The 1,153,433-nt window shown below is 40.6% G+C and overlaps 5 protein-coding genes, 1 non-coding gene and 4 pseudogenes across 43 annotated transcripts in view; 5 read left to right on the top strand and 5 right to left on the bottom strand.

Annotated features, from left to right (window-relative positions):
* The window catches only part of PUS7 (pseudouridine synthase 7), a 113,136-nt gene extending 87,267 nt beyond the window's left edge, over positions 1–25,869 (top strand). For 2 of the 6 annotated variants that reach the window (XM_063641583.1, XM_063641581.1), the window contains exon 17: positions 25,499–25,869. In XM_063641583.1, the coding sequence (XP_063497653.1) occupies positions 25,499–25,783 (285 nt within the window). In that variant the 3' untranslated portion in view covers positions 25,784–25,869. Of the gene's footprint in view, positions 1–1,093; positions 1,187–5,606; positions 5,745–8,082; positions 8,400–25,498 lie in introns of those variants that run through there. The other 4 variants (XM_063641584.1, XM_063641585.1, XM_063641582.1 and 1 more) reach the window with 3 other exon arrangements.
* A 19,306-nt stretch (positions 25,870–45,175) lies between these two features.
* Positions 45,176–344,978, top strand: SRPK2 (SRSF protein kinase 2). Of its 24 annotated transcripts, none has more exons than XM_055283554.2 (18): positions 45,237–45,359; positions 55,925–55,979; positions 182,180–182,243; positions 251,377–251,531; positions 286,923–287,031; positions 288,138–288,225; positions 288,762–288,849; positions 295,666–295,772; positions 312,300–312,465; positions 313,679–313,704; positions 315,666–315,912; positions 316,507–316,989; positions 325,844–325,944; positions 326,048–326,155; positions 332,232–332,301; positions 332,954–333,046; positions 333,420–333,512; positions 343,337–344,978. In XM_055283554.2, exons 3-18 carry the CDS (start codon positions 182,206–182,208, stop codon positions 343,519–343,521), a joined length of 2,157 nt encoding a protein of 718 aa, XP_055139529.1. In that variant the 5' UTR covers positions 45,237–45,359; positions 55,925–55,979; positions 182,180–182,205; the 3' UTR covers positions 343,522–344,978. The 24 variants fall into 24 exon arrangements, 22 of the variants coding, with proteins under 22 accessions (XP_055139522.1, XP_055139532.1, XP_055139529.1 ...); XM_055283544.1 differs by lacking the exon at positions 45,237–45,359 and adding an exon at positions 55,224–55,371; XM_063641595.1 differs by lacking the exon at positions 182,180–182,243 and having other exon boundaries at positions 45,238–45,359.
* Positions 87,638–92,371, top strand: LOC129484860 (small integral membrane protein 12-like; annotated as a pseudogene).
* On the bottom strand, positions 113,044–113,150 carry LOC129485497 (U6 spliceosomal RNA). The gene has a single exon (XR_008658649.1). It is a non-coding gene; the product is annotated as a U6 spliceosomal RNA (small nuclear RNA).
* On the bottom strand, positions 151,368–152,551 carry LOC129484858 (RWD domain-containing protein 4-like; annotated as a pseudogene).
* LOC129484859 (large ribosomal subunit protein uL15-like) lies at positions 263,217–273,255 on the top strand (annotated as a pseudogene).
* On the bottom strand, positions 265,855–269,428 carry LOC129484108 (large ribosomal subunit protein P1-like; annotated as a pseudogene).
* A 1,348-nt stretch (positions 344,979–346,326) lies between the features above and the next one.
* On the bottom strand, positions 346,327–447,212 carry KMT2E (lysine methyltransferase 2E (inactive)). Of its 8 annotated transcripts, XM_055283534.2 has the most exons (29): positions 446,761–447,212; positions 423,097–423,170; positions 422,771–422,911; positions 422,057–422,173; positions 420,305–420,489; positions 398,850–398,964; positions 397,527–397,756; positions 394,339–394,419; positions 387,233–387,291; positions 386,120–386,292; positions 384,863–384,901; positions 383,766–383,996; positions 383,526–383,656; positions 381,983–382,100; positions 379,529–379,638; positions 370,819–371,083; positions 369,773–369,871; positions 359,610–359,774; positions 359,003–359,311; positions 355,528–355,782; positions 355,218–355,362; positions 354,452–354,702; positions 354,038–354,094; positions 353,334–353,897; positions 352,034–352,320; positions 350,918–351,006; positions 350,684–350,809; positions 350,417–350,514; positions 346,327–349,518 (listed from the first exon to the last, which is right to left on the bottom strand). In XM_055283534.2, the coding sequence occupies exons 5-29, from the start codon at positions 420,373–420,375 to the stop codon at positions 348,016–348,018; spliced, it is 5,571 nt and encodes a 1,856-aa protein (XP_055139509.1). In that variant the 5' UTR covers positions 420,376–420,489; positions 422,057–422,173; positions 422,771–422,911; positions 423,097–423,170; positions 446,761–447,212; the 3' UTR covers positions 346,327–348,015. The 8 variants fall into 8 exon arrangements, with proteins under 8 accessions (XP_055139509.1, XP_055139511.1, XP_055139512.1 ...); XM_055283536.2 differs by lacking the exon at positions 422,057–422,173; XM_055283537.2 differs by lacking the exon at positions 422,771–422,911.
* LOC134737070 (uncharacterized) lies at positions 446,797–479,439 on the top strand. Its single transcript, XM_063642390.1, has 4 exons — positions 446,797–447,145; positions 447,350–447,798; positions 469,241–469,355; positions 477,382–479,439. Exons 1-4 carry the CDS (start codon positions 446,797–446,799, stop codon positions 477,525–477,527), a joined length of 1,059 nt encoding a protein of 352 aa, XP_063498460.1. The 3' UTR covers positions 477,528–479,439.
* A 72,181-nt stretch (positions 479,440–551,620) lies between these two features.
* On the bottom strand, positions 551,621–1,149,620 carry LHFPL3 (LHFPL tetraspan subfamily member 3). 3 transcript variants are annotated; one of them, XM_055283532.2, is made up of 4 exons: positions 1,148,849–1,149,620; positions 729,438–729,674; positions 616,845–616,892; positions 551,627–553,978 (listed from the first exon to the last, which is right to left on the bottom strand). In XM_055283532.2, the coding sequence occupies exons 1-3, from the start codon at positions 1,149,285–1,149,287 to the stop codon at positions 616,876–616,878; spliced, it is 693 nt and encodes a 230-aa protein (XP_055139507.1). In that variant the 5' UTR covers positions 1,149,288–1,149,620; the 3' UTR covers positions 551,627–553,978; positions 616,845–616,875. The 3 variants fall into 3 exon arrangements, with proteins under 3 accessions (XP_055139506.1, XP_055139507.1, XP_063497667.1); XM_063641597.1 differs by having other exon boundaries at positions 616,865–616,892; XM_055283531.2 differs by lacking the exon at positions 616,845–616,892 and having other exon boundaries at positions 551,621–553,978.
* Between the last annotated feature and the right edge of the window lie 3,813 nt (positions 1,149,621–1,153,433).

Raw genomic sequence — 1,153,433 nt, 5'->3', positions numbered from 1 at the left:
AACCCCGTCTCTACTAAAAATACAAAAAATTAGCCAGGCGTGGTGGCGGGCACCTGTAGTCCCAGCTACTTGGGAGGCTGAGGCAGGAGAATAGCATGAACCGGGGAGATGGAGCTTGCAGTGAGCTGAGATCACGCCACTGCACTCCAGCCTGGGCAACAGAGTGAGACTCCAGCCTGGGTGACAGAGCAAGATTCTGTCTCAAAAAAAAAAAAAAAATATATATATATATATATATATTTATTTATTTATTATTATTATTATTGGTGTGGTTTTATTCGTGTGTGTGATGGAGTCTTTCTCAGTTGCCCTGGCCCAGTCGCCCAGGCTTGAGTGCAGTGGCACGATCTTGGTTCACTGCAACCTCTGCCTCCCAGGTTCAAGCAATTCTCCTGCCTCAGCCTGCCAAGGAGCTGGGACTACAGGTGAGGGACACCATGCCCAGCTAATTTTTTTTTTTTTTTTTTGAGACAGGGTCTCACTCTGTTGCCCAGGCTGGAGTGCAGTGGCTCGATCTCGGCTCACTGCAACCTCTACCTCCCAGTTTCAAGCGATTCTTCTGCCTTGGCCTCCCAAGTAGCTGGGACTACGGGCACGGGGTGCCACTATGCCCAGCTAGTTTTTGTATTTTTAGTAGAGACAAGTGTCACCAGCCTTTGTGACAGGTTATATTGGCCAGGCTGGTCTCAAACTCCTGACCTCATGATCCACCTGCCTCGGGCTCCCAAAGTGCTGGGATTACAGGCATGAGCCACCGCTCCCAGCCTTTGTTTTATTTTATATATATATATTTTTGAGACGGAGTCTAGCACCGTAGCCCTGGCTGGAGTGCAATGGTACGATCTCGGCTCACTGCAACCTCCGCCTTCCAGGTTCACATGATTCTGCTTCAGCCTCCCGAGTAAGTGGGATTACAGGCACACACCACCACACCTGGCTAATTTTTCATATTTTTAGTAGAGACAGGGTTTCACTATGTAGGCCAGACTGGTCTCGAACTCCTGATCTTGTGATCTGCCCGCCTTGGCCTCCCAAAGTTTTGGGATTACAGGCCTGAGCCACCGCACCCAGGTAATTTTTGTATTTTTTGTAGAGACGGGGTTTCGCCACGTTGGCCGGGCTGGTCTCGAATTCCTGGCCTCGAGTGATCTGCCCGCCTTGGTCTGCCAAAATGCTGGGATTGCAGGTATGAGCCACCACGCCTGGCCAAATTTTTTTTAATTATAATTAATTGTATCATGAATATATAATATTAAATCTTGATAAATGCTATAAAGAAAATTAAACAGTAAGGGAATGAATGGGGTGGAGAGGAAGAGTTGCCTTTTTAGATAACTTGCTTAGGAAGGTGGCGTCTGAGCTGAGATCTGAATCAAGAGTAAGCCATGAAGAGCAAATGGAAAGGTCCTGAGGCAGAAACATGCATGGCTTGCAGTAGCAAAGAGAAAATGTAACTTTAGACAGAAGTATAAATACAGCATATAAATATGATGTCTTGACAAAGTAAGATAATATTTTAACTAGCAAAAATGTGGAGGAGGCAAAAATAATAAAGACAGGCCAGGTACAGTGGCTCACGCCTGTAATCCCAACACTTTAGGAGGCAGAGGTAGGTAGATTGCTTGAGCCCAAGAATTCGAGACCAACCTGGAAACATAGTGAGACCCCATCTCTACAACAGATAAAAAATAAGCTGAGCATGGTGGCACATGCCTGTAGTCCCAGCTACTCCAGAGTTTGAGATGGGAGGATGGCTTGAGCCCAAGTGGTCGAGGCTGCAGTGAGCTGCAATCATGCTGCTGCACACCAGCCTGGGTAACAGTATAAGACCCTGTGTAGAAAAGACAAGACAAGAAAAGAAAAGAATAAATGCATTAACTTAGCTGGGCGAGGGGGCTCACGCCTGTAATCCCAGCACTTTGGGAGGCCGAGGTGGGTGGATCACCTCAAGTCAGGAATTTGAGACCAGCCTGCCCAACATGGCGAAATCCCGTCTCTATTAAAAATACAAAAAATTAGCCAGGCATGGTGACGGGCATCTGTAATCCCAGGTACTCAGGAGGTTGAGGCAGGAGAATCACTTGAACCCAGGAGGGAGATATTGCAGTGTGCTGAGATGGCGCCACTGCACTCCAGCCTGAGCGACAAGAGCGAAACTCCATCTCAAAAATAAAAAAAAAAAAAGAAAGAAAAAAGAAAAGAAAAGAAATAGATGATATGATATAGTATTTAAAGGCAAAAAAAGGCAACCATTAGAAGTAAAATAGGAGCCAACTAGAATCACTGGGAGGTCTATGGAAAGAATTAAGGGGATATATTACAAGTGTAATAAATCGTTTATCTTATATGGCAGGAAGTGAAAAATACGGTCCAAAGCTGATAAGTTAATTGAGGGCTGTGTAGGCCCCAACCTGTCCGTGGTTTGGGGTTGCTCTCTGCCTCATAAAGCAAAGGGGAGGGTTTGTCTTCTGGGAAGACAAAGTTGTTTTCTCTGAAAAAGCCTCCTGCGTGGTTGCCTTTGGCATGTACCAAGTACAGGACGGCCTCAACTGAAAACCTAGGCTCATCAGGGATTGAGGCCTCATGAGTCTGGGTTTTCAGTTGAGGTCTAGAGAGAAGACAGGGATTATAACTAGAAAATCCTGAATGGGGTGTACTTATGCCCAAACTCAGCCTGGGCTTCATTACTGTTGTACAAGTGGATTCTTTAATAATAATAATTTGTAAAAAATACAGTGCCCAAACTTGATAAATTAGCATACAAAAGTAATGCCAACGCCGGGCGCGGTGGCTCACACTTGTAATCCCAGCACTTTGGGAGGCCAAGGCGGGCGGATCACGAGGTCAGGAGATCGAGACCACGGTGAAACCCCGTCTCTACTAAAAATACAAAAAATTAGCCAGGCGTGGTGGGGGGCACCTGTAGTCCCAGCTACTTGGGAGGCTGAGGCAGGAGAATGGCGTGAACCTGGGAGGCAGAGCTTGTAGTGAGCCGAGATTGCGCCACTGCACTCCAGCCTGGGCGACAGAGCGAGAGTCCGTCTCAAAAAAAAAAAAAAAAAAAAGTAATGCCAAGAAAGGATAATATTTACTATTACGATGATTATGAATTAAAACCAGAAACTATGAATGGTGATTGATTCTGGATGTGGACTGGTAATGTGTGGGGGGAGGAGAGACTTTCATTTTTCATTTCTGCACCTCAGTGTGACTTGAGTTCTTTCTACCCCCCCTTTTTTTTTTAACGTTGCATGGATAACTGTAATTTTAAAATAGCTCTAAAATAATATAGAACTTGGCTGGCCACGGTTGCTCATGCCTGTAATCCTAGCACTTTGAGAGACCGAGGCGGTTGGACCACTTGAGGTCAGGAGTTCAAGACCAACCTGGCCAACATGATGAAACCTTGTCTCTACTCAAAATACAAAAGTTAGCTGGGCATGGTGGCACACACCTGTCGTCCCAGCTACTCAGGAGGCTGAGGCAGGAGACTCACTTGAAGCCAGGAGGCAGAGGTTGCGGTAAGCTGAGATTGCACCACTGCACTCCAGCCTGGGTGACAGAGCGAGACTCTGTCTCAAAAAATAAAAATAAGGCCGGGTGTGGTGGCTCATGCCTGTAATCCCAGCACTTTGGGAGGCCGAGACGGGCAGATCATAAGGTCAGGAGATCAAGACCATCTTGGCTAACACGGTGAAACCCTGTCTCTACTAAAAATACAAAAAATTAGCCAGGTGTGGTGGTGGGCACCTGTAGTCACAGCTACTCGGGAGGCTGAGGCAGGAGAATGGCGTGAACCTGGGAGGCGGAGCTTGCAGTGAGCCGAGATCACGCCACTGCACTCCAGCCTGGGCGACAGAGCAAGATTCTGTCTCAAAAATAAAATAAAATAAAATAAAATAAATATATATATACACACATATCTTATTTTTTTCCCAAAACAATTGAAGTACCTTACAAAAATAGAAACCATAATAATAATAGTAATAATTAGACTAATTCAGGAAAGAGGGAAACTTATTTGTCTTCATCAGTTTGGGCTGCTATAACAATACCATAGACTGGGTGGCTTAAACAACAGAAATTTACATCTCACAGTCCGGAGAAAGCTCAAAATCCGAGTGCCAGCACAGTCCGGTCCTGGTAAAGGCCCTCTTTCTGGTTTGGAGATGGTGATATCTTTTTGTTTGTTTTTTTGTTTGGTTTAGTTTTGTTTGTTTTTGAGACAGAGTGTCGCTTTGTCACCCAGGCTGGAGTGCAGTGGCACGATCTTGGCTCAGTGCAACCTCCACACCCTGGGTTCAAGTGATTCTCCTGCCTCAGCCTCCAGAGTAGCTGGAATTACAGGCACACGCCACCACGCCTAATTTTGGTATTTTTAATACAAACAGGGTTTCTCCATGTTGGCCAGGCTGCTCTCGAACTGCTGGCCTCAGTTGATCCTCCCGCCTCAGCCACCCAAAGTGCTGGGATTACAGATGTGAGCCACTGTGCCTGGCCCAGGTGGCCATCTTCTTACTGTGTGCTCAGATGGCAGAGAGGGAGAAAGCAAGCTCTCTCATGGCTCTTCTTATAAGGGCACCAGCCCCATCATGTGGGCTGCATCCTCATGACCTAATTACCTCCCAAAGGCCCCATCTCCAAACGCCATTACATTGGGGATTGGGATTGCAACATATGAATTTGGGAGGACACAAGCATTCAGTCCATAGCACACTGTAGGAATTCTGAAGCTGGGGTAACATTAGTATTTTAAAACTATTTAATATGTAACTGATTTTTTTCACAGTTTAGCCATTAAAAGATTAATGATCTGCCGAATACTTCTTGAAAGTCCGTTAACTCCAACAGGAAATTCCCTCTTTGGAGATAATTATCCCCTGGAGATGGCTGAGGGAATGAGCCAAATAATTCCAGCCAAAAGCCCTTGATCAACACAGTATGTCAGTTTCATTTGCAGTCTGATCTGCTTTTCCAAATTTAATTTAGATAGTGAGTACCTGAATATAGAGACTTTGTTGTGATAGATATATATCTATTTGTGAAAATGAAGATGGTATCCAAGCTTTGAAACAAATGCTGTCTACATGTATCACTTGGCAACATGATGTGTTGGTCAATAAATCCTAAAAGATGACAGCTCTTGCACTGAAAACATTAAAAATCTTATGTTTGCATTTATGACATGTCACTCAGCCAGCAGAGGGAGATATGCCTGTATACCTTTTAGCAGTTATTGTTTCATCAACTAGCAATAAGAAAGATACAGGGCCAGGCGCCGTGGCTTACACCTGTAATCCCAGCACTGTGTGAGGCCAAGGCAGGAGGATTGCTTGAGCCCAGAAGTTCAACACCAGCCTGGGCAACGTAGTGAGACATCATCTCTATTTCTCAAAAAACAAACAAACAAACAAAAAAATATATATATATAGTCTATCAGTGTACATATAAGCATCAAATAGATCTTAGTGATTACACAGACCAAGTTCTACATTTTTCATATGAGCGAAATGAAACCCAGAACAGTAAAGTGATTGGGCTAGAGTGAGCAGCTGTCTCCTGTCTTTCCTCTCTACCTAGGTTCTAATTCTCTCCTCTCTACCTAGGTTCTAACTGCACTCTCAGTATTTTGAAAATATGGTTGGGGCTGGATGCGGTGGCTCATGCCTGTAATCCCAGCACTTTGTGAGACCAAGGCAGGTGGATCACAAGGTCAGGAGTTCGAGACCAGCCTGACCAACATGGTAAAACCCCGTCTCTACTAAAAATACAAAAATTAGTTGGGCATAGTGGTGCACACCTGTAATTCCAGCTACTCAGGAGACTGAGGCAGGAGAATCGCTTGAACCCAGGAAGCAGAGGTTGCAGTGAGCTGAGATCGTGCCAGTGCACTCCAGCCTGGGTGACAGAGTGAGACGTGAGACTCCGTCTAAAAAAAAAAAAAAAAGAAGAAGAAGAAGAAGAAGAAAATGTGGTGGGAGAGAGTATTATTGGTCAGCACTACTGTCATTTTAATGGGGAGAAATCAAATGTATAAGACATCTGCAGGCAGAGCATGGTGGCTCACACTTTTAATCCCAGCATTTTGGGAGGCTGAGGTGGGAGGATTGCTTGAGCCCAGAAGTTGAAGACCAGCCTGGGCAACAGAGGGAGACCTCATCTACAAATAAAAATAAATATAAAAAATTAGTCGGGTGTGGTGGCATGCACCTGTAGTCCTAGCTACTCAGAAAGCTGAGTGAGGAGGATCACTTGAGTCTGGGAGGTCAAGGTTACAGGGAACTGTGATCACACCATTGCACTACAGCCTGGGTGACAGAGCGAGACCATGACTCAAAAAAAAAAAAAAAAAGACATCTGTAATACAGGGACACAAGTACCTTTGGCACATTGTTAACATACTCTGATTTTTCCAAGAATACAATTATATATATGAAAGGAGGTTTTGACTTTACGATGTCTTGAAATTTACCAAGGGTTTTCTACCATTGCAGACAATCATAACATCTATATCACTACCATGTGGGATAATTGACTCATTACTATACAATACACCTGTATTACTCTGTGCCTGTAGCTGGCATATTTACTATGATGCTATGTGAAGACACAAGTATCTGATTATTTCATTAAGCCTTCTTGCATAGTCATATCTTGATATGTACATATTGAAATGCTTATTTCCTTTTTTAAAGATTAAAAAAATTTAATTGATACATAATTGTACAAACTTATGGGGATACATGTGATATTTCATTTTTATTTATTTATTTATTTATTTTTATTTTTTTTGAGACGAAGTCTCGCTGTCGCCAGGCTGGAGTGCAGTGGCGCGATCTCGGCTCACTGTAAGCTCTGCCTCCCGGGTTCACGCCATTCTCCTGCCTCAGCCTTCCGAGTAGCTGGGACTACAGGCGCCTGCCACCTAGCTCAGCTAATTTTCTGTATTTTTAGTAGAGACGGAGTTTCACCGTGATCTCGATCTCCCGACCTCGTGATCCACCCGCCTCGGCCTCCCAAAGTGCTGGGATTACAGGCGTGAGCCACCGCGCCCAGCCCATGTGATATTTCAATATATGCATATGTTTGGTGGTCAAATTGAGGTAACTGGGATATCCATCACCTTCAACATTGATCATATTGCTGTGTTGGGAACATTCAAATTTCTCTCTTGTAGCTATTTAAAAATATACGGCCGGGCATGGTGGCTCACGCCTGTAATCCCAGCACTTTGGGAGGCTGAAACAGGTGGATCACAAGGTCAGGAGTTCAAGACCAGCATGACCAACGTGGTGAAACCCCGTCTCTACTCAAAAAAATTAGCTGGGCATGGTAGTGCGCACCCATAATCCCAGCTACTCAAGAGGCTGAGGCAGGAGAATCGCTTGAGCCCAGGAGGCAGAGGTTGCAGTGGGCTGAGATCGAACCATTGTACTCTAGCCTGGGCAACAGAGTGAGACTCTGTCTCAAAAATAAATAAATAAATAAATAAATAAATAAGTAAATAATATATATACACAAAAACAATGTTGTTAACTATAGTCACCCAGCTGTGCTATAGGATGCTAGAGTTTGTTCCTCCTTTTCTTTTCTTTTTTTTGAGATGGAGTCTCACTCTGTTGCCCAGGCTGGGAGTACAATGGGGTGATCTCAGCTCACTGCAACATCCACCTCCTGAGTTCAAGCGATTCTCCTGCCTCAGCCTCCTGAGTAGCTGGAAATACAGGTGTGCACCACCACACCGAGCTAATTTTTGTATTTTTTAGTAGAGATGGGTTTTCGCCATGTTGGCCAGGCTGGTCTTGAACTCCTGACCTCAGGTGATCCACCCACCTTGGCCTCCCAAAGTACTGGGAATACAGGTGTGAGCCACCGCACCTGGCCTATTCCTCCCTTCTAACTGTAATTTTGCATCCATTAACCATTCTCTTCCTATTTCCCCTTCCCTTACTCTTCCAAGCCTCTGGTAAGCAGTATATTTCCTTTATTTCTGTTTTATGATATAGGCATACCTAATTTTATTGCACTTTGCTTTATTGTACTTTGCAGACATTATATGACTTATTTTGTTTTGCTTTTTAGGGATGGGGTCTCACTATGTTCCTCAGGCAGCAGACATATTGTATTTTTTGCAAATTGAAGGTTTGTGGCAACCCTCCATTAAGGAAGTTGATCAGTGCCATTTTTCCAACAGCATGTGCTCACTTCATGTCTCTATGTCACATTTTGGTAATTCTCATAATATGTTAAGCTTTTCAGTATTATTAATGCTGCATGGTAATCTGTGACCAGTGATCTTTCATGTTACTATTGTAATTGTTTTGAGGCACCATGAACTGCACCACATAAGCCACTGAACTTAATCAATAAATGTTGTTGTGGTCTGACTGTTCCACCAACTGGCCATTCCCCCATCTCTGTTTCTCTACTTGGACTTCCCTATTCCCTGAGACACAACGATATTGAAATTAGGCCAGTTAATAACACCACAGTGGCCCCTAAGTGTTCAAGTGAAAAGAGTCACATGCCTCTCACTTTAAATCAAAAGCTAGAAATGATTAATCTTAGTGAGAAAGGCATGTCGAAAGCTGAGATAGGCCAAAAGCTAGGCCCCTGGCATTACACAGCCAAATTGTGAATGCAAAGGAAAAGTTGTTGAAAGAAGTTAATATTGCTACTCCAGTAAGCATATGAATCCTAAAGCAAAACAGCCTTATTGCTGAAATGGAGAAAGCCTGAGTGGTCCAAACAGAAGACCAAACCAGCCACAATGTTCTCATAAGCCAAAACCTAATCCAGAGCAAGGCCAATACTTTTTTTTTTTTTTTTTAATAATTTAAACTAGAGACAAGGTTTTACTATGTTGCTCAGGCTGGTCTCAAACTCCTGGGCTCAAGCGATCTGCCCACATCAGTGCCCCAAAGCGTTGGGATTACAGGCACGAGCCACCACACCCAGCCACTCTCTCCAATTCTGTGAAGACTGTGAGAGGTAAGGAAGCTAGAAAAGTTTGAAGCTGGTAGAGGATGGTTCATGCGGTTTATGGAAAGAAGGCATCTATCTACATAGTGAAAATACAAGGTGAAACAAGTAGAAGCTGCAGCAAGTTATCCAGAAGACGTAATGAAGATCACTGATGAAGATGACTACATTTTTTTTTTTTTTGAAATGGAGCCTCACACTGTCACCTGGGCTGGAGTGCAGTGGCATGATCTCAGCTCACTGCACCCTCTGCCTCCCGGGTTCAAGTGATTCTCCTGCCTCAGCCCCCTGAGTATCTGGGATTACAGGTCTGCCACTACACTCAGATAATTTTTTGTATTTTTAGTAGAAATGGGGTTTCACCATGTTGGCCAGGCTGGTCTCAAACTCCTGACCTCATGATTCGCCCACCTCGGCCTCCCAAAGTGCTGGGATTTCAGGCGTGAGCCACTGCACCCAGCTGAAAATGACTACATTAAGCAGACTTTCAATGTAGACAAACAGCTTTCTTTTGGAAGAAGATGCCATCTAGGATTTTCCTAGCTAGAGAGGAGAAATCAGTGCCTGGCTTCAAGGTGTCAAAAGGCAGGCTGACTCTCTCGATAGGGCCTAATGTAGCTGGTGACCTTAAGTTGAAGCCAATGCTCATTCACCATTCTGAAAATCCTAGGGCTTTTAATCCTAAGCATTATGCTAAATCTGATCTGCCTGTGCTCTATAAGTAGAACAACAAAGCCTGGATGACAGCACATCTGTTTACAGCATGATTTACTGAATATTTTATGCCAACTGCTTGAGACCTACTACTCAAAAAAAAAAAAAGATTCCTTTCAAAGTATTATCACTCATTGACAATGCACCTGGTCACCCAGGAACTCTAGTGGAAATTTACATGTAAACGCATTATCATGCCTGCTAATATAACATACATTCTGTGGCCCATGGATCAAGGAGTAACTTTGACTTTCAAGTTTCATTATTCTTACTATTATTTTATTTATTTACTTTGAGATGGAGTCTCGCCCTGTCTCCCAGGCTAGAGTATAACGGCATGATCTCGGCTCACTGCAATCTCTGCCTCCCAGGTTCAAGTAATTCTCCTGCCTCAGCCTCCCGAGTAGCTGGGATTATCAGTACCCGCCACCATGCCCGGCTAATTTTTCTATTTTTAGTAGAGACAGGGTTTCACCATGTTGGCCAGGCTGGTCTCAAACTCCTGACCTTAGGTGATCTGCCTGGCCCAGCCTCCCAAAGTGCTGGGATTATAGGCGTGAGCCACCGTGGTGGCCTCAAGTCTCATTATTTAAGAAATATCTTTTGGGCCGGGCACCGTGGCTCATACCTGTAATCCCAGCACTTTGGGAGGCCAAGGCGGGCAGATCACAAGGTCAGGAGATCAAGACCATTCTGGCTAACACAGTGAAACCCCGTCTCTACTAAAAATACAAAAAATTAGCCAGGCATGATGGCGGGTGCCTGTAGTCCCAGCTACTCAGGAGGCTGAGGCAGGAGAACGGTGTGAAGGTGGGAGGCGGAGCTTGCATTAAGCCGAGATTGCGCCACTGCACTCCAGCCTGGGCAACAGAGCAAGACTCCGTCTCAAAAAAAAAAAAAAGAAAAGAAATATCTTTTGTAAGGCTATAGCTGCCACAGTTAGTGATTCCTCTGATGAATCTGAGTAAAGTAAATTGAGAACCTTCTTGGAGGGATTCACTCATTCTAAATGCCATGAAGAACATTCATGATTCATGGGAGGATGTCAAAATATCAACATTAACGGAAGTTTGGAGGTTGACTCCAACTCTCGTGGTTGAGTATAGGTTCAAGACTTCAGTGGGGGAAGTAAATGCAGATGTGGTACAGATTGTGAGAGAACAAGGATTAGAAGTAGAGCCTGGGCCGGGGGTGGTGGCTCATGCCTGTAATCCCAGCACTTTGGGAGGCCAAGGCGGGCAGATCACTTGAAGTATGGAGTTCGAGACCAGCCTGGCCAACATGGTGAAAGCCATCTCTACTAAAAAAAAATTAAAAAACAAGCCAGGCATACTGGTGCTCGCCTGTTAATCCCAGCTGCTTGGGAGGCTGAGGCAGGAGAATTGCTTGATTCCAGGAGGCAGAGGTTGCAGTGAGCCAAGATTGCGTCATTGCACTCCAGCCTGGGCAACAGAGTGAGACTGTGTCAAAAAAAAAAAAAAAAAAAAGGAAAAAAGAAAGCAGGGGAGAGAGAGAAAGAAAGAGAGAGAGAGAGGGAGGGAGGGAGGGAGGAAGGAAGAAGGAAAGAAAGTGGAGCCTGAAGATGTAACTGAATTTCTGCAATCTCACGATCAAACTTGAATGGATGAGGAGTTCCTTCTTATGGATGAGCCAAGAAAGTGGTGTCTTGAGATAGGATTTACTGACTACTTTTTGTCACTATAGATTAGTTTACTTTTCTAAAATTTTCTAAACATGGAATAATAGAATATATACCCTTTTTTGTCTGGCTTTTTTTGCCCAGCATACAGGCATTCCTCGGAGATATTGCAGGTCTAGTTCCAGGCCACCACAATAAAGCAAATTCTATCATAAAGCAATCAAAAAAGGGTAAAATGTAGATCAGTAAGTATTTAGGGATGGGATCGTATGGTGAGATTAGGAGAGATTACCACAGGGTATGAGAAAACTCTGGAGGTGATGGATATGTTCACCATCTTGGTTGTGTTAACAATTTCTCAGGTGAATAATATGTCAAAAGTTCTCAAATTGTACACTCTTAAGATGTACCATTTATTGTACATCAATTATACCTTAAATCTGTTTTTTTTTTTAAGTAATGTTTTAAAAAGAAAAAAATCAGTCCGGGAGTGGTGGCTCATGCCTGTAATCCCAGCACTTTGGGAGGCCAAGGTGGTAGAATCACTTGAGGCCAGCAGATCGAGACCAGCCTGGCCAACATGGCGAAACCCCATCTCTACTAAAAGTACAAAAATTAGCTGGGCGTGGTGGCGGGCGCCTGTAGTCCCAGCTACTCCGGAGGCTGAGGCAGGAGAATTGCTTGAACTCGGGAGGCAGAGGTTGCAGTGAAGCAAGATCATGCCACTGGCACTCCAGCCTAGGTGAGAGAACAAGACTCCATCTAAAAAAAAAAAAAAAAAAAAAAATTCAACCAAATACACAGTCTTTGTTTAGATCCTGTTTTGAGTCATTTATAAAAAGATACTGGACACCTGGGGCATATTTAAATACTGACTGTAAAATAGATTCTGTTAAGAAATTATTACTATTTTTTGGTGTGAGAATGGTATTGTAATGTTAAAAAGTGTCTGTCTTAGTCCATTTGGGCTGCTATAACTCAATACCATAGACTGAGTATAAACAACAGAAATTTGTTTTTCACAGTTCCGGATACTGAAAGCCAAAAGCAAAGGCACGGGCTGATTCAGTGTCTCGTGAGAGTCTGGGTCCATTTCCTGGTTCATAAAAGGTACCTTCTGGGCTGGGCGCGGTGGCTCACGCCTGTAATCCCAGCATTTTGGGAGGACGAGACGGGCGGATCACGAGGTCAGGAGATCGAGATCCTGGCTAACTTGGTGAAAACCCGTCTCTACTAAAAATAGAAAAAAGTAGCCTGGCATGGTGGTGGGCGCCTGTAGTCCCAGCTACTTGGGAGGCTGAGGCAGGAGAATGGCGTGAACCCTGGAGGCAGAGTTTGCAGTGAGCCAAGATTGCGCCACTGCACTCCAGCCTGGGCGACAGAGTGAGACTCCGTATCAGAAAAAAAAAAAAAAAAAAGGTACCTTCTCCCTGTATCCTCATGTTGTGGAAGAGGGAAAGTAGCTCTCTGGGTTTTTGGGTTTTGATTTGTTTTGTTTTTGAGATAGTCTCACTCTGTCACCCAGGCTGGCATGCAGTGGCATGATCACTACAGTCTTGACCTCCTGGGCTCAAGTGATCCTCCCACCTCAGCCTCCTGAGTAGCTGGGACTATAGGCATGTACACCATGCTGCTTAATTTTTGTTGCCCAGGCTGGTCTCAAACTCCTGGGTCAAGTGATTCTCCTGTCTCAGCCTCCCAAAGTGCTGGGATTACAGGTGTAACCCATTTTACCCAGCCTCTGGGACCTTTTTTTTTTTTTTTTTTTTGAGACGGAGTCTCGCTCTGTCACCCAGGCTGGAGTGCAGTGGCGCGATCTCAGCTCACTGCAAGCTCTGCCTCCCGGGTTCACGCCATTCTCCTGCCTCAGCCTCTCCGAGTAGCTGGGACTACAGGCACCCGCCACCACGCCCGGCTAATTTTTTGTATTTTTTTTAGTAGAGACGGGGTTTCACCGTGGTCTCGATCTCCTGACCTCGTGATCCGCCCTCCTCGGCCGCCCAAAGTGCTGGGATTACAAGCATGAGCCACCGCGCCCGGCCTTGGGACCTTTTTTTAATAAGGAGGCTAGCCCCACTCATGAGGGTGAAGTCCTCAGGTACTAATCACCTCTCACAGGCTCTATCTTCTAATACCATGTGTGGTTAATATTAAGTGTTAACTTGATTGGATTGAGGGATGCAAAGTATTGTTTCTGGGTGTGTCTGTGGCGATGTTGCCAGAGGAGCTTAACATTTGAGTTAGTGGACAGAGAGAGGCAGACCCATCCTCAATCTGGGTGGGCACCATCCAATCAGCTGCCAGCACTGCTAGAAAAAGCAGGCAGAAGAAGGTGGAATGAGCTGACTTCCTGAGTCTTCCGGCCTTCATTTTTCTTCCATGCTGGATGCCTTCTTCCCTTGAACATTAGACTCCAAGTTCTTTGGCTTTTGGACTCTTGGACTTACACCAGTGGTTTGCCAGGGGCTCTCGGACCTTTGGCCACGGATGAAGGCTGCACTGTGGTCTTCCATACTTTTGAGATTTGGAGATTCGGACTGAACCACTGCTGGCTTCCTTGCTCACCTTGCAGACGACCTATTGTGGGACTTCACCTGGTGATCGTGTGAGTCAATACTCCTTAATAAACTCCCTTTCATGACCGGGCGCAGTGGTTCACGCCTGTAATCCCAGCACTTTGTTAGTCCGAGGCGGGTGGATCACGAGGTCAGGAGATTGAGACCATCCTGGCTAACACTTTGAAACCCCGTCTGTACTAAAAATACAAAAAAAATTTAGCCGGGCTTGGTGGCGGGCGCCTGTAGTCCCAGCTACTCGGGAGGCTGAGATGGGAGATTGGCGTGAACCTGGGAGACGGAGCTTGCAGTGAGCCAAGATCGCGCCAGGGCACTCCAGCCTGGACAACAAGAGGGAGACCCCATCTCAAAAAAATAATAATAAATAAATAAAAATAAAATAAAATAAACTCCCTTTCATATGTACATCTATCCTATTTCCCTCTAGAGAACCCTGACTAATATATACCATCACATTGGTGATTAGATTTCTTTTTTTCTTTTTTTTTTTTTTTTTTGAGAGAGGGTCTTGCTCTGTACTTAAGCTGGAGTGCAGTGGCATGATTACTGCTCGCTGCAACCTCAAACTCCCGGACTCAAGCGATCCCCCAGCCTCAGCCTCCCAAAGTGCTGGGATTACAGGTGCACACCATTGAGCTAGGCTGATTAGTCTTCAAGATACGAATTTCTGGGGGGACACAAACATTCAGACCATAGCAGTATCTCTTACACATACAGACTGAAGTATTTAATGATGAAATTCTAAGATATCTGGCATTTGCCAAGTTAGGGGAAATAATGGATATAGATGAAACGAGATTTGCCAAATATTGCTAATACAGGATTTAAATGGTGGTTACATGGGGTTTGTTATAGTATTGTCTTTGTTTATGTGTATGTTGAGATTCATGTAATAAAATTTTGTTTTATGGCTTTTTTGTTTTGTTTGGTTTTTGAGACAGAGATCTGTTCTTTTTGCCCAGGCTGGAGTGCGGTGATGCGATCTCGGCTCACTGCAACCTCCACTTCCCAGGTGCAAGCGATTCTGTGGCCTCAGCCTCCTGAGTAGCTGGGATTACAGGCACCCACCACCATGCCTGGCTAATTTTTTTATTTTTAGTAGGGATGGGGTTTCACCATGTTGGCCAGGCTGGTCTCAAACTCCTGACCTCAAGTGATCCACCCGCCTCAGCTCCCAAACTGCTAGGATTACAGGTGTGAGCCACAGTGCCCCATCGTCTTATAGTTTTTTTTTAAAAGGTTTATTCTAGTCGTGCTCAGAAACAGTGTACTAGACTAAATCACTTTTAGTCTAACCTTTCCATCTGAGAAAACATACCTTTTCTGTTAGGTGACGATTTCTATTATTAACCACCTGCTTCTCACTAGAAGCAAAAAATTGAAGTCTGAAGGACATATAGGGTTTTTTTCCAATTACTCATAAAAACTTATGCTGATATACTGTTGGAATCATTATTTATTTCTTTGTTTATTTTTTGAGGCAGTGTCTCGCTCTGTTACTTAGGCTGTAGCACAGTGATGCAATCACAGCTCACTGCAGCCTTGACCTCCCAGGTTCAAGCAATCCTCCCACCTCATCCTCCTGAGTAGCTGGGATTACAGGTGCACACCATCACACCTGGCTAACTTTTTTTATTTTTTTGTAGAGATAGGGTCTTGCTTTGTTGCCCAGGCTGGTCTTGAACTCCTGGGCTCAAGGAATCCTCCCGCCTCGGCCTCCCAAAGTGCTGAGATTACAGGCGTGAGCTATCTCACCCAGACAGAATAATTACTTTAAAAATGAAAAAGAGCCTTGCCTATGGAGGGGTGACCCGGCTCAGGTTGGAAATGGAGCAGGTCAAAACTCCCATGTTGATCAGTGGTGGGATTGCACCTGTGAATAGATGCTGCCCTCCAGCCTGGGCAACATAGCAATGCTACATCTTTTTTTTTTTTTTTTTTTTTTTTTTTTTTTGAGAAAGGGTCTTGCTCTGTCACCCAGGCTGGAGTGCAGTGGTGTGATTACAGCTCACTGCAACCTTGACATCCCTGGCTCAACCGATCCTCCCACTTCCTCCTCCCCAGTAGCTGGAACTACAGGTGCACAGCACACACCCAGCTAATTTTTTCTTTTTCTTTTTTTTTTTTTTTTTTGAGACAGAGTCTCGCTCTGTCACCCAGGCTAGAGTGCAGTGCCGCAATCTCGGCTCACTGCAAGCTCTTCCTCCCGGGTTCACGCCATTCTCCTGCCTCAGCCTCCCGAGTAGCTGGGACTACAGGCGCCCATCACCACGCCCGGCTAATTTTTTTGTATTTTTAGTAGAGACGGGGTTTCACCATGTTAGCCAGGATGGTCTTGATCTCCTGACCTCGTGATTCACCCACCTCGGCCTCCCAAAGTGCTGGGATTACAGGCGTGAGCCACCGCGCCCAGCCAATTTTTTCATTTTTTGTAGAGACAAGGTCTCACTATGTTATGTAGGCTGGTCTTGAACTTCTAGGCTCAAACCATCCTCCCACCTTGGCCTCCCAAATTGCTGGGATTATAGGCGTGAGCCACCACACCCAGCCCCCATCTCACATTTAAAAAAGGAAAAAGAAAAAAGAGCCAGTGGTATCTGCTATTTTAAAACTTCTTTCTTCTTATCTCACCCAAAATATCTCACAGAAATAACTTGCCACTGAAGAGAGAACATGTTATCATCACTGTGAAACTCAAATAAAGTGAATTACATTTCTTTTGATTGGGGAAGAGAAAAGTTGGTCTGATCTTTCCTAACCAGATACAATTTTCTAAATAAAAAACTAAGCCAAACTGGAAACTAACTGTAGGAACAAATTATCTGTGGGCTAAATAATTATGACAATATTATTTCCAAATAGTTAAAAATATGGCTCACCAATGAAAATGTGCACATGTCAAAGATGTTTTCTCAACTTATTAATGAAGAAACAACAAGATAATAAAGCCAGTTCAAAGGATATTTGACAAAATGAGTATTTTCCTGAAAAAGAGAAATTTTAGACTGGGCTCGGTGGCTCACGCCTGTAATCCCAGCACTTAGAGAGACCAAGGTGGGCAGATCACGAGGTCAAGAGATCAAGACATTCTGACCAACATGGTGAAACCCTGTCTCTACTAAAAATACAAAAATTAGCTGAGTGTGGTGGCACGTGCCTGTAGTCCCAGCTACTTGGGAGGCTGACGCAGGAGAATTGCTTGAACCTGGGGGGCGGGGTTGCAGTGAGCCGAGATCGTGCCACTGCACTCCAGCCTGGCAACAGAGTGAGACTTCGTCTGAAAAAAAAAAAAAAAGGGAAATTTTAAGTAAGATTCTTTATCTTTCTCTTTTTTCTTATTTTTCTTCTTATGAGATAGGGTCTCATCCTTTTGCCCAGGCTGGAGTGCTGTGGTGCAATCTTGGCTCACTGCAGCCTTGACATCTCAGGCTCAAGTGATCCTCTCACCTCAGCCTCCCAAGTAGCTGGGACTACAGGCGTGCACCACTGCACCCGGCTATTTTTTGTATTTTATGTAGAGAAGGGGTTTCACTATGTTGGCCACTCTGGTCTCAAATTCATGGGCTCAAGTGATCCACCCGCCTCGGCCTCTGAAAGTGTTGGGATTACAGGCGTGAGCCACTGCACCTAGCCTCATTATTATTTCTTGCAGCTGAATGTAAAACTATAAAAATCTCAAAATTAAAAGTTTAAGTATTATTATTATTATTATTATTTTTGAGGCAGTCTTGCTCTGTTGCCCAGGCTGAAGTGCAGTGACACAATCTTGGCTCACTGCAACCTCCACCTCCCGGGTTCAGACAATTCTCCTGCCTCAGCCTCCCAAGTAGCTGGGATTACAGGCATGTGCCACCACAACCAGTTCATTTTTGTATTTTTAGTAGAGATGGGGTCTCACCATTTTGGCCAGGCTGGTCTCGAACTCCTGACCTTGTGATCCACCCGCCTTGGCTTCCCAAAGTGCTGGGATTACAGGCGCGAGCCACCGCATCCGGCCAATTAACTTTTTTTTTTTTTTTTTTTGAAATGGAGTCTCGCTCTGTCACCCAGGCTGGAGTGCAGTGATGCAATCTCAGCTCACTGCAACCTGTGCCTCCCAGGTTCAAGCGATTCTCTTGCCTCAGCTTCCTGTGTAGTTGGCACTACAGGTGACTGCCACCGTGTCCAGCTAATTTTTGAATATTTAGTAGAGATAAGGTTTTGCCGTGTTGGCCAGGCTGGTCTTGAACTCCTGACCTCAGGTGATCCTCCTGACTCAGCCTCCCAAAGTGCTTGGGTTACAGGCATCAGCCACCGTGCCTGGCCTAAAGGTTTAATTTTAAAAAACAGACTGTTGGACGGGCCTGGTGGCTCACGCCTGTAATCCCAGCACTTTGGGAGGCCGAGGCCGGTGGATCACCTGAGGTCAGGAGTTCGAGACCAGCCTGGCCAACATGGTGAAACCCTGTCTCTACTAAAAACACAAAACATTAGCCAGGCTTTGTGGCAGGCGCCTGTAATCCCAGCTACTCAGGAGGCTGAGGCAGGAGAATCGCTTGCACCTGGGAGGTGGAGGTTGCAGTGAGCTAAGATCGCAGCATTGCACTCCAGCCTGGGCAACAAGAGTGAAACTCTGTCTCAAAAACAAAAAACAAAAACGAAAACAAAACAACAACAACAAAAAACAGAGTGTTCAGTTACAGACAAAACTGGTTAATATGTGACAATAAACTTTGGTATTATACTTCTTCCAGACAAAAATTATTTTTGCCTCTATTGGACAAAAATCTACAATTTTACATGTACTTCAAAATCTAGGTCTTTAATCAATAATGATGAGTCAAAGAAAGTGATTTTCCCTAGGATGGGGTGAGCAAACTGTAGACCAAAGGCCAACTTCAGTCACTGGCCTGTTTTGGCATAGCCTAAGTTAAGAATGGTTTTTGGCCGGGTACTGTGGCTCACGCCTGTAATCCCAGCACTTTGGGAGGCTGAGGCAGGTGGATCACGAGGTCAGGAGATCAAGACCATCCTGGCTAACACGGTGAAATCCCGTCTCTACTAAAAATACAAAAAATTAGCTGGGTGTGGTGGCGGGCGCCTGTAGTCCCAGTTACTCGGCAGGCTGAGGCAGGAGAATGGCGTGAACCCGGGAGGCGGAGCTTGCAGTGAGCCGAGATCGCGCCACAGCACACCAGCCTGGGCAACAGAGCGAGACTCCGTCTCAAAAAAAAAAAAAAAAAAATGGTTTTTACATTTTTCAGGATTGTGAAAAACACAAACAAACCTGCCCCTTTACAAAAAAAAGTTTGCTGATTCATAGATCCTGGATATGGGCGTCAAAAAATTTTTCTTTTTTTTTTTTTTGGCTAGGTGAGATGTCTCACACCTGTAATCCCAGGACTTCGTAAGGCTGAGGAAGGTGGATCACTTGAGGCCAGGAGTTCAAGAACAGCCTGGGTAACGTGGTGAAACCCTGTCTCTACTAATAATACAAAAATTACTGGGGCGTGGTGGCAGGCGCCTGTACTCCCAGCTGCTCAGAAGGTTGAGGTGGGAGAATCATTTGAATCTGGGAGAATCACTTGAACCTCAGCTCGGAGGTTACAGTGAGCTGAGATGGCACAACTGCACTCCAGCCTGGGCAACAGAGTGAGACTCTGTCTCAAAAAAATATATATATATTTTTTAACAGACAGTGTCTCGCTCTTGCTCCGTTAACCAAGCTGGAGTGGCAAGGTCATAGCTCACTGCAGCCTTGAACTCCTGGGTTCGAGCAATTCTCCTGCCTCAGCCTCCCATGTAACTAGGACCACAGGTACGCACCACCATGCCTGGCTAATTTTTTTTTCTTTTTGTAAAGACGGGTCTCCCTGTGTTGCCCAGGCTGGTCTTGAACTCCTGACCTAAAGTGATCCACCTTCCTCAGCCTCCTAAAGTGCTGAGACTACAAGTGTGAGCCACCATGCCCAGCTTGAGCTTTCTTTTATTTATTTATTTATTTATTTATTTATTTATTTATTTATTTATTTATTTTTTGGAGACAGAGTCTCACTTTGTCAACCAGGCTGGAGTACAGTGGCACGATCTCAGCTCACTGCAACCTCCACCTCCCAGGTGCAAGCGATTCTCCTGCCTCAGCCTCCTGAGTAGCTGGGATTACAGGCATGTGCCACCATGCCTGGCTAATTTTTGTATTTTTAGTAGAGACAGGGTTTCACCATGTTGGCCAGGCTGGTCTCAAACTCCTGACCTTGTGGTCCGCCCGCCTCGGCCTCCCAAAGTGCTGGGAACACGAGTGTGAGCTACCATGCCCGGCCTATATGTTTCTTTGGTTAAAGAAGGGCAGGTATTTTTATATGTCCTATATAATATTAGCATTCATTCAAATATTCTCAATTTATAGTTTTTTCCATGACTGTAAATAACAAACATTCCCACCTCAACGCTGGTTAAAATGCTTTATCCCTCTAAGAATTATATATGTAGGCCAGGCGCGGTGGCTCACGCCTGTAATCCCAGCACTTTGGGAGGCCGAGGCAGGTGGATCAGGAGATCAGGAGATCGAGACCATACTGGCTAACATGGTGAAACCCTGTCTCTACTAAAAATACAAAAAATTAGCTGGACGTGGTTGTGGGTGCCTGTAGTCCCAGCTACTCCGGAGGCTGAGGCAGGAGAATGGCGTGAACCCAGGAGGCAGAGCTTGTAGTGAGCCAAGATCATGCCACTGCACACCAGCCTGGGCAACAGAGTGAGACTCCGTCTCAAAATAAATAAATAAATAAATTTTTAAAAAAAGAATTATATATGTAGATATGTATTATATATTATAAAAGTACAGATGTATATATGTTACGTATCATAAAATGTATATCCTGACAGCCAGGTGTGGTGGTATATACTTGTAATCCCAGCACTTTGGGAGGCGGAGGCAGGCAGATTGCTTTAGCTCAGAAATTTGAGACCAGCCTGAGCAACACAGGGAGACATCATCTCTACAAAAAGTACAAAAATTAGCTGGGAGTGGTGAGACTGAGGTGGGAGGATCGCCTGAGCCCGGGAAGGTAGAGCCTGTAGTGAGTTGTGATTGTGCCACTGCAGCGCTCCAGCCTGCAGAGGGAGACCCTGTCAAAAAAAGAAAGAAGGGAAGGGAGGGGAGGGGAGGAGGGGAGGAGGGGAGGAGGGGAGGAGGGGAGGAAGGGAGGAAGAGAGGAAGGAAGGAAGGAAGGAAGGAAGGAAGGAAGGAAGGAAAAAGAAAGAAGGAAGGAAGGAAGGAAGGAAGGAAGGAGAAGGAAGGGGAAAGAAAAAGAAGGAAGGAAGGAAAGAAGGAAGGAAAGGAAGGAAGGAAGGAAAGACAAAGAAAAGAAAGGAAGGAAGGAAGGAAAGATAGAAAAGAAAGGAAGGAAGGAAGGGAGGGAGGGAAGGAAAATGTATATGCCTCTCAGAATTGTAAAAATGTCTTGATATGGTTTGGCTCAGGGTCCCCACCCAAATTTCATCTTGAATTGTAATCCCCACATGTGGAGGGAAGGACCTGGTGGGAGGTGATTGGATCATGGGGCAGTTTCCCCCATGCTGTTCTGATAGTGAGGGAGTTCTCACAAGATCTGATCGTTTTGAAAGTGGCTGTTTCCTCTACACTCTCTTTCTCCTGCTGCCATGTTAAGACACCTTGCTTTCCCTTCTTCTGCCTTGACTGTAAGTTTACTGAGGCCTCCCCAGCCGTGTGGAACTCTGAGTCAATTAAACCTCTTTCATTTATAAATTACTCAGTCTCAGGTATTCTTTTTTTTTTTTTTTTTGAGATGGAGTCTCACTTCCTCACCTAGGCTGGAGTGCAGTGGTGCAATCTCAGCTCACTACAAGGTCTGCCTCCCGGGTTCAAGCCATTCTCCCACCTCAGCCTCCCGAGTAGCTGGGACTACAGGCGCCCACCACCATGCCTAGCTAACTTTTTGTATTTTTAGTAGAGACGGGGTTTCACTGTGTTAGCCAGGATGATCTCGATCTCCTGACCTTATGATCCACCTGCCTCGGGCTCCCAAAGTGCTGGGATTACAGGCGTGAGCCACCACACCCGGTATTCTTTATAGCAGTGTGAAAATGGACTCATACACGTCTATTTTATTGTTTTGTTTTTTGAGACAAGTGTGGTGGCACAATCTTAGCATACTGCAGCCTCAAATTCCTGAACTCTAGTAATCCTCCTGTCTCAGCCTGCTAAGTAGTGTGACTACAGGCACATACTACCGTACCCAGCTAATTATTTTTATTTGCTTTTTGTAGCAATGGGAGTCTCCCTATGTTGCACAGGCTGGTCTTGAACTCCTGGCCTAAAGTGATCCTCCGACCTCAGCCTCCTAAAGTGCTGAGACTACAAGTGTGAGCCACCATGCCCAGCTTGAGTTTTCTTTTATTTATTTATTTATTTATTTATTTACTTATTGGAGACGGAGTCTCACTCTGTCAACCAGGCTGGAGTACAGTGGCACGATCTCAGCTCACTGCAACCTCCACCTCCACCTCCCAAGCTCAAGAGATTCTCCTCCCTTAGCCTTCCTAGTAGCTGGGATTACAGGCGTCCGCCACCATGCCCGACTAATTTTTGTATTTTCAGTAGAGACAGGGTTTCGCATGTTGGCCAGACAGGTCTCCAACTCCTGATCTCAAGTGATCTGCCTGCCTCAGCCTCCTGAAGTGCTGGGATTACAGCCGTGAGCCACCGTGCCTGGCCAGAGTTTTCTTTATACACACGATTTTAATGTTTTTTTGTTGTTTTCAGATGGAGTTTTGCTCTTTCGCCCGGGCTGGAGTGCAGCGGCCCAATCTTGGCTCATTGCAACCTCTACCTCCCGGGTTCAAGAGATTCTTATTCTTCAGTCCCCTGGGATTACAGGCATGTGCCACCACACCCAGCTAGTTTTTTGAATTTTTAGTAGAAATGGGGTTTTGCCATGTTGGCCAGTCTAGTCAGGAACCCCTGGCATCAAGCAATCCACCTGCCTCAGCCTTCCAAAATGTTGGGATTACAAGTATGAGCCACCACTCTCAGCCAGTCTTTTCACTGTCTTATCAGTGGGTTGTGAAGAGCACATGATCTACATTTCCATGATGTTTAACTTATCCTGTATTCTTTTTTGGACTGTGCTTTTGGTGTTGTATCTCTTATCCTTACCTTTTTAGTGTACATAATTATAAATGTTTCTAACAAAGCTTAAAGTTATTCATTATTTAAAATGGCAATTATTTAACTACTGTTTGAACATCTCTTCTTGCTCCAACTATTGTTTTAAAATCCTCAAAATGTTCAATTTAATTAAATGTACTGAAATAGTTTATCAACTTCTGAGCTTACTGTTATTTTGCCTTTGAGTTTGCTTTTTTTTTTTTTTTTTGCTTAAATATATCATTTTGTAGTTACTTTAGTGACATATTAGAATGAAAGAAAATTTTGTATCTTGGTAGAGTTCCTTTAGGGCTAAAAGACCAGAAGGCTACTTTACAAACAGCCACATTTATGGAACATATTACTAGCAGGGATGGTATAATGATTCAAACTTTTTATAAATTTGTGAGAAACACAGGGAAATTAACTATAGATCCCAAACTTATAATGTATAAATATTCCCACCCTTTCAAGGTAAAGTCATGGCAAGTATTTTATGTAAAGTCCTTCATGCCACTGTCAGAGAAAAAAAAAATGTCTAGCTAGGTTAGAAGTCCTAGCTAAATAAATTATTATTTTGGGGTGCAGTGGCCTCACACCTATAATCCTAGCACTTCGGGAGTCCAAGTGGGTCAATTGCTAGGGCTCAGGAATTTGAGACTAGCCTTGACAACATGGCAAAACCCTGTCTCTACTAAAAATACAAAAATAGTAGCTGGGCATGGTGGTGTGTGCCTGTAGTCCTAGCTACTCAGGAGTCCAAAGTAGGAGGATAGCTTGGAGATCGCACCACTGCACTCCAACCTAGGTGACAGAGCCAGACCCTCTCTCAAATATAAATAAATAAATAGTTGTTCTAAATGTGTATGGCACTTTAAGAATGTTGCTTTTTTTTTTTTTTAATAGAGTTGGGGTCTTGCCATGTTGCCCAGGCTGGTCTTGTACTCCTGGACTCAAGCGATCCTCCCACCTCAGCCGTATGGCCCAAGAATGTTACATCTTATCTTGTCTCTAAACTAGTTGAATTTTTGTTATTACTGCTATTAAGAACTTCCTATAATTGACACTATGTGTTAGGCACTGTACTAGGTGCCTATCATATATCAGCTCTATTCTTTACAAAACCACAAAAACCCCAGAAAACAAGTGATGTCATTTTCATGTTGCAGAGGGGGAGACTAAGATCTAGAAAGATTAGAATACTTGTTCACAGTCCCTGCTGGGAAATGACATCTGGGATGGGGCATCAGTGGGCCTTTTACACAGGTAAGATTTCTGACACATTGTTAAATTCAATGTTTGCTGAAATGATACCTTCCTCATAATTATATTTTGTATTTATTTACTTTTAAAAAATTCATTTTTTCACACTGAGAATAAGAAAAAGAGAAATTTAAAAAATTAAATTCATTTTATTTCATTTTAATTGACATGTAAAAATTGTACATATTTAAAGCCAGGCATGGTTGCTCATACCTGTAATCTCAGAACTTTCAGAGGTCAAGGTGGGAGGATCGCTTGAGGCCAAGAGTTCAAGACCAGCCTGAGCAGCATAGTGAGACCCCCCCCCCATATATACAAAAAAGAAAAAGTTTTTAAATTAGTCAGGTGTGTGGCATATGCCTGTAGTCGCAAGTACTCTGGAGGCTGAGGCAGGAGAATCCCTTAAGCCCAGGAGTTCGAGGCTGCAGTGAGCTGTGATTGCACCACCACAATCTAGCCTGGGTGACAGAATGAGACTCTGTATTAAAGAAACAAAAGAAGGGCCGGGAGCGGTGGCTCACGCCTGTAATCCCAGCACTTTGGGAGGCCAAGGCAGGTGGATCACGGGGTCAGGAGATCGAGACCATCCTGGCTAACACAGGGAAACCCCGTCTCAACTAAAAATACAAAAAATTAGCCAGACATGGTGGCACACGCCTATACGCCCAGCTACTCTGGAGGCTGAGGCAGAAGAATCGCTTGAACCTGGGAGGCGGAGGTTGCAATGAGCTGAGATCGCGCCACTGCACTCCAGCCTGGTAACAGAGCAAGACTCCGTCTCAAAAAAAAAAAAAAGAAAAGAAAAAAAAAAAAAGAAACAAAAGAAAACACAACCAAAAAAAAATTGTATATATTTATGAGATACATAATGATGTTTTGAAACATATAATATATAGTGATCAATGTGATTAGCATGTACATCATCTCAAACATCATTTCTTTGTATTAGGAAATATCCTCCTTCAATATCCACCTTCTAACTATTTGAAAATATGTAATATATTATTGTTAACTATACTCATCCTAAAGTGGTGTAGAATACTAGAATTTATTCCTCCTATCTAGCTGTAATTTTGTATCCTTTAACAAGTCCCTCCCTCTTCCACCTTTCCCCGACCATTCCCAGCCCCTAGTATCTGCTGTTCTCCTTTTTATTTCTACTTCTCTTTTTTTCAGATGGAGTCTCGCTCTGTCACCCAGGCTGGGGTGCAGTGGCATGATCTCGGCTCATTGCAACCTCCGTCTCCTGGATTCAAGCGATTCTTCTGCCTCAGCCTCCCAAGTAGCTGGGACTACAAGCGTGTGCCACCATGCCCGGCTAATTTTTCTATTTTCAGTAGAGGTGTGTTTCACCATGTTGGCCAGGCTGGTCTTGAACTCCTGACCTCAAGTGATCCGCCTGCCTCGGCCTCCCAAAGTGCTGGGATTACAGGCATGAACCACCACACCTGGCCACTTTGAGCTTTCTTTATCTGGATGTTCATCTCTCTCTCAAGACTTGGGAAATTTTCAGCTATTATTTCATTAAATGTGTTTGTTATATCTTTTTTCCTTCTCTTTTTCTTCTGGAATGTTCATAATGTGAATATTTGTTCACTTAACAGTGTCCTGTCCCATAAATCCTGAACCTTTCTTCATTCTTTTTTATTTTTATTTTTTTGAGACGGAGTCTTGCTCTGTTGCCCAGGCTAGAGTGCAGTGGTGTGATCTCGGCTCACTGCAACCTCCGTCTCCCGGGTTGAAGCGATTCTCCTGCCTCAGCTCCCCAAGTAGCTGGGATTACAGGCGCCCGAAACTGTACCCAACTAATTTTTGTACTTTTAGTAGAGACGGGGTTTCACCGTCTTAGCCAGGCTGGTCTCGAACTTCCTGACCTCATGATCCACCCGCCTCGGCCTCCCAAAGTGCTGGGATTACAGGCGTGAGCCACCACACCTGGCCCTTTCTTTTTAATTCTTACTTTCATTTTAATTAATTTATTTATTGAGACAGAGTCTCGCTCAGTCTCCTAGGGTGGAGTGCAGTGGCAAGATCTCTGATCCCTGCAACCTCCACCTCCCAGGTTCAAACAATTATCCTGCCTCAGTCTCCTGAGTATCTGGGACTACAGGCACACGCCACCATGCCTGGTTAATTTTTGTATTTTTTGTATAGACAGGGTTTCACTATGTTAGCCAGGCTGGTCTCAAACTTCTGACCTCAAGTGATCTGCCTGCCTCAGCTTCCCAAAGTGCTGAGATTACAGGTCACTGCACCCAGCCTTAATTTTATTACTTATTTATTTTTTTTTCTTCCTATGTTATTTCAAAAGACCTGTGTTCAAGTTTAGAAATTCTTTCTTCTGCTTGGTCTAGTGTGTTGTTGAAGCTCTCAATTGCATTTTTTTTTTTTTTCATTTTAATTGAACTCCTCACCTCTAAGAGTTCTCTTTGTTTTTTTTGTTTTGTTTTGTTTTTGTTTTTTTAGATGGAGTCTTGCTCTGTTGCCCAGGCTGAAATGCAGTGGCATGATCTCGGCTCACTGCAACCTCCACCTCCCGGGTTCAAGGGATTCTGCTGCCTCAGCCTCCCGAGTAGCAAGGATTACAGGCATGTGTCACCATGCCCAGCTAATTTTTGTATTTTTAGTAGAGGCAAGGTTTCACCATGTTGGCCAGGCTGGTCTCGAACTCCTGACCTCAGGTGATCCGCCCACCTCGGCCTTCCAAAATGCTGGGATTACAGACACCAGCCACCACACCTGGCTGGTTCTTTTTTACGTCTATCTCTTTGTTGAATTTCTCATTCAAATAATAAATTATTTTCCTGATTTCATTGAATTATCTATCTTTATTCTCTTGTATCTTGCTGAGCTTCCTAAAGATTATTCTTTTGATTTTTTTTGAGATCGAGTCTCACTCTATTGCTCAGGCTACAGGGCAGTGGTTTCATCTTGGTCACTGCAACCTCCACCTCCTGGGCTCAAGTGATCCTCCCACCTCAACCTCCCAAGTAGCTGAGACTACAAGCATGCACCACCATGCCCAGCTAATTTTTGTATTTTTAGTAGAGACGGGAGTTTCACTATGTTGGCCAGGTTGGTCTTGAACTCCTGACCTCAAGTGATCCACCCATCTCAGCCTTCCAAAGTGCTGGGATTACAGGCATGAGCCATCCTGCCCAGCCTATTTTGAATTCTTTTTCTGGCACTTTGTGTATTGCGTTATGATTGGGGTGTGTTACTGGAGAAATATCGTGTTCTTTTAGAGGTGTCATGTTTCTTTGCTTTTTTAAATGTTTGACATGTCCCTACATTGATTTCTATACATCTGGTGGAAATCTTACCTCTTCCAATTTTAGGGAGTAGGTTTCATAGGGAAAGACTTATTCATAGAGATGGGTCTCGGGGTGTCAGTTCAGTAAGAGGCATTGGCCTAGGTTCTAGGTGGATGCAGAAGTGAAGCCTTTGTGTAGTTTCTTCAGCTGTTATCCACACCAGTGATGTTTGAGAGTGTCTTGATATCCTAGCCTAAGAAAGTTCGAGGCAGTGGTGGTGCAGCTTTGCCAGAGGTGGGCTCACTAGGCTGTTTCTCTGGTCAAGGATGTGTGCATTCACATGGTGCATTGATCAACTTAAGTTCTGCTTCACTGGGTTGGAGTCATGAGGCTGTTACTCAGAATGAAACATAGAATTAGGAGCTGTGTGGCTGGGCGCAGTGGCTCACGCCTGTAATCCCAGCACTTTGGGAGGCCGAGGCAGGCAGATCACTTGAGGTCAGGAGTTTGAGACCAGCCTGGCCAACATGGTGAAACCCTGTCTCTACTAAAAATACAAAAAATTAGCCAGACATGGTGTGTGCACCTGTAATCTCAGCTACTCAGGAGGCTGAGGCAGGAGAATCTCTTGAACCCGGGAGGCAGAGGTTGCAATGAGCCGAGATCATGCCACTGCACTCCAGCCTGGGCAACAAGAGTGAAACTCTGTCTCAAAAAAAAAAAAAGAATTAGGAGCTGTGCTGGTAGATTGTTGAAAGACCAAACTGAAGGATAACACTTGAGGTTTGTCTTTCTTCTCCTTGTTCTCAGAACTTAGGAACTCAAAAGACCTCTCCAATCATGGGGGTCTATATTAGTTTCCCAGAGCTGCCTTAACAAACTGGGTGGTTTAAACAACAGAAATTTATTCCCTGACAGTTCTGGAGGCTAGAAATCTGGAATCAAGGTGTCAGCAGGTCCATACTCCTTCGAAAAAAATCTTTCCTCCTTCCTTGCCTCTCCCTAGCTTCTGGTGGCTGCTAACAACCTTCCCTGGCTGTACTCCAGTTTCTGACTCCATTATCACATGGACTTCTTCCCTCTGTCTTTTTATCTTCTGTATCTCTGTATCCAATAACCTTTTTTAAAATTTGAGATGGGCTCTCACTGTGTCACCCAGGCTGGAGTGCAGTGGCACGATCATGGCTCACTGCAGCCTTGAACCCCTGGGCTCAAGAATGCTCCCACCTCAGCCACCTGAGTAGCTGGGACTGCAGGTACACACCACCATACCCAGATAATTTTTTTTTTTAGCTTTTATTTTTTCTGAGACAGTGTCTCATTCTGTTGCCCAGGCTGGATATGGCCATCAGGCCACCGCATGCAATCTCTGCCTCCTCTGTTCTTTCTTTCCAGCAAAGCTCACATTTTGTAGCCTGTAGCCAAGTTGTTGCAGTGGAGAGTAATTTGAGCATTTAATCTCTTTTTACGTTTTAATGTCTGACAATTTCTTAAGATATTAACCTCAGGTGGCCGGGTGCGGTGGCTCATGCCTGTAATCTCAGCACTTTGGGAAGCCGAGGCTGGTGGATCATGAGGTCAGGAGATCAAGACCATCCTGGCTAATGCGGTGAAACCCCGTCTCTACTAAAAATACAAAAAAAATTAGCCGGATGTGGTGGTGGGTGCCTGTAGTCCCAGCTGCTCCGGAGGCTGAGGCAGGAGAATGGCGTGAACCCGGGAGGCAGAGCTTGCAGTGAGCCAAGATCACGCCACCGCACTCCAGCCTGGGCGACAGAGCAATATTCCGTCTCAAAAAAAAAAAAGATGTTAACCTCAGGTAATTTTTTTATTTTTCTTTTTGAGACAGAGTCTTGCTCTGTCACCCAGGCTCACTGCAACCTCCGCCTCCTAGGCTCAAGCAATTCTCCTTCCTCAGCGTCCCAAGTAACTGGGATTACAGGCGCATGCCACCACACCTGACTAATATTTTGTATTTTTAGTAGAGACGGAGTTTCACCATGTTGACCAGGCTGATCTTGAACTCCTGACCTCAAGTAATCTGCCCACCTTGGCCTCCCAAAGTGCTCGGATTATAGGTGTGAGCCACCAAGCCTGGCTGGTTTTTAAGATAATTTTTTAACAGTTTCATATGAGAAATCTCAAACATATGCAAAAGAATTATTTTATTTTTGAGACGAAGTTTCACTCTTGTTGCCCACGCTGGAGTGTGATGTCATCATCTTGGCTCACCCCAACCTCTGCCTCCCAGGTTCAAGCGATTCTCCTGCCTCAGCCTCTCAAGTAGCTGGGACTACAGGCACCTACCACCAAGCCCAGCTAATTTTGTATTTTTAGTAGAGACAGGTTTCTCCATGTTGGTCAGGCTGGTCTCGAACTCCCAACCTCCAGTGATCCTCCTGCCTCGGCCTTCCAAAGTGCTGGGATTACAGGTGTGAGCCACCATGCCCAGCCAAAAGAATAATTTTTTTAAAATCCTGAAATCTATGTGCAGTTGTTCATGCCTGTAATCCCAGCACCTTGGGAGGCCAAGGCAGGAAGATTGCTTGAGCCAAGAAGTTCCAGACCGGCCTGGTCAACATAACCAGACCCCGCCTCTACAGAAAAATATATATACAAATTTTGTGTTTCTTTTTTTTTTGAAACATGGTATCACTCTGTCGCCCAAGCTGGAGTGCAGTGGCAGGGTGCAGCCTCTGCCTCCCAGGCTCTTGGCTCACTGCAACCTCTGCCTCCCAGGCTCATGATCCTCCTGAGTAGCTGGGACTACAGGCGTGCACCACCATGGCCAGCTAATTTTTGTACTTTTTGTAGAGACAGAGTTTTGCAATGTTATCCAGGCTGACCTGGAACTCCTAAGCTCCAACAATCTGTCCATCTCGGCCTCCCAGAGTGTTTCGATTACAGGTATGAGCCACCGCACCCAGCCCCCTCCCCCAAAAAAGTTTTAAATAAATTAGCCCAGCGGTGCACATCTGTAGTCTTAACTACTCAGGAGGCCGAGGAGGGAGGGTTGCTTGAGCTCAAGAGTTTGAGGTTGCAGTGAGCTATGATCACACCACTGCACATCAACCTGGGTGACAGAGTGAGACTCTGTCCGTAAAACAAATACAAAAACAAAAACTAAGCCCCTAGGTACCCCTTACTTAGCTTCAACAATCTGATCCACTTATGATCAGTTTTGTTTCATTTATTTCCCCTCAGCTCCGCCACTGGTTTTTGCATTTTTTTGTTGTTGTTGTTATTTTTCAGAAACAGTCTCACTCTGTCATCCAGGCTGGAGTGCAGTGGTACAATCATGGCTCACTGCAGCCTTGACTTCCTGGGCTCAGGTGATCCTCACACCTCAGCCTCCTGAATAGCTGGGTCTACAGGTATGTGCCACCACCTCTGGCTAATTTTTTTATTTTTTGTAGAGACAGGGTCTCACTATGTTTTTCAGGCTGGTCTAAAACTCCTGGAATCAAGTGATCCATGTTGACCTCCTAAATTGCTGGGATTACAGGCATGAGCCACTGTGCATAGCCCACAAAAAGTCTTTGAGGTTCTTATCCATTTTTAAGAGTGTCAAGAGGCCCTGAGACCAAAAGTTAGAGAACCACTGGCTTAGACCATTGAAAATGTAGCCAAAACTAGAGCTCTGCCAGCATGGAGCAAGAGGAAAATGGTTTCTGGGTAGATATCCAACGACATCTGCTACTGGAAGGAGTTGGTTTGGAACTGATAAATGACAAAGGAAGAAAGGAAGTAAACGTAAGCCTGGCTCGGGATAAATAAGAGCAAATCAGCTTTTCTTCCTATAAGGATTATGGGAAGTGTCTAGAAGGCTGTGATTAGCAGTGAGAAGTCTGAAGCAGGGAATGAGGAAAGTGTCTGGCTATAGTGTTATTAAGAGTAGCGTAGGAAATTTGTAGTAAGGAGAGGCTGGATATCAGGAGGTTAGTTAACCAGTGAAAGTGATTATACTAATTCTGTGCCTCAAATGTGGAAATCTTTCTACCTTTTTTTTTCTTGGATTATATGTTTGCATTTCAAAAAACAACAATTTTAAGTTGTCAAACAAAGTGATCCAGAGGAAAAACTATGAAGAAGACAATTTGATGAGAAAGTGGAGCATGTTCATAGACACATAGGGTCTATGATAGAATCTTTATTAAGAGCTGCTGAGGCAAATGAACCAGTCGCATCTCTGTCCAAGGTGCTGCAAGTGAGGGGACTCCGGAAGTACCACAGAAGTTAAAGTTCAGGATGTTGCTCTGTAATTGTCACTGGTCAGTGAAGGAGTCCTATTTGTTCTTTTAGAAGACATCGGTCTATTTTCAGACTTTATGCCACTAAAAATGTGTTTGGTAAGCTTTTTTTGTTTCTTTTACATTTCTCAGCTAACTCATTTTCTGGACAGTTCCATCATGTCTAAATCTATTTTATTTATTTATTTTAGACAGAGTCTCGCTCTGTCGCTCAGGCTAGAATGCAGTAGCGTGATGTCAGCTCACTTCAAGCTCCACTTCCCATGTTCAAGCGATTCTCCTGCCTCAGCCTCCCAAGTAGCTGGGACTATAGGCGCACACCACCACAGCCGGCTAATTTTATTTATTTGTTTATTTATTTATTTATTTATTTATTTATTTATTTATTTATTTTTTGAGATGGAGTCTGGCTCTGTCGCCCAGGCTGGAGTGCAGTGGCGCAATCTCGGCTCACTGCAAGCTCCTCCTCCCGGGTTCACACCATTCTCCTGCCCCAGCCTCCCCAGTAGCTGGGACTACAGGCGCACGCCACTACCCCCGGCTAATTTTTTTGTATTTTTAGTACAGACGGGGTTTCACCGTGTTAGCCACGATGGTCTTGATCTCCTGACCTCGTGATCCGCCCGCCTCGGCCTCACAAAGTGCTGGGATTACAGGTGTGAGCCATCGCCCCCGGCCTATTTTTATTTTTTAATATGGAATCTTGCTCCGTCGCCCAGGCTGGAGCACAGTGGCACAATCACAGCTCACGGCAACCTCCGCTTCCTGGGTTCAAGCAATTCTTCTGCCTCAGCCTCACAAGTAGCTGAGATTACAGGTGCCTGCCATCATGCCTGGCTAATTTTTCTGTATTTTTACTAGAGAAGGGGTTCCACCATGTTGGCCAGGTTGTTCTCGAACTCCTGACCTCTGGCGATCCACCCGCCTCAGCCTCCCAAAGTGGTGGGATTACAGGTGTGAGCCACTGCACCCGGCCTCTGACTTGATTTTAATGTTTGCCAGGAACTATTAGCAGCTAAGTTTGCCGTCATGATGTTCAGTTTGTTTTCAGATAGCCCAAATACCTCATTTTTAGTGGTGCTATATGTGCATATATGTAAACATATCACTATCAACTCAAATTTCTCTTTGGAACTTTGGACTGGGATACAAGAGCTTTGATTCTCTCCAGAAATTTCTACTGCAGCTGGAGAATCTGCCTGCTAATATGGCTGTCACAAGAACGCTCACTCTTCAATGGTTTTCTTTTGGTCATAGATTTAATTGTCTTTCATCAATTAGGTAGTTTATTTGAGCTTCTTTAGATGGCACAACTCATTTAAATAACTCATAGTTTGTACTTATGATTCATGAAATAATTTTTTTCAGAGGGATCTATGTGCAAAAAGAAGTGTATGTTGAGCAAAAGGATTGTATGTGTCCTAGCTCTCCTGCCTACTGCAAATGGGAACAGACAACCTTACTTATTCCTTATTACTTATTTTGATTTTGAGACAATACAAAAAAATGGATTTGAAAATATTCTTGGCTGAGCGAGGAGGCTCATTCCTGTAATCTCAACACTTTGGGAGGCCAAAGCAGGATTGCTTGAGCCCAGGAGTTTGAGACTAGCCTGGGCAACACAGGGAGATCCTGTCCCTACCAAAAAAAAAAAAAAATTAGCTGGATGTGGTGGTGCACACTTGTGGTCCCAGCTACTCAGGACACTGAGGTGGGAGGATCACTTTGAGGCTGCAGTGAGCTGAGATCGTGCCACTGCACTCCAGGGTGGGTGACAGAGAGAGATTCTGTCTCAAACTAATGATCATAATAAATTTTAAAAATAAATAAATGTAATATGTATTTCTATTATATTACTTAGTTTCTTGTGATTGTTCAAAAAAATCTGTTGACTCGCTGACCTCATACAGACATAGATGCATTGGGAAGCAAGCTTCAGATGAGGTCCAGTAGGAATATATATATTCCTATATATATACACACGCACACACATATATATCCACACATATATATACATATATATACACGTATATGTCTACATATCTACATATGTACATATGAATACATGTCTACATATCTACATATGTACATATGTAGACACATATATATGTATACATATCTACATATGTAGATATGTATACATATGTATATATATATGCACACGTGGTGGATTGTTGTAAAATGATCCCAATGAATCACACCTCCCTGAATTCACATCTTTGTGTGGTTGCTTCTTGAAGGGAATCTGTCTTTAGGGTTTGCTTAAACCAACAGAATATTGTAGGGTTGGGCACAGTGGCTCATGCCTGTAATCCCAGCACTTTGAGAGGCTGAAGTGGGAGGATTACTTGAGGCCAGGAGTTCAAGACCAGCCTGGGCAACATGGCAAGACCCTGTTTTTCAAAAAAAATGAAAAATTAGCATGGTGTGGCAGCACTCTGCTGTGGTCCCAGCTACTTGGGAGGCTGAAGTGAGAGGATCACTTGAGCCTAGGAGGTCAAGGGTGCAGTGCACCAAGATTGCACCACTGCACTCCAGCCTGGGCAACAGAGCATTACCCTTCTTAAAAAAAAAAAAAGAAGAAGAAGAGTATTGTCGAAGTAACATTTTGTGAGTTCTAGACCCTGCAAAAGCTTGTGCCTCCACTCTCTTGGGAACTGAAATTTAAAGAAGCTCAGACAGACGATTTAATGATGAAAGACCACATGGCCAGAGAGGGCCCACCTTTCCATTCAGTCCTGCCAAACCCCCAGATATATGGATGAGGCTTTCTTGCACCACCAGCTTCAGCCAACCCATCCGATGGATGCAGCAAGATGGCTGAGCTCTTAAGACCAGAAGAAAAACCTCCCAGAGAATCAACGTAACACAGAATTGTGAGAAACAATAAACCACTTTTGTCTTAAGCTATTAATTTTGTTTGTTTGTTTTTACACCAAAAGGCAACTGAGGCAATACCCAACTTGCGAGAACCGGACTCCTTAGGTATTGGGGGACTATACATTTGGCATTATACAGGAAAGGGAAAAGAGAGGGAGAGAATGAGAACTGAAGAAATGTCTGAGAAGTCAGACATAGAAAGAACCTGTATCACTTTGCATGAAGACTTCACAGCATGTTTACCTCCTCTCCGGTAATAAATACCGCATGAGAAGAGACATCCATTCGCTATAAGTCCATGAGTGATGAGTCACAAAATATGCCTTACGCACCAGAGATTCAAAAATAAATTTATTTTTAGCTGGGTGTGGTGGCACACGCCTGTGATCCCAGCTGCTAGGTAGGCTGAGGCAGGAGAATCACTTGAACCGAGGAGGTAGAGGTTGCTCCAACCTGGGGGACAGAGTGAGACTATGTCTCAAAAAAAAAATAATAAAAGAAAATAAATAAATAAATTTATTTGTATTTCATAGCTAAGTATATCTGCTTCCTCAACATTTTGTCAATGAAAAAGTCTCTGTTTTATGGATTGTTTTAACTACTCTATAAATGGAATCTCAATAAGTTGTATTACTTTTAAAATCAGAAGAATGGCACACCTAACAAGTACTGTAGTATATAAAAATAAGTTTAATTTTTTTTAATTTTTAATTTTTATGGGTATATGTTGGATGTATATATTTATGGTATACATGAGATATTTTGATACAGACATACAATGTGTAATAATCACATCAAGATAAATGTGGTATCCATCACGTCAAACATTCATCATTTCTTTGTGTTATGAACATTCCAATTGTTCTCTCTCAGTTATTCTAAAATGTACAACAAATTATTGTTAACGGTAATCACCCTGTGGTGCTATCAAGTACTAGATCTTTAACTACATTTTTGTACCCATTAACCACCCTTACTCCTCCCTCCCCACTAACCTTTGCAGCCTCTGGTAGCCATCTTTCTATTCTCTATCTCCATGAGTTTCATTGTTTTAACTTTTAGGTTCCACAAATGAGTGAGAACGTGCAAAGTTTGCCTTTCTGTGCCTGGCTTATTTCTTTTTTTTTCTGAGGTGGAGTTTTGCTCTTGTTGCTCAGGCTGGAGTGCAGTGGAGTGACCTCAGCTCACTGCAACCTCTGCTTACTGGGTTCAAGTGATTCTTCTGCCTCACCCTCCCCAGTAGCTGGGATTACAGGCACCCACCACTAGGCCCAGCTAATTTTTTCATATTTTTAGGAGAGACGGGGTTCCCCCGTGTTGACCAGACTGGTCTTGAACTCCTGACCTCAGGTGATCCACCCACCTTGGCCTCCCAAAGTGTTGGGATTACTGGCGCGAGCCACCGCACGCAGCCTTGCCTGGCTTACTTTACTTAACATGATGACCTGGCCAGGCATAGTGGCTTAAGGCTGTAATCCCAGCACATTGGGAGGCCAAGGCAGGTGGACCACCTGAGGGTACGAGTTCAAGACCATCCTGACCAACGTGGTGAAACACCGTCTCTACTAAAAATACAAAAATTAGCTGGGTATGGTGGCACACGCCTGTAGTCCCCGCTACTCAGGGAGGCTGAGGCAGGAGAATCACTTGAACCTGGGAGGCAGAGGTTGCAGTGAGCCGACATCTCCAGCCTGGCGACAGAGCGAGACTCTGTCTCGTAAATCAGTAAATAAATAAATAAATGCATAAAACATGATGACCTTCGGTTCCCTCCATGTTGCTGCAAATGACAAGCTCTTATTTATTTATTTATTTATTTATTTATTTATTTAGAGACAGAGTCTTGCTGTGTTGCCCAGGCTGGAGTGTATGGTGCGATCTTGGCTCACTGCAACCTCTGCCTCCCAGGTTCAAGTGATTCTCGTGCCTCAGCCTCCCTGAGTAGCTGGGATTACAGGTGCCTGTCACCACGCCATGCTAATTTCTGTATTTTTACTAGAGACGGGGGTTTCGCCATGTTGGCCAGGATGGTTCGAACTCCTGACCTCAGGTGATCCACTTGCCTCGGCCTCCCAAAGTGCCTGGATTACAGGCATGAGCCACTGCACACAGCTGTACCACGTTTTCTTTATCCATTCATATGTTGTTGGACACTTAGGTTGCCTCCAAATCATGGCTATTGTGAACAGTGCTGCAATAAACATGGGACTTTATATCTCTTCAATGTACTGACTTCCTTTCTTTTGGGTATATACTCAGCAGTGGGATTGCTGGATCATATGGTAATTCTACTTTTGGTTTTTTGAAGAATCTCCATATTGTTCTTCATGGTGGCTATACTAATTTACCTTCCCACCAGCAGTGTACAACGGTTCCCCTTTCTCGACATCCTCAATAGCATTTGTATTGCCTGCCTTTTGGTCAAAAGTCATTTTAACTGAGGTGAGATAATATCTCATTGTAGTTTTGATTTGCATTTCTCTGATGATCAATTATGTTAAGCATCTTTTCAAATACCTGTTGGCCATTTGTATGTTTTCTTGTGAGAAATGTCTTTTCAGATCTTTTGCCCATTTTCTAATCAGCTTATTAGATTTTTCCCTATTGAGTGTTTGAACTCCTCATATACTCTTGTTATTAATCCCTTGTCAGATGGGATAATATTTTCTCCCATTCTCTGGGTTGTCTCTTCACTTTTTTGTCTGTGTTTCCTTTGTTGTACAGAAGCGTTTTAATTTGATGTGATCCTATTTGTCAATTTTTACTTTGGTTGCCTGTGTTTTATTATCATTATTATCTTTGTTTTGTTTTGTTTTGAGATGGAGTCTCGCTCTGTTGCCCAGGCTGGAGCGCAGTGGTGCCATCTTGGCTCACTGCAAGCTCTGTCTTCCGGGTTCACGCGATTCTCCTGTCTCAGCCTCCTGAGTAGCTGGGACTACAGGCGCCCGCCACCATGCCCAGCTAATTTTTTGTATTTTTAGCAGAGATGGGGTTTCATCATGTTAGCCAGGATGGTCTCGATCTCCTGACCTCATGATCCGCCAGCCTCGGCCTCCCAAAGTGCTGGGATTACAGGCGTGAGCCACCGTCCCCAACCCTATTATCATTATCATTATTATTTATTGAGATGGAGTCTCGCTCTGATGTCCAGGCTGGAGTGCAGTGGCGCCATCTCGGTTCACTGCAACTTCCTGCCTCCTGGGTTCAAGCGATTCTCCTGCCTCAGCCTCTCAAGTAGCTGGGATTACAGGCGTGCACTGCCACCACACCTGGATAAATTTTTTTTTTTTGTATTTTTAGTAGAGATGGGGTTTCATCATGTTGGCCTGGCTGGTCTTGAACTTCTGACCTCAAGTAATCCGCCCGCCTTGGCCTCCTAAAGTGCTGGCATCACAGGCATGAGCCACTGTGCCAGGGCGACTGCCTGTGTTTTACGCATAAAAATAAGTCCATGCAATTGGTAACTTTGTTATTTAGAAAGCATAACTGTTATTTTATAAGCAAATATATATATTGCCTTACTCCCCCTCCTCCCTCTCCTTTGCCCTGATTCTTTTTTTTTTTTTTTTTTTTTGAGACGGAGTCTCGCTGTGTCGCCCAGGCTGGAGTGCAGTGGCGCAATCTCGGCTCACTACAAGCTCCGCCTCCCGGGTTCACGCCATTCTCCTGCCTCAGCCTCTCCAAGTAGCTGGGACTACAGGCGCCCGCCACCACGCCCGGCTAATTTTTTTTTTGTATTTTTAGTAGAGACGGGGTTTACACCCTGATCTCGATCTCCTGACCTCGTGATCTGCCCACCTCGGCCTCCCAAAGTGCTGGGATTACAAGCGTGAGCCACCGCGCCCGGCCAACCCTGATTATTCTTGCGTGGATTTAAGAGTTATAGATGCTGGTCAGGCTTCTATATTAATACCTTCCACCAAGCTGCTACTTTTCTCCATGTTGAGCTCAGGTCAGGAACCCTGAGCTCCCAGCTGGTGCTAGAAACTCATTGGGGTTTGAGAGTTTGGCTTGTGAATGCTTCATGTGGGGCCTGCAGATGTGGCAAACAACTTTGCCTTGGGGCTTATACAGATCATTCTTACAGTATCACAGTGCTTTAGGGGGGCACCTTGAAGTCTGAGGCCCTGTAAGAATAAATCTTGAAGGGATCCAGTTCTAAAGATTCTTCAGTGAGGCTTTGAACTATGAGGTTGATGAGCCAGACACAAGGCTGTCCCAGTGTATAAGCAGATCCCTATCACAGTTGCGTTGCGTCTGCTCCTGATCAATTCATTTAGGCAGACTGCGAGGAGAGGAATGTGTCTCTCAGGTCAATAGAAGCAACCTGTAGAAACTGAGGCCTGCCTATCTACAACAGCCCAGTGGTATATGTGATGGGGTTACTGAGCAGTCTGTAGGCAAGATAGGCCTCAGTTTACATTACTATTTCACATTGGTTCAACTGTACAAAAAAATAGGTTTAAACTTTCTTTTTTTTTTTTTTTTGAGACAGGATCTTGCTGTGTCACCCAAGCTGGAGTACAGTGGTGCAATCTTGGCTCAGTGCAGCCTCGACATCCCAGGCTCAAGTGATCTTTCCACCTCAGCCTCCCAAGTAGCTGGGACTACAGGCACGCACCACCACGTGTGGCCTATTTTTGTATTTTTTTTTTTTTAAATGGTGTCTTGCTCTTGTTGCCCAGGCTGGAGTGCAGTGGTGCAATCTTGGCTCACCACAACCTCCACCTCCCGGGTTGAAGTGATTCTCCTGCCTCAGCCTCCCAAGTAGCTGGGACTACAGGCTCATGCCACCACACCTGACTAATTTTTGTATTTTTAATAGAGATGGGTTTTCACGATATTGGTCAGGCTGGTCTCGAACTCCTGACCTCAGGTGATCCACCCACCTCGGCTTCCCAAAGTGCTGGGATTACAGGTGTGAGCCACTGTGCTCCACCATATATATATATATATATATATATATATATATATATATATATATATATTTTTTTTTTTTTTTTTTTTTTTTTTTTTTTTTTTGAGACGGAGTCTTGCTCTGTCGCCCAGGCTGGAGCGCAGTGGCGCGATCTCAGCTCGCTGCAACCTCCACCTCCTGGGTTCACGCCATTCTCCTGCCTCAGCCTCCTGAGTAGCTGGGACTACAGGCGCCTGCCACCATGCCTGGCTGATTTTTTTCTATTTTTAGTAGAGACAGGGTTTCACAGTGTTAGCCAGGATGGTCTTGATCTCCTGACCTCATGATCCACCCACCTCGGCCTCCCAAAGTGCTGGGATTACAGGCATGAGCCACCACGCCCGGCCTGTATTTTTTGTAGATGGTGTTTTGCCATGTTGCCCAGGCTGGTCCCAAATTCCTGGGCTCTTTCTTTTTTCTTTTTATTTTGTCCAATAGCAATAGAGTTTAGTTTTCTTTCTTTCTTTTTTTTTTTGAGACAGAGTCTCACTCTGTCACCAGGCTAGAGTGCAGTAGCATCATCTCGGCTCACTGCAACCTCCTCCTACCAGGTTCAAGCGATTCTCCTGCCTGAGCCTCCTGAGTAGCTGGGACTACAGGCGCGTGCCACCATGCCCAGCAAATTTTTGTATTTTTAGTAGAGATGGGGTTTCACCATGTTGGTCAGGCTGGTCTCCCTCTCTTGACCTTGTGATCCGCCCGCCTCGGCCTCCCAAAGTGCTGGGTTTATAGGGATGAGCCACCATGCCTGGCCCACAGTTTCGTTTTCTTAACATTGCAATATAAAAATTCTGGAACAGAAGGCCAGTGGCTCACGCCTGTAATCCTAGCACTTTGAGAAGCCAAGGCAGGCAGATCACTTGAGCTCAGGAGGTCGAGATCAGCCTGGGCAACATGGTGAAACCCCATCTCTACAAAAAATTGGCTGGTCGTGGTGGCTCACGCCTGTAATCCCAGCTATTTTTGGGGGTGAAGTGGGAGGATTGCTTGAGCCTGGGAAGTCGAGGCTGCAGTGAGCCGAGATCTCACCACTGCACTCCAGCTTACGTGACAAAGTGAGATGCTGTCAAAAGAAAGGAAGGAAGGGAGGGAGGGAGGGAGGGAGGGAGGGAGGGAGGAAGGAAGGAAGGAAGGAAGGAAGGAAGGAAGGAAGGAAGGAAGGGAAAGAAAGATTGATTCTGGAATAGAAATTAAATTACAGGCTGAGTGCTGTGGCTCACACCTGTAATCCCAACACTTTGGGAAACTGAGGTGGGAGAATTGCTTAAACTCAGGAGTTTGAAACCAGCCTGGGCAACACGAGGAAACCCCGTCTCTACAAAAAACAAACAATAACAAGCAAACAATAAAATTTAGTGGAAGCCTGGGCTCACACCCTGTCATCACAGCACCTTGGGACACCGAGGCAGGATGATCACCTGGAGTCAGGAGATTGAAATCAGCCTGGACAACATGAAGAAACCCCACCTCTACTTAAAATATGCTGGGTCTGGTGGTGGGCACCTGTAATCCCAGCTGCTTGGGAGGCTGAGATTGCGCTACTGCTCTTCAGCCTGGGCGACAGAGCAAGACCCTGTCTTAAAAAAAAAAAAGGCAGGACGTGGTGGCTCATGCCTATAATCCCAGCACTTTGGGAGGCTGAGGAGGGGAGGTCACCTGAGGTCAGGAGCTCCAAGACCAGCCTGGCCAACATAGTGGCCCCTCTACTAAACCCGCCTCTACTAAAGATACACAAAAATTAGCTAGGCATGGTGGCATGTACCTGTAATCCCAGCTACTAGGGAGGCTGAGGCAGGAGAATTGCTTGAACCCAGGAGGCGGAGGTTGCAGTGAGTTGAGATGGCGTCACTGCACTCCAGCCTGGGCAACAGAGTGAGACTCCATCTCAAAAAACAAAAAACCTAGTGGGCGTGGTGGGTAGCACCTGTAGTGCCAGCTACTTGGGGGACTGAAGTGGAAGCATCACTTGAGCCCAGGAGGTCGAGGCTGCCGTGAGTCAAGACTGCGCTATTGCAGTCCAAGCCTGGTGACAAAATGAGATCCTGTCTCAAAAAAAAAAAAAAAGAAAAAAAAGTGTGAAGTGTACTGACTTTTTTCTAAATTTAAAAAGTTTTGAGGATTGGATGTGAAATATTGGGAATGCTTTAAAATCAATGCAATCACTAGTATAACCATTTTAGAAAACTTTTGGCTGTATGTGCTAAAAATGCACATGATATAACCTATGACTCAGGAACTCCATTTCTAGATATATACACATATTCACCAAAAACCTCATATAACGGTGTTCACAGCAACATTATTCATAATAGCTTAAGCTGGAGACAACCCAATCACCCACGACTGGTGGAATCACGTATCCATCAGAATCTAGGGGGGGGACACAGAAATTATTTACTTTTTATTGAAGTTGGACCAATTATTTTATTTTATTTTTTATTTTTTTGAGATGGAGTCTCGCTCTGTCGCCCAGGTTGGAATGCAATGGCATGATCTCGGCTCCCTGCAACCTCTGCCTCCCGGGTTCAAGAGATTCTCCTGCCTTAGCCTTCTGAGTAGCTGGGACTACAGGCGCGTGCCACCATGCTCAGCTGATTTTTTGTATTTTTAGTAGAGACCATGTTAGCCAGGGTGGTCTCAATCTGCCCACCTCGGCTTCCCAAAGTGCTGAGATTACAGGCGTGAGCCACCGCGCCCAGCTGGACCAATTATTTTATAATAAAAAAATTAAGGAATTGTTTGTTTGAACAGGTATTAGAGAACTAAGTAAAGGGGATACTGAAGTAACCCAATAATAAATCAGGAATCAGCACCCATCTCTGGGGCTGGGAAATAGTTAGCACTAAGGGTTATCAGACCTCAGAAGCTTAGAGGAGGAAGCTGGGACCCAGATGTGTAAAGAGGGAGTACTCCCAGGAGTTGCCGTTATTTCTAGGGGAATATAATGAGGCTGATTTGAGGAGCTCCATGTAACCCGGGACTGGAACCATTGCTGTGCCTGTGATAAAGAGCCCGTGCTGAGATGACGGTGACCAAAAGGCCAGCAAACAGGAAGGAGCATTTCCCTGCTCCTGTCCCTCTTCTCCAGGCTTCCAGTCTCCCTCTAGTGACCCCAACTGGCAGAATTAATGGCGGAGCACATTGGCAAAGGAGAAATAAGGTCACATTTCCTCCATAACAAATGTGGCTTGGCATGGCTCATTCCAGCACTTTGGGAGGCCTAGGTGGACAGATTACTTGAGGTCAGGAGTTTGAGACAAGCCTGGCCAACATGGTGAAACGACGTCTCTACTAACAATACAAAAATTAGCTAGGCGTGGTGGTGCATGCCTGTAATTCCAGCTACTCGGGAGGCTGAGGCAGGAGAATCGCTTGAAACTGGGAGGCGGAAGTTGCAGTGAGCCAAGATGTGGCCACTGCACTCCAGCCTGGATGACAAGAGCGAAACTTTGTCTCAAAAACAAAACAAAACAACACATAAACAAATGTGGCCACAACTCCCCCCTCACAAAGCTGATAATAGAACGGTGGGTTTGGGGCTGAGATAGTAGTTTAATAAATAATGTGAAGATATTTTAAAAATATGGCATATTCATACAATGAAATACTATAAAACAATGAAAAGATTGTACAGACAACACATGGGTGAGGCTCACAAACAAAATGTTGAAAAAAACCAGTCAGATACAAGAGTAATTAGTGTAGGTTTCCATTTCCATAAAATTTAAAAGCAGGCAGCATGAATCTGTGGGGATAGGAATTAGAATATAGGTTATCTTGGTAGGGGCAGTGACTGAGGAGAGAGGAGGGGGACTTTTGGGATACTGGTAATATGCAATTGTCTTTTTTTTTTTTTTTAGACGGAGTATCGCTCTTGTTCCCCAAGCCGGAGTGCAGTGGCACCATCTCCACTCCCCGCAACCTCCACTTCCCAGATTCAAGCAATTCTCCTGCCTCAGCCTCCTGGTAGCTAGGATTACAGACGCGTGCCGCTATGCTCAGCTAAATTTTGTATTTTTAGTAGAGATGGGGTTTCGCCATGTTGGCCAGGCTGGTCTCGAACTCCTGGCCTCAGGTGATCTGCCCGCCTCGGCCTCCCAAAGTGCTGGGATTACAGATGTGAGCCACCGTGCCCAACCTATTTTTTTTATTTTTAATTTTTTGAGATGGAGTCTTACTCTGTGGCTCAGTCTGGAGTGCAGTGGCACCATCTCGGCTCACCACAATCTCCGCCTCCCGGTTCAAGTGATTCTTCTGCCTCAGCCTCCTGAGTAGTTGGGATTACAGGTGCCTGTCACCACGCCCGGCTAATTTTTGTATTTTTAGTAGAGATGGGGTTTTGCCATGTTGGCCAGGCTGGTCTCGAACTTCTGACCTCAAGTGATCTGCCTGCCCGGGCCTCACCAAAGTGCTGGGGGAGGCAGAGTTTGCAGTGGGCCGAGATGGTGCCACTACACTCCAGCGTGGGCAACAGAGGGTCCCAAAATAAAAAAAAATAAATAAATTTTTTTACATTGAATCTCTTTCATTAGTTACAATAAAATGGAAAGCAAATTCTTTTTTTTTTTCTTTTAAGACGGAGTCTCACTCTGTCTCCTAGGCTGGAGAGCAGTGGCACGATCTCCGCTCACTGCAAGCTCCGCCTCCGGGGTTCATGCCATTCTCCTGCCTCAGCCTCCCTAGTAGCTGGGACTACAGGCGCCTGCCACCACGCCCGGCTAATTTTTTGTATTTTTAGTAGAGACGGGGTTTCACCGTGTTAGCCAGGATGGTGTCGATCTCCTGACCTCGTGATCCGCCAGTCTCGGCCTCCCAAAGTGCTAGGATTACAGGTGTGAGCCACCGCGCCTGGCCAGAAAGCAAATTCTTATACTCAGAGAGCTCAGGCATTTGAAAAGTGAGTATTATATCATAGCTATATCCATGTTCTAAAACTTGGAAGAAATGGAGCCCAGGGTGTTAAACTTAGCACAGATTATGGCCAGATCTTCTAATCTATTTGATTATGTGCTGGCATATTAGACAATATTCTAAATTTTAATACAGCCCCAGGTAAATCTTTAGGCATCATTTTTGAACTGGCTTATGTAAGAGTCTCCTATACTATTTTATTTATAACAAACTTGTCACTATTGGTGATTTTCTCTAGACAATCCAGTCCCTGTTCCTTTTTCTTTTGTCTGAATGTTGAACTGAAAATTCCCTTTGATATCTACTGCTTAAATAAATAGCAGAATAAGAGCCTCTGAGGATTCTCACTTGAAATCAGAGGCATTTAAAGGAAAGAAGGAATGACCCCTTGTGGTGATTTTAAAATAAGTCCAGCATTCTTTGATAATCCTCCCTTCCAGAAGGGGACTTAATTCCCCTCCTTTAAGCATGTGCTGTACTTATTTCTTATGATTAGAATGTGGCAGAAATGATGGATTGTGACTTCTGAGGGTAGGTCATAAAAGGCATTGAAGTTTCTCCCTTGTTATCTCTTGGATCATTCACTCTGGGGGAAGCCAGCCACTCAAGCAGTCCTATGAAGGGGTCCATGCAGTGAAGAAATGAAGCCTCTGCAACAGCCATGCAAGTGAATTATCTTGGTAACAGGTCTTTCAGCCTCCATCAAGCCTTCAGATGACTGCAGCCTCAAGTGACATCTTGACTCACCAGCTAAACTGCTCCCAAGTTGCTGGACCACAAAAACCGTGAGTTATGAAATGTTTATTTTTTTAAGCTACTAAATTTGGGAGAAATTTGTTATACAGCAATAGATAAATAACACATTGCTTAACATGGCACGTATATATGATCAGCTAATATTTATTGAATGCTTATATACTTCTCTAAGTGTTTCATGTGAACTAAGTCATTTAATCCTCCAAACAGACATGCTTAGGTACTTCTCCAAGTATTTTATGGGAACTAACTCATTAAATCCTCACAACAAATTTACAGGGTAGGTAATATTACTATCTACATTTTGCAGATCAGGCAATTAAGGCACAGAGAGACTAACTTGCTCAAGCTGACCCAGGTAAATAATGGCAGAACTAGCCCTTGAACTCTGGCAGTCTGGCTCTGCCACTCTCTTCTATGTTACACTATTATGATGGTGCTATTGCCACTGAGAAGTACACTATAGTGAAACAACAAAAGACAGGTTTAACCTTCATAATTGAATGGGCAGATTAGATATAAATAAACTTTAAAGAATTTAAAAGCCTTGGAGGTGCTTTTAAAAGGAGGCTTGGGCCAGCCTGGCCAACATGGTGAAACCCTAAAATTTTATTCTCTACTCAAAATACAAAAATTAGCTAGGCGTGGTGGCACATGCCTGTAATCCCAGCTACTCGGGAGGCTGAGGCAGGAGAATCGCTTGAACCTGGGAGGTGGAGGTTCCAGTGAACTGAGATTGCGCCATTGCACTCCAGCCTGAGCTTCAAGAGCGAAACTCCGTCTCAAAAAAAAAAAAAAGGAGCCTGGGTTTTCATCCATTAACGGCCCCAAGATGGGTGATATGACTTCTCATCTTTTTCCAATTCTATGACATATGAAATATACCTTGTAAGATGCAACATGATTTAGTGGCTCCACTTGGAAATATCATAATCCAATTGGTTTTACAACATTCTTTTCATTTTCTATTACATTTGGGAAAAATTAATATTATGTGGACATTTTGAGTTTCATTGTAACAGATTGGGGAAAAATACATGTGTACTGCCTTTTTCACTTATTTTGGACTGCTATGGAGACCAAAATATATCCAGTTTTGTAAATATTTAATACTTCTCCTTATTAATTATAATATTTGCATAACTAATTTCATTTATGCATAATAAATATGGTCGAATAAAAAAGTTTAAATCATCGTCATTACATTATTTATCTTAAAAATTCCTTTAAAACTGGTTGGGCGTGGTGGTTCACACCTGTAATCCCAGCACTTCCGGAGGCGGAAGTGAGTGGGTCACTTGAGGTCAGGAGTTCAAGACCAGCCTGGCCAACATGGTGAAACCCCGTCTCTACTAAAAACACACACAAAAAATTAGCAGGGCATGGTGGTAGGCGCCTGTAATCCCAGCTACTCGGAAGGCTGAGGCAGGAGAATCTCTTGAACCCATGAGGCGGAGGTTGCAGTGAGCTCAGATGGTGCCATTGTACTCCGGCCTGGGTGATAGAGTGAGACTCAGTCTCCAAAAGAAAAAAAATTACTTAAAAATGTCACTCTAGGCCAGATGTGGTGGCTCACACCTGTAATCCCAGCACTTTGGGAGGCTGAGGCAGGTGGATAACAAGGTGAGGAGTTCGAGACCAGCCTTGCCAATATGGTGAAATCCCGTCTCTAATACAAATACAAAAATTACCCGGGCATGGTGGTGTGTGCCTATAGTCCCCACTACTCAGGAGGCTGAGGCAGGAGTATTGTTTGAACCTGGGAGGCGGAGGTTGCAGTGAGGCGAGATCATGCCACTGCATTTCAGCCTGGGCAACAGAATGAGACTACATCTCAAAAAAAAAAAAAAAAGTCACTCTAGGGGGCTGGGCGTGGGAGCTCATGCCTGTAATCCCAGCACTTTGATAGGCCGAGGCGGGTGGATCACGATGTCAAAAGATCGAGACCATCCTGGCCAACATGGTGAAACCACGTCTCTACTAAAAATACAAAAATTAGCTGGGTATGGTGGCGTGTACCTGTAGTCCCAGCTACTTGGGAAGCTGAGGCAGGAGAATTGCTTGTACCTGGGAGGCGGAAGTTGTAGTGAGCCAAGATCGCGCCATTGCACTCTAGCCTGGGCAACAAGAAGGAAACTCCATCTCAAAAAAACAAAATAAGTAAAACTAATAATTTAAAAAAGCATCCACTAAAAATAAAAAAATAAAAAATAAAATGTCACTCTATATTGTGATGCATTTCTGAAGAAATACTTAATTTCAAAGTCAACAGAGACTAGGTTTATAATTCTCTTCCTTCCTTCCTTCCTCCCTCCCTCCATTTCTTTCTCTCTTTCTCTTTCTTTCTTTCTCTCTTTCCTCTCCTCTCCTCCTCCTCCTCCTCTTCCTTCTCCCCCTCCCCCTCCTCCTCCTCCTCTTCTTCTTCTTCCTCTTCTTCTTTCTCTCTCTCTCCCTCCCTCCCTTTCTTTCTTTCAAGACGGAGTGTCACTCTGTCTCCCAGGCTGGAGTGCAGTGGCGCAATCTCAGCTCACTGCAAGCTTTGCCTCCCAGGTTCACACCATTCTCCTGCCTCAGCCTTCCAAGTAGCTGGGACTACAGGCACCTGCCACCACGCCCAGCTAATTTTTTGGATTTTTAGTAGAGATGAGATTTCACCGTGTTGGCCAGGATGTTCTCTATCTCCTGACCTCGTGATCCACCTGCCTCTGCCTCCCAAAGTGCTGGGATTACAGGCATGAGCCACCACGCCTGGCTATCATTTATCATTTAATTTATCTTTTTAAGATGTACGGTCTCATTGTTCAGGCTGGGCTCAACTACTGGAGTCAACTACTGGACTGAAGCTGACAGGACAGGTGAGTGCCTCTGTGCCCCACTTACCATTCTTTCTAAAAGCTACTAGCTGGGCGTGGTGGCTCATGCCTGTAATCCCAGCACTTTGAGAGGTCGAGGCAGGCAGATCACCTGAGGTCGGGAGTTCGAGACCAGCCTGTCCAACACAGAGAAACCCTGTCTCTACTAAAAATACAAAATTAGCCAGGTGTGGTGGCGCATGCCTGTAATCCCAGCTACTTGGAATGCTGAGGCAGGAAAATTGCTTGAACCTGGGAGGCGGAGGTTGCGGTGAGCCGAGATCATGTTATTGCACTCCAGCCTGAGCAACAAGAGTGAAACTGTGTCTCAAAAAAATAAATAAATAAAAATAATTTTAAAAAAGCATCACTATAGTACGTGTAAAGCTAATTGATAATTAATTTGGTATACTTTAATTCAATAAATTCAAAGCAATTCATAAATATCTGGTTTGCAAAGATAGTTTTCTTTTAATTTATAGAAGTAAAAAGGACTGGCAAGATAGGTTGAAGTTCTTTTTTTTTTTTTTTTATGTGAGACAGTCTTGCTCTGTCGCCCAAGCTGGAATGTGCAGTGGTGCAATCTCGGCTCACTGCAACTTCTGCCTCCCAAGTTCAAGCAATTCTCCCACCTCAGCCTCCTGAGTGGCTGGGATTACAGGGGTGCACAACCATGCCCCACTAATTTTTGTATTTTTAGTAGAGACGGGGTTTCACCATGTTGTCCAGGCTGGTCTGGAACTCCTGACCTCAGGTGATTCACCCACCTCGGCCTCCCAAAGTGCTGGGATTACAGGCATGAGCCACTGTGCCCAGCCAGCTTTAAGTTCTTCAATTCAGTGTTACCTTCTTGGTGAGGCCTTCTTGAACCATACTCCCAACAGGTTGTTGATTTTTTTTGCTTTCAGTTTTTTTTTAAATGTATTTTTTAGTTGATAGAGGTGGGTGGAGGTCTCACTATGTTCCCCAGGTTAGTCTTGAACTCCTGGGCTCAAGCAATCCTCTTGCTTTGGACTTTCAAAGTGCTAGAGTTACAGGTGTGAACCACTCCATCCAGTCACTTTCTGTTTTTTTTTTTTTTGAGATGGAGTCTTGCTCTGTTGCCCAGGCCGGAGGGCAGTGGCAAGATCTTGGCTACTACAACCTCCACCTCCTAGGTTCAAGCGATTCTCCTCCCTCAGCCTCCTGAGCAGCTGGGATTACAGGCATGTGCCGCCACGCCCAGCTAATTTTTGTATTTTTAGTAGAGATGGGGTTTCACCTTGTTGGCCAGGATGGTCAGTCTCGATCTCCCAATCTCATGTCCCGCCCACCTTGACCTCCCAAAGTGCTGGGATTACAGGCGTAAGCCACCGCGCCCGGCTGTTTTGTTTTGTTTTTAAATAAAAATGATCACCATCTAGTAAACATAATATATATTTCACATATTTATGTTGTTTATTTTGGGTTTTCTGGCAGTGGAATGTAAGTTCCTTGAGGGCAGGAACATTTTTGTGTGCTTTGTTCACTGCTATAGAATCAGTGTCTACAATAATACTTGCTACTTAATAGGTATTTGATAAGTATTTGTTGAAAATTGAATGCAAAAATCCAACAAACAGATTGGTGATGTATCTCCCAGCTGTTTTTAAGAATTACTACTATTGGAGATTTATCTTATTTGAATATCTAACTGATCTATGAAGACTAGTATTAGTACATGTTGTTATCACTTTCCAGATGTTGTAATTAAGTAACTTGCTCAAGGTCATGCAGAAATTAAGTAGCAGAAATGGGTTTTAATGTTAGGCTAGGTGAAAGACTCTGGCCACAAATTGGCCAGGCGCGGTGGCTCACGCCTGTAATCCCAGCACTTTGGGAGGCTGAGGCAGGCAGATCATGAGGTCAGGAGTTTGAGACCAGCCTGGCCAACATGGTGAAACCCCATCTCTCCTAAAAATACAAAAATCAGCTGCGTGTGGTGGTGCGCACCTTCAGTCCCAGCTACTTGGGAGGCTGAGGCAGAAGAATCGCCTGAACCCGGGAGGCGGAGGTTGCGGTGAGCTGAGATCATGCCACTGCACTCCAGCCTGGGCAACAGAACGAGGCTCCGTCTCAAAAAAAAAAAAAAGAAAAGAAAAGAAAGTCTCTGGCCACAAAAGGCCACATATTGTATGATTCCATTTACATGAACTGTGCAGAACAGGCAAGCCTATAGAGACAGGAAGTACATTAGTGGCTGCCTAGGCCTAATGCAGGGGAAAGTTGGAGGAAATGGGGAGTGTCTGCTAATCTGTATGGAGTTCTTTTTGGGGGGAACAATTTTTTTTTTTTTGAGACAGTGTCTTGCTCTATTGCTCAGGTTGGAGTGCAGCAGCGGGATCATAGTTCACTATAACCTCCCTAACCTTGAACTCCTGGGCTCAAGTGATCCTCCTACTTTAGCCTCCCAAAGTGCTGGAATTATGAATGAGAGCCACCACATCTGGCGCAGAAATATTTTAAAATTAGATCGTGGTAGTGGTTGCACAACGCTGTGAACATGCTAAAAACCATTGAATTCTATATTTTAAAATGGCTGAATTGTATATTATGTGAGTTATATCTCAATAAAGCCTTTTTAAAAATAATAAAAAGGCCGAATGTGGTGGCTCATGTCCATAGAGTGAGACCCTGTCTTCTGAAAACAACAAAAAAATAGTGACAGTAATTTTTGTCAATATTGATACCAAAAACAAAAAACAAGCCAGAAACAAAGAAAGAAAAAGGCAGAGGAGCAGGAGGGGGCAAACAAACAAACAAACAAACAAACAAAAAAACCAGAGGGAGAAATAAAAGCTCATCCTTACGTGGTGGTGCACGCCTGTAATCCCAGCAGTTTGGGAGGCCAAGGTGCACGGATCACCTGAGGTCAGGAGTTTGAGACCAGCCTAGCCAACATGGTGAAACCCCATCTCCACTAAAAATACAAAAATTAGGCCAGATGCGGTGGCTCAAGCCTGCAATCCCAGCACTTTTGGGAGGCTGAGGCAGGCAGATCACTTGAGGTCAAGAGTTTGAGACCAGCCTGGCTAACATGGTGAAACCTAGTCTCTACTAAAAATACAAAAAAATTAGCCGGGAGTGGTGGCGGGTGCCTGTAATCCCAGCTACTCGGGAGGCTGAGGCAGGAGAATTGTTTGAACCTGGGAGGCAGAGGTTGCAATGAGCGGAGATCACACCACTGCACTCCAGCCTCGGCGATGGAGCAAGACCCTCTCTCAAAAAAAAAAGAAAAAAAGAATATCACTTAAGTCTGGGTATAGTGGTTCACACCTGTAATCCCAGCACTTAGGGAGGCAGAGGCAGGTGGATCACTTGAGGCCAAGAGTTTGAGACCAGCCTGGCCAACATGGTGAAAACCCGTGTCTACTAAAAATACAAATGGTGTGAGTCTGTAGTCCCAGCTATTTGGGAGGCTGAGGTGGGAAAATCACTCGAACCCGGGAGGTGGAGGTTACAGTGAGCTGAGATCACACCACTGCACTCCAGCCTGGGCAACAGAGCAAGATGCCCATCTCAAAAAAAAAAAAAAGAAGAAAAGAAAAAAGAATGTGTCACTTAACATAGATGGAATGATAAGATTATAAAATCACTGTTCTACAACCAGTGTGGTAATAGTTTTTTTTTTTTTTTTTTTTTTGAGATGGAGTCTCGCTCTGTCGCCCAGGATGGAGTGCAGTGGCGAGATCTCGGCACACTGCAAGCTCTGCCTCCCGGGTTCACGCCATTCTCCTGCCTCAGCCTCCAAAGTAACTGGGACTACAGGCGCCCGCCACCACACCCGGCTAATTTTTTTGTATTCTTAGTAGAGACGGGGTTTCACCGTGTGAGCCAGGATGGTCTCGATCTCCTGACCTCGTGATCTGCCTGTCTTGGCCTCCCAAAGTGCTGGGATTACAGGCTTGAGCCACCGCGCCTGGCCAGTAATAGTTGATTTAGGCAAGAATCATCAATGGATGCCAACCCATTGAGATATTGTCAGGGAAGAGATATTCACACAGTTTCAAAGTATCACCCCACACAAGTAACTTTGTTGTTTTGTTTTGAAGTGAAATTCACATTAGATGAAAGAAACCACTTTAAAGAGAACAATTCAGTGGCTTTTAGTATATTAGCAATGTTGTGCCACCATCACCTCTATCTAGCACCAAAACATTTTCATCACACCAAAATAAAACTTGGTACCCATTAAGCAGTTGCTCCCTCCTTCTCCCACCCCCCAACTCCCGGCAACCACCAATCTGCTTTCTGTAGATTTGCCTATTCTGGATATCTCATATAAATGGAATCATACAATATGTGACATTTTGTGTCTGGCTGCTTTTAGCATAATGTTTTTGATGTTCATCCACATTGTAGCATGTGTCAGTACTAAATTCTTTTTATGGCCAAAAAAAATTCCAGTGTATGTATATAACACAATTTGTTTATCCATTCATTTATGGATGACCATTTAAGTTTTCTCCACCTTTTGGCTATGATAGCGCTGCTATGAACACTCATGTACAAAGATTTGTTTGAGTATCTGTTTTCAGTCCTTGTGCATATATACCTAGGAGTGGAATTGCTGTTAATTCTATAATTAGCTTTCTGAGAAGCCAACAGACTATTTCCATAATAACTGCACCATTTTACATTCCCACCAGAAATGTAGGAGGGTTTCAATGTTTCCAACATATGAGGGTTCCAAAATCCCCACCAACACTTATTTTCCATTAACATTTTTTTTTGAGGTGGGGTCTCACTCTATTGCCCAGGCTAGGGTGCAGTGGTGCGATCATAGTTCACTGCAGCTGCCAACTCCTGGACTCAGATGATCCTCCAGCCTTAGCCTCTCAAAATGCTGAGATTACACTTGTGAGACATCACGGCTGGCCTTATTTTCCATTACAAAAATTTTTAGCCGGACTCAGTGGCTCATGCCTGTAATCCCAGCACTTTGGTAAGCCGAGGAAGGTGGATCACCTGAGGTCGGGAGTTCGATACCATCCTGACCAACGTGGAGAAACCCCATCTTTACTAAAAATACAAAATTAGCCAGGCGTGGTAGCGCATGCCTGTAATCCCAGCTACTCGGAGGGTTGGTGCAGGAGAATAGCTTGAACCTGGGAGGCAGAGGTTGCGGTGAGCTGAGATCGTGCCATTGCACTGCAGCCTGGGCAACAAGAGCGAAACTCCATCTCAAAAAATAAATAAATAAATACATAATAAATAAATAAATTTTATAGTCATCCTAGTAGGTGTGAAGTAGTAGCTCATTATAGTATTGCTTTGTATTTTCCTAACAACTGATGATGTTAATTCTCTTGTCACATGCTAGTTTGGTCATTTGTATGTCTTTGGAGAAATGTCCATTCAAATCCTTTGCTCATTTTTCATACAGCCTTCTTAAATACAGAGGGAAAAGGTACCTGTATCTTGGAGAAATAATTAACTGTAACATCACCAGTAATGGAACAAAGTGACATCATATCTTGATGCACTAAGATGAATACAACATCATGTATAGTATACCCAACAACATTGTTTAACTTGAATCTAATCATAGGGAAACAGACAAATCCAAAACAAGGAACATTCTGCAAAATGGTGGAACCGGATTCTTCAAAAAAGTCAATGTTATAAAAGACAAAACAAAACAAAACAAAACAAAACAAAAAAGGGCTGGGTGCCGAGGCTCAGGCCTGTAATCCTAGCACTTTGGGAGGCTGAGGTGGGTGGATGACCCAAGGTCTGGAGTTTGAGACCAGCCTGGCCAATAGGGTGAAACCCTGTCTCTACTAAAAAAAAAAAAAAAAAAAAAAATACAAAAATTAACTAGATGTGGTGGTGTATGCCTGTAATCCCAGCTACTCGGGAGACTGAGGCAGGAGAATCGCTTGGACCCGGGAGGCTGAGGTTGCAGTGAGCTGAGATTGCGCCACTGCACTCCAGGCTGGGCGATAGAGTGAGACTCCATTTCAAAATAAATAAATAAATAGAAAGAAAACCAAAACACAAAACCAAGAATGATTCTACACTAAAGGTGTTTAAAAAGACATGACAATTAAATGCAATGGATGATCCTTAACGGTAGACTAATTGGGAAAAAAAGAAAATCAGCTACAAGGGATATTACTGGGATATTTTGCAAAATTGAATATATATGGTCTGTATGTTACAGATGATTACATTGTATTAGTATGAAAGTTTCTTGGAGTGATCATGGAATTCTGATTATGTGGGAGATTATTCTTAGTAGATATGTACTGAAATATTTAGGGATAAAGGGTAACAGTGTCTATAAAAACTCAAATGATTCAGCAAAATAAACCATACACATGGACACACAGATAGCAAATGTGGCAGAATGTTAAATATTCGTGAATATGGGTTAATTTGGCTGTTAATTGTATTTTCCTTGTAACTTTTCTATAGGGTTTTATATTTTTGAATATAAAAAGTTAAGGGCTCTTCAAAACCCAGGCAGCGTTTCCCGTTCTGTCTGATTTATCATCCTTAGAGTAGGCCACCTTGTCAGTTAAAGATACAGCTGTGTGACCAATGAGGGCGTTAATAGTCAGAATGCGTATCTTTCAAAAACTAATGTAATTATTTACATAAATAAGAGAACATTGCAGTTATCTTTTTGTGCCACTATCAACTTGATTCACATCTTTTGTAGGCAGCCTGATAAGGTGGAGTTTGTCGACGGCCAGGCCTGAATTTCGATCCTGGCTGGTTAAACTGTTTAACCTCGTTGGGACTCAGTTTCCTCATTGTAGGATGCAGAAAATAACTACTTGGTGTGATTGTTGTTTTGAATTGTTATACACCTGGTGTTTACGGAACCGGGTTTCAATTCATGTGCAAAACCTTTGTCCTACTTTGAATGCTATCTGTATCTTTTCCTTCATTAAACTTATGCAATCCTGGAGGGCACGTAGAGGTGGGAGAGAAAATGACTTCTCCAAGGTCACACTGCTAAATCGCGGACCCAGGTTTCCTAGCTTTTAGTCGTGTGCCCTTTCCACGCCCGCCGGAGAGGAGGAAGCGGCGCTCATGGGGATGCAAGGATGTAGAGGAGCAAAGGGAGAGAAGAGGCCGCGGGAAGAGAGGTGGTGCGAGACCCGCGGAGGCGCCGGCCAAGGAAGGGCGCATGGAGCAGCGGGCGGCGCGACTGGCCGGGGTGCGGAGGGGAGAGGCCGCGGCGGGGAGGGAGGGTCCCGCGGGTCCGGTGCCCGGGAGAGGCGGGCGGCCTGGGCCAGCCGCAGGAGCGCAGGAGGCGGAGGCCCGAGCCGCGGGCTGGGGTGGGGAAGGCCGAGGGCCAGCGCGGCCATGGGCGGCGGCCACGGGCGGCGGCCACTTCTGCACAGGTGGGTGGGGCGGGGGCGCTGGGCACGCGGCGCGGGGTCCCGACCCCCGGGGTTGGCGGGTGGGGGCGGGGCGGGGGCGGGGCCGGACGGGGGCGGGTCTTGCTGGGTCCCTGCTGGAGCGGCGGCGGCGGCGGCGGCGGCGGCGCAGGCGCGGTTCTCGCCTCCTCCCGGCCGGCGGAGCGAGTGGAGGCTGCAGCCCAGCTCGTCTCGGCGCCCGCGTCGCCGCCGCGAAGCCCCCCGCCCCGCTTCCGCCGCGTCGGAATGAGCTCCCGGAAAGGTGAGTGGCCCGCGGCGCGCTCTCTCCCCGCCACGCGGCCGGCCCGGGCGGGCGGCCCGACCGTTAATGTGTGTCTTCTCTTCCCCTAGTGCTGGCCATTCAGGCCCGAAAGCGGAGGCCGAAAAGAGAGAAACATCCGAAAAAGTGAGTCCACGCTGCGCCCGTCCCCGTTCCCCACCCCCGCCCCGTCGGGGGCGCCCGCGGCCGCGCAGGGGAAAGTTGTCCGGGTCCCCGGGCCGCCGGGCGGGCTGGTTCCCCGAGACGCTGGCGCTCAGCTCCTGCGCCCGGCGGGCGGCCCGGGGGGAGGGGCGGCGGCGGGGGGAGGGGCGCGCGGGCCGCGGCCGGTTCCCGAGCATCACGGAGCCTCGACCCCGCGCCCTCCCGCCCCGGGTCGCCACGGGCCGGCGGGCGGGAGGCCGGCGGGAAGGCGCCGGGCAGGGCGTGCGCACCCGTCCCTTGCCCGCGAGCTGGCCCGGGGGTCGCGGCCCTTTCCGGGAGGGGCCCCGGTGTCCGCCACCGGGCCCCGGCCCGCCCGGTGCGGGAGTGCGGCGGCTGCGCTGCTCCCACCTGAGCCGCGGGCCGAGGAGGCGGAGGGGCCGAGTGTGCGCGAGGGCTTGTGTCTCGCCTCCTTTCCTCCCCGGCCCCCGCCTGTCGGCCTTTCTGCTGAGAACCGAAGCTGGTTGTCAAGTGGTTTGCCTCGGGCGTGTTCCTGGCGCGAGTTCAGCCCCGAGACCTGTGCGTTTCGGCTCTCGGGTTTGGATTCGAAACTTTCCGCTCGGGTCGAGCGTGACTTGGGTGCGCTGCGGGCGCCGGGGTCGCGGGCTGCGCAGGGCGGTGGGCGTGAGCACGGGAGCCGGGCGGAGTGGAAAACGCGCTGGTGGCGGCCGCCTCCAGCCTGGCCGCTCACCCGAGCCGGGGGGGCCGCTGCCCAAGAACCCTTTCCTGGAGAGCTGCTTCGAGACCGCACAGCGCCGCCGCGTATTCTCCTTTTCCACTCCTCTCTCCTAATTTTTTTGATTTACAAGCGTTCGACATCGTTATCTCTTCCTGTAGATTAATTGCTTCGCTTTTTTGAGCAAGAATACTCTGTGTGGCATCTTTGGTACTATGGGGAACGAGAGTCCAGCATCATCTTTAATAAAATCCAGAAACATTTTTGGTTGTTTGTTTCTTTTGAGGGGTACCTCGCAGCACGCTCAGAATTTTTTTCCCTTTTCGTTGGCCTTGGTACTTCAGTTACACAAAATGTGGATAGTGACTTAAAAATACCTTAAAAAAAAAAAAAAGAAAAAACCCGTTAGAGTAAGGGGAAAGCACTTCCTAAAGACTTGAACTAATTGGTGGGTAAAAATTGGATATTGAATTCATAAGATGTTAAAATGGACTGGATTTTTGGTAGTTTTGGATGCTTTTAAAAAAATTAATGCTAGCTTTCAAGTGAATTACAACCTTAAATTTGAGATTTCCTTTGGTGAACCGTGGAAGTTTACCCAGTGGTAAGGAGAACTGTAATGTTTAGGATTCTGAATAAGTACTGGGTTTTAATCACAGCTCTTAATTCAAAGCATTGATTTAATTCCACGTAGTCTGTTATATTCAGAAACATAAAAAGTGGAAAAAGTATGACCCCAGTGTCGGAGATGGCTATGTCTGCGTGTATATACAAATAGACACGTGTATGTGCATGTTACCTATACGTACATGTAGAAAAAGTTCTAATTAAGTCAGTATGTGTCTTGTATTTGCATATATAAGACACATATATTTTTGTGTCTTATAATTTGCAAAATATATTGCAAATCGACCCCGCGCCCTCCCGCCCTGGGTTGCCACGGGCCGGCGGGCGGGAGGCCGACAGGAAGGCGCCGGGCAGGGCGTGCGCACCCGTCCCTTTGGTGGGTCGGTGGGCCGCATATTTTTTGGTGGGCCGCAGTTTGGATTTATGTGGTATGTTTATGAAGACTTAGTGAATAGCCACAGTACTTAGCTTTTACTCTCACAGATTAATCTGCCAGTTTCTCCCACTGTGTATTGTGTATATGTGATAGAACTTAAGGGGGAAAATAACACACCAACTAATGATGAAAGGAACTGGCTCTAGTCTGTAAGGTAACGGGACCAGCCCAATTATATAACTGATTGAGGCATTGCCGTTTTTCACTTAGCTCTTTGAATTAAGTCATAATTTTATTTAATAATTTTTTTGAGACAGAGTTTCGCTCTTGTTGCTCGGGCTGGAGTGCAATGGCCCGATCTTGGCTCACTGCAACCTCCGCCTCCCAGGTTCAAGGGATTCTCCTGCTTTAGCCTCCCGAGTAGCTGGAATTACAGGCACCCGCCACCAAGCCTAGCTAATTTTTTTTTGTATTTTTTAGTAGAGACGGGGTTTCACCATGTTGGCCAGGCTGGTCTACAACTCCTGACTTCAGGTGATTCACCCACCTCGGCTTCCCACAGAGCTGGGATTACAGGCGTGAGGCACCGCGCCCGCCCTGAATCAAGACGTTATTTAAAAGAAATGTTTGATGTTATTTATTTATTCATGTATTCAATGGGTATTTACATGTCTTTCTTTGGAGATGGTGATAGAGGTTTTTGTTTTTGTTTTTTGAGATGGAGTCTTGCTCTGTTGCCCAGGCTGGAGGGCATTGGCACGATCTCGGCTCACTGCAAGCTCCGCCTCCCGAATTCACGCCATTCTCCTGCCTCAGCCTCCTGAGTAGCTGGGACTACAGGCGCCTGCCACCACGCCCGGCTAGTATTTTGTATTTTAGTAGAGATGGGGTTTCACCGTGTTAGCCAGAATGGTCTCTATCTCCTGACCTCGTGATCCACCCGCCTCTGCCTCCCAAAGTGCTGGGATTACAGGCGTGAGCCACCAAGCCCGGCTGGTGATAGAGTTTTGAACAAGACAAAGCTCCTTGCAAAGCTAACCTTGGGAGGTTTGGGGAAAACCACAAAGAGGGTGACAGAAGATAATTTCACATAGGGCTAAGGGATAGGAAGAAAATTAAGATGGGGCATCTTAAGTAATAATGATAGATGACATTTGAACACTGTGCCAGTCACTCTGTTGATTGCTTTACATATACCTTGTGATAACTCTAAGAGGTAGGCACCGTTATTACGGACATTTTACAGATGAAACAGGGACACAGCAAGAGTAACATGCCCAGCTGTTCAATCAAGGCATCCCGGGACCAGAGTCCACACTCCACTCTCTGAGAAATGACATTTGAGCAGGATCGAGAATGAGGAGGAGATCCAGTGTGGCAGAGGCCCTGGGGAGGAATGGGCTGGAAGTATTCGAGAAACCCAAAAGTAAGGGTGGCCTGAGTGGCCCGGAGAGGTTGATGGGAGGCAGGAGTCAGAGCATGTCTGCCCTGGTAGGCCATTGGAGGCTTACATGTGGAAGGGACAGGTTCTGATTCCTGTTTAAAAAGAGGGCTGCTGTCCGGGCGCGGTGGCTCACGCCTGTGATCCCAGCACTTTGGGAGGCCGAGGCGGGCGGATCATGAGGTCAGGAGATCAAGACCATCCTGGCTAATACCCCGTCTCTACTAAAAATACAAAAACAAAATTAGCCCGGCGTGGTGGTGGGCGCCTGTAGTCTCAGCTACTCGGGAGGCTGAGGTGAGAGAATGGCGTGGACCTGGAAGGCGGAGCTTGCAGTGAGCCGAGATTGTGCCACTGCACTCCAGCTTGGGCGACAGAGCGAGGCTCCATCTCAAAAAAAAAAAAAAAGTCCGGGCGCGGTGGCTCGCGCCTGTAATCCCAGCACTTCGGGAGGCCGAGGCGGTGGATCACGAGGTCAGGAGATCGAGACCATCCTGGCTAATACAGTGAAACCCCGTCTCTACTAATAATATAAAAAATTAGCCGGGCGTGCGGGCGCCTGTAGTTCCAGCTACTCGGGAGGCTGAGGCAGGAGAATGGCGTGAACCGGGAGGTGGAGCTTGCAGTGAGCGGAGATCGTGCCACTGCACTCCAGCCTGGGCGACAGAGTGAGACTCCGTCTCAAAAAAAAAAAAAAAAAAAAAACAAACAAACAAACAAAAAAAAAGGCTGCTATGTGGAGAATAGATTGTAGGGAAGGGGGCAATAGTGGAAACAGATGTGGTCTGCAGTAGTGCATGGGAAACCAGGTGACGTTGAGTGTGCAAGGAGTGGCACCTGAGAAGTGGTACAAGAATCTCCAGGAGACTAGTATTTTCAGGGTACCCCGCATTTTACAGACAGCTCTGACAGGTTAAGCTCACAGTAGCTTCGTTTGGATCTGAATTTAGGTCTCTTGAAGCACTGTTTTTGCTTTTTGATTAATTTTCCAGAGGAGGAAAAGGAGTAATAGGTTTAATTTTAAACTATTAATATGATGACTGGCAAACTTGAATTATGTGACTGTGGGTCTGGCTTGGTGTAATATGATTTGCTTTTGTCATTATCTACTTTTGTATATACAAGCTGGCTTTTAATTAATTTTAGTTCAGTTCAAATCTGTGAGCTTTTATGAATTGAGCCAGTTCCTAGAGGCAACTTTTATGGTACACTGGAAATTGTAGTTGTCAGGAATGAGATTATTTAGTGGATCAAAATTTTAATCCTGTTAGATTGTCCTGTGAGTTTAGTTTGCTAATTATTAATTGTGCTGCTTTGTGAGAAACAGGCAGCACGGAAGGACTGTAGTGCTGTTTAGTCACAAATCTTAGGAATTAGCTACATCACGTAGCTTGGGATAAATTTTTGCCTTAGGGTATGTTTATATGGAGGTACAATTTTTAAAAGATCTCTTTCATTTATTTTTTTCGTAACTCTTTTGCTGGGATATAGTTCACATACCATAAAATTTACCTTTTAAAGTAGGCTGTTTACAGATTTTTAGTCTATTCATTAAATTGTGCAGCTGTTATCTAATTCTATAACATTTTTACTTCCCCAGAAAGAAACTCCGTACTTATTTCCCAGTTATTCTCCATTCCCCTTCCCCCTGCATTGGCAACAACTAATTTACATTCTAAGTTTCTATGAATCTGCTTATTCTGAACATTTCATGTAAATGGAATATACAGTATGTGGCTTTGTCTGGTTTCCTTAGAACAATGTTTTCAAGGTTCATCCATGTTATGGCACGTATTAGTACTTAGTTCCTTTATATTGCTGAATAGTAGTGTCAATATGCCACATTTTATCCATTTATCCATTGTTCCGTAAAATTTTTCTATTTCTGGCCAGGCATGGTGGCTCACGCCTGTAATCCCAGCACTTTGGGAGACCGAGGTGGGCGGATCACAAGGTCAATAGTTCGAGACCAGCCTGGCCAATATGGGGAAACCCCGTCTCTACTAAAAATACAAAAATTAGCCTGGCATGGTAGTGCGCTCCTGCAGTTCCAGCTACTCGGGAGGCTGAGTCAGAAGAATTGCTTGAACCTGGGAGACGGAGGTTGTGGTGAGCCGAGATCATGCCGCTGCACTCCAGCCTGGGTGACAGAGTGAGACTCCGTCTCAATAAAAAAAAAAAAAAATTCTGTTCTGTTTTTTGTTCTTGTAAAATTTTCATTAAAGCATTTAATTTTGAGGCCGGGTACGGTGGCTCACGCCTGTAATCCCAGCACTCTGGGAGGCCGAGGTGGACAGATCACGAGGTCAAGAGATCGAGACCATCCTGGCTACGGTGAAACCCCATCTCTACTAAAAAATAAAAATAAAAAAAAAATACAAAAAATTAGCCGGGCGTGGTGGCGGGCGCCTGTAGTCCCAGCTAGTTGGGAGGCTGAGGCAGGAGAATGGCGTGAACCCGGGAGGCGGAGCTTGCAGTGAGCTGAGATGGTGCCACTGCACTCCAGCCTGGGCGATAGAGCGAGACTCTGTCTCAAAAAAAAAAAAAAAATTTAATTTTGAAATAATTTCAGACTCGCAAGACCTTGCAAAAGTGATACAGAGTTCTTTGTGTACTCTTTAATTTCCCTGGCGTTGATATCTTAACCATAGAACATTGTTGAAACCAATAAATTGACATTGACACAATGTTATTAATTCAAGAAAGATTTTACTTGGATTTTATCAGTTTTACATGCACTCTTTGTGTGAGTAGTTCTAACAAATTGTGTCACTTGTGTAGATTAGAATAATCACCACAGTCAGGATGCCAAACTATTTAGTTACCACAAAGAACAGTCACACTCTCTGTCTTCAAATCTAAGCTTGGCAAACACTGATCTGTTCTCTATCACTTAATGTCGCCAGTTCGAGAATGTTATATAAATGAAATTATACAGTATGTCACCTTTTGTAATTCGCCTTTTTTTCACGCAGCGTAATGCCCTTGAGATTCATCCATGTTATTGCCTGTGTGAGCAGTGCATTCCTTTTTTTTTTTTTTTTTGAGATGGAATTTTGCTCTTGTTGCCCAGGCTGGAGTGCAGTGGCACGATCTTGGCTCACTGTAACCTCCGCTTCCCGGGTTTAAGCGATTCTCCTGCCATAGCCTCCTGAGTAGCTGGGATTACAGGCATGTACCACCATGCCAGGCTAATTTTGTATTTTTAGTAGAGACGGGGTTTCTCCACGTTGGGCAGGCTGGTCTCGAACTCCTGACCTCAGGTGATCCACCCGCCTTGGCGTCCCAAAGTGCTGGGATTATAGGCATGAGCCACCGTGCCCAGCTGTGCTTTCTTTTTTATTGGTAACGTATGCCATTGTGTGGATTAACAGTTTATTCACAGGCTAAAGGATATCTGGGTATACTTTGCTTCTAGTTTTTTTTGAGGTGGAATCTTGCTCTGTCGCCCAGGCTGGAGTGCAGTGGCGCAATCATGGCTCACTGCAACTGCCGCCTCCCAGGTTCAAGCGATTCTCTTGGCTCAGCCTCCCAGGTAGCTGGGACTACAGGCATGTGCCACCATGCCTGGCTGATTTTTGTATTTTTAGTAGAGATGGGGTTTCACCATGTTGGTCAGGCTGGTTACGAACTCCTGGCCTCAAATGATCTGCCTGCCTCAGCCTCCCAAAGTGCTGGGATTACAGGCGTGAGCCACCGCGCCCAGCTTGGTGAGACAATTTTGGAATGTAATGACACAAGTTTATATCCTTATTCGGTAAGCCTCAACCCTTTCCTGTAGTATAAATTCAAGCTCATAAGCCCATGACTTTGGAGTACTTCTCATGGATTACCTAATTTTCATTTCTTATTTTTTTACACATTTGTTTATTCAATAAACGTTTTTGCTTACTACCTCTACAGTAGAATACAGTAAATGGACACGAAGCAGATACCTAGTGCTGCAGATAGCTAGTGCCAGGGTGTGTGTTGGATGCTAGAAGAGTAAGATAATTAAAGTAGAAGAGATTGCTTTGTGAAAAGACCATTGCAGGACAGTGTGATGAGAACTGTAAGATTCAGGTACAGTAGTGCTTAGATTTCTTTCTTTCTTTTTTTTTTTCTTGAGATGGAGTCTTGCTCTGTTGCCCAGGCCGGACTGCAGTGGCCCGGTCTTGGCTCACTGCAACCTCTGCCTCCTGGGTTCAAGCGATTCTCCTGCCTCAGCCTCCTGAGTATCTGGGATCACAAGTGCCTGCCACCACTCCTGGCTAATTTTTTGTATTTTTAGTAGAGACAGGGTTTCACCATACTGGCCAGGCTGGTCTCGAACTCCTGACCTCATGATCCACCTGCCTTGGCCTCACAAAGCGCTGGGATTACAGGCTTGAGCCACCGTGCCTGGCCAGATTTCATTTTAACATTGTCATTTTAATGAAATAGCTTTTTTTTTTTTTTTCCTTGAGACAGTCTTGCTCTGCCACCCAGGCAGGAATGCAGTGGCATGATCTTGGCTCAGTGTAACCTCTGCCTCCTGGGTTCAGGCGCTGCACATGCCTCAGCCTCCCAAGTAGCTGGGATTACAGGCATGCGCCACCATGCCCAGTTTATTTTGTTTGTATTTTTAGTAGAGCCTGGTCAGGAACTCCTGGCCTAAGCCTCAAGTGATCTGCCTGCCTCAGCCTTCCAAAATGCTGGGATTACAGTCATGAGCTACTGCACCTGGCCCAGCTTTCTTTTTTTTTTTAAAGTAATAAAAGTAATATGGTCATGGTAAAAAATTCAGTACAGAATTCGGTATAATACAGAAGATTTAAGAAGTGTCAGCTGTGGCTCCACTAATTATTTTTAATTTAAAAATTTTTTAGCGGCCGGGCATGGTAGCTTACGCCTGTAATCCCAGCGCTTTGGGAGGCCGAGGCAGGCAGATCGCAAGGTCAGGAGATTGAGACCATCCTGACCAACATGGCGAAACCCCCTCTCTTCTAAAAATACAAAAATTAGCCAGCCGTGGTGGCATGTGCCTGTAATCCCAGCTACGCAGGAGGGTGAGGCAGGAGAATCGCTTGAACCCAGGAGGCGGAGCTTGCAGTGAGCCGAGATCGCGCCGCTGCACTCCAGCCTGGGCGACAGCGAGACTCCATCTCAAAAAAAAAAAAAAAAAAAAAAATTTAGCATGTTAATTTAGGGTATCTAATTGTTTTGGTGTGTTATTCTTTTACTTGTGCATGGTTTTGTTCATTTTTAAAAAATTGAGTCCTAGCATACATGTATATGCATGTATGTAAAGTGCATTGATCTTTTAAAGATCAGTGAGGATCACTTGAGGTCAGGAGTTTGAGACCAGCCTGGCCAACATGATGAAACCCCGTCTCTGCTAAAAATACAAAAATTAGCTGGGAGTGGTGGCACATGCCTGTAGTCCCAGCTATTCCAGAGTCCGAGGTGGGAGAATTGCTTGAACACGGGAGGTGGAGGTTGCTTTGAGGTGAGATCGCGCCACTGAATGCCAGCCTGGGTGACGCAGCGAAACTCTGTCTTAAGGATAAAACATCAATTTTAATTTTAATTTTCTTTTTTAGAGATAGGATCTTGCTTTGTTGCCTAGGCCGCCTTCACCCTCTTGGGTTTGGGTGATTCCCCACCTCAGCCTCCCAAGTAGCTGGGACTGCAGGTGCCTACCACCATGCCTGGCAGTGCACTAATTTTTTTTTTTTTTTTTTTGAGACGGAGTCTTGCTCTGTCGCTAGGCTGGTGTGCAGTGGTGCGATCTCGGCTCACTGGAACCTCCGCTTCCCTGGTTCAAGCCATTCTGCTGCCTCAGCCTCCTGAGTAGCTGGGAGTACAGGCTCGCCCCACCACTCCCCAGCTAATTTTTGTATTTTTAGTAGAGACGAGGTTTCACCATGTTGGCTGGGCTGGTCTCGATCTCCTGACCTCGTGATCCGCCCGCCTTGGCCTCCCAAAGTGCTGGGATTACAGGCGTGAGCCAGCACGCCTGGCCCAGTGCATTCATCTTAATTGTACAATTTGATGATTTTTTTACATTTATTTATACCCCTGTAACCACCACGTAGATCAGTACATAAAACCCCTTCAATGCTCCATAAGTTTTCTCATGCCTCTCCCGAGTCTGTACCACCTAGAAGCAACAACTTTTATGGTATCTATCATTATTGGTTAGTTTTGTCTGTTCTTGAATTTCATATAAATGAAATTGTATAGAATATACAGTCATCCCTCAGTATCCTTGGAGGATTGGTTCCGGGACACCCTCAAATAACAAAATCTGAGGATTCTCAAGTCCTTTGTGACCTTCACACATCCTCTTGTATATTTTAAATTATCTCTAGATTACTAATAATATATAATGTAGATACCATGTCAATAGTTGTTACACGGTTTTTTTTAATTTGTAGTTTTTATTTTGTTATTTATTTACTTTTGATTGTTTTTGATTCATGATTGGTTGAACCTATGGATGCAGAGTCCACAGTTTCAGAGGGCTGACTAATATATATATATATATATTTTTTTTTTTTTTTTTTTTTTTTAGAGACTGGGTCTTGCTTTGTTGGCTGGCAGTGGCACAATCATAGCTCACTGCCACCTCAAATTCCTGGCCTCAAATGATCCTCCTGCCTCAGGCTCCTGAGTAGCTGGGACTACAGGTGAGCACCACTATGCCCAGCTGATTTTAAAATTTTTTGTAGAGATGGGATCTCCCTATGTTGCCCAGGCTCAAGGATGTAGTTTTGGTTGAACTACTTTACACTCCCACAAGTGTAAAGACACTTAACAGTTGCTTCACATTTTTGCCCACACTTGGCAGTGTCATTTTAATAAATTTTACCTATTATGGGTGTGTATTGATATTTCATTATGGTTTTCAAGTCCTTTTTCTTGAGTAATGATGTTTAACATCTTTTTTTTTTTTTTTTTTTTGAGATGGAGTCTTTCTCTGTCGCCAGGCTGGAGTTCAGTGGCATTATCTCAGCTCACTGCAACCTCCACCTCCTGGGTACAAGCAATTCTCCTGCCTCAGCCTCCAGAGTAGCTGGGACTACAGGTGTGTGCCACCGCGCCCAGCTAATTTTTGTATTTTTAGTAGAGACAGGGTTTCACCATGTTGGCCAGGATGGTCTTGATCCCTTGACTTCGTGATCTGCCCACCTCGGCCTCCCAAAGTGTTGGGATTACAGACGTGAGCCACCGGGCCCAGCCAACATCTTTTCATGTTTCTTGGTCATTTGAATTTCCTATTTTGTGAAGTGCCTTTTTAAGTCTTTTGCCCCCTACCCTTTAAAAAAAGTACTGTGTTGTAAATACAAATTTATAAAAATTTGTGGATTTTCAGATGACTTCTTTTTCAGATGTATGTATAAGTTGTGTATCTTTCTAATCATTATGGATATCATTTTGTAATCTAAAAGTAAACTGGAAATCAGGAGGGCATTCTAAACTGGTTCTGGAAGAACCAGTAATAATTTGCCAAGTAAAATAAGGGGGCAGGGCAAGGACCTTCCATGCAGAAGAAACACTGCAGTTGGTGTCAACATGTGAGGTTTAAAATGGCGTGTAGTCTTGGAATGTCAAGCAGGTTAGTAAGGCTGGAGTGCAGGGTGTGGTAAGCAATAAATAGGGCTCTGAGGAAGTCAAACAAAGGACTGGGGAGCTGTTAAGGGGTACACACTCAGGTTTTTGGAAAGATTCCTTTAGCTATTGTGTGGAGAGTTGCTTAGAGGCCAGGGGCTCCATTGGGAGGCTATTGCATGAGGCTTCAGGAGACTGATGTGTATTTAGGGGCCAGAATCCACTAGACTTAGTGTCCAGTTTAATGTGAGAGGAGAGTGGGAGGGTTCTAGGATGAATTCCATGTTTCTGAATTAGCTAAATTTATGGGTGTTGCCATTCTTTGCGATAGGGAATGCAGAGTGTGTTTCGGAAAAATTAATGGTGACTTTGGCTAGCCTTTTCTCTTTTTTTCTTTTTTTTTTTGATATGAGGTCTTGCTCTGTTGCTCATGCTGGAGTGCAGTGGCGCGATCTCAGCTCTCACTGCAGCGTCTGCCTCCAAAGTTCAAGCAATTCTCCCACCTCAGCCTCCTGAGTAGCTGGGACTACAGTGCCACTACCGTGGCTGGCTAATTTTTGTATTTTTTTTTTTTAGTTGAGATGGGGTTTCACCATCTTGGCCAGGCTGGTCCTGAACTCCTGGCCGCAGGTGATCCACCCTCCTCCGCCCCCCAAAGTGCTGGTATTATAGGCATGAGCCACTGCGCCCAGCCTGGCCAGGCTTTTCGAGGTCTCCATGTGAATTCCTTTAAGAGCTGTTTGGTCAGTGTTTGTAGCTAGAGCACTGGGAAGAGCTCTGTTGAGGATGATATATATTGGGAGTTGTCAGGTGTAGCTGATGGTAGGAAACTGGCTGAATGAAGGTGCATTAACACGTGAAGAGAAGGCTACAGGTAGGGTTGGTAAAGGAGGAGCCAGAGAGATGGGAGACCCAGGAGAAAGTTGTCTCACAGAAACCAGGGGAATACAGCATTTCAAGAAGGGCGTGGTCAGCAGTATTAGTCTGCAGATAAAATTCAAATGAGATGAGCCTTAATCTTGGCCTTTGCTTCTGGCAGTTAGAAAATCATTAGAGACTATAGCTGGAACTATCTTAGCACAGTGTTTTTATAAAAGCAACCTTGCAGCTGTACAAGTGAATAGGAAGACAGAGCAGGGTCTTTTTTGTTTTGTTTGTTTTTCTTAAGATTAGTTATTGGATAAGCTTTTGTGTGTGTGTGTAAAGGAGAAAAGGTGCTTTTTATTTAAAAAAAAAAAAAAAAGCGGGGGTTGGGGGGCGGGCGCGGTGGCTCACTATTGTAATCCTAGCACTTTGGGAGGCTGAGGCGGGTGGATCTCCTGAGGTCAGGAGTTCGAGACCAGCCTGGCCAATATGGCGAAACCCCATCTCTACTAAAAATACAAAAATTAGCCAGGAGTGGTGGTGCACACCTGTAATCCCAGCTATTCTGGAGGCTGAGGAAGGAGAATTGCTTGAACCTGAGAGGTGGAGGTTGCAGTGAGCCAGATCATGTGACTACACTCAAGCCTGGGCAACGGAGTGAGACTCTATCCCCTTACCCCACCCAAAAAAAAGAAAAAAAAGGATGGCAAGGAGCTAGTAGAAAGTTAGAGGTTGAAAACATGGGCAAGAAAAGGGGTATTTGGAGCAAAAATCCTGAGTTGTCAGGAAGTAGTGGGATTACAGCACAGGTTTTCAAGGGATAGGGATGGGATAAGGTGGGGGTAGTTGGACTACAACTCTTTGAGGTGAAGAATGCCCTAGGGGCGTATGTTTGTGTGTGTGTGTGTGTGTGTGTGTGTTTTAAGAAATGAATTCTTGGCTGGGCATGGTGGCTCGCACCTGTAATCCCAGCACTTTGGGAGGCCAAGGTGGGCGGATCACAAGGTCAGGAGATCGAGACCATCCTGGCTAACACGGTGAAACCCTGTCTCTACTAAACAAAATACAAAAAATTAGCTGGGCGTGGTGGCAGGCGCCTGTAGTCCCAGCTACACGGGAGGCTGAGGCAGGAGAATGGTGTGAACTTGGGAGGCGGAGCCTGCAGTGAGCCAAGATCGCGCCACTGCACTCCAGCCTGGGTGACAGAGACTCCGTCTCAAAAAAAAAAAAAAAAAAAAAAAAAAAAAAATCTCATTATGTTGCCCAAGCTGGGCTCAAACTCCTGGGCTCAAGTGATCCTGCTTTAGCCTTCTGAGTAGCTGGGACTACAGGTGTTTGCCCTACTGTGCCCAGCTATAAGTTGCATGTTTTAAAATACCTGTGGTGCGCTTCTCCATATCTTCCTGGAATATTGCATAATAAATGATATGGGTGCCATATTACCTTTGGAAAACCCAAAAAACTTGAATAGGGAAACATCTGGTCCCAAGGATTGTGGACCTGTGGTAAATATTCAGTAAAGGTTGGCCGTTTTGTGGTTGTTAGGTTTTTGTTACTTGCTTATTTATTTCTAAATAGCTTACCTAGTTGTGCCAATTCAATTGTATTTCCACCTGTACTTGAGTGTGTTGACTTCTCTGTCCTTGCTCTAGTTCCAGGTTACCTTAATTGCTGTGATTTTGCATATATTTTCTTTTCTTTTTAAAATAGAGATGGGTATTGCTTTGCTGCCCAGGTTAGTCTTGAACTCCTGGCTTCAAACTGTCTTCCCACCTTGGCTCCCCAAAGTGTTGGGATTACAGGTGTGAGCCAGTGTGCTTGGCCTGACTACATTTCAGTTTTTGGACATACAAGGGCTCTCTCATACCCCCATACCCACTTATTACACTTGATTTTATATTTTTGGGGGCCATTCTTGCATATTTTTTCATTAAGGTGATATTTTCAAGTCCCTATCTCAGTATTGTTTTGCTATTGGGTTGGGATAATATTGAATTTGTAGTTTACTTAGGGAAACCTTGAAGAGTCTTGAATTACCAATACATTTTTTTAAAAATAATTTTTTTCCAGGTTTTAAAAATATTATATACCATATCTAGAAATTATAGGAGTATAAAAAGACAAAAAACAAAAATGACTCATATTCTTACCAGGCAGCACAATATGCACAGATAGGACGTTGCTAATATTTTGTTATATTTCCTTCTGGTCTTTTTCTCTTCATGTGTTTTTGTTACTTATATTATCATCTCTTATATATGATTTTGTATCCTGCTTTCCTTATTTTACATTTTGTTATAAATATTTTTCATGGGCCGGTCTCAGTGGCTCAAGCCTGTAATCCCAGCACTTTGGGAAGCCGAGGCGGGTGGATCGCGAGGTCAGGAGTTTGAGACCAGCCTAGCCAATATGGTGAAACCCTGTCTCTACTAAAAACACAAAAATAGCCAGGCGTGGTGGCGGGCACCTGTAATCCCATCCCAGCTACTCGGGAGGCTGAGTCAGGAGAACTGCTTGAACCTGGGAGGCGGAGGTTGTATTAAGCCAGAGATCGTGCCATTGCACTCCAACCTGGGCGACTGAGTGAGACACCGACTCAAAAAAATATATATATTTTTCATGTCTTTAAAAACTTCATAACTAATTATTAATGACTAACATTCTAATTTATTTAATTTGCTTAAATATTTCGCTATTGCTAGACAGATGTTTCCAGTTTTCTGGCGTGGTATTACTTCAGTGAATATCTTCGTATGCATTTCAGATTTTCTTAGACTAGGTGGAATCCTGCAAGTGGAAATATTAGGTCAAAGACATTGAACCTTTTTAAGGCTCTTTAATTTTGGAAAAGCTCTTTTAAAGAAGAATCAGCAGGAGTAGGATTAATTAACTATGAGACATGAAGAGAAAAGCAATACAAAGTGACAAAATTAAAGGTTTTTTTGACTTAGACTGTTAATGAAGAATAAGAAAGTTGGGAGAAACTGGCTGGGTGCGGTGGCTCACTCCTGTAATCCCAGCATTTTGGGAGGCCAAGGTGGGCGGATCACTTGAGGTGAGGAGTTTGAGACCAGCCTGGCCAACATGGTGAAACCCTATCTCTACTAAAAATACAAAAATTAGCTGGGCGTGGTGTCATGTGCCATAATCCCAGCTACTTGGGAGGCTGAGACAGGAGAATTAATTGAACACAAGAGGTAGATTGTTGCAGGGAGCCAAGATCGTGCCACTGCACTCCAGCATGGGCGACAGAGCGAGACTCCATCTCAAAAAAGAAAGAAAGTTGGGAGAAATTGGAGATGAGGGAGACTTTGTTTTAGGCATAACCAAGTTGAAAGTGACTAGAACCGAAAAGGAAGTATGGTGCAGGGAGCTGACGGGCAGGTGGGAAGCTGGGACTTCAAGGAGACATTTAAAGCAATTACGACAGTAAGGTCAGCTTACTGCAGGATGGAGGATGGTGGAGCGAAGAGGGCTTGGTCTGAAATTTAGAAAATGTCTTTTGTGAGCCAGACACGGTGGCCCACACCTGCAATCCCAGCACTTTGGGAGGCTGAAGCGAGTGGATCACTTGAGGCCAGGAGTTTGAGACCAGCCTGGCGAACATGATGAAACCCCATGTCTATTAAAAATACAAAAATTAGCTGGACGTGGTGGTGCACGCCTGTAATCCCAGTTCATAGGGAGGCTGAGGCACAAGAATCACTTGAATCTGGGAGGTGGAGGTTGAAGTGAGCCGAGATCATGCTGCTGCACTCCATCCTGGGCGATAGAGTGAGACTTTGTCTCAAAAAAATAAAAAATAATAAAAGATTTTTTTTTTTTTTGGTGGCAGAGTAAAGGAAGGAAAGTTAAAGGATAAACCAGTTGGAGAGAAGTCTAAGGACAATGAGATTTGAGTAAAATTTATTACGTTTGTTTATCATTGATGGCCTTCAGATATCATTAGCATTAGTATCTTTTTTCTGATCTTGAGAGTTTATAAATAATTTATCATTATTTCATTAGTTGGTATAGGTGGGTAGTATTATCTATGTTGGAACTAAGGATTAGAGAGATTTTTGTCTTGCTCTGTTTGTGTTAGAGGTCCAATAGGACCCACAGATTTTTTTTGAGATGGAGCTTCACTCTTGTCGCTGAGGCTAGAGAGCAATGGCGCTATCTTGGCTCACTGCAGCTTCTGCCTCCTGGGTTCAAGTGATTCTCCTGCCTCAGTGGCCCGAGTAGCTGGGATTACAGGCACATGACACCATGCCCAGCTAATTTTTGTATTTTTAGTAGAGACAGGGTTTCACCACGTTTGCCAGGCTGGTCTTGAACTCCTGACCTCAAGTGATCCACCCGCCTTGGCCTCCCAAAGTGCTGGGATTATAGGCGTGAGCCACCGCGCCCAGTCGTACCCACAGATTTTTAATATTGTCTTGTATTCTGTTTGCAAAGAGGAAAAAAGGTATTACATATATTCAAATAAGGCAATATTAAAAAAAACATTACCTGGAGTTGCCAGATTCTTAAGCTCATAGCCTTTTTTAATTCTAGGCGCATGACCACCAACCAAAGGTGAAAGTAGAGCAACTTGATGGAATCTTCTGGTGCTGTAGTGCAACTTCTGTGAATAGTTAGTGCTCAGAGAGTTTTTTCTTTCCTTTGTTTGGGTTGGGGTGCTTTATTTGGTGGTTGTGTATGTCTCCAAAGGAACCTTTCATATTTTGTATTATGCTTTATGTAACTCAGTATAAGGCAGCCCTAATTCTAAGTTTCCTCATTCCCCAGTGAGAAGATTAAATTTTATGACAATTTGAGCATGTAAACTTTATGGATATACATGAACTATCAAATGTCTACTTATGATATTTAATTTCTTAAGTTAGTTACAAATATTTTTCAATTCACAAATAAAATTTTACATTAATTTAGAAATACTACTTTTCCACTCTTGTTTTATGAAGCTGTTTTATGTAGACATTTCAGATTTGCAACAGCAATGACTATTATCATTTAAGTGCTTTTTGAATCAGTTAAATGGTTTTCTAGAGAACTTTTTTTTTTTTTATGAGATGAAGTCTCACTCTGTCACCCAGGCTGGAGTGCAGTAGCGTTATCTCGGCTTACTGCAGCATCTGCCTTCCGGCTTCACACCATTCTCCTGCCTCAGCCTCCTGAGTAGCTGGGACTACAGGCGCCCGCCACCACGCCCGGCTAATTTTTTTGTATTTTTAGTAGAGATAGGGTTTCACCGTGATAGCCAGAATGGTCTCGATCTGCTGACCTCGTGATCCGCCTGCCTCGGCCTCCCAAAATGCTGGAATTAAAAGTGTGAGCCAGTGCGCCCGGCCCAGGGAACATATTTCTTAATTATGTTTTTAGAACTGTAAATTTACAGAAAAGCTGTGGAGACGGTAGAGAGAGAGAACATCATATTTCCTACAGTCTAAACAGCATTATAGCATTTCTTTTTCTTTTTTTTGAGACGGGGTCTCACTCTGCAGCCTTGACCTCCTGGGCTCTAGTGATCCTCCCACCTCAGGCCCCCAAGTAGCTGGGACTACAGGCATGCACTACCTACCATACCTGACTAGTTTTTTATTTTTTGCAGAGATGGGGTCTCACTGTTGCCCAGGCTGGTCTCAAACTCTTGGTCTCATGTGATCTTCCCACCCTAAACTTCCAGAGTGCTGGGATTACAGACGTGAGCCACCATGCCCAACTGATACAGTATTTCTTGAATTCATATATGATACTGACACTGGATATTTTTTATTTTTGTAAACTACCTGTTTGCAAAACAGTGGGACAGTTTTAAAAATTTATTTTATGCAAATTACATTTGTTACTGTCAGAATTTAATGGCTAACTTGATTTTTTTTTTTCCACCATGTTCCTGAGTAGCTGGGATTACAGGCACATACCACCATGCCTGGTTGATTTTTGTATTTTTCATAGAGATGTTGGCCAGGCTGGTCTTGAACTCCTGGCCTCAAGTGATCCATTCACCTTGGGCTCCCAGAGTGCTGGGATTACAGATGTGAGCCACCATTCCTGGTCGAAACTACTTTTTTGAGGGATACTGTTTGAGAAAATACCTTGACTTACATTTGGGCATATATAATACTTTATGTTGAATTCTTAGCCTCACTAGATAAATCCTACAAAATGTGTATGTCCATGTTTTGTCACTGATGTTTGAATTACGCTCCACATAGACATCTTTCTAGTTAAACAGCTTTGCTAGTAAGTTTAAAATTAATAATCCGGCCGGGTGTGGTAGATCATTCCTGTAATCCTAGCACTTTCGGAGGCTGAAGCGGGCGAATTGCCTGAGGTCAGGAGTTCAAGACCAGCCTGGGCAACATGGTAAAACCCTGTCTCTACTAAAATAAAAAAAATTAGTCAGGCTTGATGGTGCACGCCTATAGTCCCAGCTACTTGGGAGGGTAAGGCATGAGAATCATTTGAACCTGGGAGGCAGAGGTTGCAGTGAGCCGAGATGGTGCCACTGCACTCCAGCCTGGGGGGCAGAGTGAGAGTCTGTCTCAAAAAAAAAAAAAAAAAAAAAAATTAATTAAAAAAATTGGTTTGTCAGTTCCATAGTGCATTGTTTCACGCATCTCTGAAAAATTATTAATGTAAATATTTTTAGGCATTGTAATTTTCAAATCAGTCTTAGAATATGGAGACTAAAAGGATAGGAACAAGAAGGAGCATCTAGATGACATGATTGAATGCATTAAACTTGTGTATGTTGTAACATACAACTGTCATTCAACTTTGTGAACATATAGTGTGGGTACCTGTATCCCCCAAACTCCTGAAATTTAGATGTGTCTCTGGATGGACTGTGTGTGTTGGGCAGGTTTAGTAGATAGGGTGGGAGAAAGGGTAAGGAAAGACTGTAAGCTAGGAATAACATCCCCAGGAAGCCGAAGTTTCATTGAGATGTAGTAGAGATAAGATGGATAATTTACTTAAAAGAAATTCCTGGCACTTGACAGTTCTACTTCTGTGGCAGGGTGCATCATTTGGTCACCAGGTGCTGTCATTGCTTCTAACATCCAGGATACAAAGGTTGCCACTGTGTTTAATGCCAGCTAGCTACTTTGGTCACTTTTGTTGTTGTTGTTTTTTGAGACGGAGTCTCGCTCTTGATGCCAGGCTGCAATGGCGCGATCTTGGGTCACTGCAACCTCTGTTTCCCGGGTTCAAGCGATTCTCCTGCCTCAGCCTCCTGAGTAGCTGGGATTGCAGGCGTGTGCTACCACGCGTGGCTAATTTTGTATTTTTAGTACAGACGGGGTTTCTGTGTGTTGGTCAGGCTGGTCTCGAACTCCTGACCTCAGGCGATCCGCCTGCTTCAGCCTCCCAAAGTGCTGGGATTACAGGCGTGAGCCACTGTGCCTGGCCTTCGGTCACTTTTATGGGGAATCTTATCCTGTTGATTATTTTTATTTCTAGAATATCCTATTCATAGTTTTTTGGGGGGATTGGGCATGATGTATTTTATCCTAAAATAAGATGTTACTGAATGTTAATTGCAGAATTAATGTAAAATTGACTACATCTTTCACAGATGAAATACATCGTGTATAGCTGTGGGTCTGAAAATGTGTGGAGTGGCCTGGACTTTACAGAGCACCTGGATCATTTTTCAGCCTTACTTTGTAGTAGCAGAATGCTTTGTGAAATAAAATCTTGTGTAGGCCGGGCACAGTGGCTCACACCTGTATTCTCAACACTTTGAGAGGCCAAGGTGGCTGAATCACTTGAGGTCAGGAGTTCGATACCAGCCTGGCCAGCATGGTGAAGCCCTGTCTGTAGTAAAAATACAAAAAATTAGCTGGGCCTGGTTGCATGCGCCTTTAAATCCCAGCTACTCGGGAGGCTGAGGCAGGAGAATTGCTTGAACCCAGCAGGCGGAGGTGGCAGTGAGCTGAGATTGTGCCATTTCACTCCAGGCTGGGCAACAGAGCGAGACTCTGTCTCAAAAAAATAAATAAAAAATAAATAAATAAATGTTGTGTATAACTCTATTATGTATAAAGCGGAAAAGGTGGCTCTACTCTGAGAGAATTGGCAGATGAGAGCTTGGTCCTTGCCGCCTGGCCTTCCCCTTGTCCACTGGGGTGCTCCCCAAGGCAGCTTTGAAGAACACAGTTTGAAGTCCATTGTCCTAAACCATTCCATGTTTTCACTGAGGGAAAAATGAAGGACTGAAGGAGCCTGAGTTTTTTTTTTTTTTTTTGAGATAGAGTTTCGCTTTGTCACCCAGGTTGGAGTGCAGTGGCACGATCTCAGCTCACTGCTACCTCTGCCTCCCAGGTTCAAGCGATTCTCATGCTTCAGCCTCCTGAATAGATGGGATTGCAGGCGTGTGCCACCACGCCTGGCTAATTTTTTGTATTTTTAGTAGAGACGGGGTTTCATCATGTTGGCAGACTGGTCTTGAACTCCTGACCTCAAGTGATCCGCCAACCCTGACTTCTTTAAGTGCTGGGATTACAGGCTTGAGCCGCTGTGGCCAGCATAGTGTGGCTCTTGATGAAAGTCACTTATCTTTTCAGTGCCTTAGCCAGTTTAGAGTGCTGGATTAGAGTCCTGGATGCTGATTCAGTGGTCTTTTGTACTACCATTAAGCTGCAGGATGACAAGCCCTTCTGGGACTGATACAGAAAATAGTTTCTAGTCCTCAAAGAGAGATTATTGTAAGAACCTTACTTTTAACTCCTTCCTTTGCTGGGAGGAAAAGTAAAAAGTAAAAAAATTTTTTTTTCTCTGAAGAGACCCTTAACAGGTCACATGGACCTGCATGGGTTTTATCATGTGCATCTATGAGAGTGGGATGGAAGATGCTTTATATAGAAAATCTTAGAATACAGGAAAACAGTTTTTTTAAAAAAGCAATGAGGCCATGTTTTTTACTTTAGCTTTAAAAACTTCTTAAAAATTTTTCAGTAGCTAGAAGGCTGTCTTTAAATATTCTTTGTAGTAACTAGCACCCTGTAGGCATGACCAGTAATAGAAATAATCTCTTTTCCTTGGCTCCACTGATGCCCATTGCCTCTTCTTTGTGATCAGTTAAATGTACACTTTAGATGATTCTAAGCTTTGTAACTGTACTCTCTTTAAGTTTTAAGTCCCATTACTGAAAAGTGTATACAGTTTGGCTGTCAACAACATGTGTTTATCCTATGGAAATTTTTTTCAATAAATATATTGGTAAATTTTTTGGAGATTTTCTGCAGTTTGAAAAAACTTGAAGATGAACTATGTACCCTAGAAATATTAAAAAACATTAAAAAGGTATGTTATGAATGCTTAAAATATTTGTAGATGCTAGCCTGTTTTATCATTTACCAACATAAAACGTACACAAAATGTGTGTGTGTACAGACTGTATATGGCACTATTTGCAGTCAAGAGAAATGCAACATAAAGGTGCAGTGTTAAATCATAACTGCATGGAATTAATGGTAGTATGTGCCGTAATGCTGTAATAACTTTGTAGCTACCTCCTGTTGCTTCTGCAGTGAGCTCAAGTGTTGGAAGTATCCCTGTGATGCCCTGTGACTGGCCAGGTGTGGTTGCTCATGCCAGTAATCCCAGCACTTTGGGAGGCTGAGGTGGGTGGATTGCTTGGGCCAAGGAGTTCGAGACCAGCCTGGGCAACATGGTGAGACCCCCATCTGTATAAAAAATACAAAAATTAGCTGGGTATAGTGGTGCGTGCCTATAGTCCCAGCTACTCAGGAGGCTGAGGCGGGAGGATTGCTTGACCCTAGGAGGCCGAGGTTGCAGTGAGCCAATATCATGCCAGTACACTGCAGCCTGGGTGACAGAGCCGGAACCTGTCTCAAAAACAAAAGAAAACAAAGCCCTGTGATGCCAGTTATCTCCATGTGGGTAGCTCTTCTCCAGTAAATTGCATATCTTGGTAAAAAGTGATCTCTGCCAGGTGTGGTGGCTTATACCTGTAATACCAGCACTTTGGGACACCCAGGTGGGAGGAGCATTTGAGCTCAGGAGTTCGAGACTAGCCTAAAAAAATGTAAAAAAAAAAAGTGATCTCATATTTTTCTTACATATATTTCACTATGTTTAGTGCAAGTCTGTAAACTCTGAATAACACCATGGGACTCATGGAATGACACTAATGATGCTGGAAGTGCTCCCAGGAAGGAGAGAAATGTCATGATGTTACAAGAAAAAGTCAAATTGCTTGATACGCGTCTTAGAATGAGTGCATTCTGTGTGGTTGCCTGCCATTTAAAGATAAATGAATTCAGCATACATGACCATAGTGAAAAAAGAGGAAAGGAAATTCATGAAGCCGTTGTTGCAGCTATACCAGCAGGCATGAAAATCTCACACTTCTTGTGAAATATTCTTTTATCTTGTATCGAAAATGCACCTTTTATGTTGGTGCAGGATTGCAGTAAGAAAGGCATACCTGGCTGGGCCTGGTGGCTCACGCCTGTAATCCCAGCACTTTGGGAGGCCGAGGCGGGCAGATCACGAGGTCAAGAGTTCGAGATCAGCCTGGTCCAATATGGTGAAACCCTGTCTCTACTAAAAATATAAAAATTAGCTGGTTGTGGTGGTGCATGCCTGTAGTCCCATCTGCTTGGGAGGCTGAGGTAGAAGAATTGCTTGAGCCCGGGAGGCAGAGGTTGCAGTGAGCCAGGATCACGCCACTGCATTCCAGCCTGTGTGACAGGGTGAGACTCCGTCTTAAAAAGAAAAAAAAGAAAAAAGGCATACCTGTAGATGCTAATACAATTAGAGAAAAAGCAAAGTGACTGTATGACAACTGTAAAGCAAAAGAGGAAGGATCTAAAGCTATAGAATTTAATTCCAGCAAAAGATGGTTTGATAATTTTAGAAAGAAGTTTGCCTTAAGAAATGTGGAGATAACAGGAGAAGCCACTAAGTGGCAGCATATGAGTTCCCAGACACCATTAAGAAAATCATTAGGCCTGTTGTGGTGGCTCACGCCTGAAATCCCAGCACTTTGGGAGGCCGAGGTGGGCAGATCACAAGGTCAAGAGATCAAGACTATCCTGGCCAACATCATGAAACCCCGTCTCTACTAAAAATACAAAGATTAGCTGGGCGTGGTAGTGTGCGCCTGTAGTCGCAGCTACTTGGGAGGCTGAGGCAGGAGAATCACTTGAACCCTGGAGGCAGAGGTTGCAGTGAGCCAAGATGGCGCCATGCACTCCAGCCTGTCAACAAAGCGAGACTCTGTCTAAAAAAAAAGAAAAAAAATCATTGAGCAGAAAGGCTATCTGCCTGAATAGTTTTTTTTTCTTTTTAAATTAAAAGATAGAGTTTTGTTCTCCCAGGCCAGAGTGAAGTGGCATGATGACTCACTCCAGCCCTGACCTACTAAGCTCACATGATCCTCCCATCTCAGTCCCCCAAGTGGCTGAGACTGCAGGTACACGCCACCACGCCCAGCTAATTTTTAAATCATTTTGTGGAGACTCAGTCTCCCTATGTTGCCCAAGCTGGTCTTCGATTCTCCTGCCTTGGCCTCCCAAAGTGTTGGGATTACAGATGTGAGCCATTGCACCTGGCCTAAATATATATATATGTGTGTGTGTGTGTGTGTGTGTGTGTGTGTGTGTGTGTGTGTGTGTGTGTACATATATATGTATATATATGTGTGTGTATATATATATGTGTGTATATATATATATTTTTTTCGCTCTTGTTGCCCAGGCTGGAAATGCAGTGGTGCAATCTTGGCTCAGTGCAATCTCCGCCTCCCGGGTTCGAGCGATTCTCCTGCCTCAGCCTCCCAAGTAGCTTGGATTACAGGCACCCGCCACCACACCTGGCTAATTTTTTGTAGAGATTGGATTTCACAGTATTGGCCAGGCTGGTCTCCAGCTCTTGATCTCAGGTGATCCACCCGCCTCAGCCTTCCGAACTGTTGGGATTACAGGCATGAGCCACTGTGCCTGGCCCTAAATGCAAGATGGAAGTGCCCCATTAGATGGAAGTGCCCCATTCTGGAAAAAAATTGCCATAGAGGACATTAATCCAATTTGTAAGGAAAAGAAGCATCAGGATTTAAGGCGGGAAGGGATGGGCTAACTCTATTCTTTTGTGCAAATGTAGTCAGGTTTATGATCAGGATTGCCCTTGTCTGTAAAGCTGCTAACCTTGAGCCTTGAAGGGAGAAGAGAAATACTGGCTGCCAGTCCTTTGGTTGTACAAGAAGTCCTGGACAATGAGAACACTTTTTTGGGTTGATTCCATTGATGCTTTATCCCTGGAGTCAGGAAATACCTAGCCAGTGAGAGATTGCCTTTTAAAGTTCTTTTGATTTTGGACAATGCCCCTGGCCATCCAGAACCCCACGAGTTCAGCACAGAAGGTGTGGAAGTAGTTTACTTGCCCCCAAACACAATGTCTCTAGTTTAGCTTCTACATCAGGGAGCCTTAAGGACCTTTAAGACTCGGCCAGGCGCTGTGGCTCTCCCCTGTAACCCCAGCACTTTGGGAGGCCAAGGCAGGTGGATCATGAGGTCAGGAGTTTGAGACCAGCCTGGCCAACATAGTGAAACCCCGTCTCTACTAAAAATACGAAAAAAATTAGCTGGGCATGATGGCAGGTACCTGTAATCCCAGCTACTTGGGAGGCTGAGGTAGGAGAAGCACTTGAACCCGGGAGGTGGAGGTTGCAGTGAGCCAAGATCACGACACTGCACTTCAGCTAGGGTGACAGTGCGAGACTCTGTCTCAAAAAAAAAAGACTCGTTACACATGGTATGCTATGGAAAGGCTTTTCAGTGTAGCAGAAGAGAACTCGATAGAGAGACCATAATGAATGTCTGGGTTATACCACTGAAGATACCATTGTTACAGAAAAAGCAATGAAAACCATCAGGCTTGAAACAAATTCCTGCTGGAGAAGACTGTCCAGATGTGCATGACTTCACAGAATTTTTATTAAAAATTATTTTATTATTTTTTATTATACTTTAAGTTCTAGGGTACATGTGCACAACATGCAGGTTTGTTACATATGTATACATGTGCCATATTGGTTTGCTGTACCCATCAACTCGTCATTTACATTAGGCATTTCTCCTAATGCTATCCCTCTCCCAGCCCCCCACCCCACAAGAGGCCCCAGTGTGTGATGTTCCCCACCCTGTGTCCATGTATTCTCATTGTTTAGCTCCCACCTATGAGTGAGAGAACATGTGGTGTTTGGTTTTCTGTCCTTGTGATAGTTTGCTGAGAATGATGGTTTCCAGTTCATTCATGTCCCTGCAAAGCACATGAACTCATCCGTTTTTATGGCTGCAAAGTATTCCATGGTATATATGTGCCACATTTTCTTAATCCATTCTATCATTGGTGGACATTTGGGTTGGTTCTAAGTCTTTGTTATTGTGAATACTGCCGCAATAATAAACATAGGTGTGCATGTGTAGTAAGCATAGTAGCATTATTTATAATCCTTTGACTATATACCCAGTAATGGGATCCCTGGGTCAAATGGTATTTCTAGTTCTAGATCCTTGAGGATTCACCACACTGCCTTCCACAATGGTTGAACTAATTTACACTCCCACCAACAGTGCAAAAGCGTTCCTATTTCTCCATGTCCTTTCCAGCACCTGTTGTTTCTTGACTTTTTTTTTTTTTTTTTTTTGAGACGGAGTCTCGCTCTGTCGCCCAGGCTGGAGTGCAGTGGCGCAGTCTCGGCTCACTGCAAGCTCCGCCTCCCGGGTTCACGCCATTCTCCCGTCTCAGCCTCTCCGAGTAGCTGGGACTACAGGCGCCCGCCACCATGCCCGGCTAATTTTTTGTAGTTTTAGTAGAGACGGGGTTTCACCGTGGTCTCGATCTCCTGACCTCGTGATCCGCCCGCCTCGGCCTCCCAAAGTGCTGGGATTACAAGCGTGAGCCACCGCGCCCGGCCCATGACTTTTTAATGATTACCATTCTAACTGGTGTGAGATGGTATCATTGTGGTTTTGATTTGCATTTCTCTGATGGCCAGTGATGATGAACATTTTTTCACATGTCTGTTGGTTGCATAAATGTCTTCTTTTGAGAAGTATCTGTTCATATCCTTTGCCCACTTTTTGATGGGGTTGACTTTTTCTTGTAAATTTGTTTTAAGTTCTTTGTAGATTCTGGATATTAGCCCTTTGTCAGATGGGTAGATTGCAGAAATTTTCTCCCACTCTGTAGGTTGCCTGTTCACTCTGATGGTAGTTTCTTTGATTTATTTGTTTATTTATTTTTTATTATACTTTAAGTTCTAGGGTACATGTGCACAACATGCAGCTTTATTACATATGTATACATGTGCCATGTTGGTGTGCTGTACCTGTTAACTCATCATTTACATTAGGTATATCTCCTAATGCTATCCCTCCCCTCTCCCCCCACCCTATGACAGGCCCTGATGTGTGATGTTCCCCATCCTGTGTCCAAGTGTTTTCATTGTTCAGTTCCTACCTATGAGTGAGAACATGCAGTGTTTGGTTTTCTGTCCTTGCGATAGTTTGCTGAGAATGATGGTTTCCAGCTTCATCCATGTCCCTACAAAGGACATGAACTCATTCTTTTTTACGGCTGCATAGTATTCTGTGGTGTATATGTGCCACATCTGCTTAATCCAGTCTATCACTGATGGACATTTGGGTTGGTCTAAGTCTTTGCTATTGTGAATAGTGCCACAATAAACATACATGTTCATGTGTCTTTATAGCAGCATGATTTATAATCCTTTGGGTATATACCCAGTAATGGGATGACTAGGTGAAATGGTATTTCTATTTCTAGATCCTTGAGAAATCGCCACACTGTCTTCCACATGGTTGAACTAGTTTACAGTAGTCCCACCAACAGTGTAAAAGTGTTCCTATTTCTCCACATCCTCTCCAGCACCTGTTGTTTCCTGACTTTTTTTTTTTGAGACGGAGTCTTGCTCTGTCACCCAGGCTGGAGTGCAGTGGCGTGATCCCGGCTCACTGCAAGCTCCGCTTCCCTGGTTCATGCCATTCTCCTGCCTCAGCCTCCTGAGTAGCTGGGATTACAGGCGCCTGCCACCGCGCCCGGCTAATTTTTTGTATTTTTAGTAGAGACAGGGTTTCACCATGTTAGCCAGGATGGTCTCGATCTCCCAACCTCGTGATCTGCCTGCCTCGGCCTCTCAAAGTGCTGGGACTACAGGCGTGAGCCACTGCGCCCGGCCGTTTGTTGACTTTTTAATGATTGCCATTCTAACTGGAGTGAGATGGTATCTCATTGTGGTTTTGATTTGCATTTCTCTGATGGCCAGTGATGAACATTTTTTCATGTGTTTGTTGGCTGCATAAATGTCTTCTTTTGCGAAGTGTCTGTTCATATCCTTCCCCCACTTTTTCATGTGGTTGTTTGATTTTTTTTCTTGTAAATTTGTTTCAGTTCTTTGTAGATTCTGGATATTAGCCCTTTGTCAGATAGGTAGATTGTAAAAATTTTCTCCCATTCTGGAGGTTGCCTGTTCACTCTGATGGTAGTTTCTTTTGCTGTGCAGAAGCTCTTTAGTTTAATTAGATCCCGTTTTTCAATTTTGGCTTTTGTTGCCAGGCGCTTTTGGTATTTTAGTCATGAAGTCCTTGCCCATGCCTATGTCCTGGATGGTATTGCCTAGGTTTTCTTCCTAGGGTTTTTATGGTTTTAGGTCTAACATTTAAGTCTTAAATCCATCTTGAACTAATTTTTGTATAAGGTGTAAGGAAGAGATCCAGTTTCAGTTTTCTACATATAGCTAGCCAGTTTTCCCAGCACCATTTATTAAATAGGGAATGCTTTCCCCGTTGCTTGTTTTTGTCGGGTTTGTCAAAGATCTGATGGTTGTAGATGTGTGGTGGTATTTCTGAGGCCTCTGTTCTGTTCCATTGATCTATGTATCTGTTTTGGTACCAGTACCATGCTGTTTTGGTTACTGTAGCCTTGTAGTAAAGTCTGAAGTCAGGTACCGTGATGCCTCCAGTTTTATTCCTTTTGCTTGGGATCGTCTTGGCGGTGTGGGCTCTTTTTTGGTTCCATATGAACTTTAAAGTAGTTTTTTCCAATTTTGTGAAGAAAGTCATTGGTAGCTTGATGGGGATGGCATTGAATCTATAAATTACCTTGGGCCGTATGGCCATTTTCACGATATTGATTCTTCCTATCCATGAGCATGGAATGTTCTTCCATTTGTTTGTGTCCTCTTTTATTTCATTGAGCAGTGATTTGTCGTTCTCCTTGAAGAGGTCCTTCACATCCTTTGTAAGTTGGATTCCTAGGTATTTTATTCTCTTTGTAGTGATTGTGGATGAGAGTTCACTCCATGATTTGGCTCTCTGTGTCTTATTGGTATATAGGTGTATAAGAATGCTTGTGATTTTTGTACATTGATTTTGTATCCTGAGACTTTGCTGAAGTTGCTTATCAGCTTAAGGAGATTTTGGGCTGAGATGATGGGGTTTTCTAAATAGACAGTCCTGTAATCTGCAAACAGGGACAATTTGACTTCCTCTTTTCCTGATTGAATACCCTTTATTTCTTTCTCTTGCCTGATTGCCCTGGCCAGAACTTCTTTTTTTTTTTTTTTTTTTTTTTTTTTGAGACGGAGTGTCTCTCTGTCACCCAGGCTGGAGTGCAGTGGCGCAACCTCGGCTCACTGCAAGCTCCGCCTCCCGGGTTCACGCCATTCTCCTGCCTCAGCCTCTCCGAGTAGCTGGAACTACAGGCGCCCGCCACCACGCCCGGCTAATTTTTTTGTGTTTTTAGTAGAGACGGGGTTTCACCATGGTCTCGATCTCCTGACCTTGTGATCCGCCCACCTCGGCCTCCCAAAGTGCTGGGATTACAAGTGTGAGCCACCGCGCCCGGCCTGCCCTGGCCAGAACTTCTAACACTGTGTTGAATAGGAGTGGTGAGAGAGGACATCCTTGTCTTGTGCCAGTTTTCAAAGGGAATGCTTCCAGTTTTTGCCCATTCAGTATGATATTGGCTGTGGGTTTGTCATAAATAGCTCTTACTATTTTGAGATACGTTCCTTCAATACCGAGTTTATTGAGAGTTTTTAGCATGAAGGACTGTCGGGTTACCTACAAAGGGAAGCCCATCAGACTAACAGCAGATCTCTCGGCAGAAACCCTACAAGTCAGAAGAGAGTGGGGGCCAGTATTCAACATTCTTAAAAGAATTTTCAACACAGAATTTCATATCCAGCCAAACTAAGCTTCATAAGTGCAGGAGAAATAAAATCCTTTACTGACAAGCAAATGCTGAGAGATTTTGTCACCACCAGGCCTGCCTTACGAGAGCTCCTGAAGGAAGCACTAAATATGGAAAGGAAAAGCTGGTACTAGCCACTGCAAAAAAAATTGTAAAAACCGTGGATGCTATGAGGAAACTGCATCAGTTAATGGGCAAAATAACCAGCCAACATCATAATGACAGGATCAAATTCACACATAACCGTATTAACCTTAAATGTAAATGGGCTAAATGCCCCAATTAAAAGACACAGACTGGCAAGTTGGATAAAGAGTCAAGACCTATCAGTGTGGTGTATTCAGGAGACCCATCTCACCTTCAGAGACACACATAGGCTCAAAATAAAGGGATGGAGGAAGATCTACCAAGGAAATGGAAAGCAGAGAAAAGCGGGGGTCAAGATCCTAGTCTCTGATAAAACAGACTTTACACCAACAGAGAACAGAAGAGACAAAGAAGGCCATTACGTAATGGTAAGGGGATCAATTCAGCAAGAAGAGCTAACTATCCTAAATCTGTATGCACCCAATACAGGAGCACCCAGATTCATAAAGCAAGTCCTTAGAGACCTACAAAGAGACTTAGACTCCCACACAATAATAATGGGAGACTTTAACACCCCACTGTCAATATTAGATCAACAAGACAGAAGGTTAACAAGGATATCCAGGACTTGAACTCAGCTCCGCACCAAGCAGACCTAATAGACATCTACAGAACTCTCCACCCCAAATCAACAGAATATACATTATTCTCAGCACCACATCGCACTGATTCTAAAATTGACCACATGATTTATAGTCAAGGAAATCATGAAACAGATTGTAGATACGGCAAAAAAGGTGGGGGTTGGAAATATGAACGGTTTCCAGATACGGATTGAGAGAAATTCAAGAGCCAGTAGACATCACACCACGGGAATTATCAGATGACTTGATGGAAATGAGTGCTTCCATACCACTGCCAGACGATGAGGAAGATGACATAGCAGCAGCAGTGCCATAAAACAAATTGACGTTAGACAATTAAGCAGAAGCATTCTGATTATTGAAGATTGCTTTTGACGTCTTTTTTACTGTGAAGGTGATAAGCATGGAGACCTTTATGATGATGATCCACTTAATAAATAGTGTTGTGGCCTGGCACGGTGGCTCATGCCTGTAATCGTGTCACTTTGGGAGGCCGAAGAGGGTGGATCACAAGGTCAGGACTTCGAGGCCATCCTCACTAACACAGTGAAACCCCATCTCTACTAAAAATAAAAACAATTAGCTGGACATGGTGGCATGCACTTGCAGTCCCAGCTACTTGGGAGGCCGAGGCAGGTGAATCGCTTGAACCCGGGAGGCAGAGGTTGCAGTGAGCCAAGATCGTGCCATTGCACTCCAGCCTGGGGGACAGAGCGAGCCTCTGTCTCCAGAAAAAACAACAACAACAACAAAAAACTATGGTTTGGATATGGTTTGTTTGACCTCTCCAAGCCTCATGTTGAAATTTGGTACCCCAGTGTTGGTGGTGGGGGCCTGATGTTTGGATTGTCGGGGGGTGGATCCCCCTTGAATGGCTTGAGGTGTCATTCTTGCTTCTTCTCACTCTTAGTTTCCAGAGAACTGGTTGTTGAAAAGAGCCTGGCACCTCCACCTCCACTCTTGCTTTCTCTCTCTCTCTCTGTGTGTTCTTAGCACCCCTTTCTTCCAGCATGGGTGGAAGCAGCCTGAGACCCTCACTGAAATTAGATGCTGGTGCCATGGTTGTTGTACAGCCTGCAGAACCATGAGCCACATACATCTCTTTTTTTTATATTAATAAATTACCCAGACTTAGATATTCCTTCTTCAGCAGCAAAAATAGACTAAGACAAATAGTAAATATATTATCTCTTATGATTTTTTCTTTCTTTTTTTTTTTTTTGAGACAGGGTCTTGTTCTGTTGCCCAGGCTAGAGTGCAGTGGCATGACCTCGTCCTACTGCAACCTTTGCCTCCCAGGCTCAGGTGATCCTCCCACCTCAGATCCCCAAGTAGCTGAGACTGGAGGCACGAACCACCATGCCCAGCTAATTTTTGTGTTTTTAATAGAGATGGAGTTTCGTCATGTTGTCCAGGCTGGTTTTCAACTCCTGAGCTCAAGTGATCCACTTGCTTCAGCCTTCCAAAGTGCTGTGAGCCACCACGCCTGGCCCCTTATGATTTTCTTTTTTTTTTTTGAGACGGAATCTTGCTGTGTCTCCCAGGCTGGAGTGCAGTGGCGCAATCTCGGCTCACTGCAAGCTCCGCCTCCCGGGTTCACGCCATTCTCCTGCCTCAGCCTCTCCGAGTAGCTGGGACTACAGGCGCCCGCCACCACGCCCGGCTAATTTTTTTTTGTATTTTTAGTAGAGACGGGGTTTCATCATGGTCTCGATCTCTTGACCTCGTGATCCACCCGCCTCGGCTTCCCAAAATGCCGGTATTACAAGCGTGAACCACCGCGCCCGGCCTGATTTTCTTAATAACGTTTTCTTTTGTTTAGCTTGTTTTATTGTAGGAATATTGTATATAATACATATAACATACAAAATATGTGTTAATTTACTGTTTATGTTATTGATAAGGCTTCTGGTTTTTGGGGAGTCAGAAGTTGTATGTGGATTTTTTTTTTTTTGAGATGGAGTCTCGCTTTGTCGCCCAGGCTGGAGTGCAGTGGCGTGATCTCGTCTCACTGCAACCTTCACCTCCTGGGTTCAAGCGATTCTCCTGCCTCAGCCTCTCGAGTAGCTGGGACTCCAGGCACACGCCAGCACGCCCAGCTAATTTTTGTATTTTTAGTAGAGACGGGGTTTTACCATGTTGGTCAGGATGGTCTCGATCTCTTGACCTTGTGATACACCCACCTCGGCCTCCCAAAGTGCTGGGATTATAGGCGTGAGCCACTTTGCCCGGCCTGTATGTGGATTTTTGACTGTGCAGGGATGGGGGTAGCATCCCTAATCCCTGCGTTGTTCAAGGATCAGTTGTGCTTCCCCTGTATGGGCAAAGGCTATCTTATTTACCAGAGATGTGATAGTTCCCATTTCTCCAAAGCCTCGTTTGTCTTTGAATCTTTTTTGTTTTGTTTTGTTTTGGTTTTTTTGTTTTTTGAGATGGAGTCTTGCTCTTGTTGCCCAGGCTGGAGTGCAATGGCGTGATCTCAGCTCACCGTAACCTCCGCCTCCTGGGTTCAAGCAATTCTCTTGCCTCAGCCTCCCGAGTAGCTGGGATAACAAGCTCACACCACCACACCCGGCTATTTTTTGTATTTTTAGTAGAGATGGGGTTTCACCATGTTGGCTAGGCTGGTCCCGAACTCCTGACCTCAGGTGATCCACCCACCTCGGCTGGGATTACATCACATCTAGAAATAGGGAAGAGATATTTATTGTTCATAGCAGGTCATCTCTATTTAGGTTTGTAATTTCAAACTAGAATAAAGGGACAGGGAGGAGACTAAGATGTGATGAAAGGAATGGAGGACTCCAGCAGTTTTTAAAAAAATTAGTGTTATTTGGCCGGGCGCAGTGGCTCACGCCTGTGATTGCCCCACTTTGGGAGGCCGAGGCAGGCGGATCACAAGGTCAGGAGGTCGAGACCATCCTGGCTAACACAGTGAAACCCCATCTCTACTAAACAAAATACAAAAAATTAGCCGGGCATGGTGGCGGGCGCCTGTAGTCCCAGCTACTCGGGAGGCTGAGGCAGGAGAATGGCGTGAACCCAGGAGGCGGAGCTTGCAGTGAGCCGAGATCGTGCCACTGCACTCCAGCCTGGGCTGCAGAGCGAGACTCCGTCTCCAAAAAAAAAAAAAAAAAATTAGTGTTACCTAAAAAAAACAAGTGATGGTTTACTATGAAAAGATTTAATAGTCTTAGTTGGGAGCTTTAGCTGATAAAGGAGAAGGGGGATACACATAAGGCCTTTACCATAGTGTTGTTAGGGTAGCAGATGCTTTGGGAGTATTAGCTGTCTCAGGGTCTTTCATTTCTCATATTTTGCCTCTACCACGTATCTTCCACAGGACCAGAGAAATCTCTGTTAAAGAAGAGATAATTGCATTTTTAACCCAAGGTTTTGAAAATTTTGGAAATAACTCCTCCTTCTTTTGGGTATTTAATATATCTAATAGAGATGCAGACTTACATTTCATTATGAAAAAGCAAATACAGGTTGTACTTGCCTTAATTTTAAGCTGAGTATATATGATGTTGAACTGTGTGAAATTGTCTTTTTTTGCCCCAAACTATCACATTTCATGTATTCATCTAAACTAACACAAAAAATAGCTAATATAGTGAGTAACGTTTATTACGTATTTATTGTGTATTGGGCATTCTGCTACATACTTTAATATGCATTTATCAGGTTTAATTGTCACAACACTCTAAATTGGGCTTAAACATTTTTTCAGCTGCTCAGATTCCATTTATCCTACTCGAAATGGGCCTCAGTTTTTGCGTAGGGATTATCTCTTGTCCATTTTTGGTTCACATTGTTTGGGTTTCTCTCTAGTTTCCTTCATGCTCCAGGATGGAGCACGGCCTATTTTACTTAGTGCTTTCCACTTTTCAGTTGGAGAGCCCACCTAGAGCTAATCTTAGGGCCTTTGCATGAGGATTCGGGAGAGGCTTTTGCTTTCTCCTATAAGCTTCAATGGAGAGGATGTGAAATAGAGGTATTGAAGCCATTTTGTCACCATGCAGATCCTGAAAATGAACAGAGAACCAAGCCTTGCCAAGAGTTAGAAACTCAATCCTGATGGTGATATTTATTTAATTTAATTTATTTATTTTAGAGTCTCACTGTGTCACCCAGGCTGGAGTGCGGTGGCATGGTCTCAGCTCACTGAAACTTCTGCCTTCCGGTTTCAGGTGATTCTCCTGCCTCAGCCTCCCAAGTAGCTGGACTACTGGCAGGTGCCACCACGCCTGGCTAATTTTTCTATTTTTTGTAGAGATGGGGTTTCACCATGTGGGCCAGGCTGGTCTCAAAACTCCTCACCTCACGGGATCTGCCTGCCTCAGCCTCCCAAAGTGCTGAGATAACAGGCATGAGCCACCATGCTCGGCCCTGATGGTGATATTTAAACCCTAACTCAGGCTGTGTCTTACGCAGAGGCTGCCTCCTGGATGTTTAGTTATTTGTTTAAGCAGGGTTGAGTTGGATTTTCTACCACTTTTTTTTCTTGGAGACAGGTTCTCTCACCCAGGTTAGAACACAGTGACATGATCATGGCTTACTGCAGCCTTGACCTCCCAGGCTTAAGCAGTCCTCCCACCACAGCCTCCTGAGTAGCTGGGACCACAAGTGTGCTCCACCATGCCTGGCTAATTTTTAAAAAATTTTTATTTTCAGTTGAGATGTGGTCTTGTAATGTTGCCCAGGCTGGTTTCAAACTCCTGAGCTTAAATGATCCTTCTGCCTCTGTTTGCCAAAGTGTTGGGATTACAGGCATGAGCCACGGTGCCTTGCTTGCTAATGAAAACACATTTTTTTTTTTTTTCGTAGAGATGAAGTCTTGCCGTGTTGCGCAGGCTAGTCTTGAACTCCTGGTCTCTAGCAGTCCTCCTGCTGTGGCCTTCCAAAGTGCTAGGATTATAGGCGTGAGCCACTGTGCCCCGCTGTATTTTTTGTTACTTAAAACTGAAAGAGCAACATTGTTGATCATAGCCAGATGGAAACAACTCAGATGTCAGTTGATGAATAAACGAAATGTAGAATATCCTTACAGTGGAATATTATTGAGCAGTAAAAATAATGAAATACTGTTACATGCTACAACATGGATATATCTTGAAAACATTATACTAGATCAAAGAAGTCAGTCATGAAAGACCACGTATTAATATGATTTAATTTATATCAAATATCTGGAATAGGCAAATTCATAGAGACAGAAAACAGATTTATGGTTACCTAGAGCTGGTGGGGAGGGGGAAATATGGGGAGTGCCTGCTGATTGGTATGTGTTTCTTTTTGGGGTGATAAAAATACTGTAAAATTGATTTTGGTAATGGTTGTACAGCTCTGTGAATATACTGAAGTCATTAAGTTGTGCACTTTAATTGGGTGAATTGTACGTGTGAGTTATATATCTGACTGTAGTTGTTATTAAAAAACAACAGGAGGCCATGTGGGCTGCTAGGAGTAGCAATGTCTGTTCCCAGCCAGCAGGTAGAGACCAGGGCTGGACGGAGGAGTATGGGCTGTGCTGCAGATTATTTGTGGTACCCAACTGTTGCATAAAACAGGGTGTGATCTCTTGCATTGCTATGCATGAGTGGATTCCCAGTAAATTGTGCCAGGCTGCCTGATGATGTGTGGCTTGTGCTTTGGATTGTGGTGCTTACCTATGCAACGTAAGTCACATACCCTGTGGCATTTGTGGCCAGGACTGTGGGGTACTACCTGGAGTGATTCGTTAGGGGAAAGGACCCACAGCCTGTGCAGGAGGAAAAAAGCATCTCAGAGTACAGGGTGGATGAGCTGGATGAGCTGCCGGGCAAGAGCCACGCACACCCAGGTGGTGAATCTTAAGGATAAGGTGGAATTTGCCGCATAGCTGTCCTGGACAGAAACTGCCCAGAGATGAATGAATGGAGGACATAGGGCTCTGTGGTCCCACCATACTTGGGGAGACCTGTGAGTGGTCCTGTTACCATGTCAGCTTAGCCCCAAACCCATCTCTGATTGACTTTATTGCTTATTTTGGCCCATTCTTGCTCCGCACAGCCACGTACATAATGGCTGCTCCTCGAAGGCCAGGCAGATGCAGCAGCTGTTGGGCCAGCAAAGAGGAAGGTCCTGGAATGTTCTGGCCTGAAGGCTGCATCTGTTGTGTGACAGCCACAACTGCTCAGGCTTCCTTGTCTGTGGGTGCACCGTGGGGAGGAGTGCTATGATAAGAACATTGGCTCTCAGTCTCCCTGGGGAGAAGTTTGGCCTCAAGTGGGATTTGGGCGTTGCCTTTAGGAAGGCTCTCTGCGTGTCTAGTTCCAGTTTGTGCTGGGAAGAATTAAAAAAGTCTGCCAGCTTCTTTAGTTTGCCCTGTCTTTTGTGCTGATTCTTTCTGAGATCCCCTCCTATCAGCTCAGGAGTGGGATTCTGTGGAGAAGGAAAGTATTTTTCTGTTCCTTACTGCTCACCTTGGGGCATTCAGGAACATGGGCCTGATGAATTTGCTTGAAAGCAGTCTGTAATCCCATCACTTTGGGAGGCCAAGGAGGGTGGATCGTTTGAGCTCAGGGGTTCGAGACCAGCCAGAGCAACGTGACAAAACCCTGTCTCCACCAAAAAACAACAACAACAAACTGGGCTGGTGGCATGCTTCTGTAATCCCAGCTACTTGGGATGCTGAGGTGGGAGGATTGCTTGAGCCCAGGAGGTCAAGGCTGCAGTGAGCCATGATTGCACCACTGCATTCCAGCCTGGGTGACAGACGGAGACCCTGTTTCAAAAAAAAAAAAAAAAAGAAAACACACACAAAAAACAAAAGCATTACCTGGAATAATTCTAACAGCACTATTTTTCTCATTTTACAGATGAGGAACTGAGGCACAGAAATGTTCAGCAGCAGGCCCGTTGTTTAGAGTTGATAGGTTGTAGAGCTGAGATTTAAAACTACCAAGTCCAAGCTTACAACTGTGCTATCTTAATTTTTTCAGCTAAGAGTCATCCTTATGGAACTTTGGAGTTGGGAGTTTCTTAGCAATTATTTAATCTAACCCTTTCATTTTACTGATGAGAAAATTGAACCTTAGATAATAAGGGATTTATGACTTAGTCTCAAAGACAGGCAGGTAAACAACTAGCAGTGACACAAGGTGGAATAGAATGTTAACCAATAGAGGTACTGGCATTTACTGTGTGAAATTAAGGGAGGGATCATGTAATTCTGATGACTAGCCAAGAATTGTTTTTTTTTTTTTTGAAATAGAGTCTCACTCTGTCACCCAGGCTGGAGTGCACTGGTGCTATCTTGGCTCACTGCAACCTCCATCCCCTGGGTTCAAGCGATTCTCCTGCCTCGGCCTCCCGAGTAGCTGGGATTACAGGCATGTGCCACCACACCCAGCTAATTTTTGTATTTTTTTTTTTTTTTGAGACGGAGTCTCGCTCTGTTGTCCAGGCTGAAGTGCAGCGGTGCAATCTCGGCTCACTGCAAGCTCCGCCTCCCGGGTTCATGCCATTCTCCTGCCTCAGCCTCCCGAGTAGCTGGGACTACAGGTGCCCGCCACCACACCCGGCTAATTTTTTTTTGCATTTTTAGTAGAGATGGGGTTTCACCGTGTTACCTAGGATGGTCTCGATCTCCTGACCTCGTGATCCGCCCACCTCGGCCTCCCAAAGTGCTGGGATTACAGGCGTGAGCCACCAGGCCCGGCCTAATTTTTGTATTTTTAGTAGAGACTGGGTTTCCCTATGTTGGCCAGGCTGGTCTCGATCCCCTGACCTCAAGTGATCTGCTCACCTTGGCCTCCCAGAGCGCTGGGATTACTGGTGTGAGCCACCACGCCCAGCCCCTAGTTGTATTAGCTATTTATTGCCACATTACAAGTTACTGTGAAGCATAGTGGTTTAATGCAACATTTATCATCTTAGTTTCTATGGGTTAAAAATTTGGAAGCAGTTTAGTGGGGTGGTTCTGGCTCAGGGTTGCAGTCATTTTGAAGGCTTGGCTGAGGCTGGAGGATCTGCTTCCAGGGCGTTGGCAGGAGGCCTTGCCTGTTGCTCTGTGGACCTCTTCTTGAATGTTCTCACAACATGTCAGCTGGCTTCATCAAGAGGGAGCAAGGGGGAAGCTGTGGTTACATTTTTATAACATACCCTTAGAAGTCCTCACACTGTTACTTCTGCTGCGTTTGTTAGAAGGGAGTTACTGGGTACAGCCCACACTCAAGGGAAGAGTTCAGGTTCTGCCCTTTGAAGAGATGCAAATTAAGTAATTTGTGAACATATTTTTGAAACCACCACACTGGCTAAGCATATTGAGGAGGAGAAACGGTGGTGAAGAGTTAGAAGACGGGGATTCTAGACCCAGCTCTGCCTCTTGCTCCATAGGAAGGGAATGATTCATACTTCCTGAATCTCTTATTTTCTCTAGGAAAATAGGGTCATCAAACTGCACAGCCTACTTTACAGTGGATTATAAAGGTGTCTTAGTCTGTTTACTGTTGCAGTAACTGAATTTCTGAGACTGGGTTATTTATTTATTCTTCTTTTTTTTTTTTTTTTTTTGAGATGGAGTCTTGTTCTTGTAGCCCAGGCTGGAGTGCAATGGCACAAACTTGGCTCACTGCAACCTCCACCCCGCCGGGTTCAAGCGATTCTGCTGCCTCAGCCTCCCGAGTAGCTGGGATTATAGGTGCTGGCCACCACACCCAGCTAATTTTTTGTATTTTTAGTGGAGATGGGGTTTCACCATTTTGGCAAGGCTGGTCTTAAACTCCTGACCTCGGGTGATGCTCCTGCCTCGGCCACCCAAAGTGCTGGGATTACAGGTGTGAGCTACCGCGCCCGGCCAGTAATTTATTATTATTGTTATTATTATTTTTGAGATGGAGTGTAACTGTCACCTAGGCTGGTCTCAAACTCTTGACCTCAGGTGATTCGCCCACCTCAGCCTCCCAGAGTGCTGGGATTACAGGGGTGAGCCACTGGGCCTGGTCAAGACTGGGTAATTTATAAAGAAAAGGAATTTATTTCTTTCAGTTCTGCATGATGGGAAGGCCAAGGTCAAGGGAGTGCATCTAATGAGGACCTTCTTGCTGGTGGGGACTCTGCCGAGTCCCAAGGTGGCCTAGAGTATCACATGGTTAGGGGGTGAGTGTGCTAGCTCAGGTCTCTTCCTCTTATAAAGCCACCAGTCGCACTCCCAGGATAACCCATTAAAATTCGTCAACTCATTAATCCATGAATAGCTTCCATTCATGAGGGCAGAACCGTCATGACACAGTCACCTCTTAAAGACCTGCCTCATAATACCCACATTGGGGATTAAGTTTTAACGTGAGTTTCAGATGGGATAAACATTCAAATCATATCATAAGGTGGTAGCAAATAGATAAAGCACATAAGATAGGCTCTGTAAACTTTAATGTAGTATAGGGTTGGCTGGCAGACGTGGCTTCTTACCCTAATCCTGCTGTATAATGGCTTAATAGCCATGTACTCTGAACATGTTTAAGCTATCTTTGTGCCTCAGTTTTCTCATTTGTAAAATGGGATTAATTACAGCAACTATAGCACTTTGGGAGGCCAAGGTGGGCAGATCACTTGAGGTCAGGAGTTGGAGAACAGCCTGGCCAATATGGAGAATCCCCATCTCTACTAATAACGAAAATTACCTGGGTGTGTTGGTGTATGCCTGTAGTTCTAGCTACCTGGGAGGCTGAGGCAGGAGAACTACTTGAAATGGGGGAGGCGGAGGTTACGGTGAGCTCAGATTGAGCCACTGCACTCCAGCCTGGCTGACAGATAGAGATGCTATCTCAAAAAAAAAAAAAAAAAAAAAAAAAAAAAGAAAATTATAGCAACCACAGGGTTATTGTGAGGATTAAGTAAAAACTCAGGTGATATATTTAGCATAATGCCTGCTGTATCAAGATAGGCACTGTTCGGCCAGACGCGGTGGCTCATGCTTGTAATCCTAGCACTTTGGAAGACCGAGGTGGGTGGATCACGAGGTCAGGAGATCGAGAACATCCTGGCCAACATGATGAAACCCTGTCTCTACTAAAAATACAAAAATTAGCCAGGTGTGGTGGCATATGCCTGTAATCCCAGCTACTCGGGCAGCTGAGGCAGGAGAATTGCCTGAAACGGCGGAGGCGGAGGTTGCAGTGATCTGAGATTGAGCCACTGCACTCCAGTCTGGGTGACAGAGAGAGACTCTTGTCTCAAAAAAAAAAAAAAAAAAAAAATTATAGCAACTACAGGGTTATTGTGAGGATTAAGTAAAAATTCAGGTGATATATTTAGCATAATGCCTGCTGTATTAAGACAGGCACTGTTTGGCCAGGCATAGTGGCTCACGCCTGTGATCCCAGCACTTTGGGAGGCTGAGGCAGGTGGATCACAAGTTTAGGAGATCGAGATCATCCTGGCCAGCATGGCGAAACCCCATCTCTACTAAAAATACAAAAATTAGCCAGGCGTGGTGGCATGTGCCTGTAATCCCAGCTACGCAGGAGGCTGAGGCAGGAGAATTGCTTGAATCTGGGAGATGGAGGTTGCGGTGAGCCAAGATCACGCCACTGCACACCAGCCTGGCGACAGAGCGAGACTCTGGCTCAAAAAAAAAAGACAGGCACCGTTCAATAAATAGTAACTTTGCTATTTACTCTTTTCTTCCTGTTGTGTCTGTTCAGTTATCTCTGGTTTTTGGGCTTAGCCAGTCCTTGACCTTAGGACTTTCACATGGATATTTGTGAAGAATCTCTGATTACATAGGGTATTAAGGTGTGGTTGTACTTTAATGTTACTATAGGTTATTACTCTTCTCCTAATTCTTTTTTTTTTTTTTTTTTTTTTTTTTTTGAGATGGAGTTTCACTCTTGTTGCCCAGGCTGGAGTGCAATGGTGTGATCTTGGCTCACCGCAGCCTCTGCCTCCCGGGTTCCAGCAATTCTCCTTCCTCAGCCTCCTGAGTGGGATTACAGGCATGCGCCACCATGCCTAATTAATTTTGTATTTTTAGTAGAGACGGGGCTTCTCCATGTTGGTCGGGCTGGTCTTGAACTACCAACCTCCAGTGATCCACCTACCTTGGCCTCCCAAAGTGCTGGGATTACAGGCGTGAGCCACCGTGCTTGGCCCTCCTAATTCTTTCATAGGTTTTTGACAAGCTCTGATTTCTTTCTTTCTTTTCTCCCTCCCCTCCGCTCTGCTTCCCTCCCCTCCCCTTCCCTCCCTCTCTTCCTCTCTCCCTCCCTCCCTCCCTTCCTCCCTTCCTTCCTTCCTCCCTTCCTGCCTTCCTTCCTTCTCTTTCTTTCTCTCTTTCTACAAAAATCTCACTCTATTGCTTAGGCTGGAGTGCAGTGATGCGATCTAGGCTCACTGCAACCTCTGCGTCTGGGTTCAAGTGATTCTTCTGCCTCAGCCTTCCAAGTAGCTAGGATTACAGGAAAGCGCCACCATGCCCGGCTAATTTTTGTATTTTTAGTAGAGATGGGGTTTCATCATGTTGGCCAGGCTGGTCTCGAACCCCTAACCTCAGGTGATCCGCCCACCTGGGTCTCCCAAAGTGCTGGGATTATAGGCGTGAGCCCTTGTGCCCGGCTGCTCTGATATATTTATTTCTTATTTTTTATTTTCTGTTTTCAGTGCTGGCATGAATGATAACTTTCTTTAGATAATTTTTTTTTTTTTTTTTTTTAAGGCGTCTCATCTGCGCAGAACTAGTTTGGTTAGAAAACAGTTCAAATGCGGTTGGGCATGGTGGCTCACACGTGTAAGTCCAGCGCTTTGGGAGGCCAAGGCAGTTGGATCACCTGAGGTCAGTAGTTGAACATCAGCCTGGCCAACATGGTGAAACCTCATCTCTACTAAAATACAAAAATTAGCCGGGCGTGATGGCGGGTGCCTGTAATCCCAGCTACTCAGGAAGCTGAGGCGGGCGAATCGCTTGAACCAGGAGGTGGAGGTTGCAGTGAGCCGTGATCATGCCATCGCACTCCAGCTTGGGCAACAGAGCGAGACTCCATCTCAAAATAAAAATAAATAAAATAGTTCAGAGGCATTCTATACCAAATAGTGGCTTATTAAGTTTGCCTGCTGTGCGCAGTGGCTCACACCTGTAATCCCAGCACTTTGGGAAGCTGAGGTGGGTGGATCACCTGATGTCAGGAGTTCGAGACCAGTCTGACCAACATGGAGAAACCCTGTTTCTATTAACAATACAGAATTGGCTGGGCGTGGTGGCCCATGCCTGTAATCCCAGCTACTCAGGAGGCTGAGGCATTGAGAATCACTTGAACCCGGGAGGCGGAGGTTGCAGTGAGCTGAGATCACACCATTGCACTCCAGCCTGGGGAACAAGAGCGAAACTCCATCTCAAAAAAAAAAAAAAAAAAAAGAAAGTTTGCCAAGCAGCCATATTCTCATTAATATTAATAGTATATGTCACTGGTATGGACTAATTTGAAAACATTTTGATTTCTGTTTTCAAGGAAAATGTGCAATTTTGATACAGCTGTCTTTCATGAGTAGTTGAGACATTTGAGATGCCTTCGTTAATGTAATTTAGAATTAATTGTGATTAATTGTGCAAGCTACCACATGTGGCTTTTCTTTTTTTTTTTTTTTTTTTTTTTGAGACGGAGTCTCGCCCTGTCATCCAGGCTGGAGTGCAGTGGTGCCATCTCAGCTCACTGCAACCTCTGCCTCCTGGGTTCAAGCAATTCTTCCGCTTCAGCTTTCCAAGTAGCTGGGACCACAAGTATGTGCCACCACGCCTGGCTAAGTTTTAAAATTTTTTTTCAGAGTTGGGGGTCTCGCCAAGCTGCCCAGGCTGGTCTCAAACTCCTGGACTCATGCGATCCTCCCGCCTCAGCCTCCTAAAGTGCTGGGAGTATAGGCATGGGCCGTCATGCCCAGCCATAATTTTTCCTCCTCCTCCCCTTCCCCCTCATTTGGCTGAATATCTAACTGTAGTTACCCATATTTATGAGCCAGTCTGTGGTCAATATGGTGGCTCACTTCTGTGATCCCAGCACTTTGAGAAGGTGAGGGGGGAGGATCACTTGAGTCTAGGAATTTGAGACCAGCTTGGGCTAGTGAGACCTGTCTCTACAAAAATTAAAAAAAAAATTAGCCAGGCATGGCGGCCTGTAATCCCAGCACTTTGGGAGACTGAAGCCGGAGGATTGCTTGAGTCCAGGAGTTTGAGACCAGCCTGGGCAACATAGCAAGACCGTGTCTGTACTAAATTAAATAATTAGCCGAGTGTGGTGTTGCATGTCTGTAGTCCCAGCTACTTAGAAGGCTGAGTAGAGGTGGGAGGATCACTTGAGCCCAGAGTTGGAGGTTTCAGTGAGCCATGATCATGCCCACTGCACTTCATCCTGGGTGACAGAGTGAAACCTTATCTTAAAAAAAAAAAAAAAAGCCAGTCTATCTCATAGCTAAGTAAAAGATAAATTAATTTATATTAATTTTACAGTTCCTGGGCACTGTGCAATATTTTATTTCTTCATGTAGAATTTTTACTTTTTAGTAAGTCCTTGATTTTCAGGGACCCAGAAAACTGATACCCGAGCAGTTTGGTGCTGCTTAAATCATGCAGTTAATAAAGTTTTTTTTCTTTTTCTTTTTCTTTTTTCTTTTTTTTTTTTTTTTTACAAATCAGAAGCAGCAAAGGCTGGAAGCTCCATCAGTAACTAGAGTTGTGAAATGGAATGTGGCTTTTGTGGGTTTGTTGTTGTTGTTGTTTGTTTTTTTTAGGGTTTCACCATATTGGCCAGGCTGGTCTTGAACTCCTGACCTCATGATCTGCACGCCTCGCCCTCCCAAAGTGCTGGGATTATAGGCGTGAGCCACCGCACCTGGCCTTGTTGCTTTTGACAGTGCTGGAGGCTTACAGTTTATTGACCTTCATATAACAGTTGTTTGAGTACCCTCTGTGTTCCAGTCACCATGCAGAGGTGACAAGCAGGAGCTGTTTTCTGCATCATAGAGAGTTATGTGATAATCAGTTAAGTGCAGAATCCTTCACTTTGTATGAAAGGAAATACTGCAGTTGTGAATGCAGTTGAGAATGGTTTGAAGCCAATTAGTAAATTGGCATAGTTATTGATGATGAAATACTTACCTCCATGAATTTTTAAAAAAACTTTAAAGCCTTCGTAAAGGCATTGGTGATTATTTTGCTGGATTAGAAAACCTTAGAAGTTTTTTCAGCCTTGATATAAAGTACATCTGTAGAAAGACTGTCACCTGGTACTTCCCTAAAAGACAGCAGTAAAATTTTGCACTCTGTTTTAAAAGAAAGAAGTTAAGTTTAATCTTAATGTCTAGTCAGCAGAGAGAGGGAAGTACGTAACGTTTTAAACCTTTGCTGCCGAACAGAACTTCTGTGATTATGGAAACATTCTGTATCTGTGATGTCCAGTATCATAGCTGAAAGCTGGCCCTTGGCCATGTGAAGTGTGACTAGTGTGACTGAGGAACCAGTTTTTAGTTTTATTTAACTCTAATTTAAATTTAAATAGCTACATGGGGCTGATGGCTATGATAATGGAAAGAGCACATGTAGAACATAGGCCCAAGAGCTCACAGACCATGTCTGTTTTGGACACCAATTTCTTGCCCTACTTGTATTCCAAACACATTGACATGTTCATGTGTAAAATAAATATGAATGAATATATAGATGAATGAGTTTAAGAAGTTTTCATCCTTTGAAAGATAAGCTGTTTCAGTTGTCTTTCATGTTATTTCCTATAATAACTTATAATTGTTACATAGCACATATAATGTGTTTTCCTTATAATGAATTTTTTTTTCGTTTCTTGTGATATACTTGGTCATATTATTCATTTGTTTAGTTTTTGGCATTTCTTTAAAATGTGAGAATGACTTTAGGATATCTCATCAAACTCAAAAGCTACTGTTTAGATTTTAGTTTTTCAATCTGTGGGAGAGAAGTTGAGACTGAGAATTAAGATTCTTCATAATGGACTCTTTTGACATTTGACATCAATAGAACAGTTGTTACTGTTCTTTGTGTCATTTACACTGCTACTTAAAATCCCCCTTTTCTTGCTTCAGTGTTTTAAATCAGAAACTAGATAAGCAAGTTTCCTTTGCTCCCCTCCGCTCCCCTGCCCTCCCCTGCCCTCCCCTGCCCTCCCCTGCCCTCCCCTGCCCTCTCCTGTCCTTGATGGAGTGCCCCTCTTGTTGCCTAGGCTGGAGTGCAATGGTGCGATCTCAGTTCACTGTAACCTCCGCCTCCCTAGTTCAAGTGATTCTTCTGCCTCAGCCTCCTGAGTGGCTGGGATTACAGGTGGCTGCCATCACACCCAGCGAATTTTTGTATTTTTAGTAGAGACGGGGTTTCACCATGTTGGCCAGGCTGGTCTTGAACTCCTGACCTCAGGTGATCCACCCTCTTTGGCCTCCGAAGTGTTGGGATTACAGGCGTTAGTGACTACTCCCGGCCTTTTTTTTTTTTTTTTTTAAAGTGTGAGTGTGGGTGAACCTGAATGGCTTTAAATCAGAAGAATGCCTCATTGTTCATTTCCCAGAGGCCATCACATGAGGGTTAGCGGAAAGAGTTGCAAATACAGTTAATTGTGGTACTTTGGAAATATGGAATAGTGGAAGGGTTGTATAGTCAAATCTTTAAGTCAGAGTGTAGAGCAGGGGTCTGCAAACTGTGGATTGCTGGCCAGATATAGCCTGTCATGTGTGTTTGTATGGCTTGTAAGATAGCTTTTACGTTTTTAAATGATTGAAAAAATTCAGAAGATTTTGTGGCATTACAGGAAATTCAGATTTCAGTGCATAGCCCAGGTACTCTTTGGGAGACTGAGGCAGGAGGATCACTTGAGACCAGGAATTTGAGACCAGCCTGGTCAATATAGTGATATCCTATCTCTATCAAAAAAAAAAAAAAAAAAAAAAAAAAGGTGTGGCAGCATACACCTGGGGTCCCAGCTACTTGGGAGGCTGAGGTGGGAGGATCACTTGAGCCCAGGAGTTCAAGGCTGCACTGAGCCATAATCTTAAAAGAAAAAAAAAATTCTATGTCCATACATAAAGTTGTTTTGAAACACAATCATGTTCATTTTGTTTACATATTCTCTGTGTGCCTTTGTGCCACAGTGGCAGAGTTGGAGTGGTTTTGAGAGAGACCATACTGCTTACAAAGCCTTATAGTTTTGTAAGTTTCACCATTTTGCTTTTTGCAGAAAGCATTTGCTAACCTCTGGTGAGAATGCTTTTGAAAAAATAGAATGATATGACATTGTAGGCCAGGTGCGGTCGCTCACACCGATAATCTCAGTACTTTGGGAGGTTGAGTCAGGTGGATCACCTGAGGTCAGGAGTTCGAGACCAGCCTGGCCAACATGGTGAAACCCCCGTCTCTATTAATAATACAACAATTAGCTGGGTGTGGTGGCATACGCCTGTAATCCCAGCTACTCGGGAGGCTGAGGCAGGAGAATCTCTTGAACCCATGAGGCAGAGGTTTCAGTGAGCTGAGATGGCACCATTGCACTCCAGCCTGGGTGACAAGAGCAAAACTCTGTCTCCAAAAAAATAAAAAATAAAAAATAAAAAAGATATGACATTGTAAACTAAGAGATAAAGATTTATGAAAAATGAGAACTTAACCCTTCATTCGTAATCTTAATTGAGCAGAATATTGAAACACAAAGTGCTAAAATGGAAATGCACTGTTAGTCAGAAAACGTGTGTAGGAAATTAAAGGATGTGTGAACAAGGGTTCTTTGCTCATGGAGCCTATGTATTGGTGGAGGATTGGACACCTGAACACACAGATGTCTGCAGATTTTCTGGCCTTCACCTTGTCCTATGTCAAAGACTCCATTACTGCTAAAATACTGTTTATCTTAATAATGGTGATTTTTTTTGTTGTTTGTTTTGAGTCAGGGTCTTGCTCTATTGCCCAGGCTGGAGTACATTGGTGCGACCTTGGCTTACTGTAGCCTTAACCTCCTGGGCTCAAGTGATCCTCCCACCTCAGCTGCCTGTATAGCTAGGACTACAGGCACGTGCCACCATACCTGGCTAATTTTTGTAGTTTTTGTAAAGATGGAGTTTCACTAGGTTGCCCAGGCTGGTCTTAAACTCTTGGGCTCGAGCAATCATCCCACCTTTACCTCCCTAAGTGCTGGGTTTACAGGTGCAAACCACTGCTTCTGCCAATAGTGACACATTTTACAAATGTTTGCCATTCAGACATTCAAGACTTTCAGGTCCTCCTTGAAGCCTTCTGTCCGCCTTCTTTACCATCTCTTACCACTTATCTGCAAACTTCTATTTAACTTTTGAACACATCCTACCTGCAGGGCCTCTTGGGAGCAGGTTTGGGTTTAGAAATAAATTTTTCAGGCCCTTAGCACATTTTTTATGTCATTTGTATTTGGGTACTAGCTCAGCAGTTTATTCCTTTGCCTCTTTTTGGCTCTGTTTCCCCTTTTCCCATTCTAGACTTTTATATACTCCATTTTATTGTCCCTCCTTTCCTCTTCCTGTTTATTTGAAGCTTATCTGTTTTTCCCTATCCAGGTCAAATCCATAGTTTGGGTATGTGGGGCTGTGTGGGAGGAGAATGACAAAGTTAGGGAGAGCATGTAACTTTTTCAGTGAAGAAAAAAGCAGCGTATGTACAGGGGCATGGAGGTTGAGTGAGAACAAGGTGGATTCTGGAAGTAATTTGGTATGTGTTGAGTTTAATGTCTTTGTGGAGAGTGTTGGGAGGTGAGACCAGGGAGCTAGGCAAACAGCACGTTATGAAAGATCCTTTTCTTGTGTCAAGTGTGAGCCACTGTGCCTGGCCTAGGCAACCCTTTTTGAGGAAATTTTTATATGGCTATATTTGATGCTGTAAGCCTCTCTGACACAGTAGTAATTTTAATGCTAATAAGCTGGACAGTCCTTGGAGTGTTTCAGATTCTACAAAAATCACATTTCCCATTTATATTTTTATTTATTTTATTTTATTATTATTATTATTATTATTATTATTTTGAGAGGGAGTTTTGCTCTTGTCGCCCAGGCTGGAGTGCAATGGTGCCATCTCGGCTCACCGCAACCTCCGCTTTCTGGGTTCAAGAGATTCTCCTGCCTCGGCCTTTCGAGTAGCTGGGATTATAGGCATGTGCCACCATGCCTGGCTCATTTTTTGTATTTTTAGTAGAGACGGGGTTTCACAGGCATATGCCACCACGCCCAGCTAATTTTTTGTATTTTTAGTAGAGATGGGGTTTCACTGTGTTAGCCAGGACGGTCTCGATCTCCCGACCTCGGGTGATCTGCCCGCCTCGGCCTCACCAAGTGCTGGGATTACAGGCATGAGTCACCCCGCCCAGCCCTTATTTATTTATTTATGTATTTATTTGAGACAGAGTCTCGCTCTGGTAGCCAAGCTAGAGTGCAGTGGTACGATCTCGGCTCACTGCAACCTCTGCTTACCAGGTTCCAGTGATTCTCCTGCCTCAGCCTTCCGAGTAGCTGTGATTACAGGCGTGCGCCACCACACCTGGCTAACTTTTTGTATTTTTAGTAGAGATGGGGTTTTACCATGTTGGCCAGGCTGGTTTTGAACTCCTGACGTCAGGTGATCACCCGCCTCAGCCTCCCAAAGTGCTAGATTACAGGCGTGCACCACCACTCCCGTCCCGTTTTTTTATTTTTGAGACAGAATTGCTTTGTTGCCTAGGCTGGAGTGCAGTGATGCGATCTTGGCTCACTGCAACCTCTGCCACCTAAGCTTAAGGATTCTTGTGCCTCAGCTTCCCAAGTAGTTGGGACTATAGGTGTGTGCCACCATGCCTGACTAATTTTTGTATTTTTAGTAGAGATGGGGTTGTGCTGTGCTGACCAGGCTGGTCCTAAACTCCTGGCCTCAAGCGATCCAGCTGCCTTGGCCTCTCGAAGTGCTGGGATTACAGGCATGAGGCACACGTCCTGCCCCATTTCCCTTTTTTTTTTTTGAGACGGAGTCTCGCCCTTTCGCCCAGGCTGGAGTGCAATGGCATGATCTTGGCTCACATCTGCCTCCCAGGTTCAAGTGATTCTCTTGCCTCAGCCTCCTGAGTAGCTGGGATTTCAGGCCTGTGCCATCACGCCTGGCTAATTTTTGTATTTTTAGTAGAGATGTGGTTTCACCATGTTGGTCAGGCTGGTCTCGAACTCCTGACCTTGTGGTCTCCCTGCCTTGGCCTCCCAAAGTGCTGGGATTACAGGCATGAGCCACCACACCCAACCTATGGTTTTCTTTTTTTTCTGGCCATATCCTGCCTGAGATAAATCTGTTTGTTGCCTTTTCTGCAATGCATGCTTTTGTGACGTCATCCATTAATCACTTGGAAAATACTGGCTCACTGAGGTATGCAGATCTTTTAAATGTTGACACATATCATTATACAATATCTAAAAAAATCAATATTTCATTAGAAAAGTCTTTATTGCAGCCTGTTACGCTTCTTAGTGGCAGATACAAGTTTTAAGAAATTCTGATTCTCTTGAAAGCTTGAATGTTATTAACAACAAATACTGCCATATCTTTTCCTTTAATTGACAGTCTTGCTTCATTTTTTAAGAAAATCTGCTGTGGCCTTGTGCAGTGGCTCACTCATGTAATCACTGCACTTTGGGAAGCTGAGGCAGGAGGATCGTTTGAGCCCAGGAGTTTGAGACAAGCATGGAAAACATAGTGAAACCTAGTCTCTACAAAAAGATAAAAAAACCCACCTCAGAACCAAAAAACAAAACCCAAAAAACCTAGCTAAGCGTGGTGGTGTGTGCTAGTGTTCCCACCTACTTGGGAGCTTGGGCAACTGAGTTGGGAGGATCACTTGAGCCTGGGAGATAGAAGCTGTGTTGAGCTGTGATGACACCACCACTGCACTCCAGCCTGGGTGATAGAGAAGACCTGTCTCAAAAAAAAAAAAAAAAAAGGAAAGAAAAGAAAATGTTGTATATCTCACTTTGCATAACCATAATTTATATGTCTTTTGTTCTTTCATGGTGCTCCATGAAAAAATTGACTGCTTTAGCTCACAACTCAACTGCCCACTTGCTTTTTCTTGAAATAGTCATTATATTTTGTTGTATGGCATAAGTTCTCTATGCGTACTTCCCATTTTCTTGCACAGATTTTTAAAAGATACATCTTTAAGGTTAGAGATTAATAAAAATAATTTTTTACTTCTTTGTTACAGACGGTTAAAAAATGATGATGAAGAATATAATGACTATCAGTATAGTTACGGATGCTGGCCTTTTTTTAAGTCCTTTTTTTTGTGACAGTGTTTCACTCTGTATCCTAGGCCGGAGTGCAGTGGCATGATCTTGGCACACTGCAGTTTCTGCCTCCTGGACTCAAGTGATCCTCCCACCTCAGCCCCCCGAGTAGCTGGGACTACAGGTGTGTGCCACTGCGCCAGGACAATTTTTGTGTTTTCAGTAGAGATGGGGTTTCACCATGTTGGCCAGGCTGGTTTCAAACTGCTGCAAAGTGATCTGCCTGCCTTGGCCTTCCAGAGTGCTAGGATTACAGGCGTGAGCCACTGCGCCCGGCCAGGATCCTGTCCTTGATTCATGCCAAGGCACTAGTATTAGCATCAATCAAGGCACTAGAAATACTAGTGCCTTAGCATGAATTAGGACCAGGATCCTGGCCAGGCACGTACCTTTGCTATTGCACTGTCAATGAAAAAAGCAAACAGTATTTTAGTAGTAGTCTCAGGGGTCACAGGAGTTCGTGGCCCATACTTGGAGAGATGCCATTGACCATTGTCACTCAGTGTTCAGGACTGCTGTTCCTTCCTCTGAATTCTTCTGGATATCTCAGGTGGATGTTTCTTCCTTCATTATTATGTTAACAATATTTAAGAGAATTAGGTGAGTTCCTTGAAGATGAGAAGTTGTCTCTTAATCATTATATTCTTCTATGTTTGGTTCATAGTCCCTGGATCACAGGTAATTAATAAGTGCTTATGGAATGAATGAGGTGATTGAAATAAACAGATTTAAGAACCCCAAATCTGAAATAAACAGATTTAAGAATTCGAAAAACTAGTTTGGAATCTTTAACTAGAGGAGGAATGGCTTTTTGTACCTCTATTCAAAATTCCTGAGGGCATGTATTTTGGGCATAGAACTTTGAATAGTTTACAATGATGTCTCAGAATTATACATAAAATATGAAATTATTCATCTTTGCTTTAGAACAGATTTCCGTGACTTAATTAACGCAAGAATGGATCAAAGGTGCGTGCTTGAATATCTGTCCTTTCAAAACTCTTTGTAAAATACAAATAGACACTTTCTCAAAATTATTGAAAAAATTAGTTGTAATAGCTAATGTCATAGCTATTATTATTCCTTTCAAAATCAGGGACATTATTGAGTTGACTGCTCTGCCTTTTTGTTGTGTAGTATTATGGTATTTAGCAGTGTTAGTGCAGTCAGACAAAAACACCCCAAACAGATTAGAAAGAAGCAAAACTTACTATTTTCAGGTGATATTATCTTTTTGAAAAATCCAGGATTCTAATTTGAGAACTATTGTAACCAAAAAGGGTCAAAATAAACAGTTCCAAACTACAGGAAAAGAGTAAAATACTTCAACAGTAATTTATGGGATATATACAATGAAAATCATCCTGTTTACAACAGGATTCAAAAATTATTTCTTTCATAATTAAGAAAATTTAACCCCTGATAAAAGTGATTTGAACAGGCCACTTAATTACAACAGAATACTAGCCTTTAAGGTCAGTGCTTTTAGCTTGAGACCCTTAGGTTGGACTTTTATATTATCTTAAACATCTGTGGGGCACAGTGGCTCATGCCTGTAATCCCAGGACTTTAGGAGGCTGAGGTGGGTGGATCAACTGAGGTCAGGAGTTTGAAATCAGCCTGGCCAACATGGTGAAACCCCGACTCTACTAAAATTGCAAAAAAATCAGTCAGCCATGGTGGCGCTGGTGGCATGCGCCTGTAATCCCAGCTGCTCGGAAGGCTGAGGCAGGAGAATCGCTTGAGCTGGGGATGTGGAGGTTGCAGTGAGCAGAGATCGTGCTGCTGCAGCCTGGGAGACTCTGTCTCAAAAACAAAAAACAAAACAAAAAAACTTGTAAAAATTTTTACTAAATTTATTTAAAGATGGTAAAGTTTCTACTCACCTTTTATTTTTGCCTTGTAATAATTTCAAATTAGCACGTTATCTTAAAATAATTTATTTTCAGGGTTTTGGTTCTAGGAGTTACATTGAAAAAGTTTTTTTTTCTAATATTCTTTCTTTTTTAAAGTTTTTTTTTTTAATTATAAGAAACTTCAAACTTAGAAACTGAGCTGATAGCATATTAAACCCCTAAGTACCTGGCACCTAAATTTAACAATCATTAAGATGTTGTTCCATTTTTTTCTTTTTTGCAACTGTATTTAAAAGCAGTTGGCATATTATTGCTATATCTCTTGCATATTATTTCTCCCTTACATATTTCTATATACATCACTGTCTTAGTTGACTCGGGCTGCCATAACAAAATACCATAGACTGGGTGGCTTAAAACAACAGACATTTCTTTCTCACAGTGCTGGAGGCTGAAAGTCTGAGATCAGGCTGCCAGCATGGTCAGGTTCCAGGAGGCCCCTGTTCTTGGCTTGCAGATGGCTGCTGTCTCACTGTGCTATCGCGCTTAGGAGAGTTAGGGAGCAAGCTGTCTGGTGTCTCTCTTTATGTAATCCCATCATGAGGCCAGGTACGGTGGCTCATGCCTGTAATCCTAGCACTTTGGGAGGCTGAGTCGGGTGGATCACCTGAGGTCAGGAGTTTGAGACCAGCCTGGCCAACATGGTGAAACCCCGTCTCTACTAAAAATAAAAAAATCAGCTGGGTGTGGTGGCAGGCGCCTGTAATCCTAGCTACTCAGGAAGCTGAGGCAGGAGAATGGCTTGAACTGGGGAGGCAGAGGTTGCAGTGAGCTAGGATTGTGCTATTGCACTCCAGCCTGGGCAACAGAGCAAGACTCCATCTCAAAAAAAAAAAAAAATCCCTTCATGAGCCCCACTATCATTGATGCTGTCCTCTAACCCTAATTACCTGCCAAAGGCCCCACCTTCAGATATCACCCTGGGGGTTAGGGCTTCAACATATGAATTTTGGGGGAACACAATTCAGCCCATAGCAATCATGCATTTATTACATAATCATAATGCATTATCACAACCAACAAAATTAACATAATTTTTCTGGTGTCATCTAAAAATCAAGGCATGGGTGGCTCATGCCTGTAATCCCAGCTCTTTGGGAGGCCGAGGTGGGTGGCTCACTTGAGGTCAGGAGTTCGAGACTAGCCTGGCCAACATGGTGAAACCCCATCTCTACTAAAATTACAAATATTAGCTAGGTGTGGTGGTGGGTGCCTGTAATCCCAGCTACTTGGGAGGCTGAGGCAGGAGAATCGCTTGAACCTGGAGTCAGAGGTTGCAGTGAGCCAAAACGGCACCATTGCACTCCAGCCTGGGCAACAGAGTGAGACCCTGTCTCAAAAAAAAACAGGAACTCAATCCATGTTCACATTTCCACAGTCACTTTAGGGAATGCCTTTTTACAGTTGACTCATTAGAATTGGGAACTCAGAGTGTTAAATTTGTTATGCTTTTAAAATCTGGAAGTGGTTTTAAAAGTAGTTCAGTAAGATAACAGACTCTTTCCTCAACGTGTAGTATGAAAAAGGAATTTAGAGGAGGGATTGCTATAGAGTAAAATTAACTTAAGACGTGTAACAACAAATGTAATGAGAACTTTTTTTTGGTTTTCAATCCTAACAAATCAACTGTAAATAGATGGTAATACCCTAAATTCTATATAACTCCAATATTCTGAAAAACTGGTACATATACATGTTTGAGTTGTAAATTAAAAAAATAACATCTTGTAAGTATTTTCATTAAAGGTTTTATATTTCTAATAAATTATAAGGGTATTTTAAAACAGTCCCAACACACTAAAGGAAAATTTGAGTGAAGATACTGTTGAAAGTCAAGCCACCATTTTGTGAGGTAACTTTACAAACTTTTCCAAAGCGGAATTTATCATAGTAGTTTAGTAAAACGTTGTAAAGGAAAGAACATTACTTTTTTTCTCTGTGTTTTCTATTAACTGTAGTGAATATTTGTTGTGAAATGCCATTCAAATATGAATTTAACCAGTAGGTGGCAACAAATCAATATCCAAATTTATTTTTAAGAAAAGTTCAAGAAAAATACTATAAATCGTAAATAAGATAACATTTGATTTTTTTCACAAATATTTTGTGCTTTTGGCTTTAGTAAATGTTATTTAATTTGAAAATTTGGTATATATTTTATTTTTATACGATAAGCAAAGTTTTTTTTTTTTTTTTTTTAGGTGGAGTTTCGCTCTAGTTGCCCAGGCTGGAATGCAATGGCGTGATCTCAGCTCACCGCAACCTCTGCATCCCGGGTTTAAGCAATTCTCCTGCCTCAGCCTCCTGAGTAGCTGGGATTACAGGCGCCTGCCACCACGCTCGGCTAATTTTTTGTTTTTTTAGTAGTGTTGGGGTTTCTCCATGTTGGTCAGCCAGGTCTTGAACTTCCGACCTCAGGTGATTTGCCTGCCTCAACCTCCCAAAGTGCTGGGATTACAGATGTGAGCCACCGCGCCCGTCTGCTTTTTTTTTTAAAGATGGTCTTGTTCTGTCACCCAGGCTGGAGTGCAGTGGCACCATCTCACTGAACCTCCGCTTCCTGGGCTCAGTCGAGCCTCCCACCTCAGCCTCTCCAGTAGTTGGAACTAGAGACAGACAACACCATGACCAATTTTCAAAATGTTTTGTAGAAATGAGGTCTCACTGTATTTCCCAGGCTGGTCTGGAACTCCTGGGCTCATCCAGTTCTCCTGCCTCTGTCTCCCAAGGTTCTGGGATTACAGATGTGAGCCACCACATCCAGCCCAAGGTTCATTTTAAAGCTATGAGTTGATGTTTGGTAATTGAATTATTTGCTCATAGTTCTTTTAAAAACTGAATGATAATGCATTGTTTGCTTTATTATCTTGTGGCTATAAATAGTCATGGAATTGGGAAGTTTTTGTCTTTATTAGAAGTTTAATAATTATTTGATAATAAGTAGTGTTACTTATTTATTTATTTTTTGAGACGGATTCTTGCTCTTGTTACCAGGCTGGAGTGCATTGGTGCGATCTCAGCTCACTGTAGCCTCTGCCTCCTGGGTTCAAGCAATTCTCCTTCCTCAGCCTCCTGATTAGCTGGGATTATAGGCATGTGCCTCCATACCTGGCTAATTTTTTTGTATTTTTATTAGAGACGGGGTTTCACCGTGTTGGCCAGACTGATATTGAACTCCTGACCTCAAGTGATCCGCCTGCCTTGGCCTCCCAAAGTGCTGGGATTACAGGCATAAGCTACTGTGCCCAGCCAATAAGTAGTGTTCTTTAAGTTAATTAATTTTTTTTGTTTTTTTGTTTTTGGTCTGTATCCCAGGCTGGAAGGCTGGAGTGCGGTGGCATGATCTTGGCTCACTGCAACCTCTGCCTCCCGAGTTCAAGTGATTCTCCTGCCTCAGCCTCCCGAGTAGCTGGGATTACAGGCATGTGCCACCATACCTGGCTAATTTTTTTGCATTTTTAGTAGAAACTGGGTTTCACCATGTTGGTCAGGCTGGTCTCGAACTCCTGACCTCAAGTGATCCTCCTGCCTCAGCTTCCCAAAGTACTGGGATTACAGATGTGAGCCACCGTGCCCAGCCAAACTGTATACGTATTTTAATACCAGAAACATCAGGGCTGGGCGCAGTGGCTCATGCCTGTAATCCCAGCACTTTGGGAGGCTAAGGCGGGTGGATCATGAGGTCAGAGTTCGAGACCAGCCTGGCCAACATGGTGAAACCCCGACTTTACCAAAAATACAAAAATTAGCGGGGTGTTGGCCAGCGTGGTGGCTCACGCCTGTAATCCCAGCACTTTGGGAGGCCAAGGTGGGCGGATCACAAGGTCAAGAGATGGAGACCATCCTGGCCAACATGGTGAAACCCTATCTCTACTAAAAATACAAAAATTAGCTGGGCGTGGTGGCGCTCGCCTGTAATCCCAGCTACTTGGGAGGCTGAGGCAGAAGAATTGCATGAACCCAGAAGATGGAGGTTGTGGTGAGCCAAGATTGCACCACTGCACTCCAGCCTGGCAACAGAGTGAGACTGTCTCAAAAAAAATAAAAATAAAAGTAAAAAATAAAATAAAATTAGGTGGGCGCCTTTAATCCCAGCTACTTGGGAGGCTGAGGCAGGAGAATGACTTGAAACCGGAAGGCGGAAGTTGCAGTGAGCTGAGATCGCGCTACTGCACTCCAGCCTGGGCAACGAGCGAAACTCTATCTCAAAAAAACAAAACAAAACAAAAAAACTCAGAAACATCATAGCATTTTCTGATATAAATGGAAGAAATCTGTGTATATTTATATGTTATAATGGTATAAGTGTAGTAGATTAGTTGGTGTTTAGATCAGTTATTACAACATTAGGCTAGAATGTTTGGTAAATGGTACATAAAGTATGATACTGTTTATAAACATTTTCCAAAAGCTCATTACCAAACATTGTTAATAAATGTATATGTGTATTCTCTTCTGTCTCTCCCTCCCTCATAAAACTGTACAAAATGAACTAGCAGGGAGCAGGAAGTAACTACTATTGGAAAGTAGGAAAGAGATTGGCTCTCCGGACGTATTTTTCAGGGAATATGGAGCTATTTTTTGTAATATTAGTTTTCATTTATGAGGGATAAATGTTAAAATACTCTTTGTTCTCTAATGTATTGTTTGAATTAAAAATACTGTATACAGTTGAACATGATCCTGAGCAGAGCAACCGATGATTACTAAACGTTAATTAAATTTGTCACTTCAGATTAGAAATTTTTGAAGGTCTTTGTTTTGTATATTATCTGTATACACAAACTGGTAAATGTTATTACTTAATATTTGTTACAATAAACATTTCTGGGTATTATCCAACCTATATTATAATTTCCAATGTAAAATTTCATACGTCACAATTTACATCCATAGTTTTAGGCTTTTTGGTTGTTTCTATTTATTTATTTGTTTGTTTGTTTGACGGAGTCTCACTCTGTTGCCCAGGCTGGAGTGCAGTGGCACGATCTGGGCTCACTGCAACCTCCACCTCCCAGGTTCAAGCTATTCTCCTGCCTCAGCCTCCCAAGTAGCTGGGATTACAGGCGAGTGCCACCACGCCCAGCTAATTTTTGTATTTTTAGTGGAGATAGGGTTTCACCATGTTGGCCAGGCTGGTCTCCAAGTCCTGACCTCGTGACCTACCCACCTTGGCCTCCCAAAGGGCTGGAATTACAGGCATGAGCCGCCACGCCTGGCCTTATTTTTTTATGTAAAAAATTACTAGAACACTTCATGAATTTGCGAGTCATCCTTGGTCAGGGGCCATGCTAATCTTTTCTGTATTGTTCCAATTTTAGTATATGTGCTGCTGAAGCAAGCACTTATTTTTTGTTTGTTTTTTTTTTTGAGACAGAGTCTCACTCTGTCACCTGGGCTGGAGTGTGGTGGCACGATATGTGCTCACTGCAACCTCCACCTCCCAGGTTCAAGCTGTCTTCCTGCCTCAGCCTTCCTAGTAGCTGGACTTGCAGGTACCCACCACCACGCCTTGCTAATTTTTGTATTTTTAGTAGAGATAGGGTTTCACCATGTTGGCCAGTCTGGTCTTGAACTCCTGACCTCAGGTGATCCAACCACCTTGACCTCGCAAAGTGCTGAGATTATAGGCATGAGACACTGCGCCTGGCCTACAAAGCGAGCACTTATTTTTAAAATATCACTGTTTTCTCCCTCTGTGGATATCTTTTGTGCAGTTAGTTTTAAGGTTAGGAAGAGTAATTTTTTTTTGGAAATAGAAGGTATTTGGAATCTCAGTCCAAAGTTATGAGCAATGCTAGTTTCTGTCATTATTTTTAGATTGTCTTTTAGAAAGAGCAACCAAATGTACAGTTCTGTTGATTGTATATATGTACTTGTTTTGCTTCATCCCCTTCAGCTTTTGGCTTCACATTTTGTTTAGTTTTTTTCAGGTGGCAGTGAGGAATGTACATTTCCCTTTGTTGATGATTTGTTGTGTGGGAAGCTGTGTTTTTCTTGGTGCTTTAGAATATTGCCTTTTATTATTCGCCCTTGTTTTGTTGGTGTCACTAAGGTTGGTCCTCTTTTACCTGCTTTGGGCCTTTGTGCTGCTGGCTTTCCCCAGTCTTCATCTGGTTGGCATGTGTTCTTTTTTTTATTTTTCTTTTCTTTTTTTCTTTTAGAAATGGGGCTTCACCCTGTTGGCCAGGCTGGTCTCAAACTCCTGGCCTCATGTGATTCACCTGCCTTGGCCTCCCAAAGTGCTGAGATTATAGGCCGGAGCCACTGTGCCTGGCCAAGGTACGAGTTCTTCCTTCTGTCGTCAGCTTTGATGTCATGCCTTGGAGACGTTCATGACCGTTCCATCTGTGGTCCCTCCTAAGTTCATGTTCCCTTGGAGATACGTGTCTTTTCCTCCAGTACTTATTTATTGCAACTTTCCGTACGCTTTTTGTGCTATTTACTGTGTTTTCTGGTAGACTTCAGTTCTGTGAGATGAGGGCTCATATGTGCTTTATTCAAACTCTGAAAAATCAGGGCCTAAGCACGGTGTGTGAAATGTCATATGTATTTAAAAAGTACTTATTGAAGGAGTGAACTTTGCAAAGGTTTAAGTTTTGTATGTCAGAACTCATTTAAGTTTACTATTCATCTCTCTTTTCTCTTTACTCAGAAATTATTTTTTCTCCTTCTCTCCCCCAAAGCCAGGATATGGTTTTAGGATCAATAGTTTATGTTATGGATTATTTTTTATTTGTAACTCTTTGATATAGCTGAACTTTTTTGTTGAATATAGTATGAAACATCCAAATTAATTGTGTAATAACTGTTTAAGTACATTTATTACATCTTGAATTATTTTATCGTTTGTGGTTGTTTTAAGGATTTAACATTTAAATCTGACTAGAGAAATACTATTTTAGTCTATTTATTAGTACTCAATTTGTATTTTGTTTGTCATCACCTCTTTTTTTTTTTTTTTGAAATGGAGTCTCGCTGTCCCCCAAGCTGGAGTGCAATGGCACAATCTTGGCTCACTGCAACCTCTGCCTCCCAGGTTCAAATGAGTCTCCTGCCTCAGCCTCCCAGGTAGCTGGGATTACAGTCATGCACCACCACACCCAGCTAATCTTTTAAAAAAATATTTTTGGTAGAGATGGGGTTTCACCATGATGGTCAGGCTGTTGTCAAACTCCTGACCTCAAGTGAACCACCCACCTTGGCCTCCCAAAGTGCTGGGATTATAGGCGTGAGCCATCGTGCCTGGCCTTTTTTTTTTTTTTTTTTTTTCTTTTAATTAAGACACAGGGTCTCGCTTTGTCACTTGGGTTGGAATGCAGTGGCAGAATCACAGCTCATTGTAGCTTCAAATTCCTGGATTCAAGGGACCCTCCTTTTCTCAGCCTCTTGAGTAGCTGGAACTATAAGCATGCATAGCCATGCTGGCTAATTTATTTTCTTTGTTTTTTTTTTTTTTGTTGTTGTTGTTGTTTTTATAGAGACAGGTGTCTCACTGTATTGCCTAGGCTGGTTTCAAACTTCTGGCCTCAAGCAGTCCTCCTGCCTTGACCTTGGAAAGCACCTAGATTACAGGCAGGAGCCACTGCACGTGACCCTCTTGCCACCACTTTTTAATCTTAGTGTTGCTGGCATGGATGCAGTTTTAGAATCCTCCTTACTGTAAAGTATGAATGCCCTTTTAATCTAACAAATTATTGAATTCATTAATTCTAGTAGTTTCAAATTAATTTCCTTGGGTTTTCTAGGAAGAGTCATGTCAGTATTAAGGCGAATGTTTATTTCCCCTGTTGTTAATGTTTGCTACTCCTGCTCTTCTTTTTTCCCAACCATTATAAAGATTTCTAGTTATGGAATGAATAGAAATGGAGAACGGGAGTCAATTCTCATGTTGTTACTGGTTTTATTTTTATTTTTTATATTTTATTTTATTTTTATTTATTTATTTATTTTTGAGACGGAGTCTCGCTCTGTCACCCAGGCTGGAGTGCAGTGGCGTGATCTTGGCTCACTGCAAGCTCTGCCTCCCGGGTTCACGCCATTCTCCTGCCTCAGCCTCCCGAGTAGCCAGGACTACGGGCACCCGCCACCACGCCCGGCCAATATTTTGTATTTTTAGTAGAGATGGGGTTTCACCGTGTTAGCCAGGATGGTCTCAATCTCTTGACCTTGTGATCCTCCCGTGGCCTCCCACAGTGCTGGGATTACAGATGTGAGCCATCGCGCCCAGCTATTTTATTTTTAATTTTTTTTGAGACAGTCTCTCGCTATGTTGCCCAGGTTGGAGTGCCGGGACGTGATCTTGGTTCACTGCAACCTCTGCCTCCTGTGTTCAAGCGATTCTCCTGCCTCAGTCTCCCGAGTAGCTGGGATTACAGGTGTGTGCTACCACGCCCAGCTAATTTTTGTAATTTTTTAAGTAGAGACGGGGTTTCACCATGTTGGCCAGGCTGGTCTCGAAGTCCTGGCCTCAAATGATTTGCCCGTCTTGGCCTCCTAAAATCCTGGGATTACAGGCATGAGCCACCATGCCGGGCCCTTCTCTAATAGAGTTCTTAAGCCACAGAGATGAGCCGTTTCTTCTATTTTACTACAGGGGAAGATGGGGAAAAATGCTGAATTGGGTGTCACTTCATTTTCTGTACCCTTTCCCATCTTCTGCTGCTCTTTTGTTCTGTTTCCTAGCATTCTTTTTTTTTTTTTTTTTTTTTGAAACGGAGTCTCACTCTGTCGCCCAGGCTGGAGTGCAGTGGTGTGATCTTGGCTCACTGCAGCCTCCACCTCCCAGGTTCAAGCGATTCTCCCCACCTCAGCCTCCCGCGTAGCTGAGATTCCATGCGTCCACTACCATGCCGGGCTAATTTTTGTATTTGTTTCCCAGCATTCTTAGTTTTCCCCGCTCTTTCTGTTTCAGAATCTTAACTACGTCTGTCTCAGTCCTTGAGGTCTTCATCTTCTTTTAATACCCACTCTTCTCTTCCCCTCAAAACTACCTTATCCATCTACATTAGTACATGATATTTTGTTATCTTCTTTCATTTTTCAGATCTATTTATATTTCAGAAAAGAGCTTTCTTTTAAGGTGAGAGAATAAATTAGATGACTAATAGGCAGTGTGACATGGTGAAATATATAAAGATTCAGGCAATGTGGGAGAAAAAAATTTGGGGGAGGTGGTTAAAACTGGCCCTATGGATCAGTAATATGTAAACTCTTATCTCACATCTGAGACTGGAACTTGCAGTTCCTATTCTATTTACTTACTTAAAAATATTTATTTTATTTTTTAAGAGATGGGGTTTCGCTATGTTGCCCAGGCTGGCCTTGAACTCCTGGCCTCAGGTGATCCTCTCACATCAGCCTCCTGAGTGTCTGAGCTTACAGGTACATGTCACTGCACCCGGCTGAGTTTCTATTACTTTTTTTTTTTTTTTTTTTTTTTTTGGAGATGGAGTCTCGCTTAGTCGCCCAGGCTGGAGTGCAGTGGCGCGATCTCGGCTCACTGCAAGCTCTCCCTCCCGGGTTCACACCATTCTCCTGCCTCAGCCTCCTGAGTAGCTGGGACTACAGGCGCCTGCTGCTATGCCTGGTTAATTTTTTTGTATTTTTAGTAAAGATGGGGTTTCTCTGTGTTAGCAAGGATGGTCTCGATCTCCTAACCTCGTGATCCACCCACCTCAGCCTCCCAAAGTGCTGGGATTGCAGGCGTGAGCCACCGTGCCCGGCCTTTTTTTTTTTTTTTTTTTTTTTTTTTTTTTTTTTGAGACAGCCTTGCTCTGTCACCGAGGCTGGAGTCAGTGGCCTGATCTCAGCTCATTGCAACCTCCACCTCCCAGGTGCAAGTGATTCTCCTGCCTCAGCCTCCTGAATAGCTAGGATTACAGTCGCCTGCCACCACACCTGGCTAATTTTTTGTATTTTTAGTAGAGACGCGGTTTCACCATGTTTGCCAGGCTGGTCTCAAACTCTTGACTTCAGGTGACCCACGCGCCTCGGCTTCCCAAAGTGCTGGGATTACAGATATGAGCCACTGCCCCTGGCCTTTAAAAAGTGTTTTAAAAAATACATTGGGCTGCATATTGATTTATCACTCCTTCCACTCTGCAATCTACCCTTCTGCCCTGATCCATTTTGGATGCAGTTGGGGATTTTGATTGGAGTGAGCCCAGGGATAGAGTCATTTGTATGTCTCCCCTGGAAGTCTGATAATCTGTATTTCTGGTATCTTCTAGAAGAAACTCCTATAGGCTGGGCACCGTGGCTCACGCCTGTAATCCCAGCACTTTGGGAGGCCAAGGTGGGCTGATCACTTGAGGTCAGAAGTTCGAGACCAGCCTGGGCAACATGTTGAAACCCTGTCTTTACCACAAATACGAAAATTAGCCGGCTATGGTGGTGGGCGCCTGTAGACCCAGCTACTCGGGAGGCTGAGATAGGAGAATGGCATGGACCCGGGAGGCGGAGCTTGCACTGAGCCGGGATGACGCTACTGCACTCCAGCCTGGGTGACAGAGCTAGACTCCGTCTCGGAAAAAAAAAAAAAAAAAAAAACTCCTATAAATTTTAGAGTTGTTTAGATAAGCTAATCTGTATTAAGTATCTTGTGTTCTTTCATTCGTTCAGCTAATATTGGGCACCTACTATAAATGGGCATTGCTAGGCCCTGGGGATATAGTAATAAACCAGGACATGTGGGCCTCACCCTTCAGCATCTTGTTATCTTGTTATCTGGCTGTGGAGTCAGATGTGTAACAATTAATTCATCCCAAAATGCAGTGTAAAGTGGTGGGAGAAGTATCAGATGCTACGGGAAAGCTTCACCTGAACTTGGCAGGGAGGAGAGAGGTCAGGATGCTGGCGAGAGGTACAAAACCAAGAGACTGGCAGTGGTTAGCAAACTTCTTCTGTAAAGGACCAGATAAATAATTTAGATCTTTCAGGCCACGTGACCTCTGTTGCAACTGCTTAACTCTGCCATTGTAGTGTGGAAGCAGCCATGGACCATAGATAAATGAGCATGATTGTGTTCCAATCATACTTTGTTTATGGACACAGAACTTTGAATTAACTAAGAATTTTCAGGTGTCATGAAATATTCCATTGATTTTTTTTCCCCCAACCATTAAAACAGAAATGTAAAGGCCATTTTTAGCTCCATATGTTCTAACAAATACAGCTGGCATGCTGTAGCTTGCGGCCTCATGGAATATGCTGCTAAATTGCTTATTGTCGGGGCTCTTTTGCGTATACCTTGAACTTTTTTTTTTTTTTTTTTGTTACGGAGTTTTGCTGTTGTCACCCAGGTTGGTTGGAGTGCAATGGCACCATCCCCAGCTTACTGCAGCCTCCGCCTCCTGGGTTCAAGTGATTCTCCTGCCTAAGCCTCCTGAGTAGCTGGGATTACAGGCTCCCACCACCACTCCTGGGTAATTTTTTGTGTTTTTAGTAGAGACTGGGTTTCACCATGTTGGTCAGGCTGGTCTTGAACTGCTGACCTCAGGTGATCTACCCGCCTCCACCTGCCAAAGTGCTGGGATTACAGGCGTGAGCCACCGCGCCCGGCCACCTTTAATTCTTTACAAAAACATTTGCCACGTGGTAGACCTGTAGTCAGAGCATGCATTATGCTTTTAGCAGGAAAGAAATTTGTAGGTAGGGTTGAAAATCATAGTATTTCCGTACCTCTAGCTGTTCTTTTGAAACATTCCTGTAATTCTGGGCATTGAAAGGATGTTAGGACATATGAGGGTGATTAATAAGTGGCATACATGCAGAGGGACTTGAATGGCATAATTGATAGTATTTAGAAGGCCAGTCATGATCTTGCCAATTATTCACTGTGTAATATTGGGCAAATGAGTGCACTTCTCTGAGCCTTGTCTATCCATGAAAAAGAAAGTAAACTTATTATAGTTATTTCTCAGGATTACTATAAATAATGGAGAAGATAATGTACTTCAAATCAGTATGAAAAAGTTCTTTGTACTATGCCTTTCCGCAGCTTTGTTTCAAATTTTAAAAAGTCACTCTGGCCACTATATGGGGAATGGATTATAGAGTGGCAAGAGTGTAAGCTAGGAGACTAGAGAGCATGCTGTTGCAATAGTCTGGTTGGTGGGCTGTAATGTGGCTTGGCCAGGTGGTCTTAGTAGAGGAGATGAGGTGGTCAGATTAAGGACTTATTTTGAATGTAGAGATGATTGGATTTAATGATAGTGTATGAATTAAGAAAGTCAAGGATGACTTTTTAAAAATCATTTTTTCTTTTTTTAAAAAACTTGTTTTATTTATTTTTATTTTTGTTTTTTTGCTTGTTAACAAACCCTTGTGTCAAGGGCTGACTTTCAGTAGATTGCACTGAGGGAGCTGCTCTGCTACCTGTGAGACCTTGACCCAAAAGCAGGTCATCTATGAAAGGTTTAGTGCCAGGTTCCCCACGAATGTGTGTTGCGTGACAGGAGAGGGGGTGGCCACCTTTACTGCCACACCTTGTTTTCCAGGATGATGGCTGTCCACACCAGACCCGTGTCCCCATGTGCGGTAGGGCAGTGTGCCGCCGGCGGGGGACCGGTAGCCAAGGCTATCCGAGGCCCCGCAGCATTGCCCTGTTTTTCCGCCTGGGCAGGATTCCGACTTCGAAGCCTTCAATCATAGTCCCACAGATGGTAGCTTCGCCCTGTTGGCTTCTCAGCCAAGCACATACACCAAGACTTTTTTTGTTGTTGTTGTTTTTTTTTTTTTTTTTTTTTTTTTTTTTTTTTTGAGACGGAGTCTTGCTGTCGCCCAGGCTGGAGTGCAGTGGCATGATCTCGGCTCACTGCAAGCTCCGCCTCCCGGGTTCACGCCATTCTCCTGCCTCAGCCTCCCGAGTAGCCAGGACTACAGGCGCCCGCCACCGCGCCCAGCTAATTTTTTGTATTTTTAGTAGAGACGGGGTTTCACTGTGGTCTCGATCTCCTGACCTCGTGATCCACCCGCCTCGGCCTCCCAAAGTGCTGGGATTACAGGCGTGAGCCACCGCGCCCGGCCTTGTTGTTGTTTTTAAGAGACAGGGTCTTCTTTTGTTCAGGCTGGGGTGCAGTGGTGCGATCTAGGCTCACTGCATCCTTGACCTCCTAGGCTCAGGTGATCCCCCTGCATCAGTATCCCAGGTAGCTGTGACTACAGGTATGCACTACTGCTACTGTGCCTGACTAATTTTTTAACTTTTTGTAGGCATGAGGTCTCACTATGTTGCCCAGGCTCGTCTTGAACTCCTGGGCTTGAGCGATCCTCCTGCCTCAGCCTCCTAAAGTACTCAGATTACAGGTGTGAGCCACTGTATCCAGTTGATCTTTTTTTTTTTTTGCCTTGAGAAACTAGGGGAAAATGATGCCATTGAATAATGGACATCATTTTTTTTTTTTTTATCCAGTTGATCTTTTTTTTTTTTTTTTTTTTTTTGCCTTGAGAAACTAGGGGAAAATGATGCCATTGAATAATGGACATCATTTTGTTTTTTTTTTTTAAAAGACTTGGTTTCTAGTCTCAGTTCCTCGTTAGGATGGCACATGAACTTGTCTTGATATTTCTGTCTCTTGGTTGCTTTATGTGGACTGCATGGCATTTACAGAGGGATCAACAGGGTTCCTTAGCCATACATACCAGCTCTTAATTTCACAAAGGCATGTAATAATCGCTTGTGACACCTTGTTAAAGAGCTGGAGAAATGTGTTTTATATCATTGTAAGCCTAGCTGTTTTAACACCCCTTCTCCAAAAGCATAGCCACTAGTTTCAAAGGTGCTCTTTAGTGGTGAGGCAAAATGCTTTCTTTGGTTCTGTTTTGTTAAATGTTTTCTTCATTGACTTGTGTGAAGACTTAGATCACTTGATTATTAAGTTAGTATGTGTAAGGATGTTGACTGCTGCCTTTCTGGGGGAGAATACAGTTGGGATTTATAAAAGCTTGCTTCAATAAAACTGCCTCTTAAGTGATTGTTAATAATGAATGGCTCCAGTTGACTTCTAATGTACCTTCTGCAATTAGCATGGTGGATTTTACAATAGGAAAAATAGGACTATTCAGTATTAATGGTAGCAGATTTTTTTAATTTTAATTTTTATTTTTTGAGACAGTCTCGCCCTGCCACCCAGGCTGGAGTGCAGTGGTGCGATCTCGGCTCACTGTAACCTCCGTCTCCCTGGCTCAAGCAGTTCTCCTGCGTCAGCTTCCCAAGAAGCTGGGATTGCAAGCGTGCACCCCACATCTGGCTAATTTTTGTATTTTTAGTAGAGAGGGGGTTTCGCCATGTTGGTTGGGCTGGTCTGAAACTGCTGACCTCAGGTAATCTGCCTGCCTCGGACTCCCAAAGTGCTGGGGATGGTAGCAGATATTGACAGTGCCAGGCATAGTGCCTCATGGACACACTCACTAAAACAGTAACAGTCCTCAGCATTCTATGGGCCTACCAACTTTGCTTATTTGTATTGCACATTGATTAGCTAGATTTTCTGTTAAGAATAGTCTGGCCTGGTTGGGCGTGGTGGCTCATGCCTGTAATCCGAGCACTTAGGGAGGCCGAGAATTGTTTGAACCTGGGAGGCAGAGGTTGCAGTGAGCCGAGATGGCGCCATTGCACTCCAGCCTGGGCGACAGGGCGAGACTCCATATCAAAAAGAAAAAAAAGAGAGAGAGAAGGGAGGGAGGGAGGGAATAGTTGGGAATAGTTGGCCGGGCGCGGTGGCTCATGCCTGTAATCCCGCACTTTGGGAGGCCGAGACGGGCAGATCATGAGGTCAGGAGTTTGAGACCAGCCTGGCCACCGTAGTGAAACCCTATCTGTACTAAAAATACAAAAAAAAAAAAAAAAAAAAAAAAAAAAAATTAGCTGGGCATGGTGGTGGGGGCCTGTAATCCCAGCTACTTGGGAGGCTGAAGCAGGAGAATCGCTTGAACCCGGGAGGTGGAGGTTCCAGTGAGCCAAGATAGAGCCATTGCACTCTAGCCCGGGCGACAGTGTGAGACTCCACCACACACACATACACAAAGAATAGTCTGACCAAAGTGTTTAAGGAAAGATAGTTTGAATCCTTCCAAAAATTTATTTTTCTTGAGCATACTTGAGTTGGTCTTTCATATCTGGAAGAATGCCTCCTTAGCTGAATTTTTTCACCCAGTTAGCTTGGGTCCACTACAGGAAAGATGTGAGCGTCATGTACTCAAATTATACTCAAATTATTCTTATAGTGTTGAATGTGTAGTACCATATCTTTTTGGAAATTAATGTATTATTTCCACTTTGTTCTTCTTAGAATATTCACTCTAAAGGGCAAGAAACACCATTCTTTTATGTTTTGTGTTAGCATGTAGCATCTAGTACACTTTGGTGCTGAGTAAAGTATGTAGCAAGTAGCTGAGAAGACTTTTTTGTTTTTAACATTCTTAACAGTGCCAGTATTATAATTTTATTTTTATTAAGAGTCAGCCCTTGCAAAAGTAATAGACTGCCTACAGTGTCTCAAACACGGAATATGGGTAGGTGTTTTTAGAAAGATTCTATGTGGTTCTCCTCTGTAGTTGGAAATTTGAAATTTAGGAGGAAGTCATATGTTGCCTGCTATTTTCTAACATTGGTGAAGGTAACGCAGACTTGAATATTTGCCACTGCTTGGGTTTGCAGAAGGCTTTACCTTCATTTGTTTTTGAATTTTCTTAAGGAAGTTTTAGTGTATACTTTTCTCTAGCATTTTTTTCTCTAGCATAAAATTTCAATATTTATGTAAATGTATATTCTTACTGTTTCTTTTTGTAGGACTTTTTTTTTGTTTTTTGGATGGAGTCTTACTCTGTCGCCCAGGCTGGAGTGTGGTGGCGCCATCTTGGCTCATTGCAGCCTCCATCTCCTTAGTTCACATGCCTCAGCCACCCGAGTAGCTTGGATTACAGGCGTGCGCCACCATGCCCAGCTGACTTTTGTATTTTTAGTAGAGACAGGATTTCGCCCTGTTGGCCAGGCTGGTCTCCAACTCCTGGCCTCAAGTGATCCACCCACCTTGGCCTCCCAAAGTATTGGGATTACAAGCATGAGCCACTGTGTCTGGCCGGACATTTTTGATCCTGTGTTTTGTCTCCAGCTGCACCCAGGCTGTGAGCCAGGAGGCTTTAGAGTTTTAGTGGGGACCATGGAGCTGTGGAGAGCATTCCTTGGCCAGAGTGGAGATGTATAGACCAGCTAATAAGACATCTGTGCAAACTTTTTTTTTTTTTATTGAGGTTATATTCACATAATATGAAATTCACCATTTTACAAGTGAACAGTTCAGTGGCATTTAATACATTTGCAATGCTGTGCAGCCACCACTTCTGTCTAGTTCCAAGATGTTTTGTCACCCCAGTAGGAAACTCTATCCATTAAGCAGCTGCTCCCTATTTCCCCCTGCCACAACTCCTGGGAGCCAATATGCATTTTTGTCTCTGTTGATTTACCTATTCTAGATACTTCATGTAAATGCAATTATATAACACATGACCTTTTGTGTCTGGCTTCTTTCACTTTGCATGATGTTTCTGAGGTTCATCCATATTGCAGCATGGATCAACATTCAAGTCTCACCCTGTCGCCCAGGCTGAAGTGCTGTGTCACGATCGCGGTGCACTGCAGCCTCCACCTCCTGGGTTCAAATGATTCTCCTACTTCAGCCTCCTGAATCGCTAGGACCCCAGGCACATGCCCCTATGCCCGGCTAATTTTTGGATTTTTAGTAGAGATGGGATTTCACAATATGTTGGCCAGGCTGGTCTCCAACTCCTGACCTCAAGTGATCTGTCCTCCTCTGCCTCCCAGAGTCCTGGGATTACAGTCATGAGCCACTGTGCGTGGCCCAACATTCCATTCCTTTTCATGGCTACATAATATTTCAATGTATCTGTACACCAGGATTTGTTTATCCATTCATCTGTTGGTAGACATTTGGGTTGTTTTCACCTTTTGGCTATTGTGGGTAATGCTGCTGTGATCATGGGTGTACATATTATTTGAAGCACTAGTTTTCACTTCTTTGGGGTTTCTACCTGAGTGGAATTGCTGGGTTGTATGGTAATTCTATGTTTAACTTTTTGAGAAATCTCCAAACAGTTTTCCATAGCCAAGATACCATTTTATATTCCCACCAGCAGTGTACAAGGATTTCAATTTCTCCACATATTTTCCAGTACTTGTTAGTTGTTGTTGTTGTTTTTAACTTTTTGTCTTTAGCCATCCTTGTGGGTGTGAAGTTGTGCCTCGTTTTTATTTGCATTCTCCTTATGAATGATGTTGAGCGTCTTTTCATATTCTTGTTGACCTTTTGTATATTTTATTTGAGAGATTCTATTAAAATCTTGCGCTCACTTTATAATCAAGTAGTTTATTTTTGTTGTTGTTGTGTGTTATATATTCCAGGTACTAGACCCCTATCAGATTTGTTAATATTTTCTTCCATTCTGCAGATTGTCTTTTCATTTTCCTGATAATGTTATTTGATGCAGAAGTTTTTAATTTTTTATTTATTTTTATTTTTTTTATTATACTTTAGGTTTTAGGGTACATGTGCACAATGTGCAGGTTTGTTACATATGTATCCATGTGCCATGTTGATTTCCTGCACCCATTAACTCGTCATTTAGCATTAGGTATATCTCCTAATGCTGTCCCTCCCCCCTCCCTCCACCCCACAACTGTCCCCGGAGTGTGATGTTCCCCTTCCTGTGTCCATGAGTTCTCATTGTTCAATTCCCACCTATGAGTGAGAACATGCGGTGTTTGGTTTTTTGTCCTTGCGATAGTTTACTGAGAATGATGTTTTCCAATTTCATCCATGTCCCTCCAAAGGACACGAACTCATCATTTTTTATGGCTGCATAGTATTCCATGGTGTATATGTGCCACATTTTCTTAATCCAGTCTATTGTTGTTGGACATTTGGGTTGGTTCCAAGTCTTTGCTATTGTGAATAGTGCTGCAATAAACATACGTGTGCATGTGTCTTTATAGCAGCATGATTTATAGTCCTTTGGGTATATACCCAGTAATGGGATGGCTGGGTCAAATGTTATTTCTAGTTCTAGATCCCTGAGGAATCGCCACACTGACTTCCACAATGGTTGAACTAGTTTACAGTCCCACCAACAGTGTAAAAGTGTTCCTATTTCTCCACATCCTCTCCAGCACCTGTTGTTTCCTGATTTTTTAATGATGGCCATTCTAACTGGTGTCTCACACTGTGGTTTTGATTTGCATTTCTCTGATGGCCAGTGATGATGAGCATTTCTTCATGTGTTTTTTGGCTGCATAAACTATACTACAAGGCTACAGTAACCAAAACAGCATGGTACTGGTACCACAACAGAGACATAGATCAATGGAACAGAACAGAGCCCTCAGAAATGATGCTGCATATCTACAACTATCTGATCTTTGACAAACCTGACAAAAACAAGAAATGGGGAAAGGATTCCCTATTTAATAAATGGTGCTGGGAAAACTGGCTAGCCATATGTAGAAAGCTGAAACTGGATCCCTTCCTTACACCTTATACAAAAATTAATTCAAGATGGATTAAAGACTTAAATGTTAGACCTAAAACCATTAAAATCCTACAAGAAAACCTAGGCAATACCATTCAGGACATAGGCGTGGGCAAGGACTTCATGTCTAAAACACCAAAAGCAATGGCAACAAAAGCCAAAATTGACAAATGGGATCTAATTAAACTAAAGAGCTTCTGCACAGCAAAAGAAACTACCATCAGAGTGAACAGGCAACCTACAGAATGGGAGAACATTTTTGCAACCTACTCATCTGACAAAGGGCTAATATCCAGAATCTACAATGAACTCAAACAAATTTACAAGAAAAAAACAAACAACCCCATCAAAAAGTGGGCAAAGGACATGAACAGACACTTCTCAAAAGAAGACATTTATGCAGAAGTTTTTAATTTTGATGAAGTTCATTTTACAGTTTTTTCTTTTGTTGCATGTGCTTTTTTGGTGTTATAAAGAATCTGTTGTCGTATTTAAGGTCATGAAGATTTACCTGTATGTTATCTTCTAAGAGTTTTATGATTTCAGCTCTTAGGTAGGTTGTTTGTCGATTTTAAGTTTATTTTTGTATAAGGTATGAAGAGGGAGGGGTCCAGCCTCATTTTTTTGCATGTGGATACCCAGTTGTCTTAGCACCATTTGTTGAAGAGGCTGTTCTTTCCCCATTGAGTGGTCTTCATGTGCAGACTGTTATTGCTGTGCATGTGTATATCTGTTTATCTGGAATTCACTTTTAAGAACTGTATATGGGCCAGGTGCAGTGACTCACATCTGTAATCCCAGCGCTGTGGGAGGCTGAGGTGGGAAGATCACTTGGGGTCAGGAGTTTGAGATGAGCGTGTACAACATAGCAAGACCTTGTCTCTTCAAAAAAATTTTAAAAGCTAGCCGAGTGTGGTAGTACCTGCCTGTAGTCCCACCTACTCGGGAGGCTGAGGCAGAGGGATTGCGTGGGCCTGGAAGTTCAAGGCAACAGTGAGCTATGATCACACCGCCATTCCAGCCTGGGCAACAGAGCAAGACCTTGTCTCAACCCATTTGTGCCTAGTATTCCATTATTGGAACACTAAGCTTGTGGGAGTTATTTATATCCTGCTCCAGGTCATTGCCAAGGTCTGATTTTTCACAAAAAAAATTTGCAACCTTCGGCATAAATGGGTTAAAAAAAGGAAAAGCTGTATATGAAGGTATTTGGCCACAGTTTGGTTTTTGATGGTAGATAGGGTTTTGTCACTTGAATGCAAAATTAGCTTTATAACTATAACTTTGAAACTAAATGGCTAAATTATTACTGATTTTATTTTTATTTTTATGGGTCATCTTACAAGATGCATTTAGTTTGCCTCTTCATTTTGAGTACTGTGGAAATGAGCTTACTGGTTGCCGTTTCTGAAAATGTGTACTTTAACTTATTCTCAAGGTAGTTATTGATGTGTTTTTAAACTGAGAAACACTGAAGAAATTTTATGGATAAGTTTTCTCTGTATTTTGTTTCACATAAATTGTGCTCATTTTGAAGATGTAGTTCCTCTTTTCCTCTTCCAAATGATTAAGCTGATAAAATTTTTGTATTAGAGGAATTAAGGTGAGGTGCTGAGCAAAATATGAATCTTCCAAGGTTTATTCTTGTACCTTGTTAGGGATATGCGTGGGTGTTTGTGTGATTGTGAGAGAAACAGAATGTATGTGTCACTGACTTTTTAAAAGTATAGATGTTGCTTTATTATTTGCCTTAAATATATAGCAAAATCAACCTATAGACAATGCATCTGAAGAGAAAATGTAACTGTGTGAAGATTTAATAAAGTGGGTTGGTGGAAAGTCCATTTTATTATTTGCAATGTTATTATTTGGAATGGTAACAGCAGAGCTTCAGCTGAATTAAATTTAAAGGAGTTTAATTGAGCAGTGAACAATTTGTGAATCAGGCAGCCCCAAGAACCACCGGAGATTCAGAGACTGCAGTGCAGCTATGTGGTGGAAGATTTGTAGACCAAAAAAAAAAAAAAAAAAAATAGGGGAAGTGATGTCCCGAACTCGGAAGTGAGGTACAGAAACAGGTTGGTTACAGGTCAGCATTTGCCTTAGCTGAACACAGTTTGAACACTCAGCAGTGTATGAACGGTTAAAGTACAGCTGCTGGAATTTTCCAGGACTCAGCTGTATTTACAGGCGCATACCCCTAGTTAGGTTTTTCAGTCTTGTCTACCTGTTAGCTTATGGTTCCTCCACAAGGACTTAAATATTGAAGTACGGAGTCCTTCTCAGGCCATATTTAGTTTCCTTTAACCGGAAAAATAACTAGAAAAAATTTTAAAGGGGCTTATATTCTCCCCCTGCCATCCCCCCCTCCCCGCAAGTGCATTAAATTTAAGAGTGGATGTTGAAAATGAAAACTAAACATTGTTAATCACCAGTATGTTTTTAAAATAAGCTTTCAAGAACGTAGGAGGAACAAAGAGGAAGGTAATTTTTAGCCTTGATAATGTTAAAAAAAATTCACAAAACCATAAATGGAGGGCTGTATACTTATACTTAAACCCTTCTATTCTTAGAAACTAACCTATAGTAGTATATTATTCCATTTTGATTTTAATGCAGGCCATATTGAAAAGGATGTTTGCAGCAATGAAAAATTGTGATTCCTTGATTAGCATGTGTAGAATTTAAAAATAGTGTGTTACATTTTCACAGAAATTAGATATGTACAGGATGATACTGTGAACATATGTTTTTCTTAGCTGTGATTTCCAAATTAATTTTGAAATATTGAGTGAATTAAGCAGTTTTAAAAGATGCAGCAGATTTAATTTTCACCCTTTTGGATTTGTTTTTATTTTAGCTGAGATGTGATTCTTGTTTTACTTGAAAATATTCCTTGGGTTTTGTTTTAAAACATGAATTTTACTCATTCATGTAAATTATGTTTTATAGGTCGGCTTGCCATCATTTGATTTGTGACTCTGTATTTGTAATACAGTGGTTAAAAACTGGATATGTAAAATACTGATACCTTGCTGCTGTCTATTACCAGGATTTTTTTTTTTTTTTTGAGACGGAGTCTCGCTCTGTCGCCCAGGCTGGAGTGCAGTGGCGCGATCTCGGCTCACTGCAAGCTCCGCCTCCCGGGTTCACGCCATTCTCCTGCCTCAGCCTCCCAAGTAGGTGGGACTACAGGCGCCCGCCACCACGCCCGGCTAATTTTTTTGTATTTTTAGTAGAGACGGGGTTTCACCGTGTTAGCCAGGATGGTCTCGATCTCCTGACCTCGTGATCCGCCCGCCTCGGCCTCCCAAAGTGCTGGGATTACAGGCTTGAGCCACCGCGCCCGGCCTATTACCAGGATTTTATACCAGTGTCTAGTGGAATAGACCAAAGGACAGAGTCCTTGGACTCAGAACTTGGTGAATTCTGCAGTGCGCAAGAGTTTTCTGGAGAATTGGTACCTTACTCATATTCTCAAAGGGGATGGTGAGAAGCGTGTTTCAAAAAAGGTTGATTAAGCTAGAATATTGACAGTGAAGTTATTTGCTCTTAAGTGTGTGACAGAAAGAACATAAAATGAGTACTGAGTGACATTTCTGTTTATCCAGATAGCCTGTATTAAGGAATCTGGTAATGGTATAAACACTGATTCTTAAACACTTTGCTCTTAGGACAGACTCTAAAAAATTATTTAGGAGCCCAAAGAGCCTTTTAATGCAGTTGATATCAGTTGGTACTTACTTTGTCAGAAATTAAAAACGTATAGTTGTCAGTACACTTAAAATAATAAATTTATTGTATGTTAACAAATAGCCTATTTTTAGGCTGGGTGCGGTGGCTCAACCTTGTTATCCCAGCACTTTGGGAGGCTGAGGTGGGCAGATCACCTGAGGTCAGGAGTTCAAGACCAGCCTGGCCAACATGGTGAAACACCGCCTCTACTAAGAAGACAAAAATTAGCTGGGCGATGTGGCATGTGCCTGTAATCCCAGCTACTTTGGAGACTGAGGTAGGAGAATCGCTTGTACCCAGGAGGCAGCGGTTGCAGTGAGCTGAGATCACGCCACTGCATTCAAGCCTGGGCGACACAGCGAGACTGTGTATCAAAAAACAAAACCACAAAAATTAATAGCATATTTTAAAATAAAAATGTATGCTTTTGGCTCGGCGTGGTGGCTCATGCCTGTAATCCCAGCACTTTATGAGGCTGAGGCTGAGTCGGATGGATTGCTTGAGTTCAGGAGTTCGAGAACAGCCTGGGCAATATGGTGAAACCCCGTCTCTACTAAAAAAATACAAAAATTAGCCAGGAGTGGTGGTGCACACCTGTAGTCCCAGCTACTTGTGAGGCTGAGGTGGGAGGATCACCTGAATCTGGGAGGTTGAGGCTGCAGTGACTGCATTCCAGCCTGGATGACAATGAGATCCTGTCTCAACAACAACAGCAACAAAAAGGGGTACTTTTAAAAACTAATGAGAAGAATGACATTGTTGGACATTTTTGCAAATTTCTTTAATGTCTGGCGTAATTGAAGCCAGATTATCATATATGCGTCTGCCTTCAGTCTGTTGTGATATGTTATTTTTATTGAAATATATGAAGAAAATATTCAGCCCCATCCTGTGTTCTTGTATATTTTCTTTAAAGCAACAAGCTCATTTCATACGCTTTTGAGAAAAATGTCAGTCAGGTTCCCAAATTTGAATAACCAAGGCTTGTCTGTTAATAAACTAAAAACAGCATTCTCTGGAAAAAGCAAATAAAATGATTGCACAAGTGTTTTTCCTGGAGACATGCATTTTACTTTGGTTGGTAGCAGGAATACTTCCCATTTTAGCACATAGAATATGAAAACGCTGTCAACTAAACATTGAGATTTAATGAAATTAATTTTTTCATTGCTTCATCAAGAATATCCTTACATGAACCTGGCAACTTTTTAACTGAAAGTTAAATGCAAGGACTGCTAGTACAGCTTGGGGCCACCACATTGATTTGTGCTAAGATGCCAGCAGCTTAATCCACCATTCCTTTTACGTCGTCAGTGCAAATGTTGACACAGAAAGAGGCAAATAATGTCTTGAATCATTATGGAAATAGGTTTGATCTTGGGGACTTCTGAAGGTTTGTGAACCACACTTTGAGAGCTGCTGGAAGGGATGAACATTAACACTGGGAGTTGCTTTGGCTGCGCTTCTTCCCCTCAGGAAAAAAGAGAATTAAATGAGAGTCTGATTTTCAGGTATAAAGGAGTGGGAGAGGGAACAAATATCTATGACATTCCTATTCATTCTCACTTAAGCCTCATAACTGTCATGTACACTAGATATTGTCCCCTTTTTGCAAATGAGATAAACAGGTCTTGAGGGTTAGAATAGCTTGCCTAAGGTCATAGAACCTAGTAAGTATGGCCATGAGCTGGAACTAGTCTTCCCTAGGCCACGCTTGCCTCCACATGGATGTAACTGATCCTGGAGTGAGAAGAGGCTAATCCAAAGGTCAGAGCAACTTTGTCCTATCCTTGTATCTTTTGTGTCCTTGCATTAGTTTCTTATCTTTAACCTTATCATTAACCTTTTCTAATTAGAATAGTAGGAATTCCTTATTAGAAAGATGGTCATGGAAACAGCAGATAAAGTGTTTATCTTTGATCTAATTTGTAAAATTAAAGTCATGGAAAAAATATTGTCAGAGTTACAAGTCAGGAACATAGTTTATCTGGTGGGCTCCCTGGTTTTTAGAATTGTTAGTACTAGTTTGCTGTTGAAGTGCTTACTTAGCTTGGAGGTAAAGTAGTGTAAGTGAGTAGATACCAGGCTTTATAAGCGGCCTTGAGAGTGTCTTGATTGAGTAGTGAATATACTACCAAAGTTAATGCTGTTTCCTAGGCCTTAATGCACAGTAATTTGAGAGGTATTTTCTTCAAGTTAAAAGGCACAGTTTTAAGATTACCTCAAGATGGCCAGGAGCAGTGACTCTTGCCTTTAATCCCAGCATTTTGGGAGGCTCAGTCTCTACTAAAAATACAAAAATTAGCTGGGCATCATGGCAGGTGCCTGTAATCCCAGCTACTTGGGAGGCTGAGGCAGGAGAATTCACTTGAACCCAGGAGGCGGAGGTTGCAGTGAGCCGAGATTGCGCCATTGCACTCCAGGCTGGGCGACAAGAGCAAAACTCTGTCTCCAAAAAAAAAAAAAAAAATTAAAGATGCCTTTTTGTTTAGTGTACACCTTTTTGCTTTCTATAAAAAGGCTGGGGGTTTCGTAATACTAAACAGGGAGTAACTACAGAAAATTTTTAGTGACTAATACTTATACTTTGAAAGAGGGTTAGGAGGAAAACCATCAAAGAATCTCAGAATTAACGAAAATTTATTATGCATTATATTAGAATCATGTCAAATACAACTTACCCAGATTTTTATTGTTTGTTCACCATGAATATTTGTTTGTTGAGGGTATATCTGGACTTGCCAAAGGAATGAGAATACACGTGTGTAATATTTAGCTTGATATTATGGGATTTTCTAGTCAAGTTGTTTTAAAACAGTGGAACCTTTTCTTTAATTGAAATTGTACCCAGGGTCCAATATTTGGAGCATAAAAGCCAAGTGGTTGAAAGGTTGAAATGAGAGTCTTGGGCCCAGAATTCTCATGTTTGCCTGGCAAGTTCTGTTTATCACTTCAGCGAGTCCTTGGTTAGTAGTAATACACAGCGTTAGTGTGCATTAGTGTTCACTCTGTGCCAGGTCTTGTAGTAAGCACTTTACATGTATGATTTCATGTTTGAAAACCACTTATCTAGTTCAGCTTCTGATTTTTTTTCTGTTAAGAAACAGGTCCAGAGAGCTTAAATGAATTGCCTAGCATCTGAAACTAGTTTTTAATAGTATTATTAAAATTCTTATAGTCAGTTTAGCTAGTGGCATGTGTGTGATGTTTTATTTTTCCAGTTGTTAGACTAATTCAGGTCTTTTGCAGTAAAATAAAAATTTCCAGAAGAGTATAGAATGGAAAAAATACTTGACTTTTAGTGTCTAGGGCTTTGATAATATTTTGGTGTGAATCCTTCTAGGCTCCTTTATAAGTTTTTTATTTTTTAAAAATAGAGGTGGGATCCCCTATGGTGCGCAGGCTGGTCTCGAACTCGTATGCTCAAGTGATCTTCCTGCCTTAGCCTCCCAGAGTGCTGGGATTCCAGGCAGGAGCCACTGCACCCAGCTCATAAATTGTTTATTAGAAAAACTGACCTACCCACCATACCATTTTATTGTAAGCTTTTAAATGCGTAAGAATATATTCTAAGCATATTTCCTGTTTTCCTACATATTCTTTGTAAGAATGATTAATGAGATTTCACTATATTTGAGCAATTTAATCAGCTTCTCACTATTGGACATTTATGTTTACAGGTTTTTCTTTTGTTGTTATATGTAATGTTGTGCTGTACACCTATGAGCATTCATTTTCTAGAACATAAACTTCTAGATTTCCAATTACTATGTCAGCAGGCATTTACAAAATATGTTTTGGGCCGGGCATGGTGGCTAACGGCTGCAATCCCAGCACTTTGGGAGGCTGAGGTGAGCAGATCGCCTGAGGTCAGGAGTTTGAGACCAGGCTGGCCAACGTGGTGAAACCCTGTCTCTACCAAAAATACAAAAATTGGCCAGGCGTGATGGTGCACAACTGTAGTCCCAGCTACTCAGGAGGCTGAGGCAGAATTGCTTGAACCTGGGAGGCAGAGGTTGCAGTGAGCTGAGATTGTGCCACTGCACTCCAGCCTGGGCGACAGAGCAAGACTCTGTCTTGAAAAAATAAAAAATATGTTTTGAAACATGTTGCCCAGGTAATCTTTGGGAAGGATTTGCCAGTTTATTTTTCAAGACAGGGTCTTGCTCTGTCGTCCAGGCTGGAGTGCAGTGGTGCGATCTCAGCTCAGTGTAACCTCTGCCTCCTGGGTTCAAGTGATTTTCATATCTCAGCCTCCCAAGTAGCTTGGATAACAGGCATGTGCTATGACCCTCGGTTAATTTTTCATATTTTTAGTAGAGATGGGGTTTCGCCATATTGGCCAGGCTGGTCTCTAGCTCCTGGCCTCAAATTACACTGGCCAGCCTCGCCTCCCAAAGTGTGTGAACTACCACGCCCAACTGGTTTTGCCAGTTTATATGTTCATAATACATGTTATTGAATTTTTGTGAGCCCTGGACAATGCAATTAAAACAAATAGATGTCATTTTAATTTACATTTTTTTGGTTATAAATGAGGTGCGACTTTGCCCTTTTATATTAATTAGTTGTTTTTTCGTTTGTATACTGCGAGTTCTTTTACTTTGCTTGTTTTTCTATTTGAATGTTTTTTCTTTTTCTTATTTTTAAATAAGAAAAGGAGTTCAAGATATATACACCCACTGACAATGTACCTTGGTGCCCCTCCAACAGTTCATCGTGTCCGTTGCATTTTTTTTTTTTTTTTTGAGACAGAGTCTCACTCTGTCGCCCAGGCTGGAGTGCAGTGGTGTGATCTTGGCTTACTGCAACCTCTGCCTTCTGGTTTCAAGTGATTCTCCCACCTCATCTGCCTGAGTAGCTGGAATTACAGATGCGCATCACCACACCCTGCTAATTTATTTGTATTTTGGTAGAGATGGGGTTTTACTATGTTGCCCTGGCTGGCCTCAAATTCCTGAGCTCAGGCAATCTGCCTGTGTTAGCCTCCCAAAGTGCTGTGATTACAGGCTTGAGCCACTGCGCCCAGTAATTTTTTCAAAAAAAAAAAAAAAAAAAAAAAAAAAAAAGAAAAATTGTTTTTTTAAAATCATTACCTTTTGACAAAAGTTAAGTCCTAACTTTTTTTTCCCCTTACATGTGTATAATGCCTGATTGTCTTGTCTTTTGTGATGTTATTGCCCACTGACCATTGCCTACATTCATTAATTCATTAGTTGTTTCAAATGGTGATAGTGTAATTTTATTATTCCTTATTTATTCATTTCTGGAATATTTTGTAAAGAGAAACTTTCTTGCCCATTGTGGTGTCTCATGCCTGTCATCCCAGCACTTGGGGGAGGCCAAGGTGGGAGGATCACTTGAGGCCAGGAATTTGAGCCTAGAGTGGGAAACATAGTGAGACCTCATTTCTACAAAAAAGATAAATATTCTCATATCAACTATTTGTATACTTCAGGTTGAGTTTGTGAGGGAAAGTCAGGATGCATGCTTGGTTATTTCCTTTTGCTTAGCACATTGAAAATAGTTGATTTACTGGCTTCCAAAAAGATGAAATTAATTAAGTGACTTATGGATTCAGGAATGTTTGGGTTTTATTATATTTGTTGATTCATATGATTTTATCTGCAGCCAGCAGGAGCTCCTGTAAAATTGCATCTGAGGTGCAGGGCTGAGATTCAGCCTTTCTGATCTCAGAGCTCTTGCTTTTGAAGACTGCGTACACAATAGAATTGTGCGGTCTATTCCGAGGTACCTAGAAGAAAGGGAAGCTTGCTAAAGATTTGTGGGGAGTAGAGTTAATCAATTTGCTTACTGATGAGCACAATAGTTGTTTTTATTTTTAGAGTGGGGACAAGTCTCACTTTGTTGCTCAGGCTAGAGTGCAGTAGCATGATCATAGCTCACTGCAGCCTCAAACTTCCAGGCTCAAGTGATTTCCTACCTCAGCCTCCTGAGTAACTGGGACTGCAGGTATGCACCACCACATGTGGCTAATTTAATTTTTTTTTTTTTTTTTTTTGAGACGGAGTCTTGCTCTGTTGCCCAGGCTGTGCAGTGGCACAATCTCGGCTCACTGCAGCCTCAACCTCCTGGGCTCAAGCGATCCTCCCACCACAGCCTCCCAAATAGCTGGGACCACAGGTGCACGCCGCCATGCCAGGGTAATTTTTTGGCATTTTTTTTGTAGAGATGGGGTCTTGCTGTGTTGCTTAGGCTAATTTTGAACCCTGGGCTCAAGTAGTCCTCCCTCCTTGGTCTCCCAAAGTGCTGGGATTACAGGTGTGAGCTACCGCGCCTGGCCAAAGCACTTTTTATGATCACGCTTTTGACAGTAGCTGTAGCAAGGTTTTGACTTGTCCGGAGTAGCATAAATGGTAGTACTTTGAACATCAGAATGTTACATTTTCAGTGTTTTGAAGCATTCTAAAATACATTGTATGCTTCTCTACCACTTGAGATTGTTTTTTCACATCTTAAAAAGTCTTAGATTTGAAGATTCTTCTTTCAAGGAAGAAAGGTGATATGGTGTCTCTGCTGCCCTGTCACCGAAACTAGGCACTTGGGTGTGGGCAGAGGGAGGAATTTTTTTGACCCAAAGAAAACTTGGTTCCATGGGGTTTGTCTTTCCCTGGCCTTCCCCGTCCCTCCTTTTTTTTTTTTTTTCTTGTTTGAGCTTCTTGACTCACACCCAGTAACTGGCCTTTTATATGCATCAGTTAGGCAGAGTACTCTTCTTTCTGGTTTTGCTGGCTGAGCAGTGTCCGCTGGTCTTTGGGCTTTTGATTCTGTTTTTGTGGTAACTTGAAACAATTTCTTCTTCATCTCCACCATGTATCTGCTTTTGTCTTCAGAGCATTTTCTTTTTGGGGGGATGGAGGTTGTTTGGGTTTTTCTGCCTCCCTTTTTCTAGAATCAGAGCTCATTAAACTTGTCAATAACGGGAGCGCAACTTGAGCACAAGCAGTGCTAGAAAGAGTCAACAGGCAGATGTTGTACCTGCGTTGTATTGTGGTTAGGGCACAAGTGCGACTACCTGCATACCCTGGTTGGCAACATAGAAATAGCAGGCTGGATATAAAAGGAAAGTTGACAACAGAGTGTAAAAACAGTGGGCAGCGAGGTATGTCTGTGGCCGCAGAAGAGACAAAATAGAGCAGCTGGCAGTCTGGAAGGGTAGGGTCCCAGGGTCCATGAGAGACAACCACAAGTGTGTGGGTGTGCTCAGTTCCAGGGAGCACCAGCTTTCCTGTTGCTGTCTCCTCTAGGAAAGGCAAACAAGCAGAAAAGGAGTGACGAAAATTGTGTTTAATTAAAAAAGAAAACTGGTATCTGCATGTGATTCCAAAGATTGAATATGGGAAAACAGCATTTGACAAGTGGTTTTGGTTTTGCTGTTTTCTGTGGTGTGTTAGTCAGCTTTGGCTGCTATAACAAAATACTGTAGACCATATTGCTGTAACAACAGAAAATACTTCTCTCACAGTTCTGGAGGCTGGAAGGCTGAGATGAGGGTGCCAGCCATGGTGGAGGCCGAGGTAGGGATGTTGTTGTCATTGGTGGTGGACATCCCTCTTTTCCTCTTCTTACAAGCCACAGTTTTGTCGTATTAGGGGCCCGCACTTCTGACCTTAGTTCCATTCTCCGATTCAGTCACATTGGAGGTTGGGGTTTGAACATGTGAATTTTGGGGAGAAAGAGTTCATTCCATGGTGTATGGCATTGCAGCTCTGAAAGAGCGGTTGCTCACGAATTTTTTTTTTTTTTTTTTGTATATCACATAGTGTGTGACCAATACCATTATCTTAATTCCAGAACATTTTCATCATTCCAGAAAGAAACTCCATATCCATTAGCAGTTATACCTTTGCGCCATTAGCACTTTCTTAGCAGTTGTTCTCTACTTCCTTTGCGCCAGCATCTGGCGGCCACCAGTTCGCCAGATGCTGGCACAAAAGAAGTAGGGAATAACAGAATAAGTTTACCTATTCTGGAAATTTAACATATTTAATGACCATTTGTGTCTGACTTTGTTTACATAGTATAATGTTTTCAAGGTTCATCTACTCCCCCCTTCTTTTTTTTTTTTTTTTTTGACGGAGTCTCACTCTGTTGCCCAGGCTAGAGTGCAGTGGCATGATTTTGGCTCACCACAAGCTCCACATTCTGGGTTCAAGCGATTCTCCTGTCTCAGCCTCCCAAGTAGCTGGGACTACAGGCGTGCACCACCATGCCTGGCTAATTTTTGTATTTTTAGTAGAGATGTAGTTTCACTATATTGGCCAGGCTGGTCTCGAAATCCTGACCTTCTGATCCCCCCACCTTGGCCTCCCAAAGTGCTGGGATTACAGGTGTGAGCCACTGTGCCCAGCCAAGGTTCATCTACTTTGTAGCATGTATCAGTACTTCATCTTGAAATTATTTGTTCATGTAAATTTAATTTTTAATTTTTATTTATTTTTGTCCTTAAGGTCCATCCATGTTGTAGCATTTGTCAAACTTCACTTGCTTTTATGACTGAATATTATTACATTGTATATATGTACCACAATTTGTTTACTCACCCACTGATGGCATTTGGATTGTTTCTTCCTTTTAGTTATGAATAGAACTGTACCAACATTCCTGTACAAAGATTTGAGTACTTGTTTTCTTTCTTTTGAGTATAAACCTAGGAATGTAATTGCTGGGTCGTAGATTAATTTTTGTGCTTTAGTTTTTGAGGAACCACCAAACTTTTTCACAGTGTCAGAACTATTTTACATGATGACCATCTGAGCTACTTTACATAATCACCAGCAGTGTACAAGGGTTCCAGTTTTCTACATCCTTGCCTACACACTTATTGTCTGTATTTCTGTTTGTAGATGTCCTGATGGGTGTGAGGTGGTATTTCATGGTTTTTATTTGCATTCTCCTAATGACTGATGTTAAGCATCTTTTCATGTGTTTTTGGCCATTTTTATATCTTTAGAGAAATGACTGTTGAAATCCTTTGCTTGCTGGCCGGGTGCAATGGCTCACGCCTGTAATCCCAGCACTTTGGGAGGCCTAGGTAGGCAGATCACCTGAGGTCAGGAGTTGAAGATCAGCCCAGCCAACATGGTGAAACCTGTCTCTACTAAAAATACAAAAAATTAGCTAGGCATGGTGGCAGGTGCCACTAGTCCCAGTTACTCAGAAGGCTGGGGCAGGAGAATCACTTAAACCCGGGAGGTGGAAGTTGCAGTGAGTCCAGATCACACCATTGTACCCCAGCCTGAGAGACAAGAGTGAAACTCTGTCTCAAAGAAATTATTTACTTGTTATTTAATTGGGTTATTTATTTATTTATTTTATTTTTTTTTCTCTTTTTTATTTATTTATTTTTATTATTTAGGTTTTAGGGAACATGTACACAATGTGCAGGTTTGTTACATATGTATCCATGTGCCATGTTGGTTTGCTGCACCCATTAACTCGTCATTTAGCATTAGGTATATCTCCTAATGCTGTCCCTCCCTCTCCCCCGACCCCACAACAGTCCCCGGAGTGTGATGTTCCCCTTCCTGTGTCCATGAGTTCTCATTGTTCAGTTCCCACCTATGAGTGAGAACATGCGGTGTTTGGTTTTTTGTCTTTGCGATAGTTTACTAAGAATGATGTTTTCCAGTTTCATCCATGTCCCTACGAAGGATATGAACTCATCATTTTTTATGGCTGCATAGTATTCCATGGTGTATATGTGCCACATTTTCTTAATCCAGTCTATCGTTGTTGGACATTTGGGTTGGTTCCAAGTCTTTGCTATTGTGAATAGTGCCGCAATAAACATATGTGTGCATGTGTCTTTATAGCAGCATGATTTATAGTCCTTTGGGTATATACCCAGTAATGGGATGGCTGGGTCAAATGTTATTTCTAGTTCTAGATCCCTGAGGAATCGCCACACTGACTTCCACAATGGTTGAACTAGTTTACAGTCCCACCAACAGTGTAAAAGTGTTCCTATTTCTCCACATCCTCTCCAGCACCTGTTGTTTCCTGACTTTTTAATGATGGCCATTCTAACTGGTGTGAGATGGTATCTCACTGTGGTTTTGATTTGCATTTCTCTGATGGCCAGTGATGATGAGCATTTTTTCATGTGTTTTTTGGCTGCATAAATGTCTTCTTTTGAGAAGTGTCTGTTCATGTCCTTCACCCACTTTTTGATGGGGTTGTTTGTTTTTTTTCTTGTAAATTTGTTTGAGTTCATTGTAGATTCTGGATATTAGCCCTTTGTCAGATGAGTAGATTGCAAAAATTTTCTCCCATTCTGTAGGTTGTCTGTTCACTCTGATGGTAGTTTCTTTTGCTGTGCAGAAGCTCTTTAGTTTAATTAGATCCCATTTGTCAATTTTGGCTTTTGTTGCCATTGCTTTTGGTGTTTTAGACATGAAGTCCTTGCCCACACCTATGTCCTGAATGGTATTGCCTAGGTTTTCTTGTAGGATTTTAATGGTTTTAGGTCTAACATTTAAGTCTTTAATCCATCTTGAATTAATTTTTGTATAAGGTGTAAGGAAGGGATCCAGTTTCAGCTTTCTACATATGGCTAGCCAGTTTTCCCAGCACCATTTATTAAATAGGGAATCCTTTCCCCATTTCTTGTTTTTGTCAGGTTTGTCAAAGATCAGATAGTTGTAGATATGTGGCATCATTTCTGAGGACTCTGTTCTGTTCCATTGATCTATGTCTCTGTTGTGGTACCAGTACCATGCTGTTTTGGTTACTGTGGCCTTGTAGTATAGTTTGAAGTCAGGTAGTGTGATGCCTCCAGCTTTGTTCTTTTGGCTTAGGATTGACTTGGCGATGCGGGCTCTTTTTTGGTTCCATATGAACTTTAAAGTAGTTTTTTCCAATTCTGTGAAGAAAGTCATTGGTAGCTTGATGGGGATGGCATTGAATCTGTAAATGACCTTGGGCAGTATGGCCATTTTCACGATATTGATTCTTCCAACCCATGAGCATGGAATGTTCTTCCATTTGTTTGTATCCTCTTTTATTTAATTGAGCAGTGGTTTGTAGTTCTCCTTGAAGAGGTCCTTCACATCTCTTGTAAGTTGGATTCCTAGGTATTTTATTCTCTTTGAAGCAATTGTGAATGGGAGTTCACTCATGATTTGGCTCTCTGTTTGTCTGTGATTGGTGTACAAGAATGCTTGTGATTTTTGTACATTGATTTTGTATCCTGAGACTTTGCTGAAGTTGCTAATCAGCTTAAGGAGATTTTGGGCTGAGACGATGGGGTTTTCTAGATATACAATCATGTCACCTGCAAACACCGACAATTTGACTTCCTCTTTTCCTAATTGAATACCCTTTATTTCCTTCTCCTGCCTGATTGCTCTGGCCAGAACTTCCAGCACTATGTTGAATAGGAGTGGTGAGAGAGGGCATCTCTGTCTTGTGCCAGTTTTCAAAGGGAATGCTTCCAGTTTTTGCCCATTCAGTATGATATTGGCTGTGGGTTTGTCATAGATAGCTCTTATTATTTTGAGATACGTCCCATCAGTACCTAATTTATTGAGAGTTTTTAGCATGAAGGGTTTGTTGAATTTTGTCAAAGGCCTTTTCTGCATCTATTGAGATAATCATGTGGTTTTTGTCTTTGGTTCTGTTTATATGCTGGATTACATTTATTGATTTGCGTATGTTGAACCAGCCTTGCATCCCAGGGATGAAGCCCACTTGATCATGGTGGATAAGCTTTTTGATGTGCTGCTGGATTCGGTTTGCCAGTATTTTATGGAGGATTTTTGCATCAATGTTCATCAAGGATATTGGTCTGAAATTCTCTTTTTTGGTTATGTCTCTGCCAGGCTTTGGTATCAGGACGATGCTGGCTTCATAAAATGAGTTAGGGAGGATTCCCTCTTTTTCTATCGATTGGAATAGTTTCAGAAGGAATGGTACCAGTTCCTCCTTGTACCTCTGGTAGAATTCAGCTGTGAATCCATCAGGTCCTGGACTCTTTTTGGTTGGGAAGCTATTGATTATTGCCACAATTTCAGAACCTGTTATTGGTCTATTCAGAGATTCAACTTCTTCCTGGTTTAGTCTTGGGAGGGTGTATTTGTCGAGGAATTTATCCATTTCTTCTAGATTTTCTAGTTTATTTGCATAGAGGTGTTTGTAGTATTCTCTGATGGTAGATTGTATTTCTGTGGGATCAGTGGTGACATCCCCTTTTTCATTTTTTATTGCATCTATTTGATTCTTCTGTCTTTTCTTTATTAGTCTTGCTAGCGGTCTATCAATTTTGTTGATCTTTTCAAAAAACCAGCTCCTGGATTCATTAATTTTTTGAAGGGTTTTTTGTGTCTCTATTTCCTTCATTTCTGCTCTGATTTTAGTTATTTCTAGCCTTCTGCTAGCTTTTGAATGTGTTTGCTCTTGCTTTTCTAGTTCTTTTAATTGTGATGTTAGGGTGTCAATTTTGGATCTTTCCTGCTTTCTCTTGTGGGCATTTAGTGCTATAAATTTCCCTCTACACTGCTTTGAACGTGTCCCAGAGATTCTGGTATGTTGTGTCTTTGTTCTCGTTGGTTTCAAAGAATATCTTTATTTCTGCCTTTTTTTTTTTTTTGTTGGTGAGTTGTAAGAGTTCTTTACATACTCTTGACCCTTATCAGATATATGATGTGCAGATTTTTTTTCATTCTGTAGGTTGCCTTTTCACTTCTTTGGTAATGTCCTTTGATGCCCAAAACAGCTCTTTACTTTTATTACAGTGTTTAGTCAACTAAGGCAGTTAAGGAGGGTTGTACTTTGTGCACAACCGAGCCCCTTCTAGATTGTGGGTTGTCTGATGGAAAGGGTGTAAAAAGTCTGAAGCAGTTGACGTTAATATTGTGTATTTGTGGAAGGGTAGATTTGGCTTTTAAAATTGAGACATAACTTAGTTTTTTAATGCTTCATTTCATTCCACAAAAGGTTTGAGTAGGCTTATAATAGATGTGCCAAAAACTAGGATCAAAGGAAAAATAAGTAGAATAAAGATTGGGGAAAAGAATGTCATTGGAGAGTTCTAGATGGAAAAGAAATATGTAGCAGTAGTGTAGGATTATGGGTGATCCAAAATTTTCTTCTTTGTATGTGACTTTCATTTTATTTATTTATTTATTTATTTTGAGACAAGGTCTCACTATGTTACCTGAGCTGGAGTGCAGTGGCACAGTCTCGGCTTACTACAACCTCTGCCTCCTAGGCTCAAACAACCCTCTCTCCTTAGTCTCTCGAGTAGCTGGAACTACAGGAGTGTGCCACCATGCCCTGCTAAAGTTTTATACTTTTGGTAGACATGGAGTTTTGCCATGTTGCACAGGCTGGCCTTGAACTCCTGAGCTCAGGTAAGCCATCACGCCCAGCCTATTTTTTCATATTTTTTACATTTAATATTTCTTTAGTAAAGAGAACATTTTACTAAAATATTACAATTCTGAATTCATTTACTAGACTTGCTGGGTTCTGTGCACTGATGTAGGATCCATTATCATGGTTTTATCTACTACCTGTGTTTGTCTTCAGTCTCTCCCTGTTCTCTGAACTTTAGTTGGTTCAGCTGTTCCCCTTCCCAGTACCTCATGGGGTCTTAGACTCAGCAGTATACCTCCCAGGCTCATCTCCCTAGCCTTACACCTTTGCTTTCCATGTTTTCTCTGCTGCAGCCTGGCCCCTCTGTGTCTTCCTTTCTGTTTGGCTCAGACCTACTAGGACTCATCACATCTCACCCCCAGAGGGAGGATTTCCCTGACTCCTTCTCCCCCATGTGTGAGGAGTTCCTTTGCCTACCTCTGTCATTGTGCAGACCACAGTGCTTATGGCGTTATGTCTGTGTGATTTTTTTCTCCTCTACTGGCTTATGAGCCCCTCAGGGACATAAACTGAGACTTCGTGTTTATCCTTGTGTAACAGAGTGTGTGGCCCAGGGTTGGCACCAGTATCTGTCTGCAAAATGGATAAGTAAGATCTATAATGTCACAGGAGGCAAACTGGTGGATGTGGGCTGAATCACTTCTGTAGATGTGATCATGTGGTTGGCAGTGCTTTAAAATTGGAGATATTTTACATGAAAGTCTCTATAGTTTCCATAGTCTGAAAAAAATGTGACTGTTTGGCCACTCTGGGTCAGCATGCTTTCATGATAGTTGTTCGCTAGGTATTTTTGGTGGTTTGCCACAGATTGGTGTTTTTCTAAAAGATGGGTTTCTAGTTTCTGGCATGTTTTTGCAGTTCTGGGTTTCTGAATGGCTAATTAAGGGTAGAGCCTTAATGCAGATACTCATGTGTTATGTGTAGATACACATGTATACGCTAAAATATACACAAAGTGCTGATGAATTGAATTTTCAGAAAGGCCTTTAGCTGAATAACTATCCTAGGATACTTTAATGATGAAGGCTCCCATAAAACGAAATGTTTAGTGAGTGGGAAAGTTTATCATTCTGAAGTTTGTAGATTCTTTAAAGAAAAATGGACATACTGTCTATACTTTTAATGTATTTTTTTTCTTTTAGGTAAAATGAGCTTTTTTTTTCTTGTAACCTTCAGCAAATATTTATAGACTTGCCGGAAGAAGTTTTTAATTCCTTTTTGAAATTAAAGATTGAGTTGTGTTACTTATATTTGGAATTTTAAGAGCATTAAGTAAATAGTATTCTTGTGAGTGTATGCAAAGTTTGTGTGCACCTTTTTTGGAGACATTATGGTCCATAACTCCCGTTATATTTTTATAGGGGAGTGATCAGAAGCGCACCGAAGCAAAGGACTGGGGCCGTAGGAAATGAAGCAGCACTGAAGGGCCCTAAGCAAGATTCTGCAGTGGTGTGCGTTGAGGATTAGGAAAGTATGAGGGGTAGGAGACCTAGTAGGGGCCAGAAATGATGACAGCTCCAACCAGGATGAAAGATTACAGAGAGAGAAATCCTGTTTAGCTTTCGTGGAGTTTTAAGTAATCTAAGTACTTAATTATGAAACTGTGATACTGTGGCTGACAGTGTCCTCTTAATAAGCTACTATGTAGATTGAATTAGACAAAATGGTAAAATAGTCTCAGCTCTCTGTAGGAAAAGAATCTTTAGTTGAATAAGCAGAAACCACTTTCCACCTTGTGATACATTAAAGGTTTAGGTGTCGGGTGCTTTAGGAACTGCAGAAGTGGTCTTGCCAATTGGAAAAGTAGTACTACCAGAAGAATTTTGGATTATAGTTTCTTGGTAGTCATCAGAATGAAGGTTATATTAAAGTCCATACAATTATATGAAAATGAGTACATGCCCATCATTCTTTAAGGAAATCCCCTCCTCCTGTTGGTTACCCTAAATAAGAGTTCTAATATACAGGGCTTTCCAATTTTTATAAATAACAACTGCCTGAACATTTTTGCACATAAACACATCCAGCCTGCTCAAGAATGGGTTTTCTAGAGTGCTCAGAGAACATAATCTTGTCAGTGCTTGGAAGATAGCATAAGAGAAGGGAGAGCAGAAGAAATATTCAGGTGCCAACTCAGTCTGTTTTACAGTTGGTTGTTGGCAAAAGAAGGTCAGGGTTTGTTTCCAGCCTTTTTTTGAAATTCCCCTTAGTGCAGAATTTTCCATGAAAACAATGTAAACTGTTAGGATCTCCAGGTGGAGCAACAAAAACTCTTAACACTAAACTGCTAATTTTGGGGTATATTTGGGTGACGAACCCATAACTATAGTAGTAGTAAAGCTATCAGTTTATATTACTAAGTTCTCCCACTTTGCTAAGCAGTTTGCAAAAACACTTTTGCATATGTTATTTTATGTTAACCTCACCACAATCTTAGGAGATACATGATGGAATCCAGAATTACAGATAGAAAGTAATTTGAATTTCAGGAGCTATCTTTTGAGTCCAAATAATGTACCAAAGCTCATACTGTTCATCACCATTGTATATCCCACTTCACTGTGAAGTTACTATGATGATTATAAAAGATAAAGCATATATTATTTCTGATTATAAAATATATACTTAAAGTTAAACTTAGAAAATTCAAAAATGTGGAAATAAGGGGGAAAAAACCTCGCTCACAGTCTTAACACTTATACACTTTTAACATAAACTTACCTGGATTCTGTAGGAAATCATATTTACTAATATTTTTTAACAGCTGCGGGGCATTGTAGTCGGGATTTTGTAGAGGTATATCTTTGTTAATTTTTCTCCAGAAGTGTTTTTAAAGGTGAGAGTTTAATAACGTTTGGAAAAAATAGAGAGCACATGTCAGATGACAAACGGATGGCACTGCCAGCAAGGGCTGTGAGAGTGCAAGCCGGCTTTTCTCTCCTGCTGGTCAGTGATTCTGTTCACCAACTTAACAGACTAAGTTCTAGAGCAAAGCACTTACTTATTACACATTGGTTGTCTATACTTCTTTTTGGGTGATCATATGTTTATCCTTTTAAAAAGGTCATAGAATTTTTCTTCTTCTTTTTTAATAATAAAGCTTTCTTGCTTGAAGAAAAGCCTCTTTGTATCCACCACAGCAGATGGAATGGCATTTGTACTTCTAAATTTTTCAGTAGTAGGAGTACCAAAATAGCACTAAAAATTAATTACTTTGATTACCTCCCCTCCCACCCAGTATTGGGAAAAGTCATAATTAAGTCTCCCTTCAAGGTAGTTCATTAGCTCTTGTATATTAAAAAATCTGACCCTTAAATTAAATCTTCCTTTTGAGCTGCCTTTGTGTTTCCAGGACATGTTTAGCTGCACCTGCCTGCTATTCGCTTGCTTTCTTCACCAGAGTTGTAAAATAAGAGGGAAAGGATTGTATTCTCTATTCAGAACTAGAGTTCCGTGGATAACTTGACAGCTTTCCATAAGTGTGAGTCTCCATATCCATAATCAAGTTGTAAGCTTGTGTTTAAACATTTTCCCCCCATATTTAGCCATGTCTCCTCCTTTGTACTGTTTTCTTCTACAAAAATGTTCTTGTAATAGTGTTTTACTTTTAATTCTGAGAAATTTATGACATTTTCTTTTTAAAAGTTATTCTCTACTTAAGTTAGAGATGTATACAGCATTAAAATGGATTGCAGATAAAGATATTTGTAAATGAGTGTTTTGGTTAAATGCTTTTCCAACTGAAGGTGGCATCTTGCCAACGAGAGGACGGCAGTTAGCCAACATGTTTTTTCTTCATGGCTTTTCTTTGTTCAGGCGGAGTACATCCTGCTACTTCAAGGGTAGAAGACTCCTCAGTGCTTTCCTTCATGAGATTTCAAAGGAAATTTTTTTTTTGCCTGGTTCAAGTATTGACCAAGAAGATGACAGTGATGTGGTCTCTTAGGTTTCAAAATTTCTACTTAAACATCTTGGTTCTAGTGATAGGTACTTTGCAAAAATAATTCATAGTTATTGTGACATTTGTTAATATTCTGAAACTATGGTATTCAGAGATGATCCGTCAGGGTCTGATTAAGTTTCTTAGAAGCCCAGTGCCCTGAAAAGATTATGGTGTGTCTTTTCTCTTCCTAGCAAAATGGGAAATGACAATACTGAAATGCAAACTAATAGAAAGAAGTCCAGCAAAAATTCTCATTGTTACTCATAGCTTCAAAAACTACATCAGATGCCTTAAAAAAAAAAATCCTCTTACTTCTTTTGGTACCTCATTTTTGTTGGTTTTCTAAGCATGTAGAAGGGGACCAGAGCATGCCACCCCAAAATATCCCACTTTTAGTGTAGGTGTTGTTAAGCTGAAGGCATTTAGTTTCCTGTCCTCCACCTTTCTGTCTAAAAGCAGGCTATACATTTACATTTCTGAAAGTGTTCCTTACTAAAGAACCCCTATTTATTATACATTTCTAGTTACCTTCCCATGATTTATACCTCCCTCAAAGCCCAGAACTTGTTTTCCTCAGTCTAGCCTTTCCCCCATACTTTATCACCCTTTGTTAAGATGGTGTGTAAACCCAAATTTTAATCACCCCTTTGAGTTAACACTGAGTTCTCCTTTGTGTATGCACATTGCATGCATAGGTAAACTGCTTTTTTTTCCCTCCTGTTAATCTTTTATCTGTTAGATTCAGGGACCCCAGCCACTGAATCTAAGAGGGTAGAGAAAGAGTGTTTTCCTCTCCAACAGTGTGCTTCATTTTTTTCCTCTTGGGTAATTCAGCACTGACTCTCCCCAAAATTACACAGAAGAATTAAAGTAACACAGGAATGAAGAAGCGAACATAGATTTATCTGTCAGATATATTTAAATAAAGTTATTTCTCTAAAATTTGTTTGGTCTTTTGTATACTGTTATAATAAACTAGTAGGCAGCAGAAATTTTTTTTTGTGACAATCTCGCTCTATCGTGCAGTTGCACAGTTTCAGCTCACTGCCACCTCTGCCTCTCGGGTTCAAGAGATTCTCCTGCCTCAGCCTCCCCAGTAGCTGGGATTACAGGTGCCCACCACCTGTAAAAATACCCAGCTAATTTTGTATTTTTAGTAGAGACAGGGTTTCACTATGTTGGTCAGGCTGGCCTCAAACTCTTGACTTCAGGTGATCTGCCCACCTCAGTCTCCCAAAGAGAGATTACAGGCATGAGCCACAGCGCCTGGCTGGCAACAGGATTTTTGTTAAGTAATCATCCTCTATTGTCTCCAAGATTTTAGAAATCCCAGAAAACATGGAAACCTATGAAAATATGAACTTGACCTAAAGTATTTTGAATAATAGTTATTTCTTGCTCTGGTTCTAGATGCTTCTAAAGTTTAGACTAGAGGATAGTTTTTGTCTTTCTGTTAGGTCAGGATCTTCTTTAGCTGTGTAATAGTTTGGTTTTAAAGCTGCATGCTTTTTGACTTATATTTAGGATAAGAAGGCTTTTAGTCTTTCTTTTAGTGAAGAGGGTGTCCCTAGTCTGAGGGCATCTGTAGGCAGCATGTATCAATCAGTGATTGTAACCCGGGGCCAGGGCAGCCCTCTGGTGCTCACAGTGGATTGTCTGTGTATCTTCTGTCTCAAGATTCCTGTAGTCATGATACTAAAACGGAAAGGTGGACCAAATATTTTGTTTTTCAGTTTATCAGTTTTTTTTTCAGTCATCTAACTAAGGCTCGGGATACTATCTAATGGGAAATGAAGAGTTAAGACAAAATCAGGGCAAGTCTTTGGGCAGGACAATTCTGTTTACTTTAGTATGCATACATGCATAGCCTACCTTGTTCCAAAAAGGATTTAAGGTGGCACTGCTGTGCACTTTCTGTGGTTTATGGTCTGAGACTTATTTATAAATACAGTTACTAGTTTCAAATTGAAATGAATCTGGCTTCCAAATGGTGTGTACTGTACTTACTCCAACAATGCTGCCATTGTACCCCAAGGTCTGCTTTAAGATTTGAATATGTTCATTGGTCATGAATCTTTATCATTTTATGTTAGAATCAATTTTTGGAACCAGCTAAAAGTCATTAAGTGCCGAGTTTGGTGAATAACCTGGATAGGCAATCTGGGTTGTTACAGCTTTTGGTTTATTATTTTTGACTCATGGACTGTGAGCCAAAATAGGATGATGAAACTAGTTTCTAAGCCACAGTTAACTCCTTGTTAACATTCAGCAGTCTTGAACAATGGGTCCAATTGACTCTTGGTCTTGTGCTACATTAGCAGTGCCATTGAGATCAAATAAACAAGTTAAAATTGTCCTCACTTGTGATTTTGAGATGGATGTTTTCTTGGATTTGTAGTACAGCAAAGTATACCATTGCAAATTTCCTGTTTTCAGGTCGTAATGAAAACTTCTGTAGTCAACTCTACCGATTTTCTCAAAATATTTCTGTTTTTTTCAGCTGTTAACAAAAGATCCAAAACAGTGAACAGGTTGTAACTGCTCTTTATCATGTGGTGAAAATTTGTTCCAAACGTTTTCACTAACTTTTCACATGGTTAGTTTGACCCTCTGCCACATATTCGTGTGTTTTGTTTTTTTACTATGTAACCATTAAACTGTACGAATTGAGTTACTACTTTGACATCATTTTATAGATGAAGAAACAGGTTTATGAAAGATGAGACTTGATTTAAAGGATCAGAGATACTAAAGAGTCAAGATTCAAATCCCAGTTTTCTGGGTTTTTTTTCCAGTGTATAATGCTGCCAGGATGGACATCAGCCATAACTTCCTTAATTTTCTTTTAGTAATATGAATTAATTTTCATACAGGAATATGAAAATTAAGAGCTCTTCCCTTTTATTTCCATAAATCTCACTTGTGGATTTAATGCCACCCCAAATTAAATGTTACTTACTTTTTACTCAGGTCATTTTTTTTAAATTATACTTTAAGTTCTAGGGTACATGTGCACAACGTGCAGGTTTGTTACATATGTATGTATGTGCCATGTTGGTTTGCTGTACCCATTAACTCATCACTTACATTAGGTATCATTAGGTATTTCTCCCAATGCTATCCCTCCCCCAGCTCCCCACCCCACGACAGGCCCTGGTGTGTGATGTTCCCTGCCCTGTGTCCAAGTGTTCTCATTGTTCAGTTCCCACCTATGAGTGAGAACATGCAGTGTTTGGTTTTCTGTCCTTGCGATAGTTTGCTCAGAATGGTGGTTTCCAGCTTCATCTATGTCCCTACAAAGGACAGGAACTTATCCTTTTTTATGCCTGCATAGTATTCCATGGTGTATATGTGCCACATTTTCTTTTTTTTTTTTTTCCCTTTTTTTTTCTTGAGACAGAGTCTTGTTCTGTCGCCCGGGCTGGAGGGCAGCGGCGCAAACTTGGCTTGCTGGAAGCTCCGCCTCCCGGGTTCATGCCATTCTCCTGCCTCAGCCTCCCAAGTAGCTGGGACTACAGGTGCCCACCACCATGCCTGGCTAATTTTTTTTTTTTTGCTGATAGATAGGATTTTATTAAAATCAATGTCTCCAACAATACAAAAATTAAATATTAAGGCATCTTTTACTCCCATCCTGGTATATGCAAGAGAAATGTTTTAAGGAAGGGCCAGTATTTCTTACTAAAATGATTTCTAGTGTATTTGGCAGATTTGTTTTTATATTCTCCTATTCCACGTATCACTCAAAGCACTCATGATCAAACATCTTGACCCAAATCAAGAGAAAAGTATAGACATTAATTTATTAAAGGGAAGCAGTTCACCTTTCAAAAATTAAACTACCAAAAGTATCATGTATAAAGTTCAAATACCAGCATTTAAATTTCTCTGAATCAATTTACGGTTCAGTAATAAAGCAAAAGAAGAGATGAAGACTTTATTTAAGATAAAAAGCCTATCAATATGGAGTAACTGTTCACTGAATACTTGGCTCCACTGGAGTGATAGTTTGAAAAGGGCTTCATACTCCTTTAAGAAGACAGCACATCCACCAGGATAAGATCATATAAATTAACACTGATTCTTATTCCACATGCCTGTCCATTTACAAAACTCAAGAGGCTTCATAAAGTATACTAAACTGTAACATTTTCACCTTTTATTAAGGCAAGTTTGTGAAAATAATTTAGTACAACCGGATCTCTTCATGAACTTTCAACTTACAACCTTTTTAATGTAAGAAACATACAAAAATTGTTTTATAAAAAGCCACCTCAATTCCAGAAAATAGTAATGAAAGATTTTGAACCCAGTTTTACTTTTTAAAGAATGCTCTTTCCTTGTCTCAAATTCCAAGTGCTACTCATCATCCTTAGAGCCAGTTTTGCTTAAATGCTTCACAACATCAACCCAGTTCCAGCCTCGAGGAAGTTCTCCTTTGTGATCTGTTTTGTCTGCCAGCTTACGCTTCTGGGCTTTTGAAAGTTGTTCTTTTTTGTCTTTTTTCTTACTTGATGGGGCTGTATTAGAAGTTTCAGTTGAGATGATATTGCTTATCGATGTTGTGGGATTAATGGGATTGTGATTCTCCATTAACTGCTCTTTATTGTCATTGGCATATTCAAACAATGTGTAGGTCATAGCGGTTCCAAGATTAGCTTCTCCTGCTTCCTGTAGCTTGGCCATATACTCTGCTTTACAGCAGACGATATGGTGTTTTTTTAAAAAAAAAAAAGCGTTCATAGATAGAATTGGAGGTGTTTGGGGATATGTTTCTGTTCAGGAAATCTCTATTAAGAAGGCTTTGGGATCACCATTTTCACCTATCCTATATTGAAAAGAAACTGGACTTAATTCCTGGAAACTTTCATCTCCTTCATAAATAGAGTGTAATGCTTCTAGTTCCATCTCTGGGTCCTCGTTGGCACTCATCACGCCGGTTGCGGGGCGCCTCCTGAGTGGACGGCGTTCACAACAACGAAGACAAAGCGAGGGCAGCGGCCCAGAGGCCCGGCGTCCCCCTTTGGCTCCTCGGTTGTGGGAGCGGCACAGTCTTGGCACTGGCAGATGCCAATCGTGCGTGCCCCTGGCCTCGGCAGCACCCAGCCGCCAGCGGTGGGCTGTGGGCTTGGAGCTGGAGCTGCGGCTTTTTTTTTTTTTTTTTTTGTATTTTTAGTAGAGACGGGGTTTCATGTGTTAGCCAGGATGATCTTGATCTCCTGACCTCGTGATCCACCTGCCTCAGCCTCCCAAAGTGCTGGGATCACAGGAGTGAGCCACCGCGCCCAGCCATGTGGCAAATTTTCTTAATCCAGTCTGTCATTGGTGGACATTTGGGTTGGTTCCAAGTCTTTGCTACTGTGAATAATGCCGCAGTAAACATACATGTGCATGTGTCTTTATAGTGGCATGATTTATAATCCTTTGGGTATATACCCAGTAATGGGATTACTGGGTCAAATAGTATTTCTAGTTCTAGATCCTTGAGGAATCGCCACACTGTCTTCCACGACGGTTGAACTAGTTTACAGTCCCACCAACAGTGTAAAAGTGTTCCTGTTTTCTCGACATCCTCTCCAGCACCTGTTGTTTCTTGATATTTTAATGATCGCCATTCTAACTGGTGTGGGATGGTATCTCATTGTCGTTTTGATTTGCATTTATCTGATGGCCAGTGATGATGAGCATTTTTTCATGTGTCTGCTAGCTGCATAAATGTCTTCTTTTGAGAAGTGTCTGTTCATATCCCTTGCCCACTTTTTGATGTGGTTGTTTGATTTTTTCTTGTAAATTTGTTTAAGTTCATTGTAGATTCTGGATATTAGCCCTTTGTCAGATGGGTAGATTGCAAAAATTTTCTCCCATTCTGTAGGTTGTACTCAGGTCATTTTTAATTCTATACTGACATGAAGCTTAGACATGCATTAATTTCTATTAGTTGTATTTTGGCCTTGAAAATGGTTACAGTACAAATGAAAATATTGCAATACATTCCTCCTGTGGCTATTCTTTTGTTTCCATAAGTCATGGCAGAAAATCAGTTTTGCTTTATAGTCACATTCGTTTGTGTTGAAATATTAGTATATCCCAGCCATGATGTCAGATGTATAACTATACAAGTCACAGAAGTTTTCTATGTGCACATAGTGTTCTAAATATGTGTGTGTGTGTGTGTGTGTGTATATATATATATATAAATTTTTTTTTTTTTTTTGAGATGGAGTCTCGCTATCTCTTGCCCAGTATGGAGTGCAGTGGCATGATCTTGGCTCACTGTAGCCTCTGCCTCCCGGGTTCAAGCAATTCTCCTGTCTCACCCTCCTGAGTAGCCGGGCCTACAGGTGCACGCCACCATGCCTGGCCAATTATTGCTAATACTATATTTTAAAAATTAATTTGTACATTTGAATTAAGTTGAAGCATAAAGAATTTCTCTTAAATATTATATTTAATTTTTGGTGGGCACTTCATATGCTTCTGACTGGAAGGAATGATTTTTATTTTGGAAATATTTTAGATCTGTGTATTGTTTGTTTTGTATTCTTTTTTGAGACGGAGTCTCTCTCTGTCACCCAGGCTGGAGTGCAGTGGCGCGATCTCGGCTCACTGCGACTTACGCTGCCTGGGTTTAAGCAATTCTCCTGCCTCAGCCTCCCAGGTAGCTGTGACTACAGGCACTCTCCACCACACCTGGCTAATTTTTGTATTTTTTGGTAGAGATGGGATTTCACCATGTTAACCAGGCTGGTCTAGAACTCCTGACCTCAGATGATCTGCCTGCCATAGCCTCCCAAAGTGCTAGGATTACAGGCGTGAGCCATGGCACCAGGCCTCATCCCATTACATTCTAAAGATTGTGTCAGAATGAGTTACGCTTCTTCTGAGGTGATGAGACAATTATATCTCTCCAGTGTCTGTGGTACAAGAGACTAAAAGATGAATATATTTAATTTCTTAATGTTTCTTTTGCTAATTTTCCTTAGCTAGAAATATATATGTCAGCTTTAGTGTGTTTTTAGGTTCAGATTATTTTTGGTAGGCCTTAAAAAATGAGAAGATAAAGGATATCAGAAAGAAGGCTTAAGGCAGATCCTTTACTTGGAAGTATCAGGCTCTCCCACCTGACTCCACTCATAATAAAAAATGAAAACAAAAGTAGTTGATGTAGCAAAGATTTTAACTTTTAAAGCTTGATAGAGCTTTGCAGGTTTAGGAAGATAACTTGCTTGTCTTCAGATTGGGATGGTGAGACTGTGTGGCCCCACCTCCATCCAGGCCATGCAGAACACAGGACTGTAGAGATACAGAGGCTCATTCTCAGTTCCAGCAGGAGGAAGAGTGTCCACTGGGCAGCCAGTCCTGTTAGGGCAAGGAGCAGCCCTTCTCGAGACGTGGCAGATCTTAACGTTTCAGTGGGTATGGATGGGGGAGGGTCTTCGGGGGCTGGTGGAAGGTAGAGGGCATTCATGGTGGTGAAAGTGGGATGTAGGAGAGGGTTTGGGTGATGATGGATAACTAGGTTCACTGTGTGCTAACTGAGCTGAACAGAATATGAGGCGTTGGCCTCCATTGTCTCCCTGGAAAGACTGCTGTCACAGGTTCTCTTGCTGGCATTGTGATGCAGGGCTGCGTGAAGTCCTCCTTACAGCGGGAGGTGGGCTCTGTTGGAGTGGGCCCTGTGCCTCTGCTGTCTCCTACTGCCAACGTGAGGCATCAGCTGAGGAGGGATGGAGATGAACTATTTTAGGCAGAGGGTTGCAGTATAATCTGAGCCACGCTATCCTATGGGGCCTTTTTATTTGATACTTTTGTTTGCTTTTCTTTTTTGTAAGAGATACGGTCTTGCTGTGTTGCGCAGGCCGGCCTCAGACTCCTGGTCTCAAGCAGTCATCTCAGAATTTAGCAGTTTCTTAGAGTCAGACACTATATGACCTACTCTGGGGTATTTACCTAAGTGAAACAGAAACTTAGGTTCAGAAAAAAAACCTACACGTAACTGCTTGTAGCAGCATTTTTTTTTTTTAACAGTTAACAAAAATGTGGGCTTTCCAAATTTCCCTAATTGGTGAATGGATAAACAAACTCTGATACATCTGTAACAATGGAATACTACTCATCAGTTAAAAAAAAAAGAACTACTAATACATGCAGCAAGTGGATGCATCTTTAAAGGCATTATGTTAAGTGAAAGAAGCTAGACTCAAAAGCATACAGACTCTGGGAAACACATCAATAGTTGCCAGGAGGTAGAGGTGGGAGAGGAGTTGGCTGTAGTGTGGCAATGGGGAATTTTTTGGGTGATGGAACTCTTCTATATTTTGGTTGTGGTAGTGGTTACACAGCTGTGTCAAAACTTACACAACTGAACATGAAAAAGATGAATTTTACTGTATATAAAAATTACAGGCCAGGCGTGGTGGCTCACGCCTGTAATCCCAGCATTTTGGGGAGGCTGAGGTAGTCGGATCACGAAGTCTGGAGTTCGAGACCAGCTTGGCCAACATGGTGAAACCCCGTCTCTACTAAAAATACAAAAATTAGCTGGGCATAGTGGTGCATGCCTGTAATTCCAGCTACTTGGGAGGCTGAGGCAGGAGAATTGCTTGAACCTAGGAGGTGGAGGTTGCAATGAGCAGAGATGGTGCTGCTGCACTCCAGCCTGGGTGCCAGAGGAAGACTCCGTGTCAAAAAAAAAAAAAAAAAAAAATTACAGCTTAATTAAAAATGAAAATAAAACAAAAGTAATTGATGTAACAAAGATTTTGTTAATTGTTAAAGCTTGATAGAGCTTTGTAGGTTTGGGGAAGAGAACTTGCCAGATTGTGATAATCTCTGAAGACCTTTTAGGTAATTAATTGTAGCATGGGCCTTTCTGTGTGTCTAAAATGGTAAATGGTGTGCCTTATCTTTTATAGGAGTGAAAAACCAAGACGGTGGGCTGTAGGATGTTGACACATCTGAGGGGCCAGATGGCCACCATATCAGGGAAAGCCAATGTGTTTTGAACAATATGCAAATGTTCAATAAGGTAACATTGAGTACAATTTATAGTGAAAATGTGATGGCTGTATTCTACCTGTGTTTCCAGCACTTGTGATCACTGTGATTTATGGACCACAGATCTGTGTCTGTGTCACTTCATTCAGTGTATTTATCGAACACCATGTAAAACTAAAGGTCTTTGATTGGCAATTGGTTTGCTGTTTCTAACAGCTGGTTTTTACTTTTTATTCCAAAACTAATCGCAAAAAACGCAGTTTCTTTTTCACCAACCTAATAAAATTGGCCCATGTTTATTTCAGTTTGAGAATTTTATCATACCTATGAGTTACTGTTATTGAGAATTCCCTAGAGTATTGCCCAGTAGGTGGGTGAGGGGAGTTCACTAAGTATTCTTAGTGTCTAGTTTGTAATTAGTTTATGAGACTTAAAACCCCACCGCACATTATTCTGAACCTGCTGTAAATATTAGGAGAGAGTATGTATATTGGCCTCTGGAGCCAGAGTGCCTGGATTTTTCCAGCTTTAACATTTGCTATCTGTATGACCTTGGGCCAAGCTGTTTAACCTCTCTGCTTTAGTTTTCTCTTCTGTAAAAGAGAGTTGATAATGGCAATGTCTACTCCATGGAGGGTTTGTGTGGATTAAATGAGCTAAGAAGTAGTAAGCCCCCACAACAGTACCTGGCACATAGTAAGCTCTGTATCAGTGTTTTTCTTCTGTGTCAGTTAATAGCCTCATAAGCCTTCCTCAAATATTTAAATATGGGAATGGCTATGATGCCATCTCTCCTTTGGCTTCCTGAAATCAGATTTCCTTAGTTCTTGTGAAGCCAGTGGACTTCCATCGTATTTTCTTTCCTCTCCTGTTTCACTGTAATTCCTCTAAGTTATACTTTATTATATATTTGAATTTTAGGAAATATGCTTGATGCATTTGGAATCTTCTAAAGACTTTTTTTAAATCATATACACTAACTGGAAATAATTTGTTACATTTCTTTCGTTTTGTGTTCAGAGGCTCAAAACTACTTCATTGCCTTAAGAAATATGAGTCAAAACTATGTATCTCCTAAGTTAGGAACCTAGGAAGGCCAAGATTCAGAAAAGTTGGTGAATTAAGAGGACTGAATACTAGAAATCAAAAGAACATCCACTTTCTTGCTTCTCTGTGTATGATACTACTTTTGTAAAATTGTGTGTCTTTTATAGAGAAAAGTACTCTTAGCACAAAGCTGATTGTCTTTGTGAAGAGTATTTTGAAGATGCGTGTTGAAAAGCACTTGTGGAATAGTTTATGGAAACGGCTGTGAGATTGCACAAAGTATTCTTGTACTCTTCAGAGCCATTCTTTAGTAGGAAAAAATAAGGTCCATATTTTAAGCTTGATGATAGCAAGCCATTTATTAGCAACCTAATTTAACCCCACACTTTTCTCCTTGTGGGGTTAAATTGGGTAGTATTCATTAGAAGTTCTTCAAGAAACCATGAAGTACATTTGCTAGCAGTGTTTATATCCTGTATACTGAGAATTTGAGGTGACTTTTGTAGCCATTCTTAATCCTTAGTATCTTTCATTGTGGAAAGTGAACCCTGTGTGTCTAGTGTTATCCAAGAGAAATACTGTGTGAGCCACTAGTGTACTTTCAAATTGTGGTAAAATGTATACCACATAAAACCATCTTAACCACATTTTTAAAGTGTGCAGTTCAGTTGCATTAAGTACATTCATATTGTTTTGTGACCATGACCACTGTTTCTAGAAATTTTTCATTTCAAACAGAAACTCTGTACCCATTAAACAGCAACTCCCCATTTTCCCTTCCTAGCCCCGGTAACTACTGTTCTACCTTTTGTCAATGAAATTTGCTTATTCTTGCTACCACATATAAGCAGAGTTAAACAATACTTTACTTAGTATTATGTTTTCAAGGTCCATCCATCTTGTAGCATGTGTCATACTTCATTCCTTTTAGTGGCTGAATAATACTCCATTGTATGTGTATTTAATTTTATAATGCATTTAGTTTAACACATCCAAGATAGTCTTATTCATGTAATTAGTATGAAATATTAATTTACATCAAAATGTTTATATAATATATAAATTTATATGAATTTATAACAAAACAAATATTAAAATATATTAAAACTATATAAATATGTAAAGATAGATTAAATATTAAATATTAATAAAATATTTTCTTTTTTCTTTTTTTTTGAAATGGAGTCTCGCTCTGTCACCCAGGCTGGGGCGCAGTGGCGCAATTTGGCTCACCACAACCTCTGCCTCCTGGGTTCAAGCGATTCTCATGCCTCAGCCTCCCAAGTAGCTGGGACTACAGGTGCATGCCACCACACACGGCTGATTTTTTTTGTTTTTAGTAGAGACAGGGTTTCGCCATGTTGGCCAAGCTGGTCTCAAACTCCTGACCTCACGTGATCCACCTGCCTCAGTTTGCCAAAGTGCTGGGATTAGAAGTGTGAGCCACCACGCCCGGCCTATTTTATATTTTTTAAAGAAAACCAATATTTGCCAAAAGACATATTATTAGAGAAGATTCTGGGCATCAGGCAGAGAAAAACAGGATTAGAAAATGACTAAGGGTTGGGTGCGGTGGCTCACACCTATAATTCCAGCCCTTTGGGAGGCCAAGGTGGGCAGATCACTTGAGGTCAGGAGTTCGTGACCAGTCTGGCCAACATGGTGAAATCCTGTCTCTACTAAAAATACAAAAATTAGCTAGGCGTGGTGGCACGCCTCTATAATCCCAGCTACTTGAGAGGCTGAGCAGGAGAACTGCTCGAACCTGGGAGGCGGAAGTTGCAGTGAGCTGAGATTGTGCCACAGCACTCTAGCCTGAACACAGAGACTCCATTTCAAAACAAAAACAAAAACAAAAAAACAACAACAAAAAAGAAAGATCCAGGCATAGCTTTCCCTTTGTTTCAAACCTCACAAGGGATGATAGCCTTTAAAGGAACAGTTACTGTGAATTTTTTTTCACCGAAACCTCTGATGAGACGGTTTAGGGAACTCGATAAAATTTTATTGGATTCATACCTTGCTAAATACAGTACTGGTAAACAATAGGTACCTAACATTTGAATACAAAATGTTGAATATTGAGTAGAGCTCGAAGAGAAATTTGCAGGGGATGCTGTGAAACTGGATAAAAAAACTTTTGTCTAAACTGCAGAACTTCTTTTTCCCATTTCCATGTCTGATGTTACCCAGCTAAGTAACAGACCCAGAACTTGGCCCCAGGTCTTTCACTCAGGTGATCCGCTTCTACCCCCCCACCCCGCCCCCCTTGGCCTCCCAAAGTGTTGGGATTACAGACGTGAGCCACCGCGCCTGGCCAAGCCTGGCATACTGTTATGTTCCACTTGGAAGCTACAGTTGTAGAGCTAATCACTTGGGAAAGAATCAAGGAGATGCTCAAACAGAAGCAGAGATACTGTGGCAATGGAACCCTCGAGAGAGAGCAGTAGTAGAACTGTCTTTATGAGAACTTGATGTAGAACTCATAAACATTCAAGTGCCATAGATGGATTAAGGAAAACTTTATGAACAGTGTGGGAAACTACCATTTATAGTTTTCTCAACAGGATCAAATCAGCCAATTAGAAGGGTACACAGATGGCAACATAAGGCAATAGTCTGTCTGTAAGGAATAAAACAGAAAAACAATAGCAAGCAAAAAGCACTGTCCCAATATGGTACCACTGGTGCAGAAGTAGCAGATCTTCAGGTGCATTTCAGAGGCCCTGAGAATATCTGAGTAGTGCCAATAAGGAAAAGCCTGGAGTTAGCCAAGAAACTTTATATTATGCTCAGTTTTTTTTTTTTTTTTTTTTTTTTTTTTTTTTTTTTTTTTTTTTTTTTTTTGACAGAGTCTCACTCTATCACCCAGGCTAGAGTGTAGTGGCACGGCTCACTGCAACTTCTCCTCCCAGGTATAAGCGATTCTCTTTCCTCAGCCTTCTGAGTAGCTGGGATTACAGGCATATGCCGCCACACCCAGCTAATTTTTGTATATTTTGTAGAGATGGGGTTTTGCCATGTTGGCCAGGCTGGTCTCGAACTCCTGACCTCAGGTGATCGGCCCACCTTGGCCTCCCAAAGTGCTGGGATTACAGGTGTGAGCCACCACACCCAGCGTAGTTTACTTTTTAACCAGACATGAATATTTCAATTTAGGATGGCTTAAATAAAGTTAAGATAAGTAACCTTTCAGCTCATGAACATATGACTGTCAAGAATCATTGATTCCTTGACGTGTTGGTAGCTGAGGCTCATCTGTATTTCAGAGAAGGAAATATGGAAGGGAACATGTGAGAGCAACGGAAAAACTAGGAGGTGACTAGGCCGTCATTTTGGAATAAACAGCATTCCATTTTGCTTTGGCACATCTTTCAGTTATTCTTCTGGTTAAAATATTTGAAAATTGTGAATTTTTAAATGTATTTAATACAGGAAATTGTAAGCATAAAGAATAATAAAATAGTCAATCCCTAACTTGAGAAATGGAATGCAACCACAAGTAGAGATATTTTTTCTTTATATTCTATGCTGTTAATTTTTCCTCTCGCTTTACTTTCTATATGTTTTTTATTTCCTCTGCCTTTATTTTATTTATTTGAGACACCCTTCCCCGCAAAAAAAAAATATCGTTCTGTTTCCCAGGCTGGAGTGCAGTGGTGCGATCTTGGCTCAGTGCACCCTCTGCCCCCTGGGTTCAAGCAATTCTTGTGCCTCAGCTTCCCGAGTAGTTGGGACTACAGGCGTGTGCCACCATGCCCAGCTAATTTTTTGTGTTTTTAGTAGAGATGGGGTTTCACCATATTGGCCAGGCTGGTCTCAAACTCCTGAACTCAAGTGATCCACCTGCCTGGGCCTCACAAAGTGCTGGGATTACAGGTGTGAGCCACTGTGCCCAGCCTCACAAAGTGCTGGGATTACAAGTGTGAGCCACTGTGCCCGGTCTTCCCTCTGCCTTTAAAGAAAGTAGTCTCAGTCCAAATGTCAGACAGTTAGGCTTTAGAATAAGGAAAAAGTTGGGCACTTTAGGTGAGTGAAAATACATTGGCAAGTACAGGCATACCTCATTTTATTTCTGCCCTACTTAAAAGTGACATATCTTTGTATGGCCCAGAAAGTGCTCTGGGAACAGGCCCCTGCCATCATCTCTGGCTTCATTTCTTACCAGTACCAACTTAAGTCCTGCCAGCCACCAAAACCACTCAGATGGTGCACGTGATAGGTTCTCTGTAGCTTTGGATGTGCCATTTTTCTGTTTAGAATGGGCCCAGTCCTCATTTCTTCATTTGGCAAAGTCATCCTAAACTTCATAGCTGGTAGTATAGACGTGTGCCACCACATTTGGCTAAATTTTGTATTTTTTGTTCAGACAGAGTCTTCCTGTGTTACCCAAGCTGGTCTGGATCTCCTGGCCTCAAATGATCATTCCACCTCAGCCTCCCAAAATGGTGGACTTACAGATGTGGCCCGACCTGTACTTCATTTTGTTATACTTTGCTAATATTGTGGTTTTTGTTTTTGTTTGTTTTTTTTTTGAGACAAGGTCTTGCTCTGTTGTCCACACCTGAGTGCAGTGGCACAGTCTCCGCTCACTGCAAACTCTGCCTCCTGGGCTCAAGTGATCCTCCTACCTCAGCCTCCTGGGTAGTAGCTGGGACCACAGGTGTGTGCCACCATGCCTGGCTAATTTTTTATATATATTTTTTGTTTGTTTGTTTGTTTTGTAGAAACAGGCTTGCACCATGTTGTCCAGGCTGTTTTACTTTAAATACAAATTGAAATTTTGTGACAACTCTACATCTTGCAAATCTGTTTGTGCCATTTTTTTTTCTAAGAGCCTGTGTCTCTGTGTTAGTTTGGTAATTCTTGCAGTATTTCAGAAGTTTTCATTATGTATCTGTGATTATAGTGATCTGTGATGAGTGATCTTTGATGTTAATATGGTAATTGTTTTGGGGTTCTAAGAACTGTGCTCATGTAGGACAGTGAGCTTAGTGGATACATGCTGCGTGTGTTCTGACTGCTCCACTGACCTGTTCTCTGTCCCTCTCCCTCCTCTTTGGCCTTCCTACTTCCTGAGACGCAACAGTATTGAAATTAAGCTAATTCATAATCCTACAATGTTCTGTGAGTATTTAAGTGAAAGGAAGAGTTACACGTCTCACACTTTAAATCAAAAGTAAGAAATGATTAAGCTTAGTGAGGAAGGCATGTCAAAAGCTGAGAAGGAGGAAAGCTAGACCTCTTATGACAAACAATTAGACAAGTATGAATGCAAAGGAAAAATTTTTGAAGGAAATTTAAAGTGTTACTTCAGTGAACACAAATGATAAGAAAGCAAAACACCTTTATTGCTGATATGGAGAAAGTCTGAATGTTGGATCTGGATAGAATATCAACCAGTCCCAACATTGCCTTAACCCAAAACCTAATCCAGAGCAAGGCCCTGACTCTCTTCAATTTTGTGAAGGCTGAGAGAGGTGAGGAAGGTGCAGAAGAAAAGTTTGAAGCTGGCTCAACCAAAGAGGTTTGCACACGAGGCTTAAGAAAGGAACCTGTCTTCATAACATAAAAGTACAAGGTGAAGCAGCCAGTGCTGATGTAGAAGCTTACAGCAAGTTACCTACCCAGAAGATCCTACAGCTGAGATCATTGATGAAGGTGGTGACAATAAACAACAGATTTTCTTAAAAAAAATTGTATTTGCTGGGCATGTGGCTCACGCCTATAATCCCGGCACTTTGGGAGGCCAAGGTGGGTGGATTGCTTGAGGCTAGGAGTTTGAGACCAGCGTGGGTAACAAAGTGAGACCTCGTTTCTTAAAAAAAATTATGTATCTGTATATTTTAGTTCTTAGTGTGAATAATTTATATTTTTATGATCACTTCAATGATAGATACGGGTTTTGCTATGTTGCTCAGGCTGGCCTTGAATTCCTGGGCTCAAGAGATCCTCCTGCTGCTGCTTCCCAGAGTGCTGTTGCACACTTAATAGTCTGTGGTATCATGTAAACAGAGCTTTTATATGCACTGGGAAACCAAAAAATTTGTGTGACTTTCTTTATTGAGGTGGTCTGGAATTGAACCTGTGATATCCTGGAGGTATGTCTTCGTATTTAAGTATACATTGAGAGTGATTTTGTTATTACATAATGATGTGACTGGAAGGAAATTATTTTTTATTTTTATTTATTTATTTTTTTGAGACAGAGTCTTGTTCTGTCACCCAGGCTGGACTGCAGTAGCGCCATCTCGGCTCACTGCAAGCTCCACCTCCTGGGTTCACGCCATTCTTCTGCCTCAGCCTCCCAAGTAGCTGGGACTACAGGCGCCTGCCACCACGCCCGGCTAATTTTTTTTTTGTACTTTAAGTAGAGACGGGGTTTCACCATGTTAGCCAAGATGGTCTCGATCTCCTGACCTTGTGATCTGCCTGCCTCGGCCTGCCAAAGTGCGGGGATTACAGGCGTGAGCCTCCGCACCTGGCTGGAAGTTATTTTTAAAAAAAAGGAAAACTAGAATTTCTGAAAGCTCTGTTATTGAGAGACTTTATACTTAGCTCTTTATTGTGGTAGCCCTTTTGTGGTATGCAGCTTCCTAAGTCAGTGTCTAGACATTTGGCTCCAGCTTCTTTAGCACGTGTTTTCCTCCTCTGCATGGTCCAGGAGAAGAGCATCTGGGAGGATGGCTCTATTTACAGACTTGGAGTTTTTATCCTACATTTTTATCATGTGATTCTCTGTTTCTAACAGCAGAGTCTTCCGTAAGCTTACTCCACCTATTTTGCAGTAAAAACCTGTTATTTTTTGGGCTGCTTAATTAATATGTTTTTATATATTTTTGTTGTTGTTGTTGTTTGAGATGAAGTCTTGCACTTTGCACTGTCACTCAGGCTGGAGTGCAATGGTGCAGACTTGGCTCACTGCAACCTCCGCCTCCCGGGTTCAAGTGATTCTCCTGGCTCAGCCTCCCAAGTAGCTGAGATTACAGGTGCCCGCCACCACGCCTGGCTAATTTTTTATATTTTTAATAGAGACAGGGTTCACTATGTTGGCCAGGCTCATCTCGAACTCCTGATTTTGTGATCCACCCGCCCTACCTCCCAAAGTGCTGGGATTACAGGCGTGAGCCACCGCGCCTGGCCTTGTTTGTTTGTTTGTTTGTTTGTTTATTTATTTAAAGTTCAGTGATTTATTTTAGCAATTTTGTTATGTTGTAAGATCCTGCTATGGGTGGAAATAGAAGGGACAGACTGAATTTAAGTTTTTAACGCTAGTCTCTTTAGAATGCCAGTTGTACAACTTCATAAGACTTCCTTTTTAAATGATAGAATAGTGTGAGAAGAATTTAGTTGTTCTTTTTTTCCTTTAATATAACACTCTCAGAATCCCAACATTGCATTGCTTTGACCTTGATTAAAGTGTGGATTTTATTTAAAAGTGAAAATTGGCATTTTGGAGGCTATTTATAATGGTGTGATGGCAGTGTTTTTGTGTAGTGCCCATTTGAAAGCCATGTAACCACAAAAGGCATGTGTTTTAAAGGGGGCATCCTTTGGTAAGACAAGATTATTTAAAGTATACATTTTAGTTACACAAATGATATCTGTAAAAAATTAAAGTGCAAATAAAGGTAGATCTTCCTGCCTATGTTTCCTCTTTCTACACCCCATCCCCAGAATAAGGAATATCATTTTATAGTTATTTTTTATTTTTATTTTTTGAGATGGAGTCTCACTGTGTCATCCAGGCTGGAGTGCAGTGGTGTGATCTCAGCTCACCACAACCTCCACCTCCTGGGTTCAAGCGATTCTCCTACCTCAGCCTCCCAAGTAGCTGAGATTGCAGGCGTGTGCCACCACACCTGGCAAATTTTTATATTTTTAGTAGAGAAGGGGTTTCGTCATTTGGCCAAGCTGGTCTTGAACTCCTGACCTCAAGTGATCTGCTCTCCTCAGCCTCCCAAAGTGCTGCGATTACAGGCGTGAGCCACTGCACCCAGCCATTTCCTAGTTATTTAAGAATATGTCCTTCAACTTTATTTTACATGTATATACACATATATATGTACCTGTGAAATACCTATAACAATGATAGTTTATTCTGGGTATTCTGCAAGCTACTTTGTGAGAGTTATGTTTTAGATATCTTTATCAGTACATGTGGATCTTCTGCATCCTTTTCAAATGCTGTATATTATGAATGTACCATAGTTCATCTGACAGTTGCATGGCTATTCATTACTTGCTGTTGCATACAGCGATGTGACAAACATCTTTGTGTGATTCTCCTAGGCCACGTGTAAATGTCTTTCTAGGGTAGATTTGGGAGAGGAATTGCTGGAGCATACATAGCCAGCATTCTTCATATTTAAATCAATAAGTAGAATAGTATTTGGCATGATTGACTAATTGACTAATTAATTGTTTGTGAAATGAATTATGCATTTGCAATATTGTCATTTTAGTTAGATAGGGAGTGCCAGTGTAAGTAAAACCAGTGATCTCAATACTGGCTCTGCATCAGAATATGGAACTTTTTAGGTGTTACCACCCCCAGAGAGTGATTTCGTTGGTCTGTAAATCAGTACAGCTGTCCTTTAGCATAAAGAGTAAAATTAAATACAGAGGATTCATTCTGAGACTGTCTTAGAATGCCCAAATTACCCAGCGCTTAACTTAAATGTAGTTTACCTCATAAACTACAGTCAAATATAGCAAAAAATTTTGATCTTCTTTATGGACAGTTAATATGTTAATGACTTTTACCCTCCAAACACTTAGCACAGTAAATCTAATAAATAATTGTCTTAAGATTAACAGAGAGGATAAAAGAAATTATTTGTAAGGGATGAAGCAGCAAGATTATAAACTTGAAGTTTGAATACGACTGGATTTGTAGGATTGCGTCATAGCTTTTACAAATATTATGAATGTAAAGGAATGTCATTGAAAAATTTGAGGACATTTGAAAGTGGAGATGCATAGAACATAGTGGCTTAGAACCCAAACCCTATGTACAGACTGTCTGGGTACAAATTTTCCCTCTACCATAGTGGCTCTCTGATGTCTGACAAATTGCTTAGCCTTTTTGTACCTCAGTTTTCCTATAAAATGAAGTTAATGTAATAGTATTTATCTTACAGGGATATGGGACTATCAACAGAATTATTATATGTAAAGCAAATAGATGCATGTCTGATACATTGTTTCTGTTTCTACTTTTTATTAGGCAGTTTCTGCATTGCTATAACGGAATATCTGAGGCTGGGTAATTTTTAAAGAAAAGAGGTTTAGTTGGCTCATGGTTCTGCAGGCTTTACAAGCATGGGTCCAGCATCTGCTTCTGGTGAGGCCACAGGAACCTTACAATCATGGTGAAGGCAAAGGGAGAGCAGGTGGTCAGATGGGTTGCGTGGCAAGAGAGAGCGGGAGTAGGTGCCAGATACTTTTAGACAATCAGATCTCATGTGAACTCACTTGTCACCAAGGAAACAATGCGAAGCCATTCACGCGGGATCCATCCCAGTCCCCGTGATCCAAACACCTCCCACCAGGCCCCACCTCCAAAACTGGGGATTACATTTCAGCAGGAGATTTGAAGGGGACAAATATCTAAACCACGTATCCTTTATTTGAAATACAATTATTATTCTGATATTTTAATGTCAAGCACTGTTTCATGCTTAAAATACTGTTTCTTTTTTTCTTTTTCTTTTCCTTTTTTTTTTTTTTTTTTGGAGACGGGGTCTCACTCTGTTGCCCAGTTTGGAGTGCAGTGGTACGATGTTGGCTTGCTGTAACCTCTGCCTTCCAGCTCACGCAATCCTCCCACCTCAGCTTTCCGAGTAGCTAGGATTACAGGCGTGCATCACCACACCCAGCTAATTTTTGATTTTTTTGTAGAGATAGGGTTTTGCTATGTTGCCCAGGCTGGTCTGGAACTCCTGGGCTCAAGCAATCCTCCTGCCTCAGTCTCCCAAAGTGCTGGGATTACAGGCTGGAGCCACAGCACCTGGCCAAAATACTGTTTCAGTGTGATTGGAAACCAGCAACTCAGTACGTGGCCAAAGCTGATAAAAATGAAGAACTTGGATCCTGGAATATTGACTCAGGGTAACTTTATTATAACAAAGCTAAGACTCTTGTATGTCTTTGCTGTGTTTAAGACCCTGTATGTTGATTCTTGCTTATTAAATTGAAGAACGAGTTTAGATTTTTGGTTGGTGCATATGTGGGAAACCTCACAAACAGCAAGACAGGAATACAGTAGACCTAGCCCATTTTGCTAAAGTGTTTGTGATGCTTCATAATATTGTATAAAGCACCAAAGTCTTTTTTTTTTTTTTTTTTTTTTTTTTTTTGAGACAGAGTCTCGCTCTGTCGCCCAGGCTGGAGTGCAGTGGCGCAATCTCGGCTCACTGCAAGCTCCGCCTCCCGGGTTCACGCCATTCTCCTGCCTCAGCCTCTCCGAGTAGCTGGGACTACAGGCGCCCGCCACCACGCCCGGCTAATTTTTTTTTTTGTATTTTTAGTAGAGATGGGGTTTCACCGTGGTCTCGATCTCCTGACCTCGTGATCCATCCGCCTCGGCCTCCCAAAGTGCTGGGATTACAAGCGTGAGCCACCGCGCCCGGCAAAGCACCAAAGCCTTGAAAGTAGATTTTACTATTGCTTGCTGCTGTGAAAGATATTTTTATAGAAATAAGGGACAACCGATGATTGAGGTGAGAATTTTAGGATTTACAAATGAGAGAAGTGATAATTGGCAAAGCTCCTGTGGGAGTACAGACACAAAATGAATTGTGGTGAATTGACAAGCCTTATAAATAGCTCCATGAAGTTTAATATTTTTCCCCCAGCATGATATAAGATTTTTAAATTTTGCTTTTAAATCTCAATCACCTGTTGAATCTTTAATTTTGACTGTATAGTTGGTTACGTTTCTGCCCTACTTAAAAGCAGGATTTCTTTGTATGGCACAGAAGGTGCTCTGGGAACAGCTCTGCCATTATCTCTGGCTTCATTTCTTACCAGTACCTACTTAAGTCCTGCCAGCCACCACCACTAAGATGGCGTACATGAGAGGTTCTCTGTAGCTTTGCATGTGCCATTTTTTTCTGTTTGGAGTGGGCCCAATCTTCATTTCTTCACTTGGCAAAGTCATTCTGACCTTTATAACCAAGCCCAAATGACCTTGATGACCACTCCCTTTCCCCGGTCAGATTGATAACTTCCTTTCATGCTCTGCAGCACAGCCGTGGATTTAGGCTTTGGTGTTAGACTGCCCTGGTTTCTTATCCTGGCTTAGTTACATACTAGCTCTGCAGTTTTTCTTTAAAACAAACAAACAAACAAAACGCCCAAATAACTTCTCAGCATTGTAATCATTTTTTGTTTGTTTGTTTTGAGACAGGGTCCCTGTCCCCCAGCCTGTCTCCCAGGCTGGAGTGCAGTGGCACCATCATGGCTCACTACAGCCTCGACTTCCTGGGCTCAGCCTCCACTTCAGCCTCTTGAGTAGCTGGGACCACAGGTGTACACCACCACGCCTGGCTGGTTTTTTTGTATTTTTTGTAGAAACGGTGTCTCACCATGTTACCTAGGCTGGTCTCGAACTCCTGGGCTCAAACAACCTGCCTGCCTCGATTTTAATCATTTTAAAGTGTACAATTTAATAGCTTTTAGCATATTCACAATATTTTGAAACTACCACTATTACATAATTCTAGAACATTTTCATCACCTCCAAGAGAATCTCTTTGTGTTAGCAAACACTCCTTATTCCCACCTTCCCCTACCCACAATCACTGATCTACTTTCTGTGTTGATGGATTTCTCTATTCTGGACAATTTATGCACATGAAATTATAGAATATTTGTTATGTGCCTGGCTTCTTTCACTTAGCTTAATGTTTTCAATGTTCAGCCATACGGTAGCATGTATTAGTACTCTTTCTCTTACGTATGTCTATACCACATTTTATTTAACATTCCTCCGTTGATGGACATATGAGTTCCTACTTTTTGATTATTATGACTAATACGGCTATGAACATTTGTGTACAAGTTTTTGTGTGAAGAGTAAGAGTATATGTTTTATTTCTCTTGGGTATATACCTAGAAGGAGAATTGTTGGGTCATATGGTAACTCCGTAACTCTTGTAAGAATTGCCAGTGTTTCCAAAGCTGCACCATTTAACTTTCCCACTAGCCATGCCTGAAGTCTCGACGTTCTCTGTCTCCTCACCAATAATAGGTATTATCTGTCTTTTCGATTATAGCCCTCTTGGTTGTGAAGTGGTATTTCACTGTTACTTTGATTTGCATTTCTGTGATGACAGATGATGTGGAGTATCTTTTTGTGTGCTTATTAGCTACTTGTTTTTCTTCTTTTGGCACATGTATATTTAAATCCCTTGACCACTTTATCATTGGGTTGTTGGGTTTTTAAATTGTTTGATTGTAAGAGTTCTTTATATATTCTGGATGCTAGTTTTTTTTTATCAGTTACATGATTTACAAATATTTTCTTCCGTCTTGTGGGTTTTCTTTTTACTTTCTTGATAATGCATTTTATTTTATTTTATAATTTAATGTATTTCATATTTTGAGACAGAGTCTCACTCTGTTGCCCAGGCTGGAATGCAGTGGCACAATCTCGGCTCACTGCAACCTCCACCTCCCGGGTTCAAGTGATTCTTATGCCTCAGCCCCCCGAGTAGCTGGGATTACAGATGTTTACCACTACACCTGGCTAATTTTTGTATTTTTAGTAGAAACGGGGTTTTGCCACGTTGGGCAGTCTGGTCTTGAACTCCTGGCCTCAAGTGATCCGCCCACCTTGGCCTCCCAAAGCGCGGAGATTACAGGTACGAGCCTCTGCTCCTGGCCCTTTGATAATGTCTTTTAATGCACAAATGTTCTTAATTTTTATGATTTTAAGTTTATTTATCTATTCTTTTATTCCTTGTGCTTTTCATGTCATACCTAAGAAACTGTAGCTTCTTCCAAGGTCATGAAGATTTATATCTATGTCTTCTTCTAAGAGTTTAATAGTTTTAGCCTTTATATTTAGCTGTTTGATCAATTTTGAACTGATTTTTGTATATGGTATGAAGGAGAACTCTGGCTTCATTCTCCTGCATGTGAATATCCAGTTGTCTATCACCATTTGTTGAAGAGAGTATTCTTTTCCCATTAGATGGTCTTAGCACCCTGTTGAAAAATCACTTGATTGTAATGTGAGGGTTTATTTCTGGACTTTCAGTTATCTTTCATCCATTTAAATGTCCACCCTTAGGCCTCTTTCCTCACACTTTTCATTCCTATAGCTTTGTGTAGTCCGTTTTGAAGCCAAAACTGACTACGAAGTGTGAGTCCTCCAACTTTTTCTCTTTTTCAAGATTGTTTTGGCTATTCATTGTACCTTGCATTTCTACATGAATTTGACGATCAGCTTGTTTGTGTCTGCAAAAAAGGCAGTTGGAATTTTTATTGGGGGATTATGTTGAATTTGTGGATTAATTTGGGGAATATTGCCATCTTAATATTAAATCTTCCCATCCATGAACACAGGATATCTTTCCATTTATTTAGGTCTTTCATTTCTTTCAACAGTGTTCTATAGTTTTAAGTGTACAAGCCTTGTACTTCCTTGGTTAAATTTATATGTGAATATTTTATTCTTTTTGCTGCTTTTGTAAGTGAAACTGTTTAGCTTTGGAATCTTTTTTTTTTTTCCCTTAGCAACAGGGTCTCAGTGTGTTGCTGAGGCTGGAGTACAGTGACTCTCCACAGGTGTGATGATAATCCACTATATCCTCAAACTTCAAGGCTCAAGTGATCCTCCTGCCTCAGTCTCCACGTAGCTGGGACTGCAGGCATGTGCCACTTCAACTGGTGGGTAGTGCTGGAGTCTTGAGCAAGTTTAACTTTTAGTTTCTATGCATGTTAAATGGAAATTATTAGGTTGGTGCAAATGTAATTGCGGTTTTTGCAGTTGAAAGTTGAGACGCCAGGCGTGGTTGCTCATGCTTGTAATCCCAGCACTTTGGGCGTCCGAGGTGGATAGATCACTTGAGGTCAGGAGTTTGAGACCAGCCCGGCTAACATGGTGAAACCTGTCTCTACTAAAAATACAAAAATTAGCTGGGCGTGATAGCCAATGCCTGTAATCCCAGCTACTCGGGAGGCTAAGGCAGGAGAATCACTTGAACCTGGGAGGCGGAGGTTGCAGTGAGCTGAGATCGCGCTACTGCACTCCAGCCTGGGCAACCCAGAGAGACTCCTGTCTCAGAAAAAGGGGGGGAGCCAAACAACAAATAACAACAACAACAAAAAAAAAAAGAAAAAAAGGAAGGAAGAAATGGGTTGAAAGTTAATGTGAGTTGAGAGTTAGGGGCACTAATTCTTATGCCTTATAAACAAGCTTTTTTTTTTTGAGACGGAGTCTCGCTCTGTCGCCTAGGCTGGAGTGCAGTGGCACGATCTCGGCTCACTGCAAACTCTGCCTCCCGGGTTCACGCCATTCTCCTGCCTCAGCCTCCTGAGTAGCTGGGACTACAGGCACTCGCCACCATGCCCGGCTAATGTTTTGTATTTTTAGTAGAGATGGGGTTTCACCGTGTTAGCCTGGATAGTCTTGATCTCCTGACCTCGTGATCCACCCGCCTCGGCCTCCCAAAGTGCTGGGATTACAGGGGTGAGCCACTGTGCCCGGTCCTTTTTTTTTTTTTTTTTTTATGACTTGTTTTCTTATACATGTAAATAGCCTCCCACAATAATTTTACCACCTCTTAACATAATGAAGTTTCTTTTTGAGATGATTGAGTGGGTGTTGGGTTACCAAAGAAGTTAGAAATCAGGCATTCATTGCCTTGGTGAATTCACAGTAGTTTGTATGCAAAAATTGCAGATAATAATAAATAATAACATCTTAATTTTTGACTTTTTTTTTTTTGAGACAGAATCTCACTGTGTCGCCCAGGCTGGAGTGCGGTGGTGTGATCTCAGCTCACTGCAACCTCTGCCTTCGAGTTCAAGCTATTCTCCTGCCTCAACCTCCTGAGTAGCTGGGATTATAGGCATGCTCCACCACACCTGGTTAATTTTTGTATTTTTAATAGAGACGGAGTTTCACCTTGTTGGCCAGGCTGGTTTCGAATTCCTGATCTCAAGTGATCTGCCTGCCTCAGCCTCCCAAAGTGCTGGGATTGCAGGCATGAGCCCCACCACGCCTGGCCTCAAATAATTATTCTTGAGGCACTTAGCATGCTATTGTCCTTGTTGATTTTTCTCTTCATTTATAAACCTCATAAACTTTTCCTCTATCCTCATTTATCATTGATTTTGCCTGGCTTTCTAGAATTTCTTTAGTATTTTCTGTCAACTTTGTCACTTTTTTCATCTTTTGCAGATTTTAAGTTGTCACTTGGCTCTAAATTTGTATTTTATTGAATTGTTAGACTGATTATTAATGAGAGTGACAAAGGATTTTGATGGGTGGGGATAAAAGTTAGTGATAATTGGGGATAGTTTTTTGAATGCTCAGTTTACCAATGATGATTTTTATGTTTTGCAGAATTTCTGCTTTTCTGTGAATTCTCATAACAGAGGACTTCAGTAATGAGCACTGGGTTAACAGGGACTCCCTTTTAAGGCTAGACTGGCCTTAGCAGATGTTGGTCAGTTAATCATCCACTCTCCTAGGTTACGCAGAGGAATTGCTTTATTCTTGCACCTTTGTGAACATTCGCTTATGAGTCAGTCAGTTTTGAATCGGGACCTCAATACTTCGCTTCAGACAGTAGTATCAGAAATTGGCACCTGAGCCAAAAAAGCCTCTGCGGGCCTTTTGCATTTCAGTGAGAAGTCTTAAAAATACTAAGTTGGGCCGGGCGCGGTGGCTCACCCCTGTAATCCCAGCACTTTGGGAGGCCGAGGTGGGCGGATCATGAGGTCAGGAGATCGAGACCATCCTGGCTAACACGGTGAAGCACCATCTCTCCTAAAAACACAAAAAATTAGCCGGGCGTGGTGGTGGGCGCCTGTAGTCCCAGCTACTCAGGAGGCTGAGACGGGAGACTGGCGTGAACCCAGGAGGCGGAGCTTGCAGTGAGCGGAGATCATGCCACTGCACTTCCAGCCTGGGCAACAGAGTGAGACTCTGTCTCAAAAAAAAAAAAATAATAATAAGTTGGAGACACCAAGAAGGGGTCCATAAGCATGTATCCCGAGGCAGTAGAATGTGTAAACGTGAAATAGAAGAAGCAGTTAATTGGTAGTGGCAGGAGAAGTAGAGTTAGGATGGGAGAGGTGTTGAAACCCCAGAATAGTGGAGCATTAAGGTGGAGAACTATCCCACTGAACACCTGGAAATATTGATTTGGGAGCTGCTCTGACTTTTGAAGAAGTGTGTGGTTTTGAAGCCTGCTGAGGCATTTTCCTCCTAACTTCTAGGTATATTCTTGCAGTATTCCCTGTCATTTCAGGCAACCTTAACACGTATTTGTTTCTTTTCTTTTCAAACAGATTCTTGCTCTGTTGCCCAGAGTGGAGTGCAGTGGTGCAGTCTTGGTAAACTGCAGCTTCAACCTCTTGGGCCCAAGTGATCCTGCCATCTCAGCCTCCTAAGTAGCCGAACCACACGTGCACATGTCACCATGCTCACCTAATTTTTTTTTTTTTTTAAGAGGTGAAGTCTCACTATGTTGCCCAGGCTGGTCTTGAACTCTTGGGCTTAAGCGATCCTTCTGCCTTGGGCTCCTTAATTGTTGGGATTACATATGTGAGCCACCTTGGCCAGCTGTATTTGTTTGTCATAGTCTAAAGTGGTTCCAGATAAATGTAAGGCACTAATTAATTTTTGAAAATCTTCCTTATGGGCCAGAAGTGGCGGCTCATGCCTTTAATCCTGGCACTTTGAGGGGGCCAAGATGGGAGGATCAGTTGAGCCCAGGAGTTCAAGACCAGCTTTGGCAACATAGCGAGACCCCATCTCTAACAACAACAACAAAAAATTAGCCAAGCATAGTGGTGTGCATCTGTAGTTGTAACTACTCAGGAGGCTGAGGTAGAGGATTGCTTGAGCTCAGGAGTTTGAGACCCCAGTGAGCTATTGTTGCACCACTGCACTCCAGCTTCGGTGACAGAGCAAGACTCTGTCCCTCTAAAAAAAAATACATCCTCCTCATGTACACCCAAAACAAAATGAAGTTTGTGGATGATTATGTAAAGAATTTGGCAAGTGAAAGGAAGTTTATTAAATTTGCCAGAATGATTCCCATGGAAAAATGATGTAGCTCTAAGAATTTAGGTAGAATAATCTGCCCAGTTATTATGCCTTTTTAAATTTCCACTTCACAAAAGACAGGGTCCTCATGCCCAGGTTTAGTGATCTGAATGACAAAAGAGCATATCATGCCCACAGCTTCTGTGTGTTCTTATGTTCCCCTCACTCCTAGGATTCTAGGTAGATTCAGGGTGGCTCCGTTTTTCTCCTAGGACGTCTGTATCTTTGAAGCACCACCCCTATAGGACGTCATTCTGAGTAGAGTTACTGGTAATCTGCTACTCCTCATCAGGGTTCCAGGGACTTGGCTTAGTGCTGGACTGATAGCCCTTAGTTAGTGGTCCGGGAGCCTTAAACTTCCAGTGTGACAACGTAGACAGGTGAAGCGTTAGAGCTACTAGGCCATTAACTGAAGAGTTAAAAACTGTTCATTTTCATAAGGAGTTTGAGTATCTTTTAAGGTGTGAGTAAAAACAAGAATAAAAGAGTTATGAGGAAGATCTGTAGGTTGGATGCAAGAGAATGAATGGGGAAATCACAGTGAATTGTTGGCTTTGAGGGATGTATAAAAGGGATGAATAACAAGAGTATCATGCCCCAGATGATTAGTTGTTTTAATCAAGAAAGCTGATTAATAAGGATGATTTGAATTGATTGGAGATATAAGAAAATCGCATTTTAAAAGCTGATTGAAAATAAGGTTGAAATGTCCTACTGTTACCAAAATGCCAGGGGTTTGGTCTAGGTCCTGCTGCTCTCCACACAGAAAGCCAGTCACTGGCTGGGCGCAGTGGCTCATGCTTGTAATCCCAGCACTTTGGGAGGCCGAGGCGGGTGGATCACTTGAGGTCAGTTTGAGACCAGCCTAGCCAACATGGTGAAACCCCTGTCTCTACTAAAAATAAAAAAATTTGTCAGGTGTGGTGGCGGGTGCTTGTAATTCCAGCTATCCTGGAGGCTGAGGCAGGAGAAATGCTTGAACATGGGAGGCGGAGGTTATAGTGAGCTGAGATTGCACCATCCAGCTTGCGCAACAGAGTGAGACTTTGTCTTCAAGGGAAAAAAAAAAAAAAAAAAAAAAAAAGCCAATCACTGAAAGAGTAAGTATTACCGAGGAAGAAGGCTTTAATTGGATGCTGCAGCAAGGAGATGGGAGCCCAGTCTCAAATCCATCTCCCAGACTAAAACCAGGGCTTGATATAGCAGGGAAGAGATGTAACAATGTGTAAGAAAATAGGAACTAGGGAGGGGCAAGGAAGCAGTCATGATGAATGAGGGATCCAAAGTGTCATTGTCTGGATGTGGTGATTTGGTGAGTTTCTTTTTTTTTTTCTTTCTTTCTTTGAGACGGAGCCCTACACACATAGATGGCCCTCTGCGGTCTCCCTATTCATCCCTCTGCTTATACTTTTTTTTTTTTTTTTTTTTTTTTTTTGAGACGGAGTCTTGCTCTGCCTCCCAGCTTGGAGTGCAGTGCTGTGATCTCGGCTCACTGCAACCTCCACCTCCCGGTTTGAAGCGATTCTCCTGCCTCAGCTTCCCGAGTAGCTGGGATTACAGGCATCTGCCACCACACCAGGCTAATTTTTGTATTTTTAGTAGAGTCGGTATTTCACCATCTTGGGCAGGCTGGTCTTGAACTCCTGACCTCAAATAATCTGCCTGCGTCGGCCTCCCAAAGTGCTGGGATTACAGGCATGATCCACCACGCCTGGCCTTTAGTTCTTTGAGAGAGACAGAGAGAGAGAGAATTTATTGTTAATTTTTTTTGGAGGCTTGAGGGTCCTTTCCTGAGGAAGAAACTTAGATAAAACATATTTGTCTTAAGCTTTAAGATCAGAAAGGTCAGTTTCTGTGTTTATCCAAAAGAACAGCCTATGGGACTATTGGGTGGGTTTTACTATTTGGGTTGTTGAGGTTCTTGGAAATTTTACTGTAGGTCTCAGCAACAGTAATCTGGAGAAGATGAAGAATGTAATTGCCTCCAGTACTTTATCTTTTTGCCCCTTAGATTTCCCCTTTATAAATTTATGTGGTTCAGCTATGAGATGATCTCTGAGGGTCAGTCTAGTTATAAAATTGCTTGGATCTTTGATTAAGTATATCTGGAAATGTATATTTAGGAATAAATTAATGTAGCTCAATTGTAACTAACATTAGATTGACTGTAACATGCTGAGAAGACTATGAAGGTGTCAACAACCAGTGTCTGATATGCCAGGCTGTCTGAATTGAACATTCAGGTGCCTGTCCTTAGGGAAGCAATGGTCTCATGGGGACTGAAACAAGTAATTTATATATTTCAGTAATTTGGTAATGCAAATACAGAGACGTAGAGGAGGTGAACTTAATTCTGGGAAGGTGTTTGTGTGGAGGTAACATTTGGAATTGAGATTAGAAAAATGAGTTGGGTAGCTGGGCGTGGTGGTGCCCACTTGTAATCCCAGCTACTCGGGGGGCTGAGGCAGGAGAATTATTTGAACTTGGGAGGCAGAGGTTGCAGTGAGCTGAGATTCCACCACTGCACTCCACCCTGGGTGACAGAACAAGACTCCGTCTCAAAAAAAAAAAGAAAAAGAAAAAAACGAGTTGGGTGTGCAAGGGAGACAACTGAACGGTGGCATTACAGGGAGAGGAAACTGTATACGAAAAGATTTAGTGGTGTGAAAAAGCATGGCATGCTTCGGGAGCCACATAGACTAGAGCTCAGTATTTCCAGAGCATATGATATAAAAAAGGGAGACGGAGTCTCTCTCTGTCACCCAGGCTGGAGTGCAGTGGCGCGATCTCGGCTCACTGCAACCTCTGCCTCCCCGGTTCATGCCATTCTCCTGCCTCAGCCTCCTGAGTAGCTGGGACTACAGGTGCCTGCCACCACGCCCGGCTAATTTTTTGTATTTTTAGTAGAGACGGAGTTTCATCGTGTTAGCCAGGATGGTCTGTATTTCCTGACCTTCGTGATCTGCCTGCCTCGGCTACCCAAGGTGCTGGGATTACAGGTGTGAGCCACCGCGCCCGGCCGGGAAAGATATTTCACATGAGATTGGGGGAACTAGCCTGGGATCCCTCAAACATTTCAGGTTTGGTAGGGCAATGGTGTTGCTGTTCACTGAGATCAGGAGTATATAAGAAGACATTAGGTTTATAAGTTTATGGATTCAATTTTAGACATTGCATTCAAGCCATGCAGAGACTGTCTAGGTGAAAATGTTAAGTAGGAGTTGGAGGATATGTGGTTCTGGGTTGTAGGAGAGAATATTGGGCTGGAAACTAAGTTACAGTTATCATCAATGCCCTGTAGTTCTTGATGGCAAGGGTGTATGTAGATAGAAAGGTCAGTGAGTGAAAAGAGGGTCCTGATAGGTATCACCAGCATTTAAGGGCTGCATGGAAGATAACGGTCTTGCAAAGTACCCAGAGTTGGGAGGAGAAAGCAAATGTAAAAGCATTAAAAAAAAAAGCCACAAAAACCTATGTCCTCCTATAATGTTATTTAGCAGTTAAAAAAAAATTATGACTAAAAATAAAAGCAACCATAATTTAAAATATATTTATTCAAACTACACAGGAACTGCATGCCTATTTTCTGTGTGAAATAAGCAAGTGTGGTCTTGAGGTGGGAGTAGGGCAGATGGTAAAGGATTGATTAAAGGCTGAGATGTAGAAGGATCTGTTGAGTATACTGTCGAGCATTTTCAGATTACATCCATAGGGAATACAACTATTAAATTATCAGGTTGATGGACTTTTTTTGCACTCATTGGTCTAAATGTATACATGGAGACAGTGGGTGCTGCATTGGAAGAACCAAGAAGTGGTGGGCAAGAGAGTCATTTTAGAATTGTGAAGATGTGTCATTTTAAAATGACAAGAGAGTCATTTTAAAATCTGACTTGTAAAAGCAGACTGGATCTCTGTATCAATTCGTATAACAAAATAAATTCTAGAAGGTTCTAAGATTTACATGCAAATACTATTATAAAGCATATTAGAGGAAAATTGGATGAAAAATTTAAAAACTTTGGTGTGAGGAAGGTGTTTCTAAGTTTGTTTCTAAGTTTATCAGGAAGGCCAGAATTTATTTATTTATTTATTTTTTTTGAGACAGAGTCTTGCTCTGTCGCCCAGGCTGGAGTGCAGTGGCGCAGTCTCGGCTCACTGCAAGCTCCGCCTCCCAGGTTCACGCCATTCTCCTGCCTCAGCCTCTCCGAGTAGCTGGGACTACAGGCACCCGCCACCATGCCCGGCTAATTTTTTTGTATTTTTAGTAGAGACAGGGTTTCACCGTGGTCTCGATCTCCTGACCTCGTGATCCACCCACGTCGGCCTCCCAAAGTGCTGGGATTACAAGCGTGAGCCACCGCGCCCGGCCAGGAAGGCCAGAATTTAACAAGGAAAAGATTGGTCGACTTCATTGCAGAAAAATAAAGTGTATAGGGTCCCAGATACTACCCTGGAAGTAATTGAATAAAATTCCAAAACAACTGACTAATTGAGGGGGAAAGTGTTTGCAGTGTGTGTAAGAAAGTGTCCTGAGCATGGTCAAGGGAACGGATGGTTCAAGAGGTAGAGGTTCAAGAGTCTGTGGATTGAGGAGCCTGGAGTCCATAGCCAGGCGTTTTCTAATAAGTCATATCAGTATGGACATCCAGGTCCCCCTGATTATGGCAGGTGTGGTGGTGGAATAGAAATCAGTTAAATGGCTTCTGGAATTCTTCACGAATGTGGGGAATTACCAGACCTATGGATGATATGGACAGGGAGGAGTTGATGGTAGCATAGACAGAGTATGTGGGCCTCAAAGGATACAGTATCATAGTGTTAACATTCCTTGATTTCTGAGTCCTTCTGGAGCTATGAACAAATCTGAAGGTTTAGAGATAAGGTGAAAATGAAGTTAGAAACCTTTTCACCTATTATTAGAATCCTCTTTGGTTTGGGGCTTCCAGTGTCACCAGTCAGAATATGGTTTATAGCCTGAACTTTTCTTTCCAGTGTTTACAAGATAGGCATTAACTTCGTTAGAGCTGTGTAATTTAATCTTGGGCTTTTTCATCTTAAGTGCATTGATTTACATAGGTATGCTGAAGTGTGAACTTTTTGTTGTTTTGGAATACAAAATTGCCATGATGAAGATGGATTCAAGTGTAATCTCTTTTCTGAAGCAGCAAGTTGATACATGGAGCACAATTCTCTAGAAAGGGTAGCTGAGATACAGATTAAAGTTAAGTTCCCACCTACAATAACACTACAGTGATAAAAATGGGGATCTTGAGGTTGATGATAAGAAGGAGAAGGTGGATTTAAACTATGGAAAAACCATTTAACATCAGACAGGCCTCGTATCCTTCATTAACTCATTCAGTAAATATTTACTGAGAGATGAGGCAGGCAGGGCTCACTGCATCCCAGACACAATACTGCTTTACTTTCATGGGTTATTTCATTAAATCCTCGCCACAGCCTTTCAGATATATGTTGTTGTCCCCATTTTACATGAGAGGAGATAGAGGCTTTAGAGAGTTTTAAGTAATTTCTCCAAGGTCATACAGCTATTAAAAATGGCAGAGGAGGCCTGGTGCTGTGGCTCACACCTGTAATCCCAGCACTTTGGGAGGCTGAGGTGGGCGGATCATCTGAGGTCAGGAGTTCAAGACCAGCCTGACCAACATGGTGAAACCCTGTCTCTACTAAAAAGACAAAAAATTAGCTGGGTATGGTGGCGGGCGCCTATAATCCCAGCTACCTGGGAGGCTGAGACAGGAGAATTGCTTGAACCCAGGAGGTGGAGGTTGCAGTGAGCCAAGATTGTGCCATTGCACTCTAGCCTGGGCAACGAGCGAAATTCCATCTCAAAAAAAAAAAAAAAAAAAAAAAGGCAGAGGAGCCTGTTCCTAAATCCAAGGCAGAGTCTGAGCTCTGACACCCTGCTCCTTCCAAAACGAGGGGAGGGGCCCTGCTGAGGGCTCACTGTGGTGCCATGTGCCTGATCCTCAAGGTGAGTCTCAGCACCACCCCAGCTATAGGCGCTGTGCTCTGCTTTCCCAGTGGCTAGGCAGCTTGGCTACACCCTGTGGTAGATTCTGCTCTCTCATCAGCTATTCATGCCGCTTTTATAATGCTCATTGAAGTTATAAGCTTAAAAATTTGGGAAAAATCCTTATTTTAACAACGCTGAGAGGATATTTCTGTACAGGTCCATTGTATTTTATGGAACTAATTTTTATTCCTTTTTCCTTTACATCTTCTCATATTCAACTTTGATTTATATAGTCAACATTTTTTTAAAAATTTGCTTTACTGCTTAAAAAAAAAAACTATTGAGGTCTATTTTGAAATTCTGATACTGTTGATAGCATTTTGTTGGCACTAATTTATTTTTAGTAAGTGTACTTTTTATTATGAAAGCACACTTTAGTTTTAAAAATCCAGTTGGAAATACTTATTAGGGGTAGGAAAACAGCTTTACACATGAAATAGTCTGGGTAATAAGACCATGTCAGTTTTATTAACTTAAAATTATGTGCTTTAGTCAGTCGTTGATGTTTTAAAGGAAACGTGTTAGATTGTCTCCTTATCTTTTCCCTCTCTTATTTTTCACCCTTCCTTCCCTTTTAGTCTGTTATCTCCCTTCCAAATCAGTATCAGCAATTATCTTTTAATTAAGTTGAACTGGCGCTTACATTCCTGTTGTAGATGTCTATTGTCAATCCTTTCCTAAAAGGACATGTATATTATCTCTGCTCGGTAAATGGGTGTTGCTGTTCACTTGTACTGTACTGCTAAGGAGGAGGGGAAAATTGAGGTATAAAATCAGAAGTCTCTTTCTGGAGGAGTTAGGGACACTAGATATTAAATGTGTCTTTAAACACAATCAAGAAATTAAAACAAAGGTTAAACATTTTGAAATCTATACATTGGGGTTCTGGTTTAATATTTCATTCTTAAGTGACAAAAATGATTCACTGAGCCATATTTTTTAGGGCTAGTGAAATAGAAACAGCCAAGGGTTGCATATCTGTTTATTACAGCCTGTGACGTGATTACCCAGGCTTCTCAAATTATCTAGTATATTTAATTCAGATGTTCAAGATTTCTTGTGTGTATTTTATTTTGCTAAATTGAAAATCATCTTGTAGAACCATGCTAGTTCTACCTTAAAAAAGAAAACACCCCTCTGCTTTAAAGAAGTGGTACTTCCTGCTTTCATAAACAGTCATGTGCATAGTTTAGCAAGGCCTGATGCCTCTGGAGCTTTTTCCCTTTATAGCACCATTGAATCCCAGTCCTAACAGAAGTACTGCGAATCTTGTGGCCTCATTCTGAACAAAAGGGATTAGAGAAGAAAAATCTCTTGATATAAGGCTTGAAAGCAAGGGCAGGCAATCTTGGTTGTGAATATTTTCTGATTTTTCCAGAAATCAAGCAGAAGATTGAGCTGCTGATGTCAGTTAACTCTGAGAAGTCGTCCTCTTCAGAAAGGTACAGCTACATCTCTTGCATGAACAATTAATGGTGTAGCATTGCTAAGAAACAAACCAGGACATATTTTTTTTTCTTGTTAAGTTTGCTGTATAACGTATTGCCCTGCATGCTGGTATTGTGCTGTATTGAAGATGTGTATTTGGGCAAGCTGTTCTGCTTTTGCAAAGGGTGGTTGATTTTTTTAAGAAAAATAGTGGAGCCTAATCAGCTGCAGCATGCACACCATAACACAGCAGACCGCTGGTTCATGTGTGACAGCTGTTGAAGGCTTTAAAAATAATTTAGCTAAAGAGCAAAAAAGAAAAATCTTGCTTTTTTAAAGGGAAATACTGTGAGGTTTTCTTCCTATATTTTGAGGTTGCTGCTCTACAGAATTACGAAGGTTATTTGTAACATGTAGGTAAAAAATATTTGATTTGGGTTGTAATAAATATTCTTATATGGTAAGGGAGTGCCATTTGTAAATAGCTTAGGAATTGCAAACCCACAGATTAGTCACATTCTGAAAGAGAGATATGATGCTTCTTCAAGTCTGTGCTAGGAAATGGAACAGTCACTGCATGCAGTAATGGTTCATGCCTGCAGGTAAGGACAAAATGACTCAGAAGTATTTTTAAAGCAATTATTTTATCTGTCAATCATATGATTATATCTGTAAAGAGATATTTCATTAAAGTGACTGTTTTGCCTTATAAAAAGAATTAAGATATTTTTATCTGAAGTCAGAAATAAGGCTATAGTTGCCTATTTTGATATGCAAATATTGTATTCAGTTCTGTTTACCAAAATTGTGTATACTACATAATGTCTTAAATTGAGATTCTTGGGCATACAGTTGATGCTTACCTTTCTCTTGGTTACCTAATAGATTATACTTAATGTTGATATTTTATACTTAAGGTATATGTTGATTTATCTTTTCTAGGGTTTGCAGGGTTTTATTTTTTGTTCATAGATGTAATATTTAGAAAAATAATGGAGAAATAATGTGGTAGTTAAGGAATGATACAGAAAAAATACAAAAAAATATGAGTTGAAGAACCTACCATGGTAAAATGGATTTATTTAAAGTATGCTGGTATATAAAGGACATAATCTGATGTAAAATTATCATTTTAAATTGATTTATTAGTATAATCAGGGGGAAAGCTTCTGGCTGTAACTTAGGGCATCACAAATAAAAATGATGTTACTGCTTTTGTTAGAGACTGAAAGTAGAAAATTTTAGGACTGCTAGTGTTTATTTTTGTGTGGCTTCTAACTTCTGGTTTGTGGCTAGCCATCTGATCTTAAGCATTCTGTTTGCTGAGATGAGAAACAGTCTTCAGCCTTGTGAATATTCTGCCAGTAAAATGGTGGTGATGGGAAGGGGAGAAGAGGGTGGTGTGCATAGTGAACGAGCTGGGTGTCAGCTGTAATGTTAGAGTTTGGTACTAGGAAGAGCACACTTAATGAGATGACAGTAATAATTACATTAGCTTTTTGGAGTATCATGAATTCTTTACTGATAAATTGAGGGTTGGACAGAGTGGATAAATATTATTGAGAAACAAATTAGGAGTGGATGAGGTTTTCTGGTTAAAATACATTCTGTAAGGAAAGATATTCTAAGATATTTTGGTGGTTTTATTTATTTACTTACCTACACTCTGGTGGTTATTTGAAGGGAAGGGAGGACGCATGTGGCCATGATTTTAAAGTTTAGAAATCAGCCACTATTGCTTATGATAACTTCATACACAGTTTTACCAGAGATTACTCAATTTATATATTATTATTTCATGGCCATTGTGCTATCCTGACTTAATGGTTGATAAATGTAGCTTATAAATCAGACAACACTTCGCAAACATGGAAGCTGTTTCATTAATGTAGATATATTAAAACAAGAAGGTACTCTCCCTCGCCCCTACTTTTTATTAAAAGTCGTATGGTAATGAACAGTCAAATCATTTGTCTTGTTAATTTGTTTGGAGGAACTTGAAAAATACGAATCTGAAGTTTAAAAAGAATTTATGGCTTGTAACACTATATCCTGTCCAGGAATTTAATACCTTACAATATCATGTAGCATTATCATTACATTCTTCAATTCCTTGTTCACCAGTCCAGCTACATTTTAAGAGTTTTTGCTTTCACTTAAAAAAAAATTAAAGTTAATCGTTTGAGGCATGGTGCTCGAAATCTTAGAGATATTTGGAATTTGCATATAGTCAGTGTTCCCATCTATCTACTGGTAGAAAGGATGAAGAAATCTGACTTCCTTCTTTAGCGGGGGAGAAACTGCTTGATTGTAAGCAAACCAGAAGTTATCATTCACCACAACTGATTTTGTTCCTGCAGTATAGAATTATCTTTTATAATTCAGAAAACTGGATAAAGTACCTCTAAATACAAAATATAAATACAAAAACCCTGATGTGATTATTTCTAGTAATTTTTCATCTCATTTTTATCCTTTTAAAAGAATTGCTAGTCTTGTAAGAGCTTAGTATTGGTTGAATTGTTTTGTTCACTTTTGTAAAATGGGAAAAGCAAAAACAACCTAATTTGTTTTTGTAGAATCTTAAGAGTCCTTCATTGAAAAATATACATACTATTTGAAGTAAAATTATAATGGAATTTGAAGGTTGTTTGTGGGGGCTAAATTGGAAAATACATTATCCTAATAGATCTCAATAACACCTTGAAATCTAAAATTATGTTTTTACCTTTAATGGAACAGTGGAAGTCTGTAGAATGCCATTTTGTAGGGGAGTTATGGAATACTTCTGTTCTGAATGGCTGACTCCTAAGATCAAAACTATCAGGGTTACAAAAAGTTAGTTTATTTTTTGGTTTTGTGTTTTGAAGAGAGAGAAAAAAACTCAGCATACCCATTTTAAAAATTAAGAGCAGAGAATGCTATTGAATGAATTAAAATAAATGCCTAATGATGAATAAAAAATGATGTATATAATAGTTACAAGGAAGATGTTTGCTGCAAGACAGTACCCTCTGGAGATTTTAGGGGTAAATCCTACTACAAGTATTTTCCTTTTTTTGAGTGCCTGTTGAATGAATGAATGAATTCATCTTGAATGTAGTAGAGTCGGTGCTAGATACATTTTTACTCCCTTGTTTACGCCTATTTACAGTAATAAATGTGAATATCTGATTTAAAAAAAAACTAGGTTTTCAAGTTCTGATTTCTTCATTTTGCCCTTTCTTAGCTAGAGCACTTCTGGGATTTATGGGGTAATGTGTGTGGGGAGAGTAGTAGTAGTAGTAATAACCATAATAGCTAAAAAGGTGTAGTACAGTTGTCCCTTGGTGTCCAAGGGGGATTGGTTCCAGTATCCCCATAGATATCAAAATCCACAGATGCTCAAGTCCTTCATGTAAAATGGTGTAGTATTTGTACATAACCTGTGTGCTTCGTCCCATATGTTTTAAAACATCTCTAGATTACTTACAATACCTAATACAATGAAAAGACTCTGTAAATAGTTGTTTTATTATAGTTTAAAAAATTTGTATTATTGTTGTATTTTATTTTTTATTGTTTTATATCCCAAATATTTTTGATTTGTGGTGGGTCGAATCTGTGGATGTGGAGGGCTGACTAATCATTTATTAAACAGTCTAGATACCAGTTGTGAGTGCTTTATAGGTGGAGAGAGGGAAGAGAAAGAGAGAGAGGGAAGGGGTGTGTGTGTTGCGTGTAGAAGGAATGGTTATTGGGAGAACTGTTTAATAAATCATCCCAGAAGAATCCTGTGTGAACAGAAGGTACTTTACTGTATTATCATTTTTGTCAAACTTTATTGCTATTTCTTCAGGGAACTCATGTAACAAAATTGTACAATTCTTAATCAGTAAAGAAAGTTGAGTCCAGAATGGTCAGAGCTGATTCCCAGTCTGTCTAGGTAAACCCTAGGAGGGCTGAGGAGTTTGTGAGATGAGGAGATCTGAGAAGCTGAGACTGCATTCACACATAGCATTGCCCACATCTGCTGTTGTTAAGTGTGAGTGGATGTTGTTTTAATTGATAAAGTTCACAATGAACTAAAAATTAATAACTCACAACAGTGCTATATAGGTTTGCATTTTCTCAGGGAACAGATACTGAAAGGATAATTTCTTTTTGCATGTTTGTGGGTTTTTGATGTATTTTAGTATTTAAAAGGGAGTCTTTATACTTGTAGCTCAGTAGATAAGAACTCCTAGCCTAGATCCTTAACATTTCAGTTAGCTAGCAAATACTGAATTCACCAATTGTAGCTGTCTTGTTCAGGAGAGGAGAGAAACGGAGAGGGAGAAAGTGTCATAGTAATATTTATGCTGTGGCCTGTATTCTACCAATGCTGAATAAAAAGGATTGGTGAGAATTGATAGAGATTGTGTGTTGTCCCTTCTCCAATATAAGGGTATTTCAAATCCATAAGAAACCCAGGCTGTTTTTGTGTATGTATTTTAATTGTTCTCTTCTTATTTTGGTGCCTCGTATGCAAAGGTGAAAATGATATACAGTGATGTGTGGATGCGGAGAGCAAAAAGATATACCTGGAAAAATAAGGAGAAAGGAAGGGAGAAAATTCAAAAGTGAGGAAGGTACCAGATGAAGAGAGAAAGAAGGGCATTCAGTGGAAAAGGATCCTGGACCAAGATGTCTTTGATTTGCTCTTAAGTTGATATATTTTCTTTTATGATATGTGGTGGACTAAGAGCAGTTATAGGAGGAGAACCAAAGGGTCTTTCTTCATTGTTTTCCCTTCCTCCCCCGTTGCAATGCAAAGACTAGGAAAAACATTTGTTGATAACTATTTTTCCCTTTTCCAACTCCTGCTCTGCCACTGTTGGCTTTCTTTCTCTCCTTGTAGAGAATGAGATGATATAGTGGTTGATTGTGTTGTCTTCTCATCACTCAATTATTTATTTATTTTTTTATTAGTATTTTTATTGAAGATACGTATATGGAATAGTACACAGATCATAGATCTTTATGAAAGACAATCTATTGAAAATTTTTTTCAGTGTTTTTGTTTGTGTGTGTGTGTGTGTGTGTGTGTGTGTGTGTGTTGTGCCTAAGAAATCTTTGCCAAGCCTAGGGTCACTAATATTTTCTGCTAGATTCACTTTTAGGAGTTTTAGGATCTTAACATTTAAGTCTGTGATTAATTTGGGGTTTTAGTATTAAGGTAAAGATTGAGATTCAATTTTTTGCATATGACAATTCAGCTGTATCTGTTTTTGAACATTATATAAATGGAAACCCTCTGGATAAGCTTTTGGTCTGTTTTCTTCCAATGTTACCTATGTGAGGTTCATCCATATTGTTGTGTGTAGTTGTAATTAATTCAGTCTCATATCTGTACAGTATTCATGAATATACCTCAGTTTATTCATTCTGTTAATGAGCATTTGGGAGGCTTACAGTTTGTGGTGATTAGGAATATTGCTGCTATGAGCATTTCTTTTTCTTTTTTTTTGAAATGGAGTTTTGCTCTTTTGCCCAGGCTGGAGTAAAGTGGAGCGATCTCAGCTCACTGCAACCTCTGCCTCCCAGGTTCAAGCAATTTTCCTGCCTCAGCCTCCAGAGTAGCTGGGATTACAGGCCCGCCCCACCACTCCCGGCTAATTTTTGTATTTTTAATAGAGACGGGGTTTTGCCATGTTGGCCAGGCTGGTCTCAAACTCCTGACCTCAGTCTACCCACCTCAGCCTCCCAAAGTGCTAGGATTACAGGTGTGAGCCACCTTGCCCAGCCTGCCGTGAGCATTTCCATACATGTCTTTTTGTTAATGAAGCTTGCATGCATTTGTTTAATATATTCCTAGGAGTGCAGCTGCTGAGTTTTAGTGGGTATTGTCAGTTTTCCAAAGTGAATGTACCACTCTATACTTCCACCAACTGTGTATGCTCCAAGTTCTTTTCACTTTGGTATTGTATATATTTTTTTCCTTCGCTTCCCTTTCCCTCCTTTTGTCCCTTCCTTTTTCCTTGTTAGCATTCTGGTGGCTCTACCAGTGTTACCCAGAGTTTGCACCATTTTGAGGAGGATTAGAAGCAGAAACTGGACTATTTCTGAACATCAGCGTTCCTGAGAGGAAATAGAATTAGAAGCATAGACCAGTAAGTGACCCTAGGGTGTTGTTGTAGAGGCACTGCTTTCCCACTGATTATAGTCATGTAACTGGGTACTAGAGGCCGTGGGTATTAACATTAGTATTCACACTTGGTTTCAGTAGCAAAACCTTTCTTTCATCAAACCTTAGTAGGAAGTTATCATGTAAAATACATAAAGAAGATGCTTGGTTTGGGAGCTGGGGAATGTAAATCAGAGCCGCAGTTTTTGATGCTTAGCCGTCTGCCTTGGAGCCACTTCCTTGAGCTCCAGTCCTCTTTACTTAAAGCCCTTGAGGTAGGTAGGCCACCTTAGGTCTGACCAAGAAATCATGACATTTTGATGGCTTCTGAAGTGTTAAGTTTTAAGCTGTTCCTAGTCTCTAAAATTTATGTATCATATAGCTAAATAAAAGTGTAGTGTTAGTCTCCGGTAAAAGACTGGACAATGTTCTGATCTGGTTTTCTGTTGGCCATTATTTATTTGGTCTAGATGTAGTAGTTTCTACATTATTTTGTAATCAGTTTTGATTCTGTCTGTTTACTGATGCTTCTCTGGAGGGTTGCTTACATTACAGCCAGAGCAAACCTTTCAGAACACAAATCTGATCAGGTAGGTCATTCTACGTTTAAAACCTTTCAACTGTCTTCCCCTTGTGCTTGGGAGTTAGGTAAACTCCATGCCTGGGTCAGTGAGTACCTCTTTTCTCTGTCCTCATCTCCCTCTCCAGCCTTGTCTCCTATATCTCTTCCTTTGGTCATGTCCTGGCTGTTTTGCTGTTCCCATCCCTCCTGTCTCAAGGAAGCTCTGCCTGTATCAAATTACAGGACCATGTACTTCTCCTTTGTAGCATTTGTCACAGCTGCTGTTTGACAGTGGGGAGTATCAGTGACATTTGGTCTACTTACTGGCTTACTCACTGTTAACCCCACCTTATGATCTTATATATAGAAGTGCTTTCATCACAAAATGTCAACAAAACAAATAATGTTCATTTGCAGTTTACAAATTATGAGCTTTATAGGAAGACTTACTTGGTATGGGGAGTCATCTCTTTCTGTGGTATTGGCATAGATTAATAAATAATCATAAGCTAATTTTGTTAATTTACAAACTGCCAAGGTTACAGGTCTTAGATTTTTCTTTTTTCTTTTTTTTTTTTTTTTTTTTGAGATGGACTCTCGAGTCTCACTCTGTCGCCCGGGCTGGAGTGCAGTGGCTTGATCTCAGCTCACTGCAAGCGAGCCATTCTCCTGCCTCAGCCTCCCGAGTAGCTGGGACTACAGGCGCCCGCCACCACGCCCGGCTAATTTTTTGTATTTTTAGTAGAGATGGGGTTTCACAGTGTTAGCCAGGATGGTCTCGATCTCCTGACCTCGTGATCCGCACGCCTCAGCCTCCCCAAGTGCTGGGATTACAGGTGTGAGCCACCGCACCGGCCAGATTTTTGTATCACCATAAAAGCACACAGCTTGTTGTTACATTTATTTTTCATTTAATATACAATGGAAATTAAATTTGGACACTTTCCATCTCTGTGCCAAAATGGCAACATCAAAGCATAGTCATTTATATACCAAATATTAGTATTTTGTGTGTCACCTTGGTGTTTTTTAGTCACATTTGCACTCCATACTTTATTTTTTTTTTTTTAATTTCTAGGGTACATGTGCACAATGTGCAGGTTTGTTACATAGGTACACATGTGCCATATTGGTTTGCTGCACCTATCAACTCGTTATTTACATTAGGTATTTCTCCTAATGCTATCCCTCCCCCAGTCCCGCACCCCCCAACAGGCCCCAGTGTGTGATGTTCCCTGCCCTGTGTCCATGTGTGTTCTCATTATTAAACTCCCACCTGTGAGTGAGAACATGTGGTGTTTGGTTTTCTGTCTTTGTGATAGTTTGCTTAGAATGATGGTTTCCAGCTTCATCCATGTCCCTGCAAAGGACATGAACTCATCCTTTTTTATGGCTGCATAGTATTCCATGATGTACATGTGCCACATTTTTCATTGATGGACATTTGGGTTGGTTCCAAGTCTTTGGTATTGTGGATAGTGCCACAGTAAACATACATGTGCATGTGTCTTTATAGCAGCATGATTGATAATCCTTTGGGTGTGTACCCAGTAATGGGATGCTGGGTCAAATGGTATTTCTAGTTCTAGATCCTTGAGGAATCGCCACACTGTCTTCCACAATGGTTGAACTAGTTTACAGTCCCACCAACAGTGTAAAAGTGTTCCTATTTCTCCACATCCTCTCCAGCACCTATTGTTTCCTGACTTTTTAATGATTGCCATTCTAACTGGTATGAGATGGTTATCTCATTATGGTTTTGATTTTCATTTCTCTGATGACCAGTGATGATGAGCATTTTTTCATGTGTCTGTTGGCTGCATAAATGTCTTTTGAGAAGTATCTGTTCATATCCTTTGCCCACTTTTTGATGGGGTTGTTTTTTTCTTGTAAATTGGTTTAAGTTCTTTGTAGATTCTGGATATTGGCCGTTTGTCAGATGGGTAGATTGCAAAGGTTTCTCCCATTCTGTAGGTTGCCTTTTCACTCTGATGGTAGTTTCTTTTGCTGTGCAGAAGCTCTTTAGTTTAATTAGATCCCATTTGTCTATTTTGGCTTTTGTTGCCATTGCTTTTGGTGTTTTAGTCGTGAAGTCTTTGCCCATGCCTGTGTCCTTAATGGTATTGCCTAGGTTTTCTTCTAGGGTTTTTATGGTGTTAGGTCCTACATTTAAGTCTTTAATCCATCTTGAGTTAATTTTTGTATAAGGTGTAAGGAAGGGATTCGGTTTCAGCGTTCTACATATGGCTAGGCAGTTTTCCCAGCACCATTTATTAAATAGGGAATGCTTTCCCTATTGCTTGTTTTTGTCAGGTTTGTCAAACATTAGATGGTTGTAGATGTGTGGTGGTATTTCTGAGGACTCTGTTCTGTTCCATTTGTCTATATAGCAGTTTTGGTACCAGTACCATGCTGTTTTGGTTACTGTAGCCTTGCAGTATAGTTTGAAGTCAGGTAGCGTGATGCCTCCAGCTTTGTTCTTTTTGCTTGGGATTGTCTTGGCAATGCAGGCTCTTTTTTGGTTCCATATGAACTTTAAAGTAGTTTTTTCCAATTCTGTGAAGAAAGTCATTGGTAGCTTGATGGGAATGGCATTGAATCTATAAATTACCTTGGGTTGTATTGCCATTTTCACGATATTGATTCTTCCTATCCATGAATATGGAATGTTTTTTTCCATTTGTTTGTGTCCTCTTTTATTTCATTGAGCAGTGATTTGTAGTTCTCCTTGAAGAGGTCCTTCACATCCCTTGTAAGTTGGATTCCTAGGTATTTTATTCTCTTTGAAGCAATTGTGAATGGGAGTTCACTCATGATTTGGCTCTCTGTTTGTTATTGGTGTATAGGAATGCTTGTGATTTTTACACATTGATTTTGTATCCTGAGACTTTGCTGAAGTTGCTTATCAGCTTAAGGAGATTTTGGGGTGAGATGATGGGGTTTTCTAAATATACAATCCTGTCATCTGCAAACAGAGACAATTTGACTTCCTCTTTTCCTAATTGAATACCCTTTCTTTCTTTCTCTTGCCTCATTGCCCTGGCCAGAACTTCCCACATTATGTTGAATAGGAGTGGTGAGAGAGGGCATCCTTGTTTTGTGCCAGTTTTCAAAGGGAATGCTTCCAGTTTTTGCCCATTCAGTATGATATTGGCTGTGGGTTTGTCATAAATAGCTCTTATTATTTTGAGATAGGTTCCATCAATACCTAGTTTATTGAGCGTTTTTAGCATGAAGGGCTGTTGAATTTTTGTTGCAGGCCTTTTCTGCATCTATTGAGATAATCATGTGGTTTTTGTTGTTGGTTCTGTTTTTATGTGATGGATTACGTTTGTTGATTTGTGTATGTTGAAGCAGCCTTGCATCCCAGGGATGAAGCCGACTTGATCGTGATGGATAAGCTTTTTGATGTGCTGCTGGATTCAGTTTGCCAGTATTTTATTGAGGATTTTCGCATCAGTGTTCCTCATGGATATTGCCCTAAAATACTCTTTTTTGTTGTGTCTCTACCAGGCTTTGGTATCAGGATGATGCTGGCATGATAAACATAAAAGCATGGTCATTTACATCCCAAATGTTAGTATTTTGTGTATCACCTTGGTGTTTTTTTTTGTCACATTTGCACTCCACACTGTACTTTTTTTTTTCTTTTTTTTTTGAGACGGAGTTTCGCTCTTGTTACCCAGGTTGGTGTAGAACTCCAGACCTCGTGATCCGCCTGCCTCGGCCTCCCAAAGTGCTGGGATTACAGGCGTGAGCCACCGCACCTGGCCTCATATCATGCTTTCTTTTTTTTTTTTTTTTTTTTTTAGGAGATGGAGTCTTGGTCTGTCACCCAGGATGGAGTGCAGTGGCACGATCTCGACTCACTGCAACTGTCTCCTGGGTTCAAGCAATTATCCTGCCTCCCCCTCCAGAGTAGCTGGGACTACAGGTGTGTGCCACCATGCCTGGCTAACTTTTTGTATTTTTAGTAGAGACGGGGTTTCACTCTGTTAGGATGGTCTCGATCTCCTGACCTCATGATCTGCCTGCCTCGGACTCCCAAAGTGCTGGGTTTATAGGTGTGAGCCACCACACCTGGCCATTCTTTTTTATTTTTAAATTTCTTAAAATAAATGTAAAACCTTTTAATGCTTTTTAAAGTGTAATTTTCTTTAAAAAGGAATCTTTGTATCATTACCACCAATAGAGAACCTGTATCGTTTGCCTTAAAGAAAAAATTACTGTTAAACCCTGTCTAGATTCTGTTGTCTGTTAAAGGCTCCAAGCCTGAGCCATATGCTCTCTGTGTTTACAAGGGAAGTTAAATTGGCAAGTGTCATAAAGGGACATAAATATGTGTTAGCACCAAAGTGAGACTTGTTCTCATACACCCAGAGAGATTGAAAGAACCTTGGAAAAGGCATAACTTCCTCAGTATTTGATTCAGTGTAATTCAATACCAGGTTTCAAGTATCACCTAAGATCATTTTGCATGTCAGCAGTGGCACTTCCTCTTTTTGGGATCCTCTTCTGCTCCAGCAATGTAGATTATGATGAATTTATCAGGGAGGTTCTGAACAAATGTGAGCAGCTATTATAATAACAATAGCAGCAATAAAAACTCTACTTTCAACAGTCATAGTGCAGATTTTTTTTGTAACAATCTTTTATGTACTGGGGCTGGAGGAAATTAAGACTAATTTTAGTAGATTATATTTGTTATCCATCCACCCAACATTTTTTCAGCAGCTGCTATGCACTAGCCACTTAGTGATTTGGAAATCAGGGAGCCACAAAGGCAGCACAGAAATGTAGGATTTGTACAGAATATCAGTGTACAAACCTTTCATGGAAGACACATTCGTGGCTGGCTGGCCCCTGGCATAATTTGTTCTGTTTCTTGGACATGCAGTGCTAAGTACTCTAATGGAAAACACTACAGTGAGTAGCCTTTGGCACTCCTTAGAAAGAATTGCACATAACTAATAATTGCATTTCTGGGAAACTTACTTTAAAAGATCAGTGGTATGGTAAAGAGGTTACAAACATAGTTGCTTACCAAGAGTGTGTCCAATGAGTGGCTACAGCCAGGTGGGGAACACAGAAACTGGAGACGATGACACCATCTAGATGTGGGTGCTGATCGGCTCTCTTGCTGATTGCTGCCATGTAGAAATGCTGAGCAGGTTTTGCCAGCTCTTGTGATTTTTTTTTTTAGGACAAGTTGAACATTTGGATTTTTATGTCAAATCTCTTCATTTTAAATGCTTGTGTGGCTGAGCACAATGGCTCATTCCTGTAATCCCAGTGCTTTGGGAGGCCAGAGTGGGAGGATTGCTTGAGGCCAGGAGTTCAAAACCAACCCATGCAACATACCAAGACCCCCGTCTCTACAAAATAATGTAAAAATAAGCTGGGCATGGTAATGTGTACCTGTAGTCCCAGCAATTCAGGAGGCTGCGGTGAGAGGATCTCTTGAGCCTGGGAGTTTGAGGTTACAGTGAGCTGTGATCGCACCATTGCACTCCAGCCTGGGTGACAGAGTGAGATCCTGTCTCTAAAAATACATACATACGTACATACATACATACATAATGGTGCAAGTTAGAAACAAAACAGAAACTCAAAACAGCCTTAACAATAAGAGTATCTACTCTTCAGATTCAGCCTATGGTAAATATTTTTCTTCTGTGCTGTAGCACATTGATTCTCAATTTGTGAGCCACAGACTTGTGCAGACTTATTGTAAGGGATTTTTAAATCCTGTGAGTACTAAGCATTAGCTGTAGATTGAAACAATGGAAGTGAAATTATCTTGATGCTCACAGGTGTGTCTCTGGATTTTTCTGACATTTGAGGCATGCCAAACACTGCTGATCACTGCTCTAATAGCCATACTAAAATAACATTACAAAATTAATAAGGTATTAACTGTATGGAATAGCAAGAGCCCTGACAGATGTGCATTTCTCTTGCTCTCTCTCTCTTTTTTTTTTTTTTTCCAACAGACTCACACCATCGCCCAGGCTGGAGTGTAGTCTTGGCTCATTGCAACCTCTGCCTCCCAGGTTCAAGCAAGTCTCCTGCCTCAACCTCCTGAGTAGCTGGGATTACACGTGCCAGCCAGCATGTCTAGCTAATTTTTGTATTTTTAGTAGAGACAGGGTTTCACCATGTTGGCCAGGCTGGTCTTGAACTCCTGACCTCAGGTGATCTGCCCACCTTAGCCTCCCAAAGTGCTGGGATTACAGACAAGAGTCACTGTGCCTGGCCTAGATGTGTGTTTCTCAACTTGGATATCATTGATTTGTTCTGTAAATATTTATGTACCCACTATGGTAGAACTTAAGCTTTATAAATAATCTGAAAATGATGGAGGTAGAAAAATGTTCTGTTTTCAAAACTGCCACCTCGTTATTCCCCACCTTTCCCTTTTCCATCTGTCTTTTCCTCCCTTCACCTACCCTCCCCCCCAGAAATATATTGAGACTAGTTTGATAACCACCTATAATGCAGCAGAAAAAAGGGGGTCAGAGAAAATGCAGGTCACAGTAGAAGGTTATGATGGGGGATAGTCAGATGCTCACGCAGATACGGGTATTTGCTGTGCAGCTAGTAAAGGTGACTAACAAAATTGGCTTTAAGCTTCTTGACAGCTATACTAAGGAAATAATTAACATTGCTCTTTTATCTGTAAGGAGAAACAATATTAGTTTCCCCAGTAGAACCAAACCTTTTCCTCTAACTTATCATTTTAGCATAACTTTTTTTCTACATATCTTAAATGCTTATTTATTTTAGAAATTTCGGATAAAATGATGATAAGGCACTGAGCTGTTAATCATTAAAGTTCAGTCGCCATGATTAATTTTTTCTGGCCAATTTTTTGTTTTAGTCCAAGATCTATAAAAAGCAGATGGGCCAGGTGCGGTGGCTCATGCCTGTAATCCCAGCACTTTGGGAGGCTGAGGCAGGTGGATCACCTGAGGTCAGGAGTTCAAGACCAGCCTGGCCAACGTGGTGAAACCCTATCTCTACTAAAAATACAAAAATTATCTGTGTGTGGTGGTGTACCCCTGTAATCCCAGCTCCTCAGGAGGCTGAGGCAGGAGAATTGTTTGAACCCGGGAGGCAAAGGCTACAGCGAGCCAAGATCACAACACTGCACTCCAGCCTGGGTGACAGGGCGAGACTCTGTCTCAAAACAATAACAACAACAAAATAAACAAACAGATGTACTTTAACGATAACATCATTGCCAACCGTACAATCCAGTATCATACTGAGAAATGATTTTCAAACTGGCGTTTTATACTTAACATATGCAAATTTTCTTATGTTATTAAATAATCATCTGTAGTATCATTTATAAAGGCTGCATAGAACTGAGTTCATGATATGGATGGATGTATATAATTTTATTGGTTGAGTCTTAGAAATGGAATCACTTGTGAAGCCAATTTGTAAGCCTCTTGATAAAGGAATGTTTGTTTTTCAGAAAGGTACATCTTTACGTTGTCATTGGCAGTGTATAAGAGAACCTTTTAACTTACACCCTCACTTGAAATTCTCAAAACAGCCTCTTTTTGAATGTTGTATAGATGACATTGAAGAATATTCCAGAAGTGTTGACTTACTAGTCCCTGCTCTTTAGGTCTTTTCTCTAGTAAAAGTTAAGTATTATTGTGGTACTTTCTGTGTTCATTGGGTGTGGATAAGTCAATGTGAGATCAGTACAATCAGCTGTAACAAGGTAAAAGATTCGTCAATAGATTATTATATTCAGTCAAGCATTTATGAAACACCTAAATGTGCCATTGATAAGATGTTAGCAGTTAAGTGACATAGTCACTGAGAAAATTTGGGTATTCTGTTTATGCTAATGAATCTAAATTTTCTAAGGATTTCAAGAAGTTATGTGATTCAAGCCTCTCTAAACAGATGACAAAACATTCAACACAGATGGCTGGCTGGTTGGCTTTCTTGTTTTTTTTTAAATAAAGATGTACAGGAATTAAGATACTCTAACCTTACCTTTTCAACCATGGCCTTGTGATTGGTTGCTCAGTATATTTTCAATGACTTAATTTTGTTGCACTACAATAAAATTACTACTTAATTTTGTTCCCCTTCTAAGACAGTTCTAAAATGTAATCACCTTTTTGGTCAAGACCTTTTCATTTTTCTTTCTGGAATTTGAATTACTTTTGTGGGGGACAGGGGCGTGCTCTCTGTGTAGTCTCAGGATGGCTTGGATCTAGTCTAAATAGTATTCCAGGAAACAGCATCTGAGAAATCAGGGTGAAATGAAACATTGTGCCACCATCTCGAAACTCTAAATACTTGCATAAGCAGGCAAAGAGATGGAGGAGAGGATGGGAAAATATATGAGAGGGGTATATAGTGACCAGGTGGCAAAGAAAGGTCTTTGAATTTTATGCTGATGTTTACCAAGAGCCATTGAAAGGTTTTAGCAAGGATGTTTGTAGATAATACATGCACATTTTCCTGTGGTCATGAAGTAAGTTCTTTTAAAGAAAGTCTAAAGAAATATATTTTTCCCCCTAGCATGGAAGGCTGTAAGATATGCTGTAGACTTTGCAGCAAGATATTATTCATCTGTTCTGGAAATAGGTGGGAATATTATGGCAGCATTTACAATGTGTGACAGAGGGTGGATGAATTCCTTGACACTGGGGGTATTAAACATCGAAATGGAGTACCGTAGTTAGAGGTGCTTCTTTTTAAAGACAAATGATTGACCTGTTAAATCTTACGTATTTTTCCCCCTAGGTTTTATGCAGTTAATTATGATTAAAGAAATCCTAATTTAAAGATACTAACTTGGGTCAGGCGCAGTGGCTCACGCCTGTAATCCCAGCACTTTGGGAGGCCGAGGCGGGCGGATCCCCTGAGGTCAGGAGTTTGAGACCAGCCTGGCCAACATGACGAAACCTCGTCTCTACTAAAAATGCAAGAATTACCCAGACGTGGTGGTGCGTGCCTGTAGTCCCAGTTACTCGGGAGGCTGAGGCATGAGAATTGCTTGAACCCGGGAGACGGGGGGTTGCAGCGAGCTGAGATCACACTACTGCACTCCAGCCTGGGCGACAGAGGGAGACTCTGTCTCAAAAAAAAAAAAAAAAAAAAAAAGAGAGAGAGATGATAATTGGAATGTTTCACTAATCATTTTGTTGCAGAAATTCTTACTCAATGGATCTATAAAGTATCATTTCTATAAATTGTTTAAAATACTTAGGCCAGTGCCGCCTAAGTGGAATTTCTGGGCAGTCTATCTTCCACTGATGGAAGATTGTATAATATCAGTAAAACCTATGAGCATTTGAAATGTGGCTAATATGATTGAAGGATTAAATTTTTAATTTTACCTAGTTTTAAAATTCAAAAACCACTCAACTTTTTCTTTTCAGATGAGAATGCCAGTGAACTGTTATTTTAACCTTTCTTTTTAAATTTAGAAATGAGTATTGTTTCCTTTATTGTTCTTTAGTTCCTAAATGAATATTGCTTCCTTTTGCCCTTTGTTTCCTAAGCTCCACCCTCCTCCGTTTTTGTTTTTTTAAAATTCTTTTGCCCTTTGTATCCTGACAGTATTACATTTTACAGGTAAAAGAGTTTATTTCCTTTACTGTAACTCAAATTAGTAATTTAAAGGAAACTGCACTCAGTTATTTGTCCTTGTATAAAGTTATTTTGAGCATTTTTTTTAAGGAGCTGCTTAATTTTCTGTCATCATTTAAGGAGAAAAATATTCAGCTGTCTGCCATCATATTACCTGCCAAATGTTATGTCCTCTTTTTAATGTTCTTCTAACATAAAACAGTCTTAAGGTAAAAGGAGTGTAGTTTCTTAAATGTTCAGTTTTAAAGGGAAAGATAAATTAATATAGATGAACTCTGTGTTGTCTGATAAAAAGAGATAAAGGTCAATAGAGAAATTATAGTTTATGATGGTATTCAGCTCCTTCTTCCTCCTCAAGCCACGACACTGAATTTAGCCTTAGTTTGTTCTTGCCATTCAGTCTAGCTAGAGCTCACAAAAAATACAGAATCCCCAAATTTGGATTCAAACTTCAATTCTTGTACCCTTCACCAGACGTACCCCCACATGGTGATTACTAATGATTATTAAATAAATACTCTCTGGGCTCAGTATGCAAAAAGGACATCTTTTTCCTGGGACCAGGACAATCTTTAGCCTGTAGGAGAAGCCTCTGTTTAATGCAGAGGTGTGGAAGGTTTACAATTAAGTGATGGTAGGTGTTATTATATTCATTTATTGAAAAGGAAACCTTGTGGGATTAAGCTTAGAGGAAAGAGTTTTTGTTGTTGCTGTTCAGCCCAGTCTTTTTCATTAAAAATGCTTGTGGCAGGGTATAGTGGCTCACACCAGTAATCCCAGCTGTTTGGGAGGCCGAGGCAGGAGCATAGCTTGACCCTAGGAGTTCAAGACCAGCCTGGGCAACATAGTGAGACCCTGTCTCTAAAAAAAAGAAGAAAAAAGCTTGCCTCCTTTCTTACTGGGTATTCATCAGTTATAATATGACAGTCTGTGTTTGAATAAATGAAAGACTTCTCTAGAGGAACCCTTGGGTGCCTGTGATATAAGAAACACCAGGTCTTTTACATGTGACATTTGCCTCAGTTTAGGGCTGTCAGTTTTTTGGGGGGCCTTTTGTTGAAGGAAAAGGTGTATTGATGCATTTATTGCTATGGCGTTGTCCTGTTATAGTAACTTCATATCAACATAGATGCAAGTATTTATTTCAAAGTACACAAGTGAAGAAATTGTGTTTGGGTGTAATGAGTTGTGCAGTGTCCATTTCATCCTCATTTCATTCCTCCACTGCCACATACCCCTAAGTAGCTTCTGTTGCTCTTGCTGCCCTAATATCAGCCATGTTCCTAGTGGCAGCTTACGCTCTGCTTGGCAGTACCTCTAGCTCCTGAAGAAAAACAAAGTTATTATCCCTTGCCTCCCCAGAGTTGCTAGAAAAGATTTAACAACTGGTGAAAAAAATGGAGCTGATTATCATAGTAGTAAAGTGGTTCATCTACCTGTTCAATGGAATTACAGGTTTTATGGGGACCACTAAAGGTTTTCCGATTCTTTGTACCAGATATTCATGATGAATTTGGAGAAGAGCTTTTAGATCAGTGCAAATCAAGCATTTTCCAAAAAATATTCTTCCAATTTAAATGTTTTTAAAGTAGATCTACTGAAGTTAACTTTTTCTAAGAACAAGGCTCCATTTAGTTCCTTGGTGTGATTTGGTACATTTTGTAATTTCTTAAAATTACTTAAAAATCCCTATTAGGAGTCAATGGCATAATGTTTTGCATGCATGTAAGGGAAAACCTGTATATCTCCAAATGTGAAATTATAGTGACTGACGACATACTTCTGTAAATCCAACACAGCCGACTTTTGTCCAGTGATGCAACACGTCAGATTTTTTTTTTTCTTGCATTGTTTGCATGTAGGGCATGTGGTACAAAGTGTGTTTGTTTGTTTGTTTAGACAGAGTTTTGCTCTCGTTGCCCAGGCTGGAGTGCAATGGCACCATCTCAGCTCACTGCAACCTCCCCTCTGCCTCCTGGGTTCGAATGATTCTCCTGCCTCAGCCTCCTGAGTAGCTGGGATTACAGGCGCCTGCCACCATGTCTGTCTAATTTTTTTTTTTTTTTTTTTTTTGAGACGGAGTCTTGCTCTCTCCCCCAGGCTGGTGTGCAGTGGCGTGGCGCGATCTTGGCTCACTGCAAGCTCCGCCTCCCGGGTTCACGCCATTCTCCTGCCTCAGCCTCCCAAGTAGCTGGGACTACAGGCACCCGCCACCGGGCCCGGCTATTTTTTGTATTTTTTTAGTAGAGACGGGGTTTCACCGTGTTAGCCAGGATGGTCTCGATCTCCTGACCTTGTGATCCGCCCGCCTCGGCCTTCCAAAGTGCTGGGATTACAGGCTTGAGCCACCGCGCCCGGCCGTCTAATTTTTGGTATTTTTAGTAGAGTCAGAGTTTCACCATGTTGGCCAGGCTGATCTCGTCTCCTGACCTTAGGTGATCCACCTCCCTCGGACTCCCATAGTGCTGAGATTACAGGCGTGAGCCACTGAGCCTGGCCAAAGTAGCCACTACTTTTTAACAGTAGAATAACACTTAGCTCAGTGAAATGGTCATGCTTTGAGAGGCACATGGGCAACTAGAGCTTATATGAGAAAAATATTTACGTATCATATGTCATCCTCATTCTAGGTCATATGCGTAAGAATAGATTATTAGGAAGAATCTCCACATTTGAGAATTATTATTTTTTTAACTTTAGTTGAGGTTTTGGAAGTTAACAGTTCATTTATGAATGATGCAATGTTTTAATATTTTTTATTTGCTATTCAAAAGCATTTAACTATTATTGCATGATTTTGACCAGGCATATATAGGATGATGAATGGAATGAAAAAGCATGATAGCAAGAAAAGAACATGGAAGTCTGGGTCATCTTACACCCTTGTTTTATACATTAGATAGAAAAACTGGTGCCCAAAATGGTGAATTGATACAACTCAGGTTCTAGATGGGATTCTTCTTTTTTTTTTTTGTGAGACGGAGTCTCGCTCTGTCACCCTGGCTGGAGTGCAGTGGCGTAATCTCGGCTCACTGCAAGCTCCGCCTCCCGGGTTCACACCATTCTCCTGCCTCAGCCGCCTGAGTAGCTGGGACTACAGGCGCCCGCCGCCACGCCTGGCTAATTTTTTGTATTTTTTAGTAGAGACGGGGTTTCACCATGTTAGCCAGGATGGCCTCGATTTCCTGACCTCGTGGTCCACCCGCCTTGGCCTCCCAAAGTGCTGGGATTACAAGCATGAGCCACCACGCCCGGCCCGATGGGATTCTTAAAAACTGATAACTTCCAGTATTTGAAATTCAGACATTTAGAGTCTGGGAACTTAGTACAAAGGAATTTGACCAGTTTTTTTTTTTCTGTTCTTTTAAGAAAACCAAGAATGATTATTTTAAATTATACTAGTACTATTCTTTTAGCCGTGTCCTAGCCAGGGAAGAAATAACTTAAATGCCTTTCAGAGCATTTTCCTGTTCACTATTTAATTCTTTAAAAAATTCTTGTTGATAAGTAATGTAGATGGCTTTATTCTCACTTTGTAGGTTAAAAAAACCAGTAAGTTTATGACTTAAGAATGTCACATACCAGTTAATATTAGAGATGCTCTAAAAGCTATGTTTTGGAGCTCCAAACCCCTATGCCTCAGAGTATAATATCTGAACAACAAAGATGTCCATTGTTTGTATGTACAAGGTGGCCCACATCAGGCTGCAGATGTGTGGAACAGGATGTGCTTTTCATGTCTTTTCTCCAGTTACTTCCATTTATATGCCTCAAGAAGGCTGAGAGACAAGGTGTGATGTCCTTGGTCATCAAATAGAACAGATACAACTAGCACACGTGGATAGAATTGACAGTTTTGTTGTTTTCCACCCTCTTTTAGACCAGCTTGGTTTAACCTTTGAATTTTTTTTTTTTTTTTTTTTTTTGAGATGGAATCTTGGTCTGTCACCCAGGCTGGAGTGCAGTGGCACAGTCTCGGCTCATTGCAAGTTCCGCCTCCCGGGTTCACGCCGTTCTCCTGCCTCAGCCCAGGAGCCCACCACCACGCCCGGCTAATTTTTTTTTGTATTTTTAAGTAGAGACGGGGTTTCACCGTGTTAGCCAGGATGGTCTCGATCTCCTGACCTCGTGATCCGTCCGCCTCGGGCCTCCCAAAGTGCTGGGATTACAGGTGTGAGCCATCGCGCCCGGCCTAACTTTTGAATTTTTAGTTTCAAATCTTTTTTGTTTGTTTGTTTGTTTTTTGTTAAGAGGCAGGGTCTTGCTCTGTTACCAGGCTGGAGTGTAGTGGTATGATCATAGCTCACTGCAGCCTCAACCCTGGAGCTCAAATGATTCTCCCACATCAGCCTCCCAAGTAGCTGAGACTATAGGTGCACACCACCATGCCTGACTTTTTTTTTTTTTTTTTTAATTTTTGTAAAGATGGCATCCCGCCGCATTGCTCAGTCTACTCTCAAATTCCTGGACTTAAACAATCTTGTTTCCTCATCCTCCGAAAGTATTGGAATTAAGTACTTGTTCCACCATGCCTAATCCAGTTCTTTTCTATCTGAAGAGAACTGTGTGATTTCTTAGGCAAGGGTACTGGTGTTTAAATATAAATGTGACTCTGACTTTTTAGGACTATAAAATTTGCTTACTTTAGTAGCAACCTCTTCCGGAGATGATTTAAAAGATTGTTAAGGCCGACTGGGCACAGTGGCTCGCGCCTGTAATCCCAGCAGTTTGGGAGGCCGAGGCGGGCAGATCACCTGAGGTTGGTAGTTCGAGACCAGCCTGACCAGCATGGAGAAACCCCGTCTCTACTAAAAATACAGAATTACCCGGGTGTGGTGGCACATGCCTGTAATCCCAGCTACTCGGGAGGCTGAGGCAGGAGATTTGCTTGAACCCGGGAGGTGGAGGTCGCACTGCTGCGCTCCATCCTGGGCAACAAGAGCGAAACTCTGTCTCAAAAAAAAAAAAAAAAAAAAAAAAAAAAAAAAAAAAAAGATTGTTAAGGCCAAGCATGACAGCTCATGCCCTATAATCCCAGTACTTTGGGAGTCACAAGGCAAGAGGATCACTTAAGCCCAGGAGTTCAAAACCAGCCTGGGCAACATAGTGAGATACCATCTCTATAAAAATAAAAAACTTAAAAAAAAAAAAAAACAGGTGGTTAATACAATCAATTAAAATACCAAGAATTAAACAACTTCTTTTTAATGATGCATTTTGTTAGGTACCATTTAATTGTCATATTTTGTTCAGTTAATAGTTAAAAACTTTGAACAATTAAAAACCAAGAAAAGGTATAACTTCTGTGTGTGTGTGTGTGTTTATGTGTGTTTTTTTGGTATGTATGGCACTCTGGTGTTTTTTGTAGTTGTATAGGCATTATTGGCACTTTGATCATCAGTGATGTACTTAAAGGACATCATCATTTACTCACCTTCTCTTCCCCTCTTCCTCATCCTTCATTAATGACCTCACCTTCACTGGGTGCTAAGCCTTCTTCAAGCATGCTTTCAGTTAGTCCTCGTAACAAAATTATTAATCATCTCTATTTTACAGACGAAAAAGTGAGGCTGTGAGATAACTTACCCAAAGCCACAGAACCGATCATTTTTTAAATTGTCTCTTTTACAACACAGAGTTTATGAGGACTTAGTATATAGAGAAAAATGGTTAATAGCTGGAGAAAAGACCTTGGAGATGATAAATATAAGAAAGTTTGTTACTATGTGGCCTTGTGCAGTCGTTAAAAAGCCCATGGAAGCATGGTTTGGATTTCTAGTTCACATGGTACCGCAAGTACCAGGGCCCTCAAGTTTTCTCTACAGAAGACTGAATGTGAATGCCCTTAGGAGGCACAGGCCCACTCCAGTAGAACTAGGACCCAACATTTACTGTCTGAATCTTAGTGCTTCACACTCACCTGCCTGGCTCTTGGAAGAATTTGAGCTATAAACTGTTCACAAAAAGGGAAAAGCTTCCTTTATTGGGAAATGTCACTTAAGTAGAATCCATTTCTCTCTGACAGTTCAGGGAAAGTGAAAGATTGCTGTCACTAACTGCTGGCAACTTAACTGAAATTGTTAAAATTTATAGTTGATTGTCTTCAGTACTCCAATACTTCAGTATTTGGCCCTGAATATATAAAAATATATGCTTTAATAGGAAAGGTTCCTGTCTTTGATTAGTGAAGAAGTAGATAGAAGTTAAACCCAAAGCAGTACCTCTCAGTTTCTTTGTTGGTTTTATCTAAATGTTGGCCCTTCCTCAATGTCACTGTCGTGGGTCGGTTGCTCTTCTCATCTGCATTCTCTTTGAAGATGATGGCATCTGTTTCCATGGTGTTAATACCATTTGTGGGCTGGTGACTACCACATTTATATCTGTAGCTCTGTATTCTGAGCCACAGATCTATATGTCCAGCTGTCTACTTTATATCACTACTTAAATGTCTGTTGATATCTCAAATATAACTGGCCCTAAACCAAACTCATTATCTTGTCTAATCTTTCCTGACCGTACTGAAAGATAGATCGTATGGCCTGTGCTTCATTCAGTTTTCTTTCTTGTAAAATGTGGTTGCAGGGTGAGGGGGAGGGAATAAATACTCCTTTTGGTTTATGGCTGACCTTAGGGGCTCTGGGGTCGGTGACAGAAATTACCCTGTGTGTAACTTTTTGTATTTAAATGAACATCATAAATATCTTTGAAAGAAAGTAGAAGGCAACAAGAAATTTTGTAAGGTCTATGTAAGAATAGAATTAAGTTCCCTAATCTTACTCTAGCAAATAGTAAGGATTTTTGCCGATGTATGTAACCTTCTAGCTTTTCTTTTTGCAGCAGCTGCTGGAGCTGTTATCCGTTCTCTGCCAGGCTTCCTACTCATGCTACTTGTTAATTGCCAGGGTCTACAACAGTGGGGCCTACAGGCTTTATCCTGCCTCGCTGTGACCTGGGGATGACCCTTCTGTCTCTAAAATTTTGTCACTCTGCTTTTTAATTTTTAAAAGTGTCTCCAGCTGGGTGCGATGATATGTGCCTGTAGTTGTGGCTACTCTGGCAGCTGAGGTAGGAGGATCACTTGACCCCAAGAGTTCAAGGCCATAGTGCACGAAGATTGTGCCTGTGAATAACCACTGCACTCTAGCCTGGGCAACAGAGAGAACTTGTCTCTTGAGGGAAAAAAAGTGTTTTCTAAATGCAGAAGCCCGAGTTACTTTGTCTCCTCATTTTCCCCCATAGTCTACATCTAGTTGGTCACTAGATCCTACCGGTTTCTTTGCAGAAGTCATCTCCAAATGCTTCCGTCAAAACTCGCTGTACTGCTTTCATTCTGTCGTTCCTCGTCTGCCCTCAAATATTGTTCACTAGCTTCTCTTCCTGTTCCTCCGCCCTTTGCATCATCCATAGAATTATATTCCTAAAAGGGACTCATTAATGTAGCTTAAAACAGGTCGTTCACAGTCTGGTGGTCCTCTTTATCTAAAGCCCTCACTGATCCTGCCATTTCTGGCTCTTTTACCCTTCTTATCTTCATAATGTGTACTTCCCTCTGCCTGGACCTCACTGAGAAGATGCCATGTCCCCTGCACGCTGCCCTTACCACCCCACTGCAGAGGGTCCTGCTGCCTCCTAGAGCACCGTCTAGACCTTTGTACTGGGACTCAGTGCTTTTCACTCCGCTAGCTCGAGAGACAAGGAGCTTTAACTGTCTCATGTTCATGTTTCTGGTGCCTAGCACATTCTTTGGCCTATAGAGTAGACACAAATTTTATTTGAATAAAGATTTTTATTTCTTTCCCAATTGGTTAGGAAATACTAAGAAAAAAAGGTGTGTGTGTGTGTGTGTGTGTGTGTGTGTTTTCCTGTCAAGCTGTTCTTTATTTCAGGGAGAGGGCAGGGAAGGGGGCTCAGTCTTTCTTGGCAGCGGCTTTCCTCATGGCGGCCAGGACGTTGCTCAGCTCCTCCCGCATCCTTTTGGCGCAGATGTGCGCCCACACCCTTTTCTTGATGAACTTGAGGGCCCGTTTGTCCTTGGAGACCTTTCAGTAACTCCTTGGCGTGCTGCTTGTACGGGGCGAAGCCACATGCCTCCCGGATCATATCCCGCACAAACTTGGTGTGTTTGGTCAGACGCCCGCGGCGGCGGCTGTGCCTGGGCTTGCTCACTTTCTTGGTCATCTTTTGGCCCTTGTTGAGGCCCACGGCCATAGGGTAGCGCAGAGCCAGGGCTGCTGCTCTCCAACGGCGGCCCTGGCTGAAGGGCTGGGGCTGGCGCCGCGTGGAACTCTGGGATTTTTTTGTTGCTGTTGAGACGGAGTCTCGTTCTGTCGCCCAGGCTGGAGTGCAGTGGCGCGATTTTAGCTCACTGCAAGCTCCGCCTCCCGGGTTCAAGCGATTCTCCTGCCTCAGCCTCCCGAGTAGCTGGGATTACAGGCGCGCGCCTGGTACCATGCGCCGCTAATGTTTGTATTTTTAGTAGACACAGGGTTTCACCATGTTGGCCAGGCTGGTCTTGAGTTCCAGACCTCAGGTGATCCACCAGCCTCGGCCTCCCAAAGTGCTGGGATTACAGGCGTGAGCCACCGCGCCCGGCCCTGTATTTTTTAATAGGAAATATTGGATAGTATCTTCTTGTTTTACTGCCTTCTGAACAGCCTTGCAAATGTTTCTTCTTATAGCTGTTTTACCCCAACTTCTCTGTGTTCTCATGGACTCAGTGGGGTCTCCAACTACTATAGTGGTTTTGGTTGGCCTGGAAAAGCCTCCTGACCAGCGGACGGGACTTGGGCCCACTACCCCTGCCAGCTCTTCAGCCCTCGTGGGGCTTCCTTACGGCAGCTCTTTCCTTCTAGAAGTTCCCACTCAATGTTTGAAATACCCACAAGTTCTGAACCTTGGAGGCACACTCACCTTGTTAATGGCAGAGTTGGGACTTCAGCTTAGTTACCTTGGCTGTTTCTCTTCCATTTTATTGATGGCAGCAGCCAGAATTCCCGGCAAAGATCTCTGGATTGGACTGGTAAGTTTTGTTCATTCCACTTCTCACGTGTAAATTTAGATAATCTGCTGAGCTGCAGATACTTACTGTGTTATGGTTTAGAGATAATAACATCTTTGTAACTGAAATTAAAATTTTTTTTGTCTTGCTGCAAATTCAGTCTATTATAATTCTCAACTTTCTTCACAGCCCTAAATTTACCATTTGTTATTTGAGATTGCTTGGCATGTGGTTTTTTTTTTTTTTTGAGATGGAGAAGGTGAGGTGAGGCTCACTGCAACCTCTGCCTCCCAGGTTCAAGCGATTCTCCTGCCTCAGCCTCCCGAGTAGCTGGGAATACAGGTGTGCACCACCACCCCTGGATAACTTTTGTATTTTTAGTAGAGATGGGGTTTCACCATGTTGGCGAGGCTGGCCTTGAACTCTTGACCTCAAGCATTCCACCCGCCTTAGCCTCCCGAAGTTCTGGGATTACTGGCGTGAGATGGAGTCTTTCTCTGTTACCCAGACTGGTGTGCAATGGTGCAGTCTTGGCTCACTGCAACCTCCTGGGTTCAAGGCATGCACTACCACGCCCGGCTAATTTGTGTATTTTTAGTAGAGATAGGGTTTCACCATGTCGGCCAGGCTAGTCTTGAACTCCTGACCTCAGGTGATCTGTCTGCATTGGCCTCCCAAAGTGCTGGGATTACAAATGACTTTAGGATTTTAATTTTAATCTTGCCACCTTTGATCCTATCTCAGGCTCCTCAACTGTGAAGTGTCATCATCTAGATTTAGAGAATTAAGATTAGAATGTAGGCGGGGTGCATTGGCTCACATGGAAGTAATCCCTGCACTTTGGGAGGCTGACGGGGAAGGATTGCTTGAAACCAGGAGTTTAAGACCAGCCTGGGGAACATAGGGATTCCCTGTATCTACCCAGATAATAAAAGAAAAAGTAGCTGGGATGGTAGCAGGCCTGGAGTCCCAGCTACTCTGGAGGCTGAGGTGAGAGGATCACTTGAGCCCAGGAGTTGGAGTCTACAGTGAGTTAGGATCGTGCCAGTGTACCCCAGCCCGAGAGACAGAGCGAGACCGTGTCTCTAGAAAGGAAGAAGAAGAATAAAAAATGATTAGAATGTTAAAATATCCAGGCTTCTTGAGCCCTGGCCTCACCTTCTACCAGAATTAATAAAATACAGAAGTAGATTTATATTTGAAATGCTACTTCTGTGGTAAGCTTTAGGCTTTTGTAGCTTTCCATTCCTCATGTTCAGTTGATAGCTGCAGTCAAGCCAGAGATCAGTCTAAGGATTGGAGATCTGGCTTGCCTCAAGACTCAATGGTGAACATGGTTCAGTGGCCCTTTTGGATCAGTCTGGGCCCTCTCTTGAATGCAGATGAGGTAAAAATAGGTGGTTCATTTCAGGTTGGCAAGAATAAACTGTAGATTGTTTTTGTCACTTGTTTCGCATGTAGACATGTGTGCATGCACACCTGCCTCTGAGTAGGTCCTTGTGTATATTGCAGTACCTAATGATCACTTGCTTTACTTACTGTCGAGTTTTATCTGCCCTTGCTTATACATTTCCAGCTTCTGCTTTTTATTTATTTATTTATTTATTTATTTATTTATTTTCTGAGATGGAGCCTCGCCCTTTTGCCAGATTGGAGTGCAGTGGGGTGATCTTGGCTCACTGCAACCTCTGCCTCCCAGGTTCAAGCGATTCTCCTGCCTCAGCCTCCCGAGTAGCTGGGAATACAGGTGTGCACCACCACCCCCGGATAACTTTTGTATTTTTAGTAGAGATGGGGTTTCACCATGTTGGCAAGGCTGGCCTTGAACTCTTGACCTCAAGCATTCCACCCGCCTCAGCCTCCCGAAGTTCTGGGATTACTGGTGTGAGCCACTGCACCCTGCCAAATATTCAGCTGCTTTCTCACAAGCAGGCAAAGGAAGAGGGGATGTATGTTAGATTAATTTAGAGCTCTAAGGTTGGAATATCAAATGAAGGGTCATTTGATATCATATTTATTTTATAGATGAAGTCACAGACTTAGAAATGTTGCCTGCCGTCAACCAGCTGATAATGACATAAGATCAAAATGACAATGGGAATATTTAAATTTTTATTTTAAATATATATTGATTTAACCTGATCCTTGGGCTTGTTGGAATAAGATTATCAGGTAGAATATGGCAGACTGTAAAAGTGGCCCCAATGACCTTTTCTTGATGGGAACATTTCCTCCAACTTTTCTTCAGCGTTTATGATCTTCAGTGGTAGGGGGAGTAGCTGATAGTAATGCCAATCTATGAGAAGATGTCTGGTCATTTTGCTGGGAGAGGTGATGTGGAGCGTGTGAAGGGAGAAAGATGAGAGTTGCGGTGGTAATGAAATATCACTTCTGACTCGATCTTCCTGCACAGAATCATGGTTTCCTGTAAAGGAAGAGATTGTGGCGTGATGATAGATTTGTAGATTGTTAGAGCTGAAAGCAGCAAAATTTATTGGAAAGAATATATGGGCTTTGGAGCCAGGGACCAGAAGCTAAATTCTGGCAAGTTGCCTAATCTCATTGTGCTAGTTTTCCTAATCCTTATAATAAAGATGATAATGCTCACCTCACATAGGGTTGTGAGGATTTAAGGGGACAGCGCATATAAAGTAGATGCTGAAGAGGAGTGGATGGTATGAGGGACAGCTTGATTTAGAGGAATGATCACATGCTTTGGAGTCAGGCAGGATTTTCATATGAACTTGGTCACTGATGTTTACTAACTAGGGCAAATAGGTAACCTTCTCCGGAGTCCAGTTTCTCTATAATGCATATACATTTTGATCTTTAACTAAAATAATGTACATAACTGTTTAGCACAAGATACCTATTCAATAAGTGGTCTAGGAGCTGGTGGATGCTTTAAAGATGGAGCATCTAAATTTAGCTTTACAGTCTTGTTATATACCTCAATATGTCACCATCTAATTTTGGCATCAAAATTAGAATTCCTTAGAAGCAAAATTTAAGAAGTTTACATCCTTTTCTTACCATGCAGCCCCTTTTAAAGCTAATTTATTTTATTTTCTGACACCATTTCTGTGCTTTCACTTAAGAGTTCTTACATCTTTTTGCTTTCAGTCCCTTCCCTCCAGTTTTGTAAAAATGATACTGGAACATTCTTTAAAAAGCAGGCAAATGAAGTCAGAATAATAACAATAAAACATTGCAGGCTGTGAGCTGGCATAGTACTGACAAAGGTTACTTTATAAATATTTAGTAGGTAGGTATTTCAGTACATACTGGACGAGTATTTGTGGAAATTGAAGGCCCATAATAAATTGAGCATATTTAATATGCAACATAACAAAAAAATTGTTGGTAAAAGTTGCCATTTCAAAGTGCAATTCTTTCTCATCACCTGTAGATCTTCCCATTTTTAGAGTCAAGTGAGGTTCAAAGTTTGGTGTCACTTCTCCTTGTACTTCGGAAACTACAATCTGTGGTTAGGCTTTAAAATTAAAAAAACATTTTCTTTTCCTTTTCTTCTTCTCCTCCACTGCCCCCTAATTTCTGTCCAGGAAGGGTTTATATGTATAAAACATGATAAATCACATGATTTCTATACCTTTTCTACATTCTTAGGACTCAGTTTAAAGACTTGTTTTAATGTATGTTCATTCCATGCTTCCTCCAGATAGAACAGATTATTCACCATTGCTCCATGAAAGGATAAAAATAAATTTTACTTTTGACCATGCTATGGTCTGAATATGTTCCCCTAAAATTCATATGTTGAATTCCTAACCCCCAATGTGGTGGTATTAGGAGGTGGGGCTTTTGGGCGAGACAATTAGATCACCAATGCATAGCTCTCATGAGTGGGATGAGTACCCTTATAAAGAGGACTGAGAAAGGCCCCTTGCCTCTTCCACCGTGAGGACACAGCTGGAAGGCCCCACCTGTGAGCTAGGAAACCAGCCCTCACCAGAATCAATCTTTCGGCACATTGATCTTGGACTTCCAGCCACCAGTACTGTGAGAAATAAATTTCTGCTTTTTGTGAGTCACTCTGTGGTATTTTGTTATAGCAACCTAAACAGATTAAGACGTTTTATATTGTGCTCAGTGTATTTGATTCAGAGGTTATTCTGCTGTAAGTAGAATTTGATCAGTGGAGATAGGGAATTTTATCAGAAGTCATCTTCAAAATAGAGTATTTTGAGAAAAGAGGTAAGAAAATAGCCTGTAGGTAAGTAGTTTCTGAGAAAGGCAGGAAGCCAAATCTGACACTGCTGCGAAGATCCTAGTTTAAAAGGATCAACGTTAAGCTCAGAGAATTGGCTTTCTTATTCTTATCAACCGTGTATCACTGTATTTGAATCTAGACTTGGATTTTCCATACTTTAGTGGGGTTTCTGTTGTTGCTTTATATTGTGGAGTATTATTTTTAAATCAGACTCCATCTAACCAGATTTTGTTAATTATGGCTTCATTTTTTTGCTCTCATCCCAGAACATCTTGTCAGCTCCTAGATATGTTTGAAACAATATATTTTGATGTTCAGGCTGTTTCCCTGCTTCCAGCATTTGTAAGGGCTCTGACCCACTTACAGGAGGAGAAAACAAAGATGTATTATTTTGGTTGAGAAGGACTAGATGTAACTGCTTCAGTGATACCTTGATAATTTAGGAAAAATGTCCTTTGTTCTCTCTATATTTTTATTTGAGTGACCTATGCAAAGATAAATTGTAATCACATTTTTTTCTGACTTAATAGGAAGGAAGGAATGCTATCTATATTTTGTGCTTTCTGATGTTAAATTGTAGCTTTTGTTTGAGAAGTTTTTCATAAAAATTTTAGGTTGCTTATAACATAGGAGGGTTTATCTTCTTGTTGCCCTTTTTAACAACTGATTAAATTGTGCTATATAGGAAGAATTTATAATTCATAGCCTCTTCTGATGAATGGGACTATTTCTAAAGTAGGGTTTCCTAATCAGGAGGTTGGACTATTCAGATATATAGGACAATTGTACACTCTGGTTTGCCAGGGATGGCTGTGATTTATATGTGTTTTCTTGGCTTGCTTATTAGGAGAAGCGGAATGAAGCCCCTTTGTTCTTAGAAGTGTATTGGATGATAACTTTACCTGGCTGCCCCGGCCTGATGACTCCGTAGACCACCAGTTTGCTTACTGCCTTCGTGCTTGTTCTCTTGTCAAGATGTCCATTTTGGAAGAAAGCTTAGAAGAGTGTGCTCCAAAATGGTCGTGGTTATTTTGGTCTAGGTGGTGGGGTTATAAATGATGTTACTTTCTTCATTGTGTTCATTTCTAATTTCCTACTGAATGTCATGATTTTCTTATTAAAATCAAAACACAGAACAACAGATTTTCAGAAATTATTTAATTTTAACAAAAATGAAATAATGACTGTGTAATGGTGAAGCTTGTCATTCAGGCTTCTGGGTTCCAAATAATACAAACTAACTGGCTATTTTATTTCTAGTTACAGTGATTGAAGTAGGTTGTGTAATAAAAGAGTGGGCAGTGGGAGAGGCAGCAGCTGTGGGCACACCACGGGATCAGCCTTGAGACCATGGTGCTAGATGTGTTTTGCCACTGAAGCTGAGTCCTTCCAGTGAATTTCCCCTGTAGTTTTGCTGCTTGTGACCTCGAGACTTCTTCGGAGAGTCACCACCGGTGGGCATGTTACAAACTGAGCTTAGGCCGTGGGCCTCTGCCTTGGCTGCCTGGGAGTAAGGACAGGCTGTACCTCCTGAGGCTCCTGGAGTGGGAAGCAGTGCTTTATGCTGACTCCTGTCCAAACTTTTCTCAGCATCTTTTCTCACCCAAGGGATGATGATGATGATGATGATGATGATGATGATTTTGTTACCTTGACTATTGATCAGTTAGGACTTTGAGGCAAGTATCACCTTTCAGGGGCCATCTGCCTTGAAGTGAAAATGATTGTTAATTTTGCTGCTAGTTGTTTATCCAAGTGATGCTGCTTTGCTGTTGTTTACCCTGCATGATTCAGCCTTTACTTAGAAGCGTTTGTCATTTGTCTGTTTGGGGGAGTATGGAATAGTTATTTTGATAGGGGAGCTGATTTAGATATATGCCTTGCCTTTAACTCTAGGTTATTTTGCTCATGAGTTGTGTCAAACTTAATAATAATGTGGCTTTTTTAGTGCTATAATTGTCAGACTCTACTGCTGCTTTTATTGCCTGTTTATAAACATTTAAATGTTTTCCCCTAAATCAGTCTTAAGACTTAAATGTTTATAATGCACCCATAACCAAGCAGGAAAAATAGAAATATCTTGAGTTAATTGCCCTGGATGCCGGGCGTGGTGGCTCACGCTTGTAATCCCAGCACTTTGGGAGGCCGAGGTGGGCGGATCACGAGGTTAGGAGATCGAGACCACGGTGAAACCCCGTCTCTACTAAAAATACAAAAAATTAGCCGGGCGTGGTGGCGGGCGCCTGTAGTCTCAGCTACTCGGAGAGGCTGAGGCAGGAGAATGGCGTGAACCCGGGAGGCGGAGGTTGCAGTGAGCCGAGATCGCGCCACTGCACTCCAGCCTGGGCGACAGAGCAAGACTCTGTCTCAAAAAAAAAAAAAAAAAAAAAAAATTGCCCTGGATGGTGCTTCCTTACGTTCTTCATGTTTGGCTTGCAGCTTTACCACAGCACTCGGATGTCTCTCATATCTGGTTGTAGACCCTATCCCCATTTGGTCTTTGTGATAACTCTGCTTATCTGTCAAGGTATTCAAGTTTTAAAGTATGTATCATGGTCACAGCAAAAGCTTTGTGCCCTCTTCTAAGTTTTTTTCATTTTTCTAGTTAGAAGTTGAATTTGAGATTTAAGTAGTATTTAGAGTTCCTTTTAGAGATGAAAACTATCTGGGCCCCAGAAGAATGATCAGTTTAGACTGTTAGCTCCTCTGAGCGTTGAGTTGTTTTAGTGAGGAAGATTTGTTTGATGAACGAGAATATCTGCACATTCTTCTCCTAGGAATTAGAACGTGTCATTGCGCCAAGTAAAGGTGTAATGTGCTTTTCAGAATGTACTGAGAAGATTGCATAATTTAGTGGATCTTTTTTTAGTAGACTTGCAGTGGGGAGTAGGAATATGCAGGATGTTATGACAAATAATAATGGTTAGATTTTCTATTCTGATTTTTCCTTTAATTTTTCAAATTAAAAATCATCTGGCAGCCTACAGAATGATATTTAGAACATCACACCTTTCCAGACAGGGTTTGGTCAGAAGCTAAGTTTGTGGGCTTTTGAGAGGTGTTGCATTTGATGCTGCTGCAGTATCTTGGGTTTCTAGTCATCTGTCAGAAAGCTGGTCATGTATGGCATTCTGGCCTCTGGCCACTCTCCAGGCCCAGTGCCTGTCTTTACACAAACTTGACTTCCTAGTATCACCAACTATAATTTAAATCCTTAAGCTAATGTCTGTTGCTTTGGAGATGTTATGTCATATTCTGCATCTCTCAGCACTGTATGAAACAGTGTTCCCAAACTAGTCTTTTGATTCTATCTCTGTATTTGTGGAGGTGGTTCATTGTGTCTTTTCATTTATTTAGTTTTTTAATAAAAATCTTGAAACACTTTTTCTTGATTACTTAAATTTGGCATTTCACACCTGGTATCCATGGACTCTTCTCTTTGCTCCTGTTGTTGGTTAGGGTACACCGGTATGCTCTTGTCTTTTCTTCTCTCTGGCAAGTGAACTAACTACAGGTTGTTGTTTTAAGTAGTATCATTGAGGGGGATGGTGTTTGTTTTGTGTGTCAAAAATTTCTGAATTTCTCATCTTGGACCTGTCATGTACTAGGCATGTTATCTCCTGTATTGTCCTGAAATCTATTTCCTCATCTGTAAAATGGGAATAAAACCTATTTTCCCCCTTCACAGTGCCATTATATCAGAGGTGATAATACTGTATGTCAGTGAATCTGCTGCCTGTAAGTGATAATTTACACCATTATTTTATGCACTGCCAAGAAAGAAAAATCACTGCTAATTAAACTATGATATACTGTTGATGGGAAGATGGACTCTGTTACCAGAAATTGTGAAAAAATACATATTAGAATAAATGAAATATGTTATGTGAAAACACTACTGTCCGTAATGCTGTCAGTGATATTTTAAAAACCACAAATCCTATAATGTCATTTCCCTGTCCTAAACTCCTGAAAGATAAAATCTACCTTCATATGATGAGCAATGTCTAGCATAATCTAGATCAGAGTGTGGCATCTGCAGCACCTGAGTACTTGTTAGGAATGCACCTTCTCAGACCCTACTCCATTCCTATGGAATCAGAAACACAGGGATGGAACCCAGCAACTGTACTGTAACAAGGTCTTGAGGAGACTCTGACATATACCTAAGTTTGAGAACCACAGATCTAAGTCAGGCCTGTTTCAAGTTTCTTTCTTTTTGCTCTTCTCTAATGTACCTATAGATGTTAGTGTAGAAGTACTGCTGGAATATAAATGAATTCCTCTCTCCCCAAGAAATTATCCCCTGGAGAATAGCACTGTGCAGCATCTCTCATATTAGAGGGAACTATCTCAAGGACTTTATTTTGAATAGCCAAGAATTCTATGTGATGACATAAATGGAAATAGTTTCAATCTTTTGTTAGTTTTAGGTAATTTAGAGTTCACTAGTAGAAATATTTTTTTTTAAGACATTTTAACACCTGTTTTGTTAATTATTTCTCACAGTTTCAAATGTTGAATGTTTCTCATGCCTTTCATAGATCATATGAGAAAGCAAAACAATAAGTGATTGTGATATAGAGAGGATATATTTGTATGTGTATAAAACCAAATGGAAAAGCTAACTGACATAAACGAGAATGAGTAGTTATTTTTGACTTGGGGAACACTTCCTTTGGCAATACCATACATATTTAAAATGCATGCACACACACACACACACACACACACACACACACACACAATCCCAGGCAATGTAGAAGTGAAAATGCTGCATTTCAGAAAACTGACTTTAGACTAAAGAGATGGCTTTACTGATGAGTACAATGATGATAAAGGTGCATGTGATAAAGCATTTGAAATAAACTTGCTTTGTGACAGTGGGAAAAACAGTCTTTACCAATAATCTATAACATGAATTTAAGTACGTATGTACTTGAGTTAAACATTAAATATTATAAGCAAACATTTGACTATTTTATCTCTATTCATGCAAGTTTATAAAATTTTGGTGGGAGCCATTGCCAAATAATATTTGTAGTTTCCAAAAAATTACATTACCCTGTCTGCCTCAGATGGTCTCCCACAGGGGTATCTAATCTTTTGGCTTCTCTGGGCCACCTTGGAAGAAGAAGAATTGGCTTGGGCCACACATAAAATACACTAACATTAATGAATAGCTGATGAACTTAAAAAATTGCAGAAATAACTCATGTTTTAGGAAAGTTTGTGAATTTGTGTTGGGCCTCATTCAAAGCTGTCCTGGGCTGCATACGGCCTGTTGGACAGGCTTGGTCTAACACCTCTTTCTTCTTGTGGCATTCATGTGTTCTTTGAAATTCTGTTACCATCTTCTCCATGTCTGTGATGCCCTCTTTTCTTACCCAACATGAACCTTTTTTTTCCTGCCTCATATAGCATGTGGTGAATATTATATCAGCACACCTATCTTCGTTGCTTTGGTGCTTTTCTGCTTGCTGCTTTTCTTCTTCCAATGTGTAAGTTATTTTAAGGCTGCCTCTCCAACGCAATACATAGCTAAGTGGTTAAGATCCTGGGCTTTGTAGACAGTCTTTGTTTGAAGGATGGTTTAGTTACTATTTAGTTTTATACCATTGGGTAAGTTACTTAATCTTTCTGAGTCTCTGGAAATTGATAATAATTAGTTTGTTTGCTGCATTATTCTACGGGTTGAAGTGGCACATAGTAAGCATCAGTATAGCCTGTTACTAAATTTTGTCTTCATGGTGTTTAGCACATCGTAGAGATCCGGGAAACATTTCTTAAATGAGATAGTAGAAGTTTCTGTAATGATCTGTCGGTAGATTGAAAAGCAATAGCAATCCATTGATGAAATATTAGTATACATTTCAAAAATCTTATTTACTGGTTAATATATTTGCATTGTTTTAAACAGTATTTAATTCTGTCCCTTTTTTTAAAACAAACAAAAAATACCCACAATCTCATCTTCCAGTGGCAACTACTAGTATAAATCTTTATAGTCTTTTTATCTTTTTACATAACTGAAATTACTAAAATAATCAGTCTCATTTACCGTATTATAACTGGTGCAGCAAAGGTGTTCTTAATGTGAATCTGTTTAAAACAGGGATCTAAATTTTGTGTAAGTCATAAAAAAATTTAATTGGGCCTTTTTAAAATAATAATAGATACTAATTATTAAAATGAAATTAGTTTTATTTTAATATTTAACAAAACTTATCACTGTTGGATCTGTTAGTTTATAGAATGAACAAAGAATTGACCCAAATATTGTTTCTCTTGTAATAGTTTCCCAAAAAATGTGATTTTTTACTTCTTATTTTATTTTTATTTTCATTTTTCATTTTTTTTGAGATGGAGTCTTGCTGTGTCGCCCAGGCTGCTGGAGTGCATTGGCTCACTGCAATCTCTGACTCCCAGGTTCAAGCGATTCTCCTGCTTCAGTCTCCTGAGTAGCTAAGATTACAGGTGCACACCACCACGCCTGGCTAATTTTTTTTCTTTGTATTTTTAGTAGAGACGGGATTTCATCATTTGGCCAGGCTGGTTTTGAACTCCTGACCTTAAGTGATCCACCGGCTTTGGCCTACCAAAGTGCTGGGGATAACAGGTGTGAGCCACTACACCCAGCCCATATTTTATTTTTACAGGAATTATAAAGGAACTATTTTGTAAAAGTAGTTGAGAGGTTCACCTCTTTTCCAGTGATCTCTAATTCTCTCATATGCAAGTTCTCCATTAAAAAGCCTGTCAGTCCATTATCTTTGTTGATCTTGTCTTCTACAGTTGTTAGTTGGTCTGCTGGGTTCTTACTTGCCAGTACCCTTGGCTGTTACTAATGTCAACAAGGCTTTTATTGCTACCATGAAGTCTTGCATATTTTGTAAGGTTTTCAGGTTTATTGAATTGTATCTGCATTCTCTTGTCAGCTGCTTAGTTTCAGATGCGATTAGGTGTTTTCATGGTGGCGTGACTATAGACAGCCGCTCAGTTTCTATCAAAGAGTATTAATTGACTTGTGCCTTCATTAAACTCCTTCCTTCCTTTTCTTCCTTCCTTCCTTCCTTCCTTCCTTCCTTCCTTCCTTCCTTCCTTCCTTCCTCCCTCCCTCCCTCCCTCCCTCCCTCTCCCTCCCTCCCTCCCTCCCCCTCTCTCTCCTTCTCCCTCCCTCCCTCCCTCCCTCTCTCCTTCTCCCTGCCTCCCTCCCTCCTCCCTCTCTCCCTCTCTTCTCTCTTCTCTTTTCTCTCTTCCTTTCTTTCCCTTCCTCCTTCCCTTTGCCCAGGCTGGAGTGCAATGGCATTATCTCAGCTCACTGCAACCTCTGCTTCCCAGGTTCAGTGATCAAGTGATTCTCCTGCCTCAGTCTCCTGAATAGCTGGGTTTACAGGCACCCACCACGACACCCAGCTAATTTTTGTATTTTTAGTAGAGATGAGGTTTCAACATTGGCCAGGATGGTCTCGATCTCTTGACCTTGTGATCCGCCCGCCTCAGCCTTCCAAAGTGCTGGGATTACAGGCGTGAGCCGCTGCGCCCGGCCATCTTTTTTTTTGTTGTTGTTTTTAATGGGGAGAGATATTTGAAAGGGTCTGATTTTATTAATGGTTATTTCATATGTGAATATTTCTGCTACTGTTTTATTTTGTTTTGCAGCCCTTTCACTTTAGAGACTTGGATTACAAGTGTTTGAATAATGACAATATCCTAAGTACAAATTTTTATTGCTGTTTTTGTTTTACTTTTGTACTTAAAAACTCTTTGCAAACCTGATCTTTTTTTTTTTTTTTTTTCTTTTGAGATGGAGTTTCGCTCTTGTTGCCCAGGCCGTAGTGCAGTGGTGCGATCTCGGCTCACTGCAGCCTTCGCCTCCCATGTTCAAGTGATTCTCCTGTCTCAGACTCCCGAGTAGCTGAGATTACAGGCATGTGCCACCATGCCTGGCTAATTTTGTATTTTTAGTAGAGACGGGTTTCTCCATGTTGGTCAGGCTGGTCTCGAACTCCTGACCTCAGGTGATCCATCCGCCTCCCAATGTGCCGGGCTTACAGGTGTGAGCCACTGTGCCCGGCCTGCAAACTTGATCTTAAAAATAAATTTTAGTCTGGGTGTGGTGGCTCATGCCTTGAACTCTTAAAACAGGCAGATTATATAGGCAAGAGGATTGCTTCAAGCCAGGAGTTCAAGACCAGTCTAGGCAACATAGCAAGACCCCATCTCTACAAAAGGTAAAATTTCCTGGGTGTGTTGGCAAGTGCCTATGGTTCCAGCTACTCAAGAGGCTGAGGTGGGAGGATTGCTAGAGCCCAGGAGTTCAAGGTTACAGTGAGTTATGATTGCACCACTGCACTCCAGAGTAGGTGACAGAGTGAGACCCTGTTACCAAAAGAGTAAATGGATAACCTACAGAATGGGAGAAAATATTTGCAAATGATGTATCTGACAAAAGTTTAGTATCCAGCATCTATAAGGAACTTAAACAAATTTGTAAGAGAAAAACAATACCATTAAAAAGTAGGCAAAGGACATAGACACTTTTCAAAAGAAGACATACATGGGGCCAATAAGCATATGAAAAAAAGTTCAGTATCTCAGATCATTAGAGAAATGTAAATCAAAACCACAGTGAAGTATTATCTCACATCAGTTATAATGGCTGTGGTTAAAAAGCCAAAAAATAACAGATGCTGGCGAGATTTTGGAGAAAAGGGAACATTTATACACTGTTTGTGGGAGCATAAATTTGTTCAACCACTGTGGAAAGCAGTATGATGATCCCTCAAAGAGCTAAAAACAGAACTACCATTCGACTCAGCAATTTTATTACTGGGTATATACCTAGAGGAATATAAGTTATTCTACCATGAAGACGCAAGCATGTGGATGTTCAGTGCAACACTGTTTACAATAGCAAAAACATGGAATCAGTTTAAATGCCCATCAGTGACCGATGGGATAAAGAAAATGTAACACTATGCAGCTATAAAAAAGAAGACATAATGTATTTTGTGGGAACATGGATAGACCTGGAGGCTATTACCCTTAGAAAAAGAATGCAGGAGCAGAAAACCAAATACCACATGTTCTCATTTATAAGGGGGAGCTAAATGATAGGAACTCATCAAATCAACACAAAGAAGGAAACAACAGACACTGGGGTCTACTTGATGAGGGAGGGTGAAAATAGGGAGAGGAGCAGAAGAAATAACTATTGGGTACTAGGCTTACTACAATAATCTGTACAACAAACCTTCGTGACACAAGCTTACCTATATAACAAACATGCATATGTACCCCGAACCTAAAAGTTAAAAAACACATTTTGTTTGTAATAAATTCAAGAATATTGCATTTATAGTATTAACAATATGTTGGCTGCCATAAACAGTGATTTTTGATAATGTATACTTTTTTTTAACTGAAAAGTGGTTGGTTTATTTTCTAGAAATAAATTCCTAAGATAGAATCACAACATATGACAGAGATCATATGAATTCCTAAGACAAGAATCAATAAGATTTTTCATGCATATTGTCCAGTTATTTTAACAGTTGACGTTTGTCAACATGTGAGTGTCCATTTCAGCATTCCTTTATCTGTGTTATGATTGTCTTTAAAAACTGGGACAAATGTGAATGGTGAAGCAAGGGTACCTAATTGGTATGCATGTCCTTTATAGGAAAAGAAATCTGGTCTCTGGGTAAATTTTTTTAGCTTCCTGTCTTTCTTCCTTCATCATGCTTAAGTGTGCTGGAGTAATCTTTCTAAAGTACGTGGATGGTTTTGCCATCTCCCTATTCTCTATCTACTGCTTACTTGCTTTTTTGCCGATGTGGGAGCCTGGTGGTTATGGTCTCCACTGTCGGTGTCTACCACCTTTGCAGCTACATTCGTTATATTCGACATATGCCCTGCTGCTGCCCAGCTGGTGGGATGCAGCTGTTTGTCCACCCTTTGTTCTCATTACTGCTCCCTCTGCCTGAAATGTTCCGGCCTCCATCTCTGTCAAAGTCTTCCACACCCTCCATATCTATCTTAGGTATCATTCTCATTTGTGCCTTTCTGTTTTGTTACAGGACTCTGTGGTTTTGGGCCCTCTTACCCTCAGGCATTCTTGCTTTGCTCAGGTTGAGCATTACAGTGTTCAGTTGACAGACCTTGATAATTCCTGCCTTAGCATTTTAAGGATAGAAGAGGCACTGATTCTCCTTTTACAAAATGTCTTCCCCACTGCTGGCTAAAATCTACCTATATGTCAGATCCAGTTCAATCCCACATCTTGAAACCTTCCGGTGTGATTAAGTCCTCCTCATTTCCATCAAAACCACTTAGTACTTAAAATAAAAACTGTCGTGCAGTTTTTGCCTTGATTCCTGGACTAGATCCCTGGGACAGCGACTCAGCTTTGCTGTTGATTTTATCCCACCCCCATTCCCCCCCACCCACTGCCTCTGCTGAACACAGCAGTGCAAGTTCTTACTTGAAAGAATATTGAGATCTTTTTGCTCTGTATATGATTGTTTGATATTTCTCAGCTCTTAACCTCAGTTCTCTACAGTAGTATAGTCTAACCAAGACTTATTCCTACTCTATGATAGTCCTGTAACCTGACTCTAGATAATTTTATTCCTGTGGTCCCCCTTCATCTGTTGGGGGCACTGTGGAAGGAGAGGGAGAGATACCTCCTCCATAGCTAAGATCAAAGGTACATATTTGATATAATAAAGATGACATATTTAGATGTCTGGATTTTTTATGTTAGCACAAAAAGGATGTTTTTTTTTTTTTTTGTTTTTTGTTTTTTTTTTTTTTTTTGAGACGGAGTCTTGCTCTGTCGCCCAGGCTGGAGTGCAGTGGTGCCATCTCGGCCCACTGCAAGCTCCGCCTCCCGGGTTCACGCCATTCTCCTGCCTCAGCCTCCTGAGTAGCTGGGACTACAGGCGCCCGTCACCACGCCTGGCTAATTTTTTGTATTTTTAGTAGAGACGGAGTTTCACCGTGTTAGCCAGGATGGTCTCGATCTCCTGACCTCGTGATCTGCCCGCCACGGCCTCCCAAAGTGCTGGTATTACAGGCGTGAGCCACCGTGCCCGGCCAAAGGATGGTCGTTTTAGAGCAACAAGTGTCCCTTCAAAATTTTGGGTAGTTTTATATGCTTTGTCTGTTGAGTTGAACTCACTGCAGTTCCCTGAACTCATTGCTGGCTCTCTTGGGCCAGCCTTTTTTAAACAGCTAGCTGTTGGTGTTTGTACCATTTTCATTCCAGCCTCAATTTCACAGTGCAAAAGTAGCAGAGAGACTGCTACTTCTGTGAGCAGTACTTACGATGCAGGGCTTTTCTCGGCCTCTTCACTGGACTTGTAACAGGGGCGCCCTGTTTGCTCAGCCTGCTATGCTCAAGCGCTTGCAGGAGGGAGCATATGAGCGAGCGAGTGCGGGATCCGGCTGGCTGCTCCAGGCGCCAACACGGGAACAAGCTCTCGCAGCGCCCAGGTGAGAGTGCCTGGGACTCTGAAACCCCAGAGTGAGTGTTACGGTATTCTGTTAGTTCCGCTCTCTGCAGACAGCAGTGTGTTAGCAGTTCGTCTTGCCTCTTGTGGCGCTGCCTAGGTGAGGGTGCCCGTGACCCTGAGGCCAGAGAGAGGGTGTTATACTGCTCTCTTAGTTCCGCTGTCTGCGGACGGTGGTGTGTTAGCAGCTCAGATGGCCCCCTTGCAGGCATGAGCCACCGTGCCGTCTCCAGATTTTTTTTTAAAGGTGTTTTGACATAATCTTTCTACATTCTTACATTAGGCCCATTACGATACATCTAAAGAACTTTTTATTTCATCTTTCAAGTTTGTGTTAGTATCCAGAAATTGGAATTTCGGCAATTTCTCTTTCAAACAACATCTTTTATGAAATGTAATTTCAGAAAGTTGAGTTGATGTGCTTTCTTTATAAAGCTTCCACTGGAAATTTTCTAAACGATATTTGAAGGATCTAAATTCAGCCACTGTACTATTCTAGTGACAGCCCGTTGATTTTCCAGGTATACTCAGATTTTTCCATTCATTGTATCGCTTTTTTACATATGAAATTAGGAGATTGGGCTGGGTGCCATGGCCCACATCTCTAATCCCAGCACTTTGGGAGGCTGAGGCAGAAGATGACTTGAGCCCAAGAGATGGGGGTTGCAGTGAGCCAAGATTGCATCACTGCAATCCAGCCTGGGCAACAGAGTGAGACCTCGTCTCAGAAAAAAAGAAATTAGGATATTGGTTTTCATCATTTATGTTTGTTATTAAAACCTTCCTTTTCTAAATAGTAGGCTAAAAATAATAAAAATTGGATTACTGACTCCATTATTTGGAGTCTTATCATTGTCAGTTACTGTTTTTTTTTTTTTTGCTGAATGACACTCTGTTTTGTGCATACACTACATTTGGTTTATCTGTTCATCAGTTGATAAACATTTGGATTGTTTTTACTTTTTGGATGCTCTGAATATTGTGACTGAACATTCATATACATGTTTTTGAGTGAATATATGTTTTTATATCTACTGGATAAATATCTAGAAGTGAGATTGCTGGGTTGTATGATAACTTATATGTTTGAAATTTTGTAGAACTGCCAGAATGTTTTACAAAACAGCAGAGTTGTTTTACATTCCTACCTGCAATGTAAGAGATTTTTAATTTCTCAGGATCCTCACCAACACTTGTTAGCATCCTTTTACTTGTAGTTATCCTACTGGACGTGAAGTGGTACTTCATTGTAGTTTTGATTTGCATTTCTCTGATGGCTAATGATGTTGAGCCATCTTGTCATGTGCTTTTTGGCTACTTGTATGTCTTTTTTGGAGGAACATCTATTCAGATCCTTTGCTTATTTTTAAATTGTGTCTTTTCACAAAGACATAAGAATGATGCAGTGGACTTTGGGGACTTAGGGGAAGAGTGGAAAGGGGGTAAGGGATAAAAGATAACATATGGTGCAACATATACTGCTTGGGTGATGGATGCATTAGGATCTCACAGATCACGACTAATGAACTTACTCATGTAACCATATACTACCTGTACCCCAATAACTTATGGAAAAATTTTTTAGCAATTGTGTCTTTTGTGTTTTTTTATTACTAAGAGTTCTTTGCTTTGTTATTTGGTTTGAGAATTAACTTTTAGGGAGAGAAGGACCAAACAGTGGTTTATGGTCCCCATTCTCTCTGCTAAAATGTTTCCAGTAATCTGGTGACACACACAAGCGCTAGAGGGTGCCAGCAGTGAGAAATGATTTGCTGCTGAGCAGATGACAGAAATCACTGCTCGCTCTCTCTTTATTTGGAATTTTTGGAGACAGCATCTTGCTCTGTCACCCAGGCTGGAGTGCAGTCGTGTGATCTCGGCTTACCGCAACCTCTGCCTCCCAGGTTCAAGCCTGGCTAATTTTTCTATTTTTAGTAGAGATGGGGTTTCTCCATATTGGCCATGGCTGGTCTTTAACCCTGGCCTCAAGTGATCCACCCACCTTGGCCTCCCAGGATTACAGGTGTGAGCCACCGTGCCTGGCCAGAAATCTACGCTGTCTTATCCTTATGTCTGAAAGTATATTCTTTTGTTTTAATCCTGAACTTGAAAAAAGGCCTTCTTTTAAAGGGGAGGTCTTTGGTATGCATGGCTTGGATATCTTCTTAAAACATGAATTTTGGCCCGTCATGGTGGCTCACACCTGTCCAGCACTTTGGGAAGCTGAGGTGGGCAGATCACCTGAGGTCAGGAGTTCTAAGACCAGCCTGGCCAACGTGGTGAAACCCCAACTCTACTAAAAATACAAAAGTTTGCCAGGCGTGGTGGCATGCACCTGTAATCCCAGCTACTCGAGAGGCTGAGGCAGGAGAATTCACTTGAACCCTGGAGGTGGAGGTTGCAGTGAGCTGAGTTTGTGCCACTGCACTCCAACCTAGGTGATAGAGTGAGAGAGACTCTGTTTAAAAAAAAAAAAAAAAAATTATTTCTCTCTTGAGCACATATATAGTGCATTTTTTTAAAAAAATCAAGCAAAATATATCTGCCATTTTATTTATTGGGAAGAATATGATCCCTAAATGTTTCATAGACAATTATGATTTTATGTTTCTTTTATTGAAAAAATAGATTTAATATTTTGACATGATTATTAATATATTTTGGAAGTCTTTAGGTTTCTAGACTTAACAGAACTTCTTACTTGGTAGTAACAAGCTATATTTTAAAGATAATCTTATTAGCACAGTTTACAACTTTTAAACTCTAAGCAGCATTGTTCAGTAGAACTTTCTGTGATTTTTCTGTCCAGTCTGGTAACCCCCACATGTGGCTGTTGAGCAGTTGAAATGTGGCTAGTAAGACTGATGTGCTGAATCTTTGTTTGCTTATTTTTACTTTAAATAGCCACATGTGTCTGGCTACCTTATAGGACAGCATAAGTCTAGAACCCCAATAACCCACTTTTACTTTTTTTTTTTAAGTGTAAGTTTAGTTGTAAGACATTTTATAAGGAAAAGTACAAGATATTGAGAAAAAAATTACTGAATTTATTTACTATTTTCTCTACAGTCTTAAGAATGCATGTTTTTTAGAAACAGCCTATTAAACTTTATAAATATAATTAAAATTGTATCTCTGTGTCTGTAATTGCAATGTGAAAAATGACTAGGTAGATTTCCCCCAAATTTAGAAGGTTTTGGATGATCTGACTAAAAATATAGGATATGTGTCATACTTAAAAGCAGCTTTGTTGGGAGTATGGTGGCCATTCTCTGTTGGAGAGGCTGGCTAATGATTTGGGAGCTCTGCCATACTTCATTCAGGACATGGAGGGAGCAACTACTGGTTTCATGTATGAGTCATAAATAGGAAGTTACTAAGGCAGATGATCTGCTAGTTGGCAGCTCACTGCAGCTTGCTCCAGCGTTAGTAACCATAATGATTCTCTCAATACAAATTGAAAGAGGATAGTTGCTAGCCTTAAATAAAATAGATCTTAAGAAGCTATAGCCTTTATAGGCAGAAAAGCAAGGCAGATTTTATTGACAGTGGTGTTTTTTTTTGTTGTTGTTGTTGTTTGTTTGTTTGTTTTAGAGAGATGGGGGTCTCTTTAAAAAAAGCCTAGGCTGGACTCAAGTGATCTAAACCTCTTGGGCTCAAGTGATCCTCCCACCTCAGCCTTCCAAGTAGCTGTGACTGCAGTCATGTGTCACTGTGCCTGGCTTACAGTTTTTTGATGGTGGCAGTCTGCTAGGTAAATTTAGCTATTATTAACATGATTAATGAAAGCTCAGTAAGGAAAGGGAAGTCTTTGATTTAATATTTTAATGTCTTTTTTATGTTTGAGCTCATGTGTGTTTTAAGATTGGGGCTTTTTATCATGAAAAGTTTAACTTTAGCAAACAAATGGGCTCATTTTGGGGTCAAGGGGAATGTTTTGTTCACTTTGAATACTAACTGAATGTACTAAATTCGTGAAAGAAAATAGGAATGAATTTCATGATGTATTTTAACTGACAGTTTGGAGTTTAATTTAGAATTCTAAATGTTTTAAAATGGAAGATGAGGGGAAACTGAAACTTGAGCCAACATTAACCAAATTATAAATAAGAGATGTATTTACTGGATAATTAAAATATCTTAAAGTTAGTATTATTATTATTTTTAGACAGAGTTTTGCTCTTGTTGCCCAGGCTGGAGTGCAGTCGTGGGATCTCAGCTCATTGCCAGCTCCACCTCCTGGGTTCAAGTGATTCTCCTGCCTCAGCCTCCCAAGTAGCTGGGATTACTGGCATGCACCACCGTGCCTGGGTAATTTTGTATTTTTAGTAGAGACGGAGTTTCACCATGTTAGCCAGGCTAGTCTTGAACTCCTGACCTCAGGTGATCTGCCCGCCTCGGCCTCCCAAAGTCCTAGGATTACAGGTGTGAGCCACCGCACCCAACTTAAAATTATTTTTGAGTAAAGGTTACAGATTCTGAATTCCTAACAGTAACTCTAACAAAAGTCTTATTGTATGACCTTTATGGAAAAAATTACAAAATATTAAAGGGTGTAAAATCACTTTTGAATGAATATATATACTCATAAAATATAAATATTTAAAAATATAGAATGGGGCTGCTTAATATGGTACAGATGTCGTTTAAAAATCTGTAAATTCAGCATATGTGTGTAACTCAATCTAAAATAAATAATTGCTGGAACAATTAGTTATCCATATGAAATAAACTAAAACTAGAGCTCTGTTTCAGCATTTAATCAAACATTCCAGGTGGGGAATATATATCTAAATTTGCATATTTGCATAGCCTGCTCCTTAAGACCCTTGAGCAATATTTTTTACATGTTATTTTGTATGACTCGAGGCATCTACAGATCTGCTCACACACAACCGAAATATGTCTCAAGAAACAATACTTTTACCGCATGAAGCACACTTAGGTATTTTATACTTTTATTTTATTTTTTAAAAAAGCTGTGTATTGATTTCATTGCTGAGTATAGCTTGACAAAAATTAGCTTCAAGAAACTCTTGTACGTGTGTGCAAGGAGAGAGATATATGTGGAAATTTTAGCTAAACCCTGCAAGTGCTTATCTCTAGTGGCAGAGGAAAACATGTATGTGGTTAATTAAAATACAAGAGGAACCCTAGGAAGTGCTATAGTTGAGATCTGTGGGGGACATAGACAGTTCACAGGGAGTCAATAAGGTTTGAGTTGATTGTTGAAAGAAGAGTAGAATCTGGCTAAAACAAGGAAGAATGGCTTTTTATAAGGTAAAAGACACAAGGTTGAGCTGAGATGGGAGACATTTAATTTTTTGACACTTGGGCAGGGAGGTATGTATGTCAGGGACAAAGTGCAAAGGAACAGCCTTCAATTCCATGTTCTGTCTGGGTTATTAAAATGTGGAAACAGATTCTGTGACTTTCTGGTCACCCTATTAGAAACCTCTTTGGAGGCCTTTTCAGGTTTGCTGACATTAGGAAAAGGATCTGGAAGGCAGTGACAAATAGTTGCAGTTGAGCTTTTTTAGGCTGAAGAGATGACGGGATCTTTTTTGGATTTATTGCCCTTGAGCCCAGTCTGGACAAATGGAGGCTGTGAGATCTTGTGGTCCCAACATGCCGTTTCTGGACTGGGGGCCCTGGGCTGAGGCCCTGGATTGTGTGCACTCACTGGTCAGCTGGGCCACTTCAGCTTACCTCTTATTTTTCACAAAGAGTAATTGCCTCAGTAGGAAAGTTTCTTCTGTGTCATTTGTGCCTTTAAGAAAATTAAAACTTAAAAGAATGTATTTGAATAAATGTGAAAGCAAATAGATAATGCCTGATTCATGTCACATACTAGAGTTTAGTTGTTTTTTTTTTTTTTCATCAGTAAAATTATAAATTTCTCTGCTAATTCCACTGTCGGTCCACAGACTACTCCATGAGGTCAGAGGCCATATCATTCTTGTTCATGATGAAATAAACAGAACTTTATAATAAATGGCCAGCGTGGTTATATTTGCCATAAGTGTAAATCTTTCTGAATTATGTTTTAAAACTAATGTTATTATGAATTGAATTTCTATATTTATACCAGATTGATCTTTCTCAAAAATGTAACTAATGATGGAAAACTTTTAAGGAATGCTTGGTATTATAGTATTTAAAGAGTTAGCACTGCTCAGAGTAGATACTAAAGTAGGCAAAAATAGAAGTTTAAAACTTACCAATGATTTTATGGTTAAAAAACTATTTTCTGCTTAAAATGCTTAAATTGTTAGACTATTGTCTTCAGTTATTGTTTGGTTAAATTTTACTTCAGATTTTAAGTTTTAAGCCTTTGATTTTAGTGCTTTTAATATTTTCATAAAAAGGAATGTTATTTGTTAATATTGTTACAAGTTATTGTGAGGAACAATTCTTTTGTTAGTGCGATGTCTCTCTATTAAAATCTGTGCAAGGGCCCATCAGAAGCAGTTTAACTGCCAATAAAGATTCTTCCTGATGTTTAGAGTGGTACTTACATAGAATTTTGCAAAGCAGTTTGGCATTATGTTTGGTTTTAAAATGTGTATAATCTTTGATCTGGCAGTTTTACTCCTGGTACTGTGCCCTACAATTTAATTGGTAAGGTATAGACAAAGATGGGTGATTAAAGATGTTTTTCACAGTATATACAATCTTCCCAAGACTGGAAACAAAGGAATGGTTCAATAGTTTTGGTAGACTTGTATGATGAAGTGCCTGCTAAAGTGATATTTTACAGTGTTTTTAATGATAGGAGAAGATGTTTATGAAAAGAGGGATCTCAAATTATATCTGGGTAAAAATTGAGAGGAAATAAATGGAGTTATTTTGGTTTATCTGTGGATACTAGGGCTGTAAACAATAGTTTGTTTATAGCCCTGTGATTTACAGATAACAAATATTATTTTGGTAATCCGAAGAAAAATAAATACTACTTTTCAAGCAGAAAAATCACCAGTCATATGTTCATTTTGGAAAGTTGGCTCTGTTAAAAAGGAAGATGGTTTGAGTGGGGAGGGGGATGTGGCGCCACAGATAGATGGCAAAGAATATGGTTTGGACTGTTGTGGACAGACGGTTATATAAGGGAGACACTGCAGGAAAAAGGAGCATCTTGTTTCAGGGATGGAAATTGAGGCAGTAGTGACAGAATGCTTCGTGATGCTGACCTTGGCAAATAGGTATGGTTGGGGCCAAAGTAGCATTTGGCGTTGGTGTGATACTGGTTTGAAATCCCAGAAAAAAAGTACAGGCTTTCGCAAACTAGATCATCAGGCAGTGTAGATTCTTGTCTGGATTCAAGAAGGGTATGAGGACTGTTGTAGCTGGAGAAAGAATAAGATTGGTGAGAAAAGTAGGTATCACTAGCTCAAAGCCACAGGGTTCATAACTGATGGAGCTGAAACTTAAACCAAGCTCTCAACTTTTAAGACTATGCCTTTAACTACTACTCTGTACTTTTCAAATTCTAGTGACAGGACTGAAATATTAGTTAGTTAGTAAAGTCAAGCGTATAATGGCAACAGCAGATACAAGTCCCTCATAATGACTTGACTTAGGATTTTTCAACTTTATGAAGGGTGTTTTGGGATGTAACTTCATCACGAGTTGAGGAATATCTGTAATGTGTTTTAGAGATTTTTGTCAAAAATTGGTGTGTGGGTTTAGTAAACCTTTTTATTAGACCAGTTGGCTCACATGAACTTTATTTTCTGATTCTGCCAAATAAATATTGCTAATATTTTTTGAAGTAATGATTTATAATTTATTTTTTCATTTTCTACTCGTATTTACCTCCAGTACCAGAAAACTATTGTATAGCTCTTCCTGCCCGCGACCCCACTTTTTGAAAGGATTATACTCTTGTACTTTCCCTTTGAAACATTTTAAACAATTCAAGATGGCTTCTGGAACAAATGAGACACATCCTGGGATGACATCAAATCAGGGCTGGGGGTCTGGATGTCTTGATGGGAAAAAAAAAAATGGTTAAAGTGAGTCGTAGTGAAAACAATATAATGACATTGAACTGGAGTGGGAAATGGTATGCTAGTTTTAGATTCTTTTGGTGGTTTGTTTCATATACTTATAAATGATTGAAAGACTTTGTTTTAGCTAAGTATGACAAGTTAGACTTTTTTTCTTAATGTTAATTCTTTTGCAATTTAAATTTGAGTTTTTGAACACTTGTATTAACTCTTTTTTGAGACAGAGTCTCGCTCCATCGCCAGGCTGGAGTGCAGTGGTGCGATCTCAGCTCACTGCAACGTCTGCCTCCCGGGTTCAAGCGATCTTCCTGCCTCAGCTTCCTGAGTAACTGGGACTACAGGCGCACGCCACCACGCCCAGCTAATTTTTGTATTTTTAGTAGAGACAGGGTTTTACCATGTTGGCCAGGCTGGTATCGATCTCTTGACCTTGTGATCTGCCTGACTCAGCCTCCCATTTACAGGTGTGAGCCACCACACCCGGCAGAAGCTAGACTGTTAAAATCGTAAGTGGATCTAAGAATTAGGAAAAACAAAACACTTATTCTGTATATAAAGCATTAATTTTATAGCCACATTTAAACTGCATTATTTTTCTCTATGTTTAGTTTTTTGTCTGCTTATTTTAAAAACATTAGTCACTTGATTAAACCGTGTTTCATTTTTTATGATTAAGTCAGATACTATTTGAGTTCTTAAACTTCTCCCTACTAAGTAGTGATGAATAGGCTATTTGGCTTATATGGCTCTAAGTCAAGTGTACACTGGTTAGGAATTTTTGCCTGTTCTTGCCACCAGTTTGTGGCTGAGTCATTAGCAAGATTCTTTACACGTGAACTCCTAATACATAGAAACATTATCTCCACTAAATAAACAGAATTTTGTGTGCTTTCACACGGTACCTACATATTTTGGGAAAATAAATGAGTAGGAAATATTACTCTTAAATACTGCAAATTTGGGTGACATTTTAAAAGTTTATGATCACTGTCAGATTATGAAATCAGAGTATTAGATTATAGGCTTAAATAGTTTACCAAGTATTAGTTATATACTTTCTCACTTGCGAGTTTTCATTCAACATCTATTATTTAATGTCTAAGTAAGGAGCTCTACTAAGTACATAGGGACTAAGGCTCAGTCTGTTCTCAGGCATATAGCTAACATCATACTTAGTAAATAGGGATTGGCTTCTAGCACTTGAAAGCCTGAAAGGATCTTGCATATAGGAACAGAACCTAGTGAGTGAAACATAAATCTTCTTGAAGATCATTAGTTTTAAAGGGAAGGGTGAAAAAAGTAATTCTATTATGATACATGGGCCTGGCCTGAGTGGGGCTATTTAGTTTCTCCAATGAAGAAGTCTCCGTATTCCTGTCCAGGGCGTAGACGTGAGCTGGGCATATGTTCTGGGAGCAGAGTGGAGTAAGGAGACTAAGATCCTGGTCCAATTCCAACTGTTCATCATAAAGACTGTTTCTTAGCCCAGTACTATATCTCCTTGTGCCTAGTGTCTCCAAAATGTTCCGTCTTCTGCCTTGGAAAAGATTGTGATCTGGTTACACTGGAGGTGTGGGAGTGTGGGAAGTATGCGCCAACCACTCCATCCAACCAAGCTATGTGTCTCCAGCGTCATCCCCCAGAATGTCTCCCCAGCTGAAGCTCTTGTGGTCCCAGGGTGGACTGCTTTTTGGTCAGTATCTGTTTCTGAAGCCACTTTTGATTATAGCTGCTTATGTTCTTTCTAGTTGTCACTTCTTCTCCATTCTCATTATTTTCTTTAAAAAATTGTTGAATTTCTTTTTTTTTTTTAATTATTATACTTTAGGTTTTGGGGTACATGTGCACAATGTGCAGATTTGTTACATATGTATCCATGTGCCATGTTGGTTTGCTGCACCCATTAACTCGTGATTTAGCATTAGGTATATCTCCTAATGCTGTCCCTCCCCCTCCCCCTCACCCCACAACAGTCCCCGGAGTGTGATGTTCCCCTTCCTGTGTCCATGAGTTCTCATTGTTCAATTCCCACCTATGAGTGAGAACATGCGGTGTTTGGTTTTTTGTCCTTGCGATAGTTTACTGAGAATGATGTTTTCCAGTTTCATCCATGTCCCTACAAAGGACACGAACTCATCATTTTTTATGGCTGCATAGTATTCCATGGTGTATATGTGCCACATTTTCTTAATCCAGTCTACCGTTGTTGGACATTTGGGTTGGTTCCAAGTCTTTGCTATTGTGAATAGTGCCACAATAAACATACGTGTGCATGTGTCTTTATAGCAGCATGATTTATAGTCCTTTGGGTATATACCCAGTAATGGGATGGCTGGGTCAAATGGTATCTCTAGTTCTAGATCCCTGAGGAATCGCCACACTGACTTCCACAATGGTTGAACTAGTTTACAGTCCCACCAACAGTGTAAAAGTGTTCCTATTTCTCCACATCCTCTCCAGCACCTGTTGTTTCCTGACTTTTTAATGATGGCCATTCTAACTGGTGTGTATCTCACTGTGGTTTTGATTTGCATTTCTCTGATGGCTTCTTGTTCCTTGACTTTTTTTCTTTTATTTATTCTTTGGGGTTTTCTTCTTTTTCTTTTCAACTAGGAAGGAGAAAAGAAAAATGAATAGGATATATCAGTTATATTTAAGGTGTCACTCATTCCCCAGTCATGCTTAAATTATAACTCCCTTAGGCATGCTTTTCTGAGTTGGAACTCTAAATACATTGTGGTATGATTATTTATATTTTAATAGAATTCACTAAAAATTAGTTTTACTTCACTTGTAGTAGGTGATTGAAAACTGATTCATGCAGTAACTTCTTAGGAAACATCATTTATTATAGGTGGAGGTCCTTTTCATGAAACCTTTTGGACCATTAAAAATTCTTATTTGTATCTGCCTTTCTTTACCTACATCTGTTTGTATCTACTTTCCTTACTTGTGTTTGGACCATAAACTCACGTTAGTGCATTGCCAGTTGACACCCATTAGAGATGGTAATGATTCCTTGGAGCATTGATTCTTAACCATGGGTGTGTATCAGTCACCTGGTGACATGCTCCCAGGCTACATTCCTGACCTACTGAGTCAGAAGAATCTCTTGATTCTCACTTTTGCATTTTGAAAAACTTCCACTTGATTGTGCTGTATAGTTCTATTTGAGAACTATTGTGTTATAGCTTCCGAAAGAAATAGATTTAATTTTGTGTATCATTTTATTTCCTAGCAAATAAACTTCAAATTCTTCACCCCAGGGTGTCAAAATCTGGTCTCAACCTTTCTCTAGCACTTCTGCCAATATTCTCCTTTGGGTACCTTGTGTGCCAGCAGAAGTGGATGAGCCCTTTCTTGCTGCCATACCTACTGCTGCTCAGGCCGTCATGTCCTCCTCCCTAGAATGCCCTTTCCTAGCTAGATCTGTTGACACCTTTTTCTTCGTCATAGGCCTCTTCAATTTTCTCTCCTTTCTTTGAGAAATTTTAGGCACTCAGCCAGCTGGAGAGAACATGTATACCTTTCCACATATTTTGTTTTTGCTATTGTATCCCCTGGGAATTATACAGGAGACTGGAAATTGGATACATTGAATATGCCTTGAGTTAATTAAAGAAGTAATGTTATCAAGCTACATTCTGCCTTGTTTTATGCTCTAATTTGTATTTGTATCTGATCTATCTGTTAGATTCCTGGTACCATGAGAAAAGACTCATATTTTTCTCATTTTAGCAGTAAAATAGTTTGAGCTTTGTAAATATTTGTTGAACAAGTAAATAAGGAATATTCTCTATACTTGGGGTAATCTTGCAGAATTTGGAACTGTGGGTTAGAATCCCAAGATTCATGACACAAGGGAAGGAGAAAATCAGTTGTGAGAGTATCAGTCTGCATTGGTGGGATGCTTCCACTAGTGGGGCTTTAGTCCTGTTCTGTCAGGTGTATGGATTTGATACATTTCAGGACAGTCTTCAGCTGTCAGATACAGTTGTGCTGAGATAGCATTGTGTCTTCTGTGAATGCAAGAGAGAATAATTTGTAGTATTTGGTTTCATGGGTGCTAGTCTCAGCACCACTGTATGTTTTGAATTTCTATTCTGCTTAATTAGGTAAGTCACTTTTTATGTTCAACTTTAAATCTTTTTTTTCTCACCAAATACTGCCTTTGTCATATTGCCTTGTAGAAGTCTGTGATAATTATCTGTTTGTAACTTTCTCAATAAATCTCTTAACTAATCATGATCATAAAATACAAAGATTTAGAAGCAGAGGGCTGTTAGGTGGTGGGATGGATGTTGACCTTTGCAGTTAGGATAGTCAGAGATGAACAGAGAGGAATGGGAGGAACTCCAAACATGCCAAAAGGCCTGTAGCAGTATCGTGCATAGTGTATCAAGGTGTATTTATTGGTCACAGCTGGAACCCTGAGTAAACAGTTTTATTGTCACCACATACCAGAAGAGTGGGGAGGTGAGGATTAACCTTTATTGAATGCCTACCATATACACAGTTACCATGGCAGGGGATTTATGTGTCATCTCTTTTAATATTTACAACACTCTAATGTGCATCAGAAGCCTAGAGAAATGGTCACTGGCTTGAGTTCTCATGGATTGGTAAGTGATGGAACAGGTATTCAGCCTAACCTAGAGCCTTGTTACCAGAAAGCTGTACATTTGGACTGTGGCTTGTATCTTGACTCTCCAGCCCTAGGATAATTAGTTGCAACTTTACCAGTTATTTTGTTGTTGTTGTGTCTCTTTTTTTTTTTTGGAGACAGGGTCTCACTCTGTTGCCCAGGCTGGAGTACAGTGGTGTGATCTCGGCTCACTGCCAACCTCTGCCTCCCGAGTTAAAGTGATTCTCCTGCTTCAGCCTCCTGAGTAGCTGGGACCACAGGCGCTTGCCACCATACCCTGCTAATACTTGTATTTTTTTGATAGAGATGAGTTTTCACCATATTGGCCAGACTGGTCTTGAACTCCTGAAAGGAGGTTTTTTGGGGTGATAAGAATCTTGAAAAAATTACTTCCTTTCCTTCATCTCACCAGTCACTGAGTTCCTTTTTCTGGAGACAACCATTATTGGCTTGTTGTTCTATCCAATGCTTAGGATGTCTGTGTAAAACAAATGATACATAGCATACACAGTGCTCTGCATCTTTTTATTCATCAATGTGTATATCTTTCATATTAATACAGGTAGAACTGTTTCATTATTTTTGCATAACAACTTTATTAAAAGATTAATTGCATACCATGTAATTACCCATTTAAAGTATACCATTCAGTGGTTTTTCAGTATACTCAGAGTTGTGCAACCATCAACCACCTAATTTAACTTTTTATTTTTGTAGAAATGGGGTCGTGCTCTATTGCCCAGGGTGGAGTGCAGTGGCTATTTACAGGTGTGATCGTGGCATATTGTAGCCATGAACTCCTGAGCTCAAGTGATTATCCCATCTCAGCCTGCACAGTAGCTGGGACAATCAGCTTGTGCAGCTGCACCCAGCCCTCTTAATTTTAAAACTATTTTATCACCCCCACAAAAAACTTCATACACTTGAGTAGTCACTCCTATTTTCTGTACCCCCTCAGCCTTAATGCTGTTACTAATCTACCTTTTGTTTCTATAGATTTGTCTGTTGTAATCATTTTACACAAATTGAATCATACATGTGGTCTTTGGTGGCTGGCTTTGATTTATAATACTTTAATGCTGTCAGGGGTCATCCGCGTGGTAGCATCTATCAGTACTTCATTTCTTTTTATTGTTGAGTAATAGTCTGTTGTATAGGATATACCACATTTTAATTTATCCATTCATCAGTTAGTGGATGTTTGGGTGGTTTCTACTTTAGGCTATAAGAAAGTGTGGCTGTGAGTGTTCATGTACACGTTTTTGTGTGGACATGTTTTCATTTCTGCAGAGTATATGCCAGGAGTGGAATTGCTGCATCATATGATAACTCTTTTTTACTTTCTGAGATACTGCTAGACTGTTTTCCAAACTGGCTGCACCATTTTCCATTTTCATCATCAATACTTGTGGGTTCTCTTGTTTTGTACGTCACTGATGTCTCTTGTTATCTGTCTTTTTGATTATTGCCATCCTAGTAGTTGTGAAGTGGTATCTCATTGTAGTTTTGATTTTTTCATTTTTCTGATGGCTAGTATTGTTGTGTCTCTTTCCTAGGAGTTTTATAATTTTAGCTCTTATATTTAGGACTTTGATCCATTATGAGTTAGTTTCTGTGTATGGTGGGAGCTAAGAATTCAGCTTTATTCTTTTGCATGTGAATATTCAGTTGTTCCATCACCATTTGTTGAACAGACTATTCTTTCCCAATTGAATTGTCTTGGCAATCAGTTGGAAATCAGTTGACTATAAATGCAAGGCTTTATCTCTGGACCCTCAATTCTATTCCATTGGTCTTCATCCTTATGCCAGTACGACATTGTCTTGATTACTATAGCTTTGTAGTAAGTTTTGAAATTGGAAAGTGCGAATCCCCCAGTTTTGTGGTTTTCTTTTTCATGATTGTTTGACTATTCTGGGACCTTGCATTTCCATATGACTTTTAGAAATGGCTTGTCAAATTCAGCAAAGAAGCCAGCTGGGATTTTGATAGGGATTTCATTGACTCTGTAGGGGGCATTTTCCCATATTGACAAACAGTGTTAAGTCTCCAATCCATGAATATGGGATGTCTTCTGTTTATTTAGGTCTTTAATTTCAACAGGATATTGTAGTTTTCGTAGTATGTTTTAAACTTTTGTTAAATTTATTTCTAAGTACTTTATTATTGTGAATAGATTTCTTTTGCCTCATCCTTTTTGAGAGTTTTGTATGGTTGTGCCATAATTTTATCATAATGTTATTAACAAGTTTCCTATTGATAGACATTTAGATCCCAATATATTGCTGTTTGCAGACATTGTCACAGAGTGTGTGTATCACTAAGGTGAATTCCACTAAAGAGAACTACTGAGCTGCAGAGTATCAGATATTGGAATCATCTGTGAAATTTAAAATGGCTATATACTGCCTGTTCATCATTTTACTGCTTATTTTAAAACTTACAGTAAGGTATTTAAAATAAGCTGTATAAAAAATGTTCTGAACTCTTTTTCAGCTAACCTTATTACTTATTAAAAATAGTGATATGCTGGAAGAGGCTCATGTTGCTTAAAAAAAAATGCCTAGAGCAGTGCTACAGCATCTAGAGCCTACAGCATTGCTGTCCAATATAACTTTCTCTGGTGATAGAAATGTTCTGTATCTGCACTGCCCATACTGTGCCATAGCCACCAGCCATATGTGACTACTGAGTGCTTGAAGTAGGATGACTGAATTTTTAATTTTATTCCATTTTAATTAATTTGTCTTGTAGCTACCATATTGTGTAACAGAGGTTTAGGATTTCATTTATTTCCTGTGTTCTAAATTACTGAAAGTTGACTGCATTTGAATTTTGTTGATCCATTTGTATATTAGTAATTGTGTATGCCTTTAGATCTAAAGCTTGTGGAAGTTTGCAGAAGGCTTGCGTAAAGTGGTACATCTTACGTTATTTCCTGAATAGCATGAGGCAATCATTAGTTGTTATAGCAACTTTCACCAATATAAGTCTTAGTAAACAGTTCCTTTTTTGTGACAGTTTATTCACTCTACACCTAGCTGGCTTCAGATTGTCTACAAACACAGCTTTTAGATAGAAAATCGTATGGGTCTTTAGTTTGCTTGTTCTTCTTATATGCATATCTTACCCTAATGTAAAAGGTAGGCTTTTGTATATGTATGTGCTCTAAAATCTGTATTTGACACTTAAAACTTACATTGGCAATTACAGTAGGGGTCCTTGACTATAGATTATAATGTTGGTGGCTTGTTTAACTTTGTTCTTCGGCTTTGAGCTGGTCTCTGCCCTTGGCTCTTTTATTCTCCAGTTTCTCCCCAGCACTCTTACGTGCTTGGAAAGGCTTTGGCTTCCGGCTGCATGGTCATGCTTCAGTTTGCTTCAGTTTCAGTCATCTTTGCTTCAGTTTGCAGCTCAAACCTTTACTTTTCAGCTATAGATTTTATATATCAAGCAATCCCTACTGTATTCTATGCTACTCGGTATCCCACCTGTGAAACTCAGAGGAGCTACAGCCAGTTAGTTACTTTTCTCTAAAACCCCTTCTCTTCTTCATCCACCTGCTCTATTCTCTATCGAAATGAATGGTACAGTATTTCAGACCAGAAATGAAGAGTCAAACATCCACTTCTAGCAAATGAATTGGAATTGTCCTTAGGTATTTGTGGGAGATTGGTTCTGGGATCCCATTCGGATACCAAAATCCATGGATTCTCAAGTCCCTGATATAAAATGGTTTAGTATTTGCATGTCACCTGTGCACATGCTCCTATATACTTTGAGTTATGTCTAGATTCCATCACCTAATACAGTGTATATACTATGTAAATAGTTGTAATAGCTAATTGTTTATGGAATAATGACAAAAAAAAGAGTCTGTATATGTTCAGTACACATGCAGCCAGCACCCCATGTTTAGGATCCATAGTTTTTTGAATCCATGGATGCAGAACCCATGGATACAGAGCAACAACTGTACTGAGTTCTGAATTCCAGTTTTTATCATCTCTGTCCTGGACTAACAATTGCAGCATTTTCCCATGAATTTTCTTGCTTCTTGCTTTTATCCTTTCTACCTGTTCTACACTCTAATTTCATGTTTTTTGCAGAAAGCTAATCCTTGTTTCTATGGTTGCATTTCAGTGGCTACTACTTGCCTCAGGGATAGAGCCCAAGCTTCTTAGCATTGTGGATTATTCTTTTGAATTGTGGATTATTCCTATGCCTAACCTCTTTCCTCTCTCCAGTCATACCAGATTAGTTTGGGCCTCTGTGGTTTTGATGATGTGGTTCCCTGAGACTTGGACCTCCTGCAGTCAGCCTCATTCTGGCCAGTCTGTAAGATCACCTCTAGATGTCTCTGACTTGGCCCACTGCCATCTCTTTTTCCATAACAATACCAGGAGCAGTTGCTTACATTTGTGTGTTTACATGCACTTTCCTCTCCTCACTAGACTGTACACCCCTCAGTGCTGGGCATCTGTGTGCTTCTGGGTAGTTGTAGAATCAGTGGATGTCATTTTACATGCATTTGGACTCATTGGTTTAACTTTTCTGTCAGTCTTTCTCCATTTCAGTAGTAATATTTTCTGCCAGATCCCACAAGTGTTTTATAAAATATTAATAGTACTAGTGGCATAAGACATATGTAGTGCTGAAATGCAATTTTAGGACCAGAGGTTTGCTTTCTGCAAAGAATATATGGAATTGATGTGTAAAATGGGAAGGATAAAAGCAAGAAACAAGGAAATTAATGAGGAAAAGTTAGTCCAGGAAATAGATGATAAAAACCTGAACTCAGAACTCAATGAGGTGATCAGGCAGCAATACCTTTAGAACACCAACTCCTTTGTTTTCTAAAATGTAGATTAGTTGGGAAGCAGGTCTGATTTACTTACATCCTCACTAACTTTTAGTTGGCTGTGTTCTACGTTCTAGAAAACTGTATGGTCTTAGGAAATAAGTAAGGAGTATTTGGCTTGGAATTATGATTGTTTGCTATTAGGACTTGGGGAGTGATATGGTTTGGATCTGTGTCCCTGCCCAAATCTAATGTTGAATTGTAATCCCCCATGTTGGAGGTGGTGCCTGGTGGGACGTGATTGGATCATGGTGGGGGGGCGTAGATTTTCCCTTTGATGCTGTTCTCATGATAGTCAGTGAGCTCTCCTGAGATCTGGTTGTTTTAAAAGTGTGTAGCACCTCCCCCCTCACTCTCACTCCTGTTTCTGCTCCTACACTGTGATGCGCCTGCACCCCCTTTGCCTTCCACCACGATTGTAAGTTTCCTGAGGCCTTCCCAGAAGGTTAGCAGATGCCATCATCATTCTTCCTGTATAGCCTGCAGAACTGTGAGCTAATTAAGTCTCTTTTCTTTATAAATTACCCAGTCTCAGGTATTTCCTTATAGCAATGCAAGAATGGACTCATTCAGGGAATAAGGTACTCCTATTCCCAAAAGAGAACTGTCTCCCATTCTGGATTACCCAGCTTAAGTCCGCTGGCCATTTCAATTATTAAAAAAAAAAAAAAAATCAGATCTTTTTGAGGCCAAAGTCTGATAATTCTCCATGACCTACTCTAGTACAGTTTGAGGAACTTGGCAGTGTATTCACTTTCACTTGCCATGTAACAAATTACTGCACCCTTAGCAGCTTAAAACAATGCCTGTTTATTAACTCACAGTTCTGTAGGACAGAAATCAGGGCAGCACAGTGTGTCTGGATTCTTACTAGACTGAAACCAAGGTGTCGGCCAGATCTGCAGCTCTCATCTGAGCTTCAGGGTTCTTTTCCAGCTCACTGGTTGTTGGCAGAACTTACTTCCTTGAGTTTGTAGGACTGAGGTCTTTGTTATCTTACTATTCTTCTAGCTGTTGGCAGGGAGCACCGTCACTCCTAGAGGCTACTGGCAGTTCCTTGCTCTCTGTGGCCCTAGGTCACAAATGATGTCTGCTTTTTTTCCAGGCAGCTGGAGCCCACCGCTCTGCTTCCCCTTCTTTGACTAGCCGAAGAAAACCCTCTGCTTTTAGGGACTGGTGTGATTAGGTCAGGCCACCCAGTGCAATCTCCCTTTGGCATGTAGTGTAGATAATTGGATAACAGGTGTAATATCTCACACTCACAGATCTACCCATACTCAAGAGGAGCAGGAGATTTAACGTGGATGAGGGTCATTGAGTGTCATTGCACATTTAGGTTTAATTTACACAAAGTTTTTGAACTTAACCTTTCATTAAAGAGGAATACATGAAATTATCTGAAGTTCGAAATGTATCTGGTCCCAAGTATTTTGAATGAGGGATACTCAACCTATATTGACTGATTCTACTATTAATTAGAAATTGGGTATTTCTCAAGCTGACAGTAATTACCAAGAGAGGAAGAAGGAGGGAGGGAGGAAGGGAGAGAGAAAAGTTTTAGATATAGGGTGGACATAGGAAAGAAAATGAAATTTGACTTTATGTGAATGTCCCTCAAATACTACCTGAAGAAATTCATCTGGAGTTCCTTTTCTTTATGTTGGATGAAAAATTAACTGAACTGTATTTCTTAAATTGTGTCAGTTGCCATCTAAGCTGATAGCAAAAGAGAGGACATTTTTCCTACTAAATGTAGAGTTTATTTTCTCTTTTCTCTGCTGAAAAGAAATACACAGTAGCAGCTGAGAGGAAATCAGAACTCTCATCTGGTTGCCATGGCAATTTAGAACAGATGAGACTTGTAGTTTCCTGGGTTGTTGAGTTTTTCCTCCCTTTTCTGACAGAGCAAGTGTACATGCAGAATATAGTATGAAGTACATAGCATGATGATAATTTTAGTATTATAGTATGATATTGAAAGAAAAATATTTTTAAGTTTCTTTAAACCACATTTTAAATTTAGAGTAATGATTAGATTTTTTTTGTAGTGTAAAAATAAATATAGTTCTTTGTGAAAAATATAAGTAGCTAGTGGAATTTTGCTTTCTAAATTAATTTCATTCCCATCACTGAAGTGCTGTATTTTTCTTTTTTCTCCCCTCCCCTCTTTTTCTCTTTTGCTTTGCTTTACTCTTTTGTTTTCCTTTCTCTCTTCTTTTTCTTATTTCTTTCTCCTTTCCTTTCCTTTTCCTTTTCCTTTGCTTTCCCCTTTCTCCTTTGTTCCTTCCCCTTCCCCTTTCCTTTCCCCTTTCCTTTTTCCTTTCCTCTTCCCTTCCCTTTCCCCTTTCCTTTTTCCTTTTCTATTTTCTTGTTTCTTTTTTTCCTGAGACAGGGTCTCACTCTGTCATGCCGGCTGGAGTGCAGTGCTATGATCTCAGCTCATTGCAGACTCCCATGCTCAAGCAATCCTCTCACATCAGCCTCCTTAGTAGCTGGGACTATAGATGTGTGCCACCACGCCCAGCTAATTTTTGTAGTTTTTGTGGAGACAGGGTATTGCCAGGTTGCCCAGGCTGGTCTCATACTCCTGGGCTCAACTGATATACCCACTGTGGCCTCCCCAAAGTGCTGGGATCACCCGTGGGGGCCACTGCACCCGGCCTGAAGTGGTATATTTCTTTATATTTCTTATAGTACATGAAAACATATTCTTAAATTAGTACCTTGTTTAAACTTTGGACCTTTAGATAAAATCTCAGTCTCCTTTTTAAAGAATTACAGATTAATTTTCACTCTGAATGTAGCTGAGCTTATTGTAAAAGAGACTATGCATATTGATTGCTTAAATCTCCACATAGATATTTCTTTCTTGAAGTCATACATTTTATAACAGTATAGTGTTGGATATTTAAAATATCTATAGCTGTATTGGGTTTTCTTTTATTTTTTAAAAAATTTATTGTTATTTTTGTCAAGATGAGGTCTTGCTGTGTTGCCCAGGCTGGCCCCAAACTCTTGGGCTCAAGCGATCCTCCTGCCTCAGTGTCCCCACTGGCTGGGACTACAGGTGTGCACCACCACACCTGGCTTCTTTTATTTTTTAATAATAGCTTTTTGAAGTATAATTCACATAGCATACGGTTTGCTCATGTAACGTATATATTTGTGTTTTTTATTATGTCCACAAAATTGTACAACCATCACCACATTAAGACATTTTCATCCCTCCTAACGGATATCCCATATCTACTAGCAGTCAGTCCCTATTTTCCTCCTATTTTCTCCATTTCCCCTAACCCCCGATAATGAGCATCCACTGATTTACCCTATCTCTATATATTTATCTGTTCTAGACATTTGATGGAAAATGGAAGATCATACAACCTGTGGTCTTTTCTGACTGGCATCTGTCACCCAGCATAAGGTTTTGGAGGATCCATCCATGTTGTAGCATATATCAGTACTTCATTTCTCTTTGTTACTGAATAACATTCCCTTGTAATTATATACCCCATTTTATTTATCAGCTGGGGGACGTTTGGGTTGTTTCTGCTTTTTGTTAAAAATAATAATACTTCTCTGAATACTGTGAATGAGATTTTGCTGGATGTATGCTTTCATTTCTCTTGGGTATATACTTGGGAGTGGAATTGTTGGGTTATTTGATAATTTTATATTTAAACTTTTGAGGAACTGCCAGACTGTTTTCCAAGATGGCTATGCCATATTACCCTACCCACCAACAATGTTTGAAGATCCCTACTTCTTCATCCTTCCTTACACTTATTATCTGACTTTTTTAATAGCCATTCTAGTGGGTATGAAGTGGTATCAGACTGTAGTTTTGATTTCGATTTCTCTGATTACTAATGATGTTGAGCATCTTTTCATATATTTATTGGTCATGTGTATATCCTCTTTGGAGAAATGTCTTTCCAATCCTTTTTATCCATTGTTAAATTGGCGTGTCTTTTTATTGTTGAGTTGGAAGAGTTCTTTATATATTCTAGATACAAGTCAGTTATCACTTATGATTTACGAGTACTTCCCCCCATTCTGTGGCTTTTAAATTTTCTTGATGGTGCCCTTTGAAGTACAAAAGTTACAAATTTTGAAGTCCAATTTAGTTTTTCTTGTATTGCTTATGCTTTTAATGTCATATTTAAGAAGCATTGCCTAACCTAAGGTCGTGAAGATTTACTCCTATGTTTTTTCCTGAGAGTTTTATAGTTTTAGCTCTTTCATTTAAAGCCTGTGTGTGAGAGGGAGGTCCAACTTTATTTATTTTGCATATGAGTATCTATTTGTTGTAGTACCACTGTTGAAAAGACTATTCTTTTACCATTTAATTATTTTGGTATTCTTGTTGAAAATATTTATGGGTCATTTCTGCTGACATTGCTGCTTATATACTTCTGATAATTTTTATATGAAATAGCTTCCTCATAGCTTTCATTAGGATTGATGAAAGTTGTTTTTTTTAATCTGTTGATAGACTTAATGAGTATGTATTTGGTGAGATAACCTGTCATGTCTTGGTCTTCTACAGTGTTGCAATTTAACCAGGCTTTGCAGTACTCTAGAAGCCATCAGAAACCACTTTCAAGAAGCCAGCCTTGGCCAGGCCCAGTGGCACACACCTGTAGTCCTAGCTACCCACCAGGCTGAGGCAGGAAGATTGTTTGAGCCCAGGAGTTCAAGATTGCAGTGAGCTGTGAATGCACCACTGCATTCCACCCTGGGCGACAGAGCGAGACCCTGTCTCAAAATGAAAATAAAAGAATCCAGCGCTAAGACAGTATGCCTTGGCTTTCTCTTCTCTATTTCTGCCCTAGGAGAAATTTACCTGAATTTTCCTATGTGGTAGACAGTAACAAGGATGGAAGGATGAAAAAGAATTGGCGGTTACATTGAACTGAGATTTTCTATGATGAACTGAGTTATTTGAGAATTGGTGATAATTAGTATGAAGTAGGTCATTAGAAGTCCTAGGAAAGATAATCATCACTTACAGCCAGGAATCTCTCAATGTGAGGCTGAAATGCCCCTCAGTACAGGTTGGATCTGAAAGGTCCAGAGTTGTACCATCCACTAGAAATACTCACGTATAAAACATTTTAATATTTAGGAAGTAGAAAATTAATAAAATATTCTTACTTTTTTGAGTGCTGAGTCTTGGCAATCTAATATGTATTTTATACTTCTAGCACATCTCAGTTTGAACTAGCTACTTCATGTGCCTGATAACTCCATGTGGCTGGTGGCTACTGTATTGGGCAGCACAGTTCTAGATGTTTTGATATGACAGCCAGTTGAACTATTAATCAGCATTACTAAACCTCCTCTATACTTTGTTTTTTTTTTGTTTTTTTTTTTATTATACTTTAGGTTTTAGGGTACATGTGCACAATGTGCAGGTTTGTTACATATGTATCCATGTGCCATGCTGATTTCCTGCACCCATTAACTTGTCATTTAGCATTAGGTATATCTCCTAATGCTGTTCCTCCCCCCTCCCCCAACCCCACAACAGTCCCCGGAGTGTGATGTTCCCCTTCCTGTGTCCATGAGTTCTCATTGTTCAATTCCCACCTATGAGTGGGAACATGCGGTGTTTGGTTTTTTGTCCTTGCGATAGTTTACTGAGAACGATGTTTTCCAGTTTCATCCATGTCCCTACAAAGGACATTAACTCATCATTTTTTATGGCTGCATAGTATTCCATGGTGTATATGTGCCACATTTTCTTAATCCAGTCTATCATTGTTGGACATTTGGGTTGGTTCCAAGTCTTTGCTATTGTGAATAGTGCCACAATAAACATACGTGTGCATGTGTCTTTATAGCAGCATGATTTATAGTCCTTTGGGTATATACCCAGTAATGGGATGGCTGGGTCAAATGGTATTTCTAGTTCTAGATCCCTGAGGAATCGCCACACTGACTTCCACAATGGTTGAACTAGTTTACAGTCCCACCAACAGTGTAAAAGTGTTCCTATTTCTCCACATCCTCTCCAGCACCTGTTGTTTCCTGATTTTTTAATGATGGCCATTCTAACTGGTGTGAGATGGTATCTCACTGTGGTTTTGATTTGCATTTCTCTGATGGCCAGTGATGATGAGCATTTTTTCATGTGTTTTTTGGCTGCATAAATGTCTTCTTTTGAGAAGTGTCTGTTCATGTCCTTTGCCCACTTTTTGATGGGGTTGTTTTTTTCTTGTAAATTTGTTTGAGTTCATTGTAGATTCTGGATATTAGCCCTTTGTCAGATGAGTAGGTTGCAAAAATTTTCTCCCATTCTGTAGATTGCCTGTTCACTCTGATGGTAGTTTCTTTTGCTGTGCAGAAGCTCTTTAGTTTAATTAGATCCCATTTGTCAATTTTGGCTTTTGTTGCCATTGCTTTTGGTGTTTTAGACATGAAGTCCTTGCCCACGCCTATGTCCTGAATGGTATTGCCTAGGTTTTCTTGTAGGATTTTAATGGTTTTAGGTCTAACATTTAAGTCTTTAATCCATCTTGAATTAATTTTTGTATAAGGTGTAAGGAAGGGATCCAGTTTCAGCTTTCTACATATGGCTAGCCAGTTTTCCCAGCACCATTTATTAAATAGGGAATCCTTTCCCCATTTCTTGTTTTTGTCAGGTTTGTCAAAGATCAGATAGTTGTAGATATGTGGCATCATTTCTGAGGACTCTGTTCTGTTCCATTGATCTATGTCTCTGTTGTGGTACCAGTACCATGCTGTTTTGGTTACTGTCGCCTTGTAGTATAGTTTGAAGTCAGGTAGTGTGATGCCTCCAGCTTTGTTCTTTTGGATTAGGATTGACTTGGCGATGCGGTCTCTTTTTTGGTTCCATATGAACTTTAAAGTAGTTTTTTTCCAATTCTGTGAAGAAAGTCATTGGTAGCTTGATGGGGATGGCATTGAATCTATAAATTACCTTGGGCAGTATGGCCATTTTCACGATATTGATTCTTCCAACCCATGAGCATGGAATGTTCTTCCATTTGTTTGTATCCTCTTTTATTTCATTGAGCAGTGGTTTGTAGTTCTCCTTGAAGAGGTCCTTCATATCCCTTGTAAGTTGGATTCCTAGGTATTCTCTTTGAAGCAATTGTGAATGGGAGTTCACTCATGATTTGGCTCTCTGTTTGTCTGTGATTGGTGTACAAGAATGCTTGTGATTTTTGTACATTGATTTTGTATCCTGAGACTTTGCTGAAGTTGCTAATCAGCTTAAGGAGATTTTGGGCTGAGACGATGGGGTTTTCTAGATATACAATCATGTCATCTGCAAACAGGGACAATTTGACTTCCTCTTTTCCTAATTGAATACCCTTTATTTCCTTCTCCTGCCTGATTGCTCTGGCCAGAACTTCCAGCACTATGTTGAATAGGAGTGGTGAGAGAGGGCATCTCTGTCTTGTGCCAGTTTTCAAAGGGAATGCTTCCAGTTTTTGCCCATTCAGTATGATATTGGCTGTGGGTTTGTCATAGATAGCTCTTATTATTTTGAGATACGTCCCATCAATACCTAATTTATTGAGAGTTTTTAGCATGAAGCGTTGTTGAATTTTGTCAAAGGCCTTTTCTGCATCTATTGAGGTAATCATGTGGTTTTTGTCTTTGGTTCTGTTTATATGCTGGATTACATTTATTGATTTGCGTATGTTGAACCAGCCTTGCATCCCAGGGATGAAGCCCACTTGATCATGGTGGATAAGCTTTTTGATGTGCTGCTGGATTCGGACTAAACCTCCTCTATACTTTGGGGTATCCTGACTTACCACTTTTCATTTGGTAGAGCTGGCTTTTGAGAAGCTTTCTGTCTGCCTGTTCAGTGTGGCCCTCACTGGAGGAATGAGAAGTGCCTACACACTTAGACTGCAGGGTCTGAGAATTTTGAGGGTCAGCCATGTTGGCAGCTCAGCACGTAGGTAAAGAATAAGTGAGAGAGACATTATAATGAAGGTGCGGGAACCTCTCAAGTGAGAGAAAATGGTCGTGAAAATTAGAATCTCTTCTCCATACTGCAGTCTACCCCATTTAGGTAAAGCCATATATAGAAAATGCTACTAGTGCACTGGATCTCAATGGGCATGACTCCCCTCCTCCCCCAACACACACACATTTGTCAGTGTCTACACGCATTTTTGCTGGCCACAGCTGGGTGGTGGGGGTGGGGGTGGGGGGCTGTGTGCTACTGACATATAGTGGCTGGAGGCCAGCGATGGTGAAAAGCATCCCACAGTGCACATGACAGCCCCACAGCAATGAATTATCCAGTCCAAGAATCCATTGTGCCAAGCACAGTAGTGCTGTGCACTGGCAGCACAAGAGCCATCATTTCTTGTCTTTTCTTCAAGTAGTTTCTACGGCAAACTCTGTATGTGTGTGTGTGTGTTTTCAGAGAATGTACTCATTTTTTATATAAACTTTTTTATATAAAGTTTCTGAGTTAGGAAGAAACAGCTAGCTTTCAAAGTATTTCTGATTGAGGAAATGTGTCAGACAAATTGATTCTGCCCACACCCCTGAAGAGTGGGTTGTGCTTCTTTTGGACGTCATCTCAAACCTTTCCCTCCCGCTGGGGAAGTGGCAAACTACTGAAGTTCCTTGCCTGCCTCTCCTCCTTCAGAACTCTCTTTTGCCTGGGACCATTCTACTTTCAGTAAGGGCACATATTTTAAGAAGAAATGAGCATTTACATGGTTTCCAGAAAGATTCTTTTACTTCTGTAAGGCCTGTTGGAAGTTTTGAATGTATTCTGGAAGTAGAGGGTGTGTGTGTGTGTGTGTGTGTGTGTGTGTGTGAGAGAGAGAGAGAGAGAGACAGAATGAATATTATTATCTTTCAGGGCTCTATGAAGAGAATGGTTAACTCGGAGTGTTATCATCACCACAATCCTGATGTCTGTTACCCAGGGAGCTGTAACTCTTGAGTCTTCATAAATTCCAGAAAGCAGCAATCAATACATTTTCAGCTTATAAATATTCTTTAGTTGTCCTGCTAAAGATACTCATACCTTTGATTATTCGCCTTTAAGTTGACCTGTTGTGTGTGATCCCCACCCCTTCCTCATGATGTCTGGTGTTTCTGCTGCCTTCTGTTCCTACTCCTTCCTTCAGTTGTGGCCATGTGGGTTTTTTTGTTGGCAAGCCACGTACATTAGTGGTGGTGTTGGGGGCTCTCAGATTGGGCAAGGATTTAGAGGCCCAGTTTAGAAGAGGCAATGGTTGAGGCAGCTCCTTTGGCCTGTCTCTTAGTGGCAGCTACAGATGAGCTTGCATTACTATGACCCTGACCTTCTCAGGATTCCAGGGCTGAAGAGTGAGCTTTGGCTGTATACCCCAGGCTGTGCTACAGTGAGGAGAGAAAGGATCCAGAATCAGCCTTCCACTGGTCAGAGAGCCGCAGTGTTCCAAAAGGAAATCTAGCAATAACACCAAGATTCCACCTGCTCTCAACAACTAGGGCTTAGGTCTTTGAACTCTCCATTGACAACGGCTATACCCTTAAAATAGGGTGCATGCTGGGTGACAGCAGGTGCATGGTATGAGGAACTGGTGCTAGAGAATTTTGCTTGACCGGAACCAGACCACAATATGTTTGTCAAGCTTGTTCTTCTAGATGCAGCAGGCCTGACGGCTGCAGTGGCAGAAATGCCCCCAAGGAATGGCACTCACATGTCGGGCAACTGACCGTCGTAGCAACCTTTCCACAGCAGCCGTCATCTTCAGTGCACACATTCAGTGGTAGTTTTATTAGTAGGATAGCTTAAGGGAGAGATGTGCTTCTGGCATCCAGGTTGAGACTGTAGGGTCCTATTTCCCCACACTGGGGCATGGTTAGAAATAGTAAGTGAATCCCATTATGAACCATTCTCCTCATAGAGCCCTGAACGGGAATAATCTCAATCAATCAAACACAGACACACACCGCTTCCAGAATACATTCAAAACTTCTAACAGGCCTTGTAGAAGTACAAGAATCTTTCTGGCAATCTTACATATTTTAGCTACAGTGTATATTAATCAGCTTTTATCAGTTATTGAAACCTAACCTCATTGCTACCTATTTCTATGGGAAAAGAATTCTCATTTTCAAATAACAGGAAATAAGTGCTTTCAAAAGTTGAGTGCTGCTTGCGCCTCTCTCTTTATAATCGTTGTGATGTTTTCTAACCAATAAGAAGGTATATACCATGGAATACGCTTTCATTTCACTTAAATTTCCCAAGATTGGTAGGACTTGAGTGGAGCACTGAAATTTCTTAACATTGGTAGTTCTTGAAGCTCTAAGTGAAAAGATACCTACAGAAAAAAATTTCTTAGCTAATAAAGGCAGATTTTTTTTTTTTTTGGCCTGACCTATATGTTGAAACACTACTTGAATTCAACTAAAATGAGTGAAGTGACATTAAATGGCATTTCTTCTTAGTATGTGACAAGTTTTATTTTTTCCCCCATATTAAGAAATGCTCAAGTGCATCCGTAATGCATTTACTTACTTCTAAGTAAATAGCAATTTTCTCTTTGCTCTTTCAGGCCGGAGCCTCAACAGAAAGCTCCTTTAGTTCCTCCTCCTCCACCGCCACCACCACCACCGCCACCTTTGCCAGACCCCACACCCCCGGAGCCAGAGGAGGAGATCCTGGGATCAGATGATGAGGAGCAAGAGGACCCTGCGGACTACTGCAAAGGTGATGTGCCGAGCATGGTGGTGTGGGGCTTGCCTTCCGCATTGGGCTGTGTAGTAATTTGTTGGGGGAATGGACAAGGGGAGGAGGTAGTGATGCAAATTGCTTGGTCTTCATTAAATTAGCCTCCTTGTGTCATTATTTTAAATTCTTAGGTCATTGTATAGAGACTGATATCAGAAAATTTAAGTGATATGAGAGAGAATTGTAAGAGAAAATACATATATTTGTACATACATATTCTAAGTACTTTCAAAAGGACTTAAATCTGTTAGAATTAAAGGTAGTATACAGCAGGACAGTTAGAGGACATAATAAACCATCTAAAAAGAGCACTGGGCCAGTGTGGTGGCTCAAGCCTGTAATCCCAGCAATTTGGGAGGTCAAGGCAGGCAGATCGCTTGAGTTCAGGAGTTCAAGACCAGCCTGGGCAATGTGGTGAGACAGTGTCTCTACAAAAAGTGCAAAAAATTAGCTGGGCGTGGTGATAAGTGCCTGTAGTCCCAGGCACTTGGGAGGCTAAGGTGGGAGGAACACTTGAGCCCAGGAGGCAGAGGTTTCAGTGAGCTAAGATCATGCTACTGCAGTCCAGCCTGGGCGGCAGAACCAGATCCTGTCTCAAAAAAATAAAGTACAATAAAAAAATTAAAATAATAAAAGAACATATAGAGGAGAAAGTGTACCAGGCTCCTGAGGGGAGCTAATTATAACTCTTGTGCACTGTATTTGACTTTCTGTTTTCTGACTGCTAAGGCTAAAAGAAAACCATTCCTTTCTCTGTGTAGCATTGAGTTACATAGCGTTTATTGTCTGTGGGAAGCAAGCATGCCCATTTGTTTACAGAGAAAGATTCTTTCCTGGCAGTGTACTTAACGAAGAAGACATTCTGTGGGGTTCTGCCATTGTGTGACATAGTGGGTTATGTTTTCAGCTATGATGTCACGGAAGACATAGAAACTATTCAAGTGGAGTGTTCTTGTACTGATGCTTTGTAAAGACTAAGAGTTAAACTCCTAAAGGGCAAGCATGTTGTGTGATGAATATTAAGAACAATATGATCTAGACACCATGCTTTGTGTGGACCCAACTCTGAGAATCTAGGAGAAAGAGAAATGACTCTTTATTCAGCTGCTTCTTTGTCACTTAATTTACTGATTTGGGCATTAATTTTCTGGAATTTGGAGCTCCTGAGCCAAAGTTGGTGAGATGAATTTGTTTGCTACAGGTTTTAAAAACTGTAAATCAGATTCTATATAGCATTAGAATAAATGGCAGAAAATGCGGATATGTTCAGAACATAAAGCATTAATGAATTTTGGGTTCCATATATCTTAATAATTCATCATTTATCTAGTAGATATAGGTTGTTTGTGTGTTGGTTCAGGAACAGTGTACGTTTAGTTACCTGCTAAGAGGAAGAGAAAGTTACCGTACTACAGAAGTGTAGCAACTAATCTACTCTAACCTGATTCTTTCATAGGTGCACGTACTTCCACATAGAATCAGTGTGTTCCTTAGAAAAGAGTGTGGATCTTACTTAGCATTTGTCTGAATAGTGGTTACGACCCCAAAGGTCTATGCAGTCCAGTAAAATAAAAGATAGAGCCAGTTTGAAAGATGACAAGAAGGTGTTTTCCATTCTCCCTCTTACTCTGCATTTCTTATACTGTCTTCGATTTTGCTGCTGAGGCCCAGCATTAGGTTCATCTGTAGGAACCATTCTTTTTTCTTTTCTTGTTTTTTTCTTTTTCTGAGACAGTCTTGTTCTGTTGCCCAGGCTGGAGTGCAATGGTGTGATCACAGCTCACTGCAGCCTCAACCTCCTGGGCCTGAGCAATCCTCCTATCTCAGCCTCCTGAGTCCTGGGCTTGAGCAGTCCTCCCACCTCAGCCTCCTGAGCAGTTGGAAGTGCAGGCATGTGTCACCTCCCCTGGTTAATGAAACTTTTTTTTTTTTTTTTTTCTGGTAGCGCCCGGGTCTGGCTAGAACCATTCATTAGGAGCTATTTCCTTCAGCAAATAGGTTCTACCAAGCAGGAATGAAAACTGTTTTGCTCATCTGGATCTTAAATATGTGGGTCAGGAGATGTAACCAATACTGTCATCCCCTTACTATCTCTGGGAACCAGCACAGTGGACACCCAAACCCCAAATATAGGGCTAAGAATAAAGTATTCCACAGCCAGGGCTGATTCTAGGTAACATTCACTGAACTCTAAACTTCATAGAATATTAAAGTCAGCATCAGTAAGGTCATTAGAGATAGTAAGGTTCTCTCCTTATACCCGTGCCAGCCCCCCCGAATTTGGTAAATAACTTGTACGTTTAGTTAGCATTACATGTGACAGATGCCCTCTGAATTTTGTGGCATATTCCACAACAGTTTGTATAAGATTACTGACATATACGTATTCAGGGAGTACAAGGAATTGATTTGGAATGTCTGGAATAAGACCTGTGGCCTTCTCATTTTTTGTTCTCAGATAAAGAGATAAATCCCCTCACCCTCTGCCAGGACTGGCTGAGCTAAAATTACTAATATGGTGTTTTATCATCACTGAATACTTTAGTACATTTTACCTACAATCAAGTACATTCTCCTATAAATCAAAGTACAACCATCAAGATCAGGAATTTAACACTGATACTTCACTACTATTCAGACCTCAGGCTTATCAGGTACTGCCAGTTGCCCAGTGTTGTCCATTATATGTAATGAATCTGTGGCAGAATCACATGTTTTGTTTTCTTGTTTTAGTAATTTCTTTTAATTTGGAACAGTTCCTCAGTGTTTTCCTGGCTTTCATGTCCTTGACATTTTTGAAGATTGTAGACCGGTTGTTTTGTATAATGTTTCTCAATTTGGGATGCCACAGTAGTGATGTTGTCTTTTTGCATTAAATCCTTTTGGATGGTACACAGGTTTGATTTATTCCATTGGAGTTGATGCCTTCACTTGATCAAGATTGTGTCTGCCAGATATCCCTGGCAGCTATTCTTTTCCCCTAGTAATAAGTATTTTGTTGAGAGTTACTTTGAGACTACATATATAACCCATTCAAATATTTATCCCTGCCCCCGCCCCCACCCCGGGCTGACTTTCTGTCTCAGATGGACTAATAAATTCATGGATCTCTGTTTTATTAAGTGGATTTTGATCAGTTACTCTCCTTATATGTTTTGATGCTTAGATTATCCCAAATTTGGTTCTTAGGAGCCGCTTCAGATTGGTTCTGTGTCCTTTTGAAATGCCTCATTCGTTCTTTGGTCATTTATTTTTTTGTTTTGTTTTGAGATGGAGTCTCGCTCTGTCACCCAGGCTGTAGTGCAGTGGTGCGATCTCTGTTTCACTGCAACCTCCACCTCCTGGGTTCAAGCAATTCTCGTGCCTCAGCCTCCTGAGTAGCTGAGACTACAGGCTCATGCCACCACACCTGGTTAACCTTTGTATTTTTAGTAGAGATGGGGTTTCACCATGTTGGCCAGGCTGGTCTTGAACTCCTGACCTCAAGTAATTCTCCTGCCTCAGCCTCCCAAAGTATTGGGATTACTGGTGTGAACCACTGTGCGTGGTCCTTTGATCATTTCTTGACCTTCAAGTACAGTAGGATATGCCAGGTTCATCTTGTGTTTTTCCTATCCCAGCCCTGGAGTCTACTCTTTCCACAGAGAATCCTGCATTTTTTTTTTTTAATTGAACAATAATATTTAGAAAGCTAGACCTGGGCATTAGGTGTGCTTATTACTTTTGGCTTGTCAGTTTCAGATCTCAATACAGAGCTAGGAACACACACATATGCACCTGCTTCCTTTATGTTTATATTTATTTATATATTTACATATGTTTTAAAATCCATGAGTTTATTAATCTGATACCTCTAATACCAGAAGATTCAGCCCAGTGTTCTCCCTTTCCATCTTTGTGGTTTCTTTCTCTGATAGTAAGAGTCTGGGCTCTTCCCATCCTCATTGCGTTGACTTAGTTGATTGATTTCCCTGTATGGTGTGAATCACCAGTCACCATCACTATGTCTTTCCCTTCCCTTCTCACCTAACTCATGCTCTGACATCCTTTGTTGATTGGCCCTGCCTCATGGCTTGGGATTTAATGGTCCAGGATGGGAAGGGGAGAGAGAGCTTTCCCAGGCTGGTAGTGTGTGTTATGTAATCTGAGGTATCATTTGTCTTCTGATACTTCACCTCTTTCTCTTGCTTTCATTGACTTCATTCCTGGAGAGTCTCTACCCTCAGCTACTTCTCAGTTTCCTCAAAATACAATAAAAAAAATTAACAACAAAAGACATTACATGTATTTCTTTTTAAAAATAAAATTTGTTCATCACAGGAAATGTAGACACTTGGGTTGGAGGGCAGAAGTCACCTGTGATCCCACTACTTAGCAAGAGCTGCAGCAAGCCTTCATCATTTATGATCAGCTAGATTACATCTTAACTTTTTACCTCATCTTTACAAGTTTCCCTTATTTAAAATGTATGAACCCTCAGCTGTTTTAATAAAAGGGTCCATATTTAAAGTTCTGATACTGCAAAAGCATTGTTCATTGCTCTTGTGTACTTACTTGCCTTGGTATTCTCTCTGGAGTGGGACTCTTCATTTCCTCAGAGCCGTGTTCCTACCCTCATTATCTTAGATCTCCAAGAGGATTACGGCATTATTGACTTATTCCTGAGCCTTGGTTCAAAACCTGGCTGTGTTGCTTTGTAGCACCGTCTTCTTGGACAAATTCCTTTCTCTTTAGGCTTTGGTTTTTCATCTGTGATACAATAATTTATATTAATGTTAATACCTAAGATTTTTATGAGGATTTAAGTGAAATATATGAAGTTCATGACACAATGTCTGATACGAGGCTCTTAAGAAATATGAGTTTAACTCTTCTTCTGTCTGTTCTATCATTCTTCTTTCAGTGTATTCTCATCTGTACTTGATGCTATCTATACCCATCAGTGCTGGCTCCCTTAACTCCCTGACTGTGTCTCATGTTGGGTGTGTTTCCTTAACCTCTGGAGAGAGAGCTGTCAGCACTGCCTATCTTTTTTACATATCACCTCTGGTCTGTTGTCTGGGCACAAGCTGTAGCAGCAGGCTGTGCAGTTTATTCAGATTCTGCTTTCAAGCCCTGGGGATTACCAGGATTGGGGCAGGGTCAGCCTGTAAACAAACACTGTCGGAAGGCCTTGTGTAATACATGCTTCTTTTATGAGTTTGGGCAAAAAAACCTGTGTCACAGCCAAACCTCCTCTTGTGGGAAGATTTGTGTTTCATGTGGGGTTTTCAGAGGCAGTAGGGGGTGCCTGGTAAACATTCCTAGGCTGCACTGTAAACCCCTGCATTGGAATCCTTGGGAGTGGGACTTAGGAATCCAAATATTTAACAAATTCATCAGGTGATTTTTCTGCACATTGAACACTAAAGTCTGCTCCATTCTAAGGTCTGCATGTATCATTCTTCTAAAACTCCAAGGATACAACCACATGAAGGCACACTTCATACTATACGTGCAATGTAAGCAGAATCATTGCTTTGAACTACCTTATGTTCCTAACTTTTTCCAGAACCCTCAGCATATACCTGCTACAAGGACATACTAAATGGTGACTGTAGGAACATCACCTTGCAATATCAGGCTGCCTGTACTCACTGTCCTCAGACATGAGTTTTGTTGCTCTCTTAAATCATTCTTAGATAAGTTGGCACCTTTGTACAGTTTTCATCTCTTGGATTATTTCTGGAGACATCAACAGCTGTGGTCTGACTTGGTATGAAAACATGTCATTTCCTTAGAAATGCGTTTATTTAACCTCTAATCAGACCCTTTATTACCCACAGTATTGTCCCCCCATCCCCAATTTATCATAGTGTGGAATTGTACATTTATTTCTGTGTTCATGTATCTCCCCCTCTCTAGTCTGAAAGGTTCCCTTTGGTCAAGGCCCTGTAGTTTGTTAACTCCACTGCATTTGAACCATCCATAATGCAGTATGTATTGTTTGTTTGGATAAAGGCATTTTCTCTAGTGTTGGGCTGCAAGTACGGGATAGGCAGAGTGCTGATGTTCAGGTGGACCTGGGAAGGCATGTCGGCATGAGCAGGCTGGCATGCTGACTGGCAGATCAGAATATAGGGCCTTTGTTTCTGCCTCATGTTTTCTTAAAATCATCCATAGTGCTCCAGAATACTTTACCTGTCACACACATTTGAGTGACATACATTTCATACCTGTAAAAACTTAGGGACATTATTTTCTTCAAAAATAGAGCATAAAATATAAGTATACACACTAGAAACATGTCAGATGAGTTTCTTCCTATACACAAATTGCCTTTACCCATGTGTGTCTATTTTCCATCTATGAAAACTGTAGATTGGTTGAATTTTAATAACTCACAAAATTTACTGTTGGTGGCTATTCACTGTCATTGGCATCACTCCTCCCATTTTCCTTCCCTCCCTGCCCCCCAACCCTCCGAGTCTATGACTTTGATTTTTTTTTTTATGAGATGGAGTTTCACTCTTGTCACCCAGGCTGGAGTGCAATGCTACAATCTCCGCTCACTGCAACCTCTACCTCCTGGGTACACACAATTGTCCTGCCTCAGCCTCCCGAGTAGCTTGGATTACAGACATGCACCACCATGCCCAGCTGATTTTTGTATTTTTAGTAGAGATGAGGTTTCACCATGTTGACCGTGCTGGTCTCGAACTCCTGACCTCAAGTGATCCGCCTGTCTCAGCCTCCCAAAGTGCAGGGCTTACAGGTGTGAGCCACTGTGCCCAATCTGTTTTGTTTTTTAAGGAAAAAAAAAGCAAAGAACCTTAAAGCTGCTTTAGAATTGATATTTGTACAGTAAAAAGAATAACAAACAAATATTTGTACAGCCAAGTAATGTTGGCTGTCTTACATCAGAGGTTCTTCACTGGGTGCGGTTTTGACCCCTGGGAGTCCATTTTTGAATGTTTGGAGACATTTGGTTGCCGTAACTGGGGCTGCTACTGGCATCTATTAGGCAGAGTCAGGGATGCTGCTAAACATCCCACAATGCACAGGACAGTTACCCATAACAAAAATTATTCAGCTCCTAATGTCAGCAGTGCCCAGATGGAAAATCTCTGCCCTAGAAATGCCTGTTTTTGTCTATTAAAATGGTGTTGTGTGGCTGAAGTATTTTATAGATATGTGGTCTTTCTGTTCCTTTTGATAGGAAGATAACCTTTCTTTATTCATAGTTCTTTTACTTAAAATCATTAATGCTGCACAGATACTTAATTCACTATGCTTTTCATTTATTAGTTGGCTTAATTTGGCTTAATTCAAGCCTCAAAAAGTAACCCTGCCTATCTACATGAACAAAGCAATAGATGCTCTTGAACCTATTACATAAGGCCTCATTACGTTTCTTTTATGGAGACCAAGGAGATTCTGACTCCTGATCTGTTGGTGCTTTAAATTGACAAGGATATTTATGATACAAGCTTTAAATAGCATGACAGGTGAATTCATGGTTTATTCATTGAGGCTTGATGATGTGCAAAACGTTGTACTTTACTACAGGGCACATAGAGGTAAATGAGAAACAGCCCTACTCTCTAGATTATGGCCTCGTAGACTTTGCCACTAGAATATCAGCTACTTAAGGGCAGAGCCTTGACCTGTCTAGCTTCCCTGTCACCCCAATAGAACAGTCTGTGGCCTGCTGAATAGTGACTGAATGAATAGACTGCTCAGATATCTTTTTTTCATCTTTGTAAGTGTGGTTCATTAATAAGCGAGAAAAGGGAAGATACGTGAGGGCTTAAAAGGAAGAATGTTATATTTGAATAGAGGACTCAGAAAAGATGTTATAAAAAACTGAAAGGGACTTTGTCAGTAAAGAATATTTTGGATGATGTTGAGAGTATGAGGCACTTCTCAGACTAAATCCTGGAGGCAGAGCAAGGTGTAAGAAGCCCTAACTGCTTGTATTTTCCTAACAAATGGGGAAACTAAAAATTGATGGTAGAAGATTAGGTTTAAAAGCAGTTTGGCAGCATCATGTAGAAGACAGAGATGAGTGTGAGAAATTTGTGGTGAAGTAACTTTAAAGCATCACTTCAAAATATTACCAAAAATCCCCACAGAAAACCGAAAGAAAGCAGAGTAGAAACAGAATCCTGGTGTTATGATCTCTCCTCTTTTTACAAAACATATTTAGCAGCCCCATGGTTGCCCACGCCTGTAATCCCAGCACTTTGGGAGGCCGAGGCGGGCAGATCACGAGGTCAGGAGATTGAGGCCATCCTGGCCAACATAGCGAAGCCCTGTCTCTACTAAAAATACAAAAAATTAGCCGGGCATGGTGGCATGCGCCTGTAGTCCCAGTTCCTCGGGAGACGGAGGCAGGAGAATCACTTCAACGTGGGAGGCGGAGGTTGCAGTGAGCTGAGATTGCGCCACTGCACTCCAGCCTGGGCGATAGAGTGAGACTCCGTCTCAAAAAAATAAAAACATATTTAGCAAATGAGCAGTGCCAAAATGTCAGCAGTATGGGGTAGGCCTGGGGTGTTTTTTTGAAATATACTTTTATCTAGTTGCTGCAGCACCATTCATTAAGAAGACTTGTCCCCCCACCTATTCAGTTGCCTGCCTTTGTCCATCAGTAGACAGAAGGTATGGGGGTTTGTTTGTGGACTCCATCTGCTCCATCCCTCTGTTGGTCAATGCTTGCTCCAAGGGTCTGGTTACTATACCTTTGTATAGCATGCCTTGAATGGGTAGTGTCAGTCCTCCAGCTTTGTGCTTCTCTTGCAGGATTGTTTTGACCTGTCGAGATCCTTTGCATTTATGTATAAATTCAGAGTCAGCTTATACATATAAATTTTAGATATGCCTTAATAATATTGAATCTTCCAACCCATTAACATGGTATTGTGTCCATTTATTTAGGTCTTTATTGTTCTCAGAAGTGTTTTGTAGTTTTTGATGTGGAGGTCTTGCTCATATTTAATCTTTTTTCTGACTTTAAAAAATGCTATTATAAATGACAATTGTGTTTTGATGGGTTATAGAAGTGTAACTGATTCTTATGCACCAACCACGTGGCCTGTAACTATGCTGTTTGCTTATTTATTAGTGTTTGCATGTGTAAATTTCTCTGGGTTTTCTCTACACAAAATCATTTCATCATTTCAGGGCAAATGGAGGGTTTTCTTCTTCCTTATGATTCTTTATAAATTATTATTCTTTTTTGCCTCATTCGTTTATGCATGAGGTTGAATAGAAGTGGTAGGAATAGACACCCCTTGTCTTGTTTCTAATCTTACAGTGAATGTGTAGGTTTTTTTTAGATACCTTTATCAGGTTGAGATGGATCATATACTTAAATATAAAGTTAAAACTGTAAAGTTTCTAACAAAAAAAGAGAATATCTTCACAACCTTCGGAGTAGGGAAGGATTTATTAGCATATAAGAATCATTAACTATAAAATAAAAAATTAATTAGACTTAAAATTAAAAACTGTTCCTGATTAAAACACATTTTAAAAAATGCAAAGGCCAGCTTCAGACCAGGAGAAGCTCTTTGCAGTACATTTACCTGACAAAGAATGTGACTGGGAGGGAACTTCAAGAGTGAGATTTTGGAAAAATGTTCTGTATATTGATTAGAGTATATATATTTGTCAAAAAGCTGGGAATCGTACACATAAAACCTTTGATTTTCATTGCATGTAAATATAATCTGAATTTTAAAAAACATTGATAGTAGCTAGTTACATCTGGATTGTAGGGTTTTGGTTTTTGTCTTCTTTGCCTCTTTGTATTGGTTTTGTTTTCTGCATTGAGCATATATTTCTTTGTAAATATAGAAGAATATGTGCTTTTACTGCTGAAAGAAATCATAGACGACACAAACAAATGGAAACACATCCCATGCTCATAGGTGGGTAGAATCAGTATTGCAAAAATGACCATACTGCTGAAAGCAGTCTACAAATTCAATGCAATTCCCATCAAAATACTACCGTCATTCTTCACAGAACAAAGAAAAAAAAATCCTAAAATTCATATGGAACCAAAAATGAGTCTGCATGGTCAAAGCAAGACTAAGCAAAAAGAGAAAATCTGAAGGCATCACATTACCTGATTTCAAGCTATACTCTAAGACCATAGTCATCAAAACAGCATGGTACTGGTATAAAAATAGGCACATACACCAGTGGAACAGAATAGAGAACTCAGAAATAAACCCAAATACTTACAGCCAACTGATCTTTGACAAAGCAAACAAAAACATAAAGTGGGGAAAAGACACCCTATTCAACAAATGGTGCTGGGATAACTGGCAAGCCACCTGTAGGAGAATGAAACTGGATCCTCGTTTCTCACCTTAAACAAAAATCAACTCAAGATGGATCAAGGAATTAAATCTAAGACCTGAAACTATAAGCATTATAGAAGGTAACATCGGAAAAAATCCTTCTAGACATTGGCTTAGGCAAGGATTTTATGATCAAGAACCTAAATGCAAATGTGATAAAAACAAAGTTAAATACCTGGGACTTAATTAAACTAAAGAGCTTTTACACAGCAAAAGGAAGAGTCAGCAGAGTAAACAGACAACCAAAAGAGTAGGAGAAAATCTTCACAATCTATACATCTTAACAAGGACTAATATCCAGAAACTACAATGAACTCAAATTAGCAAGGAAAAAAAATCCCATGAAAAAGTGGGCTAAGGACATGAGTAGACAATTCTCCAAAGAAGATATACAGATGGCCAATAGACTATGAAAAAATGCTCAACATCACTAATGATCAGGGAAATGCAAATCAAAATCACAATGCGATACCACTTTACTCCTGCAAGACTGGCCATAATAAAAAAATCAAAAAATAATAGATGTTAGCATGGATGCAGTGAAAAGAGGACACTTCTACACTGCTGGTGGGAATGTACACTAGTACAGCCACTATGGAAACCAGTGTGGAGATTCCATAAAGAACTAAAAGTAGAACTACCATTGATCCAGCAATCCCACTACTGAGTATCTACCTAGAGGAAAATAAGTCGTTATACAAAAAAGATACTTGCTGATGCATGTTTATAGCAGCACAATTCACAATTGCAAAAATGTGGAACCATTCCAAATGTCCATCAGTGAATGAGTGGATAAAGAAACTGTGGTGTGTGTGGAATACTTCTCACATAAAAAGGAATGAATTTTGCAGCAACCGGGATAGGATTGGAGACTGTTATTCTAATTGAAGTAACTCAGGAATGGAAAACCAAACATCCTATGTTCTCTCACTCAAAAGTGGGAGCTAAGCTATGAGGATGCAAAGGCATAAGAACGACACTGTGGACTTTGGGGACTCAGGGGGAAAGGGTAGGAAAGGGATGAGGGACAAAAGACTAAAAATTAGGTTCAGTGTATACTCTTCGGGTGATGGGTGCACCAAAATCTCACAAATCACCACTAAAGAACTTACTCATGTAACCAAACACCACCTGTTCCCCCAAAACTTATGGAAATTAAAAAAAAAAAAAACGGAAGCAGAAGTGGAGCTTTTAAAAGGAATCAGTGGACCAGGCATGGTGGCTCACACTTGTAATCCTAGCACTCTGGGAGGCCAAGGCAGAAGGATCATTTGAGCTCAGGAGTTCAAGACAGCCTGGGCAACATATTAAGACTTCGTCTCGCTTTTTTTTCGTCTGGGCTGCCAACATGCCATCCAGACTGAGGAAGACCCGGAAACTTCGGGGCCACGTGAGCCACGGCCACGGCCTCATAGGCAAGCACCGGAAGCATCCCGGAGGCCGCGGTAATGCTGGTGGTCTGCATCACCACCGGATCAACTTCGACAAATACCACCCAGGCTACTTTGGGAAAGTTGGTATGAAGCATTCCCACTTAAAGAGGAACCAGAGCTTCTGTCCAACTGTCAACCTTGCAAATTGTGGACTTTGGTCAGTGAACAGACACGGGTGAATGCTGCTAAAAACAAGACTGGGGCTGCTCCCATCATTGATGTGGTGCGATTGGGCTACTACAAAGTTCTGGGAAAGGGAAAGCTCCCAAAGCAGCCTGTCATCGTGAAGGCCAAATTCTTCAGCAGAAGAGCTGAGGAGAAGATTAAGAGTGTTGGGGGGGCCTGTGTCCTGGTGGCTTGAAGCCACATGGAGGGAGTTTCATTAAATGCTAACTACTTTAAAAAAAAAAAAAAAAAAAAAAAAGACTTCGTCTCTATTTAAAAAAAAAAAAAAAAAAAAAAAAAAGTTTTTTTTAACAAAAGGATAAAAAGAACCAGTGTAGGTTTTAAAGAGGGAAGTGCTATATTTAAGGAAGCTTAATTTGACATCTTATATGATTGACATTAAAGAGAGAGAAGATACAAGGAGAAGACAAAAGCAAACAATGTCATGGAGGTACCGTCTTTATTATTCAACAATCTGTTGAGTATGGAGGGCAGTGACCAAAGAAACCCACACACTTCTAAGTCTTGGAATAATCAGAAGAATAGTACCTTCTGGGCGTCATTTATTTTAGTGTACTCTGAATTATGAAACTGCTTTTCTTCCCCTTCCGCATTGAGATAGAGTCTCTCATTCTATTGCCTAGGCTGGAAGGCAGTGGTGTGATCACAGCTCACTACTACCTCAACCTCCCAGGCTCAAGCTATCCTCCTGCGTTGCTGGGACTACAGGTCTGCATCACCATGCCTGGCTGATGTTTAAATTTTTTTGTAGAGACAGGATCTTGCTATGTTACCCAGGCTGTTATTGAATTCCTGAGCTCTAGGAATCCTCCTGTTTCTGCCTCACAAAGTGCTAGGATTGTGGGCATGAGTCACCATGCCTGGCAGATTTTTAAAATGTTGGTAGAGATGGGGTCTCCCTATGTGTCCCAGGGTGGTTGTCATTTCTTTTTTGCATTGGATATGGTTTGGCTATGAAAAAGCTCTTAGCCAAATGTGCAGCCCACCTCTAACAAGTGAACAATAATTTATAGCATGCATTCTGTATCCTAACTTTACTGTAGCATTATTCTGTTTTACTTTTTCTGGGCTATTTTTTCTTTGCCCCAATTTCTTTCTAATTTTGTATTGTACATTGTGGTTTTATAAGCTGCCTCAATTCCTTATAGAAAAAAATAGTGTAACACATATTAAAATATCACATCATACCCCATACATACAATTATGGCTTACTAATTAAAAATAGCTTTTTAAACAAGGTAAAATAATGTTGGCACTATTAGTAGAAACAGTGAAGTCACAGTTGGTTTGGGGAAGATGTTGATGAGTTTGACAGTTGATGGAAATATCAAGAAGGTGGTTAGAAATATGAATTGGAGAATCAGAAGTATCAGCAAGCAGGTGGTCTAGTAAAGAATTTAACCTTGCCTGAAGACAGATCTAGCCTTTGTCCTTGGAGCCTTCCAAGGGCATAGAGATCTGGGTGCCATGGGCCACACCTGATAGTCTTAACAGTGTGGCATATTATCGAACCTGAGGATGGTCTTTGGAACCCCCAAACTCTGTGGTTCATGTCAGAAGGGAAGGCAGTTGGTGGACTGTTCCCAAACCTTACACAAATATTATAGATTTGATAGGTAAAACAGATCATATAATGGTCGGCAAGTGGTTTAAAAAAACAAACAAAAAAAAAGGATGCAGGGAGGCTGTTCAGTGACAAGCCTTTGAGAAATTTAATGGAATGCAAGAGGAAAAGGAACACATACAAGAAACAGACATAGCAGTCAGGGAGGTAGGAGAGCAACCAAGATGTGTGTTCATTTTGACCTGGAGTGGACTGAGATGGCAGCCGTGGTGTTATTCTGAATGACACATTCCTGAACACATTCAGTTGTGTAACCCAAAGTTTATATTGTTTGAATATAGATGGGCGGTCATACTTGCAGTCATTCCAGATGTCAGTGGCTCTTGTCCTCACTTGTCAGCCCCTGCATAATCTGCCCTTTTGGATCTGGAAGTTGCCAGAGGGGGCACGGGATCCGGACCGGAGTCCCCATGTATGATCCGTTGTGATCCTCCTTCCTGCTCCTGGCCTGCTCCTGCTGGTGCTGCCATTACCCACTAAGAGAATGCTGTGGTGTTCTGCCACAAGGCTGTCCCCACTGTACTCAGTGCCAGAGCACAGTTATGTGGCATGGGAGTGGTGAGAGACCAGTTCAAATGTCTGCAACAGCCCCGTGCCATGACGCCACAGTGTGCCCACCACCCCTATAGCCAGTGGCCTCACCCACTGGTCCCTGGAGTCCAGTTTAATTTTTTAAAAAATTTGTAAAAAGAGTTATAAAAGAACTTTTAGTCAAAAAGACCAAAGCCCATGCCATAATCACACTCCTCAGATTCTTCTTTGTTTTTCCTTTTCTTTATCTTTTTCTTTTTGGAGACCGAGTCTGGCTCTGTCACCCAGTCACTGCAACCTCCGCCTCCCAGGTTCACATGATTCTCGTGTCTCAGCCTCTTGAGCAGCTGGGATTATAGGTATCCGCCAGCACATCCAGCTAATTTTTGTATTTTTGGTAGAGACTGTGCTTTGCCATTTTGGCCAGGCTGGTCTAGAACTCCTGGCTTCAAGTGATCTGCCCACCTCAGCCTCTCAAAGTGCTGGGATTACAGGTGTGAGCCACTGCATCCGGCCAAGATTCTTTTTTCTTTGCTTACACTTTCTTCTCCTCAGCTAGAGCAGCTGCTCTGGACAGGGCAGGACCTACTGTTGATGCAGCAGCAGCTGCTGGAGCAGGTCCACCCACCCCTACATTAGGATGAGTCTCTCGATGTCAACATAGGCCAAGGCCTTTGCCAGCAAACCAGGCCAAAAAGGTTCAACATTTACACCACCTACTTTAATTAGGGCCTTGATCTTATCCTCTGTGACGGTCACCTCATTCATAGTGAAGAATGAGGGTAGAGTAGATGCAGGCGAACTCAGGGGCTGTGGTGCGGGCAAGTGCGGGGCTGATGCTGCTGTTGGATGCAGTGCAAGTTGCTGGATGAAGTGAGGGCCAGTGTGGCCATAGCTTTCCCAGAAGGACTGAGCCCCTTGGCAGCAGCTGAGGAAAGGGCTAGAGTCTGGGTTTAGAAAGTGTCGACAATTAACGTGGTAGCTTCTTCTTAGCTCATTCTCTGTCCCTTCCTCCCACCACCCGCTTTAGGCTCACTGTAGCATAAGGATTTTTTTCCTTTTATGCTCCCGGCTAAAAGCTGGAACACTCTTGCAAGTCATTTTGTTAGTTGGGGCTATCCACCAATTCTCTTTAAGGGCCCAGGCATGTTTGATTCTTATTTGGGATCTAAGGTGGTATTCTAAAAACATTTACAAACAGAACCTGTTATGAGTAATATCTTTTCTCTTTTATTTATCATTTGGTGCTAATTTAAAAATGGACTGTATTCTTAGAGTTCTTTATTCAGATTTCACTCCTTAGCATTGATGTTCTGGATTCAGTAGAATTGTTAAAAATTTTTCCTCTTTGTTTTGGGTCCTGTTTTAACCTGGAATTGAAAAGAGTGAAATGAAGTAATGAAGTTCCAGATTTTGTTGGGGACTTTTTGTCTGGTTTATGTTGGCTAGGAAGCAGTAATTGAAAACATGCTATTTTTTCCCTCATACATTTTAAAAAATTGAGATATAATTTGCAAACATAACATTCTCTGCTTTAAAGGGTTCAGTTGTGTGGTTTTCAGTATATTCACATGATTTTGCAACTCACCACTTTAAAATTCCAGAACATTTTCATCATTCTCCAAAAGAAATGACTGTCCATTAACAGCCAGTCCCTATTCCCCCACCCCCCCAACCCTTAGCAATCACTAAGCTACTTTTTGTCTCTATTCTGGACATTTCATATAAACAAACACAATATGTCACTTTTTGTGTTTGGCTTCTTTTACTTACAATGTTTTAAAGATTCATTCTTGTTATACCATGTATTTATTCATTCGTTTCATGATTAATATTTCATTTTCTGGATGTATCACAGCAGTTCATATACATTTGGGTTGTTTTCACTTTTGGCTATTGTGAATATGCTGCTGTGAACATTTGTATATGAGTTAAAGTGGACAGTTGTTTTCATTTCTTTGGTATGTATCTAGGAGTGGAAGTGCTGGGTCATATGGTAACTCCGTGTTTAACCACTTGAGAAACTGTCAGATTATTTCCCCAGATGGCTATGTCACTGTATATTCCCACCAGCAATCGTATCTTGGTTATAATTTACTCACCTTTGTCCCTTTTATGTTTATTTTTTCTTGTGACTTACTTGCTTCTGTAATTCTATTATAATGAATGAGTTTTACCTATTTTTTTTTAAAACCTTTGATTGATCCTGTCAGTGTGGCCTCTTCAGCTCTGCTTACTACACCATGCATATTCACCATGAGCCTTTAAACCTGAGTGTCTCGTCAGACACCCACACCAAAATCCTTCCCTTGGACAATAATAATTTTGCCTGTGTTGGTAGCACACTGAGATGGTGGTGGTCTTTCCAAGACTATATCGTCTGAGGTATAAAAAAAGAGTTTTCAAGACAGAAAGATTTAATAATAGCATTTAGTTTAAGCTACATTTCAGTTTCAGGAAGATAAAAGCTGACAGGAACAGTGAACTACCTGTGGGGAATTCTCTAGAGACTCATGTGTGGGGCCAGTGATGAGTCAGGCAGATGTCAAGGTGAGGATATATTAGCAAAGCATAGCAGATTAGTTGGTGAAATTTAGCAATGAAATGATTGTAGCTTCTAGGGAGTGGGGTCAGATTTGTGCAAGAAAAAGCGTTTATTTTAGTGTGACATATCTGAGCATAATTCTAGGCAGAAGAGATAAGGTTTGAGTAGAGTTGAAAGGCCAGCAACAAAGGAATTAAATGAGTGATTTTTGGAGCTAGTTGATCAGTCTTTTAAAGATTGAAGGCACATCTTACCTGCAGAACCGAGGAGGAGGTTTTGCATAGCTGTTGTGAGCAGAATAAAGACCGTTGTGATTATTGTTGTATAATAAATTATCCCCAAACTTAGCCTTAAACCACTTTTTAATTTTGTTCATGATTTTATGTATCAAGAATTTAGAAAAGACAAAGCTGGGATGGCTTGCCCATTGCTTCACAGTATCCGGGGCCTCAACTGAGACGTCTCCAGGGCTTGAGGTGGCTTCATGGCTGGGGACTAGAATTAACTGAAAGCTTACATCTGGCCCCTGGGCTAGAAAGATAAACAACTAGGACAGCCTTATGGAGCGCCTACCCATGCCCTTTGCATATGGCTTGGCTTTCCCCGAACATGGTGGCCTCAGAGCAGTCATACTTCCTACCTGGCAACTTAGAGTTCCCAGAGGTAACACACATCTTCCAGAGTGGAAGCTGTGTTCCTTTTATGACCTAGCCTCAGAAGTCACACAGTCTCATCCACTACATTCTTTTTGGTTAGAAGCACATCAGACGCTCATTCAGATTCATGATTTAGAGTCCATTTCTTGATAGTAGAACATCAGAGTAGAAGGGATAGTAGAAGAGCAGGTAGTTGGGAAGATACTGTTTTGGCCTTTGTTGAAGAACACAGTCCATCAGAATACAACAACAAGAAATCAATAAAGCAGCCATAGAGAATGAAGTGATTGCCTTTCCAGTAACGTGGATGAAGCTGGAGGCCATTATTTTAAGTGTAAAAACTTAGAAACTGAAAATCAGCTACTGCATGTTCTTTCTTATAAGTGGGAACTAAACAGTGGGCACACATGGACTTAAAGATGGAAACAATAGACACTGAGGACTCCAAAAGGGGCGAAGTTGGGAGGGTGGTGTGGCTTGATAAATTACCTGTTGGGTATAATGGTCACTGTTTGGGTGATGGGTATACCGGAAGCCCAAACCCACCATTGTGTAATACATACACATAACAAACCTGCACATGTACCTCCTGATTCTAAAATAAAATTAAAAAAGTAAAAACCCTATAAGCAAGGGCATTCTTCTTACTGTCAAATGATACAACATTCATAGAAATAGAGATTTGTGTAGTTTGAAAATACCTCATATAAATCAAGACGAAACCTTTATTTTGCAGACATTAAACCTAAAGTTGACTGATAAAGACATATTCGTTCCAGAGCCCGGAACATTCTAGGGGAATAAAATCTATAAAAAGACGCAGACTTCCAAATATATATAGTTATAGTTATGTAGGTACAGTAAACTAACCCTCTTTTTAAGGACATGTATTTATCTAATTCTCTTTTCATCTGGCATGGATTATAAGCCTTCTAAGCCTGGAGTCTACTAAGTATGTCTAAATTGCTATGTTGGGTGCCTAACAAAGGAGTATGTACAAGTTGGTGCATGATTTAGTTAGACTTTTTGATGGTGATTAAACTGGAAAGCATGAATTATTCTTGGATTATAAAACTAGGTGGGGCTTTCACATGAGGCTCAAAAAATCAGTTCTGTTTTCCACATAGAGACCTTTTACTTATTCTTTTTGTAGTCAATTTGTCTCTAAGACCTTTTCTCTTTCTCATTTTTTAGAATAATTAAGAATTTCATTAGAGTAGTTTAGAATTTAGATTATTTACAGCGTATTATTATTATTTTTTTTTGACAAGAGAACGTAACATACCCCTGGGAACATGTCTTCAGTTATATGAGTCAGACATGGATATGTGCTGTAATATACCCTTGCCCTCCATGAACAGCAGGAACCTGAAAATAACAATAGATCCTAACCTTTGGAAGGAACTTAACTTTTTAGTTATATTTTGAGGTTGGAATGTGGATAATTAGGGCTTTTAGTTTTAAACAGCCAGAGAACTGTTTTCTGAGTTATTTTAATTGTTAAATTTTTTTAGTTACTAAGAATTTTTTCTTTTAGATATAAAAGAAATCTTTTTTATTTTAAAAGAAATCTCATGTCTTAAGTGGATTCTGATTTCTGAATTCCACTTTGGCTCAACTAAGACTTTCTCATTCTAAGATCAGTTATGTTTCTTCAGTTCATAATTCAATATATTATACATTTATTTATCCGAAACATAATTAAGAACCGAGAAATGAGCCCAAAGTTTTTGAATAGATACAAACCATGTCCAAGTTCATGTACTAAAGTTCATGTACTCAAGCTCATGTTCTTTGTTCTGGAGAAAAGCCCTTTTAGTGATCTCATAGAATGTCTACTCCTCCTTTGCCCATGAAACAAGGAGAAGGTTAAGAACAAGAAAGAATTAGAAATAATATATAAAAACTATCATAAAGTCCCAATAAACATTGCAGCCTAGAGAAAGTGGTAAAATTCTTAGACGGAAAGACCACATGACTTATTAGGGGAAAACCAGATTGTTATTAAGTATTTTTGCAGCAAAATGTTAGGGCAGAAGACAGTAGAGAAGTACATTTAACATACTCAAGGAAAGAAAATGTGAGTCAAATATTTTACATCCAGCCAAACTGACCTTCATTATACAAATCTCATACAAACTGTTATATATACATTTAAGCACTGAGGGAATATTGTTCTTTTGAACACTGAAGTTAAAAGCTTCTAGCAGCCTAAATCAAGGAAGAGGCCTGTATAGACATACAGACTGCTTTCATAAAAATACAAAGTATACCTGAAAAATCAAACCTGTAGCATTCCTCTGGAACACTTAGCTTATAGAATACTATTAAGCGTCTTAACTAGACAGTTAAATGGACTTAAAAGATTGTGTATTTGGTTTCCATAGAAATTTAAGGGTAAATTTTATAACAACATATGTTTTGAAGCAGTGGTTTGGATTATTCTGTCAGGATATCCTAAAGAGATAAATAGCTGTGTCTGGCGTTATGTATGTAAGAAATAAAGGAAAAATATTAGTAATAGACCAGGTGTGGTGGCTCACTCCTGTATTCCCAGCACTTTGGGAGGCCAAGGTGGGCAGAACATTTGAGGTCAGGAATTCGAGACCAGCCTGACCAACATGGTAAAACCCCGTCTCTACTAAAAATACAAAAAAAAATTAGCCAGGTGTGGTGGCACATGCCTGTACTCCCAGCTACTCCGGAGGCTGAGGCAGGAGAATGGCTTGAACCTGGGAGGCGGAGGTTGCAGTGAGCTGGGGTCATGCCACTACACTCCAGCCTGCACAACAGAGAGACTCTATCTCAAAAAAAAAAAAAAAAAAAAAAATTGGTAATAGTGTACGTTAACTCTTTTTAGTTATGGAATCTGAGATTTACAGGGTATCAGTGTACTTAAAATACATTCAGTGAAGTTGAACATTTAGTTGTATTTGTGTGTATGAGAAAAGAAAGCTTGTTACCCACAGAGTCAAGTAAATCTCTAGACATAGCCTCTTAAAAACAGCCACACAGGGCGTGGTGGATCACACCTGTAACCCTAGCACTTTGGGAGGCCAAGGTGGGTAGATCATTTGAGGTCAGGAATTCTAGACCAGTCTGACTAATGTGGTGAAAACCCTGTCTCTACTAAAAATACAAAAAAAATTTATCCAGCTGTGGTGGCACATGCCTGTACTCCCAGCTACTCTGGAGGCTGAGGCAGGAGAATGGCTTGAACCTAGGAGGTGGAGATTGCAGTGATCTGGGTTCATGCCACTGCACTCCAGCCTGGGCAACAGAGTGAGACTCTGTCTCAAAAAAACAAAAATAGACAAACCAAAAAAAAAAAAAAATCCATTAGCCATTTATGATCTGATGTTAACCGTTGTGCAATTGTAGGATTCCTACTGATCCCCAAGTGCATTTAAAATTGTGTTCTAAAGTACTCTTTGTATTGAGACATGGTTCTGGAGTGTTCTAGACTAGAATATAGATTAGGATTTTAGTTACTGGCTTGTACAGTAATGTGACTTTCATTTCCATTGTGGGCTCTTATTCTCGAGGGTCTCTTCTGAAAAATCAGTATCAGTATATTGAAGAAAATCTTTTATGCAGCTACAAACTTACAGCACTAAAATGACAAAAATGATGATTCGTCATAAAAACAGAAGAGATCCTTATTTGTATTTATAAAATTTTCTTTGTGTAGAATTTGATTCCAGCTTTATAAATGTATGGAGCTGTTAGTGAACTTTAACTTCATAAATGTTTGTGGATCCCATGATAGCTTGGCTCAGGGTCTTATAAATATTATCACAGCTCAGTCTTTCTTACTAGTTTGCCTTGAGTACTACAGATTTTAATTTTACATTGTAATAGAAATATGATTTTTTCCCCCTGTACAGTTCTCTTCGCAGTGTTTTATATGATACTAGTTGGGATACATTTAGATTAGTAGTTTACTTTCCCTCCTTCTGGTCATAAGAGATAAGGGGAAATCTTCTAGTAAATACTTCGTTACAAATTTTTTCCTTACAAGTAACAAAGTCAAAACTTGCCAGGTGCGGTGGCTCACACCTGTAATCCCAGCACTTTGGGAGGCCAAGGCAGGTGGATTGCTTGAGGCTAGGAGTTTGAGACCAGCCTGGCCAACATGGCCAAATCCCATCTCTACTTAAAAATAAGTAAATAAAAAACACAAAAATTAGCCGGGCATGTTGGTGCACATCTGTAATTCCAGCTACTTGGGAGGCTGAGACACAAGAATTGCTTGAACCCAGGAGGTGGAGGTTGCAGTGAGCTGAGATTGTGCTGCTGCACTCCAGCCCGGGCAGCAGGGCGAGACTCCATCTCAAAAAAAAAAAAAAAAAAAAAAGGAAAAAACAAAGTCAAAAGTTTTGCACAAATCTCAAGGCTCTTCAATGTCTGATTCAATGTACCATTCTTGTTTTCTTTCTCAGCCTCAAACATAGTTAATTTGTTTCACCTTAAACTGCTGTGTTTGTCGTCATGCTATCCTTTTTTATGTTAGGGCTTTCCTCTTTTTTGCTGTTAGAGTATATGGTTGAATTTTTTGTTGTTGTTTTTTTTTTGAGACAGAGTCTTGCACTTGTTGCCCAGGCTGGAGTGCAGTGGTGTGATCCTGACTCACTGCAACGTCCACCTCCTGGGTTCAAGCGATTCTCCTGCCTCAGACTCCTGAATAGCTTGGATTACAGGTGCCTGCCACCACGCTTGGCTAATTTTTTTGTATTTTTAGTAGAGATGGGGTTTTGTCATGCTGGCCAGGCTGGTCTTGAACTCCTGACCTCAAGTGATCCATCTGCCTTGGCCCCCGAAAGTGCTGGGATTACAGGCGTGAGCCCCCGCGCCTGGCCGTCTCAGTTGAATTTTAGCCTACATTTGGTTTTTTTGTTTGTTTGTTTGTTTGTTTTATCTTAGGTTCAGGGGTACATGTATGTGCACATTTGTTGTGTAGGTAAACTGTGTGTCATGGGGGTTTGGTGTATAGATTATTTCATCAACCAGGTAATAAGCATAGTGCCCTATAGATGTTTTTTCTAATTCTCTCTGTTCTTCCACCCTCCATCCTCAAGTATGCCCCAGTATCTGTTGTTCCCCTCTTTGTGTCCTTGTGTTCTCATTGTTTACTTCCCACTTATACATGAGAACATGAGGTATTTGATTTCTGCTCCTGTGTTAGTTTGCCAAGGGTAATGAATGGCCTCCAGCTCCGTCCGTGTTCCTGTAGCGGACATGATCTCGTTCTTTTTTTATAGCTACATAGTATTCTATGGTGTGTGTGTACTACGGTTTCTTTGTCCAGTCTACTGTTGATGAGCATTGCTTCCATGCCTTTGTCATTGGGAATAGTGTCGCAGTGAACATAAGCGTGTGTGCGTGTGTCTTTACAGTAGAGCAGTTTATGTTCCTTTCGGTGTATACACAGTAAGGAATTGCTGGGTCGAATCATAACTCTGTTTAGAGTTCCTTGAGGAATTGCCACACTGATTTCCACAATGGCTGAACTAATTTACACTCCCACCTGCAGAGTATAAGCATTCCCTTTTCTCCGCAACCTTGACAACATCTGTTAATTTTGTGACTTTTTAGTAGCCATTCTGACTGGTGTGAGATGGTGTTTCATCGTGGTTTCAATTTGCATTTCTCTAATGATTAGTGATGTTGAGCAGCTTTTTATATGCTTATTGGCCACATGTATGTCTTCTTTTGAAAATGTCTATTCATGTCCTTTGCACACTCTTTAATGGGGTGGTTTTTTGCTTGTATATGTATTTAAGTTCCGTGTAGATTCTGGATATTATACTTTGTCAGATGCTTTGTTTGCAAACATTTCTGCCATTCTGTAGGTTGTTTACTCTGTTGGTAGTTTATTTTGCTGTTCAGGAAGTTCTTAGGTTCCCTTTGTCAGTTTTTGGTTTTGTTGGAATTGCTTTTGACATTTTCATCATGAAATCTTTGCCAGGTCCTATGTCCAGAATGGTATTTCCTAGGTTATCTTCCAGGCTTTTATTTTTTTGTCGTTGTTGTTGTTGAGACAAAGTCTTGCTCTGTCACCCAGGCTGGAGTGCAGTGGCACGATCTCAGCTCACTGCAACCTTCATCTCCCGGGTTCAAGTGATTCTCCTGCCTCAGCCTCCCCAGTAGCTGGGATTAAAGGCATGGGCCACCACACCTGGCTAATTTTTGTATTTTTTTTTTTAGTAGAGACAGGGTTTCACCATGTTGGCCAGACTGGTCTCGAACTCCCAACCTCAAATGATCTGCCTGCCTTGGCCCCCCACAAAGTGTTAGGATTACAGGCATGAGCCACTGCACCCGGCCTTTCCAGGATTTTTATAGTTTTAGGTTGTACATTTAACTCTTAATCCATCTTGATTTTTGTGTGTGGTGTAAGGAAGGGGTCCGGTTTCAGTCTTGTGCATATGGCTAGCAAGTAATTCCAGCACCACTTATGGAATAGGAAGTCCATTCCCCATTGCTTGTTTCTGTCAGCTTTGTCAAAGATCAGCTGGTTGTAGGTGTGTGGCATTATTTTTGGGCTCTCTACTCTGTTCCATTGGTCTTTGTGTTTGTTTTTGCATCAGTACCATGCTGTTTTGGTTACTGTCACCTTTTAGTGTACTTCGACATCAGGTAATGTGATTCTTCCTGCTTTGTTCTTTTTGCTTAGGATTGCCTTGGCTATTTGGGCTTTTTTGGTTCTTTATGTATTTTAAGATAGTTCTTTCTAATTCTGTGAAGAATGCCATTTATAGTTTGATAGGAATAGCATTGAATCTATAAATTGTTTCAGGCAGTATAGCTGTTTTAACAATATTGATTTTTCCTGTCCATGAGCATGGACTGTTTTTCCATTTGTATCATCTCTGATTTCTTTGAGAGTGATTTGTAATTCTTATTGTAGAGATCTTTCACTTCCCTGGTTAGCTGTACTCCAAGATATTTTATTCTTTTTTTTTTTTTTGAGATGGAGTCTTACTCTGTCGCCCAGGCTGGAGTGCAGTGGCGCAATCTCAGCTCACTGCAACCTCTGCCTCCTGGGTTCAAGTGATTCTCCTGCCTCAGCCTCCGCAGTAGCTGGGATTAAAGGCACGTCCACCACACCCGGCTAACCTTTGTATTTTTAGTGGAGATGTGGTTTCACCATGATGGCCAGGCTGGTCTCAAACTCCTGATCTCAAGTGATCTGCTTGCCTCAGCCTCCCAAAGTGCTTGGATTACAGGCGTTAGCCACCATGCCCGGCCTTTTAATATTTTAAGTGACATTTACCAGCTGTAAATTATCGTACCTGGAGTGCTATTTGGGCTACTGTAATGAATCGGATCATGCTTTGGGCCAGTTAGTTTTACAGTTTTAAATAGCCGTAGACAATACTCTTAACTCTGACCTGCTCATTTGTTAGTCTGTCATTAGTCACAGTGGGTTAGAGTGCTGGCAGAACAGTAAACACTAACGTGGCACATAATATGTACCCAGGTATAGTTTTGAGTGAGGTAGCTGGGGCAAGTGCCGACACAGGTTAAGTAACTGGCTTAATGTTATAGTAGTAAATGCCAATGCTGATATTCAAATTGTCATCCCTGAATTCAAGCATAAATCTCTGTTAAGTAATTGGTAGTAGGCAGCAGTTTAGAAATATGTGTTGGCCTTGACATGAACATTTTAGGTATTCAGGGTTGCTCAATCAATGGACTCACTTTTAATCTGTGTGGTCTCACTGCAAAAATGGTTTCTGAATCCATTTATATTTTTATATTTTATAAAAAGAAAACACTTTTCCTTATTACTAATTTAAAGCACAATTTACATTCACCACAGCATAATTTTTGATAGTATTATTATTATTAGTGTTTCTTCTGTGGTGAATGTAATTTAAATTGTGGTTTAAATTACTAATGAGGAAAATAGTGTTTTCATTTATATTTGTCTTACCCTTAAGTAATTTTTGTCGTTACTTGTTTTTTTTGTTTTGTTTTGTTTTGAGACAACGCCTTACTTTGTCTCCCAGGTTGGAGTGCAGTGGCGTCATCATTACTCATTGCAGCTTCGACCTCCTGGACCCAAGTGATCCTTTGGAGTAGCTGGGATCATACGCATGCGCCACCATGCCCAGCAAAATTTTTTAAATTTTGGAATGATGGGGGAATCTCACTCTTTTGCCCAGGCTAGTCTCGAACTTCTGGCTTCAAGTGATCCTCCTGCCTCATGTGTGATTATCAGTGGTGTGAGTCACCATGCCCAGCCTGTTGTTACTTTTTTAGGTTGTAGATAAATAGGAATCCTCCTGTGTCTTTTGGAATATTAGCCTTTGCTCTGGTTTTTCCTCTAGAGCAGTCTCCCATTCATTACTGTTATGGGAAATATTTGACTGTAATAACAGAGATTGACTTGTATTCAAGAGTTCTTAAATAACAATGGCTTCTCTGATTGACTGCTTTTGAATTTCTCTTAGTTTCAAGGGAGTTTAATGGTTGTGCCAGAGGCTTCATTATTGTTTATATTTTTGGTTGCTACTAAGTGCTTTTAAAAATATCCTTAAGTCTTGATGCTTTTTTATATTTCGTATTATTATTATTATTAGTGTTTTTGCTGTGGTGAATGTGGTTTAAATTGTGCTTTAAATTACTAATGAGGAAAGTAGTGTTTTCTTAGATTGAAACATTTTTATTGATATCACCTACAGGCATTTTCTTCACAGCTCAGGGATGTGACTGTCAAATCTTAGGAAGAATGTGTTGTGAATTATTATTATTTTTTTTTGGAGACGGAGTCTTGCTCAGTCGCCCAGGCTGGAGTGCAGTGGTGCAATCTCGGCTCACTGCAAGCTCCGCCTCCTGGGTTCACACCATTCTCCTGCCTCAGCTTCCCCAGTAGCTGGGTTACAGGCGCCTGCCACTACGCCCACCCGGCTAATTTTTTTTGTATTTTTAGTAGAGACAGGGTTTCACCGTGTTAGCTAGGATGGTCTCGATCTCCTGACCTTGTGATCCTCCCGTGTCGGCCTCCCAAAGTGCTAGGATTACAGGCGTGAGCCACTGTGCCCGGCTGTTGTGAATTTTTAAAGTGATAATTTATTTTCTTATTTCTTTTATAACCTAAATTAGCTAAAGAATGATTGTAAAATTTTATTGATGAAGTCATTTACAAGAGATTCTTACTAATCATTGACAGACAATACAATCCATTTCCAACTTGGGCAATATTTTTGCTGTTTTATACTGAGAAGATAGTTGTTATCTGAAATGGTGGTTTTAATTTTATTCCTGAATTATGCTTTGTTTGTTCACAATATCATGCACTTAATTCATATTAGAATCCTAGTTAGTTGTCTCTTCAGACTTTCACCTTTTGAATTTGTCTGATGGATTCTTCATATTGTCACCTTCTTCTGTACTTTTGTGTGTCCCCACGCAGTAGGTAGTCTTGTCTTTACAGAAACATTATTTCTAGGCCCTTTCAACCTGACCGCAAGGAAATAAATCTTCTTTTTAAAGACTGCATTTTTTTTTTTTTTTTGAAATGGAGTCTCACTCTGTCACCCAGGCTGGAGTGCAGTGGTGCGATCTCAACTCACTGCAACCTCCGCCTCCCGGATTCAAGCGATTCTCCTGCCTCAGCTTCCCGAGTAGCTGGGACTACAGGAGCGTGCCACCACGCCTAGCTAATTTTTTGTATTTTTAGTAGAGATGGGGTTTCACCGTTTTAGCGAGGATGGTCTCGATCTCCTGACCTTGTGATCCGCCCACCTTGGCCTCCCAAAGTGCTGGGATTACAGACGTGAGCCACCGTGCCTAGCCTGTTTTTTTAAGAGCAGTTTCAGGTTCACTGCAAAATTGAAAGCATAGTGATAACCTATGAACTCCCTGCCCTGATGCATGCATAGCCGCCCCCAGGATCAGCATCCTCCTCCAGAGTAGTACATTTGTTAGGATTGATAAACTTCCATTGACACATCATTTGTACAGTTTTTAAAAACTTACATTTTAACTCTTTTATATTGAAAATCTTGGTTTTTAAATGACATTTACCTATTTGTTTTATCTTGTAATGTAAATGAGATATTTCAATAATGTTCATAAGAACATTATTGACAACAAATATACTAAGGTTTTAAGGTTTTCTTGCAGTCTTTTGTGTCCTTACATTGTATCACACATCTTAATAACCTATAAAGATATCCTTTCATTGAAGTAAAAAGATTGGTTGCATATGTTCTAAATAATTTTTGTTTAAGTGAAGAAAAGTGGTGGTTAGTGCATACATAATAGCAAGTCATGCTGTCTATTCTCAGTGCTTTTTAAAAAAGCAAGTCCTCAAAAGGTTTCATTGATATCTCTGCATATCATGTTTTTATTTTCACTTTACCAGTTCTTTTTTATGTGTTTTTTTTTTCCTGGTTTAATCACTTTTCTGACAATTACCAGGTACTTTTTGGAAGTGGTTACTATTAGCGGAATTGCAGCATGTATAACTAAGAAGGTATTAACATGTATAAGGAATATCTACGGTGATAAGAAAACGACAGTCCATTAGAAAAGTGATCAAAATCATTGAACAGATTCTTAACTTCACTCAAGAAAATATATGACTAGGCCGGGTGTGATGGCTTGCGCCTGTAATCCCAGCACTTTGGGAGGCGGGGGCAGGCGGATCACCTGAGGTCAAGAGTTCAAGAACAGCCTGGCCAACATGGTGAAACCCTGTCTCTACTACAAATACAAAAATTAGCCAGGCGCGGTATACACACACACACACACACACACACACACACACACACGTACATCTATGTATATAATGTATGTAAAACCATATGCCACTGTGCATATATATATATATATATGCATATATATATATATATATATGCATATATATATATATATATATATATATATATATATATATATGCAAAACCACATATATCTCTGTGGCTTGTCTGTGAATAAAGATAAATTTTATTTCTTTTTTTCCAGCAGTGATGCCTTTTTATTTATTTTGCGTGATTGTACTAAGAGCTTCCAAAACAGTAGAATAGAAAGGGGGAGAGCAGACATCCTTATCTTGTTTCTGATATTAGGCGGAAAGCATTTGGTCTTTAATAGTTAAATCTGATGTTATCTGTAGGCTTTTCATTGATGTTCCTTTATTCCTGCTTCATTGAGAATTGTGATCAAGAATGAATATTTCATATTGTCAGATGATTTTCTGTGTCTGATGTGCTCATCTTATAGATTTTCTTTTTTAGCAGATTAATTATGATGAATTACATCAGTTGGATTTTGAATACTGACCCAAGTTTGTGTTCCTGGAATAAACCCCGTTTGATCATGATGTTTTATCCTTTTGAAATATTATTTGATTTGATTTGTTGAACCTTTGTCTGGAACGTTTCTATCTACATTATGAGGAAAATTGGTCAGTAGTTTTCTTATAATGTCTTTGTCTGGCTTTGGAATAAAAAATGCTGGCTTCATAGGATCAAGACTGGAAGTATTTCCTCTTTTTTTTACTTTTTAGGAGGAATTTGTAGTATTTCTTTCATAATGTCAAGAGAAAATATACCAATTCATTTTTTATGGGAAGATTTTGAACAATAAATTCATTTTTTAAAATAGATACATGGTTTTTCAGATATTTTTTTTTTCTTGTTTGGACCTTGAGTGGTTTGTGACTTTTCAGGTATTTGTCTGTTTTATCTAAGTTTTCACATGTATAAGTGTAACATGATAATATTCCCTTCTATCTTTTTAATACCTCAAAAATACATAGTGACGTTACCTCACTCATTGCTCATGATGGTAATTTGTGTTTTCTCTCACTGCGCAATCTGCCTGGCCAGAAATTTGTTAATTGCTTTCATTTTCTTAAAGAACAAGCTTTTGTTTTCACTGATTTTCTTGGCTGTTCTTACGCTTTTTTATTTTACTTATTATAGTTCATATTATTATTATATTTTCATTCTTCCATTTGCTTTGGGTTAAGTTGGCTATTTTTTTCGTTTTCTAAGGTGGAAACTAAGATTACTTTTTTGAGATCTTTTCTGGTATAGGCATTTAGTGCTATAAATTTCCCTCTTGAGTTTGCTTTAACAGCATTTCATAGATTCTGATATATTGTTTTCATTTTCACTTAATGTAAGAAATACTTCCTAATTTCTTTTTGATTTCTTCTTTAGTCCATGGGTTATTTTTGAATTGTGTTACTTAGTTTCCAAATTTCTGAGTATTTTCTCTTCTTGGTTTGTAATTTAATTCTGTTATGGTCTGAGGACATACTTTGTGTGATTTGAATCCTCCTCTTTCTCTTTTTTTTTTGAAACGGAGTCTCACTCTGTGGCCCAGGCTGCAGTGCATTGATGTGATCTCAACTCCGCGACCTCTGCCTCCTGGTTTCAAGAGATTCTGCCTCAGCATCCCAAATAGCTGGGACTACAGGCATGCACCAACATGCCCAGCTAATTTTTGTATTTTTAGTAAGAGAGGGGTTTTTGTCACATTAGCCAGGCTGGTCTGGAATTCCTGACTTCAGGTGATCCACCCGCCTCGGCCTCCAAAAGTGTTGTGATTACAGGCATGAGCCACCACGCCTGGCTGAATCCTCTTATTTCTATTGAGACTTGTTTTATGGTCTAGTACATTATATATCTTGGTAAATGTTTTGTGTGCCCTTGAAAAGAGTATTTGTTGTTGAGTGTAGTGATCTATAAATGTTAATTAGGTCAAGCTGGTTGATAGTGTGTTCAAATCTTCCATATCCTTACTGATTTTATGTCTGCTTGCTTTTATCAATTTTGGGGGAAGGAAATATTAAAATCTTCAGTGACACATAATGTGTCTTTATGTTATGTTACTTTTTTTAATCATTGTGTGTGTTGGGGGTGATTCTCAGCTTTCCCTAGTCCTTTGAAAGTTTTCAGTGGTTATATAGAGAAACCCCACAATCAGAGGGCTGAGAAACCACTCTCAGCAGAACTCAGGTAATACTTAATATTATCTTTATTAAGAAAATAAAAAGACTTTGTTGAAAATACTTCGAGAACATTGTCTGTCAATGGAGTTCTGAACTTCTGGTTAACTCTATAAATAGAATCTATTTTTGCTAGGCAAGGAAAAGGGAATCTATCTTTGGCCAGTAAGTCTCCCAAATAGCTAAAAAGGAGAGTTTTAAAATTTTCTTCTTTGGAGTCTTCTTACTAGCATCGGTAGAGTTTTAGTTACAGAAATCTTGGCTGTGCTGGAGGCATGGAAGTAGAAGAAATCAGAGCAATGAATTTAATGGTTACTTAACAGTTCGTTCTTGTTCTCTTTGTGTTTGTAATCTGCTAAGATTTTTTTTTTTTCTATTAGAGACAGGGTCTCACTGTATTGCCCAGGCTGGTATCGAACTCTCAGGCTCAAACAATCCTCCTGCCTCACCCTTCCAAAGTGCTAGGATTACAGGTGTGAGCCACTGCACCCGGCTAAGATTTGTTTTTTTAAGAAGCCAAAAAAAAAAAAAAAAAAAACTATTTGATAAATGCATGGTTTTTTTAATTAAATAGTACAAATAGTGAAGTGTACAGGTGTATCAACCAAACCCTTAAGTCATGGTGATCTTAAGTGCCTGAGGCTTTCTGGCACCCTGCCTAATGCTGTTAGCAGGGTCCATAGCACTGTTATTGTCCCATACTCCTTTTCTGTCCTCTGGTGAAGCAGCGAACTGAATAAAGTTTGAATCTTTGTCTAGTGACTATACTTGTTCTCTTGTGTACTGGGCAATGTGGTAGACCATGGGGTGTCCATTGCTAATAGCCATTATGGTGCACATAGTTAACTAAGCCCAGGGAATTGGGGTCATTTCTGGTGGAGTTACTAGAGTGTTCATTTTCTCAGATTCCCTGGGTATTAGGTTAGTGTGGTCTGGTGCACGGGGACAGAGACCTCTCTTCTGGCAGCATGGGTGTTAGAGGAGATGCCCTGTGAGCAAAGCTACCATTCTGTGAGAAGGGAGTGAAAAATGAATGGTCAGAAGATACTTGATTGTGTAGGAAACCAGGAGTTACAATATGAGAATATACATAGACTTGAAATTATGTATATCACCTTTTCAAAATCAGAAGTAAGTTAAGTGCGTTATACTTTCAGTTGTTTTAAAAATACTATTACTAGCCAGGCATGGTGGCATGTATTTCTTGGAGGCTGAGTTGAGAAGATTGCTTGAACCCAGGAGTTTGAGAATGCAGTGAGCCCTGTTCATGCTGCTCTACTGCACAGCAGCCTGGGTGACAGAGCTAGCCCACATCTCTTTAAAAAAAAAAAATGCCCCTCTTGTGTAATTTGCCTTTTTATAGAGATAATATTTTTAGCTAGAGTGAGGGCTTCAGGGATTCTGTACTCCACTAGTAATTATTTTGTTGTTAGCTTTGAAAGCCCTTGAGAAAAGGAGCTGCTATGCTTACACTGTGATTACATTGGAAATAGTGCTCCTCTGTTTTTGCTCACATGTATACACTTCGGCTAATTGAGAATTTGATTCTGAAACATATACTGGTGATACAGGTTTCTTTTTATGCATGAATTATTTTTAAATTTAGTGACTTAAATATTAGCAATAATGTACGTTTAAGTAGTATATAGATTTTAAGACATCCCATGTTTTCTGTGTACTAAGACCAGGAAGCAGTCCTCTAGTTATTAAAATTGGAGTGTATTTCTTACTAGTTGACAAAACATGGGTTTTGGAGTCACACCTAGTTTCCAGCCCTGAACCTAGTATTTCATAATCTGTGATACTTGGTGTTCTCTGTAGCAGTGTAAAAATAATACCATCTACTTTGTAGAGTGGTTTCAAGAATTATGATAGATCAGTCTTTCCTAAATACTTGTGTTATAAAATGTAACTAGGTCTCTGAAGAAATAATTCCATGAACACGTTATGTCAGGAATATGCAGCATTTTCTGTTCTCTTAAAGGTTCTCACTCTGTATTAAAACATTAGGCCTATGGTCAAGAAATCTGCTTTTCTTTGTTCAACACTGCATTTCTCAAACAGAACTTCTCCCTTCTTCCTTCCTAGTCCCCTGCTCCTCTATTGAACACCTGCAGTATATTATAGTTTATTTTTGTTTCATGGAACATAGTTTTGAAAATAAAGTGCCTGGCACAGTGTTCCTAATTATACTGGATAAACTGTTTCATTTCTTGCTTTGAATGTTAATTTTTAATGGTTTCAAAACTGTATTGTAGGCTGGGCGCGGTGGCTCATGCCTGTAATCTCAGCACTTTGGGAGGCCAAGGTGGGCGGATCACCTGAGATCAAGAGTTAGAGACCAGCCTGGCCAACATGGCAAAACCCTGTCTCTACTAAAAATGCAAAAATTAGCCAGGTGTGGTGGTGCAAGCCTGTAATCCCAGCTACATGGGAGGCTGAGGCAGGAGAATGGCTTGAACCCAGGAGGTGGAGGTTGCAGTGAGCCGAGATGGCCAATGCACTCTAGCCTGGGTAACAGAGCGAAACTGGGTCTCAAAAAATATAAATAAATAAGTAAATAACTGTATTATAAACTCAGGGCTCATTTCTTTTAATTAATTTTAGTTTAATCTTCTAAGTAAGTAGTAAGCCATTTAATAATTTGCTACATTTTATTCCTAATTCACTATCATTTAGTTCATATATTTAGCCCAAAATGTTGTCATACACCTTGAGATTCAAATCCAGGAAAAGCAAGTGCAGAGGCAATAGAAGGGTAAGAATCTCAGGAACTCAGTATCTGGTCAGATTCCTGCTTCACTAATCTAACACAATTTAAATATTCATAAATATACTCTTGAAGTATTATTGAGAGCCCTCTGGGAATATATTGAAGGATCTGGTTAGATACTTCCTACAACTGCTTTAGAGCTCTTAAGACTAGGCACAAGCCATCCACATCTTTGTTGAGTAATTTGTAAGAATTCTGCAGATTAAAAAAGAAATACCATCTTTACAATAAAAAAGCAAATGTTAAAAGAATGAAAAATCTGTTTCCAAAGTAAAAAAGTAGTAAAATATTGTTTTAGAAAAATTGAAGCAATTGAAAAAGCATAGATAAAAAGAATAAAATGTAGATAAAGAGAGTAAGAGTAATTTTATACCCAGGAATATCCATTCCTAACATCTTATCCTCCATATTTCACAAAAAGTGTACCATATTATCTGTGCTAGTTTGTATCTGGCTTATTTTGCTTAAAAATGCAAAGTGAAGAACTTCTCGTGCCAGATATCAGTGAGGCACCCTACTTCCCCTCAAGAATCTACCTTAATAGGGTGCCCTCTATAACTGATTTCTTCCTCTCCTCTCCCCTCCCCTCCCCTCCATCTTCCCTCCTCTCTCCCCTCCCCTCCCCTCCCTCCCTCCCTCTCTCTCTTTCTTTCTTTCTTTCCTGTCTTTCTTTCTTTCTTTCCTCTTTCTTTTCTTTCTTTCTTTCTCTCTCTCTCTCTTCCTTCCTTCCTTCCTCTTTCTCTCTCTCTTTCCCTCTCTCTCTTTCCCTCCCCTCCCTCCCTCCCTTCCTTCCTCCCTCCCTCCCTTTCTTCCCTTTCTTTCCTTTTCTTTCTTTCTTGTTTTTCTTGTCTTTCTTCTCTTTCTTGTTGGAGTCTCACTCTGTCACCCAGGCTGGAGTGCAGTGGTGCGATCTTGGATCACTGTAACCTCTGCTTCCTGGGTTCAAGCAATTCTTCTTCATCAGCCTCGCGAGTAGCTGGGATTACAGGAGTTCGCCAGCACACCTGACTAATTTTTTGTATTTTTAGTAGAGATGGGCTTTCACCATGTTGGCCAGGCTGGTCTTGAACTCCAGACCTCAGGTGATCTGCCTGCCTTGGCCTCCCAAAGTGCTGGGATTACAGGTGTGAGCCACCGTGCCCAGCCTCATTTCTTCATTTGTAAGGAATGTTTCCAGGCAGGAGTTAGAAGTTGGCAGAAGGGTGATGAGAGGAACAAGCCCTGTTAGAGGGTAAATTAAGACATACATTGTACAGTTTCTAGTTAGTTATGAATAAACTATTAATGTATGCAGAATTATACAGAGTAAACATTGTTTATTTTGGTCAGTTTTCTTGTACATATCCAACAAGATTTGAATTTAACTTGTTTAGGAGAAAAAAAGTCTTTAAATACCAAGAGCTGGTATGTGCATAATGTACACACCTAGATTGAAATACAGAACCTTGGCCAGGTGTGGTGGCTCATGCCTATAATCCCAGCACTTTGGGAGGGGAGATGTGCGGATTGTTTGAGCCTAGGAGTTCAAGACCAACCTGGGTAACGTGGTGAAACCCTGTCCCTACAAAAAATACAAAAATTAGCTGGGCATGGTGGTGTGTGCTTGTAGTTCCAGCCACCTGGGAGGCTGAGGTGGGAGGACCTCTTGAGCCTGGGAATCAGAGGTTGCATTGAGCTGAGATCATGCCATTGCACTCCAGTCTAGACAACAGAGTGAGACTCTGTCTTAAAAATAAGTAAAGTAAGTAAATAGAGAACCTCAAGTTATTGTTACGGTGTGCTAGATGGTTCATTGCCTCTTTAAATTAAATGAAAACAAAAAGGCTAATAGGAATTCATAGAACACTTTTTGCTCAGGGTGGCTGGATTGCAGTCCCACACTTCACTCAGGCTCATTGCAGCCTCCACCTTCCAGGTTCAAGTGATTCTCTCCCCTCAGCCTCCTAAGTAGCTGGTATTACAGGTGCTCACCACCATGCCCTGCTGATTTTTGTATTTTTCATAGAGACTGGGTTTCACCATGTTGGCCAGGCTGGTCTCGAACTCTTGACCTGAAGTGATCCACCTGCCTGGGTCTCCCAAAGTGCTGAGATAACAGGTGTGAGCCACCACGCCCAGCCAACAGTTTTTTTTTGTTGAAAGATATTCCTGAAAAAAATGTTGTATTATTAAACATGTTTTAGTCTGCGTGTATTATGTAGAGCTTTCTTTAATGACGTCAAGAATTGACAAAAGAGATGAAATGTTATTACTGCTTTTCGAAGATTTTGAATTTTTTTCTTTCTTTCTTGTTTTTTAAGGTGGCTATCATCCAGTGAAAATTGGAGACCTCTTCAACGGCCGGTATCATGTTATTAGAAAGCTTGGATGGGGGCACTTCTCTACTGTCTGGCTGTGCTGGGATATGCAGTAAGTGTTCTTTGTCATTTGTGCATTTGTTTCCTGGAGTAGTTCAACATCTGTGTTCTAAGAAGGTATGGCTGAGGGTCACCACTGCTTTGTTGAGGTATGTGAAGTGTATGAGGTATGTGAGGCACAGGCTGCCTCAGCTGGCTAGATTCCTTCCTGCCCCCCGCCTTAGTTTGAAGTTCATTTGAAATCTTATTTATTACTTGCTTCCAGCTTTATTTCAAAGTTAATTCACTGAAATTGTTTTATACTGGGATTGTATTATTGTTCTAGTAATTCATCCATATCACACAAACATAATGTATAGTATAGGCTTTTCAATGTACAGGCTTTTCAGATCAGTCGTTTTTAACTTTTCAAAGCCATGACATAGTAAGAAACTTCATTGTTACTCCATATATGTGTGTGTGTGTGTGTATATATATATATATATATATATATATATACACACACACACACACAGATGTATTTTGTGCATGTGTGTGTGTACTGAAACAAAAATATTAGAAGAGAATGGTTTTCACTATTAGGTTGGTGTGTAATATTTGTGATAACTCTGATATTTTTCTAGTCTTATTTTAATTAGAGAAAAAACAGAGCATAAAAGAGATCGTCTTGATCCATAGTACTATTTAATGTGGCCCCACCATTTGAAAAGCACTATTTTAAAGGAAAGCTTATGTTTCTGTTTATTGGATAGATCTCATTACAAGTTGAATATCCCTTATCTGAAATGCTTTGAGACCAGAAGTGTTTTGGATTTTGGAATATTTGTGTATATCCACAATGACCTATCTTGGAGATGTGACCCAGATCTAAACACAAAATTAATTATATTTCATATACACCGTATACACATACCCTGAAGGCAATTTTATACGATATTTTAAATAATGTTGTGCAACATACATATCTTTTACTGAGTTTTGATTGCAGTCAGAGGTGGAATTTTACACTGTGGCATCGCGTCGACACACCCATAATGTTTTAGGTTTTGGCGCATTTTAGATTTTACATTTTCCAATTAGGGATGCTCAACCTGGATACCAGTGATTCTTTCTACTGATAATATAGATAAATAGACTTTTTTTTTGTTTTTCTTTTAGGGGGAAAAGATTTGTTGCAATGAAAGTTGTAAAAAGTGCCCAGCATTACACGGAGACAGCCTTGGATGAAATAAAATTGCTCAAATGTGTAAGTACTTTAAAAATGTGATTAAGAAAATTTAATGACTTAAAATTTTACGGAAAGGTTTTTCTGGGTAATACTAAATTAAAGTCAAGTTTGGCTGGGCACAGTAGCTCATGCCTGTAATCCCAGCACTTTGGGAGGCCAAAGCGAGCAGATCACTTGAGGTCCAGAGTTTGAGACCAGCCTGGCAAACATGGTGAAACTCTGTCTCTGCTAAAAATACAAAAAATAGCCAGGCGTGGTGGTGGGCACCTGTAATCTCAGCTACTTGGGAGGCTGAGGCATGAGTATCACTTGAACCTGGGAGGCAGAGGTTGCAGTGAGCCGAGATCGTACCACTGTACTGCAGACTGGGTGATAGAGCAAGACTCTGTCTCAAAATTAATAAATAAATAAATAAATAAAGTTTATTTTTTATAACTTCGTGATGAATTTTTTGTTTTAAAATACACTTTTATTTAAATAGTATTGGTGTAATAATGGGAAAACATGCTTTGTCTTAAACTCCTGTGTTCTTGCATTCATTTTTCTTGGCATAGGTTCGAGAAAGTGATCCCAGTGACCCAAACAAAGACATGGTGGTCCAGCTCATTGACGACTTCAAGATTTCAGGCATGAATGGGATACGTATCCTTTACTTCCTGATTTATTTATATTTTTACCTTTTAAAAAATGAAAATATTTCAAGCTCCTATAGTCTCTGTTTGCTGCTGTATCACGTTCAACATAAACTCTCTAGGAACATTGTCAAGTATTATGAAGTGGTCCACCTAGAATGGTTTTCATGGCTTTTCGGGGTGTTTGGTATAGTAGCATCTTAGAAACTTATTTTTAACACAACAACTTGACTTAATTTTGGTGTGGAATTAATTATTGATCTTTTCCTGTTAATAGTGGTAAAGTTTTTTTTGTGGTGGTAGATAAAAGCATACATCAGCACCACTTCTTTGTGTTTTAAACTTTCTGAAACCAGTGCATAAGGACAATCTGTGTGTGCCCCAGTGGCTGCAAAGCACCATGTGAGAATGGAGCATTGGTTAAGATAAAAGGAAAAATGCTCTGTAAAGGTCCACATCCCAAGGTGGCACTTGACTACTCTTAGTTCTGAATAGTACTAATAATTGCCAAATTCTGTTTCCAAAATGATACAGCTGAGCCTTTCAAATAATTGTCCTGCAGAGGTTCATCTTTCAGGTGAATATGGAAACATTTTGGTTTTCTTGATTTTATTCCCAGTTACCTATATTGCAAAAGTTTAGGAAAAGTAAAATGATGCATTTTCTATACTCCTTGATAAATCTGACATAAGCCAGTGCTTGATAGAAAATACCTTTATTGTTTTTCTTTGCAAACTTATTGGGAGAAATTTCAAACATATATGAAAGAGAGAGTATAGTACAGTAAATTGTTGTAAATTTGTCACTCAAGTTTAATAATTGTCATGGTCTGGCCATAATTGATCCGTCTGTCTTTTCTTGCTGAATTATTATAGAGCAAATCCTAGAAGTCATGTCCTTTTACTTCTGTGTCATTGTGAATCTTTGAAAAAAAAATGAGCTTTTAAACATAACCTTAAAACTCACCAAAGACATTAACAATTTCTTGATATCTCATCAGATATCGTTGGTATTGGAGACTTCTTAATTCAGATTTCCTTGGTATTGCAAAAATGAATTTTTAAAGACATATTTGAATCATTTTTAACAATATTGTTTACTCCTAAGTCTGTATTCACTTACTTTAGTTGTTCAGTTTAAGATTAATTTGTTCAGTTTACATTTTTCTGTTTCTTGTTACAATATGATACACAGAGTATTTAAATTATCCTGACAGAAGTTAGTGATTCTTAACAGAGGAAAGTGTTTCTTGGTCAGCTATAAGTTTAGGTGTTTCTTATGTTTTTTAAAAATGATGGCCTTAGTCCTAATGTGTCCATTTCCTTCTGGTGGGTTCTTGGTCTCACTGACTTCAAGAATGAAGCTGCGGACCGTGCAGTGAGTGTTACAGCTCTTAAAGGTGGCGCATCCAGAGTTGTTTGTTCCTCCCAGTGGGTTTGTGGTCTTGCTGACTTCAGGAATGAAGCCGCAGACCCTCATGGTGAGTGTTACAGCTCTTAAAGTTGGTGTGGACCCAGAGTGAGCAGCAACAAGATTTATTATGAAGTGCGAAAGAACAAAGCTTCCACAGCGTGGAAGGGGACCTGAGCAGGTTGCTGCTCTGCTGGTTGGGGTGGCCAGCTCTTATTTCCTCATTTGTCCCCGCCCACATTGGACAGAGGGACCTGCTGATTGGTCCATTTTACAGAGTGCTGATTGGTGCATTAACAATCCTTTCGGTAGACACAGAGTACTGATTGGTGTGTTTTGACAGATTACTGATTGGTGCATTTACAATCCTTTAGACTCAGAACACTGGTCAGTGCGTTGTAAGAGTGCTGATTGGTGCATTTACCATCCTTTAGCTAGACACAGAGCACTGATTGGTGCGTTTTTACGGAGTGCTGATTGGTGCATTTACAATCTTTAGATAGACACAGAGCACTGATTGGTGCGTTTACAGTCCTCTAGCTAGACGGAACTAAGTTCTCCAAGTCCCCATTCGACCCAGGAAGTCCAGCTGGCTTCACCTCTCACTAATACTAGTTATCTTTGGAAGTGTGTCTAGGAAGAAGACAAGCAAAGGTGTCTCTTGACTTTCCTTTCTTTTTTGAGAATATCAGTTTTGACCATGCTGCTAAGTTATGTGGATGCTTGTTGGTTTTGATGGGGACTCAGGAGGAAGTGAATTAGGACTGTAGAAAGGGTTGGCATGTTATCCTTATCCTTCCTGTACCTGAGGAGTTGGCAAAGGGTAGCTCCAGGGTGAAGTGACAGAGAGCAAAGTATCCCAAAACCTGTAGCTCAGAGAAGAAAGCAAAATGAAGAGAAGAGATGATGCCTTCAGTGTCATGAATACTTTTTCTGTATGTGGGTGTTGGATCCTCTGAGATAGCCCTTTGTGTGCCTACAGGAGGCAGTACTTTCATTTTCCAAGGTTCAAGAAAATTGGACCACTTTACTCAGGCACATGACTGACGGGTGCTAGATTGTGTCGGTAGCTGTGGTCTTCTGGCTTCTCTCAGATTTTTTGCTCTTTATATCATGTTTGAAACAGATCCACCATTTTGATATTTTACTTTCACAAATGTCAGAGCCTAAGGATAAGGCTTTTTCCCAGATTTAAACTCCAAAATGACATCCAGTTTATGCATCTACTAAGTCATGATCAACTAGGGAAGCATTTCCTTCACTCTATATATTTGAGAAGGTTTTTATACAAGGGAATGTCACTATGTTCATAGAAAAACTAGATTAAAAGACAAAAATAAAGAATATAAACTTTATTTCTCAAATAAGTTTCATCAAGTTCAAGACACTTTTGTAAACAATCATACCAGCCATTTAGTTGCTCCCCAAAGAACCAGGGGTCTTTAACCAGGGGAATTTAACCACGTCAGTGCAATCTTTTTTACATTATTAATTGAAGAAAAATGGGTGCCCTTTTTAAGATTAGGAAACAAAAATTAGAAGTAGCCAAATAAGGATTATAAGGTGGATGTGTAATGAGTTTCCACTGAAACTCTCACAAAATTGCCCTCGTTTGATGAGAGGAGTGAACAGGAACATTTACATGGTGGAGAAGGACTCCCTGGTGAAGTTTTCTCAGGTATTTTCCTGCTAAAGCATTCGCGGTCTTTCTCAAAATTAACTCTCACAATAAGCAGGTGTTATCATTCTTTGGTTCTCCGTAAAGTCAACAAGCAAAATGCCTCAGCATCCCAAAAAACCGTTGCAGTGACCTTTCCTCTTCACTAGTTCACTAGTGCTTTTACTGGACCACTGCCACCTCTTGGTAGTCATTGCTTTGATTGTGCTTTGTCTTCCGGATCATACTGTAGAACCATGTTTTATGTCCTGTTACAGTCCTTTGAAGAAATGCTTCAGGATCTTGATCCTACCTGTTTAAAATTTCCGTTGAAAGCTCTGCTCTTGTCTTGGTCTGGGAACAGTGGTTTTGGCACCCATTGAGTGGAAAGTTTGCTCAACTTCAGTTTTCAATCGGAATTGCGTAAGTTGAACCAGTCGTGAAGTCTGTGGTGTTGGCTGTTGTTTGTGCTGTCATCTGTCCTCTTCAATTAGGGTGCAAACTTTTTTTTTCTTTGAGATGGAATTTTGCTCTTGTTGTGCAGGCTGGAGTGCAGTGGTGCAGTCTCGGCTCACCACAACCTCCGCCTCCTGGGTTCAAGAGATCCTCCTGCCTCAGCCTCCCGAGTAGCTGAGATTACAGGCGTGTGCCACCACGCCCGGCTAATTTTGTATTTATTTTTTATTTTTTTAGAGACGGATTTCTCCATGTTGGTCAGGCTGGTCTCGAATTCCCAAACTCAGGTGATCTGCCCGCCTCAGCTTCCCAAAGTGCTGGGATTACAGGTGTGAGCCACCACGCCCGGCCGCAAACTTTTTTTCTACACAAATTGATGTGAATGGTCTGCTGCTGCGGGCTTCATCTTCAACATTATCTCATCCCTTCTTAAAACAGGTTATTTGGCAACAGAGCGAGACTCCGTCTCAAAAAGCAAACAAACAAACAAACAAAAAAACAGGTTATTCATATGTAAACTGCTGATTTCTTTGGGGTATTGTCCCCTTAAACTTATAATAAAGCATCAGTGATTTCACCATTTTTTCACCCAAGCTTCATCATAACTTTGATGTTTGTTACTGCTTCGATTTTAGAATTCATGTTGCTCTGATAGAGGCTTTTTTCAAACTGATGTCTTATCTTGAGAGTGCCTCAAACTAGATCCTGTTCAGATACTTTAACAAACTAGTATGAGTTTATTTTGGTGCAAAAAATTTTTTTGAAATCTATGCATAGTGTTTTCAAAATACACATTTTCCATAAACTTTTTGAAAATCCCTCATATTTCTTTTAGAAATTCATCTTGAGTATACTAGGAAGTACCAGTGGCTGCTAATGTTACCTCTTCCTTTTTCTCCAGTTAATTTCTGCTAACTGCTGAGTATATTTTTCCCTTTAGATAGATAAATCGGTAAGTAGATAGCGGCAGAGCAGTCACTTCTTCTGTGTCCGACTTGCAAGGTCCTTCGTGGGACACCTAATAGAACATTTCTTTGGAGAAACTACTTAATCCGTGGGTAAATAGAGGTTTTTGAAATACACGTTCTAGTGGGTATTTTTACTGTTAAGCAAAATGCGAAGTAATCATCATAGTCCAGATGTGCCAGTGCTTTGAGAAGACTTAGGTTATGTTTTGGATATCCTGGGCCTGGCCCTATGCCTGCTGCTAAATTTAGTCCTTAAATAATCTGCCGTTTTTGTAATGAGCCTGGGAAATAGTAAGAAACTTCTGGCTTTAGATTATCTGCGCATAAATCTGTAGTGCTTACATTCTTAAACAGTATAGAGTTTTCTCTTTTTCACTAAGAATATTTAAAATAATATTGTTTTAATGTAGCATATTCAGTTATTATAGTTGATTAAATCAACTACTTTTTTTGATTCTAAAGTCAACTGTAAGCCTCCAGGGATGAACAAAATGTTCTCAAAGGGTTTCAGAGCCATTTGTAATCTTCCTGTATGAATGACATGAATATATAATGAAATCAGAGGTATAGTTGTGAAGGCTGAAATACCTATTTTTTTAAAAAAATTAACCTGGGGCCAGGTGTGGTGGCTCATGCCTGTAGTCCCAGCACTTTGGGAGGCCAAGGTGGGCGGATCACTTGAGGTCAGGAGTTTGAGACCAGCCTGGCCAACATGGTGAAACCCTGTCTCTACTAAAACTGGAAAAATCAACCGGGCATGGTGGCACATGCCTGTAAGCCCAGCTATTTGGGAGGCCGAGGTAGGAGAATCGCTTGAACGCAGGAGGTGGAGGTTGCAGTGAGCTGAGATCATGCCACTGCACTCCAGCCTGGGTGACAGAACAAGACTGTGTGTCAAAAAAAAAAATTAAGCTGGGCATGGTGGTTTTCACCTGTAGTACTGACTACTTGGGAAGCTAAGGCAAGGGAATACCTAATTTAGCCGAGGAGTTCTAGTCCAGCTGGTGCAGTGTAGTGAGACCCTGTCTTTTCAAGAAAAGAAAATCCAGATTCCTGAGATGTTGTTTTATAGATTAAGTCTTAATACCATGTCTTAAATGGTGATCATACATTCTTAACACCTGCCTATAGTATTAAAATTGATCTAGTTGTGTAATGTAAGATATTATTCAAGGAAAAGATTAAATAGGTCTTAACTGTGTTTACTAAATTTTTATTTTATAGTGTGTTTTATGTAGCTTATCAAGTAGAAATTTAGGCAGGCAGTTAGGACACTTAAGATACTGGAGCTCTGTATTTGTTTCATGTCAGTTCCTAGGAGGTTTCAGTCTTGCCTGTTTCATCAGGCCGATTTCTAGGGAGTGTGCTGAGATGGGTGAGAGTGCAGCTCAGTGTAGGCTTGAGTAGTGGCTCAGCCACCTGGCACTTTGTAAGTGCACTGTACGCCTAGAAAGTGCAATGTTCTCATACCTACAGTGGGGTTAATTACATTATTGCCTAAGGTTGTTTGGAGTACACGTGAAATAATATATGGCACAGAGTAAGTACACTTAGCCCTTTGTATCTGCGGGTTCCCCATTCATAGATTTAATAAACTTTGGATGAAAAATATTTGGGAAACACCAGTAAAAAGTAATAGAAATTAAGAAATAGAGTATAACAACTATTTACAGAGTGTATACATTGTATTAGCTATTATAAGTAATCTAGACATGATTTAAAGTGTATGGGCTGGGCGCAGTGGCTCACGCCTGTAATCCCAGCACTTTGGGAGCCCGAGGCAGGTGGATCATGGGGTCAGGAGATCGAGACCATCCTGGCTAACATGGTGAAACCCTGTCTCTACTAAAATTACAAAAAATTAGCCAAGCATGGTGGCGGGCACCTGTAGTTTCAGCTACTCGGGAGGCTGAGGCAGGAGAATGGCATGAACCCAGGAGGCAGAGCTTGCATTGAGCCGAGATCACGTCACTGCACTCCTGGGTGACAGAGCAAGACTCCGTCTCAAAAAAAATTTAAAGTATGTGGAAGGATGTGAATAGGTTATATATATACTACACCAGTTTATTGAAGAGGCGAGCATATGTACATTTTGGCATCTGAGAGTTATCCTGGAACCAATCCCCTGAGATACTGGGAAACAACTGTATTTAGTAATGTCAGTTCTTGTTATTTAAGTGAGATACAACATTTGCTCACTTTTGGTATTACTGATAGTGTTGATGTTGTATTTTATAAAGTAATAAGTGCTTTGCAAGTGACACAATGATGCTGCTTTCAATAACTGCCTCACTCCAGGCAGTCCATCCACAAATGATCCTTAACTGTGTCCCAGATGTCTGCATGGTCTTCGAAGTGCTTGGCCACCATCTCCTCAAGTGGATCATCAAATCCAACTATCAAGGCCTCCCAGTACGTTGTGTGAAGAGTATCATTCGACAGGTGAGACTTTTGATGGCATCCCCTAGGCCCTAGTACCTAATTGGCTAGGCTTTCAACATGAATGCTGTTTACAAATATGTATATATATTACATATGTATCAGTGCATAATATATATGTAATATATATAACATATATATCAGTGCATAACATTTTGAACTCTTATTAAGTCAATATTTAATGGTATTTTGTGTTGTGAAGGGAACAATATGTAATTGTCAGGCATACTTTTTTTAAAAATTATTATTATACTTTAAGTTTTAGGGTACATGTGCACAATGTGCAGGTTTGTTACATATGTATCCATGTGCCATGTTGCTGTGCTGCACCCATTAACTCGTCATTTAGCATTAGGTATATCTCCTAATGCTGTCCCTCCCCCCTCCCCCCACCCCACAACAGTCACCGGAGTGTGATGTTCCCCATCCTGTGTCCGTGTGTTCTCATTGTTCAGTTCCCACCTATGAATGAGAACGTGCGGTGTTTGATTTTTTGTCCTTGCGATAGTTTACTGAGAATGATGGTTTCCAGTTTCATTCATGTCCCTACAGAGGACATGAATTCATCATTTTTTATGGCTGCATAATATTCCATGGTATATATATGCCACATATTCTTAATCCAGTCTATTGTTGTTGGACATTTGGGTGGGTTCCAAGTCTTTGCTATTGTGAATAGTGCCGCAATAAACATATGTGTGCATGTGTCTTTATAGCAGCATGATTTATAGTCCTTTGGGTGTATGCCCAGTAATGGGATGGCTGGGTCAAATGGTATTTCTAGTTCTAGATCCCTGAGGAATCGCCACACTGACTTCCACAGTGGTTGAACTAGTTTACAGTCCCACCAACAGTGTAAAAGTGTTCCTATTTCTCCACATCCTCTCCAGCACCTGTTGTTTCTTGACTTTTTAATGATGGCCATTCTAACTGATGTGAGATGGTATCTCACTGTGGTTTTGATTTGCATTTCTCTGATGGCCAGTGATGATGAGCATTTTTTCATGTGTTTTTTGGCTGCATAAATGTCTTCTTTTGAGAAGTGTCTGTTCATATCCTTTGCCCACTTTTTGATGGGGTTCTTTGTTTTTTTCTTGTAAATTTGTTTGAGTTCATTGTAGATTCTGGATATTAGCCCTTTGTCAGATGAGTAGGTTGCGAAAATTTTCTCCCATTTTGTAGGTTTCTCCCATTTTGTAGGTTGCCTGTTCACTCTGATGGTAGTTTCTTTTGCTGTGCAGAAGCTCTTTAGTTTAATTAGATCCCATTTGTCAATTTTGGCTTTTGTTGCCATTGCTTTTGGTGTTTTAGACATGAAGTCCTTGCCCAAGACATACGTTTTTTGCCTGTCATTTTTTTTTTAAGGTATGTGACATGGTACAATTACATTGTTTTCGTTCAATGTGTCTACTATAAAACATCTCACTTAGTTCATTAGGAAGTAATTTAGAAGAAATGACTTACTGGGTTTATTTACTAAGTATCCTTGGATGGAGATTAAATAATAGATAATTGAAGAGTTGTGTACAAAGTTTCAGTTATAACGTGGTTAAATTCTGCAGATCTAATAGACAGCATGATGACTATAGTTAACGTTACTGTATTGTATACTTGGAATTTGTTAACAGAGTAGACTTGAATGTTCTCATCATGTACACACACACAGTCTATATGTCATACTGGGTTAGGTTAATTAGCTGTTTTATGCTAGTCATTTCACAGTCTACACATATTTCAAGACATTTACACTACTAACATATTGAGTTTTTATTGTCAGTTGTACCTCAGTAAAGCTGGGGAAAAAAATGGAAATGTTTAACTCATATAGAAATTACTGTATTAGATGTGTGTTTTGTTCAGTTGCCCTGACAGAGGAAAACCCTCAGCTAGGGTCAGGCTTAGAGATGATGCTCTAGTAAACATCTGTAGAATGAAAGTATGCATAAATGAAAGAACTCCTCCTAATTAGCAGTGTTTGCCCATTCCAGTTTTCTGCATGGAATCCGTATGTATTCTACTCATTGCCCATAAAAAGTTTGAAGTTTAAATTTGTGTAGTAAAAGCATCTTTGATATTTCTGTTTAATTTGTGTGCAGATAACTTTGTTTAGCCTGCCTGTGTGTTCATCTCTTCACTTTTTCCTTTTGTACGGATTTTTTGTTTGTTTGTTTGTTTGTTTTTTTTGGCAGACAGAGTCTTGCTCTGTCACCCAGGCTGGAGTGCAGTGGTGCAATCTCAGCTCATTGCAGCCTCCTGAGTAGCTGGGACTATAGGTGCTTGCTACCACACCCAGCTAATTTTTGTATTTTTAGTAGAGACAGGGTTTCACCATGTTGCCCAGGGTGGTCTCAAACTCCTAAGCTCAGGCAGTTTGCCTGCCTCTGCCTTCTAAAGTGCTGGGATTACAGGTGTGAACCACCACGCCCAGCTTTGTACGGAAAATTGGCAGCTTATTCTGTAACATTACAGATGTTACTTGAGAAGAGGGGCTGGAGAGGGAAAAGTTCACTACATTGTCTTCTATATCAGTTGAATTGAGGTGTTTCTATGTAGTATTATGCTAGGTATACATGTGGGCCTAGATTTATGGCTAGGTACAGTACTGTATCTGTTTGCCCATAGCTTTCAAATAGTAGCATTTTTATTCATTATTTCGACAGGCTAATATCTCAAATGAACAACTTAATGTAGAAGAGGTTATGTGGTGAGGGCAGAAATTAGTATGTTAATTGGAATTATTTGATCCCCAAATAAGACTAGTGTATTATTTGTAACATTTAGCAGCAACTCTAAAGTCTTTAAAAAAAAAAAAAAAAAGCACCAAAAAACAAAACTGTATTGTTAAAACTTTGGAAGAATCTCCTAATTATTTTTGATAAATCTTGAAAATATTGAAGGAATTACATATTCTAACAAATACTGAATAATTTCAGAAATAGCTGCCTGCATGTGTTTCCCGCAGGCTCCATCATTTCCCAAAACCTCATGCTTTCAGAGGGGCCTGCTGTTGCCTTAAGTGACTGACCATACCACCACCCTTTAGGCTTAGTGTATAAGAAGGTGAATTTGGCCAGGCGCAGTGGCTCACGCTTGTAATCCCAGCACTTTGGGCGGCCAAGGCAGGTGGATCACAAGGTCAAGAGATCAAGACCAGCCTGGCCAGCATGGTGAAATCCCATCTCTACTAAAAACACAAAAATTAGCCAGGCGTGGTGGCACACGCCTGTAATCCCAGCTACTTGGCAGGCTGAGGCAGGAGAATTACTTGAACCCGGGAGGCGGAGGTTGCAGGGAGCCGAGATCATGCCACTGCACTCCAGCCTGGGCAACAGAACAAGACTCCATCTCGGGGGGGGAAAACAAAGGTGAATTCACAGATGAGCCATTGATGTTTATTTTATCTTCTAGAGAAGAAAATATAGCCTTAGCAAGTTGAAGGAGTCTGTAAGTTGAAAGACGAAAATCTGAGGTTCAGTGGAACCTCAGTGCATCCTTGTTGAATGAACCAAAGATTAATTAAGTTAACGTGTGTTCTTCATTTTGTTTTTGTTTTTTGAGACAGGGTTTTGTTCTGTTACCCAGGCTGGAGTAACACTGGGTCAATCACAGCTCACTGCAGCCTTGGGCTCCTGGGCTCAAGTGATCCTCCCACCTCAGCCTCCCTAGTAGCTGGGACTGCAGGCATGCACCACCATGCCAGCTAATTTTTATTTTTTTGGAGAGATGGGGTCTCACCGTGTTGCTAAGGCTGGTCACTTGAGTCCACTCCTGGACTCAAGCAGTCTTCCCACCTCAGCCTCCCAAAGTTGCTAGGATTATACCACACCTGGCCAATGCATGTGTTATCCTCACTGTAATTTATATACCCTGTTTTTGGTGGAAACTTAGAAAGAGCTCTTGTATTATTTCTTTAGTTTAGAGAAATTCATGCTGAAAATTTGCTTGTGTCATGTGGTGTGCACTTTGTTCTCATATGCACTGTTAATGGAATTTTGGTTTGGTTTTGGTTTTGTGTGTGTGAACCCATCTTTATTTAAGAAAAATATTATCATGGAATCTGGATTTTTTCCCCCTAAGCTTACGCAGAACTTTTAGTGTAGTAAGTTGTTCAAGAAATTACATATCCCAGTTAATAATCTACTTACCTGAGGTTTCCCTTCAACCCCTTTGATTCAGCCTGTGTTTTCAGTATTTCTTTCTCCTGGCTATTGCTAGGACGATTTTTTAGTGCAGACTGACACAGTTATATCATTTCCCAGAACAAGCCAGAGCAGACCAATTTTCTTAGTATTTTCTTAGTATCCTTTCACTGTAGACCTTCTTCTTAAGAGTCATGAATAGCCGACCACGTTCCAGTCATTCTGCTTACTCTATCACTTGCTGTGCTTCCCCAGGAACCTGCCTGTTGAACTCTCCTTTGCCATGTCTTTTACTCTTGATGTTCTTTGTATTTCTCTTGCTGTCCTCTTTAGTTCAGGCCCTTATCACCTCCAGCCAGTACCTTTTCACAGGCTTCTCTTGGCTCTGTGTGCATACAGCCCATCCAATTCCCGGTCCCTGTTCCAGTTTATTCTCCTTTCTATTGCAAGTAAAACCTTGCTTTAATGACTCATATTCCCATTTAGAATCCTTTAGTGGCTTCCCATTGCCTGCTTGCTAAAGCTTTTATGTTCTTGGCCTTCATGAAGCAATATGTGGAGTTATTAAGAGCTGGGGTTTGGCATCAAATATACCCTACTTTCACCAAAGAGCTTTGGCCAAGTTACCTAACTTCTGCAAACCACAATTTCATCATCAATAAAAGTGGGGAAAATAATGATACCAGCCAGGTATGGTGGCTCATGCCTGTAATCCCAGCACTTCGGAAGGTTGAGGTGCGAGGATTTCTTGAGACCAGGAGTTCAAGACCAACCTGGGCAACATCGCAAGACCCTGTCTCTACAAAACTTTAAAAATTAGCCAGGTATGATGGCATGCACCTGTGGTCCCAGCTACCTGGGAGGCTGAGGTCAGAGGATCACTTGAGCCCAAGGGGTCAAAGCTGCAGTGAGCCATGATGGTGCCACTGCACTCTAGCCTGTGTGACAGAACAAGACTCTCTCTTTAAAAACAACAACAACAAAAAGATACCTTCCTCGTTAGTTTATTGTAAAGATGTAATGAGAGATAGTAATGCTAATAGTAGCAAATAGTTAATTCAGTGCTTACTATGTGCCAGGTATAATTTGAGTACTTTGCATAGTTGAGTTCTTCACAATAACCCTGTGAAATGAGTATTATTACTTTCCTGATTTCATCAAGTGGCAACAGAAGCCCAGAGAGGTTAAGTAACTTGCCCCTAGTTGGGAAGTAGCTTAAAAAGTGCTAAGTGGTGGTGGAGCAGGAATTCAAACCCAGATAGTCTGGCTTCAGAGCTCATGGGTTTACCATTTTGGCCGTTATATAATGGGTTTTATATAATAAACTTATTATGAGCCTGTAATAAGTTTGGAATTGTACTGGGCCTATGTCCAGTAGAAGTTAAGTCACTTTTCTTTCTGGGAACCTGTTTAAGATTTTCTGTCATCTGGTGTCAGCCTGTATTTCCCCTTGCAGACAAAAAGTGATGTCCCTCAGGTACCCTATTTCCCCCTGGAATCTACCAGCTTACATTTTTTATGAATATTCAAAGATGTCCCAAACATTTATAATGTGCAGATTTACCAGAATTTTTATCTATAAATGTTTACTGGTTTTATTTTGTAGGTAGTTTAGAGAAAGTACTTAATGGTAATCATCTTGACCCCTAAGGGCACCTTTCCATTTTTTATCTCATCTTTGATCATCTCTTTTGTCCTAGGCTGCCAGAAATGCCATGCTTGTCTACCCACATTTTTAAGACTGAACCAAAATCCCACCATTGTGACAAAGGCTTCTCACAGTACCCAGTTAAGAGGGGGATATGCCTTCCCTTCTTGAAATGCCTTCGGCTCACATTTGGTCCCATAACTACGTGTAGGCCCCATCTCAACCCTAGCGCTGCTGACACTTCAGACCGGATAATATTGATTGTGGGAGACTTTCCTGTACATTGTAGGATGTTTAGCAGCGTCGCTGGCATCTACCCTTCAGATGTCAGTATCAGCTATCACCATCCCTGCTTGTGGCAGTTAAAAATATCTCTGAACTTTGCCAGTTTTCCTCTCATTGAGAACCACTGGGATAAGAGAAAGTGTAAGGTGTATTGTGCTTTGGTGACAGACTTGATTTAACATGATAGCTTTGGCACTTCTATCTTGTACTCCTGATCAAGTTACTTAGCCTCTGTGAGCATGTTTCCTCATTTGTAAACTCGAAATAGTAGTACATAATTTGTAGTTTGATTGTGGAGATTAAGGGGGCTGGGTGCGGTGGCTCATGCCTGTAATCCCTGCACTTTGGGAGGTTGAGGTGGGTGGATCACCTGAAGTCAGGAGTTCAAGACCAGCCTGGCCAACATAGTGAAACCTTGTCTCTACTAAAAATATAAAAAATTGGCTGGGAGTGGTGGCGCGTACCTATAGTTCCAGCTACTTGGGAGGCTGCAGCAAGAGAATCACTTGAACCTGGGAGGCGGAGGCTGCAGTGAGCCGAGATCGTGCCGTTGCACTCCAGCCTGGGTGACAATAGCGAAATTCTGACTCAAACAGACAAACAAGAATAAGGGTGGGCCGGGTGCGGTGGCTCACACCTGTAATCCCAGCACTTTGGGAGGCCAAGGCGGGCAGATCATGAGGTCAGGAGTTCTAGACCAGCCTGACCAGTATGGTGAAACCCCATCTCTACTAAAAATACAAAAATTAGCTGGGTGTGGTGGCAAATGCTTGTAGTCCCAGCTACTCGGGAGGCTGAGGCGGAGAATCACTTGAACCCAGGAGGCGGAGGTTTCAGTGAGCTAAGATCACAATCACACCACTGCACTCCAGCCTAGGTGACACAGTGTGACTCTGTCTCCAAAAAAAAAAAAAAAAAAAAAAGTGTGGACTTCTAAAGCATCCATCATAGTGACACAAAGTAGCCATCATGTCTCCTAAACTCCAGGATCATGTATCATGAGTTTCACATCTCTTTGTATCTTCCTTCATATATTAGGTGGCCAAGAAGTATCTTGGTTAATTGTCTTTCCTTAAATGAAGGAAAAAGCATGTTTCCCTTATTCTTTAGAAAATGGCTGATCTTTCTGTGATTTAAAGGGCTGACATAAACACTACCACTTGTTTATTTCTCGAAAGTAATGATGGAATTGGATCAATTGCTTTTTCTGGGTTTTCTATACGTTATTGTCAATCCTCTGATCAGTTCTTAGCTGTCCCCATGTAGCCGTGGTGACTGTGCTGTGGCAGAAGGAGGCCATCCTGGCAGCTTCTGGTGATGGCCCTAGAGTGCCGTGTGCAGCCCACTCCCAGGCCTGCCTGGTGGCTGCTTCTCTGGCCTTACCCATGGAGTCTTGTGACTGTTTGTGCACCTTAGTATTTTTTAAGTCACTTTATTGAGGTCTATTTTATGCCTTCCTCATTTTTTTCTAACACTGAAAAAAGAAATGTTTGTGTTGTCATTATTTGTAGTACATTAAAAGATGGACCTCAGGTGAGGCTTTCTTTAAAATTATTTGGCACTCTTTAAAAGTGGCTTTGACTTTCTTGTGTAATTGAAAAGGTAGCTGACGTTTTACTTAAAGAGTTTATGGTTTAGTTCATTGCTCTTCACAGAAACCTTGTAAGAACATGGCTGCTTACCATTAGTTAAATGGAGCTTGCCAAGGGCAAGGCTCACATTTTGGTGATTTTGCTACATTGGTGAAAAAACTAGCAATTATAGCTGTAGCCTTGGATTTTAAAATTATATTGTTACTCTTTCTGTTATCATGATTGTAACTAGCACTTACTGTGTTCTTTCAGGCACTGATTGTTTTAAGTTCTTTATTTGTATCATGCTATTTAGTCCTCACCACAACCTTATTGAGGCCAGTGGTGTTACTATCTTCATTCTACCTAAGGCGTTGCACAGTGGGGATACGAATCTTCTGAGTCCCATAGTTATTGTGGTGGATCCAGGATTTGAATACAGATGGTGTAGTTCCAGAATCCATGCTCTTAACTGCAGGGTAGTGTAAAATGTCCTACATAGAAAGATTGAGATGATTTTAAATTGTAATATGTCGGTGAAAAGTGTGCATTTTTGTCTCTGTGGTAAATGGTTTCCTTGTGCCTTAATAGTAGAGCTAGTAATCAGATTGTTTAAAAGTATAGCTATTAGGCCAGGCGCGGTGGCTCGTGCCTGTAATCCCAGCACTTTGGGAGGCCAAGGCAGGCGGATTGCCTGAGCTCTGGAGTTTGAGACCAGCCGGGGCAACACAGTGAAACCCCGTCTCTACTAAAATACAAAAACATAGCTGGGCATGGTGGCATGTGCCCATGTGCAGTGAGCCGAGATTGTGTCACTGCTGCTTTTCAGCCTGGGTGACAGAGAGACTCTGTCTCCAAACAAACAAAAAAAAGTACAGCCATTAGATTTTATGAGGTAGATATTATAATATGTAACCAGATGAGACCTTTAAAACCCAACATTTTTCCAGACTTCTCCCTTTGGGGTGCAACCCTCGAGTATGCCGAGAGCCACGGTGGTGCCCCGCAGGTCCTCTCACCTGTATCATGTATCATTGGCTGATTTTGTTTATCTACACTTAGTATTTATTTACCATTGTAATTCTTTCAATGGCCCTGTTCATCAATAAATTTTGTTATGATTGAACCAGTATTGTTCAAGTTCAGACCAGAAGCTTTCATGTCAATTTGGTAAACATTTGATATTACTGGGTTTGTTCAGCATGGTAGTGCACATGATGCTGTATTGACTTGGAATTCTCCTCAGGATGTTGAGCCCTCGACTCAGGAAATGTGGTGAGGTGGCTCTGTTTCAAGGGACTAAGCTGCTTTCCTGACCCATTGCTTTGTGCAGTCCCAGTGCTGGGCACAGCAGCTTTAACTTTCTTCCTGATGACATTCAGAAGTACAGCTGCTGGCTTTTCTCATTAATTCTCACCAGTTAGAGATGAAAGAAAAAGGAGCAGAAGCTATTTCAGGACAATGTGGGTAAGGATGCCATCCCCTGGATTTTTGGTTTGAGCATGTCTCTGGCTCTTGCCCTCTTTTATTGTTAACAGGTATTTCCAAGCTCCTCCATTGAGTTTAACATCTTAGTTTTCCCAGGCAGTTGGTGGGACCTGCCTTGTCTGTTTTACTGTGGAAGGGAAATCTAGTGGAAGCCTCAGCGTTTCCAGCAGGAAACTTCCAGGCTTGCGGAGAACCCCTCTGGTGTCCCGCACGCCCACAAGTAATTAATGTCCTCAATGAAGAACTCCTTGGGGTCGCCTCCTTCCTCTGCCAGCCCATCTGGCTGCCCACGTGGGTTTCTCTGGGTGCTTCATTAGGTTCTGTTACCCACAGAGTAGGAGGAGACAGAGTCTCCCTGCCCTGTGTCCTTTGTTCAGGTGTGGGAGGAAGAAAGTCCCCCGCTTATCACCAGTAGCAGAGCATAATTCGGAAAGTTGCTCTCATTCTATTTCTTTTTACAGTTCAGAATTTTGGGGGAAGCTTTGCACTCTGGGCTGTGAGCAAGGCCAGGGAGACAGTCTTTAGAGGAGTCTCCACATTGTGCTTGACTGTTCCACGACTTATCTACAAGATTACAGGACCTATTTCAATCAAGTTGTGGTGGAGAGGAGCAGATTTGTGTTGTGAAGACCAGTAATAGATGGTATCTGACACAAATATTGATGTACAGAAAGAAAGCTTTGAGAACATTTTAATCAAGCCCCTTATTTTGAAGATGAATTTGAGGTTCAAGGAAAAGAAGGAACTTTCTCTGAGCCTGTAGCTAGTTAATTTGGAATGGGACTCGGGGCTTCTAACTCCCAGCCCTAGACTTGGCCTTCTTTGCTGCACTGCTGCTGAACTCAAAGTCCGACTTCACCCAGAGAAACCTGGCACTTGTTCCTCATGTGTATGAACTGACTTCCTGATTGGGAAGATTGAGAGTCATGTCCCTGGCCGGGCTTAGGTTGATCTCAGCTTCCCTGGTAGCCAAAGAATCTCTGCTGCCTCCTGCTGCTAGCACTAAGTATTAAGGTTTTTTGTTAGTTTTTGAGATGGAATCTTGTTCTGTTGCCAGGCTGGAGTGCAGTGGCATGATCTCGGCTTGCTGCAACCTCCGCCTCCTGAGTTCAAGCAATTCTTGTGCCTCAGACTCCTGAATAGCTGGGATTACAGGCATGCACCACCACACCCAGCTAATTTTTGTATTTTTAGTAGAGATGGTGTTTCACCATGTTGGCCAGGATGGTCTGGATCTCCTGACCTTGTGATCCGCCCATTTTGGCCTCCCACAGTGCTGGGATTACAGGCGTGAGTCACTGCGCCCAGCCGTATTAAGGTTTTTAGGCAAGAAAGATGAACATACTGTGATTTGACAAGTAAAAGCAACAGAGGGAAGAATTAGTAAAGATATAATGCTGTCAGATTTTGCAAGGGGAGATGTAGCCTTGGGGATGAAACATGATTCCTTTTTGTTTTGTGTTTTTATTTTTCCCATTGTCACAGTTATCCTGTATAAATAATTGTAGGAGTGCCCATCAATGTTGGTTGATTCTGGGGTGCATTATTACTTTAAGCTTCACTGGTAAAGACAAATGCTATTTTAAAAAAAAAACCATTTAAAAATAGTAGTTCAGGCCAGGCGTGGTGGCTCACGCCTGTAATCCTAGCACTTTGGGAGGCCGAAATGGGTGGATCACCTGAGGTCAGGAGTTTGAGACCTGGCCTGGCCAACATGGTGAAAACCCCATCTCTACTAAAATACAAAAAGTAGCTGGGCATGGTGACATGCGCCTGTAATCCCAGCTACTAGGGAGGCTGAGGCAGGAGAATCGCTTGAACCCAGTAGGTGGAGGTTGCAGTGAGCCGAGATTGTGTCACTGCATTCCAGCCTGGGTGATAGAGTGAGACTCAATCTCAAAAAAAGAAAAAAGTAGTTCAAAATTAAATTATGGAATCAAAGTTTTGTTGCTGGGATATACCATACAGGTTATCAAGTATAGCCCTTTTATATTAGAAATTGAAACAACTGAGACCCAGATAATTTTTTTTTTTTTTTGAGACAGAAGCTCACTCTGTTGCCCAGACTGGAGTGTGGTGACACGATCTCAGCTCACTGCAACCACTGTTTTCTGGGTTCAAGTGATTCTCCTGCCTCAACCTCCTGAGTAGCTGCGATTACAGGCATGCGCCACCACGCCTGGCTTATTTTCGTATTTTTAGTAGAGACGGGGTTTCACCGTGTTGGCCAGGCTGGTCTTGAACTCCAGACCTCAGGTGATCCACCTGCCTTGACCTCCCAAAGTGTTGGGATTGCAGGTGCGAGCCATTGTGCCGGCCAAGCCAGAGAACTTTAATAAGTGACTTAGGAAGCTGGATGTGGTGGCTCACACCTGTAATCCCAGCCCCGTGGGAGGCAGAAGCAAGAAGATCACTTGAGGCCAGAAGCTTGAGGCTTCAGTGTGCAATGCTTACACCTCTGAATAGCCACTGCACTCCAGCCTGGGGAACATAGCGGGATCCCATCTCTAAAAAGAAATTAATTTTTAAAAAGTGATGAAAAATCATAATTCAAGAAGTCAATATCAGTACAAGTCTTCTGACTTAGATAAGTTTTACCATTTAAGTTTCTTGTGTGCTACACTTTGTTTTTGTGAATTTTCCATAGATTATTTCTAATGCTTATTGCTACATTTGTGTGTAACAGGTATGTTTCCCCCTCCTATAGATGAGAATGGAAGCTCAAACAGCTTAAACAGCTTGCCTAGCGGTAACACAATGAGTAAATGGTTGAGCAGTAATATAAGAGCAGTCTGAGTCCAAGGTCATGTTTTTAACGCTGCCCTGTTGCCATTTCCTTTAATGGTTTGAATTATCTTAACTAACTTTATTTGTCCCAGTGGCAAAGTATTTTTCTTGTGTTTATTGCCCATTGCTGTTTAAGGAAAGTTATCCCAGTTGAGTGCAATAGCCAATTTTTTAAAAAAAATCTGGAACTGTAAGTTTTTACTGAGATCACTTCTTGCTTGTCATGAGGTGCATCATTGTCATTGGGACCTCATGTGAACACATTTGCACACTGAGGCACATTAATTCTTAACTGTATAGCTTCCCGCACAGTGAATCAATCTTTGAACTGTGAAAGAAGCCAAGGTGGAAAGATAGGACAACTCTCGTGCATGAGAAAATGGTCAAAGATATTTTAGGAAAGAAAGATACTGACATTTTTACCTTGAGATAGTATTTGATACTGAAATACAATTTTAGTTGGAAAACGATTTTTCAAAAATCGTATTCCTTTGACCTCTATGGGCTGGACATCATCAGTGTGCCTATCCATTAATTTCTTGTACTTTTCAGAATCTCTTTTGTTGTTCAGATATAAAACTCCACATATTACTCAGTTTTCACCAGGAAGATGCATGAATGTCATTGAATAACATGAGCGCATTGGATTGTGTTTCCTTCAAAAGTAGAACCATGTTCTCCATGGAAATATTTTACATGATGTTATCTTTCTTACTGTTGGTCCTTTGACATTTTATTTGCTTTTTTTCTTTTTTCCTTTTAGACAGAGTTTTATTCTGTCACCTAGGTTGGAGTGCAGTGCCATGATCTCAGCTCACTGTGACCTCCGCCTTGTGCCTCAGCCTCCTGAGTAGCTGGGATTACAGGCGTGTGCTACCTTGCCTGTGCCACTATGCCTGTGCAGTTTTTTTGTGTTTTTAGTAGAGACGGGGTTTCGCCATGTTGGCCAGGCTGGTCTCGAACTCCTGGCCTCAAGTGATCTGCCTGCCTCGGCTTCCCAAAGGGCTGGGATTACAAGGCAAGGCTGAGCCCAGCCTTGACATTTTAAATGTAATTTAAACATATCCTAATTGCAGTATTATCCAAAACAGTAAATAATGTCTTAAAATCTTATCCTAGTTTTATCGACTTTACTGGTACTTACTAGGAACTTGTCAATATCTTATTAAATCATATTTGCCATGCCCATGATTCATCTTGGGGTTTTTTTTTTTTTTTTTTTGGCCAATTACCCCACCCGTCATACTCATTTCCTGTCCTGAATTGGTAAGCTCTGTGAGGATATGAGGACTGTAAGCAACATGAAGCCTGGGAGCTTTTATATATCAAACACCTGGAATAATGGCATGTGATGGGAGCTCAGCCGATGCACATTCGGTGAATTTATGTAAAAATACTCTGTAAGGTAAAGTTGTTTTAAATGTTTGTAGGGATTTTGATCCTTTTTAAGAGGTATTCCTGTTTTCATTTTCCTTGTAAAATCTTTATTCCCTCTCACTTCATAATGCTACTTTAAACTTCTGCTAACAGTAGGCTAACTGCTAACAGCCTACTGTTGATCAGATGCCTTCCACTGTCGATTAAACTGGGAATATTTCAGTGTTGGATTGAAGGGGTGGCCTGCCCCTCCACACCTGTGGGTATTTCTAGTCGGGTGGGACGAGAGACCGAGAAAAGAAATAAGACACAGAGACAAAGTATAGAGAAACAACAGTGGGCCCAGGGGACTGGCGTTCAGCATACCAAGGACCTGCACCGGCACCGGTCTCTGAGTTCCCTCAGTTTTTATTGATTATTATCTTCATTATTTCAGCAAAAAAGAATGTAGTAGGAGGGCAGGGTGATAATAAGGAGAAGGTCACCAACAAACATGTGAGCAATAGAATCCATGTCATAATTAAGTTCAAGAGAAGGTACTATGACTGGACATGCACGTAAGCCAGATTTATGTTTCTCTCCACCCAAACATCTTACTGGAGTAAAGAATAACAAGGCAGCATTGCTGCAAACATGTCTCGCCTCCCACCATAGGGTGGTTTTTCTGTCTTCTCAGAATTGAACAAATGTATAATCGGGTTTTATACCGAGACATTCAGTTCCCAGGGGCAGGCAGGAGACAGTGGCCTTCCTCTATCTCAACTGCAAGAGGCTTTCCTCTTTTACTAATCCACCTAAGCACAGACGCTTTACGGGTGTTGGGCTGGGGGATGGTCAGATCTTTCTCATCCCACGAGGCCATATTTCAGACTGTCACATGGGGAGAAACCTTGGACAATACCCAGCTTTCCAGGGCAGAGGTCCCTGCGGCTTTCCACAGTGCATTGTGCCCCTGGTTTATTGAGACTAGAGAATGGCGATGACTTTTACCAAGCATACTGCTTGTAAACATTTTGTTAACAAGGCACGTCCTGCACAACCCTAGATCCCTTAAACCTTAATTTCATACAACACATGTTTTTGTGAGCTCCAGGTTGGGTCAAAGTGGCTGGAGCAAAGTGGCTAGGGCAAAGCTACAAATTAACAACATCTCAGCAAAGCAATTGTTTAAAGTACAGGTCTTTTTTAAAATGGAGTCTCTTATGTCTTTCCTTTCTACATAGACACAGTAACAGTCTGATCTCTCTTTCTTTTCCCTACACTGGATGATGTGAAACATATAAAACTTCCTATCTCTCGTGAACAAAATGCCTGTTCAATTCATTGTTTAAATGGTCATTGATGTAATATTTGCTTAACATTTGGAATTTCTAATATTCATATGAGAACATGATCTGTTTTGTAAAAATTAATTTTATGGAAATAATTGAAAAAATTATTCTCCAGTGGAAATAATTACAGAAAAACATTGACCTTGTATTTAGGTCACTGACACTGTAAGTTTTTGATTGTTTTAATATGATAAATATGAATATCTTGGTTCATCACTTTCTTTTAGTATAATGTTGTAGTGTTGTCTAGATACCAAGGCTATTTTCTATTTAAATCAAGCCCCCCTTCTCTTGCAGTGTTAAAAATGTATGGACATCATTAGCCATCAGGGAAAGGTAGATCAAAACTACAACGAGATACTTCATATCCACTTGGGTGGATAAAGTAAAAAAGATAGTAAGTGTTGTTCAGGGCGAAGAATTGGAACCCTCATACATTGGTGATAGGAATGTAAAATGGTGCAGCCACTGTGGAAAACACTTTGGCAGTTCATCAGAAAGCTAAATATAGAGGCACCATATGACCTAAGTACGGTAACTCCTAGGTATATACCTCCCCTCAAAAAAAGTATGTTCACACAAAAATGTATACACAAGTGTGAATAGCAGTATTATTTTTATAGCCCCTAAAGTGAAAATAACCCAAATGTTCACCAGGTGAAGAGATAAACAAAATGTTGTATCTCTATACAGTGGAATACTATTTGCCAATAAGAATAAGCGAAGTACTAATACATGCTGTACAAGAGTCAAATTTGGAAACATTATGCCAGTTACAAAAAAATACTTTATATGATTCCATTTATAGGAAATGTCCAGAATCAGCAAGTAGATTAGTGATTGCTAAGGGTTAGAGGGGGTAGGAGAGAGATGGGAAGTGAATGCTAATGAATATGTTGTTTCTCTTTGGAGCAATGAAAATGTTGTCATTTAAATAGTGGTGATAGTTGCCATGTGTGGTGGCTCATGCCTGTAATCCCAGCACTTTGGGAGGCCAAGACGGGTGGATCACAAGGTTAGGAGTTCGAGACCACTGGCCAATATGGTGAAACCCCGTCTCTACTAAAAATACAAAAAAATTAGCCAGGCGTGGTGGCATATGCCTGTAATCCCAGCTACTTGGGAGGCTGAGGCAGGAGAATTGCTTGAATCCGGGAGGCAGAGGTTGCAATGAGCCAAGATTGCGCCACTGCACTCCAGCCTGGGTGACAGAGTGAGACTCCATCTCAAAAAATAAATAAAAAATAAAAATTAAAAAAATAGTAGTGATAATTGCACATCTAAAATCCATTGAATTGTACACCTAAAGGGGTCAATTGTATGATCCATGAATTACTAGCCTACTGTTGATCAGAATCCTTACTGATCACATGACCAATTAACTGTATTTTGTATGTGTGTTATATACCATATTTTTACAACAAAGTAAGCTAGAGAAAAGAAAATGTTAAGACAATCATAAGGAAGAGAAAGTATACTTACTATTCATTAAGTGGATAGATCATATGAAGTAGATCGTCATAAACGTCTTCATCCTCATTATCTTCACGTTGAGTAGGCAGAGGGGTTGGTCTTGCTGTCTCAGGGGTGGCAGAGATAGAAGAAAATCTGTGTATAAGGGAACCCATGCAGTTCAAACCTGTGTTGTTCAAGGTTCAACTGTATGTAGATGGATTTGCTCCCACGAGCATAAATAATCTCTGAAATTATACACACTGGTTGCTTATGGAAAGGAGAGCTGGATTCCAATGTGGGTAGGCATGGGAGGGAGATTTTTACTAAATGTCCTTTTGTGTTTATCAAACTTTGTACTCTGTCATTGTATTACATGTTTTTCAAGTAAATAAAAGTTATATAATGAGATATTAATAGCTTATCTCTTCTCTTGATTTTACTATATCCAGGTCCTTCAAGGGTTAGATTACCTACACAGTAAGTGCAAGATCATTCATACTGACATAAAGCCGGAAAACATCTTGATGTGTGTGGATGATGCATATGTGAGAAGAATGGCAGCTGAGGCCACTGAGTGGCAGAAAGCAGGTGCTCCTCCTCCTTCAGGGTCTGCAGGTGAGGGAGCTGAGCCAGCTTCATTTCAGTTTGGGGGCATTGGGAGCTTGCAAAGTTGCAATTGTTGAAGTTATCTGAATCAAACGTTACATATAAGGAACTTTTTTGGAAAAGTTTAATTGCTGGAAATAACTGCACCCTTGAAATGGAAAATGCCCCAGCTACATTATATTTTAATATTAGAAGTATTTACTTTTGTCCCCCTTTAAAAGGCCCTTTAAATTTGTAGTTGCTGCTTCATCTATATTTGAACAGTTTTTTCTGTTGCCTGCTTCTCTGCAGAGGAGAACATAGTAACAGCTTTTCTGTAGCTGACCTTTAGTCATCAGAATATTTTTCTGGCTTCAATTTTGTGTACATTAATTCTTGTTGTCCATTTAGCATAGCTATGTAAATCTGAGTTTTATCAACAGATTTGGAGTTAGTTAGAAAAGGCCTGATCGTGGGGGAAGAAGACCAAGTGACCTGAGTATTGGGATATCTTTATTTCTGGGGCGGGGTTGGCAGGGTGGTGCAGTGAATTGTGGACTGTGCTTCTCACTCTTCGACACCATGGTCTGTGCCTTTGTGTGTTGTCAGGCAAGCATGGATACTAAAGGGCTGAGGCTCCTGGGACTGGCTGGGGCTCCTGGGACTGGCTGGGGCTCCGTTCACATCTCCTTTACTGCCATCAGGGTGTTGTTTAGATCATGGATCCCACCTGTTAAGCTTTTGGCCCTGGTGTAGGGGTTTAATCATGTGATTCCTACCTAGACTGTTTGCTGCATACTAACTGCAGTATTTGATTTAAATTGTAGAAAGCTTGCAAAATAGATTTCAAATATCGATGTACATCTACATTGTTCGTTTCATTATATTTTAAACAAATTTGGTTTAATGACTGTGATATGTATTAATTCTTTTCCATTTTCTTAAGTGATCTGTTGGTGCTTTGGGCTTGACTGTTTTTGAGATGTATTAGTATTTCATTTTAGATAAATAAGAGAAATGGCTCAGTATGAGTAACTTCTGCTATGACTTCAGGAGTCACTCATTTGTTTCAGTGGCATAAACTTACTCTAGATCCTTGTGATTAAGAAGCTCAGATTAATAGTTTTTGAAGTTGGGTAGCCATTAAAAGACAATAATTATTTCACTTTGCAATTCGAATGACCTACATGAAGTTATGTGTCTGTTTTCTGCTAAATACCAATTTTGTTTGATTTTATTTTAGTGAGTACGGCTCCACAGCAGAAACCTGTAAGTACTTAGGCATATTACTTTATATGCACCATGTTAAAAGAGACCATTTATTATTGAGTTGTTAAAATTATAAAAAAGTTGTGTATTTAAAGGGTAGACACATTTATAAAAGCTGTGTATCCTCAAATAGGTGAGACTGTCTTGTTAATTTTTTTTTTTTTTTTTTTTTGGGATAATGAGTTTCACTCCGTTGCTCAGGCTGGAGTGCAAGTGGTGCGATCTCGGCTCACTGCAACCTCCCCTTCCTGGGTTCAAACGATTCTTGTGCCTCAGCCTCCCGAGTAGCTGGGATTACAGGTACCCGCCACCACACCCAGCTAATTTTTGTATTTTTAGTAGAGACGGGGTTTCACCATGTTGGCCAGACTGGTCTCGAACTCCTAACCTCAAGTGATCTGCCTGCCTTGGCCTCCCAAAGTTCTGGGATTACAGGTGTGAGCCACCATGCCCAGCCTGTCTTAAGTTTTAATGATCTGTGCAGAGTTGGGATAGTTAAAGCCTTTCAAAGACTGTCTTCTTTATGCATTTTCTGGACTATGGTGGCCAAGTTTAGTGAAATGTGAGGTGATAGAGTTGAAGTATTTTTATTTCAAAACCACTTTACATTATTTCTGATTGGCTGCTAAGTTACCTGTTTTTCTGAAGCTGTTGTTCTAATTTTTTTCCATCCAGATGTTAAATAAAAAAGAGACTGATCTCTTTTGTGGTCCCATCAAAACACTATGTCCTTATTAGATACTGGGTGTGGTGACTCACGCCTGTAATCCCTGCACTTTGGTAGGCCGAGGCCACTAGATCACTTGAGGTCAGGAATTCAAGACCAGCCTGGCCAACATGATGAAACCCCATCTCTACCAAAAATGCAAAAACTAGCTGAGTGTGCTGATGGACGTCTGTAATCCCAGCTACTCAGGAGGCTAAGGCAGGAGAATCGCCTGAGCCCAGGAGGTAGAGGTTGCAGTGAGCCGAGATCACACCACTGCACTCCAGCCTGGGCGACAGAGTGAGACTCCATCTCAAAAAAAAAAAAAAAAAAAAATCAGCCGAGTGTGATGGTGTGCACCTGTAGTCCTAGCTACATGGGAGGCTGAGGCATGAGAATCACTTGAACTCAAGAAGTGGAGGTTGCAGTGAGCTGAGATTACGCCACTGCACTCCAGCCTGGGCAACAGAGACTCTGTCTCAAAGAAAAAAAAAACAACAACGATAACAAAACACTACTTTTACTGAGGCAACTCTTGATTTGGAATGTAAGTTCTGGAACAAGAGGGAGCTGTAATAATTAAGCTTCCTGGCCTGCTGAGAAGCCCAAGTTGTTTCCCATAGTTCTTCCCTGGCTTGAGCTGCCTGAGTTTACTGATTGTTTGAAAGGTTGGAGGCTCTCATTGCCAGTGCTTTGCAAGTCAGGTGGCCATGATTGGAGGCAGACAAAAGCTGTGGCTTTTTCTTTTTTCCCTTTGCAGCATAGGCTTATCTCTTACAGTTCATGTTGTCTTGGCTGCTAAGAGCTTCATATGTGAGACGCAAACACACAGTGATATACACTTGCTCGGGCACCTGTTTCATTTTTGGCATTGAGGAGCTGGGATGTTGTTACTGTGTATATAGACAGCAGCAAATAAAACTTGCAAGAGGGGCTTCTCCTTTAAGGCCAAGAGAATTTCGAACTTCAGTTCTCTTAGAGTTTGAATGGTGAGGAGTTACTGGATTTAAGCTATATCCCTCTGAGGGCAGGACCTGGTAGTAGACCTAGCACGTGATATCAGTCAGCACTGCTTTCCCTTTGATTTTATCGTAAGCCTTACCACAAGGTGGATCTGTCCGGGTTTGGGATTTTAGTAGAATATGGCATGAGAAAGCAGAGTTTATTGGTATTTGCCATGCTGCTAGCCGTTATACTATCGTGGTGCTTTAAAAAGAAGAACACTGACCTGTGGTCTTTTCTTAACATGTTATAGATAGGAAAAATATCTAAAAACAAAAAGAAAAAACTGAAAAAGAAACAGAAGAGGCAGGCTGAGTTATTGGAGAAGCGCCTGCAGGAGATAGAAGAACTGGAGCGAGAAGCTGAAAGGAAAATAATAGAAGAAAACATCACGTCAGCTGTACCTTCCAATGACCAGGATGGCGAATACTGCCCAGAGGTGAAACTAAAAACAACAGGATTAGAGGAGGCGGCCGAGGCAGAGACTGCAAAGGACAATGGTCAGTGGGGCCTCGAACCTGGGCTGCATGGGGTCCTCAGAGCTCCATTAGGAGGGTCCTGCCAGGTCAACATGGGGGCTGATTTGTGCTGCTGCTGCAGATGACAAGGATGATTCTCTCCAACTCCCTATTGGGAAATATGGGAAATAGCCTCGTACTTCATTTGTGAACTGTATGCCAGAAATAATGTTAACATTTCAAAATAGTTTTTAAAAATGTAAAATATTTGAGAAATACCATGTTTCTGTCATGCTAATGATGGTGCTTTATTTTGTCATTAACTTTTTACCTAATTGTAATGCACCACAAGTCTGTTTCTGAAGATTATAGAGGGTAGAAATGGAAGTGCAACTTTATTTAGAAAGAGTTATTTTCCCTTAAAGCTAACTTTTTCTTATAAGAGCAGGCCAATTATTAAATGAATGAAAAATGAGATTTAGAAAACCTGAAGGTTTTACCCCAAAAGCCAAAAGGTGTTTACTAGGTGGTACATAAGCACATTCAAAATGTATTTTATTGATGGAGATAAGTACTTAGTGAGGCTATATTAAGGAGAGTAACAAGTTCTAATTCTTGACCCATCAACTTCTTAAGGTGAAGCTGAGGACCAGGAAGAGAAAGAAGACGCTGAGAAAGAAAACATTGAAAAAGATGAAGATGATGTAGATCAGGAACTTGCGAACATAGACCCTACGTGGATAGAATCACCTAAAACCAATGGCCATATTGAGAATGGCCCATTCTCACTGGAGCAGCAACTGGACGATGAAGAGGATGATGAAGAAGACTGCCCAAATCCTGAGGAATATAATCTTGATGAGCCAAATGCAGAAAGTGATTACACATATAGCAGCTCCTATGAACAATTCAATGGTGAATTGCCAAATGGACGACATAAAATTCCCGAATCACAGTTCCCAGAGTTTTCCACCTCGTTGTTCTCTGGATCCTTAGAACCTGTGGCCTGCAGCTCTGTGCTTTCTGAGGGATCACCACTTACTGAGCAAGAGGAGAGCAGTCCATCCCATGACAGAAGCAGGACGGTTTCAGCGTCCAGTACTGGGGATTTGCCAAAAGGTAAGTGTTTCTTCCCATCAACTGTCTGCCATCGCTGACTCCAGGGACGTGCCTTTAACAAATGCTGTGAAGGAATCCGCTGGAAGTGGCCAAGCCCTGTGTGTGTGCACTAATCATTTTTATTACTTTTATACTCATGAAGAAGTAATGTGATTTAAATACATGTTCTATGCCATTAGGCTATCTCTTGCTCTCTGCATACCAAATCTTATATCTGACCAGTTTTCATTTTTAATATATTTAGTCAGCAGCATCATTTGCAAAAACCTTCCAGTTTTAGCAACTTACACCTTTCTGGAATGTGTAGTTTAGTTTATAATTTGTATCTTCTTCCATCTGATGTCATTATATTTAGTTTTTTTTGTTTTGTTTCTATTCAAGAAAAGTATGCTTCCTCTTTGACTCTGTTGGGAAAGAAGTGTCATATTGTCTTTTGATAGTTGTTCCTGATTATAGGACCCTGCTATTGATAACTGGCCCAGGATTGTAGTTTTCAAGGAATTGGCATGGATTTAAATGTGATGACAGATTATAGATTGGCTCTTGTGTTCTTGTCTACCTAAGAAGGCTTGACTTATTCAAACCGTTATTTTGGGAGTGAATGCCAAGTGACTCTAGTAAGTGAAAACTGGGTAAGTTGGTTTTCATTCTGGCTCATGGTGGAAAAGCTCTGAAACCTCCTCTGCTCCCTCTACTGACAAGACTGTTTAACACACAGCGAGTAAAATTGATGAGCCAGCCCTGCAAACAGCCCGACATTCTGCAGCCCCTTCGGTTCCAGCAGGCTGGAATTGCACGCCGAGTGAGCTGGCTTTGTTACGCACTGGCTATGATGAATCCTCCTAAGGATTTGCTTTCTTTACTTGGCTGGACATGGTCAGCTCCTGTTCCCCTTTCCAGGGAGTGTTTGAAGGTGCTTACATAGAACGTAGATTAATTTCTGGGAAAGGGCAGTAGTGAGAGGTACCTTATCCAGATGTATTGTTGCTGTTGCACTTCAATTTTTCTCTTACTTGAAGTTTCTTTTTTTTTTGAGATTGAGTCTTGCTCTGTCACCCAGGCTGGAGTGCAGTGGCGAGATCTCGGCTCACTGCAACCTCTGCCTCCTGGGTTCAAGCGATTCTCCCGCCCCAGCCTTCTGAGTAGCTGGGATTACAGGCGCATGACACCACGCCTGGCTAATTTTTGTATTTTTAGTAGAGACAGAGTTTCACCATGTTGGTCAGGCTGGTCTCAAATTCCTGACCTTGTGATCCACCCGCCTCGGCTTCCCAAAGTGCTGGGATTACAGGCGTGAACCACGGTGCCCGGCTGAAGTTTCATATAGAAAGTAATTTACAAAGTGCCTTTTCAATTATTTCTATTTTATTCATTTATTCATTTATTTATTTTTTGAGACAGTCTCACTCTAGTTGCCCAGGCTGGAGTGCAGTGGTGCAATCTCAGCTCACTGCAACCTCTGCCTCCTGGACTCAAGCAATTCTCCTGCCTCAGTCACCCAAGTAGCTGGGATTACAGGCACCCGTCACCATGCCCAGCTAATTTTTATATTTTTAGTAGAGACAGAGCTTCACCATGTTGGCCAGGCTGGTCTCCAAGGCCTGACCTCAGGTGATCTGCCCTCCCCAGCCTCCCAAAGTGCTGGGACTACAAGCGTGAGCCACCATGACCAGCTCAAAGTACCTTTTTTATTCATACTTATTTTGCAAGTATTAGCTTGGGCTGCAGTGGCTTCAAGTACAGTCAGCCCTCCATATCCATGGGTTTTACATCTGTGGATTTCCCATGCATGTGTTCAACTAACTTCAGATGGGAAATAGTTGGAGGAGAAAAAAACCTGTGTCTTTATTGGACATGTACAGATTTTTCCCCCCTTGTCATTATTCTCTAAACAATACGGTATAACAACTATTTACATACCATTTACATTGTAGCAGGTATTATAAATAACTAGAGATCAACTAAAGTGTATAGGAAGATGTATGTAGGTTATATGCAAACACTACACCGTTTTATATCAGAGACTTGAGCATCTGTGGATTTTGGTATCCTCAGGATGTCGTGGAACCAGTTCCCCTGCAGACACCGAAAGGCACCTGCATATCAGATTAAACCTCAGCTCAAAACTTAATAACTGTGGAACTTTGGTTTCTTATCCTGTCTGAGCCTTGGTTCATTCCTCTATCAAAGGAAAGAAATGGCTACCTTTAGGGTTGTTAGTAGCACTGAATTAAATAAAACAGGTCAATGGCAAAGGTAGATAAATAACATATAATAATAATATATTGAAAAATTTCCCATTGAATGTAAGTTGCCTTGGTCCTCACAATCCATGTAAAGGAAGAGAATTGCTGCTTGTTACCACGTGGTCATCGTTGGAGGCCCAGGCAAGTCATAAGACTTACCCTATTGTTTACATGACAGCTCCATCTCTGTGTCACAGGAAACTTCAAACCTTACATATCCAAAACCGGAATACAACTTTCCCTGCCAATCTACTACACATGCTGTATTTCCTACACTTGTTACCACCATTTCTTGTTGCTCCAGTGAGAAACTTGATCATCAGGATGTCTTCTTTTTTTCTCTCACATCTAGTAAATCATCTCGTTTTGCCAGTCATACCTCCTAAGTAGGGGTCCCCCTTGCCTTGTCCCTAAAGTGGGCACTGTCATTGCTTGCCTCTGCTATTACGGAGGCTCCTTACTGGTGTCTTGGCTTTGTGTTCTCTCCAGCTTTTCTCCCCACCTGCCTTTCAGTGTGCCCTTCGATGGTGCTGCTAGAGTGTCTTTGCAGTATGCTCACCTAATCAGTGTATTCCCCTGCTCACAGTTTCCATAGCTCCCCATCATCTACAGCAGTGGTCTCCACAGTGGAGAGTGTACATCCCTGCATAACCAGCACCATCTAGGAAGGTGCAGGAAGGAATTAGTAGAGCATCTGTGTATTTTTTTTATTTTGAAAGAATAGTACAATAAACAACTGTATATCCTCCACATAGATTTAGCAATTAACATTTTGCTGCATTGCATATACTTTGTTTACACAGACATTGCACACTACACATATTAGGATACTTCACTCCTAAATACTTAAGCATTCATCTTCTGAGAGATGAATTAGAACGTCCTCCATTGTAACAATAATACTATTATAACGTGTAAGAATAGCACTAATTTTATATTACTATTATTTTGAGACAAGGTCTTGCTCTATCGCCCAGGCTGGAGTGCAGTGGCGTGATCTCGGCTCACTGCAACCTGTGCTTTCTGGCTCAAGTGATCCTCCCACCTCAGCCCCCCAAGTAGCTGGGACTACAGTTGTCACTACCATGCCTGGTTAATTTTTATATTTTTGGTAGAGAAAGTAGGGTTTTACCATGTTGCCCATGCCAGTCCTGAACTCATGGGCTTGAGTGATCTGCCTACCTTGGCTTCCCAAAATGCTGGGATTAAAGGCGTGAGCCACCACACCTGGCCTAATATCATCTATTATTTATTCCATATTCAAATTTCCTCAATAATTCTAAAATTTTCTTTTTAAATTCTCCTGATCCAGGATACGATCCAACACAGTAGCCTGCCTCCTGGGTGAGGGCTTCCTGTATCCCCAGCAGGCTTACTTCTCTTTCCCCTCTGCTCCTGCTGGCCATGCTTGTCTTAGTTGTATGGGCAGTGCTCATTGTCACTGTCTGTCTTCTCATTAGAATGAGAGTGCAGTGTGTTTTTATCTTTGCATCCTCAGCATCTGATTCAGTGCTAAGATAAATATTTATTGAATAACGAACAAACGAGTGATACGTTTTTATATTCTTCTTCTCTTTCCTTTCTCCCACTTTTTTCCATTTATAGTCACAATTTTACTGTGTCCAACACACATACCGTCCCCAGTACCTGTTGCATCAGGTAGAAACTGGAGGTCTTGCAGAGCGTTTTAATATTGTCAAATTCTAGGTATGTACCAGGGACAGGATCTCCTTTGTTTGGAAGCACTCAGTTTTCGCCTGCAGCTTGGCCATTTGATAAGCAAGGGCAGCCTCCCCCATGGGAGGTGTGTTTTGTTTTCTGCATGGAAAGGGGTATAGCCTAGAGTCTTGCACTTGACCACATGGTACTTCGTGAATTTGAGGCAAGAGAAACAATAAAGAGTTTGTGTAGATCCTGTCTTTAGGGCAGAATGTACATGTTAGGGCATAGTAGAAGAAAGATTGGGGCCGGTTTGAGGAACTTGAAGAAACCTAAATGCCAGGCTAAAGAATGTACACTTTTTTCGGAGTAATTTGACAGCCATTGAAGGTTGAGAAGAGGATGGTCCCTCTTTAGATGATCAGCTGCCAGAGCCTTAGTGCGTATCTTGGCTCAACACATCTGAAGGACAAAGGCCCTGGAACAGGGTGGTTTTGTTGGTCTTACCTGTGGGCTATTTCTGGAATCCTTTCTGTGTCACTCGATGGGGACCCACACCACTGTCAGTCCTTGGCTAGGCTGCTGTAACACAGCCTTTGTGCTCCTGTCACTTGAGCTGTTGCTCCCCAGTCTGTCTCTGTCTGGCAGTCCAGAGAGAACTGTTTAAAGCTTAACTTCTTCCCCCTTACCCACCCCCTCCTCACCAAAATGATCTCCATTGTGTTTCCCATGTAGAGTAGTGATGCCCTGAGGTGTCCCTCACTGAAGCTGACAAACTCTCCAGTGTGTTCCCTGGCAGGTCTCTGTTGGTGCCTGCTCCAGACCCATTCTCTGTTTCCCTAATTCATTCTACACCATTCACACTGGCTTCTTTCTAAAGTTTCTCAAAGTTGCAAGCCTGTTTCTGCCTTAGGATTTTTGTACTTCCTGTGTCCTTTGCCTTAAACTTCTCTTAGTTTCATGCCTGCCTTTCTTCAGACCTCTCCTGAATGTCACCTTCTCAGAAAAGATCTCCCCTGAACAGCCTTGGCATTATCCATCTCCTTTCTCTGCTTTGTTTTTCTTCATAGCCTGTTTAGCTACCTGACAGGATTGTGGATTCCTCGTTTATTTGCCTTATTGCCCGTATTTTCAACCAGTACATGAGTTTCCTAATTTGGCTTGTGTTTTTTTCTTGCAGTGTTCCCAGTACCAAGACCATGCTTAGCACACAGAAGGTACTCAGTAAATATTTGTGGCACGAATGGTTGAGGTGGCAACATTAAATCTCTTAGTTCCGCTACTTCCTTAGGCCTCATAGTGAACCTCCTCCATATAGAGGGGATATTCTTGCCGTCCTCATAAGGACCCCTTACGATGTAAAGAGTCAGTGTGTGCCTAGCACCATGTGTTATGTGCGTGTGACAGCAGCTCTCTCATCATGCTGAGGCACTGTTGGCTACCATCTAATAGTTTCTAGGATAGCTTCTTGTGGAATGACTGATCACAGTGTCATCCAGAGACTAGTGAATCAGAAGGTGACTTAAGGGACCCAGTTCTTCCCAAAATGAAAGCTTTCCACTCATTCCCCTCTTAGTGGAGGCAGAGTGCAATTGCAAACTTTTCGTTTTGGAAGGAAGACATCTCCAGTTTGTCCTTTGTGTCACCATTATCTGTAAGAAGGAAACTGTGTGACAGGTCACTACAGTGGTGACTCAGTCAGAGGAGGTGCAACAAAAGCATTCCAGTTAGGTTTCAGTGGACTTCTTAGGAATGTAGCAGTCTGGTACCTTAGTTCAGGAACTATCATAGTGAGAAAAGAAAGAAAAGCAAAATCTCTTTTACCTCCTGTCGTGTTTTTATACAATTAAGTTATTGAGATACATTACCTAGCATCATTTGGAACACATTAGAAGCTAAGTAACTGTTTACAAACCCAAACCAGGAGGATAACAGCATGTCATCAAAGAGATTCTGTTCAGTGAACCTTAATGAGGGATATTAAGTACAAGAAACACTCCTGAATTTAGGCCAGGTGCGGTGGCTTATGCCTGTAATCCTGGCACTTTGGGAGGCTGAGGTGGGCAGATCACTTGATGTCAGGAGTTCGAGACCAGCCTGGCCAACATGGTGAAACCCCATCTCTACTAAAAATACAAAAATTAGTCGGGCGTGGTTTCAGGCGCCTGTAATCCTAGGTACTCAGGAGGCTGAGTCAGGAGAATTGCTTGAACCTAGGAGGTGGAGGCTGCAGTGAGCTGAGATCGCAACACTGCACTCCAGCCTAGGCGACAGAGTGAGACTCTGTCTCAAAAAAAAAAAAAAAAAATCCCTGAATTTAAATGTGAAGTGATGGGTCTTTGAAAGTATATTTCTTCTAGCATGATTGATTTAAGCAGCTCCTGAGAAATGTTTCTAAAAACAACACCTCAGAGTGGTGGCAGATTACAGAACATCTCCTTCCACTTGAGTGCCCTCAGATAACAGCCAACTCGGCTACTGTTCTCATGGAGAAAAATCACATCGTCCTGTGGCTCAGGAGGACCACAATATGTCTAACAGGGCTTCGCCCTCTTCTCATTAGACCTATGATTTGAGTTGTTTGTGGGGGCAGAACTTGCTTTTGGGCCTCCCCTTCCCTCTGCTGCTGCTCTCTGGTCCCTCACTGACCAGTTGGGAGCCTCCTGCCCCAGATGATGGTTCAGCTGGTCACAGCAGAGGGAAGCCCCTGCATCTGGCCAGGCGCCCAGATGCTGTCCTGACTCTCCTGTGTTTGTGTTTTTAGTTTCTTCGGTGGGGAAGGGGTGGTCCCTTCCGATTCTTCTTTTCCTGAACACCGAGCCTCATATAGTTTAAGTCATTTGCCTGTCTTACAACTTGTAGATATTGAAACTTAGATTTGAATCCAATTTTTCAAACCTCAAATTCCATTTTCCTTCTTGCTGATTCTCCTTGATTAAATGACATACAGGGCATTCATCTAGTCATGTCTAGTGTTGTTCATCTACCCATTGGGTCAGCATTTTTATATTTATCCTGGACTTCTGTTCTCAGCCCCAGGTGAATCAATATATATACATTTTGCCTTCTTTTTTGGTCTTTGTGCTGCTTTCTTTCTGATTTTTTGCTGAGTTCTGGTGTTTCTTTTCCTGAGCTCATACCTGGCCTTTGGTGAGGCCATGCAATGGATCAGAATCCTTATAAAGAAGGAAACAGGCATATGGAAGGTAGCAAGCAGGGAATATCTGTACCTGGCTGGCTCATTTGATTAACATGCTGGAGGAACAGGTCTTGAGGGTTAAGATACTGGTCAGAATACTCTTGGCATCCTCTGGAGCCCTCCTAGGGAGCTGTGTGGGCACCCTAGGTCCTGAGGCCTTGCCTGTTCACTGCCTTACTGCAAGTTGCAAGGCTGGCCCTCCTTCCTCTTATGGGGCTTGCTGAAGAATCAGAGCCTCCCCTAGCACTCTGGTTTCACAGCTCGTATGTACCCCAATAGAGGTTTAGTTCATTTCAGCAGTGCCCAGCTTCAAGGAAACAAAGGGGCTCTCCTAGGTATGTGTTTATATTAGTCCATTCTCACATTGCTGTAAAAATACCAGAAACTCGGTAGTTTATAAAGAAAACAGGTTTAATTGGCTCATGGTTCCACAGGCTGTACAGGAAGCATGGCTGGGGAGGCCTTAGGAAACTTTCAAGTATGGTAGAAGGGGAAGCAGACATCTTACATGTCTGGAGCAGGAGGAGGAGAGAAGGGGGACGTGCTACACACTTTTAAACAACCAGATCTCATGAGAACTCACTCAATATCACGAGAACAGCAAGGTGGAAATCTGCCCCCATGATCCAGTCACCTCCCACCAGGCCCTTCTTCCAACACTAGGGATTACAATTTGACATGAGATATGGGCGGGGACACAAACCCAAATCATATCAGTGTTTAATGTTCTACATTGAACAGGCTTTTCTGCTTGGTTTTTAAATACCACTTCAAAATTACTTATACAATAAATAAAAGTCCTGGTTTTATTTCATCTTTACCAGAAATCTGATCTTGTAGGTCAGTCTGAGGTTTGGTGATGAAGATGCTGACTTTAAGGACTATTTTTCTGGGCCTCACCAGATTATTTTTCTTTGTCACTTGCCCCTGGGTTAACTCTGCTTGATACAGGCGTGATCTGAACTTGCTTGAGAAGATCTGGCCCCAGAATCTCTGGGAAGCTGGCCCTATACCTGCCTTTGAGATTTCCTGGAGTCATCCTGGAATTTAAAATGACTGCTCATGTATGTGACAAGTTCATGAGTGACCTCAGAGGTTGGCTTTATGGCCCAGGCCATCTCAGGAGACCTCTGTCTGGGACCTTCCTTGTCTAAAAACCAGAATAGTTTAGTCCCTGCCTTTAATCTGTGTTTGTTAATAACAGTCACTGTGTGTGCTCAGCCCAAGCAGTGGGAACTGTAGGGGATGTTGTGGGTGTGAGGTGTGGGTGCCAGGGACCCTGATGTCGTGTGGCATCCAAGGAACTGTGTGTCACTGAGAGTGATTGGCCCCCACAGCAGTGTTCTTTCTACCTTCATGTTTGTTGTAATAGTGCATCAGCAAGCTTGATCTGGGCCATGAAGGGATGGATTGACACCATGAAGAGCCACCACAAAGCTGCAGACGGGGACAGCAAGGCTGGCTTGTTCTAGGGCTGACCTGGACCCGAAGAAACTGGGGATAAAAAGAGAAAGGGCAAGGCAGTGCCCTTGGCGTCCTGTGGGCAGCCCAGTTTGCTCTTTTGTGGAGTATTTTCCAGAGGTGGAGAACAAGCAATTTTAGTTCTGTCAAGTTTAATTTACAGTATTCCAGGCCTAAGTGATCATTCTACTACTCTTTAGGAAAGGAGACTGACCCTGGCAAACACTGTGCTCACACATGCAAACCACCTATCCCAGTCACTAACTGTCCTGCTGTTTGCTCATGCCAGCAAAAACCCGGGCAGCTGACTTGTTGGTGAATCCCCTGGATCCGCGGAATGCAGATAAAATTAGAGTAAAAATTGCTGACCTGGGAAATGCTTGTTGGGTGGTAAGTAGAGTTTTCTTTCTAAAACCTTTGGTCTTGATTCTGCGCAAAGACACTTTTTGAATGTCTGTGTTGCTCCGTGGTAATGCAGCCTGTTCCCTTCCAGCATAAACACTTCACGGAAGACATCCAGACGCGTCAGTACCGCTCCATAGAGGTTTTAATAGGAGCGGGGTACAGCACCCCTGCGGACATCTGGAGCACGGCATGTATGGTAAGGACGGCTCTGCCCTTTGCTGCTGTGGGAATTGGCTCGTTCCTTTCACACTCTGGATGGGGCTGAGTCTCTCTGAGGCATGTGACCTCAGTTTTTCTGACTGTAAGGGTCATCCACCGTGGGCTGGGTGAGGGGACAGTTGCTGCCGTAGGCATCTTAAGAAGTGGAAGGATCCTCCTCAGGCGGGCCCTGGGTGTTTGGTGTGGTTGTGGGCTTGTGAGAGAGAGATAGTCTCTTCTTAAGGCCCTGCACAGCCCACAGCCCCATGAATCAGACTCAGTTGTTGTGACACAATGACTTCACTTGTGGTCCCTGAAAATGTGCAGGATATAGGGAGCTTTTCCCTTCACTCACGCTGTGGAGGAAGATGAGGTGGCATCTCCCAGGGGAAGACTGCCTGAGGCGGGCAGGTGGGAGCCCCTCCAGGTAGCCTCTGCCTGGTCAACCAGACATGCAGGGTTCCTCCCTTTCCAGACTGGAAGGGATTTCCCCAGATGCCAATGCATAATCTCTCTTCCCTTATAAAGCAAGGGCTAGCAGATATTCTGGCTTATTCTAGGATGTCTAGCCCCTTCTGAAACAGTGGCAGCAACGCCCACTCCCCTCTGACAGAGTCTATTCCCAGAGTGGTTGAGATGATGGCTTCCACAGGGTGGCAGAAGCCTCTTCTTCCATCTGTCAGGCCTGTTTTGCTGCTAGTTTTGTGCCGCACAGTTGCATTGTCTCTAAACTCCCCTGGCCCTGCCTGGCACTGTTTGGTCATTGACCCTGAACCTGTGAGTTGGTGAACACAAAGGACCCTGCATTTGCGAGCCAGTTCCTCGTTCTCTTCCTCTGCCCTGTTTCCTGGCCCATTCAGCAGCTTTTTCTCAGTGGGCTTTACTTAGGCGTTCCGTGTTGGGAAAGGTGGGTTGCTTGCTTTTGGGTTTCATGCTTTTCCTGTTCCATACTGTTTTTTATCCACATTCTTCCAATATTTAAAAGAAAAGGTTGTATGGAAGGTTTAGCATTTTTCTTCTCCTGAAAAAAGGAATGCAGAATAAATATATTAATTTTCTGTTATTCAGAAGTTAATTTAACAATTGTCTTGAATTTACTGTTTTACCTCCTCTAATGCTCAAGTAAAAGCATTGTTGAGCAGATAGTGCCAGCTGATAGGAGAAAAAGAGGGTGCTTTGTGTCTTTCAACTTTGACTCAGCATGATCTGAGTCAACACATGGCCAGATAGGTCCTGAAACACCAGGCCTTTCTATTCTCTCGTTGCTCTTATGGATAATACCAGATAATAATGTTTAAATTATTAAAGGTATTAAAGTTCTTCCATATCAAAAACCAAGTCCCTGCCTTAGGTAGGTATAGAAAAGAACGGTTAAAAGAACCGGTGGCCAATGATGGTCACTTTGAATTTAGAGAGTGCTGTGTGGAGAGGCATTTGACCCTCTCTGTGTGACCCCAGCAGGCAGACTGAGACGTGGGAGTTAGTGGAACGGGAGCTGCGGAGACACTGAGTGGGAGTCCGGGAGCGGGGGCCATTTCAGGATGTGGGGAGGTTAAGCCACAATGGCCACCAGCAGCAGGGCTGCCCTGAATTAGGTGCTAAGTACTCTTTGAACTCTGAAATGCTGTGCTTCTAATTTGGGGTATTAAGTTTGGTGATATAACCAGAAAAATAGGACGCAGTCACGGATGTAGTGGGATAATGGAGCTTTCAGCACAATTTTATACCAGGTTATCTGCCCTGCCTTCCATTAGATGAATGTTTGTCCCTCCATACAATTTCCCTGTGCTGTTTACTTCTTGAAATGCTATTGCTGTGAACAGTGGCATAAATATCAGTAACAGGTTCCCACGGAAAAGCCTTTCTGTCTTCTCACCTGTCCCCTTCCCAAGAATTAAGCATAAGCTCCCTCATTGCTGTCAGGACGGCTTATGAGGTTTGCTTTTTCAGTTGGTTGTCATAAGGGAGTTTTTTTTTTGGAAAGGGGCAGGCCCTCATTCACTGCTTGCCCCACCCCCAAAAAGTCCTGGCTTTAGAGGTTTCTTTTGTTCTTCCTGGAGAACCTAGGAGCAATGAGGTAGTGTTTCTTACCTCATCCATTCTGTTGTAGTGTAAAGATAGTACATTTAATATATTAAATTTGACCTCATAATACCAAGCTGTCATAAGGCCACAGATGGTTTTTGGTGGTAAAGCCTATAGTCTTTGAGGGTTTTGTTTGTTTGTTTGTTTGTTTGGAGACAAGGTCTTGCTCTGTTCCCCAAGCTGAAGTGCAGTGGCAGGACTACGGTTCACTGCAGACTCCACTTCCCAAGCTCAAGTGATCCTTCCATCTCAGCCTCTGGTGTAGCTGGGACTATAGGCACATGCCACCACACCTGGCTAATTTTTGTATTTTTTGTAGAGATGGAGTTTTGTCATGTTGTCTAGGCTGGTCTCGATCTCCTGAGCTCAAGTGATCCATCCGCCCTGGTCTCCCATAGTGCTGGGATTACAGGGATGTGACACTGTGCCTGGCTGTCTTTGAGTTTTATAAATAGCATCAAATCTCACAGAGACTCTGTTGGGAATGAGAGCTGACGGGTGGTAGCCATTGGCTCTTATCAGGGAGGATAGCTTTAGGCTCTGCAGCTGGAGAAGCACAACAGAATGAGGGACCACAGCAAGGGTATGTTGGGTTTGGATCTGTTTTACTTTTCTTGAGTTTTACTTTTTTTTGAGCTTTACACCTTCCAGATATAAGTACATATAATCTGAAACTTGTTTGTGGCTGAAGCATTGGTTTCTCTGCATTTATGTATTAGAGTTGCTGATAGGACTTTTTATGAACTCCATGGTGAGTCCTGGTCAGTGCCATAGAAACAAGAAAAGCCATTCCAACAAACTTCACCAGACTTCTTCGGCACTGGTCACATTACAGAACAAATAGATAATCTTATTTGTTCAGAATCAGGATACTTTGGCATAGGAGAATGTTTTAGGAGAGAGGCACTTGGTCTCCCAAGAATCTGGAAACAAGTAGGTCCAGGGAAGAGCCCTTTGAGGGGATTGGGCCAAGTAGAGAAGAATCCAGAGTTCCCAGGTATTAAAAATAATAATAAAGGTTATACTTGGGCCCAGCGGGGTGGTGCACACCTGTAATCCCAGCACTTTGGGAGGCCATGGCAGGCAGATCACTTGAGGCTAGGAGTTTCAGACCAACATGGCAAAACTGGGCCAACATGGCAAAACCCCATCTCTACTGAAAATACAAAAATTAGCTGGGCGTGGTGGCACGTGCCTGTAGTCCCAGCTACTCAGGTGGCTGAGGCAGGAGAATCACTTGAACCCAGGAGGCAGAGGTTGTAGTGAGCGAAGATTGCGCCGCTGCACTCAGCCCGGGCAATAGAAGGTTATACTGGGAGTAACTGAGTTGAAGGCAGAGTTTTTTCATTGTAATGTGCATTTGCCCTGTTGTACATGTTGTATTGTTAAGAGAATCTTGTCACTCTCCAAAGAATCAAAAATGGGTAGCATTACAGCCTTCATCTTCCTTCTTCCTTTAAAAAAAAAAAAAAATTATTTTGCCGGGCTTGGTGGCTCACGCCTGTAATCCCAGCACTTTGGGAGGCTGAGGCAAGCAGATCATGAGGTCAGGCTAACACAGTGAAACCCCGTCTCCACTAAAAATACAAAAAATTAGCCAGGTGTGGTGGCGGGCACCTGTAGTCCCAGGTACCCAGGAGGCTGAGGCAAGGAGAATGGTGTGAGCTTGCAGTGAGCTGAGATTGATTGCGCCACTGCACTCCAGCCTGGGCGACAGAGCAAGACTCTGTCTCAAAAAAAAAAAAAAAAAAAAAAATTATTTCATTAATTGGCTTCTATACATGTTTTCTTGGGAATACGTGGGTGCTAATCAAAATGATCATTTTTTTCAAAGAATACATAGCTGACATATTTTGGCAGTGAGAAATATGTACAAAGCTGGGCGCCGTGTAGTGCGCCTGTAGTCCCAGCTTCTCTGGAGGCTGAGAGAGGATCACTGGAGCCCAAGAGGTTGAGTCCAGCCTGGACAACATAGCGAGGTCCCATCTCTAAAAAATACGAAAGAAAAAGAAATATATGCAACCAGATTGAAGTCGTTTTGAAAATTAATTAAAAGACTTAGCATAGGGCTCAAGGCAGAGGTTGAAAAGCAGCTTGGAACTTGATCCAGGCTTTTCAAGTCCTCGTTGTCCCACTAGAGTTTTCAGATTTTTCTCTTAGCTTATAAGATACTGAATTGATTGTTTCCCAGGCTAGAAGGACTCTCCTGGCCATTGAGTGTGTAATCTAGTTGTTCCACTTGGATTTGGGGCCAATTACGAGGTTTTCCTGCCCTCATCTGGGATTGGCCCAGCTGTCTTTTTTGTTTATTGGGTGGAAAGGAGAGGCCCTACATGAGGGCTTTCCTGGGTTTTCTGCTGGTGCCTTCGTGCATCCACAGTGCTGGGACCACCAGCTCACCATGCTGAGATGTGACATGTCCGTGTCCTGCTCAGACCTATGCCAGGTTCAGGGCAGGGATCCTGAGTTCATAAATTAATGCTTATCGCACAGGCAGCTGGCAGCCATCTTGTCACCATCCTTCTTCCTTCCTTCAGCTGATTCACATGCAGTCTTTTTTTTAAAAAAAGGTGAAAAGATGTGGTCCTGGGCTGATTGTACCCACTCTTGGTTTGTTAAAGACAGTGCTAGGAGAGGTGGCCCCTCACCCAGGCAGGTGAGCCTTCCCTTAAAGGTGCCTTTCCAGCACTGTGTGGTCATTGAAAGAAAAAGAAGGTAGGTTGATGCAGTGAAGTTTCCCCAGTATTGGCTCCTTGGGGCAGGAGTGGGGAGGGCAGTCACAGATCCACAGGCATCAATGATTGGGCCTCTGAGCACCTTTTGGGACAGCAAGATCTGTTCAGAATAGAAGCAGCTATGAGGAAAACCAGAAATGGGATTTAGTTTATTCTTTTTTTCTCTTTTAAAACATACTCTTTGATCAGCAGAGCAGTAGCAGTTGCCATTTTTGTATATTATTACTAGCTTAAACTAATGTTTTTGAGGGTTTTTTTGTGAGCAAGGGAAATGGGAACAAATGGCCTTCCCTACATGTTGGCATGCTGAGGCCAGTGGCCACCCAGGAAGCCAGTGCTCCGTGACATCCACAAAAGGGTCTGCAAGACCATCTGCTTCCTCTGGCCCTGGGGACAAAGAGGGTCTTTCTTGTTTCCAGGTTTTCCTTTGGTTGAATCAGAAATGAATGAAATGGCCGGGCGCGGTGGCTCACGCTTGTAATCCCAGCACTTTGGGAGGCCGAGGCAGGCGGATCACGAGGTCAGGAGATCGAGACCACGGTGAAACCCCGTCTCTACTAAAAATACAAAAAAATTAGCCGGGTGTGGTGGCGGGCGCCTGTAGTCCCAGCTAGTCAGAGAGGCTGAGGCAGGAGAATGGCGTGAACCCAGGAGGCGGAGCTTGCAGTGAGCCGAGATTGCGCCACTGCACTCCAGCCTGGGCGACAGAGCGAGACTCCGTCTCAAAAAAAAAAAAAAAAAAAAAAAAAATGAATGAATGAAATGATGATGAAAATAGTTGATGAGATGCTGAAAATAGTCCTTGGTTACTAAAACATGAAGGTCTTTGTCTAAAGGATGCAGCAGTGTCTGCTATACAGAGGCCAAGGCTATTATAGTGGTTGAGGCAGGTGCTGGAGTCAGACGGGCCTTGTTGAGTCCTGGGTTGAACTCTCGTTCTACTATTTATAGAGTGCATACCGTGCTCTGGCCAGGCCTGCACACAGGTGCGGCTGACTCACTGACATTTTGGTTTTGCTTCCTGCAAAATGAAGAGAATACATAGCTCTTGTATCTTTCCTTAGAAATGTAAAAATACTTCTGAAACTTCTTTGAATGTGGAAGAAAGAAAAAAATTAGTATTGAGCACTTTCGGGAGGCTATTTTGTTTGATTCAGATCTTCATAAAGTGGCGGTCTCTTCTATAAGGAGAAAAAGCTGTTGACTTGGGGGCCAGTCTCTGAAGTGCTTAGCATGTCGTCTGTTGTATCCTAGGCATTTGAGCTGGCAACGGGAGATTATTTGTTTGAACCACATTCTGGGGAAGACTATTCCAGAGATGAAGGTGAGTATTGGTGCCTGCTGAATACCTCGGTCTAGGTCTCCTGCCAGCCCTGAACTTCTTTAGAGTACTATATTTTTGTACCGAAATAGAGCCATGTTTTTGGTTTTCAAACACCAAATTCAGATGCTTTTCCTTTGAGTTTGATGCCCCCTCAGTCTCAGTGAATGGGCAGAGCCTGCCTGGCACAGGCAGCACTCCAGCGAGCCCTCAGGGGCCCTACAGCAGCGGCTCTTCCTGGCCTTGCCCAGGGCAGGAACCCAGCTGGCTGAGAGATGACAGACGATACAGACCTGAAGCTTCTATGTGGTCCTTTCGACCATTGATGTGCTGCCCATTTCTCTGTCCTGTTTGGGAGCTGAGTTGAAAACCCAGGAATTCTGGCTTGAATTCCATCTGTAAACCTGACCATCTCCATGCTTATTTGCTTGCGATGCTGGGGTGGCCTGGGGTGAGCTGGCCTCAGTCACTGTTACTGCTCCAGGTGGTGCCTGAGGCCTGCCATTCCCACAAGCCTCTGCATGGATGTGCTGCAGACATTGTTGATTTGAATCTATTTCTGATTTTTTACTAATTTCAATTTTTCCCTCTTCTTTTATCCCATCCTTCCCTTTGCCCCTCCCATTCCCATATCCTTTTTTTCTCTCCTTCATAGACCACATAGCCCACATCATAGAGCTGCTAGGCAGTATTCCAAGGCACTTTGCTCTATCTGGAAAATATTCTCGGGAATTCTTCAATCGCAGAGGTAGTACCTCTTCTTTTTGAAAAGCGCCACGATGCAGACAGAAACTGAAGAGCAGCTGCTGATTTTAGCATTAATGGTGACAAAGGCATTTCTCCTAAATTCGAAACGCAACCCAGCGGAATTCCTGTGCTGATAGAAAAATGGTCAGGGAAGACCACATTTAGCCCTGTGCTGCGGTCACCCTGTTCACCAGCCCCTCTCCTGTGCCCTCCAGCTCTGGATCCTGAATCCAGCAATGCAAGGAAGGCCTGTACTTTTGGTCATTCACGTTGTGCTCTGTTTCTGTCTGCGCGGGCGGTGGTAGTGTCTGCATGCAGTGTACTGATTAAACTGTCGTGTGTTTCTGTTTTGCTGGCAATGTTTCCCAATGCAGATCACATAGCATTGATCATTGAACTTCTGGGGAAAGTCCCTCGAAAATACGCTATGTTGGGGAAATACTCCAAGGAGTTTTTCACCAGAAAAGGTAACGGTATTTATGCAACACTAATTTTCAGCATAGTCTTCTCCCAAAAGGAGAAATTGTGCATTCGTGATTGGGCAGTGGAGAAAGTTCTGGAGTTTCACAACTGGGGAATTCTTCCGAAGAAGGCTCTCAAGAAATAAACCTGATCCATCTGATACCTGGAATAAGAATTTTGTAAGAGAACAGCCTTCCTAACAGCATTTTTTTTCTCCTCCGCTTCTCTCTTTTCTTACTCCAAGTTACCAATCTGTATATTCATATATTTATAAAAAGGAGTTTAGGTGATTGTTAAAAGCCAGCTAGACTTACCTTTCCATTTCATGGACTTTCTGTAGTAGAACAGAGGTGGCCTAGAGACTGGACTTAGGGAACGTCCAGGGACATTGCTTTTGGTCTGCCTGGGTTATTTCTGTAGTGGATGTAGGCCTATGAAATGCTGCGTACCTCACATTCTTAAAAATCACATCCTACGTTCCCATTGTGTTATGTCACACTGTATTAAGGTGATTATTTTCATGTTGTAGTTCTTACTGATCTTCCAACTGTTTATTTGCCCAGTATAGTCCCCAGTTAGTAATTTATAAAAACGCCCAAGAGCCCCAGGAATATTTTTAAAAGAACTCCTCCTAAGTGCTATATTCTTTTTTTTTTTGAGATGGAGTCTCGCTCTGTTGCCCAGGCTGTGCAGTGGCGCAATTTTAGCTAACTGCAACCTGCGCCTCCCAGGTTCAAGCAATTCTCCTGCTGCAGCCTCCCAAGTAGCTGGGATTACAGGTGAGCCACCATGTCTGGCTAAATTTTTTGTATTTTTAGTAGAGACAAAGTTTCACCATGTTGGCCAGGCTGGTCTCAAACTCCTGACCTCAAGTGATCCACCCGCCTTAGCCTTCCAAAGTGCTGGGATTACAGGCATGAGCCACTGCACCCACTTTTTTGTGATGAGTGTAGTTGGTCCTTCATATTTTTCAGGTTAGATTTTTTTTGGATGTGACAGCCCTTAATAACTTTTAAAGTTGATGTGAATAGGACATGGACTTTTAGAAATTTCTGAAAGTCCCAGATGCTCTGTCTACCTTACTTAGCTAAATTTGGAGAACCACATTGTTTTTGTTTTTTTTTTTTTTTGAGGTGGAGTTTCGCTCTTGTTGTTCAGGCTGGAGTGCAGTGGCGCGATCTCAGTTCACTGCAACCTCCAACCCCCTGGGTTCAAGCGATTCTCCTGCCTCAGCTTCCCAAGTAGCCAGGATTACAGGTGCCCACCACCATGTCTAGCTAAGTTTTTGTATTTTTATTAGAGATAGGGTTTTACCATGTTGGCTAGGCTGTTTTCAAACTCCTGACCTTAGGTGATCCACCCACCTCGGCCTCCCAAAGTGCTGGGATTAGAGAGGTGTGAGCCACCATTCCTGGCCTCAAATTGATTTTTTTATTTTCCTATGAGATAAGGAATTTTTGTGGAGTAGTAATCTTTATTACTCACTTTGGTGAGGTTTGGCTAACCAGTCCTTATATTTTCCTTTAAATTACATTTTCCTGTTAAGTGTACAAGACTTGAGAACTGACTGTGCTAAAGATGGTGGTTTCCTGCTGCACTTACTCTGGGCAAATTGACTACACCTCTCAGATTTTATAGGATCACCTGGTGAAGGCAATTTGTGAGATATACAATTAGATGTAGTTATTTTCCTCATTACCTTTAAGACTTATCACAGGTATTGTCAGGAAAAAACATTTATCAGACAATCAGTAATTATTTTTGGTTCTGAGAATCTGGTCTCTGAGTCTAGTCCATGTTAGCCAGGTACAGAGTTCCCCTCCCCACCTGGAGACTCGCAAGCACAGGCCCAAGTGGAGTCAAGGGCAGGAAAATGGCTTTGCTATTAAACTGTGTTTAGTAACGGAGCTGGGGCTTAAACCTGCTGTGAGAATGGCACATCAGGTAATCTGTGAACTTAGGTTTCCTCATCTGTCAACAGGGGTTCTTTCAGGTTGCCTGTTACAAGAAAGTATAAGAGGATACCTTTATAGCACTGGGCACAACCATAGCTGTTATTATTGCTAAAGCAAAGCTATGAACAGGAAAACACTGGAAGCTTATGAACTTCTATGCAGCAATATTACTGAGAGAACAAACTGAGTTTCCCTGGGAAACTTACAGAAAATGTTATTTGAAAATAATTTGGCTGGGCACAGTGGCTCATGCAGAGGCTGAGGTGGGTGGATTGCTTGAGGTCACAAGTTCGAGACTAGCCCGGCCAACATGGCAAAACCCCTTCTCTACTAAAATGTAAAAATCAGCTGGGCGTGGTGGCGGGTGCCTGCAATCCCAGCTACCCAGGAGGGTGAGGCAGGAGAATTGCTTGAACCTGGGAGGCGGAGGTTGCAATGAGCCGGGATGACGCCACTATACTTCAGCCTGGGCAACAGAAACAAGGAAAAGCTGTGAATTATTGTGGCCTGAGATTCAGTATGGCTTGGGGAATTGTGCTTTTTATTGAAGGCAGGCCCCTCCTCCCACATTTCAGAATGTTTCCAGAGCTGGTGGGGGAGATGGCCTGGTCCCTGGGGGGCTGTGGCTGGTAGGTGACTTGCCGTGAGCCCCCAGCTGTGGGTCAGATGGGAGGTGGGCCTGGTCTGGTCTGTTATGGAAAGAGAGAGCATGATTGACTTGTGATGCTCTAGAGGGGAAGGAGAGACCTGAGAGACATGGGGCACAGCACCTGCTCGGACACCATGGTTTGTGAGCCCCTCATTATCCACTGTGGTCATCTGGCACGGTGAGGACCAACAGCAAAGTCACTAAGAAATTATTCCTTTAATTGGAACCTTTCGTCATCAACAAAGAGCCACTTAGAGTGACCTGCCTCTGCATTTGTCTTTTTTTTTTTTCTTTGAGATGGAGTCTCACTCTGTCACCCAGGCTGGAGTGCACTGGCACAATCTCGGCTCACTGTATCCTCCGCCTCCCGGCTTCAAGTGATTCTCCTGCCTCAGCTTCACCAGCAGCCGGGATTACAGGCACCTGCCACCACGCCCGGCTAGTTTTTGTATTTTTAGTAGAGACAGGTTTTCACCATGTTGGCCAGGCTGGTCTGGAACTCCTGACCTACGGTGATCCGCCTGCCTCGGCCTCCCAATTGCTGGGATTACAGGTGTGAGCCACTGTGCCTGGCTGTGCATTTATTTGTCTTTGTTAATTGTCTGTCTTTTGAGGGGATTGAGGACTCCATACTGTGCACAGGGGGAAGGAAGGAAAGATGGACAGAAAGAGAGGCCTTGAATGATCAAGTGAAGTCACTGAGTTGTTGGAAGGCGGGGCCTGTCAGCGGCCTGCAGGCATGGAGCTGGTGCAGGCATCTGCTCTTGGGCTGTCACTCCTGTGATGGTTCATTTCAGCGAGAGGGCCTGCATGTGGCCATAAATGGCTGGAAGGCAGCTTTCACTTGGGCCTTTCTGTCAGCAACCTTGCTCCCTGAGACAGCTTGTGGATGTGTCTCATCACCACGTATACTTAATACTTGTGTGATCGAGTTCTTTTTGAGCAGCTTATTTGAAGGTAACCTGCAGAGTTAAAAGGCATTTGGCATCCTTCTTAATGAGAGACCAAAAATATTTTGACTTGGTGTTACTGTGGTACCTAGAGTTCTTTTTTCCTTTTTTCGGATGTAAGAGACCATTTGTGACTAGGTGAGAAATCCCCTGAAATGACTGGGAATTGGGACTTCAGTTCTTTCCTGATTATTATTTCTAATGGCAGTAGAGATCAGAAGGGATTTAGGGTTTTTACAGAAGTCACAGGATAACATTATGAGGAATTAGGGCCCGTTATGGAAATAAATTTCACCGTGTCTCTTAGGATGAGGGGAATGGCTTGCTGTGTGAAAGATGTGTTTTGGCATGTTCCCATAAGTAATATAGGGGAAATTCCATAATTTCCATAATTTTGGAAATAATGGAATCTTAAAAGTATCCATTAAAATTTTTTTCCTAAAATGCCTAGAATACTTTGTGCTAGAACTGATAAAGAACAAAATTTAAAACAGCTGTTGATATGCCATATCACTTTTGAAAGCAGTTACTGCTGGAGAGTGCCTTCCCAGGAGGTTTTCCCCCTCTTTCTCCTCCAGGTCAGAGGCAGATTTTCATCCCTGCCACGCGGCCAGAGAAGAGTGGGGTCTGTGTGTTAAAGTTGAACATCAAATGCAGCTCGTCTGTCTCCTCTTCTTGTGTATAATTTAAGAAGTCATGATCATTACTAGTTTGAATCATTCCTTGGCCAGAAAGTTAAAAATTGAGCTGTATTTTTGGTCAGGGAATGTAATTACAGCTCTCACCCTCTTAAGGTTAATTTGCTGGACATGAGCCACCAAAAAGCATTAAGAAACTAGTGTGTTGATAGGTAGGCCAATAGAAATCAGCACGTCTATGAATTTTTTCCCTGTCCTGTCTTCAAGAAGTGGGTGGTCCCCAGAAGCTTTCCAGCCCTCAGATCATGGTGGGAAAAACAGTGCAGCCAGGAGCAGACCTCACTGGGCTGGTCACCAAGAATTTTTCTTACCATTCAGCAGGCATATTTTAGTAAAAACTGCTGCGTGGATAATGGGATTATCAAATGAGACAGTTTACTTAAAAAAAAAAAAAAAACTGGTCTCTAGATGAGAGCATCGAGTGTGTTGGGATAAAAGAGAGTGATTGTGTGCGTGCATGTGTGCACGTGCATGCGCGCGCGCGCGCGTGTGTGTGTGTGTGTGTCAGACTACAGACCTTAAATACAATTGAAAATTTCAAAAGCAAGAAGCTTCTATGCAGCAGCATAAAATCCACATTCTCCTGAGTCAGGGACAACATCAAGAGAATGAGAACTGAGGGCTAAAACCCAGGAGCTGAGTTTTAAAAAGACATACTGTATTCTGTATTTTTAATATTTAGTGTCTGAGCTGAACTTGTCACAGTGTTTTAAAATTATCTCCTAAATACCTAAAAAGCAACAGATTCTTTTGATGCTGTAAAGTGCAAAGCTCTTTCGTGGGCATTTGACAACTACACAGGCTGGGCGTTGTCACTGCCACTCCTCTTGTTTATCCCTCCATCAGATGATGGGGATTTGGTTTTCCCCCACTTTTTGGCTATTATTAATGATGCCACTATGATCATTAATGTACAAGTTTGTGTGGGCAGATGTTTCTGTTTCTCTTGAATACACATGTGAAAGTTTAAGTATAAATTTTTAAATTTTGATGAAGTCCAGTTTATATACATTTTACAATTTGTGCTTTTGATGTCACATGTAATCATTGTCTACTTCAAGGTCATGAAGATTCACTTTTCTAGGAATTGTTTAGTTTTAGCTCTGAGGCGTATGATCTATTTTGAGTTGATTTTTGTATGGGATGTGAGGTAGGGTTTATACACATTTTAAACTCCAATATTTACCTACATGTGGTTGTCTCCTTGTGTAAGAATTCATTCAAATCTCTTCATTGTCTCTTCCTTTGTATTGGTATTTCTTGGTAGGTTAACTTTCTACGTGTACACAATTGATGCTCATCAGTTTTATATTACGGTTTGCTTTGTAATTACCAGTGTTCATGTAAATATAGTCCAGGATTTGCCTTTAGAGTCCTCCCACATGTAGTATGGAACCTCGTGGGTTTCTTTATTTAATTCTGGAATATGACAATTTCATGGATAAAATAATGTATTTTCCTTCACAAACCACTTTAAGATTCAAGAGAAGTATAATAGAACTTCCCTATTTCCTTAGAAGGACTCTGCAAGTCCAGGACTGGCCAATACAGTTGCTGTCACAAAGCCTTTACTCTGCAGGAGGAACCCTTCCTCAGAGCCTGCTTCCTGTTGGTTTTCCTTGGCTCTTTCAAGCTGTTTCTTAGAGCAAATTCAGAAGCCTGAGGGGCTCTTGGGGAACAGCACAGTTGGCCGCCAGGCTTATGTTTGCCTGTGTGTGTGTCAGTTGATACTGAGATTGACAGCTGATAGTCACAGGAAGGGTGAAGTGATATTCCACATTCTTTAAGGAGGACAGGCTAGAAATGGAGCTTTAAGAAATTAAAATTGTCACAGTTGTCTAGTTATTTGCAAAGCTGGTTTCAGTGAAACACATCTTCATATATTTTCTTTTCTCTCTCCTTTTTAATTTTTTACATCTTCATATATTTTCTTTTTTCCTTTTTTTGAGACAGAGTCTTACTCTGTTGCCTAGGCTAGAGTGCAGTGGTGCTATCTCAGCTCATTGCAACCTCCGCCTCCTGGGTTCAAACGATTCTTGTGCCTCAGCCTCCCGAGTAGCTGGGATTACAGGCGTGCACCACCACGCCTGGCTAATTTTTGTATTTATTAGAGATCAGGTTTCACCATGTTGGCCAGGTTGGTCTCGAACTCCTGACCTTAGGTGATCTTCCTGCCTTGGCCTCCTAAAGCGCTGGGATTACAGTCATGAGCCACCACGCCCGGCCGATGACATTTCTTTAACTTGTTAGGGTGCTACTTTTATAGTAAGAGCAAATGGTGAAAATGTGTTTTGAAAATATGCGTTCCCCTCTTATTCTTAATTATCATTCTAAGTGATGGAGGTGGCTACATTTCTTGGGCATCATCTGCAGGGCTGGAGCTGGCTCATGGACTCGAGACCCTGACTCATCCAGTGAGCCCACTCTTGTTGTGTTTCCTAGCAATAGATACAGAGTTGGGGGCTTGGGCTTTGTGTTTAAGTGACCTTATCAACTATTTCCAGGGAAAGGTTACTTCTTATACTGAGCTTAAGGGTTTGTACACATAATCATTATAGCATCTGGATGAGTTGATTTTCCTTTGCATTATAAAGTTTTTCCACAAAAAAAGTCCACACTTTTTTTTTTTTTTTTTTTTTTAGAGGCGGTTCAGTGTTTTGTTATATTGCAGTGCTGCTCTGTGCTCAGGACCGTAGGTGTTTAGGACTGTCCTGCATATACTGTTGTTTATAGACTGCTTCTTTGCACAGTCTTTACCTTGTTAAAAGTAGTTAGATATTTTATGCTGTTCCTTTCAAATATTTTTACCGGTTTATAGTATGCCTAGTTATGGATGAATAGTTTCTCATGGCCTTTCAGTATTATATTGTTTTGCTCACTGTTACTATGCAGCTGTTAAGCATTTATAGTGGTAAAGCTTATCTTTTCATGGAAGATTGTACTTAAAAAGATGCCTTGTTGATGGATCTTAGTTTAACACCTGGCCCCTCAGAACTAGGTTCCTTTACTATTCTCAGCACACAGTGCTTCTCTGTAGTTACCTTTATTTGCAAACCTGGAGAGTATTTATTCTGAGATAGAATAGATAAATGTCATAAAAGTTCGCTCCCCTTCCCAGAGAACTTGGTTTAGTCATGTGTGAGCTTTCTTAGTTTGCTTTAACTTGCTGTGGTGAGATCAATAGTCTAAATCAGTATAGTCATATTACAGAAAATGTGGAAATTGAAATAACCTACTAACAAAAGCTGGTGTTTTGATTCACTTGATTTCCATCTTAATGAGCATTTTAATAATCTTGTGATTATCTGTAGGACATAGTTTGACTGTTCTTTTACTGCCTAATGTTGTACCATGATCTTCTCCCATGTTGTTAAGTAATATTAAATACTATTAAGTGAATCTACTTTGGTTTTCTTTTAACCACCATTTTACTATTATTGGCTCTTCGTAATTTTGCGAGTACATATAATTTTTGTGCCAGCATATATTAGGCATGAATTTGGGGTGGTGCAACCAGGGTTTATCTCCTTGGGCTTGATTCCTAGAGCCGGAATTTCAGGCTTAGAGGGATAAACCTGCAGTCTCTGCTCAGACTTTGTTTTTATGGAGACTGTGTTTCCTTCAACAGGAGATCCCTTCCTGCCTCTAATATTGCAGGTTCATTTCTTCATCGACACAGACCTGATGTCTAGTCTGGATGCAATGCTTCACTCTATCTCCAGTCCTCATATTGGAAACAGAAGCTTATTTTACATCCCAGCCCCTTTAGCAAGCAGCCCTCTTAAAAGATTCTTTATACAGAACCCTGTGCACAGCATGATTGCAACTATGTAGACATACTAGTGTGTAAGAACACTCTTCACAATAGACACAAAAGAAGAGCCGTTGTGAGTAGGATTGTAGGCTACTTCTTACCCTTCTGTTCTTATACTTTTCTGTAATGTTCTTTTCTTTTCATTATGTTTTTAAAGGGGAGGGCTTTTCCAAATTGACTTGAATAAATGGGTGAAACAGAACAAGCCTCCTGAGAACATCTTTGTGAGCAGAGCACTGATTATCTATTGATGCATCTCAGGAAAAAAATTACCTTGTTTAAATTATAGCAGTTGAAAGGGGAGAGAAGTCAGCCCTTGCATGAAGTGTGCCCTCCAGGTGCTTGAATGCCTTTCTCTCCCCACCGAGACCTGGCTGCTCTGAGGTGTGGGCACAGGGGAGTGTTTCCTCTGCAGAAGCTGCTCAGGATGCACTGAGGAGCACCTAAGGAGGTCTATGGGCAGGGGTGGGGTGTCCTGTGAAAACTTCAAACAGGCAGAGAAAACGAGTTATTCACAGTGAAATTATCTGGAGCTTTTGACAGTTTATTGCCTTTTTGAAAAGGGTTATGGGGAGACAGGGTTTCGCTCGCTCTCTCCCAGGATGGAGTGCAGTGGCATGACCTTGACTCACTGCAGCCTTCACCTCCTGGACTCAAGCAATGCTCCTCCCTCAGCCTCCTGAGTAGCTGGGATGTACCACCGTGCCCAGCTACTTTTTTTCTTTTTAAGTAGAGACAGGGTCTGGTCTTTTTAAGTAGAGACCAGGCTGGTCTGAAACTCATGGGCTTAAGGGATCCTCCTGCCTCAACCTCCCAAACGACTAGGATTGCAGGTGTGAGCCGCTGCCCCCAGCCCTTTTTTGCAGTTTTGACTTAAAAATAACCTTTTATTCTCTTATGAAATGACCATTACAGCTCGTGGGCCATTTACTATCTTGTTAGTTGTTCTGTTATGTCGACCAAAGCTGCCTGTTAACGCACACTTTTCATACTGCAGCTAGCACAGTTTGTGAAGTATAACTTCAAGGTTTACAAATTAATGTCCTAGGATCTTAGATCTTACAACAAATGCGTACACATGAATGGTGTTTGATTTGGGTTGGCCTCAAGTTTGCAAATTTTATGAAAGATCCCAGGTTGAAATGAGAGTGCTTGCTTCAGCCTTTGGAAAAGAAAACACTCTGGGCAAGGCCGGGCGCGGTGGCTCACGCTTGTAATCCCAGCACTTTGGGAGGCCGAAGCGGGCGGATCCCGAGGTGAGGAGATCGAGACCACGGTGAAACCCCATCTCTACTAAAAATACCAAAAATTAGCCGGGCCTGGTAGCGGGCGCCTGTAGTCCCAGCTACTCAGAGAGGCTGAGGCAGGAGAGTGGCGTGAACCCGGGAGGCGGAGCTTGCGGTGAGCTGAGATTGCGCCACTGCACTCCAGCCTGGGCGATAGAGCGAGACTCCGTCTCAAAAAAAAAAAAAAACACTGGACAAACTGAGCCCACTCCACTTACTTAAAGAAACTTAGAACTAATGTGAATGAACTATTAATTAACCTCTATTTAGATCCACCAGGCTTACTTGAAATATGCCTTGGTCATATGTACATGTAATGATTATTGCTTAGTGGGGAAAAGCTGGTGTTCTTTGTTGTTGCTGTGTAAGTGTTGAGCAGGTGGTTGTCCGCTTCATTGAAAAGAACCTGACTGGACCAACAATGGGGAATGCAAATTTGGAGCTTTCTTGACATTGGCCTGTTTTTTTCCCCTGTAGGAGAACTGCGACACATCACCAAGCTGAAGCCCTGGAGCCTCTTTGATGTACTTGTGGAAAAGTATGGCTGGCCCCATGAAGATGCTGCACAGTTTACAGATTTCCTGATCCCGATGTTAGAAATGGTTCCAGAAAAACGAGCCTCAGCTGGCGAATGCCTTCGGCATCCTTGGTTGAATTCTTAGCAAATTCTACCAATATTGCATTCTGAGCTAGCAAATGTTCCCAGTACATTGGACCTAAACGGTGACTCTCATTCTTTAACAGGATTACAAGTGAGCTGGCTTCATCCTCAGACCTTTATTTTGCTTTGAGGTACTGTTGTTTGACATTTTGCTTTTTGTGCACTGTGATCCTGGGGAAGGGTAGTCTTTTGTCTTCAGCTAAGTAGTTTACTGACCATTTTCTTCTGGAAACAATAACATGTCTCTAAGCATTGTTTCTTGTGTTGTGTGACATTCAAATGTCATTTTTTTGAATGAAAAATACTTTCCCCTTTGTGTTTTGGCAGGTTTTGTAACTATTTATGAAGAAATATTTTAGCTGAGTACTATATAATTTACAATCTTAAGAAATTATCAAGTTGGAACCAAGAAATAGCAAGGAAATGTACAATTTTATCTTCTGGCAAAGGGACACCATTCCTGTATTATAGTGTATGTAAATGCACCCTGTAAATGTTACTTTCCATTAAATATGGGAGGGGGACTCAAACTTCAGAAAAGCTACCAAGTCTTGAGTGCTTTGTAGCCTATGTTGCATGTAGCGGACTTTAACTGCTCCAAGGAGTTGTGCAAACTTTTCATTCCATAAGTCTTTTCACATTGGATTTTAAACAAAGTGGCTCTGGGTTGTAAGATGTCATTCTCTATATGGCACTTTAAAGGAAGAAGAGACGCTTCTCATTCTAAAATATGCGTTATAAATTAGCAGTCCCATTTGTAATTTTGCATATTTTTAAAAGTACTTTTAAAGAAGAAGAGCAATTTCCCTTTAAAAATGTGATGGCTCAGTACCATGTCATGTTGCCTCCTCTGGGCGCTGTAAGTTAAGCTCTACATAGATTAAACTGGAGAAACGTGTTAATTGTGTGGAATGAAAAAATATATTTTTGGAAAAGCATGATCATGCTTGTCTAGAACACAAGGTATGGTATATACAATTTGCAGTGCAGTGGGCAGAATACTTCTCACAGCTCAAAGATAACAGTGATCACATTCATTCCATAGGTAGCTTTACGTGTGGCTACAACAAATTTTACTAGCTTTTTCATTGTCTTTCCATGAAATGAAGTTGAGAAAATGATTTTCCCTTTGCAGGTTGCACACAGTTTTGTTTATCCATTTCCTTAAAATTAATTGTAGACTCCAGGACACAAACCATAGTAGGCAATACAATTTTAGAATGTAATATATAGAGGTATATTTAGCCTCTTTTAGAAGTCAGTGGATTGAATGTCTTTTTATTTTAAATTTTACATTCATTAAGGTGCCTCGTTTTTGACTTTGTCCATTAACATTTATCCATATGCCTTTGCAATAACTAGATTGTGAAAAGCTAACAAGTGTTGTAACAATAATCCATTGTTTGAGGTGCTTGCAGTTGTCTTAAAAATTAAAGTGTTTTGTTTTTTTTTTCCAGACATTGCCTTGGTCATTGCCCTATAAATGATAGAATCAATGAGCATTTGCTATCAGAGTAGTGTCACTAAAACTAAATAACCAGCATTCCTGTTGCAGCAGATGTAGTTGTAGAACATGCATTAAGGCTTATTATAAGGAAATCATTTATTGTTTTTTAAGGGCAGAAGGGATTTAGGAGAAAAGCTACAGTATAGATTGATTCTCTAGAATTTCAGTGATCCCTTTTCACCCATGGTTCACCAAAAACATACTAACTGCATTTGTTTGATCATTGCAAATTTAAAACAAAACAGCATTTGCTGTTAGGAAACAAGACACATAACCCTCTTAGGAATTACCATTATATCACATCACCACTGTGAGGTAGAATGGATCATTCATTCATTTCTTTATGAAATTTGCATGCTAAGTTTTTCTAATGAGGCTGTAGGTTTCCATGTAAATTCTGTGATAGATAGTGGCTGTAGAATGGTGATACTATCCGTGATTCCTATAAGAAACATCCTTACAAGAACCGTAGAGCACAATTTATATCTTCCCTAAGTGTAAAAGGATTTTTATCAGGGTGATAGTATACTTGAATGAAATTTGTCTAATGCAGTTTTTGCTCGTGTTGGAAAATAAACTAGATTATGAATTTTTACAGGTGTGTCCCTTATGATAAAACAGCCTAACTAGTTTATAATACAGAAACAGTTGTTCTAGAAGGAATATACATTTGTATTAGGCATAATACGGCTTTATCAGATTCTTGGCGGCTTATTGATAAAGAATGCACAAAAACTAAATGAGAACCACTGGTTATGCTAAACACTATAACCGCTCTCTGACTTCAGTTGAAATTCCTGTCTTTTCCTTTCTGTAGTCCATGTGAAATCTTCATGGAAAATGACAAGCAGTGGATCACATATGTGTTTATAGTAGATACAGGAGCTGGCTATCTAGAAATTTTTGGAAGACAGAACTGCCCAAAGGCAGAGAAAAGGTGGATATAAGATCTTCAGAGTCATCAACTTCTTAGGTGAAAACCAATTTACTAATTTGCTTCTTCCCATACCTGGACCATACATAACTAGTTACCAGGATAAAGTAAGGAAACTTTCCATTGGAGTAGAGAACTTCAGTTTCTATCCGTAGTTCGGGTTATTTCCTAAATTATCCTTTTTTCTCCCCCTTTTAAATAACTTGAATGAAATTTTGGTAGAAGACCGTATTTTAGAGTATATACTTCATCAGGGAATCAAAATGTGTAAGATTCTGCAGTTCACACAAAAGCTTCTGTATGCATATTTCTGTAGTAGGCACATTTCAAGCCAGTGAAGAATTTAAAATGCTTAGAAGGACAGACCTTTTAAGAAGAATATTTTTATTTCACATGCTAGTTACCTTTATTCAGTTTGTTTGAAACTATCAGGATAGATGATGTAAAACCATTTCTTCTCAGACAAATGTTTCTTTACTAATACCATAAGTAGAATTTCGTTGGACAAATTGAGGATGGCAAACTTGGCCTATGTTCTTCTAATATTTGAAGCTGTGATTAGGATTGAGCCCTAAGTGAGCTGCATTAATGTACCATCATCATTAGCTAATTTTCAAAAGGAAATAGAAATTCAAAGTGTAACAACATGACTGAATGAGGTCATTCATTTTAGTGTTTACTTTCTCTGATGCACAGAATTTGTATCCTGTGCCAAATTATGTCAGGTAATTGGATGATGAAAAATGTGTTGATAAACAGTATCATTACTATTGGATGTACTTACTGAATCCTCCTCAGAGGTAGAAGACACAGGCTGGGAAATTTTAATTTTTCGAAGATTATAACTAGCATTTTATATTTTAGCAATAAAAACATTCACTTAAGAGGTCATTTTCATTTCACTGAGAGATCTAGGCATAATGCCTTTTTTCTTTAGTTTTGTACACCCAAGACAAATTTTCCTGTTTTGGGCAAACTACTGATATTTTCAAACAAACAGTTGTTGTACCTTGTATTCAAGAACTACTGTAATGCATTAGTGGTCTGACTTCATTTTGTATAATGCCAGATCCTTAATTTACCCAGCACAATCATTTCAGTAGTTTCCTATGGCTCCTGCAAAAATGCAAACAGAAACCATCACAGGAACAGCCCCTTGCTGCCTCCTGTTGCTGAGGTAGTAGTCGCTAAAGAAAATTGAAAGCTCCTTACAATCTATATTTGAAAACTAGAACTTCTGTAGAAACACACAGATCCCGATCTTAGAAGTTGTACAGGACAATTTGGTAAAACTGACAGACATAATTGTGATTTATTAACATGAATTAAAATGCCCAACCAGTGCTTCAATGTGACAGTATATTTAAAATAAAAAAGAAATTAAAGGTCATATACTGTACTACTTTCACAAAGATCACACAGTTTTGCAAAAGACTTGTCATATGTACAATGCTATATATCAAATGAGAAAAGCTGTAAGCAATTATATACGCAAAAGAAATGCAGTATTTACAGTTTGTCAGGAGACATTAGAAATCATCTATACATTAAATTACATTTTGCTTGCAAATAACTGGTAAAACAAAATGAGCCATGTCCACACCAAAATATAAAAATCTGTATTGCATTTTTATACCTAAGATGCATTCACAGAACTGCTGCTGACAGAAAGAAAAAAAAAAAAAGAAAATCCTCGTAGTGCCGTTACTTAGCTGAGTACTTAATGTGTATGTATAAAATAATAGAACATTCACTAAATGAATTTAACTGCAAAAATAAAATTTAAAGATCATACAGCATCAAATCAGCATCAGATCTGCCAGAAAAAACAGCTGGAATGTTCACTTACAAAATAAAGATACCCTAATACTGGCTTAACAGCACATTTTTTAAAGGAATTTTAAAAAGCAAAAATGAGAAAAATACAACGAAAGAGCACTGGTGTTTTTTATACAAAGGTTCATGTACAAGCTTTAAAAAGTACCTTAACAGGTACATATGAAATATACAGTTTATCTTACAGAACATTTAAAAAAATGTTTTTGGAGTCCATTTTAATGCCACCCTGACCCATGGTAATTGTTTTGAAATGTTGGTGGCACCTGTGCTCTGTGAATTGGAATCTGTCCAGGCACTGGAGATGCCTGCTGAGGTCCTTGAACCCCATGTGGCAGGGCCACAGAGCCAGGATGAGGACAGAACCCTGAAGCAGTAGGTGTTGGAATACTGTTTGGTCCTTGGGGCTGGAGATGAGGACCTGTGACAGGTAATGGACAATGTGGCCCTGTTCCAGAAGGCTGGTGCTGGGGTCCCGGTCCCAAAGTGGTATGATGTGTAGCTTGTGAGGGATACGGTGGTACAGCTGGATGTGCACTCGAAGGAAAAAGTGGAGGTCCTTGATGAGGTGGGTGGTGTAAGGCTTGAGCTGATGTGGTATGATGCCCAGAAGCCAAAACACTGGAAGGTGGAGGCGGAGGGGGTGGTGGGGGTGCTGAATTTACAACATGCTGGTGTTGTGCTTGTAGACCTTGGAGTCCTGTGGAAGGATGGGGTGGTGGATGGTGATGAGGGGCAGGAGGGGGTGGGGGTGGGGGTAAGTGGTGTCCAGCAGTTTGAGAATGAATATGCGACCCTGGGGTGACCGCATGAACAGGCCCTACTACATGTGCTACAGAGTGTTGCTGATGGGAATTCGGCTGTTGTACAAGGTGCGGTCCTGGAGCAGGTGGTGGTGGTGGAGGAGGGGGGACTACGGCAGCAGCAGTTTGATGGTGAATGGTAGGGTTCTGAGAGGGCAAAAAATGCCCTGGAGTCACGTGGTGTCCCGGAACTGTTTGCTGGCTTGTGGTGCCAGGAAGTGCTTGATTTGGTCCTGATGTAAACACAGTTTGTTGAGAAAGACTACCTTTGAGCTGATTATAATTCTGAAAGTTTGCAGAGGGCTGCTGGTTTTGATAGTAAGACGAAGAAGGAGGTGGAGGAGGTGGAGGGGGTGGTGCCGTGCTGTTCAGACTTTGTTGGTTAAACTGACTGTATGTTGCTGAAGATTGTCCTGAGGGTGTCTGTGTAAATAATGTTCCAGAAGTTGCCTGCTGAGTATTGGCTTGAAGGTTCTGTGCTGCTGGATAAAAGTTTCTTTGAGGCTCTCGCTGAGGTGTTCCAACTTGAGGTGACTGTGAATGATGAGGCCTGTAGGGAGATCCTAACTGCTGTGAAGGAGGCTTTGGTGAAAGATAACCAAGCTGTACAGGTGTGTGAGGCGTGGATGACTTTGGAGGATTTTCTAGGTGAGGTGATGGAGGACAGTGCAACTTTGTTGGTGCAGAAGGCAGCTTTTGTGAAAGTTGCTCAGATGAATTACGAACGTGTGTCTGAGGAGGATGATTCTTTGAAAGTGCTTGGCTGTTACTTGATAGCTGTTTCTGTTGGAGCTCTGTTTTTAGGTGAACACCGTTTTCAGCTTCGGATGCACTAACCGTGGAGTCCCATTGGGGATCTGGTTTTGTGAGTATTTTCCCGTGTGCTTGAGCAGGAATTACAGATCCAGGTGAACCAGGCTATGAAGAGAAAACAAATTATATACATTTAAGGAACATTTTGTGTACCTTGAGGTTTATTCTTGTTGGTATTTAATACTACCTAAATATTAATTTTAATGGGGGGCAGGAAATAACATCCTGGATACGTCAATTATGGAGGCTTGGGATGTTAAAAGGCCAGTATTTTTCAGTTGTTCAAAAAGTTCTGAGAGTGAGCTTAAAGTGAATTCTCTGGGTTAATTTTTATTGAAGACAAGTTGAGGAAATAATTTTCTTTAACTTTACTCTGCCTTTTTACCCCTAAGCAATGAAACCTGTTTTTGAGCATTACTCTGAAAGAACTCCAATAGCAAGTTTCAATTTTATAATTGAAATTTCCATACCCAAGGATAAATTGATTTGGGTAAATGAACTTGCTCCCTCAAACCATTTTGATTTTTAATACCTTTTCATTTTCCTTATACACTGTTCAGATATAAATCAAGTATAAGACTGTTTAAATGTCAATCATCAAAAATAGATAAATCTCAGATTTCTTGTCTTCAGTTTCCAATGATTTACATGCCATACTAGATTATTACATCTTCATGAACCAGGATGAAGATGTCATTCCTTTTAAATGATAAAATGACCTTTTGTTTTTAGATAATTGGCTATGAATTTCCTAGGCACCACTAGAATAGAGGTGGAACATTTGAAGAAAATGTAAGCGAATGTTTGGTCAGAGTTATCCATCACATGTTCAGTAAGAACAAACGAAGTAGTAAACACAATTGAGTATTTCTGACAGGAAAAGTGTCCAGAAGTCACAAATTGATAATTGATACAGCAGAAAAACACTGCATATTATAACCATCAGCTTTTCTGCACTCAACCTAAAGTCCTTTGGAACCCATCGAAAGGTTAATGTTATTACCTTGCTCATTTTTGAAGGACTTTTACAAGTATTTTGAGAAGTATCTGGGGATGGACATTCATTTGTAGTTGTGGGTTCTGGATTTTCAGGATCAGGGTCTATAAAGCAGAAGAAACGTATAGTAAGTATAAAATTACACAATAAACACTGTTTTAACGCCACAAAGCAACATACATTCTACTATCCAAACCAACTTTTTATAAAGGCTCTCTTGTCCGATTTTAAAATGTGTTAAAGAATAACATTATCGGTCATCTGCTTACTGACCTTCCATAAGTTCACTGAAAGAAGGGACTGGGCCCTTAGCTTGCAACTGGGGTATGTGATTTGAATGAGATGAAGGTGAAGACTGAACATGACTCGGTGAACATGAGACACATGGTGATTCTCCCCCTAGAGATGAAGCAGAGCAGACCCAAAGAGAACATTAGAGCTGCAAAGAACGAGGATGCAGAGTGATTAACTGACTCCCCTTTCTGGTGAAGGAACGAGCTCACTTACCACTATCTTTATCTTTTCGGTGATCACTGAGAAGTAAAGCTCTCTGATAACTCCTTTCTCTGACTTGTTCCACTGAAGTTGAGGCAGTCCTTTCAGAGAAAAATCACATTATTCTCTATTGAAAGAAACTACTGCTAGTTACATTGTCGCTTCATAGTCAACATGTACTGTCAGACCAAGGCTTTTGATCTACTGGGAAAATGCTTTGGTGTTAACCTTTGAAAATAGTTAACCTTGGCAGGGCACAGTGGCTCACGCCTGTAATCCCAGCACTTTGGGAGGCCAAGGTGGGCAGATTACGAGGTCAGGAGTCTGAGACCAGCCTGGCCAGCATGGTGAAACCCCATCTCTACTAAAAATACAAAAAAATTAGCCAGGCGTGGTGGCGGGTGCTACTCGGGAAGCTGAGGCAGGAGAATCGCTTGAACCCGGGAGATGGAGCTTGCAGTGAGCAAGATTGCACCACTGTACTCCAGACTGGGCGACAGAGCAAGACTCCAACTCAAAAAAAAAAAAAAAAAAAGTTAATCTTCTCTTATTTTGCTGACTGCTCCCAGAACTGAGATTATTATCCTTATTTGAAGGACTCAATTCCTTTGTCTCCAGCAATTTATTGGTAAAAAGAAGGCAAGGAGTTGAAGATAATATATTAACATTGAGAATGTCACTTCAGGTTACCAAAGGTACCAAAACATGCCCCTAACAAACTGCTATCAGGATTGCATGCTTTCAGGTGGAAAGGGGACCAAGGAGCAAAGTGAGTGTGGCCGCCTGCCATTTGCCAAGATCCATCCTATATGCAGCTGCTCCTATTCCTTCTGAAGAAGCACTAACCCTGGTTGTTCTTTCAAGGTAACTGGTAGGGGTTATAAAGGAAGTCTGCAGAACTGTTGACTCTGATAAAAATTCTTTGGAGAGAATATTTGTGTGTAAAGTATGAATAAATTACCAAGGAATAAATACAATCGACACTTAACAACACAGGCCATACACAGCTGGCTTAAAATCCTATTAGCAGAGAGAATCAGCTTAGCCTTGGGAGAACAACAAATAGGAAGAATACTTGAACAAAAGCTTGTTTTTCTTCCAGAGTAGCATACTTCAGAATGGGCTTACCATTGAACTTCTGGTTCATTCTTCTCACTGGCAGTAGCATCCTTAACAGGGCAGTTATTGCTAGTTTCTTCAGAAGTGGCATTATAAACTGTAGCTGGTGCTGGTAAAGGTAGGCTAGCAGTGTGTTCCACCTGCTCCCCATTCTCATTACTGCTGGCACAGCCATCACCATTGTTGCTCAAGCTTCCACTTGCATGGGGTGATACACTAATGAGTGGAAAGTTCTCTGTCTTAGAGCCACTTTTCCTAGCTTCACGTTGTCTCTTACGGTATTCTAATAGAGAAACCTTAAGCAAGAAAGATAAGAAAAAGCAAATCTTTTATTCTTGTTTTTTATGTAAGAACCAATGCATTCTTTTTTGTCTAAAGAGAATTACTATATTTACATTAAGAAAATTATTTTAATTGATTCTGAGCAAATAATTAATAATTATCAAATGCCTACTATATTCCAGGCATTGTACTTAGATGATTTACATACATTATCTCATTTATCCTCACAACAACCCTATGAAATAGGTATATTATCATCCCCATTTTATAGATGAGGAAATTGAGTAACTCACTCACTCAAGGTCACACAGCTGGTGAGTGTTGGAGCCGGGATTCGAACCTAGGTCTTACTTGAAAGCCCGTGCTCTTTCCACTATACTACATTGCTTCCCACAAAGTTGCCAACTGGACTCTGTTATAAAAATTAAAAGCACACATCACGAAAATTCTTGGACTTGCAAAGCAATAAGCCTACTAACAAAATAAGTGCTATAGTTTCTTTTGAAATAAGGCATTCTAATTATCTCAGTATGTCTGCCAACCAAATAATGGGAAATCAGGGAACTAACTTAATATTTAATACATTAACTATTAGCAAAATAAAAACACTCTTACATCCATGACCTAAATACTGTAGATATTATAGATGAGGAAAGAGGCATTTCCTCTATACAAGGGTGCTTGCTCAATGTACAATAAACGTAATAACACAAATGTTATTCAAGTCTGTGTTTTTGGTTGGGGAGTGCCTAGTTTTAAAAAATACTCATTTGGTGAAATAAATAATCTTGAGATTTTTCTGAAACCATGCTGCTTACAAGGATTTCCCATATTACTAGAATTTTTTTACTTTTCTGTAAACATTTTCTAATTAAGCCAGCATTTACAAAAGGTTTAAAAATATTAAAAGTGTAACTTTAATAACTAAATTAAGAATGCCTTACATAATACATCTACCTACTAATTCCCCTCAGTAGTAGTATGAAAAAAAACTATTAAAAGGACTATAAATTGTTAAATTTGTAACCTTTTTCTTTTGTGGTGGATTCTGGGGTGTGCAACTCCCGTCGATCAAATTGTCATTAACAGTCCGTCCGAAACCAGATACAAGCCCATCTTCGGAAGTACAAAACACAGTTGTTTCCATAAACATGCCTCTAGTATCATCCTGCATCAGGCACTTTGACTCACTTATTCGGAAGCCTCCTCCAACCTCCAACTGATGCGAGGGTGTCAGGTCCCTCAAGTTGGAGTTCACTGAGAAGTTAACTCCTGTTCTGTCAGGGCTCTTTACCCAGGAAGAATATATTGTGCCCCGTCCAGAGTGAGTCGAGTCCAGTTGGCTGTTGGGCTCAGCCCTGTCATGTGCAGGCGTTTCCAGGGTTTTATGTAGGGCAGTTGGCTCAACTGCATCAAGTCCTAGCTGAAGGTCTGACACAGGTTCCTTTTCTCCAGGGCACTGCCTGTTGACTTCAGTCCTACTCCTAGGGCTCGTATAACCGATAGTCTTTATTTCTTGCAGACCCAGTTCAGTTAAATTGGAATTTCTAAAAGGCCCCAATGTTAACATGGTTGAAGATCTGTCATATCCCTGTTTACAAATTAAAAAAAAAAAATTATACAAATAATCACATCTTGGGACTGTTTATTTCAAAATTTACCAGTAATTTAAGGAAAGCAATGTAATAGGAAAAAAACTACCAATTCACCCTTTTTAAGTTAACTTCTTACCTCTTGACTATAAGTGCGTCTCTTTATTTCTGGAGAACTTTCTGGGGAAGAAATATTCTGTATATAAAGAAAGAATTAGAATTGAAAATTTAAAAATACGTAAGTATATCCATAATAATTATAGAAATGAAAACAAAATGAAAAATACACAGACTTTGGTTTTAGATCGTTTCCTGTTTATTTCCATTTCCCAAATAAGACTGCTTTAAGATCAATTTGATACACACATTTAGTCTACTGTGTATATCAACAAGATGAAAGTTATGCTCATTTTAGTAAAAATAAAAACATCTAAATTCATATAAATAAATTTTTCTGATTTTTAGTTTCTTACAACCTTTTTTTGTATTCTCAGCACACTAGTTGTTAAAGGAGGGGAAAGAGCTCTTAAAAGAAATCCCAAAAATTTCTCACCTCAAAGTGCATGGTATTTCCTGGTGTACCAGGAGTTACTGGGGTAACTGGTGAATATATGGGTTTATAACCATTTCTACAAGTTTCATCATCTGATTTTATCCGTGGAGGCGTGGCAAAAGATGGGTCCATAGGAGTAATATCGGTGTGAGTTGGTGTAGCATACGGGGAAGGAGTAGGTGTGGAGGTTTCTGAGTAAACCGAATCTAGCAACTGATAAAATCTTCGTTTTTTTAGTGGTGTAGTTAAATCTGTTGGTGAAATAATAATCTGTAAGAAATTACACTGTTGCTATTTGTTAAAATCTGTCTGTGTCACATTCTGGGAAAGATAAAATATAAACAATGGCAGTTATGACTTTTACCCCAAAACTAAATTTCAAGGTTTTAAAAAAAATGGTACTAACATGAAGCAGTGCCCCCCCTCCCTCCCCAATTAGCAAGCATTACCTTGCCTGGAGTTACAGGCCTGGGGGTCTCAAAGTATCTTACAAGTACCGATGTTACTTTAACTGATTTGTAAGAGTCCTTGTCTGTCTGAAAAGCAGCCAGTCCAGACGCCTTTAAAAATTCATAAACCCCAACATACGTGGTATTGTGAACTGGTATCTTCAGCCAAAAAATACAGAAGACAGAAAAGAGAAAATCTCTACAACAATGTGCTTCTCTTCTAAAGTGCATACCAGTAACTAGAGTATGCCTGTTGTAAAGCTATACGTATGCCCTGCCACATTTCTCAAACCAAAATTCTGAAAAAAAAATTCTACCTGGAAGGGAACAGCTGTCATTTAATAGTAGTGGACTTTTATTTTCACCATTGACTGCAGGACTTCTGGATCTTTCTTGACAGGGTGAATTAAATCTATGTAAAATTGCTGAATTTTCTTCTTCCAGAGCTTGTTTCAACCATCGCTGAATAAAACAGAATACATGAATGAACAGGAATCAGTTTGTAGCTGTTTATATAGCCTGTAAATACAGAGCCGATTCCAAAAGCATTTCACTACCATGGATGGTAGTAAGGAATGAGTTGACATTTGGCTCATTCTACATTTTTACTTCCAAAGAAAAGTTTACCTTCTTGCATGAACCAGAAATGTTTTCAGTAGGTTCTTTTCTTCTCCTTTTTTCTGAAAGGAATGGTGAAGTAAATCTAATATAATGCTTAGGAGTAGAGTATACATGGGGGCTGTAAGTGAGACCTGGTAAAGAATTGAGTTGTGTAGCTAACACTTCAGGATCTGTAGTTATGCGTAGAGGCCTTTCTGAAAGGCCATCTGAAGGTTTTCCTGTCTTCTCATTCTTCTCACTTAACCATTCATTGACCAAGTGCTAGAGAAAAGAAAAAAAATGGATCATTATATATGTAATTCCAAATTCTCCTATTGAATATTCTAATATCAGATTTGAAATTGGTGTATTATCTAAAATGATAAATTGGGTAATTTAAATTATATGTGATTAAAATATCAGTATGTCCTTTTACATTTTCTTAGTTATCTACTGTTATTCTGAAACTTTTTACCCAATTATTTTGTAGAACAAAACGTATGGTTGCTTTTTAAATATTTACATTACATGAAATTTATATTACTTTTTTTTCTGAGACAAGATCTCTGTCATCAGGCTGGAGTGCAGTGGTGCAGTCTCGGCTTACTGAAGCCTCCGCCCCCTGGGCTCAGGTGATCCCTCCACTTCAGCCTCCTGAGTAGCTGGGACAAGGCGCTCACCACCACGCCTGGCTAATTTTTAAAGTATTTTGTAGAGACAAGGTCCGCTATACCAGGCTGGTCTCAACCCCTGGGCTCAAGCAATCCTCCCGCCTCAGCCTTGCAAAGTGCTGAGTTTACAGGTGTGAGCCACCGTGCCCAGCCAAGCTTTTTAATATAGTTACAACTAGAGACACGTCAATACCATTTTATTAAACACACTAAATTTAGGTTTACTACTGCTTCTATTATAGGTATAAAATGTTCCATCTGTTAGGAAAATCTGATTTTAGGCAGTGTTTTCCTACAATAGCTGCCCATCAGAATCTCCTGGAGATGAGGACAGTGCACAGTACTTTTTTTGAGAAAGGGTGAGTTGCCCAGGCTGGAGTGCAGTGGCATGATCATGACTCACTGTAGCCTGGACCTCCTGGGCTCAAGTCATCCTACCACCTTAGCCTCCCAAGTAGCTGGGACTACAGGTGTGCACCACCATGCTCAGCTAATTTTTTTGTTTTTAATTTTCTGTAGAGATGGGGTCTCGTTATGCTGCTCAGGCTGGTTTTGAACTCCTGGGCTCCAGTGATCCTCCCACCTTAACCTCCCCAAATGTTGGGATTGCAGGCATAAGCCACCACACCTGGCTCACGATACATATATATTTAAAAGTCACCATTGACAATCCCTGATTTAAGGGGTTTGGAATATCTCTTAAGGTTCTTGTGCTTTGAAATTTTTCATAGTCATTAATTCTGCTGATTCTCTGATCTACAACATACATAATACAGTCTCAACTGGCTATATGAACATACCTGACCCTGAAGTATAAATTACTACTTTAAAAAAAATGAGTAACTGTTCATATTGTTATCTAGTTAGCAAATGATATTTTAATTTCTAAGTCTAAATGTAATTTATAGAAAATATGGCTGGGTGTGGTGGCTCATGCCTGTAATCACAGCACTTTGGGAGGCTGAGGCAGGTGGATCACAAGGTCAGGAGATGGAGACCATTCTGGCCAACATGGTGAAACCTGTTTCTACTAGAATACAAAAAAATTAGCCGGGTGTGGTGCTGCGCGCCTGTAGTTCAGCTACTCAGGAGGCTGAGACACGAGAAGCACTTGAACCCAGAGGCGGAGCTTGCAGTGAGCTGAGATCACACCACTGCACTCCAGCGTGGGCAACAGAGCAAGACTCCATCTCAAAAGAAAAAAAATGTATAGAACTTAGTATGTGTAAATGTGCATATGTATACACACACACACACATTTTAAAAATCTACCCATCCTTTTTTCCAAAGGTAACCACTATAAACATTTTAGCATCTTTTCTGTCCCTCTATGTATATAGAACTCCATTCCTAGGACAGCAGTAGAATGCAGTAGTGAAACACATGGACTCTGGAGCCAGACTGCCAGGAGGGTGAATCCTGGCTTTGCCATTTACACTGTGACCATGAGCAAGTTAAGTAACTTTTTTATATCTCAATCTTTATCTGTAAAAGAAGGGTTGTGATAGAACCTAGTTCTATAAATCCTAGTTCTATAAATAGGATTGTTATGAAGATTAAAAGTTCAATAACATACATAAAGCTCTTAGAACAGTATTTGGCAGAGAAAAAGTGACATGTATTATTAAACTTAATGAGGCCTTTAGGGGAAATCATGATAATTTGGTACTCTGTCAAACAGTATGTTGTTTAAAATAACAAAATCTGCAGGCAAAAGAGGCTTTTTAAGAGAATCAGATAGGATGTAGAAGCCTACATCTCAGACCAGGGATTCAAATAAATTTATAATACCACAACTTTGTTAAAAGTTTAATAAAAGGTAGGGATTATGTCGTATTTGTAATTGAGAAAGTAGTTTCACTTCTTCTAAGCCTGAGGTTTTTTCTTTTCACTTTACAAAGTTAGAATTTTTTTGTCCATTGTTACAGGCAAATATTGGGTTGCTTAAGCTACGGCGGTACAGTAAGGAGAGTACAGACTTTGAATTAGCAACAACTGTGTTTAGATTGTCTCTAATGAAACCTGTGACTTTGGCAAGTAAATTATTTAACTTGTGCCATTAAAATATAATCCTGGGTTCATACTAGAATTTTACTAAACGTACATGTCATGGTTTAGCAGCATGCCTACAGACTGTACTGAATTAGGTAAGAACAAAGACAGAATAAATGAAATTTCAAAGTAAAGTGTATGAGAAGTATACATTCATGATCTACCCCTAAACAGCATAAGGATTACCACATTTTAGTACCTCTGCCCCAATCTGCTGTACTGTAGTCAGAGTGGGAGACAAAGAGCAGCTTCATTAGGATATTCTGTTATTTCTGATCTGAAAAAGCTCAGGTTGTTTCCCGTAATTGCTTAAGTCTAACAGTAGTGTTTCAGAGATTTTTATTAATAATTTACACCTAAAACTACTCTTTCTTATAAATTTTCTTGGTACATTCCGTAGAAATCAATTTCTTCACATTTAATTCTTATAATCTACCTATACAATGAAATTTATAAAAATATAAAGGATAACACATGTAAAACCAGTTTCAGAGAAGTATATATTTTGTACATAGGCAAACTTATTTAAAGAAATCATGAATTGCAACACTAAAAAAGTTCTGATAAACTGAATGTAACTTTATCTTCACAGTAATGCAAACATTTATATTAATTTTACAGTTTTGGAATTCTCATTCTTAGTTTAAAAATCTGCAAGTATAAAAACTGCCTCTTATTCTGTTTATTATGAGGTCTTAAAAATCTAATTTTTAAAACACCAATATAATTAATATAAGAAACTGTTAGAAAAACAGTTCTTACATTCATTAGAATCATACCTTCTTTGTTTTGGGGTACTTTGTAGGACATTTATTAAGTGCTGGAACTTCAGTTTCAGTAATTATTTCTGCTAGTGCAGTTTCAGTTTCTGGTTCTATTGTAAGTACAGTATTTTCAATATCATTTTGTTGTGAAGTAACTTCTATATCAGGAGAAGATGGCTGGATATCCGAACACATGCTGACAGTTCTGTGTCTCCGACGCTGCTGTCCAATGTGAGTCCTACTCCGAGAAAAACTTTTTCTCTGTTTAGTTCTATTTACTTTGGCAGGAGTTGGCTTGCTAGCATTTTCTTCTTTTGCTTGTTCCTAATTAAAAATACAAGCGAATGCAACTTTTTGTACTACATATATATAAAGTTTAAATATAATAGCATTAATCTACTTCAGAAGCCAACTTTCCAGAATTTTTGAATTCTGATATACAATAAAGAACAGAGATAATATATAGTCTTTTATCTCAAGCTGAAACTCCCATAGGATCTGAAAAATGCTATTAAAAAGCTAATAGACATTATTTCAAATTCCTTATAAGTAATTAATGCAAGTATAGACATTTTATTTGAAAGTGTTTAAGAAAATAAAACTAGACCTGAATAAATAATACCTGAATAACTTCAGCATCACTGACAATCTGTGTATCTTTACATTCAGTTTTAACTTCAGTTTTGGCTGTGCTGATCCTTTCCAAAGCTTGTTCTCTTCTTTTCTCTCTCTTTTCAAGTCTGGCAAAAGCTTGCAAAATTGCTTCCATTTTTCTTTCTTCTCTTGTCTATGAAATTTAAATTTTAAGTGACATCATAAATATCATTGCTCAAAAGTAAAATTGTCCAAATGTTTGTGATAAATGTAAAAAATAATTGCTATGATACTATTAGCAAACTACTTCTATTATTGGTGGATATGGGGAGAAAAAACATTTCTGTTCAAGACCTTTCAGAATTCCCATCATCTTGGTAAGCCCTGTTAATTGCAAATATTTCATGAAGGAAACACTTGGATGACTGAGTGTTAATGATAAGGGCAAAACAAAACAAACAAGCCTCAAAAATTACTTTGTTTTACCAAACCAAAAATCTTTTCTCTTAATAATACAGAAATCAGCCTTTTAAAAAAAGATCCAAAATCCCTAAGGTAATGATACGTTGAAAAGGTAAAATACATATGCACTTGAGCGAGTATATTATTGACATACTGCAACAGGATGTTGTGAGGTAAAGTCTTGCATTTAAAAATTATGAGTCTCATTTGATAAGTATCTCTGTGACTCCAGGCAAGTTAACCTTTCTGAGACAGTAATATGTGGGTAATAAAACTTGAACTTCTCTGAGTTGTTATTTGGTTCCAGCAGAAAATATGAGGTTTTCAAACAGTAGTTGGAAAATGGTGGGCATTCTGTATGTTAATTATTATTTCTACTTTAGCCCTCTTGCCCTCCATTGTAATTCTTATAAAGTATCCCTCTACCTTCTGCTCTTCCTGTCTTACACTGACAATTCAAGACAGGGACTGAGAAACAGCCAAGTGTTCCTTTGAGCATCAGTTCTCTATCCAAAGAGAACATTAAGAGTAAGACCCAGAGCCTTGACCAGAAGGCCTGGCAGATGCTTCAGCTCTAAACCAGAACCAGGAACCACATCCATCAATTGTCCAGTTCTTAAAATGAAAAGAACCAGGTCCTGAGGCTCAGATCCATTTGTGTTTCCTCCTTTATTACCATCGATGTAAGGAAGAAAGATCAGAAACTCAAGGTCTGGATGCCATAGTCTTCTCAATATTGGAGCTTTAGTTCCAATAATTACCAGCAGAGATTCCAGCCTCAAGATACCTACACTTTGGAAACTACTGTTTACCTGTTCCTATATTTTTGTTGTTGTTGTTACACTCAGCAAGGGAACAAAATACTATGTCAACAAAAGTACTCTAATAATGCTTCTAGGTTTCTAATGTGTTACAGCAAATTTCCATATTGCAAACATGACTCTGAGGAAACTGAGGTCCAAAGAGGTAAGGTTCTTTGTTCATGGATTATGTATCTGCATCTCACTTCTCCTAGTCTGGGACGGGCAAACACTACAATAGCACATGCAAAAGATGGTTCTACTTGTTCACTGGAACTGAAAGTTTTACAGCTGAGTTCTTTCCTTAAAAATTCCTTATTTTGGGGCTTTTAAATTACCTTTACCCCTTTTTGTCGTGTGGCTCTCTGTAGAACTTTTTATCAGGGCTTCTCTAAAACCCTGGATTTAGAAGAGGAGAAATTGGAGTAACTAAAAAGATCATTTTCCCAAACTGCGCTTTACCTGATGAACCTGGTTGGAGAGAAGGGATCAATTACTACGGTTATTTCTTTTCAAAAAATTTAAAATAAAAAATTTGGGGAAAGTACATTTTTCCAGAAGAAACAAACTTGGCAAGAATCATTGTATGTGTAAAAGAAGAAACTACCCAAAGGTGGGCACCCAAGGAAGATATTTTTTGTAGTATGATTATCCTGGGTGTTCTAAGGTAAATACAAATTTATGCCAAAAGAGTGACATAGTCCAATATTTTCTTGTTTGAGATACAAGAAATATTTTCTTGTTTTGGTCACAGATAAAACTATATGATATAAACATTCAATTAAAAAATCAAACTCCCCTGTAAACACTACAGCTAATTTATAGTCAGAGCAAAATCCTGTATTTAGCGATGCTTCATAATCTTCTAGAGTTGATCAGGATCTTAAAAAATAATGTGGTCCAATACTGCTGAGGAAACCAAAGCCCATGTGTATTAAGTGACTCATTTAAAAGCAGAGCCATAATTACTATGCACGTTTCCTGGCTCCTAATTTACTCTTCTTTCCAATTACTGCCGCTACATAAAGCAAAACTCTTCCTACATTACTACAGCTGGGTAAGAATAAAGCTTAGGCACTAAACATTTCCTAACAGCTTTAAACCTAGCTTTATCTTAAAATACACAAATATTTTGGAATATAAACATGCCTGGTTTTCTACATTTATTTTTAGTTTCTTAAAGGTCATGTCATTCAGCTTTTCTAGTCACCATTACATACAGTACATTCTTTGACACAGCCATGGTATATGGTACCTATTTAAAGACAAAATTTGCCACCCATTTTATAGCTCTAACTGAAAAATAAGTTTTATTCTTTGAGGTAGTTAGAGCTGACTCTAGAGATAGAGAAATTAGGATTCCTAATTAACCCCCGCAGACTTTCCATAGCCCCTAACACCTGTGCTATATAAACTCGATAGATTTCCCATGAAATCTATACATTGTTTTTGACATATGTCTTAGTTTATGGTTTTACAAGAGTAAATACCGAGCATTGTAATTTCCTATAAGCAGTCTGCTTAATAATATCCCCATCATAAAGCAAGACTCCCATCTCCACAAAAAAAATTTAGGCTGGGCGCGGTGGCTTACGCCTGTAATCCCGGCACTTTGGGAGGCCAAGGCAGGTGGATCATGAGGTCAAGAGATCAAGACCATCCTGGCCAACATGGTGAAACCCTGTCTCTGTTAAAAAAACAAAAATTAGCCAGGTGTGGCACGCGCCTGTAGTCCCAGCTACTCGGGAGGTTGAGGCAGGAGAATCACTTGAACCAGGGAGGTGGAGGTTGCAGTGAGCTGAGATTGCGTCACTGCACTCCAGCCAGGTGACAAAGCGAGACTCTGTCTCAGGAAAAAAAAAAAAAGTGTAACATGGTAGCATGTGCCTGTAGTTCAGGCTACTCCAGATAGACACTGAGGCAGGAGGATTGCTTGAGTCCAGGAGTTGGAGGCTGCAGTGAGCTATTGGTCATACCACTGCACTCCAGCTTGGGCAAAGGAGCAAGGCCCTGTCTTTATCTAAAAAAAAAAAAACGAAAAGGAAAGCCAGAGCCCACCTACAAAATCACCCTATTCTTTGGTCTTGAAATAGAGAAATTAAATGATTCCTTGCTCAAAAAAACTTGTTACCGTTTTATATAAGATAAACTTATAAATCTAAAAAGATGGGTAAGATTATTTGTTACCAATAAAAATCTTTCCAAAATAACACGTATGGCTTGTGTGGTGTCTCCATTTCCTCTATCATGTGATGATTGGATTTATACTCATGGCAATCTTTATTATTTTGATACTCGTTTGTTATTCCCTCTACCCCATTATCTACGAAAGCTTCTCCAGAGCAGTGACCTGGCCTTCTTTGCTCATCCGATATTTCAAATGGCAAGCACTCACATTTTTTTTAAATGAGTAAGAACCGTGTGTACATTATGTCAAGCACGTATCACTGTTACTTAAAGACATGTAACTAACTGGAAGCATTTCAACAATTTTGGAAATCTTGAATTTATTAGAAGGCAGCTAAAGCTAATTAACCTCATTTTGTTTGAACTGAGTACCTAATAAAAATAGGTGGCTGGGCGCAGTGGCTCACACGTGTAATCCCAGCACTTTGGGAGGCAGAAGTGGGTGGATCATCACAAGGTCAGGAGTTCGAGACCAGCCTGGCCAACATGGTGAAACCCCATCTCTACTAAAGATACAAAAAATTAGCCAGGCATGGTGGTGGGCACCTGTAATCCCAGCTACTTGGAAGGCTGAGGCAGGAGAATCACTTGAACCCGGCAGGCAGAGGTTGCGGGGAGCCAAGATTGCGCCACTGCACGCCAGGCCTGGCGACAGAGTGTGACTCTGTCTCAAAAAAAATGAAAAATAAAAATAATCAGGTTCCCTTTCACTAACACCACAATGTCAATTACTCATCTTTAGAAATAAAATTCCCAGTCTCTACAATTAGAGAAAACAGGACCTTACAAAAAAAATCAGCATCAACTGAAAACAGAACAGGGAGTTGGATAACATCTCAAATCCTGTCACCAGATGACTTTTCTGGCAACAAATTTATCCTATTTTATTATTAAAGCACTGCATCTTCTAAAGTGATTTTCTAAATGAAGTCAGTCAAGTTTTCCTAGAGACATTTAGTAACAGCATGGATTCTGTAGTGTTTTCCCACAGTGTCTGTTCCACTGAATAACACTCTGGGGGTCAAAGGTGTTATCCACAAGAAACTGCAAGGGTACACAAGTTTAGGAAAATCTGACAATTGTGTCAAGTTTTTAAACACATGTACACTGGGAATCTGAAAAGGAAAGGTATGGTATAGTGCTCATCACAGTAAACTGGTCACGGCTCTTTTTCACAAAGCATCTCAAATTATACTTGCATGGAATACTACTTGATGTGAAGGATGAAAGCCGAGAAAATTGTGGAGAATCCTGCACAATCCAGGGTAAGGCCTCCAGATTATGCATTACCTGAACTACAGGGAAGCTCCATTCAGTTCACATTCATGGGCCTGTATCTGTCTGTCTTTCCTCAAGTGGTTGTTATGAACATTCATTTAGCTCATTTATTGATGGTCGTCTTTTTTGCACACCATTTTTTATTCCCCTAGGAGCCAGGGCTACAACATGAATAAAACTAAGTTTTCTCCCTCATGAAGTTTATACTGTGGTGGTATAAAAATTCTAGACTATCATACCTGTTTGACAAGTCCAGTAATCTCTTGCCTACGTGACTTCCTTGTCATACCCTTTCACTGTTTCTCAAATGTCCGTCCTTTTAAATATGAAGACCACACTGAATCATCTTCTGTGGACTCAATTTTAAGCAATCTGACAATATAGGCCATCATATATTACCAAGATTATATTCCCAAAGTACCTTATGAGGATTATGAAAAATTATTTTGGAAATATTTTAAAACTACAAAGGAGACTGTTTTCATGCCATTATAAATGGTGGAGGAAATGTCTTTTTTTTTTTTTTTTTTTTTTTTTGAGCCTTTCACTATCACCCAGGCTGGAGTGCAGTGATGCCATCTTGGCTCACTGCAACCTCCTCTTCTGGGTTCAAGTGGTTCTCGTGCCTCAGCCTCCCAAGTAGCTGGGATTATAGGCATGTGCCACCATGCCTGGCTAATTTTTGTATTTTTAGTAGAGATGGAGTTTTGCCATGTCACCCAGTCTGGTCTCGAACTCATCGACTCAAGTGATCCACCCACCTTGGCCTCCCAAAGTGCTGGGGTTACAGGCGTGAGCCACCAGGCCCAGCAACAAGTCTCCTTTAGTATTTAAATCTTTCAGAAGTTTTGCTGCTTTTAAAATGATCACTTTAAGCTACAGGTATACCCCCCAGTATCTAATCCCCTTCCACATGTACTGTTTATATGACAAGATTACAGCCACCTAGCCCCACCTCCACAAACATACTAGGAGGACACAGTAGTGCCCTGGTTTTTGGAATCAAGTGAGTATGAACAGTCTACTGTATTTCAGACTACTGGGCTTATGGTAAGATTTTCCTAATGTACAATAACCATGTAGTTCCACATAACTTAGCCACAAATTTGCTTTTGTAAAAGCAGGTAACAACTTCTTAAGGAAAATAAAGACAAAATATAATGGATGGAAAAAGAAAATGTTCATAAAAGAAAAATCCAAAAGGCCAAAAGGGGTAGAGGTAATGGAAATGGAAATGAAAAGGCTTTCCATCTTGGCCACATAAATATTCTTTCATGAAATCTTCATTCCTATTTTGTGTGACCTATAGCCAACTTTATCTCCCTAGTAGCCCTCTCCTCCTCCAAAAACAGCCTATAATCCCAACCAAATATATTTACAGCTCTCTCCAGGATTTCCCCCTGGAAAAATACATTCCATGAAACTCTGTCATAAGCTAACCTGTATTTGGTTAAACCCTACTCAAAAGGTCCATCATAAATATAAATACAAAAATATATTAAATATACATAAATATATGTATTACCTAGAGTTCATGAAACAATCTGATCTCTCCCCAGCTATAAGTTATCTATCATATTTATATCTCCTTCACTTATTGCTGAGTTGCATTTATTTTTGTGAATACTTCTAAAAACAGAGATACTGCCTTATCTTCCATTCTCATTTAAAAAAATGAAGCCAACAACCAAAATACATAAATACCCTGGTGCACTTTTTGGAAATTCAGCATGATTTTAATCGGTGGTATATAAAATTATGTATACAGGTTAAAATTGCCAATTTTGTATTTTTCAAGCTGTACTACAAAAGGATAGGGTGAAGTACAATGGATCCCACTTATTCACAGGGGATACATTTCAAGACCACCAAAGCATGCCTGAAACTGCAGATAGTACTGAACCCTATATATACAGTGCTGTTTTTTTCCTATACATACGTAACTATAACAAAATGGAACAACTATAACCATATACTGTAATGAAAGTTATGTGAATGTGATATCTCTCTCAAAGTATCTTAATATTTTGAACCTCAGTGGGTAACTGAAACCTGGGAAAGCAAACCTGCAGATAAGGAGGGACTACTGTACATTTAAATTTGGTGATTACATGGAGTTTATCTGGGAGGATGTTACTACCGACTCGTATTCCAATCTGATAAATATACATGATACCGAGTCTAGGTGAGCATCTTAAATCTGAAATGCTCCAAAATCCGGAACTTTTTGATGGCCAACATGGTGCTCAAAGGAAACGCTCATTGGAGCATTTCAGATTTTTGGATTTGGGATGTTCAACTGGTAAGTGGAATGCAAATATTACAAAATATTAATCCTGGAAAATTTCTGGTCCTGGAAAAGTAATACTCAACCTGTATCTCCATAATGGTTTGGAAGTCCATCTTGTCACAGGTGGAAATTTAAATCAGTTTGACATAAGTTTCTCAAAAGTAGTATGCTACCATCTTTATTCTACCTAGTTTTAGTTGTCCCTCTTTGTCACTTTTTGACTTGACGTTATCTTTCTGAGTACTGATGTTAATCTAACCAATATAAAAATCAAGACTAGGAAAATAAAAGGTGATTCATTTTAAACTTTTCAAAACCAAATATAATACTAATACTTGGGGGTGGGGAACTCTACTAATTGCTTAGGGATCCTAGGATGCATGTTTTTCATTCTGCTTATTTGACTACATCAAAACATTCTGTAACGCAAACATCAAAGCAAATGAACCAATTAGAAGTAACAATTGCGATGACTTGGAGAGCTATGGGTCAGGAGCCAAGGATTTTTAGATTTTAATTTCATATCCTTTCGAAATACCAAATTAAAGACATTTATACTTTGCAAGTTTTCCACATTTTATTCCCATGAAAAATACTCAGTTTCATATCCACCTTAGTGGCAGATGGCAGAATATATTAAAATGGATATAAAAACTTCGAAGTATTCATCTTACTATAGCATACTAATAAGAAATATCAGGACCAAAAATGGATTCCAAGTAAGTAAGCCAATATACATATATATTTTCTAAGTTCCACCAAGTTTAACATTGAGTATACAATTCTCTTTTTTTTTTTTTTTTTTTGGAGATAGAGTTTCGCTCTTGTTGCCCAGGCTAGAGTGCAATGGCATGATCTCGGTTCACTGCAAGCTCCGCCTCCCAGGTTCAAGTGATTCTCTTGCCTTAGCCTCCCAAGTGGCTGGGATTACAGTCGCATGCCACCATGCCGGCTAACTTTTTTGTATTTTTAGAAGAGACGGGGTTTCATCATATTGGTCAGGCTGGTCTCGAACTCCTGACCTCAGATGATCCACCCATCTTGGCCTCCCAAAGTGCTGGGATTACAGGCGTGAGCCACTGAGTCCAGCAAATATCCAATTTTCTTCTGGCATCTAGAAATGAGGATGTTCTAAGATCCACTAAATTTGTCAGCATTTATAGAAGAATATATATTTAAAGTAGCCCCATATAAATGTTTTTAAACAGAATTCAATCTGAATAAAATTATTGTATTTATGGGCAAAGAACAAACCCCCACTGGTTTTCTGTTTTTGTTTTGTGACAGGGATCTCACTCTGTCATCACCTAGGCTGGAGTGCAGTGGTAGGATCACAGCTCAGTGCAACCTTGACCTCCCTAGACTCAAGTGATCCTCCTGCTTCAGCATCCTGAATAGCTAGGACTACAGGCATGCACTGTCACACCTGGCTAATTTTTCAATTTTTTGTACAGATGAGGTCTCGCTATATTGCCCATGGTGGGTCTCTTAACTCCTGGGCTGAAGTGATCTTCCCACCTCAGCCTCCCAAAGTGCTGGGATTACAGATGTGAGCTACCACGCCTAGCCTATGGTTTTTTTTTATTTCATTTTTTCTCCAAAGTGGTCACTACAGCCCTTAAAGTCAGTTATAAAAGAGGTTCCTCCCACCAGACACATGCCACACACAGAAACAAGTAATGCTCTAAATTGGTTTCCTAAAAATTCCCAGCACAAGGCTGTGTCAGTTGAAGAATAAACAGAATACTAAAAATCAATACTCAATAAAGAGCCATAAGTAACTTGAAAAGGCACACATAACATATATAATTGAATCTCAAAAAAGGTTCAAGATAATCCCTCTAGGTACAAGAATTCCTCCTTTATAAACTCTTCCAATATTTTCTATTTGCTTTTCTTCTAATACCACCTTGTCTCAACAGACCAGTGTTCCTGAAATCCTAAGGCTCTGAAACAGTTCTTCATTGTTTTCAGAATTTTGAGTATCAATAATTCATCAATATTAGAAAACTATCAAGGTGATACAAACAGGCACATATTAAGTAGGTCAACAATGACCAAACCTTTTTTTTTTTTTTGGAGACAGAGTCTTGCTCTGTCGCCCAGGTTGGAGTGCAGTGGCATGATCTCAGCTCACTGCAACCTCCACCTCCCAGGTTCAAGCAATTCTCCCACCTCAGCCTCTTGAATAGCTGGGAATATAAGCCTGGCTAATTTTTGTATTTTTAGTAGAGACGGGGTGTTGCTGTGTTGACCAGACTGGTCTCGAACTTCTGGCCTCAGATAATCCACCCACCTTGGCCTCCCAAAGTGAGTGGTGTGAGCCACCGCTCCCAGCCAACAATGACCCAACTTTCAAACATCCCACCCTTAAATATGTGACGTGAGATTCCATGGAATACAACAACAAAGCCCCGAAAACAGGACACAAAGGACCATACAAAGTAAAGGGGAATGGTGAGCACCTATCATAAGGCCATCAGTCAGTTTGAAAAGTCATTTTCAAATTTTAGAGCATAGAAAGTATACCATATTTTCTTAACTGGCTGATATATCAAATACTAAATTACCTTGACTGATAGATCAAATACTAAATTACCATAATTTGTGAGAAAATATCCTGTCCTAATTTTTACACGGATAAAAGATTTGTAAATAGTACAAGGAATATACATCCTAAATTTATTTTAATGAGAACCTTATTGTATGATAGCAGTGTGAGACTACAGAAATAGTTACCAGTGGTAGGTTTTTTTTTTTTTTTTGCATAAGCAATTTATTTGGTGCTATAGTAAGGTTTAAAGTTCTGTTTTTATTATACTTCAAATCATGAGAGGATACATTTAGCTAATAAAAGACATTCTGAACAGTAATTGTGGCATTAAAATTTATTAATAGTTCAGTGTGGAATTATTAAAATATTAATAGTTATTACTTCCAAAATGTTCATATTTCTTAAATGCCATACATTCTTAAATCTCTAATGAACAACCAATAAAAATACAAGATTAGTGGAATTTATTTAAATGGTAATGACCACACCAAATAAAAATGTTTAATGGCACATCATTCGCTACCTTCAAAGAATAATGTAAAAGCCCATGTAAAGGCAGCAACAATTACCATATGCAGATCAGCTGTCACTAAGCCCAAACTACTGGCTTCCCAACTTACCATCTTCCTTTTCCTTTCTGCAATCTGCTCCTCTGATTCCATTTCTACTTCATTACTAATAGGAGTTTTTTCTTCTATATCATCAATAAAATCTGGTTCCTGAAAAATGGAAATGACTTCTTTATACAAACTATTACTCCATCTATACAACTAGTGACATTAAACTATTTTAATGTCTTTCAACCACAACAAATTCAACATGTAAATATCAGCCTATTTAAATTATTTAAGAAATTTAAAACTGGTTTCCTAATTCAAGACACTTTTCAAAATCATGCAACCAAATACTTTTGCTTTTTAAATTTTAGCCAATCAAGTTTTTATCAATATAGGTCAAATATGGTAGCATGGCCTTACATTTATAGAGTTCCCAAAACATAAACATATAAATTATTTCAGAAAAACCCACAAATACCCAGTGCTCAATAAGTGTTTGTTCAGTTGAAAGTTTAAGGGAAATCATTTCTAGAAGATAGATAGGGCCCTGGAAATGAGCAAAACCTTACTTTCACATTTTAATGATCCCTCCTAACTGTTTTTTGTTTATAGAGGACATATAACAATATATTTACTGGTGGGACAGATAGACTTTGGTCGAACTTTACCCCCAAAATTACCTTATATGTTCTTAGTGAATTTTCTCTCAAAAATTTTATTTGCTGTTATTGTGACATGCTTATAGAATTGATAAGATTACCAGCATCCACATGTTTAAAGAAAGAAAATTTTGCAACTTAAGACTTTAAGTAAGAACATTTATTATGAACATAAAGTGCCATCTAGAAGATTTTTAAAAGTTATGTGTCTTAGGAAAATCTTGTCTGCAATTCTGCAAGGATTTGCTTGCTGAGCTGTTTCTTAATAATTCAACAAATATTGTACAAATTCTAGCAGAACCTGTATTTTACACTTATGAAAACTTCATTAAATGACAGAATGGACTTAAAAATACTTTAAACAATTATACATAGAACAAAGAAGAGGATAAAATATGACAGATTATTTTCCTTTGTTTATTCAATTTCATTGAGAGCAGAGTTCCGTACCTGATTATTTGATACTGACAGTCTCAGTGGAGAAAGCTTTCTTTGTTTAGTTTCTGGGCTCTTCATTTTGTTGGTCGTTCCTTCACAATCCAAAGTAATATTCTGATTTTGTGTATCTTTTTCTTTTGAAATATCTTTGTCTTTTTTTCCTTTTTTCCGTCTGGTCTCATAACCACTATTGATATTTTCCATGGATTCAGAACTACGTTTTAGAACAGGGCACTCTGGGTTTTCTTTGAGGCATGCACAGTCCACCTTGTACTTACTAGAAAGATAACCAGTTAAATATTTATTTCAAAATATAAAACAAAACTGGAGATTTTCTAATCCATTTTAAGCTGCAACTCCACAAAACTGTATGCAATTACTATTAATTATAAGCAATTCTTTTTAGTTATTTACATTCCCAGTTAACTACCACAAAAAATTTTTTTCATCAAAATAATGCAATAATTAGATGTTGATTTCTGACCAGATATTAGGCCTTCAATCATAAGTATAACTAGTACAGGTTGAGCATGCCTTACCTGAAATGCTCAGGACCAGAAGGGTTGTGGATTTTGGAATGTTTGCATATATATATAATGAGGTATATAATGAGGTATCTTGGGGAATGGGATCCAGGTCTAAACACAAAATTCACTCATGTTTCATATAGGCTAAAAGTAATTTTATACAATATATTTAATAATTCTGTGCCTGAAACAAAGTTCTGACTGCACTTTGACTGTGACCTGTCATATGAGGTCAGGTGTAGAATTTTCTACTTGTGGCATCATGTCAGTGCTCAAAAAGTTTAGGATGGCCAGGCACAGTGGCTCTCGCCTGTAATACCAGAACTTTGGGAGGCCAAGGCGGGCAGATCACTTGAGACCAGCCTGGCCAACATGGTAAAACTCTGTCTCTACTAAAAATACAAAAATTACCTGGCCATAGTGGCAGGCACCTGTAATCCTGGCTACACAATAGGCTAAGGCAGGAGAATCGCCTGAACCCAGGAGGCAGAAGTTGCAGTGAGCTGAGATCATGCCACTGCATTCCAGCCTGGGTGACAGAGTGAGACTCCATCCAAAAAAAAAAAAAAAGTTTAGGATTTTGGATTTCAGATTTTTGCATGAGGGATGCTCAACATGTAATATGTTACAGAAGAAGAAAAAAACAAACACATTAAAACTTTGAGTCTTTTAAAGCAAAATGATACTGTGGTTTACACAAAATATTAAGGCAGAAACCATAATTACTTCAGTACCCCAGAGTGCTATATAAAATACTGATCTGAAATGTGACCTACATAAAAAACACTAGGTATAACAAATACTAAACCTCAACTAGTTTGTCTTATCCTTTAAGGAATGATATCAACAACCAGGTTTCTTTAAAAAGCTACCTTGATAAAATTTAATGTTTCCTTTTCACCATACTAAATGTTCCCTATTTCAAATGGAAGCGTGAGAAATAACTGCACTCTGTCTCATCTTCACAGTAAGGATATTACCCCCATTTTACAAGTGAGATTAAAACTCACTGAGGATTAGCATCTTGTCCAGTGTTACATAGTTAATAAGTGGAAGGGACGGCATTTAGATCCAGGTCTGTATGACTCTCAGGTGCATGTACTTTTCAATATCTCTCAACTCTGACCACTTTATCTTTACCACAGCTGCTAAGATGTAGTTCATCTCTATAATACAGGCCAAATGCCCAAACCCCAGTAAAACAATAATACAAATCTCCCACTTTGCATGTTTTAAGTAGTTGAATGTTTGTTCACAATAAGAACAATTTACTTATTAAGTGTCTAATATTCCTAACTCATTTACTTTTAAAACTGCTAGAAAGATTCAAATCCAACTTCCTAATTCTGTGAACCAGGGAGAGAATTCAAACATTTATGGTCCTACCTCCCGCCTCCCAAATCAGGTATTAACAGATACTAGCTTGAAACTCATTCTAGATGTTTGATTTTAGGACAACAGAACTACAAACAATAATGATGGCAACAGCTTTTGTTTATTAAGCACTTTAGGTGAGTATTATTCTTCTTCTCATATACTTGAGGTAATGCAGCACAAAGTGATGAAGAAATTGGTCCAAGGTTATGTAGTAAGTGACCAAGCCAGGATTTGAAACCAGACAGATTACATTCTTAACTTCTATGGGATATGTAATCCCACAAAGCATTGAGCAAAGAACTATGCTAAATCTCCTACCTTCTAGAGGAGAAAGGACTAAAAACGATATGATAAATCTGACTGCAATAATCAGTAGAAAGGGATACTAAAGGGAGAGGGATTTCACCAAGAGAAAATATAATGAACATTTTAAAAACTTCATTTAAAAAGAATACCACACAAAGTTTAAAAATATATAGAATAAGAGGAACTGAATTGCTTATAACCCAAGACTACAGAATATATAAAGAACTTCTGGGAAAAAAAAAAAAAAAAAAGAGAGAAAACAGCTACCCAAAAGAAAGACGGACAGATAATACGATCAGGCAATTCACAAGAGAGAAATCCAAATGACAATATAGAAAAAGACCTCTGGGAGGCTGGGCATGGTAACTCACGCCTGTAATCCCAGCACTTTGGGAGGCCGAGGCAGGTGGATTGCCTGAGCTCAGGAGTTGGAGACCAGCCTGGGCAACACGGTGAAACCCCGTCTCTACTAAAACACAAAAAATTAGCCAGGCGTAGCAGTGTGCGCCTGTAGTCTCAGCTACTCGGGAGGCTGAAGCAGGAGAATTGGTTGAACCCAGGAGGCGGAGGTTGCAGTGAGCCGAGATCGCGCCACTGCACTCCAGCCTGGGTAACAGAGCAAGACTCCATCTCAAAAAAAAAGAAAAGAAAAAGACTTCTGCATTAATGAATAATCAAGGAAAATGGTAAATAAAAATATTAATATAAAGAGATACCATTCAACATAAGCTAGCATATATATACTATATATATAAGCATATATATAGCATGTATATGCTAATATTTTATTATATACCACTCCACATGAGCTAGCATATATATTGTCACATATATAGCACATATGCTATATTATATGTTATATATTATGTATTATATATGCTATATATTATATATGCCATATATAATATATATTATATGCTATATATATTTGCCAACAAATAGCATATATAGCATATATGTAATATATTACATATTAATATTACATATACCATATACAGCATACAATATATAATTTTATATATAGCATATATGCTATAATATATATTAGCATATATATGCTATATATAAGCATATGCTTATATATAGCATATATGCTGTAATATATAATATATACTATATATGCTAGCTCATGTGGAGTGGTATATATATTTTATATATAGTATATATTTTTATATATTATATTTACTTTATTTTATATATATTTATATATTTTTTTCTTTATTTTACTTATATTTTTCTTTATTTTTTGAGATGGAGTCTCGCTCTGTCACCCAGGCTGGAGTGCAGTGGTGCAATATTGGCTCACTGCAACCTCCACCTCCCAGGTTCAAGTGATTCTCCCGTCAGCCTCCTGAGTAGCTGGGATTACAGATGTGCACCACCACACCTGGCTAATTTTTGTATTTTTAGTAGAGATGGAGTTTCATCATGTTGGCCAGGCTGGTCTCGATCTCCTGACCTCAAGTGATCTGCCCACCATGGCCTCCCACAGTGCTGGGATTACAGCCGTGAGTCACAGCAACCAGCATATATTTTTAAAGTCTTAGAGTAAAGAAGTACAGCAAGGCAATAAATTACTTAGGAAACTGGTACAAGCTTCTTAGACATTCACTCACATCTGGCAAAAACTCATGCTGTGCACATTCTACAATCCAGCAATTCCACTCCCATGTCCCTACCATGGAGAGAACATGTACATACTATGTTCCTACCATGGAGAGGACATGTACACACATGCAGACATCTTCAGAAAGCCCTAGGAGCATTCTTTTGTCAATATAAAGGTCAATAGTGAAATGGATAAATACCATAGGCAATGAAAATAAATGAACTATAGGTACACACAATGCAGGTTAATCTCATGTAATAAATGAGAAAAAAATGCAAAGGAACACAGCAAGTCACAATTTACATAAAAGTTTAAAAATATACAAAATTCTAGATACTATTTGCCAACAAATACAGACATAGTAAAATGTTAAAGAAATCAAATTAAAGGGCTGGTCGTGGTGGCTCATGCCTGTAATCTCAACACTTTGGGAGGTCGAGGCGGGCGGATCATGAGGTCAGGGGATAGAGACCATCCTGGCTAACACGGTGAAACCCCGTCTCTACTAAAAATACAAAAACAAAATTAGTCAGGTGTGGTGGCGGGTGCCTATAGTCCCAGCTACTCAGGAGGCCGAGGCAGGAGAATGGCATGAACCTGGGAGGTGGAGCTTGCAGTGAGCTGAAATCGTGCCACTGCACTCCAGCCTGGGCGACAGAGCGAGACTCCGTCTCAAAAAAAAAAAAAAAAAAAAGAAAAAAAAAAATTAAAGATAGCAGTTAGTGAAGGAGGGAAGACAGATGCAATGTGGCTGCTAAACGTTAAGGGGCTTCAATGGATAATGTTTTAATTTCTTAATTTGAGAAGTACATGGGTGTTTGTATTATTATTTTATTTTATTTTTGAGATGTTTTGCTCTTGTTGTCCAGGCTGGAGTGTAGTGGCACAATCTCGGCTCACTGCAACCTCCGCCTCCCAGGTTCAAGCGATTCTCCTGCCTCAGCCTCCCCAGTAGCTGGGATTACAGGCATGTGCCACCATGCCCAGCTAATTTTGTATTTTTAGTAGAGACGGGGTTTCGCCATGTTGGCCAGGCTGGTTTTGAACCCCTGACCTCAGGTGATCCACCCGCCTCAGTCTCCCAGTGTGTTGGGAATACAGGCATGAGCCACTGCACCTGGCCGGGTGTTTGTATTTAATTGTTTACATTTTTCTATTAAATTTTTAAAAACTGAAAACAAGTTTCCATACTGCTGACCCTTGAACAACACAAGTTTGAACTGTGCACATATACATGGATTTTTTTCAATACATATATTGGAAAAATGTTTGGAAATTTGCAACAATTGCAACAATTTGAAAAAACAGATGAACTATGTAGCCTAGAAATATTAAAAAAAGAAAAACGTATGTCAAGAATGAATATGCGTGTAGATAGTAGTCTATTCTATCATTTATTACCACAAAATATACGCAAATTATAAAAAGTTAAAATTTATCAAAACCTATGCACACACATACAGACCTTACACGGTGCCATTCACACTCCAGTCATGTAGACGTATTATTAAATCATAACTATATAAAACTAACTGTAGTACATTCTGTACTACTATAATAATTTTGTAGCCACCTCCTGTTGCTATTGTGGTGCCTCAAGTGTTGGGAGTATCTATGTAAAATGCCATGTGACACATGCCCAGGAGCAGTTCATCTCTCAGTAAATTGTGTATGGCAATAAAAAGTGATCTCTTGTGGTTCTCACGAATTCTTCACAGTCTTTAGTGCAATACTGTTTTTTTTTTGTTTTGTTTTGTTTTGTTTTGTTTTTTGAGACAGTCTTGCTCTGTCACTCAGGCTGGAGTGCAGTGGTCCGATCTTGGCTCACTGCAACCTCCACTTCCCGGGTTCAAGCAATTCTTCTGCCTCAGCCTCCCGAGTAGCTGGGATTACAGGGGCCTGCCACCATGCCCGGATAATTTTTTCTATTTTTAGTAGAGGCGGGTTTTCACCATGTTTGCCAGGCTGGTCTTGAACTCCTGGCCTTAAGTGATCCACCTGCCTTGGCCTCCCAAAGTGCTGGGATTACAGGTGTGAGCCACCTCACCTGGCCAATACAGTAAATTTTGAGAAACACCTATGTGACCTATACAAAGTGCCACTAGTGATGCTGGAAGTGCTCCCGAGAAGCAAAGAAGTTATCACATTGCAAGAAGTTGTTGAATTGCTAAAGATGTATGGTAGATTGAGGTGTGCAGCTGTAGTTCTCCACCATCTCAAGATAAATGAGGCTGGGCGCAGTGGCTCACGCCTGTAATCCCAGCACTTTGGGAGGCCGAGGTGGGCGGATCACCTGAGGTTGGGAGTTCGAGACCAGCCTGACTAACATGGAGAAACCTCATCTCTACTTAAAAAAAAAAAATACAAAATTAGCCGGGCGTGGTGGTGCGTGCCTGTAATCCCAGCTTCTCGGGGGGCTGAAGCAGGAGAATCACTTGAACCCGGGAGGCGGAGGTTGTGGTGAGCCGAGATCGTGCCATTGCACTCCAGCCTAGGCAACAAGAGCAAAACTCCGTCTCAAAAAAAAAAAAAAAAAAGATAAATGAATCCAGCATAAGTACCATTGTAAAAAATAGTAATAAAAGGAAATTCGTGGAGCCATCACCACAGCTGGGCTGCAGAATGTGAAAACCATGCACTTTTTGCAATATACCTTTTTATCTTGTATTGCAAATGAAGCTTTTATGTGGGTGCATGCGTGCTATATAAGAAAGACATACCTACAGACCCTAATATGTTTCTAAAAAAGTGAAGTCATTAAATGACAACATAAAAGGAATATGAAAGATCTAAAGTTGGAGCATTTAATGCCAGTAATATATGGTTTGATGATTTTAAAAAGAGGTCTAGCTTAACAGGCAAAGCCACTTCTGCTGAATAAGAGGCAGCAGATGAGTTCTGAGACACCATTAAGAAAATAACTGAGGAGAAAGAATATCTGCCTGAAAAGTATTTTAATGCAGACACAAATGTCCTATTCTGGGGGGAAAAAGCCATAAAAAGACATTTATTAGTAAGGAAGAGAAGGAAGCACAAGGATTTAAGGCAGGAAGGGACAGATTAACTCCAGTGTTTTGTGCAAATGCATTTGGGTTTATGATCAGGACTGCCCTTATCTATAAAGCTGCTAAACCCAAGCCTTGAAGGGAAAACAAATGCCAGCTGGCCAGTCTTTTCGTTGTACAAGAAAACCTGGAGGAGAACCCTTTTTCTGGATTGGCACCATTGATGCTTTGTCCCTCAAGTCAGACAACAGGTAGCTAGGAAGGGACTGCCTTTTAAATGTCTTTTGATATTGTGCAATGCCCCTGGCCACCCAGAACCCTATGAGTTCAACACTGAGGGCATCAAAGTGTCTCTCATTCAGCCTCTAAATCAAGGAGTGATAATGGCCTTTAAGGCTCATTACACACAGTACTCTATGGAAAAGAATGTCAACACTATAGAACAGAACCCTGAAAGAGAAGATCATGAAAGTCTGGAAGGACTATACCATCAAAGATGCCATCATTATAGAAAAAGCTGTGAAAGCCATCATGCCTGAAACAGTAAATTCCTGCTGGAGCGAACTGTGTCCAGATGTTGTGCATGACTTCACAAGATTTACAACAGAGCCAATCAGAAAAATCATGAAAGAGATAGTGGTTATAACAAAAAAGGTGGGGATGAGGGAAGAATACAGATACGGATCTCAGAGAAATTCAAGAGCTAACAGACACCACACCAAAGAAATTAACAGAAGATGCCTAATGGTGATGATTGCTTCCAAACCAGTGCCAGATGATGAGAAAGAAGATGTAGAAAAAGTGTGCCAAAAAACAAATTTACATTAGACAATCTGGCAGAAGGGCTCCATTGTTTTCAAGACTGTTTTTTACTTTTTTATGATATGGACTCTTCTATGATATGGGCACTGAAGCTAAAGCAAATGATGTAAGACTGGCACCATATAGAAACATTTTTAGAGAAATGAGAAAGCAAAAAAGACAGGCAGAAATTACTAATGTGTTTTCACAAAATTACACCATATGTGCTTCCCTCTCCTGCCTCCCCTTCTACTACCTCTTCTCCCTCTGTCACCCCTGAGACAGCAAGAGCAACCCCCACCCTTCCTCCTCAGCCTACTCAACATGAAGATGAGGATGAAGACCTTTACGATAATCCACTTCCACTTAATGAACAGTAAATATATTGTATCTTCCTTATGATTTTCTTAAAAACATTTTCTTTTCTCCAGCTTACTTTATTGTAAGAATACAGTACATGACATACAGAATATGTGTTAATTGTCATTGGTTAACACTTCCAGTCAACTGTAGGCTATTAGTAAAGTTTCTGGGGAGTCAAAACGTATAAGCAGATTGTGGACTGTGCAGGCAGTTGGTGCTCCAACCCTGCATTGTGCAAGGGCCAACTGTACTGAGATTTATCATTAGTTTTTTACTAGTGTTTCAGAAAAATAGTTCTTAGAGTTTCTTTGTAGGATCTCCAACAAACCCTTTTAATTTATACTGCAAAGAAAATTTTCTTTTGTTTTGAGGGGCAAAAGACAAATTATTCATTCATACTGATTAACGAAATAAACTGTATCACTAAAATTATATCCCCTAGAAGAAGAAAAAAATTCTCACATAAACAAGGTCAGTGTTGTATGGCTGAATTAGGGTTGTTATAATTACTGTGAACATTTACATTACAATAATAATAAAGGAAAATGTAGAAATGAAAAGTAGGAATGCTATAATAGAGGCTGATACTAAACTTCTGGTTTTCAAGTACTTTTAACTGATTCATGATAGATAAAAATAAAAAGCTATAAAAGTAATGACAATACCTAAATTATTACAGGGACATTATGGAACTATTTTCAAACAACAGATGACATTTATAGACTTGAACTTACCAATTCCCATAGTCAAAATCAAAGGCAATAGTAATTTCAGTTCCCTTTGGAATACTGTGTATAGAATAAATATAAAGATGTATGGTTCCATCTTGAATTTCATGCCTCACCTATAAGTTAAAATAATTGTACATTACCATAAATTACTTTCTGCCTTCAGAAGCATCAGCCTGCAATTTTGAAAATTATTCTTTTCAAATTATTTCACAAACACAACCTGGAAAATATGTCATTAATGACAAAGCTTGTAACTATCTATCAGTGGTTATCAACTGGGAAGGTTTTTCAATCATATACCGCTACCCACTGCCACCCCAACCCCTAGAGCCCACAATGTGGCATCAAAATAATAATAATAATAATACTGTATTTCATCAATTCTTCTTATTTGTATTTTTATTTTTTTTGAGACGAGTCTCGCACTTTCGCCCACGCTGGAGTGCAGTGGTGTGATCTCAGCTCACTGCAAGCTCCGCCTCCCAGGTTCACGCCATTCTCCTGCCTCAGCCTCCAGAGTAGCTGGGACTACAGGCGCCTGCCACCATGCCCGGCTAATTTTTAGTAGAGATGGGGTTTCACCATGTTGGTTAGGCTGGTCTTGAACTCCTGACCTCAGGTGATCCACCCACTTCGGCCTCCCAAAGTGCTGGGATTACAGGTGTGAGCCACTGTGCCCCCTTCTTAGGTTTGATGAATGCAATAATGGTTGAGCAAACGCTACTTTTCTATGACAAGACACTATTCTAGATACTTCACATGTATTAACTCCTTCAGTCTTCATATCACCTTTTTACAGATAAAACTGAGGTTACAAAGCTAGTAAGTCACAGAGAAGAAATAAATTTAAGTCTGGTTCCAAAATCTGTACTCTTAGCTGGGTGCAGCAGCGCATGCCTATAATCCCAGCTACTCTGGAGGCTGAAGCAGAACAAACACTTGAGCCCAGGAGTTCCAGGCCAGCCTGGGCAACATGGCAAGATCCTGTCTTTTAAAACAAGAAAAGAGAGAGAAAAAAAAACAAAAAACCTACATTCTTGGCTGCAACATTATATAATTACAAAACTAAAAATCTTCATTTTGGCATGTAAAAAAACCAACACGATTTTCTACTCCACACTAAAATATAACATTATTAAAAATTTTACAGTAGAACATACAAAATCTACTTTAGATTTTAGCTTTGTCATTTAACTTAAATCATAGCATGTATTGAGCCATAAATAGAGCTTCTAAGATAGAAGGAAAGTCGTCCAGTATGAGGCCGGACCTGGTGGCTCATGCCTATAATCCTAGCACTTAGGGAGGCCGAGGCAGGAGGATTGCTTGAACACAGGAGCTCCAGACCAGCCTGGACAACATAGGGAGAATCCAACTCTACAAAAAATTAAAGAATCATTAGTTAGGCATGGTGGTACATGCCTGTGGTCCCAGCTACTCAGAAGTCTGAGATGAGAAGATAACTTTACCTCCAAAGGGCCCAGGAAGTTGAGGCTCCAGTGAGCCATGACTGCACCTCTGCACTCCAGCCTAGGCAAGACCCTGCCTCAAAAATAATAATAATAACAATAACAATGGTTTAAAAAGTCCGGGCAGGCTCATGCCTGTAATCCCAGCACTTTGGGAGGCTAAGGCAGAAGGATCACTTGGCCCAGGAGCTGGAGACCAGCCTGGGCAGCAAAATGAGACTCCCATCTCTGCAAAAATTTAAAAAATTAGCTGGGCGTGGTTGCACACGCCTGCAGTCCCACCTACTGAGAAAACTGAGACAGGAGGATCACTTGAGCACAAGAGGTCACGGAGGCTGTAGTGAGCTGTGCTCATGACACTGCACTCCAGCCTGGGAGACAGTGAGACACTGCCTCAAAAAAAAAAAAAAAAAAAAAAAAGAAAGTCCAATATTTCCTCTTACAAGGAACATCATCATTTCTTCAGTGTGCCAAGTAATTTTTAAGACTTCATAGCAGCCAGGCATGGTGGCTTACACCTGTAATCCCAGCATTTTGGGAGGCTGAGATGGGCAAATCATCTGAGGTCAGGAGTTCGAGACCAGCCTGGTCAACATGGTGAAACCCCGTCTCTACTAAAAATGCAAAAAAATAGCCAGGCATGGTGGTGCGTGCCTGTAATCCCACCTATTCGGGAGGCTGAGGCAGGAGAATCACTTGAGCCCGGGAGGCGGAGGTTGCAGTGAGCTGAGATCGTGCCATTGTATTCCAGCCTGGGCAACAAGAGTGAAACTCCATCTCAAAAAAAAAAAAAAAAAAGACTTCATAGCCAGTATCACATAAATTTTCACAAAAAAAACAGGCTGGGCAGTATAAAATGCACCAAAGGTTGGAAAGTGTCTTAGGTGACCTGAGTTTTGTGCTTACTGCTCAGATGCCAACACACCCCCAAGCCCCCACATCTCCCCCCAAGCCCCCACATCTCCCCAAAGAGTTTCTATAAGCTTACCTCTGCATTGGGTGTACAAGACCGCCTGATGAATCGAGCCTCATTCCCAAAAGTCCTTGCATCAACACACATTTCTAGCCCATGAAATTTAGAGTAGAATAACACAAAAGGGTATGGTCTACAAAGAAAGAAACATTATAAGCTATTAACATTTTAGGCCGGGCACGCTGGTTCACACCTGTAATTCCAGCACTTTGGGAGGCTGAGGCAGGTGGATTGCTTGAGCCCAGGAGATAAAGACCAACCTGGGCAACATGGCGACACTCCGTATTTACAAAAAAAAAAAAAAAAAAAAAAGGAAGGAAAAAAAAAGGCACGGTGGCATGTGCCTGTAGTCCCAGCTACCTGGGAAGCTGAGGTGGGAGGATCACCTGAGCCCAGGACGTCAAGGCTGCAGTGAGCCATGATCATGCCACTGCATTCCAACCTGGGTGATAGAGCGAGACTGTCTCAAAAACAAACAAACAAAAGTCAACATTTTAGTATAATAATCTCCTGTTACTCTTCAGAGGCAAAGTGATGAAGAAACTTAAGAACACAGAGTCTAAGAAACTTCTAAAAGACACAGTGAAGCCAAGATTTGAATATAGGCAGTCTGACTCCAAAATTCACTCTTATCTTATGCTAGTTTATGCTAATGAGATTTTTACCTGCCCCATAACCTCACCTAAATCAAAGGCAATTAATGGAAGGCAGAAATTGCAATTTACAAAGAAAGATAAAAAGAGAGTGACTACTGCATTCACAGGATTAATCTGATGTCTTTAGAGTTCGTATTTCCTGATGCATTTAAAAGTGTGTCTTATACCCTGTTTCAGATCAAATCTGCTACATAATAGGGAGAAACTGCTGTGTATCTTTCATATCTTAAGTAAATACTCAAGTTATAAACAATAAATGTTTTTGATAATTGTAGGACACAGACTAGGAATGTTCTCCTACAGATATGAACATACTTCTAGACTACAGGGAAGCAACGCCTATTAAAGGATCATATTAATTCTGCATACAAATCCCAAACCAAAGAACAGACCTCCAATACCATTCCAATACCAACAAAGTGAGTGTTGAAAGTGGTGGCAATAATGTAGGACCCAATCTAACACTGTCTAATAAAGAGGAAGGGGTTTCTCCTATGGTTACCATGGTCTTTCTCAGTTCTGGCTATTATGTTATGAGGAATTATCATGAGTCCCAGATGGAAAGGGTTCCTTGTAATCTCAATCAATCAGAATTCCTGACTGATATCCTTCTATATCCAACCTATATTGCTGTTGGTTAATTTTGAAGTAGATTGTTTTAGGATTTTCAGCAAGACAGACATGAGCAAGAGACAGGAACATATCTTTGCATTTTTTTATGTTCTTTTAGTTTATCGTAGTTCAAAAATTATCATCAGTCACTGTTCAACCACACTACAGCTTTAAATACGGAAATGATCATGTAGGAAAAAAAGTACATATAATCACAACATCTAGGTAAAACAGTCAAAAATCCAATATTTGCCAACAGAAAATGAACATGGGAAAATAAATGAATATACCTTTTAAAGAAATACCCATTTGCTTCAAACTGTTCTCTCAGCATAAACTTCCCTCTGTATTCAATGATAAGTGCATCAGGAGGCAAATCTTTCGCAGATTTAAGAATTTTCTTATTCTTTTGTATATGGCTCTACAATCAGAGTAAATGTTGAGATTAAATAAACTTGCTTGTTTTCAGTTTAACTAAAAATTCACAATATAAAACTGTTTTACAATTTTTGGACAAATGATTTATCTACCTCTACCGGAGGTTTGAAGAGCAAATTGTTGGTATTCAAATCTGATTTATTCATCTCTTTTTTGTCATTTCCATTGCCTAATCTCAGAGCTATTCTTTGTGCCTCCCTCTGAACACCCTCACTATACTGGTTGTTATTTGCTTCTTCATATCGATCCATCCATGCTTTGATCTTTGTCTCCCATCCAAAATTTGAACCATCAGATGAAGGATCAATCTCTGGAGCTGAACCCTAAAATCATAAACTGAGCATTAGTATCTGGACTTACGGACTTACACACACACACACACACATACACACAATTAATGGCAAGCTATATAAAAGAACATAATACAAACTAGAAACTGCTGTTTAATGGTTTCTTTTCCAGAAATGTGGAATAATAAATAATTATGCCTTATACCACAGGGACAAAAGATACACTGTAACATGCTCCCCACATCCTAATGTGACAATTTTAGAAATTTGTTATCCTCTTCTACCTAAGCCAGAAAGCTATAGTAACAGCATACAGCTGACCTCTGTGACCCCAGACAAACTTATGTTTTGGAGTGATACAGAGGTGAGGAGCCCTGCTTCTCTCAGCAATTTTAGCATCTAAAAAAGTGAGGACATACATTAATTAATTCAAGATACTTTTTAGCTACCATCGATCATTCTGACTGGTTTGTATTGATATGGTTGCTCTATGGTGAATTTATAGTATGACAACTGACTTGACTAACTCTAGAATCCCAACTATGCAAAAGAGCAAATTTTCAAGTTCCAAATCTGATTCTGCATTCCTAAGTACAGTATAGTAATACTAAGTGGCATCAGAGACATGGATTATAGTAATAAAGGAAATTCAAATTGCCGAAAATTATAAAATTAGAAATTGCTTATATACCTCCCCCTTTTGATTAATATTTTAACAGTGTTAACTACAAGAGTAGTATATTACTCCAATTAGAACTAAGGTCCCACTCCTGGTAAAGATAATAGGCAATGACATGACACACAACACAGAGAGCATTAAGTAAAAATATGGACAAGCAAGCACGTAGCTCCTGAATAAATGACAGTTGATAACACCACCTTAAAATTAATGTATTTACCTTAACTCTTGATGACTTCCTAGATCCTTCACGAAATGCCTAAAATAAACATAGAATTCTAGTTAGTTTTCTAAAAAACTGGACATAATTAATATTTAAGAATCAATTGGTTCATTGAAACTTTTAACTGAAGTGTCATAACAAAAAATTTGGTAACCAAGAAAGCTGACACTAGGAGAATGTTTAATAAAGGCATCTACTAAAATACTTTTCTAATAAAAACAGAATGTGGTTGAGAGTGGTGGCGGGCACCTGTCGTCCCAGATACTCAGGAGACTGAGGCAGGAGGATCACTGGAGCCCAGGAGTTGGAGGCCACAGTGCACCATGACAGTCTGTCAATATCCACTGCACTCCAGCCTGGGCAACATAGCAAGATCCTGTCTTTAAAAAAAAAAAAAGTATATAGACTATATAGAATATAAAAATCTGTATATAATATAATGCAAAGACAAAAATTTCCAAATATTCTCTGTGTTCAATATTACAACAGTGGAAAAATATTTCTGATAAAAATTGGGAGGGTATGAGAAATATAATTTTGTTGAAGTGATAAGACATGTTTTGGGAGGGAGTAAAATAATGATATTACTTTAATTCACTAAGCAACTAGCAAGTAATATTTGAGCCCATAATGGGCCTTAAGTAATATGCACTGTGGTAAACAGCTGTATTTATTCAATAAATATGTATTGAGAGCCCACTCATCTGCCAGATCTGAGGGATGTATTTAAGACTTAATTCCTATCCCCCTCAACCCCCTAAAAAGTGTGAACTCCATTTAGAGTGACTAACAAATATAAACCTACAGCTAGCAATATAGATCCAAATAAATAAATTTGTGTGTAGACAATACGTTACAAGAGAGCAAGGTTTAAAAAAAAAGGGGGGGCAAAGAATCGTTATGTAAAACATGGGGAAGAAAAGCTAAGTGGATTATGTCAGACAGACAAGTGAAAGGAATACAATCCTGGTAGTACAGAAAACTATGAAGGCTTTCTATTTTATTTTTGCTTCTGCATTTCAGTGACTAATCTCATTAAATGATTTCAAAGCAGTTTGCAAAGTTTCTTCTCTAATCTGCTTCAATCTTTAAAACACGTTAAAATGTTCAAGTAAGTTTAATTGTTTAAAAATAAAAAACTTCTGCTAGATCCTTTTTAGCAAACAACAGTTAGTCACTCTCCTGCCTCTCCTATAAAATTCAGTTCCCTATCCGCTATCGTATCCACTCACCTAAAAACAAGCAAAAACGTACCTTTTTACATTTTGAAATGTGTTGTTCTTTCTCTCCGCTTTTTTTCCTTCTTTTATCATTAACTTTGGAAACTCTTGAAGCAGTTAAAGTAATTGATGTTGGAGTATGCTGAAATGCAGTATATAATTCCACAGGAACCTCATCACCACTCTCAGTTGCACTGGTATCACCATCTTCAAAGACAAAATAAAAATTATTGCACATTTAATACTTCTACTTTAAACAATGAAATAACACAGCATCCCACATGACAAAGTATTGTCATCTCCATCTTTCTAAATAAGCACATTTTTTAAACTTGTTCACTCACCTCACTTATACATTTACATGCAAAGCACAAATATGGTATCTCACACATTAAACTAGAAAGGATCCAAAAGCCTGATAACACACTCTGGTGGTGTGCCTGTGGGAAACAGCACTCTCATACACTACCAGTGGAAATTTGAAATTCCCTACACAGGGCAATTCAGCCATATCTAGCAAAATTATATATGTACACACCTTTTGACCCAGCCATCACATTATTAGAGATCTAGCCAAAGATAAAACAGCAAAAGTACAAAAAGACTTATGCAAGAGGGTCTTGCTGAGGATACTGTTTTTAATAACAAAAATAAAACAAGGCAGAAATAATGAAAACAATTCAAATCTCCATCAAAGAGGAATAGTTGAATAAATTATGATTATTTAAAACCAGGAGTACTGGTATCAACACGATTAAAATTAAAATTGTGGCATATGTTACACAGAAGTTAGAAAATTCTGTTCCTAAAAATGAAAGATGTACTATTCTACATGATAAACTAATGGAGCATATCATTCTGAAGAACAAACATATTTTATTTTTTTAAACCAACAGGTTAGCTATGTGTAGGAAAATTATGGCTGATTTAAATTATTTATTTTCCTCTTATTTCCATTTTATTTCCCAAAGTACATATTTATTTGATAATATGTGAAAAAAAATACTTAAAATCTATACCAGAGATTGCATACTATCTGTACAATCAACATTCATCAACAAGGTATTTACGTTTAACTAAAAATATGCAGACCGTTTATAATCTCAATCACACGAATTTTAATTTAGTGTAGGTCCTTTTTACCTACCTGACATATTTTCCCTTTTCCGGCGTTGTAGTAGCACTGCCCTCTCTTTATCCAAATTCCTACATTAAAAAATCAGCATAATTATTTATCAAATACATGAAGCACAGCTATCTTAAATGTGATAAACTCTGTAATTAATTTAATGTTCTTAGTGAAAAACCAACAATATAAAATATATACAAAATCCCTTGCAATACAGTTTACATACAATCTAACAGCAGCAGTAGATGCCAGATAGGTGACTCCATTTCACTCTGTTAAGATTTTTTTTTTTTTCCCAGACAGGGTCTCATCCTGTCACCCAGGCTGGAGTGCAGTGATGCAATCACAGTTTGCTGCAGCCTCAACCTTCCAGGTTCAAGGGATCCTCCCGCCTCAGCCTCCTGAGTAGCTGAGACTACAGGCCTGCACCACCATGCTGGGCTAATTTTTTAATTTTGGGTAGAGATGGGTTGCCCAGGCTGGTCTTGAACTCCTGGATCAAGTGATCCTCCCACCCCTGCCTCCCAAAGAGCTGGGATCACAGGTGTGAGTCACAGTGAATGGCCAAGAAAATAATTTACTTAGGAAACTAGCATCTTTTTCAAACAGAATATTTAAAGCAAAAAGTCTGAAAAAAAAAAACAAAAAAACCCATAATGTTAACAATGTAATTAAAATCACAAATTAAATTTCTTAAAGCAAATGTATGACACTGAATCGAATCTATTCCATTATTACCATTGCCTTTAATTATTTTCGCTTTTGAAATAAATACTGAACTTTTTTTTTGAGATGGAGTTTCGCTCTTATTGCCCAGGCTGGAGTGCAAGGCGCAATCTCGTCTCACTGCAACCTCTGCCTCCTGGGTTCAAGCGATTCCCTACCTCAGCCTCCCAAGTAGCTGGGGTTCCAAGCATGCACTACCACACCTGGCTAATTTTGTATTTATAGTAGAGACGGGGTTTCTCCATGTTGGTCAGGCTGGTCTCAAACTCCTGGCCTAAGGTGATCTGCCCACCTCGGCCTCCCAAAGTGCTGGGATTATAGGCATGAGCATTTAACAATTAAGTGAAATACTTCATTACCCGCTCCCTACCTCTATCCATGAACTACATCATCCATAGTAATTCTTTTACATTCTCCCGCCCCTCCAACTCTTTCATTTTATACAGTTTAGAGGTCAGATAACATACTACTCACAGGTGGTAAAATAAGAGCTCTAGATTATTAGAATTTCTACAGATGCCTTAATGTCTACCAGGAAATATACCTATTCTAGCATCACAGATAATTACCCTAGCTATCAAAGAATAATAAACATATCTCTCTCAACTAACTGCCCTCCTAATGGTAAGTTTTTTTGTTTTTTGTTTTGTTTTTTGAGACGGAGTCTCGCTCTGTCGCCTAGGCTGCCAGGCTGGACTTCAGTGGTGCGATCTCGGCTCACTGCAAGCTCCAACTCCCAGGTTCATGCCATTCTGCCGCCTAAGCCTGCCAAGTAGCTGGGACTACAGGCACCCGCCACCACACCTGGCTAACTCTTGTTTTTGCATTTTTAGTAGAGACAGGGTTTCACCACGTTAGCCAGGATGGTCTCAATCTTCTGACCTCGTGATCCACCCGCCTGGGCCTCCCAAAGTGCTGGGATCACAGGCATGAGCCACTGCACCCGGCCTCCTAATGGTAACTTTTTAACCAACTTTTAGTGAATTCATCATCAGATATTTACCCCATCAAAAATTATTTGGCAAAAGACTACTACCATAAAGTGAAACAAAACCACAAAGAGATACCTCACTCAAAGTAAGAGAAATGCACACCATAACTATGCTGAGATTACCATTTCTCACCTAATTAAACGGCAAAAATGCAAGTCTGTCAAATACTCTGTTGTGAGGCCTGGGAAAGCGGGCATGCTTATCCATTACTGTTTGGAATTCAAAACTGCAGGCTGGGCGTGGTGGCTCACGCCTGTAATCTCAGCACTTTCAGAGGCCAAGGCAGGCAGATCACGAGGTCAGGAGATGGAGACCATCCTGGCCAAGATGGTGAAACCCCGCTCTCTACTAAAAAAAAAAAAAATATATATATATATATATGCACACACATATATATACAAAAATTAGCAGGGTGTGGTGGCTTATGCCTGTAGTCCCAGCTACTTGGCAGGCTGAGGCACGACAATGGCTTGAACCCAGGAGGTGGAGGTTGCAGTGAACCGAGATCGTGCCACTGCACTGCAGCCTGGTGACACAGCAAGACTCCATTTCAAAAAAAACAAAAAACAACAACAAAAAAATGGCGCAGCTCCTACTGGAAGGAAATTTGACAATCTTAACAAAATTTTATATATATGTTTATCACTATACTGAACAATCTCACTTCTATCTATAATAACAAAAGAGCCAAAACAACTCTAATGTCCACACAAAGACAACTAGTTGAATAGAGTACAAAAAAAGATACAGTACATTGAAGCTATATTAGTCAATGTCTACATACTACTGTGATCTTCAGCATATATTTTTAAGAGAAAAGAAATGTGAAGACTCTATAATATGCTACTGCTTACCTAAATAAGGAGGGAAATAAATATATAGATACATACCTACATATAATAAGCAAGCAGGGATGAGTTAGACTTAACTTGCTTTATATATTTGTCTACCTTGCTTTACATATTTGACTTCAGAATGATAGAATACTTTCCTTTATATATTTGACCTCAAGCCTAACTTGCTTTATATTTGAGTTTAGAATGATAGAATACTTCTTACATAATTATAAAGTATATAATTATAAAGGTAAATAAAATATAAAAAACAATTCTGTTTTTGAGACAGGGTCTCCCTCTGTTGCCCAGGCTGGAGTGCAGTGGCACAATCATAACTCACTGCAGCCTCAACCTCCCGGGCTCAAGAAATCCTCCTGTCTCAGCCTCCCAAAGAGCTGGGACCACAGACACATACCATCACATCTGGCTAATTTTTGCATTTTTTTTTTTTTGAGACAGAGTCCCACTCTGTCACATAGGCAGAGTGCAGTGGTGTGATCTCAGCTCACTGCAACCTCTGCCTCCCAGGTTCAAACAATTCTCGTGCCTCAGCCTCCTGAGTAGCTGGGATTACAAGCACCTGCCACCATGCCCGGCTAATTTTTGTATTTTTTTTGGTAGCAACGGTGCCTTGCCATGTTGCCTAGGCTAGTCTCAAACTCCTGACCTCAAGTGATCCACCTGCCTCAGCCTCCAAAAGTGCTAGGATTATAGCTGTGAGCCACTGCGCCCAACCAACAATTCTTAAAAAACAAAAATTACTGATTACTCCTACATTTCTGGTAGGAATGTAAAATGGAATAGCCATTCTGGGAAATACTCTGACAATATCATAAATATCTAAACATGCAACTACCATATAACCAAGCTGCTGTTCTCTTGGGCATTTAACCCAGAGTGGGGGAAAAACAACTTAGGTTCACACAAAAACCTGTAAACAAATGTTCACAGAAACTTTATTTGTAATAGCCAAAAAAGTAGAAACAACCCAAATGGTCTTCAATGGGTGAATAGGTTAAAGAAACTATGGTACATATATACCATGAAATACTATTAGCAATAAAAAACAAAATCATGATACATCCAACAAATTGGAGGGCTCTCTAGGGAATCATGTTGGATACAAAAGTCAATGCCAAAAGGTCACATACCGGGTCAAATGAAGTCATAAATGTATGACTTCATTTATGTAACATTCTTGAAATGACAAAATTATAGAAATCGATTATAGAATAACAGTTGGCAAAATAAGTTGGCAAAGTTCAGGGGTAGAAGGTAGGTGTGACTACAAAGGGCAGCATGACTCCTGGCAGTGACAGAAATGTTCTATAAAGTGACTGTGTTAATGCCAATATCCTAGTTGTGATATTGTATTAATAGTTATGCAGGCCGGGGGCGGTGGCTCACGCTTGTAATCCCAGCACTTTGGGAGGCCCAGGTGGGCGGATCACGAGGTCAGGAGATCGAGACCACGGTGAAACCCCATCTCTACTAAAAATACAAAAAAAATTAGCCGGGCGTGGTGGCGGGCACCTGTAGTCCCAGCTACTCAGACAGGCTGAGGCAGGAGAATGGCGTGAACCCAGGAGGCGGAGCTTGCAGTGAGCTGAGATCGCGCCACTGCACTCCAGCCTGGGTGACAGAGCGAGACTCCATCTCAAAAAAAAAAAAAAAAAAAATAGTTATGCAAGATGTTAACACTGGGGCGAAATAGGTAAAAGATATCTAGGCTCACTCTACATTATTTCACAACTGCATGTGAATCTACAACTCAGAACATTTAATTTTTAAAAAATCAATAAAATTAATGACCTAAACAACATAAGTGTGTATCCAGTTGGTGTTATAAACACACAATTATTTCAAGAGTCTTAAAACACAATATTGACTATAAAACCCTCATACACTATGCCCTATGGGGGGAAAGTTCTAAACTGTTTTACACAATCATATTGTTGGTGCTAGTGTTGGCGGTGTTGTTACTCCAAGACTATTATATTCTTGTGTAGGATTAAACAGTTAACCAATTGTGGGATATTCTAATTACATTATTCTCTGTACTGTTGACAACTAGAATAAAAGGAGATAAACATGAAACAGCTACATAAAAACCTGTATTCCTAAATTTCAGTTGCAATTATCAGTATAAACTCGGTATTTTATCTTAAAGAAACAGATGAAACATACTTCCTAGCTTTGTCTACTAAAAAGACTAGGAACAGCAACCAATCTAGTAGGAAAGGGCACGACTAGCTCTCCAATTCTGGTCTTGAAAGCCAACTCTGAATTTGGGGCACAGAAGTGCAGGATAAGCCTGAGACATCTTGTCACACTAGATAACTTCTTTGCCATCAAGTACCACTAGGGTATTGTTTAAAGGACTTGATAACCAGCTTGAAGAGGTTCCTACTGACCACAAATGGAATGAAATTTAAGCATCAATAAGGGTAATAGCTGCAATAGACTGACATCCACTATGGTTTAAATCCATGAGGTCATAACGATACTTAATTTTTCATTATTCTGAAAACTAGTAAATAAAGGCTAAGACTCAACAAGCATTTATCCTGCCTTTCCTCAATGAAATATATCTTAAGAGAACTGAATAGTTAACATAGAGACGTGGCCGGGCAAGGTGGCTCTCGCCTGTAATCCCAACACTTTGGGAGGCCGAGGTGGGAAGATCGCTTGAGCTCAAGAGTTCTAGACCAGCCTGGACAACATGGTGAAACCCTGTGTCTACAAAAAAAAAAAAAAACTAGTCAGGCATGGTGGCGATGCCTGTAGTCCCAGCTACTTGGCAGGCTGAGGTGGAAGGATGGGAGAATCACCTGAGCCCAGGAGGCTGAGGCTGCAGTGAGCTGTGGTCACACGTAGCCTCTTCGACAAAGTGAGATCCTGTCTTAAAAAAAAAAAAAAAAAGACAGAGAAGTTTGTTCCGATAAAAATATTCCAACTGATAAGTAATGAACAACAGAATTAACATATCACTAATTTGCAACTCCTAATAAATTAGTGGATCTAAGGACTATCACTGGCTCCCATCATAAGACAACCAGAAATCATGTGCCACCTGATAAGACAACACAGTCTAACTATGAAAATAGTCTTATAAAAAAAAAAAAAGAAATTGAACCTAAATCTGATCAAGCCTATAGACATAAACACCTTCTTACAGAAACAGAACAGGGAAACTTGTGAAATCATGAGAATACAACTGGCAAAACTCATCGGGACAAACAGCTGAGTTCCCTAAACATGCACACTGTAATGGTAACCAGGGATGGTAGGGAGGGAGGAGTAGGTTTAGAGACTTGAGAGATGAATATCAACCAATCAATATCATAACAATGGCTGGGTAAGCCAGAGATTTTGTTCCATGTACAATAATAGCTTTGCGGTTGTTTTTTTTGAAACAGGTTCTCACTCTGTCATCTAAGCCGGGGCACAGTGGCATGACCATGCCTCACTGCAGCCTCGAGCTCACAGGCTCAGGCCATCCTCCCACATCAGCCTCCCAAGCAGCTAGGACTACAGATGCATGACACCACCACGCCTGGCTCATCTTTTGTATTTTTAGGAGAGACGGGTTTCACCATGTTTCCCAAGCTGGCCTCGAACTCCTGGGCTCTCGTGATCTACCTACCTCGGCCTCCCAAAGTGCTGGGATTACAGGCCTGAGCCACCTTGCCCAGATGGTTTGTAATTATTTTTGTAAAAAGAATTGACAGACATATTCTGAAATATATATACACACAAATACATATATACTGAAATACACATGGATGAAATAATATGATACCTGGGATTTGCCTTAAAACAACATGTAAAGGGAGAAGAAATACATGGGAGTATAGATGGGACAAGAATGTCGATAATTACTGAGGTAGGGTGGTGGAAATGTGGGTTTATTATGTATTATTTTATTTTTACTAAATTTGAAATGTCCATAATAAAAATATTTTAAAAAACAAAAAAGAAATGTGGAAAAAAAATATTACAAACAGGAAGAATGACAGATCTACCAAATTCTTTAAGGGAGTATTCATCTAGTAACTCTTTAATAGGGTGCATTCCAGTTAAAAAAGATGCCATCAGGTAGAAGATGCACTACTATTTTACGCATCATTAATAAAGTAAAAACTCTATAAACTATGACACATTATTGATAGAAAGATATTTTCATGATTTTAGAGTTGTCAGAATACAAAAATAATAGTAAGAATACACATAAAAATGGAAAAGCGTATGTTAGAATCGATGAAACACAGTGATCCATTAATTCTCCCTTTTTTTTTTTTTTTTTTTTTTTGAAAAAAAGAGACTGGGTTTTGCTCTGTCACCCAGGCTGGAGTACAGTGGCACAATCAAGGCTCACTGCAGCCTCAAACTCCTGTGCTCAAGCAATCTTCCTGCCTCAACCTCCCAAGTAGTTAGCTCTACAGGCATGAGCCACCACGCCCGGCTGTGATTCATTAATTTTTTTAACTTGAATTCATAAAGGAATTTCTGTTAACTAGTACTACCTCAGTAAAATTACTGGCAATGTTATCAGATATGTGCAACTTACCTAGGCTGACAACGTTCACATAGATATGTATCAGGAATATGCTGCCTATCAATCCCCATGCAGTCAATATGTTGCCAAACACTTAAAAAAAAAAGCAGAACATACAGAATATTATTTGCCATCCTTAAATTAAGATTTGATATTCCATTTAACTATCATTTAATAAGTACCTACTTTGAGCTTAGCACTCCTAAAAGGTACTCCGAGAAATTCATAGAAACATGTCTTCAAGGCGATAAAATTTTGAGATGCAAAAGCAAGAGGATAAATATAGGATACATAAATTTTTAAAGCAAATACAATTTTAAAATATAAAATGTATAATTTATTCTACAAATATTATTAGAAATCACAATGTAGAGATGGCCACACTACTTGTAATTAATGAGAAAAGCACCTTGGAGAATAATGAACTTGACTCGAACCTCATTTGGGAAATAGTAAGCTACCACTGTAGCAACATTTATCAAATACCATTTATCAGATATGAAGAGAAGGTGGCCACAAGGCGCTCAACATATATGAAGAGAAATATTCATTTTGAGAAATAGGAGGTTAAAATTGGATTAGTGAAGTACAGTCAGATTACTTAGGACTTGGAATGTGTAGACGTGTGTAAATTTCCTCTGTCAACAGGTAACAATTTTTTAGAGGTGCTTTGGTGGCATGTAGTATTAATTCAAAGAAGTTAAGAAACTGCAAGCAGAAAGACCAACTAAAGAGTCATTTCCAACATTCCACACTTGAGTTAAAAGGAGGGCAGAACCAGAATTAACGCCAGAGAAAAATAAGTTAAAGAATGTAAGAGGCATTCTATGAGAACAGAGATTAAACCTAATTACTTTTAATGGAATACATGGACCAGTTTGAGGCAAATTTCTCAATTTGTTATTATTGTATTTTATTGCCAAGACTAATTTGTCTAAAGTTGATACATATGCCTGACTCCAAAAACAGTCTTAGTTATTCTTTACATAAGAATAAACTACTTCTAATATATAACTACAGTAGCTTCCCCCTTATCCATGGTTTGCTTTTCGTGGTTTCGTTTACCTGTGTTCAACCACAGTCTGAAAATATTAAGATATTTTCAGGAAGAGGGAGAGAGGGGGCAGAAGGAGAGAGAGAGAGAGAGAGAGAAGGAGAGAGACAAAGACCACATTTACTTCTATTACAGTATGCTGTTATAATTGTTGTTAAGCTCTTACTGCATCTACTTTATAAATTAAACTTTATCATAGGTATTTATGTATAGGAAAAAACAAAGTACGGTAGGGTTCAGTACTCTCTGCAGTCTCAGGCATCTACTGGGGGTCTTGGAACATATACCCCAGGGGAAAGGAGGGACTACTGTACCAAACTAACTGCTACTGTGTTGTTCTTTACTTTTCAACTGAGAATGTTGGGGCAAGAACTGACAGAATGTGAAATATATATAAAAGTGCAAAACAGATGTGACAAAGAAAAGTAGCGCAAATGACAAGGCTTGGAGTAACAAATTAAATTAAATTTGTGGGGCAAGTAATGACGGCATGCAGACAACAGAAGAAACAAAGCTAGAATATGAATAAATAATCAGAGCTGTGGATGTCAGACTTCAAAGAGATGAGTATAAGTAGTAGGAACATGTAAAAACAATGAGCCAACGTAAAGTAAGAATAGAGCCTTCCAGGAGACTACAGGCTGAGCAACAGAAAAACAGAGTAACAAATATTAGATTCGTAACAAAAAGTACTCTCTGAGAAGCAAATAACTTGAATAATCCAAAAACTGTGAACTGGTCCTTCAATAATTTGTAGATGGATATAAAAACTCCTAAGGACAATTTTACTATTCTCTAATAGAGATAACTGTATCTTATATATAGACCATCGCCATTATATCAAAACACTGCTAAGATTACGTATTAAAATAAAAATTACATACCAAATGGTATGTAATTTTTGACATTAGACATTTTCTACTATGACGAAAGCAAAGTGTCACTGAAGTTATTTTTAGTTTTTTAATTTACCTCCTAAATAAATTTACTGAAGTCATTATTCATGGTAGAATGTGTTACAGGTAATGAAAGTTTATTTTTACATTTGGAAAGGTACTACAATATGTTTTTATTATTAAGATAAACTCAAAGTGTTAATATTACAACTTTCCATAAAAATATCAAATTTTACATTCCACTTAATATTTGAATTTCTCATTTTTTGGCAAGAGTAAACAAACTTTTTGAAACATAATGCTAACTGCATGTTTGTATCAATAATATTCAACTCCTAATCACCTAATCTAATAGATGGGGATAATATTACAAATAATGCAAAGTAATACTTGGCTTTAGGGTCCATTTTTATACTTACATTCAAATATGGGTATATGCCATACTACATCACATCAAATAATTAAGCAATACCATAATGACCAGACCCAGGAAATTCTGTAAAGCTCCCGAACTTTCTTGCCCTCTACAATGCACTGCGTAAGTACTCTCCGCTTACCACCCTATGCAGGGGATAAACTCAGTAACTTTCAGGCTGAAATCCTACTTTTCTCTCTTCATCCTCCCCAAATCCTTCCCCCACAATCAAAAAAAAAAAAAAAAAAAAAAAAAAAAACAGGAAAAAAAAATGAAACAAAACCCCACTTTCTGTCCCAATCACACCTTCTCCAGGGGAGGAGGCCTTTCTTGGTGGCTGAACCAGGGTTGGGGGAGGGGAGACTGTGGTTCTGGTTCAAGGAGACTCCAGAGTGCTGCAAGGTTCAAGTCAAAAGGAGGTGAGAGAGTCAGGTCAAACAAACATCAATCAAAATGTTTAATTTCCTCAAACTGGAAAATCACAGTTGACTAAGCACAAATTATTCCAAAGGAAATACAAGACTAAATTCTCTCATTTCTATCTTGTCTACTGCTATGTTTATGTACTTGTACTACTACTGAACTAAGTGAAAAGAAAAATGTGATCCTACATGAAAAAAGTTCAGAACTGTCTATTACTCAGTTAACAACAGGGATTTCTAGTAAACTCTTTTTTCACATAGGAGGCTTTTTCTAGGACTGCATCAATAGTAGAAGTCCCACTTAAAATATGTATCCATTAATTCCTTTGAAAGTGACTTTAGTTATCTTTTCCAACATTAGCAAAGGTTATCAGCATTCAAGAAAAATAAAACAATGGTGTAAAATATTTTACCTGCATTTGTCACAACAGATCATGTATCCATCATCATGTGTAAAACCACATATGCACCTGGTTACATCAGTACCATAACTTCCATCCTCAGATGTGCTGATTGTAGTAGCACTGGAAGTTTCATCAAAATTAGGAGTGGTAAATATGCCTACTTCATTTTTGCTAATAAGGACTGATGGAGGAGGGGAAGCTGGAGGTGTTGGAGGAGGACGAGCACCATAATTATGGTCCTGAATAATTAAACACAAATATAACACAATATTATTTAATTTCAACAATGATATGAACCAAGCAACTTAAATAAATAAAATTCAACCCCTAATTTCAATACTCAAGAGATATGAGACTGGCTCATTCCTTCCTTAATACCATTAAAAGAATGACTTGGTGAAGCCAGTTATTAAACCACAGTAGTAAGTGAATATATCTATCTACAAAGTGGGAGTGGTCACATTCACATCCAAATTTCATTCCCTCCCTACCAAATCATAAGATATCTTCACATTCCTATGGTCACATACATAGCTCCACCTCCAAGATGAAAGAAGGTATTAAGATGTGAGAATAGAAGTGTTAAAAAAAAAAAAAAAGAAAAAGAAAAACACACATCTCAGAAATATGGAGCCTAAAGAATAATAAAACAAGACATATTTATCACTATAAAACATATAATATAGTTTTTTAAATTTAGTAATTTTCATTCTGGTCCAAGTAGTAAATATCTCTCATAATTCTACCTCTATAGTATCACAAATGTGTTATTATGTAATTACGTTTGAATCTAAATGCTGCCTCTTACTAGATATGCAATATTTAATAAGTTAGATAGGCTTTCATTTTCTCACCTGTGAAATAAAAGATGAAAACTACATCTCATGAAGTTGTTTTTAATGATTAAATAATATGTGTCTGACACATAACAAGTGCTCAATAAACGGTAACTATAAAATTTACTATATAAATTACTATATAATTCAAAAACTAAAAATTAAAAAATTAAAAAAATTAAAACAAAATTAATTACTATATAGTTCAAAATTAATAGTAGCTGGTACAATACAACCTTATCTACATTCTTTTAGGAAGTAAAGAAATATAATATCAAACTATTAACAGCATAAATTGCAAAATAATAAGAGAAATAGTTCACTTTTATAGAACTTTAATCGCTTAATGGTTAATGAAAAATTAAACACCTAATTATTTTGATAGTATGAGACAACCATGCTTTTTAAACATGCCGTTTCAAGCACAGTATCACATGCATCTACTTTCAATCTCTAAATTTAAAAATGTTTTTTCAAAGAAGTGTTTAACACTTACCGCATAGGGCAAACCAATGTAACTGTGTGAATGATGTGAGCTGCTGGTATATAACTGGTGGGGATAACTGTTGGATTTCTCAACTACCACAGGGCTAGCTTCTACGGATTCTGGTCTGGGGGGAAAAAGTTGCATCAAAGAGAATTCCATTCATTTTTTTTCCTCTTAATCAATTTAATTAAAATGATAAAGTACTTAAACAGTAAAATATTGGCTATACAAATACAGTATCTACTTACAGCAGGTGGATATACTATAGATAAGATATATCTCATCTAGATTATGTGTCATAAGCAAACTTCTGTTTAATTAAGTAAAATAAATGTCCCACTCCAAGTTCAAACATAGTTTCCCTCTCTCTCATTAAAAAAAATTACTAGAGGCCAATTATTATTTAATAAACCCTATGGCACTGAGAAAACTAGCAAAGGGGTGCAAAGAAGTGGTAGAAATAATTTAAGCAAGACTAAAACACACAGAATCTATATGGACCTCAAGTGGAACTGAAGTATGCATTTCAGTGTTCAAAAATATATGTATTCGTTGAGTTTGGCCAGATATTAATATAATAAAGCCTTAGGAAATGTCAGTAAACTTAAGGAATAGGAAGTTTCACAATAAACCAGGATTTATACCTGAAAAAAAACATAAACAGCAACCTGTAAGATAAGCAATTCTGGTCTTAGATGATGGAGACTGACCAACTACTGATAGGATTTGCCCACTGTTGTTGACTTACAAGCTCCCTGGCCTAGCATTTTACATACATCACTTTCCCAACTTCTTTACTCTTACCAATCCTCCTGAGTTCTACTTGGTTAATTCTTATTGATCGACAAGGTTGTGAACCTACATCTGAGGTCAGTTCACACTAAAATTAATCTCTCCCTTGGAAATACTCAATAACATGGTTTGTTTCTGTGCTTTTATTTTACAAAACTATAACATCACTTGAAAAATTTTTCATGACAATCTTTATCCTACCTCCTATTAAAAACTTTCCATTGGAACTTAGTACTATTTGCACTATTATTTAGTTTAAGGATATTTAGTGGTTATATTCTGATTAGTCGTGAGACTAGCAGCATAAAAAACATTTTTTACAGTCAACTGCTTCTTAATATACTGTCATCCCTTCATGAAGTCTCAATTTAGCTCTCAGTGGCTGCTGTTGTAAGCGCTGTGTGCCAGAATCAGCAAAAATAGGAGATACAAACTGAGGTTATCTAATGGTTCTAAAGGAGATTGCAAAGAGTCTCTATTACGTTCTGAATACAGTCATGCTTTGCTTAACGTTGGAGATACATTCTGAGAAATACATCATTAGGTGATTTCACTGTTGTGTGAACATGACAGAGTGTACCTTACACAAACCTAGATGGTATAGCCTACTATACACCTAGGATAAATGGCATAGCTGTTGCTCCTAGGCTACAAACCTATACAGCATGTTATGTGCTGAATATTGTAGGTAACACAATGCACTGAATATTGTAGGTAACACAAAGCTAAGTATTCTGTATCTAAACATATCTAAACATAGAAAATAAGGGCTGGGTGTGCTGGCTCATGCCTATGATCTCAACACTTTGGGAGTCTGAGACAGGAGGGTCACTTGAAGCCTGGAGTTCAGGAGTAGCTTGGGTAAGATAGCAAGATTTTCTCTATAGACATTAAAAATAAAAAAAAATAAAAAAAAAAAAACAGCCAAGCGTGTTGGCACACATCTGTAGTCCTAGCTACTTGGGAGGTTGAGGTGGGAGAACTGTTTGGGCCTACAAGTTTGAGGTTACAGTGAGCTATGATCATGTCACTGCACTCCAGCCTGGGCAACAGAAAGAGACTGTCTCTAAAAACAGAAAAAAACATGTACAGTAAAAAGACAATATGAGAGATAAAAAATGGTACACATGTAGAGGGCACTTCCATTATAATCTTATGGGACCACCATTGTATTATGTGGTCTGGTGTTGACTGAAACGTTATGTGTGCATGACTGTACTATGAAAACCAATATTCACCTGTAATCCCCAGCACTTTGGGAGGCCGAGGCGGGTGGATCACAAGGTCAGGAGTTCAAGACCAGCCTGGCCAAGATGGTGAAACCCCATCCCTACTAAAAATACAATAAGTAGCCAAGGGTGATGGCAGGCACCTGTAATCCCAGCTACTTGGGAGGCTGAGGCAGGAGAAGCGCTTGAACCCAGGTGGCAGAGGTTGCAGTGAGCCGAGACTGCGCTACTGCACTCCAGCCTGGGCGATAGAGTTAAGACTCTGTCTCAAAAAAAAAAAAAAAAAAAAAAGCAAGAAAATCAATATTCAGCTAATGTCTATGCTGTTACATTAAGAGTTCACTTATTCATTATTTTAAAAGAAATGTTTCTTAATTTCAAAATTAATACATGCTCATTGTAGAAAATCTAAATATAGCAGTAATGAGGAAGTGAAAGACCATGTCTCCACCCAACTCCCAAACATTCTCATGTTAATATTTCCATGTATCTTTCTCTAAACTTCTCTATGCATCATTATACCTACACAATTTTTGCTTTTTAAAATCCGAAAATATATGTATTCATGATTTACTTTTTCCATCTTTAAATGTCAACATATATACTTTATTCTTGGTAATAACTGCTTATTTCATTATATGAATATAAATTTATTTAACAATTTCCCCTACTGGTAGATACTGACATTATTTCTATTTGTCACTATTAAAAGTATTACTGCAAATGTACATCCATTTATCTTTTCTGCATAAATGGTAGTATTTCTATAACATGAATTCCTATAGGTACAATTGCTGAACAAAAGGGTAAATGTACATAAAACTGATACTACCAAACTGCCTTTGATTACAACAGTGACACTTTTTAAATTCTTTAAAAATTACACAGAAGGAAGAAGTGAAGTTTTAGTAACGATTTACAATACTATTCTTAAAGCAACATGCAGGAACTGTGGCCGGAGCACAAAGATTCACTCTTAAAAATTTAGATCAAACTCTGCAAAATATATTACTAAAAGGTGTGGGCAAAACTTGGATATTTTGGAGTAGCGGCCATAACTTTTGCAGTTTGAGGTCCAACAGCAAAACTAGCATGAATTTCTTTTTCCTTCTTCCCAAATGTAAGGACAGAAGTGTTACATTTCTAAGTGTTATACTTCATAATTATTTACAGAAGTGTTTATATAATTATGTATCAAAACATAATCCATGATGCAGTCAGTGTTCATTCTATAGAAAAATGAGATTTCACATACATAATTTTGATATCTTACTCTTCAGTTAGAGAGTGAAGAGCTTACATAGTGGTTTATACTCATTCATATACTGCTTTGTATGTTCTTTTTTTCTTTTAGCCTGTCAGCAGGAAGTATGTATATGTTCTAAAATCACTGAATCCAAAAAAGATTTTCTCTTTATCCATGGGAAATTTCCCAAAAGATATTCATTGCATACTCCAAGAATTCAAAATGTTCAAAATTTTCAAAATGGTCAGAAATAAACTGCAATTACTTTTGCACCAACCTAGTAGCAGGTAATGAAATTATTCCCAATATATAAGCAATAAGGTATGGTCAAAACCACCATAATTTGTAGATGAAGTCACCTTTTCAAAACTCTGAATTCTGTTTCCAACAAATAGAACAACCGAAATGCATAGAAGGGGATTCTAACATGCAACTCAGCTCTAAAACTAAAATGGTTAAGTATATTCTCTTGTTAATACATAAGCCAATACTTAGGTGCTGACTGCTTCTTTTTTTTTTTTTTTTTTTTTTTGACATGGAGTCTCCCTCTGTCGCCCAGGCTGGAGTGCAGTGGCGCGATCTCGGCTCACTGCAAGCTCCGCCTCCCGGGTTCACGCTATTCTCCTGCCTCAGCCTCTCCGAGTAGCTGGGACTACAGGCATCCGCCACCACGCCCAGCTAATTTTTTGTATTTTTAGTAGAGACGGGGTTTCACCGTGGTCTTGATCTCCCGACCTCGTGATCCGCCCGCCTCGGCCTCCCAAAATGCTGGGATTACAAGTGTGAGCCACTGCTTCTTTTAGAAATTCCCCAACAGCTAAAAAATGCAGAAGGAATAAAAAAATTAGAAAAATAACTACACTGCAACCCTTAAGAGGTTATATATCTAGGCAACAAATAACCATGGATGCTAAGACTCTTAGGTAAAAGTTGATAGGTAAGTAAGATGACAACACCTGAATCTGCTGATCATTATTATTATCATTAGGAGTTAGACAACCAAGCTTTATTTGCCTCTCCTAATGCTATGTGATAGGAAGTCCACAGTCCCACCTATAAAATATCATACTGAAAAGAAAAATAGAAAAAGAGAAAAGGAAAAGAACAGAACTTGAAGCTAATTATATCTCTAAATCCAAATACCAGTTTATCAGAAATATGGGGGAAGTAGAATATTACATGACACCAGAAGGAGGCAATCAGCCAACTCCAGAATGTTAAAACTTCTGTAGGCCAAATTTTCCAGTTTCTTTCACCAGGTCTATGGCACAAAGGAAAACAAATTTTAAAAGAGGGGGTTGTTATAGATGAAGAGAGATTCAAGAGACATTTCAAGCAAATGCAATGTGTGAATTCTGATCGGATCCCAATTTGAACACATCACAAAAAGATTTTTGAGACGAGTGAGAAAATTTGAAGATGAACTGGATATTTTATGTTAATTTTGTTATATAATAGTACTGTAGCAGAACAAAAAAGTCCTTAACTGTCAGTGATAGATACTGAATAATACATGGGTGAAATAATACATGGGTGAAATGGGAATTTGTTTTAAAATACTTAAGAGGCTGGGTGCAGTGGCTCACGCTTACAATCACAGCACTTTTGGGGGCCAAAAGGGAGGATCACTTGAGGCCAGAAGTTCATGACCAGTCTGGGCAACACAGCAAGATCCCACCTCTATCAAAAAATGAAAAAATTAGCTGGGCATGGTGGCTCACACCTATAGTCCTAGGCTTCAGCTACTCAGGAGGCTGAAGCAAAAGGATCACTTGAGACAGGGAAGTTGAGGATGCAGTGAGCTATGATCATGCCACTGCACTCCAGCCTGGGTTTTCAGAGTGAGACTCTGTATCAAAACAAAAACAAAAACAAAAAAACAACTGAAAGACAGATGAAACAAGATTGGCAAAACTTTGAATACTATTGAAGCTAAGTAATGGCCAACTGGGATTACTATTCTGTTTTACATACTGTCATGTATATATCTCCATTTCCATACTAAAAAGTGGAAATAAAAAAGTTCTCCAAGCATTTTTATCTCACATTTAGTATCTCTATACACTGGGTGCCAGCAAGAATGGTAGTCTATCGCTTTTCCTCCCACTCACAAAGATGTCCTGGGCATTTCTAAACCCTTATTTGTAGAATAACTCTTAACCCTTACTCCTTAATTTCAACACATTCTTCAAGGCTTATTTCAAGTAATATTAAAAGAGTCCTTTCTTGATTGCTTCAACTCCATAATTTTAGGATTCATGAAGAACTTATTTACTGTATTGTTGTTACTTTTCACATAATATTTTTGTGCTCTGCTAACAATCTTCTATCATGCATCTATTATTTTTTCTCCCAAACTATTTTATAACGAGGCATTGTCTCCAGTAGAAAGAATGCCATATTGACCTCTCTGAACTTGAGGTTTTTTATGTGTAAAGTGGGAATAAGGATATTTGCTTTACCTTCTTCCCAGCAATATGAAATTCAAATGTTATAAAGGATGTGAAAATGCATTTTCTCAACTACAATGCCTTACACAGATACATTACACTACTTACTTGTTCAGAATTTGCTCTCAAGTACAACTACAAATACTCTGTCTGAAGCTCCTTAAAAATTGTTTTATAACTTCAGTTCACAATAATTCAAACTTCCAATAGAGTGGTTCTATGTACAAGCCCAACGACACCTGTTTTAAATAAATCACTAATTTTGCTAGAGGAGACAGAACCTATTACCCTAGTAAAAGAAATTTACTACAAATAATATATAGGAAAAACCCAGTAACGGTGGAGGAAGACAATACCCCATGCATATGCAAAAAGACAGGAAAACATGGCAGGTGGAATCTTCAAGTAGTATGTAAAGGTCAGACTTCAGGAACAGTGTTTATTCATGTAAGCCATCTCTCAAAAGCAAGTAATATCTAAACCCCTGTAATAGATAGAGCCAGATTTTCCTTTGGAGGTTTGGATTCAGAAAAACATCACAATAAACTATCTCTCTGTGTGTTTATAACATAAACATCTGACACAAATTCAAGTACTTGCACTGAAATCTCATGGCAGCATTTGGTATAAAATGGTAGTCTTCCGGAATGATTCCAAATATACTTAAATTTTTTTCCTAGCTCCAAATTAAATAGCAAATTTAAAACATCAAAAAGCTCACAGAAACCCCTGGAGACTACATCCATTTAAACCACTTTGATAGCACTGATTTAACAAATATTGAGGGCTTAATGTTCACTAGGGACCATCAGAGATACAAAGATAAGACATTGTCTCTGCCTTCAAGGAACTTGCAATAATATAGTTTTCTTTCAATCAATAAACATTTGAGCACACAGTAACCACCAGGCAGTGAGATACTGTACCAAATGCTGGAAATAAAAAAAATAAAGTGATCCTTCTTCTTAAGAAACTGACAGGCAAACAAGTGTAACAATAATTACAGTAGTGCCATCAGACATATGCACAGGAGCCTTCATAATAGTAGTTACATTTAAGCAAGTTTTAAAGAATGGCAATTTAACAAGTCCATGAAATAGAGAAGGCAAAGAGATGGAGAAAGTATTCCAGACAGAAAGCACACATGCAGTCAGAGATATCAACATGACACATTTAAGCACGTTTCTCTAAGCATGATCTACAGACAACCAGCAGCACAATTACCTGTACACAGTGCAAGATGTTATTTTCACAGCTCTACTTAAATGTAATGAACCAGAATGTTTAAAGATTGGACTAAGAAATCTACATTTTAATAAACGCCTTCAATTTTATCTTCACTGAAGTTTAGGAAGAACAGACTGAAAAAGAATTACTAAAATTCAGAACAGTTAAAGGAGTGGAGGATGTGCCAGAGATGAGAATAGACAAGGACTAGTTCAAGAAGAACCCTGCGTATCCAGCTAAGAAATGAATATGATCTCTTATCCTGAAAAACTATACAGAGGGCCAGGCACAACAGCTCACGCCTGTAATCCCAGCACTTTGGGAGGCTGAGGCAGGAGGATCACTTAAGCTCAGTAGTTTGAGTCCAGCCTGGGCAATATAGTGAGACCCCATCTCAAAAAAAAAAAAAAAAAAAAAAAACCTAAAAAGAAAAACAAAAACTACACAGAGCCACTAATGGTTTGTCTCTCTCCCGAGCAAGTTAATGATGTAAGTGGAGTAGTAGTATGACAAAATAAAACTAAGAGCTTCAAATGTGAGGCTGGGTAATCTGTAAATAATTCTCCTAGATTCAATAGGATCAGGAGAAGCCCTGAAACTGATCAGAGCAGGTAAAAAGTACTACCTCTCCAAGACTCCTTCCATCATCCTCACAAATAGGTAAATTTCCTCTGCTCAATCTAATTCTTCACTTTTCTGAAAAGCACTTGGCACTATGTCTAGTTTCAAAGTGATACTCATGACTGTATGGCATCCAGAGTCCAAACTGGTAACTTTTTTATTTAACAGAGAGATATTAAAATGTGCAACTTGTGGACTGGGTGTGGTAGCTCACGCCTGTAATCCTAGCACTTTGGGAGGCCAAGGCAGGTGAATCACCTGAGGTCAGGAGTTCGAGATCAAGCCTGACCAACATGGTGAAACCCTGACTCTACTAAAAATACAAAATTAGCCAGGCATGGTGGCGCATGCCTGTAATCCCAGCTACTTGGGAGGCTGAGGCAGGAGAATCGCTTGAACCCAGGAAGCAGAGGCTGCAGTGAGCCGATTGCGCCATTGCACTCCAGCCTGGACAACAAGAGCAAAACTCCATCTCAGATAGATAGATAGATAGAGCAACTTGCTTTTACAACAAATAATTCCCCAATTTTTTCCTTTTTTTTTTCCTTGAGTTCCTTCAACTTCAAGTACAGAGCCAAGTGCCTTAATGATTTGCCTTCATTTTTTTATGAGGTACAGAACACAGGGTACACTAACCATCGTTAGGTTCATCAGATACAATGACCTGTGAAAATAAAAGACTTTGATGAATCTATCAATTACACTATGAACAAAAGTCATTCTTAATTCTCTTGCAGTCTTTCTTTAAAAAAAAAAAAAAAGAAAAAAAAATTTAGCAGCCTTCCTTTTTTTTTTTTTGAGACAGAGTCTCGCTCTGTCACCCAGGCTGGAGTGCAGTGATGTATCTCGGCTCACTACAAGCTCCACCTCCCGGGTTCAAGTGATTCTCGTGTCTCAGCCTCGTAGTAGCCAGGATTACAAGCATGCGCCACCAAGCCCGTTAAGTTTTTGTATTTTTAGTAGAGACCAGGTATTGCCATGTTGGCCAGGCTCGTCTCAAGCTCCTGACCTCAGGTGATCCACCCACCTTGGCTCGCAAAGTGCTGAGATTACAGGCATAAGCCACCATGCCTCGCCTATTTCTTTTTTTTTTTTTAAGAGAGAAGGTGTTACTCTGTCACCCAAGCTGGAGTGCAGTGGTGTGACCATAGCTCCCTATAGCCTCAAACTCCTGGGCTTGAGTGATCCTCCCACGTCAGCCTCCTGAGTAGATTACAGTCATGAGCCACTATGCCTGGCTAATTTTTAAAAAATTTTTTGTAGACAGCAGCGGTCTCACTATGTTGCCCAGGCTAGTTTCAGAAATCCTGGGCTCAAGAGATCCCCTCACCTTGATCTCTCAAAGTGCTGGGATTACAGGCATGAGCCACTGTGTGCCCAGCAAGAATCAGCTTCAAGTGCCTATCTTTAATCTATAGCACATTACTATAAATTCTGAAAAACAATCTTTATATAGACTTTAGAGTTGAGAGAATAAAATTATTATATATTTTAAGTCCTTAAATTCTTATAACTATATGATCTGCAAAACTAGATCTTTAATCCTTCATCAATTAAACAGTATGCAAAAAATTTCATAGTAAAAATACTATCACTCAAAAAATACCAGTACTTGTTAAAATTCTTTATACTGAATAATTTTACATCCCTTCTCTTCCTACATTCTGTCTCAATTTATTATATCATGGTCAGTAGACAATCACTTAGATAACATAGGTATTAATAGTAAATTTCAATCTCCCTCTCATCATTATTTTAATTCTGCCAGTTTCCTAATGCCTTTAAAAAATTTCCAGCTTCCCAAAACAGGTATTAACCAAAACCACTACTTAAAAAAACTTAGCATTCAATATACTGAAATCATGCCAATTTTTGAAGACTATTTATTTATGAGGGACTTTTCGTTCAATTATATAGCACCTGACATCTTTCTACAATGAAGAGGCTATAAAATATGTTTAGCTTTAGTTCTATCTCTTCTTAACAACTGAACTATAGTTAGGATATGGGCATTCAATAATCCTTCTTAATATAATAAACTTCGGCTGGGCGCGGTGGCTCACGCTTGTAATCCCAGCACTTTGGGAGGCCGAGGCGGGCGGATCACGAGGTCAGGAGATCGAGACCACGGTGAAACCCCGTCTCTACTAAAAATACAAAAAATTAGCCGGGCGTGGTGGTGGGCGCCTGTAGTCCCAGCTACTCAGAGAGGCTGAGGCAGGAGAATGGCGTGAACCCGGGAGGCGGAGATTGCAGTGAGCCGAGATTGCGCCACTGCACTCCAGCCTGGGCGACAGAGCGAGGCTCCGTCTCAAAAAAAAAAAAAAAAAAAAAAAAAATATAATAAACTTCAGGGTTAACTATTAGACCTTCAAGCACTACAGGCTGGGTGCAGTGGCTCATGCCTGTAATCTCAGCACTTTGGGAAGCCAAGGTGGGCAGATCACCTGAGGTTGGGAGTTTGAGACCAGTCTGGCGAACATGGTGAAACCCCATCTCTACTAAAAATACAAAAAAAAAAAAAAAAAAAAAAAATTAGCTGGGCGTGGTGGTGCACATCTGTAATCCCAGTTACTTGGGAGGCTGAGGCAGGAGAATCGCTTGAACCCAGGATGCAGAAGCTGCAGTGAGCCAAAACTGCGCCACTGCACTCTAGCCTGGGCGACAGAATGAGACTCCTTCTCAGAAATACAAATAAAAAATAAATAAAAATAAAAAATGACCTTCAAGCAATATGATTCATGACTCAATGCTTACTATATGCCAAACCCTATGCTAGCCATTGTAAATACAGTGATATTAGTGATAAAACAGATAAGATGTTTATAGTCATACAGCTTATGTTTTAGTAAAAATATAAAGCATGGCAGAAATGAAATAAAACAAGTATTTCAGATACTATTTTAGATAATGGAAAAGGGGAGGCCACACTAGTATGTGATATTTCAGTTTAGCTAAGATTATGCCAAGAACATAAGAATGATCCAGGCAGAGGAAATCACGAGTACAAAGGCCCTAAGGCAGAAACAAATATAAAATATTCAAAAGAACAACAACAAAAAATCAATATGGAAGTAACAGTGAGAAAAGAGAATAGTGAGAAGAGATTAGGGAAGGAGGGCCTTATGGTCATAAAAAGTTTATATTTTAAGTAAAACAGAAAGTCACTGGAAGCTTTTTAAGTGGGAGAATTGTATGATCTGGTTTATGCTTCAGAAGAAGCACAGTAGCTTCTACAGAGAATAAATGATAGAAGGCAAAAGAGAAACATGGACAGTATTCCACTCCAGTGTCTAGTCAAGAGATTACAAGGGCCTGGATGAGGACAACAGTAGAAACGCATAAAAGTGTACTGATTCAAAATATACTTTTGGCCAGGCACGGCGGTTCATGCCTACAATCCCAGCACTTTGTGAGGTCAGGAGTTCGAGACCAGCTTGGCCAACACGATAAAATCCTGTTAAAAATATAAAAATCAGCTGGGCGTGGTGGCATGCACCTGTAGTCCCATCTACTCTGGATAACTGCTTGAACCTAGGAGGCAGAGGTTGCAGTGAACCAATATTGTGCCACTGCACGCCAGCCTGGGTGACAGAGCAAGACTCCATTTCAAAACAAAACAAAACAAAAATATACTTTGAAGGTGGACCCAGTACAGACCAACAAATTAGACATGGGGGTTAAGGGGAAAGGACCAATCAAGACTGACAGCTCAGAGTTTTAAGCAACTGGATAGAGATGGAGCCATTTAAAGAAATAGATGATGCGGGGGCAGTGGCTCACGCCTGTAATCCCAGAACTTTGGTAGGCCGAGGCGGGCATATCACCTGAGGTCGGGAGTTTGAGAACAGCCTGACCAACATGGAGAAACCCTGCCTCTAGTAAACACACAAAATTAGCTAGGCGTGATGGTGCATGCCTGTAATCCCAGCTACTTGGGAAGCTGAGGCAGGAGAATCGCTTGAACCTGGAAAGCGGAGGTTGCAGTGAGCCAAGATCGTGCCATTGCACTCCAGCCTGGGCAACAAGAACGAAATTCCATCTAAAAAACGAAGGAAGGAAGGAAGCAAGAAAGGAAGGAAGGGAGGGAGGGAAGGAGGGAAGGAAGGAAGAGGGAGAGAGAGAGAGAAAAAGAAAGAAAGAAAGAAAGAAAGAGGAAGAGAAAGAGAGAGAAAGAAGGAAAGAAAGAAAGAAAGAGATGAGGCCTGGTGCTGTGACTCATGCCTGTAAATCCAGCACTTTGGGAGGCTGAGGCAGGTGGATCACTTGAGGCCAGGAGTTTGAGACCAGCCTGGCCAACATGGTGAAACCCCATCTCGAATAAAAATAAAAAAATTAGCCAGGCTTGGTGGCTGCCTGTAATCTCGGCTACTCGGGAGGCTGAGGCACAAGGCTCACTTGAATCCTGAAGGTGGAGATTGCAGTGAGCTGAGATCATGCCACTGCACTCCAGCCTGGATGACAGAGCAAGAGTCTGTTGAAAGAAAGACAGAAAGGCCGGGTGCGGTGGCTCATGCCTGTAATCCCAGCACTTTGGGAGGCCGAGGCGGGTGGATCATGAGGTCAGGAGATCGAGACCACGGTGAAACCCTCTCTCTACTAAAAATACAAAGAAAATTAGCCGGGCGCGGTGGCGGGCGCCTGTAGTCCCAGCTACTCTGGAGGCTGAGGCAGAATGGCGTGAACCCGGGAGGTGGAGCTTACAGTGAGCAGAGATCACGCCATTGCACTCCAGCCTGGGTGACAGAGCGAGACTCCGTCTCAAAAAAAAAAAAAAAAAAAAAAAAAGACAGAAAGAAAGGAGAGAGAGAGAGAGAGAAAGAAAAAGAAAGAGAAAGGAAGGAAGGAAGGAAGGAAAAAGAAAAGAAAAGAGAAAAGAAAAGGAAAGGAAAAAAGAAATAGATGAGCCTAAAAAACAATAACCACAAGTAGATTTGGGGGCAGAAGAACATCAAGAATTCCAAGTGAAGCTGTCAATTTGGGTATACTAGTCTGGAGCTTAGGAAGATTATGACTGGAGATAAAAAATTGAGGGTAACCACACACAGAGATTATATTTAAAGCCAGGTAATAACCTAAAAACCAAGTTTTTTAAAAGGAGAGGGGACTGCAGTTGAGTCTTAGACATTTAAAGCACCTGGGCATAACAGAAAAAGGCAGTAAAAAATGAGCAGTAGTGGTTAGTTAAATGTGGTACCTAGAAATCCAAAGTTAACCCTTTCTAGTAGGAAGAAAGAGAAGGGATGATTTATATCAAATCTGAAAAAATGTATATAAATTATGGAAGACTACCAATTAGTTCGACAACACAGGAGGTTAAAGTAGTGTTGTGCAACCTGATAATGAGTACAAACAGCTTTCTCAAGGAGTTTTGCTATAAAGAGGTTTAGAGAAATGAAATAATAAAAAAGGAAAATAATTCTCATATTTATATGTGATAGGAATGATCTAATAGAAAAACTGAAGATGCAAGAGACATGGGATGACTGCAGGCAAGAGGGAAGAATGATTTTGAAAAGGTGAGAAGGGGTAAGATTCAGAGGGCAAGTGGAGGAACAGGACTCTAATTTTTTTTAAAGTGACATTTTTCTTTTTTCTTTATTTTTTATTTATTTTTTTGAGACGGAGTTTCGCTCTTGTCGCCCAGGCTGGAGTGCAGTGGCATGATCTCGGCTCACTGCAACCTCTGCCTCCGGGGTTCAAGCAATTCTCCCGCGTCTGCCTCCGAGTAGCTGGGATTACAGGCGAGCGCCACCACACCCAGCTAATTTTTTGTATTTTTAGTAGAGACGGGGTTTTGCCATGTTCAGCAGGCTGGTCTCGAATTCCTGATCTCAGGTGATCTGCCCACCTCAGCCTCCCAAAGTGCTGGGATTACAGGCGTGAGCCACCGCGCCCGGCCATTTTTCTGTTTTGTAAAAGAAAAAACAGAATTTGAATATAAATACAAAATTTTAGATTTGAAGTTGTGTCCCCAGGACCTAAAACAGTAGCTGGCATATAACAAGCCCTCGATAAATATTTACTAATTTAGAGCACTGAATTAGAACTTTTTTTTTTTTTTTTTGAGACAGGATCTCACTTTGTCACCCAGGCTAGAATGTGGTGATATGATCTCGGCTCATTGTAGCCTAGACCTCCCAGGCTCAAGCGATCATCCCGCCTCAGCCCAAGTAGCTGGGAGTACAGGCACAAGCAACCACACTCAGCTAACTGTGGTATTTTTTTTTGGTACAGATGGGGTTTCATCATGTTGCCAAGGCCAGTCTTGAATTCTTGGGCTCAAGCAACCGGCCGGCCTCAGCCTCCCCAAGTGCTAGGAATACAGGCGTGAGCCACCACGACTGGCCAGCACTTATTTCACTTAAAATCTTAACTTCTTATGGCCCCTAGGCCCTACTCCTCTCATCTCTTCTTAATATTCTTCCCTTGGTCTATTACTCCCATGTTTGATATTTTTTCCCTGTTCTTTAGGGCAATCTAAATTTGTTCCTGCCTTGGAGCTTGTGTACTTGCTGTTCCCTCTACCTAATTATATTTAAAGAAAGTCATACCATTGAAATAGTACTTGCTTAAGCCAATAAAATCAGAGAAAAAATAGTACTCTTCGTTAGAAACAGTACATTATCAAGATTCCTTTGCTCTAAATAAGTGGTAGGCAAACTAGAACCCTGGGTCAAATCCAGCCTGCTTCCTGATTCTGTAGACACTTTAAAGTGTTATCGGAACACTGTCATGTCCATTCATTTACACACACAATCTGCTTTACAGTTGCAAGAGCAGAGCTGAGCAGTTACAACAGAAACCATATCATTGCAAGTCTTAAATATTTACTCTTTAGCCCTTTACAGGAAAATTCTGCTGACCCTTGCTCTAAATTTAATTCTAAATTCCAAAATAATTAGGCAAGTAAAAGAGGATTTTCAATAACACACACGTATTTTTTTAACAATCAGGAACCAAATTAAATTTAAAAATGAGAAAATGTATGGAGAAACTGAGCTAGCTATAAAATCTAGTATTAAATGTCACATGTTGACCCAGGTTTTTAAAACTCTATCCCCTTAAATAATCAAATTTTAAATGTCACAATAGGGGTTTTTTAAAAACTCAGTATTTAATCCTTCATTTGGCTGAATAAAATTGTCATGAGATTTCCTGGTATTAAAAAATGTGGATTTCGGCCAGGCACGGGGGCTCATGCCTATAATCTCAGCACGTTGGGAGGCCAAGGCAGACAGATCACTTGAGCCCATGAGTTCAAGACTAGCCTGGACAACACGACAAAACCCTATCTCTACAAAAAAATACAACATTAGCCAGGTGTGGTGGTGTGTACCTGTAGTCCCAACTACTCGGGGTGCTGTGGTAGGAGGACTGCTTGGGCCTGGGAGGTGGAGGCTTCAGTGACCCATGATCACACTACTGTACTCCAGTCTGTGCAACCTTGAGGTCCTTTTTTGAGTCCCTTACCCCCGCCCCCCAAAAAAAAGGATTTCACACAATTGTCTACCATAGCTGCTGAAACAAAGGGTATTTCCATTTCCTTTCCTTTTTCCTAAGAGCAGTTATTGTCTTGTGCAAGCTCTTAGAATCCTTGGGAATGTTTATGGTAGAAGAAGGGTTAAAAGTGTTCTAAGCCCTTCACTTCCATTTCAACCAGAGTTGTTTTCCTTTTATCTGTTTTATATATTTTGTTTTTGCAGAAGTATTTGAAAAGCGCAGGTAGTAATAAATTCAACCAATATCTAACAGCACTGGTTTAGTGAGAAAAAGCAAGAGATGGATCTAAAATAGACCAGGAATATCACCCTAGTTCTGATAACTTACAATCCGTGACTTCAGGGAAGTTAGTTAACCCTTCTGAGCCTTTGTTTTCACATCTGTGAGAAGAAGTTAATATTGGGCTCACAGTACAAAAATAATGCAGTAACACATGTAAAACATTTACCTGGCACAGCAGTGCTCAACAAATTGTAATTCACTCCTTCTCTTACTATTAAGTTGAACAATACAGAATTACTGATACCAGACCAATTTTGACCTATAAAAATGGCATTCATATAGTTCAACTTAATCCTGCAAAAATCAGCTGTGCAGACAAGAGTTACCAGAGGGTAGAAAGGCCACCTTACAAGGGTGACCCTTGGCTGGCATTTGGGAATTTAGCTGGTAAACAGTTCGCTACATTGATAAGAAACTTTCCTCAAATGTTAAGGGTAGCTTACTCTGCCTACACTGTTTATACAAACAATATGGTTTATGTTGAATACTTATTTTCTTTCTGGGAGTCTGGAATGTTGGTACATTCTAGGCAGGTGCCTACGTGCCATCCCTCAAGAAAAACTTTGGGCACTGAGCCTCTAATGAGCTTCCTTGGTAGACAACATTTCACATGTGTTGTCACAATTTATTGCTGAAGAAATTAAGTGCATCCTGTGTGCCTCAATGGGGAGAAGCCTCATGGAATCTTGCACCTGCTCTCCTCCAGGTTTCACCCCATGTACCTTTTCCCTTTGCTGATTTCACTTTGGACTCTTTTGCTGTAATAAATCTTAGCCATGAGTACAACTACATTCTGGATCCTGTGAGTCCTTCCAGCAAATCTTTGAGCCTAGGGATGGTCTTGGGATCACATTTGACACATCAAGTTTTAAAATACAACTATTTTAATGGCAATTTTGTTGAACTGTATTGTAAGCAGTCCTAACTTCTCAGAATATATTACATAAAATTAGATGGCAAGGTAAATTTTGATGTATTTACATGCTATCATAATGTGATACTCTCAAGGGTTAAATTCTATAAACCTACTTTCTTCTATACTAAATGTCCCAAATTGCCAGGGTATTGACTTCTTCTGAGTAGACACAAACTTTCAGGAATGCAATCTGGCAACATACATCAGTAGCCTTTAAAAAGATCTTGCATTCCATTTGACCTTGTAATTCTAGATCACATTTATTCTAAGTAAATCATTAAAGACATGTACAAAAGTTATGCCAAAATGCTGATTCCACTGCAATATTTGGCTCAAACAACTTACATATTCAATGAGACTGATTAAAACTTAATTTTGGTATACCTCTAGACTGGAATACCATGAAACCATTCAAACAGGAGTTTGAAGAAAGAAAGGAAGAAAAAAAGAACGCCTTTGCATACTACTAAAAGGAGTCTGAATTTAGATTTAAAGTCAACAAAGAACCAGTGATGTAAAAAGCAGGGAAAATCAAATGACTTATGTGTTCTTAGAAAAATTATGGCTTATGTGTATTGTTGTCTTTGAGTGAAAAATAGAATATATGAATAAGAGGGCTTTTTTGGCGTGAATTTATTAGAGAGGACAAGAGGGAAAGAAGAGAGAATTAGTATAGTACTAATTTTATTAAGTTTGAACTACTCACAGAACATCTAAGTGGTCTAGTAATGCAGAGGGCTATGTGAGTGGAGCTCATGAGAGAAATAGGTAAGGATGATTTGGAAGTCATGAGCATGCAAAAACAGTGAAAGCTATAGAAGTAGATAACACCTCCAGGACAGTTTAAAAAGTAAGTAAGTGCAGATCCCTAGAAAACACAAATATTTAAGAAAAGGAAGAAACATTTAAGAAGGAGATCATGCCATAAAAAGAAAACCAGATGGAAAAAGAGTTCGACGATTCCTCAAAATGTTAAATGTGGAATTATGTTATGACCTAGCAATTCCATTCCTAGCTATAAAACCAGAAGAATTTAAAACAGGGAGTCAAACAGATACTTGGTATGTTCATAGCAGTATTATTTACAATAGCCAAAAGGTAAAACAACCCAAGTGTACATCAAGAGATGAATGGATAAGCAAAATATAGTACATCTATACAATGGACTATTATTCAGCCATAAAAAGGAATGAAATTCTGGTATATGCTATAACATGGCTGAATCCTGAAAACATTATGCTAAGTAAAATAAGCCAGACATAAGAGAATAAGTATTTTATAATTCCACTTATATGAGGTATCTAGAATAGGCAAATAGAGATAGAAACTAGAATCGAGGTTATGAGATACTAGGAGAAGAGGAAAGAAGGAGTTATTTAGTGAATGCGGAGTTTCTATTTGGGATGATAAAGTTTGAAAACAGCAGTGATGGCTGCACAACACTGTGAATGTACTTACTGCCACTGAATTGTTCACTTAAAAATGGTTAACATGATAAATGTTGTATCTATTTTGCCACAACTTAAAAATACGTATTTTCACTAAAGCCAAAGGTAAAGAGAGTCAATAGTATCAAATTCTGCTGCCAAGATCGGGCAATATAAGAAGACCTGAGAACTAAGCATGGGCCTTAATGTAATGGTAGCATGGTCACAGTAATAACTAAATTATACATAGCAGGTAGAAGAATTAATAAAAGGAAGAATACCATAAGGATGTGGACATCTGAATGGACCTACATTTTGGACCGTGCCCAATTACAGGAATTAGAGGCACAGATAAAATTGACAAAGGGTCAAAACTTAATCCAAATGAGTCACCCAGGCCCTACCTTCGACCCCTTCAGGTGATACTGGGAGCCCGGAGAAGGTGACATGCTGCTCCTAAGCCTTGGTAAGTAAAGCAGGTAGAACAAATAGTGTGGTAAGGCTGGTTTGCATCTGGCTCCAAGGGAATATCAGGGTGTGGTTTCCTTTCCCTCAGACATATTGAAGACTGAAAGTAGCATTCTCCTGGCCTAGAATCGGTGATAGTGGATCTTCAGAGGGCAATTCATTGACTCCCCCAACAACACTGTCACAAAACTACTGCTAGATCAGCTACTGCGTCCTGCCTGGTATGGGACTGAGTGCAGTGGGACTGGAATTATTATTGGAAATAGGGTCACTGCTGCTCCAAACTGATAATCAGGCACTATCCTAGGAGGTATTTTATAGAGTAGATAGTCCAATCTCCAGTTTTACAGACCAGGAGATGACTGATCTAAGTGTCACAAACTCTACATCCAAGTCCTACCTCTACCACTAAAGTCACTATATATCCTTGGGACATGTCACATAACTACTCTGGGGTCTCAGTACCCATATTTGTAAAATAAACTCCTAACTCTTAATTCTAAGTCAACATGGTATTATAATAGCAAAGAAAAAATACCTTAAAGTACTTAAATTAGTCTAGCATTTTTCCCATCAAACTGCATTGTCTCTACTATCCCTGTGAAATTTACCAGAGTACTATTTATGACTGTTGATTATTTACTTAATGAAGCAAACAGCCTACATTACAAAATGATACTAGATCTTATTTTAGACTAGAGTTACCCAAAGCCTAAATTCTGGTAGTCCTAAATTTATACCACTTTAATTTTCATTACTTCACTAACTTTACAAATATATTGAACATTTTTGGTAATCAGAAGTAGAATTATTTTGTTTTACTTTTTTGAGACAGGGTCCTGCTCTGTCACCCAGGCTGGAACGCAGTGGTGCGATCATGGCTCACTGCAGCCTGAACTCCTGGGCTCGAGTGATCCTCCCACCTCAGCCTCCCAGGTAGCTGGGACTACAGGCATGCACCACCATGCCCAGCTAATTTTTAAAAAATTTTTATTTTGTAGAGACAGGGTCTCATTGTATTACCCAGACTGGTCTCAAACTGCTGGGCTCAAGCGATCCGCCTTTCTCAGCCTCCCAAAGTACTGGAATTACAGGTATAAGCCACTGCACTGAGCTGAATTATTTACGTAATATTTCCATTCTTAAAAATGAAAAAAGGCTATTTCCAAATGTGTTGTAATTCTAAATTAACATCAAAAACTTTAAAGGAAGAACAACCACTACTCTGTTTGCAATCATCTATTTGATATTGCCACATTTTTCTGGAACCACTTTACAAATTTAAAATCTTATACCAAAATGTCCTCATTCATTAAAAAATCATCATAAATTATCATCTAAGACACACCATATATTATTAGTGCAGAAATTTAAGTAAGTTAGAACTGAAAATCTAAAAAGGGAAAAATGCCAACCATTAAATTCAGGGGGCATTTAGAGAAAAAGAACAGTTTAGAATGATGGAATAAATAAGCTCTAATTCCTCAGAAACTGGACTTAACTTCTTCTTCCCAATTAAAAATTTAATTTCTTCTCTGTATAAACTCTCGAACTGTAAGTAGGTTTTGATGAGAAGCTCACACCAGCATCTTAGATCTTAGGTAAAACCTCTGATTTTCCCTTTGAGTGTTAAGACCTCCAATAACATACATCTCAATAATATAACCATAGCCAGTGTATGTTATTGAAGGCATAACATGAATAGGTTATACTAATTGTTATATTAATAGGTGTAAAAAATCTCCATAACTTCTCAATTATGTGGCCATAGGCAAATGTGTTAATCTCCTTGAGCTGCATTTCTTATAAAATGAAAATAATACGTGCCTTTTTGCTGGGATGATTAAGATATTTTATATAAAACATATTGCTCAAAGTAGGGGAGCTGCTTAACACTTACAGAACATTACATGAATACAATGAGCTCTGTATGTATTACAAGCGAAAAAAATTATAAGAAAAAATTGTTTATGATTAAGTATGAAACAAATAAAAAATTCAGCATCACCCTAAGAACACCTGTAAACATGGCTGGGCATGGTGGTTCATGCCTGTAATCCCAGCACTTTGGGGGACCAAGGTGGGCAGATCGTTTGAGCCCAGGAGTTCAAGGCCAGCCTGGTCAATGTGGTGAAACCCTGTCTCTACTAAAAATACAAAAATTAGCTGGGTGTGGTGGCATGTGCCTGTAATTCCAGCTACTCAGGAGGCTAAGACATGAGAATCCCTTGAGCCTGGAGGTTGCAGTGAGCTGAGACTGCCCTACTGCACTCCAGCCTGGATGACAGAGGGAGACTCTGCCACAAAACAAACAACAAAAAAAGAACAGTTGTAAACAATGCAAGGACAGTACTTTAAAGCAGGCTTTTGAATACAAAAACAAAGCCACGCTTCAATGAAAGCACCTCCAATTAGTACAAACAAATCAACACTCCCTTTAAAAGCAGCAGAAAAAAAAAGTTTCTTCATAGTGGATTAAATGTCAACAAATCACAAGCAAAAATCTTAAACACTGGGTGAAAAAAGAAGTAGTAAAAAGTTTTTGAAAATATTCTATTACATACAAAATATTTTAGAATCTTCAATTATACAAATTCAAACTAAAAATACCCGAGCACCGGCTGAGCACAGTGGTTCATGCCTGTAATCCCGACACTTTGGGAGGCCGAGGCGAGTGGATCACAAGGTCAGGAGTTCGAGACCAGCCTAGCCAAAATGATGAAACCCCATCTCTACTAAAAATACAAAAATTAGCTGGGCGTGGTGACACACGCCTATAATACAGCTACTCGGGAGGCTGAGGCAGGAGAATTGCTTGAACCCGGGAGGCAGAGGTTGCAATGAGCTGAGATAGAGCCACTGCGTTCCAGCCTGGGCGACACAGCAAAACTCCATCTGTTGCTGGGAGTAGGGGGAACCCAAGCACCAACAAATTAATGACTCCTGTCAGCAGGTGGCTCTAGTGACACTGGAATAACAATATCAAATACTATAGGAAAATACAGTTGGTAAAAAATGTGGCGATTCTCAGAAATTTGGAGTCAAAAAAAGTCATGTCAATACTTCAATCCAATAATGAATATTAGTGGTAATGCTATTTAAAAGGAAAACAAAGTTAGCAATCATGTTCTCAGTGTTTGAGAAAGAAAGGTAACTTCGCCTTTTTTTTTCCTTTAAAAAATAGCTAGGAAAGAAGAAATTTAATATTTTCCACTTATACCTCTTCCTACTTTCTAGCTCCAGAAGGGTTTCTTTTTTTTTTTTTTTTTTTTTTTTGCTTATGTAATCAATTTAAATACTTACTCTGAACCTGCAGCCATTTCCAAGTATGATGTCTCTGCTGTATCAACCCCCAATGGGACCACTATGCTCATGACGTTCGCCTCTGGTAAATTCGATTACTATGGAGTCCTATGCATTGGTATCCAAAACACTGGGGCATGCCAGCCACAGTGCTCATTGCAAACATCTAAGTGCATCCACAAACCCTGTTTAAAAGAAAAGGAGACAAAAAAGCAACAGTCACACTATAACAGTAAGTAAAATAACATGAAGAAAACATTCTCTATTAAAATCTCAATATAAATTGAAATTTGCTTAGAGTCTCTCTCATTAATTTTTCTGGAATTGAGTTATGTGATCATGATCAAAAGAAAAGTTTCTAAATCACAATCTTTCTGAGGGAATGAATTTAGAATGCCACAAGAAGATTACTAAGACATATTTAGTGAAGAACCAAAAATTATTCATTTTAAAAGATAAAATGTAATTTCTTATAGTGTCAGTATGCAAAAGTAAGTCTTCTTTGTTCAGTGATGATCTAACAATATACTAACAAATACTGAGTACTTACTATGGACTAAGCACCATAATCAGCTTTTTACATGGATGGTCTATTTAATCCTCCTAATTCTAAGGTAGGTATCTCCATTTTACCACTGAGGAAAAGAAAACCAAAACAGGCTAATACCGAAAAGCACTGTGTAATTGTCTATTATTGTATATTTTCATATTATAATAATTAGTAATCCGGTAGCTCTCCTCCAGCTACACATGGTTTAAAAATAACTGAATCAAGGTTGCTCCACTTAAGAGATGAAACCAGGATGTGAACCAATTCTACTCTACTGTTTGTATCTGTATGTAAGGGAAACTGTTATTTGTAATAAATTCAATTATTGTACAGTAGTTTTCATTTTCTATAACAGGTAAATCTAGGTATACTGTTGAGGGAGTTCTCTTTTTCTTCCGTTAATATTGTTCAATTATTAAAGAGTTAATACTCCCTAATTCAATTAGTAGAAAAAACTAATGAATTTTTTTTTAAACAAATTTACAATAGCAACTAAAAGATACTTAGATTCAACATCAATTTTTCTAATTTAAATTCACTACATAACAGTGGCTACAGGTATGTTTATAAAATATCTACTCAAAGTCTTTTCAAAAATTATGCAGGTGCAACTCAGGAACAAAACCAATATAGATAATCCTATAAATTAGAAAACAGCGACAGTCATTATCCTTGTCTCTGTAATGTAATACCTGAAATATTGAAAAGCAGTGTGCAATTGTCTATTACTGCATATTTTTATATTATAATAATTAGTAATCTGGTAGCTCTCTCCCAGTTACACATAGTTTAAAAGTTCAAGGCTAGTTTTCTTGCAGCATTCAAACCACTATTAACACGTTATTTACCCGCTTTAGTAATCTTCCCCCATAATGTATGAACTCACAATCTGTATAATCTGTGAAACAGGAATTAACCTGAATAGATATTCTCAAATGTAACTAAGTATTACAGGCAGATATAAGAATTGCTACTTGAAGAAACACTGTTTTTTATGTTAGACTCACAAAAGTCTTGTATTTTAGGTATATACTATATTTAGTGGTATACTTATTTACCAGAGGCAGACACTGAAAGGAAATCAAGTTATTATTAAACTCTTTTAAGTAACTGAGTGATATTTCTTATCTAAAATAATCTACTTAGGTATTTATTTACTAGTATGTCCCTTTTTATATAAATATGCCATCCTCAATACATACCACACTTGAGCTGTTTCAGTAAAGAGCTTGCCACAAACCTCCTTCAGACAATGATTTCTATTTGTGCTATTGCTGCTTGTGTTCCAAACTGCACAGTGCCTGGGATATAACAGCATTCTACAAAGAATTGGTGAATGCGTTAGAGCACTTGAGATGAAACTGCAGCTCTGGCTTAATTAACTAAACGAACTATCACCCTGTATAATCAAGTGTCATTAAAAACGACTACATGACATCCCCATAACTGCATTTCCCTAAAAACACAGAAGCTTATCCTCAGGACAAAGATACATCATCACATCTGAAACAGAACTGCAGACTCTGAATTTGATTCAATAGGAAAAGCAGATCTCAGTAATTTACTCACAAGAGGTCAGAAGACAAGAGGTCATATGTATTAAGACACTGAGGCAATCTTATAACAAGAAAACTCACATTGCTTAAAAATGTCATTGATATTTAATAAAATGATGAATTCGTTAGGGTCCAATCATAGTTTTTTTAAAAAGGGAAAGCCAATGTAGTAAGCAGAAAAGATGTGACCTCTAACACAGTGAGCTTAAAAAACAGTCAAAAATAGGCCGGGCATGGTGGCTCACACCTGTAATCCTAGCACTTTGGGAGGCCGAGGCGGGCGGATCATGAGGTTAGGAGATTGAGACCATCCTGGCCAACATGGTGAAACTCCGTCTCTATTAAAAATACAAAAATTACCTGGGCTTGGTGGCATGTGCCTGTAATCCCAACTACTCAGGAGGCTGAGGCAGGAGAATCACTTGAACTAGGGAGTCAGAGGCTGCAGTGAGCTGAGATCGCGCCACTGCACTCCAGCCTGGTGACAGAGCAAGACTCCATCTCAAAAAAAAAAAAAAGTTATAAATAAAGGGAAAAGGTTTTTAACACAACCTTAACAATTAACACAATGTTTCACATCTTATGTGTGAATCAAGAAACTGGTCATCCAGCTGACAAGTAAAATATGTACAAAATACATTGAGAATAAAGGGCAGCCATTAAAGAAATAATATAAAAGGAAATACCATGAGATGTCTGGTAAATCTGAGGTCCAAGAAAGAATAAATGTCTTCACAAAACCTGCTTATCCAGAATAGACCTAGAAACCAAGTGAACATAGGAGTTTTGAGCTATTTTTAAATGGCATAAAATTACAATTACTTCTAACTAACATGGTACCTGAAACCAAAGTGACTCACACAAAGCAGCCAATTCTTAAAAGGATAAATTTACTCTTCTCTTTTCACACAAATGAATGTAAACACAAGTAAAGGCAACAATAAAAGCTGAATACTAAATCAAACTGGAAAAAGAAACACTGGGATACAATATTAAATTTAATATTTAAAAAATTTTAAAAATAACTGTAAAAATATTAAATTTTAATACAATATTAAAAACAGATTTAGCAAAGGCTACAATACCAAAACAAAAACAATAAAAACAAACAAGACTCTCAAGTAGGAAAAATGAAGTAAAAGGCAAATAAAGCAATTAAAGTAGAAAACAGTTTATCAGAAAAACTGGAAGACTGAAGCTGCCTTTAAGACCATGTTAAAATAAACAGAAAACAGGCTGGGCGCAGTGGCTCACACCTGTAATCCCACCACTTTGAGCAGCTGAGGCAGGCAGACTACTTGAGCCTAGGAGTTCAGGAACAGCCTGGGCAACATAGTGAGACATCATCCCTACAAAAAATACAAAAACTAGCTGGATGGAGGGATGCACACCTGTAGTCCCAGTTACTTGGGAGGCTGAGATGGGAGGACTGTTTGAGCCCAGGAGGTCAAGGCTGCAGTGAGCCATGATTGCACAACTGCACTCCAGCCTGGGTGACAGAGGGAGACGCTGTCTTAAAAAAAAAAAAAAAAAAAAAAAAAAAAGACAGAAAACAAAAAGTAACACTTTAAAGATTAATATGATACCCAAAAGGCAGAAAGAATAAAAATATGAGGAAAAGTATTTTTCTAAAATTACAAATAAAAGTGCCCAATATAACAATCTCTTTGAGGAAAGAGCCATTTATTATATTTCTGTCCTTTATAAGCACCTGGCACAGTGCTTAATATTTTAAATTAATGTATATATTTTGGATGTGTATCACTAAGAGACTAAGCAGGTAAATTTTTGGCTTAATTACTAATGGAAATAATTAAAGAAACTTGAAATTTTGAGGAGACATGTAACTGAGATTGGAAATTAAACAGCCCTTATTATTCATTTACCATTTAATTTACAGCAGCTGACTACGGTAAAATGAATAGACAATCAAGATCCATTCCAAGTTACTACCTATGAATGCTTGGGCAAGTCATTTCACTGCTCTTTCAACTATAAATGGAAGTTGATTAGGCTGATGATCTTACAATTACATTAATAGATTATTCCAAGTAATCAAAACAACAGAATTTTAGATTCTAAAAAACTATAAAATATAAATTTGATAACAAAATGAATATGTATTTCTACAACTGAGCTAGCATTACCACCAGATAGTGCTCTACAAGCACTTATCTGATACTCAAACTTCCCCAACTAGTGGTTATAATAATAATGACAGCAAATTCTGAGTGCTTACAATGCTTAATCTCCACAATAAGCCTATGGTATAGGTGCATTTATTATCCCCATTTTACAATGAGGTAGAGAGGTTAAACTTGTCTGAAGTTCATAACTAATAAATAGCCAAATCAAGATCTGAACCCTTGTGGTCTGATTCCAGAGCCTACACATCAGTATGCCTGAAATTAAAAACCGCCAGATGGCCGAGAGCTGTGGCTCACACTTGTAATCCCAGCACTTGGGAGGCCTAGGTGGGTAGGTCACCTGAGGTAAGGAATTCAAGACCAGCCTGGCCAACATAGTGTAACCATGTCTCTACTAAAAATACAAAAATTAGCTGGGTGTGGTGGGGCACACCTGTAATCCCATCTACTTGGGAGGCTGAGGCACGAGAATTGTTTGAACCCAGGAGACAGAGGTTGCAGCGAGCCAAGATTGCTCCACAGCACTCCAGCCTGGGTGACAGACTTTGCCAAAAAAAAAAAAAAAAAAAACCAAAAGAACAACAACAACAAAAAAAACCCTGCCAGATGATAGGTAAAATAAAATAAATAATCTAGAATTTACAATTAAGGAAGAAAAAATTGACAGCTGCCTCTCTCAAAAAGGGAAATTAAATACTTAAGTATCTCACTCCAGAATATCTGGATTGCATTTCCTCTGATCATTAAATGAAACCGCACTAACAAAACCGACCTTGCTCCTCCCTCAAACCTGATCTAGTTAACAAACTTACATTTAATCTGTAACAATGCATTAAAACACCACAAACGTGGGCAAATACAGTCACAAAGTCTAAAATTTGTGTTTATGGCCAGGTGCGGTGGCTCACACCTGTAATCCCAGCACTTTCGGAGGCCAAGGTGGGTGGATCACCGAGGTTAGGAGTTCGAGACCAGCCTGGCCAACATGGTGAAACCCCACCTCTACTAAAAATACAAAATTAGCTGGGCATGGTGGCACATGCCTGGAGTCCTGGCTACTCAGGAGGCTGAGGCAGGACAATCACCTGAACTGCATAGCCTGGGCAACAAGAGCAAAACTCTGTCTCAAAAAAAAAAATAAATAAATAAAGCAATAAAATAAAATTAAATGGAACACTACTCAGTCATATAAAGGAACAAACTACTACTACAGGCAACAACTTGGGTGAATCCAAGGTAATTATGCTGAGTGAAAAAAAAAAAGCCAATCTTGGCTGGGCACAGTGGCTCACACTTGTAATCCCAGCACTTTGGAAGGCTGAGGCGGGTGGATAATTCGAAGTCAGGAGTTCAAGACCAGTCTGGCCAAGATGATGAAACCCCATCTCTACTAACAACAAAAAAAATTAGGCCGGGCCCAGTGGCTCACGCCTGTAATCCCAGCACTTTGGGAGGCCGAGGCAGGCAGATCACGAGGTCAGGAGATCGAGACCACCCTGGCTAACATGGTGAAACCCTGTCTCTACTAAAAATACAAAAAAAAAAAAAAAAAACCAACTTAGCCAGGTGTGGTGGCGGGCGTCTGTAGTCCCAGCTACTTGGGAGGCTGAGGCAGGAGAATGGCGTGAACCCGGGAAGTGGAGCTTGCAGCAAGCCGAGATTGCGCCACTGCACTCCAGCCTGGGCGACAGAGCGAGACTCAGTCTCAAAAAAAAAAAAAAAAAAAAAAAAAATTAGCCAGGTGTGGTGGCAGGCACCTGTAATCTCAGCTCATCAGGAGACTGAGGCACAAGAATTGCTTGAACCTGGGAGGAAGAGGTTGCAGTGAGCCAAGATTGCACCACTGCACTCCAGACTGGGTGACAAAGTGAAAACTCCATTCCCCCCCCCCAAAAAAAAGCCAACCTCAAAAAGTTACATACTATTTAACTCCATTTATATAACATTCTTAAAGTAATAAATTATAGAAATGGAGGATAGGTTATTCAGAAGGAAAGGGGTAGAGAGAGGTAGGTATGGTTGCATAGGAGAACAATATTAAGGATCCTCGTGGTGATAAAAGTTGTTCTATACCTTACCTGTGGTGGTGGGTACAGGTACCCACACATGTGATCATAATGCACAGAACTAAATCTAGACAAACAAATGAGTACAAATACAACTGGGAAGCCTGAATAAAATGAGAAGATTGTATCAATGTCAATATTCTGGTCTTGGCCAGGTGTGTTGGCTCACGTCTGTAATTTCAGCACTTTGGGAGGCTGAGGCAGAAGGATCACGTGACGACAGCAGTTTCAGAACAGCCTGGGCTACAGAGTGTGACCCAAACTCTACAAAAATAAAAAAATTAGCTGGGCATGGTGGTGCAAGCCTGTAGTACTAACTATTCAGGAGATTGAGGTAGGAGGATTGTCTGAGCCTAGGAGTTTGAGATTACAGCAAGCTATGATCATACTACTCTCCAACCTGGGCAACAAAGGGAGACCCTGTCTCTTAAAACAAACAAACACACACTAGTCAGGACATTGTACTACAATTTTACAAGATGTTACCATTGAGGGAAACTGCGTACCATGGTTTGAATAAGATTTGTCCCTGCCAAAACTCATGTTGAAACCTTAATTTCTAGTGAAGCAAGGTTATGATGTGGAGCCTTTAAGAGGTAGGGCCTTGAACAGAAGGTGTCTGGATCATGAGGGCCCCGGCTCTGTGGGTGGCTCGGTGCTAGTCTTGTGGTAGCGACAGCGTTATCTCTGGCAAGACTGGATTAGTTCTCTGAGGAAGAGATTCGTTCCTGAGAGAGTGGGTTGTTAAAAATTTTAGCCAGAACACCCTTTGAGTTCTGCTTTTTCACATGTGCCCATTTCCCTTTTGATTTTCCTCCATGTTGTGATGCCACCATGCTTCTTGAACTTCCCAGCCTGCAGAGCAGTGAACTAAAAAACCCTTTAGGCCGGGCGCAGTAGCTCACACCTGTAATCCCAGCACTTTGGGAAGTCAAGGCGGGTGGATCACCAGGTCAGGAGATTGAGACCATCCTGGCTAACACAGTGAAACCCCGTCTCTACTAAAGATACAAAAAAATTAGCCAGGCGTGGTGGCGGGCGTCTGTAGTCCCAGCTACTCGGGAGGCTGAGGCCAAAGAATGGCATGAACCCAGGAGGCGGAGCTTGCAGTGGGCCGAGATCGCACCACTGCACTCCAGCCTGGGTGACAGAGCAAGACTCCGTCTCAAAAAAACAAACAAACAAAAAAACAACAAAAAAAGCAAAACAAACAAACAAAAATACAAAAAACCTTCTATTAATTACCTAGTCTCAGATATTCTGTTATAGCAACACTAAATGGACTAAGACACTGGGTAAAAATACATAGAATTTCTCTATTATTTCTTACAACCATATGCAAATCTATAATTATCACAAAATTAAAAGTTTAATTTTTTAAAATGACATTAAAATTGTGGCCTTCAAACTCTTTTTGAGCATTGGTAGCAATTTTCCTATACATGAAATATTAACACAGAAATCTAGGCATCCTTTTTGATTGTAACATGAAAAAATAGTTTTAATCTCCTATGCTTTAACCAATAATTGTTAGTGTCCACTTGAAGTGCCGTACTAAGAAAGCCAAATATAATGGGAGAATGCCACAGTGATGTCTGCCAATGGGTAGAGTAGGCATTTGTACTTCATATTTGCTACATCTGTGGTTTAAAAAAATAGCAGGGGAATGTCCACGCCTGTACACCCTCTCACCTATGGCTTCCTGAAGAACTGTTTGAAAATCAATAGCTAAAAGAAAATCCTGACTTAAAATCTGATAGGAAAAACTTGTTTCACTGGCATATTCTACTTGTCCAAAGGACACACTGAGTAGAATATTTTTTACTCTTACAAAAAATAGTGTTAAAGCTTATTGTAATTAATAATCAAACAACAACAAAATCCTAGGCTGGACATGGTGGCTCACAACTGTTATCCCACATTTTGGGAGGCCAAGGCAGGAGGACTGCTTGAGGCCAGGCGATTGAGGCCAGCCTGGGCAAAAAATCAAGACCCTGTCTCTACAAAAAAATTTTTAAAAATTTGCCAGGTGTAGTGGTATGTGCCTGTAATCCCAGCTAATTGGGAGGCCAAGGTGAGAGCATCACTTGCACCCAGGAGTCTGAAGTTACAATGAACCATGACAGCACCAGTGTACTGCAGCCTGGGGAACAGACCAAGACTCTGTCTCTAAAAAAAATAAATAAGTAAAACAAAAATAAGTAAATAACTTTTTTTTAAAATCCTGCAAACACTTTTTTTTTTTTTGAGATGGAGTCTCGCTCTGTCATCCAAGCTGGAGTACAGAGGTGCAATCTCTGCTCACTGCAACCTCCACCTCCCAGGTTCAAGCAATATTCCTGCCTCAGCTTCCCAAGAAGCTGGGAATACAGGCATCTGCCACCACGCCCAGTTAATTTTTGTATTTTTAGTAGAGAAAGAGTTTCACCATGTTGGCCAGGCTGGTCTCAAACTCCTGACCTCAGGTGATCTGCCTGCCTCAACCTCCCAAAGTGCTGGGATTACAGGCTTGAGCCACCGCGCCCAGCCCCATTTATCTTTAACTTACTTAAGCTATATAGACCATTAGACTTGATCATTATTACTTTTTAGCCTTTTTTTTGAGATAAGAGTCTTGCTGTGTCGCCCAGGCTGGAGTGTGGAGTGCAGTGGTGTGATTTCGGTTCACTGTAACCTCTGTCTCCTGGGTTCAAGAGATTATCCTGCCTCAGCCTCGTAAGCAGCTGGGACTACAGGTGCGCCACCATGCCCAGATAATTTTTGTATTTTTAGTAGAGACAGGGTTTTATCACTGGCCACACTGGTCTCAAGCTCCTGACCTCCAGTGATCCACCCACCTTGGCCTCCCAAAGTGCAGGGATTACAGGCATGAGTCACCATGCCTGGCCTTTATTTATTTATTTATTTATTTATTTATTTTTTTTTTGAGACATTTTCACTCTGTCACCCAGGCTGGAGTGCTGTAGCACAATCTCGACTCACTGCAACCTCCGCCTCCCATGTTCAAGCAATTCTGCCTCAGCCTCCCAATTAGGTGGGATTACAGGTGCCCGCCACCATGCCCAGCTAATTTTTGTATTTTTAGTAGAGACAGCATTTCATAATATTGGCCAGGCTGGTTTCGAACTCCTGACCTCAAGTGATCCACCCACCTTGGCCTCCCAAAGTGATGGGATTACAGGTATAAGCCACCGTGCCCCACCTTTTTCAGCCATTAAATAACCAAATAAGAGCATGTTTTTGATTAAAACAAAGTTGGCAATTATTTTATTCTGTCATTCTTTCTTCCCCACTCGCCCACCAATCCCCCCAAACCCCAAGACGGAGTTTTGCTCTTGTTGCCCAGGCTGGAGTGCAATGGTGCCATCTTGGCTCACTGCAACCTCCACCTCATGGGATCATGTGATTGTCCTGCCTCAGCCTCCTAAGTACCTCCATCACAGGCATCTGCCACCACGCCCGGCTAATTTTTTATATTTTTAGTAGAGACAGGGTTTCACCATGTTGGCCAGGCTGTTTTTGATCTCCTGACCTCAAGTGATCCACCCACCTTGGCCTCCCAAGGTGTTAGGATTACAGGCATGAGCCACCATGCCCAGCCTATTCTGTCATTCTTTAATCTCAAGTAAAACAGTGTCCTCACTCTCCTTCTATCTCCTTCTAAGTATGCTTTCTATCACTATTTTGAATCCATTTCTTTCATACTAGAAAACTTGAGACTTTTCTTCTTTCCCTCTCTAAAAACAACGTGCATCAAATCTAATTAATAGAATTTAAACAAATCTTTCTGATGGTACTGTCTACATTTTATTATCTCAGACCTGGGCAATGAATACTTAGCTCTAAGTAGTTTCTTTCCCTATACTAACATGGCTTTTAAATCACTGGTTCCCAAACATAGATCCACAACTGTTACTTTTCATATACCTAGGGATAGGAGTAGAAAATGATAGGTTCCTAGGCCTTACCCTAGAGCTTCTCATGTAGTAGGTCTGAGACGTGGCCTGAATGCCTTATCAAAAAATTACAAGGGCATTCACACCAGTGCTCTATTTTAGTATTGGTTACAACATTGGACAGAATATTATACTTCAAAAGCCACTAGTTTCCTCATAACTTTGACCTATTCAAAAAAAGTGTAGTTCACAGTAATTCCAGTCAAGTTCCTAATCTTGACATTTTATCAGGTTACCTTGTTCCATACTAATAATCCAATCTATAACTCCTTTGATTATCCAAGTCCTTTTTGCTATTGTTGGCATATCCTTACTCATTCCTCTTCAAATTCACTGATTTTCTTTTCCTTTTCTTTCTCACCCAATAAAAATCATATCAGACCTTCAAGAACCAATGCTTCCTCGAAGCCTTCCCAATTTTTTTAGATAGCTTTAAGACATCTGGCAAATCAACCTCCTAAGGGCTGTTTCCTCAGCTGTAAATAACAATTTGACTAGTCTTTATCTCAAAAGACTGCTCCAGCTATAAAACTTGTTCTACACTAATGTCTTCCATTCTTAACCTTCTAAAGAATGCACTACTTACATTAACTACTGGTTTATATTTTGACAGACATTATTTTAGAACAGCTGTTAAGTGTATAGCTTCCACAATTAGATCATCTATTTGACTCCATAACAAGAACTGAGGTATTTCTATATTACCTCAAAGCCTGTAATTCAGTGGCTAAGACACCCACCTAAATTATTATTGATTAAACCACAATTTCCCTTTTTCTAACACATAAATCTCTCCTCCTTCCTTTAAATGAACATGAAAAAACAAAACCTGCCACTGTTACTAATGTAGTTGCCCCCAGGCTCAGTCCTCCCCATTATTAGTCTCCCATCAATCTTGGATTCAATTTTTCATTTCTGTTTGATTTACTATTCCCATCCATCTACTGGATGTATATCTATAATATCTGCCATCACTTCAAAAATCAAGCCTTCAAAGTGAAACTCTTTTCCACACATCTTCTGTCATTCTATTTTTTATCAGTATTGCCATTCTCTTCTCCTTCTTTCCTTCCAGTTTCCTATTATATCCAGCCACCCAATCTTTCGTGCCTCCTCAGTGTTTATGACTCATTATCCCTCAGCCGCCATGGCCCCTACCATCATCTTCATCATCTGAATAATCCAACAATCAACAACCCTTTCGATTTGTCACTATCAACTTCTAAGTAATTTGTCTCTAAAGAATGGAATTCTTAGTATTGTTTAAGCATTTCCCTCCTCCCTCAGAGTACAACTATTCTATTTTAAAACCAAATCAAATAAAATTCATTCATTTAACATATTTATTGAACATACACTATGTTCTAGATACTGCTCTAGGTGCTTGGGAATGGGCAGTGAACAAAATTATATTGCTCTTATGACACCTGAAATGACCTATGGCAATCCAATATAATCAAGGGTACCTTCAAGTAGTGTTTTTTTTTTTTCCTGGAGTGCAGTGGCACAATCTCAGCTCACTGCAACCTCTGCCTCCCAGGTTCAAGCAATTCCTCTGCCTCAGCCTCCCACGTAGTTGAGATTACAGGCATGCACCACCACAACTGGCTAATTTTTGTATTTTAGTAGAGATAGGGTTTCCCTATGTTGGCCAGGCTAGTCTCGAACTCCTGACCTCAAGTGATCCACCTACCTCGGCCTCCCAAAGTGCTGGGATTATAGACATGAGTCACCGTGCCTGGCCTTAGAGCAGTTTTCTTAAGTAGCTGCCTTTGATTAATGATTTGTTTATTCTCAATACCTTGTCAAGAATTAGTCCTTTATAAGGATCAATAGAAAGCTACAAAAATTTTCAAATGACTTTAATTAAAATTATTGAACAGCCACTCTTTAGCTATGTGACCCTAGGAAATGTCTCAGTCTCAGGCCGTGCACGGTGGCTCACACTTGTAATCCCAGCACTTTGGGAGGCCAAGGTGGAGGGATCACTTGAGCTCAGGAGTTAGAGACCACCCTGGACAACATGGTGAAACCCCATCTCTACAAAAAACAAAACATGAAAATTAGCCAGATGCGGTGCTGCAGGTGAAGCTGAACACCTGAGGTAAGCTCGGGAAGCTGACGTGGGAGAATTGCTTGGGCCTGGGAGGTGGAGGTTGCAGTGAGCTGAAATCATGCCACTGCACTCCAGCCTGGGTTAGTGAGACCATCCCTCAAAAAAAGCAAGAAAGAGGAAAAAGAAAACAGAAATGTCTCAGTTTCGACTGGGCTGATGGCTCATGACTGTAATCCCAGCACTTTGGGAGGCTGAGGCAGGCGGATCACTTGAGCCCAGGAGTTCAAGACCAGCAAGGCCAACGTGGGAAACCTGGTCTCTAAAGAAATTCAAAAATTAGTCAGGCATGGTGGCCCATGCCTGTGGTCCCACCTACTCGAGAGCCTGAGGTGAGAGGATGGCTTGAACACAGGAGGCGGAGGTTGCAGTGAGCCAAGAACACACCACTGCACTCCAGCCTGGGCGACAGAGCCAGATTCTGTCTCACAAAAAAAAAAAAAAAAAAAAGTCTCAGTCCCTCTAGGCCACTCAGGAAAAAATGAGCAAAATATCTATATCTTTTTGTTCAGAGTAAGATATGCAGACACAGTGTAGATATTTATTTATTAATGTTAGGTGTCTCTTAGAATATACAAAAATTATATTATTCAGTCCAATGATAATAATCAATTCCAATCAGAATACTGTTGGCCACTAAACAAATGGTGAAAGAATAGCAACTCTATTACTATATTTGAATAGTTATCTTAATATTTCAGATGTATTTAAAATATTTACTATAAAAATCTTAAGACTAAAGTAAGAGTAGGCTTAATTCCTAAGTACTTACCAAACCCATAAAATCAGTAAGGGACCAAAATTAATTATAAATATATATATATATATACATGTAAATACTTTCAAGTTTAAACAGTTTTACTTCTACAGCATTTTCCTGTCTTTTAATTCCAAGACTTACAATATCCCAAGATCAGCTTCCTCCTCTTCATAAGGTAATGTAAATAGAAAAACAAAAACCTGGAAATGGGAAGACTAGTATAATACAACTAGAGCGTTGAAGCTTAAGGAAAGAAAATGTCTGTGCACTTTATACACCAAAATGAATTATGGAATTAATAGATCCACATATCCAATAAGAAAAATACTCAGTATGCAAACACACATGAGCTTTTAGAGTAGCCTATCTTGAACTTCAAAAAAGCACACAATCTCTGAAAAAATGTAGAATACAGGCAAAAATAAAATGTCAAGAATGATGTTGGTGGATACGAGTCCTATAAGGGACGAGTACATTTGCTATGAGACAGACTACACTCACTTTCACCTTCCAGCTTCATTGCAAGGCTGAGGTGGGAGGACTGCTTGATCCCAGGAGTTAAAGTTTAGTGAGACCCTATCTCTACAAAAAAAAATTTGTTTTAAATTAGCCAGACATGGTGGCATGGTGCCTGTAGTCCCAGTTACTTGGGAGGCTGAGGTGGGAGGATCGCTTGAGCCTGGGAGATTAAGGCTGTAGTGGGCCATAATCGTGCCACTGCACTCCAGTCTGGGCGACAGAGCAAGATCCTGTCTGCAAAAAACAAAAAACAAAAAAGAGGACGGGGCCTTTCTGCAAAGGGATTATATATAAATGAAAAATAACCCACATATAGTGAGCTCATCAGCCACTCATAAAAACCATTTAAGCATGAGGAAATTGCTGTGTGTAGCTGGGGATTGAACTACAATTGTTTTTCCCAAAATCCTTAATGAACTATTTACTTTAGGAGGTAAGAGGTGTCAATTTTAAACTTCGTAAGTGAAATTTTAAGCTATGCCGACATAATCTCCTTTGACATGTAACTTCCACTATCACTCTAGATCAATTTAAATGATAAATACCAGTTTCTCACAATTATTCTCAAAGTAATTACACAATAAAACAGCATTTGTCTTTTGGTACAACCATATCACATCCATGAGATTTGCCAGTTTAAACATACAATTCAAAGATCAAATGGTTGACAGATTACTGTATAGCTAACGATTAATACTAATATACAGCAACTAGGTTACTATACACCAATTACAGGCTTACATTTGAAAAAACCACACAATCTGACTCCAGCGATATTAACCATCAGAATCATCAGTTATTTCCCTTAGGAAGCAGTATGTGCAAGATGAACAAGACAAAATTGATAGCTACTATGATGCTTTTACGTAGGAAGGCACTCAACTATCTGCCACTAAATTAATCTACAGTATTATCAGAGTTCAAAATGTCCCTAAAAAAGAATTTAAATCTCACACGACAACAAAGGTCTTTGGATCTTGATATGTTCCAGAACCACTTGAAATCTGTTCTTTCATCTAGCAGAGTCCTATAAACCCACTGGATAAACGAGAGTCAGATCCTGAAGTCTCATTTTTAGATTTCCAAGACACTGAATGATCAAAACAGTTACAGTATGTAATTGGATCCATCCCCTCTTGAATTATAGAAATCTAAATTTACATATATACAGGAGACTAGATGTTTGCGAGTTCATCAAAGTTAACACAGAGAATTATAAAAAATATATCTTAAATACTGTACTTGTAATTTAAAATGTCCGTATCAATTTTTTAGTTTCAAGCTAAAATGTATTCTTCGAGTATAGCTCCCCTGACTAGAATTCTGGTTTCCTGTTCCTACATAAACCAGACCAGTAATGCAATGTCCACAGTTTTTGGTTCAACACATTTCAAAATAAGTTACCTAGATCTTTGTGGGGCAATCTGAATGTAGACTTCCTTTTAGATTTCTATTTTTTCCCTATAATCTTTTAGTCATCTTGCCCACGCCTAACCTGACTACAATTTTCTTCAGCAACTAATTTGCCTTCATCAAGTTTTCCAAAGCATTTAACTTAGTTTGCATTTAAACAGTTCTCTTTTCACATTCATTTATCACTGGTTTATGTAATACTTAATAGAATAATATAAACACATTACAAGTACAATGGAATTAGCTGATTTGGGAACAAACCTATGACTTCCATGAGCATTCATCTCAACTGGTGGAAGCAGCAGAAAGTAGTTTACATTCATTCAACATACATGGACATTAGTATTTTTAAAAGAAGAATTATTAATCCTGCACATTGGTTAAATGAAGATTAAGGAAACATCTATAGTACCTACATAAAACATTTTAGAAAAAAATAAACTATAAATAGTGATCACCTTAGCATGTGATAGACCTTACACACAGAAGTCAGAGATTTACTTTTTTCCAGAAACTATCACAGAAAAGGCTATAGAGCTTACTAAGAATTTTACCCAAATTAACTTACTGAATTCTCAAAACCACGCTATGAAATAGGCTCTATTATTATTTCCACTTTGCAGACCAAGAAACAAAAGCACAAATAGGTAAAAAACATTGCCCAAGGTAGTACAACCTGGTTTGAGTGCAATCAAACCAAAGTGGTATGGTTCTGGAATCTCAACTGTATACAATACAGCTTCTAAAGAAGTACTGTTTTGAGTCCTTTTAATAAACATATGTTACTTTTACATCTTAAGAATTGGAGGTAAATAAGCCATGCTCCATATGTCATTCTCTCAGTGCAAATTTTTCAGTAGCACTCCTCTTAAGTACATATGCTTTTATTCTGGCATTCAAGGCTCAACCACAACTTGATCCCAATTTGTACTGCTGTGATTTCAATTCAAGCTCCTTATCCAAATAGCCCATAGGTTCTGGAAACCAATGAATCATCTTGAACTGGAATATACACAAGCAGTAGACAGAGAGTCTGTCATTTGACACTATACAAAGACCAGTATTTGCTTATTTCAGAGACTCTGAAAATAGTGGCCTGCCTTTTAAAAAGAAATGTCCAGCATGATTTCTCGGAAAAGTATAAAGCACCAAGAATCAGGACCTAAATTTTAAACTTTGATTAACCACTATGTAACTTTATGACCTTGAGAAAATCATTTAAACTCTCTGGAGCTCAATCTCCTTATAAAATAAAAGCAGAGAACTGGAATACAAAAATGAGCTGGAGCCAGTACTAAAATGCAAATTCAAGGCTCCACTCTAAAGACTTGATTATACTGGTCTGGAAAGGGGCCCCAAGAATGTTCATTTTAATATAATTGATACACGAGGTCCTTGGGCCACAGTGAGAAAAAAATAACAAAGAGATCTCTTAAGTCAATTCTCAATGTAGACTCTTAACTTCAGTCAATTAAGGTGCTCCTTTACACGGCCAGGATGGGAGTTCTGGCCTGAAAGAAAATCCTTTCGTTCATCATGGGGCTTGTTTTTGTACCTTCTGCCATACCTTTTGTTTAAACACTGAATTAAGACTTAGTAGTACTATAAACTGAACTTCCATCAATCTGTTAAGACATATTTGCACACAGTCAATTCAAATTACTTTTTAAAGCACCTACCAAATGCTAAGTATCCACTGTATTTCATTAATCTTCATTGTTGTGAAATATGATTATCTTAATTTTCTCAGAATAAAATTTTAAGTTTTAGAGAATATAATATGCACTCTGTAAGTCTCAAAATTTTCTTCTCCTGCTGTCTGAAAATTTCCAAAGAAATTATCATCCAAATTCACTACCAACATCTTGCTATCACTGAAAGAAAATACATAAAACTGATGAGTATTATTGTAATGTAATGAAAGTGTAAGTGTTTTCCTGTTTCTTTTCCTTTTCTTGTCCTTCTTAACCTTTCTGAGTATATATTTCTTTAACTACAAAGTTCTAGAAACCATATACCGCTTTGCCCCAGTTACAGATGTTTCATGCTCTGCTGTATTACCATCTGTGTATACACCATCTCACCAACCCCCTTTTAAAAAGCATTAATTTGCATGTATGTGAAAAATAACCTATTTTAATGTTTTCCAAAAAATATTTTACTTTTTAAAAATTGCTTAACGGAGCCGGGCACAGTGGCTCAAGCCTGTAATCCCAGCACTTTGGGAGGCCAAGGTGGGCGGATCACAAGGTCAGGAGATCCAGACCACCTTGGCTAACATGGTAAAACCCCGTCTCTACTAAAAATACAAAAAAATTAGCCAGGCCTGGTGGTGGGTGCCTGTAGTCCCTGCTACCAGGGAGGCTGAGGCAGGAGAATGGGCGTGAACCCGGGAGGCGGAGCTTGCAGTAGGGCGACAGAGCGAGACTCCATCTCAAAAAAAAAAAAAAAAAAAAAAATTGCTTAAAGAATTTTTTTTTTTTTTTTTTTTTTTTTTTGAGACAGAGTCTCACTCTTGTCACCCAGGCTGGAGTCCAATGGTGCAATCTCAGCTCACTGCAACCTCTGCCTCCCAGGTTCAAGCGATTGTCCTGCCCCAGCCTCCCAAGTAGCTGGGATTACAGGGGCCCGCCACCACGCCCAACTAATTTTTTGTATTTTTAGTAGAGACGGGGTAATAGATTTTCTTAATGGAGAAAGGGGAGTATCAAAATTGGAAGATGTTTTTGGCCCTTAGAAATTAAGCTGCTGGCATCAGCAAATCATAAGCCTAAACAATACAACTGTAACTCAAGACTCATTTAGCAATAGTTTTAAAGACTAAATAAGGAACTAGAAGCACATCTTTTTTGTGTGTGTTCTGGATTTCAAATTAGATCAGCATCCAGGAAACTATTTAAATCCCATTTGGGTGGAAAACTGTACAGGAATATTATCCATATAATGCTGTCTATCTTATCTATAGTTTTCTTCCTTAAAATTTATTTTATTTGTTGCGATTTAAAAAGCAGCCCATATGCCTTACAGAAAAACTGGAAAAGAAAAAACAAGAAAATGAAACTCCCACAATCCCAACTATCCAGAAACAAATCAGTTAAAAACCCTGGTGTATATGTATATGTATGTACCCAAGTAAAGAAAAGAAGAAAATTAATTTTTTTTAATTAAGCAAAAGAAAAGAAAAATCTTCGTGTATTTACAACCAACACAGTAAAAACTTTAGGCAAGAATCATCAATAGATGCTAAATCTCGAAGAGGAAAGTCTAATGAGGAAGTGGATATTTATACAATCTCAAAGTATCTCCCCAAAAATTAATTAGTAATGTCAAAAAAAAAAAAGCATCAACTGTACAATAGAGAAACTACTCAACACCTTAACTAAGCTATCAAAATGAACATAATAGTAAAGGGCAAACATACATCATATGCCTCCAGACGATAGAAAAACACATATTTCTAATCTAGTATTCCAGCCAAAAATGTATAATCTGAATAATGAAGAAACCTTAAGACCAAGCCAAACTGAGGAGCAATATATAAATAATAAGCCTTCCAATGTCATAAAAGACAAAGACGGAGGAACTGTTCCAGATTAAAAGAGACTTAAGGGACAACAAAACTAAACGCAATCTGTGATCTTGGATCGGCTAATGGTACTGAAAAAAATGCTAATAAAAGACATAATAGGGACAACTGATAAAACTAGAATATGGACTATTTAGTATTACATCAATGTTAAATTTCCTGAATTTGACAACTACTCTGGTTACTTAGGAAAACATGCGTGTTCTTAGGAAATGCATACTTCAGTAATAAGGGCTGTAAAGGGGCTAGTACTACTGGCAATGAAACCCACTCTCAAAATGGTTCAGGAAAAGTATCAGGTGTATATATAGAGAATAATAAAGCAAACAGCAAAATGTCACAAGTCACATGATCTTGGTACACCGTATGAGAGTTATTTGTACTATTAAATTTTCCGTAAATTTTACATGATTTTTAAGTAAGTTAAAACCAAAAATATCTTGGTTTTTTAGCATTCCTCATCATATGTGTGTGGCAATTTTTTAATTAAAAATTGAATCATCAGTGTGATATATCAATTATTTAGTTTTGGAAACCCTCCCAAGTACCTTTGAACATTCCTGGAAAAAAGTGATTGTTTTCAGGAGAATTAAAGGTGTCTTTCTCTTGCTTTACATCTGAGAAACGCCACTCTACAAACCATAAACACTCACCCCACCACCATCTCTCTAACTAGTCTCAGATAATTAGAGGGGATCAAGATGGTGAATAGTGGCTCTTTGACACCTTGCCAATTCCTGTGAGGCCCATCTGTACTTTCTTCAAATAAATTATGTGAGATTTCCCTATAGCCTTATAACAAATCCTTTATTTAAGCTAGCTAGAGCTGATTTCTGTTCCTTGCATCCAAAAAACCCTAAAACAGCAGGCTTTTAAGAAGGTGAAATAAACTACGGGTTCTCTCAAAGCAGGGACAGTCTTATCTCTCTCTGCATCTGTGGTGCCAGGAAAATAACAGCTACTAAAATTCATCTTTTGTCTGTGCTTCAAAAATATTGTTACAGTGAAGGTTTAATGATGTAAGACGTAATAAGCCTCTGTCCAAGGCAACCAATTAAGCAGCTTCATTTAAAGAGAAGAAGCAGAGACTTATTTTCTGGGTAAGAGTTACTATGTATCAGACCAACCTGAGATCCCTATTTATGGCTACTGGACCACAGTCCTAACCATTCAAATTAGTCACATCATGAATCTTCCCATCTCAGCCACTTCATTAAAGAGGAAATGGGGTTTTCAAATTCCTGAACGCTCTCTTTCTTTAAATGTTACATAAAGCAAGATGGTAAGAGGAACTCGAGATATCTCTCTGTAAACTCAAAAAGAGAAACGATTACATACATTAGTCTGTGAAATAAGAAAACAAAAATATTAGAAGAGTGTATGTTTCTCATACACATTCTCTGAAAGACCCAAACTATGTTTTCCTGACAATATCCTAAGTGGTAATGGTTAATTCTTTTCACCATATTCCTCGCTTTTTACTAAAAACCACTGACACTAGGCTTCATCTTAGGCCAAACAGTAAGGAAGACATATTTAATCTTTAAGCTTATTTAACTCAAATACATTTAAAATAATTTATAAGTGTAAATTTTTAAGACTTTAAATGGAAATCATTTTAAATACCCTATGAAAACAAAAGTCAACATAAATGAAAAAATTCAAACATTTTTGGTCTCAGATAAAACATGAGACAACATAATTACATGAACTTTATTTATTTTTTTAGAGATGCAGTTTCGCTCTTGTCGCCCAGGCTGGAGTGCACTGGCACGATCTCGGCTCACTGCAACCTCTGCCTCCCAGGTCCAAGCGATTCTCCTGCCTCAGCCTTCCAAGTAGCTGGGATTGCAGGCACTGGCCACCAAGCCCAACTAATTTTTGCAGCAGAGATGGGGTTTCACCATGTTGGCCAGGCTGGCCTTGAACTCCTGAGCTCAGGCGATCCACCTGCCTCAGCCTCCCAAAGTGCTGGGATTACAAGCGTGAGCCACCATGCCAGGTGAACTTTAAAGTTATAAGTACTGCAAACCAAAACTAACTCAATCCACTATCGTATGTTAGACAGGCATGACCTTAAATGCTGCAACCAAGTTGGCTATTACACAGGTGTGATGACACAATATCATCTTTCTCAATATTAAAATTCAGGACCAAGAATTTTTTTTTTTTAATTTACTTATTTACTTTTTTTTTTTTGAGACAGAGTCTCACTATCGCCCAGGCTGAAGTACAGTGGCACAATCTCGGCTCACTGCAACCTCCGCCTCCTGGGTTCAAGCAATTCTCCTGCCTCGCCCTCCCGAGTAGGTAGGATTACAGGCACCTGCCACCACACTCGGCTAATTTTTGTAGTTTTTAGTAGAGATGGGTTTTCACCACGTTGGCCAGGCTGGTCTCAAACTCCTGACCTCAAATGATCCGCCTGCCTCGGCCTCCCAAAGTAGTGAAATTACAGGTATGAACCACCGTGCCCAGCCTATTTTTAATAATTAATATCTGATATGTCCTAGTCTTCTGAAGGAATGTTTCTTCCTTTGGATTAACTCTAAATTAAGCAACCTAAGAGCTGCTAAGAAATTACCTCTCTGTCCAATTGTTGTAAAAATAAAGCTACATAGATCATTGCTTATCACGTTGACCTGCATGTAGATCCTTTCTAAACCCAGATTTCATATTTGAAAGTTTTGAAATACAAAATATTTTAATTAAAAATGATGAACAAGTAGTTTACACATTAACTTATAGGTTAATTATTTACTCATTAAAAGGCATAATGTCTGTTTTGATGGCATCTTAATGCAACACATCAAAAAAGAATTCTTTGTTGACCTGTTGCATTGAAAATGTTCAACATTCCAAAAAGGTTAAATAGTTTTGGTAAATAACCAAATGAGATTTCCAATAAAACTGTAAAATTCACCTAACAATAAAAAACATTTTTCTCTCCAAAAATAAAATCCAATTATGAGCTGTTCGTGAGGGGAAAAAAAGAACTGATTTCATATCAAGTGAAAACATGTTATCTAGTGAAATATAAGACCAATTGCTTTTCCTGACTCTGATTTAAGTAAAAAGCAGCCTAGGTACCAATGGTTAATAAAAACTTCTTTTATCCTTAAAGATACGAATTAAAACCTAATTAACTTAGTCTGGGTCACCTTCATTTGATTTTTAATGTAGCACTTAGCATGGAAGTTCACAATAACAAAAAAAAATTTGTTTGCATCATAATATGGTTAATTCCTATCTCCTGCAATTGCTATTAAAAATATTGCAATTGCTATTAAACAATGAGTATTTTATAGAAAGTAAAATACTCATTTTATATTATACAAAGTAAAATGCTCCTATTTACTTTATATAAAGTAAAATACTCATATTTACTTTATATAAAGTAAAATACTCACTGTTTAATAGCAATTGCAAGATTTTTAGTTAAATACCATCCACTTCCAGTTTAGTGTAGAAAACAATTTCAACAACAAATATTGTTCCTCCATATTAAGCAAATTTGTAGGTAATACAAAAAATTATCCTTTCAATGTCAAGAAAAAAATAAGGCTCCTCCCAAAATTTGCACATTCCAAAACAGGTACTAAATACAAGCCACTTCAATTTTAAATCCAGCCTAAAAGCCAGTAACATTCATAGAGTAATATTTCAAATAGTATTCTTCTCGTTAATTTGCCAGTCAACACAAAAAATTAATTTTACCATAATTCTATTTTCAATATTAAAAAGTCTCATAGATAATCTATCATGAAATTGGGGGAAACAAGTCTCACAGAATACAAGTATTTAACATTTATTTTAACACATAACAGGGAACAGTCCCTGATCACCCTACATATTTGAGATGTAAATGTGTTTGCTTCAACAAAAGATTCACATCCAAGAAATAATTAAGCACCTACCATCTGCTAAAAACAAATCCTTTGGAGATAAAAGCTTTTATACATTATTAAAATATTTTTAAAATAGTAAACATAAAATAGCATCTGTTGAGAAAACTGCATACTAGTATTTCCTAACCAGTTTTGATAGCTCTTCAAAGTTCTGTTTTACACATTTTAAACACACTATGGTTGTACACATTTAAGTCCCAGTAGTAGCTTCCAGAAATGCAGAGCTGTTAGGGTTTACATAAAACATACCTTTAAAAATTAAACCACAGGTTTCTTTAGGAGATTGATGAATGAAAATGAGTACATTATTCTTGGAAATTAAGAAGCCAATTTAAGAAATTATAATTTCCCTAAGACCACTAAGATATGTACTGAGGGGAAATTTTTCTCCCATTGATTAGCTTTTCTCCCTACTTCCTCAGTAGATTCAAGAAGTCCTAGAGCTTACTGGGGGCATATATGGCAATGATTTCTCGCTGGAAGCTGTGAGGAAGTCAGACAAGCCAAAATTGTAGGGCAGTTATCAGTCTTACAGAGTTGACGGAAATGGAGACCTGTCAAGGTTCTACACTTAAGCTGGGATCAGAGAGATCCTTTCATTTACACTGACAACGAAAGGATGTATGATCAAAATGTAGGCTCTAAAAATAAAATTAACTCTCCAATTACATTATAGTTGTCTACAAATCCACTTAAACAGATAAACAACTAGTCCTTGAAACTCAGCTATCCTAGAACAAAGACCATTTGACTAGTTTCCCCCAAGGAACCAAATTCTTTCAAAACTCTGGGAACAAAAATTATGCCTAATCTTTTAATAAATTTGCCTAGACAATCCTAACTTAAAACACACACAGTAAATTAACAAAAAACAAACAATTATAGCCTTGTTATTTATAAAGTAACCATTCAAAATAAGGTACAATACTTTAAAAAAAAAAAAAAGCCAGTCTCATTTTACAGGAACTAAAACATCAAAAAAATAAAAACACCCACCACCACCACCAAAAAGAAACAAACAAAACCTAAAGCAATAAAGCAAGCCAATATGAAGAAAGCTAGTAAACTGAAGACAGCTTTTCCTATAATTTCTAACTTGGTATTTTTCATCTGAAGCCAAATAAGTTCAATTGCTTTGTCTGTCTAGACCTGACCAAGGTCTCTATGAAGAAAAACATTGGGCACAGGCAGTGTTCCCTCCTATGGCCACATAAATCAAATCTGTAAGAATACACTGATTTTGTATACTGAATATAAGTTTAAAGTACCAAGCTTCTGAACCACAGAACTTAATCACCTAGCCTTTAAAATAAATGCACAATCTTTACACAGCAGTGAAGGATCTGGACTTCAATACTTGCTCAGATCAAAATCCAAATGAGTACTGACCCCAAAACCCTATACAAACTCGCCCACTACCGACCAACATTTCACTTTATAATAAAATATTTCAAATATTCTAAGTAAGGTTGTGTGCTCAGTCTTCCATGATGAAGCTCACTGGTATGTAGAAAATCCCTGAGCCAGTTATTTCTCTAATTATTTCGTAGGCTAGAACCTTATCATCAACCTAGTTGATACAGTCATCATATGAAGTAAATGCTGCTCTAAAATATTTACAATGGAATAAAAGAATCATGAAACAGTGTAAACTCTCCAACCTTTTAAAGTACTACTGGATTGAAAAGCACTCATCTTTCCGTTGCTCCACAATCAGAATGGTCATTAAATGTCATTAATGGCCCACTCATATCTCACTGCTTAGTTCAACCCAAAAAGAACTCCCACTACAAAAGTGAATTCTAATCTTTCACACTTTAAAAAATTCAGTTAAATGACACCTGACACCATTTAATTTTCAGTCTCAGTCCATAAGTTTCTGAAAATAGCATAAAATGGATTCAAGACCCTATTATGGTAATGTTTTTATTTAAGGTCTATTAAAACAGACTAAATTCCACAATCCTATAATAGGTAAACGGGCATATTTGAAGAGGAAAAAAATCCAGAATCGGAGCCTTACTTTTAACTTACATAATGATGATAGTATGCTGTAAGACGATTGTTAAAGGCAGCATGAAGCTTCACTTTACCAAATACACAATCAACTTTGAAAATTCTTAAGAAAAGCTTAAATACACGGGAAAAATGGATGGCAAAATATAATGGCATCTCTACACCCAATGAAGTAACAGGTTTAGGCTTGTTTGTACAGCTCCCTAAAATTTAAAGTGAAACACAATACAAAAATCAAAATCCACAAAATGGGTCAAGAGGTGGTTGGGAAATGTCTTACTCTAGATTGAAACATTTAATCATATAAAATAGATTGTACTTATATACTTACTAAACATTTTAATCTACTCTGGCATACTGAATAAAAGATGGCTGGATTAAACCAAACAAAAACTATTATTGGTACCCAAATAATTTTTTTTTTAATGTTGAAGCGCACCCATCATCACCACTGAAATTTGCAAAGCTGAGTTTTTTTTTTTTTTTTTCCAAAAGTGGAGACATTTTATTTGCCTTTCAGGAAAAACGAATCAAATTAATCAACTAAAACACAGCATTGTAATTTGCAGTAAAAAATCAACACATTTTTGTCACTGGCTCGGGGAAGGAAAAACAGCCCAGTCTTTTCGTGTAAACATAATAAGCCTGTAATATGCTGCAGACAAACGCACTGCATGGGGTGTGGAGGACCCGAGCTGATTAGATTACCACAACATCAGCCTGGGGCCGCCATTTTTAGAATCTGTAAAGGACAAAAGAGGGAAATTTCAGTTTTTACTCCCCATCTCAGAAATTGAAGGAAAAAACAGACTATGTTCCAAATAGGTATTCATGTCTCCAGCCTAGAGTTGAATGCACCTCACTTAATTCTCTCCAAGGTCTCCAGAACTCCAAACACCTTACCTTATTCACATCTCTAAAAAGGGAACAAAATAGGCAAAACGAGGTTTACTCTGGAGCTAACTCTAGCGATTTCTCTTTGACTTTAAATTGTATCATTCTTAAGACAGAGCCCAGCAAGGACCGATCTATACGGAACTAAGGCCAGTAGAAGAGAGCACTCTGGATTGTTTTTTCTCACCCCCACCCCGTTTAGCACAGTGAACCGTTTGTTTCTCATCTGTGTCTGCTGCCATAGGATTTGTGCCAATCCCTTGGTCAAAATAAGCTTTTCTGAAATGAGCCATATTGTAGATCCTAAGGCTCCGACACAGTAAAGGACGGCGGTAATGCAAAAGGAGTGGGGGAGGAGACTGAGAAGGCTGGGTACTGGGGTGACCACCTCAGGGGCGGGTTTACCCTCTCCAGGAGAGGATGAGGAGCTAGCTGTCTCTCTCTCCCACAAAGAGAGATGCCCAGGGCGTTCTTCTTACCCCCTTTCGTATTCATGTGCACATTATACCAAAGACTGCCCGTCAAGAAATGGAAGAAGAAAATGGGGCCTATATGGCTTTTCAGCACCTGAACAAGACGCGGTTGAGAAAAGGGAGCGCTGGCAGCTCCTGGGACCACTTCGACACAAACCCTACTAACAGTCACAAGCCTCCGTCTTCACTCAGGCGGCCTTAACCCGCTGCCAATGAGGAGTGCGCCCCCTCCCTAACTCCCACTCTCAAGGGGGTTTAACTGCCAGTTTCCCCTTCCCCAACCCTAAAACCCGCCATAATGCTCCATTTCTAGGGTCAGGGAAAAGAAAGGATAAATTCGATTTAAGCAAGCAACGTCTTGCGCCAGCAGAGACACCTGAGAGTCAACGTCGCCTCCCCCAGCTTAAGAATAAAGATGAGAGACCTCCCTCCCCCTTGAAACACAAGTCCCCCAACCCCGCAAGCCCTAGGAACTCCCACGGAGACGACAGGCACTAACCTGTGATGTTCACACAGGAGACACCCGAACCCCGTTATGTGCTCGACCCCCAAGGAGTCTCTCCGCACCTCCGCGAACAGGCGACCCCCCGACAGCAGCCACTGCGGACACAGGACCGGGCTCCACACACCCCCTCCCCAAACAGCAGCGCGCAGCCTCTTCACCAGGAACCGAGGAGTAGGGGAGGGGGCAGCCAGGCAGTCAACAGGAACGCAGAGACGACGGCGAGGCTGCTTGGAGTCTCTATGCCCACTCTGTTGCCGCTCCCGAACTCCGGCACGGTCTCCGACTCGGCCCCCTGCGCCCGCTCAGTGTCACTGCCTCTTGCTCTGGGAAAATGGCGGCGACGGCGGCGGCGGCCGCGGCGGCGGCGGCGGCGGCGGCGGCAAGTGCACGGGGCCCGCCCGTCCCGCTCCGCAGGGGCAGAGGGGGAGGGGATGAAGCTGCCCGGCGCCATTTTGCTTGTGGGCTGCCGCCCGCCGTTGCCTCTCCGCGGAGGCTCGAAGATAGCAAACTGGAGGCGGTGAGGGGGACGGAATCTCTGTCTTTCTGACAACAGATGCATTCAACAATCCACCGAAGGTTTGAGGAAGTGTCGGTGTTCGGTGGGACTGGTTCTTTCCCCCTTTCCCTCAGTGGCCCTCAAGTCTGGATATAGGTGAGCTTGGGCATGCCAGTATTGGGTGCACGTACAAGGACAGCAGGGCCTGGGAACGAACTCCCTCCCGTCACCCTCCGAAAGCGATACACTTTATCCCCCTCCCAAACAACCCCAGTCCCGTTTCCCCGTTCCTCTCTCCCTCCTCCCCCAGCCCAGTCTGGCCTCCAGCGCTGGGTGAACCCGGTTGGGGTGTCACTCGACGCCCACTAGGGGCTGAGGAGGCTCCAGTGCGCAGGCTCCGGGCACCGGATAAAAGCGGAGCTGGCGAGTCTAGCGCCGTCTCGATGGAGGAGCAAGAAACGGAAGAGGTCGGGGGGAGAAGCAGCAGGAAAAACGCAGCCACCGTCAGCGCCGCCTCCCTGCCACCGTGTTTCGGGGTAAAAAGCTGCCGTTGCCGTCGGTGCAGTTGCCGTCGTTGCCTCCTATATTTCTTTTGGCCTCGGGGAAGGATTTCCCCACCGGTGGGACAATGCGGGGAGGGGAGTGGGAATTCCTTTATATGGCGGTGATTAAACGAGGGAGGGACAGAGAGACAGTGATCTCGAAGAAAAAAGGGGGAGACCAAAGAATAAAGAAGGGTTTCCCCACTAAAATGACACGGCGATTCCGGCTCTTGTTTTCGGGGTCTTTCCCCGAAATGGTTTCCGTCTTCCCTTTGCCCCGCAGCGACCCGGAGCGCTGGGGGGAGCGGAGTGGGGAGAGGCAGAGGCGCTCTCGGCAGCCAATCGGCGCCTGATGTGTCCTGTCGGGCGCGTCGTGGTTGGCTGGCGATGACCTCATCCTGCAGCAGCGGGTGGGGCCAAAGCCGTAGGGGGAGGCTGTTGCAAAGGTAGAGAGGGAGAAGTGACGATGGTGATCGTTGTTGCCGCGGCCGATATGGAATCCAAGCAGTGGCGAAGGGAATCGCAAGGCTCTTCCCTGACCATTTTCTCCTGTCCCTGCGCGAGGTGAGGGCCCCGGCTCGGCCTCTGCGAAACTTTGGGGCGCTGGCGCGGAGGAGGAGACAGGATTTCTCCCGTGACTTTTGTAACTGCGTCAGGGCAAGATGGCGCTGGGTCTCCTTGGGGCGCGGGGGGAGAGGCACGTCCACCGCCGCAGCGCATGTGACCGGGCTGCATTCCTGTGGGGTTTGGCTCCGACCCAGGCCGGGGCGGGGGAGGGGACAGGGCTTGGGCGGAGGAGACTGTGGTGCGGTCGGCGTTGGCGGCCTGCAGAGGAAGAGATGACTGTTGGAAAGCGTTCCCCTCCCCCATACGGCAGAACAGCTGCGGCTCCCAGGGGAAAGCCCCCGCAGGACACTCCTCGTGGGGTGTGACGGCTGTTGGTGGAGAAGGTTTGGCGCCCTATTTTCTTATCTGCCTTTCTCCCCGCAAAGTATACTTATGTAAGGTGGTAGTTCCCTGACGTGGGACTCGGAATCAACTAGGAGTCCTTGAGAGCCTCTGGGAGGCCTAGCGAGGGGTAGATTAGCTTCTGGGGGTACAACGTCAAGGAGGATCGATTACTTTCTGAGGAAACAGTTTCTCAGATTGGAATGGAAAAGTATTTCCAAAGTTTAGAAACAAACGTAAAGGTATAAATAACACCCAGGAACACTTTAATTGCTTTTAAAAGGCACAAGCAGCCATCTGAATTAAGGGCCGTTTTCAGACTCTGTTCCTTCCTCCTGTACTTCCTGTTCTTTATTCCAGTTTCCTATCTGTACATCCCTTAAGAATATAGTTGTGTCTGTGGGATTTGCTTTTTTTTTTTTTTTTATTTGAGACGGAGTCTCGCTCTATTGTGCCCAGGCTGGAGTGCAGTGGCGCGATCTCGGCTCACTGCAACCTCCGCCTCCCTGGGTTCAGGCCATTCTCCTGCCTCAGTCTCCCAAGTAGCTGGGATTACAGGCGCCCGCAACCACACCCTGCTAATTTTTTCTATTTTTAATAGAGACGGGGTTTCACCATATTTGCCAGGCTGGTCTCGAACTCTCGAGATCCGCCCGCCTCAGCTTCCCAAAGTGCTGGGATTATAGGCGTGAGCCGCCGCGCCGGGCCTGCTTTTTTTTTTTTTTTTTTTTTTGCACTGGGCATTAGTAATACAGAATAAAAGCCGTGTTTTAAACTGTATTAAATTGTAAGACTTCAGTACTTTTAGTCTGCTTTCTTTCTGTTACCCTTTTGTAGTTTTTAAAAATAAAAGATGCAATTATAAGCACTTCCGGTGAATATTATTTCTTAAGGTTCCTGCATCGTTATGAAATTTGAAGCACTTTTGTAGTAGTACAAACTACTTTTAGCTTTTGAAACCTCGATAGGAGAAAATATCCAGCAGTTTTTAAGGGCTATTTTGGCATATTCAGTAAGGTAGAATAAGTTTGTTTTTCGTTTTTCCCACTTAGCCAAACTAGTTAAAGTAGTCAAAACTAGCAAAACATTTTTAAAGGGCTTCTCCTTTTGGGTGGTGTAGAGGGTGGGGAGTTATTCAACAAACAACATTGGCAGCCAAAATCGGACCTACTTCTTGGCAGAGCACTTATACTTGGTACTAGGAGAAAATGATTGCTGGACCTGAAAAGAACCTGAGGTCAAGGTTGTGCTATTTCTTTAAGTCTTAGTTGTAGGCTCTTGGTAGTTTGAAAACAAGATTGGGTTTTTAATTCATTTGTGTATCCTTAAATCCTCACTAGTTTTTGTGGATTTCTTTTTTCAGTTGTAAGCAACTGAATGTGGATGAGCTATAAATATTTAGTAGAAAGAATGTAATTGGTCCACTCTGAATAGAAAGTAAGCATTAAGAACTCTTGAATGTCTTCAAGGGTTACTTTGTTACGTGTAAAATGTCTCCCCTTCCTTCACAGCAGTTTTTATTCCTGCTTAAAAAAGGAACTAAATATGAAGTCAGTAGATTTTAAGGTAATTTTCAGAATGTTTCTACTTTCACCGTGCCTTAATAAGGAAAAGAGGCCATTTTCCAAGCGAATGGAAACACTCTTTCCTTGTTTTGTGCCTTTAATCAGCATGTACCTTCATTGTTCCTGATTGCCAAATCCACGAACTTCTTGAGCTCTCAATTTTTCTGGACTTTACTATGGCATTTTAAATACTGTTCCTACTTGGAATTACTTTTCTTTGACTGCCTTCATACATTCATGTATTCTGCCTGGGCAATTTCATTTGGCCCTATTATGTTCCAATACCTCTCCAATTTTAACCTCCATCTTAGCTCTGCCAGCTTCAGAGCCACAGGTAGGCAATGTAAAAATTTACTGGGGACCACAGGCTTTCTGAGCTCAAAAATACTAAGCTTGGTACTTGTTTTTTAAGAATTTTCTTTCCCCATCCCCTCACAAAGATTATTTGAGTAAATTACACCCCAAACTTCTTTTCCTTATTTTTGTGGAAATCATTGTCTCTTAACTTTGGAACATTGCAATTGCGATAAGCTTACTAGGTTCACATAGCATATTTTCTGGTGTGCTAAAATTAAAATGCACACCATCTCAGAAGTGCTATGCCATTTCATACCTTTGTGCTTTTGTCCTGCTACCTGCAGTGCGTCTTTCTCACTTCTGGATAACACAATTTGAACCTTTTCTTTGCCTCTTGAAATTGCAAAATCCCTACTCCCAAGTAAATGTGTCATTCTTTATGTTGATAACCCAGCCTAGTGCTTGACACTTGATGGGCATTCAGGTATACATGGTTTTTTAGAGATTGGTAAGATTAACTGCAGTCTATAAACTGTAAATACTGGCTTTTAAACTCTTTTAAAGGAGCTCTTTTGATCAACAATTTGGATAAGAGATGAAAGGTTAGGGAGGCTCCAGGCAAGGCAGAAGACTGCTGATGGCCCAGAGATAGTTCTGCCACAAAAAGGTGGGAAGAAGAAAAAAAACTGGGCTGGATATTTTTAAGGAAATATATTTTATAGCATTTTTCTTTAATGCCTAGTTTTGCTGCAAGCACTGAAGTTTATCCTGCATTTGTATTTCTTATTTGAAAAAGAAATGGCCTTTGAGGTTTGTTTTGTTTTTTGTTCCTTGGTAAGCACACTGCAAAAGCGGCGTTGTCAGCATTGTCTTTTGAGGTATCAAACGTGCTTTCAATCAGCAAATATCTTTTATATAGTACCATTCCTAATAAACTAAATTGGTTATCAACCTAATACAAATGGTATTTCATACAACTTAAGCCTCATCTAGGTTAGATTATATAGAAACTTATTCTTAGAGAATATATCGCCTTAATATTTCTTATCCTGAAAAGAGTATTTCTTAAGTGCCCCTCTCAAAGTATATCGATTAATATTTGTCTCAAATTTAAAACTATATCCTGGTTTTTCCCTTACAGTTGTTTAGCAAGTAAATGTTTACTTACTAATTTATTTTCTCCCAGACTTTATTCTACCAGTTTAAGCTTAGCTCAGTTTTGTTTTTTGTTTTTTGGTTTTGAGAAGGAGCTTTGCTCCGTCACGCAGGCTGGAGTGCAGTGGTGCAATCTCAGCTCACTGCAGCCTCCGTCTCCTGGGTTCAAGCGATTCTCCTGCCTCAGCCCCTGAGTAGCTGGAACTACAGGCGCACACCAGCACGCCCAGCTAATTTTTGTATTTTTAGTAGAGACAGGGTTTCACCATGTTGGCCAGGCTGGTCTTGAACTCCTGACCTCAGGTGATCTGCCTGCCTCAGCCTCCCAAAGTGCTGGGATTACAGCCGTGAGCCACCGTCCCCAACCTAAACTTAGCTCAGTTTTAATGCTACTTCCATTTCTTTATGTATAGTTTGATGTAAGAACAGTTGGAAGTAATGATTTAGGAATAACAAGCGTTTGGGATTTTTGTTTTTTTAATTAGCAAGGTAATGCCACATCAGGTCATTGGTGACACTAATGAGAGAACAGGGTAATTATTGGAAAGTCTTGACTTAAGGCCAGATGAGAAATCCTTAACTGGTAGTGTGACTTCCCTCCCCACAAAAGAGAACACTCTCGTAATACATCGAACTGTTGGATGCTGTTGTATATACTTTATACATAATCTTACCCAAGGTAGCAGAGCATTAACTTTAACATCTGTCTCCCTGACCTCACCAAAGTTCATAATCTTTGCCCTACTTACACTGTCTGAAGGATGACTTGGCTTTTTTTTTTTTTTTTAATTAAATTGAGAGACAGTCTCCCACAGTTGCCCAGGCTGGAGTGCAGTGGCGCGATCTCGGCTCACTGCAACCTCCACCTCCTGGGTTCAAGTGATTCTCCTGCATCACACTCCCCAGTAGCTGTGATTACAGGCGCTTGTCACCACGCCTGGCTAATTTTTGTATATCAGGGGTTTTGCCATGTTGGCCAGGCTGGTCTCGAACTCCTGACCTCAGGTGATCTGCCCACCTTGGCCTCCCAAAGTGCTGGGATTACAGGCATGAGGTGTGGCACAAGACAGAGAAAGACTTATTTTAAAACATGCCTGTCTTCAACCCAGGAGAAGAGACTGACTTTTAGAGCCCTCGATGTAGCAAGAAGAGCCTGAATCAGAGTAGGAGTGATAAAGAAGGAATATAAGTTATTACAGAAACATCCATACTTGTTGCCCGGGTGGGTATAAAGAAAAAGAAAGAATTGACTTTCAAGAAAAATAATTGACATTTGATAGTCTTCAGAGATAAAACCCAAAACAGGGTAGATACAGTCTTAATAGGAGACAAATTTAGCAAGAAAGCTGAGATCTTGGGTCTACATTTTAGGCCAAGGAAAAGGAACTGATTGCATTTGTTTTTTAAGATAGATTATATGCCAGTGCATAAGATATTTAACCTAAGTCTGATTAGCTTTATAATAATTTTTAAATTATTTTATTTATAACTATCCTAAGCAATACCTTTTATTGTTAGATTATCTAATGCCCACAAATGATACATAGCATTTGAAAGTAATTGCTGGCTGATTATAGGCATGGTGGCTTGTGCCTATAATCCCAGCACTTTGGGAGGCCAGGGTTGGTGGATCACATGAGGCCAGGAGTTCGAGACCAGCCTGGCCAAAGTGGCAAAACTCTGTCTCTACTAAAAATACAAAATAATTAGCTGGGCGTGGTGGTGCACATCTGTAATCCAGCTACTCAGGAGGCTGAGGCATGAGAATCACTTGAATTGGGGAGGTGGAGGTTGCAGTGAGCTGAGATAGCACCACTGCATTCCAACCTGGGGGACAGAGTGAGACCCTGTCTCAAAAAAAAAAAAGCAATTTCAAGTAGCCTGTAATCCCAGCACTTTTATAGGAGGCCGAGGCAGGAGGATTGCTTGAGACCAAGCTGGGCAGCATGATGAAACCCCTGTCTCTACAAATGATTTTTTTAAAAAATTAACCAGGTGTCTGGCACATGCCTGTAGTCCCAGTTACTTAGGAGGCTTAGGTGGGAGGATCACCACTTGAGGCCAAGAGATCAAGATCAGCCTGGGCAACACAGCAAGACCCCCACCCATAGGAAAATCCAAGTGTTCAGTTATTCACCCACTTTAGGTTTCCACCTTCCTTAGAAAGTAGAGTAGTATAAATTATTTCTGAAATTTGTGAAAACAATATACCACATAACCCTCTCAAACCAGGTTTCTTCTACTTCCAATGACTTCATTGATAAGGGGCAAAGTAACTCGAATGATGGGTGAGCTCATGACATGGTTTAGCTCCATATCAAACTCTGGATTTGGGAAAATTGCTACTGATTTATTAAACACTTGAATTCTTATATGCTAGGTCAGAATTTAGCAACTAAACTCTCAGAAATTTGCAAACCTCCTTTTTACGTAGAAAAGTGAATCCAGGCTGGGCGTGGTGGCGCGTGCCTGTAATCCCAGCTGCTCAGGAGGCTGAGGCATGATAATTGCTTGAACCTGGGAGTTGGAGGTTGCAGTGAGCCAAGATCACACCGCTGTACTCTAGCCTGGGCAACAGAGGGAGGCTCTGTCTCAAAAAAAAAAAAGTGAATATACTGTACTGTAAAGCCTATGCACCTTTTCCTCACACATAATTGCCTGTAGATTATGCCCAGTGCCTGGCCCCTATTGGATTTCTGACAAGCTTTAATGTTGTTAGGTTAAGAGAGAACCTGTTCCTCAAGTTTAGTCTTATCTCTAGTATTTAAATTGTTCATGAAGGAAGGCTGTGCTAAGGTGTAGCCTCATTCCTGAAGATCACTTACTTAAGTAATGTTCAGTTAATTTTCCTCATTCTATGAAAAACTCGAAAAGGCAACAAAAATATTCACTGTTCTCTGGTTCATTTGATAACAATGTTGTGGTACTCTAGGCATCTCTCCCATGTCCCAAGCACAGCTTATCTGACCACATCTATACAATAGACATTCTGTAGCGACTCTCTTTGTTCTATTCCATGCTCCCACTTTATGGCCAGTGAAAGGGCAAATGGAAGTAAAAAGGGTAACAGGACACATTAGATAGCTTTGATTGAAGCATTCTTTTAAAAAGTTAAATGACTGAAAAAGATTTTACAAATGACATCAAGAGTCAAGTTCATCTAAAAGTATCTAAAAGTTAACTAGTTCCCCTTCTCCACAAACTCTGCCCATGTAGGTAAGTTTTCTTTTTCTGAGGAATAAGAAACATGCAGTTATTTGCATTTATAATATTTTGTAAAAGTTCTGTAATTTCCTTTTTTTTTTTTTTTTGAGACGGAGTCTCTGTCGCCCAGGCTGGAGTACAGTGGTGCAATCTCAGCTCACTGCAAGCTCTGCCTCCCGGGTTCACACCATTCTCCTGCTTCAGCCTCCCGAGTAGCTGGGACTACAGGCGCCCACCACCATGCCCAGCTAATTTTTTGTATTTTTAGTAGAGATGGGGTTTCACCATGTTAGCCAGGATGGTCTCGATCTCCTGACCTCGTCATCTGCTCGCCTCCTTCTCCCAAAGTGCTGGGATTACAGGCATGAGCCACCGCGCCCGGCCAAAAGTTCTGTATTTTTATAAGCTCCAGGTGGTCTTATATAACCCATAGCATGTGATTCCTAAGAATACATCCTCTTGGCCATGCACGGTAGCTCACATCTATAATCCCAGCACTTTCGGAGACCAAGGCGGACGGATCACGAGGTTAGGAGTTTGAGACCAGCCTGACTAGCATGGTGAAATCCCGTCTCTGCTAAAAATAGAAAAATTAGCCAGCTGTGGTGGCGCAGGCCTATAATCCCAGCTACTCAAGAGGCTGAGGCAGGAGAATTGCTTGAACCCGGGAGACAGAGGTTGCAGTGAGCCGAGACGCGCCACTGCACTCCCGTCTGGGCGACAGAACGAAACTCTGGCTCAAGAAAAAAAAAAATCCTGTTAAACTCCTTTGCTTTTATGCTAATACCCTTTTCTAGTTGATTTCTTCAGCTTCTTAAATGTTGGATTTCCCAGTGTTGTGTCCCTACCAGTGTTACGTTATCCATTTTACTAACTGCAATAATCAATTCCCGTACCTTTACCTGTCGATGACTCTAGAATTTGTAATCTCTGAACTCAACTGAAACTACTAAATACATTTCTTGTCCTATGAAGTACCTCAAACTAAACAAATTTAAAACTGACCTTGGCCGGGCACGGTGGCTCATACCTGTAATCAGCACTTTGGGAGGCTGAGGCGGGTAGATCACTTGAGGTCAGGAGTTGGAGACCAGCGTGGCCAACATGGCGAAACCCTATTGCTACTAAAAATACAAAAATTAGCCAGGCATGATGGCATGTGCCTGTAATCCCAGCTATCTGGGAGGCTGAGGTGAGAGAATTGCTTGAACCTGGGAGGTGGAGGTTGCAGTGAGCCCAGATCACGCCACTGCACTCCAGCCGGGGCAACAGAGCAAGACTGTCGCAAAACAAAACAAAAAAAACCTTTTTTAAACCTTTTTTAAGATAATGGCTAAAACTATTTTCTAGCTTCATAAAATCAAACATTTTTCCAAAAATATGTTTCCAGAAAAGTCTTTTTAACTTAAAACACTGTTCATTAACCAGAGATTTGAGGGTCGAGTCAAAACACACTGTGACATGCCAGGTCCTTCATCTGACCCCTGCTTTAACCTCCCAAAGTGTTAGGAACATCATGAACGCTGCTTGAAGCTAGAATAATCCAAGTTTGAATACCTGCTTTTCCACTTCAAGGAAGCTTTTAGGTAGTTTGCTTTCTGGGACTCAGTTTTATAATCCATACAGTAGGTAAAATATTAACTATATAGTGGTGTTAAGAATTAAATTAGATATAAAATCAGGAGCAATTATTGACCTGAAGTCCCAATTTTTTTTGGTCCAGAAAATAAGACATTCCCTTTTATTTGTTACATGTGTTCCTATCATGCTGTCATGTTCCTCTTTTCCATTAGTATATGAGATCTTGATAGACACAATGTTTTTTGTCTTTATGGCTCAAATGCACAGTTCCTGGCATGTAATGGGCATGCAGTTTTGTTGCACAAATAAATAGATAATCTGCTTTGATGCCAAATGCCTGAAAATGTTGTCATAGTATGTGTTTATTACAATAGAAAGTCCATTGAATATAAAATTTGATGCAAATGGTCTGGTTGATTCTATACCATCATCTTATAAGACTTCAGAGGGTTTTCCCACACTTTTCAAAAACATGTATCTATTTTGTTGCAAGCTAAAAGGGCTAGTCCCTACTCTATTCATTTATAATCTAGTCTGGGATTAAGCCACATCAGTAAGTAACCAAGTACTGTAAGCATTCAGCCAGATATCCCAGTTCATGGGGTAATGTGTTTCACAGAGGAAATAGAATTTTTGGATTAGGAGGCAGATAGTTCTGAGTTTCAGTAGGGAGAGGGTGGGGCAGTAGAGTACAACATATTTGCAGTCAGCATGGTTTTATGTGTAAAGGCATAAAACAGGAACAGAGACGATGTTTTAAGTAAACCAATTTCACTAGGCTTGTGTGACCTAGTATATTGAGAGATGAGACTGGAAAGGGGGCGGATTGGACCACATAATTTTATTTTTAATTTGGAGTCTTTTTTTTTCTGTGAGTCTTAGGCCACTACTTTCTCTATTTTGTTTCTTTTATATTTAAGGAAGCAGTCTCAGGGAAGTGACTGACTGAGTTGCAGTGTAATGGGGGACAGAGCCAGGCCTGAACCTAAATATTGCTGTTCTACCTCTAAGTTGAAAATAGGACAGTCAGTAAAGAGTCTGTTGTATACTGGGTTATAAGATCTCATTTCTGATCTTAGATGGAATCAAGGTTAGAAAAAGTACTTGAATCTTACATGTTTTTCTTCCTTGTTGTACATAAAAAGAGACTGGCCTGGCACGGTGGCTCATGACTAATCCTAGCACTTTAGGAGGCAGAGGTGGGTGGATCCCTTGAGTCCAGGAGCTCAGAATCAGCCTGGGCAACATCATGAAACCCTGTGTCTACTAAAAATACAAAAATTAGCTTGGCGTGGTGGCGTGCTCCTGTAATCCCAGCACTTTGGGAGGCTGAGGCCAGCGGATCTCTTGAACCTGGGAGGCAGAGGTTGTAGTGAGTCGTGATCACGCCACTGCACTCCAGCTTGGGCAACAGGGCAAGACCCTGTCTCCAAAGAAATGAAATGAAATTAGGAGCAAGCATGAGTTTTAAGTGTCAGATTTCCTTTCCCAGTACACTCACCTACTACAGGCTGCATGATCTTGATGGACTTACTTCACTGAACTGTTTCCTTATCTGTAAATTGTTTAATTATCTACAAATGTGTAGCTTGCTACCTGACAGCATTAGATATTGGATAATTGGTTGTCATTGCTATTAATAAACACAGAGAGTTCTTGAAGTTTTAGTTTTATGCTGAGAATCCATGTAACACTGGCAATCTATGTCTATACCTGTATCTATAGCAAAAGCCAGAATTTACCATAAATTTTGCTGTTGCATCAGGAAATATATCTTGACAACTGATACTTATTCTTAATATTATTATTCTGTTATTATTCTAGGCCCCAAAAACTTTTATTAAAATGCTTCAAATTTTTAGGTTAGCATTTTTGTTGATGTTTGGACATCTTAAATTCATTATACTCATGCAAAATTTTTTTTTTTTTTTTTGGAGACAGGGTCTCTGTCACCTGGGCTGGAAAATATATCTTTATAGTTTTATGCACATTTGGTAATCAGCAGAAATAATAAATTGTTGTACTATGTCTGTGCTTTGCTATTTTTATGTGACCAAGACATTACTGTTAAACTGAATACTATCTGGCCACATATATAACCATTGCTATTAAAGTTGTGATTGTGACTTGGAAATAGTCATATGGAGACAGTTCTGATTTAATTCCCAGGTATCTTTCATATTCTCACCATTTTGCAGTGTGCATTTCAGAATAATTTTTCATATCAATTTATAGATGTGGGAACACATCCATTAGAAAGCTGAAGCTAACTTATTCTCAGGTAACGATCATTTAATTATAACATTGAATTTTTAGAGGAAAAATACAGTATGCTGTCTTGTGTTTTTCTGCTCTTTCTTTTCCATGTATGGCTGGTTCATGTTTTGCTTTAATAACATTTTTTGCCTGGGCAAATGTCCATATTATACATTCTGATTACTTTAATTCCATCACCCTTGAAATTTCAAAAAGCAAACGTTTGATTTAGTGGCTTTTAAGTTACAAAATGTTTATCGACATCTCTCATCATCTTATCAACTTCATTGGTACTTAACATGGTAGTTCTACTTTACGAAAGAAGCCCGTCAATAAAATACAACAATCAAAATTAAAACAAATTTTCGTAAATTTCACAGTGCTTTTTTGCATTTGTTCTAGAAACAGTATCTCATTCTGTGGCCAGGCTAGAGTTCAGTGGCAGGGCAGTCATAGCTCATTGTAACATAGAGCTCCTGGGTTCAAGCCATCCTTCACCCTCATCCTCTCCAGTAGCTAGGAAAGGCATGTGCCACCAAGCCTGGCTAATTTTTAAAAGAATTTTTGTAGAGATGGGGTCTTGCTGTGTTGCCCAGGCTGGCCTGAAGCAGTTTTCCTGCCTTGGCCTCCCAAAGTATTGGGATTACAGGCATGAGCCACCACACCAGGCTATCAGAGTGCATTTTTAAAAGAGAGAAAAATGTCTAAGCCCTGTTTGAGTTGTAAGGTGTCATCAGATATGATGCTGGGTATGTTAGCTTATTCCTTTCTTCTAAAGGTTGTTTTTATGCTATCTTAATGAACCATCAAAGGTTCTGAAATCAAACATTTTGAAAATACTTGACTTACGGCCCATTTTATATCAAGTGTATTTACTTTTATTGTTTGTGTGCTTAAAACTGGTTATTTTCATGAATGTACCTTCTGTGGATCGCTGAATGTCAGAACCAGCCAAGAATGAAAATGAGTACCATTTATACTTACTGTCAGCTGAACACTTGCATTATTTTTACCTTTATGGTGTATCTTACAGAAATTAGTTTTTAGGTCGTGGTTTCATACATAGCAGAGCAGCTCCCTCCTTGCGATCTATTCAAAGTCAGCCCTGGACACAGGGTTTGTCCGCCCCCGCGCGCATGCCTGGCGTCTCCATTGCCATCTGTCTCTCTTCCTTCCTCCCTCCCAACACCCCTGGGGGCCTCCTTCCCCGGCCCTCGCTTGCCCACCCTCTCCGGGATCCCGGAGCAAGTGGCCGGTGTCTTGTGGGCCCGCCGCGTGTTCAAAAAGCGCCCATCTCCATCAGAGGCCTTTCCAAGCTGGCAGTGCTCAGGGACATGGTGCCATGCTGGGGGTGGCCGAGGTTGCAGGGGTGCCCCTGCTTGGTGTCCCACCTCTCTAGTTCTAGTCTCCTCCGCCAACCCCACTAGGGGCTTGTCCCTGGTCTGGGACGGGATCGGAAAGTGTGGCGCGAGTATGGCTGAGGCGTGGTTGTTTGAGGGTGTGACCCTGCAGTCCCTGTCCCAGGGGTGGGGGTGGCCGTGTGGCCCGGGGGTGGCTGAAAGTGGCACTGGGGTCCAGCCCTCTCCCACTCTGTGGCGGAGTGGGGCAGTCGCTGCCCTTGAGCCCTTTAAAAAAAAAAAAAAAAAGAAATTAGTTTTTAGTGATAGGAGAGACCATCTTTTTGCCAATGAGGTAGTTGAGATACATTGAGATAACTCAGATAAGTACTATATTTTCCTTGGTATTATCAAATTTGATCTTTTTTTCATCTATCAGATTGGATTCATATGAATCAGTTTACTCAAATAAGTGGTTACATTAAGTTTATTTTTTGTTTTCAGTACTTTATCCTGTGTCTTGCTGTCATGGGTAATCCTTAATGTAGTCACCTAAGTTTTAGTTCCCTTTCTTCTCCATCCTCCTCCTTTTTTCCATGCCTATACTCTCCAGACTTCCCTGTGGATCAACTATGCAATTTCTGTATGTTAATGTAACAACATATACTCCTTCTGCAAATATTAATAGATGTATGTCATAGTGTTCTAAATTTGTTATCTTTACCCCTGGGAGCAAGAATTCGTTTTCTTTTTAACTGGCAAGTCAAACTTTGGTACTACAGGAAGCCCTCAAGCCTCCGTGACCAGAGGTTAGCATGGGGAAATTGAGACATTTTAAAACGTTTTTCATAGTAAGCTCTGAAGAAAACTGATCTTCATTGTACTTTGGTAGTAGACCGCTTCCTAATTCATACCTTTAGGTCCAAGTAGCCTTCTCTGAAATTAAAAACAAAACAGAACATATTGAAAAAGATTATAGGGTGAAGTTATATGCCATCAAAATGATCATGAGATAACAGGTATTTTTGTGTATCGCTATCTTTTTTGACAACCAATCAAATTGAATTTTTTTTTTCTTTTTTTTTTTTTTTTGCCAGTTAAATAGAAACTGTTGGCCAGGTGTAATGGCTTATGCCTGTAAATCTCAGCACTTTGGCAGGGCCAGGACGGATGGATCGCTTAGCTTAGTTCAATACAAGCCTGTGCAACATGGTGAGACCCTGTCTCTACAAAAAATACAAAAATTAGCTAGGTGCAGTGGCGTAAGCCTGTAGTCCCAGCCACTCCAGAGGCTGAAGTGGAAGGATTTCTTAAGCCCCAGAGGTCAAGACTGCAGTGAGCCATGTTCCTGCTATTGCGCTCCAGCCTGGGTAACAAAGTAAGACCCTTTCTCAAAAAATATATAAATAAATAACTAGAAACTATCAAATTATTTTCAAGGATAAGGAAGGACTAATCAGAGTAGTTTAATCAGAGGCCTAGATCAAAATATAACATGTATTTTTAAATTAGTCTCTTTAAATGCATGGTTAAGTTACCTGTATATGTGCTCAGTAAAATCGGTCATTTGTGGGGAAAAAAATGGCTATTTGGTTTTCTACGCATAAAATTAAGATAGAAGTCTTTTTCCTCCTAACAGCCTTCGTCATAGTGGATTCAAAAAAAAAAAAAAAACCAATGTCATTTAGGCTGTGTCTTATTTGTTTCTAAAACAATGGAACAAGTCAGATGTTTGTGGAATACATTTTATATTTGCAAATAAACTAAAAATTTTTTCTTGCCTTACATTTGTATGAAATAACTATAATTTGTATGAAGATTAAAATACTCTAAAACATGAATTGACAAAGCAAAATGAAGGAGCCAGATTTCAAAATCAAGTTGTGGGGTGAGGCATGAGGATGGGAAGAAGAGAATTAAGCATTCATATATGGAGTTTTAATTTAGTTTCTTAAAATTCATAGTGAAAAGAATAAGATTTTGGTGGGGGCGGGGGGACGGAGTCTCACTCTGTCTCCCAGGCTGGAGTACAGTGGTGCAGTCTCGGCTGACAGCAACCTCAGCCTCCCGAGTAGCTGTAACTACAGGTGCCTGCAACCACACCTGGCTAATTTTTTATTTTTAGTAGAGACAGGGTTTCACCATGTTGGCCAGGCTGGTCTGGAACTCCTGACCTCAAGTGATCCGCCCACCTCGGCCTCCCAAAGTGCTGGGATTACAGGGGTGAACCACTGCACCTGGCCAAAATGTGGTACTTTATAACTCAATAATTGCAACCAGACCAGCTAACTTTTTTAAAATTTGGGGCTCTGTAATATTCAGATGAAGGTAAATGTAGAGAATAGACCCTCTTTAGATTGAGGGAGTAGGAGTTTTGACATCACAGGTCGTTTGGACTTAAAGGTATGAATTTGAAAGTAGTTTGGTTATACATGTCCTTTGCAACCTAGCCTCTCTTTCATTAGCGGAATTAATTTTGGTGGAGGGATTCATTCAGATTGTTAGTATGTATCAAGGGAGGCATTTTATACCAGAAGGCTTTGAACTGGTTGGGAGAAGTGTTCTTAAAAGAACAGAGTAATTAATCATCATAATCTTTGTCAAGATGCCTAAGTAACTCCCTTATATAATAGCAGCCAGTGATTAGATAGCTTCACATCAAGCAGGTTGGATTTGTTCCTTCTGAATCAAAGAACCCTTTGTTTCATAATCTAGGTCTTGGGTCTCACAGAATCCTTTATAATATAGAATAAATGGTTGAGAAGAAAGGCTCACATTCTGTACTCCTGAAATTCAAATAGGATAACTTTCTCAAAGTTTTAGGATAGACCAAATAATGTATGTCCGTGTAGCTCTAAGATAAGGGTCAACAAAGCAAAATAATTATGAAACTCTTGTGGGATTTTTGGTAGAGTTTTTATGGAGATCCAGTATATATGAGAAGCAAACTAAAAAGAGTTGCGAAGGGTTTTAGAGCCAGTCAAATTAATTTGTTGAATGAATTGAATGGAAACCAGTATAGTTGCCAGTTTTAAGTTCACTCAGTATTAGCATTCAATTAGATACTGAGTTTTAAAATAGTTTGTTTTTTTGTTTTTTTGTTTTTTTGGGACAGAGTCTCACTGTGTCACCCAGACTGGAGTGCAGTGTTGTGATCTTGGCTCACTGCAACCTCTGCCTCTGAGTTCAAGCAATTCTTGCCTCAGCCTCCCAAGTAGCTGGGATTATAGGCGCCCACCACCACGCCCAGCTAATTTTTTATTTTTAGCAGAGACAGGGTTTCACCATGTTGGCCAGGCTGGTCTCGAACTCCTGACCTCAGGTGATCCACCTGCCTCAGCCTCCCAAAGTGCTGCGATTACAGGTGTGAGCCACAAAGCCCAGCCTAAAATTGATCTTTTAATACCAAATAAGGACATCGTCTTATGATTTAAAAATTGTCTTTTTAAAACCTGGCCACATTGTTCTTATTCTCATTTTGCTATAGAATAATGAAAAGTTATCCAACATTCATTTTGGAATCATTCATGTATCTCGGCTATCTGATTTTACCAACATGGAAAGCATAACTCAAAGACAATCCTTTAATCAGTTTTTTAAATGAAACTACTTTTCTCAGCTGTTAAAAAAAATAGATTTATAATAATAGTCATCAGCATTCTTTTAAATTGTGACAAGTTAGTCTTAGAAGGATACAAAAATGTATAAAAGGCTTGTGAATTTCTGACAAATTTAAATTAAGATATGTCCATAAACAGCAATTAAAATTGTTTCCAAAGAGTTATTTCAAAGCATCACATATTACAAAAAAATGGTGAAAATATAAATATAGGTCACAATTTATAGGACTTTTGTATATTGTGTATGTTTCCATAGAAATAGATAAAGGAAATAATGGTTTCTCTTTGGGTTATAGGCTTAGAGATGGATTTTCTATAGCAGGCATATGTTACCAAAAGAATGGGAATGGGCTGATGCTTGGATATTAACTTAAAAACGGGATACAAAGTGAAAACAGTATGGTCTCAGATTATCAGAAGCCTAGGAATCATCTTCATTTCTTTAACACCCATGTTCCTTATGTCCGTAATGTCTGTTCTAACTATAGTTCTTGGCCTATCTCCCCTCCTTGTCTTCACTCCCACTGCCACTCCTTTAATTCAGGTCTGGAAAAGTGTATTCAGTCACTCACTCTGAATATTTGCTAAATACATGAGTTTGTATATAGAACTATGTAGTAACCTCCTAGCTTACCCTGGCTTTTTTCTAATCCATCTTTTAACACTTCAAAGTGATTTTACTTAAATGTGTATCCGATATTGCTTGAAAGCTTTTAATGCATCCCATGATCTGCCTCTTGCCTTTTTTTCCAATCAGAAATACCCAGTTGCTGCTGCTTTTGCTTCCAGCCATATTATTACAGTTTGAGCATCCCTAATCTGAAAATGCAAAATCTGCAGTGTTCCAAAATTCGAAACTGCCAACATGATGCCACAGGTGGAAAATTCCACGCTTGACCTTATGTGATAGGTCACAGTCAAAACTTAGTGTCATGCACAGATATTAAAAATATTGTACAAAATTACTTCAGGCAGTGTGCATAAGGTGAAGCATTTATGAAACATAAATGAGTGTATGTTTAGACTTGCATCCCACCCCCAAGATATCTATCTTACGTATATGCAAATATTCCAAAATCCAGAGCACTGTCTCAAGCATTTCAGATAAGTGATATGCAACCTGTACTATTATCTCTTTATAGAATACCCCTGTCTATTTTGTGAATGCAAGTGTTTTTCTGTGTAGCCTTCTCTGATGTTTTTCCAATAAGTCTATTATTGTTTGTAATTCCATGTACCCCAGCTCTATTATAGCGCTTAACTGTAGTTTATTACAATTATTTATAGCCTCTTTACCCACTAGAACAGCAGTCCCCAACGTTTTTGGCACCAGGGACCAGTTTTATGGAAGACAATTTTTTCCACGGGTGGGGTGTAGGGGTGGTGGTGGTTTTGGGATAAAACTGTTCCATCTCAGGTCATCGGGCATTCGTTAGATTCATAAGGAGATTCTAAACTCCCCACTTAATGTAACACTCTACTTCTTTCTTTTCATTGATAGACATAATATTTGTGCATATTTAGGGGCACACTCTCCTTATTCTACTACTGTAAAATAGTAGAACTTGTTCCTTCTAACTTTACTTCTGTACCATTTAACCAACTTCTATACATCCCTCCTTCCCCCACCCCACTTAATGTAAACATCTTTTATTTTTTATTTTTGAGACAAAGTGCCTATCTCAGGTCATCGGGCATTAGTTAGATTCATAAGGAGTTAGATTCATAAGGAGTTAGATTCATAAGGAGTTAGATTCATAGATCCCTCACATGTGAAGGTTCACATTCCTATGAGAGTCTAATGCCACAGCTGATTGGCAGGAGACAGAGCTTTGGGGATGGGGGTAATGCTTGTCCACAGCTCACCTCCTGTTGTGTGGTGGGGGAGGGGGGAGGGTGTTGGGGACCCCAGCACTAGAATATGAGCCCCTGAAGAACAGAATATCTAACTTGCATTGTCTCCCTCAGATAAAAGGATTCAGTTTATTGTTAAATGGGTAGTGCCTGCATTTGTACCTAGGACATAGTAAGTGCTTAAGTAAATTTTGAATTAATTGGGTCTGTTCTCTTTGGTATAAGTATAAATCTGCAAAATAGCTCCTAAACTTAGATTGTAAAGAGAAGAAAGGTTAGAGATGCATTTCTGTAGTTAATGATGATTAATGTCCAAGAACGTAGCCATCCTTAGTAAAGAAAAAATACCAAGAAAACAGTTGGGCATCTGTTCCTCTTAGGTTTCATCAGGCACAATTATCTTGAAAGACTAGCAATCCCACATGAAACATACCCTGGTACTCATGTGTCCATTGCAACTGTAAAGGTACTTTAACTTCAAGGGAACTTCAGAGGAGAGAACTTTCCCACAGTTCACTTTCTTAACAGTTCAGTGGCCTTATTTACAGGATGAAAGTTCAGGTAGATTTTCTGGCATCTCATTTCAAAAGAATAGATACTGTCCCGCAAATATGGATGCAGAGACATCAACACTTACCAACAGTCATAGGAACTAAACAGATTGGCAGCCCAAAATGGCACTGGTAAAAATACATGTCAATCTGCACAGAGATTCTGAATGATTTACAATCAACAGTAGATGATGATGTTAATACCTGTTTTTAAAAAGTTGAGTCCATCAGTGTGCTAATTAATCCCTTCCACAACGCAAGCAAGTTTGTATTCTTTGGAAAGATTTGGCACCAAGTTAAAAAAGTCACTTCTAAGTTTTGCAACAATAAGTAAGTTGATTTGTTCTGTTACATGGATACCAACAAATTTCCAAAGTGGTAATTGTAGGTACTACATAAAGTACAAGTTTCCCTGCTATGGGCATATTAAAATGCTGCAAGTTGGTAGTTCCCAAGCCGGTTTGATCACCATAATCATTTTTGAAACTTATTAAAATACTCTTAGGCTTCTTACCCACAGGTCCCAGAAACAAGATGTTAGATGTCATCATTCGTAATTTTCTTACAGCATAGCAATTTTTGAAGAACCATATGCTCCACTATTTAATAAAAATCTGCATTTTTGACAAACCCCTCATTCCCAGGTATTTAATTTGCAAATGCTACATTGATAACACTTTGATATATGGAATGGATTGCTTCTCTAAAATGTCTATGGAAAGCAACAGTGCAAAGACATTATATTTTCATTTCTTTTTGGGGGAGTGTTACTGTAATACTGGACATCCGACCTGAGAAGTTTGGAGGTACTATTGCCATGAACCATTTCTTCTGTAATTCAAAAGTTATCTTTGAAGTGACTCTTGATGACCTGGGAATGAGAAGGCCTCATTTCTGGGATGCAGGCATGCATTTAACGTAGACTTCAGGACAAATTAAGTTGATGTTTGCTGCAGGTTGCTATGAAAATTTAAATTCCACTAAACTCACCCTCAATCTTTAGTGCTCCTAATGGGTGATATTTAGGATTGGCTCTGGGAACATGTGTTAATTTTTCTTAGTAAAACTTAGTTAAAGCTTCAACACTAATACTTCTCTAATTTTGGTATCATGATTCATTCTCAGCTTTAAAGTGTCCTGGATCAGTTTCCTTTTGTGGTAAACTCCAATCATATACAGTTGACTCTTAACTCGGGTTGGGCTCTGACCCACCTCCCATGCAGTCAAATTCACATACAACTTTTGACTCCCCATAAACCAAACCTAATTGCTAATAGCCTACTGTTGACTGTCAGCCTTACCAATAACATAGTCAATTAACATATATTCTGTATGTTATATGTATTATATACTGTCTTATTACAATAAAGTAACTAGATAAAATCAAATGGGCTGGGTATGGTGACTCATGGCTAGTAATCCCTGTCTTTTGGGAGGCCGAGGTGGGAGGATCATTTGAGCTTAGGAGTTCAAGACCACCCTGGGCGACAAAGTGAGACCCTGTCTCTACAAACCAGGCATGGTTGTACATGCCTGTAGTCCTAGCTAGTCAGGAGGCTGAGGCAGGAGGATTGCTTGAGCCCAGGAGTTTAAGGCTGCAGTGAGCTATGACTGCACCACTGCACTCTATCCTGGGTGACAGGATGAGATCCTGTTGAGTTCAAGACCAGCCTAGCTAACATGGTGAAACCCCGTCTCTACTAAAAATACATAAAAATTAGCCAGGCATAGTGGTTGGCGCCTGTAATCTCAGCTACTCGGGAGGCTGAGGCAGGAGAATTACTTGAACCTGGGAAGCGAAGGTTGCAATGATGAGGAAGAAAAAATATATTTACTGTTCATTAAGTAGGAGTGGATCATAAAGGTATTCAATCTCGTTGAGTAGGCTGAGGAAGAGGAGGGGTCTTTCTCGGGTGGCAGAGGCAGAAGAAAATTTGTGTGTAAGTGGACTTGGACATTTTAAACCCATGTTGTTCAAGGGTCACCTGTATTTAAAATTCCACATTCAAATAAAATTGACCCTTGTGTATATTATTAATAACATACATAATACTTAGAATAATAAATGAATGTTAGATTGTAAAATCATTGGCCTAGAGGAGTTGCCTAAAGATTGAAATAAACCAGCTCCTTGGCTTCTTTATTTTGTAAATGAGGGACAGACACAAAGTAAATTTCCAAGTCACCTTGAAATCAGGCACTTTGAAGCCTAGCTATGCGTAAACTCAGTTATACTGTCTGATACCCATTTTAGCTTTTCTGTTTACAGCATAAACTTTAAGGCCGATCTTAGTTCTTTTAAGAAGTCAAAAGCAGAACCTTTCTAGCAGAAGTGTTTTTCAAACATTAAATCCTAAACCAAAAAAAAGTGACCAAATTACAGAACTCTAGGAGTTTATCTTACCTACCTACCACTGAAAGAGGATTTTTCTTTTAAAGAAAATTAGAAAATTCTGATGGACTAAACTTTTCTTGTCAAACAGGTAAAGTCTTGTTAGCCCATAAACTATCTCTTCTAGGAGTGTTTAGATTTGTTGAGAGAGAGAAGGCTTTATTTCTTTTTTAGTAGAGATGGGGTTTCACCCTGTTAGCCAGAATGGTCTTAATCTCCTGATCTTGTGATCCGCCCGCTTGGCCTCCCACAGTGCTGGGATTACAGGCGTGAGCCACCGCGCCCGGCCTGACAAGGCTTTATTTCTAAACTCCCCACTTAATGTAACACTTTACTTGTTTCTTTTTATTGATATAGATAATATTTGTGCATATTTTAGCAGCACATGTGATATTTTCATAATTGTATACCATGTGTAATGATCAAATCAGGGTAGTTGGAATAGCTATCACCTCAAACATTTATTTTTGTGTTGGGAACATTACAAATCTGGCTATTTTGAAATATACAATATAAATTATTATTAACTAATTTTCCTACTGTACTGTAAAATAGTAGAACTTACTCCTTCTAACTTTACTTTTGTACCATTTAACCAACTTCTATACATCCCTTCTTCCCCCCCCCACCTTAATATAAGCTTTTTTTTTTTTTTTTTTTTTTTTTTTTGGAAAAGTCTTGCTCTGGCACCCAGGCTGAATGCACTGGCAAGATCTTGGCTCACTGCAGTCTTCACCTCCCGAGTTCAAGCATTTCTCCTGCCTCAGCCTCCCAAGTAGCTGGGATTACAGGTTTGTGTCACCACACCCGGCTAATTTTTGTGTTTTTAGTATAGATGGGGTTTCACTATGTTGGCTAAGCTGGTCTTGAACTCCTGACCTCAGGTGATCCGCCCACCTCGGCCTCTCAAAGTGCTGGGATTACAGGTGTGAGCCACCAGGCCCAGCCATAAGCATCTTTTAAAAAGGTGGAGGGGGGCTATCAGCTGTTATTTTAAGCATAGTAAGAGTTCATGCTACTACTTTTACAATGAATTACTGCAAGATGTTTAGACATTGTGATCTTTTTATTACGGTTACTGTTTTCCCTAAAGGTCAAACCAATAACTTTAGATCCTGAAATGCAACTCAAGAGTAGAAGCATCACTTAATACTAGTAACTTAAAAGAACAGCAGATCTGGCTTGGTATGGTGGCTCAGGCCTGTAATCACAGCATTTTGGGAGGCTGACACAGGTGGAGCCTGTGTATCTAAGTATCTAAGTATCTGAAGACCCACTACTATTCCTTTTTCTTTTTTTGAGACAGAGTCTTACTCTGTTGCCCAGGGTGGAGTGCAGTGGCATAATCTTGGCCCACTGCAACCTCTGCCCCCCGGGTTAAAGCAATTTTCATGCCTCAGCCTCCTGAGTAGCTACAATTACAGGTGTGTGCTACCACACCCGGCTAATTCTTATATTTTTAGTAGAGACAGGGTTTCACCATGTTGGCCACACTGGTCTCCTGCTCTCATGTGCTCCACCTGTGTCAGCCTCCCAAAGGGAAAACAGTAACCGTAATAAAAAGATCACAATGTCTAAACATCTTGCAGTAATTCATTGTAAAAGTAGTAGCATGAACTCTTACTATGCTTAAAATAACAGCTGATAGCCCCCCTCCACCTTTTTAAAAGATGCTTATGGCTGGGCCTGGTGGCTCACACCTGTAATCCCAGCACTTAGATGTCATGAGCTGGGACTTTAATGGGCCGTTTTTTTAATTTGACATTAAAAATTCAGTCCTAATGCCAGTAAATAATTTTCATTATTCCACGTGTTCTTGGTATATTCATCAAGCACCTTCTGACTGTTATTAGACCTCCTATATAGTTAACCTTGGATATCATACGCTGGTTCGGTAGACTTTTTTTTTTTTTTTTTTTTACACACGTCTTTTAGCTTGGTTTATATGCCCTCAGCCTGAAAAATAACAACTTGCTTATTTATTACACAACCAGATTACTTGACTCCCTATGTTTGAAGTCCCCAGTTTAGATTGGTTATTAAATAAGCATTCATTAGATTTTCAGTTATTTATAAAAGCTAAATATAAAGAACCACAAACTATTTCAGCAAGTTAATACAGCCAAAGCATATAGATAAATATATGAAACAATATAGTAAATACATGAGACCAAAAATTCAGTCTTTCATCAGTCTGGAAATAAACAGATATTTTCTGTGTGATTGTTTCTGAGACTGCAGACAGGTATTTTTAATTCTTAACTCCTACCATATTCAGTACATTATTCAGAAGATTAGCCAGGAACAGAAAATGTGCAATTTAATTTCCCTTAGGTTCAAGGTATAAGCTAAACAGAGTCTTTCCCTGCACAAATTGTCAAGTTGGCTGTGTTTCACTGGATAGTAGATGGGACAGTGGGAATCTTGTTTATTCATTGATGGGTGTCATTATTTAGATGGTGGGGCATTTGGCTACCTTGAAAGTCATCTTTACTCCCTGTGTTACCCTCACTTTATTGAATTTCTTTACTTTGACTTTCAGAGCCCTGGGCAGAAATTGCATATTAGTTTGGAGGACTTTGTTATTTTATTCAAGTTAAAGTATAGGGTTTCCCCAAATTGAAAACCAGAGTAGCCCATGATCATCCCCTGTGGGATTCTTTAACTATTAAGGCAAAAGAAAATGCGGTTGCACTTATGAGTATATGGATAAAATAAAGAACTGTGAAGTGAAAAGGGGAGAGATTTTTTTAAAGATGACTGTATTTTAACTCCTCCTGACTAGTAAATTCAAGGATACCAGGAAAGTGAGGTGTAGACTTTAAACCTTCCAACATTCCATTGTGTTAATCATTCTTCCTCATCAAAGAGGCAGTAAGAGATAATTTAGAGTGACTACAGTTACAAGTAATGTGCTATATAAGCACCCAAGAGCAGAGATAAGGATGGAATTAAGGGTGTTAAAGAAAATATGGCCTCCCTTCTTTACCATTTGATTGTTTTGGCTGTCCCTGGAGACTCGTATTCTAGGACCAAAGTTTACACAACTGCCAAACATATGAACAAGAACACCCCATTAAAATTCCTGTGAAACATTGTACATCTTAAGAGAGCACATGTGTCTATGGGCTGTCACAAATATCAGTCTTGCTATGTTAAGCATAAACTTAACAAGTATTAGTGGAGACACACTATTTAGGATTCACCTAAAACCCTCTAAGATAGAGGTCCCCAATCCCGGCCCCTGACCAACCGCACCAGCAGGAGGTGAGCGGTGGGCCAGTGAACATCATACCTGAGCTCAGCCTCCTGTCAGATCAGTGGCCGCATTAGATTCTCATAGGTGTGAGAACCCAATTGTGAACTGCACGTGTGAGGGATCTAGGTTGTGCTCTCCTTATGAGAATCTAATGCCTGATAATCTAAGGTGGAAGAGTTTCATGCCAAAACCATCCCCTTGCCCTGTCCATTGAAAAATTGTCTTCCACAAAACGGGTCCCTGGTGCCAAAAAGGTTGGGAACCACTGCTCTAAGGTGTCCTGTGTTGCCTAGCCCCTCTCCCTACTTATGCACCCATTGGTTTGCCTAACAGCTGATTGATTTCTGTTTAAATAGACACAGTATATTGGGGCAGTTTATTGCATCTTTGGTCAGCTCTTTTCCTCTGGGTCCCTAGAACTGAAGACAATATCCTAAGTTAATTCTGTCTCACAAAACATGAGTAAAATGAGGAATCGGTTAGGTAGGTGGCAAACAGCAAAGATTATTTGGACTTGTAGCTTGCTCCATAAGTAGACTTTAACCAAGTAAGCTATTTGAGAAACAATTTTAATTTTTTTCAAGTGTTATTTTTAATTCTACAAGAATGTTTTCATAAAAATAATGATGTCCATTATGTTAGCAACTAGAATTACAATGGCAAGTTTTAGGAGATACTTGAAATGTGAGATGTTACATTTAAAACTATAAAATTATCGACCTAAGTATGTGATTGTACCCATGTGGCGGTAAACTTAAAATTTCCAGTTTCAGGTTTTGTTGTTGTCTGTTTGTTTGTTTTAAAGAGTTGTTAAAAAGGGGAAAGGAAAGGAATATGTGAGGGAGACTGGCTTGCAAAAGCCTAAAATATTTCTTATGTGACCCTATATAGGAAAAGGTTGTGTATTCTGGACAAGAGCAATTAAAGGAAATAGTTTGGACTTAAAACTTCTAAAAATAAATAGTGCTCAAATTGCACTTGGAAGCCAGAGACCTTGCTGGTCATCAAAGGTTCAGTTCAGTCAGTAGTTAGAAAAGAGGGAAGCCAGCTTAGCCAAGAGTCAAAATACAAATATTCAGAACCGATTAATAGGCAAATAATTATATATACCATGTCCCAGCCAGTAGATGGAATACTATGCCACCATTAAATTTATATTAACATGAAAAATGTTTGGATTTTAGGGCTCTTTACCCATATCTTAGTGACATAGGAAGAAAATTAAGATAAATCACAAGCAACTAGAAAATAGACATGTTAACTTTATTTTAGTACATAATCTGGTAGGATTTTTACATAATCTTACATACTAGTGCTAGGTAGTTGGTTGTGCAGCAGGCTTCTTAGAAGTGTCACATAGTCAATATCCTTAAAGAGAAATGGAAGCTAATCAGGTAAGTAAATTGTGAGCTGAGGCCTACATCATGCTTGCTATTCAAAGAGAATAAAGTGATTGGATAAATGATAATGCCTCCTTGTTGGGAAAACAGTCTTCAAAAATGGCACTAAGTTACAGTTCTAATGCAATGGAGTCACTAATTACTATGAATACTTGTTTTACCTGGCAGATTACTAATAAAGTTAATTGGATACAATAAATGTAAAGATTTTCTTTTAAAATGACAGATTTTCAGTGAGGCATAAACATTTTATAGAACAATTATCAAAGCTATATTGGACTTAAATATTGGTCATGAATGTATGCACACCCCATAGGTAGCTGCCCTCCTTGGGCAGCTTTTGACTCCTATGCCAAAATTTAAAATAAAGGCTGTGGCCGGGCGCAGTGGCTCACACCTGTAATCCCAACACTTTGGGAGGCCAAGGTGGGCGTATCACGAGGTCAGGAGATTGAGACCGTCCTGGCTAACAAGGTGAAACCACGTCTCTACTAAAAATACAAAAAAAAAATTAGCCGGGCGTGGTTGCAGGCCCCTGTAGTTCCAGCTACTTGAGAGGCTGAGGCAGGAGAATGGCCTGAACCTGGGAGGCAGAGCTTGCAGTGAGCCAAGATCACACCACTGCACTCTAGCCTGGGCGACAGAGCGAGACTCCGTCTCAAAAAAATAAAAGCCATATGTTTAATCACATTCCCCAAAAGGAGAACTTCATAAGGCACTAATGAGTAATGTTTATTTTACGAATGATTTTACAGGAGAAATTACAGAGGATGTTTAAATTGCAAAAATACTCTTCCCCTTTTTTCTCCCCCCTCCCCGCCACCACAATCCTTTGCAGTTATCACCTAAGCTTTTTCGGTGTGTGATTTAAAAAAAAAAAAAAACACAAGACCTACCTTAACAATTTAAGTATGCAGTATTGTTTCTCCTCAGCTTTTGTTTCTCACTCTCAGCTGCCCAGTCTTTGTAATTCTTATTTCTTATGCAGAACAATTTAGCTTTTGACCCTACTATCACCAAAAAACAAAAGAAAGAAAAGAAAAGAAAAAAACAAATACAGCAGTTGAGGGCAGTATACAAGCTTAGTAAGTATGTTCTGGTACTTGCTTAGGAAGTAGGAAATGTGATCAGATTCTGTTCTCTACCATATGACACTGATTTGCAAGGCCCCGGGTACAGGACTACTGGTAAAAAGAACCCTGTAACTTCCTGTCACAGAGGGACACAGCAATATATAGATTTAACCAGCTAATTTTACTAGGTATTTAGGAAAGTGTGACTGCAGTTCAGGGTCCTTGTTTTTTCTTTTAAGACAGGGTCTCGCTTTGTTGCTCAGGCTGGAGTGCAGTGGCATGATCAAGGCTCATTGCAGCCTCAGCATCCCTGGGCTGCAGCGATTCTTCCACCTCGGCCACCCAAAACTGGGATTATGGGTGTGAGCCACCACACCCGGCCTCTTATATCTTGATTAAGGTCCTGTCTGGGCCTGCAAAGGTTCAATTTGCTTAACCCCAGCACTTTCCCTCAACATGGAGGTCCTTAGTCAACATTAACCAAGGTAATAAAGAGTTGAAAGTTTTAATCATAAGTAGGTGGAGGAGCATTTAAACTGGTTTAATAAACTTGAAATATGAATACCTTAAATATTCGAATAACAAAGCACTGGTGAAACAGGTTTTTCTATGGAAAGACCACAATTTTCCATCCAGCACATTTCATTTGGCTGCGTTCCTAATAAATAGGACTTTGAGAATTCCAAATCAAATTTGCACTTTTGCACAAAAGGTTCACTTGGTGACTCTCATGCCTCCATAAGTGTCTTCCATCTGATTCTGCACAACCTACTGCCTTCAGGGTATCCTGGGACCAGCCAAAGAGATGATTCCAACCAGTGGAATCATCATTAAACTAGTAGTTCTTAAAATATGGACACTGAGTCAACCTGCATCAGAATTACTGTAGATTCTGGACAAATGTACCAAGTCAACATGAAATCAGTCCTACATTTTGAAAAAGTAACTAATAAAAAGATGTTTTTTGAGATACTGAAATTGCAGTGAAGACAATGTTCCCACCTTTTTTAAATGGTGTAATATTAGGCTCATTTATGGAATATTTTATGAAGCAGATTTGTATTTTAACAAGCCTTTTAGGAATGCAGACATTATAGAGGATAACATGAACGGTGGTAAAGAGGGGGGCATATTTGAGCAATGATTTTTAAAGAGCTATGAATTTACAGTGCAATCCTAGCACGAAGAGAGGGAGAAAAGAACATATATTTTGAGCTGCAGACATAATTGCATCACAGCTGAGATTTCATAGTCCCCGTCCTCTCTATTCCTGTTGAATTACATGATTAAAGGGAACTATATATATATATATATATGAATATATGAAGATGTTTAATTGTTGCAGGTTGGAGAATTTGGGCGGGGGGAGAATTCACCTGGCCAATGAGTTAAAAATGAGAAAAGGATTAGCAATCATCAAAATTTCTAAGTTAATTATCTGCATGGTGGGTTCAGTATAAACAAACATGGTACTCTCAAATGACTGTTGATGTGCTATTAAATTACATTAGTATCCTGTGAACCCTGGTCATAGCTGGAAAGGAGTCTTGAGACATGGAAAAACCAGGTTCTTTGTACATAAGGAGTATGTCTTTTAAACACCCCCAAAGTATAGATTAAGACGTGATTGATGAAAAGTCTCCATTTTCTGATGATGGTTTTATGAAACCAAAGTATTTACAACTAAGAACCTGATCGCCAGTAGAGGGTGGAAAATAGGGAAAGGTAACATCTTCGTATGATTTCTGGAGTAGTCTGGCTAGGACCATAAGCTTCATTTTGTTACAAGTTCCCAGAAAATAAGCCTGAATGAGCTTAGAGCTTAATACTTCCAGTGATGCTTCTCTCTTCCCTCAAGTATACAGATTAACTATTTTTGTGCCGTGGGCCTTTTGACAGCCCCAAAAAGCCCGTGGATCCCATCTCCTCAGAATGTTTTACATGTGTATTACATAATGCTCACACATTCTAAATTTTACCGACTCCTAGTTAGAAATCCCTTGCAAGGGGTGTTAGGGTTCTGAGAGAAGGCTGGTAACTAATGAGGCTTGTAACTTACTTAAGCACCCTGTTCAGGTCGGGAATATGTTGTGTTCTTAATTACTCTAGTTTACAGCTCAATTGGTGTTGGAGAAACTAGCCCACTTATAAGTGGCTCAGATGAAAACCCACGGGGAGGCATTTTTCTTTAATAAGAAACCCTAAGCCCCCTTTGAAGTCAGTCTGACTAATCGAAAGAGGTTATATATCCTAGTTTTGACCTTTTGTGAAAATAGCCCTTTTACTGTATGTGATACATTATTGGCCTCTCATTCTGCACAGTCCAAATGATGTAGACAAGATAATGATTGGTATATAACTATAGACACCGAAGATCCACTGCAAGGCCTGCCGATCACTTTACACAGGAGCCCTTTCCCTGAGGTCCGCTTGGCTCGCTCGGGGTGGGGTGGTACTTTGCCCTAGTAAACTACCAAGCAGTCCGAACGTTCGCTCCTCCTCTGGAAGAGCGAGTTGTGAGCGGCTGCGCTGCCGGGGCAAACTCGCCGCATGCCCGCTGGCCAGAGCGAGTCGGGGCCTGGCGTTAGGGCATCCAGACTGGCCGGTATGGTACAGGGCGTATCCCTAGCCGCCGCCTGCGTCATACGGGGCGCCGCCTTCCAGCCTGGGAGGGGCAGAGGGGCCTTGTCTGCCCGGGTCTGAATACCCCAGGTCGGGTCGGAAAAGCGGGTCACAGAAGAGCCCAGTAAACTGCAGGGGCGCAGCTCGTCTCCAGGGCCGGAAACCCCCAGGGCCGCGCGAGTCGGGAACAACCCATAATCCGATTCTGTCTTCGGGATCAGAAGAGAGGACAGCTGGCCCGCGCGCCAGCTCAGTTCCTCCGCATTTTTCAGGAGGAGCCCCAGAAACGCACTTCCGCCGCGCGGGCCTACCTCCACGCAGGGCGCGTCCTAGGCCGGCTCACTTCCGCCTAGCGTTTTCTGCGGCCAGGGGAGTCAGGGCTTTCCTTTTCCCCTATTCGGGCTCTTATTTGACTCCCCTTTTCCGTTGAACCATTTTCTCCCCCCTTGTCCTCCAAAAACAGTCTGCTGCCGCTCCCGACTTTTCTCGCTGAGACACCGTCAGCTCACTGCGAGCCCAGCACAGCGGCCATCTTCGGGAAATCCTGGCAGCAGCCCGCTTGTCCATTGTCCTGTGTGCCCAGAGGAAAGAACCACTCATTTTTCGTGATCAAGCTAGGGGAGGCAGGAGCAATAATGGCCCTGCTATAGGACTGGCTTTTATTTGAATTCCAACTCTTCTGCCACCTTAACCAGCTGTTTCCAGATTTTAAAACTTAATCTATCAGAGCCTCTTACTAAATATTAGGTTGATGAGATGATGCATGCAAAGCGCTTAGAACAGTACTAGACATAAAGTATCCGACATAAAGGTTAAGTAAAAGTAAGGAAAAGCTATGGGGATGTATTGAGTATCTCTTTGCCCAATGACGTATTAGTCGTATTAAATATGGAAAGTGACTTTGATTCTCCGTACCCATGGGAGAAGGCATAGGAATAGCCTTTTCCCACCTGTAATCAGAGAGCAGGTGTTTCTAGAACGCCTCTATGTTTTCGATCTCTCAAGCAGCCTTTCGGGCTCCTAATTCCTACGAAGTTTCCGCTTTTATTCAATTTGGCTCACTCCTTTTTGCAGGGCTTTGTACTGAATTGAGTATTCTCATAAGGGTGGTGGACAAGCAAAAGTTTGGTAGCATCACATTTTTAATTTCACAGGGAAAATGGGTATGAAACATCTTCCCAAGTACATCTTAGACTGCCAGCTGACAGCAAGCCATAATGCTCCCCAGCTCTTGGGCCCTACACCCCCTCTCCCCCATCCCCGCTTTAATTCTTTCTCATTGCCCATGGACAGCTGGTTTGGGGACCAGGTGCAGATGATGGGAGGTGTCTTTAAAAAACAGCAGGTGAGAAATGCTAGTTTTGTTGTTTTAAGTTGCACTGATGACTGTAGTAGTTATCTATGCTGCTTGTGATAATTTATAAGGCAATGATAACGAATTAAACATACAAAAGATTATCTTCCACAGGGAAAAAAAACTGCAAACTTGTGACACCATTTATGATCCACTTAGTCTTGAGATACTGAGTAATAGAACTTTCTCTTTCCGGGCTGAGTTGTGAACTTGGGTTTGGTTTCTTTCTGCAATCCCTGCAGGGCCATAAATTCTTGGCCCTTAAGACTGTTCTCGGTGGCCCATAACAGACTTAGTGATACCATCAGTAACCATAGTTCACACTGGAGTCAAGTTATCTGATTCCCACAGCAGTTGGAGAACTGGAGATTCCTTAGAACTTTTAACTGTCATGTTTTCAAAGTTGACATGGAAAATTTTACATGAAGCTTAAAAATACAACTAACCTGTGGTGATACAGATGAGAAGAGTTAAGCTCTAAAATTAGAAGAGCAGTTCGTTTTAAGGCAGCATTGATTGGGTGGGAGCATGGAGTATATAATTACATTTCTATATAATGTAAAAATATCTATAGATTTAAGATTTATACATTTTATGTAAATTATACTACAATAAAATGAAAATGAAAGAAGACAAAGATGATCATATGTAGTTTAATCAAATATTGTGTACAAAGTAATTTCTGTTAAACATTTATATTTTTATGTGTATTTGTACCTTTTACATGTATGTGTTAAGGATATGCATTAAAATGTTAATAACTTCCTCTGCCTATTGGGATAATGGAGAGTTTTGTTACTTTTTGTCTTTTTTTTTTTAAACATGTTCTGCGATGATAATGTATTGCTTTTGTAATTATGAAAAACAAGTTATTTTGTAAATCTTTGTTACTGATAAGAGATGGGTATTCTGTTAACTACTCAATTCTCATGTAGGAAAACAAAATACACAAAATACATAATGTCTATTTGATAAATCGAGAAACAGAAGCATTACTTAGAAATCTGAGTTACCTCTAAAATAATGACTGGCATTTGAAGTTGAGGATGGGTCTTGAGTTCCTGTGATTTTAAGCTCTTGGATATGAGGGTTGGGTGAGTTCCTCTTTTTCTCTCTTTTAAAATATATGTATGTTTAACTTTGCTAAATAAAATTTAAAAGATACAATGTATCTCAGTGCAATTTTTAAAAATTTATTTTCATCCAGGTTACTCTACCCTTTCCCTTTGTCATTCAGCAGGCAGAACAAGGAAAAATTAAACTTCTAACTGAAAGGTACTTTGAATAGCAATCAATATCAAGTTAGAGACAAAATATAAATATTGCTCAATATAAAATAAGGGTTTTTCTTAATTGAGGGGACAGAAATACAGCTTCTCAGTTATCATAAATTGCATCATATTTTTTGGGAAGGCCTTTTTGGCTTGCATCCATTACCAATTATATATCTTTTACTACTGTGGGAACCTCATTATCGAAACAGTTAAAGCTTGTGTATTTAGCGCCCTCTAGTGCATTATTTTAAAATAACATAGCATAACTGATAATACTCCAAACATCTAGAAGAAATGTAAATCTCAGTCCACCTCCCCTCTTTGCACCTATATGTTATTTCCTAGCCATGAGACATTAGGCTGTGACCTCACAGTAGTTCTTTAATCTCTAGGCTTCAATTTTCTCATCTGTAAAATGAGGACGATAATCATAAATACTAGATAGGGTCCTGAGAACTGAATGGTCTATGCTTGTGACATGAACGCCTGGCACATAGTAGAAGCTCAATTAGTGCTAGCTACTCTTACATATAAATAGATCGAGTCAGTACTAACATGATTAAAGACAAGTAATCTTGACTCATATGTCAGAATCTGCTAGTAGGAAAGTGGAAAATGTTAAAGAGGAACCAAAAAATAAAGAATGAAGGCCTAGGTTTGATACTCATCTTTGGTTCCCTTTTGTTGAGTCACTTGATGCCAATTCTGAAGTCTGGGAACATGTTAAATTCCTTTGCATCCTTCACAGTGCATATAATTGCACACTGTCAACAAATATTTGTGTTAATGTTCAAGCTAAATGGTTAGAAAACAAGATGAAGAAAGAAAATAATAATTAGTATAAAAATTTGTATTTGGATTCAACTTTCTGTTATTTGAGGCAGAAGCCAAATGTCATTTTTTGGATTGTAGCTTCGGAACAGGCTGTGGACAAGATTTGTGTTACCTGTGTGCAAATGAGCAGCATAATTATACTATGTGTTTCATATGTTCACTATGCGATTTTTGTGACTCATTACTGACAAATAACGAGAATAGTAGGTTCTAGAATTCTGCCCTCATCCATTCTCACCCATTTTCAGCATTGCATCGGCTATACAGCTAAAATTTACTTCCTCAGACACATTCCAAGAGATACCTTCTCTCCACATAGTCTACATGACCATCTGTAGTTCTTTTCCTGTGCTGACAGACATAGACTTTGGTACTTAATACCAGTACTTCTTGGGCTCTCCAAGAACCCAATTGCTTGAGGAAAGCATCGGGTACTTCTCACCCCGAGTCCCTGGAATCTTTGGTTGGGCCTGTATATAATAAATGTCCCCATTGCTTATTTTTCTTGTGTGCTTTATATTAGACATGTCACAGTGTTGTCTCTCCTTCCCTTCCATTGCCTCAGTGCTAAACCAGACCAATTTTCTCATGAAAGGTACATGATACAGGTAACCATGTATTGTGCCTCTATTAATGCTTATACACTATGCTAAGCATTTTACATACATTTCTTCTTTCACAACCACATCGAGTAACAGAGTATTCCCATTTTCCAGAGGGGAGAATTGCCCTAGTTCACACAGATAAGTGGCAGAGCCAGATTTCCAACCCAAGTCTGCCTCTAGAACCTGTGGATTCAACACTGCATCAGAAACTCCAAAGGGAAAATTTTGAGTTGTGTGTCTCCAGAAATTCCTGCAAGGACAATCATGAAGATCCCTTCAGGCACTAAGCCATAAGTTCTGAGGCTTCCTCCTTTTCAAGAAAACCCACCTACTTAGCCCTGATAATTACTAGAACTGCGATGACTCACATTTACTTGGCACCTCACAGTTTTCAAAGGTTGGCCCATAGGGTATCTCATTTTATTTTCCAGAAAACCTTTTGCGTTCATCATCAACTGAGCGTCCAAGCTGGTGAAGCAAGTTCTTTTCTGGCAGAAGATTGCAGCTCCTATTATTTACCCCCCAGGGGATAAACTGCAAATCCCAGGCCTTACAGCTGGGAACACAGAGCTAGCTGTGCAAGCATATAAAAAACCTTGACAAAGCAGGAGGGGGTTCACACACTGGCTATCCTGATTACAGTGCATTGGGCAAGGAGCTCTCCCACTGGAAGCTGTATCAGAACCACAGGCACTGCCTTGGTGGGCAAAACCACATTCAGCAGTCCTTCAATCAGCCAGGGCCTTCCCTGCCCGTGTGCTCATTCACTTATGCTACGCATGTGGTCTCTTATAATTGCTTTTCCTGTCCTTAACTCTCTTTTCTTACCCCAACCCCTACCCCCAAGTCCCTCTTGTCCTTAAAAGCTTCTTCCTGCTTTACACCTTAACCTCTTTGTGGGATCCCAGTAAATGCCAAGGCTTGTGGGGGTGAAAGATTATAAATCAAAGCCACAGACACAGACATGGGGGAGGAGCCACCCAAGGGGTGGAAGGGCCAAAACTTGAAAACAAATGAGCCTCTTTCATCCCAGTGGGATTTTTGTTTTTTAAGGTCTGCAGTTCCGGTGGGGCATTAAATCAGAAGCTATGGTTTCTGGGACTTACAGGAAGAACAATAACTAGAGAGTTGTCCATATGTGTTCCCTGAGTTTCAGCAAAACTTGGGGGCCTAGAGAAGTCCTGTTATTTTAAAAAACTGTCGTTTCTCCGTTAGCAAAATAGGTTTCACATTTTAAAAGCAGCTTAAAGCATAGCATCAACCATTCTTTCTTCTACAATTGAGAAGTTCCATTAAATGATAGAAGGGGTCAGATTTGAGAGATCTGACTAAATATTATTTAAGAAAAGTTAAATTTTGTCAGTTCTCAATTATCTGTGCTAGTGGAGGGGATCCAGGGACAGAATTCCACTGGGACTTTAATTCACTGTTGATTTGCATTTGGCATTGTGAGGCATTTTAGTAATGAACACTTTAATATGGGTGTGCCTGCAGTTCTGGAAATTTACAACTGTTTATAACAAATAACAAAGCTACTCAGTGAAGATGCTGACAGGGCTGGAATGCTGTCAAATGACTTTTCCAGCCTCTGGACCAACTGTTTACTGAGGCCTGGAAACAAAATAGGCTTTGGTTTCAGACAGGAAGGTTTAAATCCTTAGACTCATATTATCAAGTAGTTTAGAAAAAAAAAATCCTGATGCTGCTGTGTAATTTTTCAGATTCTTCATTTGAAAAATGGGAAAAAGAAGTAATATCAAGTATCTTGACCATGGTATCAGAGAATGACCTCAAGTTGTGAGGGAATTCTCAGACAAAACTTTGAAATACAATCCAGGATTCAATCAGGTATTATTTTAATCTTTAAGTAGTCTAGATGGGTTGCAAACTTTCATGAATGGAGGAGAGCTGCTAAGTACTTGGGTTAAGAGGGCTTGAGACCAACTCCTGTATAAATTGTGACATTCTGTCTATATAGTATAAAGGGAGCTCAGCATGACCCAAGAAGGTCACAGACCAGAATCACTGGCTGAAACCTCTGGCCAGTGACCAACCTCAACTCAAAAGGTAAGTATATTTTGTGTTCCTAAGAATCCAGAAAGTTCAAAATTTCTATTAAGTTGCTGCTGCCCAGGCACAGGGGGTCGCACCTATAATCCCATCTCTACAAAAAATACAAAGAAGCCAGGCATAGTGACAGGCACCTGTAGTTCCAGCTACTGGGGAGGCTGAGGCAGGAGGATTGCTTGATCCCAGGAGGGAGAGGTTGCAGTGAACCAAGATTGTGCCACTGCACTCCAGGCCCAGAGCAAGACCCTGTCTTTAAAAAAAGAAACAAAAAAAGTTACTGCTTGCTAGAAGACCTGAGACCTTCCCATAGCCACATGAATGGGTATGGAAGTAGATTTGCCCCAGGAGAGCCTTCAGATAGATGAAAAGGTGGAAGCCCAACACCTTGATTACAGCCTTGTGAGAGAACCTAAATTAAAGGCACCTAGGTAAGCTGTACCCCAGAGTCCTGGCCCAAAGAAGTTGTGAGATAATAAATGTTGTTTAAAGCTGCTTTTAAAAAGAGAAGTTTCTGCTCTATGGTTTATCTGGAGTCAACTTATTCTGTGTGTTAATACATGAGCCATTATAATTCTAAATAACACATTTGAATTTGCACTAAGTGGCAGATGTGGCCTTGAGTTCTCCACACTGCCCAAGAAGCCAGATGGCAAGAAGGCTCATTTAGGCAGCCCTCCTACACAAAATTCTGCACCACATGCACAAATTCTGAATTGTGTCTGTAGGAGGAGGGGGTGGTTAGAATCGGGCAGAAAGAGCCAGAAACCAAGTGCCCAAGCATTCATGATCTGCTGAAAATACCAAGTGAATTTCTGCAGTTTCCTTACCATCCATATTATATAACATGCCCTGGATTAAGGACTCATTCTTATCACTGAGGTAGAATTGGGTCCTTGTGCCCATAAACAAAATAAAGCTTGGCTAATGCAATTGTACATTCTTTCCAAAGAACACATTTGTTTTCAGATGAGGAAGTCAGAGCACTGTTGTGCTAAATGTTTAGATCTGGTATAACTTAGGATAGGGGTTCAACAACTGTAACAAACATGCCAAAATTGAGTAGCACTTCAGTAATGTCAGGGGCCTGGTTTCCTTCTCTTGGTGCTGCCACCCTCAATAGATGGCTTCTATTTCACTGTTTAAGATAGCTGCTCCAGCTCCCACCCTCACATCTGTGTTCCAGCAGAAAGAGAGAAGATGAAGACACTCTCCTCTCTTTTAAGGATAACAATCTGGGCCAGGCACGGTGGTTCATGCCTATAATCCCAGCACTTCGGGAGGCTGAGGTGGGTGGGCAGATCTCTTGAGTTCAGGAGTTTGAGACCAGCCTGGACAACAGGGTGAAACCCTGTCTCTACAAAAATAACCCAGGTGTGGTGGTGTGTGCCTGTAGTCCCAGCTACATGGGGGGCTAAGGCAGTAGAATTGCTTGAGCCTAGGAGACTGAGGCTGCAGTGAGTCATGTTCTTGTCACAGAACTCTAGCCTGGGTGACAAATAGAGACCCTGTCTCAAAAAAAAAAAAAAGAATCTGGATGTTGCATACATCACTTTTACTCTCATGTATGACCACATCTGGCTGCAAGGGAGGCTTGGAAACTGGATGACTCTGTATTCAGCTAAAAATTCCATTATATAAGAAGAAAAGTACAGATTGGAAGATAAACTAGCAGTTTCTGCCAGGATTCCCTTCCTGTGGCTTACCCCTCCAAACATACCTGATTAATATTCAAACTGCTGGGCTAAAAGCCTATTTAATTCCCTATGTAAAGAACATGTTGAAAACTAGAGGCTTGTCCAGGTGCGGTGGCCCACACCTGTCTCTACTAAAAATACAAAAATTAGCTGGACGTGGTGGTGGGCACCTGTAATCCCAGCTACTCAGGAGAATTGCTTGAACCTGGGAGGCGGAGGTTGCAGTGGGCTGAGATTGTGCCACTGCACTCCAGCCTGGGTGACAGAGCAAGACTCTGTCTCAAAAAAAGAAAAAAAAACTAGAGGCTGTTTTGCACCCTCTATTATTTTTGGGTAGCACAGGTAGTACATGTTTATTCTTGGGGGAAAAACAGAAAATACAAATCAGTAAGAACTTAAGAATTAACATCATGAGACTCTATACCCAGTGATAATAATGGTAGGATTTTGATGTCTTTCCTGATAGACTTTCCTGAAACAAATGTAGACATATATAACATACAATCTATTGGTGCCGATTGACATTATATAATGTCAATCACCACCATCGTGATGATAAATGGCCAGTACTATTGTATGTCAGGTGGGGAGAGGACTTTAAACCTAACCTGTCATACAATTGAAAGAAAATAGAAATTGGGAGAACTGGATTTCACTTCTACCTCTTCACTGACCAACTGACCCTGTGTCACCCTGAATCAGTAACCTAAAATCTTTTTTTTTTTTTTTTTCAGACAGAGTCTCACTCTATCACCCAGGCTGGAGTGCAGTGGCACAATCTCGGTTCACTGCAACCTCTGCCTCCCAGGTTCAAGCGATTCTGCCTCAGCCTCCTGAGTTGCTGGGATTACAGGCATCTGCCACCACTCCCAGCTAATTTTTTTGTATTTTTAGTAGAGACAAGGTTTCACCATGTTGGCCAGGCTGGTCTCGAACTCTTGACCTCAAGTGATCCACTCACCTCAGCCTCCCAAAGTGTTGGGATTACAGGTGTGAGCCACTGCAACTGGCCCCCCAAAATCTTTTTTTTTTTTTTTTTTTTGAGACGGAGTCTCACTCTGTCACTAGGCTGGAGTACAGTGGCTCGATCTCGGCTCACTGCAACCTCCGCCTCCTGGGTTCAAGCAATTCTCCTGCCTCAGCCTCCCAAGTAGCTGGGACTACAGGTGTGCGCTGCCACTCCTGGCTAATTTTTTTGTATTTGTAGTAGAGACAGGGTTTCACTATGTTGGCCAGGATAGTCTTGTTCTCCTGACCTTGTGATCCTCCCGCCTCGGCCTCCCAAGCTTAAAACCTTAATGTTTCCATTTCTCCATCTGTAAAATGGAAATTAGTTACATATGATTTTTCTAATCCCTAAAACAGTTATGAAAATCAATTATTCCTCCCTGTATTCCTTCAAGTACTCTTGAATGCCCACTATGTGTCAGGTATTGAGAACAAGACACACATGCTCCCTGTCCCCATGGAGTGGGACCTAATGAGTGAGGCATAGGAACATGTTTTGAAAAATATCAGCTGGGATACATAGGTGAAGGGTTACTGTCGAGAAGTGGCCACCAACTATCCCTAGCATTCCTTGATACCTCTCACTCTCCTTGATACCTCCTTCCCAAGGCCAAAGTGGGGGAAGAGATGAGAGATAAAGTGGTCAGATGAGTGGCAATGGCCCAGCCTGGTCAAGCTGCCATTTTACACTCCACCCACTCCCCAACTCAGTCAGCCCTAACTCTACTACATGAATCCAGATTTTCTCTTCTATGTGCCCCACCCTCTGACAGGGAAGTAGGAAAACAGAGATTTGTAGAAGTTGGTAAAAGCTAATGTCAGAAGGCAAAGTTCCATTTCTGGATCCAAGAAAAACTTCCTGTTTTGTTAAGACACTTCTTAGGAGCGGAAACTGGCTCACTGAAATGAAAACCACAATGAATAATTTTACTGATTTGTACCATATGTTTAGCAAGCCTGAAATCCCAAGAGGAGGTTGGTGAATAAGGAGAAATCATCAGAAAGGGACTGTCAGATACCAACCCCCAACCAACCAGGGCTTTTCCCCACATCACTCCCTGAAGGAACAGCGACAACTGAGGGAGTGGAAACATATTTGGGACACGTGATGCAAAGGTAACCTGGTGGCTCATTTAAGGGCTGTGTGACTTGGATTGGTCATCATCCTTTCTCCAGATGGAGTTTCCCTTTTTACAAAAAGATCTAGAAAAGCAGCTGTATTAGCATAGATAGTGCTGCAGTAACAAATTAGCTCTGGAGTATTGGCTTAACACAGTAAAAGTTTATTTCATGTTTTCATTACATGACACATATAGGTTGGTGGTGGAATGGGAAGTGGATATGGGAATTCTGTTTAAGAACCCTGGTTGATAGAGGCTTTGGCACTTGCAGCTGTATCACTGGAGCCTTGGGCCATCACCATCTTGGCAGTAGAGGAAGAGAATGCATAGAGAATTCACATGTGTCCTATACTTTAGCCTGGAAGGGACACATACCACCTCTGTCTCAGTGATTGGACAGAACAAACTACAGATGGACTGGGACAGATGGGGAAGCCTATGGATATTTGGTGAGCAATAAATGCCTCTCACAACAGCCTTTTAATGCTGTGTGCATGTTACTATGTGTTATGGCAGCTCAGAATTCCAGACAGATCTTTTGAATCCTAATCTGCTGGGATGTCTCATCTAAGATTCTTATTTATTTCCTGAGCACCTAATAGCTAGTCCTCAGGTCAAAAATAGCACACCAGTGGGTTCTGCATAATGATTTTACCTCTAGAGTTTTCCCTCTCCCCTCCCCTCCTCTCTTCTCCCCTCCCCTCCCCTCCTCTTCTCTCCTCTCCTCTTTCTTTCGATGGGGTCTTCTTCTGTTACCCAGGCTGGGGTGCAGTGGCACAAACACAGCTCACTGCAGCCTCAATTCCTAGGCTCAGGCAATACTCCTGCCTCAGCCTCCCATGTAGCTCAGACCACAGGTGTGTGCCACCATGCTAATTTTTTTTTATTTTTTTATTTTTTTGTATAGACAGGGGCTCATTTTGTTGCTCAGGCTGATCTCAAATTCCTGGGCTCAAGCGATCCTCCTGCCTAAGCTTCCCAAACTGCTAGGATTACAGGCATGAGCCACCATGCCTGGGCTTTTCCTTTTTAATTTAATTTTTTACCTAATTAGCTAGTCCACAGGAATTAACAGCTCAGCACAGCCTCACAATATGTTGTTGGAGGACTGACATAGCTTGGTGTCCCTGGGAGCATGGATTAGTCAGTCACTGGAATTCAAAGCTGAGTTTTAAAACAGTACGGAATTTTAAGCTGTTCACATTTAATTCCACAAAAATGACAACATAAAACTGAAGGATTGTTCTCTGAAGGATTATTGACCATAATTGTTCAAAATGTATTACGATCCAAGCCTCCTCTTGCAGTTGACTCATGTTTGATTCTTGTCCAATGTTTCTATGCCCAGGGATGGTGCTCTGTATGCATCACTATTATCAATTAAATATACATACAGTCCGTACACGTAGGCTGCAGTTCGCTTGAATGAAGTTGTATGCCCTTGCCCAGTAGGAGAGTAGGGTGGGAGGAGTCACTTCCTTTTTTCTTTCTTTCTTTTTCTTTTTCTTGCTTTCTTTTGCTTTGTTTTGTTTTGTTTTTTTTGTGGTTTTTTTTTTGAGACAGGGTCTCACTTTGTCACTCAGGCGTGCAGTGGTGTGAACATGGCTCACTGCAGCCTCAACTTCCTGGGCTCAAACAATTCTCCTGTCTCAGCACCCCTCAAGTAGTTGGGACTACAGGCATGTGCCAGCAGGCCCAGCTAATTTTTGCATTTTTTGTAGAAATGGGGTTTCGCCATGTTGCCCAGGCTGGTCTCTACCTCCTGAGCTCAAGTGATCTGCCTGCATTGGCCTCCCAAAGTGCTGGGATTACAGGCGTGAGCCACCGTGCGCTGGCGGAGGCCGTCACTAAGTGATAGCTTATTCAGGTCCGAGTTTCTCTGCCTTCCCCTCTTGCTCCTTGCTTTGGGGACATTTTGTCATCCATTAAAAAGGCAGGAGAGAGCAAGGCAAATACAGATCAATTCGAAGCAGACTTACTTCACAGGGTGGTTCTCTACTTATTTTGTTTAACTTGGCCTGTTGTGGAGCTGTTTGGGGACACATACAGTTCTGCAGCCAGGAGGCCCTTTCCAGAACCTGATTTCCCCTTGGAATGACACATTATCCTCCCTTCACATGTAGCAATTGTAAATTCCTGCCCAGGGAGCAGCAATTGCTTTGAATTACACACTATTTGAATAGACCAGTATGGGATTAACAAGGCCTTATTGTTCTGCAGTCCTTTATTGAAACTTGCTATAGTAATTTCTGGTGAAATTATATTCCCCTGCCTATCATTTGACTATGCAAAGGAACACTTCCCACACTCTAATTGGTCCTTTCTAGTTGTATGTAATAAAAATCTCTTTTTACTATATTATCAACCCTGAGCAGGAAGAAATAATACTATCAGGTTTTTTCAGTTCACCCTTTTCTCTCCCTTTCCCTCCCTTTGACATCTCTACTATGATTCCATGACTTGGACGTTTTTTAGATTTGTGGTGCCCAGGATATTACTTTATGACTGCTATATACATATAGAAATGCACACACTATACCCACACGATCTAGAATTATCTCCTTTACAATATGCTATTTTTAAAATAAACTTCAGGAGCACAGAATTAAATCAGTAATAATCCGTGTTTCAGGACACATTCTCATCATTGGTCTGGAAGTACCATTTTAAACATGTTTTTAAACAGTCTAGGCAAACAATTTACATCTACTCTTCAATTAAAAAAAAAAAATTCTAGCCCAGGCATGGTGGCTTGTGCCTGTAGTCCCAGCACTTTGGGAGGCCAAGGTGGGTGGATTGCTTTGAGTTCAGGAGTTCAAGACCAGCCTGGACAAAATGGCAAAACCCCGTTTCTGCTAAAAATAGAAAAATTAGCTGGGTGCGGTGCTACACACCCATAATCCCAGCTACTTGGGAGGCTGATGCAGGAGAATGGCTTGAACCTGGGAGGCAGAGGTTGCAGTGAGCCGAGATCACACCACTGCACTCCAGCCTGGGCAACAGAGCGTGATTTTGTCTAAAAAAAAATAAAAATTCTTTCTTTTCAATCATCTGCAAATAGAATTTGGTAACCAAGAATGAATCTACCAATATTTACTTCCTAACTAAGCTGTTTCTAACAGAAATCAAAAGGGAATCTCTTTATAATGACAAAGTCTAAAGGCAGACTAATAAAAATGCTGACATCAAGATGTTTAGGTCAGGTGCAGTGGCTCAGGCCTGTAATCTCAGCACTTTGGGAGGCCTAAGCAGGAGGATCACTTGAGCCCAGGAGTTCAAGACCAGCCTGGGCAACATAGTGAGACCTGGGTCTCTACAAAAAATACAAAAAGTAGCCGGGCATGGTGGCATACCTATAGTCCTAGCTATGTGACGTTGAGGTGGGAGGATCGCTTGAGCTCAGGAAGTCAAGGCTGCAGTGAACAGTGATGGCAGCACTTGTACTCTAGCCTGTGTGACAGAATGAGACCTTATCTCAAAAAAAAAAAAGTTTACCAGGCTTTAAGTAGTTTATTTTGGTGGACATTATTTGTCCATAAAATAGACCTTTATAAAAGCTCAGATTTGAAACCAATAAATTAGAGCCGTAATGTGTCTTTTCTAGCTGGTTTTAGGCCAGTTAAATCTGACAGAGATCATGAAGGCAGAAAGCCAACTTGAAGCCAAAATAACTATTGAGAACATTCTGTATTCCATTAATAGGTAATGAAATTAAATCTGTTAACTGCTAAATTAAAATACATATTCTACTTATTTACATAAAACTTTAGTCCTATATAACTATCATGCTTCCAAAAATAACAGCCTGGCCAGGCACAGTGGCTTATGCCTGTAATCCCAACACTTTGGGAGGCCAAGGCGGGCGGATCACCTGAGGTCAGGAGTTTGAGACCAGCCTGGCCAACAAAGTGAAACCCTGTCTGTACTAAAAATACACAAATCAGCCAGATGTGGTGGTGCACGCCTGTAGTCTCGGCTACTTGGGAGGCTGAGGCAGGAGAATCGCTTGAACCTGGGAGGTGGAGGTTGCAGTGAGCCACGGTCATGCCACTGCACTCCAGTCTGGGCAACAGAGTGACTCCGCCTCAAAAACAAATAAATAACAGCCCAACAGCACAATACTTTTAAAACATGCTTTGATGAAATCCACAAAGGAATCATCTTTACCCCTTTGTCCCTAAACCATCTTCTCAGATCTTGTGCCTAAATTGAAATTTTTGTGCCAGGAGTTAGAAAATAATACAGATATAATAAAACAGACATAGTTTATACTGTAAGAAATAGTAAATATAGTTTATACTGTAAGAAGCATGACAGGTTTTTTAAAAATTATTGGATGATGACCATGAACTAAAAAAAAACCTCAAAAACCCGAAGTCTATAACCTACACTGAAAGGTTTTAATCTATTAAGATGAAAGTCAGCTTCCCCCATTTCCATTTTTCAAACCAGAGACTTTTCTTTTTTTTTGACAGGGTCTTGCTCTGTGACCCAGGCTGGAGTACAGTGGTGCAATCACTGCAACCTCAAACTCCTGAGCTCAAGTGATTCTCCCACCTCAGCCTCTTGAGTAGCTGGGACTACAGGCACACAACACGATTCCCAGCTCCAGAGATTTCTTTGAAACTTTCTATTAGAAAAAAAATAAAAAGAAACGGTCATTGCTTGCTGTGCATGCTGGCTCATGCCTGTAATCCCAGCACTTTGGGAGGCTAAGGTGGGCAGATTACTGGAGGTCAGAAGTTCGAGACCAGCCTGGCTAAAATGGTGAAACCCCATCTCTACTAAAAATAAAAAATAATTAGCCGGGAGTGGTGGTGCGTGCCTGTAATCCCAGCTGCTCAGGAGGCTGAGACAGGAGAATCGCTTGAACCCAGGAGGTGGAGGTTGCACTGAGCCGAGATCGCGCCACTGCACTCCAGCCTGGTAACATAGCGAGACTCCATCTCAAAAAAAAAAAAAAAAAAAAAAAAAAAAAAAAAAAAATTTATTAGTAAGGAGATAGAGCTAATTCCTCTGGGAACTTGTTTCAGACTTGGGTAGATGAAGTCCTGTGGCACAAAACTGAAGTGGAGGAGTGCTTTATGTAGACAGTTGGCTTGCAGGCAACATAAACAGAAAAGCTCAATAAATTCAAACAAAGCTGAAGCCAAAATCATGTAGTGATTTTAAGGGAGCAGTAGATATTTTGAACTATGCCCCAAAGAGATGTTAAAGTAAATCAAAATCTTATGAACAGGTAAAACAATTACTATGAAATTTAGAAAAACTGCTATCCATCCCACATAGTGATTTTTTTTTTTTCCTTAAATGAGTAGTGAATGACTACAAACAAATGTGTAAAAAAAGAAAAAAAATGACAGGAAATTTGAAATACAAACTTCTAGGCTTCTGGTAACACAATTTATACCAGGGGTCAAATATTCAGGGTTGCTTCTAAATTAAAAGAAAGAAACAAACAAAAAAATCCCATTTGAGCCTGAAGCATTTCATATTTGGTAAACTATTTGGGGAAATTCCACAAAATGTGCAGGCCAAGTCATTTTATTTACTCTTACACTCCAACCTTTCCATTTCATTTTGCTTCAGCAGTTGTTATAAAACTGAGCAGACAAGGCCAGGCACGGTGGCTCACACCTGTAATCCCAGCACTCTGGGAGGCTGAGGGGGGCGAATCATGAGGTCAGGAGATCGAGACCATCCTGGCCAACATGGTGAAACCCCGTCTCTACTAAAAATACAAAAAATTAGCTGGGCGTGGTGGGTGGCACCTGTAATCCCAGCTACTCGGGAGGCTGAGGCAGGAGAATCACTTGAACCCAGGAGGTGGAGGTTGTGATGAGCCAAGATCTTGCCATATTGCACTCCAGCCTGGGCAACAAGAGTGAAACTCTGTTTCCAAAAAAAAAAAAAACTGAGCAGACAGCTGGGACAAACCCAGGAGCTCTCTTCTAATAACAAATTACAGGTTTGTCCTAGGAAGATAAGAAAAGTCCTTTTCTTCCAAGTACAGGCTCTTGCCACTGTTGAGGAGTGGTCACCATACTCCTCTCTACCTCGGATTCCTGTGCACTGACCATTCTCACATCCCTGGGCACCAGATTATCACATTGCTAGGAGCTGTGGTCTGGCATTGGGCAGTTTGCACTCTGATTGGGTGGCTGGGTGCAAGAGGGGAGTAACCTGGCTTGAGTCACTGGTGACCATGACTGCTCTAGAAAGAACTTCAGAAGGCTGAGCCCCACCGGCCCCGCCAGCCCTAGCAGGCTGGTAATTATCTCCTGGGCTACAACAGAGCTCTGAGAGTTCGAGGTCTACCTCATCACAGCCTTTTCTCCCCTTCCTTCCTCTATTGGAAGTCCACTTTGCAGTGACCTAGTTCATTAGGATGCCCTTGTGCCTCAGTTTCTCTTATCAGGACTGGACTCGGCCCATCAGCTGGGATTCAATCACCCTTTCTTCCTCTTTGCCAGTATACTTTCCTCTCCAACCTTCCTCAGTCCCTACTGGCTGGGGCTCTGCTTGGATTAAGTCAATTGCTCAAGAGCCATGACTCCTTCCTGACTTTGGTCTACTATCCTGACTCACAGTCATCCCAGCTGCTTACTTTGCTCCCTGAAGATACTGATAATCAACTGAACCAGATCCTAGCTTGCCTTATCTACTCAGCCCACCTGGTTACCTTTCCCAGAGCCAGTCTAGCCACCAGGTTAGTTCCCCACTTGCTGTCACCCACCCACCCAATCCTGGATCCTCCTCCTTCCCATCAGCTGGTGCTGCTCGAATATTCACATCGATAGCAGTAATTAATGGCAGTTAAGAGCTCAGTCTGTCTCAGGAACTGTCTTAAGTACATCAGTACTTAAATTCATTTAATTAGGACCACAACACTTGGAGAAACTGAGGCTGGGAGAGGTTGACTTGCTCAAAGTCACACAAAGAGTAAATACCACAACTTTAAGTTGAACCTAGACTAGATCTTTCTGACGCCAGGTAAATACTCTTAATCACTGGCCAAGGGTTCTCAAGGTTCCTTTGCCCCTTCATCTATCCCACACATGGTATATTTGTCAAAGGGACTGTGCAGATCTCAGCTATATTGCCTCCCTACAGGCCTTGGGTCTGGGCCCAGCCTTTGGACACCATTCATTAGAAAACTGGTCATCTCTGGCAGGGTGCGGTGGTTCACGCCTGTAATCCTAGCACTTTCAGGGGCTGGCTGAGGTGGGCGGATCACCAGAGGTCAGGAGACCGAGACCAGCCTGGCCAAAATGGTGAAACCCTATCTGTACTAAAAATAAAAAATAATTAGCTGGGCATGGTGGCGGGTGCTTGTACTCCCAGCTACTCGGGAGACTGAGGCAGAAGAATCGCTTGAATCTGGAAGGCAGAGGTTGCAGTGAGCTGAGATCGCACCATTACACTCCAGCCTGGGCGATGTGAGACTCTGTCTCAAAGAAAAAAAAGAAAAAAAAAAGAAAACTGGTCATCTCTGCCTCTCCTATTTATGCTTCTACTACTTCAGCTGGCTTCACTGTCAGTAGAAATGGCCGACAATGATCAAAGTTTATATCTTAGTGCAGACATCTGTCAGCTGGCTGAGATGTGTACAGGTTTCCCCAAGATCTAGGGAGCCCCAAGTCACAGGTTTCTGGCTCAAGCCTTTTATTTTACTATTGAGACCTAAAGCTCAGAGAAGTGAAGTGACTTGTCCTGTGTCACACAGCTAGTTAATGGCAGAGGCAAGATTGAGGTTTCATGGCTTCCAAGCCACCTTGAGTAGACTGGAACCATGGAAGGCCACATTTCACAGCAGGGCTTTTGAAGACAAGCTAGGTTACTTAACCTTTGACTTTTGCCTCTGTGTTTTAATCTGTGACATGGAGCAACAAAGGAGGCCTAACTAAAAGGATGACACGTTGCTGATGAGCGGTAAATTGTTGGAGGAATTGCTACTACCACCCGTCTTTGGTAAGCACCAGGACCTTCTGAGTTCATTTACCAGTCTAGAAGCCAGGAAGATGTTCATAGATATATTCACATAATTGTGATCTAATTGACACCACAAGACAAAAGCAATTTCATGATAAGAATAGCAACTTTAGTTTAGGTTTTTTTTTTTTTTTTTTTTTTTTTGAAACAGAGTCTCGCTCTGTCACCCAGGCTGGAGTGCAGTGGTGCGACCTCGGCTCACTGCAACCTCTGCCTCCTGGGTTCAAGCAATTCTCCTGTCTCAGCCTCCCAAGTAGCTGGGATTATGGGCACGCAACACCATGCCTGGCTAATTTTTGTGTGTGTTTTTAGTAGAGATAGGGTTTCACCATGTTGGCCAGGCTGGTCTTAAAACTCCTGACTTAAGGTGATCCACCCACCTCGGCCTCCCAAAGTGCTGGGATTACAGGCATGAGCCACCGTGCCCAGCCAAGAATAGCAACTTTAATTGAGCATTTGCAATACACCAGAGACTGCTTTAAGTAAGCATCTATTTGAGACACACTACAACTCTAGGAAGAATGTATGTGCTTTTTTTTTTTTTTTTTTGATATGGAGTCTCACTCTGTCGCCCAGGCTGGAGTGCAGTGGCAGGATCTTGGCTCACTGTAAGCTTCACTTCCCGGGTTCTAGCAATTCTCATGCCTCAGCCACCGAATAGCTGGGACTACAGGTGTGCACCACTGCACCCAGCTAATTTTTGGTTTTTTTTAGAGACGAGGTTTCACCATGTTGGCCAGGCTGGTTTCGAGCTCCTGAGCTCATGATCCGCCCTCCTCAGCCTCCCAAAGCACTAGGATTACAGGCATGAGCCACCATGCCTGGCCCGGAAGAATGTGCTTTATTTCCATTTTACAGGTAAGGAAACTGAGGCCTAGAGAGGTTAAGTAACTTGCCCAAGATCACACAGCTACTAAAAGGCAGAGCTAGGTTCTGGAGGAAGCTGTTTACCTCCAGGGTCTACAAATCCTAACTTCTGCATGAGTCTGGCTTACATGGCAAATGGGGAATGGAAGTTTTTGAAGATGCCCAGAAAGACACAGGGATCTGAAACTTTGTCTAGGAAAAAGAGTGAGGACCAGTTATCACAGGCATCCATATTCCTAGGTTCACAGCTTATCTACCCACTGACAGGGGGCCATGTATGAACTCGATGGCCTACAGTAAGCTTTTCAGGGCTTGTCACTTTTGCTCTAGGAAACTGTTATCCAGCCTCATGTGGTTCCTGGATCACTCCGAAGTGCTTTAGAGTCACTTTAATCCTTGAGTTTCAAGTTTAAAGCAGATAAGGTATACAGAAACATAGAAAAGGAACCAAAGAAAACTGACAAAAAAAGTTTGGTAATTTTCAAATCTTGCTACATAATTCCTTGCTTGGGAAGAAAAGCTCAAAAATCAGCAAAAGGAGGACAAAAACAGGATGTTAAAAAGCATTTTTATGTTTTAAGAAATTTACTGCCAGACTAAGAGTATTTCTGCCAAAAATAACATGCTTCTTTCCTACAACCTACACAATCTGGGGTTTGCTGAGAATTTGGTTGGATTTTGAGGGTGAGACCATAATTTCCCACCATGTTCATTTTCAAAAAGAATGTCCCAGACATGAAAACACACACACACACACACACACACACACACACACACGAATGCTCCAGTGGAAGCAGTGGTCTTGCAGTTCCTACTATGAGTAAAGTATCCCACAAAGATTTGGCCCAGAGATTGGCATCTGACATGAGTCTCTTTTAGTGCACTCATTGCAAATCTCCATCTGAAGGTCTGTAAGGAACATGGCTGTGCTGCAGCCAAGCAGGCATAGAGCAGCAGGCATAGGTCGAGGTAAACAGCCTAAATGACTCAGCGGTATTGGGGTGCAAGCGCACAGTCTCGTGTCTTATATAATCATAGCGATGTAGACATAACATAGACAAGCTCACCACCTGGCTCTCAGCCACTATTGTCTGTGTAGTGTATAAATGTAACACTGACCCTGTAAAGGCGCTGCTGAATAAAGCCATGTCTCATTTACATGCTGTCTCTCAGGTGTTCTTCCAGCTCCCTGCCCTGTGTCCACCCACTCCCCTCAGCCCTCAGCCCTCAGCTGGGGCCAGAACCTGACCCCGAGCATGACAAGGTTTTTGTCCTGTGGGCTGGGGATGCGAAAGGACACAAGATCATGAACATGTGGGAAGGACTTGGGACTGGGAGCTAAACAAACTGGACTCAAATTCTGGATTCACCAATTCCTAGCAGTGTGATCTCTCTGAGCATCTGTTTCCTCATCTGTGAAATGAGAAGCAAAATACTATCCTGCAGGATTGTCAATGAGGCATTGTATGTATATCACTCAGCACAGCCTGAAAGTAGTAGCTTAAGCCCCTCTACTTGGAAGAACACTGGATAGCTCCAAGTGACTGACAGCTAGAAACACAGAGTGAGAAAAATCAAGACTGAGGGGTGAGCCAAGGGATAAGAGAAGAGACTGAAGCATCATGAGGAAAGAGAAGAGGAGACAGAGGAAAAGCAGGGAGGAAGGACTTGCTCCTTTTTGTCCTCTAAGATAGATTTGGCAAAGACAACAGACTCAAGGGGAAAATGAGACATTATTTTGCACCATCCAGGAGCAAGATTTTGCAAGTACTCAAGCTTCTCTCTTCCCGATATTAAAGGCATAGCAAAGGGGTTATATTATTACTACTGAATGCAAGAATACTATTTTTAAAACATTGATTTTGATTTTTTTCTTCTAGATTTTTTCCTTCTATTCCATCTCCCCATTTGAATAGACAAACCATTCTTTGCTCCTATCTAAGAGATGGGTCTTACAAGCAGAAAGCAAAGTTTTTCAGTTTCAAAAGCCTGGGCCAGTGGTTCTCAAAGTATAGTCTCCAGACCACATCAGCATCACCTGGATACTTGTTAGAAAGGCAAATTCTTGGGCCCTACCCCAGACCTACTGAATCAGCACCTCTAGGGGTTGGGCTCCACGTTCTGTGTTTTAACAGGCCCTCCAGGTGACTCAGATGTAGGCTGCAGATTGAAAACCACTGGTCTAGATCCTTAGTGAACTGGAGAGAACAAATTGGTAAAAGATTTAGGAGCAAACATCAGGAATCACAGCAAAGCTCCTTACCAAAGTTAGAAAAATATTCTCTAGGCTGAGGGATGAGGGGAGATAGAAGGGAAGTGATAAGACAGAGAGGTGGTGGGGACAGGAGGAGAGGGCTAGAAGTGAGTGCCAGCCTACGTTTTAGTAAGCCCCTTTGCCTATGCCAGACCACTGGGTTAGTTGCCTTCTGGTAGGTGTCTAGTGAGGACTTACGCCTGACAGCAAGCAACAACCAGGACATTGTCTATGGGCTAACAGTCAGAGCAAAATGTTGGGTTTGTGTCCTCCCTATTCCATATGGACAGTCCTTCCTTACAACATCCTGGAATGCTCATTAACTCTTGAGAAGGAAGGTAAGGCCCTGGACCCCTAGTGACCTGATGGTTAAGGAAGGGAGAATAAGCCCTGCACTTGATCTTGGTGGGGATGAACAGAACCAACACAAGATTACCCCTGAGCCAGGGCAAGATAACACTCACCCCAATTATAATTACTATTTGTGTTGGAAATTGACACTCAGCATTTATTCCAGTCTCCTCCCGGGTTGCCTTTCTATAACAGTTGAAAGCTTAGAGAGGCTAGAAAATTTAACTGCATTTCCCAGACTCCCTTCAAGTCGTGGATGTGCAGCTCACCATTGTGTTGCAGAAGGCAGAAGGAAGGCAGAGGCTCTTGGCCATCTTTTCTTGGCTTGCTTGGTCAAGCTTCATGTTGGTGGCAGCAGTGGTGGCTCTTCATTCTAACTTCCACATTTCTGGAGTGCAGCAACTTCGGCGTGTTCATGAGCTCAATAGCTCCAGTGACAGCCTCCTGACCCCTCAGCCCGCTAATCTGGGCTGAGGTTGTAGCTCCTGGAGGGAGGGAAATGAGGGTGAGTTCTGTGGCATTCAGGTAGACATTCCAGAAGGCCCCAGCCTACATGCTTATTCCTTCAGTACTTTCAATTATTTCATGAGCACCAACTTCCCTGTATTAATTCCTTCTTTGCTAAAAAACCCAGTCTGGGGCCAGGCGTGGTGGCTCACGCCTGTAGTCCCAGCAATTTGGGAGGCCAAGGTGGGTGGATCACCTAAAGTTAGGAGTTCGAGACCAGACTGGCCAACATGGCAAAACCCCGTCTCTACTAAAAATACAAAAAAAAATTAGCTGGGTGTGGTAGCGGGCGCCTGTAATCCCAGCTACTCAGGAGGCTGAGGCAGAAGAATGGCTTGAACCCAGGAGGCAGGGTTGCAGTGAGCCAAGATCACGCCATTGCACTCCAGCCTGGGTGACAGAGCAAGACTCCGTCTCAAAAAAAAAAAAAAAATGGTTCATATTTCTTGCACTAAGGATATACTATTAAAAAAAAATCTGCCTTGAAATTTAACTGGAGTGACAGATGGTTGCACAGAAATGCTTATGATTTCAGAAAATCAGGCCATATGCCAAGGAGCAGTAGCAGTACATGCAGTCCATGTGTCAGAGGCTCAGAGGTGAGAGTGCTCCCCACCCTGGCCTGGGAAGGTAGAACTTGAAGGAAATGTCTTCAAAGAGCAAGCACTGTGCTTTCTGGCTAGTTTTCCTGTTTCAGTTGACTTTGGCCTTGCCTTGCTCCCTGCTTCCTCTTTTCTGCCTCCATACCATCTCTTGTGCAACTCCGCTTACGGGGAACTCCCACCCCTGTCTCTTAAGAACCAAGCAAACCCCTTTTTCTTTTCCTCTTTTATCAGCCTGGCTCTTGTTTCAGAATACACATCTCCGTATGCTTCAAAGTAGTTTACAGTTTTCAGCAAGCATGACCATGTTGGCGTTACTTATTTCAGAATGTGAGCCCCTGTTGACTGCCAAGCATTATCCCATGTCCACGAGGACTCTCAACAATTGCTACGTTATTTGTTAGGGTAGCTTCAAGGCCCAGCTTCCACTGTCTGGAGGAGCTTCAAGAAGCTGAATATGGCAATGTCTGCTGTCCCTACCCAAAAAGTATTTGATTAGCTCTGTCCACAAAGAGCAGAAATTTGAGATGACCCCTTCTGGGCCTGGAGAGCCAGCCTGAGACTAAACCTCCCTAGAAGAAGCTTTTTTTTTTTTTTTGAGGCAGAGTCTTATTCTGTCACCCAGGCTGGAGTGCAGTGGCATGATCTAGGCTCACTGCAAGCTCCGCCTCCCAGGTTCACACCATTCTCCTGCCTCAGCCTCCCGAGTAGCTGGGACTACAGGCACCCGCCACCACACCCAGCTAATTTTTTGTATTTTTAGTAGAGATGGGGTTTTGGCATGTTGGCCAGGTTGGTCTTGAACTCCTAACCTCAGGTGATCCACCTGCCTCAGCCTCCGAAAGTGTTGGAATTACAGGCGTGAGCCACTGCACCTGGCGGGAAGAAGCATTTTTTTTTATTTTCATTATTTTATTTATTTATTTATTTATTTTTTTTTTTGAGACAGAGTCTCGCCCTGTCACCCAGGCTGGAGTGCAGTGGCACCATCTTTGCTCACTGCAAGCTCCGCCTCCCAGGTTCACACCATTCTCCTGCCTCAGCCTCCCGAGTAGCTGGGACTACCGGCACCCGCCACCACACCCAGCTAATTTTTTGTATTTTTAGTAGAGACGAGGTTTCATCATGTTAGCCAGGATGGTCTCGACCTCCTGACCTCATGATCCGCCCCCCTCGGCCTCCCAAAGTGCTGGGATTACAGGCATGAGCCACCGTGCCCGGCCTAGAAGAAGCATTTTTTACGTCAAATCTCAGACAGGGCAGGAGGGAACTGCTCTGGATTTTTTTTCTTATTATTATTATACTTTAAGTTCTGGGATACACGTGCAGAATGTGCAGGTTTGTTACATAGGTATACATGTGCCATGGTGGTTTGCTGCACCCATCAACCCATCATCTAGGTTTTAAGCCCCACATGCATTAGGTATTTCTCCTAATGCACTCCCTCCCCCTGCCCCCCACCCCCCAACAGGCCCTGGTGTATGATGTTCCCCTCCCTGTGTCCATGTGTTCTCATTGTTCAACTCCCACCTATGAGTGATAATATGTAGTATTAGGTTTTCTGTTCCTGTGTTAGTTTGCTGAGAATGATGGTTTCTAGCGTCATCCATGTCCCTGCAAAGGACATGAACTCATTCTTTTTTATGGCTGCATAGTATTCTATGGTGTATATGTGCCATATTTTCTGTATATGTGCCACATTTTCTTTATCCAATCTATCATTGATGGAGATTTGGGTTGGTTCCAAGTCTTTACTATTGTAAATAGTGCTGCAATAAACATATGTGTGCATGTGTCTTTTTTTTTTTTTGAGATGGAGTCTCGCCCTGTCACCCAGGCTGGAATGCAGTGGTGTGATCTCGGCTCACTGCAACCTCCATCTCTCGGGTTCAAGCGATTCTCCTGCCCCAGCCTCCTAAGTAACTGGGATTACAGGCGCATGCCACTACGTCCAGCTAATTTTTTTTTTTTTTTTTTTGAGAAGGAGTCTCGCTCTTTCACCCAGGCTGGAGTGCAGTGGCGCGATCTCGGCTCACTGCAGGCTCCGTCCCCCGGGGTTCATGCCATTCTCCTGCCTCAGCCTCCCGCGTAGCTGGGACTACAGGCGCCCGCCACCTCGCCCGGCTAATTTTTTTGTATTTTTTAGTAGAGACGGGGTTTCACCGTGTTAGCCAGGATGGTCTCGATCTCCTGACCTCGTGATCCGCCCGCCTCGGCCTCCCAAAGTGCTGGGATTACAGGCGTGAGCCACCGCGCCCGGCCACGCCCAGCTAATTTTTGTATTTTTAGTAGAGATGGGGTTTCACTATGTTGGTCAGGCTGGTCTCGAACTCTTGACCTCGTGATTGGCCAGCCTCGGCCTCCCAAAGTGCTGGGATTACAGGCGTGAGCCACCGCACCCAGCCACATGTGTCTTTATGGTAGAATGATTTATAATCCTTTGGGTATATACCCAGTAATGGGATTGCTGGGTCAAATGGTATTTCTGGTTCTAGATCCTTGAGGAATCGCCACACGGTCTTTCACAATGGTTGAACTAATTTACACTCCCACCAACAGTGTAAAAGCGTTCCTATTTCTCCACATCCTGTCCAGCATCTGTTGTTTCCTGACTTTTTAATGATTGCCATTCTAACTGGCATGAGATGGTATCTCATTATGGTTTTGATTTGCATTTCTCTAACGACCAGTGATGATGAGCTTTTTTTCGTATGTGCTCTGGAATTTTAGCAAACCCATATTTCTCCAAAGCTACACCAGCCATGAGCATTCTTAGAAGTGTGAGTTCCTAGTACCCCTTATCTAGTTGAAGGCGTTGTGAGGGTTTCTCACAGGACTCTTTCTTTGATTGGCTGTCTTTACTAAGTCACTGCACTAAAGCCTCAGCTCCTACCCAGAAAGCTCCTGTCCCTGGATTACTGCCTCCTTTTGGTGAGGTCAGAGCTGCATTTACAATCTGTTCCAATGGCTAATCCTGGCGAAAGAATTACTGCTTATATTAGCAGGGCTCCCAGAGAAACAGAACCAAAAGGATGTGTGTGTATATACCTATAAAAATATTTATCTTAAGGAATTGGCTGATGTGATTGTGAAGGCTTGGCAAGTTTGAAATCTTACCAGGGAAGCCTCAGGAAAGCATTGCAGCTCAAGTCCAAAGGCAGTCTGCCAGTGAACCCTGAAGAACTGATGTTGCAGACAAAGTCCAAAGGCAGCCTGCTGCAGAAGTCTCTCTTTGGATGGGGGTTGGGGAGTGGGTGGATGTCAGCCTTTTGTTCTATTTAGGCCTTCAATCAATTGGATGGGGCCAGAATAATGTTTGACCAAGTATCTGGGCATTGTGGCCCAGCCAAGTTGACAGACAAAATTTTATTTATTTTTTTTGCCAAAGTTGCACTCTGTCGCCCAGGCTGGAGTGCAGTGGCATGATCTCGGCTCACTGCAACCCCCGCCTCCTGAGTTCAAGCGATTCTCCTGCCTCAGCCCCCCAAGTAGCTGGGGCTAACAGGCATGTGCCACCATGCCCGGCTAATTTTTGTATTTTTAGTAGAGATGGGATTTCATTATGTTGGCCAGGCTGTTCTCAAATTCCCGACCTCAAGTGATCCCCTAACCTCGGCCTCCCAAAGTACTGGGATTACAGGCATGAGCCACCGTACCCAGCCAATTTTATTTTATTGTATTGTATTTTTATTTTTTGAGATGGAGTCTCACTTTGTTGCCCAGGCTGGAATGCAGTAACACGATCTTGGCTCACTGCAACCTCCATCTCCCAGGCTCAAGCTATTCTTGTGCCTCAGCCTCCCTCAAGTTGACAGATAAAATTAACCATCACAGGGCCCTTGTTACTAAGTGACGGGAGAAATGTCTCGTGTTCTGGTGCTCTTAAGCCTCACCCTGCCTCTGCCACAGTCACTTCATTACAGGTTCCCCGAGTCTCTCTTCTCCCAACTCTAGGGACCTGATATGGCTTCCCTTGGGGGTCATGTATGAAATAGTAGGATGGAAAAGGGGTGCTGGGCCAGAAGTTAGCTAGAGAAATGCTGGCCTCAAAATCTGCTCTTCTTACTAATTTCCAGCCTGTATCTCTGGGCCAAGCCAGCCAGAGAACTCTCTTTTCCTTCAGGGTTACTTCCACAACAGCTTTCCACCCCCAGCTTGCAGAAGACATTTTCCCAGCCTTCACCAACATCTTATTTCTGGAGCCTAAGTTCAGCTAACTGCTGATCCAGCTGGTCAGCCCCAGCAGCCTCTAGCACATGTCCAAAGCCTCTTGAATCCACATGTGTGGTTGAGTTGAGCCACAGTGACATTAGTCATATTTTTTGTTGACTGAAAACAAGGGTAAGCTGTAACCAAGGACTCACTGTGGTTTTCAACTTAACTGTTGCTCACTAACTATAACAAGAAGGCTATAAAAAGGACCAAAATAGAAACTGTGTATATAGTAAGAGTAGAAGGCTGGGAGACCACAGTCTTTCTCTTCAATAATACAAGGTGGTTTGTCTCCTTCCATGGAAAGAAGCCATGTACACATCTTCCTCAGTGTCGCCTGAGTAATTCCTGACTTTTTTCTTTTAAATAACAGCTTTATTGAGATACAATTCATGTTCCATACAATTCATCCATTTAAAATGCACAATTCAATGGTTTTTACCATTTGGTTTCACAAAATTGTGCAACCATTAGCACAAACAACTTCAGAACATTTTAATCACCCCCAAAAGAAACTTCATCCCCAAAAGCTGTCGTTCCCATTTCTGCCCAAACACCTCAGGCCCTAGCCAACCACTAATCTGCTTTCTGTCTCTGTGGATTTACCTATTCTGGATATTTTATATAAGTGGAATCATATAACACATGATTCTGGGTGGGCATAGTGGCTCACACCTGTAATCTCAACACTTTGGGATGCTAAGGTGGGAGGACCACTTGAGGTCAGAAGTTCAAGACCAGCCTGAGCAACATAGCAAGACCTCCCCCAAAATACATAGTCCTGACTGATTTTTATAAAGGTGAAATAAGTTTAGATTTTGTCATGATAGCAAGATAACCAAACCAAGCACTCACTTCCCAAGGATAGCTGGTCACATTGCTCATCTTAATGGAATAAGCAGAAAAGCAGCTAAGCAGTAACAAAGAAATACCGGTTGCGTGTAAATTTGACTTACAATCAAAGGAGGTCCTAAGAGGAGTTTGGTGGCCAAGGCATTTGGAATCACACGGAGAGCCTACTGAACAGTTCAGTCTGGCAACCCAGGTGGCAAATTTTCTGGAGTCCAGTTGTATCTTTTAAGGTGTGTTTCTTAGGGAATTCTCTTACACCTTGCAATTTTCTTCCAAAGGCAGATATGGTAAGTATGAAATAGATATTTTTATTTATTTCCATATCTTGATTGAGTAAGAAAAGGGTGTAGAGTGTGTAAAATCAAACATGTACTTTAGGGGAATCACAACATCAGAGCCTGAACCAAGGGCAAAGAGTCCAAATCTTGCTAACCTACAATATTGTGCACTTGGTAAATTATAAGCAAGAAAGTGCCAAAAATTAAACTAAGTGCCTTGAAGTGGCAAGACAAGCTAGCTATTTAAAACAAAAAGCTAATCAGCCAGCTTTCAAATTGCCTTTCTCTGGACACTGGGTTATGGTTTTGCTTTCTCAACGTTTGAGAATTATAAAATGTTAAAAGAAATGTAACAGGGCCAGGCACGGTGGCTCATGCCTATAATCCCTGCACTTTGGGAGGCTGAGGTGGAGAGACCACTTGAGTCCTGGAGTGACAGAGAAACATGGTGAAAACCCATTTCTACCCAAAATACAAAAATGCCAAAAGAAAAAAAAATTAGCTGGGCATGGTGGTGTTCACCAGTAATCCCAGCTACTCAGGAGAATGAAGTGGGAAAATCACCTGAGCCCAGGAAATCAAGGCTGCAGTGAGCCATGATCACACCACTGCACTTCAGCCAGGGCAACAGAGCAAAACCTTGTCTTAAAAAAAAAAAAAAAAAAAAAAAAGATAACATAAGAACTGAAGGATCCTTTGGTAAGTATATGAGAACCTGCATGTCTGACAAAGCTCACTACAGGCCAGCCCATTGGAAGAAGGTACTGCCCAGATAAGCAAACTTGAGCTTAAGGGGAAAGAATGACAGTTTATGTAACAGCAATGGCTGAAGTGAGAGGAAAGGGAGGAGAAGGGTGGAGAATGTCCCTGAGAGTGGCTTGTTCTAAGCCACTGCTTGGAAGTTACATCCTCTCTCAATAAAGTACTCCAGTTATAGTCCAGTGAGAAAATGCCGTATTACTTTCTGGATAGCCCCATGCTTGGTCAAAGAGGAATGAAGAAAACAAATCATTCAGTTTATCTAGTCAATTAAACTAGAAGGACTCGGTGCAGTGGTAATCCTAGTGCACGCCTGTAATCCTAGTGCACTGGGAGGCTGAGACAGGAGGATTACTTGAGCCCAGGAGTTCCAGGATACAGTAAGCTAAGATCGTCCACTGCACTGCCTGGGTGACAGGTGAGACCTTGTCTCTAAAACATAAAAATAAAAATTGGCTTGATGTGGTGGCTCATGCCTGTAATCCCAGCATTTTGGGAGGCCAAGGTGGGTGGATCACTTGAGGTCAAGAGGTCAAGACCAGCCTGGCCAACATGGTGAAACCCCATCTCTACTAAAAATACAAAAATTAGCTGGGTTTGGTGGTATGTGCCTGTAATCTCAGCTACTTGGGAGGCTGAGGCACGAGAATCACTTGAACCCAGGAGGCAGAGGTTGCAATGAGCCGAGATCGCACCACTGCACTCTAGCCTGGGTGACAGAGTGAGACTCCATCTCAAAAGAAAAAATAAATAAATAAAATAACAACAAATAAGTAGATGAATATAGATTCTAATTTTTCTAACTAAGGAAAAAATTAGATCATGGTAATCATTGTACATACCACCTTATACTGTTTTATAATCTCTCACTTGTGATAGCCTTATCTCCTCATCTGCATTTTAATTTTTTTTTTTTTTTTTTTGAGACAGAGTCTCACTCTGTCACCCAGGCTGGAGTACAGTGGTGGGATCTCAGCTCACTGCAACCTCCCCCTCCTGGGTTCAAGTGATTCTCCTGCCTCAGCCTCCTGAATGGCTAGGATTACAGGCACTTGCCACCATGCCTGGCTAATTTTTGTATTTTTTTGTAGAGACGGGGTTTCACCATGTTGGCCAGGCTGGTCTTGAACTCCTGACCTCAAGTGATCCACCTGCCTTGGCCCCCAAAGTGCTGGGATTGCAGGTGTGATAGCCACTGTGCCTGGCTCACATCTGCATTTTAATCTGGAAGGTAGGATTGTATATTTTCCTTTCCTGCTATTCCCCATGTCACCTAGAATACAGGGTCAGAGGGCACTCAGCCACTGCTGGCTGATTGGTTGAAGCAAGGAAGCTACACAGAGCAGAGAATTGGCAGGCAGAGAACAGACAAGGGCCAAAAAGAAAATTTTCAACGAATTTCAAAACCAACTTGCAGCTTATCAATAATTGATTTTAGCACCTTGAAATCCATTCTAAGGCCCAGAAGCATTTTAGAAATTAATACCATGAAATGTGTTACACATTTTCATGAATTAAAGCAATGTCACAGTTTTATAGGGAATTTATATTCTAAGAAACCATTTGTATAATTCTTTGAAAATCTAGAAATTTTCTTTTTCTTAGGTGGATGCAAAGGTGTTAAATGCGGTTGAATATATTGACCAGAAAAGAAAATATTACAGCCCTTTGTTGAAGAAGAATTTTCTCATACTGGAAAGAAAAAAAAAAAGAAAGAAACTTCAAAAACTTCATGCTGCTTTCTGAAGTACTCCAGCCAAAGAAAATAATGCAGGTATCAAGTTGGATTAGCTCAGATGACTACAAAATGGTAAGTACATTCAGATATGGGAGATTATGATAAATAAAGGGATTAGTATCTGCCCAAAAGAGAAGGTAGATGCTGGGGCCCAGAGTGAGGAGACTTTGAACCACAAAAGCAAAAGAAATGCAAGATAAACCCAAAATCAAAATTAGAAAGTGGAAATTGGAGGATCTTGTGAATTGTTTCATTATTTGAAGTCCCTCCCCTCCCTGCTGCAATGTACTGGCCAGCAATTCCTCAGTCAATGACTCTCATCTTGAGATGCTTCAGAGAATAACAAGGGACTGGATGCAGTAGCATGTGCCTGTAGTCCCAGCTACTTGGGAGGAGGTGGGAGGATGGCTCCAGCCCAGGAGTTAGAGGCTGCGGTGAACTGAATAGCCACTGCACTCCAGTCCGGGCAACATAGCAGGAGTGTTATGTTGAAATAAAAATTAAAAAAAAAAAAAAGTGACTGGGCTGGGTGGCTTACACCTGTAATCCCAGCACTTTGGGAGGCTGCTGCAGACAGAATTCAAGGCCAACCAGGGCAACATAGAGAGACCTCGTCTCTACAAAAAAATACAAAAATTAGCCAGGCGTGGTAGTCCCAGCTACTAGGGTGGCTGAGGTTGGAGGATCACCTGAGCCTGAAAGGTCGAGGCTGCAGTGAGCCATGATTGTGCCACTGCACTCCAACCTGGGGGATGGGGTGAGATCCTGCCAAAAAAAAAAAAAAAAAAAAAAAGGAGAGAGAATGACCAGGGAACTATTTGAAAAGTCAGCCATCAGATGCCAGGGCTCAGCTCAGACCTACTGAATCTGGGACACATTTTCTAGTACTGATATTTTTTAAAAAGCACATGAGGTGGGGTGGGCACCGTGGTGCATGCCTGTAATCCCAGCACTTTGGGGGGCCGAGGCGGGTGAATCACCTGAGGTCAGGAGTTCAAGACCTCCTGGCCAACATGGTGAAACCCCGTGTCTATTAAAAACACAAAAATTAGCCAGGTGTGACAGTGGGCACCTGTAATCTCACCTACTTGGGAGGCTGAGGCAGAAGAATCTCTTGAACCCGGGAGGCAGAGGTTGCAGTGAGTTGAGATTATGCCACTGCACTCTAGTCTGGGTGACAAGAGTGAGACTCTGTCTCAGAAAAAAAAAAAAAAAGCACACCAAGTGATTCTGATGCAGTTGGGGGTCTCTGGATCGTTGCTTTCAGTATTGCTAAAAGAGACCATTGCTATGGACTGAATCATGTCCCCCTAAAATCCATATGCTGAAGCCCTAACCCCAATGTGAGTGTATTTGGAAACAGAGCCTTGGGAGATAATTAGGTTTTAATGAGGTCATGGTGGGGGAGTCATGGTGTTGGAATTAGTCCTCTTATAAGAGGAAGAGAGACCAGTGCTCTCTCTCCACCAAATGAGAATATAGCAAGAAGGTGGCGTCTGCAAGCCAGAAAGAGATTCCTCACCCAGAACCAAATCGCTGGCTCTTTGATCTTGGACTTCCCAGCCTCCAGAACTGCAAGAAATAAATGTCTGTTGTTTAAGCCACCCAGTCTATGGTATTTTGTTATGGAAGCCCAAGTTGATGAATACAATCAGCCATTAGGTAGATATATAAAGTCAAACCCCCTCTATAATTCCAGGAAAGCAGCAGCCATCACAACACAGAGTTTTTCAAGTAGCTTAAAGTCATATTCTGTACACAAGTTCGAACTATATCATGCTAGCCTCTGGGAGGCTCAGGTGTAGGTACTGAGGAGAGTGTCTAAGTCATTGTTGGGTAGGAATGGATTCTGCAAAAATAAACTCTTCATTGAAACTTTGTCCTAGGCAGACTCCCTATTTCTTTTTGTGGCACTTAACATCTTTTTCTCCTTATGATTCATCTGTGTACATGCTTTCTTCAGTACTGACCATGGGCTTCAAGGAGGCAGCACCATGATTGATACATTTCCATAGCCTGGGAATTTAACACTAAGCAGTCTTTTTTTCTTCTTCTTTTGAGACGGAGTCTTTCTCTGTTGCCAGGCTGGAGTGCTGTGGCATGATCTCGGCTCACTGCACCTCCGACTCCCTGATTCAAGCAATTCTCCTGCCTCAGCCTCCCAAGTAGCTTGGATTACAGGCACGTGCCACCACACTCAGATAATTTTTGTATTTTTAGTAGGGATGGGGTTTCACTATGTTGGCCAGGATGGTCTCAAACTCCTGACCTCCTGATCCGCCTGCCTTGGCCTCCCAAAGTGCTGGGATTACAGGCGTGAGCCACCATGCCCGGCCTACACTAAGTAAGCACTCTTAAAGAGACAGGGACTCTTAAAAGACAAAACAAAACAAAAAAACATAACCACAATAACATTCTCAAACCTAAAATAACCAACCATAAATATGAACAGACATCCAGTCAGTATTCAAATTTTCCCAACTGTCTCATGAATAATATTTTTGTTTTTGTTTTCTGAATCAGGATCCAAATAAAGCCCACACATTGAATTTGCATTTGTATGATATATCTCTCATCTCTTTAACCTAAAAATTCCCTTTCTTTTTCCTTCTTGCAACCTTGTTGTTGTTATAAAAGCCAGATCATTTGTCCTCTAGAGATTTCCACATTTTAGAGTTTTTTTATTTTCTTTTGACTTTTCTGTGGTATCAGATTCCCTTAACATGTTCCCAAATAAGGTCCTTTTTTGGGAGGGAGCAAAAAAGCTTCTGCACTGCTTACCATTGTTGCATAACAAATTATCCAAAAACTCAGTAGCTTAAGCAACTTTTAAATTTTGCTCATAATTTTATGGGTCAGGAATTTGGGAAGGGAATCCGGGACACTCCATGGTGTCTGGGACCTTAGTTGGGGCTAAAACTCAAACTGTACACACAGCAATGTCAATATTACAACTACAACATAGAATGCAGTTTTAGATTTCTTTGACGTTTGTTACAGGCTGAACTGTGTCTCCTCCCTTCCCTTGCCCCCCTCCCCAAATTAACATGTTGAAGTATCTCAGAATGTGACTGTATTTGGAGATGGGATCTTCAAAGAGGTAATGAAGGTTAAATGAGCTCTCTATGGTGGGCTCTAATCCAATATGACTACTGTCTTTTTTTTTGAGATAGAGTCTTGCTCTGTTGCTCATTGCAACCTCCACCTCCTGGGTTCAAGCGATTCTCCTGCTTCAGCCTCCTGAGTATCTGGGACTACAGACATGCGCCACCACGCCTGGCTAATTTTTGTATTTTTAGTAGAGGCGGGGTTTCACACTATGTTGGGCAGGATGGTCTCAATCTCTTGAACTTGTGATCTGTCTGCCTCTGCCTCCCAAAGTGCTGGGATTCCAGGTGTGAGCTGACTAGTGTCTTTATAAGAAGAAGAGATGAGGACACAGATGTGCACAGAGAGAAGACCATGTAAAGACACAGGGAGAAGGCAGTCATCTACATACCAAGGAGATAGGTATCAGAAGAAACCAACTCTGCCCACACCTTGACCTTGGATATCTAACCTCTGGAACCGTGCAGAAGCCAGTTTCTGTTGTTTAAGACACCAAGTGTGTGGTGCTTCTTATGGCAGCCCCAGCAAACTAATATACTGTTTCCATTCATCTTTAGGCTATATTACAGTAGAGATCGCTTACTGTATTTTAAAGTTACTTAAAATAATTCCTCTCTGTAAAATTAAATCACTAATTCAATACATAGTTAAATTTATTTGTTTCGATTGCATTCAGTTTTTAGGAATTTCTTTTTTGCCCCCATCTTTATTAAATTTTATTTTTATTTTTATTTTTTGAGACAGGGTCTCACTCTGTTGCTCAGACTGGAGTGCAATGGAGCCACCTCTGCAACCTCTGCCTCCTGGCCTCATTTCAGCTTCCCAAGTAGTTGGGAGTATGGGCACCTGCCACTACACCCAGTTAAATTTTTTATTTTTTGTAGAGGTGGGGCTTCACCATGTTGCCCAGGCTGGTCTTGAGCTCCTGGGCTCAAGCGATCCACCCGCCTCGGCCTCCCAAAGTATTGAGATTATAGGTGTGAGCCACCGTGCCCGGTCCATCTTTATTAAATTTTGTTTTATAATTATGTAAAACATATCCAGGTGGGTACAGTGGCTCATGCCTGTAATCCCAGCACTTTGGTAGGCCAAGTCAGGCGGATCATGAGGTCAGGAGATGGAGACCATCCTGGCTAACACAGTGAAACCCCCTCTCTACTAAAAATACAAAAAATTAGCCAGGTGTGGTGGCAGGCGCCTGTAGTCCCAGCTACTCGGGAGGCTGAGGCAGGAGAATTACTTGGACCTGGGAGGCGGAGGTTGCAGTGAGCCGAGATTGCACCATTGCACTCCAGCCTGGGGGACAGAGCAAGACTCTCAAAAAACAAACAAACAAACAAACAAACAAACAAACAAACATATCCATGGTTCCAATGACAAACCTACAAAATGAGGCACATTCAGGGAAGTCAAGTCTAGTTTCCATTTTTCTCCCTTCTACTCTCTTCCCCCATCTCCTAGATAACTACTTTTACTGGTGTTTGGCTTATGTTTCCACTTTTTAAATATATATTTATTTATATTTTGAGACAGAGTCTCACGGTGTCACCCACCACGATCTTGGCTCACTGCAACCTCTGCCTCCCAGGTTCAAGAGATTCTTGTGCCTCAGCCTCCCAAGTAGCTGGGATTACAGGTGCCCACCACCAAGCATGGCTAATTTTTGAATTTTTAGTAGAGATGGGGTCTTGCCATGTTGGCCAGGCTGATCTTGAGCTCCTGACCTCAGGTGATCCACCCACCTCAGCCTCCCAAAGTGCTGGGATTACAGGTGTGCACCACCATGCCTGGCCTCCAGTTTTTTTAAAAAGTCACATACATACATGTAGTTGTATTTCTCCTTCTTAGATAGCATACTCTATACACCATTCTGCACTTTGTTTTTTTCACTTAATATACACCATAGGTTATACTAATACACAGAACTACTTCTCATTCCTTTTTACAGCTGCACAATATTACTTGTGTAGATGTCCCCTATAGGTGGACATTTGCATTTTTTCTAGTCTTTTGCTATTACATAAAGTGTGCATATAGCGTCCTTGCATGTCTGAGACTTTAGGATGAAATCTGATTAATTTGCCAGGGTCCACATCTATCCCTGTCTCAAAGTGGGCTATTTCTATAACTTACCCTGATTGTTAAGGTATTACATTTTTCATTTTTTCTTATCTCACTTTGCATGAGAAATAGAGTGTAAATAACTCAAGCTCCCATATTCAAAATAACAGGCATCGAGGGGCTTTTGAAGGAAAAAAAAAAAGCAGCAATCAACATTTCTGTGGGTTACTATTCAGCAACCTGTGGTCCACCTCCAACCTCCACCAAGAAGACCAGTCAATGATTATACAAATGCCTCTAGTTCCATATTCCATAGATTTGCCCTACCTAGATCTACAAAAAAAGTGAGACCACATCCCCTTAGGCAGCATCTTACCATTGCTGTGTGTTGAGGCACCTGCTCCATTCACTTACGTATTCAACAAATATTTTATAAATGTGGACTATGTACCACATGTTGTGCCAGGTGCTGAAGACGAAGCAGTGGGTGAGATAAACCCAGTATCCATCCTCCTGGAGATCAGACAGTGGCTCTTAGCTTCTGTGATTGGCTGAAGCCATTTTTTGTTCAACACATGAAAGAGCACTTGGATATTCTTTCCCAAAGACCTCATAGCCTCAAAAATACCAAAATACCACCATCTTCCCAAGGTGAACACTAGACTGTGAGTTTCTCCTCATTTTATGGAAAGTGATGGGAAAACACCCAGATGATTTTGCAATACCCCTGGTGCTTCATTCTCAGGGGCAAAATTGGGCATAAAACCTAGGTATCTAGATCGTGTCTCCAAAGGAAGCAATTGCTCTAATTCTGATAACCAGCCTTTCCTTTACTTGCCTTTCTTTTTTTTTTTTTTCTGAGACAAAGTCTTGCTCTGTCACCCAGGCTGGAGTGCAATGGCATGATCTCGGCTCACTGCAACCTCCGCCTCCTGGGTTTAAGTGATTCTCAGGCCTCAGCCTCCAGAGTAGCTGGGATTACAGGTACACACCACCACACCCAGCTAATTTGTGTATTTTTGGTAGAGATGGGGTTTCATCATGTTTGCCAGCCTGGCCTCAAACTCCTGGCCTCAAGCAATCCGCTCGCCTCGGTCTCCCAAAGTGCTGGGATTACAGGCGTGAGCCACCGTGCCCAGCCTACATGCCTCTTCTAAATCAATCATGTTTCACGATTGCAAATTTTGCATTTATTTTGTGCTGGACTCCCAAGTTCTTTTATAATAAACAATAGTCACCATTTATTAAATATTCACTAGGTTCCAGGCATCCAGGCTAAGCCCTTTACACTAAATCATGTAGTCTTCCCAATTATAAGTACCATCATGATAGCCATTGTATAGAGGAGAACACTGAGGCTTAGAGAGGGTCAATAAAATTCCCGAGGTCACACATCTAATAAGAGCAGACATGACTAGAGAAGTCACATCAATAGAGGTACAGAAGTCTCTGGTATGATGAATAAGCTATAGCTCAAGTATTAATAGTAATCACTAACTTCTTTTTTTTTTTTTTTTGAGATAGAGTCTCTGTTGCCCAGGCTGGAGTGCAGTGGCACAATCTTGGCTCACTGCAACCCCCACGCCCCAGGTTCAAGTGATTCTCCTGCCTCAGCCTCCAGAGAAGCTGGGATTACAGTGCCCACCACCATGCCCAGCTAATTTTTGTATTTTTAATAGAGATGGGTTTTTGCCATGTTGGTCAGGCTGGTCTCAAACTTCTGACCTCAGGTGATCCTCCCACCTTGGCCTCCCAAAGCGCTGGCATTACAGGCATGCATGAGCCACTGTGCTCGGCCTGTAATCACTAACTTCTGTTGAGCACTTACTATTGTGCCAGGTACTAAGTGCTTTACGTGTATTTATTAGAAGGGAAAAAGATTCTTCCTCATCCCTTACGTTTCCTTCCCTGTGGAAGAAGCTTCTCTGGCATGAGATTTCTGACCTGTCTCCCTGCTCTTTGACTCACTCCTGCCCAGGAGGGCTGTGGTGATAGTGAAGAGGGTGGTACAGGAAGAGGAGCAACTTCTCAATGGTGAGGCTGGGGAGGAACTGGAGATGCATAGCTCAGCCCATCTCTGTCCTCTTGGCAGCCATCCTCCTCCAGAGCATGCTTTGGGCTCTGCTCTCCCAGGCTCCACTGTTTACAGGGACAGTTTCCAACTGGGAGGCATGCCCGAGCCTGCGTGGGTACCCTGCCTAATTCTGGCATTCACTTACTCACAAATGTAAACCACGGACTCCTATATAAAATGTATCAGTGATAAAGTTGATGTTTTGATCCCATTTGCTTTTTTTTTTTTTTTTTTTGAGATGAAGTCTCATTCTGTCACCCAGGCTGGAGTGCAGTGGGGCGATCTCGGCTCACTGCAACCTTCACCTCCTGGGTTCAAGCGATTCTACTGCCTCAGCCTTCCGAGTAGCTGGGATTACAGGTGTGCACCACCACACCCAGCTAATTTTTGTATTTTCAGTAGAGACAGGGTTTCTCTATGTTGGCCAGGCTGGTCTTGAATTCCTGACCTCAAGTGATCTGCTTGCCTTGGCCTCCTAAAGTGCTGGGATTACAAGAGTGAGCCACTGCTCCCGGCCAATCCCATTTGTTTTTATTTCTCCTTGCCCAGCTCTTAATTACTCAGAACTTGGGAAGGGAAGAGAGGTTTCCTCTATTATATTCTCTTGAATCTCCCAACTATTAACTCATTTAATCCTAACAAAAATTCCATTAGAGGACAGGGAGCAATGGCTCATGCCTGTAATCCTAGCACTTTGAGAGGTGCAGTTGGGAGGATCTCTTGAGGCCAGGAATTCGAGACCATCCTGGGCAACACAGTGAGACCCTGTCTCTACCAAAAATTTAAAAAAAGAAAAAGAAAAAGGAATTCCATTAGAAAAGTACTCTTATTATCCTCTCAGATGAGGAAACTGAGCATTTGGCCTTTTGGCTGAAATACAAATATTTGCTCTCAGTCCAGGATCAGATGAAATTAAAGCATATAAGAGTGTTTGCAAACTGTTAAAGCTATGTATATAGAAGGCAATGAGGGTGGTGGTTCTGGCTTTCACACTCACTGGCAGTAGGACTCTGAGCAAGTACTTTCCGGACTTTAGTTCCTTTATCAGGAAAGTGAGGGGTGGGACAGGCTGATGTGTGCAGATCTTTCCTGTTCTAACGCCTGTGACCACGAATCAGTGATGACTAGCCATTGACTGTTTTCTCCTGGCTTCCTCTGCGTCATCGAGGACTTTTGGATGCTGACTTTTCCCGATTGAGCTAGGCCCAGTCCCTGGGGAACACATGCCACCTAAACTCCCCCTCGTTGAATGGGCTGGGCTCAGTCATCTTAGGTTTGCTGCTCGGTTGCCTTTGGTTGCTGCAGCAACATAACACACGCCCACACTTCCGTTTCTGAGAGTGCGATGAAGGCTGATCTCCTCCTGTCGGCCACAGGGGCTCTCCCAGGCCCTGCCGCTCACAGTACTTCCTGGCTTCCTCACAAGGCCACACGACGGGAGGGGGAAGGAAACCCACTAGTCATTCCTGGGGGGTTGTGGGAGTTGAAGTGAATACTTTCCCAGAAAAAAAAAAAAAGCACATCTCTATCAGGTCAGCACTGAGGGGCTAAAATCTCAAGAGATTCACTCCTGGCTCACTCCTGTAATCCCAACACTTTGGGAGGCCGAGGCCACCTGAGGTCAGGAATTTGAGATGAGCCTGGGCAACATGGTGAAACTCTGTCTCTACTAAAAATACAACAAATTAGCTGGGTGTGGTGGCAGGCACCTGTGATCCCAGCTATTCGGGAGGCTGAGGCAGGAGAATTGCTTGAACCAGGGAGGTGGAGGTTGCCGTGAGCCAAGATAGTGCCACTGCACTGCAGCCTGGGCGACAGCGTTGAGACTCTGTCTCAAAATAAAATAAAATAAAATAAAATAAAATAAAATAAAATAAAATAAAATAAAGACTGATTTAGAACAGTGTTTGTGAACAGGATTTCTGCTTGCTGACACCGTTGGAAAAGCCTGTGTTTTTGAAATGATTGACGTCATGAAATCTAGTTTGGTCACCAGGATATGGGGTTGACAAAGACCTTGTGGCAGGCCTTTACTATAAGTTTCATCTAATTCTGAAATTCAGTGGTTTCACACCGGAAGTGAGCAAAATAACAAAGAACAGAAAGTGGAAAAAACATTCTGCCCTAGTGGAAACTATCTTTTGCCCACCTGCATTCCTGCAAAATAGCAGTCAAATTAGCCCAGATGCCTACCTTTGAGGGGGTCCCCATATGGTGTATCTCCCAAAGGGATTTTGTCGATGAATTTAATGCTCCAGTTATTCAGAAGAGAGTTCTAAAGGCATTATTAGGGGAACCTGAGGTTGTTTCTCTCTGCCTCCATAACACAATAGCTCACTCTTTTGCACACCTGAATAAAGAAACTACACTGGGATCAGGAAATAAGGGCACAGCCAGGGCAGATTCTGAACCAATGCAAGAAAACCTTTAAATGCAATTACCAGGATAGTTCTCCCATTGAGAGGAACAGGATGTGTGCTGGCTTTAGCCAAAAGGAATGGGCGAGATAAGATGAGCACAAGTTTTGAACATGCAAAAGGATGAGGTGACCAGAGGGAAAAGGCGAGCAGCCAGGATAAGAAGACTCCTCTGTCCTTCTGACCCTTGCCCTCACAGGACCTGCTCCCACCAGCAACCAGCAGACACTTCCTCACTTAGGTGGCAGACTGAGGCTGTGGCCCTTGATGGCATTGTTCCCAGAATGGAAAATGTGGGTGTTGGCAACCATATCAAAGGCCTTTGATTGTTTAGAAACCTTTGCAGCTCTGATCACCAGACCGCAAAGCCCAAGGGGCGTTCAAGGCCTGTGGAAACTTTGGAACAATAGACTTGGCCCCCTGCCTATCTGTTTTCGTGGCTTTCTGAAAGAAGTAGACAGGGCCTCCAGCTACTCTATGCTCCAGCCCAACCATCAACCTATCAATCTTCTTCAAGCCGGTTCTCGCAAGCCAGCACTGGTTAGAGATAGGAGCTGAGATGAGTGCACTCTGCTCTTTAGAGACCGAGACTAGATTGAGATGAAGGAGGTACTGGATCAGTGTACAAAGTCCAATGGGTGCCAAAAGACTCAGCAACCATGATAAACAATATTTTAATGCAACCATTTAAAAAATAAAAATTAATAAAAAATTATCCATGATGAACAAAATATCAAAAATTTTAAAAGAACTGCACTAAAATATTTATCTTGTTTACTGAGTTTTTTGGTGGCCCCTTAAATTTTGCACCCATGGGCCTGGCATTGTGGCTCACACCTGTAATCCCAACACTTTGGGAGGCTGAGGTGGGTGGATCACCTGAGGTCAGGAGTTCAAGACCAGCCTGGCCAACACAGTGAAACCCGTCTCTGCTAAAAATACAAAAATCAGCTGGCTGTGGTGGCACACACCTTTAATCCCAGCTAGTCGGGAGGCTGAGGCAGGAGAATCGGCTTGAACCCGGGAGGCAGGCAGCCGAGATCGCTCCACTGCACTCCAGCCTGGGTGACAGAGTGAGACTCCATCTCAAAAAAAAAATAGAATTTTGCACCCATGTTGAGTGCCTCCTATGCCTCACTCTAGTCCCTGCTCTGCTGCAAAATGGTGTGCTGTTGACAGGCACTCAGAAACATGAAACATTGAAATGCTCATTTTGATTATCAGGAGGTGAGGGTCCTCCAGGATATGTGGAATGTGTTGCCCAGATAACCCAGGCCATGTTGCTTTTTTGTCTTTCTTTTTTAGAGACAGTGTATCACTCTTTTGCCCAGGCTGTAGTGCAGTGGGACAGTCATAGCTTGCTGCATTACTTCAACTCAAGCAATCCTGCTGCCTCACCCTTCTAAGTAGCTGGGACTACAGACGCAAACCACCAGCTAATTTTCTAATTTTTTTTTTTTTTTTTTTTTAGATGGAATCTCACTCTGTCACTCAGGCTGGAGTGCAGTGGCACAGTCTCGGCTCACTGCAACCGCCACCTCCTGGGTTCAAGTGATTCTCCTGCCTCAGTCTCCCGAGTAGCTGGGATTACAGGCATGCGCCACCACACCGGGCTAATTTTGTATTTTTAGTAGAAATGGGGTTTGTCTATGTTGGTCACGCTGGTCTCGAACTCCTGACCTCAGGTGATCTGCCTGCCTCAGCCTCCCAAAGTGCTGGGATTACAGGCATGAGCCACCGTGCCTGGCCTCTAACTTTTTATAGAGATGGGGTCTCACTATGTTCCCTGGGCTGGACTCAAATTCTTGGCCTTAAGCGATCCTCCTACCTTGGCCTCCCAAAGGGTTGGGATTACAGGCATGAGCCACTGTGCCTGGACACATGTTTCTTAAGACCTAGATGTTGAAGTTACAGGCTCCAGATACCTAACAATTATGCCAGGGAATATAACTGTAAAGCTGCCTAGAAGAGCTGCAGTCCAGGCTACCCGATCCTTCCATGGGGGACTGGGGCAAGCGTCTGGGGGAGGCGGTTGCCTGTTTGGTATCATCTAAAAAGGACTGGAAAGGTTCATTTCTCTAAGTGTCTCTTCTAGGCATGCCATCAGTAGAGTTGTCAGTCCTTTGGCTTTTGTAATTGTCTTGGTTTTAAAGAACCTTCCATTAAAATAATATAACTATCTCTGTGGTTATTATTGGCAGAGATCTTAGCAGAGTCTTACTTATTCATTCATTCAACAAACATTGAGCACCACATACCAGGAATGCCCAGTCTAATGAAAGTGGCAAGGTGGAGGTCAGGGCAGGATGACAGAGGGGCCACTCATTCGATTCTGATCTGCTTCCACCCGGGACTGCAACTGAGGAAGAGCAAGATTCAGAGCAGGTGCCTACCTGGGATCACAAGAAGGAGGTGCAGGAAGAGACAGGGAGAGCCCTCAAAACACATCTCACTCCTTTCAGATGTACCTGGGCTATGCAGGGCTAGAGGAGGCAGCCAGCGATGGGCTTTGATTCATGGAGGTCTTGTTGCACAACTCTGGAGGTGGGGGCGCCATTGTCATAGAATACAATGTACCACTCAGGCATTGCACAGTTTTGGGAAAGTTCTGTCTTGGGGAAGTGAAGACTATCAGTAAGGTGGCAGGGGAGGAGAGTTTTCCCCTGAGGATATGCAGCTGTGCACCTGGGGGTTCTGTGGGTAGGATCCTGCTGTGTCCGGAATTGGTGGGTTCTTGGTTTCACTGACTTCAAGAATGAAGCCGTGGACCCTCGCGGTGAGTGTTACAGTTCTTAAAGGCGGCATGTCCAGAGTTTCTTCCTTCTAGTGGGGTTCGTGGTCTCCCCGGCTCAGGAGTGAAGCTGTGGACCTTCGCGGTGAGTGTTACAGCTCTTAAGGCGGAGAGTCTGGAGTTGTTCCTTTCTCCTGGTGGGTTCGTGGTCTCGCTGGCTTTAGGAGTGAAGCTGCAGACCTTCGAGGTGAGTGTTACAGCTCTTAAGGCCGTGCGTCTGAAGTTGTTCTTTCTTCCCGGTGGGTTCGTGGTATCCCTGGCTTCAGGAGTGAAGCTGCAGACCTTCGCGGTGAGTGTTACAGCTCATAAAGGCAGTGTGGACCCAAAGAGCGAGCAGCAGCAAGATTTATTGCAAAGAGCGAAAGAACAAAAATTCCACGGTGTGGAAGGGGACCAGGCCGCCACTGCTGTCTGGGGCAGCCTGCGTTTATTCTCTTATCTGGCCCCACCCACATCCTGCTGATTGGTCCATTTTACAAAGAGCCGAGTGGTCTATTTTGACAGGGTGCTGATTGGTGCCCTTACAATCCCTGAGCTAGACATAAAGGTTCTCCACCTCCCCACTAGATTAGCTAGATACACAGTGTCGACACAAAGGTTCTTCAAGTCCCCACCAAAGTATGTAGATACAGAGTGTTGATTTGTGCATTCACAAACCCTGAGCTAGACACAGGGTGCTGATTGGTGTGTTTACAAACCTTGAGCTAGATACAGAGTGCCGATTGATGTATTTACAATCCCTTAGCTAGACATAAAGGTTCTCCAAGTCCCCACCAGTCAGGAGCCCAGCTGGCTTCACCCAGTGGATCCCGCACGGAGGCCGCAGGTGGAACTGCTTGCCAGTCCCGTGCAGTGTGCCCGCAGTCCTCAGCCCTTGGGTGGTCTATGAGACTGGGTGCCGTGGAGCAGGTGTCGGCACTCGTCTGGGAGGCTTGGCGCCACAGGAGCCCATGGAGGGTGGGGGAGGCTCAGGCATGGCGGGCTGCAGGTCCTGACCCGTGCCCTGCCGGGAGGCAGCTAAGGCCCGGCGAGAAATTGAGCGCAGTGACGGTGGGCCGGCACTGCTGGGGGACCCAGCACACCCTCTGCAGCTGCTGGCCCGGGTGCTAAGCCCCTCATTGCCCGGGGCCAGCGGGGCGGGCCTGCCGCTCCCAGTACGGGCCTGCCGACCCCACACCCACCCGGAACTCGTGCTGGCGCGCAAGCACCGCGCGCAGCCCCGGTTCCCGCCCGCGCCTCTCCCTCCACACCTCCCCGCAAGCTGAGGGAGCCGGCTCCGGCCTCGGCCAGCCCAGGAAGGGGCTCCCATAGTGCAGTGGTGGGCTGAAGGGCTCCTCAAGTGCCGCCAAAGTGGGAGTCCAGGCAGAGGAGGCACCTAGAGCGGCTGTGAGGGCTGCCAGCAAGCTGTCACCTCTCACTGCCCCTAGAGGGTTGGGGAGAGGGGCCCAGATGGACCCCAGCTCTTTGCTCTCTGCCGACATGAAGGGAGTTTGTTAGCCTTTGTGGCCCTGGCCCAGATCCAGGCTTTCTGGTGGTAGAGGGGCTGTGACCCTGATGAGGCAGCCTCCTTGGTAGAGCGAAGCCATTCTGTTCACTCTCCCTTTGATGCGCTTTCCACGGGAGCTGGCCTGAGAGCTAATCATTGATTTAGCAGCCCGAGAAATGAAAGAGAGAGGGGAGGCCAAGAATGTTTCTGGATCCTCTGAAAGCGCTCTCTCTTTTAAAACAATTAACAAACATGTATGTAGAATTTTTACATACATTATCCTATTTCTTTTTCATTACAACACTTGTTAGGAGAGGCTCTATTATTCGCGAGGAAATTCAGTACCAAGAGGTGACAGAACTTCCAGATAATGGAGTCAGTAAACAGAAAATTTAGGCTGTGAACACTCCATCTGTGCCTCTTTCACCAGGCAGCTCAGGTCTGGGCACAGAACCAAAGGCTGCCATGCCTTAATCCAGACACCTGGAATCATTCTTTCCCCCTCATCCTCCCTGCTCCTCACACATACCACCACAAGTACTTCCACCTGAAAAATATATATCAAACCTCGTCTTTTTCTGTCTCACTGCTACTCCCTACTCCAGGCCACCCTCATTGCTCACCACCTTACAGATTTCTCTGCTGCTACTGTTGCACTCCCTTGGTTTTCTCTTTTTACCAGCTGTGTGACCTTGGGCAAGTTTCTTAACCTCTAAGGACTGAGTGCTGTCTCTAAAATAGAAATGAGAATAACATTACCCTGCAGGTTGCGCTAAGAGTTCAGATGCTGTGCCTGGAATAGGGCCACCCGAAAGGGTCTAGGATAATCCACCGTGGCTTAAGAATTATTTTGAGCTGAAGGCATTTGAGTTTCTAAAATCCCTTATCTGCCTAAAAACAGAGCCTCCCCAAAGAACTCAACTGTTGTAAATTGCCTCCCCTAATCTCTGCTCGGCAAAGAAGAAGGTTTGCACCACACCCAAGCAGACATTTGTCACAAAAGTATCATATCTTCCATCTATGTTGCTAAGGGCCCATGTATCTTTCCAAAGAGTAATTTGTTTTTCCCTAAGTACTGTCCTTCACTCACTTTCTAAGAAGTCATTTGTTCTCTCAAAAATGTCCATCTGCCTCTCCCCATCCCCTGTTAGATGGCAATATATAAGCCCCAAAATTTATTGGCCTCTTTGAGTGACAGTTCTTTGTGAACTCTTTTGCATAAGTAATTAAATATATATTTTTTCCTCTTGGTAATCGGTCTTTTGTTAGTTTATTTATTTTTGAGACAGGATCTTGCTCTGTCACCCAAGCTGGAGTGCAGTGGCACGATCACTGCTCACTGCAGCCTCAACCTCCTGGGCTGAAGCAATCCTCCCACCACCACCACGCCAATTTTTTTTTTCTCAGCTAATTTTCTGTGTGTGTGTGTGTGTGTGTGTGTGTGTGTGTGTATAGATGGGATCTTACCATGTTGCACAGACTGGTCTTGAACTCCTGAGCTCAAGCGATCCTCCTGCCTCGGCCTCACAAAGTGCTGGGATTATAGGCATGAGCCGTCACACCCAGCTTGTCAGTTTAATTTGCAGGCTCCCAATGATTAAAGCTAAGTGGGTCGAGGGAAAGATTTTGCTCCCTGACATTTCCAAGAGAAATATAAATGTCAGACATGTAACTTAAAGTTTAAAGTTTTCTAGTGGCTACTATAAGAGATAAAAAGAAAAGTAAAATTAATTTTCATAATATAATCTAACACAATATAAATAGTATCCATTTAACATGTAATCAATATTTCTTTCTTTTTTTTTTTTTGAGACGGAGTTTTGTTCTTGTTGCCCAGGCTGGAGTGCAATGGCGTGATCTCGGCTCACCACAACCTCCGCCTCCCAGGTTCAAGTGATTCTCCTGCCTCAGCCTTCCCAAGTAGCTGGGATTACAGGCATGTGCCACCATGCCCAGCTAATTTTGTATTTTTAGTACAGATGGGGTTTCTCCATGTGAGCCTGGCTGGTCTCGAACTCCCGACCTCAGGTGATGCACCCACCTCGGCCTCCCAAAGTGCTGGGATTACAGGTGTGAGCCACTGCGCCCAGCCCGTAATTGATATTTCTAAAATATTAATGAGAATTTGCAGCACTATTCACAACAGCGATACATGGAATCAACCTAAATGCCCATCAATGATACACTGGAAAAAGAAAATGTGGTACATATATTCCATGGAATACTATGCAGCCATAAAAAAGAACAAGATCATGTCTCTTGGGGGAACATGGGTGGAGCTGGAGGCCATAATCCTTAGGAAACTAATGCAGGAACAGAAAACCAAATACCGAATATTCTCACTTAAGAGTGGGAGCTAAACGATGAGAACTCATGGACACAAAGAATGGAACAACAGACAATGGTGCCTACTTCAGAATGAAGGGTGGGAGGAGGGAACGGAGCAGAAAAAGTAACTATTGGGTACTGGGCTTAATACCTGGGTGACAAAATAATCTGTATAACAAACCCCCATGACACGAGTTTACCTATATAACAAACCTGCGCACGTGCCTCCGAACCTAAAATAAAAGTTAAAAAAAAATTAATGATATTTTAATATTCTTTTTTCATACTAAGTCCTCAAATTTCAGTGTGTATTTTTACATTTACTACATAACTCAATTTGGACTAGCCACATTCAAGTGTCCTATAACCACATGTGGCCAGTGGTTGCCATACTGGGCAGCGCAGCCTTAGAGCAAGGCCTGGCTCATAGCGTTCCCTATTACCGTGGTAGTTACTGTTACATGGACGCTGGGCCCCTTGGCCCTGCCTTAGTTTTCCTGTCTGCTCATGGGGAACCCTGACACTGTTAGCTAATCCAATTTTATCAAATAAATCCCAACAGAATTAGCATGTCCGTTGGGGCTCCGGGGGGCAGGTGGACATGTTTTGAGTAAGGAGGGTTCAGGAAATGCTCCTTTGAATCAGGAGGAAAAGGATTTTCACATCACTAGTCACTCCTACTGAGGAGGTAGCAGGCACCAGGAGCTTCAGTGGAAAGCAGTAACTAGAGAGAGGTTTCCAGGGCAGGGCTTGGCTATGCTGCCACGTTTGATGATGTCCCTCCATGTCTCTTTAAAAGAGTCTGGCTGGAAGCACCTGGGGCCTGGAAGAACGGTCTGTCCTTCAGCAGAGTTTCCTGCCCCTGTCTCCATGCCACCCTCCCCTGCCCAAATGCAGAAACAAAACGCTGTCTTCAAAGGCCTGTGTCAGGCAGACCAACTACTGGCCCACGCCCTGTGTGGCTGACCAGCCATTCCGCTTGGCTGAGCATGAGCTCATTGGAGCCGTAAGTGACTCTGTTCTTCTGCTCAGGGCATCTCAGAGCCTTACCTTTGCCCTCCCAGGACCTTTGGCCCCAGCCCTGAGATGGGGCTCACTTTGGAGGCCCTCTGGCTTCTCAGGACTCCAGCTGTGTAGTGTGCTGTGGCTGCCTTACCAAAGCACCACAAACTAGGTGGCTTAGAACAACAGAAGTATATTGTCTTGTAGCTCTGGAGGCTCGAAGTCTGAAAGTCACGTCTTTGGCAGGGCTGATTCCTTCTGAGATCTGTGAGGAAGCATCTGTTGGAGACCTCTGTCTAGCTTCTGGTAGCCTCCCGCACTCCTTAGCTTGTAGACAACCTTCCTTTTGTGTCTTCACATCATCTTCTCTCCATCCATGTCTGTGTCTGTCCAAATGTTCCCTTTTTATACATCGGTCAAATTGGATTAGAGATGGGATTCAGAGAAGAACTTTGGTTGCTCCTCATTTTAACCTAATTACCTTGGTAAAGATCCCATCTCCAAATAAGGCATGTCAGGGCTCAGAAAACAACAACCCAAAATGAAGGCCTCAGAAGCAACCAATTCCAGGTGAAGGTTACAGTGAGCTGAGATTGCACCGCTGTACTCCAGCCTGGGCGACAGAATGAGACCCTGTCTCAAAAAAAGAAAAAATGAAGGAAATTATCTGACCTACCCTTGCTTGATTATAGTCATAAGACCCCCATTCCAGGGAGAGTCCTGCCCCATACGCAGAAGGAAGGAATGCTGGCTTAGAGAGGCCAAGAAGAATCTAGACAGAGAGGCCTTGCTGGGTTTCCCCCCTCAGTCTGTTAGCAGTAGATCCCCTTTAGGTACAATCATATTTCTACAAGGTTGTCCATACTTTATTAAACTAAGCATAAAAATGGACAATTTCTCCTGCATCTTTGGGTCTTCATTCTGATGACTCCTGTGCATACATGTTAAATAAATGTGTATTGCTTTTCTCCAGTTAACCTGCCTTTCAATGAGTTGAGTTTTCAGCGAAACTTGAGAGGGCAAAAGGGAACTTTCTCCTTGGCCTCTAGAGGTCATATGCTGAGGTACTAGGGGTTAAGACTTTAACACAGAATTTTGCTGGAGACATAATTCAACCTATGACAACAGTCTAGCCTCCTTCTGCAAGGGTAAATGTCCACTCTGTCATGCCTGGGAATCCACGAGGTGGGTGAACTTTTGAGGCTTCTGGGCCAGTATTTTATAGAAATAATTGCTTAGTGGAGCTCACATAAATTCAGAATTTCCTGGAGCTGCAGGCAGTACAGTGACCAACAAAACTCAGCCTTTGTGCTCTAGGAATTGTAATCCAATAGGACTTTTCTTTTCTTTTGAGACAGAGTCTCGCTCTGTTGCCCTGGCTGGAGTGCAGTAGCGCAAGCTTGGCTCACTGCAACCTCCGCCTCCTGGGTTCAAGCAATCCTCTGCCTCAGCCTCTCGAGTAGCTGGGATTACAGGCACCCGCCACCACGCCTGGCTAATTTTTGTATTTTTAGTAGAGGCGGGGTTTCACCATCTTGGCCAGGCTGGTCTTGAACTCCTGACTTAGTGATCCACCCGCCTTGGCCTCCCAAAGTTCTGGGATTACAGGTGTGAGCCACCATGCCCGGCTCCAATAGAACTTTAACCAGATAATAAAATACAGGGTGAAAGGTACAAAGAACAAAGCTATAGTTGAGAGAGTGCTTTCTTGTGGTTGCAAGATAGGTGACAGATTTATGGAGATTTGCTTTGAATAGTTCTTCTGATTCTGAAAGTAAAGATGAGAATGGCTGGGTATTCCAGGGGTAGAATTCCAGGGACAGGTGGGCATTCCGGGGAAGAGTAAATCACTTGCATGTCTGGGAGGTGGACAGAGCAGCCAGGGTGAGAAAAGGGTAGGAGAGCAGGACACAGCCAAATGGTGTGATGGCTTTTCCTGCCAGGCCAAAGAAGTGGCCTTTGATAGGCAAAGGGCATCCCTTGAGAGTTTTCTAGTAGGAGGGCAACAAAGCAAATCATCTGTCAAGGACATGAATCCTATTGGGAAGAATGGGCTAGGAGGAATTAAGGAGAAGGTGGGTGGGAAAGTGTAAACAGGAGGCTCTGGCAGTTCAAATATGAGAGGTAAAGGCCTCAGTTGGGGTAGTTGCTATGGAAATGGAAAGGGAGGAATGAGGGTGTAGGAAAGTGTTTGAAAAGAAAGAACCCAAGGCCGGGTGCGGTGGCTCACGCCTGTAATCCCAGCACTTTGGGAGGCCGAGGTGGGTGGATCACTTGAGGTCAGGAGTTCAACACCAGCCTGGCCAACATAGTGAAACCCTGTCTCTATCAAAAATACAAAAATTAGCTGGGCGTGGTGGTGTGTGCCTGTAATCCCAGCTACTCGGGAGGCTGAGCCATGAGAATCACTTGAACTGGGGAAGAGGAGGGAGGTTGCAGTGAGTCGAGATTGTGCCATCATGCTCTAGCCTGGGCAAAAGAGCAAGACTGTCTCAAAAAAAAAAAAAAAAAAAAGACAAAGAAAAATCCCGAACTTGACAATGAAATAGATGTTTAGGAATGAGGGGAAAATGAAAGAGAAGACAAAGATGGTTTCAGGTTTCCCAGTCTGGGCAATTTGGAGAGGGTGAGTACCATTAAGAGATTTGGAGAGGGTGGGTACCATTAAGAGTATGAGGCAGGCGAGTCAGGGGCGTGGCTGCTGGAACACTCCCTGCAGAGGGGAGAGGCTGGCAGTCAGTCCCTTCAATTGCCGAAAACAAGAGTGACCTCTCCCCTTCCCCTCCCCTTGCCCCTTGTTCCTTTTTCCCTTGGAAGCTGTATCATTTAAATTAAATGTATTTAATCATTTAAAGGCACAGTGTGGTCTCAAGGGTGTTCTTGATGTCACAATGAGGAAATGAGAAAAGGGAAGGGCCTTAAAGTTATATCCCTTTCACGAGACTAAGGAGGAGGAGGTGATGAGAATCGTGTAGTAATATACATCTGCAACTTCATTTCAGTCCAGTGCTGGGTCAGCACCTCCAGGACACCTTTGACACTGGACGTAGTGTCAAATGGGGCAAAATAGGTACTTGCATTCAGTTCACAGGTCCTGGTATTTCTCCCTTTGAAATGCAGAAGATACAACTTTTGCTTCCTTATGAAAGCTTTTCGTCTCCTATGTGGAGAGGCTCTGGAGCACAACTGTGTGAATGTGTGTGTGTATGTATGTGTATGCGTGTGTATGTGTATTTGTGAATGTGTATGTATGTGTGCATATGCATGTGTGTATGCATGTGTATATGTGTATATGTGTGTGTATGTGTGTGTATGTGTGCGTGTATGCATGTGTGTATGTGTATATGTGTGTGTATGAGTGTGTATGTGTATGTATGCATGTGTATGTGTGTGTATGTGTATGTGTGTATGTGCATGTGTGCGTATGTGTGTGTATGCGTGTGTATGTGTATGTATGCATGTGTATGTGTGTATGTGTATGTGTGTATGTGCATGTGTGCGTATGTGTGTATATGTGTGTGTATGCATGTGTGTACGCATGTGTGTATGCATGTGTGTGTTTGTGTATGTATGCGTGTGTGTATGTGTGTGTGCATGTGTGTGTGTATGCATGCGTGTATGTGTATGTATGTGTGTATGTGTGTATATGCATGTATATGTGTGCATGTATGCATATGTGTATGTGCATATGTGTGTGTGTTTTCATCTATTTGGACCTGTTCTCATCTCATCTCTTCCTTCCCAACCCTGCCTCAGCTCACTCTCACTGCAGGAGTGTTTTAACTCCCTGCAGGCCAGTTTGAAGGCCCCTTGTCTAATTCAGCAGGACACTAACGGGTGTGTGTTTTGTGTGTGTGTGTGTGTGGTGCCAACACTGTAATTGGGAAGTCACCTTCCACTAATAAAATACATGATGCTGGAAACAAGATCTAGCTGAAGCCACTTGTTTTGCCTCAGCTGTAATCTGTTGTCTCTGAGGGCTAAGAGGGGGAAGCCCAAGTGAGAGATGATGTTGTGGTCCCTATAACACGTTTATGGACAGGGCTGACACAGGAACACATCCGGAAACTACCTGAGGTTGAGTCTAAGGGAAGATAATAGATGGAAATGCAGAGTAGCCAGGTTGGAGTGAGCTGGTGGGTGAGTGAGATGGTGGGTGAGTGGGTGGGGATGATGGGGAGAGGACTATTGAACAGGCTGGGGTATCATCTCCTCTAGTCTCAGTCTGTCCCTTCATAAAAGAATTTAAATTCCCTCACAAAGAATCTAAACACATAACAGTAGGGGACTGACTGACTCCATAACCTTTTAAATACACGATGAAATATACTGCAACCGTTAAGAAGGGTGTGGAGGAAGTGGATTTATTGACATGGAACGATGTTCATGATCTATTGTTGTTTTGTTTTTAGAGACAGAGTCTCACTCTGTCACCCAGGCTGGAGTGCAGTGACACAATCGTACCTCACTGTAACATCACACTCCTGGGCTCAAGTGATCCTCCCACCTCAGCCTCCTGAGTAGCTGGGACTACAAGCGTGAACCACTGTGCTTGGCTTCCTGATCTTTTGTTGTGCATATGTATAGTATCGTTTGGTTTTTTCGTGTGTGAAAAGCGTATGAATTCTAAATGTTGAAAGTGGCTCCTAGTTATAGGTGACTTTTCCGTCATCTTTTTATTTTCTATTTTTTTCTTCAGTGAAAATATATTTCTTGTAAGTTTTTTCAAAGGATAAAATTCTTTAATAACAACATGTGCCCTTGGAAATATTTCTTTGATGTTTAATTGGAGAGAGGAATTAGACGAAGAATACTGTTGACTGTGAAAGTTAGAGCCTGGGTCCCACCCACCAACCCCCCCAACCCGTCCCCTGCACCCCCGCACTCCCTCCACTGCTTTCCATCTCAAAGCTCCTGTCAGCGGGATTGCCCTTCTGAGCCCTGCTGGGAAGGATGTGGGAGATATGATAAGCATCACTGCCTTCATTAGGAGAGGGGCCTAGGGGGCCTTAGGCAGGCTGAGTGACTGGCTCTGAAATCCCTGGTTAATCGGTCCTACAGGAGGTAGGAACTGGCCTTCCTTTCTCTCTCCTTCTGTTTTCCAGCTGCCAGCTGCTCCTCTAATGAATAGGTTTTCTTCTGGTTTCAGTCCCATGACTTTGCTTTCCAAGTGCTATTGTACCCAGGCCAGCTGGTTAGCAGGACTGGTTTTTAGGGTTATAGAGTCTTCAGGTCACACAGGGGTTAAGTGCCATGGGAAAGGCCCAAGCAAAGTTAGAAGGTCACCAGGAAATCAGGAGGCAGGGCAAAGGCGAAAGGATGTGGGCCTCCCTGCATGCACAGTCTGGGCGAGTGTTCACTAAGTTGGCAGAGCATTGTTAGGGACTTGCCTGTAGGGTTCCTACAACAAAACTCTCAGGGCCTGGGTGGGAGCCAGGAGAGGGTCCAGGTGTTCTAGCAGACAGCGATGCAGACTTTTGCCATGGCTTTCAAAGGTTAAAGTGGGTCATGCCCCCCTTCTCAGCAGTGCTGTGCCCTCCGAGGGGTACAATAATGCCAGTGAGGGGTCCTCTTGAGTTCCCATAATTCCTGCAATGAGGAGCTCAGAACCATTGTGCAGCTTTAGAAAACTGTTTGCCTTGGGAGGCCGAGGTGGGCAGATCACAAGGTCAGGAGTTCGAGACCAGCCTGACCAACATGGTGAAACCCCATCTCTACTAAAAATACAAAAAGTAGCTGGGCGTGGTGGTGCACACCTGTAATTCCAGCTACTGAGGAGGCTGAGGCAGGAAAATCGCTTGAACCTGGGAAGCGGAGGTTGCAGTGAGCCGAGATTGTGCCATTGCACTCCAGCTTGGGTGATAGAATGAGACTCTGTCTCAAAAAAAAAAAAAAAAAAAAAAAAGAAAAGAAAAGAAAACTGTTTGCCTGCAGGACTCTTTGTCGTTTGTTTTTACTGTGACCTGGGACCTCTCTCCGTATGGGGAGAGCTTTTTTCTGAGACAAAGCCTCACTCTGTTGGCCAAGTTGGAGTACAGTAGTGCAATCTCTGCTCACTGCAACCTCCGTCCCCTGGGTTCAAGCGATCCTCCTGCCTCAGCCTCCCTAGTAGCTGGGATTACAGGCATGTGTCACCAAGTCTGGCTAATTTTTGTATTTTTAGTAGAGACAGGGTTTCACCATGTTGGCCAGGCTGGTCTTGAACTCCTGGCCTCAAATGATCCACCCGCCTTGGCCTCCCAACGTGCTGGGATTACAGGTGTGAGCCACTGCACCCGGCCGGTGTGGGGAGATCTTACCTGGAGAAAAGGAGAGGCCTGAGAACACCCAGGCTTCCCAGCACTCTGGGGCTGTAGCCTCTCAACTCTTCTTGGCTGCTCTTCTGAGGATAAAGGAATTCTCACATACCAATTTCAGGGGGCACAGCTGGAAAATAGGGAGCAGTGGTTAAGAACTCTGCCTCTTTCTAGCTGCCCTGAGCCACAGTTTTTTTATAGGCAAAAGGAAATACTCATAGTGTATGTTTCCATGTTGCTGTGAGATAATGTAGCATAAAGAATTGAGAGGGCAGTGCTGGGAACATACCAAGCAGGGATGAACTTGAAAAACATGTAACAACCAGTAAGGGCAGAGGAAGCTCCTTCTTTGCAGATTGGAGGTCAAGATTGTGCTGGAGCAGGTTCTGGAGAACACTTCAGTGCCAACATTAACCCATTAGCTGCTGGGCTGTAGGGAGTTTCCAGAGAGGCATTGGGTGAGGAAGAGGGGTGATGCTATTTATAATCAACTATGAAATTATTTAAATATTTTAATAATAAGCTATGGCTGTATACTATGTAAATAGTAACTGTAGTTCTAAGTATTAGTAAATATTAATTGTTAATTAGTATAAAGATTCGCTATAGGGCTTTTATAGCTAGACTCTCTCTTCCCCAACACACACACATATACCTCCATTCTTATTTACTTTATTTATTTATTTATTTAATTAATTTATTTTTGAGACAGAGTCTCACTCTGTTGCCCAGGCTGAAGTGCAATGGTGCAATCTCTGCTTACTGCAACCTCTGCCACCCAGGTTCAAGCAATTCTTCCGCCTCAGCCTGCCGAGTAGCTTGGATTACAGGTGCACATCACCATGCCCAGCTAATTTTTGTATTTTTAGTAGAGACAGGGTTTCACCATGTTGGCCAGGCTGGTCTTGAGCTCCTGACCTCATGTGATCCACCTGCCTTGGCCTCCCAAAGTGCTGGGATTATAGGTGTGAGCCACTGCGCCAGGCCTTCATTCTTAACTTTAAAGACAGAAAAACAAGCAAGCACTTAGGAAAAGTACAGGACCAACATGGGTCAGACTTGGATTCCAACTCTTCAGATGTGCAGTATTCTGGAACCCAGAAACACATGTGCGCCACCAGCCAGGGGGCAACTGCTTTCAGACAAGCAAAGCTCTGTTCTCAAGGCCCAGAGCTGGGTGGACCTTCCTGTCATGCTCCACCCAATGTGGATTCTGCAAGTTACCAGACTGGAGCTTCAGGGAGACATCACTGGTTGGGGGTATGGAAAAACACCCCTGCACTTGCATGGCAAATCAAAAGGAGCTCTGTATAAGTTTGCTAGGTGCTCTGATCTGAATGTTGGTGTCTCCCTAAAATTTCAATATGTTCCAATATGTTGAAAGCTAATACCCGATGTGATAGTATTACCAGGTGGGCCTTATGGGAAGTGATTAAATCATGAGGGATCTGCCCACAGGGATGCCGTTAATCTATTTATAAAAGAAGTTGAGGAGGAGTGCCCTTCTGACCCTTCCACCATGTGATGAAGTGACACAAGGCGCCATCGGTGAAGCAGACAGCAGCCCTCACCAGACATCAACTCTGCTGGAGCCTTGATCTTGGACTTCCCAGCTCCAGAACTGTGAAAAATAACTTTCTGTTGTTTATAAATTGCCCAATCTAAGATATTTTGTTATAGCAGCCGAACTGAGTAAGACACTTGGGCTGCCTCAACAAAGAACCACCAACTGGGTGGCTTAAACAACAGAAATTTATTTTCTCACTGTTGCGGAGGCTAGAAGTTTAAGATCAAGGTGTCAGCAGGGTTGGTTTCTTCTGAGATCCATGAGGAAAGATCCGTTCCAGGCCTCCCTCCTTGGCTTGTAGGCCTCCCTCCTTGGCTGTTTTCTCCCTGTGTCTTCACATCACCTTCCCTCATATGTGTGTTTGTGTCCAAATTTCTTCTTCTTCTTTTTTTTTTTTCCAGACAGTCTTACTCTGCCGCCCAGGCTGGAGAGCAGTGACACGATCTCAGCTTACTGCAAACTCTGCCTCTTGGGTTCAAGAGATTCTCCTGCCTCAGTCTCCCAAGTAGCTAGGATTACAGGCACCTGCCACCATGCCCAGCTAATTTTTGTATTTTTAGTAGAGATGAGGTTTCACCATGTTGGCCAGGCTGGTCTCGAACTCCTGACCTCAGGTGATCCACCCACCTCGGCCTCCCAAAGTGCTGGGATTATAGGCATGAGACACCGCACCCGGCCCAAATTTCCTCTTCTTATGAGGACCCTAGTCATGTTAAATTAGGCCCCAGCCAAATAACCTCATTTTAACTTAATTACCACTTTACAGACCCCCATCCCCAAATATGGTTACATTCTGAGATAGTGGGGGTTAGGACTTCAACATATGAATTTATGGGAAGACACAGTTTAGCCCATAACAAGTTCATTCTGTTCACCCTGGTGTGGCCAGGGTAGCTTGCAGGCTTCATTTCTGGCACATGTGGGTACATGTTCCTCTGAGCTTTCCCTCAATGTCTTCTTTTTCTAACTTCTTATGAAAATATTTAAACATGCAGTAGAATACATACCTATCTATGTACCCACCCTCACCTAAATTCAATACTGGCTAATATTTGTCAAGTATCATTTATTCATACATGCACATGTAGGAGACCAGAATATGCTTCCCGTAAATATGAAGGATTGTTGAGCTGAAGACAATTAAGAAGGCGACGGAGAAAGCCCTCCCTCTATTTGCCTAAAAGCAGGACATAGATTTCCAGAGACAAAAGATACCCTGGCCTCCTCTTCTACCAGGGAGAACAAAGGTTAACTACTAAAGACAGCATTGGACCGTTTGGGCCCGGAGGTGATACTGGAGGAAATCTACACCAAGGAGCTCTCCTAACCAGCCTTTATCTGCCAATTATTTGCCTTCCCACAAGTTGCCACCCCTAGAGACTCAAAGACTATTTATTATGCTTTTGGCTTCCACCAACACATGGGACAGAGCTGTTTTGGGATGGGACCTGGGTTAGGTTAATTCTAGCTTTTTCTAGGTTGTTAGGCTGGAAGTGGCTTCTCAGCACCCCAGCAGCCAGCGGCACCTGGCAGTCTGTGGTGCAGCAGCAACACCAGCTGGTCGAGAAGGCTTTCTCCAGCAGGGCCCGCTCTCAGCCCGCTCCTGCTCTACCTTAGCAGTAGGAAAGCACTGGCATCCCCAGACGACAGGCTCACCAAGAACTCAAGTGCTCATTCAATAAAACACACACAGTTGAAGGGAAAGTCTGTAATTTGAGTATGTGTGTGGGCAGAACAGTTTCCCACCCCAGCACACTTGATTATTTGTGCTAATGGGGCGGGGGCTGGGGAGGGAGAGTCTGGGTCCCCAGTGTGACCCCCAGACTATTTACACATGGAGGAGCTTTATCTGGCTTTGGGAAGTGTGAGGTCGAGAGATGATCACTTAGGGTTCCTCCCTGGGCATCAGGGAATCCCTGAAATTCTGTGCACACGTTTTTTAGGAGTGGTGATGTATATCTTCCTAGGGAGAGAGGCCCTATTTACTGTCAGATTTTTGAAGGGAGACCCTGACCCCTAAAGGTTAAAAATGATTACTCTGTGACTAATCCAGATAAAGTTCTGTTGATTTAGTATTAACTTTAGCTAATTTAAAATAAGTTTACCTTTTCTAAGAGATTTCTGTTCAATTGGCTTGGGATTTGGCTAGGTGGTGGGAAAATGTTAAGTAGAGTGAAAAATGTATCACTGACTAACTAGTGGAAATTTATTACAGCAGTTAAGAGCCCTGGGTCTGGAGCAAAACTGCTGAGGTTTGAGGCCCCGTTTTGCTGCTCACTAGCTACATGATCTTGGGCAAGTTATTTAAGCTCTCTGAGCTTCAGTTTCTTCCTCTGCAGAATGGGGATGAAAGCAGACTACTACCTCATGGCATGTTTTGAGGATGAAATGAGCTAATAAACACAGTCTTCAACCCTACATTAGGTAAGCCATTCTTATTATTTGTTCTATTATATCTATCTATCTATCATCTATCTATCTATCTATCTATCTATCTATCTATCATCTATCTATCTATCATCTATCTATCATCTATCTATCTTGAGACAGAGTCTAGCTCTGTTGCCCAGGCTGGAGTACAGTGGTGCAATCTCGGCTCACTACAACCTCCGCCTCCTTGGTTCAAGTGATTCTCCTGCCTCAGCCTCCCGAGTAGCTGGGATTACAGGCATGGGTTACCATGCCCAGCTAATTTTTGTATTTTTTGTAGAGACAGGCACCCTTGATTATTTGGCCCAGGTGGTCTCGAACTCCTGCCCTCTCGAACTCCTGATCGGCCACCTCTGCCTCTGAAAGTGCTGGGATTACAGGCGTGAGCCACTGCACCTGGCCTATTTCTTATTTAACAAGGTGGAATTGTTATTGGTGGCAGCGCCTTTGTGGCATGAAGATGTTAAGGCTGTGTCCCCTACATCAGAGTAGGCTGAGTTCTCCCATCTCTCTGGGATTCCTCTCTCCTCCCAGACCATCTAAAGCCAGCTTGGTCTTAAGGCTGATTCAAGAACTACTTTTTCAATATCTCCCAGCACATTCCACACTCCAACCCAGTTTATCCCTCTCTTCTCAATAGCCTATAACACCCATGTAAACAAATACCCATACATATTATGTATATTAGAAATGGGCTGGGTATGATGGCTCACGCCTGTAATCCCAGCACTTTGGGAGGCTGAAGTGAGTGGATCACGAGGTCAGGAGTTCCAGACCAGCCTGGCCAACATGGTGAAACCCCGTCTCTACTAAAAATACAAAAATTAGCTGGGCATGATGGCCTGTAATCCCAGCTACTCAAGAGGCTGAGGCTGGATAATTGCTTGAACCCAGGAGTCAGAGGTTGCAGTGAGCCGAGATCGAGCCATTGCACTCCAGCTCTAGGTGACAGAGCAAGACTCTATCTCAGAAAAAAAAAAAAAGAAAGAAAAGAAATGGAGTGCTTTTCCTATATCAGGCACTGTGTGTGTGTGTGTGCATACTTCTATATATAAAACCTCATTTGGTCCTTATAGCAACTCTGTGAGGCATACCTCATACCTTATTAGCCCAATTTTACAGATGGGGAAATTGAGGCACAGATAGGTAAGTGATTACACCTCAATCCACAAAGCTAGTAAACAGTAAATCTGAGATTAAGATCCGCATATTCAAAGCCAATTCACCTTGCTGTTATTTAGTCACTTACTTCCTTGCAACTTCACTTACAGCGTAAGATATTCCTCTTTCTTTCTTTCTTTCTTTCTTTTTTTTTAGATTGAAACAGGGTCTCAGTCTGTTGCCCAGGCTAGGGTACAGTGGCAAAATCATAGCTCACTGCAGCCTTGAACTTCTGGGCTCAAGTGATCCTCTTGCCCCAGCCTCCTGAGTAGCTGGGACTACAGGCACGCACCACAATGCCAGCACAATTTTTTAACTTTTTGTACAGATGAGGTCTCACTGTGTTGCCCAGGATGGTCTCAAACTCATGACCTCAAGTGATCCTCCTGCGTTGGCCTCCAAAAGCAGTGGGATTACAGTCATAAGCCACTGTGCTTGGCCAGTATTTTGGTTTTCATATTATGTTAAAAAGTCTATAAATTCCTTTAAGACAGAGATGATTTCTTAGACTTTTTTTTTTTTTTTTTTTTTGAGACTAAGTTTCACTCTTGTTGCCCAGGCTGGAGTGCAATGGCACAATCTTGGCTCACTGCAACCTCCGCCTCCCAGGTTCAAGCCATTCTCCTGCCTCAGCCTCCCAAGTAGCTAGGATTACAGGCGTGTGCCACCACACCCAGCTAATTTTTGTATTTTTAGTAGAGACAGGGTTTCACCATGTAGGTCAGGCTGGTCTCGAACTCCTGACCTCAGGTGATCCACCTGCCTCGGCCCCCCAATGTGCTGGGATTACAGGCGTGAGCCACAGTGCCCAGCCCTTCTTAGACTATTTTTCATTCCTTGTAGAACCTAGGACAATATCTGGGACATAATGAGAACCCAATAAATATTTATCTATGAATTGTTGACCGATTATATGTAGATGGGAAGCAGCTAAAATATGTTCACTGTGTTTGTTTAATAATGTAACTATTTTCTTATACTATAAGCAGATTTTTTTGGTTTATCATTTCTGCATAACAAGATTTAAATATACATAATATGTTACTATTAATGCTACACTCTTTCTAATGTGTCTATAGAAAGAGTAAAAGTATAGGTGAAGTTGGTTGTACAATTATTATTATCACCAGAGCAAGTTGTGCTTGCTCTGAGGCAATTTCTCACTCCGGTTTTAAAATGTTGAGAAGGGTCTGGACGTGGTGGCTCACGCCTGTAATCATAGCACTTTAGGAGGCCGAGGCAGTGGATCACCTGAGGTCAGGGGTTTGAGACCACCCTGGCCAACATGGTGAAACCCCGTCTCTACTAAAAATACAAAAACTAGCTGGTTGTGGTGTCGGGTGCCTGTAATCCCAGATACTTGGGAGGCTGAGGCAGGAGAATCGCTTGAATCCAAGGCGGGGAGGTTGCAGTGAGCTGAGATTGTGCCACTTGACTCCAGCCTGGGCGAAAGAGTGAGACTCCGTCTCAAATAAAACAAAATAATAAAATAAAATAAAATAAAGTTGAGAAGGAAGAAGAGGAATATTCCCTGTTCTAACTTCTTTCCTTTGATCCTCACTCAGTCTTGAGAATAAGTTTATCATCCCCATTCTTATGAGGAAACTGAGGCCCAGAGAGGCCATGCTATTCACCCAGGGAGTGGTGGAATCAGGATTTAAAGGCAGTGTGCTTGTCTCCAAAGCCCCAACTCTTTCTACTAACAGATAATCATCATTTTAAATTCAATACTCTGTTAGTTATCCATTACTATGTAACAAATGACCCCTAAAGGTATCGGTTTATTGATAACATTAAACGTAAACATTAAACAATAAACATTTATTCTGAGGGTCAGGGAATCTGGGACCAGCTTAGCTGGGTAGCTCTGATGCAGTCTTTTATGAAGTTGCAGCCAGGCTGTTCACTGGGGTTGCAGTCATCTCAAGGCTTGACCGGGGCTGGAAAATCTGTGTATAAACTCACTCAAATGGTTGTTGGCAGGCCTCAGTTCTTCGCTGGCTGTTGGCTAGGGTGTCAGTTCCTTGCTTTCCAGGCCTTTCCATGGGCTGCATTCATGTCCTCACAACATGGCGACTAGCTTCCCTTGTGAGTGATTAGAGAGCCCATGATGGAAGTCACGGTATTTTAAAACCAAATATTGGAAGTAATACACCATTTTCTGCCTTATGCTGTTGGTCACATAGACCGACTTTGACAGAGTGTCGGAGGAGATTACACAAGGGTGTGAATACCAAGAGGTAAAGATCGCTGGGGCCACCTTGTGGAGGTTGGCTACCACAAGTACTTGGGCCAATTTTAGGGTCAATTGGATAAGGTCCAAATGGTGGCAACTAACAGTGCCAAGTGCACTGGCCATTTTGCAGGTACTCTTGGGCTTATTCTCTGGGGGCATATGAAGCCCATTGATGTCTCCCCTGGGCTGTGAATGTACTTGGTACTGTTGGGCCTAATAGAATATTTCTATAAAGTCTGCTCTGAAGCTGCAGCCCTGAGTATAGAAGGAGCAGAGAATCCAATGCTTCTACATTTATTTTTCTTCTAAGAACTTGTACATATTTATAAGGAGACCTGGAACTTGAACTTCCAGCTTCTGTAATTCTAGATAAGGCAATGTGACCTATGGCAGGAAAAGCAGGTTGGAGATCAAGGACTTCGTCACTGGAGTCAGAATCTCTACACTGCCATTTACTAAGGTGTGTGACTTTGGGAAGTTATTTCCCTTCTCTGATCTTACATTTCCTTTACTGTAAAATAGTAATAGCATACGGTTTCTTTTGGGGGTGAGGATTAACTGAGATAAAGCACAATGTGGCAAATTGTGTTTTCCAAATTTGGCTACACCAATATGTAGCTACATATCACATCCTACATGCTCTTTCTACGCTGTGCCATGAGAGGTGGGGTGTATGTCTCCTTCCTTTATAAGGAATTTAGACAGATCTTTGTAATGGCACCAAGTGATGGAACATGGCCAAAGGGATGCTGAATGATTTCCAGGGTGAGGTCGTAAAAGGCAATATGTTTTTCTCTGTTTCTGTCTTGGAATACTTGTCCCACCCCACTCCTTTTTTTCCCCCTGTTTTGAGGCAGAGTTTTGCTCTGTTCCCCGGGCTGAAGTGAAGTGGTGAAATCAGGGCTCACTGTAGCCTCAACCTCCTGGCCTCAAGCAATCTCTCCCACCTCAGCCTCCTGAGTATCTGGGACTACAGTTGTGTGCCACCACACCTGGATAATTTTTGAATTTTTTTTGTAGAGATAGGGTCTCACTGTGCTGCCCAGACTGGTCTCAAACTCCTGGGCTCAAGTGATTCTCCTGCTTTGGCTTTGACCTTACAAAGCGCTGGGATTACAGACATGAGCTACTGCACGCTGCTGATGCTTGCCTTTGATCCCAGCTGCCGTGTTGTGAGGAAGCCCAGGCCACACAGTGAGGCCGGGTGTGGGTGATCCTACTGGCCCTTAGTCAACAGCCAGTATGAACTGATAGGCATGTACATGAAGAAGCCATCAGCCTATTCCAGCCTCCAGCCTTCAAGTTTTTTGATTGAAATTCCAGACATTCTGGAGATTAGCCATCTCCACCGTGCTCTGTTTGAATTCCTGGCCCACAGAAAATGTGACAGATAGTAAGATTGTTGTTGTTTTACAGCACAGTATTTGGAAGGGACTTGTTATGTAGCAATAAATAAGTAATAAATTTGGGTTATACATTTTAAAAAAATGTATGCCTCACTGTAAGATATTTTCAAAACACTGGGCCAAAACTTTGTTTTTTCACAAGATGACTATTTCCTGGGAGGGTTTTGGGGAAGGGACATTTTGATTTTGTTTTTCCCTGGCTGCTTTTGCACATAAGATTACTTACTCTGAGTATAATGTATGTAAGAACAGACTTTTCATTCTCTATCTGCGGAGCTGTCTCATGAATTTCCAGTCCATTGCTGGGGGTTGAGCCACAGCTGTTTCTGGATTCGGCTTATCTTTTGGTTCACTGGTTCTTCTGAGTTGTTTTTCAGCGTTAATCAATAGGCATCAAGGTTGTTCACATTCATTTCTTGCTCTGCACACAAATGTAATTAGGATCATGTCCACTTTTTTGACATTTTCCTTCTTTTAAAAGTATAACCTTGATTACCAGACCAAGGCAGCTATAGGGGAAAATTAGAGCTCAGGTTGGAGTCAAAGGGCAGTTGTTGCACCAGGATCCCAGAGTGTTGCATCTTCCTCCTTCCTCTAAACGTGCCTGCGTATATGTGTTGGTATGTGTGTGTGGTGTGGTGGGGGAGGTAAGATGGGGGAGCTTGGAAGGTCTCCTTTGAGTTCCTGGTGCATCCTGGCCACTATCCGTGTCCTCTGGAGGTGGTCCTGGGCTGCCCAGCAAGCATATGGATGTAATGAGGGTGAAGGAAGTGGGAAAGAGGTGCATGTGGCCAGGGCTCTGGCCTGCCTGTGCTTTTTTTTTTTTTTTTTTTTTGAGACGGAGTCTCACTCTGTAGCCCAGGCTGGAGTGCAGCGGCGCAATCTCGGCTCACTGCAACCTCTGCCACTCGGGTTCATGCCATTCTCCCGCCTCAGCCTCCCGAGCAGCTGGGACTACAGGCGCTCACCACCACGCCCAGCTAATTTTTTGTATTTTTAGTAGAGATGGGGTTTCACTGTGTTAGCCAGGATGGTCTGGATCTCCTGACCTCATGATCCACCCGCCTCGGCCTCCCAAAGTCCTGGGATTACAGGCGTGAGCCACCGCGCCCGGCCTGCCTGTGCTTTTAAAAGAAAATTGTGATAAAATACACGTAACATGAAATTTACCATTTTAATTATTTTCAAGTGTACAATTTACATTCACATTGTTGTTATTACAAGCGTGAGCCACCATGCTTGGGCTCTCTTTAATATTTGTGATAAAAAGTTTTTTCTTAGTCTGTAAGGTATATGAGAGAACTTTGTTTTGTATAGGAGCTAGTCTTCTCTCTATATGTGCAAATGTAAATGCTCTGTTTAAGATGTGGCCCTCGCCGGGCACGGTGGCTCACGCCTGTAATCCCAGCACTTTGGGAAGCTGAGGCAGGCAGACCACGAGCTCAGGAGTTTGAGACAAGCCTGGCCAACATAGTGAAACCCCGTCTCGACTAAAAATATTAAAAATTAGCCTGGCATGGTGGCGGACACCTGTAATCCCACCTACTCGGGAGGCTGAGGCAGGAGAATCGCTTGAACCCAGGAGGCGGAGGTTGCAGTGAGCCGAGATCGCGCCACTGAACTTCAGCCTGGCAACAGAGCGAGACTCCATCTCAAAAAAATAAAAAAATAAAAAAATAAAAATAAAAAAAAGAAAAAATAGATATGGCACTACATTGCTCTTAAGGATAACCCTGTGGATCTATATAAATTTAGCATGTTGAAACTGTCAATGAAATGTATCACTAGATGGCAGTAGAAACCAAGTTTTAAAAACTCCAACTGCTATTTAAATCTGCAAAATAAGTTAAACTGTAGGAAAGCAGCTGCATCATTTTTGACATGATCAGGGCAACTGTATTTAATTCAGAATTGATTTTAATCACCTGGAAGAGAATTCACAATCTTTGTTAAGGCAGAAGGCCTGACAAGTGTAAAGGCTTTTACAAGGAAAGGTGCTCCTAAAATGTAAAAAATTATTGCTTTGGAGGAAGCCAAAGTTTCAAGTAAATGTTTTGACTTGAGAAACTTTGCATCAGCAAGATAGCGTCACATCTACACACTTACTTTTTGAATTCTTTCAGTTTTCCAGCCTGGTTTGGCTAAGAGGCAACCTTTAGTCCATAATTACAAATGTAACAGCCAATTTTGTCCTCAGGTGAAGTTCCATTCAGCTAATGCCAGAGAAAAATCCAGTGCTTAAATAATGTGGGAAGTTAGGATTGACACACAGTTTGGTCTGACATCTGAGGCCCTGAACTTATTGACTTGTGGTGGGATAACGAAACAGATCTCACTCGTTAGAAGAGGATTCCCAACTTTTTCTTTGAGAGAGGAGTAGCAGGTAGTATGGGGTGAGGTAAACGCATTTACTTATCTTGGTTCACGAGGGTTTGGCTCTCATCTGATGAATTTTAATGTTCTAACTTGTATCCTGACTAGGTGAGAGAATTAATGTTTCATTTCAGAGGAAGCTGTATACTTGCACCTAGATGCCAAATTCTCTCAAAAGGGAAAACTGACTTAGAAATGGATTTTTCTTTTTTTTTTTCTCCAGCTGACTTATGTAAGTTATTAGTCTTCTAGAAGGATCACAGGGAACCAGCATCAAAGAAATGGAATCCAGCTAATTCCTCCAAGAAACTGAAATTTTCAGGACATGACTTGTGAAAGGCAAACATAAGCTGACATCTTTTCACACTGAACAGCAAGCGCCAAAGTGTATTCGAAAAGCCATTGTCAAAACAAGGAGTGAGAACAGCTGGGGTCAAGACCTAATGAAGGGCATCACTGAGCCTCTCTGAGCCTCAGATTCCTCATTTGTAAAATGCGCATAATTATACCTCACAGGGTAGTTATGAGGGCAAATGAGATAATGGACACGAAGGCACCTGTACACTCCATGGTGCTATCAGAATATTGACTATTAGTACTTTCATCACAGGACTCCATCCAAACCCCTGCTTTCCCTCACTCCAGTAAGTGGTTGCCCTCCACCCACCCCCAATCTTCTAATAATGTAGACTGGAAACCCAAGCATCATCTTTGTCCTCCTTTTCATTCCCCCACCCCAACTGGTCTTCATCCACAGTCTCTCTCTTTTTTTTTTCTTTTTTGAGACAGAGTCTCACTCTGTCACAGAGGCTGGAGTGCAGTGGCGCGATCTTGGCTCACTGCAACCTCTACCTCCCGGGTTCAAGTGATTCTCCTGACTCAGCCTCCCAAGTAGCTGGGACTAGAGGCACCCACCACCACACCCAACTACTTTTTCTATTTTTAGTACAGATGAGGTTTCACCATGTTGGCCAGGCTCCTGACCTTGAACTCCTGACCTGGTTTTGCTGCTGACCAGGCTCCTGGTCTTGAACTCCTGACCTCGTGATCCACCTGCCTTGGCCTCCCAAAGTGCTGGGATTACAGGTGTGAGCCATCGCGCCCGGCCCATCCCTCAGTCTCTATTTCCATAACTGGAAGAATCTCCTAAGTGGGCTCTAATCTAGCCTTTCGTGACTCCATCCTGCTCACCATTAAAGAAATAATCCTCTTAAAATCACACTTGGATTATTCTTTTCCGTTGTTCAGAAACTTTCAATGGTTTCCCATTGCCTGCAGAATAAAGTCCAACCTTCAAAGTGGCTGGAATTAAAAACCATTAACAATCTGGCCTCCCTACCTAAATAACATCAATGAGAAGGCCACACAGAAGTCAGACATGTGGAAATTAAAACATGTTTTACTGCTGATACATGCTGTACTAGAGGATAGGTTATGTGGCCAAAAGAGTTTGCTGACAATTTCTGCTTCCCATTCCCCCAGTCTAGACCTTCGGACACAGTCCACCTGAGGCTTGCCTTCCTCTCCGTGGTCATTTAAAGTTGACCCTACTCATCCTTTTCCCCCACTGCAGGCTTCCCAAGGGTTCCTGCAGCCCTTGGCATCTGTCTCATTCACCTGTCCCTTCGCATGTTCTGCCATGATGTTTAGCTTCTTTCTTGAGAGTATGCCCTCTTCATAGAAGTCAGAAACTCCTGGCCCACTGGCTAAACCTGATCCCTAGAGGTTTTTCTGACTCTCACAATGTTGGTCTGCGCTGTGTTTGACAGTGCATCAACTTACCTGACAATTCATGTTCTATTTTTTTTTTAGAGGTGGAGTTTCACTCTGTCACCCAGCCTGGAGTGCAGTGGTGAGATCATAGCTCACTGCAGCCTTGACCTCACGGGCTGAAAAAATCCTCCTGTTGGGACTACAGATGCTCACCACCATGCCTGGCTAATTAAAATTTTTTTTTGTAGAGACAGGGTCTCACTATATTGTCCAGGCTGGTCTCAAATTCCTGGCCTCCACCAATCCTCCCACCTCAGTCTCCCAAAGTGCCGGGATTATAGGCATGAGCCACTGCATCCGGGCTATATTCTAAAAAAATTCTGCTGAGAAACTATGAAAGCTAGCAGCCTTGGTTTCTTAGGTTTGACTTGCAACAATTGACTTCTTGTAAATGTTGCCTATATTGCTTTCTCCACCACCTCAAAATCAACTTTTTCTCAATTCACTGCTCATATTTCTGCTATTTCATGAAGATTGCTCTTGTTAATGTCACCAAGAGCCTCCACAATTGCTAATCCAGTAGTTTGTCTCTGCTTTTGTCTTACTTGCCCTTTCGGCAGCGTTTGCCACTTAATCATGCTTTTCTTTTTTCTTTTTTAGACAGGATTTCACTCTGTCACCCAGGCTGGAGTGCAGCGGTGCAGTCTTGGCTCACTGAAACCTCTGCTTCCTGGGTTCAAGCCATCCTCTCACCTCAGCCTCCCTAGTAGCTGGGACTACAGGCGAGGGCCACCATGCCTGGCTAATTTTTGTATTTTTAGTAGAGACAGCGTTTCACCATGTTGACCAGGCTGGTCTCAAACTCCTGACCTCAGGTGATCTGCCTGCCTTGGCCTCCCAAAGTGCTGGGATTACAGGCACGAGCCACCATGCCTGGTCGACACTTAATCATTCTCTACTTGTTTTTTTTAAATTTTCTTTTTACAATGTCACTGTCAGGATATCTACTTCTTAAAATACTTTTTCTCCCTCTTGGATTCCCTAACAACCCATTTTGCGGGTCCCTCTTAATCTACTTTGCTGACTCTTGTCCTTTGTTCCAAGTCAGGTGGTCTGGGCCTGGTCTAGCATCCTCTTCTCTATTTGTACATTCTTCCTAAATGATTTCATCTAGCTTCAAAGCTTTAAAAGCCATCTATTTGCCATGACTACTAACTTTGGATTTGTAGCCTAGGCTCCTCCCTAGAACTCTACTAATGGCCTACTTGATATCTAAAAATGAATTTCTTTCTTTTTTTTTTTTTGAGACGGAGTCTCACTCTGTCGCCCAGGCTGGAGTGCAATGGCATGATCTTGGCTCACTGCAACCTCCGCCTCCTGGGTTCAAACAATTCTCCTGCCTCAGCCTCCCAAGTAGGCATGAGTAGGATTGCTAATTTTTGTATTTTTAGTAGAGACAGGGTTTCGTCATGTTGGCCAGGCTGGTCTCAAAACTCCTGACCTCAGGTGATCCGCCCGCCTCGGCCTCCCAAAGTGCTAGGATTACAGGCGTAAGCCACTGCTCCCAGCTATGAATTGAATTTCTAATAAGCAGCTTAAACTTCACAAAAAAGAAGTTTTGGAGTTTTATCTCCCAAACCCCTGCTTCTCCTCTTCTTCCTTTCTTAGTAAATAGCACCACTATCTACCCTCAGAGCAAAAAAAAACCTAGTAGCTCTCTCTTCTCATATTCCACATTCAATCCCTCAACAAGTCTTAATGTTCCAAAAACACACTTCTCTTTAGCAGATGCCATGATGTGCTATGCAGAGCCCTTCCCAGGACTTCAGGACTTATACCCACAGCTGCTGGGCATGCTGCCACCTCACAGCCCTCTGCCCTCTCTGCAAATTGCCCTCAGCTGCAGAGAGCCACCTTACCCAAGATCACATCCCTTCCTGCTTGCATATAAAGGCCCACTCCCTCAGTAACCCAAGACAACTCTGGAAGGCCACCCCAGCACATCCCAGTGCTGCCTGTGGGGTCAGCTAAGGCCCTCATGGAGACTGCCTCAGAGCGCAGCATCTCCTCCTGCTTAGACTGTGTCCTTCCCTTCCCTTCTGGAAACCAAATCTGCAACATTATCCCAAGTGTACCTGCCTCTTTCCATCTTGCTGTTACGATTTTGGTTAAGCCACCACCTTCTCTCACCTTGACTGCTGCATTGCCTTTCCCCGTCTCCTTGCTTTTGCTCTTCATTCGACCATTCATTTCTTTCACAACTGTCAGCTATTGATACTGTTTTGCTGTGTCCCCACGCAAATCTCATTTTGAATTGTAACTCCCACAATTCCCGCGTGTTGTGGGAGGAACCTGGTGGGAGGTGACTGAATTATGGGGGCGGTCCTTTCCTGCGCTGTTCTCGTGATAGTAAATGAGTCTCACATGATCTGATGGTTTATTTTTATTTTTATTTTTTTGAGACGGAGTCTCGCTCTGTCGCCCAGGCTGGAGTGCAGTGGCGCAATCTCGGCTCACTGCAAGCTCCGCCTCCCGGGTTCACGCCATTCTCCTGCCTCAGCCTCCGGAGTAGCTGGGAATACAGGCGCCTGTCACTACGCCCGGCTAATTTTTTGTACATTTAGTAGAGACGAGGTTTCACCGTGTTAGCCAGGGTGGTCTCAATTTCCTGACCTTGTGATCCGCCCGCCTCCATCTTCCAAAGTGCTGGGATTACAGGCGTGAGCCACCACGCCCGGCGAGATCTCATGGTTTAAAAAAAACAAGAGTTCCCCTGCACAAACTCTCTCTTTGCCTGCTGCCATTCATGCAAGATGTGACTTGCTCGTTCTTGCCTTCTGCCATGATTGTGAGGCCTCCCCAGCCACGTGGAACTGTGAGTCCAATTGAACCTTTTCTTTTGTAAATTGCCCAGTCTTGGGTATGTCTTTATCAGCAGTGTGAAAATGGACTAATACAGCTATGTTTTATTTTTTATTTTTTTAGAGATAGAGTCTTGCTCAGTCCATTCTCAGCTGGAGTACAGTGGCACAATCATAGCTCACTGCAGCTTCAAACTCCTGGGCTGAAGCAATCCTCCCACCTCAGCCTCCCACCTCAGCCTCCCGAGTAGCTGGGACTGCAGGCATGCGTCATCATGCCAGGCTGATTTTTATTTTTTATTATTTTCAAGATGGGGGTCTTGATACGTTGCCCAGGCTGGTCTAGAACTCCTGGCTTCAGGCGATCCTTTTGCCTTGGCCTCCCAAAGTGCTGGGTTACAGGTGTGAGCCACTGCACCTGACCCTAGTTATCTTTTTAAGATATTCTGTTTATTTTATCTTATTTCATTAGATTATATCTTACACAAAAAATGTAACATATATACAATTTAAGAAGTGTAAAACAAATGAGCCTATGAACTGTCCACTCAAGTTCTGAACTATTGACATAGCCTGTATGCATTGCCCTGATTGGTAACCCCTCCCTACTCTCCAGAAGTAACCACAGTTCTGGATTTTTTTTTGGTTATTCCTATACTTACATCTTTATAATTGTAGCATAGATGTATTTATTGCTAAACAATATACACTTTAGTTTTTCTTTTTTTTGAGATTTATATGTGGAGCCATAGTATATTTTCTGCAATTTGTTTTTTTCCCCATTCAGCATTGTATTTCTGATCTAATGTAATCATTTATATGGATGTTTGTAACTGAGATTTATTCATTTCTGTGCTTACAGAGGTATTAAATTAGTTAATTAAAAATACTGCAAATTGTAAATGGTTTATTTATCCTTGTTGATGGACATTTTCCTTATATTTTGAGCAATCTGTTAGACGAAGGTTTTCCATTTTTGTACATGGTTTTTGGTGCTTATGTGCAAGAATTTCTCCAGCATATATACCTAGGAATAAAATTGATGAATTTAGTGCATGCAAATGTTCAGTTGTAGAAGATAATGCCAAGTTGTTTTTCTTTTTCTCTCTTTTTTTTTGGACAGAGTCTCATTCTCTCCCAGGCTACAGTGCAGTGGACAATCTCGACTCACTGCACCTCCACCTCCGGGGTTCAAGCAATTCTTGTGCCTCAGCCTCTGGAGTAGCTGAGATTACAGGCACACGCCACCACGCCCAGCTAATTTTTGCATTTTTGGTAGAGATGGGGTTTCACCATGTTGGCCAGGCTGGCCTCAAACTCCTGACCTCAAGTGATCCGCCTGCCTTGGCCTCCCAAAGTTCTGGGATTACGGGGATGAGCCACTGCGCTTGGTCTATTTTGACAGTTATTTTATCTCAGCACTTTAAATATATCATGCTAATGTATCTGGTATTTATTGTTGGTCCAGAAATTATTCCTTTGTAGGTGGTGCAAAGGATCAGCCCGGGAGTTTTGACTTGCTCCGTTTCTGACCTGGGTCGGTTCACCCCTCCTTAGGCAACCTGGCAGTTCCCCACTCCAGGGAGGTCACCCTCTTGATGCTGAATTTAGCATGGACACCTGATGGGCACAGTGCACTGCAGCCCAGAGCTCTTGGGCTCAAGCCATCCTCCTGCCGCAGCCTCCAAGTAGCCAGGACCACAGGCACGCACCCTGAGGTATGCCATTTCTCTTTGGTTCTTGTTATGGTAGTTCCTCTGTCTTTTCCCTGTATTTTTACTGTCATGTCTTCCTTTATATTTATCTTGCTTGATATCTATTGTGCTTCCTATATGTGTGGATTCATATCTTTGTCATTTTTCAAAAATTTTCAGACATTTTCTATTCAAATATTGCCTTTCCCTTATTCTATTTCTCCTGTTGGAAATCTTGTTAGATGTCTGTGTCTTCTCTGTTGTTTAACCTCTTTGTCATTTTCCAACCCGTTGGCTTTTTGTATTGTATTCTGTGTAATGTCTTTAGATCTATCTACTAGTTCACAGCTCCTCTCTTCAGTTATACCCGTTTGTAATTTACACATTGTACTTTAAATTTCAATGATTATAGTTTTAATTTCTAAGACTTAAAAAATTTTCCTTCTAATCTATCTGATTATATGTAATGTACTCTTTATTGTATTCATTGTTTTAGATGCTGTCTTTATTTCCTTAACATATGAAACATGATTATTTTATATTGTGTATCTGGCAATTCCACTATCTAAAATCTGTAGGATAATAAGTCGGCTGTTAGTTATATCTGCTGATTATCGCTTACGGTTTATTTGTATGTTTAGTAATTTTTATTTTTATTTTTGAGACGGAGTCTCGCTGTCTCCCAGCCTGGAGTGCAGTGGCGCGATCTCGGCTCACTGCAAGCTCCGCCCCCTGGGTTCACGCCATTCTCCTGCCTCAGCCTCCCGAGTAGCTGGGACTACAGGTGCCCGCCACCACGCCCGGCTAATTTTTTTTTGTATTTTTAGTAGAGACAGGGTTTCACCGTGTTCGCCAGGATGGTCTCGATCTTCTGACCTCGTGATGCGCCCCCCTCGGCCTCCCAAAGTGCTGGGATTACAGGCATGAGCCACCGCGCCCAGCCATATTTAGTAATTTTAAAATTGCAATTGCATACTTTGTTGAGCTTAATTGGTGAGAGCTATGTGAGAGATGCTTTCCTCTAGACAACATATGCTTGTATCTGCCTGGTACCAGGGGCCCTAAAAAGCTCTTTAATTTCTTGGTTGGGGTTTCTTTGACCATATGGATTGTGTAAGACTGAATTCCATACTTGATGGGGGCAGGCATATGATAAATTTCAAGGGGTCATTATTATTATTATTTTTCCATCTAGAGCCAGTGTGGAGATGGTGTTCTTGAGAGATTTCTTTTACTAGCATGAGGATTTTTCCTAGACCACTCTTGCCTAGGATGTAGCCATCTTCAAGCATCCTGCTTTGGGATGTGAATGTCAAATTTAACTCACCTACTTCCAGTGGCCCAACACTTAATCTTCCATTCCCTACTTTGTTATACAGATTTACCTTCAGGCAAGCCCAGTTTTTGCCTTTACTTACGTTTCACACTTAGTTTTCAACTCACTTCACTTCTTTTTTGAAATGCTTTTGGAATTTCCCTTACTTTCTTGTAATCTAAGCTGTGTGTTAAAAATACACATTGTAATTTATCTAAGATTTAATAGTATGGCATAAGAAAGGGTTTTTAGAGGCTAGGCTCAATGGCTCACTCCTGTAATCCCAGCACTGTGGGAGGCCAAGGTGGGTGGATAATGAGGCCAGGAGTTCAAGACCAGCCTGGCCAACATGGTGAAACCCCGTCTCTACTAAAAATACAAAAATTAGCTGGGCATGGTGGTGCGGAGGTTGCAGTTAGCCAAGATCGCCCCACTGCACTCCAGCCTGGGTGACAGAGCCAGACTCTGTCTTTAAAAAAAAAAAAAAAGAAAGGCTTTTTAGAGTATCTAGTTTATACTGCTAGATGCAGAAACCAAAAGTAATCTTTTAGAAATGTGAAATAGTTTACATCACTCTTCTGCTTAAGATCCTCCAGTGGCTTTTTCTCACACTTAAAATGTACAAACTATCCTGGCCTACAAAGCCCAGAGCTGGGTCCTAGCTTAGTCCACGTGGCTCCCCACTCTGCCACCTTGCCATTCCCGGTCTGGCATGCCTTCTGCTTTTTTCACATTTGGCTTTTAAATGTTTGTTCAGGTCTCACTCTAAATGCCACCTTTTCATGGAGGCCTTACCTGACTCCTCTCTCCATTTCTCTGTCAATCACCCTGTTTTAATTCTCTTTAGGGCATCTATTATTAGCTGACATTTTCCAGTCTATTGTCTGTCTTCCCCTACTAGAACATAAGACCTATGAAAGGAAAGCAGGGTTTTGTGTGATTCACCACTATCTTCTCAGAGTTTAGAACAGTTCTTGGCACATAGTAGGAACTCAATACATATTTGTTGAATCATTAGAGCTGAGCGTTGACTACTTACTCCCTTTAGACAGGACCTAGGCTCTTCAGTGCTCCACAGTTCCCACTACTTCCTTTTAAAAATTTATTTTTATTTTATTTAAAAAATTGTTTTTTTTTAATTTTTTATTTTCAGAGAAGGGATCTCACTATATTGCCTAGGCTGGTCTCAAACTCCTAGACTCAAGTGATCCATCCGCCTCAGCCTCCCAAAGTGCTGGGATTACAGGCCACTGTGCCATGCCAGTTCCCACTACGCCCTATTATCTCCCCAGCTGAGCTTGCTTTGTGAATTTATTGGCCCTTGTATGCATTTGAATTTTTAATCCCTGCTCATAAATGTCACTCTAATTGTCTTCAGGATCTTCAGAGCAGAGACTTTGTTTTAGGTTTCTTTTCTTCCTTCAGTGTCTTGCATATAGTAGGAGGGGAAGGAATGAACATTCACTGAATATCACCTACCTGTCAAGCACGACAGTATAGTTTACATCCTTACAACAATGCTATGGAGCTGAGTAATATTATTTATATCTATTTTACCAATGAGGACACTGAGGCTTAGATTTGTTCAGAGTCATATAGTAAACCAAGGATCAGGGATTGGAACCCACTCAGACAACATATACCCAGTATGAAGTGTTGTTGCTTCATATACCCAGTATGAAGGGTTGCTCATGTGCGAGGAACGGTTGGTTATCCAATTGGATATTGGAGGTCGAGTTTTACCTGAGTAGTCCAGCTATTTATTTAGTTATCAATTTCATTCCACTGAGTGTATGGAGAATTAGCTGGAGATATTCCTACATTTGGCTAGAAGAGGCTTTGGAGATGTTAACCATGCCTTCTATATGAGAGTCCTGCTGTTGACAGATATGGAATCCAACAGCAAGGAGATTTTCTGAGATAGGTACTTCAGTGGAACCATCAGCTGTCATCAGATCACTGGACAAAGACAGAAACTGAATGCACCAAATATGAACCACACCACCAAAAATTCTTTTAAGTAACAAAATCTTATTTTTATTTTTATTTTTTTACAGAAATTCAGATATTCCAACAAATTTCTTTACATTTCTTGGACCTTAAAAAAATTACACACAACTTTTGGACGCAGTACAACAGAACAGAATGAGAAAGGGAGTCACTTTTTTTGTTTTTGTTTTTTAAAAAGATAAAAACCTACTTCTTATATTTAATTAACAATTAGTGATTTACATGTGTATTACCTATATACAAATGGTACATCGTCAATGACGCATCTTCAGAGCACTGTGGTATGCTAAATTACACTTAGGTTTTATGGCAAAAACTTTTTTAAAACATTCACATGTGGATAGGAAGTACTTTCTTAGTTTTGTTCACACCACTGTTAGTGATGAAGGACTCCCGATGGAATTTGTAGTTTGCATGGATTAGAGAAAGCCAATACCTTTTGTTTTTATTGTAGATAAAGTAGACAGGTACCTCCCTTCAAATAAAATATGAATTGTTGAAAAGTTGTGTGTAATTAAATTTAGTAAGTAGGATATTATGGATGCAGTAGGGAGCTAATACTTAAAGCAACAAATAATCCTCAGAATGACTAATACTTTAGTTGTAGATACTAAGTATTCCCTTAATTTGGTTCTTTAGGAAAGCCACATCTCTGTGAATTGGGTTTTACTCCTTTGAGGATACCCATAATATGTTTTCAGCCATTTGAAACATAATGCCATTCATGGTGAAAAGATGGCCCGTACCAGAAACATTTGGCTAAAATAGGAAGGGAGTGCTAACAGAGAGAGGGTAAGAGAAGTGAACCCTGATCTGTATCACTTCTTGTGTTATCCTCCATCTGATGTTCTAGTGATATATACTGATTTGTTCTTAATTTTGAATATATGAATAAAAGCATTCTACATGTCCATGTTTTCTGCTCAGGTATAGAACATGGTTTGGCTTCCATTAAGTACCCTTGCATGTACATTTTAGCTTGTGTTCATTCTCAGGCAATGGGCTATTTCAATATTAAATATTTCTTTGTTGTTGGATATTAGCAGGATATGTGGTGAGGGTGATGACGGGGGAAGCCTGGGAGCAAATGATTGTTGAAGTCAACTGGTTAGTTGTTAACTACTTCCAGATGTCAGCCAACTAAAATGAATCTGAGTATTTTTGAAACCAACATTAGTAAACAAAAAGGTAACTTACTCCTACCAAGTTTTTTTCAACCTGTATAAGTATATAGTCATTTATTTCTAAGGCTATTAAATTATTATTTATTTTGTTAGTACCACTTACTATTATTTAGAAATATGTTTAATGGAATGATTTAAAAAAAAATAAAAATTAGTGCCTGTCAGTAAGGGAAATAGAAGACATGGATTTCTGATAGCATGTATGGCAAAGAAATAGGAAAAAAATAGGAGATATTTTAGATACTTATTTATAAAGTATATTAAATTCCTATGCATATACTAGGGAGAATTAGAAAAAAAGTGTTTATTTGATAGTAGCCTATAATATTACACATGAGCTTCCAAGGTGAAAATGAACTTTTTCTACATTTTTCAGAGTTCCTTGATGCTGTTTCCTGAAAGATAGGGAAATCTATGTTGCTTGGGAAGCTATGATGTAAAGATGTACTTCCTGTAATATACAGCCTGATGGAGTAATAGTATATGGCATAAACACTTTCTCAGTAATAACTTGTATGGACAGATTAAACAGAACACAGACTTGGTAAAAAGTTTGAAGTGTTACGTCTCTTAACTGAGTGGTTGTAACTAATTACACAGTGAAGTAAATGAATGCTAGAGATGAAGAACCAAAGGTCACGGCTCCTATGAAAACATTCAGAGGCATTTTCTAAGATGCTTCCTCAATAAATGATGCTTGATCAGCCTCTTGGCTATTGAGATAGGAATAATTTAGAACTAACTGCCTTTTTAAAAATTCTGTTGAAAGGTTAAAGCTTTTTGTTTTCAGTTTGATTTAAAAAGGACAGTTTACAAACCTCAGTACGTATATATTTTACATGTTAACTCTAGAGCATTTATATTCCTCTTCCTTAATGTATTTCCTGAATATGATTTTTCATGAACGTTTTCTGATCTCATCCAATGAGTTTCCAATGAGCTGGTGTTTAATCCATGATCACATCTCTTTCCAGAAAATCACTCCCATCTCTGCTGATCTAGATTTAGAAAGTGCGTTGACAAGTGAATGTTCCATTCTTGTTCAAATTCATCTATATACTCTGATCTCAGGTGTATTCCTTCTTGATGTTGATGTACAAAAGCTGTTATTCGATTTGTTTAGCTGTTATTCGATTTGTTTTGTGCTCATTCTAGAGAATATTGGCTTAGCAGAACTGCAGAAATTGGAGGGAAGAGAGAGAAAAAGGGTGGGGGGAGAGAAAAATACATCATTTTCTGTCTGCAAGATTTTTGTGCATAATATTTGTCATGGAAAAACTATACCAATGAATGGTTCAAATGCATTTTGCATTTGTTACCAAACAATACTGGAAAGTTTGAGATTTCTGTTCCATTCAACCCACAGTACAGTCTTCCCAGCAAGAAGAACATGCGTATTCCCTCCATCTGGGTCAAGATTAGAGGCTGCTTTGAAAGAGCAAGGAAAAATGTGGACCATTCCCCACTATCACTGACTTTTCTGCTTAGCATGGAAAAATGTGTCACTTGAGTGTTTTCCTTTTCTTTCCAAGTTTTATTTATTTGAACTCAACATTATAGCAGCTACAAAAGAAATTATTATAAAGATTAGTCACCCACAATTCAATCACTTGGACACAACTGTTTTCTTCCTATATTTCTTTCCATTCCTGATCTAAATGTGCAATTATTTTATACAATTGCAATTACAGCATGGATGATACTTTAAACATTTTAACATTACATTAAAGACAATTTTCTAAATTTCCACTGTCCATGTTATCAGCATAAGTTTCTTTTATTTATTTATTTACTTAATTTATAATATAGAGACAGGGTTTCACCATATTGCCCAGGCTGATCTCGAACTCCTGAGCTGAAGTGATCCACCTTCCCCAGCCTCCCAGAGTGTTGGGATGACAGGTGTGCCCTACTGTGCCCCACCATCAGCATGAATTTTCAATGGTTGCGTAATATTCTGCCTCATTCTCATTCCTTTCCACTCTGTGCTCAATATTCCATTTGCAACTGTTTCACTATTGTCAGACATATAGGTAGGTTTCTGATTTATTATTATAAATATGAATATCTTTTATATAAAGATCTATTTATATTTTAAAATATTTCTTGGCTGGGTGTTATGGCTCACACTTGTAATCCCAGCATTTTGGGAAGCTGAGGCGGGAGGATCTTTTGAGCTCAGAAGTTTGAAATCAGCTTGTAGTCATCATAGTGAAACCCCATCTCTACGAAACATACAAAAATTAGCCAAGTGTGGTGGTGTGCCTGTAGTCCCAGCTACTCAAGGGGCTGATGTGGGAGGATCGCTTGAGCCCGGGAGGTCGAGTCGTGTGGTGAGCCAAGATCGCGCCACTGCACTCCAGTCTGGGTGACAGAGTAAGACCCTCCCTGTCACACACAAAAAATTTTGTTTCTTTTGGATGAATTCTCAGGGGATAATTACTTTTCCTTTTCTCCAATAGATTAGGGACTGATCCTGTATCAACACAGCTAGACCTCAAACAGTATGATTAACCCTATTCTTTGAATGATTTTCATAGATTTTTGTCACTGTGAACCAGGGGTTAAGGGTATCTTATATATTGGGAAGTTGGGTAAATACACCTAGCTGGTCACGGTGTGGCATATTTGGGCCAAAAGGAAACAGCCTGTTAGGCTTTGCATCACAGAGCACTTTGTTTTTCATTTATTTGTTTTTATTTTTATTTACTTTTGAGATGGAGTCTCACTCTGTCACCCAGGCCAGAGTGCAGTGGCATGATGTTGGTTCATTGCAACCTCTGCCTCCCCGGTTCAAGTGATTCTCCTGCCTCAGCCTCCCTAGTAGCTGGGATTACAGGCATGTGCCACCACACCTGGCTGATTTTTGTATTTTTAGTAGAGACAGGGTTTTACCATGTTGGCCAGGCTGGTCTCGAACTCCTGACCTCAAATGATGCACCTGCCTTGGCCTCCCAAAGTGCTGGGATTATAGGCATCAGCCACTGTGCCCAGCCGAGGATTTGCATCACAGAGCACTTTAAAACACAAGATAAGATATGGTTTCTGAATGTGTGCTAGAAAATCCTCTGGATAATTCTGTTGTTGTTTTTGGTATGTTCCCCCTTGTTTTTCAACACACTTAAAAAAATTGTATCCACATTATGATCTTAATGAACTTCTCTCAGCAAGAGAACTCACGGTTACTTTAATGTACCCAGACTACACAGAGGATAATTTAAATATGATCATGTCATAATGATGATTAGTCTATAATGATTATCTGAGATTGAGTCATGCTGGCAGAAGCCCTACGGAAAGGAATACTTTCTTTAGATATTATTAAAAGCAAAACAATCAACCACTGTGGAAAGCAGTTTGGAAATTTCTCCAAGAACTTAAAACAGAACTATCATTCAACCCAGCAATCCCATTAGTGGCTATATGCCCAAAGGAAAATAAATCCTTCTACCAAAAAGACACATGCATTCATATGTTCGTTGCAGCACTATTAACAATAGCAAAGACATGGGATCAACCTAGGGGCCCATCAGTAGTGGACTGGATAAAGAAAATGTGGTACATATACACCATGGAATGCTATGTGGCCATAAAAAAATTGGCTGGGCACTGTGGCTCATGCCTGCAACCCCAGCACTCTGGGAGGCCAAAGCGGGCGGATCACCTGAGGTCAGGAGTTCAAGACCAGCCTGGTCAATATGGTGAAAACCCATCTCTACTAAAAATACAAAAATTAGCTAGGCATGGTGGCAGGCACCTGTAGTCTCAAGCTACTCGGGAGGCTGAGGCAGAAGAATCACTTGAACCCGGCAGGCAGAGGTTGCAGTGAACTGAGATCACACCACTGCACTCCAGCCTGGGTGACAGAGCAAGACTCTGTCTCAAAAAAAAAAAAAAAAAAGTATAACTGGAGGGATGAATAGGGAGACCACAGAGGGCCATCTATGTGTGTGTGGGGCAGGGGAAAAAGGGGTCAGGAGGGTAGTCCTCATTTTCTTGAGGTTCTCAAGTAAGTACACTCCTAATTTCATAATAGAAAAGCCTGCTTTGGTGCGAATCATTTGTTGGCATCCATGAACCAGAGACTCCCTGTTTCTCTCTCCTTGGTGCTAAGCTGACTGGTTTGACTTTATGACATCACAGGATGAAGGAAAAGTAAGATTGCCAAGAAGGAAGTACATGTATCTAAGGCTGCATCCCAGTCAGGGTGAGACCTGTTCTCAGTGGGCTGGGAAGGGAGCAGTGAGTGTTGGAAGGACTTTAGATCAGACCCCAGGGTAGTGACACCCACACCTGCGGGAGGAAGAGGGGAGAAGGAAGCCTCCGGCAGGGCAGATGTCTCCCTGGGAAGATCCTGAGCTCTCTTACAGGAAGGGAACATTTGCGGCCAGTTTAACAAAACTTTCTCTTTCTCCTTCATCATCTGGGCCCACAGCCTGGGGCCTGACCCTAACAGGTCATTCATCAACAACCCTTCTTGAATCTGCTCTGGTCTTGGGTCACCCGTGGCCTTCATATGGCCAAATCCCTCATTAGATCCCTCACTATAACCTCATTCTTTTTGTTTTTCTTGAGACAGAGTCTCACTCTGTTGCCCAGGCTGGAGTGCAGCGGCGTGATCTCAGCTCACTGCAACCTCCGCCTCCCAGGTTCAAGCGATTCTCCTGCCTCAGCTTCCCGAGTAGCTGGGATTACAGGCATGCACTACCACGCCCAGCTAATTTTTTATTATTAGTACAGATGGGGTTTCACCATGTTGGCCAGGCTGGTCTCGAACTCCTGAGCTCAGGTGATCCACCCACCTCGGCCTCCCAAAGTGCTGGGATTATAGGAGTGAGCCACCACGCCCGGCCTAATCTCGATATTGATTAGTCAGTCCTTCATTCCTAAAGCTCTCTTCTTCTTCTCCCTCCTCTCTCCCCTCGTCCTCCTCCTCCTCCTCCTTTCCCTCCTCCTCTTCCTCTTCTTCTTTTTGAGACAGGGTCTTGCTCTGTGACTCAGGCTTCTTGACTACAGCGGCACGATCATAGCTCACTGCAGCCTCTACCACCTCCAGGCTCAAATGATCCTCCCACCTCAGCCTCCCACATAACTAGGACCACAGGCACGTGTTACCATGCCCAGCTAATTTTAATTTTTTTTTTTTTTGTAGAGATGGGGTCTCATTATGTTTCCCAGGCTGGTCTCAAACTCCTGGACTCAGGTGATCCTCCTACCTTGGTCTCCTGAAGTATTGGGATTACAGGCATGAGCCACTGCACCTGACCATTAAAGGTTTCTTCTTTGTTGAATATTGTCAACCCTGGGACTGTACTTCTGACCCACAGTATCTGTGGTGGGCAGGGAGCTGAGAAGTAAGTGGGAAAATGAAAGTGTGAAGCCAGTGAGCCAGGCCTGGAATAGGGTGAGGCAAGTGAGTGCCTAGGGTATAAAACTTAAAGAGCTCACTTGCAGGGTCATGCAAGTGTGAGGTGAGTGCTTCTTTAAAACTTGCAGGGCCAGTCGCAGTGGCTCATGCTTGTAATCCCAGCACTTCTTGAGGCTAAGGTGGCAGGATCGCTTGACCCAGTAGTTCAAGACCAGCCTGGGCAACATAAGGAGATGCTGTGTCTACAAAAAATAAAAAAAAAATTAGCCAGGTGTGATGGTGCACACCAGTGTTCCCAGCTACTTGGGAGGTTTAGGTGGGAGGATCGTTTGAGACCAGGAGGTCGAGGCTGCAGTGAGCCATGAATGCACCACTGCACTCCAGACTGGATGACAGAGCGAGACCCTGTCTCAAAAAAACAAGCAAACAAACAAACAAAAAATCTTGCCCCCTAGGTACCTAGCTTGCCTCACCCTAATCCCAGCCTTGCCCATGAGTGCATGCTGCTCATCAGAGGGCCTGCTGGGAATCTTTGCTTGGATTTGAGTTACTTAGACACTGCAACCAGAGTATTTTTTTTCTTCCTACTGCATGACACCACCACACAACAGAAACCCCAGGGCATGCATAAGTTCTGCAGACTCTTAGGCTGAATAATAATAACGAGCGGTGATCAGAACACAACCACTCCCCACAGAATATCACAAAAACACTTTGTTGGGGGAGTAAAATTAGAATGTTGTTACAACTACTTAGATAGTATGCACAATGAAGAGTTTTCCACCCGAAGGGTTGGCAAGGACTAGCTCTTCAAACAGATTTGTAAAGAGAGTAAGTGGAAGGAAATAAGTCAGAATTTTCCTCTCCAGATGTGGCCATCACTCCTTTAGTCTTAAGATCGTGAGACACGAGGACAATTTGCAGAATTTGGTGGAAGCATCAGTGTGGTGTAATTGCCACCTTGTGAAACATTCTGCTCTTTTAAAAACTTTGCTGACATTTCCCATGCACCATGGATGTTGCCTATCAGGGGAGGTAATTTAAAAGATGTCACATTCTCCCAGGTTTGTACAGAGCAGGAATGAATAAATAAGTCATTCAATGCTGCTTTGGATCTTTGTTCAGTCAGGTTTGTCCTTGTAACATGTCATGGGCTTGGAGTTGCCCGTGTTACATTTCCAAAGGGCTCTTTGCAAATCCTTTTCAAAGCTGTCATTTGAATCACTGCTCATGAGTGCAGCATTTATAATGGCCCCATTGTCCAGGCTATCTAAATGCTACCTGGCTGAATTTTCTACGTGTTTACAGATGTTGAAATGTCTCCTGTGGTTGGTTTCTGCTCATTGTTCCTATCTGACCTTTTTAATTAGGGTCTGGAGCCCCCACAGTCAGGAGAGCTGACTCCTCCTATCTCCCTTTGGATCTGACATACCGATTTCAACACAGGAGACAATGGAGGATAATTACTAAAATTGTTCTAGCTACTTATGCAGATCTTCGCTGAGAAGGGGCAGAAAATGGCCTAAGAGTCAGGCCTTGATACTTCTGTGCTATTTCTGTATGCAATGGACAATGAGACTTTGACACAAGCTACAACACTTTCTCATGTGTTTTTTTCTTTGGAAAGTAAGTATTTCACAAGAAGGGATTTCAATTCATTCATGAACATCTCTTTCTCTTCTTCTTGCACTCCTTCCCTTAAGGAACACTATGAAATACATTAAAAGCAAGAAAACAGGCACAATTACTTGGCAGGCCTTGCCCAGACACATTGAAAATAGAATGTTGCTGCTGATTTATAAATCCTAATAATATTAACTGTCCAGTTTTGGCATGAAGCCATTCCATATTTTACATAGGTTGAAAGGCTTTTACTATTGAAGCCCAAAAGACGGTCCATGGCAGGGTGACAGTGTAGCATCCTTGACTCTTAGCGCATTTGACGAGAACTAATAAATTGGCGTCCAGGTGCGGCGGTGGCTCATGCCTGTAATCCCAGCACTTTGGGAGGCCAAGGCAGGCAAATCACCTGAGGTTAGGAGTTCGAAACTAGTGTGGCCAACATGGTAAAACCCTGTCTTTACTAAAAATCCAAAAATTAGCCAGGTATGATGGCAGGTGCCTGTAATCCCAGCTACATGGGAGGCTGAGGCAGGAGAATCACTTGAACCCAGGAGGCGGAGGTTGCAGTGAGTTGAGATCACGCCACTGCACTCCAACCTGGGTGACAGAGTAAGACTCCATCTAAAAAAAGAACTAATAAATTAATAAATTAGGTGGTGATCCTAATGTTCTGTCCCTACTTTAGTGACTGACATGCACTTTCCTGAAAGTGCTGTCCTTTGAAATACTTTGAAAGTGTTGGCTTTTCAAAATAATAAATTCATCTCTGTTCATTGTCACTTAATATTGAGCTTCATACGTGTTCCTTTAAGCTTCCTCTCCTTCCTGTGTGGGAAAGACTACCAGCTTTGTATCATTTTCCTGTTTCTTGATTCTGTCCTTACTTCCCTTCCTGCCAGAGGTACTCTCTCTCAACAAGGGCTGTCCCACAGGCGTTCTTTCTCCAAACATCATCTTGAAGTCAATCGGCCTTCCTTGATAATATGTTTGCTGATTTTCTCGGCGGCATATAGTTCAGTGGTTAAATGTGTGTGTTCAGGAGCCATTCTCCCTGGCTTTCAACCCTAATTCAACAACTTACCAGCTGGGTAACTCTAGAGAAGATGTTTTATATATCTGTGCTTCAGTTTCCCCATTCAAAAGGCTGGGGTACTTCCTTTCCAACCCGTCCTGAAGATTGAAATGATGCTTATAGGGTGTTTATAACAGAAAGTATAAACCTGGCACATAGAAAGAGCTCAATAAATATTGACAGTATATATATATGAGATGGGGTCTCACTCTGTCACCAAGGCTGGAATGCAGTGGCAAAATCACAGCTCACTGCAGCCTTGACTTTCTGGGCTCAAGCGATCTTCCCACCTCAGCCCCGTAAGTAGCTGGGACTACAGGTGCATACCACCATGCCTGGCTAATTTTTGTATTTTTGTAGAGATAGAGTTTTGTTGCCAAGGCTGGTCTCAAACTCCTGGGCTCAAGCGATCCGCCTGCCTCAGCCCCCCGAAGTGCTGACATTATAGGCGTGAGCCATCGTGCCCAGCCAATCATTTTTTTTTAGAGACAGTGTCTCATGCTGTCACCGAAGCTGGAGTGTAGTGTCAAGATGACAGCCCACTGCAGCCTCAAACTCCTGAGCTCAAGCAGTTCTCCCACCTCAGCCTCCCAGAGTGCTGGGATTACAGGCATGAACCACCGCGCCTGGCCCTTTCCAGCTTCGTGGCCCATCAGTGTCTTTCTGAAGGAACTGGAAGCCATATCTTGAAATGTAAACATCAGAGGAGATTGTACCCCTCTCTCCCAGTTTCTGAGTGAGGGCAGGAGCCTAACTTTGGTAGGTGCCTTGCTTCCAGTTGTAAAACTACCTGTCATAAAGACAAGAGAAGTTTATTTTCCCTTTGTATAAAACCAATTAATTAACAGATAATCACCCTCAATTACCAGGTGAATTTAGGATGCACTATGTGTAATAAATGGTGCTGCCAAGTCCTCTTACTTGAGGACTAGTTATTGTGTGTCTTGAGAACTTTTATGTAATGAGTGGTACTGGCTGTATAAAAGGGTGAGATTTCGGCTGGGCACAGTGGCTCACACTTGTAATCTCAGCACTTTGGGAGGCTGAGGCGGGCAGATCACCTGAGGTCAGGAGTTTGAGACCAGCCTGGCCAACTGTTGAAACCCTGTCTCTAATAAATACAAAAATTAGCGGGGCCTGGTGGTGGGTGCCTGTAATCCCAGCTACTAGGGAGGCTGAGGCAGGAGAATTGCTTGAGCCTGGGAGGTGGAGGTTGCAGTGAGCCGAGATGGTGCCACTGTACTCTAGCCTGGGCAACAGAGCGAGACTCTGTATCAAAAAAAAAAAAGGGGGGGGGGTGAGATTTCTTTCTGTCAGAAATCTCTTAGCAAATTGCCTGTGATGTGGATCCCATTCTGGTTTAATTCTCATTCAGTAATACACCTTTTCTTTTTCTACTACCTTTATGGAAAGGTTTTCTGGGTTGGGAGACGATGTTGTTATTAATTATATTACCTGAACAAAGTATATTGATATATCTGTGTTTGTGCATCTAATTGCTTTATTTAATGCTTTATTTAATCCTCTTTTAGCAAGGAATTTACAATAGAAAAGGATTGTCTTTTGCAAATTTCTCAGAAAGCACTAGAATCGGTGTATTTAATAAGTAGATTACTAACAATTATCTATAAAAACCCAACTGATGTTCCCCTTTCTTCTAACTACTCTGTAAGTTTCAGTGATATTGTGGTAAGGAACAGCTCTTTAAAACCTTAAGTGCATTCTCTCCTCCAGGAAGCTGTGAGGCTTTCGTTTCTCAGCATGTGAACCTATGGTCTTAGTGAATCTTTAGCAGGCAGAGAGTTCAGGATCATGAAGTTTTACATGCCTTTATTCCCATAAATTTAATAGTCCTGGTCCTAATTATCCTTATGGGTATTTATTGTAATGAAATAAGACATTTGAGTATGATGTATGCTTCCTCTCTAGACCAAAGGGAAGCGGACTGCAGAGTCCGGAGGCAATTTATAACCAAGATCTAATGAACACACACACATAAGCACACACACCACGGCCCTGTGAGAGAAGTAACCAAGAATTAAGGCATCACTGGCTGGCTGACACTGGTTAGCCACAAATGATGTAGCAGTCATGGAAAGCCAGAGACTGCTAAATAGAATTTTAGAATTTTGGGGCTTTCTAAAATGCAGAAATAAACAGATTGTTCTTCAGCTTAAAACTTTTTTTTTTTTTTTCTTTTGAGATGGAGTCTCTGTCACCTGGGCTGGAGTGCAGTGGTACAATCTTGGCTCATTGTAATCTCTGCCTCCCGTGTTCAACTGATTCTCCTGTCTCAGACTCCCAAGTAGCTGGGACTACAGGTGTGCTCCACCATGCCCAGCAAATTTTTGTATTTTTAGTAGAGATGGGGTTTCATCATGTTGGCCAGGCTGGTCTTGAACTCCTGACCTCAAGTGATCCACCCGCCTTGGCCTCCCAAAGTACTGGGATTACAGGTATGAGCCACCGAGCCCGGCCCAGCTTAAAACTTTTTAGCAGTGATACCTTCTACTGAATATGCATGACTGCATAGCACAGCTAATGAGGCCTCCTGTGGCCTTTCCCTGCTCCAGCCCCTCCTCTGGGGTTTCCCACCTCAGACTGCACTCCAGCCCCCTGGATGTGTTCTACCTCTGGGCCTTTGCTCCACCTCTGGGCCTTTGCTCCTTCTGCTGGAAAAGCCCTTCCTCCAGTTTTCTAACTGGTGAACAACTGTTCATGTTTCACATTTCATCATTTCATCTTAGGTTGCTTCCCTGGGAGGCATTTCCTGAACTATTCTTATCTTTTTTGGGTCTCTATTTTGCCCCAGTCATCCGTTAATGGAGCTCACCTTTTGGACAGTGAGCTCCTCAAGTGCAAGGGCCACTTCACCCATCCAAGTGGTAACTGGGCCTGACCCTGCTTAGCTTCTGAGATCAGACAAGATTGGGCATGTTCAGGTGGGTATGGCTGCAGACAACGGGCATTTTCGAGAAGCCACCGTGTCCGTAGCACCCAGAGGACAGCCTGGCACATAGTTGCTGCTCAACAACCCCTGGTGTTTACTGAAAGGAGCCTTAGGCTGTGGACTGAATTATGTCTCCCAAAGTGTAAATATTGAAGCCCTAATCCCCTATGTGACTGTATTTGGAGATAGCGCCTTTAAGAGGACAATTAAGATAAAATGAGATCTTCAGGGTGGGATCCTAATCCAATATGACTGATCTCTTTATAGGAGGAAGAAATACCAGGTGCGCATGCTCAGAGAAAAAGCCATCTGAGGACACAGCAAGAAGGCGGCCATCTACAAGCCAAGGAGAGGGGCCTCAGGAGAAATCGAACCTGTCACACCTTGATGTTGGATTTCCAGCCTTCAAAACTGTGAGAAAGTAAATTTCTGTGTTCAAGCTACCAGGTCTGTGGGATTTTTTACGGCAGCCCTAGCAGACTAAGAGAGGCATCAATGGTTCCAATGTTTTCATTTTTTTTCAGGTAAGCAGACCGAAGCCCAGAGAGATGAAGCAATTTGCCCAAAGTCACATACCAAGTTAACTGAAGAGTTGGGATTAGAATCCAGCTCTTGTGACTTCTCTCTTTCCAGTTTACCTTCCCACTCTCCCCACTGAAAAGCTTTTTGAGTGACTCTTCTAGAAATCCGGGTTCTGTATATGAAGCAGAATTGAGCACAGCTGCTCTAATCAAGGGCTCAGAACTCCCAGGCTTTTCTCTCTCCCCTGCCCCTTTTCCCCGTTGCACCTCTGCAGCGTCCTGAGGATTGACGGAATCTAGTTTGAAAGCTATTGCTCTACCCCACTGCCTCCTGAATGCAATGTCATAAATTTTCCTAACTTGCTATTTCTCTCACACTGACATAAAGCATTAGAAACCTGTTGTGAAGTAGGAAAGCTAACTGGGTCAGTAGCTGATAAGATAAGCTGGCCTAGGGGATAGATGATTAGGATTTCAGAGAAGGAAAGGTCACCCAAGTGATTTGACTCTGTCCTGGGGTGATGATATAGTGAAGATTTCTATAGATGCAGCAGAAACATCGGGAAACCAGGTGTGTCCCAGCTCTGTTCTGGGACCCATTTCATAAACTGGCAAATATGCAGAATATACACATGGCTTATTCTGAGGTGTACTGAAGTTTCAATAAAGCTACTTTGGTAATGACTAGGAGAAGAAAATCCTATGGCTGGACTTTGTTAATGTTGTATGGCCAAGGACAGTGTTTCTCTAATTATGGCCTGTGAACCTCCTTGGATCTCGATCACCTGCATATTTGGGAATACGCAGGTTCCAGGGTCCCACCTGAAACTACAGAATCATATTGAGATCCCAGGTGATTCTCATGTACACTCAAGTGTAAGATTATTAGCACCTGGACTTTGGAATCAGCCAGATAAAAGTTTGGATCCTGGGTTGGCTACTTCCTAGATGTGGCCAAGACATTTTACTTGCCGTGCTTTTGCTTTTCTTGTCTGTAAAGGGGGCATGATACCTGTTTTACAGGGTGGTTTTGAGGAATAAGGTCAGCATTAAACATTTATTCTCTTTAGGGAGAGACAGAGAGGAGATGAAATAGAGTGGAATTGAGAAAAGCAGTTACTTAGACCTCCCTGTGAAGTTTTCCTTATTTCAACCAACAATAAAATAAAAAATTCATATACTTTGTTAGTGCTTGTTTGGACTTAAGCATTTAAAAATAACTTGAGAGTTTTATAGGCATCAACGTTGATGTCTGAGTGCTGGAAATACTTGACCTTTGGCTGGAAGGTGGAGTGAAGGTGCCAGCGGACTGAACCCTGGGAGACTGTCTTCTGTTTTATGAATGTGGTCATGCTCTGAGTCAAATGATGTCCCTGGTAAGGACATCTCCCAGAAAAGCTTAGAAATCAGCTGTAATCCTTGTTCCCTGCAAGACCCTTGACTTGGATGTTAAGAGTTCTCTATAATGATAATAGCTACCTTTACTGAGCACTACTTGTTAGCCAGGCATTGTGCTAAGTGCTTTATGTGCATTATGCTCTGCAATCCTGCAAATACCGTTACGGGGCAGGTAATATTATTAATGCCATTTTACCAATGACAAAAGTAACTCACTGATAAGGACTCTGAGTAGTATCCATACCACTGTAAGGATAACAAACAGCAAAGGCAGATTAGGTCCGGCTCTGCTGTTTGTTGGGTGTTTTACTTAGATTTAACCCCCAGACAAGTCTGAGTCTTGATATGGTCTTGCCTATTACTCTACTTCTTTCTCTGCTGTACACAGATGGAGACTGGCATCTGTATTAATACCAGGTTGTGTGCTTAAAGTCCAATGAATAGCATTTTTTTTTTTTTTTTTTGAGATGGGGTCTCATTCTGCTGCCCAGGCTGGAGTGCAGTGGTGCAATCTCTGCTCACTGCAACCTCCGCCTCCCAGGTTCAAGCAATTCTCCCACCTCAGCCTCCCAAGTAGCTGGAATTACAGGGGTGTGCCACCACGCCTGGCTAGTTTTTGCATTTTTAGTAGAGATGGGGTTTCACCATGTTGGCTAGGCTGGTCTCAAACTCCTGACCTCAGGCGATCCACCAGCCTTGGCCTCCCAAAGTGCTTGGATTACAGGCGTGAGCCACTGCACTGAGCCCAATGAATAGCATTTAATAAATGTTTGTAAATGCTCTGAATGTACTATGATAATACAACAAAGTTGTACATATAAGATTATTTATCATAGCAAAAAATGGAAAGTAATCTTGGTTACTTCTATATAGTTATTTAATTTTTTTTTTTTTTTGAGATGGAGCCTTGCTCTGTCACCCAGGCTGGAGTACAGTGGCGTGATCTTGGCTCACTGCAACCTCCACCTCCTAGCCTCCTAGGTTCAAGCGATTCTCCTGCTTCAGCCTCCTGAGTAGCTGGGACTACAGGTACATACCACCATGCCCCTCTAATTTTTGTATTTTTGGTAGAGATGAAGTTTCACCATTTTGGCCAGGCTGGTCTTGAACTCCTGACCTCAAGTGATCAGCCCATGTCTGCCTCCCAAAGTGCTGGGATTACAGGTGTGAGCCACCATGCCAGGCCAATTTTTTTTTTTTTTTTTTTAGGGACAGAGTCTTGCCTCGTTATCCAGGTTGGAGTGTAGTGGTATGATCACAGCTTACTGCAACCTCGAACTCTTGGGCTCAAGTGATCCTCCAGCCTCAGCCTCCTAAGTAGCTATGGCTACAGGTGCATACAATCAAATGCCTGGCTAATTAAAAACTTTTTTTTTTTTTTTCTGTAGAGATGGTTTCTCGCTATGTTGTCCAGGCTGGTCTCGAAATCCTGGCTCAAGCAATCCTCCTGCCTCAGCATGGGATTACAAGCATGAGCCACTGTGCCCAGCCTATACAGCCATTTAAAATGAGTGTATAGCTCTATAATAGATGAATAACATACATACCATAATAAAAGAATAAAGCAGGATATGAAGTAGCATGATTAATGGAATCTCATTTTTTTTTTTTTTTTTTGAGATGGAGTCTCGCTCTGTCGCCCAGCCTGGAGTGCAGTGGTGCAATCTCAGCTCACTGCAAGCTCCGCCTCCCAGGTTCATGCCATTCTCCTGCCTCAGCCTCTCCGAGTAGCTGGGACTACAGGAGCCTGCCACCACGCCTGGCTAATTTTTCGTATTTTTAGTAGAGACGGGGTTTCACCATGGTCTCGATCTCCTGACCTCGTGATCCGCCCGCCTTGGCCTCCCAAAGTGCTGGGATTACAAGTGTGAGCCACCGCGCCCGGCCTGGAATCTCATTTTTGAAAATCAGATATGTTTATGTTTATATGTACATAGAAAAAATATGGAAGGATCTACCCCATAATGAGAGCTGAGCTCTGAATGGTAGATTTAGGATTTTTTTTTTTTTTTTTTTTTTTTTTGAGACAGTCTCACTCTGTCACCCAGACTGGAGTGCAGTGGCACGGTCTCGGCTCACTGCAACCTCTGCCTCCTGGGTTCAAGCGATTCTCCTGTCTCAGCCTCTGGAATAGCTGGGATTACAGGTGCCCGCCACCACACCTGGCTAATTTTTGTATTTTTAGTAGAGACAGGCTTTCACTGTGTTGGCCAGGCTGGTCTCGAACTGCTGACCTCATGATCCGCCTGCCTCAGCTTCCCAAAGTGCTGGTATTACAGGTGTGAGCCTCTGTGTCCTGTGAATTAGGATGCTTTTTGACTCTGAAAAAGAAAAATGGTCTGATTTTTCTTTTTCTGTTTTTATTTTTACAGTGAGCTGAACACACATCATTTTTATAACTGGGAAAAATGTGCCACTATTATTTTGAAAATTAAATTCCTTGGAAATTAAAAGCTAAACATTCTGCCATCTTCCATGTTATTGTGGGTTTGTATTTGCTTCTCTAAGAGAGTGATTAGAAGATGCTCTGAAGACTCTCAGCATACCAAACGGATGCTATTCTAAACATTCTTTTTAGCACCTTCACATACACTCAATGCATTCCTCAATGTATCACCCAATGCATTCTTGTTGAATAAATGAATGAGCATTGAAAAGAAAATCTGTGATCAATATGCAAAGTATTGCAAAAGAAGAACACTTTCATAAGGACGAGAAGTCATAACAATAGAAAATAATAACTTTCAATTTCTTTTTCTTAGATTCCTGGTAGCTGGATTAATTTGTGTTCAAAGTGATTCACTAGGTCTAGTGAGATCCTAGAACAAGTTTGGGCTGTTTAAGTCACTCTAAGAGCTCCCTCCAGACATTCCTGTCAGCCTGTCAACACTGTATCTCTTCGTTATTCTTGTTGCCTTTGGTGGCTGTCACAGACAGGAGGGCCAAATAATGCTCCTAGCAGCACATACCGTTTCTGCTTTGTCCATCTCTTGCTCACTATAATAGGACATTCTTCTTCCACAGATAGAACAGATTTCTGGTTCTTAGAAATGCTCCCCAACCTCTGCCCAGGCCTTGATTTTATTTGTGATTCAGAGGGTGGCTCTTGGCCAACACAAGAGAATGCCAATTCAGAGACTACAGTGGTTTGAATGTCCCCTCCAAAACTCATGTCGAAATCTAATTGCCATTGTAATAGTATTAACAGTGGGACCTTTAAAAGGTGCTTAGGTCATGAGGGCTCATGAATGGATTAATGCTGTTATCATTGGGAGTGGGGTCCCAATAAAGGGATGAAATTTGGCCTGATTTCCTGTCTCACACATGATAAAGGGATGCTATTCAGCCTGATTTCCAGTCTCGCATGCCTACTTGCCCTTCCGCCATGTTATGATGCTGCAAGAAGGCCCTCACCAGAAGCAGCCCCTCAGCCTTGGACTTCCCAGCTTCCAGAACTGTAAGAAATACATTTATGGGAGTCTCTCTGAATCTGCTGTGATTGTGGGGGCTGCCTGAAAAAGAGAATTCAAACAAAACAAAACTTTTTTAATGGTATTCTGTTATAGCAACACAAAACAGAGTAAGAAACCATTCATAACAGAACCTTAATTTGGCAACTAGATGTCTCCGATGTGAAAGTTGGGGGTAAGGCACCCAGATCTGCAGAAAGTCTCAATAGATTTGTCCTCACAGCTGCAACAGTTGTGTCATAATGGTAGAAATAGAAATTCTCTACTATGGGAGATTAAAAAGAAATGAAACCTTCAGTGACCACCTACTCTGTGGCAGGCACGAGGTTGGGGAGCTGGGGCACTGCTGGTGGGCTTCATGGTGCTGTGGTTCTGTCTATTCTCATCAGCCTGTGAGGCAAGAAAGTATTGGCAGCACCTCACAGGCCTTGTCCTCTTCATAGCCCCCTCCTGGGAGCCACATCAGTCTCCATTTCAGGTAAAAACACAAATGAACAAAGCACAAAGATGGTCCTCACTGGCCACCTGAGCTTGGCGTGTCATCTACAGAAGAACCTGGCTTCCTTGCCATTTCTCCCATGGTCTCTGGCCTGAAATAGTTTTCTTCTAGTTAGTGGTTGATCTCAGCTCTGGGCAATGAGCCCTTCCCCAGGCCAGTGTTCAGAATCCACTGAGCGGACTGAGCGGGAGGGACTGACAGTCAGTTCTAAAGAGACAGACACACAGCCAATTTAGCTGCTTAGTTCCAGACCCTGCATGTAAACAGCTCGGAGCTCTGAGGCAAGTTTACTGCTTAAGGCAGCAACTGGGTATTTTCCCCTGAGCTCCACGGGGCGTTGTAATGCGGGGGAGGTAGGGGATGGAGCAAAGATTAAGATGCACAGGACCAGTAAGGCCTCCTGTCTGCTCTGCAGGTGTAGAGCAGGAGAATCTCCCAACCACTTGTTTTTTTAGAGACAGGATTTCACTTTGTTGCCCAGGTGAGTGAAGTGGCACAATCATAGCTCACTGCAGCCTTAAAATCCTGGGCTCAAGGGACCCTCCCAACTCAGCCTCTTGAGTAGCTAGACTATAAGTGAGTGCCACGATGCCTGGCTAATTTGTTATTTTTATTTTTTGAACGGAAGAGGGTCTCACTGTGTAGCCCAGGCTGGTCTCAAACTCCTGGCCTCAAGTAATCCTCCTGCCTCGATCTCCCAAACTTCTGGGATTACTGGCACAAGCCACCAAGCCTGCCAGATGTTTCCTCACCCTAAGAACTGAATGAGAAGAGGAGAGAAGGAAAGATCTCTAGAAAATATAATTAGGACTGCTCTTTAATTAAAAAAAACTGATTGAACATGTATAATTTTGAGATGGTATAATATAGCAGGCAGAGTATAACAGCTTGAACTTGAAAATTTCTACTTCATCAAGGTAATATGTACACTGATTTTAAATGTTTCCATTAATCCACTGAAATTCCTCATATTTCCAAGATTTCAGTTCTCATTGAAATCTTTCCAGAGCTCTCCTTTTAAACTTTGTTCATATAAAGATGACTTTATGGGAGAATATCCATTCTTAGAAAATGCTCTTTGGAAAAGCCAATACTTTCCTTGTTTTTGTTTTTGAGACAGAGTCTTGCTCTGTCACCCAGGCTGGAGTGCGGTGGTGTCATCTTGGCTCACTGCAACTTCTGCCTCCCAGGTTCAAGCAATTCTCCCAGGACTATAGCAAACCTGGCTAATTTTTGTATTTTTAGTACAGATGGGGTTTTACCTTGTTGGCCAGGCTGGTTTTGAACTCCTGACCTCAAGTGATCTACCTGCCTTGGCCTCCCAAAGTGCTGGGAGTACAGGCGTGAGCCACCATGCTCAGCTTGGAAAAGCCAATACTTGATTTTTAAAAAGTCAGACCATACAAATGATCTTGTAATGAAGAGTCACCCTACTTCATCCCTTCTCATACCCGGTCTTACTCCCTGGAGATAAGCTCTTTTAATAGTTTCCAGGTTTATTGCAGTAATTACTTCAGTAGTCTAAATACTATGTTAACATTTGTTTAATTATGCATTTATCAATTTTAGACACTATATGTTGAGTCTTCTCTAGAAAAGTGAAGATTCACCTCCGTTCCTTCCCACCTCCTTTCTCTCTCAATTTTGATTTTAAATAATGCCTGTATGAGTTTAAATAATAGGTATACCTTTACTTCTTTTTCTTCTCTTTCTGTCTTTGGTCAGATTCAACTCATCTCTACTTGATGTGAAGCTATCATATAACTGTTCTTTTCCTTCCATCTTTCTAACTGCTGACTTTCTGATGTAAGCTTGACTTTTCAAAAGTCAGTATGGGGATTTTCAGTGGATTCACTAACGGAAACAATTTGGACAGAAATCTCCCCTCTTCCTTCTCCTGGAAAACTTAGACTCATCCCAAATATACAAGTGGCTTAAGATTTCTGCCTTCTACAGCCTACACATGATTGTCCATGCATTGTTGACACTTGTGACAGTGACTCCATTGTAGAGGTATAACGTATCTACTTACAAGGAAATCTTCCTCACTGACGTTGTGCATGCCTCAAAGTCAAGAACCAGGCATTACATCTCTGAATCCCCATGACCTAGCAGAATTCCTGGCACATAGTAGGACTTCAAGATCTCTTTGCTATGGAATGTGTGTATATCTGTATTATATATCTCTTTTTAAAAGACAGGATCTCTGTCACCCTGGCAGGAGTGCAGTGGCATGATCATAGCTCAGTGCAACCTCCAACTCCTGGGTTCAAGAAACCTTCCTGCCTCAGTCTCCTGGGTAGCTGGAGCTACAGGCATGTGCCACGACACCTGGCAATTTAAATTTTTTTTTGTAGAGATTGGGTCTTGCTATATTGTCCAGGCTGGTTTCAAACTCCTGGACTCAAGTGATCCTCCTGCCTCAGCCTCCCAAAGCACTGGGATTACAGGTGTGAGCCACTATGCCTGGCCTCTATGATATATATTTACATAATTAGAATGTTTATTGTTTGAAGGGGTAAGATGTCTTAAAAATATGTCCAAACATGAAAACAAATTAATGCTGTGTCTCTAACATGGTGGTCCCCTGAGTGAGCATGTATGTATGTGTACATGTTTGTGAGGTTCTTGATTTTGGAAAGAGTAGACACAGTGGCTCTGTGAAGGATCAGCCCACAGCAGATGAAGTGCCAGCTGCCAGAATGAAAGGCAGAGCTGCTTTCTCCAGTCAGGTACACAAGATCTGCTTCTCTTTGTAACTTGTTCTGACTCTCAAGCTGTTGAGAGTCGTCACAAATAAAACCCCAAAACAACTCTGAAAGTCCTACCATTAGATCTAGTCCACTCAATCTGAACCAAGATGACCTGCTTCTAAACATATTTCCAGGATTTCAGCTCTCATTAAAATCTTTCCAGCATTCTTGCATTAAGCTTTGTTCATATAAAGATGACTTCATAAGAGAACGTCCATTCTTAGAAAATGCTCTTTGCAGAAGCCAGTACTTGTAGTAGAGGCTGTCGTTTCTCTGCCACTTTCCCCTTAGGCTTTACCATTTCAGTGCCCACTGGGCCAGTGTTTAACTGCCAGCCTCTGCGTCTTTTTGCCGGAGGACTTGCTCTGACCAGCAGAGTCCTCTCTGCTTACCCATGGGACAGACTGGAAATGCCAGGGAATCAACATCCCTTACCTCTAGCAGTCCTCAGTCAATGACTGATGAGAATTGATTTATAAATATCACTTCCCTTGCCCCTGGACTCTCAGAAATCCCCAGTGGGACTGCACTCTAGTTACCCAAGTAATGACTTGTTTGCTAATATTCCCTTTATTGACCACCTTCCTCTCCCCGTCTCCCTTTTTCATCCCCTACCAGTGTCTTCTGGGATCTCTACGTACAAAAATGACCTGCACTTAAATCCTGTGTCAGCATCTATCTATGGGGGAACCCAAGCTAGGGTAATATTCTTATACAGTAAGTTAGACAGTCATCTTTCCTTCCCCTCAGTTATTTCCTACAAGGGAATCATTTAGCCTTCTGTTATTCACCATGGAGCTAATGCTGATGTACCCCTGGTGGAAGTCAGTGCCCATCTTTGTGGGAAACATTTATAGGGGAATGGCTGCCAGTATAACAAGCTTTGGCATGAAAGAAAATACTCTGGATTTCTTTCTTTTCAGACGTGGGGAACAAGTCACAAAGCAGATCTTCCCAAATCCACAGTTAAATGTTCAGAGCAAGTGAGCCGCTTTGTGAAGCCACATTAGTCTTCCTTTCCCTTGACCCTGGGGACCCTGGGAGGACTTAAACAGTTTTAATGTGATTTCTGGAATGTGCTTAATTTTCAGAGAGGGCAGCTTAGCCCATGGGAGACTCCATTAATATAATTTTGCAATAGAAAAGCTTCCTATTGCCTAATCTCATTAACTGTGTTTTATGTACAGTAAATGGGTAAAAGCTGAGTTTGTAATTTGGTAAATGTGAATGTATAATTTTTGAGGACTTAGAATGTGGAATAAAGAAGAATTTACTTAATATGTAAAAAGAGGCTGGGTGCAGTGGCTCACGCCTGTAATCCCAGCACTTTGGGAGGCCAAGGTGGGCAGATCACCTGAGGTCAGGAGTTTGAGACCAGCCTGGCCAACACGGCAAAACCCTGTCTCTACTAAAAATACAAAAATTAGCCAGGTGTGGTGGTGGGTGCCTGTAATCCCAGCTACTCGGGAGGCTGAGGCAGGAGAATCACTTGAACCCGGGACGCGGAAGTTGCGGTGAACTGAGATCGCACTACTGCACTCCAGCCTGGTGACAGAGCAAGACTGTCTCAAAACAAAACAAAACAAAACAAAAAAACAACAACAAAAAACTCCTAATAAGACCTTGGATGGGGCTTTGAGCCATCAGTTAGTGGCCATCCTTACCTACATTAATCCTTTTTCTTCATTTTCCTCCATTCATTCACTCATTCATTCAGTCATTCGTTCAACAAATATGAATTGAGCATATATGATATGTCAGGCAATATTCTAGGTGTGGGAATACAGTGGCAGACAAAGGAGAGTAAGTCCTAGCTTTCATAAACCTTACAGTGACATGTGGATGTAGACAATAAACAAATATGTGTAATAAATACATCAGGTGGCTTTGAGTGCCATGAACAAAAATAAATTGGGGTAAGAAGCCAGCTGTTATTTTGGAGCAGGTGGTCAGGGAAACTTTCCCTGAAGGAATGAGGAAACAAAATATCTAGGGGATATCCACCTTCTAGGTAGAGGCTTCAGCAAAAGCAGAGGCAAGAGAAATAGCAGGGAAGCCAGGGCAGCTGGCGATAGGAGATGGGCCATCAGGGTGAACCGGGCAATATAGGACTCTTGGGCAATGGTGAGGCATTTTCAATTTATTTTCAATGCAATGGGACATTATTGAAGGGTGGGGAGGAGGGGAGGGGAGTGATGAGAATTACATTGTAAGAGTCACTGTGGTTGTGAGTGACAAGAAGACTGTAAGGGGTAAGAGTTGAAGCAGAGAGGACAGTTAGGAGGTGATGACGTGGTCTGGATGAGAGGCAGTGGTGGCTTGGACCAGGCTGGGAGTGGTTGAAGTGGTGATGTGGGATCAGATTCAAGATGCATTTTTAAGGCAGTCAGTAGAATTTGGCGATAGATTACATGAGGAATGTGTGTGTGTGTGTATCTGAGAGAAAACTCATGATGACTCCCAAGTTTTTGGTCCATCTGGGTGAGTGGGGTCCTACTTACTGGGATGGGCAACAAGAGAAACTTTTTTGGGGGGGAAAATCAGATAGCCACAATAGGCCATTAGACACAAATCTGGAATTCAAGGGAGAGGTTGGAACTGGAGATACATATTTGGGAGCCATCCATTGTACAGATAATATTGCAGGGACTGTAGAAAGAGAAGGAGGAAAGGCCAAGGACTGGTCCTGTACGATACCCACCCTTGGAGGGAGGAGAAATAGTTTGGGAGCCCCAAAGAGGGGCAAGGGGGCTACTAGCCCTCCTCCATCAACTGGGCAGCTTCATATTAAAATTACCTAAATAGCAGACAAAATTGAAGTCTCAGTTGTGATCTCTGGGGTAGAGTGGAAAGATCAGTGTCTGGGTCTGTTTTCCACCAGTCCACGCTGCACCTACATAGACCTTCAGCACTGAGTGCTATGAGGATGGGGATATTTGAGAGGGTTCTCCTTCCTCTCCTCTTCCCTCTCCCCTGCCTGCTGACCTTCCCTTCTTCTATCCTTTCCTGAGTTGCTCATTCCTTCTCTTTCACCTCCTACTCCACTTCTCCTTCTCTCCACCAATTGCCGTCCTTGGGACTGAATTTCAGGTGATTGTAGGCTAGGAGGCCTGGGCTGTTAAGCTACAGAACCCCCTCCTTTCCAGGTGCAGACAAAGGCTCCTCTTGAGGCTTGGGTCAGAGGTAGGGTCGTTTCCTTCAAATACTCAACACACACATTTCACCAATTTGAAATTCATCAAGGCTTGCAAAATGTCAGAATGCAAATTCTGCTGAAAGGAGAGTTTATTTGTTCTTCACAATTCAATGTGAATTACTTTAATCAGATAATCAGCCAACTTCCCTCCTAACAGCTGGTTGAGATCAGGCTGCACTATATTCTATTTTAAAAAAATCTTACTAAGACTATATCAGAAATCTTCAAGCTTTATCATGTGTAAAATTCACTTAGGAGATTCGCTGAAATGCAGATTCCTAGGTTCTAGTCCCAGAGATTCCAACTTGGTAGGTCCGGATGATTCTGATGTAGGTGACTGGTGAATCACACTGGGAAATACCGAGGTAGAGGATTGGACAGAACTTGGGGGCAGGCGAGCGGTCAGAGGGCCTATCTGAGGAGGACATGCTTGGCAAGCTGCCAAAACGAAGGCCTTTGAACTAAACACAGAACGAAGTGGAAGCGGGTCTCCGGATATCCCTGAGGAAGGAAAGAGGAAGGGGGAAGAGAGCCCAGAATAGAAGGGAATGGAAGCAGATGCCTTCTGCGTGATGTTGTTAGTACTTGAACTCACCCTACGACCCCAGGCTTCTGGCGTGTACCGAGGACTTGGGGCACTTATCACGCATCAGGCACGGTATAGATATTAAGCACTTTCCAGCTCATTGAATTCTTACCACCTCTTATTATCTCTGTTTGGGGATTACAGAGGCTGTAAAGGTTTTACGAGGCAGGGCTAGACCCGGAAGCCTTGTCTGTGTGATTCCACATCCACATGCTCCAACCACTCACTGTGTTGCACTGCTGAATCTGCACCATCATCAGGGTATGGGGCTCAAAGGGAACTGTGCTCAGGAGTGAATTTCAATGGCTCAGAGGCCCACGCTTTCCTCTGGGATGGGCTGCTTTGGTGCCCCCTGGTGGCTGCTAACCTGGTGTGCGGCGTCAAGGCGAGAACAAGCAATGAACTGAGTCCTAGCTCCCCAGCAGGGAAATATGGAAGATTCTTAAAATATCACACTTTCCACCTGATCAGACACGCAAACCATTTTCTCCCATTATCTGAGCAATTTCAGGAAATTCCCGTTAGTGCTACGTCCCTCAGCTTCTGCCTCAGTGACACGTTACACACTAATTTCTAAGTTACGAGCCACTGCCTTGTAACCTGATCACAGCTGCACACACCTCACCTTCCCTCCAACCATATAGGCTCAGAGAACCCGCTTCATTTTCATTAAATAGTAAGGAAAAGCTCCCTGGGCTTCTGTACTCTACTAGGCCTGCTTTTATTTTTAACAGCCTGTCTGCCAATGCACTAGTGGGCTAAAAATAGACTTACTTATAATACAATTCATCATGCACTCAGCTGCCAGGAGGAAGCTTAATTTAAGCTTCATCCAAGATGAAATACCTTTAAGAAACATACTATTTCATGTAACTATTAATATCAATTTTTAAGAGACCTCCAATATGAACTCTTTGATACATACTTTGGAAATGAGAGAACGTTAGAATGTTGTGAAAAGAGATCTCGGCAAAACTATCTTGCCATAGTCTTGGCCTAGGTTAGAAAATGCTTTGGGAGCTCTTTTCCTTAACTCCAAACTCCTTTAGTTTCTCTTTGCTTTTTCTCTTAATTCTAGCTCTTTGTTTCAACTTGATCTGAATAAATTGGATCATCATAGAGTTGCCAGATTTAGCAAATAAAAATACAGAATGCCTAGTTAAATTTCAGATAAACATTGACAGTTTTTTCGTATAAGTAAGTCTCAAACATTGCGCGGTTTGCTCAGGACTTTTCTGGTTTTAGCAATGGAAGTTCTACATGCGGGAATGCCTTCAGTCCCAGGCAAATGAGGCAGCCAGTCGCCTTAACTACAATATAAATCATACCCCTCCCCCATCTTCGGGATTTATTTCCCACTAGGAAGTCTTGTGGGAGAGAAACTTTTAAAAATAACAGCTTTATTGAGACATAATTCACATATCATAAAATACCTCTTAAAAGTATACAATTCGGTGATTTTAGTATACCTATAGAGTTGTACAACTATCACCACTATCTAATTTTAGAATATTTTCATCACCATGAAAACCCCATACCTACTATCAGTCACTCACCATTCTCCACTCCCCTCAGGCCCTGGATACCACTAAGCTACTTTCTGTCTCTATGGATGTTTCTATTCTGGACATTTCATATAAATGAAATGTGGTACAGGCTGGGCACAGTGACTCACGCCTGTAATCCCAGCACTTTGGGAGGCCGAGGCGGGCAGATCATCTGAGGTCAGGAGTTTGAGACTAGCTTGGCCAACATGATGAAACCTTGTCTCTACTAAAAATACAAAAATTAGCTGGGTGTGGTGGTGTGTGCCTGTAATCTCGGCTACTTGGGAGGCTGAGGCAGGAGAATCGCTGGAACCTGGGAGGTGAAGGCTGCAGTGAGCCGAGATCACACCACTGCACTCCAGTCTGGGTAACAGACTAAATAAATAAATAAATGAAATGTGGTGCTTAGTGGTTGGATTCTTTCAGTTAGCATAATGTTTTCAAGGTTCATCCATATGGTAGCATGTGTCAGTACTTCATCCTTTTTTATTGCCAAATAATATTCTGTATGGATAAATATAGGCATACATTGGAGATATTGAGGGTTTAGTTCCAGACCACTGCAATAAAGTGAATATCACAATAAAGAGAGAAGTTTTGGTTTCTCAGTGCAAAAGCTATGTTTATAGCATCCTGTAGACTGGTAAGTGCACAGTAGCATTACTTCTAAAAAATATACATACTTAATTTAAAAATAAATGAATGAATTTTTGCTGGTGAACGTGGAGGTGTCCTGCCTCCATGTTGATGTCTGCTGACTGATGAGGGTGGTGGCTGCTGAAGGCTGAGGTGGCTGTGGAATTTCTAAAATAAGACCACAAGGAAGTTTCCTTTCATGGAAAGTTTTTCTGTAGTATGTGATGCTGTTTGATAGCATTTTAGTCACAGTATGACTTCTTTCAAAATGGAAGTGCATCGTCTCAAACCCTGCTGCTGCTTTATCAACTAAGTTTATGTAAAATTTGAAACACTTTGTTGTCACTTCAACGATATTCACAGCAACTTCAGCAGGAGTAGATTCCATCTCAAGAAACCACTTTCTTTGTTCATTCATAAGAAGCAACTCCTCATGTATTCGAATTTTATCATGAGATGGCAGCAATTCAGTCCCATCTTCAGGCTCCACTTCTAATTCTAGTTCTCTTGCTATTTCCACCACATCTGCATTACTTCCTCCATGGAAGTCCTGAAATCAATTCAAGACTCAAAGTCATCCGTGAAGGCTGGAGTCAACTTTTTCCAAACTCTTGTTAATGTTGATATTTTTATAACTTCTATTAACTTTTAATTTTTATTAACTTCTATGAATCACAAAAGTTCTTAATGGCATCTAGATTGAAGAATACTTTCCAGAAGTTTTTCAATTCACATTGCTGAGATCCATTAGGGGAAACACTATCTATGGCAGCAATAGCCTTACAAAAAGTATTTCTTTTTTTTTTTTCTTGAGATGGAGTCTCGCTCTGTCGCCCAGGCTGGAGTGCATTGGCACCATCTCGGCTCACTGCAAGCTCCGCCTCCCGGGTTCACGCCATTCTCCTGCCTCAGCCTCCCGAGTAGCTGGGACTACAGGTGCCCGCCACAACGCCCGACTAATTTTTTGTATTTTCAGTAGAGATGGGGTTTCATTGTGTTAGCCATGAAGGTCTCGATCTCCTGACCTTGTGATTCACCCGCCTCGGCCTCCCAAAGTGCTGGGATTACAGGCATGAGCCACCTGTAATACTGGCTCAAAAAGTATTTCTTAAATAATAAGACTTGAAAGTAGAAATTACTGTCCTTGATCCATGGGCTGCAGAATGGACATTGGATTAACAGGCATGAAAACCACATTTTTAAAAAAATATATACCTTCATTACAGCTCTCGGGTGACCAGCTGCATTGTCAATGAACAGTAATATTTTGAAAGAAAATATTTTTTGAAAGGAACCTTTTTTTTTTTCTCAGCAGTAGATCTCAACAGTGGGCTTAAAATATTAAGTAAACCATGCTGTAAACAGATGTGCTGTCACCCAGGCTTTGTTGTTCCATTTGTAGAGCTCAGGCAGAGTAGATTTAGAATAATTTGTAAGGACCCTAGGATTTTCAGAACGGTAAATGAGCACTGGCTTCAACTTAGTCCCCAGCTGTATCAGCCCCTGTATTAGTCCATTTGTGTTGCTATAAAGGAGTAACTGAGGCTGGGTAATTTACACAGAAAGAGATTTATTTGGCTCATGGTTCTGCAGGCTGTACAACCATGGCAGCAGCATCTCCTCCTGATGAGGCCTCAGGAGGCTTCCAATCTTGGTGGAAGATAAAGGGGGAGTCAATGTATCACATGGTGTGAGAGGGAGAGGGGAAGTGCCACACTCTTTTAAACAACCAGATCTCATGTGAACTTAGAGCAAGAACTCACTCATTACCATGAGGGCACCAGGCCATTCATGAGGGATCCACACCCATGACTCAAACACCTTCCACTAAGGCCCCACCTCCAACACTGGGAATCACATTTCAACATGAGATTTAGAGGGGACAGATATCCAAACCATATCAGCCCCTAAAAAGAGAGCCTGTCTTTTGATGTTTTTTTTTTTTTTTTTTTGAAGAGACAGAGGTCTCACTATGTTGCTATGTTGCCCAGGTTGGCCTCCAATTCCTGGGCTAAAGCCATCTTCCTGACTCAGCCACCTGAGTAGCTTGAGTTACTGGCACGCCATCACACCTCGCTTTTTGAAGCTTCAAAGCCAGGCATTGACTTCTCTGTAGCTATGAAAGTGCTACATGGCATCTTCTTCCAATACAAGGCTGTTTTGTCTACATTGAAAATCTGTTATTTAGTGTAGCCACTTTCATCAATATTAGCTAGATCCAGATAACTTGCCATGGTTTCTCCATCTGCATTTGCTGCTTCATTTTGCAATTTTGTGTTTTCTTTTAGAGACAGAGTCTTGCTGTCTCACACATAGTTCACTGTGGCCTTGATCTCCTGGGCTTAAGTAATCCTCATTCCTCAGCCTCCTGAGTAGCTAGGACTACAAGTGTGTGCCACCATACCCAACAAATTTTTTAAAATTTTATTTTGTGGAGATGGGATCTTGCCACATTGCCTAGGCTGGTCTTGAACTCCTAGCCTCAAGTGATCCTGCTGCCTTAGACTCTCAAAGCACTGGGATTACAGTCATGAGATAGTGCCCCTAGCCCACCTTAAATTTTTTTTTTTTGAGACAGGGTCTCACTCTGTTGCACAGGCTAGAGTGTAGTGGTGCAATCTCAACTCATTGCAACCCTTGCCTCCCAGGCTCAAGCAATCCTCCCACCTCAGCCTCCCAAGGAGCTGGTACTACAGGTGTGTGCCACCATGCCCAGCTAACTTTTGCATATTTTGTAGAGATGGGGTCTCGCATGTTGCCCAGGCTGGACTTGAATTCCTGGATTCCAGCAATCTGCCCACCTCGGCCTCCCGAAGTGCTGGGATTACAGGTGTGAGCCACCATGGCCAGCCCCTACCTTGCACTTTTATGCTTTTATGTCACAGAGATGGCTTCTTTCCTTAAACTTCATGAACTGACCTCTGCTTGCTTCAAACTTTTCTTGTACAACTTCCTCACCTCTCTCAGCCTTCGTAGAATGGAAGAGAGTTAGGGCTTTGCTTTGGACTAGGCTTTGGCTTAAGGAATTGTTATAGTTAGTTTGATCTATTTAGACAACTAGAAGCTTTTCTATATCAGAAAAAGTTTTAGTTGTCTAGATAGATCAAACCATAACCATAACAATCCCTTAAAGGCTGTTTCACTTTCTTATCATTTGTGTGTTTGTTCACTGGAGTAGCACTTTTCATTTCCTTCAAGAAATTTTCCTTTGCATTCAAAACTTGGCTGTTTGGTGCAAGGGTCCTAGCTTTTATCCTGTCTCAGCTTTAGGCATGCCTTCACTAAACTTAGTCATTTCTAGCTTTTGATTTCAAGTGAAAGAGGTGTGACTCTTCCTCTCACTTAAATACAGTTTAGTACTTAAGTAGGCTTATTAATTGGCTTAATTTCGAAATTGTTGCGTCTCACAGAATAGGGAGGCCTAAAGAGAGGGAAAGAGATGGGGGAATGGCTGGTTAGTGGAGCAGTCAGAACACACAGTTATTAACTTTGCCATTTATATGCATGCAGTTTGTAGTGCCCCAAAACAATTACAATAGTAACCTCAAAGATCACTGATCACAGATCACCATAACAGATATAACAGTAATGAAAATGTTTGACATATTATGAGAATAACAGAAATGTGACATGGAGACACAAAGTGAGCACCTGTTAGAAAAATGGTGCTGATAGACTTGCACAAAACAGGGTTGCCACAAAGCTTCAATTTGTTTTTTAAAAAAAAAGCAATATCTGCAAAGCACGATAAAGTGAAGTGCAATAAATATGAGGTGTGGCTGTACCACATTTTGTTTATCCATCATCTGATAGACATTTGGCTGTTTCCATCTTTGGGCTTTTATGAAAAATGGTGCTACAGGCCGGGCACGGTGGCTCATGCCTGTAATCCTAGCACTTTGGGAGGCCGAGGTGGGCGAATTGCCTGAGCTCAGGAGTTCAAGACTAGCCTGGGCAACATGGTGAAACCCCATCTCTACTAAAATACAAAAAAACTAGCCAGGTGTGGTGGCGTGCACCTGTAGTCCCAGCTACTTGGGAGGCTGAGGCAGGGGAATTGCTTGAACCCTGGAGACGGAGGTTGCAGTGAGCCGAGATTGCACCACTGCACTCCAGCCTGGGCGACAGAGCAAGACTCTGTTTCAAAAAAAAAAAATGCTGCTATAAACATTCCCATACAAGTTTTTGTGTGGACATATTTTCACTTCTCTTGGGTATATACATACCCAGCATGGAATTGCTGGGTCATACGGTAACTCTGTTTAACTTTTTTTTAAGGAACTTCCAAACTGTTTTCAAAAGTATTTGTACCACTTTACATTCCCATCAGCAATGTATGAGAGTTTCACTTTCTCCGTATCCTCACCAACACTTGTTATTACCCATCTTTGATCATAGCCATCCTAGTGGATAGGAAGTGATACCTCATTGTGGTTTTGATTTGCATTACCCTACTGACTGCTGATGCTGAGTATCTTTTCATGTACTTACTGGACATCTGCATATCTTTTTTATATCATTTGGGGAAATGTTTATTTAAATTTTTTGTTCAGCTTTTAATTGGGTCATTTGTCCTTTTATTGTAGAGTTTTAAAATCTCTTTATATACTTTGGATACAAGTCCCTTATCAGGTATATAATTTGCAAATATTGTCTCCCATTTGGTAGGTTGTCTAAGAAACTGCTTTTAACCCAATAATCCTCAATGTTTTTTTTTTTATTATACTTTAAGTTTTAGGGTACATGTGCACAACGTGCAGGTTAGTTACATATGTATACATGTGCCATGTTGGTGTGCTGCACCCAATAACTCGTCATTCAACATTAGGTATTATCTCCAAATGCTATCCCTCCCCGCTCCCCCCACCCCACAACAGGCCCCAGTGTGTGATGTTCCCCTTCCTGTGTCCATGTGTTCTCATTGTTCAATTCCCACCTATGAGTGAGAACATGCAGTGTTTGGTTTTTTGTCCTTGCGATAGTTTGCTGACAATGATAGTTTCCAGCTTCATCCATGTCCCTACAAAGGACATAAACTCATTTTTTATGGCTGCATAGTATTCCATGGTGTATATATGCCACATTTTCTTAACCTAGTCTATCATTGTTGGACATTTGGGTTGGTTCCAAGACTTTGCTATTGTGAATAGTACCGCAATAAACATACGTGTGGATGTGTCTTTATAGCAGCATGATTTATAATCCTTTGGGTATATACCCAGTAATGGGATGGCTGGGTCAAATGCTATTTCTAGTTCTAGATCCCTGAGGAATCACCACACTGACTTCCACAATGGTTGAACTAGTTCACAGTCCTACCAACAGTGTAAAAGTGTTCCTATTTCTCCACATCCTCTCCAGCACCTGTTGTTTCCTGACTTTTTAATGATTGCCATTCTAACTGGTGTGAGATGGTATCTCATTGTGGCTTTGATTTGCATTTCTCTGATGGACAGTGATGATGAGCATTTTTTCATGTGTCTTTTGGCTGCATAAATGTCTTCTTTTGAGAAGTGTCTGTTCATATCCTTTGCCCACTTTTTGATGGGGTTGTTTTTTTCTTTTAAATTTGTTGGAGTTCATTGTAGATTCTGGATATTAGCTGTTTGTCAGATAAGTAGATTGCAAAAATTTTCTCCCATTCTGTAGGTTGCCTGTTAACTCGGATGATAGTTTCTTTTGCTGTGCAGAAGCTCTTTAGTTTAATTAGATCCCATATGTCAGTTGTGGCTTTTGTTGCCATTGCTTTTGGTGTTTTAGACATGAAGTTCTTGCCCATGCCTATGTCCTGAATGGTATTGCCTAGGTTTGCTTCTAGGGTTTTCTTCTAGGGATTTTATGGTTTTAGGTCTAACATGTATGTCTTTAATCCATCTTGAATTAATTTTTGTATAAGGCGTAAGGAAGGGATCCAATTTCAGCTTTCTACATATGGCTAGCCAGTTTTCCTAGCACCATTTATTAAATAGGGAATCCTTTCCCCGTTGCTTGTTTTTGTCAGGTTTGTCAAAGATCAGATAGTTGTAGATATGCGGCGTTATTTCTGAGGGCTCTGTTCTGTTCCATTGGTCTATATCTCTGTTTTGGTACCAGTACCATGCTGTTTTGGTTACTGTAGCCTTGTAGTATAGTTTGAAGTCAGGTAGTGTGATGCCTCCAGCTTTGTTCTTTTGGCTTAGGATTGACTTGGTGATGCGGGCTCTTTTTGGTTCCATATGAACTTTAAAGTAGTTTTTTCCAATTCTGTGAAGAAAGTCATTGGTAGCTTGATGGGGATGGCATTGAATCTATAAATTACCTTGGGCAGTATGGCCATTTTCACGATATTGATTCTTCCAACCCATGAGCATGGAATGTTCTTCCATTTGTTTGTATCCTCTTTTATTTAATTGAGCAGTGGTTTGTAGTTCTCCTTGAAGAGGTCCTTCGCATCCATTGTAAGTTGTATTCCTAGGTATTTTATTCTCTTTGAAGCAAGTGTGAATGGGAGTTCACTCATGATTTGGCTCTCTGTTTGTCTGTTATCAGTGTATAAGAATGCTTGTGATTTTTGCACATTGATTTTGTATCCTGAGACTTTGCTGAAGTTGCCTATCAGCTTAAGGAGATTTTGGGCTGAGACAGTGGAGTTTTCTAGATATACAGTCATGGCATCTGCAAACAGGGACAATTTGACTTCCTCTTTTCCTAATTGAATACCCTTTATTTCCTTCTCCTGCCTGATTGCCCTGGCCAGAACTTCCAACACTATGTTGAATAGGAGTGGTGAGAGAGGGCATCCCTGTCTTGTGCCAGTTTTCAAAGGGAATGCTTCCAGTTTTTGCCCATTCAGTATGATATTGGCTGTGGGTTTGTCATAGATAGCTCTTATTATTTTGAGATACGTCCCATCAATACCTAATTTATTGAGAGTTTTTAGCATGAAGGTTGTTGAATTTTGTCAAAGGCCTTTTCTGCATCTATTGAGATAATCATGTGGTTTTTGTCTTTGGTTCTGTGTATATGCTGGATTACATGTATTGATTTGCGTATGTTGAACCAGCCTTGCATCCCAGGGATGAAGCCCACTTGATCATGGTGTATAAGCTTTTTGATGTGCTGCTGGATTCGGTTTGCCAGTATTTTATTGAGGATTTTTGCATCAATGTTCATCAAGGATATTGGCCTAAATTCTCTTTTTTGGTTGTGTCTCTGCCCGGCTTTGGTATCAGGATGATGCTGGCCCCATAAAATGAGCTAGGGAGGATTCCCTCTTTTTCTATTGATTGGAATAGTTTCACAAGGAATGGTACCAGTTCTTCCTTGTACCTCTGGTAGAATTTGCCTGTGAATCCATCTGGTCCTGGACTCTTTTTGGTTGGTAAGCTATTGATTATTGCCACAACTTCAGAGCCTGTTATTGGTCTATTCAGAGATTCAACTTCTTCCTGGTTTAGTCTTGGGAGGGTGTATGTGTCCAGGAATTTATCCATTTCTTCTAGATTTTCTAGTTTATTTGCATAGAGGTGTTTGTAGTATTCTCTGATGATAGTTTGTATTTCTGTGGGATTGGTGGTGATATCCCCTTTATCATTTTTTATTGCGTCTATTTGCTTTTTCTCTCTTTTCTTCTTTATTAGTCTTGCTAGTGGTCTATCAATTTTGTTGATCTTTTCAAAAAACCAGCTCCTGGATTCATTAATTTTTTGAAGGGTTTTTTGTGTCTCTATTTCCTTCAGTTCTGCTCTGATTTTAGTTATTTCTTGCCTTCTGCTAGCTCTTGAATGTGTTTGCTCTTGCTTTTCTAGTTCTTTTAATTGTGATGTTAGGGTGTCAATTTTGGATCTTTCCTGCTTTCTCTTGTGGGCATTTAGTGCTATAAATTTCCCTCTACACACTGCTTTGAATGTGTCCCAGAGATTCTGGTATGTTGTGTCTTTGTTCTCGTTGGTTTCAAAGAACATCTTTATTTCTGCCTTGATTTCGTTATGTACCCAGTAGTCATTCAGGAGCAGGTTGTGCAGTTTCCATGTAGTTGAGCAGTTTTGAGCGAGTTTCTTTTTTTTTTGCGTTTTTTTTTTTTTTTTTTATTATACTTTAGGGTTTTAGGGTACATGTGCACAATGTGCGGGCCTGTTACATATGTATCCATGTGCCATGTTGATTTCCTGCACCCATTAACTCGTCATTTAGCATTAGGTGTATCTCCTAATGCTGTCCCTCCCCCCTCCCCCCACCCCACAACAGTCCCCGGAGTGTGATGTTCCCCTTCCTGTGTCCATGAGTTCTCGTTGTTCAGTTCCCACCTATGAGTGAGAACATGCGGTGCTTGGTTTTTTGTCCTTGCGATAGTTTACTGAGAATGATGTTTTCCAGTTTCATCCATGTCCCTACAAAGGACACGAGCTCATCATTTTTTATGGCTGCATAGTATTCCATGGTGTATATGTGCCAAATTCTCTTAATCCAGTCTATCGTTGTTGGACATTTGGGTTGGTTCCAACTCTTTGCTATTGTGAATAGTGCCGCAATAAACATACGTGTGCATGTGTCTTTATAGCAGCATGATTTATAGTCGTTTGGGTATATACCCAGTAATGGGATGGCTGGGTCAAATGGTATTTCTAGTTCGAGATCCCTGAGGAATCGCCACACTGACTTCCACAATGGTTGAACTAGTTTACAGTCCCACCAACAGTGTAAAAGTGTTCCTATTTCTCCACATCCTCTCCAGCACCTGTTGTTTCCTGATTTTTTAATGATGGCCATTCTAACTGGTGTGAGATGGTATCTCACTGTGGTTTTGATTTGCATTTCTCTGATGGCCAGTGATGGTGAGCATTTCTTCATGTGTTTTTTGGCTGCATAAATGTCTTCTTTTGAGAAGTGTCTGTTCATGTCCTTTGCCCACTTTTTGATTGGGTTGTTTGTTTTTTTCTTGTAAATTTGTTTGAGTTCATTGTAGATTCTGGATATTAGCCCTTTGTCAGATGAGTAGGTTGCAAAAATTTTCTCCCATTCTGTAGGTTGCCTGTTCACTCTGATCATAGTTTCTTTTGCTGTGCAGAAGCTCTTTAGTTTAATGAGATCCCATTTGTCGATTTTGGCTTTTGTTGCCATTGCTTTTGGTGTTTTAGACATGAAGTTCTTGCCCACACCTATGTCCTGAATGGTATTGCCTAGGTTTTCTTGTAGGATTTTAATGGTTTTAGGTCTAACATATAAGTCTTTAATCCATCTTGAATTAATTTTTGTATAAGGTGTAAGGAAGGGATCCAGTTGCAGCTTTCTACATATGGCTAGCCAGTTTTCCCAGCACCATTTATTAAATAGGGAATCATTTCCCCATTTCTTGTTTTTGTCAGGTTTGTCAAAGATCAGATAGTTGGAGCTATGCGGCATCAATTCTGAGGGCTCTGTTCTGTTCCATTGATCTATGTCTCTGTTGTGGTACCAGTACCATGCTGTTTTGGGTACTGTAGCCTTGCAGTATAGTTTAAAGTCAGGCAGCATGATGCCTCCAGCTTTGTTCTTTTGGCTTAGGATTGACTTGGTGATGCGGGCTCTTTTTTGGTTCCATATGAACTTTAAAGTAGTTTTTTCCAATTCTGTGAAGAAAGTCATTGGTAGCTTGATGGGGATGGCATTGAATCTATAAATTACCTTGGGCAGTATGGCCATTTTCACGTTATTGATTCTTCCAACCCATGAGCATGGAATGTTCTTCCATTTGTTTGTATCCTCTTTTATTTCATTGAGCAGTGGTTTGCAGTTCTCCTTGAAGAGGTCCTTCACATCCCTTGTAAGTTGGATTCCTAGGTATTTTATTCTCTTTGAAGCAATTGTGAATGGGAGTTCACTCATGATTTGGCTCTCTGTTTGTCTGTTATTGGTGTACAAGAATGCTTGTGATTTTTGTACATTAATTTTGTATCCTGAGACTTTGCTGAAGTTACTAATCAGCTTAAGGAGATTTTGGGCTGAGACAATGGGGTTTTCTAGATATACAATCATGTCATCTGCAAACAGGGACAATTTGACTTCCTCTTTTCCTAATTGAATACCTTTTATTTCCTTCTCCTGCCTGATTGCTCTGGCCAGAACTTCCAGCACTATGTTGAATAGGAGTGGTGAGAGAGGGCATCCCTGTCTTGTGCCAGTTTTCAGAGGGAATGCTTCCAGTTTTAGCCCATTCAGTATGATATTGGCTGTGGGTTTGTCATAGATAGCTCTTATTATTTTGAGATACGTCCCATCAATACCTAATTTATTGAGAGTTTTTAGCATGAAGGGTTGTTGAATTTTGTCAAAGGCCTTTTCTGCATCTATTGAGATAATCATGTGGTTTTTGTCTTTGGTTCTGTTTATATGCTGGATTACATTTATTGATTTGCGTATGTTGAACCAGCCTTGCATCCCAGGGATGAAGCCCACTTGATCATGGTGGATAAGCTTTTTGATGTGCTGCTGGATTCGGTTTGCCAGTATTTTATTGAGGATTTTTGCATCAATGTTCATCAAGGATATTGGTCTGAAATTCTCTTTTTTGGTTATGTCTCTGCCAGGTTTTGGTATCAGGACGATGCTGGCTTCATAAAATGTGTTAGGGAGGATTCCCTCTTTTTCTATTGATTGGAATAGTTTCAGAAGGAATGGTACCAGTTCCTCCTTGTACCTCTGGTAGAATTCAGCTGTGAATTCATCAGGTCCTGGACTCTTTTTGGTTGGTAAGCTATTGATTATTGCCACAGTTTCAGAACCTGTTATTGGTCTATTCAGAGATTCAACTTCTTCCTGGTTTAGTCTTGGGAGGGTGTATTTGTCGAGGAATTTATCCATTTCTTCTAGATTTTCTAGTTTATTTGCATAGAGGTGTTTGTAGTATTCTCTGATGGTAGATTGTATTTCTGTGGGATCGGTGGTGATATCCCCTTTTTCGTTTTTTATTGCATCTATTTGATTCTTCTCTCTTTTCTTCTTTATTAGTCTTGCTAGCGGTCCATCAATTTTGTTGATCTGTTCAAAAAACCGGATCCTGGATTCATTAATTTTTTGAAGGGTTTTTTGTGTCTCTATTTCCTTCAGTTCTGCTCTGATTTTAGTTATTTCTAGCCTTCTGCTAGCTTTTGAATGTGTTTGCTCTTGCTTTTCTAGTTCTTTTAATTGTGATGTTAGGGTGTCAATTTTGGATCTTTCCTGCTTTCTCTTGTGGGCATTTAGTGCTATAAATTTCCCTCTACACACTGCTTTGAATGTGTCCCAGAGATTCTGGTATGTTGTGTCTTTGTTCTCGTTGGTTTCAAAGAACATCTTTATTTCTGCCTTCATTTCATTATGTACCCAATAGTCATTCAGGAGCAGGTTGTTCAGTTTCCATGTAGTTGAGCGGTTTTGAGTGAGTTTCTTAACCCCGAGTTCTAGTTTGATTGCACTGTGGTCTGAGAGACAGTTTGTTATAATTTCTGTTCTTTTACATTTGCTGAGGAGAGCTTTACTTCCAACTCTGTGGTCAATTTTGGAATAGGTGTGGTGTGGTGCTGAAAAAAATGTATATTCTGTTGGCTTGGGGTGGAGAGTTCTGTAGATGTCTATTAGGTCCACTTTATGTAGAGCTGAGTTCAATTCCTGGATATCCTTGTTAACTTTCTGTCTCTTGATCTGTCTAATGCTGACGGTGGGGTGTTAAAATCTCCCATTATTATTGTGTGGGAGTTTAAGTCCCTTTGTAGGTCACTCAGGACTTGCTTTATGAATCTGGGTGCTCCTGTGTTGGGTGCATATATATTTAGGATACTTAGCTCTTCTTGTTGAATTGATCCCTTTACCATTATGTAATGGCCTTCTTTGTCTCTTTTGATCTTTGTTGGTTTAAAGTCTATTTTATCAGAGACTAGGATTGCAACCCCTGCCTTTTTTTGTTTTCCAGTTGCTTGATAGATCTTCCTCCATCCCTTTATTTTGAGTCTATGTGTGTCTCTGCACGTGAGATGGGTTTCCTGAATACAGCACACTGATGGGTCCTGACTCCTTATCCAGTTTGCCAGTCTGTGTCTTTTGATTGGAGCATTTAGCCCATTTACATTTAACGTTAATATTGTTATGTGTGAATCTGATCCTGTCATTATGATGTTAGTTGGTTATTTTGCTCGTTAGTTGCTATAGTTTCTTCCTAGCCTCGATGGTCTTTACAATTTGGCATGTTTTTGCAGTGGCTGGTACTGGTTGTTCCCTTTCATGTTTAGTGCTTCCTTCAGGAGCTCTTTTAGGGCAGGCCTGGTGGTGACAAAATCACTCAGCGTTTGCTTGTCTGTAAAGTATTTTATTTCTCCTTCACTTATGAAGCTTAGTTTGGCGGGATAGGAAATTCTGGGTTGAAAATTCTTTTCTTTAAGAATGTTAAATATCGGCCCCCACTCTCTTCTGGCTTGTAGAGTTTCTGCTGAGAGATCAGCTGTTAGTCTGATGGGCTTCCCTTTGTGGGTAACCCGACCTTTCTCTCTGGCTGCCCTTAACATTTTTTCCTTCATTTCGACTTTGGTGAATCTGACAATTATGTGTCTTGGAGTTGCCCTTCTCGAGGAGTATCTTTGTGGCGTTCTCTGTATTTCCTGAATCTGAATGCTGGCCTGCCTTGCTAGATTGGGGAAGTTCTCCTGGATAATATCTTGCAGAGTGTTTTCCAACTTGGTTCCATTCTCCCCATCATTTTCAGGTACACCAATCAGACGTAGGTTTGGTCTTTTCACATAGTCCCAAATTTCTTGGAGGCTTTGTTCATTTCTTTTTATTCTTTTTTCTCTAAACTTCCCTTCTCTCTTCATTTCATTCATTTCATCTTCCATCAGCGATACCCTTTCTTCCAGTTGATCGCATCTGCTACTGAGGCTTCTGCAATCTTCGCGTAGTTCTCGAAACTTGGCTTTCAGCTCCGTCAGCTCCTTTAAGCCCTTCTCTCCATTGGTTATTCTAGTTATCCATTCTTCTAATTTTTTTTCAAAGTTTTTAACTTCTTTGCTATTGTTTTGAATTTCCTCTTGTAGCTCAGAGTAGTTTGATCGTCTGAAGCCTTCTTCTCTCAACTCATCAAAGTCATCCTCCATCCAGCTTTGTTCCGTTGCTGGTGAGGAACTGCGTTCCTTTGGAGGAGTAGAGGTGCTCTGTTTTTTAGAGTTTCCAGTTTTTTTGCTCTGTTTTTCCCCATCTTTGTGGTTTTATCTACTTTTTGTCTTTGATGATGGTGATGTGCAGATGGGTTTTTGGTGTGGATGTCCTTTCTGTTTGTTAGTTTTCCTTCTACCAGACAGGACCCTCAGCTGCAGGTCTGTTGGAGTTTACTAGACGTCCACTCTAGACCCTGTTTGGCTGGGTGTCAGCAGCGGTGGCTGCAGAACAGCGGATTTTCGTGAGACCACAAATTCAGCTGTCTGATAGTTCCTCTGAAAGTTTTGTCTCAGAGGAGTACCCAGTTGAATGAGGTGTCAGTCTGTCCCTACTTGGGGGGTGCCTCCCAGTTAGGCTGCTCAGGGGTGAGGGACCCACTTTAGGAGGCAGTCTGTCCGTTCTCAGATCTCCAGCTGCATGCTGGGAGAACCACTACTCTCTTCAAAGCTGTCAGTCAGACAGGGACATTTAAGTCTGTGGAGGTTCTTGCTGAGTTTTTGTTTGTCTGTGCCCTGCTCCCAGAGGTGGAGCCTACAGAGGCAGGCAGGCCTCCTTGAGCTGTGGTGGACTCCACCCATTTCGAGCTTCCTGGCTGCTTTGTTTACCTAAGCAAGCCTGGGCAATGGTGGGCGCCCCTCCCCCAGCCTCGCTGCTGCCTTGCAGCTTGATCTCAGACTGCTGTGCTAGCAATCAGCGAGACTCTGTGGGCATAGGACCCTCCGAGCCAGGTGCGGGACACAATCTCCTAGTGTGCCGTTTTCCAGGCCCATTGGAAAAGTGCAGTATTAGGATGGGACTGACCCGATATTCCAGGTGCCGTCTGTTTCCCCTTTCTTTGACTAGGAAAGGGAACTCCCTGACCCCTTGCACTTCCCGAGTGAGGCAATGCCTCGCCCTGCTTCGGCTCGCGCACAGTGCGCTTCACCGACTCTCCTGCACCCACTGTTAGGCACTCCCTAGTGAGATGAAACCGGTACCTCAAGCAGAAATGCAGAAATCACCCATCTTCTGTGTTGCTGGGGCTGGGAGCTGGAGACCGGAGCTGTTCCTGTTCAGCCATCTTGGCTCCACCTTGAGTGAGTTTCTTAATCCTGAGTTCTAGTTTGATTGCACTGTGGTCTGAGAGACAGTTTGTTATAATTTCTGTTCTTTTACATTTGCTGAGGAGAGCTTTACTTCCAACTATGTGGTCAATTTTGGAATAGGTGTGGTGTGGTGCTGAAAAAAATGTATTTTCTGTTCATTTGGGGTGGAGAGTTCTGTAGATGTCTATTAGGTCCACTTGGTGCAGAGATGAGTTCAATTCCTGGGTATCCTTGTTAACTTTCTGTCTCATTGATCTGTCTAATGTTGACAGTGGGGTGTTAAAATCTCCCATTATTATTGTGTGGGAGTTTAAGTCCCTTTGTAGGTCACTCAGGACTTGCTTTATGAATCTGGGTGCTCCTGTGTTGGGTGCATATATATTTAGGATACTTAGCTCTTCTTGTTGAATTGATCCCTTTACCATTATGTAATGGCCTTCTTTGTCTCTTTTGATCTTTGTTGGTTTAAAGTCTGTTTTATCAGAGACTAGGATTGCAACCCCTGCCTTTTTTTGTTTTCCGTTTGCTTGGTAGATCTTCCTCCATCCTTGTATTTTGAGCCTATGTGTGTCTCTGCACGTGAGGTGGGTTTCCTGAATACAGCACACTGATGGGTCTTGAGTCTTTATCCAATTTGCCAGTCTGTGTCTTTTAATTGGAGCATTTAGTCCATTTATATTTAAAGTTTATATTGTTATGTGTGAATTTGATCCTGTCATTATGATGTTAGTTGGTTATTTTGCTTGTTAGTTGATGCAGTTTCTTCCTAGCCTCGATGGTCTTTACAATTTGGCATGATTTTGCAGTGGCTGGTACCGGTTGTTCCTTTCCATGTTTAGTGCTTCCTTCAGGAGCTCTTTTAGGGCAGGCCTGGTGGTGACAAAATCTCTCAGCATTTGCTTGTCTGTAAAGTATTTTATTTCTCCTTCACTTATGAAGCTTAGTTTGGCTGGATATGAAATTTTGGGTTGAAAATTCTTTTCTTTAAGAATGTTGAATATTGGCCCCCACTCTCTTCTGGCTTGTAGAGTTTCTGCTGAGAGATCTGCTGTTAGTCTGATGGGCTTCCCTTTGTGGGTAACCCGACCTTTCTCTCTGGCTGCCCTTAACATTTTTTCTTTCATTTAAACTTTGGTGAATCTGACAATCATGTGTCTTGGAGTTGCTCTTCTCGAGGAGTATCTTTGTGGCATTGTCTGTATTTCCTGAATTTGAATATTGGCCTGCCTTGCTAGATTGGGGAAATTCTCCTGGATAATATCCTGCAGAATGTTTTCCAACTTGGTTCCATTCTCCCCATCACTTTCAGGTACACCAATCAAACATAGATTTGGTCTTTTCACATAGTCCCATATTTCTTGGAGGCTTTGTTCATTTCTTTTTATTCTTTTTTCTCTAAACTTCTCTTCTCGCTTCATTTCATTCATTTGATCTTCCATCACTGATACCCTTTCTTCCAGTTGATTGAATCAGCTACTGAGGCTTGTGCGTTTGTCACGTAGTTCTGGTGCCTTGGTTTTCAGCTCCATCAGGTCCTTTAAGGACTTCTCTGCATTGGTTATTCTAGTTAGCCATTTGTCTAATTTTTTTTCAAGGTTTTTAACTTCTTTGCCATGGGTTGGAACTTCCTCCTTTAGCTGGGAGTAGTTTGATCATCTGAAGCCTTCTTCTCTCAACTCATCAAAGTCATTCTCCGTCCAGCTTTGTTCTGTTGCTGGTGAGGAGCTGCCTTCCTTTGGAGGAGGAGAGGCACTCTGACTTTTGGAGTTTTCCAGTTTTTCTGCTCTTTTTTTCCCCCATGTTTGTGGTTTTATCTACCTTTGGTCTTTGATGATGGTGATATACAGATGGGTTTTTGGTGTGGATGTCCTTTCTGTTTGTTAGTTTTCCTTCTAACAGTCAGGACCCTCAGCTGCAGGTCTGTTGGAGTTTGCTGGAGGTCCACTCCAGACCCTGTTTGCCTGGGTATCAGCAGCGGAGCCTGCAGAACAGCAGATATTGGTGAACAGCAAATGTTGCTGCCTGATCGTTCCTCTGGAAGTTTTGTCTCAGAGGAGTACCCGGCCATGTGAGGTGTCAGTCTGCCCCTACTGGGGGGTGCCTCCCAGTTAGGCTGCTCGGGGGTCAGGGACCCACTTGAGGAGGCAGTCTGTCTGTTCTCAGATCTCCAGCTGCGTGCTGGGAGAACCACTACTCTCTTCAACGCTGTCAGACAGGAACATTTAAGTCTGCAGAGGATTCTGCTGCCTTTTGTTTGGCAATGCCCTGCCCCCAGAGGTGGAGTCTACAGAGGCAGGCAGGCCTCCTTGAGCTGCGGTGGGCTCCACCCAGTTCGAGCTTCCCAGCCTGCGTTGTTTACCTACTCAAGCCTCGGCAATGGCAGGCACCCCTCCCCCAGCCTCGCTGCCACCTTGCAGTTTGATCTCAGACTGCTGTGCTAGCAATGAGCGAGGCTCCGTGGGCATAGGATCCTCCGAGCCAGGTGCAGGATATAATCTCCTGGTGTGCCATTTGCAAAGACCATTGGAAAAGCGCAATATTAGGGTGGGAGTGACCTGATTTTCCAGGTGCCGTCTGTCAACCCTTTTTTTTGACTAGGAAAGAGAATTCCCTGACCCCTTGCACTTCCTGGGTAAGGCAATGCCTCACCCTGCTTCAGCTCACACTTGGTGCGCTGCACCCACTGTCCACCCACTTTCCGACACTTCCCAGTGAGATGAACCCGGTACCTCAGTTGGAAATGCAGAAATCACCCGTTTTCTGCGTTGCTCACGCTGGGAGCTGTAGACTGGAGCTGTTCCTATTTGGCCATCTTGGCTCCCTTGTACAGAACTTTTACACAGAAGAGGCTCTGTTTATTTGTTGAAGTTTACAATCAACAAACATTAACAAAATGTTGATGGAGTAAAGAATAATAGCTAACAGTTATACAGTGTTAACTTTGTTAACTCAGTGTTCTAGGGATTTGATGGACATATACATCAAACCAATTTCAAGAGGTAGGTACTATTATTACCCCCACTTTACAGGTAAATAAGGGGAGGTGTTTCCTCCAGGGCTGCTTGCCTTAGCCTACTGTGAACAACTGATCTCAGTTTATGCAGTTCAGTGCCTGATTCTCCTAGGTGTGAAAATGGAGTGAGGAGCATGACAGAAGGGAGAGAAAATGGGCTTGGTAATCAGAGAATTTGGTCCAAATACTGGCCCAGCCAGTGACTCACTGTGCAAAGCTGAGTCAGTTACCTGATGTCTCTGAGCCTCTATCTACAGTGGGGACAACAAATTCTATCCTCTAGGGTTATGTGAGAACTAAGTGATAATCAATGAGGAGTGCCTGGCATGTGTAGGTATTCAGTAAATGTAAAGGAAAATGTCTGTTACTTTTTCAGCTGCACCCTACATCCTGATCACAAGCTGTCCTGAGGCAGCTCAGGGTTTTTGCCATGCAGATCCCAAGTGAAGGGATAAGACCCCTGGAACACAGCACTTACATTTTGGTTAGTCTTTGACAAATGACATGGGAAAAAACCCAGAGGCTTAAACTGTGCTGCTGTTTGTAAGTGGTTAGTGACTATACTTGTTAGCAGATGCTCTGTAAAAATGGATATGGGAGAGTCCATTTTGTTTGGCCAGAATGAAATTCAACACACTCATAGGAATAGTGAGTCTCCAGTAGGAGGTCAACCCCCTTCCCATCATTTTTGCATCATTCACTTTATAAGATTTTGAGATGAAAGAGATAAGTCAAATGGAGATCAAGGAAAACAACAAAAAATAAGTTCTGGAATCAATACCACAAACCACTGCTGTTTTTATTATCTTTTTGGGGTGGAGGTTAGGGCTCTATGACTAATTAGGAAAAGCTCATTAAACTAAATATGAAGCGCAATTAACAGAGGATCACTCCAGCTCTGTGTAACTGGGCTCTGCTTTCCACATCTGAGATAGCATAAGGTGGTGTACAGACACTCAGTTTCTCAGTTACACAACATCTTTCTACACATACTGTTGTGTTACTGTATCAGACCACCAGGCGGAGCAGCCCAAGCAGCTGAGCTCTTCTTCCAGCTCAGACTCGGCAGCTGGGGGATCCCAGATTTACCTCTTTGACTCTCCTGTGGAGTGAATTTTACTTTTCAGGCTCCGCTTACTTCCTAGGTTGTGGTGAGGGCCAAGGAGAGGTGTGGATAAAGCTCCTTGGAAAGCTGGCCCCCGGGTTCAGCAGGTCCAGGTCTGTGTCTAGCTTTGAGCTTTGCAGGGGTGAGGGGTAGCCCAGTCAGGGGTTTGGGCACCTGTGGGACCGGCAGCTTATACACATGTTGGCCCAGATCTACCCTTCTCTAAAGCAGAAGGAAGAATTAAGACTTCTCTTGCCTTGAGGATGTGCTGCTTGAGGTCAGAGAAAGCTGAATTCAAATGCAGCTCTATCAGAGCATCCCTGGGCTAGCGCTTATCATTTCAGAACCTCATTTTCTTATCTGAAAAATACAAAGGAGATAACACTGCCTACCCAGAAGGCAAGCAGAAAATTAGAGGTATGTTTTAAAGTGCCTGGTGCCTGGCGGTGGCAATATGTAGTAGCTCCTAAGATTAGTTCTTTTCAAGTCCACTCCTGAAGTTTATTTTCACCCCATTTCATCTGCGTTACAATTCAGGGCATAGGGGATTCTAACTAGCCCTGGTCTGTAACTTCCAGCAAAAGGTGGGGGGCTGATTTTTCTGGGTGGCAGACTATGGCATTTTGGGGAAGTTGTATTTGAGGCTTAAACTCAAAGAAGGTGGCATTTGGAGGGTATTTTTTATCTCCAAGTCAGTTGATTTCCTTTTATCCCTTGATAGTTGCAAACAAATTGCTGGAAGATGGTGGAAGAGAGACTCGGCAGCATCGCTTGCCAGAGTGCGCTCTAACCTGCTGCCTCCAGGAATGAGAAGCTGCAGTGCTTTTATAATAGACAGGCAGCCCAGCCCTACCACGAGCCAGCCTGTTCACCAAAGCCTGTGGATTCCTGCCATTAGCAGCGTGGACAGCAGCACTCATTCCAGGTCTTGTTGGAGAGAATAACCTCTGGATGTCTCTGCCAATCCAAAGCTTGCCTGACAGAAATGCTCTTTAGGGAAGATCCTCTAAAAGTGAAGGAGTCTCTCCCCTCTTCCCCAGGTTCTCCAAGTGTGCATTTGACCATGTTAGACCACCAGGAGGCTTGGTGTTTGACCATTAGTTTCTCCCAGAATCACCTTTACAGAGATGTACGTACATGCTATGCCCCAATTTCATGCAATATCCCTGAGAAAACATTTTTTTTTATTACTTAGAAAACTGTTGTCAAGGACACTGACCATCCTGTCACTCAGTGTCTTACATAAAAAATGTTTCCTCCATAAGGAACATATTTTAGAGTTTATTTCTAGGAACATCTACCTTTTTTTCATGCTTTTTAAAACTTTATTTCAACATAACTATGCTTACAGAAATACACTCATATTGGTTAATAGAATGCAATTTAAGTTTAACTTATCTTACACAATTTGGACCAAAAACTTGGTACATGGTTTAAGATTTTAAAAAAGGATTTGCAATCTGGTCTATTTTTATCTATTACAAATGTATAAAAGATCTTCCATCAAGTGCTGCTAAAGAAGGCAACAAGAACCTTGATAAATTTACCTTTCGTTTGCCTCAGAAAAATAACACGCATTGCACTACATAAATTTATAAAATTAGTACAATAAAACATTGTTGTAATGTTTCAATGCCAGGTTAGAAAGTTCAATAACTAATGGATATGGAAGGGACTGGGAGGGAACCTTTGTACACATGTGAAACTGTAAAAGCTGTCTGATTTAGTTAATATTGCATGTAGATTGTAAATCTACACAAACGAAGATTCAGATAACTTCTTCAGTCTGAATTAACACTATCTGTTCACTTCATCTGCTTGTATCTTTTGAGATCTATCTCTATATCTATGTATAGATATATATATCTCCTCTATTATAAATAATATATAGGGAAATACATATGCATATATATTATACATACACACAAATGCTTTATTATAAGTAGAATGAAATCCTTTCTTGATGCCCGATGGAAGTACCTGGAGGATGACAATGCTTAAGATCCACTTACTCAAAGGGTTCATCTTCAAATAACCTTTTTCAGCATCTGTATCTCTAGGATATCTCACAAATTTAAGGAATCTGGGTTATAGCTTTGAACCTTCTATAGTCTTTGAAAAGTCATTTAATCTCTCCAGCCTCCATATAATACCATGTGCCCCAGTTACCTAATAGAGTGCTATGGGGATCAAATAAAATAATGAATGCCCTTTGAATTTAGGGGTTTTAGCAGCTCAAACCTTTCCAATTTCCAGATCAGATCGCTTGATGAGGAAAATGCAACTGGGAGCAGTGAGGAAGAAGACTAAAATAGATTAAGCACTTTGCTAGATATTTTCTGATTGCCCTTCCTGATCTTTTCTCCAACCTTCTCCACTAGGAGCTGACCTCTTTAGACTGTGTCCACTGGGCTCTTTTGTCCTCTGGTTTCCGCCAACAGGAGACACAAGCAGGAGAATGGGGGATGGCAGGAGAGAGAGGTTGGGGTTTTTTCTCTCCCCAGGGCCCAGGTTGGGTGGCTGCATTTTTTTAGGGAAGGCCACCGCTTCTGCCAGGAGGCCCCTCCTCTAGCCACAGGTACAGACAGCTTCAGCTACACTTCTCTCCAGCATTAGATAACAGCTCTCTCTGTTGCTAACCTGGGAGGCCCCGTCATCCCTCAAGGTTCTCCCAAGTCCTATCCATAGCTGTGGAAACAGCTGCTTCTCCCAACTCTCCTAAATTACCCTGTTTGAAGGTGCCATCTGTCTCCTGCTGGTATCTGACTGATGTAGGCACAGTCCTCACAAAAACTCCCTGAGGTAAACATTATTGCTCATTTTATATATGAGAAAAAATAGTTAAATGTACTTCCCAAGGTCATATACACTGTAAGCCAAAGAGCTAAGTATCAAACCCAGACCTGCCTTGTACCCTTTCTTGCTGTCTTATGTCCTCTTAGGGGGGCAAAATGTTTTTGAAACTATCTTTGATCACTCCCTTTCTTCTCCTTTTCCCCATACTAACACACAATCTAATACAACTAATATAGATGAAAAATATCTGGCTTAAATAATATTGAAAGAAACCTTTATCAACAACAAAATGGAGAATTCACCTGCTATCTCTTACTATCTTATGTTTTACTTTTTTAAAAAAGCTATAAATAGCACCTAATTGCATGTGACAGTGGAAAACACAAGATTGTCGGAGAAAAGTCTGAGATGGCATTGCCTCTGGTAGTTGTATTGATAAAAACATATCCCAGAAAAAATTTAAAATAAAAAAGATTAAATTCTCCTGTCTACTTGGGGCTGGATTCTTAGCATACTGTATGTGTCCCTGTCTACTCTGGAGACGGAGATATAAGTTTAAATATTTTATTTAATTTTTCTAGTTCTTGGCAAGAGAGAGATGTCAGAAGAGAAAGAGGCATTCACTGGTAGAGTCTGAAATTTCTTCTATAAACACTTTACATTCTAGGGGATGAAATACACATAAATACTTTTAAACTGTTACATATAGCTGCCTTTTAAGATACTTAGAATAGGCTCTTACTGCTCCCTCTTAAAGTGTCTGGTTGAAAAACCCTGATACTTTTGTGAAGAGACTGCACAATGGGGGCGGTATGAAAGGAATGGGTGTAGATCCTTAAGGGGCATCCCCAGGGCGGCCCTTGGAGGACTATCCTGGGAAACCTAGAGGTCTTTAGCTCTTTGCACATACAGTGAACCCCCAGGATGTTATGAGCTTCCTTTATTAGTGGTAAAATGCTTGATCGGCATTTGATAAACAGAGACTCAGCAAATCTTTAGTTGGTGCTCAGATTTAGAACAAATATATTGCTGGAAGTAACTACACCATGCAAAGTTCATTATTCAGCAGTGGATTATTTCATAATCAACCCTGCCTGCATTGGGCAGGGAGAGCCAAGTAAGTTTGCACAACAGGCCTGAAAGAAAAAGGCCATTTGAGGTATGCGTGTGTGTGTGTGTATTTGGGGGTGGTGGTAGAAGGATAAGAAGTGAAATTAAGTCCCGGTCCAACTCTGAGTGGGGTTATTGGTTATATTTTATTTCTTAAGCCAAGTGGTAAGCAGGTGTTTATCACATCATAGTTTATGCTTTTGAAAAAATGTTACTTTTAGAGTAGTTTTAGGTTTGCAGCAAAATTGAGCAGAAGGTACAGAGAGTGCCCTTACACAAGTTGTCCCCAGGTATGCACTGTTTTCTGCACTATCAACATCTGCTACCAGTAGTACATTTGTTACAATCGATAAACCTACATCGACACATCATTATCACCCAGAGTTTATAGTTTACATTAGAGTACACTTTAATATTACACATTCTATGGATTTGGACAAATTGACAGATGTGTATCCACTATTATAGTATCCTAAGTAGTTTCATTGTTCTAAAAATCCTCTGTGGTCTCCCTATTCATACCTCTACTTATACTTTATTTATTTATTTATTTTGAGACGGAGTCTTGCTCTGTCACCCAGGCTGGAGTGTAGTGGTATGATCTCAGCTCACTGAAACCTCCACCTCCTGGGTTCAAGTGATTCTCCTACCTCAGCCTTCTGAGTGGTTGGGACTACAGGCATGTGCCACCATGCCCGGCTAATTTTTGTGTTTTTGGTAGAGACTGGGTTTCACTATGTTGGCCAGGCTGGTTTTGAACTCCTGACCTCAAGTGATCTGCCTACCTCAGCCTCCCAAAGTTCTAGGATTACAGGCATGAGCCACCACACCTGGCCTACTTAATACTTTTTTGCATGCAGAAAATATTGATAATAATTTTTTTCAAAAAGAGTGACTAGGTAGGGTGGTAATAGAAATGTGAATAACAGATTTTCTTTTTTTTTTTTTGAGACAATGTCTTACTCTGTCGCCCAGGCTGGAGTGCAGTGGTGTGATCTTGGTTCACTACAACCTCCACTTCCTGGGTTCAAGTGATTCTCCTGCCTCAGCCTCCTAAATAGCTGGGATTACAGGCCCCTGCCAACATGCCCGGCTAATTTTTGTATTTTTTTTTAGTAGAGACTGGGTTTTGCCATGTTGGCCAGGCTGGTCTCGAACTCCTGACCTCAGGTGATCCACCTGCCTTGGCCTCCCGAAGTGCTAGGATTACAGGTGTGAGCGACCGTCCCCTGCCAACAGATTTTTTTTTTTAATAAAATTTTGGGAGTGAAAAGGTGAGAGAACAAGTAAAAGCTCTAGGTATGGCATGTGCAGGTAGTGGTCCTGCACTGTTATAGGATAAGCACATTTATAGGATGATGGGAAGATGCAACTTGGGAGAAAGTACTCCAATGTGGAGAAAAAGAAAGTAATTGACAGACTCCAACCTCTGGAGGGACTCAAGGGGAGGGGATTAAGAACTCAGGAGGAATAGTAGGCTCTGGGACAGAAAAATGACAGAGACAGAGATGAGACTATAAAACGTTGAAAATAAAAGATTTGGGGTGAGGGAAGGAATTTGGAGAAGCTGTCATTGATGAGTTTTATCCCAGCAGGGGCTGTTGGGGTTCAGTGAGGGTGGAGGTGTGCTGAAGGCTTGGGCAAAGAGGAGGAGGTTTGGAGCCACTTCTGGAAGGGATGTGGGAGGGGTCTGCAAGAAATGAAAGAGGTACCAAGTGGCAGGGAGTGGGCAGCAGAGGCTAGAGGTATGTATGTAGATACATCACCATGTTTGGGGTCTTTTTCCAGCTATGCTCAGCTGCCTAGAAATGGAAGTGGAGAAGGCAGATAGGGTATGGGTGTGGTCCTGGATGGAGGGTTTTCGAGGTGGGAGAAAGCAACCTGGGGTGATGACGATGTCTGAGCAGGACAGGGCAGGACTGTCTGTCTATTATTTACCTTCGAGAGGGGATCTCCCAAGGTAGATCTGCTCTTGGGCACCAAAGATTGAAAGGTGAGGAGGCCAGCAAGTTGCAGGTTGCAGTAAGATCTGAGCCACAGCCTGTGGCTCCCACAGCCTGTAACTGAGACCCTAGGTTTATTTTGCCCCAGGAATCCTCCAACAGTCCTGAAACACCTGTAATGTTAAAGCGGCTGAGGAAAACTCTGTACACAGTTTTTATATTGATGGTGAGCTACTCTGGTTTGCATTCAGCCTTCATGGCAGGAAGTAGCCTGGGACACAGCTAGAATTTACCTACTTGACTTTAACTTGATTTTAACTGCCACAGAAGCTGCTGTGTAGTAATGATTGCAAACCACACACCCCGTTTCCTGTGGAATTTTCAGCTAGAAAACTCCCCGCTGCTCTTGTGCATAGTTTCAGTCTTTATTTATTAGGAATTACACTGAGGGTGCCAGTTTTGGGAGTTCAGTAAATTTTACCAGCATCCAGAAAGGAGGAAAAAGACTAACATTAACACATCAAAACATGTTAAAAATTATAATTCTCCAGATTTCATGACAAAGAGGATTCAGTTTCAAATCTACTGCCCCCAGGAGTGGTTTTGGTTGAGTAAGAACAGCCAAATTGGCAGAGTTGTTCTGACATCACAATAATGCAACAAGGTTGGAAATTAATTTTCCTGGGAGCATTTTAGAAAGGCATGCCAATAGCCTCAAGGAAGTTGGGGGTTCTGAGTTCTAATTCTGAACTTTCTATATAACTGGATGTCTCAGTAACTGGGAGCTTCTTGAGGCACACATTTATTCATCTTGTATCCCCAGAGCCTGGTATAAGGTCTGGCATACATTGTATACTTCATGAATCCATAATATAGAACGAGTAAAATAATATAGAATGAATCACTATTGGAATAGAAATTAGTTGGATGTATGATATTATATTTGCATTTGGTAGCATCATTTCCTGGCCCTGCCTTATTATGGAAAGGAAAACTGCCGTGGTAGTGGTGAATAAAAAGCCTTCGTTCCAGAGGCAGATTGCTGGGAGTGCGTCCTTGCTGCATCACCTACTAGTCAAATAGGCTCACTGAGCTATGGTGTCCTCTTGTGTACAATGAACGTCTATGAAATGGGAACAATCTGCCTGTACCTACTTCATAAGTTATCATGCGGGTGAAATGAGATAATATAGGGAAATTCCCTGGCATACAGCACAATCACAAAAATGCAAGGAAATTGGGATTCTGTTAGCTGTTATTATTATCTTTTTTGCTAAGCCTTTCAAAGATTCACTTTTCATCCCATTCTTGCAGCCTGAGATTTTCTGATGTATACTGAACATGCAGGGTATCAATGCCCATAGAGAAGCTCTGAAGATCAGTTAATGTACAGAACCTAGCACAGTATCCAGGTCATAATACACCTTACTATAATACACAGTACCCAGGTCACAATAAATGCTTACTGAAAAGGGGAATGTTAAAAGAAATTTGTTTTCAATTTCTGGCAGTTAAAAAACATACAAATTCGTTCTACTAAGCAAGTGATTTAAAGATTCTCACGTGTACAATACAATTTTTGGATCCTTAGATTTAATAATACACTGAAATTAGTGAAAGTGTCTAGAGGTTGGTGGTTCTCAAATTGCACCACATAAGAGCCTCCTGGTTAACTAAAAAATTCTGGAGTTCGCTGGGCTCAGTGGCTCATGCCTGTAATCCCAGCACTTTGGGAGGCTGAGGCAGGTGGATCACGAGGTCAGGAGTTTGAGACCAGCCTGACCAACATGGTGAAATGCTGTTTCTACTAAAAATACAAAAATTAGCTGGGTGTGGTAGCGGGTGCCTGTAATCCCAGCTACTCAGGAGCCTGAGGCAGGAGAATTGTTTGAACCCGGAGGCAGAGGTTGTGGTGAGCCAAGATCGCGCCACTGCACTCCAGCCTGTGTGACAGAGCAAGACTCTGTCTCAAAAAAAAAAAAAAAAAAAAAAAAAAAAAAAAAAAAAAATTCCTGGGTCAGAATCAGGAGATCTGGGCAGAGTGCAGGCATTGGCATTCTAAACTAATCCCCCAGATGGTTCTGATATACTTTTAGGCAGCTGACACTCCTCCTTTGAGAAACTCCAGGGGTTACCGAAAAATGTGACAGATGCTCATCTAAATGCAAGAATCCCTTTATTCTTTTTTTTCTTTTTTTAATTATTATTATACTTTAAGTTTTAGGGTACATGTGCACAATGTGCAGGTTTGTTACATATGTATCCATGTGCCATGTTGGTGTGCTGCACCCATTAACTCATCATTTAGCATTAGGTATATCTCCTAATGCTGTCCCTCCCCCCTCCCAACAACAGTCCCCGGAGTGTGATGTTCCCCTTCTTGTGTCCATGTGTTCTCATTGTTCAATTCCCACCTATGAGTGAGAACATGCGGTGTTTGGTTTTTTGTCCTTGCGATAGTTTACTGAGAATGATGGTTTCCAGTTTCATCCATGTCCCTACAAAGGACATGAACTCATCATTTTTTATGGCTGCATAGTATTCCATGGTGTACATGTGCCACATTTTCTTAATCCAGTCTATCGTTGTTGGACATTTGGGTTGGTTCCAAGTCTTTGCTATTGTGAATAGTGCCGCAGTAAACATACGTGTGCACGTGTCTTTATAGCAGCATGATTTATAGTTCTTTGGGTATATACCCAGTAATGGGATGGCTGGGTCAAATGGTATTTCTGGTTCTAGATCCCTGAGGAATCGCCACACTGACTTCCACAATGGTTGAACTAGTTTACAGTCCCACCAACAGTGTAAAAGTGTTCCTATTATTTCTCCACATCCTCTCCAGCACCTATTGTTTCCTGACTTTTTAATGATGGCCATTCTAACTGGTGTGAGATGGTATCTCATTGTGGTTTTGATTTGCATTTCTCTGATGGCCAGTGATGATGAGCATTTTTTCATGTGTTTTTTGGCTGCATAAATGTCTTCTTTTGAGAAGTGTCTGTTCATGTCCTTTGCCCACTTTTTGATTGGGTTGTTTGTTTTTTTCTTGTAAATTTGTTTGAGTTCATTGTAGATTCTGGATGTTAGCCCTTTGTCAGATGAGTAGGTTGTGAAAATTTTCTCCCATTTTGTAGGTTTCCTGTTCACTCTGATGGTAGTTTCTTTTGCTGTGCAAAAGCTCTTTAGTTTAATTAGATCCCATTTGTCAATTGAATCTCTTTATTCTTTTACTATTAGTTTTCCTTCTTTTTCTCACATGGGTAAAAGAATAACAGGACTGAAATTATCTTCAATCATAGATGGGGTTGGGAGATTCTGGGTCCAGGCAAGTTTCGGTGTTGCGCAAGCATGGACACGCTTAAAGGATTTGCTATAAAGATCTGGAGTTAATTTGGCTCATGCCTGTAATCCCAGCACATTGGGAGGCCAAGGCAGGCAGATCACTTGAGGTCAGGAGTTGGAGACCAGCCTGGGCAACAAGGTGAAACCCAGTCTCTACTTTAACTGGTATGGTGGCGTGCACCTGTAATCCCAGCTACTCGGGAAGCTGAGGCAAGAGAATCACTTGAACCCAGGAGGTGGAGGTTGCAGTGAGCTGAGATTGTGCCACTGCACTCCAGACTGGGTGACAGAGTGAGACTCCGACTAAAAAAAAAAAAAAAAAGAAAAATCTGGAGTTATTTGGACATCCATATGTCTGAAAAACATCCAGAAGGGCATTCTTTTGGATTGTTAAGCTAGGAGCATATCTGTTTCTCTAGTGTGACATTTCAGGATGATTGTATTTTCTCCTCAGGATGAAAGGAAGAAATATTCTGCAACACCATTATAAATAATTTAAAATCCAAGAGAGCTTAATGTGAAACATAAGAATGTGACCTGCAGTCACACTCCAAGTCCAAAAAGAATGCATCTTGATCAGCATTAAAAGTATATCACTGGAAAATAAATGATAGGTAGGCCCATCAGTCTGCAGGGGAGATGTTCTGTGTATTTTGATGATGGATTTCTCTAAGGATTTAAGCTCCCCCAGTCTGGGCTCCACATTTAACCTCCAGGTGAGGTCATCAGTCTGTTCCATCATGACACGGTGTCGCACGGTATCACTCTCCTCTCCTCACTAATCTGTTGTCATAAATGTTGTCTTGAAAGGGTCTTAAGATTCAATTATTAATCAGAACCAATTTAACAGGCTGCTGATGCCAGGAATGAAGTTTTTTCAATTTGCAAACCTCGGATAAGCTGATCAAGGAGCATGGTACAATTTCACAGGAAATACATTAAGCTTCCCACGCCAGACTAAAGAGCTTACTGAGGTTCACAAAAGTGCAGAGAAAGGTGTGTTTGGGTGGATACGTTAATAGTCAATGGAGAGTAATTATGAGAAATTATACACCATTGCATGCCTCACTTTATATATAGTTTTTTTTTTTTTGACCTGGGAGGAAGGGCCAAGGTGCTCTACTCTCCCTTTAAAAAATATCATTTAAAATGTAGCCCTGCACATTTTACTTAGACAAATGGTGCTACGGAAGTGATATTTTCTTAATTTTGCTTTATTCCCTTTTTTTCATACTGAAGCTATGAGAAATTACAAGCTTATTGTCATTTGAGGCGCCGGACTTCAGACTGAAAGGTGATAAATGACCTAAATCATTTGTAATATGCTGAAAGTATGGACAATCTGTGTTGAGTATAAGAAGATACATTGTTGAAGAGAGTCTCTCATAATTAATGAATAGATCTCACATTGCCCTGTGCATATAGGAAGTTACCAGCTAGAGTATGCCATCCTGAAATACATTTCTTCAGTATAAGGATAATTTTGAGCTGATTATTTTGAGAAACTGCAGACACAGGAGAAGCTCTGAAGACAGGGTAGGAGTTCCCTTTTGTAAGGGAAATTCACATCCAGAAAGGAAATCTCCATTCATGAGGGTGAACTTCTGTATTGAGTAAAGAAGGATGACTCTAAGTCAGACTTATCAATGAACAAGGCACTCAAATATGGATAACAAACCTTCCACTTGTTTACCATGCTTTTCCTGGTCACCTCCCCCTAACTGGCCCTTGCAATACCCTCCTTTCTTTGTTTCTGGTCACCTCCCCCTAACTGGCCCTTGCAATACCCTCCTTTCTTTGTTTCAGCTGAAGATGGTATTTAAGCCTGAACTTAAAGCCACCTCTTTGAAATTTGCTCAAGTCTCTGGGTATCTCCTATGTATACGTGAAGTTATGTTCTTAAACTTCTGTTTGTTTTTATCTTGTTAACCTGTCTTTTATTACAGGGGTTCATCCCAGCTAAGAACTCAAAAGGGTAAAAGAATTGTTTTTCCTCCCCTGTGATGCTTGTCTAAATGCAAGCACCTCTTTGCTTTTTACTTTTAAGTTTCTTCCTTTTTTTCTCTGGTGGGTAAACGGATAATAAGATTGAAATTACCTACAGTCAGAGAACTGTTTTCCCCCTACAGGATTAGAATTCCACCTCTAACATTGTATAGAGGCAAAGATGATCATCTCCAAGTCAAGGTGGAACTAGGCTGCAGATAGGACCAGCTACATAATTTGCAGATCCAGTGTTAAATGAAAATTGTTCAAAAAGCAGGAAAAAGTGCCACTAAGTTACTAAAATACAAACATTTTCCCTTTTTCCTGTGGTCCCTCTCATCCTGTTGTGGGATTTTGAAAATATACTTTTTTTTTTTTTTTTTTTTTTGAGACGGAGTCTCACTCTGTTACCCAGGCTGGAGTGCAGTGGCGCGATCTCGGCTCACTGCAAGCTCCGCCTCCCAGGTTCACGCCATTCTCCTGCCTCAGCCTCTCTGAGTAGCTGGGACTACAGGCGCCCGCCACCACGCCCGGCTAATTTTTTGTATTTTTAATAGAGACGGGGTTTCACCGTGGTCCTGATCTCCTGACCTCGTGATCTGCCCGCCTCGGCCTCCCAAAGTGCTGGGATTACAAGCGTGAGCTACCGCGCCCGGCCGAAAATATACTTTTAAATGTCATTCTAAGTAAATAAAAATAAATCAAATTAGCACTAATTTACCATTCATTTTTATTTCATGCAATGCCAGTTTAAATGCAAATGTCAGAGCATTTAACTCATCTGTACAATCACTGAAGTCACGCAATCTGCATTTTGTCCCTGGAAGGTGCTGTGTGCTGGCCAGAAAAGGCAAACACAGACATATTCCAGAAGGTTGGAAGGAGGGAGTGAAAGGTCCCTCAGGCACAGAGTAGGCTCAAGTGAACTGGCTGAAAGCACTCCCTCTGGCATGGGGGTACGTAGGATCCTCACAGCCTGTCACTCAGGCCTGATGGCTTTTCAGATTCTCTCTCCCACCAGCTGCTGGCCCAACTCTTTGTCCCCTGACTTGAGGAACCTCCCCTTCTCACTGGTGGTATTCCCAACCCATGGCACACAAATGACCCCAAGGGTATTGTAACATCTCTGCTAGGTAACTGGATCGAGGTGGGCAATAGGCTTGCTCCTCGTTGAGCTCTGGACTCTGTCCACTGTCCACCAGACACATTGCAGCACTGCCAGTCCTGGGCAGGGACAGACGCTGCTATGCCCTGCCCCGAGATGCTTCAGGATAGGTACGTTCAACTATGATCCTCCCCTCTGTGCCAAACTCCTGCCTGGGGCAGACAGTGGCAGTGGTTACTGGGCAGGCACAGGGAAAGCAGGCTGGGCAGGGCTCAGGGTTTCAGGGTTCAAGAGAGTGGGCTGAGAACCCATCTGCCAGAAGGTGGGGGTGGGACTGGGAAGAGGGTGGAGGGAGGAGGAGGCAGCAGGAAGCTGGTCCCATGAACAGTCTCATGCCCCCATCCCCCATGCTCCAGTAGCCCACTGTCCCATCAGAGTTCACTTACAAAACACACATTCAAAGATACGACTATTAACAATGTCAAGACTGGGGCTGCAGAGCATTAAACCACAAGCATGTGAGCCCTTGTGATCTTGGGTCCCTGCAGGACTGCACTGGTCATGTGGCCCTTGTGTAGGAGCAAAGAACATGGAGCTGGCCCTGGGGGCAGGAGCAAAGGACAGGTAAGTGAGATAAAAGTTAGAGCTCCCTGTCAGCATGGCCAGCCTGGCCTATTCCCAACTCCCAAACAGGATTCTTCCTAACCAGGACAGCTCTGTGAAGACTGGCTTTACTCTCTGGACAAAAGCCTTCTCTTGTCTTTACTATTGCCCTACTTTTAGCATGGCCCTCCTCCTCCACCTCCCTTCCCTTCCTAGTGTCCTGATCCCCGCTGCTGGGGGCAGCAGGCTGCACATTTCTGGACACCGAGTAAGTTTAACATTCAAATCATTTGTGGCTTCTCTTTGGATTTTCCTTTGCTGCTCTGCCCTTTCTTGCTTGCCTTCTCTGTCTGTCTGAGAGAGGGGAGATCTGCCTTTTAGTATGTCTTACAGTTCATTAAGTTGGCATTCCCTGACTGGTAGGATGCACATGGCTTCAGCAGTTAATGCTGGTGAAGCTCTTTGAGCTCTTTGGGGTGTGTGTGAGCGTTAGGGGGTATCTGCTTTCCAGGATGTGGGCAGCCCAAGAAAAAATGAGAGGGAGAGGGAAAAAAGTTGGTGGAAGTAACAGAAGCATGGACAAGGTGGGAAAAGGAATGTGGGTAAATGGATAAGGAAAGGAGACAGAAGGGAGGAGGAAGGAACGATGGAAGGACCCAGCTTTTCCCCTGCTCTACTCACGTGGTTTGAAAATAGAGGCTTGAGCCTGAGAAAGCCATGGCCCAAGCAGATGGTATCTTTGCAGTGCTGGTGCCTGGGCAATGTGGACCCTAGGTCACGGGTGACAAGGAGCTTCAGCGCCAAGTCTCTTGCTTTGCTCCTGTCAAATTCTTGAAAATGTGACTCTGTATCCTTAGTTCTCTTGGGGTACATCCGAAGAAGTTAGTACCCCATGAAGGTGTGGGTGCTCTGGAGAGAATTGGAGGGTTAGATGGGGGAGATAAGTGATGCAAAAGAAGAACAATCTCTTCTGGAGCTCCCAGTCGGCCCAGAGCTGTGTTGAGGAGAGTTGGGACTTTATATTCACAACAATCTTCACAAATATGAACTTAATTTTTCCAGGGTGACCAATGCTTTGACTGTATAAGCCAAGTATTCTCTTAACCTCAGATTTTGAAAGCCTTTTTTTTTTTTCCTAGCAGTTTGATAATCAGCTATCCTCTTGAATCTTACTGGGAAAGCATCACTAAATCTCCAACTGTCCGAGAAGGAAGAAGGGGCAACTTGCTCTCTGATGGACTCACAGCCTAGAGATACCTCACGGCTTCTTGGTTGAGCCCAGCAGACCAGCCCAGAGACTCACACTCCCAAGGAGATGTGTCCCCATGCTCAGAAAACACCCAGCCACAGGCTTTCTGTTCTTTCTTTTCTCTCAGTAATTCATATTTCTTTTCAGAGAAATATTTCTTTTTTGAGTTATGATGCAGATACTACTGAGATGTTCCTTACAAGGGGAGCAAAAACTAATGTGTCAAAGTAAACATTACAATCCCATCTGAAGACTTGGAATACTATGATATACTTGCTGAGATCTCTTCCATGACTGGCAAGACATGAGAACAATATTTATCTCCAAGAGAGAAGGTAAAATTACTAGCAAAGATGGTGCTATTCCTTCTAGAGCAGAATCTGTCAAAGTGGTGGCCTGTGGGTCTCCCACATCAGAAGTACCTGGGATGATGGTCAAAAAGCAGATTTATGCACACCACTGCAGAACTTCTAAATCTCTGTGGGTGAGGGGTCAGAACCTACATTTTAAATACTGAGAGTTTTAATCCTTTATCAATAGACATTTGAGAATCAGTGTTTGGAGCAGTGGCTCTCAAACTTTGCGGGGGCAGGTCTCAGAATCACCCAGAGTGCTTATGGAATACAGATTCCTGGGGTTCACCTCCACAGTTACTGATTTAGCAGGTCTGGGGTTGAAAATTTGCATTTCTAACAAGTTTCTGGGCAATTCTGCTGGTCTGGAGACTACATTTCCACTAGTTTGGAACAATTATAATAATTTGGTTTCATGTCAGTCAGGTGTAACCTACTTCTTGTCCTGGGGAAGCCCTCTGCATCAGGGTGTTGGAGGTAGTGGTGGTGCTGGGCTTGTTTTCTGTCTGTCTAGGAGGTGGGTGTCTGGGGACGCAGTTGTTGGGGCTCAGAAAACAACACTCAAAAATGAAGGCCTCAGAAGCAAAAGCTCTTCTCTGACCTTCACTTGCTCTCCTGTCTCCTAGTCCCATTCTCCCTCAAGGCTAGCCATAGAAATGATAATGGCAAAAACCACAATTACTTTTTTTTTTTTTTTTGTGATGGAGTTTCACTCTTGTTGCCCAGGCTGGAGTGCAATGGTGTGATCTTGGCTCATGGCAACCTCCGCCTCCCAGGTTCAAGTGATTCTCCTGCCTCAGCCTCCCAAGTAGCTAGGATTACAGGCATGTGCCACCACGCCCGGCTAATTTTGTGTTTTTAGTAGAGACAGGGCTTCTCCGTGTTGGTCAGGCCAGTCATGAACTCCCGACCTCAGGTGATCCGCCCACCGTGGCCTCCCAAAATGCTGGGATTACAGGCATGAGCCACCACACCCGGCCTAAAAAACCGCAGTTACTTTTGCATGAACCTAATAGAATCCCTCTTCCCCAAGGCTGGTCACAGAAACCAGAACCCTCTTTTTCCAAAGCCAGCCATAACATCTAAATATATTACTCTAACTTTCCCTCTGCTCTATCTGTATAAAAACTGGCCATAAAGGAATTGTTGTTTGTTTCACTATGGGCCATAAGGTCCCCATTCCAGAGAGCGTCCTGCCCCACACCCAGAAGGAAGGAAGGCTGTCTCAGAGAGGTCAAGAAGAATCTAGACAGAGAGGCCTTGCTGTGTTTCCCCACTCTGTCTGTTAGCATTAGATCCTAACCTTTTTGTCCAATCACATTTCTATATGGCTGTCCCTACTACTTTGTTGAACTTCTGCATAAAAATGGGCAATTTCCCCTGAATCTTTGGATCTTCATTCTGAAGGCTGCCAGGTATACATGTTAAATACATTTATATGCCTTTTCTCTTGTTAATCAATCTGCCGCGTGTTACTGACTTTTCAGTGAACCTTAAGTGGGCCAAGGGCCTTGACCCCCACACAGTGCAGGGCCACCCAGCCCCCAGGAGCCAGGCTGGTCTGTGCAGGGCCCTGAGGGAGCAAATTAATGTGTGTCTCTGTCAGATGGCCAGGCTCTGTTGGCTGGTTCTTCAGACTCTCGGGAGCTCAGTTAGTTCTGGGGTTTTCTCTATGGCAAGACACGAAGGCCTGGCCAAATCTAGAGCTTCTAGTAGTTCTCAGAACTAAGCTGGAGTAACTAGAAGCAGAAAAGAAGGCAGAGTTGGCTGGGCACAGTGGCTCACACCTGTAATCCTAGAACTTTGGGAGGCCGAAGTAGGTGGATGGCTTGAGCCCAGGAGTTCAAGACCAGCCTGGGCAACACAGTGAAACCCCATCTCTACTAAAAATACAAAAATTATCCGGGTGTGGTAGCACATGCCTGTAGTCCCAGCTACTTGGATGGGAGGCTGAGGTGGGAGGATTGCTTGAATCCAGAGGTGGAGGTTGCAGTGAGTGGAGATTGCACCACTGCACTCTAGCCTGGCAATCTGGCAACCCAGGTGACGGAGTGAGATCTTGTCTAAAACAACAACAACAAAAAAAAAACAAAAAAAGGCAGAGTTCTCATCATCACCATGGCTAACCAGGAAGCCAGCTTGGCATATTCGCATGCTGACATGCCACCAGGCCTCCAGGCTGATATTTTAGGATCTCAGGCCATAGATGTGCCCTTTCTTCTGAAATATGCAGAAAGTATTTCAGGCTGAGGCTTGCACAGACAGTGGGGTGCTTTGCTGTGGCTCAGGGGCAGCCCACAGGACTCCTTTCCTCCTTCCTTCCCCTTCCCCTTTTCCTTCCCTTTCCCTTCCTCTCCCTCCCTCCCTTTCCTCAGACACCGGCAGTTTCCAATTTGGTCACTAGAGGGCTCAGCAGGACAATGATTAACCTAGGAAAGGGCAAAGAAGGACCTGGAAGCAGCCTGAAACCCACCCCCTACTCCAAGCTGGCTGACTGTTTTTTGGGGGCTCTCCAGCAGAGGGAGAACTAAGGCAAAGAGCTCGTGACTCTTGCCTGCCTGCCCATCATCCCCAGCGGGAAGACCAACTAGTCTTGTGTGGCTGCCCAAGAATGCCATTTTCCTCTTCAAACAGTGCTACCGTTGTCACAGGAGAAGGAATGGTAACACCAGGGCAGTGATAGTTGCCAAGAAGGGCCTATAGTCCCCTTCCATTATCTCCAACAGCTGCTTCCCTCAAATGACATAGTGGATTGTCATCTTTCAATCTTACGTGAAGTGCCATGCAGAGGTGGCATCGAGTCCCCTTGTACAACCCTTCCAGCCAGATGAGCTGCCTCTTAGTCCCTTCTCTGCCAAAATTCTGGAGCTGAAATTCTATCCTGGTAATACTTTCTGAGGCCATAGTTCTTTGTGGTGCTATTTGTCCAGCGCATTAGAACCTAAGAAGTATACAAGAAATGATCCACCTCTGTGATTTTCCCTATTCTACCATATCCTGTCCTGCTCCTCCCACCAGATTTTGAATCAGTGTCAGATTCAGAGAACGCTGCTGCAGACTAGATGCGTTATTTTGGAAAAAGTTGTGTATTCGGCTAAACTTGATATATGAAAACCCAAATGGACCAAAATGTTAAATCAAGTGATGATTTTTTGCTCTCTAAAAAAGATTCATCATAGCCGGTCACAGTGGCACATGCCTGTAATCCCAGCGGCTCATGCCTGTAATCCCAGCACTTTGGGAGGCCAAGGTAAGCAGATCACTTGAGGTCAGGAGTTCGATACCAGCCTGGCCAACATGGCGAAATCTCGTCTCTATTAAAAATACAAAACATTAGCTGGGCATGGTGGCGTGTAGCTGTAGTCCCAGTTACTTAGGAGGCTGAGGCAGAAGAATCGCTCAAACCTGGGAGTCGGCGGTTGCAGTGAGCTGAGATCATGCCACTGCACTCCAGCCTGGGCAACAGAGCAAGACTCCGTCTCCAAGAAAAAAAAATTCACCATAAAAATGCCATTTACTTACCATGGAAAGAGAAAGCTCTGTTAAAAAAAAGACATTGCATATTTGGTTAATAACTATAATTCCATAATTTTATGTAAATGAAGGATGTATCTCAAAACTTTGCTGAAAGCTGGCGCGTGTGGGTTTCTATTCTTGCCTTACTGGCTTTTGAATTTTTCTCCGACTGCCTCAGAGACTTCCCTGGCCTTGTTAACTTGGTTAGCAATACACTGCAAAGGAGAGAATGTAACCTTGTTCACCTGTTGGGTCTGCTCAAGTTCCAGAGCACTGATCAGTGATATCTCAGGAAGAAGAGAAGTACATACCAGCAGGATAACCCCAAACTACTGAAATTGGCAGATTTGAGATGACCAAACTGGAGCTTGCCACATCTATCTGAGTTTGATAGGTCCGTCTAAAGGGCACAGGCTGTGTGTTCCTCATCTGCACCTTCTCCATCCTGTCCTTGTTCTTCTTTAGTTACAGAAATTCACAAGGCCCTTGCTCCTGGAGGCTGTCCCCATTTGCAAAGCCTGACTATAACTTTTTTCATAATCCTACAGTGGAAAATGGATATTGCTGAGAGGAAACTCCATGAAAAAAAGCCCGAGGTTGCTCACCAAACTTAGCATCATGTACTTTTGAAATCAGCTGCTTTCAAACTCATTTGACTGACAGATGAGGAGCCCAAGAGAGGCACAGCAACTTTCTCAAGCTCATCCAGATATTTCGTGGCAGAGCCAGGACAGGGACCTGGGGTCCTTTTCGGGATGTAGGCTCCTTCACTTTTAAAAGGCTCTCCTGGTAGTGTGCAAGAGATTCTCTTCCAGAGAGAAATGAACTGGGACATCACACCAAAAAGATGCTTTGATGGGAAGAGGAGGATTAAGCTTTAATCCAGGCTCTGCCCCCATCTTGGGCAAGTTAACTTTCTCTCTTGAAACCTTGGCCATTTTCTATGAATTAAGGGGTCTGGAGTGAAGGCTCTATTTCTAAGGACTCATCAGCTCTAGAATTCTGTTTCTAAACGACAGGTTGGGCCTCAACACTGCAGGGGCACGGGCAGTGCTCAGTCATATCTCATGAGAGCCCCTCTAATTTTACATTCTTGTCATCTCTTCCAACTAACTTGGGAAGTTTCCTGCAAATTCCCATTCAACACACACCAGAAACTTCAGTGAAATTGAGAACAAGAGGCAGTTCCAACCCTGCAATCACAGTCAGGATCATATTTTAAATGTTCCAGACATGCTGTTTGTTAGGGATAAATACCTCCTTCCCAATTTACTCTGTAAATCGAGTTTATCACATATTGAAATCACTCAGTTTGGAGATATAGGTAATGGAAAATCAAGGAACACCAGAAGGAACTGTGTGTGTGCACATGTGTGTATATGTGTGAACAGTACAATGAAGGGCCACTAGAGTCCATATCTGGCTTGAAACCCATTATTCTTTTTCCTTCGTAGTCACAGTTTTGTTCCACATATATACGTGTTTCCATCGCATACATATGTGTACGCAGGGAACATAATACATGAGAAGATGGCCTCTTTTCTCCATGGCTCATTTTAGCCCTGTTACTTGGCACAATGGTGTTTACTTTCACTTGGCATTCACTCTATGGAGACACCCACAGCAGTAATCCGCCAAAGGGTAGTGGCCCCAGAGAACGCTGCATAACAAATGACAAGGTTTGTACAGAGATGCCCACATGTGTGGTTCCGCACTCTGTAGTAGCATGTTGCAGTGAAAGTGTGGACACATGCCTAGAATCCTAAAAGCTGATCATCCAAGTGCTCATTGTCAGAGAACAATAACCAAACACATCCCCCATGACTCCCCAGCTCCTTCCCAGGGAGGTGCCAGGCTGACAGCTGCAAGTGCCAGGGATTGTGGGAGAGAGAAGTACAAATATAAAATCAGGAACAAAGACGGAAGATTTATGGCTTGAAAGCAGCAGTTTCATGCGGCCCAAGTGCTAAGCGCTGAAAGCGGAAATCAGAGAACAGCGGAGAAAACATGCGGGAACAGAAGGCAGAAGCGCACAAAACACAGCTGAACCCACAAAGCCATGCTCACACTTACATGGTGTGGTCTCACACTACCTTAGTTTGCCTTAAGCATTTCCATCATCTGAGAGTGTGGGAGGAAAAAACAGAATGGTTAAAGGTAAAATAAGAGCTCATACTTCGCTTTTTAAAGATTAAAACTAACAACGTCATTCCTGGCTATTCCATTGATGGTGTGCAGAGACATGCTTCGTGATTCACAGTGAGGAAAATCACAATCCTGAGAGCCAGACTGTCTGGTTCAAACTTTAGTCCGGCTACTTGCTGGCTGTGGGGCCTGGGCAAGTGTCTTATCTTCCTGTGCTTCGGTTTCCTAACGTAAAATGGGCCAATAGTAGCACTTACCTCATCACGTTTTGGTGAGGATGGAATGAATGACCGCATGGGAAATACTTAGAGGCCGGGTGCAGTGGCTCACGCCTGTAATCCCCACTTTGGGAGGCCGAGGCGGGCGGATCACTTGAGGTCAGGAGTTCGAGATCAGCCTGACCAACATGGCAAAACCCCATTTCTACTAAAAATGGAAAATTTAGCCAGGCGTGGTGGTGGGCGCCTGTAATCCCTGCTACATGGGAGTCTGAGGCAGGGAGAATTGCCTGAACCTGGGAGGCAAAGGTTGCAATGAGCCAAGATCGTGCCACTATACTCCAGCCTGGATGACAGCAAAATTGTGTCTCAAAAAAAGAAAGAAAAGAAATACTTAGAATATCTCTATTATTCTACAAGCCCAAGGAAAGAATATTCCTAGTCAATACCAAGCATTATCTAAGAGTTAGACATCATTGTTGTTTTTATTACTTTTATCTTTAGTTTCCTCAGGCAATACCACCCAAAGGAGAGGAAAAAGAAGTGAAAGTCAAGGACTTAGAATTTTAGATGCTCAATAAGAAAAATAATCAAGGGAAAAAGACAAAAGTTAAAAACACATGGATTGAACAATAGTTTCAAGTGTTGTTAAAATTCTTTGAGGATATCATTTCACATTCTGGATTAGCCTAAAGCAATTCAGAGTAGCTTTAAAAGAAAGATAAGTAAAAATCAATTGTACACACACAAATCAATTAGAACCCTAAAGCCTGGTTCACACTGGACGCTTCAAGGCTATGTACACATCCTCAGGTATTGCCTTGCCATGCTGTTGTCTTGCATTTTCTCAATTGCCTCCATCTAGTGCCTCACAGAGAACTGCTGAAAGGTGCCCGTGCATGGATGGGGGTTTGGGTGGTGGTGTAAGTACCAACTAGTTCATCAAGTCATGCAGGTGGGTGAACTTCCCTCCCCCATTCTTTCCCAGAACCATTTCATTAGCTTTGCCCTCACTTGGCAGGATATTGTGGTCAAACAGGGGAGAATGGGACACTTAGTCTAAAAGTACCTGCAAGCAAAATGCCCTGTGGATGACCTGGGCTTGAGTCTGTCTTTGCTGACCATGCTCTGAGTCCCTAGTTGGTCAGCACCAGGGCGCACCTAGTTCCGCACTTTTTCTCAATTTGAATCCCACTCTTTCCACCTCCCCGTGGTGCATTTGCTCATGCAGATGGGCCTATTGAGACAGATCTTATTTAAAAACATGTAGCATTCCTGGCTAACATGGGGAAACCCCGTCTTTACTAAAAATACAACAAATTAGCCAGGCGTGGTGGTGGGCACCTGTAGTCCCAGCTACTTGGGAGGCTGAGGCAGGAGAATAGCTTGAATCCGGGAGGCAGAGCTTAAAGTGAGCTGAGATCGCGCCACTGCACTCCAGCCTGGGAGACAGAGTGAGACTCTGTCTCAAAAAAGACCATCAAGGCTAGGAAGAAACTGCATCAACTAATGAGCAAAATAACCAGCTAACAAACATCATAATGACAGGATCAAATTCAAACATAACAATATTAACCTTAAATGTAAATGGGCTAAATGCTCCAATTAAAAGGCACAGACTGGCAAACTGGATAAAGAGTCAAGACCCCTCAGTGTGCTGTATTCAGGAAACCCATCTCATGGGCAGAGACACACATAGGCTCAAAATAAAGGGATGGAGGAAGATCTACCAAGCAAATGGAAAACAAAAAAAGGCAGGGGTTGCAATCCTAGTCTCTGATAAAAGAGACTTTAAACCAACAAAGATCAAAAGAGACAAAGAAGGCCATTACATAATGGTAAAGGGATCAATTCAACAAGAAGAGCTAACTATCCTAAATGTATATGCATCCAATACAGGAGCACCCAGATTCATAAAGCAAGTCCTTAGTGACTTATAAAGAGACTTAGACTCCCACACAATAATAATGGGAGAATTTAACACCCCACTGTCAACATTAGACAGATCAATGAGACAGAAAGTTAACAAGGATATCCAGGAATTGAACTCACCTCTGCACCAAGCAGACCTAATAGACATCTACAGAACTCTCTACCACAAATCAACAGAATATACATTTTTTTCAGCACCACACCACACCAATTCCAAAACTGACCACATAGTCAGAAGTAAAACACTCCTCAGCAAATGTAAAAAAACAGAAATTATTACAAACTGTGTCTCAGACCACAGTGCAATCAAACTAGAACTCAGGATTAAGAAACTCACTCAAAACCGCTCCACTACATGGAAACTGAACAACCTGCTCCTGAATGACTATTGGGTACATAACAAAATGAGGGCAGAAATAAAGGTGTTCTTTCTTTGAAACCAACAAGAACAAAGACACAACATACCAGAATGTCTGGGACACATTCAAGCAGTGTGTAGAGGGAAATTTATAGCACTAAATGCCCACAAGAGAAAGCAGGAAAGATCCAAAATTGACATCCTAACATCACAATTAAAAGAACTAGAGAAGCAAGAGCAAACACATTCAAAAGCTAGCGGAAGGCAAGAAATAACTAAGATCAGAGCAGAACTGAAGGAAATAGAGACACAAAAAACCCTTTAAAAAAATCAATGAATCCAGGAGCTGGTTTTTTGAAAAGATCAACAAAATTGATAGACCGCTAGCAAGACTAATAAGAAAAGAGAGAAGAATCAAATAGACGCAATAAAAAATGACAAAAGGGATATCACCACTGATCCCACAGAAATACAAACTACCATCAGAGAATACTATAAACACCTCTATGCAAATAAACTAGAAAATCTATAAGAAATGGATAAATTCCTGGACACATATACCCTCCCAAGACTAAACCGGGAAGAAGTTGAATCTCTGAATAGACCAATAACAGGCTCTGAAATTGAGGCAATAATTAATAGCTTCCCAACCAAAAAAAGTCCAGGACCAGATGGATTCACAGCTGAATTCTACCAGAGGTACAAGGAAGAGCTGGTACCATTCCTTCTGAAACTATTCCAATCAATAGAAAAAGAGGGAATCCTCCCTAACTAATTTTATGAGGCCAGCAACATCCTGATACCAAAGCCTGGCAGAGACACTACAAAAAAAAGAATTTTAGACCAATATCCTTGATGAACATCGATGCAAAAATCCTCAATAAAATACTGGCAAACCGAATCCAGCAGCACATCAAAAAGCTTTATCCACCGTGATCAAGTGGGCTTCATCCCTGGGATGCAAGGCTGGTTCAACATATGCAAATCAATAAACATAATCCAGCATATAAACAGAACCAAAGACAAAAACCATATGATTATCTCAACAGATGCGAAAAGGCCTTTGACAAAATTCAATAACGCTTCATGCTAAAAACTCTCAATAAATTAGGTATTGATGGGATGTATATCAAAATAATAAGAGCTATTAATGACAGACCCACAGCCAATATCATACTGAATGGGCAAAAACTGGAAGCATTCCCTTTGAAAACTGGCACAAGACAGGGATGCCCTCTCTCACCACTCCTATTCAACATAGTGCTGGAAGTTCTGGCCAGGGCAATCAGGCAGGAGAAGGAAATAAAGGGTATTCAATTAGGAAAAGAGGAAGTCAAATTGTCCCTGTTTGCAGATGACATGACTGTATATCTAGAAAACTCCACTGTCTCAGCCCAAAATCTCCTTAAGCTGATAGGCAACTTCAGCAAAGTCTCAGGATACAAAATCAATGTGCAAAAATCACAAGCATTCTTATACACCAATCACAGACAAACAGAGAGCCAAATCATGAGTGAACTCCCATTCACAATTGCTTCAAAGAGAATAAAATACCTAGGAATCCAACTTACAATGGATGCGAAGGACCTCTTCAAGGAGAACTACAAACCACTGCTCAGTGAAATAAAAGAGGATACAAACAAATGGAAGAACATTCCATGCTCATGGGTAGGAAGAATCAGTATCGTCAAAATGGCCATACTGCCCAAGGTAATTTATTGATTCAATGCCATCCCCATCAAGCTACCAATGACTTTCTTCACAGAATTGGAAAAAACTACTTTAAAGTTCATATGGAACCAAAAAAGAGCCCGCATCGCCAAGTCAATCCTAAGCCAAAAGAACAAAGCTGGAGGCATCACGCTGCCTGACTTCAAACTATACTACAAGGCTACAGTAACCAAAACAGCATGGTACTGGTACCACAACAGATATATAGACCAATGGAACAGAACAGAGCCCTCAGAAATAATGCCGCATATCTACAACTATCTGATCTTTGACAAACCTGACAAAAACAAGCAATGGGGAAAGGATTCCCTATTTAATAAGTGGTGCTGGGAAAACTGGCTAGCCATATGCAGAAAGCTGAAACTGGATCCCTTCCTTATACCTTATACAAAAATTAATTTAAGATGGATTAGAGACTTACATGTTAGACCTAAAACCATAAAAACCCTAGAAGAAAATCTAGGCAATACCATTCAGGACATAGGCATGGGCAAATGTCGACATCATGTCTAAAACACCAAAAGCAATGGCAACACAAGCCAAAATTGACAAATGGGATCTAATTAAACTAAAGAGCTTCTGTACAGCAAAAGAAACTACCATCAGAGTGAACAGGAAACCTACAGAATGGGAGAAAATTTTTGCAACCTACTCATCTGACAAAGGGCTAATATCCAGAATCTACAATGAACTCAAACAAATTTACAGGAAAAAAACAACCCCATCAAAAAGTGGGCGAAGGATATGAACAGACACTTCTCAAAAGAAGACATTTATGCAGCCAAAAAACACATGATAAAAAAAATGCTCATCATCACTGGCCATCAGAGAAATGCAAATCAAAACCACAATGAGATACCATCTCACACCAGTTAGAATGGCCATCATTAAAAAGTCAGGAAACAACAGGTGCTGGAGAGGATGTGGAGAAATAGGAACACTTTTACACTGTTGGTGGGACTGTAAACTAGTTCAACCATTGTGGAAGTCAGTGTGGTGATTCCTCAGGGATCTCGAACTAGAAATACCATTTGACCCAGCAATCCCATTGCTGGGTATATACCCAAAGGATTAGAAATCATGCTGCTATAAAGACACATGCACACGTATGTTTATTGCGGCACCATTCAGAATAGCAAAGACTTGGAACCAACCCAAATGTCCAACAACGATAGACTGGATTAAGGAAATGTGGCCCATATACACCATGGAATACTATGCAGCCATAAAAAATGATGAGTTCATGTCCTTTGTAGGGACATGGATGAAACTGGAAACCATCATTCTCAGCAAACTATCGCAAGGACAAAAAACCAAACGCCACATGTTCTCACTCATAGGTGGGAATTGAACAATGAGAACACATGGACACAGGAAGGGGAACATCACACACTCCGGAGATTGTTGTGGGGTGGGGGGAGGGGGAAGGGATAGCATTAAGAGATATACCTAATGCTAAATGACGAGTTACTGGGTGCAGCACACCAACATGGCACATGGATACATATGTAACAAACCTGCACGTTGTGCACATGTATCCTAAAACTTACAGTATAATAATAATGAAAATAAATAAATATGCCAGATAGTAAGAAAAAAAAAACCAAACAAAAAAAACCATGTAGCATTCCATGAAATCAGATTAATGGGTTGTCATCTCCTTCTGGACACCCAATTCCTTCCCCTCCAATACCTCCTATCTGATTGTTAGCTTCCCATTTCCTGCTTCCCATCTGGCGCTCTTCTTACTTCTCTCTTTTGGTGACTTGTATTCATCACTGGCCCGAGATAGTTTTCAGAAGAGAAAGTCCAGGCCTCTCCTCTAAGTTTCTTTCTGCTCCTTATCACTTATTCAAAGGCTTGAAAGACCATGTTGGCTCTTTTCAGGATGTGAGTATTTGGATGAAGTGACTCGATTGATTATATGAAGTTGGGTGTCAGAAACACCATTTCAAGTGAGAAATGAAAAGTGACCTTCTGATGGAATACAGAGAGGAAGAATGTTGAGGAACACATCAAAGTCCATTGGGGAGCCTTGCCTAACTTTCCAGAAAGGGTGAGTCACAGGCTTCCTTGGCTCCCTGAAACACAGAGGGCAGTAATGTGCTCAGCTTCCATCGAGGTGCATTCTTCCACCACGGAGGTGGAAGTGTGCGTGTTTATCTGTGGTCTCACACTGTCGTGCTCTGAGAAGACCTCTGCTTTGAGCAGGGTTTTAACCTAGATCATTTAAAAAATATGTAAATGCACTCTAGAGTTGAATTCCCCAGCTCAATAGCTGCCAGCTGGGCTGCAGGCTCCCAGAGTCTGGGCCTGGGTTTTAATTTCTTGGGCAGCCTCTCACTATGTCAAGTACAGCATGCCCCACGCTGCAGGAAGGGGTTAGGGCTGCCAGGAACGGCAGCTTCATCTGTCTGGCAGGAAGGTTGGCTTTTTAAAGACATGGTCTTAGATCTTTCCAATAAGAGGTACTGTTTCAAGGACACAGATTATAGTGCTCATGCTCTGGAACACAGAGAGACACCTTGATCTGTTCAAACCTTTCTGAAGGGATGCTATGTATGTCATCAGAATGCTGCTCAGGCAAAAGTGCAAACAGGCAAAAGAGGCAGAAGATACTTAGAGAAGCAAAGACATTTTCAACCAGAAAAAGTAGGTATGTTGAATTGGTGTTTGCAGAAATTGAGACATTTAAACGGAATTATTAAGCAATTAATCAAATTATAACTAGGCTAGGAAATACAAGATGATTTCAAAGGAAATCATTTTGAATAAGTCATTATCTTGCTTTGGAATAATTACCTGGCATTATCATCTTGCATTTGGTTGCACAACAGATGAAGAAGGTCATTATTTTGACAGAAGAGATAGAGGCAGTTACGCTTTTTGTGTTGAGGAGACAAGCAATGCCACATCTCCTGGAGTGTCAGTGAGCTCATTAGCCTGCAGGACCCCATCTGGAGGGCTGGAGTTCTCAATGCAGTGAAGACAGCCATGACATTATCATCCCATACACTGTGAGTTTTAGTCAAGAGTTCAATGGCAGTCATTTCTAAGGTCTGCTCTGGGCTCCAGGGCCCAGTCCCTTCCCCAGGCAAGCCATGTATATTCCTAGGTGTAAGCTGTCAGGCTAGGTTTTGGTGGGTAGCCCATGTAGGAAAAAGCCCCCCCTCACCCCCTCAAAAGGTTTTACCACTAGAGGAGGAGCTGATGTCTGAGTAACCTTGAGAGTATTTTGCTGTGCTATGCTTAACTCATCAAAATGACTGATTTTTTTTTTAAAGGATTGTGTCTGTGTGTGAGGAGGTTGATCAGAACAGAGATGCTGGTTATGTTGGGAATAGTTTAGAAACTGATTTTAAGCCTCTATAAAAGTGCTGTCTAGGACAGATGAAATATTCATAGTGGGGGAAGGTAGGGAGCATAGAGAGAGAGGAGGAGAGGAGGGGGAGGACGAGTTCGAGAAAGGGCAGGACAGGAAGTGGCTCCCACTGGATCTGCACCGTGATGAATGAAGCCTCATCCGGCCTCTTTTATCTCTCCTTTTGCTTTCTCTGGTGTCAGGAGTGGAGAAACTATTTGCCTTGAGATCTGCTGAAACAATAGAGGGGCAATGAGGATCACATCAATAAAGCATCATTCTTTTGAGGGAGTATAAAATGCCCTACTCTCTTTTTGAATTAGTAAGGGGAACATAAAACTCAAATTGGTGCAAAAATTATTTTAAAGATCCGTCCAGTTTTATGTTATAGCTAGTAAAAAGAGGCAGTTGAGAGGAGAGAAGAGAGGTAGAGAGATAGCCAACAGGCAGTGAGATTCACAGAAGGAGCAAAGAAGAGATAAAAATGAAAGCTCTGCACACAGAAAGTCATACATGGGAAAGCAGACACGTAATGGCTTAGGGACAGCCACACACAGGTACCCCAAAAGACATGCACACACACACACACACACCACATAATGCATCGTAATACATATTGACTTGAATCAGTATCGTTTGATCATTCAATTTTCCACAGACACAAACAAGGATGCAGTGTCCTTATCCATGCCCCTAGGATGGAGAAAATAAGTCGAGATGAAGATGGGCTTTATGCAGAACGTGGACTGCAGGCCACTGAGGAAGGTTCTGTCTTAGCTACGTAGTCATGTCTCCTGAAAAACCTCTTCTAGGTCTCCCTGACCCCTGAAAATGATCCCTGGGTTCATAGGGGTGGTATTCCAATTAAGGCAATGGGACGTATTTTTGTGCATTTTTCTATAAGATGGGAGAGGATTTCTTAGAGAAAAGGAAGATCAATGCCCCTGCCAAAAGGCAGCCGAGGCTTGCTGGCACCATGCATGTGTGGGTGAAGCATACTTTCCTCTGTGCTATGAGCCAACGGACATGCCTTTTACCATCATTGCTCCTACTGGAGAACTTTGTTCACAGGACTCACTAAATATAAAAATCACTCATCATGGCGGCTCAACTAATGAGCTGATATTTCATTTCATAAGCTTATTTATTATACTCGAAACATTAAAAAAAGACAACCTTTATGTTTCTATTTGATTTATTCAAACTTGAATGAACTGTGGTTTCATTCATTTAGAATGTCAGAAAAACCACGAAAATGTTCTTCTGAGTATTTCTTTTTATTTGGGTGATTTTCACTAAGCCCTGGGAATTTGGGTTCTATAGTTTAATTTCCCACTTCCTAGGTAGTAGTAGATAATAGGTGGAATGCTGAGTATTGACTGATTTTCCTTCAAATGCATCACCTCCTGGATATTTGGTGTTCAGTGTGGGGAGGGTAGCAATAAAAAGGACAGAAATGAAAGAAACTGGGAGTGGTGGCCCCTGTCTGTAATCCCAGTACTTCAGGAGGCTGAGGTATGAGGATCACTTGAGCTCAGGAGTTCAAGACCAGCCTAGGCAACAAGGCCCTGGTCTCTACAGAAAAAAAAAAAAAAAAAAAGGAAAAGAAAATTAGCATGGTGGCATGTGCCAGTAGTCTCAGCTACTCTGGAGGCTGAGGCTGAGGCTTGAACCTGCAAGATTGAGGGTGTAATAGCTGCGATTGTGCCACTGCACTCCAGCCTGAGTGACAGAGTGAGAGTTTGTCTCAAAAGGAGAAAAAAAAAAACAAAAAACCCACAAGAAAAAACAAAAAAAAGAAATGAGAATCCTCAAGAAAATGATTTTTAATTGAGAGGCCTTTCAGAGAAGGAATACAAGATAGTATTGTAATTTAGTGTTAGAGTCAAAGTTTAGGGCTGGATGTGTACTTGGTAATTTTCCAGTCCAAATGTTATAGATTTGTTTCCTAATCTATAAAATGAAGCAAACTGACTGGATAATGATGATAATATTAACATCATTAATAATTATACTTAATTATTAATTATAATTGTCAATTAATCTTAATAGTATAACTGTAATTAATTTTAATGATCAATTAATTAATATTAATTATCCAGTCAACTTGCTTCATTTTGAGATTAGGAAACAAAAACTCGGAGGACAAGTGAGAGCCTGTTAGGGACAGAGTTAGTGGTAGTCCTCCTGACTCATGATCCAGGACAACCCCACCATATTGCTTCCCATTTTCAATAGAAGAACAAAGTTTTCTAAGTAATACACCCATCAGGTAATATAAGTAATATAGCCAACCTACCCTCTGAGTACAGAGAGAATATCTTCACAAGCAAGTGTTACAGGCGTGAGCCTCTGTGGACAGCTGGAAATGTTAATTTAATTTTTTTTCTTTCTTTTTTTTCTTTTTTAAGGCAGAGTCTTGCTCTGTTGCCCAGGCTGGAGTGCAGTGGCACGATCTCGGCTCACTGGAACCCCCACTTCCTGGGTTCAAACGATTCTTGTGCCTCAGCCTCCCAAGTAGCTGGGATTACAGGTGTTTGCCACCTTGCCTGGTTAATTTTTCGTATTTCTGGTAGAGATGGGGGTTTTGCCATGTTGGCCAGGCTGGTCTCGAACTCCTGACCTCAAGTGATCTGCCCACCTCGGCCTCCCAATATGCTGAGATTACAGGCATGAGCCACCATGCTTGGCCCCCAAATTATTAATTTTATAATATAAAAGAAATTCAGGTTTCCAATCTGCCATATAGGTGGAAACCCTCAGGATTTCAGGAATGGAGTTCCATTGGCTGAAATGCACTTTATACACCTCAACTGGCCTTGAAGGTTAGTTAAGCTCCCTGTTTTACAATCTCACCAATTTAACACTGCTATCCTGTCCGCCCTCTGGGGTGACAGGTGGCTAAAACCACATTTAGATTTTCCTCCGAGGGGAAATTTCTCTCTCTTTGATGGTCTCACTGTTCTGTGTCTCACAGCCTACTAGGAACCTGCAGGGAGCTCCCCTTGGGAGTGTCTCTTCTCTGCCTACCTGCTTTCATCTACTCTGGGGTCAGAATATTCTCTTTAAGAATTCATTCCCTGGTGGAAATGTAAGCATGCTAGAATTTATTCTGGGCTCTTACAGCATTGTTTCTGTTTTTGCTTTAGACATTATTGAAAGTGATTTTTTAAAAAATGAAATGAGTCCTGGTACTTACTACATTATTTTGGTTAAAAAGGTGAAGCAATGTTTCTCTGTACTTGCACATTCCAACACAGCAGTCCCTAGACACATGTAGTTATTTAAATTAATTAAAATAAAACACAATTAAAAATTCAGTTCCTCAGTTTCACTAGACACATTTCAAGCACTCAAAAGCCACGTGTGTCTAGGGTATGGAATTGGACAGAGCAGATATAGAACATTTCCATCACTGTTTTGCAAGACAGTGCTGCTTTATAACGCTTACTATGCTTTAGTCAAATTTGAAAGCAAGCTGTGTACTTTGTTCTACAAGTCAGATTCTGGAAAAGATACAATGAAACATAAATAAGTCAGCTACAGTCAAAACTCATCTGTAAAATAATTAATAAACAATATAGTTGGAATTCTGGGTGTCTTTATATTCAAGTCAGCCACACGCAGCCTTATCACTTAATTTAGATTCTAATGAAATCAGACTTCATTTAAATGGAGATAGAGCTACAGTGGCAGCTCTTCTCAATGGAGGTGTATATGTTGGGTTAGGAGCAGAGATGGAAGTACACAGCAAAATGTATCAGAAACACCTGAGAACTTGCACAGAACTAGCCATTTCCTCCCTCCCCAGATAGATTAGAATTAGTTAGAGAGGGCAAGTATGGCACAAAGGACTTCTGTCTTTTGAAAAAGTTCCTCAAATGGTTATATATTTTTACCAGCCGTATCCCTCCAGTTGAGAACCAAAAGGATGGCTAATTGCAGAACAGCAAGGGTCATTGTGGTAAGTTATGCCCGTAAGTCCTTATGTAGGTTAAGCTCTGATTACTGGAGCTGGTTTCATGAGCAATTCTGTACTAAGTCTAAGTAAAGTGGGTAAGACTTCTGGTTAACAAGGTTATATTGTTTCTTAATATAACATGTTTATATAGTTTCTGAAGGTTATATTGAAGGCATGCTAGCATTAAACATTTATTCGTTCAAGAATCACTTATTGAACATCTAACAATGTCTATCAAACACTGTGATAAGTATTGTGGAATATGGTAAAATACGTAAGCAATGGAACTGGAATGTGGCAGCTAAGTTCCTGCATGGGCTTTGAGTTAGACCGAGTTTAAAATTGGTACCTTCTATAGGGTGCAGTGTATACTGCTCAGGTGATGGGTGGACCAAAATCTCACAAATCACCACTAAAGAAATTACTCATATAACCAAACACCACCTGTTCCCCAATAACCTATGGAAATAAAAATTAAAAAAAATAAAGTTGGTGCTTTTTAGCTGTGTGTCCTCAGGCGAGCTACTCAACCTCCTCAAGGCTCAGTTTTTGCATTAAATTGGGGATAATGTTAGCACTTACTTTATGGGATTATTAATGAGGATTGAATAATATAAAATACACAGGGAAGATTTAGTACAATTTAGTGACTACAGCATTAAAGGGTATATAGTTTAGTGCAGAAGATAAACCTACTTAAGCTACACTCCTCCTCACTGCAGATGGCTGGTTCAATTGATAATGAAAAGTTGCTAAAGAAGTCAAAGGTGTCTTTATAGCAGCATGATTTATAGTCCTTTGGGTATATACCGCACACGTATGTTTATTGCGGCACTATTCACAATAGCAAAGAGTTGGAACCAACCCAAATGTCCAACAACGATAGACTGGATTAAGAAAATGTGGCACATATACACCATGGAATACTATGCAGCCATAAAAAATGATGAGTTCGTGTCCTTTGTAGGGACATGGATGAAACTGGAAAACATCATTCTCAGTAAACTATCGCAAGGACAAAAAACCAAACACCGCATGTTCTCACTCATAGGTGGGAATTGAACAATGAGAACTCATGGACACAGGAAGGGGAACATCACGCTCCGGGGACTGTTGTGGGGTGGGGGGAGGGGGGAGGGACAGCATTAGGAGATACACCTAATGCTAAATGACGAATTAATGGGTGCAGGAAATCAACATGGCACATGGATACATATGTAACAAACCTGCACATTGTGCACATGTACCCTAAAACCCTAAAGTATAATAAAAAAAAAAAAAAAAAAAAAAGAAGTCAAAGGTGTAGGTTTGATCCCTGTGTGGTCCAATCAGCTCTAGGGTAGATCAGAGGTCTCTGCTGTTAGCCCAGCCATTCCACAAATGTGCCCAGCAGGGAATCAGGGTAATGGCACATGGACAATCAAACATGAGAGCTGAGGGTGATCCAGGATGAAGTCATCCAAGTTCCTTCCTTTAGAGACAAGTAGACTAAGTTGCAAAATCGAAGTACCTTGCCAAACTTTAAACACAACCCATCGGTGGCAGATCTGAAGCCAGATCTCAGGGTTTCTGATTCCCTACCCAATGTTCATTGTGCACACATTGAATATTTCCTAATGGAACAGAGATCTTCATCACCATGAAATATTAGAAAAGATCCTCATCTTACTATTATCTGGCCGTGGGATTATTTTCAAACACATTTTCATTAGCTTCAGAACCCAGACACAAGACTGGGTGCAGTTTTCATTTGTTGTCAGAGATAAACTGACATCCTACAAGCAAGCCATGGCTCCTAGGAGCAACTCTATGTAGACTAACAAACCAAAATAGTCAAATATTCTTGAGATCCAGTTTGTTGTACATCCCAAAAGTTAACTGGCTCATCTCTGCTCAGCAGGGGTAAATCCTTCAGCTCTGGAATATCAGAATGGGTAGCAAAGCATAGTGAACTTATAAAAAACAGAGTGCCAGAATGTAAGACCCAACCTTCATGGCACCGTAGCCCTGATATGATCTTTCTTGGACTTCAATTCTCAGGGCCGATGGTCAACTTTTGCTTCCATCACTGCTTTCATCCTGTTACTCCCTAAGAGCACAAATGGTGAAAGAACGGTAGGCTTTTTAGATGAGAGTTTGGTGGCATCTTGGTAGTTCTTCCTGCGTGGCTGCATGGGCTAGCTTCTTCCAAAGACAATAACTGCCTCAGCATATGGGGCCAGCATGCCCAGTGACAATAGAAGAAAGCAACAAGACAGCCACGGAGTACCTTTAAAAATGTAAATCAGATGTCCCTCCCTGTTCACAAGCCTCCGGTGGCTCCCATCACAGAGTAAAATCCAAGCTCCTTTCCCTGACATATACGACCTATAGGATTGGGCTCTTGTCTACCTCCCCAGCTCCATTTTACACAACTCTCTACCGACCAGTCAATCTGGCCTCCTTCCTGATTCTCCTTCCCATCTTAGGATCATTGCATGTGCTCTTCGCTTCTCCTAGAAATCTTTCTTATTGTTGTGGTCAGTTTCTCTGCATGCCAGCTTAAATATCAGATCTTCGGAGGCCTTCCCTGAACATACAACTGAGGGTAGCTACTTGGTCACTATTTAGCATACTACCCAGGATAAATTCTCTGCATAGCACTTTATAATTTCTAATATTTTCTTGCCTTTTACGTTTATTTATTTTCTGTCTCCTCCCATTCGGGGAAAGGGGAGGGAGAGCATTAGGACAAATAACTAATGCATGAGGGGCTTAAAACCTAGGTGACAGGTTGATAGGTGCAGCAAACCACCATGGCACATGTATACCTATGTAACAAATCTGCACGTTCTGCACATGTATCTGAGAACTTAAAATTAAAAAATAATAATTTAACGTACAGATCAATATGAAACAATGGTCAAATACATCATGTGAAGTGAGCCATTTTCATTATGAAGAATTTGATACAACTTTTGTAAAAACAGATTCTATGTGTATTTATATATATTTGTATTCATAGAGAATACATTACAAAAGGCTTCATCGCAAAAAAACAAAAAAAACAAAGTTCTGGAGAACAGGAACTTTGTCTACTTAGTTTGCCATCTCCTAGAACTGTGCCTAGCACATAGTAGGTGCTCAATAAATATTTACTGAGTGAAATGAATAGATGGAGTGACTGCCACTCCAGGATTATAGCTCATCTAAGCTTACCTTCTTGCTGGTGCTGTTGTGCCTACAGAGAATCTCCTAGGCTCTGGACGTTACCTGCCTAGATGCAAAGTGTAGGGCTCCATGAAGAGCAAACCTAAAAATCACTTTGACTAGAAGAACACACAGCAAACGTTGGTTGATGGAACGATATTTAAGGAGCACTTACTCTGTGCCTCATACTAAGCTCTTCATGAGAATTAACTCATTTAGTCTCAACAAACCAATCAGGTAGTCAGTATTCTCATTCTCATTGGTTAGGATCAGTAACCTAAGGTCCGATTGATAAAATGTATCACCCAAGGCTACGCAGCTGGTAAATTGAAGTGTCAGGACTCGAACTCAGGACATCTGACTCCAGAGACCACACTGGAGGTTAAACTGCTACGGAAAATTCACAATAGAACCTATACTGGTGAAGAGAATGCAAAGAAGAAAGAATGACATAAAGAAAATGTGAATTTACAATGTTTAATGAATATAAATCAGGCTGATAATGATTTCCCACCTGCACCAAAATAAAAGGCACCTCTCTCTACCTCTCCAAGGTTACAATGGACCTAAGTGATTAGAGAACAATTGAGATGAACAAACTTCTCAGTGCTATAGAGTACTATTAAAGGAATCCCTTGGGCATGTTCCACCGAAACCATCATGAAGCTGAAGCAGCCCTCTCCGCCTGCAGGACCTGCACGGGCCATGCTGAATGGATTGTACACACGTGTGTTTAATTGACAAGTCAATAGAAAGTTGGAAGTTGATGAGCTGACTTTGGGCGTATGTCTTCCTTCCATCCACCTCCCATCCCTCCTTTGTATGTGTTTGTCTCTGCTTCACAAGGGCAACTGCGACACTTCAGCAGCTGAACTTGCCATCTTGGTCCTTTCTGCTTAGCTAGACCCCACTGACATAAATAGGTGATTTCAATAAGCAAATGGTGCCTCAGAATATTTAAGGTCAGAAGGCAAAAGCACTGGTGATGTACGAGGGCAGCTAAGAGACACAGAAGGAAGTGAGGTGAGGATTCAGGAGGAGCATGAGGCTGAAAGCCAAGAAAGTCCTCTTGAGGACTCAGTTATTCTTTTTTTTTTTCTTTTTTTTCTTTTTTCTTTATATGTTTTTGAGACAGAGTCTGGAGTGCAGTGGCAGGATCTCAGCTCACTCCAACTGTGATGGTTAATACTGAGTGTCAACTTGATTGGATTGAAGGATGTAAAGTATTGATCCTGGGTGTGTCTGTGAGGGTGTTGCCAAAGGAGACGAACATTTGAGTCAGTGGGCTGGGGAAGGCAGACCCACCCTTAATCTGGAGGGCACAATCTAATCAGCTACCATCGAATATAAACAGGCAGAAAAACGTGAAAAGGTGAGACTGGCCTAGTCTTCCAGCCTACAATTTTCTCCTGTGCTAGATGCTTCCTGCCCTCAAACATCGGACTCCAAATTCTTCAGTTTTGAGACTCAGACTGGGTCTCCTTACTCCCCAAGCTTGCAGACAGCCTATTGTGGGAACTTGTGATCATGTAAGTTAATACTTAATAAACTCCCACATACATATATATATATATACCTATTAGTTCTGTCCCTCTAGAGAACCCTGACTAATACACCAACCTCTGCCTCCCGGGTTCAAGCGATTCTCCTGCTCAGCCTCCTGAGGAGCTGAGACTATAGGCACGTGCCAGCATGCCTAGCTAATTTTTGTATTTTTAGTAGAGACAGGGTTTCATCATGTTGGCCAGGCTGGTCTCGAACTCCTGACCTCAAGTGATCCACCTGCCTTGGCCTCCCAAAGTGCTGGGATTACAGGAGTGAACCACCATGCCCATCCGAGGACTGAGTTATTCTAACCATCTGGTTTGACCTTTACATCAAGTAGAAATATCAAAAAAAAAAAAAAAAGAAAAAAAGAAAAAAGAAATGTCAGACAGAGATCCTAAGACAAGGTGGTGAGCTATGGCAGGGAAAGAGCTACTTTAAGTGGATGAAGGAGTAGTCTCAATGAGAAACAACAGAATGAAAGAAATGCTTTAGTACTCAATTTGCTAAGTTAAATATGCTTTACAGGAGTATTATGCGATGACACATTTGGACAAAATGAACACTGGTTATGAAAAAAATCTTTCTCCCCTGTTGTATGCACTCAAACCCTATAAACAAGAGCCACTGAATGTGTATCTGGGAGCAAAACCTGGTCCTTCATAGTTAGGTGTTTTCTTTATGTTTAATAGAGGATGTAATGCTAGGGATATTAATATTGTCTGATAGAATAATAGACAACACAACCAACTTCAGATTTTTCCACCATAAAGGGACAATGACAATTATCCGGTGCATCTAAAACCCCAAACATTCCACTCTGTCTTCTGCATCAAGCCCTTTTAATGAAACTGAAAAAGAACAAAGGCTAATGCTGACTTCTGTGCGTTTCATTCCATTTTAAAGTTTTCTCACTATTCCAGCTTGGGACAGGAAAATAGAAGAAGAAAGGAGGTTGCAAAATTTTACATAGTGCCCATATCATTGGTCACCAAATGATTGTCGGGCTAATCAGGGAAAGTGGCTACTGAATGCCAGGCATTTCCTTATGCCATCTTATTCCATTATTAAGACATTGGGGAAGGCAGGTATTATTAACCCTCCATTTACCGATAAAACAGTGAGTCCAAAAGGTTTCAGTCACTAACCAAAGTCACCCAAATAATAAGCAGTAGTGCAGGTTTGGTGGGGATTCAAATACAGGTCTAGCTCCAAAAAACAACACTCTATCTACTATTCCACATGTGTTGTATGGTATTTTGAAGCATTTTTAAAAGCACCTTTTTTTGTGTGTGTGAAGCAGGAAAATCCCCACTGCATCTTTATTTCTCAAATGAGAAAATTATGCTGCAGGGAAGCTCTCAGAGAATCTGTAAATCTTACTGCGGTGTCTGGTGGTTTGGTGTAATAAGGGTAGGTTTGGGTAAAGAAGGGGTGGCTGAGGGCATTCTGGAGGAGAGGGGGCTGCAGACCCACCGTGGAAATGAGTAACTGTTTTCTCTCCTGAAATAGATGCAGTTACACATAAATTGACATATATAGTTCCAGGCTGTAAATGTTGCTCATTGCTTGGTCTTTTAAACTTTTTAACTTTTCCTTCAAAAGAAACAAACTCAGTTTTTCTTAAAGAAAACAAGTACAGGAAAGTTTTGAGCTCATGACCGAATTGAATTTTCCAGCAATTAGGGGAACAAAGAACTGCAAGAATGCATTTTAATCAAAACTCTCTCTGGTTAATTTCAGCATCATATTATGCATAGATAACATTTTTTTATTAAGAATAAAAGTGCAGCTTGATGATATACTATTTTGATTAAGGTAGTTTGAATAAGAATATAATTTTTAATTTGTAAAGGTGAATGTGGCCACACAGTGAAATGGTCAATTTCTAGCTATACATGTATTATGAGTTATAGGAAAAACATTTTCAAAAGAATAATTTTTTATTATTTCTAGTCCTTTTCCAAGGAAGAGTCATCATGTCATTTTTTTGGTCCAATCAAGTACCTTTTGCGAGTGAAAGTGGGTGTTATTAACAATTATGTCAAGCCAGCAGGTGTAAACTGACCAGGACTGTCCCAGGAAAAAGAGGATGAATACCCATCCTATCCAAAGGGAAGCCACCTTTTCTTCTTCTATATATTCCACGAGAAGCCCAGCAATCCCTTTTAAAAGGCAGCTATGACCTCTATCACTCTCCACTGCAGGAGTGGGTCCTTTGGCTTTTTTTTCTACTCTCTTCCTTTATATGCCACCATTTCTGCTTCCCTCTGATGGAGGCCAAGCCAGCTGGAGGACCCTTGGTCAGGGAGAGTGGCACCTCATGGGAGGCTCTTAATGGGGGTGTGCTGTTTCCCCTGGGAGTGAGGGCTGGGTTGAAGTCGTGAGGCCAGGATTAGGCCAAACCACAATCTGAGCCTTATAAGTATGGGCGTTGGGAGTCAGTATGTTTTGGGGACTCTGTTTATTTTTGAGATGGAGTCCCACTCTCTTGCCCAGGCAGGCAGTGGTACGATCTTGGCTCACTGCAGCTTTCGCCTCCTGGGCCCAAGTGATTCTCCCACCCCAGCCTCCTGAGAAGCTGGGATTACAGGCGTGCGCCACCATGCCCGGCTAATTTTTGTATTTTTAGTGGAGACAGGTTTCACCATGTTGGCCAGGCTGGTCTCGAACTCCTGACCTCAAGTGATCCACCTGCCTTGGCCTCCCAAAGTGCTGGGGTTACAGGCGTGAGCCACCGCATCCAGCCATTGTTTTGGGGACTCTTTATTTCCCTCTTACCTTCCCACTTATGCCATTTATCTGGCTGACCTATTCAGCTACTCTGGCATGGGAGGAGTTTTCACCCCACTCCTGAGGTTGAAGAATAAGAGGGCTGGCTGTGCTCTCCTGAGGAGGCTTGGCTGCCTTCCTCCTCCACCCCAATGGAGAAGGGCTGTCAGGCCATTATCTCCTGGGTACAAGTCCTGTATCCCCAGCACACTGCTCCTTGGCTAGAATGATATTTGGGCATCTGGGTCTCTTGGTTTCAGACAAGAGACCAGAGGAAGGGGCTGGATTTGAGTTACTGAGTTCTCTACCTGCTGGGGCAGGAGTTCTCTCCTTTCCATCCTGTGAGGCTTTCCCCTGGACCTTTTTTCTTGTGAATTCAGTGGGCAGGTAGTATCCTCCTGCTGGCCTGGGGAATTTGAGGTTGGTGGGAACAGAGACTCAGGAGCCCTGCCTCTATGTTCTAAGGGCACCAAGGCCCAGGAAAGTTGACCATGTCTTTCAAACCATCTCACATATAGAGGCTGAGGCTGGGTGAGCCTTTGCTGAAAGAGTCCTCCATGGCCAATTTATGAGTCAGGCATGGCACGAGTGAGCTGGAGAGGGTCCCAAACTAGGGAAGTGACAGGGTTCTCTGTTTCCTCTTGGGTTGCCCATATCTGGCTCATTGTTATCATTATGACAGCCATAGCTGAAGAGGGATCTAGTCCACAGAAGAATGTTCAGGACTTGTGACAATACTGTATGACCTGGGGGCAGTCAGTCTGGTGCTCAACCTGAGGAGCACAGGACAGCCACTTTCAAATCTGCAAAGGGCTATGGTCTGGAAGAGGGTCCAGCCTCCTATGTGAGGTCCCCAGAGAGCAGTGGAGACCTCTGGACTGTGATCCAGAGATGGGACAGGTCTTTTGAAGGAGTTCACATGGTGAGATGAACCAAGCATCTCCAAAATAACTTTTTTGTTTTTTTTGAGAATGTAATAAGGATTTTTCTTACTAAAACAAGAAATCATAACAAAAGACACGAATAAATTAATTGTTCTGATAATTTTAGACTCCCTATGGAAAGGTCAGCTTCTTATGCAGACAAGATACTATCAAAAAAAAAAAAAACAGATATTTGAGACAGCGTTTAAGTACTGAACACGTGCACAGTGAAGAGAAATAAAAAGGCAGTTTCTCTATTTCCTTTTCTGTGCAAGGTATGTGTAAGTTTCAGGCCATTACCTGAACTAGGAAATCAAAATAAGGTGACACTAATTTCACATGAACCCCAAGACTATAATCTAATTGTACCTAACATCTTCTTTACTTTAAAAAACATCCATTTATCTATACCAAATCAGTAGACTGAATTTTCTCCCTTAGGAAGCTTTTAACCAAATTGCAGTTAAATTAATCTCACTTTAAAGTGCTAGAAAGGCTTTGCAAGACCAGGGTTTATTTTGTGACATGTAAAACAGGAGCTTGCCTTGAAAGCTCTGACTGAAGAGGTACCACATGGAGAACTGGCTGCAGGACAGTGATCCATTCTATGCCACGATTTGTCAGTGCTCACATTGATAGTGGTAAAAGAATCAAGAAGCCTGGGTTTTGGAGCAGCACAAACATGCTTTACCTAGTAAACGATAATCGAAGTTCTTGTCTAGGGTAAATGGTGCAAAAATAGGTGATGGGGTCCCCCCATACATCACTGTGGAGATTATTTAGCCTAACTTTAAGGTAGTACAAAAGGGCTTCTTCCACACAAGGGTATCCTTTGCATGAATATTTCTGAAAAAACAATTATGTCTCCAGCTCTAGCCTCAGTTTAACATGTTTTAAAAAATACCTCCTTTTTTTATGTCAGAGCCAAGGTAAAAAAGGAGTGGGGTGCAAGAAACCCTCTTTCCAGAGTCACCAAAGTAGAGAGAGCTCTAGAAGCCAGTGAGAGTGAGAACATTCAAACCACAGGGTTTGAGATTATGGGTCCATGGCAGCTGTTTCCTCCCTTCCATAACTGGGCTGTCCATCTTGGGCAGCTTCAGGGTCATGATGGGTCTTCAGCCATTTGAGTGGCTGGGACACAGATCCGTTCCATTGGAGAGGGCTTTGGGCTCCTCAGTAGGCCTGGGTGGCAAAACTTCCTGAATCACACTTCTGGAGGGATCTTGATTCAAAGGGGCTCCATTTATCTGATGAATTTCTGTTCTTATCCTTACTTTCAGAATCCACGGTGCTAGGATTTGGGCCAGGTAAGGCTGTGGAAGAATCAGAGGTGAAACAGCCTCTGGGCCTCTGCCCAGTGGAAGAATGAGGGATGCTGCTTGGGATGGACTGGGCTGATGCAGGGCTGCTGCTTATCTCTCCAGTCTGTAGCTTTAGTTTCTGTTATCCTGCTGTCACAGAGCTGCCTGTGGCTAGAAGTCCAGCACTAAAGAGGCTCCAAAGACCCACATCTCCTGAGAGGCACAGTTTGGACCTAAGCCATGGTGAGAGCTGTGGTGATATGAAAGGTTTCCAGGACAGACCAGGGAACATTGGCTGACGGGCTGGTCGGCAGCCTTGGTGATAAAGCCTCCCTCAAATAGCTTTAAGAATGAATTAAATAATAACAGTTATTATTCATGTAGTACCTTCTATTTGCTAGGTGCTTTACCTATGGGAGCATACCACGGGAGAGACTGCTAATTAATTACCCAATATCCATCCTCCCCTTTGCCTTTATCCCCCATATTGTTGGGGGCAGCAATGTGTCCAGCTAAAGTCCTAATTTTTCCAGCCCTAATTTTTCCAGGTATGGGCAATGAATTAGAAACAAAAGTGGTTGGGTGGGCATCTAAAAAAACTCTTTAAAGAGAGCTAACTCAACTGGGGGTGGGGCAGGCTTCTTTTTCTCCTTCCCTCTTCTTCCTTCTTTTTGTCTAAAATGCAAATGTGTTGGAGCTGCTGTAACCATCTTATGATTACAAGGTTAACTCAAGGATGGAAGCCACATGCAAAAATAAAGCTGGAAACTGGGACATCCTTGATGCAATGAAGTCCCCTTTCTAGTCCTGAACTTCTACCATTAGATTTCATACTATTTGAAGGAAAATCAACTCTACTTTATTTAAGACACTATTATTTGAATTTTTTTTTGTTATGTGCAGCTGACTTAATCCTGGAACATGCGCATTCTTTCATTTAGTCCTCACAGCAGTTCTGAATGACAGGTTTTATCACACCAATTTTATAGATCAGGAAATGGAGGCTACAATGGGTTAAATAACTTGCCCCAAATCACAGACCTAGAAGGTAACAGAGCTAAGATTTGATCCTGGGTCAATCTGATCCCAAGTCCATGATCTTTCCATGTTGCTTCTCTTTTCACAGAGCAGCTGATGTGTGATGGCACATTCTGTACCAACCCATATATGGACTGCTTTTGCTGTTCAAATGTGCCTCAGTCCATCAGTCTCACTGTTGCTATGTTTGACTCATGCCATCTTGAATGGAGAAGTGAATCGATCATTTGTTTGGATCCTTCTGACCTCAGTCCCAGTTCCTTCTGTGGTCCTCCTATCTTTATTTATTATTATTAACACTGCAGCTCTTAGATCTTATATGGTCCTCCTATCTTAACTCCCTCCCCCACTCCCCTGTCACTCACTTATTCATATATGTCTGTTGGAAATGGATAATCTAGATCCGCCTGGATCATACAGGCACGAGTAATTCAAAGTAGGTAAGTCAGAAGCTGGGTCCCTGGGCTTCCAAGGCTCCTAAACACACACACACACACACACACACACACACACACACACAATTTTTGAATATATATAAATATATATATATTTTTTTGAAACAGAAAAGTCTTACTCTGTCACACAGGCTGGAGTGCAGTGGCACAATCTTGGCTCACTGCAACCTCTGCCTCCCGGGTTCAAGTGATTCTCCTGCCTCAGCCTCCCGAGTAGCTGGGATTATAGGCGTGCACCACCATGCCCAGCTATTTTTTGTATTTTTAGTAGAGATGTGGTTTCACTATGCTGGCCAGGTTGGTCTCGAACTCCGGACCTCAAGTGACCCACCCATTTTGGCCTCCCAAAGTATTGGGATTAGAGGTGGGAGCCACCACGCCTGGCCCCAGGCTCCTAAATCTTGTTTGAATAGTTTATCGGCCATATCTCTTTCTCCTTTTTTCCAGCTTAGTGGCCATATCAGCAAATGTGGAGGTTGATTTACAGTTTGTACTTTGTGCACTCTTTGAAGCGGAGTGAGAAATTGAAAGGCTTCCGTCAAGCTCATTCATTCACAGACCCATTGAAGATCAAATTAATCTCAAAGCACTTATGGGCTCTTTAATGTTTCTGAGTTTTGCTTTATAAACCTACAGTGATCTTTATGGCATAATATCTATTTCAAGCTAAAGCACGGAAAACTGTGAAATACAATTTTCATATAAAAATTCTGAGAGGAAATACGTCATAGAAAAGGAAATTAAGATCTGAATGGAGAAACCCCAAACTGCTTAATAAATACAATAAATGTAATCATCCAGAGGCAATTAACCAGAAGGGCTCAGACCATAGAATGCTGTAGCTGGAAGGGCCTTAAGAGATCACCTGGTCCAGCCCTTTCATTTTAGAGATGAAAAAACTGAGGCCTGGAGTAGTTAAGTGGCTGTCATGGGTCACATAGCTGTTTAGAGCAGGACTGGACCTAGAACCTGGGCCTTCCAAACTCTTCATTCAGATGAAAGATACCTGCAACATTAAGAATTTTGGCAATGGAAGATTTTTGGAGTGGGCCCATTTCTTCTTTATCTGAAATTATTTATTAATCTGGGGAGCTATTGATAACATTCTCCACATTTCATTGTCGGGCCTTCCCCGTGTTCCACAGCATACACGATCATGGCTCACTGTTTTTATGCATCACATATTGCTGTGGATTGTAATCATACTGCTGGGGATGTCTGTGCCCACCTCTTCATGCAGAGCATACGGCTCTGGAGGCCTGGGACCCCAAGTTACTTTGGTTTTGTGTTCCTCACAGGGTGTAACTCAGAGCCAGTCACATAGTAGACACTAAACTAGCACTTCTTGGTAGGGTGAACAGTGAAAACAAAGCAATCTTTGGGTACCAGCCCACTGCCCCCCACTTTTTTAACACTGTCTTTAAATTCCAGCCTTACTTTTATCCTCCAACCCGTGTCTTTTCTCCCTGTGTTTGCCCCTTGCTGAAGATAACAGTTATTTTGAACCATGGCTCCATGTAAGATTCTTCCAAGATGATGTGGCTTACTTGGTCTTTGCTGACAGGCCACTGCCAGCCCACAGGGTGCCTTTGTGTGAATAAGAAAAACTATTCCTTCCTCTGGACCACAGAACTCAACTGGGAGAAATTTTCACTCTCATGTGGCAATGACTGAAGATATTTTGGGTTGTTTCAACTGAGTGGTGCTATTGGCTTCTTAAGTAGGGGGAGGCCAGGACTGTTGGCAAACATCCTACAATGCACAGGACAGATCTTCATCCCCCAGAGAATTAGCTGGTCCATAATGTCAATAGTGGTGTGGTTGATAACCCTGCAGCAGAAGGAAAACTATCAGATTTAGACTAGGATGAAATTTCAGGGACTGCTTTTTTACCTGATAAATGTGTTATAAAAAGAAGTTAGTATTTCCTCATTAAATATCTACTTGGACCAAGACTGAACACTTCTAGATATTTGTATTACAAAATACCATGACTCACTAGAATTGTCAACAACTCGATGTTTTCCACCTTTGAGAAAGACCCTTCCAATGAAAGTCACTTCTGGAACACAGTATGAACCTTGGGCTATTGAAACCTGGTTCAAACACTTAGTCTCATGGGAAACTCCCTTAAACAGATAAAGCCCACCTTGCATCTTTTGGATGTAAATCATTGCAAGGCCCTCCTCTCTGCCCCTCCTTTCCCCTTCCCGGTAATATTGTCACCAAATTCCAAGCTCCTCTTGCTTCACTAAATATTTAGCCCCTTCACTCTTGACATTTTTTTACTATATGCAGCCTGTTATTATCTCCATGTTACAAACTGGGGGAGCTCTCTGACACTTGTGGCAAATTTACTGACCTTTGACTACACTACTTAATCTATGTTTGCAAAGTGCATTTGTGCAGTTTATTGCAACTAAGTGAGGTTTCACTTGGTGGTGGGAGAACTGGTTATTTTACTCATTTCTCTGTGAACTCCTGTTTTTCCAAGTCTAGAAACTTTGACTGTGCTACTTTAGGCCTTTAAAGATGGCAAAACGAGGTTATAAAGCAGCGTAGTGAGATGGTCACACTAGATTATGCCGAATTTTCCAAATTTAGTGTCCTAGCTCTTTCATGTTGCACGTAATGCCTTTAAAAGGGTCCGATCTTTGTCTTCTAGAACCTCTGAACCCACACAGTTCTGCCTCCTGGGAACTCAAAGATTTGGCTCTCTCTGAGGAGCAGTAGGGATAGGTAAATGTACTTGAGGGATAATGCAGGATTTCATTTCAGAATCAAGAGAATACTTCCTACCTCAGCCCTCACTTGAGAGTGAATCTGCATGAAACCGGCTCTTGCCCACAGCTGCAAGTGCTTCTGAATCGGAACTCTTCACCTCCTTGCCTCTCCTCAGCAGAGGGAGACACAGCCCCCGCCACCCACAAGGAGGATGCTGTCAGCAGGGAGCCCTTTGCTTGGAGTGACCCATACAGCCTGAGAGCAGGAGGACGCACAGGCAGCCCACCCATGTCCTCGCCACTCACAGACACTTGTTAAAACCCACGGAATGGATTTTCTCTGGGACTCATTTCCTGTCACATTTATTAAAAAATTGAACACTACATAATGACATTTTTTTTAAAAGCAGGAAGCATGCAATAAAGATTAATCTAATTGCTGTGATGCTTTGAAGGTTTCATGTTGTAAATTAGCAGTACAGGGGTGACTTTGGGAGGCAGGCTCTTGGAAGGCAGTTAAAGTTCCCAGGGGAAGGGGAAACGCAGTCCAAGCTTAAGCAGGAAACACTGAGGGTGTCTCTCTACGCTCCTGTCTGGGACCAGATCCTGGAAAAGCTTAAAATTGATATCAGGACAAACTGGATGAGGCGTTAACTGTGTTTGCGTTTGTTGGTAGTGGGCTTATTCCAAAGGAATGGAAGGCGTCTCTCTCCTCCTCTGCAGAGGATATAGCCAGGACCTTAGTCTAGAGGCCTCTGCTTCTTTGGCATGGGGGGTGGTTAAGGTGTCTTCCCAACCTATGTGCTCCCTGAGGCAGTGAAGGTCAGACTGACAGTGAGGGGAGCTGCTTGACTGGAGGGAGAAATGAGTTCTTTGTGATATTGAGAGGATGCTGGTGTTGCAGGTTATGTACACGGTGGGCCTCTGCCCTGCTCATAAACTGAAGAAAGTTGGGCATGAGGTGGGCTGCTTGGGAGCTTCAGCAAAGAGCCGTGGAAACACCAATTCATCTGCCTCCTGATTTTGCCAAGGGCTTCAGCCTGGCCTGCAACCCTTGCCAACATAATCTCTGCCTCTGGTTTGACAAGGCATGGTTGGCTTATGAAAATGTATCCCGGGCATGCAGCTCACATCTCTTTGAATATCTTCCTTTTCCTAATCAAAACCCAGAGAAGCATTTCAGCTGCTCAGAGGCTGAGCAGAAGCACTGACACTTTAATCTGGAGCCATGGTACATTATTAGCACTCTGCTCACCCTTTCATTCATTTGCTTTTCTTGCAGAAGAAGCTGCCTGTACAATTTTTTCACTGAGAATGATAAATGGGCTTGGCATTTCCCACTTTCTTTTTTTTGCATGGTCTGTGAATGCACTTGGATTTTCCAATTTTCAGATATAACATGTCCAGATGTGTATGAATGAGAAGGTGCAAATGTCCTGATGAGTTCAATTTTCCTGGAGAAATTTCTGCAATAATATAATCATGGAGCCCAAACTGTGAAACACACAAGGAAATAGAACAGAGACAGAGTTTTCTGTTCCTTAAAAAAGAGATCACAATCAGCTCGTTTTGTATATTGTTTTGATTGTATTTGCCCTTCTGTTGGGGCCAGGTGACAGTGAAGATCACTGTGGCAGCTGAAGTTTCTTTATATAGCCATGTGTGTCTCTGTAAAATTTGAAGCCTTGATAAATTGTCCATGTGCCTTCAAAAAGGCAAGCTGTGGTAGTGCATCTGTAAACGTGGTGTGGAATCCCTATTAAAGTATGAACATATCAGCAAGCTCCAATATAAAGCAACTGGAATCCCAAAAGGTCGTGATTACTTTCAAGCAAAGGGCTTCCCTGTGAATCGCATTTAAAGTGATTAATGTGGCTGCTGCGACTTGGGGTACTAGTGCTGAAGCACATATACTTTATGTTACAAGAGTGAGGCAACTGCTGTTTTTTTTTTTTTTTTTTTTTTTTTAATGAGAGAAGAAGGGGAAAGGCACAGGCTCCCTACTGCAAAAACTTTTCTGCTGGGATATTGAGAAATAATTCAGAAACAAGGGTCAGAATTTTTGTGTGTAATCACATAGGGGGCTCTCGTGCAAGGATGAATGTAAGTAATTGAGAGAGCAGGTTTTTTTTTTTTTTTTTTTTTTCCAGATCTAAATGGGCAAGAGGAATGTATTCTTTTGGAGATGGGTGAAGAACAGCAGGAGATGTTTGCATAGAACTGAACTGGTGAACCCTGGTGAATTCCTAGTAGTGATATGTTAACTGTGATGATTGTAAATAGGCACCATCTGTTTTAGAATTATTATTAGAAATGCAAGCACATTCCTATCATTCATGTGATTTAATTTTTTTTTTTTTAAAGCAGGATCAAGATGGAAGATTTTCAGTTGCATTTATAGGGATCAAATTAAGCTTATATTAAATCAAGCTGAGACTGATTTGGGCTTGGCCTAACTCTTGAAGCATGCAAAATGAACATTATGAATGCCACAATAGGGGGCCATGATATATATTCTCATAAAGTTCTACATAGCTATTTGTTTTATAGACAGTTTCTTCTGTGTAACAGACAGATGAGGAGAGAAAAGAATCTCAAAGACTATGATGGCATTACCAGAGATTAAAAAAGAGGAGGAAGCCCCAAAACAAGCAAGCAGTTAAAGATTAAGTCTCAAAGATGTATTGGGGCTCCTTTTTTTTAATTTTAGCATTTGAGTGAGTGTGAGAGAGAGAGAGAGAAAGGAGAAAGGGCTTATTAAAACAAACAAGCCAACAAAGTCTCAAACCCAACACATATTAGTGAAATGTGGAAACATCTCTGTTTTTCTGGCTTTGCCCCAGTTTCCCCTCTCTGAGTACTTTTGAACATCTGAAATTTAGGTTATTGGTTATTTTACTTATAAACTTGAGTCCATAATGATATGTTTACTACAGGGTCAATTTCAAAAGAATCTTAATGGGGTGAGGCATAAAACTGAAACTGCAATAATGGAAATTAAAACACCAAGGAGATAGAAATTTGGCACGATCTCTGCTGCAACCTCCGCCTCCCAGGTTCAAGCGATTCTCCTGTCTCAACCTCCCGAGTAGTTGGGACTAGAGGTACGTGCCTGTTTTTTTTTTTTTTTTTTTTTTTTTTTTTAATGAGAGAAGTGCCCAAGTCAGTTGCCTTAGAAGTCAGTTTCTTTAGGTGGGCAAAGAATTCCACAAACAAGGTTAGACTTTAGAGACAACTTCCTGCCCATGTTGATTGTGACAATTTCAATAGGTTACCTAGAGGGTAGTAAAAAGACACTTCTTGAAACTGATAGAAAATAAAATAGAACAGGAAAATGAACCACCATATTTTTCTGAAGCATTTAAGTACACTCATTCCTAAGAGCTTTGAAATAAACTAGATGATCCTTGCTAGCTCAATAAATCCTTCCGATTCCTCTTTACTTCTCTTGCTTGCTCTAAGTCAGCACTGCCCAAGAGCACTTTGTGTGACGGAAATGTTCTGTATCTGTGCTGTCCAATATGGTAAACACTAGTCACGTGTACCTATCGAGCACTTGAAACGTAGCTAGTGCAACTACATTGGAAATGAATGGTACTTAATTTTAATTGACCTACATTTAAATAGCCAACAGAGGTCCTGGTGCTAGGTATTGGAATAGTGTTCGCCTAAAGACTTTATGATCAGTCAGCAATGGAAGGATTTCAAAAGACAGTTGATGATGTGGTATGAGGGAGGGACTGTGTGGAGAAGGAGGATATCATGCTGTGGCCAAGGGAGTTTGTATGGGATTAGAATCAGTGAAGTAGTACTGTCTGAGAGAGGAGGCTTCTGTGGTCCTACACCTAGAATTGTCAATCATCAAATCAGGAAAGGCCCCTGAGTTCCCAGGAATGTGAGGGCCTCAGGGCTCTATAATGAAGCATAGATGTTGTTTTTGTCCTCAGCTATCTACCAGTCTGAGAGAGATGAACAAAGTAAAGAGTACGCTATGGACCTAAACACTGTCAAATAAGCATTTAGGAGGCTGGGAAAAGGATGAATGCCAGACACGGTATTGAAGGGGAAGGTTGTTTAAAGATGTGGTGTTTACATGAGAAAACTTCCCAATGAACAAGAAAGCCCTGCTCTTTTCCGGGTTGGGTCAAGGCAGCAGTTTGAGAAGGTGAATCAGATGAGGAGAAAAAGGGAGGAGGCCCTTGTGGGCTGAATGAAATGCTCTGAGGTTGAAAAAAATCTGAGGTTGAGCCTTTGCTCAACACATAAATATTGACTGCCCAGCACTGGACAGGCACTATATGGGCACACAGGATACTGGACAGGGTTTACCCTCAGGGAAATTATAACGAAGACTGGCAAAGTAGCCCACGCTGAGCAAAGATAAATAGCAATACCAAGGAATACTCCAATAAAGTACGTAGATAGGCAGAGGCAGGGAGAGATCCTTGTAGGCTAGGAAGGCCAGGGTGTGTGGGATGGGCCTTGAAGAATTCGCCTGGGTGGAAAAGAGGGGGAGAAGAGAAGAGGGTTTGCAGGGGGGCCCCAGAATGACTGGAAGAGCTAGCAGTTCAGAAGTTAAGGTGGTCACAGTCAGAAATGTGTGCTTAACCCAGAGGACTATGGAAACCCAGAAGACACAATGTTCATGAGGCAGGCTTGGAAAATGCATTTTCTTGACAAATACAATGGAGTGAAAGCAGCCCTAGTCTGGGAGGCCAGCAGGGAGGAGTTAACTCAGGCAAGGTGCGATGGTTCCACACCTGGGCAAAGGCTGTTTAGACCTGAGCTCTTTGCCACGTTGAGTGGCCTGAAAATGAAACTGCTCAGCTCTGACAGCCACTGTGTGCCTTTGAAAGCAGGATCTGAAGTTCACTTTAAAAGTGAGTTGCCCCCCAAACCACTGCAGAAATTTCAGATGGGGCTTAAGAGATTAAAGCCAACATCTCCTTTATGCAACTGCTCATAGTAATTGAAAGAATAATTCTGAAACCATGGTTACCATAGAGGACTAAAATTAAGACCAAAGGTGAGGATTTAGAATCCAAGAAAATAGAATGGGTTCAAGGTAGAGCTCACACTTATGCTTTGTATAAACTATCTGATTATCTTTGGTAAATGCATCCTTTTATGAAGCAATCTCAGGAGCCAGCATAGTGGTTCTTGCATCCCTGAAGCTTAGGGCAGAGCCTCAAATCCTGGGTAGCAGGATGGAATTCTGCTAAGCTAAAAGGAAACTAGGTTTCTATAATAGGTATGAGATTTTTAGATATGATTTTTACCTAGATTGATTCTTTTCGCCCCAAGTGGGTCTAATTATGGAAAAAGCTTGGAATCTACTGGCAAATGTTGTTGGTGTAAAACAACAACAACAACAACATTTTTTTTACAGGGCCCAGTTCTTCAAGTTGTTCTTTTGGGATGGGATCTCCATCTTGTATTCATAATGAACGTCAAGGCTGTTGTAGAGTGTCCTAGAATAGGTGACAGAAAGCACACAATGAGGCTAATTCTCATTGTGCCAAGGGGTGCTGGTCTATATGGAATGTGGTGGTCAGCTAGAGGAAGGAGGGGTTTGGTCTGTCATTCTGAATGAGCAAAGCAGTTCCATGCATGAATCCCTCATTCTTCAAAGGGGAAAGAGGGAGGGACTTTGAGAATTCCTACCTTTGAGCTTCTTTGCCCTAGTACTGACCCGAGGCAGTTCACAGCTTTCCTGTGTCTCCCAATAAGCCATGTGTGCAGCCTGCCATGAGATGACCAGATCCAGAAGAGAATCCAGGGCATGAGACTCTACTGTGTGGGGTGGGGTGGTGGTGGGCACAGGCGAGAGCTGGGCTGACTTAAAAGAAAGGGCTATCTGAGAGAGAGGTGGCATTTAGTTAGAACCTCTGAACAGAGGAGAAAAAGGTGGAACTGGAAGAATTCTTTGTCCCTTTTGGGTAAATCATTGTAATGAAAAACTTAAAATGTACAGATTTAGGTTCCCCCCGTATCACTGCTCAAGTGGTCTTCTTATCTTTTTAAGAATTTGATTTTTGAAACAGGGCACACATTCAGAAGAGTGCACAAAATACAAATGCACAGTTTAACACAGAATTATAAAGTGAGCACTGTGTAACCACCAGCCAGCTCAAGGAATAGGACATTGCCAGTATCCTGGAAACCCCACATGTCCCTCCCCAGTCATATGCCCTTCTCCTGCTGGGGGTAATCACTATTGACTGACTTTTGATGGCAGTAGCAGGCCGTCTGGAGCCGCCCCTGCCATCTTGCCAGCTACAGCAGGGAGGCACGGTGGGGGCTGTTGGCTCCATGGAGCCCGCAAGAGCTGGGACAAGTGGGAGCCCCACCCCTTCTGAGTTGGGGTGGGAGCTCCCTGGGTGGCTGTGTAGCTGTCGAAGCCATGGCTATGGACCCATGCATCCTTGTGCTCTCGGGGTTGGGGAGCAGGCGGGAGTCCCACTTTCCTGGGCATAGCTGCAGCCGCCCAAACCATGGCTGCAGACCTGGGCCTCCTGCTCCACAGAGCAGGTGGGAGCCCAGGCGCAGCTGCAACTGCCCCAAACTGCGGCTGTGGACCCAGGCATCCCTGCACTACTGGGGGCCTGGGAAGGCACCCCTGCCCTTGCAGGCTTGAAAGTGCCTGCTCCCGCCGCCTGGTTTCTCCTGCTGTCGGCACCTGCTCTGATCTCAGAAAAGTCAGGGCCCAGCCCAGGCACTGCTGTGGCCCAGTCGAATATGCACACACTCGCGGCAGTACTGACACACCAGCACCCTGCTGCATCGGCTCCCTCTGGAATTTGGGCACTGACGAAGATAGGAGGAAAGCTGAGGGTGAGATGAGCTGACCTTTAGGTGCCGCTTGGCACCTACAGCCTGGATGTCATGAAAGGCAGAAGGAAGCAGACAGGTTCCTGGGCGGAAGGGGGCAGGTCCCCAGTGAGGCCCCACCTTCAGGCCAGGGAGGGCTTGAAGCCTGGGAGTCATGGACCTGAGTAGAAACTTGTAGTGCCTTTTCTGGGTGGGACCAATCAGCATGCACTTCCTCCCCTTTGAGGCGCATAAAAGTCAGAGCTGAGCAGATGTCAGATGATCAGCTGCAAAGAGGAGCAACCCACTCCAGGGCCTCCTCTCTGCTCAGAGCTGCAGAGACAATGGAGAGATGACAGGGAGATGATGAGTCGACCAGGTGCAGAGAGGAGCCACCCACTCTAGGGCTTCCTGCACTGCTGAGAGCTGTGCAGATGATGGGACAACCAGTTGCAGAGAGGAGCTACCCTCTCTGCTGATAGCTGAACACTTGTTGGGATGACTTGCCTAGCAGAGAGGAGCTACCCTCTGCTAGGAGCTGAACACTTATCAGGACACCATGGCTGTGGAAAGGAGCTGCTCCCTGCAGGCGTCCTCTGAGCTGTTCTATTGCTCGGTAAAGCTCCTCTTCATCTTGCTCACCCTCCACTTGTCTGCATACCTCATTCTTCCTGGTTGCAGGACAAGAACTCGGGACCCACTGAATGGTGAGGCTAAAAGAGCTGTAACACAAACAGGGCAGAGACATGTCTCTTGCTTGCTATGTTGCGGGTGAAGAGAAGGAAAGAAGAGCTGTGGTCCTTTGGGGAGCCCAAACCTGGGAGCTCCCCAAGTAAGGGCTATGACTCCTTCTTTGAGGCCCTGCAATTCCTGGCATCTTCAAGCTTTCAGGCACCACCGTGTTCTCTATTGCCAGCTGTGGAAGCTGCTTGTGGGTTTCTCCTCTTTGCAGCTGATCATCTGACATCTGCTAATCTGGCCACAGCCTCATAGAGAGCTGGCACCTGTGCTGGTACCTGGAGTTGCCCTCCCTGATGCAGCAGCCAGCATGTCTGACTGTGCACAGTGGCTGGACCCTACACTCACTCACACACCTCTCGCCATTGCATGCCTGACTCGCCCTTGGCAGGCATGGGACCCAGGCTAGTAGCATGAACCCAGCACAGCCTGCCAGGCCAAGTGGGTGAAACAAGCCCAGTGGGCACGAGCAAAACTCAGGCAAAGGCGCCACTAGCCACAGAGGTTTCCGACCAGAAAAATGATACCCCAAAGATCCCAAAACACTTTTATGACCATCACTTCCTTGAGTTTCTTTATGAGGTTACCAGCTATTTACACGACCCAACAGTATGCTAAGTTCAATTTTTGATCTTAGAGTAATACTGTATGTATTCTTTACTTTTACTTTTTGGGACAGGATCTCACTCTGTTTCCCAGGCTGGAGTGCAGTGGTGCCATCATGGCTCACTGCAGCCTCGACCTTCTGGGCTCAAGTGATCCTCCCACCTCAGCCTTCCCAGTAGCTGGCAGCATAGTTGTGCACTCTCACACCCATCTAATATTTTTTTCTCCCCGAGATGAAGTCTTGCTCTGTTGCCTAGGCTGGAGTGCAGTGGCATGATCTTGGCTCACTGCAACCTCCGCCTCCTGGGTTTAAGCAATTCTCCTGCCTCAGCCCCCCGACTTGGTGGGATTACAGGTGTGAGCCACCACATCTGGCTATTTTTTTTGTATTTTTAGTAGAGAAGGGGTTTCACCATGTTGGCCAGGCCGGTTTTGAACTCCTTACCTTGTGACCCGCCCACCTCGGCCTCCCAAAGTGCTGGGATTACAGTCATGAGCCACCGCGCCTGGCCTATTTTTTTTTTTTTTTTGAGATGGAGTCTTGCTCTGTCACCTAGGCTGGAGTGCAGTGGTGCGATCTTCGCTCACTGTGACCTCTGCTTCCTGGGTTCAAGTGATTCTCCTGCCTCAGTCTCCTGAGTAGCTGGGATTACAGGTGCCTGACACCTTGCCTGGCTAATTTTCGTAATTTTTTTTAGTAGAGACGGGGTCTCTCTATGTTGGCCAGGCTGGTCTCGAACTCCTGACCTCAAACGATCTGCCCACTTATGCCTTCCAAAGTGCTGGGATTACAGGCATGAGCCACCTGGCTCCGTCTAATTAAAAAAAAATTTTTTTTTTTTTTTGTAGACATGGGGGTCTCATTATGTTGCCTAGGCTGGTGTACAGATTCTTTTATGTTTTCCTTCTTTCACTCAGCATTGTACATTGTAAGGTTCATCCATGCTGATGTGGATAGTTGTGGTTCTTTCATTTCCCTTGCTGTGTAGATTTCCATTGCATGACTGTTCCACAATTTATTCATCCAGTCTACTAGGAATGGCCATTTGGGCATTGCTCTTTTCTCTTTGAGCACATTGTTTTCTCAGCAGCTGCTGGCTCTCTTTCAGCAATGGTCACGCCAGCAAATTACTGAATTGAAGTTCAGATGGAGACTTTCTGGATTGTGATGAAGATTGGTCACAGAGAAGGTGTTATTGATCACTTTCCAAGTAAGACAGCACTGACAACAAACAGAAAGGCTCATGGTGTCTCAGACACCAAGAAAAGCCCTGAGTTGCTACCTTGGTAACTCTTGAATTTTCACTTGTTTCAATTTCATCAGCATTTGAGAAATAATTCTTTGTATTGTTGCATTCAGGTTAACAAATTATCAAATAATATTTTAAATCTTTTTTGTTGGTGGGACACATTAATTCGGCAGACTTACTTTGCAAATCCTTCAGTGTTGTGTGCATTCTTTAAAACAGTTTTCTCTCATAATGACATAATCAGCTAGAGGTGACAGCAATAAATGTCTTCATGTTATTTCAGGTTTAGCGTTCAAAATGAGAATGAACTAAAAGTGGAAAGAACTTTAATATATGCATTCATTTATGCCGGCATTGACAAAGACTGATGCTTAGCATCAGCATGTCATCTGTCATAATAATAATGATAATTGCTAATGATTGTCACAACCACGGCAACAACATGCTGTCATCTGGATATGAAATGATGCTGCTAATCCAGAGTCAGTAGACTATCTTTTTTGAGCTTTTTTTTCCCTTCTAGGATTGGGGATATATGTATGCTCATCCATCCTTGCTCTCTTGACTGACCTCCATTAGGAATCTCACTTAGAGCTGGTCATGGTGGCCCATGCCTGTAATCCCAACACTTTGGGAGGCAGAGGCAGGATGATAATTTGAGCCCAGGAGTTCAAGATCAGCCTGGGAAACTTGGTGAGACCTCATCTCTACAAAAAAATAAAATTAAAAAATTAGCCAGTCACAGTGCTGAGGACCCGTAGTTCCAGCTACTAGGGAGGCCGAGGTGGGAGGATGGGTTGAGCCTGGGAGGTTGAGGCTGCAGTTAAGTCATGACTGTGCCACTGCACTCTCTAGTAGGGAGACAGAGGGAGACCCTGTGTCAAAGAAAGAAAGAAAAGAAAAGAAAGAAAGAAAGAAAAGAAAGAAAGAGAGAGAGAAAGAAAGAGAAAGAAAGAAAGAGATCTCATTTTAGGCAGGCTGCCTTTGACCAGATTTTATTCTGACTCTAACCTAAAGCCGAAGATAGTTCTAACACATCTGGAGGTATTCCTGGACCACCTGATGTGAGAGAAGCTATAAGGGAAGGACAGAGCAGTAATCCTGAGCTGCCAGTTTATTTTGGCATCTGCAGTGACAACAACCATAAAATGTGTCTTAATTAAGCACCATAGAGTGATAAAAAAGAAATTATTTCCTTAAATGTTTTCCTGTGGAAAACATTTTGGTCAAGGATTTCTCCTCAAGCTCTGACCTACTTCTGCCTACTTGAAATCTTCACTTGAGTACCTTGTTGGTTCCTCCAGCTTCACTATATTCCAAAACTAGAATTGTCATGTGTCTGGTCTGCCAAATACAAGCTATGTTGTCCCAATAGCACTAATAACACCTCCTTTTATTTCTGAACGTGTGCTGTTTGGACAAAAACTGATATGGGCCTCCTACCCAAAAGAAACACATGCCCTTCCTCTCCTGACTTCCCTCCACATCCCCGAGCTTGCTACCCCACTGATGCCTCCTTTCTCAGTTACTGCACCATCATTCTTCCTGTGGCTCAAAGTAGAGCAGGAGAATGACCCTCTCTCCTCAATTCTAGTGAGTTCTACCTCTGAAACCTCTCCAACCAAATGCTGCTCTCCAGTTGCCTGCCACATATACCATTACCTCTTGCTTGGGCTATTCCTTGCAGCCTTTCTCCTGGTTCCTCTGCCTCTAATCTTGCTTTTTCAATTTGAGTTCCACCCTTCTGAGCCACAGTCTGATCATGCCAACCCTGCCTAAATCCCTGCAATGGCTTCTCATTGCCATTGGATGAAGTCCGTGGCCCACAGAGCCCATCACAGCTAGCCTCTGGCTACTACCTTTGGCACTCCTCATGTTATCTTTTCCCTTCCAGGCACTAAGAACTTCAGGTGTTAGGAAGCACTGTGCCCATGCTCTCTCTGAGTCACTGCACATACAATTCCCCTTGTCTGACATATTTCTCTGTTCAACTGGCTTACTCCTTCAGATTTTAGCTTAGTTGTTGCTTCCTCCGAGAAGCTTTGCATAACCCATTTAGACTAAATTCAGTGTTCCTGCCTGGTACAGCCTGCATTTGCCTCTTCCTTATTGCAGCACTTACCACAATTTATTCTACTGCTTTCTTATAGACTATATGCTCTGAATGGGTGGGAACTATGTCCATCTCACTCATTATTGTATCCCAGCACCTGGCTCTGTGCATAGTACATTCTTGGTACTCAAAAATGATTCATTAACTAAATGGCTAACACTCAATCCAGGGTATCTGAGCTACAGTACAATGAGCTTCCTCTCTGCTGTATGGGTAAGATTCTTCTCTTGCTTTCCATAATAAACTTTTTAAGCCATTCATTTGGTACTATATACATTATAAAAATCATATGTTATATGATACCAAATTATTTATAGAAATACTATTTATCAATAATTGAAAATTAAAGGTGCTGTTATTGTGAGAGTGCTAGTAATAGAATTTAAGAAAAAACATGTCAAAAATTAGTAAACACAACTGTCCTTGGATAGGGGCTTTGGGATTTTTCCTAATAGAAAATCTGTCCTGTGCCCGGCCGCCCCGTCTGGGAGGTGAGGAGCACCTCTGCCCGGCCACCCATCGTCTGGGAGGTGAGGAGCGCCTCTGCCCGGCCTCCCATCGTCTGGGAGGTGAGGAGCGCCTCTGCCCGGCCACCCACCGTCTGGGAGGTGAGGAGCGCCTCTGCCCGGCCACCCACCGTCTGGGAGGTGAGGAGCGCCTCTGCCCGGCCACCCACCGTCTGGGAGGTGAGGAGCGCCTCTGCCCGGCCACCCACCGTCTGGGAGGTGAGGAGCGCCTCTGCCTGGCCACCCATCGTCTGGGAAGTGGGGAGCACCTCTGCCCGACCACCCATCGTCTGGGAAGTGAGGAGTGCCTCTGCCCGGCCACCTATCGTCTGGGAAGAAGTGAGGAGCGTCTCTGCCTGGCCGCCCCGTCTGGGAAGTGAGGAGCCCCTCTGCCCGGCCGCCCCGTGTCTGGGTAGAAGTGAGGAGCTCCTCTGCCTGGCCGCTCCGTCAGGGAGGTCTACCACGGAGGCCAGAAGCAATGTGGGGGCTGGACGTGGTGGCTCACGCCTGTGGTCCCGGCACTCTGGGGGGCGAGGCGGGTTGATCACTTCAGGCTAGGAGTTCGAGACCAGTCTGGCCAACTTGGCGAAACATGAAGTATACAACAGACAAACCAACCAACCAACTCAATGACAACAAAACAGGTCTACCCTGGAGTCATACTCTAATTTTTTCTATTTTCCTCCCTTTCTGATCCTTTATCACACTTTCTTTTTCTTCCTCTTCCTTCTCCCTCTTCTTTGTCAAATAGAGGATTGAGTTATTATCACTGATCCATATAAAGTCCCTCTCTCATTTATTTTAACTCCCACCCCCATTTCTATTCCCCGACTTCCCATGTGCAACCTTCCTAATATGTTTGATACGCATCTTTTTTTTTGTATGTATTTTTAGAAAATCTTTATTGTTTTTGTATGCAAAAATTAATAAAAAAAAAAATTAAAAAAAAAAAAAAAAAAAAAAAAAAAAAAAGAAAATCTGTCCTGTATCCAGGTTGAGTCCCTCAAAGGCAGAACATGGATGGTCACTTTAGTATGCACTGCAACATTAACTAATCTGCCCTCCTAAGTAGAAATTCGAAAGAGCTTTTCACTTCAGCACATGTACTAAGAAAAGAATCTCAAGGCATATGCACCGCCCCTGCCTTTCTCAGCAACCTGACATTTAGGAAAAGGATGTTAAAGATCTATAAACTTCTGGATAGCTCCAGGCTAAAATATCTGTACCTTATGCTTGTTCTTTAAACTCTTGTCAAGAGGATCCAAGATCCGGCTGGGCACGTGGGCTCATGCCTGTAATCCTAGCACTTTAGGAGGCCAAGGTGGGCAATCACTTGAGGACAGGAGTTCAAGACCAGCCTGATCAACATGGTGAAACCCCGTCTCTACTAAAAATACAAAAATTAGCTGGGCCTGGTGGCACCACCTGTAATCCCAGCTACCCAGGAAGCTGAGGCAGGAGAATTGCTTACACCCAGGAGACGGAGGTTGTAGTGAGCCAAGATTGTGCCATTGCACTCCAGCCTGGTTTCAGAGCTAGACTCCACCTAAAAAAAAAAAAAAAATAGGATCTAACATCTATTGGGTTGGGGTGAAAGGGCAGCAAAGGACCAGTGATTAATGAAATAAGTGCTTTGTTGGGTATTACCCTAAAATCAAGAGATGTCTTAATGGTAATAATCTTTGTTTTTGTTTTTGTTATTTACCTGTTAGACTCACTGGCCTTAGAGTATCTAATAAACATTGGCTTGCGTTGTGTGTAATTACTACAAGTTGATGGAATCACACACTAATAGAACGGAAAGACCAAAGACTTATCTCTCAATATCCAAACTCCTGCCACCCAGAGCTTTTGCCTCGAGTTTCTGTGTTTTTCACCTCTTCTCCTCTAGTTTTAGAGAGTTTCCAACATGTAGTGAAAACAGTACTGGCTTTGGAGTCATTAAGCCCACAAAATACTTAATTGTGCACCAGCTAGTCACCAGGCACAATTCCAGTGCTGGGCCCTAAGTAGGCCAGTCACAGAGACATAGGTTCAAATCCCAGCCCTGACACTTTCTAGCTGAGTGACTTCAGGCAATGTAGTCTCTCCAGCCACCAATGAAATGGGTAGTATTTTTGAAATGAGATTAATAATACTTCTTCCATACCGGAAGTGGGGGTTGGTGGGTTCAATTGGAAAAATGAATACAAAGCAAGAGTCTGACAATGTTTTGACATAGCTAGCAGGTGCTTGATAAATGGTGCCATTTAAAATAACCTGGGCATTTCAGTTTCTGAAGGAAGTGGGCATAGTTTGCTATTCTGTGCCTCCTCATCTTGATCAGAGGAAAAGTGTAGCTGATGGGGGAGAAGAGTAGGTTGAGAGTCAAATACCGTTACTTAAATCCCAGGCACAGCCGTAATGTGAACGTATCATGCCACCTTTCCCTCTTCAGCCGAGATGGAGTATAGTCCTGGCCAGTGAGACTGTGTTTCAGACTGCCTCACTGCAAATAAACACTCCTGTTGAATGCACAAAGGGGCCAGGAACTATGATTTCTTCTAAAGAATGTCCATCTGTGATTAACGACCAGTTGTCCACCAATGCATTCCATAAGGACATTCAGAAGCTTCAATTATGAGCGTGCTTTAGACTTCAGTGAGTCGTTGGATAGAGGCAGTACAAAGACAGAAAAGACACATCTTGTGGTGACTGTTTACATCTTTTGTATTTCACAGAGGTGAGCCAGACTCAGTTAATTCATTCTCTTCTTCCTGCTGCTGCTCCTTCTCTTCCCCTTCTTTTCTGTGACTTCATCATTATCATCATCAATAGTAGCAGCAGCATTAACTCTTACTGAGAACTTGTTATGGTCCAGGCATTGGGCTAAATAACACGTTTATGTGAGTTTGAGAAGCCTGTGTATCTCTTGTCAATCTGACAATTCAGAAGAGGATTTTGAGCTGGAAATAATACTTTGAGAGTTGGAGTCTGTATTCATTTTCTAGGGCTCCTGTAACAAAGTACCACAAATGGTGTGAATTTTATCGTCTAACAGTTCTGCAGACTAGAAGTCCAGGATCAAGGTGTCAGCAGGATTGATTCCTTCTGGTGGCTGTGAGGAAGAATCTGTTCCATGCCTGTCCCTGGCTTCTGTGGTTTGCTGGCACTCTCTGGCATTCCTTGGCTTGTGGAAACATCACCCCAACCTCTTCTCTGCCTTCATCTTCACATGGTGCTCTCTCTGTGCATGTCTGTCTCTGTATCCAAATTTCCCCCCAGACTGTTAGGACACCAGTCATATTAGACTGGGGCCCACCCTCATGACCTACTTTAATTTTGATTACTTCCATGAGGACTTTGTTTCCAAATAAAATTACATTCTGAGGTACAGGGGGTTAGGACTCTAACATATATATATATATATATATATATATTTTTTTTTTTTTTTTTTTTTTTTTGGTGGGGCACAATTCAACCCCCAACAGGGTCATAGGAATAAATGAAATTATTAGGCAGAACACGTAGATGGAAGAGAGGACTGAAAAAAAGAGGATTTCCAAGAGCATTGTTTAATGCCCTAAAGGTATTATGAGTAAAATTAGGCCATGGCTCCAGCAGCAAGGAGAGTGAGGGAAAGTGACTGATCGCAGGCATGGTCCACAGCAAGACTTTGTTGGGTTCCCTTTGATCACAGGCGCTTGGAAATATTTCGTTCACAACTGAATGAATGCAAAGGATTTCCTTGCACTAAAAAATAATTAATCTCCATTCTAGAATTGTCAACAGAATTTAATCAATTCAAGTTTTTTTTTCATGTTGAAAACACTCAAAGAACATAATGGACATTCATCCTAAAAAGATCCTAAGAGCTCTTCATTTTAGTCAACCCTCAAGGGAAAATGTTTACAGTCACAAAGACAGCATGTGTCATTACTAGAAAGAGAACTTCAACACTCTGTTTCCCAGAATCTAAAACTCCTATTTGTAACGAAGACAACTTTGGGGTTCAATGCAATCCCTTTATTGGTTTAGAAATCTGCAGAGATCAAGAACAGTTTAAGGGTTCCTAGAATAAACTATGGTAGAAAAATTTCCCCTAACAGATTGAGTTTTATCTTGAATTAATAATTCAAAAGACATAAGGCATCCCTAAATAATCTATGAATAACTTAGTCCTGAACTAATTGAAACCTAAGTATGAATGAAAGCATTATGCTTTGTGGCATATACTTTCCCAAATGACCTAAATGTCAATTAGAAAAAGATGAGTGAGCTTCCCTCCAATCTTGTTCTCTGTCTGAAAACTTGTATGAGCCACAGCCATGTGACAGGCAGAGCTGTTTCTTTACCAAGGACTGTCGTACTTCCTGCATTGTCAGTCGTACGCACTAAAACACAGCCTGCAATAAGCTTTAATTACCATAAATGCACCACCTGTCTTCTTTTTAGTGCTTAATCATGAAATGTATCATGGTTTACTGTGCCATGTGTTTGAAATACTATGCTGGGCTGTGGAATCACAGAATCCACAGAGGAAGAGAGCCCAGGGTTCAGACAAAGCAATGTAGCTAGAGTTAACCTAGTAAATCCTATTCCCTGAGGGCTGTTCTAGAGGGATCCAGACTAAAAACTGTAGATGGTATGAGAAGAGAGGGGTTTCGGATAAGCGTAAAAAGCCCCATAAGAAGCATAAATCTGACTGTCATGTAGGATTTTGGCTCTCCTAAGAGCTGGGAGACTGTGGGGGCTGACTGAAGGAAAGGCTTTGTGCTTTGGTGGCTGAAAGCTTTTGTACAGCTCTGTGAAGCCTCCTTTAGTGCAACTGCTGTCTGAGCTCTATGGGGCTGCAGCTGTGCCACCCTGGAAGGGGTGAACGAAGCAGGGGAATAGGAAGGAACTGAAGACAGAAAGAAGGCTGATGTGGGACCATGTAGTCAACTCTGGCCATTCACGGCGACTTCCAGATAGGAGAGGACCTCAAATTGTAACAGGTGACAACATTGCTACATCGCTACAGATAGTTGTCACTGGCCATTAACAAGGACTACACATTCATTTGAGTCACATCTCTTTCAAGAAGCAATTATTTTGGGGCCCAAAATGCTTGTATACCCTTTAGTTCCTCACCTTCATATTATGTTAGTAGTACTCCCCTAAGTAGCTGAACTTAAGGGATGCTAAGAAGGGCCCCAGATATCGTCAGTGAAACAATGTCCTTTCCTTTGGGTTAAATCCTGAGGAATCTGTGATACTTAGCCCAGTCAGATGGTTTCCCTGAAAGGTAAATGGAAGTCAGCACACGGAGGAGTGAGGGGATACAAGGGGAGAAGGGAGCACTAGGCCTTTCCCAGGGCATCTGAGCCTATGAGGGCCCCTGAGGAGAGCCCTCTGGCTGCTCAAGATTGGCACTGGGTGCTGGCTGGTGGGAGTGAAGTAGATCTGGGAGAGATTCTTTTCTTTTTTTTTTGAGACGGAGTCTCACTCTGTCGCCCAGGCTGGAGTGCAGTGGCGCAATCTCGGCTCACTGCAAGCTCCGCCTCCCAGGTTCACGCCATTTTCCTGCCTCAGCCTCTCTGAGTAGCTGGGATACTGGCGCCCGCCACCACGCCCGGCTAATTTTTTGTATTTTTTAGTAGAGACGGGGTTTCACCGTGGTCTCAATCTCCTGACCTCGTGATCCGCCCGCCTCGGCCTCCCAAAGTGCTGGGACTATAAGCATGAGCCACTGCGCCCGGCTGATCTGGGAGAGATTCTAAAAGGGGTGTGGGAGCAGAAAAGGAAGTGCGCTAGTCATCTATTATTGCATAACAATATTACCACAAACCTAGTGGCTTAGAACAGCCCACATTTGTTATCTCAGTTTCTAGGTCAGGAGTTGGACATGGCTGGATCCATTGTCTCAATATCTCTCACAAGAATGCAATCAAGATATTGGTCAGGGCTGATTTCTCATCTGAAAGCCTGACTAGGAAATGATCCATTTTCAAGCTCATGTAATAGTTAGCTAAATTCAGTACTTTGAGAGCTATTGCATTGAGGACCTCAGTTTTTAGCTGGCAGCCATCCTCAGTTTCTTGCCATGTGGGCCTCTCCAACATGGCAGCTTGCTTCATCAAAGCATGCAAGTTGAGAAGGCAATAGAGAGAGTTTGGTAGCAAGAAGGAAATCACAATCTTATGTAACTTAATCATGGAAGTGACATCTCATCCCCTTTGACATATTCTATCGGTTAAAAGCGTGTTACAAAGTCTTGCCCACACTCAAGGGGGAAGAGCATTACAAAAGGGGAGAATGCCAGGAGGTGGAGATCATTGGGGGTCATCTAGAGTTTGCCCACCACAGGGAAGAAAGTGATGGCAGACATCCATTGTTTTTTCTGGTTGCTATCCATTCCTCCTTCTTCTAGTAATTATGCCTAGATTTTCCTTTGACGAACAGCCCCCTCCACCATTTCCAAAGTGTTTCTGGCAGTCTCAGCCCCAGATGTCGAAGAAAAGTGACTCAAGCTGGCGAATCAGCATATCACATGTCTGGGTTCACAGTGGTGAGTTTAGAGATGGACACATGACCCAACAAAAGCCAATGAAGAGCAAGGAAGCTTTCTTGGGAATCCTGGAAAGATATGCTCTATTTTTCAGACTGACTTAAAACTAGAGAGGATCTAGGAACTGGAGCTGCTGCCTCTGTCTGCTAAGATGTGAAGTCCAAGACTGAAAGTAACATAGCAGAAGGAGAACCAAAAGAGGTGTTGAGTCTTGATGCTATTTGTTGAACCAGTCCTGAATCCAGCTGTGTTGTAAGTGAATTATTCCTAATGTGATCAATCCAGTTTGGGTCAAGTTTTCTGTGATCTACAACTGAAGGGTCCTAATTGACATAGGGGGAGAAACTTTCATTTGTCACACTTTAGGGTCATGGAAATCCCATATCTCTTCTGAAGACGACTTTTGCATCCTCCGCAATTTATTCAGAGCTGACAAATTATTTTACCTAGAGTAATAGATTTAAAATACTTAACCCACAAAAATTTTTCTAAAGTGCAGCAGTTTTTAAAATTTAATTTTTTGAAACAGGGTCTCACTTTGTTGCCTAGACTGGAGTGCAGTGGCACTATCACAGCTTAATGCAGCCTCGACCTCCTAGGTTCAGTCAGTCCTCCCAAAATACACAAGTTTTGAGATACTTTATCAAACCTTCCCTCAATGATGAAATAGCTTGCATAATTATCACTTTCCTTCCATCTTTAACTTTGACTTTGTTGTATTTTTAGTAGCCTAGAGAAACACAGGGCCCAGAGATACTAGAATTTTAGCCATCTACACATATTGTATAGAAGTTTATAGCTTCTTTTAGAGCAGATTTCTGGCTAATATACTTAAAAATCAAGTCATACTGCAATAAAATGCCTTTATTGATGCACATGGTATCCTTTGTAGATTCTAAAACCCCCTTATTTACTCTTACTCTAGAAATGAAGAACCATATATTAACATTTCAATTTACTTCAGCTTGTGCTAGAGTCTGTTGTTGACTTTGCCTGGGTTCTGTGTTAGCTTGAAGGCTGAATGTGTGAATAGACTGTGTGGGAGCATACACCAACTGGTTGAGTGGTAGGGCCGTTAGCAAGAAACAAACAGACATGTAGTTTAATAAGCCACCAATATTCCACCAGTGTTCAGGCTGTTGTTATTTTTATGACACAGTAAGTTAGTACCTAAAATCTAATCTCTGAATACAGTTCGCTTATTTTCAGAGACAAGATGGGGATAATGGTTATATTGCAATCGTTAAAGGAATGGCAGTATAATTTCAGATATTAATATTTGAAATTGTATTTACTTAATAAGCATATATTGAGTACTTGTGCTGAATGCTCTGTAAAATGCTGGTACTTAATTAATTTTTCAATAATGCTACAAATATCATAGTATAGTAAGTTTTTGTGGCTAAGCCTGACATTAATTTATCAAGGCATGCTGGAGAATATTTGATTATTGGATATAGTGCAATACCAAAACTATGTAAATAATAGGCACATCTGGTTCATGTAATTTAAGAGGGGTAAAAGTAGGGAATATTCCCTAGACAAGTTCATTCATCAACAAATATATATTTTGCCCTTATTACATGTTAGGTTCAAGAGCTGTTACATACAGCTGGGCAGTTTGTGCACTGCACAAAGGTACCTACTCAGGAGGGTAAGTGGGAACTGAAACCAAGTCTTCCTTATATTTGCCAAACATTTGCCCTGGTGTGGGAGTGGTTTCATCCCAGGAGAGAGCGATGTTTCCAACTTGCTAATTGGCCAGATGTTCCTCTGCTAAGCTGAGTAGAATGGAAGGAGCGAGCATGGTAGAAAGATGTGGCTACAAAGAGGAACACACATGTGGTTCTTGCCCTTTAGGAGTTTAATTCAAGTATGGGGTTAATTATGCAAACTGAAGATCGTGATAAAATGTCGTAAAGGCTAATAATGATTTTGGAATATATGGTTATGGCCTTGGAACTATAAGTTGAGGAGCATGGTCCACAAACTTTTATCTTTCGAATGTGTGAATAGAAGAGAATATTTGAAACTGGTACTTGTGGCTTTCTGGTTGCCATAGGCATGTATATAGTGTAAAGGGAACAAAAGAGTTGTTGACAAATTTGACTTGGGGAGTGAAAGGAATTAGAGATGATGTCAAAGAAGTCGTATGTTGGATCTGGATCTTGAAGGGAAATAGCAAGTGCAAAGATTAGTGAAGTGAAAGCACTTGGTCCATTATAGGAATGGTAAATAACTGCTATGGCTTGAACTTGGAATGTGTGAGAGAGGGCAGAGGATATGTAAGATTGAGGTTAGAGCAGGAGCAGATTAGGAAGAGGCTTCTGGGACAAGCTTTGGAGTTTCAATATCCCTTTATTCACAGGAATCAGCCTAGTTTTTAAAGCTGGAGAGCATCATATTTTAGAAAGATCAAGCAATGTGGATGAGGACATATAAAAAGAGAAGACCTGGAGGAGGGGACACCACTCAGGGTTATAACCTCCAGGTAAGAGATGACCAGTGTGAATCTTGGCATTGGCATTGGGGTTGGAAAGGATGGAACTTAGACATGAGACAGCTCAGAGATACAGTCTACAGGCTAGTCTACTGTTAGATGGGTGTTGTCTTATTCTACTTGGGTTCTATACCAGAATACCTTAGCCTGGGTAACTGATAAACAACAGAAATTTATTTCTTACAATTTTAGAGCCTGGTAAGTCCAAGATCAAAGTGCTAGCAGATTCAGTGCCTGTTCCTATAGCTAGTACCTTCTCTGTGTCCTCACATGGTAGAAGGGGAGGGAAGCTGCCTTCCCTTGCTCTCTTTTTTTTTTTTTTTTTTTTTTGAGATATGGTTTGCTCTGTTGCCCAGGCTGGAACAGTGGCACTATCATAGCTCACTGCAGCCTTGAACTCCCAGGTTCAAGCAATCCTCCCACCTCAGCCCCCACAAGTATCTGGGATTACAGGTGGGTGTCACCATGCTCAGCTAATTTTGTACTTTTTATAGAGACAGGGTTTCACCATGTTGCCCAGTCTGGTCTCAAACACCTGAGCTCAAGTGATTTGCCTGCCTCACCCTCCCAAAGCGCTGGGAATACAGGTGTGAGCCACTGTGCCTGGCGCAACATCTTTTATAAGGGCACTAATTCCATTCATGAGGACAGAGCACTCATGGTTTAATCACCTCCTATATTCTATCACACTGGGGATTAAGTTCCAACATATGAATTTTGGGGAAACACCAAAAATTTTGGGGAGACACCAACATAGCAGGGGTAGAGAAAGAGGTAGGGAAGAAAGGTTAACAGTGATGCTTTTGTGCAATAGTGTCAAAAACGTCTCACTACAGCACAAATTGTGAAAAAAATAGCATTTTTCTTGTTTACTACTGAGTTAATTGTCTTTGATAGCTCTCAACCCAGTGGTAAGAGAGAAAGAAACATAAAGTGAAAAAACAAAAAATTTGGCCGGGCACGGTGGCTGACATCTGTAATCCCAGCACTTTGGGAGGCCAAAGTGGGTGGATCATGAGGTCAGGACATTGAGACCATCCCAGCTAACACAGTGAAACCCCGTCTCTACTAAAAATACAAAAAATTAGCCGGGTGTGGTGGCACGTGCCTGTAGTCCCAACTACTTGGGAGGCTGAGACAGGAGAATTGCTTGAACCTGAGAGGCGGAGGTTGCAGTGAGCAGAGATCGCGCCACTGCACTCCAGTCTGGGCAATAGATGGAGACTCCATTTCGAAAACAAAAACAAAAACAAAACAAAACAAACATACAAAAACAAAAAAACAACAAAAAACTTTGGTGCTAACTAGAGAAATATCAGTCTTCTTCCAAGTTAAAATAGTTCCTTTCAGGTTAACACCACCTTTCCTGGTTACATTCAGGCTTTCAGGGTCTTTTCTTTTTACCCTGCCCACGAACTCCCCTGACCCCCTTGTATGGGTGCAGAGCAAAGCTTATCTGTCATCACCGTGATGGGAAGGGCCTTTCCAGGTCTTGGCTGGTCCTATTGTGAGAGGCCTGGCTGAGCTGGGCTGGTCCCTGGGCCTGGGGGCTTTGTGCTAGTGTCCCTGTTATGCTCGGTCATGTGTGGTCCTTGGGGTCACCTGTTGCTTCTGTGCACCATTTCAGCCATATCCTTCCAGTTCAAAGTCTTTGCATTCTTCAGTTTCTGTGTCCAGATCTTAAGGCTCTTCTAGACTATGGCTGTTCTCAGAACCTCTCTGTTCCCCCTTGGGATAAGCAGGAACTTCTGGAATCCCTGCATACATTGGGCAGCCCTTGGGAAACTGGAAACATATTCTTAGTCCCATATGCCTGATCACCTCCCTCATTTTTTCTAATCTGTAGCTCAAGTGCCAGATGAATGTGGAATTCTCTGTGAGGCTGGTAGCCTCATAAAGGGAAGCCAGGCCAAGGTCCTGTCTATTTTGGGGTCCTCAGGAGCTTATCTGGACCTTTTATTGTACTTTGTCTCCTGTTTCCTCTTTGGTTTTTGGCTCTGGAGTTGAGGGTGTATGTAGGAACTCTAATATCTCAACTCCTGCACCACCTTTTCCAGCTCCTCCTTTCAACACTGTCTGCCTGGCTAGCAAGGAAAGGAGCTGGGTCACTAAGAAATACTCAAAGAGGTGTTTGGGTCGGTGGGTAGATGATGGTAGGAGGCTGCAAAGGTTTGGGTGGGGATCTAAAGGGACAATTAATTCAGTCTAGACAGGTTGACTTTGAGGTGTCTAAGTATTCCAAGACATCCTGCATTTGACAGTTGGGGGAAAGAGGGTTTGGAGATCAAGGGGGATTGTGGCCAGAGTTACTGGTTATGGGTGTTTGAGACAATGGAAATGGATAAGTTTAAGGAAGGCACATAGGAAGAGGAAAGTGGGCAAGAGCAGTTAGAGGAAGGGGAGCTGGAAGAAATGTAAGTTAGGAGTGGTTGGAGAGGTAGGAGGAGAAAACGGAGATCGCACTCACTCTCCGAGTGAAGCCTGAGCTCTAGTCATATACAGATCCCACAGACCTTGGAGGGCTTCTTGCAAGGCTCGGCTCACAAAACCTTACTTAAAAAACATTTCTCTGAAGTTCATTTTGCCTTTCAAATAAGAGAGAAATATATTAGGCAAGCTGAGATGTAAACTGAATTATTGATGTGGTAGCTTTTCAAAGGGAAGGCAACATTAGCCTTAGGTTTAAGGACATCTTTGGTTTAGGGACAGCAAATCCTACCATGACCTACCTTTATAACATTTTAAATTTCAGCTCACATTTCAGCACCAAAGGACCAAAGCCTAGACCTGAGATCTTGCACTTGCAAAAAGGAAGAGCACCTGGAAGAACAAAATAGAAGACTCCTGCTCCCAATAGGCTTGGGTCAGGAAGAAGGCTGTTGGCATAATTGTGGAGTAGGAAGACGGAAAACAACTCCCAGAGATCACAATAGCTGAACGCGTGCTTGGGCAGTGGCTGCGGGTGAAGTCGTGGGAAGGCAAGTCGTGAAGGGCATTAATCAAGGTAAAAGCAAAAGGCAAATGAGGTTCTTCAGGGCACAGTGTGTGGGTAGCAACAGCATGATGGAATCATTAGGAGAGATGCCCATGACTCCTGCGCCCAGCAGGGTCTCTTGTTTCTTCAGGGGTCCCTGCTTCCATCTCCTAAGGTGCAGGCAGAGAGGGCAGAAGCCAGGATCATCAATACCCAAGAGGGAGCATCAAAGAGTGCATGCTTCCTCTACTATGTCGTGATATAGATGAAGGCCAGGATCAGGGAGCTTTGGAACACATCTCTCCCAGGCCTGACTGTTAGGAGAGGACTTAGGCAAGGTGTGGGCAATGCTGGTGCTTCACCTTTCCTTGTTGACCAGACAGACCCAGAAGGGTCATTTGTCAAAACAAAAAAATCTCTTCCAGGGGTGAGGCAGGTGTGGCTGCCTGTATGTGAATGTACTGCACACCTTTCCCAGCAGCAGGTGTCTGAGACCCTACTCTCCTCCTGACTTTGTTGGCCCGAGCGTCAGCCTGTGAGGTCCAGGACCCAGAGCCCAAGTCTTCTGGCTCCTAAGCTGGCACACAACCTAACAAAAATTTCTGTGCCTTCATATTTTCATCTCTGCAAGGAGGATAGTAAAAATAGCTCTCAAGTAGGGAATGATGACTGCATTTGAGAACAGGGCAAAAAAAAAATCTGAAAATTGAACATCTTGCCGCCACCCCACCTAGGACTAGATGCCAAATGCTGACATCAGCTGCTGCCGTGATGTTATCGATAGTTTTTGTTGTTGTTGTTGTTTTTCGGTTAGTTTTTGTTTGTTTGTTTTTGAGACAGGGTCTCACTCTGTCACCCAGGCTGGAGTGCAGTGGCACCATCTCAGCCTACTGCAACCTCTACCTCCTGGGCTCAAGCGATCCTTTTGCCTCAGCACCCCAAGTAGCTGAGACTACAGGCACATGCCACCACGCCCGGCTAATTTTTGTATTTTTTCTATGTAGAGATGGGGTTTCACCATTGGTACCCAGGCTGGTCTCAAACTCCTGAGCTCAAGTGATCCACCTGCTTCAGCCTCCCAAAGTGCTGGGATTATAAGTGTGAGCCACCACACCTAGCCTATGTTGTCTATAGTTTTATCAAGGACAGACTAAGGTATATTGGAATTTAAAAAAAAGTGGATTTTAACAATGAAGGTTTATTTCTTGCTCATCTCCATCATGGGTTGGCTGGGGGCTCTGCTCTATACTCATTTGGGGATGTATACAGCAGGAGCAGCTACCACCTGAGCTGCTCTGCATTAATTAGTCTCTAATGCAGAACTAAAGATAGCTAAGGAGGCCTCATTTGGCTATTAAAGTTTCTAGCCTGATGGTGACATGTGCCACTTCTGCTCAATGCTCATTGACTGCAACAAGTCTCACAGCCCCACCCAGCCACTAGGAGCCAGGAGGTACAATCCTATCATGTGCCAGGAAGGTGGGAATTCAGAAATGCTGGGTGAACAGCATTAATGATGATCACAGATAGGGGTGGAGCCAAGATGGCGGAATAGGAACAGCTCCGGTCTCCAGCTCCCAGCCCCAGCGTCACAGAAGACTGGTGATTTCTGCATTTCTGCTTGAGGTACCGGTTTCATCTCACTAGGGAGTGCCTAACAGTGGGTGCAGGACAGTCGGTGAAGCGCACTGTGCGCGAGCCGAAGCAGGGCGAGGCATTGCCTCACTCGGGAAGCGCAAGGGGTCAGGGAGTTCCCTTTCCTAGTCAAAGAAAGGGGAAACAGACGGCACCTGGAATATCGGGTCAGACCCATCCTAATACTGCGCTTTTCCAACGGGCCTGGAAAACGGCACACTAGGAGATTGTGTCCCGCACCTGGGTTGGAGGGTCCTAAGCCCACAGAGTCTCGCTGATTGCTAGCACAGCAGTCTGAGATCAAGCTGCAAGGCGGCAGCGAGGCTGGGGGAGGGGCGCCCGCCATTGCCCAGGCTTGCTTAGGTAAACAAAGCAGCCAGGAAGCTCGAACTGGGTGGAGCCCACCACAGCTTAAGGAGGCCTGCCCGACTCTGTAGGCTCCACCTCTGGGGGCAGGACACAGACAAACAAAAACCCAGCAAGAACCTCCACAGACTTAAATGTCCCTGTCTGACTGACAGCTTTGAAGAGAGTAGTGGTTCTCCCAGCACGCAGCTGGAGATCTGAGAACGGACAGACTGCCTCCTAAAGTGGGTCCCTCACCCCTGGGCAGCCTAACTGGGAGGCACCCCCCCAGTAGGGACAGACTGACACCTCATTCAACTGGGTACTCCTCTGAGACAAAACTTTCAGAGGAACTATCAGACAGCTGAATTTGTAGTCTCACGAAAATCCGCTGTTCTGCAGCCACCGCTGCTGACACCCAGCCAAACAGGGTCTGGAGTGGACCTCTAGTAAACTCCAACAGACCTGCAGCTGAGAGTCCTATCTGGTAGAAGGAAAACTAACAAACAGAAAGGACATCCACACCAAAAATCCATCTGTACATCACCATCATCAAAAACAAAAAGTAGATAAAACCACAAAGATGGGGAAAAAACAGACCAAAAAAACTGGAAACTCTAAAAAACAGAGCACCTCTCCTCCTCCAAAGGAACGCAGTTCCTCACCAGCAACGGAACAAAGCTGGATGGAGGATGACTTTGATGAGTTGAGAGAAGAAGGCTTCAGACGATCAAACTACTCTGAGCTACGAGAGGAAATTCAAAACAATAGCAAAAAAGTTAAAAACTTTGAAAAAAACTTAGAAGACTGGATAACTTGAATAACCAATGGAGAGAAGGGCTTAAAGGAGCTGATGGAGCTGAAAGCCAAGTTTCGAGAACTACGCGAAGATTGCAGAAGCCTCAGTAGCAGATGCGATCAACTGGAAGAAAGGGTATCGCTGATGGAAGATGAAATGAATGAAATGAAGAGAGAAGGAAAGTTTAGAGAAAAAAGAATAAAAAGAAATGAACAAAGCCTCCAAGAAATTTGGGACTATGTGAAAAGACCAAACCTACGTCTGATTGGTGTACCTGAAAATGATGGGGAGAATGGAACCAAGTTGGAAAACACTCTGCAAGATATTATCCAGGAGAACTTCCCCAATCTAGCAAGGCAGGCCAGCATTCAGATTCAGGAAATACAGAGAACGCCACAAAGATACTCCTCGAGAAGGGCAACTCCAAGACACATAATTGTCAGATTCACCAAAGTCGAAATGAAGGAAAAAATGTTAAGGGCAGCCAGAGAGAAAGGTCGGGTTACCCACAAAGGGAAGCCCATCAGACTAACAGCTGATCTCTCAGCAGAAACTCTACAAGCCAGAAGAGAGTGGGGGCCGATATTCAACATTCTTAAAGAAAAGAATTTTCAACCCAGAATTTCCTATCCCGCCAAACTAAGCTTCATAAGTGAAGGAGAAATAAAATACTTTACAGACAAGCAAACGCTGAGTGATTTTGTCACCACCAGGCCTGCCCTAAAAGAGCTCCTGAAGGAAGCACTAAACATGGAAAGGAACAACCGGTACCAGCCACTGCAAAAACATGCCAAACTGTAAAGACCATCGAGGCTAGGGAGAAACTATAGCATCTAATGAGCAAAATAACCAACTAACATAATAATAACAGGATCAGATTCACACATAACAATATTAACGTTAAATGTAAATGGGCTAAATGCTCTAATCAAAAGACATAGACTGGCAAACTGGATAAGGAGTCAGGACCCATCAGTGTGCTGTATTCAGGAAACCCATCTCACGTGCAGAGACACACATAGACTCAAAATAAAGGGATGGAGGAAGACCTATCAAGCAACTGGAAAACAAAAAAAGGCAGGGGTTGCAATCCTAGTCTCTGATAAAATAGACTTTAAACCAACAAAGATCAAAAGAGACAAAGAAGGCCATTACATAATGGTAAAGGGATCAATTCAACAAGAAGAGCTAACTATCCTAAATATATATGCACCCAACACAGGAGCACCCAGATTCATAAAGCAAGTCCTCAGTGACCTACAAAGGGACTTAAACTCCCATACAATAATAATGGGAGATTTTAACACCCCACTGTCAGCATTAGACAGATCAACGAGACAGAAAGTTAACAAGGATGTCCAGGAATTGAACTCAGCTCTACATAAAGTGGACCTAATAGACATCTACAGAACTCTCCACCCCAAGTCAACAGAATATACATTTGTTTCAGCACCACACCACACCTATTCCAAAATTGACCACATAGTTGGAAGTAAAGCTCTCCTCAGCAAATGTAAAAGAACAGAGATTATAACAAACTGTCTCTCAGACCACAGTGCAATCAAACTAGAACTCAGGATTAAGAAACTCACTCAAAACCACTCAACTACATGGAAACTGAACAACCTGCTCCTGAATGACTATTGGGTACATAATGAAATGAAGGCAGAAATAAAGATGTTCTTTGAAACCAATGAGAACAAAGACACAACATACCAGAATCTCTGGGACACGTTCAAAGCAGTGTGTAGAGGGAAATTTATAGCACTAAATGCCCACAAGAGAAAGCAGGAAAGATCCAAAATGGACACCCTAACATCACAATTAAAAGAATTAGAAAAGCGAGAGCGAACACATTCAAAAGCTAGCAGAAGGCTAGAAATAACTAAAATCAGAGCAGAACTGAAGGAAATAGAGACACAAAAAACCCTTCAAAAAATTAATGAATCCAGGAGCTGGTTTTTTGAAAAGATCAACAAAATTGATGGACCGCTAGCAAGACTAATAAAGAAGAAAAGAGAGAAGAAACAAATAGATGCAATAAAAAACGAAAAAGGGGATATCACCACCAATCCCACAGAAATACAATCTACCATCAGAGAATACTACAAACACCTCTATGCAAATAAACTAGAAAATCTAGAAGAAATGGATAAATTCCTCGACAAATACACCCTCCCAAGACTAAACCAGGAAGAAGTTGAATCTCTGAATAGACCAATAACAGGTTCTGAAATTGTGGCAATAATCAATAGCTTACCAACCAAAAAGAGTCCAGGACCTGATGGATTCACAGCTGAATTCTACCAGAGGTACAAGGAGGAACTGGTACCATTCCTTCTGAAACTATTCCAATCGATAGAAAAAGAGGGAATCCTCCCTAACACATTTTACGAAGCCAGCATCGTCCTGATACCAAAACCTGGCAGAGACATAACCAAAAAAGAGAATTTCAGACCAATATCCTTGATGAACATTGATGCAAAAATCCTCAATAAAATACTGGCAAACCGAATCCAGCAGCACATCAAAAAGCTTATCCACCATGATCAAGTGGGCTTCATCCCTGGGATGCAAGGCTGGTTCAACATACGCAAATCAATAAATGTAATCCAGCATATAAACAGAACCAAAGACAAAAACCACATGATTATCTCAATAGATGCAGAAAAGGCCTTTGACAAAATTCAACAACCCTTCATGCTAAAAACTCTCAATAAATTAGGTATTGATGGGACGTATCTCAAAATAATAAGAGCTATCTACGACAAACCCACAGCCAATATCATACTGAATGGGCAAAAACTGGAAGCATTCCCTCTGAAAACTGGCACAAGGCAGGGATGCCCTCTCTCACCGCTCCTATTCAACATAGTGCTGGAAGTTCTGGCCAGAGCAATCAGGCAGGAGAAGGAATTAAAGGGTATTCAATTAGGAAAAGAGGAAGTCAAATTGTCCCTGTTTGCAGATGATATGATTGTATATCTAGAAAACCCCATTGTCTCAGCCCAAAATCTCCTTAAGCTGATTAGCAACTTCAGCAAAGTCTCAGGATACAAAATCAATGTACAAAAATCACAAGCATTCTTGTACACCAATAACAGACAAACAGAGAGCCAAATCATGAGTGAACTCCCATTCACAATTGCTTCAAAGAGAATAAATACCTAGGAATCCAACTTACAAGGGATGTGAAGGACCTCTTCAAGGAGAACTACAAACCACTGCTCAATGAAATAAAGAGGATACAAACAAATGGAAGAACATTCCATGCTCATGGGTTGGAAGAATCAATATCGTGAAAATGGCCATACTGCCCAAGGTAATTTATAGATTCAATGCCATCCCCATCAAGCTACCAGTGACTTTCTTCACAGAATTGGAAAAAACTACTTTAAAGTTCATATGGAACCAAAAAAGAGCCGGCATCACCAAGTCAATCCTAAGCCAAAAGAACAAAGCTGGAGGCATCACGCTACCTGACTTTAAACTATACTACAAGGCTACAGTAGCCAAAACAGCATGGTACTGGTACCACAACAGAGACATAGATCAATGGAACAGAACAGAGCCCTCAGAAATGATGCCGCATAGCTACAACTATCTGATCTTTGACAAACCTGACAAAAACAAGAAATGGGGAAATGATTCCCTATTTAATAAATGGTGCTGGGAAAACTGGCTAGCCATATGTAGAAAGCTGCAACTGGATCCCTTCCTTACACCTTATACAAAAATTAATTCAAGATGGATTAAAGACTTATATGTTAGACCTAAAACCATTAAAATCCTACAAGAAAACCTAGGGAATACCATTCAGGACATAGGCGTGGGCAAGGACTTCATGTCTAAAACACCAAAAGCAATGGCAACAAAAGCCAAAATCGACAAATGGGATCTCATTAAACTAAAGAGCTTCTGCACAGCAAAAGAAACTATCATCAGAGTGAACAGACAACCTACAGAATGGGAGAAAATTTTTGCAACCTACTCATCTGACAAAGGGCTAATATCCAGAATCTACAATGAACTCAAACAAATTTACAAGAAAAAAACAAACAACCCCATCAAAAAGTGGGCAGAGGACATGAACAGACACTTCTCAAAAGAAGACATTTATGCAGCCAAAAAACACATGAAGAAATGCTCATCATCACTGGCCATCAGAGAAATGCAAATCAAAACCACAGTGAGATACCATCTCACACCAGTTAGAATGGCCATCATTAAAAAATCAGGAAACAACAGGTGCTGGAGAGGATGTGGAGAAATAGGAACACTTTTACACTGTTGGTGGGACTGTAAACTAGTTCAACCATTGTGGAAGTCAGTGTGGCGATTCCTCAGGGATCTAGAACTAGAAATACCATTTGACCCAGCCATCCCATTACTGGGTATATACCCAAAGGACTATAAATCATGCTGCTATAAAGACACATGCACACGTATGTTTATTGCGGCACTATTCACAATAGCAAAGAGTTGGAACCAACCCAAATGTCCAACAACGATAGACTGGATTAAGAAAATGTGGCACATATACACCATGGAATACTATGCAGCCATAAAAAATGATGAGTTCGTGTCCTTTGTAGGGACATGGATGAAACTGGAAAACATCATTCTCAGTAAACTATCACAAGGACAAAAAACCAAACACCGCATGTTCTCACTCATAGGTGGGAATTGAACAATGAGAACTCATGGACACAGGAAGGGGAACATCACACTCTGGGGACTGTTGTGGGATGGGGGGAGGGGGGAGGGACAGCATTAGGAGATACACCTAATGCTAAATGACGAATTAATGGGTGCAGGAAATCAACATGGCACATGGATACATATGTAACAAACCTGCACAATGTGCACATGTACCCTAAAACCCTAAAGTATAAAAAAAAAAACAAAAAAACAAAAACGATGATCACAGTTGCCCATGCAGTGTGCATCTCCTCTTTATCTTTCCTAAGAGATTGCTGACTTTGGTTAGTTTTCTATCTCTCCTCCATGCTGACCATTAATTTAGGCAAAGCTAACCCCATTTTCTGACACCAGGAGTGGACTTTGATGCACTTAAGCCAAATAAAATAATACAAACTAGCTGTGATTGGTTCAGGAAAGAAGACGAGATACAATTCAGGCTAATGAGATGCCATGCAATGTTTGCAGAAACTTTTGGGAAACTTTCTTTTCATTTTTTTAGGATATGTTCTAGGAGGAGTAACTCCCTTGCTTTCCCTGGATGTGTGCGAGAAAGCATAGGCATCCACTTTCTGACCAACAGGAGACCCAGTCGCAGGATGGAGCAGACACCATGCATGGTAGAGCAGAGAGACAGATAAAACCTAGGTCCTTGATGAAATGATTGGCCACTGGATCAGCCACAGTTAAAGACTGCCTACCTTTGGACTTCTAGTTATCTTAGGCCAAAAATATCCTTTTTGTTTAAGGCACTTTGAGCCGGGTTTTCTAAGACCTAGCAGTCTCAACCATCCAAACTAATAAGCTGAATTAACTAGATTTCCTGTCATGTCCTTCCTGACTGATTGGTAGTCCTTGACTCCAATTTGGCCTCATTTTCTGTACCTTACTGGCTGCCTTTTCCTCTAATCATAGGTCACTTGGAAATAAAATATAGATTTACTTCAAATTCCCACTATCACATGCATTTCTTTTCTTACTGACTTCATGGCCTTCAAATGTGGCCTCATAATCATTTACTCTCTGCCAGGTTCCTCCAACTGCTTGGATCACTCCTAGCCTGTCTTCATTGGCCACCTCCACACTAATGCCAGAAAGGATGCCAGTTTCTCGATATCTCTGCTTCTTAAAAAACATGTCCTTTGTCTTGCTAAATCGTGTCTTCCCTACACCACGGTTGAAAACAAAGCAGCCCACGTGGTCACACCCTCTAAAATACAAAAGGTCAGTGAAGCAGTCCTCCACTGTGTCAGTGCACATGCTGTCACCAGGAGCGCTGTGACTTCAGGACGTGCTTCCTCGAGCCCTAACTTGGGGCTGCACTATTGCGGCCTCAGCAAGCTGATTTAAAGCTGCTATTGAAAAATCCCATCACATCCCATATGTGAACTGAAGAGTGACTGTGGAGCCAATTTCTACGGCACTTGTTACAGCAAAAGGCAGAAGCCCCGGCACTGGGGTGGGCAGGGGTGGGCTTTTTAGATCCATATTTCAATGGGCATATTTTAGGTGAATTCTAATAGGCACGAAGTTAACACACTTTGTATGTCTTCCATCCAGGCTCATTTGCTGCCTAAATGTAAGAAGCTATGCCAAAGTAACTTACTCAAGTAGTTTGGGGGAAGTCAGGGACAAGGAAAGCTATGAGTAATCTAGGAAAAGGAAATATTCTAGGGGCTGTTTGGAGCTAGAGGGAGTGGTGTTATTGATATGATTGGACATGTGGAGTTTAAATTGGCCTTTTCTGAATTATTAAGAGTTTGTGATTTATACCACAGAAGACCTGAACTTTTTAGATTTACTGTCCTTGTATCCAACAGGGATGATTCCAGAGAGATTTCTGGCAGGTTCTAAAAAAATATTCTGAGAATGACAGTTGCTTTGGGGAATAAAAAGACAGCGTGTGTCTGCTTCTTTCAGCCCCTCTTCCTTCTCTCTGGCTCATTTTATCAAGTCATGCAAAGCTTTCACTAATACAATTGAGGCTTACAAACCGTTAGAAGAATCGCTGTCTTAATGAACACCATTTAAGGAAGAGAGGAAGAAAGAAAGAGGCGAGGGACGGGGAGAGAGAACAGAAGCCTGTTATCTTGCTGGTTTGGCTTCCTGTCATCCAGAGGGCTGACTTTCCGGCAATGGGAAGGAGGATGGGTCAAATTATGGTAATTAGGATCTTGTGTGGCAGCTCGTGATGTGCATTTCCTTCATTTCATTGTTTCTCTTCATGTTTGCTGGAAGACCAAATAATACACTTCTATGTTTGTGCCAAAGGATTATTCTTGGGATTCAGAAGACGAATGGCCATCAGAGAGCATGTCTGGCCGCCCATCTTTCCGGAAAGGTTTTCAGTGAGATGAGGCAGGTGGCTTAGTAGAATCAGGTGACTTGTTTCTAGGGGACTTTAGACGCTTTTGAAGAAAATAAAAAGGTTTTAAGAACCTCTCTGTGGATCTGTTATCCAGGTGCTAACCACCTAGTTGGATTATTATTATTTTTCCTTCTTCCTGCTACACATATTTTGTCTTCCAAGAGGCTCAAGTTATAGGAAAAACACATAGGGAGATAAGTATAGCTCATTTTCTTATCCAAAGGAGTTTGCAGTAATTTCTTTTATTAGAACAGCAAATTCCCTCCAACCCAGACCTTGGTCTTTTCCCATTCATTATGTGATGTGATTGGCAACTTCTCACTGACGACCCAGAGGCTGATTCTTTCTAACTGCCAATCAGTCACGGTTCAGGTCACCTTTAAATTCACTTTATATTAAACAAGAAAAGAAAGGAACTGCTTGAAACACTGAACTGCTGGATTAGATGGAAATTCTTGTAGCCTATTTTAATGGAACCATAATTTCCAGCAGCTATTTTTGAGAAGAAACTATTAAAGAAACATTGGCTCTTGAATTTAATGTGATCGCACACATCACTAGCTGTATGATGAACATCTGCTTTTAAAGCAGGGCTCACACTGACAGCCACCCTAATTCTACTTCTTTGCCATCAACATCAGCCCTGTGGTTCCAGTTATTCAACATCATTCCCCATGTGGCAAATTTATATAGCTTTCAGTTCATACCTTTTCTGGGAAGGCCTGTGGCAACTTTGCCCATGTTTTGATTGTTCTTTGAGTCACAAATAGGAATACCAATGCTATGCATTCATCATGTGCCAATGATGACAGCACCAAGAAGCTTCCGGTCTGGGGTCCACTATCTCATTTTGTGAAAGAAACTAGGGTTCAAGTGACCTCCTCAAAATTTGTTGGCTATTTAGAGCAGATTTGTTAAGAGAATGCAGAGGCTTTTTACTGCGTTTTATTGAAGTGTAATGTGTAGTATTATACTTCTGTAGTACATAAGAAAAAGTGTGCAGATCATACTTGTATGTTCAGTGAATTCACAAAGTGGGAACATCTGTCTTGCCAGCACCCAGCTCAAGAAACAGCTCCAGTTCCTTTATGCTCCCTTCCCATCCACACCGAGCCTCTCTAAGAGTGATCCCATCTTGACTTCTAACATCTTAGACTAATGTTGCTTGTGTTTACGCTTTATATTAATGGGTTTAAAAATCCTTAAACCAGTTCTCTTTCCAACACCACAGTTTCTTTGGGCACCACATTCTCCTATGGGAGATACCACAAAAGAGTTAGAGTTTCAAAAGTGAGACTGGGAAGTAAAACCACATTCAATTTTGACATCAGATTTTCATCATAATCAAGTTGGCAGCTCTATAATCTTCCATAGTTAGAGACAAGGCTACTAGAGTTAAGTTGCTAAAAAACCAAACCAAAACAAACCCAGCTCTTGTCTGGTCAGCTGTGAGTGCAGGTCCAGCTGGTTGCTGCTTGGTCACTCTAATGACTGTGAGTGTGAGTTCAAACCATTCTTTAGAAAAATGTATTACCTTTTTGTGGCTGCTATTGATTTTTACCCTGACATATTATCATTCTTGACAATATTGCTTTTTCATCACTGACATCTTAGTAAACCCAGAGTCAGAAATATCACTGGACTGCTTTTAAAATTTCTTCACAATGAAAAACCAGCTTTCTACATCTTATTTCCTGTAACGCAAAGCTAGTCTTTCTGTTTGCCTGCTTTCATGTTGATTTAAACACTTTGTTTTCTGTTACAAATATTTCCCACCTCTCCTCTGTTTTTCCCCTCTTTTGTCCAGGAGGTGATGTAAATGTACATGCTTTATTAACCACCCAGTTGTGCAAGGATGTTCTGATTGCATCTTAGAAATGCTAGCAGGCCAGGTGCGGTGGCTCACACCTGTAATCCCATCACTTTGGGAGGCCAAGGTGGACAGATCACCTGAGGTCAGGAGTTTGAGGACAGCCTAGCCAACATGGTGGAACCCCGTCTCTACCAAAAATACAAAAATTAGCTGGGTATGGTGGCAGGTGCCTGTAATCCCAGCTACTCAAGAGGCTGAGGCAGGAGAATCGCTTGAACCTGGGAGGTGGAGATTGCAGTGAGCCAAGATCATGCCATTGCACTCCAGCCTGGGTGACAAAAGCTAGACTCCATCTCAAAAAACAAAAAAAAAATGCTAGCAAATAGCAGGAACCGATGCAGACTGATGGTCAGCTCACAGGAAACATCAGATTTCCATCTTTTGGTCACACATCCCTCTTTGCACAGTCAGATACTTCCCAAAGCAGTTTTTTATGTACTAAAAGAAAGATAAGTGGATGCAGAATTGAGTTTACCAGCTATCCAAACTCAGCATATTTGTGGATCATCTCATTTTTCTGCTCTGTAAGTTACCGAATATGAGAAAACCAGAATAGATCCTCCCTGTCTGGTAAGTGAAGGGGGTAAAGTTATAGTAGCAAAAACAAGGTACAGGAACAAAATGCTTGGAGGAGCTCTGCAGGAAACATTATATACAGCCCCATACTCTCTTACCCAGAGGAAGCAGTCTCGAGGAACTGTAAGAGCCAATATTGAAAAAGCTATTTAGTCATGGATGGTACCATGTCAAAGTGAACTGAAATAAGTAGCCGTGACGGAGATAATTAATTCATCTGTAATAGAGTCTGGACTCATGGAGAATTCTAGCAGTTTTTGGATTAAATTGGGTGAGAGACTTGTTATGGCTTCCAGGCCAGAAGCTGGCCAGAAAGGAGTTTGCTTAGAATTTTTGTTTTTATTTTTATTGGCTGTCAACATTCTAGCTAACGAGGAGGCTAGAGGCACACTCTTCTATTCATTTTCCCTCCCAAGACGCCTTCCTGAGTGTCTCTATCCATTGGATGCTTGTAGGGAGCAAGGCTTTGCCTCTATGGGGTAAGGGAAAGGAGAGAAAGTGGGAAAGAAAGCAGGGATGACACTGATAGGAAATCTCTGTACCTTTGATTTCGAATGAGAATGTTATGCTTTTCTTTCATCACCAGTATTGAAACCTTGCTGTTTTGAACTTCTTAAAGATCCAGTATCTCTCCACAACCTTATGGAGAGACTGGGAGTAGGGAAGCTCCTTCAGGCAAACTCTCAGGTTCCTGTGAGCATACTATCCCAAGAAAGAAAAACCTGAAATCATCCTGCAGTCACAAGTAAAGATCTCTTAAATGCTGACTGTCAGCTGCAGTTGTCCTAGTTTGACAGGCCAAGTGAATCAAGACATAGTCATCTTGGAATCTAAGAATACAAAGACCCTGCACCCCTGGGGGAACAATATTTTCAATCAGGAAATGTACCCTTTAGTTTCCCTGAAAATCCGAATCTCTCCTGTTCCTTGATCTGTGGAAATGGAAATAGCCCAAAGAAGTTGAGATTCCCAAGTATGGCCAGGCAACCAGCAGTTCCAGCTGGTTCTGGGAGATCTTCCACAAATTTTAGTCGTTAACATTGTTTTTCTATATCCAGAAAAGCACTTTTTTTCCTTTCCATTGCTTCCAAAGATCCAGAAAAACAGATGGGTGGGAAGACCCCTGAACTACAGTGATCATGTGATGTGGCCGGAGGCTAAAAATATCAAGGAGTCTGTGATGCAAAAGGAGAATGGGCGTCTAAGTAGGGGACCAATAATCCCAGCCCAAGAATGTAAGGCTGCCAGGAACCCTTTCTCTATGCTTAACTCCATGATTAATTAAACTCTTCTAAACTATGCCAGAATTAACCCTGTCAATAGAAATGTTGCCCACAGGCTTGGTTCCCAGCCTTTGAATTTTCCTTTGCCCATTCGTGTTTGTTTTGTGAGCAATCAGAAAGTACCCCTGAAGCCAAGGCAGACTGAGCCGATGACAACCCCTCCTCCCCACAGACCAGAGCACACAATGGTGATAACTTGGTTACTGGAGAGGAATCAGCTCAGAAAAAGGTTCAACTACACCAACAAGAAGCTCAAAGGAAAAGAGGGCAGGTTATAGAAATAATACTAGAATATTAACCATAGAAAAACAACGTTAAAGACTAAAGTTTGTGGAAGATCTCCCAGAAAGTTCAACATGCTCTATCTGTGCTTTTCATTTAGGTCAACCATGTGGAGAAAGACCAAGTGACTTAATAATACAACCATACATTTGAGTAGTATTTCACAGACACAGATGACTTTTGCTTGTTCTGTCTTATTTGATGTCCTTACTTGAACCTGGGAAGTAGGTATATAAGGTATTCATTTGTATGCAAGGAAAATGGGGCTTGAAAATGTTATGTGACTTGTCCAAGGTAAAAAATGACGAGGATTCTGGTCTTCTAACAACTGGTTGGATATGAATTTCACTGCACTAGAATGTCCATCTTTCCTGCTTAACATATTTCAGGAGGGTGAATTCTAGACGATAGGCTTGGCATCCTGACATAAATCAGATAGTAATTAAGATGACTAACGGTCTGCTTTAGGAACCATGTGTTTCAAAAGGAAAACAGGATACAATGTTGTACCTAGGTGGTTTATACTCTGGTTGGGGAAAATGGTCCTAAAATAAAGAATAAACAAGACACTGCCAAACTGGATGGTACCAAAAAAAAGTGCAAGCAAACTCCAGAAAGGAGACATATGTATGGCCAGGCAAAGGTTTTCAGACAGGAGATAGGACCTAGGTGAACTGCACATTGTAGACAAGCAGGCTCTGTCTATGGGAGAGGGGCAGGGTGCATGAATCCTCCCTGGGGAGTGAAAAAGGCAACTCTGGAAACATCTTGATTTTAGCAGGTATAAGGACATTTTGGAATTTGTGGGGAAAATTGCCTTGGGTGGTAAATAGAAGGTCAGGCTATGAGGACTCCCATCCCTTAAAGCTTTAGTATCAATTTCAACACTTGGAATTGCATTTGGAAGCAACCAGGTAGCTAGGCTAGAGTGCAGAGCCCTGGTGAATAGACACGGTCCATCTGGTTTACACTATTCAGCAAGGTGACTTCACTGGCTTTTTTCTTATTATGCAAGATAGTTTTGAATACAGAAACCTAGCAGGATAAATCAGGAAATTCAGAAACCCAGAGACAGATTTGCTTGGCTGGCATATTCTACAATATATGTTAATTTAGTGCCTTCATTGTATAGTAGATGGAAAAAACTGCTAGAAAAAATTAGAGCCCATAATCAGTCTCAATATTGACAAGAGTCTTGTTAAAGGGATCACTCTTCATTAAGATGTGTATAGGAGAAATTCTCTTGAAGGGCATTTAAGTCAACTACAGCCTCCTGAACTCAGGGCTGATAATATTAATGATCAGTGCTGGAGACTTAACAGTGGAGGGAAAAACATAGTTTATGAATGGATGGCTACATTATGTAATTTTTCTCTGCTTTTCTACCTCTTTAAACTGTGCAAATCCATATTAAGATACATATAAATGTAGTCTAAAATTGGGGGGAGGGGGTGTGGGAGTCACTGACTCTTGAAAATAGGAGCCAAAATTTCTTACTCCTAGTAGGCTGGGTAATGGGACAGAAAGCTGGAGTCTATGCTGTTAATCTTAATTTGTTTTCTGCATAGTGGCTTTCCATGAAGATATCTGAAGACTGATTGGAACACGGAAAAGCCCAGAAATCCAACCCAGTTAAAAATGACCCCTTAACATTTCTCTGAACCCCAAGTCTGTTGGAGTTAAGAGTTGTTCTAACTCACTTATTTCCTGAACTCTGTCCCCAAGACTGAGTTAGGTTCTCTTCTTATACTCACCAAGAACACCATGTACTTATCAAGCTGTAGTTGGAGTGTTTGTGTCTGTGTGTGAAAGAGGGAGAAAAAGAGAACATTTAAACAGTTCAGGCTGGTTATTGGTCTTCCTTCCCATTTATGGAAGATGAGCTATTGGTAAGCATGTGAGGGGCTGTGAATTCCACACTTCTCTCAATCCTCAGTTCCCCTGTGTTTTCCATAGCATGAGCATCTTGCTGTGTTGTATGTTTTGGAGTTTAAAGAAACACATTTTTTTAAAAAGCGTAGTCCATAAATACAAGAATGATGCTCTACCAAGAAGTAGCAATTGCTTCCATCATCAGTGGAAAGATAGGCTTGCTGTGTTGGACTTAGGGAAACGGTGGTGCCTTCTTAAAGAGATTTTCAAGGGTAACTTCAGCTACACATTTTGCCTTGCCTACTGACTTTAGACCACAACTCTTGTGTAAATGTAGTCTTGTTGAGGAGTGAGAGAAGGAATGAGTGAAGGAGAAAAGAAAGACTGAAGAAGTGACCAGTTTGATTTGGATAACTCTCCTTAACGCTCAGGAATATATATCCTTGCCTGCAAATGGTTACATGCTCCAATTGTTGATGTGGCATTTTTTAGACTCCAGCAATTCTCACAGCTTTCACATGAGGAAGGCAGGGAGAAGACAGCTTTGTTCTCATTAAAAAAACAAGAAAGTCATGGTACCAACTGGCTTTAGTCAGTGAGAAAGCATTAGACCTGGAATTCCAGGCTCAGTCTATCTTCTCACATGTATAATTTAAGCATGAAATAGGCCACTACATACTTTTCCAACAGTGTGAGGGCAAAAGTAACAGAAAAAGGTTCTTATAGTCTTTTTGGAAGAAGCCCTACAATAGATTGAAAAGATAAAGTGTGAAATGGTGTGTGAGGACTGTGCTAAGTTAACAGAGGAGTCAGTCTGAGAGGCTGTCGCTGGGAGGACTCAGGAGGGAGCATCTCTAACGCCTTCTGGAAAACACCATCTTGAAGAGCCATTTCAGATCCCTGGATACACGTGTGCTGAGCTTCCTAATAGTTAGGCTGCAGGTGATTCTGTTCTGCTTATTAGACTATAAATTAGTTGACCTACATCATGTGTCAGAGATTATAAGAACAGAATCAGGAAATCAGCTGAGAGTACTCCTCATAAGGAAATTATGTTTTCCCCCATGTGTGAGCAGAAATAAATGGTTCCTATTCTTCCTACGACACCACATAGTTTATAAAAGAACCACCAGGGGTAGGTTGCGATGCACAGCGTTTAAAAATTCAACGAGAAAGAACTCAACAAAGATAACTGCTATATACTGAATGTTTGTGTCTCTCCAAGCCCCTTTAATTCATTTGTTGAAAACCTAACCCCCAACATGATGGTATTAGTGGGTGGGCCTTGGGAGGTGATTAGGTCATAAGGGTGGAGCCCCCATGAATGGGATTAGTGTTCTTATAAAGGAGACAGCAAGCACTGGCTCACACCTGTAATCCCAGCACTCTGGGAGGCTAAGGCAGGAGGAGCCCAGGAGTTTGATACCAGCCTGGCAGCACAGGAAGACCCTATCACATACACAAAAATAGCCAGGTATGGTGGTGTGCACCTGTACTCCCAGCTACTCAGGAGACTGAGGTGGGAAGATTGCTTGAGCCCAAGAACTCAAGGCTGCAGTGAACTATGATTGTGCCACTGCACTCCAGCTCGGGTTACAAAGCAAGACCTTGTCACAAAAAAAGAGATTTTCAATATCTCTCTCATCCTTATGCTATGTGAGGATGCAAGGAGAAGAATGCCATCTACGGAAGCAGGCCTTCGTCAGACACCAAATCTGTTGGTGCCTTAATCTTGGACTTCCCAGCTTGCAGAACTGTGAGAAATAAATTTCTGTTGTTTATAAGCCACTCAGTGTATGGTGTCCTGTTATAAGAGCCTGAAGAAAGACAATAACCACCCCAAATCTACTGTTTTCATGCTTTCTATTGTTTGAGGCCACGTGACTGTACTGGGAATGAGCTAACATTAATTTTTGGCCGCACAGCTTCTGTATTTCCACAAATCATCCAAATGATACTGAAAGCAATTGCAAGACTTTCCTATACTTGAGGGACAGAGTGCATAAGCTGAATAACATGGGGCTTCAGTAATGATGCTGAGTTTTTCTGAGAGGTTCTCAATGCAACTATGAGAACAGTCCCTTTTAGAAATGAAAGGATATTCACCCCAATGCCCAGTACTGAAAATATTTAAAAACAAGAAAACAGAACAAAACATAAAAGTAAGTGGCTTGCAATAGCAAATATGTACTATAATAATTTCAGACTGCAACTAGGCCTACTTATACAGAGGGCACAATAGAAGGATTTTCTAGAATTGTCGGTTCTTAACAATGCTGGGCTTTTATTAAGTATATCACTATGTTATTTTAAAAGTTAATTTTCTAGTAATGAAATCGCATTCATATGATTTTGGTAATTAAACTCAACTGTGTAATTAGACCAAATGAGCAGAATTAGATTGCACTAGCCATATGTAACAACATTATTGGGTATATAAATCTTTTTTTCAAGTTTTATATAGCGCGTATACACACACACACACACCCCCCACACACAGTAGTAGTCTTATTTGACAGGGCCAGGAACTTTCATCTTAGTGTGTTTAGAATGGCACCTATTATTTCAATCCATCTTACTCCTCTGCTTACAATGAATTATATCGGTGGCACTAGAGATGTAAATCAGATCTGTTAGTGAGCAGTGAGAATGCATGGGTAAGTAGCAGATTGAGAAAGCTGATTCTATGGTAACAATACCTTCAGTTTATTAAACATTACATTGTAATAGATATAGGGTTAATCACTTTATATATCACCTAATCCAAAGTTTGACAATGCTATGAGGTAGGTATTATTCTTATCCTCATTCTACAGATGAGCAAGTAGCTCCTGACCATTATGCTAGTTTGATAAAATTGAAGATTATAATTCTAAATATTGCCAAAGACTCCACTCTCTGCTCTTTCATCTTTCCAAGTGGGTCACTAAATTTTATATACACATTTCAGTCTTTAACCAGTGGCTAAGCTGGTTGGACCACTGTGCTGATGAGGGAATTTTTTAAAGATGAAATGATTTGCATCACAGCTATATGGCTCCTTGGTAAGTGCTTATTCATTGTTCATGAGGCACCAGTTGCTTCTAGGAAGGGAGGGTTGGGAATAGTGGACGGTCTTTCCACACAGAGGGTCTGACATGGACACAGTGTACATGGAGTTACAGAAGGGCATCATGCAGAGGACAACTGTGTTTGCAATTTGGCAAATTTGGGGGTTCAGGGAAGAAGGACTGGTGGAACCAATGGGGGCCAGAATAGAGGAGATTTGTAGGCTCAATCTATGCTTGTGGAATTAACCCTGTAGGAGATAGGTGCCTATGATGGTGCCAGTGTGGTCAAGGTTTGAGCAGTAAAGCTGCATAATGAAATTTTCTCTTCAGAAAGAAAAGTCTAACACTAGTGTGGAGAATGAACTTCTTGGAGGAGCAAAGAGAGGTAAGGAGAAAGCAGTTGAGAAATCATGAGGCCTTGGGAGGGAGAGAAGTGGCCAGAGCCTCAAGACATTTCTAGGTTAAGATCCACAGGGTTTGGACAGCCAGTGAAAGCAGGTTGGGAGAATATTGAGGGCAATATTAACCAAGATCAAGAGGAGAAGCCTTTTTATTCCCATTGGAGAACTTAAGTAAATTAAATTTTGGACATGTTGAATTTGAGGGACCTATGGGACAGTCAGCTGGAGGTGCTCAGAAAGTAGTTGGAAATATGGATCTTGAAGCTTCGAGTTGGGTTGGGGCTAGAGTTCTAGATATTCACATACTTAGCAGAGGTTTATTGAGTGCCTACTAAGCTCTAGGCTCTATTTTGGAGACCGGAAGTAGAGCAGTGAACGACAGTCATCTTCATGTGCGGAGATGGCTGGCAAAGCTGGAGAAGTGGCTGAAGTCCTTTGGAGCGTGAAGAGAGGATGGCCAAGGATGGAGCCCTGAGGAATCTCAACAACCAAAGGGCAGGTGAGAGAAGAGGGGGAGGGAATGAAGGGGACTAAGACAGAGTGGCAAGGGAGACAGGAACACACACTATCAGAAGAAACAAAGGGAGGGAAGCAGGTCCACTTTTTAAAAAAAATTAAGAAATATTTTTGAATGATGATAAAAAAATCACATAGCCTAAAATTTACCATCTTAATCATTTTTAAGTATATACTTCCACAGCATTAATTATATTCACATTGCTGTGCAATGGATTTCCAGAACTTTTTCATCTTGTAAGACTGAAACTCTAGACCTGTTAAGCAATGGCTCCCCATTTCCCCTTCCCTGCCCTTGACAATCATCATTCTACTTTCTACTTCCATGAGTTTGACAACTTTAGATCCCTCATATAAGTGGGATCTTATGGGGCTTGTCTTTTTGTGACTGGCTTATTTCACATAGCACAATATTCTCAAGATTCTTCCATGTGGCAGCATATGACATGAAAGTCACACGACATTTTATTTATTCATTCATCTGTCAATGGACATTTAGGTTGCTTCTACCTCCTGGCTATTGTGAATATAATGCTGCAGTGAACATGAAAGTACAAATATCTCTTTGAGATATAGCTTTTAATTCTTTTGGATATGTATCCACAAAATTGCTGGGTTACATGGTAATTCTATTTTTAATTTTTTGAGGAATTGCTGTGCTGTTTTTCATAGTCTACTTGGTTTTTGACATCATTATCTAATTCTGCCTGGAAAGAATAATATCTATTTGGCATATTAGCTGTGTGCTGAGCAGAGTATGTGCATTATTTTATTTAATCCTCAAAACAACATTCTGAAGAGGTATTATTACCACATTTTGCAGGCAAGGTCCAGAAATGTTAAGTAGGCCACACTGCTGGTTGGGATCTGGGACTTGAATTCAGTTCTTTCCTCGTTTTCAGATGTAGCTGTTTTGATGTTTTGTTTCTGTTGAGAAGAGCTCATTTCCCCAGGTTCCCAAGTAATTTATGAAATGTTTTTCATAATTTTGGGAGTATTTTGTAAATCAACAAGGTTACATTTAAAGATCGAGAGTCAGTGATTATACTACCACTCTTTGGCAATTCCAGCCCCAAATTCTTAAATAGTCATAGCTCTCTATGCAGAAAATAGAAGCAGTTCATTCTTACACATCACCAGCAGCACTCTGGGTTGGCACTACATTGAGCCTCTCATCCTCAGCTTGGTGTCTGCATTGTGCCCGGTTGCTGTTATTGTGCAGAATTAATGAATAGTTTGCAAACTAGCATCACTTCTGTGAAAGTTGATGGACATGTTAATTACATCTTATTTAGATTTCACAGTTGCATGACCCAGATTCTTCTTTTCTACAAAATTTCCAAAGATTTAGTGGCATTTTAGAAGCTCCAGTAAACATAGTGTACTAAAATACAAGCAATGGAGGAACTGGTTGGGCAGAAATGGGAAGATGATGAGCTTGGTTTATCTGACTTCAGGGCTAGAGTCAGGTAGTTTATTTTCAGGGCTTTAGGTAGATTCAACAGTGTATATCTTTGGGGTTTTATTGCAGTCTTTTGTAGTTAGGTATCCTGTACTTACTCAGAATCTCCTTTCTATTATGCAAGGATCAAAGCATTTATTTGAAGCCTGATCCAACTGCTGATTACAAATATCTTCAGTGCATTACATTTCTTATTTTTGGTGTTTGCAGTCTATCTCTCTAGAAGATTGTGATGTACACTTGGATTTGAATCTTGGCTTCAACGCTTCTTATTGAGCTACTAACATGACAGGCATTATGTAGATGCTGGGATTCAGCAGTCAACAAGATATTGTCCCTGCCTGTGGGAACTAAGAGAGAGCCCACCGGGGTTAAACAAGTATGTAGGCATTTGTACTATACTGTGAGAAGGGTTATGGTCAGGATAAGGATGGGGAACTGTGGAAACACACAGGAGCGGTCCCTATTCCTTGCTGGGTAAAGAGTTAAGTTAAATAAAGCTTCCTGGAGGAAATGCTGTTTCAGCCAGTGATTCTGACTTCAGTGTGCACCAGAGGCACCTTGTGGGGTTGTTAAAATAGTGATTTCTGGTTCCCACATCTAGCATTTCTGATTCCCTAGTCTGAAGTTGGGCCTGAGAATTTGCATTTCAAATAAGTTCCCAGTTGATGCTGATGCCTGTTCTGGGATTGCACAAGTGATTTGAGAACCATTTCTTTAAGCCAAGATCTGAAGGAGGGATAAAAGAAGGCAATGTATGTGTGCGTTTGTGTGTGTGTGCGCATGCACACACACTTGTGTTCATCCACAGGAAGTGGGAAAGGGGGGTTGCTGTGTAGAAGCTTACTGCAAAGGGAACGGAATGTACAAAGGCTTGGAGATAAGTGAAAGCATGGCATGCTTGTGGACATCAATACTGTAGAGTGTAGACTATAAGAAAGATGTGGTGAGAGCTGAAGGTGGAGGTATCGGCAAGGGACAAATCACAAAGGACCTAGTTGGCTATGCTAATGAGTTTTGGGTTCCCCCTAAAGGCAATGGGAAACTGTTAAAGTGGTTCAGTCAGGAGAGTGATGTGCTATGATGTGATATGCATTACAGAAAGGTTGTTCTGGCTTCACTGTGGATAATGGAATGCACACACATGGGAGTAGGAGACCAGTTATGAAGGCGTTGCAGTAAGCCAGAAGAAAGATGGTGACCATGAAGAAAGTATCTTTTTGTTGAAGAGAAGTTTGTTACAGAAGACAAATTCTTGGTCCCTTCCTCCCACTCAGAGGTGTGGTCTATGTTTACTCCCCTTGAATCCGGATGAGCTTATGATTAGTTGATCAATAGAATAAGGCAGAAGTAATGATATGTCAGATTGCAGGCTCAGCCTCTAAGAGACTGCTAGCTTCTTTTCCTTTCTCTTGGAGCACTTGTTCTTCAATTGCTAAACTGCACTGTGAGAAGATTGACAACTTTGCTGAAGAGACCATGTGGAGAAGTCCTGAGGCTGCATGGAAAGGAATGGAATCCCAATTTTCTGGTTACCACTACCAAGGTGCTAGGCATGTGAGTGAAGCCATCTTAGAACCTCCAGCCCAGCCTAGTCGTTAGCTGAATACCATGCATGATGCCATGTGGAGCAGAAGAATTGCTCTGCAGAGCCCTGCCTGAATTCCTGGTCCATGATATTATAAGCAGGATAGAACAGTTGCTGTTTTAAGTAATTAAGTTTTGGGGTAGTTTGCTCTATGATAATAGATAACTGGAACAATTTTCAATAATAAAGTCACAAAGAACATGAATATTTAAGTGGCAGACAGAGGAAGCAAGGCCTTCAAAGCAAAATAAGTAGTAAGGAGGAAAACAAGGAGAGTGTGGTGTCATGGAAGCCAAAAGAAAAGAGTACTTCAAGTAGGAAGGAGTGGTTATCAATGTCAAATTCTGCTGAAAAGTAGAAAAGTATAAGGACTGAACAGTATCCTTTGGATTTAATGCCACAGATGTCACTGGTGACATTGGAGAAAGTCTGATAAGTTCAGGCGGGCGGATCACGAGGTCAGGAGATCGAGACCACAGTGAAACTCCGTCTCTAATAAAAAATACAAAGAAATTAGCCGGGCATGGTGGCGGGCGCCTGTAGTCCCAGCTACTCGGAGAGGCTGAGGCAGGAGAATGGCGTGAACCCAGGAGGCGGAGCTTGCAGTGAGCCGAGATTGCGCCACTGCACTCCAGCATGGGTGACAGAGCAAGAATCCGTCTCCAAAAAAAAAAAAAAAAAGAAGACGGTTTGCAATGAGAACGTAGAGGCGGAAGGAGAAAGTAACTCTGTCAAGGAGCTTCATGATGAAGAAAGAGGGTAGATGCGGGTTGAGAAAATGTTTTTATTTTACAGTTAGTAGATGAGCATATTTCAGTGATGATGGGAAAAATACAAAATGCAGGAGAGGGTGAAGAGAGGCACTGGGCAAATAGATACAGTAAGTATTCTGCAGAAAGCAGAGGGGATGTGTCCCAGTGTGCAAGCAGAGGAATTTGGCTGACACAGAAGGAGGGACCTCTCTTCCACTGTGACAGGAGAGATGGGAAAAATGATGAGATAGAGGAAGATAAATACGTAAATGTGTGGCAGCCATAAGGTGATGGGGTACTTTATCTGATGGTGCTTATTTCTCCTGTGAAGTAGGAAACAAGGTTGTGCACTGACTGGTTGGGGAGTTGTTGAGATAGGACTTTTAGGAGAAGAGAGAAGACCTGAAATAGCCACTGGGTGGGACAGTAGGGGACCAAGCAGAGAAACAAAGAAAAATTGTATCCTTGGGAATGGTACCTATTTCTGTGGTTATGTGAATTTTTTTTCTCTCTGATATTCCTTAACAGTCCAGGTGTAGACTCAAAGAGGACTACAGAGAGTTGGATTAACCTGGGGTTGGCATCCCGATGGACTCCAACAAGGCACATGGCAAAGGAGTTGAGGATGTTGGCAAAGAAAGGGTTCAAGTGAGGGCACACTGGTCAGAAATCAAGTGATGGCAAGGGAAGAAAGTCAAGTCTGAGGGATCAAGGTCTTGATCAGGTTGAAGGACAGAGAATGGATATCCAGTTTTGGTTTTTCAGAGGCGGTAAGTAACGGCAGAGTCTGGGGTTCGCAGGATGTGGCTTGTGTGGAGAAGAAGGCATTGAAATTGAGAAAATCAAAGAACTGAGAGGTTTCATTCATGTGGATGGTCACTGATGTGGACAAAAGAGGTGTCTGAAAAGGTGGCAGGGCTTTAGAGTAGAGGAAGACTGTGGACCAGCTGTCAAAGTGTTTAGAAAGTGAGCAGGGGTGGGTGGTTGTAAGTGACAGTGATGAGGAGAGGCTGTGAGAGAGGCAGCCTGGTGACACGAATCTCAAAGGAATCTTCTCCCCCCTTGTCTGTTTTTAAGGTGCCAAGGTGCCAGGATATGCTCTGGAAGCAGCGCTAGAGACCAAGAAGTATACTATCACCGGTGCCTTACAAAGCTGTGGGAGAAGGAGTTGCATCCTCTGGGCAGGGCTACAGAAGTGGGGTCTTCAGGGCAGGTTTGGATTTTAACTAAGGGAAGGAGGCAGAGGGAAAGTTTAGGGAGGAGGTGAGGACTTACAGGGATATGCTTACCAAAGAATGGAGGTGTCAGGGACTTGCTGGCAGTGGGAGTGGGAATCCTGTCAAGGTCTCTGCTCTGGCTCCCTTTCTTTCAAGGATTCTTGGTTCCTGTGAAGCTTCTGCACTAGACCTCACTCACAAGTGGGAAGTGGCCACTGGTATGTGGGGTGGGGCCCTATCCTTGTGGATGAGGGAGCTCTGCCTGTGGACAAAACCACATCTGTACAGATCTGCACAAGAGGAGGGACCACTGGGGGCCAAGGGCTGGTGTTTAGCAAGCTTGTGGATGAAGGGAGTTCCTCCTGGTTGCCTTTTGTAAATGATTGTCTCTCTGGTCACATACTTGTAAAATTCAAACTTCCTTCCCTCACTTACAGGCACATTACAAGCCATCACAGAGATTAAAGTTTACTTAAAAAAAAAAACCCACTAATTTATACTGTTTAGAAGAGTTCCAGCTAGGGGCTTTAGCCATGAAACTGCTCCAGTGATGGAGTCTTACAGATCAACCATAGCTCTGATAAGACTACGGATTATGTTCGAGTCAGACCTGCTGCATGTTCTACCAAGTTTCGCAGTGGCCAGCACATATCAATGCTGAATCAGTGTTCATGGACAAAGGAAGAAAGCAAAGAAAGAAACACTAGAGATCAGAAGTTCAGGAGCTTGATCTCCCACAACCTTGTGCAGAGGTCACTCATCCAGAATCCGTTGACTATCAGAAACGGCTGAGTCGCATGGAGTTCAGATCCTGTGTCTGGTGCAGGGAGAGGGGAAACACACCAGCCACAGACTTGACCACTCCAGAGATTTAACCAAGAGGCATCCTGAGTGTCACAGACTCCCATGGAAGGAATAATTGTCTTGATTCCCAAGTGGAATTAAAACCCTTCACTCTGTTTTTCTCCAGCTGTCCAAACTATATTTTCATTATGGAAGATACAAAAATAAATAAGTCATTTCCCTGCCCTCAGGAGCCTGAAGTCTAGTGAAAGAGACAGACAAGTGAATACTCAATGATGAGAGTGATTATGTTATGGGATGCTTCCTGTGTGTCACACACTGCTAACATGCTTTACACATATGACCTGCCTAACCCTCATAACCACCCTATGAGGTGAGTACTATTATTACTCCCATTCAATAGATAAAGAAACTAAGGCATAGAGATCATACAGCTATTAAGTGTGGCAGGGGCAAGTCTTGCAGGTAGTCAGTCAGGCTGCAGCGGTGTGCTCTGCATCATGAAGCCACCTGTGATTATAATACATGTGATAATGGCTATTGAAGGCTTATGTCCAGGGAGAAAAGAGGGAAGGATGAGATCCTAAAGAGTATGTGTGGCATTTGAATTCGGTCTTGAAGAATAATGGCTCCCATTTATTTAGCCAGGCATTATGGCAAGTACTTCGCATAAAATAATTCTGTTTAATTGAACCCTTCTGACATCTCTCTGACATCAGCTCTGTTATCATTATCTCCATTTTAGAGAAGAGGATGCTGAAACAGAATGGTTGCTGACTATGACAGTGTGTAAGTGTTGCAGCCTGGATTTTAACTGAGGCAGCCTGGTCCAGAGCCGGGGCACCCATCTGCTGCACTGCAAGGGCCTCTGCCCAACAGCTCAATGGGTGGAGAAGTGGTGGATGATAGTGTGAGGGGAAAGTGAGCCCTAAGTAGGAGGTTGGCCTAAGTAGGAGGAGGTGTGTGTGGGAGATACAGTGGATGTTAGTGGGCTCAGGAAGTTCCTGCAGGTACACACGGTTGCTGGAAAACTGGAGAAACACAGAGTGAAGGGTTTTAATTCCACTTGGGAATCAAGATAATCATTCCTTCCATGGGAGTCTGGGGAGCTTAGGACGCCTCTTGGGTAAGTTCCTGGAGTGGTCAGATCTGTGGCTGGTGTGTTCCTGCCTCCCCACTTTCTGCACTAGGCACAGGATCTGAACTCCATGTGACTCAGCCATTCTGATAGTCAACTGATTCTGGATGAGTGAGACTGAGGTGGGTAGGGTCACCACCTCTGCACAAGGGTGTGGGAGATCAAGCTCCTGCACAGCAGGAATGGGTGTTAATTGACTCAAGGAAGTTGGGGACCATTGAGAGCCCACAGCAATGACAAATCTAAATTGCACTCAATCTTCTGGTTTCTAAAAGTATGTGAAAGATATGATGAGAAGGATTTGGGACTTAGGATCTCCCTGGTCATAGCGCCTATAGGTCCACCCTTTTAGGACCTGGGTCTACTTCTTCTTCTTCCAAAGCAGGGCTCTTGTTCCAGGATGCTGAGCCCAGATTGTCACGGAAGGAGCTTAGGTGAGCACTGTTTGGGGAAGGAGAACAGGTTCAGTACATCCCAGATGTCTCTCCTGGACATAAAATCTTGCACAGGCCAATAAGAAACTGGTGAAGTAAGGCTGCCTAAATGATTTACTTAAATTACAAGGGATCCCCACACTCCTTTTTCATGTCATTTGGAGGAATTTCTCAAAAGGACATGGTTCCTGCTGTGTTTCCATTCAAACTCTATCTTCAGGTGAGTCAGAAAGGGAACGAGGGGAAAAAAAAAAAAAAGATGTTCATCAATGGCAACTGAACCGAGCATTGTACAGCCAGAGAGGACAGTGAAATGGTCTCCACAGTTTTCTTCAGAGTAATTAAGACAAATGGTATTCTCTGAAGTGCTGGCAATCAGGCACTGGGGATTTCTGGGAAGGTTGCCTTTGGGGATTCGGATCAGGCCAAGGGAATTCTAACTGCAAAGGGAAATAAGAAACTGCAGACATAGCAACCAAAAGGCATCCTTAGGAGTAGCCCTGTGGCTCCTTAGTCCCATCAGACTCTGGGCCGACAGCATTGCCTGAGAGCTGGGTACCCTAGCAGCATCAGAGTCAGGGCTGGTGGGGCCACAGCGGGGCGTCTTCCAGATGATTTCAGGGCTTATTAATATTCCCTGGTAACTTCTTGAATCCTGTTTTCTAGGAGCCCTGGGAAGTAAAACAACGAGCACTTAAGCACGACGGCTCAAACCTATCATAGAATGTGCAGGGACCCAACAAAAACCATACTGGAAACACTGCCCTTTGAGAAGTTGTTGGAAGAATAGGATCATAATATTTCCAAATTTCAAGGCAGAAAATGAAGACAAGAGAGATGACTTCTTTCTCCCAAGGCCACATATTAATCTCCAAGGCCACATAATAATCCATGGGCTATACTTTTGCTCCCTACATCTCTTTCCTGTGTTCCAGGCATCTTGAGGCTCCCAGAGGTCATGACACTTGCTTAGAGCCAGATAGGACTGTACCCTCCAGATGACGCTGGACCATCTTGCTCCTTTTGAGTGAGCTGGTCTCAGGAAACAGTTTACTAAATTGAGCCCATTTTAGTTCTCAAGTGAGGCTTTTTGCAGTTGAATCAAAGGCGAAGGGTTTTCAGCCACAAGTAGGTATGTTTGCTCCTCTGTTGTAAAAGCCCATCATTGTTTTTTACAATGTGGAGTTTGTTACCCAACAAGTACAGTAGCCCAGCCCTGCAATCTGAATCCTCACATCCTGCGTGTTGTAAAATAGGAAACCAAATAGAGGGGAACTGTTGCAGTGAAAACCAAACATCTGTATGCCAGTATGAACACTTTGGGCATTAGAATGGCACCTTCTTGTTTGTTTAAAATCAGAGGTTCTCAAAGTATGTTCCTGGGACCAGCAGATTCACATCTGCTGGGAATGTGTTAGAAAAGCACATTCTTGGGCCTCACCTCCAGACCTGCAGAATCAGAAACTTTGGGAGGGGGGCCCAGTGGAGGTGGAGGCTTCCAAGCCTTCAGGTGATTCTGATGTGAGAACCACTGGTAAAAGAAGGAGAAGCTGGGTGTGGGGGGGACAATTCTGGTGCCTTGACTACAATTTTGGGGTGTTTCAGATAGTTGTATCTTCCTTAGAGCTTGAGAAGAAAGCCTGAGGAATAAGGCTGTACACAGGTGGGGATGGGGAGCCCCATGGGTGCCTTGGTAGCATCTGGATTGTGGGTGTGGTTTCTAGAAATTGCTGTATTTGGCAATAGGCCAAAGTGTTGTATTTCCAAATACATTTTTCTTATCAGTATGCGCATATAATTTCAGTTGGAGCCTGGATGACTTTGGGCTCACAGAGTGACTTGCTTCCTAGTCCTTTGTATCTATGATGTGCACCACAATGAAGCTTCAGTGTTCTTAGGATACATTAAGATTAAAACCCACTGGAGTTATACCATTCTTTGGCTTTAGTCTGGTACCAACCAGTTTACATGTGAAACCCAAACTAGAAAATACAAAGATAGGATATGTTTGGAATTAGGTTCTTCTTTCCTTTTAAACAATGCATTCCAAGGTTCTGATACAAATCAGATGCATTTTAGAGAGTACACATGGAAAATCAAGACTTAAGAAGAATGTGAGCATGCATTTTTTATGTTCTGATAAGCCGAAAAAAAAAAAAAGACAGAAAAGAACTCCCAGAGAACCTAGAAGAAGAAACCTTAAAGAATAAGCCTTTCAGACAGGAAGAAAGATTGTTAGTTGTTGGCTATATTCAGAAGATTTGCATTTTTAAAGTTAGTGACTAATGTAATAAAAGGTTCCAGTTAAATTATTGCAGTGGCTGCTTGCTTTAGGGCAAGCAAAGAATCTTTGAGGTTTTAAATCATATTTTTCAGTCTGGCATGAGAGGGTATTTTTAAGCTCCTACAAATGATTTCCATATTCTCTATAGTGTTTCTCCATCTGGCCCCTAATTTTCACACACCTGGCAGGAAAACGAAAAAAAATTTTGTACAAAAAATGTTGGTATTTGGGCATAAATGATTAATATTAAGAGAAAGCCAAGGCTTCCTTGGAAATATAGTTTGATTAATAGACTATAAAAATTAGTAGCTGTATTGATTGATTGATTGATTGAAACAGGTTCTCACTCTGTTGCCCAGGCTAGAGTGCAGTGGCGTGATCTTGGCTCACTGCAACCTTTGCCTCCTGGGTTTAAGTGATTCTCCTTACTCAGCCTCCCGAGTAGTTGGAATTACAGGCACCTGCCACAACACCCGGCTAATTTTTTTTTTTGTATTTTTAGTAGAGACAGGGTTTCACCATGTTGGCAAGGCTGGTCTTGAACTCCTGACCTCAAGTGATCCACTTGCCTTGGCCTCCCAAAGTGCTGGAATTACAGGCATGAGCCACCGTGCCCAGCCAGCTATATTTAATTGTCAAACATGTACTGTATTATGGTTATCCTATTTTTGAAACTTGGTGTCATTCAAACTCTGGCACATATTGACAATGGTGCAGCATCTTTGAATTCAAACCTGCTCCAGTAAAGCCAGCGATTTGCTGTAACTGTAACACCAGTGTTGATGGCTCAGCTTGCCTTGCATCAAGGAGGCAGGAGAAGTGGAAATTTTACAGTGTATGGTTCTGCTCTAATGTATAAAGATCCTAAAACTCATATATTTTGCCTCCTGAATGAGGCCTTTAATCCAGCATGCTCCTTATACTGCAAACAGAGATTCTCAGAGCAAAACTCCATAAAAGGAATATGATGAGAAAGAACTGAATATATAAAAATACAGTAGTTGAATAAAATGGACCACATCTTGATGCCCAGCATATGTCATCAAAGTGCTCTTTTTCTAAAAAAGTCCAAGTTCTAGAAAAACACTAGAACACAGTGATAAGTTTTTGCTTAGAGGCTTTACTGAGATTTAACCACTAGAAAAGCTAAAGGCTGTGTCTGACCTTATGTTGCAAAGTTCCTTTCTCTCTGTATTACTGGAATGAAGGTGTACAGCCAAGTGGTGAGAATTGGGTTCTGGAGACTGGCTGCCTGGGGTCAAATTCTGACCCCATTGTTTATTAGCTGAGTGACAATGAAGGAGTTATCTAAAAATTTCTTGCCTCAGTTTCTTCATCTGTACTGCGAGGTGAGGATACTAGCAGTATCTAAGTCATTGCTAGGGTTATGTAATGTACGTAGAAGGCTTAGAACCATGCCTGGAACAGAGCGAGTGTTAGACAAATTTAGTTATTATTATGAATATCATTTCAATTTCATTAATGAGGGCCCTGTAAGAAAAGGAAGAGAAAAGAGGAAGAGCCACTTTCTTCCTGTCCCTTCTCCTTTCCTTCTGCCACCTTTCTCTCTTCCCATCCCTATTTCTTTGCCAGATTCCAAATGAGATTTGAACCTGAGGAATGAACATTGAGCATGACTAGAACTATTCAGTGGGCAGAGCACTGTTTCAAAAGGCCAGAAGGCCTGAATTCTCTTCCTGGCTTTACATTCATTCCGTGGCTTGTGGATGTGTTGCCCGATCTCCACCTTCATCTTCACATGGCATTCTCCCTGTGTGGGAGTCTCTGTCCAAGTTTCTTCTCTTTATAAGGACTGGACCAGGGGCCTACCCTACTGCAGTGTGACTGCATCTTAACTAATTTCATATGCAACAACTCTATTTCCAGATAAGGGACAGACTCTGAGATACTGGAGTTAAAACTTCAACATATGAATTTTAGGGGGAATGCAATTCAACCCATAGCACCAGGGATAGTTCTCAGAATCTCTATGCTTCTCCAAGAAGGGAATAAAGGATGCATGGCATTTCTCAAATTTATCCACCTAGAGAGCACATTTGCTGAACTGTGGAGGATCATCAGGGCCTCATGCTAATACTCCTGCCTTTTTGGGTACACTGCTTCCCAAATGAGGTCATTACTTCCTCATTACAGAGCTGACTGTAACCAGGCACAGGTAGTCCTTCCTCCATCTCTGAGCAGAACTCACCGGGCCCACCCCCAGAGGCACACTGCCTGTCCTTGGTTAGCTTGCCAGGATGGGGGGTGAAGTTCAGCCAGTGGCCCCTCACTGCCCTGTCAGGTTCTGGGTGGGTGAGAAGACCCCCACCAGGGGACTTCTCTGGCTCAGAGGCAGCTAATGTGGATGACAATGAGGCTGGGCCACTGCATTTACATTCAAGCAGCTGTGACCCCATAAATACTACAAGGGAAAGCCCACCAGGGAGAAAACGACTTACTCATAACATTTTAATAAATAGGTTAAAAGAAAAACCTGCCTCAGCTTCTCTTTGTGTTGCTGTCAGCAAGCACATCTCTTGTAGAAAGCTGACATTCTTGTTGATAGCGCTGTTAACAGCACTCTGAATAAGGTAATTACCCAATAAAGTTAATGTTAGCCAAATTGCACAGAACTTGAATTAAAAATTTATCTGATTGAAGGACTGAAGCCTGAGTCATGTGTCTTCCCCATTGAGCATGCAGTTTGCCTGCCTCGAGAGTAGGATACGTCACAGGATGGAGGCTGGCATTTACATTCTGGAGGTGAACCCACTCTCAGAGGCAGGAGCTGAGAATGCTTTCTTCTCTACCTCGAGGCAGCAGGGGAATGAGATTTCTGAGTTCTTCTTTATCTCTGTGTGATGTTTCCATTCACTTTGCAGGGCAGCAGTGCAGTCTAGCGCAGCCTGCCCTTTCCTGGTGAGGACTGAGCTGGGGTGGCATCAGAATAAGAAAGGGCACTGCTGTGACTGCTATGTAGGATCCGGTGTCCTTGCAGGGCTGGTGGAGGAGGCAGTCGGAGCCCACTGTCTGAGCACACCCTGGGGGCTGCATGGCTACAAGACAGCTCACACCAAGGCTATTAGGCTTGAGCAGAAAGAGAGCAGGACTTGAGATCAAAAGAATTGGGTTCTAATAATCACTGAGCCATTAACTAATTAAAAGGTTTTTGGCAAGTCACTTCCTTTCTTTGCGCCTCATTTTTCTCATTTGTCAAATGGAGGTAACGAAATTTGTTCTATCCCTCTGGGTTGGGAGAATAAGAATAATAATAGATGTGGAAATACCATGAATATAAGCAGTTATTAATAGGCTCAAATGAAGGTATCATTGGCCAGCAGAGATATTAAAAATGAGGCAAAAGGGCCAGGCGTTGTGGCTCATTCCTGTAATCCCAGCACTTTGGGAGGCTGAGGCGGGCGATCACGAGGTCAAGAAATCGAGACCATCCTGGCCAGCATGGTGAAACCTCTTCTCTACTAAAAATACAAAAATTAGCTGGGCATGGTGGCACACACCTATAGTCCAGCTACTTGGGAGGCTGAGGCAGGAGAATCGCTTGAACCCGGGAGGCAGAGTTTGCAGTGAGCCGAGATCACACCACTGCACTCCAGCTTGGCGACAGAGCGAAACTGTCTCAAAAAAAAAAAAAAAAAAAGAGGCAAAAGAAAAATTAATAAGTATTGAAAATAAAACTAAGAGTAACTTCTAGGCTTAAGGAGAAAGAGCCTACAGTCTCTTATTTTCACTGGAGAGGGTAGTAAATAAATCACAAAGGAATGAGGATTATGAGTGGTGTGAGCAGTATTTATTAGCGACTACAAAATGGAGCCAAAATATCAATATTCATTGGACTGTAAAAATCAAAGTTTTCTTTAAAAAATACCCTGTGAAATACTCAAAATATAATTTATAACCACAATAATATAATTAGTATATATTTCCAAAAACCTGTAGAACTGGAGAATATGGCTGTATTCTCAACTGAAGCAAATAATGTATCAAATGGCAGCATTTTCCAGTAAAAAGAGCCCTGAGCCCTGAGCAGACAGATGCTGCTTCTGACATGAAGAAATCATGAGAAAATCACCTCTGTTCCCTTGTTCCCTTGCCTGCAAAATGGAGATAATTCCTGCCCTATTCAACCCATGGGGCTGAATGAAATGAAATGAAACACATATCTGAACAAGTGAAAGTGCCATACACCTGTGAGGTAAGATTATTTTAATTATTTATTCAGGTGTCTGTTCTTATTCTAATTTAATTCAACAAACAGTGATTTGTTGAGGGGGTCTACTGGCAGAGCGTGGTAAGTTTGGTAAGAAGCTGCCCATACTGTGTGGCTTTGTGAAGAGGAGAAAGAACTGGAAGGGCTGGGAAGGGCTCATTACAGAAGTGTTGAGTGAGCTGCCCTTGAAAAGTGTGAACAAAGTTTCTTTCATCCATAAATATATGTTGAGCTCCAACCCTGTGCTGAGCACTGTTCTAGGGGCTTGGGGGGATTCATCAATGAGCAGAATGAATATCCCTACACTTAAAAAACTGACGTGCTACAGGGGATGGTGGGCGTGCAGTGGGGCACAATATGCAAATTGCAAGGGTGAGGAGAGATCATCAAGGATGAGGTAACTGAGTTAACAAAAACACAGAAGGAGAACTTATAGGGGTTATGAGGCTGTGGAAAATAGGCTTCATCTCTGGTTTTGCCTCGGATGACTTGGTAGTGTCTCCCTGGAATGTGTGTTGAGGAGGATTCTGAGATTTCCTTTTGGCTCCGGTGGTAGAGTGCCAGGATTGATTAATGATGTCCACAATGGGTGTGGGAAGGGATAATTGGATGAGTGTTAGATATTCACCATTCCCAGAGAGGTTCTGTGTGACATTCCAGTCTCTGCTTTTCCAGTCTTCTGAGAATGGTACGAAGCTTAATAAGCGAGTATTTAAGGCCAGCATTTTTGTGTACATAAAAAATCATTTGGATATTCTCAGAGAAAGCTCTCCTATGTAAACGCCAGTGTTAATGGTATACTTCTCCAATCTTTTACCTTCTCTTTATTGAGACCATGAGCAGGCAAGTAACTCAGCTATGTTTTATACAACCTGTTTCTGTTTGTGGTTCCACTTCTTTGGCTCCCTGCATTCCAAACTCAAAATGAATGTCAGCCTCTTAGAGCCTCAGAATTTTTAGTTGCTCATATGCTACATTTGTCTTCTGTTTGGGGTCATATAATACATCCCTCCACGGCATTCAGAGGAAGTGATCTATCTTTTTCCTTTAAGTCTCCTGAGGTAACTATGCAACCTTCCTTGATAACTCTGTAAGAGATACAGTGTATTGTAGTTCCAGAATATCTCAGACCAGGCTGACTCTGGCTTTCTGGCTGAGCCTTAAAGGTAAATGGGGGTTTGGGAGAAACCCTTTTTCTTAGCCCTTGATATGTTAAATAAAGAAATTCAGAAAATCCTGTATCACTTATAAGCAATTGTCTTGGTGCAAAATTTTGTATGTCAAAAATAAAATGTTAATTTTTTTCCTGTTAGATTGAACCATATGAAATTGCTATTTTTTCCAGCTTCATCCATGTCCCTGCAAATGACATGAACTCATCCTTTTTTATGGCTGCGTAGTATTCCATGGCATATATGTGCCACATTTTCTTTATCCAGTCTGTTATTGATGGACATTTGGGTTGGTTCCAAGTCTTTGCTATTGTAGAAACCACCATTCTCAGCAAACTATCACAAGAACAGAAAACCAAACACTGTATGTTCTCTCTCATAAGTGGGAGTTGAACAATGAGAACACATGGACATAGGGAGGGGAACATCACACACTGGGGCCTGTCGGGGGGTGGAGGGCTAAAGGAGGGATAGCATTAGGAGAAATACCTAATGTAGATGATGGGTTGATGGGTGCAGCAAACCACCATGGCACATGTATACCTATGTAACAAACCTGCATGTTCTGTACATGTACCCCAGAACTTAAAGTATAATAATAATAAAAAAAGAAATTGCTATTTTTATAGGTCAAAAAGTTTCAGTGTTGGCAATTTTCTCTGGTTCAACTTAATAGTTGTATACTTTCTTTAACAATCCTAAACTTGAGAATTTGGGCTTTAGGCTGTTTAAGGAGAATGCCTTGTACTTCGAAAGGCAAAAAGGAAATGGACATTAATGTTTTGCTGAAATACGTCTTTTTGTCTTCAAAACTTGCTCTTCCTGGTCCCTTCTTAATGACAGTAAGAACAGCTGCTCATAGGTCTCTCTGCTCAAACTTGAAGAGTGCAATTGAACACAGTTCAAATATGCTTCTATAGATAATGTGAAGCCAAAAGGCTGCTGGTTCCCTGATGTATTCACTGGTTAGATGGAAAAAGTAAGTATTTAATGAGAAACTCCTGAGATGTTTGAAATGATAGCTACATCTCTATTTCTTTCCCCAATGACAGAGGGAAATCTGGTTTCTGGATTAACTACTGAATAGCATCTACAGTCAACAGCTGATGGAATCTTGCAGGAAGACTAAGCTGGTGTTCAGAGAAGTTTTGTTCAGGCATCCCATTTTATTTCACTCATGCTATCCAATGGCTGTGTGTGCATGTGGATATGAAAATATCTGAATGTTCTGATTAACATTTGTATGAAGGATTTTCTGTCTACTAAAGAGTGCAACAGAATAGACCATCTGGAGAGAGGGCTGTTTCATTCTGATGGAAGGTGGCAACAAAGTCGTCATCTAAAAGGAGGATGCTGGGAGTGGTATTCTGCTCCTGGAAATAAAAGTCAACCTTATCCTTTGTGCCGAGGGCTTTGCTCGCTGGATCGATTTCTCATTGTCTGAAAACTGCCAGTCATAGAAATAATACAACCAGCTGGCTATCTAGCAGGGATTCTGCTGCTGGGAAGAGGAGCATCTGTAGATGACAAAGGGACATTAAGCGTCCTTAGAAATTCCCTGCATTGTCATCTCATACCACTTAGTCACACAGCACCCCTAGGTGTGTGGGTGGACAGGGCAGGCTCAAGCCCAACTCTGCTGATTCCATTAATAAAAATGGCCATGCCAAGGGTGATTGCACTCCCTGGAGATGGAAGTGTGATGTCGGTTCACAAAAGGCCAATGATAGGTTGCCCTCTGGTGTCAACTTTTCCTTACTGAGGCAAGAAAAAGTGTTCCCAGCAACTTCTCAGACTCCCTCAGCCCACTGACCAGGTCACTGTACTTACAAACAACATAGAACATGAAGATAAAAACTATAAATCTGAGATATTTCCAGTAAGTGAAAGGAAGGCAGAGGCAATGTTCTTGCTTTTTTTTTTTTTCGTGAGAACAATCACAAGGGTGTTTGGATATCTGCTTCAGTCTTTCATGAGTATTTTCCATGGAGACTGATGGGGAAGAAGTCAGTAGCTTCTTTTTCTTTGCTGAAAGAGTCATTATCTCAGAGACTTAGGGATTAGCAAATGGGATACCATGTGATGAGGATGACAGGATAGAAAACAGAGTCTGGAAATATTTGCTTTTAGGCAAAGATGAAATCACAAGGTTCATTTATTTCCTTTGTTCTACAATTTCCTTAAAGGCCAAGTCACATGAAGACAATGTAAACAAAAATTACCTTAGGAATGGGAAAAAGAAAAAGAAACCAAGTCTGATGGGTGACTGTTGAGAAAGAGAGTTGGAAGCCACTGAAGTCTGGGCTTTTGTTCTCAAGTCAACCCATGGATTTGGTAATATACTTTGATTAATCTATCTAACTTCCACGTCTTTTTCAACAAAATTTCTCCCTACCTCTTGAGGAAGTTGCAAGGTTGGGTTTAATTATTGTTTGTACTTTGAGAGGCTCAAGGAAAGTACTTCGAGATACAAAGCAGTATAAGAAAGGAAGCTAAGAATACTTTTATAAAAGAAGAAAAGTGTACAGAGGGTACCTAAATTTCATTCTGGAGGAATGAAAAATGCAAACTTTACCCAGAGACTATATAAATACCAGTCAGAGAGATGCAGATTGCCTTCTGTGGATCACATGATATCAGAGGTGGGGTGATTCCTCTGGCTGTTCCCTGAATTTTCAGATATTCTCTCTAGGTCCTCTCCAAGATAGAAGCAATCTGCTAGAGGCATCTCTGGGTTTGCAGATCCTCTAGCATTCACACTGTCTTTCGGAGCTCATTCCCTGATTGCAGGGCCAAATGGCTTCTCTCAGCTCCATCTTACCTGGAGCTGCTCTGACCCTGACAATTTCTATATGACCACTGATAGTCTTCTCACCGACGGCACTAACCTAGCAGACTACAGAGTCTGTAGATAATGGTTACTTTGAGAAATGTCACTCTTTAGGAAGTCCTACCTTATCACATTTAATCAGATCTTTAACTTTTATTATGTTTGTGATAACTTTACTCAAAATTTGAAGCTATTCAGTGACTGTTTCAGCTTTTTAAAAAGAAAATCGAAGTTCCTTATGATAAAGACAAGCAAATTACAATGTTTCTCATGATTATAAACTCTGCTGAATGCAAATAATAATGGAAATAAAATGCATGAATCTGGTGTGCAAACCAAGGCTAAGCTGTTTTGGGTTTGGTGTCCATCAAATTTGAACTTTGCTATAGTTTGGCAAAATAATAGAGCAGAAAAACCGAAGAGAATAGGAAATTACGAGAAAAATAATGGGAGTGGGAGGTGGCGGAGAGAATGCAAGCAGAAAGGAATGTTTGCTCTCTTTCTCATCCTTTGATGTCAACCTTCTGCCACTCATCTGAGGGGCCCAGAATCAGAAGTTCCTTGCACAAGATTAGAAGTATGGTTTTCAAACTGTGTGCCAAGGAACCCCAGAGGTTCTTTTTCAGGGGCTTCCTCATGGTTGGGGAGGAAGACAAAAATCTCCATTCCCTTTTCCCCAGATGTTTCATGGGCTTGGCAGTAAAATGGAATCCTAATGAGAGGGCCAATTATAGTTTTCCAGGTGAAATTTAACCCATTAAGTATTTTAGTTTTAAAGTTAAGATCATTAGAAAATGTACAAGGTGGAGAAAATCAGCATAGATCAGAAACAATCCAAGTGAAAGATCTTCTTTGTTATTGGTTCATGACTCTAGTGGCTGGACTTTCTAAGAGGATGTAAGAGCCTTGTCAAAGATAGTGCTCCTTATATTGGCCTCTACCAAAGCCTTGGTCCCATGGCATTCAGACTCTCAAGTCAATACGATTTAGTTTTTGATCATTCTACTCACTGCTCTCTAGATAATCTCCCATATCAACAAAGTTTCTTTTGTTCTCTAGAAAGACAAGATACCAACAAGGCTCGACATTACCATCCACAGAAACTACTTTAGAATTAGGATCATTCCATATCATCATTATGGATTTCTGTGCCAACTCAGGAACAAATGATGGTATAGCAGAAAAGATATTGAAACAAGCCATACAGCAGGGTTTAGCAAATTATGAGAGCTGACTACAAAACAGGGAGGAACATGCTGAAGTTTTAAAACTATACCATAGTAGTGGTCAAAAGTGTGGAGGTTGGATGGGTTTGATGTTGACCATGAAGGATTGCCAGAACTTGTCCTGAACACTTCTGCACAAGTGTGTGGAGCCTGGACTTCCATCACTGTGCTACAGTAATCAGACATCTGCATTGCATATAAACTGTGGGGAGCGGAAATGCCCACTGAAAGCCCTGTTGGGAGAGAATTACAATAATTGAGCCTCTATCATGGGGCTTTGCTCTGCTGTTATAAGGTCATCATGGGAGAAATAACGGAGTATCTTGCAGAAAGTTAGAATTTGGTCCTTTGCCCTTTCAGTATTGCACTTTGTACATGTATAAGCTCAATAACTGTTAGTTAAAGATGGTGCAGAAAATGCCTTTGTAATTTCTCTTGAGAAATGGCTTTCTTTGCAAAAGTTAGGTTGAAAGGAAAGCACAATGACTTCTAAAAGTGATGACAAGAAACAAGGATGAATCCCTTATGCTAATACTGTCCCTCCCCAATAGAAATAATTTCCAACGAATATTAAAACTGGAAGGTCATTTAGGTATCTCTTTATAGATTAGCAAGACACTATTGCAAGGTCTTTGGCCAAATACCGAGCCCAGATGTATTCTGCAGTCCATGCTGAGCTTTAAACTTGAAGAAAGTTATCTATTATTACTTCAGATGTGTTTTATCAGCTCCTTAGGAGCCTGCTAGAGTCGTAACCTTTTCTTTTGTGCTGAAAAGGGAGTAGAGGAGCATTTTCCTTGTAGCTAGACCGGAGTCTTTCTTCCCTCAAATTGCCATTTCTATTTAGGTTTATCAGAATGTAAGAGTCCAACAAAATTTTCCCTGATTACTTCATCAATAACAAAGTGTCATCTTCTGTTTGCTCCTTTTAGAACACAAGATAAGAAATGGCTTTGATGTATCAGATCTGATGTCCTAAGAGATTTAGCTCCATTTGCATTTTGGCTTCCCCAACCCTCACTCTAACATAAAATCCTCTTAGAATGAGAAGATGGAAATTGAAACTTTGGCATGAGCTCTAATGAAATGTAAGACCTTGAACAATTCATCTAACTTCTGTGAACGTCAATTTTCTTGCCAATAAAGTGGGACAGAAATAATCGTAGGACCACTACAAGAGTCAAATGAGATAGAAGATATAAAAACACATTGTAAATTGTAAGGCACTTCAAATATATAGTTATAAATACTAACAACACAGTCATGGCCTAGTGAAATAAGCATTGAATTTGAGGTCAGTAGACAGGCATGTAAATCTTGCATTGTCTGCTTAACAGTTGTCTGATTTGGGGTAAGTCATGTAAACTGTATAAGGCCCAGTTTCCATAAGTGTATATATGGATTATTAAGTGACTAAAAAACATCACAGGGTTTTTGTAACTGAAATAATAGCTGATTGAACCACAATAGACACCTAGCTCAAGCTATGCCAATCAGACTCTCTCCCATGGGAATCTGGGATTGGGATTAAAGGACTGTCCATTGGCTGGGCGTGGTGGCTCATGCCTGTAATCCTAGCACTTTGGGAGGCCAAGGCAGGTGGATCACCTGAGGTCAAGAGTTTGAGATCAGCCTGACCAACATGGCAAAACCCCATCTCTACTACAAATACAGAAAAATTCGCCGGGCATGGTGGTGGGAGCCTGTAATCCCAGCTACTCACGAGGCTAAGGTAGGAGAATTGCTAGAAATGTGGGAGCGGAGGTTGCAGTGAACTGAGATCGCACCACTTCACTCCAGCCTGGGCAACAGAGCGAGACTCTCTCTCAATAAAACAAAACAAAACAAAACAACAACAAAAAAAGGACTGTCCATCATTTCTGGGCAAGTGTGTGCCAGTGAGAGGAAAATTCAAAATGCACTGTATAAAAGGCTGATTGGTAGAGAAAGTGGGTACGGCTTCTGAGAAGAAAGAATGAAGTAGGTTGAAGAGAGATAGAGACACACGCATACACACAGATTAAGGGCCAAACAGCATTCCCAGATGTCTTTACTCTTCCATTTCTAGGTGACATTTCTATGTATCCTTACTGGAAATTTCCTTCTGGATTAGTTAGCAGAATCCACCTGAGCTAGTTTAAGCAGAAAGGGATTTAATGCAGGAATTAGCTACTCATAAAATTGTTGGAAGGGAGAGGAGCAGGCTCTAGGCCAAGCTTTCAGGGTAACTTCCCAAACAATCAAACAACCGTACAGAAGTGGTCCAGTGAGGAAGTTACTGTCCTTTCCAGGAAGCTGGGGAAGCAAGAAGCTGCTCCCACAGAATCACATTGCTTTTGTCAAGATCCACACCAGGAAGATTCTTGATACCTGTGAAGCTGAGAACTAGCCACTGAGCTATTTGCTGCTATCCTCCTTCCACCCTCCCATACTCTCACCAACTGTGGGGCATGGCCTCTGCCTCTTATGGAGGCTAAGTGGTATGCAGAGGCTGCACTGCAGGGAGTCTGAGTAATGCGGTCTCTACTTGCAGCAGATAGCATGCAGTAAGCCATGAATAGGAAAACAATATAGTTCAGTGAGTTAATCTGCGTATCTACCTTGCCTTCTTTCTTCTGAATAAAGTCCTGTTCATTGTAACAGTGCAGTACTTAACACATTAATGTGAATGACAGGCTCTTGAATAAGCTGCAAGGGAGCCACTAGTTTTCTTGGAACAAGATGTCTGGGGATTCCCACCTCAGAGACCAACACAAAGAAATAAAGACAAGGTCTGGCTAAGGTTGGGACATTGTGACCTTTACAGTGTCTCTCCTGCCCTCTTTCCACGATTCTTGTGCCAATTACTTGTTGACAAGCCCCAGAGCTTAAGACATGGGTACTTCACTGTGAAATGAGATGACTACAGAATTGTTATCAAAGAGGTTAGACTATTTTTGGCATCATCACAGTTCTGAATTGTAGCCTCAGTAAACAACAAGTCATTACTCTGTCACACAATGTCTGGTGCCCTGTCCTTTTTGTCCTTGCATCTTTAATTCAGACTTTTCCCACCACGAAGGCTCACATCCTTCCTTGGTTCTGGGGCAGACTGCAGAGCCCTGGGTTAGCATGCAGACTCCTCTGTCCATGTGCTTGCTGCCAGGCTTGCGTGGGGTCTTGGAAAGAGCATAGAATGTGAGTCATTTGCTTAGCCACTTATTAGCGAGGGCCTTTAGGCAAGATGTGAAATCCTCTTAAACCTTAGATACTTCGTCTTTAAAATGGAATCAAAATGCCTGCCATACAAATTTGTGCGGATTAAGTGAAATAATGACTACAAAGGCCTTTGTAACTAACAGTGCCTGGCACACAGATCAGGCATATTGAATATTAGCTTCTTTAGGGCTGAGTCTTCACAGCTCTGGGCTCAATCACATTCTGAAGCTTCGCTTTTGGTGAATGAATCCTTGCCTTGTGGCCCTTGGTTTCAATTGTGTCTCAGTTCCCCACCATCTTGTCCTTGCCAGGATCCATGTTGCCTTACCCCTCCTGCCCTTGGTCTCCTCTTCCGTATTTAGTTCCATGGCCAGATATTTGCTACTTAGTAGAGATTTCTCATCTGCCTGCCTGCACAGCTATCTAATTTTTGAGATTCTCCATTGCATACACCACCCTTTCATTGGTCATGACATTCTAGATTGCTATTGCTTGCCTGAACTATCACTTGTTATTTGTCACATTATTGTCCAGATGCTGAGTTCAACTTTCCTTTTTCTCGTCACTTGTAGTTGAGTCTTTCTTTTACCTCCTTGCTACCTACATCTGCCATCCTCCCCTCCCACTCCAGCAAATATCTTTGTCTCGGGTCCTGGATGTTAACCCTCTCATGCTAGGCAGTGTGTTTTTAGACACGAAACAGAGTCCTCTATGTCCTTGCTGCTTAGGTGACACACTGGCATCGCTGGGAGCTTATTAGATATGCAGAATCTACTGAATCAGAAACTGCATTTTAAGAAGATCCTGAGGTGATTCATAGGCACATGAAATTTTGAAAATCACTGTGCTGTAAGTAAGGAGATGTGACTAGGTTAGAAAATACTTTGATGGTGTCTGGCAAAAATCTGTTCACCTTCCTTCTGGTGATGTTCTAGAGACACATGGCTGCCTCCCAATATGGCTTGCTGGCACTTCTATTAAAAGGACTGCAATATGGTATTCTGTGTCTTTTCATCCCAAGCATGGGTTTTGTGTTGTAAGGATGAAGTTCAGGCTTGTGACAAGGTGCAGTGAAATGAAAATTCCGGCAGGCTATGTATTTGAAGAAATTCACTCTACAACTGTTCTACTTGCTTCTGAGTCAAATCAAATGAAGGGATCCTGCATTTATGAACTGTATGGTAAAGAGACAGAACTCTAGGAATCTACTTTTTATTTTTGTTTTTTCCCTTTTTCTACCGTGGCCTTCCCAAACCTTCTTCCTTCAGTTCCTCTGAAACCAGCACCAGAGTACAGAGAAGAACATGGTGACTGAGGGCAAACGACAGGGGGAAGCTTTAAGAAATGGCAGGTATTTTTGGTGACTTACTGAACTGGTGGCTTTTCCTCCTAATGTTTTTGCTCAAAACATGTCTTTGTAATATTGGATTATTATGATTTTTTTTCATTTATTCAAATACACCCACACCTTACCCTTTCCCTTCTTAGAAACTCCATCCTTGTGCTACAAGGATGAATTTGTAAAAATGTAAAAAAACCCACCAAATCAATCGATCCATATATGGATAAAGAAACAGGCTTCAAGCATCTATTATGAAAAGTATAGGCTGTAAGTGATATCAAGAGACCTAGACGGCTTCTGCAGCCTAACTTCACTTTCAGTTATCTTGTCATTATATGGCCATGGGAAAAACGCAGCCTGCCTCTCTTTGCAGTTTTGAACACATAAATGCTCCCATATTTCTGATGGAGCTTCTAATGAAGAGGACTTTTCCATTTTTCATGCTCATATCAGTTTGACCTGCTCCTGTCCAGTTAGCACACCTGGGTCTCCTGTCCTTTTGTGAATATTATGGGCTCCATGATATGCACAAAGTAATCTGTTGTTTTTCTTTTGATGTGATAGGGTTTGGGAGTTGGGGTAGAAGAGATGGTTTAGAAGCTGTAAAAATAAATAAGAGGAATGGAAAGGCCCCTACCTTGCAAGAATGGAAAGGGCTAGAGATCAATGGCTAGGAAGATTGAAAGTGCCCTCAGGCCACTTAATAAATAAAGACGTGATGGAACTTGCAGATAGGTAGAAAGGCAAATAATTGCTCACTTCTTGAGCATAGCATTGGTGGTTAAAATACAATCAGTTAAATTTTAGACTCAGGATCTTTCTAAATTGTGGTGAATGCACAATAACTATCACTTGGCTTAAAAAAATGACACTAGGAAAATATTTGATGATGTAGCCACTTCTTTAAAAAGATGCCATATGAATTTTTCAAAAGTAAATAGTGATGACTTCAAAGTGTGTGTACTTTGGAAAAGACTATTGTATGTTCACATGATACAAGACATCCACATGTATCATTTCTGCTTAGTTGCAAGAACTGAGGGAAGAGGTGAATGCTTCCCTATTACGATAAAATGCTATACGTATGTTTAATAATTAATTAAGAAGGAATAAAAAGGTTCATAACAAGTGGACCTATCCCAGTCCATACTACTTGGTAGCCATCTTTAGCTGACTAAGGGAATAACAATAGACAGGTTTATAAATCAAAGTTTGGTTTCTGGCAGCCAAGGGAAGCATCATCATTAGCTTAAGACAGACTCCTACTAATTGCATCAAATTCAGTCTATACAGCAGGGGTTCTTAAAGTGTGGTCCCTGGACCAATAGCATCAGCATCTCCTGGGAACTTGGTAGAAGGGCAGATTCTCAGGCCCCACTCTGAATTGCTGAATCGGAACCTCTGGGGGTCAGGCCCAGTGACAAGTGCTTTAATAATAAGCTCTCCCAGTGATTCGGACACTCACTGGTTTGGGAACCACTGCTACTCAGTGGTATCTGACGAGCGACGATAATACAATAGAAAGTGCCAGGGCTCTGACGCTAAGCCTGAGTTCCTTCCCAGCCTTGCTATCACTCACTGTGTGACCTTGGCAAGTCTTTGGCATGCCTGAACCTTGATTTTCTCCTCTGTAAAATCAGAGTCATCTCCTTTCCTCACAGGTCTGTTGTGGGGAAAGTGAGATGATGTGAGTCCTTGTTCACACAGTAGGTGCCCAGAAAACTTTGGTGCTTTTCCTCTTCCCTTCCCTGAAGCTGAACTTCTGTGGAAAAATCCAAGAGGTAAGAGCCATCAATATTTGTGGAAAATTAAGAGCGTTTTCATAAACTCATGGACATTACTCGGTGACAGTTGGTGTCTTGTACTGAGTGAACTGTCTGCTGTCCAGGCCTGTGCTGTCCAACACAGGAGCCAAATGTGACCATTGAGCACTGCAAATGTGGCTTGTGTGAATGAGATAAGCTGCAAATGTAAAAGACACATTGGAATTTTAAGACTTAACATGAAAAAAATTTAATTTATAATTTTTTATATTGATTACATGCTGAAATAAAAGTTTGGGTATATTGGGTTAAATATATTATTAAAATTAATTTCACCGCTTTTTTTTTTTTTTTTTAAATTTAAACTGTGGCTACAAGGACATGTATAAGCACATATGTGGCTCACAGTTAACTCTGAGTAACTCGGGCTTGTTAATAATGTCCACTCCTAAGTAAAGTTCTATGAGGGATAAGTCCCCATTCCATCTTCCAGCACTCCCATGCTGCTTTCATACAGGCAGAATCAAGAGACTTGCTTAGCCCCTCAGACATTCAAAAAAGTCAGCATTCAGGAAATGAGAGTTCTTTAAGTATCAGCCCACCCTATCTTCTCTTGCTTAACAACAGACAATAAAAGGCAGTTCTCTCAGATGTCTATTTGTCCTCGGCATGACTTAAAAATCAGCTCAGGAAATCATCTGTCAGTCAAGCATATTACAGAGAGAAAGATTTGTGAAATTACCTGAGTTGAGATGTCTCAAATGACATTTCTTATTTGCACAACTTAAATTATTTAAGACAACACAGACCTGCTCTAATCTTTAAAAAGACTTTAGGATTACGGGAATTTAGTTCTCTGTGTTTTAAATATTTCGTCTTCTTTTAAGAACCCAACTCTATGGGAGACTCAGAGAGCATTCTAATGACAGAAAGAAGTCCCTCCTTGTGCGTACCTAGGACTGATTACATGCATCTATCTCGTAGCTTGTTTGGGTGATGCTTCCCTGAGAAAAACAACTAGTCACTTGAGGAATGGGCCAGATGGTAGACAGATGACTCTATGCCTGAAAAATTGCATGCATAATATCTTATCACTCTTTCAATTCAGTTTTATTTATTTATTTATTTTTGGTGGGGTGCAGAAAGCTCCCAGTTAATTACATTAAAATAAATATAGGACACCTGCTTGATGCCAGGCACTATGCTAGCCACAGTGGGTAGAACTGAAAGAGACATGGTCCTATTCCAGCTTGAACTAAAACTGCAATAAATGACAAGCCCCTCTGCACAGCCATGATTATGATTTTATTGATTTTCATGTATAGGGCTCATTGCTAGCTTTATTTTTCTTTTAATAATTTCAACTTTTATTTTAGATTCGGGGGTACATGTGCAGGTTTGTTACATGGGTATATTATGTGATGCTGAGGTTTGGGGAACAAATGATCCCTACTAGGGGATTACCCACGTAGTGAGTATAGTACCCAATAAGTAGTTTTTCAGCCCTTCCCCTGCCACCTCTTTCCCTCTTCCAGTAGTCCCCAGTGTCCATTGTTTCCATGTTTATGTCTATATACACCTTCCATTTGCAAGTGAGAACATGTGGTATTTGGTTTTTCGTTCCTGTGTTAATTCGCTTAGGATGATGGCCTCCAGCTGGATCCATGTTGCTGCAAAGAACATGATTTCATTCTTTTATTATGGCTATGTAGTATTCCATGCTGTATATGTACCACATTTTCTTTATCCAATTCACTGCTGACAGGCACCTAGGTTGATTTCATGTCTTTGCTATTGTGAATAGTGCTGCAATGAACATACAAGTGCACGTGTCTTTTTTGTAGAACAATTTATTTTCCTCTGGGTATATAACCAGTAATGGAATTGTTGGGTCATATGGTAGTTCTATTTTTAGTTCTTTGAGAAATCTCCAAACTGCTTTCCACAGTGGCTGAACTAATTTACATTCCCACCAAAAGTGTATAAGTGTTCCTTTTTCTTCGCAGCCTTGCCAGCATCTGTTATTTTTTGTCTTTTTATTAATGGCCATTTGGACTGGTGTGAGATGATATCTCATTATGGTTTAGATTTGCATTTTTCTGATGATTAGTGATGGTAAGTAATTTTTCCTATGTTTTTTGTCCACTTGTATGTCTTCTTTTGAGAAGTGTCTGTTCATGTCTTTTTTTAAACGAGGTTGTTTTTTGTTTCTTGAGTTACTTAAGTGCCTTATGGATTCTGGATATTAGACCTTTGTTGGATGCATACTTTGCAAGTATTTTGTCCCATTCTGTAGGTTGTCTGTTTCCTCTGTTGATAGTTTCTTTTGCTGTGCAAAAGTTCTTTAGTTTAATTAGGTCTCACTTGTCAGTTTTTGTTTTTTGTTGCAATTGCTTTTGAGGACTTAGTTATAAATTATGTCCCAAGGCTGATGTCCAGATGGTATTTCCTAGGTTTCCTTCTAAGATTTTTATAGTTTGAGGCCTTACAATTAAATCTTTAATCCATCTTGAGTTAATTTTGTATATGGTGGAAGATATGGGTCCAGTTTCATTCTTCCGCATATTGCTAGCCAGCTGTCCAAGCACTATTTATTAGATAGGAAGTCATTTCTTCATTGCTTATTTTTGTCGACTTTGTTGAAGATCAGATGGTTGTAGGTGTGCAGCTTTATTTTGGGGTACCCTATCATTTTCTTTTTTCTCACTTGCAGGGCACCATTCTAGGTACTAGGCCCATGCTACAACGTTACATTTAAAAAATATTAAAGGCACATTTAAATTTAATTTTAGCATCAGCAAAAGAGGTATTTTATGAACACAGTAGTGAAAAAAGTTGTGAGAATCTCTGCTTAATATTCAAACCAAATAATGCTTTTTTGAATGAATAAATGCTGCTTTCAAAGGTAAAATTGTGGGCTGGGCATAGTGGCTGATGCCTGTAATCCTAGCGCTTTGGGAGGCCGAAGTGGGTGGATCACTTGAGGTCAGGAGTTTGAGACCAGCCTAGTCAACATGGCAAAACCCCATCTCTACTAAAAATATAAAAATTAGCCGGGCGTCGTGGCACATGCCTATAATCCCAGCTACTTGGGAGGCTGAGGCACGAGAATCACTTGAACCTGGGAGATGGAGGTTGCAGTGAGCTGAGAGGGCACCACTGCACTTCAGCCTGAGTGACAGAGTGAGATTGTCTCAAAAATAAATAAATAAATAAATAAATAAATAAATAAATAAATAATTGTTGTGCTTAAAATGTAATATAGATACACATTTCAGATTGTTTAAGTATATCCTCCCCTATCCTAGGAGAAAAGATTTATTTGTCTAAAAAGAGACTGTGGATATTAATTTCATTTCATTAGTAACTAACAATTTTGTATTTATATTTTATAGATGCCAGACTCTTGCTGTTGATATTAGTATGAACATCAACATTAGTCTATAATAATAAGCTATCAAAGGTTCAGTGCAAGGTGTGGCTAGTTAAAAATTAGGAAAAAGCTTAATAAAAACTTGTAAACTAATCTTGGTCCTTACTTCTCATTTGCTCTGGATTGAAGACAGTGTGTGGGTGTGTGTGCGTGCACGTGTGTTTTTCAATGTCCCTGAAGAGCACTATCTATCCAGCTGTCTACTTCCTTAAGGACAGATCTCCATCCCCACTCCCCATCCCAACCCCTGGCTCCATAGCAAGACTTATTTATCCTTAATTACCAACTGGCTTATTAAAACTAATACTAGGCTGGGTGCGGTGGCTCACACCTGTAATCCCAGCACTTTGGGATGCCGAGGCGGGCAGATCACCTGAGGTCAGGAATTCAAGACCAGCCTGACCAACATGGAGAAACCCTGTCTCTACTAAAAATATAAAATTAGCCGGGCGTGGTGGCCCATGTCTGTAATCCCAGCTACTCAGGAGGTTGAGGCAGGATAATTGCTTGAACCCAGGAGGCGGAGGTTGTGGTGAGCCAAGATCGAGCCATTGCACTCCAGCCTGGGCAATAAGAGTGAAACTCCATCTCAAAACAAACAAACAAACAAACGAACAAACAAACACCAAAAAACTAATACTACACTAGTCACTGGGGCTTCTTCCATTAATATATGTGGGCATTTCTCTCTCTGTGTGTGTGTGTGTGTGTGTGTGGTGGGGGTTGTGGGGGAGAGAGAGAGACAGAGAGAGAGAGAGAGAGAGAGAGAGAGAGACAGTCAGAGAGACGAGAGACAGAGAGAAGTTACTTAGACCTGCTTTTTGCATCATCCAGCATTCAGTTTCCCTGCTTCCTCAGCTAGGCTATGTTCACTTTCTCCAGTCAATCATGAGAAATATGTGACTCCTTGTGTGAATTGCATGAGTGGCCCCAATTCTACATCCTTTCCAGTACCCATGTCCTTTGCCATGTCATTTTGTGGTGCTTTTCCCCTGTGCATGGGGTATACGGCCCAACAGCCATGACTTACTTTGGCTGATGGGATGTTAGCAAATGTGACATAGCAGAGACTCCAGCAGTCCTTGTGCTGTTGGGCTTGACTATTCTGTGCCTTGTCATCACCTGGAAGACATTCTAGTCTCCTAGTTCCAGGAAGAAAATGAGAGACACGTGGGGCAGAGCCACCCCCAGACAAATCTAGCCTAGATGTTCCAACCCCCAGACTTGTGAGGAATAATAAATAATTATCTCTTTAAGCCACTGAATATTGGGGTGTTTTGTATACAGAAATAGTCAACTGACACACTTCCTTCTTCCTCATCATGCAGACCCCGGATCCTCCCCTTCCTACTTCTTAGAGGAACCGCACTCTGCCCCCTAGCACCTGGTGACAAAAAGTAAGAACTTCTGTAGCACTAGGAAAATAAAAGAGAAAAGAAGGGGAAAAAATGAGAATAAAGGAGAGAAGACTGTGCTGATGCCATCTGAGAGATTCGTATGGGAAAGATGGAAAAATTAACCATCACCATGCTCCCCCTGTTCCTGAGTCAGTTCTCCCATATCCTTTCTTTCTCCCAACCCTTATTTCCTACTCTTAATGCTTTATGTTCCCACTATTGATCTGCATCATGAGGCCGGGGTTCTTTTACAATTATTGCTAACATTTATTGAATACTAATTATATATTAAGTACTGAGCTAAGTGCTGTACTTGGATTATGTGTTTTAAACCTTATATGGCACTGTAAGATAGATAACATGGTCTATATTTTACACACGAAGAAGCTTAAGAGTCATCAAGTGATTTGCTCAAGATCCACGGCTAGTAAGCAGTGAAGCTAAGGCTCTAATCCAGGAAGGCTGACATCAAAGCCTGTGTTCTTCCCCCTATACCACACTGTCCTTTCTTGTTGAATCCTCTTCATCCTATCTTCCACTGCCATTCTTCTCCCCTTCCATAGGCAACCTTTAACATATATATTTTAATGTGAATATTTTTTGCACAGTGAAGATGGTTGTTTGGTACACGTTGTTTCTAATTTATCTAAGTGATATTTATTTCTTATCTTATTCTGTTTCCTTTTTTTATTAAGCATTCTGTTTTTAAGATCCATACACTTCGCTATGTGTTCATTTAATCTGTTGCCTCTTACCTGCTACCTAGTACTCCATGGTTTCTACTCATCCCAAATTCTTTATCCACCCCTCCATAGTGAACAACCAGATTTCCTCCAACTCCCCACCACAAGTAATGCTTAGTGAATATCCTCATACATGGTCCCTTAAGGCCCTAGTGAGAAATTTCCTGGGCATAAATCCAGGAGCAGAATTGGCATGTCACAGGGAATGTTTATCTGTTGGACTAGATTGCTCCTCACAGTGGTCTGCACTCCCACTGGCGGCACATGAAGGCAAATCTATGCCTATGATCCTGTCTAAATTCTGCCAGCCTGAAAGGTGTAAACCGATAACTCTCTGTTTTAACTTGCATTTATTGAATTACCAATTATTTGGGCATTTCTTTACATGCTGGTTCTGTTTTTGAGTTTCCTTTTCTAAAAATTACCTATTCATAATCTGCTCATTTTGTAATTGAGCTTTTTTTTTTCTTATTGATTTGGAAGAATCCTTTGCTTATTTTATATACATTGGCTAGAAACATTCCAAATAGCTTCTCTCAATCTATCATCTGGTCTTTGTGTTTGTTGTCTCTCATGAACAGAAGTCCTATTTTGATATTTTCAATTAATACATATTTTTGCTTTATGGTTTGTGCCTTTGAAGTTTTGTTTAAAAGAGGCCCCTGACCTCTATTCTCAAATACTGAATATTGAAAAAAAATTCTCAAATATTTTCAAAACATTTTTATCCATTATCTTTATGGGTTTACATTTCTATTGTTTCCTCTTTAAATATGATTGTTAAAATAACCTTATAATATTATGAGGGAAGTAAGCTTTGAAGAGGAGGTCCAAGAACTTGATCATTGTATACATCAATTGCTTCTGTGAAAAGCCTGTGATCTGAGTTCCAAGACATCAATTTAGAAGTGGACTTTTGGAACAGAGCCTGTTTATGCATTGAAGGTTGCCAAGATATTTATGAAAGGAACTCTAAAGTTCTATTGTAGTGGTCTGGCCATTGTTGTTGGCCTCAGTATCGTTACATTATAATCATAGTGTTAATCTGATTATAAATCACCTGGGGCAGTGTTGCTTAAAGTGTGGTCCTCAAATTAATTGCATTACATTTAGTTAAATGTGCTTGTTAAAAATAAAGATTTCATTTGTCAAAACCCATAGAATATACAACACAAAGAGTGAGCCCTAATATTTGGTTGATAATAATGTGTCAATATTGGTTCATCAGTTGTAATAACTGGACCACACTGATGTAAGATATTGATGGTAGAGAGGCTGTGATGTGGTGGAGAAGGGAGTATGTGGGAACTCTCTTTACTTTGCTCAGTTTTGCTGTACACCTAAACTGCTCTAAAAAATACAATTTATTAATTGCAGAAAAAAAGATTACAGAGCTGTTCCTTACAACTACTGAAGTCAGAATTTGCATTTAAGTATCCCAAGTAAATATTATGCTCTTAGAAGCTTCATAGCTACTATCTGAAAATTACTATTTGCATAATAATAATGATAAGGCTTGCTGTGGGTGTTACTTCGTGGGTGTGCATTAGCTGGTGAAGGAAGGGATTACTTCAGAATGCATCCCAAGAGATAGCCAAAGAGAAATGAGTTTCTGAGTAATGGGGGAATAGTCTCCCAAGATTTATTTTAACTTCTATAATAATAAAAATTGTATTACTTATATTTGACACTTGGCTTTTACTTGCTGTGTTTATGGTGAGGAAAGTAAAGATATGTTCTGGACAAAACACAGGGACCTACAAGCCTACTAGCACTACATTTTCATCACCCTGTGTATGAACTAAAGTGATCGTATTTTCTACATGGGGGATTCTTGTCTTTATTGTTTCTTCTGCCTGGGCAGAATCTCTTCCCTCCGTTACTTCTGAAGGACACCTCATCCCAAATTCACACAGACATTTTTAAGGCTTAGCTTTGTTCCTCATCTGTCTAGCAATACAACGAGGGAATTCTCAGTCAGGTTGAAAATGGGTAACATTCTAAGGAGTCACACTTCCATCAGGGGAATAAGGGCTCTCTTTGGGGACTGTCATTGAACTTGCAGAAACAGCTACACAGTTTGAGTTCCATGGATGGCAAATGTGGTAAAAGAAGAAATGTTGTAAAGGAACAACCTTTTAGTATCTTACCTCATAAATACAGGTGTATGTGGGGAGATTATAAGAAACAAAACAAAAACCGAAACCAACTGACCAACTATGATCACCCTTATATTTAAAAATATTTGTAAAGCAACCAGATGAAAAAATTAAATTTAAGCATGTGGAGGACGCAATCTCCAGATCTTCATGAGGCCTCCTTGATGATTCAGTGATATTAGGAACAAAGGGAGACAGCAGGGCAAGGTAGTGAGGGGCATGGGCTATGCACCCCATTAATCAAACACTATGTAAATGTTGGTTAAATTAAATCAAAGCACTAAAAATGACAATAGTTAACATGTGTTAGACATTGTGAAAGACAGTTTTACATGCATTATCTTCTTTTATTTTTATAAAATCTCTATCAGGCAAGTTCTATTAATGCCCTTATAGATGAAGACACTTAAGTTTGCCCTAATTCACAGAGCTAGCAGGTAGCACAAATCAGTTTCCCAAGGCTGGCAGAGAGCTCTGTTTCCAAGAAAAGGCAGCAATAAAATTTTATCAGAAATGTGATTTTTTAGCCTATGATTGAGTGAAACTTTCTATGTCATGGGTTACTTACTGATCTCTGATTATAATAAAACAAACTGGTGAGATTTCATTTCCTCTCTCTGCGTCTTGGCTTTTTCATCGGTAAAACAAGGGAGTTAAGTGACTTCATCGGTCCTCAATATTGGCTGTGCATTGGAACCTCCTGGGGAGTTTTTCATACCTAGATCTACTTCATACCAACTGAATGAGACTCTCTGGAGTGGGACCCAATCCCTGGAATACTTTTTTTTTTTTTTTTTGAGATGGTGTCTCGCTCTATCTCCCAGGCTGGAGTGCAGTGGCATGATCTTGGTTCACTGCAACCTCCACCCCCTGGGTTTAAGTGATTCTCCTGCCTCAGCCTCCCAAGTATCTGGGACTACAGGCATCTGCCACCATGCCTGGATAATTTTTTGTATTTTTAGTAGAGATGGGGTTTTGCCATACTAGCCAAGGTGGTCTCGAACTCCTGACCTCAAGTGACCCGTCCGCCTCAGCCTCCTTAAGTGCTGGGATTACAGGTGTGAGCCACCATGTCCGGCCTGGAGTCCTTTTAAATCTGCCCAGGTGATTGTGAAGAACCAGGGCCTTTCTGCCTCTGTCACTGCATTTCAATATTTCTTTACCTTGATCCCCAATATAGATAAGAGGGGACATTGGTTTTATCACCCCTAAGTTACTACACCCCCTTAGTAGCTGAAGCATATGAATTGTTGACCTAAGTTTTTCAAGAAGATGAAATTTCTCTGTCTGGACCAATTCTTGAAAGCCTCCCCCTTTTTTCAGACAAGCTTATGGCATGCAGCACCCCAAATAAAATAATCTGACCTAATACAGGCCTACACATCTCCAACTCAGGGCAGCTCTGCATTGGGTACCCGAATTTGGCTTGGGCTAGTGATTTCTGACTGAGAAAAGTATTCATCCAGCCTCTGAGGAAATATAATGAATGAAGATGGGATTGGGAATTTGTGTTCTACAGGCATCTAGGAAGAGTTTTGAATAATTTGTCAGTTTTTCTTCCTGTTGTTGCATTGGTTCTTGGTACATACTTACAGGGTTATACCACAACAAATACTCATTTTTGAAACATATTGTATTAATTAGGAATGCTTTCAGTTGCAAGTAGCAGCACAGTCAACCATAGTGGCTTAAATAATAAGAGTTTTGTTTTTCTCATGTAAAATTCCTGAAATTTGTTTTAAAAACTTCACAGTGCTCAAATCTCAGTGATTCTCTTCTCCATTTCCTCACAGTCATTGGATGGCGGCTGCAGTTCCTGCCATCTCTTTTAAGTTCCTTTAGGAAGAAGGAGAAAAAGGAAAGGGCAGCTTCTGTATCAGGAAAGCAAAAGTTTCCCAGGAACCCTGCAGCCGACTCCTAGTGACAATTTGTTGGCCAGAGAGGAAAGGGAGTTGGGAAGTGTCAGCCGACCACCAGGGTCTGCTTTAACTTGGATGTTTTGTGGGGAGTATCAGAAGCTCAGTTTTGGAAACATTAAGTTTGAGAAGCTAATTAGATATTCAAAAAAGGGTATCGGGTAAGCTGTTGGGTATAGAGACCAAAGATCACTGAAGGGATGGGAGGAGGCTTAAACTTGGGATAAATCAGAATATAGATGTTATTTAAAGTAGTGACACCTGATGAGATTACCTAAGGAAGTGTGTGTGGCTAGAAAGGATACAACAGTTAAAGACTGGAGCCATGTGAGAGGAACTGGCAAAGGAGACCACATCAGAAGAGCCCAGAAAGAAAATTAGGCAAGGTCAGCGACCGGAAGCCAACTGAAGAGAGAGTTTCAAGATGGGGCCAGTAGTCAACTGTGAAAAGGCTACTGACAGGTCAATACAAGGATTGAAAGTTGAGCATGAGATTTAACAATTAGGAGGTTGGAGTGACCTTGATAAGACAGTGCCTGTGAAATTCTGAGGTGAAAACCTGAATGGAATGAGTTCATGAAAAGAGTGGGAGGGGAGGAATTAGAAGAAGCATGAATATAAGACAATTCTATAAGGGGATCTAAGGTCAGCTCCAACTCTCAGATTAACTTGAGCCCTTCTGAAAAAGTGACAGGATATATGCAGTTTCTTTAGAGGCACATTCTGAGATGCTTTGATGACCACAAGGACTTTGTTAAACACAAATCCCATCAGGAAACAGGCAGTTCACTATGACCTTATGAAAGTTTTAATTCAAAGCACTTGAAGATACTTTTCTTTCTGGGCTTCCTGATCTTCAGTAGGTTTTTATAAAGTTAATAGCCAAGTAAGAGTATAGCTTTCAAAGGATATTCCTCATTCTTAAATGCATTAAACTGTTGATTAATAACATTATCTAAAAGCTATCAAATAAAAATAAGACCAAACTCTTTACTTGTACAGAGTGGACTGATCAAGTTGAAAGCAACAGAACAAGCATCTATAAGAATTGATTATATGTCCCAGCACTTTGGGAGGCTGAGGCAAGTGGATCCCTTGGGCCTAGGACTTCACGAGACCAGCTGGGCAACATGGTAAGGCCCTGTTTCTAAAAAAAAAAAAAGAGTACCAAAAAAAATTTGCGGGGAGTGGTGGTGTGTGCCTGTGGTCCCAGCTACTTTAGGAGGCTGTGGGAGGAATACCTGACCCCAGGAGGTCGAGGCTGCAGTGAGCTGTGATCATGCCACTGTATTCTAGCCTGGGTGACAGTGTGAGACCCTGTCTCAAAAAAAAGGAAAAAAAAATTGATTATATGATGCTGTGTAAAACAAAGAACTTAAAATTTTGAGTAAAATGATTCGTGTTTGAGTACTGCATCCAATCCTTCCTAGCTGCGAAAATTTAGATAAAATATTAAGTTTTTCTGTAGCTTGGTTGTCGATGTGTAAAATGGGGATAATGATAAATATCTCACAGGGTTGTTGCAGAGATCAACGAAAAGGTTATATGGGAAAATGCTTAGTAATGAGAATAAATAAAGCCTATGTAGATATTACTGATTATAAATTGCTTTCACACACATGCTTTTGTTGGACTCTCTCAAATCTATGTGGGAGGCAGGGATGGGTATTGTTAAATATTTTTAAATATTTTAAAGAAATATTTTAAAGAAGGTAAAGCCGAGGCTCTGAGATGTTAAGGGGCTAGGCCAAAGTCACATGACTAATACCTGCCAGAGTTGAGACCAGAAATACTTTTCTGTCTATGATCTGCGGCTCTGTCCACTATTATGGTGTTCACATGGACACCACATGGTATCAGAATCCAGTGAGGCAAGGAGGCTCCTCTGCCATGCACCAGAGTTTCTAAATTGCACTCATTCTACTCTTGGTGGTATGAGTGTATGGGCCTCTGACAGCACGGGTCCATGGGTGGGTGCACATCTGAAGCAGGAAACATTCGGGGCATCCTAATGCCCCTTTCCCTTTGACTTTGTTTTGTTTTGTTTTGTTTTGAGATGGAGTTTCTCTCTGTCGCCCAGGCTGGAGTGCAGTGTCGTGATCTCTGCTCACTGCAACCTCTGCCTCCCAGGTTCAAGAGATTCTCCTGCCTCAGCGTCCTGAGCAGCTGGAACTACAGGTGCCCACCACCATGCCCAGCTAATTTTTTTTTTGTATTTTTAATAGAGATGGGGTTTCACCATATTTGCCAGGCTGGTCTCAAACTCCTGACCCAGTGATCAGCCTGACTCGGCCTCCCATCCCCTTTGACTTTCACATTTCCCCTCCCCTAGTCAACCCTAGCATTTACTGCCCTCATGTCCTCTTTTTAAAGAACACCTCTGAAGATATCCTTAGAATTGAAATATATTATAGCTAGAAAGACCCTCAGATGACATTTGGTCATGCCCTGCATTTCACAGGCCAGGAAGCTTAATTTTGGAACCATTAAGATATTGGCCCAAGGCTCCTCAGCTGGTGTCAGAGACAGGACTAGCACTGGGCAGCTTGAATCCAAGTGGATAATCTTTCTACTACACCACACCTCCACTCCCAGTGTGGCCATAGCATGGTGTGATACCTAAAACAAAAATTTTGAAAGATTTCTCAATTAGTTGCTTAAATAAAGTGAATTTATTCTACTTCCCCCACTATAGCATTGAAAAGAGCTTAAACCCTTAATATATAAATGGTAGCTGGAGTCACCTCTTGATGGATAATCATGTTTTCTCATTTGTAGTTTAAGTGCTAGAAGACAAAGTGACTTTAAAATTGTTCATGAGGGGACCCAATTATCTGATAAGAAATTCCAAAGACCATATACACAAATGCAGAAACAGACTTCTTTATGAATGGTGCCTGACAAGGAAAGAGATATTTGTGGCATAGGAGCTCTGGAAAATGTAATTATTTATCCTTTCATAATTACTGAAAGAAATTGAAAATGAAGCTTTCATTTCAAATCCTTTTTATCTGGATGAAACTTTAATTTTACATAATTAAATTGACTTCACAGTTCAGTGTGTTAAAATATGCAATTAAGCAGCATATCAAGGTTAAATGCCTACTGTTATTGGCTCATTTAGAAATCATGCTGCTGAACTCCCAAACAATACCTGCCTGTCCGTGATCAGCCCCAGAGCCAGGGATAGCACACATCCTGTAGAACTGCTCCCCAAATTCAGAGCAGGCAGTTGAGTTTTCTTGCATGTGCCAGCTCCTATATAAAGTTAGTTGGCACTGGGCACTGCAGCTCACACTTGTAATCCTGCTGCTTTGGGAGGCCGAGGCAGGAGGATCCCTTGAAACCGGGAGTTTGAGGCCAGCCTGGGTACCCTGTCTCTACAAAAAACAAACCCCACTGCCAATACAGAAAAATGTAGCAGGATGTGATGGCACACACTTGTAGTCCTAGCTACTCCAGAGGCTAAGGCAGGAGGATTGCTTGAGCCCAGGAGTTCAAGGCTATATAGTGAGCTATAATCGTGTCACTGCTCTCTGGCCTGGGCAACAGAGTGAGACTCTGTCTCTAAGAAAAAAAAAAAATTAGTTAGATATTTAAAGAGGTTTCACTTTTCTTTGTTTTTCGGTGGGGCTTTGTTTTTTGGCATAAAGAAATATTCCGGCACTTCACTGGAGCTCCATAGATGATTCAGTTTATCTCTTATAAAAGTTTTCTTTAAGACAACAGTTGTATCTTCAAACTTGTTGCCTTCTGTTTCATGAAAGTATGCTTTTAATGTAATTTTTAAGTGTGTTAAAATTCCTTCATTTTAATTTTCCCACTTTACAATTTATGATAAATCTTAGCTGTGACTTCTTTCAAAAGATCTCCTGGAAAGGAGAAACTTAGGCATGTGGGAGGCATTGAAGGGGACACTGAAATGAGGATTGGGGCTAGTTGACTGGAAGTGTGTCACAGGAAAAAGCAGTCTGTAGAAGTGGAGACTTTTGGCTGTGTACACCCCTCCCTTGTTTTCCTTTTGAATATCACCTTTGTGATGATTAATTTATGGCTCAGCAGCATCTTGTATTCCCTTTCATCTGAAGACTCTGCGAGTAGAGCATAGTTCAACAATTAGAACTGAGCTTTTTCCCTTCCCTTACATATTTTAGAATTCATGTAACAGTGATTTTTGTGTATCCATTAGGTGGAATGTTGGGAAGCATTCATGGATCTAAGCAATATCCTTGCTGTAATGACACTTAGAAAGCCTGAATCTATATGGTGGCTGATATGGTTTGCCTGTGTCCCCACCCAAATCCCACCTTGAATTGTAATAATTCCCACATGTCAAGGGCAGGGCCAGGTGGAGATTAATTGAATCACGGGGGTGGTTTCCCCTATACTGTTCTCGTGATAATGAGTAAGTCTCACAAGATCTGATGGTTTTATAAATGGGAGTTCCCCTGCATAAGCTCTTGCCTGCTGCCATGTAGATGTGACTTTGCTCTTCCTTTGCCTTCCACCATGATTGTGAGACCTCGCCAGCCATGTGGAACTGTGAATCAATTAAACTTCTTTCCTTTATAAATTACCCAGTCTCAGGTATGTCTTTATTAGCAGCATGAGAACAGACTAATACAGTGGCCTTTCCAGATAAATGGGGAAGTGTGTTGCTGCATTAATTACAATAGCCACAAAAAGAAGACATGATCATGACATGAAAGTGACACTCAGGAAGAACTTCACATTAGGGGCATATTCTACAATTTCAGGCTTATTCTCACTATAATGCTCTTGTTGCTCATTATGGGATGTAAGTGATATAATTGGTAGACGATTGCATTTGTTCACTTTCATGCTGCTATGAAGAACTTCTTGAGACTGTGTAATTTATAAAGGAAAGAGGTTTAATTGACTCACAGTTCCACATTGCTGGGGAGGCCTCAGGAAACTTACAATCACGGTGGAAGGGGAAGCAAATACATCCTTCTTCACATAGCAGCAGGAGACAGAAGTGCCAGCAGGGGAAATGCCAGACACTTATAAAACCATCAGATCTCATAAAAATTACTCACTATCATGAGAACAGCATGGGGGAGCCACCTCCATGATCTAATCACTTCCCATGAGGTCCCTTTCCCAACACGTGGAAATTATAATTTGGATTACAATTTAAGATAAGATTTGGATGGGGACACAGAGCCAGACCATATCAACCATAAAACTGGAAGATTATAAAAGACATTACAGTGTGTGTCCCCTTCAGATGTGTAATCTCTATCAGAATGTATGAATACTTTGCTCTGCTGAGCTGTCTTGAGATATGACATTGCCTTCTTCCATGACACTGAAAGGCATCATGTGCTTAATAAATTCTTCTAAAATTCCAAGCTGGAACTAGATTTGCTTGTCTCATTGCATTGCCGTGAAACCAAAAGGAAGCCTTGGCTACCACGGTACATCTCAGTAGTTTTATCAGAAAAAACTTAATAGTGAAATCCAAAACAAGAACAGCAGCAAGAAAATAATAGTGAAAAAAGTCTTAATAGGTGAAAAGTTATATCAATGCATCCATGCAATTTGTAAAAGCACCCATTTATATATAATTAATTACACAATTTCAAATTATTCTTATATTTTTAATTAAAACCAACCTCTCTTCCTTTAGAATCTATAGAAGATAGCATTGATGACGTTTAATTTTGATAATTACATGCACCGGAACACCACTAAACTACTGTTTAATGAAACTATGTTCGCATATACAACATACACAACTACTGATTGGTCTTTCCTCAAACAATCTGACTTTGGAAGCTTCAATAACAAGTGTTTAAATAATACCAAACAATAAAGGTGACTTTGTATAGCAAGTGTAAATCTTGTACCATTTCCCAGGAACATGCAGGTTTGACTAAATTTTATATAAGGCTTAGAAATCCTGGTCTGATTTTACATAGATCCCATTGCACGAGGGTCTGATATGCCCTACAATAGAGCTGTTTACATCTTCTCAGAGTCTGAGATTAAGGAATTTTAATTGAGAAATAAAAATGTGGTGCAACTGAAATGTTTCATCAATGTGGCCTGATGATCTGACTGCTTTATTGGATCTATCTGGTTTGATACAGATGAACTCCTACTAATTTTCGTCCTTCAGAACAAGATGGAAGAAACTACGGTCATACATGCAAATGGAGAAGATGATGAACACAGAAAAATTATGCAAAGATAATTCCTAAACCTTATATTGGCCTTTTTAAACCTTCTTTCTCATCAAAAGTTATAGCAAGGCAGTTTAATATATCACCGACGGAACATGATACTTTGTTTAATGAAGACTCAGATGGAAAGGATCAGACATCAACCTTTAAATGCATCAACCAGAAGAAAAGACCAATTTTGAAAACTGTTGAGCATTATTCTACACCTCTAGCTGTTCTTTTCTGAAACATGAATCGGGAGAATTATTGTCACTCATATACGTGAGTATGAGTTATAATACTCAATTCCCAAGTAAAAGTCTTCCTGCTTTTGTTATATTTTTATTCTTGTGAATTTTTTTCTCTTTGTGGTCAAAAGATGTCTGGAAAGTGCAAGGTTCTCAATATGACTTTGAACTGTACAGGAAACAATAGCACTCTGGTCCATTTAGGTGGGGGAAAAATCATGAATCTGCAGAACAAGCTAGGCTTTCATTTAATTCATTCTTTTGAAAAAGATAACTTGTTCTAGTATTGAATTATCCTTACCATTACATTTGAAGTAAAGTTAACTGGACAGAGACCTGTCTACATCCAACAAGCTACAAAGACAACAAAGGTACCACACTAATGAATGCCTGTGAAAGCACAAAATCTATAATGTAAATAAAAGTGTAATTATCTTCATATCATCCTTTTTATCTAGAAGGGGCAGCTCTGAGAAGGTGGTAATTTTGTTTTTTGGAAGTTTCAGCACCACTCCCCCGTCTAAGGGTTATTTTTGTATTTAGAATACTTTTGATAGAACTAAGTAAACTAACATGTTCTGCCTATAAATCAGGGAGAAAAGGGGTTTGTGGATGACTGCTGCTCTCCTGGGCTGCTCCATTTTAGTCCATAGACTATTTCTATGTCATAGTTTACCTGCATAAACAGTTTACCCACATAAACAGTAATGGTCCAGATATAAAGCCTGCTATGCTATCATTACATGTGACATTTATGTAGAAACTAATATATACTTATATTTGAGTCCCATTGAAGCAGTGAAGGGTTTTTGAAATTAGCACCTATTTGAAATAATAAGCTAAATCTCATACTTCAAAGATGGATTTAGCTCCCAATTAGAAATAAAAGCTAGAAGAAGGAGGCACTCAGCTAAAGGTGCTAATGTAAGTGCACAGTTTTAAAGTTAAAGATAACATAAAGATAAAACTGTTAAATGAATCTAAGTCTACTAAAAAAACAGAGACATCAAAATTCTATCCCAAAAAATTGGTTTAGAAATCTGAAAAGAAAATTAAAAGATTCATCTTCAATAATAACTTGCTACCTCTTATTTGCCCACTATAATATATTTATGTATCATTCAATAGTCAATGTCCTATTTTCTATCTTGCTTTTCTTTGTGTTTCAGAAGGCAATTTCTTTTTGAAAAGAAATCTGAGGACTTTTGATACCCAGATAACACATTTAAAATTCAGCTAATTAGGTAACTACTGAAATCTCTAACTATTTGGGGCCAGTGTTACTACCTCTCTCTGAGAAGTTGGGTCTGAATTCAATTATCACAAATAGTTTAAAAAAATATGTACAGATAATGTTAGAGATTCTCCAGGCATTTATTTCAACCTGAAACATAGCTGAATACATGGAGAGAAAGTACTTTCCATTCAACCAAATAGACACCACCCACAGTTACATCTTAGCCATTAAATTCTGATGGCAAACCTGAAATCAGAGGAAGAGGGAAGAAGAAACTGGAAAAAAAAGCATCAAAATAATAATAATGGACTAAGGGAGTTTCAGAAAGATAAGTAAGTATAATATTATATTTTTATTGTGTAAGCTTCTTGAGTTGAGTCTGGGGTAAAGTCTGTAAGCTACACAGTATTAAAAGAGGCAGCAAATTAGAACCACAGAGGAAGCACTAGTATTTGAGGGGAAAGAATGGAGAGCACCATTTTTTTGTGCTTGAAGCATCCAGGTAAGAGTTCCCTAAAGCAATCTTACCTTTGTTTTCTGCCTTCAGCTCCTCTGCCATCAAGCTGTCTTGTCGATTACCAAGCACAAATGCTAGAAATGAGAGGATCAGGGCATCCAAAATTCCAATTATAGCCAGGATATATGCCCAGCGGACTGAGCAAGCCCCAAGAGTATACTTGTCTGTCTTTTCTCCACACATCCTTTTTACTTCATCTGAGTCCCAGCCATCAGGGAAAATCATACAGCCAAGCACAAGGCAGGCAGCTTGGAGAGAAAGAGAGAAAAAAGAACAAAACAGGTAAGTCAATAAATTTTAACTTAGCAAATGTTTCCATTGTCTGTTAAATCATTGTTTCAAATTATTCTTGATTTAAAAAACAGCAAATCTCACCACTGTCACTCTGAATGTGTGTGTGTGTGTGTGGGCATGCGCGCAGGCACGTGTGTGTTTTGCTGGTTAAGGTAAAAGCAGCCCAGCACTCTATATTGAAAGAAACTCTGGGAATGCACTTTACAGTGAGCCCAAGCATCCCGACAGATGTTAAGAAAATATTAAGAAATGGAATTTTGGGGTGCATTTGCAGGAAGTGTTCCATTACAAATAGGTCATAAGGAATCATAACACTGCAAAATAACAATTCAAGGCTGGCTTTGAGGAGCTATGACGGCAGCCACAAAAGGATAACATGGCAATCACTAAAAAAATATTTTTATATTGGGATCCCCCCTCTTCCCCCACCACAGAAAAGTTTCATTTTTTTTCTCCTTCTTTTTCTTTGTTTTTCTAGTATGGATATAGAGAAAGGAGAACTGTAATACACTGTTGGTGGAAATGTAAACGGGTACAGCCATATGGAAAACAACATGGAGGATCCTCAAAAAATTAAAAATAGAACTACAATATGATTCAGCAATCCCACTATTGAGTATATGTCCAAAAGAAATAAAATTAGTATGTCAAAGAGATATCTGAACTCCCATGTTACTACAGCACTCTTCACAATAGCCACTGCATGCAATCAACCTAATGTCTATCAATGGATGAATGGATAAAGAAAATGTTGTGGCAGTTCCAAGATGGCCAAATAGGAACAGCTCCAGTCTACAGCTCCCAGCATGAGCAACACAGAAGACAGGTGATTTCTGCATTTCCAACTGAGGTACTGGGTTCATCTCACTGGGGCTTGTTGGACAGTGGGTGCAGGACAGTGGGTGCAGCGCACTGAGCATGAGCCAAAGGAGGGTAAGGCATCGCCTCACCCAGGAAGTGCAAGGGGTCAGGAAATTCCCTTTCCTAGCCAAGCAAAGCTGTAACAGACAGCACCCAGAAAATCGGGTCACTCCCATCCTAATATTGCCTTTTTCCAGTGGCCTTAGCAAACAGAACACCAGGAGATTATATCCCGCAACTGGCTCAGAGGGTCCTATGCCCACGGAGCCTCACTCATTGCTAGCACAGCAGTCTGAGATCAAACTGCAAGTTGGCAGCGAGGCTGGGGGAGGGGTGCCCACCATTGCCGAGCCTTGAGTAGGTAAACAAAGTGGCCGGGAAGCTCGAACTGGGTGGAGCCCACCGCAGCTCAAGGAGGCCTGCCTGCCTCTGTAGACTCCACCTCTGGGGGCGGGGCATAGCCAAACAAAAGGCAGCAGAAAGCTCTGCAGACTTAAATGTCCCTGTCTGACAGCTTTGAAGAGAGTAGTGGTTCTCCCAGCACGGAGTTTGAGATCTGAGAAATGACAGACTGCCTCCTCAAGTGGGTCCCTGACCCCCGAGTAGCCTATCTGGTAGGCATCCCCTAGTAGGGGCAGACTGACACCTCACATGGCGGGGTAACCCTCTGAGACGAAACCTCCAGAGGAACGATCAGACAGCAACATTTGCTGTTCACCAACATCCGCTGTTCTGCAGCCTCCGCTGCTGATACCCAGGCAAACAGGGTCTGGAGTGGACCTGCAGCAAACTCCAACAGATCTGCAGCTGAGGGTCCTGACTGTTAGAAGGAAAACTAACAAACAGAAAGGACATCAACACCAAAACCCCATCTGTACGTCACCATCATCAAAGACCAAAGGTAGATAAAACCACAAAGATGGGGAAAAAACAGAACAGAAAAACTGAAAATTCTAAAAATCAGAGCACCTCTCCTCCTCCAAAGGAATGCAGCTCCTCACCAGCAACGGAACAAAGCTGGATGGAGAATGACTTTATGACGAGTTGAGAGAAGAAGGCTTCAGATAATCAAACTTCTCTGAGCTAAAGGAGGAAGTTCGAACCCATGGCAAAGAAGTTAAAAACCTTGAAAAAAGATTAGATGAATGGCTAACTAGAATAACCAATGCAGAGAACTCCTTAAAGGACCTGATGGAGCTGAAAACCAAGGCACAAGAACTACGTGATGAATGCACAAGCTTCAGTAGCTGATTTGATCAACTGGAAGAAAGGGTATCAGTGATTGAAGATCAAATGAATGAAATGAAGCGAGAAGAGAGGTTCAGAGAAAAAAGAATAAAAAGAAACAAACAAAGCCTCCAAGAAATATGGGACTACGTGAAAAGACCAAATCTATGTCTGACTGGTGTACCTGAAAGTGACGGGGAGAATGGAACCAAGTTGGAAAACACTCTGCAGGATATTATCCAGGAGAACTTCCCCAACCTAGCAAGTCAGGCCAACATTCAAATTCAGGAAAGACAGAGAATGCCACAAAAATATTCCTCGAGAAGAGCAACTCCAAGACACATAATTGTCAGATTCACCAAATTGAAATGAAGGAAAAAATGTTAAGGGCAGCCAGAGAGAAAGGTCGGGTTACCCACAAAGGGAAGCCCATCAGACTAACAGCTGATTTCTCAGCAGAAACTCTACAAGCCAGAAGAGAGTGGGGGCCAATATTCAACATTCTTAAAGAAAAGAATTTTCAACCCAGAATTTCATATCCAGCCAAACTAAGCTTCATAAGTGAAGGAGAAATAAAATACTTTACAGACAAGCAAATGCTGAGAGATTTTGTCACCACCAGGCCTGCCCTACAAGAGCTCCTGAAGGAAGCACTAAACATGGAAAGGAACAACCGGTCCCAGCCACTGCAAAAACATGCCAAATTGTAAAGACCATCAAGGCTAGGAAGAAACTGCATCAATTAACGAGCAAAATAACCAGCTAACATTATAATGACAGGATCAAATTCACACATAACAATATTAACTTTAAATGTAAATGGGCTAAATGCTCCAATTAAAAGACACAGACTGGCAAATTGGATAAAGATTCAAGACCCATCAGTGTGCTGTATTGAGGAAACCCATCTCATGGGCAGAGACACACATAGGCTCAAAATAAAGGGATGGAGGAAGACCTACCAAGCAAATGGAAAACAAAGAAAGGCAGGGGTTGCAATCCTAGTCTCTGATAAAACAGACTTTAAACCAACAAAGATCAAAAGAGACAAAGAAGGCCATTACACAATGGTGAAGGGATCAATTCAACAAGAAGAGCTAATTATCCTAAATATATATGCACCCAACACAGGAGCACCCAGATTCATAAAGGAAGTCATTAGAGACCTACAAAGAGACTTAGACTCCCACACAATAATAATGGGAGACTTTAACACCCCACTGTCAACATTAGACAGATCAACGAGACAGAAAGTTAACAAGGATATCCAGGAATTGAATTCAGCTCTGCACGAAGCAGATCTAATAGACATCTACAGAACTCTCCTCCCCAAATCAACGGAATATACATTCTTCTCAGCACCACACCACACCTATTCCAAAATTGACCACATAGTTGGAAATAAAGCACTCCTCAGCAAATGTAAAAGAATGGCAATTATAACAAACTGTCTCTCAGACCACAGTGCAATCAAACTAGAACTCAGGATTAAGAAACTCACTCAAAACTGCTCAACTACATGGAAACTGAACAACCTGCTCCTGAATGACTACGGGGTACATAACTAAATGAAGGCAGAAATAAAGATGTTTTTGAAACCAATGAGAACAAAGACACAACATACCAGAATCTCTGGGACACATTCAAAGCAGTGTGTAGAGGGAAACTTACAGCACTAAATGCCCACAAGAGAAAGCAGGAAAGATCTAAAATTGACACCCTAATATCACAATTAAAAGAACTAGAGAAGCAAGAGCAAACACATTCAAAAGCTAGCAGAAGGCTAGAAATAACTAAGATCAGAGCAGAACTGGAGATAGAGACACCAAAAACCCTTCAAAAAATCAGTGAATCCAGGAAGTGGTTTTTTGAAAAGATCAACAAAATTGAGAGACCGCTAGCAAGACTAATAAGAAAAGAGAGAAGAATCAAATAGATGCAATAAAAAATAATAAAGGGGATATCACCACCAATCCCACAGAAATACAAACTACCATCAGAGAATACTATAAACACCTCTACGCAAATAAACTAGAAAATATAGAAGAAATGGATAAATTCCTGGACACATACACCCTCCCAAGACTAAACCAGGAAGAAGTTGAATCTCTGACTAGACCAATAACAGGCTCTGAAATTGAGGCAATAATTAATAGCTTACCAACCAAAAAGAGTCCAGGACCAGATGGAGTCACAGCCGAATTCTACCAGAGGTACAAGGAGGAGCTGGTACCATTCCTTCTGAAACTATTCTAATCAACAGAAAAAGAGGGAATCTTCCCTAAATCATTTTATGAGGCCAGCATCATCCTGATACCAAAGCCTGGCAGAGACACAACAAAAAAAGAGAATTTTAGACCAATATCCCTGATGAACATTGTTGCAAAAATCCTCAATAAAATACTGGCAAACTGAATCCAGCAGCACATCAAAAAGCTCATCCACCATGATCAAGTGGGCTTCATCCCTGGGATGCAATGCTGGTTCAACATATGCAAATCAATAAATGTAATCCATCATATAAACAGAACCAAAGACAAAAACCACAGGATTATCTCAATAGATGCAGAAAAGGCCTTTGATGAAATTCAACAGTCCTTCATGCTAAAACCTCTCAATAAATTAGGTATTGATGAGACGTATCTCAAAATAATAAGAGCTATTTATGACAAACCCACAGCCAATATCATACTGAATGGACAAAAACTGGAAGCATTCCCTTTGAATACTGGCACAAGACAGGGATGCCCTCTCTCACCACTCCTATTCAACATAGTGTTGGAAGTTCTGGCCAGGGCAATCAGGTAGGAGAAAGAAATAAAGGGTATTCAATTAGGAAAAAAGGAAGTCAAATTGTCCCTGTTTGCAGATGACATGATTGTATATCTAGAAAACCCCATTGTCTCAGCCCAAAATCTCCTTAAGCTGATAAGCAACTTCAGCAGTCTCAGGATATAAAATCAATGTGGAAAAATCACAAGCATTCTTATACACCAGTAACAGACAAACAGAGAGCCGAATCATGAGTGAACTCCCATTCACAATTGCTTCAAAGAGAATAAAATACCTAGGAATCCAACTTACAAGGGATGTGAAGGATCTCTTCAAGGAGAACTACAAACCACTGCTCAACAAAATAAAAGAGGACACAAACAAATGGAAGAACATTCCATCCTCATGGATAGGAAGAATCAATATCGTGAAAATGGCCATACTGCCCAAGGTAATTTATAGATTCAATGCCATCCCCATCAAGCTACCAATGACTTTCTTCACAGAATTGGAAAAAACTACTTTAAAGTTCATATGGAACCAAAAAAGAGCCCACATTGCCAAGTCAATCCTAAGCCAAAAGAACAAAGCTGGAGGCATCACGCTACCTGACTTCAAACTATACTACAAGACTACAGTAACCAAAACAGCATGGTCCTGGTACTAGAACAGATATAGAGACCAATGGAACAGAACGGAGCCCTCAGAAATAATGCCACACATCTACAACTATCTGATCTTTGGCAAACCTGACAAAAACAATCAATGGGGAAAGGATTCCCTATTTAATAAATGGTGCTGGGAAAACTGGCTAGCCATATGTAGAAAGCTGAAACTGGATCCCTTCCTTACACCTTATACAAAAATTAATTCAAGATGGATTAAAGACTTACATGTTAGACATAAAACCATAAAAACCCTAGAAGAAAATCTAGGCAATACCATTCAGGACATAGGCATGGGCAAGGACTTCATGTTTAAAACACCAAAAGTAATGGCAACAAAAGCCAAAACTGACAAATGGGATCTAATTGAAGTGAAGAGCTTCTGCACAGCAAAAGAAACTACCATCAGAGTGAACAGGCAACCTTCAGAATGGAAGAAAATTTTTGCAATCTACCCATCTGACAAAGGGCTAATATCCAGAATCTACAAAGAACTCAAACAAACTTACAAGAAAAAAACAAATAACCCCATCAAAAAGTGGGTGAAGGATATGAACAGACACTTCTCAAAAGAAATTTATGCAGCCAACAGACACTTGAAAAAGTGCTCATCATCACTGGCCATCAGAGAAATGCAAATCAAAACCACAATGAGATATCATCTCACACCAGTTAGAATGGCAATCATTAAAAAGTCAGGAAACAACAGGTGCTGGAGAGGCTGTGGAGAAATAGGAAGACTTTTACACTGTTGGTGGGACTGTAAACTAGTTCAACTACTGTGGAAGACAGTGTGGCAATTCCTCAGGGATCTAGAACTAGAAATACCATTTGACCCAGCCATACCATTACTGGGTATATACCGAAAGGAATATAAATCATGCTGCTATCTTTATAGCTAAAGACACATGCACACGTATGTTTATTGTGGTACTACTCAGAATAGCAAAGATTTGGAACCAACCCAAATGTCCAACAATGATAGACTAGATTAAGAAAATGGGGCACATATACACCATGGAATACTATGCAGCCATAAAAAATGATGAGTTCATGTCCTTTGTAGGGACATGGATGAAGCTGGAAACCATCATTTTCAGCAGACTATCGCAAGGACAAAAAACCAAACACTGCATGTTCTCACTAATAGGTGGGAATTGAACAATGAGAACACTTGGACACAGGAAGGGGAACATCACACACTGGGGCCTGTTGTGGGGTGGGGGGATTGGCGAGGGATAACATTAGGAGATATACCTAATGTAAATGACGAGTTACTGGGTGCAGCACACCAACATGGCACATATATACATATGTAACAAACCTGCACGTTGTGCACATGTACCCTAGAACTTAAAGTATAATAAAAAATATATATAAAAGAAAATGTTATATAAGTATATATTCAGCCATCAAAAAATGAAATCCTTTCATTTGCAGCAACATGAATGAACCTGGAGAACATGTTAAGTAAAATAAGCCAGGCACAGAAAGACAAATATCACATGATCTCGCTTATACATAGACTTTAAAGGAGTTGATCTCATAGAAGTGGAGTAAAATACTGGTTATCAGAGGCTTGGGAGGGACTGCGGAAGAAGGATAAGTAGAGACTGGTCAACAGGTACAAAGTTACAGTTAGATAGGAGGAATTATTTCTGGTGTTTTGTTGCACAGTAGGGTGACTATTAGTTAACAACATTATATTATACATTTCAAAATAGCTAGAAGAGAGGATTTTGAATGTTCTTGCCACAAAGAAATGACAAATATATGAGGTGATGGATATACTGTTCTGTTCTAATTTTTACACTATATATATATTAAAACATCACATTATATGTTTGCCATAAATATGTGCAATTATTATGAGTCAATAAAAAAACTTTCTTGAAACTATGCTTACCACATGTAATGCATGCTGATATTTTCTATTCTATTCTCCATTTGATTTTATTTCATTTTTAATAAGGCTGAAAAACACTGCAATATAGTGTGGCACCACAGAACTTTTATGGAAATTAAGAAATCCTGGAGAATACTTATGTTCAATTTCCCAAATATCACTGTGGTAATTCTATAAATACATTTTATAGGAAGAGGTTACTTTGAAAATTAAAAAAGAAAAGTAGCCATTGTTCTCTCTTTTTATATTTCATTGAATTATTCAGGATCCTATTTTTTGGTTATACAAAGCTTTCTGAACAAGTGGGTTCATCCATTCATTCACTAATTCATTCACCAGTTGCTTATTGAGTATCTCCTATGAAGTACCAAGCACTGTTCTTGGTGCTAGGGATACAGTGACCAGGAAAGGGACATGGTTTGTGTTATTATGGAGCTAATGTTTTGTCAGGAGAAGAGGCAAAAAAATGAGTAAGCATACAAAGAAAATAGTTGTACGTTGTAGTAAGTACTAACTAGGAAAGAAACTAAAGGCTCAGATAGAAAATAAAGAGTTGGTGCTTCTTTAGAAAAGGTGGTCAGGTAAGGCCTCCTGAGGGGGCAACATTTAAGCTAAGGCCAAAACAGACTAAAAACTAGACAAGTGATATTGGCATGAAAGATGTTCCAGGGAACAGCATGTGGAAAGATTCTGGCGTTGGAAAGAGGCTTGCTGTGTTTGAGGAACTATAAGGAGATCAGTTACTGGGTTGGAGAAAGTGATCACAGTGAGGTTGCAAAGCAGGCAAGGGCTATGCATCATGGCAGGTTACTGTTTCCAGGGTATGTAGCTTAGCCACACTGAGTTAGAGTTCTGTGGCTATCAGGGCCAAATAATTCCTGAAGCTGGCAAGAGCGTTGCTATATAACTCTTGCCTTACCGCAACTTACTGAACAACACAGGAATGGGCACCTACTTTTTTCCTTTTTAGCAGGTACATGGCTCTACAGGGCAGGTCTGGAGGAGACAGAGACCAAGAGGGGTGACAAGCAGAAAGACTGCCTGGGAGAACTCTGCTTTAGTTATTTGTTATTTTACAGAATAATAGTTCAAAACTGTGGGTCATATTTGATTCTTCTCTTTTCTTTGACCCACATCCCAAGCGTTGCCATGCTTCTCTTATCTACCTGTGTGCTTTTTCTGCATAGGTAGGTATTATTGACACTCCCCTACTTTAGGCCTTCATTACCTCTCAAAAAGAGGCCTAACTTTTCTCCGCCTTTAGTTTGCCCTTACTCTAATCCAGGTTACACACGATTGCCTAGATCATCAAGCCCAAAACTTTTTTGCTGGCTCCCTACTGGACATTAAAGAACAGAAAGGTATCTTAGTCAGGTATTCAAAAACTCTGTAATCCAGCCTCCACTTACTTTTACACTTGGGTTGAACCTCACATGACTCCAAGTTTTTGGATCTCTCTTTTTTCTCTTCTCTTTGGAGTACTTGCCATCATTTTCCCTAAATGTTCCACTGTTAAATATCTTTTAGTGCTCAAGCCAAACGCAACATCCTCCACAGAGCAAGCCATCTGAAATTCTTCTGATTTGTAATATTGTCTGTCTCTGTACTTTCATAGCTGTTGACAATTCCTAGCTTAGGGTCCTGGTTACTTTCTACATTGTTATAGTTATTTATTTACAAGTATTATCTCAATTAAGAGACTATACGCTTTCTGAAGAAAGAGTCTTTGGTCCAACTTAAATGTAAAACTCAAAGCTATAAAAGCCCTAAAAGAAAATCTAGGCAATACCATTCAGGACATATGCATGGGCAAAGATTTCATGAGGAAAATGTCAAAAACAATTGCAGCAAAAGCAAAAATTGACAAATGGGATTTAATTAAACTAAAGAGCTTCTATACAGAAGAAACTACCATCAAAGTGGACAGACAACCTACAGAATGGGAGAAAAGTTTTGCAATCTATCTATCTATCTGACAAAGGCCTAATATTTAGAATCTACAAGGGACTTAAACAAATTTACAAGGAAAGAACACAACCCAATTAAAAAGTGGGTAAAGGATATGAACAGACAGTTCTCAAAAGAAGACATTTATGCAGCTAACAAACATGAAAAAAGCTCAACATCACTGATCATTAGAGAAATGCAAATCAAAACCACAATGAGATGCCTCTCATGCCAGTCAGAATGGTGATTATCAAAAACTCAAGAAGAAACAGATGCTGGCGAGGCTGTGGAGAAATAGGAACACTTTTACACTGTTGGTGAGAATGTAAATTAGTTCAACCATTGTAGAAGACAGTGTGGCAATTCCTCAAGGATCTAGAACCAGAAATAGCATTTGACCCAGCAATCCCATTACTGGATATATACCCAAAGGAATATAAATCATTGTATTATAAAGACACATGCATGCGTATGTTTATTGCAGCACTGTTCACAATAGCGAAGACATGGAATCAACCCAAATGCCCATTGATGATAGACTGGATAAAGAAAATATGGTACATATACACCATGGAATACCATGCATCCATAAAAAGGACTGAAATCATGTCTTTTGCAGGGACATGGATGGAGCTGGAAGTCATTATCCTCAGCAAACTAATGCAGGAACAGAAAACCAAACACCGCATGGTCTCACAAGCAAGAGTTGAACAATGTGAACACATAGACACAGGGGTGAACAACACACACTGGGGCCTGCCGGGTCGGGCAGGGTGAAGGAGCCCATCAGGGAAAATAACTAATGCATGCTAGGCTTAATACCTAGGTGACGGGTTGATAGGTGCAGCAAATCACCATGGTACAGGTTCGCCTATGTAAGAAACCTGCACATCCTGCACATGTACCTTGGAATAAAAAAAAAGTCTTTGGTCCATCATCGTATACATAGCATCTAAAATAGTGCAACTACATAGTAGGCACTAAAGTACGTTTGAAAATGGGAAAATGAATGAACAGTTAAAGGAGCTGTAATATCTAGACAATACACTCTAAAATATGGTTCATGGAGGTCAATATCACAGTCTCAAATCTAGTTAAAGATGGGTTCATATTTAGTTGACATTTAACAGAAGCAACTTTGTTATGATTAGACAGCAGATTACAAGTACTTGGGAGAATTTTTTTTTTTTTTTTTTTTTTTTTCCTGAGATGGAGTCTCACTCTGTCACCCAGGCTGGAGTGCAGTGGCGTGATCTCGACTCACCGCAACCTCTACCTCCCGGGTTAAAGCAGTTCTCCTGCCTCAGCCTCCCAAGTAGCTGGGATTACAGGTGCATGCCACCATGCCTGGCTAATTTTTTGTATTTTTAGTAGAGTTGGGGTTTCACCATGTTGACCAGGCTGATATTGAACTCCTGACCTCATGATCCGCCCTTTTTGGCCTCCCAAAGTGCTGGGATTACAGGTGTAAGCCGAGAATAATTTTTAAAAGGTAAAGTTGGTGATTTGAAAATTTTTTCAAATTTCTGTTCCCTCTGAATCTCCCAGCAGTCACTAGTCAGTACTCAACTTGCTGTCTAAGGCATTGTCTAGTGATAACAAGATTGTTAAAACACATTGTTTCCATGAAAAGAATTCCTTTTATTTTGGAGGATGCAGAAGATCTTTGAATTCAAACTATTGTTCAAAAAAACACCTCTCAGGATTACTTGGAATACTTTAAAATATTCGAAATGTTTTTTACATATTAAATAATTTTATTTGTGAGAAAATTAATTTCTTATAAAGAAAAAAGAAAATTGAATATTTTTATTTTACAAATGGGAATCACCTAAAGAATAACTTACATTACAGTTTCAGCTAAATTTAATAGAAATCACCAAGTGACATAAGCTCAGGCAGGTTAGTGAACATTATAGGACAATTTCACTGGAACAGGATGTGTGTGGAATGGTTATGTCAACAAAGATGTCTTTTCTCAAAGTCCTTCTGTCTTGAAGGTAGGCTATCTTAGAACTTTCATTTCTGGAAACTCTAAGTTACAAATTGGGATTAAAAAAAAAACAGAGGTAGAATTAATTCTGAATTAAAACCACAGGAGAATAAGAATGGCAAGCCATTGTTCCCTGTTTTCAAAATATATGACTTTCTAAATGAAATTTTAAGTGAAGAGTATGTGAAGATAGATGAAAGAATATACAACAGTACTTTATGCAATGGATATTTTGCTGAAAGTTACAAAAACAGAATTTCTGAAATGCAATTCTTATTTTCAATAATGCAAGAGAGTTGGCTGGTTAGAGAATGCTTAAAACCTGGCTAACAAGGTCAGGGTTTTGGGTTCCTGGAGAAAAATGTTTAGGCCCACCTAGCAAGGATATTTCAGGTCTCTTTCACGCCACAGGACACTGTAGCGTGTACGGGTTCTCCATCCACTTCTTGTCGGCCTTTTCTTTTCTTTTGGCTATATTCTTTTCTTTTGGATATATTCTTTTCTTTTAACTTTTATTTTAAGTTCAGGGGTATATGTGCAGGTTTGTTGCATAGGTAAACTTACGTCATGGGGTTTGTTGTACAGATTATTTCATAACCCAGGTATTAAGCCTAGTACCCATTAGTTATGTTTCCTGGTCTTCTCCCTCCTCCCACCCTCCACCTTCTGAAAGGTCCCAGTGTGTGTCATTCCACTGTATGTGTCCATGTGTTCTCATCATTTAGCTTTCTTAAAGTGAAAGACTTTATCCCTTTCTAATTTCTGTTTTGAAAATCTAAATAGTTGTATGGTAGGATTAAAAAAACACACAATTGCACTTAAAAGCTTTTAAAACTTTAGATGGCCATTGCATAACAAAAGTTTTATTTTCTGACAATGTATTATCAAAATGTACATTTTCCTCTCCTCCTGTCTGAACTCCTCCTACTTGGCTGTTTTATTCTGTTTCTGAAAGGTTAATGCCCCCAAAGCTTAGTATATTTAATTTAAGCCATTAAAATAGTTTAGGCTCTGTTGGTTTCTTTGGAAAGGCATGACTATTATATTCTGTATTAATGCTTGAGTGCTGTAATAAATTTCTGTTTTCTAGCATTCTGTTAACCAGAACCTTATTAACCTGCACGATTTGCAGATCGTGATAGCCCCTGGAAACTAACAGCTGTTCCTAATCCTAAGAAGTACCTGCAAGATCCTAGGCTAATGCCTCAGTCAATGAAAGCTTAAATAATACTCCTCTTGGCTTTATAATTAGTTATTTCTGATTCTTCACAAATTGATAATCCTTTAAGATGTAGGACGATCACTATAGTAAACATTAGAGTATACGAGGCACCAGGACATTAGATTAATTTGGACATGCTATTTCCTGACCAGGAGGGATAGTAAAGAATTAGTTTCAATTGGACTATTATCCAAAAATGGGTTTCTTATTAAAATGTCACCTAGAAAATGACTAACCTCCTTGCAGCTATGTATTTCTTCATTTTGGCAGCAAGCAGGTTTTTGGAAGTATATCAGAGATCATCTTTTTTTTTGGAGACAGAGTCTTGCTCTGTCACCCAGGCTGGAGTGCAATGGCGCAATCTTGGCTCACGGCAACCTCTGCCTCCCGGGTTCAAGCGATTCTTCTGTCTCAGCCTCCTAAGTAGCTGGGATTACAGGTGCCCACTGCCACACCCAACTAATTTTTGTATTTTTCGTAGAGACAGGGTTTCACCATATTGGTCAGGCTGGTCTCAAACTCCTGACTTCAAGTGATCCACCCACATCTGCCTCCCAAACTGCTGGGATTACAGGCGTGAGCCACTGCACCGGGCTGAGAGAACATTCTTGAATGCTAAAGAGAAACGAGAGCTCACAAGCTGGAAGTGAGCAGAGAAGTGACGAAAAGAAACCATGCCATGACATCTTCTGACACAGAGTATACAACAAAAGCGTCTTTGTGAGGATATCACTGTCGATTTCAATTTTAGGTATCTTCCAAATGTTTAAGAAACATTTACATTCTGAAAGGAATCTCTGTGTAGAGGCTACTGATGCCCACACGCCTCTTCTGAAATAGTACACAAATGGCTAGTGGTTCCCCAGAGCCACTAATTGCTCTGGCATTTTTCTTGCTAAAGAGCTGAACATAACCTCTATGGAGGAAACATCCTTAGAAAAATCCGCAAACCTTTGTAATTGGGTCTTTCTTCAAAGGAAAATGAAGCAAAATGAAAAAAGCAATAAGGGGCCTATGACTTGGGTTACTTGGGCCTGCTGATACTGCTGGTCTGACTATCCTAGTTGGGGCTTTTAACGTTGTGAACCTGAGAACTACTTATTTTTTGAAAAGAAGGAGAAAGTCTAAATTCATTCTTTAAAAAGTCTATGCACTGTTGCACAAAAAACATGATAAATTGCCTCATGTTGCTGAAGCACTCAAGGGGAACTTGGTGAAAAAAAGGAACCTGCATCCACTTAGCTCTGTCAATTATTCAGGCATACAGAAGTTGAAGAAATTGATGCCAGCAGACACTGCCAGGCTATGGAGGGGGAACTTTCACACGAGGATTGTCACTCTAAACAGCTGGTAAAAGAGATAGAAGGCTCATTCCTATCACTTCTTTATTGGCACGTGGCTAACAAACTTGAGCTATAATATTCATACCTCTAGAAAAAGTATAATATTTACACCTTGGTCTCTTCTGAAAACAGAGTCACTAGACAATCCAGGACATGAAACACTGTGGTTTAGAGTGTGGTGAAGAAAACACATTGTGTCCTGGTAAATTTTGGCTTAAACACAATATAATTTTATGGGCATTTAACTTGGGGTCATAACACAAAATATATAACATCCCTTAGAGAGATGGAGGAGAAAAGAAAATATAAACATAGGATTCTCAAAAGAGGAGAGTTAGAATGTTGTGTCTGATGATGAGAAAAGCCTCTCTGCTCTGCCAAAATACATAGCTCTAGTTTGTCCAACTAAAAGGCTCTGTATATACATCCACACATTGTGCGGTATCAGCTGTGAAACCTTGGACCACGGCTGTAAGCAGATGATCAGGAGTCCATCCACACCTGCATGTATGAACTATCTAGTTAATAGAGAAATACCTTTTATAGAATATGTTGCCAGACAAGAGGAAAAATAAATAACATCACTTGCTAATTTACCCAAATTTTAAGGGTTAATAGCCAAATAAAATGAAAATCAGAATTTAGAACTTGAATAATTAAAAGCAGTTCTGATCTCTAGAGCACCACTAGATGGCTTCTGATACATACCAAGGGTCCAGTCACATTCATTGAAATCCTGATAATAGTATAGTTAATAATAATACACATCATAATAATAGCTAATATTTATTGAATATTTACCATGTATGGAGCACCCTTTACAGGCATCATCTCATTTGATTCTCCAATAAAGCTAAGAGAAACATGAGAACACTTCTTATTGACACCTTCAGTTTCCACAAAGAGGAATTTTTCCTTAAATACTCTTGGCCCCTTATCCCACTTCTCATTCCTTTCCATGGCAGTGGAATGAGTTACCTGATGAGTGTCTGGGGAAGAGGAACTGGGCATACCTTTCCAACACTTTCCTTTCCCTACCTTAGGAGTAGTTTGTCCATGCAAAGCATGTATTCTACTCTTCCATGCTATACATCCTACATAAGGCAGGCCTGATTTTTTTAAAATTATACTTTAAGTTCTAGGGTACATGTGCACAACGTGCAGGTTTGTACACAGGTATATATGTGCCATGTTGGTTTGCTGCACCCATCAACTCATCATTTACATCAGGTATTTCTCTTAATGCTATCCCTCCCCTAGCTCCCCCACTTCCCGACAGGCCCCAGTGTGTGATATCCCCTGCCCTGTGTCCAAGTGATCTCATCGTTCAATTCCCACCTATGAGGGAGAGCATTCGGTGTTTGGTTTTCTGTCCTTGTGATAGTTTGCTGAGAATGATGGTTTTCAGCTTCATCCATGTCCCTGCAAAGGACATGAACTCATCCTTTTTTATGGCTGCATAGTATTCCATTGTGTATATGTGCCACATTTTCTTAATCCAGTCTATCTCTGATGGACATTTGGGTTGGTTCCAAGTCTTTGCTATTATGAATAGTGCCACAATAAATATACGTGTGCTTGTGTCTTTATAGTAGCATGATTTATAATCCTTTGGGTATATAACCAGTAATGGGATTGCTAGGTCAAATGGTAATTCTAGTTCTAGATCCTTGAGGAATCGTCACACTGTCTTCCACAATGGTTGAACTAATTTACACTCCCACCAACAGTGTAAAAGCATTCCTATTTCTCCACGTCCTCTCCAGCATCTGTTGTTTCCTGACTTTTTAATGATCGCCATTCTAACTGGCGTAAGATGGTATCTTATTGTGGTTTTGATTTGCATTTCTCTGATGGCCAGTGATGATGAGCATTTTTTCATGTGTCTGTTGGCTGCATAGATGTCTTCTTTTGAGAAGTGTCTGCTCATATCCTTTGCCCACTTTTTGATGGGGTGTTTTTTTTCTTGTAAATTTGTTTGAGTTCTTCGTAGATTCTGGATATTAGCCCTTTGTCAGATGGGTAGATTGCAAAATTTTTCTCCCATTCTGTAGGTTGCCTGTTCACTCTGATGGTAGTTTCTTTTGCTGTGCAGAAGCTCTTTAGTTTAATTAGATCCCATTTGTCAATTTTGGTTTTTGTTGCCATTGCTTTTGGTGTTTTAGGCATGAAGTCCTTGCCCATGCCTACGTCCTGAATGGTATTGCCTAGGTTTTCTTCTAGGGTTTTTAAGGTTTTAGGTCTAATATTTAAGTCTTTAATCCATCTTGAATTAATTTTTGTATAAGGTATAAGGAAGGGATCCAGTTTCAGTTTTCTACATATGGCTAGCCAGTTTTCCCAGCACCATCTATTAAATAGGGAATCCTTTCCCCATTTCTTGTTTTTGTCAGGTTTATCAAAGATCGGATGGTTGTAGATGTGTGGTGTTATTTCTGAAGCCTCTGCTCTGTTCCATTGGTCTATGTATCTGTTTTGGTACCAGTACCATGCTGTTTTGGTTACTGTAGAAGGCAGGCCTGCTGAGACTAGGAAGATTCAGTATGTCTCATTCTAAGAGTGCAGATTAGGAAGTCCTTTTGGCTGATAGAGCCAGAGCCATGTTCTTCTGCCTAGCCTTTTTTTGTAATAAAGGGGCTATTTTGGTTCCTCTCTTCCTCCATTGCTCTCAGTTGGTTTGGAGGTCAGGTTCAGAAATAGGAGGCTGCCATTTGTTATTTCTCAACCAACCTTGACATTATTATTATTTTTTTACATGTGAGGGAACAGAGGCATAAAAATGTCAAATACTTGCTCGAGGTCATACACGGTCCACAAATGGCAGAATCAGGATTTGAACCTAGGCAGTCTATGCTTTTGGAATCTATGCTTTTATTATCCTCCACATATGAACAATAACAACGCATGTGAAATCACTTTGGAATATTGGTTTTAGCACTAAGAACACTTATAGAATCTTGGCATTGCTTAACATGTTACTTATAACTAGACATTTTTTGAGTACAAGAACTACTAATAAAATGACACTTAAAAACTGTTGGTTTTTATATGTATAAATATTTCTTTTATTTACACTAGAATTTCACCTAATTAGAATTTCATTTTACATGTAGTGCCAAGAACTTTAGACTAACTATAAATGCTAAATGTGTGGAATGAGAATTAATGAGCTTTTATTGCATAAATTCATGTATAAACATTTGTATAGTTGGTTTCATATACACATATAGTTTGTTCCATACACATTGTACAAGAATACTCATCCCCCCATTTTTGGCTTGATTTTTTTGCCTCGATATTTTAAGTTGGCTTTATGTTAGCTAAACATTTTTATAGGTTCTTAAAAGGTATATATTCCTTTCAAAGTTTATATATATACATGTGTATGTGTACATGTGTACCTTATTAATTTATATATATGGCTACTTGTATGTATAATAATTTCTGCTTCTTAGAAATAAAGATATGAATCAATTAGGTTCTATTTAAGTTTTTGTAAAGCCTTATTTTTTGAAAGTAACTTCTTTGGATTTCAGTAAATACATTGTTTTAATAAAAATTTTAATAAATTCCAACTGAACATGCTGGCAGGTCACAAACACATCTGAAATTTGCAGGAGAGGACTTGACTTAGGCAACATTTTCACAAGCTAAATCTAAACAACATTTTTGCCACAGGATCTTAAGAGAAGAAAAGACCATAATTCTCCATATGAACAGGATCACCATTCTCCCAGCAAAACCTGCGTCAGCCAGGGTGACACCCAAAGCAAGGTAACACAGACCAATGGTTATCCTGCTAGCAGTTCTGTGTGCCTCTAGACTACCACTTTGTGCCATAGTTACTTTATTTGTAAAACAGGGAGCCTGGGTCCAGATTATTGAGTGGTTACCTACTATCTAGCTTATTAATTTTGATAATAAATTTGTATGCACTTGGTGTTCCATATACATATTACAAGAAATAATTTTGCTTGTGCCATTACTTTTAATTGCAAAAATCGCGATTACTTTTGCACCAACCTAGTAATTCACAAGCTGACTAAATGTCTTCCTGTGCAACAGGTGGAAAGAGGGAGGCATACTCACTCTGCACCCTGGCTTACCACGATGCTGAGGGAAAGTCACCATAGGCTGAAGTTAGACAAGGCCAGGAATTCTGTGCCAGTCTGGCTACCAGCATTACAATTTTCAAATACAAGGGCTGGCCTTAGGAGTAATTTAATTCCTTCTCAACAAGGACCAGCATTTCTAAGCCCAAAAGACTCAGTTGGAAACAGAGTGTCCATTTCTAGCCACTTTCCTAAAACAGAATATGGCACGAATGCAGCTTTTTTCCCCCTTAATTTTATTTCATTGTGGGTAAGGACATTATATTCACCCTCTGAATAAAATTTCAAGCATACAATATAGTATTATTAACTATAAGCACAATGTTCCACGAATCTCTAGAACTTATTCATCTTGCATAACCCAAACTTTATGCCGATTGATTGGCAACTCCCTATTTTTCCCTCCCTCCAGCCCCTGGCAGCCACCATTCCACTCACTGACTATGAGTTTGACTATTTTAGATAGATAACTGAAGTGTTTGTCCTTCTGTGACTGGCTTATTTCACTTAGCATAATGTCCTCAAGATTCATCTATGGTATTGCATATTGCAGACTTCCCTTCTTTTTAAAGGCAGAATCATATTTCATTGTATGTATATACTATATTTTGTAATCCATCTATCTGTCCATGGACATTTAGAGAGGTAGGTTTCTCTATCTTGGTTATTGTGAATAGTGCTGCACTGAACATAGGAATACTAATATCTCCTTGAGACCCTGATTTCAATTCTTTCGGAATAATACTCAGAAGTAGGATTGCTGGATCATATGGTAGTTCTACTTTTAATTTTTTGAGGAACTGCCATATAGTTTTTCATAGCAGCTGTACCATTTTGAATCCCACCAACAATATACAAGAGTTCCAATTTCTCCATATCCTCACCAACAATTGTTATTGCCTTTTTCTGTAGTAGTCATCCTAATGAGTATGAGGTGGTATCTTACTGTAGTTTTGAAATGCATTTCCCTGATTATTAGTGACATTGGGCATATTTTTATATACCCATTGGCCACTTGTATGTCTTCTTTTGAGAAACGTATGTTCAAGTCTTTAGCCCATTTTAAAATCAGGTTATTAGTTTTTCTCTTTGAGTAGTAGGGTATCCTTACATATTTTGGAAATTAACCGTGTATCAGATACAGAGTTTGCAAATATTTTCTCCCATGCCGTAGGTTGCCTTATCACTTTGCTTATTATTTCCTTTGCTCTGCCGAAGCTTTTTAGTTTGATGTAGTCCCATTTTTCTATTTTTGCTTTTGTTGCCTGTGCTTTTGGTGTCATATTCATAAAATCATTGCCAAGACTAATGTTATAAGGCTTTCCCTCTGTGTTTTCTTCTCGGAGTTTTACAGTTTAGGCCTTATTTTTAAGTCCTTAATCCATTTTGACTTGATTTTTGTGTGTGGTGTAAGATAAGAGTCCAATTTCCTACTTCTGCAGGTATATATCCGGTTTACCCGACACCATTTATTTCCACTGTGTATTTTTGGTACACCTGTAGAAGATAAGTTGACCATACATGTATGGAATTATTTCTGGGATCTCTATTCTATTCCACTGGACTACATGTCTGTCTTTATGTCAGTATGGTACTGTTTTAATTATTGTAGCTTTGTAATATATTTTGAAATCAGGAAGTATGATGTCTCCAGTTTTGTTCTTTCTTAATATTGATTTGGCTATTCAGGGTCCTTCGTGGTTCCATGTGAATTGTATAAGTGGTTTTTCTATTTTTGTAAAAAAATGCCACTGGGATTTTGATAGAGTTTGCATTGACTATGTAGTCTGCTTTAGGTAGTATGGACATTTTTACAGTATTAAATCTTCCAATCCATAAACATGAGATGTCTTTCCATTTGTTTTTGTCTTCCTTAATTTCTTTCATCAATGTATTGTGGTTTTCAGCATATAAGTGTTTCACCTCCTTAGTTAAGTTTATTTCTAAGTATTTTCTTTTTTTGGCACTATTATAAATAAGATTGTCTTCCTAATTTCCTTTTCAGATAGTTCATTGTTAGTGTATAGAAACCCAATAGAATTTTGTATGTTGATTTTGTATACTGCAGCTTTACTGATTTGTCTATTAGTTTCAACAGCTTTTTGGTGGAGTCTTTAAGGTTTTCCCTATATAACATCATGTCAACCGCAAACAAGGAAAATTTTACTTCTTCCTTTCTGATTTGGATGGCTTTTTTTTTTTTTTTTTTGGAGACGGAGTCTCACTCTGTCACCCAGGCTGCAGTGGCACAATCTTGGCTCACTGCAACCTTCGCCTCTCGGGTTCAAGCGATTCTTCTGCCTCAGCCTCCCAAATAGGTGGGACTATAGGCACATGCCACTACACCTGGCTAATTTTTGTATTTTTAGTAGAGACAGGGTTTTACCATGTTGGTCAGGCTGGTCTCGAACTCCTGACCTTGTGATCCACCCTCCTTGGCCTCCCAAAGTGCTGGGATTACAGGCATGAGCCACCGTGCCTGGCCCTGATTTGGATGCCTTTTTATTTCTTCTCCTGCCTAATTGCTCCAGTGAGGACTTACAGTTCAGTGGTGAATTCTACCATACATTTAAATAATTAATGCCTAATCCTTCTCAAACTTATCCAAAAAATCAAAGAAGAGGGAACACTTCCAGGCTTATTTTATGAGGCGAATATTACTCTGATGCCAAAGCCAGGCAAAGACGCCACAAGGAAAGAAAACTATAGGCCGATATCCCTGATAAGTACGGATGCAAAAATCCTCAACAAAATACCAACAAACTGAATTCAACAGCACATTAAAAATGATCATACACATTGCCAAGTGGGATTTATCCCTTGGATACAAAGATGGCTCAACATACAAAAATCAGTCAATGTGATATGCCACAATAACAGAATAATGGATAAAAATCACATAATCATCTCCATATATGTAGGAAAAGCACTTGAGAAAATTCAGCACCCTTTCATGATAAAAACTCTCAACAAATTAAGAATTGAAGGAAGTTACCTCAAAAAAATGAATACCATGTATAAAAAGCCCACAGCAAACATCATACTCAATGCTGAAAAACTGAAATCTTCTCAGGAATAAGGCAAGGATGACCACTCTTGTTATTTCTATTTAACATAGTACTTGAGAGTAATATTTTAATGCTTTTAAAACTTCAAATGGTAAAAAACAATTGTTCAAAGTAAACGTGAAAAAATAAATATTGCATACTAGAAACACTGGAAGTAGAACAAAGTTTAAGAAAGATGAATGCTTCTCTGACCACCTTTCCCTTACTCAAGGGGGTATCAGACTCGTATATTCATATACATATATATATATATATATATATATATATATATATATATATATGTATACATACACATACACATATACATTTTTTGAGACAGGGTCTTGCTCTGTCGTTCAGGTTAGAGTGCAGTGGCACCACCATGCCGAGCTTATTTTTTTATTTTTGTAGAGATGGGGTCTCCCTATGTTGCTCAGGCTGATCTTGAACTTCTGGGCTCAAGCTGTCCTCCCTCCTTGGCCTCCCAAAATGCACATATTGTTAATAGTCACCCAAGTCACACTTTTTCGCAGTTTAGCTAATCTCTCTCTCTCTCTTTCTGTGTATATACACAGGTATATAAGTATGTACATATAAATATGAATATGTATATATATGTATGTATATATATAGTGAGCATGTACACGTGTGTGTGTGCACGCGCACAGACACACACACACATCCCTCTGCACCCAGTCCTGTTCTTTGTACATTTTAAGAACAGTTGCGTAAGCTAGAGGGTGGTTGGCAATCTTTTTGTAGAGAGGGCTTATAATATAATTCTGGACAGACATGATCTAGCCTAAGCACTGAATTTTTTTTTTCACCATATTGAAAAAGGCAGACCATCATGGTGGGGTTCCAGATAACAAAATCTTCAAGCTGATTGTTCCTTATGTCTATTTGGCTCTTCTTAAGTATCATTTTCCTCCCTCCAATCCCCTCACCCTTTGGATGTTTAAGATTAAGGTTATACGAATTCTGAGGCACTCTCTTATTAAATCTAAAATGAATAACTGCTAAAAAAAACAAAAACCCAGACTTGTGGCAAATTGTTTGACTTCTTTTTTTTCTTTATTTCTTGCTCCCTTTCCTCATCAGACTTTCCTTAAAGTTTTTTTTTAGGCTTTCACATTTTTTGCTATTCCTTTGAAGCAATTTATCCAGATGGTGAAAAATAGATAATTTAAAATATGTTTGGCTATGTGACCAATCTATGGTAAGATCTTCCAATAACTTATGTATTTATTGAGAATGCTGGGCTTTAGATCAAGAAAGTGTCTCCAGAGAAATTGAATTGAAAAAGGCAGTAGGTATCAAGAACAAAAAAACAAAAAAAACAAGAAACAACAACAACAACAAAAAACAAAAGGGTAGGACAGAAACCAGGTCAAGGGAGGGTGAAAGAAGTCAGTGTACTAAGTGTTCTGTCAAAACATTTTTTACACATCTTTCAACTACAAGTTCTAACAGCAGTAGCCAAAAGTTTATAAATAAAACCTTGACCAGTAAGACATCTAAAGAAGAACAATGCGTGATCAGAACAATGACTTCCCTAGACTAAAATGAAACTTAACCCAGTCTTAGCCTGCCAGCAAAATGCCTGTAAGATAATTTTGCTTTGAACGTGGAGGCTAGAGTGGCCCCAGGCAGAGCTGAGGGGGGTTTTGGAAACTGAGCAGGGAGCCTGAGATTTGCTTTCTGCCTTGGTATCGTTACTCCCCTTGGGACTCTCCATTTTCACCCTTTACCCAAAGGCTCCAGTTTCCTTCCTGGCATTTAAAAATCTGTTGTAATTCTTTTGGCTTTCTTATGATCGAGGCTAGGAATGCTGATAGAATTATAGAATTTTGATAATATAAAGCATTTTAAATTCTGGGATGCTGCTCATGTAAATTACTGGTAAAGTCTGCTAGTTAGTGATATGGTTTGGCTGTGTCCTCCCCATGGAAATCTCATTGAATTGTAATTCTCAGTGTTGCGGGAAGGGTCTGGTGGGAGGTGATTGGATTATGGTGGCTGATTTCTCCCTTGCTATTCTTGTGATAGTGAGTGAGTTCTCATGAGATCTGGTTGTTTGGAAATGTGTAGCACCTCCCCCTTTTCTCTTCCTTCTGCTCTGGCCATGTAAGACATGCCTCTTTCCGCTTTGCCTTCTGCCACGATTGTAAGTTTCCTGAGGCCTCCCCAGCCATGCTACCTGCACAGCCTGTGGAACTGTGAGTCAATTAAACCTCTTTTCTTTATAAATTACCCAGCCTCAGGTAGTTCTTTATAGAAATGTGAGAATGGACTAATACAGTTAGAAACACTTAATAAAGTGCTAGAGTGGTATACATTCCAACATGTTACTAATGAATTTCTTTGTCTTTCTTTCATTTCTTTACCACTCTCTGAATCCAGAATATTAGTACCTATTTGCCCAGAGTAGGGGATATTAATTCATGTTGTAGATCAACATATGGCCATCAGCAGAGCTTAAAGTTTCTAAACTGAAATTGAGAACAATCTAGAGTAGCCATGATCTAGGCCTTGGTACTGATCCCTATTTTTCTTGACCCCAGCTTGAGGGAATAAAAAGAAGAGGAACATATGTTTCCCATGCCCAATACTGCCCACTCTGCCTCTTCAAGCTATTGTTTGTATTCTTTAAAGGGATTTGATTTTTATATATGAAATAATTTTTATTTGGGACAAATTGTGGTTTTGTGATTTCATTGATTTTAAAGAGTCAAACAATCTAGATTAAGAATTTTCTCAATTGTAATGTGTATCAATTTTCTGTTGCTGCTATAACAAATCACTAAAAACTTGGTGGCTTAAAACAACATATACTTATTATCTTTTAGTTCTCTCGATCAGAATTCTCATATGGGTCTCACTCAGCTAAAATCAAGGTGTTGGTAAGACTGCATTCTTTTCTGAAAACTCTAGGGGACAATTTGTTTCCTTGCCTGTTCCAGCTTCTAGAGGCTGCCTGCATTCTTTGGCTCATGGTCTCCTTCTATCTTTAAAGCCAGTAATGGTGGGTGCTATGGATGGTATGTTAGTGTCCTCCCCAAAATTAATATGTTGAAATAGAATTTGCAATGTGATGGTATTTGGAGGTGGCGTTCTGTGAGTTTATTAGGTCATAAGGATAGAGCCCTCATGAATGTGATTAGTGCCCTTGTAAGAAGAAGCCACAGAGCTAGTATCTGTTTTCTGCCATGTGAGGATATGACAAAAAGACAGCCATTGGCAAACCAAGAAGTGGACCCTCACCAGATGCCAGAGCTGCTGGTACCTTGATCTTGGACTTCCCAGCCACTAGAACTGTGAGAAATAAATTTCCATCGTCTAAGCCACCCAGTCCATGACACTTTGTTGTAATAGCCCAAACTGACTTAAGACATTTGGTTGAGTCCTTTTCACATATCATCTCTCTGACTTTCTCTTCTGCCTCTTCTTCTACTTTTAAGGACTTATATGATTAAATTGGGTCCATCCAAATAATCTAAAATAATCTCCTCATCATAAGGTCAGTTGATTAGCCACTTTAATTGCAACAGCAACCTTAATTCCCCCTTTCCATGTATCCTAATGGATTTACACTTTCCAGAGATTAGGGTGTGCACATCTCTGCAGGGAGGAGGATTATGCTGCATAACACGTAATGTTACACATAGTAGTACGTTGTTATGCTCTTGATACTTATGGGTTCTTCACTTCTAATTTGTAGTTACTGTGGCCAAAATTGACAGGCATGAGATCAATTGCAGCTTTATTATATGGAATAAACTCTGAGCACCTGTGTCTTCCAAGTCTGGCCTTTCATAAATCTCTTCTGGGTTTTCTCAGCTTTTGACATGGTTCCATCTCGTTTCTTGATTAGCTTTATGGTTTCCTTTTGGGACCAAAATTTGATCTTATTTCTAACCTGCTTGTTGGCAGTCCTGATATTTTGCCTGGTTCTAGTTGTGTACATTGTTTTTCTTAAATTCTTAAAGGCAAGCTTGATTTATGTTCCAAGAGAAGGGGTCACCTTGACCAAAGCTAATGATGTTCAGAAAGGCCATGACTTGGGGCTATCTTACTGCAGGACTCAGTCCGCTGCTTGGCCACCACTCTGCCTTGGATATCATCTCCAGCTTGAATCAAGCCTAACTTTGGAATCATTTGGGCTACTGGCCATTCCCATTAGTGATTCTGTATCACTAATTACTTGACTAATCCCAGTCTTGCTAGTCTCAACTTTCTCCCTTTCAGCACTGGCTCCCTGTTGGGGTTACAGTGTGCTATTTGGCTGAACTCATCTGAATTGCAGCAAGCATCTAAATTGCAGCTGGCATCTCAATAGCTCCAGTCCTATAGAGGTTGTCACCACAGACTCTCTGTCCGGTTTCTATCTTAAAACATGGATGATCAACATGAATACCTCTGATAACTGCAGAGTGATACTGCTAAATAAAATTTCCCTGAAACTTTTGCCATTTGACACATATGAAAGTTTGAAAAAGAGTATGTATGGATGCTGTTCCTTTATCTCTAGGTATTGATACACTCAACCTGTGTGTTCAGCCTTCATACCTCTAAACCTACCTTGATTTACATCTGGGAGGCCCAGATGTAAATGTGTTGAGTAAGTTATGAGTCCAGTGTGTAGGATGAGCTCAGTACCTAAATTCTTGCCCATTATTCTCATGGTATCAGTGTTCATCCTTGGACACTAATGGTATTATCATTTTTACATAAAGCCAGTCGTCATTTAGGTAGTGGAGAGTCCAGACTCCCCAGTGAGATTAAGAGTTTGAACAAATGTTGAAGAAAAGAAAAAATATTGTCAGGGAAATTGGAAGAAAAACCAGTAGTATCTTAATTTTCCTAAGATATTTTGACAATGCAAAAATAATAGCCAACATTTATTTAGCATTTACTATGTGCCAAGCGCTCTTCTAATTGTCTTACATGAATCAACTCATGTAAACCTCATTACAACCTGATAAAGTAGATACTATTATTACCCCCATTTTATAGAAAATGAAGCAAGAATAGAGAATTTAAATAACTTGCCAAATGTCACAGGTGGTAACTGAGGTGTCGGGATTGATGCCTCGGGTAGTCTGGCTGCTGTTTTACCTCTTAACCATTATACAATTACAGAGTTTAATTTTTTACAGCTTTAGGGAAATACAGAGCTTTCCTCTGACAGTAAAATTAGAACATCCAACAGGCAGTGGATTCACCTAAGAATTGGTGAGACTGATATACATGATCTGAAACAAAAGTCTGAAACAAAATTAATTAACTTAACTAATGAAAGTCAATAACTAAGGTCAAAGCAGTTCAGAAAAAATGCAAAAATCAGACTCACCAACAAATATTCATGTTGCAGTACATGGCTTGAAGCCTGTCACTGAGAAATGATCTTGTGGTGCAACAATACTAAAGTTCCCATGAACTTTAAGAAGTGGACCAACTTATTTCAAAGTATTGGCATGCTGAGTTGTCAAAATGACATCCCTAAAAATAACTGGCAGCAAAATCCCTAAACTAAAATGCAGGAACTCCATTGATTTTCCTTGTTGTTGTTGTTGAACTTTAGAGCAATATATTCTCAGTTAAGGGAGTTCTTGTCAGTAGCTGATGAGAGTCTTAAGAGGTGCAATTTTTTTTGTATGGCCAGACCTAAAGTGGTTTTACATATCCTTGGCAAATGGCCTCTTCAGTCAGGTAACTGTTATTTATGTCCCAGGTCCAGAGATAGTGGTGATGAAGACAAATCTAATTTTTTCTCTCAAGGGACTTGAGGGAAAAGGTCTACAAAGGTATCCAGTGTAACTGCTGTAATGAGAAACAACATGAGGAAAAAAGGGAGACAGAGGCTATCAAGTATAACAACATAAAATTGAACATTTTTAGTCCCAGATCATTATTCTTTCAACCAGATCTAAGAGTCGGAAGGGGACTGGGGCTCAGAGGATTGACAGTCAGAGAAGTAAAAAGTCTATGTGTGTGAGTGTGTGTGTGTAGGGGGGACATGGCTATTTAATTATAGTATATAAATATTAAAATGTAGATGTAAATATAACTTAAGAATAGGAAGGTAACCAGTATCAACATAGAAATATGCAATAGAACTTACAATTGCCAGGGAGGACAAAAGGGATTTTTTTAAGTTAATAATTATAGGAAAAACAATGTGAGCTTGGTTTATAGTCTCAAGCTGAGGCAGTCTGGGAATATCTCTGCTGTACTACAATAAGATTCAAACTCAAGCTCCCTATAGCATCAATAGTGTTTATTCATCTCTTCTAATGGAAGTACAGTAAATGTCAGAACTGGATATTTCTAGTCAGAGTGAAAGATATGTTTCCTCTATAGAGTCCTCCAAACAAAAGAAAAAATGATTTACCATTTTCATATTTTGGATGAGGATACTCCCATACATTTTTTCAGTGTCATATCTTAGAACGCTGCCTAGAAACCCAAAGTGATCTATGGACCACAAAAGTTGGCAAAGACCTTGCTCTCTTGGGCCTTTCTATATGGCGATGGGTATTTGGTTGTTTCCACCAGCCCTACAAGCTGGCCTTTGAAAGCAAGGGGAAAATAGTTCAAGGGGAAAAGAGTTCTAGGTACTCAGCCTCCTGGTCTCCCCTCACCTGTTCTTGATTGCTGATGTATTCTAGGTCTTTGGCCTCTCTGATGTACCTCTTTCTTTCTCAGCATTTATATAGTTGAGCATCATTTAATGGTTTTAGACTACTTTTGTTTTCTCAGCTTTGCTCAGACTTGAATTGGCTTGTAGTATCGTGGCTGAACACTTACTCCAGTTTCCAAACACGTATCTATCTCTTCTCCTCTAATGCATCCTCCTTCCTGCACTGGATAGGGAATCATAATGGTTCTTTACATTCTGCAGGAAGTGTTTTCAGTCATTCAAATACAATCAGTGGGATATGATGAAAGCATGGCCTCTATAACCCAGAATGGAGCTAGTATAAAGAAAAATACACAAAAAAACTACTAGAGAAAATGGAAGATGCCCAGCTCTATTTAAAACTCCTCACGTGTCAGAGGGAGAGAATAAACATCCTCCTTGTGGTCCCAGCAGGGCATCTCTCAGGGATGGTTGAACTCCTTAAGGTAACAAGTTCCTCGAGGTTCCAGTTGAAGTGTGACTATTGTATTGTCTTCCAGGATATAAACTGCTTCAGTATTACTGATTATTGTCATCTGGTTAGTGGCCAGTACACCCTGGTAATTCCTAGAAGGTTCCAATTTTGCAGGTCAAACTTAACCAGTAAGTATCCAAGCCCGGTTGGGGGTAATGATGGTGTTTGTTTTATTCATCTCAGGCTGACACAGTCCTAGACTGACAAAATATACTTTTCAGTGAACTGGATGGTCAGAAAACCTCAGCTCCTGGCTTGTACCTGACTGAACACTATGTACCCTGGGAATTGGTGAGCTCTGGAGTGAATTAAGCCTAATGGAGCATGAATCTAGGTCTCCATCCATCTGCTGTCAGACACATTTGTATATTGGGTTTGACTTGAGGTAGTGCTTTAGATGTGGTTGAGTGATGATGCAGTTGCCCCTCTGGCACTCCCAGGATGTTGAATGTTCAGTGTCAAATTTAGAATGAAGATCTAAGGCTTCTTTTTGTTTTCACATTGTCATACACTGTGTATGTCATACTCCTGTCATACACGGGATATTGGCCAGATATACACTAGGCTAGCTGGGCATCAGGTCTTGTAGTCATTATCCTCCTCCCTCTCTCCCCTGGAGTGTCACAATTGCAGATAAGAATGTGCAAAGAATGGAATTGTGGCTGAGCCACTTAATCTGGGATAATATTAACATCAATGCTTACCATTAAAATGCCATCATGGAGACAAATATCACCCATACAATTGACCAAAGAAAACCTTTTCCCATATAAGGGCTAATAAAAGAGGAGGCTGTTATAAGGCATTTTGTGAAACATTCCCCACAAACCAGAAGACTGACTTCCAGTGAATAGTTAATACCTGAAAATTTTACCAACAAACTGCAATAAGTTCTGATACTTAGGGGAGAGGGTGTTGGGCATGTATCTTCCAACAGTGTGATTTTGAGATGCAATCTTTACTGAATTTAAATTTTGGCTCTGCCTCAGCCTAGAGTAAAATCTACGTTATGGATGACAACTGTCTTGCATGTAAGACTTTGATGGCCAGGAGATTGAGAATATTGCTCATTTGGCTGAACTTGTCCAGCTTTAACAATATATAGAGGTACTGGTGGTCCTCTTACCCAGTGACATGAGGGATGCTGAGTCATCAGCCAGAGCTAGACACCATATAGTCAGTGTCCTTGTCAGAGGCTTGTGAGTAATATCCTTTTCTGGTTCACCTGTCAGTGGTAACACTGGCTGGCAGCAGGTGATGCCCTGGAATTTTTGTGCTGATAGTAAGTTTCATGCCTATATTTGGTTTGGCCTGATGATGCTGAGTGGCTATTATAACCATAAAATAGGGTCAGACTGTGGGCTCATAAAATAGTCAATTGATATGCCACCAAAAATTGTATTAGAAGATGGAGGCCTGAGAATGCGTCCCTGGCTCATTTCTTCACATTCCTCCTCTGGTAACACAATGAACAAAATGATGCTGCTGGCAGAGCCTGGAGGGCATGTGCCAACCTCAGAGTCAAGGTCTTTTCTCCCTATGGTGTTGGGGAATAGGGACGAGAACTAGGGGTAAAGACTCAATATATCTTGTTCCTGGAGGGGGTCTGACAGGTAAAGTCCTGTTTGCATGAGCTATCTATGCTTCTGTGAGGAGCTGCCAGACCTCACTCCTCTGAAGGAGAGATACTTTGCTAGGCTGAGCTACTTCCAGCTCCGGTAGTGGGGAATGACTGCCACCTGTTCCCCAAGAGGCCTCCGTCTGCCTCAGTTTGGGGACTGACAGCTCAATTCCTTATCAGCTGATACAAGCAGAAATTTTCATGCTCAACCTCATGGCCTAGGGAACCCTAAAGTCCTGACTGAACAGGTGCTAAAGGTAACTAAACTATGAAGATGCAAAAAAAATTACAATTCCTTTAAGAGGAATCAGAGATCCAAGAGAAGGCAATGCTGAACGGCTGAACTGGACCTGGGGACTCCTACTCATAGAACTGAAAAAAGAAGGGGGAGAGAACTCTAACAAATACTAAGCCTCCTCAAGGAGATGCAGTTACAATACACCAGGCTTCCTAAAGCTAAACACAATCTTCAATTTACACAACCTCAAACTAAAGATGATGGTTGCTGTTGAGAAATGAAATAGTGGTTTGGAAGACCTGGTAGAACAAATAAAGAACAAAATCCCAAGGATATGAGGAAAAAGACAAGATATTTGGAGGCTAGAGACTTAAAATGTAAATATTAAGAGCTCCAGGAAGAGAAAAAGGAATACTTTTTAAAAAAGAAAATTTCTCTGAAGATAGACCTAAGTTTTTATATTAAACAATTGTTACCAAAATGCAGGTGATATTAAAGAAAAAAATTACCTACCTGCTATATCTTGGTAAAATTTATAAACTTCTTATATTTAAGAAATAAATCTTTTAAGTTCTCACATAGAAAATAAAAATGACAACAACAAAGTAGATTAAAGGAAAAGAAATGTGATTAACAACAGCCCATTTATTTGTGATACTGGAAAGGAGAAGAAGTAGAACATTACCTATAGTCCCTTGAGAGAAGATTTTTAAGAATTCTGGCTAATGGGCTCAGTGCAATGGCTCATGCCTGTAATGCCAGAACTCTGGGAGGTCAAGGTGGGAGAATTGCTTGAGCCTAGGAATTCGAGATCAGCCCGGGCAACAAAGTGAGACCCTGTCACTACAAAAAGTTAAAAAATTAGCTGAGTATGGTGGTGCATGCTTGTGGTCCCAGCTACATGGGAGGCTGAGGCAGGGGGATTGCTAGAGCCCAGGAGGCCGAGGCTGCAGTGAGCTGTGATCATACCATTGCATTCTAGCCTGGGTGACAGAGTGAGACCCTATCAAAAAAAAAAGAAATAAAGAATTCTGATTAAGATATCACCTGCCTGCTAGGGCAAGAAAGGTACTTTTGGATATGCAGGAATCACTCTTATATCCTTTGTGAGGGAAGTACTAAAAAAAAATAGTACCCTATCATCATGGAAATGGAAAGAGAAGATATTTTAAAATATAGAAGACCAAAAGTATAATTAATCACTCATAAACAATAAATCCTGTAAAATGTATGGTTAAAACTGAATAATACTCATATGACTAGGACTGGTTAATATAGACAAAACACATACTGAAAGGGAAAATAATATCCCTGAACTAAAATTTTGAAGCAGTCTAGAAAAACTCACAAATTTTAATGGAAGTAGAAAGGCAGTGCTGTGTTATTAAATGATTAACAATTAGTGCTATGAAAAAACAATATACAAAGCCCTGCTTTGTAGTGTTTTTCAATTTTCATAGTATAAACACTTCCACCATGGCCAGCTTCAAATTACAAGATGATATTAATATCATTGATCACAGTTTGGGAGAGATAAGGATTAGTCTAAATCAGCTCTAGCACACCACTGTCAGAGGGGATAATGTAGGATAGGAGAACTTATAACAGCCTAAAAATTTCATGAAAGTGAAATGGTAGATGAGTAGACAAATAAAATATCTTGGTAGGAAGAAACTGTTAATTTTGATATATTAAAAGAGAAATACAAGTGTGATGACAACTGTGGTGGAACTAAGCTAAGCCCAGGAAGAATTGAAAGCAACTGATCAGCACTTCCGAATTAACAGGGCAAAATTGCAAAGAAGAGAGAGCTGACCAAGCCAGAAAAGTAAAGAGAAGTAAGAAGAAAAACATGAAGTATGTTAAACAGTAAACCTAAAATAAAATAAATGAAAGAAATAATTCAAAAATATTAGTTATCACAACAAGTATGAAAAGGTTGAATTTCCCTATCAAAATACATTGTCATATTCAGTTAGACAAAATGCAACTATACATTAGTGAGAATTATAACTAAAATAAAGAGACAAAGTAAGACTGGAAATAAGGGTAGAGATGAAGATAAACCTAGGTAATACAAACGAAGGAAGCAAGAGTGGCAGAATTCAAAGTCAAAAGCATTTAAGCAGCTTAGCTACTGATGAAAGATGATATCCGTGAGAATAATAAACCACAAACCTTTGTGCTCTTAGGTTTTACACAAACATAGCAGACTGAGGCAAAATTGGCTAAAAATGTGAGGAGAAGATGCTAAAAACACAGTGGAAGATATTAATAAACTTTTTTTGAAATTTGTTAGATAAAGTAGTCTAAAAATAAACATGCTAAAGGACTTGAATAATATAATCTTCAAGGTCAAGTTAATTGACATTTGTACAATTTGTATCCTACAAACAGAATGGATGATCTGAGTCCACAGAACAGTTAAAAACATCAGTTCGGTGATAAAAAGCCTAAATAAATTCATCAAAGTTGTGCTTTTAAAAGCTACATCTTGATTTGAAAAGACCAGAAATAAACAATAAAAAGATAACAACCACCACAAAAGATTTGGAAATTAAATAGATACTTGAAGTTAAAAAATCATCTAGAAGAAATGGAAATCTTTATTTCATTGTTCTTTGGATATTCAAATTAAGTTGACAATATCCGAAAAGAGATATAATCCCACAACAAACAGGACAGTAGATGGGAGGGGAGGATTGTTATTGACAGCTGGGACCTTCCAGGATTTTCCTGAAGCATGGGAACAGTTAGACAAGCAGTAAATGATGAAACAATGTGGAAGAGGCCACAGCTCAGAATATGTAATAAGGCGCCAGGGAGAAAGAGGGATCCTACCTCAGAACACCAAAGGAGCCAGGTAAAATTGAAGATGTGATATGAGTAGAAAGTAGGGGTTAATTGAAGGTGTCTATATGGAGCCATTGACCCCATTCTCTTCCAAGTGCCTAATGCCAATTAGTTAAGAGTTCATGCTGCAGGCAAAATTATTAGAGCTTTCTTCAAAGAAATGGAACAAATTGTTTGGGAAGAATTAAGGCAATCAGTGTAGGCACTGGCCTTTAAGAGAAAAGCTTTTCCTTTTTTGGCATTTTTGTTTCTTATTCTGAAGGTCAGCTTACTGTCTGTTCATCCTCTTAATAAGCCCTATTCACATATGCAGGGTTCACCATGAGCTTATTTTTGCCTTATTCTGAATTGTGAGTGGAAAATTAAGGATTAGTAGATATTTGAGGAAAGCTGTGACATGAGCAAGAACCAGAAAGATAAATAGAAAAAACAACACTGAAGGAATCCAAAATAATGCAGAGAAGAGAATTATAAAACAAAACACACTCATATGTGTTTTTCCTGGCACACAGAGGAACTTCTGATTAATATCCTCCAAAGAGTCAAGAACAGGATGCCATAAAAAGAATCAGAACAAGGAGTTCATGTCCCTTACAGGGACATGGATGAAGCAGGAAATCATCATTCTCAGCAAAGTAACACAAGAACAGAAAACCAAACACTGCATGTTCTCACCATAAGTGGGAGTTGAACAATGAGAATACATGCACACAGGGAGGGGAATATCACACACTGGGGCCTGTTAGGGGGTGGGGGTCTAGGGGAGGGATAGCATTAGCAGAAATGCCAATAGCATTAGCATTAATGTAGATGACAGGTTGATGGGTGCAGCAAACCACCATGGCACGTGTATACCTATGTAACCTGAACGTTCTGCACATGTATCCTAGAACTTAAAGTATAATAATTTTTTTTAAAAAAGAATCAGAACAAAAAAGAGTTCCTAGAAATATGGAATTTCCCAAAGCTAAAAGGTGTGAATTTTTCGACTGAAATAATTCATTAGATGCTGAGTAGGATGAGTAAAAATAGACAATACCTATGTATGTCATTGTAAAATTATAGAACCTCAAAGATAAGAAAGTACAGTTGACCGTTGGACAACACAGGTTTGAACTTTGCAGGTCCGCTTACACATGAACTTTCTTCTGCCTCTGCAACTCCCGAGACAGCAAAACCAACCCCTCCTTTTCCTTCTCCTCTTCAGCCTACTCGGTGTGAAGACAATGAACATAAAGACCTTTAGAATGATCCGCTTCCACTTAATGAATAGTAAATATATTTTCTCTTCCTTATAATTTTTTAAATGATATTTTCTTTCTCTAGCTTACTTTAAGAATATAGTATGTAATACATATAGCATACAAAATATGTGTTAAGGCTTCTGGCCAACAATAGGCTATTAGTAGGAAATTTGGGGGGAGTCAAAAGTTGTATGTGGATTTTTGACTGCATGGGGAGAGCGGTTGGTGCCCTTAATTCCTGCATTGTTCAAGGGTCAACTATAATGTTAACAGCTTCTAGAGAGAAAAAAGTTCACCCACAAAAGACAAGAATCTGACTGATATCAGGCTTATCAGCAACACTAGATGCTTGATGACAATACAGCAATTCCTTAAAAATTCTAAGGAAAAAATGATTTTCATTCCCAAATTTTATACCTGGACAACTTATCCATCAAGCGAGAGGGCATAGTAAAGACACAGGCATACAGACTCAAAGTTTTACCACCCATATGTCTATTCTTAGGACATACTCCAGCAAAATGAGAGTGTAAACAAAGAAAGATGAAGGTGTCAGATCCTGAAACAATAGATCCTAACCAGTAGAGCAGTAAAAGGAGGTCCCTGGTTACTGAATATGCAGCAGGCCTGGAGATAAATTGGTATAGTTAGGGAGAGGAGGATGAAGGGCTCTGTGAAAAGAAAGCAATTGGACAGAATAGATACTGCAATGAATGTTTGAGGACATAATAAATAATGCAAGACAAAAAGGTAATTAAAACTAGAAAAATCAAAATTGCAACCTAAAATATGGCATGAATTTAAACAACTGATGGATGGAAATATAAGAAAAGTGAATCCATTAACCACAATGCTAAAAATACTCTTCTCTGAGTCACCCATAGAAAGGGAAATATAAGCAAATACACTATGCGGCCCAACACAAAAGCCTATTTGCAAGTCATATTAATGTAAAGGCAGTTCAGACATTTCTGACTTTTAGACTCAACAAATAAACAGAATACAGATGACTTGATTGTGCTTGCAAGATATGTCATATAGGAAGTCACATGCACTCCTTACCCACTAGGGAAGAAGAGAGCCCTTCATGCTGGTGGGATCAGGAGAGGGAGAGATCTATGGGCAACGAGTGAAGAAGAGTAACGACCTTGACTGGATTTCTCAAGAACACAGTGGCTCCACTAATCTGGCTCTTGACCTTGGGGCGTGGGTGAGTGGAGACATTAAGGAAACTTCAGGTAGGCTAAGAGAGAAGCCAAAAATAAAGGGGACCAGTACTCTGCTTGCTGGTCATCTTTGAGCCAATGTTGGGAAGAAACAAGAGAAAATAAAATAGTGGTATGGCCAAGAGAGGGCTCAAGGCAGCTCCTCCTGTTTCCATACAGCCTGTAGATTCTGCATGGTTCTCACACATGGAGGATGTGAAAGATGCCTAGAGTTGTTGGTTGGTGGGCTTCCCAGGGGTGGTCACTGAAGCAAAGGGTAAAGTGACCTTACAGTCAAGGAATTAAGGGTAGACTTCTAAATTGGTGAATGAATAGAGGTTGCAGCTGACCTCAGGGGACCTGTAAGGCCTGATGGCTGAGGTGGGGGCCTACTCATCAGAGGAAGAGGGCAAGCTCTCTGGGAGCAATCCCTGACGGAACGGATTACAGATATTACAATGCTGGAGGCGGTATGGACAGAGCTTCCTGAGGTCAAAGTACCCCAGCTGATGTCAGCTTGTAAACCAAGGGCCTTGCACCAAAGCTATGATGATAACTAAATTCTGTCCTGCAAGGGGATGCTGGGGAAAACTGCTTTGATAGGGTCATTTTTGCAGTAAAACATATATAACATAAAATGTACCATTTTAATCATTAAGTGTACAGTTCTGTGTCATTAAGTACATTCACATTGTTGTGCAGCCATCACCACCATCCACCTCCAGAACTTTTTCATCTTCCCCAACTGAAGCTCTATGTCCATTAAACACTAATTCCCCATTCTCCTTTCTCCCCAACCCTTGGCAGCCATCATTTTCCTTTCTGTCTCTATGAATTTGACTACTCATGGAACCTCACGTAATAGGAATCATACAATATTTGTCCTTTTGTAGCTGGCTTCCTTCACTTAGCATGTCTTCAAGGTTATGGTTCATCCATGTTGTAGCATGTGTAAAAGTATCCTGGCGTGTGTAAAAGTGTCCTTCTTTTTAAAGGCAAATATTCTGTTGTATGTGCATACCATATATTGCTTATACATTCATCTATTGATGGATGCTTCAGTTAATTCCACCTTTTAGCTATTGTGGATAATGTGGCTATAAACATGGATGCTCAAGTCCTTACTTTCACTTCTTTTGGATATATACCCAGAAGAGTATTGCTGGATCATCTAGTAATTTAATGTTTAATTTCTTGAGGAATCACCATATCATTTTCCACAGTAGTTGCCCCATTTTACAGTTATACCAGCAATGCACAAGTGTTTCAATTTCTACACATCCTTGCCAACACTTGTTATTTTTCCATTTTAAAAAATAATATCAATTATACTGTATGTGAAGTGGTACCTTATTATGGTTGTGATTTGCATCTTCCTATTGACTAGTGTTGTTGAAAATCTTTTCACATGCTTATTGGCCAATTTTATGTCTTTGGAGAAATATCTATTAAAGCTATTTGCCCATTTAAAATATCAGTCTTTTTTGATTAAGTTGTAGGAGTTCTTTATACATTCTGGATATTAATCCCTTATCAGATACAGTAATAAGTATTTACATTCCCTCCATGTCTTTTCATGGCCTGATAGCTCATTCCTTTTTAGTGCTGAATAATATTCCTTCATCTGGATGTACCATAATATATTTTACCCATTCACCTATTAAAAGATACCTTGGTTTCTTCCAAGTTTTGCTAATTATGAATACAACTGCTGTAAACATCCCTGTACAGGTTTTTGTGTGGACATACGTTTTCAACTCCTTTATCATATACATGATTTGGAAATATTTTTCCCATTCTGTGGGTAGACATTTTACTTTGTTGACAGTGCCGTTTGATGCACAAAAGTTTTTAATTTTGATGAAGTCCAACTTAACCTATTTTGTCTTTTATTGTCTATGCTTTTGATCCTTATAGGATTTTAAACTTTGACTGAAACCCAAAAAAGTCTAAGTCTACTTCTCCAAAACTTGATGAACAGAAAGAGAAATGGTTAACTTTAATTGGTAAGTTTATGACTTTTCCTTGCTACTATGTGGGAATGGGAGATCTAATGTAAGATATTATCAGGTATAGATAATAAAAGCTATTGTTTTGTTGTTCTTATATGTCTGAATGTAAATGTATACATTTTTGACTCTTATGCAATAGGATGGCAGAAAATTCAGATGCAAAATGTAACAAAAGCTACAGGAAAACTTTCATGGGAAGCTGCTCTACACTAAGGCCCTGCCTGAAATGAGGCCTGACTGCTGAGCACGTTCCTCTAGCATTTCAGAGAGTTATACACAAAGGCTGTGATATTGGAATAAGAATTTGGGAATTATTTAGGTTTGTTTTTCCTTCCAGTGAACATGAAAACCTGGGAATCAGAAACCCGTAATACAACCATGGTAAAGATAATAATTTAAACTGAAAGTCATAAAAGACAAAACAGAATTTCAGAAGGAATCAATGTGCATGAGTTACCATCCTCCCAGATCCCTTGGATGCTAATCCATTAACTGAGTGTTCTCTCTGTTGCTGTTGCTCCATGAGCACAAATGAAAGCATGAACAAGCTGTTTTTTTCCCCTTATACTTAAGATAATAAATATTACATCAGCACTAGGGTAAAACTCAATTATAAAGACAAGTTAGATGAAAAGCTCAAGTTAAAAACTTTGCTCTTCTTAAATCAAATATGGAACAACTGTTTGGATCTCCAAAATATACCACTTGTTATTTTTTGAAAAGTCAAATGAATTATTGTACTTATATTCTTTGACCTAATACACAGCAAATCTGACTTCTGTTCTATTGGTGCTTCTAAAAAGGCTATAAACTTCTTTCTGGCATGAAACAATCACTCTATATTTATTTTAAAATCATGTGGTATTAATACACTCATACAGCATATTGCTCAGTCCTTGTTTATGGGTGCTGGTGACATATACATTATGTGATACTCCTTATATTCTTGCCAATTTAAAATAGATGGCAGGTTCTCATATATATTCTTAAAGCACTTGCATTGTTTAATAAATCTTTGCTCAGAAGTTACCTCTTATTAGTTGCCAATGTTTCTTTTTGGAGAGGGTGTTTGCTGTAGACTGAATCTTTGTGCTCTCCCCGCAAATTCATATATTGAAATCTTAACCCCCAATGTGATAGTATTAAGAGATGTAGGCTTCGGTAGGTCTCTAGGTCATGAGAGCAGAGCCCTCATGAATGGAACTAGTCCTTATTTATAATGAAATGGAGTGCCCAGAGTGCCTTATAGGGACTCTGGAGAGCTCTCTCACCCCTTCCACCATGTAAGGACACAAGAAGGCAGTTGTCTATGAATTAAAAACCATGCCCTCACCAGACACTAAATCTGCCTGCACCTTGATCTTGAACTTTCCAAGCTCCAGAATTGTGAGAAATAAATTTCAGTTGTGTATAAACCACCTAGTCTGTGGGACTTTGTGGCTTATAAACAGAAGCCCCAAATGGACAAAGCAGCCCAGATGGACTAACACATACCACAACGTTTTGCATTTATTTTTTATATAGCAACTCAAAATCCAACTCCGCAAACAAATTTCCGGTCTAGAACTCTGCAGAAGACACCCCTTTTGCCAGGTGCTAAGAAATCCTCAGAGCCATCAGTTTCTTTTATCTTTTCTGGCAAGACCTTCTATAATTTTTGTTATTATTTTTTAGTTATTGCTGGGATTGGTTCTCTTCTTTAGTAATGGTCAGGCAGGCACTTACACTTGCTTACATCTTCCCTTATAGCTAAGAATTTTCCTTCTCACCCTCTTAGCTAAGTTAACCCATATTCTCACTATCCTTTATAAGGTGGGCTTTGATAAATTGTACAAAGTAAACACACATATATGTAAGCATACACACACACACACACACACACACACACATACCTAGTAACACTTTATATTTTTCTGTTTCATCCTTTTAAACTTTCACCCCTCTGCTTATTTAAACTCCCATTTGCCAAGTGCATACATTAGACACTGGTACTTTGCAGTGCATAAATTCTTCTTTAATCCCCAAAACAATCTTGCAAGTAGGAATTAATCCTAGTTTACAAATGAGAGATTTAAAACTCAGAATTCAGTCTGGGCGCAATGGCTCACGCCTGTAGACCCAGCACTCTGGGAGGCTGAGGTAGGTGGATCACGAGGTCAGGTGTTTGAGACCAGCCTGGCCAATATGGTGAAACCCTGTCTCTACAAAAAAATACAGAAATTAGCCGGGCGTGGTGGCGTGTGCCTGTAGTCCAGCTACTCAGGAGGCTGAGGCAGGAGAATCGCTGGAACCCAGGAGGCGGAGGTTGCAGTGAGCCAAGATCATGCCACTGCACTCCAGTCTGGGCAACAGAGTGAGACTCCTTCTCAAAAAAACAACAACAAAAAACAACACAAAAAACAACAACAACTCAGAATTCAAATAATCTGACAAAGGGTATGCACATTTAGAAAATGAGGGAGAAAGGATCTGAGCCCAAGTCTGTTTTCGCTTTCTGCTACAGCTATTGCTTTGGTATCTGACATTTTGCTACAATTTCCAGGCCTTCTGCTTATTGCTTGTTGCTCTTGTTTATCTAAGCTAGGTACATGCTGTATTTAGCAAATGTATTGCTATTGCTTCTAGGTCCCTTGGGTAGGTGGTAATTTTCCTCTGGACACTTTCCCTTCCTTTTGTCACCCTATTTCATCTGCATGGACCTCACCCAGAAAAAATGATGTATAAATATCTTCCAGGTCTAAAACACACAGATGCAAAACCTTTGAGTTTTTTAGTCTAGAAGCTTCATGGGCCTTGTTTACAAATTAGGATATTTGTTCCTGTTCATCAGCATTTCTCACCAGCCACTTGTTTTTACCAGAATACTGAGGATCCAAAAAACCGGGAGACCCAACAAAAAAGGTTATATACACTCTTGATAAGAGTCTCATCTGTCTTCTTGCTTCTTTATTGCTTTGCATTTCTTATTGTAATCATTCATATTTCTAATTGAATAGGAGTGGCTCATCTGTGGCAATTATATTGAATTAATGTAGTTAACTCATTTACTCATTTGAGTAAAAACTGGACAAATTAACCTGGTGCATGTCTCGTGCCTGTAATTGCAGCCCTTTGGGAGGCTGAAGTGAGGCCAGGAGTTCGAGGCTACAGTGAATTATGATTGCACCACTGCACCCTCGCCTGGGCAACAGAGCAAGACCTATCTCTAAAAAAAAATTAATTGAAAGAAATCTTGTGGAGTCCTAATTAGGAAAAGGATTCAGGCTGGCAGGACCAAGGGAAAGCAAAAAGAGACAGCAGATAAGCTCTAAGTCTGCCTTTCTTCATGGTCCATGACAAATAGCCCCCCTGCACAGATAACATACATAAATTCACAATCTTCCTGTGCCTAGCTATCACCAGACACCTTCAAGTTAGCTCACCGCAACCTTGACATTATCAGTGCTGCATGTAGCACTCTTCAGCATAAGTATCATTCTATAAAATCCCCAGCAAGCCATTGTTTCTTTGCAGACAGACCCTTCTTGCTGTGCTGCCAATTGCAATCTTGCAACGTATTTTCATTCCTTCTCTAATATATCTGCCTTTCTTTACCTCCAACTTTCTTGGTAAATTCTTTTACTGCCTGTATGATACTGGTCTTAGATAGTTGCCACTCACCTGTGACAAACTCGACAAACTATTTTCTTTTCTGGGAGTGGTGGTAGTGGTAGGCATCCATAAAACTGTATTTTTCATTCTGTTTTGACATTGTGTCCACAAACCTTTGTTTATATTTCTGTCACTACCATTTCCATTCCCAGAGAAAGAATAAAAAAAAGGTTTTTCAGGTTTTTAATTGATGAAGGGAGTTAACTATGCTAATTCAATGTAATTGCCATAGTGCTTTCAATAATTGGTCTTTTTTGGGTATCTGCAGACTAAGACTATTAAATCTGGTTTTAAAGCTTCATCATCACAATAGAACAGTGTTTCTCAACCTTTGTTTTTTCATTATTCTCTTGCAAAAGCATTTTTAGATCTTTTTCCTAATTGTCCCCCTAGGAAATTTTAGTACCATAATATACTGTATATCTGGTAATATACTGTAGCCCTTTGGTGAGTAGTCAGAAACCACTGTAAATTGCTATTTTCTGTATTGTGAATGCATGCATAGATAACCCAGGTAAATTCTATGCCACTTTGGTTAGATGGTGATAAATTCTAGAACACCTTTTCTGGCCCTTGCTCTTTCTGAACAGGGAAGGAGAGGAAAACACCCCTTATTTCTCCTTTCATTTAAAGACCCTGTCAGCAGACTTAGCTTAGCAAACCCAGTTTATGCAGAACATAAATGTATTACTCTGTTCTCATGCTGCGATGAAGAAATACCCGAGACTGAGGAATTTATAAAGAAAAGAGGTTTAGGCCAGGTGCAGTGGCTCACGCCTGTAATCCCAGCACTTTGGGAGGCCCAGGCAGGCGGATCACGAGGTCAGGAGATCGAAACCATCCTGGCTAACACAGTGAAACCCCGTCTTGACTAAAAATACAAAAAAACCCACAATTAGCCAGGCGTGGTGGCAGGTGCCTGTAGTCCCAGCTACTTGGGAGGAGGGTGACCAAGTGAGACTCTGTCTCAAAAAAAAAAAAAGAAAAGAGGTTTAATTGACTCAGAATTCCTCATGTTTGGGGAGGCCTTAGGAAACTTACAATCATGGTGGGAGGCACCTCTTCACAGGGCAGCAGGGAAGAGAATGAATGCTGAAAGAAGGTGGAAGCCCTTCATAAAACCATCAGATCTTGTGAGAACTCACTCACTATCATGAGAACAGTATGGGGGAAGCTGCCCCCATGATTCAATTACCTCTCACTGGGTCCCTCCCATGACACATGGGGATTATGGGATTAGAATTCAAGATGAGATTTGGGTGGGAACACAAAACCAAACCATATCATTCTGCCCTGGCCCCTCCCAAATCTGCTGTCCTTACACAATCATGTCTTCCCAACAGTCCCTTAAAGTCTTAACTTATTCCAATATTAACCCAAAAGTCCAAGTCCATAGCCTCATCTGGGACCAGGCAAGTCCCTTCTGCCTGTGAAATCAAAAGCAAGTTAGTTACTTCATAGATACAATGGGCATACAGGCATTGGGTAAATACACCCATTGCAAATGAGAGAAATTGGCCAAAATGAAGGGGCTACAGTCCCCATGCAAATCAAAAATCCAGTGGGACAGCCAAATCTTAAAGCTCTGAAAAATCTTCTTTGACTTCATGTCTCATATCCAGGTGATGCAACAGGTGGGCTCCCATAGCCTTGGGCAGCTCCAACCTTGTGGCTTTGCAGGGTACAGCTCCCATGCTGGCTATTTTCATGGGCTGGTGTTGAGTATCTGTGGCTTTTCTAGTTGCATGCTGCTAGTTGTCAGTGGATCTACCATTTTGGGGTCTGGAGGATTTCAGCCCTCTTCTCACAGCTCCACTAGGCAGTGCCCTAGTGGGGACTCTGTGTTGGGGCTCCAACCCCAGATTTTCCTTCTGCAATTTCCTTCTCCATGAGGGCTCCATCCCTGCGCAAACTTCCGCCTGGACATCCAGGCATTTTCATACATCCTCTGAAATCTAGGTAGAGGTTCCCAAACCTCAATTCTTGACTTCTGTGCACCCGCAGGCCCAACACCATGTGTAAGCTGCCAAGGCTTCGGGCTTGCACCCTCCGAAGCAATGGCCTGAGCTGTACATTGGCCCTTTCTAGCCACAGCTTGGGACACAGGGCACCACCCTCTGAAGCAATGGCCTGGAGTGTATGTTCACCCCTTTTAGCCATGGCTTGGATGCAAGGCACCAAGTCCTGACACTGCACAAAGCAGCAAGACCCTGGGCACAGCCCATGAAACCACTATTTCCTCTTAGGCCTTCGGGCCTGTGATGGGAGGGGCTACAGTGAAGATCTCTGACATGCCCTGGAGACATTTTCCCCATTGTCTTGGTGATTAACATTTGGCTTTTTGTTACTTCAGCAAATTTCTGCAGCAATCTTAAATTTCTTCTCAAAAAATGGGTTTTTTCTTTTCTATCACATCATCAGCCTGCAAATTTTCTGTACTTTTATGCTCTGCTTCCCTTTTAAACATAAGTTCCAATTCCAAACCATATCTTTGTGAATACATAAAACTGAATTCTTTTAAGAGCACCCAAATCACATCTTCAATGCTTTGCTGCTTAGAAATTTCTGCCGCCAGATACCCTAAATCATCTCCCTCAACTTTAAAGTTCCACACATCTCTAGGGCAGGGGAAAAATGCCACCAGTCTCTTTGCTAAAGTAGAGCAAGAGTCACCTTTGCTCCAGTTCCCAAGAAGTTCCTCCTCTCATTCTGAGACCACATCAGCCTGACTTCATTGTCCATAACACTATCAGTCTTTTGCTCAAAGCCATTCAACAAGTCTCTAGGAAGTTCCAAACTTTCCACATTTTTCTATCTTCTGAGCCCTCCAAGTCTCTAAGAAGTTCCAAACTTTCCCATATTTTCCTGTCTTCTGAGCCCTCCAAACTCTTCCAACCTCTGCTGAGGTCACCCTTTGGTGAGGCACTCACATGGGACAGAAATAGCTTCAGTTTTTGACCACTCAGAGAGGTCCATCTACATTACCTCTTCCACAAATTTCTTTGTCACCAATTTTCCAATCATGCTTCTTCAAGTCCCTGACCATCCAGACAAACCACTGGCTACAGCCCAGGAATCAGTACATAATCACATATCTGGCCATTTCTCCTTCCAAGCAAAATGCACAGCAGGTGCACTGCTTAAAGTTCTGCCCACTGGGAAGATTTCCCTTCGCCATTGTCCTTCAGGGATGTCCTAGACAGGGGTTGTAGTGCTTCACCTGTCCACTTTCCGATTATGCCTGCATATCGTGCAGAGCCACCTATAAACCAAACCCTAGTCTTCTCTCCCTCTGTCAACTGATCATAGGGAACTCCCTATGAGGCCACTGGCACAGGCTGGGGGAGAGAAGGCAATGTAGCAGGAGTAGGGACCATGGGCATTTGAGCCACTTCCTCATGTAACTTACTTGTGCCTTCTGGACCTGCTCAAGCCCAATCATGTTTGTACCACTTCCATTAGATGATGGAATGCTGCTGTGCACAACCCACTTTACGGCTAGATGGGTCAGAAAGCACCTGGTTCATGATAGGCAGTTCAGGATGCATGGTGATTTGATGACCCACGATCAAACATTCAGTTTCTATCAAAGCCCAGTAACAGGGCAAATGCTGTCTCTCAAAAGGAGAGTAGTTATCTGCAGAAGATGGTAGAAACTTGCTCCAAAATCCTAGAGGCCTCCACTGTGATTCATCTATGGGAGCCTGCCAAAGGCTTTACACAGCATCCCTATCTCCCACTGACACCTCAAGAACCATTGGATCTGCTGGGTCATATGGCCCAAGTGGCAGAGCAGCTTGCACAGCAGCCTGGACCTATTGCAGAGCTTTCTCCTATTTTGGACCCCACCCAAAACTGGCAGCCTTTTGGGTCACTCAATAAATGGGCTGGAGTAACACACCCAGATGAGGAATGTGTTGCCTCCAGAATCCAAATAGGCCCTTAGGCATTATGCCTCTTTCTTGGTTGTAGGAGGGACTAAATGCAGCAACTTATCCTTCACCTTAGAAGGAATACCTTGACAGGCCCCATGCCATGGGACCCCTAAAAATTTCAATGAGGTAGAAGATCCTTGAATTTTAGTTAGATTTATTTCTCATCCCCTGGCATGCTAATATGTCATCAGTAAGTCCAGTGTGTTTGCTACTTCTTGCTCACTGGATCCAATCAGGATAATGTCATCAATGTAATGGACCAGTGTGATATCTTATGGAAGGGAAAAGTGATCAAGATCTTTGCGAACAAGATTATGACACAAAACCAGAGAGTTGATATACCCCTGAGGTAGGATAGTGAAGGTATATTACTGGCCTTGCCAGCTGAAGGCAAATTGCTTCTGGTGGGCCTTATAAACAGGAATGGAGAAAAAGGCATTTGCCAAATCAGTGGCTGCAAACCAGGTACCAGGAGATGTGTTAATTTGTTTAAGCAATGAAACCACATCTGGTACAGCAGCTGCAACTGAAGCCACCACTTGGGTAAGCTTACAATAACCCACTGTCATTCTCCAAGATCCATCTGTCTTTTGCACAGGCCAAATAGGAGAGTTGAATGGGGATGTGTTGGGAATCACCACCCCTGCATCTTTTAAGTCCTTGATGGTGGCACTAATCTCTGCAATCCCTCCAGATATGCAATATTGTTTTTGATTTACTATTTTGTTTTAGGTAGAGGCAGCTCTAATGGCATCCATTTGGCCTTTCCCATCACAATAGCCCTTACCCTACCAGTCAGGCAGCCAATGTGGGGATTCTGCCAGCTGCTAAGTATGCCTGTGCCAATTATGCATTCTGGCCCTGGGGAAATCACCACAGAATGAGTCTGGGGACCAACTGGACCCACAGTTAGTTGGACCTGAGCTAAAACTTCATTAATTACCTGACCTCCATAAGCCTCTACTGTAACTGGAGGACCACAATGATGCTTTGGGTCCCCTGGAATCATCATCAGCTCAGAGCCAGTGTCCAGTAGTCCCCAAAATGTCTGATGATTCCCCTTTTCCCAATGCACAGTTACTCTGGTAAAAGGCTGGAGGTCTCGTTGGGGAAGTATAGGAGAAAGATTAACAGTATAAATTGTCAGTAGTGTAGTGGGGTCCCTCCTTAAGGGGACCCAGTGTCCCCTTCATTCAAGGGGTTCTGGGTCTGTAAACTGGTTCAAGTCTGGGAACTGACTGAGGGGCTGTGGTTCTCTATTTTTATAATTCAAATTAGTCTTTTGTCCACTCAACCTGGAAGTTTTCTGCTTATACAAATTAAGTAAGAATGCAGTAGGCTTCCTATCAATTTCACTTCTAGGAACACCATGATTAATTAACCAATGCATGAGCTCTACAGGAGTCAGACTCTTCTGATTGCTGCTTTGCCTCTGCTGTCCATTGTGGTAACTACACCCACCTTGCCTTTGACAATTGAGTGCCACCACTTGGCCACTGCCACCTCGGGATCCAATTATTCCCATGGCGTTTAAATTTTCTAATTGAGTGAGTGCAGTTCCCACTCTAAACTCTGGAACACAGAGAAGAGCAATCACAGAACTCTTCAGGGATGCAGGTTCTCTCCTCACAAATCTATTTCACAAAGTATTAATCAACGGTATATCTTCTGGACCCTCCCAGCTGGGATGAGTAGGTCTAAAGTGGCTAATCCACTCAGCCAACCAAGCAAATAAACTACTAGAACTTTTTTTTAACTCCCTGAGTTGCAATATTAAATGCAGGATCCCTGCTTAGTGAGCCCAGATCAATAAATTCAGTCTGATCCATTTTTATGCTCCTTCCACCATTATCCCACACTGTTAATATCCATTTCCCTGCCTGTTCTCCAGATTTTTGCTTATATAAATTAGAAAACTCAAGCAGTTCTTTTGGTGTGTAGCACACCTTCTTGTGGGTCACACTCTGAACCACATCTCTAGGGGCTTGCCAGGACTTGAGTCTAGGGGTGTTGGGGTTGGTCCTGAGGAGAATCAGCATTGTCTTCCCTGGCAACTGCCTCAGCGGAGGCCATCACTGTTGTCTCAGGCAGTGCGTGGGTAATCTCCTCAGACAAAGGTGGAAAGGCTGATGGCAGCATGGGTGGGGAAGGGATGTTGCCACCACAGGGGGGTGGGGAGGCTGTTTCCTCTGGCAAAAAAATCTCTTTAGAGTTTACAAGCTCAGTGTTCTCAGCTTCATCAAGGTCCTCCCACGCTTCCCATTCCAAGTTGCAGGGTCCCATTCTTTTCCAATCAATGCCCTCACTTTAGCAGTAGACACCTGGCAAGACTGAGCATTTCCCTTTCATTGCAGGTCAGCCACTCTCATGATAAGAGCTTGTGTCTGATTTTCTGCAATTTCAGCCCTTTGTCTACAGGAGTTAGGACTTTCACTCAGGGCAATCTTAGAAGACTGGAGGCTCAGTATGTGCTTCCAGAGCCAGGAGTTAGAATCTCTGAGCTCATCCTTTTCTTTCGTCACTTTGTCCTGTGGACTTAGGAGCAACCAACCACCTTCATTATATTTCTTGGTTCTGCACATATGGTCAAGGGTATTATATATAGAACCACTAAGCTCCTTGCCTCTCATGAGTGATGAATCAAATCAGGAGTATCAAATGCATTTATTTTGCATAAATCTCTGAACACCAAGGACTATCAGTGTTCTCCATACTATTAGAAGTAGAGTCCTTAGTATTTTCTAATTCCTAATTACATGCATGGTCATTAGGAACTTAGTTCACAATTGAGGTGTGCAAGAGACCCAATTTTCTGTATTTTTCTATAACGTGACTAAATTTCTATTTCTACCACCCATTCTGCTGGATGGTAGAAATGTAATATCAGGAAATACAAGATTCTCATTCCCCTTTTCTCTGGAGGTTTACGTAAACTCTAGATAGGCTTACAGAGCTTCAGGTTCTCTGAGTTTCCTATCAATACTGGTGCCTGTTGAGATGCTCTGGCTTCCAGATGCTGGTCCAAATAGGGCACTGTTATATTTTCTTTGTGTCCAAACTGTGTTATTGTGAAATATATATTTGGCTTTCATCCCTCTTTTTTGGCTTAGGCTCCTAAAACCCATGTAATCTCCTGAGTGATGTGTCTTTTCTATGCTAATGAGATGACTGGTGGCTAAGGCCCCTAAATAACTTCACGGTAGGGGAGGGTCACTGGAAAGAACAAAGCATGATTAGTGAGTTGGAACTTTTGGCTCCAGCCCCCTACCTCCAGAGCGGAGAGAGGTTGAAAGTTGAGCTTTTTATCAATGGCTAACAATTTAATCAATTCATGCCTATGTAATGAGTCCTCTATAAAAACCCAAAAAGACTGAGTTCTGAAAGCTTCCAGATAGCTGAACACATGAAGGCTCCTGGAGGGTGGTGCTCCCAGAGAGGACATGGAAGCTCTGCATCCCTTCTCCCATACCTTGCCCTATGCATCTCTTCCGTCTTGCTATTCATCTGCATCTTTTATAATATCCTTTATAATAAGTAGGTAAATGTAAGTAAAGTGTTTCCCTGAGTTCTGTGGGCTGCCCAGCAAAGAGGTCAAACCTGAGGAGGGGTTTTGGGACCCCCTGATTTATAGCTATATATGGTCTGGCTCTGTGTCCCCACCCAAATCTCATCTTGAATTGTACTCCAAATTGCAATCCTCATGTGTTGGGGGAGGGACCTTGTGGGAGGTGATTAGATTATGGGGGCAGTTGCCCCATGCTGTTCTCATGATACTGAGTGAGTTCTCATGAGAGCTGATGGTTTTATAACAGGTTTTTCCCTGCTTCACTCTGTACTTCTCTTTCCTGGTGACATGTGAAAAAGCACCTGTTTGCTTCCCCTGCTGCCATGATTGTAAGTTTCCTGAGGCCTTCCCAGCCATGCGGAACTGTGAGTCAATTAAATCTCTTTCCTTTATAAATTACACAGTCTCAGGTATTTCTTCATAGCAGCGTGAAAATAAACTAATACATAGCCGGTCAGTCAGAAGTACTGCTCTCAACTTGGGACTTGTGATTGGCATCTGAAATGGGAGCAGTCTCGTGAGACTGAGCCCTCAACCTATGGGATCTGATGCTACCTCTAGGTAGACAGCGTCAGAATTGGGTTAAATTAGAGGACACCCAGCAGGTGTCCATCAGAGAATTGCTTGGTGTGTGGGGACAACTCCACACACATCTGGTTTCAGAAGGGTTGTGCTGAGTGGTGAGTGAGAGTACAAAAAACATTGGTTTTGTCCTATATATGAGACAACCAAAATGCCCTTCACATCTGCCAGCTCTCTGTCCTTGGCTGTGCCACTCTTGATGTGTGGAAATCATGCAGCTGCTCCCACACCTGCACTGCAGTGAATTCCACTTCTCTACCCCTGTTAAGTATGATTTCACCTGTACTCCCCATGGTGGTGTAGGTGCCTTGGAGGCAGGCTGGGGTCAGTCTTGCTAGATACTCAGCTGTGATGGGGCTGGACTCTTCCATCTCTGTGTACTTTGAGGGTTTTATAATAGCATGCTTCTGAGGTAGGTAACAGGACCTCTTTTCAGACCACTTGTGCCTAAGTTCCCCTTACTACCTTCAACCATCCCCACACCCTGATGTTGCTTTGCTCAGATTATTTATAGTTCTTTCAAATATGTTGCTTTATGCCAGAGCTGAGGCTTTTGAAACTTGAAAGCTGAGGTCTCCATTTTCTCTGCAACATCATTGCTACTTCGATGATATTTCTACCTAATACACTAGAATGGAGTTATCTGAATGGTAGGCTCCTTCATTCTTGCTCGGACTTGCCTTTGATCATCCATTACTTTGATTCTTCCTCATCTAAGGAAGTCACTTTAACAACTAGCCTGAAGGAACTACTGCTCTTCAAGTGGGAGAACATCTACAACTTCGCTAGGCAGGTCTGAGAACACTATGTGTGTACCATGGTATCTGTGGTCTCAACACAAGGTAAACATCCCTTGTTGAATGAACGAAATCTTAGAGGGAGAGGGTCCTGCAGCTCTGATGCTCAGCTGACTTCTTGTGGCTACTGGTGCTTGGTTGTACCTTCTGGAGGCTTCCTGTGATGAGTACCTGTAGGAAAACCTCCTACATGCTCTTATACTCTGACTCTCAAAAATCTGGCTCATTGAGTAAGACAAGAAAAATGCATTATGGAGGAGACCATGTGGAAGAGGGTGAAGATTTCCTGGGCTTGGGTCATGCTATTGCCTCTGAATGTGTGTGTGTGTGTGTGTGTTTATACACACTGGGCTAGGCTTCATCTGAAAATGGGTGGGGCTGAACTGGTGCTATATAGATTTCTAAAATTGTATATTTATTTATTTTTCTCTTGAGACAGTCTCCCTCTGTTGCCAGGCTGAAGTGCAGTGGCGGGATCTTGGCTCACTGCAACCTCTGCCTCTTGGGCTCAAACAATTCTCCTGCTTCAGCCTCCTGAGTAGCTGGGACTACAGGCATGTGCCACCATGCCCAGCTAATTTTTGTATTTTTAGTAGAGATGGGGTTTCATCATGTTGGCCAGGATGATCTCCATCTCTTGAACTCATGATCCTCCCGCCTCGGACTCCCGATATATTTAATCTTTTACTTAGTGGTAACAATAGTAAATACATGAATCTCTCTTTGAGAAGGAAAGACAACTTATTTCTCTTCTCAAAGTAACCATCAAGGCAGGATAATCTGAGATAATAAATTCATATTTTGTTTTTACTGCCATGAAAGAAATAGAATGAGATTGATTTTCTTTCTCCCTCAAAAGAGGGCAAGTCATGCCCTGGGTGGTGGAGATCAGGAGTATACTTACCCACTGGGCAGAGTTTTCAAAATAGAATAAAGATTGTCTAAGTAGTGGGAAGCTAGCAAAGTCTCACCTGGGCATGCTTCTGCCCTGGGCTGGTCCTGGCAGGGAATGGCAGGGTAGAATGTCTAGGGCTGCTTAGCTATGGGGGCCTGGGCTCCAGCCTCTGCAACTGACTTTTTCCAGGGTGCCAGGTGGGTTTTACCAGAGCACATCAGTGGCATCCAGTGGGACAGAAGACCAGAGCAGAAGTCAGCCAACCATATGGCCCACTGCCTGTTTGATACAGCCTGGGATTTTACAATTATAAATGGCTGACAAGAAATTGGAAGAAGAATTAATAGTAACACATGAAAATTATATGAAATTCAAATTTCAGTGTTCACAAATGAAGTTTTATTGGAACACAGCTATGCTCATTTTTTATGTATGCATTATCTATGGCTGGTTTCTACAATGTCAGAATTGAGCAGTTGCAACAGTCATCCACCAGTAGAGCCTGTAAAGCCTAAAATATTTGCTATCTGGCCCTTTACGGAGAAAGTTTACTGACTCCTTGGAGAAGGCTCAGATGACAAAACGGATAATAAGAAGCTGAATTAAGATTGTTGATTAGGACATTGGAGGTGGTGGTTGGGCACCCATAATCCTCCCTCCTCATCCTCACCTGAGAAGCTTCCTTAGGAGATGAGGTTTTAGGGACCTGACTTTGAAAATCCCTAAACTAATCTAACAATAAGGGAAATGAAAAGAAATTGATAGAAAACAAAACTTAAACCCAGAGTTGTAAATTAACAAGCTTAGCACTAATGTATGTTCCAGAAACTAATTTTTAAAAGTAATCCTAGCATTTTCTTATAATAATATGGAGAAAGGAGAATTCAATTTTACCCCTAAATACAGATATGCCTTTTCACAAATATCAGAGAGAGAACTGGTTCTCAATTGATAATGGCAACATATACCCAAACCAACTCCCCCAAATTGAGGAAGGGTTTAATTTGAATAAATGGAAAAAAATGTCAAATTCTAAGCAAATAAGATTAAATATTGTACAAATGTCAATTCTGACCAAATCAAATTATAGGAATGTCAAATTTTGATTGTTGTTTTTGTAAATTGGTGATACTATTGATGTTCACTAAAAATGAAAGAATGCAAATTAAATAAGGAGCCATGATTATACTGCCTATCAATTAGTAGAAACTTAGAAAACACACACTCCTCCTGGAACCCACTTCCTGGAAGCTGACTTTATGTATCAGAGAAGAGTATTAAATATCCTTTGACCTAGTGATTTATTTTGGGAGGAATCAATACTAAGAAATCACCAACCATGGCAAAAGACTTACAAGGAAGAATGTTCATCACTACATGATTTGAATAGTCAAAAACATTAGAAACTGTATATCTTTTCAGTTAGGGTTGGTTAAATTATGATAGAGTCACAAAATAGGAGTAATAGAGATCCATCAAATTATCTTCACATTACACAATGTGGGCAAGTGTTCAGACAAGTAAAAACAAAAACAAAAACAAACAAACAAAAAAACCCAACAGGTTACAAGACTCACCAGTGGCTGAGTGCGGTGGCTCATGCCTGTAATCCCAGCACTTTGGGAGGCTGAGACGGGTGGATCACCTGAGGTCAGGAGTTTGAGACCAGTCTGGCCAACATGGTGAAACCTCGTCTCTACTAAAAATACAAAAATCAGCCGAGTGTGGTGGCACATGCCTGTAATCCCAGCTACTCGGGAGGCTGAGGCAGGAGAATTGCTTGAACCTGGGAGGTGGAGGTTGCAGTGAGCCGAGATCACGGCACTGCACTCCAGCCTGGGCAACAGAGCAAGACTCCATCTCAAGAAAAAAAAAAAAAGTAATAAAAAAAAAATTCACTAGTGTAATTCTACTTTTGCTTGAAATACAACTGAAAAGAAATACCTAAAAGCTAGCAGTGGCAGTTTGTGTTTTCTAACTTGTCTACAGCAAGTATGTATTGCTTTTATAGTCATATATAGATAAACACCATAAAAAGAAAATGATTCTACCTGAATTAAATATGGGCTTGAATTCAAATGGTTGCATATTAAAATTAATGTGAAAACACATGACACAATCAAATCCTAACAGTGTCTCAGCAGTTGAGAGGATAAAAATAAACTTGCAAGTACACATTAGAGCAGGGGAAGCAGCCTCATTTATCCAAAAAAACTTGTTTTTCCAGCTGGCACAGTCCCATTCCAGGACCCTCTAAAGCCAGACCCACACCTTGGCCTTTTAGCACCAGTCGCCAGAGGTTTCAAGGTTACCATTATTGCAGGAGTTGGGGAAAGGAGTAAGGAACAGCATTTCATTGAGTGCTGTCAGGCACTATGTTGGGCACTTAGGTTCTCACATTTTCCCATTTGAGGTTAAGTGGGGTTTATAAGTATGCTTTTCAAAATTTAATGTGTCTATGAGTCACCTGGGGATCTTAAAATGTGGATTCTGGTTCAGCGGGTCTGGGGTGGGGCCTGAGATTCTGCATTTCTCACAAGCTCCCGTGTGAAACCTGGGATGACACCTTGAGGAACAATGGCTTACAGAGGGTCTTTTGTCCAAAGGCTCACAGCTTGTACAAAATGGGTGTGGGCATGGGAGTCACTTTATACTTTTTTTTGACTATTGAAAATGAAGCAAAATGAGTTTGAAAAAGGGAGATGTAAAACATTAGCTCTCCCAGGATGCTTACGTGAAGTATTTTCCATAACTAGTTATGCTGGTAGTAACAATGCTTGGTAATTATGCAGTTCAGTATATTTTCAAGGCTTTTTTTGTAAGTATTAATTTGTTAATCTACAAATCTCTCTTGAAGAGATGTAATTATTATCATCTATGCACTATGGTTCGGTTATTTGTACACAGTATCTCCAGATCTTTTACAATATGCTGATGGCAGAATCTGGCTTGAGATATTTGAGTATCATGCACAAGTCACATGGACATGTATGAGAATCTAAACCAGTATCGCCTGTCTAGGATCTGGCCTATGTGTACCCTAGTGTTGTCCCTTTAAGGTTCGGAGGACGATATTTGTTGAAAGAATACTTGTGGGAACAAAGTCCTTTGCTACCTGTGTGATTTAGGCAAGTTACCTAAACTCTCTAAGTCTCAATACTCTTCTTTGTAAAACAGGGGTAATAAGGCCCTGGGGGATTAAATTTGATGATGTATCCTTCCTTTCTTCCTCCCTTCCTTCCTTTTATTTTTTTGAGCCTTAGTCTCACTCTGTCACCCAGGCTGGAGTGCAGTGGCACGATCTCAGCTCACTGCAACCTCCACCTCCCAGGTTCAAGTGATTCTCCTGCCTCAGCCTCCTGAGTAGCTGGGATTACAGGCGCCCACCACCACACCCAGCTAATTTTGTATTTTTAGTAGAGACGGGGTTTCATCATGTTGGCCAGGATGGTCTTGATCTTCTGACCTCGTGATCTACCTGCCTCAGCCTCCCAAAGTGCTGGGATTACAGGCGTGAGCCACCATGCCTGGCGCCTTCCCTTCAATAAATCATTTTTGAACACATGCATAGTGCCAAGGACTATTCTAGAGGTTGCCTAAGGATACAGCAGTAAATAAGTCAGATAAAATCCCTTTCCTCATGTGCCTTACATTTTACAAGGCGAGATAGAGAGTAAACAGGGCAGATCCTATCCTTCCCCAACAACAACAACAACAAAAAAAAAAGAAGAAAAGAAAGACAAAAAACCAAAAGGTATGTTAAGCATGTAGCACAATCCCTTATACCTAATAACTGCTTAATAAATAAAATAGTAACACACAAGGAAAAAGGCTATATCTCATTTAACACAATCTGTTCAAATATATATTTACTTCTCTATATGAAATAGGAATATTTTATAAATTTAAGTTGCTTTAGGTTTGATGGATACTGTAGTTCTGTAGTCAGTAGCTCAGTCGTTTAATAAACATTTCACACCAGGCTAAATTTTCCTCCTTTAGATGTTTCCTTTGCAGTGTTTTCATCCTTAAGTAGGATTCCCCTGTCTAGGCAACCCCATGCCTCCCTTCTTTTCTTCTTCTTTTACCCCCATCATGTTTGTTTGTTTGTTTTGTCCTGGTTCTTTCAAGCAATGATCTCTTAGAGATGGCAGCATCTCATATTAAATTGACCCTGCCAATGTGTAACTTTGTAATCTAAATACTCTTTCCTGTATAACCATGACACAAAACCTCCAAAAGGCTTTCAGGATCCGCTTCCCTAGGAGGAATTGAGAAGTGTTAAGTCCTACAAGGGGAGGTGTTTCTATGGCCCTTGAAGGATAACGGGTATGATGAGAACCAGGAAATGGTAGGACTTGATAGGGCCCTACTTTTGGGTGGTAAAAGTTACCCCCAAATCATACCATCAGAGTACTTGCTCATGTCACTCATACAATCCTGGGCATAAATAATGAATCCCCTGTGCTGGCATGTTTCCTGCAGCCTAGAGGGCTGACAAAGCCTGTTACAGGGAATGCCGTGACATCCGAGTAGAGAAAATGTGTTTTCAGTTTGGAGGCCAGTCAGGAAATTACTCTTGCCGCCAAAGGAGTGGGATACAATTTCTCCCATCTTCTCAGCATAGGGAGGTGCCTTGCCGAGGAGGGGAGGCAGGCTGATTGAGTGGCCACATCACCACACGGACAGAAACACAGCCATCTTCGGGTGAGCAGCTGGCGCTAACTGTCCTTCATGTTCAGCTCATTGTGTTCCTTCCTCTCTGCAACTCCGAAGAAGAGTCTGCTTTGAACATGTTAGGTTTGAGATGCTGATTAATCAGCTCAGTGCAGATGTTGAGCAGGTTGCTAGATATACAAGTCTGAATATCAGGGAGAGGCCTCAGCGAGAGAGAAAAATTTGAACCTTGTTGAATTGCATGAGATCACTGAGGGAGAGAATGTAGTTAAGGAAAAGCAGATGGGCAAGGAGTTATTTCAAATAGAATGGATGCAGAGCACTACTATTATGCGTGTCGGTCCCTTCCCTTCAGAGTGGAGAGACCACCTGAGTTTTCTTTGATATCTTATTTTACAATGAGCCTTGTAGAAATCTTGGAAAACAGAGGGTAGCATGCATTTTTTGACTTTTGATCTCACAGAGGTGTATTCTCAGTGGGAAAGAAGTGTCAGGCACAAAATTACAATTATGGTCTATCTAACAAAACTCCAAGAAAGAGGGGAAAAAGTATGTCTAAAATCTGTCATTTGGCTTCAAATCTCAGAATGTAAGTTCTATTCAGGTTCTAACTGTGGCTTCGCCTTCTTTCATTTGGCTACAGTGTAATGAAATAAACATCGACCAATCAAGCCAGTTAACCACTGAAAGCATTCCACACATGTTTTGGTATAAAGTATGTGCACACATTCCTTGATACAGCCTTTGAGAGGCAGAGCCTAACTCCCTACCTCTTGAAAATAGGCTGGACTTGGTGACTCTCTTCTAATAAACAGAACAAGGTGGAAGTATGGGTGTCTTATGACAAGATTGAGTCATAAAAGACACTGCAGCTTCAGACTTTCTCTTTTGGATTATGAATACTGGGGGAACCCAACTGCCATGTAGGGAGCCAAGCAGCTATGTGGAGAGAGCCACAAGTTGAGGTCTCAGTTTCTGTCAACAACTAGTAAGGAGCTGAGGCTTCTTGCCCACAGCCATATTGGAAGTGGATTCTCCACTTACAGGCTCAGATGACTGCAGCCCTGGCCAGCAGCTTGACTGCAGTCTCATGAGAGACCTTGAGCTAGAACTACCAGCTAAGCTGCTGCAGCATTCCTCACCTTTAGAAATTATGTGACTAATGTTTTAAGTTGCGAAGTTTTGGATTATTTCTGCCATTATTTCATTATTTTAAAAACATTATTCTGCCATCAGAGTATAACAGTTACATTACCTTAAGTGCTATAAAATTAATAATCCTGGTTAAAAAGAATTAAGAATTGTGTCTTTCCTTATAGTAAAGAAAAGGTAGTAGGTTCTTTTTGAAGCTTTTAAACACACCAAGTTTGGCCAGGAAAAAAAATAGCTTTTAAAACATCAGCCACAAAACGAGGTACCAGAAAATAGGAGGATTTTTTCCCTCTTCCTTTTAAGTGGTCGCCTTGGGGTCGTTTTTGAAATATGTAATGCTAATGTTCAACAAATGCAGACAGAAATAAGGTTACTTAAAAAGCAACATTTGGTAAGGGGTGCTGTTTACTCTGGGCGTCAGAATCATGCCTGTAATACATGATTAGCATTAATCCTGCCCAGAATTCTCTCTTTACCAGGGCTCAGAAAAGTTCTTCAATTATACATTTTATGACAACAACCAAATATATAAATTGAGAAAAAAACCCTACACTATGAAATGAGAACTTGACGCAGTTTATCTTACAGTTAATCTACACCTAAATTACGTGCATTATGAATTCTTGCACTGAAGTTTGGAAATAAACTCCTAGGAAAATGCTGAGGATCCTAAATTCAGTGGGGCTGATTGTCTCAGATCTTGTGTAATCCAGAGTTCTTGCATCAAACAAGGTCTGGTGACTCTTCCTCTATGTTCCAGGCCTATCTGCCACAGACTGCACTGTCCAACACAGTATCCATTTCTGCACGTGGTTCCGTAAATTTAACTCAATGAAAATTAAAACTCAGTTTCCCCATAAAGGAGGAACAGTGTTTATTAAATTTCTTTTATGAACAGTCATGGGAACACATGCTAATCTGCAAAGATAAAGGAAATTTTTGTGCTTACTCATTAAAAAAAATCAGTTCCTCAGTTGTACTAACTATGTTGCAAGTGTTTGATAGCCACATATGGGTAGTGGCTACTGAATTGGACAGCATAGATACGGAACACTTCCATCACTGCAGAAAGTTCCAGTGGACAGGACTGCCCTAGAATGTTGCTTCTGTGTTACCTTTGTGGAAAATTCCTAGCTTCTTCTTCTGTAATTGCTCCACATGCCAATGTAATTAAAAACATGTGGTAGAAAATTTGGAACAGGTAAATCTAATAGAATTAAAATAATTCATCTGTGACTACCCAGAGATGAACATATTGGTTGACTTCCTTCCAGTCTATTTTCTAGGCATATGCAAATAGAAATAGGCCATATAGTTTCACTATATAGGGATCATTTTTCTTTTTCTTCCATTTTTTTTTTTTTTTAAGAAGACTGGGTCCTGCTGGAGTACAGTGGTATGATCATAGCCCGCTGTAGCCTTGAACTCCGAGGCTCAAACGATCCTCCTACCTCAGCCTCTAAATGTGTTGGGACTGTAGGCACATGCCACCACACCCAGCTAATTTTAAAATATTTTGTAGAGATGTAGATCTCACTATGTTGCCCAGGCTGGTCTTGAACTCCTGGCCTCAAGAGATCCTCCTGTCTTGGCCTCCCAAAGTGCTGAGATTACAGGCATGAGCCAGTGTGTCTGGCTGAGGTTATTTTTCTGTTATTACTTATATGACATTGTTTTTAATTGCTGCATGTTATTCTATCATACGGACATGCTATAGTTTGTTTAGCCAATTCTGTATTGTTTATGTTGTTCCCAGCTTTTTACCACCTCATACGTGGATGTTTGTAAACATCTTTGTAGTTGAATCTGCCCTCACCAATGACTGTTTCCTTTGATTACACCTCTAGAATCAGAATTTCCAATCAAAGCAGAATTTGACTGCTGAGTCAGAGTGAGCCAGTTTTCAGGCTTTTGATACAAATAGGACACACGGTCCTCCAGAAAATGTGTACCACTTTACAAACTTACCAGCATTGTTTAAGAAAGACCATTTTTACATCTCCTAGCCAACTCTGGAATTTAAAAATCACATTATTTGCCATTTTGATGTTATTTATTTATGACTGAGGCTAAACATTTCTAAGTATTTACCAGTGCTATTTCTAGGATGGTTTGCATCATCCAATATGCTTGTCAGATGATTCTGAAAAAGACCAGGTATGCCTGATAAAATATTACCTACCAGAAAAGAATACATGCATCATAAACACATCACATGGGAAGTTTATGGATGTGACTTTTCATTATATCTTTGTTTTTACATCTGATTGTATGCTTAAGAAATTATGTGTTTTACTCCTTTGGAAGTCAAAGATGAATTTTTTTTAAAGTAAAAAGATGATAAACATAAAGCTTACAATTTCCTGACTTTGCACTTGTTCATATGTGTAGGCCTCTATTGATGTGTTCGTGTTTCTCTTAAAGATTTTTAAGTTATTTCTATGCCAGGGATATTAGTCCTCTGTTTAAACCTGATCTTGGTTTTGACTTTAGATTTAATATGCAGTGTCCTTAGAAACGGAGAACATTTTATAAGCATCAATAGCTAGGTGAGCATAAAAGCAATGGAGCAAATCATGAAGCAAAAAATGTGACATATCTGACTACATAAATTACTCTTCCATACTTCTCAGTCTTCTTTGCTGCTCCTCCTCATTAATTGGACTCTAAAGGTTGGAGAGCCCCAGGCTCAGCCTCTGACAATTTTTCTCTATCAATTTAACACCTAGCCAAAGATCATCTCATCTGGTCCCAGGCTTTAAAAAACATCCCTATGCTGAGGGCTTCCTGATGTCTATCTGTAGATTTGCCCTTTGCCCTCATCTCTAAATGCTTGCATCCAGCAGTTTTGGAGGGACAACTCAAATGTAACATATCTAAAAGGGAAGTCCTGATTTTCCTCCCAAACCAGTTGTTCTCACAGTCTTCCATCCTGAAAATAATTGATCCGTCTTTCTAGCTTCTCAGGTCAAAAAACCCAGGTGTCATTTGAGACTCTTCTCTCTCGTGCCCCACATTTGATTCTTTAGCAATACCTGTTTACTCTGCCTTCAAAATCAACTCAAAATGTGATTATTTCTCTTTACCTCCTCTGTTATCACCCTAATGGAAGTTGCTATGATATCCCACCTGGATTGTTGCAACTGACTCCTAATTGCTTTATCTGCTTTTAGCCTTTGTTCCCTGCACCCCTTTTCCACATAGCAAGCAGAATGATGATCCTTTTATGTATTAAGCTGCATTATTCCACTCTTCTCCTCAAGACTTCCAGGGGCTTGACTTCTTACTTGGAGCAAGTCCAAAGGAGTGGCAGGGAAGGAGTAGAGCAAAGGCCAAAGGAGGTCCTGCATGAGCTACTCCCATCTGCTGCTTTTCTGACCTCACTGCCACTACTCTCCCCTCTGCCCACTCTGCTTCAGCCCCTCTGGCGGCTCCTATATTGAAGACACTCAGTACTCTCTGCCTAAAGTCATTTGCACCTGCTGTTTCTTCTTTTAGAAAACGCTTCTTTTAGATGTCTCCTTGGTGAGTACCGCCTCTTCCCTCTGCTCAGATGTTACCTTCCTAGAAGTATACTGCCTCCCACCATGGAGATTCCTTCCCACTCTGCTTTATTTTTCTCCAAAGTATTTATCACCACCTGACACATACATTTACTTCCTTTTAGAATTTGCTTATTGTCTAGTTTTTCGCATCAAAATGTTTTCTCCATGAAGGTAAGAACTCAGTCTCTACCTCCATGTTTCACTACCTAGAATAGTACCCTGCAGCATAGTTGAATGAATACTTCTGTATTTCTTTTCTTGTGAATTTCTCAGATCTTCTATATCTTTTGCTTTTGAGTTTTTAGTGTTTCTCTTATTGATTTATGCATGATTTATATTTTGGATATGTTTACTCTTTGTTGGAAATATTTTCTTCTAATTTTGATTTGCATTAAAATTGTATTATGATGTTCCTTGAAGTATAGAAATATTACAGTTTCATATAAAGTATGTCAATTTTTTTCTCCCATAGTTTATCCCATAACTTTTATGCCCTAGAAAGTCCCTTTCCCGAGTGGGTGCAGTGGCTCATGCCTGTAATCCCAGCACTTTGGGAGGCCGAGGTCGGTGGATCACGAGGTCAGGAGATCGAGACCATCCTGGCCAACATGGTGAAACTCCATCTCTACTAAAAATACAAAAATAACCTGGGCATGGTGGCAGGTACCTCTAATCCCAGCTACTCGGGAGGCTGAGGCAGGAAAATCACTTGAACCCAGGAGGCGGAGGTTGCAGTGAGCCAAGATTGCACCACTGCACTCCAGCCTGGCAACAGAGCGAGAATCCGTCAAAAAAAAAAAAAAAAAAAAAAAAAGAAACAAGAAAAAGAAAAACAGGAAGTCCCTTTCCCATTTCAAATTTAATCAGATAGTCACATATATTGTAGAATGCTTTTAAGATTTTTTTTACTTTTAAATCCACTTGGGATCTCTTTTGCTATATGCTGTGATTGACAGTAAGACTGTGTGGTATGTGAGAACTGACCAGAGGAGGATGAAGAAATCAGTGTCTACAGCACATGGCTTGTACTGAAATTATGAAGAGCATGTATTCTGAGTTTTTCCTAATCGTGCACAAAGCAAAAAAAAAAAAAAAAAATCATGCAGCAAGTCTTTGCTACTGGGGCTTGCCTGCCTCTCAGCTGATCCTGGAAAAGTCTTGGAAGAACTGAACATGTCCAGTTGGTCTCTTTTCACCAAGGGTCTGAATAGTCCTACAGACATTCTTTTCAGCACCCAGTTTCTTCCCTTCTTAAATGGGTCAAGCAGTATCATTTGATGAACTACGCAGATGAGCATCGAGAATCACATAGATACATTTCCAACAGAGTGGTTAAAGATACTTTCATCTCGTTCTCAGGTTTAACTAAGGCTCTAACTTCAAAACAGAAATATCTGTCTTTATTGTTCTAATTCAGTTCTGAGCTCTTGTCACTAATTGAGGATGCTCTGACTTCAACTCATCAGATCCCATGGGCAATGTTTCTAAACTCACAGTCTCTAGCAGGCAAATTTGCCCTTCATCAAACTCTCTTCTGAACTGATGTCTCATTGTTCCATACTTGCATGCCTATTTGCCCAAAGAGAAGCAAAGCTTCCCCATCCCCAGTCTAATGCACACTGCTTTTGGACAATATCAGAAAGCATCACATTTGGCCCCATTTGAGGTCAGATTTCATGTAGTCCATGCAAAAAGTGCAAAGACAGCAACTACCAGCCAGAAGTTTCCTTCATGTTGCCTTTGAATACCAAGATCTCTGATCATGCACTAGCCATTATAATCATAAGATTAGATAAAATCAGTGATCTTCCAAAAAGTGTTAGGTGAGAACGCATAGTATAGATAAAAGCGAACATTTTATATTTAATATTCTATTTTTGGAACTTTGTAAAGGCAAAACAACAAAACAATTAGTGTTTCCCAAGAACTTCATACTCTGTGTGGCTCAGTTACCTTGTACCTGCGTATAAACTCTTTTCATACCTTGCATGAGTGTTTTAAAAAATTAAATTCTGATTTAGTTTGGATTTCAAGTCATTCCAAGTCCTTAAAAACTATAAAGCCTACATGAAGGAGGAGGCTGTAAACCTGCAGGGGTCTGCTGGATGTCATAATGGGATTTGTACATAAATGTAAATTAACCAGTAAGTGAGCTATAGCTGCAAAGGATAAACATTAAAGGGTAAGTGAAAAGGGGGGGCATTGTTTCATTCAGATTAGAAAGAAAAACCAGTACTGAGAGAGTCATCTGAGAAATGACCACATATTTTTCCTTTGGTGATGGGAGTGGAGAAAAAAAATGCAGAAATCTGAGCATTCATTTGCTTTCAAGAGCGTGGCAGCAACATGAAGCAATTCCTGGGATCAACCAAAATGGTGGGGGATGAAGAAAGATGCAGGTGAAGGAAAACTGCAGGAACTCTACAAGGGTTCAGGATGAACTGGGAAGGTGAACTCCTGAGTCCACGAAATGCCAAGGTTAGATTAAGTTGTGATTCAAAACTAAAGGTTCAGGGCTGAGACACCTCACTATACTCAGTGAGAGAAGGAGAAGAAACAAACATGTCAGTCCCCGCTAAATGTTGGGCGTATCCATGATCTTATAATGCTAATTCCCTCATCAACTGTATAAGACGCAGGAAGGGAGTCAGGGCTGGCTTTGCCACTTTTTAGCAGCTGAGATTATTCATTTCTGTCACCCTTAGTTTCATAGCATTCACTCCCACTCACTTACGCATTCATTCCAGCATTTATTCAATACATTCACTGTGCCAGGAACTGAGAACACCAAGATGAACTAGGATATAGACTCTGACCTCAAGAAGTTCCCAAAAGGGGAAACCTACCTATCAGAAAGACTATAAAACAAGGTGGTAGTGTAATGAGGAGAAAGGGGGTGTGTGAACCCAGATAATTTATCCTGGGTTGATATTAAAAATATTTCACATCTCAGTAAGCACGGTACTGATGAGTCAAAAGGGATGCAGCCAGGAAAAACCAAGCCACTGACCCACTAGTTTGGCTCATCCTGTGTCTTACTGGTTGGCTGAATGTCAGCCCTGCATGTACCCTACTACATAGAAAATTTACATAAACAACCATTGCAAACACACACACACACACACACACACTTGCAAGTTAAAGTTTTAAAGAAGGAAAAAAGAAGATATTCAAAAGAATAAACCTTCTCCAACTTGCTTGCATCCACAGCTCTTTAGTACTCTCATCATAATCTATAGAAGTAATGGAAGGAAAGGATAATTCTTTCAAAAGAAATAGGGATATTGATATTAGCAGAGTAAAAGAAATTCATTATGGGGTATATACCCAAAGGACTAAAATCATGCTGCTATAAAGACACATGCACACGTATGTTTATTGCGGCACTATTCACAATAGCGGACTTGGAACCAACCCAAATGTCCGACAACAATAGACTGGATTAAGATAATGTGGCACATATACACCATGGAATACTATGCAGCCATAAAAAAGGATGAGTTCATGTCCTTTGTAGGGACATGGATGAAAGTGGAAACCATCATTCTCAGTAAACTATCGCAAGAACAAAAAACCAAACACTGCATGTTCTCACTCATAGGTGGGAATTGAACAATGAGAACACATGGACACAGGAAGGGGAACATCACACTCCGGGGACTGCTGTGGGGTGGGGGGAGGGGGGAGGGATAGCATTAGGAGATATACCTAATGGTAAATGACGAGTTAATGGGCGCAGCACACCAACATGGCACATGGATACATATGTAACAAACGTGCACATTGTGCACATGTACCCTAAAACTTAAAGTATATATAAAAAAACTAAACAAGTCAAAAAAAAAAAAAGAAAGAAAAATAAGAAATTCAAACTCCAATTTTCCAACTAAATTATAAAATGGGTAGAGTAATACCTTGCTGGGTGGTTAGGAATATATCAAATAATGAATGGAAAGTAGATGTTTCAATAATCAGCACCTAGAAGGTCCTGAATAAATAGGGATTATTATTATTTATTTTTTTACAAATGAGAAAATTGAGGCTGAAAGGAGTTAAATAATTTGTCCAAGTTCACACAAATAGTTAGTATTGGAGCCAGAATTTGATATCACTGTATTATCTTATAGTGGAAAAGTCTGTATTTTTTTCTTTTATTTCTTTAAATATTCCTCTAAGTTGTAAATTGCATGTATAATGGCATGTTAACTTTAGTTACTATTTAACTTTGGCTGTTTCAAGTTCAATGTTGTACACTAAATGGATAACAAATATTAGTTATGCTGATGGTGGATCCAGCTATGGAGGAAGATTGGCTAATCTGACCACAAGTTCATCACCCAGACAACATTGATTCTGCTGGGGCAGTTAATCTAAATTATAGGCATAAGCACCCAGGAGAGTAGAAGCAGCCGCTGGGATGTGAGCCTTGAAAAGTCATATCTACGAAGTAACAGCAATGGCCCATAGCATGTGATGCTTAATACAGGCAGGGAGCGTGAAAGTGATTTGTGAATACAAGAGTGGGCATAGCCACTATAAAACACTTTTATGTGCTCATATTTAACAGGTTGCATGTAAGCCAATTAAAGATTTCCACCCCCCACACAAAAATAGATAATTGTAGGAGGGGATATATAATTGGGAACTTGCACCTTTAGAAAAGTTTCATCAAAAATCATTTAAAAGCTGGCTATTATTAAGAAGAAAAAAAAACCATGCTGGTGAGGATGCAGAGAAAAAACAACTCTTATACACTATTAGTATGAATGTAAATTGGTACAGCTATTATGGAAAACCATATGGAGATTTCCCAAAAAGCTAAAAATAAAACTTCTATGTGACCCAGCAATTCCACTATGGGGTATTTATCCAAAGAAAAGAAAATCAGTATATCAAAGGGATACCTGCACTTCCGTGTTTATCATAGTACTGTTCACAACAGCAGATATGTGGAATCAACCTATCAACAGATGAATGAATAAAGAAAATGTGGTATATATACAAAATGTAATACTACTCAGCTATTAAAAAAGAGAATGAAATCCTGTCATTTTCAGCAACGTCAATGGAACTGAAGGTCATTATGTTACGTGAAATAAGCCAGGCACAAAAAGACAAATATTGCATGTTCTCACTCATATATGGGAGCTAAAAAAGTTGATCTCATGGAGATAGAGTAGAATAATAGTCACCAGAGGCTGGGAAAGGTGTATGTGCGAGGGCAGAGGGAGGGATGAAGAGAAGTTGATTAATGAGTATAAACATACAGTTAGATAGAAGGAATAAGTTATAATGTTTGATAGTATAGTTAACAACAATATATTGTATAATATATTTTGAGATAGCCAGAAGAAAGGAACTGAAATGTTCCCCAACACATAGAAATGGTAACTAGTCAAGGTGCTGAATACCTTAAATACAGATTATTATACATCCTATGCATGTAACAAAATCTCACATGTATCCTGTACAAATGTACGAATATTATGTATTAATAAATATTTTAAAAATCATTTAAAAGCTGTAATGGAATATTGTAAATAGGATTTATAAAGGTAAAGCAGGGTATACCTGCAATGTGTTTGGAGTTTGTGGTTTTAAGCCCAGGGGGAGAACACTGAGTAGTAAGAGACAGAAGAGATGAGCAGCAGGAGAAATCACCAGCTCACACTGTCGAAGTCAGAGAGTCTTCTTTGCTAGTTAGGAGACTGTAAAGACACCTGTCAATCTAGGCACTGGAAAAAGTCAGACACAAAACAGGTCAATTTCCTCCTCATCTACAAGTCCATTAGAGATAGGTCATCTTTCATGCATCTGAAATAACTCACCTTTGAGCAGAGATAAAATGCATTTAAGCTTCACTGAAAAATCACACTTTCAGACAAGTTATGAACAAGGTATACATGTGAATTAGGGTGTCTATAACATCTATAATCATAGCTCTTGCTGCCTTGGATACAACTCAGGTCTTGATGTAATTGCTTTGTACATACACAAAGCCAGCCTTATGCACACAGAGGAGTCAAAGTTACTGTGGAAACTACAGCTTAGACATTCCTGGAATTTTTTATAGTTAAAAAAGCCTTAATATGGTTACATTTTTTAATGGAATGGACTATTATAACTAGAACCTGGCTTTTAAATCTCTAAACCATATTTTCCTCCTCTTCTGAAGAAAGTACCTCAATCATGGAAATAATTCAATATACTGTCTTCACGGACGGACCCAGTTGCTGAGTGTTCTGATGAAAACTATACAGGAAAGCCAACAAGAAATTATAGATACACAAACTGCCACTTTCCAGTTGATGCTACATTTGTAGATAACAAACATGTTTCCATAAAAACATGACCTATTGTTTCCAACACCGAGTGAATGACCTATTTTGAAAACCAGTTTTATATTAGCAGTCTTATGTATCTGGGTGAAGAAATATATAACTATAATCAAATTAGCGACTAAGTGCTAAAATTTATTCCCATGAACACAGTATTGTTTTTAAGAAATCTGAAATTCAATGTGTATTCATTTTATATGGCTAGCAAGATAGTTGTTACGTGTGTAATATACCTACAGCAGAGATGGCTAGAGGTCTTTCAAGGACACATGTTTCTTTTCCATGATGTAGAGTTGTGTCCAGCCAGGGACTACATTTCCCAGGTACCACTGCATCTAGTCCCATCTAAGCCGTGGGACTAATTCTCACCAATGGAGGTGATATATGGAACTTTCAGGGCAAGGTGGTTCAGTAAAGAATGTGTATTCTCTATGCTTTCTTCTCATGTCAGATTCTGAGATCCAAGGGCAGGGGTCAGCAAACTGTAGACTGTGGGTCAAATCTAGCTTGCCACTTGATTTGGTAAATAAAGTTTTATTGGAATGCAACTATGCTCAATCATTATCTATGCTGTGCTACAACTACAGAGCTGAGAAGCTGCAAGGGACATGCAAAGCCTAAAATATTTACTATCTGGACCTTTAAAGGAAAAGTTTGCTGACCCCTGCCACAGGGAATAGTGGAGACAGGAAAGGAGCCAGTGTCCTGGAGTTATCATGCTGAGGAAAGGTACCTGACCAGGACTTTCATTTTGAACCTGAAAGAATGAGAAAGAAAGGAACTTCTGCTGTATTTGAGACATCTTAAAGTTTTTAATAAAAACATTCGTATTATTTTAGCATGTATTCAGAAAGAATTGGAGGGTCAAATTTTTTTTATAGAAGCTGAAAGAAAGAATATTTGAGTAAAATGGCTAATTTGGTACAAGACTGCCTAATGTATAATACCAGGGCCATAAAAATTTAACCTTTGGGTTATCTTTTTAATGGAGCAGAATGTGGGATGGAAATTATTTCTAGCTCTAGTGGACAAAATTCATTGCAAAGCTATCAGGCAAGAATCATTTCTATTATGATCAGTTTTCTAAAAGTCATCATCTATCTTCTTTGTAATAAATAGCAAGTCAAACGAAGGGACACACCCCTAAAGAATGAGATAATTTCCAGGTGGGTCTGCTAACTAGTACATCACCTTACACCGAAACCACATACAGCAATATCTTTTGTCCATTTCAGAGTTTTGATGGTCTTATGGTTAAGGTAAACAAACATGGTGTAAGTGACAAGGTATGAGTGAGTGATAGTTGAGCACCCAACTCCAAAGACCTCTCATTTACATGGATTCAATTCTAGAATCATAGGATTCTGTGATAGTCAACATAAATTTGTAATATATGACAAAGCCCCAGATCCCTGAGTTTTCTGGTTGGTCTCTTTCTGCATAAGATATGTAGTTTCCTAAACTGGCTCTCTTACATGGTAACCTGAAAAGTTCTGGCATATACCTTTGGCATAACTGTCTTTGGCTTCCCATGACAATAAGGCTGCTAGCAGGGCATATGAGTCTTTTTACAACTCTGCATGTTGTATATGAATTCTCCAGCCAGATGGTGTAGCCATGTTTCCTTTATAATCAGTAGCCTGGATCAATGCTCAATGAAGGATGAGTGAACCATGGCTCCTCCTGAAGCTGGGGAATTCCAGCCAGAACTGCTGCATGATCTTTAGCTGAATCCCTCCCAATGAAAGTTCAATTCTTCCTGGGTTGGAATGCCCTGGCTGCACAAAGATGTTAAGGAAAAAGGAGAAATTCTCAAAGGTTCTTTTTAATATGTTGGCTATTTTTTTACTTCTGGTGTGTTGTGTTTTCTTTCTCAGGGTATGAGTTGGTCTTATAGCATGTGGTTAAAATAATTACTTTAAAAACCCATAAAGCTTTTCAGATTCCAGTTCAACATGTGCCCTAGACAACCTTGACTATAAACTCAAAAGGAGGAACTAGAAAACTTTCAAGTTCTTAAGTTTGTAGTAAAGGTTATAATGTTTTATTTTATATACTGAAATTAACACTGACAGAATAGGCATACAAATAAACACATTTTTTTTTAAATGCCCAGCACGGTTTAACTTGAGACGAGAGGCTACATGAGGAATTGGGTCTGAAGTAAATCACAGTAAAGAGGAAAGTATTTTTAAACACAGATGGTCATGACATTTGAAGTAACTGAGTATCAGTTTAAAACGTCTAAAGAGTGTTTCTGGAAAATCATATATTTTGACTTAAGACTTTAAAAATCAGTGAACTAATGGCAATCCTACAAAGTTTTTTGCCTTTATTAAATTATTTTGAGTCAACATTTGGGAAAATCCTGTTTGCAAATTCAGAAGATGTGAATTGAAAGAACTCCAGGAGCAAAGGTAAGTTTCATCAACAGTAACTACCTCCAAACCCGCATTTACCCTCTTTGCAAGCCAGTTGAATATTCATTCATTATTTGTTTGTCCACTCATTTGTTTGTGTCATTCATCCAATAAACATTCTATTAAGTGCTTAGAAAGCCGTACCTACCATACCTCATGAGACACAGTTACAGAGAGATTTGACTGAAGCCAACCTGCCTGAATTTGACCCTAGGCACCTTCATTTTTTAGCTGTGTAACTTTGGATAAATTATTAAAGGTCATTGTTCTCAGTGTCTTCATCTGCAAAATGGAAATTAATAATAATAGCACCTGCATACTTGGGTCCTTGGGGAGATTAAATGAGATAATCTATGAAAAATGTCTGGAAGAGTGAAAGCATACTATGACTACTAGCATATTTCTGCCAGAATTATTATCTGAAGATGGTTTAATTCAGCCATACCACCAGAACTGAACCATAAAATTCAACCCCAAGCTGTTTTTGTCTCAAAGTTATTAATGTCCTTATATGGTAGTCTCCCCTTATTTGTGGTTTCCCTTTCCATGGTTTTAGTGCAGTGAAACACAGTCTGAAAATATTAAACATTCAAGAAATAAACAATTCATAAGTTTTAAATTGTGTGCCATTCAGAGTAGAATGACAATGTCTTGGGCCATCCCGCCTGGATTGGGAATCATCCCTCTGTCCATGCCGTAGACGCTACCTGCTCTAAGCCATTTTGTAGGTATTTCAGTTATTAGATCGACTGTCATGATATCTCAGTGCTTGTGTTCAAGGAACCCTTATTTTACTTAATAATGGACCCAGAGTGTAAGAGTAGTCATGCCGACAATTTGGATATGCCAAAGAAGCCATAAAGTGCTTCCTTTAAGTGAAAAGGTGAAAGTTCTTGACATAATAAGGAAAAAAATATTGCATGCTGACATTGCAAAAATCTACAGTAAGAACGAATCTTCTATCCATGAAATTGCAAAGAAAGAAAAAGAAATTTCTGCATGGTCTATCTAGTTTGGTACTATCCATGCCTTCAGGCAACCATTGGGGGTCTTGCAAAGTATTTCCCTGGGGTAAGGAGGGACTACTGTATTATGAAGGAAACACATCGGATTTACCAATTACTTGTCCTTGTTCTCATCTCAAAATAACATAAAAATATCTTTTTCTTTTCTTTCAACCAAGTAAACTAGGACAAAAAAGTCAGGACAGAGGTGATTTCATTCACTTCCTGATTTAATTGCCTGTAGTTGGGAGAACAAGCATATGTGAGTAAGCGTAGTTTGGTGGTCTCCTCTTTCAAACAATGGTCTAAAATCAGTCAGTTCAGCTGTTTAGTAATACTGCCATGGATGTTTTAACTATCTGTGGGAATGACTCCAAGAAAGAGGGTACATGGGTAGAATAGGCAGGGCAGCACCTTCACACTCCTCAGCCAACGGAGTGACACTTCTGAAGATCAAGGAGGTTTCTGTGTGTAGTTTACATCCATATATTCAGCTGCCATTGCCACCTCTTGAGAACCTGAGTTTCTTTGACATCATCTTGATGTTCACTGTGCTCTGGGTCCAGAGATGTCATGGACCATCACTGCACTGCATCCTTAAGCCTTCCTGATATCAGTGCTCACAGGATGTCAATACTGAGGCATCCCTCCCATTAAGAAGGTTAGTTGTACTAATAATAGAAATTTGACATCTCCATGACCACATCACCAGCAAGCAGCAGCACCAGTTTTAAGATGTAAACCCATCCGAGTTTACCATCTTAGGTATACTACGAGGATGTATGGCATTTACTTTTAGGGAAAGTGGTCAAGTGTCATGAAAAGAGGACCAGACATGATGGTGTATGATGGAGTATGTGACCTTGAGAAAACCACTTGACTTCTGTGTATTATGCAAGATGAATATTGATGCCTAAAGGGCTGTTGTGAGGCGAAATGTGGAAGTTTACAAAAGAAGAAAAAATCTATGCAGATGTGGCTATTAATATAACCTTCAAGGCAAAGAGAGAAGTCAAGATAATCTAAATGACATTGACCAGAGAGTGGCCTATTTCCTTATGCCTCTATATACAGTAGAAGGTAAATAGAAAGTTCACATCAAGCTGTTTATATAGCAACTTTCTAACTCTCTCTGACACCCAAATCGTGTACCTTCTGCTAAAGGTACCTCCTGCATCCACTTGATAGAAATAGACAACATGACATAGTACAAGCAGGCAGCACGGCATGACTAATGCTTTCCCCCATGCAGACTGAGGAAAAAATCCATTATTTTTCCAAGCCAAGATTGATCAGGAAGAGATATCAGCCTGGAATTGGAGATGGGCAAAACCTGGATGGTTATGCTGACAAACAAGATGGTGAACTGATCACTTACTGTATATCAGTTTCAATTAAACAAAAAGAGTTGACCAGGCGTGGTGGTTCACACCTGTAATCCCAGCACTTTGGGAGGCAGAGGTGGGTGGACCACGAGGTCAGGAGATCAAGACCATCCTGGCTAACATGGTGAAACCCCATCTCTACTAAAAATGCAAAAAATTAGCCAGGTGTGGTGGCACACACCTGTAGTCCCAGCTACTTGGGAGGCTAAGGCAGGAGAATAGCTTGAACCTGGGAGGCAGAGGTTGCAGTGAGCTGAGATCACACCACTGTACTCCAGCCTGGGCAACACAGTGAGACTCTGTCCAAAAAAAAAAAAAAAAAAGAGTTGCTGTGGGAAACTGGAGGGCTAGAAAGGCATCAATTTGAAACATCTTAAAATGATCAGGAGGAAAGTGACATGAGGCATTTCTCTGGGGGCCACTGAGCCAGCAGACACACCAGGGGGCTACTTCTAACCGTATCCCTTGACTATTAGGGCTAGTTGGCTCAGAAATAGGATTTGTGGTTAAACCAGACTAAAGCAAGACAGCTTTCTACAGTAGCAGCTAAGCTTGCTTCCTGATTTCACTGTTTCATCAGGAAGGTTAAATACCTTCCTGATTGTGAGAAGTAGCAAACTTGAAGGCCTTCTACCATTCAGTTCAGCTGCCATTTAGAGCTCTGCACCAAAATGACTCTAATTTTTGTGTTGAAAAGTAGTTTCTTCAGTCTGTGTCAGGGACTCAAACCATTCCCCTAATCCTGCTAAGAATTCCCCCATCGCTGTGTATTTAGGGCACCAGAAGCATTCAGGAAAAGCATGCGGCTATACCATGTATTATGGAGTACTCCTGAAAGGTGTCTAAAAGTTCATGCCCTGCTGGGGCAGCCTTGGATTCTCTGGTGTGAGGGAAAGAGCACTGAATGACCAAACAACAACAGAGGTCTGGATCCCATCCTGGCTCTACAACCTGGGTGCCATAGTTAGGAGGCACCTCCTAAATTCCAGGCACTGGCAGAGATGCTGGATATGAGATGAATCCTGCCAAGGAGGAGCCAACAGTCTGTGGGGGCACAGACAGGTGCAGAACCAACCATCTTCCACATGGCAGATGCCAAACCATCACAGCAAGCCAAGGACAACTTGAGCAAGGACAGCATGATGCAGTCAGCTTACCTGGGGCTGGACCTGAAGCCTGGGCAGGGTCTCATTTAGCAGGGAGGAGAAGAAGTGGGTTCCATGGGAAGGTCACGTGCAAAGGCACAGAACTGTGTAAGTGCATGGCATGTTCAGGGAATCTGATGGTGTAAGTAGTGGGACCTCACTGAACCTCGGTAAATTTCTACTTCACATGCCAGTCTTGAGGATCTAATAAGGTAATGTTATGCTCACTCCTTCATCTGTTCCAGCTTTTCCCAAAGTAGGGTCTGAAAATCATCTGTGTCATAATTATTTGGGGTATGCGTCAAAAATTCAGATTCCTGGGATACCCCACATTTGAATCTGGGAGGGTGCAGCCCAAGGAGATGACTTTTGTTTTTAGTTTATTTTTTGAGATGAAGTCTCACTCTGTCGGCCAGGCTAGAGTGCAGTGGCGTAATCTCAGCTCACTGAAACCTCCCCCTCCTGGGTTAAAGCGATTCTCCTGCCTCAGCCTCCAGGGTAGCTGGGATTATAGGCGCCCACCCAGTTAGTTGTATCTTTAGTAGAGACGGGGTTTCACCATGTTGGCTAGGCTGGTTTCAAACTCCTGTCCTCAAGTGATCCACCTGCCTTGGCCTCCTAAAGTACTGTATTATAGGCGTGAGCAACCATGCCAGCCAGTTACTAGCGGTACAAGAGTACTCCAGGTACTAGAGATGGAGAACACTGATGCAATCTATAGGAATTCTGAGCAATTCCAAGGTGGACTAAACTGATTTCACAGATTTGCTGTGTAGCCAAAGGAGTAAATCAGCATGTTTTCAAAGTTGGACTGGAGAAAAAAGAGAGAGAGAGAAAGAAAAAGAAAATTACAGAAAGATGTATGTGTGCAATGTTGGGAAAAGGTATTTCTTCTGAGTCCTTCTTTCTAATCTATCTAGAAATGCACCTGATATTTAAAAGAAGTCAGAACTGAGAACTTGCAAGAATATACATACATTTATATTTAATGGTGCATAAAGTGCTATATGAATATTATCTGACCAAGTCAGCATTAAATACCAAGCAATTCTAACTGCAAGGCAGCAGAAAATTTGAAAGCTCTCCATAATTTTACTTGAAATTATGTATTATTTTTTTCTAATGAGCACTTTATGATTTAATGTAATGGTCCTATCTTTTTTCTGTCAAAGGCTTAGCACTGAAAATAATTGTGCTAGTATCTATGGAAAAATACTTGATAAAGGCGACCCACATATCACTGTAATTGCTTTCTACTGGCAAGTTAGTAGCCAAATAAAACGAGATATTATTCAGTGGTCAAAACAGAGGATTTGCTATTGTTAGAGCAGCTCAAGTCAAATTCAATTATGGAAGTTTTCAATAGAGTGGGAAAGAGAGTTTAAAGCTATGACTTCTGAGTTGGGAAGGGGAAGTCTGTTGAAGGAAGCTCCAGAGACGGAAGATGGAGGGATAGATGCATGGGGAGAATGAACATCACAGAGGGAGGGCAGCAACTGGACTGGAAAGGGTGTGGGATTTGGAACCAGACCAGTATTCACAACCAGGCACCTTCACATATCTGGCAAAGTAATTAGCTACACAATCCTCAATTTCTCCAATAAAGTGGTAACATTGTCTACCTTGCAGGGCTGCTGTGAGGATTCAATCTCTACACATATTACGCATTAAAGAAATGGCAGCTATTAAAAACAAGACATTGGTATATCCAACGGAAACTTTAAAAATCTAGACTTTTTATTTTCAGAATGAATTTCAACAATGACTTTCTGCCTGAAGAATCAAACTTGGACTTGGCCTTTCCAATGCCATTAGCTACACGTGGCTCAGAATAGCTGATACTATTGATGAGCAGGTTTAACCCGCCTTGGGAAGCAGGCTTCCTTTCAGCAGCATTTCATTTGGTCTGAATGCTTCAAAGACAGGTTGTACAAACTGCTACTTGTTTAAAAATATGCAGAGTTGGATAACATATTGGTGATTGAATATTTTGATGCTTAAGAACCACTTGGAGAGGGATTCGTAATATCAATTAGTATGCTTATAAGACCGCTTAGCATGTATTATCTTCTGTTAGGTTATACATGATTGAAAATAAGTAAAAAGGGATAGGTGGAGAAATTGAGCCATCAAAGTCAGCCAGGTGTTTAGTAATACCTTTCAAAAGAAAGTAAATGAGAGGCCATGACTTTCTTTCCAGCTAGGCATGCTTTTCTTCAGGTGTGGGCTCGTGAACAACCAAAATTTCAGAAAAGAGATGTAACACGGATTCCAAAGGAAAGTGTTATACACTATGATCTTTCTTTAAAAGGACAGTAGAATGTGAAGATTCCCACATGGATAATTAGACTGTCCACATAATGTGTTAAAAGGAAAATGAAACATGTTTGCAAATGGTCTTATAATCAGGAGACATTTGGCCAGACAGGTCCATGACTCCTCAGGTCCTGGATAATTCTGGAGAGGTTGGAATGGGAATGCTATGAGGACAGTGATCTGAGTAATCTTGTGGTCATGAGCTGCGGATTTCCTCTGGGCAAGCTCTCCTCAGGTTAAGCAATTTTCAAAGGGCCACCCTTTCAGGTCCTCTTCGGGAAGCATGAAAGGGAAGGATGCCGATGCACAATCTATCCCTTACTCAGGGTCATATATCAGCCTCTGCTGGGAGATCTGGTCAGCAGGCCCCAGGTGCATCATGGGAAACTGGGAAGCAGGGGCTGTGAGCAGGAAGTCAGCAGTATCACACCCCGGAAAGCAGCCCCCAGCCCCAAAGACATTTTTTTCCCCCTGAAAGAGCCACTCTAGCTTGTGTTTCCCTCCTCTCTGGCCTACACCAGGCCTCCTTAGGCCTCACTAGGCTAATGGATCACTTGGGTTAAACTCACTTAAACTCACTTTTGCATAGGATGGTACTTAGCAATCATGCAAAAAAAAAAAAAAAAAAAAAAGTCCTCTGTGGCTTTTCATCTGTAATCCCTAATTCCCATCTCATCTACTTTCTCTGGAATCATATAAAGCACATTTATCCCATTCAGGAATGTTGGAGGGAATAAAAATTTTTTAAAAAATTAGCAGCAGTAATATTGTTTATTTAGATGGAGAAGCTCCAATTATTTTTTGTACAACCAGATTGATGATAAAAGGTGTAAAACCAAATGTCAAAATTCTGAATTCTGTGATGAGAGAAATGAAACCTCCCTGGTAAAGAAAAGCCCTATGAGTCATTTTCTATTCTTTCATTACCTAGTACTTTCATTGAAAAAAACAAAATGTCATGCTTTTCTGGCAACAAAAACACAATCACTAGTTCTAACCTTTGTCAATGCAGCACAAAAACAGAGTTATTTTGTTTAACACTAGAAACTCACGACTTAAAAACTGAAAGTCATTGGTAACCAAGGAAACCGACAGTGAATGGTTGGGTGGAACTCGTTCAAAGGAAGATAAGAGGTAGGAGACATATAACGCAGCATAAGTTAAAATCCCACTGCCAAGAAAAGATGCACCTTGCCAAAGTAGCCTGTATCAGCTCTATTTACATTTTGCCACTTTCTTGTAACAAAATTCCATACTACAAACAATCCAATACAAGAAATACATGTATTTGACCCTTGTCCACATAAGAGTCATGTTTGATAATAAAACCAATTAGATTTTTCATTTTTTCTGTGGCCCTTTAGCAATCCTCAATTCTGCACTCAAGGACTTACTCCAATGTCCATACCAAATATTTCCTGCCAAAATATTTATTTGCTGTTGGGATGACTAAGTTATCTCCTGGAATATAACATTGTCAATGCACCTATTCATAATGTAAACCTGGATACCTGCCTATACAGTCATCTATCTCCCTGTTTAATCACCAGTCAAAAGCATTCACAGGATGCCAGCTATGCTTGCACTGAGTGGAGAGATAGAGGAGACAATATATAGAACCCTTGGCCAAGGAACAGACAACTGAAGAGACAGAACAAGCATATGGAGTGAAAAATAAAAGACATTCAATGGGAAAAAACTGCAAGGGAAAACATAGGAACTGTACTTTGCCAAGTCTAGCTACACGCAGATCTAAGTGCAGATAGATGGAGGGAGCGGAACAACGGTTGTCATTGCTTAGGACAGGCTTCTTGGACTAGCTGAAGGAGGAAGGGAAAGAGGCAGGGATGGCAGGAGCTGTAGGAAGCTTCTGAGGTAGGGAATGCATCAGGTGTGAATGATCAGAAGTAGAAGACAATAATTTGTACTTGGTATAAGGGAGTGCGAGTATGAACACATGTACCTCTGTGTATAAGAAAGTTTGCTTGGTTTGTACATGGTGTACAACCTGCACTAGACGAAGGGGCTGGTGGGGTGAAGAAGCATGTGATTAGGAATCTGGGGTTCATAGGATTATCATTGAAAAAGACAGAAGAAAATCATACTGCTCAGCCATTCATTTTTAGGCAGGTAAATATCCAAAACATTGGGCACCTAGTTCTAAAATGAGACACCATGACCTTACAAGTATTATTATTACAACCATTTCTGGAGTGCTTTCTGGGTGCCAGATACCTCACTCAGAAGGTTGCAAGTAGCATGTCTAATTTTCATGATATTCCCACAAGGTAGGTACAATTATCCTCATCTTATAGATGAGCAGTCTGTGGTTTAGAGAAGGTCAGTAACTTGCCCAAGGTCATGCAGCTATTTGAGTCTGGGATGCAGATCCAACTCTGATTCCCAAATTGGAACTTCCTCACTATAACATGCTGCTTTTCTTAGATGCAAACTTCAAAGAGTACTAGATGTAGGAAATCATTAATTTCTGGCAGCTCATCTACATCCCTCTGGTCACAGAAAGATGTCTGAATATTTAAAATAAACAGACAAAATTTTCAGACATTATCATCATCTGAAAGTAACAAATTCTGCTGGTCGGCCCTTGAATTTTCTGCCAGCTGATACAGGGCAAAAGTACCAGCATGATGCCATGGACAGATATCACATCTGCTTGGCTATTTCTGTTCTTAGATAATGCAACTGACTAAGAAACCTATTAATTAAATCACATGTGGAGCTGCAATCCAATGGGACTTGGAACTGCCTACTTGTGGTTTCTCTTTGGAAGCAAGTCAGGAATTTCTTGGCATGGAGTGAATGGGTAGACCTTAGGTGCCATCCTAAGATATTTTTAATGTGAGCATTGTCATGCAGGAAGTTGCTCCCAATTAAGCTTAAGTAGTGGGCAAAAAAGTGCTGTCTCTAGGGAAGCAACATCACCTGGTTCTGCGTGGAGGCTGCTGGCACGAAGCTTAACAGAATGAATTGGGCCTGTGGATTTGGGGGGATGCCAAGCAACAAATTAGTTCTGCATCTAGTAGATGAGGCTGTAATTTTTTTTCTTGGCTGGGAGGAGGGGGATGAACTTTTGCAGGTGAACCTCATGAAAAAGTCCCTGCAGGCAGGTGGAATGTCAAAGCGTTCTATGCAAATTTGAATGATGAAAAGGGTGACCTCTACACATGGATGGGGTTCAAACCAGGGTTTAGAGCAGGGGGTGTTTGCAAGTGGTAGCTGCTCAATCCACCTGCAGCCTGTTTTTGGATGGCCCACAAACCAAGAACGATTTTTCCATTTTTATGGGGTTAAAAGAACAAGAAGAAAAATATGCCACAGACACCATATATGGCCTATAAAGCCTAAATTATTTACTATCTGGTCTCCTACAGAGAAAATTTGCTGGCCCCTGGTTTTGAGCGTTGCCTCTATGGGGCCTTAGGGCCTCTCTCTGCCTCACTGTTCCGCTCTGGGTGGCCTCATCACTTGCGCTTATTACTCCAACCTCAATTTCTGGTTCAATCTGTCTTCTCTCCCGGATCTTTCCACTCAATTTTAAAATATCTTTATATTTCCATGACCCTGCCTCCTCTGATAAAGATTCTCTCTTTGACCAAACTAAGGCTCCTTTGACCCTTCTTCTCCACTGGGCCTCAACCTTGGCCTCTAAGGACTGCAGACTCTCAGCACAACTGATTTCATGTACCCCAAGTGCACTAAGAACTGAGCCAACTGTAGCATGGTTTTTAATAGCTCAAGGCCGTGTCCCTGAGACAACCCAGGCCCCCTTAAGCTCCTATCTGGGAAACCTTAAGGCTGCCAGAATAATTTACTGTTTGTTCCAGCCCACACCTGAAGGTAGAGGCCCTGTCTCCCAGCCTCTGTGGAAAAGTAGGAGCCTAACTACATAAGCGCCAGTTAACAAGCTCAGATGGCCAATCACATTGAATAGCCTCCCTCCCTGACTTTTGTAATTTTCCACTTCCCTGACTCTGCTGGAGCTGCCACTACCTACTTTTTCTTCTCTTTTTAAAATGCCCAGTCACCTCTGCACAGATTGAAATTGAGCTCAGTTTTCATTAGACCCTCTTCCCTACTATAGTAGTTGCCGAGTAAAATCTGTTTTTCTTGCCTTTAACTAGTGCCTGGCTTTGCTTCTCCTGTAGCTTTGCTCTCTTCTTAGAGCGGCCCTGGTTCACCACCTCCAAGCCTCCTCCTCAATCTCCAGCAATCAGGGTGCTATCGCTACAAAATCCCCACTGACTCCTAGTGGCCTCTTTGCAGTGCTTATGTTCCCAGGCCTTCGTAGCACTGGATCCTATGCTAAGACCTTTTCTGAAATTCCTCAAACAGATACATGTTTGGGGTGATGGATATCCCAACGACCTGGATTTGATCATTACGCCTTCTATACAGATATCAAAATATCACATGCATCCTCCAAATATGTACAACTATTATATATCAATAAAACAAAATAAAATAAAAAAGAAATTCCCAAGTGTCCATGATGCTGCCATCAGCTAGTTTTGCTCCTACTTCTCCGACTAATTTGCTTCACTTTTCCCCCAGTGGCTCTTCAATGCTGGTGTCCCCTGGGGCTTTTCCTTGGCCCTTTCTCCACACTCTAAACACCCTCATTCATGGCTTCAATTAACGCTGCCCACTGCCCCAGGTTGTCAAGTCAGCTTTTTGAGTGTCTGTGGACATCCCATCCTCTCAGTCTCAGTCTGTGCCAAACCAAACACAATCTTGTCCCCAAGCCTCCTCCTCCTCTTCTATTTCCCTTCTCAGTTAAAAGCATCTCCATTCACCTAGTTGCCAAGCTTGCAAACTCAGCCACCTCTCTCCTCCTCCTGGTCTCCATCTTATCACAAAAGCCTGTGGATCATATGGGGGACGTAGATAAGGTTACTAACATTTATCGAGCATATATTATGGGTCAGAAAACCACGTTAGGCACCCCATATATGTGATGTCATTTAATCCTCACAATAGCCTGTGAGCCTGAAATTATCACCATTTTAAAAGTCAGGAAACTGAGGCTCAGACAGGTTACTAGTTTTCTCAAGGTCTCACTGCTAATGACAGGTAGAAGCTGATTCCAGGGCGCACGCTCTGATGTGCTTCATGGGCAAGATCAAAGCAGTGGTATAAGCTGGAGGCATAGAAGTGCCACTAGAAATTTATCACTATAATGCAGGCTTGGAGACAGAAGTGAGAATACCTGGCTCAAGTCACTTCTACTTCTATTGTATACTTTTATAAACAATTATGATGCTGGATCTCTTGTATCCAACTTAGTCCTGCCTGCATAAAAAACAGAGACAGGCACCCTGCCTCCCTTTCCTTCACAAACTGAAATGCTGAGGGCATGTGCCAGGGCAAGCATTTGATCCACTGCCAGGCACAGAGGCACCATGGAGCAGGTGCCAAGGTCCCAGGGTCCAGGGCTGCACACAAACATATTTCCTCAGGGATCATTAATCCTTCAAGCACCTTGGGTTCACACAGCTTACGATGCATTCCAGCCAGCTATCCTATGGTTTAAAATCTTTATTTTAGAATAGTAGCAATAAGCAGCCCAGACAATCAAGTCTTTGTTCAAATTTCTGCCAGTTTTAGAGCTTGAGGAAGTTTGGATGTTTTTAGGTCATGGAAGAGAAACTGCATCACCAGGGAAAGTGCTTCTCAGCGTGGTTCATTAAACTGCAGCCTGTTTTCTACTTATTCAAAGATCTGATAAACTTCCCTCAGTGGCTTGGCTCAAATCCACCCTCGTTCCGTACCCCATGCAGCGTTATGTGGTCTGACTTATTCTTACGGCGGCTGCTCCCTCACCCCGCTGCTGCACTCCGAGGTGACCCTGCTGTCATATAAAGATGGTTAGTTAGATTCTTAAAAGTCCTTTGAGATGCAGACAGACTCTTAATGAAGCAAGTCACTGCTGAGTCTTATTTTTTTTAACCAAACTCTCTTTGACAACATGAATCATTCATCTTACAAGTTTCTTAGTGATGCCCCATAGAAATTTTGAGTCACCATAAGCGGTTGTCTATTTTGCTTTAATGGCCTGTTTCTTTCTCCTGTCATTGATTTCTTTTGCATCTCCCCACAGTGCCTAGGACAGCATTCTTCATGTACTGTGTATTGTCTCCCCATCCAACTGTGTTTTTTTTTGACAAAAGGAAAGGGTATCCAGAAGCTTACAGTATTAAAGTGTTTACTTCTTCAGGCTGAAAAATCTTTCTAAATGTTATCAACTCTAGAAGTACTCAGGTGTAATAAAAAACAATGCTGTCATCAAGGAATGCAGTAATCTGAATGGAATAATTTAATTTTGCTTATGTATTGTCAATGTTAGCTTAGTCTGAAATATTTCCCTAATATTCCTCATTCATTAAGTCTTAAAGCCATTTAACTAACTCTCACCTGAAGGGACTGCTCGCTAAGTAGGGGGAAGCAGTGAGGAACAATGATTTCTACCACCGCCTTGTTATCTGGGAGTTGTCTGCTAAGTGCCTCTTCCTTGCTCTATGGTATAGGTTCTCCGGCATCTTCTGAGGCTGCCAGGGATGTGTGCACCACAGATGATTGCTCATGCAGTCCCTGGAGAAGCCATATCCTCATTGTGGTGGCCTAATAGCAGTCTCTTCCTACATACTGTTTCTTCTGCTCATTGCACCAGAACATGTGGCATCCAGTCTTGGCATCTTAGGCTCCCTTTCTGCTTATTCAAGCAACTGCAGACATGTGCTCTCAGTTGCCGCCTTCCCTCAATGTAAAAGCCTTCCATTGGGCCTCACTTCTTGAATGGGAATAAAACAGGGCCTTTGATAAAGTCTGCTCTCTTGCCCCTATACTGGGGCAGTGCTTCTCAATCTGCAATGGGCTGATGGAAGCTACTTGATCTATCAAAAAGGCAGATTTCGAGTCAGTAGATCTTAGATGAGGTGAGATTCTGCATTTCTAACAAGCCCCAGATGCTGTCAGTGTAAACCACTGACCATGCTTCTTTTGAGTACAAGGTGCTAGATCCACTGATGCTGTGACAGCTTCTTAAGTGGACCTCTCCAGAACAGCCCATGTTCCAGTTTGGGACCTAAAGATACTTCCCTACTCCTGCTGCTCTCACTAACTCCCTGAGTTCACACCTCTGCCATAGCCCCACACAAATCCTTCCCTCTCCCTGAATTTAGATGCCTTTAACAGGCTTGTGCCCTTCCAACAGGAGGCTTTGTTTAGTTTGTCAAAATCTGAAATCCATGAAATGTTACGGTTTGGCCCCATCTGCCTCTCTGGGCTGGTCTCCTGCTCCCCTCCTTTGTCCCAGTTATCTTCCTAGGAGCTAATATTAGCTGAGAGGTCACTATGGGACAGGTGCTGTCCTTTGATCTCTAAAAATTCCTTTTAAATTTTCAGGGCTCTTGTACATACCATACCTTTACCAGAAGACCCTCTCCTCTCCTCTGTTATTGTGTGGTAAGAGGTTCATGCCACCTCCTCTGGGAAGCCTCTTAGATCCTCTGGTGGGACTGCATGATTCCTGCTCTGTGCTCCCACAGCTTTCTGGACAGTTCCGTTTCATTCTGTTCATTTGCCTGCCTCTATTTCCCAAGTGCACCCTCCAGACTATGAGTTCCTCAGGTGTCTGTGAAGTGTTTTGTCATTCCTACCATCCATCTCAATGCCTTTCCCTGCTCTTCCAATTAATGCAATAAAGTGAATTCTGCTTGCTAACCTATTTGCTCTTCAGAACAGTCAAACCCTCTCTCAACTCCTGGATCATGATGTTAGCTGAGCAGCAGCTAAGTGATGCCAAGTGAAGTGGATTGATTCACTCTATTGGAAAACAAGGAGTGTAGGAAAATAGGAGGGGAAGAACATAAAGGACCCAGAGGCCAGGATGTGTCCACAGAGCTTCCTATGGTTTGTGTTGGATGGCAGATAGAACATGGCAAATACAGCAGAATACTTACAGAATTAAATATTCTTATGTGTTACTCTGACAAACAGCACTGCACGGCGATGAAGAGAATTGTGCTATAGGCCAGATGACCTGGGCTTAATCTGAGTGAACAACTTACTTTTAGAGCCTTGTTTTCCAGATAGGACTAGTACTCCCCACACAGGCAGCCATTGTGAGGATTTACATGGGCTTAACCAGGACCAGCACTTATCTCAGTGCTGGGCATAAAGTAAGCACTGTACACATCATAGTTATTATATATCACCACATTAATCCAAAAGACAGTATAACAAAATGGTGCAGCGTTAGAATCAGAGAAGCTTGTTTCCAGCTGGGTGACACTGGGTAAGTTACCAAAACTGATCTTACCTTTACAAGTTTCGTGTCCTCAAATGGAAATAATACCAGTTTCTTGATTCTGTGATTCTGTGATGCCACCAATGGAAAGACATTTCATTGATTTAATGACAGCTTTTCTTTTTGTAGGGGTCTGGAGAAATAAAATATTAATGGCATACATCATCTGAGAGCTTTGTCTTGGAATGGAGGAAATATAGCTCATTGGAGAGCTCAGAGAGGCAATATCTAGAAAGCGTCTGAGCACAGGGCTTGGCAGTGCACAAACAGTACCCATAGCTGTGATGATCACTATTATGAATAGGGCAGCCCATGAATTGGAACAGCACATACTTCAGGACTTGTGTCTCGGCTACTGGCTTCCTACATAAGAGGTCCTTCAGGAGTAAATATCTTCATGCTTTGATCTATAGAAGGAAATGGCCCGGCCTAGTCAGTAAAGAAGCTGAGAACATACACTAAATATCTAATAGAAACTAATCTCCAGTTATCTCATCAGGAGCATTCCTCATAAGTCAGATATTATTGCAAATACTAGGTAATCCATTTTAGTTAGCAGGAATGTTAGACTGTAAACCAATACGTGCCTTCATTGTTTGCCTCAACAAATTCATGAAAAAGCATTTATTGTAACAAAAGATTGCTTATCTTTACAAATAACCCCCTTCTCCGGATAATAGTATAACCACCCAAGGGGTTCACCTTGCCTGCTGCCTAGAGAGAGCTGATTCATCAGGACAGGAGAATTGGAGAATGTCAGCTCATTTATCTGTTTATTTGAATACCATCCACTGTGTCAATTAGAGAGGTGTCCAGTAGACCCTGGTGGTTGGCTGACACTTTCCAACTCCCTTTCCTCTCTGGCCAACGAATTGTCAGCAGGAGTCTACTATAGGGTTCCTGGGAAACTTTTGCTTTCCTGATACAGAAGCTGCCCCTTCTCCTTTCTCCTTCTTCCTAAAGGAACATAAAAGAGATGGCAGGAACTGCAGCTGCCATCCAATGACTGTGAGGAAATGGAGAAGAAAATCATTGAGATTTGTGCACTGTGAAGTTTTTAAAACAAATTCCAAGAATTTAACATGAGAAAAACAAAACTCTTATTATTTAAGCCACTGTGGTTGAATGTGCTGCTACTTGCAACTGAAAGCATTCCTAATTAATACAGTGTGTTTCAAAAATAAATATTTGTTGTGGAATAACCCTCTAAGTATGTACCAAGAACCAATGCAACAACAGGAAGAAAAACTGACAAATTATTCAAGACTCTTCCTAGATGCCTGTAGAACACAAATTCCCAATCCCATCTTCATTCATTATATTTCCTCAGAGGCTGGATGAATACTTTTCTCAGTCAGAAATCACTAGCTCAAGCCAAATTTGGGTACCCAATGCAGAGCTGCCCTGAGTTGGAGATGTGTAGGCCTGTATTAGGTCAGATTATTTTATTTGGGGTGGTGCATGCCATGAGCCTGTCTGAAAAAAGGGAGAGGCTTTCAAGAGTTGGTCCAGACAGAGAAATTTCCTCTTCTTGAAAAACTTAGGTCAACAACTCATATGCTTCACCTACTATATTACAAATAGTAAAAACAGGAAGATTGGTGCTTTCATTAAAGAAGTAACTAATTCAGACTGCCCTTGAGACTTTCAGACTGTCCTGGGGTATCCAAGGTATTACTGACATCTTTCACTGGGCATAGGATGGGATACATAATGCTGGGATAAACAACATCTGTTTATAAGGCTGTTCTAGTCCTCCATAGACTGAAGTGAGATACTCATGTTCGTGGCTCCATGAGTACTTGGGACACGGAAGGGGAAGACAGGCACTGTGCTTATTCATGTTTGTATTCCAGCACTTAAACGCAGAATCTGGTATTCAAAAGAAGTTTGCTAAATACTGAATCAATCAAACAGTTTCTATTAGCAGTGAGTTGGTAACTCAAGTTTCATTTCTGTATTCTAAGTATATCATTCTTGTGGAAAATAAACTTAGTGACTAATGATTTAGGTTATATAAACATTCAATAGCTCAGTCTCCTATAATTATGTTTACGTTTGATTACGGGAACTATAATTGGTGTCTTCCCATTTAATTTGTTTTAGTACAATACGCATTATAAGTAAACTTGGAGAATCTTCCCAGTTAAAACAATTTTCTTATTGAGTTTAGAATCTATTCTCCCAATAGAAACCAGATAGTGCAGCCAAAAATGTTTCAGATCTCTTTCCTTTCTGCCAATTCTTACATCCTATTTCACAGAAATAAAGCTCGGAATCATAATTCCTCATTGTACATACTTGGAGTGCTATTTTTCTTCACTCACAATGATGTTGGTGGCAGCTTAAAGAATGTTAATAGCGCATAGGGCGTGCTATAGAAAATAAAACTTGGAGTCCTTGGTGAGCAACTAGCGACTCAAGTGGAAGTGAACACATTCTTTAAAATGCGTGTTTGTCAACTGAATAGCTGATTTACTAGCCCACTCACAATACAGCTGACATTGGGTTGTTGGTGCACATAATGTACTTAGGCTTCACATTAGTGTTATTACCTCTTTTTTATGTAATCTGGGAAATGAGGCTCACAGAGGTTAAGTGCCTTGTTGTTGGTTATTTGGTAAGTAAGAGGTGGTGTCTAGAGTAAAACCTAGTCCTGCCTGAGGGTAAAGCCTCATGTCTCACTACACCTCATTGTCTGGAGAGCTATGGGGGAGCCTATCCGGGAGAATTAAAGTCTTATTCCAAAGCGCATCAGCATAGGTGTATTGTACCTTAAGAAAACCCAAGCCAATAGAGCAAATATGTCAGGAGAGTTCCCTCACTTCCCATGAAGATTTAGACATGCACCTTTGGTACTTTTTGCTGCATTTATACATGATTTCCTTCACAGAATTACTTCACATTCTCTTTTTGTCAAGAACATAATTATTGTGAGATCATCTTAGGGAACATAGTGCTCATCGAGGAATTTTTTAAAAAATTATTTTCACTGGGCAATTATATTTCATGGATTATATGCACACCATCCATCCTCGTCCATGTTTTGTTTCTAATGCATTTTTGTCTCCCACTTTCCCTTTTTGAAAGCAACAATAAATAGGAGGAATAGTAAGCTAAACCAAGAGGGTCATTGCTGGGCAAAATTAATCTTTGTAAATCAAAATAAAGCAGTTTTGAAAAAAACAGAGTTGGAGAAATGCATCATTAAAGAGAGCTGTTTTTATGGCCAGCCTCATTAGCAATAACCCCGGCCCACCCAGTGAAGAATGCCTGGGTTTACTATGCATATGTGAAATAAGCAAAGCATAAGCTGTGTCTACACAGGCAAAGCGATATGAAGAATTCAGATAATCATGCATAAAATTCAATGGAAAAACCTGAATGGCTGCCTCTTGGTTATGTTGGGAACATTTTTATAGAAAGTTCACAGTGGAGACAAGGTCTGGGAACTGCAGAGGGGCTGTGGGGTGGGGTGGGGTAATAGAGAAGAGACCTGGGTTAATGGTCCTCAACACTATTTTTCAAAACCACTTAGGAGCTTTAAAAACATGCCAATAGCTGAAGATTGATCTGGCATGAAGCTTGGGCCTCCTGTAGTTTTAAAGCTCCTCAAGGTGATACTTATGTTCAGCAGGGCCGGGAAACCACTGGGATAGATGACAGACACATGGGCAGCAGGGAAGGGGGAGGAATGTCCCAAGGGGGAGCAACAGGCACTAACAGGGGAGAAGAGTCTGCGCCAAGGCCTCCCTCACAGATCCACAGCTAAGTATAAAGCCATGACTCCTGCTGGATGTCACATACTGCTGAATATCAAGGAGTCCTGAAAATTCAGTCTTAAACATCATAAAGTGCTCAACTTGGCCCTTTATGAAGAAAATGCTCCTGAGTCTTAGGACAGATTCCAGGTGTTGCTTTCCTGGGAGTGTGCATGGATGCTGCCAATGCATCCTTGCTTTTTCCTGTGTTGGCTTTCATATAATCACCCAATAATATTTACGTGGCTGTGTTACAGGCAGTTTACAAAAAAGGAGTTTCTTTGAAACTGTTGGGTTAAGGAAAGTCAGTAAAGCACTCACAGCATTGGCAGGCAACATTTGGGTTAATGTTTGAACAAGGGCTACGGGAAAGAGGATGTAGAGGGGACATGAGGTTTTGCACCTATAGCCATGGGATTGATCACTCTACAGATACAGTTCTAAGTTTGGCTAGAAAGATCCAGCAAACGAAACTGTAATTAATGACTGCATCAGTGAAATATTTGTCTGGTAATAAAGGAGGTACTTGGTAATTAGCATTTTGACTTATCTGTGAAATCAGTGACCAGCTATTTTGACAACTGTCAGTTCAGAAATGAGAAATTTTTTTTTTTTTTTTATCAGTGGCTATAGTCTCCCCATAGAGTTAACACTTAGCAAAGAACTAGTAGTTGACATCCATTAATGATACTAGGATTTGAACTACATTAGCTTATCAAAGCTCACCAATCGATTTCTCAGGGTTTCTCACGGATAAGATCATGGTTCAATAGCCACCCAAGAAAATCCTGCAAGTTTCACCACGTAGGATGGGAGTTCCTTCGTAAATGAGCTATGCACTGGCATTTTTGGAAGCTATACACCGAAGATGGAGCCCCCTGCTGGATCTTGCGCAGGTGGCCTAAATCTAAATTTAAGCAAAACCAGTAGTGTTCAGCCTTGGTTGCCCACTAGAATCATCTGGGGAGCTTTTAAAAAGCCCAGGCTGCATCTCAGACCAAATTATTTATTTCCTTTGGGGTGGGGTCCAGGCTCTTTGGGTGATTCCAGTGCACAGCCAGGGTTAATCTCTACTGATCACGAGCCCTCTGTGGGGCACTCAATTTCTTTACTGCTCTAATTTTACCCTGGAGATTGCAAGACTTAAATTTCTAGGAACTTTTCAAGAAAATCCATACAACAATTTACAGCGTAGGTATCTAATGTGTGTCCTTGTGCTAGTAGTAGTAGTAGTTAAGAGTAACAACAAGAATAATACCAAAATTATGGATTATCTCATTTAATCAAAAGAAAAACTCTGTGAGGTAGGTACTATTATTACGTCTATCTTAAAAATGAGAAAACTGAGGCTTATGAAGGTTTCATGAATCTCTGAGAAGGCTCAGAATTTTTATTTACCATATCCCTTTTTTATTTCCTGCAGGAAAGCTTGGTAAAGAAGGGGTCAGAAGGAAATGAAACCAGAAGGCCTGCCCTCCTACAGAGAGAGCCAGATGAACAAATTAGGCTCTACCAAAAGGAGAGATTTGATGGATCCAATTTTATCCGAAGTTTAGACTTCAGATTCATGCCCCTCTGCAAAGTAGAAACAAAGCTGATTCTATTTGAAAAATATAGAAAACAAAACACATAAATAAATAAACTTAAAAATTCTTTGCCAAATATCACTAAAGTTAGACAAAAAGAAGGTAAGCTTTTAACTTTGTAAAACTGGAGAAAACTGAAAAATCACTGTGTATCACAAGATTAAAACAATAACAACAACACAACGACAGCTCAAGAAGCAGGTGCTGGGTTATAGTTGGATAATCTTTTCACATGTGGAATGCCTGCTGGTAAAGGGGGAACCTTCAGGGGCTTAGGCTTCCACCAGCTGCCTTCTGATCTTATCTGGCAGCAGTGGAAGCCTGATGCTCTCCAGCCTTCTCCTGTCACACCCTGCATGTGAGAGTGGGGGCCCAGGCTATGGGAAGGAACCAGAGAGGAGGGCAAGCAGTGGCTGTATTTCTGCATGGAGAGGTAAGAATCTCTACATTTATTAATAAGGAGGAGAAAGTAGAGAAAAAATTCCCAAGTGAGACGCTTCATTTTGTAAAAACAAGATATAATGAGCTCTAGAAATTGAAGGGTGAAGTAAAACAAAAATTTTCAGTTGGCCACATTCTTATTTATGTTTGTTCTCTACCATATTTATTCCAGAACAACCAGATTACTCTAGGGGAGGAATAGAAAATAAAGCAATTTGTGAATCTTGGAAGTTATGTTGGTCAGTAGAAAATCTCTGTGTGTGGTAATTTAAATACTGCTCCTGAAGAATCTTTAAGAGTCAAAACCTAGGGCCAGGTACGGTGGCTTACGACTGTACCTGGGAGGCTGAGGTGGGCGGATCACTTGAGGCAAGGAGTTCGAGACCAGTCTGGCCAAGATGGTGAAACCCTGTCTCTACTAAAAATACAAAAATTAGTTCGGTGTGGTGGCACACACCTGTAATTCCAGATATTTGGGAGGCTGAGGCATGAGAATCGCTTGAACCTGGGAGGCGGAGGTTGCAGTGAGCTGAGATTGCACGACTGCACTCCAGTCTGGGTGACAGAGCAAGACTCTGTAAAAAAAAAAAAAAAAAAAAAAAGTAATAACATAAAAATATGTTATTTTTATTGTCCATTTGGTTATGTCTGGGCATAAAACTTGGGTTGCTTTTCATCACTTATGTATTACTTCAAAAACATCAGCTACTATTATGAGGTATAGATAACAGATACCTATCACATCCATGAAAGTAATTTTTTTGGGTAATCACCTACATTTCATACAGGGGAAATTATTTTTTTCTATACTATAAATAATAAAATGAAGTTCTGATAGAACCGAATCTTTCTGAGAATGTGAACGGGCAATCTTGTGAACATTTTATCTTGGGACTTTCTAATCTCTCCAATTCGTTTCTCCTATCATATAAAGCTTTCCCCCTCCCCTCAATTTAAGAAGGAATTTGTCATGGAAACCACAGGCCAGAGCACATCAGCAGAGTGACTATCCACTAAGGAAATCCTCTCATTTTTCATGTAATGGAAACTTCCAAGAAAGGGAAGTATATACTCAAATACTACCCTTTCTCCAAAAGAAATCCGTTCTGATTCTCTGGTATACCTCTAACGAAAATGGAACAAATGATGGCTACTTATTGAGAGATAATTATTCCACAAGCAATCGGTCAGATCCTTTCTTGTAACAAAATTAGCTCATTTGTGTATCCTTTCTACATAATTTACTGAGCATGTTATGTTCTCCACAGTGCATTAAGCAAGGGAGTGAGCAGACTGGTCTCATTTAAGTGAGAAGCTATTCGTGATTCTAATTTGATTCAGCGGTTGATGATTTAAAATCTGATATTGCCAGCTTTCAAGTGCATTGCTGGTGATGAAAAAGTAATGCCTGATGTATCTGGACTCTAAAACTTTCATTACTTTTGGTTGTTTTCAAGTTACATGGCATCCCACTTGGAAAGAAGATATACTGTCTAGGAAATAATGCAGTACCAAAACACAGTTGACACACACTTATTCCCTGCTATACTGTCAACCTAGCCTGCCTGATTCTTTCTCCCTCACCACAGATATGTTCACTTAAGAAACGAAAACCTGTCTTTAATGAGTCAACCTAAGAAAGCAGCATGTGAGGGATAAATTTTCTTCTAAAATCATGTAACATGTTTCAAAATCAAATGTAACTATTTTTCATTCAATATTTGATAATATCTGAGCAATTCCCTCCATTAGTAGATTAATTGAGAGTTAACTGCCAAGTGTCCAAGATCATTGCTCACATTTTCCTTATTTAGGGAATAAGGACAACTGCAACTCATGTAAACTTTTGTAAATGAGTTTTACTTACTTACTGCAACTCATGTAAACTCTTAAAAATGCACATTTCTTGCAAATCAAAACCACAATGAAATACCATCTCACATCAGTTTGAACGGTGATCGTTAAAAAGTCTGGAAACAACGATGCCGGCAAGGATTGGGTATATACCCAGAGGACCATAAATCATTCTACTATAAAGACACATGCACACGTGTTTATTGCAGCACTATTTATAATAGCAAAGACTTGGAACCAACCCAAATGACCATCAATGATAGACCAGATAAAGAAAATGTGACACATATACACCATGGAATACTATGTAGCCACAAAAAGGAATGATTCATGTCCTTTGCAGGTACATGGATGAAGCTAGAAACTGTCATCCTCAGCAAACTAGCACAGGATCAGAAAACCAAACACGGCATGTTTTCACTCATAAGTGGGAGCCGAACAATGAGAACACATGGACACAGGGAGGGGAACATCACACACCAGGGTGGTGGGGATGGAGGGTGGGGGGAAAGGGGAGGGAGTGCATTAGGACAAATACCTAATGCATGCGGAGCTTAAAACCTAGATGATGGATTGATAGGCGCAGCAAACCACCATGGCACATGTATAACTATGTAACAAACCTGCATGTTCTGCACATGTATCCCAGAACTTAAAGTAAAATAAAATTTTAAAAAAGCACATTTCTCAAGAACTCTGGTTCTATAGGAAACCCAATGTCATTTATGAATGGCAGAGTTTTCAACTATGCTGGAGAGGAGAAAAGGGAGATGACATGACAGATGCTGGCACTGTGTATGCTGAATGAGCCCCATTTTGCCATCATTCTGCTTATAATCTAAGACTTTATTTTCCCAACACCTTAAAACTGCAAAAAGATCATAGAATAATTAAGGAGTTCTGACAGATGGGAAATTCAAGTATGTTTCCAAATATACAGTTTAGAGGAATTATTTGATGTCAATGACTTTATATATGTTAATTCAAATTATCAACCCACATGAGTCTGGCATATAGATAAGTAAATATTAATCATGAATATATGTGGTTGTTGGTTTCCTTTCAAGAGCCAAACCATAGTCTGCATTGCATTGCTTTAAAAATATTCCTTCCCATTCCCAAAATACTTTTCTCTATATGAAATAAGGATTTTATCTACTTATTTTACATTAACAGAAAATTAAATTGTACTTCAATCAAAATATTACACATAAAAATAGTTGAAAAAGTCAAATAGTGCTAACAGTCTTATAATTAAAAAATGGCATTTTTAAAAGATATATACACCACTAGCTAAACTAATAAAGAAGAAAAGGGAGAAGATCCAAATAAACACAATTAGAAATGACAAAGGGGACATTACCACTGACTCCACAGAAATACAAATAACAATCAGAGACTACTGTGAACACTTCTAGGCACACAAATTAGAAAATCTGGAAAAAATGGATAAATCCCTGGACACATACACCCTCCCAAGACTGAACCAGGAAGAAACTGAATTTCTGAACAGACCAATAATGAACTCTGAAATTGAATGAGTAATAAATAGGCTACCAATCCAAAAAAAGCCCAGGACTGGGTGGATTCACAGCCAAATTCTGAATTCTACCAGATGTACTAAGAAGAGTTGGTATCATTCATACTGAAACATTGATGTAAAAATTCTCAAAAAAATTACTGCAAACCAAATCCAGCAGCATATCAAAAAGCTAATCTGGCTAGGCATGTTGGGCCTGTAACCCCAGCACTTTGGGAGGCCGAGTGGGGAGGATCACTTGAGCTCAGGAGTTTGAGACCGCCCTGGGCAACATAATGAAACCCTGTTTCTACCAAAAAAAAAAAAAATGCTGGGTATGATGATGTGTGTCAGTAGTAGTCCCAGCTACCTGTGAGGCTGAGAGGTGGGAGGATCACTTGAGCCTTGGAGGTCAAGGCTGCAGTCAGCTGAGATTGTGCCACTGTACTCCAGCCTGAGTGACAGAGTGAGACTCTGTCTCAAGAAAAAAAAAAAAAAGCTAACCCACCATGATCAAGTAGGCTTCATCCCAGGGATGCAAGGTTGGTTCAACATATGTAAATCAATAAATATTGATTCATCATATAAACCAAACTAAAGACAAAAATCACATAATTATCTCAATGGATGCAAAAAAGGCTTTTGATAAAATTCAACATTCCTTCATGTTAAAATGCTCAATAAACTAGGTATTGAAGGAACATATATCAAAATAATAAGATCCATCTATGACAAACACACAGTCAATATCATACTGAATGGGGAAAAGCTGGAAGCATTTCTCTTGAAAACTGGCACAAGACAAGGATGCCCTGTCTCACCACTCCTATCCAACATAGCATTGGAAGTCCTGGCCAGAGCAATCAGGCAAGAGGAAGAAATAAAAGGCATTCAAATAGCAAGAGGGGAAATCAAACTATCCCTGTTTGCACAAGGCATGATTCCATATCTAGAAAACCCATAGTCTGTGCCCAAAAGCTCCTTCAGCTGATAAACAACTTCAGCAAAATTTCAGAATATAAAATCAATGTACAAAAATCAGTAGCATTCTTATACACCACCAACAGCCAAGCCGAGAGCCAAATCAAGGAACGTAATTTCATTCACAATTGCCACAAAAAATATAAAATTCCTAGGAATACAGCTAACCAGGGAGTGAAACATCTCTAAAATGAGAATTATAAAACGCTACTCAAAGAAATCATAGATGACACAAACAAATGGAAAAACATACCATGCTCATGAATAGGAAGAATCAATATCATTAAAATGGCCATAGTGCCCAGAGTAATGTACAGATTTAATGCTATTCCTATCAAACTACCAATGACATTCTTCACAGGACTAGAAAACTATTTTAAAATTCATATGGAATCCAAAGGAGCCAGAATAGCCAAAACCAAGAAAAAAAAAAGCTAAAAAAAAAAAAAAAAAGCTGGAGGCATCACATTACCTGACTTCAAACTATACTAAAGGGCTACAATAACCAAAAAAGCATGATACTGCTACAAAAACAGACACATAGACCAATGAAACAGAATAGAGAGCCACGACATAAGGCTGGACATCTACAACCATCTGATCTTCAACAAAGCTGACAAAAACAAGCAATGGGTAAAGGACTCTGTATTCAGTAAGTGGTGCTGGGATAACTGGCTAGTCATATGCAGAGGATTGAAACTGAACTCTTTCCTTATTCCATAAGCAAAAATCAACACAAGATGGATTAAAGACTTAAATGTAAAATCTAAAACTATAAAAATCCTAGAAGATAACCAAGAAATATCATTTTGGACATAGGAACTGGCAAAGATTTCATGATGAAGACGCCAAAAGCAATTGCAACAAAAGCAAGAATTAACAAATAGGATCTAATTAAACTAAAGAGCTTCTGCATGGCAAAAGAAACCGTCAAAAGAGTAAAGAGACAACCATTAGAATGGTAGAAAATCTTTGCAAACTATGCATCAGACAAAGGTGTAATATCCAGAATCTATGAGGAACTTAAACAAATTTACAAGCAAAAACTAAACAACCCCATTAAAAAGTGGGCAAAGGATATGAACAGACACTTTTCAAAAGAAGACATATGTGCAGTCAACAAGCATATGAAAAAGATGCTAAATATCACTAATCATTAGAGAAATGCCAACTAAAACCAAAATGATACCATCTCACACCAGTCAGAATGGTTAATATTAAAAAGTCAAAAAAAGCAGATGCTAGCGAGGTTGTAGAGAAAAGGGAATCCTTATACACTGCTGGTGGGAATGTAAATTAGTTCAACTATTGTGGAAAGCAGTGTGGCAATTCTTCAAAGAGCGAAAAACAGATCTACCATTCAACCCAGCAATCCAATTACAGGGTATATACCCAAAGGAATATAAATTGTTCTACCATAAAAACACATACATGTGTATGTTCATTGCAAGCACTATTCCCAATAGCAAAGACATGGAATCAACCTAAACACCCATCAGTGGTAGACTAGATAAAGAAAATGTTTTACATATACACCATGGAACACTATGCAGCCATAAAAAGAATGAGATCAGGAACATGTTTTCAGGAACATGGGTGAAAAGGGAGCTGGAGGCCATTATCCTTAGCAAACTAATGCAGGAAGAGAAAACAAACCACATGTTCTTACCTGTAAGTGGAAGCTAAATGAGAACAAATGGGCACAGAGGGGAACAGCAGACACGGGGGCCTACTTGAGGGAGAAGGGTGGGAGGAAGGAGAGTATCAGGAAAAATAACTATTGGATACTGTGCTTAGTACCTGGATGATGAAATGGTCTGTACACCAAACCCCTGTGACACAGGTTTGTCTATAATAACAAACCTGCACATGTACCCCTTAACCTAAAAGTTAAAAAAATTAGCACTTTTTGGCATCATGTTTCATTGTTCTCCCATTCCTTGGATGTTAGTAGCACCATTCAACTCTTTGAGCTGTTCCTTCTGGCATTAACTTCCATATTTCTATATAATATACATATACTTCTACCTCTAAATGCATCTGCTTTAGACACTAACTATAGAAAAAAGCTCTTAATTTCCTTTATGGTAGGTGAATATTCTTCCTGTCTTCCCAATACAATTATGCTTCAACTTTTGGTTAAGTCCACACATATTCAGTGTTTTCATTACAAAGACTATGCAAAAATTGTTCACTAGAAAGTTGATATGATTCTGTTTCCTGTCTTGAATTACATTTTATTGTTTCTAGAGTTAATTGTCTTTTTTATTTACTCAGAGGTTTTCTTTAGAGGGAGGGCACCTGATTAAGTCTTTCCTACAGCCTCTAACAGCTCTATAAACAGCCTCTCAGTACAATTGCTACAAGGTCAAATCTGTCATTTAATTTATTGACCCATTTCCCTCCTGGATACATTCCTCTTAGAGTCTTTTAGCTTTTCTGCTGCATCTTTGATGGACTGAGCTCTGGCCTGGGCAGAGCCTTCCTGCTGGAAATTCCCTTCATGCTCATACTGGAAGATCTCCTCACCTCTTTCCCATATTTGGTCCTCACTTGCCTTCCTTTCTCTTGGTTTACTCCCTTTGGTTCTGTAGGACACATTCTTCAGTAACTTCTTGAGAAATGGCACACAGAGATAAATTTTTTGACTGCATGCATGTCTGAAAATGTTTTTTTCTACTTTCATATTTGCATGATAATCTGGCTGGATATAGAATTCAGGGTTAAAGTTCATTTTCTCTCAGTACTGTGAAGGTATTGTTCTATTGTCTTCCAGATTTTAATGTTTCTGTTGACAAGTTTAATACTTTTTAAAAATTCTTTTTTCTTTACATTTTGCCCATCTATTCTCTCCAGAAGCTTTTTCAGTCCTCTCATTTTCCCTGATGTTCTGCAATTTCATTATGATGTTCTTTAGAGCAGACCTTTCTTCATTCATTGTGTTGAGTACTTGGAAGCCTTTTCAAGCTGGAAATTAATGTCATCCAGTAATAGAAAATTATCTTTCATTTATTTAAACATTTCATTCTGTCTTTTAAATTCTTTTTTTCTATAATTCCCATTAGTGGGATGTTGGGAATTCTGGATTGACACTCTATTTTCTTACCTTCCCCCCTATATTGTCTATAATCTTTTTGTTCTGTATTCCAGGAGATCCTTCTATTGAAAAGAAATTTGGCTATACAATTTTAAATGTCCAAGTTGTTTTTACATATTAATTGTTCTTTAAAAAATATACGTAACATTTTACCCTTGTTTCATATTTCTTTTACTTTTCTGAGCATTTTAACTACAGTTTCTTTGACATTTGATTCTGTTCTGTGTCTAATTCTGTTTCCCCTGAGCTCTGTTTTCCTGTTTGGTTTTAGTTTCTATATTTCATGTTGGAGACTTTATTCAAATGTCATATGATCCCTTTCCGTCCATTTATATTTAAGAGTGAGACACCGATGATTGAAGTTCTCTGGGTACAGGCAAGGTTGGTATACTAAGGGCTTCATAGCCACAGCAACAGGATAGCCAGCTGGCCTTCTGGGGAGATATCTAAATTTCAGGACCTGCAGTTCTTTGGTGTGGTTCAGTTTCTTCAAAGAAGGATCCCACAGTCTTCTGCATAGGAGATATGATTCTGGATGCCAGCATACTAGGGCTGGGGGATGGAGGAAGACTGAGTTTCACTATTCCCTCTGCAGATACTGACTTAATCCCCCCATTTTAAGTCTAACACTCTTTCCTCTTTGGTGACTGGTGTCTTTGAGCCCAAAATTTATATCTTGAAGTGTCAACCCCTAATGTGACTGTATTTGGAGATTGGGCCTGTGAGGAGGCGATAAATGTTAAATGAGGTCATATGGGTGTGGTCCTAATACAAACAAGAAAAGGAAAAGACACTCATACTCTATTTCCACCATGTAAGGACACAATGAGAAGGGGATGTCTACAAGCCAGGAAGAGAACCCTCACCAGGAACCAAACCAACCATGCTGGCACTCTGCTCTCAGAGTTCCAGCCTCCAGAAGTGAGAGAAAATAAATTTCTGTTGTTTAAGCCACCTGGCCTATGTTATTTGTTATGGCAGCCTGAGCTAGTTAAATGACATAGGGACCTCATATTTTATGAATAAATGTTTGTTAGCTATTGGTATTTATATATCTACTATAGAAAATGAAGAAGACATCAGTGAGAAATAAAGATATTTGTTAGATATCATACAAGTTTAGAATAATAGTGGATAATAATCATACTTAACCACCGTTTTATTTAAATCACTGAAATACATAGGTGACTAGATAGAGGTAGTTGACACTACCAAAGAAGTCCTTGTATCCAACACCAGCTGCTGGCTGTCACAAGTGGGCTGGACCCACAAAATGGGTAGCAGGGAAATAGGATGGAGGATGGGTAGGGGGAAAATGAATACCTCATATTGAAATATTATAACTTAGTGTTGGCAATGTTAGTAGTTACTTTAATAAAGATGAAAATGTACAGATGGCAAATCCTTCCCAAGTGAGAACTTTTACATCTAGGACAGATTAAAAAGATAAATTAAATAGCCCCCACTAATGTAATTATGTGACATAACAACAAACGGTACATGTTGTTATGTACCATGCAAAATGATCCTTCACTGCCATATTGTAATGAACAAGTGGACAGTACATCTAATATCATTTTAGGAAGGAAGCTGTACAAGAATGGCAAGCCGAGGTGATTTCTTTCCTCAAAGAAACAAAATTATTCCTGGCTCATTATGGCTGTAACATTCAGCTAAACTGATGGGGATGAGAACTGCGGAATCCTTAGAGTCATCATCCTATGGGAAGGCCCCAGGTAGGCTTGTTTAATCCTGCATTATGGTTTCATGCAGTTTCCAGTGACTTTTTTCAGCCACTTGAGTAGAAATAGTCAGACAAAATGCCTGTTGTGGATAGGAATTAATATTCTTTCCCTAGAAAGTTGTATTTGTTGAATATAATCTAAGAACTCTAAACGGAAGACAAATCACTAAATTAAGCTTTCAAATATTCAACTGGCACTCAGGACTGACTGATGTTTTCCAAAGGCTATCTGACATTGAGAAACTGAATAACTTGCAGATGATGAAAATAGAAGCCTTAGCCAGGGTTGGAAAGATTTCAGAAGCCTCTTATAGAACTAGAAGTTGTGTCTAGACTTCCTCATCATCAACTGTCATCATTCTCATCACCATCACCCTTTGTACTTTTTTTTTAAAAAAACCACTTATTCTGAGATGCTCACATGATTATTGAGACTATCCAATTACTTGTATAGTATTCATAGTTTCCATATCTAACACCCTATCATGGCTCATGCCTGTAATCTAGCACTTTGGGAGGCCGAGTGGGCAGATTGCTTGAACCCAGGAGTTTGAGACCTGCCTGGGCAATATAACAAAACCTCATCTCTACTGAAAATGCAAAAAATTACTGCATTTTTGGGTGTAGCAGTGCGCACCTGTAGTCCCAGCTACTCAAGAGGCTGAGGTGGGAGGATCACCTGAGCTTGGGAAGTTGAAGCTGCAAATCTTGCCACTGCACTCCAGCCTGAGTGACAGGAGCAAGAACCTATCTCAAAGCAAATAAAGAAACTCTTGTCATTTAACATCTAACATGGTGCGCTGAACTATATGTAATTCTGACTCAATTTAAAAGGGTTAGCTATATGGAAAACTAGAAGAACTGAATCAAGTTTCTTAGGAAACATTTATAAAATAGTCACTGCTCACCTTTTAAAACGTAATCAAGTTATTTCATAATGGTTATCTATTAGAAATTGCTTCACATTATAGAACTGTAATAGTCTTTAGGCTAAGAATTCACATAATAGTTTAAAATGAACCATCAAATTCTTTCCTTTTATTAGAATAACAATGCCTACATCCTGAAGGTTTTTTAAAATAGTGTTATTAGTAATGGTCCTATGCAACTTAATTATGTGTTGGAATTTAATTATTTGGGACTCTGGGGAGCAGGGATGATTGCAAGTCTGGTTGCTACCTAAATACACAAAGCGATTTTAGAGGTCTCTTAATTGTAGTCTTCCTAAAAGAAGTATGACCTCACCTGGCACAAATGATTTAAAGGATAGGCTAAATATGAAGGTTGAGCCTGGTCTCTTTGCAGTAATATTGGGATAAGCAGGGCTACCTTGACCTGCTCACAGAATCTCATAAACAACTGGAGAAAGAAGGAAGCCCAAAGAAATCTGTCCCATCCCTATCCAAAGTCATGTCACTCACTGCCTCCTAAAGCAGTCCCTGATTTTTCCCAGCACTGTTAATGTGGAGAACTTCCTTCTTATTTAATCCTCAGTTTTCCTTCCCGTAACTTATTCCTGAAGGTATCTTCCCTTCCCTCAAGGATGCTAACAAGTTAAAATCATCTTCCACTACAAAACACTTACAAAGGTTGTAGCTAGGTCTTGTCTATGCTTCCTTTTTCTTAGGCTAATATCACCAGGTATTTTCACTATTCTTAGCCTCTTCATCATCCTGTTTCAGAAGTGCTGTAGTTCATGACTATCTTTTGTTAAAAGAAAGTGCCTAGAAGTGAATGCAATATTTAAGGAATAGCAAAAGCTCTGCATATAAAAACTAGGCCAACATTCCTTGTTCTGAACCCCACCAGTGGAGACTATTTTATTTTTTAGAAGTCACATGAAATTGTGGGCTCATAGTTTACTTATAGCAAACTAACAATCACCCTCCTCCTCCAACCCAGTCTTTTTCACAAAAACTGATAAACCCATTCTTCCTCCATCCTTTACTTGTAGGGATAATCACTAGTCTCATTGAATATAATCACATCAGTTTTGACCACTGATTCTCAGCCATGGGTCATGATCCTTTCAAGGGCCAATCAGGATTTCTGGAGGGGGTAGAGTTGGGTTCGGGGAACATAGCTGAGTAATTTAAAAAGCATAGTGAATATGGTTTTTTGTTTTTTTTTTTTTTTTTTTTGAGACGGAGTCTCGCTGTGCCGCCCAGGCTGGAGTGCAGTGGCGCAATCTCGGCTCACTGCAAGCTCCGCCTCCCGGGTTCACACCATTCTCCTGCCTCAGCCTCTCCGAGTAGATGGGACTACAGGCGCCCGCCACCACGCCTGGCTAATTTTTTTGTATTTTTTTAAGTAGAAACGGGGTTTCACCGTGGTCTCGATCTCCTGACCTCGTGATCCGCCCGCCTCGGCCTCCCAAAGTGCTGGGATTACAAGCGTGAGCCACCGCGCCCGGCCGTGAATATGGTTTTATACTTGAAAATGAAAGGGGACATTGGTAAACTTTTAGGAAATGAGAGGGCAAAATATTCCAGTTATCAATTTATTAGCTCAGCTGCAAACTTATACTTCATTGCCTGCTCTGCAGAAATTGAGCTGGGTATTTTAAATGCTTTTTTTTTGTTGTTGTTGTTAGCTAGGACGATGTTGAGCTTTGTCAGTAAAACGTGTTGCAGAAACATGACAGAAGATCAGACACCTTCTTGTGAACAGCTTTTCTTGTTACACAAGGGCAGATTTTCAGCAAGCTCTGAAAGGCAGATTTCTAGCAAGTTCTACCAGTATGGCACCACAATGACTTCTCTGCCACTCATTGAATCACAGCTCTTTCCTTTCCAATCAGGTATGGATCTCAGTCCCGGGGAATGGTGGGTGGATGTGGACAGCTCTTCCTTGGACACTCAAACTGAGCCCTAAGGGTAATGGTTGTTTCTTATTTCTGATATTCTTATATTCTTTAGAGCTCTTTTTTACTAGCTAATCTGTTGCTCCAGTGTCCTCTTATAAATAATAATTATTTATATCCGACTTTCCCTGGTCAAGCTACTGTGTGTTTTTCAGCTATAATTGGACCTTGACTGATATACAAGGGCCATGAGAGAGAACTGTTTCCAGCTTGTAAAGATCAGGTAAGTAAATATCTCAACACTTAAAAAATGCAAAACAAAACAATGGAGCTGTCCCCTGCCTTGGATCACATGGTGCTAAGTTATTAAATCCAACTCCTGTGCCTGGTATTTCAGGCTTCCTATCAATGGTCTCTATGCAGCTTCACCATTTCAGAAATCCCACTTTTCGTATTTTTTTTTTGTCAGTACTTTTTATTCCAGCCAAATCTGCATGCTACCCTGCACAAGGTGACCTATATTCTCACATCCACCCATTCATTTTTTTCTATGCAATTACCTCTCAATTGCATGTTTATTTCCTTCTGTAAACCAGTCCTAACTCCTTATAAACCCAGCTCACCATTCAAGTTCTTTGAAAAATCTCTCTAGACCTTATCACACACTATTTGTTCATTTGTCCTGTATGTGCCCCCAGCACTTCTATGATCTTAGTGTACACACGCAATATAAAATATACATTTTAAATACTTGAAATCTCTTCAATAAGTCTGTTGAGACTCCTCCCTGCCATTAAATCACAAACTCCTCAAAAGCAAGTACTTTCTCTTTTATTTCTCCTGTATTTCTTTTTTGAGGGACCTGGTACTATGCTTATCAGAGGCTTCTTGCTTATTGGAGCTAACTGAATGACTAGGGACAGCTGGAACATTTAGTTCTTTGTCAGTTATTTTTGACAAATGATGTGCTGACATCTGCTGCAGAAGAAAAGTGGACAAAGAAATTATCCATACCCTTGAGGCATAAGTAACATTAAAAAATGCACATGGTAGATGCATTTCATACTTAAGGGTAGTATGGTGGTCAGAAGTGAATCCCATCCAATGTGGCTGCAACACTGAGTCAAGCTGAAGAGTCAGCTAAAGGTTACAGCCCAGGGCCATGTTTAAGGGCCAATATGACTGACATATACACTGGCCAGTTACTGTAAGTAGAATCTTAAATAGTTTTCTCAACACTTTGTATGCATCAGTTGGCAAGTCTGCATCATGAGCAGTGAGCTGGAACACAGCCACTCTATCTGCACTGAAGCCAGGCTTGGTGTAGCATTAGCTCTTTAGGGTTGGAACAAATGACAGATAACAGAAGGCCTGCTAACCAGCTTCCATTTCGGGGTGAGAAGGGCAGGCAAGAGAAACGTGGTGAAGACTTCTTGAGGAAGATAGAAGGTGCTGCTACCTACTCTATAAATACTGCAAGCTGATCAACACTGGCTTGTAGCCCTCAGAAACAAAGTAAATAATTTTGAACTGTGGGACCACAAATTCTGGAGAGTAAAGTAACAGAATCATGAACAGTGGCCAATCTAGTAGCCAACTTCCCAGGAGGTATGCATAGATGCAATAAGCTGCTGATCCCCCGTCCATCTTTATCCCCATGCTAAAGAATATGAACACCCGTGATGTCAGCAGCATCCTTCTGTGAATACAAGGGACAGTGAGTGAGAGAAGTCTCATACATCAGAAGAAATGTGGGAGAACACTGACACTATAAAGTTCTTAATTTCTTTGAAAAAAGAACCAAACGTTAGTTCAAATTACATAGAAAAGTTCTATGAAAATGGTACACTTATTTTTAACAGAAAAAGCTTCAATTTAGCTCTAGGGAATCCCAGTAATATCAATGCTACTGGTTGCAAATAATCCAGCCATTCTGCACATGCAAAATCTACTTGAAAATTTTACCTGATGGGACAACAAAGGAAGATTTGTTACCCAAATTTAGTATTCCAACAACAAAGAGTCAAACTAAATATTATCTATGTCATCACTGATATCTCCCCAAGAGATACTTTGTAAATATAGAAAGATTCTTAGTACATCATCAGATAAAAAAAATCACTGAGCATTTGACTTTTGTTGCTTGGCAAGTTCTACAACTTTATTTGCCAGTATCTGAGGATTATGTATGTCAGGGCAGTGCTGTGTTTTGATTTCTGTTGTGCTATCTTAGCTGAATATAGCAGTGACGTAGGGAAAGCTTAGCCTAGGGTAGTAGCTGCAGCAATTAAATACCATTCTATTCAAGGCTTGCTTGGTAATGTCCCTAATACAAAATTACCTCTAATTAAATTCCATATCCATGCAGAATTATTAGCATTGATGTAGAGCAGGAATGGGCCATGTGTATCTGATTTTCAGCGGACATGAGAACAGCTGTCATTGCCATATACCTCAGACTTGTGCTCCTCTCTGCCTGCTTCCCAAGTCCTTCCATCCAAGGCATCCAAGACCCTACAAACCCTGATGCTCCAACATGAAAAGGGCCATACATTTATCACATTTAGTGATTATAGAGATCTGGTTCAGATATTTCATATTTACAGATATTTTCTGATTTGCTTTATTGCAAGAGTAACTATCAATCGCAGGGTAAGAATGTTAGATTTTTCAATAGTTTTCTACCTACAATACCACATAATGAGGCAGATGTGCTTTATTTGGATTTTGCATTGGGGAAGGTCTAGCCTGGCAGTTTGATCGGAGGTCAAGTTTCAGAAGTTCAGAGTTTTGACTACTGGGTACATAATGAAATGAAGGCAGAAATAAAGATGTTCTTTGAAACCAACGAGAACAAAGACACAACATACCAGAATCTCTGGGACACATTCAAAGCAGTGTGTAGAGGGAAATTTATAGCACTAAATGCCCACAAGAGAAAGCAGGAAAGATCCAAAATTGACACCCTAACATCACAATTAAAAGAACTAGAAAAGCAAGAGCAAACACATTGAAAAGCTAGCAGAAGGCTAGGAATAACTAAAATCAGAGCAGAACTGAAGGAAACAGAGACACCAAAAACCCTTCAAAAAATTAATGAATCCAGGAGCTGGTTTTTTGAAAAGATCAACAAAATTGATAGACCACTAGCAAGACTAATAAAGAAGAAAATAGAGAAGAATCAAATAGATGCAATAAAAAATGATAAAGGGGATATCACCACCAATCCCACAGAAATACAATCTACCATCAGAGAATACTACAAACACCTCTACGCAAATAAACTAGAAAATCTAGAAGAAATGGATAAATTCCTCGACAAATATACCCTCCCAAGACTAAACCAGGAAGAAGTTGAATCTCTGAATAGACCAATAACATGTTCTGAAATTGTGGCAATAATCAATAGCTTACCAACCAAAAAGAGTCCAGGACCTGATGGATTCACAGCCGAGTTCTACCAGAGGTACGAGGAGGAACTGCTACCATTCCTTCTGAAACTATTCCAATCGATAGAAAAAGAGGGAATCCTCCCTAACACATTTTATGAGGCCAGCATCGTCCTGATACCAAAGCCTGGCAGAGACATAACCAAAAAAGAGAATTTCAGACCAATATCCTTGATGAACATTGATGCAAAAATCCTCAATAAAATACTGGCAAACCGAATCCAGCAGCACATCAAAAAGCTTATACACCATGATCAAGTGGGCTTCATCCCTGGGATGCAAGGCTGGTTCAACATACGGAAATCAATAAATGTAATCCAGCATATAAACAGAACCAAAGACAAAAACCACATGATTATCTCAATAGATGCAGAAAAGGCCTTTGACAAAATTCAACAACCTTCATGCTAAAAACTCTCAATAAATTAGGTATTGATGGGATGTATCTCAAAATAATAAGAGCTATCTATGACAAACCCACAGCCAATATCATACTGAATGGGCAAAAACTGGAAGCATTCCCTTTGAAAACTGGCACAAGACAGGGATGCCCTCTCTCACCACTCCTATTCAACATAGTGCTGGAAATTCTGGCCAGGGCAATCAGGCAGGAGAAGGAAATAAAAGGTATTCAATTAGGAAAAGAGGAAGTCAAATTGTCCCTGTTTGCAGATGACATGATTGTATACCTAGAAAACCCCATTGTCTGAGCCCAAAATCTCCTTAAGCTGATTAGCAACTTCAGCAGTCTCAGGATACAAAATCAATGTACAAAAATCACAAGCATTCTTGTACACCAATAACAGACAAACAGAGAGCCAAATCATGAGTGAACTCCCATTCACAATTGCTTCAGAGAGAATAAAATACCTAGGAATCCAACTTACAAGGGATGTGAAGGACCTCTTCAAGGAGAACTACAAACCACTGCTCAATGAAATAAAAGAGTATACAAACAAATGGAAGAACATTCCATGCTCATGGGTTGGAAGAATCAATATCGTGAAAATGGCCATACTGCCCAAGGTAATTTATAGATTCAATGCCATCCCCATCAAGCTACCAATGACTTTCTTTACAGAATTGGAAAAAACTACTTTAAAGTTCATATGGAACCAAAAAAGAGCCCACATCGCCAAGTCAATCCTAAGCCAAAAGAACAAAGCTGGAGGTACCACGCTACCTGACTTCAAACTATACTACAAGGCTACAGTAACCAAAACAGCATGGTACTGGTACCACAACAGAGACATAGATCAATGGAACAGAACAGAGCCCTCAGAAATAATGCTGCATATCTACAACTATCTGATCTTTGACAAACCTGACAAAAACAAGCAATGGGGAAAGGATTCCCTATTTAATAAATGGTGCTGGGAAAACTAGCTAGCCATATGTAGAAAGCTGAAACTGGATCCCTTCCTTACACCTTATACAAAAATTAATTCAAGGTGGATTAAAGACTTACATGTTAGACCTAAAACCATAAAAACCCTAGAAGAAAACCTAGGCAATACCATTCAGGACATAGGCATGGGCAAGGACTTCATGTCTAAAACACCAAAAGCAATGGCAACAAAAGCCAAAATTGACAAATGGGATCTAATTAAACTAAAGAGCTTCTGCACAGCAAAAGAAACTACCATCAGAGTGAAAAGGCAACCTACAGAATGGGAGAAAATTTTCACAACCTACTCATCTGACAAAGGGCTAATATCCAGAATCTACAATGAACTCAAACAAATTTACAAGAAAAAAACAAACAACCCCATCAAAAAGTGGGTGAAGGACATGAACAGACACTTCTCAAAAGAAGACATTTATGCAGCCAAAAAACACATGAAAAAGTGCTCATCATCACTGGCCATCAGAGAAATGCAAATCAAAACCACAAGGAGATATCATCTCACACCAGTTAGAATGGCCATCATTAAAAAGTCAGGAAACAACAGGTGCTGGAGAGGATGTGGAGAAATAGGAACACTTTTACACTGTTGGTGGGACTGTAAACTAGTTCAACCATTGTAGAAGTCAGTGTGGCGATTCCTCAGGGATCTAGAACTAGAAATAGCATTTGACCCAGCCATCCCATTACTGGGTATATACCCAAAGGACTATAAATCATGCTGCTATAAAGACACATGCACATGTATGTTTATTGCGGCACTATTCACAATAGCGAAGAGTTGGAACCAACCCAAATGTCCAACAACGCTAGACTGGATTAAGAAAATGTGGCACATATACTCCATGGAATACTATGAGCCATAAAAAATGATGAGTTCATGTCCTTTGTAGGGACATGGATGAAACTGGAAACCATCATTCTCAGTAAACTATCGCAAGGACAAAAAACCAAGCACCGCATGTTCTCACTCATAGGTGGGAATTGAACAATGAGAACTCATGGACACAGGAAGGGAAACATCACACTCCGGGGACTGTTGTGGGGTGGGGGGAGGGGGGAGGGAGAGCATTAGGAGATATACCTAATGCTAAATGACGAGTTACTGGGTGCAGCACACCAACATGGCACATAGATACATATGTAACAAACCTGCACATTGTGCACATGTACCCTAAAACGTAAAGTATAATAATAATAATAAAAAAAAGAAGTTCAGAGTTTTAATCTCAAATTCTCAGCACACAGCAGCTACAGTGTGCAAGGAACTGTCCCCGGTGCTGAACCTCTACTAATTTGTTATACAGAGACTCATTCAGTACAAATAATGACAGGGATGGTATCTTCACGAGGGCTGAGCAAAGCTAAAAGGGTCCTTGTTTTGTAAGAACAGCTGAGTAGGAAACCTAATTTTAACTTCTGAGTAAGAATCCTTTGAGGTAGTTGGGATGGATGACACAGAGATGCATTGAAACTAATAATCAATTAGAAATTGCACACCTTTCTTGGAGAAGACTCCCTCCTATAACTGTCAAAGCCTGTTGGAATTGAAGTAACAGAGAAAAAGGAAGGACCAGTTTGTTTCAAAGAACAACAGGTAATGTCAATAGCCAAGGTATAGAATCAACCTAAGCATCCATTAATGGATAAATGAAGAAAGAATATGTGGTATATAAACACAATGAAATGCTGTTCAGCTTTAAAAAAAAGAAGGAAATTCTGCCTTTTGCAAGAACACGAATGAACCTGGAGGACACTGTATTAAGTGAAATAAGCCAGGCACAGAAAGTCAAATACCACATGATCGTAATTATATGTGGAATCTAGAAAAGTCAAATTAATAGAAGCAGGGAATAGAATGGTGGTCACCAGGGCTCGGGGGTGGGGATTGGAGAGATGTTGCTCAAAGGAGATAAAATTTCAGTTAGATAGGAGGAATAAAGTCAAGAGATCTATTGTAAAACATGTGGGCTATAGTTAATAATAACATATTGTATACTTAAAAATTGCTAAGAAAAATTTAAAGTGTTCTCACCACAAAAAATGGTAAGAGAAGTAATGGATATGTTAATTAGCTTTATTTAGCCATTCCACAAGGTATATATATATCAAAACATTGTGTTGTACTCCATAAATATGTACATTTTGTATTCATCAATTGAGAAAAATAATAACAGGTGATGTTGACTTCAAGATGCACAGCAGCAAAACATGGAAATATAGTAGACCCTTGTCTAAATTGATTCAAAGAAGAAAACTTCCACAAATATGTTGTGGGTAAGCCTGCTCACCCTAAATCTGTCCAATGTTACAACATCTTCTACTTCCTCCTGCAGAGGTTCTATCACCATAACAACCCACACCCTATAATTTGGTTACAAAAGCAGCAGAAAGGGTGCTCCATCATTAAGTAATTTGGTTTCTGGATGTTCCCAACTAAGTCATCCCAGTTCTTCATACTATCTAAAATCCCTTTGTGTCCTCACAATGTCCAGCATCCATATGTCAAATACCCCAAACTGCATAGATTTCTACACTGGATTGGAGACTCCAGGTTGCTATAAAGAGGGCCATAAAAATGAAGCATGGAGTGGAGGTAATTATGCTAAAGTGCTTAAATGCAAACCAGAGCAATTTGGTTTATTTGTAGATTCCTATTTGAAAAACTAAAAATACAGAAAGTTTTAAACCTTCTGTCTCTGATATTTACATTTGTAGCTGTGAACAGCTGGACTCTAGAGGCAAGAAATTTGATGCTCACAGCCCTGCCATGGAGTGTCTTTGGGGCTGATAATGAGTCACACACAGCACACTCTCTGGAAGGCAATCTTGTAAGGAAGCAGGCACTCATGTCTAAAATGTTAGGCCTTGGAGCCAGTACATATTTTGATTAAAGTGAAAAAATTACATGGGCTCAGTGATGTTTTTCTCATAATATCATTGTCTTATTTATATGAAAGAAATGACTACAGTACTTTGTGTTGTTTATTCTTACTGAATATACGCCAAGGGTGACAGTAGAGCTTATTAGGGCCTGTCAGGCAAATTGGCTCTGGCAGGGCCATGGGAGGAAAGATGACAGCTGGCTAGCAGGGGTGTTGTTTTGGAAACTTTGAAGAAGTTTCATGATGTGAGTACTATGCGAACATCTTAAACACTACCATCTTTATGTGGGTATCCTTCATTGTATTTGGTTGATAGGGTCATATTCAGTTCATAAAAGACCCCAAGGAAGAGTTAAAAAATTTGTAAAAATTTCTCCTTGAAGTTCCAAGTGTAAGTGGCCATTGACCTCTTGGTGACTGCCAGTTGTTTGCAATTTGGAGGTGGAGGGCAGCCAATGAGAAAAAGAGGCTGGTGTTTACTTCACAAATAGGCATCACAGATGATTGGTGATGTTAGTTTCAACAGAAAGACTAATGATAAAGAGGATAATATGGTCTTATCTTTCCTTTATGATTAAAAAAACATAGAGGAACAAAATTAGAGGAGGCATGTGGGACACTTTGTAGACAGAAAATACCAAGTGTTACTTTTCTCCCTGCTGGTGTGCCATGCTTATTACTGCTGCTGGGCCTGTGCCCATGAGTGGGAGGATTTTGTCTCCAATATTGTGGAACTGAGGCGTGCAGCATTTTGCTCCTAGATCAAAAATGCAAAACTGTTTGTTGTTTAAGCTGGCTGTTTTCTGTGATAGGACCCAAAATGCCAAATGTAATTACAGTCATTGTTTTTGAATGAATGTCATAATTAATTTAGAATGAAAGGACACCTTCTTTTTTCATGTTTTGCTTGGTGAAGGAGGACAACGTATTCAATGTAATTAATGCTTTTGAAATAAATGCATGACTATCCAGGTGGGCACTGAATGCAAGGACAATGTTAGTGAGAGTTTGTCCAACTGCATATGATTTGCAGAGATGTTTTAATAAATTAGAAGTGGGAAAGACCCTCTGCAGATAAGCTACAGGCAGGTGTCACCTAAATTATTATGCAAAGATGTATAAAAAATTTAATATTTCTTTATAGTCTTTAAGGAGGGTAAAAAACACAATGTTTATTATCTGTAAACCAGCTCAGTGATTAACAGCCACATGCCCCAAAAGTTCTTTTTAAACCTGAACTCAGATTTATTCTCCTTTTGCTCTTTAATAAATTATCTGGAGATAAATATCTCTTATACATAACAAACCAAAGACACATCCCATGTTTTCCACTATAGAAAGAAGAAAAGCACATCTTTCATAGATCTCAACCTGCCATTCTCTATTTTATTTTTTTTGCATTGAAAGGATACCACTAAATAGTCCTGCACAGAAAATTATTCTTCCTCCTTCTCTTCATCCATCCACCTATCCATCTCTCTTTTCCTTCAAAATAATAATAGTTCAAAATAATTACCCTCCTTACCCATGAGTGATACCTAAGAAGCAGAGCTGCTTTGGCTGAAGGGATGGTGATGAGGAGGCCCACTCACTGGCCCACTCATTGTCCTTCTGTTCCACCCCCTTTTCCCCACTGTGGGTACAGCTGAAGCACCTCCACATATCCTATGAGTCTCTGTAGAGCTTGGGAGGAAAATGAGTTCTAAGGAGATGAAATGGCTTGTTTCTGAGTGGCAAGCTATTAGAACAACTGAAGTTCTAGAGGAAATTTCTGATTCTCAATATGTCCTCTTTTATTTGCAAAGCACAGGAATGAATTAGAGAAAGCCTCTGATTCTCAATATTGACTACTTTGCTGAGAACTGGGTTTCTGGGCATGGCAACAGCTCTACAAACAATATCCTGAATGTTTTGGAGATAGATGCTTGTGTTTTGTATGTGTGTCAAAACTCACGATATTTGGTTTAAATTAGAAGTGATCCAGCAGTTGAGAGGTCACTACTGCCTGAATGCCCGAAAAACCCTCTAATATCCAAAATATTCAATGCTTACAATCTCAATAACAATACCAAGGAACATCGTCTTCTTCTTAATAAGTTTCTTCAGTAAGTGTAACCTTTTATTTCTGAACTAGACACTGTCACTTGTCCAGTGTTTCAGTTACTTACCTTTGTGAAACTACCTCAAAACTTAGTGACTCACAACAAAACCACTTTATTTTCTCAGGATTCCAAGTCAGAAATTTGGGCAGGACTCATCTGTGTGGGGCTTGTGTGGCACATGGCATTGTTTGGGGTGCTGGAACATCTGGAAGGTCCAAAATGGCCTCACTCCTATGGCTGGCAGTTAATGCTGGCTTTGGCTGGAAGCTCAGCTACAGCTGTAGGCCAGGAGCCTTGCTTCTCCTTCATGTGGACCTCTGCATATGGCTGTTTGGACTTTCTCACAGCATGGTAGTTATGTTTGAAAAAGTTTGAAAATTTGAAGGTGGAATCTACAATTTGTTTGTTTGTTTTTTGAGACAGAGTCTCACTCTGTTGTCCAGGCTGGCGTGCAGAGGCATGATCTCAGCTCACTGCAAACTCCTCCTCCCAGGCTCAAGCAATTCTCCTGCCTTGGTCTCCCAAGTAGCTGGGACTACAGGCATGCACCACCATGCCTGGCTAATTTTTATATTTTTAGTAGAGACAGGGTTACGCCATGTTGGCCAGGCTGGTCTGGAACCCCTGACCTCAAGTGATCTACCTGCCTTGGCCTTCTAAGGTGCCAGGATTATAGACGTGAGCCACTGCGCCCGGCCTTTGAAGATCTCTTATGATTCAGTATCAGAAGTTACTCAGAAAACATGGCTACCTAATTTTTTTTTTTTTGGTCAAATGGTACATAGCCCAGATTGAAAGAGGAATGTCAAGATCACATTGCAAAAAAACAAAAAACAAACAAACAAAAAAAACACGTGAGTGGAGAAGATACTTGCAAATTGCATATCAAATTGGTATCTAGAACTCTTATAAGTCAATAATAAAAATCAAATAACACAATTTAAAACTAGGCAAATGACTTGAATAGGCATTTCTCTAAAGAAGATATAGAAATAATAATACATGAAAAGATGCTCAACATCATTAGCCATCAGGCAAATGCAAATCAAAAATTACAATGAGAGCATCCTCCAGGATGGTTATAATAAAAATGACAGATAAGAATAAGGGTTGGTGAAGATGTGGAAAAACTGGAACCCTCATTCACTGCTGCTGGGAATGTAAAATGGTGCAGCTGCTGTGGAAAACAGTCTGGTAGTTCCTCCAAAGTATAAACACAGAGTTACCATTTAGCCCAGCAACCCCACTCCTAGGTATATACCCACGAGAAATGAAAACATATGTCCGCACAAAAATGAGTACATGAACGTTTGCATTATTTGTAACATTTATGACCCTTGAAAATATTATGCTAAGTGAAAGAAGCCAGTCACTAAAAACCACTTATTGCATGATTCATTGTATACGAAATGTCTAGAATAGGCAAATCTATAGAGACAGACAGACTACCAGTTGCCTAGGGCTGTGTTGTGGAGGAGGCGAAGAAGAAAGGGGAAGTGATTGCTAATGGGTATGAGGTTTTTGGTGGGGATGGAGATTAAAATGTTCTAAAACCAATTGTAGTGGTGATTGTACAATCTATGAATATATTAAAGAGCATTGAATTGTGCACTTCAAATATGTCAGTTTTATGGTATGTGAATTATATCTAGATAAAGTTGTTATTATTATTATTTTTTAAAGGCTGGGAGCAGTGGCTCACGTCTGTAATCCCAACATTCTGGGAGGTTGAGGCAAGCGTATTGCTTGAGCCCAGGGATTCAAGACAAGCCTGGGCCACATGGGAAAACTCTGTCTCTAGAAGAAATACACACACAAAAAAATGAGCTGAGTGTGGTGGCCCATGCCTGTGGTCCCAGAAACACAGGAGGCTGAGCGGTGAGAGGATTGGCTGAGCCTGAGCCTGGGAGGTCAACACTGTAGTGAGTGGTGATTAGGCCTCTGCACTCCAGCCTGGGTGACAAAGAGAGATGTCTAAAAAAAGAAAGAAAAGAAAAGGTGGGATGGGGGGATATTGTTGCAGCCACCTTTGGAAACACGATTTACTATATTCAAAGGGATTCTTTGTTTATGCATGTTAAGTAGAAATCAGGGGTATTTAATTAATTATAAACGCATGTGCTGTATCTTTTGGGGTGGGAAGAATGTCTTTTGGTAGGTGGAAGAGACAATTTTTGTGTCAGTATGAGTTACTAAAAAGCAGGAGATGGGGCATGAGAGGCCTATTTTTATTTCTTTGGGGACCTAGATTTCAAAGTTGCTATAAAGATAAGGTTTTGCAAGCTCTATTTATCAGTGGAGGAGTCATCTCTTCCTGCCCTTCTTCCTGTTCAACAACTATATAATAAAATGAAAGGACTGAAGTTGGAGCATGCCTGCTGCCAACTCCTCTCCTGGCTACAGAAACAACTAAAAAGCCAGTTACAACCCCCTTGTGAGACAGATAACAACTCTCTAGTGTGACATTATCTCCACAGACGGCAATATGATTAAGTGATCTGTCAAATCCCTGGAGGGAAAGGTGTCCATGTCAGCACCTCTGTTTGGAAGCTCTGGTGAAAGTTCTGAGCTCCTGGGCTTCCTCTGACCCAGCGCACTCTTCAGTGATCTTTGTCATTCATTCCAGTACCAGCTGTACCTTTCAGCTTGAGTCTGGTGGAATGGGAAGTAATTCAGTGTGCAAATATGTTAACTCTGGGAGCTCATATATTAGCATTGTGCTTTTAGGAAAGGGCATGCTGAAAACAGCATGAGCATGCTTGTTTCTGGAGTGATGAACTCTTTCAGTGAAACCTCTCTCACAGAATGTTAGGATTTTCTATACTAATCCATAAAGGGTGAAAACCCCGATTCAAGTAAGCCTCAAGGGCCACAGAATTAACTTCCAGGACTGGATCTCATTTGACTTTTGGACTGGCATCAGAGGGCTTATGGGATTATGCGTGGGGCTGGAGACTAAAAAAGTGGGAGATCTGGGGATGGGTTCAGAGACTTGAAAGGTAAAGAAACTCTTGAAAATCTGAGTTCTCATTTTGCCCCAGGTATTGCTTGAATATGAGAAAATGTATTGGACAAATACCTGAACAAAGCCAACTTCTGTGAGCAGAAGATGGTGATTTTCCTAGAGAGGGTAGAGATTTATGCTGTCAGGGGTTGAAAAAAAGACTGTCTTCAAGAGGAAGGAAACAGGACTGGTTCTCCAGCCTTACAGCCTTGAAGGCCAGCTTCAGTCATGCATGGTCTCATGACACCTTTGTCTGCAGAGCACTCTGGCTACCAGTCCAGCTGCCAGAAAGGTGCCAGGGTACATTATTTAGCCTTCTCTTTGATCATAACCCCCCAAACTGTACTCCTACACACAGGAATGATTGCCATTTCAAGATCCTCAGTGATGAGTTAGAGAGTTCTGGGCCATTATGTACCCAGAAGTGGAAATCACTGGGGGGAAAAGTGCTACATTAAGATAAAAAGTGTTTCCATTTGGCTAGAGGTGCTGTGTATAACAAAGGACCAAGTTGGAGGCTAGATATGGCCACGAAAAAAGGCTGAAACTAGTAAGAAGTACCTGGGAAAATGAAATAGATGTTGATATGTGAAAGCATCCAAAGAATCACAGACTTGAAGTAGAAAGCAGGGACTATTATGTGGAAGCAAAAGTTGTACTATTTGTCAATGAAACAAGAGGTAAGGTATAGAAGCTAAAAATATTTAACAACCTATATAGCCCAAAGGGTTTAGTCATCATTGTTCCATCTAAAACTCCTAATAATCACCTTTATAAATCTATTGTGGAGTGAAGATTATTCCTAATGAAAAAATCCAAAGCACTGTTAGACCTCTCAGTGCCCTCTGAATTGTCCAGGATCAAATTCCACCTAACACAATTTGCTTGATTCTCTGATGTATCAAGGCCGGGTCCCAGGCTTGTCTTAGGGTCCCTTGAGGGCTGTGTTCTTACCCTTATCACATGATCTTGATATATTACATCAGGGGTACCCAATCCTCAGGTCACAGACCAGTATCAGAACCAGGCAGCACAGCAGGAGGTGAGTGGCAGGCAAGTGAGCATTATGGCCTAAGCTCTGCCTCCTGTCAGATCAGTGGCAGCATTAGATTCTCATAGGAGCACGAGCCCTATTGTGAACCGCACATGCAAGGGATCTAGATTGTGAGCTCTTTATGAGAATCTAATGCCTAATGATCTGAGGTGGAACAGTTCATCCTGAAACCATTCCCGCCCCCCGATGCCCCACCTGCCCCCATCTGTGGAATAATTGTCTTAAATTGTCTTCCATGAAACCAGTCCCTGGTGCCAAAAAGATTGGGGACTACTGTGTTACACGATCCTTGTCTAGTTCCCCAAGAAGACTATAAACTCCTTGAGGAATAAAAGTGTGACACTGTTATTCTCCCCCCATTGAGAACACTGCTTGAGCCAGTTAATAAACATGTACTGATTAAACGAATAAACTATAAGCATTAAGTGGTAAGTATACTTAATTTATTTGAGAATTGATACTTCAGTATATTGATTTAATAAATAGGTAGGGTTCTGCTAACTAGACTAAATATGGTATTATTCTATCAGGATGTCTCTCATTTCAATTGTTCTGCATAATAAGAACTTTAATTGAATTATATAGAAGAAATATGAGTACTGGCAAAGAAATTCCAAAAAAAAAGAAAAAGAGATTATAATTACAAGCTGATATGTAACAAAGTACCACTGGCATTACATTAGAAGTTTTAAAATAGTCATGGTAAGAGGAATATGTGAAACATAACAGAAAGACAGAGAAGGATAAAGAAAAGCAATGCAATTAATGATAGGATATTTTGTATACTGTGGCCTCCAAATAGTATCAGAAGTCAATATTATTAGTGACAAATAAAGAAGACAGTTGCAACTGTAGAACGATAATATGTGAATATGATAAACTGCATATTATTCTTACTAAAGTCATTTATATCTAACAAAATCAACAGTTTTAAAAAGCATGTCCAGCTTCTCACTCTCCAAAGCACAGGAAGCACCGCTGACTCCTGTCTCATGGAGCCACAAGAGAAATGCTCCTGATACAAACACGATAAATGGTTTGGTTTGACCACTGAGTGAACAGTTAGTAGGTAGGGGATAAATAAAGAAGCTACTAAGGGGCCCCTTTTTCTGCTGCCCTGCATTCCAGGATCCATTCCATTAGAGCAGAGGGCATTGCACATCATGAACTTGATTAAAATACATGGCAGGGTACATGGATCCTGGTCCCAGCACTACTGCTAGGGGGCTGTGGGACCTTGGCTAAGTTACATGACCTTTCTGGATCTTACTGTTTTTTCATTTGGACTAAATAATCTGAATCTTGTAAGTTTCATATTACCCTTCCTTTTCAGAATCCTAGTGTAGGGCTTCTCTCCTTGAAAACAAGAATTTTTTTTTTTTTTTTTAAAGAATCAACATTTTTTTTGGATTATTTAGGTCTATGACATAACCCAAATAAGATTTTCATTAAGAAATGGGAAGAAATGGAAAGCTAACATGATCAAACAATGTATAATGAATTGGAAGATGTAGAATCTTAAACATGAGGCAATTAGAGGCAGCAAAGCATGGTATTTAAGAATGTGGACTCCAGAGCCAGACTGCCTAGGCTTGAATCCTGGTTCTGGCAATTACCAGCCATAAAGCTTTGGGCAAGATCTCTTTATGCCTCAATCTCCTCATCTGTTAAATAGTATTTTCCCCATAGAGTTGTCATGAAGATCATATGAGTCAATGTTGTAAAGCATATAGTAAGCAGTGTGTAAGGTGGCTGATTGTTAATCAAGCAACTGCTTATTAAAGCATTGATGAAATTATTTTCTTAATTATAGAATGTCATTATTCTTCATTTTTTTTCCATGATCATAAAACACACTCTCTTCCAAAGTATAGTAATGGGTATTGCACATTGCAGTAAGGAGCCAGGATGAAAAACATCTCCTGGCTTCTTTTGTGTTGCACTGACACATAATTTCTGGAGCTGGGGCAGTTACTTTTTGGTCTGGAGGGCAACGCAGACACCAGGAAGACTGAAGAACCAAGACATTGGGCAGTGATGATACTGTAAGGCTGCACACTCAACTAGTCTGTAATTAACTTGCCAGTGAGTTCTTGTTCAGTGAGATGATTTGATTCTTTATTGTTTAAGCTTAAGGCCTAAGATATTTTGAGTTGGTTTTCTATTATTTGATAGCCGCAAGCATTGTACTTTGTATAGCGTATATAGATTGCAAATTTTCTCTAGATACACAAACATTGGCTCAGCTTTTATCTTCAACAAACTATGGAATTACCATTTCCACGAATATATTAAAGAAAACACCAAAAATCTAAAGTCTCATATTCAAGCTACAGAGTAGTGAGCTTTGGGCTATATGAAGTTAGAACATTTAGATGGAAAGGGAAAGTATGCATCTAATTATTTGTTGACAACTATGTGTCTTTGTGATCCAGGCATCTGGAAATATCTGAACATTAGAAAGCATCTAGGGAAAACACAGAAGGTTATTGATGAGATTTTCCTTTGTATCCAGATGTTTCCTCATTATGTAAATATGAGTCATCTAGTGAAAACAAAAAAATGTAAGACGCCACTATCAAAACACTTCCAACTCTGAAACTTTGGAAAGGACGAATTAAATATACAAAAGAGTACACCAGCTTTTGTTGTCTTTACAGGGTAACCACAGGCTGGTATTCGCAGATATGAAAGACTTTATCTTGTGTTACAATTTAAGATGATGATTTCAAGTCATGCGTGAAAAATCCTTCTTGGTGGCTAGAAAGTTTGAAAATTTCTGAATTTATTATTAATAAGGTCTATTTCACTGGGCTTCATATTCGATTCATAATTATTTATATTTTATTTAAAAGGCAGCTGAGTCTTTATAGTAGAATGATTTATAATCCTTTGGGTATATACCCAATAATGGGATTGCTGGGTCAAATGGTATTTCTGTTTCTAGATCCTTGAGGAATCGCCACACTGTCTTCCACAATAGTTGAACTAATTTACACTCCCACCAACAGTGTAAAAGTGTTCCTATTTCTCCACATCCTCTCCAGCATCTGTTGTTTCTTGACTTTTTAATGATCGCCATTCTAACTGGCATGAGATGGTATCTCATTGTGGTTTTGATTTGCATTTCTCTAGCAACCAGCGATGATGACCTTTTTTTCATATGTTTGTTGGCCAAATAAATGTCTTCTTTTGAGAAGTGTCTGTTCATATCTTTCACCCACTTTTTGATGGGATTGTTTGTTTCTTTTTTTCCTGTAAATTTGTTTAAGTTCCTCGTAGATTCTGGATATTAGACCTTTGTCAGATGGATAGATTGCAAAAATTTTCTCCCATTCTGTAGGTTGCCTGTTCACTCTGATGATAGTTTCTTTTGCTGTGCAGAAGCTCTTTAGTTTAATTAGATCCCATTTGTCAATTTTGGCTTTTGTTGCCACTGCTTTTGGTGTTTTAGTCATGAAGTCTTTCCCATGCCTATGTCCTGAATGGTATCGCCTAGGTTTTCTTCTAGAGTTTTCATGGTTTTAGGTCTTACATTTAAGTCTTTAATCCATCTTGAATTAATTTTTGCATAAGGTGTGAGGAAGGGATCCAGTTTCAGTTTTCTGCATATGGCTAGCCAGTTTTCCCAGCACCATTTATTAAATAGGGAATCCTTTCCCCATTGCTTGTTTTTGTCAGGTTTGTCAAAGATCAGATGGTTGTAGATGTGTGGCATTATTTCTGAGGCTTCTGCTCTGTTCCATTGGTCTATATGACTGTTTTGGTACCAGTACCAAAGTGTTTTGATTACTGTAGCCTTGTAGTATAGTTTGAAGTCAGGTAGTGTGATGCCTCCAGCTTTGTTCTTTTTGCTTAGGATTGTCTTGGCTATACGGGCTCTTTTTTGATTCCATATAAAATTTAAAGTAGTTTTTTCTAATTCTGTGAAGAAAGTCAATGGTAGCTTGATGGGGATAGCACTGGATCTATAAATTACTTTGGGCAGTATGGCCATTTTCACGATATTGATTCTTCCTATCTATGAGCATGGAATGTTTTTCCATTGGTTTGTGTCCTTGAGCAGTGGTTTGTAGTTCTCCTTGAAGAGATCCTTCACATCCCTTGCAGGTTGTATTCCTAGGTATTTTATTCTCTTTGTAGCAATTGTGAATGGGAGTTTACTCATGATTTAGCTCTCTGTTCATGTCCTTTGCAGGGACATAGATGAAGCTGGAAACCATCATTCAGCAAACTAACACAGGAACAGAAAACCAAACACTGCATGTTCTCACTCATAAGTGTGAGTTGAACAAAGAGAACACATGGACACGGGGAGGGGACCATTATACACTGGGGCCTGTCAGGGGGTGGGGGGTAGAGGAGGGATAGCATTAGGAGAAATACCTAATGTAGATGATGGGTTGGTGGATGCAGCAAACCACCATGGCACATGTATACCTATGTAACAAACCTGCACGTTCTACACATGTATCCTAGAACTTAAAGTGTAATAAAAAATGCAGCTGAATCACTGAATTTAGGAGAACTATCCATATTGAGGTGCTTGTGTTTCAGCTTCTGCAAATAATTAAACTCTTCTGTTAGAACTATTTTTCTAGTCTAAGGCTAGACTTGAGAGATTATTTAAAATGTTTGTAGAACTACAATGACAATTTTTTAAAAAGAATGATCAATGCAGTGATTGTTAATGCTTTATTTGCTGGGGGAAAATATTTTTGAGGGAAAACAATAGCATTAGTACAAATGTTTTAAATAACTTTTTAAAGAGACACATGCAACTCAGTTTCTCTAAATCATCTTTGTAAATCTGAAGAAGGTATGCCAAACTTTTTCACACTTATTAGAGAAAACATATTATTTTGAGCCAGCTCATATATGTGAAGAAATATTTTCTACATTTTGTGTATAGACTTTTGGTATATATGTTTACTTATCAAGGGGAAAAATCAAGTAAAAGACAGGTTCTTTGGCCAGGCACCATGGCTCACTCTTGTAATCTCAGTGCTTTGAGAGACCAAAGCATATGGATTGCTTGAGCCCAGGAGTTTGAGACCATTCTGAGCAACATAGTGAGACCTCTATCTCTATGAAAAAAATTTTAAAAATTAGCCAATCATGGTAGCATGTATCTGTGGTCCCAGCTACTTGGGGGGCTGAGGTGGGAGGATCACTTGAGTCTGGGAGGCTGGGGTTGCAGTGAGCTGTGATTGTGCTGCTGCATTCTAGCCTGGGTGACAAAGTGAGACCCTGTCTCTAAAAGAAAGAAAAGAAAAGAGAGAAAGTGAAAGAAAGAAAGAAAGAAAGAAAGAAAGAAAGAAAGAAAGAAAGAAAGAAGGAAGGAAGGAAGGAAGGAAGGAAGGAAGGGAGAGAAGAGAAGAGCAGAAAGAAGAGCAGAGAAGAGCAGAGAAGAGAAGAGAAGAGCAGAGAGAAGAGCAGAGAAGAGAAGAGAAGAGAAGAGAAGAGAAGAGAAGAGAAGAGAAGAGAAGAGAAGAGGAGGCTCTTTGGACAGGACGGTACTGTAGTCCTGGAGGAATTTTGAAGAAAGTGGGACTGTTCAGAACTTTCTCCTCATTCCACACATACTCAGTGTTTACCAGGTGCCAGTTCTCTGTATATGATCTGTACTAAGAACAAGGTGGTAAACAAAATAGACACATTGTACCTGCCCAAAGGGACACAGGTATTAAATCAGTTATTATGCTCAGTAACAGAGACCTTTGGGGCTATCACTAAGAGCTCTTCTTACACTTGTAAATTTACAGTCAAATTCTTAGAAACTCAAATAATTATAATTGGGACAACTCTTATGAAAGTACCATGATGGCATATAGCAGACAGAGAGGCCCTGACCAAGACAGCCCTCATGTTCTCCCTCAGCCCAACTAAACTTTAGATAAGTTTCTTCCTGATTATAAGATCCTAACCTCCCTTTTCTTAGAGGATTTACTTTGGAAAACTTTCTCTGCCTTTTTGAAATGTGAATCTGCCAGTATCTTGCCAGTTTTATAACCCAGGAAAGTCTTTCTCAAGGACCTGGGAGCCAATTCTTTGAAATATGATCATTAGAAAAGACACTGCCCCTATCTCCCAGTCTCTGTGGGAGGGTAGGAGCCTAACTTATGTGCTAATTAGCAAACATAAACGACCTAATCACACTGACCAACCTCCCCACTAATGTCCTCTAGTAGTTTTCTACTAGCTCACCCAGTGCTTAAATACTCTTCTGCCTTTTGTATTGCAATAGGCTTGAATTAACTCTTGTCTGTTTCACTTGGCCCATGCAATTTTTCTTTGACCACCTTGATCTAGTTTGAGCAGGGCCATGAAAGGGCAGGTTGGTTGGAGATACTCAAGAGTAAGTAATGGTTAAGCAAGGTCCAAAAATTAGTTATCTAGGCAAGTGCTGATTAGGGGTGAGTGGAGGGTAGATGGGTTGGTGTTGCGAAGTTAGGTTGAGTTTGAAAGGCAAGAAGGGATCGTACACTAGGTAATTGTTTCACCATTCATTAGCCACCTTTAGCCTTCTTAGTGGCTCTGAGGAGGTTATTTCAAAAGAATCATCATTTTCTAAGCCCTGGATCTTTTCTTCATAGCAGCATTTAAACAGCATTGAGGACCATTTGCAATTACACAAGAAAAGAATTTTAGGATTTAAGGCAATAAAGTTCTTATCCTTTTAAAAATTCTTATATAGGTCAAGTTGCTTTTAAACCAGATATGCCCTAAACTGATCTATGGAGTTTCCACCTGGGCATTGAGCTTTAGAAGAGTTCTGAGGCTCTGGCATTATTTAGAACTGACTCCTTTTAAATGGCCAGGATGTTATTTTGCAAAATGCTACCAAAAACCAGGGCAGTACTTTGCCAGTGGATGTCTTTGCTCATCATTTTTACTTTCTGAGAAAAGGTATGAACATACTTTTGAAGATATTTAAACATAACCAGTACACAAAAGTTAACTGATAAGTTAACCAGCCCCTACTTGCATTCAGGAGGACTTTCATTACAGGTGCTATGATTAGTAAACACAGTTCTTTGCATATTTGTTTCCAAATGAATTACTTCAATTCCACCTCTCAATTATAAACATGAGAGCTGAGTGTAGTGTGGGAAAACACTGATATGAAAAATTCTGGAACAAGGAGGCTATGATTAATGTCACAGGTTAATTGACAGCATTTGGATTCTCAAAGATAGTCTATGGAGGAGGAGGAAGAGAATAATTTGGCAAGGCAGGTAGGAAATGAAATGTCAGTCCCTCTAAGCAAAGTAGTGTCATCGTCCTTCACAGCATTCCACCTTCCTGTATTGGCCCACAAGTACATGATTAATCAGCTGAGAGGCACGAAGATTTAGGTCTCAGCACTGGTGTCTTCAGAGCTTTCCTTGAGAGTTCTTTTCATGCTTTTAAATTTATAGTCTAATTTTCGAAGCCAAAGAAATCATACAGACATTCAGATACTTGTATAACTACTAGCAGCCATTAGAAAGGTGATGGTACATTCTAAAAATTTGTGAGATGTCTTTATTCCAAACTTTTGGTGTTCCTAAGTCCACTCATTTCTTTTTCAGATGTGCGCTGTTTCGTTTTGTTTTGCCACTTGGATGTCCATCCATCCATCCATCCATCCATCCATCCATCCATCCACCCACCCATTCATTATCTCCATTTACTGAGGAATCAGGATATTACTTACTCATTTTACTTTATTCAATCCTCAAAATAACCTAGGAGATGGCTATAATCAGCAGTTTACAAATATGAAAACAGAGGCTCAGAGGTATTAAATAACACATTGAAAATCCTTGAGTTAAGTAATAGGCAGAGGAGCTAGGATTAAAAGCTAGGTTTGACGATGTCTATGTTCTTAATCTCTGGTCTTGAATTTCCAAACATATTTAAGTAATTATGTCCCTTAATGTTTCACACACCAGATAACTCTGAAAGAAGAAAAATTAGACTCTTGCTTAATAATGGAAAAGTAGTTGTTGTGATAATCATCCAATTCAATCTTGAAGAATCTTGAAAAAAAAAAAGACGTTTTTGAGCACTTACTCTAGAAAATTGGAAGCTGTATGAGTTACACAGAAGTGGACGACAGACACCCAAAGAGCCTCCATGCCAGTGTGAAGTGTATAAGGAAGCACAGGACTGCATCATCTATTATACAAAGCACAGCATGTCTGTATTATCTTCTTGCTTTCAAATGAACTAAATTGAGATTTAGCTCATATAGTTGTAACTACTCTTAATTCTATTATCCCTACATAGAAATCTGTGTAAATTTCCCCTCCCATCCCTTTTTTTTTTTTTAGTATTTTCTGCCTTTTAATCAATTGTCTTATTTTTATTATGTTTCTTTTTTTCTTCTATATAGTTAATTTGAACCTTGGAAATGAGAAGACCAAGGGAAAAAGATTTATATTTCTTTTGCTATTTCTCTTTTCTTCACTTGCTGCATCAACTGTCCTTACTGCCAACTTTCTGAGTTGAGCTAAACATCACAAGCTAGTCTCCTTCTTTGCCCTTTGATTCTGACACTGTCAAGTATTATAACACACATCCTTTCTTTAGTTAGCTAAGGCAAAACTGTGCAATACACAAGGTGTGCCATACTGCATTTCTTGCCTGGATCCCTCCCCATGCAGCCTGTATTGCTTGGCATTGCTGTCCCCTTCTAGCAATAGGAAGGTTGGAATTCCAGCTCCGGAACTCACCAATATTACATGACTTTGGATCTAATCTGCAGAAGTCTCAATTTTCTTATTTGTAAACTGGCGATAACAATAGTGTATCCTTCATATCTTGCTGTGAGGATGAAATAAAATTATTGTTATCTAATGCCCACCTAACTTATCATCATTTAATAAAATTTATCTGCTATCATCACTGCCACTACCCAGGATTTGTCATCAATATCCTAAAGGTTTAACTCAACTCCTTTATCAGCCTAGCACTGCCTTTCCTGGTTCAAACATCTGAGAGCTGCTTTGTTTTCTCACTGTTCCTGTCTCACTGCATTTAAAAATTGCCAGTATCTCATTGCTTCATAGGACTCAACTGATTCATGCTACTGTGCAAATGAAAAAAACGGCTAGATGATTGTTCCAGACAACCAGAAACTGGGAATTCAAACTGAGTGTGTGTTTGAGAGAGTAGCTTTACTTTTTGTTACTCATCTTAGAACAGTTAACTGTATGCACTAACTTAACTGGGCCACAGGATGCCCAGATATTTGATTAAACATTATTTCTAGGTGTGCCTATGAGGGTGTTTCTGGATGAGATGAGCATTTGAATTAGTAGATTGAGTAAAGCAGATTATTCTCCCCAATGTGGGGTGGACCTCACCAAATCTATTGAAGATCTGAATAGAATAGACAGCTCAATATTAAACAATTCTCTCTCTCTGCTTGACTGTCATTGAGCTGAGACATCAGACTTCTCCTGTCTTCAGACTCAGATTTGAACTGGAAGTTACACTATTGGCTCTCCTGGTTCTCAGGCCTTTGGACCCACACAGGAACTATATCACCGTCTCTCTTGGGCTCCAGTTTGCCAACCAGCTGGAGAAATCTTGGATTTCTCAAATCTCCATGACTGTGTAAGCCAATTTTTTATAGTAAGTACCTCTCTCGCTCTCTCTTTTCTGTTTCTCTGGAAAACTCAGGCTAACATAAACCTCATAGGAATGAGTTGTGATTAGAATTCTAGTTGATGGGGAAGGTATTACTGAGTAGGTAGAATCACATCACCTAAAGGAGGGTTGGCCTTGCTTTAGTCAATTAAAAAAACGAATTCAAAGATGCCAGACATTTAGTGAGTCTCTTAGATTCAGTATATAGAAAGGATTTTTAATTACAATTCAGAATTCAACATTTACTCCAAAGTTTTGATTTATTGTATTGGATTGCTAGTCACAGAAAAATAGCTACACAATCAACTGGGATCAATACTAGATTGAAGACCAGCTAACATAATAATTGAATATAATCTTGGTTTTAGCAGTAACTCTGTGAATAAGGCAACATGTTGATGTCTATTTAATCTTAGTGGTAGAGAAAAGGTGTTTTTGAAACATAATTTCTGGTACTTTTGATAGTTTGAATAGTTTCATAATTAGAAATTAAAGAAGAAATAATTATGCTTCCTTTGTAAGTCCCTAACGTCTCCAATGAAAATGTCTGAGAATGCAATACCGTATCTTCCCAGAATAGTCACTTCTTTCTTTTTATCCTCTCAGAATTGTATTATTTAATTACCGTACTTTTTAAACAAAATATTTTAAAACTAATTAGACACTGTTTTAACTGTTTTTCCAGATGTCTTCCTTGCTTACCAGCCAAATTTAGGAAGTGATGGCAAACAAGCTTGGCAGGAACTGCATGTTTAACTGTTTTATGGGCACTGTGTAATAACAATATTGTCGTTTTAAATGTACTTTACAATTCTCCTGGGTTTTTATATTCTCTGCATCATTTTCATTGCTGGTGATTCTTTGCCTCTCTTGCTCATTTAAGCTGAGACCTCTTATTGTGCCCAATCTCTTAAACAGAAGAAAATGTTTCTTTTGAATATTATTTACCTCAAAGTAAAAAATATCTACTTGTGTATTTCAAGACACATCTCAGGCACAGCAAAGTTTTCTACTTTCAGGAGATGGGTAGTTGCTTACATTAATATTATAAATGGGCAAATAAAAGTACAAGAGTTTAAATCCCCATTAAGATAATAAAACTAATTGTGGATAACATTTTTTTTTTTTTTTTTTTTTTTTTTTTACAGTGTCTCGCTCTGTCACCTGGGCTGGAGTGTAGTGGCATGGTCTCGGCTCACTGCAACCTCCACCTCCCGGGTTCGAGCAATTCTCCTACCTCAGCCTTCCTGAGTAGCTGGGATTACAGGTGCGCACCACCATGCCTGGTTAATTTTTGTATTTTTAGTAGAAACAGGGTTTCACCATGTTGGTCAGGCTGGTCTCGAACTCCTGACCTTGTGATCCACCATCCTGAGCCTCCCAAAGTGCTGGGATTACAGGCGTGAGCCACCATGCCTGGCCGTGGCTAACATTTACTGGGCACTTACTATATTGCAGGCACTGGTCTCCATGCCTTATTATCTCATTTAATTCTTTTAACAACCTCATTATATGCACATCATTGCCATCCCCCTCATACAGAAGATAAGACTGAGGCACAGAGGGGTTCTGTAATTTGTCCACGTAGGTGGGTCAAGCAGAATCCAGTTTATAAACTCAGTAGTGGACTGACTGACGCACCAATATCATTTATTCCTCATTCTCACTTCAAAAAAACAAGGGCATGCTCCTAACTGCCAGGCATGGTGCCTTTGGTCTTAGGCTTGGCACCCCTTTTTCAATAACCCCTGGATCTTCGGTCTTCCTGGACTTACTCATGGTGATGACTCATAGAGGAAATATTATACAAGGGGCTTTGCAAAGCCTTTGGCAGACATATAAACAACTGTGATCTGAACACACGGTTCTGTATGTAGTTAATGTTTCAGGATTGCTTGATGTGTTTTCAGGCAGGCAACTCTTTTGAGACCATCAAAATGAAACTGCACACTTGTGCAGTGCTCTGTGGTTGAAACTCTGTTTACAAAATTATGACAATGAGAAAAATCTGACATTGTTGACTCCATCTTGCTTCTGACCTCCACACTGTCCTTGGTCATTCCTGGGCATAGGCCGAAGCTAATTTTGGGAGAAATTTAGTTTATAATTTAACCTCAAAGCAAGGATGATAATAGCCCTTCCCAAAGCTAAACTGCCTTTGCAAAATGAATGAAAGACCTCAAGGTTAGGATTATGAGAGGGGCCTGAACTCTGCTAAGATGTAGGCATAGTTTCTATTATCCCTTACTGCTCAGGAGTCACGTGGTCAGTGGTCATAAGGTTTGTGACCTTGCCAATTGCTCCTACAGAAAACATCAGTATTGTAGAACCTAAGATTTTTTGTTTTGTTTTGTTTTGAGGGGTTTTTCTAACGGATCCCTCCTACAGTCATGACTCATGATTCAACGGATCCCGTAGCCCCACCCAGAGACGGACTCAGTGCATGAGGACCATTTTCCACACCTTTATGGTTTCATCCCTAACCAATCAGTGGTACCTACACCCTAGACCCCTGCCCACCAAATTGCCCATAAAAACCCAAACCTCCAAGCTTTCAGGGATACTGATTTGAGTGATAACTCCAGTTCTCCAACATGGACCGATCTCACATTAGTTAAACTCTCCATCGCAATGCTGTGGTTTCAGTGGATTGATTTTGTCTGTGCAGCAGGCAGGAAAAACCTGCTCGCCAATTACACGGTTTTCAAAGTCCCTTCTCATATAGGATCTCACTTGACCTTCCTTACAATCCTTTGAGGCAGGCTGGAGTGGTATTATCATTATCTTCACTTTTTACCTTTTTACCAAAACCGAAGATTCAAAGAGATAAGTGATTTGCCAAGCTCACAAAAGACAGAGTGTTTCAAATACTAGTCAGCCCCAGACCTCTGTCAGCTTGTTGAAAACAACAAAGCTAGGTGTTGTCTGTAGACATGACCAAATGATGAATTTGCAGAAAAACGACAAAAGCAATAGCGCTTTCTGATATTTCTGTTTTGCTATTTCCAAATCTTACTCGCTACTCTCTGTCAAAGAGCGGAGCACACTGAAGTGATCCAATCAATAAAGGTGGATGATGATGGGGTGTGCTTGATATTGCAAATCTTCATCAGCTCCCAAGTTCTGCCATCTAAACATGTCTTTTTGGCCAGGTGTGGTGGCTCACGCGTATAATCTCAGCACTTTGGGAGGCAAAGGCAGGAGAATTGCATGAGGCCAGGAGTTCAAGACTAGCCTGGGCAACATAATGAGACCCTGTTTCCAAAAATAAAAATAAAAAATAAACGTGTCTCCTTGGTTTGTGCCAACCAATGCCTTTATATTAGAAAAGAAGGAAACCTCAAACATATGCAATAAAATTTATTTTAAAAATACGTGCCTGTTAAAATACGGGGTAGCTTTTCAATATTTCTTGTTTCTTTTTTTCAGACCATCATTTTGATTTTGATCAAATTCAAAAAGGACTTGAATTTTCTGCCCTCTAAATGTAATAGTCTGATGTTTTTTCCTGCAGTTGCATCAACAGTGGTAAACTTTACTTTATACAACAGGAATGTTTTTGAAAGTTATCTGTAAACTGAATATCAAAAATATGATTTGAGGGTTATAAAGTGAAAAATGCTTTTATGAGAAACATTACTCACTGACATCTGTGAGTTTATAACTTTCCAGATGGCTTTATAAAATCAGAGTACCCGTTGGAATGTGTGTGTCTGAGTGTGTATGTGTGCGCATGGATGTGTAATTTTTAAGTACATGCTAATAAATGTTTTTCATTAATTATTCTGTGACCAACATTCCTAATGTATAAGTTTGCACTACTGTAGCAGTTATAATATGAATGCGTATGATTTTGAAAGACTTAACCAAAACAGCTAAAATTAAGAAAATTAGTATACCTGTCTATCACTGTCACTGGAAATCAAAGGAAATCACCATTTTTTTCACTTGTTTTAATAGGAGAAAACTTTTCATTTTTTTTCTATTCATTAGTAAGAAGGTAATTCTTTGGAAAGTCAGATTATTGAAAAGGGGAGAGAGGTTAAGGGATAGTGTAGAATTTTTCCTGTGGATTAAAAAATACATTTGTTGTGTTTAGACTACCTAAACCTAGATTATTAGAGTATGTAGCTATAGATACTTGGGATGGCAGCTGAAAATAACAGAATTAGGTTTACTGAGAGTCATTTGATAGCCTTGAAGGATGAAGAATATGGCTAGCAAATCCCAGTAGGAAAATGACTGTTTTCCCCCAGTAAAGTACATTTAATTCTGATGGTCCTTTGTGACCATTTTGAAACAATTCCCGGGCTCCCTGGAGACTGACAGTCCTGATAGCTTCATCTGGCAGTAGAGCAGTCTTGAAACCAGTTCTGCATGGCCTAGCAGCTTTGACAGCTGAATAATTGAGTAGAAAAATCCATTATTGGAGGAATTTGATCTTCTTGCTATTTGCTTTCCCTAAGTTAAAAAAAGGAGTCATATCATAGTTACAGACACAGTTTATTCTATTATCCTGGAGGAGCTTATTTCAGAGTTCCTGCCAACTTGGGTAGATTCAAATTCCAGCACTTTAAGTCATAGAAACTTCAAAATTAAATCATTGGGAGATGAAACTTATAATTAAAAGAGAAGCAAAATGGAAAGATTTGAAAAATTGGCAGCCTCCCTATGTAAAGATTGAAAAGGTGTGTTTAGTGAATGAACTAAGGAGTTAAGAACTTGTGGCCAAGTGGCCATCCACTAAGGAGATGAGCAGAAGGGAGCCAGGTGCTACAGGACAATGGGAGAAAGAGCTTGAAGGAATTTCAGAGCTCTTTGAGGCTGCCCCTCCCATCACAGGCCCAAAGCTCTAGTGGGGCAGAATAGTTTTGGGGGACAGGCCTAGGGTATCCTCCCTGGTTTTGCTGCTCAGAGCTGCCTCAAGACTGCTCACTGCCTCTTGGTGCAGCACTCCTTGACCACCCTGGCCATAGCTCTGACAGGCTCAGGCGAGGCTTATGGTGCAGCTACAGAGGGTGCAAGCAGTGAACCTTGTCAGCTACCATGTGGTGCTCAATCTGCAGAGTGCATGAGCTGTGGGGCCATGGTGGTCTCCACCTAGATTTCAAAGGATGTCTGGGAAAGCCTGGGGGCCAAGGCAGAAACCTGCTTCAGGGTCAGAGTTGCCACAGGGAGTCCCCATCAGAACAATGCCTAGTGGAGCTGTGGGAGTGGGACCACTCCTTAGACACCAGAACTGTAGAACTACCAGCTTGTAGGGTCAGCATAGAAAAAAGAGCTGCAGGCATGAAACTCCAACCTATGAGAGCTATTGGGTAGAGTAAGCTCAGCAAAGCCATAGAGACAGGGCTGCCTGAGGCCTTGGGGTAGCTCAACCCCCACCCCAGTGTGCCCAGCATGTGGGGCATAGAGTCAAAGGACTTTAAAACTTAATGTTGTTCTTCAGCTGAAGACTTAATGTGGTTTTTCCTATTGGGTTTTGAACTTGTTTGAGACAAGTTGCCTCTTTCTTCTTGCCTATTCCTCCCTTTTGGAATGGGAATGTCTATCCTTCGGCTGTCCTACCACTGTATTTTGGAAGTAAATAACTTGTTTCGATTTCACAGATTCACAGATGGAGGGATTTTACCTCAGGATGACTCATGCCTTGAATTTCACCCATATCTGATTTAGATGAGACTTTGGACTTTGAGCTTTTGAGTTGATGCTAGAACAAGTTAAGACTTTTGGGGCTACTGGGATAAAATGAATGTATTTTGCATTTTGAGGAGAACATGAATTTTGGGGGCCAGGGGTGTAATGCTGTGGTTTAATCCCAGCCTGAGCAACACAGTGAAACCCTGTCTCTACAAAAAATAAATTTAAAAAGTTAGCCACGTTTGCTGGCATGCACCTGTAGTCCCAGCTACTTAGAAGGCTCAGGTGGGAGGACTGCTTGGGCCTTGGAGGTCAAGGCTACAGTGAGCTGTGATTGTGTCACTGTACTCCAGCTGAGGCAACAAAGCAAGACCATGTCTTGAAAGAAAGAAAGAAAGAAAGAGAGAAAACTTAATCCTCATTGTAACAGTGTTGAGAGTTGGAACCTTTAAGAGGTGATTAGGTCATAATAGCTCTGGCCTCATGAATATGATCAATAATATTATCTTAGGAGTAGGTTAATTGTCATGGGAGTGTGTTCCTGATAAAATGGATGAGTTCAGCCCCTTTTCTCTCTTGCTCTTTAGTATTCTCTTGCCCTTCCACCTTCTGCCATGGGATGACAGCAATAAGGTCCTCACTAGATGCTAGCACCATGCTCTTGGACTTTCAGCCTCCAGAAACATGAGCCAAATACATTTCTGTTTAAGATACATTACCCAGTCTGTGGTATTCTGTGTATTAACATAAAATAAATAAGACATCTTTCAACATATTTCGGTGATTGATTTGAATGAAACTCTTCTACTGGACATAATGCTGAAGACACCATTGATTCTGTGTCCTTGAGGTTTAATTATGAGAACTTTAACACTTAGTCTTCCTCTGTAATCGATATTGAATAGAAACCTAGTTGCTGGTCATCTTATATGCAGAAGTTACAAGACATGGACATACACATGACAAGCAAGGAATTCTGAGCAAAGCAGCTTTTCAGAATATTCTAGCTTCCATCCTGTCCACTAGCTGCCTTGTATTGCTTGTATGTTAAGTTCCACCTTCAGAGGGTGGCAAAAGAAAAGAACCTGGGTCCTTCACAAAGACAAACTGTCTATAGAAAATAAATTGCTGGCTGGGCGCAATGGCTCACACCTGTAATCTCAGCACTTTGGGAGGCCAAGGTGGGAGGATTACTTGAGGTCAGGAGTTCAAGGCCAGCCTGGCCAACATGGTGAAACCCTGTCTCTATTAAAAATACAAAAATTAGCCAGGCATGGTGGTGCACGCCTGTAATCCCAGCTACTTGGGAGGCTGAGGCAGGAGAATTGCTTGAATCCAGGAGGCAGAGGTTGCAGTGAGCTGAGATAATGCCACTGTACTCCAGCCTGGGTGACAGACCGAGGCTGTCAGAAAAAAAAAAAAAAAAAGAAAAGAAAAAATAAACTGCCGATAGAAATATTTGTGTGTTTTGAAGTAGGTGACATTTTGAAAGTCAACCATCAAACTATCATGTGATTCAGGGGCTCTGTCTGGGTAGGTCCCACCTTGCTGAAGATGGAGTGAGCACACCTATGAATGTGGGGAACCACAGAACAAAGCATAGGACAGGCTGTGATTCCAGGTCATGTGGACCAGAGCCAGCTCCAGGTTTTGGCAGAGAGAAAGTTTGGTGAGGACCAGGTCTGGCTGTTCTTGGGGCATTCTAACTCGAGCTGGGAGTTGAGCAGGCTGAGTTTGTGGTTGGTGCCTTTGTATGAGGGAGAGCAGTACCAGAGCCAGCTGTGGGCAATAAAATGTCCAAAACCTGATTCCAGCTCTTTGTGTGGCTGGCTGCTCTGGCCATTCACATTTTGGCCCAAATGCTACTCATCAGAGAGGGCTTCCCTGACCACCCTATCTAGCAACCCCTCTCCCCTATATCTGTCTCATCATTCTGTTTAATTTCATTCAGAGCACTTGTCACTATCGATAATATTTGCTTCATGATCTAAGGACCTTATAGATTTTGTTCACTGCTATACCTAACATTGCTATATCTCTAGTACCTAGAACACATTTGGCACATAGGTACTCAATACATTTTGTTGAAATGATAGAGATAAATTTGGATCTTAAAAAAAATCATAAGAGTTAAGAGATATGGTTTAGTTACTAAGGGGAGAGGGGAAGAGTGCTAATTTAAACTATCATCTCTCCTGAGTTCCTGTCTCCACTCCTTCCCCCTTCATCTTCCAGCAGATTCTGATATATATCCCAGAAGAACCAGCCCTTTATGAAACTTCTCTGTGGTATAAAGAGAGATATTACTGATGAGTATATGCTATGCTTATAAATAAATTGGAGATGGAAAAAGGCTGAGAACGTCTGGCTTAATGGAAAGAGCATTAGAAAGGAGTTTAAGAATTGGCTCCATTGCCAGTAAATGGAGACCTTGGGCAATTAATTGGCCTATTCTTCTGTCAAATCTGCATAATGGTGCCCAGCTTACAGATTGCAGTGAGCTTAGATGAGACATTACATATGAACACATTCAGCACAGGGCCTGGTCCAAAGCAGTCAGTTAATACCCCTTAGCTGATGTGAAAATGCAAAATCTTGTTTAGCTACATCACCTCCATGCACCTCAGTCTCCTTATTTATAGGAATGGTGACTTCAAATCACAGGTACACTGTGAAGAATGAATGAAATAACAGTACATCCCCTTACAGGCCATAGGGTGCTATTTAAGCTTGAAGATCTTTGTCCTTGGCTTTGCGATGATCTCAGTGACTAACTCTGTCTCTGGTGCCTCTAAATTTTTTCCAGCAAAAAGAGGATTTTATCTGCATAATCTACGTCTTCACTCTGAGGATAAAATGAGGTAATAGTTTGGAAAAACATTTTGTAAAAGTAAAAAGTATCATGAAACATGCGGCTTTTTGTCATTACCATCACCAACTTCAAAATAATGGCCCCCAGTGGCTCTGGTGACAGCAAAATTGAACAGTAAAGAACCTGCACGACAATAATCTTTCAGACATAGAGATTAGCGCAGTGATATGGAAAGTATATAGAATTAATTCCTGTTCTTTTTGCTCCTGAGGGTTTGATTCTCCACAGAGCAGAGCTCTGTATCTCAATAAATGTAGAATGGAAAAGATGAGAGATTAACTCTCGAAAAGTTGCCAGCTCAGAAAGTATTCAAATAGTGAAGTACTGTTAATATGATAAAGTCTATTTCGCAATTCTGCTACTATGAGTTCACATATCTACCTGTCCCTCTCCCCTCAACATGTTTTTAGGGTACCCCAGGTTATAGTTCCAATGGTTTAACACAAAATAAAAATGTGATGAAGAGGATTGGGTGAGTTTCCATACACAGACAGCAGGCCATGAGCGATGAGCCATACTTCCTCATCTGAGGCTTCTAGCATAGGAAGGGGAGGCTACAAGGCTGGTCAGGGACCAGAGTTGAAGGGCCAGGGAAGTCCTTAGTAATGTCTGGGGATAAGAAGTTTAGGGCTTTTACAAAGTTTTAAGTCAGCACAACTCAATACTGCCTGTCTGGTAGGACCTTGATGATCACTGGCCTCATTAGCCATTGCTGATGTTTGGCTAGCACAGGCACTTTGGTTGATTCGATGGGAAAACAAGAGAGATCATGTACCCGCATCCCTCTGCACAACTGCTTCCATGAAAATAAGCTGTACTGAGGTCCCTCTGTAATGTTTCCTTAATACCTGGCATATATCTGTATCACAGACCTTCCTCATTGTATTGAAGTGTGAAATTTCTGAAGTGTCAGTGATCTATACATGGTTCATTCTCATATTCTTGGTGCTATGTGTAGTCCTTGGCATATAAAAGGTACTCAGAAAATGCTAATTGAATGAATGAGGAAGACAAAGAATAAACGTGATGGGTTCTTCCATTCTCAAAGTGTAATACTGCTCTACCTATAAACAGAGGATGGAGGATGTGTTGACCAATCGAGGACCATTTCACATCATTGTTTTGTTTTATTACTTCTACCCCAAATACAGCCAATCTAACAACCTGAATTTTGCTTACAAGAAAACGTTATTTCCAAAATGGAACTTGAAAGCCAAGTTAATCCCAATGAAAATAAAAAGGAAGTAAATAAAAGACACCTCCATGATGGAAACAGATGAACAATGCTGATATTAGTGTTATTCTACATTTATGTGTTTATAAATCATATAAACTAGTAGAAATCAATCTACAGGAATAACTCTCATTGATTAGGTTACTAATTTTAAACTTGTGATCATTCAGATGTGAGCCAGAGTAATGTTTTCTCTATTATCTGTAAAAATCATAAGTGAGTTCAGTTGGCAGAATATTTGCCTATGTAAGAAAAGCACAGCTTTCATTTTGTTTAGAAGCACTCATACGAGGGGAGTTTTAAAAATTCATGGAAAAATGGAATTAAGAGATAAAAATTAAAAATGTAAACTTTATTTCTCCATCATAAGCGCCATCAAGGTCAAGACACTTTTGTAAGGAATGATACCTGTTGTCTAGTCCATCTCTAAAAAACTGAGGGAATTCTGGGAATTTAACCTTGTCAATACAATCCTTTTTACATTATTAACTAAAGAAAAATGGTTTTAAGATTCAAAAACCAAAAGAAGTCAGAAGTAGCCTAATCAAGACCATAAGGTGGATGTATAATGATTTCCTATTGAAACTCTTGCAGAATTGCCTTTGTTTGATGAAAGGAATGAGCAAGAGTATTGTTATGAATAGAGAAGGACTCTCTGATGAAGCTTTCTCCAGTGTTTTTCTGCTAAAGCTTTGGCTAACTTTCTTAAAACATTCTTATAAGCAGACATTATTGTTCTTTGGCCCTCCAGAAAGTCAACAAGCAAAATCCCTCGAGCATCTCCAAAAACTCTGGCCATGAACTTTGCTCTTCACTGCTATGATTTTACTTTGACTGGACCACTGCCACCTCTTGGTAGCCACTGCTTTGATTGTGCTTTGTCTTCAAGATCATATTGGAAAGCCGTGTTTCACCTCCTGTTATAATTTTTTGAAGAAATGCTTCAGGATCTTGATTCCACATGTTTAAAATTTGCATTGAAAGCTCTGCTCTTGTCGGCAGCTGATCTGCAAACAATAGTTTTGGTGCCCCTTGAGTGGAAAGTTTGCTCAACTTTAATTTTTCAGTCAGAATAGTATGAACTGAACCAATTGAGATATCTGTGGTGTTGGCTATTGTTTGTGCTGTTAGTCGCTAGTGCCTTTCAATTAAGGCACAGGCAGGATTAATTTTGTGCTTGAAAATTGACGTGGATGGTCTGCTGCTGTGGGCTTCATATTCAATATCATCTTGTCCCTTCTTATGCCCATTTGAAAATGGGTGATTTCTTTGGGACATTGTCCCCATAAAATTTTTTAATAATTTTACCATTCTTCTATCCAAACTTAACCATAATTTTGATATTTGTTCTTGCTTCAATTTCAGCAGAATTCATGTTGCTCTGATAGGGGCATTTTTCAAACCGATGTCTTATCCATCTTAGTGCCTCAAACTAGATCCTGTTTAGATACATTATATCCAAGTTAGTATGAATTTATATTGGGGTAAAAATTGTAATTCATGCATAGCTTTTTCATAATTCACATTTTCCATGAACTTTTTGAAGGTCCCTCACATAGCAAAGGGAGTAATGTTAGCAGAAGCCAGCAATGTCACTATGCAAAGCAGTTGTATATATTGATTGAAATAGGAAAATTCCAGTCAGAATTCTGGCAAAGATAATTCTAGTTCCTCAGAAATACACTCCATTTCAGACTTCCATTAATAAGGATTATACTTCCTTTGAATGAAAGTAATCACATTCCTCTCCCCCCACCATGTCAATAGAGGCAGGCTGTATCTATTTGTATAATGGAATAAAGTAGAGCTGTATAATACAGTAAGAACAATAAGCATTTAGTTCCTTCTGGTATGACTGTATTATCAGCAGCCTGCAAACTAGCTTTAATCAAAGTGATCAATTTAAAGATGCATCTGCTAGTCTTAGCTAAAGCACTTAATGATTCAGTTATACTAAATCTTGAAATATAAAGAGTGAAAACGGAAAGCTTATTTTCTAATTAACTCTAAATACAGCTTTAAATGAATATTCACAAAAAGAATGACTGAAATGAGTTAAGTAGTATGCAAAAGAAAGAACATTTATTCCAAAAAAGAATTTTAAATGGAAACAAATGTCTTAACATGCTACATATTCAAACTAATAAAATAATGTTACCTCTATTAGGCAAAATATTATTGCTGTTACATCATTATGAATCCATTTGTCACACTATAGCTATATGACAGAAACAGATACAGCATAAATTTATTTGGAGGGCTGATGATTACAGTTGGTTTCAGTGGGAAAGAACAGAAGAAGTAGTGTTTATGAGCTCCTGTAGTTCAAAAAACATTTATTCAGCTCACAGATATGGGTCAAATGTTGGAATTAATATTGGGGATAAAATGGATGAGCAAAAATGAGTCACTGATTCCCCAAATGAGCTCATGGTCACTTGGGGAGAACAAACATGTAAACAGATAATGATTTAGAACTCATTAGTCGCTGCAATGAAGAGTGCAAAGACCTAGCTGCACATTTTCTGGCAATGAACGTGAGATGAAAGCTGGCCAAGCTGAGGAATGTAAATCTTAAGTTGTATTACAAGGTATCTGAATGTAGCCTCTACCCTACGCCAGTAGATCCTGTGACTACCAAGGCAGGTATGACGTTTAATGAAGAGTTTTCTGCTTACTAGCTATGTTTTGTTATCCATGTGCTTTTAACACATCTTGAAGCACACGAATAGACTGGAGCAGAGGGGTTTTAATTTCCTAATCATTCGATAAGATCCAGAAAGATGCAGGAATATTGTTGTTATCTCTACTTCATCTTGGATATACAGAGCTGAAAAAGTGACCATATAGACTTGTAACCATCAATAAATCATACTAAGAGATTTATACAAATCTTTACAAATGGAGAAAAGTATTTCAAGAAGATATTGCTGCTTCTAAAGAAGGCTTGTATGATTTGTCTCAACAAATAAATTCTCTCTATTAAGATGTGTCTTGGACTCAACTTGGAGTTCATAGGGAAGCTCTTCATTGGTGCCTTTTGAATAAATGCACTTTATGAGCCATGAGAAGGTCTGAGGCAGGGCCGCTGCATCTCATGGGATAAAAATTAAAAGAGTGAAGATGGCTGAATAGGAACAGCTCCAGTCTGCAGCTCCCAGTGTATTTGACACAGAAGATGGGTGATTTCTGCGTTTCCAACTGAGGTACCTGGTTCATCTCACTGGGACTGGTTGGACAGTGGGCGCAGCCCACGGAGGGCAAGCCAAAGCAGGGTGGGGCGTTGTCTCACCCGGGAAGTGCAAGGGGTTGGGGGATTTCCCTTTCCTAGCCAAGGGAAGCCATAACAGACTACTTGGAAAAATGGGACACTCTTGCCCCAATATTGTGCTGTTCCCAAGGTCTTAGCAACTGGCAAACAAGGTGATTCTCTCCCATGCCTGGCTTGGCAGCACCCAGGCCCACGGAGCCTTGCTCACTGCTAAAGCAGCAGTCTGAGATCGATCTGCGAGATGGCAGCCTGGCTGGGGGAGGGGTGTCCACCATTGCTGAGGCTTGAGTAGGTAAACAAAACGGCTAGGAAGCTCAAATTGGGTGGAGCCCACCACAGCTCAACTGCCTCTAGGCTCCAACTCTGTGGGCAGGGCATAGCTGAACAAAAGGCAGCAGACAACTTCTGCAGACTTAAACATCCCTGTCTGACAGCTCTGAAGAGAGCAGTGGTTCTCCCAGCATGGTGTTTGAGCTCTGAAAATGGAAAGACTGCTTCCTCAAGTGGGTCCCTGACACCTGTATAGCCTAACTGGGAGACACGTCCAAGTAGGGGCTGACAGACATCTCATATAGGCAGCTGCCTCTCTGGGACAAAGCTTCTAGAGGAAGGATCAGGCAGCAGTATTTGCTGTTCTGCAATATTTGCTGTTCTGCAGCCTCTGCTAGTGATACCCAGGCAAACAGTTCTGGAGTGGAACTCCAGCAAACTCCAACAGACCTGTAGCTGAGAGACCTGACTGTTACAAGGAAAACTAACAAACAGAAAGAAATAGCATCAACATCAACAAAAAGGTCATCTACACAAAAACCCCATCTGTAGGTCACCAACATCAAAGACCAAAGGTAGATAAAACTACAAAGATGGGGAGAAACCAGAGCAGAAAATCTGAAAATTCTAAAAATCAGAGTGACTCTTCTCCAAAGGTTCGCAGCTCCTTGCCAGCAATGGAACAAAGCTGGATGGAGAATGACTCTGGGAAGTTGACAGAAGTAGGCTTCAGAAGGTCGGTAATAACAAACTTCTCCAAGCTAAAAGAGGATGTTTGAACCCATCGTAAGGAAGCTAAAAACGTTGAAGAAAGATTAGATGAATGGCTAACTAGAATAAACAGTGTAGAGAAGACCTTAAATGACCGGATGGAGCTGAAAACCATGGCATGAGAACTTCATGATGCATGCACAAGCTTCAATAGCTGATTTGATCAAGTGGAAGAAAGGGTATCAGTGATTGAAGATCAAATTAATGAAATAAAGCAAGAAAACAAGGTTAGAGAAAAAATAGGAAAAAGGAATGAACAAAGCCTCCAAGGAATATGGGACTATGTGAAAAGACCAAATCTATGTTCGATTGGTGTACCTGAAAGTGATGGGGAGAATGGAACCAGTTGGAAAACACTATTCAGGATATTATCTAGGAGAACTTCCCCAACACAGCAAGGCAGGCCAACATTCAAATTCAGGAAGTACAGAGAACACCACAAAGATACTCCTTGAGAAGAGCAACCCCAAGACACATCATTGTCAGATTCACCAAGATTGAAATGAAGGAAAAAGTGTTAAGGGCAGCCAGAGAGAAAGGTTGAGTTACCCACAAAGGGAAGCCCATCAGACTAACAGCAGATCTCTCAGCAGAAACCCTACAAGCCAGAAGAAAGTGGAAGCCAATATTCAACATTCTTAAAGAAAAGAATTTTCAACCCAGAATTTCATATCCAGCCAAACTAAGCTTCATAAGTGAAGGAGAAATAAAATCCTTTACAGACAAGCAAATACTTAGAGATTCTGTCACCACCAGGCCTGCCTTACAAGAGCTCCTGAAGGAAGCACTACACATGGAAAGGAACAACCGGTACCAGCCACTGCAAAAACATGCCAAATTGTAAAGACTATTGATGCTATGAAGAAACTGCATCAATTAACGGGCAAAATAACGAGCGAACATCATAATGACAGGATCAAATTCACACATAACAATATTAACCTTGAATGTAAATCAGCTAAATGCCCCAATTAAAAGATACACAGTGGCAAATTGAATAAAGGGTCAAGACTCATCAGTATGCTATATTCAGGAGACCCATTTCACGTGCAAAGACACACACAGGCTCAAAATAAAGGGATGGAGGACGATCTACCAAGCAAATGGAATGCAAAAAAAAAGCAGGGGTTGCAATCCTATTGTCTGATAAAACAGACTTTAAACCAACTTTGTTGGTTCAAAAGAGACAAAGAAGGCCATTACATAATAGTAAACAGATCAAATCAACAAGAGCTAACTATCCCAAATATATATGCACCCAATACAGGAGCACCCAGATTCATAAAGCAAGTCCTTAGTGACCTACAAAGAGACATAGACTCCCAAACAATAATAATGGGAGACTTTAACACACCACTGTCAACATGAGACAGATCAACGAGACAGAAGGTTAACAAGGATATCCAGGACCTGAACTCAGCTCTGTGCCAAGCAGACCTAACAGACATCTACAGAACTCTCCACCCCAAATCAACAGAATATACATTCTTCTCAGCACCACATCACACTTATTCTAAAATTGACCACAGAATTGGAAGTAAAGCACTCCTCAGCAAATGTAAAAGAACAGCAATTATAACAAACTGTCTCTCAGACCACAGTGCAATCAAACTAGAAGTCAGGATTAAGAATCTCACTCAAAACCATACAACTACATGCAAACTGAACAACTTGCTCCTGAATGACAACTGGCTAAATAATGAAATGAAGGCAGAAATAAACATGTTCTTTGAAACCAATGAGAACAAAAAGACAATGTAACAGAATCTCTGAGACACATTTAAAGCAGTGTGTAGAGGGAAATTTATAGCACTAAATGCCCACAAGAGAAAGCAGGAAAGATCTAAAATCGACACCCTAAATTCACAATTAAACGAACTAGAGAAGCAAGAGCAAACACATTCAAAAGATAGCAGAAGGCAAGAAATAACTAAGATCAGAGCAGAACTGAAAGAGACAGAAAAAACCCTTCAAAATATCAATGAATCTAGGAGCTGATGTTTTGAAAACATCAACAAAATTGATAGACTGCTAGCAAGACTAATAAAGAAGAAAAGAGAGAAGAATCAAATAGATGCAATAAAAAATGATAAAGGGGATATAACCACTGATTCCAGAAAAATACAAACTACAATCACAGAATACTGTAAATACCTCTATGCAAATAAACTAGAAAACCTAGAAGAAATGAATAAATTCCTGGACACGTACACCCTCCCAAGGAAACCATGAAGAAGTTGAATCTATGAATAGACCAATAACAGGCTCTGAAATTGAGGCAATAATTAATAGCCTACTAACCAAAAATGTCCAGGCCCAGACAGATTTACAGCTGAATTCTACCAGAGGTACAAAGAGGAGCTGGTATCATGCCTTCTGAAACTATTCAAATCAATAGAAAAAGAAGGAATCCTCCCTAACTCATTTTATGAGGCCAGCATCATCCTGATACCAAAGCCTGGCAGAGACACAACAAAAAAAGAGAGTTTTAGACCAATATCCCTGATGAACATCAGTGTGAAAATCCTCAGTCAAATACTGGCAAACTGAATCCAGCAGCACATCAAAAAGCTTATCCACTATGATCAAGTTGGCTTTATCCCTGGGATACAAGGCTGGTTGAACATACACAAATTGATAAATGTAATCCATCACATAAACAGAACCAATGACAGAAACCACATGATTATCTCAATAGATGCAGAAAAGGCCTTTGAAAAATTCAACAGTCCTTCATGCTAAAAACTCTCAATAAACTAGGTATTGATGGAACATAACTGAAAATAACAAGAGCTATTTATGACAAACCCACAGCCAATATCATACTGAATGGGCAAAAACTGGAAGTATTCCCTTTGAAAACTGGCACAAGACAGGGATACCCTCTCTCACCACTCCTATTCAACATAGTGTTGGAAGTTCTGGCCAGGGCAATCAGGCAGGAGAAAGAAATAAAGGGTATTCAATTAGGAAAAGAGGAAGTCAAATTGTCCCTGTTTGCAGATGACATGACTGTATATTTAGAAAACCTATCGTCTCAGCCCCAAATATCCTTAAGCTGATAAGCAACTTCAGCAAAGTCTCAGGATACAAAATCAACGTGCAGAAATCGCAAGCATTCCTATACACCAATAACAGACAAACAGAGAGCCAAATCATGAGTAAATTCCCAACCACAATTGCTTCAAAGAGAATAAAATACCTAGGAATCCAACTTACAAGGGATGTGAAGGACCTCTTCAAGGAGAACTACAAACCACTGCTCAACAAAATAAAAGAGGACACAAACAAATGGAAAAACATCCCATGCTCCTGGATAGGAAGAATCAATATAATGAAAATAGTCATATTGCCCAAAGTAATTTATAGATTCAATGCCATTCCCATCATGCTATCACTGACTTTCTTCACAGAATTGGAAAAAAACTACTTTAAAGTTCATATGGAACCAAAAAAGAGCCTGCATCACCAAGACAATCCTAAGCCAAAAGAACAAAGCTGGAGGCATCACGCTACCTGACTTCAAACAATACTACAAGGCTACAGTAACCAAAACAGCATGGTACTGGTACCAAAACAGAGATATAGACCAATGGAACAGAACAGAGCCCTCAGAAATAACGCCACACATCTACAACCATCTGGTCTTTGACAAACCTGACAAAAACAAGCAATGGGGAAAGGATTCCCTATTTAATAAATGGTGCTGGGAAAACTGGCTAGCCATATGTAGAAAGCTAAAACTGGATCCCTTCATTATACCTTGTACAAAAATTAATTCAAGATGGATTAAAGACTTAAATGTTAGACCTAAAACCATAAAAACCCTAGAAGAAAACCTAGGCAATACCATTCAGGACATAGGCATGGGCAAGGACTTCATGACTAAAACACAAAAAGCAATGGTAACAAAACTGAAATAGACAAATGGGATCTAATTAAACTAAAGAGCTTCTGCACAGCAAAAGAAGGTACCATCAGAGTGAACAGGCAACCTACAGAATGGGAGAAAATTTTTGCAACCTACTCATCTGACAAAGGGCTAATATCCAGAATCTACAAAGAACTCAAACAAATTTACAAGAAAAATCAAACAACCCCATCAAAAGGTGGGCAAAGGATATGAACAGACAGTTCTCTAAAGAAGACATCTATGCAGCCAACAGACACATGAAAAAAAGCTCATCATCACTGGCCATCAGAGAAATGCAAGTCAAAACCACCATGAGACACCATCGCATGCCAGTTAGAATGACAATCATCAAAAAGTCAGGAAACAACAGATGCTGGAGAGGATGTGGAGAAATAGGAACACTTACACTGTTATTGGGAGTGTAAATTAGTTCAACCATTGTGGAAGACAGCGTGGTGATTCCTCAAGGATCTAGAACTAGAAATAGCGTTTGACCCAGCCATCCCATTACTGGGTATATACCCAAAAGATTATAAATCATGCTACTATAAAGACACATGCACATGTATGTTTATTGTGGCATTATTCACAATAGCAAAGACTTGGAACCAACCTAAATGTCCATCAATGATAGACTGGATTAAGAAAATGTGGCACATATACACCATGGAATACTATGCAGCCATAAAAAAATTATGAGTTCATGTCCTTTGCAGGAACATGGATGAAGGTGGAAACCATCATTCTGAGCAAACTATCACAAGGACAGAAAACCAAACACTAGATGTTCTCACTCATAGGTGGGAAATGAAAAATGAGATCACTTGGACATTGGGTGGGGAATGTCACACTCTGGGGCCTCTCGGGTGGTGGGCTATCCTTCTGGGGGAGGGATAGCATTAGGATAAATACCTAATGGAAATGATGAGTTGATGGGTGCAGCAAAGCAACATGGCACATGTATACCTATGTATCAAACCTGCATGTTGTGCACATGTACCCTAGAACTTAAAGTATAATAAAAAAAGAAATAAAAATAACCCCACCCCCACAAAAAAATTAAAAGAGCAACAAACTATGGACATTACCACAGCATCTGGACAGAGAGCGCTAGCCTGCAGTGACAGGAAAGCCTATGAAGGGCTTGCTCCAGACTATCTGCAGAATCATCAGATACACAACCCTTCCCATGGTTTGATGTTATCTGCATGTGTGCTTGCAAAGGATGTGAAGTTACTTGCATGTGTGCTTGCAAAGGATGTGAAGTTACTTCCATGTGTGCTTGCAGAATCTTGCAGATTCTGCAAGAGGAAGGGGCCCTTGGAGGGAGTATTCCATTCAGAAACTATTAGAAAATTTCAGCTTTTATCAAAGATGTTCACATTACCCAGCATTCAAGAATTTTGATTGTTCACATGACTGAGAATCTAATGATACGCCTCAGGCCAGGCCATCACTTGTTACAATGTTATACATACAATGTATTAATTACCAAATAAGGTTTCCGTTTTCACTCTTTACATTTCATTATTTCTCCTTATGTTCTAATCAGTTTCTGTGCTAGTAACTGTAAAAAGAGAGAAATGATTCTGATCAACACAAAGCTTATAGTCCAGTAGGGAGGACAAACTTTTTCTCTCTCAAGTTACAAAAATAATTAGAAAAGTTTAACTGTGCTAAGTGTTTTTGAAGCAGAGATGCATAGGGTTATGAGAGCACCTATCTAGGATTTACTAGATTTACTAGTTTGAGGGAAGTCTTCCCTGATGTTTATGCAGAGATCTGAAGAATCTTGGTGGGGTGGGGTCAGGGAGTGAGCCAGGCACAGAAAATAGCCTATGGAACAGTGCCTGCCACACAGTAGGCTCTCAGCAAACATTTGTTTAATTAAGGATGTAACAGCACAAGCTGCTTAGCCCTTTGCCAGAGTTGATGTGGTTGTCCTGCAACCTTCAAGGTTACGATTACAGATTTTGTTGCTGGAAGCTCTGCTGTGAGTTCTATGGCATCTTCAAAGAGAAGTTTCCCTTTATTATGAGGGGACAGCATGGAAGCTTTTTGGGAATTGCTTGACACTACTAAGAATCAATTTCTAAGGAATTGGGTCACCAGAACAACTCAACCTCAGGAATTAGGCAAGAGATTTTTAAAGTTCTTCAGAAACTGAAAGCTTACAAGGAGAAGTTACACCACTGGGTAGGAATTTAGGCATATGTAACACAGATAACAGGTCCAACAGTAGCCTATAACTGTGGTGAATGATCCATATTAAATGTAGGCCAAAATACAAGAGCCCCTTCCCCTACATATAGTGGATCTTTATTTCGTTTTATTTACCAAAGCTATTATGAAATAGTTGTTAGGAAGTCAAGGACTTTCTGTATTAGTTTGTTATACTATTATAATAAGGTTTGAAACAGAAAACACAACAAAATGACATTTCTTTGGATTAAATGACTCCTCTTACCTTTACATCACATTTTATGAGTTTTAGTTTTCCTGAATAATAAGTGAGGCAGTGGCTTGTGCAATAATGTCTATGTTCTTAGACATGCTTGAGTGGTGGTTTTTCTAACAATCAAAACAATAATTAACATGTACACCTAATAGTCCACCATTGCCATCTGAAGTTTTTGATTCCTTGAGTGACAGAGTAATACATAGAATATTTTGCCAATTCAATAACAGCAACCTTGTGAAAAGCAAAGTCAGCTTTTAAAAGTTTCAAACTGGTTTTTGAAGCACCGACTCCCTGGTAGACCGCTAGGAGTACTCTCACTCCCCTTCATAGCAATTCTCAAAATGAAACTGGTTATTGTTGCTGCATCCCTGGACCCTTCGGTTGGCACAGGAAGATGATGAGTACAAATAATAAGTTTGGCTTTGGGAAGTGGGGGATGTGGCTTTAGAGGAGGAATGAGATTGTGATTCTTCAAGGATCATGTCTGGGCTCCAGAGACATTTGACATGATGGCTCCAGTGAACACACTGGGGACAAGGAATCATGAGTTGTTTTTTTTTTTTTCCGAGACAGAGTCTCGCTCTGTCACCCAGGCTGGAGTTCAGGGGTGCAATCTCGGCTCACTGCAAGCTCCGCCTCCCGGGTTCACGCCATTCTCCTGCCTCAGCCTCTCCGAGTAGCCGGGACTACAGGCGCCCGCCACCACGCCCGGCTAATTTTTTGTATTTTTAGTAGAGACGGGGTTTCACTGTGGTCTCGATCTCCTGACCTCGTGATCTGCCCGCCTCGGCCTCCCAAAGTGCTGGGATTACAAGCGTGAGCCACCGCGCCCGGCCACCATGAGTTATTATTATTTGAGACATGGTCTCACTCTGTTGCACAGGCTGGAGTGCAGTGGCTCAATGCAGTGGCTCAAAAGCTTCCATGCTGTCCCCTCATAATAAAGGGAAACTTCTCTTTGAAGATGCCGTAGAACTCACAACGGAGCTTCCAGCAACAAAAACTGTAATCATAACCTTGAAGGTTGCAGGAAAACCTCATCAACTTTGGCAAAGGGCTAAGCAGCATGTGCTATTACATCCTTAATTAAACAAATGTTTACTGAGAGCCTACTGTGTGGCAGGCACTGTTCCATGGGCGATTTTCTGTGCCTGGCTCACTGTAGCATTGGCCTCCCTGGCTCAAGTGATCATCCCATCTCAGCCTCCTGAGTAGCTGGGACCAAAGGTGCATACTACCATCCCTGCTAGTTTTTGTTTTGTTTTGTTTTTTGTAGAGATGAGAATCTCTCTGTGTTGCCCAGGCTAGTCTCAAACTCCTGAGCTCAAGCAATCCTCCTGCCTTTACCTCCCAAAGTGCTGAGATTATAGATATGAGCCATTGTGTCCAGCCTACCATGAGTTCTTTTTATCTCACTGTCTCTAGGGCTCATAATAGAGCTTAGCATGTGAGCATTTATTGAATCAATGAATAAATTTGTTGAGCAGGGTAGTGGAGAAGCAATAGGAGTTCTCAGGGGTATGTGACTGAACTAGCAGGAATAGCAGATCATGGTGCTGTTATAATCTACCATCATGTCACCCAGATAACCTTCTTGTTGATCATTGCTAAATGTTTAATTTCTAGTAAAAAGTAAAGTATTTTAAAACATTTTACTTTATAATTTATAAGTTCTGCTTATAAAGTTTTTCTTCATACTACTATTAAATTAGATTTTATTACTTCTCTGCCTAAAACCTTCAGGACTCCCAAATGTGTGCTGGATAAAGTCCACACACCTTGGCAGAGTTTAAGAGGGCTTCCATGATCCAAAACCTACCTATTTCTCCAACTTGCCATTCCTCCAGTGACTTCACTCTTTGGCTAAACTCAGCTACTTGTAGTTTCTACAATCGGGCCATTTCATGGTACCCTAGGCTACATTTGCACCAATCTCCTATGCCTTCTTCCTCTTGCTGAGCAGGTGAACATCCACTTATGTCATAAGACGACTTTGGAAATGTCTCTAACCTCATCTTTATGCCCTTGTACATCCTTCCATCATGGCACCTATAATACACCATTGCATTTGCTGGTTTACATAGATATCTCTGCTTTCCAGACAAGGTCCTCTCTAATGGCAGGAACTACACCTTCACATTCATTTCTGTATCTCAAGCACATATCACAGTGCCAGTAACATGATAAACACTCAATAAAAACAGGCTAAACGAGAAGATGGCTGAATAGGAACAGCTCCAGTCTACAGCTCCCAGTGTGAGCGATGCAGAAGATGGGTGATTTCTGCATTTCTGACTCAGGTGCTGGGTTCATCTCACTGGGGCTTGTCAGACAGTGGGTGAAGCCCACAGAGCAGGGCAGGGCATTGCCTCACCCGGGAAGCAGAAGAGGTCAGGGAATTCCCTTTCCTAGCTAAGGGAAGCTGTGACAGACGGTAGCTGGAAAATCAGGACACTCCCACGCTAATACTGCACTTTTCCAACGGTCTTAGCAAATGGCACACCAGGAGATTATATCCTGTGCCTGGCTCAAAGGGTCCTACGCCCATGGAGCCTCACTCACTGCTAGCACAGCAGTCTGAGATTGAACTGCAAGGGGGCAGAGAGGCTGGGGGAGGGGCATCTGCCATTGTTGAGGCTTGAGTAGGTAAACAAAGCCGCCAGGAAGCTGGAACTGGGTGGAGCCCACTGCTGCTCAAGGAGGCCGGCCTGCCTCTGTAGACTCCACCTCCGGGGGCAGGGCATAGCTGAACAAAAGGCAGCAGAAACTTCTGCAGAATTAAATGTCCCTGTTTGACAGCTTTGAAGAGAATAGTAGTTCTCCCAGCATAGAGTTTGAGATCTGAGAACAGACAGACTGCTTCCTTAAGGGGTTCCTGATCCCCCAGTGGCCTAACTGCGAGACACCTCCCAGTAGGGGCGGACTGACACCTCATACAGCTGGGTGCCCCTCTGAGAAGAAGCTTCCAGAGGAAGGACCAGGTAGCAACATTTGCTGTTCTGCAACATTTGCTGTTCTGCAGCCTCCACTGGTGATACCCAGGCAAACAGGGTCTGGAGTGGACCTCAAGCAAACTCCAACAGACCTGCAGCTGAGGGTCCTTACTGTTAGAAAATTAAGAAACAGAAAGGATATCCACACCAAAACCCCATCTGTACGTCACCATCATCAAGACCAAAGGTAGATAAAACCACAAAGATGGGGAGAAACCAGAGCAGAAAAGCAGAAAATTCTAAAAATCAGAATGCCTCTTCTCCTCCAAAGGAATGCAGCTCCTCACCAGCAAGGGAACAAAGCTGGATGGAGAATGACTTTGACGAGTTGAGAGAAGAAGTCTTTAGACAATTGGTAATAACTTCTCTGAGCTAAAGGAGGATGTTCAAACCTATCGCAAAGAAGCTAAAAACGTTGAAAAAAGATGAGACTAATGGCTAACTAGAATAAACAGTGTAGAGAAGACCTTAAATGACCAGATGGAGCTGAAAACCATGGCATGAGAATGACGTGACGAATGCACAAGCTTCAGTAGCTGATTTGATCAAGTGGAAGAAAGGGTGTCAGTGATTGAAGATCTAATGATGAAATGAAGTGCGAAGAGAAGTTTAGAGAAAAAAGAAATGAGCAAAGCCTCCAAGAAATATGGGACTATGTGAAAAGACCAAATCTACATCTGATTAGTGTACCTGAAAGTGAGGGGGAGAATGGAACCAAGTTGGAAAACACTCTTCAGGATATTATCTAGGAGAACTTCCCCAACCTAGCACGGCAGGCCAACATTCAAATTCAGGAAATACAGAGAATGCCACAAAGATGCTCCTGGAGAAGAGGAACTCCAAGACACATAATTGTCAGACTCACCAAAGTTGAAATGAAGGAAAAAACGTTAAGGTAGCCAGAGAGAAAGATTGAGTTACCCACAAAGGGAAGCCCATCAGACTAACAGCGGATCTCTCAGCAGAAACTCTACAAGCCAGAAGAGAGTGGGGGCCAATATTCAACATTCTTAAAGAAAAGAATTTTCAACCCAGAATTTCATATCCAGCCAAACTAAGCTCCATTAGTGAAGGAGAAATAAAATCTTTTACAGGAAAACAAATGCTGAGAGACTTTTGTCACCATCAGGCCTACCTTACAAGAGCTCCTGAAGGAAGCACTAAACATGGAAAGGAACAACGGGTACCAGCCACTGCAAAAACATGCCAAATTGTAAAGACCATCGAGGCTAGGAAGAAACTGTATCAACTAACGAGCAAAATAACCAGCTAACATCATAATCACAGGATCAAATTCACACATAACAATATTATCCTTAAATGTAAATGGGGTAAATGCTCCAATTTAAAGACACAGACTGGCAAATTGGATAAAGAGTCAGGTCACATCAGTGTGCTCTATTCAGGAGACCCATCTCATGTGCAGAGACACACATAAGCTCAAATTAAAGGGTTGGAGGACAATCTACCAAGCAAATGGAAAGCAAAAAAAAAAAAAAAAAAAAAAAAAAACCACAGTGAGATACCATCTCACACCAGTTAGAATGGCAATCATTAAAAAATCAGGAAACAACAGGTGCTGGAGAGGATGTGGAGAAATAGGAACACTTTTACACTGTTGGTGGGACTGTAAACTAGTTCAACCATTGTGGAAGTCAGTGTGGAGATTCCTCAGGGATCTAGAACTAGAAATACCATTTGACCCAGCCATCCCATTACTGGGTATATACCCAAAGAATTATAAATCATGCTGCTATAAAGACACATGCACACGTATGTTTATTGCGGCACTATTCACAATAGCAAAGAGTTGGAACCAACCCAAATGTCCAACAACAATAGACTGGATTAAGAAAATGTGGCACATATACACCATGGAATACTATGCAGCCATAAAAAATGATGAGTTCGTGTCCTTTGTAGGGACATGGATGAAACTGGGAAACATCATTCTCAGTAAACTATCGCAAGGACAAAAAACCAAACACCGCATGTTCTCACTCATAGGTGGGAATTGAACAGTGAGAACTCATGGACACAGGAAGGGGAACATCACGCTCTGGGGACTGTTGTGGGGTGGGGGGAGGGGGGAGGGACAGCATTAGGAGATACACCTAATGCTAAATGACGAGTTAATGGGTGCAGGAAATCAACATGGCACATGGATACATATGTAACAAACCTGCACATGTACCCTAAAACCCTAAAGTATAATAAAAAAAAAAAACAAAAAAAAAACCCGCAGGGGTTGCAATCCTAGTCTCTGATAAAACAGACTTTAAACCAACAAAGATCAAAAGAGACAAAGAAGGCCATTCCATAATTGTAAAGGGATGAATTCAATAAAAAGAGCTAAATATCCTAAATATATATGCACCCAATACAGGAGCACCCAGATTCATAAAGCAAGTCCTTAGAGACCTAGACAGAGACTTAGACTCCCACACAATAATAATGGGAGACTTTAACACCCCACTGTCAACATTAGACAGATCAATGAGACAGAAAGTTAACAAGGATATCCAGGAATTGAACTCAGCTCCGCACCAAGCGGACCTAATAGACAATTACAGAACTCTCCACCCCAGATCAACAGAATACACATTCTTATCAGCACCACATCACACTTATTCCAAAACTGACCACATAGTTGGAAGTAAAGCACTCCTCAGCAAATGTAAAAGAACAGAAATTATAACAAACTGTCTCTCAGATCGCAATGCAATCAAACTAGAACTCACGATTAAAAAACTCACTCAGTTTGACTTCCTCTTCATTGTCTCAGCCAAAAATCTCCTCAAGCTGATAAGCAACTTCAGCAAAGTCTCAGGATACAAAATCAATGTGCAAAAATCACAAGCATTCTTATACACCAATCACAGACAAACAGACAGCCAAATCATGAGTGAACTCCCATTCACAATTCCTTCAAAGAGAATAAAATACCTAGGAATCCAACTTACAAGGGACGTGGAGGACCTCTTCAAGGAGAACTACAAACCACTGCTCAACAAAATAAAAGAGGATACAAACAAACGGAAGAACATTCCATGCTCACGGGTTGGAAGAATCAATATCGTGAAAATGGCCATACTGCCCAAGATAATTTATAGATTCAATGCCATCCCCATCAAGCTACCAATGACTTTCTTCACAGAATTGGAAAAAACTACTTTAAAGTTCATACGGAACCAAAAAAGAGCCCGGATCACCAAGTCAATACTAAGCCAAAAGAACAAAGCGGGAGGCATCACACTACCTGACTTCAAACTATACTACAAGGCTACAGTAACCAAAACAGCATGGTACTGGTACCACAACAGAGACATAGATCAATGGAACAGAACAGAACCCTCAGAAATAATGCCACATATCTACAACTATCTGATCTTTGACAAACCTGACAAAAACGAGCAATGGGGAAAGGATTCCCTATTTAATAAATGGTGCTGGGAAAACTGGCTAGTCATATGAAGAAAGCTGAAACTGGATCCCTTCCTTACACCTTATACAAAAATTAATTCAACATGGATTAAAGACTTACATGTTAGACCTAAAACCATAAAAACCCTAGAAGAAAACCTAGGCAATACCATTCAGGACATAGGCATGGGCAAGGACTTCATGTCTAAAACATCAAAAGCAATGGCAACAAAAGCCAAAATTGACAAATGGGATCTAATTAAACTAAAGAGCTTCTGCACAGCAAAAGAAACTACCATCAGAGTGAACAGGCAACCTACACAATGGGAAAAAATTTTCACAACCTACTCATCTGACAAAGGGCTAATATCCAGAATCTACAATGAACTCCAACAAATCTATAAGAAAAAAACAAACAATCCCATCAAAAAGTGGGTGAAGGACATGAACAGACACTTCTCAAAAGAAGACATTTATGCAGCCAAAAAACACATGAAAAAATGCTCATCATCACTGGCCATCAGAGAAATGCATATCAAAACCACAATGAGATACCATCTCACACCAGTTAGAATGGCCATCATTAAAAAGTCAGAAACAACAGGTGCTGGAGAGGATGTGGAGAAATAGGAACACTTTTACACTGTTGGTGGGACTGTAAACTAGTTCAACCATTGTGGAAGTCAGTGTGGCGATTCCTCAGGGATCTAGAACTAGAAATACCATTTGACCCAGCCATCACATTACTGGGTATATATCCAAAGGATTATAAATCATGCTGCTATAAAGACACATGCACACATATGTTCATTGCGGCACTATTCACAATAGCAAAGACTTGGAACCAACCCAAATGCCCAACAACGCTAGACTGGATTAAGAAAATGTGGCACATATACACCATGGAATACTATGCAGCCATAAAAAATGATGAGTTCATGTCCTTTGTAGGGACATGGATGAAACTGGAAATCATCATTCTCAGTAAACTATCACAAGGACAAAAAACCAAACACCGCCTGTTCTCAATCATAGGTGGGAATTGAACAATGAGAACACATGGACACAGGAAGGGGAACATCACACTCCGGGGACTGTTGTGTGGTGGGGGCAGGGGGGAGGGACAGCCTTAGGAGATATACCTAATGCTAAATGACGAGTTACTGGGTGCAGCACACCAACATGGCACATGGATACATATGTAACAATCCTCCTGCACATTGTGCACATGTACCCTAAAACTTAAAGTATAATAATAATAATAAAAAGATAAAAAAATAAAAAAATTAAAAACTCACTCACAACTGCTCAACTACATGGAAACTGAACAACCTGCTCCTGAATGACTACCAGGTACATAATGAAATGAAGGCAGAAATAAAGATGTTCTTTGAAACCAATGAGAACAAAGACACAACATACCAGAATCTCTGGGATACATTTAAAGCAGTGTGCAGAGGGAAATGTATAGGACTAAATGTCCACAAGAGAAAGCAGGAAAGATCTAAAGTTGACACCCTGACATCACAATTGAAAGAACTAGAGAAGAAAGAGCAAACACATTCAAAAGCTAGCAGAAGGCAAGGCAAGAAATAACTAAGATGAGAGCAGAACTGAAGGAGATAAAGACACAAAAAAACCCTTCAAAAAAATCAGTGAATCCAGGAGTTGGTTTTTTGAAAAGATCAACAAAATTGATAGATCACTAGTAAGACTAGTAAAGAAGAAAAGGGAGAGGAATCAAATAGATGCAATACAAAATGATAAAGGGGATATCACCACCAATCCCACAGAAACACAAACTACCATCAGAGAATACTATAAACACCTCTACACAAATAACCTAGAAAATCTAGAAGAAATGGATAAATTCCTTGACACATATACCTTCCCAAGACTAAACTAGGAAATAGTTGAATCCCTGAATAGACCAATAATAGGCTCTGAAATTGAGGCAATAATTAATAGCCTGCTAACGAAAAAAAGTCTAGGACCAGAAAGATTCACAGCCAAATTCTACCAGAGGTACAAAGAGGAGCTGGTACCATTCCTTCTGAAACTATTCCAACCAATAGAAAAAGAGGGAATCCTCCCTAACTCATTTTATGAGGCCACCATCATCCTGATATCAAAGCCTGGCAAAGACACAACAAAAAAAGAGAATTTTAGACCAATATCCCTGATGAACATCAACGCAAAAATCCTCAATAATATACTGGCAAACTGAATCCAGCAGCACATTAAAAAGCTTATCCACCATGATCAAGTTGGCTTCATCCCTGGGATGCAAGGCTGGTTCAACATATGCAAATCAATAAATGTAATCCAGCATATAAACAGAACCAAAGACAAAAACCACATGATTATCTCAATAGATGCAGAAAAGGCCTTTGACAAAATTCAACAACCCTTCATGATAAAAACTCTCAATAAACTAGGTATTAATGGAACACATCTCAAAATATTAAGAGCTATTTATGACAAACCCACAGCCAATATCATACTGAATGGGCAAAAACTAGAAGCATTCCCTTTGAAAACTGGCACAAGACAGGGATGCCCTCTCTCACCACTCCTATTCAACATAGTGTTGGAAGTTCTGACCAGGGTAATCAAGCAGGAGAAAGAATTAAAGGGTATTCAATTAGGAAAAGAGGAAGTCAAATTGTCCCTGTTTGCAGATGACGTGATTGTACATTTAGAAAACCCCATCGTCTCAGCCCAAAATCTCCTTAAGCTGATAAGCAACTTCAGCAAAGTCTCAGGATACAAAATCAATGTGCAAAAATCACAAGCATTCCTATACACCAATAACAAACAAACAGAGAGCCAAATCATGAGTGAACTCCCACTCACAATTGCTTCAGAGAGAATAAAATACCCAGGAATCCAACTTACAAGGGATGTGAAGGACCTCTTCAAGGAGAACTACAAACCACTGCTCAACAGAATAAAAGAGGACACAAATAAATGGAAGAACATTCCATGCTCATGGGTAGGAAGAATCAATATCATGAAAATGGCCATACTGCCAAAGGTAATTTATAGATTCAATGTCATCCCCATCAAGCTACCAATGACTTTCTTCACAGAATTGGAAAAAACTACTTTAAAGTTCATATGGAACTAAAAAAGAGCCCGCATTGCCAAGATAATCCTAACCCAAAAGAACAAAGCTGGAGGCATCACGCTACCTGACTTCAAACTATACTACAAGGCTACAGTAACCAAAACAGCATGGTACTGGTACCAAAACAGAGATATAGACCAATGGAACAGAACAGAGCCCTCAGAAATAACGCCACACATCTACAACCATCTGATCTTTGACAAACCTGACAAAAACAAGCAATGGGGAAAGGATTCCCTATTTAATAAATGGTGCTGGGAAAACTGGCTAGCCATATGTAGAAAGCTGAAACTGGATCCCTTCCTTACACCTTATACAAAAATTAATTCAAGATGGATTAAAGACTTAAATGTTGGACCTGAAACCATAAAAACCCTAGAAGCAAACCTAGACAATACCATTCAGGACATAGGCATGGGCAAGGACTTCATGTCTAAAACACCAAAAGCAATGGCAACAAAAGCCAAAATTGACAAATGGGATCTAATTAAACTAAAGAGCTTCTGCACAGCAAAAGAAACTACCATCAGAGTGAACAGGCAACCTACACAATGGGAGAACATTTTTGCAACCTACTCATCTGACAAAGGGCTAATATCCAGAATCTACAAAGAACTCAAACAAATTTACAAGAAAAAAACAACCCCATCAACAAGAGGGGCAAAGGATATGAACAGACACTTCTCTAAAGAAGACATCTATGCAGCCAAAAGACACATGAAAAAATGCTCATCATCACTGGCCATCAGAGAAATGCAAATGAAAACCACAATGAGATACCATCTCACACCAGTTAGAATGGCCATCATTAAAAAGTCAGGAAACAACAGGTGCTGGAGAGGATGTGGAGAAATAGGAACACTTTTACACTGTTGGTGGGACTGTAAACTAGTTCAACCATTGTGGAAGACAGTGTGACAATTCCTCAAGTATCTAGAACTAGAAATACCATTTGACCCAGCCATCCCATTACTGGGTATATACTCAAAGGATTATAAATCATGCTACTATAAAGACACATGCACATGTATGTTTATTGCGGCACTATTCACAATAGCAAAGATGGAACCAACCCAGACGTCCATCAATGATAGACTGGATTAAGAAAATGTGGCACATATACACCATGGAATACTAGGCAGCGATAAAAAAGGATGAGTTCATGTCCTTTGTAGGGACATGGATGAAGCTAGAAACCATCATTGTGAGCAAACTATCACAAGGACAGAAAACCAAACACTGCACGTTCTCACTCATAGGTCGGAATTGAACAATGAGAACACTTGGACACAAGGTGGGGAACATCACACACTGGGGCCTGTTGTGGGGTGTGGGGGAGAGGGGAGGGATAGCATTAGGAGATATACCTAATGTAAATGATGCGTTAATGAGTGCAGCACACCAACATGGCACATGTATACATATGTAACAAACCTGCATGTTATGCACACATACCCTAGAACTTAAAGTATAATAAAAATAAATAAATAAATAAATAAATTTAAAAAACAAGCTAAATGAATGAATAACTCAATGAGCATTTTTCTCTTTATTATTTCTGGCATCACAATGGGAGCGATTTTTCTTTGTCTGTTTGTTTCACACTCATACACAATAAGTTTCTGTTTTGTGCCTCCGAAATGGAGAAAAATGATACATAATCTTTCAACAGGTACATTTGGAAGAAGGGTCTTTTCAACATTTCATATACTCCCAGAAAGCTATATTGACTTTTCCGGTAGTCTTCCAGCAGCCTCCAGATTGTGTCAATGTGCTTGGCCAGAAGGGGTTATATAAAATATTTGTGTGGCATAGCACACAGAAGACACACACCTGTTTATTGAGTGAATCATTTTTAAAAAGTGACTCTACCATCTGTTGTGGCTGCCTTCTATAAAAAATTCAGTGTGTAGACAATGCTAATTTTGAAATATGAGAGAAGTTTTCACCCACTAGATATCTTTAAAAAATATATAAAATAATTTATTTTTTAAAAAATCCAATACCTTGCCAACTTTTAAGAAAGGGGACCTGTGTAAGGTGAGAGGTAATAGAAAAAATGTATTTTAAGTTTTCTCAGATTTCTATGTTGTAATGTTTTGAAAAATCAATTATTTTTTTAAACAGGAAAAATACTTCATAGACTGTGTTACCTCTTCTTTTAAAAATATGGAGGAAAAATAAAAGGTGTGCACACAGATGATGTCAGGGAGAAGAAACTTGTGGGTGGAAGGAATAGGTGAATTATAATAGCTGTTTTTAGCACCCTAAAATGACAGAAGCTGGTATATAAGAAGAAATAATGTCCTATCATCTCCAACTTGCTTTCTCAACCACCCTTAACTCCTCTTTCTCTTACTCCACTAGAACTACCCCATCCTTAAATTTTCCCTAGGCTCAAATTCCAACATACTCTCTTCTATTTCCTCCTTCTAAATGAACATAAGTGAATTTTATTTTCATGGTTCATTTTCCCCACAATTTATGGACGTTCTGATATCCTAATTCAGATTTTCATTCTATTCATTTTTTCATATAATTCTCAACTGACTGACCCTCTTCAACTGTCATTATTACCATGAAAGTTTTGAATATCATTAAACTTTTCTCACTGACTGCATGAACTTTAAGGTAATTTGATTAATTCAGCAAGCCACTGGTAGCTGCAGATTTAATATCTTGAAAAATTTGCGCATTATCAGTATTTTGCAGCAACTAGATTTAAAACATAAATGAAATCCTTGGGAACCAGATTTTTAAAAAGGTTGTTGTTTCCCTGCATGATTTTAAGTAATTTTGTTAAGCTTTCAAAAGTACATTCTAAAGCATTTGCTCCAGAATTACAAACAGAGCATTCCTCTGCACTCCCCTGCAGTCTTGGTTTAATGACTTTTCATTTCTGTGGAGCATGTATATTTCCAGGGCTCAGCCACAGGTTCTTCACTTGGGAAAGCACAATGACTTGGAGGCAGTAAAAGTTATCAGCTGATATATTGTAGAACAATATAACCTGCCCAAATCCTCACCATGCAAAGGCTTCTGTTCTCTTAAACATTTATCATGGACAAGGCCGTGTGTGTGTGTGTGTGTGTGTCTGTGTGTGTGTGTAGTGCCTTATTCCACTTTCCACTTTCATCATTAGCTGCATTATAGTTAAAGAAAGTGGCTGTGGATAAAAGTGATGAGGGGGATGATGGCGAATGCTGAAGAGCCCTGTGCAGATCTTGACAAAAATAATACTTGCGTGTGGTAAATGTCAAACTTTCTCTTTAAAGGATCAAATAATTGGTCATAAGGAGGTTTTCTCGGGTAGAGTCCTTTTAGCCCTTGGCATCCCTCTAGGCAAACTGGTCCTTGTGGGAGTCACCAGGTACCATAAAAGGCTGTGACAGGCCCATGCAGGGTTGGGCTACAGGGCAGACAGTAGGAGGAGGAAAAGGAGGACAGGTAGAAGATTACTTAAGAGTGCTGGGAGTAGGGAGAAGGACAGAGGACAAGAGGGGGAAAAAGTGCCAATCATGGCAGAGGGCCACAACGTTTAGGTGCCATGGAAGGACTGCAGTGTAATAGAATAGCCATCCTTCATGAATGTGTATGAGGCTTCAGTATAAACATAAAACATATGTAAACATAAAGCAAAAAATCATACCTACAGATGCTGCCTATCCTGGGCTTCAGTGGATTTCAACAGTTCTTAGTAAATTTAGGTTAGTTGAGTTCACCAAATTACCATGCTGACTTCTGTTTACTCTGTAGACCACTATGACTAGTGAGTTCTTTCTCTTAAGGACTGCTGCCTGCTGATTCTTTTAGTTTGACGACTTAAGGGTTTTACTACTTACTTGAAGTGGTAATATGAGCATTTTTTCTTAACAAAATGCATTCGTTCTAACTATTCAAGATTCTACACTAAGAACTCAGTGAGACTTTCTTCATTTGGTTAGTCTCCCAGTTTGACATGTAACAACTGAAGTCTACTTTTGGAGAATAGCTTATTAGTTGGTTACACTTAGATGATATTTTAGTTAATTTCTAGGAAATGGTATGAAATTATGGCAAAACTTCTCTAATAAAGATGAAGTAAGTGATCTCTATTTTCTTTTTCTTTAAATTTTATTATTATTATACTTTAAGTTGTAGGATACATGTGAACAACGTGCAGGTTTGTTACATATGTATACATGTGCCATGTTGGTGTGCTGCACCCATTAACTTGTCATTTAGCATTAGGTATATCTCCTAATGCTCTCCCTCCCCCCTCCCCCCACCCCACAACAGTCCCCCGTGTGTGATGTTCCCCTTCCTGTGTCCATGTGTTCTCATTGTTCAATTCCCACCTATGAGTGAGAACATGCGGCGTTTGGTTTTTTGTCCTTGCGATAGTTTGCTGAGAATGATGGTTTCCAGCTTCATCCATGTCCCTACAAAAGACATGAACTCATCCTTTTTTATGGCTGCATAGTATTCCATGTGTATATGTGCCACATTTTCTTAATCCAGTCTATCGTTGTTGGACATTTGGGTTGGTTCCAAGTCTTTGCTATTGTGAATAGTACCGCAATAAACATACGTGTGCATGTGTCTTTATAGCAGCATGATTTATAATCCTTTGGGTATATACCCAGTAATGGGATGGCTGGGTCAAATGCTATTTCTAGTTCTAGATCCCTGAGGAATTGTCACACTGACTTCCACAATGGTTGAACTAGTTTACAGTCCCACCAACAGTGTACAAGTATTCCTATTTCTCCACATCCTCTCCAGCACCTGTTATTTCCTGACTTTTTAATGATCGCCATTCTAACTGGTGTGAGATGGTATCTCATTGTGGTTTTCATTTGCATTTCTCTGATGGCCAGTGATGATGAGCATTTTTTCATGTGTTTTTTGGCTGCATAAATGTCTTCTTTTGAGAAGTGTCTGTTCATATCCTTCGCCCACTTTTTGATAGGGTTGTTTGTTTTTTTCTTGTAAATTTGTTTGAGTTCATTGTAGATTCTGGATATTAGCCCTTTGTCAGATGAGTAGGTTGCAAAAATGTTCTCCCACTGTGTAGGTTGCCTGTTCACTCTGATGGTAGTTTCTTTTGCTGTGCAGAAGCTCTTTAGTTTAATTAGATCCCATTTGTCAATTTTGGCTTTTGTTGCCATTGCTTTTGATGTTTTAGACATGAAGTCCTTGCCCATGCCTATGTCCTGAATGGTATTGCCTAGGTTTTCTTCTAGGGTTTTTATGGTTTTAGGTCTAACATGTAAGTCTTTAATCCATGTTGAATTAATTTTTGTATAAGGTGTAGCTTTCTACATATGACTAGCCAGTTTTCCCAGCACTGTTTATTAAATAGGGAATCCTTTCCCCATTTCTTGTTTTTGTCAGGTTTGTCAAAGATCAGATAGTTGTAGATATGCGGCATTATTTCTGAGGGCTCTGTTCTGTTCCATTGGTCTATGTCTCTGTTTTGGTGCCAGTACCATGCTGGCTACAGTAACCAAAACGGCATGGTACTGGTGATCTCTATTTTGTATTTGGCTGCTTGACTGCAGGGGGAGCATGGATATTCCCAACGTTTTGGCTTGAAGAAATCTATTTTGATAGTATTTTAAAATCTCATCTATTCAGATACTTTCTGAAATGTCTCCAGAAGTGCCAGACCAGGTACTCTGTGATTTTAAGTTTTATTAATAAATAATATATACTAAATGCAAAAATCCTTAGCAAAACATTAGCAAATTGATTGAAATAATATATTAAAAAGATAATACATTATAACCATCCATGAATGCAACATTGGCTTAACATTTAAAATTAGTGTAATTTACCATATTAACATACCAGAAAAGAAATACCATATGATAATCTCAATGGATGCAGGAAAAGCATTTGACAAAATTCAACACCCATTCAAAACAGATACTAGTAAAACAGAAATAGAAGGGAACTTACTTAACCTAGTAAAGAGTACCTAACATTATATCCAATGGTGAAATATTGATACTTTCCCCCTATAATCAGGAAAACAAAGAATGTCTACCCTTATTACTCATGTTCAACATTTTTCTGGAGATCCTGGTCTGTGCAGTAAGGCAAGAAAAATAAATAAAAGGCAAACAGATTGAAAAGAAGGGGAAAAACTGTTTCTATTTACAAATGGCCTAATTATTTAAGTAGAAAATACTGAAGAATTCTGAATATAATTATTAGAATTCATAAGTGAATTTAGCAAGTTGGCAAGATACAAGATCTACAAACAAAAATCAACACTTCTATATATTAGCGGCAAACAATTGGAAAATAAAATTAAACAACAATTTTATTAATAATAGTGTCAAAAAACAAACATTTTAAAAAGGAACTTGAAAAAAGGAATATATTTTAAAAAGATGTACAAATCTCTCCACTAAAAACTATAAGATATTGCTAACAGAAATTCAAGAACACTAAATAAATGGGGTGACATGCCAAGTTCTTGAATTGGAAGATTTAGTATAGTTATCAGTCATATATTCAATCCAATGCTAATAATAATACCATAAAGGCTTTCTGATAAAAATGAACAAGCTTATTTTTAAAGGCATATGAAAATGAAAAGTATCTAGACTATCCAAAGTCATAAGAAGAAAGTTAAAGGACTTCAGTACTTGAATTTAATACCTATTATCAAGCTACATTAATCAAGACAATGTGGTACTGGTGTAAGAATAGACAAACTGATCAATGAAACAAAATAGAGAGCTGAAATATAAACCTACATGTATGTGGTTATTTACTGTTTTGACAGACATGCCAAAATAATTCAATGGGAAAAGAAAGCCTTCTCAAAAAATAGTGCTAGAATGACTGGATATTTATATGGAAAAAGTAAACTTCACCATATACAAAAGTTAATTTGAGATAGATTATAGATTCACATGTAAAAGGTAAAACAGTAAAGATACAAAAGAACATAGGAAAACATATTCACAATCTGAGGGCAGGCAAGTTTTCTTAGACACAGTGCATAATAGGCATAAGATAAAAAATTGATAAATTAGCCTACCTTAAAGTTAAAAACTTCTGTTTCTTAAACTATACTATTAAGATAATAAAGAGGCCAGTCATATAATAGGAGAAAATATTTTCAAAACATATATCTAACAAAAACTTGTACCCAGAACATGTAAGAAATATGCTTGGCAAAGAAATCAATAAAAATGGGCAAAATGTGTGAACAAACACTTCACAAAAACAGAAGTCTGAATGGGCAATAAGCACATGAAAAAGTGCTTAACATCATTAGTCTTCAAGGATTTTAAAACAACACAGTGAGATATCACTACTGTCTCAGAATGGCTAAAATTCAAAAGACTAGATAATATCAAATTTTGGCAAAGATGTGGGGCAACTGGAATTCTCATACACTGCTGAGAGGAGTGTAAAAATGGGTCAGTCACTTTGGAAGACATTCTAGAAGTTTCTTATAAAACTAAATAAACACCCACCTTGTGATCTAGTAACTCCATTCCTAGCTTCTTACCATAGGTAAATGGAACAAATCCACAAAAAGACTTGTACAAGGATGTTCATAGAAGTTTTGTTAAGTGAAAATAACCTAAATGTCCATCAACAGGAGAAGGATTTAAAAATGTACATTCATAAATTGGAATATTACTCAAGATAAAAAATAATTGTGATACATGCAACAACATGAATGGATCTAAAAAATTATGCTGAGTAAAAGAAGCATTACATAAAACAGTAATATTCAATGTATATGGAGTTTTAGAGCAAGCAAATCTAATCTGTAGTGGAAAAAAATCAAGACAAGTTGCTGAGGGTAGGGGTGGGGATTGACTGCGATGAGTATGAGGAATTTTCTGGGGTGATGGAAATGTTCTACATCTTTATAGATGTTTGAGTTACAGGGGAGTGGTGATTTGTCAAAATTCATTGAATAATATGCCTAACTTTGTGCATTACATTATAATGAAATATTGAATTCTGAGTAATTATATGCATACTGAAGTGCTTAGGCATGAAGGCCACTGATGTCTGCAACTCATTTTGGAATATATAAAAAATAAGATGGCTTGATGACTGGATAGAAGGAAAGATACCTGATAAATCACAAACTTGTCAACAATTCTAGAATCTAGGTGGCAAGTACATGGGTGATCACTGTACCATTCTTTAAACTTTTCTTGCATTTGAAAATTTTCATAATAAAATGTTTGGGAAAAGAAAAAAATAACATTGTACTTTAGTTATCACCTGTGATAGACTGTACTCCTGGGCCTTTACAAATAGTCACAGTAATTACATACATCAGTGTTACATACGTCAACACTCCAGAGGAAACCTGAATGGTCAGCTGAGAGAAGTTTGTTAAGCATGAAAACATTCTCAGAAATTATTTTTACTAAAGATGAATGAGTAATTTCTATAATCTCCTGAGGGTCTCTGCAAGTACACTGCTAGGTATTTCACCATTCAACCTAGGGCAGAACATTGAAAGTTCTTATATTCAAAAGATAGTCAATAGTTAACAATTTGAGTAAGAATCCCATTACAAAGAGCTAAATTTTGAGTTCGTAAGTCTTGCAATCAACTAGCAAGGAGACTTAAGGCTCAACCTCCAAGAGCTATAACATGCCATGGGAGCAAGCTCTAGCTCTAGGTTTAGATATGCAGTCAGCTCCAAGAGGGCAGAAACTGTCTGAACTCACTGCTGTGTTAAATGCTAGCATAGTTCGTTGTTCATGATGGGTGCCCACTAATTACTGTATTGACAGCGTAATATTATGGGTTGGGCTCAGTTTTCTCATTAGAGTTCTAATCTCAGCTTGTGTAGCTTAACTCTAGATAGAGTAATTTAGGTATCTACGAAATACAAAGAAAGTGCTCAATAATAATGACCGTAACAATGGCTAATGTTCACTGATTGGCCAATTTATCTGGGCCTTTAGGAAGTGGGGCAGCCCATCAATGGTGGACTAGATTTAAAAATGTGGTACATATACTCCATGGACTACTAGGCAGTCATAAAAAAGAATGAAACCATATTCTTTGCTGCAGCATGGATAGAGGTGTGGGCCATTATTCTAAGCAAATTAATGCAGAAACAGAAAACCCAATACCGCATGTTCTCACTTGTAAATGGGAGCTAAATATTGGGTACCCCTAGACATAAAGTTTGAAATAACAGACACTGGGGATTCCAAAAGAGAGGAGGGAGGAAATAGGGAAAGGGTTGAAAATCTACCTGTTGGGTACTACGTTCACTATTTTGGTGATGGGTTCAATGGAAGCCCAAATCCTAGCATTATAAAATATACCCATGTAGCAAACCTGCACAAGTACTCCCGAATCTAAAATTAAAAAAACAGAATAAAGCATATTGCCTTCCAATAGTATACAGATTTCCTCTGAATACTACAATTAAAATAATAAAGCAAGATTAAAAAATGTTTCAAGAAAATGGGGCAACATAAGCAGTATGTTTTGTACCATAAGCTAAGATCCATTAGGGCTCTCAAATACGTCCAAAATGCATTACTTACCTTAACATCTTCAAACACTTGGCTAGACGACAGGGTGTTCCAGAAAACTGGTGGGCAAGGCCCTAAAATCAAATTAGGAGGCTTAAAATATAATTTTACCTTAATTTTAGAAGTAGTTAAGTATGGTCTTAGACTGACCACTCTCGATACAAGTGAGTTGTATCTCAGTTGAATCTGACTTTATCTGCTGGCCTGTCATCTATCAATTCTATTTTCAGGGCCATGCCTCGAATTTAGAGTGAAGAGATTAAGGGGTATAGTGGTCCTTACTGGTTGGGGTAGGGGGGTACTGTCAAGCACAATCTATCATGGTAGGGTGGGTGCACAGGTGGGCAGGCTCCATCAATGCTCAGGACTGGACACCAGGAAAGCTGAAGCAAGGTCAAGAGTACAACACAGGAGATCCCAATATAAAAGATTTGATATGCCATGATATACTATAATGTAATACCATACACTATAATATCAAACTCTTTAAGTCTTTAAAATTTTTTCGGGTGCCTTATTTGATCCTCAGAACACTCTTGCCTGGCTGCCTGGGGCCTAGAACCCACAGGTGAAGGCAAGGGATACCCCTGGCTGGAGAGGGGAAGTATGGATATAGCAGTAAAGGCAAAATCTGTTTATCCTGATGGGAAATCCCAGTGTTCACATGCCTCCTGAAGAGGGATGGAAAATGATAAGGATTGTAAAAGAAGCAGGCCCATCACAGCGCAGCTAAGCATCGGGCTCTCCAGGAGTTACCCACACCTGGAGAAAGCCTTTTCAGAACAAGTCTATGATACTGTGAATCCTAAGACATAAATCAGTGACTCTTTCCAAAACCTCTTTCTTGGAAAAGCTAACTGCCTATAACTTTTTCTTGACACATGGGACACAACCAATATAAGTGACTTAGAAAAACACCTTAAATAATTTTCCTTTACTGCATTTCTTTATCTTGGATACCATTCTCCCTGACATCCTATACATGCTGCAGTATGAGACGATAAACCGACAGAATTTCCTTCTAGAATTTCTTTTTTGTTCTTCTGTGGAGAAACAGATCCAAATGTATTTTTCTCACTTTCCCATGGCTGAGGGAGAAAAGAAAGTCTGTATTACTGTGGAGATGCTTTAAGCACTTATTAAAGATGTCAGAAGGCATTAGGAATCTTGGGCCAGAATGGGCACAGGGATGGTTTTCAGAAAATACAAGGTAATAATGAGAATGACCACTCATGGAGCCGCAGTTCAATATGCCTCACATTATGGAGAACAAAATCCATCTCCTGCCTAGCCATTAGCATTTATAGAAGGCATAGTTTATGAAACCAGAGAACATCTAGCAAAACAGTCAATATCAGAGTGACACTAGGGGAAACCATCTTTAGGTTTAATAACTTTTATATGAAATAAAAATTCACTCTGTTTAGGAGGAATACACACTCACACATGCATACACACATACATACATAGGCATTTATAAACAACTCTATACATGTACACACATATATATAGGTATGTGTATATATGTGTGTATATATATATATATATATACAAACACACAGACACACACACTTGTATGTATGGTACTGCTGGGATTGAATCTGCATAGCCCTCCCTCCCAAGTGTGAAATATTATTTGTTTTGAAATAGAAAGTATATTTGACTAGATTTTAAAAATTTTCCCAACTTAAATAAACTCTTTAAAAGGTTTTAAACGCCATATCTACAGGTAAGATAGCAAAAATAATATTTACATTGGGCCGAAACCTATGTGACTACTGACCCAAGAGGAGGCATGTAGCTATTTTGCCTGTATGCTACCTTCACCCTTGCACCTTCCCGACACCAGTTCAGAATTTTCCCCTCTAGCTCCAGGAATGGCCCACGGGATGGTCAGAAAGACCCTTTAAGTAGTTAAGAAAATTCTTCCTAGCTAGGCCATATAATTTTCATTTCCCCTAGAAATACCTTCACAGAATGACAGTGTAATACATGATGATTAGTATTCCTTTTATAGGCACTTAGATTGTTGATATGTTGGCTCTGCCATGTCAGCTACCAGTCTTATTTCCTATCTTCTGAAAATACTTTGAAATCTCTCATCAGTTGGATTTGTCTCTTTAGTTTTCTTTGGCGGGGTGTGGTGTAGGTGGGAGTGTACTATTTTATTCCTTCGTTGTCTTTTTATTTGGGATTCTCAGGGACTGCCATGTTTAACTGACATCCTACCTTAGTTTTTAGAAAACATAAAGTTAATCTTGATTTCCATTGAAGCAGCTAGCCTTAGCCTAGATTTTTTAACTTTTAATTATTTTGTACCTGTTTTTAAAAAATCCTTATAGTTTTCCTAATGTTATTTATTTCACAAAATTTAAGATTATAAGATTATAAAACAATTCTATGAAACACCAAGAAGAAAACCTGCCAATTAACATATGAAGCAATGCCATAATCTCTTGATTTTAAGATGTATCCTGTTTCAGAGAGATAAAAATGAGAAAAAATGTGCATTCTTAGAATTGATAAAATATGGTATCTGTCTAGTATTATTTGCTCTTCAAATTCTGTATGGAAGCAAATGGGGTGTTTATAATGAACGAGTGTTTGAGCCCCCACACTGCACTGTGCTTCCTGCTTTGATGAGCTATTGACAAAAAGGGCTGGCTGACTGGCACAGGTGTTGGTGTCCTGGCTATACAGGGGTACACACTTATAGATGCATAACTGTCGGAGTTGTACATAGCAAAAAGCTTCCTCCTATGATATCTGTATCTTTAAATCCCACAGCAATGACAAACTGCAAATGATATGTACTCAATAATTTTTTTTTGGATTAATATCCAAGTAACTTAAATGATAAATTCATAGAAGAAAAGCTTGTTGCAAACTTTTATTAGCTGTTATTTTTATAATATGCCAAGTTAAATGATTGATTAAATGTAAGGTAGATTTTGATATTGTTTAATGACAGTGAATAAGGTACCAAACACAATGCTTGACCCAGAGTAGGTTTTCAAGTAAGTATGTGCTGAAAGAACCAAGTTAACTAGATTTTTCTACAGGTACCATGAGATACAATATCCAAATATCCAGTGGTAAAGTTGAAATAGATAAAATAACTCAGTTCACTCAGCTGCTTCTATGGTTTGGATGTCCTCTCACAGAGTATTACAGGGCTACATAGATGATGTTCTGTAAGATTAATCAACACAGTACGGAATTCAGGACCACACTGTGGTCCAGGCGGAAAGCTAGTCAACTTTGTGACCTGGGGTGAGAGCTGCAGCTCAAGCTCCTCATCTATAAAAGGGAAGAATTGAAGTAAGTGAGCTCCAAAGGTCTCTTCCAGCTCTTTATGTTGATTTTTAAAAGTGAACATAAGTGAAGTCATGAGTAGATCTATTACTGAGTGGCCATGCAATCCTGACCCCTTTAACCTTGAATAAAACTCCAAGGACAGATCTTCACAGGATCCTCCAAGGATGCTTTTTCTCATTATTATTCATGGGAAAGACTTCTTAATTAATCTGCCTTTGATAATAATCAGATTTCCACAAAAATGGGTCTATCAAGTTGAAAAGGAACAGTAATAATTTCAGGTAATAGAATCTGAAGGGGAAGAAAAATATCTTTTCCCTCTAACCTCCTAACATTCTTGGTTGGGGCCCTTATAATAAAAGGCAGATGAACAAGAGAAAAGCACACAAATGTATTTAATGTAAGTATTATGTGACACTGGAGCCTTCACAAGGAAATGAAGGGCTGAAGAAATGTTAACCCTAAGCATTTTTATGCTAGGTTTGGGGAAGAGTGCAAAGTCATGGAAAAATATAATGGGACAAAAGGGTACGATCTAAGGATAGTAAATCAGGGAAGTGTAGCAGGCCTGTTTAGACTCCTCTTGGCATCCCTCCGTCTTTGGAGATGAGGATGCTCCTTTTCTCTGGGAATAAGGAAGGGACCTCTCACATGGGAATCTCATGACCTGCTTCAGAGGAAAGTCAGAGACTTTCCTCCTGCAATTGCTGTTTCTCGAATTCCTTCAGTTTAAAATATTCAAAACGCCAAGGTGTCATATTTTGGGGTGGCATGTACTGAACCTCATCAAATGATGTTTAACTAATAACAAGGACTGGGTTTAAACCAGAACGACATAATCTAATTGGATATTAGACAATCATACCTCTGACCACTGAATCTCTCCCTAATGGGGCTCTCCAGCATTTTGCAGATATAGAAATTAGTTGTTTCTGATAAGACCTCCAATTTTCCATTTTTCAAGACACGTCATAAGGATACATTCAAGTGGAAAATACTCAATTGCCTATTACTAGTTGCAATCTATTAAAAGTGGAGAGTACATTTTTACTAATAGAACAATATTGTTTAGGAATGCAAAAATAAATTTCTCTGACAGAGCCAAAAGGGAATGAAAGTCCTTAATTTTAATTTTTGATAGTTTATCATCCATCCAACAGGGGCTTAATGACACACTGGGAAGTATTAGCTGATAAGGCTGGAGGGATGAGATAATGCAATTTGCAGACATTGAACCTTTCCTTAGGAAAGGTTAAAATATTTGAGAGCAGCCCTGCATGGTGGCTCATGTCTGTAATCCCAGCACTTTGGGAGGCCAAGGTGGGTGGATCACTTGAGGTCAGGAGTTTGAGACCAGCCTGGTCCAACATGGTGAAACCCCATCTCTACTAAAAAATACAAAAATTAGTGGGGTATGGTGATGGGTTTCTGTAATCCCAGCTACTTGGGAAGCTGAGGCAGGAGAATCGCTTGAACATGGGAGGTGGAGGTTGCAGTGAGCTGAGATCATGGCACTGCATTCCACCTGGGCGACAGAGTGAGATTCTGTTTCATTAAAAAAAAAATTGAAAGCATTGATAGAAAATAAATGATATGTGGTCTTATGAAATGCAGTGGTTAAAAGTTTAAGCCTCTGTAAACATAAAGGTTAAAGTACATAGTAGAAGGAAATAATTATTTTCTTCATGTCTATCAGGATAACTCTAAATAGAATAAGGAGTTTTCAATGTCAAAAGGAGGTAAAAACCTTGGCGTGAATTCAAAGAATGGCAGCAGCAAGTAAGTAGCTCAAGGTGATTGAATTCTGAGACAAGATTAAGGGAGTATAGTGTACAGGCTGGCTGTGCAGCTCAATGCCATCGAGGAGATTGGCTAGGAGAGTGGGTTACCTGTGACACGAGAGCAGCAGTTCCACACTCATTTCATATTTGCCTAATAGGGAAACAAACTGAGGCACTGGGGAAATTGTAGGACTGATTTGAGAGCTTCTGTCAGTGGTGTCGCTGACAAAAAATAATCTCCATATTCTGTGAATGCCCTGTCTGCTGAAATAATCAGAGAAAATTTAGTTTGTATAAGAAAATCTAGTTTGTAAACTGCTTATACAAGATCCCACGAGGGGATCTTAGACTCTCGAATCTATTTTCATTGAGCTGTTTCTAGACTGGAGGTGATACTAAATGTTCCTGAATAATATTAGCCAAGTGTTAGGAGTCTTGGTCCTGGACCATTTACATCCTCAAGCATGAATGAGCCTCCCAAAGCAGAAAACTGATGGTAGCATTGTCCCCTCACTCCCTTGCTGCCCTTGTCTGATGTGGGTGACCTACAGCATCCTGCCATCACAGCTGTCACCCCATGGAGCTGCAATGAGAGGCACAGCTCTGTCTCCTTGAGAACACCCTGGTGTCTCACTCACCTTTGTATTCTTTGCACCCACATTCAGCCTGGCACTTGCTAGGTGTTCATTAATGTTTGTTGAATAATAAGACTGACAGCTTTTTCAAAGAGGATGTTTCAAAGAGGAGTGTAGCTAATTAACTAAAGGAAATACAGTCTACATGTGTGGAGTTTCTAGATCGTGTGCTCCAAATGGGAAACTCGTTGCCATGAACTTTGATGGGTTCCCATTCTTTTCTCTTATTTCCAGAAGTTTTTAATAATGAACAGCCCTAGGATGAGCCAAGATAGCTGATAAAGCATTTTAACTAAGACATGAAGAAATCTTTTCTACAGTGACAGCTATCCTTGATCCTGACTGAGGAGTCAACTAGAGAATCAACAGAACTGGTGATTGTAGATTTTTCAACTATTCTCCAAACAGTGTAAGTCAAACAGTCTCACTTGTTCCTTCTGTGATGGAATCTGATCTACTAAGTAAAAAACATTTATTTTTCTTCTGTCTTCTGTGGTGAAGGAGAGGCCAGATCACAGATGAGGCAAAAATCCTGTTGCTGAGGCTCCAAGTCAACAGCCATCTGAAGACGGATGCCTGGATTTTAGCTGTTCAAGTTCAAATGCTTTCTCTGACATCAAATACTCTTCTCTGACATCAGGTAAACACAGTTGGCATTAGAACAAAAAAGGTTTAAGCTCTTATTTTCCCATCACGGGGAATTAAGAAGTAGAGAATAAATTTAGATCCAGGAGTGGGAGACTCAGAAGAAGCCGGGAAAGAAGGATAAAGGGTCAGAATAAAGAGAGGAGAACAGGAGGCTAAAACATTGAACTCAACTGTTTGCTCTTCATTCACACATACACACACACACACACAAACACACACACCCCACTGACCACTAAGAGAAGGTCTTTGAAAACATCACCGTAAAAATAGGTCTAATTTGTCCACTGCCAGCTTGAACCTAATTATCTTTCTGGGACCAATATCCCTTTCAAAGAGGAAGGCAGAGTAATCGTCTCTTTCCTTCTTCACCTCAGCACTCTACCTGGAACCCCACCACTGCTGGTCTGCGACCATCACCTGCTGGGATGGCTCTGAAACTAGGACATCCACTCTGGCCCTTTATTTGCTAATCTGGGCCTACCATTAATAGCTCCTGTCTCCAAACTGCCCAGAAATTCTCAGAGGAGTATCTCCATCAATCCCTTTACCTGTCTTCAGTGAAGTCCATCCCTCTTTTCTCTCAATTGGAATCTCAGATCCATCTCACAAGGGGCATGAGCTTATACAATTTCCTGTTTCTGATTCCTCTACTTTCCCCCAAGTTTACTTACATGCAACTCATCTTCAGGGGATTAAATGGATTAAGTCCAGTCCTCCATCTGTGCTCTTGACTATATCTTCTCCAGTAAACTATACACCCATATTTTATCTGCCATCCTCAATTGCATCTCTATATTGTCAATCGTTAGCACTCTTCTCTTTTCCCTCCATTGGTTCTGTTTCCTTGTAGTTACAACCCCTCTTTCTTTTCCCTTTTCAACCAAACTCTCAAATACACCCTTACCTCTTCCTTCCACCCATTCATATAGATTCTGCCCATTGCAATCTGATTTTCACCTGTCCCTCTTCCCAATTTAATAAAAATCCTCTTGCATTTGGCTTACAAAATCTAATGAACACCCTTTGGTCCTTAGCCTGTTGGTTGAACTTCAAACTGGTGATGATGTTTTCCTTCCTCAAACTCTTTTCTTCCTGGACTTTCATGACCCTATGGTCTCCTGGTTTTCCTCGGTCCTCTTTAAACCATTTGTTTTCCAGTTTTTTTTTTTTCCTGGATCTTCTTTCTGTGCTTACTCCTCAAATGTGATTTTCCCCCAGGGTTTTATTCTCATTGTACTCTTCTTACCATTCTATAAAATCTCCCTAGGTGATCTCATCCACTCAAATGTTTTAAACTAGTATTTAACTTTTCTATATTTCTAATTGTGTGCTGCACTTCCGTATTTGAATATTCCACAGTCAAAACTAAACTCACTTACCTTTTTCTAAACCAGCTTTCCTTCCTTTAATGTCTGCTCCAGTTGGAGATATCACCATCCACCCAATCCTCACGCTAGAAGCCTAATCCTAATTTGACTCTTGCCCCTTACTCGTATAACCCAAGGACAATTAATCACAAAGTCCTTGATTATTTTGATTCTTATGTAGCTCTGCAATTTATCTTCTCCCAGGTCTAGTTCAGGTGCTTGCAACCTTTTTGTTTATTTTTAGATTATAGCCACAGCCTCCTTACTTATCTTCTTCCTTTCAGCTTTGTATAACTCAATCCATTCTCCATTCTTTAGTCAGACTGATCTTTCTAGACCATAAGTCTGATGTTACTTCCATGCTTAAAACTCTTCAGTGACTGCCTAGCCACTCACTTTTTTAACATTTTATGTTCACAAATGCTGAACTATTTGAAATTCTTCATATATCCTGTGCTTATTCTTGCATCCAAGCCTTGATTAACACTGTTCCTCCTGTTAGATATCTTTCTTTCTAATCACTATTCTGTGCTTACTTATTCTTTCAGATTTAGGTTAAGAGTAACTTCTTCTAGGAAGCTTTCCCTGACATTCTCCCATGCCCTCACCTGCTTCTCCCCACGCCCCTATTGCTGAGGTTTGTGCCTCTCCTTGAGTGCATTGTTTTTGATTACCCTCTTAATATGTCTACCCCTCCTATCTGTTTAATATGTCCCTCTCCTGAGGGCAAGAACCAAGTCTTTATATCTTTAGAACTGCAGTGCCTGATTTATGTTCGATGTTCAGTAAATGTGTATTGACTGAATCAATCAGTGAAATGCTAGATCCTTTTCATGAAATATAAGAAAGCTGAGGCTATCAGATTCTGCTGATTTTGAAGTGCCTTATAAGAGTGAAAATCACCGGAAGGTAACTGATTTAAAAGAAGAATGCAGCTAGAGCCCAAGGCCCAAGAAAGGTAAGAAGATAAACTCTGGTGACAGATTCGTTGTGGACAAGGACCCAGTGAGAGACTGTAAGGGAGATAACCACATTCATAAAGACCCCCAGGAAGCAATGGCAGACAAGACTGATGGCTTTTGGAATTTGGGCGGTAACACTTTCCTTTTTATAACATAGCCCAGGATTTGTTTATTGCCACAACTTGTTTGTTTCTTGAGGGACCTGTAGGTCAAGGTATAAGACTGATGACTGAAGGCACTGGGGGCTACAGGGTCCATGAAACAGTGTATGGCAAAACAAAACAAAACAAAACAAACAAACAAAAAAAACCCAAATCTCTCAAACAGGACAGAGGATCAATAGGTCTGCCCTGGCAGGAAGATCTGTGTTCACTATGGTACTAAGGTAGGTGGATCTACTCTTTGTTTAGATAGTCTGGAAAGTTAAGAACTAATAGCAATGCCAAGCAGTGGCTTGAAGGGGTTTTCAGGGTACTTGAGTCTACTTATAATCACTACCAGTTCCCTTCACTGAAAATGAACATACTGTCTAAGTATAAACAGTGTGTTTGCAGTCCTGATTTTCACCTGTCCCCTTCCCCAGTCTAATAAAAGTCCTCCCGCATTTGGCTTACAAAATCTAACGAACACCCTTTGGTCCTTAACCTCTCTGTTGAACTTCAAATCGGTGATGATGTTTTCCTTCCTCAAACTCTTTCCTTCCTTGGCTTTCATGACTCTATGGTCTCCTGGTTTTCCTGAGTCCATAGATCTTTTAAACTATTCTTTTTTCTATTTTTTTTTTCCTGGATCTTCTTTCTGTGCTTGCTCCTCAAATGTGAATTTTCCCCCAGGGTTTTATTCTCATTGTACTCTTCTTATCATTCTATAAAATCATTCATTGATTTAGGAATGTCAAACGTAAATTAGGCACTGCAGTTCTAAGGATATAAAGACTTGGTTCTTGCCCTCAGGAGAGGGACATATTAGACAGATGGAAGAGCTAGGAATACAAGACAAATTCCTTAGCTACCCTTTCCAAAAAGATTACCTCCCTGAAGCCCCTTCTATATGGAAGTTCTAGTGACACTGCTTTCAGGAATGCCATTTGCAGGTAGGAGAAAAGCAGTCTCCTTAATATTTAAAGGTTAAAATGGTCAGACGCAGTGGTTCATGCCTGTAATCCCAGCACTTTGGGAGGCTGAGGTGGGAGGATCATCTGAGCCCAGAGAGGTAGAGGTTGCAGTGAGCCATGATGGAGCCACTGCACTGCAGCCTGGGTGACAGAGTGAGACCCTGTCTCCATAAATAAATAAATAAATAAATAAATAATAAAGCAAAGAAGCCCACCATTGGGACTCTGGGCACGTTGCTTGTTTTTTTTTTTTTTGGATCTCTTTGGGCACGATCAGCTGTTCTCACTCATTTCTCACACATTAAAAATAGGCCTACTTGCCAATAATATATAAAAATTGCACATAACACTTTTAGTGAATTTTATTGTCAGAATCATCTAGCTACTTATACTCAATTTCTGTTATATTCTATAAATAAAGTAAGCTCAAAATTTATTTTCGAGGTTGATTCTTCTCAAAGTAAGTAGAGGCATGTCAGACACTTAATGAAATCCCTTGAACAGAATTCTTAGAAGCAAGGGAGATGAGAAAACGGTACAGTGGAAACAGCAATAGTTTGAAAACCAGGGGTCTTGATATCTAGCTCTGGTTCGGTGATTAATTGGGTCAGGCTAAATGGAGAAAATGGGATTCCCTCTAAGACTCCTTCCAACATTGACATTGAAATAATCGGTCATTTGCAAACTATTCTTAACCTCTTTAGTCTTCTGTTATTTGTGTTCCATTTCCATTTACTCAGAAACCAAAGTATGCTTAGGTCATTTATTACATCCATTAGACATTTATAATGATTAATGAATTGCTTCTTCATCAAAAGCAGTTACTATTGTCTAGTGAAACTCTCATGGATTATATTTTACTTAAAATGTACAGGGTACCCTTTTTTGTCGTTTCTCCAGGATCTGCATACATGCAGTGTCATATTTTCCATCTGGTGTTTTATTGTCACTCTTCTTTAACTCCAATTCTGCCTTTTCTTCATTCAGAACAGTAATATCTACAAAATATTGCCAATATCAAAACCCTAAGGGTGTAGGGGATTGGGGGGAAAATCTCAAATAAGCAAATACATAAATTCTTAAATAAAATACAATTTATAAAAGATCCCTTACATATCATTTTAGAGTAGGTGGTTAGGTTTCTATTTATCAAAAATGTATAATATAGATGAACTTTGACAATACCCATGTTTGCCATTCTCACATTTTCACAGCATTTTAACAACTGTATTTTCCAGAGGACATCTCTCTAGTTCCTCTTTCCTCTCCCCTAAAGACTCCAATAGGATTAGGAAATCTGAAAGCTGCTATTTGCTTTAAGCAGTCTTTCATAGATTTAGCATTTGCCAAAACTCTTACTTCAAAAATGTAAAGTCCTTTAAAGGGCTTTCTGAAGAAGCCCCTCTATTCTACTTCTTTAAAAATTAGTAATCCATTAATGATATTATAGGACTTTTATGTTACTTATCCAGCAGAGCTTGTTCTTGTCCCTGTCCCTGCCCTTTCATAGAACTTAAGTGAATGCAGGCACATACTGGTGGACTGATGTGACATCTTCCTTTTCAGTGAGAGTTGAAGCAGTGGTGTTCTAAGTAGACAATTAGACCGTCTCTCTTAGTTGGACTTTCTCTGATTGACAGTCAAGAGTGGCAAATATAATTGAAAAATTTACTTGATATGATACCTAGGGAATTTCTATAATTTCTTAATTTTGTCAGGCTTTTTCATAATTATCTAATTCTTGAGTCCACTTGTATTGCTTGGACACAATCAAGAGATCTGATTTAGCAGTAAATATTTCCAAGCTGCAACACAATAATCTCCTATTCCAAATGTCAATCATTCCACTCTCTGCCTCTTTCAATTTGTGCTCTTTTGTGTATGAATGTCATCCTCACTGACACCAAAATTAAAGTGGAATACTATTCCTTTTTAACAAAGACAAAGGAGAAAGCTTAGATGGGGAATTCATAACGGGAAAGGGAACATGCAATATACAGTGTGCAAAGCAAAGCCCTGCGACCAGAATAAATGATAATGTTGAGAGAGTAGGGGACTGTCTCTCACTACCTACCTATCAGGACTGGCCACTGAGGTGAGCTGGTTGAAGGAAGACCAAAACAGTAACAGGCATCTCCTAACCTTTACCCAGGTCCTGGCTGTTAGGAGGAAAGAGCCATTGTAGTAACTGATGTAGGTGTGAATGTAGCTGTGAACAGGGGTGACAAAATAATTCCAAAGGGAGCAAAATAACTTCAGTGGGAAAATGATCTCACACTAGTTGGTATTTCATTTATGTCTCAAGTTTCCTAAGTTCATTCCTATACCATTTAATAGCCAATCACTACCTGTGCATTGTTTACTTAATATTTGTCTTTCCTTTCTTTTTTTTTTTTTTTTTTTTTTTTTGAGATGGAGTCTTACTCTATTATCCAGGCTGGAGTGCAGTGGTGTGATCTTGGCTCACTGCAACCTCCACCTCCCAGGTTCAAGTGATTCTTGTGCCTCAGCCTCCCCAGTAGCTAGGATTACAGGTGCCCGCCACCATGCCGGATAATTTTTGTGTTTTTAATAGAGATGGGGTTTCACTATGTTGGCCAGGCTGGTCTTGCACTTCTGACCTCAGGTGATCCGCCCGCCTCAGCCTCCCAAAGTGCTGGGATTACAGGCATGAGCCACTGCACCTGGCCAATATTTGTCTTTAAATCAACCTATTTTCCCTCCCCAAATGAATCAATTGAAAGGAAACTTCCTATATTACCTTTAACAGAAAATGGATATCAACTGCCAGAAATAAAAAGAGATTGTTAATGTAAATGTCATGAAAATGAAACAATCCTATTTAACTCTAGTTAAATTTAGTGGTCAATCAAAAGCCATCCTTTTAGACATGCTATTTCTATTTAAAAGGGAACTGGTTAATGTTAGAGAGGTGTTTAAGACATATTGGCATCAACTTGAGACTCTTTTTCTCTTTTAGCAGGATTGGAAAATAATTGAGGAAGAAATACCTTTCTCATTTATGATTCAGTATTATTCAGTGTGGACCCTAAAATGCCTACTCAGCAGTGAAATTACAGACTTAGGAAAACACTGGTCTACTTTAGTTCCTATAGAAGATCAACCCTTAAAAGCAGAGCATTTTTGAGATAGCTAATAGAGTACTGTAGAACTTTTGGCTCTTTTCCAAAATCATCAAGAAGATATACAACACAGTAGATTGCATTTTTCAAAAAGAAATAGATGTAGTTCTATAAAATTGGGTTATATAAAAATTGTTGACTATTATTAAGAATGTTCCCATTGCGTGAATAAAAGAAAACCTCCCAAAAGGCTTGATTTAAGTCCATAAAGCCATAAAGTCCATGAATCCATAAAATTCTTCCTCCTCCCTACTAGAATATTAATTCTTTTGAAATAAAACAGATTTGATCATTTACCTTGCCTAAATTCATATTTCTCTCTTGCTCTAAAGCCACATCTCCAAAAGGCTTACCACAGATAAGCCTAAAATTATAGTTGTATGTTCTTTTGAGAACTTTTGTCTTTTATAACAAAATATATTAGGTTGGTGCAAAAGTAACTGCAGTTTTTGCCACTACACGCAATGGCAAAAATCGCAATAACTTTTGCACAAACACAAATAGATTCAAATCTGTGTGAAAAATACTTGAAAACACCACCACACTTTTTGATCTGGTACATTTGTTTCTTCAAAGTCAGGTGATACATCTTTTGAAAAGAACAAAATACTTCACTTAAAATCTGCGCTTTAAAACAGACCGATAACCAGAAGGATAGCCACCAAATGGCTCAGGGTGGTTAACTCTGGGAGGAAAGGGGGAAGATTTCAGAAGGTTTTTATATTCTACTTTACATACTTAAAAATAAGAAAAAGTGTGTGTGTGTTTACATAGAGTTTAGAAAGATTTTGCCAAAATAGAATGCATCCAGAGGATCATCAGGATGCCAAATATTTTGAACTCTGTTCCTCTGTCCTCTGAGGGATTCTCGGGAGAATGAAAATAGTGAGAAGGTTTAGCCTTGTGAAGACTTGGTTGTCTGCAAATACCTACAGGGCTGCGAGGGCAGGGGAGAAAAAAAGGAATGAAATATGTGTGATGCTTCTTCTGAGGCAGAATTCAGGTTAATCAGTGAACGTAACAGGGAAGCAGGTTTTTGTCTCCATCCAAGGAGCATTTTTCATATAACCTGACCCATCAGTGGATTTGGCATCATTCAAAGGAGTGAGGTGCTTTTCAGTATTGTGTCCAGAAAAGGCTTGGATGTCACTTGCCAGGAACTTCAAGGATGAGATGGCTGCATGGTGAGGAAGAAACGCTGGAGAAAGGAGGGGTGTTAAGGCTCCTTCTAAACAGAAGATGCTGTGATTTGTGCTGAGACACAGAACTCTATCTCGCACCTCATCCTTTGCCACTGATTATTGAAGCTCTTTGAAAATTGAAAAAAACCTGAAGACTGAGGAAAGAGTTTGGTTTAATGAAGGAATCATTTATGGTCTCTTGACTGAAAGAAATGATAAATTTTTAATTTTTTCATGGCCTTTTCATTTTACAGTCTAAAGTAGATACTTCAAGGCATCATGTAAAAATGAGAAGTATGAATTACTAACGTTATAATCCATTTAGGGTAAAGTTGATGAAAGGGTTCGTAAGAGGTTTTTAACACCGAGGCAAGGTGAATTTAAGCAGAGTGTGAAATATAATCAAATTAACATTTAATTCAGATGCTATTCTGACTCACATTTGCTGGGTTCTCCGAAAAAGCTCTTTTTACCAGGTGAACACTAAGGGCAGGATGTTTGAGTAATAGGAAAATGTCTGAGTCTTTACGAGATATTAACAGCCAATATTCCAGAATGATTATTAGATGGGAAAGCAGGATTATTTAAGTAGGGTGTAAATTTACATTTAGGAGTGCATAAGAAAGCAGCATAGAGCTTATTAAGAACAGTCTATTGGGGAGAAGAGGAGAAAAGATAGCTGTTAGGTACTGGGCTTAATTCCTGAGTGATGAAATAATCTGTACAACAAACCCCCATGACATGAGTTTACCTATGTAACAAACTTTCACATGTACCCCCGAACCTAAAATAAAAGTTAAAAAAGAAAAAGAACAGTCTCTTGGTGGATGGACACTGATGATAGCAGAGACAGCTGCTAGGCATTTGTTCTAAGACAAACAGGGACAGGTACCGGAAAAAAGTTTGCTTCAGATAGAGAATTTGTCCATTTCTCAGGGAAACTGAAGTTCAAGAAAATTGCTCCATTATTTTTAAGTTATGACATAATAGACATGTACAAATCATGCCATCAAGTCTAAGTTCCGATTGAATTCAGATCTATCTATGGTTAGTAGACAATAGTGTCACTGAGGACATAAAGAGCGGAGCTCCTGAAATTCCACTATTGAAGGTCATTGTTTTGGGTGAAGCACCCTCATATCTGAAAGTCACCCAAGGAAAAGCTGACACATCAGCCACATTTGGCCAAAGTGTGGTGCCACCAGGAGAGCTGTAAGCAATGCTAACTGCTGAGCATGTGTCAGGGCAAACAAGAGCAGACAAAAGATGGAAATGGGAAGGCTTCAATAAATCAATCAATATTGACAGGGCATTTACTCTGTAATGCCAAATTTCATCCACCCCACAATTTTCCAGTGGCTGATACAAAGTATAGCTTTCATAACACAAAAACAGTCTAATTTAAGCCAGCACTTAAAAAAATGTAAGAGCAGATGTATTTGAGAGAAATTAGCATTTTCGCATAAGACTCTAATGCTTCAAAACACAATGAATCATGTCTCTGTTATAGCAAATATTTATGCTTCTCATGAGCTTAAGATTATTCTTGAAGATAATCAGGAAATTTTAGTCATTGTGGAGAGAGCATAGTATGGCATAGTGGTTGAGCATATAGCCTCTGGTGTCAAACAGAGTTGGGTTTGAATCTTATTTCCATTGTTTACAGGTTACATGACCTGGGGCAAGTTACTCAGCATTACTAAGCCCCAGTTTTGTGTTCTATACAACAGGGAATCTGTAGAATCCACCTTATAGGGCTTGCTGTCAGAATTAAATGACATAATAGCCACCACTGAACATTGTGCCCAGCATGTAATAAATATTAGCCATCATTAAGAATATATTACTTACAACTGTTTTTATTAAGAGATCATTGAAAAAAGTAATTATGTGAAATGGTGGCTATGCTAATAAATTTTAGTATAGTAAATATTTTACTATCAATATGTGTCCCATAACATATTGTAATGCACAATAAAAATTATGTTTACCCCTCCCCCCAAATAAGAGAGATCACTGAATGACAAGGTGTATACAACCATGTGCAGTACTTTCTACATTTGCCATGAGTGAGAATATTTATTTGTAGTTTGCAGGTCAAATGTCATTCATTCATTTAAATGTATTTATTGAGTATCGGCTAGATGCTGGTGATACAAAGATGACTAATACATTTCCCTGCCCTCATGTGGCCTGGAGTCTTAACAGGACACAGTCATAAAAACAAATACTTATTGCATACTGTAATGGGTGCCACACTAGAGATAAACATAAGAGACACCATGGCCAAAGGGAAGAAGATGAAGATACAGGAAGATTTCACTTTCCAATTCTCTGTTCTTCAATCACTATATTGCCTACAGTTGTCCATCTGTCCAGAGCCAGAACACTAAAGATGAGTTGAAAAAAATGTAATAAGCAGCATTAGAAGTTTTTGAATCCTCTAATGAAGACCAATCATCACATTTATTAATTCTTTGGGAGATCTTATTTTGCTTTTGTTCAAACATAATTATGTTAGCCTTTCTCTTTCACATAATTAAATACATGCTTTAATATTTAGCCAAAACATTCTGCTATTCTACATCCCAAAGAAGCCCAGTCATGGGAGATTTAATGGCAACGTGAAGAACTAACTGAGCATTGTTTTACAATGCTTTAAGAGATGATTTCTGGTTTCTCTGACCTCTGGAAGGACACCACCAGTGAGTTTTTGGGAGAATACACTCTGCGCCATGTCATGGGTGGTAGGAGGACAGAGACAACAGACGGGCAGTATGATTCTCAGCACAGCATATAGGCTGCAATCAGGAGTTAGGTCCCACCAGAGGGAGGCTGTACAGACACCAGTAGGCTAGAAGGTAAGGCTAGATTGGACTTTCTGGGATAATGGAAAGAACAGTAGACTGGGAGTGAGATGATCCAAGACCTAGTATTAACTGTGCAACAAATTCATTATGTGGCCTTGGCTAAGTTATTTAACATTTACCAGTCATGGCCTTCTCAGTGGAACAATTTCCCATCTCTTCTGCAAATACTGAGTACGTACCATAACATAAGTACCAAGATTCGGGAAGAACAGGACTTGGTCCCTGCCTTCAAGGGGCTATAATTTGGTGAGGAAGATGAGCAAAACACAAGTACCTTTAGCACAAAACGAAAAGTGCCACATAGCATTAGAAGCTTAACTAGGATTGCACATCAGAATCACCTTGGGAGTTTCACCTCCATACCTACCAAGTCAGTTGCCCTTTATAGAGTCTGAATTTGAAAATTTTGAAAATTCTCCCCAGGTGATTCTCAGGTACAAATCTGTTAAGAATCCTATTAGAAACTCTTGGTCTCCAGGGTTCCTTAGGAGTCCATACGAGAGGTGCGGAACTGAAGAGGAGGGTAATTTAAAGAAGGGAATTAGACTCATCCTCTTGAGCTCCTTCCAGCTCTGACTTCTTTGAACCTACAGCATGGAAAAGCACAGCTCTTGGGTAGCCATAGTTGGTGCCCCGAAACTTGACTGAGAGAGCAGTAGACATGCATTGGGGTCTAGGGCTCAGAGACATGGGAGAAAAAGTATCTCAGTTATAGCAGAGGTGGGAGGGTCCACAGGTCAATGCAGGTGGCGTGACCATTAGTTCTGCAGTAGCACTATGTCCATGCTGAGGGTTTTTCCTTTACTGAAGGAGGCAAGGATCAACCGGAGCAGGTGCAAGCCTGAACTAAGCCCTTGGGTACATCATGAGCAAGCCGAAAGGAAAGAAGTCCCCTTTCCTCAATACCAGCCCTAGTCATCATTTTCTTCACTGTGGATGGTGTCTCTGACATGACAGTTTTCTTAGACTGACTAAAGTGATTCTAGAATGTCACCAAAAAGGGAATGGATAAACATATCTTGTGACTAGAGGAATGCCTTTATCCTACTCATCCGTTGGATTTGACCTGAGAGCTCGTCCAGGTGTTCACCTGATGCTACAGTTGGATCAATGCACCAGCTTTGGGGATGCCAGTACATTCAAAGAAAAGAGTATACAAAGTCCATATCTCCCTAAACACATGGGTATATCCAAAGTGAATGAAAGCTGCCTTGGCACCTCCTGAAGAAGTCTCTGTCAAGCCAGTAGCATCTCCTGAGAATGACCAATGTATCTAGAGGGCCTAAAATGGCTCTATGATTAAACACTGCCCCATGGCACATGTGTTCTTTTGAATATAATTATTGAGGCGAAATAATGTAATTCATTGGTAAAAGAAATGAAATTTATAAAAATATGAGTGACTTCTCAATCACTAGGAATCACATTGGAAACTTTGCTTTCACAAAAGTTAAGTGAAAGACAGTACCATCTAAACACTTAGTTTGATATAAAGCTGACTCTGTTTTGTATTCAAGCTATGGAAAATATATAGCTATCCTGGAAGAAGCTTTGCCAATGAAGCCAAGTTTGCCAAGAATTACAATAGTCATCAAGCGAGGCTGACACAAGAGTGAGAAATGAGCCACAAATACATTAAGAAGACAAACCCTAACAAAGCCAAGGATAATTTTTAGTTTTACTTGACAGGTTATAACATTTTCTTCTTATGAAGTACCTCATGCAACCTAGATTTGAAATGGGGAATTACATTTGAGAAATAATGTTTTCCTTTTGTGCTTGAATAAACAGAGAAATGAATGGCACAGAAGGGAGCTAGCTCAATCTTGTGTAGTATTTCCTTAGACTTTTCATAAAATACTTTAAAATACAAATTAATTCTCATTGAATAGGGTGCAAAACTGGCCCAGTTTCATCACTGGGAAAGAAAGGTATGACACCTAGGGGTGTCAACTGACTAGTGGGAAAAAGATCAGAACAAGGGTCAGACTCATGGTATGGCCTTCTAACATCTCTGTTTTAATAACATGAGCCATCTTTGGTTCTTATGTGAAAACCCATCATTTTTCCTCTTTAATATTAAAAAAGCCCTGGATGCCCTTGTATAAATATTTATCATTCACAACTCATTCCCTAAACATGAATAAAATGACTTGTCATGAGAGGTCAGGGTATTTTTATTTCCAGATGTGCATGCTGAGGGTGAGATGTGTAGGAAGGTGAGTTTTTGTTTTTGAGAGACAGGGTCTTGCTCTGTCACTCAGGCTTGAGTGCAGTGATGTGATTACGACTCACTGCAGCCTCATCCTCCTGGGGTCAAGCAATCTTCTTACCTCAGCCTTCTGAGTAGCTAGGACTACAAGTGCATGCCACCACGCCAGGCAAATTTTTTTGGTTTTATTTTTGTAGAGTTGAGTTCTGACTATGTTGCCCAGACTGGTCTCAAATTCCTGGGCCCCAAAGCCTCCCACCCCGACTTCTCAAAGTGCTGGGATTACAGGTATGAGCTATCATGCCCAGCCATGAGAAGGTGAGTTCCAAGTCACAAAACTGATTAGAGCTTTCCTCCCAGTTCCTACCTCCATTTGGCTCTTCTGGTTGAAAATGCCCTTTCCCTCTGGTGAATGGCTGGCCGTGGGCCTTAACAGTGCATCATGCTTGTTGGCTCTGTCACATATAATCACAAACAGTCATCACTTAACAATGGTTACTCCAGGAGGGAGCCGAGAGTTTCTGTTGACTAATTGAACATTTGGAGTGATAAGTCATATGGCAAAATTGTTGGGAATGATAGATAGATAGATAGATAGATAGATAGATAGATAGATAGATGGATAGATAGACAGACAGACAGACAGGAAGGTGCAGGGAAACTTGAGAAATTGAAAAAAAAGGCTAACTGTTATTAGTAAGATGAAGTGCATGCATTTGTGGAATGGTTTTCATTGAAGTACCAGGCCGTAAGTAATCTGTATTTTAAATTAGTATTTTCCTAGGATTAAACATTCAAACAGCTTTCATTTCTCTTCCTCAATTTCCTGTCAATTCCTTCTCTTCTCTCTTAACACAATTTCCCCTTGTGTCTGCTGAACAAAAACTGTTTTGGAAATGTTGACCAATTTAACTAATAGACCAGATTACTCCTGATTCTTAAATACAGCTTTTTGAAGAATGCTCAAATAAATAGCAACATTTTATCTCATGCATTAGCATCTTAAATGTACTATTTAAAGCACAGAACTTTCTTATTAGGAGGTGGACTCAAATTTATGATTTTTCTGGACAGCTTTTAATTTCTTTCAAAATATCTATGAGCCACAGAACTGAATAAAGTTATCTCCACAGGACTTAATATTTTTCAGTAAATCAGTCATCTCATATGTTTGAATGCTTAGATGATTTCAATGACTTATTTGTACTTTTCTAAAATCTACTGGTCCACTATTTTAACTCATTATATTTTCTATTGACGATAAATTAAGCCACTGCAAAATGACTTTCCAGATCAATGCAGGCCACACAAAGTTATTTAATTTTCCAGGTTCACAAGATTCCATCACTGACTTCTTTCGGCTTACATTTTCTGATCACTAGTGGAGAGTCGTTGCTGATGGGAGTAGTGAGCATGAGTAATTCACATTCACATGGCCAACACCTGAGTCTCTACTCTAGCACTGTGAGGAAGATGGTGTTCCCCTCCACAGTCTCTCAACCCCATGTGAATGCCGGCACACTTTTCTCCTGCAGAAAGCCCAGATGGGTGTTCTGGAGTGGTGCTGTCAGGTTTCAGAAGCAGAGATCCCAGCAGTGGTCTGTTATCTAAAGGGCAATGGGCCCATCTTGAGCTACTTCCCACTGCCTTCCAAAGCCAACTAGGTTCATACTCGCACCCAACTGCCTCAGTCATGGGCATGCCAGCCAAAAGAGTCTACAGAAAGACATTCAGGGCAACATCGTTCTCTACATCAAAATCTGCCTGTTTACTTTCTTTCTCATGTAAAAACTTAACTTTTATTTAGATGATCAGATTATATGAGGTATCTAGATGGATTCATAATATTATTCAAATATGTGGTATCCTCTGCAATAACCAGCTTTAGATTTTACACACCACAGTCCCTCAATAAATATTTGTTGAATGGAATGAAATAGAATTGAATGCCATCAGTTCCTACTGCTGGCTGTTTTATCTACCCTAGTGGCATATTTTATAATTCAGGGAAGGATTTTCTAAAAGTGTATTACTATATCAGGAATTACTGCACCTGGGATATGATTAGCAAAGCTAAGACCCTAACTCAGTCGTCCAAACATCATTCAGTAGAAGCAGTGGTAAGAGAACTCATAACATGGTGTTATGGGCATAGGCTTTAAGTGAAACAAACATAAGTGAAAATCCTGATTCTGTCAGGTGTGTGACCTAGGATGGGTTACTGGGTCACTCTATTCTTGAGTTTTCTCTTTTATACAACAATAATAGCCACATCATAGGATTGTCGAGAGGATCAAATGAGATATTGTATGTGTAGTGTTTAACATAATGCCTGGCACATAATGAGCACCCAATAAATGATAGCTATTACTATTGTTATTAGGTATTTTCTACGGCAGAAAGATCAGTTTATGCAACTCCATTTGCTTAATATTCAGCTATTATTTAATGGCAAATTTAATATTTCTGTTTATCCAGCTGTCCTTGTCTGTTCAGGCTACTATAACAGAATATCACAGACTGGGTGACTTATAAACACAGAAATTTGTTTCTCATAGTTCTGGAGTCTGAGAAGTCTAAGATCAAAGTGCTGGCAGATTTGGTGTGTGGTGAGGGCCTATTTCCTGGTTTACAGATTAAAGTCTCCTTGCTTGTTCTTCCGTGGTGAAACAGGCAGGGATGCTGATATGGTTTGGCTGTATTCCCACCCAAATCTCATCTTGAATTGTAACTCCCACAATTCCCATGTGTTGTGGGAGGAATGCTATGGGAGATGATTGAATTATGGGGGTGGGTCTTTCCTGCACTGTTCTCATGATAGTGAATGAGTCCCACGAGATCTGACGGTTTTAAAAATGACAGTTTCCTTGCGCAATCTCTCTCTTTGCCTGCTGCCATCCACGTAAAACGTGACTTGCTCCTCCTTGCCTTCTGCCATGATTGTGAGGTCTCCCCAGCTATGCGGAACTGTAAATCCATTAAATCCCTTTTTCTTCTCAGTTTTGGGTATGTCTTTATCAACAGTGTGAAAAATGACTAACACAGTAAATTGGTACCAGTAGAGTGGGGTGTTGCTGAAAAGATACCTGAAAATGTGAAAGCGACTTTGGAACTGGGAATGAGGCAGAGATTGGAACAGTTTGGAGGGCTCAGAAGAAAACAGTAAAATGTGGGAAAGTTTGGAACTCTCTAGAAACTTGTTGAAGGGCTTTGACCAAAATGTTGATGATAATATGGGCAATGACATTCAGGCTGAAGTGGTCTCAGATGGAGATGAGGAACTCTTTGGGAACTGGAGCAAAGGTGGCTCTTGCTATGTTTTAGCAGAGACTGGGGCATTCTGCTCCTGCCCTAGAGATTTGTGGAACTTTGAACTTGAGAAAGATGATTTAGGGTATCTGGTGGAAGAAACTTCTAAGCAGCAAAGCATTCAAGAGGTGACTTGGGTTCTGTTAAAGGCATTCAGTTTTAAAAGGGAAACAGAGCATAAAAGTTTGAAAAATTTGCAGCCTGACAATGTGATGTTAAAGAAAATCCCATTTTCTGAGAAGAAATTCAAACTGGCTGCAGAAACTTGTGTAAGTAATCAGGAACCAAATGTTAATCACCAAGACAATGGGGAAAATGTCTCCAGGGCATGTCAGAAACCTTTGCAGCAGCCCCTCCCAACACAGGAGTGGAGGTTTAGGAGGAAAAAATGGTTTTGTGGGCTGGGCCCAGGGTGCCTCTGCTGTATACAGTCTAGGGACTTGACCGTATCCCAGCCACTCCAGCTGTGAGTGACTAAAAGGGGCCAAGGTACAGTTTGGGCTGTTGCTTCAGAGAGTGGAAGCTCCAAGCCTTGGTAGCTTCCACGTGGTGTTGAGCCTGCGGGTGCACAGAAGTCAAGAATTGAGGTTTGGGAACCTCTGCCTAGATTTCAGAGGATGTATGGAGACACCTGGAAGCCCAGGCAGAGTTTGCTGCAGGGATGGGACCCTCGTGGAGAAACTCTGCTTAGGGCAGTGTGGAAGGGAAATATGGTATCAGAGCCCCCCCCACAGAGTCCTTACTGGGGCACTGCCTCGTGGAGCTGTGAGAAGAGGGCCAATGTCCTCCAGACCCCAGAATGGTAGATCCACTGACAGCCTGCACCATGAGCTTGGAAAAGCCACAGACACTCAACACCAGCCTATGAAAGCAGCCAGAAGCAGGCTATACCCTGAAAAGCCACAGGGGGAGATCTGCCTAAGGCCATGGGAGCCCACCTCTTGCATCAGTGTGACCTGGATGTGAGACATGGAGTCAAAGGAGATCATTTTGGAGCTTTAAGATTGACTGCCCTGCTGGATTCTGGACTTGCATGGGGCCTGTAGTCCCCTTGTTTTGGTCAATTTCTTCCATTTGGAATGGTTGTAATGCCTGTACCCCCATTATATCTAGGAAGTAACTAACTTGATTTTGATTTTACAGGCTCATAGGTGGAAGGGACTTGCTTTGTCTCAGATGAGATGTTGGACTGTGGATTTTTGAGTTAATGCTGAAGTCAGTTCAGACTTTGGGAGACTGTTGAGAAGACATGACTGGTTTTGAAATGTAAGGACATGAGATTTGGGAAGGGCCAGGTGTGGAATAATATGGTTTGCCTGTGTCCCCACTCAAATCTCATCTTGAATTGTAACTACCACAATTCTCACATGTTGTGGGAGGAACCCGATGAGAGGTGACTGAATTTTGGGGGTGGCTCTTTTCTGCACTGTTCTCATGATAGTGAATGAGTCTCATGAGATCTGATGGTTTTAAAAATGGGAGTTTCTTGTACAATCTGTTTCTTTGCCTGCCGCCATCCATGTAAGATGTGACTTGCTCCTCCTTGCCTTCTGCCATGATTGTGAGGCCTCCTCAGCCATGTGGAACTATAAGTCTATTAAAACTCTTTTTCTTCCCAGTCTTGGATTTGTCTTTATAAACAGTGTGAAAACGGACTAATACAGATGCTCTCTGGGGTCTCTTTTATACGGGTACAAATCCCATTCATGAGGGCTCCACCCTTATGACCTAATCACCTTTTGTGATGGTTAATTTTAAGTGTCAACTTAACTGGCTTAATGGATACCTAGATAGCTGGGAAAGAGTCATTTCTGGGTGTGTCTGTGAGGGTGTTTCTAGAGGAGATTGGCAGGTGAGTTGGTGGACTGAGTAGGGAATATATGCCCTCAATGTGAGCAGGCACCATCCAGTCAGCTGGGGGCCTGGATAGAACCAAAAGGCAGAGGAAAGGTGAATTTGCTCTCTTCCTTTCTCCTGGAGCTGGGACACCATCTTCTCTTGCCCTTGAACATCAGAGCTCCAGGTTCTCCAGCCTTCTGACTCTGGGACTTTCACTAGTGGCCCCCCTGTGTTCTCAGGTCTTCAGGGTTGGACTGAGAGTTATACCATTGGCTTCTCTGGTTCTGAGGCTTTTGGACTTGTACTATTGTCTTCCCTGGGCTTCCAGCTTACAGACAGCCTATTGTGGGACTTCTCAGCCTTTATAATTGCATGAGCCAATTTCCATAATAAATCCCCTCTCATCATCTGTCTGTCTGTCTGTCTATCTATCTATCTATCTATCTATCTATCTATCTATTCTATCCTATTAGTTCTGCCTCACTGGGGAATTCTGAATAATATACTTTCCAAAGGCCCCATCTCCTAATACCATCACATTAGGGATTAGGACAGCAACATGAATTTTTGGGGGACTCACACATTCAGTCTATAACATGAGCTAATTTATTAATTCACATTTATTCATATTTGTTTATATAATATTCTATTTGAAGGGGATAAAGTATATCCCAAAAACCTTCCAATCAGATTGTCGGCTAGAAATCCAGTTAATTTCCTTGCAAGATGTGGAACTTGATGGCAAATAAATTTTGTAAATCATCTAGAATGCATAAGAAAAATAAACATTAATGAAAATAATTATAATATTATTATAATCCATTTCCTAAATGAAGACAAGAATGTTGAATTAACTGAGATTAGGAAGAGGATGCCAAGAAACAAATCCACAAAAAAGCAAAACAAGCAAACACAAGGAACCAGCCCTGCTACCAAAAATATTGAGCTATTTGTCAAAATAAAAGAGACAAGGATGATTCATTTTAATACTGATGGGCAATATGAAGCAGTATACAAAAGATCAGAAATTCTTTACTGACGAATTGTCATCAGCCAGGAAAAAGTCACATCATGAAGAATCTGGGGTATCACGTGCTTGGGAAGCACTTTGGGACAGAGACATCATGAGCGATCACTGAGAGAAGGGATAAATCAGAATGACTCTGACTTCACAATCCACAATAATTCACATTCACACAGCCAACACCTGAGGCTCTAGTCTAGCCAGACACTAGTTATTGCAAAAGAAGGATTCCTCTGGGCCTGGACTAATTAAGTTTCAGTGTTTACTTCTCAGCATGAAATGTCAACAACAGCTGGGATGTTAGTTAGTATGGCAACAAAGGGGACTTGCTTATTTGTAGGGTGTGAAGTGATCTCAATATTCTGTGGTTTTAATTTGTAAGTTGCCATAAGGCTCCTGAGGAGTATAATGTAAATCGGTAAGGCACAGCAAAGGAAAAGTTCAACTGAAAAGAGAAATGGGAACTAGATGAGTTTAAACTGCTTGCATTTTAGATTCATATTCCTAAATTTACTGGACTTAGAGGCAGTTTCATATCCAACCAAGAGAGCTAGGGTTAAAAATTTTTCTGGAAAGTGCTTAGAGATTACAAAGGTGGCAAGTGGTTCAAGTCATTCCCTCCTCCCATGTTAGGCAAAAGAAGGTCCTGACTCTATTTAGGTTGAGGATGTTAGAATTTTTAAAACTTTTTATTAAAATGGAAAGGTGGTAAAGCAGCAGAGAAGAGCATATTTTTGTGCCTTACAGTACACTTGCTGTGGGCTGCCTTCTGCCCTAGTTATTAATCTGAAGGCCAAACTCTGGCTTCAATTCAAAGGGTGTGAACTCCAAGAATGTGAAGTGTTGTTTCTCTTGGGCAAGGATATTGCAAAACATCTATAAAAGCAGATCTATATTCTTATTTTAGATTCAAGATCAAAATAACATGTAGAAAGCTGCAGTAACACTGAGCTGAAGGTACGAAAAGTATCTTGCAACAAAGAAACATAATAAAAAAATCATAATCATAATACATGTTATCAGTGAGGTAGCACTCTAAGTGCTTTATGGATATTAGCACATGCAGTCTTTAAAGCAACACTATAAAATATGTACCACTCCTATCCTCATTTAAAGAGTAAAAACTGAAACATGAAGAAATTAAGTAACATGCCAAGGTCACACAACTAGTAAAAGGCAGAACTAGGGTCTGAACCCATGAGCTTAATTCCTACTTTCTATTTCCAGATTTAAGAAATCCTGACTTAAAAATAAGAAAATTAGGAGATAGCAATTTTCTTCACTGGATTCTGTAAATTACAATCAGCAAGCTTAAAAATCCTCTACACGAGGTTAAAACTCAGGTTTCTGGGGGTGGAGCCAAGATGGCCGAATAGGAACAGCTCCGGTCTACAGCTCCCAGCCTGAGCGACACAGAAGACAGGTGATTTCTGCATTTCCGTTTGAGGTACTGGGTTCATCTCACTAGGGAGTGCCAAACAGTGGGGACAGGACAGTCGGTGAAGTGCACTGTGTGCAAGCCGAAGCAGAGTGAGGCATTGCCTCACTCGGGAAGCGCAACGGGTCAGGGAGTTCCCTTTCCTAGTCAAAGAAAGGGGTAACAGACGGCACCTGGAAAATCGGGTCAGTCCTAATACTGTGCTTTTCCAACGGGCCTGGAAAACGGCACACCAGGAGATTATGTCCCACACCTGGCTCGGAGGGTCCTATGCCCACAGAGTCTCACTGATTGCTAGCACAGCAGTCTGAGATCAAACTGCAAGGCGGCAGCGAGGATGGGGGAGGGGCGCCCGCCATTGCCCAGGCTTGCTTAGGTAAACAAAGCAGCCAGGAAGCTCGAACTGGGTGGAGCCCACCACAGCTCAAGGAGGCCTGCCTGCCTCTGTAGGCTCCACCTCTGGGGGCAGGGCACAGACAAACAAAAACTCAGCAGGAACCTCTGCAGACTTAAATGTCCCTGTCTGACTGACAGCTTTGAAGAGAGTAGTGGTTCTCCCAGCACACAGCTGGAGATCTGAGAACGGACAGACTGCCTCCTAAAGTGGGTCCCTGACCCCTGAGCAGCCTAACTGGGAGGCACCCCCCAGTAGGGACAGACTGACACCTCACTCGGCCAGATACTCCTCTGAGACAAAACTTCCAGAGGAACTATCAGACAGCTGAATTTGTGGTCTCACGAAAATCCGCTGTTCTGCAGCCACCGCTGCTGACACCCAGCCAAACAGGGTCTGGAGTGGACCTCTAGCAAACTCCAACAGACCTGCAGCTGACGGTCCTGTCTGGTAGAAGGAAAACTAACAAACAGAAAGGACATCCACACCAAAAGCCCATCTGTACATCACCATCATCAAAGACCAAAAGTAGATAAAACCACAAAGATGGGGAAAAAACAGAGCAGAAAAACTGGAAACTCTAAAAAGCAGAGCACCTCTCCTCCTCCAAAGAAATGCAGTTCCTCACCAGCAATGGAACAAAGCTGGATGGAGAATGACTTTGATGAGTTGAGAGAAGGCGGCTTCAGATGATCAAACTACTCTGAGCTACGGGAGGAAATTCAAAACAATAGCAAAGAAGTTAAAAACTTTGAAAAAAAATTAGACGAATGGATAACTAGAATAACCAATGGAGAGAAGGGCTTAAAGAAGCTGATGGAGCTGAAAGCCAAGTATTGAGAACTATGCGAAGATTGCAGAAGGCTCGGTAGCCGATGCGATCAACTGGAAGAAAGGGTATCAGTGATGGAAGATGAAATGAAAGAAATGAAGTGAGAAGGGAAGTTTAGAGAAAAAAGAATAAAAATAAACAAACAAAGCCTCCAAGAAATTTGGGATATGTGAAAAGACCAAACCTACGTCTGATTGGTGTACCAGAAAATGACGGGGAGAATGGAACCAAGTTGGAAAACACTCTGCAAGATATTATCCAGGAGAACTTCCCCAATCTAGCAAGGCAGGCCAACATTCAGATTCAGGAAATACAGAGAACACCACAAAGATACTCCTCAAGAAGAGCAACTCCAAGACACATAATTGTCAGATTCACCAAAGTTGAAATGAAGGAAAAAATGTTAAGGGCAGCCAGAGAGAAAGGTCGGGTTACCCACAAAGGGAAGTCCATCAGACTAACAGCTGATCTCTCGGCAGAAACTCTACAAGCCAGAAGAGAGTGGGGGCCAATATTCAACATTCTTAAAGAAAAGACTTTTCAAACCAGAATTTCATATCCAGCCAAACTAAGCTTCATAAGTGAAGGAGAAATAAAATACTTTACAGACAAGCAAATGCTGAGTGATTTTGTCACCATCAGGCCTGCCCTAAAAGAGCTCCTGAAGGAAGCACTAAACATGGAAAGGAACAACCGGTACCAGCCCCTGCAAAAACATGCCAAATTGTAAAGACCATTGGGGCTAGGAAGAAACTGCATTAACTAACGAGCAAAATAACCAACTAACATCATAATGACAGGATCAAATTCACACATAACAATATTAACTTTAAATGTAAATGGGCTAAATGCTCCAATTAAAAGACACAGACTGGCAAACTGGATAAGGAGTCAAGACCCATCAGTGTGCTGTATTCAGGAAACCCATCTCATGTGCAGAGACACACATAGACTCAAAATAAAGGGATGGAGGAAGATCTATAAGCAAATGGAAAACAAAAAAAGGCAAGGGTTGCAATCCTAGTCTCTGATAAAATAGACTTTAAACCAACAAAGATCAAAAGAGACAAAGAAGGCCATTATATAATGGTAAAGGGATCAATTCAACAAGAAGAGCTAACTATCCTAAATATATATGCACCCAACACAGGAGCACCAAGATTCATAAAGCAAGTCCTGAGTGACCTACAAAGGGACTTAAACTCCCACGCAATAATAATGGGAGATTTTAACACCCCACTGTCAACATTAGACAGATCAACGAGACAGAAAGTTAAAAAGGATATCCAGGAATGGAACTCAGCTCTGCACAAAGTGGACCTAATAGACATCTACAGAACTCTCCACCCCAAATCAAGAGAATATACATTTTTTTCAGCACCACACCACACCTATTCCAAAATTGACCACATAGTTGGAAGTAAAGCACTCCTCAGCAAATGTAAAAGAACAGAAATTATAACAAACTGTCTCTCAGACCACAGTGCAATCAAACTAGAACTGAGGATTAAGAAACTCACTCAAAACTTCTCAACTACATGGAAACTGAACAACCTGCTCCTGAATGACTATTGGGTACATAAAGAAATGAAGCAGAAATAAAGATGTTCTTTGAAACCAATGAGAACAAAGACACAACATACCAGAATCTCTGGGACACATTCAAAGCAGTGTGTAGAGGGAAATTTATAGCACTAAATGCCCACAAGAGAAAGCAGGAAAGATCCAAAATTGACACGCTAACATCACAATTAAAAGAACTAGAAAAGCAAGAGCAAACACATTCAAAAGCTGGCAGAAGGCTAGAAATAACTAAAATCAGAGCAGAACTGAAGGAAATAGAGACACAAAAAACCCTTCAAAAAATTAATGAATCCAGGAGCTGGTTTTTTGAAAAGATCAACAAAACTGATAGACCGCTAGCAAGACTAATAAAGAAGAAAAGAGAGAAGAATCAAATAGATGCAATAAAAAATGATAAAGGGGATATCACCACCGATCCCACAGAAATACAATCTACCATCAGAGAATATTAGAAACACCTCTATGCAAATAAACTAGAAAATCTAGAAGAAATGGATAAATTCCTCGACAAATACACCCTCCCAAGACTAAACCAGGAAGAAGTTGAATCTCTGAATAGACCAATAACAGGTTCTGAAATTGTGGCAATAATCAACAGCTTACCAACCAAAAAGAGTCCAGGACTTGATGGATTCACAGCCGAATTCTACCAGAGGTACAAGGAGGAACTGGTACCATTCCTTCTGAAACTATTCCAATCAATAGAAAAAGAGGGAATCCTCCCTAACACATTTTATGAGGCCAGCATCGTCCTGACACCAAAGCCTGGCAGAGACATAACCAAAAAAGAGAATTTCAGACCAATATCCTTGATGAACATTGATGCAAAAATCCTCCATAAAATACTGGCAAACCGAATCCAGCAGCACATCAAACAGCTTATCCACCATGATCAAGTGGGCTTCATCCCTGGGATGCAAGGCTGGTTCAACATACAGAAATCAATAAATGTAATCCAGCATATACACAGAACCAAAGACAAAAACCACATGATTATCTCAATAGATGCAGAAAAGGCCTTTGACAAAATTCAACAACTCTTCATGCTAAAAATTCTCAATAAAGTAGGTATTGATGGGACATATCTCAAAATAATAAGAGCTATCTATGACAAACCCATAGCCAATATCATACTGAATGGGCAAAAACTGGAAGCATTCCCTTTGAAAACTGGCACAAGACAGAGATGCCCTCTCTCACCACTCCTAGTCAACATAGTGCTGGAAATTCTGGCCAGAGCAATCAGGCAGGAGAAGGAAATAAAGGGTATTCAATTAGGAAAAGAGGAAGTCAAATTGTCCCTGTTTGCAGATGACGTGATTGTATATCTAGAAAACCCCATCGTCTCAGCCCAAAATCTCCTTAAACTGACTAGCAACTTCAGCAAAGTCTCAGGATACAAAATCAATGTACAAAAATCACAAGCATTCTTGTACACCAATCACAGACAAACAGAGACCCAAATCATGAGTGAACTCCCACTCACAATTGCTTCAAAGAGAATAAAATACCTAGGAATCCAACTTACAAGGGATGTGAAGGACCTCTTCAAGGAGAACTACAAACCACTGTTCAATGAAATAAAAGAGGACACAAACAAATGGAAGAACATTCCATGCTCATGGGTTGGAAGAATCAATATCGTGAAAATGGCCATACTGCCCAAGGTAATTTACAGATTCAATGCCATCCCCATCAAGCTACCAATGACTTTCTTCACAGAATTGGAAAAAACTACTTTAAAGTTCATATGGAACCAAAAAAGAGCCCGCATCGCCAAGTCAATCCTAAGCCAAAAGAACAAAGCTGGAGGCATCACGCTACCTGACTTCAAACTATACTACAAGGCTACAGTAACGAAAACAGCATGGTACTGGTACCACAACAGAGACATAGATCAATGGAACAGAACAGAGCCCTCAGAAATGATGCTGCATATCTACAACTATCTGATCTTTGACACACCTGACAAAAACAAGAAATGGGGAAAGGATTCCCTATTTAATAAACGGTGCTGGGAAAACTGGCTAGCCATATGTAGAAAGCTGAAACTGGATCCCTTCCTTACACCTTATACAAAAATTAATTCAAGATGGATTAAAGACTTATATGTTAGACCTAAAACCATTAAAATCCTACAAGAAAACCTAGGCAATACCATTCAGGACATAGGCATGGGCAAGGACTTCATGTCTAAAACACCAAAAGCAATGGCAACAAAAGCCAAAATTGACAAATGGGATCTCATTAAACTAAAGAGCTTCTGCACAGCAAAAGAAACTACCATCAGAGTGAACAGGCAACCTACAGAATGGGAGAAAATTTTTGCCACCTACTCATCTGACAAAGGGCTAATATCCAGAATCTACAATGAACTCAAACAAATTTATAAGAAAAAAACAAACAACCCCATCAAAAAGTGGGCGAAGGACATGAACAGACACTTCTCAAAGGAAGACATTTATGCAGCCAAAAAACACATGAAAAAATGCTCATCATCACTGGCCATCAGAGAAATGCAAATCAAAACCACAGTGAGATACCATCTCACACCAGTGAGAATGGCCATCATTAAAAAGTCAGGAAACAACAGGTGCTGGAGAGGATGTGGAGAAATAGGAACACTTTTACACTGTTGGTGGGACGGTAAACTAGTTCAACCATTGTAGAAGTCAGTGTGGCGATTCCTCAGGGATCTAGAACTAGAAATACCATTTGACCCAGCCATCCTATTACTGGGTATATACCCAAAGGACTATAAATCATGCTGCTATAAAGACACATGCACACGTATGTTTATTGCAGCACTATTCACAATAGCAAAGAGTTGGAACCAACCCAAATGTCCAACAACGATAGACTGGATTAAGACAATGTGGCACATATACACCATGGAATACTATGCAGCCATAAAAAATGATGAGTTCATGTCCTTTGTAGGGACATGGATGAAACTGGAAACCATCATTCTCAGTAAACTATCGCAAGGACCAAAAACCAAACACTGCATGTTCTCACTGATAGGTGGGAACTGAACAATGAGAACTCATGGACACAGGAAGGGGAACATCACACTCCGGGGACTGTTGTGGGGTGGGGGGAGGGGGGAGGGACAGCATTAGGAGATATACCTAATGCTAAATGACGAGTTAATGGATGCAGCAAAACAACATGGCACATGGATACATATGTAACAAACCTGCACATTGTGCACATGTACCCTAAAACTTAAAGTATAATAATAATAAAAAAAATCCTCTACACTTAAAATATTTCCATTATAAAATTTACATATATACAGATTTCATGACAGGGATTAATTATAGGTAATACACACGCTATCTTAGAAATGGCCAAGAACTGAATGTATTCCTGTTAAAGCTCCAACTCTGATTCAGATCCCTATTGTTTAAGTCAAAAGCAATGGTGATTCCCAAAGATGATTATTCTGAGGGAAGTAAAAGATGCTTTCCCATTTTTACCCCAACCCTAGGAAATCTAAATCCTTCTCACAAGACCCTCGCATGTCTCTGCAGATTAGAAGGTCTCAAATAGCCCAACCATGAACAGGGTGACCATCTAGTCTCCTTGCAAATCCACTGAGCTCTAATTAATTAGGAGGAAATGACTATAATAATAAGTCAGGAAGTGAACCCTCCCTTATTAGAAAGACTACATTCCTGCTTGCGTTGAGCTGTCTATGGTGCTGATACGTCAAAACCCAGTGACTAGGCCTTCGTCTTGCTACCAGTGTTTATTCCTGCACATCTTGGTTATTTGGCTCATGCCTTGCTCACTTGGTTGCTGCCTGGTGCGTCTTTGATGCTGCTGTGGACTCCTTTAAGACCAGTGGCTTTTAGAACCTATGGCTCTGGTCTAGGCAGGGTTTTACAGATTAGGAAATCAAGGCACAGGGAGATTAAGTAACTTGCCCAAGGCATGTAGCTATAAGTATGAAATTGAACCCAGCCAGGCCACTTCTCTGAACAAGGGCCAACAAGGTTTGAGGTAGTCCTCCACAGAAGCAGGCTGGAGATAGTAGGCCACGACACTGAGAGTTTTAGAGAAAAGAGGATGGCTGATAAGCAGAGCACACCATGAAACAAGTAAATGATCAGCTGGCCAAGTTGCTGAAAAAAAAGAATCTCCTCTTGTAGACTGTGCTTCAAACGGTGTCATTCCCTCTGTTCTCCTGCTTCTCCCTGGGAGAACTATCCAGCATTTCCATAATTATTTAGTTTTCTTCTGTTCTTATTTCTAAGAATCACCAATATCTTTAATTTAAGTAGGATGGCCAAATTTAGGCTAATCTTTTTGAGTGGTTGCTGCCAAGGGCCAGGAGAGCATGCCTGGTTTTCCACTCTGTCATTGGCACTGTAACTATTATTACTATTAGTACTATAATAAATAATATAGTGAAGGCATTTGTGAATAAACTATTCTGTGTTCAAAATACCTTGATAACATGATAGAGACCTCAGAGTCAGTCCACAGAAGCAGAGGCAGCCAAGGGAGGGGTGGAAGGGCAGAAAAAAAGGGAAGAGTTCATGTTCCTAAGAAGAACACTGCACTCTACACCTCTGCATGTCAGTCTTTGCATACAGATCCTGCCTGCAAACCAAGCCATACTAGAGAAAGAGAACCCAGGGAGAGCTATTCAAGGTAAGGTTTACAGCAACTGGAAATATGCCAACATTATTCAAACAGAAAAATTTCCTAAGAAAGGAAGAAATGCAAATCTATTCTTTTCCGTAAGCTCAAAGAAATAAAGCCTATTTAAAGCCCATTTTGTTGGCAGAATTATAAAGTATCTATCTTCCCCTGAATCAACTTAATAGTTGTTTTTTTATAAAATGCTCCCAAACATGAAGTGTATGTGTGTGTGTATGTGTGTGTGTGTGTGTGTGTGTGTGTACAAGGATGAGTTTGGGGCCATGAACCTCATTGAAGTCTATTAAGAAATGTTCCGATTAGCGCATTGTGTCGTGCAGTCTATTGAAAAGGTCAAGGTCTAGAGCTGAGCTAAATATAACCTGGTGAGAGAGAGAGCAAGGAGAGCTCTGGAAAATTTTGAGAGGCTTTCATACTGTTTGGAAGATAAGAAGATTGTTTGATGGGATTTCATTCTTTATGAAGTGTGTGGCTGAAAAAAAAGAAGTATCAAGGACAACTATAACTTCTTATACAAATAACTTTAAAGGAAAATCTAGAATAATTTCTCACTGTTTAACATCATAAAAATGATGTTATGTTCCCCTAGTCTATATTTTCTCTAATAAATGCAAATCATTTTCATAGGTTTCAATGGAGCTGGTAATCTTATGCTGTTTGGGAAGAACAGAGGTCAGGGTGACCTTCCTAACATGCGCAATTGACTGGGATACTCTGCTGCTGAAAACTCCAGTGACTCATCGTGGCTTTTGGGAGAAAGTCCAAAACCCCTTTGTGGTGCAATCAAGGCTCTTCATTTTCTGGCCGATTATTACATTTCCAGCTTCTCTTCCACCTTTTTCCTCTCATGTATTCTGTGGCTTTTCAGATGACTCATGATGCAATGGTTGCCTTTGGACAGAGTGTCCTTTCCCACCTTGCCTGTGGTCTCCTCCTCACCCTCGAACTGTCATTTCCCCCAATCATCCCACCACCTGACAGCCCCATCCCACTCTCTATTCTTCTCCCCAGGACAAAAATGACTGCTGTGATGGTTAACTTTATGTGTCCACCTAGTTGGGCCATGGTGCCCAGGTATTTGGTCAGGCATTATTCTGGATGTTTCTGTGACAGTGTTTTTTGGATGAGATTATTATTTAAATTGGTGGACTTTGAGTAAAGCAAATCCTTAATGTGGGTGAGCATCATTCAATTTTTTGGAAGCCTTAGTAGAACAAAGACTGACCTTCTCCAAGCAAAAAGGGTTTCTGCAGTAGGCCACTTTTAGGTTCAATCTGCATCACGGGCTCTTTTCTAGGTCTCTTGTCTGCTGGCTCATCCTGCAGATTTGGATTTTTCAGCCTCCGTAACTGTGTGAGCCAATTCCTTAAAATAAATCAATCTCCCTCTGTACACACATCCTATTGGCTCTGTTCCTCTAGAGAGCCCTGACTAATACAATTGCCCCTTCCCTTTGGCCTCTGCTGTACCTTTTACAGTTCTATGATATTACAGCCAGCATATCATATTTATTGGTTAACATCTCTGTCCTCCTTCTGTAAGCTTCATGAGCACAGGGGCTCTGTCACTTATCAATGTATCCCCAGTGCCCACCCAACATAATAAGTTGAATTATAAATAATCAAGGTCCCCAGCTAGATATAGGAACACAGATGTTAAGAAAAGGTTCCTCATCATGTAATCGACATCTTCAGAAGGTTACTCAAAGTTGTTTTAATTTTTGTTCTCTAATCTCATCTGTTCCTCCTTGTTGTCTGCCAATTATAAAAGCAAAATCTTGACAGAAATGTCCCTTGTGGGTCCCTACCACTCCAACACATATTTTGGTAGAGGAAGTGCATAGCAAATTATAATGTAGTGTATACATAAGTGTGTGTGTGTGTGCACTCACGTGTGTGTGTGTGTGTGTGTGTTGGGTTAAGGGCATGTGCCAAAAGGAGCATAGCTCAAAAAAATAATAGGCTACTGACTCCTTTAGCCCTATTTCAATGAATTATGATTATTTGTCCTAATCAATAATATTTACCATGTGCCTAACTCTGATATATGTATCAGAATATATATACATATTCAGAATATATATATATATCCTGATATATATATTCTCAGATTGTCGTGAGAACATATATATATATATATGTATGTGTGTGTATGGAGAGAGAAGAGAGAAGTTAGTCTCTTAGTCTGTATCCTGATCTGGAATCTTCAGCATCCCTCCTGGTTACTGCACGGAGTGAGGACTTTCTCATTACTTTTAAAGTCATATTTGCTATTTACTCCTTTCTCCACCAGCGTACCAGTTTCCTTCATTATTTCCTGTTCAAATTTTATAAATTCCTATCTCAACCTGTAGAGGTCCCTTTTCTCCACAAGTCCAGCTACTGGATTCTTTAAAGTTGAAGTAATGTCCATTTCTCCCACATATTTCCTGACTGAAATTCTGCCCAAAGAATCCCTTAAGGGCTACACATTTCAATCAAAACACATTTAAAACACATGTACCAAGCTGTGGTCCTATTGTTTTGTACAGGGAGCCAGGCTGAAGGGTCCTTGAGGCAGGAACAATGGCAGTTGCCTCAAATCCTCCCTAGGCTGGTTCATAGTTGGCTGTTAGTACTTGTGCCCTGACTGATTGAGGACCATTGTTTTGTGTCTCTTTCATAGAAAGATACAGAAAGGAGAGGTAGGCACCTCATTCCTGACACTCACCTGGGCTGGCTAACAAATCCAGGGTTGGCCAAGCTATAGCCCTCCTTGACAGAGATTCTTAGTGGTGCATTTAAAGAAGGTATTTTTCTCCAGCAAAAAGTTCTTTATTTCGTTCCATCTTTATTTTGTATTTGTTTATATAATACTCTATTTGAAGGGGATAAAGTATATCCCAAGAATCTTCCAATCAGATTGTTGGCTAGAAATCCAGTTAATTTCCTTGCAAGATGTGGAACTTGATGGCAAATAAACTTTGTAAATCATCTAGAATGCATAAGAAATACCGTAACTTTATCCCATTTAATTTTTAAAATCCCCAATTTTAAAAATCAATTTAGGATGTATATGGATTGCTGTTTACTTGAACTCTCCATTTGTTGCTTTTCTTCTCTTACTTTCATTTTATTGAACACAGAACTATTTACGTGCTTGTGTACACACATGCAACTGGAGAACACATGTTTAAAATAAAACAAGAAATCAAGACAGAGAGGAAAACTGCATTCATTATCTGAAAGAAAATTTCATGGTTAAAGAATTTTGGTTTCAGACATTTTGCTTCATATTTTATTTAAACATAATACAAAAATATTGATCAGGATAACACTTCAAAAATGTATCCAGCTTTTAATCTTTAAGTATTAATTAATTGTGCATATTGTAATATTTGCCTAGATGCATGTTGGAAAAATCATGTTCTATTATACCCCTTCCTCCCAGACTTAGAATAGCTGGGATCTAACTTGTACTTGCTGATATTTACTGTGAGAGAAAATGAAAAGATTTTTATTTTCTAAAAATTTGAAACTGTAGCCGGTCATCATATTACTTTTCACGAGACACATTTGATGTAAATGAAAACGGAGGTGGGAAAGGCCAAAATATTCCTTCTGAAAGCTTCTTTGGTCCCTGAAACTTGGAAGAGCATACATCTCTATTTCATTCTCCTATTTTTCATGTCTTTTGCTATGAGAAAGGGCCATGAAGTGGCGGGCTTATGTGCTGTCTGGAAGTTTTCTAAACCTGAGAATAGGGTGCAGAAATGGCTCTCTGGACAGCTGGAGAACCCAGTCTGCCTTTGCCATCATCAGCAACCATGACTTATATAGGATACACATGCACGAAAGTTGCTTTTATATTAAAGTTTTACATTGAAACCGCTTTTATATTAATTGACTGCAACCTCAAGGATCACCCTGGACTACATCACTATTGATTACTCATACTCTATAATTCTCGTGGTCCCAAGCCCAGATTTCAACCCCTGGAATACACTGCTCTACTGAAAAAGAACTACACTCTACCCCTTGAGTGTTTTGAAGTAACCAACGCAATTATCTACACTGACAGATGAATACATTAATTCCACTTAGAAGTAGGATGATTAATTAGTGTAGATTATACATATTTTGACCTACTATTTCTTAAGAGCTTGTTAACATTCGTGCTAGAAACCTTACATTTTCTCCTAAATCCCATTAACAAAAGTGAACAGTAGGCTCAGATGATTATTCTCATTTTACAGAAGAGAAAACTGGCTCAGAGTAACGTTCAAGGTCATGTAACTTTCTCACAGCAGGCCATTTGAAGTCAGGTCTCCAGGATTTGAACCCACGTCTCCAGTGACAAAGGAAGAACTCTCCTAGCTCAGTTATGCAGCCTTGGGAGGATCCCCAAATTTATTGAAAGTGGTGAGCTCTCTATATGATTTTCTACAGCTGCAGTGACTCTTTAATTCAATGTGCTATATTAAGAACATTAGCAATAGTAACAATTTGTACTACAATGAATTAAACACTGTCACTCACATTACAATGCGGGACTCCTTCCTTAAGAGAGCAGTTTTCATCCCAAGTATTAGTTTCATTATCTGACTTTCTTTTGAGTGTCTTTTTGTCTTTTCCCTCCACAAAGTTACATTTGTTATCTAGTGCTTTGTGAACCTTCACTACACAATGTGTGGTTAATAAATAGTTGGCAAGGAGTCTTGGCTATATATCAAGGGAATTTTAAAGATAAATTAGTTTAACTGATCTGAAGGTGCTAGATTAAACATATTGCTATGGATTCATGTATTTCCACTAGAATGTACAATTAAATACAAACTACAAGTGAGGTATTAAATCAAATTCTATGGTTGTTTCCCTGGGATATTTCTTTCAAAGTCAAGATGCAAACAGCATACATCCATTAAAGATCCTCTAAATACAGTCTTGTCAGAAAGTTAGTTAAAATATTTATGTCATTACATCAGTATGGCTCAATAGCTCAGAACTAGATTCTGAGACAAAAATTTAGTTTGCTGATACCAGGCCAAAATTTCCTCCATTTTTTGGGCAACTATTCTTTGTAAGATCTTTAGTTCACAGTGAGCTCATAGGCAGCCGACAATTCTTTAAATTTTAGTGTCTGGACATATTCACAAAAGCAGAGATAGAAAGAGAAAATGCATCCCTATAGCTTGCAGAAGAGAGAGGTTCTTGACTGTTGTGTAATTCTCCATCTGGAAAGCAGGCTTGGTGGAGGCAGGATGCCGACCCATGAAGACTGATAGAGCAGTTTTTTTGCCTTCAACTTTTCAAATAGATTTGCTAAAGCAGTGAGCTCCAATTATGGGAGCCTTTGAAGGATGGTAGAAATGAATTGGTGGTTTGAAGGATGAAAATGGCTAGACTACGTTCCTGCTCTCACCTTCAGCACAGGGGCATCTCAAGGGGTTGCACATAGCAATTGAAGAGGAGGTGATAGATCGCACAGTGCTCTCTACTGGAGCCAATCAGAACAAACTCACCTGGAGGAAAGCCCATAGGGATCAAAGCCCTTCTTCCTACTGTCCTCTGGGGATCAGAGGCCTTCTTCACACTGCCCTGTGGGATCAGAGTCCTTCTTCACACTGGCCTGTGGGATCAGAGCCCTTCTTTATACTGTAATTCAAGCAAACAGGGCAAAGATGCAGATAATCTGCCTGGTAACAAATTTGGATATTTCCTGAAGGCCAGCACTAGATGAGTGCAGGAACCCGGGAATGATTCTGGGAGATGGAAATTGGCAGGGGTGGACATTAGAGAGAAGGTCCAGAATAGCCTATTCAGAGGTGAAACAACCAGGAAGCTGTGCTGGGCTGATGCCATATGGTGAGGTCTATTTGATATTTGGCCTTCCTGTCCTCAGTGACATATAACAAAGCTAGAGAAATATGAGGATACTAACGTAGTGATTGTGGAGAAGCATGTATTTTATAGGAATAATGTAAGTGGGAATGATTTTCTTGTTAGTCAGTTGGCCCTAATCAAACCAAATAAGAAATTTGACAACATTCAAAGGCAAAAATGATCTGAGAGCATATTAGGAGGGGAAAAGACACAAAGCTTTGAATTCAAGACGAGATGTGTAAGTACCCATTTTGGCATAAATCCTTATGAAAAAACTGTCAGGTTTTATCTAATGTGCCTAATCCAGAAATCCTAAATTTGAGACTCAAATGACATTGTTCTTAATTAAGCCAGATACTTTTCCAAAAGGCTAAAAGATAACTTCTTTGTTTCTCTGGGTCAGCTTTATAACAGCTCAATTTCTAGTGAGGGGCAGGAAAAGGACTTGTGATTTTGAAGAATTCTACAATTGTACATTCCCCTTTTCCCCAAATCATTTTCTACTTACCATATAAAAATAACCCATTTTCTTAAAAAAATCATCTTTGCAGATACATAGAGATGCACTATGAAGGGCTGAGTGGAGAGGAACTGACCTATGGGATGGACTCTTTCTGTCTTAGTGAAGAGATCTCTTCGCTGATGCTGAGCTACACTCACCATCATTGCTCAATGAAAAGTCCTGGTTGTCCTAGAAAGAACTGAAAGAGAAATGACTTCCAGGTTCAGGATTAGTTGGAGAAGAAAATGTTACATTTCTAAGGGTGAGGACAACAGATATCTCATGAAAATGCATCTAACCCCATAATGTTTCAAATTTTTGTCTTTGTGAAGGCAAATTATAATCATGTGGGTGTTTGCCTAATCACCACTTGTTACACAAAGTGTCTTGTGCTAGTGGTTAGCTTATATCCTGAGATGGCTATGGGGCCATACAAATTTTCCCCCAAAACCTATGAATATGAGTGTACTATTGGAGTTATTTTCATTTACTAAAAATGGAGTCTTAAAATTAATCGGAATAATTACTGAAAGGGACTGAAAATCCAGTTGTTAGTGAAGTTTTATGACGATAAGCATTTGGAATATATTACACTGATTACCATTTACTCTGAATAGCACCTAGGTTAGTTAGAAGAATTAAAATCAGGCATTCACTTTTATGAGTTGAATGAATTGCAAACTCCTAATACCAGCTTTTTTTTTTAAATTTTACTTTAAATTCTGGGATACATGTGCAGAACACGCAGGTTTGTTACATAGGTATACGTGAGCCATGGTGGTTTGCTGCACCTATTAACCTGCCATCTAGGTTTTAAGCCTCGCATGCATTAGGTATTTGTCCTAATGCTCTTCTTCCCCTTGGACCCCTCACCCCCGGACAGGCCCCAGTGTGTGATGCTCCCCTCCCTGTGTCCATGTGTTCTCATTGTTCAACTCCCACTTATGAGTCAGAACATGCGGTGTTTGGTTTTCTGTTCCTGTGTTAGTTTGCTGAGGATGATGGTTTCCAGCTTCATCCATGTCCCTGCAATGGACATGAACTCATTGCTTTTTATGGCTGCATAGTATTCCATGGTGTATATGTGCCACATTTTCTTTATCCAGTCTATCACGGATGGGCATTTGGGTTGGTTCCAAGTCTTTGCTATTGTAAACAATGCTGCAATAAACATACGGGTGCATGTGTCTTTATAGCAGAATGATTTATAATCCTTTGGGTATATACTCAGTAATGGGATTGCTGAGTCAAATGAATACCAGGTATTTTTAAGGGGCCCTTGCACTGGGCAAAGTAGATCAAAAAGGAAGCAACATCAATTGTCCTTTCTCTCCCCCCACGCACTGGGTGGTTTTAGCAACTTCTTACCCACGATGGGTGTGTCTGAGAAGAGACATCCCATCTCAGTGATGCCTTATTGAGGACGACGACTTGTCTATTTATGGTCTCTTGGCCAAGATTCCACTTTGGGGAAGGTAGAGCAATAGAATTGGGTATCAGATCATATTCTCTATAGTACTAATTTAGGAAGTCTCAAAAAGTAGCCCCAGTCTGTGACAAGGTCTCAGGCTTTGGGATAGCCATCCCCACACCTACTTACATTCATCAGAAGATGAGAGAACTCCTTACTGGCCCATCCCTGAAGGATGATAAATAAGCCATTCACTGGATCCTTAAGACCACTGAGACAAGTGCAGGGGTCTTCACCAGTTATATTGCTTTATCTTGCTTAGGGAAACAAAGTCAAAGTTAAATAAGGAATGGAAACACTTTTAGGGTCAGGCTTTCATGGGCCAGGAAACACTTTTAGGACTAGGTCCTGGAACTGGGGCCTCAAAAACCCAAGCCATGCCTTGTTTTGGCAGTCATTTCTACTTCTCTCAGTGTCCAGTGACATTCCTGGCTCTTCTGCTTGCCAGGAAGGAGAGCCCTGTGAAATGAGCTCTTCTCTGCCCGTATCTTACTTGGCCTCTCAGCAGCTCTGCACTGAGATGCCCACTTCTTGCTTCAAATACCCTCCTCTCCTGGCTCTCACAGCATGCTCTCATTTTAAGGGTTTTCCTCCTATCTTTCCACATCTGCTTTATCATCCCCTTCCCAGGGGCCTCCTCCTTTAATGACCGATCATTGTTAGGGCTTCCCTGGGCTTGGTCCTGGGCTCTTTTCTCTTCCTTGCTAGGCTTTGTCCCTAGGGGATCCCATTAATTCCTAGGGTTTCAAATGCCATCCAGACTTTATTTAGATGACTCTCAAATTTAGAGAAAAAATCATTCAAGTTTATTCATTCAATATTTACTGAGAATTTGCAGTACAGAAGCATGTTTCTATATTATCATTTATAGCAACTTTTGCATCCTGCTGCTATACACTTAATCACTTAAGAATCCTTTCCAGTAATCTTGCTGTATCCTCCCACATTGCCAATCTGTCAATGAGTCCCATAGAGACTTGTTTCTGCAGCATATTTCGCAGCTTTCCTTTCCTTCCTCATGGTCAAAACCTTACTTGAGAGCCTCATCACCTTGTACCTAGGGGGAGAACACGGACTTTTATCTGGCTCTCCTGTGTCTGGGGAATACTGAATCCAACTCATTGTTCAGACACAATGATGGCAGGAGTCACTTACTCAACATGTATCATTTGGTGCCCCCTCTGTGCCTAGCGCTGAGGATGTAGACTGGAATCACACTGTCCTTGACCCCAAGTTATTTACATTTTAGCGGAAGAGATAGACAAGTAAGTGAACCACTAATGCTATGGGTGGTAAAGGCAATGATGGGATATTCCCAGGTGCCATGGGAGCCATGGGAAGGACACCTCATTCAGCCTTGGAGATCAGAGAAGCTCTCCCTTTGGAACTGAAGGAGTTAGCTACAGGTGTGTTTGTGTGTGTGTGTGTATGTGTGTGTGTATGTGTCATGGGGAGGATGTGTATATGGAAAATAAGCAGAAGCATAATGAAGTAGAGGAACTGTCATACCCCTTCTGGAATCTGGGTTTTAAGCAGAAAAATGATAAAGTCAGAAGTACTCTTTAGAAAGCTCTAACTACGCCGGGCGCGGTGGCTCACGCTTGTAATCCCAGCACTTTGGGAGGCCGAGGCGGGCGGATCACGAGGTCAGGAGATCGAGACCACGGTGAAACCCCGTCTTTACTAAAAATACAAAAAATTAGCCGGGCGTGGTGGCGGGAGCCTGTAGTCCCAGCTACTTGGAGAGGCTGAGGCGGGAGAATGGCGAGAACCCGGGAGGCGGAGCTTGCAGTGAGCCAGGATCGCGCCACTGCACTCCAGCCTGGGCGACAGAGCAACACTCTGTCTCAAAAAAAAAAAAAAAAAAAAAAAAGAAAGCTCTAACTACAACTGGAAGAAGCCATGAGAAAAAAAGCTGGCAGAGTTTGTTGCATTTAGTAACCTAGGCAACAGATAATAATGGCTTTGAGCTAAGGTAGTGGAAGTCGGGATGGACAGAAGTAGAATAATCCATAAGTGACTGGCCTTGGTGAGTGATTAAATTGAACAGCGCTAGGTTCAAATCTGGCGTTGGCCATTGACTGACTGCAGGCCTATCACAAACTTCCTCAGTTTCCCCACCTGAAAGAGGGATATAATAACTAACTCTCAGCGTCATTGTGATGGTTAAATATGACTTACTATATGAGAATGCCTGACATATAGAAAGTTGTCAATAAATGCTCATTTCTTTCCTTCCTCAAACATTATATTGAAATTACAATTTGCTACCACAGAAAGCATAGCAGTTCCCTGTTATTTTATTATATCGAAATTAACTTTCTGCAGACCAGTGTTCTTCAACCTTGGCACTATTGACATTTGGGGCCAGATAATTCTTTGTTGTGGGGGACTGTCCTGTGCATTATAGGATGGCCTCTACCCACTAGATGCTGGGAGCACCCCATCCCTAGTTATGACAATGAAAATATTTTCAGTCATTGCCAAATGTCCCTGATTTTGTCCAGGGGGGCAAAATCAGCTTTGGTTGAGAACTGTTGCCCTAGACTTTTCTGTCCCCCTACCAACCATACTTTCAATACCGTATCTCATGCTCAACATTATAGTGTTTTTTTTTTATTACTTTCCTCCATGGATTTTAGCTGAGTAAGGTGGGTTACAATCTCATTCTCACATCCCAGCGTATAATTTCACTGTATCTTGCACAATGCTTAAAGCACATCACTGAATGAATTTTCAAATACATTCATTAACTTTCTACCGTTGAGAGATTAAGGCCCAAACTCCTAGTATGGCAGTAAACATTGCATTAAGTCTCTCCCCATTCACTCTCCAGTGGGATCTCATTATTTCCTATAATTTCCCCCATTCCTATAACACTCTGCTTTCCAGACTTCTGCATTTCGTGCATCAGGAACCCTCTCTGGCCCATCACACCCACACAAAGAAAACCAACATAGGGTTGCCTACTTTTTATTTTGTGAGATAAGAAAGTTTTCATAACAACAACAAGAGCAGCAGCAGTAAAAACTATCACGCCATCACTTTGTTAAATAAAGGTAACTTTTATACTAAAAAAGTAGAAAACAGCATAATCTCAGGATAAAAGAAAGTAATTTAAATGAAAAGAACCTAGCTTTGTTAAAAGACTCACTACATTGTTCTGTTTTTTTCTCATTTCTAGGAAAACATTGGTGAGGATTTCATTATGGACCAGCATTTGGGAACCACTGCACTCATTTCCTGCCCAACCAGAGCTGACAAGGCTATTTTCTTCCTTGACCTGAACCCAGGGTCTTTGTATATCTCCAGTCAGAATGCCCTCCTCCCACCCATTTCTGCCTGGAAATCTTCTATTCCTTCAAAGTCAACATAAGATATTAAATAGAAAAAAGCCATTAAGCATTAAGTTTTATGCCCTAAACAGAGGTAATCCTTCTCCCTACTAAATTTACTTCTTGAAGGGCTTACTATATTCTACCTTTTGGAGTTGTTTTTATATAGGCCCAAATCAGCAGCATCTTCTCACCTTTGTAGAAAAGGACCTCACACAAGTAAATATTTGCTGAATTGAGTGGTTGAATTTTCTCCAACTTTGGGTACTCCATTCCTTCCACTTGGAATACCCACTTCATTAGTTTTCTATTGCTGCCATAACAAATTATCACATACCTAGTTGCTTAACACAAATATATTATCTTACAGTTCTGGAGGTCAGATGTCTGACACAGGCCTCACAGGGCTAAAATCAAGGTGTTGACAGGGTTGTATTACTTTTTGGAGGCTCTAGGGGGAAATCTGGTTTTTTACTCTTCTAGCTTGTAGAGGCCATATTAATTCCTTGGCTTGTGGCCAATTTCCTCCAACTTCAAAACCAGTAATGTTGCAACTCTCTGGCCATTCTTCCACAGTCACATCTCTCTCTGGCTGGGAACTCCAACAGGAAAGGTTCTCTGATTTTAAGAACTCATGATAATAGATTGAGCCCACTTGTATAACCTAGGGTAATACATTTCCTCATCTTAAGGTCCTCGCTTTAATCTCACGTGCAAAGTTGCTTTTGCCATGTAAACTAACATTCACAGGTTCTGAAGAATAGGCTGTGGACATCTTCAGGGACTATTATTCTGCCCACCATACCCACTTTTGCTATTCTTTATCAATCTATATTCCTTACTCTTTATTCATCATCTGAAACTTAATATAATAAAAATAATAAATGAAAGAGTCAAGATTTGAACCCATGTCTGGGCAAGTACCTCCTTCTAACACCTTTGTGATAAAGCAAACAATGGCAAACATCTGCCCTGTGTAGTGGATGGCCACCCTGTGGAAAACGTTTTATTCTGACATACCTTTCAGATGATATTTGAAAATGTATTGATGTTTTCTCCAACATCCAGTGAATGTATGGTTGTGTGTTCAAAGACAAGCATTCATGGCCCCATAAGACCTCTAAGAAGCAGTCTCTTCTAAATTGGGCTCCAGCTTTCGTAACTCAGCTCTGCAAAGTCAGGCAACCAACACTCATCCCTAAGTGTCAGTGTATTTTTAGCACCTCGGGACTTTCATGGTTAGGCTTCCTGAGCTTTAATCTAAGGACGCATTTCTCACAAGTTCCCCTTTAGCTGTTACAGTGCTCAGATTTGCCATTGTGGAATAGAAAGGGCTGTTTTTGCTTAAAATTTTAGCATTGATTATGCAGTGGTGATTCATGGATTGTGTACTTCAAGGCTTAATTAATATAATAGTGCATGGTAAGTAAGGTCTTTGTGGCAGAATTCATCACTAATTACCACTGAACTGAAACCTGAAGTTCAGAGTTTTTCTTCTAGAATGACTCAGGATAAACCATCCCTCGCAGGAGAAACCTTGCCTTGACTTCTATTCACTAGGATCTGTATAGCCCGTTGGGGTGGTCCTGAAACTCTCCCTGGCTTCAGAGTAGCCTTTACCTGCCCAAGGAGGACCTTGATGGAAAGTAATCATTTCTTTATAGGCAGGACTGTATATAAGTTATTTTAGACAATCTCTTCAACTTCCCTCATCCATTTGCATTAGAGACCACAACAGAAAGAGTGCTCTCCTGATTTAGGTTAGCAAAAGCAGTGTCATTGATGATAATCCTTCATCTATTCTAAGACTGAGTTCCAAAATGTTCATGACTGTGAAGTAGGGAACCCAATAACTTTATCCATGCTAATCAAAATTGACAGATGCATTTTGAATTTACATGTGTTACTCTTTATTGATTATCAAGACAGATAAAACAGCCAAAGAAGATGGGCAGTGGGTCAGATGCAGGCTTAGTGAGATCACTCTGCTTCACCACATTTGCTTCAGATATGAGTGATGCACCTAGAAACATAATTGGGGCTGGAATCCACAATAATTGAGTAGAAGGGGTAAAAAACAAACAAACAAAAAACAAAACCAAGGTTGCCTAACTGACGAAGTTTAGCAAGAGAATGTCTTTCTTATGAATAGTCTAAATATTCTACTGATAATCTCATTTTCTAAAAGTCCTCCATGGGAAATGGAAGTGTCAGGAGGGGGAGGAAACGTGAAAAGAAACTGAGAGTTTTTAGAAATAATTACTGTTAACTGGAAATGTCACTCTCCCCCACATCCCCAAGTCTCTTTTTAGATTAGCAAGCAGCAGTGACCAGATGGAGACTGGGTGTTGAAATGCCTTCTGTGATGAGAGCCAACCATTTGCAGGAGGTGAGCCCCACTTCAACAGATGGACTACCAATTTTTTGGGTTAAAGATCAGCTAGGCTCATTAAAGAAGCTGCAAGTGTTCAGCAGTTAAAATTCTTTTTTATCTTTACATCCTGAGTGACAGAAGCATCTTCTGCAACCTAAAAAAAGGTTAATCCGAGGTAGAAGATTAAATAGTCCATGACATTGATATATAAGGACTATAGGAAAGAATAGAGGAGAAGGAGGATGAAATCAGTGGTCATTGAAGTCTAGTGGTATTGCCTGTTATTGATATTTTGTGGCACTTTCTGGCATGTTTTATTGTAAATATATTGGCTTGAAAGGAATTAGTGGAAGAAATTTTGTGTAAAAAAGAAATGCAAGCTTAATTTTTTACTATTCTGAAACAAACAGAAAAGGCTGTAGAGGGGAACTAAATGGTAGGAGCATCTTATTTGTGTAAAAGAATTAAATTAAAATGGAAAACTTGAGGCTGACACCCGAGAGGAAACACTCCAGAAGCCTCAGGTCAAAAACTACATTTCATGTTTCTTCAGCAAGATCAGATCACAGAAGATTAGATCGATAGGTTCTTCTAACAGAACTACAACTTTAATTGATATTGAGAAAAAGCCAATTATTTATTCTTATTTTAGGGGCAGATTTGATGTAATGATGTGGAAAATCATACGTGGGGGAAAACGATGTTCCAATCAGCCTGGGGATGAAATGCTAGGTATTAAAGTAGAGGCAAAATACTTGTGGGCTGGGCTAACCATTTGTGAATATATGAATTCATCTGTATTTGATATCACTGTCCTGTCATATCCATTTGCTTTCCATGATCATTTTTTCATAGCTTGGAGTTACAGATGTCACCCAGTTGCATCAGAGACTTTATGTGTTTCTGTTCTGTTTTTCTTATTGAGGGTCTATATTACATGTTTTTAAACTTAGAAACCTTTAAGACATGCACTATATACTTCCATGCCTTCTTCAACAGAGAAAAACTATATGCCATTTCATCTTGATAAGAGTTTGGTTCTCCCTTATAATTATGAAGTGTGTACTCTGCCCTCTGTGCAGCTACAGCTACAGATGCAGGTGTGGAGGGCATGGGTCACAGGGAGACAATGCGGCTTCCTCCTGTGGTGCTGTAGGGCAGTGACGGCGCACTCCAGATGGGAGAGCTGTACTGACTGTGCCAATGAGCACACACAGGTGGTCCCAAGGGTCGTTGAGGTATGTGCCGATGGCATTTGCTCCCACTCTCTGACAATATAACTATTCTCTGTTCTGTTTTTCCCATGGCATCCATCCCAACATTGATCACAAGCTTACTCTTTCTACAGCTGCTATTTTAAATGTCCCCTACTCTTTTCTCTCTGCATCTCTTCTTTCTTGTCTCATTGGATGCCAATGATTCTCCCAGGTTCCTTAGCTCTCAAAGGCTAGCCTGGCCTGTATGCACATCCTCCACGGGCACAGGGCTTTTTTGTTTCTAATATGCCATACAACAAATCACAGTTTTCTGTGCCTGAAATTTAGGTGTTCTGTGCCTTTTAGTATTGCTGGGATAAAGGATTACTCCCCATCAGAACAGAACTGGATGCTTGAGGGGGTTATTGGTGGGGAGGGTGTGTATGAGTCATCAAAGATTTATTGAAGTGGGTCCTGAGTTATTTCACTTGGTTATAGAAACTTAATGAATATTTTTCCAGCTCCTATGTGGGCACGCACAGAATCAAATGAAGGGTACAGTTCTGAACGCCTTGGAAATTGCGTTTTGATACATTTCATTGGATTGTAGCCAAATACAACTTCTTGTAATAGAGATCCAGAATGGCAATTTACACTGCCTGACAGAAGTATCATTTGGAGTTTTGGCAAATTCTCAAGTTATATAATGTGAGCAATCCTGTTCCAGAGATGTGAAATAATACCAAATGTTCCATTTTCTCCTAGGTTTTCTTTCTTACTGAGGGATAATGAATTAGCTTATTTGTAGTTCAATCAGAGAAATACGGATACCTAAAACATCTGGTGGTAGCAGTAATGAACAGCTGGAACATGGGTTAGGAGGACCAAAAACATGACACAAAGAGGGGTCAGAACTTTCTGCCCCTACAGCTTCTTGGCAAATCCACTCTTTCCTCCTCTCCCCATATTTTATGCCCAGGTCTGTGTCAATCATGGTAGAGGCAACAGTGAAGGCAAAGTCATAATTGTAAATCAGAATTGCTATCTTCAACAGGCTCGTTATCTAGTTATTCAAAGAAGAAATACTACAATTTAAGAAATATATAAAGAAATAGAATAATTCAGGAAAAGCTATCAATTTATGGAGGTATGAATTTCTAAAGTAATAGTGTAAAAGTAAAATGCATACTGTTTGGTTAAGTGATGACTACGTGAAGATATAAAAGCAATCTATAAATACTTTAAAGGTGTAAATACCAAGTAGGGTGAGAAATTATTTTGTCTAGTACTCTACAGAAATAGCACTGAATATGGAATTAAGAAAAGGAATACGTTGAATTAGTGTGAACAGTTACATAGGAATTCTTTAAACTGTAGCTCCAGGGCCCTTAACAACCTCAAAAACACCTCTGGTTCTTTGATAATATTTGCTGTCATCATGCAGTGGTCTAGTTAATGTCAATGACCATCAAGCACTGTAATGGATCCTAAGATTCCAAAAGGTAAGAGACACCCTCCAGCTCTGCTGAAGCAGGAGCCAAGATGGAAGTGTGGGTAGAAGCATGCCACAGTGGAACTGGGGGCCATGCTGTGGAGGCTGCACATCAGAGTTACCCCAGGAGTTCTGACGTCATAGCCCTGTCTCAAACACACTGAGTTATGATCTCTGGAGTTGAAGCCAAAATCTATGTCTTTTAAGCATTTCATGGATTTTTTTCTGATGAGAGATCAGGGTTGCAGATATTTCCTGATGGGTTTTAGGCAAAGGAAGGACCCACACTGTGTTATAGAACAATCAATCTGGCTGCCAGGTGAGGAACAAAATAGGATACTGGAGATCATTAGGAAGCTGTTTGAATAATGCAGGGAAGAGAAGATGAGGGCTTAATTTATGGCAGCATCAGCAGGGTTGATAAGAAGAGTGCAGGACATGTTCATTGATGGCTTAGTGGTTAACTCGGTATGAAGAGGTGAAGGAAAGTGAGGACTCAAGCAGTCTGGAACATAGGGGTTTGTCTCACCCTTTACCAGCAGAGGGAAGCCTAAAAAGTTAGCCTGGGTGGCTGAGGGAGTTTTCTTCCAAGACCTCATAGGACAGTATCATCAGAGAGAGAGAATACAGTCAAGTATTGAAAGGGAGGTAGAAGTCCAAGAAGCAAAAAGGGAGACCAAAGATCACTAAACTAGCAGAGATGGAAGCAAACAGTGCAGTCAAACCTGGAGTCCCTGAACCAGTTGGACAAGAGCAGTAACCAGGAGGCTGAGAGTAAAGCTGGAGCTGCTGTAGCAACTACCTTGTGTAGGTACTGATTTTGTGTGCCTGGGTGGGTTGGTCAAGATTAAGAAGCAGGGATGGAAATTACTGTGTGGATTATGAAAGGGAGCAGAAAGAGGGGTACGGGTTAGTGGAAGAGAAGTTGAAGCACTCTGCTTTGGACATGTTGAGTTTGAGGTGCTATGGAACATTCAAATGAAGGTGTCCAGCAGGGATCTGGGCAGGGATGAGTGAGTCATTAGCAGATTGCTGGTGGCTAAAACTCTGAGAGTAGGTGAGATTATCCTGGGAGGGGAACAGAAGACAAAGAATGGAAGCGTGGAACTGTAAATGGATAAGTACTCCCATGTGGATGAAGGAAAAAACCTCATGAAGGATTTCAAAAAGGTAAGAAAGGAGGAGGAGAACTATCACAGAGTGCTTCTATGGAATCTAGTGGAGAAGAGAGCTTCAGAAAGAGTGGTCACTCATATCCAGTGCTGGCAGAGATCAAGGTAATGTCCATTAGTTCTGTTGTTTCTGTTTGTAAATATAGTTCTCTACAAAAAACATTTCAATGCAGAGAATTTAGCTAATGCTAATCAATAAAAGATGACCATAAAAATCCTTGAATTATATATAGCCATATGAGTAAATGTGGTATAATTTGCAAGTGGAAGTATGACGACTATAGTTCCCTTGGAAGACATTCTGGGAAGGTGATCTCCTCTTCACTCTCTCCTCCTTGACACATTAAACCAAGTTGAATATAGTTCATCTTCTACATTGGACACTCTGACAAATTCATAAATTACTCAACTCGCATGATTTGCAGAACCTTTTGTCTAGTGTGTCTTTTGTTTGTTTTACCAGTGCAAAACTAAATTAACCAGGCAGGCCTTTGAGAATGTATGTATATGTCTATGCTAAGACAATTTTTGTGACAGTAATGTATAATTTTCACCCTACATTTTCTATTTTTTCCCCTTCAGAGAAAGAAATAGAGATGGCCTGCAAAAACTTCCCTTCTTGGTTTTTGTTTCCAGAAGCAAAATTCCACAGAGAGTAATGAGGTGTAGGAAGATGGGGTACTTGTGAGGAAAACATGGAGAGAGAGAAGGATTTCCCCAACATAAAAGTAAATTCCCCAGGGTCAGAGGGAGAAGAAAGAGAAGTCTATGTGCATGCTTTGGATAGAAATATGGATAAAACAGAATATTTTCCAAGATTAAAAACAGATTATTAGCAGGGCACAGTGGCTCATGCCTATAACCCCAACACTCTGGGAAGCCAAGTTAGGAGGATCGTTTGAGGCCAGGATTTTGAGACCAGGCTGGGCACATAGATAGATTCGTTCTTTAACCAAAACAAAACAAAACAAAACAAAAAAAACCCAAAAACATTAGCCAAGCATGGTGGCACATGCCTTTAGTTCCAGTTAATCAGGAGGCTGAGGCAGGAGGATGGCTTGAGCCCAGGACTTTGAGAATACAGTGAGCTATGATTGTACCACTGCATCCAGCCTGGGTGACAAAGCAAGACCCAGTTTCAAAATAAAAATAAAAAATAAACAAAAAATGCAAAAAACAGATTATCTAGGGTAGGAGAGAAAAGAAGTGTGTAGTCTTTGAGCACCAGGATCTATGAGTCAGTGCCTGGCAACAACAATAAGTAGCAGAACCTAGAAGGAATCAAGGCCCAGAACACCCAGCCTTGACATGGCTTCTTATGTGCCCAGTGTTAAACCAAAGCCACCAATCTGCATCCTGATGACATGGCTGGGATCACGCGAGGGATAGATGCCTGCTGGCCAGAGTAAAGATCCTGATCCCCAGCACCTTGACAAAACCACCATGAGGAGAGCCCCATGGATGAATGAGGTTATAACCCACCAAAATATGATGTATCACAGAGTCAGAATGAAATTATTAACTGAAAAATAAAGAAATATGATATTTACTGTGCTCCTGAGCTTGTGGCTCTCTGTTTATACTCACTATATAAGTGATTTCCCATACGGATCCCTTTGTCATATACCTGGGCGTATGTCATACACCTGGGAGTAACTCTTGCAGAAGTCTTAGAAGACATGACTGCTGACAGTAGGTGGGCCGGGCTTTTTTTGTAGGGGTCTTAGCTTCCAGGAACGAGCAAAAGAATTGCCTTTTGAAGTATCCCTAAAAGTCACTCTCATTTCAAGGCCAATGGCATAATCATGTAAACACCATGCCAGAAAGTTAGTTAGGATCCTGAGTGGTTAATCAGCAGAAGTTTACCCCTGCCACTAGAAAATAAATCAGTTCAGACACACTGGTCCTTGCCAACTCTTATTTTATCCAGTGGCTAACAGATGTGATTGTCAGCTTGCCACAGCTGCTTATATTTTCACTGGAGTCTTCCTGCTTCCTGCAGCTCTTAGCTGACGAAGTGAGCTGATCTTTCTGGACACCTCTGGGAAGAGGAGAAGGTTGTGGAGGGAAAGAAAAGAACTCATTGTTGATAGAAATAAAATCAAATGAAAAGATGCAATAATTGTCATTAAAAAATGTCCATTTGTGGTATTTAGCTCAAGGAGCAAATGTTAAGTGAGCATCCTTTGATGCTGACTTAGCCTTTGCAACAGAACTATTCCAGGCCCTGTTCCAACTTTCAGAACTTTATTTATTTTTTAAATACAGGCAATATTTTTGTTTTAGAAATGAGATAATTATAAAGCACTTCCCACTAGAGCAATCAAAGAGCATTTTGCCCCTGCCATGGAGAGAAAGTGTACATGTAAATCAATATCGTGTACATAAATTACTGTTTATTACCAGACAAGTAAATGACTGCCTCAGAAAGTGGACTTGCTTGCATGGTGAAGCATTAAAAGAATGTTTGTCATTGCAATCTAAACCTTTAAAATAAACCCTTGGAGGTAGAAAGACAGATTTTAGTGCTTCTATTACAACTGCACAACGCGCTGTTAAATCAGTTCTGTTTCTTAAAGCAGCTAGTAATTTATTACCCAAAATATGTTGCAGTTGTCATCTGTGAATTCCGAGTCACACAACTGTTAAATTTAACGAACTATGGTTAAGAAATGAATGAATAGTTATGAGCTTCACAAATCAAATTCTCAAATCTACACTTTGCTTTCCTTGAATTCTAAATGTGTTTACAACAGGCACAACTGCACTCCTCATTGGCTTGTCACGCTCAATTTTACGAGGACAAGCAAACAACCAGCCGTACTCTGTCTGCCAATTACAGCTGTGGCTTTGCTGGGCCCTGGGCGTACTGGAAATATAACTGCTGGGGAGAAAACCACTCTCTAGGACATATGCTTATCATTTGTGGCCATAAAGAGCCACATGGCCTCCAGCACAAAGTGATTTCAGCTATATTTGAGTCACTGAAAAGTAGAACCAGTATCTTATCTTCTGGAAGTCTGTGGGAATTACCTTGTTTTCCTTTCTGTCAGACGTAAAATGATTTCAATCTAGAATTAAAGATCCAAGTAGAAATCTCTGAGTTGCAATCATACCGATGATTAGTCAGTCCTATCAGCTTTTATTTCCAAATATCTCAACGCCTCACTCAAACATCACACTATTTTTAACATTCCAACAGAAGCTGTACCAAGGACTATTTAGGCTAGGAGGATAAAAATAAAACATAGCCCCATTCTTGGATGAAAAGCAGTTGAAACAATCCTCTCTCATGGAGCAATTTTGTCTGAGCCTTGGTACCTGCATACCCTTGCCCCTCTTTCCATATCCACACTGCCTTCAGAACCTGACTCATTTTACCTGCATCTCTGTCTCAGATTTGTCCTTGTTGGTTCATCCCAGCCTGGCCTCTTTGACTCTGGACTTCCATCTAGTGCCTCCATCCTCTGTGCTGATTCAGCCTTTTCTGGAATGGCGCTACACAGGCACTGCCCATCCCTGTTCTGACTCACTATGCTACTCTCAGGCCCAGCCCTGCTCCTGACACCTCTTCAATTAGTTTGTATATCCAACTGTGCCATTAATCAACATGATTTTTCTGTCTTATGTAGAGAAAGAGGGATGACTACTTTAACATGGGAGATGGGAACCAGCTGACTATTTCTTTCACTGAAGCAGATGTTATGGCCAATATTTGACATATATTCTCGTCGCGCTTCTTGGAGGACCCTTCATCAGCTTAGATCAGGCAGAAGCTGTGTCTTAAATGATGAGATTGAGTTTTTCTGAAGAGAAGAAATGGCATTACAGGCAGTGGGAACTGCACAGTCACGCACTCATAATCCTCAAAAAAGCCTGGGTTTCTTAGGGAACTGGAAATAATTCCTTGTGATGGAAACACTGGGGGCAGAACAAGAAGTAGCAAGAGATGAAGCTGAGGATACAGGGCCTATCTGTGAGAAATCTGGTGTTTGAAGTGTCTATTGTTTTGCTTTCCTGAGGACAGTAAGAGAATATCTAAGGAAAGCCATGTTACTAAGGTCTGGCCAATCAGAGCATCACATTCTTCTGACCATAGTCATTGGTTCAGAGATGGACATTTGATTCCATCAGAATCAAAAGAGGTAATAAGCCATCTCCTGGGCCTCTTGGGAAGGAAGCACCTGCTCTTCTCCCACTGGTCCTATGAGCCTGGAACTGTCAAGAGCTACCATGTAGAGCCTGAGGCTGGAGACAGTGCAGGAAAAGGCTTCACCGAGATCTAGAAGAAACTGAGTTTCTAGAGCAAGCCATGCATAAAAGTGACCCAGTCCTAGTCTGTGGTTATATGACCTAAAGAATTTCCTTTTCTGTTCAAGCCAGTTTGAGTTGGGTTTCCTATTCCTTACACCAAAAAAAATCTTTAGCCATACATCTTCACTGTCAAGCTAAGGTGTTTAAACTTAATTCTCTAGAAAATAAAAAAGGTGTGGTTTAGAGGCATAGAATCCACATAATTATGACTCTTTTAATTACTATGGAACTCTTAATTGACTTTCCATAGTCTTGAAAAAAGTTTGGTATTCTCAAGGAACACTAAATAATTACATATTATTGGAACATTTTAAAAACATATTCTGTTGAACATGATTTAGCCTTAATTATATATTATAATACCTTAGATGGTTTAGTATTGATTCTTAGGTTGCCTTGTTCATTCAACTAGTTCTTCCCTTGTTGATGTCAGGGACCATCATTCTGTATGCATCACATAGTCCTGAGCATACAGAACATGTTTTTTAATTGCTTATCTGCCTGGGGTAAAAGAAAAGGATGAGAAAGAGAAGGAAAGCTCCTCTTACTGAAGTCTGTAAATACTTCTCACCAAATTTAAGTTCAATTTCCTTATTTATACTTCAAGGGGAAGTTGACTGATTCTATTTACGTAACTCCAAAGTCCTCTTATTTTTGTGTGTATTTCTTCCAATCATAGCAACTCATCCAACTGCTTTGAAATATGTTGACAAAGCCCCTGGTGGCTGTTATACCCAAAAGGAAAACACCAGTCCCTTTGAAATGATCAAATCAACAGAATTCCTGATGTAAAAGCAACTTATTTTTGTTTCCTTTGTGGAAAATGTATCACAGGGTCTAAGAAGCTATTAATTTAATTTTTCACCTTCCACATGAATCTCGCACCCTCTTGAGAGTTTAATTAATTTGGAACAGCCATTTCCAAGAGATGGAGGAAGACAGAGATCAATGTCCCAAAAGATAACCAGGCATAAGCTTTGATTTGTAACTTACATAGAAATAAATATGGTCTCACTTATTGAATATTAAAAGTATAGTTTCTGACCTTGTTACAATGTTTTGATTTCTGTCCTCTATTGGGTGGGGAGACGGTAGTAAACGGATATTCCTTAAAAAGTTTTTTAAAAGAAGTGAATTTCCCTCTGTATTCATTGAGACATATACCTGAAGGCAAAGTGGACTGCATGGCCATTGTAAGGCCAGGACTTTCAGAGGGTCCTTCTTGGGTCTGTATCCTTGGCTTCCTCCCCCTCCTTCACTCTTCTGCTGTCCAGCTTCCTCCCTAGCACTCCACCTAGTCCTTTCTCACAGATCATTACCGATATTCTTCTTTCCACTTAAACGTAAGAACTGACCTATTGTCCAATTTGAGGGCTTTTTATAGGTCATCACTTCCTATTTCTGGGGATTCTTAACACTAGTTCCTCCCCTCTTCTTGCAGAAACTCTGTTCCCCTTGGTCTCCAATCGAGTGCATTGCCCTTTAAATTTTATCCCAAATCTGTCCACACCTCACCACCTCCACTGCTACCACCTGAGAACACATTTTCATGAACTCCTACCCAATTATTCAGCTCCTACTTGGGCCACATCGTCTCTGCTGCACAAAGAAACCTGGGCGATCTTACAGAACTTTGAAACTGGCTCTCACCATCCCCACTTGCCAAATTCACCAGTGGATTACTCCTCACCACAACTAGAATGCAGCCACAGTTCCATGACATAGCCTACAAGGTGCTACAATAGCCACCCTCTGCCCACCTCTCCAACCTTATCACTGCCACCTACTGCTACAGCAACACTGGGTGAACACACCAAGCTTGGTTTCACCTCAAGGCCTTTGCCTTTGTGCTTATCCTCCAGACCTCTGTGTGGCTCTCACTTCATTCCAGGCTTATCTCCTTGGAATGGTCTTCCCTGACCCTTTGTTTAAACAGCACCCCCTGTTATTCCTTTTACCCAGCTTTATTTCCCTCACTTCATGTACCACTATTTGATATTTTATTACACAGGTATGTGTTTATTTATTTTCTGTCTCCCCACTAGAGTGTATGCTCCATATGGGCAGGCACTTTGAACATCTTCTTCATTATTGGAATAGGGTCTTTCATTTAATAGGTACCCTATACAACTGTTGAATGAGTGGGTATCTGTCCCTGTTGATAAGAATGTCATGTGATTAATGCTAGATCCACAGAGCCAAACTCATTTCTAGAATTTCAAGATTGTTTCCTAGCCTTCGCTGTTAGTGCACCAAAAAGTCTGAATTGCAACATCAACAAAAGTCTGGATAACATTTCTTAAGTCAATATGATTGTTCATCACTATTTTGAAGAAATGCTTAACTAATGTCACCAAGGGGTATGTCACAGCAATGGAGATTGCTGTGGGCTTTTAAAAATTCATTTTCAAGTTAGCACTGGCCATTATTTACTGAGATAGACAAGGCATAAGGCATGTAAGTAGCTAATGAATTTGCCATTTGTAACTACAGAGCTTGGATTGCTATGATATTTTCATGCAAAATGCTCCATCTTTTCTGCCAGGCTCTATATTTTCACAACATCACTGCTGTGCTACATAGAGGCTTGTGGGTATCTTCATGGAATCACAAATCCTAGATGAGGCTCTTGTGTGGGTATATTTTGTTTGTTTATTTGGCTAGTGTCTCTTTCTTTTGGAAAACCAAGTTTTCCCCAATCCATGTGGTTTTCCTAACTGTTGACTTAGAATTTCTGGTGGTAGTTCCTGCAAATCTGAATTTTCAAAAACACTTGAGGGAATTTTCATGCACAATAAGGGGTGAGAAACTCAAATCAAAGGAATGAGAATGGGGCTCATGTGACATCAATCAAAATCTTTTCTTGAATTGATATATAGACTCTGGGAGAAAGATGCTTTCTTTCTACTGGGGCTGCCAAGTAGAGAAGGAGGGAACAAGGCTCTTCCAGCAGTGCCCTTCTCCATTCAGTTGGGAGAGTGGGCCTACCTACAGGATAAAGCCAAGGAGAGATAAGCAGAGTCAAAAGAAGATAAAGGGCCAGGCGCAGTGGCTCACCCCTGTAATCCCAGCACTTTGGGAGGCCAAGGCAGGCGAATTACGAGGTCAGGAGTTCGAGACCAGCCTGGCCAACATGGCAAAACCCTGTCTCTACTAAAAATACAAAAATTAGCCGAGCGTGGAGGTAGGCACTTGTAATCCCAGCTACTCTGGAGGCTGAAGTAGGAGAATCACTTGAACCCAGGAGGCGGAGGTTGCAGTGAGCCAAGATCACACCACTGCACTCCAGCCTGGGCAACAGAGCGAGATCTCAAAAAAAAAAAAACACAAAAAAACAAAAACAAAAAACAAAAAAACCAAGAAGATAAAGACAGAAACCTGGAGGAAATTCCTCTGGACTAGTCCCTGAGGCCTAATTCCTTGAGCTCTTCTTTTAATCTTGTGAATTACCTCAGCAGCCTTTTCTGCTATATGAACCAACACATTCTCCTTTTGCTTAAATTAATTGACTTGGGTTTCTGTCACTTGCAACCAAAAGTATCTGCATTATCCTAGAATAAATCAGTACCCATGAAAATAATAAATTCAGGAGGCCCCTTGAATATTTTATCATGCAAATTTATACTGAGTCTTCAGATTTATAATGCCTGATGCCATTATGTCATGTTATGAGTTGAATAAGTACATGTAGACATGGTGACATGAGTAGTTTAAGAAGGGGAGGAATTGTTTCCCTTCGGATGATTTGAATTGGTGGTTTTTGGAGCTAAAACAGTGAGCAGCATATTGAGATTTAAGATGTGTGATACACATTGAGGAGCTCAACTCTTGAGTGGGAAACAAACACACCCACTATTACTTTAAGGAGAACTGTTACTCCAACACAAGCTAAAGGAGCTGTTAAATCAGCACCACCTTCTCAAATTTCCACGACGATGCATATGGTCACAGCACATTTCCCATCTCTAGGAAGCCAACATTACAACAGAAATACTAGGTGTATATAATTTGTCAGTGGTTTGAAGCACTGCAGATGCCAAACCAGAAAAAAATGAATAAAAACCATTTTTTGGTTCTATTTTTTAGCCAATTCTTGAGAATAGAAAAGAACAAATAGTATGAGATTAACAGGGGAGATGTAGAACCAGTAAATTTTGAAGGAAATCTGAGGGACTGTGGGTCAAATACAATTCAGCCTTAAAGCATTTCCATTTTTCCTGGTCTTTATTCAAAATTCAAAGTAGCATCATAATTAGTGCTCCAAAATTAAATCACACTTCTTTTTTGTGGATAAGATTTTATAAGACTCCAACAATACTGTGAGTCAGTCTATCAGGAGTCCTTGGATCAATCTAGTTCAGTTCAACAAACACTTGAGAAGCACTGGGCTAGGCCTGAGGATAAAGGAAGAGACAGATACAGGGTTTGTCCTTTAGACACTCCAAGCTGACTCCAAGCTATGGAAGGCATAGATTGATAAGCAGATGGTTTCACTGATGTTAGTACCAGCGGGGCCACTTGCTGGCCCCCATAAAATTAGGAAGCAAAGTGGCCTCCTATGAGTTGCATGCTTTGGGCCTCAGCTTCTTGAAGTCAAGATCTCTTTAACTTTGGAGTCCCTTGCCCGGCCTTCCTTGACTGTCTTCCCGAGAGTTTGACTCTTTCTGGAGGCCATGCTTCAGCCCCAAGGTTTTGTGTTGGGTATGTCTGTTTCTTTCTCTTGCCATCGATCTTGCGTCTTGGCCTACCATCCTTCTTGCCTTGTCTAACTTTTCTCCCCATTCCTATCATCTACCTCTGTGCTAAATACAGTGACTAAATTCCATAAATACATCTCAATAATTGTTATTTAACAGAAATATAATACTGCTGGAGTGCAGGGCAAAAGAGAAAAGCAATCCTGTTAAGTTTGTCAAGATTCTGTTATATTAATTGATATAAATGGTTCCTAAACACCTGTTTACAGATTGATTGACTGCATCAGAATCATCTGAAGAAATTTTTTTAAATAATTGATTCCTAGGATGAATCCGAGAGATGCTTCTTTAGTAAGTCTTGGATGAGCGCCATGAATCTGAGTATTTTAAACCTTCCTGAGGAGCAATGCCAGGTTGGTGGATTACCATTTTAGAGGCACTGTTACTCTATTACTAAATCAAAAGGAAGATAACAAGAACCTGGATTTCCTTGGACTTTTATTGTTGTTGCTGTTACTGTTGCAGTTATTCACTGAAGAGTGATCATCTATTTCAATTTTGGAGGGTACCTCAACATGGCTAGTGAGGCATGTGCATGCATCATGTATTTCTATATCTAAGTGACTATATGTGTACTAAACATTCAAGAATTTTTATGGAGAAGATAGAAAAGATGCCTGGCCTGTAGACTAGAGGGACAGAAAAGTGAAGGAATGACAGACAACACCTAAGTGTTTCCTGATCAGCTTTGGTTAATGAGTCATGCAGCAAATTGTATTTTACTTCATATATTTGGCAGAGTTAACACATATGATACAGATGTAAAGGGAAAACTAACTTTTATTATAACTTTTTCTCCCTTATCCTAGGTAATGATTTATTGCATTCTCAAAGGGGTTTGAAAGCACTCTTTTCAGATTCTCCAGTGTATGTGTGTTTTATATAGTCCAGAGACAAATTTATCACATGAGATCATTAAAGAGTTAGAAATAATGTACTTATTTAAAGGCTCTATTACAGTACCTGACACATGGCAAGGGTTCTAGGATGGTGGAGATTATTATTACTCAGAAAGTTGCTATTAACCAAGACCAATTTGAGAAGCATACTTTATGTGAAGTTTTGAGTAAACAACTAGAAAATACACATATGTATGTACGTCTGTATGTATATGTATATATAACATGCATATGTATATATATGTGTATATGTATATATAATGTGCATATATGTGTGTGTATATGTATATATGTGTATATATACATATATGTGTGTATACACACACACACACACACACACATATAGAGAGGGAGATAGCATATGACCCTGTTACTTCCACAAACTCACTGCGCTAAGCAGCCTGGTCTACCTCTTATACCCTGAACACTCTGTGCATGTCCCTGTTGCTTGGAAGGTGCTGCTGATCTCTCCTTCTTTTTCCAAAGTCTTACCCTGTTTCAAGGCCCTGATCAAATCCTGCACCATGCTGTGGGCCTTCCCCAGTGGGCTTAGCTTCAAATAAAATCCTCTTTACATGAACTGGAGCACAGGACAAATGGCAACAAAGACCCTTCTGTGTTGTCTTTCATTTCTTTAAGAACAAATCTTGTCTGTTCAGCTGGATTTTAGGTTTCTTGAGGCTAGGAACCATACCTTCTGCCACATAAAATTCCTTACACTTTGTACATACTAGCACTCACTAATTTTCTTTTCTCAGTGTGTTGATAACTTAACATTCACCAAGACTTTGACAATGCAGAAGTCCCGAGAAATAGGCAGGATAAATTCCACTTGCACCAAGGAAAACTACATTTCTACTTTATAATTCTTCATTTGTAAACATGATATTCCTGACCACCCCCCAATATGGCATCTACAGTTGCTTCCCTAGAAGCACACAGATGTGTCTATACACAGCTGGCTTGTTTCTCTGAATCAATTATAATCTAAGGCTCCCAGGTACCATAGTGTTAATAGTCAAAACAGTCATTAACGCCATGACCTGGACCTGTTCAGCAGATTTTTTTATAATGGAAAAAAGAATAAAAATGTTTTCTTCACACAGAGATCAGCTGGAGGAGTAAATACAACATGAAATAAGCAAACAAACCACCAAATGCAAATGATCAGCTTCTTTTTAAGGATGCCGGTTTCCCTCCTTCTCCCTTCCTAAACTGGTTTCTATCTTATTTTGGATGTGGATGTACATCTATCAAAATGCTGGAGCTAGCACTGTCAGGAAAGTCATCATTTACATATAAAAAGCAACACATAAATAGAAAGTTTAATTTCCTTAAACATGAATTTGACCAAAATTCTATTTGATCCAAAAGTTCCCAATGCTTTCCCTCTTTCTAGGCTCTCCTCACAGTCCTGTATCACCTTCAGCCAGAGCAGGCCTAGCAAATCTCAATACACTCGGCATGAGTTCTGAAACGTTCCTGCTTCCCTCAGAGGCCCCAATCCTAGCTGAAAATCCCACTGTAACTCCACTTTTCAGGTTATGTTGTTATTTCCAGGAAATCTTTGTACAGCACAGATGTCTTTTGGGAAGAGTAAGTGATTGACAGTCACCCACACCCAAATGAGCTTTAGTATGTCAGATTGAGAGGGAACAGTGACGATCCTGAGGGAACAGGAGATGGAGAGTTTTGCTGGAAGAGAAGAGAAGAGAAAGTTCTAAGACAAGCAAAAATGTATATATTTTCCTCATGTATCTCCCCAAAAAACTTTTTGAAAAAGTATGTACCCCTTTCATATTTTTCAGATTAACATCCAAAATTTTTATTAGTTTCAAAGGAAGTATGTAAATATTCTAAAATAAAGCTCTTGCATCACAGTTATTTATTTACTTATTCTATCAATCAATCTATCTATCTATCTATCTATCTATCTATCTATCTATCTACCTACCTACCTACCTACCATCTATCTATTTTTGAGACGGAGTTTCACTCTGCTGCCCAGGCTGGAGTGCAGTGGTGTAATCTCAGCTCACTGCAACCTCCGCCTCCCATGTTCAAGTGATTCTCCTGCCTCAGCTTCCTGAATAGCTGAGATTGCAGGTGCCTGCCACTATACCTGGGTAATTTTTGCATTTTTAGTGGAGACAGGGTTTCGCCATATTGGCCAGGCTGGTCTGTAACTCCCGACCTCAGATGACCTGCCCACCTCAGCCTCCCAAAGTGGCATTGCACTTTTAAATGTGTCCAGTGGAATTTAAACATCATAGAGATTGGACATCCATTATCATTTATTTAAAAAACAAGGTACAACCTCTTAGTCAAAGATTTTATACCATTCCTTTTCTTCTTCTATTTCTCCTATTGTTATTCAAACATAATATATTTTTACCCTGGAAAACTTTTAATTGATTATTCTATCATACTTCTTTAAAGCAAACAAAAATATAAATTGGAAATTTAAAAAATATTCTGTTGCAATAAGGCTGCAAAAAGTTTAAAATTTTTCTTCTGAATGAATGATTATTAGTAATATAAACTTACTGTTAGTAGTATACAAGTGATCAAAACAGTGTAAATTATAAATTTTGATAAATTATCAAAGTGGTTTAGTGTTATTAGTGGTTTGTTGACATTCCTATTGTTGATCTAATTCATGTAAGCCTAGACCAATACTACTTATTCCTAGGACGACATTAGGATCAGCATCAATTTGATTTTTGTTTTTAATTTTTTTTGAATTATTATACTTTAAGTTCTGGGGTACATGTGCAGAATGTGCAGTTTTGTTACATAGGTATACATGTGCCATGGTGGCTTGCTGCACCCATCAACCCATCACCTACATTAGGTATTTTTCCTAATTTTATCCCCCCAGGTCCTCACCCCATATCGAGAGTGTTGCTCACAAAAATAAGTACATGAAATTGTGTTATAATAATGCAATTGTCCGGGCATGGTCACTCATACCTGTAATCCTAGCACTTTGGGAGGCCAAGGTAGGTAGATCACCTGAGGTCAGGATTTCAAGACCAGCCTGGCCAACATGGGGAAACTCTGTCTCTACTAAAAATACAAAAAATTAGCCTGGCATGGTGGTGGGCACCTATAATCCCAATTATTCAGGAGGCTGAGGCAGGAAGATCGCTTGAACCTGGGAGGCAGAGGGTGCAGTGAGCCAAGAACACACCTTTGCACTCCAGCCTGGGCAACAAGAGTGAAACTCCATCTCAAAAAAAAAAAAAAAAAAGGCCAATCAATTATTTGAATAATTTGAGTCATATGTTAAAAACCACAGGATGACTGATTTAACATTTGTATTAAATAATATATTGATATAATTAATAATATAACATTAATAAAATACATCACCTAATTCAATAAAATAATTTTCATGTTTTCAAAAGTAAGTTTAATTAATTATTTTTAATGTTAACAATTTTTTTAAAAATTTAACTTTGAAGTTTGGGGTACATGTGCAGGTTTGTTGCATAGGTAAACTTGTGTCATGGGGGTTTGTTGTACAGATTATTTCATCACCCAGTTATTAAGCCTAGTCTCCATTAGTTATTTTTGCTGATCTTCTCGCTCCTCCCACCCTCTACCCTCCGATAGGCCCCAGTGTGGGTTGTTCCTCAATGTGTTCTTGTCATTTAACTCCCACTTATAAGTGAGAACATGTGGCATTTAACCTTTTGTTCCTGCATTAGTCCGCTAAGGATATTGACCTCCAGCTCCATCCATATTCCCACAAAGGACATGATCTCATTTTTTTATGACTGCATAGTATTCCATGGTATATATGTACCATATTTTACTTATCCAGTCTACCATCGATGGGCATTCAGGTTGATTCCATGTCTTTGCTATTGAGAATAGCACTGCAATGAATATACACGTGCATGTGTCTTTATGATAGAACGATTTATATTCTTTTGGGTATATATTCAGTAATGGCATTATTGGGTCAAATGGTAGTTCTGTTTTTAGGTCTTTGTGGAATCATCACACTGCATTCCATAATGGTTGAACTAATTTACACTCCCACCAACAGTGTATGAGCATTCCTTTTTCTCTGCAACCTCGCCAGCATCTGTTATTTTTTTACTTTTTAATCATAGCCATTCTGACTAGTGTGAGAGGGTATCTCACTGTGGTTTTGATTTACATTTCCCTAATGATCAGTCATGTTGATTTCAATTAATTAATTAAATCAACCAATCAATTAATTTTGGCAAATGAAATTAATTACATGTAATACTAATAATTATTAAAATTAATTTTAATGATTTGCTGTCTCCTTTAGAAGACCTTAAAAAATGGAAATCTGTTGATATGGTTTGGCTGTGTCCCTACCCAAACCACATCTTGAATTGTACTTCCCATAATCCCCACGTGTTGTGAGAGGGATCCAGTGGGAGATAATTGAACCATGAGGGTGGTTTCCTCCATGCTATTCTTGTGATAGTGAGTGAGTTCTCACAAAATCTGATGGTTTTTTCTAGGTGCTTTCCCCACCCCGCTTCGCTCTGTACTTCTCTTTGATGCCACCATGTGAAGAAGGATGTGTTTGTTTCCCCTTCTGCCATGATTGTAAGTTTTCTGAGGCCTCCTCTGCCTCAGGAAATGCTGAACTGTGAGTCAACTAAACCTTTTTCCTTTATAAATTACCCAGTCTTGGGTATGTCTTTATTAGTAGCATGAGAACAGACTAATAACAGTAAATTGGTACCAGTAGAGTGGGGTGCTGTTGTAAAGATACCCAAAAATGTGGAAGCAACTTTGGAACTGGGTAACAGGCAGAGTTGGAAGAGTTTTGAGGGCTCAGAAGGAGATAGGAAAATGTGGGAAAGTTTGGAACTTCCTAGAAGAACTCCTCATCCTTGAACAACGATCTTGCAACCGAACAACTTAAATTGCCTCAGTATTTTCCACAGGCAACTCTTACACACCCTACCTACAGACCCAACTCTGAAAGTGTACTTAATCTCAAAGGCTGCGAAGGGGTGGAAAAATTTCCTCCTTTTCGTATTGCTTTTGTTACTTATGCCAATAAACTTTTCTAGTTGGAATGGAACACACTACTTCAAAGCACAATTCCTTTTTAATTCCAGTCATTCTATTAATCAGCTGAGGTTTATGTCACAACCCCATGAATAACAGCAAAAAGTAATACAACTTGGAGGAGCTGGAGGAGCTGGAGGAGGTAACGCTGGCTTTTCACTGCTAGAGCTTCTTCCCACATGCTTGGGTAACATGTTCTCTCCTTATTTGCATCTTGTGATCTTAGTTCTTTGAACAGGGGCACTGCTCTGTTGTGCATAAAAGTCATGAAATCTGATGAGTTCTCTTGGATCTTAGAGTCAATTATAGCTAAAAAGTGACAACAAATGAAATTTGGCACAAGACTTTATTTTTAGTGCAGAATATTAAACATGGAACCAGGAGACTGTTAAAGAGTGAAACATCTCAGGGAATTAATCTTTAATGCAGATTAATCCCCCTGGGCATTTGGATGGAAAGATGTGTTTTTAAACTGCTATTTTGAAAATGAGAAAGTTAAAAATCAAAAGGGTAAATTTTTATTAATTCCCAATTTAACCATATCTCACATAGCACCATCTCACAATTTCACTTCATAGGATGCCAGCAGGCCACATCTGGGGAGAAACAGCAGGCAAATAATGCTACTGTTGAAAGTGAAAGAAGTAGGACAAAATTAATGTAATGGGTTGCAAATATCTTTGACTTTGTGTTTGTTCCCAGGTTATCATGGGCTGGGCTTCCATTGAGTGCAGATTATTCTAACAGAAAAGAAGGGTAGTTTCAAAAGAAGGTGGGTTGCTTCATAAGATCCTACAATTGTATAATTGTGTCAGATTTTAGATATCATTAAGCTCAGTCTCCTGGTTCTCGACTTTGCATATTCAATCACCCTAGAGAATTTAAAAATGCCTGATATATGAATCTCACCTCAAACCAGTTAAATGGGGACATCTGGATTGAGTTCCAGACATTGGTATTTACAGTTCCCCAAGCAGCTCTAATTTGCAGTCAAGTTTGAGAACCATCCCTAGTTCACACCAGGTTCCAGCTCCCTGAGACTTGTGACCTGCCGGGGTCAGATTAACCAGTTTTCAGCAGAACCATTCCCAGCCAACTGCTTTTTATGTCTTCTAGCTCTGCTGACCCCCGCTCCCATCATGTTTCTAAATAGACTGGCTGGTTCATTCAGGCAACAAATTATTTATTGAGCACCTACAATATGTCAGGCAATGGGCTGGTGACTGGCTAAAATTGTGAGCAATAACAGATGAGATTTCTTCCTTCATGGAGTTTATAGTCCAGTGGGAGAGATAGATACTGATAGAATAATGATAAAATTATAACTGTGGTAAGTACTGGGAAGGAGAAGTTCATGGTAGCCTAAGAGGCTGACTTCTCTGAAAAAGTGAAGGCTGAGTGAGATCTGATGAAGTAGGAGATTTATTTGGCAAAATAGGGGAGAAGAATGGAGGCTGGGTGGAGAGAGAGAGAAAGAAAGAGATAGAGAGAGCTTCTTGATCTGTATCGGAGAATGGCATGTGCCAAAAATCTCTGTGGCTGGAGAAAACATGGAATGTGTTTCAGGAGCTGAAAAACAGCCAGGGAGGCCAGGAAATATTAATAGAGCTAATAACCAAAAATGTTAATCGATTTCACTTATTAATAAATCCTCTACCTTAAAACCATTATGTACTTAACCTCATCGCTACAGCCACAGTGACACGATCCACACACACACCTTGACCTTGACTCTGTCCTGTCAGTTTCTATTTCAAACATAAGTGTACCCACAAATGAGATTCAAACAGGCTGTGCACCTCTGTTTAACCAGTGGTTCTCAACCTTGGCTGTACTTTGCAATCACTTGAAGACCTTTAAAAATGCTGTTGCCCAGCAGATACCCAAGACCACTTTAATAAGAATTCTTGGGGATGGGATCCAGACACTGGTATTTTTTTAAAGCTCACCTGATGTACAGCCAAAATGGAGAACTGCTGTTCTGGGAAAATAGGAGGAGGGTGAATACTAGGAGGGGACAGAGAAATTGTATTTGAATTTGTCATTCTCCGTCTTTAATTATTGCCTCCGCTTGATGCATTAGGACTGACCATGCAATGGGGATCTCCTCTATGTTATAACTTCTTCATACACAGCTGGATTGGAATTAAAACCACAGGAACACCAGCGACAGTTCCAAAATAAAAAGTGAAATTCCCTGTTTCTGTTTCTCCCTCACGTTCTCTCTTCTGACTGTAGTTAATTTAATAATGTACAAATTCACAGATTCCACAATAGGTCACCTTCCATGCTGGGAGTTATCAACCATTTTTCCCAGCACTGGAACATGTACCACACAGTTTCTTTAGGAACCTTTCTGCACAGATAAGTCACATGGGCTGAAGTTATACTCTACTTCTTCTCACCCCACCCCTACCATCCTACCTACCAGCTGAGAACTGCTGGTCTACTTTCCAGTAATCTGGGTATTTCAATCTTCTTATAACTGTAATATACATTGAAAAATAAAGTTTTCTGAGTAAGAAAACAAATTAAAATTGGATGAAGGTCAGCTTGGCACATAGCCTCTGGATGGTTTTTATTTTAATACATATTTTATTTTTATCACCTTGTGGGAATCAAGTTAGAGGAAACAAGTTTTGTGTCTTCCGTAGGTCACTGAAAGAGAACTATATCCATAGATGTCAAATTATACCTAGGGTTTCTAAAGGAAGCTTAGGGAAGGGCCAAGACCTGTTTAACCAGCCAAGAGCTGGACTGACAGAGAAAAGAGCTGCCTCATCGCCAATTTAAAAGAGAATAACTGCTCATCCTCCAAGATATAACTCAATCATCATCTCACTGGTAAGCCTTCTGTGATAGTCAGGTCAGCTGGCTAGCTGCCTTTTCCTGTGTCCTACTTTCTTTCTTTCTTTCTTTTTTTTTTTTTTCTTTTCAGAAGGTGTCCTCACTCTGTCGCTCAGGCTGGAGTGCAGTGGCACCATATTGGCTCACCACATCCTCCACCTTCCAGGTTCAAGTGATTCTCCTGCCTCAGCCACCCGAGTAGCTGGGATTACAAACTTGTGTCACCGTGCCTGGCTAATTTTTGTATTCTTAGTAGAGACGGGGTTTCACCATGTTGGCCAGGCCGCTCTGAACTCCTGATCTCAAGTGACCCACCTGCCTCAGCCTCCCAAAGTGTTGGGATTACAGGCATGAGCCACCACACTCATGTGTCCCACTTTAATCACAGCAACACAGAGCCGGCTAGATGAAAATCTCTCTGAAGGCAGCACATGAGTTTGTGATGTGAATCGCCAATGCTTGGAGATGTCTGACCCATGGTAGCCACACAAAAAATATCTGATAAATGATTGCATGACCCCTAAATACCTACCCTTGTTTAAAATACTCTATAAAGAAATCACTGTTAGGGCCAGAAGCGGTGGCTCACGCCTGTAATCCCAGCACTTTGGGAGGCTGAGGCGGGTGGATCACTTGAGGCCGGGAGTTTGAGACCAGTCTGGCCAATATGGTGAAACCCTGTCTCTAGTAAAAGTACAAAAATTAGCCAAGTGTGGTGGAGTGTGCCTGTAATCCCAACTCTTCAGGTGGCTGAGGTATGAGAATCGCTTGAACCTGGGAGGTGGAGGTTGCAGTGAGCCAAGATTGTGCCACTGCACTCCAGCCTGGGTGACAGAGCAAGACTCTGTCCCCCTCCTCCAAAAAAAAAAAAAAAAAGAAAAGAAAAGAAACGGAAAGAAAAATATCATTATTAGAACCAGTCACTCTAGTTTCTCAGAGGACATACTTAGAATCTCAATTTATTTAACACTGAGTGATTCTAAATGGAAAATATTTTCTTTTTATTTCAATAGGTTTTTGGGGAACAAGTGGTGTCTGGTTACATGAATAAGATCTTTAGTGGTGATTTCTGAGATTTTGGTGCACCCATCACCTAAGCAGTGTACACTGTAACCAATGTATAGTCTTTTATGCATAGTTTCATCCAGGTCACTGCACGTATTAACAATTTGTTCCTTTAAACTAATAAGCAGTATTCCATGGTATGGATGTACCTCAGTTTGCTTTAACCATTCACCCAATGAAAGACATCTGGGTTGCTTCCAATTATTGGTTATTATGAATGAAGCTGCCATGAATACTTATATAGAGGTTTTGGGGTGAACATAAGTCTTCATTTCTCTGGGAAAAATGTCCAGGTGTGCAAGTGCTGGATACTATAGTAATTGTACATTTCAGTTTTTTAGGAAATTGTCAAACTGTTTTCCAGAGTGGCTGTACCATTTTACATTCCCACCACCAACGTGTGTATGAGTGATTAAGTTTCTCCACCTCCTTGCTAGAATTTGTTGTGCCACTATTTTTTATTTTAGTTATTCCGATAGGTGTCTAGTGATACCTCACTGTGGTTTTAGTTTGCATATCACTAACAGCTTATGACATTGAACATTTTCTCCTGTGCTTATCTGCCATTTGTACATCTTCTTCAGTGAAATGTCTTTTGTCCATTTTCTAATTGGTTTGTCTGTATTTTTACTGTTGGGTTTTGAGAGTTCTTTATATATTCTAGATACTAGTCCTTTTTCTTTCTTTCTTTTTTAACTTTTATTTTAAGTTCAGGAGTACAAGTGCAGGTTTGTTATAAAGATAAACTTGTGCCATGCGGGTTTGTTGTACAGATTATTTCATCACCCAGGTATTAAGCCTAGTACCCAATAGTTATTTTTCCTGACCCTCTTCCTCCTTCCACCCTCCACCCTCTGATAGGCCCCGGTGTTTATTGTTCTGCTCTATGTGTCCATGTGTTCTCATCATTTAGCTCCCACTTATAAGTGAGAACACGTGGTATTTGGTTTTCTGTTCCTTTTTCAAATACGTAGTTTGCAAATACATTCTCCCACTTGGTAGCTTATACTTTAATTCTCTCAACAGGGTCTTTCACAGAGCAAGAGTTTTAAATTTTGATGAAATTCAACTTGTCAGTGTTTCATTTTATGCACTGTGTTTTTTATGTCAAGTCTAGGAACTCTTTGCCTAGCCCTAGATCACAAAGAATTTTCACTATGATTTTATTCTAAAGGTTTTACAATTTTATAGTTAACACTGCAATCCATTTTGAGTAAATTTTTGTACTAAGTGTCAGACTTAGGTCAAGATTCATTTTTATGCCTAGGAATGTCCAGTTGCTCCAGTACCATTTGTTGAAAAGCCCATCCATTAAAATGCTTTTGCAACCTTGTCTATTTGGGGTTCTCTATTTTGTTCCATTGATCTGTGTGTCCATCCCTCCACCAATACCACAGTCTTGATTACTTTAGCTAGAAAATAATTCTTGAGACTGAATATATGGATTCTACCCATTCTATTCTTCTTTTTCAAAGTTGTTTTAGCTACTCCAGTTTCTTTGCCTTTCAATATAAATCGTAGAATAATATTTTCTGTATCTACAGAAAGTCTTGCTGAGATTTTGATAGGAATTGTGCTAAACCTCTAATCAATTTGGGAAAGAATAACTCTACTATAGTGAGTCTTCCAACCCAAGAAGATGGTATGTCTCTTCATGTATTCAGTTTTGAGATTTCACTCATCAGCATTATTTGGTTTTCAGCATACAAGTCCTGTACATGTGTTAGGACCCCAAAGTATCTCATATTTTTTATTCTATTTAGTCATTATAAATAGTACTGCACTTTAACTTTGATATCCCATGTTGATTGTTAATATGCAAAATACAATTGCTTTTTATATGTTTATATTATATCTTGTGAACTTGTGGACTTTATGTTAGTTCTAGGAGTATTTTTGTAGATTCCTTGGGACTTTCTTCATAGATAGTCATGTCCTCTGAAAATAGGGAAAGTTTTTACTTTTTCTTTGGATCTGTATGTCTTTTATTTTATTTTGCCTTATTGTACCAGTTACAGCTTCTGGCACTATGTTGAATAAGGGTGGTGAGAGTAGACATCCTTGCCTTGCTCTTGATTTTACAGGCAAAGCATTTAATTTTTCACCATTATGTGTAATACTAGCTGTAAGGTTTTTGCATCTGTTTTTTATCATGTTGAGAAAGTTTCACTCTAACATTTTTTTCTAAACCATGAATGGGTGTTGACTTTTATCAAATGCTTTTTCTATAGCTATTGATACAATCATGCGATTTTTCTTCTTTAGCCTGTGAATATGGTGGATTATATTGGTTAATTTTTAGATATTAAACTAGCTTTGCATCCTTGGAGTAAGTCCTACTAGGTGTGTAATTCTTTATACCTATTGTTCAATTCTGTTTGTCAATACTATGTTTAGGACTTTTGAGTTGATATTCATGAGAAATGTTGGTCTGTAGTTTGTGTCTTTCTTTCCTTTTTTTTTTTCCTTTCTTCTTTTTTGTACTGTCTCGTTTTGGTATCAGGATGATACTAGGTTTATAAAATAAATCAGGAAGCATTCCCTCCTCTTCTATTTTCTGGTAGAATTCTCTAGTGAAACCATTTAGGCCTGACAATTTCTTATACAGGGGAGTTTTTAAATTATGAATTTAGGTTCCTATATAGTTATAGGACATTAAAATTATCTAATTCATATTGCTTGAGTTGTGGTCATTTGTGTTTGTTCAGAAATTGGTTCATTTTGTCTAATTTGTCGAATTTATCATATAGAGTTGTTCATTGTATACTCTTAATCTTTCAATGTCTGCAGGGCTTGTGGTGACATACCTATTTCATTGTTGATATTGATTTGTTTCTCTTCTCTATTTTTGTCATCTTTCTAGAGGTTTGTCAATTTTATTGATCTTTAAAAAAATACAGCTCTTTGGTTTTCTCTTTTTTTCTTCTGTTTTAAATTTCATCGAGTTATGCTCTTACCTTTATTATTTCTTTCCTTCTGCTTGCTTTGGGTTTATTTTGCTCTGCTTTTTCTAGATTCTGGAAATGGAAGCTTAGATTATTGATTTGAGATGTCTCCTTTTTTCTAATGTATGCATAAATTTTCCTAATGTATTTGGTGCTATAAACTCCGCTTTCAGCACTGTTGGCTGCTTCACACAAAATTTGGTATCTTTTATTTCCATTTAATGCAATGTATAAATGGAGACACCAGTTGTCTTTTCTAAAAAATAACTTTCTTAATATGCTATCTTAGAGACTGTCCACATTTCTGTGGTCTCCAATAGAATACTTTGTGAATTAGTCAGCTATTTATATTACTTCCCTTTAATCACAATTTGTTTTTTCTAAGTCTCCTGGATTTGTACTTCTATTCCTCAGTCTTTTGCTGAGACTGCTTTCAAAGATCACTAGTCACTCCCATACCCTTTTCTTTAAATTAAATCCAAATGTCTGCTGCATTTGGAATTGCTTGGATACTCCTGTTAAAATTTTACCTTCCTTGGGTTCCATGACCAAATGTTTGAATCACAGCTATTTCACTGTCTGTATGACCTTGTACAAATCACAGAAGATCCGAGAGCCTCATTTTCTTCATTACTAAATAGGGAGTTTAATCCTGATCTATACCTGTTAGTGTTGCACTGAGGCTCGAGTGAGATTATATGTATCTAATGAGCACTAATTAGTGTCAGGCACCACAGTAGGTGCTGGGTATACAAAGGTGAGAGTATAGCACAGCCTCAGGACTTGACCACAATCTAGTGGCAGAGACAAATAAGTGAATATATCCTGGGATAAGTGGCAGAGAACATGATATGCACAGCAATGTCATGGGAACACTTGGGAGCCTTGAGGGGTCAGGCAAGGCTTCCCAGAGAAGGTGTATCTAAGCTGAGTCCTGAAGAATGAGTAGGAGTTCAGCGATGGAATAACAAATGGGATGGAATGTGCTTAGTATATTCTGAGGTATTGCGGTGGTGGGGTTGGGTGGGGGGGGGGGTGGAGGCGGGGATTTCCTCATAAAATCAGTTTTCACCGTGTCTTCACTAAAAATACAAAAATTAGCGGGGTGTGTTGGTACGCGCCTATAGTCCCAGCTACTCGGGAGGCTGAGGCAGGAGAATCACTTGAAATCAGGAGGCAGAGGTTGCAGTGAGTCAAAATCGTGTCACTGCACTCCAGCCTGGTGACAGAGTGAGACTCCGTCTCAAGAAAAAAAAAAAAAATCAGTTTTCATGCTACTCCAGTGAGTTCATTACATTCATTTTCAAAGAAATGCCTATGTATTATGTGTAAGTAAGTCCGTTTTAGGCTTACTGTCTGTGGAGCGAAGGATATATACAAGATGTCCTTTCTATGTATAACTTCTGGTCTATACCTATGACCTTGGAAAATGGAGAAGAGTAACTTTTTAAATACTTTTCATTAATCTACTTGAAAGAGATTAGCTTTTATATTACAATAACATGCTTTGGTAATTGTAACAGTGACTAATTCCATTAATTGCATTTATTCATATTTGAATACTCAATTGGATTCTTCTACTATAATCATTCATTCATCACTTTGTGCTTATCTTTTTTAGATATATAAATATATTTTTTACATATGATAATTAACTGATTGCAATATTCCCAAAGAGTTTAAATTTTTTTTTCCTATCAAACAAAACAACTCAGTCATCCATGCTCAGACAATTTTCTCCATGAAACCCAGTGCGTTATCATGCCTCTTTCATCTGGAACTCAGTAACAGCTCACCATTCTTCATTTTTACCAGATTCAACTTTTTATCCTCTTCATTCTCATTACCTTTTGGCATATACAGGAGAACACAAGGTTGAACTTTATAATTATCATTTGCTTCTAATTTGCTCTTCAGCATCAGCAATGTGAAAACTTTTCATTTCCGTATCTCATTTGGATGTGATGGCTTTAAAAATAAATGCAGCCCAGGTAAAATGTTTACCCCTGTTCATGATTGAATATAATCATGGAGTCAGAAGACAAAAATTCCACTGGTTATATGACGTATGTCCCATAGGACAGAAAAGTAATATACATTTCCTTTAATGCTTATCTAGCGGAATACTGATTTTGGAAGCCAGTGCCACTCTGACACAACCGTAAATGATGAAGAGTTCTGCTTTGATGTGCTAACTTCTACATATACATAGTGTGTATATACATGTATGTGTACACATAGCAGTATATGTGTATACACAGTATATGCATGTATATAGAATAGTATATATGTGTACACATATATGTATACACAAGCAGTGTGAGTTTGCCATCCTTGAAGGCTAAAAAAATTTCATCAGGCCAGCTGTTCTACTGTTGATGATTAGCCAACTAAAAGCTTCCACGATAAGTCTATGAAGAACAAAGCAAGCTGAACCAATTATATTTGTTTTTATAATATTGCAACACAGTGAAAACAAAGAGATAGTAACCTGAGTAAGTTATCTTGAATTCTGGTTTTAATGGTATTACAAACCTTGTCTCATCAATAAGATAGAAATAAGGTGTTTATTGTCCTATTGTAATGTGGGTAGATAGTTGAATTAAACACATAACCTGAAGGAGAAGATAATGTAGTGTGTATTGGAATCAACCCTGAGGCCCCTATATTTGTATTAAATATTCATAACCCAGAATCAGGAATGCATTCATCAGACCTGCAGAGAATTCTCAATCAGGAGGATTACTATTGCTTTTAACATCACTGATTGAATTCAAAATAACATTGATATTTTTGAGAAATTTTCCTATCCAAGGGATGTAATTTAATGTCATAAGGGAAACACATAAGTGATCAAAGATTTAGGATGAAAATCTAACAGCAGACATTAAAAATTGGAGTAAAATGTAAGACGAAAATGTATCCAAAAAATAGAAAATCCTGGGAAATCCTGTTTATAAACATAAGGTAAATACATGATTGACAATGACTTAAAAGATAAAAAATATATCATGCTCTTCAATAGCTAAGGGTTAAGGACAACTCCTTCCATTGCAGTTTGCCTAAGTCATATTTTTCTGTGATTGTCTTCAGTTTGGTCACTGCATTTTAAACTCCACATGAAGAAGTAGAGAGCGTTCAGAGGTGAATAACAAATAAAGATGAAAGGAATAGAAAATAGATTCATGAAGACAGATGAAAGGAATGGAGTCTGGCCTGGAGAGAAAAATGAAAAACAGGTGACTTGACTACTATCTTCTCTAGTACAGAATGGATTGCATAAGTGTGCTGAGCGGTTATTTTCCATATCAACCAAATAAAAACAAAACAAGATCTACAAAGCAAGAGCCAAATGAAAAGGGATGGGCTATATATAAATGCTAAATAAACGTTGGGTGGACTTAAGAAAAAAATTTCAGCTGCATGTGGTGGCTCATGCCTATAATCCCAACACTTTGGGAGGGTGAGGTGAGCAGATTGCTTGAGCCCTGGAGTATGAGACCAGCCTAGGCAATCTGGCAAAACCCCATAACTACCAAAAATACAAACATTAGCTGCGTGTGATGGTGCGTGCCTGTGGTTCCAGCTACTCAGGAGGCTGATGTGGGAGGATCACTTGAACCCTGGAGGTGGAGGCTGCAGTGAGCCAAGATCATGCCACTGCACTCCAGCCTGGGTGATGGGGTGAGACCCTGTCTCAAAAGAAAAAGAAAATATTAAAATTAAAATAAAAAACTCTTAAACATGGAAATGATCCAACTATGAAATAGAATACTCAAGAATATTTGGGAAACAATTGCCTTGAGCAAATAAAAGTGTTTTGTTTCTCATAATATAAACAAACATTCATTGTAGAAAATCTAGAAAAATACAGGTGAGCAGAAAGAAAAATATAAAAAGTACTTACAATTCCACAAACCAGAGATAGCTAATTTTTCTTGTCATTTTTTACAGACACACACATGCACACATTCATATATGTGTGCATGTGTGTGCTTCTTTTTACCAAAGTGGGATAGCATTGTTCATTCTGCTTTTTAACCTGCCTTATGCTTAAAATTATATGTGAACATCTTTTTATACCTTCTTAGTATTCTAATATCTTATAAAGCTTAATATTATTTAACCAATGCCCTATTAGGAGGTATTTAGGTTGTTACTAGTTTTTTTTTTTTTTTAACAAAACATGTGGTGAGCAGTTGTATAATTAAATATTTGCAAGCGTTATGTTGTTACATTTGTAATATAAGTTTCTAGAAATAAATTGCTGGGTCGAGAGTTTGGAAAATTTTAAGGCGTTATTATTTCTTACTTAACTTCCAGAAAATTTCAAATGATTTATACTATCACTGAAAGCGTAAAAGAACGCCCTTTTCTGAGAACCCAGATATTACTGAGTCTTATCATTTTATAAGCTAATACCCTGAAAACTAGACTTATCAGAACCATCCTGTAAGTTAGTATGGAATAGAGTTGTGTAAACAATAAGAATAGTATTTATGCCCTAACAATACTGACATTGGAAAAAATAAATGTTCTTGGAAATCCTCTGAGTTGTGAGGGCTGGGAAAGCACTTTAGGCGAGTCACATTTCTTAGTCCATTTTATCTTCCTGGCAAGGATCTTGCACAAATACATTGGGAGGTGGTGCGTGATTGGGGGCAGGTAGAACACAGCATGCTAGGTTCACCCTGAACAACAAGCACAATCTTCTGTAATCTTAATGCAGCTCGAGAATGGGACCCAGGGCAGTAAGAATTCATGTAGTCAGAGTCCAGATGGCTTAGCCAACATGTAGATGCCATTTCTACACTCTTTTGCTGCACATCATTTTTACTTCAAATAAGAATGTAAAACCTTTTTCTTAACCCTTAATTTGGTAGTAAGCATAATAGCTTTATGCGTCTTAAACTGAAGCACAGTTCTTAAACTGAAGCACTAAACAGTGACTTCTCCCCTATTCTTCCAGTAAAAGAGGAATTTATTTCCAAATTCCAATCCATGGGACAAAGACAACAAATTTTAACTCTTTCAGGTGTTAGCAAGCAAGTTGCATTTTGCTCCATCATGTAACATAGAAAGCAATGTGCTATACAGTTAGGAGACTACATCTGCAGTTCTTGTGGATGTGTAAAAAATTTGAATTAATTTTTGATATCCATACAATCTCAATGTTGGTATGTAAAGATTAGATGATTCATGTCTATTTTCACAAAATCATTTTTTTCTTGTAGGTATCTTTAGGAATCTAATTTCCACCCCATTGTCCAAATGCATTTACAATAAGCAGACCACAATCTGATTATTTTGAAATTCCTTTCAGTTAATTTGATTCCTAGAACAGTACAATTGATCTAACTGATTTTTCAGAAATCTAGTTATTACAGCCAGAAAAAGAAAACAGACAACAATCACCAAATCAACTATGCTACTGCTAATTCAATCGCAGAGTCTAAACATAGCTGCAGAATATATTTGGTTTCCTGTCAGGTTTTCCTTTTCTCCCTATTTCAAATTGGAATCTATCATTTCTAGAACTTTCTTTCAAACTTTCTTTCAGATACGTCTCTTGACATATCTGAGCCCCAGGCTGTATCAGGTCAACCAATCCACAACCTTTCAATTCAGGGTAGTTTATGGTGGACGTCAGAGAAAAGCAAGGCCTGGGAAATACAGCCTCAAACCTCCAGAAGAGGCATGAGTGACTATCAGTATGACTCACCATTATGTTTAGGGGATAGAGGTGTATCTTTAGTTCAACAATTTACAGCAATAAAAACTCATGCAAAAAAAGTGTCTTTAGATAGAACTCCAAATTTTATTAGCATCTTATTTACTCTTAACTTAAAAACTAAAAAGATTTGCCTTCAGTTTAAATCATATTAGCAACTATATAGAGCACTAACTGCTCCCACGTGACTGCAGCTGTTCAGTTGACTGGTTTTGAGGCTTTATCTTACTTAATAGCTTTTAAATTAGTAGAACGAATGCTGTTGAAAGGAAAGCAGCATTAAAATGGTATATGATATTGGTTTATTACATTGTAAAGAGTCTGTGAAAATATACCTATGATTAACCAAGGAATAATATTTGGAATTCAAAAGGATACACGAAATCATACAGTTTGTTCCTTCCTTTATTCTTTCCTTCCTTCAATCAATAAACATTTATTGAGCATTTTTTTTTGCCAGGTATTGTGATAAACCCTGGAGATATATTAAAGATAAAGATGCAGAGGCAAGAGGTAAATACCAAGTTGCAATATAAAATGACAAATGTACATACTGAGATAACTCTATACAGGTTAAGCTAGAGGGTAAAGCTGTCTGGGATTATAGGAGAGATGCGGCAGGTTTGAGAGGGCATCTCAGGGACACCTGCCACTTGAAGGATGACAAGGCATTTGGAAGGCCAGTGGGGCTGTTCTTGGGAGAGGAGGCTGGGAGACGTAAAGGAGGACAGGGCATTTACAGAACTGTATGCAATCACATCTGAACGCAAACGAGGGTTTACTGTATGGGCAGGGATTTGCTCAAGAATTTTAGGCTGGCGAATAATCTGATTTGTGTTTAGAAAATTCAGTCTCTGTGGCAAGGGAAAGGTGGTAAAAGTGGGAAAGATGTGAAGCAGGGGATCAAAAAGCAATATTATAATGGTCCAGGTGAGAGGGAATGGAAGTTTGAAGTAGCCAAGAGAAACTGGGAGAGAGGAGATGAGTGGACTGAAGAGATATTAGCGCAAAAACCACAGGGACCTCAGCCTTTGTAAACACACAAAGTTCTCAGCACTGAAATTGTGGTTTAGTAGATATGTCTATTTATCATTCAATTCACTAATTATCTTGTTTCCTTCATAAAGATGTAATGTTGACATTTTCAGCTTTATAAAGCAAATTTTAGTAAGCAATACTTGGTGAAATTATAAACTAAGCTATAAAAAATTCTTTCAACTTTGTTTTTTAAAGTATCAAATATTGATCTCCAGTTGATTAGAAGGAATCACAGAGATATTGATAAAATTGTCAGTTTGTTGAAATAAATTCCCAGAAGCTGTCTAGCTCCCTCAACTGTTTTTGAGGACAAACCTCAGAAGAATGACATCACTATTAAAACAAAAGGCTTAGGGTTACCTGTGGAACCTCTGAGGCTTCAATATCTACTGACTTTCCCATCTCTTCTCGGACTGAATCAGTCCTGGAAACAGCCATCACATCAGTAGGCAATGCATAGTCAGTGTAGACATCTACCCATCCACATATACAGTGCTCATCTTTCTGAGGTCTTACGTTAAAGAATAATACATTTACTGCATTTGGAAAAACAAAAATTGTAAAACATCTTTTTAATCTGCTGGCTTGTTTTATTATTTTATTTCCAGCAGTATTTTCCTTTTTTTCTTCTACTGGTAAGAAAGCACAACTGAAATAAATGGAATCTTTTAAAGCAAGCAAATTACCAAGTTCTATATAGTTTTTGGGTTAAATGTGATTATAACTGCATGCATTTTATTAACTTGCTTCAAAATATGGATGAGATCATTAGTTTAATGATTTAAGCCTCCCAATAAAAAGAAATTAACGTAACAGATTGAGCTAATTCATCTTATTACTAGTCACTAGGTCTCTTTGGGGAGGAAAAACAGTCTGTAATTAATGATACAATATTGGAGCACCAAAAGCTAACACAAAGAAGTCTTTCATTCTCTTGAAGTACTTTCTCCAAAGGTCTTTGAGTCATGGAACCAGGCTGGCAGTAGACAGACCTTTCTAACATGGCCTGCACAAGGGTTATACCAAGATAGTATCTTGAATATAAGAGCTCGGTCACGCTTCATTGCAACCTTAACAGGTTCTTCCTTTAAGAGCAAATGCTAACAAAAATGTAAACAATGCAAGCTTGGCATAGCATTAAACACTCTTTATGTTCAGAGCACATTGACATCAATCATTTTGTTTACAGCAGGATGAATAGGGAAAGTGCTATTCATTTTGCAAATGAGCAAATAGGTAGATGAAGGTTAAGTGGTGTTTCTAACAATACCCATCAGGTTGATGGCAAAGTGAAAACTAGACTCTGTCTCCTGACTCTTATCCTTATACTCCTCTTTTCCTCATAAGGTAGTTAAGATGACACCATTTCCCTTAGAAATAAAATTAAGGCAATAAAAACTCATATACTGTGCCATTACTTTTGGAGTTAAAATGACTTCCAATCATGCTTCATTTTTATGAATGAGTTTAAATGAGTTACTGTACCTGGAAATACCCATGCCCAAACATTAGACCCACTGTCCCCATGGAAAAAAAATCTTTGAACATTTTTGGAACTGGTCATCAAAGGAAGAATAGGTTGAATACATCTTTCCATTTTAAAATTTACTTAAATGTTCTGTTTTTAGCTTAGAATTGATTGTGGACCTGTGTCCTGAGAACTGGCATTTCTAAGTATTCTTATTGCCAAGGGAAAATAAAGTTTTATTAAAAACTGTTTCTGGCCAGGCGCTGTGGCTCACAACTGTAATCCCAACACTTTGGAAGGCAGAGGTGGGCAGATCACTTGAGGTCAGGAGTTCGAGACCAGCTTGGTCAACATGGTGAAACCCTGTCTTTACTAAAAATACAAAAGTTAGCAGGGCGTGGTGGCAGGCGCCTGTAGTCCCAGCTACTTGGGTGGTTGAGGCACGAGAATCTCTTGAACCTGGGAGGCAGAGGTTGCAGTAAGCTGAGATCTCACCACTGCACTCCAACCTGGGCAACAGAGTGAGACCCTGTCTCAAAAAAAAAAAAAAAAACCAACAACAACAACAACAAAAGAAAATATTGCTTCCATGTGCAGCGGGTGAAGTATATGTGAATGCAACAAATAAGGACTGAAATTCACTGGCGATTAAAAGTTCTTGGCCTAATGTTCTTTGAGCGCAAAGACAAGCTATCTAGAATGAAAGGCAGAAATGAGTGACAAGGGAAGCCTCAGTGCAGACAGTTTGATAGAACTCATGGGAAATTTCTTCCAGTCATGGTAGTGGTAGTTGACTTTGTTGTCACATAGCCACAAAGATTAGAAACTGCATTTTGTAGTACCATGAGTTCCCAAGATATATTCACTGTGACTATCATATTTAATTCTCACAATAGCCCTGTGGTACAGGCATTATTGTTTTGTACTTATGTAAGAGTTTAAGAAACTGAGGATCCCTGATATATCTGCCTTAAGAAAGAAATCTGGCAAAAATTATTTGGGCCTTGGGCAGCTATGCTTGTTCCACCCCACACCTAGGGTTCCCACCTCCCTAAAACCCAGGCCTTTGGTCTACCCCACACCTAGGGTTCCTACCTCCCTAAAACCCAGGCCTTTGGCTCCTGGCTTCTCGAAAGTCACTTGCATCAGTCTACAAAAGGTTAGGACTCTGTGACTCAGGTGTCAGGGCTCTGTGATTACAAGGAGCCAAGCCTGGCTCAGCCTCTCCACCCACTCCAGGTATCTGGTGCCTTCCACAGTAGCACTGGAAATGGGATCAATGGGCAACACTGGGATATTAGGGCCAAAAGATTCCTAACGAGATTCCAGGCAAGTTCCCGGCAATGACTCCTCCAGCTTGGAGGGGGTGTGTTAATATTTAAATTTATGTTTGTGCTCTCCTTTCCTCCTTTTTTTTTTTTTTAATTGGTGTGTGCAGGGATTCTGTAGGATGGTAACCATAGTAACAGCAGAAGAAGAGAAATGAGATTTCACCCCCAAAATGCATATCAGAGGCTGTTTACTGAAAGTGGCAGATCTGTCAGCTCTCAGATGAAGACAAAGCCTTCTCATGTGGATTCCAGTTGGCTTTATTGTTGTTCTACCTTTACTGTATATATCCCCTCACATTTTATGTGTGCCTGTGTGTGTGTATGTGTGTGTGTTTAAATTAAAATGTTCAAAAGAAAACTTTGCTTTTGGAGTTGAAACCCAAGAATCTTCTTCTTTTTTTTTTTTTCCTTTTCTCAACTTTTATTTTCGGTTCAAGAGTACATATGAATCTTCTTTATTGGGTAAATTTGCAATGCTTTGTCCTGACACATAAGTGAAACTTGTCAATGCATAAGACATGCCCTGGGAAGAATGCTTTTTTTTGTTTTGTCAGTCAAACTGGAGAACGATAGTATGATAATAATGGTAATCAGATAATCTACTTTTCCATCACAGCATCCCCAGTGAGGTTACCCAGCATATAGGCCAAGGAATGATTTCTCCTGGTGGTAGGAAGATGAGGGCTATTTAGGACAGGAATGATGGAATGAGCAATGGGGACCTTGTTCTTTACTTAGGCCTTTAATTTTGTAACATAAAGAGGCAGAAATGACATCTAAAAATACTTTGGGGTACTGGAGAGTTTAAGAGCTTAGACTAAAATTTCTCCAAGTTTTCCCTTCTGGGAGGGAGGGATCCCACAAATACTTTCCATTCACATCTCTAAGCTAAGCACAGGAAGGGCATCAGTACTTAACATCTAGTAGTGATGATGAGATACATATTCAGGGGCTTCATTTCATTATATTTCAGCTAAGGAAATACAAGTTAATGGCTAAATGCAGACTTTGGAACCAGCACGGCTTTGTTTAAAAATCTGGGTTCCCAGTAAGAATGGGGATCATTAAAAAATCAGGAAACAACAGGTGCTGGAGAGGATGTGGAGAAATAGGAACACTTTTACACTGTTGGTAGGACCGTAAACTAGTTCAACCATTGTGGAAGTCAGTGTGGAGATTCCTCAGGGATCTAGAACTAGAAATACCATTTGACCCAGCCATCCCATTACTGGGTATATACCCAAAGGACTATAAATCATACTGCTATAAAGACACATGCACACGTATGTTTATTGCGGCACTATTCACAATAGCAAAGACTTGGAACCAACCCAAATGTCCAACAATGATAGACTGGATTACGAAAATGTGGCACATATACACCATGGAATACTATGCAGCCATAAAAAATGATGAGTTCATGTCCTTTGTAGGGACATGGATGAAACTAGAAACCATCATTCTCAGCAAACTATCACAAGGACAAAAAACCAAACACCGCGTGTTCTCACTCATAGGTGGGAAATGAACAACGGGAACACATGGACACGGGAAGGGGAACATCACACACTGGGGACTGTTGTGGGGTTGGGGGAGGGAGGAGAAGTAGCATTAGGAGATACACCTAATGCTAAATGATGAGTTAATGGGTGCAGCATACCAACATGACACATGTATACATATGTAACAAACCTGCACGTTGTGCACACGTATCCTAAAACTTAAAGTATAATAATAATAATAAAAAAAATCTTGGTTCCTCTATTTACTAGCTGCGTGATCTCAGACAATTAGCTTATCCTAAGTAAAGTAATAAATGAGGATTAAATGAGATAATGTACACAGAGTATCTAGCATGTATTGAGAACAAAATAAAGTGAAATGCTTTAATAAAGATGCTGGCAAGGTGTGGTGGCTCACGCCTGTAATCCCAGCACTTTAGGAGGCTGAGGTGGGAGAATCACTTGAGGCCAGGAGTTCAAGACCAGCCTGGGCAACATAATGAGACCCCCGCCGCCAGTCCCTACAAAAAAATTTTTAGGTCAGGCACGGTGGCTCACGCCTGTAATCCCAGCAGTTTGGGAGGCCGAGGCGGGTGGATCACGAGGTCAGGAGATCAAGACCATCCCAGCTAACGTGGTGAAACCCCTTCTCTACTAAAAATACAAAAAATTAGCCAAGCGTGGTGGTGGGCACCAGTAGTCCCAGCTACTCGGGAGGCTGAGGCAGAAGAATGGCGTGAACCGGGGAGGTGGAGCTTGCAGTGAGCTGAGATCGTGCCACTGCACTCCAGCCTGGGTGACAGAGCAAGACTCCGTCTCAAAAAAGAAAAAATTTTTTTTTTAAATAGCCAGGCATGGCTGTGGACACCTGTAGTCCTAGCTACTTGGGAGGCTAAGGTGAGAGGATCACCTGAGCACAGGTGTTCAAGGCTGCAGTGAGCCATGGCTGAGCCACTGCACTCCAACACTGGCAACAGAGTGAGACTCTGTCTCTAAAAAGAAAAAAGATTCTGTGAAAGCCCAAAGAAGGTAGTGACTATCTGGCTAGTGGGGGTTGGAAGGGGAAGGGGTTGAACCTTCTCTGAGGAAGAAATTTTGGACTATGGAAACCCATTAGGAGAGATAGAAGTAGAGAGGAAACAGGGTGACATATTGGGAAACCAACTGTAATCTTGGTTTCTGCTTCTTGCTGTGGATTTTGAAAGAGGAAGGGGATTGATCTGGAGAGGGGTTTGGAAGTGAAAACTGGTGTGTTGTGTTCAAGGGATGGATGGTCGGATCAGAAGAGCTGAGTCCCAGATGAGAACTACAGAGTCCTGTTGGGGTGCCCGGGGATCTAGGATTTGTACCCCAGGTGGGGGTTGTGTGAAGCATGAAGGCCTCCCATGGTGCTGCTGCAACACCACTGTGACCTGGGTGAGGAGCTGCCAGGACTATCTGTCGCCAAGTCTTTTCCTATTTACCAAGACCACCTAAGCCTTGGAATTCTTGTATGGGTCCATGAGGGTGTGAGCAAGGAAGGGAGATGTGGCTTCCTACCAGGTCTGGTGGGAGAGGGGTCAGCAGGCTTGATTTGACTTGAATGGATGAATGAGCAAGGAAGCATGGCTTTTCTGATTATGGAGCCATTCACACACACTACAGAGTGCTGACGTTTTGGGGGCAGGGAGTACTTTTTTGGCATGGGTGAAGCGTGGAAGATTTTATTAAAGATGATGAAGAAGGAAAGGATGTAAACATGTGAAAACGAGAAGAGAGATCTCAGCAAAAGGAACATTATTAAGAAAGAGAGAACAGTGTGAATGCAAGGTAATGAATGTGGCAGACAAGGTTTTGAAGGATGTGAAGAATAAACGAGAATAGAAGCAGAGAATTCATATCTGTGGAATAAATGAATGAATGAATAAAAAACATAGGTTGGCACCAGATGGCTCAGGGCATGAAATGTTGAACTAATAGATTTGCATTTGATACTGAAGTAGGCAGATATTACATATATTATTTTGTAAAATAATATATGTTAGTTGTTGCTTCCATTGTTAATATAATTTTATGGTAATGAGAAGCAGTCAAAGCTATTGAGAAGAAAAATAAGACAAGCCTTACTATGCTCTCTAGCAGCCCTAGCTACTGGAAATATATTTAAAGCCATATATGCAGGTTTAAATTTTCTAGTCATTACAAAAAAGATGAAATTAATTTTAATATATTATCATGTCAGCATGTAATCAATATAAAAATTATTAATGAGGCATTTGAAATTTTTTAGTGTAAATTATTCTGAATCTGGTGTGCTTTTTACACTTACTGCACATCTCAAGTGGGACTAGTCATATTTCAAGCGCTTACTAGCCACCTGCTATCCTTATTGGATACCAGAGGTGTGTAGCATGGTGCAGAGAAGTAAGAGACCAGGAGAGGGGATTAGTTAAGAGATGATTATAATAGCTCAGGAGAGAAGTAATGAGGGCTTAATTCAGACAGTGGTTGTGAGAACAAAGCGAAAAAAAAGACAAGAATTATTGCAGAAGTAAAACCAATGATATCTGAAAATTAATTGACATTGGGAAGAAGGAGATGGAGGAGTCAATGCTGATCCTACTGACTCCAAGACTAGGAAAGTGAGGCCATCAGGAGGCCCAACAACATAGCAGGAGAGGCTGACATAAGTGGGGAATGAGTCAGTGGACTCAGTTTTGAAGGTGTCTGGAGGCCATCTAGCTGAAAAACTCCAGCAGGCTCTTGAGATACATACGCTCTAAAGGAGAGAGGATGAGCACTGAAATTTAGATCAGGAGGCCATTACAGAGAGAAGACAATGAAATTCTGATACTAGATGACATTTCAGAGAAGGGAGTCTTGAAGGGAAGAAGATAGGAGCTAAGGATCAAAATACTCCCTACACTTGGAGGTGGGGTAGGGTAGGAAGAGAAGATAGAGAAGGAACAATCAAAGAAGTAGAAGAACTAGGAAAGCACTGTGTCCAAGGAGAAGCACATTTTAAGAAAGTGGGGGGGGGGGCGCCAGATTCCCTTGAGTGAGGAAGATAAATACCAAGATCCAAGAGGAATTTTTTAAAGAGGTAATTAGCAACCTTTGAGATCCCAGGGCATTGCAGGAACAGTAGTGAAATGACATAGGGTTAAAGAGCATGTGGAAAATAAAGTTAAACAGTGCATAAATTTTATTCTTTTCAGAAATTTGAAGGTTAAATAAATATGGAATAAAGGAGAATTGCTTGAAAGATACAGTGAATTTTTAAGATCAGTCGGACATGTTCCTAATTACAGACTCAAGAGAAGATTCTAGAGGAAAAGAAGACATGAAAGTAGGGAGTGGCAATGGATGGTTGAAGGCCCCCAAAGAGGCAGGAACAAGTGGGATCAAAGATGCAACAGAAAGAAACGAGGTGCGCATCTCCCTCCTCCTCTAAGACAGAAAGGAAAGGAGAGAGGGTGGGTTAAAATAAAACTATTTTAAACTGGAAAGCAAGGAATTTGAGGACTGTTATAAGACAAATATCCTTTAAATCAGTGGGCATAATAGTTATAAATGAATGTGAAAGCAGAATAAATTTTCATAGAATTTACATAAAAATCTCAAACATATGTCTTGAGTACTTATTAGTGTACAATATTTATGAAGTTCCTCTGTGCTAAATGTGGAAGGTTCCAAATGCAAAACACGGCCATCAAAACAGTTAGGATGTGCCAGGCAAAGCGTGGGCTACTGTTTAATACACCTGACATGGTACCATGTTCTTTGTGAATGCAACATGGTCCCAGGTCTGACATGTCTTGAACAGATCCATTCGAGAGATAACCAGCTTGAAACTCAACTATTCTTCCCTGAAACTACTTAGTAAGTAACTTAAGGCAAGTCGGTCTCCTCTTTGCCCTGATGGTCCAGTGCTTTAGAGTGCCACTGTTCTGTTGCTATTATTGGAATTCTGATATTATTTCCTGTTAACTAATCGTTAATGAGGGGAAAAGTCATTTAGTGGAACATCACATGCATAACAAGTATTTTATAATCAAATTCAATTCATAATAGCATTGTTACTCAAATAACCCTGTAGTTTGAGAATTTATGCTAGAACATAAAAATATTTAATAGTTTTAAAATACATTAACTCTTGGTGAATCAGCACATACTAAAGGAAAGAAACATTCGAACCCAAATTAATGATCCCCACACAAACCTTACAACACTTGTATATGCACACACATTTCCTTGGAATATAGACCTAGTTTTTGTGTGAGTTTGAATGAGGAATAGTTGTTTTAAAAATGTGATTGGAATGAAACTTAGTATTGCAAATTAGACAATGTAAAGATAATTCTAACTGGAAAATTTGTATTTTGTGTTCTGTGTTAGTCATTTTAATTTGGATGGGAAAATGTTTTATTGATTATTTGGGTATATTTTAACATTTAATTTGGATGATATAGACATTGTCTACAACAGAAAGCACTTTCAAATGTAAAGGGATTATAATTCTGTGCTTTTTTGTGTGTTTGCTTTATGCTGCTCTCCTCCTACCTGCACATTGCTTAGCACTTCCAATGGGAAGTGGGTGGAGGGAGAGCCTAGAGTGGCTGGTCAATCAGCTCTCACCTACTGTGATCTGATTGACTCCCTGGCAGGTATCTGGTACTGCCCTGATATTTTCCTGCTCACCCTGAGGCAATGTGTGGGCTGTTGTTTTTATGTCCAGCCCTCCCTCCTCCAACTATAATTTGTTTTTTTACAAGGAAAAATTCTTGCTATTTGCCAAGGGTGACAGGGACATTACTTGTAATGCTTAACAAAGACACCTAGAAAGGAATATAAAGGTGGATCTCCAGCTGGAATCTGCCAGGGTCTATTGGGGGGTAGGGGAGGGGGAACACACCTATGCACACATTTAAATTCCCTAAAGCTTGCCCAAAAGTTATCATTTCCCATTCAATTTCCCCAAGTTGTGTATTCTGTAGGGAAATGACCAGAATTGCTGGTCATCTGATTGCTGATGCAGAAGGTAGGTCTGTGAAGTCAAGATTGAAATGCAACACAGTGTTATAGCCTCTGGTCTAATCTCAACCCTAAGTTGTCTTCCAGAGCCATAGTTGGACTGAGGCCCATGGCTTCTGTTCTCTGACGCCTGCTCTTCCAGACCAGGATCTTCTAGGAGTAAACCCTGCACCCTTGAGATCAAGATTCCAAGATTCTAAGTTCTGTACAGGAACTTGGAAGCCTAGGGTCCTGGAGGACTCAGCCACACCTAGTTTCAGGGAAAGGAATGAAGAAGACCAATGATGGCTGTGGCTCTTTTAACTGCAGCTCATAAGAAAGGCTTTATGAAAAAAGAGGTGGCACCCAAAAGGAAACCTGTGAGAGGAGGGAATAGTGAATTCCAGAGAGTGCTATTAGATAGAGAAGCCTCAATTTTCATATTACACATTGCCCTATCTGAAAAAAGAATTTGAGCAATATTTTTGACAAAATAGTTAAAATCAATTTTTCCCATTTATTTTTTTGATTATTATTATTATGTCTTAAACATATGGGGGTTTAGTTGATATCCGTAGCTTTAGGTCTTTGGGCCCTTTTGTGGTTCTCTGTATACCCAATGGAGAGTGGAGAGCTAGGGTTGTTTTTGTTTTGTTTTAAGGTGCCTAATGCTACCAGAGAGAATTCTTGGATCTGGGTACTCAGGGGCTGATTTTCAGATATTTTGTTACAGGTCAAGAAGAATTAATGAACTCATGCACTTGCTGTACGCTTTGGTGTCTCTGAAGAGGGATCATTATTTATTTAGCTGCATTAGGAAGAGACAGTACTTTACTGAAGATGATTTGGGCTGCTTCCATGCAAAAGTCACTTATTAGTAGAGGAGTGAAACGGATGTACCCAAAAGGGTAAGGAAATATTGGTCACTTGTTTGGAGGTCATTTTTACCTTATTTATTAAACTAATTAGGAAGAAAGGTTTAGGCAAGAATATCTCATTTCTAAAGAAAAAAACTCTGGACTATTAGGAAGTTAAAAGTGGAACTGATGGTAAAACCATGAAAACAATTTAAAATTGTTTTCAATTAACTGCAAAACTGCCTAACAAGGACATAATGATGAGACAGGTACAGAGGTCTTGGTGCAAGTCCCTCCCCAGGCCCTATGCTATCCAGTTGGATGGTTGGTGTGCATAAAAAGACCATGCTGATAAGCACGTATCAGTTAGACCTGCAGTAGGCCACAGTTAGAGGGGGTAGGAACTATAAAGACTTAGGGTGTCAGCAGTGAGGAGGCTATGAAATCTGCATAGCTGTTTGTACCGAGCCACACGCCAGATAAAACTGAACTGATCCTCCACAAAATTTCCTTGTCTCCAAATTATTCCAATGAATCAGAAAGCCAAATCTTCCTAAATTTGGGAGGTTATGGTCATGTTATGGATATCATCCATGTATGGTTCTCACTGGGCCAGTTCCCTGTCCTCACACTTTTCAGTACCTAGAGTAGAGTAACCTGTGGTTCATTCCCACCTTCAGACTCTGGTTTGATCTCACTCCTGGCAAGGGGGATCTGAAAGGGCTGCAGGTCAGTTCTTTGGACATTGTGTTCCCTTTCTGGTAGCCAGTACATTAATTTATTAAATAAATATTTATGGAGACACACTAGATGATGGGGACGCAAAGGAAAGAGGGTATTAGAGGGTAGGAGCTGAAATGGAAAGGATAAGTAAGACTTCTTTAGGCTCTGTGCTGAGTAATATACATCATCTGCAGGATAATTTGCAGGGCCCAGTGCAAAATGAAAATGCAGAGTCCCTTGTTCAAAACTTAAGATTTAAGCACAGTGAGAGTAGATCAGCAAGATTTCAAGGCAGTGAGAATAAAGCAGTAAAACAAGTGGGGGTCCCTTCTGGGCATGGGACACTGAGTGACTACATGGGTCACATGCCCATGAAGCCAGCCTGGTCCTGCAACCCCGGTTCTCTTTGCCTGAAATCCTAGACTTCCAAGAACTCAAAACCTGCTTTCTCTGGCCACTTTCTACTCATTCTCAGTGGCAAAATCTGAATCCTTCTTAGTGCCAAGAGGCTTTGCCTGCTTTGAACTTTGCTGTGTGCTCTGGAGTCTCAACATGCTGCGTCCTTGTGGCTGTGATTCCTTGACCCTGCATTCATGCCTCAACTACACTTGCAGTCTGTTGCTATCCATCTAGATGCTCTACACTGTCTGAACATCCTGGACCTCCTTCATGGTCAGCTGGACTTACTCTTATCCCTTGACCAAATGACATCCCACAGAGGGGATGACAGGCTAGGTATAATTCAGCTCCTGGACCTTTAAATTCTTAGGATCTGAAGATGAGAGAGAGAGACAGATTATACAATCATACTTTTAAAGCGAAGATATATGTCCTGGGATCCAAAAATCAAGTGGACCAGATAAAAAGTGGTATGACTGCCTTCTTGGCCCTTTTATCTCAAAGATCTTACCACTCTCCAAGGAAAAGTGAACCAATGAAAAGAGCAGTCCTCCCTAAAGAGCAACAGGGAATTTTGATATGTACATGGTTCTGTTACTCAGTATTTCTACCTCTTCTCTTGGAAGCCATCCAAAAGCACCCTCAATTTTTGGCAAAACTAGGAGAGAAACTCCAAAATATTTGTAAGTGTTGCCAAAAGCAATCAAGTTCACTTAGGAGCTGCAGGGAGGAGACTGAAGAGGTGCCAAGCAGAGATCTCTATGGGAAGAATTCAGCTGTGGGAGGTCTCAGAAAATGACAAAAAATACATTTTCTGAAGTTAAGAGTCCCATTGCCAGTAGAGTTTGCAATCGAAAGGGTGGAAATGAGAAAGTGATAACCAGGTTTAATTCAGAGAAACAGAGAAACTAGATATGGACTTCACGACCATTCATGGAGACAAGCTGTATTTGCAAGAAGGAGCCTCTCTTGGCAACAAAGATAGAGCCCCAAGTTTGTGAATTCCAACTAACATGTAATAGTACCCTTGCCCCTCCCGACATATAGGAACTACCTGCAAACAATTTGTCTAGAAAAATATTACTAGGAAGCATATAAAAATTGTGAACAAACATCATATATGGAGTGAAGGAAGACCATAAAACAGAAATGCAAGGATTCAGAAAGTGATGGAGAAAAGACAAGAAAAGATCAATGTTACAGAATAAAACTCAGAAGGACTCAACAGGTCCCTGAATAGTTTCATTTTGTTCCATGCCATCTTATTATGATGTTAATGAGGAAAGAAAAATGATTCCTGGCCGGGGCCACTGTCTATGTGGAGTTTGCACATTCTCCTCGTGTCTGCATGGGTTTTCTCTGGGTGCTCCAGCTTCCTCCCACATCCCAAAGATGTGCACATTAGGTTAACTGGCATGTCTAAATTGTCTCAGTCTGAGTGAGTGTGGGGTGTGTGTGAGTGCACCCCACGACGGGATGATATCCTGTTCAGCAATGGCTCCTGCCTTGTGCCCTGAGCTACTAGAATAGGCTCTGGCCACTTGAGACTCTGAGCTGGAATAATTTGGTAAACAATTATCTTACTTGTTTTTATTAATTTTTCTTAACTATGTATAGCTCACCTTTATTTCAATGTTTAATATTAGAAGTATTTTGGTCTTTAGAAGTTTGGTGATGGTTGCGTAATCAGGAATAGGCTGTCAGAACTTAACTCTTGTCCATATCAATTGGCCTATGATAAAACTGGTTTCATTATACATCATTTCACTTAGTCACATTTTCCAAAAATGTGGAAGAAAAACTAAAACCATTACAGACATGAAAATGAAACTGGAAGAAATGTAAGGCCAAACAGATACTGCAGGAAAAACGAAAGACAGTAAGGGAAATAACAGGATGAAAAAAAAGAGAAATGAAACATATCCAAAATGATTTTTAAATATTAACGAGAAAATAATAGAGCTAAAGCAATGCCAAAGTGGAAAATTCACAAGCAAATATTTATAGCAATAAATAAGAAAAGTGGAAAATTCAGACATATTTATAGCAATGAATAAGAAAGACTGAAAAATAAATAAAGCATCCCAGATGAAGTTAGAGAAAAACAACTAAATAAACTTAAAGAAAGCATGGGAAGAAATTAATAAAAATAAAAGCAGACATAAATAGCTTGGCAATATTAAAATAGTAGAACTAATAATATCAAAAGTTTGTTCATTTTTTAAGAAATAATAAATTGCTTACTAACTGCAATGAGCTGAATATTTACATCTGCACCCCTTCTCCACATGTACTGAAATCCTAACCCCAAGGTTATGGTATTAGGAGGTATGGCCTTTGGAGGGGATTAGTGCTCTTAGAGAAGAGGTTTGAGAGAGACTCCTCACTCCTCTCACCACGTGAGGACACAGCCAGAAAGCATCACCAGTAAACCAGAAAGTGGGCCCTCATCACACACTGAATCTGCCAGTGTCTGATCCCGGGTTTCCCAGCCATCAGAACTGTAAAAAATAAATTCCTATCATTTATAGGCCATCTAGTTCATGGTATTTCTGTTATAGCAACCAAAATAGACTAAAGCACTGTCCTAATCAAGAAGAAAGGAGAAAGTATAAATGAGTAAAATGAGAAATGACAAAGGGGAACTAGCCACAGAATCATAAACATACCAAAGCTCATAAGAGAACATTTTGCTCAAGTCTATGTAAATATATTTAAAAACTTTGATGAAATGAATGTTTTACAGGAATACATAAATTACCGAAGTTAGCTTAAAAGCAGTAGGAAATCTTTTGTCACTCTTGCCACATCTGCTCAAACTACACGATCTGACTCAGAATTATGAACTCAATGTGCCATAATGATTCCATCAGTACTTGAAGGATATAGATTTCATTAGGTTGGACTCAATGATCTTCCTTGAAAGGATTACTGAGGACATTTACCTGACTAAAGAAACAATGCATCTTGGTACATTAACATAAACAAACAAAAACATTTTTGATTATTAAAAAAGTGATAGACACAAAGACAGAAAACCAAACACCTCATGTTCTCACTCACAGGTAGGAATTGAACAACAAGAACACATGGACACAGGGCAGGGAACATCACACACCGGGGCCTGTCAGAGGGCTGGGAGGCTGCGGGAGGGAGAGCATTAGGAGAAATACCTAATGTAAATGACGAGTTGACGGGTGCAGCAAACCAACATGGCACATATATACCTATGTAACAAACCTGCATGTTATGCACATGTACCCTAGAACTTAAAGTATAATAATAAAAAAAAGTGATAGAAAATCTAATCATTAAATGGTTCCAGAGCATCAAGGGAAAATTTAAAAGAAATATTCCAAATTCTTTTTATGTAGTAAGCACAATTTTAGTACCAAAGGATGATAAAGATGATAAAAGGTGCACAAAGTATTCCAGAATTACAGACCAATATAACTTATGGATGCCAATGTAAAAATCCTAAGTAAAATATCACAATAGTAACTAGACTCTGACAGCACTTTAAAAAAATAAAGACCAAAGGACAGTCCAATATTTAGAATTATATTAATATAATTCACCATACCCGTAGTTCCAAGAAAATAAAACATATGAGAATCTCTGATTTTTTTAAAGAACACCCCATAAAATAGGGATTATCATGCAAAAACTGCCTTTGCATGATAAAATATATCTCTTTTAGTGCAAAAGTCATTATCATGCCTAGGAACTGAGAGGATGAGAATAAGATACAGGAGACAAGATTTTCACTGTATATTTTTAAATACTTCATAAAGTTCAAGTTATATGAATGAATTACCTATTAAAAACTATATGAATAATAATTTTTTAAAAGACCATTTCATCAGGACCTCATTCCCCTGTTCTCCCCACCCAGTGTCACCTATGAAGAGCCCCTCTGCTGTGCTTTGAATGTGTCCCCCAAAGTTCATGTGTTGGAAACTTAATCCCCAATGTAACAGTATTGAGAGTTGAGATTTTTAGGAGGTGACTAGGTCACGAGGGCTCTGCTCTCATGAATGGATTAATGCCATCATTTCAGGAGTGGGTTATTCATTGCAGGAGCGTGTTCCTGATAAAAGGATGAGTTCAGCCCCCTTCCTGTCTCTCTCTCGTGCTCTCTTGCCCTTCTGCCTTCCACCATGGGATGACACAGCATGAATGCCCTGACCAGGTGCAGGCCCTTCCATCTTCGACTTCCCAGCCTCCAGAACTATAAGAAATAAATCTCTATTCTTTACAAATTACCCAGTCTCAGGTATTCTGTTATAGCAGCACAAAATGGGCCAAGACACCCTCCTGCTCTGTGTGAGGTACTTTAGATGCTTTGCCTCATCTGCCTCAGGAAGAAGAGAGATTCTAAGAAGGTAAGTCTAAAAGTAAATGAGAAGCCAAGGAGCTCAACAGAAAACATACCCTATTGATTTTTGAGAAGGCTTTTGACCTTCTCCTGGGCCCCCTCGCTAACGTGCTCCATCCTCAGCACTTTGGCCCAGGAATGGCCATGCTGAGAAGTGAAGGGAAGGAGGGAAAGGGGTTGGAAGGTGTTTCTATGTGAGGGTGGGGCAAATGCAGCAGGGAGTGTGCTTTGAGATCCCTGATGGGTTGAGTATGTCACTAGCACCTGTCTGTTCAGTCCTGCTTCCCTTAATCTTTTGGAGCAAGAGGTAAACGAATAGGACACATTCAAAAATATGATGGCTGAAGAGGTGGGACACAGTTACAGCACAGCTAAAGGGGTTTTCTTAATGAAGAAAGGACATAAGAATTGTAAAAGGCTCCAAATCATTTAAGAGGAAGAAACGGAGAGGAATTAAAAATTCAAATCCCCAGGCATATTATAATTGGCTTGAAAATCTTAAGGATGCTGTATAAGGACCTACTAATAAAGTTGCCACGTAAACCAACTCTGTTCATTAACTTGAATCTTATATAACTTGAATCTTATATGACTACATGTTGGCTGGGCATGTGGTGGATGATACCTGTAATCCCAACACTTTGGGAGGCCAAGGTGGGAGGATCGCTTGAACCAGGAGTTTCAGACAAGCCTGAGTAACATAGTGAGACTCTGTCTCTACACAAAATTTAAGAATTTTTAAAAATTAGCTGGTCGTGGTGTTGCACATCTGTAGTCCCAGCTACTCAGGAGGCTGAGGTGGGAGGATTGCTTGAGCCCAGGAGTTTGAGGCTGCAGTGATGATCGCCACTGTACTCCAGCCTGGGTGACAGTGAGAGTGAGACCCTGTATCTGTTTTTTAAAAAATGACTACGTGCATAAAATACAAGTTTAAGAATGCTTACCACATCACTTGAAGGAAGTATAAATATTTCAAAGTGTATCAGGAGTATTTTACCCATGTATTTACTTTTACATCTCCTTTACATGAGATACCTTTATTTCTTGAGACAAACTGTAAAAATAACTATGTAGTTTTAAAAGTCTATAGATCATCAATTTAAAAGCCTTTTTCTTTGAGAAAGGAAATTACAACTGAACATAAAATTTATAAAATGGTGAATTAGAATAGCAGCCATAGTGCTTTACACCTTTCCTGTTTAATCTCAGCACCCAAGCATCACCACTTGTGGGAAATTTTTTTCCATCCCACTGTAGGATGAGAAAGGCATGTAAGGGAATAAAATTGATCCTGCAAAACAAACCAGGAGTAACAGTGAGAACAAATGACTGGTTCCTGTTTATCGATCAGTTGGAGGAATGATCCTAGAACTTTCATTTTTAAAAAATCACATTGAGCATATTTTCACAGAATTTAGTGACTTCCATCTATTTTGGAGTCAGTGCCTCAATTCCTCAATCACTTCAAACTCTTTGCAAAACCAAGGTTGGGAATATCCATGTGGTGCCACCTGTGTCCACATCATGAGGGCACCAAGTTTGTCCAACGTATTTCCTGAAATCCTGTGTACGTCAATACGGGCTGTTAATAAACATTGTCCTACAAACAAAAACCCACATGGAGACTTGGCCTTGTGAAGAATTATGCTGAGCATATCTTCTCAGATCTTCTGTCTCCCTCAGACTGGACCACAGCCAGCCCAGGAACTGCCAGTCAAGAAGGAGAACACCTGCAGTGGGAAAAGGTGGCATATGGCACGCTGGGCAACTTGCCAGCTGCCTTTTGGGTTCTAAATCTGTTCATTGTTCATGAGATGCAAGCAATTGCTGCTTTAATGTTCAAGGAGGTGGCAGGGAGAAGGAACAACAAGAAAAGCAAAACCAACAAAGGCAGTATCTTCTTTTAGTTCCATTTGTGACAAATGACTGACTCACCCTATTACACACATTGATGTAGGGACAAATCACAGACAGTATAAACACGTAAGAGTCTAAAAGGACAGATACGACATAAAGAAGAGCCTTGCTAACTACACCACTGGCGGAACACCTGTGCAGGGCAGGAATGATGGCTTGAAAGAGGCTCTATATGGACAAATACATGATTGGCATTAACCCTGTCGGACCCCTTAATAAGGAAAGTCTGACCCCACAAGAGGGCTTCTAGACTACCAGGATGTCTTAGATGTGGTTCCTAGAAGCAGAGCCCAAGGCAAGTGATTTGGTAAATGACTTATTGAAAGAGTGTTCTCAAGAGAAAAACTTGTAAGGAATTGAGGGAAGTGGGTAACAGCAGAGGAGGGAGCTAAGTAAGGATGTGGTTAATGGAAATCCAACCTCAGTGGGATTTCCCAGGAGTCCAGTGTGAGTAGCAGGCACTACAGAGTTATTCCACCTTGAGGAAAAGGAGTGGGGCTTTTGTACCTCTGTATTAATCAGCTGACAGTCACAGGCCACCTCTGAGGGGAGGAAAGGATGTAATCACTAAGGCAAGCCAATAAGGGTAATTCTCCAGCAAAAAGTATAACTGTGAGCCATTAGCAGGCAACACTCACGGAGTGGAAGGGGAAGTTAGATGCATCGTTACAGATGTGAGCAAGGCACCAACAGCTGTTACCACACAGTAGCATATCCTAGACTGCAAGGTCAGTCACCTACTTCAGTCACCTACTTCTTGAGCATATGTCCTTTCTAAAAGAACTACATTCATAAGCAATGGCTCTGATTATGCTAGAGGCAGGGCTAGCTTTTTATTTGAGTAGTCTATGGCTATAATTTCAGGAGCATTGAAAATAAAATACACTTTTCACTATCTAGTCTGAAATCTGAACCATCTACCTTCATTCATTCACCAAATATTAAGCACTGTTATGTGTTAGATTCAGCACTGAGTGCCAAGACAGATGAATTAGACAGTGTTAATATCCTCCAGGGATTTACAGTTTATTATAGGGAGACATGAACCATAGGGAGAGCATCCAGGGAGGGAAAGCAGCATAAGCAAAGGCCCAGAGGCAAGCAGTATCCAGGTGTGTTGGGGATTTGCAAATGACTTTGTGTAGTCGGAGCCTAGGGTGAGGGAAAGTGAGAGATGAGGCATGAAAGACAAGTGGGAGTATGGTCACTGAGGGCCTTGTATGTCACATGAATGCTTTATCCCAAGATCAGTGAATAGACACGGAAGGCATGAAAGTAGGAAGTGACTTGAAGAGCTTGGCATTTCAGAAAGATTCTTTCTGAAACAATGTGGTAGATGGGTTTTCGGGAGTAAGATCGGAGGCAGAGAAGAACTCATTCAGGAGTATTATAACAATCTGGGTGGGAAATGACAGGACCATGAACTTAGGAGGAACCGTGGCACAAACACTGAAGTACAGATGGCTTCTCAGTTGTTAAGGAGTGTCCTTCTTTGCACAAGTGTAGAAATGTCTGTGTTAGGGCCGCCCAGCATTTAATAGATGATGACTGTGTCACCCAGCAAGGCAAAGTGATGTGACTGACCAGTGGCAGGAATGACACTAGAATGCTGGTCTCCTTGCTTCACCCCATTACTCCCCGCAGGTGGTTCCCTAAAGGTCCAGTCCTGGGTCTTTATTTCATAAACAGGTAAGTCTCACTGTTCACTAAATACATCAGAATTCCTACCATTCCAGCCTTAGCCACTCTAGTTTAAAGCTCAGCAGCGAATACCTACTGATATAAATTCTTGATTTTACCCATGGGTTATTCAAGATTTCATCACCGTTAGCTTATTTGCATACCAAATGCCTGTTTTATGCATGGACCTCTTCTGGCCATAATTTCAGCTCTGGTACACTGTGTGTAGAACAATAGTAGATATGTTCCACAATTTGTTATTTTTTTCCAGACACTTAACTTTCTAATGAAGTGATTCAAAGCAGCTTACAATGGAGAGCTGTACAAAGAGGCAACCCTCAATTTGGCAATCCTGAATAAACAACTAATGTTCAGACTGCACAATTACACATCCTTGAAATATTCTGAGAATAGTCCACACCAATTTTTCAAGTAAAGTTGTTGTTTATTCTCTTTTCTCTTCCAGATACAGGGAATTTTCTCTATGATTTTCATCTGCAGTTGGACATGCCGGTGTGCAACCAGCTACTCACAGTTTTGCATTCACTTGAGTGCCACTTCCTGTCTTCTGGAAATCTGGGTGGTTGCGGGGGAGTGTCATGCATGAAGCATCTGCTGTGCATCAGGTACTGAGCTAGATGATTTGCGAATGTAACCTCATTTAATCTTCACAATTCTGTGAGGCAGAATCATTATCCCCATTTACAGTTAAAGGAAGAGGCTCAGAGAAGTTAAGTGATTAATCATGGATTTCAGAGCACCAGGATTCACACTGGGGTCTGTCTTCCTCCAAAGTCCTGATCTACCTACTATGCAAGGCTTTCTTCTTCTCATATGTGTATCCATGATGAAATGATTCCAGATGTCTGATCTGGTATAAAACTCTGATGAATACATACCATTTAAACATCATAACCTTCATCCTAAAGTTCCAGTTTTCTGTTTTGCACATGAAAATAATAAAACCTATTTATCCAATCTCATATATTAATTGTAGAGAACAAATGAGATGATCAATGAGAAATTTTTAGAAAAGAATAAGCTGCTCCACCAACAGGAAGTATTAATATGTGTGTGGTATTCAGTAAGTACCACCATGAGGTTTGGACTGGAAAACAGATGCTAGAGCAGGGAAGCCTCAAGAATCTTGCAGGTTTGGTGGACATGGACAGTGTAGGGGCTGAACTCACATTCCCAGGGCTGTTTAACAGTCGCAGAAGTGGAAGAGGAGGACAGGCATAGTGGCTCATGCCTGTAATCCCAGTACTTTGGGAAGCCGAGGCAGGTGGATCACATGAGGTCAGGAGTTTGAGACCAGCCTGGCCAACATGGTGAAATGCTGTCTCTACTAAAAATACAAAAATTAGCCAGGCATGGTCGTGGGCACCTGTAATCCCAGCTACTCAGGAGGCTGAGGCAGGAGAATAGCTTGAATCTGGGAGGCGGAGGTTGCAGTGAGCCGAGATCATGCCACTGCACTCCAACCTGGGCAACAGAGTGAGACTTTGTCTCAAAAAAAAAAAAAAGAAGGGGAAGAAGCACCTTGTATGTCTCCCCAACATCTCACAGTAGTCCAGGATGTGGAATAGAACTTGCAGGATTAAGAGCTCCCATAGCATCCCTCAGAATGGCCATTAGAGAGTTACATGCCTGATGAAAACAATGAATCCTATGAAAATTGTTAGTGTTTGTATGTTAGCACTGACTATGAAGGGCACACAGTGATTAGCTTTCAGTAAACCGAGCCCACTCTTTTCTCCCCTCTCAGAGAAGGGTCTTATGGACTTGGAGATTTCTTCTAGAAGGAAGTCCTTTCCCACCACATGAGCTAGAGATAACAGCCACCCCAGCCTCAGTCAACCCCAGCAAACCACAGACTCCAGTCAAGTTGGGTATTCCTAGGAATGGTGCTAGTAAAGAGCAGGGGGAAATCTCTCACTACAGCTCAACATGTGGTTTCATGAGTTGTTCTGCACAACTCTTAAAGACCATTTTAGCCAGATTCTTGCCCCCTAAATTGTGTTCTGGGGCAATGTTGTCCTGGTACTGCCTCCCACTCAGTCAGTGCTCACTGTGTCCACATGACATTCCTGCTATCCCCAAAGACATTTTATTTGTGCTTTAGATAAGACCTAATAGTTGAGAGCTACGTCTGCAGCAGCATACCAACAAGTGCCTGAAATTTGGCAAGGCTCTTTGATTAGTAGCCATTAAGTATTTATCTGAGTCTCCCTAAGAAAGAGATTTAAGATGCAGGGATGGAATGCATGGAACACACTGTATCATTCAAAGAAGATCCAGGGATCCTCACACCAGAGACATGGATGGTATAAGAAGTGAAAGGATAAGCCACTGGCCAGAGATGGATGAAGATGAGCTCAAGGCTTTGCTTGTTCCCCACTCCCACCCTGCTGCCATTTTGCTTGAGGAGGACTCCATGCCTAATTAAGACTTTCTGGGTCCACGTGAGTGAAGGGGTGGAGAGAAGAGGAGAAAGGACAGAAAAAGCAGACATCAAAACAACCCCCAAGAGCCCCCAAAGTCCATGGCCTTGGCTTTTACTCATTCAGGAGCTATGGCTTCCAGTAATCCCTGATGACTGAAGACCCAGAAACTGGCAGACCATATATCTTTCCATCCAGGTAATATTTTAGGAGTTGAAATAATTTCTCAACCTATCAGGAGTTTTATTAAAACAATGGAGACTCATAATGGGTTTCTATAAAACTATCTAATAAATAAAAGTCTTTTTTGACTCACAGGGATTTGAATAATAATTTAACTTTTAAAATATTATGTCTTCACTATAAAAAATTAAGGATAAAAACAGAATCATAAAAGAAAATACAAAGCACTGACATTTAACATTTTAATGCTTATTGTTCCAATCATTTCTCCATGCAAAATACAGAGAGCACTTTGGGGATTTCAGCAATTATTCCCTGTGAAATGAGCTTCAACATGGACTAACCCCTAGTGCTTTTTGTAAATACTGTTCATGTGTCTGGATAGCCTTTCCCTCTCCCTCCCCATCTGGCTAATTCCTGCTCATCCTCTAGATTTCAGTGAAGTGCTACTTCCTCAGTGAAGCTTTTCTTGATGTATTAGGTTCTTTGGTTAATGCTTTTGTATGTAGGAATGCATTCCTTTCTCTTTTTTTTTTTAACTTATTTTAAGTTCAGAGTACAAATACAGGTTCATTACATAGGTAAACTTGTGTCATGGGGGTTTGTTGTACAGATTATTTCATCACCCAGGTATTATACCTAGTACCCAATAGTTATTTTTCCTGATTCTCTCCCTCCTTTCACTCTCCACCCTCCGAAAGGCCCGTGTGTATTGTTCCCCTCTATGTTTCCATGTGTTCTCGTTATTTAGCTCCCACTTACCTTTCTTTGAAACACATCATTGCTTTAATCATCATTCACTCTTTCATGTGATTATCTGATTAATGATTATCTTCCCCTCTTAATGGTAGGCTGCATGGGAGCAGAGACCACACTGGAGTTGCTCATCATTTTATGTCTATCACCAAGCACAGTGCCTGGCATGTGGCAAACACTTGATGGATATTTACTGAATGAGTGAATAACTGAGAGAAAATGCCTATCAAGAATTATGTTCTTGGGCTGGGTGCAGTGGCTCACACCTGCAATCCCAGCACTTTAGGAGGATGAGGCAGAAGGATCCCTTGAGCCCAGGAGTTCAAGACCAGCCTGGGCAACAAAGTGAGACTCTCTCTCTCTACAAAAAAATTGAAAAAATAGCTGGGCACGGTGGCACATGCCTGTGGTCCCAGCTACTTGGGAGGCTGAGGTGGAGGATCATTTAAGCCCTGGAGTTGGACGCTTCAGTGAGCCGTGTTTGCGCCACTACATTCCAGCCTGGGTAACAGAGCAAGACTTTGTGTTAAAAAACAAACAAACAAAAAAGCAGAATTATGTCCTACGGAGACTGGCATCACAATGAAATGTTCAACACAGATCAACAATAACTCCTCAAATGATCCCTTTCCTGCCTTAAAGGAGTTAATATTGCCCCAATATGTGCTTCTATGGAGTATGCTTGTTTCTAACTTATCTAACAAGAAAATTTTGGTGAAAATAATTTCTCCAGAATATTTCTTTTTTTCATTTAGCAATAAAAAAAAGGCAGGAAGCTGGCCGGGCGCAGTGGCTCATGCCTGTAATCCCAGCACTCTGGGAGGCCGAGGCAGGCAGATCACCTGAGGAAGGGAGTTCAAGCCCAGCCTGACCAACATGGAGAAACACTGTCTCTACTAAAAATACAAAATTTTCTGGACATGATGGCACGTGCCTGTAATCCCAGCTACTCCGGAGGCTGAGGCAAGAGAATCGCTTGAACCCAGGAGGCGGAAGTTGCAGTGAGTTGAGATCGTGCCATTTGCACTCCAGCCTGGGCAACAAGAGCAAAACTTCATCTCGAAAAAATATATATATAAATAAAAAAAGAGGGAAGCTAAAGAGCATTGATTTCTTGGAACTTTGTCATTTCAGTGTAAGTCATTTATATACTCCCATTTCCTTCAACATATGGGTCTTACATACTGAAGAGGCAGCAACAGTCAGGAACAATATTAATAATCAACATTATCTGAAATCTAATTCCCCAATTCTTTTATACAAAGAAAGCTGTCACATTATTTTGCTATTTTACATTTTTTGTGTGGTATCTTCAAGTCGGAAAACCTTTGATGGGATTTTGTGTTTGTTTTATTTTCCTGTAATAATCATTGACAAAGAGGCTTCTTTGAGTATGTCCATTTTAGATGGAAGTGGCTACACGTCTGTCAATGAACAAATGCTTCGGACGGCATTTAATAAGTGTTTCCAACAATAAACAAATGTTACTACTCCAGTTTCTCTAAGTTCAGTAAGGAGAGACTCAAGGCATGCTACACCCAGGCAAAAAGAAAAATCATTTCTAAAATAGACTAGAGTCAGTGACAGTATCTGTTCAGTGTTTTTCTCAAAATTAAGAGGCTCAACAATTGCTAGTAAAAAATCATCGTTTGATAACTTTTATATTTCACTCAAGAAAGAGTAGAAAACAGTTATTCACCATTTTCTGGTCATAGTGTCTAGACAAGCCTTCCCTGAAATCATTTTGAGAAAAACTAATGTGTCCGAATTTGTTACTACTGCATTTGGAAATTCCACTCTAAACAAAGTTAAACGGTTTTCTTTATTGCTGAACTACTCAGGGCCTTTGTGAACTGTAAATCATCAACATGAAATTATAAGCATGAATATTTCATAGACATACTTGGCCACAGAGCCCTTTCTGTGAGATATAATTTTTAATTGTGATTAAAAAACTGACCATCTCAACCATTTTTAAGTATACAGTTCAGTAGTGTTAAGTATATTCATATTGTTACACAACAGACCCAACTTTTTCATCTTATAAGTGTGAAATTCTATACCCATTGAACAACTCCCCATTTTCCCCTTCCCAGCTTCTGGTAACCACCTTTCTACTGCTTTAAGACACTATTTTTAATATACCAAAGAATCAGAACGTTCAAGTAATATGCTAAGGAATTCTGGTTTAGTTAAAAGATTAAAACCTCCAAGACAGAGATAAGGGATGGTTAACTAGAAATATTCAGTGGTTTTCTTTAATGATAATGAGTCACATCTTTTTGACTTTCTGTCTGCACCATTTTATTCCCATGAATGCCTATTGATCAGAGGATAAAAACTAGAAAGTAATGTTTAGATATTATTAGAAACCACGGTTTTGTTACCTGTACTAAAAACTTAATAATAGTAAATGTATAGCTTACAAGGGGTGTTTTAAATATGAGGAAGGATTCCCAGAAAAGAACACTGTTAAACCGATTTTATTTTGTCTCTCTTCATCTCAACAAACTGCAATGGCTCCCATGGCCTAAAACATAAAGTACAGGCTTCTTTGCAAGGATTCTGTGTCTTTTGTGATTCAGACTTCTTTCACCATACCCAGTGCTTCAGCCATTCTGTACACTAGTTTTACATGCTTGTGCTTTTATTTTTTTCATGATTGTATCTTGGCATGTGCTTCCTCTATACCCTTCACTAAGAAGAACCCACCTTCTCTCTGCAACAGGAAATAAAGCCTCTTCATAACACCTTCTTCTGCCTTTTCAGTATTTATTTAATTCTGCTATCTACATCCCCTATTCTGAAGCTGCAGGGTCTTTGAGGTCAAGACCCTTTCTTTCTTTCTTTTTTTTGTGTTGTTGTTGTTGTGATGGAGTCTTGCTCTGTCGCCCAGGCTGGAGTGCAGTGGCACAATATCTGTTTACTGCAAGCTCCGCCTCCTGGGTTCACGTCATTCTCATGCCTCAGCCTCCCGAGTAGCTGGGACTTCAGGCACCTGCCACCATGCCTGGCTAATTTTATTTTGTATTTTTAGTAGAGACAGGGTTTCACCATGTTAGCCAGGATGGTCTTGATCTCCTGACCTCGTGATCCGCCCACCTCGGCCTCCCAAAGTGCTGGGATTACAGGCGTGAGCCACCACACCCAGCCAAGACCCTTTCTTAATCCTTTTATTCACCTTAGGCCTAGCACAGTGTCCTTTCATAATACACACCCAAATATTTGTCCAGTTGAATTGAACTGGCTCCCCAAATACACCTTCTTTGTAGGTCTTTTGAAGCAGATCAAATTCTAATTGTTAGGGGATGACTTATATCTGGGCCCTCTAGAAGACAGGTGATGAACTAAACTGGGCTGGAATGATTTTCTTATACAGTGGTGGACTTGGGTAGAAGCAGGAGGTCTTTGAATTCATTTTATATGACTCTCCACTGAGTAGATCACGTGTGTCCCCTAGCTTGGGGCATTTTCCTGCTCCATGAGAGTGGCAGGTTTGAGGGCACAGCAGTGAGCTTGTGTTTAAATAATACACATTGAGGACATGAAAATAAACTTGTAGAAAAGAGTGTATGCACGCACGTGCGGGAGAAAGGGGACATGTGTGTCATACAGCTTTATAAATATTTATCCCCAAGTAAATGTTTTACTTTTTACTTTTACTGATTCTCTTAGTGAAGAGGGAATATCAAGGGATAATTTTCAGAGCAGTGACTTCAGATGGTTTGTGAAATTCAATTTTAAAAATAAATTTACTCTATTTATTTTGTGCTTTCTATGTGCCAGGCACTATTCTAAATGCTTTACATAGTGTCTCATCTAACTCCCACACCAGCCCCATCAGATAGAGACTGTTTTATTCTAATTTTACAGCCAGGAAAAATGAGGCACAGAGTGGTTATGTAACTTGTTCAAGGTCACACAGTAGAGACGGGATTTAAATCCAGGCTGTTCTGACTCCCAGAGCCCAAATTTTCCACCATGATGAATGGATAGATAGGCACAAAGTTAGCATTGAATAAATACCTGTTTTCGTGGCAAATAATGGTGGTAAATAATGAGACAGGGAGAAGATTATAATAATAAGGTATAATTAAATTAAAACTTTTATAGGCAACCTGCATGCCATTTGCTGTTCATTCTATCAGAGATACAAGTAAAAAGAAAGTGTAGGCTATTTAGGTATTCTATTGAGAAGTCAAACTTGGAGAACTCTGTGTGAAGAAAATCTTTATTGTTATTAAGGGAAAACTTAAGAAAAGCCAACCATAAATCGAACAGGAAACCATTTTAACAGGTTGTAAAATCTATGTTTGAAAGACGCATTTATTCTCTTCAGGGTTCTGGTAGTTGTTCTCGCCATTGACAGTATGTTGGTAGGATTTATATTTCATAGAATATGTTAGTGTAATTCTGAGCTATTTGTTTAAAAACTGTTCTCCATTTCACTGCCTTTAGCTCCACAAAGAGTAAACTCTTGATTTCATTACAATTATGGCCATTTGAAAATTTGAATTTCTTTTATTAGTATCATTAATATTTGTTATTGGTCTCCCAGAGGGTCCAGTGAAAGAGGTTTCTGTAATGTCACATGAAATTTTATTCTGATCAGGCTCAAAATCTTTAATGAGGGATTGAATTATGACATTTTACAATAAAATTGCATTTCTAAACAAGACAGAGTCATAAAAACATAACTGATTAAATTAAAAGAGACTTAAGGGATAGTAACCAAATGTAATTATATCGATTAAGATATGCCAAATGTGCAGGAAAAAACTGGGTTAGTTGGGGAGATATGAACATGGACTTGGTTTTAGAAGAGACAGAATTTTACTTAAATGGAAAAGAAATTATTGGTTGAAAAAAACGAGTTACATAATAATGGGTATAATAGGATAACATTTTGATTAATTATAAATGAATATTTGCAAATACTCATGCACATACCCTCTCAGGAACCCATGTTCCTGCACACATATGCATATAAAAGGACCTGGAAATCTATGCATGAGCATGCTATAGTAGTGATCTCTGGGTGGTAGAAGTGTGATGTCTTTATTTTATTCTTTGTTCTTGTTTGCATATATTTTCAAATATTCTACAAAGTACATGCTGTATTTAAAGGCTGATAAAAATAGAATGAAGTAGCCTTTGAGGATAGTGTTTCATGTTATCCATTTGATGGAAAGTAAGTCTGGATTCCTAACTTCTCTCCACCTATCAATCTTTGCTTCTTAAAAACATAAAACTCATCAGTGGCATGAAGGTGATGTATAGATATATATATATATAGTTTTGCTCATAGTGACTAAAAAAGTATATATTTACCAGCCTTGAGTAGTAATTTTTTTTTTTTTTTTTTTTTGAGATAGGGTCTTACTCTGTCATCCAGGCTGGAATGCAGTGATGCAATCACAGCTCACAGCAGCCTCGACCTCCTGGGGTCAAGTGATCCTCCTACCTCAGCCTCCTGAGTAGCTGAGACTACAGGCATACGCCCCACATCCGGCTAATTTTTGAACTTTTTGTAGACACAGGTTCTCATTATGTTGCCCAGGCTGATCTTGAACTCCTGGGGCCAAGCAATCCTCCTGCCTCAGCCTCCTGAAGTGCTGGGTTAGAAGCAAGAGCCACTGAATGTGGCAGAAATTTTTGCATTAAGTTAAAATATTTGAGCAAAGCATTAATGATTCAGCTTCAGTGTAATATTTCTCAATCATAGCATCTATAAACATTTGTTAATATAATTCAATTTCAAGGTATGAATCCAAACGGAAAACATTAAATGTGAAATTACATTATGCAGCTTTCTGGTTCTATTAATTAAAATAAAATGTAGCCAGGAAAAACAAGACATGGAATGGTTATGTAACTTGCCCAAGGCCACACAGTAGAGTAGAAAACATTTTATCTGAGATTCACCAAGGTTTCTATAAGTTAATTTCAGTAATTTTCAAGACCACAGGCTTTAAAGTCTTTCTCCTAGTTTTGAATCCTGGCATTTGCCATGTATGAACTAGGGCAAGTTACCTAAACATCTGTTTCCTCATGTGTAACATGAGAGTAATAATACCTACCTTATATTGGAGATGAGGCTTAAAACAAATAATGTATATGAGAACTACAGTTAGCACACTATAAGCACATGGTCATAGATGAGGAAGCCATGTTGCTTTGTTTCAACAGGGACAGCAAAATATAGCATTTCCATCCCACAACTGACTATTGTCAAAGTCAATAACTATTATTATTTCCATCAAAGATATCAAGAAAATTAAGAAAATTCCACGGGGTGCTTTGAAGTGAATTGCAAGCATCATTCATGACTTCCAGAGTCTAAGAAACCATTAACACCAACACATAGAAAATATACCAAAAACAAATACACACACCGTATAGAAAGAAATGTTTGTCTTTTTCATGTATTACTAATATGGTAACTGAGAAAATCATGAGAATTCCATGTTTAAAGGGAGAAATTGCCTTCTTATAGGCCAAGGATGTCTTGATAGAAAAATTGGGATTTTTTGAACTCACTGGAAACTGAGAAAGCTTCGATAAGACAATGGGTGGGAATAATCTCTCTGTGAGCTGGGGGCGGGGGGACTGGCAGGAGGGCATTCTCCTGGTTGTGATATGTAGGTTGCACAGAGAAGGACCCCATGCCCCCAGAAACTAGATGATGTAAATGAGAGCTGGAATGAAAGGGAAGAGATGGAAAAGCCAGAGGACCTACTGCGAAGAGAAAGCATCAAGGCAAAGGCTCCTACATGTAGTCATGTTGGAGCTTCAGGCTAGTTAAGAACACGGACTCCAGAGCCAGTCGTCCTGGGTTCAGATTTCTATTGGGCCCTTACTACCTGTGTGACCTGGGTCAAGTTTCTTACCCTATTTGCCCCTCTGTTTCCTCATCTGTACAATAGGGAACGATAGGGTTTTTATTAGAATCAGTGTGTTAATATTTGTAGAGCTGTTAGTATTTGCACAGAGTGAACACTCAAAATGTTGGTGAAATATAACATGCTGGTACTGTTCCTGGACCAACCATGAAGATGGTCCTGGTCTTGCTTTATCTTCGCCAAATTTAGTTTAAACTGAGATATTACAAACGCTTTAAAATCCTGTTACACACAGTATGCTACATGAATGGGTCGATGTGGGAAACAGAGGCTTGCAAAGAATGAGCAGTTATTAAAAATAAGAGGATGAATATGGATTAGCCCCTGCTTGTGACATAGTTCATTTTCTCAAATTCAGAATTATCCCACAGGAGAGAAGTGGAATACAATTATCAATAAAAGCTAGTTTGGCTTAAAGCCATTTTAACTGATCATTTTTTTCCATTTCTTGCTTTTGAAAATATGTGGTCAGATCCTAAGAACAGAGGGAAAAGAATCCCCAACAACACCCATGTTCTTCTTCTCCTCTCACTGTCTCTCAGCTGGTTCATTCTACAACCTCTCACTACCGTTCTTTTCATTCAGAATGAAGCACAAGGCAATAAACACTCGAAGTTCACACAGCATCATTACCTGGGATTTTCGCCTTCTCAGAGTGTGGCATTTCAAGCGCAACCATCTATTTCCCTACAGTTTTCTATAATTGTGCTATAACTGTGCTCAGAGGGAATGTTAGGTTAGATATAGACATTAATATATAAGTTATCTCACATTTAGGATGGTAATTGTATATCATTAATGCTATGGAAGTTAAGTAATGTTACCTTTGTCTAACCAACAAAAAAAAATAATGCTACATGGATTCAAGTTTCTCTGATAACCATTTTTCCTGGACTCCTAGAAACCAGAAACAAAATTTCCTATTTGTTATTAGGAAACAGAATTCTACCACTGTTAAAGGTAATTTAGAAGGAGAGAACACCATGAATCCTGGAAATCCCCGAGGGCTAAGTCCAGATGGGGTAAGCAGGAAAACTGATAAGAAATGCAAATTTTCAGTTAGCTGCCTCAGTTATGTGGCCACCCACTGGAGAAGATTCATATCAAGTTTTATGATTTAGCTAAACCTGGTTAATATTAAGAACAGTTAGGCTATTTATTTTAGAAAAAAACTTTCAAAAGAGAAAAAACAGACACAAACAAATAAAGTCCAGTTTGACACCATTCCCAACTAACGCCTACCGGGAAACAGTCACAAAATGAGTACCACTGTATAATGCTGTAAAACCACACCATGAGATATGGTTATTTCAGGAGGCTATTTACACAAAAGGTGACAGAGTTCTTTTCCTACTTACATAAAACACACTGCTGATGAGCTGGGGATAGAACAAAAGTCAGCTTTTAGCCCTCATCAGGACAATGCTTTTCTGTTCCTAGACAGCCTTCATAATAATCTGCAGCAGCCAGGTCAGAAATAAATCAGGGAAGTTGCACTCACTCTATTTACTCCAGTGACCAAGGCTGGATCAAACCATCCATATGTCCAGTGGGCAAAGGTTTGATGTGAGCTTGTTAAATTGGAGCCTCCTATGGAATGAACGACACCAGAGCTGAGTGAATCAAAGCTCTCTTCCCCATGAAGCACCTCAATGGTTAAAGGTAAGAGAGGTTTGCACAAGGCCATGCATCGTGGCTCACACCTGTTATCCCAGCACTTTGGGAGGAAGAGGCAGGCGGATCATGAGGTCAGGAGTTCAAGACCAGCCTGGCCAACATGGTGAAACCCTGTCTCTACTAAAGATACAAAAAAATTGGCTGGGTGTGGTGGCAGGCACCTGTAATCCCAGCTACTCAGGAGGCTGAGGCAGGAGAATTGCTTGAACCCGCGAGTTGGAAGTTGCAGTGAGCCGAGATCGCGCCACTGCACTCCAGCCTGGGTGACGGAGCAAGACTCCATCTCAGAAAAAAAAAAAAAGGTTTGCACAAGACCTTTCTACTTGGGGAAATTTGTCATTCTCCATGGAAACTGTGCCATGCCAAAACATGCTGTATACAACTCTCAGTTGCAGATCTGACAGCAGATCTGCACATCTCTGCTCCCACTTGCAAAGGCACAAATGCATTTATTGTCATGCATTACCCCAAACCATTATTTTCTTCCCTTCTTTCTGAAAACCTTGGAATGACCTGACAACACCAGCCAGCCTGCCTCCCAAGCTGAAGCTACTGGCTATTGGCATTGGCTTCCATTCTTAGAGGTTGGGAAATCAAAAACTGCATTTCTAGATTCCCTAGCAGCTAGGATTCTGGATGCAGTATATATTCCGTCAATGTGACACCCTCATATGAGTTTTGGTTGACTAGACAGGTTGTTATGACCTCAGTAATTGGATTCCATATTCCAGTGTCCAGTCACCAGCTTCAAGGGTACAAGCCAGTTGAGGTAGAGGAGGATAGGATACTAGCAGCTTCCTGATCTCTGGGTTGCAGCAGTGGCAGTTTGATATTGAAATCAATAGTCCAGATAACTTCTGCTCTTCTAGTAATTTCAGTGATTTTATAAGCATCCAATTCTTTGCATTAAATCTTTCTGCTTAAAATATCTAGGGTACACTGAACAGACAGACACTTCTTTCCTGAGTTAGAGCCAGATAAAGACCTAACCCATACTTCTAACGTAATGGGAAGGCAAAACAATGAACAGTAAGGAAATTCATGGGTCAGCCTACAAGGTGAAAGACATGGAAAACAATTTAGAAGAGAAAGAGAAGGAAGAGAAGGAGGAGCAGGATGAATGAGAGGAGAAAATAAATAAACCAAACGACTTGGTATCCAAGTTGATAATTTGCTTTGGTGCAAATCCTCAATTACTATCAATCCATGTTTTTAATCTGTATATTCCCAAATATAATCCTGTCCAAATGTATCTAATTTCTTCATTGGATGAGGAGAAATCCATCCAGGAAATACTATTAAATTGAATATGCATCTATATACAGTCTGCCAAATAACAGAAGATAGCATGTTTGTCATGCAACACAATCTAATACAGGGATAATAAAAGAGATTAATCCCCCAGAGTCAATTTGCCACTTGTTTCTTAAACAGTAATAAGCCTGTACAACCTGCACTTCACAGAACTTTACAGTGCACAAACTACATTCCCAAACCATATCTCTTTTCCTCAGCAATCTTGCAAAATAGATGGGTAGGAATTATTATTACTCCTGTTTTTCAGTTGAAGAAACTGACACTCGAGTAGACCCCATGTTATTAAGTTGCAGAGATGTGAGTTAAACTTTTGTGCCCCTTCCCAATCCTAGGTCTTTTCCATTAACCCAAACTGCCTACTGTCTTGTTTGACTGTTGCACCAAACATGTGAGATAGGTAGAGCAAGAACCAGCCCCCCCTCCCATTTTTTACATTGAATGTTATTAACACCACCAGAGAACAATAAACTCAATGTCATTGACCATGCCCTGTCTTGTGACTAACTGTAGGTGCTATTGGACTTCATAGATGCAAGTAAAGGAGTAAAAAATAAATTGTTTTAGGTAAAATGTTGAGAAAGGTGCATGAATGCAAAGCTAAAGAGGAAACAGATGTTAATAAGGATGTTGACCACTGGAGAATCATCGAGATGAGTTTATTCCCAGCAGTGATGAGCACTTTGGAAAGAGACAGACAGTTGTGGCAGGAAGAAGGGTTAAAGGAAAAGGTCAGAAATATGATTCTTCCGAAAGAAAAGCATGGAAATCAGAACTCTTACTGCAGATGCTGATTCTGGGCAAATGCTATGCTGCTGGAAACATGTGGAGCCCTACGGCATGGTTTCATTTGATTCTCACCAGAAGATTTCAATTTCAGCTAAAATCCCTTTTAATCCATAGGCAGGGATTATAGCTAGGTCAAACACTCAGTTCTACTTATCTGTAAAGTCTTGGCCCAACAAAAAAACAACATAAATCCAGTTTGCTTCAGTCAGTTATAACTGATAGAAACATTGGCAGAGGAGTGGTTGAACCAGGCCTGACAACAATATAGGGAATGAACTAAATGCTGCAGAATTTGAAAATACAATGGTCACTTTTCAGCAGTGGAAGAACAGATTATTTTCCAGTTACTAGATATTTTTAGTAGTAGCACCAATATACATAGTTGTCTGAAGTATGGTAACACAGTTGACATATTTCTCTTGTCTCCAATGTTATCATTTTTTACAACTTGGGAAAGGGCAAAGATGCAGTATTGTCTAAAAATACATGATGAGCTTCTGCACTTTAGCCCTTCAATTCAAATGTATTCCTAGCATATAGGAGGTCTCTTAAAACAACATTTTTACAAAACTGAGGTGAGAAATGTATCTAAATGGACCAATAATACTAGTTTTTTTTGCACACTCTCAATACCAATATTTAAAGAGATATAAATTTTCAGATATGTAAGTTGTTGCTGGGTAAAAGTATTACTGATATAAGTATTAGATCATTGAGGGAGAAAATTAACAAAGATATTCAGGACCTGAACTTAACATTGGACAAATGGATCTCATAGACCTCTACAGAACTCTCCACCCTAAAACAACATAATATATATTCTTCTCATTGCCACATGGCACAGACTCTAAATCAATCACATAATTGAAACAATCCTCAGCAAATGCAAAAGAACTGAAATTATACTAAACATACCCTCAGACCACAGAGAAATTAAAATAGAAGTCAAAACTAAAAAAATTTCTCAAAACCCTGCAATTACAATGGAATCAAACAACATGCTCCTGAATGATTTTCAGGTGAATAATGAAATTAAGGCAGTGATATGGTCTGGCTGTGTCCCCACCCAAATCTCATCTTGAATTGTAGTTCCTATAATCCCCACATGTCATGGGAGGGACCCAGTGGGAGTAATTTAATCATGGGGGCAGTTACCCTCATGCTATTCTCATGATAGTGAGTGAGTTCTCACAAGATCTGATGGTTTTATAAGGGGCTTTCCCCTGCTTGCTCTCATTCTTCTTCTCCCTGTTGCCATGTAAAGAAGGACGTGCTTGCTTCCCCTTCCACTAAGTTTCCTGAGGCCTCCCCAGCCATGCTTAACTGTGAGTCAGTTAAATCTCTTTCCTTTATAAATTACCAAGTCTTGGGTATGTCTTTATTAGCAGCATGAGAACAGACTAATACAGTAAATTCAGTACTGCAGAGAGTGGGGTGCTGCTATAAAAATACCCGAAAATGTGGAATCAACTTTGGAACTGGATAACAGGCAGAGGTTGGAACCCTTTGGAGGGCTCAGAAGAAGACAGGAAGATGTGGAGAATTTTGGAACTTCCTAGTGACTTGTTGAATGGCTTTGATCAAAATGGTGATAGTAATATGGACAATGAAGTCCAGGCTGAGGTGGTTTCAGATGGAGATGGGGAACTTTTTGGGAACTGGAGTAAAGGTCATTCTTGCTATGCAAAAAGACTGGTGGCATTGTGCCCCTGCCCCAGAGATCTGTGGAACTTTGAATTTGAGAGAGATTATATAGGGTATCTGGTGGAAGAAATTTCTAAGTAGCAAAGCATTCAAGAGGAAGCAAAGCATAAAAGTTTAGAGAATTTGCAGCCTGACGATGCGATAGAAAAGAAACTCCATTTTCTGGGGAGAAATACAAGCCCACTGCAGAAACTTGCATAAGCAATGGGGAGCCAAATGTTAATCACCAAGACAATGAGGAAAATGTCTCCAGGGCAAGTCAGAGATCTTCACAGCAGCCCCTCTCATCACAGGCCCGGAGGCCTAGGAGGGAAAAATGGTTTCATGAGCTGGGCCTAAGGCCTCCCTGCTGCTCAGTGCAGCCTCAGAACTTGCTGCCATGCATCCCAGCCATGGCTAAGAGGGGCCAATGTATAGCTCAGCCATTGCTTCAGACAGTGCAAGCCCCAAGCCTTCACAGCTTCTATATGGTATTAGTCCTGCAGGTGTGCAGAAGACAAGAATTGAGGTTTGGGAATCTCTGCCTAGATTTCAGAGGATGCATGGAAATGCCTGGATGTCCAGACAGAAGTATGCTTCAGGGGTGGAACCCTCACAGAGAACCTCTGCTAGGGCAGTGCAGAAGGGAAATGTGAAGTCAGAGCCCCCACACAGAGTCCCCACTGGAGAAGTGCATAGTGGAACTGTGAGAAGAGGGCCATCATTCTTCAGATCTGAGAATGGGATCCACCAACAGCTTGCACCATGAGCCTGGAAAAACCACAGACACTCAAAACCTGCCATGAAAGCAGCCAGGAAGGGGGCTGTACCCTGCAAAGACACAGGGACAGAGCTGCTCAAAGCTGTGGGAGTCAAGCTCTTGCATCTGTGTGACCCGGGCATGAGACAAGGGATCAAAAAAGATTATGCTAGAACTTTAAAGTTTAATAACTGCCCTATTGGATTTCAGACTTGCATGGGGCATGTAGCCCCTTCATTCTGGCAAATTTCTCCCATTTGGAATGTGTGTATTTACCCAATGTCTGTACCCTATTGTATCTAGGAAGTAACTAACTTGCTTTTGATTTTAGAGGCTCATAGGTAGAAGGGACTTGCCTTGTCTCAGATGAGACTTTGGACGTGGACTTTTGAGTTAATGCTGGAATGAGTTAAGACTTTAGGGGACTGTTGGAAGGGCATGATTGTGTTTTGAAATGTGAGGACATGGGATTTGGGAGGGGCTGGGGACAGACAATATGGTTTGGCTGTGTCCCCCCTCAAATTTCATCTTGAATTGTAGTTCCCAAAATCCCCATGTGTCACAGAAGCAATCCAGTGGGAGCTAACTGAATCCTGGAGACAGTTACCCTCATGCTGTTCTTATGATAGTGAGTGAGTTCTCATAATATCTGATCATTTTTTAAGGGGATTTTCTCTGCTTTCCCTCTCATTCTTCTCTCTCTGCTGCCATGTGAAGAAGGATGTGTTTGCTTCCCCTTCTGCCATGATTGTAAGTTTCCTGAGGCCTCCCTAGCCATGCTAAACTGTGAGTCAATTAATACTTCTTCCTTTATAAGTTACCCGGTCTTGAGTATGTCTTTATTACAGCAGCATGAGAATGAACTAATATAGGCAGAAATCAAGAAGTTCTTTGAAATTATTGAGAACAAAGATACAACACACCAGAATCTCTGGGACACAGCTAAGGCAGTGTTAAGGGGGAAATTTGTAGCACTAACCACCCATATGAAAGAGTTAGAAAGATCTCAAATTAATAATCCAATATCACATCTCAAAGAATTAGAGAAGCAAGAGCAAACCAACTCTAAAGCTAGCAGAAGACAAGAAATAACCAAATTCAGAGCTGAACTGAGGGAAATCAAGACATAAAAAACTGTTCAAGAGATCAATGAATCACAGAGTTTGTTTTTTGAAAAAAGTAATAAGATAGGTTGCTAGCTAGACTAATGAAGAAAGGAGAGAAGATTCAAATAAACATAATTATGACAAAGATGATATTATCCCCACTGACCCCACAGAAATAAAAATAACTGTCAGAAACTACTATGGATACCTCTGTGCATATAAACTAGAAAACCTACAAGAGATTAACAAATTCCTGGAAACATACACACCCTCCAAAGACTGAACCAGGAAGAAATTAATTTCCCAAACAGACCAATAATTAGCTCTGAAATTGAATCAGTTATAAAGAGACTACTAACCAAAAAAAAAGCCCAGAACCAGATGGAGTCACAGCCGAATTCTAGTAGATGTACAAATTACAGCTGGCACCATTCCATTGAAACTAATATGAAAAAAATGAGGAGAAGGGACTCCTCCCAAACTCATTCTATAAAGCCAGCATCAGCCTGATATCAAAACCTGGCAGAAACATACACAGAAAAAGAAAACTTGAGGCCAATATCCTTGATGAACATTGATGCAAAAGTCCTCAACAAAATACTTGCAAACTGAATCCAGCAGCACATCATAAAGCTAATCCACCACGATCAAGTAGGCTTCATTCCTGAGATACAAGGTTGGTTCAACATAATGCAAATCAATAAATGTGACTCATCACATAAACAGAACTAAAGATAAATCTCAATAGATGCATCATGATTATCTCAATAGATGCAGAAAAGGCTTTCAATAAAATTCAGCACACCTTCATGTTAAAAACACTTAAAAAACTACATATTGAAGGAACATACCTCAAAATAACAGCCATCCATGACAAACCCACAGCCACTATCATACTGAATGGGGAAAAGCTGGAAACATTGGGCACAAGACAAGGATGCCCTCTCTTACCACTCCTATTCAATGTAGTATTGGAAGTCCTGGCCAGAGCAATCAGGCAAGAAAAAGAAATAAAGGGCATCACATAGGAAGAGAGGAAGTCGAATTTTCCCTATTTGCAGACGACATGATTCTATATGTAGAAAACCCCATAGTCTCAGCTTAAAAGCTCTTTCAGCTGATAAACAACTTCAGCACAGTTTCAGGATATACAATCAATGTACAAAAATCAGTAGCATTCATATACACAACCAACAGCGAAGCCGACAGCCAAATCAGGAATTCACAATTGCCATGAAAAGAATAAGATACCTAGGAATACTGCTAACTAGGTAGGTGAAATATCTCTACAAGGAGAATTACAAAACACTTCTCAAAGAAATCAGAGATGACACAAACAAATGGAAAAAACATTCCATGCTCATGGATAGGAAGAATCAATATTATTAAAATGGCCATAGTGCCCAAAGCAATTTAGAGATTCAATGCTATTCCTATTAAACTACCAATGACACTCTTCACAGAACTAGAAAAAAGTATTTTAAAATTGATACGGAACCAAAAAAAGAGCCCAAATACCCAACAACAAAGATGGAAGCATCGTGTTACCCAACTTCAAACTATACTCCAGGGCCCAAATAGCCCAAGAACAAAGATGGAAGCTCATGTTACCTGACTTCAAACTACACTCCAGGGCTGCAGCAACAAAAACAACATGGTTACTGGTATAAAAACACACACATAGACCAATGGAACAGAATAGAGAGCCCAAAAATAAGGCTGCATACTTATAACCATCTGATCTTCATCAAAGCTGACAAAAACAAGCAATGGTGAAAGGACTCACTATTCAATAACTGGTGCTGGGATAACCGGCTAGTCATATGCAGATGATTAAAACTGGACCCCTTCCTTACACCATATACAAAAATCAACTCAAGATGGATGATATGGTTTGGCTGTGTCCCCACCCAAAATATCATCTTGAATTGTAATAATCCCCATGTCTCAAGGGTGGGACCAGGTAGAGATAATTGAATCATGGAGGCAGTTTCCCCCATATGGTTCTCATAATAGTGAGTGAGTTCTCAGGAGATCTGATGGTTTTATACGGGGCTTCCCCTTGGCTCCACTCTCATTCTCTCTCCTGCCAGCATGTGAAGAAGGATGTGTTTGCCTCCCCTTCCACCATGATTGTAAGTTTCCTGAGGCCTCCCCAGCCATGCAAAACTGTGAGTCAATTAAATTTCTTTTCTTTATAAATTACCCACTCTCTGGTAGGTCTTTATTAGCAGTGTGAGAATAGACTAATACAATGGATTAAAGACTTAAATGTAAAACCCAAAACTATAAAAACCCGGAAGTCAACCTAGGCTATATCATTCTGGATGGGCAAAGATTTCACAATAAAGATGCCAAAAGCAATCACAACGAAAGCGAAAGTTGACAAATGGGAGCTAATTAAACCTAGGAGCTTCTGTACAGCAAAAGCAACTATCAACAGAGTAAACAGACAACTTAAGAATGGAAGAACATTTTCGCAAACTATGCATCTGAAAAAGATCTAATATCCTGCATTTATAAGGAACTTAAATTTACAAGAAAACAAATAACCCCATTAAAAAGTGGGCAAAGGACATGAACAGACACTTTTCAAAAGAAGACATACATGTGGGCAACAATCATATTAAAAAAACTCAATATCACTGATTATTAGAGAAATGCAAATGAAACCACAATGAGATACCATCTCACACCAGTCAGAATGGCTATAATTTAAAAGTCAAAAACTAACAGATGCTAGTGAGGCTGTGGAGAAAAAGGAACACATACACTGTTGGTGAGAGTGTAAATTCATTCAACTATTGTAGAAAGCAGTGTATCAATTCCTCAAAAAGCCAAAAATAGAACTACTACTTGACCCAGCAATCCCTTTACTGAATATATACCCAAAGGAATATAAATCATTCTACCATAAAGACACATGCATGTGAATTTTCATTGTAGTACTATTCACAATAGCAAAGACATGGAATCAACCAAAATGCTCATCAATGGTCATATGGATAAAGAAAATGTGGTACATGTTCACTGTGGAATACTACGCAGTCATAAAAAAAGAATGAGATAATGTCTTCTATGGGAACATGGATGGAGCAGGGGGTCATTATCCTCAGCAAACTAATGAGGAACAGAAAACCAAATAACTCACTTATAAGTGGGAGCTAAATGATGAGACCCAATGGGCACAAAGAGGGGAATAACAGACACTGGGGCCTACTTGAGGGTAGAGGGTAAGAAGAAGGAGAGTATCAGAAAAAATAACCATTGGGTACTAGGCTTAGTACATGGGTGATGAAGTAATCTGTACAACAAACCCCTGTGACACAAATTTACCTATATAACAAACCTGCACATATACCCCTGAACCTAAAATAAAAGTTAAAAAAATCTGTTCAAGCAACTAAGATGAATTCTTTTTTAAAATTAAGGTTAATAGGTTAATACTGCCTTGGAAAATCAAATGCAAAAAAAGGAGTATACCTTACTCAAATGTTGGATCCCATTATTAATCCAGGAACAAAAAGACAAGAATAAAGCCCTCTAGCTATTTATCTCCTCTCCAGTGCCTGTTACGAAGAGGTCCTTTGCCTTCAGCCAGTTTTCTGACTACTGCTTGAGTGATGTGTTACACAGCTAGGAACAACATGGGGTATAGCTAGACATAAAGACACTTAAGTTCCTATAAATTTCTGCCTTCCACATCCCCCAAAGCAGATTAAATACACTTTGGATGGTCCATGGCAGCAGTTTACACCATCAATTTTGATTTCCTCACACCAATATTCCTGGCCAATGTATCTTATTATTTTGACTCCTCTGAAGAAGATTCAGAATCAAGTCCAATACCCAAGGTTACAATTTCATTTTGGTTGTAAATGTGTTACTTCAGGCAACATTCAAAGAGTACATTAATATCCTGAAATTGGGACACATTAACAGGTAATGAATGATACTTAAATGTGGAGTTGAACACATTACATTAGAAACTTATCAGAAAATAGGAACCACTCTAGATATTTCAAAAAGAAGACATTTAATAGAGAAATTGGTTACATAGGTGGTAGAAGTTACTTAAGAAACCAAAGTGAACAAGGTAAAGTCACTCAAAGATTAGTAACTGCAGGAAATCAATACCACCTTGAGCTGCCAGAGCAGAAGCACTACCCAGAGGTCCTGGTGCTATGCTGCAAGCTTCCAGCTGCCTGCCACAGCCTGACTGTGTGAGCTGTAGCACAGGAGGCTGCTGCTGAAAGCTTAGGTGCCAAGACCCTTTCCCACCTCCATGGCTGACAGTGCTGTTACCACTATTGCACTGTTGGAAATCTCCCAGAAACCGGACCTCCGAATCCTCCAACAGTGGAACAATGTCTCCTATTAGCAGAACCTGATGGAAAGCCAGCTGAAAACAGGATGTGAGAAACATAGTTTGAGAATGCTGGGACCTAGAAGGGTGTAGAATGGCTGAAGGTGAATTAGACAATAACACCACGCAAAGTTTTTTTTTTTTTTTTTTTTTTTTTTTTTAAGAAAGAAAGATGCCTTAAAAATGCAGTGGGCATAAAAGCTGAAAACAATCTTAAAGTATTTAAAGCTAAAATGTACAGCCATTGTACATTTTTTTCATCTCATTGGCAACATCTCCTAACTTAATCGGAGTTTACATATTGGAATGTACAGCAGTCCCCCCTTACCCATGACTTTGTTTTCTGTGGTTTCAGTTACCTGCAGTCAACTACGGTCCAAAAATATTCAATAGAAAATTCCAGAAATAAACAATTCATAAGTTTTAAAGGGTGCACCTAAGTAGCATGATGAAATCTCACACCTTGGGACATGAATCATCTCTTTGTCCAATGTTGTAGATGCTCCCCACCCATTAGTCACTTAGTAGCCTTGTTGGTTTTCAGACCGACTGTCACAGTATCATAGTGCTTGCATTCAAAAAACTCTTATTTTTCTTATTTAGGGCACCAAAGTACAAGTGTAGTGATGCTTGCAATTCAAATACGCCAAAGAAAAGCCATGAAGTGTGTCATTTAAGTGAAGAGGTGAAAGTTCTCTACTTAATAAGGAAAGAAAAATATCACATACTGAGGTTGCTAGGATCTACAGTTAGAACGAATTTTCCATCCATGAAACTGTAGAAAAAGAAAGAGAAATCCATGCACAGTTTATATTGGGTTTGGTACTATCTGAGGTTTCAGGCATCCACTGGGGGTCATGGAAAGTAGAAGGGCACTGCTGTGTTTTGGAATCACTGGCTAGTCTCACTTATGTAACGTGTCTCTATTGTTTCAGTTTCTTAAATATTTTTTAAAAGTTATATATCAGTAATCCTCCATCTGCATTTCGGCATTTTATTCTTCAAACTTCTAGGTAACCTAAAATTCTGAAAGTAAGCAGCTGACAGCTCTATCTTGAGTTAATTATCTAGTCATAATTTTTGAGCTTACAAAATCATAAAGCATCACACTGTATAAATACAACCTTAAAAATTAAAGGTATATACATAGTTACATTATTCTTTCATTATTTGTAGAGTGCATAAAATTGCAAAAGACACATTTTATTTGTTTATGTAGAGCCGTAACAGTCAACTCACTGAGAACTAACTCTGATTTCATACACTGACAGATACAGAAAATAAACATATTCCTGGTACTCAGGTGCTCTATGCTGCACTGGACATCAGAAAAAAAAAATTTTTAAGATTAATCTTCAGTTAAATAAACTTCCATCATAAACACTTAAAATATAAAATAATTACCTCTGAAAAATTACATGCAATGATTTATGAAAATAGAGATTGCTGACTTTTTGAATATTTTTCTTACAAATAGTCTTAATATTTCTACAGTCTTATAAGGAATATACTTTGTCATTGTCACAAGCTGCTAATTATTAGCAATCTGAGAGGAATAACTATTTTTTGTGTGTTTTGAGATGGAGCCTCACTCTTTTGCTCAAGTGGGAGTATGGTGGCATGATCTTGGCTCACTGCAACCTCCACCTCCCAGGTTCAAGTAATTTTCCTGCTTCAGCTTCCCAAGTAGCTGGGATTACAAGGGTGTACCACCACGCCTAGCTAATTTTTGTATTTTTATTAGAGACGAGGTTTCACCATGTTGGCCAGGATAGTTTCAAACTCTTGACCTCAGGCAGTCCAACCACCTCGGCCTCCCAAAGTGCTGGGATTACAGGTGTGAGCCACCACGCCTAGCCAGGAATAACTATTAAACATACAGAATTGAAAGTCTAAGTCCCTCTTTTTATAGCTCAGGTTTTAGATTCTGTTTTTTAGAAGTGCTTACCATGTTTAATTGTCCAAATTTTAAGATCACAGATTTTTCAATTAATTGTGAATCAACTAATTTGCACGTTGTAGACCTGAGATAAGCATTTCACGATTCAATTAATATGCCTCATCACCAATGACTCATTAGAAGCAAATGCTAATTAATGTGCATTTTTAAATCACAAGATCCATTTTTGGCGAACAGGGCTGCCTATACATCAATGTTGATACTGGTGATGAAGTGAAAAGTTGCAATCCACACCTAATTTGTACATCAAGATTAAATGAAACTATAAAGGAAAAACACTGAGGAGGCTCTGAGGCAAAATGACAGAGGCACAATAAGGAGGCCGGCTCATTGATCACAGCTAATAAGACAAGATGGAAGGAGCAGGCTATACACCTCATTTCCTTTCCATTTAGCATGCATACAGTAAAGACAAGAAAGTGGAAACAAAGAACAGCATTTCTAAATAATTTGTACTTTATGAATTAAATTAATAATATGGGAACAAAATTATAACATATGAATTAAAGAATTCAACAGTTAGGCAATTATGCCCCTTATGTCTTTTAATTAAAGCAGTGGAATGGCATTTATGGGATGGGGAGGAAAGATGGTAAAGAAGGAAACAAACAATGGAGCTCGTTCTATGGGAGGGACTTGGGCCAGGTACTCTGCATATGGGATCTCATTGATTTACCCCAATAATCCTGAACAGAGTTACAATCCCCATTTTACAGGTGAAGACAGAGTCTCACAGAAAGTAAATTACTTGTCTACAGGTACTGATTAACAGCAAAGCCGACATTAGAACCTGGGCCTGTGTGCCTCAGGGCTCTTCCTAATATTATACATATTACCTCTAGGTACTCCTGACAGCTACAGTTTGTGGCAGGCGAGGATGTAGTAACTCAAGTAGGGACTAGCAGAATCCTAATTCTGAGTGACCAGTGACAACAATAATCCCCATTTCTCATAAGGTAAGGACAAATACAAGTATTTTGGTAGCCTGCTTTATTTACAACTTGACCTTGTGGAAAGTTTCAGTGAGACAAGCAATTGGTCTACCTATGGTCTGACTAATGCTGCTCCACGTCCATATTGCTTTCACTTCAACAACTTGTACACACATAACACCAATTCTAGTCTTTTGCTCTGCCTAAGAAGTACTTCAGTATGAAAAAGGTGGAGCTGTTCATCTCTCCCCAATCTCCATCTCCCTCTTTGGTTAGCTTCCCTATTCCTGAGAATGGTATTATCATTCCCAAAGTGAACAAGACGGCCTTAACATTCCCCTGAGCCCAGTTAAACTGTGGACAGGCGTATTAGGCAGTGCTTGCATTGCTATAAAGAAATATCCGAGCCCGGGTAGTTTATAAAGAAAAGAGGTTTAAGTGGCTCACAGTTCTGCAGGCTTTACAGGAAGCACAGTGCTGGCAACTGCTCGGCTTCCAGGGAGGCCTCAGGAAGCTTACAATTATGGTGGAAGGCGAAGGGGGAGCAGGCACATCACTTGGCCGAAGCAGGCGCAAGTGAGGGAAGTGGGGCAGGGGGGAGGCGCCGCACACTTTTAAATGAACAGATCTCATGAGAACTCAGGGTGAGAGCTTACTTATCACCAAGGGGATGGCCCAAGCCATTCATGAGGGACCCGCCCCTATGATCTAAACACCTCCCACGCGGCCCCACCTCCAACGCTGGGGATTACATGCACCATGAGATTTGGTTGGGGATAAATTTCCAAACCATATCAACAGGTTTCTTCCTGGTCATCAGTCCCTAAACCTCCCTTTTCTTAGAAGATTTATTTTAGAAAACTTGCTATTGTAAGTTCTTTTTGCTCCTTTAAGATGTAAATCTTCTACAACCCAGGAATGTCTTTCTCAAGGACTTGAAAACCTTCCCTTTGAAATGTAATTAAGAAAGATAGCGTCCCTATCTCCCACTTTCTGTAGAAGGCTGAGTCTAACTTCCCTTAGCACCAGTTAGCAAACACAGATGGCCTAATCACATCAACTCACCTGCCCTCTTCCTGAAATGGCCTCTAGTACTTTCCCGCCATCTCCCCCTAGTGCTTAAAAATTCTCCACCTTTTATTTCAACAGAGTTGAGTTCAACTTCCCTGCCCTGTTGAAGCAGTCTTGCCTGTTTAATTGGTCTAGTATGATTTTTATTTTACACAAGCAAGTCTCAGATCAAGAACCAGCCAACTTTAAAAGCACTATTAAATACATTTTTAAGACAAATTGTAACCTGGAAAAGTATTTTAAATACATATGACAGACACAGGGCTGTTCTTTCTGTATATACGCACAGGTATAGATTGATTTGTGTGACTTTCACATGAATGGGATCAGCTTATTTACTCAAAGTAAGGGATGGATGCTTCTGACATCAGACATCAATGTAAACATCTGCACTGTATCTCAGTCTATGGATGAATTTTAATTTACCAGTGCTTTATTGATGGACTTTTAAGTTGTTTACACTTTTCATAGTATGCAGTAAGCATCCTTTTAACTTAAACTTTTGTTCACATATTCAAATTATTTCCTTAGGACACATTCCTAGAAGTGAAGTTCTTTACTATGTAACAAATTTTTATAAATTAAAGAGTACAAGCAGGTAATTCACAAAAAGACACACATAAAAGGATGAAAGAAATATCAATAAAATCAATTAAAAAGATATAATGGTTAATTAACATATGAAAAGGTCCTCTATCTGGTAAACAAAAAAATGCCAACTAAGATAATAAATGCCAGTTCATCATTAGGTATATAAAGTGCCTTTGTTTTTTATTTTTTGATCATTTGATTTTTTTAGCAATAAAATACAAAATGCCTTTAAAATGGGCAAGACCTTGGACCCAGAAACTCCACTTCTAGGAATGTATCCTAAGGAAATAATTTAAACAAGTGAACAAAGGTTTAAGTTACAAGGATACTGCTTACTTACTGCATACTATGAAAAGTGTAAACAACTTAAATGTCCATCAATAAAGCACCGGTTAAATAAAATTCATCCATAGACATATACAGTACAGATATTTTAAATGATGCCTGACGTCAGAAGAATCCATCCCTTACTTTGAGTAAATAAGCTGATCCCATTCATGTAAAAATCACACAAATCAATCTATACCTGTGCATAATACACAGAGATGATTCTAAGGAAAGAATACCAAATGTTAGCAGTGGCTATTCCTCGGTGATTATTTTGGGGAAATTTTTATTTTCTTTTTTTTGAACTTGACCATATTATTTGAAAATTTTAGGCTGGGTGCAGTGGCCCACCCCTGTCATTTCAGCACTTTGGGAGTCCAAGGCAGGCAGATCACCTGAGGTCAGGAGTTCAAGACCAGCCTGGCCAACATGGCGAAACCCCGTCTCTACTAAAAATATGAAAAATTAGCCAGGCATGGTGGCACATGCCTGTAGCTGCAGCTACTTGGAAGGCTGAGCCAGAAGAATCGCTTAAACCCTGGAGGCGGAGGTTGCAGTGAGCCGAGATCATGCCACTGCACTCCAGCCTGAGCAGCAGAGTGAGACTCCGACTCAAAAAAAAAAAGAAAGAAAAAAAAAGAAAATTTTAGATACTAAACATGTCATTTGTACCAAAACAAAAATATTTAAAAAATAGAATTTATGCTCTAAAATCATTTTTAATATATATTTAGGCATAGAAAAAGAAGAAAAAAGGATGTTTTTACCAAAATGTTGACAGTTGTTATATGTGTGGTACGATTGTTACCCATTTTTAATTTCTTCATACTTGTTCTGTATTGTTTGATTGTTTTTATGTATATTACTTTTAGAACCAAAAAACGCTATTGCAGAAGACAGAGAAAAACAAAACTTTTCATCACCTGCATTATAGCACTCCTCCTTCCCCAATATCACAGTGCTTTACAGATTAGATATGCTTAGTCAATTTATAATTGATTGGCTTGCCTTACTGATTCCAGCTTCTTGAGTTGTCTTAACCTTGAACATGGCAGCCAAGTTTACTTTCTAGCCTTACCAGCTTATCACCGTGAAGATATTTTAAAAAGCAGTACTCTGTGTTAGTGGTATCCCTTCTTTTCTTTCAACACCCTTTCAGATATTTCCATGAAAAAAACGAATTAGCCATTGCATGCCTATTATATCACTTTGAGAAGAAAAATCTAGATCTATAGTTTCAGTCCCATTTTCAGTTCTCTGGTCCTAGTCTCAGTTGGTTTTAGGAGAGGTCATGGGTTCCTTGCTCAGGACTCTGGTCCAGCCACAAGCCTCCCACTTCTGAGGATCCCCCTGTATGAAAGGGTGAAGGGAAGAAGTTGAGGACGGTTTGTAGGAGCCACATCCATTCATTTCCACTCTGCTTTGTTGCTTTGGTGAAGGCTTTTTAGAGACAGAGAAAGAGAGCGCTAAAAAGCTCACTGAGAATGGGGAAAGGACAATCATCAGGAAGTCATGAAGGCAAACACAGAGCACAAGCTGCCATGTTTTCCTTTCTCTTTCCCATTTTTATTTTAAAGATTACATTCGATATTTGTCTTTTACTTAACAGAATGTTGCTAGTTTTTTTTTTTCAGTCTTTTTGTTTTTATTATACTGTAAGTTCTAGGGTACATGTGCAGAATGTGCAGGTTTGTTACATAGGTATACACGTGCCGTGGGGGTTTGCTGCACCCATCAACCCATCATCTACATTAGGTATTTCTCCTAATGCTCTCCCTCCCCCAGTCCCCCATCCCCTGACAGGCCCTGGTGTGTGATGTTCCCCTCTCTGTGTCCATATGTTCTCATTGTTCAACTCTCACTTATGAGTGAGAACATGCAGTGTTTGGTTTTCTGTTCTTGAGTTAGTTTGCTGAGAATGATGGTTTCCAGCTTCATCCATGTCCCTGCACTGAACAAAGAAAATGTGGCACATATACACCATGGAATGCCATGCAGCCATAAAAAAGGATGAGTTCAAGTTTTCCTTTTTGTTTCTACCCAGAAGGATAACCGTATTTCTTAAAGGGCATGATTTACAATTCTGAAGGTAAGAAGGGTCTTTTAATGCTAAGGATGGCACCTTTGATACCAAGCTCCATAAGCAAAACAATTTTTTCCCTCCTTTCCACTCCCCTCCTCTTCCTGGTCTCTAGATTTCTGATAGGCTCAGGAAATTTTTTCCCTAAGAGTCCTCAGGAAAACTCACAAGACCACAGATGTTTCTGAGAAGAAAAAGCACAGAAAATAAATTACCATATATATCCATCCTGAGAGGGGTCTCTTCTGGCTCTCCTTCTTGAATTATTTCAATTCAAATGAAGAATAAAAATGTAAGACAAAAGCAAAAAGTGGTATGAGCTGGGGAAAGCCACTGAAATGTGAAAGAACTGACCACTTCATGTGTCACCAACCAAGAAAATCCAGGCCAACACTTTTTATTATCAACAAGTGGTCATTCAAGGTGGAAAACTTCACTACCATTTCAGCATTTTTTGGGAAGAGAGCTCAGAGACACAAGCTGGAGAGAAAAGGTGTTTGAGTCCATTACCATTGCAAAAAATGATAGAAAAGCACCCTGGAGTGATGTCCTTTGGTCTCAAACTGTTTTGTGCTTTGATGGAATCATACATGTATTAAGCAAAGGATTACCGTGGGTCTGTAAATGGATTAAGGCAAACTCTCTGACTAAGGCCTAAAAAGACACACTGAGATATAAGCCACTATTAATTCACATGTAAGGATAAATTGAGATTTTACTGTCTGCCTTGTCCTCCTAGAGTTACTAAATGCAACAAGGGACTGATGTGGTTTGTGGGATTCCATTTTGAACTCCTTATGAGATTCTATTTTAACTTCCCACTTCAATGCCTATAAATTATTTATTTACTTATAAAGTACATTTAAAAATTGGCTCAGTATACTTAGATTGCCACACCTGTACTCAATATATGTACCTTGCTATCAAAGGGAGAAGCAAGAAACAGCATGACATTTTACACCAAGGCCTAGCAGCACAGTGTGCCAAGGCAGCTATTTTTGTCCTTCCGGGAAAAAAAAATAACAACAACAACATTCTTACAGCGAGTAGGAACTCTGTCTACATCCTAATGGATTGCTTTGTTAGAAATCCTTGCGTGATGCATCACTACAAAAACAAATGGGCACAGATTCCTCACCACTGTCTCCGCAGAATTCTATCTTTCAGTTCAGAAGTCTACTTCTTGGCATTTGTCACTCAGGAGAAGATATCAAAAATCGATGTTATAATTTTATCCCGAAGGAAATGAATCCTTTTGAAAGACAGGTAAAGGCATCATCTTAATTTTAATCTGAAAGGCACTCGTTTGTGAAAGTAACTCTATTAGTATTGAAGCACACTCTCACCAGTGCACACCTGCTTTCAAACTGCACCAACAGACACATCAGCATATCTTCTTGAATGGGTTTTACAATTCTGTCATTAAATTATTACAGATTAAAATGATCAAGTAAACATTTTTTCCAGGGCCTAAACATTATAAAATCATTTCTTTCCATTCTTTAAACACAATCAAAACACTTCATTTTCATTTCTACCAAAGCAATTCATGGAGTGCTGTGGCCTGTTATCTCTAACACTGAAAGACTATTCATAATAGAAATATCTCCAGAAACAATCACACTAAGTGATTTTTACGTTGAAATAGAACATTGTACAGTTTTCATATAGTATAGTAAAGGTTTTCAAAAAGAGGTTCCAAAATACTCATAAAGGGGAACAGGGAATTAGCTGAATGCTGTGGATTGACAGGCTATCAACAAAATAACACATATTTTTCATGAAAATGGCTAAATCACTATTTACTTGATGAACTGCAATGTAATGGCTCTGAAGCAGCCATTTTGCTGTATTGGCTAAATAATGTGTGTTTACCAAAACTGGGTAATTATAGAGTCTTCATATAATGCACTGTCTGTGCCTGCCAAGGAAGAAGATGAACCTGCTAGAGTAAGACCTTGAAATTTGGCTACAGTTATTTCTAACTCTGGCACTGTGGACAGGAATGAATAAACTAGACACTGAAGAAAGCAAAAGAAGAATAGGAATTTCCTTGTATTTTTCATTATGCAAAACTCCTTAGGTGAAGACAAAAATGTTTACCAGTTGAATCTGTGCTTCCAATTAACTATTGATATTAATGATAGTAGAAGTTATATCCATGACTTGAGGGGGGAAATATAACAATCTGGTTGAAAATGGTGTCTTTTTCATTACACTGTTGGGAAGTCTAGAGGTAAACCATATCTCAATATATACAGCAGAAGACGAATTTCTCACACAGGAGTAGAAAAAGTAAATTTAAAAAAAGAGGAAATTGCCAACATTTAATCATTTTTGACCCACAAAAATTGCAATTTTTATAGTCCAACTTAACATAGTACATGTGTCCTGAACATTTGCTTTCAGATAAATGGATGTTTCCATTTATTTAAATGGACTGATCCATAGATATAAAATGTATATAGTACATTTAAAAAGAATTTTGATTAAAAAATAAACAAAAAATCCCCACAAATGTTTCGGAGAGAACGGGGAATACCTAAATGTCCAAGATAGGAAACTTGGTGAAGTTTCTCTTTAGGAAACACAGAAGTCAAAAAGGTAAGAACTCTAGCCTAGGGTTCCCAGAATAAAGGGCAGTCGTTGGTGCTAAACACTACTGAGATACAAAACAAAGAAACAAACAAAAAACAATACAATACTAAGAAAATGCCAGTGGATTTGAAAATTTAAATAATATTGGTGGCATTGATTAAAGAAACTGACTGCCTTTTTGACTTTTATCACCAATTACATGGAAAATATCTTAAAGATAAAAAACTTGTATAGTAATTGAATCACTCACCTAGTTGAATAGTTTGCATCCATAAATGTTTTGATTGACCAATTAGAAAAAGTACTATTTTTTTAAATTCAATAGTTAGAAAATGAATCCCAAAGGCCACTGGGAGAGATACTTAAAAATTTTACTGCAGACTAAAGTAAGTTATCATTGGACGTTTCAGAGAAAAAGCCTAGTTTCTTCCTAGTGTCTACCCCAACAACATAGCAAAGTCCCCACACTCCACATGCAGTCTGAGACTCAAGGTGAAAGCAATTTTATATCCAATTATATAATAAGCTAGACAAAGAATTGTATAAATGGGCAAAAGGTATTAGAGAGTTGCAGTTAATACTCAAATGCAAAATAACTACAGATTCCAATACTGTCCCTAATGTGACACTGTTTTCACATCTGGTTTCCGAAAATTCTCTGCAAGTTAAGAATGTATTTATTTAACATTAGGTATATCTCCTAATGCTAATGTTAAATGACAAGTTAATGGGTGCAGCACACCAACAGGGCACATGTATACATATGTAACAAACCTGCACATTTTGCACATGTACCCTAAAACTTAAAGTATAATAACAATAAAATTAAAAAAAGAAAAAAAAGAATGTATTTATTTATTAGTATGAGTAAATCAGAGCAAGCATATTGTTTTGTAACTGATAATTAAGACAAAATTCCAGGTGATAAAAATCTAAAAAACAAAATGTTTTTCAGACTAAAGGTGCTAAGATCTAGATTTGATAAGTGCCAAATAAAACTATAGAATTGGCCGGGTGTGGTAGCTCAAGCCTGTAATCCCAGCACTTTGGGAGGATCAAGACCATCCTGGCTAACACAGTGAAACCCCGCCTTTACTAAAAATACAAAAAAATTAGCTGGGCATGGTGGCACATGCCTGTAGTCTCAGCTACTCAGGAGGCTGAGGCAAGAGAATCACTTGAACCCGGGAGGTAGAGGTTGCAGTGAGTCAAGGTCATGCCACTGCACTCCAGCCTGGGCAACAGAGTGAGACTCCATCTCATACACAAAAAACTAAAAAATTAAAAAATAAAATAAAAACAAAAAACTAGAAAATCTACGAAATACAAAATAGTTTTGATGAAGAATCTTCCTGCTCAGAGAGTTTATTGATACAGAAAGAACATATACACTGGTGTCTTAGATTCTGCCAGTCCATATTTACAATTTGATAAACATGGTGACTATGACTTGGAAATCATGGTTAAGAATTACTGGAAACGAACAATGCTAGGTTGAAGGAATGTGTTCTGTAACAACACAGCTCTGCAAGATATTCCAGTGGCCACATCTTCAGTGACTGTGTTTTTACCTTTTTCTTTTTTTTTCTTTTTTTAAAAATTATTATTATACTTTAAGTTTTAGGGTACATGTGCACAATGTGCAGGTATGTTACGTATGTATACATGTGCCATGTTGGTGTGCTGCACCCAGTAACTCGTCATTTAGCATTAGGTGTATCTCCTAATGCTGTCCCTCCCCCCTCCCCCCACCCCACAACAGTCCCCAGAGTATGATGTTCCCCTTCCTGTGTCCATGTGTTCTCATTGTTCAATTCCCACCTATGAGTGAGAACATGCGGTGTTTGGTTTTCTGTCCTAGCGATAGTTTGCTGAGAATGATGGTTTCCAGTTTCATCCATGTCCCTACAAGGGACATGAACTCATCATTTTTTATGGCTGCATAGTATTCCATGGTGTATATGGGCCACATTTTCTTAATCCAGTCTATTGTTGTTGGACATTTGGGTTGGTTCCTGGTATCATTCCTTCTGAAACTATTCCAATTGATAGAAAAAGAGGGAATCCTCCCTAACTCATTTTATGAGGCCAGCATCATCCTGATACCAAAGCCTGGCAGAGACACTACAAAAAAAGAAAATTTTAGACCAATATCCTTGAGGAACATTGATGCAAAAATCCTCAATAAAATACTGGCAAACCGAATCCAGCAGCACATCAAAAAGCTTATCCACCATGATCAAGTGGGCTTCATCCCTGGGATGCAAGGCTGGTTCAACATACACAAATCAATAAACGTAATCCAGCATATAAACAGAACCAATGACAAAAACCACATGATTATCTCAATTGATGCAGAAAAGGCCTTTGACAAAATTCGACAACACTTCATGCTAAAAACTCTCAATAAATTAGGTATTGATGGGATGTATCTCAAAATAATAAGAGCTATCTACGACAAACCCACAACCAATATCATACTGAATGGACAAAAACTGGAAGCATTCCCTTTGAAAACTGGCAAAAGACAGGGATGCCCTCTCTCACCACTCTTATTCAGCATAGTGTTGGAAGTTCTGGCCAGTGCAATCAGGCAGGAGAAGGAAACAAAGGGTATTCAATTAGGAAAAGAGGAAGTCAAATTGTCCCTGTTTGCAGATGACATGATTGTATATCTAGGAAACCCCATTGTCTCAGCCCACAATCTCCTTAAGCTGATAAGCAACTTCAGCAAAGTCTCAGGATACAAAATCAATGTACAAAAATCATAAGCATTCTTATACACCAATAACAGACAAACAGAGAGCCAAATCATGAGTGAACTCCCATTCACAATTGCTTCAAAGAGAATAAAATACCTAGGAATCCAACTTACAAGGGATGTGAAAGACCTCTTCAAGGAGAACTTATCTTTGTTTTTCAATCTTCCCCCTTCCTCCTATAATATGAGACCATTCCAAATGATCAAAGGGCAGAAAATAGAAACAGAATTGATTGTCCTTAAGTCAATTTCTACTGAGAATTACTTCTCATGCCCAGTGAATTTTTCTTTTTCATTTTTGGGATAATTCCCAGGCCTCTTGAGGAAAAAATTCATAGAAACTGACCTAGAAGGCATTTTATCAAATAAATACCCTGCTTTATACAATTATCCTGTGTCCCTCTGAGAAGGCATCAACTAATAAACCTTCCTGGCGATAAGAACAATGTCTTGTAACACTTGACTTTCATTAGCAACCCCAGTAGAAGATGAAATATCCTGCTTTATGGATCAGGGTCACGAGGTTCAGAATAAATCAAAGGACAGGAAAATGGCCTTGGTTCTAGCCTTGCTTCTCTACTATTGGCATGCAGGAGAGATGTTGAGATAGGTGGGACATGAAAAGTTGATGGAGTTTTACACTATGCAATACCCCCTTTAAAAAGACACATAAAGTAACAAAATTAACTTCCTTAGTTGCATACCTTCAACTTTGCCTGGATACAAGTTTGATTGTTACAAATGAAAAAGTTTCTGTATAAAAAAGGAGGTAACCAGACTGAAGTCTGGCCTTTTTGTATCTTACTTCCTTATATTATACTTCCTTAAAGTAAATGCAGTAACCAGACAAGAAAGGATAATTCTAGGGACAGGCACCATTTCTCAAGTCTGTAAGAACATTAATAGATGAAATGATAAAAGTTTACTGAACATTTATTGTATGCCAGGCCCTGTGTTAACTGGATTACTGCATTTAATCTTCACAACAACCCTATAAAATGGACACTCTTAACATCCCCATGTAACAATAAGGAAACAAAAGATTAGAAAGATTTGGTAATTTGCCCAAGGATACATGTAGTAAGAAGGGAAGCTGCAGATGTATCCAGGAACTCTGATTCCAGAACTGATGTCCTTGACTCTTATGTCTATACCATATCACTATATACTGAAGCTTCTGAATTTAATTTTTCAGTTTCATAAAAGACCAATCTGTTTTCATAACATAAGGTACTTAAGTATTTCTAAGGACAATTGCATACACAAGACCACCTCATTTACACATCTTAGCCAGATGACCAATATAGCACTAAAAAGAAAAACAACCACCACCACCAGCAAACAAACAAAAAACTGCCTAGGCAACCCAAATGGATGGGCTTTAGAGCATATTCAAATTAATCAGAGGGTTTCCCACAACTGTGATAAATATTCTCTTTTTTTTTTTTGGAGACAGAGTTTCACTCTTGTTGCCCAGGCTGGAATGCAATGGTGTGATCTCAACTCACTGCAACCTCTGCCTCCCAGATTCAAGCGATCCTCCTGCCTTAGCCTCCCGTGTAGCTGGGATTACAGGCATGCGCCATCACACCTGGCTAATTTTGTATTTTTAGTAGAGGCAGGGTTTCTCCATGTTGGTCAGGCTGGTCTCGAACTCCCGACCTCAGGTGATCCACCTGCCTTGGCCTCCCAAAGTGCTGGGATTATAGGCGTAAGCCACCACGCCCAGCCTATAAATATTCCTTTAAAAAATTAACAAGTTACCCCAAATCAGCTTCTAAACCATGGGTATCTTATAGTTAGATTCTGCCCGTCCATATTTATGATTTGATAAATACAGTGTCTGCAATTTGGAAATCGTAATTAAGAATTATTGGAAAAGAACAATGCTAGGTTGAAGGAATGTGTTCTGTAACAACACAATAGAGATGCAGAGCTCTTTCAATGGAGAGTTTTTAAATTCCTTTAAACATAATCCATATGGAGAATTATCTAAAAATACAGGCGGGTGTCTTCTAAAACACGTTCAAGGCAGGTGTCAGATAAGCTGACACTCAGTTCAAGGGATTTCAGTGCAATCACAACCCACTACTTGCTTAACTGACACATATTATTTCTCTGACAGAGCGAAAAAAAAAAACCCCAATGCTGTTGTTTGCTTTCTACAGAGATGTGTACCTGGCCAGAGCCAACATGCATGGATTTTCTTTAATGAATGGTGAAGTCACGCTGTAGGCATGTTACAGCTGTTCTGCTGGTTACAAATGGCCCCTGGCTGGTATCTATCCTTCCACTGTTATACTAAGCCACATCTGAGAAGGAAAGCTCACTAAAAGAATCCAATTTTAGGGAAAGTATTTAACTGCATGTGGAATGATAGTCTTCCCATCCTCTATAAAAATGCCCAAAGGCTGTGCCAATTTGCAAATCCATATTACACAGTGATGATCAATGACTTTTGGGAGATGAATACTGCATTAGTTTAGATCTCAGTTTAATAAGTCCATTAAGGTGCTAGACTTTGATAAATCATCTTTTTATCACTATAATTTCTGTTGTGCTCTCCTCTGCATGCTCCTCTGTCACTCTCAGTTCTCAAAAATAATACACCCATTCTGCTTTTTCTGACCACTGAAGAATATCTCTGTGCTCATTTTCACAAGCAACATGCAGGAAGTGAGGATGCATCAGCATCTGCAATCTACAAGAATTTTGTTAGGGCAACCTGATATGAAATGGAAGCACTGTTCCAGGCTCCTCATTTCGACTACTTACCAGGGGTCAAGAGTCAGAGCTGCTCTGGGTTTATGGATTTTTTTACAGCTACATGTCCTTGTTGGTTACACAGAAGCCCTGGAGCTAGCTTCCATTATTTTTGTCTTAAATGCTTCTGACTATTCTCCTGGTTGGCATGGAGATCTTTTTAATTCTAGACATTCCTGAAGTATTTGCCTAATCTGTGAGTGGTAGACATGGTGGGAAGTGGGTTATACCGAGATGTCTAGTGGTGCTTGGTAAGTCACACAATAATCAGAGCTCACAGGAGAATACAGACCCTAAAGGCCAAACATCCATGCACTGGAGATAATGGTCATGGATTCCTGTTTTCTCTTCTGACAATTCATTCTTTCCAAATGTGCCATCCAGTGTGGGTGTTATCACAGTATTCTGGATGGAGCTGAGGGATGCGGATACTGCATAACACTGTGCTGTTAACTTTGGAGACAGGCTTAGAGCTGCATCTTGCCTGTCTTCCAACCCCTTCAGTAGCTGTAAAAGACCATACAATCTCCAGTTTCTACCAGCCACATTGATCTTTGTCTCCTTAAGCTGTCCCAACCACACTTTTTGCAAATGGGGTCCTGACATGATTACCAGTTGTCAGCTATAAACTATTGTTACTCTTTGAAGATAATGCAAGTCAATGAGAGGATCCAGGGTTTGGTCACTAATCACTAGATCACTAATGATTATCATACCAAAGGATACCTCCAAATATTGTGAAAATTAAGGATCAGGCTTAAAAATCAAAAGCAGCTATGTTAGGATACAGTGAGGTGCAAAGCTAAGGAAGGCCTATTCTTTGGCATTCTGGAGTATAGGAGAGATTAAGTGGTGATTTCTGGCAGTCCTAGTGATATACTTTGAAAAGTCACCACCCAAAACTCAGCAGTTTGCCAAGGAGACACTTTAAAAAGGCACAATATGTTGCCAGAAAGAGCAAGCTTTAATAAACACAGAATTAAATAATCTAACTAAACATTGCCTGGTCAGATGGCACCCAGCCTGCAGAACCATCTGGCTGAAGAAATATTCAGAGAATCATCAACCTAAAAACCCAGATTCTACCCAGTAGGCCACAAATCTAGGTTCCTAAATATAACTTGCTACATGAAAAGCTAATAGTTGACAAAGCTTTAGCAATGTACTGTGTTAAACATACTTTCTTCTAGATTTGGATCCTTTTTTCCCCTCAGCCTCCATAAATTTCCCATTTAGCTCAATTAAGCAGATAATATGTCATTCCTTTTATCTTTTAAAATGCAAGAGACCGCATCTCAAAGCTTCATGTCAATATCTAGATATATAGGCTGAAATGAACAAGATTCCAGTAAGATTACAATTATTTTAATTGAAACAAAGAGTTAATATCCAAAAAATATAAGGAACCACTACAATTCAGTAGCAAAAAAAAAAAAAAGACCAGATTTTAAAATGAGCAAAGAACTTGAATAGACTTTTCTCCAAAGAAGAGATATGAATGGCCAATATATATGTGAAAAAATGCTCAGCATCCCTAATCATCAGAGAAATGCAAATCAAAACCACAATGATATATCACCTCACACCTGTTAGAATGGCTATTCTCAAAAAAAAAAAAGAAAAAAAAAGGATAAGTGTTGGTGAGGATGTAGAGAAACGGAAACCCTTGCACACTGTTGGTAGAAATGTAAAATGTTGCAGCCACTATGGAAAACAGTAACGAGACTTCTTCAAAAAATTAAGAATATAACTGACGTATGTTCCAGCAATTCCACTTCTAGGCAGATATCCAGAAGAATTAAAATTGGGATCTCAGCCAGGCGCAGTGGCTCATGCCTATAACCCCAGCACTTAGGGAGGCCAAGGTAGGCGGATCATGAGGTCAGGAGTTCGAGACCAGCCTGGCCAACATAGTAAAACCCCGACTCTACTAAAAATACAAAAATTAGCCAAGCATGGTGGCGCACACCTGTAATCCCAGCTACTTGGGAGGCTGAGGCTGGAGAATCACTTGAACTCAGGAGGTGGAGGTTGCAGTGAGCTAAGATCAAACCATGCACTCCAGCTTGGGTGACAGAGCAAGACATTGTCTCAAAAAAAAATTTAAAAATCAGGATCTCAAAGAGATATTGTCTCTACCATGTTCATTGCAGCATTATTCACAATAGCTAAGATATGGAAACAACATAAATGTCCGTTGATGGATTAATGGATAAAGAAAATGTAACATTTACATACAATTGAATATTATTCAGCCTTAAAAAGGAAGAAAATTCTGCCATATGCAACAACATGAGTGAACCTGAAGGTTATTATGCTAAATGAAACAAACCAGTAGCAGAAATTGTCCTTGGCTTGTTTCATTTAGCATAATATCCTCCAGTGAAATACTGCACAATTTCACTTATCTGAGGCATGTAAAATAGTCACACTCACAGAAGCAGAGAGTAGAATGGTGGTTGCAAGGGGTTGTGGGGACAGAAAAATGAGAGGAGTTGTTCAATGGGCTTAAAATTTTAGTTCTGAAAGATGACTAAGTTGTAGAGATGTGCTGTACAATATAGTGCCTATAGTTAACACTATGGTATTATGAACTTTAAAAATTTATTAAGAGGGTAGATCTCATGTTAAGAGTTCTTACCACACACCCACACACAAAAGAAAGAAAGAAGCATGAGGAAACTTTTGGAAGCGATGAATAAATTTATTACCTTGATTGTGGTGATGGTTTCTTAAGTGTATGCATATGTCTAAATTCATCAATTTATATACATTAAATATGCATGGTCTTTTGTGTATCAATTATACCTTAATAAAAACTTCTTTTTAAAGCTAAAAGAAAAAAGAAATATAAATGAACCGCTCATCTCACTTAGGTCACAAATTAGATATTAGTATATGCAAATATTCTATATGTAGATAACCAACATTCCTTAGAAATAATGGTTGATTTACATAATCTATGTAATCAAACTTTACTTCCCCTTAGGTAAAACTATATAAATTGCTGTTTGAGTAGCAATTTCATATGACTAACCTAATACTATGGCTCATTTAAGACCATACTCCATGTATGATGAGTTTATAGCTTTGTATTTATTTTTATTTTTATATATATATATATTTTATTATACTTTAAGTTCTAGGGTACACGTGCACAATGTGCAGGTTTGTTACATATGTATACATGTGCCATGTTGGTGTGCTGCACCCATTAACTCGTCATTTACATTAGGTATATCTCCTAATGCTATCCCTCCCCGCTCCCCCCAACCCACGACAGGCCCCGGTGTGTGATGTTTCCCTTCCTGTGTCCAAATGTTCTCATTGTTCAATTCCCACCTATGAGTAAGAACACGCAGTGTTTGGTTTTTTGTTCTTGCGATAGTTTGCTGAGAATGATGGTTTCCAGCTTCATCCATGTCCCTACAAAGGACATGAACTCATCCTTTTATATGGCTGCATAGTATTCCATGGTGTACATGTGTATGGCTTTGTATTATATAGTAAACTTGTATTCTAAAACTCACTTATCAGTACTAACATATTTTATTGTGGTGGTGGTGGTGGTTGTAGCTCCCCCCTAGAATTTTCTAAGCAAATGATCACATTGTGAATAGAGGCAGTTTTACATCTTTCTTGCCAATTTTTATGTTTTACCTTTTTTTCTTGTCTTATTCATTGACTAGGATCTCTCTACTGGGCTGAAAAAAAATGGTGAAGGTAAACATCCTTGTTTTGTTCCTAATCTGAGGAGGAAAGCATTCAGTTTTTTACCATTAAATATTATTTTCACTGTAAGTTTTTTGAAGATGCTGTTTACCAAATTGAGTAAGTTCACTTTTCTCCTAGTTTACTGATAAATTTTTTTTTTAAATTATGAATGAACATTGAATTTGGTCATATGCTCTTTCTGCATCAATACAGAAAGAGATAATCATATGGTAGTTGATAATCTCATGACATGTAATGAGATAATCATATGGTATTTAATTTTTAGTCCATTTATATAATAAGTTACATTGTATGATTTTTAAATGTTAAATCATTAACTTTTCATTTTGGAGATAAACCCCACCAGGTTATGATGTGTATATATACTATATATATAGTTGGATTTAATTTGCTAATTTTAAAAGGATTTTGTTTCTATGTTTATGAGGAATATTCATCCATAGTTTTCTTTTTTGTAATATCCTTGCCTGGCTTTGCTATCAGGGTTATTTTAGCATCACAAAATTTGTCAGGAAATTTCTCTTCATCTTCTGTTTTCTAAAAGAGTTTGTAGGGCTGGGCACAGTGGCTCACATCTGTAATCCCAGCAGTTTTGGAGGCTGAGGTGGGAGGATCAATTCCTTCTTTAATTTTTTGACAGAATTCACCAGTGAAACTGCCTAGAACTGAAGTTTGTTCTGTAAGGGAATTGTTGTTAATAAATTTAATACCGTTGATGGATATAAGGCTATTTATGTTTTCTACTTCATTTTGTTTAAGTTTTGATAATTTGTGTTTTTCAAAAAATTGTCAATTTCGTCTAAGTTGTTGAATTTATTGACATAGACTTGTTCATATTATTTATTTATTATTCTTTTCAATCTGTAGAATCTGGAGTAGTATTTCCTTTCCTTTGTGATGTTGGTAGTATATATTTTCTGTTTTTCTTGCACAGTTTTGATAGAGATTTAATAATTTTGTTTTTTAAAAAAATCAATTTTTGGTTTGTTAAATTTCTCTGCTGTTCGTATTTCATTTCATTGATCTCTGTCCTTAATATGTTATTTCCTTCATTCTACTTACTTTTGGATTTGTTTGCTTATTTTTTTTTTACCTTCTTGAAAAGGAAACTTAAATCATTTATTTTTAAGCCTCTCTTCCTTTCTAATATAAGCATAAGTTATAAATATAATACAATATAAGTTATAAATTTCTCTTAAGTGCTGAATTAACTGCATCCCCAATATTTGGTAAGTTGTATTTTCATTATTAGTTTAAAATATTTTAAAATTTCACTCATGCACAAATTAAACCTCAATAACAAAATTCATAAAGAATTATTTTTGTAAGTCTCTAAAGAAATGATATGCCAGAGAATCTATATGCACACAGTGCATGAATTATTTTATAAGAACAGTGTTTTACTGAAACCTGTGCAAGTGTAACCAATGGCAGAGTAACTTAAAATTAGAATCTTGAAAAAAGTATTTCCAAGGTAAGATTACAGAGAAAACACCACATGTGAAATTCATTCGTTGCACAGCCAAGCTGATGCAGCAAAGAAAAGAAGCTAAAAGTGCATGGTGTAACAGAATGTCTTTGTCATATAATAATAAATATTATATCTCTCCCTGGTTCCTGGCACAGAGCTCCTAAAACTCTTAGGATTTGTCTGAGTGATAGAGATGCTGCCTGCAACTTTTGTTCTAATATTTGGTCATTATCCCTAGGTTCTAACATAGAGCTTCCAATTCCTTGGAATTTCTTGGGTGACAGGAAGGTCTTTAGCTCTAATGAGATGGCTCTTAATGGGCTCCTGTATGGTGGCTGGTCACCAGAAGGACCAAACCATGATTAAAGGTTTAGAACTTTTAGCTCCATCTCTCATGCTCTGAGAAGGGAGAGAAAGGTTAAGTATTGAGTTAATAATTGATCATGTTTACATGATGAAGGCTCCATTTAAAAAAATCCCTGAATGGTGGAGTTTGAAGAGCTTATGAGTTGCTGAACACATGGAGGTTCTGGGAGGTGCTGAGGGCAGGCCCCCAGAGACAGTATGGAAGCTCTGTGTCCCCACCACCATAACTAGCCCTATACATTTGGCTGTTTCTGAGTTGTATGCTTTTATAATAAATGGGTTATGGTAAAGCAAAAACAGTTTCCTGAGCTCTGTGAGCCACTCTAGCAAATGATCAAACTGGAGAAGGGGTTTGTAGGAACTTTTGATTCGTAGCTAAGTCAGACAGAAATTGTGAATAACCTGGGAACCTACTGCTTATGATTAGCATCTGAAGTGGGGGGTAGTCTTGTGGGACTGAAACCTTAACCTGTGGGGAAAGGGTCTGTGCTAACTCTGCTTAGTGTCAGAATTGAATTGAATTGTAGGACACCCTGTTGGTGTTCATCAGAGAATCGAGATGTGGGGGAAAAACTCACACATCTTGTATCAGAAGTGTTCTGTGTTGTGTTGAGAGTATAACAGGAGAAAGCCACTTATTTGTTGTTTCTCTATGTTCAGTCATCAATGAAGTTAATTTTTTTTTTAAGTAGAACCTGGTAGAATCTCTACAATATTTTTAAATAAGATTGTTGCTAACTATAAAAATTGTTTTACCTCTAGTATCTTGTGACAAAGTACAGAAGTTAAGAAAGTTTTTGAACTTACAGATGTTGCACAGTTTTTGACAAAGGACAAGTTTTACAAATTAGCTTAACTTCTCTGTGATAAGTGATTGACAGTAATATGCACATAGTAGCTATTCTGAAAAAATATAATCGCACTTAATCTATCCCTTCAAGGTAAGAAAGTCATTTTTAGCAATGAACGCAGAAAGCATTTTAAAGATAAACATACGTAGATATTTCCATTTTTCACTTGATGAAAAGTATGTGTCACCTCTAAAAAGGCTCAAACTTTTTAAGGCTGTTTAAAAATCTTTTAAACAAATAATTTTAGTAGGAATCAGTTAATAAAAATATTAAAATGTAATGTTATCTAAATAGGTTGCAAATACAATTTAATGATATCAAGAGAAATAGAAATCTACTAGCTAAGTCTCAGTAAAATCCTTTGAGTAAATAATGCACGGTCAAAAAGTCTGAGCATCATGATTTAGTAAATGCAGCTAATGATAATGCCGCCCTTCCTCATATAGATGTCCATATCCTTGTGAGTTATATATTTCGGCCATCAGATTCATTAAATGCATGCATTTTAAAAATCAATATGATCTTCAGATTGCTATATCACAAAATAAGAACCAAGATTTTAAAAAATAAAGAAGCATATTCAATCATATTGCTGTCACTGGTAGCAAAAAGAACTGATGGAGTATGTTATCAAAAAGACTAGAAACTACAGGTTAAGAACATGAACTGGGTTTGAGTCCTGGTTCTGCCATGGTTAACTCTGGGATAGTTATTTACTCTCTGTGATGATCAGTTTCTTTCCATGAAAAGCAAGAATATTAAAGATACATGCCTCACTCATAGGGTTGTTGTGAGGATTAAATGAGTTAATAGTGCATGCAAAATGCCTAGACCAATTGTCCAATAAAAATATAATGCAAACCACTTACAAAACTTTAAAATATTCTAGCAGCCTCATTAAAAAATACTTTAAGGTGAAACTAATATAACAATATATTATATTTAACCATATATCTCCAAAATATTATCCTTTCAACATGTGACACATTCATATTTCAAATGCTCAGTAGCTTCTTGGGACTAGGAGCTCCCATATAGATCAGTGCAGGTCTAGACTATAATGAATATGTATAATAGCTATTATTTCTAATATTTTTATTATTACTACAATTCTCAAAACACTAGTCATTCTCATTCTCACACTTAAATGCAAATCCAAAACATAGACTCAGATCAAATACATTTATACCTTTGCCATTTCCCTTCTAGAATCTTGAAAATGGCCTTATTTCTGCAGCTTGAAAATCAAAAGGAACCAAGTTGGCCTTACTAGATGAAAGCACAGGTCAAAGGGCCAGTCTATAAATAGTCAGCCATTTTATAGTTATCCCAAACATGAAACAAACACAGGGGGAAATGTACACTTAGACAGGAATTAAGTAAGGAATAAATTTTCTTAAGGTGAACTTAAAAAAGAGAAAAAGATAAAAGATATTCAACAACCCAATCAAGGGGCCATCAATTGAAGACACTTTTATGCTTTAATAAATTCAGAAAATATCTTGCTTCTAAGTGTAACAGTATGTTTCTTGAGTGGGGAAGGGTGATAAAAGTAAAAAAAAAAAAAAGTAAACCAATCTAGAAAGAAAAATATAAAAGTCATTTTTATAGAAATGACATAAAAAGTCATTTTTATAAAAAAAATTTGTAAAATAAAAGATAAGTTTTTTTTTTTTTTTTAATAAATAAAGGCTTGGTGTGATGACTCGTGTTTGTAATTTGTTGTTTTTTTTTTTTTTTTTGAGACGGAGTCTTGCTCTGTCACCCAGGCTGGAGTGCAGTGGCGCAATCTTGGCTCACTGCAAGCTCCGCCTCCTGGGTTCACACCATTCTCCTGCCTCAGCCTCCCGAGTAGCTGGGACTACAGGCGCACGCCACCACGCCCAGCTAATTTTTTTGTATTTTTAGTAGAGACAGGGTTTCACCGTGTTAGCCAGGATGGTCTCGATCTCCTGACCTCATGATCCGCCTGCCTCGGCCTCCCAAAGTGCTGGGATTACAGGCGTGAGCCACCGCGCCCGGCTCGTGTTTGTAATTCTAGGGAGGCCCAGGCAAGGAGATCACTTGAGGCCAGGAGGTCGAGACCAGCCTGGCAAGACCCAGTCTCTAACAAATAATAATAATAATAATAATTAGCCAGGCATAGTGGCACATGCCTGCAGTCTCAGCTACTCCAGAGGCTGAGGCAGGAGGATCCCTTGGGCCCGGGAGTTTGGGGCGGCAGTGAGCTATAATTGCACCACTGCACTGCAGCCTGGGTTACAGAGCAAGAACCTGTATCAATAAATAAATAATAAAGAGAACATCATGGGAAACATTTAATCCTATTTTCCATTCATTTTAATTTTAAAATGTTTTCTTTTCCTTAAATTTAATGTCATTGTGCCACCCAATAAGGGGGGCGGGTCACAACTTTAACAAAAAAGATGCATTCCAGATGCAAACAAAACACTTAATAAACCCTTAATATACTTAAAAATAATGGAAAATTTATTTATAAATTAATAACTAAGCAAATGCCTAATAAAGATAATTATATTGTTAATATCTACATGAAAAATATTGCCATTAATATCAATAGGTTTTTAAAAATTGTCTGTAGAATTGATCAGCAATTGAAATGTGATCTTTCATAATAGCTTTCTGAGCACACGGCTATCTTGCATGTGATTTAGTGGAGTTAGCTTGAAAATTTATGTCTGAATTTGCCTATAATCACTTTTCAAATCTATTTGCACACTGTCTGATTTAGAAAGGTTCTTATCCTCAGAAGCTTACATTACGTGCAGTAGAGGACTCTACAAGTTCAATAAAAAATTATCACAGTCAAAGTAGGTATAAATATGCCATGGTGAAGTGGACCTGGGATACTGATTGATCTTGCACCTGAGTTCGCTTTTTTGGTTGAAAATAAAATAGCCTATCACACATTGAAACCAATCCATTAATCATGAAGTGATTCTTATACTTTTCTGGATCCTAGACCCCTTTCAAAGGTGTAAGCGATGCATGTCATCCCCAGAAAAATTCACATATGCAAAAACTTTTGCATACAATTTCCATACAGTGTCTCCTCTGGTCCTCTGACCATACATTAATCTATTGCTGGCATGGAAAGATAGCCCACAGGCAAATATTCCATAGTTCTAAACAGCCAATAAAGTAGTCACACATACAGCTGCTTCCCTTTTTTATACCCTAGCTCTATCATACCAGATTCCTGGTTGGTGAGTAAAGGTGGATCCAATCAAGGGGAGTTAGTCCTCTGTAACCATTGAATAAGTCAGTCCACAGCATATATCCACTAGCATCCACTGCTAGTAAAATACTAATGCTTTTAAATTGAAATTTTATAACAAAAGGGATGGATTAATACATGGTATGGAAAACAATAACCCCAATTTACTTAGCATTTAAAAGAAAAATGTAATAGGCTTACATATAAGTTAATATAATGTAAGATAATATAAAGTCCATGCTTTATATTCCTATACGCATGTATTTTTATCCATTGATTTAACAATGCTATTGAGCATCTCCTATGTGCCTGGCACTGTGCTAGGAACCCCATGATGATCAAGACCCAAGGATCTTACAGTGTAGAAAGGAAGACAGAAGTCAGTAACAGCTGTAAAAATGATAATACATGATAAAACAAGGCTAAGTTCAAGGAAATCAGAGAAAAGGACTGGTTTTAAAGGAAGGTTTTAGGCAAAGCTCAAGACAAAGCTGAATCCAAAAGGAACTGTAGGGGCAAAAGGCATTCTAAGCCAAGAGAAAAGCAAGTGCAATGGCCTAGAGAAGAAAGGAAAAGGCAAACACGGAGGCTTGCAAGGCTTTCAGTGCAGAGAAGCAGCGTTCAGAGGAGGAGACATTACAGGAAATGAGTCTGGAGAGATGGGCACAGAAAAGGTCATGAAGGGCCTTGAATACCTTGCTAGAGTTTTTGGACTTCATCCTGAGAGACCACGGCAAGGCATTAAAGTGATTTTAGCTGGGAAGTAAGGGGATCAGATGGGTGTAATAGAGCAGTAATTCTCAAAGTGGATTCCAGAGATCCATGGGGGGAGTGGGTTTCCAAGATCCTCAGGGCATCTGTGAAGTTAAAACTACCTTCATAGTAATAGTAAGACACTGTTTACCTTTTTCATACTTATTCTTTTAAGCATGTAAAGTTTTCCAAAGGCTACATAATGAGTGACAACATCATTGGTCTGTTCTGACGGCTCTTAGAATATGTGCTTGTGTTATTCAAGGATAACATTTTATCCTCATCCAAATATAATAAAAGAATAACATTTTGCTTTTAAAAAGTCTCAGTTTTAATTTCTAACAAGGTAAAAATACATATCTATATATAGCCCATATAAACAAAGCTCTTTGGCATCCTCAATAAATTTTAACAGTGCAAAGCTTACCCAAGACCAAAAAATTTGAGAATTGGTTTTACCCCAGCTGTACTGAATGAAACAGCGAGGTAGGGAGAGGGCAATGTTGGAATAGTTAGGAGGGTCATTCACATCTCAGGCAAGGGGTGGTAGTGGCCCAGATTAAGGCTAAAACATAGGAAGATAAAAAAAGAGTGTGAATCTATGATATGTTGAGGAGGCAGAATCAACAGAATTTGGAAATTAATTAGGGATGGGATATGGGGGAGAGATCAAGAAGGACATTCAGATCCTGGCTTTGAAAATTAAGTGGCATCCTCACAGATAGAGGCAACCTATGAGGAGCTGCCAGGATTGGGATGAGATTAGTTTTGACGCATTTTGCATCTGCTTGGTAATGACCAATGGTGAGTTGGCTGTATGAGTAGACAGTGCAACAGAGTATGGAGCTGGAAATAGATAGCTAGAAACCTTCAGCATGTAGGTGGCAATTGAGGCCTTTAAAGGAGGTGAGATCATCTCCAGAGGATGTGGAGAGTGAGAAAGGAGCAGGACTTGGACACCAACAGGAGTGGCCCGAAGAGGAAGAATCTTCAAAGGAGAAGAAAAAGAAGCATCCTGTAAATGTGCTATGGGGAAGTCAAGGTAAGAGTGTTTTAGGAAGGAGGCACAAGTCAGCAGAGTAAAACACTGATGAGAGGGAGTCTTCAAGGTCTTGACAAGATAACGAGCCAACCCTGGCTATTGACTTCCTTCCCCAAAATCAACCCTGGAGAAACTACAGAAATTAGAGGATGTACAGGCAGAAAGTACTACTGACATAAAAATGGAGAAACTCTTGGGGAGGCCAGAGGATGTCATGAGTTGGAAGGGCCAAGTGGAGCCTGGTGCTATGAGCAGCCGGAGACAGCAGAGGGAGAGAACAGACTGAGGGAGAGCATTTAAACTTCATGCTAGTCTCCAGCTGCATTGCCTTGGAAAATCACAGAAACCAGCAGCAATAGCCTTGTTCCTGTGGTATGATATTAAATATTAGGCAGCCCAAAGCCCAGTGGGGTAGGGAACTGGAGTATACCAGCAACGCTCATTGGCCCCTTGGACATTTATTCCTCTACCTCCTCTCCCATTCAAACCTCCAGGACTGGCAGACCATAAACCGAGGAGATTGACATGATAGAGAAATCTAAGACAGAGGAAAACCCTAAGACTTCCAGAAAGAGTTTATGATCTCTAAAGGGACAAAAATCTGAATGAAATAGTATTTCTCAATACAAATATTAGATGCAAAGAGACAAAGTAATCTTTTAAAATACTGAAAGGAACAACTTTGAAGCTCCACATTTATATCCAACAAATTATTTTATACATGTGATGGTAAGATAAATATATTCTCAGGCTTACGATGTCCCAAAAAGTTTGCCACAAAAAAGAGCCCACTTTGGAAGCATTATTTAGAGAAAGTACTTTAAAAAGACGAAAAATAAATGCAGGAGAATACTGCAAGAGATATAGGAAATAAAATGATCGAATAAGTGAGAAAAGTGTACTGTCCTCTAAAAAAGCAAGGATCAAAGAAAAGAAACAAAAGAATATGACTCCAAACAATTCAGTTTTAAATATGAGAAGATATCAACATGGTGTAGGTATGCAGGGACTGAAAGGATGAAGGAGTCTCATTGGGGAAACACAGACAGTACTAAATTAAGAATTTTATAAAAATGAATAGAATAAGAATGGCATAATTATGGCAGAGGGGCCAAGAGAAAGCCTGAGAAGCATCTGATGAAGGATGTTTTTCTTGACTGTTATGATGATCAATTTATAAAGGCAGTAGGGGCTAAAGTAGATGGCAATGGATTTAAGAATGAGTGAGAAATAAAGAAACAGCAAATATAGAAAGCTGTTTTAAAAATTGTAAAGGAAAAGAGACAGAAAAAACAAGCAGGTGAAGTATTGGAGTTGTGGAAAGTCTTTTTACATAAGAAGGAATTGAGCATTTTTATTTATTTTATTCATCATTATCTGGTCACGATATTTTATTTATTATTTTATTTATTTATCTGTCATCTGGTCTGTATGTATTTAAAAACCACCTCAAATCTATTTTGCAAATTAGGATAAAGGGGAAATGAAGGTGGGAAAATAAAGTCATCGGATATACAAAATGCACACCTTATGCACCTGCAAAGATGGGATGGAGGGGGAGCTGGGTTTCCTAGCAGCTAATTCAAACACAGAACATTTTCCTCAAAAATCAACCCACAGAAGGGCCGGGCGCGGTGGCTCATGCCTGTAATCTCAGCACTTTGGGAGGCTGAGGTGGGCGGATCATGAGGTCAGGAGATCGAGACCATCCTGGCAAACATGGTGAAATCCGGTCTCTACTAAAAATACAAAAGATTAGCTGGGCATTGTGGCGGGTGCCTGTAGTCCCAGCTACTGAGGAGGCTGAGGCAGGAGAATGGCATGAACCTGGCAGGCGGAGCTTGCAGTGAGCTGAGATGGTGTCACTGCACTCCAGCCTGGGCGACAGAGCAAGACTCTGTCTCAAAAAAAAAAAATAAAATAAAATAAAATCAACCCACAGAAATGTAAATTTCAAGTGAAACACTAATCTGAGTTCCTGCAGATGCTACAAACAGGCTTTAGAAGAAAGAGGTGCCTTAAGTCCTTGTCTTGGTCCATATTTTCCTACTCCAGTATCTTCATTATCTTTCACAGAGAACAGATGTCTCCTAGATAAAGGATCAATTACTCCAACTTGACAGTAGACAGGACAAAGACTAAGGATGTTTTCCCTGCAAGAGATTTTTAAAAGAATGTCTTTAACTGTTTTTTTCTATGTTGTTTCTATTATCTCCGTTATTCTTTCCTGTTTTCTAAATAACTCACTATTACATTCAGACGATGTTGAGCAGCTAGAGCGGTCTGAGGAGCCATTGAGCCATTTCTCCTTGATTTTGTCCTTTTGTATCTCCACTAGAACGAGCAACTTGTCTTTCAAGAAGAGTCCAGACATCAGCAGGCAGGCACATTGCTTTTCCTAATCCACATGTCCACATGTCCACATATCACTCTCCTTTTTTCTTGGCTTGGACTTGAAAGTCTACCTGCATTATTCTTTGTTGATTTGCTCCAGTCACCTCTCAAATTCATATACACATATAATTTCATTTAAGCTTCAAAACAACCCTGTTACTTATTATTATCCTACCTTTATGAAGAAAAATAAAATCAGAGTAGCTTGCCTGAGTTGCACTGCTATAGCCTAAGTTGTAATGCTAAGATTCTGACCTTTTTGCAAGAAATAATTAAAGAATGACATAAGCCAGGTGCAGTAGCTCATGCCTGCAATCCCAGCATTTTGGGAGGCTGAGGCAGGCGAGTCATCTGATGTCAGCAGTTTGAGACCAGCCTGGCCAACATGGTAAAACCCCGTCTCTACTAAAAAAAAAAAAACCAAAAAATAGCCTGGCGTAGTGGTGGGCACCTGTAATCTCAGCTACTTGGGAGGCTGAGACAGGAGAATCGCTTGAACCAGGAAGGAGGAGGTTGCAGTGAGCCAAGATTGCACCACTGCACTTCAGCCTGGGCAACAAGAGAGAAACTCTGTCTCAAAAAAAAAAAAAAAAAAAAAGGAATGACATAGGTAGATCCTGCAGTATGCATCCCTGGATCTTTCCCAGGAGGTTAAATTATTGCTATACTCTGGTATTTTTTATGCTGTTTTTTAAATAGGGCAGTTGTGGGCCCGAGTTAATTATTTTTCCTTTAGTTGATTTTTTTTAAATGCTTGAACACCACCAATTTCATCAACAAAAATATACATCTCTTAATAAAATGAAAAATACCTACGACCAAGATGCCACTGGTAGTTACTGACTTTATTATGTTTTTCAGATTCTCAGAGGATTGCTAGATTTTTTTCCTTTGTATAAGCATTTAGAATTCAGGGTGGATTTGTTGGTTTGCTTGTTTGTTTTTGATCAAATTTTGAACCTAACCCTGACATCAGTGTTTAATTCCTAGAGGCTAGTATGTACACGTAAGGGTAGATTCCGAAGATATCTTCCTATCAATGGGTTATTTCAAATAATCATCTATTAGACTTCCAGAGAAAACCATACTGATAACATATTAAATCTAGGCTTTTGGATGTAGAAACCTATTTTGTCATCCATTTCTAAATAAGGGAAAATAAAAATATGAAAATAACTAAAAAGTAAAATAGTTTCTACAGTTGCCAAGTTATTTTATAAATCCTAAGTAATTAGTTCTAATAGTTTCACAAAGACAGGTCACAACTGACAAGCCACAAGCCATGACTTGGGCTTGAGGTAGACATTTTGTACTGTAAGAAGCACTGTGTGGATCTGATTAAGTAAAAATTCTAGGTTCAACATCAAGCAGAAAATATAACCAGGACAGCTACTATTAATGTGCCAACTACACATAGTTATATATTGGAGGGAGGATTTATAAATTATCAAAGACAATGGCTACTTTGTTACCTCTTAAGTCATCAAGAAGATTCCATTGTTCTCATCTCTGAAAAAAAGGACATTAACTGTGAGAAAATTTAGTTAGACAATAGCATGCATTCTTAGATATGCATGACAGAATTTAATTAATGAGTATTTTAGGACCCTGTTTTCATACATGAATTGTCTCTTCCTAAGTGGAAGAAAACTTAGCATTATGGACCACATTACCAGGTGTTATATGTAGATTTTAACATAATTGTGGACAGACATCTACAAAAATGGCTGCACTTAGGATGTTATTAGGCAAAGGCTGCATAATTTGAATATGGTTATAAGTGGCTGAATTACCATTTAAAAACTAAGTGAGCAAGGTGAAATGTTACCATTACCCGCCTAATGCACTGTGATGCTGAGGTATTATCTGATTTACTGGGATGGCATTTTCCATCCATTTTAATTAGAGAAGTTCTCTGGCATATGCTATGTAATCTCAGCTTTCATATTTTGAAGAAGCATTTGGGACTGCCGGTGATATTTCTCATTCCTGATGCTCATCACCAGCAAAAACTGATGCACGAGGTGTTTTGAGTTGTGATTGCTTGAATTGAAACATTTAAGCTATTTGTCCATGACCTGTGTATAAAAATGTTAAGTATTTGAAGAACTAGATGTTTTGAATTTGAACTAGAATTCAGAACTTCTGATTCCACATCAACCACTGGTCTGCTCATAACCCCAAATGGAGAGAGAGTACATGCCTTCAACTCACAGCGAAGAAAAGCCCTAATGGGGACCAAATCAGCCAGAGAAGAAGCCAGGCTGTGGCAATACAAAGACTGATAGTAGAATGTTTTTTGAGATATGTAGTTTGCATCTTTTAAATTCACATAGCCATTCAAATTACATGTTGACAAAAAATATTTTCAAGCAAAAACCCTATCAGGCATCAGGCCTGCTTTAAGGGAAGATCTGACACTAGCACCATTCATTTTTATACAAGTAGTTAATAATTAAACAGAATAATTTGCTTCCTTTAGGATGTATGAGGGAAGCTCTACAATGGCTTCACTGTTAATTTCTTAGGAGACTCTAGCGTAGATAGTTTAGTATAGGTGGCGTTATCATTAAGTTCAAATTAGATTTAGAAATAATGATATTTTACTAATCCACAAAGCCAGCTTTACAAGTTCACATAGGTTTCACTTGAGAGCTACACTGGTCTTTTTGAAGCTATTCAAGGACATATGTGTTTTTCCTCCTTTCTTCCCTCCTGGCACCTCGTCTTCCACCGACTGTTGACAACGGCCAGGCTCTCCTGGATTTGACGATCTCCTGTACTAAATACACTTTGAAAACCTTGAGACGTTAGGTCTTTGAATCACTAGAACTTAGCGCAGTACCTAGAATGCAACAGGTACAGAACTCTGTAACTGTTTATTAGTTATTTATTAATTCAATTTTATTCATTATATATTTTTGAATGTTTATTTTGTGCCACACACGTGTTGGGGGTTGGGCAGGTGGCAGTGACAGTATGAATAAAACCCAATTCCTCCTCTTTCAAGGAATTCCATCTAGTAAAAGAAGAAGACTACAGTTGACAATTATAAAGCAGTGTAGAAATTAAATCCTAAGACATACATCAAAAGGTATCCTTTTAACTCACCAATGCAAATGAAAGTAGGAGGTTGGTCCAAAGAAGAAAATATATTTTGGAGAAAAAGAATTCTTCCCAAACTATATATAAGGTAGGGAACTGTCAGGACAAAGTTACCCCTGGCACAAACCTATTTTTAAATTCTCTAAATTTCTCTTTATTGGGTCCTTTTCATAAACACTGACTTCATTTATTTTAAGAGCTTTACTGTGTTTTAGAACATAGTGTAGAACACCGACCAGGCACGGTGGCTCATGCCTGTAATCCCAGCACTTCGGGAGGCCAAGGTGGGCAGATCACCTGAGGCCAGGAGTTCCAGACAAGCCTGACCAACATGGAGAAACTCTGTCTCTACTGAAAGTACAAAATTAGCCGGGCGTGGTGGCACATGCCTGTGATCCCAGCTACTAGGGAGGATGAGGCAGGAGAATCGCTTGAATCTGGAAAGCAGAGGCTGCAGTGAGCCGAGATCATGCCATTGCATTCCAACCTGGGCAACAAGAGCAAAACTCCATCTCAAAAACAAACAAACAAACAAACAGAACATAGTGTAGAACACCAGAATCAAAGCTTTACCTATCAACCTAAGAAACATCAATCCTTACAAGCAAGGAAAGTTAAAATTAAAATCCTACCATACATAAGAATAAAAATATGTAAATGGACAAAGTAGAAAATGTCATGTCCCACTGCATCTGTGGGAGAACGGGAACATTTTACACTACTCTGTGTGTATGAAGCTACAATTTTGCCATTGCGAACAGAAGGAATAGGCAATGTCGGTGTGACAACAATTCAAATGACACAGAAGCTTCCCTGAAATTTAGATTCTATATATAGTTTATTTGAAGAGTACTAGCTCAATATTGGGGAGACTTGAGAAAGGATAAGAACTTTTCTATTTCATAAGCAACAGACTAAAAATGAGATCGTGAAAGGAACACTCCATTTAGTCCTCTATCTAAAGCAGCTTCAGAAAAGCCTTCTAGGAAGTAATTTCACCAACTCATCTTCTCCTAGAGTTAAAAGAATCCTTCAGACATCCCCAAATGTGAAAATATAAATATAATTTCATCACTAAAAATAGAAATTAGCATTATAATTAACCACCAAAAGATGTAACAGTAGAGCTAAGAGGAAAGCTGAATATTCAAGGAAAATATTTCAGCTACACTTTTTTCCTTTTGCTTTCATTTCTTGTCCCTCTTTTTCCTCTTTCGTGAAAATTTTATATACACATATATATAAAATCATCTGTTTAATCTTCATCATAATAGCAATAATAACATCTAACATTTATTGAGCAGCTAATGTGTACTAGGTGGCACTATATTAAGAGCTTACACACACTATCTCATTCAATATTTCTAATATGCAAATAAAAAAATACCTAACTTTTGCAGGTAAGAAAACAGACTCAGAGAGGTCAACAAAGGTCACAAAACTATGTGTTGGAATAAACACTTAAGTTCACATCTGTGCGTATGCAACATATAAACCTCCTTTGTCATTATCAATAACTGGGATACCCCCACCCCTCCAAAATCCCAATTCCAGGCACCCCTACTCTCAATCTTACATCTGCTTCCTATCTCATTCCCATTATCCCAACTCCAACACTCCTTCCCCTTCACTGGGCCTACTATGTAGTGATCAGAATACTTTTTATTGTCCCTCACCTACTTCATGTCTTTGTCCCCTCTTTCCCAGCTGAAATTCCATGTATGATCACTATTTCTCATCCTCAACACAACTGACATTTTGAGTCAGATACTTCTTTTTTTTTGAGATGGAGTCTCACTCTGTTGCCCAGGCTGGAGTGCAGTGGCGCGATCTCTGCTCACTGCAAGCTCCTCCTCCCGGGTTCACGCCATTCTCCTGCCTCAGCCTCCCAAGTAGCTGGGACTACAGGCGCCTGCCACCATGCCCGGCTAATTTTTTGTATTTTTTGTAGAGACAGGGTTTCACCATGTTAACCAGGATGGTCTGGATTTCCTGATCTCGTGATCTGCCTGCCTTGGCCTCCCAAAGTGCTGGGATTACAGGCATGAGCCACCGCGCCTGGCCAAGTCAGATACTTCTTTAGGAAGGGGGGCTGTCCTGTGCATTGCAGTCAGTCAGCAGCATCCCTGACTTCTACCCACTGGAGTAGCCTTTCCCCTAACCAGCTGTGACAACCAAAAATGTCTACAGACCTGGTTGTTTGACCTTTTAAATTAAGCAGTATATGGATTTATTGTTTGGGGGGCTATAATGAATTTATTCAGATAGTCTGCATTTATATTACATCTTCCTGTGGTCTTACATAACCTTCTCTGTAATGGAAAGCTGGGAGCATTTTGAAATGAATTGAAAGGCTGTCTAGTTCTGGTGTGGATCCTGTAAGAGCTCCTCTGTACCTCGGTGGAAGGCCTTTCTTCTTTCTGTACCTTCCTACAGCTGCACTTCTGTGCAACAGACAACCCTCTGATTCCCCAGCAAAAGTACCTTGAGCCAAGTGGGGCTCTGATGCCTCTTGCATAGCAAGGGCCTATCAAGAGACAACTCAATCAGAAAACCAATTTCTTGATAATAATACCAGCAAATCTCACACTTGGTAAAGTAGTCATAGTTTTAAGAAACTTAATATGAAAAACACTGTAAAACACAGTCCCTTTTTTTTTTTCAAATCTGATGAAATTTTTTTTTTTTTATACTTTAAGTTTTAGGGTACATGTGCACAATGTGCAGGTTTGTTACATGTGTATCCATGTGCCATATTGGTGTGCTGCACTCATTAACTCGTCATTTAGCATTAGGTATATCTCCTAATGCTGTCCCTCCCCCCTACCGCCACCCCACAACAGTCCCCAGAGTGTGATGTTCCCCTTCCTGTGTCCATGTGTTCTCATTGTTCAATTCCCACCTATGAGTGAGAACATGCGGAAAAGAAGACATTTATGCAGCCAAAAAAAACACATGAAAAAATGCTCATCATCACTGGCCATCAGAGAAATGCAAATCAAAACCACAATGAGACACCATCTCACACCAGTTAGAATAGCAATCATTAAAAAGTCAGGAAACAACAGGTGCCGGAAAGGATGTGGAGAAATAGGAACACTTTTACACTGTTGGTGGGACTGTAAACTAGTTCAACCATTGTGGAAGTCAGTGTGGTGATTCCTCAGGGATCTAGAACTAGAAATACCATTTGACCCAGCCATCCCATTACTGGGTATATACCCAAAAGACTATAAATCATGCTGCTATAAAGACACATGCACACGTATGTTTATTGCGGCACTATTCACAATAGCAAAGACTTGGAACCAACCCAAATGTCCAACAACAATAGACTGGATTAAGAAAATGTGGCACATATACACCATGGAATACTATGCAGCCATAAAAAATGATGAGTTCATGTCCTTTGTAGGGACATGGATGAAACTGGAAACCATCATTCTCAGTAAACTATCGCAAGCACAGTCCCTTTTTTTTAAGGGAGAGAATACAAAGCCTAATTTCTTTCGAAAGCACTAGTTGAGTGATATGATTTTAAAACTAAGTTTTGTTTTAAAAGGGCGCACTAGGGTACCTTTTACTACCTCCTTTAAAACACAAAGCTAAGCCCTACCCTGACCATTCTCTCCACATGCCAGTTCTCTGCAAACCTTTTGGACTGCTTCTAGTTCTTTTTAACTCAAACATCCTGTAGTCTGGAGGAGTCTTTCCTGAACAAGCCTGGTTTTTCTGTTTGTTTGTTGTTTGTTTTTGAGACAGGGTCTTGCTCTGTCACCCAGGCTGAGTGCAGTGGCATGATCACAGCTCACTGCAGCCTTGACTTCCTGGGTTCAAGTGATCCTCCCATCTCAAGTGATCAAGTGATAAAAAATTAGTCAGGCATAGGTGAGAAACTCTGTGATCAGGAGTAGCTGGGACCATAGGCACACACCACCATGCCCAGCTAATTTTTTTAGTTTTTCTAGAGACAGGGTCCCACTTTGTTGCCCAGGTTGGTCTCTAACTCCTGGACTCAAAGCAATCCTCCCACTTTGGCCTTCCACAGTGCTGGGATTACAGGTGTGAGCAACCACATCTGGCCTGAACAAGCCTGTTTCTTCTCTCATGGCCAGACCAAGTTGCATGACCCACTTATGTACTTCCATAGCAGCCCAATTGATGACTTCATTATAAATGTCCATTACAGCCTCCAAGCACCTTGCTTATGGAGGCTTACCTTACCCACTGTATTTTAACTTGCATCCCTACTGCCTCTGCCCATCCTAATCTCCATTACCATTGGCTTGTTGTCCTCCCCTCTTGTAACATGCATCACCTCCTGACACACTGACCTTATGTACTGTGTAATTTATTTTCTCTCTTCCCTCACTAGAATGCAAGCTCCATGAGGGCAGGAAACCTGGGTATGTTTTGTTCACCATTGTGTCCCCAGTACCCAGAACATTGTAGGGGTCTCAATAATTATCTGTTCAATGAATCAATTAGTCTTATAACTGTTAATTCACTTGAAGGCATTAATATCTCCCCCAGTAGCCTCTGAGTTTCTCAAGGACAGGTACTTACTCCATCTTATTCATCTCTGAATTCCCAATATATGTTACATCACCGTCACCACCAGCATGTCATGGTAATAAGGAATATTTAACAAATGTGTACTAGTTTCTAGTCTGTGAATCCTTTTTGGTACACTATAATATTTTATCTAAACCATTTATAAAGTAGGATTCTATTATTATCCCCTTTGTACAGAAGAGGAAACTGATGCTCAGAGAGATAAAGTAACTTGTCCAAGTCACATAGATAGTACATGGTGGACTTGAAATTCAAGCCCAGGCAGTTTAACTCCAGAACTCATGCTTAACCGTTTTGCAATAAATGCTAGTTGAAATAAATCCATTTCTATAATCCACACAGTTTGGCTTAATTTATTTTGGAGGAGAAAGATACTAGAGAGACTGTCATTAGAAGCACTATGCCAATTGTCTTGGGCTGTTATAATGAAGCCCCATAGACGGGATGGGTTACAAACAACTGAAATATTTGTTGTTGTTGTTGTTGTTTTGAGACAGAGTCTTGCTCTGTCACCCAGGCTGGAGTGCAGTGGCACAATCTCGGCTCACTGCAACCTCCACCTCCTGGGTTCAAGTGATTCTCCTGCCTCAGCCTCCCAAATAGCTGGAAGTACAGGCACATGCCACCATGGACAGCTAATTTTTATATTTTTAGTAGAGGCGGTGTTTCACCATGTTGGCCAGACTGGTCTTGGACTCCTGACCTCCAATGATCCACCCACCTCAGCCTCCCAAAGTGCTGGGATTACAGGCGTGAGCCACTGCACCCGGCCTGTAATGTATTTCTTTACAGTTCTGAGGGCTGAAAGTCCAAGACCAGGATGATAGCATGTCAGGTTCTGGTAAGGGCCCTTTTCCAGGTTGCAGATGTCCTACTTCACATTATGTTCTCCCATAGTGGACAGAGAGCTAGAGAGCTCTCTGGGGTCTTTCCTTATAAGGATACTGATCCCATTCATGAGGGCTCCACCTTCATGATCTCATCACCTCCCAAATGGCCCACCTCCTAACACCATCACATTGGAAGTTAGCATTTCAATATATGAATTTGGGGTGGATATAAACATTCAGTCCATATTGGCAATCTTTTCTTTATGAGTCTGAACAATTTCCAAATCTCTTTCTTCTTCCTCCATATCTTGGCAAATTACCTTATCCTTCCTCATGTTATTTTTTCTGCAGAGATCTATCTTTTCTAGTGCTTTAAGGAATCTCCAGTGTTGACAGCCGTAATCTTGTCTCTGGCTTCCCTGGCTGAGCCTTTCCAAACACTCACTGAAGATTTCATTTCCTCCAGTTCAAGATGCTGCAGGAAAAAAATTATCTTCATGACCTCTTCCCAATAAACCTTTCCAGTGACTTTTTCCCATCATATTTTATGTTTCTTTACCGCATCTCATATATCCCTAATTCTCAGATACTACTTGAAAAAATCAGCTGCTAGTGGTAGCCATCTGCAACACGTTGAGGTTTCTCCTGCCACAATGCCTCTCATCTGGTCAAGCCTCACTTCCACCTTTTCTCTTCCCTACCCTCACTTGAATTTGCCTATACCTTGTCTTTTTTTCCTACAGGAGCAGAGCTATCCTTTCTTACTGTTTACAGACTATAGTTATATTTAAAACTTTTCAAGCATTTTTCCTTTTTTGATAAATTTCAATAATAGGTCATTTTCTAATTTCATCCTTTCTCAACTCCTCCAGGATCTTACTTCATTGAGTATGTATTTCCTCTTTTGCATAGTTATCCTTACTACCTTCTCTCTGCCAGTCTCCTCATGTTTCAATCAACAAATAGCAATGACCACAACCTTCTCTACTGGCTATGCCCTTGAGTTGTTGGCCCATCTGTCTGATTCCTTTCAGCTCAAATTATCCCATGTGTAGTCCACTAACTGATCCTTTTCCCTGCTTTCCCACATACTTACTCTTCTATTCTGTCAGTTTGGTTTCAATCTGCTACTATACTAAATCCACCCTTTGGGAGGCCACCAGTAACCACGTACAGCTTAAGTGAAATCACTGTCTTCCATTTTCACCTTCCTCTGTCATTATACAGAATTTAATACTTAGAACCACCTCTATTTCTCAAAGCTCCTCTTTTCTTTTTAAAAAATCCTCTTTGTTACCCACCAGTTTCCCTGTTCTGTCTTTCTGTTAAATATGAAGCAGTGGACAGTCATAGCTGTTCCTAGGTTCTGGTTTTCCCATTCCACTAACAAGGGGAGGAGAGGCTGCCATGGACACTATATTGACCCAATGCCAGTAGGTGGGTGTCCACTACTAGTGTGGCCTCTGGTTCTCTCCCTTCTTTGTGGCAAAAGTGGTCAGAAGGCCTGGATGTACCTCCTAGAAGACCCAGAAAAGTGCCTTCCACCTTGCTTTTGTTGTGGACTAGTAAAGTTTAGCCAATCTAGGCAGGTGGAGTCTTCCACATGACTGAGTTCTGGCCCCCTGGAACTCTTCATGGGGTTAGAACCAAAGCTCTTTAATAGTGAAGCTCTCCTCTGCCTTGCTTTGCCTCCACTGTTTTTTTTGTTTTGTTTTGTTTTACTCTTGGAGACTGAGGATGTAAGTAAATTTATCAAGGATAGAACTGGGATATTTCTGGGTGCCCAAAGTCCAATCCAGCATATTTGCTTTGGGTTAACATAGAGAACACTGCCACCTCTGTGTATCTGTCCTGCCCCTTCAGTGTGATGTTCCTGAACTTCCATCCTCCATCTCATCCTCTCCAGCCTCTCCTTCACCTAAAGCATACGTCCAATGACTTCAATGATTATCTCTACTCAGAAGAATCCCAAGTCTGGGACTTCGGCTTCATCCTTCTCTCAAGTTCTAGTTCTGAATTCTTGAGCTATTTGATTTCCACCTCAAAAACCAATATGTCTAAAGTCAAACTTATAATCTTCCTCCTCAGATCTATTTATCTTATAATATGTATTTTTAATGGTATCAGAATCCTCTAGTCACCCAGATCTGAAATGAACTCGTTGACTTTTCCCTTTCATTTCCTTCTCCCTATATTCCATGGGTCATTAAATTATGTTCACTTAACTTGGCAATGTCTTTCAAATTCACAACTGCTCTATTTTAAACTCTTGACTATATTTCAGGCACTTGTTACCTTAGCAATGATAATTAAGGAGATTCTATTATCTCTCCTTCCCATAATCCTATACAATGCCACCAGATTACCATTCTAAAGCAATGCTTTGAACCTGTCACTCTGCTGCTCAGAATACTGTGACATGCTAGTCCCTACTAAATGAAGCTCAAACTTCTTTGCCTGACATCAAAGCATCATTCATAGTTTGTTTTTTTTTATCAACATACCTTGGAGTTTATCTTTCATCAATCTCCAACTTACATTCCAAACTATAACCAAATTAGATCTGCTGGTTTTATTTAGACAATTTAGACAATATTCTCACATCTTGTTAAACCTTAAACAAGGATTCCAGTTATAAAATCTACTACAAATCCCAGCACTTTGGGAGGCCGAGGCGGGCAGATCACGAGGTCAGGAGATCGAGACCACGGTGAAACCCCGTCTCTAATAAAAATACAAAAAAAATTAGCCGGGCGTGGTGGCGGGCGCCTGTAGTCCCAGCTACTCGGAGAGGCTGAGGCAGGAGAATGGCGTGAACCCGGGAGGCGGAGCTTGCAGTGAGCCGAGATTGCGCCACTGCACTCCAGCCTGGGTGACAGAGCAAGACTCCGTCTCAAAAAAAAAAAAAAAAAAAAAAAAAAAAAAAAAAAAAAAAATCTACTACAAGCTGTGTAATCTTAGGTAAATTGTATAACCTCTCTGAGCTACAGTTTTCTTATCAATAAAATGGAAGCAATAATTGGTACTTCTCTCATAGGATTGCTCTTCGCATTTAGATAACACATGTGCAGTGCAGACTTAGCGCAGTGCCTGACACAGCAGAAGGATTCACTATCTTTTAGCTAGAATACTAATAATGAGTATTTCTCATTCTATATCTTTTTCATGCCATCCCTTCCACTTGAAATGCCTCCACTCCATCTCTGTTCTTTAGAATTACACCTATCCTTGAAGGCTGAGATGAAACCTGCCCCTTCTCTCAGTCTTCTGGACTCATTATGCTCTGCAGTGACTTCTTTCTTCTCCCAAATCCTAAGTACCTTGTATCTCTTTTAGGAAACTTACCACATTGTAACACAGTTATCAGCAAATTTTCTCATTTCTTTCACTAATTCAAAGCGACTTGACCCATTTTTTAAATTGTTTGTTTGTTTTTGGAGACAGGGTCTCACTCTGTTGCCCACACTGGAGTGCAGTGGTGCAATCATAGCTCGCTGCAGCCTCAAACTCCTGGGCTCAAGTGTTCCTCCTGCCTCAGCCTCCCACGCAGCCAAGACTACAGGTGCACACTACACATCTGGCTAATTTTTAAATTTTTATAGAGGTGGGGTCTCAGTGTGTTGCCCAGACTGGTCTCAAACCTCTGGCCTCAAGCAATCCTCTTGCCTATTGTTGAATCATCTATTGTGCCTGGTGCAGTCTCTTGCCCTCAGGAAATATTTGTGGAAACAATGAGTAAATAAAGCTTTGATTTTACTTTCCTTAAGAAGAACAATAGAAAATGCCAATAACAGCTGGGTGCCATGGCCCATACCTGTAATCCCAGTACTTTGGGAGGCCAAGGCAGGTGGATCACCTGAGGTCAGGAGTTTGAGACCAGCCTGACCAACATGGTGAAAGCCTGTCTCTACTAAAAATGCAAAAATTAGCCGGGCATGGCCCCTGTAATCCCAGCTACTCAGGAGGCTGAGTTGAGAGAATTCCTTGAACCCAGGAGGCAGAGGCTGCAGTGAGCCAAGACTGTACCACTACACTCCAGCCTGGGCAAGAGAGCAAGACCCCATCTCAAAAAAAAAAAAAAAGAAGAAGAAGAAAAGAAAATACCAATAACAGTAAAAATTAACATTTATTGACTTTTTTGAGCATATTCATGTACTTACCATGAGTCAAGCACCGCTAAGCATTTTACTGCATATTAGTTATGTCTTAAGTACAGTGTTTCCTCATATTTTTTGTGAATTAATGTAACTTGGAAAAACATTAAAAAAAACCCACAAGGATTGCTTTCTTAGATATTTTACATATAATTTGTTGATCCTTAGCAAAAACAATGGCAGCAAATTAATGCCTCTAAAGACTAATATCTAAAAAGTACTTGTTTAAATATATTCTTTAAAAAACAGCAAGACCTCAATAAAAACAGACCAGAAGAAATGGGAAGTATAAACTACATGTAGAAAAATATTTATTCCTTCTAAAGATCAAATAAATGCAAATCAAATCAACCTTGAGGCACCATTTTATACCTATTTTATCAATTGAGTTACAAAGAAACTTTAAAAAATCACTTAATATTGGGAATATGATGAAACAGGGACACTGGCATACTATCTATCTGTGACGTTGTTAAACTGAGATAACGCTTTTGAAAAGAAATCTGTGAATATGCAGTTGAAGACATGAAGGTTAAATATTCCACTTGAGACATGAGACATGCTCAATGAAGCAGAAGCTTACAGGCACACAAATGTCATAATGTAAAATAATAGCAATCTGGAAATTACTCTAAATGCCCAATAGAAATTTTAAAAGCTTTTTAGTAATGACATCAACATAATGGAATATTATGCCCCCTACGGTTTGAATGTATCTTCCACAAAGCACGCATTGGAAACTCAATCTCCAGTGAAAGAATATTGGGAAGTGGGGCCTAGCGAGAAGGGATTAGGCCACCAGGTATCTGTCTGCATGAATTGATTAATGCTGTTATTGTGGGAGCAGGTTCCTTATGAAAAGATGAGTTTGGCCTCCTCCTGCTCTCTTCCCCTTTCTTGCCTTTCTGCCTTCTACCATGGGATGATGCAGCAAGAAGGCCCATATGCATCCACTCAATCTTGGACCTTCTAGCCTCCAGAACTGTGAGCCAAATAAATTTCTGCTCATTATAAATTACCCAGTCTGTGGCTTCCTGTTGTAGCAGCACAAAACAGACTAAGATACATACTTTAATACTCATAATTATAAAGTCTATTGTGTTGAACATATGTCATTCTTTTTAAGTTGCCCGGCATCTGAGCATCTTTCTCTGCTGCAAGAATTCCATTCTTTATCAGTTTTTCTGAAAGGCTATAGAAACAGAAAATGCCAGACCCCCTTTTCCCCAGCCTCCCTTGTAGGAAGGACATGGGCATGTGCCCTAGGATTCACTGTTCAGTTGCTCTTGCCATGCTTTAAAGGGGAGTTGGTGATTCGGAAAGTAGGGCCAGGGAAGGTTTGTCTCCATGAGAGTGGAGGCAGCAGTGAGTAGGTGATACAGTGATGGGTGGTGTATTCATTTTCTAGAGCTGCTGTAACAACAGAAATTCGTTGGCTTCAATAACAGATATTTGTTATCTCAATGTTCTGGAGGCTGGAAATCCAAAATCAAGGTGTAGGAGGGCCATGTTCTCCCTGAAACCTTGTAGGGGAGAATCATTCCTTGCCTCTTCTAGCTTATGATGTTTACCAGCAATCCTTGGAATTCCTTGGCTTCTAGCTGTACCACTCCACTCTCTGCACCTGTTGTCACTTGGCCATCTTCTCCCTTTGTGTCTCTCTCCTGACTTCTTATAAGAATATTGGTCTTATTGGATTAAGAAACCACCTGACTGCAGTGTAAACTTATCTTAACCTAACTAGTTACATCTGCAACTATAGTATCTCCAAATGAGGTCATGTTCTGAGGTACTGGATGTTAGGACTTCATATGTTTTTGTGGGGACAGAATGCAACCCATAATAGGTGGTATCTACTGACCCATGCCAGTCCAGTGCAAGCTTCAATGTCTGCTGCTTGGTGGCAGCAGTGAGACATCCTTGCACTTCATGCTCTGTGACCTGATTGGACCCTGTTCTGGACTCTGTAGCCAACTATAGCCCTTCTGAACGTTCTAGAAGCTACTCTAATGTCCTTAAATAATGGTTTTTTTGCTACTGAAATTGGATATATGTCTGTTGCATTCAACCAAGAATGCTATATAACTATTTACAAGTACAAAAATACTTATGTGTCACATTAAATGGAAAAGCTGACTAGAAAGCAAAATGTGTTTTATGATTACAGACATTTGAAAACAGGTATTTAGGTTACCAAGAACTGGAAAGTAATATCAGGAAAGTATTGTGTTAGAGTTGGGGTGAGAGAATAGCTGTGGTTTATTAATTTTTCACAATTGTCTTTCATATTTTTATATAATATTCTTAATTTTCAAAAATTACAGAAGGGATGGGAAGGAAAGAAACAGTGACCCAAAGTATGCATCCAATTCAATACTATAATTTATTGTTTTCATAATAGGAAATTAAAAATCAGTATTGGGGAAGGGGGATTCATGTAACACTTTTTGATATTAAGAAAAAGTATCAAAAACAGTAGGCATCATTCACAGTATAATTAAGAGTGACATCCATTTAACCAAGCTCTCAAGTCAGAAACTGTGCCTTCACTATTTTGTTGTTAGCATCACAGAGTATGTTCAACAAATATCTGTTATTGAATGTTTCAATTATTAATAATTGCTTGAGTAGGTAGGTGTCCTTGATACAGGATTAAGAATCATTTTCCCACTTTTCTGTTTCTATTTCCAATTTCTTGGTTCTGCTAAGACCAACCTAAGTTGATGATTAAATAGTTATCCTCTTAAATCAATTTCTATTGTCCTTGTTTTTCGGCATGATCTCAATTATATGCTAATCAGAGTTAACATTTACCCGAAATGTAACTATATGCACAATTTGTTTTCTTCTCAGGCTGACCCATGAATGAATGCTAACTACCATTAAATCCAAACACATCCTCAGCAATCCCATTATTAAATATTGGAAGCACACTCATTTGGAATGGTGACTAAAATTTTTAGATGGCAACATAATCTGTATTTGTCAAAGCTCTTTTTAAGTCAGTAAGAGAATTCAACCTTCAAAACTGAAATGTTAAGGCTGCTGGTTGGCAGCATGAAATTGAATGCGATGAGCCTGTTTTGGATCACTGCTTAGCTGCGAAGGTCAATAAGGCCTTGTTTGTACCATCTAAAGTTTATGCATAAATCTAACAGCATAAACAGATACTCTAGTCAATTTACATTCTCAACAGCAACTCTGCATTTACAATTTTTTTCTGTCTTCTGAAATAGGAAAAAAGAAAAGAACAATCTAATTGATTGCACAAAGTGTCTCCCTTACAATTTTCTTAAAAATATCAGGACAGCTGTGTTTCATTTCAGAGTTCCCCATCCTCAGATCTGGGCACAATCACGTGTTGCTCAGAATACTGAGGCTTCTAAGAAACTCTATGAAGAGCCTAACAATGTTGTCCTTCTACAGAATGCTTTCCAAAATCCACAAAGAAATTGCTCTGCTAGGGATCCTGAAAAACTCATCAGCTGCAATTTCCTCTTCTCATTCCTGAAACTCTGTATGTTTGTTAAAAAGCCGAAGGGAAATTCTAATTAAGAGCACATTTCTTACATGGATAAGACATGAAAGTCTCTTTGACTGATGGTTAGTCATTTTCAGCATGACTCTGATTCTCCATCTACTATTCATACTAAATGCCAATGAATGGGTTTCGAACAAAAGAAAAAAAAGCTTCTGTGCGATAGTTTTTTTTGTTTTGTTTTGTTTTGTTTTACTGAAATAATGAGGAATACAGTACCACATTTACAAGGGATAAAGGGGTTAAAATTAAATATTCACTCTGTACTGTAATATTATACTTTTAGAAACCCTGCCTTTTCTAATGAATAAGAGATTCTTATATATTAAATCACCTTTTTTGCTGAAAATAAATTAATCTGGCCAGTGGGTCGAATGGAAAATCTAAAAAGAGTTCCTGGCAAAAACAAACAAACAAAAATAAAACCAGGTGATTCCAGCTATAAGAAGCTTCGCCTTATGGGAATAGAGTACAGTTATTTTTTTAAAATGGCCTTAAAATACTAAAAACAATGTGAGATTGTATTTCTATGAGTAAACACTCACATTTCTATAAGAATGCATGATGGTTCAGAGCAGCCTAGAAAGGCTTCACTGGAGATGAGTGACACGAAGGTGAAGGACACAGAACTGAGTTCCCTTGGAGAAGGCAGAGGCTTGGTGGTCATGAATATGGACTCTGGAGCCAGACGTCCTGGTTCCATTCCCACTCCACCTCTGACTGGCTATGTGACCTCGAACAAGCTATCTTACTCTTCTGTTTCCTCACCTCTAAAATGGGTATAATAATAGCATCTCCCCATAGGGTTGTTCTGAGGATTAAATAAGCTAATATTAAAAGATCTTTGAAGAGTGCCTGACAAATAAATGCTTAATAAATCTTAGCCAGTATAACTGTTTGTAGATGGATGGTGAAGATTCAGAGAAGGGGAACCAAAGGGCAAGGACTCCCTGGGGGAATAGGAACAACTTGGGCAAAAACAGACACGGTGAGAATGGCATATCTATGTCATGGCCCCAGTGTCAATGTGGGTTTAACAACATCAAATTCATTTCAGGAAAGAAGCAGGTCAACACTACCTGGGGTCTCACTCTGCTAGTTTGGTCTGACAGGGAAGGAGCCTGCACGTGGTGAAAAGTCAGAGCCTGTTTCTTTCCTTTCCTTTTCCTGGCATATTTCCAGCCAGTAATTGACTTTGAAAAGAGACCAGCAACTGCCATTTCTTCCTCAAAGCTTGCAGGGAGTATATGGATAAGGAGCAGGTTTGTAATCCATTCTGTCCCTTTATTCTGTGTATGGAATGCAATGGACGAAGAACTTTGGAAAGAAAGCAGGCGACTGGTTCAAATTTCCTTGTAAACAGACATGCTAATGTCAGACGTGACAAACACATTTATGGTACTCACTAGTGAAAGAGTCATTACAAATAGATTGCTTTTAGTAGGATGTATCTGGTCTATCTAGGATTGCTTATGGTAAACAAACCTGGGATCTAACGATCTGTGAGATAAAAAATAGAAAAATAGAAAATGTCACATAAGCTACAGAACTCTCTAGTATAAAATGGAGATTCTCTTTCTGTGTAAGCGATGTGAATTGGACACATCGCTTACACACCTCCTATGCTAGTCTTGGCCCAAAGTAGATCCTAATGCAGCAAGAAAAACCATGGTGTGCTGCGTTGGAGGTCTGAGACCACTCCCTGCTGTGCCTGCACCCTGAAATTACTGTGTCATTGAAATTATTGGTCAAGTTCGGTACTAGATCAGATCTCTATAATGTGTGAGTATGATTTCACTATCTGGTGCTTTGTGTTGTCTAGGCATATTTTTAATAACTGTGAACAATTCCAGCTTTCATTTGCTCGTTCTCTGTGCCACTCTTCACAAGCTAATGGGCTGATCACACAGGAGGCAGGGGTGTGGGGTGGATTGTTAAAGAGCAGGAGTTTTGGCCGGGCGCGGTGGCTCACGCTTGTAATCCCAGCACTTTGGGAGGCCGAGGCGGGCGGATCACGAGGTCAGGAGATCGAGACCACGGTGAAACCCCGTCTCTACTAAAAAAAAATACAAAAAATTAGCCGGGCGCGGTGGCGGGCGCCTGTAGTCCCAGCTACTCGGAGGCTGAGGCAGGAGAATGGCGTGAACCCGGGAGGCGGAGCTTGCAGTGAGCCGAGATTGCGCCACTGCACTCCAGCCCGGGCGACAGAGCGAGACTCTGTCTCAAAAAAAAAAAAAAAAAAAAAAGAGCAGGAGTTTTGGGTGACTCCCCGTCCCATGGGCTGCAAGACTATGGGCAGATTCATCAATCTGTCTTCACCTCAGCCTCCTCATCTGAAAAATGGAGAGAGCCACACCCCCTCAAGGGATTGCTGTGAGAACTAAATGAACAATATGGTATACTTAAAGGACATAATACAGCACTTAAAAGTATACTAAATACTTTCTAAATCATAGCTTTTGTTAATACTAAAGGAAGATCTTATTGAATCTCACATTAGTGACTTGCTGGTATATAAGGGAAGGGAGAGAAACAGTAAAATGAGAAAGATTCTGTTCCTTTCATTTAATTTTATGCCCATGTTCTCCTTGTTCTGTTCTCTTGAAGCTTGGTTATAAAGAGCACAAGGTCGGACAGGAGATTTGCAAGGAAAACTTTAGTCCTACCTTCTGAATCAGATTTTTAAAAACATTTTAAAATATTGCTACTTGCTTGCTATGTCATTTCTGGAGTTAGCAAAACTAGTTCTAAAAATTGCCACCAGTTTAAAGAAACATTTTTATTTTTTTAACAGCTGAATTGCAGTATTACTTCTAAAGCGAACATATTTCTTTGGCTTATTTTCAATACTACCCTTCTTTGAATTTCTTTGTGTGTGTGTGCTGTGTGTCCTGCTGATATTCTGATAGCCTCAAAATGAACTTAGAATAAACCTACAAACACTAACGAGGTTGAAAAGAGCAAATTTTGTTTTCTAAGGACTTCTGGGTAGCCTATTTTTAATGTTCTGAAACAATAAAATTCTTCTACTTCTAAGTTTTAATCAGATCTATGATGGGTGATTTTAGGAGGAAGAAGGGTAGGGCCCTTAAGGAATGTTATCTGTGTGTTTCAAAGACTTAATATTATTGAATTTCAAAAACATACAATAAAACATATAAATGATCATTCCTCCACTACCATCTTTTGTCAAGAAGTTATACAAATAAACCCTCGGGTTATTCTACTGCAAAGAATATATCGAGCCAAAATCACCTGACAATCTGAGGAATGCCTTCACGATATTCACACTACAGTCAATTGTACTGTAGTTATCTGTCACCTCATTTCACATATAAAGATAAATGATCAACATTATTATCAATAAAAAACCACTGATAGCTAGAACAGAACTCATAAGTCTTAAATCAAGAGGTTAATATATTCAAAACCATCTGATTGCCAGCAAGCAGAGAACAGTTACAACACGTTCCATACAACTAAACTCATATTACCTTTTAATTAAAATACGCTCACTGAAACTAATCCAGTTAGAATCTACTTTCACGAGGGCATGGTTAATGTGCTTTCTATATTCTATGGTGCTTAAATCATAGGATGAGGTGTTTCCCATTAAAAATAATGTCTGGCTGGGCCCTACGACACTCCTGTTTTCCTGTACAATTCAGGAAATGAATCACATTTCTGAAAATCACTCAGAATCACAGTGAGCCACTCAAGATATGGCAGCATTAGACATTTCACTTTGCCAATTCATCCTTCAAAAGTTTTAATTTACATGTTTACTAATATCCTTTTTAGCTGCTTCCTTGCTGAGTTATTAAGATTGGTTGGTGGTTATATTTGTATGATCCATATTAATCAATACAATGTTAAATACATTATTGCACATATTTTCCTCACCGCTGCAAGGTAATGCACTATTTATGTCTTTTGCATGATGTTGTTTGAATTTTTAATGTGCTATAACTCACAAATGACTTACTGGGTCAGTTTAATGGTGAAATATTTTGATTTGTGGATTATTCCTCCTTTTAATCACTAACAGACACCTACATTTATGTTAACTTTTAGCTTGTTTCCACATTCATTATTTTATGTTGCCCAATAGATCCTCAGCAATCCTGTGGAATAGGTAGGATAGATTCTTCAATGGGTAAAACAGACATATAGGCCGGGTGCAGTGGCTCATGCCTGTAACCCAGCACTTTGGGAGACCAAGGCGGGTGGATCACCTGAGGTCAGGAATTCGAGACCAGCCTGTCCAACAGAGTGAAACCCCGTCTCTACTAAAAATACAAAAATTAGCTGGATGTGATGGCAGGCGCTTGTAATCCCAGCTACTTGGGAGGCTGAGGCAGGAGAATTGCTTGAACCCGGGAGGTGCAGGTTGCAGTGAGCCGAGATTGCACCATTGCACTCCAGCCTGGGCAACAAGATCAAAAACTCAAACAACAACAACAACAACAACAACAAAAAACTGCAGACATATAGAGGAGTTAATAATTTGTTCGGGTCACGCAGCTGGTTAGTTAAGGAATATGGACCACATCTCCCAGTTTTTGTTCAAGTGCTTTTTCTCATACATCAGACCAGATCTAATTTCAGATAAAGATCAAACTTAAATATTCACTGAAGAAAATGGATACCATGATTGATATAGCATCTGGGTAACAATCTTGTGCATTGCTTTCTGAAAAGCATAAATCCAAGCAAAGTGGGCAGGAGAGCAATTGATATAACCTCTCTAAGAAGAAATCTGTTGATCTGTAACAAGAGCTTATTCCATTTCTAGGAGTCAAGAGACATTATCAGACACACAAGCAAAGATTTATGTTCAAAGGCATTTGTCACATGTTTAAGTTAAATCTGTTTTAACCATTTAACCATTTAAATGCAATGAAATCGCTTTTAATAAAATAGATTATGGGTGATTTTTTTATTTTTCCTAACTTTTCAGTATTTTCCAAGATTTTTCTTTTCTTTTATTTATTTATTTTTTTTGACAGGGTCTGTCTCTGTCACCTAGGCTGGAGTGCAGTGGCATGATCACAGCTCACTGCAGCCTTGACCTCCCTTGCTCAAGTGATCCTCCTGTTTGAGTCTCCTGAATAGCTGGGACTGCAGGTGTGCACCACCATGCCTAGCTAATTTTTGTATTCAAGATTTTTCAAAAAGTCTATTCTTCAACAGAAATGAGTCTTCTGAGAATCCAGGCAACACCAAGGGGTTACCCAATATGCTTTCAGTTGTAAGACTTGATAACTTTCACACACACATACACACACACACACACACACACACACACACAGCACACATAAGTAAGTTTTTAGCAATTCAAGATGGATGTGGGAAGGCCGCTTGTCTGATTTTCTAAACAAAAAGCAGGGACTGAGAGCTATTTCCTCCCTCCCTGTCAACAGGGTTAGAAAATTACAACACTAGGCCTGGCGCGGTGGCTCACACCTGTAATCCCAGCATTTTGGGAGGCCGAGGCGGGCGGATCACAAGGCCAGGAGATCGAGACCATCTTGGCTAACATGGTGAAACCCCATCTCTACTAAAAATACAAAAAAAAAATTAGCTGGGCATGGTGGCAGGCGCCCGTAGTCCCTGCCACTCGGGAGGCTGAAGCAGGAGAATGGCATGAGCCCGGGAGGTGGAGCTTGCAGTGAGACGAGATCGTGCCATTGCACTCCAGCCTGGGCGACAGAGTGAGACTCCGTCTCAAAAAAAAAAAAAAAGAAAAAGAAAAAAAGAAAATTACAACACTAGTGTGTCCACTCTTCCTCTGCCCCTCCCTCTACCCTAGCGAAAAAGGCAGACATTGCTAGTCTATCACAGTACTCATTCCAATGAGTGAGAACACGCCTCAGACTTCTGCTAGGATCCGGACAGCCACTACCCAGTTCAGCACTGGCATGTGGAGTGTAAGCTTTTTACTGTTTCTGACATAGACTCTACCAGTAAACATTTTCAAGTTTGATGATAAAATGAATTTGGCCAGATGGCTTCCTTTTTGGTTCAAGATCTTTTTAAGATTTTATCCCACAGAGATGATCTGCTCAATTCACATGAAGCCATGGCAGAACATCAGAGTTCTACCATATGGTTCAATATTGATCAATATTTGGGGATTGTAGAAGACTATCAAATTTATTCCAAATAGCAGAAGATCCAGTGAGCGAATTGCTAGCTAGTATATATAAATACCACAAATTCATATGTGAAAGTTGGATCCGATCTAGAAAAAAAAAAATGTTGCCACAAGAAACATGGAGCTCAACAATTAACCCTTGCTATTGGTTAAAATTGAGTAACAAAGGGATTTTGAAATAACAGAAATGAAAAATGATATATTTCAAATGAACAGCACTTCTATAGATTAGAAATACTGTTAAAGCCAGAAAAGAAGAGTTAAGGATCCCAAATATTGCCTTAGTCATTGCAGACTGTGCTGGATAATAAAATAAGAGTAAGAAAAAGCCCACTCATACGTATCTGGGTTAATGGGGCCAAGCAGATGGTCCAATAAATAGTGTGAAGCAGGGAATTTCTTTCTGGGTTTCCTAGCCCTACCATCTGAGGGGAGGGTTCAAAAGAAGATCCAGAAGCAGTCTAATTGCAGTTCTAAAGTCTAAAAGGGTGAAATTAGATGAGAGCCACTATGTTGAAGTAAAAATCACTGGATTTGGAATTGTAATTCATGGGTTCAAATCCAGACTATGCCACTTACTAATTGTTCAGCTTTTACTTGAACTTTCTAGATGGTTGTCATGAAAGCAAGTCTAATAATTTAAATAAAATTATTGCATTCCAAGTTGGAGACAAAGCATAAAGGACTTGGTTGATCTCTACCAATCATGTTTCTGCCAACTTCAATGTTGAGATCTTTAACTATCTTTCAAGTCACAGGTCACATCCCAGTGACACCATAAAGGTTCTCTTTTTTTTTTTCCCCGAGACAGAGTTTCACTCTTGTTGCCCGGGCTGGAGTGCAATGGTGCAATCTCAGCTCACTGCAACCTCCGCCTCCTGGGTTCAGGCAATTCTCCTGCCTCAGCCTCCCTAGTAGCTGGGACTACATGCATGCACCACCATGCCTGGCTAATTTTGTATTTTTAGTAGAGACGGGGTTTCTCCATGTAGGCCATGCTGGTCTCAAATTCATGACCTCAGGTGATCCGCCCACCTTGGCCTCCCAAGGTGCTGGGATTATAGGCGTGAGCCACCACGCCCGGCCAGAAGTTTCTCTTAAAAGTTATTTTCCTTCATTAGACCTACAGAGCATTTTTTGTGCTCATCTTATAGAACTTGCCCTATCTATTGTTAAAACTATTTTTGTTCTTATCTCCTCCAAATTTAAAAATAATTAAAGGCAGGGGTTATGTTTTACAATCCTTCACCAACCACAGAATCTAGCAGAGTGACCTGACCTTTTAGAATTAGCGTCTAGGTGAGAATAATCTAAAGAAAGGAAGAGTTATTTTTGTATCCAGTACGAGGTCAGATGATGTAACTGAATCTTCACTTCAACCCTGTGATGTTAGTACTGTGATACGCATTGTACAACAGAGCCACTGTGACTCAGAGAGGTCCCCTGGGGTGCCCCAAATCAAGTAGCTGGTAAGTGGACAAGCAGGGATCTAACTCATACCTTGGACTTCAAAGTCGAAGGTCTTTCTAGCTCATGACCAAAGAGATAAGTTATCAAACACAGGTTTCCAGAAAGATAGACTATGCAGCTACCCTGGAATGTCCCCTAAATGATAAGTCCCCTCAAGCAAAGGTGTGTCTCTTTTGCCTTTTTGAATCCCACTGGTTTGAGGCCATTGCTTTTGGCCCCAAGAAGAGATCAGTGAATATCTATTGTTTCCATTGCATTTCCCTGTCAATCACCAGTCATGTCAGGCATGACTTGGCTGTTGTGCAGCACCAATGACATCCACATTTTCCTCCTGCATATCTACCTGTGTCTTTCTCTGAGAAGAAAGGATTTGGATCAGTGGAAAGATCATGGGCTCTGGGATCAGAAGACCTGGGTTAGAATTCTGACTATATGACTATGGTCATGTTAATCATCCTACTTTAATTCATATCTCAATAAAATGGGTATAGTTATAACAATGTCATTTTGAGGTAATTTTGAGGAATAAATGATAATATATTAATTTCCAATTTCCTGGCACATAGTGGATAGACAACACATATTCCTTATTTCTGATCCTTTCCTGGACACCCACTGCTAGTGTCAGCTCCAAAACTGCTCTCTTAATATTTCCAACCTGGCCTACATTCCACAGGTAAAATGCTCACTTTATCTCTTGCCTACAAAGATGTGTTGCTGGTTCAAGTTCCCAGTTCTGGGGCTCACAGTGTTCTCCAGACAAACAGGAATGTACCTGGAGCACAATTGCACCTCATTCGTGGATCCCATCTCACCAGGAAGCTGTCAATTGGCAAGAATTTAGGTGGGGAATGGCTGGTTATTAATGGAAAGCTTGAAATTAGAGGAAGTGACTATGATTTGACAGCACACTTGTGAAAAGTTATGAAGCCTTGTCTGAGGATGCTCAAGGAAAAGCAGACTCTTGGTCAGATACACTCAAGAAGGAGTTATTCTGCATCTGATTTCTAGCTATCACTTATTTACCTGTTTAATTCAGGAAAAGTTGCTAACCTCTTTAAGCTTCCATTACCTATTACATAAGACAGGATTCATAAATCCTACATCAACACTCTTAGGAGGATTAAAGGGAATTATAGGAAGTGAATGCCCCGGCCTGGGGTCTAACATAAACAATTAATACCGGTTATATCCAAGTCCTCTCAAACATACCCATGCTTTAAATGCTCTGTTTTTCCCCAAAGTTCTGAAGACAAAATTTAGAGTTATAATGTTGCCAAGAAGATAATGGTTGGAAGGCAGTATAACATAGTTTAAAATCATAGACTTTGATTTTAAACAGTCTGAATTTGAATCCCAAATCTACTGTTACTATATGATGTTGGACAATTTACTTATCCCTTCTCTGTCTCAATTTATAAGATGAGAATAATCATAGTGCTTATTTCATAAGAGTGTTGATAGGATGAAAAGAGAAAATTTATCTAAAACATTTAAGGGAATGCCAGGCACACCACAATCCCTAGTAAATCTTAACTACCATTATCTCAGGAATATCTGAATTTATTTATACTTTGCCAGCCATCTGATAAATATTAAATGTACTACTGAAATAGGCAATGAAAAATATTTTATTTCTGACCAATTTTACATTTTTGATAAGTAAAAAAGCAGGGAGGAGAAATAATAGTTTTTATATCACAGAATATTAGTTAGGAAAAATAGTATCACAAATGTCATTTTTTTACTTCAGTCTATAATTCTGTAGTACTGAAATTGTTTTGCTAGGCTCAAAAATTGAATCACTAGAAAACCAGACTGACAAACCCAATCATGATTTTTACCCTAAGAATCAATACTATTTTGAAAAACTACCTATCTGAATTTATTAGAAACAAATAAATAAATTACACACACACACTCATCCAAATACTTCTTAAAAACCCATATAACTAAAGAAACTATAACAACTTATTGAATTGGTTTTATGGACCTGATCAGTTAATTGCCAAATATCACCAATAGACCAGGGTAAAACAACAAATTGGAGAACCTAACTTTCACCTTTTTTATGTAGGTAAATGTATAAAGTTTACATGGATAATTACTTGACCTACATGGACAATCATACGAAATCAAGACATTTATAATCTCTGTAAAGTAGCACAGGATCAAAGTACAAAATGGTTCAATAAATATTTAGCTAAGTTCATAAGTGTCTGGTTACTAGCAAGAAAGGTACCACCAATTCACCTGAATTTTTCAGGTCAGAAACATGGAGCTCAGTTATTCTACCTCCTAAAAGGGCTCCTTCCTAATATAGTCAGAGGCAGAAAAGCAAGGAGACAGAACGATTACTTTGGACTACTGCAGTGTGTCTTATACTTTTATGGCTCAATTCTGATTCCTCTTATGAGTGTAGAGGTGATGACTGATTTGTCAGTAACCTTGGTTCTCAAGCCAGACTTTACCTCTCAATGTACTTTCTGTAAAATATGACATGGGTTTCTTCAATAATTTTACTTCAGTAAAAATTGACCAATAATTAAATCACTACTGATCTCTACTGAATTGCATAAGCAGTTTTTAAAAAATATTTGCTTCATTTTGTTAAAAGCGTAACTCCAAAGACATTTAATTGTCATTTTATTTTAAAAATGAAAAATATGTTTAGTTTCAAATTTTTAAACAATGGCTATTTTATGAATATCTGTTATAGGAAGTAGGAAAATCAGAAAATAATTAACTAAGTGGTCTCATTAAAATAACTTTAAAGATTTAGCTTACTGACCAAGATTCAGGATCTCATTCTCATCTACAGCACGGTAGGACTCTATTATCTCTCTAGAGCAGGGGTTAGCAAGTTTTTTCTGTAAAGGGCTGGGTAGTATTTTAGGATTGTGGGACATATGATCTCTGAAACAACTCCTTGAATTATGCTGTTATAGCACAAGGGCAGCCACAGACAGTACATAAACAAATTAGCATGGCTGTGTTCCAAAAAAACTTTATTTGTGGACACTGAAATTAGGATTTCACATAGTTTTCACATATCACAAAATTTTTTCAGCCACTTAAAAATGTAAAACTCTTTCTTAGATAATGAGCCATACAAAAACAGAAGGCTGGCCAGGTCAGGCTTGGTTGCTGTAGTTTGCTGAGCCCAGCCTGCTATAGACATAGCATAGGAATGACACCTCCATTAGAGGCTTTCTATTTCCTAATGACAGAGAGAGAGAGAGAGAGCCCATGTTCACTAAGGACATGATTAGATTCCCTTGATGAGATTCCCAGCCAGATCCTGGGAGTTCTTTTTGTAATCTTTCTCATCTTTCTTTTTCCTCCAAAGATATCTTTAATAACACTTTTTAAACCGTATAAAGAGATCTGAGAATTAAAAATGTAAACAAAGACCAAAGTAATGTATTCAAGAGGAGAAGAGTTGAATGGCTCCATCACTATTTGCATCTTTCTCTCATTCATTCATTCCTGTGACAAAATTTTGCAGTGCCTACTACATACATAGTGGCTTGAGAAGGGCCAAGGATGCAGAGATGAATAAGACATAGTCCTTGTCCTGAAGGAGCCCAGGGTCTTAGCAGGAGAGACACAAGTAAACAGGATTCCATCATACTGTGCTATGAGCTAGACTACAGGCATTCTCAGGCTGCCTCCAGAGGACCCATGTCAAACGGCCAACCCTTGCCTGTGTGTCAAAGGCTTCTCAAGTGTTCTGAGCTAAGTTTCAAAGACTGAGTAGGAGTTTTCTTTTTTAAAATTTATTTATTATACTTTAAGTTCTGGGATACATGTGTGAATGTGCAGGTTTGTTACATAGGTATACACGTGCCATGGCGGTTTGCTGCACCCATCAACCTGTCACCTAGGTTTTAAGCCCTGCATGCATTAGGTATATCACCACCTGACAGGCCCCGGTGTGTGATGTTCACTTCCCTGTGTCCATGTGTTCCGATTGTTCAACTCCCACTTACAAGCGAGAATGTGCAGTGTGTGGTTTTCTGTTCCTGCGTTAGTTTGCTGAGAATAATGGCTTCCAGCTTCATCCAAATCATTATATATCATTTGGAATCATTTTTATAAATACTCCCCATTGGTGTGGACAGCCACCATCTGTACAGGTTTAGTGAACTCTCAATGTGTGCCTTATTACATTGTGGGAAATAATTTAGAGCTAACAAATGTTATTTGACATCTATAATGGAGTCCTATAGAAGTAACAAAATAGTATAATTTTCTTATTTGTCAAATATAAGGAAAGTCCTTAGACCAGTCTGGGGATAGGCCCTGGCCCTGGGGGTGGCTCTTGGGTCACCCCACCTCTCCCCTCAGTTTGTGGTTAGGGCTTTCACCCCCTCTATTGTGAGGGGGTGAAATGTAATGGGAAGTAGCACAAGTAATCAATTATGTGTGGAGAAAACATACAATTCTCAGCCACAAACTTTAAACACAATAGAACATGGCTATTCTAGATCCATTCCTAATATTTATTCCAAATTAGTTTATAAGGCTCCATGAGATTCTCGGAGGAAAATTCCAAGAAGAAACCACATCAGTGTAAGCAAAATCAATCGTCAAAAGCCCTTGGCTAATAAGCCAGACACAATTTCCTAATTTAAACTTTCTTATAAATTTACTTTAAGTAGGTTGTAGAATCTCCCCCACTTCTCTGAAATTTGGACCTCAGGATGTTGGTGGATTGAGAAGATTCATAAGGGATAACAAAGAGAATACTTTTATGTGTTTAGAAAGCCCAGTATTTAAAACTTGCAGCACTTTCAGTGGAAGTAAATACTCAGTCATCCAAAAGTACTCATGGCTTGGAATTTTTTTTTTTAGTTTATATGGTTATTTCTGATTATACCCATGTGGCCTTATGCCAAATAATTCCTCTTCTGTCTCAGTGTTTTATACCTTTTCAATGCTTGTAGACTGTTATGACTCTTGTGAGTCATTTCTAAGCAAAGCTAGACATTCTTTGCTATTTTAATCTTTCTTCAAGAATTATTTCCATTGTTTCATTCATAATTTGTATTTTCTGTTTTCTCTTCACTGGATCTTTTCTTTAATTTACTGAATGTTTCTCTTAATGAGGGGTGCACGGCTGAGCCACTCAAACATCAATGGCAAAAACAGAGAATGAGTTTACCTCCTATCTGTTTTTGGAATAAATCTAGTTTGTCCTGACTGCTAAATCAGAGAACGAATGAGTTTACTTCCTAAACCTGTACAGATAGTGGCTGTCTACCCCAATGGGGAGTATTTATAAAAATGATTCCAAATGATATATAATGAAAAAATAATAAACAGTTCTTATGAAAAGTGTGAAGAAAGAGGAGGTTAATAATTAGGGGTGAAAATATTGATAAAAATTTTGAAATGCTTGTGGCTTTTGCAGAAACTATCAAGACTAGGTCAATTTAGATCATGTTGAGGGGTATGTGAGTTGTTAGTCTGGCTGAGCGGAGAGGATTTTGTCTTTGGGGTCAAATTTCTAGATTTTTTCATGTATCACTTATGCAGCGTAATAATAATCAGATGACAGGTAATAGAAAACTGGAAATATTAGGCATGAATTACCAATAAATTGAAGAACCTCAGTGTGGTCTACGTAGAACATTTGACTTTTTATTTTTGATTTTTAGAAGAACAGAAACAAAATGGCTTATTATTATGGATTACCTTAAGAATATCCTCATAGGTAGCTGAAAGAATAGACCTACCAGATAGGATTAATTATATTCTCCCATTAAATGCTTGACAAAGTCTACCAAATACAACCTTAGTTGCAGTATAATTTATGCCAAACTGTTCTTTCCAACAATAGTTAATTAGCAGGTACAGACACTTTTTATGTCCATCATCATAAAAGAGAATGCATTCCTTCTCCTTTGAACTATAGTAACTCAACCCTGAGTGAATGCTCAAAGATATGAACCTGTAAAACACATGGAAGGTCAAGTTTCAGCTCTCCTGTAGAGTCTTTTTTTTTTTTTTTTTTTTTTTAGATGGAGTTTCAATCTTGTTGCCCAGGCTGGAGTGCAATGGTGTAATCTTGGCTCACTGTAACCTCTGCTTCCCAGGTTCAAAGGATTCTTCAGCCTCAGCCTCCCAGGTAGCTGGGATTACAGGCATCTGCCACCATGCCCAGCTAATTTTTGTATTTTTAGTAGAGACAGGGTTTAACCATGTTGGCCAGGCTGGTCTCAAACTCGACCTCAGGTGATCCACCTGCCTCAGCTTCCCAGTCTTACAGAGTCTTTAGCCAACCCTCTCAACATGACTCTTTGGAGCCACTTCCATGGTAACATAATTACCTTAAGGACAGAAGAACATATGGCCGGGTGCAGTGGCTCACACCTGTAATCCCAGCACTTTGGGAGGCCGAGGTGGGTAGATCACGAGGTCGGGAGTTCGAGACCAGCCTGGCCAACATGGTGAAACCCTGTCTCTACTAAAAAAAAAAATGCAAAACTTAGCCCGGTGTGGTGGTGGGCACCTGTAATCTCAGCTACTTGGGAGGCTGAGGCAGGAGAATTGCTTGAACCCAGGAGGCAGAGGTTGCAGTGAGCCAAGATTGTGCCACTGCACTCCAGCCTGCCAGCCTGGGCAACAGAGCAAGACTCCATCTTAAAAAAAATAAAAATAAAAAACAGAAGACCATAGTACATTTCCAGGTAATTTACTCTGATCCCATCCAGTTACAGGATAAATGCGAAAAAAATAATTAGAGCAATGGTAAAGTTACATTTAATCGTAACTTACCCAATGAAAGTAAAATTGCCCCAAACACCCATATTCATTGTAATTCTAGATGCTTATTCTAGCACCCTAAATCTGCACCAGGGCCTTGTCCAGCTGGAAACCTACGATGTCAAGGGAAGTAAGAGGACATCAGGGGTGGCAGCTCCTGGGGCAGCTCACTGAAACTCTCCATTCCCCAGAAAACCCCACAGGAAGTGACATCTTTCCCCACTATCCTGTGTCTTTCAGTAGCACACAGGAACTTTCTGGAAACTAGCGTTTGCTCCAACCATAAAGCCTGTCCTTAGAAAGGGAGCTGACAACTGTTAAGCATAGCACTAGGGATATCAACACTAATAGAACCTAACCCCTGCCCTCCAAATCTACAACCAGCAATGGAGGAAACCAGGCCAACAAATCACAGCAAAACAGCATGATAGGAGTTGTGATATGGGGACACGTAGCTTCTAAGGGAGTACTCAGGGCCGGGGGGGCATCAGAAAACATTTCCTGAAGGAGGTGACAACAGAAATCTGCCAGCAAAGAACAGAAGAGTGAGAGTGCAAAATGGGATATGGCAGCTGTCCGGGTAGCTCAGAACTGCTAAACCATAATAAGGTGAGACAGGCAGGAAGACTTGGGCTTGAACTTCTTGCTAATGGCGGAAGATGCTGGGAATTTACATTATCCCTCTGTCTCGGTTTTTTCTTTTGAAAAACGGGATAAGAAATGTAGGATGGATGTGAGAATTAAATGAGACAATACATGTGGAAATGTTTTATATACTATAAAGCATCAACAATTTTAGTTATTGCTTTTACTGGAACAGTTTCTCAGATGCCCCCTCTCTTTGCCCTAGTTCCATCACAAAGTGACTAAAAGGCAATCCACAAACAACATGAAGAAAATGATTGAGATAGAACAGCAGTAGATGACTAGCTCTGGAGGAGATTACCTTTGCATGTGTGATATTTTGTGTTTCCTCATTCAGGTTATGATATTTGAAAACAGGGATGGGGGCCTGGAGCCTGTCCCTTCTTCCTACTTTTGACATGGAAGATAATACAGGGTTGCTTACCCTGAGACCTAAGTGTGAACAAGTGGAAAGAGTGCCATGAACTTGTTATAAGATGATGGTGTTCATTTACTTCTGCCATTCGTGCTAGACGCCAGCACTTCTAAAACCTTCAGAGGAAGATTTTACATAGGCGTGATCTTTCTGTTAGAAGAAAGTTGAAGAAAAGCTGTAGAGACTTACAAAAAAAAAGTTAAATGCATAGAAAATAATACCCATGTCAACAATAAAAAGGAGTTGAATTATCATCCTAAAAGAGATAAACATAAAATCAAGGCTCACCCTGTCTATCACGAATGAGAAACTGCGCATTTGAAGCAGTTCTGTTTCCTGCTCTCAATGAAACTCAAGGTAAACTATGTGTCCATAGGAGCCTTGGCATGTGCTATTTCCTTAACAAGGAATGTCCCTCGTCTGTTCACTGTCAAGTTCCCCCACACTTCCTTCAAGGCCAAGTCTGCTGTCATCTTCTTTTTGAACTAAACACTCCTTGATTTATACTGCTTTTTTTCTGGTTGTTTACACCCCTTCCTTCTGCCTTTCATGTAGTAAATAAATGCTCAGGAGGTGTTTGCTGAAGAAGCGGGCTGCTGGAGGGTAAGAAATGTCCCTCCGTCACCACAGTAGGTATGCTCCCAGAGAAGGAGGAAAGGAAAGTGCTGTCCCTTGGGGAAAACTAGGGGTAAAGTATATGAAGTGGCTGAAGACTTCTTGACCAACAGTTACATGTTTCTATGCTGTCTCTGCAAGGATGAACCATGAATCCCCAGGAATATCTGAAGGGTCTTAGGTTTTCTTAGGTGGTGTGGTGAAAAGGTAAAAAATTAAGTACAACACAATTTCATTTCATATAAATTTTAAAAATAATGAAATAAATGGGGAAGTTAGGAGGAATATGGTAAAGTGCTGAAACCAAACAAATAATTATTCTCTACTTTTGGGGCTAATAGAGTGCTTACTTAAGATAAACATATTATATAATATAAAATCACAGCCTATAACTTTTACTTTAATGGAATTCAGATAATTTAATTGGAAAATTCACTTGCTACTAATTATTTGAAATTAAATGTCTCAATTTCTGTAAGAACATTTTTGTGTACTAATATATATTTTTATATTTGATTTTCTTTTCAGTCTTCTCTGATTTCCAGATTTTCATGGAAACTTCCCAGGTATATTCATTTGATGTCTTTTAATCCAACCAAGCAAAATACTACAACTAAAAACAGAAGGAAATCTCTGCACGCTTTTCTTTCTTTTTGAGACAGGGTCTTACTCTGTTGCCCAAGGCTGGAGTGTAATGTTGCGATCTTGGCTCACTGCAACCTCAGCCTCCTAGACTCAAGTGATCCACCAGCCTCAGCCTCCTGAATAGCTGGGACCACAGAAGCAGGCCATCATGCCCAGCAAATTTTGTGTGTGTGTGTGTGTGTGTATTTGGTGGAGGCAGGATTTTGCTGTGTTGCCCAGGCTGGCCTTGAACTCCTGAGCTCGAGCAATCTGCCCACCTCAGCCTCCTAAAGTGCAGGGATTTCATGCATGAGCCACTGCACCTGCCGTCTGCACACTTTTTATCTTTTTTTTTTTTTTTTTTCTAAACTCTTCATTGTGTTTTTGTACCATATTTCAGGGCAAAAATGCAGGAGAATCTAATGAAGGGTATGGGCTGGAGAAAAGAGGATGCCTCTGACTTTTCTAAATTGAACCTGATGCACCTTCAATATTCTAGCTGTTATCCTTTCCTTGAGGAATCCAGCATTACAGTATTTAATCCTATCCTCACCGGCCCCACTGCTTTCAGTTGGTTAGTCGGCCTCTTATCAACTTCTCTGTATCTTACCATAGCCACTGCTCTGGGGACCTTCATCTCTGGGCTTTCATGTCTCTTGTGTCATTGCTATTTTGTGTCATTTTTTGCCATCTCCATTTCTCACCTTTTGACCTTCTTCCTGCTCTCCTGTAGCAGTGAGCCTTTAGCAACCATTTGTACATTATGGTCCTAACATAAGGCAGGCAACTGAAGAGAACTTGGCTAACTCTCTTTCCTAAGAATCTAGAATAGGTCCAAGACAGTTGATCCTTCTTAGTGTGGCTAAACCTGTCACACATAAACTCCAAAACAATAGAGTGCATTTCTCTGATGGCCAGTGATGAGGAGCATTTCTTCATGTGTTTTTTGGCTGCATAAATGTCTTCTTTTGAGAAGTGTCTGTTCATGTCCTCTGCCCACTTTTTGATGGGGTTGTTTGTTTTTTTCTTGTAAATTTGTTTGAGTTCATTGTAGATTCTGGATATTAGCCCTTTGTCAGATGAGTAGGTGGCAAAAATTTTCTCCCATTCTGTAGGTTGCCTGTTCACTCTGATCATAGTTTCTTTTGCTGTGCAGAAGCTCTTTAGTTTAATGAGATCCCATTTGTCGATTTTGGCTTTTGTTGCCATTGCTTTTGGTGTTTTAGACATGAAGTCCTTGCCCACGCCTATGTCCTGAATGGTATTGCCTAGGTTTTCTTGTAGGATTTTAATGGTTTTAGGTCTAACATATAAGTCTTTAATCCATCTTGAATTAATTTTTGTATAAGGTGTAAGGAAGGGATCCAGTTGCAGCTTTCTACATATGGCTAGCCAGTTTTCCCAGCACCATTTATTAAATAGGGAATCCTTTCCCCATTTCTTGTTTTTGTCAGGTTTGTCAAAGATCAGATAGTTGTAGCTATGCGGCATCATTTCTGAGGGCTCTGTTCTGTTCCATTGATCTATGTCTCTGTTGTGGTACCAGTACCATGCTGTTTTGGTTACTGTAGCCTTGTAGTATAGTTTAAAGTCAGGTAGCGTGATGCCTCCAGCTTTGTTCTTTTGGCTTAGGATTGACTTGGCGATGCGGGCTCTTTTTTGGTTCCATATGAACTTTAAAGTAGTTTTTTCCAATTCTGTGAAGAAAGTCATTGGTAGCTTGATGGGGATGGCATTGAATCTATAAATTACCTTGGGCAGTATGGCCATTTTCACGATATTGATTCTTCCAACCCATGAGCATGGAATGTTCTTCCATTTGTTTGTATCCTCTTTTATTTCATTGAGCAGTGGTTTGTAGTTCTCCTTGAAGAGGTCCTTCACATCCCTTGTAAGTTGGATTCCTAGGTATTTTATTCTCTTTGAAGCAATTGTGAATGGGAGTTCACTCATGATTTGGCTCTCTGTTTGTCTGTTATTGGTGTACAAGAATGCTTGTGATTTTTGTACATTAATTTTGTATCCTGAGACTTTGCCATCAGAGAAATGCAAATCAAAACCACAGTGAGATACCATCTCACACCAGTTAGAATGGCCATCATTAAAAAATCAGGAAACAACAGGTGCTGGAGAGGATGTGGAGAAATAGGAACACTTTTACACTGTTGGTGGGACTGTAAACTAGTTCAACCATTGTAGAAGTCAGTGTGGCGATTCCTCAGGGATCTAGAACTAGAAATACCATTTGACCCAGCCATCCCATTACTGGGTATATACCCAAAGGACTATAAATCATGCTGCTATAAAGACACATGCACACGTATGTTTATTGCGGCACTATTCACAATAGCAAAGAGTTGGAACCAACCCAAATGTCCAACAACGATAGACTGGATTAAGAAAATGTGGCACATATACACCATGGAATACTATGCAGCCATAAAAAATGATGAGTTCGTGTCCTTTGTAGGGACATGGATGAAACTGGAAAACATCATTCTCAGTAAACTATCGCAAGGACAAAAAACCAAACACCGCATGTTCTCACTCATAGGTGGGAATTGAACAATGAGAACTCATGGACACAGGAAGGGGAACATCACGCTCCAGGGACTGTTGTGGGGTGGGGGGAGGGGGGAGGGACAGCATTAGGAGATACATCTAATGCTAAATGACGAGTTAATGGGTGCAGGAAATCAACATGGCACATGGATACATATGTAACAAACCTGCACATTGTGCACATGTACCCTAAAACCCTAAAGTATAAAAAAAAAAAAAAAAAAAAAAAACAATAGAGTGGCCATCTTTTCCACCATGCGAACCTGAGGCCAGGGACAGCTGCTCTACAGAGCGGGCAGGATGAAGAGGCACTGTCTGGGTGATCTTCCAAAGCGTCCTTCCCTCATTCCCACCTGCCTTTTTGCCACTGGTACCAGTGAGATGACCCTAGATTTCCCTTTTTGAACTTAGGTTTACTTGTCTATTTCTATCATTTATAACCAAAATAGTCTTTACTAATAAGTGCATATACATAAAATGGAAAGTTTTATTTTTGAATGTTGCAAAATCTAAATAAAGCTAGCTGAACATCATAAACGTTAGAAAATAAAGAATAAATAGCACTGTGACTTAGCCCATTATATGAAATTACCTGGTGTCCTAGAAAAATCTAGGCTGAGGAAATTTATCTGCATAAAGTATTGAATGTTTGGGACAGAGCAGAAATTGAGACAGAAAAATGCATGAGAAAGCCAGTATCTCAGCGGCAGGCAATTTATTTCTTCCACCAGTTGCACAATTACTCCTACCTCTCCTAACTCCTGCTTCACCTGTCGGTCAGTGGGTCCTTCTGATAACCAAATAGATAAAATTATGAAGAGTGTCTCTGGGGTAGGGGTGGAGGAGAAAGTCTGGGAGAAGGTGGCAAAGAAATTGGCTGCCAATTTCAGAAAAACAATTATTGCCTGTAATGATACAAGTGACACTAAGTGGAATACTGGCTGGAGCACACAGGTAAGTCACTGAATGTACCAAAAGAATTGGGAAATGTATGAGCAAACAGGAGGATCTTGCTATTGCAATTATTACCTAACTGCTCCAAACTGACAAATCACAGGTCAGCCTTTTCAACTGACTGTGGACACAGTATTCAGGAAAAAGTTAGATTTAATTTTTCACATGTTCCTTGTTTGTTAATCATGTTAAAAAGAGCCTTGTTAAGGTTCTGTTCTTTGGTGTAAGCTATCTAACACCAAATGAAATAAATCTAAGCTTTTTGTAAATTGACCATTAGAATCCCTCCTCCTCTGTGCCTGTCATGCCAATGAAGCATAAATTAGATGTTGGATAGTTGTGGTATACAATAAGCTCATTGGGCAAGAACAAGTTACAGCATATGGTAACTTGGGTTCTTAGAAAATGACGACTAGCGGCCTGGTGCACAGGCTCATGCCTTTAATCCCAGCAGTTTGGGAGGCCGAGGTGGGTGGATCATGAGGTCAGGAGTTCAAGAACAGCCTGGCTAAGATGGTGAAACCTATCTCTACTAAAAATACAAAAATTAGCCTGATGCGGTGGTGGGTGCCTGTAATCCCAGCTACTCGGGAGGCTGAGGCAGGAGAATCGCTTGAACCAAGGAGGTGGAGGTTGCAATGAGCCGAGATCGTGTTACTGCACTCCAGCCTGAACAACAGAGCAAGACTCCATTTCAAAAAAAAAAAAAAAAAAAGAAAATGACAACTAGCAATTATAACAAATTAATGTCAGTTGCCTTATTAATGCTAACCAGAATGTTTAAAAAGGAAATATAAAATCAATAATGATGTGTATATATTTACATTTTCATCCATAGTTTTGTTACAAAAATTAATTCTCCTGATGGAAATGTAGGCAAGAAAACTAACACTACCCTAAAATAAATAAAACATGCTCAAAGAGGATTTCTTTTACTTTTTTAGAAATGGCTATTTATCTCTTTATGATTATGAAAATTTTTTTTAAAGAATCAGGAAACTTAGAAGGGTATACAAAAGATAATTAAAATTATCTAAATTGTACCACCATTAACTAATATTTCTGAGGTTATCTTTTCAGATCTTTTTACTGCTGTCTGTTTATTTGAGGACCAAAGGCATAGACACAACCTGGAAGCTTGTTAGAAATGATGAATCTCAGGCTGCACTCAGACTTATTGAATCAGAGCATGCATTTTAATGAGATTCTGCAAGTGATCTGATGTACACTGAAGTCAAGAACCGCTACACTAGGTAGTCTTTCTGTCTTGCCAAAATGTTGAAATAGTTTTTAAGAACAGTTGTATTAAAATATAATTCACGTACTATGCAATTCATTCTTTTAAAGTGTACAAATTAATGTTTTTTAGTATATTCAGAGAGTTGTATAGCCATTGCTACTGTATAATTTTAGAACCTTCTCATCAGCCTCCCAAGAAATCCATCCCATTAATAGTCATTTCCCACTCCTCCTACCCTCAAACTCCTAGCAATCATTAATTTATCTTCTGTCTCTAGGGATCTATTTTGTACAAATTTCATACACACGGAATCATACCATATGTGGTCTTTTGTGACTAGCTTCTTTCACTCAGCACAATATTTTCAATATTCATTCATGTTGTAGCACATAGCAGTACTTCATTCTTTTTTATTACTGAATAATACATTCTTTGAATGAATATATGATTTTTTTTCTTTTTTTGAGACAGAGTCTCACTGTGTTACCGAGGCTGGAGTGCAGTGGCATGGTCTCGGCTCACTGCAATCTCTGCCTCCCAGGTTCAAGCGATTCTTTTGCCTCAGCCTCCTGAGTAGCTGGGATTACAGGTGTGCACCACCACGCCCAGCTAATTTTTGTATTTTTAGTAGAGACGGGGTTTCACCATGTTGGTCAGGCTGGTCTCAAACTCCTGACCTTGTGATCCTCCTGCCTCTGCCTCCCAAAGTGTTGGGATTACAGATGTGAGCCACCATGCCCAGCCTGACATTTTCTTTATTCATTATTCATTGATGAACATAATTTTTTTTTAACTTTGTGGTTATTGTGGATCTTCATGCATATGTTTTTGTGTGTTATGTTTCATTTCCCTTTAGTACCTACCTAGGAATGGAACTGCTAGGTCATGTGGTGACTTTATGTTTCATTGTTGGAGAAACTGCCAGACTATTTTCTAAACTTGCTTCATCATCTTACATTACTACCAGCAAGGTATGAGGTTTCCAATTTCTTTGCAACCTCAACATTATTTATTATTTTCTGACTTTTTGATTCTAGCCATCCTAGTGGGTAGGAAGTGGTATCTCATTGTTTTCATTTCCATTTCACTGATGACTAATAATGCTGAGCATCTTTCCATATGCTTATTGGCCATTTGTATATCTTTCTTGAAGAAATCTCTGTTCAGATCCTATGCTCATTTTTAAATCAGGTTGTTACCTCTATGCAAATAAACTAGAAAATCTAGAAGAAATGGATAAATTCCTCGACACATACACCCTCCCAAGACTAAACCAGGAAGAAGTTGAATCCCTGAATAGACTAATAACAGGCTCGGAAATTAAGGGAATAATTAAGAGCCTACCAATCAAAACAAAGTCCAGGACCAGATGGATTCACAGCCGAATTCTACCAGAGGCACAAAGAGAAGCTGGTACCATTCCTTCTGAAACTATTCCAATCAATAGAAAAAGAGGGAATCCTCCCTAACTCATTTTATGAGGCCAGCATCATCCTGATACCAAAGCCTGGCAGAGACACAACAAAAAAAGAGAATTTTAGAATTTTAATGACAAACCGAATTTTACTGGCAAACTGAATCCAGCAGCACATCAAAAAGCTTATCCACCATGATCAGGGATCCCTGGGATGCAAGGCTGGTTCAACATATGCAAATCAATAAACGTAATCCACCATATAAACAGAACCAAAGACAAAAACCACATGATTATCTCAATAGATGCAGAAAAGACCTTTGACAAAATTCAACAACCATTCATGCTAAAAACTCTCAATAAATTAGGTATTGATGGGACGTATCTCAAAATAATAAGAGCTATATATGACAAACCCACAGTCAATATCATACTGAATGGGCGAAAACTGGAAGCATTCCCTTTGAAAACTGGCACAAGACAGGGATGCCCTCTCTCATCACTCCTATTCAACATAGTGTTGGAAGTTCTGGCCAGGGCAATCAGGCAGGAGAAGGAAATAAAGGGTATTCAACTAGGAAAAGAGGAAGTCAAATTGTCCCTGTTTGCAGATGACATGATTGTACGTTTAGAAAACCCCATTGTCTCAGCCCAAAATCTCCTTAAGCTGATAAGCAACTTCAGAAAAGTCTCAGGATACAAAATCAATGTGCAAAAATCACAAGCATTCCTATTCACCAATAACAGACAAATGGCGAGCCAAATCATGAGTGAACTCCCATTCACAATTGCTTCAAAGAGAATAAAATACCTAGGAATCCAACTTACAAAGGATGCGAAGGACTTCTTCAAGGAGAATTACAAACCGCTGCTCAACAAAATAAAAGAGGACACAAACAAATGGAAGAACATTCCATGCTCATGGACAGGAAGAATCAATATCGTGAAAATGGCCATACTGCCAAGGTAACTTATAGATTCAATGCCATCCCCATCAAGCTACCAACGACTTTCTTCATAGAATTGGAAAAAACTACTTTAAAGTTCATATGGAACCAAAAAAGAGCCCGCATTGCCAAGACAATCCTAAGCCAAAAGAACAAAGCTGGAGGCATCATGCTACCTGACTTCAAACTATACTACAAGGCTATAGTAACCAAAACAGCATGGTACTGGTACCAAAACAGAGATATAGACCAATGGAACAGAACAGAGCCCTCAGAAATAATACCACACATCTACAACTATCTGATCTTTGACAAACCTGACAAAAACAAGCAATGGGGAAAGGATTCCCTATTTAATAAATGGTGCTGGGAAAACTGGCTAGCCATATGTAGAAAGCTGCAACTGGATCCCTTCCTTACACCTTATACAAAAATTAATTCAAGATGGATTAAAGACTTATATGTTAGACCTAAAACCATAAAAACCCTAGAAGAAAACCTAGGCAATCCATTCAGGACATAGGCATGGGCAAGGACTTCATATCGAAAACACCAAAAGCAATGGCAACAAAAGCCAAAATTGACAAATGGGATCTAATTAAACTAAAGAGCTTCTGCACAGCAAAAGAAACTACCATCAGAGTGAACAGGCAACCTACAGAATGGGAGAAAATGTTTGCAATCTACCCATCTGACAAAGGGTTAATATCCGGAATTTACAAAGAACTCAAATTTACAAGAAAAAAACAAACAACCCTATCAACAAGTGGGTGAAGGATATGAACAGACACGTCTCAAAAGAAGACATTTATGCAGCCAACAAACACATGAAAAAATGCTCATCATCACTCAAAACCACAATGAGATACCGTCTCACACCAGTTAGAATGGCCATCATTAAAAAGTCAGGAAACAACAGGTGCTGGAGAGGATGTGGAGAAATAGGAACACTTTTACACTGTTGGTGGGACTGTAAACTAGTTCAACCATTGTGGAAGACACTGTGGCGATTCCTCAAGGATCTAGAACTAGAAATACCATTTGACCCAGCCATCCCATTACTGGGTATATACCCAAAGGACTGTAAATCATGTTACTATAAAGACACATGCACATGTATGTGTATTGCGGCACTGTTCACAATAGCAAAGACTTGGAACCAACCCAAATGTCCATCAATGATAGACTGGATTAAGAAAATGTGGCATATATACACCATGGAATACTATGCAGCCATAAAAAAGGATAAGTTCATGTCCTTTGTAGGGACATAGATGAAGCTGGAAACCATCATTCTCAGCAAACTATTGCAAGGACAGAAAACCAAACACTGCATGTTCTCACTCACAGGTGGGAATTGAACAATGAGAACACTTGGACATAGGGTGGGGAACACTACACACTGGGGCCTGTTGTGGGGTGGGGGCAGGGAGGAGGGATAGCATTAGGAGATATACCTAATGTAAATGATGAGTTAAAGGGTGCAGCACACCAACATGGCACATGTGTACATATGTAACAAACCTGCACATTGTGCACATGTACCCTAGAATTTAAAGTATAATAAAAAAATAAAAAATAAAAAATAAATTGGGTTGTTAGTCTTCATATTGCTGAGTTGTAAGTGTCCTTTATATATTCTGCATACTAGACCTTTAACAGATATATGATATTTTCTCTCATTCTGTGGGTTGTCTTTTCATTTTTCTTAATGTTCTCTGATGCACAAAAAGTTTTCATTTTAACTTTGATGAAATCCAATTTATTTATTTTTGTTGTTGTTTGTGTTTTTGGTGTCGTATTAAAGAAAGTGTTACCCAAGATCAGGAAAATTTACTAACATTTTTTTCTGGCAGTTTTATGGTTTTAATTCTAACATTTAGGTGTGTAATTGATGGTGAGTTGATTTTTATATATGGTATGAGATAGGTGGCCCAACTTTATTCTTTTACATATGACTATCCAGTCATTCCAGTACCATTTGTTGAAAAGACTATTTTTTCTTTCTCTATAGAATGGCCTTGACATCCCTGTTGAAAATCAGTTAACTACAGATGTATACGTATATTTCTGTACTCTCAATCCTATTCCTTGATATATATGTCTATCCTTGTATCAGAACCACACTGTCTTAAATAATGTAGCTTTGTAGTAAGTTTTGAAATTGGGAAGTGTGAATTCTCCAACAGTTCTTCTTCTTCAAAACTTTTTATTATTTTGAACCTCTTATACTTTTATAGAAATTTTAGAATCAGCTTGTTGATTTCCACAAAGAAACCACTGGAGGTTTGGATAGGGGTTGCATTGAGTCTGTAGGTTATTTAAGGAAGCATTGCTGTCTTCATATTATGTCGTCTGGTCCATACACAGGAAATGCCTTTCCAATTATTTAGTCTTTTAATTTATTTGGACAATGTCTTGTAGTTTTTTGTCTACAAGTCATGTACTTTTCATTGAATTTATTTCTGAGTATTTTATTATTTTTGATGCTATTGTAAATGGGATTGTTTTCTTAATTTCCTTTTCATATTGTTCATTACCAGTGTACAGAAATACAATTGATTGTTGTATATTGATTTTGTATCCTGTAGCCTTGCTAAACTTATTTATTCGCTCTAATAGTTTTGTATGTGTGTGGATTTCTTAGGGTTTCTATATGGAAAGACATGTCATCTGCAAATAGATAGTTTTACTTCTTCCTTTCCAATCTCAATGCCTTCTATTTCTTTTTCTTACAAAATTGCCTTGGCTAGAACCTCTGGTACAATATTGAAGAGTGGTAATTAAAGCAGATATTCTTGTTTCTGATCTTAAGAGGAAAGTATTGTCTTTCACTATTAGGATAATGCTAGCTGTGGACTTTTCATAGATGTCTTTTATCAGTTTGAGGAAATTCCCCTCTATTTCTAGTTTGTTGAACGCTTTTTTTTTTTCCACCATAAAAGGGGGTTATATTTTGTCAAATGTTATTCCTGTATCTATAAAAGTAATCATATGTTTTTTTGTCCATTACTCTAGTAATATATTATATTGAGTGTCAGATGTCAAGCAAACTTATATCTGGGATAAGTGCCACTTTTTCATGGATTATAATTCATTTTACATGTGGCTGGATTCAGGTTGCTAGCATTTTGTTGAGGATTTCGTGTCTATATTTAAAAGGATATTGGTCTTTAGTTTTCTTGTTACATCTTTGCCTGATTTTGTATCAAGATAATACTAGTCTCATAGAGTAAGTTGGGAAGTGTTTGTTTTTTACTATTTAGAGAGGTTGGGAAAGATTGGTTTGACCTTCTTGTCTTTCAGCACTTTGAATATGCCATTCCACTGCCTTCTGGACTTAACAGTTTCCAGTGAAAAGTCAGCTGTATAACTTATTGAGGATCCCTTTTACATGATCAGTGGTTTCTCTTTTGTCACTTTCAAGATTCTCTCTGAAAACAGAATTACCTTTGACTCAGCAATCCTATTACTGGGTATACACCCAAAGGAATATAAATCATTCTACCATAAAGACACATGCATGTGTATGCTCACTGTAGCACTATTCACAATAACAAAGACATGGAATCAATCTAGGTGCCTATCAACAGTGGACTGGATAAATAAAATGTGGTACATATACCCCATGGAATAGTAGGCAGCCATAAAAAGGAGTGAGATCATGTCCTTTTCAGCAACATGGATGGACCTAGAAGCCATTATGCTAAGAAAACTAACACAGGAACAGAAAACCAAATACCACATGTTTTCACTTATAAGTGGGAGCTAAACATTGAGTACATATGGACACAAAGAAGGGAATAAAAGACACTGGGGCCTACTTGAGGGTGGAAGATGGGAGGAGGAGGAGGATTGTAAAACTACCTATAAGGTACTATGCTTATTAGCTGGGTGATGAAATAATCTGTATACCAAACCCCTATCACATGCAATTTACCTATATGGCAAACCTGCACATGTACCCCTGAACCTAAAGGTTAAAAAAAAGTTTGACTATAATATATGTAGTTGTGGACTTCTGAGTTTATCCTACTTGGAGTTCATTGAGCTTCTTGGCTGTCTAGATAGATGTTTTTCATCAAATTTAGGAAATTTTTGGCCAAAATGTCTTCAACTATTCTTGCTGCCCTTTTCTCTCTACCTGCACACCTCTCATTCTGGGATTACCATTATGCATATATTGGTATGCTTGATGATGTCCACAGGTCTCTGAGACTTTCATAATTTCTATTTATTCTTTTTTCTTTCTGTTTTACAGACTAGATAATCCTGATTGTAATTCCTCCAGTTTTGCTGGTTCTTTCTTCTGTCAGCTCAAATCTGATTTTGAGCCCCTCTAGTATTTTTATTTCAGCTATTGTACTTTTCTTTTTTTAATTTTATTTTTTATTTTTGAGACAGAGTTTCCTTCTTGTTGCCCAGGCTGGAGTGCAATGGCATGATCTTGGCTCACTGCAACTTTTACCTCTCGGGTTCAAGCAATTCTCCTGCCTCGGCCTCCCAAGTAGCTGGGATTACAGGCACCTGCCACCACATCCGGCCATGTACTTTTCAATTCCATACTTTTTATTCAGTTTTAAAAATAATCTATATGTTTGTTGCTGTCCTCTATTTGCTGAGACATCATTTTTATATTTCTCTTCATTTCTTTAGACATGGTTTCCTTTAGTTCTTTGAACATATTTGTAATAGCTGATTTAAAGTCTTTGTCTAAAAGGTCCAACATTTTGGCTTCCTCTGGTATAGTTTCTATTAACTGCTTTTCTTCTGTGTATGGGCCAGACTTACCTGTTTGTGTGTCTTGTAATTTTTTGTTGAAAGGTGGACATTTTAGGTGATACAATGTGGCAGCTTTAAAAATCAGATCCTTCCCCTCCCCCACTCCCACCCAGGGTTTTTAGTTGGTGCTCTTTTGTGTTTTTGTTGTTTTTATTTAGTGGCTTTCTTGAAATAATCTGCATTCTAGGTTATTTACAGCCATGGAAATCTCTTTGAAGGTTAGCTAATGATTGGACAAAAATTTTCTAAACTTTCTTGAATCAACAGTCTCCCATTCTTTGTCAAGAGGTCCTACACGTATATCAGGGCACATTTGCAATGTTCCACAGTTTACAATTCTGACTTAGTGCTTTTACTTCCTGCTTTTGCAGAGACTCAAGGTCAGACAGAGGTGAGAAATTACGATATTTTCTGGTGTCTCCTGGGCAAGATCACAGCCTTGAATACACACATGACTTTCTAGATCCTTAGGAATGGAAGAACTTTCTAAAACCCCTATGGACATCTTGTTCCTCACATCTTCCTTTTAGGTTTTTAGCCAGGCTCTTTTAATCAGGCTCTTGTTTGCCCCAGTTGTTATTGTAGTCTCAGGCAACTGTGGTATTAAACAATCACCAAAGATTGTCTTCAACAAACTCCCTAGGTACAGTGTTTTTCCTACAGAATGAGCTCCAAGTCAGGTCAGATAATGACAATTCCCTGTGAATGGAGCTTTTCAGGGAACTGTGAAATATGTCAAATAATGACAATGCCCTGGGAATGGGACTTTTTGAAAAGTTCCAAACCTGTTATGTTCACTCCAGTGGCTGTTAGGCTGCTGTTTTTTGTTTGTTTGGTTTATAATTACCATCATTGTGAATCAGCTAGTATTCAAGACTACCACGGAGCTGGGGGAGGAGGATGGGAAGAGGACGAGTAAAAATGCCACATAGCTCACTGTTCTTACTGATATTTCTTGAATAAATGCTTCTTACATTTTTGTAAGCCTTTAGTTAATTTCCAGAGCTCTCAAAAAATTGATTTTGATGATTTTTTTTTTGGCAATGTTTTCATTGCTTTTATGGAGGAGCAATTATTGGAGGCCATTTCTCCACCATTCTGGAAGTGCTTTCTTTTTTCAGACCTTTAAAAATAAGTATTTAAAAACATACTTCCATATTAAGAGAAAATGTGACATTTGATGCATTCATTTTCTATTTAGAAACATTTATAGTCCACACATTATAATATAGATAAGAAAGTACAGTTACCTTAGTTCATTCTAGCATTAAAGTAAAACTCATTATATTTCTTGAATGAATGAATGAATGAGTAAATTGCCACGAGTGAGTGAATGAATGATTGACTGAGTGAATGCATGCATAAATGATGAATACCCATGCTCTCAGGGAACTCAGGTGTCACCAAGAGAGACAGATTGGCTGCATACCAAGATGCCTTCTAGAGAGGCAATCATTATCTTGGTGAGTTTACTCTGGTGCCAAGTCCAGCCTTCAGCTTTGCAGACTCAGCTTAAAACCAGTCTGTCAGCACGTAAATAGGGCCACATCTTTAGGACAGCTTCTCATTAACTCAGCTCATAGAGATCAGAATGCCATATATTAATTTACAGTAAGAATTATAAATGCCATGAGGACCATAATAATTGTATTGCCAAGACTACTGCATTTTATCCCTGAAGATAATCTACATGGGAAGACAAATCCTTTTGAGAAGTTTACAGGATGGGCAGAGAAACAAGACAAGAATTGTTATAAAATTCAAATGTTTAATGGTATTGGGCTACCAAGTCCTGATAAACTATTCTGATCTTAACTTCTGCTTTGTTCCTCTTGATTTAGGACCCCAGATATAATGAAATGCTGGGATAACAGGCGTGAGCCACCACACCAGGTTCTCAAATGGGCCATTCCAGGTGGGAGAATAAAGGTTAAGGCACATAAAAAACCAGAGGCCAATTTCTTTGGATTGGGGAATCCATAGGATTCCTTACTGTAAAATATAACTAAGATTTAATTTCCTGATTGCTCCTTACCTTTCTGATGCCAAAAACTTCCTTCTTCTGGGCAAGATTTGGAGGGTTCTTGCTTAAGTCCTCCTTGGTGATTCCTCCATTTATATGTGACATTTCTGGACAGCCCTTCTTTTGATATAGTCATTTTTTTTTTTTTTTTGAGATAGAGTTTCACTCTTGTTGCCTAGGCTGGAGTACAATGGCACGATCTTGGCTCACGGCAACCTCCACCTACCGAGTTCAAGCGATTCTCCTGCCTCAGCCTCCCAAGTAGCTAGGATTACAGGTATGCGACACCACGCCTGGCTAATTTTGTTTTTTAAATAGAGATGGGGTTTCTCCATGTTGATCAGGCTGGTCTCAAACTCCCGACCTCAGCTGATCCACCCGCCTCGGCCTCCCAAAGTGCTGGGATTACAGGCGTGAGCCACCATGCCCAGCCTATACATTCATTCTTTAGTCATACTTTTGTTTCATACAAGAACCTCATAGCAACCTTACACGTAGCTGCTCTGACCCAAGTTCTTGGTGGCATCTTGGTTTTGCTGCCACTTCTTGCCTCTATCACCCAGGTTTCTTTTTTTATATCTGCGTCCAGAAGGTTCTATGGCATTTCATGTCAACAAAACTGTCTAAAAAGATACTAATTATTCTCTTTTCCCTTTACTGTCTGTCTAGTCTTTTTCTTTAATTCTTAAACCTTTAATCTCTCATTTTTTGGAATTAATAACATTTTCTAACATGCTTACTCCCTAGCTCTTCCACTTCTCCTACACTCAGCACCCCCAGTTGTTGGTGTTATTTAATATCCTTTGTCACCATTATTGTCCCCTGTTTAACTTATTCTCTCCTCTCATCCTGCTCCAATTATTCAGAATTTCCCTCATTTCTACTTCTCCCATCATACAGGTTGCAGGTGGAAAAGGTAAAAAACCAGGTGGCTAATAGTCAGGTACACCAAACTTTCAGGATTCACAAGATGTTCTCTTGAGAGCTGAGGGAAGTCCACTGCTTGAGGTCAGACAACTGATTACATTCTTTTTTTTTTTTTTTTTTGAGACGGAGTCTCACTCTGTCGCCCAGGCTAGAGTGCAGTGGCGCATCTCGGCTCACTGCAAGCTCCGCCTCCCGGGTTCACGCCATTCTCCTGCCTCAGCCTCTCCAAGTAGCTGAGACTACAGGTGCCCGCCACCACGCCCGGCTAATTTTTTTTATTTTTAGTAGAGACGGGGTTTCATCGTGGTCTGGATCTCCTGACCTCGTGATCCGCCCGCCTTGGCCTCCCAAAGTGCTGGGATTACAAGTGTGAGCCACCGTGCCCGGCCGACAACTGATTACATTCTTTAAAATAATTCCACAAGGCATATAAGAAGCAAGCTCCATTGACATTCAAGATTCAAAATTAACCTTTAATGAGAATTCATAAGACCTTCTTCACTCCCCCTAACAACAAGGCAAAGGAAGAAAAAAAGCACTATTTCTTATTAATTTGCACTTTTTAAAAAAGGATAAGCAATTTCTACAATCTTACCTTTAAATTTTAAATACTGTTAAAAAAAAAGAGTAGCAAACTTACAAGGTCCTGAGAGCTGCATTTTTCCCTCTAGAAATCAAATGAATTAAAAATGTTGCTCCTTAGGAGAAAAGACCAGCTCCTTCATAGCATCACCTTGAAAGAGAAGCCAGGTGTTGTGTATTCAATCTGTAAATGCTAATGAAATGCTAATATCTCAGGGCAAAACTTGTTAAACTGAAGATCTTGAAATGCTGGTCTGTTTGCATATCTGGTTAAAGGAAGTATGCCAGCAGGAACCAATTACCATGTGGCTTGTTAAAAATCAAGTTTAATGATTAACAAGGTCAGCCTGTGTTTAAGCAGAGTAGGAAGTCGCTAATTTGTGAGAGGCACTGACAGTCCTTGTGGCCCAAGACCCTACCTATAGTTTGTACTTACACTATCTGAAACCTCCACATCAGAGTCACTGTGCTAAGAAGATGTCTCCTTAAGAACAAATACTAAAACATGCATAATTCATAGGAGGAAAGATGGGGGGAGCTAAAGGCACAGGAATTAAATGACTAACGATTCTGACAAAAATCTCATGAGGTGTCACTGTTGGTATCAGATGACAAGGCTGTTACAGCATGGTGGCCAGGAAAATGAGCTGTAGAAATAGACTACCTGGACCTGAGCCTGGCTCTGCCATGTATTACCACCTCACGGTGCCTCAGTTTCTTCATCTGCAAAAGGGGGCAAATAATGTACTTATCTCTCAGGACTACTGTGAACAGTAAAGTAATTTAAAGGCCTTTAAGAGTGACTGGCATGTAACAAGTATGCAATAGGCATTTTGATTATTTTGCAGATGAGAAAACTGAGCCATAAAGAGGTGAAGTAACCTGCTGACTAATCATACAGCAGGTGAGTGCCAGAGCCCTGAAAGGTAATCAAGACCATTTGGCTTTAAAGCCCAGCCATGTACTTTGCACACCATCTTAGCACGATAAGATCATTAATAAAGTTGACTGTTTTTTACATTTCTTTACGGGAATGGGACATAGGGTACGTAAACTCTCAACAGATAGGGGGCATGCAGAGAATGACAGTCTGTAAAGATCTAGGTCAGTGGTACTCAAACTTGGCTCCACAAATTCAAAACCCTGCTCAGGCCACATTCTAGAATAATTAAATCCAGCATCCTTGGAGATGGAACCCAGGGATCAATGGCTTGCAAGCCTCCCCAGGTGAGTCCAATGTGTAGCCAAGCTTGAGGGTAACCAGACCAGTGGTTTTCCAACTTGAGCATGTATCAAAAGCATCTTGGCTCACGGCAACCTCCACCTACCGGGTTCAAGCGATTCTCCTGCCTCAGCTTCCCAAGTAGCTGGGATTACAGGCATGCGCCACCATGCCTGGCTAATTTTGTTTTTTTAATAGAGACGGGGTTTCTCCCTGTTGGTCAGGAAATTTCAACAGAAATTGCTGGACCACATCCCCAGAGTTTCTGATTCAGTAGACATGGATGGAGCCCGAGAATTTGCATTTCAAACAAAATTTCCTGGTGATGCAGATACTGCTGGTCCAGAGGCACACTTTGAAAATCACTACCTTAGACATTCAAAATTTCCCTCTGCATCCATGTGCCTGGATTGGTCTGAGAAGCCACAATATAGTAGGACAGTGATTATATGGGGAGGTAAGGGATATCCAGGGATCTCAAAATGGAGTGTTAAGGGCACACAGAGGGAAGGGAAGCTAAATATACTCCTGTACATCTCACCATTTTTCCTAAGGTTAATTCAAATGATGAATGAGGGTTTGCATTTCTATGCTAATATTTGGCAGTTTTAAATCAGATTGGTTTCTCCCATCATTCCAATACTTCTGTTTCAGTAGAAGCAGCAATATTTCACTCAAAAGCAAGCTACCGATGAAAGAAACAGGATTTTTTAAAAGTCAAAATCAACTTACCACTATTTATTTACAACAGTGTTTTCGGTAAAATGTAAATGGATGATTAGAGATTCATCAGGTAAATAATAGAAACAGAAGTCACAATCCTAAGTTGCCATTAGATTTTTAAGTCCTATGAAAGCAGGAACCACCTGTTTTACTCACAACTTTATATCCAGAACTAGTGCAGAGCCTGATACATAGTAAACATTTAATAACTGCATGTGGGAGGGAGGGAAAGAGGAAGGAAGGAAGGAAGGAAGGAAGGAAGGAAGGAAGGAAGGAAGGAAGGAAAGAATCTGAACAGAATGTAAGGCAAAACAATAAATGGGGCAAAGGGCATTATTTATATTAACGAAGGATATCATGTGCAATAAAGAGATAATAGTTTTGGATCTTTATGTATTGAATAACATAACATGGAAATATGGAGATGAAAAACTTTTCAGAACATAAGGCAAAAATACTAGAAGCTCAATAGTAGTAGAAGACCTCTTGAGTCACCCTGTTTAACGTCTGCTCAAGTACATAGCATTCTGTTGAATTATTGTTACTCAACTTGATCTGTACATCTTGGTTAGCACACAGAAGAATAGCACCCACTTTAATTTATAGTCCTCACTGAATACATTCCTAAGCTAAATGTCACAAGTGAACCATGCGTTTTAATTTTGTCATCATGCTCTATGTTTTCTATTTTGTCTAGTATCTTGATCTTTCCTTTGCAGTCTATCTTTTGCGACATAGATTATATTTTATTTTTTGATATTTTAAAAAACAGTTTTACCAATTTATATGCCTTAAAATTCACCAATTGTACATCCCCTTTTACAGTCTCTACGCATTTAATTGAAAATTCAACAATTTTCAATTAAATCTACACAACTGATTTCAATGTTCACAGTGATTTTCTTTTATACTATAAATTCTACTTTCTTGCTTTTTGTTGTTGTTGTTGTTTTTATTAATTTGTTTCTTGGCTAAAGAATGCCTATAAGTAAATTTTCAGTATTGTATATAAATGACATATTTTTAAGTCCTTCCAAATTTGAGAATGTCTTTCTGATTTCGCATTTATGCTTTAGAATTCATTAGTCACAAATATTTCTCCTAAAATGCTGTTGATTCATAGGCTTATCTTATGGAGTTAAATCTAACTGGACTCTTTCTTCTTTTGTAGGAAACTTTTTTCTCCTTACTTAATGGTTTCCTGCATTTTTCTTTACTCTTGAAACTCAAAAATATCACAGATATATTTACATTACAGATATTTTCATTAATTTTTATTCAAATGTGGTGAACTCTTTCAATCTGCAGATGCAGATTTTTCTTGAGCCCTGGAGGTTTTTTTGTTTTGTTTTGTTTTCTATTCATATCTATGAATACTGCTTAGTTCTATTTGTTCTTGAATCTTCTGCAGAAATACCAATTACCATGTGCTGGGTTATTGTTTCCTGTTTACCACATCTAACATATCTTAATTTTCATTGCTCAATATATTTAATACATATCTCTACGAGTACATTATTTTAAATAAAGAAATTATTATTTATTAAGTACTGTGTGCTGGGCATATGGATTATCTCAATGAATCTTCATAAGATAACTCTATGAGATGGGTTATGTTATAGCCTCATTTTGCAGTGGAGAAACTTAGGGATTATAAAAGATACAATTACTTGTTCAAGGTCACATAGCAGTAAGTAATGGAGTCATAATAGAAAGACAAACAGTTTGATTTTAGTTAACCAGTATGCTAACTAATAAGAATATGATATATATCATAGTGAAACAGATAAGACTTTACAATATAAACAAGTATATTTGTCCCATTAAATCTATGCTCTGGGCAGAATTCAATGTTCTGCTCTAGTCAGATAGTTGTCATATAGCAGCCCGATAAATACTCATATATGGTATTTCTAACCACGATAAGCACAAGTTTGTGCAACCCTTGGCATAGCGCTGTGACTGAGGGTCCCAGGCTTTGGCTCCAGCCACATCCATTGCTTCCTCTGTATAGCAGAGCTGTGGCTGTGCTGAGAAGTCCTTTCCTCCATCTCTCTTTACCCTAAAGGTGAAATCTTTTCTCCACATTTACATGAAACTTCACGTTGGTTTTCTTTTTTCTTAGATCTTGCCCTAGAAGCACTGACTGGTGCACCTACAAAAAAGTCCATCAGCCGATGTGTCTATTGTACCACCCTCCTCCTCAGACATCCTGCTCCTTATTGCCGGCTTGGAACAATTTAAATAATTGACTTGTCCAATATTTGTTAAGACATACTTTATTATTTCAGACACTACTTCTCTCAATGCACCATTATCCTTAAGAGACCCCATTACTGGCCTCTTGGAGTAAGGGGCAGACTCCATTTTCATGTTCAAGAAAACACAAAAAATGAAGAGGCAGACTTACAAACTTACAAGGGAAACTCCCAATGTTGGCAGTTAGTTTCCTCTGGCTCAGGCTGATCTGTGCCGAAGGAGGCCCAAGAAGTGCAGACTGTTCCCCCAAATTACCTCTAATTCCCTGGGAGACCAATTTGGAGATTTGACTCTGTCCTGGAACGGTACCAGGGATCTGCCAATCAATCTAGACTTCCAAGCTTGCCCTAGAAGTGGACCTGGTTAGACTGAAGTTGGCAGGAAACAGCAAAGTCTGTATCTTCAGGCCATCTGGCAATGTTTCTTTCAAAACTTCTGTGCTAAGTTTATAAAATGAAAGTCAGCACTCGTACCTTATATGATGGGTCCCCGATTTCAGAATTTGGGAGCAATGCATTGGATGATGTGTTGGGAGAATAAGGAATAAATTAAATCCAAGGAATAAAAGAGAAAAAATAATAAGCTGAACTCTTTGAAAGACTCCGTTAAAAAACTGAAAAGGCAAATCACAGACTAGGGGAAAATATCCAGATCTACATATATATCAATGGACTAGTATAAAGGATATATGAAGAACTTTTATGTATAACTCTTACAAAAGAGTTGAAAAGACACTTCACTGAAGAAGATATACTAGTGACCGGTAAGTACATTAAAAAGATGCTTAACATCATCACTAGTCATAAGAGAAATGCAAATTAACATGAGATACTACAGTACACCCATGGAATGTCTACAATCAAAGGAAAAACAATACCAAATGTGAACAAAGATGCAGAGAAAGGGGAACTCTCATACATTACAACTATCTGGAAAACAGTTAAAACATGTACTTATCATATGTCCAGGAAATTCTACTCCTATGTGTTTACCCAAGAAAAGTAAAAATTTGTTGCAACAGAAAGACTTGTACATGAATACTCACAGCAGCTTTATTCATAATAGCTCAAACCTGGAAACAACAGAAATGCCATCAACAGGTGAATAAATATAGTACATCCATAAAATGGAATACTATTTAGCAATAAAGAGAAATGAACTAATAAAAACAACAGCTTCGATAAATCTGAAAAGCATGCTCTGCAAAAAAAGCTGAACACTACATACATTTCTCTGAAATTTTAGAAAAAGCAAACTCATCTCAAATGACCGAAGTCACCTGAGGTCAGGTGTGAGGGGATAACTGCAAAAAGGCAGGAGGGAAGTGTTAGGCATGCTAGAAATATTGTACACCTGTATTAAGGTACCTCATGTACCTCATAAATACATACACCTACTATGTACCCACACAAATTAAAAATTGAAAAAAGAAATAAAACTCTATAAACTGTACATTTGAACTGGATGCATTTTCTTGTATATAAATTATACTTCAAGAGACCTGTTTTTTTTTTTTAAAGAATAGGCTGAAAGAAAGTTTCATTTGGAAGAGTTCAAAATTCTAGTGCAGTGCTGCATCCATTTTATTTTCACAAGGTAGAATGTGTACAAGAATTGAAGAAGCCACAGGCAAGCAAACTCTAGATGTCTAACTTAAAGACAAATAAAAGCTTAGTTATTATTATTGAGAATACATGGGAAAATTTAGGATGCATTATTCATTTTTTAAAATATGCAGATTTGTCCTTCCCAGGGGTTATGTAATGCTGAGCAGATACTGTGATGATTTGAGGTGGGGATAGGAGTGAAAAGTGAAGCAGTCGCTGTTTTGCCAACTGTCACAGAAAATGGTGAGAGTCAACTTACATTAATTGAGCCAGCTTCTTGCAGGTGCAAGTAAATTCTTCCGCAAAACCAATACTGTCCTCTGCTCTAGATGGTTTTAAGTACTCCAAGCAAAAGACTGTCATTTCCTTAAAACTTGATTCCAAAGAATAAAAAGATATTATAATGGAGAGATGCTTTTCCAAGCATTCACTTTGAAATGCTCCTTTCCTTAAGCTCTTCCTTTTCCTCCTAGTTATGTGTGCTTTTGTGATACATTGAAACCTGATTTCTCTTCTTTTCCTGTAAAGAATAGGGCTGTATCTCTCTTGAAGTAACAAATAAGCAGGGAAAAAAAGAGACATTTTAACAGTTAAGTTTGTTTTGCAAGAGGTATTCAGTGTTTTATAGCACCCTGATGGGTTCCTCTCTCAGTCACCTTTCCTAGGGATGGTTTAAACCAGGCACCTGTGAGGATGGCAAATGAATCAGCAAATTCTGTCGTTCCATCCTGTGATGAAACAAGGCATGGAACTTTACAAGATGTCAGAATGCATCCAGTCCCCTGCCACCCACAAGAACAGAGGTATTTTCGACCTTCCTGCAGACCTAATGGAGTTAGTTGGGAACTGGACACTGTCCAAATATTTGGGGAAATGTGGCCAATTTGCGATGTTACCTTTTTGTCTTACTTAGCAAAATTTCCAACAAGAAAACTGAGCTTCATTGTACATCATACATAAAAATATTAAAGTCATAACCCAAGGATACTATGTAGCAGCAACAATGCTAATTTGCTTTGCAAGACTCCTAGAACTTTCCAGGAAAAAAAGCTATATATTGTCAATTTGGGAGGTGTAAATGTAATTGGTAAAATGACTGTAATAACTTGATTCACCAATATATTCTGGCAAAGGCAAGGAGGAGTGTGGCCAAGGCTTCCCTCGCAGCCCAGAGTAATAGAGCCTGGCCTGTGAAGTGTAATACATTTCACAACTGTATTAGCTTCTTGATGTCCACCCAAGGAGTATATTTTAATAAAAGCTTTCATAGAGTGAAAATTCCTTCTCAAGATGCAACTTTTCACAACTCCCTGCCAGTTCAGGCCCATCTTACCATCCTGAAAACCTACATTCCATAAAAAGTAGCAGGGACATTATCAGGAGAATAGAAAGGAGAAAATTCCCATTGTGACCCTCACCCCTACTGGGGACATAAATCACCTCAGAGGTTTTATCTAGCATTTCCTTTCTTGTGGTCTCTTGGCATTTTATGACACATGGAAAAATCCTATATAAAAACTTCTCTACCCTTTATTTATTGAAATTATCACTACTGAAAATACTTTTTTACTTGTACTTAATCTTTCACACCAAAATGTAAACTTAGTGAGGACAGGATCTTGTCTTTGTTGACCACTATACTCTCCAGCATCTAGGACAGAACCCGGCACAAAAAGTGCTCACAAACTGTGGTAAATGATTCAGTAAATTAATGAATGGATGATTTTGTGCTAACCTTGCATCTTGCCACCAAGAGTATTGTTCATGTTCTTCCCCACATCCAATATCAGTAGATTTTTTAAAAGCATAAATCCTACATATTAACCAGTAGTTCACAAATTTTAACCTGCATAAGGATAACCTAATGTGCCATACAGATACAAATCCTAGCCCAAACCCTATAGATCAGATTTAGTAGTCTAAGAGTAGAATCCAGGCATGTGGATTTTTAGCAAATATTCCAGATGATGCTGAAGCACATTAGGAAACAGTGAGCTGGGGAAAAGATTAAGGCAAAACCGTTTCATATAGAACATTAATAGGTAAGAAAGACATGATGCTAGAGAACTGTAATAATGTCTTCTTTGGAAAACAAAGAGAAATAGTAGCCCAGGCAGATTCACCTTCAGAAACCCATTAGTTGGGTAAAGAATCCAGGATAGTGTTTGCGAGGTTTCCTTTGCACCTACTGTTTCTACCAAATCCATTAATTTTTTTCTAGGGTCGAATTGTGCAAATATAAATGTTATCAACATTTCATTTTTTTGTAAATTCTTAGCCAATAAGAAATTTAACCATGTGTAATTTTAAGCCTTGTTAGCTTTATACTATTTTGATTACTTTTCATCAAGTCCAATTTTTCCCAAGTGCAATTTTTCCCATCAAGTCCAATTCTTTTCAGAACCTCTAATATGTTAATGTGCTTACAGCTTTCAATTTTGCCAAACAAATTTTATGTTACAACTAGTTTGCCAAACACACCATATTTTACCTGTTCAATGTTTATTGTTTTCATTTTTCTTTATATTATTATTTCTTTTTTGTTGTTATCTTTCTTTTTATAGATGGAGTCTCATTCTGTCACCCAGGCTAGAGTGCAGTGGCGTGATCTCGGCTCACTGCAACCTCTGCTTTGCAGGTTCAAGTGATTCTCCTGCCTCACCCCCCAAGTAGCTGGGACTACAGGCACACAAAACCACGCCCGGCTAATTTTTGTATTTTTAGTAGAGATGGGGTTTCACCGTGTTGACCAGGCTGGTCTCGAATTCCTGACCTCAAGTGATCTGCCCTCCTTGGCCTCCCAAAGTGTTGGGATTACAGGGGTGAGCCACCGTGCCTGGCCTATATTATTATTTCTACAGATAAAATTCATTACAAATTGAAATGAAAATATACTAAACGTTGATATTTATTGCTTCAAGCAAATAGTGCTGCTAAGGCAAAGAAACATGATCTAAATGACAGAGAAAGTCAGACCATTCTGCTGCCAATTCTACTACTTCACTAAACATTCAAAAATAATAATTCCATGCTCGTCATGTGCCTTGCACTGTGCTAGGACCTAAGGACACAAAAACACATAAAGTCTGCCCTAAAAAGCTTACAGTCTGGTGGAGGAACTCACACTTCTAGTAGGTTCCAGAATCATTCACATAACATTGGTCCCTTTGATGCCAACCACAGAGAGTTTGGTACCAAAACTATCCCATTAGATCAAGGCAGGGCTCCACGTGTTTCTAACACCCCAGCCATCCCCCATATAGTACTTATGGTGCTGTGTCTTAATTTCCATTTTTCATGTGTCTCTCACCCATACTCCATTTCTAGCCTACAAGGAAACTTTAACATACATATATAGAGGCCGGGTGCGGTGGCTCACACCTGTAATCCCAGCACTTTGGGAGGCTGAGGAGGGCAGATCATAAGGTCAAGAGACTGAGACGATTCTGGCCATCATGGTGAAACCCCGTCTCTACTAAAAATACAAAAATTAGCTGGGCGTGGTGGCACGTGCCTGTAGTCCCAGCTACTCAGGAGGCTGAGGCAGGAGAATCGCTTGAACCCGGGAGGCAGAGGTTGCAGTGAGCCAAGATCACACCATTGTACTCCAGCCTGGTGACAGAGCAAGATTCTGTCTTAAAAAATACACACACACACACACACACACACACACACACACACACACACACATAGATAATAGAATTACTCTCTAAATCAACAAATATTGAAAATATGTTTATTCCCAGCTTGGTAGTGAGGAATAAGCTCTGATTTTTTATCTTGCTCAAATTACTATCTAAGGGGTCTGAGTCATGCCCTACAAGCTATAAATCCTCATCAGATGGGTTTTATTTAACCCTATATATCGTGACTTACTTTCCAATCTGACTCTGGCATAACATATAAGACAAGGAAGAAAATCAAAATATTTTACCCCAAAACATGTTTTTGTTTGTTTGTTTTTGTTTTTGCATATCTTGAAATGATCCTGCAAAGCTGTTCTCTATGGGGGAAAATCTGCATCTGTAAAGAATCTCTATTAACATAGCTAGATCTTTTTCTTCCAGGCCCTCCCAAATCTAAAGAGATTAATTAAAAGTCTAGCATCTTTTAAAGATCTGAATAGGAAACATCTGTTATCTACCACCTCTAAGGGCAGCCACTATAGAACTGCCCACCCTCCCACCTCCCACCGCCCTTGAGTTTTTCCCGCCTTTCTGAACCAAACCAATGTATTTCTTAAATGTATTTGACTTTTGTCTCATGGCTTCCTAAAATGTATAAAACCAAAACTGTACCCCGACCACCTTGGGCACATGTTCTCAGGACCTCTTGAGGGCCACTCATATTTGGCTCAGAATAAATCTTTTAAAATATTTTACAGAGTTTGAGTCTTTTCGTCAAGAGGAGTTGAAGGGATGGCAGGTTATAGCACAGTGACCATCAATAAGTAGAAAGCAAAAATAACTTTAAAAATATTTAAAACACACATAATACTTTGAACCAAATGTTTCCTAAGTTCATCCAACTAAACATTCATTTCATTTATTTCACAATTTTTCTTGAAATGTGGCTGCTACTGTGCATATAAGAAAGACTATTATTTTCTTTTATATCTTTTCCAATTAAAATTCAGGCACCTCGTTGTCTTGAAAAATTGGCTTAAAGCAGCATATACCAAAGGGATACATTATTACATTAGATGTCACATGGGAGAAAGGTCTTAATAGTCAAATATGAAATGTTGGATTAACAAAGTTCACCAGAATTATTGTGGGATTTCTCAGAACCTGTAATATGCTAATATGTGTCATGAATCTCTAGCAGAAAATAGTGCATGCAGCATTTCACAAACTTATTTGCCCAGGGAACTGCTTTTTTTTTTTTTTTCCTTTTTTGTAAAGAAGCTTTCAGGAAAACTTTGGGAAAGCATGTTTAAGCCGTAGACATTTTCCTTTACTCAGAAGTACGATCAATGAGAAACACAGTGTTTTATTCGGATTAATTTATGATCCACCCATTCACTGCACAAGGTATAAGAAAATCACAAGAGAACATTTCCAAAAGCAAACCAACGAATAACACAGCAACCTGTGTATTGTCCTTTGCCCCAACATTTACAAATCACCATACAAGGATATTTATAATGACATCTCCTGTAATACTTAAAAATTCACAAACCACCTTCATATCTTACTTGGATCTCACAATGCTGTATTATCACTCCTATTTTACAAATGAAGACTCTGAGATTCGTGACATAAAGTTACTTGTCCAAGATTTCACCAGGTACTGAATAGTGGAGCTCATATGTTAACCATTAGACCTTTTCTTTTGAGGATCAGAGCTTCTCCTCCACAGCATATTGCCTCCTCAGTGTATCAAATGGCACACTGAGTTTGTAGACCAATAACTGCCTCAAAACCAATCACAACCAGTGTATCCTAAATCTAATAGGATATGAACAGCATTCTGGAAACATGGAAATCACAGACCAATCAAGAACCATACTAATATTTAGATTCAAGCATTAGATTCACTGTTCCTGTTGGTCTCAAATCAACTTATATATTTTAAACTGCAACCCTGCATTTCCATTTCACAGGATCCCTGACCGGAAAAGGACAAGAGCCTAAAAGGTAAAGTATACATGGAAAAAGTAGTTTCCTCATTACCTCCAGGCTGCACAAGGCTGGATTTTAATATTGTGGGTGGATACATGAGCACCTCCAGCTACAGGAAGAAAGTCATGTTTAGTTTCCAACTACTCTGGCTGCATTCGTACTGTTCCTAATGACTGAACAGTAACAAATTATCACCAAAAAGGCAATGGTTCCAAAAGGACCACATTATTCTTAAATGGACTGTAACTTTCATGGAAAAGAAATACTTATTAACTGGCCATTAGCAATCCATCCATCAAAAAATGTTATGCTCTCTGATGTTCTCAACTAGCAGTGAGAAAATTCTGCTCCAGACTTTGGTCTGAATAAATCTGCCAGGGAAAATATGTATCTCATACATGTCTATTTGTGGAATGGGGAAACACTCCTATGCTATGTGCATATTCCAGACAGCTCACTTTATTCTGTTGCAAAATTATTTGTCTATGCAAAATTATGTACCTATATTGTTAAAAGTATCCTAAAATGTCACTTTTGAATTCTAAGCATAAGAGGACCACATAGCCTATTGAACTGATTATGCATGTATAACATTTACATTGTGACTCATATGAAAAAAAAGAAAATTTGCCTAATTTCTCAGTTGAGGAAAGTCATGGTAATATCACTATTCCAGAATTTGCAAGTTAAGCAATGAAAGCATCAAGTTTCAGTCCGAAGTGAAAACAGTGAGCTATATTCTGAAACTCAGAGGACTAGAAAGGAAAAAAAATAGGCATGACATAATATAACCAGAAAAACAAACCACAGAATCATGGGATTGCACGTGAATTAGCCTGTTGCCATGAGAGAACCATATCCAAATGTTTCGCCTCTAATGCCAACTAGAGGAGAAATATAGGTAACAATTTTCATGGGTAACACTGGGGGAGATAAACCATGGGTCCTTGCCAGTTAACCATTTTGATGTTGTAAGAAGTGGAGAGATGAAAATGGGAGACAAGATTATTTTTTTAAAAAAATTAAAAATAAAATGAAACAGCTGGGTTGGTTTATTTTCAAGACTGGAGCAACCATGGCTTGGAAACTCTCTAAGTAGAGTCTATGCTCTCAAGAATTCAGAACAACAATTGTAGCTTTTTATCAGCTAATCAGACCACAGGACCACAGGAGATCCAGGAGTTCACAACAGGAAGGGCTTTGTTTGCAAACCATGCATTTATTACAATATACGTTGGATAGCGAGGTGGAATTGTGTTGCAGTTTAAGAAAATGGGCTCCAGAGCCATATGTGCAAGTTCAGATCTCAGCTCTGTTACTTATTAGCTTTAATAGCTTAAGAAAGTTACATAACTTTTCTCTGCCTCTGTATCCTCATCTTTTTTTGAGACGGAGTTTTGCTCTGGTTGCCCAGGCTGGAGTGCAGTGGTATAATCTCAGCTCACTGCAGCCTCCACCTCCCAGGTTCAAGCGATTCTCCTGCCTCAGCCTCCCGAGTAGCTGGGATTACAGGCGCCCGCCACCACGCCCAGCTAATTTTTTGTATTTTTAGTAGACACAGGGGTTTCACTATGTTGGCCAGGCTGGTCTCAAACTCCTGACCTCAGGCGATCGACCAGCCTCGGCCTCCCAAAGTGCTGGGATTACAGGCGTGAGCCACCACGTCCGGCCCTATCCTCATCTTTAAAATGGGGATAATAGTAGCACCTACCTGTGCACGTTATTAAACTATTGTTTCTTAGCTTCAAACCCACCCCTAGGGTACTCTCTTTTTGGATGCTGGGGCTGGGACTCTGGAAGTCACATTTCTGCTTTGCCACCCTGCTCTCTTTTTGGTTCTGCCAGTGGTGTGGAAAGGGGAGGGCGGTGGTGCTAGAGGGAGGCTGGAAGACTAAAAGACGAAAAAAGGACGCTTGATCTTCCCATCAGTCTCCCCAGCCTCTCTTCCTTATCCAGTCGGTGCAGCAAGTTCTAGTAGCAGTAGTTCATTCCAGCTTGTAGTTTTTCCTACACTCTCAGAACCAGGCTCTTTGCACCTCCTCAGAGACACCAGCACCAGCTGGCAGTAGCCTCTCCTCAGGGAACCAAGTTTTAGTTCTTTCTCCAAGCTTCTAAATTTTATCATTTCAACCTCTTCCTTTGTTCCTCCATCCTTAGAGGTTTTATCTGCTTCCTGCACTGGCTACCTCTGTGAAACATTTGTGTTCTTTTCTGGCCTTTTCAGTTATTCAATACATGGCTAACGTGTATATTAACATAATTAATATTCTTTATATCAAATTATTTCTGTTAAATTAATGTATGAAAAGAACAGCTATAACTTGGGAGAAAACATTTGCAAATTACATCTTTCATACATGACTTATATTTAGAATATTTTAAAAATTCTTATAACTCAAAAATAAGCCCAACAAGCAAATACTTGAATAGAAATTTACCAGCTAAGACGTGAATGGCTAATAAGCACATGAAGAGTTGCTCAACATCATTATTCACTTAGGAAATGCAAATTTACACCACAATGGGGTACCACTGCAAACCTACAAGTACTGCTATAATCAAAAGAGCAGATAATATCAAGTGTGGGCAAGGATATGGAGAAACAAACACTCCGACATTGCTCATGAGATGTAAAATTGTACACCCACTCCAGAAAATAGTTTGGGAATTTCTTTAAAAGTTAAACATAAATGTACCTACCATACAACCCAATAATTCCAGTCTTAGAAATCTATTCAAAAGAAATACAAACATCTGTCCACACTTTATTGATAACAGTCAAAACTGGACGAATTCATACAGCCATCAACTGGGAGAATCATAAACAAAATATGGTGTGTTTATACAATAAAAATTCTATTCAGTAATGAAAAGAAACAAACTTTGGATACATTCAACAACATGTACAGTGCTTAAAAGCATTATATTAGTGAAAGATGCCAAGTGCAAAAGGCCACATATTGTAGGATTCCATTTATATAAAATATCCAGAAAAGGTAAATTTGTGGAGATATAAAGCAGATCAGTGGTTGCATGAGGCTACAAGTGGAACTTGGCCTCATGCAACTACTGAGTGCATACAGGCTCAAGAGAATTTTGGGGGGTTGATGGTAATGTTCTAAAACTGGATTATGGTGATCATATTACATATTTACTAAAACTCATTAAATTATACAACTTTAATGAACAAATTTTTTGAGTATATAAATCATATCTCAATAAAACTTTAAAAAGCTATGGTTTATGTCTCCTGGAGAGACCCTGAATGATGTAACCCTCATAAGATTGCTGTGAATATAAAATAAGTTTACAGAAGAGGTATATAGCACAGTGTCTGTAAGGGCTGGTAAGTATGTAGTAAGGGCTATATGTGTTGTTATTATTACTTTGTCCTACCACAAATTAAACATTATATGTATGCAGCACTTGGTACAATGTTTGGCATATAGTAGATGCTTAATAAAAATAAGTATCAGTGCAGAACAATCTGGCCATGCCCTCATAGGGCAGTACAGCCAAAAGAACTTATCCACATGGAAACCACAAAATTGTTGGTCTGTGGGAAGGCTATGCAGAGAAAAACAAAACAGAACAACATACACACACACACACACACACACACACAGGTACACGTGTGCACACCATGTCTGGAAAAGGACAAAGATGCTAAGGCAGAAAGTCAGGGGCAGAAAAGGAAAGATTTAGGTAGAGGCAGGAACAAAGAAATAAAAGAGCCAAGAAGTACTGGTGAACATAAAGGAGCAGATTACGCGCCGCAGAAGTGGGACCCTACCTCATCCACCGCATTCAGGTAGTGGATGTCTGCAAGCATCTTGCCTTGACCTGGGTCCTGGAGTTTCTTGTTAAGCTAAAATCAGTCTTGAAAGCCTCAAACTGAATCATTCAGGTCCCTTTTTTTTGTCTCCTTCATACTTCCTTTCAAAAAATGAGAGGGTAGATCTCATGTTAAGTGTTCTTACCACAATAACAACAACAACTAAAAGAGGCTGCACAGAGTTTTAACCACAAGCAAAGTAGTATTCAAACCCAAACTGTTCTGGTGGAGAAAATAAAGGCAGCAAAAGCTGCCTGGCGAGGGCTAATTCAGCCCTCCCGAATTTCACGGTAAACCTATCAAGTCTAAATCACACGCCCCACTGCTAATGAGCTGACAGCTTCACTCAATACTTCTCTCTATGGATAAACAACCTAGCAAGAACACTGAATTCCTAATGAGAGGAAAGCTGGGTTTACAGGCAAGAAATGACACCCAAAGAATTGCAATGACAAGTTTGTAAGTGCTAGGCTAAAGGCTTTAAAGCCTTAAAGTTCAAAAGTACAAGGGGAAAGTAAGCCTTGGGGAAATAACTACTTCTAGGAAATGAACCATTACAGAGATGTAATTTGCTCCCTGTGTCTTTAGACAAAATTAAAACAAAAATTACTGAGGCCCTCCTTCCCCCTAAAGTCTCAACAATTCCTAAGCAACAGTGAGTTTTATCTGCAAGTCATTACAACTCAATTTTTTATTTGCCTGGGCAGCCAAAAACAAAAGCAAACCAACCAAAATACTGCACACATTTTTATTCTCTAATATTATGTGAATAGCTCCAGAATTTCCAAGTTGGAAAATACACCCCCATGCTGATATTTCCAAATCCACTATTTTTAGCCATAGTCATCAATAAGCCAGTTTTTCTCCCTGTTCCATCTGCTTAACATCTGATGATCTAATACCCCAAAGCCATAAACAGCTCATTTGATCTGACCCAACATTAATGCTAGGTAACGGTTAAACCTGAGTTCTGTCTTAATACACAGAAGTTTGAGTACAACAACATGCCAATTCTCTAGTCTGGAAATAGGAGAGTAAGAAAGATGTTGACGACATAGGTTACAAGTTAACCATAGAACATCTGATTCCCAAGCTGGAAATATAAGAGCTGCCCTGATATTTCCAGGGCACTCAGAGGCACTCAGAACTCAACCCCTAAGTCATTCTTTTTGTTGATCAAATGCATTATTCGTATGCATGTAGTAAAGGTAGAAACTTTATAGAACCTTATAAACATTAAGACTGTCTCTCTAGTATTTTAGTTTTATCATTAGAACCCAGCTTAATCCACCTCAATATAATTAATCCACAAACTCCATAGCAAACTTAAACCACTTATCAGATAAAATTTAATGGCAGACTAATGGAGCCAGAGGGCCCCATGCAGTCCGAACTTTATTACATTTAGAAAACATGCTTCAGGACATTCATAAGTAAGCTGCGAAGTATTATCATAACTATATAATTAACAACCATCCACACTTGGCAAAATAAATGAGAAAAAAACCTACATTTAGCAGTGCTGGCTGTTGATTTATTTATTTTTTCTTTCCTGGCTATCTTTCAAAATTCAGCAATCCACAAATGAACTACCCCATCTCTAATACAAACTAGCTAGGTTCTCATTTCTGTTTTATTTTCTCGATATTATATTTACTGAATCCCTAGGAATGACTCTTTTATCAAGAATGTAGTCAAAGCCATTCCCATAAAATGCATTCATACTGGCAAGCAGGAGAATATAATTTTGTATTAGGATGATAAGCAGAAACCCATCCTATAGAAGTTGGAGGCACAGCTGGCCACAGTTAGGGAAATTACCTTTATTTGTGGAGTCAGTCATAGAGAAAGGAAGGGAAAGCCCTTGATGGGGTGCTTGGCAAGATAAACTAGGTCACCTTCTCTGCATTAGACAAGACCTGCACATGCCAACCTTGTCTACAGCCCAGTAATTTCAGAATTTGCTTTCTGTCTTCATCTTCTGCCATCATCCTGGATAATATTCAGCTTAATTTATTTCAACAGGGATTTATTAAGCATCCACTGTGTGCCTGACAACATGCTAAGGTCTGGGATACCAAAATAAAGAGGACCTTTGGCCCTATTCTAATAAACTCACAGTCCAGCACTCTGCTCCCCTCTTCCTCCATCTTCTCAAAAAGATAGTACAATTCCTGCTCCACTTCAGTCACTCACAGGTCTTAGTATCTTTAAGGCCTCATCTTTATTGAGCACTGTTTTACCTTCAGTGTTCTCTGAGTATCCAAAACTTCCTTTCCATCTTTCCCACACTCTTGTGCCAACAGAACGGTCTCTGCTCTCACAAGAGACCACAGGAAACTTCAAACTCTTCTGTTTTTCTCCTAAGCCAAGTTGCCAAGGGCAATCATTCCAAGATGACCCAGTCTTACATTTAGATATCCTCATCCCTGGTCCTGGTGTGTCAAATAATGAAAAACACGCCATGCCAACTGGGTCTGCTACAATTTCTGCTGTTTAACTTTGAGTTCTTCCTGGACTCCAAAATGTTTCTATTCCTCACACATTTGCTCCAAACCTTTTCTCTACCCTTCAGTACATCCATCTCCCCTCCCTGCCAGCACATTCTAGGAAGATGGCCTAGCTGGAAAGAGGCTTTTCATCTTGTTGATGCTACCTCGCCCTCTTCACTACCTTAAAAAAAAAATCACAAAAACAATCACAGGATCTCCACTCATCATTCCAGTCTGTCTTAGAGGGAAAAGCATCCCTATTCAGGATGGAGTCCTCTATCCTCTTTTCACCACTCGCTCCCATCTCCTTTTTTTTTTTTTTTTTGAGATAGAGTTTCGCTCTTGTGGCCCAGGCTGGAGTGCAATGGTGACACCTTGGCTCACCGAAACCTCTGCCTCCCAGGCTCAAGCAATTCTCCTGCCTCAGCCTCTAGAATAGCTGGGATTACAGGCATGTGCCACCACGCCCGGCTAATTTTGTACTTTTAGTAGAGACGGGATTTCTCCATGTTGGTCAGGCTGGTCTCGAAGTCTCGACCTCAGGTGATCTGCCCGCTTTGGCCTCCCAAAGTGCTGGGGTTACAGGTGTGAGCCACCACACCCAGCCTGCCCCCATCTCTTTCACAACCTTTAAATGGTAGAAATCCTCTTTCTCCTGCACCCTCAGTATCTCTCTCAACTGACTCCTTCTCTCAAAGTATAAATTTCTAAAGTCTCTTCCAGCTTAAAAAAGAAATTTTAACATCCTGCTATCTCTCCGAGCTGACAATAATCTCTTCCTTTATTTACTTTGCCAAATTTAGAGCAAGAATCTTCTCCAGTCTCATCTTACCGTTGAAGAAAGCAGGGTTAAATGACGTGCTCCTGGTTTCATTCTACTGGTGTCCAGCAAAGTTAAATGACCTGCCCACAGTTACACAATGTGCTCTTGCTAGAGTGGACAAAAATACAAGGATGCAACAGGTTTTCACCACGATATGATTCCCTTTCTCCTAACACCCTATCCTTTCTCCCAACACCTAAATCTAGTTGTGACCATAACCCAGCATTCTCCACTGCTAGAACTTGTCCCCAAGACAAGAGTACAATTTTGGTAGAAGATCTGGGTTCTTTGGACTTATGTACAGGGCAAAGTGGACATGAAAATCTAACTTCTACTGCCAGCTTTGCAATTGTTTGAACTAAGCCATTTTTCTTCTCATAGTGCCTCTTTGAAGTGTGTGTGTGTGTGTGTGTGTGTGTGTGTGTGAATGGTTAATGTTTCTTTTACATTTATTCTGGTTGTCTTTTCAGCTCACAGATAAAATGCAGTCCAAAACAAAAGAATTTGCTGGACCACATGCTGAAGAAGGCAACTACTAGTAAACAAGTCCCCCCACCCTCACCAGACTGTAATTTCATCAAACTTTGCCTATAGCCAATGGCTCTTATTACACATTCAAGATGAAATCTTTGGATAACAACTGCCTGTTTGTTTCTTCTGTCTCCCAGGCTATCTAGAAAATGACTAAATCTCAAGATTAGTTTTGCATGGCTGATTACGGGGTGGAAATCTTTACAAAGCACTCTCCTTGCAACTCTACTTTTAATACTCAGATATAGGAAGTTTCAGCTGCAGCTCTTGTTTATTCTGAATTTTCATGAGACCACATAGGAAAATCAACATTTGAATTAAATATATTCCAAGCCTTGATGATCTGCTGAATAGCTTAAACTTGTTAACCTATTAACAAGAAAAGGAGGAGGCTTGTAAAAGCTAATTAAATCAAACCTACTCTGGGAGACTTTACTACTGCTCACCAAAATCCAGCGTCCTTCCTGCTTTTCCAATAAAATATGAACAGAAATACCATGTCACTCTGGGTGAAAGCTTTTAGAGGCTGCTTCACCAGGCCCTCTTCCCTCTGCTATATGCAGTCCCAACGGCAAGGATCTGACTAGGGTAAGTTAAGTGAAGCATCTGTGGCACAAATTTGAAGGAGGCGTTCACTCCCTAGGTCATGTGAATTCAAGGTTAGCACTTGCACAACACTGAGAGTGGATGCCACAGATACCTCACCTATCTCAGCCTAGAGCCAGCACTGCCAGACAGTGGCTGCTCCATCAGCCTAGATCCCCAGGTGAGGATTGCACAAACACAGAGCCACCTCATCACCTGCATGCACATGTCGTGAGATAAGTAAGGAGTGGTTCAACTACTGAGATTTGAAGAATTATCTGTTACTGCAGCAGCATCTCCCACCACATACTTAGCCTTCCAACATTACAAATCAGAAACCATTTATAATTTTAAAATACACCAACAGAGAAAGAGGCTGCATTCTTGAAACTGCCACTGCAAAGATTATTACAGTGGGAAAATTATGACAGTGAAAGAGAGCTGACCTAACTGACTCTATCTTGCTTTTAACCACCAAGCTGCCCTTGGTTCATTCCTGAGCATAGGCTGAACTAACTTTGGGAAAAATTTAATCTGTAGTTTGACTTTTAAACAAAGGTGATAACAGTCCCCAAAACAAACTCCCTTCTCCCTTGAGGAGAAGACTGCCCTTGTCAAACCAACAAGTTAGCCATAAGATTACAAATTACAGCTCAGGAGTAATGCAGCCAGAGGCTACAAGATTCCTAACCTCCCCAATTGTTCCTATAGAGAACATTAGTATTGTAAAACCTAAGATTGGTGTTTGAGGTATTTTTTTTTCAGACCCTGCATTCTGATGCTTCTGGGCACCACCCAGACAAGTAAACTTGCTCATCTGGTCTTGTAGCTCCCACCCAGGAACTGATTCAGCACAAGGGGAGAGCTTTGACTCCCCATAGGGAGTTTCATCCTTGATCCAACCAATCAACATTCTCCATTCCCTAGCCTCCTGCCCACCAAACTATCTTCTAAGAACTCTAGCCTCTGAATTTTCAGTGAGGCTGATGTGAGTAATAATAAAACTCTGGTCTCCCATTTAGCTGGCTGTACAGTATTAAACTCTTACTCTGTTGCAATTCCCTTGTCTTGATAAATTGGCTCTATCTGGGCAGTGGACAAGATGAATCTACTGGGCAGTTACATCCTTACATAGCATTGAGGAAACAGTATGAGGTTTGCTGTTAGGCAGACCTGGATCAGCATCCTAACACTTACTAAGTGACTTTATAACCTTTATACTAAAATCCTCAGTTTCCTGTCTGTACGATGTGACTAAAGATACCTTTCTCAATTGTTTTCAGAATTAAACAAAATATCTTAGGCAAATGATCTAGCACATGTGACCTCAAAACCTGGCAATGGCTCTTTTTATGATGTAATGAGTTTACTAATTCCAGCCTCCTTCAGAAGGACAGTCTGAGGCTTATTCCACACAGCGCCTCAGAGGGTCCCCAGCAGATAGAGCACCAGGGGCCTGCAGGTTACCCAGCCCAATAATACACCTTTGGCTGACTTTTCCTCTTGGCTGTCTATGCTTCCTGATCTCTCACTATTATTTCTGAGGATCACCTCCCAAATAAACTGCCTGCACCAAAGTTCTTGTCCCAGCTTCTGCTCTAAGGAGAACCCCCAACTAGAACCCAGGAACATCTCTGGGAAGAAGACCTAGCAGGGAAGAGGAAAAAGTCCAGGAGCATTTCTGCATCACACATTCACATCCCCTAGTTCCTGGAGAACCTCAGTGTTGGTCAGGTGGTGTAATGCCAACCCTTTAAAAGAGGTGGATCCCAAAGTGATTTCTGACCAATAATCACAGTTATTCTTGCAGCATCAAATCTTACAATGTGTCAAGACAGCAGAAAATTATTGCCTGTCTTTTTTAATCCAGATAGATTTGTATATCTTGAAATCACAGAGGTCTCTCTCATTACTCCAAGATTACCTTGCTCCTAAACCCTTGCTACTTTGACCCCATTACAAGCATACATTTAATCATCAGATCTTAATTATTTTTGTAGAAACCTATTATTCTGTGAGTCAGAAATGAAGATCGTTTCCTCAAGGCCTTCTCTGTGTTACTAATAATAATGTCTTATATTTATGTAGTACCTTTCCTTGACAAGCACAAAATGCTGCCTGTACATTATCTCATTAATCCCCAGGGCGGCTCACAAAGTAGTGTGGGGCCAAAGGCTGCTATTTACCTGTTCCTTGCTTCTCCTTCAGCTCCCACTTTCAGATGGAAAAGTTCAAAAGCAATTTATAAATTAAAGCTTCTTTACCAAAATCAATCATGAGAGATTTTCCAGATGCTATTTAGAATGTACCTTGACAATGTACAACAATTATTCCAGGCCCTTCACACAAACACAGATTAAAGTAACAACAAAAATCAATCGGAATCTATAAATACAATCAATATACTCTGCTAGAAGGCTCCTGAAACAATGGAAACAATGTTTTTCTATTTTCCCACCAGCCTTAAAAGGGGATGACTCTACCAAGGCTTAGAGCGAGAGTTGGAAAGCGTTTTCTGCAAAAAGCCAGATCATAAATATTTTATGCTTAGTGGGCCATCCAGTCTCAGTGGCAACCACTCAACTCTGCCCTTGTAATGCGAAAACAGCCATAGACAATACACAAGTGACTGAGCATGGCTGGGTTCTAATAAAACTTTATTTATGGACACTGACATTTGACTTTCTTGTCATTTTCACATACCACAAATTATTCTTCTTTTGATTTTTTGGCCATTAAAAAATGTAAAAGTCATTCTTAGCTCCGCTTTTGCATGTAGAATCATACAAAAACAGTCCACAAGAGGAATTTAGCCCATGGGCTATCATTTGCCCATCCCTGGCTTAGAGACCAAAATGGGGATCTTTGAGTCTTCAGGGCAATTGATCTCCCTATTTCCACTCTCCTCTGAAGTCTTTCTTCAAAGTCTTTCCTTGTTTTCATCCTGGGCAAGAAGTATGTAAATGTATACACACACACACACACACACACACACACACACACACACTGAAGCACTTTTTTAAAAAAACCCAACAACTCACTGTGGAAATCAACCTCCCTGAAGCTGAAAATATAATGACTAGAAAGCCTGTGTTTTATCATGAAGCTCCACGTATATTTCTGGGGCTGGCTGGCTCACCTGCTATAAGGCAAACATAGAATTGGGGCTCCTCTTCAAGTCCAGTTTGCTTTTTCCCAACCTCCTACTTCACCTGCTCAGTTTCCTCCCTCTGGCTTCCCATTCTCTGAGCTTTATCTGGATGCATTTACCTTATCAGTTCATTAAGCATTCATTAAGATCTTATTTTATGGCAAGTTCTGTGCCAGGTACGATAAAATACGACAAGTGTGACTACAGACATATGAGCAGGTACACAGCAAGCACAGGGGAGGTTAACTGTGGAACATGATACATTGGAACGCAAGGCTCCAAAGAGCAGGTTATGCATGAGCTGTGTTTTTGGAGAGAAGAGGAGCTCTTCAAGTGAATTACTTGCCATTGCCCAGATCTTCCTACTGCGTGGCTTCCCTGGATCACCCAACCCATCCCTTTAAAGTATAAGTGTGCTATGGCACTTCCTGGTGACTAGCTCTGGGGATAACTGTGCTGAAAATCCTTGTTACCATGGTGCAAAGGAAAGTGTCAGAGTTTGAGGATCAGACTGTCCTGCAATTGAAGCAACTATCCCACTTACTATTTGTGTGACTTTGGGTAAGTTACTCACTTCTGAATGTCAGTTTATAACACATGATACAGAAAATTGTCATTGGAAAAAAATAAAACCATGTCTATGAAGTATTTAGCACATCTTATACATCCAACATACTATGTCACACTCATAAATAATTGTCTTTCAATAGGTGTTCCCAAGAGCTAGGCCAGCCTGACTGGAGCATGCCAACAATGGCCATTAGAACACTGTGCTGGCCACTTTTTAAATCCATCGCCCAGGAGTTATGGGACCCTTAGACCATTTAGCACATTCTACCCTTGATTCTCATTATCTGTGTGTTGGTGCCATTTCCTCCCCACTAGACTGTGGACACAGAATTGGGTAGAATTCTTTCTCCCATAAAGATTAAAGCTGCTTATGGATTCCTATGTGCAGGACTTAAGAACCTGAATAGTCAAAGAATGGCTGAGATATATGAGTTGGCTAAGTTAGTTTTGTGGAAAAGACCACACCAAATTATACTTAGGTTTTTTACATATTTATTGAGTCATTCAGGATGGGAACATTGACACTTCAAAAAATTAATTTTATCTGAAATATGTCTTTCAGTGACCCAAATCAGCTAACAATGGCATCTATGATAGTATATAATAATTTTAAATTTTATTTTTAACTTGTAAAGTGATATAAGTGAAGCCTAACATAGGACCTTCTGAAGGCTCTCTCAGGTGTCTAATGTTCCACTTCTGCCAGTAAATAAATTCCTCCTTAGTGGCTTCAAAATATTTAATGTTGCTTCTAAAAGAGCTGAAAATATTCCCAAGGAGAAATCTCTGTATTGAGGGCAATAAATATGCAATGTGTGGTTTCTAGTTGACAAGGAGGAAGCATAGGCATAAATAGAAGGGTATTCTCAGGCTGGCCCTCTTTGTGTGTCTCTGCACATCTGCCCCATGCAGGCTCATCCAGGGGAAGGTCTATTTCACTCCCTGGCTCCAGGGCACTGTCAGAACCCATTTTCCTGGTGATCCATAACTCTTGTTGGAAATTCATCTCTGTCTGTCAGTAGCAACACATTTGGAAAACATTTCTCCAAACTGTCACCATTGCAAAAGGATCATTATGCTGACATCCATCGAGCAACAGCTCATGCTATACACAGAGGAAATGATCCACACATCACAGCTCTCAATAAAGATCCAGCCTGAGAAGAATTTTTCGAGAAGAAAAGAGCCATGGCAGTAAAATATTCCCAGGAACCCAAGTACAATAACCTAGCTAAATCTCAGTTTTCTTTCTGACAGGCCAGAGATTTATGATCATCTTCCCAATCAGCATGCTCTAAACAAAAGCTTCTTTTGTCTGAAGATCTCCATCACTGGCTCTGTGAAAGTCAACCAATACTGTATTGTCTTTATGGCTCAATACACTTTCAAGTTGTCTAAGTAAAGCCTGCCTACGCTCTCACATTATAAGCTGTACATGTAGAACAACAGGCTAAAACAACTTACATCTCAACTGTGTAAGGGAACTAAGGCTGGCACTTGTCAAAAACAGGTAAATCCCATGCTAAAATAAAGGTAAACATATGAAACTGTTACTTTTAAATTGCACCCTACTGATCCCCAAAGAGAAGTATGTTTCAATTTCAAGCCCACTGTGGTCAGACCAAATAAAAATCTGATTACTTTTTATACACACAGTAATAATACACATGGCATAAAATTTACATTTTAACCATTTTAAAGTATACAATTGAATGGTATTAAGTACATTCACAATATTGTACAGCCATCACCACTACCAGTTCCAACACTTTTTCATCTTTCCCAGATGGAAACCTCATATGCATTCAGCAGTCAGTCTCCACTCCCCCAGGTCCTGGCAACCACAAATCCACAGTAAATGTGTCTCTTCTGGATATTTCATATAAATAAACTCATATGCTATGTGGCCTTTTGTGTCTTTGATGGATTCCCTTCAGCCATTGCTGTAAATTGCCTGATCCCATTGTTTATATTACCTTCCCTCACCCTAATACCAGGGCTGTCTATGGGATTCGTGATTGTCCATTTTATGTGTCAATAGACTAGGGTACAGCCCCCCAGTTATTCAATCAAACACTAATTTAGCTGTTACCATGTAAGTATTTTGTAGATGTGGTTAAAGTCTATAATCAGTTGGAAAGCCTTAAGAGCAGAACTGAGATGAAAAAGAGGAAAGAAGAAGCAGGAGGAGAACGAGGAGCAGGAGCAGGAGGAGGAGGAGGAGGAGGAGGAAGAGGAGAAATTCCACCTGCAGGACGCAGCTTCAGCTCATGCCTGAGTGTTCCAGTCTGCCCTTCCTGACAGCTTACCCTAGGGATTTCAGACTTGCCCAGCCAGTCTTCACTATTGTATAAGCCAATTCCTTAGAATAAATCTCTTAATATTTATCTCCTTTTGGTTTTGTTTCTTCTCATTGAACCCTGACTGATACAGGAGGGGAAAGGGAGACTTAAATACATAATATGCTGATTTTTCTAGTCTGCTGAAGTTGGCTACCTGAAAATTAGTGCTTATGGAGTTGTAAAGATGTCCTTTACAAATGAATGTTTTAGATAATCATTTACCCAGAAGCTCCAGGTCAATAACTACTAATTGCCTTTAAGAGGATGAAAAAGACCTGACTTTATCTGTATCCTGGGTTCACAGTAATATTTGTTAACCTGGTAGCTGGCTGTTGAAATTGCACGTGACTTGCCAAGGAAGCAACGGTGATCTCTAGCTTTGAGAATAATCTGGGTTATCTTCATGATGCTATGAGACCCAGAGAGCAAGAACATGGATGTCTTTACTACTTAGCTGTTTAGGTTCAGTAGGTGAAGAATTCTGTGTGCATAATATCACTTGGGACATCTCTCTGGAGTAAAAACCTAGCATGGATTTTCCTGCTCATCTTTACCTATGAAAATCCTATTCATCCTTTAAGGTTTACCTCAAAGACTATTTACTCAATAGTTTCTCCCAAGTCCCCAGATTAAATGTGAAGGCTTTTGCCTTTTGAGCTTCTATAACACTCTGTGTTTCTCTCAGGCCAGAGGTCTCCAACCTTTTTGGCTCAGGCAGTAGTACTTGCTAGCCCGCTGCTCACCTCCTGCTGTGTGGCTGGGTTCCTAACAAACCATGACCAGTACCAGTCCATGGGTCAGGAGTTATGGGCCCCTTAGACCATTTAGCACATTCTACCCTTGATTCTCATTATCTGTGTGTTGGTGCCATTTCCTCCCCACTAGACTGTGGGAGTGATATATCTCTTGACTTTGGGATCCTATAATGACTAGCACAGTGTATTTTGGTAGACTGTTTGCTGAACTGAATTAGTCCTAGGAGTCTGGAGACAAATGGGAGTCAGAGAGTCCATCTTTAGTCTTCTTGGGTCAGATGTGGGTTTTTCTTTTTTTCATTTGTTCTCTGCTCCCCAACCTCCACCTACTCCCCCTGCTCCAAAATGGATTAAAGGTAAAGGAAAAATACTTGCACCCTGTAGCTGCCATGGTCCAAATGAAACTACTCCTGACAATGACAAAAATGGAGAGATTTGGAAGAGTCAGGAAAGGATGACTCCAGGCCACTTGTCTTTCCATGCCCTTGATTATTCCTTACTATCAACTATTTCTCAAACTGGTCCTCACCTAAGTTAATGGTTAAAGTTGTTACCCCTTTCTTTGGGTGTATGGCCAGAGGCAGCCTGTAATCAACACCAAGGAGTAGAGGAAATAAGGAAGGAGGTTCTCTTATCTACTCTACTCTCCTTCTCTCCTGGAGTCTGTGTTCTGTTCTTTCTCTTCACCTACCCTGGGCTGAACAGTGACCAAACCTGGAAAACTGACTGTAAACAACTGTATTTTTCATGCCTTCATTGCAGCATATTTCCATCTGTTACAAAAGCTATATCCTAACACAATCATTTCACTGATGGTTTGTCCTACAATCTTCCACACTGTCTTTGTTATTAATGCCTACCATATTATATATCATTATTTCTTAATTAGGTACATCTGTATAATGTACTATATCAATAATATAAAGATGAAAATTTATGTTTCTATATCATATATTTCTTATTAAAACGAGAATCTGTGCTGGCTTTGCCTTTGCATAAAATACATTAACTAATCCTTATGTCAGACTGACAACAGATTCAAAGATTTTTACTAATTCATCCTGGATAGAAGCTAGTGGAGGAAGAGCCTTTGCCTCTATGTAGTTTCAGGTCCTGGTCCAATTTTTTAAACATGCGACACTTACTTTTGAGAATGAGTCTGTGGAAGGCTTTTTGGGGGGAGCTACAATGGAGGGCAGCCAACTATTTGTTAAAAAGAATTTTACTTTTCTAAGGTTGATTCTCCTTGCTTAGAAACTATTGTGAGTAGAAGGCCACATCTAAGCTATACTTTAACAAATATACTAAACATATAGTGGGTGCTTGTAAAAACGTCAACAGGTGGATAAACAGACAACAAGCAATTGTTCACTAAGTCCAAATGTGATTGCTAAATGAAAATTTAGTTTCAAGTTACTCTAGCTATAGCAGAGTGTCTGGGTCACAGGGGACTAAAATTCATCTGGGCACCACCCCACCCATGGACTACATCTAGAGAACCATGCTGGTCCAAGAGTGACGTCTCAGGAGAGGTACAGACAATCTGAAATGCATACAACCCAAGGGCCCACTGTGATAAAGCAAAGGAATTATGTCATGTAAGGTACAATTCGGGGAATTGGGGATATTGACAACTGAGAAAAGGAGATGTTGTGGGGAAAGAGAAACCGAAGATCGATAATCCAAGGCTCACTTGGATGTTCTCTCGAAGACGAATTACACATTTTACATGTGGTCATGGAAAGCAGTACTATTTGGCTCAATACAAGAAGAGCTTTCTAATAATCAGACATATCCAAAATTTTATAAGCAGTGTAAAATATTTTTTGGTTAAACAAAAATTCACTTGCATAAAGTGACTATATTTCAATTTGACCATTGAAAATTTAGCATCCAAACTGAGATTTGCTTTCATTGTTAAATATACACAGGAATTGAAAGACAGTACAAAAAGAAAAAGAATATAAAATATTTCACTGATAATTTTATATTAACTATACGTAGAAATTACTGTATTTTAGATATATTAAGATATATTATTGAAATTGATTTCACTTATCTCCTTTCACCTTTTTTTAATGTGGCTACTAGAAATTGTGCAATTACATATGTGGGTGGCATTATATTTTAGATGAACAATGCTAGTCTAGAGAGATGGTCAGTGTCCTGACCATGACCTTCATCTCCTGAACTGGACAACAGGGTAGTCGTAGAAAAAGTTCAACTAACAAGCATATGAAGATACAATTTTCAAAGCAATTAATAATTTAGAGAAACGCAAATTAAAACAATGAAATATCACTTTATACAATCAGACTGGCCAAAATTAGAAAATTAGAAAAATTAGAAAACTGGAAGTGCCAGTGGGGATGAGGGGATGCAAGACTGCTCTGCACTGCTGGCAGATGTGTGGGGGCTGGAGCAGCCAGGCTGGACAACAACAAACTGGCCCACAGTGGTCCAAGTTAGCATATGTGTGCCCTATGGTCCAGCAATTCCCAAAAAATCCCACATAGGCTCATCAAAGAATATGTACAAGATGTCCACTTCCCAGTTGTCTGGTGTGGTAGAAATCTAGGGGCAATCTGGGCATCTCTTGCCAGGGCAATGGACAGGGCAGAAATGTGGTGGACGCAACTCTGGAGTACTGTGCAGTCATCAGCAATAATGAGCCAGAGGTGCATACAGCCACATGGGTGGAGCTTCAAAACCTAGCACTGAGTGGAAACAGTTTAAAAATAAACAAATGGATAACAACAAGAGAAATAAATCTATAGCAGAATACCATTTACTGAAATTAAAAATGAAGGAACACAAGAGAGGTTTTTTTTTTTTTTTACAAGAATCCATACAAACAAAAGGATACATATCAGACTTATTATAATGGTTTGTCAGTGGGTGAGGAAGCCAGTGAGAGTGGGAAATGAGGAAATAAGAAGAAAAGGGACTAACTAAAAATATATATATAAAGGAAGAGAGAGACATGGAATTGAACCTTGCTTTTCCACTTACCAGGTAGGTGGCTCTGGACAAGTCACATAACCTTTCTGAGCTTTAGCAACATCATCAGCAAATAACAAAATCAACACTGAAGGAGGGTGAAGAAAATCAAAGGCACTGTGTATAAAGTGCCCAGAACTACACTGGTATATTCCAAGGCTCCTTAAACAGAAATGGCTAATATCACTTGGAGTTTACACAGGTTCTGCTCACCAGTTTGAAGCACATCCTTCCCGCCCTATTAGGCACTAATGCTCATAGCTTATTTAACTTCAGGTTAACAAGGCATTGATGAAGAAAATAAGGTGTCATAATTCAGAATTACCTTTTATCTTACAGGAATTACTTTCACTTTGCAAACACTTCTTCCATCCAGAATCTCCTGCCTTTATTTATATACAAATGAATAATTTATCATTGTGTCTTTCAGGAACACAGGCCCAAACCAAGTCCTGAGGAAATATAAATATAAAAAGACTAATGTGATTCAATGACAGAATGTTAAGAAATTTTGAGAAAATTGTGGTCCCTTAGATATATTACCATCCTCATGTGGTCTCATCTGACATCACACCTCAGCAACATGGTGTACCCTAATTTACTCCTGTTCCATGAGGTTGCCTATAAGCACAGGTAGTTTTAATATGTGAATTTTCCCAACATTAAAAACTGCCAAATATCTTACACTTCTCCACTGTCTGGCTCATGATATGCTCGCTTTTTTGTTGTTGTTGTTCGTTTGTAGTATAAAATGAATAAAATATCTGGTTTTGTGAACATGTCGGGGCTTTAGTGCTTCCTTATACATACATTGCAAACAAAACCCAATAAATTTTAACCCCTTTGGAGCCTCTGGGAGGCATCCAGAACTGCAGAGGGATAATCGCCTTTCTGGGTAGCCCTTACAGGCTACCCACTGAAATCAGGCACCTATCCAATGCACTTGGAAACTCACTCAATCTCAGCTGCCAACTTTCGAGTTTTTCTAGACTGTTTTTAAATGGAGTTGGGAAGCCCCGACTGTTACTGAAAGAGTAGCCAGGAACTCATGGTTATACCTGGATCCTGCCCACATCCATGCAACCCAGAACCCTTGGCTGGAGATGTGGAAGTGAGTGAACTGCCCTACACTGAAGGAAAAGTGTGGAGAAACCTCCACCCCTGGAGAAACAGACTTATTGTTCTCTGCGTTGAGATCTTTCCTTTAGACTATAAAATGCTTGTGGTAAACAGGTGAAATCTCAACAGTGCATACTACAGGATTCAGAGTCAGGAATTCCAATTTGCAGGGTACATTAGGAAGATGAGGAGAAGCAGTGCTCATCAAAGGGGACATGCATTGTACATGAGCTGTGTAGGACACAGGTTGGGGCTGGAAGATACAGGCGGCTGCAGGAAGGTAGATTGGATGCCTTGAGGCATCTATTAAAGGCATCTATAAAAGACCTGCTTTAATAAAGCAGAGAAAGTGGTTAGAGTGCTGAGAATAATAATGATAATAGCTAATATTCATGAAGTTCTTATTACATACTTGGTAGTATTCTAAGAATTTTACATGTGAAAGTACTTTATATGTAAAATGCTTAAAATATAAATGTAATAGTAATAATTTACATATATTATTCATTTTCTTTTTGCAATTTACAGAGGGGAATAATGATTTAGTTGTAATAGATTTTTTTTTTTTTTTTTTTGTATACAGGGCCTCACTCTGAGGTCCAAGCTGGAGTGTGGTGGTGAAATCATAGCTCACTACAGCCTCCAACTCCTGAGCTCAAGGGATCTTCCTGCCCCAGCTCAGCTAATTTTTTATTTTTATTTTTTTTTGTAGAGATGGGTCTCGTTATGTTGCCTGGGTTGGTTTCAAACTCCTGGCCCCGCTGTGAGGGGCCAGGTTTCAAACTCCTGGTCCCACTATGACCTCCCAAAGCTTTGGGGTTATGGGCATAAGCTACTGTCCCTGGCCTAGTTGTATTAGGTCTTAACAGAGAAAAAAAGGGATGGGCTTTGATGAAACAGGATGAAGAGACCAAGAGAAGCACAGCTGATGGTCAGGACAGGAGGGTGCCATGGAAATTCCTAGGTGTAAGAATAAAATCTTTCCTAATACTTGGCATATGAGAGGTTGAATTTATCCTTATAGAATGTCAATGTGTTGCCACCTTGAATATTGTAAATTTGCTCAAATACTTAGGATTTGTTTTCTATGTTTGGCCAAACTATTAACAATAAAAAATGAAACTTATAAGCCTATTAATTGAGTCTAGAAGTAAAATTTTAAACTATGATTTAGTCTCCTTCCATCTTAATTTTCTCCTGAAAATAATTTTATCAGCCTGGTTTTACATATAGTAACTTCTGGTCTAGGAGGCTAGTTTCTGTTTATTGGAGGAAGGAGCCCATGAAAAGTAGAAAAACTTTTCAAACAATATGATCCTGCAATCCCTTGAAGTCAAGGTTAATCACAGAAGAGTGCTAAGATTTGCTTTGTGTTCCAAAGTTTGCAAACTAAAAAATATGTATTTTATCAGAGAAGTGAAATGGGCTCTACTGACTCAAAGGCAGATGTAATAGAACCAGGGAAGAAAGGTGACATCAGACTTAAGGTGAAGAAGCCTAAATAGATAAGGTATGATGATCTGGAAGAGAAGGGATTTCTCTGGATGGCTGCCAATTTACATGGTACTAATCGCGTTAACTGGACCCATTGATCTCCGCTTTGGGGCCTCTGCACGTTCCCTTCCATTGCCTGGAATTCTCCTCTCTCACTTTCTTCTCTCAAGTCTCTTCTTAAATGGTGTCTGGTCAAAGAGATCTTTTCTTTCTTTCTTTCTTTTTTTTTCAGACGGAGTCTCGCCGCTCTGTTGCCCAGGCTGGAGTGCAGTGGCACAATCTCAGCTCACTGAAACCTCCGCCTCCTGGGTTCAAGCAATTCTCCTGCCTCAGCCTCCTGAGTAGCTGGGATTACAGGCATGAGCCACCATTCTCAGCTAATGTTTGTATTTTTAGTATAGATGGGGTTTCACCATGTTGGCCAGGCTGGTCTTGAACTCCTGACTTCAGAGGATTCACCCACCTCAGCCTCCCAAAGTGCTGGGATTAAAGGTGTGAGCCATTGTGCTCGGCCAAAGAGACCTTTTCATCTGCACTCCCTATCACCCTTACGCTGTTTCTTTCCATAGTATTTATGATCACCTGATAGATTACATATTTAATTACTTGTTTGTGTCTGCCAGTCCCCAGCAGAACATAAGCTTTGTGAGGTCACAGAACCCATCTGTTTGGTTCACTGCTGTTTTAACAGCGTCTAGAACAGCCCATCACTCTGCAAGGGCTCAATAAACATTTGTGGAATGAATAAATGAATCTCCCATTCAGTCTCTATTCATCAGTCTTGCCCTTTATCCATCTCTGGTTAACATCAACTCATAGACTCTCTATACTAGTCCTTTTATTTCTCATGGAAGGGAGAAAAAGACAGTTGAGTGCAGTAGTTACAAGTTTGGACTTTGAAACCACCAAACCTGCTAGGTTTAAGACTGGCTTCATTGCTTCTCTGATGGTTCTGTCCAATAGAACTTGCTACAATGATAGAGACATTCTGTGTTCTACACTCCCTAATACAGTAGTGACTCGTCCCACAGACTAATTGAGTATTTGAAGTGTGGCTAGTGTAACTAAGAAGATGAACTTTTAATTTCATTTCATTTAAATTTAAATTTAAGTAGCCACATGTGGTGACAGGCTACTATACTGGATAGTTGTAGCTGTATGATCCTGGGCAGTATTTCCTAATCTCTCTGTGCCCCCATTTCCTTATCAGTTAAATGGGAATAATAATAATAATACACCTCATATTATTGGATTAAATGAGGTAATACATAGAGCACTAGAATAGTACTTGGTATAAGGAAAGCTCTCAGCAAATGGCACTATTGTGGGCAAAAGGAACTAGCTTCACAATAACACTAAATCTTTACTCAAATATGGCAATGATACTAATCTAACATACTTAAAAATAGGGAACATACTTAAAAATACTTAAAAATAGGGAAACAAAGGCATTTCCAAAAAGTAAGGTTATAGCAAATATGTGACGAGTTGGAAAGTGGGGTAAATATGAGGGAACTCTAGAATAGCATGTCAAAAAGTTAGAAATTTTAGTTAATTATAAATGTTACTTTTTTAAAATTATACTTTAAGTTCTGGGATACATGTGCAGAACATGCAGGTTTGTTACACAGGTATACATGTGCCATGGTGGTTTGCTGCACCCATCAACCTGTCGTCTACATTAGGTATTTCTCCTAATGCTATAAATGCTACTTTTTAATAAAATAGCAGTTACCATAGCAGCCAGACATCACAAAGTCATTTCAAAATCAAAGGCAATGAGCATCTTCTTAAAGAAACCTTGTGAACAATGTGTCTGAGCAATATCATAAAAGGGCTCCCTTGTATGTCTGGGGTTTATTATACAGAATAATTCATTTCCCAACACTTTTCTGTAGCTTTCAATATCTACTCTACAACTGCACTCAAGATTCTATACATTTTTCTTATTTCTTGGGGTTTATTTAAAAAAAAAAAAAGAAACTTCACAACAGTGGAAAACGTAAAACAATTATTTTATAAGAAAAACAATTATTAATATCTCTTAGGACACCACTTTATTATTGCTCTGCAAGGCAGCAAATTGATGCTGCTATATTTTGAAGGAGACTTGAATTAATTTTATTATCTCATGTTGTCTTTTTGTTAGCTTCTAAGTAAAATGTTCTTTCTCTACCTATATAGGTTTTTTTTTTTCCGTTTATAAATGTCATGCTTTTTTGTCTTCCCAGAGAATTTCAACTTCAAGCCAGATTTGTGAAGAAGAGGAAGAGAGGGAGGAGGATGGAAGGAAAAGGAGGCAAAGGAGAAAAAGGAGAAGAATGGTAGAAGAAGGACGAGGAGAATAAAGAGGTTCTTCAGCTCCCCGAGTAGACTTTGCCTGATCAGTCTTCCTCTTGCAACCATTGTATAAACGTCTAAACGGAGCAGGATGGTAAGAAGCGCACGTCACTGCTGCTTCTGACACGTGCCAGTCTCATCTGTTTAGCACCTTGAACTATACTGCAGTGTCTTTTTGTCTTTTTCTTTTATCCTCTAGATCTTCCCACCTTGCTCAACTTTCGGATTTTATAGTTGTTACCTTGAAACCTGAGAACAAAAAGAATTTCTTTTGGAAAACAATCTGTTTAAAAACAAGGTTTATTCTCAAATGTGTTAGTGTTTACTTGGCTCTATAATGTTTTTCTTCGTGCTAAGGTCAAATATTACAAACCATAGGACCCACATATCTGATTTTAACAGAGTATCTTTTTTTCAGTGCCAAATTTTCCTAGTTAAGGTAAGCCATTTAGAATATGTGTCATTCCATATTTATATATACAAGATGTTAAAACATAAACAAGTTTGTTTCATAGTTCATCGTTTTTAATCTTGAAATAAAAACTGAATCTGTTTTCTTTTTTTGAGGTGGAGTCTCACTCTGTCGCCAGGCCGGAGTGCAGTAGTACGATCTCGGCTCACTGCAAGCTCCGCCTCCCGGGTTCAAGTGATTCTCCTGCCTCAGCCTTCAATAGATGGGATTACAGGCGTGCACCACCATGCCCAGGTAATTTTTGTATTTTTAGTAGAGACGAAGTTTCACCACGTTGGCCAGGATGGTCTCCATCTCTTGACCTCGTGATCCACCCGCCTTGGTCTTCCAAAGTTCTGGGATTACAGGCATGAGCCACTGCGCCCAACCGAATCTGTTTTCTTAAATAGAGCTTAGATCATACAGAAATGATACGATCTCCCATTGCACTGACTCGGTGGGAAAAATCAGTATGTTAAGCCTTTCTCTATAAAGAGCTGAGAAATTCTCCTTATTTCAGTTTCTAATATAAAGCTTTGGATTGTGACAACAGTTTTGTGTATTAGAAAACAAGGCAAAGTTGTTTTTGTTTTTTTGAGACAGTCTGGCTCTGTCACCCAGGCCAGAGTGCAATGGGCGATCTCGGCTCACTGCAACCTCCGCCTCCCAGGTTCAAGCGATTCTCCTGCCTCAGCCTCCCCAGTAACTGGGATTACAGGGGCGTTCCACCACACCCTACTAATTTTTGTATTTTTAGTAGAGTTGGGGTTTCGTCATGTTGGCCAGGCTGGTCTTGAACTTCTGACCTCAAGTGATCCACCTGCCTTGGCCTCCCAGGGAATTACAGGCATGAGCCATTGTACCCAGCTAGAAAAGAAGGCAAACTTTCAATAATAAGCAACCTAGGCACTAAACTACAATAGTGAGTAAAACAGCCATGGTCCCTGTCCTTAGGAAGCTTCCAGTAAAAAGGCTACAAGGAGCCATTACAGCTCCTTGCCACCCTTCGCCTGAGCCTCAATGATACCATTCTACAGCGCCCCAATCCCTAACTCCAAAAAGAGGGTGAAAAGAGGACCCACCCCTGGAAAGTTTCACACCTTGTTCTGTTCTCCCCTCACTATTACCAAATCCCTAGAAACGCCTAGTATGGAAAGGACTAACCTTACTCAATAAGTAATGGAGTAGCAATGGCTTGGCAACACCAAAATGTGCATGATTTTTTTTCTAGATTAAAAAAGAAATAAAACAGTGAGGACACCTGGAGTTTTTATAGAAGAGCAATCTACCAGGTCGTTTATACTTCTTGTTCTTTCTGGGATTGCCTTTCTAGAGTGATAAGACAATGGTGATGGTGATACTAATACCTAATGTTTATCAATGTTTTCTGTGTACCAGATCTGAGATAGGTGCTATTTTTAATCCTCATTTTACAGATGAGGAAATTGAGGCACAGGTAGGCTAAGGAACTGGTCCAAGGTCATACAATTGCCCTGTAAAAGAAGTATCCACCACACAAACCCAGATGTTCTGGCTTTGGAATTTATGCACTTATCTAGTATGGTATAATGGTCGCCACATTTTTCTTCCTGGTAATGCAAAATTATTTCCAATCTTATGAAGAAAACTAATCCCGAAGAGATCCTCAACATTAGAAAGTGTGTTAGTCTTCATATCTCCTCTAATATGCATAAAAGGAAAGCAATAGGGAAGGATAAATGAATGTGTGAAAGAAGAACAGGAGGAGTGAGAATCCAATTACAGTATTTCTATTATTTCATTTGGTATTTTTATTTTTATAGGAGAACTAAGAGAAATCTACTACACTACATACGTATGTCACTGGAAGTGGAGACCTTCATTCCTTTGCTCCTAATATAGTTTATCTCAGAAAAACATGATGCTAACCCAGTATGAGAGATTCATGAGTTTTGAGTAGTCAGTTCAGAAACTACAATTACTTTGCATGCATCCGTGTCCATTTCTCCCATCCTGTTCCCCATTGAGCAATGGCACAAAGTGGTAACTTGGTACTTTGATGTTTGGAGTTCATGCGGCCACACAGCTAAGCAAAGGCAATAGAATATTATCCATGGGACTTACATTTTGGACAATACAGCAGAAAAGATGACCAAAAAAAAAAAAAAAAAAAAACCCTGATAACTAGAACACTTAAAAATATGGAATAACAGTTTGGGAGGCCAAGGTGGGTGGATCACTTGAGGTCAGGAGTTCGAGACCAGCCTGGCCAACATGCCAAAACCCCATCTCTATTAAAAATACAAATTTAGCCAGGCATGGTAGCACGTGCCTGTAGTCTCAGCTACTCAGGAGGCTGAGACAGAAGAACTGCTTGAACCTGAGAGGCAGAGGTTGCAGTGAGCCAAGATCACACCACTGCACTCCAGCCTGGGCAACAGAGTGAGACTATGTCTAAGAAAAAAAAAAAGAAGAAGGAATAAAAATTCAAAACTTTTAAAAGCATGCAAGACTGAGCTTATAGTAAAGTAAGACAATATTAGAAGAAAAAAGACAAAGCAGAAATCCAAAGACGTAATGGAGCACTGAAGCTGACATTAACCATGGGAGCATCAACTGACCACCAGTGGTAAAGAGTTTTTTCTCATCTTTTTCATATCATAGAAAATGATACTAGTACAATAGCAATTGCTAGAATAAATGGGAAGGTATCTGGGAGCATCATCTATTATGCTAAATGTAACTTTGTAAAACCACTTGTTATGTTTATGTCATGTAACATCAGAAAAAAATGAATATTAAAGTACTAAATATTAAAAATATATTGAATATAGCTTCAATATCAAGTATATGTAATTTGTATAAACCATGGCATTGAAATATTTGTAAATATTTTAACAAGTAACTTGAGCTTTTTATAACGAACATAGAATTTTGTTACTTTATATGATGCTTATAATGGTTGCAGGCAATTCCTACTCAAAACTTATAATAATACTCTTTTCAAAAATCTCAGCATAGATAAACAGGTCTTTTTCCCATAAAAGTTGTAGTGGCTAAAAAATTAACAAACTTGGTAACCAAATGAAAAAGTTAGAAAAAGAACAAGAGAATAAACCCAAACAAAACAGAAGAAAGGAAATATTTTAAAAAGCAAAAATGAATGCTATAGGACAGAAGAATGTAGTGGAGAAAATCAACAAAGTTAAAGCTGGTTCTTTTAAAAAGACGATGACAAAACTTTGGCAAAACTGAGCTAAAGAAAATAGAGAATACACAAGCAACCCTTATACTATTATGCGAATATATTAGGAGCAGCTTTATGCCAACATATTTGAAAATTTAGATAGAATAATTAGACAAATTCTTAGGAAAATATATCTTTACAAACTGACTCAAGATGAAATAAAAAGCCTAGATGATTCTATAACAATTAAAGAAATGTAATAGTAGTATAAAAATCCTTCCATAAAGAAACACCAGGCTCAAACAGTTTTATGAGATAACTCTATTAAACATTCCAAAAACAGATCATTTGATTCATAGACAAATTTTTTTCTCAAAGACAGAAAAAGAGAGAGACTTCTCAACTTTTATGAATCTTATATAACCCTCTTATCCAAACTAGGTAAAGACAGTATGACAAAGGAAACAAAAAAAGACCAACTTTACTCATGAAAATACTTCAAAAAGTCATGAAGTAGATCTACCATTTGATCCAGCAAACCCATTACTGGGTAGCTACCCAAAGGAAAATAAGTCATTATATCAAAAAGGCACTTGCATGCATATGTTTATTGTAGCACAATTCACAACTGCAAAGCTATGGAACCAACCTAAGTGCCTATCAATTAATGTGTGGCTAAAGAAAATGTGGCATACATACATACAGCATGGAATACTATTCAGCCATAAAAAAGAACGAAATAATGTCTTTTGCAGCAACTTGGATGAAGCTGGAGGCCATTATTCTAAGTGAAGTAACTCAGAAATAGAAAACCAAATACCATATGTTTTCACTTTTAAGTCGGAGCTAAGCTATGGGTATGCAAAGGCAAACAGGGTGATATGATTGTCTTTGGAGATTTAGAAGGGGAAGGGTGGAAGTGGGATTGGGGATTTAAAAGCTACATATTGGGCACAATGTATACAACTCGGGCTATAGGTGCACTAAAATCTCAGATTTCACCACTATACCATTCATCCAGGTTACCAACAACCATTTGTACCCCAAAAGCTATTGAAATAAAAAAATTAAAAATAATAAATAAAATATTAGCATCAAGTCTCATGACGTATGGCAAAGTTAGCTTCATTTTTTAAATGCACAATTACTTCAACATTAGAAAATCCAGTATTATAATTATCTTATCAATATATATTAATTTGGAAAAGTAATTTGATCATTTCAATAGATGCAGGAAATGCATTCAATAAAATTCAACTTACATTCACAATTTAAAAACTTATCAGTGTAGGAATATAAGGGAGCTTCTTTAATCTAATTAGTATTTGCAAAAATAAAAATCTACAGCATATGTCATTCTAAATGGTGAAATATTAAAAGCATTTCATTTAAAAACAGAAACAGACAAAATTAAACAATATGCTACCCAGGAATGTGTACATCACTGATAAAACTAAAAGAAAATATAAGGTAATAACACAAAACTCAAGACTCAAGAAAGTGGCTACTTCTGGGTGAGAGGGGATGTAATCAGGGAAGTGGGTAGCAGGTACGCAAATGGTCGTTTTAGTATGATTTTGTAAACCACACACACACACACACACACAAGCCATACACACAAATGTAAAATATATTATTCATAACATGAGGCAGATGAAGTGAAACAATAGTTCATTTTGCAAGTGTTAGACAAAATCAAAGTGATGGCTAGGCTAAATAACATTTATAACTACAATAGGTATTTGAATCACCTTCTCTTTCATTGTATAAATTGAAGCTTGGCTTCTTTTTTTTGTTTGTTTGTTTTTTGAGACAGAGTCTTACTCTGTTGCCCAGGCTAGAGTGCGATGGCGTGATCTCGGCTCACCGCAACCTCCACCTCCTGGGTTCAAATGATTCTCCTGCCTCAGCCACCAGAGTAGCTGGGACTACAGGCATGCGCCACCATGCTCGGCTAATTTTTGTATTTTTAGCAGAGACGGGGTTTCACTCTGTTGGCCAGGCTGGTCTCGAACCCCTGACCTCATGATCCGCCCTCCTCAGCCTCCCAAAGTGCTGAGATTACAGGTATGAGTCACCACACTCAGCCTTTGGCTTCTTATAAATCATATTTCTACACCAAACTTGGCTAATACTTTAACACATTTGGGGAAAAATTTCAAATGAACTGCTCATGTCATCATGAGACTTGGAAACAAAGAATTGTAAGTGAGACTCATTCCATTCCTTGAATAGTTCTATTATAATTAAAACTTTAGTGTATAGGGACCACCTCTCACAATCATTTGTTTGGCTTTCTAGAGAATTTGCAAAAAAAAAAAAAAAAATCAATTCTTTAATAATATGCAAAAGAAGGGAACAGCCCTTATGAAATACAAACTCATATTGATTGCAAAATTTTCTTCTTTATTCTCTGCACACTAAGTTTGGCCAAAACATTCTAAGCAGTACCACAGTAATGCTAGCCTGCTAAATTAAATTGCACTATCAGTACAGTTTCAAATTTCCTACTTGGTTTGTTCACACACAGACACTTTAGTGGGTACTGGGGCCATAGCAGGGCACTGGGGCTAATGAGGGAAAATTCTGGTGAGGATTAAAAAGAGTGCTCTATGAGTATAAGATGGAAAAAAGTATTGATTTAGAGAAGGGAAGTGTGCTTTTTGAAAATTTTCCTCTAAAGAACTTTCTGCACTTCAGGTTCCTGAAGAGATAAAATAGGAACCAGCTTGAGAATTTGTGTCTCCTTTGGTTGGTGTTCAGTGGATAATGCTATTTGTGGGTATAAAAGGAACTCATTCCTTTCCTTTTCTTTTGTTTTATTTAAGGAAATGGAGACTGGAATATGTAGGTAGGAACTGGTAATTAAATTAGGTGCCCAGTTTTTCATTCAGATTTTGTGAAGCATTATTTGCCTATGGCTGCAGTCCATGTTCTGAGTTATCTAAAACATTATTTTTAAATTCTGAAAAGTCCCTAAAGTTTCCCAAGAAATGGGATTTCCAACCCTACTTTTTAAATTTTCAAAAAAAGTTCAGCCACCTGCAGAAACACAACTATAATGCATAGTTCATGATCACCAAGACCAAAGGGCTGTTTAGAACCTTACAGTTCTGAATTCCTCAATTTCTTTTGAATTATCCAGGGACCTGCTCAAGTCATTCCCATGTGTCCATCTCCAGTCTAAGAAACAACCACCAAAATGACCTGATGGGGATTACCATGCCAATGAGTTCTCCAAAAAAGAAGGCCACTGGAAGGCACGGCAGATTCGTCAAAGGTCAGATAGATTATAGAGAGTAATTTCAAAGCATTTTATATTAAGGCAAGGGGCTGCAGAAATATTCAGGAGGAGCTGGCTTTTCCCTTGTAGGTAAAGGAGCTTTCCCTTCTACTGTGTGTTTTCTTATAAATCCTTTTTCTTATTCTTTTTCAATCTTCATATTTTATCCTCCACCCTCCGTCCTCTAGAATATCATCCTACAGGCAGTGTCAGGGAGAAAATGAGTCTGGACCTGACCCTGTAAAAGGCAAAGTTCTCAGAAGTATAAGATGACAGGGCTGGAGCTCCCTCTAGAGCCCATCCTGCCGACAATGGAGGGGTCTTCAGCAAAGTGAACTGGGGCTGGTGGATCCTGACCCATTTCCCTATCCTGCTCATCTTACTGGAGAGCGCTTTCAAAAGACTGAGAGGTCTGGAAGAGCAGAACTATTCACCATACCCTTCAAGATGGCTCAGTGATGCTCACTGGCATCTCCAAAACAGTGTGGTCAAACAAGCTTATTTAGTAAGTTCTCTTGTCAAAATCAGCTCTAAATAGTCACCACAAAAGGAATTTGGATGAATATGTAAAACAGATAATGTTCATTTGCTTATTGTTTAATCCAGTAGTTTGGATCATAGTCATAGATGTAGTCATAGCAAACTTGATATTCTGATTTTATAATAAACTGATGACTTTAAAATGAAACATTTATAAGAAGCAATGTTGTTGCTGCTTTTTTTACTTTCTTTAGAAAAGCTAAAGAAATACAAGGAGGAATTAAAATGTTAATGAAAAATAGAACAACATAACCTTCATTTGGGCATAAATCAGAAAATTTTAAATCACTACCTTCTTTGCTCAGGAAAACAATAAAGATTCACAGATAAAGTACTGAGAAACCTAATTTTCAATGTATTATAGTTGCATTTTGAATAGCAGAGGAAAATGCTATTTCTAATTTCCTGATGTTATTAGAGATGGAGAATATTCAATTTTGCTTTCCATAACTGTGAAGAGGAAATAATTTGGGTAATAGCTGATAATATTTTTCTATCATTTGGAAGAACTTAGTAAGAATGACTAAATATTCAGGTCTTAACACAGTCAAAAAACTGTCTTGCCATGCATTCTTCAAAACATGGCTTTCTTTTTTTTAAGTTTGTTTAGTTGCAGTTATCAAACAGTTCAAAATTATTTCCAAAATACATTCCTATTATTTTCAGTCATTACTCCAGACAAATAAAATGGAAGAGCTAGTTCTGTTAACACAAAATTAAACTCTTAACTGAAACTGGTGTTTTGTTAGTAATGCATACAATTCATTATAAGGATCACAATAGCATTTTTATAACACCGTGCAGTTTACTAAAAATACTTGCAAACATTTCCTTAATCTCAAAACAAAGTAGATCCAGCATACACAAATTGCGCCACTCAAATGCCTTCATTAGGTAGTATATTGTAAGTTCAATTTTTCTGTTTGCTAAATTTTGTAAACACTGACCATGCTTCTGGCCCTGATCTCTTTAGTAGTAGTAGTAGTGCTAACAGTAATCATAGCTAACTTTTTTTGAGTGCTTACTATGTTCTAGGTACAATTTTAAGTGTTTTATGTGCATTAATTCAATAATCCTAAGAATGAAGAAAATATATTTTATTTAAAGTTTCATTAGATTGAGAAAATTTAACTTTAGATGCCTACTTGTCTTTCTAGTTTTTCTTTATTTTCTTTCTGCTTTAAATTTCACTCTATCCTTGATGGTTTGCCTAACATTTACTTTCTTGGTAAATACAAAGCAACATTGGTTAGCAGATGTTATTTTTTAAATGTCTATAACTTGCAATCTCTTTTTTTAAAAAAATCTGGAATAGAATTGTACAAGCCTTAGAAAAATTAAGTCAAGAAAATGAAAAGTAAAAAATAGTTACGTGACTTACCCAAAGGCATCCAGCCAATAAGATGACAGGTCAAGATGCAAATATTGACCACACACTAGCTTCCCTTCCTCACCCTGATCCCCCCAGAAACTGCTCAAGTCTATTATTACTTTCTCTGGAACTGTGTCCGAACCTTAGCAACTCTGTCCATCTTCACCACCATCATCAATAAGCAAATCTATTAAGAAAATTTCTGCATTTAATTTAGGGCAAGAATGGATGACACAAAGCCAGTAATGTGGATGTTGCTCTAGTCCTGTAGGAATTCACAGTCTAAGATTAATGGCAATAATCTCAGAGGTGTAACCAAGGGGACATTAGGGGAAAAGAACCACTGCAGACTTTAGGTTAGAGAAATGAAAAGGATGGTATGAGGGCTACCTAAGTATGCTTGAAGAGGAAATTCTGGTAAATACATAGATAACTATTTCCCCTGCAAAGAGCAGCTCCTTCCTTGCATGATGATACAGAATGGTGAAAATGCATATTGAAGACTTACACTAAACAAATGGACGTTAGATTGGGAGGCAAAAGAAAGTGGTAGAAATGGAACTGCAGTGGGAATCAGATGCGTGTTGATCTCAATTTTTCCAAGATATTCTTTTGGCAAGACTCTGAATCTCTCTCAGACTTAGTGGAAACATGCTGTAGGCCAGGGAAAGAGTCTGATTTTGGCTCAAACCACCTATTGTCTCTATGACCTTGAACAAGTTCTTTTGAGTAATTTTTTAAGCCTCCATTTCTTCATCTGCAAATTGGGTATAATACGAACCTTGTAGTATTGTTATGAGGGTTAAACTAAAGGTTTTTGCAAGTGGTAGTTGCTCAAGAGTTAGTATTTATCATTATTATTTCTTTTCTTTGTTTTGAGACAGAGTTTCACTCTTGTTGCCCAAGGTGAAGCGCAATGGCAACATCTCAGCTCACTGCAACGTCCGCCTCCTGGGTTCAAGCGATTCTCCTATCTTGGCCTCCCGAGTAGCTGGGATTACAGGCACTCACCATCACGCCTGACTAATTTTTGTATTTTTAGTAGAGACGGGGTTTCACCATGTTCGTCAGGCTGGTCTTGAATGCCTGACCTCAGGCGATCCACCTGCCTCAGCCTCCCAAAGTGCTGAGATTACAGGCGTGAGCCACCATGCCCGGCCATTATTATTTCTTAATCAAGAAAAGGAGAAGATCATGTTAAGTGATTTTTAATATCTGTCCAACATTCAGAAGCCTATGAGTCTATATCCACTTGACACATTTAAATACTTTTGTTAAATGGTTTTTAAGCTATATTGTTTCTCAGAGGTGGGCCATGTCATTTTTTACAGCACAAAGGGTCAATCAAATCACATCTGGAAAATAAGTCTAATTTTCAATCAACCTACAATTTAATTGGGGATAATACATTAGCAATAAAAGTCATAAATGGAGGTGAGGAAATAAAACCAAAGGAAAAAAGTCTCAAGTTGCTTAGGTTAAGTATATTTTATCTAATCTACCTTCTAATACAAAATTAGCTATGAATAACTTGTATAAATCTTCCACAGCAGAGATGATTATTTTCCTAAATTCACACTAAATCATCTTTGCTCTGGAATAGTATTGTTCAAACATTGTGACTACAGCCTACAGTAATACATTTTATGTTGCAACCTAGTCCACACACACATATGTGTGCAAGCATGTAAATGTTTTTAGAAAATAAAGGTTTTGGCTGGGCACAGTGGCTCATGCCTGTAATCCCAGCACTTTGGGAGGCTGAGGTGGGCAGATCACGAGGTCAGGAGATCGAGACCACCTGGCTAATATGGTGACACCCCGTCTTTACTAAAAATACAAAAAAATTGGTCAGGAGTGGTGGCGGGCACCTGTAGTTCCAGCTACTCAGGAGGCTGAGGCAGGAGAATGGCTTGAACGCAGAAGGAGGAGCTTGCAGTGGGCTGAGATCGCACCACTGCACTCCAGCCTGGGCGACAGAGCGAGACTCCGTCTCAAAAAAAAAAAAAAAAAGAAAAGAAAAGAAAAAGGAAAATAAAGGTATCATAAGACCATTTTTATATGCCTTGCATTCGTATTTTCTACTCTCTTTTAATCCAAGTTCTAATGTTGATTATCTACGAACTGATTCATGACCATTAAAAGGTCATCAACCATGGTTTTTTTTTTTTTTTTTTTTTTTGTGATTTAGTAAATGAGTCAGAGCTAACATTCAGCTCTTCTTTTTTTTTTTATTTTTTTATTTTTTTTTTTTTTTTATTATACTTTAGGGTTTTAGGGTACATGTGCACAATGTGCAGGTTTGTTACATATGTATCCATGTGCCATGTTGATTTCCTGCACCCATTAATTCGTCATTTAGCATTAGGTGTATCTCCTAATGCTGTCCCTCCCCCCTCCCCCCACCCCACAACAGTCCCCGGAGTGTGATGTTCCCCTTCCTGTGTCCATGAGTTCTCATTGTTCAATTCCCACCTATGAGTGAGAACATGCGGTGTTTGGTTTTTTGTCCTTGCGATAGTTTACTGAGAATGATGTTTTCCAGTTTCATCCATGTCCCTACAAAGGACACGAACTCATCATTTTTTATGGCTGCATAGTATTCCATGGTGTATATGTGCCACATTTTCTTAATCCAGTCTATCGTTGTTGGACATTTGGGTTGGTTCCAACTCTTTGCTATTGTGAATAGTGCCGCAATAAACATACGTGTGCATGTGTCTTTATAGCAGCATGATTTATAGTCCTTTGGGTATATACCCAGTAATGGGATGGCTGGGTCAAATGGTATTTCTAGTTCGAGATCCCTGAGGAATCGCCACACTGACTTCCACAATGGTTGAACTAGTTTACAGTCCCACCAACAGTGTAAAAGTGTTCCTATTTCTCCACATCCTCTCCAGCACCTGTTGTTTCCTGATTTTTTAATGATGGCCATTCTAACTGGTGTGAGATGGTATCTCACTGTGGTTTTGATTTGCATTTCTCTGATGGCCAGTGATGAGGAGCATTTCTTCATGTGTTTTTTGGCTGCATAAATGTCTTCTTTTGAGAAGTGTCTGTTCATGTCCTCTGCCCACTTTTTGATGGGGTTGTTTGTTTTTTTCTTGTAAATTTGTTTGAGTTCATAGGGTATTCAATTAGGAAAAGAGGAAGTCAAATTGTCCCTGTTTGCAGATGACATGATTGTATATCTAGAAAACCCCATTGTCTCAGCCCAAAATCTCCTTAAGCTGATTAGCAACTTCAGCAAAGTCTCAGGATACAAAATTAATGTACAAAAATCACAAGCATTCTTGTACACCAATCACAGACAAACAGAGAGCCAAATCATGAGTGAACTCCCATTCACAATTGCTTCAAAGAGAATAAAATACCTAGGAATCCAACTTACCAGGGATGTGAAGGACCTCTTCAAGGAGAACTACAAACCACTGCTCAATGAAATAAAAGAGGATACAAACAAATGGAAGAACATTCCATGCTCATGGGTTGGAAGAATCAATATCGTGAAAATGGCCATACTGCCCAAGGTAATTTATAGATTCAATGCCATCCCCATCAAGCTACCAATGACTTTCTTCACAGAATTGGAAAAAACTACTTTAAAGTTCATATGGAACCAAAAAAGAGCCCGCATCGCCAAGTCAATCCTAAGCCAAAAGAACAAAGCTGGAGGCATCACGCTACCTGACTTTAAACTATACTACAAGGCTACAGTAACCAAAACAGCATGGTACTGGTACCACAACAGAGACATAGATCAATGGAACAGAACAGAGCCCTCAGAAATGATGCCGCATAGCTACAACTATCTGATCTTTGACAAACCTGACAAAAACAAGAAATGGGGAAAGGATTCCCTATTTAATAAATGGTGCTGGGAAAACTGGCTAGCCATATGTAGAAAGCTGCAACTGGATCCCTTCCTTACACCTTATACAAAAATTAATTCAAGATGGATTAAAGACTTATATGTTAGACCTAAAACCATTAAAATCCTACAAGAAAACCTAGGCAATACCATTCAGGACATAGGCGTGGGCAAGGACTTCATGTCTAAAACACCAAAAGCAATGGCAACAAAAGCCAAAATCGACAAATGGGATCTCATTAAACTAAAGAGCTTCTGCACAGCAAAAGAAACTATCATCAGAGTGAACAGGCAACCTACACAATGGGAGAAAATTTTTGCAACCTACTCATCTGACAAAGGGCTAATATCCAGAATCTACAATATCCAGAATCTACAACCATGGTTTTTAAAACACTACAGTAGAGCATTCCTTTCTCTATGAAGGTTTTTATAACATACCAACTGGTCAGTACTATGTTTTGTCCAGTCAACTGGTTAAAATGTAGCTATTCAGTTAACTCAGATTTGGCATCACACAGATCCACAATATCGCTGGCTATTAATCATCTGAATTTTAGATGAATTAAATTAGTCTAGTTTGTAATTATACAGGTTCTTAAAATGTTTTGTAAATGTATTTACCCAAATGTTCACTGTAAGTACCCTTTCCCCATTAAAGGCATTATATTACAGAAATCAATTTAAACTCACAATTTATAACTAGGTTTTCAAAGAGAAACTATAGAAATGCTTTTCATCAAATTTTACAATGACCTTTTATTTCTTAGGTTGCCTTATTTTAATCTTTCTCCTTATTTCCACCTGCCATACATCTAGTATCTCTCCCTTTAAATAGCTTGATTTTAGAGTCTATTATAATTCCCTGACTGGGGGTGAAGCCATAATTTTTCTTTCTTAAAAACTGGGATTTGCACACAGCTCTGCACCATATGACATATTCTAGCTCTCTGCTTGTCCTGTGCCAATACATTTTTAAGCCATTGATGATATCAAATTCAAAAGGCATTTGATGTTATGAAATTCCACAGGCTTTCCAACCTTGAATTTCATCGTCTCTTTACTATTCATACTTCATTTATTTTTGGTGTCACTCTTCTATATCCCTCCCATTCTTCACAGCTGGATTTGTTTGCCTGTTTTTTTGTTGCTGTTGTTTGTTTGTTTTAATACTGAGCCTTCTGTCAATTATAATACACATTTCCCATTTTGATTTTGCAGCACCTCACTCTTGATCTTCACTGAAACCAACTAAGGGCCATGCAGAAAACATTCCCTCCAGACTATTTCCAGAAGGAGTCTACAAACACTTAAAAAAAAGGCCTGTGATGCATTCTGTACTAAAGCTAAAGTTGAATTCCTTCAAAATCCTATCTGCCATTGTTCTCTAACGGGCGAAGAATGTGGAGAACTCCCTTGATTATTTAGTTTGTGCATGTCTGCTTCTGAGTTAGGGCCTCTTTTCAGATACAACTATTTTTCATTTATCCCATTATTTTTCACTGCTCTTCCACTAGCCCTTTCATTGATAAGTCATAATCTTAAAATTTCCTGCAATTAGAAGATCAACTTCACTCAGAAAATTATTTAGGATCTTTCTTCCTGTTGAGCACACATAGTAGCCCTACCCTGCTGCAGCCCTTGGTTTCACTAGGGTGGGGAAGATATCAGAACTCAAGTATGGCAATTCTGTGCCAGCAACTCTATTTCCAAAAGGTTTGCTTTCTTCTTTCATTCTACCCAGTAGTAGTCAGATATGGTTCATATCTATATTGGTCGAAAAATTATTTATCTTCCCCTTGCAAGCCCCTTATTTTTTTCTATTTTTTTTTTTTTTTTTAGCAAAAAAGGTGAGAAATGCACTCACTCAAGATTATAGTTAGGACAATTTAAACTATGAATAGTAGCAGGACCTTGTGCAGTGGGAGTATCATAGAACTGTAGCCATAATTTGAGTGCTTATGTCTTTAATTATGATATGATGTAAACATTTAGGATGCTGAGGGAGATTATTTCTATTTTTCAAATGCCTCAGTGACTTTTTATAAGAGCATTATGTTTAAGTCATCAAATAACTCATCTACTATTTGCTATATGAAGTAGCCTCTTACTTTCCATCATTATTACTATCTTCTTTTTATTATTAAGAATAAAGGTCAGCTCCTTGGTCTTTCCTCATATCAAATAAAAATTCCAGTTGACTCATTATGATAAAGAAAATTCACATTAATTAAAGCTGGTGCTGACCCCCAAAGTTCAAATACATTACGGAAATTACACTTTAAAACTAGTCCAGTTATCATGAGATTAAGCCCTCAAAGTAGAATTCTCCTAGAGCGTTATTTGCTTCATGCCAATGTGATCCAAAATTCTCTCTACTCCTCTCCCTGTAGTTTATCTCCTGATACCACACACCGAAGTGCACTGAGCCACATACTGGAACTCTAACTATATGCTCTTCTGTTTCTTTCTTTCTTTCTTTCTTTCTTTTCATTTTACTCCCTTTGAAAGGTTTCTGAGGTATGTACATACAGTGCAATATACTAGCCTGGCCATCTGGATTCTCCTTCCTGAGTGGTAGCAACATGCCAAACAAAAATTACCAAATAGGTGTTTTCATATTAAGCCCCTGATACCACATTCTGGTTAGACTTTTATTATATTATTTACTTACAGAAGTATAGAAGTACCTTATTATATTTTTACAGTGGAAAACTTGTTGATTGTGCAGCCTTGCACCAAGAAAAAAATTTCTAACAATCTATTGTATGGGTTATATGGGACCGGTTATTTTTCACAGATGTTTGCTTAAAATCTCACTTTTATAAAAACTGTTTGTTTTGACATCACATTAATATATTTTCTAACATCTCTTCAATTGTCACATTTCTTGTCACATTACATATAAGGGAAATGTTTCTAAATTATTCCAGATCACTTTCTTGTCAGTTTGTCTTAGTAAATAAAAAATTATTTTAAGTGAAATATGTTGTTAGAAAACAAAAACTGCCCTCACCGGCAGTACGTATCCTTTCCTCTACACATGGGAGAAGATTTGAAATGCTCTGGTAGAGGAAAAGCCCCTATTTAGGGTCACTCCATGGCACTGAACTCAGGAGGCATAAGCAGTATTTTGGGGCAAGAGCTCACTTTTTCATACTGCTCAGCACTAGCCCAAGGGTAAGGACAGATGATTGTCCTGAACACTGAGTCTACACCTGAGTACATCCCAGTTTTGTCCCCTCTTCAGAGCACCCCATCAGAGCTCAGCACATTCAGAATCACTCTGTCAGAGAGGGCTTGGCCGGCTCCATGGGAGTCCAAGAGGAGCACATCTGCCCTGATGCCCAGTAAGAAGTGGGAAAGCCTGGAAAGTCAGGAAAAGTCTTTTCCTGTCTTTATTGCTCCTGAAGGTACATAAGGAAATCCAACCTAGAACAAGTCCCTGTTCTTCCTGAAGGAAAACCCAATCTCTTGATTTTTACATAAAGCCTCCATTTTGGATGATATGGGGTTTTTAAATGAGAAAATAAATGGTAAGGGAAAATTTGCTGAAGCCTGAGATATGATTATCTCCCAGTGCTGTAATAAAGATCATTACCTACATATCAGAAAGCCTCTGTTTGGGAAAAAAGCTCGTCACAAATTAGGGTGTCAAGTCACAACCATTGTCAAAGAACAACGACTAGTTCTTTCAGTGTGGTCACTACTAGTGATGCCACACACCACTGAGAAATGAGTATCACGGCTTTCAAAGTACACAGCATTCACTTCTCGCCACAACATATGGGAAATTTATTTTATTTTATTTTTTTGAGATGGAGTCTCACTCTGCTGCCTAGTCTGGAGTGCAGTGGCGTGATCTCGGCTCAATGTAACCTCTGCCTCCCAGGTTCAAGTGATTTGCCTGCCTCAGCCTTCTGAGTAGGTGGGATTACAGGTGTACGCCACCATACCTGGCTAGTTTTTGTATTTTTAGTAGAAACAAGGTTTCACCATGTTGGCCAGCCTAGTCTCGAACTCCTGACCTCAGGTGAGCTTCCTGCCTTGGCCTCCCAAAGTGCCGGGATTACAGGTGTGAGCCACTGCACCCGGCCCAACATATGGGAAATTTAAAGTCCTTTTTCCTTTCATTCTTTACCGGATTATTCATTATTTTTCAATTTATTAACTCAACAAAAAATTGTTGAATACCTACTATGTGCCAGATATACACATACTACTATATGCCAGGATATAGTAATAATAGCAAGACAACGACAGCAACCATACCCAACACTCACAGAGGGCCTACTTACTGTAAACCAGACACTAAGTAATACATTAGCTCATTTAGTCTTTGCAACAGTCTCCTGACAGGTACAATTATATGCATATTTGCAGATGGGCAACTAAAGCATAGGAAGATTAATTCCCCAGGTCACACAGTCCGTAAGTGTCACAGCCAGGCTTCAAACCCACATCTTTTAACTCCAGTTGCCATGCTTTTGACCTCTATGCTGTATAAAGAAAAACAGGCAAGGCCTTATGGAACTTTCAATGTACTGGAGAAGACAGAAATTAAATAAACGTGGAAATGTGCTGTAATTTCAAATGCTAATGAGATCTATATGAAAACAGGAGGGTGCCACAAGATAGGATGGTATAACATTTCAAAGCTCTTCTTGCAGGCTAAGAAATATAGTGATTACCTTTGGTGATTCTCATCTCACCTAAACGACAAAGTTATAAAATTTAAGAAAGCAAGTGGGATAAAAAGAATTTGGCACAACTAAATCTAGGAGGCTAGGGGTAACAGACTAAACAATTCACCCCTTACCCCTTGCCATAAAGCCTTGCCATCTTGGTGGCCCTTCTTGCTGGTACACTGAGAATGATACCGATGAGGAATCTGGGGAGTACAACCCATTCTGTCCTCATCTCTCCTTAATAAGAAAATCCAATCTGGATCAGGTGTCCCATCTCCACAGATGAAAGCGAGTATCTTTCCATATCTGCTGCCTTTGACCAAGAAATGCATGACCGATGTCTACAAAACCTTAAATTCCACTGAATACTTCAGCTTATAAAAAAGAAAAAGAAAACATAAGATTTCTTTGGCCTAATATGGTGAACACATGGGCTTCTGGAAACAATTCAAGGTATGGCTTATAGTCACTAGAACAAACAAAATGCAGTTATTAGTAGACTCAGAAACCAACTGAAATATTGACTTAAAGAGAACAAGAACATAGAAACAGAAGATAAGGTTCCCAGGGAAGAAAATTCCCATCCTGACTTTTTAAAAATCTGGACTTTATTACCCTGCTTGACCAATTACAAATCTACTCCTTTCCTTTTAGTGTCAGAGAAATCACACAGAAAGAAGAAAAGGCTCTTTTTTTTTTCCTTCTGAAGAAACTGCCTTTCTACAGATTTAGGAAAGTTTTATATCTCTTATTATCTTTATTGTATGTATTATTTTTATGTCCCCAGTTTTTATATAAGACATGGTCTGTACATACAAGATTACATCCAAACATAGTATGACATATTAGCTCCTAATTCTGAGCTTCCTAGTTTCAGGCTACTGTGTTTGATAAAGACTTAGAGTGAGGAGGGAGAGGGTAAGGTGTTCATAACTGCATGATAATTAAATGTGCTTCACACACCTAGATGAATGAGCAACATCATTTTCAGGTCCAATAAATAAATTAATTTTTCTGGTTCATCGTTCAGAATCATAAAAATAATTTTTTATATTGTAATATCATAAGAAGTCACCTGTTTCATCATCTTAATGTATCACTTGAAATAGGATTTTGGCTGGGTGCAGTGGCTCACGCCTGTAATCCCAGCACTTTGGGAGGCCATGGCAGGCAGATTGCTTGAGGTCAGGAGTTCCAGACCAGCCTGGCCAACATGGTGAAACCTTGTCTCTATTAAAAATACAAGAAATTAGCCTGGTGTGGTGGCACATGCCTGTAGCCCTAGCTACTCAAGAGGCTGAAACAGGCGAATCGCTTGAACTCAGGAGGCAGAGGTTTCAGTGAGCTGAGATCGCACCACTGCACTACAGCCTGGGTGACAGAGCGAGACTCCATCTCAAAAAAAAAAAAAAAAAGGATTTTATATTCTACCTGACTACATATAGGATGTTAATATATTAAAAATGCTTAGATAACTAAATATACAAGTGAATAGTTTGATTTCCAATGAGGGATAAACAGTCTCTAATAAGCAAATAGTACATTAAGGTCTCATCTTTCATATTTAGCAAATTACACTTGAGATTAGCCTAGGTACAGGTAAACAATAGGTAAGAGAAGGCTACTTAACATTAAAGAGGAATAGTCTGAAGGCTAAACTTTCTTCTTCTTTTTCTTTTTTTTTGAGATGGGGTCTCACTCTGTTTCCCAGGCTAGAGTGCAGTGGTGCGATCTCGGCTCACTGCAGCTTCCGCCTCCCAAGCTCAAGAAATTCTCCTGCCTCAGCCTCCCAAGTAGCTGGCATTACAGGCACCCACCACCATGCCTGGCTAATTTTTGTATTTTTAGTAGAGATGGAGTTTCATCATGTTGGCCAGGCTGGTTTTGAACTACTGACCTCAAATGATCCACCCACCTCAGCCTCCCAAAGTGCTGCGATTACAGGCATGAGCCACTGCACCTGGCCTAGACTAAACTTTCAAAGTAACTTACAATAGGTTATATTAAATTTTTTGTTAGCATCATAATGAGACTTAATTTTTTTAGAAAAACCCTGAAAACCATGTTAAATGTAACATTCTTTAGAAATATCTTCTATATGTTATTCCTTAAAAATCTGTGAATGAGTGACAGATTTTTATTTGACCTGTCATCAGAATCCATTTTTCTTTTATTAATATACTTCACTAATGAACAAAATCATGTCCTATAGTTTGCCTAGAAATAAAATACCAAATAATTGCAAATAAAGGTTTTAAAAAGTATGTCACTTAAGGATCTGGACTTCTCCAAAATGAAGCAAATGTCCTTACATCTTTAGTACAAAAACTATCACCACATTTTACATGACATGGAAAACAGGATAAACATTGATGTCAAATGCCTGAGAACAACATTATATTTCACTGCTCCAGGACAGACAATTTTTGTGTGCTCTATTCCAGAAAGAGAAAAGGAAACAAAACAAAACAAAACCTTGTAATGGTTGCAGTTTGTATTAACTTCAAAGCTGGTATTTCTTTCTCAAAGATCATTTTCTTTCTGTTCTTTAAAAAAGCGGGAGGTTAGAGTATGAAACCTCATAAAAATCAAACATTGAGGAATATGTTGTTGAGAAAGCACCTGCAAAGTATTTTCAGACCTTTGAAAAACGATGTAATTTGAATCACCTGTCTAAATAGGTCATTTAACTTAGAAAAATTAAAATTAGCTGTGCAGGGTCAATTCTTTTTCTACAGCATCTGCATCTTGTGTGTCCTCTTCAAAGTCAAACCAGAGCTAAGTGTCAAGAACAGCCATAATACATGAATTTATTCCAAATCTTACAGTTATTCTGCTTGAAATGGCCATAAAAGTTAACATTATATACAAAAACATAGAATGAGGAGTTGCTAGAAAAAGTTGGGGATGGGGGTGCAGAAGGAGACACAAAACTCACCTTTCAGGAGATAATGGTATGTGTAAAAGAGGGAGTCTCTACTGGTTCTCATTTCTTGCTTTTTACATACGCACTTTTACAATATATGGCAAATCAAAATCAGGCGAGCCAAAACACAACATAAATACTTTCACACAAGTGTAGTCTCCCATAAGCTTCTCTTTCGTTATCAAACTAGCAATATAGGACTATGAACCTTAACGCTATTGTCCAGCACCTTTAAGTACCTACTCATCCTACAACACTCTGGTAAACTCGGGGATTGAATCCCTCTCCCCAGAAAACCTTCCCAGGAATAGAATAAACGACAAAATCTTGAAACATCTTAAAAATGAGAACAGTAAAATAAAACGCAAATGAAAAGTTTAGCTGCCTAAGATATTCAGTGTCCTTCTACAACCAGACCATCCATAAAATCAAAAGGACCTCAACAATGTTGGAACAGAAATGTGTCAGGACCACTGGACCCTTGGCTTTAGAAGGGAGGGCATCCAAGCTGGCTGGCAGAGAGACAATCAGCATCAGGGAAAGTACAGTAAGGAGTCAGTTTTGTTTCAGGACTCTTCAAAGCCACCAGGAAATGTACCCCATCCTTTCTGGGTTAAAAGTAACTTTGATGCACAGAAAAAAAGTACTTTCATATCCTCCAGCTAGCAACAATTTATCACCCACAGGCAAAGAGTGATCGGAGATGCTAATGAAACATTTTCCTCTCTACCCACTTCCCCAAAGCCACTTCCCAAAACTGAGATCTCGAGGAATCTTGATTTACTAAAGACTTCTCTCTGTTTAAAGACGAAATGGAAGGACCTTTGCACGGACAAGGAGGCAAACTGAAGACTTGACATTGAGCAATTGCGAAAGAATGTTCTAAGCTACATTCTTCTTACAAGGGGAAACCCAAAGCAGAATTAAGATCTCTTCACCTCCAGATGGAGGAGAAAACATATATAACTGCCCGGGACGGAAAGAAACAGTATCACTCCAGCCACCGCCCCCCGCCCCCTTTCCCAGGATCAATGACAGAAATAGTCCCAGCAGCGAGGGGCAGGGCACGCTGGCTGCTCTTTCCACTACGACCTCTCCAAATCTGCTTTTCACTTCGCCCTGTCAGTCCCTCCTTAGTCCCTCAGCACGGACACCTGGCCCCATCTCTCTAAGCGGCCACTTCTCCGCCCACCATCCTTAGTTCTGAGCGGACTCGGCCCCACAACCGCCCTGCCTCCGGCGCGTCCCTCTGGGTGGCGTCCCCCACACTTGGGAGGCTCACGAAAGCCCCGGGATGAGGCGCCAGCGCCGGGGCTGGGGAACCCCGGGGGTTCCGGCCTCGCTGGGCTCCCGCCCCCCACACCTCGACGCCTGAGCGGATTAGGCGGCTGGGCTCGCAGAGGCGCGCACAGCCCCCGTCCCTCCCACTCTGGCCCCTCCCTGGCTCGGGCGCCCCGGGGTCCTCCGCTTCCGCGGAGGTGAGCGCGCACTCACCGGAGGTGAGCTGCATCCAGGCACATATCTTGTACACAGTGGCCGTGTTGCAGAAGAAGAAGAGGGTAAAGCAAACGATGCAGGCAATGATGAGCATCATGGAGAGGCCGATAAAGAAGGAGGCGGCTTTAAAGGCGCCCGAGGGCAGCGTGGAGAAGTCCGTGAAGCTGCCCCTGCAGGTCAGCTCCCGGGAGAAGCCGTTGCCGATGCAGTAGTGGAAGAGCCCGAAATAGCCGGCTTGCGGGGTGTCCACGCCGTCGCCTATCCAGTAGGGCTGGATGAAGCACACCACGTTGACGATGGCAAAGCAGATGGTGAAGATGGCCCACAGCACGCCGATTGCTCGCGAGTTCCGCACATAGTTGGTGTGGTACAGCTTGGCAGCCTCCTGAGCCGGGAGCATCGCGGCGGCGGCGGCAGCGGCGGCGGCTCCGGGCATTCTCCCCCTCCTCTTCCTCCTCCTCCTCCTCCTCCTGGTCCTCCGCCTCCCCCCGCCTCTCTGCGCGCAGGAGACACACTCACGGAGCCTCGCGCGCTGCAACTCCCCTGCCTTCGCCTCAGCCCAGCAGCACCAGTTTCAGAGTCTGCATCCTTGCTCCCGGAAGGAGGGCGGGGAAGCGCGGAGCACCCCTCCAGCTCGCCTAGCACAGCCTCCCGGCTCCCCTCCCTCTCTCCCTCCTGGCCCGGGCTCCGGCCCTCCTCACCACCCTCCACCCCTCTTCCCACCGCCGCCGCTGCAGCTGCTGCAGCTTAAGGCGGCAAATCCCTCGTGGAGCACCGCGGCGCGCAAGCCCAGGGCGCCCCCCCTCCGCTTCCCGCCTCCCTCCCCGCTGCCCGGCCCGCGCTGCCAGTGCCCAGGGGCGCAGAGGACAGTGGCGACCCCGGAACGCCCATCAAGGGGTGGACATGAGCCAGAGAAGTGGGCCTGGATTAGGAGGGCGAGGGTAGTCTAAGAAGGTGGCAGGAGCACCCACAGGGATCCTAGAGGCAACCCCAGGATCCTGGTGGGTGTGAGAGGCCGGGCTCGAGAGGCTGATTCAGGGAGCATTTTATCACCGCACAGCAACGTGCTTCGACCGCTGCATCTTTGCAGAGGCACGAGGGGCAGCGCGGCAGTTGCAGGCAAGAGACACCAAGGCAGAGGAGGCATACAGCCCCCAAGAGTCTTTCTTGTTACCACAGAACTGCCCCTGGCTAACTCCTTGTTTGCCTTCAGGTCGACAGGTGGAGACAGAAGTTGCGCAGGAGCCTGGCAGACAATAATGTAAAAGACAAACCTCAAGGGTGGTCTCACATCAAGCACAGCTGAGCTTGCGTTCTCTTTACGTTTTTCCCTCAAGCAGCCAGCTGAACTGTAGCCGATGGATGCCCCATAGTTTCCTTTAGGTCGTTTCCCCGATAATTCCTTCTATAGATTGGGCCTGTGTGTGCTTGGAAGGGACTGTGTCACAGAATTTTATAGTTTGTTTGAAAACAGGGTAGTTCGGCCAGTGTTACACTTACTATACAAATATTGACAGCTACCCTGTGCCCAGGCACTGAGCTGGGTGGTAAGGGTACAAAAAGACACAGCAGATGGTTAATTGTCCAGGAACTTCCATCTCCCCCTACAACCCAAAGCTAACCAGAGAGCTGTTTTCAGGCTAATTTATCCCGGAATTACCACTATAGAATTCCTTACATTTTCATATGGCATTGCTGTTGTACACCTGCCCTTCGTGCTGTTTCCTTAGCTTATGTTTTCCCTTTTAACAATCTATTGCTCTTTTAACAGTTTCTACTTTTCAAACTGCATTTCCCTATTTCAGTTGGGTTTTTTGTTTCTTTCTGATTCTGACATAAACAAACATGTAACTGCCTCCCACCCCCAGCCATGAAACCAGAATGTTTAATTGTAGGAGTGGATTTTGGTAACAAATCATTTTGAACCATATGATCACAGAATTTTCTGAGCATTTCTGTCAGAGAGAATTCTGACAGAATTGGACCCTAAGTCTATACCTAATTGGCTATATCAATGGCTATTCTATGGTAGAAGGGTCATACCCTAAGAGATGAAAATTATGCTTTTCATTTGATAGTCTGAAGATTTGAGATTCTATGAAGAGGGAGGGGGAGAAAGTGGAATAGGGGTGTGAGACACATAAGATAATGAAGGGGCTGCTGCTGAAACTGGGAAAGGATCTAAAAGCATGAGTTTCAGAATCTTCCATTCAGCTTTTTCTATAGGCATGTAATTAATATATTACACTTCAAGGTCCATCAGACAGAGCTTTGAAAATCAAGAGGACAGAATTAAACAGCATGAGACATGTAAGTTTAAGTGAGTAAGAATTTCTAGCAAGTGTGGTTGTAGACTCTCAGAAGGTCTTCAAAATAAGTATCAGAGGGATTTGGAGGAGGTGACAAAGATGACCTAAATATGGGCTAGCCCAATATAACACTTGCAAGTCTCTAAAAATACAGTTCATGATGATGCATCTTGAGTGCATTGGTGGCAGTGGAGGGTCAGAATTTCTGTTAGGTTTCATTTGTTTTAACTCTCCTGAAGTTGCTGGTAAATCAGAAGAATTTTAACATGGAAAGAGAAAAAGGAAAGGAGAATAATCGGATTTATGGGGCCATTTGGCAGGCCATGTGTCCCAGGGGCAGAGACAGCTTTACAGCAAGAACTGACAGTAATTTCTAGTAACTCTCTTAAGCCCTCAAATACCCCAAACCTGGTTGTATGAAGTAGTCTCTCTTTAAAATAAATGCCTGAAAGAAATCTTACTGTTTCCATGGGGTGGTTGAGATGGGAGGTGGCTGAGAAGGGAAGGCTGAGAATCAAAAAGCCTGGTTTATACCTCAATGCTTGAATTGCCTTTATGGGACAAAGAAAAGACTGGTGGGTGACTCAGATTCAAATGTGATTCAAAGAGCTTTTCTATTTGAGTCATGCCCAAGGAGAGCCTTATTCTTATTCCAGGTTTGGAATCGCCTCTGGGTTCATGTTCAGAATCACCATGCCAAGGGGCACACTCAGAGTGTCCACTCTTGTCAACAGCAACGAGGATCAGACCAGTGTTGGTGTATTGCTGATCTAAAGTGCTCCCATTCCCTCTGAGAATTTGAGTTGTTGCCTCTTGAAGTTAGGGTCAGTCAGGGATGAACTGGAGTCTGCCAGTTGCCCTTCGCCCTACCTTCACCCTTCCCTATATTACAGCAGATTTTCAGGATGAAGCAGGATCTTTAAAGACTCTAGCAACTAGGGATGAGCTAAAATACCTGTGAACTCCTGGCTTGCTATCAACGAATGCAAGATGTTCTTCTACCCTTTCCCAAACCCCTTTGTCACCCACCCCCCAACTTTGTCCTTAGTAACCAGGAATCCCAAAGGTAAGACAATTTCTTCTCTTAATCTAAAACTTTTGGCTTGCACCCTATACACTTTAGGAGTTGTGACAGCTAAGCATCTGGGCAACTTATTGCACCTCATTAAATCTGATATGACCAGGAAAACTGCTTTGGGGAGGAGGAAATAATAAAACTGGCCTGATTCATGTTAAGAAGTTGCTATTGATAGAAAAGTATTTTGAAACTATAACATGATTCATATGTGCTAAATAACTAGTAGAAGCCAGTGTCATCGACAGCATCGAATTAGAAACACTGAACACACAAATCTCAAACTTCACTGTTAAGATGTTTTTCTGTGACTACCACAAAGGGTCCGTGGTGAGACCCACACCCTCACTTTTTGCAAACTGTGTCTCAATGAATGTTAGGACTATAGAAGAGAAAGCAACAAAAGAAGAATGGGGGCCTTGTAACACTGCAGAAAGATCCTGGGTAAGGTAAAGAGCTAAATATTTTGGTCCCAAACTAATCTGAGACAGTATGGGACAGTGTGAAAGCCTTAGACGACAAGAGGCTTGGGATCCAGACCTAGCACCATCTTTGTCTAATTACGAAAACCCAAGGATCTAAGGGATCCATTTTCTCATCTCTAAAATTATGGTGAAGGAGAAAGGACATTAGATGTATCCTGAGCTGCCTTTCTGCAGTAGTTCTATTCTATGAATACTCTTCCAAGATAACTTTGAAAAAAAATATAAAAAGAGGTACAACCTAGCACTTGGGGAAAACATTAGTCGAGACCTAAGGAATATATATCAGACTGTGGTGAAAGAGACATTTTCTTTAAAATTGAAAACCCCTTCTGAAATCCCGTCGGTATAATTTTTCAAGCAATGGCTGCTTAGAGTTTTCAGATGAGTCATTACTATGACCTTGGATAATGGAGAAAGAGATGATTTCTAGAATCTGTTACTTAATCGATTTTTAGGGCTATTGCCAAGGTCAGTATCAGATTCCACTCCAGAATATAAAGATTTTAATAATGAAGCTCTTTTCACTCATCAAGGCTTTCCTCTGCTCTCCTTTAGTTTTCTTTTAGGGATTTTCAGAAACCAGGAACCACCTCTTAGATAATAAATCACTAAGTTAGCAGTGGCAATCAGATAGATTATTTCAACTCTCCCTGCAAATCAAGACCAAATTCATCACAGGACTCTGAATTCATTGCACCTTGGTCTGTGTAGAA

Source organism: Symphalangus syndactylus, chromosome 6 (assembly GCF_028878055.3).
Source record: "Symphalangus syndactylus isolate Jambi chromosome 6, NHGRI_mSymSyn1-v2.1_pri, whole genome shotgun sequence".
Lineage (NCBI taxonomy): Eukaryota > Metazoa > Chordata > Mammalia > Primates > Hylobatidae > Symphalangus > Symphalangus syndactylus.
This window is presented reverse-complemented; position numbering and strand designations above follow the sequence as displayed.

Bases quoted from the DNA above. Each gene is read 5' to 3' on its own strand.
- SRPK2 (XM_055283543.2), top strand. From the start codon at position 55,245: ATGGGGATGCAAGGATGTAGAGGAGCAAAGGGAGAGAAGAGGCCGCGG. The intron at 295,773-312,299 runs GTGAGACTTTTG...TACTATATCCAG, and splicing joins TGAAGAGTATCATTCGACAG to GTCCTTCAAGGGTTAGATTA. The intron at 333,513-343,336 runs GTAACGGTATTT...TTTCCCCTGTAG, and splicing joins GGAGTTTTTCACCAGAAAAG to GAGAACTGCGACACATCACC.
- KMT2E (XM_055283534.2), bottom strand. From the start codon at position 420,375: ATGAGCATAGTGGTCCCATTGGGGGTTGATACAGCAGAGACATCATAC. The intron at 386,293-387,232 runs GTAGGTAAAAAG...TTGTCTTTGAAG, and splicing joins GAAAAGGGAAAATATGTCAG to ATGGTGATACCAGTGCAACT. The intron at 354,095-354,451 runs GTGAGAAATTTT...CTTTATATACAG, and splicing joins GAAATACCATGCACTTTGAG to AATATTTCTTCCCCAGAAAG.
- LOC134737070 (XM_063642390.1), top strand. From the start codon at position 446,797: ATGTGCTCGACCCCCAAGGAGTCTCTCCGCACCTCCGCGAACAGGCGA. The intron at 447,146-447,349 runs GCAAGTGCACGG...CGAAGGTTTGAG, and splicing joins CGGCGGCGGCGGCGGCGGCG to GAAGTGTCGGTGTTCGGTGG. The intron at 469,356-477,381 runs GTTTGTGTCACC...CTCCAAAAACAG, and splicing joins CCAAGTAGCTGGGATTACAG to TCTGCTGCCGCTCCCGACTT.
- LHFPL3 (XM_055283531.2), bottom strand. From the start codon at position 1,149,287: ATGCCCGGAGCCGCCGCCGCTGCCGCCGCCGCCGCGATGCTCCCGGCT. The intron at 729,675-1,148,848 runs GTGAGTGCGCGC...TTTCTCTCCAAG, and splicing joins CTGGATGCAGCTCACCTCCG to CTGCCTGCCTTGTGCTTGGC. The intron at 553,979-729,437 runs GTAAGATTGCTT...CAATTTCTGCAG, and splicing joins GCTGAAGGCAGAAAACAAAG to TTCTGCTAAGCCAATATTCT.